At 29.4% G+C, this 1,018,792-nt stretch overlaps 9 protein-coding genes and 1 long non-coding RNA gene across 22 annotated transcripts; 6 read left to right on the top strand and 4 right to left on the bottom strand.

Annotated features, from left to right (window-relative positions):
• Positions 1-43,914: 43,914 nt before the first annotated feature.
• Positions 43,915-916,841, bottom strand: LOC123292073 (uncharacterized protein CG43867). 10 transcript variants are annotated; one of them, XM_044872589.1, is made up of 17 exons: positions 916,285-916,841; positions 101,411-101,473; positions 61,957-62,085; positions 61,449-61,892; positions 58,055-58,748; positions 56,656-57,083; positions 55,609-55,770; positions 55,261-55,540; positions 55,084-55,196; positions 54,796-55,005; positions 48,105-48,367; positions 47,448-47,781; positions 47,180-47,354; positions 46,665-46,866; positions 45,958-46,093; positions 45,685-45,894; positions 43,915-44,348 (listed from the first exon to the last, which is right to left on the bottom strand). In XM_044872589.1, the coding sequence occupies exons 1-17, from the start codon at positions 916,774-916,776 to the stop codon at positions 44,010-44,012; spliced, it is 4,674 nt and encodes a 1,557-aa protein (XP_044728524.1). In that variant the 5' UTR covers positions 916,777-916,841; the 3' UTR covers positions 43,915-44,009. The 10 variants fall into 10 exon arrangements, with proteins under 10 accessions (XP_044728524.1, XP_044728525.1, XP_044728530.1 ...); XM_044872590.1 differs by having other exon boundaries at positions 45,964-46,093; XM_044872595.1 differs by having other exon boundaries at positions 48,105-48,265.
• LOC123292076 (titin-like) lies at positions 265,157-267,111 on the bottom strand. Its single transcript, XM_044872601.1, has 2 exons — positions 267,046-267,111; positions 265,157-266,683 (listed from the first exon to the last, which is right to left on the bottom strand). Exons 1-2 carry the CDS (start codon positions 267,055-267,057, stop codon positions 265,184-265,186), a joined length of 1,512 nt encoding a protein of 503 aa, XP_044728536.1. The 5' UTR covers positions 267,058-267,111; the 3' UTR covers positions 265,157-265,183.
• LOC123292075 (cytochrome P450 4C1-like) lies at positions 414,087-455,293 on the top strand. Of its 2 annotated transcripts, none has more exons than XM_044872599.1 (9): positions 414,087-414,497; positions 414,709-414,915; positions 414,986-415,174; positions 415,240-415,303; positions 416,351-416,477; positions 416,971-417,150; positions 442,623-442,863; positions 454,868-455,047; positions 455,127-455,293. In XM_044872599.1, the coding sequence occupies exons 1-9, from the start codon at positions 414,299-414,301 to the stop codon at positions 455,291-455,293; spliced, it is 1,554 nt and encodes a 517-aa protein (XP_044728534.1). In that variant the 5' UTR covers positions 414,087-414,298. The 2 variants fall into 2 exon arrangements, with proteins under 2 accessions (XP_044728534.1, XP_044728535.1); XM_044872600.1 differs by lacking the exons at positions 442,623-442,863; positions 454,868-455,047; positions 455,127-455,293 and adding exons at positions 417,437-417,677; positions 417,738-417,917; positions 430,398-430,771.
• Positions 554,791-559,327, top strand: LOC123292077. Its single transcript, XM_044872603.1, has 5 exons — positions 554,791-555,144; positions 556,596-557,189; positions 557,259-557,321; positions 558,151-558,273; positions 559,050-559,327. The coding sequence occupies exons 1-5, from the start codon at positions 555,084-555,086 to the stop codon at positions 559,274-559,276; spliced, it is 1,068 nt and encodes a 355-aa protein (XP_044728538.1). The 5' UTR covers positions 554,791-555,083; the 3' UTR covers positions 559,277-559,327.
• LOC123292079 lies at positions 561,368-564,751 on the top strand. The gene is made up of 5 exons (XM_044872605.1): positions 561,368-561,513; positions 562,979-563,143; positions 563,209-563,289; positions 564,189-564,236; positions 564,303-564,751. Exons 1-5 carry the CDS (start codon positions 561,432-561,434, stop codon positions 564,524-564,526), a joined length of 600 nt encoding a protein of 199 aa, XP_044728540.1. The 5' UTR covers positions 561,368-561,431; the 3' UTR covers positions 564,527-564,751.
• LOC123292080 lies at positions 566,075-569,774 on the top strand. Its single transcript, XM_044872606.1, has 4 exons — positions 566,075-566,208; positions 567,816-567,980; positions 568,050-568,130; positions 568,664-569,774. The coding sequence occupies exons 1-4, from the start codon at positions 566,127-566,129 to the stop codon at positions 568,927-568,929; spliced, it is 594 nt and encodes a 197-aa protein (XP_044728541.1). The 5' UTR covers positions 566,075-566,126; the 3' UTR covers positions 568,930-569,774.
• LOC123292078 (translation initiation factor IF-2-like) lies at positions 573,117-575,583 on the top strand. Its single transcript, XM_044872604.1, has 4 exons — positions 573,117-573,207; positions 573,547-574,065; positions 574,130-574,216; positions 575,224-575,583. The coding sequence occupies exons 1-4, from the start codon at positions 573,138-573,140 to the stop codon at positions 575,439-575,441; spliced, it is 894 nt and encodes a 297-aa protein (XP_044728539.1). The 5' UTR covers positions 573,117-573,137; the 3' UTR covers positions 575,442-575,583.
• LOC123292082 lies at positions 583,168-585,330 on the bottom strand. The gene is made up of 4 exons (XM_044872610.1): positions 585,183-585,330; positions 584,743-584,778; positions 583,530-583,706; positions 583,168-583,473 (listed from the first exon to the last, which is right to left on the bottom strand). Exons 1-4 carry the CDS (start codon positions 585,253-585,255, stop codon positions 583,238-583,240), a joined length of 522 nt encoding a protein of 173 aa, XP_044728545.1. The 5' UTR covers positions 585,256-585,330; the 3' UTR covers positions 583,168-583,237.
• Positions 589,138-596,209, bottom strand: LOC123292081. 3 transcript variants are annotated; one of them, XM_044872608.1, is made up of 4 exons: positions 596,073-596,209; positions 594,837-594,872; positions 594,204-594,374; positions 589,138-589,460 (listed from the first exon to the last, which is right to left on the bottom strand). In XM_044872608.1, exons 1-4 carry the CDS (start codon positions 596,143-596,145, stop codon positions 589,231-589,233), a joined length of 510 nt encoding a protein of 169 aa, XP_044728543.1. In that variant the 5' UTR covers positions 596,146-596,209; the 3' UTR covers positions 589,138-589,230. The 3 variants fall into 3 exon arrangements, with proteins under 3 accessions (XP_044728543.1, XP_044728542.1, XP_044728544.1); XM_044872607.1 differs by lacking the exons at positions 594,204-594,374; positions 594,837-594,872; positions 596,073-596,209 and adding exons at positions 589,521-589,745; positions 590,217-590,252; positions 591,057-591,211 and having other exon boundaries at positions 589,153-589,460; XM_044872609.1 differs by lacking the exon at positions 589,138-589,460 and adding an exon at positions 593,879-594,143.
• Positions 916,842-988,833: 71,992 nt separating the features above from the next.
• Positions 988,834-1,012,564, top strand: LOC123292084. The gene is made up of 3 exons (XR_006534993.1): positions 988,834-988,847; positions 989,692-989,697; positions 1,012,510-1,012,564. It is a non-coding gene; the product is annotated as an uncharacterized LOC123292084 (long non-coding RNA).
• Positions 1,012,565-1,018,792: the final 6,228 nt, after the last annotated feature.

Here is a 1,018,792-nt window from a genome sequence, read left to right as displayed (position 1 = left end):
TAAAAATAAAATTCGAGCAAGGGATGAAAATAAAGTCTTAGAATCCTTTTATAACTTAAATTATAAATATTTCCATCCGCCCAATACCTCCTCATACCTTGAGCTGGATATACTAATCGACAAAAAAAAGAGTCATTTGCCAGATGTACGTTATAAATAAGAACCATATCAGAATATGCACAAGAGGTATAGTTTATAGATAGGACTCCGAATTGAAATGTGGGACGCGTAATTTGGATGAATTTGATACATTAGAACATTTTCTGCATAGATGCCCAATTTTAAAAGCTTTAAGGGATCAATACATTTCAAAGTCATCAATACAGACAAAACACAAATCCAATAAATATAACAGCATCTTTGATTGATAACCTCAGCATCTCCAAAATAAATGATATTTATTTATTTATCTATTACCGCGCTTAAATTGAGGAGTTTTGTTTAGTCTGAGAAGAAACAACTTTCGATCCTGTCTATAAACTGTATTTTCAGAATATTTTAATATTTTATGTGCATATGTACGTACTTGGATATACAGTCAAACCTGATAAGCGAGAGTTCAAGGGAGCACACTCTCATTCTCGCTTATAAAGGTTTCTCACTAACCCGAGTTTCTCGCTAATGCAGGTACATGAGTAGCGTTTCTCTCTTATAGAAGTACGCAGCAATAACAAGTCACAGCAAGTACGAATGTAGTAACTCCTTAATAATATAAATAAATAAAGCTCGACTGTCGCTTATAGAGGTATAGATAAATAGCAGTCTCACTTACGGAGGTCTATGAGGGAAAAACGACTCTCTCTTACAGAGGTTTCTGTTTCTCGTTAATAGATGTTTTGGGAGCTTAAAATGACGGGTCCTGGCTATTACTCTCACTTATAGAGTTTGCTCACTTACCCAGGTTTGACTGTACAAATATATATATTTTATGATTATTATTGTTACTGCTATTTATTGTTATTATTACTTTAAATTACTATTATTATTGTTATCCACACATTTTTGTTCTCAGTCTTAGACTCGTAGTTTTTTTTCCCCATTATTACCGAGCTTTTATTGTAATTATTATTGTTGTTGTTACCATAATTTTTATTATTATTATTGATATTGTTAATATTATCATTATTATTGTTATTGTTAGTGTTATTTATTATCATTATTGTTTTTGTCAGTATTAGGTATTATTATTACTATTGTAAATTGATTTTTTTTTCTCTTCTTTCTCTATTTTGTGTAAATTCAGTATTATTATTATTATTATTTATTATTACATATATTTCAAGTGCGAGTTTAGAGTTCTGTTCCTAAGAAATTTGTCGGGTTTTTTTTTTTAATTTTGTAAATTTCACTTGTTTTTACTCAATAGATAGCTGAAACACAGCGCTAAATATATATACACATAAAAAACCGTATATGTATGTGTAAGCTTTCTTGCTTATTTAATATCGTGGATACTCAGTAAATCAGATCTATCACTTTCCATAATTATCCAGTCAAATTGAATAAAACGGCTGAAATTTGGTAGGATTGTTCAAAACATCATCATAAAAGAATTCTAAGAAATCTTCATCGATCCGAGACGTTGAAAAAAATTCACGGGGGATCCAATGTTACTTAAACGGGTATTTCGTAATTTTCAGAAAAACGGTAAATTTTATCATAAACTTAGCTCAGGCTCAAATTGCAGATCAGATAATTAAATTTGAAAATATCTCAATACTTTTTTTCCTAAGAGCCACCCTTTCTCAGATATAACGATCAAAAAGTTGCAAGAGTTGTAATTGTCATAACATATATAAGTATGTCACGTACGCACTGAAACTGTAATATATGTAAATATTTCTACTTAGGTACATATATCCGTTGGGTGCATAGCCATGATAAGGACAAGCAAATCGACGCCAGCGCTTGCAGTGAATCATATTGGTGTAAATGTAGCTGTTATGACTAATATTCAATTCTTTACATGTAAATGGTATAGTAAACGCCCAGTTCAAATTATTGAAATATAGCAATTAATTAAACTTTTTGCATTATAAATTGTGAAAAAAAGATAAATTGAAATTGTAAAAATATTTTTTTTATATGTTTTAAATTCACATAATTACTTCATATTTCATATACTTAAACTCATTCATCAGAATAACACATGAGCTAATAATTATAAAGATATAGATATTTTTTTAAAAAATTAAAAAAATTAAATTTAATCTGACATTTACTATTTTAAATTTTTACAGAAATCTTTAATTTATGGTTCAAAATAATGAACACAGATGGAGCAAAATGATCAATATTTTGAACCATAAATTAAAGATTTCTGTAAAAATTTGAAACAGTAAATGTCAAACAAATCATGGCCAGCTTTTCTGATATCCTCAATCAATTATGACTATTTTACAATTTAAAAAATTAAAAACTGTGCATTTCTTTTACCTGCGTAAAACAATCCCTTCAAGCGTTATGGAAGGGGGATAAGTGATATCAAGAGAGGTGAAGGCTATAAAGCGGTGGTTTTTTACTTTTAAGCCCAGTGAAGCGGGCGGGTATTATCAAGCTAGTTAGTAATAAATATCTACATAGTAGACGTATCAATTTATGTTTGCTTTCATTTTCCTCCAACATCTTATATTAGAATACTCCTTTATTGCCAGCCCTCTATATTCTTCTATGTGAAGGACCGGCGAAAACATGAGAGACAGAACAAAAGTACTTTGTACGTTATGCCCATGAGCCAGAATCGCGCCTTTTGATTAACAGCTGACAGAAATATATTGTCTGCACCGTGATCTTTTCGCCCCCATCTCTGATTCTGCTGGCAATATAGTATTTACATAAATGTTATTTGTTACTTTTTACTTTGAAGAATGAGATACATAAAACATAGAATTGAAAATCTAAGTTAATTTGTGCACTTATTTATAAATATTAATAAATATTTTACTTTTTATAAATTACACATAAATTAAAATGTGTTACATTATAAATCATTTTCTCGCAGTCATTTTAAAACGGCTGAAAATGTGAAAGAAATTTATCCCGACACCAAAAATTTCAGAAGGAGGATGGTAGATCCGACTTCGATAACAATTTAAATGTTCATCTGTTCTGAAATGATTGTCTAATACCACCACGTAATTTTGAAAAAAATTTACTTGTCTTTCTCGAAAAAAAAATTTTTAAATCCTCATAAATTGATTGTGATTCGAAATATATATTTTAAGAAATTCACTTACCTCTCAATATATTGATGTAAATAATTATTATCAGTTCCACAATTAATTCACTTAAATCACACTATGATTGTCAAATATTACAACTGGTCGGATACCAGAACAGAAAAAAATGGAATAGCAGAGAAAACAGTCTACACTTTTTAATGCTGAAAAAAGAGATGGTTCTTAATTTAGAGTACGAAATTTTATTCGATAATGTTACAGAAAATTTTTTCCAACAGAAGTTACTTGTTTTGTTTTCTTTAATAAAATCAAACTTGCGGTATTTTTTAGTCACATGATCTAACACTTTTAGCAACTTTTTTCACTACGAAACTTTGTATAGCTGGGTTTAGGAGGCTTTGCAAAATTTTAATTGCGCAGCAAGCAAACATCGATGAATATAGATAGAGTACGATTGATAAATAGTAAGTAATATTGTGGTCTAAATTGGAACTACGGAAAAAGGATTCCTGTTTTAATTAGTACAAATTATTGACGGCAGTCGACGGAATTGGTCGTATTTGGATTTGAATATTTTGATTGGCCTTTAAAAATGGTAAGCATAAGTAGCTATTTCCATTTGGTAGTTTAAATTGAAACTACTGAAATCGAGCCCACTTGCTGCTTTAATTAATACGAACTATTATCGCCAGTTGGCGAGTTGCAACTTCCAGCTATCAATATTCACATATGTAAGAAATTGAATAAAAAGCAAAAATCATTTTGCCCGAACACAAAAAAGGAGATTTACATTGGCCAATATCATATGAATTGCATTTTTCAAAAAGTCAAGCGACATAAACTGAGTGTGTTGAGTTTATTTTAAGGTCTGGTTTTAAGTTATTTCTTTTCTGATTGAACTTAGGTAGGGAAGAATTAAGTTTTACATCTATAACCAGTTGCGTTAATTAATCTAGTGAAATAATTTATTTCTGTCTAATAAATTAAAATAACATTATGGAATTATAAAACTAAATCATTTAAATTACAGCCACAATAAAATGACTTGGATACGTTTTTTCTTTTAATTAATAGAATAATATCAGGCGGGATGTGGGCCCACATCCCGTGGGCAAAACTGTTTAGAAATTATAATTTATTTTGCTAAAAGGACGTGAAAAATGATTTTAAAATTAGGATTTTTCGCAACTTTTTCGGGAATTCATTAGCAAATAAAGCAAACGCAACTACTTCTTTTATTTCAATAAGAAACAAAAATTCAGCCGTCTTAACTTTAAGAAATAAAAGAAACAATAAGAAATATTAAAATATTTCTAACGACAAGACAAAGCACTCGAAATCTTAAAAAAAGAAAAATATAGTTCTCTAAACAGTAACTGTATAAGCACAGTAAATCTGTCAACGCTACAACGAATACACTTATATATTACTCATATGTGTAGACAGTCAAGCATGTCACGTTCATAGCACATAGAGTAAATTGGGGAATGTTACCGCTTGTACAATTCACTTCTGGATTAGAATAAATATTCGTCAAAAAGTAATCTTTATGTATTGTATTTTCGTAAACTAAACGATCAGTTATATCCTAGGCTAAAAGCATTCCTACTTCGTTTACTTTTGACTTTGTTTGAAAAGTTACTTTTACTTGGCAAATTCGCGAGCTAAAAATATTCAAAAATTTCTTCTTTCTACTTGTTAAATGTCAACAATTTTGAAAAATTTATAGCAGCTAACAGAGACGGTCAATAGTCCTAACATTTTTTTACAGATTTAAATCGTTGAAAACTTCATCTTTGGAATTTTTCGTATCGAACTATTTTTAGCCACATAGCGTTAAAAATAATTTAACCTCTTGATTACTTAGCCACTTAGTTTATTTTTACATGACTTGATAACTTTCGTCTCAAACATGGGACATTTAATTTTTTTTTTAAATCACAAACTATGATATTTTATGTTCCATGTACAGGAAATTTAGAAAAAGCTATTAGGTTAACTTTCAAATTATTGAGTTATTCTAATATTAAACTCATAATTTAAGGAAAACAAAATTTTTTCCATCTATCAATTGTCCCATATATGGGACATAAGTTATCATGAGGTTAAAGAAAATTAAGCTACCTTTGAATAAATATATTAATATTTTTGTTAACTTCAAAGTTAATTCACTTAAATCACACTAAACTATAAAAAATTACACAATAATTAATAATTAATAATATTAAATGATTTATTTATTAAATTTAATTACAGAATTATTTTTAATTCAACTAATAAAATAAGTTGAAAATGATGAAAAAACAAATTAGTCTTGTTTTGAATAGCTGTTATCTTTTTAATAAAATGTTATTTTTGATATATTTTTTTATGATAATAAATTTTAAATAAATATACAGAATGTATCATAAGCCACGTCACATCTCTTGAAAATGAATTCGAGAATTCAAAATCACTTGAAAATTCCTCAGAAGAAATTTTGAAGTTTTAAAAATTAGCATTCCCTGCATAAAAAATTTATCAATAAAGATAATTTAATCTCTAATCTCTCTAGTACTTTAATCTTAAGTTTTTTTTGTCTTAGAACCAATAAAATTGCATTTAGTGTAGGAGGAATCGGCGCATGAGTACCGAAAACTATTCCACCTCAATTTTTTTATGCGATCCTCTTCAAATTGCCCTCCTTATGATATAAATGCATGTTGCCAGGGCGCAACCCGGTGCCATATTGTTTAAACCGAAATTGTTTAAACAATTGCAAGGAATTGTTATTTTTCAACCGGACAAATTTTTTTTATATTCTTTATTGAAATACCAATAAAAAAGGTCCTACCAATAAAAAATGAAAGTCGGCGACCTATATCGAGTGGGGTATCATTGAAAAGCTATTAAATAGACAAATCGATTAACGTAATCATCATCAAAATCGGTTCACATACATACATGGGCTGAAAATGAAAGTCGACAAACTATGGTAAGTGGGGTATCGTTAAATTGGTATTTAAAAATCTAAAACGAAAAAAGATAAAATAAAATAAATTATTTAACAAATCAAAAAACCCGAGTTAAATATAAACTGAAAAGAAAAAACAAGTCCAGCAGTTTCCGTAGCGACTAACTAACAGTCGGGATCCATTATTGCGAAGAGTCGAACTGATGCAGATTTCAATGGGTCCCGACTGTTAAAGTCGCTGTGTAAACTGCTAGACTTTTTCTCTTTTTTTCAGTTTATATTTAACTTAGTCGGGTTTTTGATTTTTCAAATAATTTTTTTTATTCAGTGTTAAAATTGATCAAAACGTAAAAACTGGATTTACTGTAAAAATTTCTTTAAAATTCTCGCCTCTTTTGAAGTTCAGTCACAAGTCTATCTTTAATTACTGAATGTTTCCCGACCAAATAATGAAGAAGTAATGTCTTCGGTAGATTCATCTGCTGTGAGTATCCTCTTTAGATCTTTTTCACATTCTTTGGCTGTTGAGAGTTCCACGACTTGTCGATCATTTTAATTAAAATGTTTCCCCTCTTTAGATATTAAATGAATTAGACTGTCATACATTTGTTAACTGCCATACATTTGGTATTAATTTCATGTTTGTGTAAAAACTTCCAGCTGCGCTCCTCTTTGTTACCCCGCACCTGTGGACACGTGCCTATATTGCCTTATAGATAATCTACTCCTGAAGGTAACATTAACGCGAGAGGACATACCAAACATTTTACTTTTACGACTTGCTTCATTTATATTGAGAAAATTGAAAAAGGAATAAAATTTTAGAAAATAAATTTTATTACAATTTATCATTTTATCATTTTTTGTCTATATGGATTATGATCCTGATATGTTATAAATGTGAAATCTAATTATAACTGCTTGCTCATTGGTATATATCTTAAACATATAGGAACATGTCACATTAAGGAGTTAATGTGACATGTTCCTATATGATTCCTAACAATAATTATTTTTATTTTTTATGGTTATTTTAAATTCTGAACTATTTTCATGGGTTGTTTTGTTACCCTATGTGTTTGTTAGTTGTTTGTTTGTTTGTTACGCTTTCACGCACAAACTACCGAATGAATTTGAATGAAACTCTACAATAATATAGCTCCTACATCAGCAAAGCACAAGAGTTTCAGACAAAAAAATTTGTCTGATGTTTCACAGCGCTATCTATGAGCATCATTTTGAACCATAAATTAAAGATTTGTGTAGAAATGGCAAACAAGATACAATTCAAGGCCATCTGTTCTGATATACTCAATGAATTATGACTACTTTATGTTTAAAACAAAAATTTAAAACTGTACATATATTTTACTTGTGTAAAACAATCCCTACCCATATTCTGAGTGTTATGGAAAAGATATAAGGTAGAGCAAAGGAGGGGAAGTCGATGAAGCGGATGGGTATCAAGCTAGTGTTTTATATTTACACAAAATTGAAAATTTTGATATTTTATATTAAACGTAAAATTTATTTCCTACTTATTATGAAAATTTCAATTTTTACTTTTTGTAAATTAATTAATTAATTTGTGTTTAATTTTATACTCCCATAATTTCTGATATTCATTCATTTTCCACAAAAATTACTTGACAATTTATGGATTTCAATTTAAATAAAAAATAATATGCGACGATTTTTTTTTTTTTCATTATTTGATCGTAGATTGTAGATCGTAGATCTCAAAATTGTACTCAAATCAAATTTTTCCAGTCTTTATCCTCGACTGAAAGAATCCATTCTATGTGACATAACTTATGATACATCCTGTATAATATTGAAAAATTTTGATTATGTCCTTTACTAAAAGTCAAAGAAGCCGAAAAAATGAAAAAAAAAAAAACTCTCTAATTAAATTTTTTTTAAATACAAAGAAACGAATAATTTGTACAGAAATCGGTCTAGAATGTAACCTTCTCCGTCACTCTAGATCTATGTGAGTGATCCAAATTATGAGTAAACTCTTCGGGTCTTTATTCTATTTGTTTCTTTGAGCAGTGTGAATTGTTTATGTATACAGAACACAGAATAATTTCACACTGCTATTGATAACTGAGAGTTGCAACTCGCCAACTGGCGATAATAATTCGTACTAATTAAAATCAGTTGAAGCCCCGAACTCAGTAGTTACAATTTCGACTACCACAATGGTACAGTAAATCTGGCATTTTGACTGGAAAAAATTACAATAGTGACTCTGAGGTTATAGATCGTTAGGGGGGCATGTAAATAACTTAAAAAAAAATTAAGAGAATTTTTCGTTCCGCTGTTTTTGAGAAAATCCAAAAAAATGGGGAAAAAAAATTTGGAATGCGTTTTTCTCGGAATCTATTGGTTTAAGGGAAAAGTTTTTCAAATAAAAAATGTAGAAGACACTGTCAGCTACATTTTATGTCATTGGAGCAACGTCATACGAGTTAAATTACAAAAAGTAGGTGGCGTTAAAGTATCAAAAAAAGGGTTTTCCACGGTTTTCATTAAGAAAAAATGATTTTTTTGTAAAAGTGTAAATAAAAAAGTTGTTTGACTCAAAATTAGCTTCAACCTTTATTTAAACAATTTTTTTGTAAAACTTACCATTTTTTAAGGCGAATAAAAATATTCAAATTCCAATCAGATAAATCCCGCTAGCAGGCGATAAAAATTTGTGCTATTAAACAGGAAGTGGACCGCTTTTTCAGTAGTTCCAATTTAGACTGCCAGATTACTTACCATTTATCTATATAAATAATACAAGTTGTTTCACTTTTTTTTGTATGAAACCAATTTTCTACATTTGTTTTTATGTGCTTTATATAAGTCAAAGTCGCTCATATAAGAATAAGGACAGGAAGAGGTTGTATATAATTTGAGCTACTCAATTGATCAGGATTAACAAAGTACGTTACGTTCTACACGGATATCTAGAGGATTCGGGTTCCAATCTTCTGTGCTTTTTTTTCGTTTCTTTTTATTTTTTCCAAATGAAAATACTTTTAATGCGCTAATCCATTGAAGTGCACATTACTGCAGTACAGTTACACTCTCATATGATAAGTGATATAATGTGTTGAGATAGAAAAAGCTATTAAAAGTATCATGTATATGACGGACTTTAACTTATATAGAAAGCACACAAGAAATTGAAACATATGTAAAAATTTGGTTTCAAAATAAAAATATATTAGTAAAAAAAATTATTTAAAAAAAAACGTGTGAACCGGACTTTCTTATGGATGTACGATAACACCCGGTGGAATTCGTCATTGAGCATGAATAATTTTCGTATGGGAAATTTTTCCAGCATCTCGTTTAAAAAATGCTCCTGGACGCAAAAGTGTAGGTTGTTGGGCGAGTAACCGGGAAGGATATTGTTTACCCTACCGAGAAACCCAAAGGAAAATCGAAAAAACTGGATGACCCCACTTATACGATAAAAATTTTTCCGAAGCGATTCATATATATATATATATATATATTAAACACATACTTAACTCCTTCGTGACAAAAACGTCCACGTAGAACGAATTTTACGGAACTACTATCACAACGGATTTTTTTTTTCAGAAAAATTCGTAAAAAATATACAAGGAAAAAAAATTCCTAAAAGGTCAATTTTGTAAAAATTTCTGTTTAATAAAAAAAAAAGATAGATTACTCTTATAAATTAAATAAATAAATAATTTAATATTTACTGAAAATAGTACTTCATGGGTGATGTAGAAATCTGTGTATTCACTGACTGGCACTATATTTTCCTATTTAAAATTTGAAAAATTTACAATAAATATCAAATCGAAATTAAACATTTCGTTAATAAAAGAAGTATAAATTCGCATCCAAATGGTTAGTGTGCCCAGCGAAGCGGGCGGGAATCAGCTAGTATATATAAAAGCAATCATTTTTTTAAATTGGTTTATTATTTATTTATTTAAAAAAAAAATAACCACTCGGGTCTAGATCAGTGTTAAAGTAACTCCAGAAAATGTTTAAATTATATTTTCAATTTTGATGATAATTTATGATATAACTTGACAAAATTATTCGATATCCTGGCTTAGAAAATTGAAAATGTCGGTTTAACTATTCAGTCATTCATATTTCGAAAATTAAACTAAAACTTTTCGTCTAAATTTATCAGTATTATAACAAAATGCATCATCAAAGTTCAAAATTTGATAATGCAATGAACCTTAAATGTATGCAATTAATAAAGTTATTGAACTCTTTAAAATGTATTAATTTATACCTGTTTATAAATCATAGTATTAAATAGACAAATTTCATGGGACCGATTAATAATAATATCTGCTCATGAATCATAACATTAAACAGACAAATCGCATGGGACCGATTAATAAGTCATAGATGTTCATCACACACTATGAATCATACAAATACATATGAAATACAGGTTTATACTTACAGACACAGAAAATGAGATAATATCTATTTAAAAAAAAATTTCATTCATTAAAAATACCCATATTTACAAGAATGTAACTTTGTCCTGTTATTCTTTGTCTTTATAGGCTCTATAAAGGCTCATTTTTAGGGGAAAGATTTGATCTTGAAGATGTGATAATCCATTATTATTGAACACTCGAAATGTTAAAATGGCAATTGAATTCTCCAGAATTTGTAAAAGAAAAAAAAAGGATTTTTACCTCACTTTTATGAAAACTGTTAAAAGAACTGCATTTCCTTCTCCAATTTGATGTGCATCTCGTAATCGTACGACTTTCGTTGTGAAGATATGGGTGATTTTATAAGCGGTGATTAAATATTCCATAAAGTTCAAATGTCTACAAAAATATGCAAAATACGAAAATAATTATGAACGATTAATTTTAAAAAATGTAAAAATCTCTAAAAAATAATCCTTGTATCGTATTAATCCTAAAAAATAAAATGTATCGTATTTTGACGAAAATCGAATAAAAAAAAAAACGGAAAAATTGATATTTGGTCATTTTTAGGGGAAATGAAAACGAATCGATTATTTCAAAAAAATATTTTTCACATATTTTCCCAACAAGCTTGTTTGCTGAAAATGGCTCTTCAAAGGTCGATACGCATTCTGGGTATAAACCATGTAAGTCAAAACGTTCCTTCCTCTTCAAATAAAACTGCGTAAAAGACCTTCATTGCATAAACAATGTAGTGAGGGATTTAGTGAGGGATCGTAAAATTAGTGTAACGTAATTTATGGATGACCCCTACCGAGTGCACTATTATAATCTATTATGGCTAATAGCTAGTTTTGCAGTTAAACAACCAAAAATAATCTTAAACAAAAGTTGCAGAGTTTAACGGTGGACTTCATATTCTGACATCAGATTGGACCTAGTTCTTCGGGTTTCTTTAATAGTCAATTTATATTCTACAAGAGAAAACAAACAATTGACTGAGTTAATTATTGAAATACCATGCATAGACAGTGTTGGTTACTCTGTTACATTACACATACATACATGTCACACATACATAACTGATATTCCCATATAATACATACTATACAATTTACGCCTAATTTGCGCCTTCACGGGTAAACAATGATGTTTACGAAAAAATTTTACACAAACAAAAGTTGGCTATTTTTTAAAAGGAATATTTTTTACATTTAAACTTTTTTCACTCACTCGAAATAAAATTGTATATTAAGAAATGTTATTCAAAAAATATAATTAAAAACAAGTGAAAACAAACAATTGACTGAGTTAATTGTTGAAATACCATGTATAGACAGTGTTGATGCGCAATCGTTTGTTTTTTTGACGTCACGTAAATAACAAAAGATATTCACTTTTAAATAGACACACACACACACAACTGATATTCCTATATTAATACATACTATAAAATTTGCACCTAATTAACGCCCTCGTGGGTAAACAGTGATGTTTACAAAAAAATGTTTCAAATAAAAGTTATTTAATTTTTTATAAGGAACATTTTTTACATTTAAAATTTTGTTCTATCTCTAACGGTTTACAATATGGGTCCTACGGACCCAAGATCCAATTGACCTCTGATGCTCATTTACGAACTTTACCTCACTTTTTACGTCCCGAGTACGCTGTAAAAATTTCAGCTCGATATCTTTTTTCGTTTTTGAGTTATCGTGTCCACAGACGGACGGACGGACGGACAACCGGAAATGGATTAATTAGGTGATTCTATGAACACCTATACCAAAATTTTTTTCGTAGCATCAATATTTTTAAGCGTTACAAACTTGGGACGAAACTTAATATACTATGTATATTTCAGATATACATGGTATAAACATACAACAAACTTACATATCACTAAAATTGAATATTTCGATTACAACGCAACCATCGTCATTAGCTAAATTTATTCATACAACACATTACAAAAATTTTTTACAAAGTTGAAAGTAAATATATAAAACTTTACCAACAAATTACAGTAACATTTATAAAAATGAAATACAAAAATAATTATCACAAAATTGAAAAAATAAATTTCTCAAGAGCATCAAACTTTTGGGACATTTCACAACAAATTGTTTAGTTGGTTTGAAAAATTCTTTTATCGACCGTAATTTGTATCTGTGAGTTTGTGAAATTGCTGTGTCCAAGTGCGCTATAACTGACGAGAATTGATTTACGGCTTTACTTTTAATAGCTGTCCATTTTATCAATTCAAAGTCAGGTATAGGATCTTTATCCCAGCGGAGAATCTGATTGCCTGCTTTGTGGATTAAAATGCAAGATTTTTCGATTCGATAATTCTTGACATGGCTTTTATGTTCTTTTTCGTGAATTGTCATCTATCGTTTTGTTTTTCCAAGGTAAATTTTATCACAATTTGAACACGAAATTTGGCAGATACCCGATTTCTGTGAGTACGGAATTGAATCCTTGGTTTGATCCAAGATATGTAGCAACATCTGGAATATAAAACCTACTTTAATCTCAGATTTGTTTAAAATTCTATCTATCATACCATTACTATGACGGTGGTTAAATATAACTCTAGCCTACTTATTCTTTTCGGAAACTCAAAGGAGGTTGTGCCACTAATTCGTTTACGTCATTGGCATTTTCGCCATTGGATAGAATCTACAACATCGGTTAAGTAAAATCAGTTCGACTCTGAAAATATGCGTTTTTCATGAAAACGTTGGACAGTTAGCTATAGGAAAATATATGGTATTTAATAGTTAACAGTTACAAATAACATTTGCTGCTGACATAAACCCTGTGTTGTATTTAAGTTGAACAATTTATTATCGTTTAAAAATTGTAATTCTTTAGTCATAATCCCGGAACAACCTGTAAACGTAATTTAATTATTCACAGTTGCGACAAGAAATTCAATCAATTGGTAGACTCCAAGTTAAATTTTGATGAAAAACTGATACGAGCTTTGAGAAATTATACCTACGTTAAAATTGCTCCCATAAAGTGAGGTAAATTTTAATGAAAAACATTTTTATCATAGAACCTGAAAATGAAATAATAAACAGAGTTTTCCATTTTAAAAAATACAACTTGGATACATTCTGCGTTTCCAGTCAGCCTTAATGTTACGAAAATAATTTTAAAATGTACAGTCAATAACCCTCCATCTATTCTTGAAAAACAAAGAAATCAAGCCGTTTATATATTAATCATAACCTTCGTTGTCTTATAGCGCGAACAACCCTGTATGTTGCATATATAACAATTACAGAGTTAATATATTTTCCTGTTTATAGAATAAAAATTTATAAACTTTATTTTTATCCCATTTTACATACCTTTCATTAGAATAACCTAGTGAATCTAAAATATACACCCGTTTTAATGTCATTCTAATCATATTAAAATTAATTATACATAAAATAACATAATTAAAACCTAATAATTTATAATTTAATTTGATTGGAGTCTCTTGGGAATTGTTTGAATAAATTTGATATTTTATAAACAAATAAAATGTATCTTTCTGTATTAATTAAATCTATTTCATTGATTTGTCATTATACTCCAGTAAAAAGGCGATAAAGCGACAAAAAGTGTTATTTAAATATTTCTTCGAAAAGTCAATACTATTCGAGTTATTGACGTTAAAGCGATTGAAATTCAGAGTATTTAACGTTAAATAACTGAATAATTGGACGTTTTTTGAAAAAAGTATATCATACACTTTTAAAAATACTATAAAAAACCATGAAAATGAGAAAAATTTCAATTCATTTGACCAAAGTTTATCGTACCTTGTTTTATATCTTATCCAGCACAAAAACTAATGAATTTTCCGCGGGAACTAAAATTAATGCTTGCCGATCTCTAATTTACTTTATTAAGGCACTGACAACATGCTCAAAAAGTCAAACAGTTTCGTATATATAGTTTTCAAAATATTTCAATGTAAATGCAAAAAAAAATTTTCGAAAAAAAAACAAAAAAATTGTCTTTACGTAAAATACCTCGTAAAATAATAAAGTTACAAAAAAAGTTTAGAGGGACAAAATTTAACTCTTTTATCGCATAATATTTTACTTTTATTTGTAGTTTTATTTATTTTTTTTTTCGTGTAATTTAACAATAAAAATAGTATTTTTGTTTTTTCCAAAAATTGATTTGCATTTAAATTGCAATATTGCGAAGACTACAAATCCGAAACTGTTAGAACTTTTTGAGCATGTTGTCAGTAGCCAAATAAAGTAAATTGGAAAGTGGCAAGAATTAATTTTAGTTTTCTATATAGATCGAACATAATAATAGAAAATAAAAGACAGGTACGAACAACTTGCTTTTCATCTTAACTCCGATTATTTTCGTGCAAATGATTTGAAACTTTTTTCATTTTCAAGGTTTTTATAATACGTTAAAAAGTGTATGATATACTTTTTTCAAAAAAACCTCCAATTTTTCAATTATTTAACGTTAAATACTCCGAATTTCAATCAACAATAACTCGGACAGTATTGATTTTTCGAAATATACTTAAATGACACTTTTTTCATAGACTTCATCGCTTATCGATTCGTTTTGCCATTTTCAATGTATATTTTTCCATCCTTTAGAAGGAGTAGTTACCACGAAAAGAAAGAATACAATTTTTCGATATCTGGAGTTATTTTCAAAATATCGAAAATTGAATTTTTTTTAATTATTAAGCTTTTAATATTTCGAAAAGCAAGACACATAACCAAAATTTTTAATTCTTATTTTTCGTCTACATTCATGAAATTATAACAAAATTTATCATCAAAGTTGAAAATAGGGTACAAATTATTTCAACCCTAAATCTAAAATTGTCTTTGTGCTCGTACTACCTAAAATTGCATAACATGGGAAATTCAAAATTTACGATTCATGAATCCAATTTTTTTGTCAGGGATGCCCTTAAAATTAGTATCCTGATAAAGTCACTAGAGAGGAAAGTGTATTTGTTCCTTGATTTAAAATAATAAACACTCAACATAAAAGATATATATTATCATTAATTTAAATTATAAATTTCATTTAATTGAATGTTAAACAAATCTATTAAATTTTTAAATCGTCATTAACTCAGACCTATATTAATTATTTTCTTAATATAATTTTTTTTTGAAGTTCACAACTTTGTTGTTGTTTTTTTAATTAGAATAATAGTTTATTTATTTTATAGCAATAATAATTAATTTGATTGCAATAATTATTTTATAAATGCATACTATATCAATCATATCAAGGCCTTAATCATATTTATAGAATGTTTTATCAGTTTTAATAATAATTGTCTGTCTGGGAAACGTTCTTTTATAAGGCGTGGTTTAGTTATTTATCACTTGGAAACCGTATGACTTTTTTTTTTATATCTTTTACAGAATACGTTTTAATTTTAAATCAATAAAAAACTTGCAAGAACAAAAAATTGTCACAATTTTGGAAAAATGAAGTTAAACATTTAAAATTTCGCGGAAAAACAATGTCATCACAATAGAGTATTATTGTTAGTCAAAAATAAATCATGAAATTTGAAAAAAGTTAAAATTTATGTAAAAATATACTTAAATATTCTGATTTCGAGTCATAAAAGCACGTTTTTCTTTAAAAATATTAAAATTTCAAATCGTAATTTTTTAACTGTGTATCACGTGACCTAAAACGCGGGTAAGCTCTGTTGTGATGTCATAGCGGTATCAGTCATAGACCATCAATTAGTTCGGTGTAGACAGCTGGGTATAATGTATACATCGATAATATATTTATTATAAAGTATTTAGTATAAAGTATGTATATTTATTATAATCAGATGTCTATGAATATATCTGTCAAACTCCTTTGTGGTATTTCGTACAGTGATACCCATATTACGTCATCAAATTGGATGCCCGAGTTTTTGACAGTTTAAAAAAGGTTCAAAATTTATATATAGCGTGTGTATTTTTCCGAAATAAATTTTTGGTGGCTTTTTATTAGCAAAATCAACATTTTGAAGTACTTTTTCTAAAATAGTGGAATACCCTATTCATTCTTTACGTACGCATACGATTAGGCGGTGTAAATGCTGCGGTATTGGTCCGCCAACACTCGTACCACCATAAGATGAACTAGGCTGCCGATACAAATTTTGAAATAATCAAATGTTACTAGATTGAACTTTATTATTATCTAATTACTGCACATTACTAAATTTACTATATTTATGTAATATCTTTACACAAACAAAATATCGGGTGAATATCATTTACGATAATATCTCCGTTTTCTGTAATAGTGTTCCATTTTTGAACGCAAGGACTAAAATATTCAGAACTCAGCCAACTTCTCTATAGTCGAACAATGCAACCCAACCTTCCTGAACATTAAAAAAAAAAAAAAAAAACTGCCCGATAGGTTGAGATACAAAAGATATTCTCTATGAAATGCTAAAATGACACGACTATATTCACTTTTTTGGTTTTAACGATTTCAGCACTAGCGAACAATGAAGGGATGAACAAGTTTAGCAAAATTTTAAATATTCAAATATAAGCAAAGACGAATTCAAGGTCAAATGTAAAAAAGTAATCATTTTAAAACCAAAAAGTCTAATATCCTCATTAAACCAAGACCATAAATTTAGAACAATACTTACTTTTTTTATTAAACAAAATATTTGCTTAATTACATAATTCTTATTAAAAAAATAAAAATAAAAATAAAAAGATAAAAATTTGTTGATCCTTTCAATAAATAATAATAATAAGTTCCGTGTCTTTTGTGTCTATTGAACTAATTTTTTGTTATTCTTTAATTTATAAATTACATTAAATAATTATTTATTAAATTACTTAGCTGTTAAATAGATATACACAGATGTTTATGTCTAAACTTTGATCACCAACAAATATTATTACCATAATGTTTCCTATCATTTTTCGAGTGTTTTTATTAAATAAATAAGCCACTAATTAAAGAAGTAATTAATTAATATTAATTATTAATTAAGAAATAGCCACTAATTAAAGAAATTATTATTCAAGTATTTTGATATTCGCGATCGCAAGATACGGTGGCGCCGCGCAGCGAGAACTAGTGAAACTATTATAGAGGATTTTGAGTTTTTGACAGCTACACAAGTGCTGAATGTTTTTGTTGTTGAGATGGAAATTATCAAAAATGAAAAACGTTGTGGTGTTCCCCAGTGTGGGAAAACAAGACCTACAGGCGTCAGTTGTCGCACAATGTCGCAAAAACATGCTTGCACTTGCTTCCCGCGCCCGCTTTGCAAGAACAATAGCATTCGATTTTTTTGTTGTCATTGGCTACAAACACTTTGATTTGGATTTCATGAGGTTTCTCGGTGATGTTCGACGTTTGCAAACATGAAGATTTGATTAATAAACAATTATTTTGCTTCGATTGGATACCACAAAAAAACAAGTTTTTGGAACGAGAAAGCGTCTCTCCTTCCATCAACGGCCTTACTGATCCACCAAGTAGATAAAATATATCACCAATATTAATATCCAGGGCTTTCTCCATGTTAAAAAAACAAATAAACAAAAAAAATGCAAAAATTTATTTTGACAACTTGAACGAAAATCCTCTATATCGGCCATATTGCATTCACACCAGAGCCATCTCTAGGTAATTTCGTTCGCCAATAGTAAAAAATGGTTCGCATTGTCTTGCATCCGTTATATTTTTCTATCAAACTAGTACCGAATTAAGCATTTTGATATTGGCAGAGACCATAATAGGCAGAGAGTACAGCTAAATTGACTGCAGCGCGTTTATCTTATAAAATTTGCAATAAATAATTTGTTTTATTTAAAACATGACTAATCTTCATGTAATTGGTAAATTAAAATTATTGAAAAATAACAACTAATTAAACTTGTTGCATTAGAAACTATAAAGATAAGAGGCGAAATTGCATAAATAATATTTTTTAAATGTAAATTAACATAATAAGTAAATAATTGTTCAAATTTGTTAGAAAATTGAATTAAATTTTCAATTTATAACATACATACAATCCATAGACATATGTATCCATCCACACAATTTTATTAATAAAGTAGTGTTTGATTACTATGGTATCTCCTTCAAATAAAATTCATACACGGAGCGAGTAGCGAAAGAAATATTTCGTAAAAATATTTCGAACCTTTTTTTTAACTTTATCAAATTTTTTTATTAAACTAGTTTTTGACACCAACTAATAATGTATCGTACTATATGCCGAGAATTTTTATAATAAATGACCAATAATACAAGTGCTAATCCAATAATAATACAAGCAAATTTTTGTAAAAACCTTTCATTCAAAATTTTCGAAACGAGGCGTATTATTAATTTAAGGTTTTTGACTAGGTATCAGAACAAACTATTATATCGAATAATTTTTCCAAAATCAGATGAAATCAGCACAAATGATGAGCAAGGCTTTGACCCATGTAATACTGAAGGAAGAACTTCCCGAACACATGTTCCTTATACCAAAATATTTGTTTAGGGTGTTACAGCTTATATCCAATTTGCTAAATCATCAAATGCTGGTTAGTTTTGCATAAAATCGCTACGAATTATCATATTTTGTTTCGAATACCTTTTGATTTTTTACCTACTTAAAAAAAATACTAAAGACTACAAAAATATGTTAATTTTCAATATGAAATATACAATTATATATTTGTATACTTTTAATACCTATACAAATAGTCCTATCATCTTAGGGCTTCACCTCAGAATCTAATGGAATAAGGTGAATATTTTGTACAAGCCTTTATTTTGATAGTACTAATGTTTTCTCCAAAGGTCACATATGATCACTTGTTAGTGTCCTTCTAAGTCAAAGGTGGCAAAAAGTAGATTTTTGAGAATACCTCGTTTCTTTTGCCTTCATTCGTGTTTACATTTATTATAAAACTCACATTTGAAACGTATCTAAGACACACTCCATTAAATTACTTTTTTCCTTAGAGCGTTCTCCAAACTGAACCGAGTTGAGGATCATCGCCTATTTTTTAGTTGTTCCGGGTACGGAACCCTAATTCCCACTTGAAACATAGATAAGAACACTTTCCATTAAATTACCCTTCAAACAACACCAACAAAAATCTACGTTACCACAGACAGACAGACAGATAGACACACAAAAATAGCGGTCAAACTTATAAAACCCCCTTTTTTTAGTTCGGTAGTTAAAAAATAATTTTATGTGATTTTTGAGACCACATTTGTACTACCAAAATAAAGGTTTGTAAAAAAATTCAGTTTTTCGCTTAGAGTCCGAGGTTGACTCCTTTTTTGACTAAGATGTTCAGTTAAAAGCAGTTTTCACCAAATAAATTGATATGGAATGGAAAATGGGTATAATGTCACACAACGCGTAAGTAAGGTGAGCAATAAGTAAGGTCAGCAACCTAATTTTCATATAAATATCTATGTAGACCTAAGACAAAGTCAATCCAATTTTGTAAAAAATATTTTTAAAAAAAAAATCTCAATTAAAATAAAAGCCATTCTATTAAAATAAAAGTAAAATACCTTTCAATAATCAAAAAATTACTGTCAAAATTTTTTTCAAAAAACAAAAACATGACTTCCTGGTCACCTGCCGTCCTATAGTTTATTAAAGTTAATGTTTAACCATAACTGTCCAATTTATAATTTTCGACAGTTTATAACGCTTAAAAATATTGATCTGTCGTCTACCCGTCTGTGAACACGATAACTCAAAAACGAAAAGAGATATCAAGCTGAAGTTTTTATAGCGTGCTCAGGACGTAAAAGGTGAGGTCAAGTTTGTAAATGAGCAACATAGGTCAATTGTGTCTTGGGTCCGTATGACACATCTAGACGTAAATTGTATATTATGTATTAAATGGTGATATCACTACACTGTCTATACATGGTATTTTAACAGTTAACTCCGTCAATTGTTTGTTTTCACTTGTTTACGTGTTAATTTTAACATAAATTTCTTTAAAAGCACAATACGAGGAAAAATGGCAAAAAGTTTGAAATTGAAAACGCAATAATTGCAAAAATATATTATCGAAATTTCACGCCAATTATTCACATATTGCGGTGTCGACGATTTTTTTTTCGGAAAATAGAAAAACTTCATTTATATAAATTGGATATGTGAGTCACAGTTATAGCCTCAATTTGTTTTTGGTACCATACTTATCGTCATCAATTCTACACACGACATTTTAAAACGAATCAGAGAATCATCGTTTCATGGCAGAGGCAGATTATCTAAAAGGCTGAGTAAGCACGTGCCTATACATACAGGTGGGAGGTTACAAAGGGTTTTAAACAAACATAAAATTAATTGTGTAAAAGTATGCAAAAAATTCCAGTTCGGTAATATTGAATATTGACATTTGTCCAGTTAATTAATCAAATGTGTCTAATTCATATCATTTCTGAGGAAAGAGACAATTTTAATTGAAATGAACAGCAAACCTTCGACCCCTCAATAGTCAAATAAAAAGTCATTTTAAAAAGTCATCTTTGCATTTTAAAAAGTAATTAGCTTTTGTTTCGGACAGTTTGTTAAAAAATTAATGTAATAAAGTAAATAACAAATATCTTGTATCTTTGTCTAACTTATTACTATCTGTCCGAAACAATAATGAATCGATGTGAAATGAAAAGGCCCATATGAAAAGGGCAGAAAGTGAATACGGAAGAGAAAGTTCACAGCAGTTGAATCTGCCGAAGACATTACTTTTTCATTATCTGGTCGGGAAACATTCAGAGTGTCAATATATCTAGTAATTATAGACAGACTTGTGATTGAACTTCAAAAGAGGCGAGAATTTTAAAGAAATTTTTCCAGTAGATTTTTGTTTTTAAGAAATTTGATCAATTTGAAGACTGAATAAGTTCAAAATAGAGTAACTATGTTAACCAGGTATTCTGGTGATTTAGAAAAACGTATTTTTTAGTGAATGTATCCATCTACGTTCTTATTTAACAACGATAGCCCGAGTCGGAGAACTATCCCAAATAGCCAACGCGATTTTACAGATTCTAAGAAATAAATAACTTGAAACTAAATAAAACGATTGCGGTCGTGGTACACGTGGTACGGCAAATTTATGATTCGGTTTTTTTGGATAGCTCTTCGAATTGGAAAATGTAAAAGATAGCTCGAAATTAGCTAAAAATTTTGATACCATTTTCGACCTTCCATTAACCAGTTTTTGTATATGTTTAATGTATGAAAATTCCAATTTTTACAATTTTCAGGAAAACAGTTTCGTTTTGCTGCAAGCTTGCAACTCGTTAGCTCGAAATTAAGATTCCACTCTGTACACCCTTTATTAATTTTTTCAAAATTAGAAAAACACTTTTCTTGAAATTGCGGAAAAACTTTGGATTAATCGGCGATCCCAGATCTCTACATTAAGCCTTCATCTACTTCATATGCAATGTATTGTAAAGTTATTTTTGCTAACCGGGCTGTTTTGCCTTCTTTTGAAGCAGGAACTCGCAGTAGAGAGCGATCAATTCGAACTTCGTTACCAGAAAATCCGCTGTAACTCCGAAAATAATTTTTTTGAAAAATCCGTTTAAGAACATAGTCTTAAGGGTCGATTTCTTCAAATTTCTTGACGAGAATATTGCCTTAAGAGGTCTGTATGGAAAACAGTTCCTTTGCATGTCACCTAAAAAATACTTCATAAATTTTGTAAGGTGTAAAAGTTTTTACCTTTTTCAGCCTTTTACCAAAGCTGGATAAAGTTTGAAAATAATTTTTTTTTAATTGACAATAAGACCTTTTACATTACAAAACTGAATAATATTTCTTAAAATTAAAAGCAAATAAATTATTATTTCATAATAATGTGAAACCCATTGAAAAATCAACAATATAATAAAACCACTCATTTGTATGATTGATAATTTTATATTTGCCCAGCAATAATTTTTAAAATTGACTCATTGCTTATTAACAAATAACCTAAAGTTTAACCTGAGATATCCACAATTTTAGAACATTCACCTACTTGTAAACGTTACCTGATTTTTGACCAAAGCCATTTTGATCCTTTGATAAAATCGAAAAAACCACAACAAAATTTTCCCCCAGGAATTTTTCCCCTGGAACTTAGTTTATAAAGTAATTTTGGTACAAGGAATACAAAAAAACCGATTCATTTAAAAATTGGGTGAGTACTTTTTGAGCTATTTCCAGAAATCGTGTACGAAAACTCTTTTTTCGGGGTGATTCTGGAGACATACCGAAAAACACTTATCTATTCGTTAAATGAGCTGGAGTTGCTGGATTTTTATGTTTGTTTGCGTTATAATTATTTTAAATAATCCGTATACACGAAAATCTGATTGACTTTACAGTTAAACGACAAGTTTCAGGGGTATCCTGATTCTAGTAACTAGAGTTTACTAATTCTAGTTCTTTCCATGTATTTGAACTTCTAGATTAAAATACCATTTATCAGTCGAAATCGTGGATGAAGCCAGCGGCCTTTTTTCGGGGTCGGTGTCTTCAGTGTGATACAACTTCCGGTTTAGTATAGATTTTTATTTAAAATTTGTTTTACAAAATCTCAAAATAGTAATTAATAAATGGTAAAAATCTCAAAGCTCTGTCTTTTCCTTGTTCGTCCAAAATAATTCACAAAAAAATTTTTTTTTAAATTATAATAATAATAATAATTTTTTTATTTTTTTGTTTAAGACTGTTGAATATCCATATTTTTGGTAGTTTTGGGAGGTGCAAAATTATACTCACTTCTATGATATCCTCGTTGTAATATCGAATATTTTCGGTTATTCCAGATTTTACTAAAAATATCAATTTTGATCATCTCATAGCCCCATTTTAATTAATTTATAAATGTTGTATAAAATCATAATATTATTCAATTTTTCAAAATTTTTAAAAATCGAGAAAATCGAATGCAGTTCTATTTCTGATTTGTGCAGCTCTAAATTATTTTTTGTACAGTTCTAAACTTTCAACAAGTGAAAATAAACAATTGACTGAGTTAATTGTTAAAATAGCCTGACAAAAAATGTCAGTGCTTGCAATTTATTTTAATAAATTAAAAAATTTTTAAAAACCAACATATTTATGGTCGCTTTTCAGCCGCCATTTGTTTTGGTTTTCGAAACTTTTGAAAATTTTCAACTCATTTTTCTAGAACTTTTTTTGTTTTTCGAGAAAATGGACACACGAAATGAAAATGAGAAACAAATGATGTTTACGAAAATAGGTTCAAAAACAAAAGTTGTTTATTTTTACACAAGGAACATTTTTTTACATTTAAACTTCTATTATATCTCTAACGATTTACAAGATGGGTCCTACGAACCCAAAACCCAATTGTATGTTATTCAAATTAAGATGAGCATTTCTGTGGACTGTATTATGCATTTTGTTAAAATATATCCCCTTCAGGGCCCATCATAAAAATATAAAGTTAGATTATAAAATTATTGTTAATTAGCTAGACCGGTTTCGATTGCTTTGGCAATCCTCTTCTGTAGCATTACTTAAACCTCTTAAAATTAAAAATAAATTAACAAAATACGAAAAATTAAATTAAATAAAATCACTGCAACGCCCTAAAACAAATAATAAAATATTGCCCTTAATTAAAGTAAAATTATTTACCAGAATATTATACAAATAAAATAAATGTATATGTAACACCCTCTAAAACAATATAATTGCCTGAAACACAATAAAAAATTAAATTAAAATCGTAAGATAATATTTTATTATTTGTTTTAGGGCGTTGCAGTGATTTTATTTTATTTTATTTTTCGTATTTTTTAAATTTTAAGAGTTTTTAGTAATGCTTCTGAAGAGGATTGCCAAAACCATCGAAACCGGTCTAGTTAATTTATAATAATTTTATAATTTAGCTAAATATTTTTATTGTGGGTCCTGAAGGGGATATATTTTAACAAATTGCAATTGTATGTTGCTGATTTACGAAGTAAAACTCACGTTTTATGTCCTGAGCATTCTATAAAAATTTCAACTTTATATCTCTTTTCGTTTTTGAGTTATCGTGGTGGCAGACGGGCAAACAGACAGACGTAAATGAACTAACTAGGTGACTATGTTCATAAGGTCACCAAAAATTTGATTTAAGTGTCAAATTATACAAAATTTTGTACGTATCATCAATATTTCTAAGCGTTACAAACCTGGAATTAAAATTAGTAGAATATGATATATATTTCATATACACAGGGTATAAAAATTGTAATTGGATACAGAATTTATTCTTATTCTCAGTGTAAATAGTTGAAAAAAAGATTCGTATTTCACTGTGTAAGCACATTCCTTTTTCTCACTTCTAAAAGAATGCGCTGCAAAAAACACAGGACATCGAACATTAAATAAAATATTATCATAATGATTTATTAATATTTTTAGTACTTTATAAAAAAAAGCAAAAAGTAACTAAGTTATTACTTTTACGTGACAAGAAAATGACAATAAATTGTTGTTACTGATTTGAATTATTAATTATTAATTGCTAGGTATTTAATAAAAATGAGAATAAATAAATAAATAAATTAAAAAAATAAGTAATATATCGTGCTTTTAATTTCAATTAATTTATTAATGCAATCAAGGAACAACTAACTATTAAAACTGTATCTATTTGTTTATGCATTTTATAATTGCAATAATTTAAGATTTATATCGATCGATGGTTTAACATAATACACTCGCTGCCAAAATTAAGGGATAATATCGCCTTTGTGATTTTTTTTTTGCACATTTTTTTTATTGGCTTTATTACTGCTTAAACCATCCAAAATATAATTCAGAACTGTTTAGGGATGTAAGGAATTTTAAAATAACCTGAAAAGTGAATTTTTGAAAACAAACCATTCAGGTAACCATGTAATTTTTTATTCAAAGCCCACGAGACGCGTATGAAATTATGTGAGTGTTTCTTTGCAGAAAAATCTAAAGAAGCTCATCTATCTGCAATATCTTTCAGAAAGAATTCTAACCAACAAAACCTAAAAGTAGAATACCAACTATATGGTGTAGACAGGCATGGATTCCGCCAGGATTAAACTCAGGGAGATCCATCTGTATCTATACTAGGGTGGATCAAAACAATCGACTATTTTTTTACTTCCGATATCGAAAAATTGGTTGCTATGCACCTCTAGAAAATTATATCCAAATATGAGAAATTAAGGAGGATCCCTCACCAGTAATAGAAAAAAATAAATTAGTAGAAAATGATCCAAATTTTTAGTATGTTGTAGTTAACGATACATGTTATTAAATCAAAAAAAAATTTGGGTATCTTATCGATCAATTAAGAGAATAATTAATTAATTAAAAATACACTAAATAACATAGCATGATATGAGGATCTTATGTTATTTAGTGTATTTTTAATTAATAAAAACTCTCTTAATTGATCGATAAGATACCCAAATTTTTTATTTATTTAATAATATGTATCGTTAACTACAACATACTAAAAATTTGGATCATTTTCTACTAATTTATTTTTTTCTATTACTGGTGAGGGATCCTCCTTAATAAAAAAATTCATACTTTGATTTTAATTGAATGTACAGCATTTTTTTTAGGAAATTGAACGCTCTACAAAAGAGATCCAGTTTTTCCACTAATCTAACCATTTAAAAGATATTGAAAGACAAAATTTGAAGAACAGGGCGATTTTTTTCTTCTTAATTTTATAACTTGTTAATTAATAAAACTCATAAAATGATTTAATAGAACTCTTATTTGTAGGTAATTAACTGATCCACAAATGTGGTTTCTTTTGTTAAGTGTTTAAAAGCTAATCATAGCCAAAGATCAAAGTACCTATACCATTTTCAAAGTTTTTAATAATTATCCATTGACTTTATAGAACGTCAATCCATTGACTTTATAGTTATTCATAGACTAAGAATCGTCTACCTTTCCGTTCAGTGAGACGCGTGCTAACATCTGAGGTAATTGCTTATATCAGCTAGGGATATTTATAAAACAAATACATTTATCAATAGAAAATAGGGACATTTATAAAAAAAAAAACATACATTGAATATTAAAATTTTATATCACAAAATGTTTTACATAAAATATTGTGATTTCACAGAACTTTGTGACTTAAAAAAAAAAGTTATAAATTTAATAAAAATACACGTATCGCTTTACATTTTTTCTTACGAAACTACAATGAATTTTACCTAAGCAATTACCTCAGTTGTTGACGCGCTTAAAATCGTTTGACACTCAGTCTATGTAGCTCTAACGTCAATCCAATTATCTCACAAAATATGATTTTAACTCATTTATTTTTTATTTAGAATTCCATGTACGGGTATATATAATAATAATAGCAATTTCAACGTCAAAATGTCGAGATATGTGAAGCATTCTATTTTTAGAAATCTCACTGAACCCAATAACTTCCTGATAAGTCTTTGAAAATATTAATTACAGGAAGTTAAAAATATTTCAAAACAAACTCTCAATAATTATCTATCTTACTTGATAATAAAATATCAATAAAAACAATAAATGCTTATTTTTATCATTTTAGAAAAATATTTTTCAAAAAAATATTAAAAACAATAACTTGAAGCAAATCCAGACGCATTAAGCTTTTATTCAAACGATGATTAACTCAAAATTCTTAATCTTTTTCTGTGTATTTTCGTTCTCGATAAAAGGTGCAAACTCGCTTGCATTCCCCTAACTTAAAGCAAATCCAGACGCCTTAAGTTTTTATTCAAACGATGACTAAATCAAAATTCTTAATCTTTTTTCTGTATATTTTCCTTCTCGACAGAAGGTGCAAACTCACTTGCATCCCCGCCCCCTGCAGGCACCCGTGATTGCAGATTAGAGATAAATCGAAAAATTTCATAATCCTATTTGAAACTTTAAGCGTATTTATCTAGAATTCATGTTTTTCGACCTCTTCGTACCACTAGCTCCTTCAATTTTCAACCGATTGACTTCAAAGTATAACCGGAACTTTATAAATAACATTATCTAGTGATGGGCGTGGGAGTTTTTGATTAGTTGAAAATTATTCACTATCCACTCTAGAAAAAATTTGTATCGACACCAATTATAATTACTAAGTTTTTAAGAAGAAATTAATAAACCCTCGGACAATAAAAACCAAAAATTGTAAAATATTAATTTTGCGATTTTAGACGTCTGTTCAGCACTTTATCAATTTAAAGTGTTGTAAACAAGCGGCTTCAGACGGAGATCTGGGACAATCCCGTGTACATGAGTGGGGGGAGGGGTCCTCTTCTATATAAGTTCTGTCTACATAAATTTTAACTAACAATTTAATCCTGTAAATGCAATCATTTATGAAACGCATTTCCACTGACTAGTCAGCTTTTCAAACTGTTTCAATATTTGTTGACATTTATTGATTTTTGATTTAGATGACCATGGATATTCGTTACTTTTTGTGTAAACCACGCATTGTAATTATTGAAAACGTAAATCTGCGATCAATACAATGTGGAATTTTGGAAACCAAGGCTTGCGCAAGAATGTTCAGACTGATTCAGTTGAAGTTTATTTCCGGTAATACAAATCTATATACCGTACATCAATTTATTTCTGATACATTTACAGGATCGATTTCACTGTTTCCAAAAAAATAAGAAAATTTTGGTGAGCGCCCTTGCGGTCAATTTTTTGAACCATACTCTTCAATTTTGGATAATGATTTCCGTGACATCTGGATCGACGAAGTTAAACTTTGGTGGAAACGCATTGCTGTTTAAAAATTTGTTTTGGAAAAGGGTTTTTATCCCGTAGTATTAATTTATAGAAAAATCGTGACTGAGTATTACATTTTGGCACAGTAAAATGTTCTCTTACCTAATCGACAACAGAATTTTTTGTTTTTAACCCCCGAACCAACAAAGGAGTGTAATAAGTTTGACCGCGATGTGAGTATGTCTATCTGTCTGTCTGTCTGTGGTATCGTAGCGCCCTAAACGGATGATCCGATTTTAATTTTTTTTTTTGTTTCGTTTGAAATGTAATTTAATGGAGAGTGTTCTTAACTATGTTTCAAGTGAGATTTCAGGGTTCCATACCCGGAACATCTAAAATTGGCGATGATCCTCAAAATCGGTTTAGTTTGGAGAAGGCTTTGAGGACAAAGATAATTTAATCGAGAATGTTCTTAGATATATTAGAAGTGTGAGTTTAGGATCCCGTACTGAAAAAATTTGTCGGGGATTTTAAATTTTATAAATTTCACTTGTTATTAATGTTGAACAAAAGTTTGAACCCCTCCCCTGGATCATTCCTGTGCTCGGACCTGATCAGGGCTATCATGTATGAATGATTCCAAATAAATCTGGAAATTATTGGTCTGACTTTTGAGGAGCATTGTTACTAATGCTTGTTTTTGAATTTCCTTAAATAAAATTGTTATTTATTACTGTTAAGAAAAAAAATGTGTATCACAACCTTGGAGGCTTTTTTTAAAACAACAATACTTAAGTGTTTATATGATATTGTAGTTGTCAAGTGCTCTATAATTTATTTCAAACGCCTTTTTTTAAATTAATTTCTTAACATGAAGAAGAAAATTAGCTCAGACCACTTAAAATACGACCTTGTATTTGTATCGGTAAACGGAAAAATTATTAAAATACAATTGCTTTGCCTGTTTTTAGGTCAGGTAATATAGAAACTCATTACTCTTGTCCATAATGCACTAAATTACAGGAGTTATTTTATTATTTAAATAGGTTCAATATCACTGAAAGTAAATGCATAAAATCCTTACAAAAATAAGCGGGGGAAGTGCCTCCATTTTAAGAAAACCGTTTTAGGCAATATCTCCATAACCATGCACTTAAGACCAAAAATGGTAATAGCCTTTATTGTAAATAATTAAATTATCTACCTTTTTGAAAAATAATTTTTTCAAATCACTAGCCGTTTATGACCAACACGACTATGACCGTTTACTTTTGGACTAGTTGACCGATATCTCTTCTAATATTCGTTTGAACAAAAAAATGATAGTAACTTTTAAATCTACAAATTTCTTAAAACTTTTACTTTAAACTTTTTTTTCTAAAATTAATATTTATGAAGTTATAACGTGTTTAATGTTGCAACCATCGCGACCGGGTGCAAGATTAATACAAAAGAAGTATACATAACGTAATGATAAAAATACGTTAGTAACATAATCAGCAATAAATAATTTGCCTTCTTACCTGCAAAAACAGTGACCACCCCTTGAAATTTTTTTTTAATAAAAAAAAATTGACTTAAAAGATACATTTTGGCTTAAGTGCACGGACGCGGGGTCGTAACGGATTTTCTCAAAAATGGCGGCACTTCCCCCCTCCAAATTTGTAAGCATTTTGTGTATTTACATTCAGTACGTATAATAAACCTATTTTTAGAAAAAAATAACTCCTGTAAATTAGTGCAAGAAAAAATTATTAATTATCTGTAGCTGTAATGCAACATTAAACGCGTTATAACGTCATAAATATTAATTTTTAAAAAAAAGTTTTAAGTTATTATCATTTTCTTGTTTAAACAAATATTAGAAGAGATATCTGTCATATAGTCAAAAAGTAAATCGTCATAGTTGTATAAGTCATAAACGGTTAGTGATACAAAAAAAATTATTTTTCAAAAAAGGTAGATAATTTGCACGGTTATGGAGATATATCCTAAAACGGTTTCTCTTAAAATGGAGGCACTTCCCCCGCCTATTTTTGTAAGGATTTTGTGCATTTACATTCGTGATACTGAACCTATTTAAAAAAAAATTCTCTATAATCTTAGGTATGTATATTAGTTAAACGCAGTTACAAGATATCGTATGCATGTAATTTATTCAAAAAATCGTTCTTTAACTCGTCAGCACTCGCGTTAATCCTTCGATAATCTTTAGTTAAGTGATAAGAGATTTGCACTTGCGTCAAATATTTCATATTTCGCGCGTGAAATATTCTTTGACTTTGTAAATCATAACCTCTACATAATTTTATATAAAATTATTTTATATAAAATTTATTAAAAAATAAATTTTATATAAATTTATTTTTTTTTGCACTCACTAACTAAAAATGGTTTTTTTACGTGATTATAGAGAATAATGTTTGAGAGTGAAAATATAATAATCTAAATAATTAAATTCATTTTAACTAATTTCATTATATTTTTATCACAAGTTTTTTTAAGTACACTAAGTATATGAACAGGCTCAAAAATACCCGAAGTTAATATTTTTTAGTTTACACCTTTACTTACTATCATGATGAGTAAAATTAACTTGAAAAAAAAAATTAAAAAACTGTAGACAGGTTGAAAATTCATAATTTGAAAATAGATAAAATCATATGAAGATAGAAAAAGTTTCTACCGCATATACCATTTGTAAAATAAAAGTTTTAAATCAAGCGTGAGCAAAATGCTCATAACTCAAGTGCTAACGGGTAAAGGAATATTGTTCTACATTTCAAAATCGACTCATTCATTAGTCCAAATTTAGCTTTTTTTATCGAAATTACCTTAAATACTGAATTTTACCGGCATTGGCAATAAAAACTTTTTTTTCGCTATTTTTTAAAGGTATGTACCTACTTAAAATATAAATAATAACCTTTAAAAAAAAACGAAACTGTTTCGGAATTATATATACTGTCATTTTGTATATACTGTCATTTTGATACGAAAAATAAAATAATAGGGTTTATTTATAACGATCGCAAGAACATGATTTTCATCGATCCCACAAGAGAAAGAAATTAAAAAATTTCCTAAAAAATATATTCAGTAAGTGGCTTTTTTTATATATAGGGGAATATCAAGCACAATGTTTTTACGACTTGAAAGTAAATGTGCTTAAGTACCAATTTTGACGACAAGTAAAGTTCTAGATTTCATCGTCCAGCGTGTCGATAATTTGATAAATTTCTAGTTTCTACATTTGTTCACATAGCATATTTTGCATACCTAGACAAAGAACGACGCACAAACCTTATGGGAATTGGTTATCTCAATTAAGTTATTTAGTTATTATCGGTATTTTCTTGAGTCAAAAAGGCACAAATTTTATCACTAATATAAGAACCATTCAAAATGTCTCCACACAAATACCAGTTTAAATCTCCCGGTAACGTACTTTCTTTCGTCGCTAATAGATGTCAGAAAGAATCATATTTTGCAATCAATGTTTCAGCTTTTCCTGAAAACACGGTGAAAACGACGTTTTCTAAAAATGAAGTCTAGCTAGATCGATTTTTCTTCCCAAAAACCCCCTGCATACTATTTTTTATGAGAATCGTTGGAGCCGTCTTTAGAGTGTCGCAAAGGAACAAACGTACTTTCACACATAAACTGATATTAACACTCCTTTGCATCACGCAGTCGGGTAATTAATGTATGTATGTACAGTTTATGTGTGTATGTACGTTTGTCCTTTTGCGAAATAAATAAATAAATAAATACTTCGACTACCAGTTTTAATTAACTACTCTTATATTGTATGTTAATCTTTGCTAATTTGGTGACGGTCTGCACATTGGTGGCTTTGTATGTGCACAATTTATATTTTTTCAAACATCTTACAAATTGTGACGTCGGCCAATCAGTTTCGATCGGGTGATTAGTGTTTGATCAATGAACGTGATCCTTATAGGCCTTACACGAAATGATATTCGAGTATTTTATCACCTGATTTTGGCAGATTAAATACTGATTTTGAAAAATTTATAACAAATCCCCAATGCGAGTAACATACAATATAAGAGTAATTACGATTAGCTAATTCATACTGATGATGGATGACATGGTAGTCGAAATAGGTATTTATATACTACAAAATTGATCTAGGAAATTGGGACAAAAATCAAAATTTATTTGCATAAGATTTGTGCATGATGACTTTTCTATTTTCAAATTGGTTAAGGTTCATTCTTAAATAAAACAAAGTATCAATTAATTTTTCCCATAATTTAATTTCGCTATAATAATATAATTACAAATTTATAGGAATATTTTCATTTCAGTTATATCAAACTGCCATTTTTTTTTTTAATTTTTATAATTTTTTTTATATAATTATTATACATTATATATTTTTTTTATTTTTCATTTTTATAATAATTCATTTAATGATTTTGGTTCTAAAAATATTTTTAATATTGGTTATCTAGATATCTATTATTTTTTATACACAATATTTAGTTTCTTTTATTTATTTTATTTTTTAATAAAAAAATTATTCTTTTAAAATACAAAAAATAATTTATAGATTTCGTTCGTGTGTTAACGCCATCATGATGCCATTACGTTTTGACGTCATCGACATAATATTAAATGCATGGTATGAAATGTCAATCTGTGCGATGGCTTCATGATGCAATTTATAAACGAACGTTTTCGATTTAAAAAACAAAAATTAGTTTCCGTTTTTATTTATTATAAAAAAATACAATAATATAATAATAACGGTTTTAATTCGCTTGTTTGAAGTTTTAAAAATTTTATTATAAATATTAATCAATTGAATATTTCGAAGATTCGTGAATTCAAAATCGGAATTTCTTTGAATATATAAAAGCTCTTTGAACGAGACTTAAGAAAAATTGACTCAAATTTACCTTTATCATGAAGAAAAAGCATATTTGACTCTAATTTATCCGGGTTTACTTTCTATGGCTCCACGCATTGTCAGTCTAGATACAATTAAGACAATTAAGAGATTGAATTATAGGGAATCAACGGTAAACACACTAATTTCAGCAATTTTTTTGACAATATCTACTTTTCGAGCCATTCTACGAGGAAAAAATCTAAAAACAAAATTAAACTAGAAAAAATTTCCTACAATTTATGTGTAACCACCCCTTGTAAGGGGTAGTCAAATTAGTGTTGAAAATAGCAACGGAAATCGATAGAGTGATGAAATCTAAGCAAAAAGTGTCATTTAAGTATATTGACGATTTAAATTCGGAATATTTAATGTTAAATTTGACGTTTTTTCAAAAAAGTAATTTGTACACTTTTTAAAGTATATATGAAGTATTTAACGGAGTTATAATGAAAAGAAAGTTTCTCGTACCATTTTTTTATGATTTATTCAGCACAAGAACTGATAAATTTACTACGGGAACTAAAATTAATGCTGCCATTTTAAAATTTACTTGATTAAGGTACTGACAAGATGATCAAAAAGTTTTAGCAATTTCGAATGTATATTTTTTGAAATATTGGAATATATAAATGCAAAAAAATTTTTCGAACAAAAAGACAAAAAATGTGTTTAGCGTTAAATAATTCGAAAAATAATAAAGTTACAAAATGTTTAGGAGGTAAAATATTCTGAAGCAAAAGAGCTAAATTTTTTCCTTTTAAACTTTTCTTGTAACTTTATTATTTTTCGACTTACTTAACGATAAAGACAATTTTTTTGTTTTTTTCTTAATTTTTTTGCATTTAAATTGCAATATTTCGAAAACTCTGTATCCGAAACCGTTAAAACTTTTTGAGCATGTTATCAGTACCTAATTAAAATAAATTGGAAAGCAGCAAGAATTAATTTTAGTTCCCGGGGTAAATTCATCAGTTTTTGTGTTGAATAAAACATAAAAAAAGGTACGAGAAACCATCTTTTCGTTATAACTCCGTTAATTTTCGTGCAAATGACTTGAAACTTTTTTCATTTTTAAGGTTTTTTATACTACTTTTAAAAGTGTATGATATACTTTTTTCAAAAAACGTCAAATTTTTCAGTTATTTAACGTTAAATACTGGAATCAAAATATATAACTTTCCACTTAATCTAAGCATTGTTTGGCGCTCGTACGCCGAAAGTATTAATTTTACGAAAACAATTGTAAAGACATAAATTGTAGAAAATTTTCTGAGATTTAATTTTGTATGTGTATATTTTCTTCGTAAAATGGCTCGAAAAGGAGATATTGTCCAAAAATTGGTTTAAGATGGCATTTTTCCTATATAGCGGCGTGAGCGGCATAGATACAAGGTAGCAAAGTGAAATTTCGAAAAGAGCACCTCAAAATCAAAAAAATAAAAATAAAATAAAATCACCAATTTTCAAAACTCCCGGAAAACTTTCCAAATAAAACTACCGAATGAATATACTATCAAAACTCTTCGAAATAATTAGATGAGAATCTAATAATTAAAAATATGGTTTTAATACAATAAAATAGGCAAAAATAGAAATTCATAAGAAGAGGTGGTTTGGAAAAATTGGTATTCAACCTTTTTTTTTTAAATACTACTTTAGTCGGTTTAGGCAATCTGATATTAAGGCAAAAAAAACCAAAAATTCAAATTTCAATAAAATATGTATTATTTTCATTCAAGGCAAATATTTTGATTGAAATTATTGATTAATATCTTCAAAAAACTTTTAAAACTCTAAGAAATTATCCACTTTAAGTTTTTTTATTCGATCAATACTGTTCAAATTAAATGAGATTTTCAAAAAGTAGCATAATTTTTTTGTATCAAAAATCTGGAAACATAGACAGTTTTTTACACGTTTTACAAAAACTAAGGGGGTGTTGAAAAAAATATTAAACCAAAAATTTATCCTCTTCACATTTTTAGCATAGATCATCGCAGAAGAAATTCAAGACAGGAGCAAAGTGTAACCTCAAAATTATTTGCTTATTTGGTAATCAAATGATTTTGGACGTGTGCATAATTTACCTATAAGGCAGTGATAATTTTTTTTTACATAATACACAATATACACAAAAATGCGTGCAGTTTGCATTTACAAAATTTTATAAGCCTAATTAAGAAAATCACAATATTTTGCAAAATTTTTGCTAAGGAAGTTACGCTTGTAAATTTTCCTAAATATCTAAGCTAATTGCGATTAAAAACATTTAAAGTTGCTTATCATGGAAGGCATTTGATACTTAAGTCGGTTTTTTTTTTTTTGAGGAGAAATGGACATTTGGCACACTTGGTTTTTAGCTGTAATTCTATATTATAATCTAAATCTATGCTTAAGTGATGATCTATAGAGTTTTGATGGAGTTCTTTGATGAAATTACATAGACAAATTTATGATTGGTTTAATTTAAGTTGTTATGAAGAAAATGCTATTTAAAGACCAAAAACTGACAGTCAATTATTGATAAAATAAGGAAAGTCTTGTCAAAATATGAAGTCATTGCTGCTCTTGGTTTTCGTGAAATAGTACACTCAATAAGTCGGAAAATTTGGGAAAGTGATGGAACAGCTCTGATTTCAAAAATTATTGTTTGTACGTATTCCTTAGACCTTCATGAACATTCAATCGTACTAACCTATGAAAAATGAGGGTAGTTTTCCCAACCCCCAAACCACTCCAAATAGTAACAGTGATAAAAAAATTTAAACAATTCTAAATTTAACCCTCGGGGATTTTCGGGATCGCTAATCATGAATCTGACGTCAAAAAGCAACTGAAGTTGGTTTCAACCCTATTAAAACTACCCCTAGAAGTGACAGATATAAAAACATTTTTTAATTAAAAATTTCACCTCGGTTCTCGGGGATTTTTGGGATCACGGATCACGAATCCGAAATCAACAAGCAACTGAGGATCATGCAAAGTAGCTAGCGTATCATGAATTCAAGGTCAAAAAGGAACTAAATGTGATTGCAACACCATTAAAACCATCCTTAGTAGTGACAGACATTTAAAAAATTTGGTTCGAAATCATCTCGAATATTGACTTTCGAGGGTTTTTGGGGTCGCTGATCATGAATCCGAAGTAAAAAAGCAACTGGGGATAGTTGCAACCCCATTAAAATCACCTTTAGGAGTGGCAATGATAAAAAATCTAGAAATTTTTTTTATCTAACACTTCTAGGAGTGGTTTTAATGGGGTTGCAACTATCTTCAATTGCTTTTCAACCTCGAATCACTGTTTGGAGTACTTTGGGGATGGGAAATCTACCTTAATTTTCTCATTTTTATATTAATGCAGATATTAGTACGGCTGAATGTTCCTGAGGGTCTAAGGAAGACGTACAAACAAGAATTTTTGAAATCGGAGCTGTTTCATCACTTTTCCACATTTAATGGTATTTTCCGGCTTATTTACATTATTAAAAACGATATTAAATTTAATAATTTAAGACGGGTTATTACATTGTATTGTAGGGAAACAACGGCTAAAACAATAATTTAAGGTTCATAACTCGAGGATCAGAAATGACAGCTTCACAAAAAATTACTTTTTGAGGTAATTTACAACAATTATTACAACATATATGAAATTTAATATATTCAATATTACGCTTGGACACGCTGCACATGTATAAGGACCATAAATGGCTTTTCTATCGAATGACCATTAACTTTAAAATGGAAGTTTGAGTTAAAAAAATAGACGTGTGAAAATTTCTATGTTTTAAGAGTTTTGCTAACAGAATGATACAAAAATTGTTGTAAACAAACAAAACAGTAGTATTTCGAGAATATTGAACATAATTTGAAAAGCATTTTTAAACGCACAGCACCAATACATTGACTGCCTCAATTGTGCTTACTTTTTAATTGCTGACAGTCGTGATACTATTCGCACCAGCTGATGTATTATTATATAAATAAGGACGCACTAGCAGAGCAAATATTCTGGAAAAAGGCTTAGCTCTTAATCACAGATCTCTTCATAACCAAATTTCCTTGATATCTGAAAATTCCATATACTTGCTCAAAAAATCCGTTTTCAATTGCCGTTGCATTGAAGGTCTACATTTTATGTTATCGCTGGACTTTTTTCTTTACATTAGGAACCGCAGGAAAGTCAATACACGAGTCATGGCGCTCACTAGTATGGTACATGACTAGATAGCGCACTAGTGCGGCAAGTATTATATTTATAAGTAAATAATTTCAAAATTACTTTCAATTTGGTGTTGTGATCTTAAAAAATAGCAGCCACAAAAAAAGAATATATATGTATTTGTTAGTTTTTATATTTTTTATTGCATAAGGCATAACATATTTCTTTTTAAGATGATGTAGTAAATTTTAATATTTCATTCTTCACTACAATTTTTAACAAACAAACAAAATTATTATTTTTTCAAAATTTGTATTTCGTAATTCTCTTGGTAACTGTGAGCAATGATTGTAACAGACTAGTATTAGGCTGAGAGTCCGTGGCATCAATTTTTACGCTCTACGGAATTTAAGCAAGTTGTAGAAGGTGATAAAGACTGCATATTCCATGTAAAAAACTACCTTGATTTTTGATATAAAAACTTTTGAAAAATATTCAATACCTCAACCCTTGACGTTTCAGATTATCAATCTGCGACTCATTTTACAGCACGTAAAACGTAGTTATTCGATTGCTAGCGTATCCAAGGTATTGGATTAAATCGCTGTGAAGACAATAAAAAATCCCATTACTGGTTTTTACACACCTTTTTTGAATCCATAAAACGTAATCCTTGATGTCACGAGTTCCCGGGGATATATTTTGTAAAATATATGTATATATATATATAGCAATAGACAATTAGGCCAAAATAAATAAAAGCAATCATAGAATTATTTGATTAAGACCCATGTGATGAGTTAGTAGTTTTTTAGAACATTAGTAAAAAAATTTCTTTCGATGTTTCAAAAAAAAAGAAACTATTCAAAAATGTATGTTTCTGGTTAAAAAATTTTAGTTATTGCACAAAGTATAATATCAAATCTTTCGTTTAGAAATCGATGAAATGATATTTTTAAATCCAGTTTATAAATAATTTTAATACAAGATACATCAGTATACGCTAGTAATATATTTTTGGTGCGCGACCTTTGCGCCATCTCATAGTGAACTTTTTAAAAAATGGTTCAGCGAATTCACAAACATATAAAACAGACTATTTTAAATTTTACAATAAATAAATAATTTAATTAATACTTGTCCTGTTCTCAAATCTGTACAACATAAAATTTTTAGGTTAATTATATTGTAAGATTGTTTAATTACCTCATCAACAATCACTTAATAAAAATTTTCAATTTTTGGAACTGTTTTGACCAGTTTTTTCTCGTAAAACTGTTCGAAAATCCCTCGATAATTATTTTTATCGATCTCTTCATGAACGCTTGAAACGTGGCTTCGTGGGACGCACGAAGCTTTACAAGAAATGTTTAATTGAACTTCTTGGAAGCCGCTCATTAATTTTTTACTGACATTCTAAAGAAAATAATTATTTATTGTAAAATTTAAACTATAAGATGGCGCAAAGGTCCCGCGCCAAGATTAATTCATATTCACATAATTTATACCACTGTTAGGGAATATATATATATATATATATGTTTAAGTTGATAATATGCATGGCAGAAGTAGACAAGGAATGTTCGATGGAGGACGAGTTTTGGTTCAGTTCGCGCACGTACCCATTCGACGCCATCTTAGCTTGTTCCCGCTTCCTGATTCAGATGTTGTAAAAAACGTGAATACGTTCGTGTGAACACTCGATTTTTGTAATGAAAAAATCGTTTCTTACAATTTTTTATTACTAAATTATGTTGTCTCATAATAAATTTGCAGTTTTTTATGAGACAACTCGATATTGCAAATATGTAAACAGCATATTGACAAACTTGACAGCTCGAACGCAAACAAATAATCAATACAACGGTGACAAACAAATAATCAATATAGTGCAATGAGAGTTACCTTAATATTTACAACTATAATTTCATGGATTAAATTGACCGAAATTTAAAACATCATTTACATCAATTTCCAAATAATTAAAAAAAAAAAAAAAATTTATTATTCTTTTGTTATTTTAATATTCGAGCTTTAGCGGCGCGTCATGTTACTTTAATAATACTCTCTAAAAAAAAAAAAAAAATTATATAAAAATTTGGCCGTTTTTATGTAATTCAATATAAAGCATTTATAATTTTCTTCTTTTGTTTTTCTTCTAAAATAATTTTATGTTTTACCCCATTTTTATCATCTATTCTATTCTTTCGTTTCGTGTTAGACACTCACATTTTTTCTTGTTAAGTTTTAACTATTGTCATCAGTATATATATAGTATAAAATATTACGTAAATTCAGACTGTGCCAAAAACATTGGGACCATATGATGATCCAAAGATGTTACATTAAAATAATGGTAATAATTCTCCACCGGAGATATATAACCTGGGATTTATACCAAGTGTAAATATAAAAAATATATGGTATTTAATTTTTAGAACTATACAAAGCAGGGAACTGTAAATGGGCATAGAACTGGCAGGGAACTGTAAATTGGCCTCACCCAATCTTTGCAATATGTTATTAATATTATTATTTGCTTCGATTAAGACTGCATTGTAGTCACACTACCTCCATTCAATGGAAATTCATATAAGGATCACGACTGACGAGCCTCCATTTTGGTTAAATTTCATTTGACAGTTAGATTGAGAACGCGCTCCATTTTCTATGTCTATGGTCACGTTATTACTGACATACAAAAAAGAGAGAGATTCACTCTTTGTGCCAGAAAGTATAAACAAATTGATGTGTTTAAAAAAATATTTCATTTTTCTGACATGAAATATATAATATTAGCATTTAGTTCACTCTGGATAAGTTTTTCGATTTAATTAGTGTGCTAATTAGATAATTATTAAATATCATTGACGCACTTCATCTCATTTTACATGTTCTGATAGTTGGCAAATCGAATTTCTTTCCAATATTCAATGGAACCTAATTAAATTATATAAAACCGAAAAAAGAAACATTTAATACTAATACTTCATAAAATTGGATATTTCGTGGTGTAATTAATTCGCAGAATAGAACGACGACCGCAAAGAATGATTTTTTGAAGGAAGGTCGGAGCCTCCTTCGATCGCAGGTTCATGTACAAGTGCCTAGCGTGGTCTGTGGAAAAGAGGGCTTTTTCCAGTGTTTTTAATATTAAAAAATAGGATATCATTATTAAGATTGTATTGAGATTACAAGAGATTCTCCCCTCCATTCAAATGTATAGTTCTAAAAAAAACCTATAAGAAATTTGGCGTAGTGTTCTTGAAGCAGTCTGTATTAAATTATTACGTAACAAAAAAAAATCAACTTGAATAATTATACATTTACATATGAAAAAAAAAAACATGATACACATATGAGAAATTCGTAGAAAAAAAAACACAAATTCCATATCAAAAAAGGACAAAAAATACTGATCAAGCATATTTTTTTATTTATTATATAACAACAATGAATACGCGCATTTCTCATAATACATTATGTATATTTTTTTTAAATATTGAATTTTTTTTCAGCAATATCAAAATTGTATAAAAAATTCACAAATATGTCATCGTATTTTTTTTATTTAATAATCTATAAATTTTATTCACAGCATTTTAGTTTTAGTTTTATATTTATGTCTCAGAAATAAAAAATGTCTGACATAAAATAAGGTTATGTTTTCAAAAAGAATACGTTGTTTCCTAAAAGAAAACAGGTGTCAATTATTTAAAAAAATTTGTTCACTTAGGATGAAAAACGTATGGTCTTCAATTAACGTTTTTAGGTTCTTTATAAATGATTTTTACTCATTATGCTCAATGAGATACTTTTACTTCTAGTTCTAGCACCTGCGGAATACATGCGCGCGTTTCGCATATATTTTATATATAAATATATGTAAAGTAAAATTTTAACTTGAACTTTTATATATTATTACTTTAATATCTCCGTTTTCTGTAATAGTGTCTCTTTTTTAAACGCAAATAATAAAAACTTCAGAACCCAACCAACTCCTCTATAGTCGGCTAACTTAACCTAACCTATCAAAAAATAAAATCACTAAAATAACAAAATGCATGGCTGTGCTTGGTTCACAGCTATCTTATGCTCACAGAAGTGATCATGCTATAATATCTAAATACAAATATCAAATATTGTGTGTGCGATACGCGCGAATGTAGCCCACAGGTGCTAGAACTAAAAGTAAGTAATGAGATGGATGTTGTAGATTCCAAAAGGTGGTACCTTTACAAAACTAAGGGCATTTTAAAACGAGGATGTAAAAGAATTAGGTTTTATAAATTCAAACTTTCATATTATAATATTATCAGAATAATTATTATAACTACATTTTCTGTCACTTCTATCCTTCGATTACGATTTAGTAGGGCATGATTTAAGCTACCTTTTTTATCCGTTAAAATAAAACTCTATGAATGTTGTGTCGTATTTTTGAAGTTATTCGTTTATTCGTATACACCTGAGATTCTACATCTAATATCAAACAAAGCAGATATTATTATTTGTCTTTATATTCCTGTTTTGAAATTTCATTATCTTATCATAACTAAAATATCAAAACAGAAAATATGAGATTCTTTTTTTGAGTACTTTTTTCTTAACCATAAATTTGTTCTTCGTCATAAGTGAACTTCACATAAGACATGTAGAGTTGTATTGAACAAAGGGCATAGTTGATCGCTGAGATTCTAACAAATTATGTGTTCAAGGGTATGATTTATTGAAAAAGTAAAAAATCACAAACTAATCCACTGTTTTTTTTAAATAAATAACAATGAGAGTGCTTTGTTCTTTATGAATATTTTTAAACTTTTGGTTTGTTTAGGTAGTATGGCATTATCGAAGTCATAGAGTCCACTCTAGTCAAGTCAACAATAATTTATTTTTCAATCAATTATTTATATATTTTTTTGTTGTTGTAATAATATGTGTGTTTATAATTCATAAGTTGAACCTAAGAGCTATTTTTGAGAAATTAAAAAATAAATTATTTATATGAATTAATTTGACTAGTACTAAAAAATAACAACTTTCGTAAATTTTTTAAGTAGGAATTAGTTTATTACTGGTAAATATAACCCAAAATGTTAAATGTGTGATACTGACATGTATGGCAGTCCGCCATTTTGCCTTAAATTTATTTTCCCCTATATACATCTTTCTAAATATGGCTGTTAACGAAAAAACAAAGACATATAAAAGTAAAAAAATTAATTTAAGAAATGTAGGGTAAATATGTTGAAATTTAACAAAAATTGGTTTTTATTTCTATTTAATATGTACCTACATCAAAATATTTTTTACTATTGGTGAAGGGTACCAATTTTGCATACAAAGATCATTTCCGGTAAAATTGAACAGACAATCATAAAAGCCCGTGTATTTTTGTATAATTTTATCTCTTAAACGTCACGGTAAAACAAATCTAAACTTGTTTCCTTAACGTAGGGAACTATGATATTTTAAATAAATTAAAGAAAATAATAGTAACTGTGACCAATGAATAACATTGCCTTACTACCTTACTTCTTGAATGATATTTCCTTACTATCTTAGATAATTTTACAAATAAAAACTGATTTTATGTGTGGTTAAACATGGTGACGATGCTTTAGCCAAAGAAACTAGAAATATAGTACTATGCGGTTTGTGCTAAACAATTCTACATGTCAATGCATTTTTTGTATTAAAATAGCCTTCTTTCATATTTTTAGTAAGCTATAAAATCCGTTCCCTTGGATCCTGTATAAATAGACTGGAAGAAGACTAATACTCGACGATTTCCTCGCTTATGCTTCATAGAGAATGATTTCTAGAGCGATGGTTTACAGAGTCCATAGAATCTTTTGATTCGTACTTTTTCACACTACCTGAGAAAAGTCATAAATTAGAAGATTATAACAGGATTGCATTACTATCTTTAACGGATTTTATACCTTCGAATGTGAATGAAGCGGCATAAAAAGTAGCATATTTTATTTTTCTACTTCACAATTGGTCTACTTAAATAAAATTACTTTTCAATTTTCAATATTTATACTTTAAAATAATCTACTCCAATTATTTTTAAGAACTGATTAATAAATACAATATACTCCTAATTAATTTAACTTCAAAAAAAAAATCTACCATAATAATTTTTTAAGTAATTAAGTTTTAAAAGATTTCTAGGTACTTTTAAAAAAGTGTACTCCTGCTAAACTCAATTCCAAAAATTTATGTTGTTGTTAAGTAGAATTATATATGAGTATATTCCATTTAAAGTATAATTCTCAAAGAGTCGAAATATTTCAAAATAGTTTTTTTTTATGTAGAAAAATTGTGGAGTAGAAAAATAAAAGTAATATTCTTTTTGTGCCAATGAAGCTAATTTTTCAAAAAAATAATTTATAATACATAATTTAAAGATAATCGCACGGAAAAACAACTGTGAATACCCACCAAAAAAATAAAAATGCACTTGATAAACATAAATAATATAAATACAATAATAATTTTCACGTATAATTTATTTTCTTTCTAGTTTTTTATCACTTTTTTTGTTGGAGTTGATGTCGCCGATGATGACGCGGTGGCTGTTAATCACGCAACACCACTATCTAAATGAGTTCGTTTCTTTTCGGCACGTGGTGTTACATTTGCAACAACCGATGCATGATGATCCGGTGTAGATTTTAAAATATCCGGTTGTTGTGTAGTATGCGCTGTGGCTTGGGTCGTTGAATGTCCTAGCGTTGATGAGAGTGTATTATGTCCGGTGGAGATTGTCACATGAGTTACAGATTGTGTGGCCTGTGGGGGTCGAGAGCGTATCGAACGATGTGAACCATTTCGTGTAAGTGTGTTCATTTGTGGTGTTCCTGGTAGTGCATGGCCCAATGCGTTCATATAGTCAGCAATTAATAAAGTTAATTCTAATATCTGAAAATTAATGTAAATAAAAAATTGGTTATTTAAACGAATAATCTTAAGCCTAAGGTATACACCTTTGGGACATTAATGCTAAGAAAGACTCTATCTAGCGATAGAAAAAAGAACTATAAATGTTAGCTCGCATGTGTATATATAATATTTAACGTAAATTGGTTGTTTAAAATTTTGTATATTGCATACCATACATACTTACAGTTTTCTAGTAGATCAATCAAAAATTAACTTAAAAGTTTGATGGGGGATATTATATTCTGACATTAGATTGAACATAATTCTCCGGGTTTCTTTAGTAGTTAATTTAGATACTAAAAGGTAAGAGATAGTCCAACTTAGTCCAACTTCATATAAAAAAATCAAGCTTTTTATAAAAAATTGCCTTGGTGCTCGGACATTCTTAAAACTTAAAATTTTAAAGTGTGATTTTTCAAAGATTTTATCAAAGATTTTATAATATAAATTATTTGTATGAAAACATACAAATAAATTTTACATTTGTATGTTAAGTCATATATGTTATATGATAAATCTTTTATCTTTTCATTCAATGAAAAAATCAGCTGTATAAACATTTATGGTTTACATTTCTTTTACTCGTGGCGCTGATATCTTAGCGTTAAAGTCCCATAGGCATTGTTGAGCGATATTTTATTATATCAAATAAGTACCGCGATAATTATTGATACATCATTTTTAGAATGAATAAAACTATTAAGAATTTACGCCAAATTTTCGATTGCGAATGGAATTTTGTATATCGTTTTCCATGAAAATTTCGTTATGACAAATACTAGGTTATGAATTGTACCATGAACCATTGATAAATGGTAAGTAACCTAGAAGTCTAAATTGGAACTACTGAAAACGGGCCCACTTCCTGTTTTAATTAGTATGAATTATTATCGCCAGTTGGAGGGATGTATTTGATTTGAATTTGAATATTTTAATTGGCCTTTTGAAAACGTAAGTTCAAGTATTGTCATCTGGTTACTCCCAGTTATCAATAGACATGTAAAGGTTATATAAAACCTATGCCTTAAATACGCCCAAGGCTTAGAAAACTACGAAAAGTCGCTCAAATACAAAGGTGATAATAGTCGATGCTTATTGTTTTCTTCGATATTCGTGATTATTTGCTATTCAGGATAAATGAAGTGGGAATTTATTTAATTGAATTCTTATATTTTTTTATTGCTAATAGCCTTGGAATAAGAAATAAATCGCAAACTTTTTATGATTTTTTTACCCGTTTTTTAACTCGTTTTGGTGAGATTTTATCAACACCCTTATCTAGAAAATGTTTAATCAATTGTGAAAAATACAATACCTTCGGTTTACTCAAAGAGAACAAAAGTTTTTGGGATCCTTCTGATTCCTCTGGACAAACAACCAACATAAAATCATCTTGACATCCTCCAAAGGTAACAACTGATGCGTAAGGATACCTAACCAAAACAGTCATTGTGGCTAATTCTAATAGAGTAACACTATCTTCTGCAACCGCTAACCATACCATAATCGGTTCTGATTGCTTCAGCTGTGAACAAAATCCGGAATAAGAAATTGAAACGTTAAGAATCAAAATTGGAATGTGATTTACAATTACTTTTGCTTGGAATAGCGTAGCACCAAAGAATGGCCATTTTCGTGTACAAGTTAAATAAATACGAACACAGTCGATTAAACTTCGTCCTTTTAATGAGATCCACTTTTCCATTAATCGTTCTTGCAAGTCTCTGTTGAAAAAATAAAAATTTTCAATTAAAAAACACGTAGTCCAATAACACTGAGAAAGGGTGTTTTTGAGGAAGTAGTTCTTTCTAAGTTTTGAGCCCGCCAATTTTAAGTGGCGTCCTAGCCCGCCGTGGCGACCTAGCAGCCCTGTATTAAAATTAGTTTGGGGCCCAACAGAAGGTTTGGACTCCTGTCGGTTTTAAAAGTAGTTATTTTGAAATAGGATCATAGTTAGATAGTAAACGTAAAATTGATATAATTACTAAAGTAATTATAACATTAAAATTATACGATGCAATACATCTCTTCAGAATGTAATTTTACTATTGATTTCACTTTGCAATAAAGTATCCATGGTATTTCCTTGCCACCAATTAGTATAAGATATGGCCCCTGTGCGCCGCTCACTTAAAATTTACGAATATTTGCTTTTTTCTCTCTCTGTCGGTAGTCCGGTACTTTAAAAATTTGAATTTTCAAAATGACAGTCTACCAACAGCTCCAAAATCAAAATGGAATTTTTTTAATTCGGCCTGGACTTTATGTATACTAATAATAAATTATTATACTTACTTAAGTCCATCCGGTGATAATGCGTCTCGATATCGATACGGATAAAATTTATCTAAAGCACATAAAACACTATGATTTGGATTACCCTGACCACCGCTTCCTCGACCTTTATCCGTATTATATTCACCAAAATCAATTTGAGCCATTAACGAAGCTAATTCTAATGCTAGTTCTCTGTTAATTGGGAATCTACCTTGGACCACTGAAAATTAAAACAAAAATTAGAAATCCAAAATTATATTATCAGCAGTGACGAATTAACCATTAGGTAGATTACTCAACTGCCTAAGGCCTCCACATCGACCAGATTTGTATGGGAAGGGCCCAACACAAGGGTGCGCCAGGATAATTTACGAAGATTAAAAAACGATCTAATTTTCACATTGGCTACGGGTCTCGCAAAATTGCATTGCTTAAGGGCTCTGACATGGTTCATCCGTAACTGATTACCAGCTCACGTTAACGTTAACGTTGACAGAAAACAATTAATAAACATTGGATAAAATTTCGCTCACCTTGTTGGTTTATTTGATAACAAAATAGAAGCCGTTCTCGATCAGTTTCCATTTTAGCTGCATGTCGCCAATACAATCGATTTTTGTACGTCAACTGTATCACTCGTGTGTTTTCAAATTTACCCGAACCTTTTTCACGAAGTGCTGTCTCCCATTTCGATATTACATCACATAGCTAAAACGCATTATAATACAATTAGAAAACTTTTTGGATTCGGAGAAATAATTTCGCAGAATGAATTTGCCAGGCTTGAAACGGCATAATTACCTTAGCTTGGGGATCTAGATAATGTTCCAAATCTTTTTCAATTGGATCATCACTAAATAATGTGAAGCCAGATATCGTTGATTCACGACAGCCGATTTCTTGATTTAGCGTTGTTAAAAATTCTTCAATCGTTGTGGATCCATCAAAACTGACAACTTGATAAGCACCATTTAACATATGAACAGGAATAGCATGGGGTAACGAATGATGATAAGGATTTTTTAATAATATCGATAAGACTTCCATTCGAGATGGTTTCACTTCACGGCCACCATTTTGTAATGTCCGTTCTAAAGCTCGTTCACAATATGCAGCATATTTGCCACATTCGGATCTTAAAATAAAACGTAAATAAACGTTAATAGAATTTTTTTAAGCAGACTATAAATTCACTGCACCGGAGTGATTGATCGAGTAACCGGTAAAACTGGAGAGAATTTTAGGGAGATGGTAAAGCTCACACTAGCCTGTATTCCTGGAGGATAAAAATTTTTTTCAAAGTTCGAAAATTTCGAAAAGTCGTGGAGTTTTTTTTTTCCTGTTCAATATTCTGATTAAAAGACTTTGGAAAAATTTTCTCAGAAAATCAGCAGACACCATTTTCTTTCGGACTCCTCTAGAATAATTCTAAAGTTTTTAAAGACATATCATACTTACTTTGAATCAGCGTTTCGTTGCAAATGTAATTTCAAATACCACAGTAGTCGATTATTCTTCGGTACAAACAATGATACAGCCAATGCTAGTAATTGCCATCCTTGTACAAATGAATATGTTGGCGGATTTGTCTTGCAATCTAGGATTGGTGCTGGCGGCGCCTGTATAGATGTAGGAGATCCTTTTTGAGTGGCGACTCCTGCACTTGTGCCGCTTGCAGAGTCGCACGTGAAGAGCGACTGCGTTGCGCACAGCAACAATTGCTGGAAATGGAATGGTGGCGTTTCTACACCTGTTCTCTTTTTTTTACTCAATATTTTACCACGTGTGTCCCGTGTGTGTGTTTTGTGTTAATTTTTTATTCTAAACGATGATTTTGATTTACAATATTTGATCAGTTTTTATTCGAATTAAGGATTAAGACTCATACGATGAGTCATTTAAAGGTTTTTTAGAGTTTTAGAGTGGCAATATCCATGTGTTTTTCTTATCGGAAAGTGCTCGGTAAGTAAAAAAGAGATGCGTCTGCTTTTTATTGCAATGCTTTTCTCAACTCAAAGCATTCTTTCTCATCCCCCCTCCATTTTCTAAGAGCAGAGTACTTCCTGCACCAAAAAAAATTGCTTATTATGTCTCATTCTGTATTACATTACAAAACATTTCTGATTTTGCTACCCTATAATTTGGAACCTCAATTCTTCTCGTGAAAGAAATATTATAGAAAAAGGATATCTGACCTTTTTTCAAGTCATGCCTCTTGTCCAATTAGATGCTTTTGTTTCGAAATTTAGGATTTTTAACTTTTGATTCAATTTTTCTTTCAGGTCTAAGAAAACAAGGTTATTAGACACTAGCATCAAAAGGAATCCGGGAGTTCCGTTTGCGAACTGCAAGCTGCTACTGAATGAGGATATCTTAAAAAACAATCTTAGATGGAAGAAAGGGCGGATTTATTACATGACATTGGCTAGGCGGCGGCCACGCTTATCACCAAGACCTAACGGTGTATCACGACTATTGCAGTAGCTGTCACATTGGGGAGGAGGAAGAAACGATGTGTCATCTTCTATCTCACTTTACAGCCTTTTGCCATGAGGAGATGTGGCGCTCACTTAAGGCAGTATTTCTTTGACAACCTCTCCGGTTTTAAGTCCATTGACGTTAAAGCACTCCCGCTGTTCTTAAACAGCTCCAACTGATCCATGTAGTAGTGGTTGGAGATGGACCTTTGTCGGTATCAAAACGGACACTTTTAAGGAACATTTTTGTATTTTTTAGCTACAAATAAGGAGCTTAAATTAAGAACTGTTATGTCTGAGATTAAATCGTAATCAGATCTAGAGTAGTTTTAGGATCTAAAAAATGGTTACTTAAATACCAAAAGGTGTAAATGATGCACGGCAGAGAAATATGGTTCTGCCTCAATCTTCAAATCTAAAAACTGATCAAATATGTTACTACTATGGATAAATGTTTCAAGCTTAAAACTGTATGTATAGTATTATCTGTACATAATTTTTCAATTCGAAAAAGCAGTGAAAAAAATCAACCCTTGGTTTATGTAATAAATACCATAATGGAAGCGATCAAGCTCAGTTATTAGATGATAATTCAGATGATAAATTCTAATATAAATTTCAGTCAATTTAAAGCATCCTTCATACATTTTATCAAGAATGATTTTCGGTGAATTCGCTAAATTCGTAAAATATACCATTTAAAGATAAGATAATTTAAGTCCCGAACGTATTTCCTACGAGTCCATACAAGACGAGAAAATAAATACCGAAAAACGCTATTTTTTCGCGATAAAATCGTGTTTTCCCGTAAGATTTCCATCGAATTTGACTTCAGCTGGTTCCATTTTTTACGTTTTTCTTAGTGCTACAATCCACTTTTTTTTTACACTTCCATTTTTTCCAAATTATTTCTTTCTTAAAAACTACTATTTTTCTTGTAATTGTCGCGTTGAATCATTAGAAGTGTTAATTTAAACTGCACTGTTAGATTAGATTAACTTAAATATAACGAATTTCACCAAAACCCATTCCCCATAAAATTTCTGAAAAATTCTTTATAATTTCACATTAAAGAAAAAAAAAAAACTAATAAAATAGTGCTATGCTATTTTTTTAAAGCTACAAATCAAAATCCACACTAATTTGTAGTAAATTATTTCGTAAATGTAAATGGAAAATTTTTCGGTAAATGTTTATAATAAAATTATGTATAAAAGAATATACACATAAAAAAAATATGTAAGAAAAACTTTGAAGAACAGGCTACTGACTAGATTACATAATTAAATAAATTATATTCTAGAAAAAATTATATTTAATAAAAGGCATTCATTCAGAAATTGAAAAACTGAACATAAATAAATTTGAAAATAATTTGAGATATATCGAAACACCAACATTCCATTTTGAACATCATTCAGAGACATAATATTTATGTTCTAAAAACCACTCTGGTGTTTTAGACAAAAATAAATTTTTGATCGAAAAAATAATCAATAAAAAACATAAAATTATACTAAAAAATATTTAATCGAATCTCAAGCCATGTTAACTCTAGAATTGTCGCATTAGAGGAGGAAAGTAATATGAAAGATACAATTCTAAGAAGAAAGTTCCTTTACAGTTTTTGAATTCGATGTCTTATTAACGTGATACTTCAATAGCTATTAATTTTGAAAATTTTTCGATTAACATCAGCCAAATTGAAATGTTTATTATAACCAAAGTTATAGAAAATTAATTTCATTAAAATTTGCAATTTATAAAATTTATTAAAATTATATACTCTACACTATACTTTTCTTGTAATACCATAGTTGAGGCACACTCTATAAATATTTTTGATCCTTTTTTAAGAAAACGTCTTCCAAGCTTTTAGACCGGATGTTCAAACCTAGCCTACTCGTTACCGTATTTCAATCCTTCATACGGTTACGAGTGTGTCCAGCATACTAACTAACTTACTGTCAACTAAAGTATTTCCATACTAACTCCCATAACTCGTAAGTACTCGAAAGTACTTTAGTTGACAGTTAATATGTCAAACGCTGGACACATTTCCCATCATGCATTGCAGGATTAGAATACCTGTCTTTTATATTATCCTAAATGCAAGTACGTTAAATTTAAATTTTTTCGCTATTGAGTCTAGCCGAGTTTGGACGTGCTTAGCCTCGGGACACGTCCTCCACTATAAATTCTCAATAATTTTCAAAAGTGTAATTCTGTCAAATCATAAAATATTTTTGTGTAACAGCGAAGGAAATATGCATGTTTTCAATATGTTCTTAAAGTGTTTTTTATAGTAATAATTTATTCGAGTTGCAATAAATACTAGTGAATCTAAAAAGGACCTAGCAACGAACCAATAGTAGTATTTATATTACTGTTATCCTCGACCCCAAATCCCTGTTATTCTTCGCCGATCAATAATATTGCGGTCAAATCAACTGCCAGTATCTTGTCTATTTTTTTCTTATTGTTAAGACCTTGGAATTAATTTTTATTTTATTGAATGGGAGGAATAAAATTTACAGTATCTCGACGATAACCTTTAACAATGGCCTACTAATGATTTTCGTAATAAAAGTTATTTATAAAACTAAAATTTTCCGGTAAGTCCGTCATCTGTTAGAACTGACAGGGTTCATATCTCGTGTAGAACGATTAAAAGTCTAATTAAAATTCAATTTACGTTATTTTCGATATAATAACCTTCTTCTTATAAAGAAATCTCTCAAAATATAATGCACATTCCTTCTCTTTGGTTATAATGGTTTGAGTTTCGATTAGTAACACTGGGCAAAAATGTTGTTTTGTCACACTAATTTTGAAACGACAATTTTTGGTCAACTATTTTCACGCGACAAACACTTTTTTATAGACCAGTGAAATAGCTATCAGTATTTTTAACTTTCGAATTTTTTTAAATAAAGTAACTGTTTACTTAACGAATCTTATTTAAGAGAAATTTTTTACAAGTTAAGACTGGATTAAAGGCCTTTGTGCTCTCGTAAAGTTCATCGGTATTAGAAACAATTACATTATCCAAAATTGAGGTTAATATTTCGGACATAGGTGTCAGTCACTGATTTTATAAATGTAAAATCATAATTTACAATTATAAGCAAAGTTGCCAGAATATCATTCAAAAATCTTCCTTTCAACTGATGAAAAAATTCATTCAGTCTATTGATTTATAGAAAATTTTTATCGGTGGTTATCCTTCGCACGCCCCTATTGTTGAATTGCCTCTATTTTTTAATTTTTTATTTTAGATTTTGGGATGAACCTTTTTTTTTAATGAAAAATGAAGGACAATTCTTTTTAACAACTATCGTAAAATTTGTTATGAAACAAAAATCAGTAAAACATTAAAAAATTTTGTTTTATTTAAAAAAATAAAAAAAAAAAAAGAACGAAAGGTGTCGTGGGACACTCGGTAGGAACTATGTTCTTTTCGTTATGAATTATGAATTATTGAATAACAAGCATAATGGAAGAATGATAATCCAATTGTATTTACAAACTTTTTTCAAGGTTTTGTTTGTCAAATTATGAAAATAGACATTTTCTTATTATTTATTATTATAAAAATATAAAAAATCATAAAATCATGTTTTTAGAATTTTGTATCAAACGCCATCTATAAACAGTAATCAGAAGTTACCACCGATCATAATCACCTAGTTAATAATTAATTGTGCAGGTTTAGTTATTATTAAATAGGTATTTTTTCGATGAAAATAAAATTATAATTTCCTAGGTTTCGATGTTACGTTTTTTTGTTACATTGTTTTTGGATGAACCCCCTTAGCACACAAACAAATCAGAACGACAACGTGCGATATAAGGAACATAGTTCCAAAATGTATCAAATGAAAGGTGTTTCTATAATATTTGTTCCAACCTTTTAAATTGTAAATTACCATTTCAATAACAATCAGTGACTTTTTAGTTCGTTTTTTATCCAAAAGAATTAAAAAATGATACTTGTAATAAAAACATCACAGGCATCACACATGCTCTGAATACAAAAAAATATAAACGAAAAATTTTAGATAAAAGAGACATCAAAATGAGACACTAAATATGAAAAAACAAGCATGCAAAAATTTGTGTTCAGAATGATTTGATGTTGTAGATTTATGAATAGCAAAAAGCGTGAATAGCATGTTATTAAGAGTTACGGCCAAATTAATAAAAAGACAAAGAGTTGAGGATAATATTATTAAAAAAAATGTATTATCACATACTCGTTACTCCAGAAAATATCCTTCTTGATTCTTCAGATTATGAAGAATTATAAATTCAATTATTTTTGGTGAAATATTTAAAATTATTGTAATAATCTGCAATTTATATATTTGCGTTTATAACGCACGAGTGATAACTACTACTAAACAATTTTAAAAAGGGCTTAAGTCTAGTTAAATTAAGACAAACCGGTATTAGCTGTGATTCCATACCAATCTGAAGGTTTATGAAATAACAGAGAAAAAATCTTACTGTCATAAAATGATCAGTTTTTGAGTTCCAGGATTTCAAACGTAGCACAGGACTACCGATAGCATAGGATTCCAGAAAATTATGAAGCCGACGAGCTTGCTAGAAATGACACAAAGCTGTCGAGTTCTGTTCGCGAAATGCAAGCTGCTTTCGAATGAAGCCCATCTTAGATGGAGGAAGGAACGCACTTGTGGTACTACAAGATATGATTTAAGTCCAATCTTAGGCGTTTCGAAGATCTTATCTCGCTTCACAGGCCGCTATAATAAAAATCGTTGCGGCTATTACAGGACACTAGCTACGCGGTAGGCACGGTGAACAGCACAGTGATGATGAGAAATAAACGATGTCTCATCATCTCATGAGGAGACTTTAAAATGATTGTTCTCTTAGATGGAATCATCTAAGTCTACCTTTCTTTGACGATTTCTCTGGTCTGAAATCCGCTGACGTCAAAGTATTCTTGCTGTTCTTAAAAAGCTCCAAATGGTTCATGGAATAGTGATTATGTCTCACCACAGGACAGTTTCACCTCAGGACAGCTACTCTTATCTAACTTAACCTAGTTCCAGGATTACTAATCTTCGTTCTCAATCCGTTTGTTATACATATGTAATTTTGAATCAAGTAAGCAGGAGATAAGCTCAACGAATCACTTTAAAGTCTACTGAATTGCATGTTTTTGAAACAAATAGCCTGGGTGAACATGGAAAATGTTAAAGACTTAAGCTGTAAAAAAATTCTAGATTCAGATTGAAAGACTATAAAATAATGAAAAAAAAGCATTTTCCATGAAATGTACAATCCACGTGCCTCTCCTCACAGTGATTTCTTTCGAATTATTTTAGAAAAGATTTTCCTAATAAAAATACCTAATACAAATGCAGTGTTTGTGCAACTTGCAATTTATACGTGATGAAAATCAAATTGCAGATTCGAGATCACCTCAAAGTGAATATTGAAATTCTGTACAATAATTGAGATAAAAATGATAACTACCTTATCTACCAAATTCGTGTACATTATGTAATTTAAATATATTTTTGTTAATCTAAATTTCTATCTAGAAAATCTAAAATTGAATAAATTTATTTATTATAAAATGAGTAAGAGAATGAGAAAGAAAAAAAAGCAGCAAATAAAAACTGTGCAGAGCCACTTACGCGTGAAGGTTTGAGTTTGGACACCGCTCTGTTTACCTGGACGCCTAATTTGTGTGTTGTATGCTTTGATGTTTGCTTCACTAATGCACACATTAACTCCGTTTGTAGATCCGGTACATCTAAACATTGTTGTAAGGCATTTTGTGCTAGAACCACGTGATAATCTATACCAGCTTGTTCCACTGCCACGGACATGAAAAGTTGGCAACACTGGAAAAGAGTATAAATTTGTTACACCTAATTTTGTACAAGAGATTCATGGGAATTATTTTGGAAAAATTGATTTACCTTGAAAAGTTTAATAGCTTCTGCTTGAAGGGCTTCAGAATTCAGTGAGGTCAATGGTGATACAATATTTTCCTTCGAATGTAAAAGTTGTGGATGCCTCCAAAGGACGCAACCTATAAAACAAAAATTTAATGAGTAAATTCTTTCACCACCTTAATGCACAAAAAATAATCATACTTGGATCGCCATCAGTTTCCATTAATTTTTGCACTAATTGTTCGTACTGTGTCCCAGCACTTGGTCCCCCGCCAGAAACAACGGTTAAATGATATAACCAATTATCTTTCTCTTGTTTACTAGGGAATAAAAGATACGTGGGTCCTTGATGCGTTGGAAATATTCCTACAGTTAACTCTAAAGCTTGTCCTTCACCTTCTCGTTCTTCACTATCGGAATCGGACATATGATCAACTTCTTCTACTCTTGCATCGCGCATATTAATTTGTCCAACGGGATTCTGTAAATAAAAGAAATAAATTCTTAATATTTCTTGAAATTTTTATAATTTGAACAGGGTATACTTACACTATCGTTTGGACTTTTAAAATATAAAAACATTTTTCCAATTAAAACACACCAACATTTCTTTGCATGACCATTTTTTACTTTTGTTAGCCAGCCTTGAACCGAAGGTTTATTATCTTCTTTACTTAAAAGGAGTTTTGTGGCGTTTCTTCGTTGAACATTCTGTAAAAAAATTATTGTATTATTTCAAAATTACAAACAGTGAACTAGGAAAATTTTTGGAAGAGTAATTGAAAACGACTTTTGAAGCAGGTTTAAGTAGGAACTTATGTAGGAGACATCTCTAGTCTGTGGTCATAGGCTAGAAATGTGTGCTGTCGTGAGTTTTGCCAACCGAAAATCTGTCTAGGTGGTAGATATGATTTAAAAAGTTAGTTGTTTTTAGCAAATCTTGCCTAAATGTTGGTAAATCTACAACCTAGATCTTTTGTCGGTTTTGGTCGCCCTGAACCAAAACTAGATCTTTCACCTAATATTTGGATAAAACTATTTAGAATTGTTCTTCGATAAGTGTTTAATTATTAATGAAAGAGAAATAAAAACATTAATAAAAACAAACAAACTTAATATTATGAGGCCTAGTTATAAGCATTTTCACAAAATTTTATTGAAATTTTTAATTTTTTATTGACTTTAAAAGTAGGTAGATTTTCCTTGTGAGGTAGTAGATTTGAAAAAGATCCTCAAAGTTGGTAGATCTACCTAGACTTTGTTAGAGTTGGAAATAGAGTTGGCAAAGAGTTGGCATGTCCGTCGCCTTAACAGTCTCTATCTTAACATACGTGGCCCGCATCTGTGAGCTCTGTAACCCGTTCCATTAGATGGTCGGAACACCTGAGCCATCCCTCCCCGCCACCATTTGTGAAAGTTGTGAGTGCTTTTAGTTTTTCTGCTAATATTGCTGTCAGACCAAGGAAGACAAAGCAAAATATCGAACAGAATCGATGGGTATCTCAAAAAGAGTTAAAGTGCCAAGGAGACTGAATATTTTTAAAACTGTTCTATTTTTACTTAGGAATAAAGAGAAAGTTTGTTCTGTATATTTACCTGTAAAACACGTATCCAATCTTCCATGGTTGCAATTGAATCCGCTGTTAAATAATACGTCTTTTTCCCCGTCGATATTTCAAAAGTAGCTGCCCCATCTGCTCGAGTTATTCGACATATTTCATCCAAAACAATTTGTCCTTGTGGTTTACGATTCACATCATTTTGTGTTTTCCAATAAGATAGTACACCATTCTTTAAAACAAACCATCGTTTTCGCCATGTCTTTAATTTACCACCTAATTTTGCTAAATGACCAGATTTTTCCAATGATTCAACACGTTTATTTGGACTATCCATGTATGATGAGACACGCATTAACAATGATGGCATTGATGATTCTATACTCGTTGTATCACATGACATGGCATCCGGTGGGATGGCGTAATCATCGGACATGCCCGATTCAAATGATGTATCTGAAACTCCTTTAATTTTAAAATGTTAGTAATCAAAAGAAAAAAATAATAAAGGACTCTTAGTCGTAAATAAAATTAAACTAAAATAAATTAAACTGTACTTAGGTAACTTAAATAAACTTAAAATAATAAACTAAAAAGTTGAAAAGAAACCGATAAATTTGCGAGTTCGAATTGTATAAAGATAGTCGCCAATGGTGTAAATAATTACATGACCGATAATATGGAACTCCCAAATTACCTATCCTCTCATCGTGGTGCTAGTTTCTCTGCCAATGTTCAATCATGTTTGTAGGTTCTTATAATCCAACCTTTCTGATATCTTTTTCTGGAAAATATTCCCTTTTTGGACTGGACCGAAAAAACTGCTATTAAGATTGTTCTAACTTACTATTTCTGGTATAAATCGGAGAAACTCATATTAACCCATAAATGCAAACCCATTTACTCATTTCTAGCCCCCTTTTTTATTATTGTACAAAAGCGCAGCCCTTTCTTGTTTGGTAAAATTGTAGATACTGTTAGGGAACATTTTAAATTGGCAAATAGCATCAAAAAATAGTTTGCTTTTAACAGATTTCGATTAATTTCTACACTAGTCTAACGGTCTTTCGTCGCCATATTCTCAGGAAGGTATTACAACAGAATATGATAAATTACAGAGAACTCGTATCTTCTAGACTAAGATCGAATAAAAAAGCGCTTCTCTTGAAATTAAGAGAAGCACTGAAATTCGTTTTCCGCAAAGTAGTAGAAAAGAATGTAATACTTTTGTTATTATTTGGGAAAAAATTCACGAAAACGCAATTGAGTCGTGACTTAACAATACAATTTTAATAAATCGAACGCTCTTTGCTAGATAACTTTGCGGAAAATAAAACGGACCGATTCTTCGGAAACCTTATCAAATTATTATAGACTTTCAAACTTATCCTTTAATCTTAGTCTAATAAATAGTATAAATATCACATCTTACATACCTCTGGTTTTACATTTGGAAGGTGACCCGGAAGAACTACGTTTGGCTGGTGATAAACTCGATGCAGTTTTTAAACTTTTACTAGGACTGGAAGCTGAACCCCCCGATAACGATGAGTCCGTATGATCACTACTACTATTTGTGGCACGTGTATGTATTGTAGAATCTAAAAGAGCACCTGTACTTGAAACACCATGATCACCTTCGCCATCGCTTTCACTATCATCACTCGAATCACCGGTAAATGGCATCGAACGAATTTGACTTGCACGTCCTTTCACGGTTGCATAAACGGGTACACTAATATCACAATAACCACCACTTGCAGTCTGTTGTATACGACTAGCACCAGCGACCACAGTCCCATTTTGATGTTGTGTTAGTACTTCCGTAGATTGTGTACTGCTCCCGGTTAGCTGTAGCCCCTCGGCGGCTACTTGGTAAATTTTCGCTTCCCATGATGGAAATCGATGTAGAGGAGGTGTTGGCGGTTTTGGTATGGAGGCTAATTCACTAATTGATCCACTATTCGTACTACTTGTGCTACCATCACAATGTGATGATGGATCTCGAATCCATCCAGGAGTTTTTTCACGATTTGGTGTGTAGATTTCAGCGTAATCGTGTGTTGTATCACCATCCGTTGAAATTCTGACTGGTTCACTTGGTAATATTACAAGACCTTCCACTGCAGCCTAAGAGAAAAAAAAAACATTTATTTAATATTTTGCATTCTGAATTGAAAATTTGACAAATTTTATTCGACCGATGAAATGGAAAATAATAAACGACTGAAAATAATTTTAAGCGATATTATAAATTATTGACAATTCTTTTCAATTTTTAAGGTTCGTATGCACGCTTTAGATGAAATCTTTCAGAGGGGGGCAAAATTAGAAGAAATTTCACGAGGATATTGATTTTATACTGTAGGTGTCATTTAAGAAATAATTTTTCGAAATTAATCGCCTAAAGGGGTGAAACATACGATGAAAGTTTCTATACTACATTATCAAGAAAGTAACATGGGCTTATATAATATTAAAAATTAATAAGATTTCGCACCAATTCTTTCACCTATGAATGCTACATTATCAGCAAATAACATGGGCTATTCTATTTTGAAAAAAATTAGTGGTCCGCACCAAAAGTTAAAATTTATTAAATAGTGAACATTATAGAAGTTAAGTGAAGTTAAGGGAATTGAATGCTATAACGTGGACAACTGCTGGTTATTTATATTGTTTAAACAATATTTGTTCAACTTATATAAAAAAAAATCACTTTCGCTTGATATTTTTCCACAAAAACTGTATTTTAACTTAATAACAATGGTGTAAGTAACTTAATAACAAATGAATTTTAAATTTCGGTGTGGAACCTTATTTTTTTTTTAAAGAAAATACGGTCCATGTTTTTTGCTGATAATGTGGCATTCTTTAGATGAAACAATTTATAAAATCGGTTAAGTAGTGAACTAAAAATGACGATTTGGATATACTTTCATATAAACTTTCCTCCCCGAAAAATTATTTCTTAAATGATACCTACAGTATAAAAACAATAACCTCTGGAAATTTTGATCTTCTATCATTAGCGATTGAGGCTGGGTGTTGATATATCAGTCGGGACATTGCTTTTTCTCCCATCAGATTATTTTCACCTTTTGAAAGGTTTCTGATTTTAAATAAAATACAAAAGGAAACATTTAAAAAAAATCATCAAAATCGGAGCTGCTATTGAGGACTTCCTAATAATGGCTATTTTATGTATTCCTTGAAGCGACTATATCTAACAATTTGAAAATAACTGAAAAGAAAAAAACAAGTCCGGTAGTTTACATAGCGACTTTAACAGTCGGGACCCATTATTGGAAAAATTTGAAAATTCGGTCTAGATTTTAATGGGCCTCGAATGTTAAAGTCGCAATGCAAACTGCTGGATTTTTTTTCTTTTCAGTTCATATTTAACGCAGTCAGGTTTTTTGATTTTTTAAATTAATTTTTTTATTTTACACTTTTTACCCCACTTACCATAGTTTGTCTTTCAACAACCTATTCAATAAGACACCAGTTCGTCGACTTCAGCCTATGTATGTATGTTTGGTCTTTGAGACGCTGTAGAGAACAAACGCGTGAACCGATTTTAATGATTATTACGTCAATCGATTTGACATACTTCGGTTTTCATTTTGTTCTTTTTCCAATATAGTGTCTGGTGATCATCATATTGTATTTTTATTACTTTCTTTCGCGGTATGCCTAGGGTAGCGGCTTCGATTCCCGCCGTCAAAATAAATTTAATTAAGAGTTGTGATGGGCTGATGTTGTGCGTGGTATATGCATCAAAGAGATGCACTCAGCCTCTCCAAAAAGTTGAGAAACTGATAAATGAAGTTTTCTGCTCCCAAAGAGGTAGCCTAAGTGTGTCTTTCGTGGGCAACCAATATACCCTAACCTAACCTAACCATATCTTCAGTAGTACTTGTAAGGCTAAGACAAATCGATTGACGTAAGAATCATAAAAATCAGCCCACGCGTTTGGTCTCTACTCTCTAGTGTGCCACATAGGAACACACACATACAATGTGTCCCCGGATAGAGGTAACTATACTTGTAAATTTTCTTATTTTGCATTTTAAGAAAAAAAGTCATTCTTTATAAGAAGTTATAAAGTATATAGGTATATTTAAAACTTCTCAATAATGTACAGGGTAGCCAAAAATTTGCAATCACTATTTTTTTTTGGTAAACTATCCTTCCTTTTTATAAGTTGACAAAATGTTACTAAAAAAAGTTACTTGAAATTAACAATTATGACTCCATACAAAATTTGAAGAAGATCTTTCCTTCTTTGACAATTCCATTCTTAGTGAATGTTTACCTGAGAAAATAAATTTTCTTTTTAATTTTCTAGCCTAGTCCACAAAAAAATACGCTCCCAAATAGTACATGTTCATTGATTTATTATTATTTTCTTTGTTACGTTTTTTAGTAATTACAGCTTTTGTTCAAATAAAAGATGATGCTATAATTAAAGTACACGGATCTTCTTGGTATTTTGTATAGAGCCATAATTGTTAATTGCGAGTAGCTTTTCTTAGTAACATTTCGCCAATTTATAAAAAAGAATGGTAGTTTACCAAAAATAAAAATAGTGATTCGAAATTTTTGGCTACCCTGTACATTATTAAAAAGTTTTAAATATACCTACATACTTTTCAGAATAAGCAAAACTTCTTATTAAGAATGACTTTTTTTCTTAAAATACAAAATAAGAAAATTTACAAGTATAGTTACCTCTATCCGGGGACACACTATATATAGACTGATAAACACGTCACTCCTTTGAGTCGCTCACTCGGGTAAAAAAATTCTTAGTTGCAAATTACTTACAGTTAGATCATCGGTGAGAACATCCTTAGGATCCATAACTTTATTGGTAATTGTACTACACATAGATTGATGTCTTCGATGCCGTGTACTTGATGGTTCAATTTTCGAATACAATGGTTCTGGTACTATATGATTTTGTGGTGTCGGTGATGCTTCTAAACTCTCCGAACGCCGTCGTAACGATGACAGTGATCGTGGAGGTGGTGATTCGTTTTCTCTTACATCTAAACTTAAACTGTTCCTAATTGGTAATACACTGCTCGCACGTAAACCTTGTGTTGCAATATGATTACGTAATAATTCTAATTGTTGATTACACTTTAAATTTTGTTCACGTAATAATTGATTTTGTTCTTCTAATTCACGTAATTTATTTGTGACCCACTCTTTTATACGAGCTGCCTTCGCTTCTACTTGCTTAGCGTCTTGTAGTCGAAGTTGACGCTGCAATAGAAAATCACAACAGTTTAAAATATTTTAAAGTTTTTGTTTTGTTTTTTATGTTTACCTGTTCTTCAACTTGTGTTTCAAGTTTTGTTATAACTTGTTGTCGTTCTTGTACCTGTTCCGGGGGGCCTTCACCAGCGGCCCAGGTGCTGGAGGTGACTACTGCTAGCCGTTCCTCCATCATCCGCACCTAGGAATAATGAAAAAATAAATTTAGAATTTTTCTTGAATTACTCAAAATTTTTGTATAAAAATTCTATGGAAATCTGGTAATAATAAAAAAAGCAAACAAAAATTTGAAATATGTGGGGGGGGGTGTGCTATATGAAGCTAAGCAAGTTTTTGTTAAAGTAATTTTGACTTTGAAATTAAAAAATAAATTTTATCAAAATAAGTAAACAAAGAAATTAAGTTATTTCGGAATCGTTTTTATATAAAATAGTCAAAAAGTCGAAATGATTTGAAAAATTTATGCAAAAACAATGTAATAAACAAGTTTTGGTATTTACGAAAGTTTTTTTCTTAGATTCAAATTGTCAATCATCTTCATATATATTTCTGATTCAAAATTCTACGAAAACTCATTTGAATTATTAGGCTCTAATGCCTTTCAAGTTTTATTCGTTTTGTAGCAGATACCCAGAGAATTGTAAATTTAAAAGTGATATTGTTTAAATTTAATTTACCATTCCAAATTAGTCCAGAATAAATTATTTATCGATACTGCGCAAAAACATTGGTAGATTGAAAACATAATCATTCCTGAATATAAAACCATCTTTATGCTTTCATATTACGAAAATAAGATTCGAAATTCCGTAACATAGGCTATTCGTATTTTTAGCCTTTTTGAATCGAGAATATTAAGCTATTGATTTTCCGTTTGTACTCCATTTTTGATAAGAAATATTTTAACCTAGAGATCAGGAAGAGAAAGTTTAAAGAAACTTAGAAACAAAAATTCGTCATCATGTAACTTAGACGTTTCGACAATTATAAATGACAAACTGCCACTGAATCGAAAACTTGGCTGTGTTTTATTTTAAAAATTCGCCTTCTCAGATGAAACATTCTTTATAAGTAAACAATTTTCGGTATGTGAAGTAGTCGGTAAGAATTGAGACAAATATAAACTTTTCACTTTAAAATTTGTATGAAAGTATTTGAGAAAAGATATATGAGAGTGATGATAGTTCACTAAACTTTAACGGTAAATTTTTTCTTTCTTTTTTGTAATATCGTTCGTTCGTTTTTTTTTTTATATTTATTTTTTGCTGCTTGCGAAGGTAAGATTTTATGTGTGTAAAAGAGACGGAACAACGACGTAAGAAGACAGTCTGTCGTTGTATGTTAGTTAGACGTCGCGGCCGCCTCGACGTCGCCACAATTCTGAACATACAAATAATATCACTGGGAAGTACATTGTATATTCCTATATATATTATATATATATGTTTGTTATACAGTTGCAATATTAGTTAAAGTGAATTTCTCGAAATATTATACAGGATATATAGAAATGCTACAAAGTGTAATTAAAAATCAAGTGTTGTGTAAGAGATTATTTAAGTTGTTCATTCATAAATTCATTTTTATACCATGTATGAAATATATCTAGGTATACCAAGTTTAGTTCCAAGTTTGTAATACTTAAAAATATTGATGCTACGAACAACAATTTGGTATAGGTGTTCATAAAATTATCTAATTAGTCCATTTCCGCTTGTCCGTTTTGTCCTCCTGTCCGTAGTCATCACGATAACTCAGAAACGGACTAATAGATAGTTGCATACTTGGGGAATTGTATGGGATAGTTACATATCTTGGCGGATTAAAAGTAAATTTGAGATAAAAAAACAATTGAGTTTTTAAAAATCACTAAACTCTTTATTCTATCAAATATTAATACTATCTCTGGTGGAGAAATTAACATCCTTTTGCCCAAAATCAGAATATATTGTATTGCAGATATTTCTGGATTTCAAATTATCGAGCTTTAATCAAAGTGATAAAGTGGATGTGTGATTAATGGCTGCTATATCTTCATTTATTGTTAACCCACAAGTGAATCAATCCGAAATTATTGACTCGGTTAAAAATCATTCTCCAAAAGGTGATAGAAATATGTCAAACATTTTTAGAAATTGGTAGTGATTTTAGAAATGTTTTGAATTTTATTTATGTTTTCAATGGTTCTAAAACCTATTTTAAGTTTCCCGATTTTTTTTTGTAACAACCACTTTAGCAAACGGTAAAGAAGACCTTTTAATGCTCCAAGTTTTCCTTCCTTTAGAAAATTATAATAAAAATGGTTTATATGAAGAAAGGTCATTTTGAGAGGGCAACCAAATGGTAAGAGAACTGTTTAAGAATATATAAGCTAATATAATAAATAAAACTTATTAAAACTCGAGGTACCTAATCCTGTATGTTTTTATTAACTTCAGATTTATTTTACGTAACACTTTCAAATGATGTTACATTTTGTATAAAAATTTAATAATATTACTATGCCTCAATAAAAACAAAATCATAAACTGTGACTTGGAAGAAAAAAAACTTTAATCCTGTTTGAAGTTGTATTATTTTTGTAGAAGCAGAATATCAGTTTCTCGAAATGGTAAACATACATGTTTAATCCTCTCCGGATGTTATTTTCGGTTTGTGTTAGGTTTAAGTTAAGTGTTACTTTTTATAAATTGAATTCTATTTTTTTTTAAATCTAGAAACATTGTTCTTTTGCATGCTTCCCAGAAAACATTGTCGAATATAATCAAAGGCCAATCAATTACGAACGAATTATTTCACCATAAAAATGATAGGAAGCAAAAGTTTGGAGTTATATTTTAAGAAAAGATTCTTCAAGGCAGCAAAAAATTCTTTTTGAGCAGTTTTTAGAATACAAAAGTCGGTAATATGTTATTACAGGAATTTCACTTCCCTTATTCCGCCTGAGTATATTTTTATGAACTACTTCTACGAACAAACATAATCGTTATATGTGCAGATAGTCAAGTTAATCCTCAAACAGATGTTTACTTTTTGAATGCAGGATGATTTGAGAAACAAAGAAGTGCAAAATAAAGAGATATGCTATAGGATGATAATTAAAGATAATATTGGATTTTGGCAAGTCTTTAACTTTGAAGATATTTATCGAAAACAGTTTACTGGTTTTGTTGAACAAAGGAGGCAAAGGAGAAGTAAGAAAAGGATAGGAAAAAGAACAGTTATTGAAGGTATTGAGTTTTTTTTTGATACTGAATTAAAAAAATCTATTTTAGCGAAGTTCTAGATGCGAAATAAATATTAGGCGAATACATCCTGCTATTCCTGTTGGAATAGATATACTTACGAGCTTCGTGATTTTCTAATTTTTGAAGTTGCTTTGGAGAAGATTATTCCGTGGATTTATCCAAAGATTGTTCATTTGAGGGATTTGTCTCTAGATATAAGTAACTAGAAATGCCGACAAACCAAGAGAGGGAATTGAGGATTGCAGTAATTTTGAATGTAACTAACCAAGTAAAAACAGTTCTATCCAGTGAATCGAATACAATTTTTTTCAATAATATAAAATAATAACATTGCTGTAACAACATTTGATGATATCACTTGTGGGTTGTAAAAGAAAGGTCTGTTTTAGTATGACACTCCAGGGGTGTACTACATAAGAATATACATTGTTATTTTTAAACGACTTCGAAATTGAAGGAAGTTATTAATTCTAGTATAAAGTTTTAGACTACAATCCCACGTTTAAAAAACATACCAAGTATATCACTTTTGAGACTGTACATGTACTCAGCTATACCCTGTTAACAACTTCTTAAACAAGAAAATTCGCGGCAGTTCATTTTGTATATCAGAAAAATTTCCGATTGTGCCTCCAAATTTCAAAATTATGGATTTTTTTTGTTCTTGTTATTCTAACAGGAGAATCATCGAATAATAAATGCAAAATCTAAGAATTTTAAAGGCGTCGGTCAATGGATAACCTTTTTTAAATTAATAAGTCATTTTGTTTGCAGTCTTCGAAATAGTATTTAAATTCAGTTCTGAAATGAAATTCAAAATCTTCTTTCGGAGTAATATGAATTGAATTTATATCTAAAAAAATTTAATTACCGTGTGCGAAGGTGTAAAACTAACAGTTTTCCTTGTTTGCTTATATTTCTGACTGCTTCGTGAACTTTACGAAAATAACGCTTAAGTAATATTTCTATTCAATAGTTTGGTCCATCATGAAGGGTAATGGAAGTAAGGAGCGTGAGTACCTTTTGATTACAGAAAGATGGAATGACAAATCTATTCACCAACTTCAAGTTATTATAAACTCGAATTCGATACAGTTTTCACCAATTAAAATTAGAGTTAGTTTCTAATATATGCTTCAAAAGTAAAACATATTACTATAAGGCATATGACGGATCTCGAAACTATTGACCAAAAATTACGTTTTCAGTCAACTCCGAAAATAATATTGGTGTCAATTTCAAGTGTATAATATCCAGGTCTCTTGTAAGTGTATAATATTTTTGATTGTAAGATATTTTAGTGAATTTTTCTAAGTCGGTTATAGTTTTTGTTTAAAAAAAAAGAACATTTATTCGATTATCTTGAGCTACTGGTTCAGTTATTTTATGTTTTGCAAATAGAAGTTTCTATTTCCTGTTGTTATAAATTATATAGTGTAAATGTACAACACGTAATATTATTAAATACATTACTATATGTTGACAATTTTTGATGCGTCAAGACACCCAACCCAACGATCAATCACATTCTCACAGAATATTATTTTACCTATTTCTTGAGGCTTTTCATCAATTAATTCTATCTATTTTATAAAAACATTAGTAAAGTTTTCTTTACAGGATTTCAAAATCCGTCAAAGAGTGTCCAATCGTGAAGGATAAATTTTTTCTTCCTTCACGCACAAAACCAACCAAATGTATTAAACTTAGAAGTGAGACATAACGATTTCAAAGCATGCAGACGGTACTTCGTTAATTATAACTAACTTTCGTTGTAGAAATAAACATGAAATAATGCTATGCTTGGGACGTTCTCTACAGTTTTATTTTCACGAGCTGCAGGGAGAATATTGGTGCAGTTTCTACCTAAATAAATAATAGTTTTAAAAAACTAAAAAGCACCCTTTTGTAACTAGCTGAACTAAAAAATTCAAAAAAGCATTTTATCGTAAAAAAGCATGGGGTACTAAATGTGAATTATTGCAAATATTTTATATAGGATACAGATATAGATAAAAGTAAAGTCATTATAAAATATCTTAAAGAGCACCCCACGCTTTTTTACGATAAAATGATTTTTTTGAATTTAAAGAAATTATTTTTTACTATTTAGTAGAACTCTTTAGCGTGTTTTTTTAGTTGTTTTAAACTCTTATTTATTTTGTGTTTTTTTAGTTTTTTAGACTATTATTTATTTATCAAAAATCCAGTATAAATATAGTGGAAGCGCAAATAAATGTTTATATTTTCAGATTTGAAAATCGTTATTCCTGAAAATCCTGATCAGGATAATCAAATAAAGTCATTAAATTTTTATTCTCATCAGTTCTAGATAAGCATCCCAAAGTTAATCTGACGTTTTCGAGTTAATCTGACGTTTTTAAGGGGGCTAAACTAATGTTCAAAGTTTCCGTTACATACTAACATACGTATGAATATAATAAAAGCGTGTTAAAAAGAAGTCGGGTTAAGATAAGGGGCACGCTAAAAATGTGCCCATGTCCTCCCACCAACTAAGAGCCTCCAGCAATGGAAAAAAATTATTGATTACTAACTCATATCACCGTTCATCACAAAACTAATTTAGCGTTTAAAAAAAGTAGATGATGCGAATCATATTATGCTATTCCAATAATTTGAACTAATTGTGTTAGTGCCCATGGCGTAAGGCTTGCTTCAAATGAGGTTCGACATTCAATCAGTCCAAAGGTAAAGCTACGTCCTGTAGAACGATTTCGAATAACAGCAAGTCTTTACGTTAACATGAACAAACCCTCAAACCAGTCTCACCAAGATACCTACGCATTGTGGGAATAATAACAACATTTTTAGCCGCCTGTAAATCAATAAAAGCACGTATTTTTATGTAATTGTAAAGTAATAAAATTTATACAAAATGAGACAGAAAAGTATTCGATTTTGAAAATGATGTAAAAAGAAATATCAATTTTTCAAAATTAACTTTTATTTTACTACTTTAAATTAGATAAAGAAACTGAAAAAAAAATTAATTGCTTCTTTTTAAGTAAATTGTATCGAATTGTTAAGTCAATATATCACGTTTTTCATTCATTCATCCATTCATAATGGCAAACACTTTAGCAATATGCTTTCTCTGTGATTCATTTTACCCAAACAACACCAAACAACATTGGAGTTCTGAAACAGTAGATCCAACAAGAAGAGATTAAAATTTTACTAGAAATACTTTATCGTCAGACGAATAACTTCAAGGAATAACTCAAAAGAATTAAATAATTTACTAAATTAATCGAATTTACTTCAGAACTAAATATAATTTCAATAAAAAACAATTGTTTTTCTCGAGTACTTAATTTTCTTAATGTGGTTTACGATGTTAAAAGGATAAGGATAATTTGAGAAAATTGATAGAATTACTTTTTACATCGTTTTTAAAATCACTCACTTCTCTGCTACACTAATGTATAATTGTTTATACTTTACAATCACAACCGGGAAAAATTTTCATGATAAAACGAACAACAGAAAACCTTGGCAATTTTCCAAAAGGATAATACACTTTAACCTTTTATATATATATGAATGAGTACATTATGATTTTTCAGAATCACCAAATTATTTAAATAAAAAACTATAATAATAAAAAATAATTTTGTATTTTTATTATCTACTATGAGGATGAATCGATTCAACACACGAAAAGAAATGGTTGACCTTTGGAGTAAAAATGTAAGATAGCGTGTGTTGCCTCCATGGGTTACCACTATCATTTGTTTCTTTCTTATTCCATTCAAGGATGACCTATTCAATCTAAGCTTAGAGCTAATTTCCACAAAGAAAATATATATTGATATTGCAACTAAAAGTTACATGTTGAAAATAACTGTAACTCTAAAATAATCTAAAAACCATTTGCCCAACAAAATGAATTTTGAATTCAGGTCTGTTGTAACTTCTCTTAGATCTTTATTAGAAAAATCCTTGCCATGGACACAATGTTATTATACTATATAGAAGTAGAGTTCCCTATATCGTACCACTTTTTCTCTTTACAATCTTATCTATTATTTCTACACTTGTTATTTTTTTAAGTGCACTGAAAAAAAATTAAAATAATGACAATCTCATCTGACCGCGTAATATTGAAATAAAATAAAAATACTTTCAAACAATTTCTAATGATTGGAACAAGCACAGCTAAATATTTGTATTTAAAACTAGAATAGGATTGAATTTAAAATATGAATTCATTGATACAAAATCACTGAATAAACAAAATCAATACTTCTAAGAAAGATTGATTTTAGTTTAAAGTCATGCATTTTATTGATGGAAAATGAAAATTGTACTTAGTTGGAATATATAATCGTGTAAATAAAGTTTACGTTTGCTTTAAATATAGGATTTTGCTATTACAAACACATCCTGTCATGTCTAGTCTATATGTGGTTATGTCAACTACATGAAGATTGTTATTATTAACTCATAGAGAGTTTGAAATAAATTTATTGGTCATTTTTATAATTAATAGCATATTTGTATAGGTATACGTATAACAACCAACGATAGCGCAGTTGGTACAGCGGTAGACTTAAGACATTAATATCAATAGTAATCCATCTGTAGATGGTTCAAAACTGATTTGAAGACATCTAATTATATTTTAAATAAACCCAATAAACCTGCTGACGTGGTTGTGACAATCATATCAGTATTTTGTTATAATATTTATAAGCGGTAGAACCCATCAAAAAAAGATTGTTTAAAACTATGTTGCCTTTCAAAACAACAAAATTTGTATTTTGTTAGACAGTATATTACTTTCACACAAATAACTCATGCTTTTGTGTCAACTTCATCACTCAACCCCGTACGGTAGGTTGTTGTATCACATTCGTGGCTCCATTTGCCATATTTGATCTCACGATGAGGTTGATATTAAGTTTTTTTTTCAGTTAAGATGTCATTCCAATGTTGTGGTACAGTTGGAAGTGCCATTGGACTGAAAATATTGGCCATCATCCATTTAAGATAGTAGAAAAATAAATTACTTAATCGAGAAATTGTAGAAGTGGTAATAAAATTTAAATGTCGAATGTATTAAATTACTGGAAAACAGTGTTTTAAAAATCTATTCTATAAAATTGATTTAAATCAGTCCTATCTTAGGAAGTCTCTGTCTCAGAGTAAATAGTTGAGTGAACTTCTAGTCTATACATTTCTGAATATAATAATTGTTAATATATATACTCAGTCTATGCTAGATATCGTATTTTCTCAAATGATTTATACATTGAACATGCAGGTTTTAAATAATAGATAGTAATTGGTCTAGGAACAGTCGGGATCTTTGACAGTAATTTCAGAACTATTAGAAAATTGGAGAGTTTGGTTTCAAGGTAAAGCCGAACAACTTTTTAAAATACGAAAAATATCATTTTGAGAGATTTAACTTTAGGAAACAACTTTCCAGATAGTGATAATAACTTTCTATAAGTGCTTTAAACACTGCCATACTAATTATTTTAAGAAAGCAATGTAGCTTAGAGGCTAATAAAGCGAGATTTTTCTTCAACACTCGGCACTTGCAAAAATATTTGTTAAATATTAAAAAATCAAAAAATAACTTAAAAAAAAGTTGTCGAGTTCGATGTGGGACACCATAGTTTGATCAGAATATTAGAAAGTTAATTATCCTCATAAAAAAACTAACATTTTTCATCAAAAGTATTTTTCCGAAAATCTTCAGCTTTCGGAAGAAATGCGATTTATAAATATGTTATTACTGCATTTAATCTAAAAAAAAAAACAAGAGAAAACAAACAATTGACTGAAACAATTAATTGTTGAAATACCATGTATAGTCAGTGTTGATTTCTTTATCACATTACACATACAAACATGTGACACATACATAACTGATAATCAAGTATATTATAAAATTTCCGCCTAATTGGCACCCTCGCGGGTAAACAGTGATGTTTACGAAAAAATGTTTAAAACAAAAGTTGTTCAATTTTCGATAAGGAACATTTTTTACATTTAAACTTTTGTTCTATCTCTAACGGTTTACAAGATGGGTCCTACGGATCCAAGACTCAATTGACACATGATGCTCATTTACGAACTTGACCTCACTTTTTACGTCCTGAGTACGCTGTAAAAATTTCAGCTCGATATCTTTTTTCGTTTTTGAGTTATCGTGTCCACAGACGGACGGACGGACGGACGGACGGACAACCGGAAATGGACTAATTAGGTGATTTTATGAAAACCTATGACAAAATTTTTTTCTAGCATCATTATTTTGAAGCGTTACAAACTTGGGACTAAACTTAATATACTATGTATATTTCATATAAACATGGTATAAAAACGCTATCTACGGATACTTTAGCCAAAAGTTTGCAAGGGCAATAGAGAATATTCGCCTGTGTCCATGACTTTAACCTACAATTATCGATAAACTTGGCATGGCATGAGTTTCAATTTGCAATATTTTTTTGATGTTTCAATTTAATCTATGTGCCTCGCATAAATGGAATAAAGACAACGTTTGTGTTCAGTTATTTGTATACAAATATTTTATTTTCATTGTGGCCGATTCATCTAGTATTTCTGTAAATATTAGTTTTACAGAAAAAAAAATCACTGAGAAATCGTGAAGGAAAAAATGTTTACGAACAAGTGAACACACCTGCGTGCACATAGACATCAATGTAAATGTTAATACATTATCCTGGCCCTGGCTATAGAAAGTAAAAAAGAAGTTGAAAATATCGATTTGGATTTTCGGACCAACTTCCCTATACTGGTCCTAGACCAATAAAGTTTTATCTTTGCTATCATGTTACTAGAAATAGAAAACTAACAATAATACCTGCTGTAACATGTTTAGGACTGTACAATAAATAACATGCCGTGCTTCAACAAGATATACCCAACTTAAATAATTTATACAATAATATCTCATAATATATTCTTGTAATATATGAATAGAATATCGCATTTATTATGTTTTACAAAATATTTATATTTTATACTTTACTGCTCCTACGGCTTCACACACGATGTTTGATATTAACCCGTCAGCACTCGAGTTAGAGTTCTATCAAATCAAAGTGGTACTGAGCAAGATATATTTATGTATGTGCATTCATATCTACACTCTCTTTTCCTCAGTGTCACTTTAATTTGATAGAACTATTGGAGCATTTTGCTCACGCTCAATTCAAAATATAAGTCACTTTTATGACATTTCAAATGATATATGTGGTTGAAACTTTTTCTATCTTCATATAATTTGATCTTTTAAATTTTAAATAAAGTCTTTCAGAAATTGAGTGAGAATTATTCTAATCACGACAGTAAAGGTGTTAAACAAAAAAATATTAACTTCGGAAATTTTTGGGTCTGTTTGTGTACTTTGGTTAGTTTAATGTAAGATATACTAAGTAAATTAAAAATTGTGATAGAAATATGGTGAAATTAGTAAAAATGAATTTTATTATTAGTATAAATGGATTTCTCTGCTCTAATATTTTTAATCTCAAAAATCGCCAATATTTTTCACTGGAAGCGCTGGCATCGATTTTATTGTCCCTACCATGACTACGCACACAACGAATATCTATCTTTTTATACCATGTAGGTATATATGAAATATACATAGTATATTAAGTTTAGTCCCAAGTTTGTAACGCTTAAAAATAATGATGCTAGGAAAAAAATTTTGTCATAGGTGTTCATAAAATCACCCAATTAGTCCATTTCCGGTTGTCCATCCGTCCGTCTGTGGACACGATAACTCAAAAACGAAAAAAGATATCGAGCTGAAATTTTTACAGCGTACTCAGGACGTAAAAAGTGAATTGGGTCTTGGGTCCGTAGGACCCATCTTGTAAACCGTTAGAGATAGAAAAAAAGTTTAAATGTTAAAATGTTCTATATCAAAAATTAAACAACTTTTGATTGAAACATTTTTTCGTAAACATCACTGTTTACCCGTGAGGGCGCCAATTAGGCGGATATTTTATAATATGTACTATACTTGATTATCAGTTATGTATGTGTCACATGTTTGTATGTGTAATGTGATAAAGAAATCAACACTGACTATGCATGGTATTTCAACAATTAACTCAGTCAATTGTTTGTTTTCACTTGTTTAAACTATTATATATTTATTATTTTCTTTCGACAAGTGAATAGACAATTAAATAGAATCTCTTTATTGTTAAATTGACTGACAGAGTTAAAGGGATGTAAACGAAGATGTAATTATAAATTTTTTTACTTGTTTGTACTTGTTTACACCCTTTGCACTTAAATTCAGTGAAGACACTGCAAAAACACAATTTACCATGGATAATGAAACCAGTCTTTCTAATTTCTTTAACAACAAAAATTTATTCGTGAACGAACAAACAAATACAAAGTAATATAAAATATTTATTATTTTATATGTTGTGGTTTGAGAAAAAGAACCTGTTAAAAGTTTTTCTAAGAACATGCGCTTAGAAATATTATTCCAAATAGGCAGTTTTTAACGATATAAAGATGTTAATTTTTTAGGACCATTGACTGTCTCGGTTAGATGCTATAAATTTTCAGAGTTCTTGATATTTAACATGTAAAGAATAGAAATCTATATTATTTTGAAAATATTTATATTTTCTATTCACGTTTTTGCTGAAAAAAATAACTTTGTACCAAAAACTACATTTATGTAAATCAACGATTTAGAGATTATTTGAGCCTAAATAGGATTAATTGACCATTTAGTTTACAAAAAAACAATAAACAAAGATTGCTTTCCGATGAATATTTTGTCTAATCCAGAAGCCAAACGCGCCAATATTTGAATTAACTTGCAGACAATTTTAAACGTAGTTGAACGGGTTGAATGTACGGTTTATACAAGAAATTAATTGAATTTTTTTCTCATTCATTTTTGAAAAACTTTATAGTTGTTACTCATGAAAAGACAATATTCGAGTACATTTTTAAGATCGCAGCGAAGCGCTATTAAAAAATTGGACTTTTCATTTGTTCACCAAGCTGCTCATTTTCATTGAATAAAAAGATTATAGAATGGGCTGATATGTATATATTTTTTTTGTAGAAATTTTGAATTGTGTTTAAACCGTGCTTTTGAGTATTCACAGCTGTTTCCTTTCGTTATTTAAAAATATGCTTTCTTTGACTTTTGCGTTTTTTGTGTTTTTAAAAATACGTTGGATATTATTGTTTATGGTATTCGGATACTATTCATACAAATTTTGTATTTTATTGTACTTTATCGTGTTGTGTGTTTTTCTTTTAAATATTGTACTTGATCGTGTTGTGGGTTTCTTATAAATTTTCTACTTTCAGTTTCAATGTGTTACTATAATTAACAATCGTAATTATGGTGAAGCCATGCATCGGAATAATATTTTATGTGCATAAAGTGACCTATAATAAGGTTCCAATTAAAATCGGTAGTCTTCCTTAGTACGATTGTCCATAAATAAAATACTTTTTAACAGATGAGCAACATGTGATAGGATATGTTACAATGTTGCCAGGTTTAATTTATAACATGCTTTAATTCATTGAATATCCGTGTATTTGTTATACCATGCATATATGTAATATGCAAGGTATACTAAGTCTAGTCCCAAGTTTGTAACGCTTAAAAATATTGATGCCACGCACAAAATTTTGCTATAGGTATTCATAAAATCACCTAATTAATCCATTTCCGGTTGTCCGTCCGTCCGTCCGTCTGTGGACACGATAACTCAAAAACGAAAAAAGATATCGAGCTGAAATTTTTACAGCGTACTCAGGACGTAAAAAGTTAGGTCGAGCATCATAGGTCAATTGGTTCTTGGGTCCGTAGGATCTATCTTGTAAACCGTTAGAGATAGAACAAAAGTTTAAATATAAAAAATGTTCCTTATCAAAAAATAAACAACTTTTGCTGGAAACATTTTTTCGTAAACATCACTGTTTACCCGTGAGGGCGCCAATGAGGCTCAAATTTTATAGTATGTACTATACTTGATTATCAGTTATGTATGTGTCACATGTATGTGTTATGTGATAAAGAAATCAACACTGACTTTGCATGGTATTTCAACAATTAATTCAGTCAATTGTTTGTTTTCACTTGTTTTCTTCTAAAAATTGAATTTAACAAAAAATGTAAAAATAATATTTGTCGACATTAAATTAAAGAGATGTCGCCAACTTCTAGAAAATTCGAGAAAATTTTAATTTTCTGGTAGAGCAACAGACATATCCTTTTATTCGTTGTCGGGCGAAACGATTTTTACATTCTTATTTAATTATCTTCCTTATAGAATAACAAACAAAGATATCCAATAAATCTTACGTCATCAAAAAGTTTTCGAGCCGCGTTAAATAAGTTTGTTCGTAGCTTAAAAATTGGTTAGGATAAACATAATTAAGAATATTTTTAAAATTACGTATTAATATCACAAAAACACCGGCAAATTTCACTTATAATCGGAAAGATATCGTCTGATAAATCAAGTTGGGTGAAATATTAGGTCAGTATTATCGTAGATAAGAAAGATGTTGGGCTAAACATACCACAAGCCACACTATAATTGAATCTTTTTTTTTTAAATATGGATTTATACCACAAAAACATCGGAAAATCTCCATTAAACGGAAAAACGTCGTCTGATAAATATGAAATTATTATAAAAGAAAACTTATTTCAATGCTAATTTTTAAAACAGTAAAAAAATAAAAATTTTAAAACATACCAACAATTTTATAATTTGTTAAAGCCATAATTTGAAATTTTTCAAAATAAATTTTTTGTTATTAATTATTTAAGTTTTCTTAATAAAATATTTTAACCTTTAAGTATTTTAGTAAAATTTAAAACTCAAAACACTGAGAGCACACTTCTTAGACTAACCGTCTAAGTCTGTTGATTGACTTTATAATAAAGTTATATCTTATCGAACAACTGTTTAGAAATTTTTTTAATTGATAGAGAATAAATAGTAATCTTTCCTCGAATTGTTAATAATGTCATGACTAATATTTACGGAAATCCCAAATATTCCATTGATTTTCGCAGTAAACATTTGTATCATATAAAATGAAAATAAACCTACAAATGCGCAGACTGTTCTTACTTTTTCCACTGAAGAGAGGGGGAGGAGGTAATAGTTTTAATCCACATGAGCTATAAGTGATATTAAAAAAAATACACGGACTTGAAATATGAGAAAGCGCTTAACCGAATCAAGCGCCTAATGTTATCCAACTGTCATATAGATACTGAAATTTGTTGTCAAAGAATATTCCACGTCCAGCTGGAGTTTTTGGCAGTACTTAGCTCGAAAAATGCTTCGGATTTCTTACCCTGACACAAACTCAAATCATTTGTTGGCGATTTCTTTAAAACACATCTATTTCTTGTATCTACTTCGAAATTTTATTTCAGTTTTATTTCGAAAAATAACTATTTTACGATGTTTATTTTGGGAATCATAAATTTCAAATGATTGCTGTTTAAACGAAATAATATGAAATTTAAATTTGTAGGTCTTTCACAGATGAACCGATTTTAATGTTTGCTTGATTGTTTAAAAGGTAATTTGATTGGCAATGCTCGTCGGTAGCTGTTTAAAAAAAAATTCCATCATCCGTGTAGGAGCTACGAAACCACAGGCAGACACACAGATACAAAGATGGTCACGTAGCTCCTAAATGGATGAACCGATTTTTAGGAAACATATATAAGACCACTCTTGACCAAATTATCATTCAAACAAATAAAAATCAAAAGCTGACGGGCGAGGCAGTGATGGGCTTAGAATGTTTTGCCGGACGGTCCGGTTTTTGAAAGTTTGCCGAGCCATTGGGTGGTGAGGAACGAAAAGCAAAAAATAGCATTATGAATGCTGAATCGCCACCACAATGGATGTGACCTCAACAACTAGAATAGAGAGAATTGATTTTGTTCATGATTTTAGTGTTTATTGGACTTTTCAGCTTTTTTTGTTGGTATCACGTGAAGAAGTCAGTTGTAAAACTTTTATATTCGTTCTATTTGAGTGACGTTCGTGCTGAATTTTCATATTTGTTCGTTTTGTTCGAGTCATGCTTGTGAAAATTTGTTATATCTGTACCTTGTGATTAAGTGTTGATAGATAGTTAAGGATTAATGCCAAAATAAACTGACTGATAGTTTTTTAAAAAAATGGACAAAATGTGCAAATTTCCAATCTATTTTTATTATTTCATTAAAAAAGAAATTAATTATTAAATTTATAAAATTGGACTATTTTTAGATTCCCTCTTGCCACTGCATATTTTTTTGTAAGCTAAAAAATAAATTTCTTGAAAGAAAAAATTGATGTGACTTGCGTTAAGATCAGAGTTTTCAGACATAATTATACACAGTGGAAGACATCGATAAAGCATGTTCTGATATTGTCGAGATACACAGACTAAAGTAAGCTATTTTTAACTAAATAGCTTCTTTTTTTTACCATAAAGCAAGAAATAATATTCTAAAAATAAATCTCACAATGTAATGTCAATGACAAATATACTTTTAAACAAATTTTAAAACATTAAAAGTGAGAATAACCTATAATATTTTAATAATAAATAAATAATCCTGTACACTTATAAAGTATTAATTAAAAAAAACTTTTTATTTATTATACGAAATGTTGCTTTTTAAAAAATGTTAATTTTCGAGAACGAAAAACTGAGGGTTTTTGTTCACAGTATGTGGTCTGGCTTTCTTACTTGTTGTAGACTAATTATTTATTACAAGAAAAGATGATGTACGTAAAAATTAATTACTTTGTAATCTTAGGAGAAATTAATTGAAAAATCTTTTACTGAAAGTTTATAAATTTCTGAAGGATGGCATTGAAAAAATATGCTCTGAATCTCCTTATATTAGAAAATTATTGTATTCACACTAAAAATCATCAATTTTAAGAAAGTCATAGGTGTATAGGATCATTGCTAAACAGATTTCGATTCCTTTAAATTTGACGTCAAATTGAGTCATGTAGTCAAATTGAGGGTATATAATATTAGAAACAGCACAAAATAAAGAGATAGTAAGTCATGGGGACCGTCGAAGGAAATGAACACTTAAAACTTTAGAATAACTGTGTTTTTTCTTAAAATATTTGAATTAATTATAGTATACATAATTAAAATTTTATAATTTGTAAATTGAAATTATTAACGTGTGTATAAAAACTATTATAAATAACCAAAAAATTTTTGTGTTAATGTTCGTAAAATGAATAAAAATTCATCAAAAACAAAGTTCTAGAAAACAAATTATACTAGAAATTATAACGTAGATATTTTTCTGTAAGTCGCATAATTGAGGTTGCAGTTTTAGTAGTAAGCAAATTTATTATCATGCCGTAGAAAATAATTTAATATTTACGAATACCTTAAGTATTTATTATTTTAATTTTCTACAGTACAAAGTAACGAATTTCCCGGAAACTATTTTTAAACTGGTAATTTAGTTTAAGTTGTTGAAAATCAATCTGAGTCAGTACAAATACAATTGTAATTTGTGAAAAAATTAACATTTTTATCAAATAAATGGTTATTTCACAAAAAAATTTGACATTTTATCAATTGTTTTTTGACAGTTAATGCTTTTTATTTTTCTACATCAATTGAATTTTTTTAATAAAATTTGCTTTATAATCACTAAAAATAAATATTTTAATTTCAAAATAACTTGTGTTGTAATTTATAATGCTATATTTTTTCCTTTCAAAAAATAGAAAATTTACAAATAGCACCTTCAATATTTTTAAAACACTTTGTAAATAAAAAAAAATTATGATTCATGAAAACAATAATAATTAATCGCATGACCCATCAAGAATTTAATTAACATTTAAACAAATCAAATTAATGTTTTGACTCACATAAGTTTTTGCTATCCATATTATCAATCCAATTAAGTACAATCATTTTTTTTTATCAAAAACTAAAAACAAATCACTTCACGGTTATGTTTTTTAAACTCAAAAAAACTTAATAACTAAAAATTTTTGGATAAAAAACTTTTTTATAAAACTCGTGCGTTAAGTTATTGTCGGTTAGTTTTTGAGTTTACTCGACAACAACAACAAATAATAATCATTGTATATTGAATTGTAGTAATGAGTCATGTTGCAATCTGAGAACGGCGCGCGTTGAGGGGTTCATGTCATCATTGTCGATTCAACTATATATAAATATATATATATATATATATATATATATATATATATATATATATATATATATATATATATATATATATATATCTCTGTATATGTGTGTGTATGTCTCTATATGCACTATAAAGCACCGCGGCGCGTTTATATACTATAGTTGATTCAAGAATGCAATGAACAGATTTATTCAGATTTAATATTTTCAACTCAAAAAAAATCGTGTTTTTTTATACCATGTATATATGAAATATACATAGTATATTAAGTTTAGTCCAAAGTTTGTAACGCTTAAAAATAATGATGCTAGGAAAAATATTTTGTCATAGGTGTTCATAAAATCACCTAATTAGTCCATTGTCCGTCCGTCTGTGGACACGATAACTCAAAAACGAAAAAAGATATCGAGCTGAAATTTTTACAGCGTACTCAGGACGTAAAAAGTGAGGCCAAGTTCGCAAATGAGCATCATAGGTCAATTGGGTCTTGGGTCCGTAGGACCCATCTTGTAAACCGTTAGAGATAGAACAAAAGTTCAAATGTAAAAAATGTTCCATATCAAAAATTAAACAACTTTTGTTTGAAACATTTTTTCGTAAACATCACTGTTTACCCGTGAGGGCGCCAATTAGACGGAAATTTTATAATATGTACTATACATGATTATCAGTTATGTATGTGTCACATGTTTGTATGTGTAATGTGATAAAGAAATCAACACTGACTATACATGGTATTTCAACAATTAACTCAGTCAATTGTTTGTTTTCACTTGTTTATGATAAAATATTACCGGCACATATTATTAGTTTTTTAAAAACCACCATTATTTTATAGTTATTGAAATAAATATCACGATACTCTCTCTCACGATACTCGATACGCTTGTCAAGACAAATGGAAAAGCTCTATACCAAATTTCCATTTGAGGCTTGATGCGGAAGATGTGACTATGGGAAAATAGAAAGATTTATGAATTCACAGACCTATCAAATTCATTAAATTAGCAGGTGTCACTTTATAATATAGAGGGGACTATCATAAAACAATAATTGATTGTAAATTGATTGCATTGGGTAGGGAATACTAAAAAAAATATTTTGTTGTTATTATTTATAAAGAAAACAAAAATATGATTCACCAATAAAATTGAATGTGGGAGGTATCAAATTATATATTAAAATAGGTCCGGGATAGGAGGAATAAATTGCGTAATACAGAACATAAAATCTTAAACATTGTCTCACTTTACAACGTCAACACACAACATACATACTTTGGTTTGTCTCGAAGTATATGTATCTAAGCATAAATTTAGCAAAACGGACTGGTCCGTTTTGCTAAATTAATGCTTACGGTATGTGATATCGCACGATAGGTTTCGTACAACACTTAATTTAGAAAGAAAAGCAGTGTAGTTATTTTATTGAACTGTGATTCGATAAAGATATATTCATTTATTTTGTTAATTATCTCGCAAAGTAGGCTTCAGATCCAAAAGTGGAAAATAACTTTTTCCTTCGTCGTTATGAGCTTATTCTGCAGGATGACGATCTGCAGTCAATAACAGAACGCCCTGTATAAAGAAATTTAAAAAAAAATAATTTAAAAACAGCCTTACATTTCGCTAAATATCGATATTTACATTGCAACGCCAATTATCGTCAATAGCTAAAATTATTTACATAACAAATTACCAACATTTTTGAATCCAAAAACTTTCTAAATAATTTGTTGTGAACTGTTACAAAAAGTTTGGTGGTCTTGAAAAAATATATTTTTTCGATTTTGTGATAATTTTGTATTTTTTTAATTTTTGGAAGTGTTGTAATTTTTGGTAATGTCTCATATAGTTATTTTTAACTAAAGAATTTTTGTATATATTTCATGAATAAATTTAGCTACTGAGAATGATTACCTTGCAATTAAAATATCGATATTTATATATTGAAATATTAGAGTATCGTTGTACTTATTTCATTCAATGACTATGTCTCAACTTGAAGTCAACAAAAATTCATTTTTATTTTTAATAGTCGCATAAAAAGCATGGTCATGAGCGACTTAAAAACAATGTTTAATATTATAAACTACATTATATTCATTCAAAATTCATTCTTATACCTCCATTTTATTTCAAGTTTTCCTGTACTCCATACTCACTACTCTGGGCAGGACCTGCTAACGGTGATTTTCAAAGGCTGTGTATATTATAATCCTTTACTTGACGAATTTCTAGGTTTATTGAAAGGTTATTATCTTTTTAATCTTCCCTTCTGTTATCTTAGAAAAATCCTCTAATAAAATTGTGTTTAATTATTGGGAAAATCACGAATGACGTCAAGCAGTCAATATGACAATCACAAGCAAACTGAAATCTTAAATAAAAAAAGTAGCAGTGGTTTATAGAATAATAAGATCATTAAACGAGTTAGGTACTTTTGACAGTTCATTCATATATTTCAGCAGTAATGTTTGTAATTTTCTATGTTTTCTTAATATCCATCTATTTATTCAACGCCTATTGAAGCCCATTTCGATCTTGTCGCAAGGTAAAATGATTTATGCAATAATAAAAGGTTTTTTCTTCTATTTATTCTTAAATAAATTCAACTGAAAAAGAGCTTCAAATTTCAACTGCCGGACTGTGACAATCCGTTTACCCTGTTGTCGGACAAAATGATTTTTATTTTTGTTATTGATTTACCTTCTCATAAGAGTAGAGAAAAAATAGATATTTATCGATATTAAGCTGACGATGCATTTAAAATAATCTCAGGCTGAAAACGCGCTGCTCTTTGAATAGTGCCCTTGTTCAGTATTGTTGCACTATTTAGAGACAACGCCATTATTACTTTTTTACTTGTTGAATATAATTCTAAAAACGTTCGCTGGATTTTGTATAGTTATATATTAAAAAAAATGAGTCATTGGTCAAAACTAAAATTGGTAGGTATTTCTGAATGAAGTATACATAATTGTTTAACTCATAAAATTGAATATATGTATATTCACTGGAGTACAGAGTTAGTTACTGCTGCTCACTGCTCAGTAAAGTAAATGTGTATGAATAGTTTTGTACATTTAATTTAAAGAGGGGTAGGTACTCTGTATTTATATACATACATACATACATACATACATACATACAACTAACTCTACATTGTATTATGTGTTTGTTGTTCAATAAAAGTATAGATATGATGGAATATTATTAATATTGGGGTGTAAGCAGTAGCGTTACTTACTACATTGTATGACTATACGAAGTCCTATGGGGGATGAATAAGTGTACACTTTGATTTTAATACCATGGACACATGTTATATTTATATTGTGTATGGGTTAGAATAATTAGTTATAGAGAAAACCATGGATTTTAAAAGAATTGAGCGCTAGTCTCGTTTCTATCTTTGAGCGTTTTTTATCCTCTTGTCTCGGTTTTTTATAGTTTAAAATTGTTTTTGGTAACAATGTTCTGTACACAATAACATTCATAGTGTTCTTAATTTTTTTTTCAGGGATTATAATAATTATGCCAAAATAATTAAGAAGTGCACAAATCGGAAGTAGAACTGCACGTTAAAAAAGTCTCGCAGGACCCAGGTCAATAACTTTCTAACTAATCAGGTTATTATTATCATCGATAAATTAGAATGAAATTTATTTTCAATTTTGCCAGTGATAAATATTTGTATACCATCAATATTACCAAAATTGGTGTTGCCCTCTTTAGTATTTCTCTCTTCTCCTCTCCAAAGTATAATTTAGATGGAAATGATATCACATAATAACTCTTGCAATTGCAAAATTGCATTTAGATCATACCTGGTCGCTTAAAAAAATCTCGAAATTACGCTCGAAATATGATCGGAGTACAATCGTAATTGTTCTAAGGATCTTATCTCACTTCAAAGGCCTCTATTAGCAAAATCGTTGCGGCTATTATAGTACACTGGCTAGGCGGCAGGTACATTGAATGACAGGACCTGATAGTGTATCACGATTATTGCAGGAGCTGCTACAGTGGAGAGGGTGAGAAAACGGTGCCACATCTTCTATGTTACTCTCTACATCTTCCCATAAGGAAATAATTTATTCTGTTTTTAAACCTACTTTTTAGTATCACAACGGATACTATGAACTGAGTGTGTCTTACCCCAGGACAGCCACTCTAACATAACCTAACCCAAGATGCTTGAAATTTGACTCCCACAATTCCAGATTTAAATTTTGATGAATGCACGCCCCTGTTTCTATATTAACCATTGAAGAGGATAATACACTTTTTTAATAATATATACTTTTACTACGTATACATATAAATAGTATGCAAGCAAATAGTAATGGTAAAATATATCCCCATTCCTTTCCTTCTCAGCCACCCCTAATAGTATTTTTTTCAAACACAATTCATTTCAGATAAATATCCCCATTTAATTATTATGTACCCTAGCTGAATGTATGTTAAATCTATAATAGGTCGAGGGGCCAGCCATATTATTTACTAGTCATTACAGAATGCCTGAAAATTTGTAAGGCTGGCCTTACCTTATTCCGTAAAAAAATTACTAAATGCAAGAAAGTATGTTCTTAATATTTTCTTTGCTCAAGAAAATATTTACTTCCAATAGGTTCATTAATTTTTATAATGTGAAACACTAATTTTCTTGAATTTAGCAGACTACTCAAGAAATATTTACTTTATAAAAGAACATCATGAGCCTGTTTTTTACTTTGTTACAATATTATCTCAAATTTTCAACCGTTTAAATGACCTGGGCAAATATCACGCCTGGCCCCAGAGTTATATTGATTTGAAAAAAAAAAAATGAAGGAAGAAACTAAATCCCATTTATTTGTGGGATTTTTTTATTTACAAGATAACTTTTACTTATAAAAGTGGTTTGTAATTGTAAATATGTAATAATAAGAACAAATTGTAGGAGAGATATAATTGATGCTAAAATGTGTGTGGTTCTTGTAATTTTAATTAGAAATTAAAAATAAAATTATTACCAAAATCAGTCATTAAAGTTGATGAGATGAAATTGGAGACATTAGAAAGGGTAATGTTTTATCAAAGGGATAAATTTAGAAAATTTTATTGTTAATCGATAAAATAAATTGCAAGTTTGGAACTTATACAATGAGCTCCGTCCACATCATTCTACTCTTTCATTTAAATACTAGAAAAATAACAGGTTTTGTACGATAAGTTATTCCCAGGTGGCAAATTATTTTTGTAAATTTTTTATCATATAATCTCCTATAAAATTTCTGAAAATTTTTTTGTATTATAACTATATATTTCGCTTACAAAGCAGTAATCATCAGTATGAATTAACTACTGAGAGGTAATTCGTTGCTAATTTAGCCACTGTTCCACCAAACCAAAAAGATAAAATAAGCCTCATTAATTTCCTTAGATATTTGAATATATTATCCTTCAGTTGACTCAAAACTTCATTTTTCACCGATTTTCATGAACGGGAATGATAAGTAGTACAAAACTTTGTGTTTATGAAGAAGGTACATTAGGAATCCAATTGTCAAGAAACTGTTTGTGATATAGAAAATGACTAAATTAAATAGGGTATTCTACTATTTTTGAAAAAGTACTTTAAAATGTTGATTTTGCTAATAAAAAGCCACCAAAAATTTATTTCTGAAAAATACACACGCTTTCTTGCCAAAAACTTAAATTAAATTTTAAACCTTTTTTAAACTGTCAAAAACGCGGGCATCCAATTTGATGACATAATATCGGTATCATTACACGAAATAACACAAATAAGTTTGACAGTTATATTCATTGACATCTGATTATAATAAATATAAATACTTATTATCTATGGATAGGTATATTATACCCAGCTGTCTACACTAAACTAATTGATGGTCTATGGCTCATATCGATATGACATCACAGCAAGGCTGCCCGCGTTTTAGATCACGTGATATACAGTTTGAAAATTACTATTTTTAATTTTAATATTTTAAAAGAAAAATGTGCTTTTATGACTCGAAATCAGAATATTTAAGTATATTTTTACATAAATTTTAACTTTTTTCAAATTTCATAATTTATTTTTGACTAACGATAATACCCTATTGTGTAAAAAATTTGTTATGTCAAAATATTGATTTATAAATTTTTATTATTTCATCCACAATAAAATTTCTAATTTACCTCAATGCTGCAGCTGTATTGATGAAAATTAATTAGGATAAAAAAAAAAATGACAAAATTAAATTTTGTAAATAATTTGTAACGTCAAAATATTATATACAATTTTTAGAAATTCACCAAAATTATTTGGAGAATTATAGGATTTTTTAGAACTTCCGTATTTACTTCCTTTAAATAATGCCTTATTCCACAAAGCGATGAAAAATTAATATATGCGTGTTTAGGCAGTTGTTCTTATAATTTATTCGACGCGTTTAATGGAATAAACTGATAGAATTTAGATAAAGTCATAATTTTAGACCTGCTTTATCGAGCCTAGTCATCTGTTAAAAAACATCTGCCCTTTTATCAAATTCCATGATTTGTAGTACCTATAAAGAATTAAATTTATAACTAATGAGGAAAGCTCGATAATATTGTAATAAAGTGTTTGTGACAAATTATGTACTAAATTTAATAATTTAAATACTGAAAATTAATTATTATTTAATTGAGTAGGTATTTGTTCCATAAATCAATATATTCCATATATTCAATAAATAAATTATTATCAAGGCCGTATCCAGAAAAAATAATACGTGAGGATAATATTTAGAGTAAGTCCGTCGGAGATGGCCTTACGGGAGAGATGGCCAGTCAAATATTTTCGGAACTAATAGCTTGATGGCGCTTGTTTTTATTTAGTTCCGTTTTGTCAGCGGAGGCCACCAGCAGCGCGTGCAAAGTAATAGTAAAATTAAACCAAAAAGAAAGTAAAAAGCAGTTTATTTGTTTTCAAAAGTACAAAATTTTTTTAATGGTTCTACATTTTACCTCGTGGTGAAAAAAATTCATTGGAAACTTTTAGGTACTAATTATGTTTTATTATGTTTGGTGTAATCGTTCCATTGTAGTATAATTCAAAATTTTAGCCAATGCCTAGTCTTTCATTTTTATATTGATATGACCTTCTACCACGGTCAGTTAAGGAGAGATGGCCACAGGTGTTCCGGTAAAGATGGGCTTAAAAATATTGATAAAAATATTGTACCCAAAAAGCGAAAGGCTGTTCGTAAGTTATCAGAGAGTAGTGAGGATGAAGAAGAGCCAATATTTTGTGATTCAGATAATAATACTGAAAATGAACAAGACAACTGGAAAAATAAGGAAAAAAATAATTTTAAAGTACTAACTCCAATTAATAATTTACTTGCATTCAATTACGCTGTGATGTCGACGCTAGCAATATCCTTAGCTAAAAATCGATTCATAGGCGTCGATTATAAAACCTAATAGGCTTGTTAAATTACTTCAGGTGAAGAATTCTCTCTGCACGGGTAGAAAAGTGAAGTTGGTTTTTGAAAATCTTTAGAAGTACACAAAATATGAACGTGTAAAATTCCTAATTAAACAAAGAGGAAGGAAGATATTGGTTAGTGACGTCATTGCCCGATATCACCATAGAGATACATATCAAATACATATAAATATTTGTTTTGCTAAAAGGAGATGGGAAAACAATCTTTGAATAACTTCACTTTCAAATTTTGTCATGGTATCAAGTCTAGTTTTGCATTTTTATGAGTAATACGGCAAATTCGACATCAGGCAACTACCGTATTGCTCATAAGAAAATTATTAATTGGAATCAGCACTTAATAATTATTTTTTACTCTAATGTACATTTTTTTTTTGTTCTATTAGGAAAACATTTTTATTTTGTATTTTTTAGTGAGTTTAGGTGTACTTTCGAACGTTATAAAAAAAATCAGTTACACGCATTAGTCCATATCTTAAAAACTACTTAACCAATTTTGATGAAAAAATAGTGAGTTTACTTTACAAAATGGGCGGAGAAATCGTTGAACATACACATAAGAATCGGTTCTATTATATCATCCATATTTCTTGAGTGATTTTAATTTTAATTCAACTTTTTTCGTATCTTTCATGATATTTTCACATTTTGTGAAATGCAATAAAAAAAAAAGATCGATATTCCCTAATCGCATATTGGTGGCTACGGGTCTGATTATTTTTTTTATATACCTGTGCCTGTCTATATGTGAATGGGTTTATTACAATATTTAATGATTCATGTTATGGTCAGTTCAGTTCATAAAGTAATAATACAATATTATTTATGAATTCATCATAGACAAATGTTATTATTTAAATGTATGTACAAAAGGACAATAATAATATCTGAATGTATCTGTAGATACCAGATGTTTCAGTTAAAATTATCTGTGGCCAGACAAAAATAGACTAAAAATTAAAAATCACCCGTATTATATACATTGTTACCCAATTTTTGACTTCCTTTTGTCATTTTTTAGTTCATTTTTACTATTCTTAAAAAGACATTCCCGTCCTATAGGAGCGATTTCGATAGTGCATCAGCGCATTACGCAATTCAAGAAACCACCCATTCCTATCTGTTATGTTTTTTTTCTAGAATTAGAATAACTCGTTAAAAACACAACTTTCCAAATGCTATCCGTGTTAATGATCTGAACTTTAATTAAGTTTATCTCAAGTTAACGATGGTCAATCGACTTCCAATTTTGATGGCAATAGTATTATAATTTCCTTAATACAGTGCAACCTCGATATAACAAATCTGAAGGGAACCAGTAAATATTCGTTATATCAAGTAATTCATTAAACTGAGGTTTGTAATATTGAGGTTAAGTTGGTCTAAAATTCGTTATAAAGAGGAAAAAAGTGTCGGAACCTCTCGCGACATGAATTACATACTATGGAGCATACTAACTGTCATATATTGGTGGGACTTTATACCTTATATAAAGGTTTTGAATTGACGAATTTCGTTATTTAGAGATATTTAAATTTTTTATTATAGTTGAAAATTCGTTATAAAGAGACTGTTCGCAAAAAATATTCGAAATGTAGAGGCATATTTTATATTGACTCTTATGGACAATTCAAGGGGATTGCGAAAAATTTTTAAATCGAGGAATTCGTTATATTGAGGTTCGTTATATTAAGGTTGCACTGTAATTACACCAAAATTTAGAATTATCTAACACTATGTCCAGAGCACGACAACTACCTTAAATTCACTGTACAAACATTATTTAAAGACGATTTATTGTACAACATATTATTTCTATCATAATGTATATTAAAGTATACATTACGATAGAAAAACCACTAGAAAATGGAAAATGAATAATTGTATTATGTAAACGATTATAGATTGACTTTGTGTACATTTGTAGGCACTGGTAGCTTTTACGATTATAATATGTACTATATTCTGTCTCTTTTACCTTTTTAGTTTTAGCAATTTATATTTTCTTGGTCGGTGATTTAGTTGGCTATTTTATCTGTGTTTTTTTTAAATAAATTTTTGAATTAATTATAGTATGAATAATTAGAAATTTCATAATTTGTAAATTGAAATTATTAACGTGTGTATACAAACTATTATAAATAATAAAAACGCCATCTATTAATAGTAATCAGAAGTTGCCAAAGATCCAAATCACTTATTAAATAGTTTATTGTACTGTTTTAATTGGTTTTACATAGGTGGCGTTTTTTCGATTGAAAAAAGTTATATTTATTTATATAAAAGTTATATTTATTATTTCATATTTATTTTAAAAAATATGTTATATTTGTAGCTATATTCATAGCATGTTTTCTAATAGACAAAAAAATTAGGCTATAAAATCAAATTGTTATTATAGTGGCTTTTTTTTTAATTTCTAAAATTTTAAAATTTAAAAGTTTCAGCTCGATTGGGTAACGGAAAAAGGGTTAGAAATCAATCCAAAGATTTTTCGGCAAACAACCACGTACGCAGATACTACGAGATAAAAGAAAGTGATAAAAATTAAAAATAATTTTAGGGAAGTTAAATATAGTTTAAAGTCAATAGACGTACTTATACTGTCCCGAGGCCAAAGGATCTAAATAGGCTTGTTAGTTGAGTATTTTACCCATAATATATCTAAATAAGAAGAAATTAAGGACTTTCACACTCCCAAAATTAGAAAAATTAAAAAATTCATTAGAATTGGTTAACTGCCACTTGAAAATTCAAGAGAAGTGAATAAATAACTGGTGAGTGTGCAATCAAAATGTTTAGTGAGCAATCACTTATGGCCATTTTCCAAAACGCAGCCACCGACAGGCATTAGTTCGTAACGCACGTAGCAAATAAGTTACTCAACAAAAAAGCTTGTATTTTCTCTAAAAGCAAACTGTACCTAAAAGGTTACACCGACAACCGCCAATTAAATTGCCAAAAATAAAACTTTTTTGCAGGAAATTCTTATTCTATTTATTCTTTAGAGAAAACTTGCTCATGACTTGGATATACAAATCTTACGATTAATGATGGATAATTTCTAAAATATAGACTTTACATTTCGATTTCGAATGAAATTATCTAACGCATTTCTCAAAATATTCTTACTGAATTAATATTACAATCTAAGGTAATATTAATCACGAGTATCTTCTTACTAGGTAATTAGTTACTCATGATTATCTTTTTCTGAGATTACCTTTTAAACAGAAAATTATAAATCTTTTAAGGTGATTTGAAAAAAAAAAAACGGAAAAAAAGAATAACACATTCTTATATAAAATTAAAATATACTTAAAGATAATACTTAACGGTAAAATAAAGAATAAATATCATATTTCAAAATACATAATAATATTTTAATAAATACTCCGTTAAACTTAAACCAATCATTTGACTTATTATTATTTGCAATATAATACACTTATATGTATTAACATAACATAAATGTTACTTATTCACACATGCAATTATTAAACTTGATATTTATAAATATTATGCACTTATGCTTGGAGTTTGTAGTCAGTCAGTCATCAGTGTATGTAGGTCATTAAGAAGGTACACACTTCATATCATCATGTATATGTTACCGTTAAAGTATTAAATTTAACTTAAGTATTGGGAAACTCATTGATGATGTCAAGCTGTCATGTCGGTATGGTAGTCATAATCACTTAAGCAGGCTTAAATTTTAATAAAAACAGCTGTGGTCATGGTCCGCTCAAAATAATATTTTTTCGTAAATTTATTCAAAGCAAAAAAAAAAAAAAAAAAAAACTAAAGAAAAAAAAAAGTTTCGGGTCCTAGTTTAAGACTCTACTAACGCGCAGTCTCAAAAGTGTTGGGGTTGCGTTAATTAACGCAATGTTAACTTAAAAAAATGACTGTTGGCCAATATCTCGGAAACCATTAACTTAATATTAAAAATATTTTCAAACAAAAATTGTCGGAAATTTTTTATTCCCTAAAAAATATTTAGAATCGAAAATTGTGATATCTTCAGCCATTTTTCCGAAAATCGGGAAAAACGGCCAAATATAATAATAAAAAGATAATTTGTATTAAATTGTAGAAAAATGTTTTAATTATAAACTTTAAATGAAAAAAAAAATGGTGTAGCATAAAATTTATTCCATAACTTCCCTTTCCAAAACTATGAATGAAATATTTAAAACTGAGAGCAAAGAGAAATTTTGACAACTCAATAAATTTTTTAAATAAAATCAATAAGTTTCAAGTTATTGTTAAATATCATATAATGTATATTTTTGGCCGTTTTTTTCGATTTTCGGAAAAATGGCTGAAGATATCAAAATTTTTGTTGCTACATTTTTTTACGGAAAATTTTTGTTTGAAAATATTTTTTTTTAAAGTTGATGGTTTTGAAGATATAGGCCAAAAATAGTTTTTTTATGTATACATTGCGTTAATTAACGCAACCCCAACACTTCTGAGATTGGGCGTACGAAGATGCCGAAACCTTCCTTTTTTTTAGTTTTTTTTTGCGTTTGAATAAGTTCATGAAATCATTTATTTTCGGTTATTATGAACGGCCTACAATGAAATAGATAAATCATTCATACATTTGAACAGTATTGTTGTAAATTACTATGGTTTCTAAATAAACAAATTAGCTATTCAACACTTCCTGAAACCAATCTCAAACCTATTATCGTATGGTTCCATTTTAAGTCATCGGTTGTCTCATGGCAAAATAATTATCCTAACAATAAAATAAAAATATAAAATTTTCTGGATAATTTTGGAACCAGCAAATTTGTACAAAGGTCGAAAAATGTAAGTATTTTTAAGGAACAAATCTGTTTCAAACTTAAAATTGTCCCCTGGGTGAAAGTACGGTCTTCCCGGCCGCAATTAACTACGGGAAGAGCTATTAAAAGTCGGTCTTTCCGAAGTTAAATGCGACCGGGAAGACAGTACTTTGGCCTAGGGGGAATATTCGTTTTTTGGTTTATTCGACATTGGATAAAAGAGGATGTACTTTGTCCGAAAATTTGAGGATATCCTTTTTTGTTATTTCATTAGGAAAATAATTGAATAACAAAAAAGGATATCCGTCCAAAAATCACCAATAAATTTTCGTTATTTTAATCAAAATAATATAGAAATCGGGTTCTTTTGGATGAGAATTTTTGTGGCATCACTGGAAATAATATATTTTTGCATCTTCATAATTGATATCTAATGGTCAAATTAACTGGATTTTAGAAATGGATATATTATTATACCATGCTATATGAAATATACATAGTATATTAAGTTTAGTCCCAAGTTTGTAACGCTTAAAAATAAAGATGCTAGGAAAAAAATTTTGTCATAGGTGTTCATAGAATCACCTAATTAATCCATTTCCGGTTGTCCGTCCGTCCGTCCGTCCGTCTGTGGACACGATAACTCAAAAACGAAAAAAGATATCGAGCTGAAATTTTTACAGCGTACTCAGGACGTAAAAAGTGAGGTCAAGTTCGTAAAGGAGCATCATAGGTCAATTGGGTCTTGGGTCCGTAGGACCCATCTTATAAACCGTTAGAGATAGAACAAAAAGTTTAAATGTAAAAAATGTTCCTTATCAAAAATTAAACAACTTTTGTTTGAAACATTTTTTCGTAAACATCACTGTTTACCCGTGAGAGCACCAATTAGGCGGAAATTTTATAATATGTGTACAAACTATACACTAAATGTCGGTCGGTAATGCAGAAACCTATAAAGTCATTTACATATGTACTACTTTATTAGTTATGTATGTGTCACATGTTTGTATGTGTTATGTGATAAAGAAATCAACACTGACTATGCATGGTATTTCAACAATTAACTCAGTCAATTGTTTGTTTTCACTTGTTTACAAATAAAGTTTAGGTTTCCGTTTTCGAAGGTCTATATTACTACATCGCATGCAGTTCATACATTGGAAGTAAATAACTTTATTTTCATGGAAATAAAATTTTAGTTCCAATAAAATATAAAATAATAAACATTTTCACAAATTGTAAAAAAAGGCTCAATATCTATATCGAATCCATGATACGGATAAATAAAGCTGCTCTATATTTGTAATGGTAAATAAAGTAATTTTGTTACTTTTCAATAATATTTTATTGGTAAATATAAAGGGTTTTCCACTAAGAGAGCCCGAACTATAAAATTAAGCTAGTTGTACATGAGATATCAATAAAAAATTTTTATATCTTGTAATATCAAGGTATACTAAGTTTAGTCCCAAGCTTGTAACGCTTACGAAGATTGATGATACGAACAAAATTTTGCAAAAGTGTTCATAAAATCGCGTAAAGAGTTCATTTCCGGTTGTCCATTTGTCTGTCTGTCCATGATCACGATAACTCAAAATCATTTGTAGCTTGCAGAGGAAGTAAAAAGTGAGTTTGAGTTCGTAAATGAGCAATATAGGTCAGTTGTGTTTTGGGTCCGTTGACCCATCTAGTAAACAGTTCAGAGATAGAACGAAAGTTTCAATGAAAAAAATGTTGTTAAAAATAAACAACTTTTGTTTGAAAATCATTTTCGTAAAGATGATTGTTTATCCGTTTAGGGGAATAAGGCAACCGGGGCAATGTTTCGGGACTCTCGAGGCGAAAAATACAAACAATATGTATAATACATGTAATAAAACAAATTAACATGTAATACAACGTGAAAAATGTGTAAGACAAATATAACAAATCATTTATGATTAGAAATAATGATGGCTTGTCTCTTGCTTTTTTTCAAAAATTATAAAAAAATTAAGTTGACAATACAAACTCAATAGAAAAATAGGGCCCCGAACTTAGTCGTGCTCCGGAGCCTTTTTAACTCTTGTTCCGGCAACTCAGTGTGATTTCACTGGTTTATATTAAAATATTAATCTTTAAGATATACAATAGAAACTAATTAAAAAACGCAGCTTCGGCGGGCAGCGGGATGTAAACGTATTGGAAAAATCATCATTTTATATATGCAGAGTTTTTTTGCGAACCGATTTAGATAGGTTTTATTTATAGAAATATCACACGTCACAAATACACGTCATTTTATCCAGGAAAAACTGAAATACTAACTGCAAAATGTGAATCTCTCCGGCATCTATTGGCGAGGAATTAAAGTACAGTACCGGGACATTTAAATTGGTATTACTTATTGTTGCTGTTTACTTTTAATCATGCACACGATATTTACATCATGGTCTATTCGACTATACTTTGATATAATATGTTACATACAGGCGTAAACTAAATATTGACAAACATCTTGTCTAGTAATCTTAATTAAAGAGAATTGAAAAAAATACACTCGAACCAGGACTCGAACCCGGACTCATGTCAAGCGCCCTACCAATTAGGCTTGACATGAATCCAAGAAGTCCGGGTTCGAGTCCTGGTTCGAGTGTATTTTTTTCAATTCTCTTTAATTATTAATTAAATTATTAGTAATTAAATTTGTGCCTTTTTAGTTAAAAAAATACAGAGTAAAGCTTGATCATCCAGGTACTAATAATAATACATGGAAACTAAACTTTTTTTAAATCAATATGAACGCTCACGTGCTGTTTGATTCAGTTGACATTTGGATATTAATATATATCACACAAAATGACATAGAAGAGTCAAATAAAAAAGGAATTTTATAATATCTTAAACATAATTTGTTTAAACTTTAGACAGCCTTAATGGAAAACCCAATAGAACATTGGTACCAGTATAGATATATATTAATTTTATATTTAAACTGAGGTAATGAATTTTTTAACAGTGTACATACCATACATACACTGAACTCATAAATTATTTAAATTGATAACGTGTATGGAACGAAACATAGGTATTCGTGTTTTGTTTCGCGGTATTTCGCATTTCTTTCTCGCTCATAAATATAGTTTGAATTTTGTAAATTTGACAAATTTATATGAATTGAAATATTTCTTTAAAAATATGCGATTTCTTCGTGAGTTTCTTTGATATAAGAAAGGCATCATAATTTTTAAGTAGTAATGTCATGAGAAACGTAAATTTCGCGTAAATCAAAAATTAACACTTCGTGTAAATAAAAAATCGCGAAACATATCGTTGTCCAAGATATACTCAGACAACTGAGAATAATCACTTTAATCAGAACAAGTTTTTTATTATACGCTGTATATCCATACTTCCATACTATCCATACTAATATTATAAATGCGAAAGTAACTCTGTCTGTCTGTCTGTCTGTCTGTCTGTTACTCTTTCACGCCTAAACGGCTGAACGGATTTCGATGAAATTTGGTATGGTGATAGATGATAACCTAGAAATGGTCATAGGCTATAAATAATCACGCCATCGTTCTTAGGGGGTAGGCAGATAGCTAAATTGAGTTAGTGATTTTTAGTCGTTTTTGTTGGGACTTTTGCTCTTTCACGTCTAATATTTTTAAACCCAGCGAAGCGGGTGGGTATCATTCTAGTATGTAATAAATATCAAGGTATACTAAGTTCACCTTGATATATTACCGTCAACTTTGTAACACTTAAAAATATTGACCGGCTCAGTGGTCGTGCGATTTAAATCGTCTTTAAATCGTTCGGCTACTGACTGGGAGGTTGCGAGTTCGAGTCCAGGCAGCGTGAGCAATTACAATTAATAGGGCGATAATTGGTCACACTGTTGTCGCTTGGATAAGACCGAAGTAACCGACTCCACCCACATCATAAAAATTTAATTGTATATTGGATGTAGTTTAAAATAAGATAAATAAAGATTAAAAAGAAATGATGTGAGTGTCCTCTGTCATAGATAGATATCTGGAAAACGAAGGTTAAACCCTATTATGATTATTATTAGTTCATTTTCCGTTGTCTGTCCATCCGTCAACACGAGAACTCAAAAATTCAGGACGTTAAAATTAGGCTTGAGTTCGTAAATAAGAATATAAATCTATCAGGTCTTGGGTCCGTACGACCCATCTTGTAAATCGTTAGAGATAGAACAAAAGTTTAAACGTAAAAAAGTTCCTTATACAAAAATTAAGGACTTAGAAACATTTTTTCGTAAACAGCACTGTTTATCTGCGAGAGCGCAAATTAGGTTAGAAACATTATATAATATGTATACAGATACTGTATATATTTTAAATTTATACGTTAAATTGAGAAAGTTAGATGAAATATACTCTTATTTCTGTGTGAAAGTGTGGCTATCTTCCTTCACTTACATGACGTAATAAACCAAACGATTGCGTAATTAGCACTGTCTGCACATGGCATTTCAACAATTAACTCAGTCAATTGTTTGTTTTCACATGTTTGAAGATAGGTTTGGTTCAAAGAATCATTCCGATTCAAAGAATGACTATGCAATTATATTCTAGGCAAATTTTATTGGATGGAATTATTATCGTTTACTGATAGATTCGATTAACAGTATAGAAATAGTATAAATGTGGGAGCGCTGTGAAGCGTAAAAGAGTGAACTTTCTAGATAAACAAATTTTTAACATTTTGATGTTCATACGCTAAAGATTTTGTAAATTATGGAAAATTCAGAAGTTTTCAAGCGGTAAATCACTGTTTTTGAAATAAAAGGCTTAGAAGAAAACTATATATTTTACTAAGCTTTGAAATTATTAGACGTACCTACAGAAAACATCAGATGATAAATCATTGGCGAATATAGTTTTGTTAACTTTACAAAGTATAAATATTTCCATTCTAGTAGCATTTATCAAAAAATTTTGTGCTTACGTCTAAAACAGTAAATGTTTCTGTAAATAATAAAAAATGAGCCTTATAAAAAATGGATAATATCTCAAAACGTAAAAATTTCGTTCGATTTGTGATTTCGATTTTCGGTATAAATACAATAATTTCTAATCAGGAAATTAAAATTCGACTTGAAAGGATTCAATTGCATAAGAGACTGCATGTTAAGTGACCTTGATAACTTGGAGTATGCTCGAATGAAATTGTTAGAATGACAGATCTTACATATACAACAACAAAAACAAAAATGTCGTCTCGTTAAAATGAATTATTCGAAAGTTTGAAATATTCCAAATCTCTTGGGGATCACTAAATACTTTATGCAGACAAAATAACAATAAATTGACATTTTTAATTATTCAGAAATTCTTCACAAGACACCTAAATTCGTTCATCTCTCTCTAAAACATGCGGCTATTAAAATGTCGAATATGCAACAGATAATCGAAATTAAACAAAATGACACTAAATATAAGCCCAAAAAAAGATTACCATTAGATGCAAAAATAGTTTGATCCTAAAACGTATGGTTTTTTCGTTCAATAATTTTCCATGTTAAATACTTAATGAGATACAAGAGAAAATTTATCTCGAAAGGAAAAAAATTGATATGCTGCAAAAACAAATGAAAAATTTGGAAATATAATTCGAGAAAAACTCACTTTGAATATCTTTTAAAAATATTTTCAGTCATGTCAGCTGCTAAATATTGGTGAATTAAGAACCAGCATGGCGACGGGAAATGTCATTTTTCCATAATAGTAGAGAAGAAAATTCACATTATGAACTGAAAGTCAATGACTTTTACCACACAAACATTTAAAACATTTAGAGATTCACTATAAAATATTTTAAACACATGGAAAATTTTAAGAAAATACAATTTTCAGATTTTCATTTCGAAAAATATATTTACACACAGTTTTCCTCTGTTCAGCCACAAATATGTTTAAAAAAAAAATTTTTTTTCGTACAAAATATATATTTTTTGGATAAACTTTCAGCTGTATTTTCCACTACTATTGCACATATACACATACATGTTATGGTTCGTATATACGAACAAAAATCAATGCCAGAGAGAGCAAGGTTGTTTCTTCTGTCTATCTACGGTGACGAAGATAGGTACATATGGTTAGACAGAGATGGGAGGTTCGGTCTGAATGCATTTTCACTTTTCATCCAACACATTGTGAGTCAACTGAATGAACACCTTCGTTTTTTAATGAGTTAATGAACTCATTGATTCAGAATTAATTTTTTTTATATGGGAGGAAAAATTATAAATTTTCATATTAAGGTCAACAATCAAAGTTTTCAGTGATCAGTTATTTTTTATCATATTCTCATTATTGATTTTCAGTCTTTAGAAAGGAGGTTATAAAGTTTTCGAATTGATTAAACTTCTATAAAATAATCAAGAGATTCTGTTTTTCACAACCATGTGGTAGCTTCAAAAAGAAATATAAAATTAAATTTTTAATAGAAACAGAATTCTTTTAGCTAAATAAAGCTACAATAAAGAACCTCGGACCACCACTGTATATGGAAAATGGCTTCCGGTCAAATGTCGCCAGATTTTGGGAAAATATTCTTCTCGTCATTCTGAACAAATGTCTTAATGAGTACAAATCTCGCGAACGTGCCGTTTTCGAGATATTCCATGTCAAAGTTCTCTATTTTTATTGAATTTCAAGAGTTGGTCTATCATATGCAATCGCACAATTTACGCCTAAAACGATGGCAGGAATGAATTGGTTTCTGCCAACGTTACCGATGATGTTTCCCAAAACATTTCTAGTTATTATCGCGGCCAATAATATCTTTCAACAACGAATAAAATGGACTTAAAATGGAAAATAGTAGCTGTTAAAAATGTTTCCGTTACGCCCGATATGATACTCATATACGCTATCCATAAATCAGACTGTTGAATGAAGTCATAAATGTCCGAAACCATAGAAATGGCCCTGAAGTTTTGAACGTAAAAATTATTCAAAAAGAAATGGAAAAAATTATTACTTTGAAACACACAACCAACATTCACACACCCACTTGAATTATGCGATTGCATATGCTATAGTGCCTCTTGAAATTCAATGAAAATCGGAAATTTTGACATGGTATATCTCGAAAACGTGATTTGGTGAGATTTGGCGACAAAAAGGCAGATAAGAAATCTTTATAAAGAAAAGGAACTTGGCGAGATTTGTGGCATTCAGAACGGCAAGAAGAATATTTCCCCAAACTCTAGCGACATTTGTTTCAAAATCAAAAACACTAAGTCCGATTTTTAAAGTATATATTTGGCCAGTTTTGTTGTATGGGAGAGTGAAGCATCGGCTATTTCAAAAAGAATGGAGTCATCTGTACTTACATTTGAAATGTGTATCCTATGGGTTACAAATGAAGAAGTTGTAAGCAAGATAGGTGTCAAAAGTTAATTAAAAGAGACATTGAAAACAAGACATTTGCAGGTTGTGAGCCATGTTTTGTTATGTGGTAAAATTTTAGGCCACATGTCCATAGGCAGAAAGGCAATAAATTACCTAACACCGCTATTTTTTCTGGAAGCTCTAAAGCTATTTTACATGGCGTAGAATCGGCAACATTAGAAATCCATGACCGCCAGCGTCTGTTAAATTATTATCAGTTAAGACTGGCCAAGAAATTAGCAAAGAGTTTCTTTGGTTAATTTTTAATATGCTCAACCCATTGCACTGTTTGATTTTCTAATTTTCAATGAGCATATACAGTTTCAGCCATTAAATAATCTCCTGGCGAATTAAACTAAATGAGCTACAAATTTTCTCTGACAATCGGTGTTCAGTAGTAGAAAATCTGCCCATGAAAGTTTTTTCAACTTTTTTTACAGTAGTTCTCTCATACATTTACTTTCTAGTGGACTAATTCCAAAATAGCCGGAATGTTTATTCCTTAATTGCTTTTAAGGGTAGCTTTTTCCTCAATTTTTCTAAAAGTGACCAACTTGGTTTTATGCAATCTTCTTTTAAACTTCTGAAAGAAGATAGAGTTGCCGCATCTGATTGGAAAAATAAAGAGTTTCCCAAAATTTTTTACTCAGAAATGTGAAGCAGCTTTAAATTTCCATCTTAATTAATCTTTATTAACAATGTCAACTATATGGTTTTACCTTCAGTAATCATGACGAGTGATCACAACTAGCTTTTACGAGTTTCCAATTTGAGACAACTATTGGATATAATGTTGAAGACGAATATCATTAGTCTTTAATGCCTTCTCCACCTCCACACTCTCGCAAAATAGCACGAAGTCGGGCGAGGAACGAGAGTGTGATTCACTTCGCCAAACTTCGACAAAAGCGTTTTTTTGTACCCGAGGCAAAGGCAACACGAGGCATCCTCGCGAGTACAGGCTGTTGCAACTTCAATGTCAGCCATAGCAATGAGATACAGGCGGAATAAGTTGAGGATTGGTAGTGTTTCACTTCTTCTACTTTGGCAAGTATAATTAGATTGCGCATAACACCACAACCAATATTGTTGGAAATACCTTTATAATCCAGAATTGGATAAGATACTTTAATGTTAGCTTTCCGTCGATTTTATATACATTTCCGAGGTAAAGTTTGATTTTTTGAATGGTATTTTTGCATCTTTATTAAGATTCAGAATCTGTTACCAGGTGCAATTCGGCAACTACTTTGGGAAAAATATGTAAATTTTTGGTGCCTATACAGAACGATTAGGCGCCAAGAACATTAAAAAGAGTTTTATTTGCAAAAATTTGAAATGACGATTCATTTGTGGCATTGTAGTTTCTAAACGGATGAACCGTTTTTTCGGGATTTTTTGGCTGTGTATCACAAAATCTACTTAGCCGTTTCACATCCCCGTTTTTTAGTCGGAGGCTACAAAAAAGGAATTTAAGTATCTGACAGGACTCCCAAAATCTTACCCTTTTGCAAATAAAACTCTTTGTATTGTTCTCAGGTCTGATCGATATCAGACCTGATTTGGCGTTTTTAGTTTTCTTAAATTTTCTATCTATTTGACCTTATATTTTTATGAAGCGTGCACAGTTTGATGAAGCCAAACTATTTTGCTACGTGTAAAGTTCGTGAAGTTCTCCATTGAATCAAAATAATATCGAGGAATTTGAAAGATATCTGGATTATTTAAATAGAATCAATCTTAAATGCTCTAGTTTCAGAATCTAGTTTCAGATATTATTTAGTTAATAACTTTTCGAATTAAAGTTAAGGTTATTAAGATTTACCTAGTTAGCTCGGAATTTTGTTTAATAATTGGAATGTAGCTCTTTCGAAAGTAATACGGAGAAATAAATTATAATTCCAAATACAGAATCATTAAGTCACCTTTTTTTGCGCGGATACAATTTTTTAAAAATTAAGAAACTGGGGGAAAAAATTACTCAACAAAAAATAACATTCGAAGCGTAAATATATATATATTTTTTTTAATATATCATGCGAAGAATTAAGGGTGAATGAATTGAAAAGATCATTTAGGTAACCAAGGAAACTCCCCTCTGTAATATAGAAAAGTAAGGTTTTTTTTTTGTTATATCAAAATTAAGAGACGCGTGGTTTTTAAGAGACGCGTGGTGTATTATAGGTACATGAGTAAGTTGGGATATCACTGTTTGAAACATTTTGTACCACGTGGTTTTAAGTCTTGTTTTGAATAAATTTTCATGAAATGGGAATTTTTTACAAAAATTAAATTTAAAAATATGAATTTAAAAAAATATGAAATTTACCTTATCCTCGGCTTCTTCAGCCCGACCTTCGGCGTCGAGGACTCGTTGTTCGAGCTCCGATAACTGAAAACAAAAATAAGAAAGTTAGTAAAAAATTTTCATTGCAAAATACATATATAAGAATTTTATTTTCAATACAACTAATGCCATCTCTTATCGCATTGTTGATAAACAAATAAAGCTTTCGTTATTTTCAATGTATAATAACGATATCGATTATAGTATACAGGTGGTTTATATCCATACTATACGAAGCTTTCTATTAAAGAAACAAACCAAAGTAAAGTTTAATTTGGTTTATATGTTTGTTGACTACTTTGGAATTTTTATGTATCGTGAAGTGGCGCTACTAAAAGTTTTTAACGGTGAGCTTTTGAACTGCAGTTTTATTTACACATATACATATACAACGACCGTATTTTAACGACCGTATTGAATTATATTGTGTTACGTAATATTTGCAAAATATGTATATGTGTTTTGTATAATAAAAAAATTGATTTTTTTAAAAGGTCTGTAAAATAGTGTTGGGAGAAATTTTGGCAACCCGCAAATGAATTCCAAATGGTTAATTCCAAAAGGTATGAGGCTGAAACTTTTATGAGTAAGGACTATGATACGGATATTTATCAAGAGTTTTTGAATAAAAACAGGATGGGTTTTGATAAAATTGGCTACGATTTTTTTGCGCGGCTTTACGATGATTTAAAAATAGTCGGTTTTAGTTGTTTTTTGTTACAGATGAAATCGGGAACGAAAGGTGATAGCGATATCGGATTTACGCCAATGTTTGCGAAATAACATCAAAATGTTTTGAAAAGAGTGGCAAAATCGGCGCATAGAAAATGACGTGTTGTGGGGAGGAGAAAAATAAAACTTTTTCTTTTATATTAAGAAACTATGATTTTGATCATAAGTTATAGAAAATGAATTAAACAACAAACTATCCTCTGAAAATTTTTCCTGTAAAAGTAATTCTTTCAGAAATATTTACGAACATTGGATTTTATGAAGTTTTACAATTAAAATTCACTATTTCTGGCATAATAAATGGGCACTACATAGTCGGTGTAGTACTGAAGACGTATGAGTGCAACCCCAGTAGTCCATACGACTAAATTACCAGAGGGGGCACGATCATTATCTCCAGAGATAAATGATGTGTTTTATCCACTTTTAGGATTCTGTTTAATTCAGTTTTTTCCAGTTTTTTTATTACCATTAAAAAACGCCTCAAATAATTCTGCTGAAAACTCTTTCAATTCTTAAATACGCGATTACGCGTCGAATAAGCCCAGCCATAACGCGAGATAATCGAGGCGAAAAAATCCAAACGAACATACACACACACGCACACACACACACACACACACACACACACACACACAGACATCACATTGAAAAGGTGTGATTTGGATATTTTGACCTTGAAACCGCGGAAATATGAAAACTGGACATTTTTAAAATCGGCCCCTTTACATTAACTTCCTCTTGGAAATTAAAAAGCGCATGTTTGGTCTCTAAGCAACGAATATTTCGAGCTTTTTGGATTTTGATGAAAGCCATTGCTATAAAGATAAAACTAGCTATATTGCTCTTTACATTTAGTCTCACTCTTGTTTTTGTAGTCATAACTAAGGATTTTGGAGTTAAGACATTACTTTGTTTTTAATAGTGTGAGCTTCAATTTGTAGAAATGTATTATAGAAAATTTTAAATATATTTTTCTCCTTCGTTTTAAATTCCCTAATTTGTTGTTTTCCAATTTAATTTTTTCCTGTTAAGTGTAACTAGATATATTGCGTATTTTTCTCGAAAGAAAATCGAATATTATTGGATTGAACATTATTTTTTCTTGAGTCTTGTTTTTATAAGATTTACAACATATGTTAAATGATTTAGAAAATAAGTTTAAATAAATTGAATGTAATATTTATGTATTGGCAACGTAGAAAGTAGATACATACATGTAGTGGGTAGTTACTCTAGAAATAAATAAGATAACTTGTAGATTAAGATGAAGACAAAAATAAATAAAAGCAAAAAGATATAAATTTAGAAAAGCATCATACATAGTTATATATTTTAAGCCATATATATATTTTTTATAAAAATATTGGTAGGTAAACATTGGAATACGCATACAGAAAGAGGTTCCGTAGTTTAAAATGCGTTTTAAAATTTAAAATTTTTTTGGTACAGCATTAAAATTGTATTAAGAAGTCTGCGATTTGTTTTCACGCGTAATAAAATCTAACAGAGAGAAGCTTTTGAGGAATATTTTGGGTTATATTGATAATATACATAGAACAAACTTTAAACGCGTTTTCCTCGAAATTTTACAAAACGGTTCCCACTAAAAAAAATTTTTGTGTAATTTGTTGAAATTAGTTAAAACCAGTCCCCCAATGTCCAAAATCTGTCAAAAAAATTAGATAATGATTTTATTTTATTGCTATTTTTATATCAACATTTTACAAGAAAAGCCCGTTTTTTTTCCACAAAAACGTGTAATTTTTTAATAATGACTAATTTTGATATTAACATCGTATAACGTGCTAGAAACATTTCTAGCCGAAAAAAATTGTTATGCCTTATTTTCTTTGCCATAAACAATACAATAAAGTTTCTCCAAAAACAAAATGCAAAAAATCCGTTGATTTTTTTTGTCGAGGCGTTAAATTGATCACATTATCGTCGCTGGAATAAGAATGAGATAACCGACTCCACCCACATTATAAAAATATACTTGTATAATCGGATGAAATTAAAAAAATTACTTCCGATTAAAACAAAAGATTAAAAGTAATGATGTGGGTGGCCTCTGTTACAGATGTATGAAAAATGAAGGTTAAACCCCATTATATATATACTTTTGATATCAATCAATATCAGATATTAAGAAGACGTTACACCTGACCATACATCAAACACATGATACTTGAAGTGTAAGGAACAAGGATAAGGAACTTTTTCCTAAAAAATAATTTTAATTCATTAATGATCAAAATAAAATGGCCAAACGGACAATGATAAAATTGTACCTACGTAGAAAAGTCTTATAAACCGTTTAAATTCGATGTCTCATAAAAGAGATCAATGTAAAAAGATAAAACTCATTTTTTATCTTAATATGTTGGTATGTTAGTATATTAGTATGTAACGGAAACTTTGAACATGGAAAACTTTTGACCCCCTTCAAATCATCGGATTAACTCGAAATTTGGCATACTTATCAAGGACCGATGATGAAAATATAATAATTTAATAACTTTATTTGATTATTCTGATCAGAATTTATACGAATAACGATTTCCATATCTGAAAATATATACATTTATTTGTGCTCCCACCATATTTATACCGACGCGAACTTTTGATAAATAAATAATAATCTAAAACAACACAAAATAAATAATAATTTAAAAACTAAAAAACACGCTTTTGTACCTGTACTAATAGGTAAAAAATTATTTCTTTAAATTCAAAAAATTATTTATCGTAAAAAAGCATGTAGTGCTTTTTAAGATATTTTATTATGACTTTAATTTTAGCAATATCTGTCAATAAGATATTTACAATAATTGGAACTTAGCACCCCACGCTTTTTTACGATCAAATGATTTTTTTGGAATTTAAAGAAATTATGATTTAAAAACATTTAATGTTTAATGTTCTAAAACCAAAACTTAATATGAGCGCTAAGCGTTATGTAGTTCTAAAACCAAAACTTAATATGAGCGCTAAGCGTTATGTAGTTCGAAAAATGAGTCAGAATGAGTCCTTAACTAGTATGTAATGTTATTTCATAAATAATTTTTGTTATAATGTATAATAAATAAAAACAAATTTCAGTTTCGTTGATTTTTATTCACGTTTACTTCGAAAAATTATGATAGAATGAAATATTATATCAACGATAAAGATTTTTGATCATTGCGGTTCAAATTTTTATATTTAGGAAAAAAAGTCTTGGTATATTAAATTCCAAGCTCTTTTTAAAATTCAATTTATCCCTATCCGTATCCCAATATATGATAAATGTGAAAGTAAGGATGTTTGTTGGTTTGTTTGTGTGTTTGTTAACGCTTTCACGCAAAAAATAATGAATGGATTTGAATGAAACTTTACAATAATATAGCTTATGAGCTGTAATAACACATGACCTTTAATTTATAAAGACATATTAAAAAAATTAAAAAAATAAATTTTTGATATGACATTTTACTACGCCATCTATAAGAATAATTTTGAGCCATAAATTAAATATTTATATAAAAATCTAGATATAATATAATTGAACTAAATACAATTCGTGGCCTAGATACAATTCATGGCCATCTTTTCTGACACACTTATATAATCAAATTTATATAAAAACTAAAAAACTTGAAACCTATACACATATTTTACCTGCGTAAAATTATCCTTATCCTATTTCGAGTGGACGGGGGATAAGTGAGAGCAATGGAAGGGGGATAAGTAAGAGCAAGAGAGGTAGAGGCTATAACGTGGTGACCTTTAATTTTAAACCCAGAGAGCAGGCGGATATCAAGCTAGTTACTATAATAATTTCAATTACCATTCTTATTACCCAAAAGACGTTAATAAAAGACTATCGTGAAGATATTCTTGTTTTTAGAACATTTTTTTAGATTGGTCGGTCAGTCAGTCACAGATAGTACTTTTAAATAATAATACTGCTTACCGACTAGATGTCGTTTAACTGAGAAGCTTGATATAGTATTCAAACAAAACTTGTTAAAAGCTTAAAAAAGTGACTTATTGATATTTTGAGACTAATAATATTGTATCGATACGAGACTAATAGTATCGGAATCCTTCTAGACCAACCACAGATATATTATATTACACATAAAGATACATATTTTCGTAATATTAAAAGGTATGCGACTGCTACTCACAAAAAAGAAACTTTTTATGATTTTTCATGGGGCATTCGGAATCAGTGAAATGAAAAGTTACAAAATACACGTAATATATTACACATATATACAATATACATACATACATACATGAATCGGTGCTTTCTTTGAAAGTATTTTATATAGTTTATTCTTCGTAACTTGGAAAAATTGTATGTTTTTGAGGTTCTATTAGGCATTATTATTAACGGAAAATTCCGAAGTTAATATTATTTTGTTCACACCATTAATATCGTGATGAGAAAAATTTCTATAATTTTGGATGGGCTTCTAAAAAATTAAATTAAAATTAATATCTGAAAAGGTTATAATTCGAAAATAGAATAAATTATATGAAGATAGAAATAGTTTGAACCACATTTTGAAAAATAAAAATTTTCTATGTTTTTAATCGAGCGTGAGAAAAATACTCATAATGTGAATGCTGACAGGTTAATAATAATATTTGAAATCATTATCTATAGAAATCAAAATAATGACAACCTCATCCCGCAGTTGTCTTTGTTTTCATCCCGCAGTTGGTTTCATATTGAAATAAAGTAAAAATACTTTCAAACAATTTAACAATCATTAGAACAAGTACTGCTAAATATTTGTATTTACAATAGAATGGGATTAATTTAAAATATGAATTCATTGATACAAAATCATTGAAGTTAAATAAACAAAATCATTACTTCTATAAAAGAGATTGATTTTAGTTTAAAGTCATGCATTTAATTGATGGAGAATAAAATTTTACATAGTTGGAATATATAATCGTGTAAATAAAGCGAATAGACGAATCAAAAGAACATATCTTTTCGTTTGCTTTAAATATAGGATTTGGTTATTACGAACCTAGTTCTAGTTCATGTGCGGCTGTGTCAACTACATGAAAATTGTTGTTAGTAATTTACAGAAAGTTTGAAATAAACATATTGGTCATTTTTATAATATATAACATATTTTAATGACATTATAATATATAACAATATATAAAAAAAAAAATTAATCCATAGCTGGTTCAAGTCCGACTCGAAGATATCTAATTATTTTTAAATAAACCTAATAAACCTGCTCATATGGTTGTGTCAATCACATCACTATTTTGTTATAATATTTATAAGTGGTAGAACCAAACATAAAAGATTGTTTAGAACTAAGTTGCATTTCAAAACACTAATAAATGAAATTTGTTAGACCGTATGTTACTTTCACACAAATAACTCATGCGCTTGTGTTAACTCCACCACGTCAACATCACTTTCGTGGCATCATTCACCATTTTTGACTTCGCGATGAGGTTGAGACAACCTTATATCGGTTGATATTAAGAATTGTTTTTTCAGTGTACATAATTGATTTTCGTTTAATTTATATAAAAAGACATTATTTAATAAATAATGTAAACTGCTATTACATCTTAAAATGTCCACAATAAAAATAAATAGCCATTTAATTTCTTAACTACTGATTTATTAGAAAATAAATACTTAATAGATACGTAACGTACTATAATTTAAATCGATCAATACATAATACAATACTAGCAGTATTCACTTAGTATTTACACATAATTGATGGTTCAATTTATATGAAATTACATGAAAAACATTCTTAGCTTTTTTGTTTTGTTTTAAAACAATATACAGTATGTTCCAAAAGTCTTTATACACTCTTTTAAAAGATCGTTCTTTTAAAGTGAGTCAGATATATAGAAAAACATTTCAAGAAAAGATAGTTCGTATCAAGGGGGGCATCTCATGGGTCTTTTAAGTTGAATATTACCCTTGTAGTCAGTTAAAGATATGGTAGACCGAGGCTAGACAATATCTCTTATAGTTTTGGAGAAAACTAGCTTTACGTGCTGAATTTACTTCACTAGTGGGGTAAGTTGAGGAAAGGTATGGGGAAGTTGAGCAAGAGGCGAAATAAATAAAATCACAATTAAAAATCAATCATTTATATTAGAAATTTCAAGAATTATTTAAATAAAACACGAAATGTGTATTCTCAACAAAAAATTTACAAAATAAACAATTTTATTACTTCTTTTATCTCAGTGTTTAATAGCCCCTTGTCGGAGTAAAGTTTTACCTATAGTTAAAGTTATGTACTTAGTTAAATGGATGCTTTGGACTTCAAATTCTTTAGCTGCAGCGTTTACTCTTTCGTACATCTGTAACCTCTCTTTCGTTCATTTGATGTATTGTCTTACGATGCGTAGTTTCGGCAATGTTTCAATTGAGCAACTTGGCCCATTGTATAACTAGCCCCAGCCAACCCTATACTCGATTTCGTTAGAGAAAAGAGATAGATGAAAACTTTAGATTGAAAAGTTTTTTTTCTCATAAAAACATAAAGATTTTTGTTTGAAACGTACTTTCGAAATATGAATAGATTTCACAGAAATTGAATGTATAAATCTCTCCAAAATCTTGTTTCATGACCAAATAGAGTTCAAAATTTCAAAGCATGTACAGATAAATTTTTACATTCAATACCTACTAAATTGTAACGAAATAGGCCTCAAGTTCAAGGTCCAAGATTCCTACGAAATGTCAACCTTTCATATAAAGAACTTTTGCTGGAAACATTTTTCTATAGTGAACGTATTTATAAGAAAGGTCTTATTAAATAATAGGGATTTCTTAACAAAATCTCTAATGCAATGATTGTCAAAAGAACCTCATACTTAATTTTATTTTACAAGACATAAGAAAATATTTGATGGCTTTTATCTCGATTGTATTTTATAGTTATTCGAAAAATAATTCTTTTCTACTCTTTATTATATCAATGAGCTTTTATGAAAGCAAAAAATAAAATATATCATGGATTACTGAAATATTTTTATTACTCATTAATAGACTCGCCGAATATATTTTTGCCCTAAGACATTCTGTACATTTAGCGAAAATCACCTAAAATAATGTAACAGAATATACGATGTGTGTATGTGTATCGATACAAACTATTTCTTTTTATACAAGATGTATTATGTTTTCCACAGGGACTTACTGTCATCTCGAAAAAAAATACCATATATAGGTTTTTTTTTTTCAAAGTTTTTCGTAATATTCTACATATGTGCACTTTGAATTATATAGTACAATGATTGTACTTTAAAATGAACCACCGAGAAAAGCAAGCAAGAAAAACGTGTTATTTTTTTTAGTGATAAATTATTTTGTATATAAAAAAAATTAGTTATTTTATCTTTGATAGATAAATTCATAGATGCCTTAACTAAATTTAGATCGCTGACGAAAAAGTCGATATTTGAAATAAAAAAATGAAATATTATTTCTGTGTATTTTAAGTTGTTAGACATTTTCTCTTTTTATGCATCAGATTTATGTGCAGTCCAAGTAGAGGATTACTGAACTGGCAATTATGATTTTCCATTCTTTCACTTTTCTTTTGTTGATTTCCAATTGTATCGTTGGCTTAATTTAATGTTTAATGTTTTCTGTCGAAGGAAACTCAAAAGCTTTGATTATGAATTGGGAGGTAATTTCTTTTATCTAATATTGCTTTTCATTGACCTTACTTATTTTCAATTAACAGAAACTTCTAAATCGCAAGAATTGCCCTCTTTTCTTACAAAATCCAGACATTAATATTTCAAACAGGCGCTTTTATTATTTGCATCCTTTATGGTTAAGTTTTGGATTTGATGCTATGTTTTTCAGAATTTATTGCAGAGCCGACAAATAATAATAAACAATGAATTGTTAGCCATACGAAGGTTTTGAAAATTTCATTTCAGTCTAATCTAAAGTGATATACTCATTCATAAATAAAAAACAATTTTAGTGGCAATGCTGATAACATAAGTTTAAGTTTTCTTACAATTAATAGAAATTTGAAAATTAAACAAAAGTTTTGGTAGGAGAAACATTTTTTAAAACATTTTCATTAAATATCTTGACGCCAAACTGATAAAATTCTATTTTTGGGGACTGAAAAAAAAACTCAAATAGAGTTCATTCATATGGCTGTTGTAGATTCAGATAAATTTAAAAAATCTGTGGATTACTTTTATTATTTCGAAGTATATAAATGTTTTGACATTTCGATCTTTTGAATGTAACGTTTATCATTTGTTTTTAATAATATGTCACCGAAGAGAAATAAAAATTTAGGCTCTAACAAGAATATCATATAAAAAAAATTGTTACTCTGTTGTGAATCTTGAACGTCTCTTGAGTATTTTAACCAAGGAAAGGATGATTTATTTATTTTTTCGTGAATTCTCTTTTTTTTTTTCTTTTTTGAATAAAACCGTTTTCCAAATTGTAATGTAAGCTTATGATTCTTGAAAAATTTGATTCTTAGATTACTCTTTTGGGGGACGCATTTTATTTTGTTTTTGGGGGACGAGATTCACGAATTTCGTTTCAAAAATAAGAGTTTGAAAAATGGGAGGAAAAATTTTCCCGTGTATTTTCGCTATATACGAAATTTAGTGCAAATATCAAATATATTTCGCGTTGCAGCCATTTCGAAAAGGCTTACACGGCATTATTTCCATTTGAGGGCTTTATATCTTCTTCTTGACTAAACATATCGAGTCTTTGTGTTAAACGGCAGATAGATTGATATTTTTGATTGGTTATAAAAGATTTAACCATCTAACACATATTTATCACGCCTTTGTCACAAACCATAATGCTTTGTTTTATTTTCCAAAAATAAGCTTCTTCCATTATATTCCCGTTCCTTCATCAAGGTGTGACTGACACTCGTATATAAAACAACACACCCTTATTTCATTTTTCTACATTTTCTATGTTTTATTTTCATTTTTTCTTATCCTTGTCACAAACTTGCATTTGTTTTTCGGGTGGTTTCATGTGCTGTTTGTAACCGAAACAACAACAACAACAGCAATGTTTTAAATTGTCAGTTGTTAAACTAAAATGTTTGTTGGTTTTATACAACCGGAGCATATATTTTTTATACTGTGTGCATAAAAATATTATTGTATCATCAATTTTAGAAAGCTCTCAAGAAGTTGAAAATCAATGTGAATTTAAAAATCAAATCGTATTAGAAAGATTAAAATTGCTTTACAGCTTTTATACGTTTACTTTCTGTTCATTTTCGAGACGAGGATGAAATAAAACCGTTCGGTATGTGTAAATAAATCAAAAGTGGAGAATCGCGACTCAAGGTGAGTCGCGAATCATTTTACAAGTCATTTCACATGGATTTTCTTAAGAATTCTATAAAATTGAAATAGAACATTGAAGTTGAATAAAAAAAGGAAAGTCTTTACTGTATGTGGAATGAGACATTAAAAATCAAAATGTGATTTTCTATATATCTCGAAAACGGTTCTTCCCATTTTTCTCAAAGATAACGTATTGAAAAATTAATTGATGGCGAATTTTTCAATACCAAAAAAGTCCTTGTACGTCATGTTAACGGTATAAACTCAAAAAACAAACTAATAAATAATCAGTTGTGTATCTATATTTTGTATATGTATACATACAATGTCTGACTATTGTACACTGTTATCACAAATGATGCGCGAATATAAGATTTTATATTTACTTAACTGCAACAAGTGTACTGCCTTAAACTGTGAACTAATAGATATTCGGCCTGGCATATTATTTGCAGTCTTTTCAGAACGACTAGAATAACAGGCTGAAATATCTGAAAACTACTCTCTCTCACGAGATTTTGGATCTTTCAGGAGATTGAAATAAGAAATTGAATAAAAAAGAATAAACTTAAGCCGCGGCCCAGAAAAAGAAAACGAGACCCTTTTTTCCGATATTTTATAAATTGAATATTTGAAGATTTCAGACGATGGAACCCCGCCTTGTTTTGTGATTTTTTTAAAATCAATGTTTGTCCTTATTTCAATATAGTTCTTGCCACACAATTAAAAAACGAATACGTTGGAAGCAAAAAATAAAAGGAAGGATAACTTGTCAGGAATGATGACCATCGAATATTATTCCTGGCGCTATAGTCCTAACTGAGTTACTACTGATTCCAAACAATAAATTTTCGTACTTTTTGGATAGTGTAAGATAATATTTTTAAGTATAGGACGACATAGTAAAAACAATATCTACATAAATTTTTAATGAAATATTTTTTTGACGTCATTACACCACCAGTGTAGTGTAGTGTAGTGTATGTACCTATCTACACTTACTACAAGTACAGAGTGACTGTTTATGATGTCGATATAAAAATTTCAATTTTATTTTATTATTCATTTGTTTACTACATAAGCTATACACACGTACGTACTCATACATAGGATAAGGCGTTGTACCTTACATCACTATGGAGTTTGTTGAAAAATATTGCTATTTACGAGAGAGATACCATGTGACGACACACTTAAGTTACCAGAAGTCAAGCAACCAAGAACATGTTCACGTGCTTTAGTTTTCAAATAAATATTGAAGAAATTGGAAATTTTTGGTCCAAAAAGTAAAAACTTCAGTTTAGATTAAACCATGAATTTAAATGTTGGGGAGTTTTAACAAATTTACCTACATGTACCTTTAATCAAAACGTGGTTTTGTACTAATGATCAAAGAATACAAGTAGGCAACAGTATTTTCAATTAGTTTTTCTCTGGTTATGGGTTAGAATATAGAGGTTAAGCTTAGAAAAGGTAGAAAAGAAAAAGTCTTTATGTATGAAGCCAATTGAATCGGTAAAGAAAATGCTTATAAAGGATACTTAAATAGGGTATTCAATGTTTCGATCAACTGATACTGATTCCTTGAGTGAACTGCAAAGATAACATGATGGAATCTGCAGGTATAATCAAAGATGGTGATCCAAAGTACTCAAGGTAGTGATTCACGGTTCATTACGATCTTGTACTATATATAAGAAATTTATAAAATCATAATGTACTTTTCATTGATAGTATGCGAAAATAAAATGCTTTGTAGAAGTAATGAGACTACCAAAATAGAGTGTTTACATTGCTATATTTGAAAAATTTTTAATTTAAATCCTAGGTACTATACTTTTTTTTAACTTTACTATTGTAAGGAGAGGAAATTCATCGAATATGATCATATCAATATCCGGTTATTGTTTTTGAAGGTGGTTGAAATTGGCGCTTTATACTCTCTAAAAAAAACACATAATAAAGGTTATATGTGTTTTATAAATATATTTGTGAGTATCTAGAGAATATTTAGAGTTGTATTTTTTTATGTATATAAATGAAAATGTAGTTTTTATTGTTTTGAAGTGTAAAAACATATGCTATATGACGTCAACATAGTCAATTATTGATAATAGTTTTATATACCATAATTTTAGTGGCGTGGATTAAAAATAGTTAAGGTAGTTACACCGCGATATAAATATATTAGTCTGCACTAGCGTCCATCATTCGCGATAATCTTCAGGCGTGTGATGAGCGATTTGACACACGTTCAAAAGTTGTAAATCATAATCTCAATGATTTTAAGTAAATATATTTTTTAATGTAGTAGCTAATTATTTAAAAACAAAAAATCCTTCATCTTCGATTAGTTCTAGTGAATTTAAAATATCTTCGTCAGATTTTTTTTCCTATTTGACTAGAATAAAACAATTACATAATGAGAAAATGATTAATTTTAGTTAAAGTATATTTTAGTACGATAGTTTAGTAAACTACCGTAAGTACACGAACAAATCCGAACATATGCGAAGTGAATAATTTTTATATTACAATAGGGAATATTCATGAAATTTAAATTTGGTTCAAATATTTTTTCCCGTAGGTTGGTTATTGGCTGGAAAATTCAACTAAACCATTAATTTAGTAATTAATTATTTTTTAATTACTTAAAATTAATTAATAAAAGTACAAATTCAGTGAGGGCATTTAAAAATTTCTAAAACGGAAATTCTAATTTTAATAAGGACCTGACATCATCGGACGGTCTTGTACGGGCTTGTCAAATTTGTTGACATACTGTATGGCATTAATTACTTACATTTGGTATGATATTACATTAATTTCTATTATTCTACGACTTTTTATTAGAAAACTTAATAATAACGAGTGTAAATTTTATGTTGTAAATTCATTTTTTTTAAATGTACATTATACATTGAACTGTTACCAGTCATCAACAGAAAGCGTCAAAAAACTGCGTTTAAAATTATAATGTATTTTAAATATTTTTTTACACTTAATTACAGCATTTTTAGCAGTATTTATATTTTTTACTTTGTTATAACGGTGTAAACACTGAATTAAAAATATATAAAAAAAAAAGAATGTTCCCTATTATATGCGTCTCGTGAAAAAAGAAAAGTCAATTTGCGAAGGGCTTGAAAAATATTTAAAAAAAAAACTGTATATTGATTGAAGAAATTTGAAAAATAAATAATTCAAAAATAGATGAAATTATTTGAAGAAAGAAAAAGTTTCAACCACAAATACCATTTCAAAAATAAAAATTTTTATACTATGTATATATGAAATATACATAGTATATTAAGTTTAGTCCCAAGTTTGTAACGCTTAAAAATATTGATGCTAACAAAAAAATTTTGGAATATAGATGTTAGTCTCAGTTAATTGTTTGTTTTCACTTGTTTATGTTTTAAATTTCGCATGAGCCAAATGCTCATAACACGAGTGCTGGCGGGTTAAGAAATTTACAAAACTTGGAAAAGAAGTATTGAAATGTATAATATACAAGATCTTAAAATTATAGAGCAATTTATCATATCGTACAAAAATATAAGTTATAATTTTTTTTGACTTAATCGGATATCACCATCTTTATGGAAAACTGATATGTATGTACTAGAATGTACAAAAATTTTAAATTATTCATCACATAGTTTCAATGAATCCATTAATTTTATTTCTGTCTAATGCTCATTAATGTTGAATTTACCATTTATCCTGAAAATCTAGTAATATCAATGCGTTTGTGTGTTTTTACAATGCAGGATAAAGAAATAACAAAAAAAAAAAGGATGAAAAAAAAACGAATAACTAAACATATCAATCATTTGTTCAAATAGAAGCAGAAAAAAATTTGTATAAAAATACTGAAAAATAAATGACTATCAATTTAAAGCAATCAATCACATTCTAAATTCCAGATATTTATTATGTACGGGATAACGGGATATGATGGGATACGTAACCAATTATAACACGAATTTGTATGTTGTAATATCGTTGAATACATAAATAATGAGTTTTTTTCAAGGATAAAAAAGTTTATTGTGTGAAAATTTGTTAAAGAAAAATCACCTAATTTTAAAAAATTTCTAACGAAAAATAACATCTAGATTTAGTAATACGTCGAAAAATATATCGGGATTCGGGATCCAGACGTTAAATCAACAATTGTGATTCTTTTAAACAGCAAATAAAAATTGTTAAAAATATTGCCAATAAGAAAGAAGTATCAAATTAAAATTCCATTTATACCAGATAATTGGGCCTATCTGGTCGTTTTTCCGTTAGTACTTAAAAAATGGAACGATAAGTACTATATACCCTTATTCTTTGTAATACGTATAGTGTGAAATGAAGCTACGGTTTTATACGATTTTTTCAGGTGCCTCCTTACCGAAGGGACCTCGGCTTGCCTTCAAAAAAATCATTCTTTGTAGCCTTTGTTCCATTTTACGCTTTAAGTACACGATTCAATGACAAAATAACTGATTTGTAATGAAGTATTAGTATTAAGTTTCTTTTACTGTTTTTGAGCGCCAATGCAAGTTTAGATTTGTGGATATTTGTATCTTATTTTCAACTTTGATGAATTTCGAAATATCGAAAGATAAATACTGGAACAAAATTTTCAATTTTCGATATTTTGAAAATTACTCCAGATATCGAAAAATTTTATTCCTACTTCTCGTCTTATATTTTCAAGTCATAAATAACATAATTCACCATAAAAATTTGATTTTTTTTTTTAAATTTGTAATCCCACTATTGTGCTCATACATTTTTAATTAGTCGGACACAATGTTTTTTTTTTGTTTCAATAGTTTATTAAGCAACCCTCAGCCCCTTTAAATTTTCATAATTGATTCAGACTAAGTCCAACTTCATATAATATAAAATAAAGCCTCTTATCCGACTTTGTTCTGGCGCTCGTACATCCTTAATTTAAATAAGGTTCAATTGAAAATTGACAGGGATACAAATTGACAACTATCAAAATACGTAAAATGGAACGAACTGTGGCAATGACATTAAATAATTATCAAATTAGCACACTAATGAAGTCATAAAACTTATCCATGATCCTTATTTGTCGTGGTCCTTCAAAAGGTTACAAACGGACCTGGATTTAATTCATTAGGCCATGAATTTCAATATTGAAACAGCTCGTCTACTGTGATCACTTCTTTAAAGTTTATTTATATATAAAAAGAAAACTGAATGGCGTGTAATTGTAAACTGTCCAATATTAACTTTCAAGACGAAAAACAAACAATAAAAGCAGAGAGAAGAAGTATAATAACACACATTTTAAAAAAACTTTAAGAAGGAGTAAAAAAAAAGTAATTTAAACAATAATTCTCAAGTTTAAGTTCCTCATTCGTAGAATGAAAGTTTAATAAATCTATCTACAGAATGTGTCAATTTCAAAATAACAATATCGTTGATGTATTATTATTACATATACAAACTGAATCTCAAAAAATTCCAGAATTTTGAAATATATATAAAATAAATAAGTGTACAGTTTTAAATTTAAACTTTATTTATTATTTTACACCGATTTCGGTGCAGTATTATATAAAAATCTTGGCAATCGTTGTATCAAATATTTCATTAGTTGGATCGTGGCAAGATACACACTTCAAGAGTTTTTAACCCTCGAACCAAAAAAAGTGTGTTATAAGTTTAACCGCTATGTCTGCCTGTGCGTCTGTCTGTGGCATCCTAGTGCCTAAACAGATGAACCAATTTGGAATTTTTGTTGCGTTTGAAAGGTAATTTGAATCGTGGATTTTTTACATTTTGTAAATGTCACTTATATTTTCTCATATCGTAGCAACACTAGAGTTTAATTAACTTGGGAAGTTATTGAAATGGGTCCGATTTTGCAAATTGATAATTTTGATATATCTCCACGTTTCAAGGCCTTTAGAGTCGAATAGTATGGTTTTTAAATGGATGTCCTTATGTGCACATGTATGTATGTATGTATGTACGTATGTTCGGATTCAATTTTCGTCTCGCGTATCTCGAGAACAAATGATTATATTGACATAGGACTAGTTTCAGTTAACGCATAATTATGTAACTTAGACTTTTTAACGTCATTGGGGGTGCAAGGGGCAAAGCCCCCAGTCCCCTGTAATGAAAAAAAAAATTGTTTACAAAAAAAATAATAAAAACGATATAAAATAATAAAATTAATAATAATAATATGGGATCTGCAATAGTTTAATTTTAATAAAAAAAAAAAAAATGATAATGTCAAATAACGTATCAGCTTTTAAAATAATAATATAATAATAATATAAAAAATATTAAAACATATGATATTTTTTTATCCTTTCCACTGGGAAGTTAGTCATGTGGACCTTTCAGGTCACACCTAGATTGATTTTTTATTTTTGGTGAGATGAATATTTCAAACCATGGCCATGGCAACATAAAATTGTCGTGAGTTACGCTTTGAGGTCTCGGATAAAGTTGAAATGAGACGCGAAAGATAATTATTTGCCTCGTTTCGGAACATGAGAAATGTGGCAAATGACTCGACAATTTAGCTATATAAAAGCCTTCAACCTGTAAATTTCCGAGGGTAGACTAAAAAAAATATCCGAGAGTTTCCGCCGAAGAAAGAATAAAATCCTATAAAAAATAGACGACTTTGAGTGGGCGTGTGATAGGTCTATCTCTGTTTTTCGAGGTGTTATTGGCGATATTGTCAAGATTCTATGCCCGTTCGTGATTCGGTATAGAGGGTAAGTATTAATGATCCATTCTGGATTTGTATTGGAACTGCACTAGATAGAAAGATAACTCTAGTTTTTTTAGGCTGTTGATACATGTACGGTACTACTCCCGGTCACCAGTATTTAGTATACTTAAGCCTGTGACATTGTGTATAATATCAAGTTCCATATCGAGTACCTCAGAACTTAAGAAGTTATATAAATACTTGGGTACTCAATTCAACTTGATGTTCAACTTGGTGAATGGAATTGTTTTAATGTTTAAGTAGAGAATACACAGAAACAGAACTATCAACTATAAAACTGTAAACTGCATTCAAAACTATTAAGAATAATAATCATCATCATAATAATAGTATTAGGTCTAGGACTAGATGTATAATTTGACAATCATTTCAGAATGGCTGTAAATTTGAGAGGTTGTTACCAAAGTTGTGTCTAACAACTTGTTTCTACTTAAAAAATTGAAAACCTGGAGACTTCATTTTCGACGATCCTGGAAAATTATCAATTACGCGGGAAACTTAAAATTGAAGAACGCGATATCAACTTACAAATTTTACTCTACAAAAATTTTAATAATCCGAGGAGACTTCTTGTTCAGCGGGATTGAAAAATTATCAATTACAAGGGAAATTGATGACGTTATTTAAGAATCCAGGCATAAAAAATCGCATAAAAAATCCCATAAAAAAATAATCCAACGCTACTCGTTATTTCGAGTATTGGAAAACAGCTTTTTGGATTATTTTATTCAGTTTATCTTCTTCTTATTTAAATAAAGGTAGTCAGAAAAAATTGCCCCGGAAAAAATAGCGACGAAAAAAAAAGATTCCGGAAAATAACAACAAAAAAAGTAACTGAAAAAAATGCATTCGATAGTAATGAGTGTTAAAATATTAATAAAATCCAAAATTGTTTTGATTGAATGAAACTATTTTTCATTTTAAATTATTTTATACATTAATCGACATCGTTATTTATGTATTCAAAACTTTTGAATTATTATTATTTATATATCATAAATATTTTATATAAAAATCAAAACTCAACAATTTTCTTTGCACAAAAATACGATAATATTTCCATTTTCTGTAACATTTTTGAACGCAAAGGCTTAAAACTTCAGAACCCAAGCCAACTCGTCTATAGTTCTAACTATAGTCGACAATCTCAACCCATTCAACCCAGATTGGATTGGATTTTACGGTCAAGCAGAGTAGATTCATGCCTATGGCGGCAAATTGTAAAGGAGACAAAATTTTAGATTTAGGTGTCGCAACATCGCAAAGGGCCAGCAAAGTTTAGCTGACAGGACTCACATGTATAAATGAAGGAGTTGACTGTGGATTATGTAGATGAAAAATAGAAAAAAGCGGTTAATGAACTTTGAATTATAATGTGGGAACGACATTTTGAATTATATGTGGGGTAAGACTAGATGAGCTTGTATTGAAATAAGGTATAAGTTTTGTCTAATACAGACCAGCAGAGGCTACACGCACACAATACTATAGTTTACAATACTCTACTATACTTGTTTCTGTTACAACACATAATACTTTGCTAGCTGCTACCATCGGCAAACTTGTAAATCCGGCGATTATGAGACGTCGGTTGCACAAATTTTTAACAACATTTCAGTTTTCAAGAATTGGATCAAATGATTCTCTGTTTTTACTCAAATTATCTTTGTATTTGAATATTTCAAAGAGTTTTCAGTTAGCATAGTTTTCGTATTTTAAAAAGTGAATAAGCATGAAAGCCTTTTAAATTTCCAACGAATGGCCTTAGTTTTTATAATAATGATAATAATAATCATCCTCATAAAATAATAGTAGAAGTAATGTAGAAGTATTATAATAATAAGAAATCTTCTTTCGTCTTGTGTTGTGTGTCTTCAAAGTTTAATTTAAGGTCCATTGTGTGTACTACAAATACTACTTCTTCCTACTTTTAGTATTAATAATAATTTAGTTATGATATCACTATCAAGATTTATTATGCGATTTTATACGACACTATATATTATAATGTATGTATGTATCATACAGGGTGTCACAACCACTTACTAAAAACGTTGTATCACACAGAATACAAGATTAGATATTGTACATATTATAAGCGATGTTGGAAAAATCACTAATACCGCCAAGCAATCAATAAAAAAGACACGAGTTGGTTTAAATTAAAAAAAAAAAGTTATTGCCTCCCTATGAGCGTAGTGTCAGAATATTCTACATTTTTGTTATACTTATTAATGATATTGTAATTAACCTGAAAATTTGAAGTGAAACTGTCAGTAACTCTGGATAAACTTAATGAAAGTTCAGTTAATTATCGATTATAGTTTAGAGTATTGTAGGAAAACTATATTAAAAGAATTTTAAACAACACTTCGTACACTACATATTTTATGAGAAATAGTTGTGTGGTACATTTAATTTAGATTAGGTTAGGTTATATTGGCTGTCCACGAAGGACACACTTATTCTATAAAACCCATTGTGATACCATATATGTGTTTTATCAGTCAATTATTTTCATAGGCTAAGTACATCTTTTTCATGCATATACCATGACTACACCAGCCCATCACAAATATTAATTAAATTAAGTTTTAGTGGGACGGCTGAAATTGAACCTGCTACCCTAGACATACTGCGAAACGGAAGTGGTTACGCCTTAACCAACTGAGCTACTAGGGTTGACTACATTAATGTTAAAAAAGTTAAAAATGAAACATTTACGACAAGTTTGTATAGTCTTACCGCGCATATAATCCAAAACAATTTTAAAATATTGTAGGGAGCCAAACGTCTCACAAGATGGGCTATTTTTTACCTGATAGTTTATTCATACAGTGTTGTTGAAATAGCTATGTTTTTTTTTTAATATACAATTATTTATTCAACGCTTGTTGAAACCCAATTCAAGTCTGGTATCTCCATCGGAGTGAGAGAGAACGCAATATCCTAGAAAGAGTAAAATATACTTCTCTAAATGGTAGTTGAATTAGCGTAATAAATTTGCTAATATGCTCATTTATTGGCCACAGACCATAGGTAAATTGTGCAACGTTACCGCAAGTACAATTTGCTTCTAGATTAGACTAAATAAACGTCAAAATATAACGAAGACGGTCAATACTTCAATAATTTTTCTTACAATTATATGTCGTTGAAAACTACCTCTTTGCACAATTTCATGCAAATCTACTTTAGTGTCGTTAGAAATCCCTTAAGCCACCGATTGTCTATTATTATCGTGAATTTGGATAATGTCATTTCAGCTTGTGGCAATATTTGGAGAAATTTTTGATAAAATATTAGAAATATCACACAAAATAGGATATATATGCTTGCAATTTCCCGTAATTTCTGGATTTTTATAATAATTATTTTATTATATCTTGAATGAGAGAAAAAGTCTTCTTCTGATATTAATTAGATTGAAATGTTTGAAAAATGATTTTGTTGTTTACAGTGTAACTATAATTTTCAACCCATTTGCTACGGGTTGCAAATTTCTTACTAATCTTTTCCACGTATGATACTGTCAACAACTTTTTATTAACACATATAGGGCAGACAAATAAAAAGTATTTCCAACTTGAAACTTGATTTTTTTGTAACCAGTTAGAATGATTCAATTAAAAAAAAGAATCGGTAGGTAGTTTAATCTAGTTTTTGTAAGAAAAATGAATTGCTTGAAAACAGAACAAAATCGCTAGCTTAATTGCTTAAGGATGTATGAGCATGACAACAATTTAAAGGCTCAAAATTTGTTTGTAGGTAGTCTTTTACTAAAAGAATATGTGGTTAAAATTTCAGCTTAGGTATCCGTGCAAATTTTTAAGAAAAAAGTCATTAAAAATCGATATAAAATACATTGGCTCTTATGGAGGAATCTCAAAAAACGACATATTTTGGAAGTTTTTGATAATTTTCATTTGGAATGAATGAAAACAAATTTAAAAAAAACTTTTTAATAGAAAGTAAACATATTAGCAATGAATTAGAAAAGAAAAAAACTAAGTGTCACCGTCCATATAAGGGATGTAAGAGCAGGATAGATTATGGGTTGAAATTATTTTTATCTTCTTTTCAACTTTGATGATGAATTTTGTTATAACTTCATGAATGTAGACGAAAAATAAGAATAAAATTTTTCGATATGTGTCTTGGTTTTCGAAATATCGAAAGCTAAATAATTAAACAAAATTTTCAATTTTCGATATTTTGAAAATTAAGCCAGATATCGAAAAATTTTATTCTTACTTTTCGTCTTATATCGTCAAGTAATAATATAAATTTATCATCAAAATTGAAAATATCTATTTTTAAATTTGTGCCCCCACTACCATGCTTATACATCTTTAAAATACAAGCTCTTGATGGATGGTTGATGAAGTGTGACACTCTGTAGTACATGATAATAATAATAATTTAAATATATTATGATAGTTGATAATTAAAATTGTCTAGGTCACTAATGTCTAATAAGAGGTCTACATAGTAAGTACAGTACACTGTTATAATGTTGTGTAGTACATTAAATGAGTCACAAGTTAATTAATGTAGAGATAAATAAACATTATTTATATTGAAGTATACACATTATATATACATTACATTGTAGTCCAATGTTTTTAATAGTCTTTTATACACTTAAATTTACTAAAATTTATGGATCAAAATGAATTATACCTACTATAGTTTTTAATAGGGAACATACAAGTCACTAAATATACATATATACATATATACAGGTATATTCAGCTCGAAAATTTTTTAATTTTATGAAATTTGTTTATTTTCCCTTAAGAAAACAAACTATTTTCTTGTCGAGAAAAGAAATTTAACTTTAACATGGAAACCAAGATCATATTTAACTATTAACATTCACTAGCTAAACAAAATAAAATTGAGATTTCGACAAATAAAAAATTTTTTTCCTGTTTCTCACGCTTCTCCTTATTTTAGCAAACACTAAATAATTTTTAATCACGTAAAACCCAATAGCGAAAACGAGGTACCCAAATCTAGCATCATCTCACAATCTAATAAACTAAAATCGCAATTCTCTTAAATTAAAATAGTGTGAATATCACTATTTGAGATAGTGACTCCTTAATTCACTATCAAATTAGTAAATCTCTCACTATTTGGGCTCGTGAATCCTGAATCCACTACCGAAATAGTGAAATAAAATAAACTTCACTGCATAGAATAATACAATCTAGTAGATAGAATGTAAAATACTTTGACTTCACTGTAAAAATATATGCAATGTGCTTTTGATTTTCTACGAAGTTTTTTTGATATCGCAGCGATAATTAATCAATCGTCCATCTCAGGTAAGTTAACTTTATTATTTTATTCCCATTTTGATTAATTTAAAGTAACTGTTTTCACGCTACTGTTTGTTTTCAATTTTTTTTTACATTAATTGACTTTTGTTGAACACATTTCCAACAAGTATGTAGTAAATATCTTATTCTTCCCAAATTTATTAAATTTTCTAATTGAAAAATAAATGTTTATATTACTTATTATATTTATAGAGACATGGTACTGTTTAAGCATCAACAAGAAGAAATCAAAGAAAGCATCAAAATTTGTGTGTGCGTTTTTAAATTATATTTGTTTTTTTAAAACCTTGGTTTTTGATACATTAAATATTCTAAAGATTAAAAACGTCATTTTGATCTATTTATAAAAATTCCACCATTTCAATGAGTGATTATGTTCAATTAGTGATTTGTTCACTATTTCAATTATTAATTAATTCAATTAGTGGTTTACTATTTTAATAATAAGTGAATATTGTCACTATTTCAAAAAAGTGATTTGTTCACTATTTAGAATTGTGAATATTCATTAATAAATAGTGATTTTTCTCTATTTTAATTTTAGAGACTAAAACAGTTATAGTTTTCTAAGGTCTAAGATCAATAGAATATTAGACTACAAGCCCATGTAAATATTTTTCGGGTGAAGTGACCCCCACCAGAATCATGTTCAAAAGATGCTCCTAATTTTAAGAGTAAGTTTAAGTACCATGGTGTCAGTTTTGCGCGGTACAGGAGCGTACAGATGAGAATGTCAACCCCTTGGTGTCTCACCCCTAAACCAGCAAATATGTACGGTGTACAAGATACTTACCAATTTATCCAGGATACAAACCCTGAATAATAAATTTTCGAAGCGAATTAAATAAATGCCTTGCAAAAATAAATCTGGTAACTTAAGTGAAAAACCACCGGAAGTAAAAAAAATTTGTGATCTCCCGCAAATTTAGTTAGTGCAGGGATGTGACATTCAATTCTCACCTATACTCACCCTGTAACGCGCAAAACTGACGCCATGGTGTTTAAACTTTCTTTTACAAATAGGAGCATTTTATTCAACATGATTCCTGGTGGGTCACTTCAACCAAAAAATTTCAACATGGACTTGTATAGTCTATATTTTTTTTGCAGTACAAATTCTTTTAGGACGACCAGAGTTAAATATTATAACCAATTGTTCTTCGCTTGGGCTTTCATAAATATCTTTACCGGATAAAAAAAATTTCAAAATTATTAGACTGAAAAAATTCACCCGTAGGTATTTATTCAAAAAGAAAGGAATAACTCATAGGACCTAAAATCGGCGACTTTATGTTCTACTATATCTAAATGCGATTAAGTGTTATGGAGTTTCATGTCTTTAGCCTTCCCTTATTCTCGTAAATTACTGAGTTAATATTGTGGTTAAGGGTAAAAATGTCTACTATTCGCATATTTAAAAATGAATAATGACTCCCAGACTAATATGTAACAAATGTTAATAAATAAATTATTTAAAATATTTTGTAATAAATAAATAGAAGCTATTTATAAAAAATAATAAACAATATTATACAATAATTGTTATTTTCATCACTACACGCCATTAAAATAAAAATTTAATATAAGCTGCAATGAACTTTATTACAATCGTTTGAGGTTTAGAACAACTCGAATATAGCTTCTATACCTTTTGGTGTATTTATTTATTTTATACAGGGAAAAAAAATTTTGATAACTATCTGAAAATATATGATCTGTCATAGAAAATGGTCGAACAGGGAGATATAAATATAAAATATTTATATATGGTGTGTGTACTTTAGTGTTGTAGTTAAGGGAGAGTTGTCTAGGTAGGCTTTTAATTTGTCACTTTTGAGAAATTTGTTTTTTATTTATCCTAAACGTAGTGAACTTTGTTCTAGTGTGCAAAATCTTCAGCATACATAGACATATATTTTATAATCAGTGTCATAAGATTTAAAGAAAGGTCACAATTCGTTCATCTAAGTGAAACACAGAATCGTCATGATAAGTGTCGTGAGTATTTTTAAATTTAAAGGGCTTCATGTTAAGATAATCGATCCAACCTATCTGATTGTCGTGGATTAAGCGGACTTTATTTCGATCGAAAATGTCAATGAAAGGTTCAAAGTCATGAAATCTATCATGAACTACTTTGTGGCAATATGTAGAGAAATTTTTGACGAAAAACTTATTAGAAATGTGACGGTAAGATAATTTATTTGATTGATTTGAAATCATTTAACCATGCATTCCTCAATAAATTTATAGAAAAATGCGCCTTCTTCCAAAAACTTTTGTAGCAAAATTACAATTTATTTAAACTAGTTTCAACATATTTTTATCACAAGTTTTATTAATTTACTGAGTACGGCTTATATTAAACTAACGAAAGTACATGAACAACCTTCACTTTTTTGCTCACACCTTTACTCTCATGATGAGAGAAATTCTCACAATTTCTGAAGAGCTTGAAAAAAGATTATTTAAAAACTGTAGATAGATTGATAAAATCTGAAAAGTTCATAATTCGAAAATAGATAAAATGATATGAAAATAGAAAAAGTTTCAACCACAAATATACCATTTGAAAAATAAAAGTTATTTATGTTTTAAATCAATCGTGAACAAAATGCTTAAAACGAGAGTGCTGAAGGGTTAAGAGAGAATGGAAGTGGAAAAAAGTTTGGCGAACCTTAATTACCTTCCTATACTTGTGTGTTTTTATATACTTTTATATAAAAATATAAAAACAGAATAAAAACGTGCATTCTATTAAGAAAATGTGTTATAAAAAATAGAATAACACAAAACGTTCTCAACAAATTTTTATTGGAGAGAATTTGATTAATTTGTTTAATCGTATATAGGCGTAAAGATTACAGTTTCACGATGTATTTAATCTAAGATCTTAATTTCCACGAGAGATCCAATGACTTTATTTACTTCCTAAATCATTCAAGGCATGTTACAAAATTTGCACATCGTATATAACGTACGAAAATATTACAAATGCTTTCAGAACTGCTCTGCTCTGAACATCTCGTAATAGCTTCAACTAACACAAGTTTAGTCCCAAGTTTGTAACGATTGAAAATATTGATGCTATAAGTGTTCATTAAATCACCAAATTAGTTCATTTCCTTTTGTCCGCTCGTCTGTCGATACGAAATATCAAACTCAAACACGCAATGAAATATCAAGCTGAAATTTTTATAAAGTGTTCAGGATGTAAAATGTGACTTTGAGTTCGTAAATGAGCAACATAGGGCAATTAGGTCTTGGATCCGTAGTACCCATCTTGTAAGCCAATAGAGATAAATCCAAAGTGAAAAATATAAAAAATGTTCCTCATAAAAAAATAAACAAAGAAATTTTTTTTTGAAACATTTTTTCCTACACATTATTGTTTACCCGTTCGTGATGGTGCAAATTAGGTTAGAAAATATATGGTATGTATACATGTATTGTATTGTATTAAGTATATGTTTTGTTTATATGTATGTGTTTGTTTATGACTATGTACACTGAGGAAGTGAAAAGAAAGATACTCCTATTACCTTGTGTATATGATTATCGTTCTTTACTAACATGATGTAAGAAAAACGATTGCGTAATCAAAACTGTCTATACATGGTATTTCAACAATTAACTCAGTCAATTGTTTATTTTCCCTTGAAAACTCATAACATGGAAGAAAATATTTTCAAAATTTAGTTTTTCAATCAAAATTCTTCTAATAGGGTATTCTACTATGTTTGAAAAAGTATTTCAAAATGTTGATTTTCCTAATACCACAAGAAAATGTATTTCGGCAAAATAAACACCCTTTCTTGCCATAAAATTAAATTACATTTTAAACCTTTTTTGCTCTCGCAAACACGCTGTCGGCCATTTTGGTGACGTAATATTGGTAAAAACAACAGTCGTGTGTGTAATTGGTTTGTGTGTAAATAAAGTTGATGGTAGGATAAACTAGAGCTACTATGAACACCAACAACAAATTAGTAATTATTAATGCATATTATTGTTGCCTCTATAACATCACGTCAGGAATCGCTCGTGTTTTAGGTCACGTGATATACAGCTTCAAAATTACCATTTTTAATTTTAATATAATAAAACAATAATGTGCTTTTAGAACTCAGAATATTTAAGTAAATTTCTACATAAATTTTTATTTGTATCAAATTTCATAATTTATTTTTCAGTAGTACTCTATGATATAAATATGATTGATTGTATGTGTGGGTGTTTGGAGGTTTGTTATCCAATCATGTTAAAAAGCAGAACGGATTTAGATGAAATTGGGCACACAGATAGTTTATCACCCAGATTAGTACATACCATTTTTTTTTCTGGAAAAATGTAAAGTTCCTTAACAAGAAACGAACGATAGAACACATTTGGTAAAAAAATGAAATCTATAAAATTATGAACAAAAGGATGGATAAATCAGGCCTTTAAAGTTGAAATTTCCCAGCGAAGCTGACAGGTAAATGTTAGTCTTTTAGAAATGTTTATTGACTCAACTAAGTTAAAACAACAATTATACTACGAAGAAATTAAATTTTATTTTCTGGAAGAACAGCAATTACTTGAAATATAATTTAAGCACGCATGATTCATTAGAAGCTCAACTTAAATTCATTTGAATTCATTATGATGTTTATACACGCGAAAATAAATTTTCAAGAAAAACTTTATCGTACTATCATCAAAATAAAAACTTTTCACATTCAACTTGTAAATGTATAAAATTTTCTGAAAAATAAACTAAACATAAACTTGAAAAAAAGTACTTAAAAAATATAAATATTAAATTAATAACAATTAGATTGTATGTAATATTTAAGATGGCGGAGGAATTGGGAATGAATTGCATAGCTCAATTTTCTTGTACAATTGAAAAACTTTTTGTAAAAGAACATTTTCTTATATGTATTTTGAATAGTTATAGTGAAATAGTTCAGAAAAAAATGAAATAAAAAAAATAGATTATTACTGTATAGTGACGACTATCTTCCTATTGACTAAGTTTTTGTTGGTGCAAAGTTAGCACACTATCTCGTTATAATAAAGTGCAAAACGATTCTTTAGATTGTCCAAAATTGAAATTATGTTTCATGTTAATCAGTGTATTTATCCTAAACCTATCACGAAGATATGCAGAAAATACTACTGATTTACAATTATAATCGATAGCCAAATATCCATTACGGTGAAAAAGATTCTGAAAAGGTAATTTCTTTTAGCAATTATTTAAAAAAGCGGGGTTAAACATTTTTGACGATTCAATTCTATCTATGCTGGGGGGGATGGTCACATCTCCCATTCCATATACTTCGTAAGCCCACAATGAAGCGAAATTTCCTTAATTCATTTTTTTTTGCCTTTTTGAGGATTGAAAGAGGTAAGTTTGGTTAATTTCAAGCATTATCGTTACCTAAACTATTAATTAATGGAAAAAGAGTTTTTCGATAACTGTTTTTGTCTGCCGATATGTTCAGTTAATAAAAACCGAACCGTCGAGTTTATAAAAAACCGATTTTCATAAACTCGATCGAATCAAAAAAAAAATTTTTCATAAACTGGAGCCACTTTAAATTTTTCTATAAAAAAAATAATTTAAAAAAATCAAAAATTCAATTGAGTTAAATAAAACTTGGAAAGAAAAAAAACAACCCCAGTAGTTTATATAACGACTTTAACTGTCGGGCGCGTAATTTTTGAGAGGACTTGAGTCAAACTACATTTTTAATGGGTCTCGGGTCTTTTCGGAGTAATCGGGTAATTGTTATAATTTTGATATAACCAGTGTCACTCTCACAGTTAAGACGAATATAATGACACCACTCAGGCTCAGAAATATACACACATACGTGTTTTATCACCTTTCCGCTGATAATTTCATTTATCAACTCCTCAATTTCAGAGGCTGAGTGCACCTCCTTCGTGTATATACCATGCACTACACCAGCCCATCACAACTATTAATTACATTAATTTTGTTGAGACGGGGGGAATCGAACCCGCTACCCTAAAGCATACCGCGGACGGAATTGGTTACGCCTTAACCAACTGAGCTAATAGGGCGACCAGCCGGGTTAAAAAGCAGACCAAATGAATTTCGTTACGATCCTATAATGGGCTAACTTATCGGTAGTATTTAACTTTGATACATAAAAGTCAACTGTGCACCCATATACTCATTGCTACATTTATCGCTTTAGTTAAAAGAATAGAAAAATGGTAAAAATGAAAAGTTTCCTTGTCTGCAAAGTTTAAATTCTGAATAGTTTAGTTTTTATACTATATAGAATAAAAATATTCCGGTTTTGTTTTTCTATTTTTTTTCGTTCATTTGTATCGATAATTATCCTTCAATATTGCATAAAGTACATTTTACTCTTAATGTACACAATTTGTAAAAAGTGGAAAATGCACGATGGTTGAGTTTTCACTTCCAGGAATAAATAAAAATGTTTAAAAGTTTGTTTGATAGAAACTTCAACTCATAGATTTTAATGGAGATATAATATATGATTTATGAAAAGTATTAGGTATAAAGCTAGCGAAACTTTTTCTACTTATTTGCAAGGAGACAAACATTGCAATATAGTCATTAAGTAGTTTAACAACTCTGAGGAAAAGTGTTATTGAGAAAGATGTAAAGTTTTGCGCTTGGTAAATTTTTTATTCCCCTGTCAGTTTAAAATTGGTTATAATCGACTCTCCGACAATGTAAACCTTTGTCCGGTGGTCCTAGGTGCATTGGGATGTAATTCATGGTACATTATGATATTGTACCATTATTCTTACATCTTGTACCATGGTTTTTTTCGATAGCCGTTTAATGTTTAAATTGTCGAAAAAAATACATAGTGTTGGGGAATAATAGTGCTATAACAGAGACTATTTTCATAGTGATATTTTAATGCATTACTTCAAAAAATAGTACTCGACTTTTCGCTAGTGGTTTTATTTTTAGGTCTTTTGTATGCGTTACTGCCATGGACTTTGGCTTATCATCCAAAGTACGTACAACTGAATTTTATGTTTACATATTTAAATAATAATATACCGATAGTTATTTTTATATACACGTTGTTCTGTTATTGACTGCAGATCGTGGGCCTACAGAAAAAGCTCATAAAAACGATGGAAAAAGTTATTTACCAATTTTGGATTTAAGCCCTAATTTGGGCGCTACAGGAATGACAAAAATTCATAAATTTGTTCATTCACTGAATATCATTCGATAACTAGCAGCCAATGATAATCAGTAGATATTAGTAAATTTCATTTAATAATATTCAACTTAAGAAGGGATATCAACTGATTTCATTCGATTATATATATTATTTTGAAAAACATTTAAAAAAATTATTTCATTGGTTTTTGTCAAATTCCCTACTTTTAATATTTTTATTATATTTTTGCAAGAAAACATTACTTTAATTTAACGTAAACAAACAAAATTATTAAAAATTAAAATGCAACTAGTAAAAAACTTTTGTTGGTTAAATTTAAATTAGGGCTTAAATCCAAAATTGGTAAATAACTTTTTCCATCGTTTTTATGAGCTTATTCTGTAGGCTCACCATCTGCAGTCAATAACAGAACACCGTGTATATATACATATAAAATATATAATAATATAATCATTATATTTATATTATATGTTAAATATAATATAAAATTAAGTTATTATACATATATTTAGTGTAAACAACACTATAATATTATTATACATTACTTGTTATAAATTTATATAAAAACATACATAATTCAGTATTAAAAGTATAAGTACAAGTAGAATGTAGTTACAACATATATAGGTATAGTATATGTAGTTACGATATACAGTGTGTCCGATTCAGTCGCCACCATATGGAAAAATTTTTTATTTTTTTGTTTTGAAAAAAAAGTTATTCTTTATATGCATTCGGATTATGAGATTTTTCGAAAAATGTTAATTTTGCTCAGGAGCAAAGTATCTATATTTTTTACAATTTCGACAAATTTTATTTAGAAAAGTTGCTTCTAATTGACAACTACGGTCAGATATCCAATTGTATAGATTTACCGTGACAAATCTGATTTTACTATTTGTACTAGCTTTTCTCTGTATTATCATCGATAAATTATGTAAACACATTGATACTATACGGAATTTGTCAACCATCCTAGATGTCTATATATAGACATTAATTATCAATACTAATACAGAAAACAGTTAGTATAAATAATAAAATCTGTTTTGTAACGGTAGATAGATATAATTGGGTATCTGACCGTAGTTTACAATTAAAATCAACTTTTCTTATTAGCCCGTCAGTACTCGCGTTAAGTGCATTTGGCTCACGCTAGATTTAAAGCATACATAACTTTTATTTTTCAAACGATGTATACATATGGTTGAAACTTGTTTTTTCTTTATATACAATTTTTATACCATGTATATATGAAATATATATAGTATATTAAGTTTAGTCCCAATTTTGTTACGCTTAAAAATAATGATGCTAGGAAAAAAATTTTGTCATAGGTGTTCATAAAATCACCCAATTAGTCCATTTCCGGCTGTCAGTCCGTCCATCCGTCTGTGGACACGATAACTCAAAAACGAAAAATAATATCGAGCTGAAATTTTTACAGCGTACTCAGGACGTAAAAAGTGAGGTCACGTTCGTAAATGCGCATCATAGGTCAATTGGGTCTTGGGTCTGTAGGACCCATCTTGTAAACCGTTAGAGATAGAACAAAAGTTTAAATGTAAAAAATGTTCCTTATCAAAATCAAACAACTTTTGTTTGAAACATTTTTTCGTAAACATCAATGTTTACCCGTGAGGTAGCCAATTAGGCGGAAATTTTATAATATGTACTATACTTGATTATCAGTTATGTATGTGTCACATGTTTGTATGTGTAATGTGATAAAGAAATCAACACGGGCTATGCATGGTATTTCAACAATTAACTCAGTAAATTGTTTGTTTTCACTTGTTTTTTTTTTAAAACATATTTTTTCTAAGCCTTTCAAAAATTGTGGCCACTTTTTTCACGGACGTATATAATTGTAATATAAAAACTATTCACCTTTTCACGTATATTTTCGTGTACTTTGAATGTTTATTATTATGTACACTAGAAGCTGTTCACGAATTAATTTTATATAAATAATCAACTGTCAATATTTTTTTTTTTGATTAAAATATTTGTGATAAGAATTAATAATAATTAAAATTAATTTTAATTATAAGCTTAACAAATTTCGATAAGTAAGTAAACTTTGTTTATTTGTCGTTATTTTGAGTATAATCTATAATATTCATTCAATTCCATAAAATTTTACAGTATAATTAATGCATATGTAATAAAATTAATCATTTTCTCCTTATGTAATTGTTTTATTGTAAATTCGCTTACTACCATTAGGACTTTCGTACTTCTAGTCAAATTTGAAAAAACAATATCTGACCAAGATAATTTAAATTCATTTTTATCGAAAATGAAGAATCTACTATTTTTAATTAGCTACTGCACTAAAAAATAAATTTATATAAAATCATGTTTGAATTAGTATCATGAGGTTTGATTTACAAATTTAAAGCATAATTAACGCGTGAAATATTTTACGCATGCGCAGAACGTGCGGAAAATTGCTAATAATTGCGAATTTTTCGATAAAGGTTATCGAACGATTGACGCGAGTGCTGGCGGGTTAAAGATATTCCAAAAAAGGTACTTGATATTTTTCGACAAATCTCTTTAACTAATTATTTCATTTTGCGTCATGGATGATTTTTTATCAAGAATAGAACAAATTTTTTTTTCATATAAAAAACGATAAAAAAGTTTTCGATATGGTGCCGAATAAATTGGACACACTGTATATAAGTATAAGGTGTATGTATGTATGTGTTTACTTATTATATGGATAATACTATATACTGTACTTATAATACTTTACTATGGTAGTACTTATAATACTAAAGTCTGTGAACTAATATAATACATACTAGATAGTAAAGTCAACGAGATATGTATAGTTTGATGCAATAAAACTGACCAATTACTTTGAAATTCAATCGATTTAACAGTTTAACAATTAAGAGGAAACAAAAAATATATGTGTGGACTAAATGGTTTATTCATCGTTATCTATCTGTTCGAGTTTCGCAATGTCGGCAAAGTCCTCAAGCATGTCTGAAAAATTCCCACAGTAATATATTAATGATGGGAATTTATATGTCTTTCTTGATAAGAGTTAAGGGAACGAAACAGCCGACACTTAGATATACAGTAGTGGTCAGTTTAATCTATTATGATTAATAGCTCGTTTTGTAGTAAAACAATAACTAATAACTAAAAAAAAAATTGTAGAAGGGGACATCATGTTGTGATATGGTGGGACCTGGTTCTTCGGATTAAGAGACAGCATAACATTTTAAATTAGAAAGTTGATCCTAATAAAAAAACAATAATTTTTTGTTTAATGTTATTTTTTCGAAAAATGTTAGCTTTTGGAGGAATTGTGACTAAAAAATATGTTATTATTGCATTTAATCGAAATAATATACGCTTTAAATTTATCGATACTTATAGTTAATACAGTAATGGAAACAGGCGAATGTCCTTTATAGATCTTGACAACTTTTGGCTAAAGCAATTTTCCGAAGTTGGTGTGTTTTTTCTTTATATTAAATGCAATAATGACGATTTTCGAAAAAAATGGTTATTCAAGAAACCTGGAGAACTAAGTCCAATCTGAATGTGTTATGTCACAACATGATGTCCCGTGTCAAAATCTAGAAGTTATTTTTTGATTGGTTAACTGCAAAACGAGCTATTAATCATTATAGATTAAAATGACACACTCTGTATTTGACTAGTATTAAAAACTCCACGTAGTAATCTCATAGCCCTTAGGGGTAAGTACCGGGCATATTTTTAAAATTTTGAAATTGGCATGCCATTCTGAAACCGTCTTTTCTATTTTGAAACCGCCCAATTAGAAATTAAATAAAATAATTAAACTCAGCTTGGGAATTTTCGTTCAAATTTCGCAAATCATTGACCGCTTAACAGAAAAAATGTTCATCCTCCGTCAAAGATAATAATGGTTGTAGCAAAAAGATATGTTGAAAGATGTTTAACACTTTCAATATTATAATCTGATTTTCTATTGCTCTGTTTCAGTTTTGATGCCAATGACTGTATTTTAACGTACACATAGACGATGATGTTTCTATCAACTTAAATAAAAGTAAAACTAAACTTATATCAACCTCTTATGTGTTTACTCTTTGGAAATCACTAAAATATTCATTAAAATCCATTTTTAGTAAATCTACCTAGATGTTAAGTATAGAAAATGTCTTGTTTCGAAAACTTTTATATACAGTATCCATCACTTTAAAAAAATTTTCTTTAGGGGTGGTAAAATTTAAGCTAGAAAAATCCTTACAATTCTAGAATAAACCAGCATAAATTTTCTCACAAATAAATCCATTTATTTTTAAATTAAACTTTGGGTTTTTTAAAGGATCAATGAAGTATACGATATTTCATTTTAATTATTTTAGCATTCATCTAGATTTAGGCGATATTTTCAGTGAACCAGATTTATTCTGGTCATATTATGGACACGTCAATAAGAATTGCAAAGCAATTTCTTACCACTCGAGGTATGTGGTATATCAGTCTTATGCGTTAATATTATAAAAAAGAATTTGTATTGTTCCTAAAATACTCTCTTGTGGGACACCAATATCTTTATAGCATACAGGATGCTCTAATAGGCCTTTACAAAGCTCTAGCACTTATAGCTTAGCTCAAAATAAGTCGATTTAGGTAAACATTGTAAAATAAAAAAACACCATAGCAAAAGTTACTATGTAATTTACGCAATTTTGAAATGGTTTTTCTTCTGCCATTTTGATAATATTTATTGTGGTGTCACTGTTTTTCATACAAAACAACTCATATCAATCTTATAAGTAATATCAATTCATGGGAGTAAAATGTGGGGATTGTGGTAGCAAAAACCCTTGAGTTTTTACGCCCATGGAGATAAAGTATGGAGTTTAGATGAAGTTTAGTACAAAAAAGGTGCTCTAATGTTGAAGATGCCATGCCGTCATAATTTAATCACCACGTTCTTCTGATTTAAATCCATTCGTTTATTTTGTTATGGGGACATCTTAATAGATTTAAGGTTCTCAATACAAAATTTATTAATAAATCATGCACGCAAATAAACAAAGTTAGCATAATAATTGTTTCAAGTCAAAATTATAATGAATATATACGTTAGAGTGTTGTAAAGACCTTTTCTAAATTTCATCAAAATTGCGCAATCTATTCTAAGGTTATGGAAGAAAAATGATTTCAAAATTGAAACATCAAGGGCGTATAGTGCTAAAACGGGGCATGTTTTACTAGAACATGTTTAGCTACCTAGTATATCAATGTAGGTATTCTTATGCATTATTATTTAAAAAAAATTTTATTGGTCCTAAAATACTCTCCTGTGGAACACCTATTTCCTTTTATTGAATACGATGATATTACGAGAAGGTAAGTCTGAAGAATTTTTCTCTTAGTTAATAATATTTTAATAAATTCAAAAAACTATGGAATGAAAACCATGATGCATGCATGCATTATTATACCAGAAAATTAATAAATCACGTTAAAACTAAAAAAATGCCTCCGTTGTTAGTAAATATAAAATGGTTGAAATCTAACTTACAACATTAAAAAAACGTACCAAATAAATTACAAGTATGTTGATTGAGTATATAAAGTGTTACCGTACCCTATTAAAAAAACAGTACGTAGTAAGAAACCGTAGGTAACGAACGATATCTTACAAACAATTATACATGTATGTGTGTACAAGTAACCTATATTATATCTGATGGTAGTCCTATAAATTATTTTGCTGATAAAAATGTTGTTATCAAGTATAGTTGTACACAGTGTGCAGTATATTATACAAGTATATACAAGTAATAGACATATATACACGTTATCAGCTTAAAAAACCTGCAAGAGTAAATACCTACCGCTAGTATTTATTTACCTACTTATTACAGAAAGATTCAAAAATAATTGTATTTGTGCGATAATATAAGCCTAATACATTTTGTAAGTTGAAATATAAGCCACGATATATCTATAAATATATAGGAGACTTTCTATAGATCTATATAGATAGATAGTCACTCATCACGATATCTCTGGAACTATAAGACCTAGAGACTTGAAATTTGGCAGGAATATTCCTTTTGCCAAGTAGAGGTCAGCTAAGAACGGATTTTACGAAATTTCACCCACAAGGGGGGTTGCGGGGGTGTTCATTAATAAAAAATTCATATTTTTAAATTATGGCTTTTAATAGTTCAAAACTTGGTCAAAATGTTTTAAATTACATTTAGAAATTTTTTTAACCTTCGGAGGGTAGAAAGGTGTAGCGAGAAAAAGGAAATATCGAATATTTACAAATATACCTAAGTGGGGTATCAAATAAAAGAGCATGACGTGTACATTACAAAAATGTTATCCAACGCGAGGAAATGTGGAGGGAGGGGTGCAAGTGGGAATGTTGCCCAGCAAAACGGGTATATTTTACGCCACGCAAAGCGGGCGGGTAACAGCTAGTATTTAATATATGTCAAGATATACTAAAATAAGTCCTAGGTTTGTAACGCCTAAAAATATTGTATAGTTGTTCATAAAATCATCTAATTTGTCTATTTCCGGTTGTCTCTCCGTCTGTCTGACTGCCATCATGATCAATTACGAAAAGAGAGATCAAGCTGATATTTTTATGGCGTGCTCAAGGCGTAAAAATTAAGTTCGTGAGCATCATAGGTTAATTGGGTCAAGGATCCGTAGGATTCATCTTGTAAACCGTTAGAGATAAAAAAAAAGTTTCAAATATAAAAAATTATACACAAAAATAAACAACTTTTGTTTGAAAATTTTTTTTGTACTCATTACTGTTTACCTGTGAGGGCGCAAATTAGGACAAAACTTTGGTATCTTTTTCTCCAAAACTATAAAAAAATAGGGGAGTTAAAAATTTGCAGGTAGCTTCAGCTAGAGGTTTTGTGAAACAATCTTAAAAAACGAATAAGAATTTATAAAGAAGTAGCGCAAGAACTGATATTCAACACTTTCGATAAAGGGTATTTCAACAATTGTCTCAGTCAATTGTCTCAGATTTTAGACAATGGGTTATGAAAGAATTCAATCATTCAAAATTCGATATAATTTCATAAACAATGCAAATTGAACCCAAAAAATACAATGAACGAATTAACGATCGGTTTAAAATCGATATCTCAAAGCCATTTCCCAAATGAATTCGATTTTACTCTTTCTATAACGCGTGTTCTGACGTGTTAATTATTCACTGAATTTTTGTGTCTTCTAATTATCTGTTATAGGTATTGTGTTTACTTGTGTCAGAAGTTAACATTTTGTCTGGTTGTTTTCTGGCAAGTTTTGCTAAATCGACTTATTTTTAAGAATACTTTACGTCACGTGGTACAGCGTTATCTTTGTTAAAGCATCGTGTATACTATCAAATTTTTGCACACAATCTTTGAAAGCAAACCACACCGTTCCTTTGAGACATACTGTACCAATGTAGGTATATTTATTTTGTACATTTCCTCCCTATATGCCCTTACTTCTTTAGGTAATAATACTTACATATAAGGTATAAGGTATAAGGTATAAGGTTGTTATATGAAGGTATCTATTAAATAATGGTCATTTTATATTTCAGCACAGTTGAGTGATAAAATTATTATGTTCATTAAAATTTATATAATCGGTGATTATTTTATAAGCAAAATTTATGATGTTACTACACAAAATAAATATTTTAGATATGTTGAGTGCGTAATGCACGTACCTGGGTGGTCATTTAATGCTTTTTCACGTTAACGACGTTTTAATGGATCTTTTCTGTTTTTTTAACAAAAAAATCGATGTGAACGTAAAAGAAAGGTGGCCGAGACAGGATTTCTACTTAAATCAAAGACCGTTTTTGTCCAAAAAGATAAACTTTTAAATTTCATAATTGGAACTGAAAGATAAAACTGCCGCAACATGAATGAAGGACAGTACGAGGAAGAATTTTGCATACTTCTAAAGACTTTTAAAAACCAGCTTCATTTTTATGTCCGTGCAGTGAAAATCAATAATCATCATCCGAATAGGGAATATTTATGAAATTGTTTTTTCGATATCGATATTAGACAGGAGATCGATCATAGTATTTGACGTCATATACTATGTTAGTCGAAGAACTCAATACTTAAGTCTGTTTTGCTAGAAAGAGATAAAAAACAAATCAAAAAGACGAGGTTTTGGTCAAAAATTTATATAAATATGGCAATTAAATAAAATTATTTATTTTTTTTGACGGATTTTGATCATTTGGGGTCTGGTTTTAGCTATTTTCAATAAATTTCACAAAGATTTTAGTCTACAGGTTAAATAGTGTTTTTTCCAAATAGTTGGGACCGTTTTGTAAAGTCACATTTCGAGGAAAACGAGTTTATATAAGATACCAAATATGCCTAAAAATATATAATTCAATTATATATCTTTAAAATATACAAGTGAAAACAAACAATTGACTGAGTTGTTGAAATACCATGCATAGTCAGTGTTGATTTCTTTATCACATTATACATACAAACATGTGACACATACATAACAGTTAATCAAGTATAGTACATATTATAAAATTTCCGCCTAATTGGCGCCCTCACGGGTAAACAGTGATGTTTACGAAAAAATGTTTCAAACAAAAGTTGTTTAATTTTTGATAAGGAACATTTTTTAAGCCTAAACTTGTGTTCTATCTCTAACGGTTTACAACAACGGTTTATATTTAAACTTTTGTTCTATCTCTAACGGTTTACAAGATGGGTCCTACGGACCCATGACCCAATTGACCTATGATGCTCATTTACGAACTTGACCTCACTTTTTACGTCCTGAGTACGCTGTAAAAATTTCAGCTCGATATCTTTTTTCGTTTTTGAGTTATCGTGTCCACAGACGGACGGACGGACAACCGGAAATGGACTAATTAGGTGATTTTATGAACACCTATGACAAAATTTTTTTCCTAGTATCATTATTTTTTAGCGTTACAAACTTGGGACTAAACTTAATATACTATGTATATTTCATATATACATGGTATAATAACTCAAAATATGTCGCATGTTAAAATTTGGTGAACTTTTTTTTTAAATTGGCAAATTGATATCCGGTATCTATTGTTCTACTTGGAAAGTTTCAATTTGTACAGTTGACACACTGTAATAATAAACCACATATAAAACCAAATCCAAAAAGTTAGTATTAAAATATATGTACACATATACTCGCATTCGAATGTTTATATTAGGATGTAGAATGAGTTTGGTTGATGAGCGATTTCCCAAGAGGATTATTGTGTAGTATTTTATATATAATGTTAGCTCTCTGAAATACGTTTCTCATTTGATCTGTACACAGCTAACTTCCTCTTGTATTCATATTCAGTGTTCACGTACAATTCAACCACTGTTGGATTTCTCTAACTTCTGCACAATAAAAATGTCACTTGAATACTAAAAAAATAAAAATGAAATAAAAAATAGTGACTTTTTCTTTAATTAATTTTTTTTGAATTGATTTCAACTGATTTATGTCATTGACACTATTAAAAAAGATGATATATGTTTGTTCTTCTATTGAATTATTTAATTTTTTACGTTTATTCTTTCGAATATACAAATTGGAAGGTATGGTATTTTTGATTCAGATGTCATTTGTTTCTGAGAATAGATTAATGTCATAACACATTAACACATATTTTAAAAATTCAACAGAATTACATACAATGGGACCATCACATGGCGAAAACCAGTTCCGAAAGTATGTTTGAATTTTGACGTCAGGTCTTAATGAAACGGTAATAATTACATAATTCATTTTAGTGCTTTTTTATAGAATACGTCAAAATAACGCAATGCAGAAAATTAAAGTTTTAATTATAATTTGAATGTCGAATTTGAATTTTAATGTAATTGTAATTATCTGCCGTTTTTATCTGAAATAATGGTTTTCAATTTCTAAAAGTATAGAAAAAGTATAACTCGTAGAGTCTGCTGAAAAAAGTTTTCGATCGATTTTTGACCCTTTTCCCGTAACCCGTGTTTCAATCGAGCTGAAATCGACATACGTCGAGCTGCTGCTTTGCACACAGACTTTAGCCATGATAAAAATTTAAAAAGGAACAAATTTTGTTTAAAAATTTTAAACAAAGAATGGAAGACATGAATTCAAGAGTTCCGAGCTCGAGTCCCGGTGCGAGTGTATTTAAGTGTAAGGGAGTATAATCACTTTTTTTAACTAAATTTTCTGACATTTTTAAATGTATCTAATGTGTTGTCGATAACTTTCATTGAATAGGCACGGCAAAAGATAGTCAATTAAAAATGAATATCGAAAAACTTGATTTGCAAACTTTTAAAAAAAGAGTTAAAATTTCAATTTCCTTTATTACTAAAATGAACGTTTTAACTTCTGTAAAAAAATCTAGTAAAATGAAGGGTATAATTTGTTTTGTTATGAACACCGTGAAATGTTTATTCAAAAATTTTTGGAAACTACGATCCTTTGGGTGATGATGAAAACTCATTCTATAAGGTTTGTCATCATTATCAAAAGTAAAAAAATACAACTTTCAAATTCTCATGTCTTTTGCAAAATTTGTAACTAAAATGAGTGCCAAAAAGATTAAAAATAGCAAACGAAAAAAAAAAATTGCATTTGGTGACTAAAAAATGTTGTAAAAACGTGTAACATGCCTAAAACTGTTCAATATAGGGAAGACTTGTTATTTAAAAAATATAGTCTTGGGAAAATCACTATTGATGTCAAGCAATAAAAAGAGCAGGCTATATTTTTACATCATTTGTTCGGTCCTTTTTACATTGAAAAGTACTGTTATAAGTTACTATGGTTACTTAGTATCCATCTATTTACGCTACGCATACAGAAACTAAGATTAAACAGGTCGGAATTTTATTTAATCCATCGGTTGTCACATTATAAAATAATTTTCCCAATAGCTTTACACTGTAGAACTACCTACTACTATTTCCAAGTTTATATAATTTTCTAAACAGACATTGATGTTGTAATGTTAGTGCAATAAAAAAAACCTTAATCGCTTCTCTGCCGTCAATTTTAAATTAAATTTTTAACTTTAAAATAAATTATTTTCTCTTGATGTTTCCAGCCAACAGTGTTTGTCATTTCATCAGTAGCTGTGCTATATCTTTTACTTTGTATGTAAATCATCTTTCTAAGACTTAAAAGTAATAAGTTTTCTTTACTAGTTATATTCTAAATTCTATATAGAAACTATTAGATACTGCTACTTAGGTTATAGAAGTTCATCTATATTGGATATGAAGAACGCTAGTTCATTTACCGTCATCTAGTAAGTAGGTATTTTCATTGAAAGGTTTCTCTTCATCATCTAAGCTTAGTATCTATAATGTATATAATATTATCCAAATATTTAACGGATTACCGTGTCTGTAAGGTGCAATTATTTACTACTTTTATGCACAATAAAATGCTTGGAATTTTTAGTAGGAAATAAGAATAAGTACTTCAGAACACAGAACTTAATAATCCTATTAATATTGAACGCGAAAATTATGCCTAGAAATTCGGTTGCAATTTTTTTATTATGCCTTTGCTTACACGATTCCACATCATATGTCGAAAATTTCGATTTATATTATTTATTAGGGAGATACTCGATTTTATTGAAGCCTAATTAAGTTTTATCAAAAATTTTTTGGGCTGGATTCGAATTTTTCTTCTTAGGAAAGTAAATTGGGCGCGGCAAAACATAATAACCGTGTCTTTTATGGGAATTTGACAAATCATTTCCAAGTTAAACTTTCTTTAATAAACAAACAATCGAATTTTCTGGAATCCATTTACCGATCACGTAAGAATAGTGGTAAAAGGCAAGAAGCCAAGGTTGCCAAAAATCTCTCCTGCAGCTAGTAATGTTTTAGGCCTGTCCTGTAATGACAACCAATAGAATACTCTGCTGCTAGCATACCACTATAGACGTAGAAGCGAAAGAACTGCTACATATGGGAACAATAGGCGGATTGTTAGTAGCGACTGACAATAACTACTGAGGATTTACAGGATAAAATTATTGGATTTCGGTAAAAAATTCAAAATTTTTCATATAACATAGTTTGCACATATAACTATTATGTAACTTTATTGTTAGTATTTGTTAACTTCTCAATATAGAGAAGGTGTTGTAATCGATTCGAAAACTCAAATCGAAATTTTCAACATATCTTTAAGTTTTATGATCAGGGCAATAAACCTTGAAATTTTTTTGTTTATAGTAAGAGGCTAGAAATTTAGAGAATAGGGAAATATAATGAAATTTGTTTTTTCCCATTTCGTAACAAAATATGAAAATACCGTAAAAGAATAGATATATTAGACAGAGAGATCGGACATAGTATTTGATGTCATATGCTATGTTTGCCATAAGAACTGCATGCTAAATGTTGCTATGTTGTTTTTATAGTTGATAAATACTTTTTTTCTGCTAAATGAGCAAAAAGAAATATTCATGAATCTTAATACATTATTTCTTGGGCCTGCTTTCTCTTGTTACTATGCGACATCTTCCTTATTCTTTTACCAAATTACATGATTTACCCCTCATTATCAAGTTTATCGTGTGATAAAATAGACTCACGGTATGAAAATGTATAAAAATGTACCGGTAAGGGAAAAACATACTAGAGAAATATTTTTAACATTAAATTTTGTTCAGTACGTAATTTGTATATCATATCAGCAATAAAATTGCCTACACATAAAAATAAAGTATTCAAATTAATATTGATATTTTGGATCACTTATCTGGTCTGTTTTCCGTCACGGGTACCAGACTGCGGAATTCCTCTGGTGCAGCTCTGGCATAGTAAGCAAGTATTTTAAGTAGTTAAAGGGAGACATTCTCATCATCAGACTTAATTTTTATTCCCCGAATATTCGATATCAATAAATAATCTGTACACTTTGGTACATTCTGTAACATAAATAATGCTGATAGACATATAATAACGTGTGATGTAAGTAAACACTTTTTTCTCTCTCTCTCTCTCTCATAAATATTTATTGATAAAGTGCATTATATTATAATAATAACAAAAACATATCATATGACGTATGTATGTATATTATGGTATCATGTATGGTGAATGACGTGCTCATGTTTAAACTTGAAAAAACTTTTCATGATTCAATTTTCAAACTTGTTACCCACAAATTTACATAAATTTATAAGTTACATATGTTATTTATACAGGGTGATTTATTTTTAAAGTTTCCATTTTTATATTTCGAACAGAGAATCGAAAATCAAAAGACTCGAAAACACGTACTAGAAACACTCATACTTAATGGAAATGAAGAAACAGTACGCAAATTTTCTTCAAAGCATCATCTCCATGGTAAAACAAGGTTCTCCTTTTTTATGGAGCTACATATTTTTTGTAGTTTATTTTTTAAACAAATGTTTCGTCTCAAACTTTTTTTGGCATCTGATTTTACGGTTTTAAAGCTTATAAACATTCCTGATTAAATATTTTTTTGATGGAAACTTTTTGGAAAATCGAGGATCAAATTTTCAAACAAAAGTTCTCTTTTGCGGCAAGGAAGAATTGAAGAAAAGATCTACCACAAAAATGAGCAGTTCCATTTAAAAATGCACAATTGACTTTCTGTCCACAATTTTGTATTTTCATACCAAAATTTTTTCAATCCTGTTACGAAATATAAAAGTGAAAACTTTTTAATAAATTACTCTGTATACCTACTACATCAAACATCATCATATATACAGGAAAAATATTAAGGCACTATTCCTGGTGAAAAAAAAGCTACGAAGGCAAGAAAAGCAGTATCTGTGTAATCTGCATTGAGACAATCAACCCAGAAAGTCGACTGTATCCTACAAAAGAGTTTTTATAAAGTGATAGTGAGACAAACTGTAGCTATTTACGGTACGAAAAAATCAAATCCGCAAGTTCGAATCTCAACCATGTGCTGTGAAGTTTCATATTATAATATGGTAGAAGTTGTGCGACTTAAATTATCTTATCAACCTAAGCATTTTCTGCATCAAATATAGTATATGTTCAATAAGGCTAGAGTAAAGCATATCCCCCCCCCCCCCGAAATTAGAGCTTGATTATGGTATACGTCCGTGATTGGGTTGGAAATAGATTTGGAGCGAATAGACCATAACACAGGGACAGACGGACAGCCAGACACAAGAGTGTTTCTATAAAAGTTCTCTTTTTAATTTCTGATGACGAAACCCCGTTGGTAAACGTTTAACCACGTTGGTAAACAAATATCTTGTAGAGAAGGAATTTGAACCTGTTTCCTAGCCCAACATTAATTAAAAAATAATTTTTCGAGACCTATATTAAGCCCGAAAAAAGGATCAGAATAAATAGGACACCACGCTTATTAATAATAGAGATTCCTTACCACAGCTACTTTATTCAATAAATAGACCATTTAGTTTTTTTGACAGCAAAAATCTTTGATAGCAAATAAATAGAAAATTCAATTGTGGTAAAAAATTTGCTTACTTAACAAGTAACGTTTGGATTTGCTCTTTTAGATACGATTCTTTTTAGATATAGTTCAAAAAGTAAGGTACATTAAAAAAAAATATAGAGTTATTTTGGTAACCTAATACAATTAGAGTATCATGAAAGGTAAATTTTCAATGTATCTTTCTTATATTACTTTCAATGTATCTTTCTTGTATTTATACGCCTGACACTTGGAGTAAAAGGAAAATAATAATTTATTTAAAAAAATACTTACATGATGATTAATAAAATTAATTTATACGAATCGATCGTATAGCAATAACTTTTTAGTTGAAGCCTTGTCCAAATAAAATTGCACTTTTATGCCGCAAGAAAATATGATGTAACTCTAACACATGTACATTATATTTTCTCGCGGCATAAATTTAGCAACAATTCCTACTCCAAACTCGTAAATTTTCGCGATTGGCTAAAAATGAACTTGAACTTTTCACTCTTCATTTGTACTTCTTTTTATTAAAATCTGTATTAGAACTATACCATAAAATGTTGAGTATAAAACACAAAACAATAAAGCCCAAAAGATCAGTCTCTATGCCAAAAAATGTTTCGGGTTTACAACCTACTCTGATAAATTATTCACTTTTATTTCAAGAAAATAACAATTTAACGATTGTTTTTTTTTCACGAAAATTGATTCTTAATGCCGTTTATGCTATCGATAAAAGATGAAAAACTGAAACAATAATGATAAATAGTGTAATGATTTTTACATATTTTAGAACGAGGCAGGTAATTAAGAAAAAGTTTGATACTCGGCCCATATAAACTTGCACTTTCATGCTGCAAGAAAATATAATGTACTTCGAATACAGATAAATTATATTTTCTTGCAGCATAAACGTAGCAATTAATTGATTCCTCCTCCAAATTCGTAAACTTTCACGACTAAAAATGAACACTTCATCTGTATCTCCCTCAAGAGCACGCTGATAGAAATTTATTTTCGTTCAATATTTGGATATTTTGCAAAATTTGTTGTGTTTTGTTTTGAATGTTTCCGTAGAATTTTTATTTGAAGGTTTTTCCATCTTGCATGCAGCAAAAAAATATAATGTAACGCTAATAATAATACACTTACATTATATTTTTTTGCTGCATGAAAGACGCTCAACAGGGCTCAGTATACCAGCCTATTTAGACTTTTCGATATTCGATTAGTTATCCATATTATATTGCCCTTTGATGCAGCCCGAAAATACAACAATCTGCTAATTGTGAATATTTCCAAATAATTTTTATTCGATGCTTTGTCCATGCAAAGTGACACTTTCATGCAGCCAAAAAATACAATGTAACGCTTATACACTTACATTATATTTTCTGGCAGCATAAACGAGCCTTGATATAGGTATCAGAGCTGGCATCGTCACGAAAAAGTTGAAGTAAAACGGCTGGATTTAATGACACGAAAAACGCTACGAATTGAATCACTTTAATCATTTTTCATGTCCTTTTAGTGTAAAGAAAATGTATTCAAATCATTTTAGAAGGGCTACAATTAAAATAAGATTTGCTTAATTAAAGGATATGATTTTAACCGGCCATACCGTAATATAAGGTTGTGAAGCAGCGTACATGCCATGTGAATTAATCCAAGTACTCGCACGGGCGAGATGTACTTTATTCTTGAAAGCCAGAAATTCAGCCGATTTAAAATATATTCTTGAGAACGTTGCTAATTGCCGTACCATTATTTTTTTGTTATTGTTAAACAAGATTTAAAAGGGCTTTTACAACATTTCGATATTTTCGTAGAACTTTTATTAGTTGCTTTGCCCATACCACAAATCTTCACCTCTATGCGCTCAACAGCGTACACATATGCGCTTTTTATATTCCATTAGAAATATAAAAAAAAATGTAGCAGAGTTTGAATAAAAATCTAAATTTCATTAGAAGTTGTTTGAAGTTGTTTAACAACAAAATGTAATATTCCTAACGTAACTTGAATCAACCTGAATCACAAGGGCAAAACACATAGATTCTGTCGATTTTGAAATTTCAAAAGAATCTCAAATGAACGCAACGGTTTGCTTACCTGGAAAAAATTCAAAAAAAATTGCATTTATTGGTGGGTATATTATTTATAGGTACAATAAAATTCACGCCACTCACGATATATCGATTCATCAACTTTTGAATATTCTTTTCGTTCTTGCTCTCAAAAAAGGATTATTATTACACTCATTAATTTCATAGAATTTACATAAATAAAAATTATTAGCGGATGGGATAAGGTGAGTCTCTGAAGGAGGCAATGCTAATAACACCCCCGACTTTCAACATAATTCGTAAATAAAGTTTCACCATCAAATGTCTTCAAAAAGGAAGGACTTTTTACTAGAGTACAAGAGACGGTATAAGGTCGATTCTTACCCATTTGATAACCAGATGAGACATATTTTTTCTGAAATTTTATTGATTTTTAAACACTCCTATCATAGTGTTTCTATCGAAAAGTATTTGTGGCCATTTTTAATAAAACTAATTTTAATCAATTTTTCCCATGGACGGTTTTTTCAGGCAAGTCTATATCATTATTTCCGTAATTAAATTGCCTTTCTTCTGATACCAATTTCGATTGGTTGACAAATCGGTCTAGATCTGTTCATACCATATAAACAAAACATAAAGTCAATATACACCGATCTGCTAACCAATCGAAATTGGTATCAGAAGAAAGACAAATTAATTACGAAAATAATGGTATAGGCTTGCGAGAAAAAAATCGTTAAGAGAAAAAAGTGTTTAAAATTTATTTAATTAAAAATAGCAATGAGGCTTAGACTTGTTTAAAAATAAATTAGTCATTAAAAATATGTCTTATCTGGCTATCAGATGGGTGAAGATCCACCTTATACCGTCTCTTAGACCATTAATTTTCGATTTTGTTCAAGAAATTTAAATGTATGATTTCTTTAACGTTATAAAGAGTGTTTTTTTCTTACTTGATTTTATAAGATAACTAGAGTGATACCCACCCGCTTCGCTAAATTTAAGCTAAAGTTTGATAAAGATTGCTCTCGCTTATCCCCTTTCTATAACACTCGAAATAATGGTAAGGATTGTTTTACACAGGTAAAATATATGTATGGTTTTCTTTTTTTTTTTTTTAAATGTATAATAGTCGTAATAATTCATTGAGTATATCAGTGAAGATGGCCCTGAAATATTTTATATTGACTATTTTTACAGAAATCTGTAATTTATGTTAATGTCAAATGAATACTTTTACAGACATCTGTAATTTAGGGTAATGTCAAATTAAATTAATTTTTAATTTTTTTTTGTAGATAATATATCTTTATAAATTATATCTCATGTGTTATTCTGAAGTATGAGCTATATTGCTGTACAGTTTCATTAAAAACCATTCGCTAGTTTTAGCGTGAAAGCGTAACAAACAAACAAACATGCTTACTTTCGCATTTACAATATATATAGACATTCAGATTTGAAAAATGAACCAAAACATTATCGAGAAAAAAGATTTAAGCAAACAAAAAATTTCCTCGATATGTATTCGTTGTTCGAAAAAATTTGTTACTAGTCAGATTCAAGATGCATTCTTTTGTTTTGATCTACACCAGTTTTCTTGTTTAATCTATTTCTGGATAAAATTTATTTCTTATTGGCATGCACGTCATGATTTTAAAAAACTACCGATAAAAAATTCAATTTTTGGAAGAAAATACAAGATAAATTTGTTGAAAAGTTCCTTAAAGTTAATCGTTGAGTACACTGAAAATTTTTTTAAACACAAGTTAAAATTTATAATCTGTAAATTTAGATAGCATCTAACATCACTAGTAATCGGATTTCTGTAATTATTTAATTACTAAAAATAATAAATAATCGTCTTTTGACTCTGACGTCTATTTCGTGAATTATTTATCTTTTTAATTAAAATATTATCAAACCTTTTTTTTAAGGTAAAGTACGAAAATTACTTTATAAAAATAGAATAGTTTTTTTTCCTTTTTAATTATAGAAGGAGGAGCAACATTTTTGAAAATGTATGCGTTCTAAAATGTATTCCACTTTTGCTATTCACAATATAAAATAGTTAATATTCCAATTTTTAATGATTAATTACATGAAAACTCTTTGTCAATTAATAATACCAATATCAAAAATCTTCATCTATTGCCTTCAATGTCTGATCAACCTTAAGAGAAATATTAAAAAAATGATAAATATGAATAAAAATTTTCCGCACACAATCATTTAATTTAAAATTATATTTAGATTTATAAATGAATTTAAAACTTTATTTATTTTCAGTTTTTATTTATTTATTTATTTACTTAAATGAAAGAAGAAGAAACAAAGAAAAGATGAATATAGCTCACATATAAAATAAAATAAAATAAATAATAATAATACGATATAACTTATAAGTAAATAATTCATTTTAAATTGAATAATAAAAAACTTTTTTAATACTTATTATATTGTTGGAATTGTATGCGAACTGTTATGTTTGTTTGGGGAAGTTGTGGGTTAAACGTACGAGTGTATACTTTTAAAAACATTGCTTTTGAAAAAAATAATTATACACTAATGTTCAAAATAAAATGAATTTTAATCAAAATATAGGCTGGCTTTGCAATTTTGGCAGTAGCATTAGGTAGCTGTTGTAGGTTTCAAAATGGTGACTCTCTATGAATTATATATTTTTTCCGTTTTCAACAGTTTGATTGTTTTTAGAAATTCTTGAGGGATCATGAGAGTGGTTACTAATTGAAAATTGTGTTTGCGTGGATTCCCAACAAAGTATGTCATCTAAATCTTCATCGAGATATAAAGAAACACTCCATGTTCTATTCATAACCAATTGAAAATTGAAGAAGATTTTAAATTAGAAAGCTTTTCGATACGAATGAGCTAATGTACATTTTTTGGCGGAAAATGTTTTAAATTCGAATTGATTCGGCATAAAATTGCGTGCAAGCTTCAGTCTGTATGGAAGTCTATGTTGCTTCCAGTTTCTTTAAACTACACTGTAATCAAATACTAGTTGTAACAAAATATGTTCTTAGTGTGGTGGCAGGTAAATATTTGATAGTGTCAAGAAAATTTTTGAGTAAAATAATTATTTTCTTGAATTTAGTATTGCGATCGTTGACTTACGAAATAATGACTTGTTATCAACCGTTAAGTAAACGTGTTTTTTGAATTAAATAATTTGTTTACAGTGTAGACTAATAATAATAAACAAGCCGAGGGGTGGGAATGGTACGACCCTTGAGACCCATACGATAGAGAATAACTACCCAGCATAATAGTAAAAAAGAAGAAGATAATAAAAATTAAAAAAAGTGTGTTTTCAACACGCTTTTATTATTAGCTTCAAACTTATGTTAGTATGTTAATATGTAACTGCAACTTTGAACATGATTTTGTCCCCGCTCAAATCGTCGTATTAACTCATAATTTGGCACAATTATCAAGGACGTATGGTAATGCAATAATTTAATAAGTTTATTTGATTATCTTGATTTTCAGGATTAACAAAAATATCTGAAAATATATACATTTATTTGCGCTCCCACCAATTTTTTTATACTGAATTATTGATAAATAAATAATAATATAAAAAACTAAAAATCACAAAATAAAGAAGAGTTAAAAAAACTAAAAAAACACGCTTTTAACTAACTGAATAAAAGGTAAAAAATAATTTGTTTAAATTCAAAAAAATCATTTTATCCAAAAAAAGCGTGGGATGCTTTTTAAGATATTTTATAATGATTTTACTTTTACCAATATCTGCCTATAAAATATTTACAATAATTGAAATTTAGCACCCCACGCTTTTTTACGATAAAATGATTTTTTGAATTTAAAGAAATCTTATTATAAAACTTATTTTTGAGGTATTATGGTTAAATGCTAAAAGAAATATTATGATCTATTCAAAGTTTAAAAATTTCAACCCATTGCTGGTTCACTTTATTCTGACCACTAGTGTACTTACAAATAACAGATAGTTTATTTAACATACAGATAAGTTAAATATATACATTTCTAACATAATTTAAAATGAAAACGAACTTTTAAATGTTATTTTGTTGGTTTTATTTTATTCTATATCGGTCGAATTATATACGAATGAAGAGCTTATACAATGCTTCTAAGCTCACAAAGTTGGGTATATCGGGTGTCACCTACGTAATTACTAGCTCTAAGGAAAGCAGGTTTTGAAGAAATAGGCTATATGAATATGAACTCCCAATTTTATTATAGAATAAATAATAGTTTATAAAAAATTCAGTATAAATATGGCGGAAGGGAAAACAAATACATATATTTTGAGATATGGAATCTTTATTCCTAAAAATCCGGATCAGAATAACCAAATAAACTTACAAAATTATTATTTTTTTATCGGTCCTTGATAAGTATGCCAAATTTCGAGTTAAGCTGACGTTTGGAAAGGCGTCATGCTCAAACTTTCCGTTACATACTAGCATACTAACAAACGTATGAAGGGAAAAAAGGCGTGTTTAAAATAGATGAAGCAAGTTATATTTTTTTCGGTGCGTTATGAAAAATTTATGAAAGTGAGATTTTTTGATGCACGTGTATAGAGTAACGCGTAAACTACATGTTAAACATTCTTTACTTGCTTCCGTGGTGTGTATTGTATAAGTTTTTCTTCTTCTTTTCTACACAATTCTAGTAATCGTTTCCAAATAATCGACGTTTCTTTTTGAAAATTAATTGACTTTCACAAGATTTTTCATAGACATTTCAAGGTCACACGACCATCACTATAAAGTACACTTCCATTTGAACATAAAAAATAATTTTCCAAGAAATTACTTGGGCTGCACCGATACTCATGAACCTCCCGTACAAGTATATACAGAATGTTCGATTTACATCTAGGCATATAAATATCACGAGTATGACAGAATACATGCGTTAAGCAATGCATCTAAGTGGGAGGTATTATATACATGTGTTGAAGCTTCAATATGCGTTCAGATAGTTGTAAGACACTTGAAGAGTGGGAGTTTCCTAGTTGAATAGATGAACTACAACAGATAAGCCACGATACAAATCACTTGCAATTTCATTTAACACCTATAATACCTGTTACTTAGATGCATTGCTTAACTCATGTGCTATGTCATACTCGTGATATTTATATGCCTAGATGTAAATCGAACATTCTGTATTTTATTTTATCATCATACCCTTCTAGAATTTCACAAATGTAAATATTTAAGCTAGAAAATCAATTATAAAACTTTTGAATTAAATACATGGTTTTTTTATCCTCTCAGTTAATTCGTTCGAATTGTTGACAATTTTATATTCGATTACAAATTATTCGAAAATATTTGATTTACAAATGAATAGACATGTTTTTATATTCATGACAAAACCATTAAAATTGAATGTTTAATTTGCATTTACTTAAATTAATCGTCATTATATTCGAAGGAATTTCTTTAGGTGATTGTAATACAGATCCCAACAAAAACATTCTGTAAAAAACTAGCCAAGCCTGGATGGAGCTGCTTGTTTATCTCTAAAAAGTAATGAAATCTAGACAAAGTCGTGCCAAGTCTAAGGTTCCTTACTGCGATTTCTTTATTATTATAGTTAATGTTGTGTGACTTGGCCGTGGACGTTGACATGGTCTCAGATTGGTGCAATGGTGTTATGGAGCACCTGGTTTTGTACCTTTGTGTACCCTTTAACGGCCAAGTCACACAACATTAACTATAATAATAAAGAAATCGCAGTAAGGAACCTTAGACTTGGCACGACTTTGTCTAGATTTTATTACTTTTTAAAGATAAACAAGCAGCTCCATCGAGACTTCTTGGCTAGGTTTTTACAGAATGTTTTTGGTGGGATTTAACTTCTTTTTGTAGAAACGTGGACATATTGATTAATTTTTTTCAGGGACAACAGTTACTCCAGTGCTTCGATTATTCTAGTTTTTATAGTTTTCCCTTTATGTGGCCATTAAACCCTAACTCTGTATCCAATTTCAGCTCTCAGAGTTTATGGGAAGTACTAGTTCTATTTTGATGATCATGAGTGAGTAAGTGAGTGTCATAATTGCGAAACTTTGCTTTCGCTTAACTTCGGAACTAAATGACTTACAGACTTGAAATTTTGGATTTTAAGTATGTGATTATAGCTTACTGAATGACAAAAATTTCTGCGTTCTGGTCTTATCCAGAGATTCTCAAATAAGGACCTGAAAATAGTTCCGGCGAAATAGTTCCAGTAAAGGATGGTACTGCCGTGCCCCCTGATGCACAGTTTAAGGACACCAAACTGTTTTTTAGACGTGATTCATTAGTATATAATAATTTGTAAATCTGTCTTTTGGGTCGTTTAGTGAATGATAAATATCGCGAAGTTTAATTTATTGGTGAGCGAGACCAACATAAAAAACCAAGATAGTTATCTTGGTATTGATATTGTATTATTAATTTTAGTCTTGATCTTGCAAAAATATGTCTGAATCTTGCAGAATCGAGTCCTGGCCATACAGAGTTGAGTCTTGCCGTGGTCTTGGAAAAATAATAACGACCTTGCATCAAACGGAAATATCGAAAGCTGAGTAATTTAACAAAACCTTCAATTTTCAATATTTGGAAAATTTCGCAAGATATCGCAAAATTTTATTCTTACTTTTCGTCTTATATCGTCAAGTTATAACATAATTCACTACATATACGCTTATACATTCTTAACTTTGTTACTTGTTATTTTCACTTGTTTATCATTCTCAATAAAACAACCGAAAAAAAAAAAACTGATTAATAATACTTAAGTCACGACCCCTCAGTGAGCAAGGCAATATGTTTTGCATGATGGATTATTCATTTTTTAAGAATGATTATGCACTCTGAGTATGCTATTTAGTTGATTATTTCCGCCCTTTAGTTCACACATCAAATATATCTACATAGAGGTTCCCCTGGTTCTCCTTCTAAATTCATTCTTAGATGATAAAAGACATTATATTTTAACAGTGACATAAACAAATACACATTTGTATAGTGGTAATGATTCAAAATGCATCGTACCTTGTTATTGTACAGGGTGTGCGAGAAGGAATGGGTATAATTTTATAAATGGATACTAAACTGGAAAATAATGTGCAAAAGCTCATATTATGTTATAAAGGAGCCTTTCAGTATATATAAAACATATTTATTATTATTTTTTGGATTGAAAAACAGTGTGACGTACTTAAGACATCCTCATATTTTCGTTATTTATAAGATGTTTATGTTGATTTAAAATTTTGCACAGTTATACAGTGTGGGGGCTCACATTTTTTAAGATACTTTACCGAAATCAGAACTTAAAACTCAGCTTACTACAAATTGGTAAGCAAGGCCCAATTCTTAATATTTTTAGTAGCGCCAGAGATGGTTAGAAATATCGGAAAAAACAAACTATTGGAAAAAATTACTTAGATTATTTTTTCATATCCATAGACCGATTTTCATGACAAAATTAGCATTTTTAATTTTTTCATTATTTTGATCCACACTCATAATTATTACAAGTTTATAGAAATATTAGAATACATAGCCACTATTAAGTTATCAATTTGTCCAGTTTTTACATTTCATAGCGCACTAATTATAAAATTAAAAAATAAACTTTTATAACTTGGTGCTATGGAATGTAAAAACTAGACAAATTGATAATTTAATTTTGAGTGAAGACCAAAATAATTAAAAAAAATTAAAATGCGAATTTCGTCAATAAAATTGGCATATGGGTATAAAAGATATTCTAAGCCACTTTTTTGGATATCTCTAACCATCTTTGACGCTAGGCAAAATGTTATGAATTGGCCTTGTTTGTCAATTTGAAGTAGGCGGTTCGGTTAAGTTCAAATTTTGGTGAAGTATCTTAAAAAATGTGACTCATCACTCTGTATGACAGTGCGAAATTTCAAATCGATATTTTTATGGATAATGAAAATATCAGAGTGTGTAAATTTTTTTTTCTTTTTTTCTACAATTTCATAATATTATGTAATTTACTTTTCCCATAAAAAATAAAGTTTCTCAACAAAAAGTTTCTTGGATTGTTTTTTCTAAAATACAAGAAAGAGACCCCATTTGCAAAATTTGTTAAGAACTTAATATGTAAATATCTTTGTAAATATTACACTTACAGAAAACACTTCAGATGATATATTGTAGTAAATTTTATTTTCTAGAACCTTGCTAATTGAAAAGAATTCATAATTGAAATAAAATAAAATACAATCATGAGTTTTTACATTAATTTTCAAGTGAGAATTCACTCCTCGAGTTAAACACCCGACACATCCTGTTGCCACATAGGTAACGTCACCACAGTAGTACTCTCTAGCTAGTCACCCTAACACATATACAATATATATTTTTTTACCAGGTACCTAATCAATTTAATTCAACTGTAATATGTTTACATGAAAATATTGTGTCTATATTTATATACTAACATTAATGTGGTGCAGAAGAGTGCATTGTAAGCACATCTACACATAAAATATAAAGGGTGGCTCACCAAACACCGATGCATCATTTATTTGAACAACAAATAGAAAGAACTGAAAAAATTTCTGAAACTGTCCACGAACCTGGATCCACTAAATATCGGGTGTAATCAACTTATTCAATTTTGTTCTATGTGAGTGAATCAAATTATATGTTACCTTTTCGTATCTTTATTCTATTTGTATATATTTGTGTATACAGAACATACAAAAATTTCACACTGCTATGTAAGTGGTACAAATTACATATTTTTATTATGAAAATTTTTACATTTGTTTCAAATTTTTGTGTACTTCGTATCTCAAAGTTCCTCATATACATGATACTTTTAATAACTTATACTATCTCAAAACATTATACTACTTAACATATAGGGGTGGGGCTGTATGTGGCAGTCAATAAAATTGAAACACAATCAGATATATTTGAAAAAAAAAAACAATTTAATTAATGTGTGTTTTAAGGATGTACGAGCACAATGGCAACTTTAAATAAAAAACTTGATTTTTTTATATAAAGTTGGACTAAGTCTAAATCAATTCTGAAAATTTTAGAGGTTGCCCAATTAAAGAAATAAATAAATGACTCAAAAGTATGACATTTTCCTGGATGCCCAGTGTCATCAACAGCTTGTCACAATTACAACGAAAACATTTATTAGAACGTTGTCTTGAGGCGATTGCTTAAAGTCCTGTCATACATAACTCCAATTGACAAGCGAAAAACTATAACTATTGCTGCTTATCGAGCGGAGTGATTGGGAAACACTAAGGAACGTAAAGCGGAGGATGTGGTAGTCATAAGGAGTTTTAAATCTTTAAAAAATCACTGGTAAATGGAATGGCTAGACATCGGTTGTAACAATACGGCAACGTGGTTGTCCCAATAGTCAAATTTTTTGTTTATTCAAGTGACGACTTTTCAATTTCCAGAACTATGTTCCTTATCGCACGTTCTAATTTGTTTGCTGGTTGGGAAATAAAACCAAAAAAAGTGCAACAAATAAAAAAATTGCCAAAATCCGACGTGTAAGTTACCTAGGAAACTAAAACATTTTTAATCTATTTACTACTAATCTTACAATCTGTCAATTTGTATTTTTTGTCCAAAATTTATATTTATCATTCAAAAAAATGAGTTGTGAGTAGAAATTAAAGATAATGGTGATAATTTAAAGTATGTACAAGAAAATTTTATGTCATGTCATAATACATTTCTTCATCAAGCCAAATGAAGGTAATGTACGTACATATTGGGTTGACTACTAAATCAGAAGTATGGCTATTTTCAACTAATATTACATTTCATAAAGAATAGAGTTGAAGTAGCTATAATATTTAATTCTTTGAACAATAAAACGAGCATTTGACTTATACAGTAAATTTTCAGAATTATACCAATGCACAAAAATTCAAACAGTATCGTGAGAGACAAAATTAAAAAAACTATTTACAAGAAATTAATTACACTAAACCTGCAAGGTAGCGTATCACAAAACTTATATTTATAAATAATTACTAATACAGTTATTTGTTTTTACAAATAATTTTTATCTTGTTGTATATTTTTCAATTTTTTTGGAATTGTGTTTTTTTTATAGCAAATCGACTACAAATTCCACTGAATATTAAAAAAAAATGTAGACAGAAGAAAAAGCAAAAAATTATCTTACAAAATTGAACATGTAGATAATCAATCATTAAAACAAGCAAAAGAATAAAAGCAAATCTGAGTAAAAAATTAAGCGTTACATTTATTATATACGAAGATATTATAGGAACATAGTTTCTACTGGGTGTCCACGATACCTTTCGGTTTTTTGTCTTTATAGTTTACGCCATTTTATAATAAATAAACATCAATTATATAACTAAAAAGCTTTAACGTTTAAAATTGTATGCAAGCTAGTGAACAAAACTTAAATAATAAATGAGTTAATGTTGATAAACAAAAATAAAAATTCGATTCGAGTTGAAAAAAATTACACTATGCCTTTAGAGCACGTATAGCCAAACTGGATAAGGCGCTTGGCATGAATTTAAGAAGTACGGATTCGAGTCCTGATGCGAATGTATTTTTTTTCAATTCTCTTTAATTCTATTTCTGAAATGATCGCTTCGTAAAAGGATATCCAGTACATATCCAAATAGTTAAACTAAATATGTAACAACAGAACTAGTATGTTTTTAGCTCGACTATAACATACATACATGATACATATAATATTGTATTTGTATTTTCTCATGGGTACCATAACTAGCACTTTTCAGATCATTTCGCTTTCATTCCCCTTGACGTTTGTGGCCTCATATATTCGTTTAACGGTCACCACCATATTAGTGGGTAGATATATACATACATTCGATTGTATATATATATATATATATAACAAATATATATCTCATACAATCAAAATGACATATCGTGTATCCACCCACCAATCTAGTAATCGTTCACTTTAATTTCTAAACGAAATGGGGGGAAAACCAGTTGAAAGAAGCCATTATACTCTTCTTTTTTCTTAATTTCAAAGTCTTAATTAGCAAATAAATGGTAATTTTTATTTCAGTGGTCTATTTATGTAAGCTAAAATAGGGAGGGGGGGTGACAAATTAAACATTTAAAAATTCGAGATCAGCAATCTCAAAAACCCTTTTATACGTAATTAAAAGTCTCAATTTGCAAAAACTGGTAACTTTTATTTCGGGGGTTCACTTATGTAATCTAAAACAGAGGGAAAGGGTAACAAATTAAACATTTGGACCGAAAATTCGCGAACACAAAAACCCACTAATACGTCATTAAAAGTCTCAATTTGCAAAAAATGGTCTTTTTCATTTTGAGAGTCTTTCAGATCCCCAAAAGGGGGAGGGGGAGGTGAATAAAGGACTTTATTAATAAAAATATCTTAAATTTCGGGTTACTTTAGCATTTTGCTCATTTTAAAATGTATTAAAGGTAATTTTATTCTATCTGATTTACTTGGCGATTTAAACACGCTACCCCAAGGGCGCGGGGGTTAAAACTAAAACGTTCCGCTTTAAATCATATATATACATTTATATAAAATTATGTAGAGGTTATGATTTACAAAGTTAAAATACATTTCATGTGAGCAAATGTCTCATCACGAAACTAAATATCACCAAACGGTTGTTAGAATATCGACTTTAACGGTTTTCTAGAGTCTTTCTATTTTACACAGAAAGACACATCACTCGCTCTTCCCGAAGTTAAAATGAAGTCGAAAAAACCGTACTTTCGGCTAGAGATCCACAAAAGGCTCCTATAGAAAAATATTTTCTAAATTTCTTTATTTATAGTTTTTAGTACATACTTGAGACATAGCACATTGAACATTCCTCACAATTATATTGATAGACGTGTAGTGTATGCATTTTATAGTAGAGTTGGAATTTGGCATGCGAATATGTTTAGTATAAATATTTAGAGTAATCATTCTCTGGATGGCAGTTTAGTGTGCGTTTGTTTATGGATGTTTGTGAAGGGTGATCTAAACTACGGATAATCATATATTCTTGTCAAATCATTTATAGAATTCAAATATATACCTACATCTATTATCTTCATCAAATATTTATGTAACTAGAAAACTGATTCCTTAATATACTTTTATTCTTTTCGGGTGATCATATTTTTCGACTGTTACAAAATTTAAACAATTTAGAGAGTAAATTTGAGATTATTCTTTAGGAGGAGATTATTCTTTAGGAGAAATTTATTTACTCTAATCATAATTTATAGGTACCTCATAAATGTACCAATAGTGGAGTCAATGAATACATAAAACAGGCTTTCTTAGGAAGTCCTCAGGAACAGCTCCGATTTTGATGATTTTTTTTTCAGAACGATTCTTTTTGTATATTATTTAAAATCAGAAACATTTCAGATGGGGGAAATAATCTGGAGGGGGAATAGCCAATGTCGTGACTGATATATCGACTCCCAGCCTAAATTGCTAATGATAGAAGTTTGAAATTTCGAGAAATTATTGATTTTATACTGTAAATGTCACATAAAAAAGGATTTTTCGAAATTCATCCCCTAAAAGGGTGAAATAGGGGATGAAAGTTTGTATGAAAATATATAAAAATCGTCATTTTTGAGTTCATTTCTTAACCGATTTTAAAAATTCTTTCACCTATATAATGCTACATTATCAGCAAGTAAAATGGGCTATATTTTATTTTCAAAAAAAATTAAGGTTCCGTAGCAAAAGTTAAAATCAATTAAATACTGAAACCGACATTTTTGAGTTCACTACGTTACCGATTTTAAAAATTCTTTCACCTAAATTATTTCACCTAACTTTTGCTACGGAACCTTAATTTTTTTTGAAAATAAAATATAGCCCATTTTACTTGCTGATAATGTAGCATTATATAGGTGAAAGAATTTTTAAAATCGGTTAAGAAATGAACTCAAAAATGACGATTTTTATATATTTTCATACAAACTTTCATCCCCTATTTCACCCTTTTAGGGGATGAATTTCGAAAAATCCTTTTTTATGTGACATTTACAGTATAAAATCAATAATTTCTCGAAATTTCAAACTTCTATCATTAGCAATTTAGGCTGGGAGTCGATATATCAGTCACGACATTGGCTATTCCCCCTCCAGATTATTTCCCCCATCTGAAATGTTTCTGATTTTAAATAATATACAAAAAGAATCGTTCTGAAAAAAAAATCATCAAAATCGGAGCTGTTCCTGAGGACTTCCAAGTAAAAACACTTATTGACTCCACTACAAATAAATTTTTAGTTTCAACATAGAACTTTCTACAACGAAGTGATGGGTTAAATTAAAAACTCGCGCTATGAGCATTTTGCTCCCGCGCGATTTAAAACATAAATATCTTTTATTTTTCAAATGGTATTTGTGGTTGAAACTTTTTCTATATTCATAAAATTGTGAAATTTCAAATTATGAATTTTTCTGATTTTTTCAATCCATCTACAGTTTTTTTAAATAAATTAATAAAGCCATTGTGAGAATTTCTCTCATCACGAGAGTAAAGTTTTAAGCAAAAATAAACGTCGGAAATTTTTGGGTCTGTTCGTGAACTTTCGTCAGTTTTATAAAAGTCGCACTCAGTAAATTAAAAAAAAAATTTTGATAAAAATTAGATGAAATAAGGTCAAATGAATTTAGTTACTTAGATTATTTCAAAGTATTTTTAATAAGCTAAATGTAATAAAGAATTTAGAGGTTATAATTTACAAAATTAAAGAATATTAAACGGGTGAAATATTTGACGCATGTGCAGAACGCGTGAGCAAATCTCTGATTACGTGACTAAAGATTACCAAACGTTGGACGCGAGTGCTGACGGGTTTAAAAAAGCCTAAGGAAAAATTTAATAATATTCTATTCTTAAAGACAACATACATGATACCCCATCATAAAAACATTTGAAACCAAAAATTGATTAATTTACTTTCCAATTTAAACTGTCCCGGAAGCAACTGAACATTTTTTTCGACGATTTCATTATACGAAGATATTTTGATATTATTATTTTCTTATTTTTCTGTATACAGCCTGTTAAAATAAATATAAAACCCTTTTTTTAAAAGTTTATGAATAAAATATAATAATAGAATAATAAATTCTATAAAATTTAAAACAAAAGTTTTTATACCCTATATATATGAAATATATCAGAGTATATTAAGTTTAGTCTCAAGTTTGTAACGCTTAGTAAAATAGATGCTACAAACGAATATTTGGTATAAGAAATTAAATCGTTTAAGATATAACAAAAAATGTTTCTTATATTTAAAAATAAACAACTTTTGTTTGAAATATTTTTTCGTAAATATCATAGTTTTTCCGTTCTCTCATAAACTATTAAAAAAGTTGAAAATTTGCGGGTAGCTTCAAAAACTGTTGATTCTACTTTCCCATCAAATTCATCTGATAATATTTAGAGGTATATCTGATAATATTTAGAAGGGATTAATTATCGGGGAAAAAATTTGTTGCAAAATAAATTCAAAATTCAGGGTCAAAGCATTTATAATGCAAAAAAGCAAAAAATCCCTAGAAAAATTTCAATATTTTTTTAAAGTTTATCTTATTTTTAATCCCCCAACTAAAAAAAGGGGTGTTATAAGTTGGACCGCTATGTGTGTGTGTCTGTCTGTCTGTGGCATCGTAGCGCCTAGACAGATCACCTGATTTTCATTTATTTTTTTGTTTGAAATTAATTTAATTGAGAGTGTTCTTAGGTATTTTTCAAGTGCGAATTGAAAGTTCCATACCCGAAAAAACTTAAAAATTGGCAATGATCTTCAAAATCGACTCAGTTTGAAAAAGGATTAATGAAAAAATATAATTTAATTGAGAGTGTTCTTAGATATGTTTCAAGTGCGAGTTTAGGGTTCCGTACCCAAAATTGTCGGGGATTTTTATATTTCTTAAATTTCGCTTGTTTAAAATAATACAAGCACTACTACTCAATACTGTCTAGATAGGGCATTTCAACAGTTAACTCAGTCAATTATATATTTTAACTTGTTTTAAAAATAACATCAACACTGTGAATGAAATGAATGAACTGTTCTAGAAATACAAACAAGTAAACTGTTGTTTGTAATTAAGTAAATAATTGTTTTGTAAACTGAATCATGTATTTAAATTTTTTGGGGGTTTATTTTCTTTTCATTTTTCTTTCTTACTGTGTTATTTTTCAACCCTTATACTAAATAAGTAAGCGTTGTTTGTTTATTTTTATTTGTTGTTATTATTGTTAAAGTATTCCTCCAGGGTTTTAGGCTTAGTGTGAAGTTTATTTAAGAAAAAACAAGTCAAGAATAACAATTTACTTTACAGTTAAAAAGCTGTCATATATTTTTATATCAAATATGCACTTGGTGACTAAACAAGAATTTTGTTGCCCGTATACTTGGTTGAGAAACCCGGTTATCTTTCGAGATATTTTGCCTTGTACTGATAGAAAAGAATATACAGGGTGTTCTGCTAGTACCGCACGGTTTTGTTGCATCAGGTAGAAAAAAATTTCTTCTTTATTTATTTGAAAGCTGGTGCTTTCCGTGTAGTTCCATTTCATTTTGGTCCAGTTCTGATCACGGCATCCATGAGAAAACCATAAAAGTTTTCAATTTGGATTAAGGTATTTCCAGCATGGTATCTGCAGTTCCTATGCTAAAGCTATGGTTAAAATTTTTTTCGACATAATTTAACGAAAAATTAAATTTAAGAATTTAATAATGCTTACTATTAATTCCCAAAGTTTCAGAAATTTTGACCGTTTAAAATGGGAAATAATTATGCCAACGTCCCAATTTCGATCAATTTACGTCAAAATTAATATCTCGAAAGTGAAAATTAATTTCTAAATTTTTTTTTTAGAATTTTATTGTATAAACATTTTTTTCTACTTTTTCTTCAATATATAATAATATCATAAAAAATAGTTGGAGAGACCGGACATTTTACATGCTTTAAATGGGACATATCTCGCGATCTAAACGGCCAAAAATTATGAAATTTTAGGAATTCATAAATAAAGCTATTATAAACCCGAGAAAAAAAATTCGGCCAAATCTGTCGAAAAGTGATTTCATGCTGGAACTACCTTAAGTAGACAAGAGGACGAATAACTCAATATCACGCCAACTGATTTCGATGATTCTTTTTTTAGTGACAAATTAGTTAGTGTACTTCAGATTCACTAAAAATCACAAAATAAATAAACAAATTTGAACAAAAAGGAAACCGACTGCAAAAGAAAAACTTTAATATTAACAAAACAAATTAATATGCACTAAAAAGTAAAAAAATAACGATAATATAATATAGATAGTTAAAATTATTGTTATTTTTGGAGTCGGTGTTAGCCAAGCTAATATAGCAAACTGTTCTGTCAGAGTTGTTTTTTTGGCGCACACCGAATTCTAACATAACAATAACTTCAACTACATTATATTTTTGTTATTTTTTTTACTTTTTAGTGCATATTATTTTGTTTTGAAAAACTTTTTCGTTTGAAGAAGAAAGTTTTCTTTTTGTTAAAAGTTTTTTTTTATTAAAATAGACAGCCAATGAGAAGCATTGTAACTGTAAAATTAAAACCTACTCTTACTGACTGAGACAGACTAATTAATAATTTTTAATAGATAAATTTTAATAAATTATTAAATTATTATTGTTATTACAAAATAAAAATTATTATTTATTGAATTTTGATAGCAATAAATAAAAAGTTTTCGACTCAAACTGAATACTTAATAATTTATTTTTTTTGTTTTTGTACCAACAATAATACAATAATAATTATTTAATAAATTATTTTTTAACTATCAAAAATCATTAATTAGTCAGTCTCAGTTGGAGTCGAGTGGTTTCTCATTGGCTGCCTATTTTAATTAACAGCTAACTATTCGTGCAATGGAAGAGGACATTTTCATCTGGAAAAATGGAAGATAATTTTAAAATGGTGCGGTATTTACGGGATACTCTCTATATAGAATTTATGTCCGACCGCGTTTACTGATATTTGGAAGTTTTATTATGCGAAAATTGTTCAAATATTTCCTGGTAATTTGCGGTCGTGTCATGTTTTAACACTTCAACAAGCACTGACAATATGGTTTTATAAATTTATTTTTATTAAAATGTAGCTATTTGTGCTATTTAAATTGAAAGTTCGATTTTGCAAATATTTTCCCAAATATGAGAAACGCTAAATTTTGAAAGGTATAGTTACTTAAAAGATATTCAAGTTAACCATACCGACTATTTAATACAAATCTCAATTTCGAAGCTTCTTTTCAAATCGTATTAGATTTTTAATATAATATCAACATATACAACACGGTGTAATTGTTATTATATCCCTTCTATATTCCCGATTCCCGTAATATTTTCAAAAAATACATAAATAAATCAGTTTTATTGGTATATAAATGATCCTGTCAAAAAGTAAATATACACAATTGATACTAATGTTCGATATAATTGTGTAATATAAATGGATCCCTTGTCTTTGACAATTGATTTTGGTTTATAGACGGCCTTACTTACGTGTACCTACCGTTTGTTTAGGGAATAAGGGGAATAAGAAACTACGCACGCATTTTTATTGAGGGGTGTGCTAAATGGCAAACATTACTGATATAAAAGTGATATTTGTTTAGCTATAAAAGTAGATAAAATTAATACAAATCTTTTGCAATCTTCTGGTACGAGATCCGGTAACGTTTTCTAATCGGACTAAGGTAAGTTTCGCAGCAGAGAATTGTTCCGCATTGTATGAAATAAATCATATTGAGAAAACAGTAACACAAATATTGTTTGAAGGAGTTTTTTTGTAATTATGAGAATAATAGCTGTCGCGATAATAGCATCCCTACCTAATTCTACAAATTTGAAAATTAGACAAATTTCAACTCACAAAATAAAGTATAGTTTAAAATTATTGCACCTGTAGTAATGTTGAAAGCGAGGGATGCTCTCTACGTGTATTCCTTAAAATAGCTGATTTGAGAGATATCGACAATCCCACGCTTTGAATTTAACATTACAATTAAAATTATTATCCACTTTTTAGGGCAATAAAGTGTGTTTTTTAAACTTTAATTTATTTTCTAACTTTTTAGTCTCGCTAAGATTTTAACTCGTTGAGTAACAAAGTAGAATAAAATGAAAAAAAAAAACAATTGACTAAACTAATTGTTGAAATACCCTGTATAGAAAGTGTTGAATGTCATTGCTTGCATTATTTTTAATAAATTAGAAAGGTTTGAAAAACCAACACAATTCGGCGTTTTTGTCGCCATTTGTTTTGAAAACTCCGAAAATATTTTCTAGAATTTTTTTCCATTTCTTGAGAATCTTTTACAAGACTAATGTTTGAAGCTACCTGCAAATATTCAACTTCCTATCTTTTATAGTTTTGGATAACATGAACACTAAAATTTTGTCTTTATTTGCGGTCTTACGGATTAAAAGTGATGTTTACGAAAAAATGTTTCAGGCAAAAGTTGTTTAGTTTTTTATAGAATACTTTTTACATTAAAACTTTTCGTCTATTTCTTTTACGGTTTACAAGACTCAACTCGTGATGAGAGAGCCCAAGACCAAGACCAAAATTACATTTGACTATTTTTGTTTAACGAATTTAATGAAATGGGCTTTGCGTCTTTGTTTTAATCATTGGGCTTTTTCTTGCAAGTCTTGGTTGCTCTTGCATATGTGTAAGAGCAAGATCAAAGTGCAACAACTAGTATTCTAGACAGAAGCAGTTAATTATAAAAGGACCAAGACCAATATGTCAGACACAACATGCAACTTCAACCCTAAGTGTGTAAGATAAAGACAGTCAACTTAGCCTTATTTTGGTCTTAGTGCTCATCACTACTACGACTCAATTCACTCATTTACGAACTCAACCTCACTTTTTGAGTATACTATAGCTATAATCAAGTCCGTCCAAAGTACGCTATAATAAATTAAAGCTTTATCTCTTTTCGTTTTTGAGTTATCGTGTTGACGGACAGACGAACAGACGGGCGGACAAACGCAAATGGGCTAATTGGTTTTTGCTATGGGCCACATAGGCCAATCATTAGAATCTATTTATGAGGTGATTTTTGGAAATTTTAAAACCTTGAAAATATGGGCCAGGAACGTATACTCGAGGTTATCGGGGTCTCTGATCACTACTCCGAAATCAGAATTTCGATATAAACTCCCCATCTTGGGGTAATTTATCTCGCTGGTCCAAAATTGCAATATTCTGTAAATATTCAACAAAATGGATCAAAAAAGTATACTCAGGGGTTTTTGGGGTCACTGATCACGATTCTGAAGTTAGATGTACTCCCCTCTTCTGGAGTTATAAGGATTCTGTAAATATTCCACAAAATGGGCGAAAAAAGTATATTCGGGGTTTTTTGGGGTCACTGATCACGATTAAAAAGTTAGCATTGGGATAAACTCTCTCCTTCTTGGGCTTTTTCCCCTTCGTTGACCTAACACTGCAATTTTCTGTAAATAAACACTGAAATTCTGTCTTCAGAATAGTGATCAGCGTTATCGTGAACCCTCAAATGTACGTTTCTGGCCCACTTTCTTGCATATTTCAAGGTTTTGAAATTTTCAAAAATCACCTCATAATTGGATTATAATAATGGGCTTTTTTGGGCCATAGCAATGGCCAAACTTTCTAGCGGCAAGAAGTTAGATGTAGATTATATGGACCTTCCTGATCATTAAAAAAAACTGGCCCGATAGGTTGAGGTACATAAAAATTCTTCATTTTAGCCTCTTTTGATCTAAAATAATTCGTCTATATTAATCACTCTAGTCTTCTATTGATATAGTTTTGGACCATCCGGTATAAATGAATAAATATTATCTATGATTAATAGGAATACAAATGTATATAATGTTAGTTTATTTGTAAAATTTGCTTGAACGAACAGACGAGTTGAATAGAAACATTGTTTATATAATACTAGCGGCCCCGACGGACGTTGTCCCGTAAAAACGTAACTCCAATTCATGAATACCTATACTACGTTTAGCCTGTCCGCTAAACCCATCCCGCTAAACCCCAATTTAACTCCTATTTATTGGAGTGGCCTGACCTTCGACCTTTGGCCTGACCTTTGATAGTAGAGCTCGCTGCGCTCGTATATGGCTCTAATAAATGCCTATTGACAATACCTGAATACTATTAAAAATACATAGTACACATAGTATACATAATGTGATATGATTTATATGCGCTCCCACCATTTAATGAAATTTCATTTTTTTGGTACGGAGCCCTCAAAAACAGTTGTACTGGACCAAATTGTAAATCTAAACCATTCTCGAATCTCCACGAACACACACAAAAAATTTCATCAAAATCGGTCCAGCCGTCTAGGAGGAGTTCAGTCACGTACACACGCACACAAGAAATATATATATTAAGATTTGAAGACATGAGTAATATAGTAAATGTATGTATATTGGATGTATCTCAGATAAATTTCAAAACTAAAATGTGTGTATAAACTGGTAATAATATATTCATTGTGTTTAAATAATGTTATTATTAATTTATGAGTAAACATTCAGCGTGGAGCAAAGCGTATAATGGAGCTACCAACTCTTTACTATTTGTTCCTATTAGACTAGGAAATATGGGTGTACCAGCTCCGAAGAGAATTCAGATTGTGTTTTTCAAATAAACATAAAATTTATTTCTAACATAAAATTTATTATCTTGTACTATTTTATTTTTACTGGATATTGTATTTTTTCTTTAAGGGCACCATTTGTGACTCTTAAACAAGCTCATATCAGCACACTGGTACCAATGAGAGTGGAGACTGAATTTTCCAAAGATACAAAAAACTTTGACGAACGCCAAGGTAAGTTTTGTCTTATGGTTGAAATTATTTGTACCTTATTTTCAACTTTGATGATGAACTTTGATGAACATGAACTTCATGATTGTAGACGAAAAATTAAAATAAAATTTTTCGATATCTTCCTTGATTTACGAAATATTGAAAGTTAAATAATTAATCAAATTTTGCAACTTTCGGAATTTTGAAAATGACTCCAGATATCGAACAAGTTTCTTATATACTTTTCATCTTATATTGTCAAGCTGTAACATAATTCACCATCAAAAATGGAAAAAAACCTTTTTTTTGTAATTTGTGTCTCCATTACCGTGTGTCCCACAAAGGGTTTTTTGTTTTCAATAATTTATTAAAGTTTTAATTTTAATTTTAATAGTTTTTTTAAATTTCCACCGACTATTTTTGGAAAAATCTATTCACAATTGAATGGTGCAGTCCATTTTCCCTAGTCTAAAATAGCTCTATATGTGTATGGCTTGTCTATACAGTTTATATACTAAACTTAAAGTTTATTCATTTCCTTAAATCTACAAAAGATGTTGATGTTGGATATTTATATATGTATAGAAATAAATGTATAGAAATAAATGCTGAATTCGACTTCACTTGAACATGGCAAGAAAGACAGGTATGCAACGCTCTAATTAATAAAATTACAGTCAAATGTATTATGAAATATGTTTAATTTAAATCATATTCCACTCATTTTATAAGATAGCATGCTTTCACTAATTAAATTGTTTGAAAGTATGAATCAGTGTTTGCAAATTATTTCGTTAGAGACAAAATCATTTTTAAAAAAATCACTTTTTCTTAGGATCATCTTTAAATTGTGTATATCATTAATGCCCTTTATAAGCACGTTGAGTTGTTAAACTTTGTGTTTTTTGAATGTAAATCCTATATGTTGCACTGTTTTTAATATTAGTGATAAAATTTGTGTCTTTTTAACTCTTATTAACTAACAAGACATATTAACTTAAGATGAATTTGGAGAACTAATATTCTTATAAGAGGATGACAAATATTTTCCTATATAGAAAATTATAACAAGCAGCACTTCTAAATCCAGAAAATACATTTAAAGTAATGAAATAAATCGCACTTGTGTGTTATTTCTTCTAAAAGTGATTTTCTCAAAATCTTTAATCATCATATTATAAAATCTCTCAAAATTTGAAACGTAAGTCTCAAGTAATTGCATACATACTTTTGGAAACATCCTTACTACATATAATATTATGTAATTTTTTTGACCGACTTCAAATCAAAAAAAGGAGGTTCTCAATTCGACTGTATTTATTTATTTTTTTTTTATGATTGTTACCTCGGAACTTTTGACTAGGTGAATCGATTTTAATGATTTTTTATCTATTTGAAAGCTGGTGCTTCCCGTGTGGTCCCATTTCATTTTGGTCTAGTTCTGACAACGACATCTATGAGAAAACCATAAAAGTCTTAAATTTGCATTCATTAAGCACGACAAGAGGGTGAATAACTCAATATCACGTCAACCGATTTCGATGATTCATTTTTAGTGAAAAAGTAGTTAGTGTATTCACTAAAAATCACAAAATAAAAAAAACTTTTAACAAAAAGAAAACCGACTTCAAAAGAAAAACTTTTCCAAAGCAAATTAATATGCACTAAAAAGTAAAAAAATAACGATAATATAATGTAGTTAAAATTATTGTTACTTTTGGAGTCGGTGTCAGCCAAGCTAATGTAGCAAACTGTTCTGTCAGAGTTGTTTCCTTGGCTGACACCGACTCCAAAAGTAACAATAATTTTAACTACATTATATTATCGTTATTTTTTTACTTTTTAGTGCATATTAATTTGTTTTGGAAAAGTTTTTCTTTTGAAGTCGGTTTTCTTTTTGTTTGTTTTCGCCATAAATAATAAAATCTACCCTCAAAATTTTAAACGTAAGTCTCAAGTAATTACATACATACTTTTGGAAATATCCTTAATACATATAATATTATGTAATTTTTTTTTCGCCATAAATAATAAAGTTTTTCTAAAAAACCGTCCAAAAACGTCGAATTTTCAAACATTAGTAATCATAGTCGAAACATTAGTAATCATTAGGTATTTCGTCATTTAGAAAAAAATTGGAACGACATCAGCACGTGTGGATCCTGTTTATAAAAATACGATAAAAGACCATGCTTTGAAATCACGCCGGTCACTTTTGACGCTCTTGAAGTTTTCACAATAACCATAAAATCTGGTTTAATATCGTTAAGATTATTCAATAAAAGTTGATTTGTTAAATCACGTTGATTTGACTTACAATATGTTGTTCTTCGAAAACATTTCTTGGATATATTGAATTTCAGCACGTACCTGTAACAGAAAAGAAAAAAATTATTAAATTTTGAAATATTAATTTTTGAGATAAAAAACTTTCATTAAGAAAAATTTAGTGCGTATGTTTAAAAGCGTTTGGATGGATATATGTATATTTTCGTTCCGGTGATTATTTCACATGTTTATAATTATATTTACAAAATTCTAAAAATAATATCCATTAGTTTTAAATGTTATATTTAAAGAAATCATAGAATTAGAATTTGGATGAAGATAAATATTTAAGATTTCAAGAAGAAGATAATATTTCATAAGATGTACTTCTTTAAGATATATTTCATAAGATATCTTCTGATTATATGTAAATAAAATTAGCTTCTTGTATCAGGCGCAAAAGTTGAGGTGAAATTTTTTTAGGTAAACAAGCAGATAAAATCATTAAGAGAAAATTTTCTAACCTTTCATCGTAGCTCAATTCAACACACAAATAAAAAAATGGCTCAAGAAGCCACTGCAATATTTCCACGGTATATTAATGAATACCATATTATCCCTGATTGTTTTTAAAGAATATGTGCCATGATGGCCTGAATTCTGAATCACCACAAGAAAGGGCCAAGCAATTTTTTGTTATAAAATTCACACACTTACTTGGTCCATTATATGATTTAGTGATTAAACCTATGCCAAATTGTAAAATTCAAAGTATTATTCAGGGGAAAAAATGATTACCTGAAAAAAAAGAACCCAAGTTGAAGGAATCACAATTTTGAATGGGAAAAAAGCACTAAACTTCCCTGACGTTAAATGGTCGAAACTAAACGACAGAAATTCAATCCAAGTGTATCGCTGCTGGATTTCCATTCAAAAAACCTGCGTTCGAAACCTAGTCAAAATATTTTTTTAAATATTATATAATAGTTTTTTATAGTCGTTAACGATTTTTAAAAATTATAAAATTTGACCACTTCATCATTTGTATACTTATCATATGTATCATATGTATATGAAATATGCAAAGTATATTAAGTTTAGTCCCAAGTTTGTAACGCTTAAAAATATTGATACTATGAACAAAATTTTGGTATAGGTGTTCATAAAATCACCTAATTAGTCCATTTCCAGTTGTCTGTCTGTCCGCTTGTCATCAAAATTACTCAAAAACGAAAAGAGATATCAAGCTGAAATTTTTATAGCGTGCTTAGGATGTAAAAAGTGAGGTCGAGTTCGTAAATGAGCAACATAAGTCAATTAGGTCTTAACTGTTAGAGATAGAACAAAAGTTTAAATGTAAAAAATGTTCCTCATAAAAAAATAAATAACTTTTGCTTGACACATTTTTGAAACATCACTATCTACCGGTGAGTGCGTAAATTAGGCGCAAATTGTATAGTATGTTTTATATGGGACTATCAGTTATGTATGCATGACATGTATGTATGTATGTGTAATGTGACAGTCTAATCAACACTGTCCATTCATGGCATTTCAACAATTAACTCAGTCAATTGTTTGTTTTCACTTGTTTTTATTAATAACACAATTTGTTGTAATGATTCATAATTGATGCTACCTTATATTAACAAATTAACTTATTAATTAATTATTATTCTACAATCAATACTCACGAACAATCCGTTTATATCGAGGCAATCATCAAATTTCCTTGGTTAATCCTTGGAACAATTTGGTATAGATTTCTATAGGTCACTATAACATATGAACAAATTCTTTATAAACATGAATATCATCCTTCCTGATGGTTTTAATATCAATATAAGAGATACCCTGAAAATTTTGCTGTGGCCTCTTACACCAAAAATAGTGTTTCCAAATCGTAATAATCATGATTCTAATAAGTTTTGCACAAAATTTCTATAGTTAACCACATAATACCTGACGGTATTTTTTGCGAGATGTGAGTAAGATTAGTTTTGCACAAAATTGTGCAAGATGTAGAAAAGTTGTAAAAAAATTGAAGAAGCATTGGTCGTCTCTGTTAATTGTAATAAATTTTCAAAGTTGTCGATATTTAACACGTAAGAAAAATTCATACCATTTAGAGAACATTTTTTAATATTTTTATATCGCGTTTTTCCTTCAGAAAATAACTTTGTAAACAGAACAAAGAAATGCCTTAATAAAAAGAAGCTTAATATACAAAATGAATATAATTAATACTTTAAATTAATTGAATAATTTAATGGGAAGTTTGTGTTATAATTTGTAGAGTATGCGTTAGGTCTATGGTTATTATAAGCCAATAAGTAATTATATGAGCGTCGACACGGATTCTAAAACTTTGTAACATTTGTAAACTGTCCAGTGAAATATACAAAGTATACACATTCATTTTAAAATTATGTATTAAATATAGATTACATTTTACATATGTAGAAATTTGTCTTGAATGTCGATTGAAATGTTTTTAACAGGCGAATAAATGTTTTACAGCATTTTATTTTCTATAAATTATTAAGTGTCTACCAGCATGTACTGTCATTGATAGAAACACTTTCATTAATTCTTTTGTGGCTAATTAATGTCTGGTCAATGTAAGTGCTAGAAAAAATATCAACGATGTTCAATAAATTGACACATTAGTCAAATAAATGTTAAATAAATTGACATAAATTACTAATGCCATACTTTATTACCTAAGGTCTAAATTTTTTGTAATAAATTTTAAACCAACTTAATATTTATTTATTATTTACAAATATTAGCATCCATATAATATAGGTAAAATAAATAATTACATATTATTATATTATTTGATATATACATACAATTTTGGTATATATATGTCGCAGATGGATTGCCGAATCAATTATTTTATGAAAGAGTTCACTTATACATTTGACAAAATTACTACCCAAGTTTAAACGTAATGCAGAATGCCTTTTATTTGCAGTCACAACAAGCGTTTGGTGCAGGGTAGGGAAACCATGAAAATATACAAAATAATTAAATAATTACTGTTTCAAAACCAAAATATATTTAACTATAATAAATAAATATATTTAACTTTAAAGAAATGAACTTCTTATGGCAATAGAAAACAGTATTTTTTTATGTTACCATACCAAATAAAATAATTATAAAAAAATAAAAGTTGCTTGCGGCTTCTTTAAGTTCTCGTATACTGAGAACTTTGATCAATTTTTTTAGAATGTCCTTAAAATCACTGTTTTTGTTTTAACCCATATTACTCGTTTCATTTATTAATTTTGACAGAATTTTATTTGAAATTTCATTTCATCGTTGTAATTCATAACTTGTAATTTAACCTTATATCATTTTGAATGTTTTACATAACCTTTATAATGGGAGAACCAGGCCAAACGAATGATAGAACCGGGGTCAGATATATGCTATCGAAACGGTTATGATTGCCGTGGTATTAAATTGAATTCACTAAAGCTGAAAGTTGTTATACATTTTGTATATTGCATGTAAATAACAGTTATGACTGTCAGTCAGTTAAATGTTAGAACAGAGCTGGCCAGTTATGTATGTACAATAAATAAATAAGATTCAGTTGTGATTGTCGTGGTATTAAAATAAATTTATTCAGGCTGAAAATTGTTATAAAGATTACATATTGCATATAAACAACAGTTATGTCAGTCAGTCAGTTAAATGTCAGAACAGAGCTGGTCGGTCAGCTCTAATGTATGTACAATAAATAACTAAATAAGATTCAATTAATTTATTAAACTTAAAATTTTCTAAGAAGTACTTAATTGTATATTAACCTTATACAATCTGTATAACAATTGTCAGCTTTATTAAATTCATGTAAATACCACGGAAATTATAACCGTTACGATAGCATTTATCTGACCCCCTATTCTAACGTTCGATTGACTGACATTACTCTTTGACTCGCTACATTGATAAATGCGAAACGTTTATGTAATTTTGTGTGTTAATGTTGCAGTAATTATTCAAGAGCACTAAACGTTCAGCTCTGTTGCGTAACTGAATTGTTTTGTTAAATAACTGACGGTTTGTAAAACAACAGATTCGGAAATCTATCTGCGACATATATACGTTAAATATATAATACATAAGTTCAATAGGAAGAGTAAAAGAGGTGGTTTATGATATAAATATGTTATATTCATATATGTAGGTATGTGTCTGATATGATGATTGGTTTTGGTTATAAATTTAATAAATATTATATTTATGAATATAATATTTAATATTTATTTATTTGGTCTACAAATGTAATAATTATAATAATAATAATTATTATTATTATTATTATTATGTTAAATTTATTTTATTAAAATATATTGTTATTTATTTTATTTTATTTAATATTATTTAGCTATAACTAATTGAGTTGAATTATTTATTATTAACTTGAATATGTGTATGTATGGATTAATTAATTTGATGAAATTTTATGTTACACATAATTAACTCTAATATTCTATTTGAATAATCTGTAAGCACAGGGTTGTTCAAAAAGTTATTACAATGTAAATAAGAGACATTATGTTAAAAAAAAAATGTTACTTACAATCCTAAATAGAGCTACAACGAAAGTGCTTGCAAAGTGCTATATTTAAAACAAGAGTGCGTTAGTTACAACAAATAATTCGAGAGGAAAATTATCTAATTATTTACCGGTTAGCTATTTGGTTAATTAATGGGTAAAATAAATTTCTGAATGATAATTTACCAAAAATTTTGGAATTATGATCCTTATAGTTCGTTATAGTTTGTTAGCTGGTTGGAAGGTAAAACCAAAAAATGTGCAACAATTTAAAACGACTCCAAAATCCAACGATGTGTTATCTAGGAAACTAAAACTTTTTTTAATCGATTCAGCTTGCCAAAAATTTTGAGATTATTTTGAAAATAATTTACAAACTGCCTTTTTTTTCTAAAGTTTATGTTTTACAATTCAAATAATGAGTTGTGAGTTATCAGAAGAAGTTAAACATAATAAAGTAGAAACAAGGAAATTTTATGTTATATCATAATTAATATCTTGATCAAGCCAAATGAAGGTAATGTACGCACATATTGGGTTGACTACTAAATCAGAAGCAAGTCTTTTTTTAAACTAATATTACAATTAATTCGTAAAGTATAGAGTTAAAGTAGCTTTTATATTTAATTCTTCAAACAATAAAGCAAGTATTTCACTTCTTAAATAAATACTTTAAATTTTCAGAATTACTAGGGGGAACAGTATCGTGAGGGGGAAAAAAACCTTAACAAGAAACTAATTACACTCAAACTGTAAAGTAGCGTACCACAAAACAAATTTTTATAATTAAATACTCATACAGTTATTTGTATTCTTAAATAATTTTAATCCTGTTGTGTATTTTCAATTTTTTTGGAATTTTGTTTTATTTTTAATATGGCAAATCAACTACAAGTAACACTGAATATTTTAAAAAATAGACAGAAGAAAAAAGCTCAAAATAATCTAACATAATTGACGTGCATAATCAATCATTCAAACCAGCAAAAAAGTCAAAGCAAATGCGAGTAAAAAAGTAAGCGCTGCATTTAAAATAAACGAAGATACAAGAGAAACATATTTCCAACCGGGTGTCCCACGACATCTCTCCTTTTTTTTTAAATAACTGATAACAAGTGATTATTTAAATTATTTATTCAATTCACTTTTCAAGAATAAAACTAGAATAAGAAATACAAAATTTCATTTAATATTTATATACCCCGCGTTATGCTTAATAGCTCCGATAATACGTTATAGGTATGCTAGATAGCATAAAAAACTTATTTGGTTAGATGTCCGGTAATTTACCAATTGTTTATTGGTAAATTAAGTAAAATACATATTCTACTGATAAAATCGCATCCCTAACACCGCTCAAATGACCTGATACTTCTTTTATTTACCTTGAATAGGGCGTTTTCTGCAGTGTAAAATAACATACGTTGTTTTTTTTAGGTAGGTGCAGCGACTAGTTAGAGAATGCAAAGCTATAACAAGTTTAGTAAAAGATAAATTTAAGGACAGAAAAAATTGCCTTACCCAAAAGGATAAAACACAAATATATAATTGTTTCGAACATTTTATAAGTACTTTTTGCTTGAAAAAAAAAAAAAAACATGATGTCAAGAGGCACATTGAACTTAAATCAGAACAAAATCAATAATCGTGTACAGGCCACTTCAACATAAGTTTATTATTACTCTATTCATAAATACATTGAATAAAATCTTTGTTTATGTTACAAAATGAACAAAACCTATTGACATCACTAATCAATAACTCTCTAAATATCTCGGTTGTTACACTTTTTGTTATGATATAAATAGAAATTTAGGACGAGTGAACGAAGATAATATTGATAATAATTTCCCTTTTCTGTTTTCCTAAAGAAATTATTTCATCACAAATATGTGATGGTCTATTTAAATATACTACCGCATAGACCAGTAATCAACGTGAGAAATGGGAGCAGGCTCTATCTGATCTGAGAACTATTAAATTAATTAGATTCCTTCAAACATCCGTTATAGCTCAAAATTTATAGTGCTTTATAAGGAAATATTAGAAATTAGGCTTTTAACTTTGAAATTAGTTTTAAAAAGGCTTTTTTGCGATAAAGTATTTTTTTTTCTAAGTTTTTCTATCTTTTTTTTTTTTTTTTTGATAATATAGTAATTATTTTGTACTTTTTAGATCGGCTAGTTCTAATTACAAAAGCGTGTTTGTTGAGTTTTTTTTTTTTTAAAGTGTTATTGTTAATTTACAAAATTCAGTATAAATTTGGTGGAAGCGCAAATAAATGTACACGTTTTCAGTTATAGAAATCGTTGATTCTGATCAGGAAAACTGGACAAATTTATTCAATCATTGGTTCTTGATACGTATGCAAAGTTTCCATTCAATCCGCCTTTTTGAAGTTGGTGTCGGCCGTTTTGAAGTGGAATCTTTGAACGTGATTTTCATGTTCAAAGATTCCGTTACATAAATACATAGACACATAAATACATAAACTAATAAAAGCGTGTTAAAAACGTCATAAAATTTTAACAAAAGAGAATTTAAAACAAAAATACACATTTTACAAAGTGAAGTCGAGTTTCTTCTATTCATGCCAGGTGTTTTACCAACTCGATCATATACAATGTGTTATTTATTTGATCCTGGAAAACTATAGTACAAGATTAAGCTTGTCAAGCCGAACGAAAAAGCTCTTTACCAAATTTAGATCTGATGTGTACTTTTCAAGATATTCTTAATCAAAAAATCAATTAATCCATCAGATCACATGACTATGACTACCTCCACCTCCTCCTGACTCTAAATGATCTGTGATAGGATAAATTTATTACTTTTTCCATTAACAATACCTCGGGAAGTACACATCTGATATAAATTTGGTAAAGACGTTTTTTATTCATCTTAATGAGCTTAATCCTGTATTATAGTTCAAAATCAGTTACAGAACATTCTGTACACGGTAAATGAAATGTGGTCGCCCTGGTAGCTCAGTTGGTTAAGGCGTAATCAACTCCGTCCGCGGTATGCTTAGGGCAGATTCGATTCTCGTCATCGCAACAAAAATTGATTTAATTAATAGTTGTGATAGGCTACTGTAGTACATGGTATATGCATGAAGGAGGTGCACTCGGCCTCTGAAAATAATTGAGAAGCTGATAAATGAAATTATCAGCGGAAAAGGTGGTAAAATACATATATGATATCACAGTGGGCTCTATAGCCCAAGTGTGTCCTTCGTGGGCAGCCATTATAACCTAACCTAAGTGAAAGGTTGATTTTTTTTTCCGATTTAATAAATTATTTATTTTTTTGTCAATATTAATCAAATTTTAACTTATTATTTTTGTTTTTGTTCAATGTATGTGGACTTGATTATTAATAATAATTATGACACAAAGGATTACATTATAAAAGGAAATTATAATTTTGAGACAAAATTATAGTTTGAGAATATATTTATTTAAGAGAATTGAAAAATATACATTTACCAGAAATCGAACTTTAATCCCTTGAAGTCATGACAAAAATTTAACCAACTCGACCATGTAAGGAACAACGTTATATTATTATTTTTCAAAATACATAAACGTAATGTAAACGAATGTCGCTTAAACCAGAGTCCCAATCTAATTTTGGGACAGACATCTCGGTCTATACAGAGTCAATAGTACTAACTAAATAGATGTATCTCTATTAACAGAAATCACACAAACATTCATCTGATAAAAGATAGATAGTAAAACCTTATTCTAGACTTACTATCTAGTCAATGCTCTCCCTTTTTAGATATAGAAAACAAAATATATTGGTGCCGTTTGATAGTAACAGATAGATGTTAAAATATACAATCGATGGATACCTTAAAACCAACTAGGTTTATTATTAGAAAAGTATGGTTAGAAACAAAATTATACGGTTCTTCTCCATATCTTTCTCTAAGAACGTGTTTAGATCAAATTTGATGAAATATCTTAGTCTTATTACTTTGTGTTTGAGATGAACTTCTCTATCCTTCTCTAAAAATTTACGCATTAATATTACTTTCGACACTTCTCTCACAACTTACACTTTTGCGTTATCACTTGGTAAAGTGGCGTCACCAATTTGACGACCACTTTTAATACATGGAGTTGCTTTTACTTAGCTCTACACCCTATCGTTTGAAAACTTAAGCGAATATATTTGAGATACATCTCACTCTTTTTTTGTACTCTATATCAAGAAAAAAGAGTGTCCTTAACTTCTCAAAAGAGGTCCTACCAGTGGCATTGCAATAGCAAAAGAACGATTCTTAACATCGCAGCACAAATTTGTGTTGTCTGCGGTGATTGTAAGAGGGTGAACACTCGTGGCAAAGTATTATTAACTTGCTTAAGCAGTATTTATTACTAATTGGCAGATTTTGAATCACTTGTCAAACAAAAAACAATATGAATTAATTGTTTTAAAGCTTCTTAAAGTTTCTTAAGTAATTGCTTTAATATTGCTTAAGGTTGATCGAACATTCAGGCAACTGCAACGTATAGATAAAAATTTTTGATATGTTATTAAGTGCTAGCTCATGTGTATAATATAATTTTAAATAATCTAATTTCCTTGTAATCTATCTATATATATGTACCAAAGGTACCAAGTTTGGTACCAAATAAAAGGACATTATGTGTTTCAGAAAATTTCTAGTAGATACTTCTCGTCTATTTTCACTCAATCATAATGGTGTACCCCACAGCGAAGAGTGGCGGGGTACACCTAGGGGAATTTTAACATCTTGTGAACAGCGAATATTGAATGAATGCATGCATTTCCGAGAATGTTGCACCTTCTATAGATTAAAAAGTAAAAAACTTCTACTTTTATAAATTAAATCTCACACATTACGTTTTGTAAATATATCTTGACTATAAAGATAAAAATTACCAAAAATATTCTTCGGTTATATGGACAGAATCAAACGATTATTTATTATTTTTAGTAAGAAAGTAACTACATAAATCCTATATTTTGAGAATACCACAAAAAATACTATATTTTTGGACGTTGTTACCAAAATATATTAAACAAATATAGTACCGGTATATTTCAACAGTTGATTTCCATCTTAGTCTCTACCTTTTTTCCCTAACTGTACTTGCTATTTTCAGTGAATAAACGACATCACAAACGTTTCATTCTAGCTCGTAAAGAGAAATGTAAAGTTCATTTAATATGTGCCACCATCGTAGCTTAGATACCTTTATTTTCTACAATCTAGACGGTATAGAAGTACATCTAGTGTACCTACCTACCTGAATGAATATAGGTAGGTATGTATACATACATAGCAGTGTTCTTCCAACTTCTGGTTCTATTTCTGAACAGAAGATTGTATGTCACAAATTCCTGATGATATGGACAGAGAAACACGAACGTAGGTATACGTACGTACGACATTTTATTAATAATAAATATTTATATCTTACAAAAAGGAAATGTCGTTATGATTTGCTTAGACATTACCCTAGAGATACAAAATCTCTTTATCCATTTAATTTCTTATTCAACGACATACTCTGTTCATTCTGGGTTACTACAATTCTAGTACTTACTGCAGAATGACGTCATAAAAATCAAAGTGATGTATAAAAACAAAAATGAATTAAATATGAAATAAAATGGGGAAAAAATAAATATCTACAACTTATTATATTTATTTTTCTAAGGTAAGTGATGAACGATACATTTCATGTATAGTTCGGAAAGAAAAGTTTTATTCACGTTTTGTTTTGCCAAAGTCTTGTCAGTTAGGCAAAACCGTGAAAATAGCTTTTAAAATAATAGCAAAAGGGAAAAACATAAACATAAAACATTTAGAAGAGCTAACAATCGGAACTGCAACACTCAGAATCGATATCAATTTTTAGGGATACTTTTAAAATCGATTCAATTACCGATTAGTAATAAGTGAAGAAAATTAAAATAAGCACACATTATAATTTTTCTCATGGAAAATTTAACCTCTTAGGCAGAAGGCAGCTCTCCTTTGAAATGTATTTTGCATCTGAAGTTTTAGCTTTACTTCACTCGAATTTTTTGTAAATGGAAACTACCTGAACTTTAAATACTGTTTTGAAAGCCTTAAGCCGGATTGACAAATGTTGGAAAGATTGCGTGATATTGAAAATTGATTGCTTCTGAGTGTAATCGCAATGTTAATTGGATTTATTTTTAGATTATTAAAAACAAATCGATGAATTTAATGAAGAAAATATCACAGAACATAAAAAAAGCGCTGTGAAACTTGAATTATTTTTATAAACAAATTTAATCGAACGAATAATTCAAGTTTACGACCTCGAGCCAAAAGCGAAAATACCGTGAAATTTTTGGTGAAAACTTTCTTTCAGATTTTGGCGATTATAACCTTAACGGACTAGTTTTTGAAATACCTTTTAAGGATGTTTTAAAATGGACTAAATTTTCTATAATATGAGACAAGAATTGCCTCTGTAGACTCAATTTTGAGATAAAGCCTGTCAATGTTTATCTTTTTTTTTTTGCAATTTCGGTCGTTCTCAATGAATTTTGAATGCAAATTTTGGTTTTTTTTATCAGATATACAAGGAATTATGAAAAATTAGGTTGAAAATAATATACATTCAGAACGGCAAAATATTGCAAAAGTTCGAAAAAAATGATAAGCTTGGAAAAGCTTTATCTTGGAAACTATTGGATCTACAGAGACAATTCTAAGCTCATATTGTAGTAAATTTAGTCTATTTTAAATACGCCTGAAACGTAGTGTCAAAAACTATTATGGTTATAATCGTCAAAATCTGGAAAAAAATTTCATTATTATAGATTATTTTGTATATTTACGGCTTATTTAAAATTGATGGTTAAAACATCAAACCATTTTAAATTCTAAGTACTAGAAAAAGTTTGTTTCTTTTTAACTTTTAAATAGTTAATACTACTTTTAAAAAACCAATCACTAATGGAACATTTTGATTATAATAAAAATTGAATTTTTATTATACACTCTGTACAAGGTGTAACAGAAACAGTGTCATCAATTAGTGCAAAAGCTTCAAATTCCCTTCTTAAATAACTCGTTGGCACTTGTCTCATACTTCGCAAATTTGTCATATTATCGCAGAAAAAATATTTACCCAGTGCCGGATTCTTATCCCAATTTTATGAAGTTTTTAATGCGGGATGCATCTCTAAGATCAAATTTAATCCATTTAGGCTGATTTAGGATGTTGTAGGATGTTAGAATTTAATAAGAACTGTTGAAAAATCAGACAAAATGTCATTCATAACACAGTCTTGTTAACTGAAAGTTAATCAATATTTTAACCTCCGGATCGAGCACTGGCAATGTTTTTCGATAGTCTTGCATCTTAAACAACCTAATTTCTGTCTGGAATTCTTTAATTATAAAGCTAAATCATATTAAATCATTCTAAAATGGGTTGAAAAGGTTTTTATTTTAATTATTAAAATGATATCGGACTCGATGCCGGCAAAATTTTCGGGAATCATAATGTAGGGGCATCAAAAAAAAAAGATAGACAGTCATGGGGTCTATTGACAGAATGAAGACTCAAAATTATGGAACACCTGCGTTTTTAATAGTAATAATTAAAATTTCATAAATAAAATCATTTCATTTTATCCTTTACCGAGGCTTTGACTGATATTGATTATAAGCGGAGTAAAATTTTAATTTAAAAATAGTCTAGAAATCCACTTGAAATTTATATGACGTTCATCCCTTTTCCAGTTCTTTTTAAATTCGTTCCCGCGAGAACTTCAGTATGCAAAGTACGTATAAACACTCTTTAGTATAAACGCAACGACCTGTAAACATATGGAATAAATTTTATAAACAATAAAAAGGCAACAGCACATAATGTTCTCCAGCATCTCTCATCGAAGTATTGGGTGTGCTCAATGTTGCTGGTGTTTTCAACGTGGTAGTCACGTGATATGCATGTCGCTTTCGAGGTGACGATCCTAACCATGGTGACTACCAAACTAGAATTATTATATTACTAGAATTTTTAATACCCGCTACTAAAAAACTATTATAATAAAATCGCTCAACGCAGTAAATGAAGTATTAACTCAAAAATTGCCTCCAAATGATTTTCGAAATACGCAATATTCGGCTTTTAAACTTTTCCGTAACGTTGCCACCTGTTATTTTCCTGTAACATTCTGTAAATTATAAAGGTGTTATATACAGATATTTGTTGTTATAGTTTGACTACGTGCTTAGAAAACAAATTTTAAAATAAAGTTTTTTGTGCACAATCTATTTCACTTAAAACCAAACATTATTTTATGGTTAGGTACGTTCTTCTTCGTACTTCGTAGGTAGTTCGTAGCTTGTAGTCACTCACACAGTTTAGCTACTAGTTACTTCCACAGTTGCACTCTTATTGTTTCCACTTATTATTACTATCGTTGTGGTAAAAGTTTGAAATGTTTACTAAGAATATTGGTCCAAGTCTATTTTAGGTGAATTATTGTTGTGGACAATTGAGATAATACATGGGTTTGAACAAAAACAAAGAAGACAAAAAATAATATTTGTATTGACTCATTTGTAGTCTGAACAACGTGATTCGAACTTGTTTTTGTTTTCAGTGTCTACATGTGTCTACAAATTGTGTAGACAGGTTTTAAATCTTATTTTATATTGTTTTGTTTTGTTGTAGATATAGAAAATTTTTTACTTTAAAATTATTAAAATTATTTCTGTAACCGAAATTTGTGAGTTTTGTCCAGGGAATTGTGAACCCGCCGACCTTGCTAGAAATGGCACAATTTAAAAAAGGCCAATGTTAGATGAAGGGAAGAACGCACTTTTAGTAGGTACAGCAAGACATATATGGCCCATTTGGAGCAAGACATATATGGCCCATTTGGAGCTGTTTAAGAACAGCTAGAGTTCTTTGACGTTATCGGGCTTGAGATCGGAGTGATTATAAAAGAAAGAATGACCCCATCTCCACAATCCAAGAGCTGGACAGTGGCAGAAAAAATGTGACTCTACTTCTTACTCCTCCTCTCCACTATGACACTACTCCTACAATAATCGCGTTGCTATAGTTGGCATAGTTGTTCAGTGCGCTTGCCACCTAGCCTGTAATAGCTACAACGGTTTTACTTACGCCTTCCCCGTTTTTAAACAGCTCTAAATAGGTCATGGAAAATTGGCCGGATATGGACCAAACAACTTATTTGTGTATGACCCCCCCCCGCCGCTTCCCAGGGCAACCTACTCTAGCCTAGCATAATTATGACTCTTTTTGAGATTCTAGAAGATGGTATAACTATTAAAGTTTGATTTTTTTCATTCTATCACTGAAAGCGATGCTAAAGTGGGAGCCGATATTTGGAGCTGTCACTATCAACGAGTTGTAAACAGATATTTTTAGGTGAAAAATCGTTTTACTCTTAAATACTTGGATAATATTATGTAATATTTTTCTTTGCGATAAATAATCAAGTTTTTCAAAAACAATGCACAAGCAAAATATATAAAATTTTAAAAAATCCCGACAAATTTTTCGGGTACGAAACCTTAAACTCGCGCTTGAAACATAGCTAAGAACACTCTTCATTAAGTTACCTTTCAAACGAAAGAAAAAATCGTTCAACTCGTTTAGGAGCTACGATGTCACAGACAGACAGACAGACAGAAGGATCAAACTTATAACACCTTTTTTTTTGTTCAGTGTTTAAAAACCGGTAAATTTTTTGTATATAAAAAAAGAGACCCCTCAATAATACAGGTCTAAAAATATGTAAATATGAATGATAATATTTTCATACACATATCATAAGTGACATTATCAAAACCTACAAGATGAGTCATCATTAATCACTTTAATAAATATATGATCCCTTCTAAAACTATAAAGGGATAATTCTGATTTATGTTACCAAATAAACGATAAGCCAATAAGTCAACAAGTCACACATAGTCATAGTGGTGACTATAACTTGTCTTCACCTTACACGAATTCATAGGTATAAGATTATTTTTGGTATATTTGTGTATTTGGGTAACATCATCAGGAAATGTCACAATGACCAACAGTTTTTCCAGTAATATATACCGATTTTATTATTTTCACGGTGTTAATGGAAAATTACTATTTTTCCCTTATTTTCTTTCCGTTCCCTATGTACGTGATGCTGAATTTTTATTAACAATTATTAAAAAAAAAAAAAAATGATTTGTATTTAGAAAAATTTAAAGCAAGATTTTGATAAAATTTCAATTAAGGACAACATTTACACTTAAAAATTAATGTAAATGTTCAGGTTAAAGTGTAAACTTCAAAATTTTCATATTTGTCCTTACAAGTATAGTAAAGTCTCGATAATTGAGACTCAATAAAAACCCGGGGTTTTTTCCGATTACATGATTATATGAAAAAATTCATTATAAATAAAATAAAGCATTGTAAAAACAGTATTGGAATGTAAGTATTTAAGCGAGACCTGTACTCAAAGCATTAAAAACGTGATATTTTGATGCTTTGTGTTTATAGAGTCGTACCAATGAATCATATTAGATGTATATACAAACAAACAATATCATTTTTGAATAATTGGAACATATCAGTATGAAAAGTGTGAGTGGAAGAAAAGTATTTCGAATACTGAACGTTCCCGATTATCAAAACTCTATCATCTCGGATAGAAATTCCGATTTAATTTCGATTCAAATTTCCCCTTCATTACGATTGAATTCGGACTAAATCACATAGAAACCTATATGAAATTTCCAATTCGATCGCATTCATGAATGAATTGAAAATTTTCCAGTTAATTGCGATTCATTTCAATGAAATTGCGATTCAAAATTATAATTGGTTTAATTGGAATGAATCGGAAATTTTTTCAAATTTTATCCTATTCATTCTGATTGGTTGAATTGGAAATTTCCCATTCATCGGCCTTTTTATCAGGGTGTATATACAAATAATAATAAAATTATTTATGAAAATTATTGATGAAAATTATGAAACAATTATGAAAAATGAATAAACGAATAAACGAAGTTACAAAGGTTAAAAATATAAAGAAGAAATATTAGTGAAAAAAAAAGAAAAGGTAAAGGATGTTGAGAAGTTGTAAAAGACCGTCCATAGGGGACGTAAAAGACCGTCCTTTTCTTATTTTGCTAGACGGAGGAGGAAAGCTATGACTTCGTTTACTAGAGCGGGACAAAAATTGACACTTTCCGCCTGGAGGAGAGAAAATGTAAAAATATAGGTTTTTTCGTAAAAGAACGATGATACGAAAAATAAGTAGCGGGAAGATTAACGACTAAACTTACTAAAAATAAAAGTAATACAAATTCTATGGGCCTCCTTTTTATTCAAAAAATTTTGATAAAGTTTCAGTTAATTCCATCATAAGGATGTTTTCTTCAAATGTACACAAAATTTTGATTTATCAAATATTTGATGCGGCAATAACTCTTCTATTGTTTATAAAAGCGACGAAATACTTTTATAAAAAGAATAAAAATTGTTGAATATCATTATTAAATGTCATCAAACAAACATTATTATAAAAAAATTTTACAATATTTTAGAATAAACATTGACACTACAGTCTACACCACTATAAGTCAAACTCTATATACATTACGTTCTACGGCTAAAAAAACGCTGTATATAAATGTGGCTCTTTATATGTAAAATAATAAATAAATATGATAAATCATTCCATTCAAATTCGTGACTTTTCACTAAAACAAACTTAAAACTCTACGTTAGCTACGTTATTCTTAAACATTTAAATATTGAATTGATTAAAAATATACCAGCGAACGCGAACGTAATATATGCTTTTATATTTTTAAATAAATTGCTTTTTTTGTTGTTATAAAGTAAAGGTTTGTTAGCATAATGTTTAGAATACAGTTCACAAAATTTCTTATTGAGGAGAAAAAAAATAGCAGCTTTAATACTGTGCACATCTTTTTTACAGTCAAGCGTCGCACAGTGGAGTATTTATAACAAATTTTCGGACAAAGAATAATGAAAGGATTTTTATGCCCAAAAGACTATTTAGATTCAAAAGTACCTTTTATTTTACAATAATAATAAAAAAAATTCGTCTCTAAAATCATATTCGTCTTTAAACCTAATTATGATTTTGCTTTTGAGCCACCTTTTTTCTTATCTATGCTTGCTTAAAAAACAACTGTATTTTAGAATTTTCTCTCATTAGGAACACCTCCCAACATGTCAGTTACCAATGACTTGACTATAACATGTAAAGTTCATTTATATTATGAACAGTATTATAATAGAAAGTTTTCCAGGTTTTTCCATGCATACATAGTGTATAATAGATAAAAAGGAAACCTACATTGTTTATACAATCCTGTATATAATATAGGATACCTACATATAGTCCAGAATCATTGAAGCGTGCATCACTACTGATAAAACATATCACATGTTTATTTTGATAGAGTTAACGACGATGATGATATTGTTACGTTATACATATCATGCCATATGCATGAATTTCATTTATCATTCTTTGTTATATTACTACTACTAGTTACCCGCCGCCCCATTCACTGGGCAATTTCAACTTAAACAAGAGAAAACAAACAATTGACAGAGTTAATTGTTAAATACCATGCATAGACGGTGTTGTTACTCTATCACATTACACATACATAAGTGTCACACATACATAACTAATATAACTGATATTCCCCTATAATACATACTATACAATTTACGCCTAATTTGCGCCCTCACGGGTAAACAGTGATGTTTGCGAAAAAATGTATCAAACAAAAGTTGTTTTTTATAAAGAACATTTTTTACATTTAAACTTTTGTTCTATCTCAAATAGTTTACAAGATCGGTTCTACGGACCCAAGCCCCAACTGACCTATGTGGCTCATTTACGAACTCGACTTCGTCTTTTACATCCTGAGTACGCTGTTCAGCTTGCTATCTTGTTTCGTTTTTGAGTTATCTTGTTGACAGACGGACAATCGAAAATGGGCTAATTAGGTGATTTTATGAGCACCTATACCAAAACTTTGTGTGTAGCATCAATATTTTTAATCGTTACAAACTCGGGATTAAACTTAATATACCTTGCATATTACATATAACTTCTCTCCACAACACTCGCACTAAACTTAAGCCGACAGCACTCACGTTATGAGCATTTTGTTTACGCTTGATTTAAATAGTACATTACACATCCTGGCAGCAAAAGTAAAGAATGTCTCAGATCTCATGTTCATGAAGCCGATTTGGGAAAACATATATAACTTTTATTTTTCCAATAAAAATAAAAAGTCCATCAAAAATTGTGAGAATTTATTTCATCTCGAGAGTAAAGGTGTAAGAAAAAAAATATTAACTTCGAAAATTTCATGACTTGCTCGTGCACTTTCGTTAGTTTAGTACTCAGTAAATTAAAACAACTTGTGATAGAAATATGATGATATTAGTTTAAATCAATTTAATTATTTTGATTATTTCTGAACTTTAATATTTCCACTCTTGAATATCATTCAATAAGCACGTAATGAAACTATGTTTAATTTGCAAGTGCATAAAATAATAAATAAATATAAAATTATGTAGAGGTTATGATTTACAAAGTAAAAAAATAGTTAACGCGCGAAAGATTTGACGCATGCTCAGAACACGTGAGCAAATCTATCATCACGAGACTAAAGATTACCGAACGGTTAACGAGAATTCTAAAAGGTTAAAAGCCGCATTTATTTCCAACCAATTAATATCTATACGGTATATCGGCTATATCGGTATCCTTTAGAATGTGTATTTAAAATGAGAAGAAAATTTTATTTTCTGCCCCCCTAGCGTCACGAGATAAATTATGACTCATGTTCCGATGTGCCTATAGACCATTAAACTCTACGTTTTCATGAAAGTTTTCTAATAATTTTTGCGTAAAAGCATAACAAATATCCTTACACCCTCAAAAACTTTCAGGGTTAAAATAGTAGTAGAATACTTTGTATGTTCTGTTTTTTACAGTGTACTACCCTTAGTGTAAACAGAAAAGGTTATAGTGTAGTTGCTGTATAGCTTTTTGTCTGTTTATATTTAGAGTAGTACAAAAAGAACATAAAGTACTGGAATTGTAACTGGTGTAGTTTCAAAAAAATCACTTATGTAACCATAGTGCGCCATTATATTCATTCTTAGCTTCAAAAAATTTTGTACATAATGTGGTTGGTAACACTTTTCTGTTTTGCCTACCTGGTATAATCGAAATTGAAGGTAATCCCTTTTTTCGGTTGGAAAAAAATATAAAAAATATATTAAACATGTTTTAAAACATCTTTGACATGGGCTGTTTATAAGTGAACTATTTAGAGACCAAAGCGGGAAAAGGGTTGTTTTTGAAACTTTTAACTATTCTACCTTCAAGCTGTTGGATGAAATAGGCCGATTTCTAAGTTATATGGTATCTACTTCGAATATTGTATGCGATAGCACATAAAAATAAAGCGATAAAATTGAAAGCATTGGTGAGAACGGATTTGATGGCGCTAATAAGTATCCTCCTGTACCATTTTAATCGATAAACTAAAATATAGACCAAAAATTCAAAAAATATAAAAGATTAAGATGTTCTCCTTTAAGCCCATCTGTCATTTTTTGTTTGAAAATAGTTTCTGTATTTTAGTTATCTCACAAGATTTTTCAACTTTTCGATTAAAAAACGATTAACCGGTATATTTTGAAAAATTCTAAGAAAATAACGACAGTAATTGTATAGTCTAGTCAACAAGTTCAAATACGTGAAATATAGAAATACCCACAAGTCGTAAAAATACGTCTGTAAAGTTCGTTGGATTAGCAATAATGTCTAGAAAAATGTACTAGAAGCGTAATTCAGCAAATAAAAAATGCAAAAGTTATATGTACCTAAACAATTAAAGATGACAAATACAGTGATTTGAATTATTTCATAAAATATTAATATTTTAAAAAATTTCAAAAAAGAATATTAAAAAGAAGGAAATTTCCAATAAAAAACTATCACTCCCGGAGGTCTATATTTTGTTTATAACGGTTTTTAACCCTCGAACTAAGAAAAAGGGGTGTTATAAGTTTGATTGCTAGTGTCTGCCTGTCTGTGTGTGGCATTGTAGCGCCTAAACGGATGAATCGTTTTCAATTTTTCTGATTTCATTTGAAAGGTAATTTAACAGAGAGTGTTCTTAGCTACGTTTCAAGTGCGAGTTCAGGGTTCCGTACGTGAAAAATATTAATTAATTATCGACGATCTACAAAATGCTTTAAGGACAAATGAAAAGATTCTTATATATATTTCAAATGCGAGCTTAGGGTTCTGTACCCGAAAAATTTCAGCTTTAAATTAAAATTATAAATAACGGAGATAGACTTCCGGGAGTGGCAGTTTTTTATGAGAAATGTCATCCTTTTTAAGAATTTTTTTGAAATTTTTTAATATTAATATTTTATGAAATAGGTATGGCGAAAAACAAAATACCTTTTTTTCATCTTTTATTGTTTATAACTTTTGTCATTTTTTATGTGCTGAAAAACGCTTCTGGCACATTTTTCTAGACATCATTCCGAATCCAACTAACTATCACACGTATTTTTACGACCAGTATTTCTATATTTCACCAATTTGAACTTGCCAGCATGACTAGTACTTAAATAATTCTATTGAGTATTAAACAACTCTCAATGTTCATCGGAAAACTTAAACTTATTTTCGAAACTAACAATAAGTTTATCTTTAAAGCTTTTAAAAGCTCTGTAACCCCATCTGTACTTTGTATATTTTAATTATTTATTCTATTTTAATATTTAACTTCATTTTTGTTGATTTTATAAAATTTAATACAATATTTCATAATATTTTATAATCTTTAGATTATTTTTTATTTTCTTTTATTTTATACATTCAATATTATTCTTGTAAATTATAAATTAGTTTAGCAAAATGTTTCTTCCTTTTTACAAGTTTTTATAACTGATTATTTACTTAAATTATGAACATTTTTGATATTAATAAAACTTAAAAGTTAACTTAAACATAATTTTTGTAATGTAAAACTTCACTTTTAATGTTTTAAAGGAGGAAAAGTTATTATAAGATTAGAACAGATTTTTTATTTTAACTTTTTGATAGACAGTAATTGTTTTCTATCCGAAAATTGAAAAAAAGGTGGGTTTTGGGACCTGCAACAGAAGTGAAATTTCAATTGCATTATATTAAACCCAAATTTATATTTTTTACTGATTATGTGGAGGGGCAATAAGTTGCCATCTATGAAGAGGAAATAGAACTATTGTTAAATTTTAGTACACGAGCACTATCTATGAATGGTAAACATAACAATAGGGTTAAAAGTTAAAATTTATGTTAAAATATACTTAAATATTCTGATTTCGATTGATAAAAGCACATTTTTCTTTTAAAATATTAAAATTAAAAATCGTAATTTTTAAACTGTTTATCACGCGACCTAAAATGCGGGCAAGCCCTGCTGTGATGTCATATCGTTATGAACCATAGACCATCAGCTAGTTCAGTGTAGACAGCTGGGTATAATATATCCATATATAATAAATATTTATATTTATTATAATTAGTTGTCTATGAATATATCTGTCAAACTTATCAGTGTTATTTCGTATTATGATACCGATATTACGTCACCAAATTGAATGCCCGCGTTTTTGACAGTTTAAAAAAGGTTTAAAATTTAATTTAAGTTTTTGGCAAGAAAGCGTGTGTATTTTTCCTAAATAAATTTTGGTGGCTTTTTATTAGGAAAATCAACATTTTGAAGTACTTTTTCAAATATAGTAAAATACCCTATTGTTTATTTTAAAAAATAAGCACCATCTGTGAATGGGAAATGAGAAAACTTCTTTAGGCACGTTAAGCACTTTTTGAGTTAACGAAATATATACCACATTGAAAAGAATTAGTTTAGTTCAAATTTAGTTCTAAGAAGGGTGACCGCTTGAAAACTGTGTTGTTACTTTTATTTTATTATGTATAATAGTTTTTTAAACATACGTTAATAATTTCAATTTACAAATAATGAAATTCTAATTATTTATACTATGATTAATTAAATAATTAAAAAAAAAAAAACACAGTTATTCCAAAGTTTCGAGCTTTCACTTCCTTCGAAAACCCTCATGACTGACAATCTTATTTTACTGATTCACGCTGTGTATAATTTTCTTAGTGCTGTGCGTAAAGAACTTATACTTCAAAAATTATATGATATCTTTATATTCTCAAGAAACAGGAATTATCTGATCCTGAAACCACAAAAACAGTTGAGAATCCTTTTAAACACATTTCTAGAATTAAAATGGGACCACTCCGGAAGTATCTGCCAAAAAAGAATCATGAAAATCGGTTTGGTTATCTCACCCTCCAATTTTTCCGTAAATCTTAATATAATAAACAGAAGTTATGAGTTTTCCTTATAAGAAACGTATCCCTTACGGTTTGTTATACTTTTATATCCTTAAGAAATATTGAAAATTATTAATAAATTTTTAACAAAAACATAAAATTTATTCTTTGAACATTATTCTATGTTCAACAAATATTTTTCTTAGGCTTTCATACATACAAAGCCCTTAGGGTGACATTGTTATTTTGATTATATGATATATACAGGTCCAAGCTTCTATAAAAATATTGTTTTTTTAGGATGTAACAAAGAATTAGTTTCATTACTGCTTCGTTTATCAAATGAAATTATTTCCGTTATGTTATTTTTAAACTGTATTTTCATTTTATTTTTTATTTCTTTCGTTGGAAAATGTTCTCCTCATTGGAACGAATAAAAGTTTTGTTAATGCCAGAATGTCAAAACACATTTTTTTATCATTTTAGAATGAATTCTTAAGCCAAACTGTAATTTTTGGTAATCTAACAAAAATCAGACCTGTGAGGTTATATTTCAGTCCTACATAAAAGAGTTTTGAAATTGGTGGAAATTCGTAAGCTATGGAAACATATTGAGAGCTTTACTCGGAAAGGAAGTTGGTTGTAGTAAATATTTTGTAATATGTTAAGCATTTAGTTCAGTCAAAGATGTAACAGATTAAGGAAAAGATAAAAAAAACCGCTCACTTTTTGCTAAAACCTCGTGGAATCTGTTTCTCTGGTGTCAAATATTATTCTTAAACCATGAGTTGTTGCGCGAATGTTTTAATTTGTTAAAAAACAATAAATTGGTAATTATATAAAACGGTCAATGTCAAAATTGAGGCAACTTGTATTGATTATTTGATAAACACTAACACATACGTATTATAAGTTGCCTATTAATAAATTTGGTAATTTGGAAGTCGGCTTTTACATTGACAATTACATTTAATTAACAATTTATTGTTTATTAACAAATAGAAGCGTTTGCGCAGTTAACTCATAGTTTATGAATAATATTTGACGTTTAAGGAACATATTCTACCAGGTTTTAACAAAAAATGAGGTTTATTTCATTTTCCTTAATAAGCCGACTTTTCTAACATCTTTGACTGTACTCATTATTGCCGTAACTATTTGGTTAATTTCTTTTTATTAAATGGAAAATTGATAAAATAATAGGATATTCTACTATAGTTGAAAAAGTACTTCAAAATGTTGATTTTCCTAGTAAAAAGTCACAAAAAATTATATTCTGGCAAAATTAACACGCTTTCTTGCCATAAAATTAAATTAAATTTTAAACCTTTTTTTTCCTTTCAAAAACGCTCTCATTCACTTTGGTGACGTAATATTGGTATAATCGACAGTCATTACTTCAAAACATTTCGAAGCAGTACCATAATCCATCCACTGTTGATTCTTGGTCCGTTTTTGTGCGTTTCTTATATTTATGTCATTAAAAAAAAGTGCTATTTGTTTCTAAAATCAAACAATCATTGCTTTTTTTACTACACATTAGACACTGTATCAATACTTCTGCTTCCATGAGTTTACCTATTTTTTATTTAAGACCAATAAATTTTGACAGATATTTATCCAGCTGTTTAACTGAACTAACAGTTTTTGCCTATATGATATCAATGACTATTATGACTCAAAATCAGAATATTTAAATATATTTCTACATAAATTTTAATTTTTATCAAATTTCTTAATTTATTTTTCACTACCGAAATTACTTTATTTTTAGAATATATCCTTTCGAAATAGGTCGTCAGTTGGTCTCTTCCACCATAAAAAATCAAACTTTATCGGAAAAGCTATACTTTGGTTGATTACGTCACTGATTAAGGACGTCGAATCTATGAGCAAAAATCAAAACCAAACTCTTCATTTCCAATGTAAAAATAAATAATTTTGTTTTCTACAAGCATGAAAATTGTAAAAAAATAATAAACAACAAAATCATTACCTTTCGAAGCATGTCCTCTAACGACTCCATATTGAGGTCGGAGTAGTTGTTATTACGCGATCTACCCGGTTGAACCATGCATACGCCTATCGACTCCACTTTTAAAAGATATATAAAATTATAAAACCAAATTTTAAAAAACCACTATTTTTTTTTTTACACTTTATAAATAAATAAACAAACACTTGCTTTTTTTTTTGAAAACCACACCGCGCGCACAATAAACAAAACACTAGCAACAAAACAAGCGAATTAATAAACAAACTCAATTATAATAAAACACTAAATAACAAAGTATGTAACAAAATATTTATGAATAACAAAAAACAATTGTAAAAATATATAATTTTTATATGGATTTTATGGTTGTTGGAACGTTTATTTGTACCACTTTGTATAATATGTTGTATGTGCAAATATTTGTATTCAATGATTTTAAAATTGTTTTAATTAATTTATGTTTTTGTCCACATTTTGAACGTTTTAAATAAATTATTATTGTTTTATTCAACCATTCTCTTTATTATATGTTTTTTTTGGAAATTAAATTACATTATTTGTTGGTATTGTTGTAATTAACTGTTTTTTGGAATAGAGAAAAAAAAGTGACCATTCGTTGGTATATTAATTGTTGGTTCATTTTTCGTGATTCTACGATGGTTTTTTAGTGTAACAAACAGTGCCGGATTAACTTTTCAAAGCACATAGGCGGAGTTTTTAATGAAGGGCTTACTTTAGACAAAATGAAATGACCGATACTTCAAGTTGATTAAAAGTACACAAAATCTTATTTGTAAATCACTCTTCTATTTGTAAATCACTTTTCCGACTCTTATCAGCAAAACTATCAATAATATAAGTCTGATTTTCACTATTTGATATTTTAAAAAAATTTCCTTTAAAATTTTTTCATTTTGTTAGGTAACCTATATGGTATATCCGGCACTGGCAACGAATGCTAATTTAACAAAATATAATGAATTAAAAACACGTTGTTCAAATTGCAAAATGACTTTTCAAATGAGACTGTTCATTATGTTAGGCCATAAAAAAGTCAATAAAAACAAGAAACTCTTTTTTCGAGTAAGAAAACATTTAATTATGTCAAAATGTGATATTCAGTCTCCATTGTTCAATAAATCATTTCTTCGAGGTACAGAAACACAGCGATGTATATTGAGCGAGACTAAGCCGCTTAGCCGATCTTCAGATATTATTGTTCTAAGGTACGTTTTGAGAAGAGGCAAAGTTTAAAAAAATTCGTTCCTCGCTGTTGTCACAGGCAAAACTACCAGAACACGAACCATTTGGTAGACATTTGGAAACGTGAATCACTGTGCAAAATTGAAGAGTATGATTCAAAAAATTGAGCGCAAGATTCTTAAGAGTCTTCTATGACGTTAGAAGACGAGACTTCATCATAGCGTGGACCTAGCAAATGATTTCAGGGCGAAAGTTACAAGTATTGATCGCAATAGGTCATCATAGATGATTTTAAACATATTATCACTTCGACAGCAATCAATAAATTATAAAAGAAGTAAATTGTCAAATCTGTATCTTTATACCGAAAATGAAAGCTCAGTTGAGAAAGGTACCTAGTTAGATATAACGACGTCTCATCAATAAAAATAACCAATATTCCAATTTTTAAAAAAATACAAAAAATGCAGTTAAGGATGTATGAGCATGGTAGTGGGGGCACAAATTTAAAAATAGATATTTTCAATTTTGATGATAAATTTATATTATTACTTGACGATATAAGACGAAAAGTAAGAATAAAACTTTTCGATATCTGGCGTAATTTTCAAAATATCGAAAATTGAAAATTTTGTTTAATTATTTAGCTTTCGATATTTCGAAAACCAAGACACATATCGAAAAATTTTATTCTTATTTTTCGTCTACATTCATGAAGTTATAACAAAATTCATCATCAAAGTTGAAAATAAGATAAAAATAATTTCAACCCTTAATCTACCCTGCTCTTAGATCCCTTATATGGACGGTGACACTTAGTTTTTTTCTTTTCTAATTCATTGCTAATATGTTTACTTTCTATTAAAAAGTTTTTTTTAAATTTGTTTTCATTCATTCCAAATGAAAATTATCAAAAACTTCCAAAATATGTCGTTTTTTGAGATTCCTCCATAAGAGACAATGTATTTTATATCGATTTTTAATGACTTTTTTCTTAAAAATTTGCATGGATACCTAAGCTGAAATTTTAACCACATATTCTTTGAGTAAAAGACTACCTACAAACAAATTTTGAGCCTTTAAATCAAACATTGTTGTCATGCTCATACATCCTTAAATTGATATTTCTCTGAATGATTTCTAAGATATCTTTTATTTCTCAAAGCGATTTATTACTAAGTCACAAAAACAAACTTCAATAAATGTTTGAAAGCACAATAAAACAAAGCTTTAATAACAGAAAAAAGATAATTATTTCAAACTTTATATTATTTTATAGTTCTCTAAAAGTGTTTAAAAACTTTAAAATATAGGTAAAAAACTTCTTAATTTCAAAACAGAAAAAAAAGAACCATTATTTTGATGGAAGAACTATATTATATACCTTAAACCAGCACGATATGTGTAGGACGTAGATATTCTTGAAGAAGAACCTGCCATGTTCCTTTTAAATTTATGACAATATAAAAATTAAAGAGAAGAATTAGTAGTAGTTGAAAAGTTTTTTAATTTTGTGTTAACGAATGAATATACAAAATTTGAGTGCTAAATGATTATCTTTTGTTCTCAAACTAACATTCTACTTCGAATAATAATCTTCTCTACCATCCGTATTGCATCGTAACGCTCAAGTCGTTTGTACACACCTTCTGGGTTTTAAATTATTTTCATTTTTATTCTAGTGCAGGGCACAAAGTAATTTAGAAATGGGAGGAAAACTAGTTTAATAGTCTTTAAACCAGTTAGTTCCCGAACTTTTTTTTTTGTCTCGTAGATCATTTGTCAGTTTTCGATTATTTGAATCATTCAATCTCTTTTTTATACATAGAAATCGAAAATCTACCCTCAGTCATTTTCTCGTTTATGGGTCCATCAGTCCATCAGGCACCTTTGTCACATCCTAGCCCAAAAACTTCAAGCCAGTGTGATTGTAGAATAATTTATTCTCATAGATCCTCTATTATTATTTTCGGTACCGTGAACACCTTTCTGTTTTTAAAACCTCCTTTTTTTCGATACTGTAGACCCTTTTTGTCATCCAATCGACTCCAAGGGGTCGATATAGACCGAATGATAGAATGACTGCTTTAAACCCTGCCCACATTTAATATATCACGACGTTGCGTATTGACAATTGAAATGTATCAAAATTTGTAATTCAACATTCAAATCAAAGAGTGGCTGCCATAAGTTTATATTGATTATTCCGTATACTCGCGGAAGGAGACTAGAGTATAGATGTAGTCAAGAAAGATAATCAGTCTTTTAACTAGACGCTGCCGAAATGATCTATCATCTACAAGAATTTCCGACCGTTATCAAAATGTGTATCCTGCAATGAAAATATTGACACCTTCACTCAAAAAGCCTACAGATAGCCACATTGAAAATGAATATTCATCTGTTTTAAAAATAGTTCCAGAAGTGAATCTTTTGGAAAGTCAAGCCCGCTGTCGATAATATGATCCTTTTGCTTTCTAATTGATCGTATTGTTATAGACGTAGAACATTAGCCCGAAATCTCGATTTCAATTTCCAAACAAATGTACCTAAAGTATTGAAAAAATTTTCGATAGGGGGGCCACATTGGAATTACTTTTTACAACTACAATTCCTCTAATAATTTCTCGAAAAAATTGCACATCGTTACCCTACACTAATTCCAAGTTATCTATATAATCTATATGCGCTGTTTAGTATATGATAATGGCTGTCCTATGTGTATTGTTTAACAGAGTTACATAATGTTTTCATTAAACATTTAAAAGAAGGTTTTTTTTACGCTTTAAAATGAGGAAAATGAAAAATATTTCCGTGTGTTACCTTCCCGGTGTGTATATTATAAAAATTGTATAAACTAATTTATTATTTTATTTAAACCTTTAATCAAATTTGTATTCGTGATTTTCAGTAATCATTCTCAATTTCTCTTCCAATCGTAGTAAATTCCAAAAAAGTAAAAGTAAGAGGTGCTAAGAGACACCTGGTATGATCTTGGTTCTTTTCGTATTTTAAATTAAAAATAATTTACATATTTTAAATTAAAAATAATATATTTTAATTTAAAAAAAAATCTATTGCCTTGGATGGGTTTCGACCTGAGGACCTCTCTCATGAGATGCGGATAATGTAACAAGATATCCACGACTTCATTGAGAATACTATTACTATTTCAAAAACATAAAATATAAAAAACAAAAACAAATGAAAACAAACGACTGAATTAATTGTGGAGATACCATGTTTAGGCAGTGTTGATTACGCAATGGTTTGTTTCTCACTTCCTTAGTGGATATAGTGTATGTTATACTTTTATACATACTATATAATGTAGGTAACCGAATTTGCACCATGGGTAACCAGTAATGTTTACGAAAAAAATTTGTCAAACAAAAGGAATATTTTTTACATTAAGCATTTGTTTTCTACCTCTAACGATTTACAAGATGGATCCTACGGACTCAAGATTCAATTGACCTATGTTGCTCTTTTAGAAACTCGACCTGACTTACGTTTTAAGCACGCTATAAAAATTTCAGCTTAATCTTTTCGTTTTTGAGTTGTCGCGTTGACAGACAGACAACCGTAAATGGACTAATTAGGTGATTTTACGAACACCTATACCAAAATTTTGCGGCAAAACTTAGTATAACTTTGTATATTTCATATATACATTGAATAAAAATCGGTTGACCGGTATCGAACACTTTCTTTGTCTCGGCCCCAATAAAAATAAGTACCTAGATATAATACAAATTTAGTTTTCTTTGATTCTTAAAATTATGGACATCTTCCGAATTGAGTGTGGGGAAGCTTTCAAATATATAAAAAGGTAGGAATACCCACTTCGTTATATTCATGAAGTACTTATGTACAATGTAATATTGATTTTTTATAGGTGTCATCGTAAAACCGTGCAGGTATTTTAAACTGTTCAACGAACTGCAAGTGCTTTTCAACCCCTTTCGTTATTCGAAACACTAAAAAATGTGTTAATAGCTTTAATCACGAAGGGAGAACTTAAATTATTATAGATAGTTAAAATTCCTACTTTTTTTGGTGAAATGCATTTAAATGAATGAAATTTTTTTACGTTGCAAAGTCACATGACCAATGAAAATACATTCACATTGTGCCCAAAATGAATTTCCTTAGTAATCGGTTTAGGATCAGCAATAGTATTTGGCAATGCCTCTCCCATGATGGGTACCAAATGAAAGTGTTTGAAGAATGAGAATACTACAAATAAAATATCTGAGTCGGATGATAATCCATTTTTATATAAATGTAATAAAGTATTGTGATCGAAAAAGAAATCGATATCGGGGTTTCAACGGATATACACGTTTTGAGGGTCCCTGATTCCAAAAAAGAGGTTTTTAAAAAATGTACGTTGCGTCCGTCGGTATGTCGGTATGTCTGTTATCAAGCTGGAGCCTTCAATTTTCAAGCGATTTTTCTCAAACTCGGTACATAGGTTCAGTTTGGCTATAATTCCAGACGATTTTTTCATTTCTTCCCTAGGCCTTTTTTTAAGGCCTTCCCACTTCCTTCTTGGCCAAAACAGGATTTTTGGGGTTTTCTCGAAAACGGCTCTAACGATTTCGATTAAAATGGGCACAAGGCTAGACCTTAAGGTGTTCCTAGGATTGGTATAACCTACATATCCGGGAAAATTCCAAGAAGGTCACACCCTAGGGAAAACATTTCAAAATGCAGGAAAATGGGATTTTCTAGGGAGAGGCTGAGGGAACAGCAGTGAAACTTCGTATCAGGGTTTAGATCAACAAGGTCCTAGGTTTGATACTGTTTACGTTCAAGTGCAAGTGCAATAAAACCTCAAAAATCGCATGATAAAATCGTATAATTATTCAAATTGTTCACATAATCAAATAATCCAAATAAAGAAATAAATAAAAATTAAATAAGCCAAATTAGTGATGTTAAGAAACTAAAGCTTTTCCTTTTTTTTAAATAATTCTTACAATTGGCTGCTTTCAATCAAAATTTTAAGAGAATAATATATCAATTTTATAATATAATAAAATCTTCTCCGATGTTTCGGACCGTTCATTTATGAATCGCTTGACATGAATCCAAGAAGTCCGGATTCGAGTCCTGGTTCGAGTGTATTTTTTTCAATTCTCTTTAATTAATTATTTTCTATTTTTTAGTAAAATAAAACCTAGAGCTTTAAAATTTTTTTAAAAAATTTTTTTTAATTAATTTTTTTTAATAAAAAAATATTTTATGTAAATAAACAATCCCAAAATTGCAGCAATTCTGAGCAGATTTCCAAATACTAGGTTTGTCCCTAGACTATTAAATTCGTAGCCAAATATAGGTATACTTTAGCGTTGTTTTCGTTCGTAAAATATTCTAACTCTATACGTGTGACCTTAGGTGCATGATAATGCCTAATATTTTGTTTTTAAATTAATAATTGAATCAAATATTGTGTCAAAAAATATTCCGTGATATTTATCTTGAGTACATCAAAAATTAAAATTATAAAATAAAAATGTACATGTTAGGAATTTTTAAATTAAAATGTACACAGGACTAACTGAATGTGTGTTAAAACAACATAAATAATATCTTCTTTTTTTTTAAAATTTTTTTTTAATAAAATTTGAATAATATAATATTTTACAACAACGATCAAATGAGATTCGAACCATACAGAAAAGGTTCGGCCTTATCTCTGTATTACATTATTTGTAGATAATAGTATACTATATTATTATATTATATTCTCATGGCTCACACCAAAATTAGGACAGGGTTGCCACCTGCTAGGCCCCTGCCCGACAGTGACGGGCGGGCGTCGAAAGTTTTGCCGGGCGCCAGGTTTTTGAAAATTTTTCGGGTCTCCGCGTCGTCAGGGTCGAAAAAGCAAAAATTACTATTATGATTGCTGAATCTCCACCACGATGGATTTGACATCAGCAACTAGAGTAGTGAGAATTGATTTCGTTCATTATTTTAGGGTTTATAGGATCTTTCAGCTTATTTTGTTGGTATCACGATAAGAAGTCAGTTGTAAAAGTTTTCTATTAACGTTCTATTTAAGTCTCGTTCATGCAAAATTTTCATGTTTGTTCGTTATGTTCCAGTGTTTGTGTCCGTACCTTGTGATTAAGTGTTGATGAGACTTAAGGATTAATGCCAAAACAAACTGACTCATACATCATTATTTTCCATCTTTTTTTATTAAACTCCATCCACTACACAAATTAATTTTTATGATGTGGGGGGAGGCAGTTACATCTTTCTTATTTATCGCAGTTATCGCTCCATTAATGATATTTGTTCAAACTGCTGCAGCTTGGATTCGAACCAGCAACCTAAGTTTAAGTAGTTTAATGATTTAAGTTGATTGTGCTTTAACTCGCTCGGCCACTTAGCCTCTCGTATATTTGAAAATAAAAGTAGCTTTGTATTTATCTTGAAGACGAGTTTATTTCTTTGAAATCATTACGAAATAAAATGCAAGGATTCAATGTCTTACAGTAAAAAAAATCTTAAAAACGACTTTTAAATTAATTTTAGTATGAATAGTAAAAATTTCATAACTAAAAAATTGAAATTATTAACATACCTACTAGCTAAGCTCGGTCACGTTTCACTGCGGCTTTAGTCTTAAATCCCGCGAGGCAAAAATGTATACACAACGGGTATAACTATCGAATATAAATATAACGACCTGTCAAAATTTTAAGCCAGTCCATCGACTACATTCGAGTTTTGTGACCAAAAAAATAAAAATAAAAATACGGGTGTTATATTTTTATAAGATATACAATGTACATCTATAGTACTGACTGTGATAAATTTTGCTTTGTCGAGAGCCGATCTTTACAAAGTGGAATGAATGTCGATTCAAAACATGGTGACCACAAAAATAAAATGTTTAACCCTACTAAAAAACCTCAACGCAGCTAAAAAAATTTTTCCAATTCAAAAATGATATTGATATCTCATACTGTTTTGTTTTTATTCGAATCAAAAAGATTCCAGTTTTAATCCTGCGGATAGGTTTTTCTAGTAATAAATAAAAAGAAATATAGAAAAAAAAAAAAAACATAACAAAATCGTCTCTCTACAGAATAACAAGTTGACTATGTTCGTTGAATGTATGCATAGAATTCATTCACCAAAAGTAAAACACGAGAATCGCTCATTAAGAAAATTAAAATATAAAAAATAAGGTAATATTTAATAATTTATAACACTTGAATGAAATATTAATTATTTACTTTCTAGAAGAAAGTTAATGTTTTCACATAGAGAATCGAAATTTAAAATATTACGATATCCATCTTCCTTTTTTGAGGTAGTTACAATCTGTCTGTTGGAGGTTTTTCCGTAGAGATAATACCAATCAGAGAGCTGTATAAACTAGGAAACACAATAAGTGAATTCTTGAACGCCGCGACTAGAAAGAGACAGAAATTGTTGGCGTTAATTGAGAACGCAAAAAAGAGACTCTACTGCAATCAATGCTATAGCAGCGACTTTGCAGTTCTATGGTTGGAATTATCTCTACAGGCTTTTTGTCCTGTTATTCGATTAATTAGTTTCTACTGATAGTTTTATAATTTTTCATCATGGGTTTGCCAGAAAATTGATAAATCGGCATCTCTGTTGTCTGACAACACAAAAATTTGATCCGTTCTAAAAATGATTCGTGAAATAATTAAAATGAGCAGTTGCTGAGCTGTTAAAATGGAAATATTTTAAACATTTAGCATGAAATTAAAAATAATCACACATTTAGTCGATAATTTTTAGTGGAGAGAACAGGCAAAGAACTGTGTGAAATAGACAACTATATTAGAGTATTTTGGTTGTAACAGAAACGACTATAGTATTTTGGTTATAAACAACTGATGACACACTGAGTATTGTTTGTGTAAAACTCAGCGGAATCTATAACGGTATTAGGCAAAAATTATACTTCATTTCACATAACCCCATATACTCTTACCGTGCGTATAACTGAAAACTTATTGATAATATTGCAGCGAAACAATGTCGTTAACAACTACGATTGCTTTATAATAATTCTTATACAGTGTGTCCCATTTAAGATGAACACGCCCTTAGATTTTCGATATTTATAGGAATAGCGATTTGAAATTTTGCACAATCGTATAGGGCGACGGGTCACATTTTTTAACATGTATTTTTTAACATTTAACTAAAATCAAAATTTTAATCTCAGCGTACAATACAAATTGCCAAATAGGGCCGACTCTTAATATTTTCATTAGCGTCAGAGATGGTTACAGATAACGAAAAAAATTAGAAAAATTAGCTTAGAATACTTTTCTATACCCACAGACCGATTTTCCTGACAAAATTCGCATTTTTAATTTTTTCAATATTTTGGTCCACACTCATCATTATTACAAGTTAATTGAAACATTTGAATTCATAACACTATTAAATTATCCATTTATCCAGTATTTACATTCCATATCACACTATTTATAAAATTAAACAATAAACTTTTATAGCTAGTGTGCTATGGAATGTTAAAACTGGTAAATTGATAATTTAATAGTATTATGTATTCAAATATTTAAATAAACTTGTAACAATTTTGAGTAAAGATGAAAAAAATGCAAAAATTAATTTTTCTAGTTTTCTCATGAAAATCGGTAAATGGTTATAAAAAAATATTCTAAGGAACTTTTTCTAATAGTTTTTTTCGATATCTCTGACCATCTCTGACGCTAGAAAAATATAAAAACGGCCCTTATTGGTCAAGTTGTAGTAGGCTGAGTATAAAGTTAGGATTTCGGTTAATTATCTTAAAAAATGTGACCCATTACCTTATATGACTGTGCAAAAAAGACATTCTAATAAATAATGAAAATATGCGGGTGTCTTTATCTTAAAAGCGATACATTGTATAAATTATTATACCATAAAGCTATTGGATGAGTGTCTGAAGGTCAAACCTACTACGGATTGTTTAGATAGATACTCCAGATATTTTATATTCTTTAAACGTAAACTTTATGAATACTAGCTTTAACTACTAGCCCAATAGTACTAGGAATTATATCCATTTTCATGGACATACTTATCATACAAAAAAAATATCCGTAACGTTATTTATACATGCAATTTAAAATTTGAATAACATTACAGGTAAATAAGAGCTATAAATATTTTTTATTCTCTTTGACATTTTAATTGAGTTTCAATTTTATTCAAATTTTTACATAACACAAAAAATTTTTAATTTTCTACTTTGCTCAATCGTGAAATGGTTTTTCTTAGGAATTAAAGTATAAGATCAGTAAAAGTATTCTGTATATTTAATATAAAAAAAAAAATATTTTTAACGTCTGTGGAATGAGATATTTACAATCAAAATGTGCATAATTAACTTACTGGAGCTATATCAATTATAAACTAAATAGATACTCTTATGTATATCTCAAAAACGGTTCTTACTATTTTCTTCTATCTGTAACGTTTTTCTAATAGGCTCATTTACGAACCGACCTCACTTTTTACGTCCATTCAGCTTGATATCTCTTTTCATTTTTTAGTTATCATGCTTACGGACAGACAACTAGAAATGGACTAATAAGATGATTTTATGAATACCTATTCCAAAATTTTGTTCGTAGCATAAATATTTTTTACAAACTTGGGACTAAACTTAGTATACCTTGATATATATTGCATATATACATGGTATAATAATCATTTTTAAATTTGAAGTTGTGTGTGTATTGAGTGTATATATAGATACAACAATGCCTTAGTATTGTATACTGTTGTCAAAGTTAGTGCACGAATATAAGAGTTAGTTTTTATGGATTTGACTATGACGATTATACTGACTTAATAATAATACACTGCGCCAGTTTATTAAAGGAACAAAATTTTCCTAAATTTCAAACAGCTATATCTCTGCGAAAAATCATCGAATTTGAAACTTCAATAACTCATTTGAAAGTTTAAGTTTAAGTTTTTCTAATCTATTGCTCAAAAAAAGTCCCTTGCCGTTTTGCACGGAGGCTTGAAAGGGTGAAAATTGGTATCCGTAAATTTAATATAAATTTTAGAAGCGTACGAAAATTTTTAAAATTATTTTACAACAAATTTGTTAAAACTCGAAAGCTTGTTTAATCTTTTTTGAATGGGCTATAAAAACTCCTTTACGACCTTTTTTGACCAATTCGCTTTCAATGGAAAATTGACACTTTTGGATTCAAAACCCTGTACGATTTGAAATAATCATCGCACTGAATTTTTTTTTGTATATCTTTCGAAAACTTTTGCTCCTTTTTTAAAACTGCCTCCTCTTAAGTCCTTGCATGTTGTTTCTTAAAAAAATTTTCCACTCTCCCACTTTTCGATTTAAAACATGTAAAAAAAAATTGGTGAAGTATGTGTGTGGGGAGGGGGGTCACACCAGATCCATTCCACGGCTTGTTATTTTTTAAGATTTAAGTTTACTTTCTAAATTTCAACACTACCATTGTAAAAAATACACACAAACTAACAATAAATTGGTGAATATTTTGAGTACAAATACACTAAAAATAAATATATTGATACGAATACATAAAATATATAATTAGATTAGACTTTATAGAATTTATTTGATATAGATTTAGCACAGATAATATACATATCGGATATATACCATGTGTGTTTGTACTATCTAGGCATATACATATCTGTAGTATGACAGAATACATCCGTTTAGTAATGCATCTAAGCGAGAAGTATTATATACATGTATTGAACATTAGTTGGAAGACGCTTGGAGAGTGGGAGTCTTTTAGTTACAGATAACTAGTAAGTTCATCAAAACTCCCATTCTCTGCATGCATACAACAGAGGATCTGTCGTATCGTATCTGTAGTCTTACAACACTTGTGTATAATACCTCTCGCTTAGATGCATTACTAAACGGATGTATTCTGTCATACTACAGATATGTATATGCCTAGATGGTACAAACACACATGGTATATTTGTTTCAAATATATTCAAATATAGCGAATACGCATTAACCATCATAAGTTATTATATTGCCAAAGTAGTAAAAATAAAAAATAAAAAACACATACAAAATAAAACAAACACACATGCATCTATCTCACTCAATATTCTGAATCATTTTTAAACATAAACAACCAAATAAATACAAAATGCCACTAGGAAATGTTATGTGTGTTATTTGTAATCATAAATGTAGGTACAGTGTGTACAAATAGTAGTCAACTAAGATCTGTTCTAATAATTTAAGGCTTAAGCTATCTATTTTCGATCTAAAAATAATCTAAATTTCCATACTAAAAATTTTCTACAGTTCCAATACTGTTTAAGACCTTTTAATTCATTTGTGGGAACATTAGAATACCAACCTGATCTTTATATTTGTCATATCCACTGAATAAGCCGGAAAATCTGGAAAAGTGGTGCAAAACCATCGAATAAGCTAAATTTTTGTACAAACCTTTATTTTGATAGTACAATTGTTGTCTCATAGTCCACATATAGTCACGGGTCCTCGTCCTTAGATAGTTCAAAGTAGCATTAATTAGTTTTTGAGAATATCTTGTTTCTTTTGCCTTTAAACTAATTTGTATTTATTATAAATGTTGTAGAGGACAAAGTTATCTACAAATTCTTTCTAAAATTTTTTTTTCTTTGTCCCGTTTTTGAAATAGACGGCGCGGAAGATGGAGCGCTCAGCTATGTGTACTTTATTTTTTTACTTAGTAAATTAAATACTACTTAAATAATTATTTAATACCTTATATTAATAAATATTGACCCTACACTAAAGTACGTTAAGCTGAGTGCTTCATCTTCTGCGCCCTTATTTCAAAAACGGTATAAAGTACAAAAAAAAAACAGTTTTCGCGAAAATTTTATCCTCTACAACTTTTCTAATATATGTTAATATGATTGAAGGCAAAGGAAAAGAGACATACTCAAAAAACTGAGGCCTTTGACCTTAAATATTTAAAGACGCTGACAAGTGACCATATGTGACTTTAGACACGATATTTGTACTATCAAAATAAAGGTTTGTACAAATTCCGAGATTGATCACTTTTTTTCACTAAGATGATTGGGTTTTAAGTCCTGTGTCTCAGTTAAGCCCTCGCCGAATAACATCACAAAATCTAAGATCACCCACCTTTTTCATGTCTCGACTCGTTCACAGCTGGAGTCAATTATTATTTAAAACTTCGTGTTACCCTTCTTTCAGATCAGGTCTTATCCACCGAATATGAAACGTGCCTCAAAGAATTTCGTTCCAAAATAAAAAGGATGAAAAGTACATCCTATAATTATAACTTCGAATAAAAACGATACTCTAAAATATTATGAATACATTTACATATATACAAACCATATATTTTATGTATTTGTATAATAGTTTTCGATATTATTTTCTAAATAAGAGAATTTGTTTGGTGTACATTATCAAAACTGTTCCGAAACGAAGTAGCAAAAGACAAACTAGCATATTTTATAGCAAGCAACAAAAAAAAAAAACTAGAATCGTTTCGAATATATCGAGAATATATATATAGCCTTACAATAACAACAGCAACAACAACATAGAAAGTCGTAGAACCGTAGAGCCATAGCAGTAGAAAACCATTGGTGTACGGCTAGTATATATATAGAAATTGTGTATTATCGATTTTCATAAAGCCATCTGTTTTGTCTGCACAACATTATTATATAGAATAGAAATGGTCGTCGACTATGGAAGTAGGTAGTCGAGCTTTCTATATAGAAAGTAAAGCAAAACCAGAGCTGTTATGTCCTTATATACATCAACGTTTTCACTATGTACAAAATATACAGGGTGATTTTTTTAAAAGTTTCCACTCTTTTATTTGCGAAAATGGAAAATAATAAAAGGCGAAAACACGAATCGGTTCATTTTAAGGTAGAACGAAAAAAACAACTTTTGTTTGTAAAATAATCTTAAATTTTGGGTATCTTCACAAATTTTTCGGGCAATACTTATTCGTTTTTCAATCATAAGAGACGATATAAGGTCGATCTTCACCCATCTGATAATCAGATGAGAAATATTTTTTATGAAATTTTATTGACGTTTAAACGGTATATGAACTTGGTATCAGAAGAAAGATAATTCAATTACGAAAATAATGATGTAGGCATGCCTGAAAATAATCGTTAATGGAAAAAAATTGATTAAAATTAATTTAATTAAAAATTGCCATAAACCCTTTTTTATAAAAAAACTAAGATAATATATTATAACTATAATAACAAATACACGTAGTTCTATTTAAAAATAAAAAGGTAACTCCCTAATTGTTTGGGGGGTGTATGGACTGGCTTTGTGGGGTGTTTTTTGCTTTGGCTTCAGAAAACTATTTTTCAAAAAGGTTCATACGGTTTCAAGCAAAATCATTAAGTTTTAACCCCCGCGCTATTAGGGGGAAGGGGTGTATGGAATAAATGTATTTTAAAAGATTTTAAAAAGAGGTCAAAATAGTATAAAATGCTAAAGTAAAAAGTAAAAACCCAAAACTTTAGATGTTTTTATTAATAAAGCACTTTTTGCAACATCCTCCCCTTCCCCCTCCCGCTTTCATATTTCTTGCAAATTAGGAATTTTTATGACGTATAAAGAGGTTTTTGGGGTCGCTGATATCAAATTTGGCATAAGATTATCAAAAAAATGGTAATATTTTTAGGGGGTGTACTCATTTGGCTAAAAATTCGAGATCAGTGACCCCAAAAACCCCTTTATACGCCATAAAAATTCTTAATTTGCAAGAAATATGAAAGTGGGAAGGGAAGGGGTGGATGTTGTAAAAAGTGCTTTATTAATAAAAACACCTTAAGTTTTGGGTTACTTTAGCATTTAAAACTATTTTGACCTCTCTTTAAAATCTTTTAAAATACATTTATTCCATACACCCTTTCCCACTAATAGCGCGGGGGTTAAAACTTAAAAATTTTGCTTTAAACCGTATAGACCTTTTTGAAAAATAGTTTTCTGAAGCCAAAGCTCTAAACACCCCCCAAAGCCAGTCCATACACCCCCCAAACAATTATTTCCAGAAAGTGTTAAATTTTCCGTTTTTCGTAAAAATCAAGGAGTCATTTTACGGGTATGCAACTAATTATAAAATCGAAAGATAATAGAGAAATAAAATTTCAAAAAATGTCAAAAGAAATTTCATCAGATTATCAAATAAATCTGTTTTTGTCCCAGCTAAGATGATAATTGTGTGATTTTTGAGTAAATATTTCAGAAGACTTCAGAAAATGTTATTGTCACAGACACTATAAGTTGAAGAGTCCCGCTAACCTTTTAGTAAAGTAAATTTGAATTTTTTTCCGCTTGTAATCTTTAAGCCTGGTGCAATTGGCAATTGTATTTTAAACATAGGTATATAAATTTTTCTACAAAACTGTGACTGTCTTATGTTTCTTGCTTCTGATCGCCAATTACTGAAAACAATTTCAGTGGTAAATCAAATCACACTAAATTTGTGCAGTAACCACATGGATAACATATAAAAAAAATTGACGTTTCATAACAGCAACTATTTGCTACTTAAGAAAATTATAGGCAATAGTTTGCAAGTTACGAAAAGAGTCATTTCACATTTGAGTCAATTGTGAAATACTTAACAACCGCTTCCGAGGGAAAACCAAGACAATTCAGCATCCAAACATGTCATTATCTTACCATCTATAATCATTAAGATACTAAATTTCTAAACACTCTGTATATAATACTGTTATATTATTTTTAGGTATTCAGGATATTATAGGCATTAGTTACGGTTATATATCAGATTTTTTTTATTGGCGTTTGTCCTATTTTTTACAATGTTGTCATTGTATGTATGTATTTTCTGTTCTGTATTGTATTCGTATGTGTAGTGAATATTCAAATATACCACCGAGCAGCGAAAGTCATAAAGTTTGACACGTATGACTTGGGGAAATTAGCTTTTTATGAATAAACTTTGAAATATGTATAAGTGTATGGTATATCCCGAAATTAGAACAATAGGGTCATATAGAGTGGAACATTTTAATTTGGCTAGTAGCTTGTTTTGTGGTAAACCAATAAAAAAAATAGCTTAAAATAATAGTTGCAGAGTTTGATAGGGTACATCATGTTCTGACATCATATTGTACCTAGTTCTCCGGGTGCTAGGTCAATTTAGATGTAAAAAAAAAAGAAAGTTGTAATAAAAATTTTTTCGAAAATAGTTTACTTTCGGAGGAATGGTTCACTTCACTCGTCTTTGTAAGTAACTTTTAAGTCTAGGTAAATTTTCGAGATCATGTCCTATATTGCCCTTGAGAATTTTTGGCAAAAGCATTTTTTTGTAGCTTACGTGTTTCCTTTTAATTAAATGCAATAATGATATAGATTTGAGTCGTATTTCCTCCGAAAGCTAACGATTTCCGAAAAATGTTTTGAATAACAAATATGTTTTTTTTTGAGGAGCAACTTTCTTATTTTAAAATGTTATTCTATCTCTTACTTTTTCGATCTAAATTGACTATTACTGGGTACTTATGAAAATAATAGCACAATAGCGTGTCAAGTTCTATAATAAAAAATATTTCAACAATTAACTCAGTCAATTATTTGTTTTTCTTGATAGTATTCAAATTCATTGTGGATAATTAGCAATTTTTGAGAATTATTCGATTATTTACTATAAAGATAAGATATTTTCGAACTCTGCTTAAAATGATTTTATTTACTTGCAAAACATAAATATAAAAATCCATGGTTCCTTCAAAAAGGTAAATAAAAATATTAAATTTACAGTGTTAACAAGATATATAGAATTTATTTAATTTTTCTGATTCATACCATAATTTATAAATTCAATTATTTCTAATATTAGTCATAACATCTTCTAGTATGCGCTACTAATTTTAATAATTGGATTTATCTAAATAACTTAGTCATTCATATATTTAAGAGGACTTAAGTGAAATTATGAAACGGACAGGAAACTTAATAATAAGTAATAACAGTAACCATTTCTAATGAATCATTTAAATTATTTCCTTTCTTCTTTAAATTCTGTTGAGGTGCACAAATCTTTTAAAACTCAAAATCCATGTGGCCAAATATCAAGCTTAACGCAGGCTAAGACTTGGTAGACCAATACTAATGAACTGAAATACTCGCTAGGCATCGTAAAACTTAAAATCTTTATTAAGCAAATCGTTGGATTGATTGAACATTTTTTCAACTTCTTATTTTAATTGGAAGTCTCTTACTTAGAAAGTTGTTCTGTATAAAATAATTTAAAATTTTTAATTGGATGCATTCTTTTGGAAAAAAATACCTTCGGCAGAAATCAAATGAAAAAACATCAGTGTCAACCATTCATTTTCTATCCAATATATAATTCGTTTTTCAAAAAAATGTTTCTAAAATAGTTTTAAGTAATTTTATAAGGTACAACTTTTTATTTTAAAGTGTTCTATCTTTTACTAGGACCAAATTCGAGTTACAATAAGCTACTGATGGTTGGAATCGAATGCTGAACATACATTCATTCGATCCAACATGGCCGATCCATATAAAGAAGATTTTGATTTCCACATTCAACCACATATTTTAAATTTTACAGGGAATGTGTGGGTGCAATAATTAATATTATATTAAATCATAAATTAAAGTAGTTGCTTCGAGATTACAATATATTAAGAAAACAAAACTTGGTAAATAAGTAATTTAAATCAGAAAACCACATTATGTTAAAATTTGATTGGCGATTTACAACACTGTTTATGAGGTAATTGTGATTAAAATTGACATATTTTAATCACACAGCATGAGAGAAGCCAGGCAAAATATAAATTTTAATTAAGTGAAAACGTATAGGCGCTCTAGAGGATTTAAGTAGGGGATTATCTTACGGCTTCCCACAACATGGAGCGCAATAAGGTCTAGCAGTGACCGCTTGTTTAATTTACAGATCACGCAATTATAATTATAGTCTACAATCCCATATTGAAATTTTTAGGGTGAAATGAGCCGCCCTTTAGGGTGAAATGAAAAAGATGCTCATATATTTAAGTAAGAATAAGCACCATTGCGTCAGTTTTGCGCGGTACAGGTGGGTACAGTTGAGAATATCAATGTTACACCCCTTGATATCTCACCCCTGCATCATCAAATATGTAAGACGTTGGTAGATACTAACTCTGAATAAATATTGGAGCCGAATTACATAGATGTCGTACATATATAAATCACGTAGAGCTTCGGAAATTGACGGGAGAAAATTTTTTTTTGCTTTCGGTACCGAGGTTTTTGTCCATATCCACCAACGCCGTACATATTTGTTGATGCGGGGGTGAAATATCAAGGGGTGTGACCTGTACTAGGCAAAACTGACGTCATGGTGCTTAAACTACACATAGGAGAAACTTTTTCTAAACGATTCCTGGTGGGTCATTTCACGCGAAAATATCTGCATGGGAGTCAATTATTATCATGCTATAATTAATTATAAAATTAAACAAAAACAAAAACACATACAGTTTCTCTTTCTTTCTACTTAATAGAAATATCAAAATAGACAAACAAAATTGTTTGTCTATGAATATCACCATGTTTATGAAAAACTGATATCATTTAGAATTATATGTATAAAATAAATCTAAAAAATTAATAATCATTCATCACATAATTTCAATGGAACATCAAAAACAATCACACATTTAGATGATAGTTTGAGTGCAGGGGGGATACAGAAATAACTGTGTAGACAAGATAACTCTAGTAGAGTCTTGTGATTGTAACAGAAGCAACTATAGTATTATGGCTGTACACGCATTATTTGATCACACACTAAGCATTGTGTGTGTAAAGCTTTCGCTGGTACAGTATAAGACAAAAATTATACATCAGTTCACTATGTATAATTATATAATCTAAAACTTGTTTAAAATATTATAAAAAAAACTTTTAACAAAAAGAAAACCGACTTCAAAAGAAAAACTTTTCCAAAATAAATTAAAATGCACTAAAAAGTAAAAAAATAACGATAATATAATGTAGTTAAAATTATTGTTATTTTTGGAGTCAGCCAAGCTAATGTAGAAAACTGTTCTTTCAGAGTTGTTTCCTTGGCAGACACCGACTCCAAAAATAACAATAATTTTAACTACATTATATTATCGTTATTTTTTTACTTTTTAATCCATTTTAATTTCTTTTGAAGTCGGTTTTCTTTTTGTTAAAAGTTTTTTTTTATTTTGTGATTTTTAGTGAATCTGAACTAATTTGTACACTACACAAACGAATTTGTCACTAAAAAAAGAATCATCGAAGTAATATTGAGTTATTCGTCCTCTTGTCGTGCATACTTGATGCAAATTTAAGACTTTATTGATTTTCTCATGGATTCCGTTGTCAGAACGTGACCAAAATGAAATGGGACCAAACGGGAAGCACCAGTTTTCAAACAGATAAAGAATCATCAAAATCGGTTCACCCAGTCAAAAGTTCTGACGTAACAAACATTAAAAAAAAAAAAAAATACAGTCGAATTGATAGCCTTCTCCGTTTTTGTTTGTCGGTTAATAAAATGGAGCAACATCCTTAAATCATGAATGAATAGTAACTATTAAATTATTCATTACGATTCAATAACAAAACACAACAACAATACTGTACTAATTAATATAAATATATTGTTATTATTTATTATTCATTCATTATTAATGTTATTATTCATTATTTATTTATTAAAATGAATAAAGTTATTATTTTATAATTACAATAACAATAACACATAATATTATTGGTAGTTAGTTGTTGTTAGTTTGTATAAAACAAGTTGATTTTATTCGATATTTTAGATTGTTGCATTTTAGTTAAGGAGCTGACATACGTCTTTTTTGTAAAAATTCTAACTGTCTGATGATTAATAGTTAATTGATGACAAGACAAAACTGTTTTCATCTGCACTTAGCTGGAATATACAACAAAAATATTTAAGTAAACCTCTTCCAGTAGCTGAAAGTCAAATAAATCTTCAAACTTTGCTTTTCCGAGCCAAGTGAAAAGAAAACAAAAGCATTGTGTTATTAAGGATGTTGCTTCGCTGCAATATTGTTAAAAAGTTTTGGATATGGTACAGTATATAATAGTAGATGAGCTCGTAGTGAAATGAATTTTAATTTTTGTCGAAAACTGTACCAACGGGCGCTTACAGTACTCACTTGTTTATAATACTTCTACTACAGTTGTTTCTGTTACAACCACTCTACTATATACTACTATATTTCTTGTCCACATAATTCTTTCTATATCTCCCCCCACTAAGAACTATCGTCTAAATTCTTTTTTATGTTTCATTGAAACTATGGCGTGAATAATTTTCAATTTTTCTGGACTTATTTTAATCGTATAATTCTAGTGAATATAAGTTGTCATAAAGATTATGACATTGAAACTTAGCAAAAAAAAAAAGTAGTCAGTCATGAAGACTATCGACGGAACTGAAAAGTTAAGACTTTGAAATAACTGAAAAACTTATGTTTTTTTTTTTTTTAATTTTTTAATTACTAATTATAGCATAATTAACTGAAATTTCATAATTTATAAATTGAAATTATTAACGTGTGTTTAAACAACTGAAAACGTGTGTTTAAACAATTGACTGAGTTAATTGTTGAAATACCATGTATAGACAGTGTTGATTACTCTATCACATTACACATATACCTATACATGTCTCACATACATAACTGATAATCCCATATTAATACATACTATAAAATTTGCATCTAATGTGTGCCCTCGTGAGTAAACAGTGATGTTTACAAAAAAATGTTTTAAAACAAGTTGTTTATTTTTTGATCTCTATCTCTAACGGTCAACAAGTTGGGTCCTACAGACCCAAGACCCAATTGACCCATGTTGCTCATTTACGAACTCAGCCTCACTTTTTACGTACTGAGTGCGGTGTAAAAATTTATGCTTGATATCTTTTTTCGTTTTTGAGTTATCTTGTTCACAGATGGACGGACGGACGGACAACCGAAAATGGACTAATTAGATGATTCTATGAGCAACTAAAGGTACCAATTTTTTTTTCGTAGCATCAATATTTTTAAGCGTTACAAACTTTGGTCTAAACTTAATATCCAATGAAATTTTCATATATACATGGTATAAAAACTATTATAAATAATTTAAAAAAAAAAGCAACAACACACATTGTTTTGCGATCACCCATCCTACAACTAAGTGCGCTCAACGTTGCTTAACTACAGTGATCGTGTGAGAACCGTATTTTTCAATGTGGTACGTATGGAGTGCGCTTTTTGTTTGCCCAAAAAAGTGTAGAAGTTTCAATTCAGAAAAAAAAATTATAACTTATATTTGCACACGCTGCCCTCATGCAATATGTGAAAATCATCTTCAAATTTTCAAATGGTATATATATTGTGTACTTAATGACTTATTTTCCAAGTTATGTAAATTTCTTAATACATTGCAATCGCGTAGCAGCAACCTAAAATATGATCCATTCTATCAACATTTTAAGACGATTTATAATTGCTTACCTCGAATATACAATGTCGGGGGTTATGTATTTGACCCATATACGTATGTACGTTCATCTGTCGGACCTAGCTTATAAACTATTTATCATAATTTGACAAATGAGATATCATTAGAAGTGTCTTGATCGTCCGCTTGTTATAGGCTATATGGCGTCACATTACATTGAATATGGCGCCCTCTAGAGGACATAAAGCTATAACCCCAAAATGGTTTCAATAAAATGATGTTCGAAAACTAAAACCCCGACAATTAAAAAATCGCGCTCTTAAAAGTATACAAATAAGAAAAATACTTTCATCTGAAATTGTTATGATAGTGAATCGTCATTACAGTCGAGGGACCTCTTTTCGGTCCTGTAGAAAACAGGGCCGAAAAGTATAATCTTAGAGGTCTCCCGACTGTAATAAAGATTTAACTTATCATAACAATTTCAGATTTTCATCAGAAAATATTTTCTTGTTTTCATACTTTTAAGAGCGCCACTTTTTAATTGTCGGGGTTTTAGTTTTCGAACTTTATGTTGTGCACAAAGATGTATGTCATCTCCTTAAACATAGCACCAATATATGAACAAAAACTAATATGCATATAAATATATGAACATGTATTATAGTTATAATATTATGTATTGGCAATTATATGTAGATTCTGAAAATTCAAAGCTCTTCAAAATACAATAAACAATCAAAAACTTTGTATCGATAAAACATGAACTATTCATACAGAAAGATTCAGATTATTATGAACAAAAACTTTTATAATAACACGTGGAATAAGTTGTATGTCCAAAATCCTTGATATTTCGAATTTGGTAGATATATTTGATATTTGTGATTTCTATGTTAAGGTTGATCGAACAATAAGACAAGTAAAAAGTGAATTTTTAATATAGGCTTATTTAACATGACTATACCAATATAAATAATATTTTGAGAAAAACTGTGTAATTAATAATAAGTTTTTGTGTAATTAATTATCAATAATTTCTTTAAATTCAAAATTTCCATTTTATCATAAAAAAGCGTGGGGTGCTAAATTTCAATTATTGTTAATATTTTATACACAGATATTGGTAAAAGTAAATTCATTTTAAAATATCTTTAAAAGCACCTCACGTTTTTTTACGATTAAATGATTTCTTGAATTTAACGAAATTATTTTCTACCTTTTAGTGCAGCTTGTTACAAAAGCGTGTGTTTTTTAGTTGTTTTTTGTTTTGTTTTTTTTTTTTTTTAAACTATTGTTTATGTTGTGTTTTTATTTTTTAGATTATTATTTATTTATCAAAAATTCAGTATAAATATGGTAGAAGCGCAAGTAAATGTATATTTTTCCAGATATGGAAATCGTTAATCCTGAAAATTCCGATCAGGATAATCAATTAAACTTATTAAATTAATGTATTGTAGTCGATTCTTCATAAGTATACTAACATACTAACATATTAACATACTAACAAACGTACGAAGCTAACAAAAGCGTGTTAAAAAGTGGCCTTTTAACATATCCTAATCTATAGTAAATGCTAGCTGAAACATATATTTCAAATAATCTCGCTGAATTTTAAAATAAGTTTCGATTTTTGTCCCAATTTCCTAGGCCAACGGCAGTCCGCCACCAAATAAGCAAAGAGTAACATACACAATAAGAGTAATTACGATTAACTAATTCATACTGATGATGAGTACCTGGTAGTCGAAATACTTATTTAGTTTACAAAAAATCTAGGAAATTGCGAAAAAGAAATTATAATTATAAAACTTAGAACTCAATTAATTTAAATCGAATTAATTCTAAGCTCATTTAAAAAGTTTTACTTTTCGCACAATGAAAATATTTTAAAGCATACGGTAGAAAGTCAATATCATATTATGCGTACTTATAAAACAACTGGAATATGTATGTTACTGAATGTGGCGTTATAGCTTTTGGAATATTTTATCCAGAATTATATACATATGTAGGAATAGGATATAATATAGGATACTCTAATTTATATGCAAATATGCATTACCAACAACAATGTATAGATATCTACTATATCGACTACAAATGCATGTTTGTATGAACGGTATGGTATTATAAATTATGATTATTTTATTTTTTAAATATATTTTATTTATTTTTTACATGCAATCAATGAATGAATGAATATAAACTAATAATTATTTTAAAATATGAAAACAAAAACATTATTGCTATTATTATTTATTTCATAATTTTATACCTAATATTTTTTTTTTTTGTATTTTTTTAATATGTGAAAAATAAATTATTTGTTTGAAAAAGACTAAAAACCACGCTTTATTGTACTAAAAAGTGCATAATAATTTTAATTGTAGGTAATGTAAAAGTATGAGATGTTCCCTAAATTCTCTTTTTAAATTAGCTGATTTTTGACAGTAATCGACCACCCCACGCTTTGAATTTTACATTACAATTAAAATTACAATACACTTTTTATTGCAACAAAGCTTCTTTTTAAAGTATTTTAAATTACAAATTATTTTGTTATTTTTTAGTCTCGCTAAGTTTGATTGGATTTCGATCTGAAACCTTCTGCATGCGAATGAAATTACAATCAATGTTTATTAATAATGAACGCATGCCAGAGAATCTCTGAGGCATGTCAGAGAATCAAAAAATCACTTTCGAGCGAATTTGGCTTGCCCAAATAAGACAAGCCTTATTCGCACCTTACCAAAACCATATAAGGCAAAACACGGTTAGGCATTCCGAAAAAATTTTGCTCACGGAATTTCGGATTCGATTGTGATCACAGAACTTTTCGGAATAACCCAAGTTGAAAACATAGCCTTGGATTTTCTTACTTGCACCAAGCAATGAAAACCGAAGATTTATCGATGTGAGACATTCCAAATTTGGACAAAGTTTTGAAAATGTGTAGTAAGGCCAAACTTGGGCGTTGCATAGGAATTCCGAACTATCACTTAGCGAGAAAAATCAAGTTTAGGCCATACTAGGTTTAGGTTATCATCAACGAATGTGGCTTGCAAATTCCAGCCCAAGAAGGAAAAATGTATTTCGGCCGTACTAGGTTTGGGCTATAACCTACGTGTGTGGCGTCCAAACTGCTGCCTTACGAAATCAAATTAGACAAAGTCTCGCATCTATGTTACTAATCGTTGCCGAACAAAAATTTATAAATCAAAATGATTAATTATGAGAAAATCACATATTCACATCTACTAAACTAATATTGATAGAAATAGTTAGAAGAAAAAGGCTTATTTTAGAAAAAATTTATCAAAAATACAATAAATGAAATCGTCTAGACCTTAACATGATGAAATGTCAAACCAACTTGACATTTCCAAACCTTCAAACGCACTAAATGTATTTGTTGATTATATTCGCGGGTTAACAGAAATGGTAAATTATTCAACTATCCATCAAACAAATTCAAGATCAAAGGTAAAGGGCTTTGTAAATCAATTGTAAATTTATCCCTCAAATAATAATTGATATTAATTTCAGCAAATAATTATTTTCTCCGATAATAATTTACACTTAGGCAGTAGTAAATATGAATATATCGTTTATAAATAAATATTCACTGTATAGAGAATGATATCGACACGATATCGTTTGATACTAAATGAGTATCGGAAACAAAGGACTATTAAAATATTGATATTTATGGATATTTGATATTATAATTTAGAAAACTATATTTACTTCAAAACTTAAATATAAATCTTATTAACCAAAAACATTTCAACTAATATTGTATTTTAAATTCAACTTCCGTTATCATACGCTGAAATTCTATTGCGGAATTACCAAATATTATTGTTTTTAAGAATTCAACTGAAATCAATTTAATTAATAATTGAAATAAGTTGACTACGAGTAGAATGGACAAAAGGATTAAGACACTAATCTAGTCTTCGATCAAGAGAGAGGTTAGGATTGGAATAAGTACGAATAGAGACAATTTACCAATTATAATTAATGGAGTGATTATTTTTCGAAGAAATTATGTAAAATTTTAATTAATTATGTAACATTACGAACTTCAAAAGAATGAATGCATGGCTATATAATTTACAACACCAGTAATTCCCAATCGTCACCTAATTTTCTTTCCTTCACTTGTAAAAGACCGACATATAAAGCTGGATTTATACTTGTGGCATTCGTAGCTAGTGCTTCAAACTTGGCAAACTTTCAGGAGCCGTAAAATTAAGAAGGTGAGAAATTTCTCTTCGAATCGATTTGAAAAGTGTAATCGTGTTAGAAAAAACATCTCCAAATTCCGTTTTGAAAATTGGATATTTAAAAAGTTTAAAAATTATTTAGTTCTGTCCAATGTAACTAAATACCGTTACCGTTTTTATCAGATCTCGACGCCAGAGCTCATAGGAACCTATTTTGAAACATTTTTTTATAGTTCATGCATATTAATCCCTCCAAAGCTTTTGAACGACTTGATCGCTTAAATTGCGATTCAGGGGGTTGTAAAAGCTGCTACGTGATTTTGGGCGATAGCTGAAACTCCTATTAAAATCGAGTGATTCGTTTGAAAGTTTTAAATAGAACATTGTCTAATAAACGTAGATACAACTCCATTATAATAACTTTTAAGTAATTTGGACAGTATTAAACATTAAAAGTCACAATTTCGATAAAAACTAGATTAAAACTGTAATGACCAAATCTTAAGTAAAGTCTAGCCGCGTTTTCATGGCATTTTATTTATCTCGTCTCCCTGTAACTATGTGGTGCTGTATTCTGTTTCAGGAAAGCAGTTAGTTTTCGCAGAAACTTTATTGTACCAGCATACAAAAATTTTAAATAAAGCAAAAACCTGGGCAAAGTAGGAGGGGGAGTGAGTTAGAGAAGATTAAATTATCTCGATGAAATAAAAATGTGTAAGGTTAATATAGTGTCGTATTAGAGTTTAATCGTGGTGCCTAGCGTTGGAAAACAAATTCTCAATCATAAGACTATCTGATTTTTTTAATTATTCCAAGGAAGCAGTAAAAAATTGAGGAGTCAAAATAGGTTTCATTTGATGATTGAACGCTTATTTATTGAGATATCACTAGAAATCGATTCAGAAACTAATATATAACTCAGAAACTAATCGTACTCTCGCCAAATGAATCTGGTTTTTGTACTTTTTGGGTAAGAATTACATTACACACTGAGTTTTATTGAAGTCGGAAATACAGTTTTTTCTCGATTTTTTGCAATATTCTTTATACCTTTAAATAAAACCGTAAAATTATTTTTTTTTAGATTAAACTCTCTATTTAAGGTAACTATGAGATAAGGTTTACTTTTACGTCGAAGTTAGCCTGAATATTATTTTGACCAGTATATTTCTGATTATGGAAGTGATATTATTTGATGTAATTTAGTAGTAAGAAAATATTTTTGTTGTTGTAGAAAGAAACCCTATAATCACAAACGCAGAGAATAGTGCTTTAATAGGGAGTAAATTATTGTTTGAAATAGAATCGGAAGAAACATTAATATACGAGTATATAGAAGAAGTATTGTTACTAAAGAGTCAATGATACTTTATATATATATTGATCGATTATAATATTTTTGTTACCAAGTGTCTCTCAAAAATGATACTAATGGACACAGGACGGCGGAATTTTACCAGCTGGCGTACCAAATGTTTATTTTATAATAAATTGAGTAATATAATTCTCAATAAAAAAAAACATTTGTAGTTTAAATATTGTTGTAGTTTAAATATTGACAAATATCTTGTCTAGTAATCTTAATTAAAGACAATTGAAAAAAATACACTCGAACCAGGACTCGAACCCTCGAGTCCTATTCCGAGTTCGAGTGTATTTTTTTCAATTCTCTTTAATTAAGATTACTAGACAAGACATTTGTCAATATTTAGTTTACGCCTGTATGTAACATATTATATCAAAATATAGTCGAATAGACATGATGTAAATATTGTGTGCATGATTAAAAGTAAACAACAACAATAAGTAATAAAAATAAATAAGTGGATAAATAAATTAAAAAATTCATTGAGTTGAAAAAATTGCATTCGTGTCTAGAACTCGAATAGCGTAATTGGTAGGGCGCTTGACATGAATCCAAGAATTCCGGGTTCGACTCCTGGTTCGAGTGTATTCTTTTCAATTCTCTTTAAAAAATATTTCAGTTATATCTCAAAAACTATTATAGTTCACAATGGTAGAATAAACCTGACTTTTCTATTTTTTGGTTCAAAATTACCTTAAATAGAGAGTTTAATAAAAAAAAAAAAAAACAAAAAAATTAACGATTTTATTTAAGGATATTAAGAAAAAAAATTGAGAATAGAATTGTATTTCCGACTTCAATAAAACTCAAAAAGTAATTCTAACCCAAAAAGTACAAAAATCCATTTGGCGATTGTATGATTTGTTTCACTGAAATCGCTAAACTTGAATAGATTTCTGGTGATATCTCGATAAATAAGCAAGCAATCATGAAATGAAGCCTATTTTTGTATTTTTTGGATCACAATTAAATTTAAATCCAATACGGAAACAAAAATAATATAACGACTTTTTCGATTTTTTTAAGGGTTATTAAGAAAATTTCAAAAAATCGAAAAACAAATTTACTTCAATAAAATTTAATGCATCAAAAAGTTTTACAACAAAAGTACAAAAATCGGGTTTTTTCAACGATTTGACAAATAGTTATTGCGATATATCTCGAATGAACTTCAAGCGATATTTTAGAAACAATTTGTCGGTGAAATAAATTGAATTTGCGTGATTTAAGAGTCCAAATTACTCTGTCAAAAAACCGATACAAAAGTTTTTTTCTTAGATATTTTGAAAGCGCAGCGTACAAAATCAGGAAAATTTTCTTTTCATTTTTAAAATTATTCTCTCAGTACTAAGTCGGTCACTTAACTGTAAGCCCTTCAAACAAAAATCAGTATGACCTATTTTGGAACAAAAATTGTCAATAATTAAAAAAAATAAAATTTCTCTCTTTAGTATTTATCCAGAATTTTTTTATATTCTTTGTAAATCTTAAATAGAAAATTCTATAAAAGGAAGCTAAAAAATTATATTAAAACAAACAGTCGAAAAACCCGCAGGGAATCAACCTTCAATAACGGTCTTGTTTGTTTTTTTTTTATATCTTCCCATCTTTCCGTGTTTTGTTCAATATTATAATGGATTTTTAAATTTTTATAACAAGTATGAAAAATAATTTTGATCGCATAATTATTGATAAAGGGCAGGTTTTTGATATTAAAGAAAAATTAAATTTTTAAGGTATTTCTAACAACATGAGACTAAAAGTAGTTTTACACGAAACTGAGTAAGTAAAGTGGTAGTTTTAAACTTTTTGTAGATATTTCTCACATAAGGATAAGAATCTATAAAAGTTAGAAGATAATATAGAAAGTAATTTTTTAAACAAAACTGGATATATGTAAATAAACAAATTGGGGATGTTTTGTGCTTTAATTAGGATGTAATTGACCATTAAGTTTACAAAAAAACAATAAAAAATGATTACTTTGGGATGAGTATATTAGTCTAGCCCAGACGTGAATTGTACAAATGGTAACTAACGTTGTTCAATTAGCCTACGTGTTGTGACCATGTGCTGCTTGCTTACTGTCTGTTTAGATGAGCAATAGTCGTTGTAGCGTTGACAGATTTACTACACTAATATAACTACTATAAAGAAAACTATATTTTTTCTCTTTATACGTTTCTTTGTAAGATAATCTACTTTTTGTTAATCTGATAGAAATACCTTAACTGTGGATGGCATGATTGTCGAAATTAAGGAAAACTTGTACAATTCAAAAGAAAAAAGAAGCAAGTATTGTAGTTACAATTCTTCTATAGAAATAATCGCTGAAATAAGAAAATCAAACACAAAAATCGATTTCATAAAAATGGACACCGAGCCACAATTTAAACCATACTTTTTATTGCCAAATTCCTTTATCAATCCTTAAAATGAAAAATAATCACACAAATTTCACGTTATTAAAGGCTCACGATCTGTAAGGTAGTTCAACTTGAGTTCAAAAGTAATATTTGAGAGACTGAAATTTGAGAGACGATTGTCATGGCCTTTCAAGAATTTTCATACGAGGGGTAATCTTTTTCAGTGAGCATCGATATTTTTAATTTGCAAGGACATGCTTTTAAGTTTCGATAATAGGAGATTGGACTAAATTTTTGTTATCACTTTAATTGAAGAATGCACTGGACGAGCAGAAACGTGAAGTTGGTACAAGATATGAAAGATTAAATTTCCTAATTAAACAAATAGGAAGATACCCATTTGTGACGTCATGCGTGGATATCGCCATAGAGATTACATAGAAAACTTTGCTAAGCTGTTTTGCTAAAAGAAGATGGGCATGGCAAGCTTTGAATGCAATTGCTTATAACTTCTTCATTTTTTAATCAATGTTAATTTCACTTTCAAATTTTGTCATGGTATCAAGTCTAGTTTTACATTTTTATGGGTAGTATAGCCAAGTCGACATCAGGGTTATCCACTATTTCTTGAAAATTGCACTTTTAAAATACGCAATTCATTTTGTCCAACAAATATTATAACATTTTGACAAAAGTATTTCTTCGAATTACCCAAAAGAATTGCTTTTCGCTGGACCTGACAGAAAGTTATATTCACCTTTTAAGATACACTGTACCGGGTGGTGTGTCTTAAAAACTTTAAGAACACTCTGTATAATATACATTTATATACATATAACATTTCCTTCCAACATTATTATTTGTTTACGTTGTGTTGAAGCATATTTCCCTCATCATCGTACAGTTTTCTTTATTCTTCTGTAAGTATAACCCATTTATTTTGAAGCACGGAAGTTGAATTGTATGTATAAGCTCGCTACATACTGTATTATGTTACATATTTACGTATACTGGGTGATTCAAAACTGTACGGGTTGAGTAAGCAAGTCTGACTATAACTTCGTTAAGGTAAAGAGAATGTGTAAATTAATAACATATTAATAAAAAATTAAAAAAAACTCCAGAACCAAAATCAGGTACAATGGGTTGGTTTTTGGAATTGTAGCTCTTAAACGAATGAACCGAAATAATGGTTTTTTTCCTTTGTTTGAAAGGTAATTTGATTGCGATTGTTTTTAGCTATCGTTCAAGAAAATATGCTTAGTAGTTTGAAGATTGCCATCTCCTATCTAAAAACACTCTCTAAGAAACATTGCTAAGAAGAATCTCTCGATCAAATTAAGTTTCAAACAAAAAAAAAAAATAAAATCTCACAGACCGACACAAAGCAGTTAGACAAATGAGGGCGCAAATTACGGGTATTGTATTGTATCAAGTATACATGTATTATTAAAAAACAAGCGATTGTATAATCAACATTGTCTATCCATGGTACTTCAACATTTAACTCAGTCAATGTTTGTTTTTACTTGTTAACACGCTTTTATTAGCTTCATACACGTATGTTAGTATGTAACGGACCCCATTCAAAACGTCGGATTACCTCGGAATTTGGACTTATGAGGAACTGATGACAATACAATAATTTAATAAGTTTATTTATCTTGGTCAGGATTTTCATAAATCATATCTGAAAATTAATATTCATATTCATATCTGAAAATATATACATTTATTTGCGCTCCCACCATATTTATACTGAATATTTAATAAATATAATTGTCAAAAAAACTAAAAAACACAAAATAAATAATAGTTAATAAAAAACTAAAAAACACGATTCGTAACCAGCTCAACTAAAAGGCAGAAAATAATTTCTTTAAATTCAAAAAAATCATTTTATCGTAAAAAAGCGTGAGGTTCTTTGAGATATAAGATATTTTGTAATGACTTTACTTTTACCAATATCCGTCTATAAAATATTTACAATAATTGAAATTTAGAACTCCACGCTTTTTTACGATAAAATGATTTTATTTGAATTTAGAGAAATTATTTTCTACTTTTCAATTCAGCTAGTTACAAAAGCCTGTTATTTAATTTTTTTTAAATTGTAATTATTTTTTAATTAACACAGGATACTTTTATTAACTTTAGATATCAATTTTATCAAATTTCTAAGGCCTTCTAACTGCCCCGATAATTCCTTACGAAACAGTTTACTATTATTAAAGTTACGTCACAAAATGTGCTTCAACAAATCAAAAAGACAGGTGGAAAGACTAGTGGACAAAAATTTCAGATTAGTCAACTAAAAATCCAATTTTTTGTAATTATGAGAATGATTTCCATCCTTATCTCACTACTTGTATCATATGCATTGTGGTGTTTATGTAATATATCGATATTTGAATCACATTGCACATAAAGAAGAGTTACATAATACATATGTATTATATAAATTCCTAGAAATAATGATAATAATATTCTACACACAATAGCAAACATTGAATTCGAGCTAGAATGGTAGCAATACTGTAGCAGTTATCGTGTAGTCATAGAAAAAGGTAGAAAAAGCACAAGTTGTTACTTACACTACTTATATAAATGCGTACGTAGGTACATCTACGTAGGTGTGTGTACATAACGTGTACACGTAATAACAGTAGGAAGAATAAGAACAGGAACAGAACAAAAATACATAATATTTTACTTTCACCGCCACTGTAGGAGGATTGTAGACTAAAACACATGCAGGATAAAACAAAAATCCATCTCTCTATTGTAAATTATGTATAATTTATTCAGAAATACCATCAATTTTTTTGTCGAAAACGGCATGACGCTACGGCGTTAGAGATTATATTACCTATCCATCAAAAATTTTGTCAATAAAACTTATAGTTCGTGAAACAGCACCTTTTTTGTTAAATGATTAAGCGAGTCAAACAAATTTTCTCTCTACAATTTTTTCGAAAGTGTTGCGATTTCAAATGAGCATGATAACGTCATATTTAAGCTATCGGTCTGAAAACAGCAGCAGGGAATTTATCGGACACTATAACCTCTTGATAACATTATTAATTATAAAAAAATATTTTGTCCGGCAATTTCTCTGCTGCGTTTTTCCATACCGATAGCTTAAATATGACGTTATCATGCTCATTTAAAAAAGCAGCACTTTCGAAAAACAGTTTCGAAAGTTTCAATTATGTTTTCATTATGTAACAAAAAGAGTGCTACCGAAAAATTGCTTGAAATTAGATTATTGAGTTTAAAAGAAAATTTTAAATTTGACCTTGAGCATTTAAATTAGAACGCTGTTCTTTATAAAAAAGCTAAAAATATTTTTTTAAATATTATTTCGGAAACCGAACGAACTTAGATTTTCATCAGTTTATGTCAGTAAAGAACGCATGAATTAAGAAATTGTAAATCGCTAGCCACTAGTTTTTCCATATACCTGCAAGCGCATCGATTTCTATTTTGTATAAAACGATATGTCTTCTCTCTACAAATATTTATCTGACAGTATCAAATTTAGAGATCTTCAGACGAATGGAATTACCTTGGACAGAAATCCAGTAAGGTAATGAATTCAGTAAGGTAATTATATGGATGGCATTTCAGAATTCTAATAATATTTGCATAAGTTTAACGAGTGGAGTAGAACTTCTTGGATAATCCAACTATATTTTCCAGATCTCAGCGCAGCAATAGTCCAAAAATGAAGTATCCATTAGGTCACCCAGCTGATCATTTTCATTGAAAAAAAAGTTTATAGAACGATGATAAAATGCATTGATATATTTATTTTGTTGAAATTTTATTATTTTGTTGAAATTATTGTATTTAAAGCGAGCTTTTGAGTTTTTTCGTTATTTAAAAACATTGCTCCCCTGTGTTGTTGATATTTGCAATTTTCTGATAAGTGTTTTCCTTGTAAATTTTGTAATTTTTGCCTTTTCAGCTCCTTAATTATATTCAGAAACTGAGTGCATCTCCTTTATGCATATAACATGCACTACACCAGCCCATCACAACTATTAATTTAAATAATTTTTATTGTGACGGCGGCAATCGAATAGAGGGTTCCCTAGACCCTAGTTAAAAACAAACTGAGCTACTAGGGTTGGCGGAACAGCAATAACTAATTCAAGATTACAATAAATATTTTCGGCCCAGAAAATTTTCTCGAAATAATTTGTCTCGCTAATAAATATAAAAGTTATTTTTGTAGATATTTTTGAATCTGTTATATAACATTAAAAACATAATGTTTCTGTTGTTTCAAAAAAAGAAACTCCGCTGTTGCTATTTCATAATTGATTTTTCTTACGATATGTTTTATTGGAATGTGTATTTTTCATTTTTTTTTCTACATTTTTCCTAGAATAAACACGAATATGATTTCATATTTTCTTTTTTTTTTGTGTATGTACGTTTTTGTACGTATGTGTTCGTATGTAATGATTTCTGTATGAATTATTTGCTTTGTAGCATTCCAACATGGACAAAAAAAATTTGTATTGTTTTATTATGATGGAGGCGGTTTTGGTTTTCGTGGTTTACATTTTGTGTTTTCTTTTACTTTTTATTTTCTGATAGAAAGTTACAGCTGTCAAGTGGAAAACCGAAAGCCAAACAAGTGAAAACAAACAATTGACTGATTTATCTGTTGAAATACTGCATAGAAAGTGTTGAATGTCAGTTTATAAATTTTAAAAAATTATAAAACCAATAGAATGGGCCACCATTTGTTTTTCGAGAACTGTCGGAAGTTTTTCCAATTTTCGAGAATACCTGCAAATGTTCAATTCTCCATCTTTCATAGTTTTGGAGAAAATAGACACCAAAGTTTTGTCCTAGTTTGCGTCCTCACAAGTAAACAATAATGCTGCCCAAAAAATGTTTAAAAAAAAAAGTTGTTTATTTTTTATAAGGTACATTTCTAAAATTCAATCTCTTGCGTACTATAAGATGGGTCCTAGCCAAGACCCAATTGGCCTATGCTGCACATTTACGAATTCAAACTCACTTTTTACGTCTTGAGCACGCTTTCAAAATTTCAGCTTGATATCTCATTTCGTTTTTTAGTTATTAAGGTGATATACGGACGACAGACGAAAGGCGGACATACGAAAACGGATTTAATATGTCATTCTATGAACACCTATACCAAAATTTTGTTTATATCATTCATCATCAATTTTTTTAAGCGTTACAAACTTGGGACTAAAACTAGTTTACCTTATAATATACAGAGTATAAAAAACCAATTCAAAAAGAAATTAATATGTCCTAAAAAGTAAAAAATAACGAAAATTATTATTGTTATTTTTGGAGTCGGTGCCAGCCAAGGAAAGAACTGTGAAAGAACAGTTTGCTACATTAACTTGGCTGACACCGCACCGACTCCAAAAACAACAATAATTGTAACTACATTATATTTTCGTTATTTTTTACTTTTTAGTGCATATTAATTGGTTCTTGAATTGTTTTTTTTTTGAAATCGGTTTCTTTTGTTAAAAGTTTTTGATTTTATGATTTTTAGTGAATCTGAAGTACACTAACTAATTTGTCACTAAAAAAAGAATCATTGAAATCGGTTGGCGTGATACTTCGAGTTATTCGTCCATTTGTCGAGCACATACTTCATGCAAATTAAAGACTTATATGGTTTTCATATGGATACCATCGACAGAACTGGACCAAAAAAAAAATACAGACAAATTGAGAACCTCTTTCTTTTTTGTTTGAAGTCGGTTAAGAAGCACAAATTTATTAAAACTTTTTTTTTAAAGATTGAAAAAAGAATCAATTTTAAATTATTAGAACAATATTAGTAAGTTCCTATGAGACTTCATTCAATCTCTTTGATAGATTTTCTATGTCCCAATTCTGTAATAAAATTAGAGAAAATATTAATCTCGTAACATTCCATTTTACTATAAAATAAATGGTCCAGCCACTAAGGGGCGTACATTCATTATGTCTTGTTCTATTATTTTTAGGTGAAATAATAAAATGGTATTTAAATTAACATTAAAATACAGAACGTTTAAAATTTGTATAAATATTTAAATTTGATGCTAATAGAAACATAATATACAAAAAAAAAAATTATAGTTAAAGACAATTAAAATGTGCATACTATTTGCATAGTAGGGAAATTGTACATTTACATTCGCTAGTGTTTTCTTTTAATTGTTGTGTTGTCTATTGTTTGAAATCAAATACATAAAATGGTGTTTGAAATAACAATTTAGGAAAACGTTTTTGAAATTTGAATAAATATTTAAATTGAATGCTAATAGAAACATAATATGCAAAAATTACAGTTGTGGAAAATTAAAATGTATACAGACAAGTCTGCTAATGATTGTCACAATTATTAATTGCAAAATATATAATTTAATTCTGTGATACGCAATTATGAGTTTTTCAGATTTTTTCAACCTATCAGATAGTTTTTTTTAAATCCTTCGGGAATATTCATGTATTTTTTTTTAAATATTTTTAATTCATTGTTTACACCGTTATAACAAAGTAAAAAATTTAAATACTGTTTAAAAATGCTGTAATTAAGTTATTTAAAATACATCATAATTTTGAGATATTTAAACGCAGTTTTTTGGCGCTTTCTATTGATGACGTATAAGTACGTGATCTGCCAATTGGTAACAGTTCAATGTATAATTTACACTTTGAAAAAATGAATTTACAACATGGATTTTACACTCGTTATCATTAAGTTTTCTAATAAAAATCCGTAGAATTATAGAAATTGTGTATGTAATGTCATACCAAATGTAAGTAATTAATACCATACAGTATGTCAACAAATTTGACAAGCCAGTACTATGATATCACGTTCATTTAAAAATTTGAATTTCCCTTTGTAGGAATTTTGAATTTTTCTTACCGAATTTGAACTTTCATGAATTAATTTTAAGTAATTAAAAAGTAATTAATTACTAAAATAATGAATTAGTTGAATTTTCCAGCCAATAAAGTTACGGAAAAAAATATTTGAACCAAATTTAAATTTCATGAATATTCCCTATTATACGAATTTCTCTCATCACGATAAGGTGTAAGCAAAAAATTATCAACTTCGGAAATTTTGGGACCTGTTCGCGTACTTTTGTTAATTTAATATAAGTCTTACTCAGTAAATTTAAAAGAAAATTGTGATAGCTATATGGTCTCGGCTATGCTCTAACATTTCATCTCAAACATCATTCAATAGTCACGTATTCAAATTTTTTTGATTTACAAAGTTGAATATTTAACGTACGAAATACTTAACGCATGTGCAGAACATGTGAGCTAATCTACCACTGACGCGAGTGCTGACGGATTAAACTTAACGATTCTACCGAAGTATGAACTATTGAAGTGAAATATTCATATGAAACTCAGGACAATCGCTTGAAAAGCGTGCAAAACAATGATTTAATTTTGATTATTCTAGAGTATCAACTTTACATAAATGTATCTAGCTTTTTATTGTGGCTTGAAAAAAGCATCTTTCTGCATCTTGTTCACGTATATGCAAAGTAGTTTAAACAAACAAAAAAAAGTAAAATAAAATAACAGTAACTATTAAGATTTATATAATATTGTATAGTTCTCGTGGTTTTTATTTTTCCATATATATATATATTTTTTTCTTCATGGCAACAAGAATACCACCTCGACTAAAGCTTGAATATAATGAGCTTGAAAGAAAACGGTATCGCTGTATAAAAATACTTCTAATATATTTTATGTGTTTATATTTTCCGAAAGATTTTTATCAACATAATATTGCTTTTTTTCTTCAGGTGACAAGATGTTCCAGAAGAAATTATCGAAAAATAATCATCAGAATTTCTAAAACTTTAGAAATGATTCGAAGTGGCTCTGCCTTATCGTAGCAAGAGCTACGGAATGACCAAGAAAGTAGGTTGTCGTTTTCTTGTCCTCGTTTTGTCAGCTCTAAAAATAAAACTACACTAAGAGGCTTAAACATTATGTAATAATTAAAGTATTTTCTTTACAGAGTAGGGTAGTACCTCCGATTCTACCCTGACTACTAATTATGATTTTTAAAAGACTGAGCAACGCTAAACAGCTGCCGATAAAATTTTCTCCATATCAGGCGCGGATCTAGAAATTTTTTCGGGGGAGGGGGGGTCGTAGGATTTTTGTCATTTTTGTTCTTCAATAAAATAACAAAAAAACCAAATAAATAAAGATTTTTTTTTGTTTTTCGGTTTGTAAAATATTGATTCAGCTCTTTTTTTTGAAATTTCTGGCTGTTTTGGGGGGGGGGGGGGTCATAACCCATGTGACCCCCCCCCTTAGATCCGCGCCTGCTCCAGATTGTTACTTTAAACTACCAATATAAATATTATGATTTAAAACACCAACTCACACTTGTTTGCATGAAATTGACTAATTTAAATAATCCCAACCATGAGGATAGCAAAAATGATTTTATATTTAAATAATCTTTTTTAGATTAAAACGTTGAACATTTCAAAAACTATTCAATGGAGATTTTGATAAAAATAAATTCTTCTAATTTTTTTGACAAAAATGGAAAGATTATATTTAAGCTATATAATAATATTGTTTTTATTTTTTCATGATAGCTCTAGCTACACATACATCAAGGTCTAGAAAAATCTCTAAAAAAAATAATCAACTTTTGTTTGAAACATCTTTTCGTAAACATCACTGATTATTTTCTCCAAAACAATAAAATATAAGGAGAACTAGTGGTGTCTTGAAACATCCATGAATTTTATAACCAAATAATTTTCCAAAGTATTTTCTAGAATTTTAGAACCTTTCTATAACAAGAACCAGATGAACGTCGATCAACACACCTCGACAATTCCGTTAATCTTTTAAATTCTTGTAATAAATTAATAAAAAAATTCGTAGCGCAGGAGTTGTGTTAGTTAAGCAAATTCTCTCAGAGATTGAAAAAATAACACATTTTTCTAAAAATCGATAAAAATCGAATATTGCATTTTTATTTTTCAAGAATTTTTATTTCAAAAACTAAGCGCTTAGAGAAAAAATCACTAGAGTGCTTTTTTGCTTAAAACTGATTAAAAAATACAAAAATAATTTTTATTTTGAAAAAATTTAAAATATTTGTACTTCCTAGAAACCCCCCCCCCTTGTTTATCGGTCGATTTTCATCATTAACGAACTTGACCTTTCAAATATCAAAAGCCTTCTTTATACCAAATTTTATTCAAATCGGATAAATATATATATATATATATATATATATATATATATATATATATATATATATATATATATATATATATATATATATATATATATATATATATATATATATATATAAAACCATGGTCATTTTTGATATCTAGTTTCATAGATCGATGAACATTTGAAGAAATATTTCCAAAATTCCATCATCAGTACAAAAGCAATAGCTCCATTTCCTTCGGCAATTAGCTAATAGGACTTTCTATATCGAGTATTTCAACAATTAACTCAAGTTTTATTTGCTTTTCAGTTACTTTGAAAGTTATTCGATTGTTAAAAACGTTTACATTCTTTATTTGTTTCAAATGAATAATAATTTCAAAGATAGGTTTATTGAGTAAAGCTTTCATTTTAAGTAAACAAAAAGCGTTGAAGAGATTTCTCGTGAAGTAACTTTGCTTGGTAACTCTGTATAAATAGGAAAAGAAAAAAATGTAATTTGCAGAATGTATTGTTATTATTATAACAATATTAAAGTGATAGAACTGTAGACTTGTAGACTGTAAAACTGTAGTCTGTAGGTAGAGTCTGTATAGTCTGTAGCTGTAGGTAAAGCTATGTATTATTTTTATAATTTAACGTGACTCTTAACTTAAAATAAGTTTTTTTAATAATAACAATATTATATTATTATATATGTCAATGGTTATTATTAGATTTTAACTTTTTAATATAACATAAAAATATACATAAAATATATTTATAGGTAGCATTAAATGTATATATTTAGTGTTTTTTTTATATCACTAGGTATAGGTCTACCTGGAGGTATACCTGGAGAAGTGGTAAATAGAAAATGACAAAGGTGAAACGAACATTAAAATAAAAAGGTACGGTAATGTATAAATCATAACTGTGAAAATAAAAACGCAAATAATCGATTAATTAATTCGATATTAGTTGAAAATTATAAATGGTCCACTCAAAATAATGTTTTTACGTGAATTTATTCAAAGGCAAAAACAAAAAAACAAAAAAAAACTAAAAAACGCGCATTCTCAAAAGTGCTAGGGTTGCGTTAATGAACGCTATGTATACATAAAGAAACATTTTTGGCCAATATCTCGGGGACCATCAACTTTTTGAAAAATAGTTTCTAACAATAATTGTCGGAAATTTTTTCCCTTAAAAAAAATGTAGACTCAAAAATTTTGATATCTTCAGCCATTTTCCCAAAAATCGAGAAAAACGGGCAAATATATATTTATATGCTAATTAACAATATCTTGAAACTAATTGATTTTATAAAGAGAAATGTTCAAACAAAAGTTGTTGGCAAATTCACGTAAAAACATTATTTTAAGCGGACCATTTATAATTTTCAACTAATATCGAATTAATTACTCGATTATTTGTGCTACCCTAGTACCTCACGTGTCCAACCCTAAATCCAGCACTGGAAAATAGTAATAGGAGCAATTATTTGAGTCCAAAAATAGTAAAAATTATTTCGTTTAACTACCTGGATTGATACATATTTTCCGTAGAAGTATTATTAATTAATTATAGCCTTGTCCTTGGTTAATCCGATCCTGTTGAATATTTATAAACCAATTTGATAAAAATTTGCTCGAAGCAAAAGTATATAAAATCAGTATTCAATGCAAATATTTTCTGGAAAAAATTCAATTCACCACAAAAATATTGAAGAAGCCTACAATACATTTATTTCTATATTTTCGCTTTCTTGTGTAAACATAAAACTTTCACAAGAGCTGCTGTGTAGAATTGTCGACAATAATTTATCATTTTCTGTATACAACTACTAAATTTTTTTTTTATTGTTTTATCATTCCAGTCCGTCGTCGTAACTTGCTAGTTTTCATCAGTAGCACGTAGCACGTAGCACATAGTAGGTCATTAACACATGATAAATAGTATTCTAGTGAGTAGGTACTGACAACACTTTTGGTTGTATATTTTATTATTATATTTATTTTCTATGTGTTCGATTTCGACTTTCGAGGATAAATACTGTTGTGTTTTCTGGTTGAATATAAATTTTGAATACAAATGTAAAGATTTTACCAGTACCGGATTTGAATGATGCCAGAGGCGGTTTAAGAAATAAGGCGCCAAAAATTAGCACCTGTCGTTATACCTAACTATCAATAATATCTTTTAGAGGTCTTTAGTTTCAGGTTCTTCATATCTTAGAATCTATAAAATCGCGTTGGTTTTTTGGGGCAATTTTCTGGCTTGATCTATCGTTATTAAAAAAGAACGTAAATGGATACATTTATCAAAAAAGCAGTTTTCTAAATTATCAAAATACACCGTTACTAACATACTTGCTCTACTTTCAACTTCTTCAGTGTTCAAAATCATCAAATTGCTCGAAGAGAATTGTAGAGCTTGTAAGATTGCTTTACACTTATCACCTCTTTTGAAGTTCAATCACAAGTCTATTAGTCTGGGCAGCAACTTCAATTTGGTGAAATATAGAAATAATGGTCGTGAAAATACGTGCAATAGCTTGTTGAATTCAGAATGATGTCTAGAAAAATGTGCCAGAAGTGTTTTTCAGCAAATAAAAAATTCCTAAGGTATAAATAATTAAAGATTAAAAAAAAGTCATTTCGTTTTTCATATTATTAATATTTATGAAATTCCCACTCCCGGAAGTTTATCTCCATTATTCATAATTTTAATTGAAGGCTGAAAATAGGCCCGTTTTAGATTGTTTTAATATCGTCAAAAAAGATTATAAATATTATTTTATTTTAAGATATTAAATATTATTTTAAAATTTGGAATAATTATGGTTTAGTCTAATCACTTTAAAGGATTTATTACCGTTGAAAATTTATCTTAAAATTATGTATTCAACAATTTATACAATTCCTTTTTAAAAAAATTTTCGTGAATTTTCGTTTTTATTTAAACTAAAAAAAAAAAAAGATTGGATAATTGGCGTAAAATTTGTTGGCTCCGTAAACCCTTTTTTATTTATACACTTAACAAGAACACGCCAAAAAAGTTTAAAAAGTTTAAATATTTTGATTGTAAATATTTTTTTGAATAGAAGATTTTTCATTTTTTATGAATTGTTGGTTAATTTGAAAAAATTACTATAAACAAGGTATTAAAATTTTTTAGCTTTTTATACGAAGTGTTTCGCGGAGCCAAAAAAATTTTACGCCAATTATTTAAACATTTTCTCTAGTTTTCAATAAAACAATTGCATAACTTGTTGAAAATTATCTTTAAGATAAATTTCCAACAATAATAAATTATTTAAAGTGTTTAAAATAAACCATTGTTTTTTTCAAATTTTTAAATTAATATTGAATAATAAAATAATCTAAAAATGACGCAAAAAAAAAACTATTTTCATGGTCAAATTAAAATTATAAATAGTGGAGATAGACTTTCGGGAATGAGAGTTTTTTATTGAAAATTTTCTCCTCTTTAAAAATCAATAAAATAATTTAAATAATTTATTTTCTTAATATTTTATGAAATATTGGCGAAAACGACCTTTTCTTTTCCGTTACTGTTTCTCGACTTTATTCGAGAACATACAATCTGCTAAGTTAAATTTGTCTTAATAGAATTTTTATCTTGTATATAATGACAATTAAACTTAAGACAAAAGAATTATATTTTCTAAATAATTTTCGTATTTTTTGTAAACACTAATTTTCTTTGAGATTTCCAGTTTGTATACTTGAATAAGCTTTTCAATGTAAGTACTACATTAATTTCTATATCATTTTCCTTGTTATCAAACAATTTTCCTTTCAAACAATAGAAAGAAATTGTATTATTGGTTGATTGATTTTCTGATATTCGATATTTAAAAAGGAATTTCAATATATATTGGAAAAACAATGAGAATTGTTTTTATTTATTGTACCATTTGAAGAAAACAATGAAATGAGCTTGGTTTCTCTTCTCATATTTATTCTTTCATCTTTTCTCATAAAAGTTTGTAAGGAATGTTTTCGAGACTTTTGAAATCCTGACACTTTTAATAGTAATTAAATATTTTCAACATGAAATCTATCAATTTATAATGCTCAATTGAAGATCTTGTAATCGAAAAAATATTCATTCAAGTTAATTAAAATATTTTTTCTTCAAAAAATTATTTATTTGTTCTTTTTCAAATTTTCAATAGATTGAAAAAAAAGATTTTTTTCTATGTAAATCAGTATTGTACAAAAAGTCAAGTTAATTATTTAAATAACCTGTATATACTGAAATCTATTTAATTTAAGTTATTTTACTTCATGACTAAATATTTATTAAAATTACGTGACATCATACGCCAGTAAAATCTTACAATAAAAACAGCTAAAATCACAAAACGTGATGTAAATCTACATTTTTGATATGTTATTTGGACACCTTAGGGAAGTGTGAAACCACATTTTGCAAGCAAAAAGAAAGTTGTGCTTCCTGCATAATACGCGAAAAACTGAAAAATTTTCCGACTTTTTCCAGTTTTTGCAGTTCAATTCAAAAACTGTGAACTTTTTGACATTAGTTGCCGTACCATTTTGAAAGTATACTAAATTAAAAAAAAGAAATTTAAGCCAATTTACATTCAGAATTGCTAAAATTTTGAGTTTTGCTTATGCTAAACCGTTAGAGATTGAACGAAACTTTAAAGGTAAAAAATGTTCCTTATTACAAAATAAACAACTTTTGTTTTAAACATTTTTTCGTAAACATCATTATTTTCTCGTGCAGGGGCAAATTAGGGCAAAACTTTGGTGTCCATTTTCTCCAAAAATATAAAAGATGGAGGGATGAAAATTTGTAAGTAGCTTCAATTTGTGAGCATTATGAAAAATTATTGAAAAAACTTCAAAAATATTTTCTAGCAAAGCCTTTAAAAATTTTCAAAATTTTCGACACCTGGTACAAATGGGGCTGAGTAGTGATAAAAAGCTGCCTTTTTTGGTTCCTTTTTTTGCTTTCGAAACGTAGTTTCAAACTCCTCTAAGGTGTCCAAATAATAGAGCAAAAAAGCAGCTTTATATCGCTACTTAGCCCCATTTGTATCAGGTGTCGCAAATTTTGAAAATTTTTTCTAAGTATTTGCAAGATATTTTTTGGATTTTTTTCAATAATTTTTCATAAAGTTCGCAAGTTGAAGCTACATACAAATTTTCATCCCTCCATCTTTTATATTTTTTGAGAAAATGGATACCAAAGTTTTGCCCTAATTTGACCCTGCACGAGAAAACAATGATTTCGGTTTTTCACTTTTTTTTTTGCAAAATGTGGTTTCACACTCTCCTAAAGGGTCCACATAATATATTAAAAAAGTAGCTTTACATCGTACTTTGCAATTTAAATGTAGGATTTGACGGACATATGTATCATTAATATTTGTTTTTTTGAGCAAAAATTATTGAAATTATCCACAAAATACGAAAATGTGATGCATTTGACTTAAAACAGCTTTTAATAAATTTTTTTATTATTTAAGTTTACATATAAATTAGTATATCAATTTTGAAAAAAATATTTTTTCTTGCATGAATAATATTTCAATTTACATATAGAAATAAATATTCGGCTTATTTCCGCTCTAAAAAAAAATTACTGTCGTCAAAATGACATGAATATAAAATATATCCTTAATTTTTTATTTCTTTTTTTTTTTTAATTTATATATTATCCAAGAAAACTAAAATGTTTCAATTTTTCTATACGGAACAAATCATTTAATTCGATTTAATATTTGGATAAAAGCCAAAATTCTCAAAAAAAACATCATTTTTATGTTATTAAAAAAAATTAGTAATTTACAAAAAAAAGTTAAATGAAAGAATAATAATTTGAAAAGTTTATTCTGAAATTATTTTTCATTTTATAAATGTGTTTTAATTAATTTGATTTCAGTGGCTTTTGAATGTAATTGACATGAAATTTGTTGATAAATTTATTGGAAGAATGTTTTTACATTTTACACTTTCATTTTAAAAAACATTCTTGTGAATGTCAAAATAAATCAAATTGAACATAAATATTTATTTTAATTATGTGAAAAATATTGTGTTTACAAATTTTTTTAAATGTTTTTCTAAGATAAATGTCTTTAATTGTTTTTTTGTGGGTTTAAAGCAAATTTAAAGTTGTTTGGGAACAAAAATTATTGGAAACAAGCTATCTTAACATCTTTGAATTTAAGAATTCGATTTTTAAATTTATTCTACCAATGTATCCTGCTTTCTCTTAAAATAACCCACATATTGGCATTCAATTTTTCAAAAATAAATAGAATAAAAATTATGAATTCAGTTTATTAATATAATAAAAATTTGGAGTCATGACATGAAAAATGGAGCTTAACTTTTTTTATGAAAAACGGAGGTTTTTTTTGTTGTCATAACTTTTTTTTATAAAAAAAACTCATTTCAATGTTTAAGGTCAAGGGTTAAGTAACATTATGTTATAAATAAACATACTAGGAAACATTAACCTTTGACCTACACTAAACATCCTGTTTCCTTTAAAAAACATTAAAAAACAATTTTTCAAACAATTTTTCAAAAACAATAGTTCTCGTAGGGAATTATTTATCAATGGATCTTACAATTGGATAAAGCAATGACCCATATTTATTGTAATATCTTTTTAGGACAAAAAAGAAAAAAATAACTTTTAATTTTTAAATTGCATTTTACACCGAAAAACGTAAATGTTTCCATGATTTAAATCTTAAAGATAAAACATCAAACCTCGAAAATTATTTTGTATGTCAAAAACCTTCAAATAATATACCAACAAGTGTCAAAATGGACCAAATATTTCAGATTTTTGTCAAACTTATTCATCAGAAACAGTGATCCTTCTTCCAACAAAATAATACTTTGCCTGAAGAAAAAAAAATCTTTTTCCGAAATTTACAAAAATTCAACCCAAATTTCAAATATTTTTAAGTAAGTTTTTCTCCTCGCGTTTCAATTTAACAAGTGTTTTTAAGAAAAAAATTTGACTTAAAACTTACATAAAATTTCAACACACACATTTTGTCAAAATTTTTCCAAAACTTAACTACAAAATTTTAATATTTTTAAACAAGCACAAATAAAAACAAAAAAATGTTTACGTCATCACTTTTTATTTACTGATTACGTCATTACTGTTTTTAATTTTTTTACTGATTAAGTATCGTAATTTTAAATCTCATAATAATTTCGCACACACGTTTCAAGTCTCGTATCTGTAGAATCGTTAATCAGTGAGTTGATCTGCACTGAATGAAAACACAACTGGTACTACCTATCCAGCGTCGTTACACACTACGTCATAGCAGCAGCTGACCGCGTCGCGACGTCTACAATGCGCATCGTATGTATATGTCGTCGCACTATATTATACATAATATAACACTTACATAAATATCTACAATCAGGTATGTATGTGTTAGTTTATTTATGTTTTGGTGGAGAAAAAAGAAAATTTCATTTTTGTAATCACTTTCTGCAGAGAAAAATTAATAAATCTTTAACGGAATGAAATAATTATAGGTCTGAAATATTAGCAAACTTTGAGGGGATTGTAAAAAGTTGTAGAAAGAAAATTCTGATGCCAGGGCAATATTTCTATTTTTTTTTCTACAATTTTCTACTAAAATAAAACTAATTTTAAATAATTATACATTAAGGTAGTTGCCCCGCGGTAGCAATATATTAAGAAACTAACTGTCAGCATTTTGATTAGCGATTATTAATCTAAATTAACACTTGCAGCTGTAATTATTCATTAATAGCTACCTATACCATGCATAACCATCCGCTTAGTCCACAAGCTAAAGTTAATATTATAAACTAAATGAAGTTACGAAAATCTTAGTAAAATTGGCATTTTAGCAAACATTGATCCATATTTGTTAAAAAAATTATTTACATGGGGCTTCTATATACAAACTATAATTGCAATTTTCACCACCTTACAGTGGTTGTAGGAGGGTGAAAATACTTTACGACTTATTCTTGTAATTACGGAATAAACAGCGAGACACGAGATTTTTGTATATTAGACTAGCTGACTAACTAGCTGATTCTTCTTTTTTATACGATACTTAACGTCACTCAATTGTTTTGTTTTCTACTAACACTTAAGCTTTATAGTATGGTATTAAATTTCAAATTGACTTTTAATTATTATTACGATCTTCTGAATGAAAATATAGAAAAGTGTTGTTTATAAACTTTTTCAGGAAATTTTTTAAATTTTTCTCTCCTTAAGAACCATCCTCGTACTTCAAGGAATATTATAAAAAAAGAATTAGTGAAATCGGTTCACATGCTCTCGAGTTTTGCGCTTAGCAACACATTCAGCGATTCATTTTTATACCATGTATATATGAAATATACATAGTATATTAAATTTAGTCCCAAGTTTGTAACGCTTAAAAAATTGTTGCTACGAAAAAATTTTGGTATAGGTGTTCATAGAATCATCTAATTAGTCCATTTCCGGTTGTCTGTCGTCTGTCTGTCCGATTACTCTTCACGATTACTCAAAAACGCAAAGAGATATCAAGCTTGAAATAATAGCGTGCTTATGACGTAAAAAGTGAGGTCAAGTTCGTAAATGAGCAACATGGGTCAAATGGTCCTTGAGTCTGTAGGACACACCTTGTAAACCGTTAGAGATAGAACAACAGTTTAAATGTAAAAACTGTTCCCATTGAAAAACTAAACAACTTTTGTGTGAAACATTTTTTTTTTTAAATCACTGCTTACCCACCAGGACTCAAACTAGGTGCAAATTTTATAGTATGTATTATATGGAAAGATCCGTTATGAATGTGTAGCTATCTTAGAGTAGATACCTTTTTTTTACTTGCTTGACATCAAAAAACAAACGATTGCGTCATCAACACAGTTTATATACATCGTATTTCAGCGATTAACAATTTTTTTTTCACTTGTTATATTATAGATTTACGAAATTTGGAAAATAATAAATTTTAATACACAATACACAGCATACAAATTTAACACGAACAGCGTGAAAGAAGCGTGCGAAAATATAATTTTTTTTTTTTAGTAGAAATATCACCATCTATATGAACGTATACGTAGACAATTCAATATCTTTCAAATTTGCAAAAACGCTCTTCTTGTGTATATTAAGGAGTAACTTTTCACTAAGGGTCGTTTAAAAAAATTATTTTTCAAAGAGATACGGGCGTTTCAAACAAATGCTATTTTTATCATTTTTTCAATAAATTTTTTATTTGATAATTTTTTTACGTTTAACTGGACTAGATCGATCCAAAATAAAAAGTTTTTGTTCGATTGTTCGAAACTTTTTTTGATACAAAACGTAATTAAAAAAAAAAAAAAACTGTTTTCCACCTACTTTGGCAGCCATTTTGAATGTGATCCCGTACTTTAAAAGTGTAAAAGAATAGTGCATTGAATTCTACAGAAAATTTCCTTTTATTTACATGTATTGGTTTTCTGTATCTTGGCTTTGCCTCGAAAATGTAGAATGACTAATCTATATTCTATTTGAATGTAATTGATATAATATTTCACCAATCAAATAAATTTTCTCGCCCTATACCTATGTTTAAATAATCACAAATCACAATCAATAATAATGACCAATAATAAAAAAAGTCATTATTACTACACGAATTATACGAATTACAAAGGTGCACATTTCATCACGCTATTAGGTCATATTACTTATTCATGGTATTAAATACATAATAGAAACGCAGCTTGATTCTAAGTTAATATATAGAAACAGAATTCGATAATTAACAGGGTGGGTGCTTATTTACTTATATTAAATAATAAATACTTTTTTGAGATTGGGTTTAAAAATGTAACACATTTGAGTTTGATTACAGTGTGTTCTGGAATCCATATTTTATACTTACAACTGTGTGCCCTGAAACGACCATTTTCAAATACAGTGGTATAGAGCATACTATAAAAAAAGTAATGGTACCAAGAAATTTGTTCTTAAGTTGATCGGACATTAAGACATAGTATAGAAAAAAAATCTAAATTTATGATATCATATTAATCGCTAATTCATACGTATAAAATAATTTTTAGAACAAAATCTGAGAAAAAGTTTATATATAATTAATAACTAAAAAATTGACATTTTGTAAATATCAATCAAATGTTGAATGTATTACATTTAAATTAAAAAACGAATAGTTTGGCGAATAGTTTTGTAGTAAATTAGAAAATTTTCCTCCGTCAAGACGGACAGAGTTAAAAGAGTATTCATTAATATCACACTTTTATTACTTCATACGTAACATATTTACATATTATTAGTATATAACGGACGGAAACTTTGAACATGATTTTTATCACCTTCAAAACCTCGGATTAACTCGAAATTTGACATACTTATCAAGGACAACACAATAATTTAATAAGTTTATTTGATTATCTTGATCAGGATTTTCATATACCTGAAGATTATTATTCATATTCATATTTGAAAAAATATACATTTATTTGCGCTTCCACCATATTTATACTAAATTTTTGGTAAATAAATAATAGTCTAAAAAACACAAAATAAATAATAGTTTAAAAAAACTAAAAAACACGCTTTTGTAACTAGCTGAACTAAAAGATTTATAAATTTAATAAATTTAAATATAATTTAAATATTTAAAGAAAATAAATTCTTTAAATTCAAAAAATTCATTTTATCGCAAAAAATAATTATAATGGCTTCACTTTTACCAATACCTGTCTACATTAACTTGGCTGACATCGACTTCAAAAATAACAATAATTGTAACTAAATTATATTTTCGTTATTTTTTACTTTTAAATGTATTTTAATTTGTTTTTGAATTCTTTTTTTTGAAGTCGGTTTTTCTTTTGTTAAAGGTTTTTTTATTTGATGATTTTTAGTGAATCTGAAGTACACTAATTTGGCACTAAAAAAGAATAGTAGAAATCGGTTGGTGTTATTCTTACTAAAAATTAAGTTTAAAAAAACTAAAAAACACGCTTTTGTAACTAGGTAAACAAAAAGGTAGAAAATAATTTCCTTAAATACGAAGAAATCAATGTAAAAAAGCGTGCGGTGCTAAATTCTAATTATTTTAAGTATTTTAAAGAAAGGTATTGGTAAAAGTGAAGCCATTATAAAATATTTAAAAAAAAAAAGCACTCCACGCTTTTTTGCGATAAAATGAATTTTTTGAATTTAAAGAATTTATTTTCTAAGTGCATTTTAATATGTTTTTGAATTGTTTTTTTTTTTTTTTTAATTCGGTTTTTTTTGTGTGTGTGTTAAAAGTTGTTTTTCTTTGATAGTGATAGTGAAGTATTGAGATCGTTGGCTTTTTAAATATTTACTTGTTATAAGAACATCAATAGCCTAGTAAACGTGTATGTAAATTTTCGTTCAGGAAAATAAGGTTAGACTCGATCTTGACATTCTCTCATTTTAACCGTTCTGAAATGAATGTTATTATTTTACTTGGCCTTTGACTTAAGGATTTTAACGTTTTGGGCCATTTAAAGTTTTCGTCTACCATTTTCCAAAAAATCTAATATAGAAAATTGTTTTTGTGTGTGTGTTTTCCTCCCATTTTCATTTAACGTAAGTAAAAGAATTAAATTCGACATAAATCAGTTTTATTTTATATACGTATATTATTTTTTTAACAATCATATGTAACGCAATGTGACCATAACCTTAATATAGTAAGTAAGTACATTTTTATACTAAACAACGCTAAAAATGAAACACACACATATAAATATCTATGCAACAGAAATTCAAATGAAAACATCATTTTTTGATATTTTCGAATCAAATAATTTTTTTTTCGAGTCCTCTATGCGATAACAGTTTTCAAGAAATTTCTTTTTAATAGATTCACAAAAAAAAAATAATAATAATAATAATAATTCGTCCTACTCTCGAGACGTATCTATCCCAAATTCTGGTCTACAGGTCTCATCTTCGTCATCTGATCTCCGCCATGCAGATAGATTTCATCATAGGTACCCGTCTTAAATTGAGATCGCATGAAACTGTCTTCAAGTATGACCCTTTAAAAATTCCTTCTTTTTTGTCCTAGTAGGTTCCACATCGCTGCAGTACAAGGACGTAGCCTGCTTAATCAGAATACCACACAGACAAACGTACCCTCGACTCGGAAGACAGGCGGACCTTCGGAGAAACCCTGTATCCCCTCTACTCTTGGCAGGTATGAAAACGGTAATTTTTCATTTTATAATAATAATAATAATAGCAATAACGAAGTGTGACCTGCAAATTTTTTCCCATTTTAAAACGAAAAAAGTATATTTTTATACCATGTATATGAAATATATATGGTATATTTCATATACATGGTATAAAAATAAGTTATAATAAGTTTAGTCCCAAGTTTGTAACGCTTGAAAATATTGATGCTACCAACAAAATTTTGGTACAAGTGTTCATAAAATCAACTAATTAGTCCGTTTTCGGTTGTCTGTCCGTCTATCTGTCTGTCAACACTATAGCTAAAAAACGAAAAGAGATATCAAGCTGAAATTTTTTTAGCATATTTAGGGCGTAAAAGTAGTAAGGTTGAGTTCATAAATTAGCAACATAGGTTAATTGGGTCTTGAGTAAACCGTTAGAGATTTATGAAACAAAAGTTTAAATGTAAAAAATGTTCCTCATAAAAAATAAACAACTTTTGTTAGAAATATTTTTTCGTAAACATCACTGTTTACCCGCGAGGTTGCAAATTAGGTGCAAATTTTTAAGTATGTATAATATGGGAATATCAGTTAAATGTGTGTGGCTAAGAGTGGATATCTTTCTTTACTTATGTGTCGTCAAAAAACATACGATTGGGTCATCAACACTATCCATACATGGTATTTCAACAATTAACTCAGTTAATTGTTTTCTTTCATTTGTGTTAGCTAAATTTAGGTCATACTCCACAATTTTGTATTCATAAAAATCATCATTGAAATGTTGCAAGCATTCATTGTAATTATTCTATTATAGTAATTGTTTCTTCTTCAAAAGCTCAAAGATGCATGATTTTCCATTTTTGATTGAAAATTCATGGCTGCATTATCAAAGTTAAAAGCTTTGCACTCATACATAAAAGTATATCAATCTAAAAATGGAAAAACTTCGACCACAAAAAGTAAAAAATGCACTAAGTTGTGCATATTTGAAATAAACATGAAATACTCTAAAAAAATAAAAATTTCAGCTCGCAATTAATGAAACTAATATTACTTATTTTAAGAGCCGTTTTTTATTTCAAGCTACGTAATCTTAGTTCTACCATTTGGTATATTTTCCAGACATAGAGAATTATTATTTTTCTAGCCAAATATGGTCTTAAAGTTTCGACCCTTTTTTTCTAAAAGGTATATTATTTTCTATTTCATCACCTATACCGTTTTATTCTTAATATTAAAATTTTGACTTGCGTGTTTAGTTTCAACAAAATCTCTATATTTTCCCTCAATCCGAATATGGGGTTATATTAAATGTATGAATGAATGAATTTAAATGTATAGTTCGGTGAATTGATCTTAGTCTAGTAGTAGGTATTGTGTTTTAGAATCATTTACTAGAATAGTTTCTAACAGTTCTTGGTTTAGAATCAAGCGTAGTATTTCAAAGTACTTTCAGAACGGATCGAGAGTTTTGTTTAACAACTTTTTCCAAGCTTTGAACTTTTCCTTCAGAGAGTAATTTTTTATTGCGCAACTTAAAATAACTTAAAATTGATGAATTGAGAAAGTATTCAAATAAAAAGATAATATAAAAAAAAATGCAAACATCATTATGCCCGGTCCAAGGAATATGATGTCCGTTGTCGACATTTAAAGTTATTTATATAGAAATTTGAAACTTATAAAGAGAAAAAAATAAATTTCTTTCTTAAATAGTATTTGTATAAATTGAGGAACTTTCGGTACTGAAAAATAAATTATGAAATTTGAAAAAAGTTAGTCATAAAAGCACATTTTTCTTTTAAAATATTAAAATTAAAAATCGTAATTTTTAAACTGTATATCACGTGACCTGAAACGCGGGGAAGCCCTGATGTGATGTCATATCGGTATGAACCATAGATTATCAGTTCAGTGTAGACAGCTGGGTATAATATATCCATAGATAATAAATATTTATATTAATTATAATTAGTTGTCTATGAATATATCTGTCAAACTTATCTGTGTTATTTCGTATAATGATACCGACATTACGTCACCAAATGGGAGGCCCGCGTTTTTGACAGTTTAAAAAAGATTTAAAATTAAATTTTTTTTTGGGAAGAAAGCATGTGTATTTTCCCGAAATAAATTTTGGTGGCTTTTTATTAGCGATATCAACATTTTGATGTACTTTTTCAAATATAGTAGAATACCCTATTGTATTAGTGCAGTAAATCTGTCAATCAGACAACGCATACTCTCATACATTATGATCATTTCAAAACTATCTAATAAAACTATCCTTAATAACTCATGACTGATATGATAATTGATTTGAGTGAAAACACGTCAATTTGGACATCAAGGGGGAAGTTGCCCTAGCCACCCCAACTTTGAAATTCAAATGGCACCCCCTACTTTGTTATACACAAAAGGCAAAGAATTCTCTATTTACCATGATTAAAAAATTAAATCGATCGAATGGTTCTCAAGTTAGACTACCCAGAATATGGAAGATATCCAGCCTTAATAACTCTTGACCTGATGTGATTATTGTTTTGAGTGAAAAGATTTTGTTTCATACCTTCAATTTTAATTTTATGTCGTAAGAATTACATAAAACACCCTGCTTTGTTGGTAATCAATCAAATTTTTTTCCCAGATTCCGTGAATGAAGTGTTTTACAAGCATTTTAGTATTGTAAAAACTTGTTAGATGTAACCTTGTCAACAACCTCTCAAATTTCCATAATGAAATGACTGTCAAATTCTACCCTAGGCCCAGATCTAGTAAGTATATATGAGTAAAGGATATTGTACAAAAACCACATATACGACTTCTGTAGACAGCACAAAGTTAAAGTTATATGGTATTGCTACATTCACTGACTCCATATCTACACAGTTGTTATGTTGACTATACAATAGGACAGCCCACGGTGTGGCATTTTGGGTTTGTTTGACGGTAAAAGGTATCCAAAGTATTGTTGTGTGTTATTTTCTATGTAATAAAGTACGAACTATTATTATTATATAACATATAATATTGAATACAAGATGGCTCCGAAAACTGTGTACCTCAGTTAACGTTTAGATAGAAAATGTGAACATCTTTTTTTTTGGGTAAAAAGTAAATATGTTCTGAACTTAGCAGCAAAAAAATTATTTTTGGATTTAAAAATGCGGCAAATACTTATTTTCTTTAAGTTAAGTATTGAGATCGTTTAAAACTTCTTTAAGAGCGTTGGGCACCATTGAGATGGGGAAAAAGCACTGAGGTGACGTGACCCTTACGCATAACCTGGTAGATCTGTCTGGAGAATAAGTAATATCGTTGCTGGACTGTCATTCAAAAAAAAAAAAAAAACGCACACACACACACACTTATTTCAAAGATTTAAATTTTCAGTTCTGTTGACAGTCTCTGAATGACTGGTATTTTTATACCATATATGTAATATGCAAGGTATATTTAGTTTAGTCCCAAGTTTGTAACGCTTAAAAATATTGATGCTATGAACAAAATTTTGGTATAGGTGTTCATAGAATCACCTAATGAGTCCATTTCCGGTTGTCTGTCCGTCTGTCTGCCAACACGATAACTCAAAAACGAAAAAAGATATCAAGCTGAAATTTTTACAGCGTACCCAGGACATAAAAAGTGAGGTCAAGTTCGTACATGAGCAACAAAGGTCAATTGGGTATTGACCTATGAGTCCGTAGGACCCATCTTGTAAGCCGTTAGAGGTAGAACAAAAGTTTAAATGTAAAAAATCTTTCTTATCAAAAATAAACAACTTTTGCTTGAAACATTTTTTCGTGAACATCACTGTTTACTCGTGAGTGCGAAAATTAGGCGTAAATTGTATAGTAAGTATTTGTTATATGAGGATATCAGTTACGCATGCGTGACATGTATGTATATGTAATGTGATAGAGTAATCAACACTATCTATGCATGGTATTTCAACAATAAACTCAGTCAATTGTTTGTTTTCACTTGTTTACTATGTAATTAGTTAGATAATGATTTTGTAAAAATGAAAGCAAACAAACTGCACGAAATGCAGTACAAACAAAATTTTTATGTTTTTTCTGGATTTTACAACTTCCATTTTTTAAGATTTTATCGGAATCCATAAAAAAATTTAAACAATAATTCTAATAATGTTTGTAAAAACGTTTTTTTTTTTTAACTTAAGGATAATTAAGAGCAAGAAACATAAAAATCGAATATTACTGGAGAGATATTGAAAAAATTTATATTCTAATTAATTTCTTGGATCGATTTCAAGGGCTATGTTAGAAACCATTTCTTTAATGGTCATACAAACGTAATTTTTGTATTTTTTGCGTCAAGTTACCTTGTATACTCAGTTTTAACAACTTTGGAAACAAATAGTTCTTTACGATTTTGCTTGTCCCAGAATACAAAATTCGGTTGCATTTGCTGATTGGATAAATAGGGAGTAGTAGATCCTGTATGACGTACCATGTCCTAACTCGATTTCTGTTGATATCTCAAAAAATAAGGGTTCAATAGTCAAATAACCCGATTTTTTGTAATTTTTTGGAGCAAAATGATTATACACAGAGAGTGTATTTCAATTTGGGAGCAAAAATTAATTTATAATTTTTTTGATTTTTTTTAAAGAGTATCCCCTGGTTAACCATAGCGTCTCAGAAAAGAAATTATCAACGGATAAGGTGGTATAACATATATACGGTATCGCTCGACCCTATAGCCTAAGTGTGTCCTTCGTGGATAGCCAATATAACCTTAGCTAACCTAACCTAACCTAAGCCCTTTCAAGTTCTTCAATGCTAGGCACAACTGAAACATGACACAACTTTTTAACATACTTGGTAACCTCACTGAATATCAGTCAGTGAGTCAGTTAGTAATCATTGTCGATATTCAGTCGGACAAACAACTAAAAGTGTATGTTGTTGTGTGTTAAACCTTGTAGAAGGTATTCTATGATTTCTATTGTATCATTCTGTTGTATGTGGTTTTGACAATAATTGTTAGAAAACACTCCATTTAAATCATATAGTTTATGATTTTGTTCACTACCTGTTTATGTCTTTTAGGTTACTGGAAAATAAAGTTCTATTTGGAAATAATCGACTCTTGAATATAAAGCACTTGATTTTCAATAAATTTTCGATGAATATGAAGCATTTAATTTTTCTATAAATTTTCGATACCTTTTTCTTTGCTGGTTAATGATATGAATTCAGCCTTAGGATCTTTTGGTAGAATTTCGGTTTTTAAACCATAATAACTATTCTATCCTACTTTAGTAACTCAAGAAAAAGTCAAGGAAGTAAGGTTATCAAAGCGTTTCTGGTTCAATAATTAGCCCATACATGATTCAGCTTCAATTGAACCCTAAATTTGATAAGAAATATATCTATCAATTTCTCATGTTCCCAATTGGAATTTTGAAGAAAAAAAAACTAACTTAACGAGGCTTTCCTAAATGCAAAATAAGCCTGTTAAATCAGAATCGATTCTTTATTTTAAAAATTAGTTAGTCACTGAGTTCAAATTCCTTACCTGTACTATATCGAGTTTCGTAGGACGCATTTAGACCATCGGTGAAATGGAGCCTCTAATATGATGATTGAAGAGTGCTGCACAAATATATTGTTTTTTCCAATATGACGACACAAATTTTAATCGTGTCACGAACGTTTTGGCAACAAGCTTTTAAATAAGATAAAGAAACATATTTTCCTCATAAAATATAAAATTGTATTTTTCGATCAATTTCTTATTAAATTGGTTAAAAAGCTTTCATATACTCTGCTACTTTTCTACTTTCTATGCTCACTTGTGTTTCTTCTCAACAATATTGGTGAAAGTAACGGTAAGCATTTCATACATTTACTTTAATTTACTTTCATAATAGATTATTTGTATTTATCCTTAAGAATAGACATGTATTGTACACAATCGATCCTGCACCTAACAGCCTACCTAATTTAATCACGTAGGTATGTCAGACAAAGAGGAGGAGAGAGGAAGGAAGTATATGTTCGAAACCATCTCTTTTTCTATTGTATTTATAGATAACAGAATGTATTTACAATTGGGTAAATATGTTTCAAAGTACTTTCTCTATTTATTAAAACTCAATAAAGTTAATTATATTTTGTAGTTATTTGAAAAGAGGGAAAAATTATATACATGATACAATTTGTGGGACAAACAAAGGGATTAATAGAGTGCTCAGAAAATAAGCAATTTAAAATTGGCCCACAAAGAAAATCCTTACCTACCTTTGTTTTTGTAAATACGTTCATATTAAAAAATAAACTCAAATTCAAACCTCATTATAAAACTTTTTCTGAAAATAGTTGCAAACTTTCATATTTTGGAAGACAAACTTAATTTACTGAAGTTTGGATCTAGTTTGAAGAATCAAAATTCAGACGAATTTAGCGATATTTCACTTAGATCTATCAGATGTCTTGCATTAGACATTGTCATTATTTCAAGTTTATTTATAAAAAAATGATCTGAAAAAAAATTCTTAATATCAACCGATATGATGTCGTCTCAATCTCATCGCGTCCGCAAATATGGCGAATAGGGCCACGAATGTGATACAACTACCGTATGAGGTTGAGTGGTGAAATTGACGCAAGCGCATGCGTTGTTTGTATGAAAATAATGTACTTTCTAACAAATTATATTGTTGAAATGCAACATAGTTTTAAACTTTTTTTTTTTATTGATTCTTGCTTTTTTAAGCTTTTTTTTTATATTGATTCTACCACTTAAATATTAATAACGAAATACTGATGTGATTGTCACAACCACATGAGCAGATTTATTAGATTTATATTAATATAGTTAGAAAAAATTAGATTTCTTGAAGACGGACTTGGACCAACGACCTATGGATTACTAAAAATGTTCTTTTAATTCGTCTATTCGCTTTATTTACACGATTATATATTCCTGAGTACAATTTTATTTTTCATCGATGAAATGCATGACTTTAAACTAAAATCAATCTATTTTATAGAAGTAATGATTTAGTTTACTTAACTTCTGTGATTTTGTATCAATGAATTCGTATTTTATATTCAATCCCATTCTACTGTTAATACAAATATTTAGCCATATTTGTTCCAATCATTAGGTAATTGTTTGGAAGTATAAGTTTTATTTTGTTTAAATATACACCGGCCAACTTCGGGATGAGGTTCTCATTATTTTAACTTTTTTTCAGTGTCATGGGTACTGCTGATAGTGCTAATATAAAAATTTGATTGTGTTATTATTATTATTATTTTTAATTTTTTTGAATTTTATAGTTAATTGTAGTATGAATAATTAAAATTTCATAATTTGAAAATTAAAATTATTAACATATACTAGCTAAACCTGACACGTTTAACAGCGACTGATATTCATAGTCTAGAAACATATTCGATACTTTTTTTCAAGTTTTTTTTTTTAAAGTCGGTTCCGAGAAAACTTCGGGATGCAAAGTAAGTATAAACGAAACAACCTCTCAAAATTTCAAGTCATCGAATACTTTTCAACTTATGCGGTCATAAAAATACGGAACCTATATTTTTATATACAGGCTGTTACGTGACTCAATTTTAAGTCAAAAGTGCCTTTGTGACTTTTGTCGAAATTCCATTAGTTAAGGGCCAAATCCAAAACCCAATATTTAATAGTTAAGGAGCTAAGGCCACTATTGAATTTAACCAATAAAGTAACGACATTGTTGAGTAAAGTAGTTTAATGTTTTATTGACTAAAAATTTTCGTATAAGTACTTTTTTTAATGTTAATACATAAATATTGTAGAAATTAGTAACTATCGTAAAAAGGTGCATATCTCAGCTAATTTTGATGCTGGAAAATTGAATAAAAAACGAAAATGTGCAAAGTTACATCTGCTTTAGTTTTTGACCGTAAATCCAAATTCACTTTCGTATAAGACATCCTGTATAAGATAAACAATAAGTATAAAAAACTATTATAAGTAGTAAAAAGGCAACAGCACACAAGCGGTCTCTCATCTAAGTACTAACGGTGTTCAATGTGAACTGGGATTTTCAACGTTGTATTTATGTCACGTGGTATGCACATTGCTTCCGAGGTCACGATAAAAACATGGCGACCATAAAAGTAGAATTTGTAACTAATAAAATCGTTAATTGCGGCTAAAAAAGTCTTAACTTGAAAAAAAAAAGAAAAATAGTTTTTTTAAGAACAGTTTCCATGACGGTAGGCTTCGCATTAAAAAATGAACATATTAAAAGAATTCATTGGCTTATATATTTATAGAAAAGTGAATTTACGAGTAAATACTTTAAACACGGAAATAGTATTTATTACCAATATGTTTAGTTCTTCCTGTATACTCTGTATACCTAAATCAATAAAATAATTTATTAAGTTAAATTGTATTGAATACTTCTTTTGTTCTTTTATTTTTCTGATAAAACTTTATATGTGTTATATGGTAGTGTTTATTGTAACAACATACATACGGTGAGAGTTTTTATTCTTTATTACTTGCTGCAAAGGTAAGTAAAAGAGAAATCAGTTTGATGTTAGAATATATAAATAGACCGTAAGATGATGGCATTTCAAGGTACCTCATTTTTTTGTCTCGAAGGGGGCTGAGATAACATAGTTTTTTGAGGTTTCGACATGGCTAATTTATCAAACAATTTGTTTCCTAGTTTTCGAAACAGCCATGTCGCCTTTGACTTGTTTAATGAATAGCTTTCATGATATAACTTAGCATTGTCAAATATATTTAGCAAAATCTGAAATAAAAAATCAAATTTTATAAGGTATGATTTTCTGCTTCTTTACCTGTTAGTGATGGCGCTAGACGCCAGATAGAAAATAGAAAAAATAGTTTCTAGTCTTTACGTATTGAAAAGTATGAAAAAAAATTGTCATACTGAGTCTGTAATTTGGTGGCACCACTGGAAGGTTAAGATTATTACAGCAATGTCCTGACAGTTGAAATAATAACATTTGGATATACTGAGGTCCATAGAAACATATTAACATAACCCCGTAACCCTTATTTTTCGAAATATTATCCATGCAATTCACACTCTTGGAACTATGTTCCTTATCACGCGTTCTTCGGATGGGGACTCTTGGCTAGACAAAAAAGTGTTCGATTAACACTTTTTTTTATAATTTGTAATCTTGAAATATTACGGCAATGTTAAATACAAAGGCAATTGCGTTATAAAATGTCACATCATTTTCCATCACTTATCTCCAAATTTCACGTATTTCGTTGGTTTTAATTTTTAGATTTAAAAAAAATTGAAGTCTCTATCTTCTGGTTTGCCCCAATTTTGTCTGCCGTTTTGAACTTTATATATATATATATATATATATATATATATAGAGAGAGAGAGAGATTTATAATCATTTTTTCAAATGTTTCGAACAACAAAGTTTCAGGTTTTCGATTTATAAAGTAGCATTCCTAACTACTGCTTGTGAGAAAAATAATTAGAATTCTCTTTCGTAAATATAATAAACCATATGAAGTTAAAAAACCTTAGTAACATTACATTATAGCTAACGTTGATTTACATTTGTCTACAAAATTATTTACATGGGTTTTCCATTTAAAACGCTTTTACCCCTTTAGGGAATGAATTTCCATAAAATTTCTTCTTAGTGCACACTTACGTCATTTAAGGAGCGTGTGTAAAAATTTTCGTGCTTCTAGACCCAGTGGTTTTGGTCAGTTTTTCCTTTTATACATATTTATATGTAGATTAATAATGATACAACTTATAACCGTTACTTCATTGTACTTTTTATTTAATTATACATAATTTATAACGAAAGCCACATAGCTCTTACTGGGTGTCCCACGACACTTTTCCCTCCTTGTTTTTCTTAGAATTATTTTTAACTAGTCTGATACTGGGCTTAAAAGTCAAAAACAACGCATTATGGCCTCCATCTCTCTTGATGTACACAGTTTTCAATTTTGTTAAATGTAAAATAGTCATAATTCATTGAGTATATCAGAAAAGTTGGCCATGAATAGTTTGACATTTACTTTATTTAATTTTTGCATTTTTTAATACTTAAATTTATGGTTCAAAATTATGATTATAGATCTCCTCCATCTATAATGATCATTTTAAACCATAAATTAAAGATTTCTGTAAAAATTTAAAATAGTAAATGTCAGATTTAATTTTATTTTTTTAAATATATCTTTATAAATTATATCTCATGTGTTATTGTAAAGTATGAGCTATATTTCTGTACAGTTTCATTAAAAACCATGTTAGTTTTAACGTAAAAGCGTAACAAACAAGCAAACAAACATTCTTACTTTCGCATTTATAATATATATAGAGATTCCAGTCGCAATTAGAAGCTAGAAAATGAGGCAGTCAAATACGTGACTATCTTACAATCTAATCCAAAACTGTTTCGTATTCCATCAATCAACGCACAACACAGCATAGTACACAATATGTTCAATAAAAGATTTTATGAGAATGTATTATATTATAGTGTGTATAAATGTGTGTTGATGTAGAATCAATGAATATTGTATTTATTGACTGTTTCAATTTCTCAAAGTGAATATTTCTCACCGCACATTTTATTTACGAACTATTTAAAGGTAGATCCGTAGACGGGTTTTGTTATTTATATATAAATCAAACGAGTAGTAAAACTTTTATATTTGTAACATGAAAAATAGTCTTTGAGAAACTATATTTTTTAAAAGTCAACATGTATAATTTTTAATCTAATTGAATGCTTTAAGTATAATCTGTATCAACTATCCGGGACATATTTCGAATGAATTTATGGAACATATTTTAAAGAAATGGAAGTAGACAATATAAGAAACACGAAGCATTCTAGGTTGATTACAAAAGAAAAGAAAACAGGAAAATTATACATCCTACGGAAGAATGTACTCAATCTATGATGACAATGGATCTCTGGTACTACGAGACAGATATTATCTGAGTGCCGTCCGTAGGCATTCTGAAGACCTTAAATCGCTTCAAAGAGCCTATATAAGCAAAATCGTTGCGGCTATGACACAATACGTTGAACGACTTGGCCTACCAGTGCATCAGGATTATTGTAGGAGTTGTCTCAGTGGGGAGTAGGACGTAACTTTGTCTCATTTTCTGTGCCACTGTTCAGCTCTTGACATGTAGAGATGGATTCATATGGTCCTTAATTCTGTTGACGTCAAAGCACTATTGCTGTTCTTAAACAACTATAAATGGTTCATGAAGAAGAGGCCGAAAGAAAAAAGCCGATTCTATTCCGTATCACAGCGGACTGTATGGTTTAAGTGTGTCCCACCCCAGGACTTACCCCTAACCTAATTGAAGAGGATAAAACTTACAAGCGTATAAAATATTTTAACGATCTATCCATAAATACTCAAAAAATTAGTAGGTCATTGAGAGAGAAGACCCAACTATCATTCACAAGAAGATTATATCCGTAAATGTTGCACAAAATAATCAACTCTATTAGCTCAGTTGATTAAAACGTAACCAATTTCGTACGCAGTATGCCTAAGGTAGTGGGTTAGATTCTCGTTGTCACAACAAAAAATTAATAAAATTTAATTAAAATTTGTATTAACTAAGTATTAATTTAATTAATATTAGATTAATTTAATTAATAGTCTTGCTGGGCTGATGTAGTGCATGGTATACGCATAAAGGACTCAACCTCAAAATAATTGAGTAGGTGAAAAACAAAATAAGATAGATAAGCAATTTCGAACGAATGCTTTATTGCTTCGTAGAGATTTTTTATTAACTTCGGAATTCCTAGTTTTAAAGTTACAGTTTTTGATCAATTGAGGAGTGAAATTTGTTAGAATTTAATACGTCGACTTAGACGTTCTTTTTCGGTAAACCTTTTCTTCCGAAAATATAGCTTTAAATCAATTAGCTGTAGAGCGTAGACCTTATCATTTTTATCACTAACGTATTCATTGAGTAAAATCGAAAATTAATTGATACAAGAGTTTTATAAATTTGTACAAATAAAATGTTAAAATTTGAATTTAGAACAACGAAAGAGACATAGCAATTAAAGAATCTTTGAACATGCTGTAATAATAAGAAAGTGTAATGATAAGTTGTTGCTAAAATGGTCAAGATACTTCTGCCAAGATACACAATAAACAATTTTATTTATCAGATACACAATATGCTTTTATCTATTTTATAAGTGGAAATGTAAGTAGTGGAAATGTTGTAAAAGATAATACAAAAACATAAACAGAAACACAAAAACCAATATAGTTTATTATATCCTATTGACAATAAATTTTATAAAATCAAATTACATGAAAAATAAATAAATGCAAAAACAAAAAAATATATATTTTTTCATTTAAAAAAAATTTTAATTTAAAAATACTAAAAAATACGCTTTAGTGAAGTAAAAACTGAACAATAATTTTAATTTTAATGTAAAATTTAAAGCGTGAGGTGCTCCCTAAATTTCTTTAAATTAGCTGATTTGACAGATATCACCACTCTACGTTTTGAGTTTTGCATTACAAACAATTATACTTAATTCCAATTTTTAGTTCAATTTCAGTAATAACTAGGTATGCCCAATAAGGAAATCCTCATAATGACCCAATCAGAACCCAACCGAGAAATTCTTATCAAACTTTTCCCAAATGTTTTTTTGTATGGGAACTAAATGGCAAACCCCACCTGAAATTTTGAATATATAGTCAGTTTTTCCCAATCGGGTTTTGTGTGGAACCTATATTGAAAAGCTCAACGTAAAAATTAGAAATTATGGTCAGTTTTTTCCAATTTGGTTCTGTGCAGGACCTAAATAGAAAATCCCAACGTGGAAATAAGAAATAATAGTCAAATATTCTCATTTGGGTTTGGTGTGGGACCTAAATTAACATCTTAGACTCGCAAACCATTGGTCTCCGATTCGATCCCCGCAACAGCCAAAATCACAACAACAACAAAGTAAAAAATTTGTAGATCAAAGTGAAAAACAACAGTAAATGAGGGAAGGGAGTGCCATATGTATGTGGATTAGGTGTATATGAATGCAGATTTCGTTTTCTTTCTTTTTTTTAGGAGTTGATTGGGATTGCTCAATCGAGAACTGATTGTAATTGCCCGATTGGTACTTAAGTACGTATCTGCTATTCATTCCCATTTGGGATCTAAATTGGGAGTTTCCTCATCGGAACTTCTACATAAGAGCACAAGTGGAATTGTACAATTAGGGCCGGGTAGAGCTTTGAGTGACATCCCTATAGGACAATGCCTATGGGTCAATCTAACGGGGCCCCAATAGGTCTAACATATATATTTCTGGTCGAGTTATTTTCTTATTTTTTAATCTCACGCTCAGTAAAAAGTTTTGTCATTATGTTTCAATTCAAGGAGTAAATTGTATTATATTTCTCTTACTAATATGGGTTTGTATAAAATATATATAATAAATAATTCGAAGTTATAAATGAAATAAGAAAATAATTCCTTACCTTGAATAAATTCTAATATCCAAAGTTTTGTAAATTATGTAGTAACTGATTATTGATTTTACCTGAAACAAAAATGAATGAAATTAAAATTTGGTTTATTTATTTACAAATACGTAAAACTCTCATAGCTTTTATTAAAAGAATTCAGGAAATGCATGTTATTTTGACGACAAAGGAGTCATATTACTATGAATATATTATCTACTAAATTTCATAAAAAACTCGTTGCTAATTTCATGGCTTAATTAAAAAGTTCATTTTGTGAGGTCACCACTAAAATATGAAACGCAAAACTATATTAATAATGAAAATGGCAGAGTCATATATTTTGCGGTTTTTCAATTTATTAAAAAACTGTATTCAAGTAGTTATAAATGAAATTTTAACAAAAGTAGACACATATTCCACATGTTATAATTTCCATTCTTCATCAAAAATAAAAAATTCTGGTTGTATTTTTTCGGATTGTATATAGGACAATATATATTGTATTTTTTTAAATACAGGTATAGTTAATGCACTATAAACTTTAATTACTATTTCCTTCGGTTATTTATAAGGTAATGGAAGCAGTTTGATAGCCCATATTTTAAAAAAATAAGTATTCATTTCAAATTCCGTAGGCATGCGTAAAAACTCACAGATAAAAAGGCCCACCTTACACAAGTACGCAGCTATTTTAACATTGGATTTTAGTTTTCTGTGGCATAACAATGTGAGTGCATATTTTATAACTAAAAATTCTTAGCTAAAATAATGAAAATTAAGTATAATAGCTAAAATAGTGAAAATTATTTTATTGTAAACAGTACATTTTCGTACCAAAACGTCTGGACAATGAATGAAAAGAGAGTTTATTTGATAATTAAATGATCCCATGGTTTCAGTACTTTATATGATCTTATAAGCTTTAGGCATTTATGATGCATGAGTTGGCGACGTTTCCGTGATTTTTGAAGCCAGAACTTTGGATATTTCTTGAAATCAAGAGTTACAAACTGGCGCTGATAGAGCAACCCAATTCCTATATAGAAAATTAAAATTTTTAATAATAAAACTAAATCATATCAAAATGAAAGTCTTAATAATATAACTTAAATGATATGAAAATGTTTTTTTTTTTAGTTATTAGAATAAAATCGGATGCGGTGTTAGTAACATATATTGTTAAAAGTGCATAAATAAATATATTACGACCCTATACCAGATTGAATTTCCTCGGATTCACCTAGGCCTTTATTTCACACACGCCAATGCTCCCAAAAGCTACAAAATTGATGTCAATTTGTCCAAAATACAATTTTCTTGATCCACAACACATGAGTTTCTCATTATTTCGTATATTAAACCGACCTTTTGATTCTATTTGGAAATAATTTTTTGAGGTTAGGCAGCAGCGGGTCAAGATCATGCCAATGAGAAGGAGGCGCTTTAAAAATTAGTCCTAACATATCACAAACGAAAATTTGAAAATGGGTTTTAAATCGATTTTATAATTAACAAATAGACACTTCAAAAACCGAATCGATTGTAGGGACCAAAAAAATGATACCTATAATAAAATATTTACATTTAAAAGTGAAATATACTCGCTTAAAAAAATTTTGACATTAATACACTTCAGAATCGTGTGCCATGATACATGACGTCATCTGTTATGACAATTCATAGTATATTAAAGAGTTTATACAACTAGAGAACGCCAGGACCTAAAACTTGAATGCCAGAGCCCAAAAGTTAGTTCCCTTGTGTTCTTGTCTAATCTATATGTCTTTAGCTACATTGTTTTCATTATTGCTACTAAATAAATAGTTAAAAACGATTTATGGAATATTATTTAATACATTAAAAGTTATTCAAAAAAGTAGAAACGTCAAAAGAAACTTTACTTACATAACAAGCACAATATAAACAGTTTAATTTTCAATAAAATTAATTAAGTTTTATTGAGTTTAATTATTATTTAAATTTAAGTGCACTTTCATCTACCAGTGTTTTAATTACAATATTTCGGAAAAAACAAATTGTGTACTTAGTATAAACTACGGCCCATATATTGAAGAATATGCAAGTCTGCATATTAAAGACTTTTTTATTTTCAGAAAAAATAATACAAAACCGTATATAACCTCTTTGTACAAAAAAAATATAATAGCAGACACAAAATCTCTATGCATCATATGATTGTAACATATGACTATGACAGGGACACAGGCGAACTCACTGATAGTCTTCTCTCTCATTCATCATATCGCATCCACTTACAAGCTAGCAGATCCCTCGCGTTATCTATGTATTTAAACTCTTTGAATTCAAAACAAAAATTCATAAAAGATGTTACCTTGCAAAAATTTGAACTCTAAAAGAACTCTTAGATGACATTTTTTGGACCTTAACTAACTTTTAAAACAACAAAAAAAAGGGAAAACAATTTTTTGAGAGTGTCTATTGTTGTTGCTATGTTACCAAAATGATAGGCCACAAAAGTCATTCTTTCTGGAGTCTAATATGACCAGAAAGTAAATATCCAAGAGCAGACTATCATAAAATAAAGTTTTACATACCGTTGCTAGTTTTCTTATACCATTCTATACTATTTTTTTCTGCTTCTTATATCCTATTTGCTATGTACAGTTCTAAAAGCTACAACCTGTAATATCCCAAAAACAAAAACATATAATACATAAAAGCTTGTGTGCTTTGATCATATATGCCATTGTCAAATTGAAAATGACAAAGACCATTTTCTGCACATACATGCATGTAGCTATAAATCTAACATATACTTATAAACATATAAATATATGGCAAACGATTGTGTTGCCTCCTTCCTTTTTGTAAAAAGGACATATTATGTAATATAAAATCGGTCAGATGCGATTGTAAACATTTTTCAAAGGAAATCTTCAATGGTTCGATTAAAAACAAAAACTCAAGATGTAACTTAAAACGAAAAATATAAATAATTATTTGTGCTTTTACGGTATAAGAAAATAAGATCTAAACAGGCGTAATATTTAACAATGATTAGAGACGAGCTTCAGTCGCCATCTTGGAAATGATGTTTTATCGAATATCTCGTGAATCTTGTATCGTATGACAAAAATAGTAAGGATCATTTTTGTATATAATAACATTTTCTATAATTTATATTTGAAACGTTTTTCAGTACTTTGCATAGGTTTTTATTTATAGCGGTCCCAACTGACGATACTGGGGATACTGTATCATGAACCGCTAACTATATATTTAGCAATAGCCATATGGAACAAGTTTCAAGCACTATAAATAAAATCCTATGCATTATAAAGAAAAAAGTTTTAACTGAAAATTATAGAGAATGTTATTATACACAAAAATTATCCCCTCTATTTTTGTCGTACAATGCACGATTAACGATATATTGGATAAAACGTGTTTTCCAAGGTGGCAGCTAAAACTCACACCCGCCTTCCCAACCCGCTAACTTGGGTTTAAATTCGTCGTAAACATATTCCAACAAGAAAAAAATTTCTGCAGTAAAATGCAGGAAAAAATGTATTTGGTTGTCGGCATACATTTGAATTTTGAAACCAGTGAATAAGTATTTAAACTTACTTCTGGTTCAAGCACCATGCGCGCGCATTACACACACAAAAATGTAATGGATAAAAAAAAAACCAATAAATAAATTACACATAATTAATTAATAAATTAATTTGTTACACATGATAATAAATTTAAGAAAAAATTATGTGACTGTTGCTGGATCCGAACTAAGTCATCACTAAAATAACAAAATATATAGACACGCTTTTGGCACACAGCTATCTCGTGCTCACAGATATGATTATAACATAAGATATAAATACAAATGTCAAATATTGTGTGTGCGATGCGCGTTAAATTATACTTAAATGATACTTTTAAATTGACTGTTCCATATGATACGGAATCCTTACAAACTTACCAAACACTTACTCATCCACATATAAGAGAAGACATCAGACACAAATGTGTTATTGAAATATGGAATGGATTCTCTATATATGTATAATGATTCTTTATTTAAACTTTCCGGCAAAATGTTTTTTTGGGATAGGAATGAGTTCTTCCCCACAGCTTCTGTTACTACACTGTATTCATCTTTATTTTACAAAAGATTGTTGTTGTTCTTATTTTAATGCTTTGTGTTGTAAATAATCTTTGTGAAAATCTTTTTCAACAATAATAGTAGATAATAATAGTAGCAACCGATGCAAATGAAATGGGAAAGTATGTATCTCTGTTAGGTTTTGCTGGTTGGTTTAACGTTAGGTTATACGAGGATTAATAATTACCTATTGTGAATAATGCCAAAACGTGGGAAAATAAGCCGTAATGCATTTCAAAATTTATCAAAAATAAATTTTGTACTTTTCCACCAAGGAATATTGGACCGTAAGAGCATTATGAAGCAAAATTTTAAGAATTGCAAGAAAAAGGAAAGTAATAAGTACGTCGTGGCCGGTTTTTATTTATATTCCATTCCATTCCTTTTTTATTTTTCGGAGGTATTTCTTTTTCGCCTACCGTATGTAAAAGAAAACTATTTGCAATAGAATACGTAAAATAAACGACAAGAAGTTTGTCGAAGAGGTTGAAAAATGGCGTGTTATTTTTTTATTTTTCGAAACGATTGCTCAACCCATCCAAAAATTCTCCCGTCCATTTGTTTGTCCGTATATAAACGGTGGACAAAAAAACTAAATACGTGTATCAAAACACCTCTAAATACGTGTATCAAAACACTAAAATCAAAAAACTCTTTTTTTACCAAATTTAGCTTGCCACTCTTCTATAGATGGCGGACAAAAATTCTCTTCATTATGAATTCGCGGTCTCTATGTAATAACTTTCTAATTTAAAATTTTTCAGTGTCAACATCAAATCCATAATTACACAATTATGGACGCCAATTCTTTAGTTCTCAATTTTCTAGAACATTTCTTCATTTTACGAAAATCTTTCACAATATCATCAATTGAAGCTACCTCCAAATTTTCAACTCCCTATCTTTTATAGTTTTGGAGAAAATGAACAGCAAAGCTTTATCCTAATTTGCTCCTTTTCATGTTTATAAAAAAATGTTTCAAACCAAAGTTTTTTATTTCTTATAAGGAATATTTTTTACCTTTAAACTTTTCTTCCATCTTCAGTGGTTCACAAAATAGGTCCTACGGACACAAGACCCCTAAGCACGATATAAAATTTCAGCTTGAAATCTCTTGTCGTGTTTGAATTATCGTGTTCTGGATGGACAGACAGGCAGGTAAATGGAAATAATTAATTTTATGAACATCCTTACCTAAATTTTCTTCGTATCATCAATATTCCCAAGCGTAACAAACTTGGGACTAAAATTAGGATACCTTGATATATATCCCATATATCCAGGCCATAATAAGACAAAAAATAGACATGAATTTCGAATATTCAATCAGTGCTGAAATTATAAATTTTTCACTTTTTCTTTTGAAAAGAAACGCATTTAAGATTTGACGTTGCCTTTTATCTAATAGTTTTACATCTGAAATTCAGACTTTAGAAAAGTATAACATCAATAAAAAATCTTGAAATAATTTAAAAAATCTTTTTATTTGAAATAATAATTACAATATTTATTTTTTAGCTATGACAAAATTTTCTAGTCATTCTAAATGTCATAAAGGCTAATTTTTGATAGCTAAAATGACCAAAATTTCAAATTTGAAAACCTCAAATCAGAATTTTGTATCAAAGAACCAAGCAAAAATTTACCCAAATTATCGAAATAATTTGCATTTAAAACATGCAAACACGATTTTTTTTTTATAAATAATATTCTACCATCCGTATTCTGCGACTAATGGAGCTTGGTGTGGGAATACTGCAGGTCTGATGAGTGGTTCATGAAGTTGACCTTCAGCAACAATTGGTGTAACTGATTTCAAGGTTGGTTCAACATGATGGAAAACTGGTTCAGCGATTAATTGTGGGGCAAAAAAGGCTTCACGTTGTAATTCTACAGCTGGAGCTGGGTGTGAGAAGAAAGCGGGGGTAATGAGGGGTTCGTGAAGTTTACCTTCAGCTACAATTGGTGTAACTGATTTCAAAGCAGGTTCAACATGTTGGAAAACAGGTTGTGGGATTAAGGTTGGAGCAACGAGAGTCTCATGGCGTGGGATTAAAGCTGGAGCAATGAGAGGTTCGTGAAGTTTAGCTTCGGCTACAATTGGACTTATTGACTTAATATCGTATTGGTGGTGATAAAATGGTTGGGGTGGAACTAATGGAAGACCATATGGATGATAAAGTGAATGGTAGCCATGTGGAACGGCAAGAGGATGAGATTCGTATAATCTGCTGTAGTTGTAGGCGAATGGATACTGAGAGTATGGGATTGCTGAGTATTGATGGGATGGAATTGCTGGGTATGGTAAAGATACGTATTCGACAGGTTCTGGAGTCAATTTCTTCAAAATTTCGTGATGTTCACTAAGTGCTTTGTGTAATTCATTGTGTTCTTTTTTGGCTAAAGCGACTGCTGGTTCATCGGTGACTGCAACTGGACTTTCCAAAGCAATTGGAGCTGGAGTTGATAAAACATGTTCGCCTGATTCAATTTTCTTGAGTAAATCAACTTGAGCATCATATTTGCTTAAGAATTCCTTTTTAGCGGCAGCAACTTGCGGTTCATCTTCAATTGGTTTCAATTCTGGCACAGCAGGTACTTCTGGAACGGCTGGAACAGCTGGTACTTCTGGGGCAACAGGTAAAACAAATTTACCAGCTTTGAAATCTTCATGAGCTTTTAAATGAGCTTCACGAGCAGCAGCAACTTCAGGTGATTCTTTAACTTGTTCTAACTTGTTGACTACACTTGAAGCATCTGGAATATTTGTTCCGGCAACATTGAAACCACCTTCATCAGCACGATAGTTAACAGTTTGTAATTTTCCTTCAGCATCAACGTATGTGTAAGATCCAACTACATGACCTAAAGCGTCACGAGCTTCACTTCGACTATTATCGGCTGTTTCGTAAGCGAAATTGTATTGTCCCAAAGTATCTTGATTATGATATTGTCTGTGATATTGATTGGCGTAGACTGGATAGACTGGAGCTACTTCTGGTAAAGGTTGTGGTAATGGCTGTGGTAATGGACGAGGTAATGGAGCCGCAGCGTAGAAAGGTGCTGGTTGTTCAATCAAATGTGGTAATGGAGCTGGTTCACTTACAAAGTGTGGTAATGGATATTCAATGGCTGAACGATCTAATGTTGGTTTTCCATAATAATATCCAGGTTTTGCTGAGCATGCGGCTATCGCCAAACATAAAACGACCTAAATAAAGATGTATTTTAATTAGTGATATTTCAAAAAATTAATTAACTTTTTTTTAAAGATTTTATATTTTTTTAAACTCATTATTAACGTGTTTCAACTTCGAGAAAATTGAAAAATATTTCTTGGAAACTACTTTACAATAGTTTTTTGCTCTTTTGAACAAAGCCTTTTCTTTTGAGCTAATTGTTTTTATAGCTTGAAAAATTTGTTTGGCACAATCATCTCATGAATTAAGATTTTTCTTGAAATGTACTTTATAGTTTTCGATAAAAATCTTTATTCTAGTTAAATTTGAGATAAAATGAATAATTCTGCTTGGAAACTGTCTTTCAATAATTAAAAATGAAATTTCAACTTACCAAAAAGTTCATTGTTGAATTGATTTTTGATGAACTGATAGTTTTTTAATTGTTTGTTTGATGAATTGAAACTTGAGTTGTGATGATTTGATTTTGATTTCAAAGAATATTTATACAAATTTAAACAGCCCTTAGGTAATTAAAATGGTGTACAATATTAATTGTGTAACGGGTCTAGGTGTAACTAATACAGGTATAACTGCATATTTTTGACCTGATAAAGATCAAAATGTTAATTGGAAAGTAAAGACCCTTAATTTAACATTATTTACTTTATAATTACTTATTATGAGGGCTTATTCATTTATTAGCATTTTAACTTTAAGGTTCCTAAAATTTAAAGGTTTATTATTATTTTTTGTTTTTGTTTTTTTTTTTTTGAGAATTGGAATGAATAATGATAACTATTATTTTTTAATCACTTCAGGTCTAGAATTTCGACTAAACGGACAGAAAAGTGAAATTGATTATTGAAAATCTTTAGAAGCAGGCAAAATATGAATGTTTAAAATTCATAAATAAACAAAGAGGAAGACACTATAATAGTGACATCATTGTTGAGTATCGTCATAGAGATTACATATAAAACTCTATTTTGCAAGAAAGAGTCGAGCAACTCTTTTTCAATGCTTATAAGTTCTTCGTTTTTTAATCAATTTTAATTTAACTTTCAAATTTTGCTTTGGTAACAAGTTTGGTTTTACATTTTTTATGGGTAATGTGGCGATATCATTCATTTACCCAATTTCCAAGATAATATTTTGTACATAAGTTTCTAAAGCAATTATTCGGAAACCCTATGTCGCGACACTTTTGCCTGCCGTCAAATTTTAGAAATGCCTATAGAAAAAAATATAAAATCTCTAAAAATGTGCCGCGATAAAAAAAAAGGTTGAGAATTACTGTTCGAAATAGTTAAAGACCAAATTTTTCTGACTTCAAACTGAATTAATTTCATTTATATCTGATGACGATTTGAATTTGAAAGGCTAAGTTTTAAGAAAAATCTCTCTGGTATAAAAAGGTTTTAAAGATACAGGAATATTAATAGGACAAAATAGCTTAGCACAAAAAATTATTTGTTAGTCTAATTTGTACAAGTCCTTTGAATTTTTATTGTTTTTTTAGATTCAAGGTGCGTTGAATCTAAAGCAAGAAATATAATATTACTTTTAATTATTTCAATTAACAATATCATTACACGTTTGAAATATTGGCGAATGAGTCCCTTTCAACAAAATCACCTACTACTAATGTCATTGAAATTTTTTACATTTTACACTTGTGTCTTAAAAAAGGGCCTACAACCATCGCATGCATCATTTCTTTTTATGACCTTAGAATAAAAATAGATTTTTAAACGAAAGAAGATCCAAAAACCACTTTCTAGATAACCGACCTTCGATCATTTTATGGATAACATACCATTAATAAAAATAATATTTCATAGTTCAAAATATAGTTTGTTCTCTAAACTTGACGAGGCACATATCATTAAAAAATTATTTTGTACTATACATTTCAATAAAGACGTGTTTTTTTTTTAAAATAATATTTGTTAAAGTTTTTTTGTGATAAAATTCAAAGAGTGTTTTAAAAAGGAAAAATCTTTTTCAATAACGAAGACATGGAGAATATTATATTTTCCAAGAAAATAGCAACAAAAAACTACATTATACAATATTTCATATTTCTTTGAAAATTTACCCGTCTGTGAAAGTATCATTACAGTAGCGATGATTGGGTGACAGTACATGTTATATGAGCGTATAACATTGACGTCGAAGTTTCGAGAATTGTCTTAGATTTTCTTTGAAACAGAAGTACCATTAGTTATTCAAAAAATCATTCACCTTTAATATGGCCGTTTTAAGGTTTAACCATATTTAAGGTTGTAAAAATCGATTCAAAAGAAACTTCATAAAGATTCATCATTTTTTCTTAAAATTTAGTCCAGTCCTTAGTTTGGAAAATTGGTCGCGACTCTTTTCTCTGACTCCGATAATTATCACGTTTGTTTTTTAAATATGATGAATTGCACATGTCTTAATTCTTTCACTTAAATTTAAAACCTTTTCGAACAAAGGTCGAGATTACGATAGATATACCTTGACTTTTACTTAATGGTCTATCTCGTAAAATATGTAAAATTATCACTCCGTTGATCAGTTTTATTTCAATTTAGCTATTGTTTAAACGGCGCAAAGATTAAAATTGGGTGGCAAAAAAAATTTAACGTGAAAATTATTTAAGTAAGCTATGAATGTTTTTGGAGGGATTATAACAATTTATGCGAGTGACATCATTTTTGACAGATCAAAGGCCATTTAAGGCTAGGGTCAAGCTTAGAAGCCTAGTACAAAATCATTAATTACCAAATTTACGAAACTTATTTAATTTTTAAATTAATTTAGACATCATTTTCGATTTTGATGATTATATAATTAAAATACTAGAACGGTAATAATTTATTAATTCTTATTAAAATTTTCTCAACATCTATAATTTTCTCAGAATAGTTTTTTATCGTTTTTTATCTTAATTCACAAGCTATTTATTTACTCGCATATTTAAGAAATTTCGTGTACTTTTATCATATTCAGTTTGCGTCCAATTTGGTAGTTATGATTTTTCGCAGACTTGCTTATGAAGTTGGTCCAATGAAGAATCTAATATTGCGATCTCGAGCGCCGAACGCAATATTGTCAAAAATCGAAAAAACCGTGAAAATTTCGGCTTATTGCAGATTTTGGCGATTATAACACTGGACTATAAGGGGTCGTTTTTGATGGTACGTTTTCAGGATTTTTTTTAAGTTGACTTAATTTTTGTTTAATATGAGACTAGAATTGTCCATGTTGATCTAATAGTTTTCGAGATAAAGCCTTTGAAAGTTTATCTTTAACTGAAAAATTTTGACAAAGTTGTGTACGACGCTCGAGGTTACAAACTTGGATTATTCATTGAGCCAACATCATAGACAAGTCCGCAAAAAATCAGAGCTACAAGATTTGACGCAAACTCTGGTGTACAAAATAACGTTGATCAATTTTGAAAGGCTTTATCTCGGAAACTATTGGGTCTACAGAGAAAACTCCTGTCTCATATTGTTGCAAAAGTCTACTTGAAAACGCCCTGACAAGGTATTATTAAAAATTAGTTCTTTCGGGTTATTATTTCCAAAATCTGAAATTTTTACGGTGATTTCGATTTGTGACAAAGTTCGGAGTTCGATGTCACAAACTTAGATTACTCATTGGACCAACATCAAAAACAAGTCGGAAAAAGCTATATATAGTTCATAAAAATGAGTTATCAATCTTCAAACTCTTCACAATTGAAAAGAAGATTTACATTAAAACATCTTACTTGATTTATAACACTACTTTATTTTTAAAAAATAACAACTTTTATAGAATGTTTTTGTTTATTCTTAGCTTATACATATTAAGAGTGATCAAGAAACCATTATTCACTTAATGGAAAACATTTACTTGAAAGGTGATTCTTAGCTGTGAAAAATAAATAAACAAATTCGTTACAAAAATATATAAATTTAATCTAAAATTTTACACTACTGTTAAAAAAATCAAAAGGCAATAATAATGATTTCGTTAACAGATTTTAATGGAAAGGGACAAAAAAAAATATCGGCTTGGAACCATACAAGAACTTGGAGAGCAGGAGATAATAGAAAAGTCTACTTATATTTGGGTTAATTTGGATTTACCCGTCAGCACTCGCATTAATATATAAATAAATCTTATTTTTCAAATGGAATATGTATGAAATATATCAAGGTATACTAAGTTTAGTCCCAAGTATGTAACGCTTAAAAATATTGACGATACCAACCAAATTTTGGTGTATGTATTCATAAAATCACCTAATTAGTCCATTTCTGGTTGCCTGTCTGTCTACCCGTCTGTCAGTCTGAAATTTGTGTGTGCTTAGAACGTAAAAGTGAGGTTGAGTTCGTAAATGAGCAATAAAGGTCAATGGTGTCTTGGGTGCGTAGAACCCATCTTGGTAACGGTTAAAGATAGAACAAAAGCTTAAATATAAAAAATGTTCCTTGTAAAAAAATAAACTTTTGTTTGAAAGTGTGAAGGCGCAAATTACGTTAGGAACAATAACGTATAGTATGCATACACGTATTGTATTTGTTTGTAAAAGAAAAGGATATCTTTCTTTACTTACATCCCGTAACTTTGGAAATTTTCGGTCCTGTACATTCGATAGTTTTATGTAAGTCGTACTCAGTAAGTTAAAAAAAACTTGTGATATGTTGACATTAGTTAAAATTAATTTAGATATTTAAATTAGTTCTCGACTCTCAAACTCATAACGCGACTAAAGAATACCGAACGGTTGAAATCATTAGTAATTTTAAACGTTTGAACGGATATTTAAGAAGATATAACAGGTTATAAAACCTAGGAAAATATTTCGAAAACAACCCAAAATGATAAAATGATTTTCAAAAAGCGGCAAAAGAGGGTACAATTTGTTGCAATTTGTTAGGACTAAAAATAATCATCACGATTGACGTTCGATACTCTTTAATTCAAATATTGCTCATACTGAAAGTATTTGGCTTATCGAAATTTTTCATATTTTTTTACTTGAAATTCGTGAACTCCCAAATTAAACCAAATGTAATGGCATCCAGTATTTAAAGTCAATACACTCAGGATAATTCAACAATTTTCCATGTTAGTTGTCATACCTATTATGTTAAACAGCATTGTACCCTACATACTTTCACCTTTCAAAAGAACAAACGCATTCCATTTAAAAATAAAATAGGGGAAGTTAAAATCTCAAACATTAAATCAAAATGAATAAAATATTACAAGTAAAAATGATGTATCAGTTTTTTCTCTCCATTACAAAAAAGAAAAAACGAGTAATGAATCTTTCATATTTTTTCAAAGTTCAAAAATAATTTCACTTTCAAAAGTAAAACATATTAAATAATATGTAACCTCCACTTAGTGCCGCATAAAAAAATGCTGTTACAAGTGAATAAAAGTGCACTTTATTTCACATTGAATTTAAAAAGTTTTCATTATATCGAATTTCTTCTTCAAAGGAAATGAGCTGCTATTTGTTTAGCCATGAATTTGGCAACAATTTTTTCAAATACCAAACTATGCTGTCTGTTGGGTGCTTATTTCCTGTCACAGTTATAGTTCAATCTGAATATAACCTGAAATGTATGCTGTTTTTGTTGTAACGCTTCGAAATCGGGGGAAGCGTATCGTATACTTGAGGGGACAGAAAATTTAGGGTAGAGTTGAAATACAATTTTTGAAATTTATCGATTAATGTATATACATAATACTAATATTTTATATAATTTTTTACAGGAGCCACAAAATAATCTTCAGTTTCTTCAAAAAAAGAGTTGTCGGCGAAAGTTTACATTTTTGTTTTTCAAATGCGTATATCTCTAAAACGAAGACGTTAGGTAAAAAATGTTAGGGATAAAAAAAACTTAGAATTGAGATTTTGAATTTTTTTTTTTTGACAAAAATGGAAAGATCAAACTGTTTTTATTTTTTCATGATAATTTTAAAATTACAGGCAATTTTAATAGAACTTTTCAGAAGAGAAATGAAAACGCCCAGCAAAAAAAAATGTTCGTAAAGATCGTGTAACGTCATAATGTTAATTGAATAGTATATTAAGTCACTATTACGTCACAACATATGTTTCACGAATAGTTTTTTTGTCGAGCGTTTTCGTTTCTCTTTTGAAAAATTCTTTTAAAACTGTTTGTAATTTTAAAGTTATCATGAAAAAATAAAAACAGTTTTGCTATAAAACTTATATATGATATTTCCATTTTTGCCAAAAAAAATTTGGTTCATAATCCCAATTGTCCAAATTATGAAATCCAATACTTTTTTTTAATATTAAATAAAGAGAATGTGGAATTCGGAAGTAGAGTACTTCTGTCCCACCGTATGGGCGTAAATTGAAAAGCACAAGTACGCATATATATGACTTTATTGAGTACACTCAGACAAACATTTTCCATAGTCCCCATAAAAATCAATTGACGAGGAGTCAATTCTTTGGTCAGATGCTTCAATTCCTACAGTATATATCCATTTCTCATAGCTTCGCCTGAATTAATTTTTAGCTATGAGAAATAACTCCAGAAGATGTACGCTGGCTATATTATTATAATTTATTCCAATTTCTAAATCCGACACAGAATGCTTATCACTTTTCGAATGCTTATCATTAATTACAATTTGTAGAATATCGCAATAAGAAGTAATTTGAAATTTTATTTTTAATTTTGTTTAAGGGGGTATTCGATTAGTTAACGTAGATACTACGTGATGAATTTTTTTTGTATGATCTATCAAAAGGCTTTTCTTTCTTTTCTCTTTTCGTTTGCTTTTTAATAAAAATAATAATAATTACATTTCTGGATGTATAAATAATATAAATAATATAAAATGGATGAACTTATTATTCTTTTTATAATATGATGATGAATAATTATTTATAAGTTGAAAATGTTTTCCTTTTGTTTAAACTAAATTGTATTGTGTATATTTTCTTTATGTTTTTCCTGTGTGTACTTTTGTTTTATTGTATTTTATTTAATACATGTTTCTTTGGTGCACCCTGACGTTTTAAAGGGTCCGTTGCATCTGTTCGATTGTTATTATTTTTAATCAATATACCCGTCAAATATACCAATTAAACCCGTCCGAACTCGCCTCACCCATTCGGTAATCTTTAATAGCGCGATGAAAGACTTGCTCACTCGTTCTGCACATGCGGCAACTATTTTGCGCTTTAAATGTTTTTTTAACTTTGTAAATCATGAATTCTACATAATTTTATATAAATTTATTTTTTAATGCACTTGCAAATTGAAAATAATTTGATGAAGTATGATTATTAAACGATGATTGAGAGTAAAATATTAGAGCAGAGAAAATAATTGAATTAGTTTAACTAATTACACTTTATTTCTGACATATTTTTTTACGTTACTTAGTACGAATATATCAAACTAACGAAAGTACTCGAACAGCTGTAAGTACACTCGTGATGAGTGAAATTCTCACAATTTCTGAAGGGCTTGAAAAAAATATATTTAAAAACACGAAAATAGATAAAAATTATATGAAGATAGAAAAAGGTTCAAGCACATATACCAATTGAGAAATATAAGATTTTTAGGTTTTAAATCGAGCGTGAAAAAATGCTCATAACGCGACTGCTGACGGGTTTTGTACAGTCTCCCTGAGATATACATGCATTCCAGTGAAGCTTTTGCAATTTCATTTTATGTAAAATGATTTTTTTCATTCAATCCCAGTAATCGGAACAAGTCCAGTCATCGGGGCAGCCCTGGCGAGACAGCTGCAAAATTTCCAAACCCATATGCATCTTTGCCCATTGATTTTAGACAATCTATTGACTATATGTATACAATTTTTTATTTGTTTTGCCAAATTTTTATACCATTAATAGAAATTATGTATGGAACCTCTTACTTTATACATCATATCTTGACACACTTGATAAAAATTTGTTATTTTGTATTTTGTTTTAAATTGAATGGTGAAAGGTTTTGAACCAATAATATGTATTTTTCTTTACAGAAAGGAAATTATTCTTCCAATTCATTTTTTTAATTTTTTTTTTGTTTCAATATATATTATGTTCATTTGTTTTTCATGCTGTTCTTTTATTGTTTCAAAAACAAGTTCTTTTATGTTGTTATAATAACTTCAAAATAAAGTAAAGAGGTTTTTCTGTATGATTATTAACTGGAATTATTTTTAAATTTCTTCTTTCAGAAAAAAACAAAAAAACAATCCAATTCGATGTTTTACAAAAAAAAAAAAAAATTAAATTGATCAAATGTTATAATTGAAAAATTTATTTAGAATGGAAAACGGATTCGCTGTCAAAGTATTACACCCTTAGATGCTAGGATTTTGAATTAATTCTTTGATACCAAAGTTAGATATTCTGTTGTATGGAATAGATCATATATCTATGGGTCTTTTTGGTATTTTGGAGAATTGATAGAGGAAAATTTAGTAATTTACACATTGGAAGTTTTAATCGTGGATGGATAGAAAGATTCATAGAAATTTCACTTCATTGAGAGGTAAAAAGTGTAAAATATGAAAGCATCGTTAAGCCAAAAAGTGCACTTTTGATACCATAAGACGGATATGATCTAAGTACAATCTAAGGCACTCCGTAGATCAAATATCGCTTCAAAATGCCTCTATAAGCAAAATTGTTACGGTTTTTGCAGAACACTGACTAACAGACATGCTGAACAACTGTGTCTACCAATGCAATAAGATTATTGCTGAAATTGTCACAGTAGCCAGGGGGGAGGAAAGATCCCTCATCTTCTATGCTACTGTCCAGCTCTTGCCATGAGGAGATGGACTCGACTTGAGCCACATCAACCATTCATTGATGACCTCGGCGATATGAAGTCCGTTGAAGTCACAGCTCTTTTACAGTTCTTAAACAGCTCCAATTGGTTCATGGAGTAGCGACCGGCGATAATGGGTCAACCCTGTTTTGGGCATCAGAACGAATCCTACGGTCTATGTGTGTTCCAACCCACGAGAGTTACTCTAAACTAACCTAACCTACACCTGAACGTGAGATTACCAGGTTTGACACAATTAGTCTGAATGCGTTAATTGAAAAGTTCAAATTTTCGATATAATGGCACAATTTGCACTTGCAAATATAGGGAGCATATTATTGATAACCGAGTGTTCAGAATAAATGTATTTGCTCTCAGTTAAATATCAGGTGATTTAGTGATTGAAACTCTCAGTTGAAAAGTTGTAAAGTCGTGATTTTTATGACTTTGTTTCGCTGATATCTGTACGCATCTTATCTAGTTTACAATGACAAAAATACGGCCAAACATAAAAGAGTCGTGTAATTGTTCTTCCCATCAAGAAATTAAGGTTGTTATGAAATATTTTTTTCACTCTGTTCCATGCAAAATACATAGAACGAAGTATTTCCTGCTAATTTTAAATAAACGAATTATTATAATTTTAAAATGATGATAGCATATTTTTTTGCCTATTTCTGTTATTAAAATAAAATATTGTTACTTATTAGATTTTATATTTACTTATTTCGAAGACTTTGAACTAAATATATATTTTCATGTATTTAAAAGAAGTTATACTGTGACGGATAAAATCTGACAACACTGAAATAAATTAAAATAAAATCAATTTTTGAACGTAATATAATTATAATAAATTCCATACATTTTGTGACAATTTTTTGTTAATTTTCTCAAAACCTCTGTAAAGCTTTCAACTCTGGGTCTCGAGTTATGAATCTTAAATTGGTGTGATTACCGTCGTTTCCCTATAATAAAATGTAATAACCTATTTTTCACGAAAACTATGAACGAAAGCCTGTTGTCAAATCAAGAGCAAAATTTGAAAGTGAAATTAAAATTGATTAAAAGACGAAGTAGTTATAAGCAAAATAAGATTGCATTCAAAGGTTTCCGTTTTCCTTTTAGCAAAACAAAGTTTGATATGTATTGGCGATACCCACGTTTGACGTCACCAGTAGATATCTTCCTCTTTGTTTAATTAGGAATTTAAAACGCTCATATCTTGCATACTAGTAAAGATTTTTAAAAACCAACTTCACTCTTCTGCACGTCCAGTTCTGCAAAAGAAGTGATAAAAACATTTGTCCGATCCCCTATTGACTGTCAATTTTTGGAAAGTTTGTCATTAAATAGCATTTTCTTCATAACAACCTTAAAATATGTGGGTATACTGGATAAATTAGAACAAAACCAAAATTTTCCAAAAACATATTTTAATATTCAATAAATATTCAAAATATGGTTTACTATTGTGTGGGTTGGTAAGGTAACATACAGGGTAGGTATGTAGGCTTTTTGTTTGCTAACCACTACTTTTGTGAACAAACAAACAAACAAACAAAACAACATAAACAGTAAAACTTTGATTAACTGGTTGAAATTGAACAAAACCGCAGATAGTTATAATAGTTTTATACCTAGTTAGTTGAATGCAAGCATAGCAACAGTCGAATCAAATGAAGTCTACGATTACAGTCCATTCTATACAGGAGGAGGAAGTGATGAAGCTAACCAACAACACGATCAACCAAAACCTGCCTGCTGTTACATCCCAATATTTCCTACCGCCAACAATCTATGTTTTGTTGTATTTTATTTATAGGTATGCCATTCTAAACATACCACGACCACAGATGTCTATGCTTAACCTAAGATTACTTAGATTCAAATCGGGAGAAATTTGTTAGTAAAGTGCTTGGGTGAATAACATATCGACAACTTGATTTTCCTTTTTGGGGGACTTAATCTTACTTGGGGCCATTCAAAGATATGTTAATTAATTTCCTAAGATGCTGAAACATACCTTCCTAAGAAGCAACGAAATACTGAATTTTATTGATTGTTTGCTAAAAATCGAGACTAGAACTTATTTTTAGGCAAACGTGCAGAGGGATTCATCTAATCTTTTACTTCCAAGCTCATGCTTTATGAAAACTTACTCTTTTAAAGAAGCCATTGTTGGTATCCACTATAATTAAAGTTAAATAGAAATACTTTTTAACGGACAAGCTTTTACTGTATTGTATTTGTAACAGCTGGGGGGGGGGCGTTCAATTTAAAATATCCAGTATAATTCAGGCTAATAGATAATAGAAATAATTATTTTCTACTTTTCATTAAAATAAAAGATTGTCTTTTAAAAAGTATTTTTTAATTTAAAACTAAAAAAAGGAATATACAGAGTGGGCCATTTTAATTTTACCTAATTATCTCGTTTTGTAGTTATCTAAAGTTGCAAACTTTGATGGGGGGCATCCAGCTAACATCAGATTGGACCTAGCTCTTCGGGATTCTTTACTAGCCTATTTAAATCCTAAAAGGAATTTAAGAAATTGATCCTCATAAAAAAAAAAAATTAACAATTGATGTTTAAAACATTTTTTCGAAAAACGTTATCTTTCGGAGGAAATGCGACTTAATAATATGCCATTATTGCAGTTAATAGAAAGAAAATACGCTTAAAGTTTATCGATAATTGAAAGTCAACGTCATGGACACAGGCAAATGTCCTCTATTGCCTTTAAAAACTTTTAGCTAAAGCATTTTTCCATAGTTAGAGGGTTTTTTTTTTTCGATTAAATGCAATAAACAATTGTTTTTTTTTTATGCACATCAACTTTCTAACTTAATGTGGAATTCTAATACCGTTTAGAATCTTAATTGGCTATTAAAGAAACCTGAAGAACTAGATCCAATCTGATGTCAGAACATGATGTCCCCCATCACACGCTGCAATTTTGTCTAAGTTATTTTTTGACTATTTAACTACAAAACGAGATATTTAGAAGTATAGATTAAAATGGCCCACCCTGTATATCAAATATGATGGAAGCGATTGGAAAATCAGGTCATGCTCACCATGAAAATGCAAAATGCATTATCATCCGATTTATATATGTTATTTGTATTCTTCTCAGTAAACATAATGGGAGTGCATAACAAATAAAAGTAACATATTGGGCGATCCGCCATATACGATATCGTCACTAAGCTAACCAAGCATTAAAGTTAGTTTTTGATTAGTAAGTAACTACAAAACGAGATATTTAGGTGTATAGATTAAAATGTCCCATCCTGTATATACTTTTTTTTTTAATAGCTTTCAAAAACTTCTTTCATTATCTCAATTGTTTAAAAATTAGTAACATTGATCAGATTAATAATTAGTAATGTTCTAAGATTTTTCTGGATATCAAAGTAAATACGAAATATGTCTCAACTATAAAACCGTCAAAATCAAACCAAGCTTTAACCTTCATTTAATAAGTAAGACGAACTATTGATTTGAATTTTGTAAGCGCTTTAATTGTAAATATAAATCTGTGGCATAGACACAAGTCATAAATAACATATTAAATTGAACTAAAAAATGATGGCTATACTAGATATTTTGTAAACCTACCCCTATCGTGATAATGATAATCTCATAGACACTAATTGAAAGTTTCAATTAACTGGTTTTTTATTTATTTTGGTATTGTAACCAATTTGGAACCATTTTCATTTAGGTTTAATATTATTGGATTCAATCATACAGAATGTTTCAAATAAAAATGACCATACATAATAGTCTTAGCGACAAAAAAAGCATGCATTATTAAATGCTGATTTTGTAATATTTACGTTGAATTGGAGCAGAAGAGAAACAGCCTGCCGGTTTCTGTAGCTTTTGGCGCTGGGGCGGCTTGAACTTTGCAAAAAACGTGTAAGTTTTTTCTAAAATTTGAAAATATACAATATACAATTGGTTCAGAATGTTATTAAAACAGTATATTTCTGTAACCAGGTCAATCACGCGTTAAACTTGTCGCCTTACATCGACCATTGACAATGTATTTTACAGAAATATACTGACTGACTCTATTTTTTGTTTATAATAATATTCTGCACCAATAAACAAATTTTCTGATTTTAGACAATACTTGCACGTTTTTAAGAAGTTAAAGCCATCCCCTACCAAAGCCAAACGCTACCAAAGGCTGACGACAAAGCTTTACTCCACAAATATAAAGTAAATATTATAAAATCTCAACTTTTTTTAAATGCTTGCAATGTTTCGCCGCTCGACTCTCCTTCTATAAAGGCAAGACAAGACAAGATTCTATGGAACTGTATACTTCATTCATACTTTTAGTTTAAGGGTTGTTTGAATATTGAAGACACATTATGTTTTTAAGGAGGATCTCTCACCAGTAATAGAAAAAATAAATTAGTAGAAAATGATCCAAATTTTTAGTATGTTGTAGTTAACGATACATATAATTATTAAATCATAAAAAATTTGGGTATCTTATCGATCAATTAAGAGAGTAATTAATTAATTAAAAATACACTAAATAACATAGCTAACATAATCAGCCTCATATCATGCTATGTTATTTAGTGTATTTTTAATTAATTAATTACTCTCTTAATTGATCGATAAGATACCCAAATTTTTTATTTATTTAATAATATGTATCGTTAACTACAACATACAAAAAATTTGGATCATTTTCTACTAATTTATTTTTTCTATTACTGGTGAGAGATCCTCCTTAAAATAACACAAAGGATATTGCATTCGTGTCGTATATTAAGCTGTGAGGTACAGTATAAAAGAATCATTAATTAAAAAATGCAGTTAAGTGAAAATTATGATAGTTTTATAATTCCTTATACAAATTCTTAGACACACTGTAGTACTTTCACTTAAAGTACATATACATAGCTTTGTATATAATTAATAATACCGCATCATATCATATTTTAAAGCTATAAACCAAAAGCTTTCATAGTTTTTTTTTTTGTCTATACACACAATCCTTAAGCAGTTAGTCAGACCAAAACTGCTAACATTTTCTGAAAAAAACGGTTGCTTTTTTAATAGATTTCACGACATAAAGGATGTAGGATTGGCGGGGAAAATATGGATAAAAAACTTGATTTTTTTTATATGAAGTTGAATTATGTCTAAATCAATTCTGAAAATTTTAGGGGAGGGAGGCTTGCCTGGTTATTTAAATAAATAAATGACTTCAAAAGTAGGCACATTTAACATTGGCTTTATGATAAAACGGTAGATGGATAATATGTTTTCATAGATTTCTCAAAAACTAGTCGGTGGAAATTAAAAAAAAAACTACTTAAAGTTTAGAAACCTTAATAAATTAGTGAAATTTAAAAAAAAAACCCTTGTGGACACAAATTTAAAAAAAATTTATTTTTTTTCAATTTTGAAAGTGAATTCTGTTATATAATTTGACAATATAAGACGAAAAGTAGGAATAAAATATTTCGATATATGGATTAATTTTGAAAATATCGAAAATTGAAAATTTTGTTTAATTATTCAGCTTTCGATATTTCGAAAACCAAAGTAAATATCGAAAAATGTTTTTCTTATTTTTCGTCGACATTCATGAACTCAAAGAAAATGCATCATCAAAGTTGAAAACGAGGTAAAAATAATTTCAACCACAAGTCTAAACATAACTTGGCGCTCGTACTATCTTAAATTGAAATAAAACCAAGAAGCCCATGGTCACAAAGTGTATACCTACCTCAAAAAAGCTAATCTCGTTTTTTGGTTGATAGGGGTATGAACTATGATTTTATCTCATATTTTAGGATTTTGATTATTATATGAAATATACATAGTATATTAAGTTTGGTCCGAAGTTTGTGACGCTTAAAAATATTGATGCTACGAAAAAATTTTGGTATAGGTGATCATGAATCACCTAATTAGTCCATTTCAGTGTGTCTGTCTGTCTGTCTGTCTGTCTGTCCGTCTGTCATAACGATTAGTCAAAAACTAAAAGAGATATCAAGCTGAAATTTTTAAAGCGTGCTGAAACGTAAAAAGCGTAAAAAGTGAGGTCAAGTTCTTAAAGGAGCAACATAGGTCAATTGGGTCTTGGGTCAGTAGGACTCATCTTGTAAACCGTTAGAGATAGAACAAAAGTTCAAATGTAAAAAATGTTCCTTATAAAAAAATTAACAACTTTTGTTTGAAATTTTTTTTCGTAAACATCACTGTTTACCAGTGAAAGCGCAAATTATGCGCAAATTGAATAGTATGTATGTTATGGCTATATCAGTTATATATGTGTGATATGTATGTATGTGTAATGTGACTGTCTATACATGGTATTTCCACAATTAACTAAGTCAATTGTTTGTTTTCATTTGTTATATCTTAAATATCGAACACAAAATGGAAGAAATGCGTAATGATATCCATGGATCTCATTGATCATGTATAAGATCAAAAAGAAGTAAGAATCTCGTTGTCGTTACAAATTCTAATAACTAGATATTTTAGATAAATGTATAGATTTTATTCCAGTGGTAAATAAAATGTTCAAAATAATAATTAGAATTCAATTAATTATTCGTTAAATTACATAACAATTATTAATTAATTAACTAAGTTGACTAGTTAGTGTTTAGGTAGGTATGTAAATTTAATTATTTGTTAAAATACAATTGTTATACTAATTAAATTGAAAATGTAATTATTATTGCATTCATTAATATCATCATTCTGTATGTAACTAGGTATGGTAGGTAGGTACTGTGTGAATTGTTTCTAATTCTATTACATAACTTTATATCATATTTAACACCCCATCCCTTCACTCTTTCTATACAACTATAGGTACTTCAAAATTGCACGGTACTATCTTAGTCCAATTTAACATTCATTATTTTCTATAGGGTTGAAAGAACGCCTTGGGGCTTATCCTAAAAATATTGGCACTCATGAAGATCTTCGGATTTAGCTTCTCAGAATATAGTGTTGTTAAATTGACATTGTAAGATATTTATCGTGCTATGAGCATAATGTCGCCTAATACTTTGCCCTCAACCTACTCTAAGAAATTTAAACAAGTGAAAACAAACAACTGACTGAATAAATTGATGAAACACCCTGTATAAATAGCTTTGAATTGTGCTTTGATTATTTATAATGAATTAGAAAAGGTCGCCATTGGTTTTGGTTTTCGAAAATTTGAAACCGAGCCGTGACGCCCCCTTTTACATAGAATAATATAACATAGATTCTTAATCATATTTTATGCAGGACATTAGGACGTGCTCCGTGTCTACTCACGTTCATATAATACTGTTAATGTGTGTGTGCAACAAATTCATTTTGTCCTAATCTGCGCCCTCACGGGTAAACAGTGATTTTAACGAAAAAAAGTTAAAAATTAAAGTTGTTTATTTATTTATTTAAGGAACATTTTTTAAATTAAACAATTGTTCCATCCATAACGGTGAGACCCTATTGACCTATGTGGCTCATTTACAAACTAATTCTCAGCAAGATATCTCGTTTCATTTTTGAGGTAATCGTATCGACGTTCGGAAAACTTATATCAAAAAATAGTTCGTATCAATTTTTTTACGCGTTATAAAATTAAGATTAAACTTAGATACCTTAATAGATATTTAATATACAGGGTGTTCTGTTATTGATAGCAGAAAATTGTACCACTAAATTAAGCTTGTCAAGACAAATGGAAAAGGTCTATATCAAATTTCCGTTTGAGCCCTGATGCGGAAGATGTGACTATGGGAAAATAGAAAGATTTATGAATTCACAAACCTATCAAATTCATTAAATTAGTAGCTGTCACTTTAGAATACAGAGGGGACTATCATAAAACAATAATTGATTGTAAATTGATAGCATTGGGTAGAGAATACTAAAAAAAAATTTTGTTGTTATTATTTATAAAGAAAACAAAAAGATGATTCACCAATACAATTAGATGTGGGAGGTATCAAATTATATATTATAATAGGTCCGGGATAGGGGGATAAATTGTGTAATATAGAACACAAAATCTTAAACATTGCCTCACTTTACAACGTCAACACACAACATACATACTTTGGTTTGTCTCGAAGTATATGTATCTAAGCATAAATTCCGTTTTGCTAAATTAATGCTTACGGTATGTGATATCGCACGATAGGTTGCGTACAAGACTTAATTTAGAAAGAAAAGCAGTGTAGGTTTTAATGGGTTAGTTTTTATAACAACATAAGTAGCCAAATAGAGTTTTTTGTAATAATTTTGCATTTAGAGACGCCTTCCACTATGATAAAACACATCCTCTATTTAAGTAGTGTTTTATTGGTTTCATTCAAAATTTTATTGAACTGTGATTCGATTAAGATATATTAATTTATTATGTTAATTATCTCGCAAAGTATTCTTCAGATCCAAAAGTGGAAAAAAACTTTTCCTTTCGTCGTTATGAGCTTATTCTGCAGGATAACGATATACAGTCAATAACAGAACGCCCTGTATATACAGGGTATAAAATGAATTAGATTGGGATAAAGACCATCATTGAGGGTTGAATATCGCCCAAAATCTGGATAGATACCAGTCGAGTACAGTGGAATAACGCAAGCTTGCAAATAACATATTAAGGATTGTTTAGAATAATCGAAAACAGTATATAGAAGTCACATGAGTATTTCACACCAAATATTAAACACTTTACTTATATAGTAGATAATATTATAAAAAACTGAATAAATAAACACTATAAGTATAACAAAAGGAACAATAAAAAAAAGAAGAATTATATAAAGTAAATAAAGAGTAGGTAATAGTTAATACCTTAAAATAAACACATTAATTAAATACAAATAATTTATACATAATAAAAACTAACAACACACAATACAAAATGGAAAATAATAAAAATAAAAGAACATGAACTACACCACTGGTTTTATTTATTAACTAACATCAGAGGATTGTTCTTTTGACTTGGTGTAAACCACAGAGAGTACGCATATAATGTAATTGCTTTGTAATGTCCGACCAAAGATGTCTAGCCGCAGTCGGGTTAATCGGTTATCGCCATAACTCTTAACCGGAGGCAAAGTTTAGAAGCTTTAAGAAATTTTGTACACAATCGGCTGCAAGCTACAATAAAAATGTAAATGGTTTTAAAACTTAATATTGAAGGTTTATAAGTATACTATTGACTATGTATGTATGATTCCATATGTGACTGACACTACATTTGACTCAAAATGTGTTTTATTTTGCGTCATATTACGGATACTATTATATTAACGATTTTAGTTTTAGTATAGTTTTATGGTTAATTCTACATTAATATCTCTGTAGTAAATGTGCTTATAAAACTTTATGGTGTATATTATTTAACAAAATGCAAATGTGACTGACACTAAATGCAGAATGAAGTCGCGTTCGAGTATATTTTTAATCTTCGATTATTCTCTTCTATGCAGAATTTATGATTTATATTGTATCTGGAGCCAAATTGAATAAAAATAAATATTCGAAAGTGGTAAAATAAAGAATGTTAGTGCTTAAGAATCAAATTTATTAGAAAAACTATTTGAAACAAACAATTGACTGAGTTAATTGTTGAAATACCATGTATAAACAGTGTTGATTTCTTTATCACATAACAAGTATAGTACATATTATAAAATTTCCGCCTAATTGGCGCCCTAATTGGTAAACAGTGATGTTTACGAAAAAATGTTTCAAACAAAAGTTGTTTAATTTTTGATAAGAAACATTTTTTATATTTATATTTTTGTTCTATCTCTAACGGTTTACAAGATGGGTCCTACGGACCCAAGACCCAGTTTACCCATGATGCTCATTTACGAACTTGACCTCACTTTTTACGTCCTGAGTACGCTGTATAAATTTCAGCTCGATATCTTTTTTCCTTTTTGAGTTATCGTGTTCACAGGCGGACGGACGGACGGACAACCGGAAATGGACTAATTAGGTGATTTTATGAACACCTATGACAAAATTTTTTTCCTAGCATCATTATTTTTAAGCGTTACAAACTTGGGACTAAACTTAATATACTATGTATATTTATATACATAGAAATCACAAATTATTACAGTAGAACCTCGATAAGTTAAAGTCCAAGGGAAACAAAAAATATTTTAAGTTATAGAGGTTTTAAGTTATCAAGTGTCTATGTTAGGTAAAGGTTAATATAGAGGTATGTACATGTTTCTATGTACCCTAGTTAATATAGAGGTATGTACATGTTTCTATGTAGTTACTGAGGGCCTATACAGAGATTATTTATTTAAGTTATAGAGGTTGCGTCTTTTAAGTTATAGAGGTTTTGGGCTCTGATGGGAAGGGAACATAGTATTTTTTGAAGTAACAGAGGTTTTTATGTTACCGAGGTTTAAGTTATCGAGGTTCTACTGTATTTAAATTGATTGGAATTTTCTTATAAACATAAATAAATGAAATTTTAATGAAAACTTAACATTTAAGAAAGAAAGAAAAATTATTTAGATAATTAATTTATTTCTTCAAAATCCTAATTATTTAGGTACTTAAGATACAAAAGTACTACAGTGTTGGCATCATACTCATCAAGAGTAATTTTTTTTTCATTTATTGTACACTTTGGTGGTTCTTCTTTGGTTGAAGGTGGGTGAAGCTTTGGTCGAACCCTATTTCTATGTAAGAAGACTATCTCACTTTAATTAAATAAAGTTTACTGTGCTTAGTCACTCCCCTTGCAAATACACATTTTACTCGCAATCTAGCTCGCATGGAAGTTGCTCTTTGTACTCGATTGCTAACGCGATCACAAAAAAATGACTGTAGTTGGCGTGCCAGTAAATGAAAATATACAAGCATCTGTCATGTCTTGTGGTGGCAGTAGACGAATGAGGAATAAAAAATGTTGTAATAGTTCATTCACTCCATCACTCCATCAAACGCTTTCATGGGAACTTGCATGCTACGTTTGCTTAAGGATGTATGAGCATGACAACAATGTTTGATTTAAAGGCTCAAAATTTGTTTGTAGGTAGTCTTTTACTCAAAGAATATGTGGTTAAAATTTCAGCTTAGGTATCCGTGCAAATTTTTAAGAAAAAAGTCATTAAAAATCGATATAAAATACATTGGCTCTTATGGAGGAATCTCAAAAAACGACATATTTTGGAAGTTTTTGATAATTTTCATTTGGAATGAATGAAAACAAATTTAAAAAAAACTTTTTAATAGAAAGTAAACATATTAGCAATGAATTAGAAAAGAAAAAAACTAAGTGTCACCGTCCATATAAGGGATGTAAGAGCAGGGTAGATTAAGGGTTGAAATTATTTTTATCTTATTTTCAACTTTGATGATGAATTTTGTTATAACTGAAACTACAACATAACAACATAAGCTAAATAATTAAACAAAATTTTCATTTTTCGATATTTTGAAAATTAAGCCAGATATCGAAAAATTTTATTCTTACTTTTCGTCTTATATCGTCAAGTAATAACATAAATTTATCATCAAAATTGAAAATACCTATTTTTAAATTTGTGCCCCCACTACCATGCTCATACATCCTTAATGTCAATAAATGTCCTGCAGCTACTATCAATGGCAACTCGCACGTCAGTGTAGACCTGGCATTAACTACACTCAGTATAAATAAACACTAATTGTGCAAAAAGAACAAAACTATAAGATACTACGTAGGTAATATAATATGATCGTAGACATAAATGGAATGGGATCGTGGGGGATACATGGTACAATAATTTTATGTAATAATGGATATGATGATATGGCCATTGAATAAATATACTGGAATAATTATTGAATCTATGAGAAAGGGTGGTGATTGTAAAGAAAGAAGAGCAAAATGGTCAGATTGTCTATTTCAGTCATGAAGAATAATCTATTAAGTTAACTGAAATAATAAATAACTGAAAGGTAAGAAATTAGTACCTACTCTAGATAAGGTAGTCACACTCTGATGTCTCATTTTCTCAGTTCTTGCTTAGAGAGAAGCTTTTAGTGAATTGACGAATAATTTTTGTCTAATACTCTACCAGCGGATGCTTCACACACACAATATAATACTAAAGTTGAACTTTGAGTTATTATCTCAACAGTGAAAGAGTCGATAATTTTTATACCCTGTATCAAGGTATACTAAGTGTAGTCTCAAGTTCGTAAAACTTAAAAATATTGATACTAAGAACAAAATTTTGGTATAGTTGTTCATAAAATCATCTAATAAGTACTTTAACGATTGTCCTTCCCTCTGATGACTGTCATTCCGTGAACACGGTAGCTCTAAAACGATAAGAGATAAAAAATGAGTTTGAGTTCGTAAATAAGCAAGTTCGTACGCCTCCTGGAAGCTCTTAGAGATAGAATAAAAGTCTTTAAAAAAATACGTTCGTAAAACTTTTGTTTGAAACATTTTTTCATAAACATCACTGTTTACTCGTGATAGTTGAAAATTTGCAAGTAGCTTTCAACTAGTAGTCTTGTGAAAGATTCTCGAAAAAAGAAAACAAATTCTAAAAAATACTTTCGAAAATTTCGAAAATAGAACAAATGGCGTCCGAAAGCTCATTATGGTTGTATTGGTTTTTTAAACTTTTCTAATATATTAAAAATAATACAAATATTGCCAATATACAAGTATTGCAAATATTCAACACATTCTATACAGGGTATTTCAATAATTAACTCAGTTAATTGTTTTTTTTTTCTTATTTTAAGGTGTTTATATATTGCATTTTTTATCACATTCTAAAAAATGATTTATTTTTATTTAATAAATCTCAAAGAAACGACTTTCTAACATTTAGGTTGAAAATATAACTGTGCCCTTGATTGGTTTTCTTCTTAATAGTGTGTCCCGTAAGTACCTACTACACGCTTTTGTTGCATCAGATAGAAAAGAAAATTCGAGATGAAATGTCCTCTTCCATATTCCTCAACTCTGACCGAGACTGACCAATTAATGATTTTTGATAGATTAAAAAAACTTATTAAATAATTATTATTGTTATTAAAATAAAAAAACTTTTAACAAAACGAAAACCGCTTTCAAAAGAAAATTTATTCCAAAACAAATTAATATGCACTAAAAAGTAAAAAAAATGACGATAATATAATGTAATTAAATTTATTATTATTTTTGGAATCGGTGTTAGCCAAGAAAACAACTCTGACAGAACAGTTTGCTACATTAGCTTGGCTGACACTGACTCCAAAAATAACAATAATTTTAATTAAATTATATTACCGTTATTTTTTTACTTTTTAGTGCATTTTAATTTGTTTTGGAAAAAATTTTCTTTTGAAATCGGTATTCTTTTTGTTAAAAGTTTTTTTTTTTTGAATCTGAAGTACACTAATATGTTACTAAAATAAGAATAATCGAAATCGGTTAGCGTGATATTGAGTAATTCGTCCTCTTGTCGTGCATAGTTAATGCAAATTTAAGACTTTTATGGTTTTCTCATGGATACCGTTATCAGAACTTTCAAAAAGATAAAAAATCATCAAAATAGGATCACCCAGTCAAAAGTTCTGAGGCAACACACGTCAAAAAAAAAATACAGTCGAATTGATAACCTCCTCCGTTTTTGTTTGAAGTCGGTTAAAAAAAGTATTCAAATTAAAAGTTCTTGAGTCTGCTCAAAATGAATACTTCATAATTTTTTTTTTAATATCAATAATAATTATAAAAAAATTCATTCAATCAATTTCATTTGATGGTAATTGTATTAAATATTCTTAAAAGTATACAAAAATTTTGAAATTTTTGACACTACGCTCATAGCAAGACAACTACTTCAAAATATCTCTATGTTGTCTATAAACTATAAATGTACATTAAGAACTAAAATAATACATAATTTTATAAGCCCATAGGCATAATATTGTTTATTGTTCATCAGTCAACAATTCTAATTAATATAATTATTAATTATAAATTAATTAAGAACTGAAGGTACAGGAATACCTTTAGGTGGAAATTATATCAATAGATTCTTTACATACCTACCTCTATATAACAGGTATCTTAATAGACCTTTTATTATATTAAACTATGAAGTAAATACTTATTATATGTCTAGATAGGTCGGTATTGTAAAACTATCATGTGATTATGGTAAGCCAATGAACCATGATAATAGAAAATAGAATACATACTCAATAATCAAACTACAGAACTGATTTATATTACTATCTATTTGTTCGGTAAAATAATAATATGTTCTATAAGATGATTATTTGTTTTATTATATTCTAAGTTTTTTTTTTTTTTTTTGTATAAAACTGACATTCCTATAATTCACAAACAAATTTATCTGAAAGACACTATGATCTTTTATAAAGACTGTTACATTTTTGGCTCAAGACTTTGGTTGATTTTTGTAGTAAAATGTAATATATTTTGACATATGTCAAGTAAAAAAATTCCGATTAATAAATTATCAAATATTTTTTTTACCCGACTGCCAAGGAGCGGTTATGTTTTTCGCGCGTATCTTGAATGTATGTATGTATGTTTGTATATTTGTTAGTAAATTTTTTTATTACCTCGTATCTTCCAAACGGCTTAATGGATTTCAACATTACGTATATATCATTATCTCAAAAGCCCAAGTATTCTAAGATTAGCGTTTGAAAAAACAGAACAAAATGGGGGATTGATGGAGCGAAATAGTAATAACAAAAACCTATTGAGTAGGGTATCAAAATAAAGGAAATATATAGTAGATTATAAAAATATATAAATTATATGTTTAAATTTAATTAGGAATAATAAATTGGCCTTAAAGTTTTAATATCGGATAAAAAGAAGAAGTTCTGGGACACTAAAAAGTCTAAAATAAAATAAATAATTAAAACAATAAAAAACCACACTGCGTTGAATAAAATCTGAAAAGAAAGAAACAAGTCTAGTAGTTTTTTTTATTTTTTTTATTTTTATTTATTTTGTTTAAGTTTATAAAACTTGTACAAAAGAGTTCGTGATTTGTAAAAAAAAAAAAAAAAAAAAACAAAAAATATTACAAATAAGCTTTACGCATCATTACAAATAAGATTAGTACAATAAGTGATCATTAAAATAAATAGAATCCAGATAAGTTATTTTACAAAAAATAAACGATAAAAAATGAAAAAACTGAAAATAAGAATTCATAAATGACAAAATACAAAATTAATACTAAAAATTTGACCATTTTTTAAGCAAAGACTGTTATAATTTAAATTACTCATTAAGAATAAAGGATCTGGTACACATAATAGTCTTGATAAAATAGAAAAATCTTTTTAATGTGCACATATCCATTATTGAAAAAAGTTTTACAATACTCTCCAAGTTAATACCACTTGGTATGAAATCGATGAGAGAGATCAGAAGACGGCTTAAAATATACAATACATAAAACAAATTCAAATTTAGTAAGAGAGATCTTCAAAATTAACCACCATTCCGTTTTATCGAGAATAACAAAACAAAACAATTCCTTTAACAGAATCGCCAAGCCACCACTTGCACGACCTTTACTTTTTTGTTTTACTGCACCCGAATAAATTATTTTGTATTTCGAAAACGCTTCAGGTAAGATAATCTCTTCACTTACTGCCCAAGTTTCACAAATACACCATATGTCCACCGAATCTAATTCAATGCCTTCATCAAAAACATTTCGTAGACCTTCTGCATTCCAAAATCGAATAGTTAGTTTGCGTTTGTCGAATTTGTTGAGATTATATTGCGCTTGGAGTTTTTTGAGTCTGACTGAGATGACAAAAGTTGTTCAGATGATTCGTGTTTCTGATATGCTTCAAGTGGTTTGTCATGGAAAAAGTCTCGAATTGAATTCACCCGGTTTCTTCTTATAATTTTCTTTCGTTTTTTGGATGAAGGTGTTTTGCTTGTTGAAGATTTGTGCTCAATTTCAGATTCCGAGGAATTAGAACCGGAACTCTTAGTCGCTCTTGAAGTTTCGACAGTTGACCGACGGTTCGGAAATGATTTTATTCTTTTTTCCACCAAATCGTAGAGAAAAACTTTTTCGGGAGTAATTAATTTATTATATCGAAGTACTGCTCTTATGCCTTTACTACGTTCAGAATTAAGCAGAGGTAGCAACTCTTTTCTTTGCATTATGATATTCCTTGTAAAATCTTCTCGAATATAGATGTCGGTCCCTCTGAGCTTTGATCTTGCATTGATTATCTCATGTTTTCTTTTAAGAGTAGTTAATTGTACAAAAATACGATGAAATTTGTTTGGATTTTTTAGTTTTATTTCATATATAGATTCAACTTCTTGTAGACTTATACCTACTTTCATAATATTATTTACAATACCTATAATAGTTGTCTCTAAATCAGAAAGCTGTTTTGGCATTAATTGTGGGGGCAGATCAAATAAAATATTTCTTTTCTTTAATTCTCTTTCCAATTGATCACAACGCTCGTGTAGAGTGGTTACTTCTTTTTTTAATGCATTATTTTCATTTTTGACAACTTTCAACTCACTCAAAATCGTTTTTGTGGTACTATTGTTTTGCTCGATATTTGAATTCATAATATCCATTTTAGCTAATAATAATTCAAACTGCTTTTCATCCATGTTTGTTTATTAAAGGGCGACAAATAGAGGTTGAAAGATCAATCAGTAAAAATATTAAAAATGCGAAGTGTAAAGATGAAAATAAATAGAAATTACAAATACAATATAAATAATTTTTTTCCCCTGACTGGATTTGATCTCACGATTGTCAGCAGTCAGTTTAAGAAACAACTGTAATGAATTTTGTCACTTAGCGACCACGACCACGTAGACTTATGTATCATACACAAAATTATATATCAAAGCTAGGGCACCAAAAAGTCACTTGTTTGTCGTATTGTTTTTAACATAAATAATAATTTAATGGCAGTGTTTGTATAGATAAATTAAAACATTCTTTATAATATTTCTACAAACTGTGCATAGAAAAAAAAAATTGATAGAAACAAGACCACAACACTATTATACACTTTATAAACTTCCAAAAACTATATAAAAACTCATTAATTTAAAAAATTGGTTAAAAACTATTTCTATTAAATAATTTATCAGAGCACAAAAATAAACTTGTTATCACATTCAATGACAATCAAAGTCTAGTAGTTAACATAAGGACTTAATCAGCCGGGGCCCATTATCTACAGTCGGGTTTTTAATTTTTTTAATATTTTATTTTATTTTAATGGTTTGACCATTCAATAATTTCTCGTAGACCATAATTAATCACCTAGATCTTGTGATTTAACGCTTGTTGATTTTTTCTATTCGGAGATAATACTACGGTAATATTCTCTAAATCATGCTGTAACTAAATATCAGTGATGCTATGCGAGAGATTAGTGTGAAAATGTATCGAAAAATCACCCAAGTTAGGGAAAAAAGTGTCGAGTCAGTACTTCCATTATTTTTACAAATTAGAAGAGTTTAAAAACCAGCACAAATATGCTTACAAGAAAATGTTTCAAACAAAAGTTGTTAATTTTTTTATAAGAACTACTTTTTATGCTAAAGCTTTTGTTATATCTCTAACGGTTTACAAGGTTTACAAGACGCAAGTAAGAGATATCTTGCTCTGTTACGAACTCAAGCTCACTTCTTACGTAATGGGCTCGCTTTAAAAATTTCAGCTGGCTATCTCTTTTAGTTTTTGAGTTATCGTATCGACGGGCAATTAAGTGTTTTTATGAAGACCTATACCAAAATTTGTTCCATCAACATTTCTAAGCGTTACAAACCTGGGGGATAAATATTGTATAAGTTCGTTCATCGATTTTCTGAAATTTTTGAAAACTTGTGATCGAAATATGGTAAAATTAGTTAAAATAAAATTAATTATTTATATTATTTTCTTGCTCTAATATGAAAACTCACCATTCAGCAATCACGTAATCAAACTATTTTTAATTAGCTAGTGGATTAACAAATAAATTTAAATAAAATTATGTAGAGGTTATGTTTTACAAAGTTTAAGAATATTTAACGCGCGGAATACTTGACGCACGTGCAAAACGCGGCAGCAATCCTCTTATCACGCGTCTAAAGAATACCGAACAGTTGACGCAAGTGCTGACGCGTTAATCCTTCAAAAGGCAGACAAAATCGATGTATATCCTGGAGGATCCGTTGTTATAGAATGCAGAGATCAATTTTATTGAATACTGTACCAAATCTATTAATATTTTAATCTCATTGAAATGTTTGTGAATGAAAATAATTCTATAACAAAAAAAAGAATAACAAAAAACATAATCATTTGATAAATTTCTACCCAGCACTCACTTCTCCAAAACTAAATTTTATGTACAAGTTTCAATCGATAAAAAATAATGAAAATGGTTTTTTTAATGTTCGTTCGTTCATTGATTGTGTAAATTTAAAATACCGGATGTTTACTGATTTCTTAGTTAGAGACAAAGTTCCATAGATTTCCAGAATTATTATAAAACTATGAATGCTTAATACCAGAAGTTAGAAAATAGTTTAAATCTTAACACTTTGATATGTTATTTGTATGATTACAAGGTAATCTTTTTCAAAACTAAAAGGGGGGAGGAGGTCTGTGTCATCTACAACAAATTATATACCAAAATAAGTTCGTAGCAAAACATTTGTCGGATTACCTCGGTTACACTGCACAGAAATTAATTATAGTATAACTGAAAAAAGCCGAAGTCCCAGTTGTAGCTTTTATCTCTCTTATAACTGTCTTATACTCAATTTTCTTCAAAATCATTAAAATAACAAGTGAAAACAAACAGTTGAAAATGTTGAATGTTAGTGTGCAGTTAGTTTTTAAAAAATGAACACAATTATGGCGATCTTTTGGTCGTCAATTGTTTTATTTTTCAAAAGTATTTTCTAGACTAATTTTCGGTTTTCGAAAATCTTTCACAAGATTATTAGTTGAAGCTTCCTGCAAATTTTCAACTCTCTACCTTTTATGGTTTTGGAGAAAATGGACACCAAACAAACCCAATTGATTCATGTATCTCATGTACGAACTCAAACTGACTTCTTACGTCTTGAGCACACCAATAAATTTGGGTTTGATATCTCTTTTCCTTTTTGAGTAATCGTATTTACGGATGGATGAACAAACGGAAATGGACTAATAAGGTGATTTGATGAACACCTTACATAATATTTTGTGGATATCATCAAAACTTTTGTGGTACAAAAGTAAGTATGCCTTATATAAGTATGAAATAATCGTGGTATTAGTTTAAAAAAATACTTCTGATTTAGTAGTCAACCCAATATGAGATTACATTACGTTTAGTTTGTTTGGGAAAGTTTATTTATTATGACATAACATAAAAATTGTACACACTTTAAATTATCTCTGTTTTCTTTAACTTCTGATAATTTTAACAATTTTTTAAAATAAAACATAAAATTTTGACAAAAAATAGAAATTGATAGTTATAGGCAGATTTTTGCATTTTCTCAAATTCATGGCTAGCTGAATTGATTGAAAAAGTTTTACTTTCCTTATCCTAGATGCCGGTTTTTGGTGTCTGTTGCAATTTTTTTGGTTTTAACTCCCACCCATCACACAAATATCATCCGATAAAGAAAGTTCCAAAAACATTTTGAAATCATTTCAGTACGACTTGACCTTTAGTATGATTTCGCCCTATAATATGAAATGACGTAATTTTTAACCGCCAGACATAAATTCGGCGGGTTTACTAGCGCACATCAAGTGTTAATTAACACCATCACCCTCAAGTGCAAGACATTCTTCATACCTAACTTAGTTCACTAAAGAAAGAAATACCGAATTGTTTTCGTCTCAAAATAAACTTTTGTTGTTTTGATGGAGTCAAATACTTTCTGTCTTTAGTGCCGGTAGACATCCGGTAACATTAGTAGTGTGATGGTTTGAAGCTCCACTGTGGTGGTATGGTACTGATGTTTTTAATAGTTGGAATTGAGTTGAGTTTATCTGTTAATAACTGATATGATATTAAAATCATTTTCACCACAAATTTTAAATAAATAATGTTTTGTTCAGCAGCCATATCGAAAATGTACTCTCATTTATATTCACAGAGATGGTGAGATGGCTGGCATTCGTATCGAACTATGTGTGTTTCCATGGGTGTTTATTAACTCAAATTCTATAACTATTAAATAATATTATGCAGGATATGCACAAGCAAGATGGAAATTAATGAAAATGATATAGTAATTGTTTTAACCCTTAAGCTCTCGGTGATACTTAACTTTAATAGTTCTATTTTCTCACACAATGAAAACTAAAAAAAAAAGAAAAGATAGACAGTCATGGAGACTTTGGAATAACTGTATTTTTTAGAATTTTTAAGTTTCTTATAGTGTGAATAATTAAAATTTCATAATTTGAAAATGGAAATTTAATTTTTAAGTAATAGCAAAGCTCGGTCACGTTTCCTTGTGGATTATGCCTGATATTACTTATTAGGGAAGTAAATAAAAATCTAGTCTAGAAAAACATTTGACTTTTATATAACTTTTCTCCCTTGTTGTAATGATTTTTAAATATACGTTCCCATGAGAATTAAATAAAAAATACAATGGCTATAAAAACTATAATAAATAATAAAAAGGCTACAGCACACAATATTCTCAAGCAGTCTCCCATTCAAGTATTAGCTGTGTCAAATGTTGCTTAGCTCCAGTGAATCGCCGTGAACCTTTTTCAATAAAGACAACTTTATTTTTTAAAATAATTATATCAACTGAACAACATAAAATTAATGCAGATACTTCCATCACCTTATTAATTTCTTTTGCTATCGCTTTAAAAAATGATGGGCTACGTGTTTCACTATTGAAAATAAGATATTTTTATAGCGATCGATTTGGGGGATTTTACACAAAAAAAAATTGATCGTGAACCAATGTTTTCAACGTGGTATGTATATATATCACGTAGTGTCATTTTCGAAGTGGCGATGAAGTTACCAAACTAGACTACTCTCTTCTAAAAAATCTATCATCAAGTCGCTAAACGTAGCTAAAGAAGTTTTCACTTCAAAAATAATAAAAAATTTAAATTTCTATATCCTTAGTCGGCTTAGCAACTCCTCTGAAAAATCACAAAAACGGAAATGAAATCCCAAATAGCAAGACAATCTAGACAAAGTGTTATCCACCAAAGAAATAAACGGTCCGAAACATCGGACAAGACTTTATTATATTATAAAATTGATATATTATTCTTGAATTATAAGGTTATTCCTTGAGTCGTTCTTTCCTCTTCTCGATTTTTTTTTACATACTTTTTTTTTTATGTAATAATTTTTTGGCAAAATAATTTTTTGGTAATAGGTAGGTAATTTTTGGTTAATTTATTATTTTTCCCAAATTTTATTTTATATCAGCTATAGATACAAGCATAGCGGTATATTTGGAATCATACGGTAATGAGGAACAGGCTTAGGTATTTATTGGATTTAATATAATATTTAGGATGTAGTTTGGTAAGGGTGAGGTTAAGCAAAGATTACCAAGTTACAAATGTTACTTAAAAAGCCATTTTAAATAATATTTGATCAATTTTGGTAGGGTGGATTTGACCACTTTGACGATTTCATCCCATCCAGCTCCACGGCTCCAGGGGAAGGGGGAGGGTAGTTAAATCAAACCTAGGACCTTGATATAAACCCTGATACGAAATTTCACTGCTGTCCCCTCAGCCTCTCGCTAGAAAACCACATTTTCCTGTATTTTAAAATATTTTCCCTAGAGTGTGACCTTCTCGAATTTTCCCGGATATGTGGCCTATACCCATCCTAGGAAGACCTTAAGGTCTAGCCTTGTGTCAAGTTTAATCGAAATCGTTAGAGCCATTTTTGAGAAAACCCCAAAAAAAAGTTTTTTCCTTGGGTGTGGGCTTTCTCGAATTTTCCCGGATATGTGGCTTATACCAATCCTAAGAACACCTTAAGGTCTAGCCTTGTGCCCAGTTTGATCGAAATCGTTAAAGCCCTTTTGAGCAAACCCCAAAAATCCTGTTTTGGCCTAGAGGGAAGTACCCTTAAAAAAAAGCCTAGGGAAAAAATGAAAAAATTGTCTGGAATTATGACCAAACTGAACCTATGTACCGAGTTTGAGAAAAATCGGATGAAAATTTAAGGCTCCAGCTTGGTAACAGACATACCGACATACCGACATACCGACGGGCGCAACATTTCTTAAAAACCACTTTTTTGGAATCAGAGACCCTCAAAACGTGTATTTCCGTTGAAACCCCGATATCGATTTTTTTTCGATCACAATACTTTATTATATTAATAATATTATAAAGTAAAAACAGTAACTTTTTCAAAAATTGTACGGTCATTTGATGTAGTTGTAAATTTCACGTATTACCTACAGATCCAAGAAGAATTTGATTGTATATACAAGTACCTTTAGGAATGAGTAGGTCTCAATAGTCGCTTTGGTAGTAAAGGGTTAAAACTTTAGAAATAATATTTTCCTAAATTCATAATAAGAATGAAGGAGGAATAATTCATGCGAAAAATGAGAATTTAAATACAACAAAGTTTTTGTCGGAAGTAGAGACAAACGCTGTTTTTTAAGAAAATAGGAAAATATAGCGCATGTCTGGCGATAATGTTACACTAATAATAATCATTTTTGTAGATAATTGTTTTTCAATATTTACGAGATTATCAACAAAAATGAATAGTAACCCACAATCTACGTCTTGCCAGTCCATAGTCTTCCCTTGCTACTAAAATCTTCTATCTATGTCTACACCATTCATAGATAGTCATTATTAATAGCTGTCATAAACACAGTTTTACATACTATATCGGTTGGTACGTTTGATTCGACCGACAGCGATCCCTCTATTATATCACCCACCCACAAACAAACAAGCACTTTCATCAATAATTATTATTAAATCTAATGCGACCGATAATTAACTTTCCACAGAAAAAAAGCTATCGATTATATAAAATGGGATAATTCAATTAAGTTTTTCCCTCTTTTGAATTCTAATCATATCTTCTACCAAATATCATACCAAAAAAAAAGAAAAACATAGATTTTCTCATCGTCTAAGCTTCCCGTTTTCCAGGATAGATTTATTTTTATTTCCGAACTAAAATGTCCAATCTCAACAAATATTAGATTATTTTAATAATTATTGAAATTATTTACAACGAATGTTTCTTAAATAATATGACAAGCGCACTAATAAATTTAGGGGGAAGACCTGTTGCGTTTCGGAATAGACTAATACTGGAATAAAATTAAGAAAAAAAGGCTGTTACATTAATTAAAAGTTCGGGCAGCGAAACTTTGGGGATTTTCTTTGAACATCAAAATAAGTATTTTTTGAAATGTTTACTTTCCCGAAGTGATGCAACATGTCTAAACAACAAAATGGCGTCAAAAATGGAATTTTTTTCAGAAATTTTATATTCGCAAGAGTAGACATCGGTGCATATCCAAATTTATCAGCCTCGCGCTTTCATTTTTTTTGCAAATTCAGAATTTTTATGACGTATAAAGTCGTCATACAAATTCGTATTAGTAAGGGGTGGAACCCCCCCCCCCCCAAGTATGAGGAGTAATTCTTAACATTGACTACAAACCTACCCAATTTCAATATGCACCGATGTCTCCTCTTGCGAATATAAAATAAAAATGATAAATTTTCTGAAAAAAATTCTATTTTTGACGCCATTTTGTTGGTTAGACATGTTGCACCACTCCGGGAAAAAACAAATTCAAAAAATACTAATTTTGATGTGAAAATCAAACGCCGAAGTTTCGCTGCGCGAACTTATAATCCATACACAAGCCGTAATTTTATTCTACTATAAAGTGAATTGAAATTTGTTTACCACTTTGAAGTGTAAGAAAAGAGCATCATCTCAATAATCGATAAATGTTCGACTGCAAATAAAGCCATAAAGCCAAAAAATGGGCGCTGACTTTATTAGACTCCCGAACTAAGGAATTAAGACATATCTACTTATTTAACATTTAAAATAAAAACTAATCTTTAGTGTTACAATCAATATTTGGCAGCCGAATAGCTCTGATTTTACATTGCTGAATGTGTATGGCAATGTAATTTAAGTGACAGTATTAGATTAAATACCGAAAAACGTTCCAATACTTCCAGCCATTGTCTTGACTGAAAGCACACAAAAATTCGATTCGGACCAGTAGCAAGTGGTTCCAATGGAAACATGCAACTGATAATTATAGACAAGACAGCAGGTTGTGGAAAACATTACTTAGACAACTAAAGCGGCTCATACTTTACAAAATCGCAAAAGTCATTTAATATAAATTCATTATAATAAAAACAGCACGACAGTTGTAGTCGGACACCCGGTAGGAACTATATTCCTTTCGTACCTTACATTATAAATGTAGTAGGTAGGTACATTATAAATGTAGCGCTTTCTTTTGTTATTTGCTTGGGATACTTATTATGACATAACATAAAAATTTCTTTGTTAATTAAGTTCTCATAGCTTTCACAATTCAATTTTTTTAAATGATAAAACATAAAATTTTGACAAAAAATACAAATTTATAGATATGAAAATAATTTTGCATTTTCTCAAAATTCATGGCTAGCTGAATCGATTGAAAAAGTTTTGGTAACCCCTTTTTTGTTGCACTTTTTTTAGTTTTACCTTCCAGTCAGCAAACAAATCAGAGCCATAACGTGCGATACAAAATTGTTAATATTTTTAGACATTTAAGGCGTTAGTATTTTTATTTTAAGCCCTGATAGCTAACATACTCACAATTCGGTTTGATCGTGCAGTAAAATTTAAATATCCCTAATTAGTCGTATCATTTTAGCATTTCGTAGAGAATTTTTTTGTACCTCAACCTATCGAGCCAGATTTTTTTTTAAATGATCAGGAAGGTCCATATATCGGAATCTACATCTAACTTTTTGCCGCTAGAAAGTTTTGGTTTTTGCTATGGATCAGATAGGCCAATCATTAGAATCCATTTATGAGGTGATTTTTTAAAATTTTGAAACCTTGGTAATATGGGCCAGAATTGTATACTCGGGGGTTTTCGGGATTTCTGATCACTATTCCGTAATCAGAATTTCGATATAATATCCCTCTTGGAGTAATTTACCTCGCTGGTCCAAAATAGCAATATTCTGTAAATATTCAACAAAATGGATTAAAAAAGTATACTCAGGGGTTTTTGGGGTCACTGATTACGATTCCGAAATTAGAATGAAGATGTACTCCCCTCTTCTGGGGTTATTCGTCTCCGCTGGCTCAAAAAGCCGGTTTCTTTGTAAATATTGGACAAAATGGGCCAAAAATTATACTCGGGGCTTTTTGGGGTCAGTGATCACGATTCCGATGTTAAAATGGGGATATACATTCCCCTCCTTGGGGTTTTTCGACCTTCGTTAACCTAACAATGCGATTTTCTGTAAATATTCAATTTGGACCAGCGGGGTGAATTACTTCAGGAGGGGGGAGTATATCGAAATTCTGACTTCAGAATAGTGATCAGCGTTATTAAAAACCCCCAGATTTACGTTTCTTTCCCATTTCGTTGCATATTTTCAAGGTTTTGAAATTTTCAAAAATCACCTCAAAAATGGATTATAATAATGGGTTTATTTGGCCCGTAGCAATGGCCAAACTTTCTAGCGGCAAGAAGTTGGATGTAGATTTTAATATATGGACCTTCCTGAACATTTAAAAAAGTAACTGACCCAATAGGTTGAGGTACATAAAAAATCTTCATTTTAGCCTTTTTTGATCTTAAATGATTCGTCTAAATCGTTTATTTATGGTATTGAAAATAAAATTTTATTTTAAATAAATTCAAGTGAAATTGCTTGTTAAAATTTTATTTACTAACATTCTAGTAGTAAACATTTATTTAGCAGTCAGTAGTTAGGTACTTGAGAACGTAAATATTGAAACAGAATACATTCGATACAGATTTAGAAGTAGAACGCTTGTTTAGTTTAGAGCCAGACGATAGATTATTATGTAAATTGTAAATAAATGTAGATTTTCATTCATCTTAAAAAAAAATATCTGGAGATATTTTTAAAATACGTATCGAAATTCGTCTAGATTTTTCTTATATTTAATAGCGATCATTAAAAATACTTTCGATAGTTCAATTCGTACCTATATGCAACGTGTTCTGTTATTGACAGCAGAAACCTAGCTTCCAAAAATAAGTTCATCAAGAGCAACAAAAAAACTATTTTCCAAATTTGGATCTGAGGTCTAATTTGGGAGATACAGGCAAGGAAAAATTGATTAATTTGTTCATTCACTGACTATTATTCGATAACTAGTAGCCAATAATAATCAGTAAATAATAGTAAATTTCATTTAATAATATTAGGAAGGGATTTTTAAAAAGTATAAAATTATTTAATTGGATCTGGTCAAAACAACTTTTTATATTTTTATTATATTTTTGTGAGAAAACAATAACAACTCTGAATTAAAATGATATCATTGGATGTAAACAAACAAACCACGCCCATTGTAACGTAATTGGTTTGTTTACTAATAATCTAATGATTTGACCAAAACCAATTAAATAATTTTATACTTTATATATATATATATATATATATATATAGGGCGTTCTGTTATTAACTGCAGATCGTTGGCCTACAGAATAAGCTCATAAAGACAAAGGAAAAAGTCATTTACCAATTTTGTATCTGAGCCCTAATTTGGGCGCTACAGGTATGACAAAAATTGATAAATTAGTTAAATGCATTGGCTATCATTCGATAACCAGTAGCCAATGATAATCAGTAGATATTAATAAATGTCATTTGATAATATTCAACAAAAGAAGGGGTATGAACTGATTTCAATTGGATTATATTATTTTGAAAAAAACATTTAAAAAAAACTATTATATTATTTCATTGGTTTGTTCAATTCCCATTTTTTTTTTATTATTATATTTTTGCAAGAAAACATTACATTATTAGTAAAAAAACAAATTACGTCACAAAAAGAATGTTTTGAATTTAGCGTAAATAAACATAAAACGCCTTCTTTGTGATGTTATTTGTTTTTTTACTAAGAATCTAATGTTTTCTTCAAAAATATAATCATAAAAAAAAGTGGGAATTGAACAAACCAATGAAATAATATAATAGTTTTTTTAAAATGTTTTTGTCAAAATAATATAATCCAATTGAAATCAGTTCATACCCCTTCTTTAGGTGAATATTATCAAATGACATTTATTAATATCTACTTATTATCATTGGCTACTGGTTATCGAATGATAGCCAGTGAATTTACTAATTTATCAATTTTTGTCATAACTGTAGCGCCCAAATTAGGGCTCAGATCCAAAATTGGTAAATGACTTTTTCCTTCGTCTTTATGAGCTTATTCTGTAGGCCCACGATCTGCAGTTAATAACAGAACACCATGTATATATATATATATATATATATATATATATATATATATATATATATATATATATATATATATATATATATATATTTAATTTCCTTTATTTTGATATCTTACTCGATAGGTTTTGTTAATTTTTTTTAATTAACGTATTACTATTTCGCTCCAAAAATCTGTCATTTTGTTTTGTTTTTTCAGAGACCTATCTAATTGCACTATAGCCTATCAATAGATTAAGATTATGATTTCTAGCATAATACGATTCATCGAATTCATAATTACGAATTCAGAAAAACTCCAACTCTTACAATACAGTATTGTAAATAACGCCATAGTTATGGATCTTACGGCAACATTATATATCTATGGAATATCTCTCCCTATACCATACCAGCATTGTAATAAACGGCATTCATTCTTTATCATGTTTCACACAGGCTTTAAAATATATAATATGGAAACGATATTTCATTATTATAAATCAATTCTGAATATATCAGAGAAATGTGGAAATTTAAGCCAAACCGTAATATTTACGAAGTATATGGTTTTCTTTCTACCTTAGGATGGCAGTAAAAAATATTGGTATACATTAATTTTTATAAATTGGGTTAATTAATTTTCATAATTATCTAAACGTATGCAGGAGAAATCCCAGTTTTCCGTATACACCTATATGATTTGACGTATCGATACCAATTTATTTACCTGTGTATTTATTTTTTATGAACACAAATTAGTAATCAATCATAAACAAGTCGTTATTAATTAAGGGTGATCGAACAATACACTTAAATTTTACAGTATATTCTGCATATATTTAAATAATAATTAAAAATTTTAATGTGTACTTGAACTATTCAAATTAAGATCTAACATCACAAGTGATCAGATTTATTTAATTATTTAAGGTAGTACGAGCGTCAAGGCAAGTTGAAACTTGTTGTTGAAATTATTTGTACCTATCTTATTAACCGACTTCAAACAAAAAAGGGAGGTTTTCAATTCGTTTATATTTTTTTTATGTTTGTTACCTCAGAACTTTTGACTGGGTGAACCGATTTTGATCATTCTTTTTCTATTTGGAAGCTGGTGTTTCCCGTGTGGTCTCATTTGAATTTTGTCCAGTTCTGACAATGGTATCCATGAAAAAACCATATAAGTGTTAAATTTGCATTAAGAATGTACGCGACAAATGGACGAATAACTCAATATCACGCCAACCGATTTCAATGGTTCCTTTTTTAGTGACAAATTAGTTACTGTACTTCAGATTCACTAAAAATGAAAAAATAAAAAAACAACCGACTACAAAAAAAACTATTCCAAAACAAATTAATATGATCTAAAAAGTAAAAATAATTGCGAATTCTATTCAGAAGAATTCACAATTATTTACAAACAATAAAAAACTCTAAAAATATTTTTTAGAGTTCTCCTAAATAAAATAGAATAAAAAATTAAATTTTTTTTTCAGTAATGTAGATGAAAACTATGAATAAAATATTTCGACATCTGCCTTTAATTTTTTTTTTTTTAATTGTGTTACCACTAAAATTTTCAGAATTGATTTAGACTTAGTCCAACTTCATATAAAAAAAATCAGGCCTTTTATCCAAAATTTCCCTGGCGCTCGTACATCCTTACTTACTGTAATAATAAATAATAACGTCTTTTGACTCTTGGCAAAAGAAATTTTTCGTGGATTTTTATTTATTCTTAAGATATTTAAAAAGCTCTTCGTCAGACAATTTTTTAAAATAGCAACGACGTTTAAACTCTAATTTTTAACTATTAATTATATGAAAAATTACTTCTTGCATGTGAGTTAGAAATCAATAACATATCAAAAATTAAGATTTTAATGTAAACATTGCCTTATTGTTCGATCAACCTTTAAAAAAAAAGATGTCGCATTGTTATTCGGTAAATGAAGTATCACAAATATAATTGTACAGCAAGAAGGTATAATCATTAGCATGATTAATGTGATTTAACCTTTTTAATGGTTACTCTACATTAAATATAGGAATAGATAATAATTTTTCTCATTGTTTTTATCTGTGTACCTGTGTTTAATTATTGGATTGTTACATGTATATGAAATATAAATAGTATATTAAGTTTAGTCCCAAGTGTGTATCGCTTAAAAATATTAATACTATGAACAAAATTTTCATAAAACCACCTGATTAGTCCATTTCCGGTTGCATGTCTGTCTGTCTGTCAGTCTGTCCGTCTGTCATCAAGATTACTCAAAAACGAAAAGAGATATCAAGCTGAAATTTTTATAGCGTGCTTAGGACGTAAAAAGTGAGATCAAGTTCGTAAATGCGCAACATAAGTCAAATAGGCCATCTTGTAAACCGTTAGAGATAGAACAAAAGTTTTAATCAAGATAACACTGATAAGTCCCCGGTCTGACACATAGATGGCGTCGCTAGTATTAAATGCATATTATTTTTATATAGTACCAACCTTCAAATGATTCGTGTCAAAATTTGACGTCTGTAAGTCAATTAGTTTGTGAGATAGAGCGTCTTTTGTGAAGCAACTTTTGTTATTGTGAAAAAAATGGAATTTCGTGTTTTGATAAAATACTGTTTTCTGAAGGGAAAAAATACAGTGGAAGCAAAAACTTGGCTTGATAATGAGTTTCCGGACTCTGTATTTTTTCCCTTCAGAAAACAGTATTTTATCAAAACACGAAATTCCATTTTTTTCACAATAACAAAAGTTGCTTCACAAAAGACGCTCTATCTCACAAACTAATTGACTTACAGACGTCAAATTTTGACACGAATCATTTGAAGGTTGGTACTATATAAAAATAATATGCATTTAATACTAGCGACGCCATCTATGTGTCAGACCGGGGACTTATCAGCCAACCTATTATCAAGTAAAAAAAGATATCACGTTGAAATTTTTGATGGCGCACTCAGGACGTAAAATGGGAGGTCGAGTTCGTAAATGGGCAACATAGGTCAATTGAGTCTGTAAACCGTTAGAGATAGAACAAAAGTTTAAATATAAAAAATGTTTCTTATAAAAAAATAAACAACTTTTGTTTGGAACATTTTTTCGTAAACATTACTGTTTACCCGTGAGAGCACAAATTATGCGCAAATTTATATATGGAAATATCAGTTATGTATGTGTAACATGTATGTATGTGTAATGTGACAAAGTAATCAACACTGTCTTTACATGGTATTTCAACAATTAACTCAGTCAATTATTTGTTTTCACTTGTTTTTCCATTAAAATTAAAAATTAAGCACGAGAAAGAATCTACTGTAATTAAATCAGGGTACATATACCTCCTTCTTTCTCAAAGCAATTTACTCTCAGGCAAGAGATCCTTCAAACATGTAATTTTTTTATATATATACATTACCAAACTCATGAAAATACAATGACGGAACCGAAATTTGCAGTTACCTGCAAATAAAAGAAAATATAATTTAGAAAATGAAAAATTTGTATTTTGAGACAAAATAAATTTGAAATTTGTTTGTTTTTTTTTTTTTAAATTTGTATTTAATGAGGCGTTTTTGTGGCGTTTATGATACTATTTCAAAAAACTGGAGCGCTTAAATTTAAGAATAACTAAGAAGAGCGAAAAAAATTATTTTTCTCCCTTCTATAACTGAATACATTCACACTGCTAATAATACTGAAACTTTTCTCACTGCTAAGGTATTGGCAGGAATAAAGCACGATTTAAAAAGTAATGAAACGGATTTAAAATTCGCCTCTACCCTTATCACGTTCAATCATAACTAATACTAAAAAGCTAAAGAGATTGTTTGTTTGATTGAACGCGCTAATCTCAGGAACTACTGGTTTGAATTGAAAAATTATTTGAGTGTTTGATAGCCTATTTATCGAAGAAGTCTATATATCAACACACGCTATTACCCCACCCGCTTCTCTAGGCGATTTCGAGAACTAAGAATGGATTTTAATGAAACTTTACAGTAACGTAGCTGATGGAAAGATACTAGCAGTTACCCGCTCACTTCACTGGACATGTTTGATTTAAAAGCAAAATAATTTGGTTTCATAATAAAAAGTAACATATACCGGGCGGATTACTGCTACCATTATAAATTATAGCCTATGTGTAATAATGATGTATGAGCTACATGATCGTTAAGTTTCATTAAAATTCATTCAATAGTTTTTGAAATCGTCCCACGAAGCCGGCGTATAACTGATAGTACAGTATAATAATATATTATTTTTATACCATGTATATATGAAATATACATAGTATATTAAGTCTAGTCCCAAGTTTGTAACGCTTAAAAATATTGATGCTACGAAAAAAATTTTGGTATAGATGTTCATAGAATTACCTAACTAATCAATTTCCGGTTGTCTGTCTGTCTGTCGTCCCTCTATCCGTCTATCATCACGATTACTTACTCAAAAACGAAAAGAGATATCAAGCTGAAATTTTTTGCGTGCTGAGAAAGTAAAAATTGAGGTCAAGTTCGTAATTGATTGGGTCTTGGATCCGTAGAACCCATCTTGTAAACCGTTAGAAATAGAGCAAAAGCTGTAAAAAATGTTCCTCATCAAAAAATAAACAACTTTTGCTTGAAACATTTTTTAGTAAACATCACTGTTTACCCTTAAGAGCGCAAACAATGCGAAAATTGTATAGAATGTATTATATGAGTATATCAGTTATATATGTGTGACATGTATGAATGTGTAATGGGACAGAGTAATCAACACTGTTTTTACATGGTATTTCAACAATTAACTCAATCAATTGTTTTCACTTGTTAGGGAATATATCTAATTCAGATTTTTTTAATATACGCTGTTAGAAAACTTTCCACGTATATATTTTTCTTTTTTTTGGGATACTCATTCTTTGTTGGGAGCAAATAGGTAATAAATAATGAATAATTTTAATTAATTTATATAGATTAAAAATTCAATAAAAATGGTAATTTTTTTTTTTGCTGGTGGTTAAATAATGAATGCACTTCATATATCTGTGGTTGATTAATTGAATATCATTTTGCATCATTTATTTATGCGATTATCATATAGGTATAGGTTCACCAGGTGGGTAAACGAAATTCATTAATTTTCCTATGTTTTTTTTTTTTAATCCTGTGTTCTATATAATTGGAAATACTCCTCTTTAATTACATAATAATTTAAAATAATGATACAGTGAAACTACTTTAACATAATTTTTTGTTAATAACGAGTGGGTATAAGAGCATATCTTTACGGCATTGTTACACAAAAAATTGATTTCAAGGTGTCGCGGATATCTCTCATTGAAATTAGATAGGGATAAAGTACATTTGACATCTGAGAGCAGTGGCGTTTACTGTGTTTACTGGTTCGCATTCTGGAAAATATTTGTTGACTTTCAAATAATAATTTTTTATTACATTTTGGTAATGTAAATTACTAGCAAATACCCGCTTGCTTTGCTTCGCAATTTCAACTCTAAAAACAAAGAGTACCGTGTTATAGGCCTCACTTTCCTTGACCTCACTTCCTTTTTTTTGTTCACAATGTTATGGATTTTAATTTTTTTGAACTTAAAATGTAGCCCACTCGCTGATTATATAACTTTCTATAGGTGAAATAGTTTTAAGCTGTCGTGGAATTATTGCTGTTAAGTATTATCAAGTGCCAAAAACAAGTCATTCAATAATTGTCCAACGAGTACTATTGGAATCAAAACTATGCCATGTGTTAATTTAATTAATGAACTATCTATGATCCTAATTTCTTCTAAATCCGTTCAGTAGTCTTTGCGTGAAAGATTTACAAATATCAATCATACATTCTCATAAACTTTTACGATTATAATATATTAGCGTGATACCCAACCCGCTTCGATGGGTTTAAAAGTAAATATTGATAAAGACCACCGTGTTAAAGGCTCCACCTCTCTTGCTCTCACTTATTCGTTGTGTGCGTAGTCATGGTAGGGGACAATAAAATCGATGCCAGCGCTTTAAGTGAAAAATTTTGGAGTTAAAGGGGGCTGTTATGACTAATTTGCAATTCTTTACATGTTAATATAATAGAAATGTCAAATTAAAATTATTGAAAAACACGAATTAATTAAACTTAATGCATTAAAAATTGTGAAAATAAGAAATCAAATTGAACAAATATTATTTTTCAAATGTAAATTATCATAATTATTTATTTAAATTTGTGAGACAAGAATATTAAATTTTAAATGTAAGTCTTTAATGCAATCCATACAATTATATATGCATCCATACAATTCTATAATTAAAGTAGTGTATCGTTACCATGGAAACGAAACTCACGCACGGAGCGAATACCCTTTCTATAACTCTCGAAATAATGGCAGGGATTGTTTTACACAGGTAAAATATATGTACGGTTTTCTCTACGGTCCTTAGCTATGCTTTAAGAAATTGAGTTCAGTAATGAAAGAGCTGCAAGGAAACAACCACATGGGTCAGGTTTTTTTTTTTTTTTAATTTTGTTAATATCACTTGCTATTATTAAAGAATGTAATTTTAATTTGTTGGACACAAATTTGGTTGCTAAGGCAGATGCAACGATAGTTAAAGCGACCGCCTAAGTGCAAAACGTATTTCATCTCTAGTTTAGAAAGTAATATTCGAAATTTAACCGTATTAAAATAAACTCTCTGTTTCCAAGTTCTTTAGAAGTTCTATAACAAGACCCTGTACTGTAAATACTTAAACATTGTTATCTAACGGAATAAATTCGATTTTCTTCTTCTGTCTTCTAAATTAAACGAATACTTAAAGAAGATATGTGAGAAATAGACAAGAAGACACAAACACAATATATAAGCAATAAGAAAAGCGAAGGGGCGGTGTTTATAAAGACAATGAGTTTAATTAGAATTCTGTTCTTCTAGCATTTCTATACATCTATCCTTTATAGTACCATATACCAAAGGCACGCAGACATTTCTATTTTACTTTTTAGACCGATATCTAGTCTGAAAATAGTTTATGAATCCAACAAGATGACACTAATATCAATTTTGCGAGAGTCCATTCAAAGGCTACTTCGTGAAATAATGATTTAGTAAGTCACTTTTCTACGGTGATAAACCAGAGACTGTTTAAAACTTTCAATGCAACATTCGGCGAGTTATAAGCGAAATAGGAACACAATAAATGCGAAAAGTCCACTCGCCGCCATTCGCGTTGGCCACTTGACGGATATCACATATTCAAACATTAATGGAAAAAATTAGCTTTCCAATAAAGCCATTAAATTTTCATTGATATTAAAAATATTTTTTATACTTTATTTAAATTTAAAATTGTGAAAAAAAACATCAGTATCTACACTGTAAAAAAGAAATAGTAGTTACAAGAAATATAGAATATTCGTGAAATTTAAAAATTGATTCAAATATTTTTTTTCCGTAACTATATTGTCTGCACATTTCAAATAATCTATTATTTTAGTAATTAAGATCTTTTTAATAACTTAAAATTATTAATAAAAGTACACATTTAGTGAGAGAAATTCAAATTTCCTAAAAACGGACGTGACGTCAGGGTACGCGTTTGTCATATTTGTTTGCATACTTTATGGTATTAATTATTTACCATAGATTAAATATATGTTAATTTTATATGGTAATAATAGTAAACTTATTAAAATAAACATTGAATTGTCATCTGTCACATACTGACAGATCACGTATTTCTCCGTCATCAACAGAGAGCGCCAAAAAGACCCTCTATTTAAATTTTTTTTTTTTTAACTTAATAACAGCATTTTTAAGCAGTACTTATTTATATTTTTTACAATGTTATAACGGTGTAAACAATGAATTATAAATATAAAAAAAATACATGAATATTCCCTATTATGTTCTTAGCAGATATTTTCTTGATTTAAGACAATTTTTAAGCAGTACAATTTTTATTTTATTGTTTAAAATATAGAGATTGTTGACTTAGGAAATAGTTTCTTGGTATAAGAATATCAACAGGCAAATAACCGCGTTTAGAGAAAGCATTGTCATCGCAAAAAAATTCGATATCCAGTTTCCAATATCCATCTTGATCATCTACAACACTTTCTATTTTAAGATAGAGAAAAAATAGCAGATATTGAAAAAAAAAAAGATAAAAATGTAGCAAAATTTATTTTCTACAACTTACATTAATGATCAAATTGTTTTCAATATCAGAAAAGAAATTTTAAATTTTGTGCTGTTTTTTATCTTTGTGTTATCGAATCGTAATAAAACACTTATTTGAAGGAATTGTAATAGTAACAAGTGAAAACAAACAATTGACTTGTTGAAATACCATGTATAGACAGTGTTGATTACTCTGTCACATTACACATACATACATGTCACACATACGAGTACATAACTGATATTCCCATATAATACATTCTATACAATTTACTCATAATTTGCACTCTCACGGGTATACAGTGATATTTACGAAAAAATGTTTGAAGTAAAAGTTTTTTTTTTTTATAAGCAACATTTTTTTCACTGCTGAAACTTTTTCTATCTTTAACGGTTTACAAGATGGATCCTGTGGACCCAAGATCCAATTGACCTATCTTGCTCATTTACGAACTCGATCTCACTTTTTACGTCTTCAGCACGCTATTTCAGCTTGATATCTCTTTTCGTTTTTTATGTATATAGACGGACAGACGACAGACAGACTGACAGACAACCGAAAATGAACTAATTAGGTGATTTTATGAACACCTATAACAAAATTTTGTTCATAGCAACAATATATTTAAGAGTTAAAAACTTGGGACTAAAATTAGTATATCTTGGTAAATTTCATATACATGGTATAATATTGAGATAAGTCTAGACCGGAGTCACGACCTTTTTATCTAAGCCAAGATACCGATCTATAAATATTATTAAGGATGAAGAAAGAGAATTTCATGTTGCTCAGATTGTTTCATCAACTAATAATGAAATCATTCATTTAAACTGGTAAAACGCTACGCCTTGTAATTACAAATAATTAATTAGTATAGAATATTTTTACCATCATTATAATTATTAAAATGAGTTTTATAAAAAGTTTTAAGTTATTAATTACTAGTATTTAGTCACATTAGTTAAGGATAAAAAGTTTTTCTTAATCCAGGAAAACGGGAATTTTTTTTCATACGAGATATTCATGACAATCTTAGTCATCTAATATGTCTTTTGATCCTATCTAGGATCTCCATCAACCTAGATTATGAATTAGAACGCGATGAAGCGGCTAAAATTATACCAAAGTCAAAAGTTTCACAGTGCGATGTGAGGACGTATTGAACAAAATTTTTAGATCCGCTAAAACAAATATGCTTCATCAAAATTTAAGGCATACTAAAAATCTAATTGATCAAAGTATAGCTTTCCTTCAATTTGCCTACATTCATGGAATTTGGTACAAAAGGATTTGGCTCGAAAAAAAAATTCGACACATTCTAAATAGAAATAAGGGGGAAACCGGAATACAACATCTCAAATAATATTTTTAGCATTTTTCTATTATTACAAATATCAGATGTCCTCGCCTTATCTAGGTCTTAAAATTAACGTTTAAAGAATGTACAACAGCCACGTCAATAAAAAATAATGTTTCATTGAATTGAAATGTGTTAAAAAATGTTTGAAAATTTTAATGTGATCGAATTAGATTCCAAAAATAAAGTCTACTTTAAACAAGCAAGAAATTATTTTATTTTATTACAAGGTTTTGTTTAACTTGCAATGTATGTAGTATGTATGTATGTTTGTCCGGGTGGAGTTTTGCAACTCAATTTTGAAGCAGTTATCGTCAACTGACTGAGTTGAAAAAATTTTTTATACACGTTTAGTTTGGATGACAATGTATGGTAAGTGGTCCCGATTTCTCCATTTCTTCTTTATATATATTAGTCTTGAAATAAAAAAATTTAATTAAAAAATACTTTTTACGAGGCAAGCGAAAAAAAAGTAAGGATATGGAGTGGATAAGGCGCTCCGATTCATTCTTGATATTTTAAATTTAGCGCTTCAAACTTTTACAAATATGTCGTGTATGAGTGTCTCAAAAGCTTCTTTTTTAATTCAAAATTTTATTACATAAAATTTTTTTGTCTGAGCAGTAAAACACTTAAATTGCGAAAATTATTAAGTTTAAATTGACATTTAAATTAAATTGAATCGTATTTACTGTCGAACATTGAACTCAATAGAATTTGATTGACAAATTATATTTTCAATTACTTTAGAACTGAATATAAATAAATAAGTTAGTTATAGAACAACGATACATATGTATAAAGACTTGTTCATAATCACTCACTCACACTTTAAAGCTTTTAAATAAATAAAGCCTTTGGCTTTGTGATATATAAATGATATTACTATTAGTGAGGTTTTAAGATCGATCAACACAAAGCACACACAAGCAATCATCATGATCATTTAAATTGCGATACGACTATTATATAAACGACTCACTTACTTACTTACTATACAAGTATAATTCTATGCTTTTATGTACTACACTACATAATAGTGACCACTAGTCACCAATTATATATTATAAATAAGGGACGTCTCAGTGAAAATGAGTCAACGAAACTAAATCAAGCTTCATTCGGTCAAAATCATTAAAGTTGTTCCCAACAAAATGAGTGGATGAAAATAATTGAGACTTAAGTTTCAAATTTTGAGGGCGGATTCTGTTATAACTTGGGAAAACGAAAATTAAGTGTAAACTTTTCGATAGATACCATAGTTTTTGAAATACTGATGCCAAAAGATTTATAAAAATCATTACTTATAGAGGAAATAACACACAAATTCCAATCATTTCATCACTTTAACTGTATATTACGAAAAAACGAGTACCACTTATTATAACTAATAAATATTGGTTTTCCAAATTATTTTTAAGAAAATTACCCTTGTTAGATAATAAAGCATAGCTTTAAAAATACTGCAAAATAGAATTTATTTGTGAAAAACCTACCAGCTCAAATCTATAAATTCAACACCGTAAAGGGTATTAAAAAATTTACCTGCTTATAAAGGATATTAATGAGAATAAATAAACAGAATTTAAAGATGATAATAAGAAAACGTGATTTTTTTGGGAACAGTCTTTAAATGTAGTACACAAATACTGGATGACACAGGCAGTTGTAACGATATGGTAATTCGATTCTTTCTAAATTGTATGCAAGATTTAAGGGTCTTATCAGTTCAAAAAAATTATTTTTCTTTTGAGTTTTAGTTTTGACTACAAAAATTATAAAGCAAAATTCGTATTATATTTTTGAGTTATCACTACATAGTATAAAACAAATTCATTCCTCGCTGTCTGTCTGTTCCCATGTATGCTTAGAGCTTTAACTATGCAACGGATTTTGATGCGGTTTCTTCAATGGATAGAGTAATACAAGAGGGCGGTTTATATGTAGAATACATGCATAATATAGTAAAGAAACACTGAAAATCTTAGAGGTTTCTAATGTGATATCGTAAACAAACATATTTTTGTAAATAAAAACTTTCCGCAGTACATTTAGTATATATTAAAGAAGCTCCAAGCATGCATGGGAACAGACAGACAGCGAGAAGTAACTTTGTTCGACTTTGATACTATGATAACTCAAAAATATAATTCAAATTTTGCTTTATAATTTTTAATTATAAAGACTAATAAATTAAATATAGTTTAAAAAACTAAAAAACACGCTTGTTACTTGTGTATATGTATAGTATGGTTATCGGTAGTGTAATAAATGTATATAACTGATGATGTCCTATGCATGGGTATGATATTAGGCAGTTACATACAAACATACATACATACATACAGGTGAAGCCAATATAAGCGTGTTAAAAATCAAAATAAAAATTTAAACTTATAAGAGCCCTAAATCATATATACATAAATTTAAAAAGAATTCAATAACCATATCGTTATAACTGTCAGTGTTATCCAGTATTTGTGTACTACATTTAAAGGCCGTTCCCAAAAAAAATCACGTTTTCTTAGGTGTGTTATTTAATGTGCGTAATAACAATTACTTCGCTTACTAATAATGGAAAGTATATTATTAATAATACACAAATAAAAAAAACTTGCGTTTTTCTTGAAAATGTGGTTTTACAAAACAGTTCACCAATCAGGAAAATGTACTGGCAGTAGTTATATTCTTTGATTTGTATTAAAACTTATATTATTTACTAGCAGGAGTTATCTTCAGTGTGAGTGAAAACTAATAAGCCTACCGACTTAAATTTTTGTGCAACCTGTTCAAAATTGATAAAACTAGTCTCCAAATCCCCAAAAAAATGCATCATTTTATTTAATTGCCATTTTTAAACAATCTTTGGCCAAAATAACAGATTTTTTCACAAAAACATGTGCTATTTTTCTTCGTGTTTTTCGATTATGGTTAATTGTGACATTTAGGGATTAGAAGACGATATAACTAACAAAATTTTGTATGCTTTTTTGTTTCTAACCTTTAAAAGCGATGTAAGGCAATCATAAATGTTATGCAATGCAATAATAGAAAAATTGTCTACAGAGTCGAGGTACGACCATGAAGTAACAGGTAATTCGGGCAAAAAAGAGTTTTGGTATAATAGGTTAATATTGACAAGCGTTTCCCTAACGTTTCCTAACCTAGTTTGAAACGTAGTTTGAAACGTTAGTCAATATTAACCTATTATACCAAAACTAGGTTAGGTTATATTAGATGTCAACGAGAGACAAACTTGGGGCTCTTAAGGTGTTTTACCACCTTTTCCATTGATAATTTCATTTATCAGCTCCTTCATTATTTTGAGAGGGTGAGTATACCTACCACATGCATAAACCATACACTACACCAGCCCATCACAGCCATTAATTAAATATTGTTGTTGTTGTTGTGACGGCGGGAATCCGCAACCCCAAACATAACTTACTCCAAAGAAGAGGAAAGTAAACTGGGGAAATAATAGTTCAAATTATTACACTCGCATCTTGCTTGTCTTTAATGGCATCACAATTCTTCTTCAAGTTTAGAAGGCTCATGTTTTCTAGAACTTTCTCTAATTACACACAACGACATTAAATTGTGGTAAATATCTTTGACTAAATTGGTAAGAAGGACTTACTATCAAGTACAAAGTAAGTATTGTAAATAGTTGTTTGATACCGATAAGTGTAGACTATGTGTATGGACTGGACATAGCATCACCATCCATAGCTAGTGAATGTGAATGGTATGTGAAGTTATAACTTACTTAGCTTTAACCTCATCACTTTAATGAACAACACAAACCCAACTGAATGGTATTTGAAAAGAAGCGAACGGTATTTACTTTTCAGAACATTAAATAAAATGTACTTGATGTCAGTTAGTTTAAGTTCGTAGTCAAATGTGAGATCCCATTATGACTTTTAACAAGTATACCGTATCAAGGAAGATTTATTTAATGGTGACGGTCAGCGAGTCGAATTTGTCGAGCCCTACAAATGGATACTAGGAGAATATTGAGGGGGATATAAGAAATATTAAAAGTATCCGAGATATAGCTTTCTTTACCCGGTCAACAGACTTGGAGTGCGGGCCCTTTTAATCTATGCACCTAAATATCTCATTTTGTAGCAAACCAATAAAATAATAACTTGAACAAAAGTTTGATGGGAGACGTCATATTCTCATCAGATTGGCCTAGTTCTCCGGGTTTCTGTAAAAGATAATTTAGATTCTAAACGGTAAAAAATAGAATAACACTTTAGAAAGTTGTTCCTAATAAAAAACTAACAATTTTTGTTTCGAACAGTTTTTCGAAAAACGTTTTTGTAGGAAATGTTACTTGGATGTCATTATTACATTTAATCGAAAGAAAACACACTAACTAAGAAAAAATGGTTTAACCAAAGTTATCATGAGCAACAGAAGACATTTTTCCTGTGTCCATGACTTTGAACTACCATTATCGATAAACTTTAAGCGTAATTTCTTTCGTTTAAATGCAATAATAACATATTTTTAAGTAACATTTCTTCCGTTTTGCCAAAGCTACCGTTTTGGCAAAAATTTGTTACAAATTGTTGGCAAACTAATTAAAATTAATAAATTAGTAATAAATTATGCAAACAAAATGTAAAATATCAAACTTTAAATCTGTCTGCGACGGTACATATGCAATTAAAAAGTTTACTCTGTCGGTGACTGTACTTTATTTTTTTCAACTTTGTTATTTATTTTTTTTGCAACTGTTAGTTCTAAAAATTGTCACCAGTCACCCGAACAGAGCTCAGTGCAATTTGAGTTAAAATAATCCTCTTTAAATTTTAAGCGTCATAAGGAAAACATCTTGGAATAATTAATTTAAATTATTTATTCCAAGATGGATACTCTTTTTTTAACACACCTTTAGTGTGTGGCAATAATTAAATTATTTAATTTTTATAATTTATTTAATTAATTCTTATCAAGAATTTATATTTTTGAATACGACAGTTTAAACATATATTTTTGTTAAATGTCGTTTATTGAAAACACACAATTATACAGAGTGTAAAAGGGACATTCTGTAATAATTTAAAAATTGTGTAACTTTATATTATTTTCCTTTGTATGTTTTTTGTGGCGTTTAGAATTTTATTTGTGAGCACAATTCCTTATAAAATGTAATTTTATGGAATTGTATTCACTGTGATCACAAACTACATACAGGTAACATTTTATTATATATTTAGATATGTGAATTTTTGTTCTAAATTTATATCGAAAGATTTTTTTCAAAAACTTTGTATTTTGGCTTTAAATTCAACATGTGAAATTTCATGTAAGTTTCAAGTTCAATTACGTTATGTAAAACATTTTATATTTTTTTGAATTAATGAAATAAACAAACTTTATATTTTTTTTATTTTAAACGTAGACTTTTTTTTATTTGTATTGTTAATACTTTCTGGGGGGTAATCGCCTTCGGCGTTATCTTTGGGCCTAGCACGTAAATTGATCTGTTTCGGTTTTTTTTAAACATTAGTAAAAATCTTAAACACATTTTTATCTTTTTGAATGTTGCAAGCCGGGATGTTTCCCTTTAGTAACACGGTTTAATATTTTTTTGGATATGGTAAATATTAATCTGAGTGTTCTGGGGGTTGCGAGGAATTTTGGCTGAGGCTGACTTCTTGTTCTCGACGCAAGTCGAGAATCAATTAAGTATTTAAATTTTGGGAAGAGAAAAAATACGTTTCCTTTAATTTCTAATTACCTCACCAAAACATTAATTCCCGCAACAAATTGCTAGTTTTTTTTAGTTTTTTTATTAAAGAAACCCGAAGAATTAGGTCCAATTTGATGTCAGGACCGGATGTCCTCCATCAAACTCTGTAACTTCTGTTCAAATTAGTTTTTTATTGGTTAACTACAAAACTAGATATTTAGGTATTTAGGTAAATAGATTAAAATGGTCCTCGCAGTATAATCCCCAAAAATAATCTCAAGAAAGTGTCATTATATCATCAAGAGAGAGTTACGAAAATAGTTCGAGAGGAAAAGAAGACATATCTATATTTCGATGCTTCAGTACCTCCTCAAATACGCTTCACTTTCTTACAGACAATCAGGAAAAAATAAAATTAATGAGTATAAGGTGCAAGTTCAAAATAAAGTTGAGTTGTCAAGAATCACTGTGATTTGATGGGAAATAGGCAGCCTTACATTTTGATAAGAACAGGACAAAAGAACAAAAAAACAATAAGTACAAATCGAAGAAATACTGAAAAATGATCTTGATAAGCTCTTGGAAAAGCTTTTTCGCAAGTAATGCAATAATAAAAGAATCTACAAGCTTGAAATGCGACAATGAAGAAAGAGATATTTTGGGATAATGAAAACAACATAGTTTTGGTATAAAGGACTAGTTATTGAGAAATATCGAGATTGTCGCTGGTGCTTAAATCACTCTCAAGAACATGGACGGTAAAATTATAAAGTAAAAGTAGGAAGTTGTTATTGTCAGATGGACAGCTATAAGACAACGCGACGTGAGATGAACATAGCCATCCTCTTAGAAAATCAAAAACAACGGTAATAGGGAATTGCAAATGACACCTACTGCTAGGACTGTTTCGTAATTCCGCAGCTCTGCTGGAAGCAGGAAACAAGTCAAAGCAAAAATCAATTAAGGGTTTGTTTGAATGAAGGCAGCACAATGAGCCGAGTTAGTTTACTTTCAATTTCCAGGGTAAATGAAATATCAGAAAAATAATAATTTTTTACTGAACACTTATACATTTTTATATTTCTCGATTGTTCGATAGTTTTTTTTTCCTATTTTTTTTCTAGTTTCACCCTCTGAAGTAATCCATTAAAAACATTTATAATCTTGATTTCACTTGTTCTATTTATTTCAATGGATTGTCTAGTTTTTTTTTTTCGTTTTATATTTTTCATTAGAAATTTATTTTATAGCATAATTGAGTTTTAATAATGTTTATTCATTTTCTTCAATTAAGTTGATGACGTGTTGTTTTTGTTATTAGGTTTTCAGTTCTTGTTCGTCTATCGAAGAAAGTAAACTTTCATGAATAATTAAAACATTTTTTTGTAATTAACTTAATTATTTCATCACAGCTCATTTAATTATGAATAAGAAAGTATTTAAAGCGTTCGATCACAACATAACGACTTATATTTAAACCCCCGACAAAAATTGTATTGATCATTTTCATGTATTTTTCGTGATTGTTTGATTGAATAGGGATCTTCCATGGAGTGGCAGCGCAGATCGTTGCGTTTAAACTTATCCACCTCAGCAATTGTTATATTTATAGAATCTCTAAGATACTTACACCTTTGGGAACTTTGTTTTCTCACTTCTGTTTCGGAAAGGGCTAATAGGCGGTATTTAGGCCTAAATCCAGTTATCCATTCACGTGATCGCTTCACGTTGACCATTTTTTGTTGAATCATAGAATGTTAAAATACTGTTACAATTGTAAAAAACAATAATTCACCCTTTAATATTGCATTTTTCAGTTGAATTTATAAATAATTTAAAACGATAGAATAATTTTTCTTAATCAAATTTTCAAAATTGTAATGACAATTTCACAGTGTTTAATTTAGCCCTTGGATATTGTCTATATGTAAATATTTGAACATGCAAGTACAGAGTGTGGCACAATTAGGTATCCAGTTTATAAAATTAGTAGTAGTTTTGGAATTTATAATGGGTCATGATAATTCTGATATTATTTCTGAATACCATCGAACTCATACAAAGAATATTTTTTTATAATATTTATTATTGTATATTTGGTTTTTATTTTGCCTACACCAACAAAAATATTAGTAACATGAATACGGAATACCTTACATTAAAATTATTTAGAAACATTGATTTAAGAGATGACCCAATACAAATCATACTAATAAATAAAGAAATGTATAAAAATAAAAAGCTAAAATATACTTAGGATAGGAAAGGTATCGAAAAAGGTCTTATTTTTGCCCCCGAATAATGAAAAAAAGATCGTACGATTTAATGCTTTCGTTATATATTCTAGGATTTATGAGCACGGTAGACAAATGTATAATTTCAATTTTGATGATGAATTATGTTATAACTAAACATTATAAGACGAAAAGTAATAATAGATACAATTTTTCGATATCCGGCGTAATCTTTAAAATAGTGAAATTTGAAAATTTTCTTTATTTATTTAGCTTTCGATATTTCGAAAACCAAGGCAAATGCCGAAAATGTATTTATGTTCTTATTTTTCGTCTACATTCATGAAGTTATAACAAAATACATTATCAAAGTTGAAAATAAAGTAAAAATTCGATACCCCTCATTTTGTTTCACATTAATAGGAATAAGGCCTGTTTATAAGCGCAGTTAAATTAATATTCCGATATGGTAACTACAGATTTACTCAGAAAATTACTAGATTGAAGTAAACGGTTTTACTTGGCTATTGATGTTCTTGTAAGAAGTGAATGTTTCTCGAGTCAACGATCTTATTTACTTAATTCAAGAAACTAATGTATGTAGGTATAATTGGGCTGCTTTAAAAGTAGAATATACCATATAAATATTTTTTTTTTTTGAATAATATTTAAATGCAACCATGTTAAGAAAATATATTTTTGCGGGTAGTTTTTTCTTCAGCATAATAAAAAAGTAAAGGAAATAAATGCTGTTTATACATCTCCTTACACGTCACTCTGTACACATACAACAAAACACCATTCTCTCCCCTTGATTCGACTCTGCAAGTACATTTAGCTACAAAATAATATTGGTAATTTTGCAATATGTTATTAACGTAAGTTTATTATATGTTCAATATTTTAGCATACCTGCATGCAGCTAGGCTACAGCCTAACTCCCACCTTATAGTACAGCATCCCTCATAAAACCAACCAACCAATATCATCAATAAATTCTGATACATACGTGGAGGTTGCATATGGAAGTCTAGAATATAACTCTCTCTCATAATATCTGGTCAATAGAGATTGCAGGAAATTAGAAATTGTGGTAAATTGAATGCTATTTTACAAACTATACGAGATACGAATAGATAGATGTACAGAGATATTTTAAAACTTTAAGGCTCAAGATTTTCTATAAAGACGTAAAGAGCGCTCAAAATGGATTTTTATAGGGGCAATTTTTTACAAATTGAATAAGCGAAAAAAATTTTTAACAACAAATATAAAAAAATAAAAAATTAAACATCCGAATATTTGGTTTGGTTCACTAAACGTTTCTTCTTCACTAGGAAATCAATCGACTATTGTGATTCTCTAATTTTCATCAATACTTTCTTTCTCTTGCCTTCCTTTCTTTTCATACTAAACTCTTTTGCTTTTTCGAAAAGTTTAGACTACTCAAAAAATATTGGAGTGATCGTTTTCCAACTCTTAGCAATGGAATAGAAAGTGTTCTGCGTTATTGTCGATGAATGTAGATTTTTTCAAACCAAATGTTTTCAAATTTTTAGTATTAGTATTAGAGATCCCATTTTTTGACTTAATTCATCTTAGACCACAGGATACAACGTGGTGTCTCTTAAGTGAGTTAAAACAAAAACGTCTTTATATCTCTGAACTATCCTTCTTAATCTAGTTTAATTTTTAATCCAGTCTAACTTTAATCACATTAATGTAGTTCTGCACATGCCTCAAATATTTTACACGTCAAATATTCTACAAATTTGTAAATCAAAACTTCATGGTTTTATATAAAATTCATGCATGATTTTATATAAATTTATTTTTTAATGCAGTAGCTAGTTCAAGAGAATTCTTCGATTATTTCAAGAGAATTTAATATATCTTGATCAGGTATTGCTTTTTAACATTTGACTAGAAGTACAAAAGTCCCAATGATAGTTACGAATCTACAATACAACAATTACATAAATTTATTTTATATTCATCAATTCTATTGCAAATATTTATTGAATTGTAAGAATATTATAGGTTATGTTCAAAATAACAATGCTTTCAAAATTACTAATATAAATAAATTTTAAAAAAACCAACTTACTTGTCGACATTTATTAAACTTATTATTAAGGATGTATGAGCATGACAACAATGTTTGATTTAAAGGCTCAAAATTTGTTTGTAGGTAGTCTTTTACTCAAAGAATATGTGGTTAAAATTTCAGCTTAGGTAACCGTGCAAATTTTTAAGAAAAAAGTCATTAAAAATCGATATAAAATACATTGGCTGTTATGGAGGAATCTCAAAAAACGACATATTTTGGAAGTTTTTGATAATTTTCATTTGGAATGAATGAAAACAAATTTAAAAAAAACTTTTTAATAGAAAGTAAACATATTAGCAATGAATTAGAAAAGAAAAAAACTAAGTGTCACCGTCCATATAAGGGATGTAAGAGCAGGGTAGATTAAGGGTTGAAATTATTTTTATCTTATTTTCAACTTTGATGATGAATTTTGTTATAACTTCATGAATGTAGACGAAAAATAAGAATAAAATTTTTCGATATGTGTCTTGGTTTTCGAAATATCGAAAGCTAGATAATTAAACAAAATTTTCAATTTTCGATATTTTGAAAATTAAGCCAGATATCGAAAAATTTTATTCTTACTTTTCGTCTTATATCGTCAAGCTATAATATAAATTTATCATCAAAATTGAAAATATCTATTTTTAAATTTGTGCCCCCACTACCATGCTCATACATCCTTAAAATTAATTATTATTGCAAATATTTTAATCAAAAAAATATTGACATTTGATTGTTTATACAAATAAATTCCTGAACAGTTTCTAGCGGGCAAAATAATAAACATTCAAACTACCGTAAGTACCTACGCGAACACACGCGAAAATGAACGTGAAGTGAACAATTTTTTATTATAATTATGTGCGTCTCGTGAAAAAAGAAGCCACGATTTCTGGAGGGCTTGAAAAAAAATTTTTTTTTAAACTGTTCATTGGTTGAAAAGTTTGAAAATTTATAATTCGATATCAGACAAAATTGTATGAAGATAAAGTTTCATCCACATAGGTATAATTTGAAAAAAGTTTTTAATGTTTTAAATCTCGTGTGAGACAACTGCTCATAGCGTACTGGGGACTTGGCTTTGAATGTCACGAAGTTAAGTTAGCTTAGTTGTCAAGATTCGCTGAGTAGTGCTGATACTGAGAGTCGTGAGACGAACCAACTCGGTCAGCGATCCTATTCTTGGTGTTCTGAGGCGTGCACGAATTTGGTTATCTTACCTGTTAGAAATCGGTCAGTAGTGCTGACTCTCTGTCAGAGTCATGAAACATACCAGCACGGTCAGAGTTGCTATTCTTGAAGTGCTGACGCATTTTGATGATTGAAAGTTACATTATTCCAGGTATTATAATCTCACTGTACCCATATTACACCCACTAACATTATAAACATATAAACTAGTAAACATTCATTTAGTATTTAAAGGCATTACCAACCTTACTCAATTCTATTATTATTATTATTACTATTATTAGGTTGGTACTATCTAAAATACATTGGTACCAACCTAGTAATATTTATATATTGTGTTGGTCATTTTACAGTTTACTAGTTTATAGTATTTATACTTTATAATATTGTAAACTTTGTATACTTTGATTCACCGTTCTTTCAGATCCCATTAGGTTTATCATACATAAGTTGGAATACGACAAGTATATATATATACAGAAATACTCGATAAAGAACGATACACGATGAATTTAGTTGTCCGTTAGAATGGCCAGTATATTGGAAGGTTAGTTTTAGACCGTAAGCTCATATTGAATTGAAATTTCTGCAAGTCTTCTTGTTAGCCATTTGGAGAACCATAGAGGGAAATTTTATAATATCATTTTTTTATAATATAAAATTTTCAAAATCACGATTTTTTTTGAAACTCGTATCTATAAAACGGCGAGGTTGACGAAAAAAATGTCAAAGATCAAAAAACGTTTGAAATAGTTCAAAATATAACATCCAACAGTTCTTTGTCTCTTTACATGAGTTTTATTTACACGATTGGTATTACAAACTTATAAGGGAGTTCACGCGCGTTAATTTAAAGGTCACAGTTTCTGAGCAAACTGACTTTTTTCTACACCTTTTAATGAACAGTTTGTACCTGTTCTCGTAAAAATCGGAGGTCTACTTTTAAATTCCGACCTCAAAAGTCTCATTTCCCCAAGTAAGATGTATTTGCTTGTTTTTTGTGAAGTAATCAAAGTCTCATCAAAATATTTAAAAAATACGTTCATTGTGATATCAGAATAATTTTTACTCCTTTTCTATTAACTCGTACAGCCTGCGTGTTTGCCGAAAAAATTGTATTGATGTTTAATCTTTTTTTCGTGATCCAATTGAGCTGAAACTTTGCAGGTAGATTCGTGACAATCAACGATTATTAAAAAAAAAATTGTTTAAAAAATTTAATCATAGTATCATTTTGGATTGTTTTGAAATTATAACGGTAAGAAAGGAAGTATAATAAAACTTTGTTTTAATGGATTAGTTTTTTTCATTCTATACTACTTCCATGGTTACTAGTCTAGGCGTACTACTTTTTTTACAAAAAAATTCGTTACAGGACAAACTAATCGGGAGTTGGTCGAAAAAGAGATTAAAAATGTTGGGTAAAAAAATCCTAACAGCGCTGAATGTTTGTCGGTGAAGAGGAGTGAGGGGATTTAAACAGGGGTAAGAAACGTTTTTTTGCGATTTTCGTCGTAAATACTCGTCCTTTCTCAAAAGTTAATTGTAAAAACCTAGACAGTAAAAGTTATAGAACTTTTATTTTTATCATTTTTTAACATAACTTCAAAAGTTATAAGTAAAATGCAAAAAACTATTTTTTTGGTTTTTAATTTTTTATTCCGTGAAAAAAATTTTATTGATTGGGTACAATTGAAGCTATTTTAATTCCAAATAACCTGGTCTTTTTTTAAAGTTAAGTAGTTTCTGAGACATGCACGATTTTGAAAAAAAGTCATTTTTTTCAACTCACAAAGTTTTTTTTCACGCTAGACTAATATATTACTTTATGCAAAAAAACATCCTTAAATTTGCACAAATCTGAAAAATTATGTTTTGTTTTTTTAAATCAGGTTTTTTTTTTTCTTTCTCAGCATGTAGCGCTATATCTATTTATTAAAAGCGTAAAATTATTTAAACATAAAATCGTTTTAAAGAAAAGAAAAATTCCAAAATTTAAAGAATTAAAAAAAAAATTGTATAAGAACTTTGTGAGATACACTTCTGTAAAAAAAACACTTATTTTATCGAAAACAGTTATAATAGAAAAGTTGTAGATAATTAGAAACTCTAAAACCTTTGTTCTTAACTTTCTTCGACTTTTCGATTGACTACTAATTCAGGTAGTACGCCCGGCCTTATTGGCCTATACAACAAAATATCATTGATTATCTACATTGAAATGATAATGAAATATTACTGTATCAGCGGAGAACATACTGAATAAACCGTTCATTTTTTGTGTGTCCATTGAGGCATTCCAGACAGGCATTTATTTGGAATGGTTAGAACTACAACAAATCAAAAATTTGGACAATTTAGCCGGAAGCCCATTCCCATCTAAAGCCCATTGGGTTTATATCTCGTCTTTTTGCTTTATAATATACTCATGGTCGATTTGTAAAGCTATATGTAACATTAATTTGCAATACCTTTGTTGTAAATTTTACAACACTTAAGCTTCAATATAGTCGTTGGTACCAACAATGTTTGTGAATTTAAATTTTAAAGCTTTGTAGGTTTATGAACTAGGTAGGTACTAATTATGTAAATTATAATTATAAAGTCATATGGTTTTAACAATTTCATTTATTCATGTGTGAAATTGTTGTGCAAAACAAAACTAAACATATGTATAACAAGTGAAAACAAACAATTGACTGAGTTAATTGTTGAAATACCACGCAGAGACAGTGTTAATTACTCTATCACATTACACACACATATATGTTGATGCGCAATCGTTTGTTTTTTTGACGTCACGTAAATAACAAAAGATATTCACTTTTAAATAGACACACACACTCACAACTGATATTCCTATATTAATACATACTATAAAATTTGCACCTAATTAACGCCCTCGTGGGTAAACAGTGATGTTTACAAAAAAATGTTTTAAACAAAAGTTTTTTATTTTTTTATAAGGAACATTTTTTACATTTAAACTTTTGTTCTATCTCTAACTGGACCCAAGACCCAATTGACCCATGATGCTCATTTACGAACTTGACCTCACTTTTTACGTCCTGAGTACGCTGTAAAAATTTCAGCTCGATATCTTTTTTCGTTTTTGAGTTATCGTGTCCACAAACGGACGGACGGAGAACCGGAAATGGACTAATTAAGTGTTTTTATGAACACCTATGACAAAATTTTTTTCCTAGCATCAATATTTTTAAGCGTTAAAAACTTTGGACTAAACTTAATTTACTATGTATATTTCATATATGCATGGTATAATAAATATATATAATTAAAATTGTGTATTTTAAGGTTAACCCAAATTTTTTTAGGGAATGAAATAAAATTTTGAATAGAAGATAAAAATAACAGTCACCTTGAGAATAGTTAATTTTTTGCCCGTCATTAAAAATAAAATATTCGCGATTAAAGTTGGAATTATTTGCATAGGCTAAATGTTACACATTTTAAAACATATCTTAAAAACTTTTCTATAGATTTTTTGGTACCCAGAAAAAATATCTTGCCCGCCTAGCTAAAGATAAAAAACAATTTATAAATATGCAGCTTTGTGGGTATAATTTGTATATGTATACATATCATGTGTAAGCATTGTGTACATTAGCACGTCTGTTGTGACAAATATGTTGTCTGTTGTGAATATAGTAACATGTTTTTATGAACTTGACGTGTGGAAATTTTTTTTTTTTTGTAAATGGATTTCTTTCGCTGTAAAAAAACAGAGTAAAACTACGTTTTTAGAGATTTTGAGGTTATTTTCCTAAGTTCGGGGTTTGATAGCAAGGAAAGTTCGAAGCAGATATATATATATATATATATATATATATATATATATATATATATATATATATATATATATATATATATATATATATATATATATGTATATACATATATACATAACCGCGAAATAGTTTAAAGCCCTTCTAGTTTCTAAACTATTCATCATAATTTGACAAATGAGGCATCGTAATATATAAAAAAACTAGTCGAGAAAATAAAGGGTAAAAAAAAACATTATTTGTGACTTAGAATGGAATAATTTAGAACGCTATATTATAAGATAAACTCCCAGTATCATTAAGCTACCCATAAAAAGTGAAATTAATAAGAAAATCTTGGGAAAATCATCCTCTTTGTATTATTATGACCAACAAATTTATTTTGCTTACGCTAGTTTTAAGCTACGTTTAACAATGAGTAATGAAAATAAGATATTCAACAACAAAAATATGGAAAATTTCGGAAAATATGTAAGAAAATTTTTAATTAAATACTAATTACGCCCTTTAATTTGATATCAAACACGTTGTCTTTAAATCGAAATTTGTTTTTAGATCATAATATTATGTGCTCTAACGGGCGACATATTAAATTTAATGTGACGCCATATAGCTGATAACCAGTGGACGATTAAAACGCTGTACACGATACCTCAATTGTCAAATTAAGATAAGTAGGTTAGAAGCGGAGGCAACAGACGAAAAATAATACATTTAAAACTATTTTGCTATTATAATTTCTTGATTGAGTATAACAATATATAAAATTTTGAAAGGTGCAAATTACACCTTTTATCAAAATTTGTTTTTCGGTTATAGCTTTATGGCTTTTAGAGGGCGCCATATTAATGTGACGTCAATTTAATGTGACGCCTCATAGCCTACAAGCTACAACCAGCGGATGATCAAAACGCTTTTAACGATACCTCATTTAATAAAATTATGATAAGCAGTTTACAAACCAGGTGGGAACAGATGAACACACATATATACCGATCAAACACATAATCCTCACCATTGTATATTCGGGGTAAAAATTTGCCTTCGCTCAAAATTTTCCGAATTGATAATCAAAATCCGGTATATTTATCCCACTATATAACGAATATTCTACCTTAAAATTGTGTTTAAAGCTGCACCTAGACCCGTCGGGAAGCAAGCAACATGTTGATGGATAATCTACATAATTATTTAAAAAAATAAATAAGTTAAACTCGCTATACTTTAAACTTTTAGCACCCAAAACTGCCGTGCCCCCGCCAAGTCGAGAGCGAAGCAAACACTGCGGTACCATCCTTTACTGGAACCATTTCGCCGCATTTTCAGGCCCCTATTTGATAATCTATGGATAAGACCAGAACGCAGAAATTATCGTCATCCAGTAAGCTATAATCACATACTTAAAATCCAATATTTCAAGTATGTAGGTCATTTAGTTCCGAAGTCAAGCGAAAGCAAAGTTTCGCATTTATGACAATCACTCACTCACTCATGATCATCAGAATAGAACTATAGTACTTCCCATAAACTCAGAAAAGATGAAATTTGGTACAGAGTTAGGGTTTAATGGCCACATAAAGGGAAGATTATAAAAACTACGATAATTGAAGATCTGAAGTTCTTGGTGACCCTAAAAAAAATAAATCAATATGCCCACGTTTCTACAAAAAGAAGTGAAATCCAACCAAAAACATTTTGTAAAAACTAGCCAAGTCCCGCTGGAGCTGCTTGTTTATCTCTTAAAAGTAATGAAAGCTAGACAAAGTCGTACCAAGTCCAAGTAACGTCCACGACCATTTTACTTGGTCGTGGACGTTGACGTGGTCTCAGATTGGTGCAATGGTGTCATGGAGCACCTGATTTTGTACCCTTGAACGGGCAATCAACATTAACTATAATAATAAAGAAATCGCAGTAAGGAACCTTGTACTTGGTACGACTTTGTCTAGATTTCATTATGTTTTAGAGATAAACAAGCAGCTCCATTGAGACTTGGCTAGTTTTTTACAGAATGTTTTTGGTGGGAACATCAACAGCCAAGTAAACGTGTTTACTTCAATACAATATTTTTTTGTAGATTGCAACAGGATTATAGCGGTAGTTTTTTTTTTAGGGTAGGCAATTTGTTTGAACTACCATATCGTCACTGTATTTGTAAAAGGTCAAAATTTCAAGTTCACTTATAATTGACTATTTATCCCATTTTTCGTTTCTCATCAGTTTTCGTTATCGTTATGACTACTACTTGACCTTAGATTCTTTTTGTACGTTCGACGAACGAAAAAAAAAGTTAAATTTAACCAGTAAAAACATTTTTAACAAACGACTTTTTAGAATGACAGTAGGTGACAATATCTAAAAAAAATTATCAAAGCATTCTCAAAAATTTCTTGGGGCCATATCGAGAGTATAGATTTTCAATCAAGATAAAAGAATCATTATTTGTAGACACTCAATATAAACTGATTCATCAATATTTTTATATCTTCTTTCATCTTGAAGTGAAGTACTCAAAAATAAAAATAAAAAACTAGACAATAACAGAATGCAATATTCTCTGTTAAATTACAATTATTATCGATTCTCTGTTACTTTTATGTATTCGTAATCATGAACATAAAATAAAAAAACACATAATGTCAGTCAGCCATCAGTTTCGTTTTTTTCATTTGTCTTTGGCTACCATTTGCTGTAGATCAAATTATTCTTTACTGCAATTTTATGTAGTTTTAAAATGGTAAACCATTACGATATATTGTAAGAAAAAACTTACAATATTTTCTCCATGTACTAGTCAACGAAAATCAGATTCGAATAAGTGGCGTATTCAAGTTAACGAGATGGAACGTTGTGTTTACACCTTGATAAAAGATTTACTTGGCGGAAACACATCTGTTTGAAAAGAAAACAGCTAAACTTGAAATTTTCTAATTTATATTAGCTCTTAGGTCAAAATTCTAAGCTATCATTGAACAATAAAGTGTTAGTTTATAAAACAATACTTAAACCTGTGTGAACCAATGGCATTCAGCTATGGGGAACTGCTAGCAATAGTAGTATCGAAATCCTGCAAAGATTTCAATCAAAAAAGTTGCGAACAATTAGTGATTTCCTGTGGTATGAGCGTAATGATGATATTCACCGAAGAATCGAAGTGACCACAGTGCGTGAAGAAATTGATCAAACTCTTGGACAAGTGTAACAGTGTGAACAGACTAAACAGACAAAATGTGCTAGATTTAAAATTTAGCTTTATTTAACATTATCATTTGATTAAGGCAATTCATATACTTAGTTTAAGCATATTAAGGTTATCACCAGTGTGTAGATTAACGTTCAAGTAAACCTTTTATTCACTAAATCTATTTATAGTTCTTTTAACCGACTTCAAACCAAAAAAAGAGGTTCTCAATTCGACTGTATTTTTTTTTTTAATGTTTGTTACCTCAGAACTTTTGACTGGGTTAACCGATTTTGATGGTTCTTTATCTTTTTGGAAGCTGGGGCTTCCCGCATGGTCCCATTTCATTTTGGTCTAGTTCTGACAACGATATCCATGAGAAAACCATAAAAGTCTTAAATTTGCATTCATTATGCACGAAAAGAGGACGAATAACTCGATATCACGTCAACCGATTTCGATGATTCTTTATCTATTTGAAAGCTGGTGCTTCCCGTGTGGTCCTATTTCATTTTGCTCTAGTTCTGACAACGACATCCATGAGAAAACCATAAAAGTCTTAAATTTGCATTCATTATGTACGAAAAGAGGAAGAATAACTCAATATCACGTCAACCGATTTCGATGATTCTTTATCTATTTGAAAGCTGGTGCTTCCCGTGTGGTCCTATTGTTCTCTAGTTCTGACAACGATATCCATGAGAAAACCATAAAAGTCGTAAATTTGCATTCATTATGCACGAAAAGAGGACGAATAACTTAATTTCACGTCAACCGATTTCGATGATTCTATTTTACTGAAAAATTAGTAAGTGTACTTCAGATTCACTAAAAATCACAAAATAAAAAAAACTTTTTACAAAAAGAAAACCGGCTGCAAAAGAAAATTTTTTCCAAAACAACTTAATATGCACTAAAAAGTAAAAAAACAACGATAATATAATGCAGTTAAAATTATTGTTATTTTTGGAGTCGGTGTCAGCCAAGCTAATGTAGCAAACTGTTCTGTCAGAGTTGTTTACTTGACTGACACCGATTCCAAAAATAACAATAATTTTTACTGCATTATATTATCGTTCTTTTTTTACTTTTTAGTGCATATTAAGTTGTTTTGGAAAAAATTTTCTTTTGAAGTCGGTTTTCTTTTTGTTAAAAATTTTGTTTATTAGAACTGATAATAGAAAATAGGAATTTTAAAAAGAAGTTCTTTTGAGAACTACTATGTCTTGTTTTAAGACAAAAGATACTTAGAGATATTATTCTTACAGTAACAAATAGTGAAATACCAAAAATATTGAATAAAAAAAAACTATTTTTACAACTATTATAAATTTTCAGTAAATTTATGAATATGATCGATTTTTGTTGTCAAAAATTCATAATATTGTTTATTAAATGCTTTGGAATACGCATATAGAGCTTCGTACCCCAGTGATGACCATCTATGTACGAACAAAAGCACCAACCTAATAATATGAATGATCCATAGATCTCCAAATCATATGATAAATAATTGTTCAAGTATATATTCGCTTGAAAAAAATTGTATATCGTTTATATGAAATATACCAGAGTAAGTTTGTAACGCTTAGAAATATTAATGGTCAAAACAAAATTTTGGTAAAGGCATGCCAGTAACTCAAAAACGAAAAGAGATGTATGAAATTTTTATAATTTAGTCAGGACCTAAAAAATTAGTTCGAGATCATAAATGACTAACATAGATCATTTTGCAAACAGCAAGGGATAGAGCAAAAGTTCAAATGAAAAAAAAAAGCGTTCTTAATAAACAACAACAACTCTCGTTTAAAACATTTTTTCGTGAATATCCTTGTTTTCTTGTGAGCGTTAAGGTAGCTTTAAATAGCCTTTTGATTCTATTGGTTCTATCGGCTCGATTTATTTTTTTTCTCAATCCATTTGATAATATTAAAGGAATCAACAGGATCAATTTCGGGAAAATATAATATGGTGGAAGCAATGGAAAATCAAGTTATGTTTACTATAAAAATGCATTGTCATCCAATTTACATATGTTATTCGTATTCTGCTCAGCAAACTTTTCCATTTGATACCCATATCATGGGAGTGCATAAAAGATAACTAGTCCGCTATCTTCGGCGGTCCGACATATTGTATTTAGAATGATGCCACTTACTAATCATGCATTGTCATCCAAACTACGCGGATATGGAACATTCCGGCTCAACTGTTTGATAGGTTCAATAGTTAAGGAGCTGGCATACATTTTAGTGTGAGAATCCTTACCCTTGGGTAGTAAGCTGGTTGATGGTAAGACAATATTTTTTTTGTTTTCTTTATACATTTGACTTGAGGTACTTGGAATCATTCTTGTCTAAAAAGCCATGTATGAGCGACTGATAGGCATATTTATTTTCTTCTTTGTAATAAAATAATAGCTTGTCATTAAAAAGTATTTTTTTTTTTTTAAATTATTTTTTTGAGTCTATAGGAACGATGGATGTATGTAAAACCACAAAACAGAACATATATCAACATGAATTTTACTCATCTAAAGTAATAATGGAAAAGCAGTGGTAGGTAACCATAGGTAACTACTATACCTACATATGTACACATACCTACCTTGGTATCTACGTACCTATGTAGATAGGTAAACATCACATAAAACGAATTTCAATATTTAGTACATATTGGCAGGGAGCAGAGTATGTGAAGAGGACATACTCTGTAATAAATCATGCGTTTTTTTTAATATATGATTAACTTTCAATTGTTTTCATGTAAATGGTATAGTAAATGTCAAAATAAAATTATTGAAAAACAAGAATTAAACTTGTTGCATTAGAAATCATGAAAATAAGAGACGAAATTGCATAAATAATATTTATAAACATAATATTACTCATTTAAATTTTTTAATAGTATTAAATTTTCAATGTAGAACATATATAGAACATATCTATAAACTGATATATCCATCCATACAATTATATTAAAAAAGTAGTGTGTCGTTACAATGATAATTTCCTGAAATAAAACTCATGCACGAAGCGAATATGATATATGCATGTATCGTAGCTTCCTGTGGCTTAAGGCATCACAAAACTCATTTCACTCTGTTTCCATACTGTTATATTATTTTGGATCAGTAAATTTCATATGACAATCGACTAATAGAGGCTGTACACAATCTATGTTATGGTCAAAAGGAAAAATTTACACTCAAAATTCCTGAAAATCTGGCTGCATTGTCTACGAGTTTGAATGCAGAAACTCTCTCTCTCTCTCTCTCTCTCTCTCTCCGTCAAAGTACGAGCGCTTTCTAATTAGATCGTAAAAGAATTTTATTTTCTGATATTTATTTGATATTTAAACTAAGCTTACAGAAAGAGGGTTTGTGAAAAAGAAGAAAGCCCACAATTTGGAACCAAGTGATTATTATTTTAAAGTTTTTACAATACTAAAAATGAATTAAGGTTGATCGAACATTAATGCAATGTATAGATAAAAGACGTTATTAGTATAACTAAGAGGACTAAGATATTTCGGTTTTGCCCTAATTTCTCAGATCGATTATAGTATTATATATATACGTATTTCGACTACCAAGTAGTCATCGTCAGTATGAATTAGCCAATCGTAATTAATCGTACTTATTGTGTATGTTATTTGTTGCTGATTTAGTGATGGTCTACGCACATGGCGGTTTCATGCGTGTACAATTTATACTGTTCTAAGTTTCTTACCAATTGTGACGTCGAACTATTTGTGGTGACTAGTATTTGGAATCTAAGTTTCATCCCTACAGACCAATGCGAGTATTTTTATCTCGAATCTGTATTAAACCTCACAATTTGTTAGCCAAATTAGCAAAGAGTAGCATACACAATAACAGTAATTACGACTAGCTAATTCATACTGATGATGATTACTTGGTAGTCAAAATGCGTATTTATATATCACAAAAATTGATCAATGAAATTGGAGAAAAATTGAAATTTAATTCATACGTATAAAAGAATTTTGAGAAGAAAATGCGCGTCAAGCAATCAATATCGTCAATCATGAGCTGGCTTAAATCTTGAAAAAACTGCAATGGGATATTTAATGGTACCAAAAAAGTATATTTTTAGCGAATTGCCGAAGGAAATGGAGCTACTGCTTTTGTACCGATGATGCAATTTTGGAAAAATTTCATCAAATGTTCATCGATCTTACCTAATAGATGTCAAAAATGACCATCGTTAAAAATTTATATATATATATATATATATATATAAATGTATGTCTAGCAATTTGAATAAAATTCGGTATCAAGAAGGGTTTTGGTATTTGAAAGGTCAAGTTCGTTAATAAGAAAAATAGCCGGATACACAAGGGGTGGGGGAATGCGCAAAGTAGAAAATTTTTTAAATAAAGAATATTTGTTTATTTTTTTATTAATTTTAAGCAAAAAAGTACTCTTATAATTTTTTCTGTAGACAATTAGGTTTCGAAATAAAAATTCTTGAAAAATTAAAAAAGCAATATTCGATTTTTAGAAAAATGTGTTATTTTTCCAATTTCTCAGGGAATTCGCTTTGCTAACGCAGCTTTTGCGCTACCAATTTTTACTTATTAGATATTTCATTCATAGATTTAAATTGGATTGTTGTGAATTACTATGGTTTCTCAATATCTATCCTTTTATTCAACTCCTACGGAAGTCCAGTTAAAGTCTGTTATCATATCTATTATTTTAAGCTATCGGATGTCACATGATACAATGACTTTTCCAATAATTGTTATCTCAAGACAAAATATTTAGGGATTTAAATGATTAAAAGCATTGAACTAATCAATAATACCCATAGCGTTGCCAAAATAAATTATTGGAAAAGCTTTCGTTCCAGGCAATATTTTATATGATAAATGTTTTTCGACTTATGGTTTCATCAAAGGACTGATCATTAAACTTGGTTTCGTAAAACTTCAAGTTCTTGATCAAGAACAAGAGCACTTATTCTTCAAATAGTTCAACGCACTTTAACAGAAGCCACCCGCATCATTATTTGTTATTCTTTATTTATTTAATTACATCCATATTTAAAATTACATTTTTGATGTGGGTGGAATTGGTTACTTCGTTCTAATCCAAGCGACGACAATGTGATTAATTCTACCGCCCCAATTAATTATAATTGCCCACACTGCCGTTGCCTGGATTCGAACCCGCAACCTATGTCTAAGTAGACAAACGCTCAAAATCCATCGTCTTAGACCACTCGACCAGCAAATCAAAATTATTGGCTGAATTATTCGCTTTGTCAGTAACATACGTGCATTGTACAATTACATATGAAATTTGCATGGCTTAAAAAATGAAAAAAACTATTTTAAAATATGAATAATACAAAAATATTGAAAATTAATATTGTATTTTATTATTTTGTTGCAAAAAAATTACATGAAAAAAACGATCTCTAAAAAATTTTGTCCCAAAATTAATTAATTATTTTACGCTGGTTGTCATGGAGCCCATTTCGAAAGTAATGGATGGATTTTTAAAATCATTTCATTTTGTTTTTTACAAATATTCAGTATTCTCGATCCATTTAAATTTTAAAAAAATGACACCACATAAAATAAAATAAAAACGAAAACAGCCAAGTAAACGCGTTTACTTAAATACAGCAATTTTTGAATGTGTATGTGTTATCATTTATGAGTTAACTTGAGATTATGATTAAAAAAAGAATTCCAAAAATCAATAAACCCGACTGCGTTAAATATAAACTGGAAAGAAAAAAACAAGTCCAGCAGTTTATATAGCGATTTTAACAGTCGGCACCCATTATTGGGAAGATTTGAGCAGGTGTAGATTTTAATGGATCCCGACTATTAAAGTCGCTATGTAAACTGCTGGACTTGTTTTTATCTTTACAGTTTATATTAACGCAATCAGATCTATTGGTTTAAAATTTTTTTCATTTATTTTACCCATGTTAGTTAAGAGTTTCAAATACTTATTCAACGATACTCCACTTACTGTAGTTCGTCGACTTTCCTTTTCAGCCTATGTATATATGTTTAAAATAAAATAACCAGCGTAAGTGACCAATACGGATTAAAAATTAATATAAAAAAACTGTGTGTATGATATTCAGTAAGAAATCTGTTCAACAAACACTTAATATAAAATGCAATGGCATAAAATTAAGATATTTTCAATTTTGATGATAATTTTATATTATTACTTGACGATATAAGACGAAAAGTAAGGATAAAATTTTTCGATATCTGGCTTAATTTTCAAAATATCGAAAATTGAAAATTTTGTTTAATTATTTAGCTTTCGATATTTCGAAAACCAAGACACATATCGAAAAATTTTATTCTTATTTTTCGTCTACATTCATGAAGTTATAACAAAATTCATCATCAAAGTTGAAAATAAGATAAAAATAATTCCAACCCCTAATCTACCCTGCTCTTACATCCCTTATATGGACGGTGACACTTAGTTTTTTTCTTTTCTAATTCATTGCTAATATATTTACTTTCTATTAAAAAGTTTTTTTTTAAATTTGTTTTCATTTATTCCAAATGAAAATTATCAAAAACTTCCAAAATATGCCGTTTTTTGAGATTCCTCCATAAGAGCCAATGCATTTTATATCTATTATTAATGACTATTTTCTTAAAAATTTGCACGGATACCTAAGCTGAAATTTTAACCACATATTCTTTGAGTAAAAGACTACCTACAAACAAATTTTGAGTCTTTAAATCAAACATTGTTGTCATGCTCATACATCCTTAACCAACAGAAAATTGTGTTTTAATAATCGATTAAAAATGTTAAGGTGCTATGTGTGGTCCGCGCTACTATATTCGTGCGAAACTTGGACATTAAAAAGTGAATGTGAAGCCAGACTGAATGCATTTGAAACATGGTGCATCAGGAAAATGTTAAAAATAAAGTGGACAAAGAAATTAAGTAACGTTTAAGTTAAATTAAATATGAAAGATGTTTAGTGACATTAATTAAAAAGAGAATATTGGGGTACTTCGGATATATATAAAGAGGAAATAGATATGAACCTCAAAGACTAATCATGTGCGGTAAAATGGATGGCTTTGTATCAAGAGGAAGAAAGCGAATAACGTGGATATGGAATAATAAATAGAAAATACTCTAACATTACATTCATTCAACAGTTTAAAGTCGACCGCAATGGACTGAATTCACTGGAATAGAGTGGTCTCCAAGATCCTGTAATAGAATATGGAACTTCATGATGATGATGTATGTTTAATCCTTTCAGGGACTCTAGAGACCCCAACATACGGCACTCTAGAGACTCAAACTATTACGTTAAGCGATTTGCCTGTTTAAAAGTAGCCATTCAATGATACCCCCCTGACAGTTCGCCGACTTTCATTTTTTTCTTTTTCACAATATGGCGTCTGGTGGTCGCCATATTGAATTTTTATTACTGCCATATCTTCAAAGCACTGGCAAGGCTAAGACAAATCGATTGAAGTAAGATTAAAAAAAAAAATCAACCCACGGGCTTGGCCTGTAGTGAACCACATAGGAACACACAAAATATATAGACTGATAAACACATTAGCACATCTATGCGTCGTGCAGTTGCGTAAATAAATGCCACAGTCAAATATTACAAAACGCACTTTGGGTTTTGCGATGCGTAAGAAATCCATTCGAATTCGACATGGTAGTTGTGAATATGAAAATATTATCAGAAAACATTATTTTTTTATCGGTATCAAATTTATTTATAATGATATCTATCAATCGATGTCTTTGAAGATAAAGTTAATTTAAAAAAATTTAATATCACAAAAAAATGAATGATATTTTCTTATATGTAAGACACTTTACACAAGACACAACTACCCCAAAGGGAAAAATTTATATTTCAAAATAATAAGAAAATTTCTTTTTATTAAATGAAAAATTCTTTTCGATTTTTTTATTGGTAGAAAAATATTAATTATAAGTTCATTAAAAAATTATACTTTCGTCAAGAAAATTGAATGAATTAAAAATATTTGTACGTGCTTCTTCTCACGAAATATAATATCAATTAATTAAAAATTTATAGCACACATTTTTTTGCTGAAAATTGGTATTCGTTTTTCATCAAATCATAAAATCTTGGGAAAAAATCGCAGTTCTAAATAATACTTGCAATGAAAAAAAAATTAATTTTGAGCTAAATAATCCCTTTTAACTAGTTTCGTCGTGATGTCCATAATACGATTTTGAGTTAGGGGAGAAACGAATGTTTCTCGCATAGCCCAAAACCGTACGCTGTAAATGATGCAATTTTCAACTGTTGAAACATCGAGTTGCATCTTCCCTAAACCCTCCCTGTTGTAAATCCACGTACATAAAATTAAGCAACATTTTGTATTTTATGGTTTCAATGTATCCTTCCATTTTGTATAGAATAATATCCATTTTGAAGTTTAAATCAATTTTTTTTTCAAAAATGATGTTGTACGACTTTTGGACGTAAAATTATCCGTTTTATTAAAAAAATTTAAAAGAAACTTACGCTAGGATGGACCTATTGAATGACCTTTTTGGCTGCAATCCAGGACCCTGCGGATACGAAGGGCCCCGCAGTATCCATTGAAAACACACTAGTAGTACAATTGCTGTTTGTGTACACAAATACCAATTAAAATATAGAAATCTTAATATAGAAAAATTCCATGTAACGATATTCGTTTACGCTAAGCTCCGAAACCACTTGACCGATTTTAATGAACATTTGTAAATGAGGATTTATTGGTTCAATTTATGAGATAAAATAGTCTGTCTTTATCTTTATCGATTAATGAAGGCTAGTTTTTTTTTTTATTACGGATTAAACGTTTTTTATACGGAAAGGATTGAATTCATCCCTAATTTCTATAAATTTTGAAAAGATAGCGAAGTTTTTTAATTTCAAAACTGAGCCACAGCAACGCGTGAGAGGAACAGCTTTTATTATACAAATAAATTATATTATTGTCCTATTTTTATGTATAGAAAAGAAAACAGTTTTGTTGGCAAAATAGGAATTAATTAAGTAATTAGACAGACGGAGCCCCCCAAATTCACGATCCGCTCCTGATCTTATGTTTTAAACCTTTGGAACGGAAAACATCCCGTTATTAAAACATTAGATAACAAATAATGATGATAAAGCAATATTATTTTTAATTTTCATAGCTCGATATACATAACATACTTTACATAATATTCGCTAACATTTCATTTTTATTATATTTTCTAATATTAAATAACAAGCTAATTGTAAAATAAGTCAAATTAAACTTAGACACATCAGGTGCCATAATAATATAATCGATATATCTAACACAATATTTAAAGAATTATTAATATGGAGGATGCACCTTTTACTCGACTACTGAACTTTTAGGTAAAATGTTATGTCTTGGGACATTTATTTTATAGAATTGCGATACCTAAAAAGTTAAATAAGGGCTCATAAGAGAGTTGAATAAATAGACGAATATTAAGGTATAAATGAGTGTCGTATCGGACAAAATAATTTTAAAAATTTTCATATTATAGGGAAGCCTAAGGGGAGATTTGGAGAGTAACTCGAGCTCGTCAAATTAACATATGGGAGGTTCCATACGACTTCCTAAATACCTTCACCAAATATAAGCCCTTAATATAGGAACGGACGCGTAGAACAGACGATCAGATTAGTAAAAAAATAAAGTTCAAAAACTAAAACCCCGGATAAATAAAATCGTCATTACAGTCGGGGGATCTTTAAGATTAAACAGTATTTCACAAGACGGAAAAGAGGTCCTCCGACTGTAATGACGATTTTACTTATCATAACATTTTCAGATGAAAATATTTTCTTGATTTCAAATTTTTAAGAGCACGATTTTGTAAGAGCGCCGGGGTTTTAGTTTTTGAACTTTAGTTTATCTAAACTATTTTGGGGTTATAATTTCGTGGTAAGGTATAACAATGTATATGTATATATTTTAAGTGTTAAATACGCCCTTTCATTTAATACCAAACACGCTATCATTAAATCGAAATTTGTTTTTCGACCATAACCTTATATCCTGTAGTGGGTTCCATATTATATTTAATGTGACGTTACTTAGTCTATGAAAACCGGACGATCAAGACGATTAAGATAAGTAGTTAAGAAGCTAGGTGGGAACAGATAGATATACATACCGGTCAAACACATAACCCTTACCATAGTATAGTCGGGGTAAATCAAATCGATAGGTGAATTCATTCGAGCGCGTCAGATTAACATATTATGATGGTTTAATTAGTTGTTAGTAAGTGTGCATTTCAATAACCTGACGATTTAAGCATGACGCAAGCAAACAAGAGGCCTACAAAGTTGCAAAAAAATGTTACCTGTACTAACAGTTACCTGCGGTAAAATTTTTAATTTCATTTTCATTTTATTTTAAAGACGAAATTCAAAGATCACGAAAATCATTTAATTTAATGATATCCGCAAGCCATAGCCTCATAAATTACTAAATTACTTTTACACGGGTCGCATGTCAATAGAATTTATATATTCTCTTGACATGGCCCTATATATAAATATATTCTATTGGCATGACCAAAGTGATGTGCTGGAAAATTGTACATCCGATAAGGATACGGATACGGATTTTTAGTGTCTAGATGCAAGGATACGGATCTTAAAAATATACTTCATTGATCAGGATCGGTGCCGATGACCTTGCAACCATGTAAAATATAGAAGCAGATGTGTTGTTAAGTAAAAATATGAAAACGAAAATGGCCGGATAGTCTGTTTATTCCACTAGTCGGACCCTTACTAAAAATAAAACTAAGTGTAAGAGTTAAAAAAAAGCGGTTAGATTAAGATTGGTCAGATTAAGTTTTAGCAAGAACAGGGCATCAAATTGTACCACCAGTATGAAAATCTGATACGAGTTACCACACATGTCTTTCTTGCATCTCCTCCAAATCGTCCGTCCTAAGTATGGAAGCCTTATTTGGGTCCAATTTACTTCCCTTATGAAAATCTGACGCTCTTTTGTTACTGTTTTTTTTCCTTACATTTTTAACCTTTTCTCTCAAACTGTCAAATTAATATATTGCAGAGATACGTGTGAGTATAACAGTTTCAATATCTAACGCGCTCGAGTTACTTCATGAGTCTGTTTGCTGTTATTATACAATTTCTAAAGCCTAAAAAACTTCTCTCGTCGCAAAATGACTCTCGATTCTTCGTCTTGCCTTATGCAAAGAGCAACAGCTCTGGCTGACTTGGTATCAAGTGCTAAGATAATAGTATAAACTGTGATAGTTATAAAATGTCCAGATATTTTTTACACTCTTCTGATTTTACAATTTTCCATTTTCATAATACCATATGAAATGAGAGAAAGCTTTAATAAAATAAAACTTGAAGTATTCAGTCATTTCATTTTCTAGATTAAAACATGCAATAAAAACAAACGATGTCCGTTTTATAAAAACCTGTGTGATATTATATTTCAACCATTGATAATGCATATAGTCCAAGCATATTAGACAATTGATAGCTTAAATTATGAGACGAGTAGTTTATCAACATAAAGTTACGGCTTTTTTTTAGCAATAAAATTTCAGGAAAATCCTAGACAAGGCACATATATTTTGATTCCATAGAAATTTTTTCTCGCCACAATTATTTTTAATAAATTTTTTTAGATCAATATGTTAAAAATTATCTAAAAATGTTCAAAGATTCATAAATTTTTACAAACCTTTTTAAGCTGTAATTAAAAAACTTTAATGAGAGTTTTATCGGCTTTTTGTCGTAACAATAAAAAGGTCATTCGTCTGTGTTAATAAATTTTAAGCACAGAGAAATTCTCAAGATCATTTGATCAAGGACTTGATTAATATCAAATGACCTTGAAACTCGATATTTCAGAACTTTGATATTTCAGATCAAATTCATGGACACAGAATGTTTTGGTTCTTGAGAATTCTATCCCACCAAAAACATTTTGCAAAAACCTAGCCAAGTCTCGATGGAGCTGCTTGTTTATATCTAAAAAGTAATGAAATCTAGACAAGTCTTGCCAAGTCTAAGGTTCCTTACTGCAATTTCTTTATTATTATAGTTAATGTTGTGTGACTTGGCCGTTGAAGGGTACACAAGGGTACAAAACCAGGCGCTCCATGACACCAGTGCACCAATCTGAGACCATGTTAACGTCCACTTCCAAGTCACACAACATTAACTATAATAATAAAGAAATCGCAGTAAGGAACCTTAAAAAAAGCAGCTCCATCGAGACTCTAGTTTTTTACAGAATGTTTTTGGTGGGATTTCACTTCTCTTTGTAGAAACGTGGGAATATTGATTTATTTTTTCAGGGTCACCAGGTACTCCAGATCTTCGATTATCCTAGTTTTTATAGTTTTCCCTTTATGTGGCCATTAAACCCTAATTCTGTACCAAATTTCAGATCTCTGAGTTTAAGTGCTAGTTCTATTTTGATTATCATGAGTGAGTGAGTGAGTGAGTGTCATAAATGCGAAACTTTGCTTTCGCTTAACTTCGGAACTGAATGACCTACAGACTTGAAATTTTGGATTTTAAGTATGTGAATATAGCTTACTGGATGACGAATTTCTGCATTCTGGTATTATCCAGAGATTCTCAAATAGAGGCCTGAAAATGGCGTTTTTTGTTTATGAAATGCAATGATGGCACATTTTTTAAGCGCATTCCCTACGAAAGCTAACGATTTTCGAAAAACAGATTTTAAATAATAAATTGTGAGGATTAACTTCCCAATTTAAAATGCTACTTTGTCTCCTGTCTTTCAGGATCTAAATCGACTTTTAGATCCCATGGAACTATGTTCAATATGATGACCGAACATGATGTTTCGCATTAAACTCTGCAATTTTTGTTTAATAATTTATTGATTGGTTAAATACAAAACAAGCTATTAGCCATAAATAGATTAAAATGATCTACCCTGTATAAATATATTTAATTTTGCAAGTGCTGTAACAGTAGTTATGATGAATATAAAGAAAATACCAAGAATAGTAAACAATTGCTAATTTTCTTGGAGTAATTCATACATATATGAGAGACAATATGTATGAGAGACAATATTGAAGTTGAAGCTTCAAATAGAGAGAGAGTGTTTAGTAGCTTCAAGCTATTTATTGACAATTGCAGTTTTTGTGTTCGTATTCGATATTGTTTTATTGAGTTGTGAGTGTAAAAATGACGTAAATACTAGTAATGACATCTTTTTATGGGGTTGGATATCTTTTGTTATTATTTTTTATAGAGTTTTTGAAGCGTACACTAAAGAAAAGCATACACCTGCAAAGGTTATTTGGTTCTGGAAAATAGTAGAATTAGACCAATAGTTTTTTAGATATATCTAAAAACCTCTACTGGTCCCGAATGAAAATTTTTTTTTTTTTTGAAATCTTGTATGTTAACAAATATCCCTTCCATGGATTGCCTAAAAAAATGTGGTCAAGGATACTTTTAGTGAAAATAACAGACGTAAAATTTTTTGTTTGTCATTGACTTGCATATCTAACATGTTGGTCTACTCGAAAGTAAAGGCTATAAAGAATATGCAGTAGCAGAGTTGTCTGGCTCTTTTCGTTCACTATTATCGCCATATATACAAGTTGATAATAGGAATTACGTTCATCTGTTAATACATCGTCTCGCATATCTAAATAAACGAGGGAATATGATTTTTCACGAAATAACGGCCAAAAAATAAAGTTTACAATTTTTCAAGTTTTAATGTTTTTTAACCCCCGAACATAAAAAGAGAAGTTTGGCGCTATGTCTGTGTGTCTGCTTGTCTGCCTGTCTATTTGTGGCATGAATCTGAGTGATCTAAGCGGATGAATTGATTTTGATTTTTTTGGTTTTTTTTTTGAGAGTGTCCTTAGCTATGATTCAAGTGCAAATTTAGGGTTCCGTAGATATGTTTCAAACGCAAGTTTATGGTAGCGTACCCGAAAATTTTTTTTAATTTTGCAAATTTCATTTGTATTAAAAGTAGTCTGGACCATATTTTTTTAGGCAACCCATTACAGCGATATTTGTTAATTTTTTACATTTCATAAAAAGTAACTATCATTCTATCAATAGATGGGTGAAGGTCGACCCTACTTCGAATCTTGTACCAACAATTTGATTGGGTTTTTTAAATTTTGTAAAAATTGAGCTGAATTTGTTTTCCCCAGTTTCGATAAAAAACATCTCTATAATGGTAATTTTGACCAAAAAAAGCAGTTCCTTTGATCACCAGATCAGCGATATCTTCAAGAGATATCGTTATAAACTCAATTTTTCCTCAGTTTAAACGACTCTACATACCGTATTTTATCAAATTCTGAAACAAAAATTTGATTGCGATTATTTAAATTTTTCAGAACGGGTTCCAAAACTTAAAAAAAATTAAAAATTTCTATTCTGATAAACTACGATTTATAAGCTAATTTTGGCCCATAAAATAATAAAAATTCAATTCATTTGACGATCAGTAGTCATCGTAGAAGAAGCAGACCTAGAGTTATCGGAAAAAATCACTCAAAGATATAGCGAACGGTTGTCTCCGCATTTGACATCATCCTCTGACAAAATCAACTGAGCATCAAATATACGATTTTTTTTTTTTTTTGGTTGAGTTAAATAATGGTATAGGTACACCAATTTTTACCAATTCCAAAATATTATTTGGCCCCAAAAATACAAAAACATTACAAGTTAAAATTTCCTTTTGTTTAAAATTTAAACAAATTGTTAACGAAGCAATCGTTAACATGTATCTCACGCACGCAAGTGAAGATGCGTATAATGATTTTAATAACTGTTATTATAAAATTGCATAGACAAATTCCATAATTATTTGTCACTAATGAATATAAAATAATCAAAATATTTATGTAAATTAAAATAAATAATAAATTTTTTACAGAAAATTAATAAATTATTTACACGAATTGAATTTTCCAAAATGAAATTAGTTTTGTTGTTACATATAATATGACAACATTTAAATCGAATAAAAACATAAATTTATGTTGGTATTATGTTTTATGTATTTTATAATATTATAGAAAAGTCAATTTGTGCATTTTTAATTAATTTACAGGAATTAATTAAAAATATTTACTGTTATTAGATCTAAAGCCAAACATAGTATTTGGGAGCCGTTTCAGAACGTATGAAGAATTCGAGATTAGTCCCAAAATTAATGCAAGAAGTAATTTAGAAAGAAAAGTTTTTTTATTAATAGAAAAACTTTTAACAAAAAGAAAACCGACTTCAAAAGAAAAACTTTTCCAAAACAAATTAATATGCACTAAAAAGTAAAAAAATAATTTACTATATAATGTAGTTATAATTATTGTTATTTTTGGAGTCGGTGTCAGCCAAGCTTATGTAGCAAACTGGTCTGTCAGAGTTATTTCCTTGGCTGACACCGACTCCAAAAATAACAATAATTATAACTACATTATATTATAAATTATTTTTTTACTTTTTAGAGCATATAAATTTGTTTTGGAAAAGTTTTTCTTTTGAAGTGTTAGTTTTTAAAAGATTTAGTGATTTTTAATGAATCTGAAGTACACTAACTAATTAATTGTCACTAAAAAAAGAATCATCAAAATCGGTTGGCGTGATATTGAGTTATTCGCCCTCTTGTCGTGCATGCTTAATGCAAATTTGATACTTTTGTGGTTTTCTCATGGATGGAGTTGTCAGAACTGGACCAAAATGCAACCACACGGGAAGCACCAGCTTTGAAATAGATAAAAAATCATCAAAATCGGTTCACCCAGTCAAAAGTTTTGAGGTAACAAACAATAAAAAAAAAAAAGAGTCGAATAGATAACCTCCTCCTTTTTTGTTTGAAATCGGTTAAAAATTATAAATTTTTTCTAAATTAGAAATCGTTATCAGATCCGATAAAGTTCTTGATGACACATGAAAAAATGTGGCTGAATAGTAATAATACAGGCCTGAATTTTTTCTCTGAGGGCGAGAGTGGTCTCAGACTTGTTATCAGAAACCTCAAACCCCAAAAAAGTCCATGGAAATTTATTCTTTCATATTGAATGAAGCTGAATCACTATTTTAACCCAATTTTTAAACCAAAAAGGGGTGTTATAAATTTGACCGTTATGTGTGTGTGTGTGTCTGTCTGTGGCATCGTAGCGCATAAACGAATGAAACGATTTTGATTTTTTTGTTTCGTTTGAAAGGTAATTTAATGGAGAGTGTTCTTAGCTATGTTACAAGTGCAAATTTAGGGTTCCGTACCGAAAAAAATTTGTCAGGGATTTGTTTAAATTTGTAAATTTCACTTGTTTACAAAAATCGGGAGATGTAGCTGGTAAAAACTTTATTGTTTTTAAAACCTAGCCTTACTTTTTTTTCATCGAGTCCTACATTTTAATAAACCAACTGCCAGCTGCCACTTTGTTGCTTATTCATTTCCAACCGTTGCCAAACAAATAAACAGACATTCAAATTTTGCGTTAATCTTATGTTTATATAAATGTGTTCATGCTGCTTTTTAGGAGAAAAAATATAAGCTGCAATAAAAGCTTACAAAATCTTGTTGAGGGTTTTTCTAACATATGATAGTTAAAATAATACTTTAACTACATATTTATATTATTTCCTTCCCATTGAAAGGAACAAAATGTCGGTTGCCTGAAACCTTAAAAATTGCAATTTCCCAGGTATCGAAGGACGAACGTTCTTCTTTGTTGACTGATTTTTCAATTTTGTATCTAATTATGTGAAAATCGTCCTCAATAAAGATTTGTACATTTAAAACTTGAAATTACTTGAAAGGGAAATGCTGGGCAATAAAATTTTCCATAAAGCAAAATGTTTTAAATTATGACCTTGAACAAGCCTCTGAAGTCTCCTAAATTTGCAGTCATTCCGAAATCTCTGTTGAAAACTATGCCTGGCCCGATAATATAATCGATTCAAATAATTTGTATAAATGATATAAAATATATGATTGATATTTTATTTAATTATATGCATGTTTGAAATATATTTAATTAAGTTCAGTACAGAATATACCATCAGATAAATAGAGAAAGTCAAAAAGCCCTTTGGAAGTTAGCTTATGGATTCGTTCGTTGATGGTTTTACTGACATTTTGAGGTTAAAATAAGATATTTGCTTTCTTATTTTCACATAATTTATTTTTTTATTTGTTCTTTGAGATATAAACATTCCAAACCTAAAAAATCAGATAAAATCTATACATATTTATCAATTGGTGCCAGGTGCTTTGCGAATACGGGTTTCGAAAATCCTTTTTAATAAATAAAAATCTACAACTTTACGTTGAGAAACTGCGAATTTGAGAATTTAAAATGCGATAGTGTCAAATAATAGAAAAAATATGATTCCTAGCACAACAAAATTAAATAAAAATGATGGTAATAAAGAACAAGCCATGAGAAGAGTCTGGTGCGATCCTTGAGGTCCACACGAACAACTTGATAAAAGCCCAGCATAATAAAAGGTTGCAGTCCGCCACCAAATTAGCAAAGAGTAACATTCATAATAAGAGTAATCACGGCTAGCTAATTCTTACTGATGATGACTACTTGGTAGTAACCTGGTAGAAAATTGGGACAAAAATCGATAAATTTAAAAAAATAAAAACTCAATCGACTCTAAACGACTCGACCGAACGTTATGAAATTCTTTTCGAATAATACTTCCGTTAATACGTTTCAATCGGCACCACAACGAAGTCAATATCATTTTCTGTTTGAGCGATATCGCTCATAATAAAATTTAAGAAAATGTTCGCCACTTTAAAATGCTTCGATCGGCACCTCAACGGAGTCGATATCATTTTTTGTTCGCCCGAGATCGACGTCGAAAAAATTGTCTGCGGACGTACGCACACACACACATACTTCTCTAAATTGGTGTAAATGCGTTGTCCTAACCATGAAAAGTAAAGACGTGTTGAAAATTTCGATTTCGAAAATCGGACCCATTAAATGAATAAAATTGTAAACTATTTATTATTAGCGTAGTTATGATCATGAGGATCAAAAGTTCGTATGGAGACAATACTCAAAAACCCTTCCCTTCTGAGCTACAGCCCTTCAAAGGCTATGCCTACTTACATGAGACATTGATTTTTGGTTTCATGCTGATCAAAAGCTCTTATGGTCTCAACCCTTCAAAGGTTATTCCTACATGAAGGGCTCGGAAGTGAGGGGTTTTTTAGGGTGGAGCCTATAAGAACTTTTGATTAGCATGATCAAAACTACCTTAATCCATAGTTTTCAAAAAATTTTAGCCGAAACAAAAATGAATATCTCATGTACGCATAACTTTTGAAGGCCCTAGTTCGGAAAGGAAGGTTTTTGAGAGCTTAGTCCATAAGAACTTTTGATCAGTATGATCAAAGCTACCACAATCCATAGTTTGCAAAAAATTTTAACTGAAACAAAAAATCAATGTATTGTGTCCGGGGTCCTTTTTCACAGTTGTTTTGAAAGTTGTAAGAACTTCGTATCAAAAAATCGACCCCTCAGGAGGGGCCTAGGCCCCTTTTTTGTGAGGTAGTTGGAGGGTTTTAATCAGCTTTTTACAAATTACAAAAAAAAACTATGCACCAAATTAAAAATATTTCAAATAAAATTTCTAGCTAATTTAATTGTGTACATTTGTTTTTTTCGAATTTCTAGCTTCAAAATCGACTGAGATATGGGCAATTTAAAAATGGTTCATTTTTGACTCATTCAATCAAATAAAAAAGGATCCGTATTGCAAACCGTTAAAGATAGAACGAAAGCTTCAATGTAAAATTTATTTCTTATAAAAAAATAAAAACTTTTGTTTGAAATATTTTTTCGTAAACATCACTTTTACCTGTTTACCCGCGCTAGGACGCCTAGAAAATGTTTTACACTAACACCAGTTGAAGCTACCTGCAAATTTTCAACTCCCAAAAAGGGATATGAAAAAATATTTCAAACAAAAATTTTTTAATGAATAATTTCATATTTAGACTTTTGTTCTATCTATAACGGTTTACAAGATGCCCTCTTTCATTTGATTGAATGAGCAAAATGAATCATTTTATTTAAAAATTGGTACATATCGGTCAATTTTGAAGCTTGAAAGTCGAAAAAAAAATGTCACAAGTAAATCAGTTAGAACTTCAATTTTTACCAACTATGTACTTAAGAAATAACTCAAAGAATGAAATTTTTGAATTTTACGGGTGTGGTGTCCTTAACTTACATATTTATTCTGAGCGTGGTGTCCTTAAATAACATATTTGTTCTTTTGTTATTTTCTGGAATATTTCTTACCTGAAACAAAAGAAATTAAAATTAATTACATTAATTAATTAAGATCATAAATAGCGATTTAAGATATTTATTACAAAAATGGATGTTATGGATTTTTACATACAACCTATCTTAGCTTTAGATTAAAACAATTTTTTTTCAACGCACCATTGATAAATTTCGGCGAAATAATTTTTTGATAATTGGCATATTTTCTTTCGAGTTAATTGAATAATGGCTAATTTTTATGAGAATCAGTTTTCTAATTAAAATTGTTATTCTATTTCTTAACGTTTAGGATGTGAGTTGGTTTGTCGGTCAAAAATACAAATCTGAGAAAAATGCTTGTTTCAATATAAAACACCTGTATATATCAGATATGAACCCCTTAAAGTCAAATAAACTTCGATTTTGGCCCTAATTTCTTAGATAATTTTTTTGTATTATATAATACGTATTTTGACTGCCAAGTAGTCATCATCAGTATGAATTACCTAATCGTAATTACTCTTATTATGTATGTTACTCGTTGCTAATTTGGTGGCGGACTGCACATTATGAAGTTGAAAATTATTTATGAATATCGTCAGTTTACAATGTTGAATCACAATACGTCCTAGAATCTATCTTAGCTTTTTTTTATTTGGATGAATAGTTTTCTGAACAATTTTGAGACATCCTCTCCTACAAAATAATTCCACTCAAATTGTTGATTTCGATAGATTTCCGTGAAAATATCCACTCCAACTGTGTTTCATTAACAAAAATACTCGAAATTTATAGTGTCATCCCGACTACGTTATTTTATCCATTTAACTAAAAATAATATTATACACCAGCACAAAAAAGGACCCTATCATAAATTTTATCAATGATTGTTCGATACTGATGATATCATTCAGAGGGTACATCGAATACCTACGCGTGCAAATAAAAAAAAATATAGCATTTAGTTTTAAATCGCATTCGATACTGATAAAAGAAAAAAACAAACGTTAAATTTATGAGATGGGGCGGATAAATCGTTTGGGAATAAAAAATAGTTGTCGTCCTTTAGTATCTTTATATATACAGGATGATTTTTATAAAAGTTTCTATCCTTATAATTCGAAATCAGAATGGAAAATCAAAACACATAGATCCGCGCGCTTTTAAGGGAAATAAAAAGATTTTTACGAAGACATCTCCATGATCAAACAGAATAAATTTTGATTTTTTAAAGGAAACAAGTGAAAACAAACAATTGGCTGAGTTAATTGTTGAAATACCATGTATAGACAGTGTTGATGCGCAATCGTTTTTTTTTTTTGACGTCACGTAAATAACAAAAGATATTCACTTTTAAATAGACACACACACAACTGATATTCCTATATTAATACATACTATAAAATTTGCACCTAATTAACGCCCTCGTGGGTAAACAGTGATGTTTACAAAAAAATGTTTCAAACAAAAGTTTTTTTATTTTTTTATAAGGAACATTTTTTACATTTAAACTTTTGTTCTATCTCTAACGGTTTACAAGATAGGTCCTACGGACCCAAGACCCAATTGACCTATGATGCTCATTTACGTACTTGACCTCACTTTTTACGTCCTGAGTACGCTGTAAAAATTTCAGCTCGATATCTTTTTTCGTTTTTGAGTTATCGTGTCCACAGACGGACAGACGGACGGACGGACAACCGGAAATGGACTAATTAGGTGATTCTATGAACACCTATACCAAAATTTTTTTCGTAGCATCAATATTTTTAAGCGTTACAAACTTGGGACGAAACTTAATATACTATGTATATTTCATATATACATGGTATAAAAAAAAGGAAACTATGTACATATTTTTGTGCTTACGAAAAAGAAATCCTGTTGTTTAAAAAATTTGGTTCCTAGACCTTAATTTTCGTTATCTGATTCAACTTGAAAATTCCAAAAGTGAGGTGCTAAAAGTTAAAGTCTGGCAAAAGAATTGTTCAAAAGTCAAATTGTCTTTTAGTGCAGATAATATAGAAGCTCGTTACTCTTATCTATAATTTACTAAATTACAGGAGTTAGTTTTCTATTTAAATAGGTTCAGCATCACGTACTGAGTGTAAATGCTCAAAATCCTTACAAAAATAGAGGGCAGCAGTGTCCTATTTTGGACTATACCTTTCTAATCCTGCACTTAAGACCAAAAATGGTAATAACATTTATTGCAGATAATTAAATTTTCTATCTATTTTGTAAATTTTTTTTTATATTGTATCGCCATAGTTTAATGATGAAAATTTATTTGCTTTCTTATGTGCAAAAACAGCGACTATCCGTTGAAATTTTTGTTACGATTAAAAAACAAAAACTTAGACAGAAAAGACAAGAAATTTAATTTAATTTTATCAACAGTAAAAGTTTGTTTTTGGCTTGAAGTGCACGATTTCGGAGATATTGGCCGAAATGTTCTTTCTCAAATGGCTACACTACCGTCCTTCAGATTTGTAAGGATTTTGAGCATTTACATTCAGTAAAAAACACTAAATCTATTTAAATAAAAAAAAACTCCTGTAATTTAAAAAATTTCTCTATAGTGTGAAGTATTTTCAAACTGTTTTGTTTCAAAGAACAAGAATCTGTTACCAAACATACGTAGTTCTATTTGAGAAAAAGAAAAAGTGAACAGTGAAATTTTCATTCTCCTTAAAAATACGAGCCTATACGTGCTTTGAAATTTTTTGAATTTTTATTCCGTTTTCCGAAATATAAAAGTGGAAACTTATTTTAAAAATCATTCTGTATTCATAATGTTATATTGGAACGTTGCACATTTAGAAATTTTCTGTATTGACATATGTGCACCAGTTACCACCACAGGAAGGGTTTATTGGCAACAATTTACAAAGCCATCGATTTCAGTGATTGCTTCTTTACTGTTTATACACATCGTTCAAGAACAAAAGTAAGATCGTTAACTGTTTAAATATGCTGTATATATCTTTAGAATCTACTGGTCGTATTTTTTTCTCTTAAACATCGAAAGCTAAATTTTTGGCAGAAAAATCTCAGAATTCACGAAGCTTAAAACTTAATTCAATTTTTAACGCTGTGATGAATGAAGGATTAGGTTTTCTAAGAAAAACATTTTTTATTCGTTTTGGAAGTATTTTATTGGTCTTTTCCAATCGAAAGTACAAAATTTGTACTCGTATACCGATTTTCATAACAAAATTCGCATTTTTTTCATTATTTTGGTCCACATCTTGCAATTATTACAAGTTTATTGAAAAATTCGATTACATAACACTATTAAATTATCAATTTGTCCAGTTTTTACATTGCACGGCACAATAGAAACAAAAAAATAAAAATAAAACAAACAAAAAACTGTTAGTGTGCTATGGAATGTGAAATCTGGACAAATTAATAATTTGTTATTGTCACGTAATCAAATATTTCAATAAACTTGTAATAATTTTGAGTAAAGACGAAAATAATAAAAAAAATAAAAATACTAATATTTTGTTCTGAAAATCGGTTTTTGAAGGAAAAATATTAAGAATCGGCCGTATTTGTCAATTTGTAGTTCAAAGTTCTAGTTTCGGTTTCGTATCTTAAAAAATGCGACCCAACACCCTTAGAATTAATAATGAAAATATGAGGATGTCTTCAATACGACACACTGTATAATATATAAGTAATAATAATATGCACAATGACGGCAGACCAAGAACATCATGTTTTAATTGATTTCACGTCATGGTCAAGTGATTTTTATATTAGATTCGACCATTTTTATTTAAAAATCATTTGTTAAAATTAAATTTTAATCTTATTTAAATATTTTATGTATATCACAAAATTTATGTAATTAATTTTACGTACAAAATCATTATTATGAAATTACCTAATTGAAAGTTACAATCGAACATAGATTACAATCGAACAATCCATATTAAATCCCGATAGAGAAAGAGATACAAACAAATCTCTGATGACTTTTATCTTGGTTGTTTTTACAGATAATCGAAAAATAATTGTTCTCTGCTGTTTGTTACATGAATGGGCTTTTATAAAAGCACGAACTTAAAAGCACTGAGGCATTGAAGCAAAACATGGATATTCCCTATTTTAGCAAATGTTTTCGGTCATACACACTTGCAAACGTAGTAAACGCGAGCGCTCTCTGATGCGAGACATACTTCATTCCTATCTAATTTCAAACATAAATAAATAATAGTTTAAAAAAGTAAAAAACATGCTTTTGTAATTAGCTGAACTAAAGGGTAGAAAATAATTTCTTTAAATTCAAAAAACTCATTTTATCGTAAAAAAGCGTGGGGTGTTAAATTTCAATTATTGTAAATATTTTATAGACAGATATTGGTAAAAGTAAAGTTATTATCAAATATCTTTAAAAGCATCTCACTCTTTCTTACGATAAAATGATTTTGTGAATCAAAAGAAATTATTTTCTACCTGTTACTTCAGCTAGTTACAAAAGCGTGTTTTTTAGTTTTTTTTTAACTATTATTTGTTTATCAAAATTTCAGTATAAATATGGTGGGAACGCAAATAAATGTATATATTTTGAGATATGAAAATCATTATTCCTGAAACTTATTAATTATTGTATTATATTCGGTCCTTCATAAGTATGCCAAATTTCGAGTTAATACGAAATTTTGAAAGGGGTCAAAATCTTGTTCAAAATTTCCGTTACATGCTACTATACTAACATACAAACATACTAACATACTTATAAAGCTAATGAAAGCGTGTTAATAAATATAAAACATCCAGCCATCTTAAAATCAACTTTTTCGTGACGTTGCTTTTATACTATATATTGGTTACCCATTTTTAAGATACTGTGTGCTTATAACATATATAAAAAGGCATAGTGCCCACTTTTCATATGAATAAACGATCCTTTTTTCTCCAATATTACCTTAATTTTACCTATAAGCTGATTTTCTATATGTTTATCTATAAATATGTTCGTTTTTAACACAATAATCATTTTTTTATTTTATATTTTTCGAACTCCGTTTGTGCGTTCTAGTATGTGCGTTTTTTTTATATGTTAGTGTTTTTTTATCTCATAATAAATAATGTTAAAAGATTGGGTTAGTTGTGGATTCTAGGTATGTTCGAAATATCATAGATAATAAAGTTATCGAAAACCAATTTTATCTATTCAAAGTAGATTTTATTTAAAAAAACTTTATAAGAATATTTTTAACGTTATAATATTCACTTACACTGTTAAAAAAAAGGTAATTACTGTAGACGGAAGTGAAAATCAAAACTTTGAAATAACTGTTTTTTTATACCATGTATAAATGAAATATACATAGTATATTAAGTTTAGTCCCAAGTTTGTACCGCTTAAAAATAATGAAGCTAGGAAAAAATTTTTTGATAGGTGTTCATAAAATCACCTAATTAGTCCATTTTCGGTTGTCCGTCCGTCTGTGGACACGATAACTCAAAAACGAAAAAAGATATCGAGCTGAAATTTTTACAGCGTACTCAAGACGTAAAAAGTGAGGTCAAGTTCGTAAATGAGCATCATAGGTCAATTGGGTCTTGGGCCCGTAGGACCCATCTTGTAAACCGTTACATATAGAACAAAAGTTTAAATGTAAAAAATGTTCCGTATCAAAAATTAAACAACTTTTGTTTGAAATATTTTTTCGTAAACTGTTTACCCGTCAGGGCGCCAATTAGGCGGGAATTTTATAATATGTACTATACTTGATTATCAGTTATGTATGTGTCACATGTTTGTATGTGTTATGTGATAAAGAAATCAACACTGACTATGCATGGTATTTTAACAATTAACTCAGTCAATTGTTTGTTTTCACTTGTTGTAAATTTAAATTTTAATTCATTTAATGAATATATTTTTTGTCATAATTATGTTTCATTTGGATATATTTGAAGCGTAAATTTAATTTAAATTATTTTTATTTTTTAATTTAAAACTATTTTATTTTATTCAAAATAATAACTATTTTATTTGTAATATCTATGTTTTTGTTTAAATAAATGAATATAAAATTATAATAATGGCAACAAAGTACGGTCTACATTTTGATTAAATATTTTTAATTTTGAAGTTATCCAATTCAATCTCATCAAAACTAAAATAGCGTAGTAAAATGGCATAGTGAAAATAAACAATTGACTGAGTTATTTTTTTAAATATCTTATACAGGGTGTATCTGTAAAGGTAGTACATCACGCGTCCGTTTAAATAGTAGGCGATTTTGGTGAATAATAAAAAATAATAACAATTAGTCCTGGAGCCATCCATGGCTTATAAATATTCGAGATCACCTAATCTTTTTAAAACCATTTAAAGATACCCTCTTATCGGGGTAAGGGGCATAATCATACAAAAAAAATGATAGATTGGTAGCAAAGGACTAATTAGTCAAATTAAAGGAACGTATTTTGTCCTCTAACTTCAATCATAAAATTCAAAATTTTTGTGAAAATTAGAAGAGTGCATTTCCCTTCTGAATTTTTTATAGTTTCCATGTCAAAAAAGTCTGCTTGAAATTATTTTCAATTTTTTGGGCTTTCATCTCTCCCCTGATTAAGATTATATAATCGAAATTTGGTGTAAAAGGCAACTAGAGCCACATCTTTGATCATCTCTCGGATCTAAATAAGAATGAAATAAATTATAATTTTTACTTTATTATATTATAAATATAATAAAGTATTGTGATCGAAAAAAAAAATCGATATCGCGGTTTCAACGGAAATAGGGTCCCTGATTCCAAAAAAGTGGTTTTTAAAAAATGTTGCGTCCGTCGGTATGTCGGTATGTCTGTTACCAAGCTGGCGCCTTCAATTTTGAACCGATTTTTCTCAAACTCGGTACATAGGTTCAGTTTGGTCATAATTCCAGACGATTTTTTCATTTTTTCTCTAGGCCTTTTTTTAAGGGTACTTCCCTCTAGGCCAAAACAGGATTTTTGGGGTTTTCTCAAAAACGGCTCTAACGATTTCGATTAAACTGGGCACAAGGCTAGACCTTAAGGTGTTCCTAGGATTGGTATAAGCCACATATCCGGGAAAATTCGAGAAGGCCACACCATAGGGAAAACATTTCAAAATACATGCAAATGGGATTTTCTAGGGAGAGGCGGAGGGGACAGCAGTGAAACTTAGTATTAGGGTTTATATAAACAAGGTCCTAGGTTTGATATTACTACCCTCTGGGACCCCTTCCCCTGGAGCCGTGGAGCTGGAGGGAATGAAATCGTCAAATGTGGTCAAATCAACTCTACCCAAAATTGATAAAATATTATTTAAAATGCCTTTTTAAGTAACTTTTGTAACTTGGTAATCTTTGCTTAACCGCACCCTTACCAAACTACATCTTTCTAAATATTATATTAAATACAAAAAATACGTAAGTCTGTTCCTCATTACCATATGATGATTTCAATAAAAATATTACAATAATAATTTTATTACATAATAAAGTCTTGTCCGATGTTTCGGACCGTTTATTTAATTATAGTTCTAGCCTGTTTTTCTGGCTAACCGTTGCCAACAAAGGGCTAGTAAAGTATTAAATTATGATTCAACAAAATTTTTCTATACCATTCTGTTCGAAAATTTTACATTCACCTACACTTGTCCTTTGGGGGTCTCAATTGTTTATTGTTGTAAAATTATTATTAAAAAAAATCCAAAATACTTAATATTCATGGGATGTATGTTCATAAATATTTTAGAATTGTTTTTTAATATTATTGACTATCAATATTATGCATTCACGAGATCACTCAAGTTCAAAAAGAAGTCGTAATCTCTTTTCATTTTGTAATATAATTTTATTTTTGTTAAATTTTTTCCGTGTTAGTTATTTATACTATTTTTACTTTGATGACTAAATTGAGTAAATAAACAATTGAAAACAAACAATTGACTGAATAAATTGTTGAAATACCATGTAAAGACATTGTTGTTTACGCAATCGTTTGTTTTTCTACGTTATGTAAGTGATAAAATTTTTTTCTCATTTCCTCAATCTACATAGTAATAAAGAAACACATACATAAATACAACACATGTATACTTGAACAATAAATACTATGATATTGTATTTAAGTGCAGTCGTCAAGGACCTGGGTTGTCAGAGCGACTTTAAATAAACACAACAAAAAATTAAATTAACTAATACTCTGAGTTAATTGTTTGAGTTAATTGATGAAATACCATGTATAGACAATGCTGATTCACGGATAAACAGGGATGTTTACGAAAAAATGGTTCACATGAAAGTGGTTAGGTTTTTTTATAAGGAACATTTTTTTCATTTAAACTTTTGTTCCACCTCTAACGATTTACAAGATGGGTCCAATTGCCCTATATGTTGCTCATTTACAAATTTAGCCTCACTTTTTACCTTCTGAGCACGCTATTTAAATTTCATCTTGATATCTCTTTTTCTTTTTAAGTTATCGTGTTGGCGGACAGACAGACAACCGGAAATGGATTCATTAGGTGATTTTAAGAACACCTAAACCAAAATTTTGTCCGTACCATCAATATAAGCGTTGCAAACTTGGGACTAAACTTATGATATCAAAATATTATTTTACATGCAAATCTGAATTTTTAACATGTTGTGGATAGCAAATGTTGAAATGAACGCATTCACGTCCGATAATGCTCCTCCACCTTCTATACATAAAAAACTAAAAAACTTCTACTTTTATAACTTAAATATCGCACAATAGGATAAAATTTAAAGAGTCAAAGAATGATTATTTATTATTTTTAGTAATTAAACTAGCTTAAAGTATAACTTTGTAATGGCTCGCGAATGGTTTCATATAAAATAGATATTTCTAAAATAAAATTATACTTCAATTATTGACAAATATTTTTAATTTAATTGTTCCTCAACAAACGTTTATTTCCTTAAAACATCAGGTTGTAAACCAGGATCCATGTTATTATCCGCTGTGAAAATATTCAATTCATTTTTTATTTTAAATTTATGACAAATACAACAAAACCCATCTTTATTAATTTGTAAATCAAACCAACGACGATGACATACATTACATACTTCAAAATTCAAATTATTTTGAGCATAATTTTCTGCATACATTTTAAAATTAATATCATCTTGATAAAGATATAATTCTTCTTGATCTTGTTTTCGTCGTTTCCGATGATCACTCATTAATGATCGATTACGATCACGCTCTTTACGACCCGTCAACGTACGACGTCGTGGCATTTTATTGCTAAAATTACAATTAATTAATAAATAACTTTAAAATTATAATAACTATAATTAAAAATTTTTTCATTACTTGTATATATTATATTAATATCACTTAAATTTTTAAGTTATTCTACTGTAGAACTGCAAAAATTAATTGTTTATGTTTTGTTATCACCTTTTTGTATTTTTCATAATGAAGTTTTTTAATACTTGAAAGAATCTACAGATGGCCACTCAATTAAAATTAATATTAAATGTAGCCAATTATATATTAGTATTAGATGTAGCTCACAGATGGTACCACTGTCTCTGGTTGTATACATACATGTAATAAATAAAAAATACTGTTATTTTTTTATTATTTATATAATTTTTTTACATACCTAGACATAAATATGGAATTACAGCATTTTATTTCATGTCTAAATCTTTTGTATTTTTTTTTTTGTAAAGTTTACCACCAAAAAGTTACATTTTAACCTAGTAGAAGCTCGCTTCGCTCGCCTGATAATTACGTTAATAGGATTGCAAGTGTATAAAAATAAATTCGGATTTTAGTTACTATAAAATTGCAGTGTACTGTCCTATTAACCTTAACAAATATAGAAAACGGTTTTTTGTAGAGTTGTTCTTACTATTCCCAAGCTTAGTGCTTCTAATAACTGATGATGAGTACACAACAAGATATTGTGTATAATTTAGCAATGGCGTTAAGCAGGGGTCTATTGTATATTTTATTTATAAAAATTATGACGTGAGATTAATTATTGGAATTCCCCACATTTTATAAACATATCAAAAACTATATAAATAGCACTATTTACAAAAAAAAATAATTATAGTACTTCTTTAAAAAGTAATGGCATTTTTATTACACATATTATTTTGTACAACAATAGTGTTGTTTATCACACAAAGTAATGGACAATTATTAAAATATAATCGTTATGTAATCACAAATAATTCATACTACAAACCATACGAACTTGTTTTTAATAAAAAAACACCAGTGAAATTTACCGATCAATATAAAAATCGTTACTTATTTGATTATATGGATGAATTAAAGAAAAATATCACTGATATTCGAGTATGTTTTGAAAATGTTGTACAAGTTCAAGATCCAGCATTGTTAAAGGACGTAGAATTCCAAGATAGTCGTCTTATGACTGAATATTGTTTATCAAAAATTAGTAAATACACAAATTTAAAATTTTGGTTACTAGATTCGAATGTAAAGTGTCAATTAACTATTAATTTTAATAAAACATTACCATCACGTCATTTAGCCATGACATATTTTCGAATTCGTGATGGTACACCATTTTCGGAGGTCCTAATAAATTACAATCATGTGCAAGAAACGCACAAAGCTCGTAATATATCATTGATGAAACTGTTTTTGCAAACGTTAATGCATGAAATCTTACATGGATTGGGTATTGATCATAGTATTGATGATCCAAATGCCAAATCAATAATGCGAAGTCAATATGATGCTTCATCGCAACAGTTATTATACAAGAAGGATGTTTATATATTAAGGTCGTTATATGGTGTGCGAAAAGGTTTTATGGTACGACTTAATACCGATGTTGGAGATGTAGAAGATAATATATTTATGGATCCAAGTGATTGGGAAAGTGCTTTAGTGGAACGTGTTAAAAGTTATATTGCAAGTCAAAATCGGACTATGACAAATGCTAAAAAATCAAAATAATTCTGTAAGTAGATCAAATTTTATATTGAATCATTAATTTTACCCAAAAAGTTCTTCTTGATATGGATAGCTTGTTTTAACAAAGAATGCTCTTAACCCATCAGCACTCGTATGAATCGTTTGGTAATCTTTGACCACTTCTTTAACTTTGTAAATCATAACCGCTACATAATTTTATTAACACGCTTATATTAGCTTCTGTATGTATGTATATATGTATGTTTGTATGTAGATCTCTAATATAATACCCATGCATGGGACATCATCAGTTATATACATTTATTATACTACCGATAACCATACTATACATACATATATATATATATATATATATATATATATATATATATATATATATATATATATATATATATATATATATATATATATATATATATATATATATATATATATATATATACTTAGAACAAGCAAGAAGCGTGTTTTTTAGTTTTTTTAAAGTAAGTGTCCAACCGAAACTGGAATTTCTATCGAAACCGAAACCGAATCTTCGGTATCTGTCTCAGTTTCGGCCGAAACCGAAACTGAAACTTTTTGAGACATTTAAAAAATTGATTGTTTAGTGAAATTTGGCTTATTTTTTACACTTAAACAGACAGTTAACACGTGTTAAATCATATAAAAGAGAATAAAATTAACAAACAAGCATCTGAAGATCACACACAATTAAATAATGGCGATAACTAGCAGCGGTTTCAATTTTTCGGTGGTTAAAATTAATAAAACCAAATCCAAGAACGCATACACAACAGAACACATAAAGTCAAAACAAAATTACCCCGCACTGGCCGGGTAACTCAGCAGACACGAACTCACTCAAAGTTAGCCTATCGACGCGCGTCTGCCAAAACCAAAACTGATGCAGAAACTAGATTTTTTCATGACATGTACATAGACTTGGACATTTAAAAACCTGTAGTAGATAGGTTGAAAACATCTAAATTATTAATTATTCGAAGCTAAAATTATATGAAGATAGAAAAAATTTCGAGCACATATACCATTTTAAAAATAAAAGTAGGTAATTTAAGTTTTAAATCGAGTGTGAGTAAGATGTTCATAACGCGATTGCTGATGGGTTTAAATGTACATTTTTATAATTAGAGCAACGCCACGAAATTGATTTTAAGACGATTTTGAATATTTATTTTGTGTTTGAAATAAGGTAGAAATGAAGTATGTCTGGCATCTGAAAGCGCTTTCATGCGTTTAAAATTCAACAATCTTATAATAAACTCTCAAAAAAGTAGCCAGCTCTCGTTTCATATTTAAAGTCTTGCTTAAAACAGGAAATATAATTTATAGAAAGCCTAAGCAATGAAGGAGGAAATTTTGATTTATAATTGTGTTTATTTTTCAGCTTTAATTTTCCTGATACTTAATTTCAAGAGGTGTGCCTTCTATTTAACCTCGGGTAAATCCCAAATCATCGAGTTAGATTTAATAAAATATCTAATGACAAAAGTGAATTTTTAATTTTTAAAATCATCACGTAAGTAAAAAACAAGCAACAGCGATCTTTTATACAATTTGTAATATTTGTAAACTAAAATTTAATAAACCACTAGAAAAATATCAATTTATGAATTTGTAATTTCTATTTCAGGAATCGATTTTGATCCCCGAAAATTATTTCGTCGAGTCATACAAATCTTTGGAGAAGTTGTACTTTCAAAATAATGGCTACAAGAAAAGTGGCTCCAAAATTGGTCACCCGTCAAATCAGTAAGCTTACGAAGGGTTAAGTCAACAACCTCTATAATTAATTCCAAAAAATAAGAATTTGCTTGCTATCATGTTAAGAGTATCTTATCCTGCAGCTAGTTCGTTTTTTTACTATGTATAATTTTCCGATGCCAGTTTCTAATGTAGAATTTGTTCAATAAACATGGTATAGCCAGTAAAATATTGAAGCTGTTTCGATAAATAGATAAAAAATTTTTAGATATGTTAGAAATTTTTGAGTGTGGATTTTGTTAGAACTTAAATGAAGAGTTGAATTTACATTTACAAGAAATACTTATTTTCGTAACACAATTGCCATTCATTTCATCATTTTGAATGTATTTTATGGAAAAACGAGTACCGTTTGTTATAATTTTCTTTATAGCAAATATTTGTGATGCGTTCAACTAATGAATTTTAGTTTACCAAATTAAAATTATTAAAATTAGTCTTGTAATATACATATAAAGCATACTTTTGAAAATAATGCCAAAAAAGTGTTTATATGTTAAAAATGCAAACTTTAACATGAAATCCAAGGGGTATTAAAAAATTTACCTGCTTATGAAGGGCATCCATGACAATGCATATACACGTTTTAACGATGATCGTCAGAAAACATGATTTTTTGGGTCCTAAGAAAACGTGCTTAAATTACAACAATTTCTGAATATATTTTTATTTTGTATTTTTTCAAAGAAAGAATTGAAAAAATTACCGAATGATCGGGAATCGAGCGCAGTTATTTTTTTATTTTCGATTTAAACACTTTATCTCAACTACCAATACTGCGAGTACTTAATTCTTTTTAGATGTTCCTTACCTGAAGAGAAGCCAACGAGAATTCTATTATTAAGACTCCGCTACCCGTCCGTCTATCATCGGACTGTATTTCACAAACCGCAAAAGTTGGACCGCTGAAATTTTGACACAGTGTCACAAAAATCGGTCAAGTGTAAGTTGGACTCACACACAAAGAACTACGTACTTTCTTTTACAAAAATATTTCAAAAGTACATATCTTGCACGATGGAACGGAACCTCATGTGCGGGTCCAATTCGGACATGACGATTTTATTGTGTTATATTTCCGATTCTTCTATACATTGTGGACCATTTTAACCTATTATGGCTAATTTCTCGTTCTGTAGTTAATCAATAAAAAAAATAACCCAAACAATCGTTTGATGGGGGCCATCATGTTCTGACATCCGATTGGACCTAGTTCTCCGGGTTGCTTTAATAGTCACTTCAGATCCTATAACACTTTAAATTAGAAATTTGATCCTTATAAAAAAAAAAACATTTTTTACTTGAAACATTTTTTCGAAAATCTTTAGTTTTCTAGAACATGATGTCTCCCAACAAATTCTGTAACTAAGTTATTTTTTGATTAGTTAATTAAAAAACGAGCTATTAGCCAATAATAGATAGTTCACCCAGTATGCAGTTATATTTGTGAATACAAAGTTTTACTTCGAAAGCAAATGAATTTGTGTCAATATTGTTATATGTTTTACAAGTTGAGGGTTTGAGGGTTGATGTAACAAATAACTGACACACCTTGTAAGCAAGGAAAATATTTTATGGCATTATTTAATTACAAAATTTTTTTGATTGTATTGTTTATCCAAACACCAGCAATTATTTATAATAATAAAAGCATCAAATAATGATGACATTTTGACATATCATACACATAAAATGGATTATTGATATTATTGTGTTTATAAACCGATCACTCTTAAATGAAATGTCATGTTTTACAAGCGTTATGTACATATCATATGTGTGTGCTTAGCGAATGAACGAGACGCGTAGTTCTAGCGTAGCTCTACTATTTATCTATTTATTTAGGTATCTGCTACGAATGAGTGTCATATGTTATGTTATATACACATAATACATTTAATGCTTTAAATGTTGGGGGAAAAAGTTTTTACAAAAATTGAGGTAAAATGGTTAAATATATTGTGTACATTTATGATATGACAACTGTGATGAATTTACCAAAAATTTGAAAGGAACACAGTAAATAGAAAATTACTGCGCAAGTAAATATTTAAAGATTCAACGCTCTCAATACTTAATTCACGAAAATAAGTAATTGACTGCTTAACCCGGCAGCACTTGTCACTCGCTATATGTCTGTAAACTCTCCGCAATTCAAGACCGATTTGGATAAAATTTGATATTTTTGATGAATTTGATTTTGAATCAAGGATAGTTTTGATATTTGGAATGTCAATTCAGTTGATGACAAAAGGACAAAACTTCGAATTTTTTCAAAATAAAAAATATTTTAGAATTTTTTGATCTGTTTTAAGCAAAAAAGTATTCTTGTAGTTTTTTTTCTAAGCGCTTAGTTTTCGAACAAAAAGTTCTTGGAAAATTAAACATGCACTATTCGATTTTAAGAAAAATTTTTTCAATCTGTAAAAGAATTCGTTTCGCTAACGCAGCTCTTGCGCTACGAATTTTATTTTTATGATAATAATTTTTTTAAATGTTTTTTAAAATAATCTAATCGAATGAAATTAGTTGATATCTCTTCTGATATCAGAGCCCAAATTAGGCCTCAGATCCAAAATTGGTAAATAACTTTTTCCATGGTCTTTATGAGCTTATTCTGTAGGCCCACGATCTGCAGTCAATAACAGAACACCATGTATATGAAATATACATAGTAGTTCAGGTGTTCATCTAATTAGTCCTTTTTCGGTTGTCCGTCCATCCGTCCGTCTGCGAGCACGATAATGAAAACGCTAAAAGATATCAAGCTGAAATTTTTACAGCACACTCAGGACGTAAAAAGTGAGGTCGAGTTCATAAATGAGCAACATAGGTTAATTGAGTTTTGGGACCGTAGGACCCATCTTGTAAACCGTTAGAGATAGAACAAAAGTTTAAAGGTAAAAAATATTCCTTATAAAAAAATAAACAACTTTTGTTTAAAACATTTTTTTGTAAACAATACTGTTTACTCACGGGGGCACACATTACATGCAAATTTTATAGTATGTATTATATATAGATATATCAGTTATGTATGTGTGACTTGTATATGTGTGTAATGTGATAGAGTAATCAACACTGTCTATACATGGTATTTCAATAATTAATTCTGTCAATTGTTTATTTTCACTTGTTTTTGAGATAATCTTTTACAAATATCGTTTCTTTGAAGAAAATATTTTCGCCATAAATTATCAGTAAAAGTGTGTTTTCGGATTTGAAATAAATAAACGATAATTTACGATATATTTTATTTGAAATGGTATAAAAAAAATATGTCGTTCAAAAGATTTAAAGAAACTATTTATGTGTACGTGTTTATAACAACAAAAAATTGCATTCAATTTCTTTTATTTGTGATTTAAGTTTTTTGATTTAAAACGATTTATATTTGACGAGACCAATTTAGTTTACAAGTTGAATTGTTATATCCGAAAATTGTTTTTGTTTATTCTTTATATCCAACTGTTTTTTACACCAGATAACAAAAGACAATTTTTGAAGATCAAAGTTTAATAATACCAATTTATTAAGATACTTAGTTTCGATTCATTTTTCAACTATTATAAATAGATCGAATCATTATTCTATTCGCAAGCCCAACCGAATTGAACTTTAAAAATGTTATAGCAAGAAAAAGACTGAAAAACGTCTTCTTACCGTTTTAGATACCAGTGTCATGATTTCGCGTTTTATCAATAAAAAACTTCCCTCTCAAGATTCTACCGAAACAGTAAAAATCCAGCTTTTCGTTAGTTAGAATTTTTCAATAATGTTTCAAACGTTTAATGAAACATTACACAAACCTAATGTGTTCTATAGGCGAAAACCCTCGCTTTGCTCGTCATTATCGCTCTCTATAACAATAACGCACAATAACATTGGCCATTGGTTCGTAAAATAGTGCGCCACACGCGCTCTTAAACGTCGCTTCGCATTAGTTGTTTATCCAAGAATAATGATAAGTCAAGATCCAAGAATAATAATAAAACAAAAAAAAACGTCCCAGTGCACTTATCAATAACGCTTCGCTTTATATTAGGACGGTCACAAACTAGCGTATGTCTTGAGCAGCTGGCACGCACATTGCATTTTATCTAACACTTACATAACATGCTTTGTAAGCCATAAATGAATGACGATATCGTATCTTGGATAAATAAAGCAGTTATGTTATTCATTCACGTTATATTATTCAAGGATGACACGCAGAAATCGTATGTTTCCTATAAGGGAAACGGCGCGCCGCGCCTTTCAATAAGCCTTTAGCTTTGCATTTTCATATCTTAGCATGAAGTCACAAACGTGATATAGCCTACAGGCGGAAAGGTGCGACCCGCACATCCATAACGTTATACCACACACCCAAATCGCCAACTTTTTTCGTCATCTAATATCCTTCATTGGTTTATAATATAAAAAAAAAGCTTTCCGATAATTGTAATATCCTTCATTGGTTTATAATATAAAAAAAAGCTTTCCGATAGTTGTATCACCCAAGAATAATGATAAATCAAGATACATCCAAGAATAATAATAAAGCAGAAAAAGCACCCCTAGGACACTTTTCAAAAATGCTTTGCTTGAAATTATAGAAGCATTAAGCTCACAAATCGTATGTATCCTTCAGGCAAAAAGGCGCACCGTGATCCTCAGATACCTAAATAGCGCGCTTTGGCGCCATAAAAAACGCTCATTACACCCGTTTAACTAACACTTACGTTTCTGTATTATCCAAAAATGACACTCATTAATCGTATGTATCTTATAATGATCAATGATAAATAATGATCATTGCCGTGTGATATAGCGCTAAATTATGCTTCGCGTTAGTTGTATTATCCAAGAATAACGGATTATCCAAGGATGCTTTCATAAGATTTTTTCAAAAATTATGTTTTACGTAAGAGTTAACATAATACCGTTGAACCGTAATCGATTCATGAAAATTTCATCTTAAATTCAAATCCCAAAAGATAAATTTCTAGGTCCACCAAACTATTAATAACTATATATTTATAATTTATTTTTCATGAAAAAAAATGCTCCAGACATCTGTCTAAACAAATTTAGATATCAAGTTTTCCATTTTCTCACAAAAAATATTGTGTCAAAAAGACATTGATTATTGTCAAGTGTTTGCTGGCTGTTATCATCATCATCATAGTCCAGGGATCCGTACAGAAATTTCAGAAAAGTTGGAAAAAGAAGCTGTTGGGAAGACTGACATAAAAACTAAAAACGATGTAGTATGAGAAATGATTATAAAACAAATTGTATATATACTTACATACACATACAAACATTGCAAGTTAAATAAAAGCATGTTATAATTAAATAAACGCTTGTAAAAAAGCCCCAGAATTAAATTATTTTAGCCATTATCCCGTGATTGCAAACGATTGGCTGTTGTAATGAAATAGCAAGTTAAAAAATTATAGAGTTTAGCCAATGCAATTTTAATTTGTAGTTCCCCCATAAACAGTCTGATCATTAGTATACGATTGAGTTATTATACTTATATAGATATCAAATTTATTCGGCTGATAATGGAGGCATTCACTCTCCCATGAACAACTCTAGCAAACATAAAACATTATGTTTATTACATCGCAAATCTTAGAGTACTAACTGGTAAGTTACCTGGTAGTCTAAATTGGAATTGCGCAAAACAGGTCTACTTCCTTTTTAATTAGTACGAATTATTATCGGAAGTTGGCGGGATTAATCTGATTTGAATTAGAATATTTTGAATGGCCTTTTGAATTGCCATCTGATAATCTAAATTCGAACTACTAAAAATGGCGTAACCACTTAATGTTATAATTAGTACGAAATTAGTTATCAACAATATGTATTTGTTATTTGTTATTTGATAAAAAATACATAAAAAAAATATTTTTTTAAAATTTGATGGGCTTTATAAATACCATTCGGAATTTGAGATAGTTTCCATAAACCAGTTAAGTACTCAATGAATAATTGCCCATACCTTGAGAAAAACAAACGATGGAAGTTTTTGGAAATGAGTGTCAAATACCATGCCTGGTACTACACCCAAAAATACAAACTCATATGTGTAAAAGTTTGCTCACAGTATGCAGGCATGTCTATGTAAGAATTCTTGATAAATCAGTTATTGAAATGTTCACGTAGAGATGTAGAAAGTTTTCTTTTGTCACTGGAGAATTATGTGAATGATGAAGCTCTTGAGATGATGATGATGACGGTTGGAGGTCCCCTAAGAAGTGGTACACGAAATATCAAGAAACGAACACATCATCATCATCGTTCTTCATACACTTTAGGTGGTTCCACTCAGCAGACACAGACTCCCATATTCATTCATATAATATGGTATAGAGTGTCATTTGTTGGTGATTACAGAAAGTTCGAATTAATCCTTTTCAAAGCCTTCTAATTTTCTATTCAGTTAAGAAAAATCTTTTTGGTTAATTAATATAAATATTATTTTCTTTAGTAGATTCTTAAGAAGCCGAAAAAGAAATATTCTGCCTTAATTCAGTTTCAACGAAAATAGTAATAGTTTTCATCCCTCTTCCACACTCTCACGAAGATCTGGTGTTGCCAAAATGAAGCAGGTGAGGGCAGTCTCCCCCAAAATTTTATTCCATTGATCAAATCGCACTTCAGATATAATAAATTAAGGTATACGTCAAAATATTATAATTATAATAAATGATGTGCATAACTTGGCAATAATTGTTTTATCGAGGTCAACTTTTTAAACTTTAAAGTGTGTTTTCTTGCCTAATAGTACAATTTAATTGTTTCGTAGTTATGTTTTTGCTAAATATAAGTTATTTAAAATCAAAATTAAAAGATTGAACGACTGGATTATTCGTCGAATTTACTAAAGCTGAAAATTTGAGGATTGTTTATAGTAGTTGTGTACACACACATACTGCGGTCAGTCAAGCGAACGATTTAACAGGGGTCAGATATATGCTTTTGAAACGATACAGTTTTACGTGGTACCAAAATGAATTTACTAAAGCTGAAAAATGTTATGACAGTCAGTCGGTTCAACGTTAGAATACGGCTGGTCAGTCAGCCCTTATTTGTGAACAATAAATAAATAAGATTCATTTATGATTTCTTATTTTGTGGTATTAAAATGAATTTATTAAAGCTGGAAATTGTTATTATTTAAATTATATAATCTTATCTATTTATTGTTCATAAATAAGGGCTGACTGACCAGCCTTCTTCTAACGTGGAACTGACTGACAATCATAACTGTTACTTATAGGCGATATACAATCGGTATAACAATTTTCAGCTGTAGTAAATTCATTTTAGTAACACAAAAAGCTGCTCCGTTTCGACAGCATATATCTGACCCCTGTTCTATCGTTCGCTTGACTGACCGCAGTATGTTTGCGTACACAATGACTTTAACCAATCCTCAAATGATCAGCTTTAGTAAATTCAACGAAACGTTTGGGCCAGGCTCGTCCATCATATTTAAATTAAAAAAAATTAAAATGTGTGCTTTAAAAATGTAGTTTGATTTTTTAAAGGTTGACCTCGATGAAAGATGTGTATAAATAAGTGCCACCTTGTATTAAACGGAAACAATAAAATGCTTCAGGTGTTCCCCGTTCAAGTGGTTAGTTGCTCTTGGTGTAGTATAAATCTGTATGTCATTTCGATATATGTGTCGCCTGTTATTTTGGTCTTTCATAACTGGTGTGTGTTGATACATTAGTTAGCGAAAAAAATGATTCTTCTATTTATGATTTATTATTGTTACACAAAATATATCTACGCAACGAAAAATATACACAAAAAATGAAAATAAATTTTCTTATTTTTGTTGAAGAGAAAAATATTATTAAGATATTCTCAAATATAAGTACTGAACTTAGTGCATAAATAATAGTCATTAATCATTAACAGTAAGGAGAATGGTTGGAGATGTTTTAAACATTATGAAGGTAAGATAAATTTAATAAAAAAATGCTTGAGTATCTGGCCTTAATGGCCTCAGTAGTATGGCATAAATTTTTCCCAAAAAGTACTTCTTTCAAAATAGTACTTCTTAATCACATATACTCACTCATTTAGTCGTCTAATGAATAATTGAGTTCATTGATTGAACTTTGTTTAAGATTTTAGTGAATATCTAAAAAATTACTTGTCCAATCGACTAAAGGACACGAATTGTATTTTTTGAATTAAAGTTTTTCTAGAAATGATTATTATTCAAAAAGGACACAATAGCTACTTACGAAACCCATTGGTATTAACAGCATTATTGACGTACGAATGCGAAATTTGCACTACGAGTGCGTAGTACGAGTTGGACAATCACAGAAGTACGTTACCAATGCGTTATCACACGCATATCGAACAAAACTTTATCTATGCCTTTCAAATGTGAAAATAAACGATAATTATTATTTAAAATTTGTTATGACAAATAGGACATTAAAAAAGTTACTATTCGTTGTGTGCGTAGTCATGGTAGGGACAATAAAATCGATGCCAGCGCTTCCAGTGAAAAATTTTGGAGTTAAAGGGGCCTGTTATGACTTATTTGCAATTCTTTACATGTTAATGTTATAGAAATGTCAAATTAAAATTATTGAAAAACACGAATTAATTAAACTTAATGCATTAAAAATTGTGAAAATAAGAAATCAAATTGAACAAATATTATTTTTCAAATGTAAATTATCATAATTATTTATTTAAATTTGTGAGACAAAAATATTAAATTTTAAATGTAAGTCTTAAATGCAATCCATACAATTATATATGCATCCATACAATTCTATAATTAAAGTAGTGTATCGTTACCATGGAAACGAAACTCACGCACAGAGCGAATAGTAAATAGTTACTTGTTATACCATTTATATGAAATATACCAAGGTATACCAAGTTTAGTCCCAAGTTAGTAACGCTTCAAAATATTGATGGTATGAACAAAATTTTGGTAAAGATGTTCATAAAATCACCTAATTAGTCCATTTCCGGTTGTCTGTCTGTCTGTCGTCTGTCGTCTGTCCGTCTGTCATCACGATAACTCAAAAACGAAAATAGATATCAAGCAGAACTTTTTATAGCGTGCTGAAGACGTAAATGTGAGGTCGAGTTCGTAAATGAGCAACATAGGTCAATTGCAGAGTCTTGGGTCCGTAGGAGCCATCTTGTAAACCGTTAGAGATAGAACAAAAGTTTATATGTAAAATATTCCTTATAAAAAAATAAACAACTTTTGTTTGAAACATTTTTCCGCAAACATCACTGTTTACCCGTGAGAGCGCATATTATGCGCAAATTGTAGTAATATGGGTATATCAGTTATATATGTGTGATATGTATGTATGTGTAATGTGACAGTGTAGCCAACACTATCTATACATGGTATTTCAACAATTAACTCAGTCAATTGTTTGTTTTCATTATTTCATTTTCACAAATTCATTACGATACAAGGGATGTAATGAATTCATTATCGCACTAGGGCGATCATGAACTATTTTTCCCACGCATATTAAGTGAGAAAAATAGTTCTTATCTCATGGGCGTAGATAAAATAATTATTTTTATATTGGGAAATGCGTAGGGTCATGAATAAACTATTTGGCCTTACAAAATGAGTGGATTATGTAAATAAGTGTTATTATAGACTTAACAAAAACTCATTAAAAATGTGCCCATTTTTAAAACTGGGTTCACGGGACCTTTAAATATTTTTTTTTATATATCAGTGGCAATCGCTCCAAGATATATGCAATTAACAATAGTTTTTCAGTCATATCTCAAAAACTAAGCGGTCAACCGCCATATAAGTTCGATTTGTATATTTTAAATTACTATAGAATGTTATAATTTTTCGATTTTTAACAAAATTACGAAGAATCGAGAAAAAAATTGTTCCTCCGATTTCAATAAAACTCAGTAGGTACATATGGTAATTTAGATCCAAAAAATACAAAAGCCGGATTGTTTTCTGGAGCCGGAAAAGCATGATTTTAGTGAAATCTTAAAAACTAATAATCAAATTGTCAAATGCATTCAATTTTGGCTTTTTTTTTCAGATCAAACTTATCTTGTATATTAAGTTTTTACAAGTTAGAAAATAACAATAAGTTCTACATCTTTAGAAAATCGAAAAAAAAAAACATTTATTTTAAGTCCAACTCGAGTTAGAAAATCGATTTAACACATCACTATAGAAACGATTCAAAGTCACATGATGTGCTTGTGTGTTTGTATGTTTAACGATAATTGTGATTTATTTAACTAAATAAATACTTTATGATGTAAATGTTTTATTAATTACAGATTTTAATTATTCTATTATTTATTTATTTAATGTCAACTAATTATGTAACAAAAATAATAGGTAATGTGCGTATACAACTACCGAATGTTTAAGAAGTATTGTCCCGTACCGAGCATCAACCTTCCACTGGATCGAAATTCACCATTGATTGAGATGGCTAAGTATGTGTTTATACCAAAATACTAAAACTTTAGGATAATTTTAGATAATAAATTTCTGGTTTACTCCATTTCATAGGAAAAATTCCTTATTTATCGTATGTGCAATTTTTGTTAACAAATGCATGTTATTGAATTTCTAGTAAGCAATCCTCCCTCCCGCTCTCGATGATCTTTTTTCGTTGGTGATCACCATATTGAATTTTAGAAGAAGTAATCAGGTCAATCTAACTAGCTGCCAAACATTTCCAAAGTTGTCGATATTTAATACTTAAAGGATAGAAATACATACTATTAAGAGGCCTTTTTTAACATTTTTTAATTCGCGTTTTTGCTATAGAAAGTAACTTTGCAAAGAAAACTACATATATGTAAATAAAAAAATTGGGGATGATGTGCGCCTAAATAGGATGGAATTAGCCGTTTAGTTTACGAAAAAACAATAACCAAAGACTAGTTTTTGACGAATATATAGTCTAATCCAGAAGTGAATCTATGACCATGAGATGCTTACTAAACTGTTACACAGATCAGCAATATATGAGAGTATTCGTTGTGGGGTTGACAAATTTACAGCACTAATACAACTATAACATATAGATAACTATATTTTTTATCATTCCAAAATATCGCTTTCTCTCACACTCTCCAGGAAATACTTTAAATCCAATCGAATTATTTTCATAAAGTGTTTTCTCCTAGAATGTGTGTGGAATTTTTGTGAATGTTTTTCATGAAGCACCCTGTATTTATAGCTAATAATCCATGTATGTCGTGTGCACTTACAATCATGTAAGTGTAAGTATATGTTTTTTTTAGATTATGATTACAAGTTTTTAAAAGTATGCAAGAAATTACAGCGAACTCGTTATACATATGTCATGTCATGTATGAAAATGTCAGGTATGATTTTAATTAATTAAAAAATCTCACTTATAACACACCACGCTTAGTTGTGGTGAGCGTTATAAGCATTAGCATGAACAGACCAGATGTATAACTTTTGTTGTTTTACACATAAATTATTTGTTGATTTTTCATGTTATTTTTCTAAGAAATTTTTTATTTATAGGTGTTCATATTAAAATGATGAAATTAATCAGTTTGCAGATAAGAGAAATATTATTAGCTTTTATAAAGAAAGCCTTTCTAATTTAAAGTTCTTTTACCACTAAGAAATCTTCATCGCAGTTTATAAATTTAAAATTACTTTTAAATGACCTTGTAGCTCAAAATCAAACAAAAAATAACAGTTAACAAAATAAATAAAAAAAAGTAAGAAGTTAACAAAATAAATAAAAATTCGTTGAGTTGAAAAAAATTACCCTTTTTGCGTAGAACACGTGTGACCTGGTTGTGGTTTAACCACTTCGCATGAATCCAAGGGACCCGGAATCGATTGATGTGTTTATTTTTATTAACATGCTTTTATTAGCTTCATACGTATGTTAGTTTGTTTGCATGTTGGTATGTTAGTATGTAACGAACATTTTGAACATTATTGACCTCCTTGAAAACGTCGGATTAACTCGAAATTTGGCATACTGATCAACGGCCGACGAGAATACAATATTTTAGTAAGCTAATTTGATTATTTAAATCAGGATTTTTCGATCGGCTGATTCGTGTACTTTTGTTAGTTCATTATAAATCGTACTCAGTAAATTAAAAAAAACTTTTGATAGAAATATGGTGAAATTAGTTAACATAAATTTAATTATTAAAATTATTTCCCTACTCTATTATTTTTCACTCATAAAAATCATTCAATAATATCAGATAATTAAACTATTTTTTATTAACTAGTGCATTAAAAAATAAATTTATATAAAATTATGTAGAGGTTATAATTTACAATGTTAAAGAATAGTTAACGCGTGAGCAAATCTCTCATCATGCAAACGCAACTAAAGATTACCGAACAGTTGACGTCAATATATCGCGTACGCAACTTCTGACGGATTAATGAATATTATAAAGCTAATTTTTTACATTTCTGGTCAAAGGCTAAAGCGATCAAATCCTTAGATGAATAAAAATGTTAGTTTTTATTGATAAAAATATAATCACAGTGATTTACACAATAAGTAATTTCTAAAAAATACAGAAATATGTTACAAAATTGAATAATAATAGAGCTCATAATAGATTTGAATGATAATGTTTGAAAAAAACTCATTATCATTTATAAGGTTTACTACAAATTGATTGATGAAACCTTTTTGATAAGTGATTTACTATTTATAAATAAATTTATCAAATAATTAACTACTAATATACAAAAAAATTATTTTAGTGACGTGTCGAATCATCAAAAATGAACGGGAATACGGATACAAACTCAAATCATCACATAGTCACATAAAAATTTCGTTCGATGGTTAAACTAGCTTCGCAGAAATAAAGTAAAACATTTAAAAAAAGATTTCTTGCTATGAAAGTAATTCTCGATATAAGAGAGAACGCGATATCTTTAAAAGAAACAAAGAATATAGTTCTCTGAATTACTTAGTAAATCTGTCAACGCTACAACGAATACTTACTACATATATTGCCTATCTTTGTATACAATGTACATTGTACAAGCTTATCGTGGCAATTGAACAACCGCTCTTACAATCTATTTTTATACCATGTATATATGAAATATACATATTATACCATGTATATATGAAATATACATAGTATTATAAGTTTAGTCCCAAGTTTGTAACGCCTAAAAATATTGATGCTACAAAAAAAAAATTGGTATAGGTGTTCATAAAATCACCTAATTATTCCATTTCCGGTTGTCCGTCCGTCCGTCCGTCTGTGGTCACGATTACTCAAAAACGAAAAGAGATATCAAGCTGAAATTTTTACAGCGTGCTAAAGACGTAAAAAGTGAGGTCAAGTTCGTAAATGAGCAACATGGGTCAATTGGGTCATGGGTCCGTAGTACCCATCTTGTAAACCGTTAGAGATAGAATAAAAGTTTTTTTAGAAAAAATGTTCCTTACAAAAAAATAAACAACTTTTGTTTGAAACATTTTTTTGTAAACATCACTGTTTACCCACGAGGGCGTTAATTAGGTACAAACTTTATAGAATGTATTAATATAGGAATATCAAAGTGAATATCTTTTGTTATTTACATGACGTCAAAAAAAACAAACGATTGCGCATCAACACTTGCGCATTATATGAGAATATCAGTTAAATATGTCAGATATGTATGTATGTGAAATGTGACAGAGTTATCAACACTGCCTATACATGGTATTTCAACAATTAACTCAGTCAATTGTTTGTTTTCACTTGTTAGACTAAATATTCGTCAAAAATTAATCCTTGTTTATTGTTTTTCGTAAACTAAACAGTCAATTACAATCCCTTATTTGCTTATTTACATATATCTAGTTTTTTTTTCTGTGAAGTTACATGTCGTTAAAATGCCTTAAACGTTGATTATTTTTTATTGATTCACATATTTATAATTTAAAATGGTGTAATTATTGTAAATATTTTGTGAATTAAATTTTCAATTTTTGTGTTTGCTATAAAATTCCAAAGCAGAAAAAAAATTACGGATATGAATATCCGGCACATCACTACGTTGTTTTTAATAATAAAAGAAACCTTAAAATTAACATCATAATAAAGTGAGACTATATTTTTATAACATGCATATATGTAATTTATGTCAAGGTATATTAAGTTTAGTCCCAAGTTTGTAACGCTTAAAAATATTGGTGCAACGAACAAAATTTTGGTAAAGATGTTCATAAAATCCTTGAAATCAGGTGAATTTCTGGTTGTCCGTCTGCCTGTCTGTGAACACGATAACTCAAAAGCTCAGGACCTAAAAAGTGAGGATAATTTCGTAAATGAGCAACATAGGTTAGTTTGGTCTTGGGCCCGTAGGCTCCATCTTGTAAACCGTTAGCAGAATAAAAGTTTAAATGTAAAGATGTTACACCACCTTTTGTTTGAAACAATTTTTACGTAAACGTCATTGTTCACTCTTTAGGGCGAAAATTAAGACATAATATTACTGTCCATTTTCTCCAAAACTATAAAAGATAGGGAGATGAAAATTTGCAGGTAGCTTTAGCTAGTTGTCTTATGAAATATTCTCGAAAAATGAAAAAATTTCTAGAAAATACTTTCTGAAATTTTTGAAAACCAAATAAATGGTAACCGAAAGACCGCCACAATTGTGTCGGTTTTTTAAACTTTTTTAATTTATTAAGAATAATGGATAGACACTGATATAAACACTTTCTAGACATGGTATTTACAATTGACTCAGTCACTTGTTTGTTTTCACTTGTCATTTTTACTTATGAATGATGAAAAGTCGATACCACTTATTGTTAAATATGTACTTGCTTTAATATATTTAGGTTTTAGATACTACTTTATTAACTTTCCACTATACGAAGATTCGAAATCAAAATTTTCAACATATGTTTACGTATCATGGCCAGGACAAAAGACAAGGCGTGGTGTTTTTTGTCATTATCGATATCGCGCGAATAAATGAGATCGACTTCATTGAGATGTCAATAGGGCAATATGATCCGAAAAGGATTTCAAAACATTCGGTCAAGTTTTAATTTTTTATAACTATTTAATATATTGGTAGTATACTCGTGTAGACCTCAAGGGTCGCTCCAGATCTACCCACGGTTTGTTATAGATTGTACTAGGATCAAGTTTTTCAATGAAAATGTTTGTCAATTATGATTCGTTTTATTAAAATGAAATTTGGATCATTAATTTTTTGAAAGTGAATATATTTTTCTTTCAAATTACATTATTTCCTTATTTCCCGCTTGTTTAAATTTTATTACAGGCTATAGTTATTAAAAATGGATTTGAAAAAAAAAATTATTGATAAATATGTTCTTACAATATTTTAATAAAATTTATGGTGATTTATCATCAGTTACTACTACACCAACCATAAAAAACACATTTTTACAGTATTTAAATATGGAATCAATTTTATAACACAGCCAAGCTAAATCTAGCCTATTTAATGTGAACTTTAGTTTGAATAACTCATAAAATATTACAGTTGATTTTAACAAAAAATCTAAAAGTTAGGAGATAAATCAAAGATAGCAAGTAGCAAGTAAATAATATAGAACCTTAATTTATATATAATTAATGTGTTATATTTCTTATAAGATGATTGGGTTAAAATATAACGAAAACATATAGTATAGATAAAGGGGGTTTGTAGAACTGTGAAGGGAGGAAATCTGAAAAGCTTTAAACGCAATTGTAGCTTGTGACACATTGTCCTACATAAATGTAGCATTTCATTCAGGCAACTTCAGGTTGGTACATCATGTTTTTAGAATTATAAAAGTACACTCGCTTCGTGTAATCGCTTTGAATCATAAAACCAAAAGAAAAACGATACGATACGATACTGGAGAAGAGAGCTATATGTTGATGGTCAAGTAATTCAGTATAATTTGTACAAGTTCGTTGCAAATGATGGTGCTTTATTTTATTATTATTATTCAATATGCATTGTTTGCAAAACACGGAATGTCACCAAAGGAATAAAAATTTATTATTTTTCTTTTTTTAAAAAGTAAAACATTTTTGTGGTTTTGACATTTGCTATTTTAATTCAACAACTTTCGTGTAGTCTTAATTATTAGTAATGGAGTTTATTAAAAATTGTACTGTATTGTCGACAAGGAGACTAGCAAAATTTGTTTTCTAAAACTTTGAACGCAATAAATATGTATATTTAAATTTTTTTCTCTCTTAATCTTCTATTTTTCCAAACCAATATTTGTTTATTAATGAACTAGTAATCTCAAATATGAAAATCAAATAAAAACAACAAAAATCATTACGATCGGAAAATATATAATCGTTAACAAGTTGAAAACTTTGGTAATTCTTAAACTCTTTGTATAGCCATTTTCACAGTTATATAAAACAAATTGGGTACACTTTTACATGTTAGTAACACAACTGTATTTAATTGATCACAGAACTAAAACATACATTTACAGAGTTGTTCAATAATATGTTACCGTTTTATCGATAAACACTTCCAAGGTACGGACATACACGTTGATCATAAACATGTTGCCATTTATATTTTTTTGTTTTTTCGACTACGGAAGCCTAAACTCGCATTTGAAACATAGTTAAGAACACTCTCCATTAAATTACCTTTCAAACGATACAGAAAAAAAGAAAATCGGTTAATAGCACACACATATAGCGGTCAAACTTATAACAACTTTGTTTTAGTTTGAGGATTAAAAATATTATGTTCTTTAAATACACGTTTAAGAATTTAGTAGGTAACATATTTTTTGGACAAAATGTCTACCATTTATGAAGAAACATTTTATTGATCAACTCTGTATATACATAAATATTATATAAGCTGAAGTTAAAGGTATTGAGCTACAATCGAGCAGAGTTAAAGAGTTTGAGTGAATCGAATATTATAGGATGGATGTTTGTTTGGTTGGATGGTTTAGTTCATATTGAGAGGCCTTTTTGTTTTATGTTAAGGCCATTCCACACAACTGACTTGACTTGAAGTATATACGTAATATACTAACTCATACCATTTACTATTTGTTATAGCTGACACACTCATTCATCGAAATTTTTAGATATTTACATATTGTGTTAGAAATATTGGTCACCGTACGAGACATTAACTAGACTAAGACAAAAAGAGACCACGGCGAGGGTAATGGTTTTGACTGATATGTATGTATGTATGTTCATTTGTCCCCTTACAGCTTCTTCTTCTCTAAACTATTTGTCATAATTTGACAATGAGGTATCGTTGAAAAGCGAAGATTCAAAAACCTTTAAGAAATTTTTTTCAAGATGGGCAAGCTACAATTAATAATATAAAGGATTTGAAAATTTTAATATTGAAGGTTTATATTGCCTGTATAAAATACAAAGCGAAATTCGGCAAAACTTTCGGATTGCACCTGGATTCAGAACAAAACCAAATGTTTCACCGAAGGTGGTTTTTTGGCCGAAGCCGAAGCTTCGGTCGGACACCAAATGGGTATAAGCTATGTGATGTCACAATGGCGCCCTCAAGAGAATATATAAATTCATAAAATAAAAATAACAAATTTTTAAAAATGTCGTCCTATTAGCTCATTTGGTTAATGCGGAACCAATTCCGCCCGCTGTATGCTTAGGGTAGCGGGTTCGATTCCCATCTTCGCAACAAAATTAATTTAATTAATCGTTGTGATGGGCTGATGTAATGCATAGTATATGCATGAAGGAGGTGCAATCAGCCTCTGAAATTGAGGAGCTGATAAATAAAAGTATCAGCGGAAAGGTGGTAAAACACATATATGGTACCACAATGGGCTCTATAGCCAGTAAGTGTGTCCTTCGTGGACAGCCAATATAACCTAACCTAACCTAATAATGTCGTGTTAATCCTGATTGAATTGGCCATATTACGCATAAATTTTAAAACCAGACTTGATACTATGACAAAATTTGAAAGTGAAATTTATATTGATTAAAAAATGAGAAGTTATAAACAATCAATGATTTCCATCTGCTTTCAGCAAAAAAAAATTTACACCTTTCTCTGGAATTTTAAACGTTCAAATCTTGCATACTATAGTCGAGATTTTTAAGCCCGAAATTATAACCCCAAAATAATTTAAATAAAAATAAAGCTCAAATACTTAAACTCGACTACTCGAAACTACGAAAAATAGTACTCTAAAAAGTTTGAAATAACAAATAAAATTGTCATTGGAGACGGTGGATCGCTCTGTGAAACGCATTGTTCTGTGGAACGAGGTCCACCGATCACATCATTGCAATTTTACCAATATATTGTATTGGCAATTTGTTCTACTCTTTGGTTTTCTTCTTAAACTTTGACGTCACTTATCCATTGAAGAAATTCGGATTAACTTATCGTCTCTGACCTTGTAATATTATTAGGTGGATTGAAGTTCGTATGCTGGCACACAGATGGCACTGCCAGAATTAAATCAATATGATTTTCAGTTAACCTTAGCCTTTTTTTGATAGCTGACATACAATTATTAGTTTGTGGAGTAGATCATTTTGAGTGAAGCAATCCGCTGTTTCATCAAGACAATGAACCTTGTCACAAATCAATGAAAACGATGGCAAAGTTACATTAATTGAGCTTCGAAGAGAATGCTCGCTGGAAAGCGATTTATGACGGATGAAGAGGTAATCGCTGAAACTGATGCCTATATCGCCCTCGAACTTTTCCAAAAAAAGGTGACCGGTTATAACTATGTATTCTCTCTTAATGCTCAGAGCGATAGCCAGTCTCAGTAGACTTGTCGTTAGTATTTGATTGAATATACTTTTTATGATTTGAAAATATGGTCTACACTAACGCCCTCCTAAAAGTAGATTATTGTCTACCAGATGTATGTAATTTGCCTAATGGGTCATTCATTCCAAACACACGGTCTTCAGATATACATATAAAATTCTATAGAAAATATGTGGAATTATATACAGATGAAGGGAAATGCCTATAGTTATAGGAAAAACAAGGTAGTCATTTATAACTTCTCATACTACGTCATAGAGTCTTTACTTCATTCTCCTTTCAATCTGCTTTGTTAAACTGAACATCATACGTCATATATAAATATTATAGCTGCTGTTAGACCGTGATCCCAGCATGAAACGAAATATCTACGATTCTTTATATCTGCTATTTGGAGAAGTGATAGAATAAGTTGCTTCATAAAGAAAAATGCCGAAATAACTGCAGCTCGAGCATAGAAGTTATGGAAATCGAGCTTTTTCGAAGCTTGTAGCTTCAATTTTCGTATCTCGACGTCTATTTTTGATTGCTATTTATGTTTAAAAAAGGAGAGATAAGTATCGTGGGACACTCAGTAGGAACAAAGTTCTTTTTGGACCTTTAATTTTAAAACAATTAAATGTTTATTAAATATTTAAAACTTTGTCGTGAATGGGTTTCCATCTGAGCGGGCATCGCTCCATACGCCGAACGCTCGGAACGGTTGAAAAATCATTTTGAAACAAACAATTGACTGGGTTAATTGTTGAAATAATTGTTAATTCTGTACATGGAGACAATGTTGATAACGCAATCATTTGTTCTTTTACGTCATGTTAGTAAAGAAAGATAGCCACGCTTACACACAAAGTAATAACAACATCATTCTTATCACTTCCTAAATGGATATAGTATAAGCTATAAACAAACAAACGCATACATAATATGTGTAAAGTAAAGATTTAAAACATATACAATACTTGTATACATACTATGTAATGTTTCTAAACTAATTTGCGCCCTCACAGGTAAGCCCTCCAAAGTAATTACAGTAGTAACACATACATAAATACAAAGCATGTATAATTAATACAATACTATATTTGTTTTAACCTAATTTCCACCCTCACGTGCTATACAGTAATGTTTACGAAAAAATATTTCAAACGAAAGTTGTGTATTTTTTGATAAGGGAAATTTTTTATAGTAAAATTTTTGTTCTATCTCTATCTTTAAGGTTTGCCAGACAGACCCAAGAAATAATTGATCTATGTTACTCATTTACGAACTTGACCTCACTTTTTACGTCCTAAGCACGATATAAAAATTTCAGCTTGATATTTATTTTCGTTTTTGAGTTATCGTGGCGACAACAGACAGACGAATAGACAGACAACCAAAAATGAAAACACCTGTACCAAAATTTTGTTCGTAGCATCAATATTTTTAAGCGTTACTCAACTTAGTATATCTTGATATAATTTCATAAATACATGGTATAAAAATCAAAATATTGCACATAATTTTTCAACTCCTTTGTTTTGTTTTTGTATATTGTGATGAATTTTTTACGACGGGTTAAAAAAATCCTTCAAAAACCTCGACACTTGAACCTCGGTTAAGAGATCAAATTTATCTATTAACAAGTGAAAACAAACAATTGACTGAGGTAATTGTTGAAATACCATGCATTGTCAGTGTTGATTTCTTGATCATATTACACATACAAACATGTGACACATACATAACTGATAATCAAGTATAGTACATATTATAAAATTTCCGCCTAATTGGCGCCCTCACGGGTAAACAGTGATGTTTACGAAAAAATGTTTCAAACAAAAGTTGTTTGATAAGGATTTGATAAGGAACATTTTTTACATTTAAACTTTTGTTCTATCTCTAACGGTTTACAAGATGGGTCCTACGGACCCAAGACCCAATTGACCAATGATGCTCATTTACGAACTTGACCTCACTTTTTACGCCCTGAGTACGCTGTAAAAATTTCAGCTCGATATCTTTTTTCGTTTTTGAGTTATCGTGTCCACAGACGGACGGACAACCGAAAATGGACTAATTAGGTGATTTTATGAACACCTATGACAAAATTTTTTTCCTAGCATCATTATTTTTAAGCGTTACAAACTTGGGACTAAACTTAATATACTATGTATATTTCATATATACATGGTACATATAATAAACTTACCAAACCAAACGGTATACAAAAAACCCATGATTCGCTTCATAGGCACACGGTCTTTTTAACTAGCTAGTAATATATTCAAGTTTCCTTTAGCTTCGTTTCATTCTCGAGATTCTTACACTACATTTAATTAGCACATTCATTTATGAATATATTTAGTTTACATAATAGGCATCAAAAATTTATGTTAAGTTTTCATAAATCGAAGCGTAAAAAAGCGTTCTTTTTTTATGTATGTGCTATTTTTCATATTTGAAAATCTGTAAAGCTTGTTTTTTATAGCATATATTAAACTGTTTTTATGTTTTCAAATATTATCGTGGCTGGTGTTATAAATGTCTGTTTTATGATATTGCCAATTGAAAAATATAATCAATATTTTATTTTTTTAAATTAATTTTGTAAATTTATTTATGAATTTGAAATAAAAACCAGTCGTAAACTTGAGTCGGACTCGCACCCAAAGGGTTCCACAATCTGTCCAAATTCCACCTCTTTAACTATTGCGGTTAATAAGATACAGTTTGTTTCCAAAGGAATCTCTTAATTAAATTCGAAAATCGACTCCATTGAACGAATAAATAGAGATTCTATGATATCGTCTAAAATCGATCTAATCTTCAATCGGATTTGAAACAATATCGCTGAAACTATTCATCTAATCGTCCAATGGAGTGGATTTTTGAGTCTTATAAAAATACATCGAACTCGAGGTATTTGAAAGTGGAGAGGATTCCTTTTTTACTTCCAACCGTACTTCCATGAATAAGAATATATGGAGCAGATATTTACTACCAGATTAAGTTTGAAATTAAAAAAGCCTCAATTTTTTAAAGCCCACATTTTATATAAAATAGTATAAAAGGTTAAATAAAATTAAGGAAAAGTTGATTTTAGGAAAAATTCAATACAAATTGTAATATTGATACATGAATTTAAAAGATGTTTCCGTTTTTATGTTTAAAATGAACCTCAAAAAGGTGCTCATAAAAGTGTCCTGCACATAGTACTTCCACTTCAAATATTTTAAACATTCCATGATTTTCAAATAGTCAACAATTTAAATAAATAACAGTTTAAAAAAAACTAAAAAATACGCTTTTTGTAACTAGCTGAACTAAAAGGAAGAAAATAATTTCTTTGAAAACAATTATTGTAAAGTTAGACCATTATGGATTTATCAAAAATTCATTAAAAATAGTGGGAACGCAAATAAATGTATATTTTTTCAGATATGGAAATCGTTATTCCTGAAAATCCTTATCAGGATAATCAAATAAACTTATTGCATGTCATCGGTCCTTGATAAGTATACCAAGTTTCGAGTTAATCCGACTTTCTGAAGGGGGCCAAAATCATGTTCAAAGTTTCCGTTACATACTAACATACAAGCATACGTATTAATCTAATAAAAGCGTGTTCAAAATGAATTTAAGGCAATTTGATGAAATTAAAATCTAAATATATATAAGCAACATACCACTGATTGATACATTTCATGAGATCTCTGGAACTATACATCTGATCGAAACTATACATATACTTGATATCTGGAACTATACTTCCTTGAACTTTAGCTTTACTCATTTCACGATGTAGACGTTCACTAAGAACGGATTCTTGCAAATTTAACTTCTAAGGGGGTGACAAGGGAGGTGAAATTTTGTATATGGAAATCAAAAAGGATAATTTTATAGACAAATATAAATAAACGTTTGCTATGTGTCAATGTTACTAAGGCATTTTTACAAAAGACAACTGCAATTATTCTTCTCACAAGCAATATGTTAGGAATGCTTCTTTATAAATTGAAAATTGAAAATATATTTTATCTTTGTACGAAAAATTTGAATCAATGGTTATAAAACTATATGTCTAAAGTTCAAATTGACACAAAAAGTCCAAGGCAAATCACTTAAGATATAAATTTCAAATCATGGACTGTGACAAAAAGGACAAAAATCTTCTGGAAGTAGTAAAGATGTGGTTTTTTGACGGATGGAGTATATTTACTATTATTAAATTAGTTATGAGATATGAATTTCTTCATATGTGACTGATGTGGTAAAAGGACTAGATGAGGACATTAAACTTTTAATCTTTTTCTGTGTATTTTTCTTCAAGACAGGGAGATGCAAGTACACTTCGTTGCACAACTACCGGCGTTCATTTAAGGAATTTAAAGGAATCGATTTTAAGTAATGCAATTTTTGGTTTGCTGAGACTGTTAGGGTTGTCAAATTTTCTGCAGAGCAGTGAACTTATATTTACGTATAGATTATTCAACGACAAGTTTAGCGTATAATCTTTTTGAGAACCACATTGTTGGGTTGAAAAATTTGGCTTTTGTAATTACTGGGTATTGTAAAGCGAATTGAAAAAAAGGAATTTCATTTCAAACATAAAGATTTCATTTTCTTTGGCATACCTTCTACCTTTTAGTTTTCTATGTTATAAAAAGTATTGTCCCTTATGCTTTTTTGTAGAGAGGTATTACGGGAAAATTTGTCGATATGGTACATTATACACATTATACACTACGCTTCAGAAGTTCTTAGTTATCCTTTTTATGAGAAATATCCGTTGGGTTAAGTATGTAACAAAAAAATGTTTCAAACTGAAGTTGTAAAATTTAAGGACGTTCCCAAAAAAAATTTTTTGTTTTGTTTGGTATCCTAATATTCTTTTATTAGTTCCTAAAGGAACTATAAATAGGTCTGATGAAAAGATATCATGAACGGCAACTACCCAGTGATAGTCACCTAATCGAATTTATAGTAGGTTATAATTAAAACTATTTACGTAAATCTATATCTTAAATCTAGAATACTTTGTCTATTTACTCTTTCACAATTGTCTAAGAGATGGATTACTTCAACATTTGGGTACCTTTCAAGGCGAGTCAAGTAACTTTCACTGAACCGCGTAATTTCTTCGCGCACTGTGGGCACTTCAAGACTACAGTGAATGTCGTCATTACGCACGTACCAGGGAGATTCACTAATTGTTCGTAACACTTTTGATCGAAACCGTTGAATAATTTCGATGTTACTGTTGCTAGCCTAGTTACCCATACTTGAATCCCATAAGTCCACACAGGTTTTAAAATTGTTTTCTACACTAGCACTTTATTGTCTAATGATAACTTACCCCTTATAAGGGGTATTTAACAATTTACCTGCTTATAAAGGACATTAATGAGAATACATATATACACTACTTAAAGAGGATCCTTAGACAATGTCATGGTTTATGAACGTCAATTTGACTTATATTGACACGACACCCAAGGTTGTGACAGAGGAAACTCAAGCTTTTGCCGTTAAGAGATACAATACCACTTTAAAAAATAAAGGACCAGCATATTTTGTTTTGAACATTTTCGTGTATTTTTCTATTAAAGGGTAGCTAAAGACTTCTTAAACATACTGTACACCTAGTAGAAATTCACGTTTACCCACGTAATATAATAAGAAACTGGATATAAAATAATACAAAAGGTTTTTTTTTTACTTTAGGAAAGCAGACGACAATATCTCAGTTGTTGTGTGGTATTCTATCTTACGTATCTCCTAGTTGGGAAATGAAAAACCCACGGGAGCTTTTAGAAGAACAGTCAGAATTAACTTCGTTGAGAGGATGAGTTACTTTTATTCTTCTTGGTACAAAGTAATTTTTTATTATATTTTCTATAACATAGTTTGTCGTTTTTTTTAGGAAAAAGGATGAACAATTTGTAATAATTTTCAATCATTAAAAAATATTCTTGCATCAAATATATTTTCTTAGTTTTCTTTAACCCGGCAGCGCTCGCGATTTCAACTATGTAAATCATAGCCTCTGCATAATTTTATAAAAGTTTATTTTCTAAGTAAAAATAGTTTGATGATTATAGGATGATATTTGAGAGTGAAAGTATTTAAGCAAAGAATATATATTAAATAAACGAAAGTTCACGAATAGGTTTTTGCTTACACCTTTACTCTAGTGATGAGCGAAATTCTTACAATTTCTGGAGGAAGGACTGGAAAAAAACTGTAAATTAGTTGAAAAAAAAAAAAAAAAAAAAAAAAAAAAAAAAAAAACTTTTACCAAAAAGAAAACCGAACTTCAAAAAGAAAAAAAGAAAAATGCACTAAAAAGTAAAAAATAACGATAAAATAATGTAGTTATAATTATTTTTGAGTCGGTGTCAGCCAAGGAAACGGTTGTTCGAAGTCGGTTTCCTTTTTGTTTTTTAATTTTGTGATTTTTAATGAATCTGAAGTTCACCAACTGATTTGCCACTAAAAATGAATTATCGAAATTGGTTGGTGAGATATTGAGTTATTTGCCCATTTGTTGCGCACATACTTAATGCAAATTTAAGACCTGGATCAAACTGAAATGGGACCACACGGGAAACACCAGCTTTCAAATAGAAAAAGATTCATGAAAATTGGTTCACCCAGCCGAAAGTTCTGAGGTAACAAACATAAAAAAAATACAGTCTAATTGAGAACCTCCTTTTTTTAATTTGAAGTCGGTTAAAAAGTTCATCATTTGGTAATAGATTCTTCCTATAATTGTTGCACGAACAAGTTTATATTTTTTTATATATTGAAATAAGGTAGGAATGAAGTACGCTTGACACTTGAAACTGGTTGCACATCCGTGAAAAACTGCAAAAATTGTTGATTTTAATTGTCTTTTCGCAAAATAAATTATAATTGCCAGACAGTTATCCATATGTTAACCTAATAATGCTTCCATATTATTTAAGTGACAAGTGAGACTGTAATTTTAATATGATTTAGTTTCATCATTCCCAGACAAAATTTTAATTTCTTTACTAATTCCTACTCACCGTTATTTAACGCAACCGCTTTCAAATGTGAGATGTACTCCATTCCTACTTAAATCTAATAATGAGAACAACAAGTGAAATTTACAAAATTTAAAAAAACCCCGACAAATTTTTCGGGTACGGAACCCTAAACTTGCACTTGAAACATATATAAGAACACTCTGCATTAAATTAGCTTTTTTCTTAAAGCTATTTAAAAAACGAAACCGATTTTGAAGATCAACTTCAATATATCGTTTTTCGAGTACGAAAACTCGCACTTGAAATAGTTCAAAACACTCTCCATTAAATTACCTATCAAACGAAACAAAAAAAATAAAATCGGTTCATCCGTTTAGGCGCTACGATGCCACAGACAGACAGACACACACACACATAGCGGTCAAACTTATAACACTCCCTTTTTTAAAAAAAATATTCGAAGTCTCGAAAACATTACTATCTCTCGTGCCATTAGAAAAAACTTGGCAAAAATGATCTACAACGCTTAAAAGCAAAATATTTCATCAGCAAACAATGGAACGAATCGTGTGTGTTTCTGACCCACTTTTTCAAACTTTATAACCAATCATAATTTTAAATAATCATTTGTACCCAACATGAGTAAATAAATTTTATGAAATTTTTAAAATCCATAAAAAATATTTGCTTTATGGTTTATAACCTAATATAATACATATCCCGTATAAGACATTTATTATTGGTGAAAGTTGTACCTTCAGGACTCGTATCCTTGGCATCTATACATCTATAGCATACAACAACTTTCTTCATAAGAAAAAAACAACCTTAATACTATAGAGCAAGTTATAGATGCTCATACAAGTTGAAAAAATAATCGTTATTCAATCTATATTATGGAAGGTAGAGATCTCTACCCCCCCATATTCTATATCAACACTAATTAATTATATAAAGCGTAAAGATTTGATTTTAGGTATATTTGTAATCGATTAACTCAAAAACACCTGGACTGATTTTAAAATATATTTCATCTGTAGAAACATTATGAACGACTAACGTGTAAAAAAAAAGGGTTTCGCACAAAAAATAATATCCTTGAAGTTGTGAACAAAAGTATTGATTTTTAATCTAAAGTGGAAATTGCCCATCGAAGCAGGTGGGAACCTGCTTGAATTTTATATAGTAAAGATCACGTAGATAGCACAGTATTCAACGTCTGTTTTCTGTGTGCGGACCAAATTTTTCTTACAATTATGCGATCGCTTGTTCTATAACTAAAAAACTAAAACCTTGGCCAGGTGTGAAATATTTGCTCTTTGTGTTTGATTAAAGATAATTGGGATTTGAAGTGAAAATTCTATCACACTTTGGCAAATTAGCGGAGGTCGCAAATATAGTAATAATGAAAATTTTTAACCATATCGTGTAATTAAAGAAAATCACTGACAACACAACATGGTAAGTATTTATAAGCAGATAATAATAGACTTTACCCGTTTGTCTACTGAAACTTAGGTTGCGGGTTCGAATCCAGGCAGGGGCAGTGTGAGCACTGATAATAACTGGGCCGGAAGAATTATTGTCGTCGCTTGGATAAGAACGAAGTCACTGACTCCACCCATATCATAAATGTAATTGCATATAAGGATGTTGTTTAATACACAAAGATTAACAAATAATAATGTGGGTGGATTCTGTTAAAGACGTATATGTTAGAGAAACGGAGGATAAGCCCCATTTTTATTATGTTTCTAACATATAAATCCAATTAAAGTGTTTTCAAAGTTCTACTTTATTATCTATCAAGGCTAATTTTTAAAAGCTTTTATTTAACTTGCAATGTATGTGTGTATGTTACGGTGAATTCTTTGAACTCAATTTTGAAGTAGATATCTTCAACCGATTGAGCTCAAATTTTACATGCACATTTAGTTCGGATGACAATGCATGGTAAGGTTGCTCTTTCCTGATTTTCCCATCGCTTCGACCATTTTTTATATAAACACATTTTTTTAGTCTTAAATTAAAAATTTCAATAAAAAATCCTTTTAAAGGGACAAGATTTTATTGCACTTAAAAGTAGAAAATAATTTTATCTATAAGTCACTCCTACCCAGCTATTTGTAAAAGCTTGAGGCGCTTAATATCAAGGATGAATCAAAAAGTACTTAAAAAGTAATAAGGATCGTAGATGCAGGCGTTCCGATTCATTTTTGATATTTTAAATTAACCGCCTTAAGCTTTTACAAATAGTCGGGTATAAGTGACTTATAGATAAAATTATTTTCTACTTTTTAGTACAATAAAAGCTTGTCCCTTAAAAAGTATTTTTTATTAAAATTTTAGCTTAAAATTAATTCATAAAACTAATATTCATTAGATTAAAACAACAAATGTAATATTTGTATATGTAAATTTATTTGCATAATCCACTTTTTTTTAAAAATTTTTCAAAGAAAAATTAATTGTTATTTCGATCACTTGGATCATCTTCAGAACATATGATCCAAGTGATCGAATGTATACATAACAATTAATTTTTCTTTGAAAAATTTTTAAAAAAAAGTGGATTATGCAAATAAATTTACATATACAAATATTACATTTGTTGTTTTAATCTTATTATGGAATTCCACAAAGTAAATCTCAACACATTGAATAATATTCATTAGTTTAAAGCATTACAAATATTTTCATATGAAGGCAATTATAACGTGCGGCACTCGTTTTTCTATAAAATACATTTAGATTGATCAAATGAAAGGCATTTATGTTTTATTTCTTGTATTGAGTGATTTTCTCTAAATTTTCAGGTATCAATCTGTCAATATAGTAGGTATATATCAAAAATTAACTTTTACTCTTAATTATTTCTTCTAATTTCAAACAGAATTCACGCTCAAAATTTGAATCGTAAGTCTTAAATATTTTCATACACTAAATTTTTTATTTTTTATTGTTTTGGGAACGTCCTTAAGTCGCCGCTTATCGCATGAGCAAAATGACTTTCCCAATAGGTTCGCAGAGTTTATTAATACATTTACTCATATTACATAAAATACCCGTTTCTAAATAACTTTGTAACTATTTTCTAGATTATCTCACAGTTTTGTTGGCGGGTATCGACCGAATGAAAACGAACAACAAACAGTTGGTATACATATTTCGCTGCTACATAAAGCTTTTGTATATGGTATACAAAAACAACGTAGATTTGTACCTATACAGTTGAATAGAGCGTCATCATAGTTTTAGTCTTGGTGTACTGGTGTACTGGTGTAACACCCCCGTGTGACGTGACGCTATAAACATAACCACATTTACTATACGCCATTTTATTTTTATATATTTTATTACAACATATCACTTGTTTTGATTTTTCACCTGTGTGTTGTATCTTAACTTATAGCCCAACCATCACATCCAGAATCCAGAAAAAGTAGGTGCTAGAACACAAATATCATAATCAGATTATGTAATATTGTTGTTAGTACGATGTGAGATATACTGGCAGGTAAAAAGTTTTGTTCTACCAAAGAAGTAGCAATTTTTAGTCAGGTATTATTTCACAAGGTGTATTAAATTATATCGTAGCCTTGGAATGTAAATGTCAGACTCCAGTTCTCGCCTTTCCTAGCATTGTAACTTCGCGGTAGTGTGGCATTTTTAAAAGAACTTAATTAAAATCTCTATTAAATTACCAACTGTGGCTTTGATGACAAGTGGAAGCGTTTTTTAACCGCGATCTTAGTAATTGTGATCGAATCTGAAAAAGAAAATAAAGTGGACCAAAGGAACGGTCTAGGATGGAGTAGTAGTCTGTGAAACGACTACAACTCTAGGGATTAATCAGTGAAATGTCAAAATTATTTGACAACAACAAAACGCATTTACGTATATTTTTACACTTAAGTTACTTTATTTGATTAAAATATAAATATTCTTTGGTTTAGAATTAACAAATATGGCTTTAAATAAACCATTAAATGAATTAAAAAAATGATATAAACTAAAAATATCTCAGTCAACTACACCAGGTTACATAACCTCTTTGTGCAACGTTTTTTGTTAATTAAGTAAGTGTTTTTCTTTTTTGTTACATTATTATAAAATGATACTAGTTTGAATTGAACATTTCCGATCTAGGTGTTAAACAAAACAAAACGTTCTCGAAATGACGTAAATTTAATTCTGTGCAGTGAACCAAATAATTTATCTTCTGTATCCGGCCCGTGACTCAACGTAGTCAAGCATTAACACGGGGCCGAATACTGTGAAGATGACGAACCGCGAGGTGCAACTCAAATCGAGGACTTTTGACACCCTTCCATGGGCAGTCTGAACTCGTTGTCGGCTACACCTCTAAAACGCGGTATTGGTTCACTTCACAAAACAATCTTTACCATTCTTGATTAAAATCAAATCGGAAATGTTCAATTGGATAGTCAAAAAAAAATACGTATATTAAATTTTTGGAATTTCTATAAGGTAAATCTCCAACAACGATATTATACGGATTGGAATACTAATAATAACAGTAAAGCACCGTACCTGAACATCTATGCAAAACCACCACCGGATGACCGATACACGACCAAAAACAAACAACACCAGCCGTTGATGAAATGTCCAGTTATAATTAATTACTCGTTCTTGTACGTCCATTTCTTTGAATTTAAACCAATTATCTTTATTTCCAGAATACATTATTGTTGCAAGATTTCCAGTTTCTCCACGATAGTATAATTATCGATGTAATATTAAAACGTGCTCGCGTTGCGGGCACGAACGTGTATATAATTAATTTTTAATAAATTTTCTATTTGATGTGTACCCTTCAATGGTGATTTTTTCAAGAGACCTAATTTTTAAATTGTTTTTGGCTTTTTTGCTCGGTTCTGTATTCATACGCGAACTACGTTGTTTTCGTTGGTTAAATTTTAATAATTGTTGCGCACGGTGGCTATTCACACGTTAGCGTGTACTAACGTCCGTTCACACGCTAGCGTGATTTTAATTCAACTTTTTTTTTTTAATTGCATGATTTTTCTTTATTTTTTTATTTTGTGTGTGTGTTTAGATTTAGATAGGGTTTTTCTGTCCCAATCCGTATAATGATTTTGATCGCGCTTATTACTATAATTTGACTGATTTTTAATTACTGTCAACCAAACCTACAATCAAAATACTGTGAACCTTATTGAACGGTTCAGTAGAAAAGGTGAGCCAGTTATGCTGTCAAATTGATTGCAATTATTACGATTGATGAAGCTAGTGGAAAGTTAAGATGTCTAACTCTCTCAAATTAAAGCATTAGTCTTGTGCCGGTTTTCCACTAAATGGGTAAACAAATATCAAACACAAACTTAAATGATAACTTAAGTTTTCGTGAAATCGGAGACTAGCGTGTTTTGTGACAGTTAAATAATAAATATAAAAATCAAAAATGGATTTTTTAAATTATTATTTTGGGATTGATTTAGTTTTATTCAGTTTGTATTTTTGTTTTTCAGGTTCTGGAAAACACAAACACAACAAAAACTTAACTGTCCATTTAATGGAAAGTCGTCTTTAGAGGGAGCTGAAAACTATTTCAGTATTTACTAAAAGGGCAAAAACTTTTAACTTAATCTTATTTGCTCGTTAGTTCTAATTATATTATATGTGGCTTTTCCAACCTGCTTTCACTTTTCAATGGACAGAAAATTTCAAAAAATACTAGATACAGAAAGTTTTGTCATTTATAAGCCGTTTACCTATCGTTTTTCGACAACAGTTTTTATCATAGAATAAAGTAAAAAAATCACGGAAAATTCAATTCATTTGTCAATAAACAAATTGTTTTTAAGACATTAATCTGAAAAATTCATCTTGGAATAAACTTCAGCCCAGTTGCTTGGCATAAATGCAAGACGCCCGGGTTCGACTCTTGGTACATGTATATGTTTTTCTAATTTTCTTAAGATTATTAACTCGGCAAGTAATTTTTCTTTATAATTTACTCCAATGTTTCTAAAAACATCAACTGTAATCGAAAGACTTTGACGCTTAATATTTTTATACAAGATTACGTCAACAAACATAAATAATTCAGAAATAAGCTAATGTTAACAAAAAAACAAATAAAATTTTTTGAGAAGGAAAATATTTGTTAAGGCGCTTGACATGAATTCAAGAGACCCGGGATCGACTCCCGATACGTGATATTTTTGCCAATTATCCTTAATTAAGAAAAAGTAAAAAATAACCCATTCCCAACACACATATTCAATCATTATGTTTTTACTCTATTTAAGTTTGTTTGTCCTAAAATATTTTACGAACCTAAATATTTCGGAGAGAATTTGGATGATGTCGACCAGTCATACAAACAGAGTTTCGTGTATTTTTTAGGGTCTTATGGATCTGAATATAACATACAAAGAAATTTAAATAAATATTTTCACACAAATTCTTTGATCTTTTTACACTGAAATCGCAAAAACTTTGTATCAAAATAAAATAATATAATTGATTTTCAACGGGTAGTTCCATGTCGCTTACTTAACATACAGATGTGTATGGATATATGTGTAACCACCATACAGAATCCACCCACCTCATGATTTTACAACTTTTTATATTCTATTGTAGATATAATATACCATTTGTAAAACATATTGTTAGCCATTATAATAAATGAATTAAGAAGAGTTTTTATGGACGTTCTTATGTAGAAGACAAAGAAACAGACAATTTATTGTGTGTGACGACTTTTGTCCTCTGTCGTCACGTATACACAAACAACTAATAAATTATAGGATTGCACGCGCATCACACACAATAAATTGTATGTTTCTTTGTCTTATACATAGGAACGTACATAAAAACTCCTCTTGCTTACATACCGATTGTAAGCTATCTTGTTAGCCATATAAAATATATGCAGTAAGAAGAGTTTTTATGGACGTTCTTACGTATAAAATAAAGAGGAAATGTGTTCTGTGTGTTATAGTATTTTTTGGTTATGTGTTACTATGTATGATTGGTATTGTATGTGTACAACTTCAAGTTATGAGTTTGACCGGCTGCGTGTATACACATATATACAATCCCTCTTTATTTTATACATAAGAATGTCCATAAGAACTCTTCTTACTTCATATAATGTAAATGGCAAACGATATGGTTTACAAACAATATATCATTGAATTCATAATCATATTTATATTAATGATATTCGACAATAAATCATAAAACGTGACAAACAAATTTTTATATTTCTTGTTTTTTATATTTATTTTATATATGTCCTGTTTGTGTGTTTTTTGTGAGTTTTTAAGATTCATTTTTAGATTTCTTATTTATCAGTTTACATATAGTTTTACATCCTATTCACATTTATCTGATAAAAGTATTAAAATTTTAGTCCAAACAATTAAGGTCAACTAAGAGTCGACTTTCACCCATATGCTTCCTGAAATATAAAAGGTTAACCAATATCCCTGAAAATTTGAAGCTATTTGCAAATTTTCAACTGCCTATCATGTATAGTTTTGGAGAAAATGGACACCAAAATTTTGGATTAATTTGAGCCCTCACTGGTAGATAGCGATTTTCATTGAATTGAGTTAACAAAAACAGCACTAATTATATCAACTAAAATTTTTTGTTGGAATTTTTGTATTTGATTTTGTTTTTTTGTAATTTGAAAAAACTAATTGCAACCCGCAATTCCTAATCCCCACCCCAAAAAAAAAGTAGGTAAAATCCGCCCCTCAGAGGTCGACTTTTAGGTACGAAGTTTTTACAACCTTATAAAAAACTGTGGAAAATTTCAAATATGTAACACTCTTTTCATTTTAGATGTTTAATTTTATTGTACTAATTTAGATATGCAATTCAATGAATTAACAGATTATTATTAATAACTATAAACAACGTATATACATGCGATAATAGTGAACGAAAAGAGACAGACAACTCAGTTGCTACATATTCATTATGGTTTTTACTCGAGTTGACCAAAAGTCGTTAACCCAGGTAGTCAGCGAAAAATTTCAAACAATTTATCTCTTACCTTTTTCACTAAAGGTAGTTTCGCCCATATTTTTCTAGGCAAGCCATTACAAGGATATTGGTTAACCTTGTATATTTCATAAATCATTTATCATTTTACCGTAATAAAGCGTGGATTGCTAAATTTCAATTATTGTAAATATTTTATAGACTGAAATTGGTAAAATTATAGTCATTATAAAATATTTTTTAAGGCACCCCACGTTATTTTACGATAAAATGATTTTTTTGAATTTAAAGCCATTATTTTCTACCTTTTAGTTCAGCTAGTTACAAAATCGTGTTTTTTAATTTATTTAAACTATTACGTTTTTTAATTTTTTAGGCTATTATTTATTTATCAAAATTTAGTATAAATATGATGGGAAGTAAATGTATATATTTTCAGATATGGATATCGTTAATCCTGATCAGGTCAAATAAATTTTAAATAATTGTATTTTCATCGATCCTTGATAAGTGTGCCAGATTTCTAGTTGATTCGGCGTTTTGAAGTCATGTTCAGAGTTTCCGTTATATACTAACATACTAACATACAAACATATGTATGAAGCTAATAAAAACGTATTAAAAATAACGTACATTCAGGAAACAGATGGTAATCAAGAAAAATTATGTTTTAAATAACCAAATCAAATACACGAACAACCAGTTGATTTTACGATTAAACGACGGGTGTCGACTAAAGACTTTGCACTAGAATATCACATTTCGCATACTATTTCAATCGACATCTCAGAAACTGCACCCCCGAGCATCATAGGGACTTTATATCCCTTCAAAAATAAAAAAATTCAAAACAAAATTTCATAAATTAATTTTAGCCAAGAGCAATTCAACTGCAAACGAAATTGGCTTATTACTTAAAATGATTCTTGTAACCACGTATGCACTACTCACCATGAATGTATATGCTGTATATTAATATGTTAAAACTTTTTTTCCTGACCTAATTTGGTTTTTATAGTTGTAGTACCTAACACGAATTAATATTTTCATAATCAAATTTATTTTTTTATGATAATTACTCTAAAATCTGGAACATTTCTATTTTAAATTTTATATCAATAAATATTAACCTACAAAAAACTTTGTATTTGCTCAAGTATCGACATATGGAAAAGAATTCATTAACCTAAAAATTCATTAAACGACCAAAGTTTTATTTAATGCGTCGCGTCGTTGTTAAAAACAAAACTTTCTTGGCCTACAAATAATATTAGTGTACACAATAATCATTGAAATTTTTACAATTAAAGGTAGGTAGTACGAGCACCAAGGCATGTTTAGACTTATGTTTTAAATTTTTGTTACCTTATTTTCAACTTCAATTTTATTTAAAAAAAATCCATTCAGATGGATTCTTACCTTTTGATATAGGTGTATTAAATAGCTCATATTTAAAATATCCATACTTTTATACGTGACACAATTACATCCAAAATTTTTCATACCTGTAACAAAAACAAAAACAAGTATTACTTCCAATTTATATTTTGAACTTTACGACATTCACTATTAAAATTGCCACAACTATTAAAATTTTTAATAATTTGATGTGTTACTAAATAATCTTAGGTACTAAAGGACTAAATGTTCATCGCATAATAATTAAGATTATATTGCTACTACCGAACTTATTTTCTCATCAGATACACAAATTGTCCAGTACAAATCGGCGCAAAAGTACAAACAACTATTTCACCTCAATTTTTTTACACGGTTCTCTTCAAACTATCTTAATGATGACATAAATGCATGTTGTCAGGTCGGAAAAGTGGATCAGAAAATTGTAAAACAATTTACCTTTTTAACCGACTTCAAACAAAAAAGGAGGAGGTAATTAATTCGACTGTATTTTTTTATGTTTGTTACTTCAGAATTTTCGTCTGGTTGAACCGATTTTGATGATTCCTTATCTATTTGAAAGCTGGTGCTTCCCGTGTGGTCCCATTTCATTTTGGCCCAGTTTTGAAAACGGCATCCATGAGAAAACCATAAAAGTATTAAATTTGCATTAAGTATGCACGACAAGAGGACGAATAACTCGCCAACCGACTTCGATTAATGGCAATTTACTTAGTGCACTTCACATTCACTAATAATCACAAAAGAAAAACTTTTCCAAAACAAATTAATATGCACTAAAAAGTAAAAAAATAACCATAGTATAATGTAGTTAAAATTATTGTTATTTTTGGAGTCGGTGTCAGCCAAGCTAATGTAGCAAATTGTTCTGTCAGAGTTGTTTCCATGGCTGACACCGACTCCAAAAATAACATTAATTTTAACTACATTATATGTATTATAGTTATTTTTTTACTTTTTAGTGCATATTAATTTATTTTGGAAAAGTTTTTCATTTGAAGTCGGTTTTCTTTTTGTTAAAAGTTTTTTATTAAAATTGCGAAAATATTTATTATGCCTCGTGAATTATTTTAAGGTTATTTGGACAATTTAAAACAAAAAAGGTTTCTAACAAATTTTCTCCAATACTTATAGTTTCAGAGATGTTAATTATTAAAAATTCGAAAAATTGCGAAGATGGCCACTTTCGGTACTGAAAAACAGAATGGAAAACAAAAAATTTTAATGTTGCCAAAGTCCTTAAATATTCTTCCAAAATCAAATAACGTGAGTGTCATAGCGTTTTAGATTTTTAGTTTATTCAGAAGCTCTTCTATTTTAATAAATAATTTAGTGCTGGCATATAAATTCTGTGCGTGAAGATAAGTATTAGGCACTAGATAGGCACTAGGCAATTTTCTAGATTGCACGATATCCCTATATATTATAAATGTGAAAGTAAGGATGTTTGTTTGTTTGTTACGCTTTCACGCAAAAACTAAAGAATGGATTTGAATGAAACTTATCAATAATATAGCTCATACATCAGAATAACACATGAGCTATAATTTATAAAGATAAATTTAAAAAAAAATTTTTTATTGAATTGAATTTGACATTACAATCAAATTACAGATTTCTGTAAAAAGAGTCAATATAAAAATTTCATGGCCATCTTTCCTGAAATACTCAATGAATTATGACTGTACATTTTACATTCAAAAAATTAGAAAATCGTACATATATTTTACCTGTGTAAAACAATCCCTATCATTATTTCGAATGTTATAAAAAGGAGATAAGTGACAGCAAGAGAGGTGGAGGCTATAATAAGGTGGTCTTTATCAATCTTTACTTTTAAATCCAGCGAAGCGGGTGGGTATCACGTTAGTCTAACCATAAATCGAACCGATTTTTAGTTTGTACCAGCATTCTTTTTGAAAACATTTTCTATAAACTTGAGATACATCATAGAAAATTGAACAAACATGATATTTTAAGATTGTTTTTTGAGTAACTAAAAGAATTTGGAGTCCAAAAAAATAAAATAATATTTTTTTCATTTCATTAACAATAAAAATTAATTGATGATTTTTTTTTGTTTGATTATAAATAATAAACCATAAAATTGTACAAAAAAAAATAACAAGAAAATAAAAACTTGATAGCATCTCATAGCCACCATAACATCTGATTGACATGAAAATAGTTTTTATTGATTGATGTAATATAATATAATATCTATATGAAATATTATACTTTAATATTGTTTTTGGTCAATTATTATTATTGAATGCTTACTTTGGGTGTATTCACTCAAACTCAATGTTATGTTGTTTAACTTAGTCCAATCGAACAAGAATTCAAATAATTCTTGTAAAGAATAGCCAACATGTTAACTGCCAGGAAACAATTAGATTATTACTTCATTCAATATAATAGACATGATCCTAACCCGAAATTGGACGCCACTAGATTTAGTTGTTAGAAACCTCTTCCATAAAATCTTATACATCGTATCAACTTACAACTTTAACACAATATACATAGTTTGGTTTGTCTGTGAGTATGTGTATCTTAGCATCAAGTTGATTAAAACGAACTACAGTCCGTTTTAATCAAATAGATGCTTAATGTATGTGATATTCGCATCATAGGTTGCGCACAACTTAATTTACAAAGAAAGGGAGTGTTACACAATTTAGTTTATATGTAGTTGTAATAATTTTTTATTAAGAGACTCCTTCCACTATGATAAACCACAATCTCTGTTTTATTGGATGAATTTGATTTTGGAGAATGTATTTTTTACTAATTGATTAGACTTTAGATTCGTATTTGGTAAAGAACATTTTCTTCTATTTTTTCCAAGCTTATTTCAGGAGTTTCAGGAAGAAGTTCTACAGTCAATAATAGAACATCCTGTATAGTCTCCTCCAATAATTCTCATTCACGCCTACATCCAAATATAACGATTACAATTTTTTGTATTTTAATCTGAGCGCCTTTATGTCAATACGAAACTAAAAGCAGTTAATCAAAATTCGCATATGAATTAGTTATTTAACTTTATCTAAACCCGATTCAAAAAACGGATGTGAATATTTATTATACATAGACTTTTGCTTAATAGTCCGTCGCACCGTAAAATATGCAAAAACTGTGACGTTTTTACTTTTTTCGATTTACTTTTTTGTTTCAGTTATACACTTTTTATCGATAGTTTAAACGGTATTAAGACTACATTTGGGAATTATTAAGGAAGGGTTTAAAGGTTTTTATTGCAAAGATTCATACAATTTATGTGAGTTTGTGTCCAAAGACTGCTCTAATCTATATGTATGTTAAAAAATGAAACAAAAAGACCTTGTGAAAAAAAAGATGAGAGAACTTAGAGCTTTGAAATAAGTTTTTATTGATTTATAATTATTACTTTTTTTTATACCATGCATACATGTAATATGCAAGGTATATTAAGTTTAGTCCCAAGTTTGTAACGCTTAAAAATATTGATGCTAAGCAAAAAATGGTATAGATGTTCATAAAATCACCTAATTAGCCCCTTTCCGGTTGTCTGTCTGTCGTCTGTCTGTCCGTCTGTCATCCAGATTACTCAAAAACGAAAAGAGATATCAAGCTGAATATTTATAGCGTACTGAGGACGTAAAAAGTGAGATAAAGTTCGTAAATGAGCAACATAGGTCATTTGGGTCTTGGGTCCGTTGGGCCCATCTTGTAAACCGTTAGAACAAAAGTTTAACTGTTTACCCGTTAGAACGCATATTTTGCGTGAATTGTAGTATTATATAGGTATATCAGTTATATGTGTGTGACATACGTATGTTTGTGTAATGTGACCGAGTAATCAACACTGTCTATACATGGTATTTCAACAATTAATCTATCGTGGTATTTCTGTCTATACATGGTATTTCAACAATTAACTCAGTCAATTGTTTGTTTCCATTTGTTTTTATTAATTATATTAGGTATGGATAATTAAAATTTCATAATTATTAAATTTAACATACAGCTTTAATTATTATTACATAAGTGTCGGTTTTTAGATTGATTTAGATTGATGACACGAAACCATAAGATTTTACCCCACCGAATATTATTTATTATACATGTAGGATCGTTTTTAGGTCTATAAGTGTAGTGTGGTAGTCAGTTTGTTGGTGGCAAGACAAGCGATAAGTCGTGTGTGTGATAGGCAAGCGTTGAGAACAGGCAAAAAGATGAACAATGGTAATAGCGAAAATTAAGAGCGTTAAGTTATAGAATGCGAAACCATTTAAGGTATTAAAGGTGATTAAATTAAGTGCGATTAAATAAACGATTTTTGTGAATGTCAAAAATAAAGAAGTTATTATCTTTTGCTAATTACTTTATTATCTATTAATTAAATTATTATCAAATGTGGTGGTGTTTTATTAATGAATAGTCCAGCCTGCATTCATATGTTACATAACGTCTAACGCATCTATAAAAGTTTTAGAATGACGTCCAAGTAGCTATTATTGACAGATTTCAGTCATTCCCACCGTGCATTCACATTATTATAAAGGTGATATAAGTTATTATATATCATATTTCCCATTATTATATAAAATATATGTATATAACAAAACAAAATTATATTTATATTTATATTTCATATTATATTATTATAGCCAGTTAGGTTCACTCAGTAGCTAACATCAAGGTTTGGCTATACCTGCTACAATCGTAAATGTTTTTTAGTATGTTATAAAAACAACTTTCCTATTTAGTATATACAGCATGTCTACTTAAGTTCCCTACATATGGAAAACTTTTTTATTATAATTTTATGGTCAGTTTGTTTTTGACCCAACGTATCCATCTTCGCGTTCCATAAATGTAAATGTTCTTTTACAAAATTCTTTAAATGTCTCGAGAGTGCTTTCTTGAACCGTTTCCCTTATTATTTGTTCAAAATGGTCTACAATTCTAAACGACCATTAACATTCCTATCGAACTTTTTCAATTCGTGCACCTTGGACATTCGATGTCAAAAGTGAATTTCTGAATGTTAATATTTTGAAAAGTATAGATTTTTTATAAAGATTAACTTTTTTTTCGTAAACCTTATAATAAAGAAGTTTTACATATGTAGCCAACTTAAGAGACCCTTTATACTATCATGATAATATGAGAAATATTTTTCTGTTTTTCGTTTTCATTTTTCATAAAAAACAATATTAAATATTAAATATTTAAAAACATAAAAAACACACTGTTAAATATTGTGTTTTTATTGTTTATTTTAAATATTATTATATTATATTACTACTAACCGTTACCCATACACTTCATACTAGACAATTCCCAATTTATGATTACGCAATTCTCTCCCTTGCGAATAAGGCCTTAACAATCATAAGGCTTCCTCGATACCAAATACGTTAAAAGGATCAATCAAGAGGCTTTTGGTCTCTATTTTTAACTGACTTCAAACAAAAAAGGAGGAGGTTATCAGTTCGACTCTATCTTTTTTTTGTAATGTGTGTTACCTCAGAACTTTTGATTCGGTGAACCGATTTTAATGATTCTTTATCTATTTGAAAGCAGGTGCTTCCCGTGTGGTCCCATTTTATTTTAGTTCAGTTCTGACAACGGAATCGATGTGAAAATCATAAAAGTCTTAAATTTGCATGAAGTATGCACGACAAGAGGGCGAATAACTCAATATCACTCCAATCGATTTCGTTGATTCTTTTTTAGTGACAAATTAGTTAGTGCACTTCAGATTCACTAAAAATTACAAAATAAAAATAAAAACTTTTAACAAAAAGAAAACCGACTTCAAAAGAAAAACTTTTCCAAAACAAATTAATATGCACTAAAAAGTAAAAAAAATAACGATAATATAATGTAGTTAAAATTATTGTTATTTCTGGATTCGGTGTCAGCCAAGCTTATGTAACAAACTGTCCTGTCAGAGTTGTTTCCTTGGCTTACACCGACTCCAAAAATAACAATAATTTTAACTACATTATATTATCGTTATTTTTTTACTTTTTAATGCATATTAATTTGTTTTGGTATTTTCTTTTGAAGTCCGTTTTCTTCTTGTTAAAAGTTTTTGTTTTATGTTCAGAAGAATCATTCTCTCGATATAAACAAATATATTTTACAAATTTGTCCCCAACCGTTCCAGTTGTTTAAATGTTACTCGATTGCATACAGACACGCCAACAATTTTAGACATATAATGATTTTTACACATAGGAAAGAAAATTGTAGGTGTTTTTTATGACGGAGTTAAATGTTTTTACTAAAATTAATGATTTTAATAAAAAATGAGGTGAAAAAACTTGGCCGAAGAAACTACGGTATAGCCTAATTAAATAGAATTATAAACCACCGTATAACGTAAACCGTTTCCCACTTGAATACCATTTGTTTCGCTCTTTGCAAAACGCTCTTAATTATTTTAACACGTATATTATTTTAGTAAATAATCCCATGAACTTTCAGCTAAATAGAAAATTGTAATATTAAGAATATGCTGTGTTTCGATCAAATCAAAACTATTCAGGGTAAATATAATGTAATCGATAATTCCTTTAAATCTTTCTCCCAAAAGCGTGGCCTTTTAAACTATGTGTGCAAACGTTAGTGAAACTTCTAATGCTAAATTCATTTCAAGCATTCAGATCAGTATGCCAACCCATTTTTCGGGAAAAAGACAGATCTACATAAATTAAATCTTAAAGTAAATATTTTTTAATCGACAATTGTCTGGAAAAAATTATACAAATGGGGTTTTTATTAAAAGTATCATTATCTATTTCGTTTTAATATTCAACAAATACAACACAAGAAATGTAAATTTAATTTCCCTCTCAAGATGTCGTCCTTGGTAAAGATAATCATTTGAATTTTGTTATTATAAATATTTATATTGGAGAACTAACCCTACATTCAAGCATTGTCTATGGTGAAGAAGGGGGGCAATTTAGTTGGAGCTCTGGTGTTTTTAACGAAAATCATTCCATCCATTAACAAACCATTTAAAATAATTGTCGTAGCAATGAAGAAAACCTTTTTAGAAGGTATTAAGCTGCATCGTTTTTTGTTCTTAAATGTACCTTAAGTTTATTAACGCATAATTATTTGTTAGATATAATAATCTATAAAGAAAGCGATTAACATGTTAATTAGTTTCTATTATCAAATTTCTTTATTATTTTGTAATTCTTATAGACAATATGAGAGAAAGTTCAACTAATAAGCCGGGATGCATAAGAAAAGTTAAGAAACAACACCGATTTTAATGGATTTTTTTGTAACGTATTTATAGGATTCCAAGGAACATTCAGCCAACTTCGTCTAGTCATAAGGAGGAAGCATAGGGCCCATATATGTAGTCCAAATTTTTGTTAACTGCTTATAGTTTAGTCATCTGGTAGTTTTACGTGGAAAGTTTTCCGGGAATTTTAAAATGGGTTATTTTATAGATTTTGAAGTGGTCTTTTTGAATTTATGCTTTGCTATCTTGCATCTTTGCCGCTCGCGCCGCTAATTTGGAAAAATGGCGTCGAAAAGCAGTTTTTTTGACAATATCTGCTTTTCGAGTCATTTTACGAGGAAAATCTATACATACAAGAAATTAAACCTCAGAAAATTTCCTACAATTTATGTCATTACAATTTTTTTTTTTTTAAATCAAGAGTTTCGACGTACGAGCGCCGCAAGCTGGCTAAAATAGGTGAAAGATTATATATTTTGATTCGAGTATTTAACGTTAAATAACTGAAAAATTTCACGTTTTTTGAAAAAAGTATGTCATTCTCTTTTAAAAGTAGTAAAACAAAAATTGAAAACAAAAAACTTTCAAATCATTTGCATGAAAATTAACGGAGTCAATGACCCAGATAACAGTTTGGAGTATCTATAAATACAGAGTTTTCCGTTTTTATACCAAAAAGTGAAATTTCTGGTAAAAAATAGCACGATTTTGGAATAAGTGACAGAATTAGTGTACTCTGCAAGATAAATAATCTAAAATACCTATACTAGATGACAACTTTAAGCCAATATAAGCATTTCAAAACAATTTGAACAACATATGCCCCCTTGGCCGGGACCATATGCCTCTTTATGACCAGGTTTAGTTGGCTGAATGTTCTTTGAGGTCTTATAAGCACTTTACAAAAAGTTTCATTAAAATCGGTGCTGTTTTCCCACTTTTCCATATTCGACACTTTTTTCCGGCTTATTCATTGTATTAAGAAGGAAGTTGTAAAAATGTCTTCCATCCAGGAAATTTTTTCCGGTGTATCATACGTTTATTATTATTCAGCCAACTACTTTTTGAAAATCTTTAAAAGTGAAAGTTGACGTAAAAACATTTCTACTGTTTTTTGACACTTCTTTATGGTCCAAGAAGTAGTGGTTCCTTTTTGGAAGCAAACTATTCTTTAGGTTCAACTTGATGAATATTCTGACAAGGATGTTTCAATATGAAACAAGTTAAATTTACGAAATTTAAAAAGCCCCGACAAATTTTTCGGGTTACGGAACTCTTAACTCGTCCTTGAAACATACCTTAGAAATGTATCCATTAATTACCAAACACACAGACATAGTGGTCAAACTTATAACAACCATTTTTTTAGTTTGTGGGTTAAAAACACTTAATATCAAAGGTATGAAAATAGACAAAAATAAAACTTGAAATTTTCAGAATATCTAACGGAACACGTGATTCATTTGAAACAATTTCCTTTAATTAACAAGTGAAAACAAACAATTGACTGAGTTAATTGTTGAAATACCATGTATAGACAGTGTTGATTACTCTATCACATTACACATACATACATGTCACACATACATATCTGATATTCCCATACAATACATACTATACAATTTACGCCTAATTTGCTCCCTCACGGGTAAACAGTGATGTTTACGGAAAAATGGTTCATACAAAAGTTGCTTATTTTTTATAAGGAACATTTTTTACGTTTAAACTTTTGTTCTATCTCTAACGGTTTACAAAATGGGTCCTACGGACCCAAGACTAAATTGGAATATACTGTTCATTTGAGAACTCACTTTTTACGTCCTGAGTACGCTGTAAAAATTTCAGCTTGATATCTTTTTTCGTTTTTTAGTTATCGTGTCCACAGACGGATGGACTGACGGACGGACAACCGGAAATGGACTAATTAGGTGATTTTGTGAACACTTATAATAAAATATTGTTCGTAGCATCAATATTTTTAAGCGTTACAAACTTGGAACTAAACTTAGTATACCTTGCATATTACATATATTCATGGTATAAAAACCCAAATTTCACGATTTGAAGTTATTAGATTTATATATATGAGTTTAAATTGCAGTCAACACTTTTCGGATACCGTTGAATATTGTTTTATATACGAAATACCTGATGAAAACAAATAATAATAATTGATCAATAACATCAAAAATAATAAAGTGTTCCTGCGGGAACTATTAACTATCAATACCATCATCAACCATAACACCACACACAAGAAATTCTTACGTATATAGAAAACCACACATTCACATTTATATAGGTACAAAAATTGCGTAATGTAACAAAATTATTTTTATTTACAAATTTTTAACCCAAATAATTTTTGATAAAGGAGGCATTAAAGGATGTATTGTATACATTTTAAATTTATACGTTACTTATTTAATGCATGTGTTTGTTTCTTTGTAGCATATCCACTGAGCAAGTAAGAGGACAGATGCTCTTATTAATTTATGTGCAAGAGTGACTATCATTCTTTACTTACATGACGTAAAAAAACAAACGATTGCGTAATCAACACTGTCTTTATAGGGTATTTCAACAATTAACTCACATGTCATTTGTTTGTTTTCACTTGTTTTATGATTAATTATTTAAAAATGTAAATTTATAAAATCATGAAGATCTTGATGGCACATAGCAGTATTCTTGTCGAAATTTTCACGACCATTCTGCATAAATATAGCTTTATAGAAGAAGTACAGATCTGAATTTTTCATTTAAGACGTGAGTGCTAGCAAAATTGTTGTCAGAAATTTCAAACTTTAAAAACCTCTTCTTTTTTTCGAGTTATTTAACGATAAAGTCACTTTTTTGTATTTTTGAAAAAAATTATATCATCCAACTGCTTTTGAGTTTTTGCCAGTAAATAATAAAACATAAAAAGAAAGATACGAGAAACTTTGTTTTCATTATAACTCCGTCAATTTTCATGCAAATAACTTGAAACTTTTTTCATTTTCATCGTTTTTTATAGTACTTTAAAAAGTGTATGATATAATTAAATTAAAGAGAATTGAAAAAAATACACTCGAACCAGGACTCGAACCCGGCCTTCTTGGATTCATGTCAAGCGCCCTACCAATTAGGCTATTCGAGTTCTAGACACGAATGCAATTTTTTCAACTCAATGCATTTTTTTAATTTGTCTATCCACTTATTTATTATTATCACTTATTGTTGTTGTTTACATTTAATCATGCACACGATATTTACATAATGGTCTATTCGACTATATTTTGATATAATATGTTACATACAGGCGTAAAAAATTAGTCGAATAGCCTAATTGGTAGGGCGCTTGACATGAATCCAAGAAGTACAGGTTCGAGTCCTGGTTCGAGTGTATTTTTTTCAATTCTCTTTAATTAAGATTACTAGACAAGATATTTGTCAATATTTAGTTTACGCCTGTATGTAACATATTATATCAAAATATAGTCGAATTGATGTAAATATCGTGTGCATGATTAAATGTAAACAACAACAATAAGTAATAGTGTATGATATACTTTTTTCAAAAGACTTAAAATTTTTCAGTTATTTGACCTTAAATACTCCGAATTTCAATCGCCAATAATTCGGTAAGTATTGACTTTTCGAAATATGCTTGAATGACACTTTTTCCTCAGAATTCCATTCCTGTATCGATTCTCGTTGTCATTTTCAGCATTAATTTTTTCCACACTCGAAAAGAGTTGGGCAAGATCGCACAAATTTTAGTTTTTAACTTCTTTATGTAAGCTTTTAGCATAACAGTTTTATAAAGATTCATTGACTGGCTCTGGATTCCAAAATATCTAACGGCTCTCCGTTAAGTGGAACATCTAAAAGGCGAGTCATAGGCATATAAAACACATAAATATCCTTAATTCGTCGGATAAAAATTGTTTAAAACACACAAACAATATCAAAGCAGAATATTATGTGATATTATTAAGTGCCCTCTGTTAGTTTTGGTGACACCATCTGGTCAGACAAGTTCCAACTAATGTATATTTCATAATGTAACTTATATACACTTATTCTAATGTTTTGCATGTTCCTTGCTTTTAAGGGTTCTGTATCCGAAAGGCAACCAACGGATCCTATAACTAAGATTTCGTAGTCCGTCTACCCGTTTGTCAGGTAGTTGTATCTCACAAACTGCAATAATGAAACAGTTGAAATTTTTACCGAGTGTAGATTACAATTGCCGCTATAACAACAAAACAGAAAAATGGCCGTCATATAAATATTAAAAAATCTTTATGAACATATAAATGATCATAACTCAAAACGGGGTAGCTTCCTGTTTTTATTAATACGAGTTATTATCGCCAGTTGGCTGGTTTCAACTCACAGTTATCAATATATTACAGTAATTATATATGATACCTTACTTATAATACATCTGTGTAGTGTGTGTTGCATACGTAAACATAAAAGTATGTCTACTTCAGTTGGTTACATATAAAAAACTTTTTAATTTTAAGGGTTTACGAAAAAAAAAAATTATTTATAAAAATCGCTGCTTTCGAAAATATTTACATTCACCCACTTTTAACATCGCATGTACAGGTGGATCAGATTAAAAAAGTTCGATAGGAATGTTAATGGTCGTTTAGAAATGTAGAATATATAGAACAGATAATAAGGGAAACGGTTTAAGAAATCACTGCTGAAATATGTAGGAGTATATTTAAAGAATTTTGTAACAGTACCCCAATAACATGAATGGAACGCGAAGGACGAAGGTGGGTGGATACGTTGAGGCAAAAACGAATTGAAGATAACTGTTGTTACTTACCTCAACAATAATAATAATTGTATTTATAATGTAATGAAAAATAAATGTTCTACTTTAATTTTGTTAGATATCATTCATTAAAGGTTTGAAATAAGAAAATAGGCATTTGAAGTACGATGACTGGTTAAATAGGATAACAGATAACATTATCCTATAGGTAGGATTTGCAAAATTTAACTTAAAATTAAAGTGTTCAAAACATTCCCAGTGTTAATAATTAATTCTTTAACAAATTCTTTATCTTCAGTTCGTTTTTGCCTCAACGTATTCATCTACGCGTTCTTTTCATGTAGCTCTTATAAAATTCTTTTTAAAATACTCCTGCATATCTCGAGAGTGATTTCTTAAGCCGTTTCCCTTATTATCTGTTCAAAATGGTCTACAATTCTAAACGTAGACCATTAACATTAATATCGAACTTTTTCAATTTGTGACATGCTGTACATTCGATTTCAAAAGAAAATACCTTGTTTGTATTTTCAAAAGCAGAGATTTTTATAAAGAATAACGTTTTTTTCGTAAAAACAAACAATTGACTGAGTTAGTTGTTGAAATACCATGCATAGACAGTGTTGATTACTCTATCACATTACACATACATACATGTCATACATACATAACAAATATAACTGATATTCCCATATAATACATACTATACAATTTACGCCTAATTTGCGCCCTCACGGGTAAACAGTGATGTTTATGAACAAATGTTTAAAAAAAGTTGTTTTGTTTATTATAAGGAACATTTTTTATATTTAAAATATTGTTCTATCTCTAACGGTTTACAAGATGGGTCCTGTGGACCCAAGACCAAATTGAAATATGTTGTTCATTTACGAACTCACTTTTTACGTCCTGAGTATTCTGTAAAAATTTCAGATTGATATCTTTTTTCGTTTTTGAGTTATCGTGTCCACAGACGGACAGACAATCGGAAATGGACTAATTAGGTGATTTTATGAACACCTATACCAAAATTTTGTGCGTAGTATCAATATTTTTAAACGTCACAAAACGGGACTAAACTTAGTATATTTTGCATATTAGTAGCCAACTTAAGTAAACACGCTGTATATTATTTCATTAGATTAATAATTAAACATTGTTATAGCGTACTCTTATTTCTTTTACAAAAGTATTTAAAAAATACACAGTGTTATATGTTGTGCGATGGTACCAAACCCTTCGTGTACGAGTCAGACTTACCCTTGACCGATATTTTTTCTTCTCCATCTTTTCACAGAGAATATTTTCAAATACTAAACGTGATTTTCATTTCATATGAAATAATATTTTCTGGTTTTGGACATTTTATTTATGTGTAGATATATTTTGTATTCATGCACATGTGACATTGTTTTTTTCATGAATATTTTCTTGAATATTTTGGTAAGAGAGCAAGGGAAATGTATTCGAGAGATGTTCTTCTTCGAACATTGTTATTGAAAAAGGTAGGCATCAAGTACGTCTTCCGCCTGAGAGTGGTTGCGTTAATTCACGCGGTATGCGCGCTAATAAAGCACCCAAATTTCTGCTTGGCTAATTAAGTGTTAGCCTTGTGCAACTTATTTGATATGATATCTTTTAATTTTTTTTTCTAATCTTCGAATTTAGTGAGCTCATACAAATAATTTCACAAACAATTCATTGACACACAGTGTGCTTTAAAAGGCTTGTACAACGTTCTGCCAAATGCAATACAACTCATTAGATTTATATTGTCTACTCCGTTTGGGAGCTAGACGGTTTTATAGTTGAAATGTTGAAGTTGATTTTTGTAACTGAATTCCAAACTCAAAATGTTATTTTGCTAAAATTGGGTATGTTGACATTGTTTTATGTGACAAAAAAGGTCACATAAGAATTAAATGTGTCTTATTCCATTGTCATAGAACATGGAACTTTTAAAATTCAAACACTCACTTATGTGTATTCTCATGGAGGTAAAAAATTGAAAGTGAATTAGATTATATATATACTACAAAAAAGTACTCCTGATAATAATGGTTTATCCTTGCGGCTTCTTCGATATTTGCTATTTTAATCCTTAATATACAGTGGTACTCCAAGGTTTAAGTGATGAATACATGTTGAAACTTAGTGAGTAGCTTTCTTTTCTCGAGTCTACCAAAGTTTCCTCTACGATTTTTTTTCGAAAGTGTTGCGTTTTTAAATGAGAACGATAACATCATATTTGAATTATCGGTTTGAAAAAACGTAACAGAAAATTTGTCGGGCCCTATGTCCATTTGATAACATTAATTAACAATAAACCATCTCAGACATGTCGTACTTAAATATTTTTGTTTTTGAATACATGGTCGATTCACTTTTGCTGAATTGTTTAATAATTATTAATATTATCAAGTGATCATAGTGTCCGACAAATTCCATGTTACGTTCAGTCCGATCGATCAGAAAACGCAGCACTTTCGAAAAAAAAGCGTAGAGGAAAGTTTAATAGACTCGTCAAAAGGAAGACACTCACGAAGTTTCAAGTATGTATTTATCATTTAAAGAAAAAACGTGGTGTCCCACGGTCTATGAATGAAGTACAAAATAATTGAAGTATGAAAAAATAAATAATTATAAAAATTAAAAGACCGACTGCGGTAGTTTACATGGCGACTTTTAAAGTCGGATCCCATTATTGAGTAGATTTGAGTCTAACTTTTAATGGGTGCCGACTGTTAAAATCACCATGTAAACTACTAAACTTATTTCTTCCTTTTCAGATTTTAGTTAACGCAGTTGGGTTTTTTATTTTTTATTTTTATGATTATTTTATTTTGGTCTTTGTAGTGTCCCAGCACTAAAAAAACTCTCTTATTCTTTATTAAAACTTTTAAACCAATTCATTATTTTTAATTCAATTTATTTTATATATAGTTTTGTAATACCTTATTAATTTTCTTTATTACCCGACTGAGCAACGCAAACGAGTGGTAATGTGTTTTATCAGTATATACCTGTTCCTACGATGCACACTAGAGGCCGTGCATCGGTCAATTTTGATGATTCTTACGTCAATCGATTTGTCTTAGCCTTGAGAATGTTGACCTGCAAACATACATACATTGGACCAAAGGACCAAACATACATACATAGGCTGAAAATGAAAGTCGGCAAACTATGGTTAGTGGAGTACCGTTGAATAGGTATTTGAAAATTTTAACTAAAAAGCGTAAAGTAAAAAAAAAAAAATTTACTTAAAAAAACAAAAAACTCGACTACATTAAATGTAAACTGAAAATCTGAAAAGAAAAAAACAAGTCCAGCAGTTTACATAGAAACTTTCACAGCCGGGACCTATTATTGTATTATTGGGAAGATTCGAGCCAATGTAGATTTTAATGGATCTCGATTGTTAAAGTCGCTATGTTAACTGTTGGACTTGCTTTTTTCATTTCAGTTTACATTTAACTCAGTCGGGTTTTTTTGATTTTTTAAATAATTTTTGTTAATTTTTTTTAATTAACGCATTACTATTTCGCGTCAAAAAACCGCCATCTAGTTTTGTTTTTTTCAAAAACACATATAAGAACACGTAGGTTTTTGAGATAAATGTAAAGATACCCGAAACGATGAAATCCATTTAACTATTTGGAAGATACGAAGTAATAAAGAAATTTACAAACAAATACATACATACACACAAGATACGCGCGAAAAACATAAGCACTCCTTGACACACGGGTAAAAACTATGTTTAATTGTTTCAGATATTGATAGGTCAGTGTTAAACTGTATTGTATTTTTGTAGAACGTTTTACAAACCTTTTAGAACGCCCTGTACAGATCATTGACGTCATTTAAATTCGCAGATTAGACAAAATAATCTTTTTAAAACTTGTTTATTTTGGTGAAAGTATCAAACTGATGTGAACTTCTAATAATTAATTTAATATTACAAATTCAATAAACGTTCTTTAACATTTTAAAAATTAATTTTGAATGCTTTTCATAATTTTGATGGACACAGTGCATAATAATTCGATTTGCAAACGGCTTAAATATCAAGCATTATAATAATTTAAAGATTTAAAAATATGTAACAACTAAATCTTCTTTTTTTGAAGTTTGAACAGCAAATAAATTAATCACTTTGGAATAATTATTTTTTGGCGACAAGACCGTTCAAGGCAAACAACATGTTTTTAGCATTATTAATGAATTGTCTAGAAAGTCCAATTATTGCGGTAGTGTTGCTGTTAATCACAGTAATTGTTTTTCGTGTAAGGAGTTTTTTATGGAATTATATTCGAATGTGTTACTATGCATCGAAACTTCCCGGACCACCAGCTTATCCAATTATCGGAAACGGAGCATTGTTTTTGGGAACTATTGAAGGTAAAAAAACTTTATTTTTGCATTTGTACTTATTTACACATAATATTATTACTATTTGAAGGTTCATCAAAATAGAATTCGGAATTATTCGCACAAATGAACTAGTAAAGTTTTTACTGGAACTAAAACTAAAACATATAGTTATTTTGTCTAAGCTATTTCTAAGGAAAGTTTTAGAAAAATTATTTATAAAATCTATGTAATTTTTCAGAAACAACTAAAAATTTACTTTCTCTTGGTGAGCAATATCGAAATTCTTCCCTAGTACGAGCATGGATAGGTCCATTGCCAATATTTGCAGCTTTAGATCCAAAAATTGTCCAAGAAGTTTTAACAAATCCAAACGCTTTAGAAAAACCATACCTAATGAAATTCATATGGAACAATGTAATGGAGAAGTCAATTTTAACATCCGAGGGTATTATACTATTATTAAAGTTTAATTTAATTAAAAAATAAAACCAAAACTTTCAATTTCAAAATTTTAGTTCCAGAATGGAAACACAATCGAAGTTTCATCATAAAAGCATTTAGTCCAGTAATTATAAAATCGTATTTTAAAATATTTGTGGAAAAAACTAATATTTTAACTAAAAAATTAGACTTAGAATTAAATAAAAACAAATCGTTTGATATATTTGAGTATTTATCAAGAACTACTTTGGATTCAGTTTGTGGTAAACGATTTAGATAATGATAAATATGAACAACGCTTCAATTTAAGAATTTTATTTGGTTTTAGAATCGACCATGGGTGTAAATATGAATTCATATAATGAGTCATATTACCTTGATGCTATTGAGAGGTAAGATAACTATAGACGAAGAAACGAAGGAATAAAGTTCGAAAAATTTGTGTTCGAAAAGTCAGATTTTGAATGCGGTTTTCTGCATTCGATTCCTTAGAGCGTCAGGAAATTTTGTGACCTAATCTGTTTTATAAGAAATTAAAAATATGCAATTAGCATAAATAATATGCATTTTATAATTGTATTTTAAATTGATCATTAATATTAAATTCACAATTCGGTTAATAGTGATGAAAATGATTTCAAACTTGTTGAACGGGAGTTTTTGGGGTCACTGAACACGAATATCGTGACAGAATTTGTTCTGAGAGGTACCTGGTGCAACGGTCCGTCGCCTCTTGGAGTTATCGAGAATTTCGTCATATAATCAGTCCAAACTCATTACACGGGGGTTTTTGAGGTCGCTGAATACTAATATAATGACATAATAGGTCTCAGAGGTATCTGGTACAACGGTATCGCCGTCGCTTCCTGGACTTTTCTCACGATATTCGTGATCAGCGACCCGAAAAATCCCCGAGTAACGAGTTTGAACTGATTATATTACGAATTCCTCAAAAACTTCAACAGATGGTGGGAATAGCGTTGCATCAGGTATCCCCAAGACCAATTCTGTCACAATATTCGTGCTAAGCGACCCAAAAAACCCTCGTTTAACGAGTATGGATCGATTATATAACAATTTTCTCGAAAACTCCTCCAGACGGCGAGAAACTGTTTACCCTGAGCATCAGATACCTCTGAGACCAATTCTGTCATAATATTCGTATAACCGAATTTCGAATTTGATATTTACGGTCAATTTTAAATGCAATTATAAAATGCACATTAAATATTCAAATTGCATATTTTAAATTTCTTATAAATCAGACTAGGTCACAAAATTTCCTGACGCTCTAACGAATCTAATGCCGAAAACCGCATTCAAATCCGACTTACTGCACAAATTTTTCGAACTTTGGATCATTTTTTATGCCTCGTTTGTTCATCCACTAACACAAAAAGTCATTAGTTCATAATAATTCGATTGGAAAAATGTTTCAGTGCATTGTCTCTTGCCTTCGTAAGGATATTCAATGTTTTTAAACATCCAAACATATTTTACAAATTTACACGGGATTATAAAACTATATCGAAAAATCGAAGTATTATACAGAAATTCGTTGGTAAAGTAAGTTACAATATTGAATTGTTTTCAGTGTATATTATCTAGAATTACGTAACAAGAATTTGTATAAGCGTAGTTCTGGGTCACGAGAAAGAGAACAATCTACACCATCTCGTGAAATTAACGCTAGTATTGTACTTATAGTATTCGACTGTAGTCATTTAACCCAAAGAGTTATAAGATAGACGAGAGGTCGCATACACAGGCACGAATGTATCATCATGTACCATCTGGAATTTGTGTGCTGAAAAAACTACTGTATTTACAACAGACTATATACTATTATTACGAATTTGTTACACAGAACAAAGTGGCGCTTTGGAAGCGAAGAGTAGTTTGGAAACTACTCTCTGCTAACAGATTTTTTAAACAAAACTAAGATCGTTTATGACTGGACACAATCTTTTAGAGGCGTTGAAATTTGTATATTCTTTTTTGCCAGTAATGGGAGCCTCCTCTATTTTATACTCTTTGATTTGACAATTTTTATTTTCAGATAATTGATGATAAAAGAAAAAATTATGTGACATCCGTTGATAATTTGGATGATGTAAGAGCGATTAATAAAAATTTATATAAAAAATCCTTTTTAGAATATTTAATGGATTTTACAAAAAATAACACCAATTTTACGGATGAACAACTACGTAATGAAACTAACACCATTATTTTTGGGGTAAGTTTTTGAGCATTTATGAAAATCAACCATTTTTTTAAAGCCTCTTGTCATTTTTACAAATATAGTTAAGGGCTCATTCAGACCATCAACCCGTCAGTCATTTCCTAACTATTACAAAGCTCTTTTCTGACTTTCAAAAATATCAAATAAATTCAGAATAAGATTGGCCATCATTGGGCAGAACTTGGGAGAAAGTTCTACCCAACAGAAAGCATAAATTTACCCCTCTATATACGGGTCCTGTAATTTGAATTCAACGTTTATTATCAATTTCCTTTCTTAGGGTTTTGATACCACAGCAACTTCTCTGAGCTTTGTTTTATTACAATTGGCTGGTCACAAAGACATACAAACTCAAGTTTATCAAGAAATATTAGAAGTTCTTGGTGAAAATAATAAAGACTCAATCGATTTTGATGATTTACCAAAACTAAAATACATGGAAATGGTAATTAAAGAGTCAATGCGATTAATTGCAACAGGACCAATTATCGCAAGAGAAGTATCTCAAGATATTAAAACCGGTAACAATATTTTATTAACACATATAAAAAATTAAATTACAAAAATCACACTGTTTTCAGGGAATAATATAATTCCAAAAGGCGCTACGGTTGCAATTCCAATATTTGCAATACACCGTAATTATAAATATTGGAAAAATCCATTAAAATTTGATCCAGAACGTTTCACACCAGAAAATATTAAAAATCAACATCCGTACGCATTTATCCCATTTAGTGCTGGCCCTAGAAATTGTATTGGTATGAATAAGGTATAAGGGGGGTCACGAAAAAGTTGATTTTAAGTCGAATAAATTTGGAATATTAATTTTCCTATTGTTTAAAAGTGCGCATTCCTGAAAAAAAGCTTCGAAAATTGTTCACTTTAAAATTATTTCATAGACAATTTTTTAAAAAACCTTTTCCAAAGCCTTTAACCAATTAAAATATTATTGTCAGACAGTTTTGCCGTTGATAACATCGCGCCAGATATTATTCTAATAATTAAAAAAAAAAAGAACTATACAAATGATTTTAGTATGGCTGGAATTTTGATATGATTTAGTTTTACAATTGAATAATGTAATTTTAATTTGCAAACAGAAGACTTAACTAGCGCGCATCTCCTTTAATTAGGTAGCGCAACCGCCGTTACAATAAGAAAGGAAATTTCCAAAATTCAACCGTCTCAAAATAAACTCTCAAAAACGTTGACAGCTCTCGTACCAAAAAATCGTAAAAAATTGTTTATAAACAGTATTTAATAAATAAATCATTTCTAGGTGTTCGATATGCATGGATCTTTATGAAAACAACTTTAGCCATTTTATTAAGTCGATATGAATTTCATACCGATTTAAATTTAAATGAGTTAAAATATGAAATTAGTGCAACTACGAAATTAGTGAATGGACATCAAGTACGAATCACCGAAAGACAAAAATTATAATGATAATTGTTAACAAAGTTAATAAATTGGTTATTTATTAGAAACAAAAACTTTGTAGCAAAAATTGGTTCTAGTTTTGTTTATTAGGTTAGATTTTCAAAAAATTTTGTTAAAAATATGGCAAAACTCGCTTTGCTCCCCTATATTCGAACTAATTTTATAAAATAATTAAATTTATACTTAAAATTTTTTACGCCATCAGAAATTATGATTCATGTTCCTTTAAAAGATTTTTATACCATGCATATGTCATATGCAAGATTTACTAAGTTTAGTCCCAAGTTTGTAACGTTTAAAAATATTGATGCTACGAAAAAAAATTTGGTATAAGTGTTCATAGAATCACCTAATTAGTCCATTTCCGGTTGTCTGTCTGTCTGTCAACACGATAACTCAAAAACGTACTCAGGACCTGAAAAGTTAGGTCGAGTTTGTAAATGAGCACCATAGGTCAATTGGGTCTTGGATCCGTAGGACCCATCTTGTAAACCGTTAGACATAGAACAAAAATTTAAATATAAAAAATGTTCCTTATAAAAAACAAAACAACTTTTGTTTGATACATTTTTTCGTAAACAAGACTGTTTACCCGTAGGGCGCAAATTAGGTGTAAATGGTATAGTAGATATTATATGGGAATATCAGTTAAATTAGTTATGTATGTATGTGTAATGTGGTAGAGTAATCAACACTGTCTATGCATGGTATTTCAACAATAAACTCAGTCAATTGTTTGTTTTCACTTGTTTTGAATATTTCCAATATTCTTCTTTCCAGCATTATTTTTTCAGGTAAAATCGAATAAATATTATAATTTTCGTTTTTTCTAGGATTATTTTAACTAGTCAAAGAACTAAAATATTTCGTTAAACTTTCAAAATAAAGAAATTCCATATTTTGACGTCCTGTGTAATTATAATTTGAAATAAAAATCTTAATAAAAACAAAATTATAGTTATAACAAGAATATATTATCGTATATTTGTCTAATTAGTAATTCTTCAAGGATTTGTATACTTTTTTAATAAATAATTTTATTAATTTAAGTAACTTCATTACAAAAACAGGCCAATTGTATGCCGTTACACAGATGAAGTTGGGATTTCATTTTATGCATGAAGTGGTACCTACGCATTAAAAGTTTTTGTAAATATCTTATTAAAAATTTGTTTCATTTCCTATAAAATTAATTTTAGCCAATCAAATCCTACATTCAAATCGCAAAGCGCGATGTAAAGCTACTTTTTTAGTGTGTGTTTGGACCCCTGAGGGGAGTGTGAAACCATGTTTTGCAAACAAAATTAAAAAACTATGAGCTTTGACTTTAGTTACTGTATCATTTTAAAAGTATATTAAATTTGAAACAAATGAAACCGACCCACAGTTCCGTATGTCTAATAGTTTTTCAAATATGATGCTTGAAAAATTTCAGACATGCTAAAATTTTGAGTTTTTCTTTTGTTAAACTGTTAGAGATAGAACAAAAGTTTAAATGTAAAAAATATTCTTTACATAAAAAATAAACAACTTCAGAAGATAATAAATGAGAACTCTAGGATATTTCGAAATAATTTTCGATTTTTGCCCCGATTTCCTAGATAAGTTTTTTTGTATTATATAAATACGTATTTCGACTACCAAGTAGTCATCATCAGTATGAATTAGCTAATCGTAATTACTCTTATTTATGTATGTTACTCGTTGCTAATTTGCAGTCCGCCACCAAATTACATGGTAACGATACACTACTTTATTATTATTATATTTATAGTAATTGGAGATTTTAATCAGCTTTTTACAAATTGCAAAAACACTATGCATCAAATAAAATAAAAAAGTTCAATTAAAAGTTCTAGCTAAAGTATTTGTGCACATTTTCGTTTTTTTCGACTTTCTATCTTCAAAACTGACCGATATATGCCTATTTTACAATTAAACCGTTAGAGTTAGAACAAAAGTTTAAATATAAAAGTTATTTCTTATAAAAAATTAAACAACTTTTGCTTGAAATATTTTTCTCTAAATATCCCTTTTTACCCGTGAGGGCGTTTCCAATATATTTTTCTGGATATTTTTTTTCTTTTTCTGAAATGTTTCACAAAACCACTAGTTGAAGTTAACCTGACAAAAATCCACACATTTTTTTTATAGCTTTGGAGAAAATGGACACCGAAGTTTCTTTCTAAGTAGCGCCCCCACGGGTTTACAGTGATATTTACGAAAGAATGGTTCATATAAAAGTTGTTAATTTTATTATAAGAATTAACTTTACATTTAAACTTTTGTTCCATCTCTAACAGTTTAAAAGATCGATACTTTTTTATTTGCTTGAATACAAAAAAATTCTATTTTAAAATCGTCATATCTTGGTCGACTTTGAAGCTAGAAAGTCGAAAAAAAACGAAAATGTGCAGAAATACTTCAGCCAGAATTAATTAAATTTTGTTTATTTGATGCATAGTTTTTTTGTAATTTGTACAAAACTTATTCAAATCCCCAACTACCTAAAAAAAAGGGGGTTAGGTACCCCCCTGAGAAGTGGACTTTTTTTACGAAGAGCTTTCACCCTGATAAACTGTGGAAAATTTCAAAGTTGCATTAATTTTTTCTTTTTAGATATTTAGTTTAACTGTACGAATTATAAACAAAACAATTTCACGAATATGTGCGCTCTCTATGAATTGAAATAGCTAAGATTTCTATTAGGTTTACATGTAAACCTTACTTGTATGAGAGTCCTAAAAGAGAGTTTATAGGGTGATTGTTTCAGCGATATCCCTATTACTATATATTATAAATGTGAAAGTAACAATGTTCATATGTTTGTTTGTTTGCAACGCTTTAAAGATATATTAAAAATTAAAATAATAAATTTAATCCGACATTTTACTCGCTCCATCTATGATCATCATTTTGAACCATAAATTAAAGATGTCTATAAAAATTTAAAATAGTAAATGTAAAACAATCCATGGCCATCTTTTCTGATATACTCATTGAATTATGACTTTTTACAATTAAAAAAGAAAAATTTAAAAACAAAATTTTAAAAAAAATTAAAAATTTTGCATATGTTTTAACTATGTACAGGATGCTTCTGTATACTATACTATGTTCTTCTATCCGGTGCAAATATAAGAAGCTTAAAGGTGACGTATAAAATGGACAAGTCCGTAAATTGTATCTTTCACCCTGTTTTTCGAAATTCCTAAAAAAGACAGTCGGTCATGGGTACTGTCGGTGGAAGTGAAAACTTAAAACTTTGGAACTGGCCTTCGGCCTTCAGTCCTAAGCCTTCGGTATGGTCTTCAGCCTGGCTGGAGCCTTCGGCAATGGAGCTCGCTGCGCTCGCATACAGCTACAAGAATATGCCCTTATTAAAATTCCTTGCAAAAGGCCTGGCTCGTTTATTTTCTTCATTTTTATACCATGTATATAAAATATAGCAAGGTATACTAAGTTTAGTCCCAAGTTTGTAACGCTTTAAAAAAATGATGCTATGAACCAAATTTTGGTATAGGTGTTCATAAAATCACCTAATTAGTCCATTGCCGGTTGTCAGTCTGTCGTCTGTCGTCTGTCCGTCTGTCATCACGAATACTCAAAAACGAAAAGAGATATCAAGCTGAAATTTATAGCATGCTGAAGACGTAAAAATTTAGGTCGAGTTCGTAAATGAGCAACATAGGTCAATTGGATCTTGGGTTTGTAGGACCCATCTTGTAAACCGTTAAAGATAGAACAAAAGTTTAAATGTAAAACAATTTTCCTTATAAAAAAATAAACAACTTTTGTTTGACACATTTTTTCGTAAAGATCACTGTTTACTCGTGAGAGCGCATGTTATGCACAAATTGTAGTAATATATGGGTATATCAGTTATATGTGTGTTACATGTATGTATGTATACTGTGACAGAGTAATCAACACTGTCTGTACATGGTATTTCAACAGTTAACTCAGTCAATTGGTTGTTTTCACTTGTTTAATATTTAAATTTACTTTCAATAAAATCACAAGTTTCCTTAAAGATATTTTGGCAACAAAAAATTTTATATGTCTTTCGTTCGTTTGTGTCTGCATTTTTGTATTAGGATATTATGAGAGAGGTACCTGACGAATTTTTAGAATGCCTCAAACACCTACCCAAATATGTCTACCAGCTCTGCTACTTTTTCTGCTAACAACCGTTTTAGAAAAAATAAAACACGCAAAGGTCATCCGTCAAAGATACTTTACTAGTGTATACCACGCAGGTGTCTTAAAACTACTCATGACTATTGATGTTGTATTTTCCACACACGATGAAAAATAAAAAGTTTTAATTTATTTATTTATTTATTTATTCATTCACCAGGATGCATAAGCATATAAACTAGGGTGGCCAAAAAAAAAACGATTTTTTTTTTTTGTAAGTCTCCTATGAAATAATGTTAGTTTATCATGTTTTAAAAGCCCCCTCCAAAGGACAGCTCAAAAAACAATTTTTTAAGGGTCACTCCAAATTTTTTAAAAATTTCAAAAACGTTAAAAACCGGATTTTTTTGTTTAAACTTTTTTTCTCATTATTTTATTTTTTTCTATGAGAAAAATTATGAAGATCCTGAAAATTTCAAGTAGAAATTTTAATATTGAAATGTCGCTCCGAATTTTTCTAAGGTTCCAAGTCGAGCACTTTATATTTTTTCGAGCTACTTTTGAACATGAATATTAACGAACTTTTAATTTTTTTTCTTTAATATTTCATTCACAAGGATGAAATTAAAACAGGAGAAACGAAAAAAAAGTTCTATTTCATTCTGTAGTATCAAATATTGAAGGGAAAAAATCAAAAGTTCCTAAACATTCATGTTTAAAAGTACCACTTGGAACCTTAGAAAAATTCGGAGCGACCTTTCAATATTAAAATTTCGACTTGAAATTTTCAGGATCTTCATAATTTTTCTCATAGCAAAAAATAAAATAATGAAAAAAAAATTTAAAACAAAAAAAATCAGGTTTTTAATGTTTTTGAAATTTTTTAAAAATTCGGAGTGACCCTTTAAAAATTGTTTTTTGAGCTGTCCTTTGGAGGGGGCTTTTAAAACATGATAAACTAACATATTTTCAAATTTTATGCAAACTTCAACTTAATATAGTTAATTGAAAAAAATAATACAATTTCAATGATGATTTATTTATAAAAATGGTAATCTTTTTTTATTTTTTTAAACTTTGCATTTCGTGGTAAACGGGCATGTAGGACTGGTGTGAGAGTGATCCTATAAATTATCGATTATTTTATCGAGTGGCGAAACCCTAAAAAGTAATACTTTGAAACTTCTATCAATATAAAAACATATGGTACACTTGTACAAAGGTATACTGGTACAAAGTAACAGTCACCGTAGGTTGCCGAAGTTCACCTTGCCAAATTTGGGTGTAACTAGGAAAATCTATAGCATTGCCAAAATTCGTTATGTAAACTATTTTTTTCTTCAAATACGTTTTATACATATAAATGTGTATTAAATAATTGCCATGCTAAGCTCTGTAAATCTGGGCCTCTGTAATTTTTTAAGATCATAATAACTACTTAGAGTATATAACCACTAAACTATCATTAAAATGATTCTTTGGAGTAATGTTTTGATTGTTGGACTCGTTTACCGATGGTCGCCGGTTCGAATCCTATCAACACCTTTATAGAAACATCAAATTTAATTTAAAATTGAACATCAATAAGACAAAGACGTCATTATTAAAAGAATAATTCAAGATAAAGTGCAGTTAGGCCTTTATAGATTTAAATGAGGCATTCCGAATTCGCCCAATGGCTCATCTCTCCGTCTAAATAGGAACACATTTGTGGTTGATGATTTCAACCGAGTCAAGTGCAGCTTCAGCTCTCTATTATTTTCTTTTGGCTTTCGATTTTTCTTTCTCTCAACTAGCGGAGGCTTAGTAACAATTTACGTATCCTAAAGGTAACCAACGGAACCCTTAAAATGGAATGTCATTTCTTACGTTCCTCTTGTTGTAACTAGACTCTGCATCCGCAAAATGCAGAAGTTTTTAATTTAAATTATAATTTAGAGGTTATTAATTTAAATAAATTTGCAAGCCAGCATATGAAACTATTTATAAATGTGTTTAAGGAATGTTTCAAGTTAAACAAATTTTGTCTATGATTGTAAACAAAAATTGTCTTTAACAATGTTCATAGAATGTCTGCAAAATCAAATTTTTCTTGCTATAGTGTTATCAATATTAGTGATTATTTATACAAGCATTTATTTTTGGAATTATTTTCGAATGTGTTATTATGCATTTAAATTTCCTGGACCAACAGCTTATCCAATTTTTGGAAATTTATTAATGTTTTTGGGATCCTGTGAAGGTAAAACAAATGTTTTTAACTGAAATCCAAAAAAGCTAAAACATATTTTCAGTGCTATAAAATATTATTTACATTCATAACAGAAAATGGTGTTGAGTAAAATTTTTCAGAATATTGTCAATCTAATTATGAAGCTTGCAGTAATATTTTCGGTATATTTGTAATACATCTACATAAATAAAAAAAATAGATCGAGATTCTAGTTAGACGACAAACATATTAAATTTTTGAGATTTCAACAACAATTTAAGTCTTATTTTTGGGAATTTTCATTCGCGTTTACTTCAAATGTCAATTTAAAGATTTTTATTTAAATTGATTTGAACTGCATTTCATAATTACATTCAGTGATTTTCAAGACGTTAGTTAGATTTATTTAAAAACTTTGCGTGGTTTCTTTTAAAAAGTAATAGTTTTCTCAAATTCGGCTGTGCAGCGTTATCGTATATCGTGCAAGTATTTTGAAATGTACAGAAAAGTGTACGCTGATTTATGTGCTATTTCATTAATAAATGGTAAACATATTTATTCAAAAAGGGGTTGCCAATTAAAGACGGAAATACATTGTGCAAACAGCTGTTACCACTTCAATAAGGGGGGGGGGCGAATATAATATAATCGTAATTTATATAATGTTCTACAAATGCACGTTTCTCCATTTTAAACAATCGGAGGCACGACAGTGCCCCCGCCAAGTCGAGCGCGAAGCAAACACTGCCGTACCATCCTTTACTGGAACCATTTCGCCGCATTTTCAGGCCTCTATTTGAGAATCTCTAGATAAGACCAGAACGAATTTTCGTCATCCAGTAAGCTATAATCACATACTTAAAATCCAAAATTTCAAGTCTGTGAGTCATTTAGTTCCGAAGTTAAGCGAAAGCAAAGTTTCGCAATTATGACACTCACTTACTCACTCATGATCATCAAAATAGAACTAGTATTCCCATAAACTAAGAGAGCTGAAATTGGGTACAGAGTTAGGGTTTACTGGCCACATAAAGGGAAAACTATAAAAACTAGGATAATCGAAGATCTAGAGTATCTGGTGACTCTGAGAAAAATAAATCAATATGCCCACGTTTCTACCAAAAGAAGTGAAATCTCACCAAAAACATTCTATAAAAACTAGCCAAGTCTCGATGGAGCTGCTTGTTTATCTTTAAAAAGTAATGAAATCTAGACAAAGTCGAGAAAAGTCTAAGGTTCCTTACTGCGATTTCTTTATTATTATAGTTAATGTTGTGTGACTTGGCCTTGGACGTCCACGTGGTCTCAGATTAGCGCAATGGTGTCATAAAGTACCTGGTTTTGTACCCTTGTGTACCCTTCAACGTTTTCTCCATTTTGAACAATGTGTTTTTCCCGCTTAAGTGGTAACATCTTATTGAACAATCCTGTACAATTCTTTGGAATAAAATAATATATAACGATTATATTGAACAAAGAGACCAATTTCCATATTACATAATTTGTCTATCTCTTGCAGTTACGAAACGAAACTGATTCTCTTTTTTTCCAGAAATAGCAAAAAAATTAAAAATTATTGGCGAACAATATCAAAACTTGTTTATTAGACTATGGCTAGGCCCATTGCCAATATTTGTAACATCAGATCCGGAAATTGTCCAAAAACTTATAACAAATCCAAATGCTTTAGAAAAACCATACCTGATGAAAATTATATGGAACGGCGTAATGGGCGAGTCCATTATAACATCCGAGGGTATTATTAAAATTTTTATTTTAAAATAAAACCGAAATTAATGATTACAAAAAATTTTAGTTTCAGAATGGAAAAACCATCGAAGTATTATGATAAGAGGTTTTACTCCAACTATTTTAAAATCATTTTTTAAAATATTTGTAGAAAAAATAAATATTTTAACTCAGAAATTGGATTTGGAAAAAGAAACATCGTTTAATATATTTGAGTATTTATCAAGAACTGCTTTGGATTCAGTTTGTGGTAAATAATTTACTAACACAATGTATTGCAGAAATAAACACATTTAAAATTGAAATTCTAGAAAGTTACTCTAATTTAAAATGTGTTCGTGACTTTTAAGCCACTCTCTATTTACGGGGTGAATTTTTTAACTTGACATATTCGTGAAACACGAAAAATAAGTGTAATCGAGGAAAATAACTTCAAACGAAAAATGTTAGTTTTAAAATGTATGTATCTTATATCCGTTGAATTTGATCAAGTTTTCGGGTTCAATTAAAAACTCACTCTGATCCATAACTGAAAACCATTAGACAAAAACTTTAAATTAAAAAGTTGTTCTTTATAAAAACGCAAATATTTTTTGTTTGAAACATTTTTTTGTATGCCGAATAGTTTAGACAAAACTTGTTAGTAAAAATCTAGCTTTTTGCTTGTTTGTTCATTTAATTTGAACAAAATTGGTCTTTGTGAGAAAATAAATCACTTTTATTGTATTTATTACAAAAATTTTTTCAAAGAGTGCCTAGATCCTACTGAAACAATTATAAGAAATAATAATTTTGATACGAAAACACAATTTTGGGTAAAACTTTACAATTTGCTTTTGTCTAAATTATAAGGTTTTCAGAAAAATCTTTCGAACAAAAAATGTTACTATTTTAATGAACAACCTTCCAATTACAGGAGTTAATCTCTCTATTACCATTTATGGAGTACAGTGAGCTTTTCATTAAGCCTGAAGGTCAAGGTCAAGTTTAATGTCTGCGTAGGATGTGCGCCTATACACCCGATATTTTTTGCTTGAAGGCTTTTTATCGATTAAAGTTATTTTTCGAGTTTCATGCATATGTCAACTTAAAAAAGCCACCCTGTATATAATCACATGGATATGGGAATGAAGAGTTAAATTTGATTTTAGGATCAACAATGGGTGTTAATATAAACTCTTATGATGAGTCTTCTTACTTTGATGCAATTCACATGTAAATAATTTAATCAAAACGTCATTAATGCAAATTAATTTTTCTTTATCTCCTAGTCGAAAGTACCATTTCTCCGGCCATATTTAACTCCAGAAAGTGCGACTTTTGTGGCTTGTTATTTTTGTAGAAATAATTTGTGCAATTATAAGATAAACTTTTTAAAATTTCCAATTTTTCATTTGTGGTAATCTTGGAACCAGCTTGAACAGCGCCTCCTTGATTATGTGATTTGAGTCTTACCTCACAACATTATCCAGGTTGTCCTGTAAGTACTGCACGTTTTTGTTGCATCAGATAGAAAATAAAATTCTAAGACGAAAAGTCCTCTTCCATTTTTTCATCCGATGCGTGGATATTTTTTCGTTATTTTTTTACTTTTTAGTGCATTATTATTTTTTAACTTTTGAAGATTTTTTACGATTTTTTTTGTTTTATGTGCTGAAAAATGCTTCTGGCACATTTTTCTAGAAATAATTCCGAATCCAACGAACTATCACACGTATTTTTACGACCATTTTTTCTATATTTCACCCTGATTCTAGCGCTGTCTAGTGGTAGAATAATAGCGCTGTCTATGATAAGTCAAATATATGCATGGCTATGATTGAATTATTTATTTATATTTTGATAATGAGTGAAATAAAAAAAATATTTAAACTATGTGATGTGATTTATTTCTTATTTCTGTTGAAATTTGACTTGCCATTGACGGCTTCTATTTTCTATCACCAGACAGCGCTAGAATCAGTTCCCATGGCGCATTTAAACAATTGTGAGATCGTACTTTCAACAGAGGAGTAAAGAAAAATAGTATACAACCCACGGCCAGAATGTTTGATGTCGAGAATGTCGCCCCGGGATGTTGATGCGAAGCTAGGAAATCTTACTTTCTCGCCTAGGGTCGTTATATACTATTTCATCTTACAAAAAACTATTCTTCAGTGCTACTTCGCTTGCATTTACAAGGGTATTAAATATTTTCAAAATTCCAACAATATTTTACAAATTAACAGAAGATTATAAAATTATATCTAAAGCACGTGATATTTTACAGGAATTCGCAAAAAATGTAAGAGAGTTAAAAATATTAGCGCGTTAAGCGTACACGCCGATTTATTTGGTTACATTTCTATTTCCAGATTATTTCTGAAAAAAGAAAGAAATATGTGAGTTCCGTTAATAATAATGTTAATGTAAGCGAAATGAATAAAAATAAATATAAAAAGCCACTTTTGGAATATTTAATGGATTTCACAAAATATAATTCAGATTTTACAGATGAACAATAGTTGACCATAGTGAAAACTTTTCCCTGATAACACTAAAGCTTTTTTTTTAATCCATATTTTTTGGTTACTTGCTTATTCAGGTTCCAGGTCGTATAAAATCCTGTATTTCTTGAGAGTGAAAATTATAAAATAAAAATTAAACTTTAGTATTATCAAAGAGAAGTTAGCGAATAAAAGTTAACAAAAAATAATTTAATAATTTCTTTTTTCAGGCCTTTGATACCACAGCATCTGCTTTGAGCTTTCTTTTATTACAATTGGCTTCCAACAAAGACATTCAAAACAAAGTCTATCGCGAAATATCGGAAGTTCTTGGTAAAAGAGACTCAATCGAACATGATGATCTTCCAAAGTTAAAATACATGGAAATGGTTATCAAAGAATCACTGCGATTACACCCAAGTGTCCCAATAATCGGAAGAGAAGTAACTACTGACATTAAAATCGGTAAAATTTTCTCTCAAGACTACTGAGTGCCTCATTTTTTCGCTGCTACCTCGCAAATGGCTAAAAATTATTTTAGTATTGATTATTATGAAGAAAAATTTGGCGAGAGAATTGCACGGATAACTTACGTTTTGACTATAACGTTTTCTATTTTTGAATCCTAATTTGACCGTTTGTAGACCTCACGTCATTATTTCTAGTAGAACTTACGGTAGCAGAACATTTTAAAAATAATGCTTAAAATTATCATGTTTCCGTAAAAAATAAAGTTCTTTTTCAATTATTTAGACACGGGAAAGCCTCAAAAACTTTTGGTTTTGGTATGCTCAAAATCTACATACTCCTCAACACCCGATCTACTTCTTTAATACCTACTTCTCAACACCCTCTGGAGCTTTAGCGAAAAAATGGGACACATCTTGGACCATCATAAATACACTATATTAAGGACCGACATAATAACATAATAATTTTCAAATATACTATCTACTATTTTTTAGGAAATAATACAATTCCAAAAGGAGCTAGTGTATTAATGCCAATATTTATTGTCCATCGAAATAATAAATATTGGGAAAATCCACTAAAATTTGATCCAGAACGTTTTACACCAGAAAATATAAAAAATCGTCATCCTTACGCCTACATTCCGTTTAGTGCTGGCCCAAGAAATTGTATTGGTATGAACACATCGTTTCAACAATGATTTAGTCAACAAGATTCAAAAAGAAATTTTTGTTTAGGTATTCGATATGCATGGATACTTATGAAAGCTACTTTAGCTACATTATTGAGTCGATACGAATTCCATACCGATTTAAATTTAGAAGAATTAAGATATGACCTTCAAGTGACTTTGAAATTAGTGAATGGATGTCAGGTGCGGATCACTCCACGTTAAACAAAGATAAGTAAATGGAAAAAAATGATTCAATTGAAAGAAATAGGATGTTGAAATAATTTAACTTTGAAATAATTCATATCAATTATAACGAATAATTATTTTGTACTACAGTCAGCATCAAAAAAATATGTAGCTTTAAGAAAAATGGTCTTTTCGGGAGAATCAAAAACTCATTCGAATGCTTGTACTTTGAATGCATTTTCAAGGTCACTGTCAAAGTATATTCGATACTAAAGCTTCTTTAAACATTTAAGTAAAAACTTATTGCATTCGAAAGTTTCATTTCTATATAAAATGCGTTTTTACACACTCTTATATGATACGAGGCTTTTTTACACGACTGGAAGACTCAAAGAAGTGGTAAGAGTTTATCAGTCTATATATGAATGTATGTTCCTTTGTAACACACAATAGGCCAAACGCGTGGGCCAATCTTGATGATTATTACGTCAATCGGTTCCTCTTAATCTTTTGCGAGTATCACTAAAGATATGGCAGCAACAAAAATTCAATATGGTGACGTCATATTGTGAAAATGAAAAAAATTAATGTCGGCGATTTATGTTAAGTGGGGTCCCATTGAATAACCGATAAATAGACAAATCGATCGACGTAAGATTCAATAAAATCGGCTCACGCTTTTGGTCTGTCGAGTCTCACAAAGAATCAAACATATATACAAAGGCTGAAAATGAAAATCGACAGACTATAGAGCGTGGGGTATCATTGAATAGATATTTTTATCTTAATTAAAAATTTTAAATTAAAAAATTAATTTAAAATGCTGTTTAAAATAAAACAGTGTTGGTAAAGAAAAAGTTTTAATTAAAAAGTTTTTTTTTTTTTAAGTTTAATTCGATATTTCCCAATTTACTTTGATAATGCGTAACTTGGCCAAAAGTATTTGTAAGAGAATGCGTAAAAACGCATTCGATCGAGAAATGCATAAGCTTTCGAAAAGATATATTTTGTCATCCTTTCAATTATTGACGCAACGCAGTGGAAGGTGATTCGACAAACATTCTAATGATGTAAAGATGTTTCAAATTTCTTAAATATTTGAATTTTTAAGTGTCAATTTTTTAAAAATTTTTCAAATATTTGAATTTTTTTGCCGAATTAGTTGCCGAGTACAACTATTGTTATTATAAAAGTGAATTTTTTAAAAAGTTTCAACCCCGATATTTTAAAAGCGGAATTCAAAACCAAAAAACCCGCAAGCACGCATCATAGCTCATTTTTGAACGTATTGTGAAAGTTTCCACCAACAGCACAAAATATTTTAACCGTCTAATTCTCAAAATAAATACTATAATAATACTTTTTATACAAATTCTTATTTTTTATTGAAAAATAAATTACCTTTACCCGAAAAAATCCTCAAAATTATTAATAAATGTTCAAAAACAAAAAAGCGAAATTACTTGTATTAATAATTCTTTCTTTTTTTATAATTCTTGTGATCCAAGAATACCATACTTGTAATGTGTTGCATAAAAAACGCGCTATTTAGTTACCTGATAAAGCGCGAAGCGTTATTAAAGGGCGCGGTGCGCCTTTGCGCCTGTAGAATACATTCGATTTTTGACCATTATGCTCGGATAATAAAACGCAAAGCCATATTGAAAAGCGCGCTCGGCGCGCTTTTTCTACATTTTTTTTATTGCTGGATCTATCAACATACGATTTGGACGGTCATGCTTGTGTAATATAACGCGAAGCGTTCCTGAAAAGTGCGTTTATTCTGCATTATTTGCATTGTTGGATTTATCAATATTTATCATCATTCTTGGATCTTACCAGTATTCATTGATAATAAATAACGTGAAGCGTTATTTAAGGACGGTATCCAGGTAACTGAAATAACGCGAAGCTTTATTAATTAAGGCGCAAGGTACCTTTTCATCAACGTAAGGGGTTTCTTAATATACAGAAAAAGTGGTAAATAAAATAAAAAGGTGACTTTTCTACTGAAGACAGCTATTACTGGACATATAGTACGCAATTCTTGGCATCGATGTAACATTAACAAGACCTTCGTTAATTATGATTCGTAATTTAGCGAAAAAAATACTAACACAGAATGTACTTCAACTCGCTTGTTCCCTCTCCCCACTAAGCTTGTCCTCATAACTCCAACTTTACTTCTATCCTTGGGACAATATGACGGACTTTTTTCAAAGCTCGCCTGTAGTTTAGAATATACAAGTACATATTAAAGTGTGCTTTATAATTTCTATAACATTTTGTGAAAAAATGTGTTTTATCGTTATATCTGCTGCCATTGTGATAAAAAGTGAACAATTGAATCCGTTTACAGTAATAAAAACAAATCCAATACCTCAACAAAACTCAACACTCTGAACCCAAAAAAATACTGATTGTAACCTTGTTTAAAATCGTTTTATACGAGATAATTTTATTGAAAATAGAGTCACTAGGTCACCGGAAATGTTTTAAGAAGAATACAAGAATCCTATTTTGTTATACCCTTTATGGTCTTTAAGATCTCTTCTGTCATTTTTTCAGCTCAACAGCTCAGTCGATGTTCAAGGTTTGATGTTCAAAGTTTTGACTCTATAATAAAGAAATGAAAAAAAACAATTGACTGAGATAATTGTTGAAATATCGTGTATAGACTATGTTGATTACGCAATCGTTTTTTTACGCCATGTAAGTAAAGAAATATAGTCACTCTTAGAGAGCCATGCATACACACATGTCAAACACACATAACTGATATTCTCACATAATACACCTATATAAAATATTGCATATTTGGTTTTCCAAGAATTTTTATTTCAAAAACTAAGCGCCTGCAAAAAAATCCAAGGAGTACTTTTTTACTTAAAACTAATCAAAAAATACAAAAATTATTTTTAAAAATTCAAAATTGTTTACTTTGCGTTTGAAATGTTTAGAAAAGTGGAAAATATTTGCCTTTTACAAGAAAATATTATATTATATTCATATTTTGGTATTTTTGCTTTAACCTTACCTACATAAAAAACGAATAAATATGTAGTTATGTAATATTTTCGTAAAAATTTCATGGTTTTTAACCGATGTAACTTTCTTTTAAATAATATTTGAGTATTGCTAGACACTTAAATGTTTAGACCTGTAGCTTGAAAATAAGACATCGTACAATTTCTATTTTCATATGCGAGATATAAAAAAAAACGCTACAATTTCCCGCTTTTCTCACGTAAAAACTGCAAAAATGATGGCTTAACATGATTGAGATCGTTTTCAACAAATAAATAGTATATAACAAATTACTCCAAACTTACGACTTTGATTTTCGGATTCAGTAGAAAAAAATACATTGCTAACCAAAAGTCATTTCAGTGAACCTCAACGGCCGGAGTTATTCATAATTTTTTAACAATGACCTTAATTTTTCACTCTTTTTCACTCGAGTGAAAAATTTCACTATCGCCCCCATATATTATGGATTTAGTCTTGGTAGTGGCATTATCATGATCTGGAAAAAATCGACGTAGGAAAAATATCGATAGTAGAAAATGTGACCTTTCTTTCATTATTATTATAGTTATTTGATGTCACGAAAACTAAAACACATATTTTTTTTATTTTTGCATGGTAGTTCTTACGTTAACAGTTCCATGAATACAATAACCTTGCAGAGTACAGTGCCACTGTGCCGGAAGAAGCCAGTAAGTTGTAGCAAATTTCAATCAAGAGATGTGTGTTGCAAGAGATGTAACCCTTGCAAATCTACAAAATTTGGCTACTTTCTTTCGATTTTCTTCTATTTTCCCACTTTTTTTATTTTTTTTTCTTGTCATCATAAATCTACCTGGGGTTCCCACCAGGAGGGCCCTTGCACGGGACCTGTAGCATTTGCTACTCATGCTACATCACTAATCCACCACTGACCTTGCTAAATATAATTATTTAATAAGAGTGTATCACAATTCTTTCATAAATTATCTGCCAGATAACTTTCCTGTAATTTTGAAGTCGCCTCAGAAAATTTATTGGATTTGTAAAAGAATTTGATAAAAATCTTCTTATACTAGAAAATTCAGGACAAGTCAGGGGTCTCCCTTTAAAATAATTTACAAGGATCGTATTATTTATCTAGAAAGAGTAAAATCTTTCGAATTCTTCGTGTTTTTTATGCTTTTTTCCCCATTATTTACGAAAAAATAACCGGATGTTCGAGGTTTATATAATCAACGTTTTGGTAACATAAAGGTTTTTTTGGTAACATAAAGTTTTTTTTGGTAACATAAATAAATATTATTTTAGTTTGTTCAAAGTTTTGATTATAAATAAATATTATTTTTAGTGTGTTCAAAGTTTTGATTACCTATACTATATAATAATATTTTATTATTAAAATTAGCATTTAGCAAAGGTAATGTTTATACACCATACAAAAAGAATAGGTTTAGAGTCAGGTCGCGTATTTGACATTCATTTCAGAACGGCATGTAATTTGAGATACTGTTGTTAAAGTTGCGCCTAACCACTTTGTTCTCAACGATAATTTTCATAGTCGAGACCTTCTCTTTCAGGAGGCCGAGAAAATTGTATTTACGGAACATGCATGATGAATATTCGTTGAGGACGAATAAAAATATCCTTTGGTCTGATCCTCAATCAAGCAAATTGTCCGCCGCGTACCTTGAAAACTTTCTTATGATCTCGGATGATGATAATTTCGTTTATTCAAATGTTTGAAAAAATAGTTTTTATACATTTTATAAAGGGTGACCAAAACTTAACGCTAGAAGAATTTTGGTAGAAAATATTTTAATTAACAACAATTTTAATTTTTTCATAAAGTTTGCTGTAAATTGTTATGTATATTATAATTGACCATTTTGCATAAATGCAGCTGACTAGAAGTGATACAGATCTGAATTTTCTGCCTCAATGCGTGAGTGCGTTAGTGGTCCCAGATTTGTGGTCAGAAATTTCAGACTTCAAAAAAGTACATGGAAAAAAATCCAATAATGTTCAACCCCATGATTTAGGCGGTCTATCAGGGTGTAATCTCTCTGAATTTTTTATAATTTATCTTTTCACATCACATAAATCATTAATTCAAGCATAGTTTAATAGAAAATCGCGAGCTGTAGCTGCTTAAACATTGCGTTAGTCTTTTAGTTATCTATTTTTTCGTCAATGAACATTCTTCAACTTTAAACCAGCTACGCCTTGGATGACTATGACTATCAGATACTATACCTGGCCCCGGTCATAAAAATTATTCCTTAACTTTTTTTAAATATTTAATAATGGACAAAGTTTATACACGTTTAAATTAAAGATTCTGTTGTCTTTTTTATATAAAAATTATACGAAATTTTCTTTCGGTAGACTTATTAAATAGAGCTAAATTTGGTGAAAATAAATTTTATTAACACCAATGCCCCAATTTTTACGGATCGCTTTTGGAAATCTTTTTATAACATCTTGACCTGATTACGTAACGATTGCTGCAAATCTGATATCACTGTTAACCTTTCATTCACCAGAAATTGTGAACATAAATATACCCTTGAGCGAACGAACACACATGCGTAACGCACAGAAACGTTTTTAACATTATTATTAACATGCCAGGATAATCAAATAATTGCGATTGTGTTGTTGGTAACAGTGATTGTTGTTGGTGTAATGCTTACCCAATTATTGGAAATGGGCCATCATTATATGGATCTAATGAAGGTTAAATTTATAGAAAGTAGTCATTGACGCAGCTAGGTGGGCCCCCGTGCATAAAGAACAAGTCGTGGATAGAGTCTGGTGCGACCCTTGAATGTCTGGTCCATACGAAGAACTACCCAATATAATAAAAAGATACAAATTTAAAAAAAATAAAAACTCGACCAACTCGAAAAGACTCGACCGAAGGCTGCATAAATGGAAAAAAATAATTTTCAACAAAATTCCCAGTCAAATTCACAATCGCTTCCGCGCTTTAATTTTTGAAAATTCGTTCAAATCCAAGTTTGATGCGGCTTTGTTGTCTATCGCAATTAAAATCAATATTATTTCATAATAAAATATTTTAGTTCTTATAAAAGGTCATTTGTCAATTTAAACTTTAGAAATCTATTATTTAACTTTTAATAAAGTTTAGAGTTATTATAGATAACTCTATATATAGGTTGTGTTGCAACCTGTTTCATACATTTTTATTATCAGAAATAATGGTAAAAAATAGCACATGCTTATCAAAGATGTTAAGCGCAAGTGTTGAAAGTCGTAACTTAAGAGTTCTGCTATTGTTCATTTAACATCATTAAAAAAATGGTTGTGAACAGCTTCGAAGTTTACCTCCTCCTGTCTTATCAATTCATAGGCAAACTTCTGAGCTTCGAGGCCCTGGTGCACTGAACAGATTAGCCCTATGATAGCTACGCCACTGAAAGCAGTGCAAAAACACAAATAAAGGTCGTTTTTCTCTTTTCAGAGCCGTCACATAACTTATTAGATATATGTCTTCAGTATGAAAAATCGTTGATATGATTTGGGGTAGGCTCAATACCAATAGTTATACTGTTAGATCCAGAAGTATTTCAAGAAGTTTTAACAAACTCTCTCCAAATACTCTTTTTGAATCATATTTTCAAAAACAAGTATGAAACACGGAAGGTACTAAAGTCTTGGTTCCAGAATGGAAACGTGGAATTCTTTAATGGTGTGCATTACACAAACAAAAACTGTACAAAAAATATAATAATAAATTCATTCAAACCAATAAAAAACAAAAAAATTTCATAAAAACAGATTCTAAAACATTAATCTAAAATTAAGTGAGTGATATACATTTTTGGTTGTGGATAGACAGTTACGCTTTACAGATAACTTTTGCGTTTTTTAAGTATATATTTTAAATACAAAACCACATCTTGTAAAATCCGAGGGTCATAAATTTTGAGCATATATTCGGCTTTATACATGGTATGCTCAGGAAAGTTGTTTGATTCATAAATTAATTTTTTTCTGTGGTGTTAAAAAAAAAATTATTATTATTTCTATTACAATGGCAAACAATTGGTGCTTCTTTCGTAATGAAACTTTTTTCAGCCAAATATCTTTAGAACTATTGCTTCAACACCGTGACGGATCCACCAATATGGGCATGATGGGTATGCTCATCAACTAAATAGACTTATGATTTAATAAAAATTAAAAAAAAAAAAAAAAAAACAATGAATCGCTTTAAATAGTTAGTCTATTGTTATTAATTTCATATTAAAACTTCATCTTATAATTTTTGGGGGGAATATGTTCTTTTGTTTAAAAATCCGTTTCAAAGCATGTAGATTCAAAAAATCGGAAAAAAAATCTTAGCCAAGTCGGTAGACGAATACTTTCGGAAATCAATTTACATATGCCTTTATTCGATTCAGATATCAATGAACCAAATGTTGATGTCAAGTACTTGTATATCGATATTCAGGCAGTGAAAAAAGTGGTTCAGATGTATGATTCATTAATGATAGTGAATCAACTATCATAAATGAATACCAACTCTCTATGGCCAAATGTAACTCATCTCATTGAAGCATGCGACCAAGATTTTGCAGCGTAACTCTTCCGGCCGGCGTAGCTACCGCTGAGAGATCGTTGTCTACACTTCACGGGGTAAAATCATTATTGCATGCGAAAAAAACGAAAGCTTGAATTTTTTATTTAAGTAAAGTTAATTTAATTTGAAGTGGTAAAAATATCATCAAAATTGGTTCAATAGTTTAGAGTCTAAATGTGACACTGTGATGTGTAAACAATCGCACATTTACTTTTACTACAGTAAATAAGCCGGAAAATACCATCAAATGTGGAAAAGTGGTGGAACAGCTCCGATTTCAAAAATTTTTTGTGTACGTGTTCCTTAGACCTCTAGGAACATTCAGCCGCACTAACCTTGGCATTGGAAAAAAAACTGAGAAAGTTAGGGTAGTTTTCCCATCCCCAAATAGTAACAGTGAAAACAAATCAATATTTCACCTCAAAAATCGTCTTCCGAGGGTTTTCGAGGTCACTGATCAAGAATTCAAGGTTTAAAAACAACTGAAAATGGTTGCAACCCCATTAAAACAACCCCTAGAAGTGTCAATATTTAAAAAATTTTGAAAATTTTGAATTTGACCTCAAAAATTGTCTTTCTGCGGTTTTTGAAGTCGTTGATAATGAATTTGAGGGTAAGAAGCAACTGAATGTAGTTCCAAGCCACCCCTAAAAGCCACCCCTAGAAGAAACAGAGATAAAATTTTAAATTTTTAATCGAATATCGTCTTTCGGGGGGTTTTTGGCATCGCTGATCACGAATTCAAGGTCAAAAAGTAACTTGGATGGTTGCAACCCTATTAAAACTACCCCTAGAAGTGTAAATGATTAAAAAAATTTGAAAACTTTGAATTTTATTTTAGAAATTGTCTTTCTGTGGTTTTTGAAGTCGTTGATAATGAATCTGATGGCAAGAAGCAACTGAATGTAGTTCCAAGCCACCCCTAAAAGCCACCCCTTTAAAATTTTTCCTCGAATATCGTCTTTCGGGGGGTTTTTGGCGTCGCTGATCACGAATCCAAAGTCAAAAAGTAACTTGGATGGTTGCAACCCCATAAAAGTACCCGTTGAAGTGTCAATGATAAACAAGTTTAGAAAATTCTGAATTCAACTCAGAAATGGCCTCTTTGTGGTTTTCGTAGTCGCTGATCATGAATTTGAGTCAAAAAGCTACCGAATGTCGCTAGTTTTTTTGGGGTTTCAGCCCTCTTCAGCTACTTTTTGACCTTGGATTCGTAATCAGCGCCCCAAAATTACCCGAAAGTCGATATTCGAGGAGAGAATTCAAATTTAAAATTTTATCTCTGTCATTTCTAGGGGTGGCCTTTAGGGGTGGCTTGGGACTACATTCAGTTGCTTCTTGCCCTCAAATTCATTATCAATGACTTCTAAAACCAGAGAGAGACAATTTCTGAGGTGAAATTCAGAATTTTCAAATTTTTTTTATCATTGACACTTCTAAGGGTACTTTTGATGGGGTTGAAACAATCCTCAATTGCTTTTTGACCTTAAATTTTTTAACACCGAACCTAAAAGCTTCACGAGACACGATTTCTGAGGCAAAATTTTGAATTTAATAAAGTTTTTGTCTCTATCACTTTAAGGGTAATTTTAATGGGGTTGAAACCATATTCAGTTGCTTTTTAACCTTGAATTCATGATCAACGACCTCAAAAACCCTCGGAAGACCATTTTTGAGTTGAAATATTGATTTGTTTTCACTGCTACTATCTAGAGAGTTTTGGGGATGGGAAAACTACCCTAACTTTCTCAGTTTTTTTTCCAATGCCAAGGTTAGTGCAGCTGAATGTTCCTAGAGGACTAAGGAATACGTACACAAAAAATTTTTGAAATCGGAGCTGTTCCACCACTTTTCCACATTTTCCGGCTTATTTATTGCACTATTTTGTAATTTTTGGGAGCGAACAAACTAACATTTTACAGATTTATTAGTTACAAATACACTGTAAAAAATCTTGGTCGGGGCGTCATATATTTTGTAAACATCTCCTTTGTAGGAATGCACTATATCGATCATGAGCGAGTTCATACTCCGATTAGCATTTAACCGATTTTCGGGTGCTGTGTCGTGCCCATTACCTTTTTTCTCAGGGCCAGATTCGCGATTGTTTCTACGGATATTTTGTATGGAACGTTTTTTTATGTAAAATTATTTCAGTAACAAATTTAATACAGCTAAAACTCCCAAATTTAATAGTTTAAGAGATATTTGAAAAAAACTTATTTTCGGGACCTTTGACCTTTAATATTTTTTTTAGCGCACATGTTTTTGCACTGGACTTTTCATAGGACATTTCTTGCATCCGATAATCTCGGTAAAACAACTTCACTTGAACATTTTAAGCAGATAATATATCTTTTACATTGTTGTTGAGCTTTACACTACAAATAAAAATTTGATACATATTAAAAATCTGATTTTTACATACACTTTATGAGGGATGAAAATCGTACAAATACCGTTTTTGAAATTTTATGAATTTTTTACTCGAAAGAAAATGTTTAAGAACATTTTTTGTAAATTTTGATCTCAGTTATATGATAAATTTTTTTCTGAATCAATTCGGTCAATTTTACTTATTTGTTAAAAAAAACTAGTTTAAACAATATACCACCGGGTTCCCACCGCCAACCTGCACTTTTACGTTCAGGAGTATTTTTTAAACGGCCTTCTGCAAAAATTTTTCATTCGAAAATTATTCATGCTCAATGATTTGTATATAGACCAAAATAGGTCCTACGTAACCGTGTATGGTTTTTCTAATACGATGGCCAGTGTCTTGCAGTAGTCATTTTTATAATTGTAGGGTTTACAAATGTGTTATTGACCATAACACAAGGTCTATACGCAACCTCTATTTCAAAACAAGTTAGATGTGTTTATAAAATAAGTTTAATTATTTCCAAATTAAAGATATTTTAAATTCAACACGAGTTGCTTCTGTACATAATTAAAAATGTTTTTAACATTTTTAACTTTTTTATTTCAAAATCAAATTGTGTTATTAATATTAGTGGCTTTAATTATCTATATTTGTTTTTGGGATTACCTTCGCATTTGCTATTATGCATCCAAATTTCCTGGACCGCCAGCTTATCCAATTATTGGAAATGGAACAATGTTGTTAGGATCTCATGAAGGTATTAACACATATTTTTATTAATCAATAAAATTATAAATAAGTATGTAAATCGAATTTAGACATTGCTGCCTATGTATAATTATAGTTTAAACCCTAAATACGGACAAAATGATTGTTTTTCAAACATTCAAAATGAGAAAGCGCAAAAAAGTTAATATTGTGTGTTTCTTTTCAGAAGCGACACACAGACTTATCGATCTTTGTCTTCAATACCAAAAATTGCGTTTTTGGTTAGGCTTAATACCAATAATTATAATAGTAGATCCAGAAGTTATTCAAGAAATATTAACAAATCCAAATTCTTTAGAAAAATCATACTTTCATAAACTAATATGGAACACTACAATGGGAAAATCGATTTTCACATCTGAAAGTATTCATAAAGTTTGATTTATAAAAATTTATTCGTAATAAAAACATAACTAAACTTTTAAAATCTTAGTTCCAGAATGGAAACATCATCGAAATATTATAGTTAGAGGTTTTAGTCCAATCATTTTGAAATCATATTTTAAAATATTTGTGGAGAAAATAAATATTTTAACTGAAAACTTGGATTTAGAATTAAATAAAGAAACATCGTTTGACATATTTAAGTATTTATCAAGAACGACTTTGGATTCAGTTTGTGGTAAATAATTTAATCATTAAAAACTCTAAAGCTACAATTAAAGAATTAAATTTAATTTTAGGATCAACAATGGGTGTAAATATTAACTCCCATAATCATATTAACTCCCATAGTGATTCTTTCTTTGATATCGCACACAGGTAAATTATTGATTTTAAAATAAAACACCTTCCTCATAAATTTTTCGTTACAGATTCACTTATCTCGTGATAGCAAGACTCTTCAGTGTAATTAAACTTCCTCCTCTATTTTATCGATTTACAGATGATTATAAAATAGCATCCAAATGCAGTAAAGTTATTCGTGAATTCACTGAAAACGTAAGTTCTAAGTTTAGCTATAGAAATCGTAGCCACCAAACAATAATGACTTTTTATTTTTAGATTATTTCGGAAAAGAGAAACAAATACAAAACAACCAATAATTTAATTGATGTGAAAGCAATCAAGAAAAATGAATACAAAAAGCCTTTATTGGAATATTTAATAGATTTTACTAAAAATGACGAACAATTCACTGATGCACAACTTCGTGACGAAGTTAATTTCATTATTTTAGCTGTAAGTATTTAGGAAAATCGAATTTCAGTGAAATTATTTAAGTGAAACGGATGGAAACGGGTAGAAATTTGAGTTTAAGCTTGAAATTCCCAGCCAATGTAAAGTGACTGCCAAATACCATGCATGGCTCTCAACTTAAAAATTTTTTACATTAGGCTTTCGAAACATCAGCAAATGCTCTAAGCTATGTTTTATTAAATTTGGCTGCACACAAGGACATACAAACTAAAGTGTACAACGAAATATTGGAAGTTCTTGGGGAAAATAATGGAGACTCAATCAATTTTGATGATTTACCAAAACTGAAATACATGGAAATGGTTATTAAAGAATCAATGCGAAGATATTCTACAGCCCCATTTATTGCAAGGCAAGCGTACCAGGATATCAAAATTGGTAATGTCTACCAAAAAATAAATAAAATGAGTACTAAATAAATAAATGAAAAATTGTGATTTTCTGTAGGTAATTATACAATTCCAAGGGGGGTCACTGTATTACTTCCAATAATAGGTGTACATTTAAATGAATTTCATTGGGAAAATCCACTAAAATTTGATCCTGAACGTTTTACACCAGAAAATATTAAAAATCGTCATCCTTACGCCTACATTCCATTTAGTGCTGGTCCTAGAAATTGCCTTGGTAAGGAAAGTCACATAAAAACTATCTGTGGTTAAAAAATTTAATTTTGACTTCAATAAGTCACTAAAATTTTATTGTAGGTATTCGATACGCATGGATCGTTATGAAAACAACTTTAGCCACATTATTGAGTCGATATGAATTTCATACCGATTTAAATTTAGATGAATTGCGTTTCCAATTTAATATATCTTTGACATTGGTAAATGGACACCAGGTGCGAATCACTTCACGGCAAAAACTTTAAAAAGATATTATTCAAATATTTTGTTTTTTATTGTAATTTTAGAAAATTCCAAATAAAAATTAAACATTCAAACGTGATTTTTATTGCATCATTTAACTGACACGCAGACGTAAAAACGCTCAGAAGTTAATTAATTTTTAAATTACCATTATATTGATTTACCATTTATATCAGCGCGTTCAGTAGATAGAAAGCTACTAAAAAAATTAAAAAAATAAATAAATTTGTAAATTTGTGTTAAGCAAAAGATGAACAACGTAAGCGGTGAAGACAGCTATTCCTGGACATATAGTACGCAATTCTTAGCATCGATGTAACATTAACAAGACTTTCGCTAATTACGATACGTAATTTAGCGAAAAAAAATACTATCACATAATGTACTTCAACCCGCTTGTGCCCTCTCCCCACTTAACTCGTCCTCGCAACTCCAACTTTACTTCTATCCTTGGTACAATATGACGGACGTTGTTCAGAGCTCGCCTGTAGTTTAGAACATACAAGTACTTATTAAAGTGTGCTTTATAATTTCTATAACATTTTGTGAAAAAATGTGTTTTATCGTTATATCTGCTGCCATTGTGATAAAAAGTGAACAATTGAATCCGTTTACAGTAATAAAAACAAATCCAATACCTCAACAAAACTCAACACTCTGGATCTAAAAAAATACTGATTGTAACCTTGATTGAATTTCAAAGAGAATTTGATTAAAATCGTTTTATACGAGATAATTTTATTGAAAAAAGAGTCAGTAGGTTCCCGGAAATGTTTTTAAAGAATACAAGAATCCTATTATTCGTATACGCTTCATGTTCTTTATGATCTCTTATCTGTCATTTTTTCTAACAGCTCAGTGGATGTTCAAGGTTTGATGTTTATAAGTTTGTTTCTATAATAAACAAGTGAAAACAAGCAATTGACTGATATAATTGTTGAAATATCATAAAAAGACTATGTTGACTACGCAATCGTTTGTTTTTACTTCATATAAGTAAAGAAAGATAGTCATTCTTAGATATAGCCACACATACATACATGTCAAACTCACAAAACTCGTATTTCTATATAAATACATACTATTAAATTTGCACAATACTATATAATGAGTTTTACGAACTTTATTTTATTTAAATTTTTTTAATTTTATTTAAACTATTATTCAAACATATATGTATTCGATACCTAACACGTTGTCATTAAATCGAAATTTGATTTTCAATTCTAACTTTATGACCTCTAGAGGGAACCATATTCAATTTAATATGACGCCACATATTCTATAATCAGCATACTATCAAGACACTCTTAACGAGAATTGGTCAAGTTATGATAAGTAGTTCAGAAGCTAAGAGGGAACAGACGAAAATTCATAGATTTTAAACTATTTTGTGGTTATAATTTCGTAATTATGTATAACAATATATGTATATATTTTGGAAAAGTGCTAATTACGCACTTTCATTTGATAAAAAATACGCTATCATTAAATCGAAATTTGTTTTTCGATCATAAATTTATGTCCTCTAGCGGGTGCCATATTAAATTTAATGTAACGTCATATAGCCTATAACCACCGGGAAATCAAGATGCTGTTAACGAGATCTCACTTGTCCAATTTTAACAAGTAGTTTAGAAGCTAGGTGGGAACAGATGAACAGACATACATACCGGTCAAACACATAACCATTGCCAGAGTAAAGTCGGAGTAAAAACAAACTCAAAAGCTTACGTATTGTTTTTAATTTTTGTTGTATAAAAAAAAAATTTTTTTAAATAAATAGTGGAGTGTGCTAAAATTAATTGTACAGTGCAAGATTTGGAAGCTGAAACAAAACATGCAGTCAGACGTATGACAAAATTACTGCCATAGAGCAAGGTATCCTCGATTTGCAACAAGAAAATCAAGAATTGCGAGTAAAAGTGGAAACAATGGAGTCGAAAGATGAATTTACGGAGAGACAATTAAAAAAGAACATTCTAATATATTTTGGAATACTTAGATGAAGGAAATGAGGAAACCCCCAACCATTTGGAACAAAAAACTTTATCTTTAATAACTGATAAACTACAAGTAAACATAAATCCTGACGATATTGCAAGCGTTTATCGTATTGGAAAGCGCAAGAATAGATTTCCTAGGCCTGTTTTTATTGCTCTTGCTAGTTATAAGAAGAAGGTGGAAATAATTTCAAACAGAATCGAGCTAAGGGGAACAGATATATCCGTTAATGATGATCTAACACCAAAACAACGAGGAACTCGCAAAAACCTATAACTTGAGAGGGGAGGGTAAGAGAGTATCAATCAGAGATGAGAAAAATAAGTCGTGACAGCAGCTGATGAGGACCTGGGACTTACACCAAATGCAGGCACGACTGACGGTTTAAGAAGAGATGTTTTAGGGCGTAACCACCAAAAAACTAACTGATTTCAAGAAAAACCTAAATGTAGCTAAAGAATATTAACTGGTAAATAATATTATTAGTTATATAAAAAAGTTTTCTTTTAATCGTTTAGTTGAAACCTGGTCACAAGGCGACTTTAAATTCGAATTTGAAACATTCGAACGAATGTTTAGTTAAAAATAGAAGTCGAGTTTCAGATTGGATCACAATGAGGGCGGGGGATGTATATAAATTAAAGAGACAAAGATGTAAGAAGAACTATTTCTATTTTCAGAATGAACAGGTTTTGCTTGGGAAAATGATTTGTGTTCTATGTAATGGAATTGAAACAGTCGAACATCTTATAGAGGAGTGCTATGGGACAGTAGGAAAAGAAAGGGACGTTCTTTATAGTCGGGGGTTGAATAATACAAAATTGATTTTGCATGCTAAAAATATTGTAGATCTTAAAGCAGTACGCTTCATCTTGGACAAGCGCTTACAATTTCAGTCAGTCTAGTTGTACCAGATTTCATTTTATTCATTTATTCCTGATAGACGATTTAGTTTAAAATTTCTATTATTTCTATGTTTCATGATGTTTTTTTGTGTGCTGTGTTATCTATCTATTAGTTTCATTCTCATTTTTTTGTTATATAATGTTAACAATGTATTACTTTGATTAGCCAATTGGCATATCAATAAAGTTTATTATTATATTATTGGTATTTTATTTTTAACTATACATAAAAAACGATTAAACAAATTACATGTAATGTTTTCGTGAAATTTCATGATTTTTAACCGGTGAAACTTACTTTTAAACAATTCACTTGGGCATTGCATAACACTTCTTCAATTAAATGTTTAGACCTTTAACTTGAAAATGAGACGTCGTACTGATGACTACATACAGAATATATAAGACGTGGTAGAGTTTTTTTTTCCATCAGAATCCGAGGTTTAAACGAAAATACCTAAAACAGTGCTATTTTCTCCGTTTTCTTACGGTAAAACTGCAAAAATCATTGCCTAACATGCTTGGTAGCATCATAAACAATTAAGCACAATTATATTTAATAAGACTGTACCATCATACTTTCATAAATTATCTGCATGATATAACTGTCCCGTAATTTTGAAGCCATCTCCGAAAATAAAATGGATTTGTAAAAGAATTTGATAAAAATCGTCTAATACTAGAAAATTTTTTTAAGATAAAAGTCAGAAGGTTTCCTTTAAAAGAATTTATAAGGATCGTATGATTTATTCAGAAAGAGTAAAATATTTCGGAACGCTTCGTGATTCCTATGTTTTTTCCCATTTTTTGCGAAATACTAATTGGTTGTTCGAAGTTCATATGGTCAGCGTTTTGATAAAATTAATTTTTTTATAATTATTATTTTTAGTGGGTTCAAGGTTTTTAACTAAACAAGTTTTTATTATTAAAATTAGTATCACGCTAACAATAAGAGACATTTTACACACTATACAAAAATAATAGGCTTAGAGTCAGGCCGCGTATTTGACATTCATTTCAGAACGGCATGAAATTTCAGATACTGTTGTTAAGGTTGCGCATAACCACTTGCTTCTCTGCGAAAATTTATAGTCCAGGCCTACTGTTTCAGGAGGAATGGAAAATTTCTATTTACGGTACCAGCTTGATAAATATTCCTTGAGAACGAATAAATATATCGTTTAATCTCATCCTCAATCTAGCAAATTGTCCGTCGCATATCTTGAAAACTTCAATTTTTATGATCTCGAATGACGATTATCTCATTCATTCGAGCTTTGGACAAAATAATTTTTTTATATATTATAAAAAAGGTGTCCCAAAATTAATTTTGATAGAAAACATCACAACAAAAGTTGTAAATTTTAATTAACTCATAAAGTTTGCAGTATATTGTTGTGTATAGAATTGACAATTTGCATAAATCAAGCTGAATAGCGGTGATGCATATTTGAATTTTCTGCCTCAAGACGTTAGTGGTCGCAGATTTGTTATCAGAAATCTCAGACTTCAAATAAATACATGGGGGAAAATCCAATAATGTTAAAACCCCACGATTTTGACTATCTGTCAGGGTGCAATCTCTCTGAATTTTTTATAATTTATCTTTTCACATTTGATGAAGTTAAATCATTAATTAATTCAACCATAGTTTAAACGAAAATCGCGAGCTGCAATTGCTTAAACATTGCGTTAATTTTGGGACAGTCTTTATAGTTATCTACTTTTTTGTACATCATCGTCAATGAACATTCTTCAACTTTAAGCCAGCTACGTTTTAGATGAATATGACTATCAGATACTATGCCTGGCCCTGATCATAAAAATTATTTAATTTTTTTTTTCTTAATATTTAATAATGGACAAAATGTATAAACGTGTTATCTCTATATATATATAGGAAACTTTCTATAGATCTATATAGATAGTCACTCATCACGATATCTCTGGAACTATAAGACCTAGAGACTTGAAATTTGGGAGGAATATTCCTTTTGCCAAGTAGAGGTCAGCTAAGAACGGATTTTACGAAATTCCACCCACAAGGGGGGTTGCGGGGGTGTTCATGAATAAAAAATTCATATTTTTAAATTATGGCTTTTAATAGTTCAAAACTTGGTCAGAATGTTTTAAATTACATTTAGAAATTTTTTTAACCTTCGGAGGGTAGAAAGGTGTAGCGAGAAAGTGGGAAGGAAATATCGAATATTTACAAATATACCTAAGTGGGGTATCAAATAAAAGAGCATGACGTGTACATTACAAAAATGTTATCCAACGCGAGGAAATGTGGAGGGAGGGGTGCAAGTGAAGATGTTGCCCAGCAAAGCGGGTATATTTTACGCCACGCAAAGCGGGCGGGTAACAGCTAGTTATGTATAAACGTGTAAGATTCTTTTGTCTGTTTTAGATAAGAAATTGTACGGAAAAATTTCTTTCGCCAGAATTGGTAAATAGAGTTGAATTTAGTTAAAAACAAATTTTATTGCTGCGAAATTTTAAGAAAAATTTTAAGTTTTAATTTCCAATTCAACACCAATGCCCTAATTTTAACGGATCACTTTTGGCCATCTTTTTATAACATCTTGATCTTATTACGTAACGATTGTTGCAAATCTGAGATCGCTGTAACATTTCATTCACCAGAAATTGTGAACATAAAAATACCCTTGAGCGAACGAACACACATGAGTAACGCAGACATAAATCTAAAAATGGGTTTAATACATTGTTCTGACCATGAAACGTATTTCCCGGTGAAATTAAATAAAAATAAATATTTGAAGGTACAGAAATTCTTACCCGTCTGAAATTTGGTAGGATTGTTCAACACAATATCATAAATGAAATCTAAAAAGTCCTCATTGATCCAAGACGTGGAAAAAATTTACGCGGGGTCAAAGTTTACTAAAACGGGTATTTCGTGATTTTCAGCAAACCGGGAAGTTTTATCATGAAATTAGGTTAGACGAAAATTGTAGATCAGATAATCAAATATAAAAATGTCTCAATACTTTTTTGCCACCGTTTGTGAGATATAACAATTCAAAAAGTTGAAAGAGATGTATTTTAATGGTCAGTGTAAGTTACATATTTATTTTGCTTACATATATCCGTTGAGTGCGTGGTCATGGTAGGAAAAATCGAAACGACGCCAGAGCTTGCACTGGATAATTTTACAGTAAATGTGGCTGTTATGACTAATTTTCAATTATTTACATTTAAATGGTATAGTAAATGCCCAGTTAAAATTATTGAAATATAGCAATTAATTCAACTTATTGAATTAGAAATTGTGAAAACAAGATACAAAATTGTAAAAAGCGGTAAAATAAACAGGGACTTCGCACCTTGCAACCGTTTTTTTTTTTAAATGTTTGAACTGCAAATTAATTGAAAAATTTATCATAATTATTTATTGAAGCCAATATAAATACAATAACTTCTAACAATTGAAGTTCAACAATAGCTGTTCAAGGCGAATACAAAATGCTTTTAACATTATTATTAACATGCCTTGATAATCAAATAATTGCGATAGTGTTGTTTGTAACAGTGATTGTTGTTGGTGTAATGATTTATTTATGGAATTATATTAGAATGTGTTTTTACGCATCCAAACTTCCTGGACCACTCTTTTCAGAAGCGTCACATAACTTATTAGTTATATGTCTTCAATGTGAAAAATCGGGGAGACCCAATACCAAATACAAAAAAGGGCAGGTACAATGCCAATAGTTATAATATTACATTCACAAGTTTTTCAAAAAGTCTTAACAAATCCAAATACTCTTGATAAATCATATTTTCATAAACTATTATAGAACACTACAATGGGGAAATCGATTTTCACATCGGAAGGTATTCATAAAGTTTGATTTATAAAAATTTATTGTTATTCCTAATAAATTACATTACTAAACTTTTAAAATACTAGTTCAAGAATGGAAACACCATCGAAATATTATATTACCTAAGAGGTTTTAGTTCAATCATTTTGAAATCATATTTTAAAATATTTGTGGAGAAAATAAATATTTTAACTGAAAACTTGGATTTAGAATTAAATAAAAGAACATCGTTTGACATATTTAAGTATTTATCAAGAACTACTTTGGATTCAGTTTGTGGTAAACCATTTAATCATTAAAAACTCCAAAGCTATAATTAAAGGATTTAATTTGATTTTAGGATCAACAATGGGTGTAAAAAATATTAACTCCCAACTTTACTGCTATCCTTGGGACAATGAGACTTATTATTAATATAATAGATTAATGGACTGGCTTCAGAGCTCGTCTTTAGTTTATAATGTATAAGTACCTATACTACTTATTAAAGTGGCTTTTCAGTATCTGTAGGTATTGAGGTTTTCTTGTGAAAAGTTTCGTGACTTTTGAAATGACAACCTAAAATTGGTCACTGGCTCTTGGTCTACTACTTATTAAAGTGTATTTTATAGTTTCTATAACATATTGCGAGAAAATGTGTTTTATCGCTTTATCTGCTGCCACCATTATCGTAAAGCGATAAAAGGTATAGGTACCAATTTTTAACTTTTACCATAAAGTTTTAAACAAATTCAAGTTCATCGTAATTGCCCTGGAGCCTGTGTGTGATTATTTTGGGGTTAGTGTTAAATATAAAGAATAATTTCATATATCATTATATTTAATATATATTTTATTATATTTTACCTCTGAAACCCGTGCATCTTTTTTTGTTTTACCTGATAGGCATTATGTAAAATTTTATTTACGTCAAAACTTTATTTTGACGGGTTAGCAAACAAAAATTTCGGTTGGACATACATGGACTAATCGTTGTGAAACGAATAGCATCTGTATTTTGTAATAGTTCGCATTTGGGGGTGCTGATCTAAATTTTAATTTCTTCGTAACTTAAAATTGAAGGGTGAACCAATAAAATTTTTGAGTGGAAAAATAATTTTCAAACGAATGACACCTGTATTTTTTGAAAAGCATCTAGGGGTGTTTATGTAAAATTTTTGTATTGCGCCATAACTTTCAATTAGAGGGTGGACAAAGGAAAATTTTAGGTTGACAAATGTGGATAAATGATGGACAAACGAATGCAATAACCATTTTATGAAAGTTCACATTGGGGGGGGGGTGCTATTTTCACGGGGCTATTGCTTATGATTAAAATTTAAAACCAGTTTTTTTTTTTAAATTACAGTATAAACCGGTAAAATCCGGTCTATATACAAATCATTGAGCATGAATCATTTTCAGATAGAAAATATTTGCAGGATCCCGTTTAAAAAATGCTCCTGAACGTAAAAGTGCAGTGGGTAGCCCGGCAGGATATTGTTTAAACTAATTTTTTTTTAACAAATAAATAATATGGATCGAATCGCTTCGGAAAAGTTTTAACCATATAATTGAGGTCAAAATTAACAAAAAATTCCATAGTCATTTTTCTTTTTCAGTAAAAAATTTGTAAAATTAAAAAAAAACGGTATTTTTACGATTTTTATCCCTCATAAAGTGTATGAAAAAATCAGATTTTTAACATGTATAAAATTTTTATTTGTAGTGTAAAGCTTACTCAACACATTCAACACCCCGCAAAATTTTTGGCCTAATTGCATTTTAAGTACTTAATTTTCTATTGTTAAGAGAGCGTGCGAAAAACCACCCAAAAATAACGATTTTCTGTTCTATACATGCTAGAAAGATGGGATTTTCACCAATCTACTCGAAATAAAGTCAAACTAACAGAAAAGTTAATAGTAAAAATAGAGTTTTTTCAAATTTTATTAATTTTTTACTCGAAAACTGGAGGGTTTAGACACAAATATCTAAGAACATTTTTTGTAAATTTTTACCTCAATGATGTGATAAAAAATTGTCCGAATCGATTCTGTCAATATTATTTATTTGTTTAAAAAAATTAGTTGAAACATTATCCTACCGGGTTACCCACCGGCAACCTGAACTTTTACATTCAGAAGTAATTTTTAAACAGCATTCTGCAAAAATTTTACATTCGAAAATTATTCATACTCAATGACGGATTTTACCGTGCCTAGTATTATTTCCGGACTTTGCGGATATACAACAAAATAGGTCCTACGTAGCCGTGTATGGTTTTTCTTATGTGATGGTCAGTGTCCTTAAATTAGTCTTTACTATAAATGTAGGGTTGTAGAAGAACACACGTGTGTTATTCTACAGACCATAACACAAGGTCGATACGCAACCTCTCTATGTCTAAACAAGTTAGATGTGTTTATAAAATAAATAAGTTTAATTATTTCCAAATTAAATATATTTTAATTTGAACACGAACTGCTTCTGTACATAATTAAAAATGTTTTTAACATTTTTAACTTTTTTATTTCAAAATCAAATTGTGTCATTAATATTAGTGGCTTTAATTATCTATAATTGTTTTTGGGATTACCTTCGCATTTGCTATTATGCATCCAAATTTCCTGGACCGTCAGCTTATCCAATTATTGGAAATGGAACAATGTTGTTAGGATCTCATGAAGGTATTAACACATTTTTAATAATCAATATATATATATAAAATCAATCAATTCATTTTTTAGCGTTATTTTTGAAACACCATATAATGTGTTTTATTATATTTTTTTGTAAGACTTTTGTAATATTCTTTTTATGTATTGATTCGCTCATTAGAGTACATCAATTAATAAATTCATTCATTCATTCATATTAATCAATAATATTATAAATATATGTAAGTCGAATATATACATTGCTATCCAATTATAGTTTAAACGCTAAATACGGCGAGAAGGAACAAGCAAGTAAATGTTAATAATTTGGAGTTGCAACTCCCCAACTGACGATAATAATTATTACTAATTAAAATCAGAAGAAGACCCGAAGTCAGTAGTTACAATTTCAGCTACTACCAGATGGCAATACTTGTACTCATCATTTTTTAAGGCCAATAAAAAAATTAAAATTAATCCCGCCAACTGGCGATAAAAATGTGTACTGTTAAACAAGAAGTGGACCGCTTTTTCAGTAGTTCTAATTTAGAAATCCTGACTTAACATTTATCAATTGTGTGTTTCTTTTCAGAGGTGTCACATACACTTATTGATCTTAGTCTTCAATACCAAAAATCACGATTTTGGGCAGGCCTAATACCATTTATTATAATATTAGATCCAGAAGTTATTCAAGAAATCTTAACAAATCCAAATTCTTTAGAAAAATCATATTTTCATAAACTAATATGGAACACTACAATGGGAAAATCGATTTTCACATCTGAAGGTATTCATAAAGTTTGATTTATAAAAATTTATTCCTAATACAAACATTAATAAATTTTTAAAATCTTAGTTCCAGAATGGAAACATCATCGAAATATTATAATTAGAGGTTTTAGTCCAATCATTTTGAAATCATATTTTAAAATATTTGTGGAGAAAATAAATATTTTAACTGAAAAGTTGGATTTAGAATTAAATAAAGAAACATCGTTTGACATATTTAAGTATTTATCAAGAACTACTTTGGATTCAGTTTGTGGTAAACCATTTAATCATTAAAAGCTCCAAGGCTACAATTAAATGATTAAATTTAATTTTAGGATCAACAATGGGTGTAAATATTAACTCCCATAAACATATTAACTCCCATAGTGATTCTTTCGTTGATGCCTTCCACAGGTGAATTATTTATTTTAAAATAAAACACCTTCTTCATACATTTTTCGTTACAGTTGACTACGTGCTTTCATTGCTAGTTTTTTTTTTTTTTTTTAGATTAACTTATCTCGTGATAGCAAGACTCTTCAGTGTAATTAAACTTCTGCCTCTATTTTATCGATTTACAGAAAATTATAAAATGGCATCCAAATGCAGTAAAATAATACGTGAATTCACAGAAAAAGTAAGTGTAGCTAATAAAATCGTAGCTACCAAACAATAATAACTTTTTATTCTTAGATTATTTCGGAGAAGAGAAATAAATACGAAACAACCAGTAATTTAATTGATGTTAAAGCAATCAAGAAAAATGAATACAAAAAGCCTTTATTGGAATATTTAATAGATTTTACTAAAAATGACGAACAATTCACTGACGCACAACTTCGTGACGAAGTTAACTTCATTATTTTAGCGGTAAGTACTCAAGAAAATCATGTTTCAGTGGAATTATTTAAACGAAACGGGTAGAAATTTGAATGGCTGTTGTAAAGTTTAGGCTTGAAATTCCCAGCCAATGAAAAGTGACTGCCAAATACCATACTTGGCTTTCAACTTAAAAATTTTTCTCATTAGGGTTTCGAAACATCAGCAAATGCTCTAAGCTATGTTTTATTAAATTTGGCTGCACACAAGGACATACAAACCAAAGTGTACAACGAAATATTGGAAGTTCTTGGGGAAAAAAATGGAGACTCAATCGATTTTGATGATTTACCAAAACTGAAATACATGGAAATGGTTATTAAGGAGTCAATGCGAAGATATTCTACAGTTCCATTTATTGCAAGGCAAGCGTACCAGGATATCAAAATTGGTAATGTTTACCTTAAAATAAATAAAATGAGTACCTCAAATAAATGAAAAATTGTGATTTTCTGTAGGTAATTATACAATTCCAAAAGGAATCTCTATAGCCATTCCATTATTTACTATACATCTAAATGCAAATCATTGGAAAAATCCACTAAAATTTGATCCTGAACGCTTTACACCAGAAAATATAAAAAATCGTCATCCTTACGCCTACATTCCTTTTAGTGGTGGTCCAAGAAATTGTATTGGTAAGAAAAGTGGCATAAAACGCATTCGAGGAAAATTATGCAGATTTTACTTAGTTAAGTCAATAAAATTTTATTTTAGGTATTCGATACGCATGGATCGTTATGAAAACAACTTTAGCCACATTATTGAGTCGATATGAATTTCATACCGATTTAAATTTAGATGAATTGCGTTTCCAATTTAATGTATCTTTGACATTGGTAAATGGACACCAGGTGCGAATTACTTCACGACAAAAACTTTAAAAAGACATTATTCAAATATTTTGTTTTTTATTGTGATTTTAAAAAGTTATGAATAAAAGCTAAAAAAAAAACATTCAAACGTAATTTCTATTGCAGCATTTTACTGACATTTACAAAATAATTAAGCCCCCAACATAAAACAGCAAACGTTTTTAGCCGAACCCGTTATCATTTTTTTTTCACAACGTAAAAACGCTCAGAAGTAATTTATTTTAAAATTACCATTACGAGTATTATTAACCATTTTTTGGCAACCATTTCGTTAGCCATTTTCGTTTAAAAAGTTGAGCGCAAGAGCCTTCATCAAAATTTTTTATTTCGTTGGAAAAGAAACAGGTAAATTTTTAGTTCAAATTTAAAACCCTCGGTGTGCATGGGCCTAATGTTACATTCATTGAGATCCACATATTCTGAGTTAGGCCAAAACACAGTAGTTAATAACAACCACATATTATAATATTTATTACATAAATAGAAAGGCCACTCTACTGAACATGAAATGTTGCCCAAAAAGCTCCCTGGAATTATGTATTATTTGAATTCTTTCTATTCAGTTTATCATTTTTTTAATTTTTTGTCTTCTAATAAAATAAAGTGAAGTTTTTGAAATAAAATAACAAGTATTAATAAATTGATAATTTCTTGCAATATATGAAACAAAATATCACATATTTTAATATTAATATATATAAATAATTTACTAGTTTGATGTAAGTTAAATGCAATGCCTAATCATTTTAGTTCGTTAAGTCAATAAAAATCACAAATGAACACGACCCAAAGGTAATCAACACGATTTACAAGACCTAAACACTAAAATAATCTCAATAGATACCATAAAAAAATCAGAAAATAATATAAACACATTTAAAACGACCTAAACTAAATTACACTACTAAGTAAGTCTACTAAGTTTGAAACACGTATTGTTCATTTATTTAAAAATATATAAAATATTGTTTCCCCAACAACCATTGAAATAGGAAAATTATTATCCAAAGTAATAGATGGCCCTAGCGTATGATCGTGTAGCGCCGCTAGAGTAAGGCACCTTCAGAGAACTAGATTAGGTTAGGTTAGAGTGGCTGTCCTAGGGCGGGACACACTTAAACCATAGGGTCCGTTGTGATACCGTAAAAGGGTTAGCCCATCCCCATCCCACTACTCCATGAACCATTGGAGCTGTTTTAAGAACAGGGCTTTGACGTCGACTGACTTTAGCTCAAGTAAGTCCATCTCCTCATGACAACAGCTAGGCAGTGACAGAGAAGATCCTCGTCACCACTATGACAGCTCCTGCAGTAGTCGTGATACACTGCCAGGCCTAAGCGTTCAGCATGCTTGCCGCCCAGGCCCAGTCAGTGTCCTGTGATAGCCGCAACAACTCAGAGAACTAAAAAAGAAAAAATTTTCAGGGACTTGCAGATCTGTTTTACTATAATCTGTGATAACAACACGGTAATTCTTTGTTATTGTATGTATACTCAGTGTCATAAAAAATGCACGGATTATATGTAATCGGTGCATTTTTTGTGACAATGAATACGTGTATTATTATATTAATGAATTTGACGCGCGTTTCTAGATATTGCAAATTTCCCCACAATAATTACTATAACCTTGAAATTGGACAACTGTAATTTCACCAAGAAATTGTACCTCGTTATACTAAATATATTTTTGGTGGTATAATTGATTGTTTACATGATACAAAAGGTTAATAGTTGAAAACAATATGTTCAGCTAGTTATAATTAAAAACGTGACTGATTCATATTACCTGAGAAAATGATAATAGGATCCATTATTGTTTAAGCGATTTTTTACAACTTTATTAATTATTAAAATTACCATTTCCTTAATTACGCTAGTAAAACTTACAGAAGAAACAATTAAATCGCAAAACGCGTAACGTTTCTTTTATGGTATGTTATTTGGACCCCTTAAGGGAATATGAAACTACGTTTTGCAAGCAAAAAAAAGTTGTGCGAAATACCTAAAATACTGCAAAATATTTTGACTTTTTCAGTTTAATTCAAAAACATTAATCTTTTAACATTAGTTGTTATTATTATCATTTTGAAAGTATCTACATATATTAAATTTGAATCAATGCAAGCCAATACATAATAGCTCTAATTGAAGCCAACCCACAGCTCCGTATGCATAATAGTTTTTGAGATATGATGTTTGAAAAAATGGTTTTAAGAAATGTTAAAATTTTGAGTTTTGCTTATGTTAAACCGTTCCTTATAAAAAAATAAACAACTTTTGTTTGAAATAATTTTTCGTAAACAGCATTGTTTTCCCGTCAAGGGGCAAATAAGGGTAAAATTTTCGTATCAATTATCTCCAAAAATATTCAACTAATGAGCAAAATTTTGGAGAAAAATAAAGGTAAAAAAGTTTTTTAGAAAATACCTCAAACTTTCCAAAACTAGTATGAATGGCGGCTGGAAGACAATGTAAAGCTGCTTTTTTGGTATATTATTTGGACCACTCAAGGCAGAGTGAAATTACAAGTTGTATCTGCGTAATAAGTAACAACTTTTTTTCCTTGCAAAACCTAGTTTCATACTTTCCTAAAGTATCCAAATAACATACTCAAAAAAGCAGCTTTACATCACGTTTTGCGATTTTAATGTAGAATTTGACGGGCGTAAATATGATCAGCAAAGTTTTATTCTCCCTCTCAACCTCTAAATTTCAAGCAATCTTTTCAACAGATTATCTTGTTGAAAAGATTGCTATTTATCTTCATATTATTACGCCACGATCGCGAAATCGAAATTCAAGATCGCTATTACTTCTTATTTATGGGAAATCGTTATTTAAAAACTGTCACAAAACACACATGCACAACTGCATTCACACAGACTTGTAAAAATGGTGTTAACAAATTGTCCTGACCATAAATTGTAAAGAAAAATTTGATTCGGCCATATAACAGCCAGCACCTTTTATGAACTTGACACTTGTTTTTTGAATGATTTCAAATATTAATACAATGTTTTTCTGTAGTCCAATCATCTTAGTACAATAGTTATCTCAAAAGTCGCATAGAGTCACGTGCCAGCGTCCTTAGATATTCAAGATCAAAGGTTGAAATAATCAGTTTTTTGAGAATATCTCGTTTCCCTTGCCTTCAATCGTGTTTACATTTATTATGAAAGTTTAAGATGATAAAATTCTTTGAAAATTTAATCTGAAACCGTTTTTTATATGTTGAATCGTTTTTGAAACAGAGGGCGTAGCTTAGTGCAGGGTCAATCGTGAATCCCCGTCTATTATCTTACATTATCTTCTATATATCTATAAATTACTTTCATTGCTTGTCTTTCATTTTGCTTCAGCCCGATCTTTCACAAGTACTCCTAAAACATCGATTCGTTCTTCTTCTCTATTTCAAAAACGATTCGACTTATAAAGAAAGCTTCAGACTTGTAGATAATGTTATCTTCTACAACTTTTATAACAAAAATAAATACGATTGAAGGCAATGGAAACTAGATATTCTGGAAAAACTAATTTTTGTGACTTTTGACCTTGAATATCTAAGGATGTTGGTACGTGACCATATGTGACTTTGAAGACAATATTTGTACTATCAAAACAAAGGTTTATACAAATATTTTGTTTATTCCGTTAGATTCCGAGGATGGCCTCTTATTTTGACTAAGATGAGCGGATTATAATAATTATTTAATAATTTCCTGTTTTTATTGTAAATTAAAAATAAATGTCATATGCTTAATTTTTTTGAACAATTATCTTTTAAATGATTTAATTTATCTAAATGGTTTATTACCAAATATATGTTACGTTGAAGACTAACTATATAGTCAAGAGAATAAAGATGTTTGTTGAAGAATTTTCAATATCTAATTAAAAAATCGCTGTAGCATATAGTTTTAAATAAGTCACTGAATATTACGGCATGTATGTTGCCAAATGTCCAACATTTTAAAAATTGAACTGATTAAGAAAAAAGATACAGACAGAAGTGTATTACGTTGTTACATATTTGCTGTCGTTTGACTTTAGCTAATTTTTGTAGATAAAAATGTTTTTTATTACAGCATAATTAAATCACACTCCTATTTCTAGGGATGAATTAATTTATGACATATCTTGGTGACTCCTATAGAGGAAATTCCAAATCATGATTTGCATGTAGGACAAGCTTTGGATAAGGTTAATAAATCGAGCCTTGGTTTGCCAGCTAATTAATCAAAGCTTGGTGTTCCAAAAGTTTTTAATTTATAGTACAAGATTATTTAATGTTTTTTGCTATTATGTTAGAAGAGAGAATGATCAAAAGCATTTAACTTACACCAATCATACACTGATTTAAACCCGATAAAAACTAAATGGGATTTTAACGCTAATATGCCAGCGCCACAAGTAAATGCATAGAGATATGAAGATAGAGAACGTTAGCCTGTAAGTGGATGCGATATGTGAAGCGAGAAAGAAGACTGCCAGTAAGTTCCCTTGTGTCCTTGTCTAATACATATACTTATACTTACTAATACATTTAATAAGTATATATGTACATATGATTATGACAAGGACACATGGAAACTCACTGGCAGTCTTCACTCTCATTTATCATACCGCTTCCACTTACAATCTAGCAGATCCCTCGCGTTCTCTAAGTATAATATTCTATGTGACATTCTCATGTAAACCATTTTTGTTCGACTCAGCTGATTTTCTCATTGAACGAAAAGACAAAAGATTAATTTATGTTTCAATAACTTTTTTTAAATGAAGACAACACACTCTAGTACTCAATCTTTTAAATTTAATTTTTTTTAACATGTTTTCTTGCCCTAAAGCATTTGACTTTCCATTTTTTATATATTTATGTATGGTATGCAATATACAACGTTGTAAATAACATTTCCGTTAAATATTATACATCTATCCAAGTTAACAAATATACTTCTTTTTTTATCGGTAGATGGAGTCTCTCTTAGCATTGAAGTCCCAAAGAACCGACACGTCTTTATTATGACATCATCCTATACTACTTGGCAAATATCTTATTATTAATAAGGTCGATTCAGGTAAAAAATAAATATGATTTCACAAAATTAAAATTTATGCACCGACCAGCTTGCGCGAAAACTGGAAATCAAATTTTATCCAATATCTAATAGGCATGCTTGAAAAGATGTTAACATTCGATGCTAATGCATGAATGGGCCAGTCTCGATTTCCATGCTTAATTCTACTCGGAGCACCCTCCACTCATGCTTGATTTAATATTAGCCTGATGTCTTTCTACTATGGATTGGCATATGGACTATAATTAAAATGATTGTCAACTACAAAGTACGAATATTCAAAATAAGTATATTAATAAAAATAATTTTAATTACAATCTTATATTAATTATATGACATAAAATCTTTATAAATAGGAGACGTTGTAATTTAAGCACCATGTTCCTTCACTTTTTAAAAACAAAATGTTGTCTGCGTTATTAATTAAAATCATCCAAAATCCAATTTTTATTTCTGTTGTGTTATCAATCTTAGTGGCTGAAATTATCTATATTTATTTTTGGAATTATCTTCGCGTGTGTTATTATGCGTCTAAACTTCCTGGACCAACAGCTTATCCAATTATTGGAAATCTTGTATTATTATTGGGATCTCAGGAAGGTAAAATAATTCGAATATTTATTACCTAAAATAAGATCGACCTATTTTCGAAAATAAAACTGACTTACACCTGATTGAAATAAGACCTGGACGATAAGATAATTTACGTTAATTTTGATGTTCTAAAACTAAACTTATTAAAATAAAATTTTTATTAAAAGTCTTTCTATGTCCCTCTTTTTAACCTCACCTTTTGTACCCATTAGTCGAAGCTGCTTTAAAAAACCACCCTTTTATCGTTTATAGTTTCGGAAAAAATTCCTAGAAAAGTTGAAAAACAAGTTTTCCGATAAATTTTCTTGGAAACTATAGACATAAGGAATCGACCCTAGTGACTCAGTTGGTTAAAGCGTTACCAATGTCGTTCGCGATATGGTAGCGGGTTCGAATATCGTCGTCGCAACAAAATTAATTTAATTAATAGTTGTGATGGGCTGGTGTCGTGCTTGGTATATGCATGAAAGAGGTACACTCAGCCTCTGAAAATAAATGAGGAACTGATAAATGAAATTAGCAGCGGAAAGGTGCTGATACACATAATGTATCACAATGGGCTCTATGGCCTAAGTGCCTCCTTCGTGGATAGCCAGTACAACCTGATATAACCATAGACCTAGGAAAATGAATATCTATGTAGTTCATTGGAATGGCAACGAGATGGTTGTATGTTTTTCTGTTGTGACGTGATAATTTTTGTGAAAAATAGCACCTGCCCCATCCCTAAAATCATGGAATGAGGTTGGTATAAATCTATGCATTACACTCCACGTATGCGAAACTGCACAAAAATGTTCATCAAAACCAGAGTATTTCATATAGAGTGTGTCGCATTTAAAATGAAGACACTCTCAGATTTTCGTTATTTGTAGGAATATCGATTTGAATTTTTTTTAAATACTTAATTGAAACCTGAACTTTAAATTCAACCTACTACAAACTGAAAACTAGAGCCGGTTCTTAATATTTTGTCTTTCATCAGAGATGGTAAGGGATATTGAAAAAATTATAGAAAAAGTTGCTTAGAATATTTTTGTATATCCATATACCAATTTTCATGACATAATTTTTCTAATTTTTAATTATTTTGGTCTACACTTTTAATGATTACAAGTTTATTGAAATATTTGAATACAAAACACTGTAAAATTAAATTATCAATTTGTCCAGTTTTTACATTTAATAATACACTAGTTAAAGAATGAAAACTTTTATAACTAGTGTGCTATGGGAAATAAAACTGAACAATTTGATAATTTAATTAACAGTGTTTTGTATTCAAATATTTCAATAAACTTGCAATAATTATAAGTGTGAACCAAAATAATTAAAAAATTGAAATGCAAATTATGTCATGAAAATCGGTAAATGGATATAAAAAAATATTCCAAGCAACTTTTTCTATTAAATTTTTCCAAATATCTTTAACCATCTCTGACTCTAGACAAAATTTTAAGAATCGGCCATAATTGTGAATTTGTAGTAGGCTGAGTTTAAAGTTCTGATTTTGGTTAAGTTTCTAAAAAAGTGTAATCCGGATCACCCTGTATGACATTCAAATCGCTATTATTATAACGAAAAAATTTGGGTGTCTTTATCTTAAATGCGACATACTGTAGATGTTCAGGCCATAGCAAACGGTTACGGTGAACCGCATACGTTGTACGTATCATCATGGTTTTGCTCTACGGCAAATACATACCCCCAAGAATGGTTTTACTAATACTGATTTCTTTTTTATTTTCTTTTTCTGCAGAAATGACTCGCAGTTTGATAGGCATTTCAAAGAAGTACCAGAATTCGATGTTTAGAGTATGGATTGGACCAATACCAATAATTTTAACATCAGATCCACTAATCGTTCAAGAAATTTTAACAAACGAGCATGCTTTAGAAAAACCTTATATAATGAAACTTATTTTTGAAAGTGCTTTAGGAAACTCAATTTTCATATCAGAAGGTATTGGAAAATATTTGTAAAAAAACTTTTTTGACAAATTTTAACATTAAATTGTTTTTTAGTTCCAGAATGGAAACATCATCGCAGTATTATAATTAGAGGTTTTACTCCGATCATCTTAAAATCTTACTTTAAAATATTTGTGGAGAAAATTAATATTTTAACACAAAAATTAGATTTACAATTAAATAAAGAAACATCGTTTGATATATTTGAGTATTTATCAAGAACTACTTTGGATTCTGTTTGTGGTAAAATTTTTCGATATAAACTAGTCTGATACCCGCCCATTTCACTGGGCTTAAAAGTAAAAAATTTATTTGCATCCTCCACTTTTCTTGATGTGCACAGTTTTCAATTTTGTTAAATGTAAAATAGTGATAATTCATTGAGTATATCAGAAAAGTTGGCTATGAATGATTTGACGTTTACTATTTTAAATATTTATAGAATATTTTAATTTATGGTTCAAAATGATGATTATAGATCTACTCCATCTATAATCATCATTTTGAACCATAAATTACAGATTTCTGTAAAAATTTAAAATAGTAAAGAGAAATATATCTTTATAAATTATAGCTCATGTGTAACTCTGAAGTATGAGCTATATTTTTGTACAGTTTCATTAAAAACGATTCGCTACTTTTAGCGTGAAAGCGTAACAAACAAACATGCTTATTTTCGCATTTATAATATATAGAAATAACCCCAACGGTATATAGTGTGATCAACTTAAAAAAAAATGGCGTCAATTTTTAGATAATTCTGAGTTCGGAGAAAAAAATTGAATTTAGTAGATCATTATGATACAAATTGAAGAAACTAAAATCTAACATTTTTGATGGTCGGAAGGGGTCCAAAATTAATTATGTAACTTGCAATTTAATTGACAGTAATCAACTCAATTAATAATATAGTAAGTTACATAGGTAACTTAATTAATAAAAAAATTGAATTATATTTAACAGTCACTTATGGAAGTACTAGGAATTATTCAAACTGTTAACGGCAAATGCAACAATTAAATTCACATGCAAAGAATATGTGTTAAATACAGTTACAATAAGGTATTATACGATAAAATTTTTACTCTTGCCTTACGAAAGAGCAAAACATAATCCATCAAGACAGCTAGATAGCAGCAAAAGTTCAATATAGTAAGTTCATCGCAATATTAAATGCACATGCATCACACCATAATGTCACATAATTTCTGTCTCTTAATAATTGCTCCCATTACTCCCATCCTATTTTTAATGTTATAATTTAAAATAATAGTAATTTAAAATTAATATTTTAGTAACTTTTACTAAAGATGAGAGGTTGGCACTTTAGTAGGTATTACTTTAACTATTGAAGCATATGATCGCGTAAAAAAAATAGCGCGTTATACACATTCGATCTTGCTGAAATTGTGTGTGATACTTCATGGGCACAAAAGCTACAATCCATTTAAATCTCAGCTTTGAATCTTTAAAACAACAAGAGCTATGAAGTTTTGAAATTTCGAGCAAAAACGATGGTTTTTTGCAATTTGTGGGGACATCGATGGACCAATCGGGTTCATTCGCAGCTCATTTGTTTCGCCTTTTTACGGCGCCTAAGCTTATTAAACGCTTTTTTATTTTTAACTCAATCCGACGGTGTCTGACGCGAAAGACCGGATTAGGCCACTTTACCATTTTTTTTGGACCCCTTCCGACCATCAAAAAATGTTAGATTTTAGTTTCTTCAATTTGTATCATAATGATCTACTAAATTCAATTTTTTTCTTCGAACTCAGAATTAAAATATTCAAAAAGTTAATTTGATCACACTAATAATTATAGTGATAAATTTAATTTTAGGATCAACAATGGGTATCAATACTAATTCCTTTGAAGAATCATCTTATTTGGATGCTATTGAAAGGTAATAGCCTAAGAGGAACATTCAAGTTTTAGTTTAGAACAGGTACGTGAGAGTTTTAGTCTCGAACAGGTACGTCTAACAAAATATCAACCACGTACCTGTTCGTTGTAAAAAAAAAAGCCTGAGTGGAGAGCCAAACCTGTAAACAAATTGTTTTTGCATGTATGGTTGTCCACTCAGACTTACGGTATCCGGTTGCCTGTCTGATATTTTTTGGCAAACTGTTTTTACATCTCTGTTAACATTTTCACAAAACATCAGCTACGCACCTGTTCGTTGCAAAAAAATTTTTTTTACATGTTTGGCTTTCCACTCAGACTTACGGTCCTTAGATATCTGGCTGATGTTTTGTCAAACTTTTTTTAACATGTCTGTTAACATTCTGTACCTGTTCGTTGTTAAGAAATTTTTTTTTCCATGTTTGGCTCTTCGTCTAGATCTACGGTTCCCTGTTGCGTGGCTGATGATGGAATTTGTTAGAGTCACCTTAAATCTTTATTTTCCTCAACATAAAACTCATGTACCTGTTCGAAAATAAAACACTTGTATGTCTCTCTTGCTCTATAACTTTTCTAAAATTTTATACATGTTTTATTGAGCCGTTTATTTTATTGAAGCTTAAATTTTAACAAAAACAGCAATGACCTATGAAAGGGCTAAACCAAGAAAAGAGCGGACTATTTATTACATAAAGTGTCTATGCATACAATTAAACAATATTTCTGTAAATTACTTTCATAATATTAATCTATTTAATATTTATATTTTATTCGCTTGCTTGTACACAATTTGAAACGTCAAAGTCTTTCGTTTATATAATTGATGATAAAAAATGGCGTAAACTATAAAGACAAATAACTTAAATAATCGAATAATCTTAATTAAATAGATTGGAAAAAAAATACACTCACATCAGGACTCGAATCCGGACCTCTTAGATTCATGTCAACTACCTTATCCAGTTCGGCCATATTAGTTCTAGACACCGAGTGTAATTTTCTACTGTTGGAATTTTTAATTTTTGTTTGTTTGTTAAGATTAACTTATTTATTATACCACTAGCTTGATACCCGGCCTCGTCACTGATCTTAAAAGTAAAATCCACCGCTTTATAGCCTCCACCTCTATTGATGTCACTTATCCCCCTTCCTTAACTCTCGAAGAGATTGTTTTACACAGCTAAAATACATGCACTTTTTAATTTTTTAAAGTGTAAAATAGTCATAATTTATTGAGTATATCAGAAAACATGGCCATGAATTGTTTTTACAGAAATCTTTAATTTATAGTTCAAAATGATGACCATAGATAAAGCAGTAAAATGTCAGATTAAATTTAATTTTTTTAACTTTTTTTTTAATATATCTTTATAATGTATAGCTCATGTGTTATTCTGATGTATGAGCTACATTATTGTTCAATTTCATTCAAATCCATTCCTTAGTTTTTGCGTGAAAGCGCAACAAACAAACAAACAAACATCCTTACTTTCACATTTATAATATATAGGGATGTATATATGAAATATATTTCAAGGTATACTAAGTTTAGTCCCAAGTTTGTTACGCTTAAAAATATTGATGCTACGAATAGAATTTTGGTATAGGTATTCATAAAATCACTATTAGTCCATTTACGGTTGTCTGTCCAAAAACGAAAAGACATATCAAGCTGAAATTTTTATAGCATGCTAAGGACGTAAAAAATGAGCTCAAATTCGTAAATGACCAACATGGATCAATTGGGTTTTGCGTGCGCAGGACCCATCTTGTAAACCGTTAGAGATAGAACAAAATATTAAAAGTAATAAATATTCCTTATAAAAAAATAAACAACTTTTGTTCCAAACATTTTTTCGTTAATTTTATGAGTTGCTATCTTTCATCAACACGATCTTTACATGGCATTTCAACAAATAACTCAGTCAATTGATTGTTTTCACTTGTTTTCTTTTTTATGTATGTTTTGTTAACTAGTTTGCATACCATTTTTGTTCAAGCTTGTATTAATTCAAACCTGCTGTGATTCATTTTATGCCTGTTTTCGTAGTTTTATTAACTCCCGACGCAAAAAAAGGGGTGTTGTAAGTTTGACAGCTATGTGTATCTGCCTGTCTGTTTGTGTGTTTGTCTGTGGATTTTGATTTTGATTTGATTGAAGAGTAATTTAATCGAAAGTGAAAATTTTGTTAATTTTTAAGACACTTGCTGTCAGATGTCCAAAAACATGATAAATAAATCCAAAACACATCCCTTAAAGGGACTCGCCTCATAAAGAGGACTTTAATGGTATACGGTGTTCCTAAAATAAGCTTTTAGTTTGCCATTCCTAAAAGCATCTCAACATCTACCACCATGCTTTTTCACATTTAGCAGCGAAACACCTCGATTTAGTAGCATTAGCCTATGTATAAATATATAAAAGCCATAAATAAAATTCATAAACGAAAAGGATCAGTCTAATGAATTTATGTCGTTCGTGTGATTTCAATTAATTAAATTTTATCATTTTGTTTAATTGAAAATTCAAATGTTTTAGTGCGTTGCATCTTTTAATCATCAGAGCAGTCAATATTTTCAAAATCCCGAATATATTGTACCAATTCACATCAGATTATAAATCTGTGTCTAAAAACCGTAAAATTATAAAGGAATTTGCTGAAAAAGTTAGTACAAATTCTGAAACTGCTATGGCTTGGATTATCCAAAAGAGTGGTGGCGATATGTAGCGATCGTAATATAGCAGTGAATATACCCGATGTGTCAGGCCCTTTAGTTAACCAGGTGTGTTAGACCCCTCTAAAATTCCAAATATTCCGATAATTGTCGAACTTGATTGCACATATTTTCAACTTTCAAGTGACTTATTCAGACTTATAATTGTCCCATTTATACTTGAAATTTTGAAATTATTCCTAATAAAAAAAATAAACATTTTGTAGAAAACATTTTTTTCATAAAACGAATTTGTTATTGTTCAGCTACATTACAGTCACTATATAACGTTACCGTTCTACCAGGAAATCCAAGCTTGAGAGACTTTGCGATTAGCAGGATAATTTTTTCTTTTTTAGATTATTTCCGAAAAACAAAAAATTGATGAGTCAAATAACAATAATAATTTAATTGATGTTAAAGCCATTAGTAAAAATGAATACAAAAAACCATTTTTGGAATATTTAATGGATTTTGCTAAAAACAATCAAAATATTACCAATGAACAGTTACGTGACGAAGCTACCATTGTTATTTTTGGGGTAAGTTTACTAAGAAAGTACTGAATATATACGATAATTAAAAAAAAAAAGTTTTCACTTGTACACTTTGAAAACGGGATGGAAAATCATAAAACACAAAAATACTTATCGACTTACTTTTACGGGGAATGAAAATACAGTATTTAATTTTTTATACGGACGAGGTCATTGTACTTTTGTAAAGTTGATCTTCGGAAAAAAACTAACATTTTTTATTTCAAACATTTTTTTAAAAATCGTTGCTTTAGCCAAAAGTTGTCAAGAGCAATAGAGGTCATTCGCCTATGTCCATGACTTTGATCTGAAATTCCAGTTTCAAGGGCATTTGTCCTTGATCTTCCAATGATCTTAGAAGTTTACCTGGACATAAAAGTTATTAACACAGGCGATTCACCTTTATTTCCCTTGATAATTTTGGTCAAAGAAAAATTGTTCTAATGCAAGTGTATTTTCATTCGATTAAATTCCTCCGAAAGCTAACGATTTTCGAAAAAATGATTATAACAAAAAAAAGTGTTATTCTTACCTTTAAGAATCTAAATTGACAATTAAGGCAACCCGGAGAACTGAACCCAATCTGATATCAGAACATGATGTCCCTCATCAAACTTTGAATATTTTGTTTCAAGCTATTTTGTGAATGTTTAACTACAAAACGAGCCATTAGCCATAATTGATTAAAATTGTTCACTCTGTATATCGATTTATATTGATTTTTTAGGCTTACGAAACATCTGCAATTTCTTTAAGCTATGTTTTATTACAATTGGCTGTTCACAAAGAAATACAAAACAAAGTGTATAACGAAATATTGGAAGTTCTTGGTGAAACGACGGGAGATTCAATCAATTTTGATGATCTTCCAAAGTTAAAATACATGGAAATGGTAATTAAAGAGTCAATGCGAATAAATTCAACAGGTCCAGCAATTGGAAGACAACTTTCTCAAGATATTAAAATCGGTAACATTTCATATCATTTTACTACTGTATAAAGGCAAAATATTAATAATTATCATTTTTAGGGGATCGCATAATACCAAAAGGAGCCACTGTAATCATTCCCATCTTTACTATTCATCGAAATGATAAATATTGGGAAAATCCATTGAAATTCGATCCAGAACGTTTCACACCTGAAAATATAAAAAATCGTCATCCCTATGCATATATTCCATTCAGTGCTGGGCCTAGAAATTGTATTGGTATGAGAATTTAAGAGTTACAGTTTTAAGAGATTTCTTACGTGAGTTTGATTTTCTTTAGGAATGAGATACGCATGGATCCTTATGAAAACAACTTTAGCCACATTATTGAGTCGATATGAGTTTCACACTGATTTAAATTTAAATGAATTAAAATATGAATTTGCAGCAACTTTGAAATTAGTGAATGGACATCAAGTGCGGATCACTCCACGGCAAAAACAAAATGGAAGGCGTTAGTGAAATTAAAGCGAAGTAAAATTAATAAATAATTTATTTGTTTTGTAATTATGTCGGCAATTGATTTTTCAATAATAATGAAATTTAAAAATGTATTATCTTGAAGCATTATTAATGGGGTAAATCTATCGGATTTTGATAATCAATTCGGATAATTTTGAGAGTTTTTTTTTTTTAAATAAGTTTCTTTCGTTGTAAAAAATACAGAAAAGGAATTTTAACGATAGACACGACCTTCTGCATGTGGTTTTGGAAAAATTTATTTATATAATTAAAATTTATATTTTGGATTGATTTGCATCATTAAAAGGTATAAAATAGAAAATTTCTAATTTTTGTACCTTGTAATGATGCAAATCTTGATTTTTTTGAATTTTTGTTTGGTAATGTTTCGGATCACAATCAGATTCTGAAAAAAACCCTTGTCACGGTCCAAAAGTACATAAAAAACCTGCAATTTATTTCTTCTTATCATAATAAAATCATATAGACCATGAGCCCATAAATGTAGCCTAATTTTCATGAATATTTTTGTATGATTTTATATAGCAAGTTTCGTTATAAAGAAAAATCGGTCAAGTGTGAGTAGGGCTCGCATACAAAGAGCTCCGTACCATCGTAAGAGATATACAACTATGTACTTTTAATTAAATACTTTTGTAAAAGAAACAAAAAAGTACGGCATCTTCGTGAGCAAGTTCGACTCGCACTTGACCAGTTCTTTATTATTTGTTGTCTGTTATTAGCGACAATATTAAATACACTCTGTCAAAATTTCAACTATCTAACCATTGCAGTTTATGAAGCTGGCCAGGCAGACAGATGGACGGAGTCGGGCAAATGAACGGGCAGCAGACATCTAACTATTGCACTTCACGGAAATCTAGTTTATTTTAAACGAAAGCCAACAACAGAAATAAATGACAAGAAGATTGCAGCTATCGAAAGGGTTAAAAAATAGAGAATTTTGCAATTTTTTAACTCTTTTAATTGCGTACTTTCTGCCATTTGTAATAACTTTCTTTTTTTTAAATCCAAATGACAGAAAAAAAAACATAGTACCGACGAAACGCTTTCACAAAAAAATAAAAAAAACTCTTATTTCTATAAATTTGATACTTCAGCCACAGCTAAAACTTCCTTATTCTTCAATGCTAACAGTGTCGAATTAAGCCAGCGCGAGGCTCGTATAAAAAAACGCTTGTGAATCTTGTTTGACGCAAAAACATGTCTGCATCACATTAACCCATTTTCAGTCGGTCAATATTTCACCACTAATTTTTAACACCGTTAATCTATCGGATCCTTTTTATTGGGGCCTTTATCAAAACCTTCTTTAGGTGCTGGGCACGCAAAGCCCCCAATTGCGCTCTGCCTGGGGCATTTGCTTCCCTTGCTATATGGCTTTATTGACAAAAAGAATCATAGATTTTTCGGATTTATATAGGCATACGGTCGGTCTAAGTGATATAGAGAGGATACAAACTTTTTTACGACATTTTTATTAGCATTTGGAATGAATGAAGAATGGATATTAAAATATATTTATGTAATATATTCGTATATAATCCAATTAAAATTATTTAGCTGTCATTTAATGATGCAAATGAATCAAATTATATACATTTTATTTTATTGTAAATAAATGTTTTTTTATGGAAATTCATTAATTTGAATAAAACTTTTTTTTATATTATTAATGGTATGAGAACTAGCACCATTTTAAAAAGTTTATTTTAGGGGGCAAAATTTCAGATATTAGTACGTATGTAGTATGTCATGCACCGAATATCTGTCTGTAAATTAAAATAACTTTCTTTAGTTCTTAAACTAAACCATATGAAGAATTACAGCCTTAATGAAATGATTTAGATACGTTTTTATACCATGTATATGAAATATACCAAGGTATACTAATTTTAGTCCCAAGTTCATAAAATTACCTAATTAACCCATTTCCGGATGTCTGCCTGTTTATCTATCGTCTGTCGTCTGTCTGTCATCTGTCCGTCTGTCATCGCGATAACTCAAAATGGAAAGAGATATCAAGCTGAAATTTCTATAGCGTGCTTAGGACGTAAAAAGTGAGTTTGTAAATGAGCAACATTGGTCAATTGGGTCTTAGTCCAAGTATACTATTTAAATTGTATAGTATGTATTAAATGGAGATATCAGTTATATATGTGCGACATGGCTTACTAAGGGGATATCAGTTATAATGTTGTTTATTGTAATTATTAAGGTACTTGCGGCTTTTAATGCGTCAGCACTCGTATCAACCGTTTGATAATAATTGCTCACGTGATGAGAGATTTGTTCACGCGTTCTGCAAATGCGTCAAATATTTCGCGCATAATATATTATTTTTTTTTTGCAAATCATAACCTCTATATAATTACACAGACAAAACTTTGGTGTCAATTTTCTCCAAAACTATAGAAGATAGAGAGTTGAAAATTTGCAGGTAGCTTCAACTAGTGGTCTTGTGAAATTTTCTTTTTCACACGAAGCAAAATTCAAGAAAGTACTTTCGAAAATTATCGAAAACCAAATAATGGTGGTCAAAAGACCACCATAATTGCGGTTTTTAAAATTCTTCTAATTTATAAAAAAACTAGCTGTTACCCGCCCGCTTTGCTGGGCAACATCCCCACTTGCACCCCTCCCTCCACATTTCCTTGCGTTGGATAACAGTTTTGTAATGTACACGTCATGCTCTTTTATTTGATACCCCACTTAGGTATATTTGTAAATATTCGATATTTCCTTCCCACTTTCTCGCTACACCTTTCTACCCTCCGAAGGTTAAAAAAATTTCTAAATGTAATTTAAAACATTCTTACCAAGTTTTGAACTATTAAAAGCCATAATTTTAAAATATGAATTTTTTATTCATGAACACCCCCGCAACCCCCCTTGAGGGTGGAATTTCGTAAAATCCGTTCTTAGCTGACCTCTACTTGGTAAAAGGAATATTCCTCCCAAATTTCAAGTCTCTAGGTCTTATATATATAGAAAGTCTCCTATATATTTATAGAAGATAATGCAAGCACTGATATTCAACACTTTCTATACAGTCGATTGCTTAATCAACACTGTCTATACATGGTATTTCTACAATTAACTCAGTCAATTGTTTGTTTTCACTTGTCTTATATAAATTTATTTTTTAAAGTACTAGCTATTTTTCTTTTTTTAAATTGTATAAAAGTCAATAAGATGATTTTGGGTTCAAAAATACAAACAACCGGTTCATTTTCCCGGTAGACCTATAGTTTCTATAAGAAATAGGTTGATATCCATTTGAGAAACCGCTCTTCGACTGTGATTTTGGCCATATATCAGAAATTAATCATTCAATTGTCAAATGAACTCGGCTTTTTTAATTTTTCGGATAAAATTTCCTTATTTACCACGCATTAAAAAATCGAAAAAAGTCATATTATAGTTTTTATTTCGGAATTTGAAAAAATTCAGTAACTGATGATGATTTTGACCCAAAAAATATGAAAATCGAGTTCATTTGCCCTTTTGTAAGGTAAATGTATCATATTACTGGATGTTTAGGCACTTTGAAGCTGATTATTGAAATAAATATAAATATTTCTACTATGAAAATTGGTTTGTCGTACAAAATGATTTATTGAGAATTAGTTTTGATCATTTTTTCACGCCTAAGTCTTTAATTATAATAGTATTAAACGTTAATTTTCTGGACTACGAGTTTGTCTCTAATTCCGTGATAAAATTTGGCTTTGATCCTGATTCCGGGAAATGGATGTACATAATTCTGGGTTAAGTGTGTATTAACATAAGTTAATTAAAAAAAAAATTGTTTTGTTTAATGAAATTAAGATTATTGAGTATTTTCATATAAAATTTGATTGAAAAATAAAAATTTAAATTTTTAATTAATTTAAAAAACAATCATAATAGCTATATTATATTGCGGAATACCAATGGTAGTAAATCACAGATATTATAAATATATTCGTTATTAAATTAATTAATTTAATAGAAACTGTTATTTTTTTATTCTTTTAATAATAGTAAAAGTTATTTTAACATAAATAATTATCGAAAACTAATTTAAATAACAAAATATAAGTCAAATTTCAATTTTCTCCTTTACAACGTGATACTCTTGGATTTGCATACATAAGTAAAAACTCTGCTCATTATTCCGGGAGTTAAAAACACATTAGACAAATTTAAAAAAAAAAGCACATCCTGTAATTACCCCACAAAAATCTACGGTATCTACTGCTTCAATTGGTATAAATTATTTTAATAATTATTACACCAATTTAAAATGAGAGTTAAAAATAATTACTTCTTATTTTCTCTAATTAAAGTAGACTCTAGAATTCGAAAAAGCTTTAAAACGATTTATTGATTCATTCCAATCAATATTTTTACATATTTAAATATGATAAACTTACCAGTAAACTAAAAAAACCTTAACAATCCAACACTGACACCTTAGGTATACAGACAACATATTTGTAATGAAACCAGATGTTAATCGATCACTTAGTTTTTTTATCAGTATAAGTATTTATGATTGGATTTGTTTAAAAATCGATTTTTTTTTCATATTTTAGATCTAGAGGCTTTGTTATTTTTTAAAATTATAAATTTATTTAATTTTTCTTATTTTTTGATTAAAATCAAAAACTCCCAGAATAACGTACCACCCCGTAATAATGTACATTTACCTTATGTAAAGCGATATATCGGATATTTTAAAGAGATCAGTTTTTTGAAATATTCTTTTGTCATAAGAGATGGATAGATAATAGAGTCATAAACTAATATAATCGATAATAATTACATAAAAATATTGAATTATGGCTCAATAAAATATCAAAACTATTTCATTTATTCAGAATATAAAACTAGCTTACATAACAGTTTTATCCAATTTAAAGAGATCTACTATAATGACGTGTCGTCTAAGGACGAATAAGACTCGTTATTATAATCCTTATTGTATCGTTAAATTCCTTTTATCGTAGTACACTATATAAGAAGAAAATTGAGTGTTATATTATATTAGACAATTCATGACTAACTTAGAATTTATTAGACAATTCATCACACTATTATCAATATAGTTTTACGACTTTATCAAAATTATTTTCATTTTACCGTATAAAAGGTTCAATTTATATTGTTATGTAAAATTGGAGTAGTGGAATGAATTTATTTTAAAATGAGAACGTTTTGCACAGTTACGTATGGTTTTCTAACACTAAGATGGCAGCGCCACGAGTTAAAAAAATGAAAACTATATTCGTGTGCCTGCTGATTTTTTTATTGAATGAAAAGACAAAAGATGTATTACATTTGTACTAACATGTATTAAAATCATTTTTAAAATCATTTTTAAAATCATTTTTTCTAAAGTAATATACTATTTATACATGGTATTTCAACAATTAACTCAGTCAATTGTTTGTTTTCACTTGTTTAAATCTACCTTCTGTTAAAATTTTACTTTGCATTTTATCTATTTATGTGTGGTATGTAATATAAAACATTGTAAACATCATTTCCGTTAAATTTTATACATCTATGCGAACTAACATACATGGTTCTTTTTTCTATCGCTAGATAGAGTCTCTTTTAGCATTGAAGCCCCGTATGATGTATAAGTTCGAGTAAAATACAGTCTCATTGTAACATCAATTCACTCTAAAATAGATTCATTAAAAATGTATTAATTCAAATTGGGGACCACATACATTTTTTATCAATGAATAAAAAGTATTGAACTATAAAAATTGTCAATAACAGACACAAAATGAAATCTTATTCATTAGTTGCACAAAATAATGATTTGAAAGGATTTTGATTAAAAATCTTATTGACATGAAAATTTCCCTAATCCACAAATTTTGTTTAGTACAAAGTGTTTTAAAAGACTTGAAGAAAGAATGGATAATATTCTGGGGACTGTGTTTGAACCCTCATAATACAGCTACGCTTGTGGATGATTCAAAAAATTTCGCACACAAATTTTCTCCAATTTTCTGTAACAGAAATTAAAAATTTTAATTTATAAACAATTATTTAAGTATATTTGTTCGTAAATTTCTTTATTACTTCGTATCTTCCAAACGGCTCAATAGATTTCAAGATTTAAGGCACCAATATATTTGTCTCAAAAACCCAAGTGTTCCCTTAGATAGGTTATTTGAAAAAAACAAAACAAATGACGAATTTGTGGAGCGAATTAGTAAAACGTTGATAAAAAAAATTATCAAAACCTATCGAGTGGGATCTGAAAAAAAGGAAATTAATAGGGGATTAAAAACTATATACAAGAGGGTTTTTTTAGTGATAGGAGGAAACAAGGTTAGGTTAGATTATATTGGCTGTCCACGAAGGACACACTTAGGCTATAGAGCCCATTGTGACACCATATATGTGTTTTACCACCTTTCCGCTGATAATTTCATTTATCAGCTCCTCAATTTCAGAGGCTGATTGCACCTACTTCATGCATATACCATGACACCAGCCCATCATAACTATTAATTAAATTAATTTTTAGGAGGCCACAAAGTCTAAAATAAAATAAATCAATTAAAAAATAAAATACCCGACTGTGTTAAATAAAATCTGAAAATAAAGAAACAATTCAAGAAGTTTACATAGCGACTTTAACAGTCGGGACCCAAAAAACTAGACCGGTTCAAATCTTCTCAATAATGGGCTCCGACTGTTAAAGTCGCTATGTAAACTACTGGGCTTGTTTATTTCTTTTCAGATTTTATTTAACACAGTCGGATATTTTATTTTTTAAATTATAATTTTTTAATTAAGATATTTACAAAAATCTTTGTCAGATAAATTTAGCGTAATGAAATATAATTTTTAAGAGACACTACAGAACAAAACGTGACTGGTAGCGCCGTCGGATTAAAAAATAATTGTATTTAATAAAAACCTGGGAAGTTATTATCAGAGGAATTTCAAAAACATTTTAAAGATATAAAAATGTACTAAAATACTATTTTCGAATACAATTAATAAGAATCAAAATTTCACAAATAAAATTTAAAATAGTTGGAATTTTAACGTTCTTATAAACATAAAAAATGAAGTTGTAAAGAAAAATTAACATTTACATACGAAGAAAAAATATTATTTAGGTACTTAAGATACTGAAAGCTGAAAGTATTAGAGTGTTGACACCATACTATGGATATTCAATCAAAAACAGTTTTTTTTATTCCTTTCGTGATACATTCCTTCATGGAATCAACCATCAGACGATTATCAATTTTTAGAATTGTCCGGAAAAATTACAAAAAACGAAATTTCCAAATTTTATTATTAAGTATCGGGTTTTTTCGAGCCCTGATGTAACTACTTCATATCTAGACATAACTTTTCGTAAACTTTTAGTATGATAACTTTGTTTTTTTCATAAATTTGAATGTCTACATTGAAATGAACTTGTCTTTTTAAATACTTGTGACATACGTCTATCATAAAATATTATAACATATAAAATCTGCTTATAAATAATATTACAAAATGTCAACAATGTTGTTCAAAATCAAATTAAAAATTTTTCATTATCTGTTTGGTAATAAATCATTTTGTAAAATATGGAATGAAAATTCAACGTGTCGTCATTATTCACATTTTCAATAGGTTGGTGTATTTTCTTTTCTTTATAAATATATGTGTCACGCACAGATATAAACATGACATTATAAAAAAAGATATTTATCATAATCTGTTTAAGAAATATTGAATCAATTTTAATATTTTTCTAGTCTTTCGTATATTTTTAAGAGATTCATGACGAAGCTTCGGCTTCGGCAAAGAAATCATTATCAGCGAAATAAATTGCAAGATAATTTTTTTATCATCTCTATAGATTAATTTCTAGAGAATATTTAAATTAAAGTCCAACATGGGTAAGTGAGAAAACTCTATAAGTGAGAGTAATGGCCAGGACCTGTAATTTTAAGCTCCCAAAACCTCTATTAGCGAGAAACAGAAACCTCTGAAAGAGAGAGTCGTTTTTCCCTCATGGAACTCAGTACGTGAGACTGCTACTTATCTATACCTCCATAAGCGATAATTTTATCATATAACATATTTGCTACATTCGTACTTGCTGTGACTTGTTATTGCTGCGTACCTCTATAAGAGAGAAACGCTACCCATGTACCTGCATTAGCGAGAAACTCGGGTTAGTGAGAAACCTCTATAAGCGAGAATGAGAGTGTGCTCCCTTGAACTCTCGCTTATCAGGTTTGACTGTATCTTTCTATATTATTCATTCAATATGAACCATCAATATTAAAGTTTTAAGGATGTATAAGCGGGTATGACCAAGTAAAAAATAATTTTCAATTTTGATAGTAAATTATGTTATAGCTTGCCGATTTAAGACGAAAAGTAAGAATAAAATTTTTCGATATCCGGCCTAATTTTCAAAACAATGAAAATTGAAAATTTTATATTATTACATACTTAGAGCTTTCAATATTTCGAAAATCAAGGCAGATATCGAATATTTCATTTTCTTATTTTTCGTCTAAATTCATGAAATTAATAAAATTCATCACCAAAATTAAAAATAACAAAAAAAATTTCAACCCTAAATCTAGCCTGCTCGTACATCCCTTTTATGGATGGTGATACTTGGTTTTTTTTTCTTTTCAGTGTGATTGCTAATATGTTTACTTTAAAAAAAAATTTTTTTTAATTTGTTTTCATTCGTTCCAAGTGAAAATTATTATGAGATTTGACTCTTATTTTGAGATTTTTCCATAAGAGCAATGTATTTTAAATCGATTTTCAATGATTAATTTCTTAAAAATTTGCATGAATATCTAAGCTGAAATTTTAACCACATATTCTTTAAACAAAAGTCTACCTATATAAAAATTTTGAGTCTTTAAATCAAACATTGTTGTCATGCTCATACATCCTTAAAATCATTTATATTATTAATTGTTAACAAAAATTCTTGGAGCTTTTGAGCCTTCATTTTACGCTTCGGCGTTGGATGAAGGTTGTAACGATAGCCGATTATTCGGCTTCAGCTTCGGTTCTCATGAGGGCTACTTAAAAATGGTGACAAACTATTTACCAAATAGTAGAAAACCAGTTTTTATGCCATCAAAATGTCAAACAAAATGAACTAAATGCAAATTACTAGTTTGAAACGAAAAGTTTCCATGTGTTTTACATATAAGTAGACTGAACAACGCGTTTCTCAGTCTCCTCGCGTTCCTTATATTATTCTTTAATCGTGTTTACTAAAATTATCAGACTTTTGGCAAACACTAATAAGAGAATATAACTTTAAAGAAATAACAAATTTTAAAACGAAATAAAAAATAAAAGTCGTTATTTTAGTTAAGTCGTAAAATAAATTTGAATTATAACACAGAGCTAAGCTGAATAGATTTTTGCTCAAATTGATCATGTTGTCCTTTTTCCAATATCATAGGTTAGTCGAAGTTCTTGATATATAGGTACTTAGTAATATTGACTTGGCTTTTGGTCATAATAATTAAATTTTTACTTACAATTGACATAGAAGTTGATATTCAAATAAATTTTTACCTGAAACAAAAAAGATAATTATTATTTAAATAGTTTATTTAATTTTAAAAATGATAGCAAAAAGCAAATAAGTTTAAGTTGAAATAATAGCAATAAATATTTTGAAAGAGTTTCATAAGACTTTGATCGGAAAAATAGATTCAAATTTTCCTTAGTAATGCAAGAATCTTGCGAAACTAAACAAATTGTTTTGGTATTGACCTTCATAAAAGAATCTTGGTTTTAATTTCGCTACTCAGGTAACCTTGATCCAAATGATTTTCCACCATCACTAGTTTCATATGTGAGGATCATATTCAAATTTGAGGACGCTGTATGATTGAAGACTACGACATTCTTCAACAAATTAAAAAAAGAGTAAGTTTTCTTAATTTATTTCCTGTTACATAACGTTTTTTTAAATTTGATTATATGATTGAGATTCAGTTATTAGAAATCTCAGTCAGTTATGTAGGTAAAAAGCAATATATATATGGATAGAAACATTATTATGAATGTGTTGGTAAAAATAAATATGTATATATGGATTTTTATACCATGTATATATGAAATATACATAGTATATTAAGTTTAGTCCCAAGTTTGTAACGCTTAAAAATAATGATGCTAAGAAAAAAATTTTGTCATGGGTGTTCATAAAATCACCTAATTAGTCCAATTCCGGTTTTCCGTCCGTCTGTGGACACGATAACTCAAAAACGAAAAAAAGATATCGAGCTCAAATTTTTACAGAGTACTCAGGACGTAAAAAGTGAGGTCAAGTTTGCAAATGAGCATCATAGGTCAATTGGGTCTTGGGTCCGTAGGACCCATCTTGTAAACCGTTAGAGATAGAACAAAAGTTTAAATGTAAAAAATGTTTCTTATCAAAAATTAAACAACTTTTGTTTGAAACATTTTTTCGTAAAAAATTAAAATCGGTTCATCCGTTTAGGCGCTACGATGCCACTGATAGACAGACACACACACATAGCGGTCAAACTTATGACACCCCCTTTTTTTAGTTCGGGAGTTAAAAATATGAATACTCCTAACTGTTAGTTTATTTTCTAAGTAGGATCAAAAAATTTTTTTATTTACAGTAATATAAATAATACAGTAATATAAATTTTTTTATTTACAGTTTTTTGAAAGAAGCTTATACTTTTACTCTCTTTCTTTGAAGTATCGTGGTGTCTGCTTGTGAATCCTTTTCCCGTGATCCAATCGAGCTGTACCTTTGCAGACAGACTCAGGCGACGATGAAAATAAAAAAAATAAATAATTAAAAAATTTAACCAACGCAAGAAAGTATAAAAAAAAGAAAAGGAGTAAAAATTTCAGCTCGATATCTCTTTTCGTTTTTGAGTTATAGTATTTACAGACGAACAGACTGATAAACAGCCAGAAATGGACTAATTAGGTGATTTTCTGAACACCCAAACTTTTAAGTGTTACAAACTTGGGACTAAACTTAGGATACCTTGATGTATTTCAAACATACATGGTATAAAAATATTCGTAACGTAAAAAAAACAATCGATTGCTTAATCAACACTGTCCATACATGGTATTTCTACACTTAGCTCAGTCAATTGTTTGTTTTCACTTGTTTTGTTCTAAAAATAGCATGTTTTAAAATTACAAAATTGTTCAGGGATTCACATCAATCTACCTGTAACAATTAAATAGCAAATTTTTCCAGGTATATTATTAAATATCCTCAATGTATATAATTTTCTTGATACCTCTTATATTTTTATTGGAGTATCTAGCAAGAAGGTAATGTCGTTTTCTTTAATTTCTACCTAGAAACTATTATATAAGAATGAATGCATCCTTTTTAATTATACTAAAATAATTATTTCAAATCATTACGTTCAAGTTAAATGAAAGCAAGTATATAGTAGCTCTAGTCCTTTTATAATGTTTACATATTCAAATTTGTTTACTTCATTAATTTAATATACTGCAATTATTATTATTACTATTATATTTTCACTGAAGAACAAATGAAAAATAAAATTTTCTAAGATGGTGTTGCTGCTATTGCACAAGTTTCTAGGAACAATAAAAGTGTAAGAAAATTCCATAATAATTATTAGAGCTTCAAATACAGAATGTCACAATAAGGTTTTTTACATATTTGTGCTTGAATTTTGTATATTTACAATAATTTTGGTCGTGAGAGACCTGAAATCGCTGAGGTAAAACCACTGGAAAGTTGGTAAAATAAATGACGTCAGAGCCTCCTTAGCAAGTTAAATCTTAAAAAAACAATCGTAGCAGTCCAAAATCACTAGACTACAAAAACAAGTCAAATTTACAAAATTTAAAAAAAATCCCCGACTTTTCGGATACGTAATCCTAACTCGCATTTGAAACATAGCTAGGAACATTCTCCATTAAATTACCTTTAAAAAAAACCAAAAAATTAGAAATCGGTTCTTCCGTTTTGTACTACGATGCCACAGACAGACACACACACATAGCGGTCAAACTGGTACACCCCTTTTTTTAGTGCAGGGATTAAAAGTGACTTATTTTTTATTAAACATTTCCTTCTACTTTTATTTGTATTGTTTTAGATTGCTATGGCTTCTGAATATCCATCTATTTATTCATCGCCTAGTGAAAGCCAGTTTAAGCCTGATATAGTAATAATATCTATTTTAGGCTACCGGTTGTTGAATGGCAAAATGATTTTAGCAATTCTCCGGGAAGAATTTTTAGTCGGAGCACACAGTGAATTTTGGCAGCAATCAAATTAACAAGGTCAAATGAAAAGAATGTACGAAAAAGTTTTCTGTTCTAAGATGGCAAATTTCTGTTCAAATATACCAAAAAATTGACTTTCCAAAACAGTATATTTTTTAACCAAATATGGTACAAGGTTAGGTTAGGTTATATTGGCTGCCCACGAAGGACACACTTAGGCTATTGTGATATCATATATTTGTTTTACCACCTTTCCGCTGATAATTTCATTCATCAGCTACTCAATTTCGGAGGCTGAGTGCACCTCCTTCATGCATATACCATGGACTACACCAGCCCAGCACAACTATTAATAAAATAATTTTGTTGCGACAGCGGGAATCGAACCCGCTACCCTTAACATATCGCGGACGGAACCAACTGAGATAATAGAACAACTAAGTATGGTACAAAGATTTAATTAATTACTCTAGAAATGCTTGTATAAGTCTCTAAAACATATTCGTTCACTAATTCTATCTCAACATATTCTCAACGAGTGACGCTTGATAAAAAGTTCTGAAATTTTGGACTCTACTTTGTCATAGATGGTTCTAAATCTAAAGATTTGCGATTCCGTAGTTATTTCTTTGTACAAGATAAAGGAAATATTGGAGTTGAGACAAAACTCGGTATTAAGTTTTCAACGTAAATAGCAATTTTTTGATTCCCAGAATTATAAGCGTACAAACGAGTGGTGTGGTGTCCACTTTAGATATTTTTTTTATTGTGAAAACTATAAGAAGGACTTTTGTTGAATCCATTTTTCCATGGATGGGAAATAGACCGCATATCATATTAAAACCTTGACAACTCAGGATATAACATTAAAAGTTAACGAAATCTTGCTTCATCCAATGAATTATTTTTTTACTGTAACTACACTTTCATCATAATAAAAGCATTTAATTAAACGGAAATATAATTTACGACATTTAGTAATTGACAGTAGATTAAATGTAAAAATAATCCTTTGTTATCTAATAATTGAATTTTTGTGCAGGACATTCGTTTCCTTATTACCACTTACATCAAGATATTATCTGCAGTGAAACCAGAATATTGTCTACACTTTCTTGACACGTCTTCATTCGAAAGTAGATTTCAATTCACAAAAGGGTATTTCAAGTGATTGCCTTTTTGCTTCATGGGCGTTTTCAATTGTATGAATTTTGAAGTTATTAAGCATTTTCTCCACTGATTAAGTAATGTTTTTCATTCTTATTTCAATACTAGATGAGACGCCCATTCTCTGCTTAGCCTGCCTGCTAAACAATATCACTACTATTTCTTGGACAGGCCTTCGGCCTTCGACATAGCTGAAGCCTTCGGCATTGCAGCTCGCTGCACTCGCATAAAGCTCTGATGAATACCTATTCACAATACATAAATAACAATAAATATTACCTCAATTTTATTCAAAAACCTGTTCACAACTGTAGATAAATATGGTGAGAGCGCAAATAAGGACATAGTAAGGTAATATAATGCATTATTTATATGCGTTTCCACCATTTATGGCATTTAATATTTTGTCTTAAATTTTTAATGTTCCGCTGAATTTCGTAATTTTTTCTTTCATAAAACCCTCCAGAACCTTGACAATAATTGACACAAATCGTTCCATCCGTTCTCAAGTTAAGGCGTCGCCATAAGAAACAGGGTTTCATATATATAGATAGGTAGATATTTGGATTATTAAAACCAAGGAAAAAAAAATTGACCGTGTTAATTGTTTTAATACCCAGTATAGAAAATGTTGAGTGTCAGTGCTTGCATTATTTTAATAAACCAACAGAATTATGGCAACTTTTCAGCCGAAATTTCTTTAGGTTTTCGAAAATTTCTAATATCACTTTTAACGTCGTAAGCAAGCTAAGTTATCGTGATGACTGACGGACGTACAGATGGACAGATGGGCAAATGGAAATGGACTAAGTAAGTAATGTTATGAACAATACTAATTTTTTTTTTGCATCATCAACATTTCTAAGCGTTATAAACTTGGGAATAAAATTAGTATAACTTGATATATATTAATAACTAGATTGATACCCGCCCGCTTCACTGGGCTTAAAAGTAAAGACCGCCGCTTTATTAGCCTTCACCCTCACTTGATATACACAGTTTTCAATTTTGTTAAATGTAAAATAGTCATAATTTATTGAGTATATCAGAATTCTTTAATTTATGGTTCAAAATGATGATCATAGATCTGTCATAAATTAAAGATTTCTATTAAAATTAAAAAAATGGTAGTTATATTATAGTTCATGTGTTATTCTGATATATCAGCTACATTGTTGTACAGTTTCATTAAAAACCATTCGCTAGTTTTAGCGTGAAAGCGTAACAAACAAGCATGCTTACTTACATTAATAGGGATGCATAAAAATATGTAACATCGTAAAATGAGAATAATTTTTGATTCAATACTATTTTCATGTTAACAACAATATATAATTCACAATTTCCATTGAAATGAAAATGAAACATGGCTTTATCGGTGAATAAAATGTTAAGACATTTATTTAAATAAGATTACAACAACAACAAATCAGAAATTTATACAATGTAGTTGAGTATCATTTCCCATAAGGTTTGTACATCGTCCTCTTCAATTTTTTATTTGTTTGTACTAACGTGAACGTGCCACACTGTATATAATTTATTTCACAGGCCTATAATATAAAGTTGTATTACAAGTAAATATTCTATTCTACACACTCACATAATCGTCATTTGCTTTAAATATTATGATATGCAATCAACTGTAATTTTGCTTTCTTCATTACATAATTTCACCATTTTAATTTAACAATCCAAAAACACAACACTGCCTGTCATGGTAACACTGCCCCTTCTAACATGTTCCTTGTGCTATGTGCGTGGAATGTGGTCTCTTTAAACACATCATCATATTATCATCATCATTGTATTTGAATCATTATCATTATCATTATTATCCACACTAAAGTGATGTTTAACTGACTGACTCTTCTTGTACTTTGACAGCTATGCTATAACTTGACTTGAATGCATGCATATTCAAGTCAAGTTAAACATTAACAAGTTAAGTTTGTTAAATTCTTTAAAATAATAACTACCTACTAAACTATGTAACTGTTGGCTGGGTATTGTCAAATTAAGTGTACTATGTTATAATATTACACTGTTTCAAAATTATATGTTTTAAGTACATATGCCGTCATTTGCATTCTTTGCTGTAGAAGTATGATTGGGACGTGGAACATTTTTTTATTTCAGTGGAAAAAATAAAAAATTATGGTCTCTCAACATAAGTTGAATCAAATTCATAATACCTACATGATATAACCCGATCATCTTAGTAAAAAAAAGTGGTCAAACCTTTATTTCGATTGTACAAATATTGTCTCAAAAGACACAAAAAATCACGCGTCCTTAAATACTTAAGGTCAAAGGTCGCGAAAATCAGTTTTTTGTGAATTTCAGTTTTTGAAATAGATTGCGCAGAAGATGGAGCGCTCTGCTTAACGTACTTCAGTGCTGGATCAATATTTATAAATATAAGGTATTAAATTATTTTTTAAGTAGTATTAAATGAATAATTAAGTAAAAAAACCAGGTTTTCCGCAACTATAAATAATCACACAAATTAAAATCAAAATTGTCTTTTTGAATTTGTTGTTTTCATTCAGAAATAAATTGTATAGATGGTACTGAAGTCGTGCGAGGACACGACTGGGTCCCTGTAGTCCACACGACTAACTTCCCAGAGGGAGAAAAAACATTAAAAAAGGTCTTGTTAGCCTTCAAAGATTATTCTTCGCACATGTACTGCAGCTTATGCTGGAACGATCATTTTCTACATAGATAAATGATGTTGTTCTATCCACTTTTCAGATTCTATTTATTCAGTTTTTTCCAGTTTTTTTATTACTATTAAAAAACGGCTGAACTAATTCTGCTGAAAACTCTTTCAGTTCTTAAATACGCAGTCACGTGTTCGCGAGTCTTTTTCGCGAGATAATTGAGGCGAAAGAGTCCGAACGAACATACAAACATACGCACATACGTACACACACATACACACACACACACAGAGATTACATTAACTTGCTCTGGGAAGTTAAAAAGTATTTGGAAACTAAAATTCATATTATTCTTAGTTCGTTTCCACACACTTTTTTTCTCTAGTCCGGGGAGGTAATGTAACGACATTGCAATTGCGTTTCTATCGAATTTATGTACCTTCGATAGACGCGACTTTGCTTTATCGACAATTATTACCTAAGCAACATCTGTTGTTTGTACTCCACATAATTGCGGAATAAATTCTCAAACATAGTTAATTTTGGTTTTATTTCGTATTTTAGATTCTTACATCATTCTTTAACTAGGACCAAGATGACAATTAGTGACGTTTAATTAAAATATATATGGTATAAAAATGTAGGTTGGTACTATAAAATTGCAGTATACTGTCTGTAAAATTGCAATAAACCTTATTATACCATGTATATATGAAATATACACAGTATATTAAGTTTCGTCCCAAGTTTGTAACGCTTAAAAATATTGATGCTACGAAAAAAATTTTGGTATAGGTGTTCATAGAATCACCTAATTAATCCATTTCCGGTTGTCCGCCCGTCGTCCGTCCGTCCGTCTGTGGACACGATAACTCAAAAACGAAAAAAGATATCGAGCTGAAATTTTTACAGCGTATTCAGGACGTAAAAAGTGAGGTCAAGTTCGTAAATGAGCATCATAGGTCAATTGGGTCTTGGGTCCGTAGGACCCATCTTGTAAACCGTTAGAGATAGAACAAAAGTTTAAATGTAAAAAATGTTCCTTATAAAAAAATACAAAACTTTTGTTTGAAACATTTTTTTGTAAACATCACTGTTTACTCACGAGGGTGTTAATTAGGTATAGGAATATGTGGAATAGGTATAGGAATATATGGAATATTATGTAATTAATATAGGAATATCAGTTGTGTGTGTGTCTATTTAAAAGTGAATATCTTTTGTTATTTACGTGACGTCAAAAAAACAAACAATTGCGCATCAACATTGTCTATACATGGTATTTCAACAATTAACTCAGTCAATTGTTTGTTTTCACTTGTCTTCGACATAAAATTAGTCAAAGAATTAATAATTTTAAATTAAAATTAAAAAAAAAAATTAAATACTATTTGATGAAATCCGCAACAGTTGTTCATGACATTGATGAATTTCGTGTTTGAAACATGAAAGTCAGTAAATAATTATATTAATAATAAATAATAGTTTACTTTCATGGAAAAACTTCACCTACTTTCTTGTAATCAATAATTCTAAATTAAAATCGCAAAACTTCTTGTAAAGCTAGCTTTTTGGTATGTTATTTTTACCCCTTGCAGTGTAGTACGAAACTACGTTTTGCAAGCAAATATACGTTGTGCTCTAAATTTTGTGTCTTTTTTCTGTTTTTCACCTATTACGCAAGTAACAAAACTTTTCTTTGCTTGTTAAACGTAGTTTCAAATTCCCCCAGTGGACCAAATAACATATCTAGCAAAAAAACAGCTTTACATCGCGTTTTGCGATTTTAGTTGATAGATTTTACTGGCGTATTATTTTAAGACCAAACGATCAGAAATTTATAATATTTAAAAAATATCGGAGTTTCTGTTGTGATCATATTTAGGAAAAATTTGTTTTCAAAATATCACAATTGATTTTGTTATTAAATTTTGAATTAATTGTGTATATCTCGGGTCAAACCTGAAATTTCTAGCCAATTAAAATAATTTTTCATCGCTATGAAACGAACAGGGAGGATTAAGGACTATTTAGTATTATTATAAATAATTCGTTTACAACACAAAACTATTAAAATTGAATTTAAAATTAACAACAAAAAAAACCTAAAAAAATGAAATATTATGTTTGTTATACTTTAAAGTCTATTAAAATAGAATTGAGCACGAATGAGAAGTAGAGACACACAAGCATAGACGTCGAAGCAAGTAGTAATGCCGCGAGAGATCAGTCAAATGAAACGAAATGAAAATTTGTCAACGAAAAACAAGATAAATATTCGGATGTTTTAATCATTCTCTATAATCTTGCAAAATATTTTAATTGTACAAAACAGCAAAACATGATTAAACATTAAAAAAAAATTTTTTTTTTTAAATTAGAGACAGCGATCCATGTAGGTAATATTTTTATATACTATGCCCAAAAATTAAGGTGACATTGTATTTATTTTGAAAATTCTTTATTTATTCTTCCAAATCAATTTCATCCCCTTCAAAGTAATCCCCTCCCGATGCAATGCACTTATGCCAACGGATTTTACAACCTTCGTTGTAGTCACGTTCCGGTCGCGGAACGATATGGGTTGAGTTTTTGACGAAATGATCACGAATTAGTGCAGTATGGGATGGTGCATTGTCGTGGTGTAAGAACCATAAATTGCCTTTCCACAGTTCCGGCCTTTTTAGGCGGAGAGCGTTACGCAAAAGACGCATAACGTTCAAATAATATTCCTGGTTGTTGGCCGGGTGGAAGGAATTCATAATGCACAACAAACGCGCGTAGTTTAAATTCAAGTATCACCTTATTTTTTGGACCCAGCATGTATATTTGAGAAAATAAGGAAAAAGCGTTTTTATTGTTCGAATTATGACTGAAAAACCAATCTTCCATGAAATTATTTTTGTTTTAAGAAAAATCCTTCTAACACGTTACAAAATCAAACCGTTATGAAGCTAGAGCCTAGGATTTCTCTGGAAAAATGATAAGAAATGGCACTTGAATAAATGTGGTCTAGAAGAGTTCTGTTTTTTTCGTATTTACATCACCCATCTCTTTATTTTAAGAAAAATAATACTTGGATAACTCTGATTCTAATGTCGTCATTTTGTTTTTTTTCAAGAAAATCTTCAGTTGTGCCAACAAAATGAGATACTATACGACCGAAAATTTCAATTATAATACAAGACGAGTTGATAGAAAACTAGAGTTGAGAAAACACAATATGTAGGTATGCTATTCTCATTTAAAGACCTTCGAGTGAGAGTGTGACACTATTCCGCCATATTTCAGCTATTTAATAGCGTGCCATAATTCTTTATCATGATTAGTTGACACTCCATAATTCTTTCTCTTGATTGGATTCATATCACCACAATAGTTGACTGATCTATTCAAAAAGTGAATTCAGATAGTTCCAAATTTTTACTCGAAGAGTCTTTAATTTCATCGAGTCTAGATCCGCGGCAACACTACAAGCAATACAAACTTCTCTGTAAATATAATATACTTTAAAATATATATTCCAACAATAATAAACATTATTACTATAAATGCAAGCATATTATTGCACACATCGAATGCATACATGGGAGGTCTACGGCTATAGTTGGATAGAAACTAATAAAAAACAAACTATACTAAATAGAAAATTCTCAGTCTGCTTGTTTACTGTTAATAATGACAATTGTTATAGTATATAGTAACTCAATGAGTATGTGAAATACATAAAGCTGGACATATGCGTTACGATCAAGTAACTCATTAAGCATTTGATAGCACAATTTTAAATTCATATCAATTATTGCCCCAAAATTATATACTCCGAACATATTCATTTATAATATTGTAAAAAATTTGTTTGTTATTATATCCTCTCGATATAAATACATAAAAATTAACGATTTTTTAAAGGTAGATTATGAAAAATCTCGCCATCTTTGAGTTAATTAAAATGTTAACTCAAAAACCAAAGATATATTATCAAGCTGAAATTTTTATAGCGTCTTTAAAACGTACATGGTGAGGTCGATTTCGTAAACAAGCAACATAGGTCAATTGGGTCTTGGGTCCGTAGGTCCAATCTTGTAAACTGTTAGAGATAGAACAAATGTTTAAATGTAACATAAACAACTTTTGTTTGAAATAAAATTTTTATTAAATGAACATATTTTTTCCTTTTTGTAATAAAAAATTGTTTTACTTACAAGTACCTAATTGAATAGAATAGTATTTTTAACTGATAAATTAGTGAATTCTGCTCATTCACAACAATGAAAGAATTATTAAATTCTGTTAATTTAATTGACGATTTTCACAATTTCAATAAACCGTTTGATGTAACTAATGGATTAGTGAAAAGTACTGTCACTATTACATTAGTTACTTTCACTCACAAATTAGTGATTTAAATTTTCACTTATAAATTAGTGAAATATATTTCCATTTATCAATTAGTGAATCTTATTTTCACTGATGATTAGTGATTTCTTTTTTAACTAAATCATTCAGTGAATTTTCACTAATTCTAGGTTGCTGGATTTCAACTGCAAAAATTAGTGAAATTTCACTGTGATTTAGTGAAATTTCACTAATTTAATTTTAGAGAGTACAGATATATCTATAAAAACTGTTACCTACATTTAAATAGTTTAAAATATAGATATTTCGTTAAAATTATTTATTATTGATCTAGCCTGTTTATCCCTAAGCGGTACAATTTTAATCCGTAAGTATATTTTTCGTCAGAAGCTTATATGATAAGCTTGAAAATGAGGGATAAATCATGGAATTTGATAGAGGAATAAGGAAGATAAGGTATAGCCAGAAAAAAACATGCTGGAGAAATCATATATTAGGATTAATTAAGTTAATAAATTAGAATTTGTGAACCCTACATTTGAAAGTTAACAGTCGCATTCGCGAATATTAGAAATAAAAAAATTCAACATTCGTTCCATATACTAGATCCACTGAGGAAGTGAGAAGAAAGATACTCTTTTTAATTTGTTGTAACAGAAACTATCTTCCATTACTTACAAGACGTAAAAAAACAAAAGAATTGAGTAATCAAGATTGTCTATACATGGTATTTCAACAGTTAACTCAGTCAATTGTTTGTTTTCACTTATTAATGAGTAAAATTTATTTCAAAATTTCTTCTCTATAGAAAATTTACTTTCACATGTTTGCAAATTATTTAAAAGTTAAATGCTATCGATAAAATATAATTAACAAATCCATATTCGATTTGTACACATGAAAATTTTCATAATTTTTAATTATGTGTCATTAAACTTACCATTATAGTACTACAAATAAAATTGTATATACTTAAAATAAAATTGAGTTTTTCTGAATGATCTTGAACGTGTGTAAGGTGCTTTAATTAACACAAAAACCGTGGACGAATCATGCGGTTTTATTAGTGAATTTTAAGTGCAAACTACTTGTGTGTGTTTATCGTTGATTCTTCTCTCTAATATGTTGTAGAATTTAAATAGTAGTAAAAAATTTGCATATGCAATTACTTAGATATTAAATATATAACGATGATAGGGGAAACTCTTTTTCTATAGAAATTTAATCTTGCATGACCAAAATATAACGTGAACATTTTATCCAATACTATTCCCACTTTATTATATTTTTTATTCTTTAAAAATTCCGTTTTAAAACTGGTTTTTTATTCGAGGTAAATCAATATTAAGGTAGTTAAATTGTAAATATTAGGGAATATAGGGTAGACTATACTCATAATCGTATCACTTACCCTGAAAGAACTTGTGCATCTATTTGATTTACATTTTTACAATTTTTTTAACTAGACAGTAGAATATTGATTTGACTAAAAAAACGAGTGTGTTTTAGACCACTCGATTTAATTAAAAATTCTTTAGCTCCACCTTTGGGTGTAAATACATGTTAAAAATAAAATAAATATTATTTATAAGATTATTGAGAAATAAAAATAAAAAATTTTTTAATATGCTTAGTGCCATCAATAAGCTACTGGGTCTCGGTGTAAATGTATACCATTTTATATACTTGTAGCATGACATTAATTTTTTCGCCCTTTCTATCTTGAATAACTTATATCTCCCTCTCGACTTGATCAAACTTTTCGTAACAAACTCGATTTCTTTCTATCTTCACTAACTTATATCTCCCTCTCAACTTGATCACACTTTTCGGAACAAGCTTGATCACACATTTTCGTAACATTCTGATAATACATTATCCAGTTTACTCCCCAAGCCGAGAGTGCCTAAAGAAGTTTTACTTAAAAATTTATTTATAATCAATAGTTATTAATATTTCATCTTGTTTATTAAAAACAAATAAAAATTGACGATTTCGACAACCGGTTTCATAAATAGTACTTACACCCGTCTAATAAATAATACTCCAGTACTGTGCAAAAGGAACTCATTGATCTTCAATACATGAAACTTTTTCTTGTTGATAATAAAATAATACACAAGGAATTTGGTAAAAATTGCACAAAAATGACTGACACGCTAAATAAACATAATTTGTATATTTAATGTAGAGATTTAATTTAAATGTACGTTTTCAGTAACTCTGTATTGGTACCACTTAGGCAGCTTGAAGAAATTTTGAAAATAATAACAAAACCTTTATAATTAACTAAAAATATTATAATTATTTCAAATTGATGTTAAATAGCCTGATGCGTCTTATAATTTTCAAATGATTAAATTCCATTTATGAAAATAATAATTCATATCCTAATACAAAAATAAATCATAAAATTGTACAATAAAAATCCATATATTATTTTGGTAAATGGAATATGAAAATGTATGGTAAAACCATTTCATAACTCTTCAATAACGTACACATCTAGTATATTCTATCGACTTATATACACGATTGACACAATAAAATACCTACAAATACAATAGAAACCATAAAGTATTCACACAATTGATAAAAATAAATTTATAACTACCAAAAAAAATATATAAAATTGGTGTAACACATTCATATAGACCTCTATATACAAAAAAGGAATACACTGGAGTAAAAAAGTGAATCATTTTGTTAGTTGATTGTACTTTGGCTTTTTCCCCGACTGAGCTATGTCTGTTCCTATGTGCCACTCTAGAGACCAAACGTGTCGACCGATTTTGATGATTCGTATTTCAATCGATTTGTCTTGACCTTGCGAGTGCTACTGAAGATTTGGAAGTAATTCAATAGGGCGACCAACGATGCCATATTGTGAAAAAAATAATGTACGTGTCTTTCTATGTGGCACACTGAAAACCAAACGCGTGGACCTATTTTGATGATTTTGACGTTATTCGATTTGTCTTAACCTTGCGAGTGCTACTGAAGTATATGGCAGTAATGCAATTTCAATATGGCGACCACCAGACGCTACAATGTAAAAAAGAAAAAAATTATTTACCGTCTTATAATCCTAACTAAAAAGTGTAAAATAAAAAAATAAATAAATTTGTGAATATATTTAAAAAAGTGAACCAAACTGCAATAAAAAATGAACTTTAATTAAAAACCGAAAAGAAAAAACAAGTCCAGCAGTTTACATAGCGGCTTTTACAGTCGGGACCCATTATTGCGAAGATTTAAGCCGGTGTAGATTGTAATAATATCCGGCTGTTAAAGCCGCTATGAAAACTGCTGGACTTGTTTTTTTCTTTTCAGTTTTTAATTAGAGCTCATTTTTATTGCAGTTTGGTTCACTTTTTACTCAGTCTGGTTTTTTGATTTTTTTAATTTATTTTATAGGAGCCATATTTCGAAAATTTTTAATACAGACGATTTTTTTATTCGTTATAGGTACGATTGGACAAAACACTCGAGTCTTGTCTGGCATATTTACGTAGTTTTGCCTGTTTGTCTTGTTTTGTTTACGTAGTAAATGAAATTTGTTAATAATCTTTTATGTAAAAACTTTTATACTAGTGTTGCGAATTTCGTTACATATTATACATTATTATTGAATCAAATTGCAAATCTTTATAGAATAACCCAATAATAAGTAACTTAAAGTTAATTTTGTTCAAACGGTTTGAGTTAAGTATGCGCATAAGCTTGTGGGGTAAAAGTACGCATGTGGGGTAAGAGTACGCATCAGCTTTTCCAAGGACTTGATAATTATTTTCCAATAAATTTATGCCACTGACATCTATACAACCATATCCGAAGGCAACAATTTTAAATAAACGAAGAAAAGATAAAAAATAAATAATTGCTACTGATAGCTTCTTCAAATCGGTGTTGGAAAAAACATCAAGAAGCAGAAGAAAAAATGGTCATAAAACAGCGACGCTTAGAACTGAAACAAAAAAAACTATGTTAAACCAAAACAACTAGTACTCAAAATACAAAGAAAAAGCTAAAGAAGAATGAGATTACCAAAGACAAGACTATTAATAAGCAAAAACAAAGAAATAGAATTTAAAGAGAATGAATATTTTTGCGTCTTAGGAGGCGAAAGATACGAGGATCCACCCATAGACGATTGAAGCCAATCTAGCTCATTCAACACCTGGTTGCACGAACAGTGTACTAGTTATAAACAAAGTATTTTATATGTAATATGTAATTGAGAGAAAATATTAAATAAGATCTTTATCTCTATCTCTATATTATAAATGCGAAAGTAAGCATGTTTGTTTGTTTGTTTGTTACGCTTTCACGCTAAAACTAGCGAATGGTTTTTAATGAAACTGTACAGCAATATAGCTCACATTTAAGAATAACACATGAGCTATAATTTATAAAGATATATTTAAAAAAAAATAAAAAAATCCGACTCTTTATTTTTTTAAATTTTTACAGAAATCTATAATTTATGTTTCAAAATGATGATTACAGATGGATCAGATCTATGATCATCATTTTGAATCATTAATTAAAGTATTCTGTAAAAATTTAAAATAGTAAATGTCAAACCATTCATGGCCAACTTTTTTGATATACTCAGTGAATGTACACACCAAGAGAGGTGGAGGCTATATAGCGGTGTTTTTATTTTTAAGCCCAGTCAATCGGTCGAATATCAAGCTAGTATATATATAATGTATAAATGTTAAAAATAATATACTTATGAATAAAATACCCTATTTATAGTAATATAGTAAAACTATATTTAAATAAACAAAAGTTTCAGTTGCTAAGACTGCGCACATTAACCCAGACTACTACACACATATACCCTATGTTGGGATAAGTGTAAGCAAATTGGACCAAGTTTCTTTCTATAATTACAAGTAAACCAAATTTATTTTTTTTGAATTTGCTAAACTAATAAATGCTTACACATAAAATTTTTAATTTTCTCACAATTTAAATAAAAAATGCGCACTTTTGCCCCACATAACTTTTGCCCCACGCAAAAATATTTGAATCCTTCGATCAACTTGTCGCCTCCGAAATTTGCCACCTAGGGCCATGGCCCATGTAGCCCAATATGTAATTCCAGGCCTGACATTACTCTTTTCAGAATATATTTTAGTTTTATTAATTTTAAGCATATTGTACAATTTAAATGCATGTAAAAGTGCCAAACTTTCAGTTATAACAATTTATTTGATAAAGATGTCAGTCATTTAACAAATTAAGCTGTATTATTTTACTAAACCGTTACGCATTACAGCTTCCAAAGCTTTTAGAAAAATTATCACATAAGTTTTATGTATTTTTAAGAGTGTACAAAAGGTAGATAACATAAATTATAAAACTATCGTTTCATTATTAACATCACGAAATATTATTACTAAAAAAGTGAATTATAAGAAATAATCATCTTGGTCGATTGTCTCCAATCCCATGAAAAGCTTTAGATATATAGAGGAATCAAAATATATTAAAAATTTTCGTTTTTTTTAGTGGCTATATTTTCCCGTTTCACACTCCACCAAAGCACAAATATTTAGGTACTGCACACAAAAGAGCTTGGAGCTACTATATATATATATATATATATATATATACGCATATATATAGTAGCTCATATATATATATATATATATATATATAGTGTACTAAAAATGTAGTATACGACACAACACGACCATTTCAGATTGTTTATTGATGATAGCATTTGTGTTATTATGTTCACATTAATTTCATAAAATGGGTTCTATAAACAGAGAACGGGGCTCTAGGATAACGTGTAGTGTCTCGGGTCATCTTTGTACTTTGGCTTACTTTATTGGAAAAATTATTTCACAATGCGAAATCACGTGATATTTATATCGAAAATTTTTATCACGCAGTGACAGTTGGTATCTGAAAAGAGAAAGGCGATTACAGGTTTAAATTAGGTTCAGCAGGTGTTGAATAAATAGATGGATATTAAGAAATTATAGTAATTTACAAAAATATTGTTTAAAGGCATGAATTAGCTGTTTTATAAAAAAGCATGCTTATGAGTACGACATTGAACGCTTCCCATCATTAGTGATTTACCCAATAGTTACTTCTAAAATTATCTATGGGTAATATAAAGATGGAGTTCACTTACTAGAAGGCAATTAACTGACAGAATAATTATCCATGTGTATTAGTTTTCAAGTAAAACAGAGAGGCAATATTAATACAGGTAATATAGAATCTCGTTACTCTTGTCTTGAAGTGAGTGCCTCCATTTTAAGGAAAACCGTTTTGATCTATATCTCCGTAACCGTGCTCCGTCTTCGTAAATTAAATCTTTAATCTTTTTTTTTTAAATTTTCTTTCGTATCACTAACTGTTTATCACTATTTGACCGATATGTCTTCTAATATTTGTTTAAACAAGAAAATGATAATAACTTTTAAATCTATAAATTTCCTAAAATTTTTACAGTAAACTTTTTTTTCTAAAATTAATATTTATGACGTTATAACGCGTTAAATGTTGCAACCACCGGGTGCACTACTTATTTAAACCTATTTAAATAAAAAGACCTATTTAAATAAAAAAATAACTCCTGTAATTTAATGCAGAAATAAATTCTCTGTAGTCTGAAGTTAATGGGTGAAATATTGATTAAAAACAGAAAACGCACAAATGTAAATTTTGACCCCGTGGTACTAAACTCTTCCCTCCACTTCGTTGTATTCAATGGTAACAGAGCTCTATGTATGTGGTAGCAGTGAGAGTTATGTGTATATGTGCTATGTTTTCATCTTTTTTTTATGATCCACCATTTTATATAAATTTTATCATCAAAATCATCTTTCATTAGGAGTGCATATAAAATATTATATTTTATTAAAATAAAAATAAATGAAAAAAAAAAAACTAATGATTATAAGATAAAAATTTTTATGGTCACTATGTTTTTAATGTGTGTAATATCTACTAAGGAGTGGAAAAATGATAAAAACCAAGTGTTTTTATTAGGTTTTTTAAAAATACCTACTGCGTGATTAGGAACGTATTTTTACGATTGGAATGGAATGAAACTTACACAAATAAAAATGGTTTTCTTTACTAAAAAATATTTCTTTGTTTTTTAAAAGGCAGACTAATACCATTTTCTTGAAACAAGAACAAAAATTTATTTAAGCTAAGGAATATTTCTTGTCTGTCTTAGTATTGTCTTAGTATATATCTTCTCGTTCCAGGAATATATTTTTCTTCCTTTTAAAATGCAAGTATATCCACGGTTAAAGAAAAACGCTCCTGTGTCCAAAACTCTTTTTATTAAGTTGTATTTCTTCTAGTGTGAAGTTTTATGATGCGTACACACACAGTTACGCAAAAACTCCATACTGAAGTTGAAGTTACAATTTTATTTATTTAACACCATGAAGTAAGTTAGTCGATAAACGACATGTCACTCACAATAGACCATAAAAGATAGAAATCAGATTAACTATCATCTATGAACACAAAAGATAGATTACCTGGAGTATGTATTATTTGTGTATATTATTTATAAATTGTAATGTTTGTTATTGCCGAAGGAGTATAACTAAAAATTCAATATTGTACGTTTGCGTTAATTTTTTATCATCACTGTTACGGGCAATAAAACAAAAAAAAATTCCATTCTTGATGCTTTTAATGAAATTGCTAATTTGGAAAATTGATAAAGGTAAATTTTGGTAACACAAACATTGAAGCTTGAAAGCTTTTGGTTGAGTTTCCAAGTTTTTGTAATTTTCGACGATTTTATTTTGTAGCCAGGCAAAAGTCACTGGTAACACAAAACTGTTTCAATACTATAGCAAAAATTCTAGCATCTTATCACACACAAACTGTGTTTTTAAGAACTTTTTTTAACAAATGCGGAAGACAAAAAAAAAATTGAAAACCAATTAAATCCAAAAATTATATTTACATCAACCAACACTCAAGACTCGATCAAAATCTCAATTTTCTTAATTATCATATTTACCCTCAACATCTAAAATGCAGCCTAAAACGACTTACATAATTTTAGTGATGTGATAATGTTTTTCCTGTTGCAAAAATATGAATCACAGAATTTTCGGTTCGTTATGGATAAACGGTCTCGTGGTTGGTGTATTTGATTGTCGTCGCTGGTGTATTTGACTTGTATTATGAATGTATGTTCTGGAATTTATGTCCTGGAATTATGCAACCAATATTTCACTCACTTCCTGATTTCCGTTTGAATTGAATTTTGCATGCTTGTGTAAATTGGATGAAAATGTATTTTTATGGTATGACCTGATTTTCCCATCGCTTTCACCATATTTGATATACATACGTTTTTTAGTTTTAAATTCAAAAGTTCTTAAAACTACTTTTTAAAAGACAAGCTTTTCTTGTACTAATAAGTAGAACATAATTATTTCTATGAGTCACTCATACATGACTATTTGTGTAAAAGCTGGAGGTGCTCCGAATCATAAGAAAGGTTATTTTCTACTTTTTAGTTCTATAAAAGCTTATGCCTAGAAAGTATTTTTATTTAAATTTCTTTTATAATAAGACTTAGGTACGTATGTGATGTATAAAGTTTTCTATTAAATTACAAAAATTAACTATTTTTGATTCATTAAACATGGTTTAATGATTGCCGATAATTGTTAGAAATTAAAGATGTTTGTTTGGTATAGATTTTACATAATAATTTTTGTTATTAAAAAAAATTTACGACTTTGTTTAAAAAAAAATCGTCAAGAAAATGAGCTAAATGATTTTTTTTTTTATATTATCTTATTAGGTATTAAAACATTTTTATTATAAAATATCGAATCTTTTTTCATTATTTGATTTTTTTTTTTAAATAAATATTTTACGATATTTATTTGAAAAATGCTCATTATTACGATGTTTTATTAGATACAAATGAGGAAATTAAAAAGAAAATGATAAAAAAATATTTTTAAAGATAACAAAGTAGAAATATACGTTTCATTAGTAAGGATTCGTTATAAAATTTCAATAAGGGAGGAAAGTATTTTCAATAAGGGATGAGGTATATTTTTTCTCGGTGAACTAAAGTCGTATTTCAAGTAACAGAAAGATAAGTAATTAAGTCTGTATTGCACTAAATTCGTAGGAAAATACCTCAGATTTTAAAATAATTCTCCCGTCCGGTTTTTCAACGCGATAATTAGGATAAAAATAGTAGTTTTTAAGAAAACATACTTTGGAAAAAATCGGAGTGTAAAAAGTTGTATAAAAAACATCGAAAAGATGCGATAAACAGGTGATTTGCAAAAAAAAAAAGAAAACGGAAAAACGATTTGATAAAAAAAAAAAAACTAGAACGCTCTAAAGTTAAAAAAACGACAAAAATTAGACTAGCTAAAAGATAAACCCGATCGAAACTTTACGAGAAAACACGATTTTATGACCGAAAATATCGCGTTTTTCGCCATTTATTTTCTTGGTTTGTATGAATCGCAGGAAATTCGTTTTGGTCTCAAATTTTTGCTTTTAATGGTATCTTTTCGCAAAATAATATAAGGTTTCCGCACAATTTTTGAAAATGCAAAATAATGTGTTTCCCAGAAGCCGAGCGCTAACGAAGCAACCTACGACAGTTTAAAAAAAATTCTGTGTTTTAAGAGTTTCACAAAAATCTCTGTATAATTATTAATCTTGTAGGTGGACGGTAGAACCGCGAAAATGTAAAAATAATCGAGTAATATTTTATTTTTAATAAATTGAAACTATAATAAACGAATTTTCAATAAATGAATGAAAATATCATATTCAAATATATTAGACGTGTACATTACAAAAATGTTATCTCGACGCACGGGGATATGGGAGAGGGGACGGTAGTGGGGATGAACGATAGAATATTATCAAATATACCCAGGTGTGTTATCAAATAAAAGAGCAAAGCCTGTGCATTACAAAACTGTAAACCCGGCTCAAGAGGGTATCGGGAGAGGTGAAACTGGAGATGAACGATCGAAGGTTTCTAAATATACCCAAGCCTGATATCAAATAATAGGGCATGATATGTACATTAAAAACTGTACATTAAAAACTGTAATTTACATGAAAATAAGTTCAGCTGTTTAAAAGTTTAGATCTCTTATCCGAGATTTATCAAATTTCATAAAAATTACTCGATGCTTCATATCTATATCTATGAAAGCGTAGTGTTGCACAACGAAGCGTGGTGGGATGCAGCTAGGGCTTTTGCAGTTTTGTAACGTCATGCGTTTTTATTTGACACTCCACTTTATTTTAAAATATGTGATTATTCATCTCAACTATCTCGCTCCACCTTTTCACCCCCGAAAGTTAAAAATAATCATTGAAGCTGGTTGTATATCTTATCCAAATTTGAGCTAAGGTTAGGTTAGGTTAGGTTAGAGTGGCTGTCCTGGGGTGGGCCACACTCCAGACCATAGAGTCCATTGTGACAAAAATTGAGGTTAATCGATGCAGAAATTTTTTAGTTTTTTAATCACACTCCTTTCAACCCCTATTTCAACCCCTTACCTAGTAGTTATGGGCTCTGTGGAAATGGAAACAGTTCAGTTCAGTTCAGAAGTGTTTATATTGTATCGAAGCTACAAAGCTTGGATTTATCGCGATGAGTCAAATAAAAGTGTTATGCCCATTATTCGACCGAAGACAATTATAACGCTTTACATCTAAGAAAAAGGCGTTCAAATCATTTTAATGTAGCTGTAATTGTTTAATATAATTATGTTTTTTAATTAAAAAATGCAATTTTAATTTTTCAGAAAGAAATTTGTTCTAGCGCACATCCTTCATACCTATTTAAGTTAAATAAGGAAAGTGATATCCAAAATTCAGCTGTCTGAAAATAATCTCTCGAAAACGTTACCAGCTGCCATACCAATAGCTTAAATTGATAATGTAGAACCGAGGAGGTAAAAGCATATCTTTATGAATGTCGAAATAAAAACTTTTTTTAGGTTGAATCAATAAATAAAGACACAATGACCCTGAAAGATTAAAAATTAATCAAAAATTATGTACAAGAAGTTAACAAATTTATAATAAAAAGGTTTTTCTTTCTTGCCTCTCATAATAATAATCTTTTATGTAAACTACACAGTATTGAATTTCTTTTTGATGAAAAATGGTTCAGTATTGTATCGAAGAGAAAACCTGAGAGGTAAAGAGAGGGAAGGAACTAGAACACATTTTATTATTAACAATACATAAATTTCAAAGTTTTTTTTTTGATTATGTATACACTTTTTTTTTCAGTAGGAGAAAATTATCAAGGTCAGTCTTTTGTCTTCGGCAGGACTTCCGTAAGTTTTTAATCTGTTTGGTTATGGTAAGCGGTAACGAAAAAATGTTCACTTGTTTTCAATGCGACCAAATTGACTTGATATTTGATGAAAAGAATAAGAGAATGGATATCATCAATTTGGCGGATGCTGTATCGACTGGCAAAGAGCGTCAACGATTACCAAGGTCGAAAAGTTGTCATGAAGGCGTTTTTTCCGAAATATTGCGATTGAAAGAGATTTTGAGAGTTGTTATACTTACTGTGTAAACGAATCAAGTCTTCTTGAGAAAAATTCGCTAAAAATATATTTCAAGAACTTTTACAAAATCTTTAAAACACGGTTCCTGTATGCTATCCCATAGATACCGTGCATTTTTCCGGGATAAAAATTAGCCTATATCATTTTCTAAGCTACCACTATCTATGCAGAAAATCATTCTGATCCTTTGCTTTATGAAAAATTAAAACAAATCTATCTCACGGGAGCCATACATTTTACCGGCATAAAATGTCTATTAAAATGTACATGCGGTTTTTCTGACTAATATCTGTGCCAAATTTCATCCAGATCCGTTCTGGCGGTTTGGCGTGATTGAGTAACAAACATCCATGCATTCATTCATCCAAACCTTCACGATTATAATATTTATCAGACATCGAATAATTTGTTGACGGCTAAGCTTGTTCATTCTCCGGAATAATAAATCAGTATATATTTCATATTTTTCAGCGATGGGCCAGCTTCGTCTTTTACTTAATCCTATAAATGGAGTTAAATAATGCCTTTTAGTTTTTCATTCTTTATTGTTCCTTTTCGCAATCTGGTGCTTGAATTGCCCAAATTCATTGTTAAACGAAAATTAAGGTTAAAAGTATGGAGTGCTCTTAACAAGCTTCCCGTATATTATAAGGTACGTTGTACTTTTGACCTGCTAACCTTTCTCTGTTATCCAATTGATAATATATAGTCTAGAAAAAGTTTTCGATGTTACTATATACGTATAGAATACTCTCATTGGAATTGGTGTGTTCAGCATCAGTGACTAAAATATATAGACGAAAAACTTTGTTCTTATAACATTGAGAGTGCAGCTAGCTGGAGCTGAAGAGAATGAATTAGGAATTTATTCGTAGAGTTTATAAAAGAAAAATAATAGTCACTTTGCTTTTTTCATAAACAGCAATAATGATAGGGCTTCAGTATTGTGCATATTAATTTATTTAGTTCGTACAACGGGTTTCAGGATAATTATTTTTATGTTTTACTGATGTGAAGAATGTTGTATTTTGTACATTCGAGAATTCAAATGTGAATGTTTATCTCAAATATTCAAGAATACGAATGTGAATATTGTTTTTCAAATGAAGCTCTCGATAATTATTTAACTTAATACATATAGTTATTCATAAGCATAACAAAGTCCGTCGTATAAGTCCATTTAAAAATAAATCGTATAAATACAATAAAAACACAACGTGGTGAGTCCATTAAAAGCGGAGTTCAGTTTGTTTTGATTTGAGGTTTGTTTGCTATAATTTAGTTTATCCAACAGTCAAATTTGACTGTGATTAAAAAGTGATATAAAATAAATAAATATATGAAATAATAAAATATGAGCAATGCACATAATTAGTGATATTCGGATATATTTTGCAACTTATGATGCCGAAAATGAAAAATGTAAGTTGAATGCTATAATAAATATTTGCGCAAAAGAAGGGCGGTACATATTAAACGAAATTATTTAGAATCAAATTACAGAATAGGATTTGTTAGGTTATATTGGCTGCCCACAAAGGACACACGTCTGGTATCATATGTGTTTCACCACCTTTTCCGCAGATAATTTCATTTTTCAGCTCCTCAATTATTTTGAGAGGCGAAGTGAATCTGCTTCATGCATATATCATCATAACCACCATATACCAGCCCATCAAAACTATTAATTAAATTAATTTTTGTTGTGGCGGCGGGAATCGAACCGGCTACCCAAGACATACCGCGAACGGAATTGGTTAAGTACGCTTTAACCAACTGAGATACAAGGGTTGGCTATCATCACCTTATAAATAACTGTTAAAATTTATTATGTTTTTATTCAAATATAACACAATAAAAAATATAAATATTATCCCTATCCCTATCCCTATCTATTATAAATGTGAAAGTAAGGATGTTTGTTTGTTACGGTTTCACGCAAAAACTAGCGAATGGATTTTAATGAAACTGTACAACAATATAGCTCATACATCAGAATAGCACATGAGCTATGATTTATAGAGATATTAAAAAAATAAAAAATAAAAAAATTAAATTTAATCTTTTATTTAATCTTTTATTTTAAAATTAAAGATTTGTGTAAAAAAATAAAATAGTAAATGTCAAACAACTCATGATCATCTTTTCTGATATCCGCAATGATTTATGACTAATTTACACTTAAAAATTGGAAACTGTGCATATATTTTATCTGTGTGAAACAATCCTTTCGAGTTTTATGGAGGGATAAGTGATATCAAGAGACGTGGAGGCTATAAAGCGGTGGCATTTACTTTTAATCCCTGTGAAAGGGGCGGGTTTCAAGCTAGTTGCTTATATTTTTCATTACTTACCCTTCTATAATTTCATTTTTTACCTTGAATCATTATATAGTTTCTAAACAGATTTTGCTATTAAGATAAGATTCTGAAATAGAGGGAATTTAGCCGAATGTTTTTAGGATGATATAATAAACAGAACAAAAAATTTTTATTTCAAAAAAAGTAAAAAAATTTGATTTTTTTGATTTACAAGCTAACTATTTCATATTATTTTATAAATAACAGCGAACATAAATCATTGGTTTGTTAGGGAGTAATTTGATAAACCATATTCCAGTTTTGAACATAACGTTAAAATTTAAGTTAATATTTTGTTATTTGTTTTAGATAAAAATTATTATTTCTGGTAATTATTATTCCCATAAAACGGGAAATAATAACCTTTTCATTACTTAATGAACAGTTTACTCGACTTGCTTGATTGAAACATGCCCTGCGCTTTTTAACACACTTTTATTAGCTTTATACGTATGTTAGTATGTAACGGAAACTTTGGACATGATTTTGGTCCCCTTCATAACGTCGGCTTAACTCGAAATTTGGCATATTTATTAAAGACTGATAACAAAAGAATAATTTCATAAGTTTATTTCATGATCTTTATTTGGATTTTCAGGATTAACGATTTCCATAAATGAAAATATAAACATTTATTTGCGCTCCCGTCACATTTATACTGAATTTTTTATAAATAAATAATAATCTAAAAAACTTAAAAAACACAAAATAAATAATAATGTTAAAAAATTAAAAAACACGCTGGAAAAACACTTTTGTAACTAGCTGAACTTAAAGATAGAAAATAATTTCTTTAAATTGAACGAAAAAATCATTTTATCGTAAAAAAGCGTGGGGTGCTATTTAAGATATTTTGTAATAACTTTTCGTTTACCAATCTGTCAATAAAATATTTACGTTAATTAAAATTTAGCACCCCATGCTTTTTTACGATAAAACAGTATTTTTGAATTTAAAGCAATTATTTTCTACTTTTTAGTTCAGCTAGTTTCAAAAGCGTGTCTTTTAGTTTTTTTAAACTAAACTTTAATTATTTATTTATTGAAAGAACTATATATTAACAAATTTTAATTGAAGGCATTATTTTCTAGTTCCAAAAGAAAACATTTGCCGTTTCCTCTGGTAGATACTGTAGACTGTGAACAATGTTTGTTTCCCAACAGAGTTCATTGTAAATTGTTTTTTATCATTTTAATTCTAAACTATTTATTCATATATTATTTAATAATGTAAGAAACATAATTAATCATTTTAAAAACAATTCATAAACATACTCCAAGCATTTTTGCATACATTAACGTAGTGATTCATTCTTCTGGTTTACACCAAGTTCTACCACTACAATCTAGGAAGCAGCTAACTATTTAGATATTAATCTTATTATTATAATACAGAATGTGGTTTAAGTGGATATACATCTATAAAAAGTATTAGCAATATTATTTATTAATCTATGGTTGGTATAATAATAATAATAACAAAAATAGGAGTACCGCAAGGATCTACAAGTGGGATCATTAGAAATCCTCGCGCTAGGAAGATACCTCAGACGAACACAGTCAAATGGCCTAGCTGTGGTTATACAGTTTAGCCTGTCGCATATCCTGCGTAAAGCTCCAGTTATCAAGTTGGGCTTGTCGTAGCCATTCTTTGATTCAGTAAATTACGGAGCATCTTGCTATGGGAATGACAGGCTCAGGTAAAAGGGGCAGTTCTTGTCAACGTGTCTGCTGCTTCAACGCCAGAAGGACCTGGTACCCAGATCAGCCTGACTGTGTTGTTCAGTGCCAGGTGATTCAACTCCGAGAAGCATTCATAGACTATCTTCAAATGGAATTTTGACGCCTCAAAGGCCCAAAGGGGGGCCTGAATATCTTAGAAGATGCTGATTGTGAAGATGGCGAAGATTTCCGATGAAAAAACCACGCACATTGATGAAGAGGAATCGATTCTGTTATTCTAGGTCCGTGGACCCCCGCATCAGAGAGGTTTTGTCCACCATACTATACGGCCTATATGGTAAGTTATGTAGGTATTTTAGTTATATCGGATTTTAAACGAATAAATCAATATTTATTCGATTCAATATTTATCCGATTAATCCGTAAATCAATATTTATCCGATTCATAAACAATGTTCTTTGTGGGAATTTTTTTGTGGGATCAATACTTAAAAGTTCATAAGTTATTTATTGAAAATGTTAATGTGGGTATAAAAAACTATTATAAATAATAAAAATATTTTGACTAGGTTGGTTTTGATTAGTCCAGAAGCGATATCTATTTTCGAGATGAGAGATTGACTGTTTTGAAGTAATCGGGAATGAAAATTATCGGAATAGGCTATGAATGCTTTTTGGAGATATTCTAAATATTTATGTGAGTGGCGTGTACTGGCTACTAGGATCTATAGAGGTTATTTTATAAGTTCAAGAATAATGAAAAAATGCATTTTGATAAAGAAACTAAAATATTGTATTTCTATATATTCGTTTATATCCCACACTGTATAAAGTAAGTTAGTGTATCTGTCATACACTTATATATGTTATATAATTTACAACTTTTATATTGTTTTGCATTGTCAGCAATTTTCACATTTTATGCTGCAGAATATGAGGGCGAACTATTATGCATTGTGAAACTGTTAGAAATACTATTTTTTACCATTTATCATATCGTTAAGTATATTGTTTAAATATTTTGAGGCAATAACAAATGAATATTTTTGGCATTTTGATGATGATATCAAATTAATTCTGTTCGATCATTGATCAAAATAAAAATAGAAACGTCGATTTTAATTAAAATTAAAAATTTATAGAAGCCCCCGACACAAAATCCGGTCTGATAGATTTGTTTGTGGCATGAATAGATCCTAAACGGATGGCTGATCGCTTAATTATCACCTCTTTTCTACGTGTTATCGGGTTGCTTTCAAATGATATATGTGGTTGAAACTTTTCCTATTTTCATATTTTATCATAATTTTATCTATTTCTACTGTTTTTTTTTTTTTTTTTTTTTTAATATATGTTTTTAAAGTATTCAGAAACTGTGAAAGTTTCTCTCATCACGAGTAAAAGTGTAAGCAAAAAATTTTAACCTCGCAAGTTTTCGAGCCTATTCAATATTTTCGTTAGTTTATTATAAGTCGTACTCGGTAAATTAATAAAAGTAATTTAAATGATATGGTAAAATTAGTTAAAATGAATTTAATAATTTAGATGATTTCCCTGCTCTAATATTTTCACTCTCAAATATCATTCAACAATCATGTAATCAAACTAATTTTAATTAACTAGTGCATTAAAAAATATATTTACATAAAATTACTAGTAAATACCCGCCCGCTTTGCTGGGCAATTTCTCCTTTAAAAACAAAGACTATCACGTTATAGCAATCCTCCTTTATGTTCTCAATTTTATGGATTTTAATTTTTTTGTGGGGAACTCGAACTTTTTTGAAAATGGAGTTTTGCCCATGATATTCGCTGACATTGTACCTTTCTATAGGCCCAATCATTAAATTAACCTGATTTTTATACTTTTTGAATCAATATAACATCATCCACTGAGTTTCATCAAATCCCAAAACAAAAAAATTGTTTTTCCCGATTTTTTTAAAGGGGTTTCCTTCTCCCTTAAAAAAATTACAAAAAATCGATAAAGTTTTTATCTCCAATTTCGATAAAACTCAGTAAATAAGGTAATTTTGAACCAAAAAGAATAAAAATCAGGTACATTTGACGACTGATCGAATAGTTTTTGAGATACGGACTAAAATCGATCCAAATATTGCGATATCTCAGAAACTCTGCAACCAATCATTAAATTAAGCTGATTTTATACTTTTTGGATCAAAATTACCCTATCCACAGAGTTTCATCAAATTCCATTACTTATTATAGATGAAATAATTTTTAAAAATGGTTAAGTAGTAAACTAAAAAATGACGAATTTTCATATAAACTATCATCCCCTTTTCGCCATCAAAATTACAGAGTTTCATATAAACTTTCATCTCCAATTTGATCCTCTCGAAGAATGAATTTTTATGAAAAAAGTATAATAAACTTTTGTCTCAAACCATGAGTTCATATATCAATTTTTACATTTCCCACATCAAAAATGACATAGTTAAAAACAATCAAAAATGGCGTATAAACTTTCACCTTATACAGATCGACCTTATACAGTCTCTCCTCTCTGAATTAAAAACTGGAGTTATTATTGATTTTCCTTTTTTGGTTAGTGTCAAAAGTGTATTTATTTTTATGAAAAAAAATTGGATACCAATTTCAATACTTAAAATATTAATAGGTACATAGTGTTCATGAGAGGAAAGAATAAATTTAATAGATATTATATAGAAACGTTACTCTATTGGTAGTTCTGTTTAAACTATTTTCTAAGATATTTGATTTTGTTACAAAATAAATCTATTATACTATTTTTCCTTTAAAAATAATTCAAATTTCTATATTCAATGGTTTTTCCCTCGACTTTTTCTGTCGGTTAAACTCTAAGTTTACAGTAGTATCTATCATCATTGTTTCAAATATTTCGTACAACGATAAAATTTTATTTCAGACTTTCACTTTATAACTAAATATTAGGCACATTCCGCTTGTGAGAACGGAAATTAAAATTCTCTGTAAAATACTATAAACCACATGAATTTAAAAAAAAATTATAGCAACATGACAAACATGCATACGTTGATCTATATTTGTCTATACAATTATTAACATGGGTTTTCCATATACAAAATTGGCATCCTCTTTTTACCCCTAGGGGGTGAATTTTGGATAATTCGGATGCTTACAACATACAAAGAACACACTCTCCAAGTTTCACGTCTCTACGATCAGCGGTTAAGGCTGTGCAATGATCCGTCAGTCATTCAGAACAAAGCATTTTATAGATATAGATGTAGAGGTTATAATTTACAACGTTAAAAAATATTTAAGGCGCGAAATATTTGACGCATTTGCAGAACGCGTGAGAAAATCTCTTATTACTCGATTAAAGATTAATGAACGCGAGTAGCAGTACACGGGAGATAAGAGTACGAGAGAAAACGGAGAAGTTACGTAGTTATTTAGATTAATATACGCGTACTCTTAGCGACCCCCTTGTGCCTTCTTAGCAAATTACGCAAAACTTTATTAAGATAGCAAGTTCTTACTCATTATTTTATTAGGTTATCAAATAATCTTTCGAATAAAACCAAAACTGATTATAAAAATTAATTATTTTGTTGTTTTATACCTTGTGAAACTTAAATGCGTATTCCAGCTAACTCTAGGTTATACCTTCGCTGTCCACGAAGGACACACTTAGACTATAAAGCACATTATCATACCATATATGTGTTTTATCACCTTTCCGTTGATAATTTCTTTTATCAGCTCCTTAATTACAGTGAGTGCAGACAATCACAACTAATAACCCGCTACGCTAAGCATACAGCGGACGGAGCTAATAGGGCGACTCTAAATCTTGATGGAAAAAGTTATAAATAAAATATATTTTGAAAATATTATCTACTTCCAAGATGTAGGTAGAAACACTTTATTTTTAATTTTTTGTTTTTTTTCTATTTAAACAAACATAATAATTAATTAGTAAATAAGGATTAAGGATATATTTTGTAATTAGTAACAGTACAATAAATAATAATTAAATTTTAAGTTTATTTTATATAATTTAACTAAAGTAAATATATTTATGCAGATCTTTATTATTTATACACCAATAAAATAACTCATTTACAAGTCAATAAATTAGGTATTAGATGTATTATTATACATATTAGTGTATACATGTACATACATTAAGTATTTTATTTATATCTTTTGTAATTTAAATTTAACATAAATATTTTATTATTGTTTATATGTATGTTAAAATTACATCAAAATATGTATATACCAATGTTTTGTATATAATAACATATTCTAATTATACAAAAATACAGGTTGCCTTTACACTTTAGTATGCAGCCATACTAAATACAAAAAAGTTTGAAAGAATAAGTGGAAAATTGAAAATTGTTTATGCTTAAATGTACTCAAATTGAAAATTACTGAATATTATTAAGTTACTAAATAAAACAAGTGAAAACAAACAATTGACTGAGTTAACTGTTAAAATACCATGTATAGACAGTGTTGATTACACTATCACATTAGACATACATGTCTCACATACATAACTGATAATCCCATATTAATACATGCTATAAAATTTGCATGTAATGTGTGCCCTCGTGAGTAAACAGTGATGTTTACAAAAAAATGTTGCAAACAAAAGTTGTTTATTTTTTGATAAGGAACATTTTTTACACTTAAACTTTTGTTCTATCTCTCACGGTTTACAAGATGGATCCTACGGAACCAAAACCCAATTGGCCTAAGTTGCTCATTTACGAACTCAACCTCACTTTTTACGTCCTGAGTGCGTTGTAAAAATTTTTTGATATATTTTTTCGTTTTTGAGTTATCGTGTTCACAGAGGGGCGGACGGACGGACGAACAACCGAAAATGGACTAATTAGATGATTATATGACACCTATACAAAAATTTTTTTCGTAGCATCTATATTTTAAGCGTTACAAAATTAGAACTAAAAATATATACATGGTATAACAAGTGAAAACAAATTGTTGAAATATCCTGTATAGAAAGTGTTGAATTATTTTTAATTTATTTTTTGTTTTTAAAAAATCTTTCACTAGACCACCAGTTGAATCTGCCTTCATGTTTCCAACTCCCTACCTTTTATAATTTTGATGAAAATGGATACAAAAATTTTGTCCTAATTTGCGCTAACGGTAAAACAATTATATTTATAAAAAAAAGTTTTTAACAAAGGTTGTTTTTTTATAAGGAACAACTTTCACATTTAACTTTTTGTTCTATCTCTACCGGTTTACAAAATTGATGTTGCTCATTTACTGTACAGTTCAAACTTTGACTTTTTATGTCCTGAGCACGCTGTAAAAATTTCAGCTTGATATCTCTTTTCGTTTTTGGATTATCATGTCAAAAGGAAATAGACTAATTAACTGATTCTATGAACACCTATACCTAAAATTTGTTCGTATCATAAATAATTGTATTTCTAATCGCTACAAACTTAGGGCTAAAATCAGTATACGTGGATATACAGGGTGCTTTTTTTAAGTTGGTATATGCTTGAAACTCTATAAATAAATTTAGTTGAGGGAAATGCTTCAAACGAAAAATGTTAGTTTCAGAGGCGTATATCTTATACCGGCATCGAATTCTAGGCTAAGTTATGTTCAATTAAAACATCACTCTGATTCATTGCTTACAAACATTAAATGAACATGTTAAAAAAGAAAGTTATTATTTATAAATACGCAAACATTTTTTGTTTGAAACTTTTTTTTTGCAAACCGAATAGTTTAGTCAGTAAGTGATATCAAAAATCTAGCTTTTTGTGAATTTGTTCATTCAATTTGAACAAAAACGGTCTTTATAGAAAAACAAACCATTTTTATTGGATTTATTTCAAAGAATGCCGAGAAACAATTATACGAAATCACAATTTTGATAAGAAAAACAAATTTTGGGTAAAACTTTTTAGTCCGCTTTTACCTAAACTGAACGGTTTGCGGAAAACCGTTTCGAACAAATGTAACTTAATCAATATGTAACAATTTTCCAATTTAAAAAGTTCACTTATCGGTTAAAGAGTATACCAGTTAAAGAGTAGAGTGAGCTTTTCATTGAACCTAACAATACCTTTAAAAAAATTCACAATACCTTGAAAATCGCGAAAGTACATGATGTTTTGGCATATAAAAACCACTTAAAAATTATTTAATAATGTTAAAATTTTTTTATGGACAAACATTTTGAGTGATGTAAATTTATGTGTGGATTTTGGGACACTCACATAATGCATAAACATAAATAATTTATATTTTAACTATATAATATTTATTATCGGTTTTAATAGTTTTTGTTAATTAAAACAAAGCTAATTAGATTTTGAATTTAATTAATATTATTACAGTTAAACTTCAATAAAATTCATCATTAATCATCCAAATTTCAAAACTTGGCCATTGATGAATAAAATCATATGTATAAAGGCTGTTCTGTTATTGACTGCAGATCAATGGCCTATAGAATAGGCTCATAAAGGCGAAGGGAAAAGTTATTTAACAATTTTCAATCTAAGGCCTACTTTGAGAGATAATTAACCAAATAAATTAATATAATAATAATCAAAGTAAATAACTTTTTCGATTCACAGTTCACTTAGATAATAAAGGTTGGTATTGTTTAATTATATAAACAATCATTATAAACATGAGATCAGCGACCAATTATATAAACATGAGATCAGCGACCCCAAAAACCCCTTTATACGTCATAAAAATTTTGAATTTGCAAAAATATGAAAGCGGGACGGGGAGGGGTGGATTTTGTAAAAAGGGCTATGTTAATAAAAACATCTAAAGTTTTGGGTTACTTTAGCATTTGAAACTATTTTGACCTCTTTTTAAAATCTTTTAAGATACATTTATTCCATACACCCCTTCCCCGTAAAAGCGCGGGGATTAAAACTTAAAAATTTTGCTTTAAACCATATAGACCTCTTTTAAAAATAGTTTTCTGAAGCCAAAGCAAAAAACACCCCCCAAAGCCAGTCCATACACCCCCCAAACAATTATTTCCAGAAAGTGTTAAATTTTCCGTTTTTCGCAAAAATATGGATCAAGGAGTCATTTCACGGGTAAGCCACTTATTATAAAATCGAAAAATAATAAAAAAAGCTACAATTTAAAAAAAGGACGAAACCCCCCCCCCCCAAAAAATATGAGGAGTAGTTCTTAATATTGATTACAAACCTACCAAATTTGGATATCCACCGATGTCCCCTTTTGCGAATATAAAATAAAAATGATAAAATTTCTGAAATAAATTCCATTTTTGACGCCATTTTGTTTTTTAAACATGTTGGCACCACTCCGGGAAAGTAAAAAATTTCAAAAATTACTTATTTTGATGCGTTTGATACTCGAACTTTTAATCCATACACAAGGCGTAATTTCACTCTACTAAAACTAAGTGTTACATACATACAATAACATGTCTGAATCAGTTTGCTGAATGACAGAACAAAAACAATAAATTTAGTTGAGAATCGAACACTATCTTATGTTAGTATTAATTCCTGAATTTGTTTTCAGCATTTTTATGCAGAAACATTTAATAACAAAAAGCTTATTTCAATAGAAAACATGCAATAAATAATATGAAGCATGTTATTAGGTGACAAAAAAAATTTAATGTAAAAATGATTATAACTTTTAAACTACTTCTTTTCAATGAATATGCAATAATAAAACGTACACTTCTTCAATTGCTTTACACAGATAGAAGCATATTTTTCAATTTTTGTTTTTTAATGTAAAAAGTATGTCTGAAAACCTTTGTAATATAGATGTCCATAAATTGTTCTCCTTTACCCTGTCTTATAAAGTCAAAAAAAAAAAAAAATATAAAAAATTTTTTTTTCTCTTTAATAAATCTTTATAAATTACAGCTCATGTGTTATTCTGATGTATGCGCTATATTATTTTAAGTTTTATTTAAATTTATTCATTAGTTTTTGCGTAAAAGCGTAACAAATACGCAAACATTCTTACTTTCACCTTTATAATATATAGGGTTTTTATGCAAGTAGTGCACAATTTACTTTCATCCAGAGGGCAGAGTGAGCCTCCTTAATGTAACTATCGTAATAAACATACAGTGGGTAGCATTTCAGATGAAGAGACTCACTTATCTTCGTTATTTTAAGGAACATCGATTTGAAATTCTGCACAGTCATACGTGTGATAGATCACATTTTTTAAGATATTAAACCAAAAAAATTAACTTTAAATTCAGTCTATTAGAAATTCACAAATGGGCCAAGAGACATCGAAAAAAATTTGCTACGATTAGTTTTTTACACCCAAATAGCGATTTTCATGACAAAATTAGCATTTTTAATTATTTTCATTATTTTGGTCATTACTTTCGTTTTTATACCATGTATATATGAAATATACATAGTATATTAAGTTTAGTCCAAAGTTTGTAACGCCTAAAAATATTCATGCTACGAAAAAAATTTTGGTATAGGTGTTCATAGAATCACCTAATTAGTCCATTTCCGGTTGTCCGTCCGTCCGTCCGTCTGTGGACACGATAACTCAAAAACGGAAAGAGATATCAAGATGAAATTTGTATAGCGTATTCAGGACCTAAAAACTGAGGACAAGTTCGTAAATGAGCAATATGGGTCAACTGGGTCTTGGGTCCGTAGGACCCATCTTGTAAACCGTTAGAGATAGAACAAAAGTTTAAATATAAAAAATGTTCTTTATAAAAAAATAAACAACTTTTGTTTGAAAATTTTTTTTGTAAACATCACTGTTTACCCACGAGGGCGCTTAGTAGGTGCAAATTTTATAGTATGCATTAATATGGGAATATCAGTGTGTGTGTAGCTATTTAAAAGTGGATATCTTTTTTTATTAACGTGACGTCAAAAAACAAAAGATTGCTTCATCAACACTGTCTATACATGGTATTTCAACAATTAACTCAGTCAATTGTTTGTTTTCACTTGTTAAAATTATTACAAGTTTATTTTTTAATTTTATATCTATTGTGCTATGGAATGAAAAAAACTGGACAAATTGATAATTTCGTAGTGTTTTGTATGGGTATAAAAATATTCTAAGCAACTTTTAATAATAATTTTTTTTGAGATTTCTAACCATCTCTGACGCAAAATATTAAGAATCAATCCTATTTCTCAATTTGTAATAGGCTGAGTTTAAAGTACTGATTTCCGTTAGTTATCTTAAAAAATATGACCCAGACTGTATAACGGTGTGAAATTTCAATCGATCTTAAATGCGCCACACTGTATATAATGATATAAATATTTTTATGGAATAAAACTAGTTTTCTCATTAAACAACACTTATTGGTTTTGAGATGTACGAATAAATGTAATCGTAAATATATGGAACGAGCATTGGTGTGACATTTGAAAAGTTTTCCATTTTGTACCACAGATGTAGAAACCTAGAAACTTAGAAAATTATTATATGAACGTTTCATATATACAAAATTACAATAGTTTGCTTTCTTATGATAAATTACAGTTATTTTAACCTTTTATTGAAATATTATTTAACTTATTTAACTTTAAGATGGGTTTGGCTTGTTTGTTTAAGAAGGTTAAGAAGGTTGAAACCATTTCATATCTCTTGTACTAATGCGAAAACAATATTATTACTTTTATTTCATTGTAAAGTTTTTATGTAAGAATATTATTAAGTTTTTGTTTGAAATATATGACTTATAAGGTTGATGATTATTACACTGATTATATACAGAATGTTTCAGAATTTTGCGACACTGTTATCGGAAATTTTTATGCAAGAGAACACCTTGTATAAAATAAACATAAAAGGTTGATACAAACATATGTAAGAAAATAATTACAGTAACTTGGAAATTATTTTTCACATTACTACTTTAAACTGAAAACGATTTAGAGCAGATCTGAATACTTTTAATTACCAAATAATTTAATTATTCATCATCCTAGCTTTAAATTATGGATTTTCATTGATAAATATCAACATTGACAAACAAATAAGATAGAATCCATTGTATTGTTTGTAGTTTAATATGATGAAAATAACCTAACTTTTTTCAAGTCCAGTTCCGGCGTGATGGAACTGGATAACACAACTAACGCGAAACTCGAAGTGTTATTTAAATTGCGCAATTAGAATTATTCAAGTGCAATAACGCGTTGTGTTATTGTTTGTAAAAAAAATAAAAATTTTTTAAATGTAATGCTGAAATTAAAAAAAATTCGTAGCGCAGGAACTGCATTAGTTAATTGAATTCCCTCAGAAATCGAAAAATTTTCCACAATTTTCTTAAAATCTAATAATGCAATATTCCAAGAAATTTTATTTCAAAAACAAAGCGCCTAGAGAAAAAATTACAAGAACACTTGCTTAAGAATTTTGTACTTTGCGCACTCTTCCACCCCTTGTTTATCTATCGATTTTTCTCATCAACGAACTTGACGTTTTAAGAAGTTTTTTGACTTGATGATGAATTTTCTAAGTTTCTAGGTTTCTACATCTGTGGTACAAAATGGAAAACTTTTCAAATGTCACACCAATGCTCGTTCCATATATTTACGATTACATTTATTCGTACATCTCAAAACCAATAAGTGTTGTTTAATGAGAAAACTAGTTTTATTCCATAAAAATATTTATATCATTATATACAGTGTGGCGCATTTAAGATCGATTGAAATTTCACACCGTTATACAGTCTGGGTCATATTTTTTAAGATAACTAACGGAAATCAGTACTTTAAACTCAGCCTATTACAAATTGAGAAATAGGATTGATTCTTAATATTTTGCGTCAGAGATGGTTAGAAATCTCAAAAAAAATTATTATTAAAAGTTGCTTAGAATATTTTTATACCCATACAAAACACTACGAAATTATCAATTTGTCCAGTTTTTTTCATTCCATAGCACAATAGATATAAAATTAAAAAATAAACTTGTAATAATTTTAACAAGTGAAAACAAACAATTGACTGAGTTAATTGTTGAAATACCATGTATAGACAGTGTTGATGAAGCAATCTTTTGTTTTTTGACGTCACGTTAATAAAAAAAGATATCCACTTTTAAATAGCTACACACACACTGATATTCCCATATTAATGCATACTATAAAATTTGCACCTACTAAGCGCCCTCGTGGGTAAACAGTGATGTTTACAAAAAAAATTTTCAAACAAAAGTTGTTTATTTTTTTATAAAGAACATTTTTTACATTTAAACTTTTGTTCTATCTCTAACGGTTTACAAGATGGGTCCTACGGACCCAAGACCCAGTTGACCCATATTGCTCATTTACGAACTTGTCCTCAGTTTTTAGGTCCTGAATACGCTATACAAATTTCATCTTGATATATAGTACAAAAGCATTAGCTCCATTTCCTTCGGCAAATCGCTAATAAATAAATACCAAATTTATTAAAAAACGTTAAGATAAATAATCAATTAAAAAGCGAAGGGTTATACAAAAAAAAGCACTCTATTTTAGAGTCGTAATGAGCATTAATTCATAGCGTGAAGCTTTACTGACTACGCATTATAAAAAAATCATTACATGAAAAAAACAAAAAATCGCATCTTTCTACCTTTTAAGGAAAAAAAGGGGTAGTTTTAGGATTGTTTTTAAGGGGTGGTGATGAAGATTCGATTGATGAAAATTCCATCCTTCTATGTATAAATATAAGAAATCGTTAATATAGGAAATAATGATAAACGGTACTTCGGTTAAGTGGATTCCGGCTCAGTGGTTCGGCTACTGACTGGGAGGTTGCGGGTTCAAATCCAGGCAGGGGCACTGTGAGCAATTATAATGAATGGGGCGGTACAATTGATCACACTGCCGTCGATTGGATAAGACCGAAGTAATCGCCTCCACTCACATCATAAAAGTTTAATTGTATATTGGATGTAGTTTAAAATAAAATAAATAATTAATGATGTGGGTGGCCTCTGTTATAGGCAGATATCTGAAAAACGGAGATTAAACCACCTTATTATAATTATAATTGTAATTATTAAGTGGATTCAAGAAAAATTATATTTTTGACACATTTTTAATATCTTCGTTCGATTTGACACAATTTTTCATTTCTAAATTTGTTTACCTAATTTGTGTAAATCAATGTATAATTAACTAAACTTAATTAACTTAATTAATTTTAGTTAATTATAATTAACTTAATTAGCTAAATTAACAGGAGAGTTTCACATTCATTTATGTCATATACTTTTCTTTCTATTCATGGTTTTTAATTTGTAATGCCCTCGTCTGTTTATCACACACGCGTATGATAAATAAAGTTGGAATTCCTAGCGTGTACACGCTAGGAATTCCAACTTTCTAACTCAGGGTCGTAATAAACAATGTCCAATAGATACTATATTTTTTGCATAACCATTTTAGATTTTAATATTTTTCAATTTTAACTGAATAATTTCAAATTTTTATTTATTTATTTTTTTTTTTTACTTTATTTTGTTTTTCGTAAAAATATCTTTTGACCCCAAACATTCTTTGCTTGCACAATCTAGTTTTGTGTTCACATCGAATTTAAAAGTTTGTTTACTTTTAAGAGAATTGTATTTAGTCAATGATTCTTAATTGAAGCACGGTTCGTAGCAATGTGATTTGATTATTTAATTGCAAGTAGAATCTCTCTGTAACATTCTGTACACTATAATTTCATATAAAATGTACATAGATATAGTATTTTATGTTCAATTCTATTTCAACAATCATTTTTATACGTCATTTTGTTAAAGTAAACTAATATGTATCTGAAGGTACTGTAGTGATAGAAGAAGATAGTGTAGACAAACTGATAGGTACTGTATCAGTTTGTTTGAATTTGAACATGCACATGAATTACGTTGTACTTATATAATATGTAGAGCAACGTTCTAAGTACTATACCGTTGTGTTTGTTATTGATATTCTTAACGGTAGGTAGTTCAATCGTAAACTTACGTTTTTATGTAAATCCTGTATATATGAAATATACAGCGTGGAACATTTTAATCTATTATGATTAGTAGCTCATTTTGAAGTTATTCTATTAAAAAATAACTTAAACAAAAGTTTCAGAGTTTGATGGGGGCATCATGTTTTGACACCAGATTGGACTTACTTCTTCGGGTTTCTTTAATTTAAATCCTAAACGGTAAGAGATATAATAACACTTTAAATTAGAAAGTTGATACTCGTAAACACACATTTTTCAATCTAACCATTTTTTCGAAATTCGCCAGCTATTGTAGGAAATGCGATTTAAAAATATGACATTATTGCATTTAATCGAAAGGAAACGCGCTAACTATGGAAAAATGTTTTAGCCAATTTTGTCAAGAGGAACAGATCATATTTGCCTGAGTCTACGATTTTGAACTACATTACCGATAAACTTGAAGCAAATTTCCTTTCGATCAAAAGCAATAGTACCATATTTTTAAGTCGCATTTCCTTTCGATCAAATGCAATAGTGCCATATTTTTAAGTCGCATTTCTTTCGCAGGGTAACGTTTTTTGAAAATTATTAAACAAAAAAAATATAATCTAGAATTAAAATTACATATGCACTAACTAAAATGATTTGACTACTTTTTTTTAAATTATTTAAATAATATCTGGGGCAATGTTAGCAACAAGAAAGTTGTCTGATTATTATAATTTATTTTGCTCAAAGGACATGACAAATTTTCGGGAATAAATTCTAGGAACTGCAGTTAGCGCAACCGCTTTCAGATGCCAGGCATACTTCATCTGTAAATTTGTTTACCTAATTTGTATAAATTAATGTATGTCGCTAAATTAACATACTTCATCTCTACCTAATTTCATTATTAGGTTAAAATGTAACTTTTCGGTGGAAAACTTTACAAAAAAAATAAAAAGATTTTGACATGAAATGAAATGTTGTAGTTCCATATTTATGTCTAGATGTGTTATCAATCATTATTTAAAAAAAAAATTATATACATAATAAATAATAAAAACAACAGTATTTTTTATTTATTACAATGTATATATCAATATATATGCAGAGACAGTGGCACCATCTATGAGCTAGATCTAATACTTATATATAATTGGCTACATTTAATATTAATTTTAATTGAGTGGCCATCTGTAGATTCTTTCAAGTATTAAAAAACGTCATAATGAAAAATACAAAAAACGTGATAACAAAACATAAACAATTAATTTTTGCAGTTCTACAGTAGAATAACTAAAAAAATTAAGTGATATTAATACAAGTAATGAAAAAATTTTAATTATAGTTATTATAATTTTAAAGTTATTAATTAATTGTTATTAAAGTAATAAAATGACACGACGTCGTACGTTGACGGGTCGTAAAGAGCGTGATCGTAATCGATCATTAATGGGTGATGATCGGAAACGACGAAAACAAGATCAAGAAGAATTATATCTTTATCAAGATGATATTAATTTTAAAATGTATGCAGAAAATTTTGAGATTGCTCAAAAGAATTTGAATTTTGAAGTATGTAATGTATGTCATCGTCGTTGGTTTGATTTACAAATTAATAAAGATGGGTTTTGTAGTATTTCAAAAAAATTTAAAATAAAAAATGAATTGAATATTTTCACAGCGGATAATAACATGGATCCTGGTTTACAACATGATGTTTTAAAGAAATAAACGTTTGTTGGAGAACAATTAAATAAAAAATATTTGTCAATAATTGAAGTATAATTTTATTTTAGAAATATATATTTTATATGATACCATTCGCGAGCCATTACAAAGTTATACTTTTAGCTAGTTAATAAATAATCATCTTAAAATTATCTTTTTCGTAATGCTGTCTTCTCTTATATCGAAACGAGTTTTCTCCTTAGAAATTTATCGAAAAATATCGCTCCGATCTTCTAAAATATCCATACCTTTGTTCATTTCGTATCATACTAAGATTGTAACGAATGAACTACCTTAAGATGAGGGTAAATATACACCTTGCTCTACTCATTTCACAGACAGATATTCGTTAGTATTTTGTTCATTTTTCATATCTTTATTCGTTCCTACCTATTTGATATACTTTTTAGGGTTCCGTACCCGAAGAGTAGCAACGGGGCGCTAGTACCAAGAGTCCATTGCTAACCGTCTCCCTATCAGTGAGTTGTATTTCATAAACGGCAATACTATTGCCACTATAGCAAACAAAATGGCCGCCTTGTTGGTATCATAGAGATAATACAGTAAGAGAACGGCAAAGGCCTGCTCGCTTTCCATATCGCAACCATTTACAGGCTAGCGTTCTCTATCTGTCGTATCTTTATGGTTGGTATTGACCAAGCTATTTAGCCTTATATAGGAATGTCTCAGGACGGGCACTCATCTTGCATCAGGTAGTAAATAAACGACCTTCCATCAGGTAATCTTCCATTATTTTATGTGATGCACGGAAAATAGGCAGCCTATCAGAAGTTCGTAGCAACGGCAAGACAGTGGGAGAGGTGAGGTGAAATAGTAAAAAACTATGAGAGCTTGGATCATAAAAAAAGTTTTCGTTGTATAATTTTATTTCTATCTTTCTATCTGATGCAACCAAAGTATCCGTTACTCCTGGGACATCCTTTACTATAATATCTAGTATAATGGTACAGAATCCTTCGTCTGCAAGTCAGACTCGCACTTGATAGCTTTTTTCTATTTACAAAAAAGTGTGTGTTTGCTTTTTTTTTTTTTTGGTACATTCGTTACCGTCATATTCTAGTAGGTAAACTATAAGTACAAATTGACTGACGTTGATATCTTTTCACTTGCTCAAGTTCTTATTTGCCCTAGTTTAGGGATGTGTGTATTCAAGTACCATCATTCAAAAACAGGGCACATCCCTTCGTTTGTGTAAAATGTGTGTAAAACACTAGAAAAAAATCTGTCAATACAATGTGCTATTTTATCAACTTGATAGTGTATTACACGAGTTACGGCAGTCGTTCAAAAATAGGCCGCTTTATAGAAAGTATTGAATGTCTATGCTTGTATATTCTTAATAGATTAGTTTAAAAAACCAGCACCATTATAGCAGTCGAAAATTTCGAAAAAATTATTTCGAACCTCCTCTCTTCTCATGTGCGCCGTGTCGACTCACTTTAATATAAACTATTATAAATGTGTTCATCACATACGTTAGACAATTCGTATGCCCATTTCACTCGCACTCATCAGCAAAGTTTTGTTCGAATTTGCGCCCTCGTGGGTGAACAGTGATGTTTACCAAAAAATGTTTCAAACAAAAATTCTTTATTTTTTTATAAGAAACATTTTTTACATTTAAACTTTTATTTTGTCTTTAGCGGTTTATAAGATGAGACCTGAAGAGACAAGACCTAATTGACCTATGTTGTTCATTTACTCACTCAACCTCACTTTTTATGTCCTACGTATGATATAAAATTTAAAAATGATATCTCTTTTCGTTTTTGTAACCGACTTCAAACAAAAACGGAGGAGGTTCTCAATTCGACTGAATTTTTTTTATTTTTTTTTATGTTTGTTACCTCAGAACTTTTGACTGGGTGAATTGATTTTGATAATTCTTTATCTATTTGAAAGCTGGTGCTCTCCGTGTGGTCTCATTTTATTTTGGTCCAGTTCTGACAATGGCATCCATGAAAAAAGCATAACAGTCTTTTTGCAGCAAGTATGCACGACAAAAGAGGACGAATAAGTCAATATCAAGCCAACCGATTTCGATGATTCTTTTTTTAGTGACAAATTAGTTAGTGTACTTCAGATTCACTAAAAATCACAAAATAAAAAAAAACTTTTAACAAAAAGAAAACCGACTTCAAAAGAAAAACTTTTTCAAAATAAATTAATATGCACTAAAAAGTAAAAAAATAACGATAATATAATGTAGAAAAATTATTGTTATTTTTGGAGTCGGTGTCAGCCTAGCTAATGTATCAAACTGTTCTGTCAGAGTTGTTTCCTTGGCTGACATCGACTCCAAAAATAACAATAATTTTTCTACATTATATTATCGTTATTTTTATACTTTTTAGGGCATATTTATTTATTTTGGAAAAGTTTTTCTTTTGAAGTCGGTTTTCATTTTGTTAAAAGTTTTTTTTTATTAGTAATCATGTTGACAGCGGACCAACGAAAAGGAACTAGCTAGATAATTATATGAACACCATAATTTTTTTTTTTTGTGAAAGCTGGTACTACCCGTGTAGTCCCATTTCAATATGATCAATTTGCATTAAAGTATGTGCGCGAAAAATATTCGAATAACTCAATATCACGCCAACTGATTTCGATGATTATTTGTTTTAGTGACAAAAGTTCTAAAAAGTAAAAAAATTATGGAGTTACAATTGTTGTTTTTGGAGTCGGTGTCAGCTACATTAATGTAACAAATTGTTCTGTCACAGTTGTTTTCTTGGCTGACACCGACTCCAAAAGCAACACTAATTGTAGCTACATTATTTTTTTACTTTTTAGTGCATATTAATTTGTTTAGGAATAGTTTGTTTTTTTACGTAGATTTTTTGTTTGTTAAAAGTGCTTTGAAAAAACGAGTGTCGCTTATTATAATTTTCATGATAGCAAAATATTTGTTATGTTCTTAACTAATGAATATTAGTTTTCCCAATTAACATCATAAAATAAGCCAATTTTCAAAATAAAGCAAGCCAGTTAAAGCACTTCAATATAAAATTAACATCTTAAAAACGTGTGATTTTTTGGGAATGTCCTTAATAACTCCAAAACTGTTAATTATTTTTCGTTGTGCCTATTGAAACATTTATTCAGAATGTTTAGAAACTACAAAATATCAAAAATTTCTATAATTCTGCAGGGAGCCATTTACCATCAGGTTTATGCATCGTCCTTTATAAGGAATTTCTCATGGCTTGAATGAATGGTAACTCTCAAAGTAAAGGTATTTTATACATATTATGATACTTGTGCTATAATAATCATAATATAAAATAGAAGTGCATTACATATAAAGGGCTCCACTACAATCCTCAATGCTTCGCCACGACTCTGAGTGAATGTTACATTATTACACACAGGTCCACATAATATAAAGTTGTTTGTCACTATACATACAATGTAATGTAACATTACATTATTGTATGTAATGTAATGTGTCATAGTTGTACAATCACATAAATAACAGATACCTACTATACCGACCTTATATTACCAAACTATAGGATTGGGGTCGGCTGTGGTATTTGACAGTTATTTCAGAGCGGTTGGTAATTTGGAAACCTGTTGTCAAGACTTTGTCTTGTAACTTTTTCTACAACTACCATTTTTGTAAATTTCTTGAAAAAGAAGTCCTCGAACGTACAGCCCCTCAAATTTTGAACCGTTCTGCAGTTTTTTAAGAGGGGTAAAACTTTTAGTTTGGAGGTGACCATGAAATTGAGCGTCAGCTTGGATTCGACATGCAAACCTCGTGACATACATACAAAGTTGAAAACATCGGTTCACGGCCAATATACCACATAGACCATAAATTCTCTAAGGCGAAAGCAAAAATAATTAATAACAGGATGAAAGAATTCGTACTTAAAAACCAAGGACCATTAGTTTATTTATCTCATTTTATGTTGTTAAGTTTTTGTTATTATTTTAATGAATAAAGTTGTTTTTGTTGAAAAGTTCACGACTCATCACTGGAGTTTTAAGCAACACGGGGCACAGTTAGTATTTGAATGGGAGATCGCTTGAGAATATTGTGTGCTGATGCTTTTTTGTTATTTATAAAAGTTTTGAATACACATTGTATATCTTATTTATAAAAATTTAGTTTCCGTTTTTTTATGGTATCTAACCTCAAAAATGGATTGACTTGAAATATTGATAAGTCTTTGCATTTATATCCTATACAATATACATACTTTCGAAGTTATCACGGGAACGACTTTTTAAAAACAACTTACAAATGTGTCTCTAGACTATTTTTATTTACTCTACTAATAATTAATATCAGACAAAGCACAGATTCAAATTATTAAATTTTATTTATTCAGGCTATTAATACTTAAGACAGCCCGCATGGTTTTTTTCTGTCAACCAAACTGGATCTTGACGCCGTTTATACCCTCGATAAAATATGCAAATCGTATTACGCTGATAAATGGCGTCAGAATTTTCACATATTTTAGAGCGACATATTAAATTATCGGTGGTTATTCGAACCGATTTTAAATTTAAGTTAAACAAATGAAAACAAACAATTGAGTGAGTTAATTGTTGAAATACCATGTATAGACAGTATTGATGACGCAATCGTTTGTTTTTTGACGTCACGTAAGTAAAGAAAGATATCCATTCTTAGATAGCCGCACATTCATAACGATATTCCCATATAATACATACATAAATTTGCACGCATTGATGTTTACAAAAAATGTTTCAAACAAAAGTTGTTTATTTTTTTATAAGGCACATTATCCACATTTAAATTTTTGTTCTATCTCTAACGGTTTACAAGATGGGTCCTACAGACTCAAAACCCAATTGACCTATGTTGCTCCTTTACGAATCTAGATATCTTTTTTCGTTTTGAGTTATCATTATGACAGGCGAACAGACGACAGACAGACAGACAGACAACCTAAAATGGACTAATTAGGTGATTTAATGAACACCTATACTAAAATTTTGTTCATAGCATCGGGACTAAACTTAATATACCTTGCATATTACATATATGCATGGTATAAAAAGAGTATACAAGTTTCAATGCCTCTAGTGATTGTGTCAAGTCATAAACACTCTTTAATTAGTTTTAGCTCTTCGCGTAGTTTCGATCTACGTACCTCTGGGTTATGGGCCCAATACGCTTCTACTGCGCAAGTCTGCTCCCGATTCTGCTGTAATTACAGTAGCATTTACAGTACACAAATATCAAATGGCATTCGTGCCTGTATATGCGACTTTCTCCTCTATCTTATAACTTTTTGAACTAACCCGTATGCGATTTATTAAACACTTTCGGTTTTGGTTTTCTAATCACTTGATTTCGAGGTATACTTAAATGAAAATTACTAAGTAAGCTCGAAATACTTTTTGAGTGGATCCTACACATTGAGGTGAATAGCATCCAGACTCTGGCCGCTCTTTTCGGAGTAAAGATTGTATATTTGACTCTCAAAAATGGTGGCTGGCCCTAGTCTGGTGCGAACCTACCTATAATAAAACTAGCAATATAATAATGGAGTTTATACCACATGCAGTGCAACAATAAAATAATATACAACAATGAATGTTGTTAGGTTTGGAATGGAATGGAATGGAATGAAGAAATAACAACTGTAGGAAGTAACTTAACTAACTCATTCATTCATTCAGAGAGAGGATTTACTGGTCATTTGATATCATAGCGTGGCGATTACTTTATGAGAATGTGTGTTGTTTATAGGGGAAGATGACCGTTATATGAGTTACCCGGTGGGAACGGTCGAAAGGGCGTTTTTTTTTATTTATATGGACGGTTGCAGGTGTCAAGGACGTGGCTGCATGGTATGATGGTAAAAACCAAAATACAAACAATACATTTCAAAGGATGGGACAGAGCAGTGGGTGGTTTTAAAAAACGTTTTAACGAACCTATGAATTTTTTAATAGGTTTCTACCATCTTAAGGACGTTCCAAAAAAATCACGTTACCTTAGGATTATCTTTAAATAATTAGGTAAATTTTTTAAAACTCCTTACTTTGTTAAATATATATATATAGATTTGAGCTGTTAAAAAGCTCATCTAATGTTTGCTTTTTTAACATGAAAATCTTTATATAGAAGTATTTTTAAAGGTATGCTTTATGATGTAACAAAGCTAATGTTAAAAAGATTCATTTAGAAAACTAATATTCAGTTGTTAAAAGTATCACAAATATTTCCCTATATAGAAGATTATAACAAGCGGCACTCGTTTTCTCACATAAAAAAAACTTTTAACAAGAAGAAAACCGACTTCAAAAATAAAAAATAAAAACATAACGATAATATAATATAGTTAAAATTATTGTTATTTTTGGAGTCGGTGTCAGCCAAGGAAACAACTCTGACAGAACAATTTGCTACATTAGGTTGGCTGTCACCGACTCCAAAAATTATTAAAAATTTTACTCTAAATTTTCGTATAATTTTCTAAAGTCTTAAATATTTTCATGCACGCATTTTTTTGGTATACATAAAAAACCATATTCTTGACATACATAAAAAGCGATCTAAGTTCACTCGTTATAGTCCAAAAACGTGGTCTAATATTCCTTAACTATTTGTGAAACTGTTTCTGAAACGTCGAATGGAATTACTCCGGGGTACCTCTAATTTTTTTTTTTATAATTCAGAAACTATTCGCTCAATCGCCGAAAAGACCAGTTTTTTGTTCTTTTCTGGGTGCAAATTATCTTAAATGAAATTTTCCTGATTTTTACAGCTTTCTTAAGCGGTAGTAGAAAAAATGGAGAATCTAATCAGCTGGATTTTCATGTTTTTTGGTCCTAATTGCCCAGAATAATAGTGATATGACAATCTGGTGGTTTTGCAATCGAACGATCTGTTTCTGAGTTATCGACTGAATAAGATGTTCCGGGAAAACGCGCCCATTACGACTTTTTTCGATATCTTCAAAATTATGCACTAAATCGTCAAATAGAGCCAAATTATATATTTTCTGGGACTAAAGTAGCCTACAAAATGATTTTTATCAAAATTGGAGATAAAAAGATTTTCCTGATTATTTACAATTTTCTTTTCGTATCTGCCTCTCTTTGAAAAAATTATATTTTTGTTTCAATCTAAAAATTACAAAAATTGATTCATTTAACGATCGGGCAAGTAGTTTTTGAGATGTCACTTAAATCTTGTACGAGAATGTTCTATTTCGAACCAATTTTATAAATACCCCCAAGTATATTCACCTTATGTTCAAACCAGCAGAAGTTTCAAGTATGTATTTATTCAAGTTATGTTTAAAAACTCGTGGTTCTCAAGGTCTATTACTTGCTATAAGAATATCAACAGCCAAGTAAATGCGTTTAACTGGGAATCCATTAATTTTGTTTTTGTCCTTCAAATAGTTGCATTTTAGTACATATTATGATTTAACAGAAATCATTTTCAATAATTTTCGTTTTTAGATGAAAACAAAATAGTATCATCTTCAAGAATTACCTATTACATAGTAAATTGTAACGATGGGAACTTTGAAACATTACCTAAATGCAATTTAATGCTAAAGGTAACAATTGAGTTTGTCACGGTAATCAGTACAGTACAATCGTATAAATTATAATAGCAGATACACTTTTGATCATAAAATCTGAATCAATATTAAATCTACTTTAGAAAATACTGCATGGATTAAAGGAGAGATAGAACACATGTTTAGTAGTAATAGTCGTAAGTGAAAAAAAAAAATCTGCGATTTGAAAGCTCGATTCTATAATACTTTCTATTCGTGAGTGAACATATGGAGACTACTACGGAAAACATTAAAGACGTCAATAAGGCAATATGGAAGCCAAAAGCTTAAATATTATAATCAAAACAGTGGTCATTGGAATGACTAGAGCATTATAAGAGTGGATAATTTTTTATAAGCCTGTTCATTTGTGCATTTGAACTGTATTGATGTAAATTACTATGGTTTCTTAATACCCACCTAGTTATTCAAACACATGTTGATAGACCACAAGCCCATGCTGAAATTTTTCTAGGGAAATGACCCACCATGAAACATGTTGAAAAGATGCTCCTATAAATAAAAGTAAGTTTAAGCACCATCAGTTTTGCACGGTACTGGTGAGTACAGGTGTAAATATATGAATGTCACACCCTTTGGTATCTCACTCCTGTACCAGCAAATATGTACGGCGTTTGCTGGATTCTTACTCTGCATAAATATTTGAAGCGAAGGTTATCGGATCCGGTACCGATGTTTTCGGATTTTTCTATACGGCTTTTTTCTATACGGCATTTATGTAATTCGCTTCGAATACTTATGCAGAATCAGTATCCAGCAACGCCGTACATATTTGCTGGTGCAGGGGTGACATACCAAGGAGTGTAACATCCATATTTTCACTTGTATTCACCTGTACCGCAAAAAACTGACGCAATTGCAATGGTGCTTAAACTTACTTTTACATATAGAAGCATCTTTTTCATCATGTTTCCTGGTGAAAATTTTCACCCGAAAAATTTCAACATGGGCTTGTAGTCTATGAAACACCGTTGAATCGTTTATAGAAGTATAATTCTATATTAAAATATCGATTTTCGCGTGGTCATATATTTCAATAAAAATATGTTTCTATCTTTTGCAAAATGAACATAATTTATAGACGTGATTTAAGTTATATTAGATAGAAGGCTTTATTTTTTCGGTACAATTTCTTCTCATATAGAGACATGATCTCCATTGCTCTGCCTTTATCGAAATGAATTCATAACCTCTATTTCAAAACTTGGGGTTCGAAATATTCCAGTTTCATGCAAAGTTTAATAATTTTTTAACCTTAACCTGCTCGAGAATTTTCTTATTCTATTACAGAAATCTTCTTAGTTCAACAATACCTTCTATTGTTTCATTTAGATGATTTAATTTTTGAACTGCTAATACACTAATCGCCGAAAGTTTTGTGTACGTAAAGTTGGGTATTGTTCGAGGATTCGGTTCTTCACTATTACGAAAATTAGAACAAAACTACAGTAACAGACTCAAACTGAGTTTCAGCAAGCATTGAATAAATTGATGTATATCAAGCAATTTACAAAATTCTGATCAAATTTTTGAATGAACTGTTACAACAGTCAAATTCTACATTAAAATCGCAAAACGCGATGTAAAGCTGCTTTTTTGGTATGTTATTTGAATCACTTAGGGGAGTGTGAAACTACGTTTTGCAAGAAAGTTTTTTTCAGTTTTCACGTATTACTTAGGTAGCACAACTTCTTTGCATAAAACGTAGTTTCACATTCCCATAAGGGGTCCAGCAGCTTTACGCCATCTACCGTTCGCTATTTGTACTAGTTTTTATAACTGAAGTATTTTATTGAAAATTTTTTTTTCTTCTTTGTATAATTTTTGTCATAAGGCTCACTAGTTGAAGCTTTAAATTTTCATCTCTCTATCTTTTATATTTTTAGACACAAAATTTTGCCCTAATTTGCTTCCTCACAAAAAAACAAAAAATTTAAATTTTTGTTTGTTTTATCTCTAACGGTTTGACCGAAGTAAAACTCCAAAATTTTAACATTTCTGAAAGCCATGAAAATTTTGATTGAAATTATTATACATACGAAGCTGTGTGTTGGCTTCAATTACTCAAATTTAATATACTTTCAAATTCAAATTGATAGTAGCAATGTCAAAAGCTTATAGTTTTTTAATTGAACTGAAAAAAGTCCGAAAATTTCGAAGATTTCACGAATAACGCAGGTAGTACAACTTTCTTTTTTTTTTTTTGCTCGCTGGGAAGACGTAGTTTCACAGTCCCTCAAGAGCTCCAAATATCATTCCAAAAAAGCGACTTTACATCACCTTTTGCGATTATTGTTTTTGTTTTTTTGGTAAGATTATAAGACATACTGGCGTATGTCTAGTAAAAAAGGGTAGTGTCCACCCCTTTAATGGTCTAATTATTCCTGTTTTATTTTTTTTAAGATTTAAACCTGCTTATATCTATCTTATTGACGCTTGATGGCAATAGCGATTTTCCTTAAAACAGCTCTACTGTTTCCAAACATATATCGATAAAAATCAACCCTTAACAACAAAATATTTTTGGTATTGCTTCAATTTCTTTGACATCCACGTGTATTCATTCCATGATATATTTCTACATACAAAATAGAAGATACTCAATGTCTAGATGAATTGAACATGGTTGTCTTCTAGTCAGTCAGAATTCAAGAGTTCATTTATTTTACCTATCTACCTAGTATGATAATACAATTTAGATGTGTAGGTATTAATCTAATTATTATTTGTCTAAAGACATTTACATTATTACATTATTATTACACTTTGTGTTGTTCAAAGATATTGCTTACACAAAATGTGATGTGCTATCTATTTATATACTTATAATGCTATTAAATTAGATAAGAAGAATTGTTTGCTGATGGCAATACCTTGTTTTGTTGCATGATATTGCAACAAAATACAAAGGAGAATATAGCATTGGAGAATTTATAAAATTATAAGTATAATTGAATGTGTTCAATTTTATTATCATTGAGATGCATATTAAATGTTCATTTATTTTGTCGATATTCGGGAAAAGTCTATGAGAGAGCGTAGTTCCTGGGCTGTAGGAATAGTATCTATTTATTACATTAATATACTTAGAAAATATATAGTTTTTTTATTAGAATTTTTTAGTATTAATCAGGTATGGAAAAATGATATTTATATTTGGACTAAGAGATAGAGACGTGTTCTGCTCGTAATCCGTAGTTCTTCCAATGTTGTTGTCATTATGTAAAGGGGTGTGAGGGGAACCTTTTTCTTGAGGGGGAGCAAATTGAAATATCTTTTTTTTTGGCATTTTATAAATTAGGGTGAAGGGGATATAATGTATGGACATTGGTTATAATAATGTAAGTAATGTTAAATGTTTGGAGTTTTTATTAAATAATGTAATTGCCTATACATTAAGTAATATATTATGTTATAAAATAATCTTTAATAAAAGAGAAAATAACTCTGTCTGTCTGAAATTTGGTGCAGAGTCTGAGAAAGGGCTTAGGCTTACTTAATACTTATATGTTTTAATGCGCCGTATAAAAGAGTAACAGGTTGAAATATTCTGTTAAAGAATGTTTTTGCAAAATTTAAAGTAAATTGGACCAAAGATTCACGTTGTCCCATACAAACTATATGTCCCCATTTTCACCTCCTTCTCACCCAAGGGGTAGAATAGAAACATTGAATGTCTGTAATTAATGTTCTAGCTTTAAAAATTACATGATATACATACAAATTTGCGTCCCGTATTTCAACCTCTCAGAGCCCGCATTACAAATCTCTGTACCAAATTTTAATTAAATCGGTTCATTAGTTTAGGCCTGATTACGTATCTCACAGAAAGAAAGACAGATACAGTTATTTTTGCATTTATTATGAAGTGTCAAAACAAGAAATAGGATTTTTTTGATTTCTTTTTTTCACGCCTTAGGCAAGACATAGTCATCCACAAACACCAATTTTCACTTCTTTGGTAATGCAAATTATATTGGAAAAAGGGCGGACATATTACATTATCACGAGCAGATTTTCACTTTCCCCCTAGCATAACAAACCCCCGCATCAATGATTTTATCCGTCTTTATCCAAAAATGTTTCCTGCACACACCCTTTACATTTTGACAACAACATTGGAAGGACTACATATCACGAGCAAATTATGTCTTTATCTGTTCGTCCAAATATTTTAATATGTGCTTCATGTGCTAAATACCCAGAATCACCCGCACCGATTTCACCTGAAGAAGCTTTCTTAAACATGTAATGTTTTGAGTCCGCTCTAGGCTCTAGGAAATAGCAATGGTATTAGATGTGTTGAAATATTGAGTGATTATAGTTTTCTCTTATAGATCCATCTTCCCGAATCGTTCAGCGCTAGTTTCAACTGCCTTTTTTGTTGAATTTGATATTTTTTTGTACTCTTTTAATCTTTACATGTTAGCCAATAAAAACGAAAAAAATTATTGTAACTTTTATTAGTATCTATTGTAACCATTGATCATGTATGGTATGTAATGTAAAAACTAATAATTTAATATTTTTATGTATTCAAATATTTCAATAAACTTGTAATAATTTTGAGTGCAGACCAACATAAAAAAAATTAAAAATGCGTATTTTGTCATGAAAATCGGTATATGGGTATACAAAAATATTCTAAGCAACTTTTTAACTTCCCAGAGGAAGTTAATGTAATGAGACCGATTTTGAAAATCTCCACTTTTACATATTTCCGCGGTTTCAAGGCCGCAATATCCGAATCAAACCTTTTCAATGTCATGTCTGTGTGTACGCATGTGCGTATGTTCGTTCGGATTCTTTCGCTTTGATTATCTCGCGAACCAGTTATGACATTAGCACGTGACTGGGCTTATTCGACGAGTAATCACGTATTTAAGAACTGAAAGTAAACTTTATAACTTTATGTTGAGAAATTGCTTGTTGTGGAATTTAAATTACCAATTTGCTTAGAGTTGAAATTATTAAGAACGTTAATTTAAGAATATTTTTTAAGCGTTCATTTTTCTAAAGATAATTTCGAAGAGATAATCTTAAATTTGATATGTTAAATTCATCTTACAATAAATTAGACATAGTTAGTAAAGGAAGTTTTGGTATATCCCTTAAATATCTATGACAAAGTTTTTGAAACTTAAACATCAGAATTGTCAGACAATGATTGAAATATAAGTTTTAAACTTATATGTGTTCTGTTAACATATTATACACACATACCAAATATTCGTTACTCTAAATGTGCTCCAAATTAAGATTATAATTCAGATATTTAACTTTAAAATCATATAATGAATGAATATGAAAGGGTGAACTAATGGAATTGTTTTTGTTTTAAATAACTTTAAATATTACTCTCTTGTGTCACTCACTATAAATTCTCCTCAAGTCATCCTCTTAAAGGGTTCTATAGAAAATTTTTAAAAATAAAAAACTTGCCTACATCACGATTTTAGTGGAAAACAATCCTTAATCTCGTATTGATAATTTAAAAGTCTCGTAATATTATTTGTGATAGCAACCGCGATGACGATCTACCCTACAAAAAAGATTCGTTTCTTTGAACATATTTTAATGTTAACAGGACAAAGGAAGGATCTTTAACGGCGTGGTAGGCTTTGGCGCTTATTTGAACTACTATGATTTCATCGAATCTTCTAGTGACTTGATTGATAGTTGCGATTAAAATCTTCTGATTTTTTATCGCTTTAAGGATAAACGAGCGCCAGGGCAACGACATATAAAGCCTTGATTTTTTTTTATATGTGGTCGGGTGTGGTGTTTTTTAAAACAAATAAAAAAACCGCTGAGCCCGACTAATTAAAGATGTATGTGCACGGTAGTGGGGACACAAATTTAAAAAATATGTATTTTCAATTCTGATGGTTAATTATGTTATAACTTGACAATATAAGACGAAAATTAAAAATATAATTTTTCGACATCTGGAGTAATTTTTAAAATATCGAAAATTTAAAATTTTGTTTAATTATTTAGCTTTCGATATTTCGAAAACTAAGGCAGATATCGAAAAATTTATTTCTATTCGTCTACATTTATGCAGTTATAACAAAATTCATCATCAGAGTTGAAAGTAAGGTACAAATAATTTAAAATTATTGAAGTGTTTTTCCTTAATACAATTTATTACTGTCATTGATATTAATCATATTAGACTTTCTGCATTTAAATGTAGCGAAGCTAACCGAATAAATATGAAATGTCTATGAATTAAGTGGATTAAGTGATGCGATTAAATCGGTGTTCTTCATGCTTAACGTATTTAAATTATCATATAAAATTACTTTTCCCAATTATATTAGTACATATCAAAACTTTGTACATATCAATCGTCCATTAACTTTTCAACAAGTTTCAACATAATATTATGAACGTTTTCGTACCTTCATTTTCTATCGTCTGATACTCTCTGAATACAAACATATACACATCACATCACTGATGGCTTGAGTTGCATGTAATATTATAAAGTAAATTTTCATCATACATTTCAAAATAAAACGAATATTATCTGTTCATACTACATACACGATAGTTATTATGAATATCTTCTCTAGCAGTGGAGACAGCTAGCGGCATTTTATTATAACTAATAACATGTACTGAGTAGGGACTGACTGAAATAGTTTATTTACTGAACATAAAACCACCGTTGAAAGTTAAAGAGTTGTAGCTATGTTTGAAAAACTATATTTATACTAGCTGTACCCTGCCACGCCTCGCTGTGGGACATTATAGATGAGAAGAAATAGATAAGAAGCTGCCTAGTAAATTTTATGAAAGTTTGATAAACTCCCCCTAATAGACTCCACAACATTTAAACATCTGAACTGATTTTCATGTAACTTACAGTTTTTAAATGTACACATCATGCACTTTCGTTTGATACCAGACTTGGGGGAAATATTCGATTGTTCATACCCACTTTCACGCCTCACCTTTCCACCTCTCGAAGGTAAAAAAATAGATAAAAACAGTCCTTGAACCGGATTGTATATCGTATCAAAATTTGAGTTCAATCGATGCACAACTTTTTAAGTTTTTGAAGCACACAAAAACGAACATAACATTTACTAACTTTCCAGAGGAACTTAATGTAATGGGGCTGAAATTTAAAATCTCCAGTTTTGCATATTTCCGCGGTTTCAAGGCCTTAATATCCGAATCAAATTTTTCAATGCGATGCCTGTGTGTGTGTGTACGTATGTGCGCATGTGCGTATGTTCGTTCGGATTCTTTTGCCTTCATTATCTCGCGAAAAAATTATGACATTGAGCCGTTTTTTAATGGTAATAAAAAAAACTGGAAAAAACTCGATAAACAGAATCTGAACGATCATTATCTATGGAGATAATGATCGTTCCAGCATAAGCTGCAAAACATGTTCAAAACATGATCTATAAATGTTAACAAGACCCCTTTATAACTTTTTATTATACTGGGAAGTTTTTCATGTGGGCCTAGAGGGTCGCACCAGACTCAATTTACACAAAATTAAGTACTATATTAAAAGGGCCATATAATAATTTGATAAGAATTTACAACAAAATTCCAGTGTAAATTCGTCAAATCCATGATGAACATAAGTTCAAGGTAATGTAAAGCAGCTGTAACATGGAGATATGTAACTATTGTGTTAGCGAATTTTTGGTACTACTTTGGAACTATGTAAAACTCTGTTTTTTTCTTTGACAATTTTCATGTACAAATTTGTATATTTTTTATGAAATAATATACTATTATTATTATACATGAGACTAAATGGTCGAGCTGTCTAAGGCGTTAGTCACTGACCGTTTGACTACTTAGACTTAGGTGAACAATAATAGGATCTGTGGAATTGATCACATTATCGTCGCTTGGGCAAGAACGAAGTAACCGATTCCACCCACATCATAAATGTAATTGTAAAGATTAATGTAATTGAATAAATAAAGATTAACAACTGATGATGTGGGTAGCCTCTGTGATAAGGCGTATGTCATAAAAACGGAGGTTAAAGCCCATTATTATTTTTTATATACATATAATTTTTAGTTTTATATATAATATATTAAAATTTTCACACCCAAGAACATGTGTTGTTAAAAGGTTTCAACCAACTGAAGATTTTTCTCAAGAAACCAATAGCCATGTACAATTTTTTGTAAAAATTATCCCGAACACTTTGTATATTGTTTACATATAATATGAAATATGATACTGAATTACAAGACTTTATGTATGATCTGGAATATTATATTCCTCGGGTTTGTTTGTTTCTTTGAAGATTGACATGTTCTTCACTAAATATAGCTCCAAAGATTCATATAGCTCCAAATAGATTCAAATGAAACTAAATAGTAGAAATGAGTAAACAAAAATTATGTATGTTATGCACAGACACATATTTCATCTTAGATAGTAAACAGCTCTGTTCGTTCGAAATAAAACTAAAAAATTTTATGTATTTAATACCTTCAAAATAAATCAGAAGATTTCTAGGAATAGATAATATTTCAATATTCAATGAAACATATAGAAATTGTATTCTAGGCAAGAAAAGGATAGCATATGCCATAAAATCGTCACAGTGATGTTTTTCCATACACAGTACGAAGCGTGGAAGGCGTCGTATTCTGCTAGTCTCTTAGGCATCATTACAATAGTTTATATCCAATACGATAATTGCCTGATGTCGAACTGGCCACATTACACATAAAACTGTAAAACAAGACTTGATAACATGATAAAATTTGAAAGTAAAATTTAAATTGATTAAAAACGAAGCATTCAAAGATTGTTGCCCATCTTCTTTTAACAAAATAAAGTTTTTTATGTATTTTATATGTATCTCTATGGTGATATCGGGCAATGACATCACTATATCTTTTCCGTACTTCTAAAGATTTTCAAAAACCAACTTCACTTTTCTGCCTATGCAGTGAGGCACTTCTTCACCTGAAGTAATAAAAAAATTTTGTCACCATTCAGATTATTCTGTGAATCGATTAAACAAATTAACTCAAATTTTTTCCATGACATTGAAGGGATAAGAAAATAATTTCCAAAATCAAAAAGTAACATCTTTTTGGGCATTCATAGAAAAATTTTGATAAATTAATAAATATTTCTGCTAAACGTTGATTATCAATATAAAATAAAAATTTAAAATACCAAATGCATTTTATCTGGATTACGCATAAGTCCAAAATCAAAAATTTTTCAAAGTTTGTACTTGTTTTAAATAATGCTATTCGTATTTTTAAATGTTTAAAAGCCCTTATATTGAGCCAACCAAAAATGGTAAAATAAATTCTAGTGTTTGTCGAGTATGATGTTATCCTAATGGCGAATCTATATACTCTTAAGGTTGTTTTCTCCTTACAATATTTTAAAAATGCTTTGGACTGTATGCGTGAAAATAGTATACTTGCTACAATCAAATAATGTCTTATTGTTTACTCTAATTTACCACGCAACGGTCAATAAATATTATGTACCAAGTACTGTGTTAATATAGATATCTCAATTCAACCACCAATATTCTACTAGAGTCGTTTCTGTCCAATAATAAAATTGATTACTTTCTTTAAATAAATCAGAAAAAATACATCGATATAATTTTTTTTTAAATATCTGAAGGCTAGTTTTTTTCTAGAATTGAAAACACCACCTTTTCTATGCTCTCCACGTTAATTATCCCTGCATGTTATGTGTACCAACCACCTGTAATGCCTTCGGACTAAATACAGTGTTATTATTGTTATTATTATTTTTAAATTTGTTTTGAGTTAGATAAAAAAATTTAGGATTTTCTGAGACTATGCCCATAGCGAGTCAGTGGCCTTAATAGAAAATACAGTATTTATTAAGATGCAAAGAGTCTCGTTATAGTTATCAACCATAATGAAGTGAAATTTCCATCATAACTTTTGTCTGCCTTTTTTCGATAATGGAAATTTTTTTTTTCTTTATTTGCTGTTAACAGAAAATTATTGACAACTGCAGTACTTCATGTTAACAAAAAATTATTGACAACTAACGTTTGCAGCCCAACATGTTGAAAAAACAAGTTTTTTTACAGTTATAATTTTTTCACGCGTATCGAAATGTCGGTAATTTTCTTTTAACATACAAAGATGCGAAAATCTATTTCCATAACTTCGATACACAATTATAAATTAAAACATAATTTTTTTCATTCAAATTTACTTTTTACGACATGACGAAAAAAGCGAGTGTGCTTTAGACAACACCAATGTTTTACCACTAAACTACTGGGTCTCTGTGTAATATAATATTTTATACTTATTGTATGGCATGGAATTTGTTATGTTGTTGAGACGCAACTCTCTCTCTTTCTATCTTTATCATATTATTTCTCCCTCTCAATATTATCACATTTTTCGTTACGAGCTTGATCATATATTTTCGTAACATTCTGATCATACATTCTCCAGTTTACTTCCAAAGTCAAGCGTGCCTAAAGAAGTTTTTCTTCAATAATCATAGAAATTTCGTTTCATTATGGGCACACGATCTAATATGGATGTAATATATGACGTTATAGTTGTCTTACACTGTAGCTATATTAATACACATATAAAACTTTGTAATTTGAGATTCTAGTTTTATAATTAAATGATAAATAATTGTCTACTCCATAAATTAAAATTAATATCCGTCATTTTGTACATAAAATTATATATAAATAATGTTTGTTGTATTCTGTAACATTGAAATTTTAACCAAACTCTACCACCAACGAATGAATTCAACATTCATTTCATACACACATTATGTTTGTTATCTTTATCCTACCAGTAATGATTTAATATATCTGTTTCTATATGATTGTATTATATGTTTAATTTAATTCTAATTAGAATATAGTTAACCAAAAATTAGATAAGGCTTTATATTCTGTATAAATGATTATATCGGGTAAACAGTTGTTCCTTGATCCTAATCATTCTTTATAGTTTCTTGAAAGGTGTACAATTAAAATCGATTAAAAAGATATCGATTATAACGACGAAATTGAAAGGTTACAACTAAATACCTACATATACAAACACATACAGCATGTTTACTTATGTTGGCTCAATATGGATAACTTGTTTATTATAAGTTACTAGCTGACCCGGCGAACTTTGTTCCGCCTTAATGGCAATAAATAAGCAGTTTTTTTTTTTTTTTTTTAATTGGAAAAAATACAAAAAAAAAAAAAAAAAAAAAATACATTAATCATTCATAATAATTTCTGTATTTTAGTACATTGCTCTTCATTTAAGTACCTTGTGATACACGACATTTTTTGTTTTATTATCAGGCGCAAAAACAAACAACGCAGATGGTCTTCCGACCCGTGAACATGCCACGTATAATTGACCATGGGAAAAACATGAATGTTCTAGATTTAAACCACAAACTTTTTAGGATTGGCCATTGTTTAAGGATAAGGATTGGCCACTAAGTTCATCATAGATGGCACCACCGCCGAAATAAATGTTAGCTCGATAAGTTTACCATAGATTGCGCCACCAGCGAAATAAATGTTAGTTCAATATGTTTACCATAGATGGCACCACCATCGAAATTAATGTTAGTTCAATAAGTTTACCATAGATGGCGCCACCATCGAAATAAATGTTAGTTCAATATGTTTACTATAGATGGCACCACCACCGATACCCAACCCAGTTATCAAGTCCCACGGGAATGCTGTCGAACGGGATAAAAAGTATCCTATGTCCTTCTCCTGGCTCTAAACTACCTCCCTGCCAATTTTCAGCTAAATCGGTTCAGCTGTTCTTTAGTTATAAGTAGTGTAACTAACACGACATTGTTTTATATATATATATAGATGTATTTAATTACTATGTTACGTATCTTTCATTAAATGGGTCAAACCAGCAAATAAATATTTGAAGTACATGACTGGTTAACTTGGATAACAGATAACGTGTGTTATGAGTGGGATTTGCAAAATTTAATTTCTAATTGAAGTGGTCAAAACATTCACATCGTTAACAATTTATTACTGTTATCTTCAGTTCGTTTTTGCCTCAACGTACCCAACTTCGTGTTCCATACATGTAACTATTCTTTCACATAATAATTTAAATATATTCCTAAATATTTCGGGAGTGATTTCTTGAACCGTTTCCCTTATTATCTGTTCTAAATGGTCTACATTTCTAAACTATTACTAGGCATTTACATTTCTGTCCAACTTTTTCAATTTGAAGGACACCCTGTACATTCGATGTCAAGAGTTAATATCTGAATGTTAATATTTTCGAAAACAGAGATTTTTATAAAGAATAACATTTTTTCATAAACCTTATAATAAAACAATTTTCCATATGGAGCCAACTTAAATAGAATTGCTTATAACGACTGTCGGTTATAATGACTTTAACTGTTGTTCCTTTAATTTCGTTATAACCTATTTGAACTATAATCCCTATATATATAGTATGAGACATTAACGTGAGTAAATACACTTTTAGAAACTAGTGAGTTGCTTTATTGTACTTATCTTAACAACTTTTTATCTAGAAAAATTCTTTAAAAAGGAGCTTTCTCTTTCATGCGGCCCCAAACATTTTGGATAACCACTGCAGGTTTTATTTCATCAGGACCTTTATTAAATAATAAATGCGTTTTGTCGATCAACAAAAGCTGAGGCGGTTACCGAACGCTCAGAGCGGAGGATGTCTACAAATGAAACTTGTATGGATTTTTAATCTTTTACACATCTTCCACGATGCTTTTCCCTAAGTGAACCATAAATATTTCATGTTGAAGATTGCTTCGCCGGTTTTAAGCGATGAATATCAATTTAAATTTTATTACCCTGTGATCTATGATACATTGTGGTCTTGTAACAAGGATCACGTTTTCTCAAAACACATATAACTTGCATGACACCTGTTTAATATTTAATTTCTCAAATACAGTGTGTTGGAAGTATGTTATCAAAAAGTATGATTTTCATTGTCTTAATAAACAATCTAAATTGTGATCCACGGTACAACACTTTCCCTTTGTATATTTTGATAAAGATATAAAATAATGATATAAATTTTAAGTAAGTCTTCGTCTATGGCTATGACGTAGTTAACTGTAGCTGTAGTTGAAGCTGCTGCGTTTATTTTTTAATCATTATTATCAGCTGTTGTTTATATTAAATCTTTCTCTTCATGTTTCTGATTATAACTTCATTATTTATTATTTGGTGTGTTTATTTTGGTGTAAAATTTATAACTAATTATTATTAAATAAATCTTATTGAATGTTTAAAAAAATTTGTTTATAAAACTTTAATTTTATTTCTAAAAATCAGATTTTATATTTTTCTTACAAGAAATTATTAAAAATTTTATATTTTCTCTTGTTGAAACTTATTTATTACTGTTTCTACATATACTCTGCTATTATTCCTGTTTAATAGAAGTTCGTTTTTTTTTTTTTTTTTTTGTTATGAATGAAAATTTGAGCAATTCAATTATCAACAAAAAATACTTCAAAAACCTCAATTTCTAATAATAGTAATAATAACGCCTATTAACTAGTTACGATCAACGACGAGTCTATTCCACATTCCTCCTGTGTAGCTCAAAAGACTATCCCTCCATCGTTTATCTGGCGTATTTTCCTAATTTTGCAGTTGTATGGCGTCCAGTTTGTGGTGCACTGATCGTCTACCAGTCTAGCTATGCGCCCAGCTCATTTCTACTTTAATTTGTTTACACAAACCGTAACGTCTTTTCGTTTGGTTTTGTTGCGAATAGTTATTATTTTGTCCCTAGTTTTATTTGGGACATGCTCTTCTCCATGCTTCGCTGACAAGTTTTTTAAAACAGGTGTTGCCAGTGATAGTAAAAGTAAAAAATGAGTAAATTAAAAACAACATATACATATAATATGTCCTGTTTGATTCCCTCTTTTATCCCTTCTTGTATTGTTATTTTACTGCATAGCCGTAAGTTATTTTAAGTGTATGAGAAGATATGTTTTATTATCATAAGGATGACGATATTATTATTTAAAAATTATATTATAGGAGGTATTCCATATATTGTTAATACACATATACCAATAAATAAATTGTATAATTTTTATACCATGTATATGTATATGAAATATGCAAAGTATATTAAATTTAGTCCCAAGTTTGTAACGCTTAAAAATATTGATGCTACGAACAAAATTTTGGTATAGGTGTTCATAGAATCACCTAATTAGTCCATTTCCGGTTGTCTGTCTGTCAGTTGTCTGCCTGTAATCTGTCCGTTTCTCATCCCGATTACTCAAAAGTGAAAAGAGATATCAAGCTGACATTTTTATAGCGTGTTGATGACGTAAAGATTGAGGTCAAGTTCGTAAATGAGCAACATAGGTCAATTGAGTCTTGGGTCCGTAGAACCCATCTTGTAAACCGTTAGAGATAGAACAAAAGTTTAAATGTAAAAATTGTCCCTTATAAAAAACTATATAAAATTTTGTTTGAAACATTTTTTCGTGAACATAACTGTTTACCCGTGAGAACGCAAAGTATGCGCAAATTCTATAGTATGTTTGTGTAATGTGACAGAGTAATCAACACTGTCTATACATGGTATTTCAGCAATTAATTAACTCAATTGTTTGTTTTCACTTGTTTTTCATAATTTTTTAGTCTATGATTAATTGAAAAGCGAAGCAGGCCCAGTAATTTTAAGGCTTGTTTATTTGACTCTCTTTGGAATCAAGGAAAATTTTTTTAGTTTATAGTCTAATTATGTTTATCAAAATTATATAACAATTTTAATTTAAAACCAAAATTTTATCCCGACTATTGATAAATGGTAAGTAATCAGGTGGTCTAAATTGGAATTACTGAAAAAGCGGTCCATTTCCTGTTTAATAGTACAAATTTTTATCGCCAGTTTGTGGGATTTATGTGTCTTTGAATTTGAATATTTCTATCGGCCTTAAAAAATGGTAAGTACAAGTGTTGCCATCTCGTTATCGAAATTTTAACTACTGAATTCGGACGTACTTCTGAATTTTAATAAGTACCTACGATATTGTTATAGCCAGTTGGTGAGTTGCTTCCAGTTATCAATACCCTGTTCTGTGGAAAACTGTTTAATCTTAGAAGTCCGCCAACTGTAATGAAGATTTTACTTTTAAGAGCGTGATTCTGTAGTCATCGGAGTTTTAATTTTTGAACTTTATTTTATTTTAAAGATAAAAATGTTCTGTCAATATGTATAAATAAATTATTAATACACAGGTGAAATTAATTAATATCTTTAGTAAGGGTTTATGGAACTATTATTATAAACTATCATCTTACTTTAAATTGAATACATATTTTGATGTATCAGTTTGTAAGGTTAAAAGGTTAAAACTTCGAGAAAATGTTATCTATAATTATAATGTATCATGATAAAATAAAGTTATCTACCTGTAAAACAGTTAATCTACCTGAAATAACATAACATAATACTACCTATAGTCCAGAGCATTTGCGAAAATCGAAGGGATGATCCAAAAGTTTGTGACTAGAGATTTTTTTTTATTCATTTTTCAATTGGGGGTTGTTTGGAAACCTTTAATTTGATTTTGCGTATTCGCAAGATCAAAAATTTTTTCGTTAGTTTCTGATATTCTATGGATATAATATATTATAAAGAAATGAAATCATCATCTCCTTCAAGAGATATCATGCTGAATGAGCAACATAGGCCAATCCTCAAAAGTTACAATTAAAAATGTTCCTTATAGAAAAATGAACAATATTTGTTTGAACGACGAGGGCACAAATTAGTTTAGAAACACAAACCGTTACTAAAAGAAACTCTCGAAACAAATTTTGGCTTCGGACATGAATAACTTTTTTTTCTACCATTTGTAGCGTTTGTTGATTGCAAATGTGTTTGTAGATAAAATGCAGAAAAGTCCAACGACACCAAAATCATCTGATTTCAATGAATGGAACGCAAAATATAAACCAACACGCAAAAAAAACTATTTTCCAAAATAGCGACAAAAGGTTTAAAGTCCCAAAACAAACTTTTGGGTCAGTCCGTAGCTGCACTGGATTATTATTGGAAATTTTTGTTGATAAAAAATTTTTTGTAATGGTTAAGAAATGTAATTCCTATGGACTGTAACAGTTTTTTTTTTAAATATACACATACGTGACATTTCGTAAGTGGCTTTCCTTTTGACGAGGCTACTAACCGTTCCTCTACCATTTTGTTCGAAAAGGATGCATTTTGAAATGAGCATGATGACTTCATATTTGAGTTATCGTATTGAAAAAACCCAGCAGGGAATTTGTCGGACACATGACCATACCTGATAACATTAATAATTGCATTCAAAAATAAAAATTAATAAGTATGGCACGTTCGAGGTGGTAAACAAGCTCATTGGTGTTTTAACAGAATTTTGACGGATTATTTTATTGTTTAATAGTTTTTTTTTAGAACGGTACCCAGCCTTTTCGAAAAAAGAATCGTAGAGTAAAGTTTGGTAGATTCTTCAAAATGAAGCCACTCAAGTAATTTCAAGTATGTATTTATCATTTACAAAACCCGTGGTGTATCACGGCCTATTTACTATTTAACAAAGGAATGCGTTGAAATTCAGCTGCCAAAAACGCACAAATTTTAACTGTTAAAATTTACACGTTTATAAACGCTACAAGGAATTTTTTTATATTAATTATATTGAACACTATTAATCATATTGAATATACATGTATATGGTTACAAAAATTATTGGCCCTTAGTGCAGGATATAGCCGAAAAATGAAATTGAGTGGGGGGTTTTATTTAATATCCAATAATAAGCATGCATCATCCTTAAACCAATTATAATTTATAAAATAAAAATTTTTTACGAAAAGGGTGTACTCTGAGTTTTATGACACTTCTAGATATAGAGAGATAAAAAAAATTATATTATTATGCTTAGGAAAAGGATAAAATATTGATGATTATTTTAAAATATTTATGAGTAGTTTTACATACACCTAATTAATTCAGTGGCCAAAAAACATATTGCAAGTCCATTGGAAATAACCAAACCAACATAAATAAGACATAATAAGACAGGTTATTTTAAATAAAATGACGACACTAGTTGTTTATTTTGAATTTAATATAATTTTTAGATTCAAATGTACCTATTAAGCCAATAACTTAACACTATTAAAAAATTAATTAGCTGTACCGATCGATTGCTTTAGCAATTCTTTGTGTAGCACTAAATACTTAAAAACAAAAAATAAAAAAATAAAATCAAGCAAAACGACAAAAGATAAATGAATAATAAACGAGCAACATACAGTTTATTCGCAAAAGTAAATTAAAGTAAATCCAATACAAAATATTTTCTTTTACAAGAATAATAAAAATTGCTATCGAACTTATTTGTTAGTCACTGCTTGTAATAAGATTATATGTTATAAATGGGGAGTACTTTATAATTTATGATAGGGTGGGCTAAGATTTTTATTGCTCTTGACCTTAATTTAATATAGACTAGTCTCCGCTGTAGAAACATATAGACTAGTCTGCGCCGTAAAAGCCGAATTTTGGAGGTTCAAGAAAGAGTAAACGAATAATACCTACTTTTATACCAAATTACAAACAAATTCTCGAAAAAACTATGATTGCAACATCCTTAAAAGATTATGTAAAAATTTCTGTTTTGAAATTCACAAATTATTTTTGATATCATTGATAATTTTAATATCTGCAATATTAAATATTTAAAAAAAATGGAAAGTTTATATCATTTTCTCGTCTAAGAAAAGGTATTTTACAGACAAGGATTCCATATTTTAATAGGTAGGTATATATAGGTTTATATGTGTGTATATTTCATATAGATTTAAGGGTTCATTGATTGATGTTCGACCATGATGGTAATAATATTCGTTTATAGCCTTACGGGGAAGAATTATTCAATTTAAAAATTAAGTAGATGATTGATTAGACATGTAAAAAAATGTAAAACGATGTCATCTAGAAATCATATTTTTCATGAATGCAGAGGCGGATTATCCATAAAGCAAAGTGGACACGTGCCTACAGAACTTAAAATGAAGAACTTAAAACTTTGAACGCACTTAAAATTTACTATGTGAGTAAAGTCCGTTGATATTGACATTTGTACAGTGATAAAAATATATACAGCCAATTTCGTATAATTTCTGCAGAAAGGGAAATTTTTATTAAAAATGAACAACAAGTCTTGGAACTCTCAATAGTCAAAGAATATGAAAAAGGCGCAAAGAAGTTACGGAAGAGAAAGCTCACAGCAGATGAATCTGCTGAAGATATTACTTCTTCATTATCTGATCGAGAAGTATTTAGAGTGACAATATATCTAGTATTTATAGACAGACTTGTGGTTGAATTTAAAAGAGGTGAGAATTATACAGAAATTTTTACAAAAAACTATCGTTTTGATCAATAACTTAGTACTTATCCTGACAAAATTTAAAAGTGGTTAAAAACGAAGAAGTTATTAGCATTCAAAGATTTTTATCCCATCTGCTTTTAGCAAAACTAAGTTTTATATGACGTATTTTATTTTTATCTCTATGGTGATATCGGACAATGACACCATTAACCAATATCGTCCTCTTTGTTTACTTAGGAATTTTAAACGTTCATATTTTGCGTGCTTCTAAAAATTTTCAAAAGCCAACTCAACTTTTCTGCTTGCACAGGGAGCATTATCCACCTGTAGTGATAAAAAATTTAGTCAATATACCTATTTGAGCACTGAAGAAGTTCAAAATAGCGAAAGTATGTGAGCAACGAAATATTCTGGTGATTTAGAAAAGTGATTTTTAACCGGTTTCAAACAAAAAAGGAGGAGGTTATCAATTTGACTGCATTTTTTTTATGCGTGTTACCTCAGAACATTCGACTGGGTGAATCGATTTTAGTGATTCTTCATCTGTTTGAAAGCTGGTGCTTCCCGTGTGGTCCCATTTCATTTTGGTCCAGTTCTCGCCACGGCATCCATGAGAAAAACATAAAAGTCTTAAATTTGTATTAAGTATGCACGATAAGAGGACGAACAACTCAATATCACGCCAACCGATTTCGATGATTCTCTTTTTAGTAGCAAATTAGTTAGTGTACTTCAGATTCACTAAAAATCACACTATAAAAAAAACTTCAAAAAGAAAACCGACTTCAAAAGAAAACTTTTCCAAAACAAATTAATATGCACTAAATAGTAAAAAAGAACGATAATATAATGTAGTTAAATTATTGTTATTTTTGGAGTCGGTGTTAGCCAAGCTTATGTAGCAAACTGTTCTGTCAGAGTTGTTTCGTTGGCTGACACCGACTTTAAAAATAACAATAATTTTAACTACATTATATTATCGTTCTTTTTTTACTTTTTAGTGCCTATTATTTTATTAAAGTTTTTTTATTGAAAAATGTATCAATCAACGTCCTAATTTAACTTCGAACAACCATTGCTATTTAACAGATTCTAAAAAATGAAGAACTTGAAACTAAAGAACATAAAAAAGGACTTTATTGATATATTTGTATTACGCTAAATTTCTTAATCCGCCTCTGCATGAATGTGCGTACAGCGTTAATAAAAATTATTAAACTAAAAATATAAAATTGATTATTTATGGTACAGTAGTTATTACATAGGTACGTAATACAAAATTTACAAAATATGAATGAATGAATGAATGAATGAATATAAACGATAGTTATTTATAATAATTTTATAAAATAGGTAATATTTTGATAATAATTGATGGTTGTTTATTCATATTTATCATCATTTAATATTATCATCATAAATGAAATTTAATCATATAAAATTGTACCTACCGATATATATATTACTACTAGAACTAGAGTAGAATAGTAGAATGGTATTATTTATATTTATTTGTGTAGGTATGTCATACAGGTACCATCAATTATAATCCAATATATTGTATACCTGTAAAGTACACATTAATTCAACAAAAATTATATCACTCAAGATAAGAAAATCCTCTAGTCTGACTAATACGACCATATTGAGTTGCATGCAATTTTAATTTGAAATGATAACATGAGATATCATTATAATTTAATTCTAGATATTTATTTTGTTTCTTAACACCTATTTGTTGTACAGAGTCGGCCAAATTCGATGTTTTAATACGGTATCTCCATATCTATAAAAAAATTGATAGCATTCTCTTGATCTCTTTATTTGAGACAAGTTCATTGACGTGAACAAAAACTGGATCACAATTGTTGTTTTCGACTTATAAGCAAAAGTTTATTCGATTTTTCGACTCTTAAACTTATGTGAATAACGTCGTTGTACGAAAAGATAAGTGAATATGACTTTGACATCCGAAAGACACTTTTTTCTGTAGAATCTAGTGGTATCATTAATATTTTAATAAAACGGTTGGTTTTCGAGTTATGACCCAAAGTTACGTTTTTTTTTTTCAATTGGAAGCATAGTTGGCTATGGCTTAGTTAAAACATATTTTGTTTTCTTCTTTTTCACAATGTATTACTTGCTGGGGCTCTTTTGGTCCACAAGCCCAAAATAGCGAAAAATCGAAAACTATCTTTTAACTAATATAATATTTATTTTTTATTTTATACTAACTGATATTTATCTTTTAGTTAATAATAATTTACTAACTAAAACATAAACCGCATTTTTCGAAAGCTAAACTTTTCTTTGAAAAGATAAATAAATTTTTACTTACAAATTATACAGCATTTTGAAAAAATTGTTTACCTGAAAAAAAGAAACAAGATTTTAAATAAAAAATAATTTTTAATGGACAAGTTTTTATCGTACTAAAAAGTATAAAATAATTATTACTTTTATTCACAAACATGACTATTTGTAAAACCTGGCGGCTCTCATTTATGACTGTCAAGGATGATTGGTAGCACCTCAAGAAATGCAAATTATTTCAATAGAAATAATTATTTTCTCCTTTTTTATTACAATAAAAGCTTGTTTTTGTAGTTTGTATGATACAATTATATTGAACCTAAGCTAATAATTTCAAACCAACTGAAAAATTATATTTATCTTGACTTATTCAATTGATATGATTCTAGTTGTATTTATTGATGTTAAATCGTCAGTTCAGCTACATTACAATATGTTTATAAATTTATTTATTTGATTATTTAGATAATAATTTTAGTTTAAATTATATTATATTAAACACTAATTATAATTATGAGAATTATAACCAATATTTATTAGAAAATAATTATTATTGATATATCATTGATTGGATTTCATACTTTATTGACCAGTGCAATGGACTGATAATTAATATTTACAAATAATATGCTAATGCTTCTCAGAATCAATCGGATAAATAATATTTACATATAATATTAAATTAAAAATTGAAACTAACATCCGACATCAAATCTGATAAATTAGTTTGTGGCATCGTAGCTCCCTCCTAAACAAATAAGCCAATTATTTTTATTTGAAAGGTAATTTGATGGAGAGTGTTCTCAGCTTCATTTCATTAAAATCTACACAGTCGTTTGAAAATGAGCACCTATTTTCTAGTTGTTATCGGGAACGGATCTCTAAGCTCCCAAAAACAAAACTGAAAACACACTCGATCGAATTACCTTTAAAACAAAACAAAAATCAAATGCCACAGATAGACACGCAGATACATAGATGCAGATATATAGAGACACAATAAGATTATAATATCCCTCTTTTTAGTGGGAGTTTAAAAAAGAAAATGATGCACATAATTTTCAAGCTTAATCTCCTGAAATGTGTTCGTTTACATGCCAGGAAAAAAGTTATTTGTAGCTTCTCTACGGGATAAATGGGAACATTTACAAGAAGAAAATCGACGACGACCAATGGCACTGCAGGAATAAAATGGAAATAAAAAAACTTCAAAGAATGGAAGATGTAAGGTACCAATATTAGTTTAAAATAAAGGCAACCAGGAAAAATGTTTTGAAGGACTAGATTCAATGAAGGTGCATTGTTGAAGATGCCAAGGCCAACTCCGAGTTGTACGACTTAAAAAATAAAAAAATTTCTTTGATTTAGTAATAAGGGAGACTATTCCAACTCATAGTTGCTCAAATTAAAATCCTAAACTAAACTTATGATGGAGAACGCTAACTACAGAAGAGTTTTCGTATTATTTTAAAAAAAGTGAGTGTGATTATTTTGAAAAGTTTTTTCCTTAAGTCTTTTATAGTGTGCTGTTTCCATCAGGTTATTGTAAGTTTCAAACAATAGATGCTTTGTCTGTTATACGTACAATGTAGCATAATTATATATGGTATTTAGTCATTATGTATCGGTGGGTAACAACTACACCGTGTGCTGTATCCACCAGTTTATTGTCAGTTTCAAACAATAGAAGCTTTGTCGGCAGCACACAGTTATACAAGTTATACATACATATTAGAAAAAATTAGTACATTCGATCACTAGATTTAACTCGTCATATTGTTTTCATACCAAGTGTTTTAAATAAAAATCGATTCTTAAAGCGTAAAAATATTCAGTATTAATAATTCAGTTGCATAAACTGACATAAATTTGGTAAAAATGTATGATTATGTCCCAAAGATAAGTCCACACAAAGATGCACATGGTAATAATTTTATTTTGATGAATATCTTCATGTAAATTAAATAATATTTAAAGCACAGAATAATAAACAGTTTTAATTTAATATTTCTCAATTATTTTCACCTGTTTATTATGTTTTAGAGGTAGGTAGGTATGTGTAAATAAATTTTCATAAAAACAATGTTTAATAATGTTTAGGAGCTAGTCAGACTACCTACATGATTTAACAACCACAACTTCTTATAATACAAGATTATAAAAACCGAAACAGAATATAATTATTATTAGGAATATGAAAGAGATAAAACCCCGTAAATAATTAAATATCACATCTTTTGATACGAGAACTAGTAACATTTTAGACAGTTTATTCTAAGTTGGCTGAACATTACTTTCTTAATTGACCTTTTTGGTAGGTACATGAAAAATGAATTTAAAAAAATTGATTTTAAAATCATCAATTTCCGTAGCTTTTATCGGAAAAGCATACTACTAAGCCTAACAAGCGCAAGCGTTCTCAGATGCCAGGCGTACTTCATCCCTTCATCAGCACTTATTTTGAATAAGAAAAGGAATATCCAAAATCCAAACTTAAAATCAACTTTTTCGTGATATTGCTCGGTGTTATAGCTTTTCAATTTGGAAGCAGTTATCCTCAAAGGATTGAGATGAAATTTTGTATACACGTTTAGTTTGGATGACAATGTAATGTAAGTGGCGTATTGATTTTCCTATCGCTTCCACCATGTTTGATATATATATATATATATATATATATATATATATGCACCTTTTGTAGACTTAAATTAAAAATTTAAATTAAAAAAACCTTTAAAAGGAAAAGCTTTTATTTTACTAAAAAATTGAAAATAATTTTGTGGGAGTCATCATGCATGACTATTGTAGGCGCTAAAAACAAAGTATCAACAATGATTCGGAGCAATGTATGTAATAATAATAATGGGGTTAATTTGCTTTTTAACCGACTTCAAACAAAAAGGGAGGAGGACACTTTCGACTGGGTGAACCAAATTTGATGATTCTTTATCTATTTGAAAGCTGCTACTTCCCGTGTGGTCCCATTTCATTTTAGTCCAGTTCTGACAACGGCATCTATGAGAAAACCACAAAAGTCTTAAATTTGCATTAAATATGCACCGACAAGAGGACGAATAACTCAATATCACGCCAATCGATTTCGATGATTCTTTTTTTAGTGACAAATTAGTTAGTGTACTTAAGATTCACTAAAAATCACAAAATAAAAAAAAACTTTAACAAAAAGAAAACCGACTTCAAATGAAAAACTTTTCCAAAACAAATTAATATGCACTAAAAAGTAAAAAAATAACCATAATATAATGTAGTTAAAATTATTGTTATTTTTGGAGTCGGTGTCAGTCAAGCTAATGTAGAAAACTGTTCCGTCAGAGTTGTTTCCTTGGCTGACACCAACTCCAAAAATAACAATAATTTTAACTACATTATATTATGGTTTTTTTTTTTTACTTTTTAGTGCATATTAATTTGTTTTGGAAAAGTTTTTCTTTTGAAGTCGGTTTTCTTTTTGTTAAAAGTTTTTTTTTTCCAGATATCTATCTATAACAGAGGCCGCCCACATCATTATTTTTTGTATCTTTTATTTATTTTACTTTACTCTAAATTCAATATGCAATTAAATTTTCACAGTTAAATGTATGTATTTGGTTACTATCTTAGTGTGAGTGGGATCTTGCAACTCGATTTTTGTATTGCGGGCTTCAAGCTTTTACAAATAGTCCTATATGAATGACTCTTACAGAATAATTTCTGCTTTTTAGTACAATAAAAATTTGTCCTTAAAGAGTACTTACTTTTTATTTAATTTTTTATTCAAATCAATTTGGGACGAACTTAATCAGATAAATGAAAAATGCAAAAGTAAACAAAACATAAATTATAAATAAATAACTTAATGTGGACATATAAACAAAAATAAAATTCTATGAGTTGAATAAAATCACACTCAGTGTCTAAAACTCATATGGCTGAATTGGCTAAGGGGCTTGGTATGAATCCAAGAGGTTTGACCCCTGGTGCGAGTGTTTTTTTTTCTTCAATTGGTCAATCTTTATTAAGCTACTTTAATAGAAATTACATCTTTACTTATAGAATAAGTTGTTTTGAAAATATTCCCTTTTGTACTGAAATCTATACCGGTTATGCCAATAAAAAATTTCAACTAACTTTTATAGTTAAAAGGCATTGTTCATCGGACACTGAAGATAATCATTAATGCATAATAATAAAAACCACTAAAACTATATCGTATGCATACACGATACCTCCTTTGCATTAAATTTAAACATTTAACAAAATAAATCTTTATAAAATGATACAGAGTGTGTTGGGAAATAGATGCGAAAAAATATGACCATGATCCATCTACAATATATACAATATAGAAAGAGATGCTATAGCTAGATTCAAAGGGTTCTCTAGAACAAAGGAAAATGTTTTTTCGATTTGGCGTGCTGTTTAGGTATCTCTAAGAAGACTTAAAACAACAGTAATGCATTTTTTATTAGCTAAAACTAATGGCTTATGTATGATACGACTCATAGTTATGAAAAGTTAATATATTTTGGCTAAATATGGCGTTAACGTCGTCTTATCTCTTCTTGGAGAAAGCTATTTTCGATAGACATTCTTAATTAATTCTACTATTAAATCTACTGTGACATTTTTTTGGGAAGCGAAATTTTGAAGAAGAACTGCATTCTGAAATGTGACACCCAATATAGAAATAATTTTACTCATTGCATTTTATGAGAATAACTAAGATTATAGCCATATGATGTGGTTTATGCCAGGTTTGTGTATCGTAAAATTTTGTAATTACATTTTAAATTACGACTTTATTCACTTTTGTTTTATGTAGAAGGGAAATAGTTTTCCGTAGATAAATATACCTTAACATTTTTTTATGAATAAATAAAATATTAAAAATTTCTGAAAATGTTTTCGATAAAATTGGATGGAAGTTTTTCCGAGAATCAGCGCTTTAACCTTTTTTAGTCTTTAATCGATGATTATGGTCATGTCATTACCGACATACAAAGAAAAAGGCTCACTGTTTGTATCACTGAGTATATAAACAAACATAAACATTTTTAAACCATGTATATATGTAACATATATCAAGGTATATTAAGTTTAGTCCCAAGTTTGTAACGCTTAAAAACATTGATGCTACCAACAAAATTTGGTAGGTATAGGTGTTCATAAAATCACCTAATTAGTCCTTTTTCGGTTGTTTTTTCGTCTGTCCATCTGTCCATCTGTCTGTCAACACGATAACTCAAAAACGAATATATAATCAAGCTAAAATTTTTACAGCGTCCTCAGGACATAAAAAGTGAGGTCGAGTTCGTAAATTAGCAACATAGGTCAATTTGGTCTTGGGTCCATAAGACATCTTGTAAACCGTTAGAGATAGAACAAACCAACTTTCGTTTAAAACATTTTTTCGTAAATATCTGTTTATCTATGAGAGCGCAAATTAAATAGTATCTATAGAATTTTATGGGATTATCAGTTATGTGTGTATGTAGCTATTTAAGAGTGGCCTATCTTTCTTTACTTACATGGCGTAAAATAACAAACGATTGTGTAATCAATACTGTCTATACATGGTATTTCAACAATTAACTCAGTCAATTGTTTCTTTTCACTTGTTTCATAAATGTCTCATTTTTCTGTCACGAATTACAAAATATAAGTTTGGAACTAGAAACTTCGAAAATCGCTTTACAAATCAATAACTTTATCATTAAATCATGTACTTCATGCTTAGAATGGAACGACGACTGCATAGAAAGATTTTTTTGATGGCAGGCCAGGAACCCCGTCGATCGCATGGCCCAGTGAGTCCAGAATAGAAAAGAGAGATCTGTCCAGAAATTAGTTTATTTTATACCTAGATCATCAAGACCCACCTGAGTGTTGTCTGCGTCAGTGTTTCAGATACACGCGTTTTATCAAATATATAACGCCAGACAAAAATATTAAAAAATTAAACACATTTGAAAAAAAGAAAAAAAAAACTTTTATTTCCTATGTAATTTTAAGGGGTCATATCGATAAGAAACAAAGTGTATCATCTTAGATATTGCGTGCAAATTAATCATAATAAAACGTGGCATGGTGTGGCATTTGGCGACATAACCGCAATGCAAATCAATTGGATTTTCAACCAACGTGTGTGAGAACTCGTAATAAGTGGGTCATCGAAATTTACAACAAAATTAATTTTTGTTTACGAATCATAATTCTGATTATATAAACAAATGATTAAATGTAAATAAAATCTCTCCACAAGTTTCATTCATTCTATGTTTAATATTTGTTCATCCAAAACTATATAACTTGTGGCAAATGCTCGATATTTGATTAGTTTTACTGGAAATATATCGTGACGAAATACAGTTATCTGCTATAACAATGTATCAGTTTTTAATTATTGTGTCTTTGATTTCCCTATTTTCAATAAATTGTGTTCATGGTGAGTAGCAAGCATTCTTCTATCTGCATATTCGCATTATAAGTGTCTAAGAAATCGAAATAAACGAAAAAATTTCTGTAATATAGACTATAAATTATTGAAATAAATACCCTTAAAAACCGGATTCAGAATCTCATTATAAACTAGAGATTCGCAAAGTGTGGAAGTGATAGTTCAGACAGGGGTTTTTAGTCGAAACACCTACCTCTTTTTCCAATCATGTAGTGATTTATTTGAAGCACAGTTGAATGATCTTATTTCTAAGCATAAATTTAGCACCCGTAGGGGCTCATGATGCAAATTTATGAAATATTTAATGTTAATCGGACATTAAGGCAGTCTATAGACTGATCCAAATTTTTTATATGTTACTAACTGTTTACTAATCATTACATAACAATTTTTGTATAAAATCAATTTTCATTGCATATTAATAATTAAAAATTGAAATTTTAAGAAACTTGTAGGTACCTACTAACGCTATAATTTAAAAAGAATAGTCTGACGAAAAGTTTTGTAAATATATTAATTAAAATTCGTGAAAATTATTTTTAACAATAATGATACTAGTACATAAATACTATATAATTAATGAAATTAGATGCTATCTAAGTTTAAATAATTAATTTGCAGATTAATATTTTTAATTTCTGTTTAGAGTTTATACTGTTAAATTTCATTGTACTGTCAGACCAACCTTAAAATTAATATATAATCGGGACCAAACTTAGTATACTTAGTCATTTATACTAAGTTTATTTTTTAATTTTATAAATACAAGACTTTCACAATTTAATGGTGTTATGTATTCAAATATTTCAATAAACTTGTAATAATTATTAGTGTGAACCAAAGTAATGAAAAAATTAATAAATTTGATTGAAAAAATTAAAAATTTGAATTGTTATGAAAATCGATATAAGTATGGTAGTCTAGTCTATATATTTTGAGCACAATGTTAAACCAATACATGTAAAAAGTTGGAAATTTTCCGCAAAATTCATTGCACTATTTTTTTACACTTTTAAAGTGCGGGATCACATTCAAAATGGCTGCCAAAGTTGGTGAAAAACAGTTGGTGTATTGGTTAGCTGTATCTTGGCTTTGGCTCGTAGTTTTTTCGATATCTGTGACGCTAGATAAATATTAAGAAATGGCCCTATTGGTCAATTTGTAATATTCCCATCCCTCTGTATGATTGTGCAAAATTTCAAATCGATATTCCTATTTACAACGAAAATATGAGGATGTCTGCCGCTTAAATGCGACACACTGTATACATGGTATAAAAACCAAGATAACTCTGACGTTAAGATACTATTGACAAATAGGACCATTTCTTAATATTTGTCTAGCGTCAGAGATATCAAAAATTTTAGATTAAAATGATAATGTCCACTTGATAACCGAAATCATTTTTATCAAACAAATACATTATATCAATTTTGTAGGCTATCAAGGGAGTCTTTGCAGACAAAGTGATAATGGACAACAGATTATTTACAACGGACAATCTTTGTCAATGCCATATTTTCCAGGAACGACACAGAGTGTGATACCATATGGCTATGCCAGAACAATTGTTGGAAGAAATGTTCCAACAAATCCTGTAATTAATGGTCAACCTCAATTCTTATACCCCGGGATGCAACCAGATATCTATGCGCCACAATATGGATATAAACCTGGATTTAATCTTGCATCTGGATTCAATCCTGCAAACAATGGACAATCCTTATTGCTTTCAGCATTGCAACAACCAATGCCAAATGCGAATCTAAATCAGCAACAATCAATATCAAATATAAGATATCCCACTCAATATGAATACATTCCCACTAATATGAATCAAAATCAAGTTCCAATATATAATAATCAAGTTCCAATTTATAATAATCAAGTTCCGATCCATAACCAGCAAGTTCCGATATATTACAATCCATATCCCGGCTTACAATCGCAACAACCGTTAAAGCGATCAATTGATGTAATCCCCATGGAACAAGCATATAATCCATGGTCGCTAACGGATGATGGTCAAACAGGTAAAAAATAATGTGTAATTTATATTTTTGAGTAATTTGTTTAAAATTTATATTTATTTTTTTTTTAAGGAAATATTTTGCAAAATGTTATGGAATTGAATAATAACAACAATAATAATAATACAAGCCAAGGTAAGGTAGAAAGACCCAGGTCAAATTCTTATATCAAATCTTTAGACCTAGTCTCTAGGCAGAGAGCTAGCATGTATAAACTACGTGGCCCGGTCAAGAGGACTAGGGCATTCGTTCAAAAGCTATACTGAGCTTCGTTGGAAATCAAGCTGCGCAATTTACTTTTTTGGAAAAATGAAAATAATTTGCAGTTTTAGTATAGCGGTATACGAATATTTAATATCATTGGGTACTTTTATATTTTATGAACGCCATATTCTTAAAATGATGTATTGTGAGTGTTGCAGATAATATAAAATGCCTTCTTTACTTGATTTTAAAAAAATTACACTCAAATCGAGTGGGGATTTTATATACAGGTTACAAGTGAAATTTACAAAATTTAAGAAACCCCCGACAAATTTACGGGTACGGAATCCTAACCTCGCACTTGAAACATATCCAAGAGCACTCTCTATTAAATCAATTTTTCCCTTAAAGCCTTTTCCAAACTTATCCCATTTTGAATATCATCGCCAATTTTTTTTAACTTTTTCAGGTACGGAAACTTAAATTCACAATTGAAACATAGCTAAGAACACTCTCCGTTAAATTTTTTTTCAAACGAAACAAAAAATAATAAAAAAACGGTTCCTCCGTTTAGACGCTACGATGCCACAGACAGACAGATAGACAAACACACACACACACACACATATATATATATAGCGGTCAAACTTATAACACCCCTTTTTTAGTTCGGGTGTTAAAAATAGTACATTTGAATATTAAGGTCTAAATATTGACACAAAGAAAAATCCTTTTAAATATACTAAGCAATATCTTGTAGGTGATGAAAATGAGGCCGTGGCCGCCGCAAGTGAAAATGGAAATGCAGTACATTTGGAATACTTTCCTATTTCCGAACCACTAGATTTTTCTGGTTTCAAGAACTTTTCACTCACCGATTTGTGTAAGTATTGAAGGGCTATACAATGATTAATATTTAAATGAATTATAGCAGGAACAATTAAAATTTTGTAATTAAAAAATTGAAATTATTAACATAGTAGTTAAACCCGACTACCTTTTGGTGTAGTTTGTCTGCTATTATAAACACTCTTGGGTATAAATGGAACAACCTGTCAAAATTTCAAGTCAATTTATCGATTACTTTTCGATTTTTGCGGACATAAACATGCGAAAGCAAAATTTTTATATAGATATGGAAAACTATTACATATAATAAAAAGGCAACAGCACACAATGTTTTCAAGCGGTCTTTCATACTGATTGTAGCCAATGTTGCTTAGCTTTCGTGATCGGTGTTTTGAATATGATATGTATGTCACGTGGTATGCATGTCACTTTCGATATGATGATCCAAGCTATGGTGACTCCCAAACTAGAATTTTTACCCCGTACTAAAAAACTATTATAACAAAATCGCACAAGGCAGCTAAAGGAGTTTCAACTCTGATTGCATATAGTGAATTCAGAGCATTGGGGCATTCTGAGCCAAATTCGCAATTTTTCTAAGCAACCCTTTTAACAATATTCCCAATAATATTTTTCTTTCTTTCAAATTTCACATTTCTGTATCTAGAAAAGAACACTTTTTCGCCAATAAGTGTACACGGAAATTGCCATTATTTTTTTATTTGTCGATGAAATTTTGCTTTTAAAACTAAGACCATCCTGTAATTATATAAATATTTTCTTTCTCTTTCTAATCTATTAATTTATAAGTTCTAGACAAAGGCATTTCATTCGAAAGTGATATATTTAACATTTGCGCAAGATGTGAAGAAGCTGCAACAAAATGCGAAATAACTGATAAACCAAAAGATGAGAACAAAATTGATCGTACGAGAGTTTGTAAAACATCAGCACATATTTTATCGTCAATATCAAAGGAAATACCAAATCCAAATCATACAAAAGAAAATTCCATGCATACCGTGGTACTGGCGTAGCAAAATTGTTAGCATAATATTAAGTACCTAATTTTGTAATATTTTTAATATGTAAGAATTATAAATAAAATATATTTTTTATGGCTTTAAAAATGATGATTGGTTTCCTAGATGAATTGTATTTTTTAAAAACTGTATCCTGTCGGAATGAATAAGAACAATGATGAAAGTTAAATTCAGGTTCGGCTGAGATTATTCTAGAAGTAATTTTATCCAAAAATTAAAAAATCGATTTCTGAAATGTTTATACATCAGAAATTTGTGGTTAAATCGCAGAAGAGAAAAAATATAAATTATTCCAGACTAAACAGTAAGATGTTAAATCACAAAAGAGAAAATATGAAACGTTCCAGACTAAACGATCTGATGAGTGTTTTCGGGTCAACCAGAATAAGACTTGCATAATCACTCCTTAATAGCAAATTTTCGAAAAAAATTTTTAATTTTTTCTCTGTACTTTAATAAGTCAAACTTTTGCATTTTTTGGATCAATATTCCCATATAAACTAAGGTTAATCGAATTCGGAAAAAAAAATTTTTTTTTTGTGATTTTTTAAGCAAATTTAAAAAAAAAAAAAAACTTGAAAAATTTTGCGATTCGGATAACATTATATTTTAAAGGTAATTTTGCCCCGACAAAATACACAAATCGAGTTTCTTTGACGGTTGGACAATTAGTTTCTGAGATATTGACTAAAATCATTTAGAAATCATCCAGAAAAATCATCAATCGACCAGATATTCGCATTTGTAGATATTTGAGGTCAATAGTACCTACCCAAGAAATATAGGTGAGTAGTTTTCGAGATATATTCAGAACCATTCCGAAATAAAAGTTTTTCGTGTAACGTTTTGGTGTTACGTCAAAAACTATCCACTCGAGCGTTAAATAAACCCGATTTGTAAAATTTGTCGTCAAATTCCAAAACAAAAAAAATTTACAGATTTTTTTCCATTTTTTGAGAAAATTACAAAGAATTTGAAAACTTTTTTGGTTTTTCGATTTGGATGGAATTGATTTTTTAAGAGAAATTTTGCCCAAAAATTTCGAAAATAGAGTTCATTTGACGATTAGAAAGATTTTAGAAATATTTCTCAAAATCTTATACAAAGAGAGATGAAAATTAACCCGATTATTCGATTATTTCAGCTAACACTAAACGTTTTATGTGAGTAGACGACGCAAATTAAAAAATAAAATTATGAAATGTATAAAATTTTAAAATTTGAGCAATTAATATTCATTGCTCCGACAGTGTTCATTATAATTTCGAATTTTCCTCTCCAAAAATTTTCTGCAGCTGGTTCACACATAATAGGAAATTTTCATGAAATTTAAATTTGGTTAAATATTTTTCTTCCGTAACTTTAATGACTGGACGTTTCAACTAAACCATTATTTTAGTAATTATTATCTTTTTAATTACTTAAAATTAATTAATAAGTACAAATTCAGTGAGGGTATTTAAAAATTTCTAAAACTGAAATTCAATTTTTATACGGACGTGACATCATAGTACGGGCATGTCAAATTTGTTGACATACTGTGTGATATTAATTACTTACATTCTATATGATATTTCATTAAATTATACAATTCTACGGCTTTTTATTAGAAAACTTAATAATAACAAGTGTAAATTCTGTGTTGTAAATTCATTTTTTTAAAGTGTAAATTATACATTGAACTGCCACCAATTGACAGATCAAGTACTTATACGTCATCAACAAAGAGCGCCAAAAAACTGCGTTTAAATATCTCAAAATTATGATGTATTTTAAATATTTTTTTACACTTAAATACAGCATTTTTAATCAGTATTTATATTTTTTACTTTGTTATAACGGTGAAAGCAATGAATTAAAAATATAAAAAAAATAAATGAATATTCCCTATTGGTACATAATTATAATTCATAGCCTTCTGAATTCAAAAAGCGAATAAATAGTTTACGAAAGTATATACCAAAATATATGTAGACATAAACACTGTATGAGGTCATCTCGATAAGGAAAGTTTAAAAGATAAAAATAAAATCAATTTATCTTAAAATATTAAATTTAAATATTTACGAATAAAATGCACCTTATCTTAATCGTGAACAGTTCTTTGCATTAATAATAACAGGTTTATTTTTGTGTTCATTTAACAACAATGAATCGCTTCTTAAATTTGGTGTCTGTGGTTTTGTGTGTTGTGCCATCGGTAATTTACGCACATCTTCATTTCACCGGCCGTAAGTATTCTATATCTCAGTATTTTTCACTAACTTCTATTTGTACCAAATTTCCGGACAAAATATAATGAAGTGATTTTTATGCTCAAAATTGAATCAAAAGACTTTTTAGATGAAAAACTACCCTTTATTTGGCAATAATAAAAAACAATTTTTTAAACAAATACATAGTCAACAAATGTAAAAATAATTGATAAAATTTCAAAATATTTTTTCAATTATTCCATACGTAAAAATATAATAAGAAGCAAGCAAAGAAAAGAAATAAAAATAAGAACATATCTTTCAGTTTGGACGATGCACCAAATTGTAAGAGTTTGCTCTTACATCTGAAAATGCTGAAATATGAAATACGAAATAAAACCAAAAGAACTATGTTTAAGAATTTATTCCGCAACTATATGGAGTACAAACAACAGGCGTTGCTAAGGTAATGTTTGTCTTCGAAGCAAAGTCGTATCTATCGAGTGTACATACATTCAAACCAAATTATTACATTTTCTTCTTCAATTTTTTAATTTTTTTGCTTGCTTTTGTTTCTACATAAGTTGATTTTGGAATTATAAGTTATAAATATTCACTAGAAAACTGCTTGCTCCTTTTTTTGACTTTTGATTTTACCTACCTTAATCTCCATCCTTATCTTAGTCTTAAAAGAAAAGGAGCAAGTTTGGGCAAGATTTTTTTTCATACACTAACATGTTGTTATATAAAATACTTAAAGTTTGCCCTGTTACAAAAAACTTTACCGGATAAAAAGGGGCACATAAACAAAAAGCTTGGAGATTGATAAATTTAATGAAAAAAAGTAATACTAATAAATAAATCATAAACTTTTGTCTTCAATAAAAAAATCCTTACTGCACTAACAAACACAATAAACGTTAATTGAACGACACGGTAAATCGAGAGCAACAACAATAATAACAAGCATGCGTCTGTTTGTGATGGAGTGTTTATCTAACTACACCAGAAAACAACTTTCAGTGCAGAACAAAAGAGTTGAGTTTTCTGACTTTTTTTCGGAAATTTGGTATAAATACTCCACTTTGCGTCGTAGGGTTCAGAACTGATTTTTAATGTTCCAAAATCTTACGGGTTAAAAGGTATTGATGACAAAAAAAAAAGAAAGGAATGGAACTGCTTGTCTAGAAATCCCTATGTTTATCTGTGGATTCGTCTTCGAATTTCTCGATTAATTTTCTTTACAATTTTTCTTTTAATTGAATTTTTTTAAGTTTTTTTAAAAGTGATTTTTCCCCAAATGTTCTAAAAAAACAACATTTTTAAAATTGATAAATTGCATCAAATTTTATTTTCCACAACTGTGTTATTATGAAGTTTATTCTCAAAAATAAAACGATAATTAACGAATCATTATCCTTCCAATGAAATAATCACAGCGAAAAACTACTCGAAGGCGATACTCACGACATGATTAACTAAGAAGAATTATAATTTTTAGCAAATGGTGGTTCAGTGGATATAGATATCAATGGCTTAAATAATGTGATTCAAACTTTAATGAATTCAGCGATACAAAGAATTCAAAATCCAAACACGCCAGTGAAGCAACTTAATTTGGGATCAATTCAAACAACGATTAAAATAACTAGAAATGGTCACACAGGTTAAAATAATTCACAAAAAATTTCTCACTCTTGCTTTAAAATAATTTTTTTTTCTCTTTTTTAGAAAAACATGTCGTAAACTCATTATGGCCCAATTATAATGGTCAATCAAGTAGTTCGGTGCCATTTCAAAAGATTGATGAAGGTAATTTATATCCCTTTTGAATTTTTTTATGTAAGACGTTACAAATTTTTAACAAAAGAATTGATATTCATTGATAAATTATTCCGCCAAGTATAATACTATCAATTTTCTTGATGTGAGCTAAAATATGCAAAAAAGAACGAGAGGTGTCATGGGACAACCCGAACATAAATGCAGAGCTTACTCTTTTATTTATAAGCTATTTTTCCGAAAATTTAAGGTATAAATTTTAAAAGTCAAATAGTTGTTTTATATTTTAGAGAATTTAATTTTATAGCTACTTTTAGTTTTTGCTCAATGACTAGGTAATATTAGTTTAAAAGAGACAAACTTCTTATATTGTTTGATCCGGATATTTATTATGTCTTAATATAAAATTTCTTTGTACTTACTTTAAATTATTCCTATTATCTTTAACTTCTGATAACTCACTTGCACAATTCATTTTTTTTATGAAAAAACATAAAATTTGGACAAAAATGCAAATTGACAAATTATAAAAATATAAATATATCGTTGCATATTCTCCAAATTTATGAATTCTTCAAAAAATATTTCAAGCTGAATCGATTTGAAAATTTTTTGTTTCCTAGATGACCTGATGAAAATGGTCGCTTTATAGTATTTTTTATTATTTTTCTTTGTAACATTTTTTTTGGTTTTACCTCCCAACCCGCAAACAAATCAGAACGATAACGAGCGATAAGGAACATAGTTCCAAAAATTTGCACGCCATCAAATTACTTCGTTATTCTCTGTAAAAGCGCAAATCCAGACGGAAGCCACCGACGCAATAGTAAAATACTTTATGCATGTTCAAATATTGATTAGATAAAGATTCGTAACGTTTTGCAATCAATTTTTTCCGTGCTTTAAAAATAATTTCAAGTAACTTTTAGATGATTTTGATACGGCAGGGAACTATGGTTCTTCTATTGATGGCAATGGTAATTTTGATAATTATATATTCAAAAAACGATTCATTTTTTGAATTATGATTTTTGTATTTTTAGACAATGAAATTTCATTCGAAAGAGACGACACTGCTTTATGTACACGATGTGAAGATGAGACTTCAGTATGTGAAATAATTGATCAACCCCAAGATGGAGGAAGTTCACTTTTACGAACTAGAAATTGTAAAGATGATGCAAATACTTTATCAACCCTTACGAAACGAGTTCCGAATAAAGATGGGCTGAAGCAAATTTCAAAACGTATGATTAATATTGACTAAGTAGTTTTTAACTACCCAAATTTCAATATAATTATATGTATAGTTTAAAATCTATTGGACCAGACAGAGGAATTTTTAACGTAAAAGAGTCCGCCGTATGAGTTCATTATAAGTCCATTAACTTCAGTTTGTTTTGATTTGAGGCTAGACTCTTATACTTGGATTCGATCAAAAAGTATTTGCTTCTTGATTTTATACATAATTATCTTTGTTTCTTGGAAGATAAAATATTGTTTATGAAAAATATATAATTGAAGTCAAAGGTGTAATATTTTTAATATTAAAAGTTTATTTGTATACCCTATTATTATACATATGAAATATATATAAGGTAAACTAATTTTAGTCCGAGGAGTCACTTAGAAATATTGATGCTATTAAAAAAATTTTGGTATAGATATTCACCTAACTAAATCTTTTCCGTTTGTATGTCCTTCTATCTGACAACACGCAAACTCGATACCGAAAAGAAATATCAAGCTGAAATTTTATAGCGTGCTGAGGACGTAAAAAGTTTCAGCTCGTAAGTAAGCAACATAATAGATCAATTAGGTCTTGGGTCCGTAAAACCCATCTTGTAAATTGATAGAGATAAAACAAAAAATTTAATATGAAAAATAAACAAAAAAATAAACCATTTTTGTTTGAAACATTTTTTCGTAAACATCACTGTTTATTCGTGAGGGTGCCAATTATTAAAAAAGTTTGATATCCATTTTCTCCAAAACTATACAAGATAGCGAGTTGAAAATTAGCAGGTAGCTTCAACTATTGGTATTGTGAAATATTCTTGAAAACGTAGAAAAGTTCCAGAAAATACTTACAAAAATTTTGATAGTTTTCGAAACACAAAACATATGGATATACTTTTCACATTTATTAAAAATATTGCAACAGTTACCACACAGAGTATTTCAACAATTAACACAGTCAATTGTTTCTTTTCACTTGTTTTTATAAATAATTGTTAAAAATTTATCTTGTTTTTATCAAAATATACGTAAATAAAAAATATAAATCTATTATTAGTTGTTTTTTCATTTCATTTCATTTTTTTTTTGTCAAAAATACAGTGGACCCCCGGTAATCCGGCAAACGTTTTGCAGGGCAGTGTCGGACTATCGAATTTGTCGGATTATAGTACTACCTAAGACCCCCTATAGTCCGGAATTTTTTACAAAAGAGTACCTTGTAATTCGATAAGTCACAAATCCAGTTCTTTATTTACAGTCTTTTAATAAATAAACAAAGTTCGGATTACAAGGGGCGCTAGATTAGCCAGAGTCCGGATTATCGAGAGTCCACTGTATTGGAAAAAAATTCATATCGTGTCTTGTGAATTGGTATGCGAATGTTTAAAATTATGCGAAGATGACAGACACGAATGTGAATGCGAATATTCGTCATGTTACTATTATACATAAACACTGTATGAAACCATCTTGATAAGGAAAGTTAATGTTAAAAAATTAAATAAAAATTCCAAATCAATTTACCTTTATTTAAAATTGTACATAAATATTTATAAATAAGTGCATCTCATTTTAATCGCGAATCGTTCTTTTGTATACCTACATAACAACAGGTTTATTTACCAACAATGAATCGCATCTTAAATTTGTTGTCCGTGATTTTGTGTGCTGTGTCATCGGTAATTTGTGAGCAATATAATTTTACCATCCGTAAGTATTCAAAATTTCGATTTGTTTGCCTAATTTATATTTGATGCAATATTTTCTCGAGCAGAAATAGTTTATTTATTTTAAAAATTTAGTTTATTTATTATAATTTTATTATAGTTTAAAAAACTAAAAAAATACACTTTATTGCACTAAAAAATGAGTTATAATCAATTAATTAATTCTAATGTAAAAATTCAAAGCTTGGAATGGTCGATCTGCCAAATCAGATAATTTAAAGAATGAATGTTAAGAGCTCTAAATTTTACATTATAATTACAATTATTATCCACTTTTTATTGCAGTAAAGCGTTTTTTTTAAATTTTTTAACTATAATTTGCTTTCTTATTTTTTATGCTCGCTAAGTTAAAAATTGTGAAATATTTGGGTAGATGAGTGTTGACCTAAAGATCGGTCACAGAGCATTTTAGGCACTGCATCATCTCATTGTTGAGATTAATAATAATATTTCAAGATAATATTATTAATTTAATAAAGATAATGTAATCGATCGTTTATCCAGGTGATCCTGGTTAGGAATAAAGTTATTATATTGTTATCGGATCTTGATACGTGTGCAAGTTAATCAAACCATTAATAGTAGGTTAAAATAGACTTCAAAGATTTTAGTACAAATAAAGCTAATAAAAATGTGTTGAAAACGCAATGGAATTGCCTTTCCAGAAATAAATCACTATGTTTATCTGTGTAAAAAACGCTTGTAACGCTTGCAAGCTTGTAACGCTTAAAAATATTGATGCTACAAAATTTGAGTCTAAGCGTTATTATTATTATATTATTATTATAGGTTTATAAAGTATTATTGTATAAAATCACCTAATTAGTCCATTTCCGGTTGTCCGTCTGTCTGTCTGTAAACACGATAGCTTAAAAAAGAACAATAAATATTAAGCTAAAATTTGTATAGCGTGCTCAGGGCGGGAAAAGTTAGGTCGAGTTCATGGATGAGAAATATAGGTCAAGATCTTGTTAAGTATTATACTGCGTGTTTAACTACTATGGTCATATACGCAGTGTCAGCAGGTAATATGTTGTCCAATTATATTCATTGTGAAATAAAAGTTTAAATATAAAAAATGTTATAGAAAAATTAACAACTTTTTTTTGAAACATTTTTTCGTAAACATCACTGAAACATTTTTACGTATACATAGCCCTGAGGGGGCACATTAGCTTAGAAACATTATACAGTATGAATATATGTACTTATTGCTTATATTTACAGGTACTTATTGCTTATATTTTAAATTTTTTAACTACCCTAAAACCCTACACTTTTCGAAAAAGAAGTAAACATTTAATGAGTATAAATTATATTAAATTTTATTTTCTATATTTTATTTTTTGTGTATTAATTTTAATTTATTAATATTAATCAAGAAATTCTCAAAAATAAAAACAATTAACGAAAACCTGTCAATGGTACATATAGAATTTATAATCTTCGAAGAAACTTTCTATTTAAAATTTCTTTATCATTATTTACCCATACCAGTGCTCCCTGAAAACGATAGATGGGACATCCTATATAATGAATCAACATTTTTTTCTTAAGATGTATGTTTTTAACAGGAATTATAATTTTTAGCAAATGGTGGTTCAGTGAAAATAAATATCAGTGGCTTAAATAATGTGATTCAAACTTTATTGAATTCAGAAGTACAGAGAATTCAAAATCAAAACACGCCAGAAAAACAACTTAATTTAGGTGCAGTTCAAGCAATGATTATAATAACTACAAATGGTCACACAGGTAAAAACAATTCAAAAAAATTTCGCCAAATAAATTTTAAAAATAAATAAATTTTTTGTCTTGTTTCAGAAAAACATGTCGTAAACTCATTATGGCCCAATTATAATGGTCAATCAAGTAGTTCGGTACCATTTCAAAAGATTGATGAAGGTAATTTATATCCTATTTGAATTTTTTTATGTAATGCGTTACGAGTTTTCAAGAAAAGAACTGTTAGTCATTGATCAATTCATCAGCTAAGCATAAGATTATCTTTTTTTTCGGAGTGGGCTTCCATATTCAAAAACAAAGGACCCCGCACAATCAGCTAGGAAAATTTTCTTCGGGTCGTTCTGATCAAAAATTCTCACGGCTACAAATTTTTTTAACGAGCAATTTTCGAGCTACGAGCGATGAAAACTACGCATATATTATAGTAACAATAACTATCATATATGTGTGGTTTTAATCGTTCGCAATTCGAAAACGACTCGTTAAAAAATGAAGCCTTAGTTTTTTATCAAATGATCTGAAGAATATTTTGGGGGCAGTTTAAAAAAATTTCACAGAAAGCTATTTGCCTATCTAATTGTGCGGGATTTTTTGCAAAAGCAAAAATCTGGTGAGCCATGGAGGCAATACTAAAATTAATTCATGCCTGTAGAAATATTGATTAGTTAAAAATAAGTTGAATTATTTTTTAGATGAGTTTGGTAACGCTGGAAATTATGGTTTTTATATTGGTGGCAATGAAGTTTCATTCGAAAGAGACGACACTGCTTTATGTACACGATGTGAAGATGAGACTTCAGTATGTGAAATAATTGATCAACCCCAAGATGGAGGAAGTATACTTTTACGAACTAGAAATTGTAGAGATAATGCAAATACTTTATCATCCGTTACGAAACGAGTTCCGAATAAAGATGGGCTGAAGCAAATTTCAAAACGTATGATCGAAATTGACTGAGTAGTCTTTAATTACTCAAATTTTAAAATAATTACATTTATAGTTTAAAATTCGTTACACCGGATAAGCGATTTTTCTAAGCTTATGATTTCGTAGCTAATCAAAATTTCAATTTGCTTGTTTGTTATACCCCTAATCAGAGGTATAAATTTTATTTTTCATTTAATGAAAATTATATTAGAACGATTGATTAATCTGTTTGCAAGAAATAGCACAGTAATTATCAAAACACTTAAACGTAATCTAAACTGGCAAAAGTAACTTATCTAACATGTAATTCTCTCTCTTTCAATGATACAGTCATTACTGCTTACCCTAAGTTAAGCCTATTTAAGACTGTCATGCTGGCTGCTGGTCGTCATTAGTGATTTTTCCCCCAATTATTAGCGATTTTCGCCAATTATTAGTTGAACGGGTTCAATTTGTTTACTTATTTTGCGATTTGCGCAAACAAGTGTATTTATAAAGGTAGTTCGTCCGGCTGTTTGAACAAGTACGGTGAATGTTCATTATTTTGAGGATTCGATATCAGCGACCTCAAAAACCCCTTTATTCGTCATAAAAATTCTTAATTTGCAAAAAATATGAAAGCGGGAGGGGGAGGGGTGGATGTTGTAAAAAGTGCTATATTAATAAAAACATCTAAAGTTTTGGGTTACTTTAGCATTTAAAACTATTTGGACCGCTTTTTAAAATCTTTTAAAATACATTTATTCCATACAACCCCTTCCCCTAATAGCGCGGGGGTTCAAACTTAAAAATTTTGATTTAAACCATATAAACCTTTTTGAAAAATAGTTTTCTGAAGCCAAAGCAAAAATCACCCCCCAAAACCAGTCCATACACCCCCCAAACAATTATTTCCAGAAAGTGTTAAATTTTCCGTTTTTCGCAAAAATACGGATCAAGGAGTCATTTTACGGGTATGCAATTTATTATAAAAAAAATAAAAAATGCTACAATTTAAAAAAAAATTTAACCCCGTAGGACAAAATGGCATAAAATGGCAGCCATTTTAAACAATTCACTAAATTGAAAACTATTTAATGGATTTCGCTAAAATTTTAACCGAAAGTTGTAAGTAATAAAACCTACTATTGATATTAGTTTCATTAAAATCAATCAAATATTTTTCAAGTTACAGTCAAATGAACTGTTTTACCATATGTATGTATACATATATATATAACTGGGTGGTGAAGGGACGATAGCCCCCCCAAAAAAAAAAAAAAATTTGAGGAGTAGTTCTTAACATTGACTACAAACTTACCAATCTTGGATATGCACCGATGTCTCCTTTTGCGAATATAAATTTTTGACGCCATTTTGTTGGTTAGACATGTTGCACCACTCCGCAAAAGTAAAAAATTTCAAAAAATACCTATTTTGATGTGAAAAGAAAAACCCCAAAGTTTCGCTGCCCGAACTTTTAATCCATATAACAGCTTTTTTTTCTTAGTTTTACTCCAGTAAAATATAATATTTAATAATTTTATATGTAAATAAATTTTTTGTAAATAAAAATATGTTTTCTAATCTTGATTTTGTATAGGTTTTCCCATAAATATATAAATATTAAGTTAATTTTCCTCATTAAGATTATATTAACATAAGGAGGTCAAAATTATGAGAGATCATTTAAATATTTTTTTGTTTATGAAGATAAAACTTTAAAAACTTGTTTGAGATTTTAACAAGCTATTATTAGTACTTTTAAAAAGAGAGGGATTCACTTACTATTGGGAAATTTTTAAAGTGAAAACTTCTATAGGCACATTAAAAGATTTTTGGTATGGTAAAATCTTATGGATTCGCATCATCATCATCATGAATAACATTTTTTACAAGAGGTACAGTGGCCTGGTGGCAGAGTAGTGGATTCCAACACTGGGGGCAGCGTTCGAGATCGACTTATAATTCTAAATATTTTTTTTTTTATCCAAAAATTATTTAATTAATTTATGACACTTTTTAAACAAAAAATTAAATTTGTCTCACTTGTCGTATATTATTAGATAAATGTTAATATTATTGATCAAATTAAGGTATTTCCAGCACGGTATTAGCATTTAATTAGTAATTAATTTTAAGAACTTAATAGGGTTACTATTAAATCCCAAAGTTAAAGGAATTTTGACCTTTTAAAACACGATATAATTATATATGCTTACGTTTACAATTTTGATCAATTTACATCAAAATTAATATCTCGAAAACGAAAATTAATATCTAAAATATTTTTGTCTTTATTTTTTTCTAAAAACATTCAACCCTCCTACTTTTTTTTCAATTCCGTCGAATTTTTTAATATCGTAGAAAATAGCTGGTAGGACAATGAGTTTTACATTCTTTGAATGAGGAAATCGCGAACTTTGCAGTAGATTATCTCTCGTTCTAACCGACTAAAAACTCTGCAACTTCCCGATCTCACAGCTAACATTTTTTTAATTTTTATCATTACAATCAGTTTGAAAATTCAAAATACCTACATTTTTAAAAAATAAGTTTTGTAATAAAGAAGAATTAAATTTTAATGTTCGTTCGAGTGTTAAACTTATAAAAATCTAATATTTCAATTATTGTTCTTCGATTTCCGTATTTCTATTTTTTTCATGCCATATATTTTTTGACGTAGCCATTTATATTTTTAGATATATCATTGACGTGAATTCTTGTTCCTTCAATTACAAACATTCTGCAAAACTCTTGTTTCCATCAATCGAACTACATAAACATTAAAAAAAAAAAACAAAACTCGAAATGTTGTAAAATACGCCAGTCTTAATAAAGTTTGTACAAATTTACAGTTAAGTTTGATTCGACACTTGTTTGGGTTTGTTTTTTATTGCCCGTTTAGTGGAAAACCGGCATCAGAAAAGAGATTGAATAAAAAGTGTAAACTAACATTTAAAAACTTTTTACTTAATCATTTCCTGTGGTTTTCTACACCTAAGGTAGTATGACTAATGATGGATTGGGTTCTATTATAACTCACATTTAAAAAAAAAAAAAAAAAAAAAAAAAAAAACAAGTATTCAATACGACTAATTCATTTCATATTTCGTGGCCATGTGTAAAAACTATCACAGACAAATAAGGCAACGCCACCTGGACCCAAATACGCCGCCATTTTAACGTTGGGTTTTAGTTTTCAGTGATAAAAAAATTAGAATTTTTTTGAAAAAGTTTAATTAAAAGCAGTTATGGCTTTTGAAGTTAAGTTGACATATTATGGTGTCAGTATCTTATTCTTGTAAAACACAAGTTAGCACAAAATATCATTTTTACCTTTACAATGGTTTTTCTTCAAAATACACTTAACGTAACTACGCGCTCATTCCATCTAACTCCTCTTTTATATTTAAGATTATTTTTTTGATAATAGACCTTTTTTACATTTTTTTTTTCTTTTTTTTAAATGAAAGTAAATGTCTTGATAAATGGGCTAATTTTTTGCCCCGATTTTTTTGGAGCCATAGGACCGAGAAAGCAGACAATGAAAATCATTAAAATTCAAATTGTTGAAAACGATCCGGAAACACACGAAGCTACACGAATGGCGTTGTGACGTCATTTAAAGTTGACGTTATTGTCATTGCTTGTCGAATTGACATCACAGATCACGTGTGCGGTGGAGCCAAAAAATCGTTTTAAATTATTTCAAATATTTTGACTTTTTTACAATTTTTTTCATAGTGTTTTTATTGTTAAAAATGCGTAATTTTCGAGTTACAGGCTCTACTCGACCTATATTTTCATAATAAATTAACAAAATGCATTTCTGTTTTTCATGAAAAAGGTCTATAGTTGAGGATAGCAAGAACACTTTTATCCACTTGGTTTCTCTCTTAATTTCTCATCCTTTCATCTTAAATTATTAGGTAAGATCTCACTGTTGCTACTTGAAGAAATTTTTATGAATGTGTATTTTTAACTTCCTCTATTTCTAATTTGAGGAAATAAATGCATCAAATATCTATACATATCAAACTATTTATTATAATACCTACTTCCAGTTTGTTGTAAGAAATATTCCATTGTGGCCAGTCTTGATAAGGAAAAAGTATAATTATTAAAATTAAAATTCCCGAATGAATTTACGCATAACATTGGACATAAAAGACATGATTCATAATAATAATTAAACAATTAAAAAATTTTTAAATTATTTAACATTAATTATTTATTCGATTTTTTGGCTATTAAGAATGAAGAATTTTGTGAATATTTTAATTGTTACGATTTCAATAGTTCAAGCGTTCGAAAGTAGTTTTAAAGGTAAGATTTTCATTTTCAATTTCGGTTTTTACGACTTTCCTTAGTCTACATTGCAATATTTACAGCATTAAGTGTTTTTTTCGAGAAAATAGGGAAGTTGCAAATGTATATATAAATGAAAGAATAATTCATCTAAAGTATATTTAAGTAATTTTCTTACTATTAATCATTCCAATTTTTTATTAATTAATAATAAAAACAGTTATATTTTTTAAGAAAATACAAGACTTGTTATTGGTTGTAATGTATTTAAGCCCGTTGAAGCCGCGCTGTGACAAAATTCATTAAATAATTTCCTAGAAAAGTTAAGTTTTTAAATACAAAATTTATTTATTTTAGATGACAGTAGAAGTTACTTGGAATATCCAAAAAGAATTTCATTTTCAAGAACGCAAACAATGCCAAGAGCGCATAGGATGCCAAAAAGACAATTTCCATTTGGAAATATTCCGCATATACCGGTACCAGGATTACCACCACCCATGCTTGGCATACCACAAAGTCCTGAAATGATTCCCATGCCAGACATGCCTCCAATGCCTGCATATCCACATGTATCCGGCGTAATTGGACATGATATGCCGGGTTTACCTTCTTTACAAGGAATGCCACCAATAATTCATCAGATGCCTCATCTTCCTAACATGGGAACCTATCCATATGGACTTCATCATCCAGTACAATATGAGTTTGGAGTGCCACAGTTGCATGAAATACCGCCCAAGCCAAGCCATGTACCTGTAATACCACGTATACCGGAAATGCCACAAAGACCGGCCATTCCAATACATCTATGGCGTTTACACCAAAAAGAAAGCACCTCTACAAGACGTTCACTCATTAGTCAAAATCACCCGAGTAAGAATTATTTTAATTTTTTATTTAATTTTGGATGATTTAATTTTTTACTTATTGATTTAAGGCATTTGGTTTGGCAACGAAAACTCGAAAAACACACCCGAAGAACAATTTAGACATACACCAAATAATTTTCGCACATTTCATCAAGGTATACGATTTTCTATGAAATAAAATCCTTTTCTTTTAAGACAGGAGAGTTTTGTTATGTGGCACGCTCTCGTAAATGGAGCTAAAGTACTTCGTAGGTTGTAAAATCTGTTCCATTTTCGAAGTTTTATAAGATTGTGTAATGTCTTGTATTTGGAGATATGGCAAGTAAGAACATTCCGGTTAACGAAATCTTTGATGTTTGAAGGGTTGGACAATCTAAAAATCTCTCGTAAGGTTGACGTTAAATGATCGCCTATAACTTATGATTTTACGCCTATAGACTTTTTTCTTTGGAGATATTGAAGGCAAAGTTCTACGCTAATGATCCTCAAACCATACCTGATTTGAAACTAAGTGTAGAATTGAGTAAAAATTTTAATCAAATTTTTGACAATTAAGATGTTATTTGTAATTAAAAAATTAAAAATAATATTAAACTAAATATTTAGATAAACCCCCGACATAAAATCAGGTCTCATCGATTCGTTTGTGGCATCATAGCTCCTAAACGGAGCAACCAATTTTAATTTATTTGTTTTGCTTGAAAGGTAATTCTGATAACAGTTTTCTGAGCAAATACTAAGAAAATGTGCTCAGCCGTTTGAAGACCATCACCTCTTTTTAGTTTTTATCGGATACGTAACACTAAACTTTCACTATCGATCAAATTAACTTTCAAACAAACATAAAATCCTAATCGGTTCATACGGTTATGAGCTATAGACATACGTGCAGATACACACAGGTTGAACTTGAAACAACCCTCTTTTTAATCGACGGTTAATGACATTCTAAACGTTACACCTTTCTTACACAAACGCTAAATAAAAAATTACTTCTTCGCCCTTTTTGGTATTCGGAATGATTTGATTCACAAATTACATCAAAATGAAAAATGTTTATAATGTTAGCCACTCTTAAATAAAAAATAAGTTTCGTAAATGAAAGATAATGGTTTTAAAAATGATTTTATTAAACGCTAGAAATTTAATTATCTATTTTTAGACTCTTCCAACTTCGAATTAGATGACTTTTCGTTATGTAAACAATGTGATGATGCAACTTCAGAATGTGAAATAGTTGATCGACCTAATGGAAATACATTATTGCGTTCGAGAAATTGTCGAGATGAAAATAAACTACTTTTATCCACAAACGTAAAATTAATACCAAATCGAAGTGGTATCAGGAGAATTAGAAGCCGTGTGGTGGAGATTGCATGAAAATTATATATAAGAGGAACATTTAAGATGAAGCCATCCTCATATTTTCGATATTTACAGGCATATTGATTTGAAATTTTGCAGTCATATCGTTTTATTAGAACGCCCGAATTAAAGGAGTGTTACAAGTTTGATCACTATGTGTGTGTGTGTGTGTGTGTGTGTGTGTCAGTCTGTCTGTCTGTGTCATCGAAGCGCCTAAACAGATGAACCGATTTCAATGTTTTTGTTTTGTATGAAAGATAATTTAATAGAGAGTGTTTTTACCTACGATCCAAGTGCGAGTATTCCGTACCATAAAAAACTTAAAAATTGGCGATAATCTTCAAAATCGCCTCAGTTTGGAAAAGGCTTTAAGGAAAAAATTAATGTACCTAATAGAGAGTGGTCTTAGATATGTTTCAAGTGCGAGTTTAGGGTGCCGTACCCAAAAAATTTGTCGGTGGTTTTTAAATTTTTCTCTTTAATTTTTTCATTATTTTGGTGTACACTCAAAATTATAACACGATTATTGAAATATTTGAAAACATAACAATATTAAATTATCAGTTTATACCAGTTTTTTCATTCCATAGCATACTAATTATAAAATTAAAAAAAAAAAAATTATTAATAATTTTAAAACAAAATGCAATACTAAATCTCGGCAACTTGAACAATCTTGCAGATCTTCGTTGGTCTCGTCCAAGTTCTCGAGATTTAGTATTGTATTTTGTTATATAATCATGGATGAGATCAATCAGATTAATAATTTTAAAGCCCAAAGTAGAGACCAAAATAATGAAAAAATTAAAAATGCGAATTTTGTCATGAAAATCGGTTTATGATTATAAAAAATATTCCAAGCAACCTTTTCTTCTAATTTTCGCTAGACAAAATGTTAAGAATCGGCCCAATTTGTCAATTTATAATAATAAGCTGAGTTTAAAGTTCAGATTGCGGTTAAGTACTTAAAGAATGTAATTCATCACCCTGTATAACTGTTCAAAATTTCAAATCGATATCCCTTAAAATAATTAAAATATGAGGATGTCTTCATCTTAAATACGACACACTGTACCTATAAGAGGAATGTTTTCGCTCTAAGCCTGTGAATTTTTATTTATATAGAAAATTAAAAAAAGCATTCTCTAAACGTTTATATATATTTTTAGATATTAAGGAAAAATTGTGTGTAATTTAAAAAAATAATAAATATTTTCTCAAACATATTTAGATATGATCTTGAATAAAATTGATAATGAATAGAACCGATTGTTAAAATTGCTAAGTATGTCAACTAGAGATTGTCAGATAGTGCCAGAAAAAAAATCAATTCATGTTAAACATAAAGAAACAACAAACAAGTGAAAACAAACAATTGACTGAGTTAGTTGTTGAAATACCATGTATAGACAATGTTGATTACTCTGTCACACTACACATACATACATGTCACACATATATAACTGATATAGAACTTGCGCTCTCACGGATAAACAGTGATGTTTATGAAAAAATGTTTCAAACAAAAGTTGTTTATTTTTTTATAAGGAACATTTTTTACCTTTAAACTTTTGTTCTATCTCTAACGATTTACAAGATGGGTCCTACGGACCCAAGACCCAATTAACCTATGTTGCTCATTAACAAACTTGACCTCACTATTTACGTCCTCAGTACGCTATAAAAATTTCAGCTTGATATCTTTTTTCGTTTTTGAGTAATCGTGATGACAGACGACAGACAGACAGACAACCGGAAATGGACTAATTAGATGATTCTATGACCACCTATACCAAAATTTTGTTCATAGCATTCATATTTTTAAGCGTTACAAACTTGGGACTAAACATAGTATACCTTGCATATTACATATATGCATGGTATAAAAACAACAATTTACAGTCAGTCTCATTCATTTGAATAAAGCACAAGACTGTTCAAGGCACGACTAAAAATTTATTGGCAGGCGGTTTTCTCAAAATAAAAGAATATTTTTTTCAAGTAATATTGTAATGTTAAAGTTTGTACACGAGAAAACCGCGAACCAATAAATTTTTAGCGATTAAAATAATTCAATCTAGTTATTTTCAATTTTTATTTCATTTTTGCATTTATCAATAAGTATTGGCCACTCAAAATAATTCATTAAATCCGGTCAGTTTTATCACCCATAATGTCTGTTATACTTTCTATGTTAAATAACAGGACTTATGGGTTAATGTGTAGTGATTCCAATTCTTGATGAGGAGGTCTCCGGTTCGAAGCACGGTCAAGTAGAAATTTTAATTTTTCTCTACATTTAATGAAATGATTAATTTAATTTAATTTAATTAATTTGAATGCGCATTTCCTACCTGCGTTTATTACTGGGAGTACAGATAAATCATCCATAGAGATAGGTCAAGCTGTCTGACATGTATTTTTCACCTTTATTCGACTTTTAAATGTCAAACTGCATATCTGATTTCCTTCTGAATAAGTTTTTATTCAACTACCCCCAAAATTAAACCTTTGTATTCCCGAATCGTTGATTATATTGATGGATTCGAATTAATTAACTGAGTGTATCAGTTGGTAATAATTTATAATAAATAACACGTAGAAAGGGATCTACCTTCTATCCAAGTAGTAAATTTATTAGAAATATGTTATATTCAATATTAATGACAACAGAGTAATTATTACGTCAAAGCAATTAAACTAAAGCTAATTAATACAAATAAGGGTATTATTATCATCTGCATTCAAATTTAGAAGATGGAATATGTGACTATCTTTGTCCTTGGATACCAAGATGGTCCATTATTATCTATTACATTTATAGGTTAGATACAATTGGCATGCACTTGCTGATTCGCCTCATCGAAAAGAAATGTGTAGTTAATGTGAATACGTTTTATAGTTAATGAAAATACGTTTTTAAAGCACGCAGTTTAATTTAAGTAGTTAGATCTTTTAATTCTGATTTAAAATAAATTATATTTAGCATAAATATAAATGCGAAACAATTAAATTGTACTATTAGGCAAGAAAACACACTTTAAAGTTCAAAAAGTTGGCATTTAAACAAGTAAAGTGTAGTCACAACTTGGATCTTGCAAAAATTAATAAAATTTTGAGATTTGTTGTTTAATTTCTTCCTTCTCTGCCAATTTTGGGGACAAATTATCAGTACGAATACACGATTCAGGCTGGAATGTTATGGGGAAGGTTAAGCCAAAAAGAGTAAAGTAAGTCTGAAAATCATACTCTGAATTTTTCCTAATACAACTCAGGTTTTTTTATGTAAAGACTGCCTAACTTAGATAAAAAATTCTAAGCCAAACTTTTGACACCGATTTTAAGTTTCTGGACATCAAAATACGCTTACTGTTCTACACATCTTCACAAGATTCATGGAGTAGTGGCGTGACGCAGGAGTTCACTTTAAGATAATTATAAAAGTTCACTAGACATTGGCATATAACAAATCTATAAAACCTTTTAACTACTATTTGTAATTTTCGTAATTCCTTTGCTGCCGAAATTATGACCAAAAAGTGAGCCAAAAATTAGTGTCCACCGGGATTGATATCTGTCACATTATAAAAAATAAAGCTTCAGGTTAGCGTAGTTAATCTTTGATAGGAAGACTGCCACGTTCTATGTATTTGCTTCAATTATAAAGAAACTAGCTTCTGCCAAAAGAAAAAAATTGAAACGAATTAAAAAGGGGTAAATGAAGAAGTTTCGATGAATACCATATGTACTCAGGTAATCATCCTGGCAAAGATAGGTGAAATTCAACACACGAAAAAGTGAATTCAAAATTCACTTTATTTGAAATTAAATTTAAAAGAAAAACAATTAGTACAGTTAAAGATGTTACAAATAAAGGAAAATGAAAGAAACCGCTTGCATTTTGCTAAAACTTCATGGAATGTGTTTCTTAGGTGTCAAATATCATTAGTAACGCATGAGTTAGTGGCGGTAATGTTTCTATTGGTTAATAAACTATAAATTGTTAGTTCAATGGAACGGTTAATGCTAAAGTTGACTTACAAAATTAACAAATAGGCAACTTGAATTACGTATACGTTATACATGTATAATAGTTTTCGAACACTTAACATTTATACAAGTTGCCTAAGTACTAATTTTTTAAGTGAACTTTAACATTGCTCGTTTTATTGAATTCAAAATTTATTGTTGATTATAAAAAGAACATTTGCTTCACTAACTCATTCGTTATTAATAACATTTGACACCAGGAACACATTCCATGAGGTTTAAGCAAAATGCAAATTTTTCTTTCATTTTCCCTTATTTGCCGATTTTTGTAACATCTTCTACTGTACTGTGCCTGATATTCATTAAAACGATGTTCTTGAAGATAAAACTTCTTTCGGTGCTTTAGAATCGGATGAAACTCTTGGGAAAAAGCACTCCAATCTGGCTGGTGAATTAGTGATATCGCTGTTGTCAAAATAAATTGTTTAAATTATTTATAATAGTTTTTTATACCTACGCACCTACGTCAATAATTTCAATTTACAGATTAAGGTAGTACCAGCATGAAATCACTTTTCGACAGATTTGGCCGAATTTTTTTTCTCGGGTTTATAATAGCTTTATTTATGAATTGAGATCGCGAGATATTTAAAGACAAAGTTCGCGATTTTGAGGGTCATGTCCCATTTAAAGCATGTAAAATGTCCGGTCTCTCCAACTATTTTTTATGATATTATTATATATTGAAGAAAAAATAGAAAAAAATGTTTATACAATACAATTCTAAAAAAAAAAATTAGAAATTAATTTTCACTTTCGAGATATTAATTTTGACGTAAATTGATCGAAATTGGGACGTTGGCATAATTATTTCCCATTTTAAACGGTCAAAATTTCTGAAACTTTGGGAATTAATAGTAAGCATTATTAAATTCTTAAATTTAATTTTTCGTTAAATTCTGTCGAAAAAAAATTGTACCATTGCTTTAACATAGAAACTGCAAATACCATGCTGGAAATACCTTAAGTAATTTTAATTATTCATACTGTAATTAATTAAAAAATGTATAAAAGAAACAGTTATTCCAAAGTTCGAAGTTTGCACTGTCGACAGCCCCATCATTTTATTTTTTGTGGCTGTATTTCTGACAAGAAAGTTTGCCAACCACTTGGAATAGCAAATATAGTACAGATTAATTAAATGAAGCAAAACAATTTCGAATAGAATTTAATGTTATATATCATCGTACGAATTATCAAGTCCAATAAACTCTCCCAATGCGGACATAGTTTGTTAAACCAAACACAAGTTTGTACGTCTAAATGCTTTATTCGATTTCGAATTATAGAATTGATGATACAAATAAGTTAGTAATATTATATATATCATCATATTGTTCATAATATAGTTTCAAATATTCTAATACAGGATATCCAACATAATGTCTTGAAAAGGTTTCGCGAAAACATTATTTACTTATTAGCAATCAATCATTCCATAAACGAAAAAAGTCTGTGAAAATAATTCTGTTTATACATGATAAAATGTTAAATTGAAACACATAATTAAATGAAAATCCGATCGTAATGATGCCTCCTCACTCTCGTGAAGTAGCACGATGTTGTGCGAGGAACGAAAATTTAGAGGTGTACCTACTTGTAGTGTCTCGCCTGTCCTCGCCTCACCTTACCCGATTTTGCTAAAAAGCATTTTTTGTACCCGAGTAAAAGACAACACGAGGCATCCACGCGAGTATTATCCTCATATTCTCATAATTAATGGTGTAGTTCAAAAGTGTTTTAGACCTACCGAAGTAGCTGTTGCTACTCACTTTGATGCCTGCCATAGCAATGAGATACTTGCAAATTAAGAGTGTGGTGGTGAGGGTTTCACTTTGCGAGTAACTTATAAACCGAAAAACGTAGCCCATAATTTAGCATAAATTCTACGATTCCCTTTAACAGCTAGTGCCTGTACATTTGATAATAAAAAAAATGAAGGTTTTAGCATTGTCTAAACGGTAGAAAAAATTGTTTCTTATCAACAGATGTTTTAAATTCTTTTGACAGATGAATAATTTCTTGCACGTATTTCACTGATTTTCTTTCAAAATTTTTTTAACATAGGCAAAAAAAAAATTTCAAAACATATTTTTCATAAATTCGATACTCAAACCATGGTTTAAATCCCGAATTTGGTTAATTATCTAACTGACCGTTATCAATCTTCCAAATAACAAAATGATAAAATGAAACATGAAATTGTGACTTCATTATGAGCTCACGATCTTGTATGCCCGTAATTCAGAGGATTATGGCTAGATGGCAAAGAAAACGGAAGAAAGACATTATTATGTGTTTTTAGTTTTAATCCGTTAGTATATATAAATTAAGTGAATTTTTAAATAAAACGCTTACTCCAAGGTAAGTTGGTTATTTTTCATCAACGAGCGTATTTTGAATTATAAAAATACATTTTGATTTCGATTAGAAATAAAATTTGTGAAAAATATTTAATCATCAGATTAAGTATGTTTTGTTTTCCCCTTTTCTTTCTTCAATACAAATAATTTTCACTTAGTTGACACTCTGTAGAATGTGTAATGCTTAGAGATATGTTTAGTGTCCTCTTGTTTGATGTTCATGCTTACATAACCACATACCTACCACGAGCAGACATAGTTAGTTATACATGGATTTGATGATATTCTAGGTAGGGTCTTCGAATATTATTCATTTGAGTGTTATAATCTATAACCAAAATTCTAGAATATTTGATCAAGTTGTGTGTACAAGTTTACAGTTTCACTATAAAATGAAACGAATCATATATGCAACTTGACAATCGTTGAAGTGCATTTACAGGCGCATATATAACAGTTCGAAACTTCAATTAATAATATTGTTTATTGTTTTGAGATCAAGCACATAATCACTGTTATTTGAGAGGGAAATGAAGGGGAAAGTTTTGGTTAGTAATTGAGTTAATCTTTGTTACAGTGCCGTATTGTTGATTAACATTACCCAAATCACAAGTTTGCTGCTTTCATTTAGACCTATCAGCTAAATCATACCCAAATTAGAATTAATACTCCCAATGTATGTTGATTTTAACTTCATGATATAGAAAAATTGATCATTAAAATATTAAAAAAACTGCTAGTATACAAGTCGAACTAGAATAGGACTGTTGCACTATGATGATCTTTTACTCGCAAAAAAGGCCAAATTTTTTTTTGTCAGATCCAAATTAGATATTGAATGGACTTAACAAAAAGTTCGTTATAGATTCATCAACAACAAATCAAATATTTCTGCGTTATCTGCTTGCCAGGAAAAAACCAAACCGTATTTATGTTGCAATCAATTTCGAAATAACTGTTTTGTTGAGAAGTATGTAAGCATTTCTAAGAGGGTTTAGAAACTTCAAGCTGAAGAGACTTGTGTGTTTTTGACATTTGAATACTATTTCCATCTCTGAGAGGAGTAAATAAATAAATCGGAAATCACGTCTTTTCCACTACCTCGCACATTAGAAAATTCTTTGTCTTAAACACTTCTTATAACCCAATTTAAGATTTCTAGTGGTGTTTCTATTTGCATTCTCTTGTACAATCTAGTAGTGTTTCTATTTTGCAGTCTCTTGTAATGATATTAAAATGACCAAAAAATTATTGATAAAAATAAAAAATACACAATTAATAAAATAATTTAAGTTTGTTTAATATTTTATAGAAAAATTAATGTTATAATTTTGATGCAATTTTAGAAATGTTTGTTTTAAAGCTTAGATAATTTCCCGCATAATTACACCTGGAATATTAACCAGAACTTGATGAAGAATGTGATGCAAATTGTCTAGTTTTAACCATTGCACCAGATGGATTTGGTGACGTTTTCGTTTTCTCCGATATAACTCGACTACCATTCATACATTTTGTGGTTGTGTATAATTGTTTTCCTTTGGATTTACCAACAATTTCGCATGCATTTGCTGAAGATGGACAACTTTTACAAACATTTTTATAAGTACTCAAATCAAAATTGCTTGAACCGCCTAAAAAATTAATTTCGTAATTACTTTTAATTTTATTTTTAAAACTATTTACTTACGATTTAAGCTTGAGCTAGAAGAAAATCGTGTGTTTGAACTGCTACTGACTCTGTTATTTAAGCCCAAATTAGTAGGTCGTGGAGAGGTCACCTTATTTTTACCACCTGTCGGTTTTCTTTTAGGCTTAGGCGTTGATGTTCTCGTCACGGCAGTAGGACGTTTTTGTAATAGGTGAACTATAAGATTATGTAATTATTCGATGAGTAATATAGTTAATTAGTAGTTGCCGTGAAGTCAGTAATAATTTAATTTAATTTCCATGAATTTAGGACCGATTGATCCATCTTTAAGTAGGAACTAAGAGTTAAATAATAATTTTTAAATATGTATAATTTAAAGTAAAATTAGTTAAATATTCAATGTACATTTTTTGATGTTTATATCCCGTCAGCACTCGTGCCACCTTACGGTAGTCTATAGGCGTCTGATGAGATTTTTTCTGACGTGTTCTCGCATGCGTCAAATATTTCGAGAGTTAAATGTTCTTTAACTTTGTAAATCATAACCTCTAAATAATTTTATAAAAATTTATGTTTTAATGCACTACCTTATTAAAAATAGTTTGATTACGTGATTATTGAATAATGTTTGAGAGTTTAAATGTTAGAGCAGAGAAATAATATAAAAAAATTAAATTTGTTTTAACTAATGTCACTATATTCTTTCACAAGTTTTTTTAATTTACTGAGTTCGTCTTAAAAAAATGACGAAAGTATACGAACAATTTTCGGACCCGAAAATTCTCACAGTTAATCTTTTTTTGTTTACTCATTCACTCTCGTGGTGAAAGAAATCTCACAATTTCTGAATGACTTGAAAAAAATATATTTAAAAAAACAATAGATAGATTGAAGAAGCTTTCAAGCAGCGTTTTTGCACCAGAAACCTGTCTGGTATTTTAAATGGTTACCAGTCAAACAAAAAAATAACATGTTTTTCCCTTGTAAATAAAAAGTTATTCCCATAACCATTGTCCAGTAACCATTGAAAATACCAGAAAAACAGATTTTTTGACTATAGCTACCTGAAAGTCGCTTTTGTTCAACAATTTCAGGAAAAAGCCTTTAAATATAAAAGTCTTCGTATTCCATAACTATTTTTGATTTTTCCATATTTAGTGGCCAAAAATACAATTATATTTCGTTAAATTCGAAACTGACTTCACAATAGCATTAATTATTTGACATAGATTTCACTTAGAAATTATCTTACATGGTCGATTTGCTAAATCTTCATCATCCCCAGGATCTAAAATTAAACCAAGAAATAATTTATTAACCAAGATAAGGCAAACATGTTTTTAACAGTTTAAAAGAATGACTTGGCAGGAAAAATATTTCAGCAAAATATAAACATATTCAAATTTTAAAAAATATGATTATCGTCAAATTAAACGAAAGTTTATTGAACTCACAAAAGGTTGTGTTTTGATTACGTGGGACCCAAAATCACTAAAAATTATCTATTGAACCGAATTTTCGATTACTGTGCGTACTAAGATAAAGATGCATTATGTATGCGAAATATACAGACCGCGCCGGTGAATTGGTTATGGAGGGAAAATTTCGATCGATTTTTTAACTTAAAAACGGTTGCTAGAATTTTAAAAATCATACTAATCAGTTAATTTTAAAGCAAATTGTTATACTTACATGGAGCACAATAAACTGTAGAATATACGGCCACAAACACAACAATAGACAACAATAAACCTGATTGATGCATTTTTTTAAATTCACTTTGACTTAAATAAAATAAAATCTTCCTGTCTACTACAATAAGAGAACCAATTCAGATTCATCTAAATCATAAAATATTTATACAAATGTTTATAAAGAGGAAAACTTAATATATAAGATAACAAAAAATTCATTAACATTTTCAAAGTTAGTGATTCCCTATCAATGTCATGGGTCATTGTACACATCTGATCGGAAAAACTGATTAAATGTATTATTCATATTTTAAAAAAAAAAAAAAAAAAAAAAAAAAAAAAAAACAAAACAAAACAAAACAAAAAAAAAAAACTTTTTTAAACAAGGTTTACCTATACTAAATTGCATTTCAAAACAACAATATTTGAAATTTGTTAGATTGTTAGACAAAATATTTACTTTCATACAAACAACTTATGCGTTTATATCAACTTCACCACTAAACCTCGATACAACGGTGGTTGTGTCACATTTTCATCTTTCTATTTTTTATGGGTTTTAAGAAAATTTAAGCTAAAATTTTGCCCCAATTTTGATTTTCAGGGAAAAATAAAGATATTTACGACAAAATGTTTCTTCAAAGAAAAGTTTATTTATTTTTTTATAAGGAACATTTTTACATTTAATGAGGTATCGTGATGTTGGACTGATGGAGAGACGAACGGACGTACAGACAAACGGAAATGGACTTGGTGATTTTATGAACACCTATACCATTATTTTGTTAGTTTTATCAATATTTCTAAGTGTTACAAACTTGAGACTAAGATTAGTATACTTTGATATAAATTTCATATATACAGGGTATAAAAATTCATTCACATTGTTCCGTTTTAAAGCATTGTACACATCTGATCGGAATAGCTGATTATACATGAAAATCTCTTTTTACACAATAAAATAGATAAATTTGGATTAATAATGTCTTCCCGATATAATCACCGCAAAGTTCTTAAACTAGGCAATTAGGTGGATTTCTTCAATACGGCATCCTCTATAAGGTTTTTTTTTTTTTTTTTTTTTTTTTTTTTTTTAAATAAATCGTTGAATCAAAACGGTTTTCTACTTAGTAAAATGTGTATGTTTTAAAATTAAACAAATTAATTGGCTTTAAAAATTTAGATGGATTCAATATTTTTTAATTCAATGGTACAATTCGGCATTCAAAAAAAAAAATTAAAAACAAGTTCCTTTTTTTCCTTATATATAAAGCGTATTTTCCAAGTATAAGAAAAAATTTACAACTAATTCTTTAGTCAATATAATTTTTAAATTGTGATTATCTTGTTGATTAAAGGAAGTTTTAAATTTATTTTCAATCGGAATTACCAATCTATGTAATATTTATCAAATGTCAATGAATGTTTATACCCTGTGTTTATGAAACATATATCATGGTATAATAATCATAGTATCAAAGATACTATGACGTAAAAAATCTTAATGACGTAAAAAATCTTAATCAATACGTCATCATTACGTAATCAACACTGTCGATACCTAATATTTCAACAATTAATTCAATCCAAGTTCTGTTTTCACTTGTTTCAATTGCAATTAAGATGACATATGCGTTTGTTAGAAAAATCAAATTATAAATCAACGGTATTACGTAAGAGTAGGGGCTTGGTTTCATCTTCTCAAAATTTGTTAGAAAATTAAAACAAAAATATTTCGATCATTTCCAGAAAATCGTCTAAAATATAGATCGTTTATTTATAAATAAAACCATGATTTTATTTAATTTTAATAATATTAAATCAAAAGCAAAAAATTAAAACTTTGGAATAACTGTGTTTTTTATTTTATTTTGAAAATAATTATAGTATTAATAATTAAATTTTCATGATTTGTAAATCGAAATTATTAACGTGTGTATAAAATTAAAAAAAAAAATTTTAACTATAAAAATATAAACAAATCATAAAATTAATCATATTTCTCAAATTTTATATCAAACGCCATCTATGAACAGTTATCAGAAGTTTTTAAAGATCAGAATCACATAGTAATTAATTATACAGCTGTAATTATTATAACATAGGTTTCGTTCTTTCGGTTGAAAATAGTTTTAGTTTCTTAGGGTACGATGTTATATCTGTAGCCAATATTCATAGTATGTTGCTGACGCGAAACCATTAGATTTTACTCTACCAAATCTTATTTATTATTACTCTAGCGAATATTTTTCTGTCCTGCCTTTATCTTCCTTATTCCATTATTAAATTCGATGATTCACCCCTCATTTTCGAGGTTATTATGTCTAGTTTTGATGAAAAATATACTCACGGTCTAAAATTGTAGGGCTTAGGGAAAAACAGGCTAGACAAAAAATTTGAACGAAAAAATATCATAAATTTAAAGTTTTTACAGATACTCGCCTAATACTCTAGAGATATAATTACTATTTTTAATACATGTTCTCCTAATATTAATTTAAAAACTACTTTTCACTACTTTTCTACGAAATTTGTTGTTTGTTGTTAATTAGCCACGGGTATAGGATAGCCATGGGAGTAGAATTCTGTATGGATCGAGCTAGTATTATTTATTATCTAATATCTAACGTTATCTAATATCTAAGTAACCCAAAATTTTAGATGCTTTTATTAATATAGCACTTTTTACAACATCCACCCCTTCCCCTCCCGCTTTCATATTTTTTGCAAATTCAAAATTTTTATGACGTATAAAGGGGTTTTGGGGGTCGCTGATCTCGAATTTTGCAATAGATTATCAAAAACAATTGTAATATTTTTAGGGGGTGTACTTATTTGGGCCAAAAGTTCGAGATCAGCGACCCCCAAAACCCCTTTATACGTCATAAAAATTTTGAAAAGTGCTATATTAATAAAAGCATCTAAAATTTTGGGTTACTTTAGCATTTTAAAGTATTTTGACCTCTTTTTAAAATCTTTTAAGATACATTTATTTCATACACCCCTTCCCCCTTACAGCGCGGGGCTTAAAACTTAAAAATTTTGCTTTAAACCATATAGACCTCTTTTAAAAATAGTTTTCTCATGCCAAAGCAAAAAACACCCCCCAAAGCCAGTCCATACACCCCCCAAACAATTATTTCCAGAAAGTGTTAAATTTTCCGTTTTTCGCAAAAATATGGATCAAGGAGTCATTTTACGGGTAAGCCACTTATTATAAAATCGAAAGATAATAAAAAATGCTACAATTTAAAAAAAAATTTAACCTCGTAGGACAAAATGGCATAAAATGGCAGCCATTTTAAACAATTCCCTAAATTGGAAATTTTGGCCGAACTATTGAACGGATTTCGCTAAAATTTTAACCGAAAGTTGTAAGTAATAAAACCTACTATTGATATTAGTTTCATTAAAATCAATCGAATATTTTTCAAGTTACAGTCAAATGAACTGTTTTACCATATGTATGTATACATATATATATAACTGGGAGGGGAAGGGACGAAACCCCACCAAAAAAATATGAGGAGTAGTTCTTAACATTGACTACAAACCTACCAAATTTGGATATGCACCGATGTCTCCTTTTGCGAATATAAAATAAAAATGATAAAATTTCTGAAAAAAATTTCATTTTTGACGCCATTTTGTTTTTTAAACATGTTGCACCACTCCGGGAAAGTAAAAAATTTCAAAAAATACTTATTTTGATGTGAAAAGAAAAACCCCAAAGTTTCATTGCTCGAACTTTTAATCCATACACAAGGCGTAATTTCACTCTACTATTAGAGAATTATGCCTAAATGGCCAAGAATGCCTTTATTATGATTTTAATTAATTGTTATTAAGTGATCAGGAACTTATTGATAAACACGAATAAAAAACATTTGTATAATAATTTAAGTGTTTGTTTTATTTGTATTTTATAGAAAAGATTAACCTAAAATTTTGATACAAAACTACAGTCTTTTTAAAACAAAGTAAATAAATACATCTTAGAAATGTGTTTCAAAAGTCACATATCACGCATATTTATTCCTGAAATATTAAAGAGAACGTGAAGAATGTGACGCAAATTGTCTAGTTTTAACCATTGCACCAGATGGATTTGGTGATGTTGTAGTTTTCTCTGATATAACTCGACTACCATTCATACATTTTGTGGTTGTGTATAATTCTTTTCCTTTCGATTCACCAACAATTTCGCATGCATTTGCTGAAGATGGACAACTTTTACAAATGTCTTTAGTATTTATATCAATGTTGGTTGAACCGACTAGAAAATTAATTTCATAATTATTTAATTTTTAATTTTGATTTAAAAAATTTTTCTTACGGTTAGGGCTTGAGTTTGAAGAAAATCTGCTACTGATCCTGAAGTTGGTATTACTTCCAAAATTATTGAGGTCAAAATTATTGAGGTCAAAATTATTAAGATCAAAATTTAAAGTTGAAAACTTTGAAGTTCCAACTGAAGGTTTTACGATTGGGGATGTACCCTTATGTTCATCATCTGAAGGTTCCGAATTTACCACAGCAGGACGTTTTTGTAATAAATGAACTGTAATAAAGTATAATTAGAATCCTGGTCAATTAATTGTTATGCCGCAAAATCACGATCAATTTATTTCAATTAATGTAAAATCAGGATCGATTTATTCATTTTGAATGAAATATGAACTAATAATTAAAAAATAATTTTTAAATATCGAGAACAAAAAGAATTATTGATGCCGGTAGGTTAATTATGAGACTATTAGCAGAGGATACTCTACAATTTTCACACCATTTAAAAATATTTATTTTATACTTTTTAGTTTATATTTCTATAAAAGCGTTTTGAAACAAATTGTAAGCCAAACATTTAGAGCGAAATTTACATTTTTTTCAAGAATTGGAATTAAATTTTTTTGTAAGCATTTAAATTAAAAATGTTTTGCGATTTTTGCTAACAATAAAATAAATCAATCGATCAAAACTGATTTCACAATAGCGTTAATTATTTGACATTTTCACGTAGGAATTATCTTACATGGTCGATTTGCTAAATCTTCTTCATCACCAGGATCTAAAATTGAATCAAAAATATTAATTATTTATTAATAATGAAAAATTATTTCAGCAATCAGCAATAGGGAATATTCATGTATTTAAAAAAAATATAAATACTTGCTTAAAAATGCTGTAATTAAGTGTAAAAAAGTTTTTCAAATACATCATAATTTTGAGATATTTAAACGCAGTTTTTTGGCGCTTTCTATTGATGACGAATAAGTACGTGATCTGAATAAGTTTTCTAATAAAAAGTCGTAGAATAATAGAAATTAATGTAATATCATACCAAGTGTAAGTAATTAATGTCATACAGTATGTCAACAAATTTGACAAGCCAGTACTATGTTGTCACGTCCGTTAAAAAATTTTAATCTTCCCTTTTTTAAAATTTTGAATTTTTCTCACTTTGTACTTTTATTAATTAATTTTAAGTAATTAAAAAGGTATTAATTACTAAAATAATCGTTTAATTTAGTTCAAATTTCCTGACAATAAACTTACGGTAAAAAAATATTTGAACCAAATTTAAATTCCATGAATATTCCCTATTATGAAAAGATTGAAAATGTATCGGTCAAATTGATTTAAAGTCAAAAATGATAATATTTGAATATCGAGAGTCCAAAAATCACCAACTCTGCTTAAAATTTCACACTACCGTGTCATTTACTTCTATTTAAGTGGGTATCAAGACATACAGAAATTTTTGATTTTTCTAATATTATAGAAATTTTTCTTTTACATAAACAAGGCTCAAAATAAACTGAAAAATTGATAAGTAAAAATACTTCTTTTTAAAGCAAATTATCCTACTTACATGGAGCACAATAAACTGTTGAATATACGACCACAAACACAACAATAAACAACAATAAACCTGTTCGATGCATTTTTTTAAATCACTTTGGCTAATACAAAATATAATCTTTCTGTTGACTTCAATAAAAGAACTAGTTCAGACTCAACTAAATTATAAAATATTTATACAAATGTTTATAAAGAAAAAAAATCAAAATACAATATAACAAAAATTCATTAATCAAACAAATTCATTAATTCTCAAAGTTAGTGATTTCGTATCAAAGTCATAGGTCATTGTACACATCTAATAGGGAAAACTGATTAAACTTGAAAATCATTTTTACACAAGAAAAATATAAATGTTTTAAACGATCTTTCGACTTCATTTGGATGAATAATGTTCCCTGTATCATCGTAAGGTTTTAAAAGTTAGCTTTGTTAAATTAGGTAGATACTTTCGATACAGCATCCTCTAAAAGCTTTTTTAATAAGTCATTTAATGAAAATGATTTTCATGCTTAGTAAAATGCGTATGATTAACATTTAAAAACCCGTTTTCAGAATTTTAGTTGGGTTCAATAGTTTTTAGTTCAGTTGTACATTGCGGCATTTTTATTGACAAAAAGCAATTAAAAACAAGTTTTTTTTTTTCAAAGTGTATTTTCCCAGTATAAGAATAAAATTTACAAATTATAATTCCTTATTCAACATAATTTTTATACCATGTATATAAAATATATCAAGTTATACTAAGTTTAGTCCCAAGTTTGTAACGCTTAAAAATATTGATGCTATGAATAAAAATTTTGGCATATATAGGTCAGTTTGAATGTTTGTCCGCCTGTGTATCCATCTGCCCGTCTGACAACTCGATAACTCAAAAACGAAAAAAATATCAAGCTGAAACTTTTACAGCGCACTCAGGACGAGTTCGGTGAAAAAGTGAGGTTGAGTTCGTAAAAGCAACATAGGTCAATTGGGTCTTGCGTCCGTAAGTTCCAGCCTGTAAACCGTTTGAGATATAAAAAGTTTAAATGTAAAAAATGTTCCTTATAAAAAAGAAATAACGTTTGCTGGAAACATTTTTTACTAAACATCATAGTTTACCCGTGAAGATGCAAGTTAGAAACATTTAATAGTCGTAGCACAGTCGTGTATTATACTTATACACGGCTGTAGCTTTCTAAGAATGACTTCTTTACTTACATTACGTAAAAAAACAAACGATTGTGTAATCAACACTGGCTATACATAGTTTTTCAACAATTAACTCAGTCAATTGTTTGCTTTCATTTGTTTAATTATGATAATCTTGTTGATTATAGGAAGTTTTAATTTTATTTAAATCGGAATGACCAATCTTTAGTAAAATTTATCAATTTATCAAGTAATCGCATAAAGTAATACATAAAATAGCCATTCCTAGGGAGGCCTCAATAACAGCTTCGATTTTGATGATTGTTTAAAAAAAATGTTCTTTTTTATATACTGTTTAAAATCAGAAACCTTTACGAGGGAGAAGTAATCTGGAGGGAGAAAACGCCCCGAAAAATGTCCCGATTGATACATCGACGCCCAGCCTAAATTGATAATGATGGAAGTTTGTAATTTTGACAGGATATTGATTTTATTCTTTCTGTAAGGTCATATAAGAAAGGAGTTTTTAAAAATTTACCTAGCCTTAAAGGGTCAAAGTTGAATGGAAGTTTGTATGAAATATATGTATAAAAACCGTCATTTTTGAGTTCATCACTAAACCGATTTTAAAAATTATTTCATCTATATTTTTATTTTCAAAAAAGTTAGGTTATATTTTATTTTCAAAAAAGTTAGGATTTCGCACTAAAATTTTTTTTGTTATTAAGTTAAAATTCATTTTTGTGAAAAAAATCACGCAAGAATGATATTTTTATATAAGTTTCACAAATATTGTTTTAACGATATAATAATAATAATGGAGGTTTAACCTCCGCTTTTTTATGAAATACGCTTTATCACAGAGGCCACCCACATCGTTATTTGTTCATCTTTATTTATTCAATTAAGAACATATTTACAATTATATTTTTAATGTGGGTGGAGTCGGTTAATTCGTTACCATCCAAGCGAGGACAATGTGATCATTTCTGCACTCCCATTAAATTATAAAATGTTCACACTTCCGCTGCCTGGATTCGAACCCGTAACCTAAATCTAAATAGTTCATCGTACATAGTTGAACATTGTCTCATTTTCTTTGTAAGGATGTATATTTTAATTTAAAAAAATAAAAACGTATCATTGCAATGGAAAAACATTGTCGAAATCGCCAAAAACAAAATTTTTTCAATTTCAATTTTTTCATGTATACATTTTTAATGTATAATGCCAATGATAATTATACCATTAAACATTAAAAACGTTATCATTTAATATTTTTGCGTTCCCTATTTGTTACCTGTCAATTTATATACAAATTTCTAAAAAAATTTCATTTTCATTGCTAGGAATGGAATATTAGGTTTTAAAAATAATTGAAAGAAAATCAAAAAGTTTAGACACAGAACAAATGAAAAACTTAATTTTCATGAACACTCAAGTGATTTGACTTCCAGACCACGATTTAAGTTCCAATTTTGATAATTATCAAACTTCCGTTTATCAATCTTAGAAATAACATATAAAATTAAACATGCAATTACCGCTACATTATGAGCTCACGATCTTTGATTAATTTAGAGGATTATACCTAGATGGCCAAGAATGCCGTTATTATTATGATTTTATTGCCATTTAGTCGTCAAGAACTTATTAATAAATATAAATAATAAACATTTATATAATAATTTAAGCGTTTATTTTATTTGTATTTCCTATAAAAGATTAAATTAATTTTGATAGAAAATACAGTCTTTGTAAATCAAAATAAATACATTTTAGGAACGTGTTGCTAAAATCATATTTCCCGCACTTGTTTGAGAACTGAAATATTGAGAACGTGAATAAACAGTACGTGAAGAATGTGATTGGAGAATTTGTCCAGTTGTAACCATTGCACCATTTGCTGAAGATAGACAAGTCGTACAAAAAATGTCTTTAGTATTTATATATGTGGTTGAACCGACTAGAAAATTAATTCCATAATTATTTAACTTAAAATTTTAATTTTAAAAATTTTTCTTACGGTAAGGGCTTGAGTTTGAAGAAAATGTACTACTGCTCCTGAAGTTGGAACTACTTCCCAAATTATTATTATAAGTTCCAACTGAACGTTTTACGATTGGGGATGCACCGTTATGTTCATCATCTGAAGGTTCCGAATTTACCACAGCAGGACGTTTTTGTAATAAATGAACTGTAATAAAGTTTAATTAGAATCCTCGTTAATTAATTGTTATGCCGCAAAATCACGATCAATTTACTTCAATTAATGTAAAATCAGGATCGATTTATTCATTTTGAATGAAATATGAACTAAGAACTAAAAAATAGTTTTTAACTACTGTGAACAAAGAGAATTATTGATGCCAGTATTAATTATGGGACTATTAGCAGACGACAATATTTACACCATTTAAAAATAATTATTTTATACTTTTTAGTTTATATTTCTATTAAAGCGTTTTTAACAAATTATAAGCCAAACATTTAGAGCGAAATTTAGATTTTTATTATGAATTAGAATTCGAGTTTTTTTGTAAGCATTTCAATTAAAAATGTTTTGCTATTTTTGCTAACAATAAAAGAAATCAATCAATCAAAGCTGATTTCACAATAGCGTTAATTATTTGACATTTTCACGTAGGAATTATCTTACATGGTCGATTTGCTAAATCTTCTGCATCACCAGGATCTAAAATTGAACCAAAAATATTAATTATTTATTAATAATGAAAAATTATGTCAGCAATCAGCAATAGGGAATATTCATGTATTTAAAAAAAATATAAATACTGCTTAAAAATGCTGTAATTAAGTGTAAAAAAATATTTAAAATACATTATAATTTTGAGATATTTAAACGCTACGATACGTTTTTTGGCGCTTTCTATTGATGACGAATAAGTACGTGATCTGTCAATTTGTGACAGTTCAATGTATAATTTAAACTTTGAAAAAATGAATTTACAACACAGAATTTACACTCGTTATCATTAAGTTTTCTAATAAAAAGCCGTAGAATAATAGAAATTAATGTAATATCATACCAAGTGTAAGTAATTAATGCCATACAGTATGTCAACGAATTTGACAAGCCAGTACTATGATGTCAGGTCCTAAGAGCCTAAGTGGCCGAGCGGTCTAAGGCATTAGTTATAGACCGTTAGTTTACTTAGACTTAGGTTGCGGGTTCGAATCCAGGCAGCGGCAGTATGAATAATTATAATTAATGGGAGTGCAGAATTGATCACATTGTCGTCGCTTGGATAAGAACGTAGTAACCGACTCCACCCACATCAAAAATGTAATTGTAAATATAATTTGTAATTAAATAAATAAAGATTCACAAATAATGATGTGGGTGGCCTCTGTTATAGGCGTATATGTCAGAGAAACGGAGGTTAAACCCCATTATTATTTATTATTATTATTATTATGTCAGGTCCGTTAAAAAAATTTCCCGTTTTAAAAATTTTGAATTTTTCTCACTTTGTACTTTTATTAATTAATTTTAAGTAATTAAAAAGGTATTAATTACTAAAATAATCGTTTAATTTAGTTCAAATTTCCTGACAATAAACTTACGGTAAAAAAATATTTGAACCAAATTTAAATTCCATGAATATTCCCTATTATGAAAAGATTGAAAATGTATCGGTCAAATTGATTTAAAGTCAAAAATGATAATATTTGAATATCGAGAGTCCAAAAATCACCAATTCTGATTAAAATTTCCACTACCGTGTCATTTACTTCTATTTAAGTGGGTATCAAGACATACAGGATTTTTCTAATATTATAGAAATTTTACTTTTACATAAACAAGGCTAAAAATAAACTGAAAAATTGATCAGTAAAAATACTTCTTTTTAAAGCAAATTGTTATACTTACATGGAGCACAATAAACTGTTGAATATACGGCCACAAACACAACAATAGACAACAATAAACCTGTTCGATGCATTTTTTAAAAATCACTTTGGCTTATATAAAATATAATCTTTCTGTTGACATCAATAAGAGATCTAGTTCAGATTAAAATAAATTATAAAATATTTATACAAATGTTTATCAAGAGAAAAAATCAAAATACAATATAACAAAAATTCATTAACATTCTCAAAGTTAGTGATTTCGTATCAAAGTCATAGGTACGATTCAAAGTCATTGTACACATCTAATAGGGATTAAAGTTGAAAATCATTTTTACACAAGAAAAATATAAATGTTTTAAACGATATTTCGACTTCATTTGGATGAATAATGTTCCCGGTATCATCGCAAGGTTTTAAAAGTTTGCTTTGTTAAATTAGGTACATATTTTCGATACAGCATCCTCTAAAAGCTTTTTTAATAAGTCATTTAATGAAAATGATTTTCATGCTTAGTAAAATGTGTAGGATTAACATTTAAAAACCCGTTTTCAGAATTTTAGTTGGGTTCAATAATTTTTATAGTTCAGTTGTACATAGTGGCATTTTTATTGAAAAAAAGCAATTAAATGTTCTAAGACTAACGCTTTATAGATCGCTCGGCCATTTAGCCTCTTAAACGATATAAATTACCAGGAGTTATCCACGTTATAGTCTACAATATCCTTACCCTTCACTTTTGTTCGCTAATTATTGGAATTAAACTTTGGAACTCTGGAATATGGCCATGTTACTTGCTGATAATGTAGCATTCAATAGGTGAAACAATTCTTAAAACCAGTTACGTAGTGAACTCAACAATGCCGGTTTCAATTTTTAATGGATTTTTACTTTTGGTGGAGTGGTGAACTCAAAAATAACGGTTCGTATATATTTTCATACAAACTTTTATCCCCTATTTCATCCCTTTAGAGGATGCATTTCGAAAAAGCCTTCCTTAAATGACACCTACAGTCAATCTATCAGTCGGGACATTGCGTTTCCCCCTCCAGAATATTTCCCCCATATACAAAAGGGATACAAAAGGAAACATTAAAAAAAAAAAACATCATAATCGGGACAGTTATTGAGGACTCCCGCGTTAAACCAGCGATTGATGCGACTAAAGAGAAGGAACTGGTTTTCGTCTACTTAAATTTTCTCTGACTATTTTTGATTAAAAAATATTTTGATTAAAAAAATTATGCAACTGCAAACTTCAAAATGTGGAATTTTAGTTTTACTGTGTTTTTCCTATCTAAACCAAAAATTAATTATTCAGAAGAGAGGAAGTTGATGCATTGTCAGAATTTAGTTGTATCGTGACTAATTAAATTAACAATGATTTTGAGTTTTCTGTATAGAAAAGTACTAATTCTGAAAAAAGAGTTGGAATTTTGACTTAAACTCAACTCGCATCAATTGAAAGAATCCCTCCAAAAAACCTTTCTAACCTCCTCCGATTATTTTTTTTTTCTCGTAATATAACGATTAGAAATTAATGTTAATGAGTTAGTTAATTAAAATTAAAAATTGATTCCAAAAAGAACCGAGAATTGGATGTAGGTACATATAGTCTAGTCTATCTATTTTGAGCATAATGGTAAATTTTAATAACCGGTTTTCCTTTAAGGGAAAAACTTTTCACTAAGGGTCGTTGAAAAATAAATTTTTTTCAATGAGATGTGGGCGTTTCAAAAAAATGCAATTTTTAACAGTTTTTTTTCAATAAATTTTTTATTTTATAATTTTTTGATATGTAACTGGGTGGGCTAGATCGATTCGAAATTAAAAGTTACGCATTTTTTGTTCGAAACTTTTTTTTATACAAAGCCAATTTTTTTAAAAAAACCTAAAAAAACTGTTTTCGAGCAACTTTGGCAGCCATTTTGAATGTCATCCCGTTATTTAAAAGTGTAAAAAAAATAGTGCATTGAATTTTACGGAAAATTTACGACTTTTTACATGTATTAGTTTGCTGTATCTTGACTATGGCTCGAAAAATTTAGATTGACCAGTCTAATATACTTATATATGATAATCTTTCCTGCTTTAAAACAATCCCTTTACGTAACAAAAACAAACCGTTAAATAGTTATTTACCGAAATACATGTGATTGAGAATAGGGTATTATCGTTTGTTAAAAATAAATTATGAAATTTGAAAAAAATTGAAATTTATGTAAAAATATACTTAAATATTCTGATTTCGAGTCATAAAAGCACATCTTTCTTTTAAAATATTAAAATTAAAAATCGTAATTTTTAAACGGTATATCACGTGAAATAAAACGCGGGACATACCTTCTGTGATGTCATATCGGTATGAGCCATAGACCATTAGTTAGTTCAGTGTAGACAGCTGAGTATAATATATCCATAGATAATAAGTATTTATATTTATTATAATCAGATGTCTATAAATATATCTGGCAATTATATCTTATCTGTGTTATTTCGTATAATGATACCGATATTACGACATCAAATTGGAAGCCCGCGTTTTTGACAGTTTAAAATTTAATTTAAGCTTTTGGAAAGAAAGCATGTGTATTTTTCCGAAATAAAGTTTGGTGGCTTTTTATTAGCAAAATCAACATTTGAAGGTACTTTTTCAAAAATAGTAGAATACCTTTTTTTGCCTATTTCATTTATTTCAGGCAAAGTACTTGAATAAAAGCCTAAAAGCGGTGTGTATATTTGTGTTTCCAATCGACTTTCAAACTTTCCATGTGGCAAATAAAGAGGGTTTGTATTCTAACAATTGATGCGAATCCAACTAAGGGTCCATTTGTCGTTCTAAAGGCTTGTTTAAAAGTATAATCTTGGTTTTACCATTCGAATTTACGTTCCGTAAATACAAAATTACTTTAAAATAAAAATATTTATAGAATAACGATCATCACCTGAAATAAAGAATTTTGTTTATCTATAAATAGAAACCATAATGATATTTATTAAATTATAATAATATTAAAATATAATAAACAACACATAATTCTCCGCCATAAAATTATAACAAATTAATATGATTAAAATCGGGACTTATTTCTAGTAGAATGTTCGTAAAGTGATTAACTTTATCATTTATTATGAAAAAGCTACTTAAAGGATTTAGTAAACATCAAAATAAAATTCTGTGTTTGGTATCTTTCAACTCAACATCTCTGTTTGCAACTCCACACTGGTAGGTACTTTGTGCAAGGAACACAAAAATAATCTTTTATTTTGAACAAATAAAAACATGTTATTCGATATATCCTTATTTGTTGTCTATGCACAGGATATCACACAAATACAAAATGTGTATGTCTCACTTCAGAGAAATGATTTAGAAAAAAATATTTGCAAAAAAGAACCCTTAGAAAAAACATAGTCTGTTATATTGGGTTGAGTTAGCTCGAGTTGATTTTGCTTAGATAGGGTATATTATGAGCTTTACAATCATCCAATAAGCTTTTGTCCTAAATTTGGAAAACTGTTATATACGTAACATAAGTATCTGATTTTCATCAAAAAATATTTAAAAAAAAAGCCCTATTTGCATTATGTATTTTGCATTTTCCAAAACCAATTCAAATTTACTTCGAAAACTCTCTACACTGTCATTGCGTCTTAAATGACGTCACGTGTGGCTAAACAATCACTTTTGTGTTGTGTTGTAAGTAAACAATCATTTTTGTGTCTGATAATAAATTAAGTAACCTGCTTTGTTTTATTAAAATGTAAACAACATATGATGATTGCTGTCACGTGACTGAATGCATAATTTTACTGAATTTATTGTAGAAAAATAATAATAATCTATATTTTTTACAAAAAATAATTTTGTGTTTTATTATCTACATATCAGGATTAACCATTAAAAACTCTAGTCATCCGATTTATTCTTAGTGGATCAATGCCCACATATTATATTTTCATATTTATTAACGGCACGTGCACAATTTAGCTTTTTAGCTGCTCTAGAAAAAAATTATATTTGCTGCCTTTTATTAGCAAAGATACCATATACAGGCTGCTTCTTTAAGTTGACATATGCTTGAAGCTCGATAAATAAATTTAATCGAAGAAAATGCTTCAAACGAAAAACATTAGTTTCAAAGGGTCACATCTTATATCGACAACGAATTCGGTCATTCGATTTGAACCTAAAGTTTCCAGGTTCAATTAAAACCTCACTCTGATTCATAACTGACAAACATTAGATGAGCGCTTTTAATTAAGAGAACGACGTCCTTTTTATAAATATTCAGTTTTTGTATAAACAGTTTTTGTTTGAAACATTTTTTTTGTTTGAAAACGAACCACTTTATTTGGATTTATTGAAAAATTTTTTTAGAAAAGTGCTTAGATTCGCAGAAACAATCATACGAAATAAAAAATTTTGATACGAGAAAACAATTTTAGGCAAACCTTTTCAAATTTTTGTTGTTGTTGAACTAGTATTTTTAAGTACTCGATATATGAAATATCACAATTCCGCAATGTACCATGGTTCACATCCTTGTGTACCTGAAATCGTCCCCACCGAATTTACCTGACGGCTCTCTTTTCAACAAGTTACTCTCGAGGACAACATCATAGAATGTCGATATGTAAACAAACTATGGTATAACAAACTTACTCACCAATAGCGAATGATTTAAGTTGAGTATCATTTATAATGATGCAATATGAAATAAACAGTTTATAAATTGACAGGCAAAAATTATATTTTCGCAAGACTATTTTTATTTTATTCAAAAACAAAACTACATTCACAATCAATCTTCAGCCTACCTGCATTCTGATAAATTACACTTATTCCAATACAAATGCTGTAAAGTAATTACCAATATCTGTATAGAAACTATAAAATGTTTCAAGTTACTTTGTACATCTTAGTAAATAAGTTAATTCTTAAATAAATTTAATAATCAACAAGTGAAAACAAACAATTGACTGAGTTAATTGTTGAAATACCATGTATAGGCAGTGTTGATAACTCTGTCACATTTCACATACATACATATCTGACATATTTAACTGATATTCTCATATAATACGCAAGTGTTGATGCGCAATCGTTTGTTTTTTTGACGTCACGTAAATAACAAAAGATATTCACTTTGATATTCCTATATTAATACATACTATAAAATTTGCACCTAATTAACGCCCTCGTGGGTAAACAGTGATGTTTACAAAAAAATGTTTCAAACAAAAGTTTTTTATTTTTTTATAAGCAACATTTTTTACATTTAAACTTTTGTTCTATCTCTAACGGTTTACAAGATGGGTCCTACGGACCCAAAACCCAATTGACCTATGATGCTTATTTACGAACTTGACCTGACTTTTTACGTCCTGAGTACGCTGTAAAAATTTCAGATAGATATCTTTTTTCGTTTTTGAGTTATCGTGTCCACAGACGGACGGACGGACGGACGGACAACCGGAAATGGATTAATTAGGTGATTCTATGAACACCTATACCAAAATTTTGTTCGTAGCATCAATATTTTTAAGCGTTACAAACTTGGGACGAAACTTAATATACTAAGTATATTTCATATATACATGGTATAAAAAGGTAACAAATAACAAAGGATAACAAATATTAATCCTCTTTTGAGTCATGACACTCTGTAAGTATACCAACCATATTGTAGTGAATATTTCAGAAAGGTATTTACAAAAGAAAATTCTTTGGAAAATAAAAGGATTTATATTAAATTATTACCAACACATTTTACTTTGAAGTTTTTATTTGAAAATGTTAAGCTTATTTTTCATTTGGTATTTCACATTAATTTATTTTACAAAGTCTACTAACTTATCGTCTTTAACTTGGAAAAACGAAAAACCAAAAATTTATTCTGTATTTATTTCTTTTGTAAACTTTTTATTTATACAAATTACAATTTGTTATAAAAAAAACTTCTGTTTAGCTTTTCTCAAGTATTGAATACTTAATATTTTATTAAAACATTAACGAAACATTTACATTGAATATTTAATATGATTTGTACAAAAATGTTGTATCTGGAGGATTTGCAAAACATGCATTACAGTGGAACTCCGATAATCCGGCACCTGGTAAAATATTTGAGATGAAAAATATTATTGACTAAGTATAAAATAAATTAAAAAAATAGTTTAGTATTGTAAGAACTTGTTCTTACATTTTAATGCTGGAATATGGAGAAGAAATAGCAGAAGTTTAATATATGAAACACAGATCTTTCGAATGGCAAGACACTGAATCAGACCACACTAATGACAAATTGTTTAAAATAGTAAAACAAACATTTTTGATTCACGCTCAAGTTTCAATAGCGTAGTTTTTATTAAATAATTTCAAAAAACTTGTCAGACACACTTTAAGACTCTTAAGATAAAGTGCTACGGAAGTCGGAAAAGAATAAATATGAGAGAGATATTTTATTGGAACATAAACATTTTCATAAAATAAGTTACCGTAAATTATTCATTCAACAACAAGGGCGACTTCTTTAAATAATAGGCGATATTAATGAAATTGTTTTTTCTCGCATATCTAAAATATGAAATTACCGTAAAAGAAAAAGTGTAATTAAAATTTAAATCGGACAAAAAAGACGGATGAAATTAGCATTTTTAAGAGTGTACTTGAAACTGTAATATCTCATTGATTACTTATTAAATTTAATCGAATTAATCGCCACTTAAATCAGTGCACTTTTGCTAATGTAACACAATTCAAATATTTCCGTCGGCATAAAAATTGGGTGCTCGAGATTCGGTGGCCGGAAGTCGACGAAGGCCGTTTTTGTCTGGTCTTGATTAGCAAAGGTTCTACAGGTGAGAAAGTTATCGAAGTGCTTGCTTGAAAAGGTGATAGTGGGTTGGCGAAAAGTCTAGGAAGTTAATGGATGAGACAGAAATTAATTTTCGAGCGATGATTTAGCATCTTACCTCTTCTGTAACCAGTGCCGGCTGCTGCTGACGCAATTTTCGTTACATTTTGTGGATTTTTTTTCACAATAGGACTCTGCTGTGATGGTTTGGCCCGGTTGCAGAAAGGATAGTGTAACCATTTTTCGAGCTTTTAGTCCTTTCCAATGCGTTAACCATCAAAAAATTAAAATCAGTATATACCACGGCATAGTTAAATAAATATCTCTTAAATATGGAGCTACAAAACATTACATTAAAACGGACAAAACTTTTGAAATAATTCCTAATACTAATTAGACAAATATTAGACAGAGAGATCGGACATGGTATTTAACGTCATATATTATGTTTTCCATAAGAACTGCATGTTAAATTTTGTTTTGTTAAAAGGAGACACAAACAAATCTTTGATGACTTTTATCTTGGATGTTTTAATGTTTATTCGAAAAATAATTTTTCTCTGCTGTTTGTTACATGCATGAGCCTTTATTAAAGCACAAACAAAAATCATGAATATTTCCTCTTCCTTTGAAAATTAAGTAAATATATTTTTGCTACATTATCTCCGTAATTAATTATTTTCTAAAAAATATGTACTTGACATAGTAGCGGGCAATTATATAACATTTTTATGATTTTATCTTTGCAATATTTTTATAATACTGTAATAATCTATTATGTAATATGATACGTAATATCTTATGAATACAATAGATTATAGTTAGTTGATCGTTTAAAAGAAAATAAGAATCTAAGAAAAACGTTTGTAATAAATTTTCTAAATTTCATTCTTTATTCTTTTTATATTATATAAAATAAATAAAAGAGCGAAATTTTTCCTAAATAATATAATGCGAAAGTATTTTTATGTAATATGATGTAATATTTGTTATTATATAATATAAAACACTGTTATAAAAACTTGTAATAAACGATACATTAATCTATTTTCTTTTTAACAACTTGTATGATGAAGAACATTGTAAAAAATATGAAGGTTTGAACCATAGAACGAAATTTACCGTTGCGCAACCTAAAACGATCAATGAGTAATTTTAATAGATCATAAAAGGTTACGCTCTCTTTAAATATCCTTCAGTTTTCCGTTTTTCTGACTTTTTGGCCCAATTGGTTTTTTAAACTTTTGTAGTATTATTTTATTGACCATAACATTCTCCAAAAATTTGAATGCAACCGTATACTTTTTTCCACTTTAATCAATAAAAACCTAAAGACGTTTGGACTGGCGATTAGATTCTAAAATCTTTTGCAACAAGTTTATTGCGTTATAAAATACAAATTTGGTCAAAAAATGAATGTGTTTCTTCTACATTTGATATCTTATATTAAGTAAATAAGAGCCACATTTGATAATTCGCTTTGAAACAATGTCATCACATTACATCCTTTATGCACACATACGCTCTTAGTCGTTGTAAATGCTACGGTATTGATTGGCAATCGCTCGCGTCGCCATCTTGTCCGTGACGAACAAGGTGTAGTTTTATAATTTTTCGTCCTTAGAAACGTTAAGTTTTATTGTTTTATCATTATAACAATGGATCTTCTCGTTTCGTTTTGTTTTCTTATAACATGTCGTATATAACGGATGAATTTTTTGCGAAGAAGAAAATGAAGCTATTGCTTTTGTACTGATGATGGAATTTCGAAAAAATTTCTTCAAATATTTTTCGATTCTACCTAATAGATTTATGTGCTGGCTGTACCTTCTCTAGCGGTCGCAATTTAAGTCTGATCAGAATAACATTTGGTATCAAGAAGGTTTTGGTATTTGAAAGGTTAAATTCGTTAATGAGAAGAATCGACCTATCAAAAAGGGGTGAGGGGAGTTATCAAAGTAAAAAAATTTGATATTTTTCAAAATAGAAAATATTTTTGTATTTTTTGAAGTTTTAAGCAAAAAAATACTGTTGTGATTTTTTCTCTACACGCTTATTTTTCGGAATAAAAATTCTTGAAAAATTACAAATACAATACTCAATTTTTTTTTAAATGCGTTATTTTTACAATCTTTGATGGGATTCGCTTAGTTTGCGCAGCTCCTTCTCTAAAAATTTTTTACTCTGTTTATTTAATTTATATTTTATTTTATTTAAAACAAGTTTGTATAAGGGCCTTAATATACAACCGCGATATAAACAGGCGCTACGTCAAAATGTACAAACAACTATGCCGGATAGTATATTTTGTCAACCTAATTATAATTACAGGTTTCTTATTGGGTCTTAAATGCCACAGATAACTTATATGTTTAATTTAAATTTATTGAAGAAGGTTATGGACATTATTAGAAAAGCAACAAATTTTAAGTCCTGCGAATTTTAATATAACTAGCTAAAAGTATAGCTTTGTAATGGCTCGCGAATGGTATCATATAAAATATATATTACTAAAATAAAATTATAGCAATCTCAAAATTTTCTGCATACATTTTAAAATTAATATCATCTTGATAAAGATATAATTCTTCTTGATCTTGTTTTCGTCGTTTCCGATGATCACGCATTAATGATCGATTACGATCACGCTCTTCACGGCCCGTCAACGTACGACGTCGTGGCATTTTATTGCTAAAATTACAATTAATTAATAAATAACTTTAAAATTATAATAACTATGATTAAAATTTTTTCATTACTTGTATTAATATCACTTTTTTTTAGTTATTCTACTGTACAACTGCAAAAATTAAATGTTATGTTATCACGTTTTTTGTATTTTTCATTATGAAATTTTTTAATACTTGAAAGAATCTACAGATGGCTACTCAATTAAAGTTAATATTAAATGTAGGCAATTATATATTAGTATTAGATGTAGCTCACAGATGGTGCCACTGTCTGTGCATATTTATAGATTGTATACATACATGTAATAATTAAAAAATACTTTTGTTTTTTATTATCTATAAATATATAGGAGACTTTCTATAGATCTATATAGATAGTCACTCATCACGATATCTCTGGAACTATAAAACCTAGAGACTTGAAATTTGGCAGGAATATTCCTTTTGCCAAGTAGAGGTCAGCTAAGAACGGATTTTACGAAATTCCACCCACAAGGGGGGTTGCGGGGGTGTTCATGAATAAAAAATTAATATTTTTCAATTATGGCTTTTAATAGTTCAAAACTTGGTCAGAATGTTTTAAATTACATTTAGAAATTTTTTTAACCTTCGGAGGGTAGAAAGGTGTAGCGAGAAAGTGGGAAGGAAATATCGAATATTTACAAATATACCTAAGTGGGGTATCAAATAAAAGAGCATGACGTGTACATTACAAAACTGTTATCCAACGCAAGGAAATGTGGAGGGAGGGGTGCAAGTGGGGATGTTGCCCAGCAAAGCGGGTATATTTTACGCCACGCAAAGCGGGCGGGAAACAGCTAGTTATTTATATAATTTTATCTAAAAATTCTAAAAATAATGATTGATAACACATCTTGACATAAATATGGAATTACAAAATTTTATTTCATGTCTAAATCTTTTGTATTTTTTTTTTGTAAAGTTTACCACCAAAAAGTTACATTTTAACCTAGTAGAGGCTCGCTTCGCTTACCTGATTATTTTGAAATCGGAAATAAATAGCTTATATTTAAATTATAAGAAATTTTAAGCATAAGATAAATTGGCTTGAAAAACATAAATTGGCTCAAAATAAATTTTGTTACCTTTATTAGTGTAAATAAACCTACTGTACTTCCAACCTTATCCTTCCCAGCTACTTAATTAAATTATGTGTTTTAAAACAAACTTTCGATTTTATACGCTCAGGGTGCGTTTTCGGTCTTTGAGGCTAACTGAATACAGGAAAACAATTCATATAAAATAATGAAATAGAAGGTGAATATCAACAACCCATCAGCAAACACAATCAAGAAAATAAAAATAACAAAAACATTCCATAGCTGCCATTATCATTATATTTAGTAATGTGATCATGATTATATCTTAGGTATTGGGTGTTCGTTCATTTTAAATGAATCTTGAATTCACTTTCTCAGCGTTGTTATTGGGAAAGGAAAATATACTATCGATATCATTTGATCGATTCAAAAATCGTTTTTTAATAAAAAAAAAAAACATATCAAATTAACAACATATTAGTATTAATTGACTTAAAATTTTTTCTTCGATTTTTTTGGAATTTTCTTAAGCACAACTTTTAAAAAATTATAAGCAACTTTTTGATTCGGAAATTGATAACCTCCGTATACTAGGTGATTTCACCAAGAAAATTAGTTGAATAGTTTGTAAATTATTGCCTTAAAACGAATCGAAAATCGCTCTTGAATGACAATTTAAAAACGAAAATCTAAAAAAGAACTTATCCAATCTTTAAATCAAACCCTTTTTTGTATTTTTGGGATCATAATAATCTTAGTAAGTTGTATCGAAATTAAAAAAGAAAAAAATAGTCTCGATTAAAAAAAAAATTTTTTTTTGTATATAACAAAATCTCAATTTTTGTTTTCTATATTTTTTGGATAACTTTGAAAAATCATAAGCAAACTTCTTGTATCAGAATTTTTTAAAGTTCGATTTATAGGATCAACCAGATCGAGTATTGTTTAACATTTTCTCCAATTTGTATCTATAAAACAAAATTTCTAGAAAGAGTATTCAGCCAAATCTCGAGAATTACAAATGAAGTGGAAAAGTTGAAACAATTTAAGTATTTAAACCGGTCAGCATTCGCTTTATGAGCATTTTGCTCACGTTTTTCATATAATTTTGTCTATTTGGAATTATGAATTTTTCAGATTTTTTCAACCTATCTACAGTTTCTAAAAATATATTTATTCCCAGTCTTTCATAAATTGGCAGAATACACCAGAGTAAAGTTAAAAGCAAAAAAATATCAACTCCGGTAATTTTCGAGCCTGTTCGTGTACTTTCGTTAGTTTTAATATAAATCGTACTCATTAAATTAGAAAAACTTGTGATAGAAATATGGTGAAATTAGTTTAAATGAATTTAATTATTTAGATCATGTCTCTGCTCTAATAATTTCTCTTTCAAGCATCATTCAATAATCACTTAATTAGTGCATTAAAAAATTAATTAATATAAAATTATGTAGAGGTTATGATTTCCAAAGTAAAAAAATATTTATCACGCAAAATATTTGACACATGTACAGAACGCGTGAGCAAATCTATCCTCACGCGATTAAAGATTACCGAAAGGTTAACGCGAGTGCTGACGGGTTAATGCCCCGTATAATGAAAATCAACAATATAGTTACATTTAACAACAAACACTGTCTCCTTGTGATTTATGCTTCATTCCCTCATTTTATTAGAGGTTTTCCTGTAGTGATAATATTTAGAATAGATAGGGAATAGGTAAATAAAGTAAAATAAAAAAGAATCAATATCTTACAATAATAATAATAGTAAATAGATTTCTTTCGTGCAATGTTTTTCATCATTGTTTGTAATTACTGGTTATGATTAATGTTTTCACAAAGTACAAAAGATTCTAAAGTTGGATGTATACAAACACATACAAGAGAAACTTAGAACGTATATCCTATACTTTTATTGTGAAGTGTTGTACCTTGAATCATCCACCAGTTCCTTCAAATATAATAGTTATCCAGGTCCATGCGATAGAAAGGGGGGGAGTGGGGAAGCTTTTGTCCAACATGTTAGGTCAAAGAAACAAAAAATCCCTTGCATCGACCTATACACTGCGATAAATATTGAGCGAGGTTAAACCGTTTAGCCAATCTTCAGACGACCTAAAGTATGAAAAAGAAAACTTGAAAAAAATCGTTCATTCACCATAATTTTCTCATATTGCCAAACACATCTTCATTACATATATATCGAGTACCTGCATGTGAGTGAATTTTTGACGACCAATCGGGCAATCTGGTTTCATATGCCACAGAAATCGTCATCCAAAATTGAAGTATGATCTAAAAAGTTGATCACAAGAGTCTTCATCAAAATTTTGCATTTTGTTGGGTAAAAGGTAAGATAAGATAAAAAATCAATAAATGTCAACAACTGTGGAAACATCTTGAATAGGTAAGAAGTCAGTGGAAATGCGTTTTATAAATAGCTGAATTTATAGGATTTTATTCTTTGTTCAAATTTCAAGAGATTTTCAATGGGAGGGGGGTTAACCCCTCAAGACATCAGCTCTGCATGAAGACAAAATTCACTTACAAGATGGCAAGCAATCGTAGAAATGATTTCCATGCACTTCTATTTTTAGCCCCCGAACTAAAAAAAAGCTGGTGTTATAAATTTGACTGCTATGTGTGTATGTCTGTCTGTGTGTTTGTTTGTTTGTTTCATACTAGAAAAAACTAAAAAATTGGCGATGATCTTCAAAATCGACTCAATTTGGAAAAAGCTTTAAGGAAAAAGGTAATTTGATGGAGAGTGTTCTTAGATAAGTTTCAAATGCGAGTTTAGTGTTCTGTACCCAAAAAATTTGTCGAGGATCTTTTAAATTTTCTAAATTTTATTTGTCAAAAAAAACATAAATAAAATTTTTTAGTATACAAACTTTTGGATTTACTGTTTATTTATTCTAGAAGTTGTGTCTTGTGTTATAAATTATGTAATACCATTGCCATATTGTATGTAAAATTTGGATTTGGTGGAGAAATGTTGAGGATTGCTGAAAATATTTTGAACAAGTAAATATTTCTTGAGTCAATGATCTCAATTGTTTATTTAATAAAATGAGTATTTTACGGCTTAAATTTACTTGCTACCGTGTTTTGTGGCAACTAGTAGGTACTTTTTACTATAAATAAGCATAGTAAAAGCAGAAAAACGGCGTTCTATTCTACCAGTCAAGTAATAAAGAGTAATCTAAAAGAAATGTGTACGGTTTTCAATCGATGAGGCTAATCTAAACTTTATTAAAATAATGATAATAATAATAATAGCAAATAGATTTCTTTCGATAAATAAGCATAGTAAAAGTAGGAAAACAGCGTTCTATTCACACACAGTCAAGTAAAAAAGTGTAATCTAAAAGAAATGTGTACGGTTTTCAATCGATGAGGGTCATCTAAGGTATAATAGGATGTAAACTAGGTATCGTTATGGTTTTGTTCCACTGATCAAATATTAATACAAAATATAAGCATAATTTTATTTCGATAGTTGTTAAATAATTAAATTCTTCATAAAATACATCATGCTAGAAAGAGGCTATTTCCATTGATATGTGATAGTGATATTTTATGAATTTTAAATACATTTAATTTTAAATAATGATTCAAGGTACAACAGTATGTCTTAGCTTGTGAAAAGAAGATTGTAATATGTATTGCGTTCGGTATATGTATGTATAGACAGAGCTGTGAGTTTGTGAGTACCAAAGAGAAATAGATTACACAAAGTATAATGATTATAAGAAAATCCTTTTCATAATAAAATGGATAAAATCTAATAATAAAAGCTTCTGGAATAGAATAGACTGAGACTCACTGTTGTATTCAATTCAGCGAATTTTTATTACAATAAATTATATTTTATTATTTATAGATATCTATTATATTAACTAGCAGTTATCCACCCGCGTTGCTGAGTAATTGCGACTTTAAAAACAAAGAAGATCGCGTCGTAGCACTCATCTTTCTTGTCTTCTCTTATCGCCAGTTTTGTTCGCAATCTCATGTGTATTAAATTTTGGATGCAAAGCTCTAATTTTTTGTTGATGAAAAAAAATACAGTCTACTTTAGTGTCCATGATAATGCAGCATTCTATAGGTGAAGTAATCTTTAAAATCGGTTAAGTAGTGGATTCGAAAATGATGGATTTTCATTTAAACTTTCACTCCCTTTTTTTATTCACCTCAGGAGTTATATTTCCAAAAAGCCGTTAATGATGAGCGAATACATTGCGAAATGGTTAACTCTGCTAAAATTCAAGTCAATCGGATATAATAGGTTGGCTGATAAGTCCCCGGTCTGACACATAAATGGCGTCGCTAGTATTAAATGCATATTATTTTTATATAGTACCAACCTTCAAATCAAAATTTGACGTCTGTAAGTCAATTAGTTTGTGAGATAGAGCGTCTTTTGTGAAGCAACTTTTGTTATTGTGAAAAAAATGGAAAAAAAGGAATTTCGTGTTTTGATAAAATACTGTTTTCTGAAGGGAAAAAATACAGTGGAAGCAAAAACTTGGCTTGATAATGAGTTTCCGGACTCTGTATTTTTTCCCTTCAGAAAACAGTATTTTATCAAAACACGAAATTCCATTTTTTCCATTTTTTTCACAATAACAAAAGTTGCTTCACAAAAGACGCTCTATCTCACAAACTAATTGACTTACAGACGTCAAATTTTGACACGAATCATTTGAAGGTTGGTACTATATAAAAATAATATGCATTTAATACTAGCGACGCCATTTATGTGTCAGACCGGGGACTTATCAGCCATGTTATAGCTTTGATCATTTTGTGCTGAGTCAGTCAGTCAGTGAGTGATTTTTGGCAAATAATGTATTCAGATACTAGAACCGAATAACTAAGTTTAATGAAAATATCTAAAAAAATTGTCTGTGAAAAAATTGTATGAAAATGTCTTTTGAATTTGTAAAAATGGTGAATTAAGCACAAAAGGTTAAAAAATTATGAAAATGAATATATTTTTTGCCTTCAAAATTTAGCAACCATTTCATGATGGTCTGTAAAATACAACTTGGTAATACTAAAGGTAAATTTTTCTGTAGCAAGAAATCAAAATATAATACAAATCTTTTATGGCATTCGTTGGGAATACAATTATTTCTGTATTTTAAAGAGTTTTGGTGGTATTTGCAAACAAAGTTTTCCAAGCAGTAAAACTTCAAAAATTTACTATTGAACTATTTAGTACTTATATGTCTGAATAACATCAAATCTAAAATATAGTCGCAACCTATGAAGTCTATAGTTTTCTCGTATGGTTGGGTTAATGTTAATACTAGCATATAGAATTCTATGTTATAAGTAGTTGCAGCTTTCCCTTCTTATACTATTTCTACTTACTTAGAATATAATCTCTTTTCCAGTTAGTTTCTTAAATAACTTTCACCATTTAGCTAATATATTATTTATGTTTTCCTAGAAATATAAAACATTCTCGAGAAAATCGTTAACTCAACATGCCAATAAATTCATGAATACTATGTATTTCTAACTTTCAATTCGAGGTAAATTTCCTATTTCTATTTCCTATTGTATTTAAGTTTGAGTTCGCTGTTTTCGAGTAGAATGCAAGAGATCTTTACCTACGCATTAAAATTGATACATCAGTATCAATATCAGAAAGGGGGATACATCAGATTAGTTAAGGAAGAAAGCAAGGGCTTTATTCGGAAAATGGTTCCGAAATGGTTTATTCGGAAAATGTTTTAAGATAATAGTTCTGGCATCTTTTCCCTTCTGTTTTCGCTTTGATATTTATATTTACCAAACTATTCGTTCATCAAACTTAAAATTTAAAATGCTGAAGGTTAACGACCCACAAATTAAGAAACAAGTTTGTGAAAAGTTTGTTTTAGATTAATTTAAGCTCGAAAAAAAAAATCAAGTCAACTAAAATTCAATTTTATATCTATCTCTCAAAATATCAAGACAAGACAGTGCCTTCAAAATACTTTTTCAATTGTAGAGTTACCGTTCTAATTGCCCAGAACATGTAAAACACATCCGAACTTCGAATCGTCGATTCATAATATCTCATATCATTGTTTCTCGTGAAGCATTCGCTTCCTTAATTATCATTCTAAAGTGCATGTTGTAAAGACATTTTTGATTATATATATGTCACAGTTAGCCAGTCAAAAGTTCTTTTAACTGAAAAAAACTGGCAAAATACTTTTGACTACACAGGTTGGTAGTTTTTTTGTATGAAAATCATTGGTTTATAATGCTTTTGACTGTTAATTTGCGGTCAAAAATGTTCTTGACGGGCACTTTTGGTCAAAACTAATTTTAATCACAAGAGAGAGCCGTAATGAATAACATAGTATTTAATAAACAACTGTGATAAACAACTGGTTAAAACAACTGTGATAAAAGCAACTTGGCCCTTCTTTTAACTGACTGATCCACTGAATAGCCAAGCCATTATTTAGGTCTATCTAGCATGGGTCTGCGAGTTTATTGGTTTTTTGGATAACCCTGTGATTGTGTTCATTCATTGATTCACGGGTTGGCCATGTCTTTAATGAGGTCGAGTTAGCACGGGTCTGCGGACTTATTGGCTTTTTGGTTAGCCTTGTGATTGCGTTCATTCAATAATCCACGTGGGAATGGTTTTTATAATTCTAGTTGTTTTTACCGCAGTTTTAATGGCCGAATTCCTTGTTATGTACCCTCGCTAGAGCGTCAAATTCACTCTCAATTGTTTGGGAATGAAAATAAAACTATTTATTTATTCAATGTTGCGAAATGGTTTATTTCAAAAGTTTGGTATTAAAACTGATACAAAGAAAAAGTAACAAGCACTTTAGTCTTAGTTATATTACTGAGCAAAAAAATTGACAGTAAAATAACGAAAAAAAACAACGTTATGGTTTTTTTTAATGATTATTAACTTTAATTGAAATAAAACTAAGCAAAAATCATTGGGTCGAAACCAGTTTTTATTCAACTTCATTGGACAAAAGTAGCATTGACTGTTATTTCAGTCAAAAAGCCAAAAACTATTGTGGAAAGAAAGCGGTCAAAAGTACTCTTGTCTGCTTTTGTCAGTTAAAAGTAGTCTTGACCGGTTAAGAGTTTTAACTGTAACATACATAAAATAAATTAATCTACCATAAAATGGACAGTGCTAATCGTGAGAGTAGTATGCTAACACTCCACGATATGTTCACCTATCAGTCCACAATAATACAACACCACAAATACAAAGCTACGAATCACGTTCGTTTCATTTTCATTCTATAATAAATCAAATATCTAAGAAGGAATTCAGTTGAATCATATTTCCGCGAAAATCATCAACTATAATAATAGTATATAATCCTTTATACTTACTTATAATACTTCCTCTCAACAACCCAAACGTCCCCGATATTTACTGAGTGTACCAAAAAAATAGTGTGTGTGTTTCACTTTATTCCGAAATAATTCTTTAACTTCTCTCGAGGAATAAATGCAGACTTGATGAGACTTATCAGACGCAGAAATAAAATATAAAGAGGGTAAATAAAAATTGGGGTCGATTAGGAAAAAATATTTCAGGCATTTTCTTGATAAAAATAAAATCTTAATGATAGGCAAAGGAAAATACTTCTTTCTGGCAAAATTAGCTGCAATGCAGATTATATTCAGCTTCTTTACCACAATTATTAACCAATAAAATTGGGAATGCACAACTTTTCTAATACTAACAAGTCAAATAAATGACGGTTCTATCACTATTAAAAACTGGCTATTCATAATCTGCAGATTCTGCTACTCTCTCATAGATGAGTTTGAAGTGATATATTTCTAACTTGCTACTGATTCGGTTTGTTTTGTATCGCAGCAAAATGACACCTAGAGAATTTGGGTAAAATTTGAATAAATGTTGTCATTTCTTTATATTTGAGAACAGATCCGAGGAAAATTCTGTTCTCGTGGAATATCACTCCTCATTTTTAAGCCACCTTGTAATTATAGATTTAAAACCACCATTCAAACTATAACATAATAAGCAAACAGTAATGTATAACTTTTAGTTCGTTTTAAGCTGCTAGGCTGAAGAAGTGTGCGTACATGAGTGTTCAACCTCCTACAACAATTTCTATTGTTTTCAAACCATTATATTTTCTACAAAGATGATGATAGAAGAAAAAGCTTTTCCCTAAGTAAATCACAATAGACGTGGTGGAAAACCACGATGGCGGAAATCAAATCACATGTTGTGCGGAATATCTAGGTAAGATAGATATTTTATTATATCTAACGGTAGTGTTGTTTTCTTTAACCATTGTTTGTTTAAATATGTGTATAAGATATAATGTATTTACTTAATTATAATACCAAGAATAATTCTATTATTTAAATTCCTAAAAGCATTCTATATATTTGTTTTGGTCCATCAAGCCGATTGGATTATATTATCAAATTTGTATAATAGGCTATGTACTAATAACAGGCTTGTAGGCTATGTACTAATAACAATTTGTTTAAAAAAAAATAAAAAATAAAAAATATTACATAAATCAAGAAAGTACTTACAGCATCGCACAATTATAAAATTTATTAACATTAATTACACAATATTATTATCACAAAAGTTATTACACAAAAAATAATAACATATCATTATGTTGAATAAATTCCTAACGACTCTATCGGATAAAAAAAGAAACACCCGAACTTCAAACTAACGAAAGCATACGAACAGGCCCGAAAGTATGCGAAGTTAAAAATAATTTGTTTACAATTTTATGCGCCTCTTGAAAGAAATGACCACAATTTCTGAAGTTGAAAAAAATATTTTTAAATTAAGTATAAAATAGTTTAAAAAACTAAAAAACGCGCTTTAAGCACGCACTAAAAATTACAAATGGAGGGTTTATTTCCTTTAATACCCATATCATGGAGGTGCATTTCAAATAGCCAATCCGCCATGTTGGATTTAAGTCACGTGACTATTTTTTTCGTATTCCTGACAGCAAACCATTTCATTTGATATCCAAATCATGGGGGTGGATTTCAAACAGCCAGTCCGCCATCTTGGGGAGGCCGCCATATTGGATTCGTAATGACGTTTCTTAGCTAGTCACGTATTGTCATCAGAACTCAGAGCGTGTGCAAAATTTCATCCTAATCGAAGACCGGGAAGTGGGTCAAATTAAGGTTCCAAGATTTTCTTACATTCATAGTTAGTGAAGCTAATAAAAGCGTGTTAAAAAAATTGCAGACAGGTTGAAGAAATAATAAGACCTTCAGACGCACTAATCTTGGCATTACAAAAAAAACTGAGAAAATTAGGGTAGTTTTCCCATCCCCAAAACACTCCCAGTAGTAAAAGTGAAAATAAATCAATATTTCACCTCGAAAATTGTCTGCCGAGTGTTTTTTAGGTCGCTGATCATGAATTAAAGGCTAAAAAGCAACTGAATATGGTTGCAACCCCATTAAAACTACTCCTGGAAGTGATAGACAAAAACTTTATTAAATTCAAACTTTTGCCTCAGAAATCGTCTCTTGTGGAGCTTTTAGGTTCGCTTTGCACAAATTCAACGTCAAAAAGCAATTGAGGATGGTTTTAACCCCATTAAAACTACCCCTAGAAGTATCAATGCTAAAAAGTTTTGAAAATTCTGAATTTCACCTCAGAAATTGTTTCTCTGCGGTTTTCGGAGTTAATCATCAATTTGACAAAAAACAACTGAATGTAGTTCCCAACCACCCCTTAAATCCACCCCTAGAAGTGACAAAAAAATTAAAATTTGTGTTAAAATTAAAATGTGTATCCTTGTCACTTATAGGGGTAGTTTTTTGAGGTTGCAACTATCTTCAGCTACTTTTTGACATTGGATTCTTAATCAGCGCCCCCAAATACCCCCCGAAAGACGATATTCGAGGAGAAATTTAAAATTTTTTCTCCATCACTTCCAGGGGTGGTTTTAATGGGGTTGCAACCATCCAAGTTACTTTTTAACCTTGTATTCGTGGTCAGCAACCCCAAAAAACCCCTGAAAGACGATAGTCGAGGAAAAATTTTAAATTTGTTCTTTGTTACTTCTAGGGGTGGCTTGGAACTACATTCAGTTACTTCTCGTCCTCAAATTCATTATCAACGACTTCAAAAATCGCAGAGAGACAATTTCTGAGGTGAAATTCAGAATTTTCAAAATTTTTTAATCATATAAAATAGATATTTCTAAAATAAAATTATACTTCAATTATTGACAAATATTTTTAATTTAATTGTTCCTCAACAAACGTTTATTTCTTTAAAACATCAGGTTGTAACCCAGGATCCATCTTATTGTCCGCTGTGAAAATATTCAATTCATTTTTCATTTTGAATTTATGACAAATACAACAAAACCCATGTTTATTAAGTTGTAAATCAAACCAACGACGATGACATACATTACATACTTCAAAATTCAAATTCTTTTGAGCAATCTCAAAATTTTCTGCATACATTTTAAAATTAGTTTCATCTTGATAAAGATATAATTCTTTTTGATCTTGTTTTAGTCGTTTCCGATGATCACGCATTAATGATCGATTACGATCACGCTCTTTACGACCCGTCACCATACGACGTCGTGGCATTTGTTTATGTTATCACGTTTATTGTATTCTTCATTATGACTTTTATTAATACTTGAAAGAATCTACAGATGGCCACTCAATTAAAATTAATATTAAATGCAGCCAATTATATATTAGTATTAGATGTAGCTCACAGATGGTGCCACTGTCTCTACATGTATATAGATATATACATACATGTAATAAATAAAAAATACTGTTGTTTTTTATTATTTATTATTTATATAAATAATTTTTTTCTAAAAATAATTATTGATAACACATCTATACATAAATATGGAACTACAACATTTCATGTACAATTCTTTTGTATTTTTTTTTGTAAATTTTACCACCAAAAAATTACATTTTAACCTAGATGATGAATATGATTATTTTGGACTCTGTTCTAAAATTATTCATTTATTAAAATTTGTACTCAGTAAATTAAGAAATATTTAACTTTTATCGAACGTTTGACGGAGGTGCTGACAGGCTATGAAGTATGATTAAGCTACTAGTCAATTATAAAGTTCCTAATCCAAGTTTGTTGCTAATCACTCATCTATTTGAACATAAATTTATTTTATGTGAAATAATGAGCTTCTTCTAAAGCTAAAAAAACACCAAAATTTTCAATTATTTTTTATTATTAGTAAATAATTGCTCATGTTTATCTACGAAAAATAATAAATTTTCAATTTAAAACCTCGTTGAAAATATTTAGTATATAAACACTTAGAATCGATATCGAATCGTAGCTATAAACTTTCATACAACCATAAACTTTAATAATTTAAGTATGAACATAATTTAATAAAATATTTTCACTTGGTTTTCAATATATATTTTCCACATTTTCTAGCACATAAACTAAATGGTTTCATCACTAAAATTGCCTTTTCAATATTATATTAGAGCAGGCATACAAGTTTATAAATTCAATAAATACATAGGAATCTTTTAAAACCTAGTTTTACAGATGCATAGGGATAGGTGTTGTGTGGTATATCATTTTGATTGCTTTCAAAAAGGTATAAAGAAAATTATAAATAAAATGTGAAAATTTAATAGGTAACTTTAATATTTATATATTTATACATAGAATTTATGATCAGAAAAAATTTTATTGGATTTTAAGTGAATATTTTCTAAATATAAATACAAATTATGGCCTACACAACACAAACGTTTGCTATTTATATCTTCCAATAATAACTTTTAGGTAGGTTAAATTTGTCATTTATTATATGGTAGAAGAGTTGGCAACGTAATGAACAATTTCTTTAAGCTCGTCAGCACTCGCGTAAGCAGTTCGGTAATATTTAGTCACCTGATGAGCGATTTGCTTACGTAATTTGCTAATGCGTCAAATATTTCAAGAGTTCAATATTCTTTAACTTTTAATGCACCAGCTAATAAAAATTTTTTTGACTACGTGATTATTGAATGATATTTGTGAGTGAAATATTAGAGCAGATCTAAATAATTAAATTCATTTCAATTAATTTCACTATATCACAAGTTTTTTTAATTTAGGTACAGAGTAAGACTTATATATAACTAACAAAAATACACAAAAAGACTCTTACATCGTTACTCTCGTGACAATTTCTGAAGGACTTAAAAACATATATTTAAAAAAAACTCTAGATAGATTGAAAAAATATGAAAAATTCATAATTCGAATAAAGATTATAATGAATTATATATAAAGATAGAATAAGTTTAAACTACATATACCATTTAAAAAACAAGTGAAAACAAACAATTGACTGAGTTAATTGTTGAAATACCATGTATGGAAAGTGTTCATTACTCTGTCACATTACACACACATATATAACTGATATAGCCATAACATACATATATACAATTTGCGCTCTCACGGGTAAACAATGATGTTTACGAAAAAATGTTTCAAAAAAAGTTGTTTATTTTTTTATAACAAACATTTATCATTTAAACTTTTGTTCTATCTCTAACAGTTTACAAGATGGGTCCTACGAACCCAAGATCCAATTGACCTATGTTGCTCATTTACGAACTTGACCTCACTTTTTACGTCCTCAGCACGCTATTTCAGCTTGATATCTCTTTTCGTTTTTGAGTAATCGCGATGACAGACTGACAGACAGACGTTAGACGACAGACGACAGACAACCGGAAATGGTCTAATTAGTTGATTTTATGAACACCTAGACAAAAATTTTGTTCATGGTATCAATATTTTTAAGCGTTACAAACTTGGGACTAAACTTATTATACCTTTGTTAAGTTATACTCCATTATTATAATTATATACCATGTATATGAAATATAATAATGTGGTTTAACCTCCTTTTTTCTGACATCCGCCTTACCACAGAGGCCACCCACACCATTATTTGTTAATCTTTATTTATTAAATTACATTAATTGTGATCAATTCCACAGACCCCATCAATTCCACAGCAACCTAACCTAAGTAGTCAAACGGTCAGAGAATAACGCCTTAGACCGCTCGGCCATATAGGCTTTTACATGGTATCATAAAAGTTATTTATATTTTAAATCGAGTGTGAGAAAAATGCACATAATGCGATTGCTGATGGGTTAAGACAGCTGATTCTGGATATTTATTTTTTTATTGAAATAAAATTGGGATGACGACCGCGGTTACGTTAGTTACGTTTATTAGTGGGCATTCCGAAAAAAAAATCATTTTTCTTGTCTTTTTTTAACAAAATAAGTTAAAATTACAAGACAATTTTTCTAATGGTTATTCAGTTTTATGATACATATCTTTTTCTTTTTTTTACCTTTAATTTAGGGGTTCTTTGAGCCCCAAAATGACACAGTCCAATACCTAGAAAATAAGTACCTCCGTATTGAAAATAAATTTTTAACAAAAAGAATAAAACTTACAATTCGGTGCGGTGAGCATCCATAGGTATAAAATTGAAAATAAAATTTACCTGAAACAAAAAAGAGAAAAAATTAGTAATACTTGAATGACATTGACAAATAAACATTTTTATTATCAACATTAATAGAAATAAAAAATACTATGAAATTCAAACAATAATGTTAAAATATAGATTGTAAAAGATAAAAATATGATTTCATAAGTACTTAAAACTTCATAGACTCATAACATTTTATTTTTATTACACATTTCTTTTTTTTTCGAAAAATTTAGAGGATAATGAAAAAAAAATTTCGCGTTCTTTTCGGTCAATAATGACTCGATTTTCAGAATACTTGACATAATCCGTGCAATCTGACAACGGATTCGTATTCAGGAACCCAAAATTCTTACTAGATGGCAATTTTAAGCGAAAATAAGCATTTAAAAAAAATTTTGGGCTACATATGCTCCCGTACGTTAAGTTGGCTGAGTGTTCCTCGCGGTAATAAAAAGACCATACAAAAGTTTCATCAAAATCGGTGCTGTTTTTCAACTTTTCCATGCATCCCGGCTTATTAACTGTACTATAACTGATCTACGAACTAGAGTTTTGAATGATATAAAATAGATTATTACTCGACTATGGTTGGTCCGCTCAAAATAATGTTTTTGTGTGGACTTATTCAAAGGCAAAAAAAAAACCTAAAAACAAAGGAAAGATTCAGTATCTAGTTTAAGACCCTACTAACGCGCAGTCTTGGAAGTGCTGGGGTTGCGATAGCTAGCAAATTTAAAATTATGTTAAAATTAAAACAAAATTTTTTTATTCAATAAACTTGATGATATTCAAAATTATTATCAGAACATATGGGTACTAGTGCTTCACGACGTAACCTTTTTAGATATTGTAGATAACTAGATGAAGGAATCAGAGCGTACCGACCTCCTTTTTTTGAATCTTTTTTATCGTCATAATCGCAATCAGCGACTTCTAAAACCCCCGAGTAACAAATTTCAGGACATTTGACACATAATAAGAGGATAGTGATCGGATAATTAACAAAAAATATATAACAAGATACCGAAATTATTTACTCTACATTGTTTTTTTTAAACAAAATTTTGAAAAAGTTTTGTTGTGTTTTTTTTATAAAATGAATTAGTTTCAAGATATTGTATATATATATATATATATATATATATATATATATTTGGATCACAATTTTTAATTCTACATTCCTGTTTGTTTTTTAGGGAAAAAATTTCCGACAAATTTTTTTTACTTTTTTGTATATATAGTGTTAATTATCGCAATCCTCGCACTTTCGAGACTGCTTGTTAGTAGAGTCTTCTCTTAGGTGCCGAAACCTTACTTTTTTTTAGTTTTTTTTTTGCCTTTGAATAAGTCCATGAAACAATTTTTTTTTCCACTTATTTTTTGCAGCCTAGGTTTTTATTTGTTTATTTCATGGAGACAGATGATTCAAATCTCTTCAATCGTCGTTAAAGTTCCACCTATAGTTTTCTTTTGAATGTAAGTAATACAAATTTAATTGATTTTCTCCATTTATTTATTCCATTATTAGCTATTAATTGGACCAAACAAACATATGGTTGGTTAATGGTTATTAAGATTGGCTTAACACAATAATAATTATTTATGATCGTTACCCATAAATGGTATGGTTTATACTTTATGGTAAGATATGATATGATATGCTAATAATATTAAATTTACTTTACTAAGATTATGTTAATATTAAACTTAATTTAGTTATTATGTACATATGGACACTATCGTTAATATTATTTTAACTACCACAGTCATACCATTGAGTACATGTTATAACCTACCATCATGGTGTAAGTACCATCCAGGTCAAAAGTCATGTGTCTAACCATAATAAAAGTAATATTGCGCCAACCTCAGTTACAGACAATTTTTGGAGCGTTCTAAATTAACCTTTGAGGAGATTTTTATTTAGTTATTAATAATTTTGCACTCTTCTTGAAAAAAAAAAAGATTTATATTTAAGAAAACACATGAATATCACACGCTAAGAAATGTATGGCGTTAATTACTATACTGGTATGGTACAGATTCTATAGTATCTATGTTAGCATAAATAACATTACAGTATTGAATACAGCTATCTACCAGAAGTATTGTAATACAATCAGTATGGGCATGACCCCAATGCTGCATTGACTCATCTGCCATAAGTATTGCTAATGTTATTATTCCCTCGGTGGTCAAATCAATAGTTTTAACGCTAACATTCTGAGACATTCATTACCGTCAATTACAGCTTTTTGTTTAATACTTTATTTTTTAATTTGTTTAATCAAAATTAGTCTAGACAAGTGAAAACAAACAATTGACTGATTCATTGATGAAATACCATGTAAAACCTATGTTGATTACACAATAGTTTTTTTTTTTACGGCAGGTAAGTAAAGAAAGATGACCACTCTTAGATAGCCACACATACGTATGTGTCAAATACATACATAACTGATATTCCCATATAATCGTACTTTTTAATTTGCACCTAATTTCCACCCTCACGCGTACACAGTGATGTTTTCGAAAAAATGTTAAATACAAAAATTTTTTGTTAATTTTTTTATTAGAAAAATTTTTTAATATTTAAACTTTTGTTCTATCTCTAACGGCTTATAAGATGGGTCCTACGCACCCAAGACTCGATTGATTTATGTTGCTCATTTACGAACTTAACCTCACTTTTTACGTCCGGAGAACGCTATAAAAATTCATATTGTTATCTCTTTTCGTTTTTATCTTGTTTACAGACGGATGGACACATCAGCGAAAATGGGCTAATAACTTAAAATTATGAACATATATACCAATATTTTTAAGCAGCATCAATATTTTTAAGCGTTACAAATTTGGGACAAAGTATAACTAGATATGTTATATCATACAAACATGGTATAAAAATTTTCTCGGTACTTTGAAATTTTCTTAACACATAAGTACCCTATATTTTCGGTATAATAACCGAGTACATTTAGTACACTTAAGTTGGGTAAATAGTTTTTAAAATATTACCTTTAAAACTGTGGAAAAAGTTTTAATTTCAAACAATTCTAAAGATATTTATATACATGCAAAAATGCTCATTTAATCTTTTAAGGAGGTGGTTTTTTAATTTTTAATGAGTCCTAACAACTATGAGAAAATTCATAAAAATAAAAATTTGTTTGATTTTGCGATTGAACAACAAGTCTGAGGTATCGACTTAAAAATTTCTCCTCGATATCACGGATCACCCCAGGTAAATGACTTTAGTCGATATTTGGAAAACTACTCAACCAATTTTCATATACATTTTATGAATCAAGATTACGTTAGAAAATTAATTTTATCGAAACCGGGGTAAACAAAAATTTCCCGAGTTTCGTAATTTTCTTAAGGGTTCGCATATAAAAAATTAATAAAATAACAAACAAAAAATTTTGGTCCTCAAAAATACAAAAATTGCGTTCATTTAACGATTTAGGTGAATATTTTAATAACATATCATCCAAAATATTGTAGAAAAAGTTTTAATTTCGGAGTTATTCCGCATATACATCGAAAAATACCAACCTAATTGTTAAATGATAGGGACTTTTAAATTTTGTCGCAACTCCTGTGAAAATAATTCAACTAAAAATTAATCGTCAAATCACCAGACTTTTATCTTTTTAGGGCCAGATAACCTTAAATAACTCATAGATCTATCATAAATAAACCTGTAATCTCCCAACTCAAAATTCGTGATGGGACGTATGTATTGAAATTTGTACATTCGCGAATGCGAATGCGAATGTTAGCTTCCAAATGAAGCGCTCTCAAATTCTAACGTATTATCTTAATTAATTCTTACATATTATTTCGCCAGCATGTTTTTTTCTGCCCGTACCTTATTCCTTTATCAAATTTCATGATTTACCCCTCAGTTTCAAGCTCTTATCATGTTGGCTTCTAACGAAAAATATAGTCACGGACTAAAATTGTACCGTTTAGGAAAAACCAGACTAGACAAGTAAAATTTTAACGAAAAAATAATCTATATTTTAAATGAGTTAAATAATGAGTAGATCAGGCAAACATATGATTCGAAGGTAACTGTTTTTATAAATGTGTTCCTAATACTGAAGACATAAGAAGTGAATCAGCAATTGTAAAGATAATTTCAAATGAAACTATTTTTAAAACATGTTCCCCTAATATTAAATTAATAACTTTTGATTTTTTTCACCAATTTTCTACGAAATTTGTTGTTGTTTTTTAGTCACGAGTACAGGGTAGCCATGGGTTACGGTAGCGGAATTCCTCACGGGTCCAGCTTGTACATATAATTCTGCATTAGCGTAAAAGAGTCCGTCATATAAGTCTATTATTGCATTTGTCCAGCATTCAAATTTAACAGTGACAACATTCAAATTAAAAAGTGATCTAAAAATATGCGTAAAGTACATATAAGTATTTGGGGTTATTTTGCAATTTATGATACAAAATGATGATGATTTTTTGTCAAAAACATTCGCATTTTTTGCGAATGCAAATGCTAATGTTAAAACATACGCGAATATTCTCATTGGCATTGGCGAGAATATTTTGCATTAGTCTAATCACAACTCAAAACATGCAAAGAAAAAAGATTGATGAGCAACCTCAAACAAATACAAAATATTAAACATAGATACTTAATTTCAAAACGATTAGATTTCAAGATCGTTTCATATTTTCGTATCCGTCATGTATTTTCCTTACATGTAATATTGTTAATGTTTGTTACAGTGTAATATTTGAATATATTACAACATCTAAGTAATGTGTGTAGACTCATAATTCATATTACATACATACATACCTACCTACATTCTACTGCATTACATTATATTACATTAAACATTACATTCTTGTTTGTAATAATAGGTAATTCTGAAAGTATTAGTACTTAGCATCCTTACTTACTTAATGCTAGTTAAGTAACTCATCTTCATTCAAAAAGGATCTAATTTATAAATTATTATTATTATGATCAATTATTTATGTAGATAAGATACTATTTTTACCCGATGAAATTTTTTTAGAAATTTATATATAAAATGACAGGCAACAAATAGGGAACGCAAAAATTTAATTACGAAAACGTTTTTAATGTTTAATAGTATAATTATCATAGACAATATACATTGAAAATGTATACATGAAAATATTGAATTTTAGTTTTTGGCGATTTCAACAATGTTTTTTCATTGCAATGATACGTTTTTATTTTTTTAAATTAATATATACATCCTTAGAAGAAAATGAAACCATGTTACACTCTGTACGATGAAAAAAAAAAATAGATTATTCGTCCAGCTCAAGGAAGGGGTGGTTTTTGCTAAAAAATTGAATATCTCAAAAACTATTCAACTTTTAAAAAAAAAAGAAGCGAAATTTCAGTTATTGCTAATAAAAAGTAGAACGTTTCCTAAAAATTTCAAAATTTTCCGATTTTGTTTCTAAAAAAGAAAAGCTAAATTATTAGTTTTTTACATTTTACTCCTTAAATTTGAGGCTATGTAAAAATGGTAAATACAAAGGTTATAGATTTTTTTATTACTAAGAACTTTCAAATTTAACTTTTTTCTCTAAAATAAATACTTTAGCTACAAATCGCTAAAAACCATTTGTTACCCCCTTTTCACCCCCGGCGCACCCCTTTCCTGCGAAATTCAGCTGTTTTAAGTTTGAAATTCCTGAGTTATACATATTATGCCCTACACAAAACAACGGGTCCGATCCTGCAACTAATTTTTTCCAAATTTAACTAATATCAGAGGTATTTAGATTGGTGTAAAATAAGTTACTTAATATCAGAATTAAAAGATCGAACTACTTAAATTAACTAACACTATCGTGTTAACAGACAGACCGGACAATGAACTAATTAGGTGATTTTATGAACACCTATACCAACATTTTGTCCGTAGCATCAATATTTTTAAGCGTTACAAACTTGGGACTAAACTGAATATACCTTGATTTATTTCATATATACATGATACAAAGAGAGGAAGATAAACCGTAGTAGATTTTATATACTACAACTTTGTTACAACTTTTTTCTTAGAATTCCATCTTCCTAGTCCATATCATTTGAATTCCTACTCAATATAAAATTTTTTCGCACATAAACTGATGCAATCTTAATAAATAATGCGAAATATTTTATGGATAGGTAACAACAAATTATTTTCGACTAAGGTAGATTATTTACACATTAGTGACTGACTATATTGATGCATCTTACAAGAGATTGTTTGCATAATGTTATGAATATTCCAGTGATGCATTCATTAACATGTAGGAGGAAGGACTGCAGATAATACAATGAGGTAGATAAGTGATTCAATGTGTCTAGTGAAGCTATTAGTAGAAGTAAGAGGAACATATTATGGTAATGTTCTCTACCGCTATTGTAGTTATTATTTCGGTTCGGTGAAAACAGATAACATGATACCCACTATTAATATAATACCTACCTTCATACACTTAGCAATAATTGCAAGGTGTAACAGAAATAACGTTTCCGATAGATTGAAAGCTAATGCTAACATTTTTCGGGAGAAATGATCCACCAGAAATCGTGATGGAAAAGATGCCTATATGTAAAAGTAAGTATAATACCATGGCGTCAGTTTTGCACGTTACACTTTAATACAGGTGAGAATATGAATGTCACACTCCTAGGAGTCTCACCCCTGCGCCAAGAAGCATGTACGGCGCTGCTGGATACTGTACATAATTAGCCTAAATGGCCGAGCGGTCTAATTCGTTAGCCTTTAAACGTTGGACTATTTAGACTTAGGTTGCGGGTTCGAATCCAGGCAGCGGCAGTGTGAGCAATTTATAATTAATGGGGGTGCAGAATTGATCACATTGTCGTCGCTTGGATAAGAACGAAGTAACCGATTCCACTCACATCATAAATGTAATTGTAAATATGAATGTAATTTAATAAATAAAGAATAACAAATAATGATGTGGGTGGCCTCTGTGATAAGGCGTATGTCATAAAAACGGACGTAAAACCCCCATTATTATTATTATTACTGTACATAATTATTCGAAGCGAATAATTATACAGAGTTAGTGCTCAGCAATGATATCGACTTTGTTGAAGTATCGATCAAAGCGTATTAATAGCAATATGAATTGAATTTCTGAAAAGAATTTTATAACATTCCGTCGAGTCGTTTCGAGCCGGACGAGCTTTATTTTTTTTATTTTTCATAACTCTTTATTATGAGGGAAGTTATTCATGTGGACCTCAAAAGTCCCATCAGAGCCAATCCACGGCTTGTTACTTATGTTTTCATTATGTGGGAAAATAAAAGTATTAAAAACGTGATCGGAAACTAAATATTTAAGGCAATATGAAATAATTATTATCTCTTTTGTAATTAAAAAAAAATAAAGTATCAAATATGGATATAGATTTTATTTTTGTTTTTCGAATAAATATTTTTCTTCGAAGTTTTTAAGACATTCTGTAATTGCATATAATTTATATGTCTATTTGCTACGAAAATTAACTGATAATATAAGAAGGTGCATTTAGTTCACTTAATTCTAAGTTAAAGCGGTTCTGTTTACTAATTTGTTTAAGTATTTTATCATAGAATTTTACAAAATTGAAAGGCAAAATTATCTTAAAATATTTAAAATTTAAGGAGAGGGTAAGAAATGGTATCTATTATAGATAGTGCTATTGAATAAGGTACTGGAAGCATTTAAGGCTCACTTTACTCCAAAACGCAGTAAATTCTCTAAATTGAATTTTTTCCAAGAGAGTAAAATAATTATCTTCTCACTGGGGAAAGAAATTTTATTTTTAACTTGTAATATTAAAGTGGTTCTATAGAAATGAAATAAAAAAACCTAAATTTGTGTTGTGTTGATCACATTACACATATACTTACCTAAACATATGTCACTCACACATAACTGGTAATCCCATATTAATACATACTATAAAATTTGCATCTAATGTGTGAGTAAACAGTGATGTTTACAAAAAAATGTTTCCAACAAAAGTTGTTTATTTTTTATAAGGAACATTTTTTACATTTATATTTTTGTTCTATCTCTAAGGATTTACAAGATGAGTCCTACGGACCCAAGATGCTCATTTACGAAATCAACCTCACTCTTTACGTCCTGAGTGCGCTGTTAAGATTTCAGCTTGATATCTTTTTTCGTTTTTGAGATGTCGTGTTGACAGGCGGACGGACGGACGGACGAACGGACAAACGAAAATGTAATAATTAGCTGATTTTATGAATTTGGTTCATAGCATCAATATTCTTAAGCGTTACAAACTTGGGACTAAACTTAATATACTATGTATATTTCATATATACGTGGTATAAAAAAGGATGAACCAAATATGATTCTTTTCGACTTTGTTTGAAAATTAATATAATGGAGAGTGTTTTTAGCTATGTTTTTAGGTGCGAATTTAGGGTTACATAAACATTTGTCGGGATTTCTTAAATTTTAATATTTTACTTATGATAACAATTTCAGATGATAGATAATATCTTCTTCTTTTATACTTTTAAGAGCGTGATTTTGAAGTCGTCAAGGTCTTACTTTTTAAAAATTTTTCTATTTTAATAATTTTGGGGTATAATTTACATATGACTCTTATATTGAGAAATTAGAAGGCTGTATGCAAATCAAAGTACCATGTAGAAAACACGTATAAATTAAACAATATTTCATTTATAATTTACTAGCTGTTCCCGCCCGCTTTGCGTGGCGTAAAATATACCCGCTTTGCTGGGCAACATTCCCACTTGCACCCCTCCCTCCACATTTCCTCGCGTTGGATAACATTTTTGTAATGTACACGTCATGCTCTTTTATTTGATACCCCACTTAGGTATATTTGTAAATATTCGATAATTCCTTCCCACTTTCTCGCTACACCTTTCTACCCTCCGAAGGTTAAAAAAATTTCTAAATGTAATTTAAAACATTCTGACCAAGTTTTGAACTATTAAAAGCCATAATTTAAAAATATGAATTTTTTATTCATGAACACCCCCGCAACCCCCCTTGTGGGTGGAATTTCGTAAAATCCGTTCTTAGCTGACCTCTACTTGGCAAAAGGAATATTCCTGCCAAATTTCAAGTCTCTAGGTCTATAGTTCCAGAGATATCGTGATGAGTGACTATCTATATAGATCTATAGAAAGTCTCCTATATATATATAGATTTACGGTCGTAATAAATTATATATATATTAGCGAATTGTCGAAGGAAATGGAGCTATTGCATCTGTACTAATGTTCAGTATAAAAGATTTTTTTACAAAATCAAATATCATAGGATGAATATTTGATACAGAAGTATCATTTTTTACGGTTCTATAAAATATCACTAAATTTTTTCTTTCCTGCCATGGACACGCACGTGCTTCAAGAGCATGATGTGTACAATACAAAGCTTTTATCCCTTCGAAAGGGGATATGGGGGAGGAGTGAAAGTGGGGATGAATGATCGAATATTTTCAAATATACCCAAGTCTGATACCAAATAAAAGAGCATGATGTGTGTACATTAAAAAAAATTCATGAAAATCATTTCAGCCGTTTAAAAGTTGTGAATTTTTTATCGGCAGTATATCATATTTTTAAATAAAATTAAAATTTGCTAGATATTTTTCATTTATTTGTTTACAGCTAGTTAAAAACAAAGATTTAATTAAAAACAATATTACATTTCCTATTTAATTTCCTTTCAAGTTTTTAAAACTTATAAAGTAAAAAGCTTGTAATAATAACTAGCTCCAACACCACCTTTTGTAAACCACAAAACAAATCGTGTATTATTTATACATGAATTCAAAACTATATATGTAGAATTCTTTCAGAGGTACCTGGTGCTAAGGCATGAAGTTTGTTTATTAATGCAAATCACTTTATGTTGGTTTAGTAGTTCACATATATTTTACATAATGCATTCTTAGTAAAATAAACGGTATGCATTCTTTATCATTGCACATATGCTAAATTCCTTTAGCTTCTAGCGGTACTCACACATACCACCTTTTTAATACTTTTTCCACACAATTTCTGTTTCCTTGTCGATACTATTTCATAGCTAATGAAAATTTCAAACATATAAACTTTGAAAAATTAGAAAGAAAACATTTACATCCCATAAGGCATGACAATTTATAAACGAAGTATTATTCACCAATGGCAAACAGATTTGACGGACAATCAATCATATTTGTGAACTTTAAATTACTATACACAGAAGCGTTCTAAGAAGCGTTTTGTCCAGAAAAAATAATTTTAGAAGGGAAGTGGGGGTTAATGGTGTTTAAATGCGTTGACCATACATATACCACCATTAGCCAATGGTTTGAATAGGTCTGGTTGTACATTAAAATTTTACTTCATTTTTCAGCCATTTCGACCACCTTCTATTTTAACAACGTATATGTTGATAATTTTGCTATTGAACGCCTCACAAACTTTTATAATTTTACTAAAAATAACCCTATAAATCAATTATTTAAAAAACTGAAAATAAAGCTCACATTTCCAAGCTTATGAACTACCATATCAAGATAAATAGTTTTGCACGAAAAACTAAAAACGTGTAATAAATTTCGATGTTTGCACCAATATCCTAGATCAATTTTTGAATTATATAAATACTTATTTCGACTACCAAGTATTCATGCAGTCCGCCACCAAATTAGCAACATATACAATTATATAGAAACATATACTGCACGTTGCGAATGTGCAGTCCGCCACCAAATTAGCAACGACTAACATACATAATAAGAGTAATTACGATTATCTAATTCATACTGATGACAACTATTTGGTAATTAAAATACGTATTTATATAATACAAAAATTTATCTAGGGAATTGGGGCAAAAATCGAAATTTATTTCGAAATATCCTAGAGATCTTATTTATTATCTTTGATAATATTTATATCCAAACATGTAGTTTTCAACGACATAAAACTGTAAAAGTTGTCGATATTTAACATAAATAATGGATAGGATGAAATCATTCTTTTTATTTAGCAAAAATTTTTGAACTTTTTCATCAAGGCCAACGTTAGGAACTTCAAAGTGTGCTTTCAAGTCTAATAGTACCATTTAAATGTTTCGAGTTTATACTTTTGCTTAATATAAGTAATTTTAAGGCTGTTCAAGCACTGCGATTATACATACCCTTTACTTAATTCATTGTCTACCTGACCTGGTTACTTTTATTTTTCGAAAATCCTGTTATTTTTCCCAATTTTCACTGTTTACACCAAGGTAATTTTTCTTACACCACTGTGAACAATGAAAATTGGGAATATTAACAGAATTTTTGAAAAATATAAGTAACCAGGGCTGGTAGATTATGAATACCTGTATTCTATCCAAATTTCAAATCGATAGAATAAAGCGTATAATCGAAGTACTTGAAATTCAATTGTAACTTTAACCATTTTCATCTGGAAAACCAATTTTCTTTATAATTTTGTTTTCTTCCACCAACGAATATTTAAGAGGATTATTAAAAAAATTATAAATCGAACAATTTAACGCTAATGAAAAATGTTTATAGAACAGCAGAATTAAAAGATCTTTTAAATCTTAAAGCAGAATAAAAAGAGCGAATCTTTAAACTGTGTGCTTTAAAAACGTATTTTTATTTTTCCAAGATTGGCATCGGCAAAATAGCTCAAGTATGTAAATCAACAAATTAGGGATGAATTGATAGGCTATATATATACCTTAATAGACGCACTAGCGATCGCTTCTTAGACCAATTTTAATATGCCAATGCATAATATATATACGCAGAGTAAAAAAATGCAAGCTGAATTGAAACTGTTATGGAAAGGTAGCCCAACGCTACTATGTATTATAATAGAATCATAAGAACCGAATCATGTAAATATTAAAATTGGAAATAAAACTATTATTTTATACGAGTGGAATGAAAATTGTATAATTTTCTACTAACATTATGAAAAACATTTGTACAACATTTGAAAATCCTTTTCCATATTGAATTTACATAAAATAACACTCACACAGTGATGTGAAAAATATTATCATATTATATGAAATAACTTATTACGACGAACCTTCGAGATGGTGTAGTAACACATCGATTCGTGGTCCATTTTTTAAATAATGTTTATTTAATTCTACACCTTGAGCTGTGATTTCTTAGCAAATGAATGCAAATGAAAAGTGTAAAACTAGGATTCAATTTTTCTACTTTGTACGACTTTGTGATGGTTGTTTCCAAAATATTATTCCAACTCTCTGAGCGGTCAAATATATTCCAAAATGATCCTCAGATCATGCGATCACTCACGTTTTTGCAAAGAATACCCCGAGCATTAAACTGGATATACTTCACTGTATAGTAAAACAAAATTGTTGGGTTGAAGTAAACGCCTTTAATTGTCCTAACTTCTCCTAACTTCTAAACTACTTATCATAGCTGGAGAAGTAAGATGTCGTTGAGATCGTTTTGATCGTCCGCTGGTTATAAACTATGTGACGTCACATTAAATTGAATATGATGTCTTTTCGAGAACATAACGTCATGTACTAAAAACAAATTTAAATTTAATTATATCGTGTAAGGTATCAAATGAAAGGATATAGTGAGCAATTTTCAAGCATATACATATATTTTTATGTACTTTATCACAAAATAAGAACCCCAAAATAGTTTAAAGTTCAAATAAAATAAAGTTCAAAAACTAAAACCCCCACGCTCTCACAAAATCGTGCTCCTAAAAGTATGAAAACAAGAAAATATTTTCATCTGAAAATGTTATGATAAGTAAAATCGTCATTACAGTCGAGGAATCTCTTTTCCGCCCTGTGGAAAACTTTTAAATCTTAGACGTACCCGGACTGTAATGACGACTTTACGTATCAGAACAATTCAGAAGAAAATATTTTCTTATTTTGATACTTTTAAGAGCGCGATTCTGTAGTCGTGGGGTTTCCCGTTTTTGAACTGTATCTTATACTGTGTATTTATTAAGTGTTGTAAGAGATTTTTAAAGTGTCGCAACATAAAGAACCTTTAAAAACACTTTCAAAATTTATGGATTGGGTTTTTGAAAAGGTAATTTTTGAAAATTTCTCAAACTTACCATAATTTTATTTACTTTAGTCTAAATTAAATTTTATAGTTGAGTTTAAATTAAATTATTTGGAAATAAAAATAGAAAACTATGAATATATTTTTGAAAAATTAGAAGAGATAACCGAAATTGCTTCCTTAACATCTTGAAACAAGAATATTCGTTTCGATAGTTTTCTAAATGCTTGTTTGATAAGATTATTGAAAATAACATCCCTAAAGAATAAAACAATTGTCATAATCATAGTATTGGAATAGATCTCTGGAAAGCACCTTTAAATGTTCTACTTCAAAAGCTATTTATACAACTGGTCCAGGACCAGTTGTAGTATTTGACAGATATTTTAAAACATTTCATAATTTCAGAAGTAATAATCAAGGCCTTGCAGAAGTAAATATCAACGCCTTGAAAATTTGCAGAGCTGAGGATTTTTCATTCAAGGGATTCATAATTTCCTCAACTATGTAAAATAAATTATCTAAGGAGTATAATAATGAAAAAAGACAATAATAAACAAATGAAAACTTAAAACTTTGGTGTAACTGTATTTGTTTGAATTTTTAAATATTGATTGTAGCATGAATAATTAATATTTCATAACAATATTGTAATAATTATCATATTAGCTAAAACAGGCACGTTACGCTGTGGTTTTGTCTGATATTAATTATTAGGGGAGTAAATAAAAATAGTCATGAAACACATTTAATATTTATTTAACTTTCATCCGATTTTCCATTTATTTAAAGCCTTTTCCAAACTGAGCCAATTTGAAAGATCATCGCTAATTTTTAGTTTTTTTGGATACGGAACCCTAAATTCGCACTGGAAACATAACTAAGAACACTCTCCATTAAATTACCTTTCAAAAAAATCAAAAAAATCAAAATTGGTTCATCTATTTAACTTATAACAACTCTGTTTTTTATTTGGGGGGTTAAAAAGGCCACAACACACGGTCTCTCTCTTCTCAAACGGTTTCTCAACCAAATATTGACTTTGTTCAATCTTCTCTCACCTCAGTGATCGATGTTAACAAGGCGATATTCATTTTCTTTCCGAGAGGCGGTACAACAACAATCAAATTAGTCTTCAAAGAATATTCATCAATTTTAAACCTGTGTACAGTAAAAAATTTGAACTAGAATTCTCTTTGGTAGGCCAGTTTTTATGGAAGGAAAGTATCTCAAATTTCAAGTCATTCTGAATTGACTGTCAGATACTACTTCTGGCTCTAGACGTAATACAAATACAAATAGAAAATTCTAAGAAGTCATATGACGTCGAATGCTGAGTTTATTATTATTCTCCATTGTTCCTGTCACGTGTTCAATGATCATCATCAAAACATTTTCCATATTACTACATAAAAACCAATTCTAATGAAGTTGTCAACACAAAAACTTTTTGTTTTCATATTATTCGATATTAAAGAAAACAAATTACATTCTACTATTTTTCGATTTTCCTATATTATTCAAGGAAAAGTTATTTTCATTTAATTGTCTTAAATATTACTGATTGGTCTTTCTCTTTCATTTCCAAGTAATTATTTTACTTATTATGGATGAATAATCAATACATGTACATGTTGAAAATGGATCGAGTTAAGTTTCTTGGGTAATTGAGTTTATTACGACTCTGTGAGAACTACGGCCCTTTTATACATTTATGTTTTTGGTGGGATGTTTATAGTTTATTACAAAAAATAAAACATGCTTCGCCATTGAACTTTCTTAACTAGCGTCTTAATATGTAGCCAACTCATTTTGCATTTTTCCCTTCGAGCTGTTTATCAGTGTTTTGTCTTAAGATGTGCTTCAAACTTATTTTTGAATGAATAAGACCAAAATTGTAACTGAAGATAAAATACTACTTTGTACAAGACACTTACTTTGAAAGAGAAGACAGGTACTTTGAAATATATGTTTTAGGGTATATAATAAAATTTCCATTTTTCCATACAAACTGTATACAGGGAATAAACTTAAGTTCAAAAACTAAAACCCCGACGAGGTCCCCTGATTGTGATTGTGAAACGAGATCCCCTGATTGTGATGACAATTTTACTTCCTAACAATTTCAGATTAAAATATTTCCTGGTTTTTAAGAGATTGATTCTGTAGACATCGGAGTTTTTGTTTTTGACCTTTATTTTATTTAAACTATTTTGGGGTTATAATTTAGTGTGAAAGTATAACAACATATATATTTTTTAAAAGTGCTAATAATTACCCTTTCATTTGATACCAAACACGCTTTCATTAAGCCGAAATTTGTTTTTCGGTCATAGCTTTATATGCCTTAGCGGGCGCAATATTAAATTAAATGTAATGTTAGATAGCCTATAGCCACCGAGCGACGAAGACGCTTTTAACGATACAAATTAAAATTTTGTCATGTCACATTTTATCAAATTAAAACAAATAGTTTAGAAGATAGAAGACGAAAATACATATATTTTAATCTATTTTGTGGTTATAATTTCCGAAATTAAGTATAGCAATTTATATATAGTTGAAGGGTGCTAATTATGCCTTTCATTTAATGCCAAGCACATTATCATTAAATCAAAATTTGTAACTGTATAACTGTATGCCCTCTAGCGGGCGTTATATTAAATTTAATGTGACGTTACATAGCTTACAACCACCGGACGATCAAGACACATTTAACAGTACTTTTGTCAAATAATGATAAGTAGCTTAAAAGCTAGGAGGGAACAGATGAACATACATACATACCGGTCAAACACATAACCCGGTAAAAACGTCGGTGTAAAAACTATCCATCTGATTGGTCCATAATTACCATGTTATTTTAAATGGCAGACAAATGCACCTTTAATTATGCAAAATTCCCATTTCCCTCTCAAAATCTTGGAGTTTGGAGGTTTTTCTGGAGTATGATTTTCTTATAATATATTTTAACAAAAACCGAAACTTTCTAACCTTTCTGAGTTTTACTGTGAATTTATATCAGTCAGTAACATTTTTTGAAGGCGTGGTGAATTTTTGATGCGTTCTTGCTCGGAAACTATAAACTTCAGCGTTCCTGAAGGAAACTTTACTTAAATTCGAAAGCCCTATATGATCGCTCAAGTGGTTCCGGAGAAACACCTGCTACGTCATGAATATATAGGTACGACCTGAATTTCCATTTAACATACATACATTACATAACTATCCTACGGATGCGCACGTTGTGCTATATGATTTATAATATAAAAATTTTGAGCTAAAGAATTAATATTTTATGTAAACAGGTAAACTTATCTCGAATTATTTTGAATGGTAGACACAAAGCTATGGTGATATTGAAATACATAGAATTGTTTTGTAACTGACTTGTAACATTGGTTGTTATAATATAATGGAAGACATGTAAATGTGGATGCTGAATGATGTGGATGTAAAATGGAAAGAGAATTGTAGTTCTAAATAGCTCTAAAACCATCACAACAAACTACAAGAAAATATCTTCTAGTCGACTTGCTTAAAATATATATAACTATGAATATGTCTATGTTGTGAACGATTATATATTCTCAGATTTTCTTACCTGCATTACTACAATAAAATGTGTAGATAGTTTATTTTTTTATATTCATAGTATTCCAATCGAATTTAAAAACTGTCTGGACATTGTACTTAGACTGAGCATTTTGATGATGCTGTTTTAGTTGTATGGAGCATATTAAAAGAAAAAATGTGGTATCTGAGCAAAGCAGCAGGATTTAGCTGCGTATAATAGAGTTTGGGAATCAACAAACACAAAATTTTGGCATTGATAAGGGCTTTATGAATTTCGACATTCTTTCGATTTAAGAAATACGAATTATTCAAGATATTTTGGTTTCGTCAAAATAATAATGGTAATTAAAAACAGCCAGGGGTAGAAATTTTATAAAACAAAAACGATTCTTCCAAATAATCGTAAACATGACTAAAAATAACATTTTTTTAAGGAAATCTTACAACTGGCTCTTCAACACCTTTCAGAGTTAAGACTATGGTAATGAGACCCAAGATATTTTTAAGATGCAATAAATTTTTGAAAATTTTTGAAACGTAAAATTCTGTAATTCTGTGTAGAGTAAGTCTTAAAGATATGCACTAAAGTCCAGTGTTCAATGCCTGTGAATAATCTACTAAAATTAGCTTTTGGATGATAAATCTATCATATATATCAGAATACGGTTTTGTTACTTTAATACCTTTCATTAAACAAAAATAGCTGATAAAAGACTAACAATTTCCTTAATTCTCACCAATTTCGTTTTCGCAAAACAGCTCTTTCCCTTTTCCACGATCTAAAACATACGTGGAACAATAAACATGCATGGTATATAAATAAATTTGGAACCATATAGAAAAAATAAACTATATCATACCACTTTGAACACAAGTGAACATACATTTTCTAATCTGAATACAATTTAACTGCATCCATGTCTTGAATTATTTGTATACAGTTTATGTTCTGTTATTTCCCATCTCTTATTTTTTGTGTTTATAGGAATTTTAAAGCTAATAATGTTCTCTATGGATGCTGATACAATTGTGTTAGCATTTAGCAGTCTGTGATTTCTTTACATTGTGTACAAAAACTGAGAAACTAGGCTTTGAGATTAATTTGTCAACAAATTGAAAAACAAAAATTCGTGGAAACAAATTTTAATCTAGGAGCTAAGTTGAACATTTTTACACTTGGAAAAATTGATAAAAACTTATTTTTAGCAAGTATGGTGACAATTAATAAATCGAATTCCGTTATTATTGAAAAGAAAATGATGGCCACAGCACAGCTCGTCGAACATTCAAATAACTGCCATACCTCTGCACAGATATCCTTTGCAGTCCAAAAGTATGGCAAGATTAATTTTCGAAAATAAATAGTCAGAATAAAATAAGCCAGTAACAAATAAAATTAATTCTGTAACAAGTTACTTTAAATATCCTGCAATTACAATCCGACGCCAAAATTACAATTTTGTCAACGTTAATTTTTCATTAATCGATCAGCCCTCCGGTTATGAGCATTTTGCTCACGCTCGGTTTAAAACATAAATAACTGTTATTTTTCAACTGTTTATAACTGTGATTGTGAAACTTTTTCTATCTTCATATAATTTTATCTATTTTAGAACTATGCATTTCTCAAATTTGTCAACCTATCTACAGTTTTTTTTTTTTAATATTTTATTTGTCAAGCCCTACAGTAATTGTGAGAATCACGAGCAAGAACAAAAATATTACCTTCGGGCTTGATTAATTTTCGTGCCTGTTAATGTAATTTGGTTAGGCTCTGTACGGTATAAATCGTTGAATTATGTTTGTCAAAAATATTGTAAATATATTTAATTGTGTAATAATTTTAGTGATCATAATTGTGATACTAATTAATTTTAATAATAAATTTAATAAATGCAGATGGCATTGTTGTAAGTAGCTTTTTTATGATTTTATATTGATATTATAATTTTTATTGAAAGGATTCTTATTATAACCTATAAGTATATTTATTTTCTATTTAAAGTCGTCATTTTTAAAAGCAAATCTCTGAGCGTGGGACAAGGATTATTATCGAACGATTGACGGGTTAAGATGTTTTAACTATTAATAATAAAATTTATATTTCTCAAAATTAAACAATTATGTATGAATGGATTTTAACTTTTGACGCTTAATGTCCAACATTAGGGTGTATAAGACCCAGTGTTGTTACGTACTGTAAAATAACAGCAACAGTAATAATCTTAAATCTATCAACAATAATTTAGAACACATATATCTAGAGCAGATACAAATGCATTTCGTTAATGTGTCTGTACTGATGCAACACTAAAAACACTTTTTGTAATTACTGTTTCACTTTAAATTATTATCATTTTGTGTTAATGTTGGGTGTGATTTCTAGAAGATAAAAATGAAATAATTCAAATGATATCTAACAGGATTCATTAAATCAATACTTAAAAATATATAACCGTAGACAATTTTGGTGATGTGTGTATAGTTTCGAAAAATGTGACTATTGGATAAGAATACACTAACAGAGGCAGGCAAAGTTAAATCCGATACTCACCGACCACCCATTATTATAATTTACTCGGACGATCGTCACACTTGACTTTAGTGCTTGGCGTTAAAAATGAAAAAAATAACAAGATCTACCTCTTCCATAGTCCCAGACCCGAAAATCTCAATTAAATTAACTCGTTAGCTCTCGTGTTATAAGCATTTTGCTCACGCTCGATTTAAAACATAAAAAACTTTTATTTTCCAAATAGTTTATGTGGTTGAAACTTTTTCTATTTTCATATAATTTTATCTATTTTCGAATTATGAATTTTTTAGTTTTTTTTAACCTATCTACAGTTTTATAAAATAATTTTTTTCCAAGCTGTTTACAAATTGTGAGAATTTTTCTCTTCACGAAAGTAAAGGTGTAAGCAAAAAATAATGAGGTATAATATTAACTTAAACTGTTTTCGAGTTTGTTTGGGTACTTTCGTTAGTTCAACATAAGCCGTACTCAGTAAATTAAAAAAAAATTTGTGATAGAAATATGGTGAAATTAGTTCAAATGAATTTAATTATTTAGATTGTTTCTCTGCTCTAATATTTTTAATTAGCAAGTGCAGTAAAAAATAAATTTATATAAAATTATGATTTACAAAGTTTAAGAATATTAATATTTAAAGTGTGAAATATTTGACGCAAGTGCAAAACGCATGCACATTTTTCTAAACAAACTAGAAAAGGTAGTGTAAATATATATTTGGAAAATTAATCCTAAGAGTTTGGAAATTATTATTATGAGAGGTCAAGTTTAGAGAAGTTTAATAGAAAGATCAGTAAATCAAATTATGGAAACATGGTCAATTGGAGCTCTTTAGAATGAGTGTTTATCCTTTTTGCTACCGCTAGCGATTTGGGTAGAATACATACCCAATTCGATCGAGTTCCATTCTCTTCCCAATTGGATCGAGTTCTATATTAAATAGGACGATTAATTAAATAGAACCGTATACAAATTTTCGGTTTATAAAATAACACACTTAACCACACATTGCACGTTGACACTTTTTTCTTGCATATGACATCCCTATCTCTATATATTATAAATCTAAAAGTCAGGATGTTTGTTTGTTTGTTTGTTTGTTTGTTTTTAACGCTTTCGCACAAAAACTAGCGAATGGATTTGAATGAAACTGTACAACAATATAGCTCACATATCCGAATAACACATACGATATAATTCATAAAGATATATTTATGAAAAAGAAATTAAATTTATTCTGACATTTTACTACTCCATCTATGGTCATCATTTTACACCATAAATTAAAGATTTCTGTAAAAATTTATAGCAGTAAATGTCAAACAATTCAGGGCCTTCTTTTCTGATATACTTAATGAATTATGAATATCTTACACTTAATAAAATGGAAAATTGTGCAAATATTTTAGCTGTGTGAAACAATTCCTTCGAGTATTATTTAAAGGGAATAAGTGAGATCAATATAGGTGGAGGCTATAAATCGATGGTTTTTACTTTTAAGTCCAGTGAAGCAAGCGGGTATAATTCTAGTACATACATAATAGTAAACATCAAATGCACATATGGGCTATATTTTCATTTTAAAGCTTTTCAAAACAACATAATAAAAGATTTTTGTTGCTATACCTAGCTAGTACTTAGAAAACAAACCATGATGATGACTTCTGCTATTATTGTATTTGGTAGAAGATAAAAATAAAATATATTTTATATTCTAAATAATATAATATCTTTCATGTTCATGTTGCTTGTTTGCTGTTCGCTGTATGCAACACTGACTTCTTGACTGCTGCATTGCTATAATACCCTTCATCTTGTTGACTGCTTAAATGCTTTATGTGTGCAACATACACACAAAAATATGGAAAAAGATTATATTTGTATATTTTATAAAGAATGGAAAATTGTATAAAGAAATTAAATAGGAAGAGAATTCAATAATGCATTTAAAGAAAAAAAAACTAAAAAAAAAAACAAAAAAACAAAACAGCACATAGCAAAAGTTTTGAAATTGTGAATTTGTAAAGTTCATGGAAAAAAATATATTTGTAAAATTTTGTATCCAATTTTTGGGAAAATCATTTTGACCTCCGGCTTCAAATAGAACTAGGAAAATAGGTTTAAATAAGGATTTAGTAGGCGTTGAATATATGGAGACTAGCAGTTCCTCACTCGCTCGCTGGGAAACCTAAATTTTAAATACATACAAGTACTTAAAAAACGACGGAGTTTCATACAAATTTTCATCCCCTACCCTTAAAGAATCAATTTTCACAAAAAAGTGATACCACGATCACATTTCTCACTTCAAAAATGACTAAAACAATTGACAAATTACACCCTACAAGAATGATTTTTTTGAGAATACTCATACAATAAACTTTTGTTTCAAAATTGAACAAATTTCATAAAAACTTTCAACCTTTAATTACTAAGGGGATGAGTTTCCAATAATCATTTCTAAATGCACACTTAAGTCATTTAATAATATTCCACAATTTTATGCTCCTAGATCTAGTGATTTCTGCTGTGAGTTGATCGATCAATCAGTGAATCAGTCAGTCAGGTAATCAGTTTTTTCCTTTATACACAGTGTGGTCATGTCAAAAGTATCCACCCTTAATAACTCTTGACCTGATGTGATTATGTCTTTTGAGAAAACGTCAATTTAAATTCTGCTGTGTAGTCTATCTTAAGGACCAATCGATAAATTTCAGTTTTTTATCCCGATTGTTGAATAGAAAATTTTATGGACTTTCAAATGAGGTAAGACAAGGTAAGGGGTGCAATTTGAAATTTCAAAGTTCGGTTAGCTGGGGGTCGGGACATGAAGCCTAAAGTTCTCTAATTACCTCGTTTGAACTTCATCCTCGATATCCACATCGACGGGTTTTCACTCAAAACAATAATCATATCAATCAAGAAGGGTGGATACCTTCTCCTTGATTTTTTTAATCATGGTTGAATAGAGAATTTTATGATCTTTCAATTAAGGTATAGATAGCAAGGTACGGGGTGCCATTTGGAATTTCAAAGTTGGGGTAGCAGGAGGTCAAGGAATGAAATCTACAATTCTCTGGGTACCATTTTTGAACTTCTCCGTCGATATCTTAATTGGCGTGTTTTCACTCAAAACAATAATCACATCAGATCAAGAGTTATTTAGGGTGGGTAATAATTTTGAACTAATCATACTCTACATAGATAGATGAAGAAGCCAAAGAAATTTACTTTAACACTGTTCAAACCATAGAGATATGAAGATAGAGAACGCAAACCTGTAATTGGATGCGATATGCGAAGCGATAGAGAAGACTTCCAGTAAGTTCCCCTGTGTCCTTGTCTAAAACATACACTTATACTTCCTAATACATATAATAAGTATATATGTACATATGATTATGACAAGGACACAGGAGAACTTACTGACAATCTTCTTTCTCATTCATCATATCGTATCCACTTACAGACTAGCAGATCCCTTGCGTTCTCTATGTATAATATTCTACGGTTCAAGCTTAAGAATAAACTGTTTAATAAAAAATAGCCCTATTTTTAATGGTCTAGACATTTCATAGGCCACTGTTTGTATTTTTGAAGGATTTAAGCCTGCTTAGATGTCCAATGATTAAAAATTTTTTTTATTAGTAGGTACTTTGAAATAAAAAATCTGGTGGAAGTGATGTAAAGAAATATATTAGTAAAATTAATATTGTATCATAGACCGTGGGTTCATATCTGTCATTTGAAGGAATGATAAAGGCGATTAGCGTTGTCAAAAAAAAGAAGTTTGTATTGAAAGATATTCATTGATATCACAATACGTGAGAACAAAAGACAGGAAAACAATTATCGAAAGATTGAAAAACGGCCTTGTTTTTTAAGAAAACCAAAAAATTATATTTTCATAAATTTGTCACACGAGCAACGATTTAAAGCTCAATTTTCTTTATGATCTTTATTTTTATCAATCCTGAAAAACATAAACAAAAAAAATCTTGAATATTTCGCTTCATTACAAAAGAAAAAAAATTATAAATGTAAATACTAAAAAAAAAAATTATTCTGTAATACTTTTTATGTTTGATTTACAAAAAAATTTCGGAACATTTTTTAATTTATAATTATTCGAATCTAATATACTGAACGTGACTGAATCGATATATACATTTCCGAAAAAACCTTCTAATTAACAACACATTTTTAATTTATGATTTCCACGAAAGTGTTCCGATATATACAAGATTAGAGTATTTGACTTACTTAATATGCTAAATAATTATAATAATTCACATGAACATAATTTGTTATAAATAAATTAATGTTAATTTTTATCATTTTATAAAATCAAGTAATTTATATTCAAATATTTTAAAGTTTTATCACAAACAAAAAAAGCAACGCAATAAGCTAAACAAGGTACATACCTTATAAATTATAATATTTATGTATAATAATGTTAAGTATATTGTATGAATTAAAACAGCTTAAGAGTTTTAATCTTTTAGAAAAAGTGATAAATTTTATGTTTATTTCACACTTAATTACGAAAACGTGCCATCAATGTTCATTCAACTCCTCCTTTATCAACAACGCAACGATATAAACACGCTTTTATTTACATAAAGCGTTATCACATCAGGAAATTCTACTTTTAAATTATTGGGCAAAGTAATATATGTACGCCATTTCAGGGTCGAAAATTAAAGACATAATACAGCTGATCATACGAGGAAGTTATCCACGAAAAAGTTATCATTGGTTTAAATCCGATATTCGTAGCGTGGGAAATCGTTCCGGAAAGTCAGCAAAAAACTGTTTTCGTGTTTATATTTAATCGTTTGCATGAGAAAATGTTCAGAACAATTAGGTATTACTGAAATATTTGTGTGAAAAAATACGCCAGAAGTGTGTGTGATATTTATTTTTGCATGGCAGTGAAAATTAATAAAAAAATTTTATAAAACACTATGACGTTGTTGGCGTAGTCTGAATGTACCATCGCGTAAACCAGTGATTTTCACTGTGAATATAATTTTCCAAAGTCGTTTCATGACAAAGCAGTTTCACTAATAGATGAGAAAAAAATATTAACTTATCACGATACTTAATTCGAATCTTTACACAAATTTTGCATCGTTGTTATTTCGAATTTTTAGCGGGACCTGATGTGATTATTGTATTGATTGAAAACACGTCGATTTAGATATCACCAGGGAAGTTTAGGGTGGGTGAGGGTTAAGGGGTGAAACCTAGAATTTTCTAGGTACCGATTTTGAACTTCCCTGCCGATATCTAAATCGACGTGTTTTCACTCAAAACAACAATCACGTAGGAGGTACCACTTCAAATTTCAAAGTTGGGTGTCTAGATGCGAAGGGGAAAACCTAAAATTATCTAGGTATCATTTTTGAACTTGTCCCTCAATATGTAAATCGACGTGTTTTCACTCAAAACAATAATCACATCAGGTCAAGAGTTATTAAGGGTCGATACTTTTGAAATAAACGCACTCTATATTAAAACTTGATAAGACAGTCATTATTAATACTAACTAAGAATAGCTCTATTAGTCTTATTAGACTAATAGGTTTTTAAAGCAGCAGATATTGAAGATATTTTCTAAAAATTCCACTTATTCTTTGTTTTGAAAACCTTGTCTTTCATACTAAGTAAATTAAAAATATTATTTGAATATAATGACAAAAATAATAAAACTTGATGTTAGCAATAAATTTTTATCTCTCAGAAAAAAAATTAATAATATATGAAAAATTATTCAAATTAGATAATCCAACTCTTTTTTATATTTTATTTACATATTTCTACGACTATTTTCTACACATAAACATTTTATAAATCTTTTTACTTCCTTGCATTAAAAGTACGATGTATTGTGACAAGAAAGAATTCAAAGTCAAATTTTCAAGTGAAATATCAAATTGTACTGAGGTATGTATTGAAATTTTGTATGTGCGACTGTTGTACAATGAGTTGTGCATCGTGGATTTTTTTGTCTGCACGGGAGGTTAGGAGAGAGTTTTTTAGTAAAATAATGTTAGGCATTCAGTCACAGGTTGGTTGATTAAAACTGCTTAAACTTGCATACACAAAAATGATTGTATGCCAAGTCGTGATGTCATTCAAGACACCATGACGACAAATAGTGTTTTTTTTATAATATTTTTTTGATGTAAATCAGATATTAATGTAACGTATAAACCAATTTTTCAAATTTAGAACAAAAGCCTATTCATCTTATTTATCATCAGACCATTTTGAGTTTAAAAAAACTTTGGAATAATCGTGTTTTTTTTAATGAATAATTAAAATGAATAATTGAAATAATTACTATACTATAGCTAAGTCTGTCCACGTTTCGCTGTGACTTTGTCTGATATTAATTATTAGGGGAGTGAATAAAACTATTGCAGAAACGCATTTTACACTTATATGACTTTCATTTCTTTTTTCGTGGTGCAAAGTATGTACAAACACTCTTAGCTATAAATCCAAGTCAAAAGTAGTCTATCGACTACTTTTCGAGTAATTTTAATATAAAAAACTATTGTAGATAATAAAAAGATAACAGATATGTTCTTAAACAGTTTTTCATCCAAGAACTGGCTGTAACCAATATCGCTTAACGTTTATCGATCGATTGTGATCGATCATGAACGTTCAAAAAAAACTTTATTCACAATAGATAACAAAAAGTATACAATTATATTACAATACAAATTATAATGCAGTTAATACGGAGGCTCAATGTTAAATTTGACAAAATTGTTATCAGAAAACAAAAAATACGTTGTTATAGAAACATAGCGAAAACAGGCCAAGAAACATACACCTTTTCGTGTAAGTTTCCGATTTCGACGTCATAAATTAAAAAATTTCACTTACCGCTAAAATATCATGCACGAAGAGATTAAGCCTCAAAATCGCTCTGCCATAGTCCTTCGACCAAGAGGAAAGGCTTCACAAAAAATGCAATAATTCGAAAAATTTTCAAAATTTTTGCTAAAAAAAAAACTGAAGATTTGTTGAACTATTACTCAAAATGAAACTATTTTCTCGGCACTTACGCATTCAAATCGGACTTACCAGACTTCAATGGATAGTTTTTTTTTAAGATCTAGCTAGAACTTCAATTTTTTTTTGCATTGGATTCAAAAAGTATATTTAAAAACATATTGCTATATTTTTATGTGAACGAGTGATCATCAGCTCGGATTCTGAAAGGAAAGTACTGCTTTTCGATCCCAGGCCATAGCCCTCCATTCTATTCATTCGACCATTAGGAACAATCTTGAAATTTTGAATTCAGGACTGTTGTGAATAACCTTTTTGATTCTTTTCGACTACATTTTGACTAACTTATAAGTGTACAAAGAAGTCAAGTGTAGCTCATATTAGGTTCTACACAAAATATTTGTATTTGTTGAAATATAACGTCAAAAAAACAGGTGAACATGGTAGGAACCAAAAATATTTAGGAAGAACACAATGTAACGCAGCAATATAAAAGCATTAAGTTTATTATTTTCTTTCATTTTACAAATGTTTTTGGTTGAAGGATACGTATGAACAACAACACACAAAAATATATTCAACTTTTACAATATGACGATTTAATGTTCCTGTTTAAACTGTTCTACATCCATCTAAGTCTCGTTAACCATGCCCACATCCATTCTGGATGTTAAAAGAGAATTGAGTTAGTTGTAGATGGTGCTTGTGAAACATCTGCGTCACATAATACACAATACACACTAAAAATACAGGGAATTAGTAATATTTAGATTACTTAAAAACGGTATTACTTCAAATTCGTTATCCAAAAAAAGAAAATATTTCTACATGTAAATTGTTACCTACAGGGTGGACCATTTTAATCTTTTATGGCTAATAACTAGTTCTGTAGTTAGCCAATTACAAAATAACTTCAACGAGAGTTGCAAAGTTCTTCGAGTTGCTTTAATAGCCACGTTGGATCCTTAGAGATAAGAGACAGAGAATAACAAACTTTAAATTACAAAGCTGATTGTCCTTGATAAAAAACTAACATTTTTTAAAGTGTGTAATAGTAAAATATAAATTGTTTAATCCAACAGTTATTTTATATGTTTCTAGGAAGGGAGGAATTTGAAAAATTTTTCCGAAGAAGTAACTGCGAATTCCAAAGAAAGCATTCAACCCTACATAAAAATGGAATCGGGACAATCTGGAAACAGTTCATTTATTCAAGGCGATGGAAGTAGGCAAAAAACTGGAACCAATATTTGCAGTTGATTGATTATACAGATGTTGTTATGAATTAAATTTAGAGTATCAAAAGGAATTAATGAATTTTTATAATTTATCGATTATTTTATTTTTAAAATGGGAGTAAAACCCAAAAATATTGTATCGGCTATTCATATAACTATGTAATTCATTAAAATCAATAATGAAACTCATAATAGTTTTAACATAAGTTCTAACAATGAAAAATGTACTTTTACAATAACCGATAACTTTCTTTCTAGTGCTTCAACTAGAAAATTTATAATATATGATGAACAAAGACAATAAAATTTTTATTAAATGAACATATTTTTTCCTTTTCCTAATAAAAAATTGTTTTACTTACAAGTACCTAATTTAATAGAATAGTATTTTTAACTGATAAATTAGTGAATTCTGTATGGCACGCCATTTTACTATTTAATGTCCGAAAAAAAATGATCGTAATAATAATACATTATTATTATGTTATCATCATAATAATAATCATTTTCATTACGTACATAATTTTAATTCAATCATTTTTATTATGTACATAATTTTAATTCAATCATTTTTATTATGTACATAATTTTAATTCATATTAAATAGTAAAACGGCGTGCTATATATTTCCATTATGTACATAATTTTAATTCAATCATTTTTATTATGTACATAATTTTAATTCTCTATTTCCATTATGTACATAATTTAATTCAATCATTATTATTATGTACATAATTTTAATTCTCTTTTTCCATTATGAACATAATTTTAATTCATTCATTTTTTTTTTAATCTAATTCAAATAAAATTAACTGATTTATTATTATGATTCATCATAATAATAATACATTTTTATTATGTTATCATCATAATTTTAATTCTCATCTCTCTTTTCTCATCTTATCTTATATCAATCTCTCTTTTACTAAGATTTATTTTACAAAATATAAAATATAAAATATAATTTCTGATTGAAAAAAAATAATTAATTAATTTTTTTCTCGATAAAAATTAGCCTATTAAATAGTAAAATGGCGTGCCATAATTCTGCTAATTCACAACAATGAAAGAATTTGTAAATTCTGTTAATTTAATTGACGATTTTCACTATTTCAATAAACCGTTTGATGTAACTAATGGATTAGTGAAAAGTACTGTCACTATTAAATTAGTTACTTTCACTCACAAATTAGTGATTTAAATTTTCACTTATAAATTAGTGAAATATATTTCCATTTATCAATTAGTGAATCTTATTTTCACTGATGAATTAGTGATTTCTTTTTTAACTGAATCATTCAGTGAATTTTCACTAATTCTAGGTTGCTGAATTTCAACTGCAAAAATTAGTGAAATTTCACTGTGATTTAGTGAAATTTCACTAATTTAATTTAAGAGAGTAGTTCTCGCACTATGATCCAAGTCTTCCTGAAAATCTCTTAATAAAGAAGTGCATTACTTAAGTAGGAATCCACTACATAATAGGGCAAAGCAGTATAGTATTAGATTAAGTCGGAAAAATAATTGTTTAAGGGGTTATATATCTTGAAAATAGTCTCTGAAAATGAACGACGGGCTTGTTGAAGATCTAGATCAGGTAACTACTTTAGGGAGTACAATAGAGAAGATAGCAAGATAGAGTTCAATGGGGAAGCAAAGCATAATTTGCGAATATCTTTCTGGTGAACTTTTGGGATGGTTTGGAAGATTCTTCTCAGCTAGGAAACATGGAAAACTAGAGATAGCAAATATTTAAAGTGATTAAGAGAGGATTATGCTTTTACCACGAATTTTAGCTTAACTTCCATCTTGAATATTTAACAAACTCTCTTCTCATAACAACAATATTCTTTCAACCGAATATTATCTCATCCATCCCTTTTCCCTTCACATTACCTTGTATGTTTTTTTCTGTCGTTGTGTGTGAGCTGTGTACCCCTGCCCATACCTCCCTCCTATATATACAACAAACACACAAATATTTAAATTTTATTTAATATTTTTGCATACAAATCGTTTAACCATTGTCGTTATATAACAATATTATCACAAATTTTGTATGCAGTTAACAGATTCAAATGTGTTTTACATGAATATCTGGTTCAACCATTAACAACGTACGAAAGAACCGAATCGAATTTGATCCAGCGTCAGCTGTAGCATTTGACAGACCGTTCGGAACGGAGAATATCTGATAGTCGTACCTAATAATTTAATTTATCACAAAGAATAATAATAAATAGTTTTAGAATTATTACGCATTTTATCCACTGATAAAGTAATATTTTATTTCCATTGATTTATTTTCAATATACCTGGGTAGTTAGTTAATTACACTTTGTTGTACCCATGGAAACAGTATTTAATCGAAAACAAGTGAAAACAAACAATTGACTGAGTTGACTGTTGAAATACCAAGCATAGTCAGTGTTGATTTCTTTACCACATTACACATACAAACATGTGACACATACATAACTGATGATCAAGTATAGTACATATTATAAAATTTCCGCCTAATTGGCGCCTTCACGGGTAAACAGTGATGTTTACGAAAAAATGTTTCAAACACAAGTTGTTTAATTTTTGATAAGGAACATTTTTTACATTTAAACTTTTGTTCTATCTCTAACGGTTTACAAGATGGGTCCTACGGACCCAAGACCCAATTGATGATTGATGACCCATGATGCTCATTTCCGAACTTGACCTCACTTTTTACGTCCTGAGTACGCTGTAAATTTCAGCTCGATATGTTTTTTCGTTTTTGAGTTATCGTGTCCACAGACGGACGGACGGACAGCCGGGAATGGACTAATTAGGTGATTTTATGAACACCTATGACAAAAATTTTTTCCTAGCATCATTATTTTTAAGCGTTACAAACTTGGGACTAAACTTAATATACTATGTATATTTCATATATACATGGTATAATTATTTCCGATTAACGACGTATATCCCTATTAGCACCGTGGATGAGTTTTACTTCAGGCTGTATCCATGGTAAACTATTTTATTAATATAATTATATGGATGGACATATAAGTTAATGGTTTCCATATATGGATTACATTGAAAATTTAATATTATTTTCCAACAAATTTAAATAAGCTAATATGATAGTTTTCTTTAAAAAATATTATTTATGCAATTTCGTCTCTTATTTCCAGAATTTACGAAGCAAAGTTAATTGTTATTTTTCAATAATTTCAATTTGACATTTACTATACCATTTTTATGTGAACAATTGAAAGTTAGTCATATATTAAACAAAACACATAATTTATGCAAATTCAAAAGATTACAGCGCTGCCGATGATTTAGCTGTCTTCTCCACCTACTATGCTACTGCCAATATATTATAAATGTGAAGGTGAGTTTATTTGTTTGTTTTTTTTGACATTTCACTGCGCTATCTGTGAATATTTTTGTAAAGCAAATGCAAGATTTCTGTATAACAGGGTGAACGAGATAGAAAATATTATCTGTTCAACCAGGATTGTCTGATGTACTTATCTTTGGACTTCAAAAATCAAAAAATCAGTAATTAATAAGATTGAAAAATATTACTATACTAGTGGAAAAAATGCTTAATAACTCCAAAGTGTTCATTACTTTTCGTTGTTTTCATTGAGACATTTATTCAAAATGATTAAAACATAACAAAAAATACACAGATTAGTTAGGAGTCAACTCTCATAAAGTTCCTGAGGTCATTTCTAGCTCTGCCAAAATTACTGTCAAATACCACGGCTGGCTCTAGACTAATATCGAATCGTAGGCAGCAGGATCGGTTTAGCTGTTCATTTATATTTTTAATATTGTTATGGTATATATTTGAGGGTATTCGTTCGGTTTTTTAGTCAATATTGAAACAAATACTCGAACAACATTGATTTTATTATTATGTTTGTGAAACGATTAAATTCACATAAAATGGTGCTGTTTTAACGCCCTGACTCTCTTCTATAGTCTCTTCTATATATTCGAATCAGTTTTTTGTATATTTTGTTGATTTTGTTTTTGTTTAAGTGTAATTTAATTCGATTGTGTTAAGAATATTAAGAAAATTTCTACTACAATTTTGATTTTTGTCAAATTATCAATTTAGTGTTTATTGTTGTTTAGTGAATTAACTTCCACAATATCCTATACAAGAGTGTGATAAGGTTGTATTGCTTAACATAGGCGATCCTATAGAACCATGAGCACGAAATCAAGCGAAATTTTCATGATTCCATCTGCTTGTTTGAGGATTACACATTTCTATTGCCTTTAAGGAGTCTTTTCTATATAAAATTTTCTGATATAAAAATTAACGTTATTTGGAGAAACTTTATTATTTATAGTAAAAAAAAATTTATACTGGGCGGACCATTTTAATCTATTTTGGCTAATAGCTCGTTTCGTAGCTTTAGCGATGATCGTGTCTTTCAAGTCTTGATTGATCTTGCAGATGTGTAAGAGCAAGATTAAAATACAACTTACAGTATGCTAGGCTGAAGCAGTTAATTATAAAGGGGCCAAAACCAATGTGCAAGACAAAGAGCAAAGCGTAAGCCTAAGTGTGTAAGATAAAGACAGTCAAATTAGACTTGTTTTGGTCTTGGTGCTCATTACTATGTAATTAACCAATCAATAAATAACTTTAACAAGAGTGATAGAGTTTGATGGGGAGCATCATGTTCTGATCTCAGATTGGACTTATTATTGATAATCAATTTATATCCTAAAAGGTAAGAAATAGAATAACACTTTAAATTATAAAGTTGATTCTCATAAAAATACGAATATATTTTTATTTTAAACATTTTTTCGAAAATTGTTACCTTTCGTAGGAAATGCGACTTAAAAATATATCATTATTGCATCGAAACGAAAGAAAATACGGTAGCTTTAGAAAAATATTTATGACAAAAGTTATTAATGACAATAAAAGACATTCGCCAGTTTTCATTCGTTTGTGTTAGTCAAAGGTCATATAAGTCTGTGTAACTTCCAGGTGTAAAACCTTTTAAGCCTAGACAAATCTTCAAGATCATTTAAAGATCAAGAAAAATGACCTGGAAACTGGAATTACAGGTCAAAGTCATGGACACAAGCGAATGACCTTTTTTGCTATCTACAACTTTTTTTTTTTTAAATGAGGATCAACTTTTTAATTGAAAGTGTTATTTTAGCTCTTACCCTTTACGGTAAGAGCTAAAATAACACTTTCAATGGTATGGCACTCAACAAAATATCAAACAAAACTTTGTTAAAATTTCTTCTAGCAGAGCTAAATGTCAAAATAGCACATGTTCTTGGGGAAAAAAAATTGCAAAAATTGATATAAAAATGGCAATAAAATAAAATACTTTATTTTTAATAGATTCTGGACATTTGAAGACTGATTTTATTTTTTTCGACCAGTTGCAGGAAGATTTATGTTATGCCGACAGTTAAAAATGCTTTTTCTAGAATGGTTATATTCGTTTCTAAGAAAATGCGTTTGAAGTGATTGATATTACGCACAAATCACGCTTTTTATACTTATAAATATTATATTTATAACAACTAAAAATAATACAAATTTTGTTAACTTTTGGAATAAATTCTAAACACTATAAAGATGTAAAAATGCAAAAAAAAAATTTTTTTTAAACTAATACCCCTCAATAACCGATTTTGTTTTGCCTGCAAGCAAATTTATTTATATGTAGGAGCATAATGAAACTGCTATCAATCAATTTGATAAACAAATTAATATTAAAAAGCAACAAAAAAATCTATATTTATAGCATGATCTGTTTTAAAAAATAGAATTTATCTCTCTACGATGATGAAACGAAAAATAATAATTTTTGCTGTGTTTCTCTAAATTAGAAAAATCAAAATCCCTGATGCATTCTAGCATTTCAAAATGTAATAAAACATATTGCAGTATATTACATTACATATTACATAGACAAAGATTGACTGATAGTGTAAAATTCATTTGAAATATTTCAAAAAATATATTTATACACACAAAACTGAAATGAACTTTATCAAATACTATTCACATTCCAATAGTCACGTAAGCTTAGTGAATTTTTTCTTCAGAATAATTAAAAATTAAATGGTCAATATAAAAAGTTACAATTTTACTTACTAACGAAATAAATAATTCTATAAAGCAAATGGCTATTAATTGAAAATTATACAAACAAAGTATTCGGTAAAAGTTCGCATATGAACAGTTTTATCGCAATTAATCTTGACCATATGGCGTAAATAACAATTTCGTCAATTTCTTTCCTTATGGCCGTGAGTTTCAAGTTTGTTAAATACGAATTTCAATAATCTCAAAGTTCAAACTTCAACGATGCAAAGGTAGCTACTCTGTATTTTTTAAAATGTTTTTTCACACTTAAGGAAATTCATTTTTCTATTATTTCGACTTGCAGTTTTCAATATTGTTAAAATCTTGTTCAACATTGAAAACACCATTGTTTTTTAGTTTTCAATAACCGAGATTTTTCATTGTTAACTTTGAAATATCCCACAAATGCTGTAAACTTCGAGCTTTGTGTTAATTTTGAGATAAACATACTTAAATTGGCCGACACTGATTGAAAATTAAATTCCAAAAATGGTTGTTTTAACCCCCTTTTGTATTTATTTAGCATTATAAACTCCATAAGCTTCATTTTCTGCTCGAAAGGGATATTCGCTAAATATACACATATATACAGAAACGGGACGAACTTTATAAAATATAATTCAAACAAGAACTGTATATATATGAATGAATTCGATAGATGGATGAATGTACAGCTCTAAATTTATTTCTATATAGCTCTAAAAACATTGAGCAATGTTTTAATATTAAAATCCATAGCGATTTCAGTCAATGCTATAACATATACCCAGTTACCAGTTTTAAAATATTAATGAAAATATATCTACACTGTATAAATATTAAGCTTAAAATATTATACTTTTCATAAATACAGTTTGTGTCAAATATAAAGTCTATAGAAAAATCTACGAAACCTATATGTGACAACGTTATATGAAGGATAAAAATTAATCTAAAATTGATCAAGGAAATCTGTGATAATTGAGACACTTTCTACATCGAATGGGATAACCTAGTCCTAAGAAAGAAAATCCTGAAAAAAAACGTCCGATGTCCGTTATTGTCCTATGCTTTTAGTGTTAAGGGTTCTATAGGATAGTTTTTTTTACGTTTACACAAATTATCAAAAATTAAATCTTTTATTGTGGAATTAATTTGCGTCAACTCATAGTTTTTTACAAGAGACACTTCCAGTAAATTTTTCGATGTACCAAAAACACTTTGAATCGATTGTTAGGGGCGACAAAAATGATTCATATAAAAAAAAATTTGGAAAACGGTTGACCCTGCAGGTCATCCCTGTAACTTTCCGCTAAGTATTGACTCATAACGTGTAAAAATTTTTATCTATTCTGATGTTATATTCTGATGTTCGATGCTTTTGAGCTTCTAGCTCAAAAATTTCATAGACGTTTGATAAAACACTATTTTTTAAATTTTCAAATCGCGATAACTTTAGAATGAATAAACCGATTTTCACGCGGTTGGTGACATTCGACGCAGTTTTTGAAGCTTCATGAAGAACCTTTAAGTTTCAATTGATAGAACAAATAATTTTGAGGTTATTCCGAACAAACGCTTTTTGGGTTTTCTTTCGTCAACGATAACTCACGAACGAATCAACCGATTTTGACCGGACTAGTGGTGATCGACGTGGTTTTTTGAGAGCTGATTAGTTTTGGGAATTGATCGATACATCCGTTTAAAAGTTATTCAAAAAAAACCACTTTAAAAAAAATTTTTTTGGCAGTTTTTTAGAAATTTCTCGAAATCTATCGGTTCGAATGCACTTTCATCTACCAATATTTCAATTACAATATTTCTGAAAAAACAAACTGTGAACTTAATAAAAACTGCGTATATAAGCCGTTCTCTATGCATATAAACTCTTTAGATTCAAAACCATTCATAAAAGATGTTTACATCACCTTGCAAAAATTTTAACTTTAACATCCAATTATTATTTAAATGAAAGGTTAAAAGACGGTTTCGGTAGCTTTAATGACATTTTTTGGACTTTAACTAACTTTTAACACAAAAAAACGGGAAACAAAATTTTTTTGGAAGTGTCTATACTAGTGGGATAATAGCATTATTAACGTATGCCAGCGAAATTTGCACAACGAGTGCGAAGTATGAGTTGGACAATCGTTGAAGTGCGTTAATAATGCGTTATTACACGTATATCGTACAAAACTATATATTTCACTCTCAAAAATTTGAAGAAAAAAAACGATAATTATTATCTTAAGTTTGTCATGGCTTATTGAGAAAGAAGTTTGACATGGCTTATTTAGAAAATTAAAAATTGAATTCATTACCGCCCTAGTGTAAGAATGAATTCATCATCACACTAGAGCGGCAATGAACTATTTTCCAGGAATACTGAGTGTGATAAATACTTCTTTCTGACGGGCGTAGATAAATAATATATTTCTTGAATGATTTCTTTAAAATAGAATAATTAATTCTTCGTTTCCATTTCTGGAATCGATATTTCGACAATAAGCCTAGCTGGCCAAAAGTTTGATTCTTACTTTTTGTCTTATTCAATTAATTTCTAATATATTTCAAAAACGTTAATCACAAACATTTTTCTTAAAAAAATAGTATTTTTTTAAATCATTTTCGAAAAGATATTTCTAGGTGACTTTCGCTATTTATTTTAGTTTCATATACATAAATGAAAAAATAAATATGGTGAGTGTATAAGCTTTGATTTCCAGTTTGAGTGAGTATTTCACTAATATTTTATGCATCATAGATTATGTAAAATATATATTTCAACTTTTGGAAAATATATCAATTCCCAAGTATTATGTAAATTTTATACCTCTTGTCTTGTCTCTCAAACACAAAACTATAACAACAACAAAAAAACACACAAGAAAAGTGTCAATAATATATTCAAATGTAAATTCATAAGGATGAAAAGGTGTGCAACTCAGTGTATCCTTCTTATCTTTTAGAGTTTCCGGTTAAGCGCAACAATGTTTATATGTATGAATTTAAGGTCTGTGGTTATTCACACACAAAAAATTATAATATCTAATTTTGTTTAAAAACGTTTTATTCCGATTGTGCTAAACCGGAAAACCAAAGGAATAAATTATTGCTTTGTGGACTAAAAAAAAAACAATGGATTCTGTTTAATTTTAAACTTGAGATATTGTTCAGTTTCATAGAATTTTTGTCGTGGCGCAATTGAAAATTTTCTACGTCGAAACTAATATTGACATAATTTCAAAAAATGTATGCTCATTTTATGTATGCTGATTTTATGTATGCTGATTTAGCGGGCAATGTTTTGGATAGTTTATTTTACAACGGCTGAATTTCGGATATTTCTGCCTGTAATGAAGTTAGGTAAGCATGAAGTACTACTACTAGTAAAGCAATCGAATCTATGAGGTAAAATCAAAATTATGTTCTTTGAATATTAGGCCAATAACCGGGTACTTTTTGTCTGCAATTTTACTACCAGAGATTTTTTACTGTCATAAATTTTTTTTTTTTGCTTGGAATACCTTACGGGGTATTTCCCGAATGTAAACCCAAGTTGGCAGGGCGGGGTGGGGTTTCGTTCACGAGCTCTAACCGCCATTTTGAAAAACTGGTTTTATCCAATATCTCGTGAACCGTGCAACGTACGACAAAAATAGTAGAGATCATTTTTGTAGATAGAAACATTTTCTATAACTTGTATTAGAAACCTTTTTCTGTAAAATGCATAGATTTTCATTGTTAGTGCTCCAAAATTTGTTCAACATGGTTGGTAGTTAATATATAGTTAACGGTTAATGATACATTCTGATACAAGTATCAGAAGTAAGAAGCACTAATAAAAAAAACCTATGCATTATACAGAAAAAAATTTTAAATAAAAGTTATTAGAAAATGTTAGCTACAAAAAATAAACCCTACTATTTCTTTCGAGGAATACCTCTGAACATATTACTAAAAGAAAAAAATTTCTACAGTAAATTGCATTATGAACCTACTTGTTTGCTCTAAATATTGGGATAATAAAACTATCAGTTTAAAATCATTGCAGTAAAAAAATGATTTAAAAAGATTTTAGTATTAATTTTTAGAAAAATACATGACACAATGCTAGATATACTTCATCTCTACCTAATTTTAAAAAAGGAAATAGAAGATAATATAATCGATTGTATTTTTTTTAATGTGTTTTAGCTCAGAACTTTCGACTGGGTGAACCGATTTTGATGATTTTTTATTTGAAAGCTGGTGCTTTTCGTGTGACCCCATTTTATTTTGGTCCAGTTCTGACAATGGCATTCATGAGAAAAAGTCATCCACCATAAAGTCTTAAATTTGCACGACAAGAGGACGAATAACTCAACATCACGCCAACCGATTTCGATTATTCTTTTTTTAGTGACAAATTAGTTAGTGTACTTCAGATTCACTAAAAATCACAAAATAAAAAAAAATTATAACAAAAAGAAAATCGACTTCAAAAGAAAAACTTTTCCAAAACAAATTAATATGCACTAACAAGTAAAAATATGTAGCCAAGCTAATGTAGCAAACTGTTCTGTCAGAGTTGTTTCTTTGGCTCATACCGACTCCAAAAGTAACAATAATTTGAACTACATTATATTATCGTTATTTTTTTACTTTTTAGAGCATATTTATTTGTTTTGGAAAAGTTTTTCTTTTGAAGTCGGTTTTCTTTTTGTTAAAAGTATTTTTTTTAATTTTTGTGACGTTGCTTGATCTGAGATATTCAACTTAGATAATGCCTTTTGGATCCCTTCTTATTATATCTGCATAAACCATCATTAATATTCTATAGCCTATTCAACTTGCTTCTACATATAAAAATGAGCAACCATAAACTAAGTTTCTTCCATCTAACAAAATAATATTTCCACCAAATTAAATAAAACAATATTAATTATTTCAATTTCATCATCTGCTGTACCTAAGAGTACGAATACTTTATGTGTATGTTTTTCTTTTACTCATTTTCTTCGTTATCTGCTGTTTTGTTACCTTTTGTTATTATTTTATTATACCAGGGAGTTTGAGAACTACAGATCAAGGTACGGATGGACGGATGTTGAATGATGACGACACTTACTCACATTCACATAGAATTCAAAAAATGAAGTAAAGATACATTCATTTCATTCATAACTTAAATATAGTGAGAGGTTTTAAGGTGGTATAGTTTATTTTTATATTTATAGTATTCCAATTCACATTTTAATTTTCAAACACAAAATGTCGGCAAATATAGAACCGCAGACTAGAAAATTTGAGTTATGGCCAAAACTATTTTCAGACCCAAGGCAAGAAAGTTGGACAAAGCAAATCAAAGAGTTTAAACCATATTTGCCATGATTTCTAACATACTCGCTGGGGGTTGTATTAGAAGAAATGATGGCAAGAAAAACTGAGTCTAGCGAGAGAAAAAAAGCACTATAGTTGGTTGACCCGCATCAATATAAAATATTTAACGGAAATGTTGTTTAAAATCTTATAAACCATACATAAAAGCATACCATAAATTGACAACAAAATTTTATTAAAGAATTATATAAAACATTAAAGTAATTGTTTTCAGTAAAATCGTCATTAAAGTCGGGGGACCCCAGTTTTCCACAGGATGGAAAAGAGGTACCCCGACTGTAATGACGATTTAACTGGTAATAACAATTTCAGACGATAATATTTTCATGTTTTCATACTTTTAAGAGCATGTTTCTGTAAGCGTCGGGGTTTTAGTTTTTGAACTTTTTTTTATTTTAAACTATTTTGGGGTAATAATTTCGCGATTAAATATAATTATATATATATACTAGCTGTTACCCGCCCGCTTTGCGTGGCGTAAAATATACCCGCTTTGCTGGGCAACATCCCCACTTGCAAACCTCCCTCCACATTTCCTTGCGTTGGATAACAGTTTTGTAATGTACACGTCATGCTCTTTTATTTGATACCCCACTTAGGTATATTTGTAAATATTCGATATTTCCTTCCCACTTTCTCGCTACACCTTTCTACCCTCCGAAGGTTATAAAAATTTCTAAATGTAATTTAAAACATTCTGACCAAGTTTTGAACTATTAAAAGCCATAATTGAAAAATATGAATTTTTTATTCATGAACACCCCCGCAACCCCCCCTTGTGGGTGGAATTTCGTAAAATCCGTTCTTAGCTGACCTCTACTTGGCAAAAGGAATATTCCTGCCAAATTTCAAGTCTCTAGGTCTTATAGTTCCAGAGATATCGTGATGAGTGACTATCTATATCTATAGAAAGTCTCCTATATATTTATAAATAACCAGTGAACGATCAAGGCGCTTTTAACGATACATCATTTGTCAAATTATGATAAGTAGTTCAGAAGCTAGGTGGGAACCGATGAGCATATATACATATCGGTCAAACACATAGCCCTCGCCATTGTATAGTCGGGGTAAAAAGTATAATTACGTACCTTGTTTATTAATTTTGGATACAATTAACGTGAGCACGCAAAATCAAATTTTTTTGGAGCAAAATCTAAGCGATTTCAATGACTTTAAGTACAAAACATTTTTTATATAAATTGGACAAATTTGATCCGTTACGAAGTATTGAAAAAAAAAATTGGAAAATATGACCCAAATTCAATACAATTATAGAGGTATTTTTTATTTAAAATTTGCATCCGATGTAGCTAAATAAATTTTTTTAGTGATTTGAAGACGTCAACAAATTTAAATAAGTAGATTTTTGAATATATTTGCGAAATTATATCCATTCTTCCAAGTTCAAAACTGAAATTCCTGATTACAACACCGAGATTACTTATAACATCCAATTTTCCTTATCGATTTTCTACAAGGTGTATAAAATTAAGTATGCATCATTTTAGGAATATTCTTGACAAAAAAACCCTTATCCATTAACATGAAATCAAAAACATATCCAATCGAATCTACAGTCGTTGAAATTTTTTTTAATGGTTTATAGTTGTTAAAAGAGATTCAGCAAAATCAAATAACAAAAAAATTTGTCATAAAAATATTAACAACTTTTGATCGACATATTTGCAAATGCCCAAGAAAATTTATACAAAACCCAAATGATGCGAGAAATTTTTTGATAACTGTAGCTTTGAAAATCATTGTTTCTTAGGAAAAATAAACAAATTCGAAAGGTCCAAATATAAAAAATTAACTACACGAGCAAACAGTTTTTCGTTGCATTATCATTATCAACATCATTGTTGCTCTCTCAAAGAATATATTTATTTTATGATACAAATTGAAAATGAACGGTAAAGATAGATATATATCCATAAAATAGTCTGTCATAAATGTGTGTACGAACTACGAACAGAAAGAGACCAGCGGAGCAGAAGGGAAAAGAAAAGATAGACAAGTCAACACAACAGATGTGATGTGATATGATGTGTATGACTGACAGAGACAGAAAAACTGCTGATCAGATAGACACGATACTCAGGTGTAGACGGTTACGCTACCCTCGCAGTGGGAATGTATATTTCGCTAATTTGTTGGAGCCGCAGATATTGGTAGTAAGTAAGTTGTTCCAATCCTTATCCACTGAACTGTGCGGATATATTAGAAAGATTGATCAAAATGTATTAAAGCAGCAGCCTCAAGTTTGAAAAATCGGTCAGAACTCCAATCACATCAATTGTTAGAAATCCTTTAAAAAAATTATTTATAACCTAATTCGATAATTTTCAATCACGTTTATTTTGAAAAATAACGATTTAAGAATTGGTTTTTTTTTTGTTACGTAAAAATATCTTTTTGTCTGCTCAAAATAAATACATGTAAAATAAAACGTTTGCAAAAGGACCCAGTGTGCACATTTTTGAAAAGGTAAATGCAAAAAAAAGTTTCTTGTTAGCTTGCAAGTTTTGCAAGCGCTATTAATAGCAGCAAAATATAATAATGCGCAAGAATCTTGAAACCTTCACTTCTAAAACCATTGTTTGCTGCACTCTAATCAAACCCGTGTGCACAATATGGTGGTGTCTGGTCATCCCTCCTCCTATTAAGAATACCTCCACATTAATTTGAACTAAGAATATAGTCCTGTAAATGCAGCCATGAAAAACCTGAAAACATACGTTAGATTGACAATGTCTGAAGATTTAAGAAGAAAATCTAACCGCTTTTGTGTCCCGCAGAAATTAACTTTTTGAAAAAGTGACTGAATATCACATTTTGACATAGTAAAATGTTCTGTGAAAAGAGTGTGTGTTGTTTTATTGAACACGGGTTTAGCAAAATTTAAACCTCCTCCCCCTTAAAGGGATAAACTAGCAAAGAAATCAAGAAATTATTTGTTATAAATGAGTATTTGGAGAAAACCAACAATGAATTTGACGTATAATTAGGCTCTATCAGAAATGAAAGACTTCCAAATCCGATAGATAGAAGTCACTCCGAGATAGCGAAAAGCTCGTATAGATGCTCACATTCAGTTCAGTGAAATACATAATACTATATTATCGAAAAGTACAATGAGAAATTACGAATGCGTTTACAAATTTTATAATATGATAGATAGTAAAACGTTACGATATGTCTTTCAATGTTGACGAAATAATTTACCTAACAAGCAATAACTCCCTTATCTATTATCCAGCTAGTTATAATACACCACGTCCTTCATCTTATCATCGTTTACTTCAATCCAAACCTTCCTCTTCCTCCTCCAAAAATATTTAATTTTACAAATTTAAATTGAATATCAGTATTAATAATCAATATCTGTTCTTCTGGGTTTACATGCAACCAACATGAATCAGTACAGTATATCAAGTACAGTTTCACGAATTGCATTTCGTAATGAATAAAACTGATTAAGAAGTTGGAATATATCAGTTGTTGCAATAAATTTATCACATTTCTAGACTAGAAAAAAAGCACCTAAAACATACATAGTGACTAAGAGGGCCTAGATTGTTTAAACTTTAGATCAGTTCAGTATAAGCAATAACCATAGACACAATATTTCATCAAAAAGATGAATGAAGTGAAAAATTAAAATAAATTATTTTTAAGCCGAAATACACCAAAAAAGCCGTTCCCTCTTATCTCGAGCAAAACTTGGAAACCCTAGATGATAGAACGTTTTCCCGAATTGTTCCACTGTCCCCTGCGTTATCAACTACACTCAGATTCATTCAGCCTCCCTTCTTGTATTAGCGCCAGATGTTAGTATTTCAGGAGGTCCTTCTACAGCATAAAATTTGTTGGAACAGGATTTGTAGATTTTGGACCGACAAAAGCTAGGAATTGCTCTAGACATCTAAACATCTTTTGATACACTGAAAAAAATGCTTAATATCAACCGATATGAGGTTGTCTCAAGTTCATCGCGAGACCAAATATGGCGAATGAGCGACGAATGTGATACAACTACCGGATGGAGTTGAGTGGTGAAGTTGACAAAAACGCATGAGTTGATATATCTATGAAAGTAATATACTGTCTGACAAATTTCAAAAATTGTTGTTTTAAAATGGAACATCGTTTTAAACAATCTTTTTTTGATTGGTTCCTACCACTTATAAATATTATAACAAAATACTGATGTGATTGTGTTAAAAAAATGTTTTGAAACTTAATTTCAACGATAATTTCCGAAACGAAATCTAGAGTTTTATCACGGGATTGATTCAACTGCTCCATCTCATTTTTCAGCACTCAGAATAATACTTACTAAAGTACCTGTTTTCCAATTTTCTTTAGTTTTTTTCTGATTGTGTAAACAAAACTAGAATCGTATATATAAAAAAAAATTAAATTAATTCTCAATTTTATACAACAGCAAAAAAAGTTTTTAAATTTATGCAAGATATGCTTTTTGTGTGTGGAAAAAACTTTTTTTTTTGAAAATCTGCTTTTATTGTTCAAAACTCAAAACCAATGTATGAGGTGTTTGCATGAATAACAATTCAAATAAAAAGTTTTTTCTTTGTATTTGAATGCGAATGAAAGTGATATTATTTATTTTTGATTAAGTGAACTTATCGAAAAAGTTTTCGATTTTTTTTTTTTTTTTTTTTTTTATTCTATTGTCATTTTAAATATCATATGTCAGTTGTTGAATCAAAATCTTTATAATAAATTGAAAAATTTTTGAATATCAATTTAATTTTTTCAACTATATAACAGATTTTTAGCTTGAAATATAGGTCGAAAGTACACTCTCTAAAAAAAATTTCTAAATAATTTCCATGCACGTTTACCTAGATACTTCGAAATACAGAGTGTTCTGTAATCGACTCTGGAAAACTATATTAGGAGACTAAATCCATCAAGACGAATGGAAGAGCTCTTTACGGAAGAGCTTTTTACAGTTTTCGCAACTTTTCACACCGATCTCTACAATCACTCAAAAGAGATTTTGTTTGTTTGTATACACATCTGATATGATTCATTGTTATGATTCTATAAACGCAATAGCATAGCAAAAACATATGTTTTATACTGTATGTATAGTCTTACTTATATTCCAATGCTGTTTTTGCAATCCTTTATTTTATTACCCCCGAACTAAAAAAAAAGGGGAGTAATAATTTTGACCGCTATGTCTGTCTGTGACATTGTAGCGCCTAAACGGCTGAACCGATTTTGATTTTTTTTATTTCGTTTGAAAATTAATTCAATGGCGAGTGATCTTAGATATGTTTCAATTGCAAGTTTAGCATTCCGTACCCAAAAAATTTGTCGGGGGTTTTCTAAATCTTGTAAATTTCACTTGCTTATAATGACTTTTTTCAGCTTTTACAGTCCCGATTATCGAGACTCTATCTGCCTGACAATGTAATTAATTACAGTAGAATCTAGATAGATTAAAAACGAAGGGAAATGTTAAATAATTTGAGAAAACGATTTTTTAACTTATTAAGGGTTTAATTTAAAGAATTTTTGATGTTTTCTATTTGTACTGAATGGGTTTATTTATGTTCATTATTTATTGATTATACATATTATGTTATGTTCATGCTATTTTTTTAAATCATTTCCCATACTACATTCCCATAGTACGTTTTAAGCAATGTGTATAAGAAAGATACTATTTGATGCTTGTATTGCTATTATTGTACTGCTACTGCTCAATAATAATTAACTACTGCTCACAAGCATGCAAGATGACATTCAATAGCATCTTTTTTATACAAATTGCTTAATGTATGCCCTCACTCTCATTGATACACTAATGAAATGATTTAAAACAAGTGAAAACGAACAATTGACTGAGTTAATTGTTGAAATACCATGTATTAAAAAACCAATACAATTATGCCAGCCTTTCCAAAAAAATTTGAAAATATTTACAACAATTTTATCATTTTTCGAGAATGTCTCACAAGACCACTAGTTGAAGCTCCCTGCAAATTTTGCCTTTTATAGTTTTGGAGAAGATAGACACCAAAGTTTTGTCCTAATTTGCGCCCTCACGGATAAACAGTGAACTAAAAAATGTTTCAAACAAAATTTGTTTATTTTTTTATAAGAAACATTTTTTACATTTATACTTTTGTTCTATCTCTAACGGTTTACAAGATGGGTCCTACGGACCCAAGACCCAATTGACTTATGATGTTCATTTACGAACTTAGTCTCTCGAACTTTTTTCCTTTCTGAACATGATGTAAAAATTTTAGCTTGATATCTCATTTCGTTTTTGAGTTATCGTGTTCACAGACAGGCGGACAACTGGAAATGGACTAATTAGGTGATGAACACCTATACCAAAAATTTATTCATAGCATCAATACTTTTAGGCGTTACAAACTTGGGACTAAACTTAATATACCTTGATATATATTACAAATATACAGGGTATAAACTTATATGTATTATTATTTATTATACACACAAGGACTGGACTATGTTAAATTATGAATAAAAATACTGATGCTTTAAGTAATTAACATCGTCAAAACATTTCTTGAAGTTACTGAGGTCCAACGCTCAAATTATTCGTTTAAGTTACAGAGGCTTTGTAATTTAAGAACGTACCCAAAAAATCACGTTTTCTCAGGTTTAAATTATACATATATACATTCCCATGAATACTCTTTACGAGAAGGTAAATTTTTAATGCCCTTTACGGTGTTAAAATTATAGATTGGAGTTAAAATTTGCGTTTTTAACATGTTACATAGTTCTATATTGAAATCTTTTTAAAGGTATACTTTATTATGTAACAAAGCTAATTTTAAAAAGGTTAATTTGGATAACTAAAATTAATTTAGTTAAAAGCATGACAAATATTTTCCTATAAAGAAAATTATTACAAGCATAAGCAGCATTTTTCCATAAAATACAACTTTTTCTAAATCTCTAGACATCAATATTTCAGAAACTGATATATATGAATATCGAACAGTTTTACTATTAATTTGCGTCTAATTTTGTCTAGTTCTAACAGAATACACCCTCAAAATTTGAAACATAAATCTCAAATTTTTTCATACATTTATTTTTGAGAGCTTCCTTAAATAAAAGAGGTTTATCGGCTATGAAGGGATGGAAACAACAAAATATACTTAATATACAATTATTTTATAGAAGTTTTTTCCATTATCGTAGCTTCATTTATCGATATTCTACTATATTTTCAAAACACGCTGAATACTCCTCAGAGTAAAGTTTTCCCTTTACTCTGATTTTCCACTTAAACATTTAACGCACTAATCTTTTAAATTAATAAAATTTATGAGATAATCCATTTTGAATTTTATACCCTCGACCGATTATCGATTAAGTAAACAGTTGTTTCAAACAAATACTTTATTACCTTACCTCGTACCTTCACAGTATGTAAGTATGTACTCCCTACTTACTGTTCAATAATAATATCTTATTAAAGGTAAGCTACTAACTATATCAAGTAGTTTTGTATAAAGGGTGGTTTAGGGCGGGGGAGGTATATATTTAGAGTTGAGATGATGTGCTACTAGTGAGGGTTGATAAACAAACAAAACAGTTGTTAAAACCTGATAGGTAATACATAACTGTTTGTAATTTGACGGTTCGTAAATTTTGTGTCACAGTTACATTATTGTTAACTGAACTTGAATATAATTTGGTTTCACAAACAACAAACAAGAAGCAAGTTGATTATGTAAACGCATAATATATTTGTACAACAAAGATCAATTATATTGAATCAACTACAATCAAAATCGGTTATAACAATGAACTCATTATAATGACGAAAGTGAAAAGTGCAGACTAAATAAACACATACGTAAATGTATCGGCGGTAACGACACCGTTTGTAGTGACATATCAGCTATAACGACCAACGCATACGTACTTTTTTGGTTCAGCAAAACACCATTATAATACTATTTTGAACGTAATAAGCTCTATTTTGAGTCTTATTAAGTTTAGTTTTAACCCCCAAACTAAAAAAAAGGGAGTTATAAGTTTGACCGCTATGTGCGCGTGTGTGTTTGTTTGTGTGTGTGTCTGTCTGTCTGTGGCATAGTAGCGCCTAAACGGATGAACCGATTTTAATTTTTTTGGTTTCGTTTGAAAGGTACTTTAACGCAGAGTGTTTTTAGCTATTGTTACTTCAAGGGCGAGTTTAAGGTTCCGTACCCGAAAAATTTGTCGCAGATTTTTAAATTTTGTAAATTTCACTTTTCAACCTAATTAACTTATATATGGGTTATAGCGACCAATTGCCAATGGGATTAGTTAAAAATAACAATCGACATGTACATATACAATAAAAAATTTCATTTTGATATAAAAATGTACATAACGCTTATAACGACAATCATTTCATTTCGACTGTAAGTATCTGAAACAGGATGTAGCTTATTGGGTGATTGGTGTACAAAAATGTTTTTGAAATATTTTGAATAAAAAGCTTGTTAGAAATTTTTTAATCGATTCTAGGCTTCTGATTGTCAATTATAGTAATAATAACAATAAAAATAATGGGGTTTAACCTCCGTTTCTCATATACGCCTATAACAGAGGCCACCCACATCATTATTTGTTAATCTTTATTCATTTAATTACAAACATATTTACAATTACATTTTGATGTGGGTGGAGTCGGTTACTTTGTTCTTATCCAAGCGATGACAATGTGACAATTCTGCACTCTCATTAATTATAAATTGTTCACACTGCCGCTGCCTGGATTCGAACCCGCAACCTAAGTCTAAATGGACGAACGCCTTAGACCGCTCGGCCATTTAGGCTCTTGTTAATTATAGTATTTTGAGTGATATCTCAAGAACTAAACAATCAATTGGAAAAAAAACTGGATTGTTGTAACTTTTGGGTAAAAATTTCAAAAAATCCATAAAATACAGTAATTTTGACTCAAAAGTTAAAAAATTCTAATATATTTTTCGATTGGGCGCTTAGTTTTTGCGATATCAATTAGCATACAATAATGGACAACCTATGTTAACGATGGATTTAAAGAACCCATATTTTTCATTCAAAATTACATAAAATTTATTCTGTAAGATAATTATGAACCAAAAAATATAAAAAAAAACCAGTTGTGTTAAAGATTGGATGAAGGGGTAAAATTACACAATCATAAAAGCTTGCTTAAGTAAATCTAGCCGAAAATAGGGATTGTTATACGACGCTTTAAAGCTATTGCGCATGCATCAAATTGTAGTGTACAGCATTATGCTATGACAAAAATTTGAAAAATGGTTGACCCTGCAGGTCATCCCTGTAACTTCCCGCTAAGTATTGACTCATAGTCTAAGTATTGACTCATATCTTCTCAAAAATTTCATAGACGTTTGATAAAACACTATTTTTTAAATTTTCGAATCGCGATAACTTTAGAATGAATAAACCGATTTTCACGCGGTTGGTGACATTCGACACAGTTTTTGAAGCTTCATGATGAATCTTTAAGTTTCAATTGATAGAACAAAAAATTTTGAGGTTATTCCGAAAAAACGCTTTTTTGGGTTTTCTTTCGTCAACGATAACTCACGAACGAATCAACCGATTTTGACCGGACTAGTGGTGATCGACGTGGTTTTTTGATGTTGAGAACTGATTAGTTTTTAGAATTGATCGATATTAAAAGTTATTCAAAAAAAACCACTTAAAAAAAAATTTTTTTTTGCAGTTTTTTTGAGATTTCTCAAAATCAATCGGTTCGAATCGGTCCAAATAGGCTTCAAAATCTAAGTTTGGTCAAGCCCTTTCGAATGGCACCAACCGCGATCAAATCGGACAAGCCGTTCAAAAGTTATGAGAGGTTTACATACATCCATACACACACACACACACATACTCATACATACATACAGTCATACAGACACCCTCGCGGAAGTAGTCAGGGAAGCTTCCTGACACCTTAAAACGTCGAGATCTGATGAAAACTCGATTTTGGCAAAACGGGGTGAAAACAATAACTTCCCTATTTTCTTAGCGGGAAGTTAAAAATAGCTTTAATTTCACATATAAATAATGAATGTACTTTATGAACGTAAAAATAGAACAGAATCACACCTGGCAGCGAAGAGGTGCGGCCAAGTGCCTAACGGTAAGCGTGATTTTTTAAAGTCTTAACATACATGGGTGGGAAGCCATGGTATTTTATTTAAAAACAAGTTAATAAAAATTTTTTCGAAAAATTACTTAAAAGTTATTCATAAATTCTTATTCATAAATTTTCGTAAAAAATAGATTTTTAACATATACTTGATGAACGTACTAATTCTGCAGCCGGATCTCGTACTATAAAATAATTGGTATCCATCAAATCAGACTGCTACCCTAGATGGAAAGGATTTTTCTAATTAAATTACTTAACTGCTGCAAGTGAAAATAATCTCGTAATTAACTCAAAAAGGTGGCCACTAGAGATAAATACATATTTTGGAGGAGAACATGGTCATAGAAGCAATTCCAGTTGGTTCATTTATTATTGCATAAAACAATACATTCAAAACAGTTTACTTGTCCAAATCGATGAGATTGAAGGAGAAGAAGAAGGAAGATACAGGAATAGTTGGTTGCGTTCTATAGTACTTGTAATAGGTAATATAATCCTATAAATAGAAAACATGAAAAAGGAGGTTTACTCTACTCTGCCTGCCATGCCTTTCTTCATCGAAAGAACGAAGACTTTTCATTTCGTACACATTTGCTGTTAATAAAACAGACGATAGAAATGTTCATGTTGATTGAGAAACGAAAAAAAAAGGGCGAACGTAAAACTCAATCCTCACATGATATTGTGTGTTATATGAGTTAGTCGCATATATACATGGGTTGGGTTCAAATGACATGAATGTTAATAATTGGAGCTACAAAGAATTTGGTTTCAGGGTTTTTTGCTTGGTGTTAGAGCAATCTATCTATATATAATTGTATATAAAAGGTAATTTCCCGACAAACATACCAACAGCCAACCTAAACCACAAATGATAGAAGATTGAAATTTTGAGAGGATAGATTTCTCGAAATTCATACCCTGATCGGATGAAAGTTTGCATGAAAATCTATTTTTTAAAATTCATTCACCTTTCCAAAATGTCGCTAAAAGGACTTTACAACGATTTAGCTAACCATGCCCGTTGTTGTTCGTGTACTTTCGTTAGTTTACGGATGTAAATGACGTTGTTACTCTTTTTATGATTAATTTAAAATTTTTATTGAAAGCATTCTTACTGGTAAATAACCTAAGTATTATTATTTTCTATATTAAATCGCTATTTGTAATATGCAAAGAATTAATTAAATAAATATTTACAGCATAACTAAAGAATATGATTATGATTATTCGATTTTTGTTCTAAAATTACCACTTATTCAAATTCGTACTCAGTAAATTAAAGAATATTTAATGCGCGAAATATTTGACGCATGTGCAAAACACATGAACAAATTTCCCAACATGGTACAAAAGATTATCAACCGGTTGACGGAAGTGCTGACGCGTAATTTAACGTTTTTTACTTTACAGTGTGATGTATTGAAAAGTTTTTATGTTTGTGTTTCGAAAATGGGATAGAGTTCAGATGCGTATATATCTATTTTGACAAACTAAATAAGATAAATATCTTGCAGAGCGACTAATAATAGCAGATTTTACCGAAAATAAACAAGCAACCGACAAAACGAGGTGGTAAAATTAGGGAATGAATAATATGAAAACGGCTATTGTTGGGAATACTTGGAAAACAGTTTGCACTAACCGCTAGCGACCATCGTGAAAGGTTACTTATTATACCTTTACAGGACTCAATTGGGTTAGCTGAAAATGAATGTTCCATAATTTGGATCGTTTTCCTGAGTTTTTGTTAACACCTGTCGAGAATCCGAACTGAAAAATTATGAGCATCCTGTTTTAAAAAAAGACCATGATAAACAACAAAATATCCACAGAAAACGATAAATAGAAGATTCAGGATTGAAATGAAAAGAATAGATGAACAAGAGGAGTGGGACTAGGAAGACTTAGTGAGGGGATGGTGTGTGCAACGTGTTGTATAGGTGAGATGAAATGTAAGAAGAACGTTGTTGGTTGATGCATGTTGGATGTGTGTGTGTACGTTTATAAGCAACATCGCATCGCTTTGATTGATTGCACGTTTTTCAAAAGAAAAATGAAACTAGAGAAGCAAGCAACGCAAACCTTTGTAAATTTAATTTATTACATTACAAGTGATTTGTCTTCGTTCAAATAACTTTAGGCTATTCATATATATTCATTCATAAACTTAAAAAATAAGTAAATAATATTAAACTAATTTTTTTGGTGCTCAAAATAAACAAATTGAAAACTTGAAATATTAAATAAAAGCGAATCTAAAATTTAATTAAAGGTTGTAAGCAAATTTGGAAGATTTTGTTTTGTTGGCCGTTTTAATTTTTAAAACGGATTTAAGAAAAAAATATAGTACAAGAGACGGTATAAGATCGATCTTCACCGATCTGATAATCAGATGAGACATATTTTTTAAGAAATTTTATTGATTTTTAAACATTCCTATCATAGTTTTTCTATTGTAGCTATTTTTAGTTATATTAATTTTAATAAATTTTTTCAATAAACGGTTTTTTCAGGCAATTTTATACCATTATTTTCATAATAAAATTATCTGTCTTCTGATACCAATTTCGGTTGATTAATTATAACAGATCGCTGCAATTACCTATATTGACTCAACTAGAACTGTTCATATGGTATGAACAGCTATACACCAATCTGATAGCCCATTGAAATTGGTATTAGAAGAAAGATAATTTAATTATACGAAAGTAATGGTATATAGGCTTGTCTGAAAAAGTTTGAATGTTTAAAAATCAATAAAATTTCATTAAAAAATGTAATTAAATAATAAGTAATTTAATTAAGTTTTCAAACGATTCAAAAAAGAGCACAGAATTTTATGTACATAGATATTTAATTAGTAGTTTAAAATTTGTAAAAATCCTGAAAAATTTATCTGCTTTGTTTCAGTTTTGGTCCATCTTTTATCAATAGTGTACGGAATGAAGACCTAATATGGATACAAAAAAAAGCCAACGTGGTTAACATTAATTAGAATATAGTTCAGGGAGGTCAATGAATCACTCAATGATAAAGCCTAGAAGGTATCAAAATTAAAAAAAAAATTAATCGGGTAGACGAAAAAAACTAAGAAAGATAGCGGTTTTTCAGCTGTTGTAGAACATATCCTAAAAAAACGGATAATTGGGAAAAAAAATTTACAAAAATGAGAAAGTTGAAAGTTGTAGACAATGACATAAACTGGATTCGATTTCGTTGTGTAGTACCCAAGAAAATCAAGAAATTTCATAGAAAATGGTTGTTGTTTGTTTCTCTGTGAACGGTTCAATTTTTATTAAAGTTATTTGTAACTAACATAAAATGTCAGCTGTGCCGAGTATTTAATAAAATTAAAAGAAATTGAAAATTGCGCCTTTTAGAATTTTCGGAAAAAGGATTTCTTTTAAAATCGATCATTGCTCAGGATTTTCATGTCCTTGAGAAACGATCCGGAGCTTAAATTCTTTTTAAAGGATTGTAGATTGCTTTGTTTTTCTTAAAAATGTGAAGAATCATTTTTTCGGTTATTCCGATTGTTTTAGGTTCTATTCCGCACCAACTGAGAAGATGCAAAAAATTATATCTTTATTAGAATTTGTTCTTCTATCCGACCGGTTCTTCTATCTCAATTCATTGGTATCAATATGGATTATGCTTTTTTTCGTTCAATCTCTGGCGAATTCTAACAATTAATGTGAGAAGCACCCACATTATTGTCCTAACCTATTTTTTTTTTTTTGGTTAAGGGCCTGTCTATAATAAAGTTTCAAAAAAAGGACTAAATAGTTCACAAAATATTAATCACTCTTTCAAATAATTACTAACAAAAAAGTAAGTATTTTAGGACAAATAACCTTTTGTAATTGGAATAAAAATTTATATTTATAATATTAACGCATGGAAAATTATTTATGTTGTAAAATACTTTCTGTTAGCATAATGTCGAAAAACACAATTTTAAGCTTCCGTTTTATGTAAGCATTTAAAATAAATATTAAAACAAAGTTAATCATCATAAACTTAATGACTCAACAGTAAAAGTGAAATTGAAAGTAGGTAGGAAAGTTTTGAAGTATGCTCGTTGAAATAGACACGTAAGCCTTTTTTTATCCGCAGCTGTGCATATTCAATGTGATATAATTTTAATAAACACATACATCGCGCATACGATATTCCAGAAAATATTTAATAATAATAATTTTATAAAACGCATTAAATTATTAAAAATATTAAATTCTGCATTAATTAAATAAATAATCAGGCAAACGTTTTAATGTTTTTAAAAACATTTTTTTAAAACGATACAGTGAAAATTGTCTCTGTTTGTCGAAAAATTTCAATGAAATAAAAGGGCGATATAAGGAGATAAAGTGAATATAAATGAGGATATAAAGGAAAATATATCTTATTCGGGCGAAGACAGCTACACACTGAAGTGAAAAGCTCGACTAGGAGGATTAGTTTTTAGGAGGATTGATTAAGAGAGTTAAGATAAACATAAGAAAATTGATCAGCGGGACACACGGGTAACGGTTAGTCATGAAATAATATAAAATGTAAATAAAAATATTTCCCCACTTTTAAAAACAACATTTTTATGGATTTAATAAATTTCTTTTTATTATTTTAAATTAAAAGTTTATATTAAGTAATAATCAAACATTTTAATTACAATTTTTATTTATTTACTTTATTAAAAAATAATAAGTAAAAATAATTAATAAAAACAAAATTAATGGCGTTGAAAGTATTTAATATCGTTATATAATAGGAAATGGCGTTTGTTGTAGCTGCATGATCTTAAGGACACAGTGTGCCATTCTCGTCAAGTAATACGTGTAAAATATAAAGACCTGAAAAAAAGAATTCACATTGATGTTCATTCTGATATCCCTATTCATTCTGATATCCCTATTTATTATACATGTGAAAGTAAGGAAGTTTGTTTGTTTGTGTGTTTGTGTGTTTGTTACGATAATAATAGTAATAGTTATAATAATAGCGCATACAGCAGAGTAACACATGAGCTATAATTTATAAAATATATTTAAAAAAAAAAAAAAATTAAACTTAGTCTGATATTTTAACTACGCCATCTTTGAGTTTTGTCTTGGACCAAAAATTAAAGATTTTTGTAAAAATGCTGAACTAGATACAATTCATGGCCATATTTTCTTATACAACATTTAAAAAAAAATTGCAATATGTACACATAAAGACAATACCTACCTCTACTTCGAGTATTATGGAAGGGGGATAAGTGAGAGCAACAGAGGTGGAAGCTATAACGCGGTGGTCATTACTTTTAATCCCAGCGAAGTGGGCAGGTATCAAGCTAGTTTATTATAATCGTGAAAGTTTGAATGGATGGATGTTTGTTACTCAACCACGACTGAACGGATTTGGACGAAATACATTATATGTACAGTGGGACAGTTTTGTTTTAATTTTTCATTGAGTAAAGGATCAACAAGTTTTTAGGAAGTGGTAGTTTAGGGGTCAGGAAATGATATAGGCTAATTTTTATCTCGGAAAATGCACGAATCCTATGGGATAGCATACAGGAACCGTGCTTTTTAAATGGTTTTGTAAAATGTCGTGAAATGGATTTTTAGCGCATTTTTCTCAAGAAAGCTTGATTAATATACACAGTAACGATAAAAACTCTCAAAAGCTCTTTTAATCTCGAGTAACCTCACTCACTTTTACGCTCGAGAATGATTGCGGTATGCAAGTAACCGTATGCTGAAGTAGCATCTGTTTAATTTAATATTTAATAATATTAATTTTACCGTCTTTAGTACGAATAGAACCTTAAAAATGACTTAAAATTGACAATATATTTTACGCCTTCAAGTATTCTTTTACCTTATTTATTATATATTGCAAACCTTCTTTTGAAAAGATATTCCCTTCCGTTCGTGTGCATTTATCAAATTTATATTTATGTGATATTAGACCACATAAAAAGAATATAAAAAAAAAACCTTTCTAAAATATAATTGGAGAATATTTCCTGTATGACATTGCATACAGAGATGGGTTACTACTCTACTATGTATGTATGTTATTATTAACTTTAGGTCATTCTAGACCACATAGAAAATGCATTTCGTACTATGACCATATGTTTTATTCAAGTCCTTTTCATTTTAGTTTTATTATAAATATTAAAATATTTATAATAAATTTATGTTTGTGCTTTTTAAACTCTAAGCACAAAGCTTATTCTGTTTGCTACAAAACGTACAAGTATTCAATCAACAAATTTAATTTTGTAAACTCTGAAAACTTCCGGGTAAACAGTGATATTTACGAGGAAATGTTTCAAACAAAAGTTGTTAATTTTTTTAATAAGGAGCACTTTTTAAAATTTAAACTTCTTTAAATCTGTAATAGTTTACGAGATTGGATTATGTAGCTAATTTACGAACTCAAGCTCAATTTTTACGAAAGGAGCATGCATGCTGTAAAATTTCGGGTTGATATCTCTTTTGAGTTATCATTAGGACAGACAAACAGGCAAACAACCGAAAGTGGACTCTTAAGGTGATTTTATGAACACCTATACCAAAATTTTGTTCGTAGCATCAATATTTTTAAGCTTTACAAACTTGGGACTAAACTTAGTATTTCTTGATATATTTCATATATACCTGGTATAACCATTTTATTGAAAAAATTGCCTTTATTTAATTTTAAAGTAAATTGTAATTTTAACTTAAAAGATTGAATTAAGAAAGTTATAAATTAGTGGGATTTAACAATTTGCGACTTTTGTTTGTAAATTTACCTGAAAAGAAGATTATCAGGAGATAGCGAAACTATACCAGAATAATTGACCGCCAATAGCTGTAACAAGCACTGAAAAAATGTAACTGACAAAATGTGGACCAAATCTTGTGGATTCTCAGTTATATATAGTTAATTTTCTTGAACGATTTTCTTTATAAAATTTGACAATTTAAGTTGTCACAAATACAATTAACTTAAAAGAAAATTTATACTTTACTTAAAAATACAAATTATGTAATTTTCTTAAATGCATTTTTTATGATTTTCAATTGGTAAATTATTAATTTTGTAAAATTGATAATAAATTGAATTTTCGTGTTACGATGATTTTAAAATTGTACACTTCTATGTCCGACACTCTACATGATGGACAATTTTAATCTATTATCGGTAGTACCTAGTTTTGTCACCAATTAAAAAATTACTTGAACAAAAGTTGTATAGTTTGATGGAGGACATCTGTTTTGACATCAGATTGGATCTAGGTCTCCTAGTTGCTTCAAGAATCAATTAATAGTGGAAGAACCTTAAGGTAACCTTAACCTTAATAAGGTTACTTTAACTTCTTAATAAGGAACCTTAATTAAGAACCTAAAAGGTAAGAGATAAGATTAGACTTTAAATTAAAAAGTTGCTCCTCATAAAAAAAACTAGCATTAGTTATTTAAAAACATTTTTTCGAAAATCGTTAGATTTCGGAGGAAATGCGACTAAAAAAATGTCCTTATTACATTTCACCGAAAAAAATACGTTAACTTCAGAAATTTTTTTAGATAAAGTTAAGGACAATTAAGGTAATTCATCTGTATTATTAACTTTTTAGACCAAGTAAATTTTCAAGATCATTTAAAGATAAATGTCAAACTAGAATTTCAAGAACACAGGCGAATGTCCTCTATTGCCTTTGTCATATTTTTAATTCGCATTTTCTAAAAAAGCTTAACGATTTTCGAACAACTCTTTTTTTATGAGGATCAACTTTCTTATTTAAAGTGTAATTCTATCTGTTACCTTTTAGGATCTTAATTAAATATTAAAGCAACCAAGAGAGCTAAGTCCAATCTGATGTCAGAACATGATGTCCCCCATCAAACTATACAACTTTTGTTCAGGTAATTTTTGGGTGGCTAACTACAAAACGAGATATTAATTCAATTATAGATTCGAATAGATTCAAATAGATAAAAATTACAGGGTGTACCGTATATTCGATGAGATTTTTAAAGAATGGCTTCTAACATTTTCGATTTTCACTGCTTACCAAACACGCTGTAGTACACAAAAGTTAATAAATAAAATAGTAGAAACAAAAATATAAAACTATATTTTTACATTACATATAAATAAACCAACAAGCAACAAGCAACGCATTGCATTTTGCATTGCATTTGATAGAATTTCAGACTTTATTATTATTATTTTTATAAAAAAGTAATATTCTTCTAACTAGTGTGGTATCAAACAGCTTCCTAGCACTCACTACATAAGCGTAATATTTGCTTCTTATACCTCCTCCCATGCATTCATTCGTACGTAGTGTAAGCTGGAAATATTCCTTTCTATATAATTCCTACAATTGTACATCGCTTCCACTATTCCAGTGGCATGCAGGTAGTGCTACATATGTTTTGATTTGTGTGGTTTAAAATAAATGTTTATACATACGTAGGTAGATTCGTAGTATCATCGTTGTTGTATTTATTTCCACAGAATATCGTTGTATTTATTTTCACATATGTATTTTACATATTTTATAAATATACGATTTAAATGTGTGTATAATCCCTATCCATATCTCTATATATTATAAATGTGAAAGTAAGCATGTTTGTTTGTTTGTTTCACGCTAAAACTAGCGAATGGTTTTTAATGAAACTGTACAGCACTATAGCTGATAAAGCAGAATAACACATGAACTATAATTTATCACTACATAGTATAAAACAAAGTCGCTTTCTCTGTCCCTATGTCCCTTTGTTTTCTTAAATCTTTGAAACGAAGCAACGGATTTTGATGCGGTTTTTTTTAATAGATAGAGTGATTTATATGTACAAGAGGAAGGTTTATATGTATAATAACATCCATTAAATAGTGGAGAAGTACTGCTATTTTTGAGGTTTCTAATGTGATGTCGTAAATAATTACATTTTTTCCGCATACATTGCAAACGCAGGCTGAACCCTACGAGTTTTATCAAAATAATGTACTAAGTATTGTACACATTGAAAAGGTCTACAGAAAAGTCCGTGATGGTATATGTCTATCTCTTATGGATAACCCACAATAACTTTTTTTTGTCATTGTATGATAGTAGTTTTAAAATATAAATTATATTCTATTCTAAGGTTAATTTTTAATAGTTTATACTCGTGCGAAGCCAGAGCGGGCCGCTATGTTTTTATATACAACGTTCACAGTTTTTCTGTAGTGTATTTAGTATCAGCATTGCACCCGTGCGAAGCCGGGACGGGTCGCTAGTAAAGATATATTTGGAAAACATTAAATTTAATTTGACATTTACCATTTTTAAATATTTACAGAAATCTTTAATTTATGGTTGTAAATGATGATTATAGATGGAACGGATCTATGATCATCATTTTGAACCATAAATTAAAGAATTCTGTAAAATTAAAAATAGTAAATATCAAACAAATCATGGCCAACTATTCTGATATACTCTGATATACTAATGAATTATGACTATTTTACATTTAACAAAATTGAAAACTGTGTATATGAGGCTATAAAGCGGTAGTTTTTACTTTTAAGCCCAGTGAAACGGGTATCAATCTAGTGTTTTATAAATATACGATTTAAATGTGTGTATAACTGAATCACAAGGGTGTGTAACATACATAATTTATTAAGTTAATCATGTCTGTGTACAAAGATTTCTAACTTTTAGCAATGGAAAGTATTTTAATTGTAATGTGTCTTTCATTATAGTGGATTAAAAGCCAGACCAAAAAAAATTCTCTGAATTTACTAAAGCTGATCATTTGAGAACTGGCTAAAGTAGTTGTGTACACACAAGCGAACGATAGAACAGAGGTTAGATATATGCTGTCAAAACGGTTATGATTGCCGTCGTATTTAATTGAATTTACTAATACTGGAGTAAATCTAAGCAAAAAAAGGCTATTATATGGATTAAAAGTTCGAGCAATGAAACTTTGGGGTTTTTCTTTTCACATCAAAATAATGATTTTTTGAAATTTTTTACTTTCCCGGAGTGGTGCAACATGTTTAAAAAACAAAATGGCGTCAAAAATGAAATTTTTTTCAGAAATTTTATCATTTTTATTTTATATTCGCAAAAGGAGACATCGGTGCATATCCAAATTTGGTAGGTTTGTAGTCAATGTTAAGAACTACTCCTCATATTTTTTTGGTAGGGTTTCGTCCCTTCCCCTCCCAGTTATATATATATGTATACATACATATGGTAAAACAGTTCATTTGACTGTAACTTGAAAAATATTCGATTGATTTTAATGAAACTAATATCAATAGTAGGTTTTATTACTTACAACTTTCGGTTAAAATTTTAGCGAAATCCGTTAAATAATTCGGCCAAAATTTCCAATTTTGGGAATTGTTTAAAATGGCTGCCATTTTATGCCATTTTGTCCTACGAGATTAAATTTTTTTTTAAATTGTGGCATTTTTTATTTTCTTTCGATTTTATAATAAGTGACTTACCCGTAAAATGACTCCTTGATCCATATTTTTGCGAAAAACGGAAAATTTAACACTTTCTGGAAATAATTGTTTGGGGGGTGTATGGACTGGCTTTGGGGGGTGTTTTTTGCTTTGGCATAAGAAAACTATTTTTAAAAGAGGTCTATATGGTTTAAAGCAAAATTTTTAAGTTTTAACCCCCGCGCTGTAAGGGGGAAGGGGTGTATGAAATAAATGTATCTTAAAAGATTTTAAAAAGAGGTCAAAATAGTTTAAAATGCTAAAGTAACCCAAAATTTTAGCTGTTTATATTAATATAGCACTTTTTACAAGATCCACCCCTTCCGCTCCCCCTTTCATATTTTTTGCAAATTCAAAATTTTTAAGATGTATAAAGAGGCTTTGGGGGTCGCTGATCTCGAACTTTTGGCCCAAATAAGTACACCCCCTAAAAATATTACAATTGTTTTTGATAATCTATTGCAAAATTCGTGATCAGCGACCCCAAAAACCCCTTTATACGTCCTAAAAATTTTGAATTTGCAAAAAATATGAAAGGGGGAGCGGAAGGGGTGGATCTTGTAAAAAGTGCTATATTAATATAAACAGCTAAAATTTTGGGTTACTTTAGCATTTTAAACTATTTTGACCTCTTTTTCAAATCTTTTAAGATACATTTATTTCATACACCCCTTCCCCCTTACAGCGCGGGGGTTAAAACTTAAAAATTTTGCTTTAAACCATATAGACCTCTTTTAAAAATAGTTTTCTTATGCCAAAGCAAAAAACACCCCCCAAAGCCAGTCCATACACCCCCCAAACAATTATTTCCAGAAAGTGTTAAATTTTCCGTTTTTCGCAAAAATATGGATCAAGGAGTCATTTTACGGGTAAGTCACTTATTATAAAATCGAAAGAAAATAAAAAATGCCACAATTTAAAAAAAAATTTAATCTCGTAGGACAAAATGGCATAAAATGGCAGCCATTTTAAACAATTCCCAAAATTGGAAATTTTGGCCGAATTATTTAACGGATTTCGCTAAAATTTTAACCGAAAGTTGTAAGTAATAAAACCTACTATTGATATTAGTTTCATTAAAATCAATCGAATATTTTTCAAGTTACAGTCAAATGAACTGTTTTACCATATGTATGTATACATATATATATAACTGGGAGGGGAAGGGACGAAACCCTACCAAAAAAATATGAGGAGTAGTTCTTAACATTGACTACAAACCTACAAAATTTGGATATGCACCGATGTCTCCTTTTGCGAATATAAAATAAAAATGATAAAATTTCTGAAAAAAATTTCATTTTTGACGCCATTTTGTTTTTTAAACATGTTGCACCACTCCGGGAAAGTAAAAAATTTCAAAAAATCATTATTTTGATGTGAAAAGAAAAACCCCAAAGTTTCATTGCTCGAACTTTTAATCCATACACAAGGCGTAATTTCACTCTACTATAAAGCTGAAAATTGTTATACAAATTGTATATTGCATATAAATAACAGTTATGAAAGTCGTTCTGATACATGTGAGAACAGAGCTGGTCAGTCAGCCTTAATGTATGTACAATAAATAAATAAGATGATTCAATTCATTTTTTAAACAAGCAAATTTCGTTCAGAGATATTTAATTGTATATTAAAGCATAAATAAAGTGGTCAGCTAACCATATTGCGAAACAACTCCCGCCAGCCATTGAAACCAAAAAAATTTTTTATTTCAATTTTTCGTAGGTATATTTTTTAATATTTTTTGGCTGACTGACGGGAGTTGTTTCATAATATGGTCAGCTGACCACTTTATTTATGGTTAATATACAATTAAGTATCTCTGAACAAAAATTTGCATGTTTTAAAAATGAATTGATTCTTATTTATTTATTGTACATACATTAGGGCTGACTGACCACCTCTGTTCTCACATTTAACTGCCTGAATGTCGTGATTATTATGTATAACAATTTTCAGCTTTAGTAAATTCAATTGAATACCACGGCAATCACAACCGTTTTGATAGCATATATCTGAGCCCTGTTCGTTTTACTGCCCACAGTATGTGTGTCGGCTTGTGAATTAATAGAATAAGAATTAAAAGAAAGTACCATTTTTAACAGCAAACTTGAATCACAAATATGTAATTATTTTAATAGAAATATTAAAATTAAATACTAGTATATAAAAATAAAGCACAAATCTTCTAGTTCAATATCCAATATAAATGTTTATTTAATTGCAGTAACAAACACAGTAAACATAAATTGAATGGCACGGTAAATCAAGAGCAACAACAATAACAACATGCATCTGTAAGAGCAGGTAGATAGGGACTGACAAAACAGGCGGGCGGTGAAGTTAAGGAAACTTAATTACCTGTTTGTGGTGGAGTGGCTATCTAACTACACCAAAACACAACTTTCAATGGAAAACAAAGTTAGTTTTTATGACTTTTGGCCAGAAAGACATAAATACTCCACTGTGAAATGGAACATAACATAAAATATTAAAAATCTATTTAAATATGTTAATAAAAATAAGCTAAAAAAATTCTTAAACCGTTTCAGATAAAGACGATATCAGCAACCCGGTTTTTTCATAAAAATTTTTTATAAATCAGATGTTGTCTATTCACAAATTCTCAGAGTTTACACGACGTTAATAATCCAAGGATAAATGATATTTTTCTCCAGTATTTAGTATAATTCGAGGTGACTTTCAATAGGTTTTAGAGAACTGGATTTAAAAAATAGAATATTAACATTAAATTTGGGAAAACTTTACAAATATCATACATTTTTTTTTTTTTCAATTGAAACTTATTTTTTGTCTTGAATCGTACAGACATGTATATGTTCTACATAGGTATATAAAACCAAAAATAATAATATATTTAGTATGGTGATGTTTAAATCTCAGAGTCATAGTCAAAGTAAAACTACTTTATTTTAAAATGATTTATTTTCATATGATTTATATTGTTTTTACTTTTACAAAAACAAAACCAAAGTAAAACAGTAAAGCATATTATGTATTTGTGTCTAGATAGAATTTTATTTTAGCTACCTACTGTATGTACTCTATGTAGATATACTCAGGGTGTATCTTTTAGAATCATATACAGTGTGTCGTATTTAAGATGAAGACACCCTTACACTTTCATCATTTATAAGATTATCGATTTGAAAATTTGCACAGTCATACAGGGGGATGGGTCACATTTTTTAAGTTATTTAAATGAAACCTGAACCTTAACCTCAGTCTACTACAAATTGACAAATGGGGCAAATTCTTAAAATTTTTCCTAACGCCAGAGATGGTTAGAGTTATCAAAAAAAAATTATTAGACAAAGTTTTTCTACCCATATATCGATCGATTTTCATAAAAATTCGCATTTATAATTTTAATCATTATTTTGGTCTGCACTCAAAATTATTACAAGTTTATTGAAATATTTGAAGACATAACACTATTAAATTATCAATTTGTCCAGTTTTTACATTTCATAGTTATAAAATTAAAAAATAAACTTAGTTTTGAGTAAAGACCAAAATATTGTAAAATTAAAAATGCGAATTTTGTCATGAAAATTGGTATATGTGTATAAAAAAACATTCTAAGCAAATTTTTCTAATAATTTTTTTCGATATCTCTAACCATCTCTGGCGCTAGGCAAAATTTTAAGATTTTTTGCCCTATTTGTTAATTTTTAGTAGGCCGAGTTAAAGGTTCAGGTTTCTGTTAACTATCTTTAAAAGTGTAACCAAGCGCCCCATCTTATTGTGCAAATTTTCAAGTCAATATTCCAATAAATGACGAAAGTGTGAGGGTGTCTTCATCTTAAATGCGACACACTGTATATACAGAAAAAAAACAATTTTTTGTCAGTAAAAAAAGATAAACCGGTTAAATTTTACTTTGAATCATTTGATAGTTTCTTAAAAGATATTAATATTTGTATGATACCTTAGGTTAGGTTAGGTTATATCGGCTGTCCACGAAGGACACACTTAAGCTATAGAGCCCATTGTGATACCATATATGTGTCTTACCACCTTTCCGCTGACAATTTCATTTATCAGCTCCTTAATTTCAGAGGTTGAATGCACTTCCTTCATGCATATACTATGCACTACACCAGCCCATCACAACTATTAATTAAGCACAAGCAGCTACACTAAGCATACCGCGGACGGAATTGGTTACGCCTTAACCAACTGAGCAAATAGGGCTACTATGATAGCTTACTAAAGAAGAAAAAATTTACTTATAAGGCAAGACAATAACCTATTTTAATGTCTCAATATAAACAATTTTTTTGGACCTAGGCCAGAAAGTACGATTTCCTCGCGAATGGGATATAAATTTAAAACACACACGACAGTTCTGCCCATGTATCAAATATTTCGCGTGGAAAATAATTTTTTTAAATCAGAACTTCTACATAATTCGATATAAATTTATTTTTTAATGCGCTAGTTAATTAAAAATAATTTGATTACGTGATTTTTGAATGAAGTTTGAGAATGAAATGAGAGTAGAGTAATAATCAAAATAATTAAATTCATTTTAACTTTCACGTCATATTTCTTTGACAAGTTTTTTAATTTACTGAGTACGACTCATATTAAACTAACAAAAGTACAAAATCAGGCGCGAAAATGATATCACATTTTTACTCTCGTGATGAGAGAATTTCTCACAATTTCTGAAGGACAAAAAATATAGTTTTAAAACTGTAGGAAAGTTAACTAAATCTGAAAAATGTATAATTCGAAATAATTAGAATTATATGACGATAGAAAAAGTTTCAACCACATATACCAAATAAAAGTAATTTATGTTTTAAGACTAGCGTCAGCAATCTGCTTATAACGCGAGTGACGAATTAAACATATGAATTCAAAGTGATTTTAAAGTCTATATATAGCAATCAAAAATACAGCCTGTATAACTGTGTGTTTTACTTGTGCATGTATTTATATATCACCAAACAATATTCAGAAAGTTAACCAGCTAACGTCAGCGTTAGAATTTTTCTTTTTTGTAAGCGATTTTGATAAAATAACTTTACTATTAAATATTAAAATATTACTGTTATATTGCTATGCACAATATTATGGTCGTGTTACACTATTGTTCCTTTATTTTAATTTAGGATCTTTTATAAAGTCATTCTTATAAAATTTGATGAAATTGAAATATAATGATCTTTCTAACACAAGTGAAATTTACCAAATTTAAAAACCAACGACAAATTTTTCTGGTAGGGAACCCGAAACTCGCACTTGAAACATATCTTAGAATACTCTCCATTAAACTACCTTTCAAACAAAACAAAAAAATTCAAATCGGTTCATTTTATTAGGCACTACGATGCTATAGTACTAGATTAAGAAGCCCACTACCCATCTTGAGCGATATTGAGCCACGCCTATTTTAATATCTTCTTTTTTAACGCGCTATAGTACCCATCAAGTAGCACCTTGAAACTCAGTGCAAATTAATATTTGAATTTTTTACACAAGCAAAAATAAAAGTGCCACTTTTAAACCTGCGCAAAGTACCTGTCACGAAACTTTTAAATTTTTACAGATATAATCCAGTCGACAGGTAGTAAAAGTCTTAGTGAGGTACAAAAAAGCCGGAAGTTATTGAAACTTTGGGATGTTGTTCAGGAATGGTTAATTAACATTTTCTCAAATTTTCGACCTCGAAGATCCTGTTGGAAAAGAGTAAGGGGAAAAACTACATAGGACTGCACAGCATAGGATTGATTGTGTCTTTAACAAGTGGTCAACCTCAGAACCATTTTTTTTTTTTTTATTTAGATGACCGGATTACTCAGAATAAATAAATATATTAATGTTCGTTTAAAATTCTACGAAATTTTAAACGTATGAATGTTTAAAATTCCTAATTAAACAAAGAAGGAGATTCCCACTAGTGACGTTGTACGAGGCTATCATCATAGAGATTCCATATTCAACTTTGTTTTGCTAAAAGGAGATAGAAAACCTTTGAATGCAATCTGTGATTGCTTACACTTCCTCTTTTTTTAGTCAATTTTAATTTCACTTTCAAATTTTGTCATGGTATCAAATCCAGTTTTATATTTTTATGGGTAATATTGCCAATTAACATCAGGATTGTCCCCTATTATTTCTATTTTGGTTTTTTCATGTAAAATTGTTTTAAAATCTATAGATATCTAAGAATTTATGCAGTTTGCTATTGCATTGATTCCGCACTTAATTAAATCAATCTAGAAAGAACTGTGTGTAAAAGTTATAATAAGTTTTTTATTTGCATACCCAAATACAGTTTTGATGTGGATGAATTGAATCAATGCGTAGCGCTATTTAATTTTCTTATATTCACTGTTGCTTACCTGGAAAAAAAGAAGAAAACTTCAAAAATAATTCAAAACAGATTTGAAAAGTGGGTTACTAGATTTATGTGTATAACATTCGAATAACAATTCTTAAGAATGAGAAACAAACAGTCGTTACTTAAATTATCATGGTTTTTAAACATTCTTAATTCGTAAAACAAAATTTTTTAATGAATTAAAGTATAATTATAATATACTTTCAATATAATTTCAATATTACAATGCTAATAAGACTTTCAAACCAAACGGTTTGCAGATGTAAAATGCGTGAGAATTAAAATGATCTCATTTAATATATTTGCTTTATATCAAACCACCATTTATGCACAGAAATCAGAAGCTACAAAAGATAAAAATTCTTTAGTTAGTAATTGTACAGCTTTAATTATTATTACATGGGTGTCATTTCTTAGATTGAAAACAGTTTTAGTTTCCCACGTTACCGTGTTATATTTGTGCCTAGCTATATTCAAATTTGCTGACGCGAAACCATAAGATTTTACCATACAAATATTAGTTATTATACATATATATTTCATATCGTCTCACGAGCCTATAGAAGGTTTCACTTCAAAAATAACTTTGAAAAATAGGAAATGCCGCCTGTAAAGTAAATAAGAAAACTATTTTATAGTTTACGTTTCATAAAATCTAAAGGCTTTAAGGCAAATAATAATACATATTCAGCAGAACTATATGTTTACAAAATCAAATAAAATATATATTTTATATGCTGTTGTTAAAAAATAAAAAATTAGTTTACAATTTTAAAGTTGTAACGAATTAATTTCTTAAGGATATATAAAACTTTTATTTTAAAGAACAAACTGGATTCCTAAGAATAAGGAATAAGGATAAAAGGTGTATTTAGTTTGTTATATAATTATATAAATACAATTTTGCATTGCATGATAATTAACTTTTGTTGTTTATATCATTATACTTTTCTTATCTTACCCTTACACATACATCTCTTACCTGGCACGGCGTTGGAGGATAAACATATCAAATCGGTCAATTGTTTTCATGTCTAGTAGAGGTAACTTTGAAAAGAAAAGTGCTGAAAATTGGTACATAAAATCACAGAAGTCGTCAACGCATTCCTATTAGGATAAACTTCATGAAGGTTGAACTATACTCTACCTTGGAAAATTTCTTTCTTGTTGGAAGTAAACACGTCATCTTTTAAGCTTCCTCGCAATGTTCTTCCTTGCAGGAAAGTGTCTTCATGTACGCCCATCTATACGAATTGCAACTTTCACAATTTTTTTTTCACGTGTTACTTCTTTATGCGTACCGCTAAAAAAATTATTCAGAGACTGAATCAGTTAAAAACGTGACGTCACCACAATGGAATACAACGAAACTTGCGTTTGGTTTCTCCCCATTTTCTTTTTAGTGGTGGCACTCGTGTCCTTAAATTAAACAATAGTTCTATTTCCCATTCACAGATAGCGCTTGTGTACTTAAATTTACAATAGTTCTATATCCCTTTTTACAAATAACAATTTATTGCCATTTATATAATATAAATTTTATAATATTTAAAATTTAAAAAAATAATGCTTCACTAAATAATTTCTATGATAGAGAAAGTGTATAGCTCCTTAAATATTTTTCAGTGTTTCATGTTTATAAAATACTTTCATTTTACAAAGAATCCAAGTTTCAACTTTACCAATAGCTTTGGTAAGTGGAATATTTTATGAAAGAAAATTTTTCTAAAGAACAAAATTGGAGATGATCCGTTTATCAGCAACATACATGGGTTGTGGATCTTTGATGTTGTTGAAAAATTCTATGCAGAAAGTTTACTCAGAGTGCAGAAAGTTTACTCAAAATGCAATGAGACCATATATTTTATTTATTGGCAGAAAAAAGCTCTCGTTGAATATATTCGAATATCAACGAATATTTCTCGGATGATTACCGCAAAACAAGTTAAGTCAGCACAAATCTTCCTTCTCTTTTCGTTAAAATTTTCTTAAATTTGTCAACAAAACAAATATAAAAACATTCGTAGCTTTTTTCATCAAGTCCGGTCACTTCTGACATCAATATCTATTATTCATTAATTCTGTTTTGGTAATGAACGAATTTTATAGAGTCTAGAAATTTTGAGACCAGACTCCAGATGAGAATAATTTAATTTATCCACAAGTTTAAATCTCTGAAATACATAAATAGGTTTACTTATCTGGACATTTTCTGAAGATAAAAATTTACTTATTCGATTGTAATATTTCTTACAAATGTATAACAGTTTCTCGAAATATTAATCTTTGTAGTAAAAATCTCACAAAACTAAAACATATCTACAACAAAACAACAAATTCCTCTTTCCCTTTAAATGTATAAAATGTTTAATAACTATAATTAAAAATAATTTTCATTAAATCATTTAATTCTAAAAGTTTAACTCTTGTTGTGGTTTACACACTCATGTGCGTAGAAACTCACCAACAAAACTATGGTGGAGTATTCATTCATTCATACTAAACCAAAGTTGCCAAGTTTTGTGGTTTACCACCAAGTTTATTAGAACTGAGTTGTACAAACATCGAAGGTAAACAAACACAGTGTAGTGTATGTAATACAGGGGTTTTATGATACAAAGGCAATGCATGCGTTTAGTATCTCTTAACCCTTACCTAACTGACGTGTTGGAGCATGTTTCATATAAATATTAAACTATCAAATGAACGCAAAATATTCGAAATTCGCGTCCATTTGACGATTGGGAATTTCAGATATACAACTAAAAAGATTATACGGCGAGGAGATCTCCAACCGCTACTAAGCAATATCTCAGAAACTATTTTAACCGCAAAATTAACACGGTTTTATATTTTTTACGTCAAAAACATTTTTTCGAATTTTTCAATATTTTAAGCTTCGTATTCAATAAAAATTAGAATACTAGATAATTTTAACCCACAAAAAAAAAAAACAAACATAAACAAAAGTTGCATCCATTTTATGATTAGATGATTTATTTCAAAGATACGATTAGAAAGCGTCTACGGCCACGAATTCCTAAAACGCTACTAAGCAATACTTCAAAATATTCATGTAATCGCATAATAAACGCGGTTTATGATGCATTGAATATCGTATTTCGAGAAAAAGACCTTTTTTCGAATTTTTAGATTTTTTTCTAAGGGGTACCCCATACGAAATTTACAAGAATCTAATATCTCCGAATTTAATAAAACTAAAAATATTAAGTAATTTTAGCACCAAAATTACAAAAATTATGTTCATTTAGAGATTGGATGATTTTTTTTTTAAATATGCCTGGCGATATTGTTCAAACTTTAATAGCTTACAAATAAATACAACATAGCCGTTTAATATTTTTGTAAAACTACACAAAACTGAAAAAGGTAAAAGTAAAAACCTTTGGTCTAATACGAATACCGTGGTTCTGTTTAGATTTGAATTATCACAAAATATTGGCCTGGATTTTGAAAGTATTTACACAAAGTCGGACTTTGTCTATTCAAAATTTCTAAGTGACTGCACAAAATGTTTGCATTACAACGACATGGTTAATGCAAATATACACTCCTGTGGGATATCAGACCATGGTTACACCTGCACTCTGATTAAACTATATGGAGATACTTCCGTCAACTCACAGCATTATAGATACTGAATAATAAAGAGATGATACTCACTATCAGAGAATTAAAATACAAAAGTAACTGTAAGTTTTTCTTCAACAATAAAAGTAAAAAAGTTTATATTTTAATTCAAGTACGGAAAATTAACATTAATAGAAAAAAAAACTGAAAAACAATAATTATATTTTTATAAATATGCAAGGTTTGGAATTCAAACTTTTATATTTTTAATTTTTTCAACCAGTTACATAATTTGATAGACAGTTAACAAATACTTTTCGAGACTAACATTCTGTAAATATTAATAGAAATTTTTTTAATTGTTAAATCGAATAAGGGGATATTTTATCCGAAAAGTTCACCTGTGAGCAAGAGATAGTTCTGCTATTTAAAAGTAAATTACGAAAGTTGGCTAATCTGTTACGAAAGTAACGAAAAAGGCTAATTGAGACAGATAAATTTTTTTTCTCATGCTAATTACTTTGTCCACGATGACTGCCTGTTGTATGTCCTAAGTTAGCGTACTCAAAAAGGGGCGTCGCAAACCAATAGGCCATAGGGAGCAACCTGAAAGATACACAATATGGATTATGAGAAAAAATTTTTGACTGGACATTTTGCTAAAATTGCTAAAAAAGGCAAGCAGAATACACATGTGACTTCATTTGATAGATTTAGAGATGGTATATTTTGTTAAATATATTTCTTCATTATCTTATGCAAAACGACTCTGAATAGCTGCTATGGAACTATTTTGGAAACGCCCTCACGGGTAAAAAGGGATGTTTAGAAAACAATGTTTCAAAAAAAAGTTGTTTATTTTTTTATAAGAAGTAACTTTTTCATTTTTTTTTTTAAATCTCTAATGGTTTACGAGATTCTTTTTTTTTTTCTTCATTTGATTGAATGAGCAAAAAATTTTCGAAAATACTTTCAAAAATTTTCGAAAATTCGAAATTTTGCAAGTATTTCCTGGATTTTTTTTTTCATTTCTAGAATGTTTTAAAATAGGTTTTGTTGAAGTTAACCTGAAAAAACACACTTTTTTTTATAATTTTGGAGAAAAAAGACACCCAAGTTTTTTCCTAAGTTGTGCTCTCACGGGTAAACAGTTACGTGCACGAAAGTATGATTCAAATAAAAGCTGTCAATTTTTTTATAAGGAACAACTTTTACATTTAAACTTTTGTTCTACCCCTAACGATTTATAGTTATTTCATTTAATTAAATGAGAAATACAATTCAATTTTAAAACTGGCATATCTTGGTCAATTTTGAAGCTAGCAATTCGGAAAAAAATCGAAAATGTGCACAAATACTTGAGCTAGAACTTTTAATTGAACTTTTTTTATTTGATGCATAGTTTTTTTGTAATTCGTAAAAAACTTATAAAAACCCCCAACTGCCCCCCCAAAACAAGGGGTTAGGCATACCCCGAGAGGTCGACTTTTTTTACAAATATTTATTTTTATACTCTAATAAATAACTGTGGATAATTTCGAAGATACACTAATTTTTTCTTTATTACCACGATTTTTTATTAAATTTTGTTGTGCTATGTAACGTATTCAAAATAATTATTTCTAAAACTTGATATTTTTTTTAACGCGATATGACGACAATCCATACAAAAAGTTTGTTCAGTAAATTTTAAATTGTTAAACGTGTATTTGCATGTAAATCTATAAAATTAATAATATATTTTGTAGTAAATATTATCCCCAATTACACAGCTGACCATCATCAACGTTTAGGATTAATTAATATGCAGGGATTTAATTAAAACATGAGAAAAGGTTTTGTGAATTATGAACTCATCGTGATCATTATAAAATACTTAAAATTACTAAAACCTGTTCCTGACTACTGCCTGACTGTCTTTTAATATTTACACAACATTTTATCGAATTAAAATTTTAATTAGAGAACGGTTTTATAATTGAAACAATCAATTACGCGATGTAAAATTTTTTTCGGATCCTGTTTACGTTCAAAATTATAATCGCATTAATAAAGTGTTAACATCATTTTGGACAAAAACTCTTTACTCTCGTGATAAGACAAACTTTACCAACTCTAAAAGACTTGAAAAAAAAAATTGTGAAGGAGTGAAAACAAACAATTGGCTGAGTTAACTGTAGAAATACAATGTATAGAAAGTGTTGAATATCAGACTTGCATTATTTTTAATAAATTAAAAAGAGTTTTAAAAACCAACAAAATTATGGCGGCATTTCGGCAGCCATTTGTTTTGGTTTCGGAAAATTTCAAAAATTTTCGAAAGTATTATCTAGTACTTTCTTCGTTTTTCAAGAATCTTTCACAATACAATTGGTTGAAGGTACCTGCAAATTCAACTCCTTATCTTTTATAGTTTTGGAGAAAATGGACACCAAAATTTTGTTCTAACTTGCGCCTTCAAGGGTAAACCATGATATTTACGAAAAAATGTTTCATTTCTTACAATTAAACTTTTGTTCTATCTTTTTCGGTTTACAAGATGGGTCCTGCAGACCCAAGACACAATTGATTTATGTTGTTCATTAACTGAAAGACATTTTTTACGACCTGAATACGCTGTTAAAATTTCAGCTTGATATCGATTTATTTTCGTTCAGGCTGACGGGCGAAAATTTCCTATTTAGGTGATTTTATAGATAACTGTACCAAAATTTTATTCGCATCATCATTATTTCTAAGCGTTACAAACTAGGGACTAAAATTAGTATACCTGATATATTTTTCATATAATCAGGCTATAATAACTTTAGATAGGTTGAAAAAATCTGAAAATTTTTTAATTTCAAAATAGAAAAAATTATATGAAGATGAAGAAAAAGTTTCAATTTCACATATACCATTTGGCAAATAAAAATTATTTGTGTTTTTAAATTGAGCCTCAGCTGACGGATAAATGAATTGACTACTTTTATTTTATGAAATCGGGCTCCTCGACAAAAAATTACAACTCCTAGAAATATTAAGGGAAGGGGTGAGGGCACGGGAAGTGAAGGCTAAAACGTAGTGGTCCTTGTTTTAAAATGAGTTCAAACAAAACTTCTTCTCTCAGAACTTTTGATTTGGTGAACCGATTTTGATGATTCTTTTTCTATTTGAAAGCTTCCCGTGTGGTCCCATTTCAATTTGGCCTAGTTCTGACAATGGCATCTATGAGAAAACCATATAAGTCTGAAATTTGCATTAGGTATGTGCGCGAAAATGGATGAATAACTCAATATCACGCTAATTTCGATGATTCTTTTTTTACTGATAAACTAGTTAATGTACTTCAGATTCACTAAAAATTAAAAAATTAAAAAACTTTTAACAAAAAAAAAAAAAAACCGACTTCAAAAAATAAAAAATAAAATGCAATAAAAAGTAAAAGAATAACGATAATGTCGGTGTCACCCAAAGAAACAACTGTGATAGAATAGTTTGCTACATTTACTTCACAGATATCGACTCCAAAAATAGCAATAATTATAACTACATTATACTATCGTTAATAAAGTTGAAATTGCCCAGTGATAAGCGGATGTGTAGCTACTACTTATTTAAAAAATCCAATCTCTATCAAAATACTGAATAATAATTTTATGAAATTAATATTCTCTTAGTTATCAAACAATATTTATAACACAATTATCGCATATCCAATATTTTACGAAGCTCACCTCACCCAATTCTTTTCCTTGAAATCTCACCAATACTCCCACTACTACACTATTCATAACTCTTACATAAATGAATAAAATAATAAATGTTAAAAGTTACAGAATACAAAAGGTAAATATAATTAAAATAGGTAAATATTTTATTTAATATTATATAAAATATAACAATTAGTATGCGAAACTCAACACTCAAACTTAACTCAACTCAACACTCAAACACTGTGAATTGTGAACTGTTGTTCATATCTTAGATGTGTCATGAATAAGATTTGTAGAGGCCTGACCAATAGATTTGTGATCCAATTAATTCTTATACTCTGTATATATGAAATATACCACTAGTTCGATTTACATCTAGGCATATAAATATCACGAGTATGAAAGAATACATTCGTTAAGCAATGCGTCTAAGTGAGAGGTATTATATACATGTGTTGAGCCCCATTCTCTGCAAGTACACAACAGAAGAACTGTTGTATAGCTTAAAAGACATCGAAGCCACGATACAAGTCACTTTTACAATTTCATATAACATCTATAATACCTCCTACTTAGATGCATTGCTTAACGCATGCACTCAGTCATACTCGTGATAGTTATATGCCTAGATGTAAATCGTACTATAGGTATATCAAGATCCATTTTGTAGGACTCATTTTGTAAACAAAAACGTCCTTGAGGGCGCAAATTAGCACAAATCTTTAGTGTTCCTTTCCTATAAAACTATAAAAGATAGAGAGTTGAAAATTTGCTGATAACTTCAACTAGTCTTATGTAATAATTTTTCTATAATAAAATTCTAGAAAAAATATTCGAAACCTTCAGAAGCCAAATAAATGGCGCCATAATTGGGGTTTGGACCTAGTAGAAATGATAACTATGCTTCAAATACGTACAAGACGTGGCCAGTAGGTAGAAGCAACGACTTCAGCACTGCACTGCTATACAAATCATCAAATGAACAAAATTTTTCACGAAAAATTAGAAGAGGCTAGTTTATTTTATCACATAAGAATAGGCTTTCTTAATATCTCTTAAAATCGATTCGAAATATTGTTTTTCTCGGGAGATTTCGGCATTATCTCAGATATTCCTTATCTATCTGCCAAATTAATTCGATTTTTGTATTTTTTGGATAAAAATTACTCTAATAACCTACACAACGAATTTTTTCCAATTCCGAAACCAAAAAGTTACTTGTAATTTTTTCAATTTTTTAAAGGGAAAACTTCTGGAAAAATACGTGCATGTTGAGTCGTAATTAGCTTTATACTTAATAAAAGGTAATTACTACACAAAAAATCCAAAAATTCGTTGTTTTTATAAGGGAAATAGAACCTTAAACATATTAAAGAAACTTTAAATATCCCTAGTATTTAAATTTTCTAGTAGTCTATTGTCTGATTGGCAATTTGATGATTTTTAAAAAAAATTTGTACCTGTGAAGTGACAATTATCCCTGCTTCAATTACCCCTCTAGATAAACGTTTAAAAAACTCTAAAACCTCTAATAAACGTTTTAATATTTTAAAAGCTTTTAATTTTACTTGTAATGTTTGTATGCAGGTAAACTTTATTTATTCGGGCGGATTCGTGCAACTTAATTTTGAAGTTATCTTCTGCCGATTGAGCTGAAATTTTGTAAGCACATTTAGTTTGGATAGCAATGCATTTCTATTAAGCATGACCAGTTTTCCCATCAATTCCACCATATTTGATATAGATGCCTTTTTTTAGTTTTAAATAAAAAAGAATTTTAAACAAGTGAAAACAAACAATTGACTGAGTTAATTGTTGAAATACCATATAATACTACAATTTGCGCATAATATGCGCTCTCACGGGTAAACAGTGATGTTAACGAAGAAATGTTTGAAACAAAAGTTGTTTAATTTTTTATAAAGAACATTTTTTAAATTTAAAGTTTTGTTCTATCTCTAACGGTTTACAAGATGGGTCCTACGAACCTAAGACCCAATTGACCTATGTTGCTCATTTACGAACTCGAATTCACTACTATACTAAAAAGCAGAAAATAATTATATAAGAGTCACTCAGACACGACTATTCGTAAAAGCTTGAGGCACTCAATATAAAATATCAACAATTGTTTTGATCACTACCTGAACGTTTTACGAATAGTTAGGTATGAGTGACTCATAGAAATGATTATTTTCAATTTTTTATTACAAGCTTGTCCTTTAAAAAGTATTTTTTTTATGCAAATTTTTATTTTAAGAGAGCTTTTGATTTCGATTTTCGTGATGAACACAATAACTTCCTATCATAAAAATGAACAAAGAGAGGTAATCAGGTATTACTATTTCAAATAAATGAGTATTATTATTCGATATAAGAGAACATAGAATACTCTTGAATGAATATCAACCATCACAGCTTCACAGCGTAGAGCTACGAATACAAAACATTGTGTGAGGGAAATGTAAATAATTGAAAACTAGATATGAAACATTAGTTTTCATAAATGTACATAACGCGTTTATTATTATTATTATGATTATTAATATTATTATGGTTGCGTTTCTATTCGTTCATTCAATGGCTGCATCCGTATGTTTTAAAATAAACACGAATACCATTTATTTTCACAAAATGTGAAAACCAAGAAGAAAAAAAAAACTTATTTTTGCAAGATGAAATTGCAAAACGTTGAGATATTAATGAATGAAACTTGTTTCTACAACTAGTCACACAAGTCATACCCGTCGAGCAATAATAATAATTTTTAAATTATTATTTTCTACTTTTTAGTACAATAAAATATTATCGTTTAAAACGTATATTTTAAAAAAAAATTTTGTTTTCAAACTAAAAAAAGTATGTATATCAAATGTAGTGGAAGCGATGAGAAAATCAGATCATAAAAATGAATTGTCATCTCATTTACATTTGTTATTCGTATTATTTTCAGAAAAAGATTTAATTTGATACTCATATCATGGATAAAAAATGACTAATCCGGCGTCTTGGGAGATTCGTAGATATTGGATTTAGAATGACGTCACGTGCGTCAACCGTTCGATAATATTTGCCACGTGATGAGAGATTTACTCACACCTTCTGCACGCGCGTGTATTATTTCGCGTGTTGAATATTCTTTAAGAAGGTCCTTTCGCTTGGAGGAAGGACCTTCTAAATTATACACTAGCTTGAAGTAAATTGTGCATTTAAAAAAAAATTTACATTGGCGGCAAAAGGACTTAAAATATAGCGAGGAAATATTGTCTTCAATTAAAGTATTTACTTGCTGCCTTAAGGTATTTCCAGCATGGTATTTGCAGTTTCTATGTTAAAGCAATGGTACAATTTTTTTTTTCGACAGAATTTAACGAAAAATTAAATTTAAGAATTTAATAATGCTTACTATTAATTCCCAAAGTTTCAGAAATTTTGACCGTTTAAAATGGGAAATAATTATGCCAACGTCCCAATTTCGATCAATTTACGTCAAAATTAATATCTCGAAAGTGAAAATTAATTTCTAAATTTTTTTTTTAGAATTTTATTGTATAAACATTTTTTTCTACTTTTTCTTCAATATATAATAATATCATAAAAAATAGTTGGAGAGACCGGACATTTTACATGCTTTAAATGGGACATGACCCTCAAAATCGCGAACTTTGTCTTTAAATATCTCGCGATCTAAACGGTCAAAAATTATGAAATTTTAGGAATTCATAAATAAAGCTATTATAAACCCGAGAAAAAAAATTCGGCCAAATCTGTCGAAAAGTGATTTCATGCTGGTACTACCTTAAGAGAAAATTTTCTTGCAAGTTTTTTTTCAGTTTCATTTCTTTTTCAATAAATTTCACGATTACATATATATTTTCGTGCAAAAAGTGAAATCTGAATATTTCGAAAAACTAATTTTAACTCTTTTTTCACTCCATCTAATCGATAACTGGTAGTATAAATCAAGAAAAGTGTGTAGACTGTTACTTTGTCATAAGATTTTAACAAATTTTGTTTGAAAAATAAAAGTTATTTAAATCGAGCATCTGCAAAATGCTCATAACGCAAGTGGTTGAAAAACTTTAATCCGACCAAACATAAATACTAGTTGCACCTAATTGCAAGTTAAATAAAAGTATTGCAATTTATCAGATAGACACGAATTTTTTTTCACATTGGCAATGAAATTGAAATTTTGTATGAATACTCTGAGTGCCAAATTTAAAACACCCGGCACAAGTAAATACCAATATGTTATGTGTTCCCTTTTTAACCTTCCATACAAGAAGGAATGTACAATTTTAAAACCAAAATAATTTGTTTTTAAACTAAAATTACAGTGTTATTTTAACAAAACTAAAATATTGCAATTTTAATAATTTAATTTATGAGTTATGAAATATTTACGTGGCTCAACTTATTGCAAAATATTGGAAATAATAATAATAAAATATGGTTGTTTAAGGATGTATGAGCATGGTAGTGGGGGAACAAATTTAAAAATAGATATTTTCTATTTTGATGATAAATTTATATTATTACTTGACGATATAAGACGAAAAGTAAGAATAAAATTTTTCGATATCTGGCTTAATTTTCAAAATATCGAAAATTGAAAATTTTGTTTAATTATTTAGCTTTCGATATTTCGAAAACCAAGACACATATCGAAAAATTTTATTCTTATTTTTCGTCTACATTCATGAAGTTATAACAAAATTCATCATCAAAGTTGAAAATAAGATAAAAATAATTTCAACCCTTAATCTACCCTGCTCTTACATCCCTTATATGGACGGTGACACTTAGTTTTTTTCTTTCCTAATTCATTGCTAATATGTTTACTTTCTATTAAAAAGTTTTTTTTTAATTTGTTTTCATTCATTCCAAATGAAAATTATCAAAAACTTCCAAAATATGTCGTTTTTTGAGATTCCTCCATAAGAGCCAATGTATTTTATATCGATTTTTAATGACTTTTTTCTTAAAAATTTGCACGGATACCTAAGCTGAAATTTTAACCACATATTCTTTGAGTAAAAGACTACCTACAAACAAATTTTGAGCCTTTAAATCAAACATTGTTGTCATGCTCATACATCCTTAAATACGATACGAATATTAGCACGAATTGATTCTACCTTAGCCAAAAGAAAGTTAAAAGTTAGGAAAACAACATTGTACACCGGCCGAGGCCAAGGCGAAGAGATTCATATTTAATAAAGAGAGGCAAGGCGAGGTGATATCCAAACCTCGCTTCTCTTCGTACCTCGTGAAAAACTACCAGATAAGTAGCGATAAGTTATATAGCACGTTGCACAAAATTTTTTTCATTTACCGGCATGAAACACAGGATTTTTTTATTCACCGCTTCGATTGTAGCCAGGTAGATGAAATTCAGTGGATATATTTTGGTCGATAAAACTTCCCCCTTTTGCAAACATATTTTTGATAGTATTGGATAATGTTCTGTTTTAACAAGTTCAATATGAAATAAATAAATAAATCGATTAATAAACGCTTCATCACATTTCGTATCAATTAAAAAATTGACACATGAAGAAAATTACATTTCTTGTATTATTTGTTCTCCAAAACACTGATTTTCATTCATTCACTCAACATCGACATCGAAAACAAAAACAAAAGAGAAAACACAGAGTAATGGAGCACGATTGGAGAGCAATAAAGAACATACACAAAAAATACACATTGGCACAAAACAGTTTATAATAAATTATATCTGCCTTATAGTCAGTCAGGCATCTACTACAAATGTTTTATCCACTGATGGGCTCTCTCAACCCTTTATCCTTCATCCTTCATCCTTGTGAGTGCCTTGAATGGGGTCATTTATAGAGAAGGTATACGAGCGTTTTGTGTTGTTATCACACATAGACAAAAATAAAATAAATTGAAACTCTATAAACGTTGACAGTATTTTAGAACGAACAGCGAATGCAGTCGAGCTTGCTGTGAATGTTCTTCCTTCTAACAAATTATTTTTAAGAAACATAATGAAAATAGTTGATAAACAAGAATTATAGCAACTAACAGAATTAATTGTTTAAATATTGTAATTGGTAAATACTTTTGATAATGTATTTCTTGAAAAATTTTCGAATAAAGGTTTTAAAAGAAACGAACATAAATGAAATATGCTTTATAAAAAACTATGAAGTAAGTTTTAAAATCAATAAGATCTCATAAAAAATATGTTTTATTTCGTTATTAGATGGGTGAAGATCGACCTTATACTATGTCTTAGTCCACTTCAATAATCGGGGCCGATTTTTGGGAGGATTTGAGCCTGTCTAGATTTTAATGAGCCCTGACTGTTGAAGTCGCTATAATAACTATTGGGCTTGTTTCAATCTTTTCAGATTTGATTTAACGCAGTCGTGTTCCCGATTTCTATAATTATTTATTTTAAAAATCTTCCCCTTATGTAGATTTAAAAAACTTTCGGGGAAAAATGTATTAATCTACAAGTTCTCAGGTAGTTCTAGTGTATTTGGAATTATTTCACCATTTTCTGGCCCAATAGTTCTTTAGGGAAATCTTTCCTGAAATAATATTTTTTTTAAATAAATGTGAATTTATTTCTTAGCTGGGAAAAATTGTATGTAACCAACGCTTTATTACATGCGGTTGTACATTTAACTTGAGGCAAAATGTCTCATTTTGTGTTTCCTCCAAAAAAAAAAAAAGAACTATTTAGAAATGAGTTACATTAGCTATAACATAAGAGAAGACATGTTATTGTCATAATATCTCATATCTCCAGTTATGGTGAGGTTTTAGTTTTTGAACACAACAAAAGTAACATATAAAAATAAACATTATCCAATTGTTGTAAATATTAAAATAATTATGTTCTTTTGAAATTTTCCAGACACAATTCCTGTTACTATGATGATGATAACTTTCTCTTCTCTACTCTAAACTAAAAGCAACAAGCTTTTCTATTGTATCTATTTGTATTGTAGTACTGTAGACACAAACACTCAAGCTAGACACATAAATGAATTAATATTTTGTTGTGTAAATAGAATTTGTGCTACATTTATTTTCTGTACAAAATGTGCAGAAAATAATATGTTGGACAGGCGTAAAGGATTTTAAATGGTACGAATTTTCCATATTATTGAGTGTCGAAATATGTTAGTTGCGTTTTTTTTATAACTATGCTGAGCGGATAAATTTTATGAGAAATATATTCCATTTTTGGTTCACTGATAAATATTGAATTTTAATAAATATAATTACATGTAAAAAAATATATCTCAAAATTGTGTATTTCAGTATTCGCTTTTACTCTCTGGTTGTCCATTTCATTTCAATTTCTGGATATCTATTTCTTTCCTTTTTGGGACGTTTAAACTATAATAACAATGATAATAATACATAAGAGAGACCAAGGGTTTCATTGCACCCTTCTTGAGAAGAAACTGTGCCCCGAAGGAGAGACGTCCCTAGGTAAGAGGTGCTTCTTTAAGCAAATGAAGATATAGGATTCTGTGGAGGTCAGAAACCGCACAGAAAGCCCTCAGCTTCTCGCCAGAAGATCAATTAGTTCTCCGAAGCCATTATCGTTTAAACAGTTTGTCGCATTTAAGATGATTTGAAATTTTGAACAGATTATAGAGTGATGGGTCCAATTTTTGAGGTACTCAACCGAAATAAAAACTTTAAACTCAGAATACTAAAAATTGGCAAATAGGGCCGATTCTTTAATATTACGCTTAGCGTCAGAGATATCGAAAAAAAAAACTTTTAGAAAGTTGCTAAGAATATTTTTGTATACCCATATACCGACTTTCATGACAAATTTTTAAGTTTATTAAAATATTTGAATATATAACTCTATTAATTTATCAATTTGTCCAGTTTTACATTCCATAGCACAATAGTTATGCGCTATGTAAAACTGAAAATTAGTACAAGTTTAGTTAAATATTTGAATACATAACACTATTAAATTATCAAATTGTCTAATTTTTACATTCCATAACACACTAGTTATTTAACTAAAAAGCGCATTAGTTAATAATTTTCTTCATAAGTTTTATCTACATTATTTTTGTACATTCTGTATTCCAAACAAGAATGTTTATCAACGAATATGTTTGCAATTGTACACAATACTCTTTTGAAATGACTTGTTAGTTTTAATTCATTATTTCTCATATAAGCTACCTAATATTGTTTGATATATTGAGTGCACCATTTCAGGACTCTTAAAATAATACAAAGCTACGAGACAAGACATAATTTTGGACATGATACAAAAGAAAATGACTTAGACAAATCTTTGTGCAGTTGATTTATTCGGCTGTAAGCGGTTATGTGCAAAAATGCCATAGAATGCAAAATACTGAAGTAACGGACTCAAACGCAGGTACATGCATATTCGAGGGATAGTCTGTAAATAACTGTGCGCAGTTTAATTGAACTCAAGAAGTCATGACTGTTTTCTATTTATGGTACCGCCTTTTACGGTATACAATACGAAAGTTTAGCCATAAGAAAATAATGACTTGAATATATCTTGCCTCTCACGTCAAGTTTTTCAATGATGATTATTTTTCCTGTGGTACCGTCTTTTACACTTATCTCAGGTGACGGTGAAAATTTTTTTTATATAACAAATCTTTATTTGCCTTTACCCTCCATAACAATGATGTTTTTGCAGCTTTTGCAAATAAACATCAACTCATTTGAACACGCTTAAATTCATTACTTCATTTGTAACAAAAAGATCCCAAGAATAGATCATTTTTACCCCCTTTCTTTTAACTCGTAGCTTTGCTTGTTTGCTTGTCTACCGAAAAAACTTTTGATCTAATTTTCATCCTTTTCCCGGGATCTAATTGAGCTGAAATTTTTGGGGAAATTCGAGACAATGGAAAATCTTATCCTAATAATGGATGATGTTTTTTCAATTTATTGTGTTTATTGGCTAAATTAAGATTTTTCTTTCAACTTACATTTGAAAATGAATGAATGATTTTTGAGAATTTCCTGAACGCTTTTCCGAATTTCATGAATAAAAACTGTTTTCCCAATAATGGATGATTTTGTTTTTTCATATTCAGTCAATGAATTATTTATTTACATTAGGGTAACTTAATTTACAAAGAAAAAGAGTATTATATACTTGGTTTTAATGGGTTAGTTTTTATCTTCATTACTTTAATAATATTATGTAGAAGTAACCAGGTCTAAATCGAGCCCGGTAAAATTTTTTTTTAAATTATATTTTGTTACCAAAGAGTAAAGAATTTTTAACTAAGCAAGGCAAAAAGTAGGTAAATAAATTATTGTTTAAAAAACTATAGAAACACACTTTTTTGCACTAAACAGTGAATCGTAATTTTAATTTTAATATAAAATTCAAAGCGTGGGGTGGTATCTACATTCTTGTTTTAAATAAGCAGATTTGACAGATATCGACCACCCTATGCTTTGAATGTTACAGCTTCGAATTGATTATACAATCGACTTTTTAATGCAATTAGATGTGTTTTTTTAGTTAACTTTAAAATATATTCTTATACAATTAATTTGTTTTCTAATATCAGTCATTTTAACCAAAACAAACTCTATGCATATGAATATTTGAACTCAATAACTCATTCTAGTGACATATATGGTAAATCTGATAAAAGGTACAGTTTACCAATGTGACTGACTACCTAACTCCAGTAACTACTTTAACTCTGAATGAAGGCCACATTATAGTACCCTAGTGAGCTTTTTGTTTGTATGGTAAATGTGAGAAGTTTTGTGTAGATGAACAAAGCAAGTACTAACATCATATATGACTGACTGTGTGTGTATCATCATCAGGTTTTCATATATTATTAAGGTGTCCTTTATTATTTCCTTGACTTTAAGCCATCCACACATGGCGATGAGATAAAATATATTGCATCTTCTACTACCATTAACTGCTTATATAAAGATGTCTCTATTGGGATAACAATAATCACACCAGAACTAAAAGAGATAAATTAGTTGAGTCTGGTATGTTAAATGATACAAATAAGTCGTGTCGTGAACAAAAACAACCACAACTTGCTTCAACACTATCCCGGAGTATATTCGCCAAAGTTAACCGAATTGAGGCACTTTAGTCTTAAGGCGCAATTCCATTGAGGCAACGCTGAACGACATGTGGTTTGTTATTTGTTTCCTAGTGTTGCCTATTGTAGGCGTCCGACTATGTGACCCAAAATTCAAAAATGCGGAATTGTTGCATTCAGGCAAATTCAATTTGGTACATCATGTTATTACAAACAGTTGCGGCATCTGTTTTGGTAATCTCTATCAATCCTAAAACGAAAAGAAAAACGCTATGATACTGGATGAGCGAGCTATATGTCGATGATCTACAAGTTCAGTATAATTTGTACAAGTTCGTTGCTGATTATGATGCTTTATTTCGAAATTCTACACGGATAAGTAAAGAAAATTTTCAGTACTTTAAAAATCTCAATATGATAAAAAAGTATAATACCAACTTTCGGGAAGCAATAACACCCCGCGTGAGATTGTTAGTGACATTGAGATATTTGGCTTATTACGGTTTTTTTGCACTCGAGATGAAATGCTGACCGTAAATTTTTGATTTTTTTTACTTCTATCACTGTACAATTTCTATTTAAATAAATAAACCATTCGTAAATAAATCAATTATTTTTACCTAGATCACCGTACAATAAATATAATTACCCGATAATTGCTTCAACTTATCCTTTTTAATTCTTATATCTTTGTATTCAGCGATTTTATTATTCCATAATTTGGGGGAATTATGATAATCGCGAAAGAAATGTGTAGTTTCTTCGTTCATTAACTGAATGTTGCACCGATCCGTTGTCTGTTGGATATACGACGACACGTTGAATTATGTAGAGAGATGACGCAATGTACAGGCAACAACAGTCAACTTGTAGCATGCGGCAAGGAGACATATTTTTGCTCGCTTTGCGTTCCTTCTATTGAAAGACTATGTGTAGTACATGCATCAATGCCGCATTACGCCTTTACTTTACAAGTATTTCGTTGCTATGGCTGACATCGAAGAGCTGGGGTAGCTCTCTGTAGTTTGTATAAAAGCTACAATAGCTTCTGAACTACACAAGTAATTACGAAAATGTGGAGATTATATTCGAATATTCTCTTTAGGATGCCACGTGATGCCTTCGACTCGGGCACTGAAAACCGCTTTTTGGCCGAAATTGAACAAGGCGCGGCGAGACACCAAGTAATATTTCCACATTTTCGTTCTTTGCCTGTCTTCGATACGTCGTGAATATGTGCATGACGCTTATCATATCTTCAAAAACTTCTTAGGGTTTTTATAATACAAAGGGTCAGCAAATTTTCTATGTTCAAGAAAATATTAATTTGATCTACTTTAATTTTAAATCAATAGAATACTTATTTTCTTGAATTAAGTCTGGAGATCGTTGGCACAAGAAATATTTACTTGTTTTAAGGGCATCATCATCGAGGTAAACGTGTTTATTTCAATCGAATAATTTTTGTTTGCTTTTTGAATCAGGAATCTCAAAGTTAAAGTGGAAGCTCTCATTGGCTTTATTTTGTGATGTGAACAAATTTTAATGATAAAACGAACAATGGTATTTTATCTGTCCAGTGATCGTTTTCTGCCATGAATACAAAGTATAAGCAAAATATATAAAATGTAAAGTTTTCCGGACTTTAATAAATATTCAAAATTTAATTAAAGAATAAATTAGCCTATCAACGTTTTAAGGTCATATTTATCAAAAGGTTGATAATGTGAATTTATTTCGTCGGACAACTAACAAATTAGTGAACTTCGATATAAGAATTGGGATTTGAAATGTTGTAATGATTTTTACAACTTTAATTACATGCCTTGCCTGGCAAATCTTGACGAAAAAGTGTGAAACAATGATTAAAAATTTATAGCGAAAAACAGGTAGTATTAGGAACTCTTGTCGGTTAATGTTGGTAATTAGAAATATTTACCATTATTTGAAATTTCTGCATTGATCATCTGTTTTTTTTTTTTTTACTATTTTTCGAAAGCGTTGTCTCTGGAATTCACTTTTAATGAAAATTCTAAACTGCTTCGCCCGAAAAAAATACTCATTCTTTACAAAATAAACATTCAATAAAATAAATTATTTCGTGTCAAATTTTTCTATTTTTTATATTTTGTACAAATGAATTTAAAAAAATTCAATGAAAAGAACTGTTAAAAAAATGTCAAAATTTTTGTAAACTGTGTTTGCTTTTGATAAAATTATTATTTTTTTATATTCAAAAGTATACAAAATATACAAAGTATTGATTTTTTTAATAGCATTACACAGCATATTCTTTTTGACAAGTTACAATAATGTATGCCTACATAGTAGCTACACTGTTGGGAAAAAAGTAAATTCCGGTTCTACTTTTTACTTATTCTAGAAGAGAGAAGTCATAATCGAAATCTATATTTGGTTTACTATGAAATTGAAGAATCCGGTCCATAATCTCTATCTTAGTGATTAAGGAGGATAATATTATAAAAGTAGTTCAATTTCTCATTCTCTCATCTCGTATTTATCAGTGTTTAATTTTATCAATGGGCCTTTGTTCTAAACTTTTTTTATTACATCAAAAGAAGCAAACACACTTGGTGACGTCGAAACCTGCCTACTTATACTGCTTATTTAAATTGCAATTTTGTTGACTAAATATGAACAGTTGTTTTATAAGAAAAAGATAGAAAAAATTATTTTAATTTAAATTTCAGTTCTTGTCATCTTCTCTAGCACATTTTGAAACCAAAGAAACATTGAAGCTTCATCAGGACAAAAGGCTATTTTAAAATTATTTAAAATCGGTTTGAAATTGGACTGTTTTGAATCCCACGAATAAGTTATAGTTAAAGGCTCCGGGGTAAAATCAAATTTGGGCCCCTATCTAAAAATCCCTCGTTATAATAGTATTTTGGAAATGAAAAGTAATAATAAATTAGGAAAAATAATAAAAAAAAATAAAAAACCCGTGTTAAATAAAACCTCAAAATTAAGAAACAAGTCCAGTAGTTTACATAGCGGCTTAAACAGTCGGGGCCCTTTATTGGCAAGGTTTGAGTCGGTCTAGATTTTTATGGGCCCCGACTGTTTAAGTCGCTATGTAAACTACTGGACTTGTTTCTTTCTTTCTTTTCAGATTTCATTTAACGCAGTCGGGTTTATATTTTTTTAATTATTTATTTTATTTTAAATGTTTTAGTGTCCCAGAACTAACAAAGCCCTATTATTATGTTCAAAATTTAAGCCAATTTGTTATTCCTAATTAAATTTAAACATATAACTAACATATATTTTTGAAATTCTTAATTTCTTTTATTTTGATATCCTGCTCGATACGTTTTGTTTATTTTTTTTTATAAACGTATTACTATTTCGCTCATTAAACCGCCATTTTGTTTTGTTTTTTCAAAAACTTATCTAAAAACAGTTGGGTTTTTGAGACAAATATAATGCAACCTTAAATATTGAAATTCATTGAGTTGTTTGGAAGATACGAGGTAATAAAGAAATTTACAAACAAATATAGATACATACAGATATACATACAAGATGAGTCTTTCAAATTTTACCCATTGAATTAAAAACAATTTACCTTGTTTTCCATGCTACTCGTTTCTAATGTTTTCTGTAATCATACAGTTAGTTTTTGGGGCACTTTTAGTATTAACAGCTTCATCGATTTTCCTCTGTTTACTTGAATTTCCGATTTTTTCTCGCGTTTTTTTTGGCCTCCACTTGGTGAGTTCTTTTCATTTTCTATGGGTTTTTTTACACTATACACTCCAATTCTTGAGACTAGATTGTTTACATCAGTTCACAATCGAGTTTATGATAATGCTTTATTTATTTAACAAACTTTTCATATATCCTTATATGGGTAAAAACTTACGTATGTGCTTAGTTTTAGATACATATTTGACGTATATCAATTAAACTGAAGTTTTGAAGTAGTTGATATAGCAAACGCCAAATTTAATTTAAATCTACAGTATAAACACGAAATAAATTTGTGCACCAAAATAAAAAAAATTAAAAAAATTATTAGAGAAAGGATCCCTCCGTTAGGGTTCTTAGTTCACTTCCCCGACTGCCCTATTGTCGTTTCGGCGCTGTTGCCAAACAATTTTTAAGAGATCATTTTTAAAGTTATTTATTCAAATTTACAGCGGCTATGTATTCGGCTTCATAGAAAATTTATTAAATACAAACTTCCACGATAGCTTCAAAAAGAATTGTCAAACTTATTAAGTACTTTTTTCAGGTAGTGTAACTGATAAGAGTGTTAATGGTAAAAACTATATTTTTAAACGTCTATGTAATAATAAAATGTTATATTTCTGTGTATCGAACCAAAAATATTATTTTATCCCAAATATAACACAAAAAACGACTTAATCACTCCATCATACCAAGCATTGAACTATAATGTGACGGACATATAAAGCCTATACAATATATAAATACATATATCTATATATATCAAATTCGTGACCCATTGCTGACAGCTATATTCATTCTGTCAACAACATAATATTCAACCTAAACTGAACTACCTACCTTCAATAATTACTTACTGACAGTACAAGGCCTATTTCATTTGTTAAACTATATATATTGACATATGTACATTTTATTTGTATTTAGAGGAAGAAAAAATTATTATTTTTTTCTATATTGAAAATGTTTTCCAATATTTTTACGATTCAAATTATTTGTTTTGTGACATAAATTTTATTGTTTTATTTAATCTGGGAATTTTTTTCGCATTTGATTTTTAGCAGCATACGAAAAAGCATTTTGCAATGCTATCTGGAAATTATCTAACAAATGTGTTTTTTTTTAGAGGTGCACAAAGAAAAATGGTTTTAAAATATCTATGAAACTGGAAACTTGTGACAAAAATAATTTTATGGCATTAATTTTTAAATATGATTTCAGTCATGTGGCCGCCACGGCAGGCGCGTAGATGTCGCAATAACGATGACAGATTTTCTCAAACTTTTCGTAGCAATTTTAATGCCAAGTGTTGAACAGTCTCTGGTTTATCGGCGTAGATGTGACGTTAATATATCCCGAAAGAAAATAATGTAATAAAGTTAGATCGTACGATCTTGAAGACCAATTACCAGATCCACTACAAGAAATTAATAAAAAAATTTTGTAACGCTCAGAATTAAAAATATTGATTATACGAACAAAATTTTGGTATAGGTGTTCATAAAATCACTTAATAGGTTGGCTGATAAGTCCCCGGCCTGACACATATATGGCGTCGCTAGTATTAAATGCATATTATTTTTATATAGTACCAACCTTCAAATGATTCGTGTCAAAATTTGACGTCTGTAAGTCAATTAGTTTGTGAGATAGAGCGTCTTTTGTGAAGCAACTTGTGTTATTGTGAAAAAAATGGAAAAAAAGGAATTTCGTGTTTTGATAAAATACTGTTTTCTGAAGGGAAAAAATACAGTGGAAGCAATGTTAATGAATCCACTTTCGTTCCGGTTGTCCGTCAAACTGTCGGTTTGACGGACAACAAAGAAATTTTTTAGATGAAATTTTTTGTAGCTTGCTCAGGACGCAAAAAGTGATTTTGAGTTCTTAAATGAGCACCATAGATCACTGTGGTCTTGGGTCCATAGGATCCGTTTTGCAAACCATTAGAGATAGAAAAAAATTTAAATGTAAAAAATGTTTCTTATAACAAAATAAACATCTTTTGTTTGAATCATTTTTTCGTAAAAATCCACTGTTTACCCGCGAGGGCGAAAATTAGGACAAAACTTTGGAGTCCATTTTCTCCAAAACTATTAAAGATAGGGAGCTTCAACTAGTCGTCTTGTGAATCATTTTTAAAAAACGAAAAATAATTTTAGAAAATAGTTTTGAAGAGCCTCGAAAGCCAAAATGGTATTCTATACAGGATACTTCAACCACTAACTCAGTCAATTGTTTTTTTTTCTCTTTTTAACATCCCACTATAGGAAGTTATTGTAATTCGAAATCAAAATTTTCAACATATCCTTACGTTTCATGGTTAGGACAAAGCATTCCCAGTAATTTGGAGAAGAAGTGGAGATATCGCGCGAACATAAAATGATATCGACTTCGTTGAGGTTTTAAAAGCAATATGATTCGAAAAAAATTTTATAATATTCGATCTAGTCATTTCGAGTCGGGCGAGTTTTTTCTTAAATTGTATCCAGATCGATATCGCGCGAACAAAAAGTTATATCGACTTCGTTGAGGTGCCGATCGAAGCGTATTAACGGCAATATGATCCGAAAAGAATTTCATAATATTCGATTGAATCGTTTCCAGTCGGTCGAGTTTGTATTTTTGTAAATTTTTACAACTTTTTATTATGTTGGGAGGTTTTTCGTGTGGACACAAAGCTTGTTTTTTTTTTTTTTTTTTTTTTAATTTAAGCCGACTTATTTCAGCCATATTGACGGCTTGACATCATCAGTGATTTTCACAATATAATAGTAAAATTTCATTGTTTCAATGAAATGTTAAAAATAGAATTTTTAATTTAAAATACCAAGAATATAATTCCTTCTTCCATCTTGAACTTTAACAGTATCAAATTAAATTGATAAACTAATTAGTAACACAGTAAGTATATTGTTAAATAACTAACTTGTCAAGCTCATTAAACAACACCACGTCATCATCAGAGAGTGAGTCATAGTGACTGTAGACTGTAATCTGTAGGTACTGACTTAGAGGGTGGTCTTAATAATATTGTAACTAAATAGATAATAATAGTTACTACAGCTATATACAATAATAGCAATAGTAGTAGCTTATAGATGATAGTAAGGATTAATTTAATATTAAACTGCATCAATAATTGAACATTCTGATAAGTCGATATATTGTTTAGATACTATTAGAACCAGAACCAGAACCAGAACCAGAACCAGATAGATAGATAATGAATGCGATAGATACGATACGAATGAATTAAATACATGAACAACCAACGTAAATGAACTAAATACTTATTAGTTTATTATTAAATACAATCTAAGACTAAGACTATTACCTACTATATTTACTTATTGTTAGCTATTAGCTATGCTATGTATAGTTTTAATATTGGATACTGTTAAGGATGTATGAGCATGGTAGTGGGGGCACAAATTTAAAAATAGATATTTTCAATTTTGATGATAAATTTATATTATTACTTGACGATATAAGACGAAAAGTAAGAATACAATTTTTCGATATCTGGCTTAATTTTCAAAATATCGAAAATTGCAAATTTTGTTTAATTATTTAGCTTTCGATATTTCGAAAACCAAGACACATATCGAAAAATTTTATTCTTATTTTTCGTCTACATTCATGAAGTTATAACAAAATTCATCATCAAAGTTGAAAATAAGATAAAACTAATTTCAACCCTTAATCTACCCTGCTCTTACATCCCTCATATGGACGGTGACACTTAGTTTTTTTCTTTTCTTTTCTAATTCATTGCTAATATGTTAACTTTCTATTAAAAAGTTTTTTTTTAAATTTGTTTTCATTCATTCCAATTGAAAATTATCAAAAACTTCCAAAATATGTCGTTTTTTGAGATTCCTCCATAAGAGCCAATGTATTCTATATCGATTTTTAATGACTTTTTTCTTAAAAATTTGCACGGATACCTAAGCTGAAATTTTAACCACATATTCTTTGAGTAAAAGACTGCCTACAAACAAATTTTGAGCCATTGAATCAAACATTGTTGTCATGCTCATACATCCTTAAGATTTTCAATTTAATCAATATTATAGAATGGTCCAATTTATAACAGCAGGATTCATCAAATCTATCAAATAATCATAATTTAAAAATGTACTTATATGTGGGAAAGAAATATATTTCTAAATATATAAGAATGAAAATTTAGAAAATTTAAAAAAAAAAAAATGTTTGTTTGAAAATTTATTTAAATGAGAGCGTTTGAAGCTATGTATAGACACGTTAATTGTCAGGTAACTTTCTCCAAACCAAACAGTTACACCGATAGACACGTTAAATACCTTGTAATTCTCTCTAAACTAAATCTATTTTCTTGAAACATAGCTAAGAACATTCAAAGTTTAGTTCAAATGATCTTTAAAAAAATCCAAATCGATGTGTCTGTATACTCTCTAGCGACCGCAATTTAAGTCCGATTTGAATAAAATTTGGTTCCAAGAAGGGTTTTGATATTTCAAAGATCGAGTTTATTAATGAGAAAAAATCTACCCATAAACAAGGGGTGGAGAGATGTTCAAAATTTTTCCTTTTTTTGAAAAAATATTTTTGTATTTTTTCATCAGTTTTAATGAAAATTACTTTTAATATAAATATTATCGAAGATAATAAATGAGAACTCTAGGATATGTCGAAATAAATTTCGATTTTTGCCCCAATTCCTAGATCAGTTTTTTGTATTTTTAAAATACGTATTTTCGACTGCCAAGTAGTCATCATCAGTAAGAATTAGCTAGTGAATGTTACTCTTTGCTAATTCTTACTGATGATGACTACTTGGTAGTCGAAAATACGTATTTTAAAAATACAAAAAACTGATCTAGGAATTGGGGCAAAAATCGAAATTTATTATTAAAATTACTTTTGTAATTTTTTCAATAAACGCTTAGTTTTCGAAATAAAAATTTTTGATAAATTAAAAATGCAATATTTGATTTTAAGAAAAAATTTTTTTTCAATCTCTGATGGAATTCGCTTAGTTAACGTAGCTCCTGCGATACGAATTGTTAGGGTTAAGACAATATTCACAAAAATATACATCTTCTTCCAAAAATTTAACACCCTGCCCTATCTTCAGAATATATATTTTTCTCGATTATAAGTGTTTGGAAAAATTATCATTAACTCTACGTTACCTATACCATTCGATGAAAAAAGTTATAGAGAGGAAGTTGGGTAGACTCGTCAAAAGGAAGCCACTCACGAAGTTTCAAGTATGGATTTATCATTAAAAAAAACCGTGGTATCCCAAGTGTTTTCAATTCTATTCATATAAGCGTGTTCTCTGAATGAATAAAATTTCCCTTCTGTAATGAAGTATTTTGATAAAAAAATATTACCTTTCAAAGCCATTGATCTTCGATATGCCTTCTTCCAGAATTGACTACAAAATAAATATTAGAAATATAGAAAGACAATGATTTTTTGACTAGACTACTTTAAAAAAACTCCAATTTATCTATATGAATTATGAAAATTCAATGAATTATTATTTATTAAATTTTTTGCTTTATATTTTATTTTTTAAGAATAGTGCACTATATTTCTGATAGACCTTGTATAAAATAGCCGTAGCATGGTAAAAGCAACTGACGCATAAACCCAACTAGAATCTAGAACATTTGTGTTTGTGTCGGTCGTTGCCTAAATACAATACATCTATCTGTCACATGAGTTAAGCTCTCTTCTATCTTTCACCCAAGTTTTACCCAAATAGAATAATATTTCGTATGTGATTAATCCATAATAATACTTTGGACAATTATTACAACATTCAAACATTTTGGTTACACATTTAAAACTTTATTTTATATAAATAAGTATTATATGATAATGTTTATTATTTCTAAAACATATAATTAGGGACTCGTATTGTAATAATAAGGGACACAGTTTAAGTAGTTGTTACAATTTAGTGGTTTTTGTAAATAATAGTTAAAATCTACTAATTTTGTAAGGGCCATTTAGGTATCTGGCAGTCAGAAAACAGTTTAAGAATATTATCTGAACATTGTCCGATCCAATTTATTTGTAAGTATGCTTTGATAAATCTTTAAACTTCCCTAAAAGGTTACTAAATATTTTCTTCTGAGATTACTTTTGACATATGATTATTAATTTTATCTGATTTTGAACTGCTTCTCTAAAAAATTGTTTGCTTCACATTTCACGTACTGTTCAAAATAATCAATATTTTCTTATTTTCTTTTAGCAGTAATCGTTTGCAGAACGTTAACTCTCATTTGTAAAGATGAAATATTTTTTTCCGCAAAACTAAAATGTATAATATTTTCTGAAGTTATTAACTTACTAGCTTTAACCCGTAGCTTCACCTGCATTTTTGAATTTAAATAACTGGCAAAGATCATTAAGATCATTCAGAATAAAATAAAATAATATGATAATTTTTATTGTTTAAAATATATACAGCGTTTAATAAATGAATTCCTCCTTAGAATATCCCCAAACAGAATAATATTTTAGGACGCTACTCTATACTTTATTTTTTCACACCAGGTGTAAAAATGTGAACATATTGGGCATTAGATACACGCGAACAGGCTACAGATAGCCGGTCATGGGAAAAGCATGGTTTTTCCAAATGCATTCCTGTTATTGCAATGTTTACCCTTGCGCTTTGTTAATGGTAACTGCAAAAATGAGTTTGGTTGAAAATGGACTCATTTCAATTGAAACGGTAGTTCAGTGGGAATAATTGGAATTTGAGATATTATAAGTTTACCCTTTCCCAATATCTGTTAAAATAGTGGCCCTAAGCATATTCTGTCCCAATCGTGTGATCGAAACCTTCTTCGATTGTTTTACAACGGTAAAAGTAAAGGTATCAAATCATCAGTTTTCAATTTTATTTATATGTAAAGAGTATACCTGATAACCTTGATTATTCCGTCCATAATTTGTATCTCTTTCACCCTGTTCTATAATATGCCAAAAAAATAAATTTATTTTTATATATTACAGCTCAAGTGTTATTCAAATATATTCGTAGTCTTTGCGTGGAAGCGTAACAAACAAACAAACATCCATATTTTCACATTTATGATTATCTGTCAAAATGTAAAATTATAACAAATTATTTCATACTTTTTTAGTTTTCTATTTTACTCAATAAGTCATGATAAATGTTAAATAATAACTATCGTTTATTTTCAAATTTCAGAGCGAGATAAAGTTTTTTACGATATACGTGTGATAACGGATTTTTAACGTAGGTACATCTGCGATTGCTCAACTCGTACTATACACTCGTTGTGCAAAAGCAAATCGCATGTGTACGTTAATAATGCTGTTATCCGCTTGTATAGAAATTACTAGTACATAAATGCATTCTAATTCGTTGAAAGAATTGTTAATTAATATAAAACAGTAATTACAAGATAATTTAAAATATTTTTGTCCTGAAATTGCTCAGAAAAACGCTCTTTTAGTTATTTTCATTTACTTTTCATAATTCCACATAGACGAAAACGTTAGTAAAAACTGCTTTATTAAATAATTAATTTAAATCCTTTAATATGCTCGTATGTGTTTTTTTTTTTTCAATTACGTAAATACAAAATGCTTTTAAAATATTAAGAGCATTAGTATAAGCATTAGTAGCGTTATATATAAATTAGAAATGAATATTAATATTACTGAAAATTCATAACCATATTTATTTAACAAGTATAGACATGAGACTTTAGTTTAGATATCTACCAAGAATATCTACCATACCTAGCGTAGGTAGGTAGGTAATCTATAAACTGCATTATTTAAAGAGGTTTTAGGATATAATATACACAAATAACTAACTATTCATTATATTCTAAAGTCTGCACCACACAATTCATTTGAGAGGCTTCCTATTTGTAATTTTCACACGGTGGTCTACAGTTAAAAACATCTGGAAAAATAATGTTATTCAAATATACGGCTGCATAAGAAGAGATAACGAGAGATTTCATGGGCCATTCGGTAGGAACTATGTACCTTTCGTTATAAATTATGTTACTCTATATATTATAAATGTGAAAGTAAGGATGTTTGTCTGTTTGTATATTGTTACGCTTTCACGCAAAAACTAATTAATGAACTTAGTTGAAACTAAGCCATACTATAGTTCATACATCAGATTAACACATGAGCTATAATTTGTAGAGATATATTAGAAATAAAAAAAATTAATTTAATATGACATTACCATAAATTACAGATTTCTGCCATCTTTTCTGATATACTCAATGAATTATGACTATTTGACATTTAAAAAAATTGTAAATATATTTTACCTGTTGTAAATATATTTTACCTGTGTAAAACAATCCCTACCGTTATTTCGAGTGTTATGGAGGGGGGGATAAGTGGGTAACTTACCAAAGATCAGAAAAATTGATTACTGTTCTTAGTAATAAAAAAAAGTTATTCAAATTTTATGGAAAAAGCCGTCAATGAAGCAGCAACTTAGTTCATTTTTACACCACTTCATAACTTTTATCCTACCAAATATGGGAAATTATTTTTTTTCAAATCACAAATTATGATATTTTATGTGCAATGTACGGAAAATTTTGAAAAACTATTAGGTTAACATTATTTTTAAACTTTCAAATTAGCGGATACTTATAATATTCACCTCAAAATTTAAGAAAAACCAAATATTTTTCATCTGTCAATTGGGATCAACGGTTGTAAAATATTTTGCCCCATATACAACACAAAAGTTATCATAAGATTAAAAAAGTAAAGTTAAAAAAAAAATTTTGCATGGATGGTTTTTGCCCAGACTTCTGTATGAGAGCACCGTAATTAGAAGATTTCAAGATCATAAACTATAAAAAAAAGTTCCAATTGGAAACTTTCTTTATCTTCGGCCCATCTGCCGAAAGCGCGGGATATTTGCTGCTAATGAACAAGGAGTGGCATCTAACTTCACCAATTTTCACGGGGCTTCAAAAGTTTAACACTACAAAAGAAAAAGGTACAATGGCGATAAATTCATATATAGCACATTTTTTAGCCGAGAATTTTTTGAAATAAGTCATTCTTACCCTCAAAATATTATATTAGATTTTGCACACCACCTCTCAGAAACAAAAGCGTGAAAATCATAGAATTGACTTTTTTTTTCTAGTTATCAGTTGAAAAGTATTTAAATGTTAATTTGAAGAAACTGAAATGTTTGAAAGTCTATTAGTTGAAAGGGATTTAAATGTCAATTATAATATCTCATTGTATTAACTTTTATTTTAATTATTACATCGAAGGTCTATCAATACTGCATCTGTTGTGGAACTGGCTAAAGATGATAAACGCAACAAGGAGGGTATAAAGATAGATGTATGTGCATATGAATCATACATATACATGGTATATTAAGGATGGGTGATAGGTATTACCACAGATTTGAAGCCAATGAATCTGTGTGTGTTACATTAAGTAAGCTCATAGCTTGTAGCTTGTCTGCAATAACAATAACCCTTTTACCTTCAACTAGAATTTAATACATGAATTCTATAGACTTCTAGTCTTAGTTATGGCATAGATGCATACATAAAAATTTTATTTAGACCGTTGGGCACAGGCTTTGTGTGGTGAATTTTGGTCTTTTTAAATTAACCGACCCACAAGGAAAGATCAATGTAAAAACGAACAAATTTATTTAAAAACCTGTCAATTGGATTAAAGTTTCTCGTTTATTACATAAATAACACATTTTTACTCTTAAACCTTGAAATTGGATAAAATCACTATTCTAGATAGTGTTGTCACAAAACGAAAAGAAAGCCAAAATATCCTCTGCCCCATCTCGAACTTATTTTTTATCAAACACAATCATGTTAATAACATAAAATAACATCATTTGAACAGCATTGAAATATATGTATTTAAGTCAGACTGTACCCACAGCTTTAAAAACGTATTATTGTGATGCTATTGTATTTTTAAAATAATAGCAATGAATCATATAAGATGTTATGCAAACAAACAATATCAGTTTTAAGTGATTGGACGAAAACTGTTCCTATTACTGAGTTCCGATTATCGAAACTGCACTGTACTTCTTTCGTGAAGACGAAACTCAAGCAATTTTCTTCAAGCGAACAATAATATTTAAAAAAACATACCTTCGTTTTTCGACGAAATGGAACTATTAGGATCCATTATGAAATGCTAGAGTCCATAATGAAATTGAAGCAATGTTGTTCAACTTTTTTAAAAGTATGTTCTGCTAGCAGAAAATAACCCCACATTATATGACAAGTGCAGTAGCTTAGTGGAGCCCATCTCGAATTGGTCTATTTTATAAGTTGGGAGAAGAATAAAGTTTGTCTCACTTTTTGATAAAATGTCCAAGATATTATCAAACAAAAAACTCCAAACTACTGCCTTACAAACCCCGGGCAGTCTTCGAAGCAAAGTTTAATAAACCTACTAACCGAGCTACATAAGGAAAAAATAAACAATACCTATTATTAATAATATATATAGTTACGGCACTAAAAGTCCACAGTTTCATTCTGAATAACGCTGTGAACTATAATGTACCAACCACTTAAGAACGTTTCCAAAAAAATTTCGTTTTCTTAGGATCATTTTTAAATCGTGCGTCTACATTCTCATTAATGCCCTTTACAAGCAGGTAAATTTATTAATACACCTTACGTTGTTAAATTTATAGATTTGAACTGTTTGCATTTTTAACATATAAATCTTTATATTGAACTATTTTTAAAGGTATGTTTATTATTTAACAAGGCTAATTTTAAAATGATTAATTTGGAAAACTAATATTCATTAGTTAAAAGCAACACAAATATTTTCATATAAATATATAACAAGTGGTACTCGTTTTTCCATAAAATACATTTTTAAGTGATCAAATGAATGGCATTTGTGTGTTATTTTTCTATAAGTGAAGTCTTTAGGAATCAATGTATCAAAAACTATAGTATATATCGAAATTATTTTACTCTTAAATCTCGTTTTCCTAAATTCTAACAGAATTCATCCTCAAAATTTGAAATATATTTTCAATTTTTAAAGTCTCACATATTTGCAAAGACTCATTTTTTGGGTACGTCCTTAAAAGGCGATTCACAATATTTATTAGTTTTTAGTAATGCTAATATAACTAACTATGCATTATATTCTAAAGTCTGCCCCACGCAATTCATTTGAGAGGCTTTCTATTTGTATTTTTCACACGGTGGTCTACAGTTAAAAACTTCTGGAAAAATAATGTTATTCAAATATACGGCTAAATAAGAAGAGATAACGAGAGATTTCATGGGCCATTCGGTAGGAACTATGCACCTTTTGTTATAAATTATGTTACTCTATATATATTATAAATGTGAAAGTAAGGATGTTTGTCTGTTTGTATATTGTTACGCTTTTACGAAAAAACTAATGAATGAATTTAGTTGAAACTAAGCCATACTATAGTTCATACATCAGATTAACACATGAGCTATAATTTGTAGAGATATATTTGAAATATAAAAAATTAATTTAATATGACATTACCATAAATTACTGATTTCTGTATAAAAAGTCAAGTTAAAACAATTCATGGCCATCTTTTCTGATATACTGAATGAATTATGACTATTTAACATTTAAAAAAAATTGTAAATATATTTTACCTGTTGTACATATATTTTACCTGTGTAAAACAATCCCTACCGTTATTTCGAGTGTTATGGAGGGGGGGGGGATAAGTGGGTAACTTGCCAAAGATCAGAAAAATTGATTACTGTTCTTAGTAATAAAAAAAAGAAGTTATAATACAAAAATAGAACTCAATGATACTTATAAAGGAAGTAAGTTGTACATATACAAGAATAGACAGTATAACATTAATCAGCACATTATCCCCGCGACATTTATATGCATTGTATGTGGCTAATGGTTGTAAATGTCCTTCTTCGCCTCTAGTCCTGTACTCCTACTCCTATATAGTCCTCTACCTTACATTTATACCAATGTGACAAAAACATTACAAAACAACAACCAATGGATTAGTTTTACAGAATTGTACTTACTCATTTCATTTTGTTTTGTTTTAACGTTAAATAAGGACGTAAGGACATGAAGGGAAAGAAAATCTACCAACAGGAGACAAATAAAATAGTATATACATATGAATTCAGTTTTCCCTGCAGAACCACAATAACTATAAGTATTAAAGTACATCTGTGAAAAAGTACTTCACTTGGAAAACATTACCCTTCCTTCGATATTAAAATATGCAATTTCAGTACAACAATTATTTCCGGAATTTTTCTCAATATGCCAGTAAAATCTTAAAACAAAAAAAACAACTAGAATCACAAAACACGATGAAAAGCTGATTTTTTGGTATGTTATTTGGACCTCTTAGGGGAGTCTCAAACAACGTTTTGTGAAAAGTTGTGATACCTGCGTAATCGGTGAAAAACTTTTATTAGTTTTCGGAATTTTATCAGTTTTTGCAATTTAATTCAAAAATTTTGTCCTTTTGATATTAGTTGCTATTATCATTTTGAAAGTAATTAAAACAATTGAAACGAACCCAAAGCTCTGTCAAATCGTTTTTGAGATATGATAAAAAATAGAAATAGGGCCAAAAAAAATCCTAAAATTTGAATTAATGCCAAAAGCTCATATTTTTTAATTGAATTGCAAAAACTAAAATAATTGTGAAAATTTTGAATTTATTCACGGATTACGCAGGTAGCACAACTTGTTTTTTACTTGCAAAACGGTGTTTCAGACGAATCTAAGGGGTCCAAATAAAATATAAAAAGTAGGTTTACATCACGTTTTTGCGATTTTAATGTAGAATTTGACTGACTCCGACTAAATTCATAAATAAAATCCGTGGAACCTTCATAAATAATTACCATAAATACCATGAATAATTTTGAATTTTCTCACAATTTCAGCGACACAGTACTTTAAATGATTATTTTCGAAAGTTAAACAATTTTTTCTCACAATTTCAACCATACATTATAAATGCCAGTTTTCACAATTTGTAAATAATACCCACTTTAGGTTGAGCTGGGTTATACTGGCTGTCCTCAAAGAACACACTTAAGATTAAGGGCTCATGGTTATACCATAATGTGTTTTACCAACTTTTCCGCTGATAAATTCATTTATCAGTTTCTCAATTACACAGATCTGCGACTAAAAAACTGCATAGGGATTTTTTTCATTTTCTTATAGATTTTGAACTCCCAAAAACAGGAAAACTATTCAAAACATTCTATCACATCTAAATATCTATCACAAATAAATTATCTTCGCTTCCAATGGGTTATTCTGTGCATATGGTAGAAACCGAACTATAACAATTTGGCCATTACCCTGGAATGAATCTAATATTAGGACCATCAATGGATGGTTTGTGGGGACTTGAAAAAACTCACGATGCTTTTGGGTCAGCAGGCAGGCTATACTAAATACCCATGCTCCTTATGCTTATGGGATAGTAGAGCCAGAAAACAGCACTGGACTTAAAGTGATTGGCCACCCCGAGAAACTTTAAAACCTCGGGAGAAAAATGTTATCAATACTACTTTGGTGCCGCTAGAAAAAGTTTTGTTGCCACCTCTCCATATGAAATTGGGGTTGATGAAACAATTTGTAAAACCATTGCAAAAGGATGGAGACTGTTTTAAATATCTATGTACAAAATTCCCGAAGCTGTCAGAAGCAAAGTTAAAAGAGGGAGTTTTCACTGGCCTCAACATAAGAAGGCTTTTAACTGACACCCTCTTTGTGGAAAGTATGATTGAGAAGGAAAAAGAAGCTTGGGTATCGTTCAAGGACGTAGTGCGAAAGTTTTTGGGAAATACTAAGGATCCTGACTACAAAACCATTGTTCAACTAGCAGCATACGAAGCTCAAGGCTGCAAGATAAGCCTGAAGGTCCATTTTTTACACTCCCACAAAGAATATAATAATATTTTCCTGAAAACCTGGGAGCTTACAGTGAAGAACAGAGGGAGCGGTTTCACCAGGATGTCCGCGATATCGAGAGACGGTACCAAGGAAGATGGGATGTCACTATGCTTGCAGGCTACTGTATAATTTTTTAATAAACAAGTGCTTTTGCCAATTTTTTGTGTTTGAATTTGCAAAAAAAAATTACGGGACAGAAATAAATGGCCATCACTTCTGAAATCAGCGCATTCTAAAACAGATAATTTAGTAAAAATATCTCATGCAGCTGACAAAATTGTGTTATTTGTTAGAGACTGGGTGCACCTCTTTCATGCATATACCATGCACTAAACCAGTCCAACACAACCATTAATTAAAATAGTTTTTGTTGTGACGAAGGGAATCGAACCTGCTCTGCATATCGCATACGAAATTGGTAACGCTTTAACCAACTGAAACACTAGCTGATAACACCGACTTTAAAAATAAATCAAATCCACAGGCCGATGGAACATCCTATGGAAGAATATAAGGATTCTTCACGCTTCTCTTTTGGAAGGCCTTCCAGTATTACAATGACCTTGACTATTGATTTAAAAATAATAATATCTAATCGAAAATATCATACTTTTTATGTCCAAAAATTGATTGAAACACAAAAATAAGAACATTTTCTAGATGTTATATATCTGTTCAGTTATCATTTATTGTATTAAAACGAAAAATTTTTGAAGTTATTATTTGAAGTAAAATAAAAATATGCCACTTACAATTGACGTGAATTTAGCAACTGTATGTCCATATCAAGACCTCGAAATATATCTTCCACAAAATTCAACATTTTTTGTCGGATATTTATATGTAGGGTAGATTGACATTTGTATATTTTAAAATGAAAAAAAATTGAAACCTAAAACATTATTTGTATTGTAAGTAATATGACATTAAAGAATATATTTTGTTGTAAATATTTAATCATTTCAAAAAAATATTCTACGATTGTTTATAGTTAGGTACCAGTTGGCAGTTCTCTCTGAACCAAACATAGATGTACAAAGTGATCAAAAACAAATGATACTTTAGTATCATTTGTTTTTGTAGTAGTAGATTTGTCTATCATCTTTAGTATCATTTGTCTACATTTGTAGTAGTAGAATTACGAAATTAAATTTATTGTCATAAAAGAAGCCTTCTATTGTACAGATCAACAATGAGTTTTTACATACATTAATTGGTACAAAGAATATGTAATTGAATCAAAAATATTTAAAATAGTTCGTATCATATTCTTCTGAAAAAACCCTGAAAAGTTCAATATTTAGTTTTTATTTGGTTAAATAAAAAATGGTGGAAGTGCAATTAATTGTATTGTACATAGTGAGGTATTGTAGTACACAAAATTTAATTGCATTTCCACCATTTTTATACCATGTATATGAAATATACTAAGGTATACTAAGTTTAGTCCCAAGTTTGTAACGCTTAAAAATATTCATGGTATGTAAAAATTTTGTTATAAGTGTTCATAAAATCACCTAATTAGTCCATTTCGGATTCTTTGTCTGCCTGTCTGTCGTCTGTCCGTCTGTCATCACGATAATCAAGTTGAAATTTTTATAGCGTGCTGAGGACGTAAAAAGTAAGGTTGAGTTCGTAAATGAGCAGTATAGATTAACTGAATCCTGGGTCTGTAGGATCCATCTTGTAAACCGTTAGAGATAGAACAAAAGTTAAATTGCGAAAAATGTTTATTATACAAAAATAAACAACTTTTGTTTGAAACATTTTTCGTAGACATCACTGTTTAACCGTGAGCGCGCAAATTATGAACAAATTGTATAGTATGTATTATAGGGGTATATCAGTTATATGTGTGTGACATGTATGTATGTGTAATGTGACAAAGTAATGAACACTGTCTATACATGGTATTTCAACAATTAACTCAGTCAATTGTTTTTTTTCACTTGTTAAGATATATTTTATGTTTATTGCTTAGACGTTTTCATTTTAAACTATTATTTTATTTTTTCTCAGACTATTTATCAAATAATAAATCAAGTTATAAAATATAAAATTAATTTTGTATTATTTACAAGATCAATTTTTCAGATCAATTTGTGAATGGGTCTTATAATTAAACTTATTCAACTGCTGTTAAATATTATATACTTGTAACTTTCTAAATTGTTGATACATGCCGATTTTGGCACTTATGCAAGACCAGTCCATAAGAGAAAGTATCGCTTATAAAATTTAACACTTGCCAAACGTTTAATAGCCTATTTATAATGAATTATCAAAAGAAAAAGCGAAATAAAGTCGACAGGCAACTATGTGAAGTTAAGAAAAAACGTTAAATATTCGCATCAAGAATCCAAGTTTCTTAGATTGTACTACCTCTTCAGACTTGATGAATTCAAAAATCGTGTATGTTTTCCCGATTCCCATTTCAACATAAATCCTCAAAATTCAGTTCATAATGAGATTTTTTGATTATATTTGTTTCATATTCAGATAAATTAGTTCTAAAAAATTATAATTTTTAATTACAGAAAAACTGATTGAGCAAAACCATAAAAACTATCAGGCAGTATCATGATTCGGTCATATTATAAAGTTAATTTCCTTATATACCGGCTTTTCAAAATTTGGAGGATGCAGCGCCATGTGTTTCATGGTATCTATACTTGCAATGAATCAGAATTTTAGCTTCCTTTAATAATATAAAAATCTACTTATCACTTTGTTCTTATTCCAATTAGTGTAGTAGGTGGTTTTTGTTTAAGAACCACATCGGCATACGTGATTCTACGTTTTACTTAATAAAAAATATAAACTTATTTATTTTAAACTGCCCTCGCCAAAACAGGGATACGATAAGTTTAAGGTGGGTATCTGCCTGTGGCATCGTAGCTAATAAATGGATTAATTTTTGATTTAGCTTGTTTTATTTGAAAGGTAATTTGATCGGAAGTACTCTTATATATGTTTCACGAAAATCTATTTGAAGAGTTTCTCAAAAAAAAATGTATCTCTTTCGACGTCTTAAGGGCCTTAGTCATCCCTACAGTAACAAGGATGTCGTATTTTGTGGGCAGTTTTTAAAATTTTGTATAATTTGCTTGTTTAATTACTTTAGTAAAACAGTTAAACAAATTTTGCTATGTTGTATATCTTTGGTTGTACAGGATAGAATTATGTGTTTGTTTCCTCAAAGAAAGTTGAATTTTGTGCTTTCTAAAAGCCTTCATTTTTCATACTTCAATAACTTAAAATCACTCTTTCCATACACCTATCAGAATATTATAAATAATTTATGATAAAATTTATGCATATATGTATCCAAATATCATTTTGTTTAAAAAAAAGATATTTTTTATCATGTGATCATCTTTATAATATTATGTCAAAATTGTGAATTCAAATACATGGTATCTACCTACTAACATTTTATTATTTTTTGTTTTAAAATAAATGCTTTTCTTATTAAACATGAATGATTAATAGGTATAATGTATCTATATTAAAGTATCTAGATATCTAGTAGATATCTATGTATGTCATTGTATTGTTATGTAAACTTATGACACGATATACGTACGATACATGTATATCGTGTTAAGAAAAATATATAAAATTGTAAAAATATTATACCATAATATGTTTTGAAGCATACAATCCTGATAATAAAAACGCTATCAACAATTATACAAAACAAGAACTAGTGATGTACGGAGAAAAACTAGTCCAAATAAGAATAAATCAGCGATAGGTAAGTCAAAAATTAATAACTCGACTTACATTTTTTATCTGCAGATATTTACCTGTTTATAACCAACTTCAAAAAAGGAGAAGGCTATCAATTCGACTTTTTGTTTACTCCGCCAATATTATAAATTAATTTTGATTTTTTTTTTTTTTTTTTTTTTAATTTTGGTACGTTATTTCAAAAGTTACTTCAAAAATGACCTAAAATAGACGTAAGCTCATTAAAAAGTATAAATTAAAATTTTTTGCAAAAAATAGTTTCTATTCTCTTTTGAAGATCATCGACTCTCTGACAGTTAGCTATCAGTTTTAGTTTTACTTTCTTGTGCGGCTGACAGAAGTCGATAGAAAAGTTTCTCAATAAAATAAAAAAACTTTGCACGTTTTTTACAAAGTTAAAATGCGCTACAAAATCTGGCTGACGGACGGCAAAATATTTTTCTACTCACCCAACCTAACGAAATATTACAAAATCAGCTCTTAGAAAATGCTTGCAATTTTTGTCACTATAGGGACAATACCCTTATTTTTGATACAATGAGAAAATTTGTTTTAAAAATTGATACGAGATTTATAGTTAGTTGATATTGGAACGTTATATTAGCGTGAAATGAACAAGTACTAATAAGAATGGTTGTTAACCGAGATATTCTCTCGAACTAGATTATTCTAGCCACGAGTTAACCGTACTCAATCTCATATATGTAACAAGTTCAATTCATTCATAAATGTTTACGTGGAAGCGTGAAAATTAATTAATCTGAAATGTAAATCTGAATTAAGAGAAAATAATGAAATCAGTATTTAAATTTTTAATAAATTTGAGTTTTATTCTTTGCTAATAAAAAAGATTAAATTCAATTTCGCAACCAATATTCTTTCACAATAATTCCAAAAAAAAAAATAGTCTATACAAAAGCAAATAACAGAATTATATCTACAAGTGACTTGATTCGACAAATTGCCTACCGCATTCAACAAGTTCAATAATAATTAAGTAAAAAAAATGAACAATAATATTACAATGAATGCATACCACAATTTGTCAAACCAAGCGACCGTTTTAGTTTATACAAAATGATATAGTCCCTATAAAGGAGAGTTAATCATATTTTAAAAGGATTAAAAAAATAATCCTAAGTTTACTTAATAAACTCTATAAAATATTAAATATTAATGACATAGTCAAAAATACAAAATGATATCGTCTCTATAAAGAGAGTTAACCATATATTAAATGGATTAGAAGAATCCAAAAGTTTATTTAATAAACTTTAAAAAAAATAAATACATATTAATGACATCGTCAAATAATATAAAATGATATCGTCTCTATAAAGAGAGTTAACCATATATTAAATGGATTAGAAGAATCCAAAAGTTTATTTAATAAACTTTAAAAAAAAAAAAATAAATATATAAATGACATAGTCTAAAATAATGAGTTAGTCATATCTAAAAGAAACAAAATGTTTCAAAAAAAATTAGCAAGGATGATTTATGCAACAACAAAAAAATAATTAGTTACAAATTTCTCATTTAGAAAAAATAATATAACAACAAAAGGTTCATGTTAAACTATGTTCTGGAGTGTTAAATTCATCACACACCAAGAACACATGAACTTCCCAAAAAAGTTACATAAATCATTCCAATACTATATAAAATAACATTTTTATATCATCTATCTAAAGTTGCTTACAATTCAATAAAATAATCTTATTTGATTGTCATTTAGCACTTAGATTGATTTAAAAGAACAAGTATCAAATTTATCAAAGAAATAAGATAAAGTTCAAAAAGAAATTAAAATATTTAAAGTTTTCTATTTAAGGTCTCACCAGAACATTTTGAAGTAGAATATTAAATCAAATAACGTTTATACATGTCCTTGTTGGCCGAAGAAAGATGTATATATAGTTTTCTTTATTCCATGTTGTTGAGTATTAAATTGAAGACATCCTTGGTTTTGTACTGCTTACTACACTGACTCACTGTATACAGCGTCTAGCTTATATATATGAATTTAAATAGCTGTCTCTATAATTTATATGTTAGCTATGTATACATCTCTCCTTGTCCAACAATGACTTGTTTTTTTTCCTTTTTATGAAAAATTCTTACATATAAAAATACTGTAAGTATTTTTAATATTTCAGAAATTAAAAATGAAAATAGAAATTATTAATATTTTTCATAACGTATCATTATAAGGATTTTTTTAAGAAAATTAATTTAACTTATATATATTTATCTGACATCTGTGCATCGGTAAAGTAATTATTCAACTAATGATTGGAGTCTTAGCTAAAGTGTTTTTTATTGTGTTTCACTCACCACCTCTAAAAAAAAGTTCATCTTATAGCACTTCAGCACGTTTCAAGTGTGTGACATGTGTTCTAGTTAATTCGTTAGTTTTTGGATCAATTAATTCTACACTAACTGGAGTTGTAAAACGGATGATTCTTTTAACATCGCTGAATCGAGGTGAAAATTTTCTGTCTTCGTCGATGTTTGATGCTGCAGGTGGTAGTCTAACCCGTACAAGTTGATTAACGTGGAATTTAACATCAGTTGGAGCTTGATGTTGTCTTGCTTTTCGCATTACAGTAGCTTTATGCAGTGCCTGCTGGACCATATCCACACTAGGAGGTTTTTCCATAGCCAAAATATCGGTGGTATTCAGTAATAAATCCAATGGTTGATTCCAAGTTCGCCCCAAAAAAACTGCTGCTGGTGAAGCTTTAATAATTGAGTAATATGTCGAATTGTAATTGAATATTATAAATGGCAATATTTTATTCCAGTCCTTATGTTTCATTTGGTATTGTTTGATTACGCAGGTTAAATTTATTTTTATATTCCTGTTTATTCTTTCTGTGATATTACTTTGAGGATGGTAAGGCGAGGTATATCCAATGCGAATTCCATTTAATAATAAAAATTGTGTATATTTATTAGACTTGAAGCTTTTAGCATTATCGCTAATTAAAACTTTTGGAAATCCAAATACCATGAATAGTTGATGTAAAATTTTAATTACCACTGCTGACGTTGCTTTCCCAGTGGGGTAGGCCCAACAAAACTTGCTATAAGCATCTGTAATAACAAAAATATATTTGAAGCCATTATCTGCAGAAGGTATTAGGGGTCCAATAAAGTCTACGTATAATTTATTGTACACATTTTTTTTACTAATTGATGCATCAGGTGCTGAGATTTTATAGTTTATCGGTTTGCAGGTAGCACAAACACTACACTTTTTAACATAGTCTACAGTTTTTTTATATAAGTCAGGATATGTAAAACGTTTGGCTATCTCTCGATATGTTTTCGTGACGCCTGAATGACATCCAAATACTGAGGAATGAAAGTAATCTAATACATAGTCCAATAAAGAATCTGTGAGAACAATACGTTTATTTCTATTGCGCCCAACAAAACGAACTAATAAGCCATCGCGAATTGCAAAATTTTGTACATTTGAACCTGATTTAATTAATTGGTAAATGTGTCTACAATCTGGAGAAGCTTTTTGTTCCTTTTTTATAGATAAAAAACCTTTGGGGTCAGTTAATATCTGATTAAGAAGTGTAATTGGTTCTATGTTTTTTGATTGAATATTTTCCTCAATATTTGTTTCATTTTCACAAAATAATCTACTTAAACAATCGGCTACTACATTTTCTGTGCCTCTAATATGTTCTGTTGTAAAATTAAATTTCGAGATAGTTAATAACCATCTGGAAAGTTTATTAAAACGTTGTGGTGTATTAAATAAATACACCAAAGCGTTGCAATCAGTACGTAATATAAATTTTCGATCTAAAAGGTAGTCTTTAAATGTATTTAATGCATGTAAAACAGCCAATAATTCCAGTTGGTATACTGGGTATTTTGATTCTGCTGGATTAAGTTTTCGCGAACAGTATTCAATTGGATGTAGTTTGTTTTCAAATTTTTGCATAAGACAAGCACCTACACCTATAGAACTTGCATCTGTAGTTACTATGAAAGGATGTTTGTCATCAAAAATAGGAAATCGTAAAATTGGTGCCGTAGTGAGCACTGTTTTAAGTTTATTAATAGCATCCACATGTGTTTGCGTTATAATGAATTTAGCATCTTTCTTTTTTAAGGCATTTAAAGGTGCCACTATAGTACTAAAATTCTGTATATATCTAGCGAAGAAGGCTGCCATTCCAAGAAATGATTGTAATTCCTTAAGGTTTTTAGGAATAGGCATAGTTCTAATTGCTTCTACTTTTTCAGGATTAGGTATCCTACCTTCGGAAGAAATTACGTGTCCTAAGATTTTCAAACGTTGCATAAAAAATTTTGCTTTATTAGGATTAATAGTTAGATTAAGTTTTTTAAAACGCGCTAGTGCTATTTGTAAATGTTTATGATGTTCTTGAATATTCTCCGAAAAAATAATAATATCATCATAATAGATTACCATAATTTTATTTATTAAGTCCGCAAATTCTTTTAGTAAGAGCCTACAAAGGGCTTGACTTGAAATACTGAGACCATACGGAATAACATTAAAGATAAATTGACCAAATTGTGTTATGATAGCCGTATAAGGTTTGCTGCTATCATCCAATGGCACCTGGTAGAATGCATTTGACATATCAATTAAGCTATAAACTGTGGCGTTTCCTAAGTTTGAAAATATATGATTAATTGATACATTACTTATTGGGTCAAAAACAATCTTTTTGTTCAAGAAACGATAGTCGGATACCATTCTAAATTCATTATTAGTTTTTTTTTTTACAAAAAATACCGGACTTGCCCAAGGAGATTGCGCTGGTTTAAGAATATTTAGATTTACCAGTTCATTAATATGATTTTTAAGTAATATTTCTTTATCTGGTGGTAGATAATACGGAGTCTTATGAATTGGTTCCTTGTCTTTAATAAATATAGTGTATTCAAAATTACGCGCACGTCCCGGTGTTTTTGTTAAAACTATTTTATATTTATTTAATAATGCATTTAATTTATCTTGATTTAATTTATCTAAATTTATTTGAATTTCGCATATTGTATTAAAGGTAATCTTAGGTTCAGTATCAATGAATGGAATATTAAGATAATTAAAGTGATGAAATGATAATGAATTACTATTGAAATTCAATAAAATTCCACACTTATGTAGTGTTGGTATACCCAAAAGAATATCATATGGCAATGAATCAATGATGTAAAAATCTTGTTTCCAAGTTAGATGATCAATTTTAAAAGATAAATTAATTTTATTATGTATTTTTAAACTATTAGATCCTGGCAAAGATGCTGTTAAGGGTGAATTTATAATTTTAATTGCGAAAATTTTTTTAATTTTATTGTAGGCCTTTTTTGTAATAGCATTAATTGAACTACCTGAGTCTACTAATGCATGAAATTTAAAGTTACCGATGTTAATGTTTATAACAGGCAAATGTTTGGTGAGATTTACTAGTTTTTTGAAATGTCAGATTCGGAATTGTGAATATCAGCTTGGGTAGTGATATTATTTACAAAAGGGTTAGTATTTTCAGTTTTTACTTTTTGATTTTTTAGTAAAGAACAAAACTTAATTGTATGCCCTGATTTTTTACAGTGAGTACAGTTATACTGACTTTTATACTTTAGTTTATCACCATTATTGGTGTTTGATTTTTGTGTGTTTTGTTGATTTGAAATAGAATTATGTAAATTTGATTTTTGATTTTTATAAAACTTCGATCTAGCTGTGATTTCAGAAATTTTTCTTCCTAACTCATTCAACTTTATTATTGAATCGGGTGGATCCATTAATTTTATTAATTCAAATGTTTGGGCGTTTACATGTGCAAAGATTATATTAATTATACTAGAATCAGTAGATTCAGGTTGTAAAAGTTTTGCGTATTTTGTAATATCAGTAATAAATGATGAGAAGGTTTCATCATCTTTTTGTCGTCTGTTAACAAAACGATCTTTTGCTATTGTTAATTGAGAAGCTGATAAATAGTTTTCAATTAAATCTTTTTTTATAAAGTTCCAAGTTCTCGCTTGTTCTAAATAATTTGCCCAAAAATCTTTTGCATTTTTATGTATTTTAGTAAATAAAAATTTTAAAAGAAAATGTTCTGAAACGAGATTTAATTTTGCTAGATTGTCCGTTTCAAGAGTGAAGCTAACTATACTATCAGGGTAGAATAAGTTTAATACTGGTATGTCTTTGGTAATTATATTTAAGTCAATTTTTTGAAATTTGTCATCTATAGAATTTTTTAAAGTAATTTTGGTACTTAGCTCCGAAATTTGATTGGTGTTATGCAGTGTTGCTTCGGAAATTTGATTTAATACCACATTGGTTTCCTGGATCAAATTTGAGGTTCCTTCCAATTGGGCTCCTAAATTTGTCCATAATTCATCCAAAGTTTCTTTGTCCATTGTGATTTTAAATAGTTGTTTGAATCTATAATGAATGTCCCTTTGTTCTTCAGGAGAAAATCCATAAAATTCCTCAACACTATTATCTGAATCTGAGTTCATAAATCTGTGAACAATAGTCTAAATACCCTGTTAAGATTTAAGAAAATTATGAAAGAAAATGTTACGAATTTCAGAGGTGTAAATCTTGTTTTGTCTGCTACCAATATTGATACAATGAGAAAATTTGTTTTAAAAATTGATACGAGATTTATAGTTAGTTCATATTGGAACGTTATATTAGCGTGAAATGAACAAGTACTAATAAGAATGGTTGTTAACCGAGATATTCTCTCGAACTAGATTATTCTAGCCACGAGTTAACCGTACTCAATCTCATATATGTAACAAGTTCAATTCATTCATAAATGTTTACGTGGAAGCGTGAAAATTAATTAATCTGAAATGTAAATCTGAATTAAGAGAAAATAATGAAATCAGTATTTAAATTTTTAATAAATTTGAGTTTTATTCTTTGCTAATAAAAAAGATTAAATTCAATTTCGCAACCAATATTCTTTCACAATAATTCCAAAAAAAAAATAGTCTATACAAAAGCAAATAACAGAATTATATCTACAAGTGACTTGATTCGACAAATTGCCTACCGCATTCAACAAGTTCAATAATAATTAAGTAAAAAAAATGAACAATAATATTACAATGAATGCATACCACAATTTGTCAAACCAAGCGACCGTTTTAGTTTATACAAAATGATATAGTCCCTATAAAGGAGAGTTAATCATATTTTAAAAGGATTAAAAAAATAATCCTAAGTTTACTTAATAAACTCTATAAAATATTAAATATTAATGACATAGTCAAAAATACAAAATGATATCGTCTCTATAAAGAGAGTTAACCATATATTAAATGGATTAGAAGAATCCAAAAGTTTATTTAATAAACTTTAAAAAAAATAAATACATATTAATGACATCGTCAAATAATATAAAATGATATCGTCTCTATAAAGAGAGTTAACCATATATTAAATGGATTAGAAGAATCCAAAAGTTTATTTAATAAACTTTAAAAAAAAAAAAATAAATATATAAATGACATAGTCTAAAATAATGAGTTAGTCATATCTAAAAGAAACAAAATGTTTCAAAAAAAATTAGCAAGGATGATTTATGCAACAACAAAAAAATAATTAGTTACAAATTTCTCATTTAGAAAAAATAATATAACAACAAAAGGTTCATGTTAAACTATGTTCTGGAGTGTTAAATTCATCACACACCAAGAACACATGAACTTCCCAAAAAAGTTACATAAATCATTCCAATACTATATAAAATAACATTTTTATATCATCTATCTAAAGTTGCTTACAATTCAATAAAATAATCTTATTTGATTGTCATTTAGCACTTAGATTGATTTAAAAGAACAAGTATCAAATTTATCAAAGAAATAAGATAAAGTTCAAAAAGAAATTAAAATATTTAAAGTTTTCTATTTAAGGTCTCACCAGAACATTTTGAAGTAGAATATTAAATCAAATAACGTTTATACATGTCCTTGTTGGCCGAAGAAAGATGTATATATAGTTTTCTTTATTCCATGTTGTTGAGTATTAAATTGAAGACATCCTTGGTTTTGTACTGCTTACTACACTGACTCACTGTATACAGCGTCTAGCTTATATATATGAATTTAAATAGCTGTCTCTATAATTTATATGTTAGCTATGTATACATCTCTCCTTGTCCAACAATGACTTGTTTTTTTTCCTTTTTATGAAAAATTCTTACATATAAAAATACTGTAAGTATTTTTAATATTTCAGAAATTAAAAATGAAAATAGAAATTATTAATATTTTTCATAACGTATCATTATAAGGATTTTTTTAAGAAAATTAATTTAACTTATATATATTTATCTGACATCTGTGCATCGGTAAAGTAATTATTCAACTAATGATTGGAGTCTTAGCTAAAGTGTTTTTTATTGTGTTTCATTTTGACTTGTTCAAAATAAAAAAAATAAAAATATACATATATATTTCTATTATTAATTACAATTATATTTAATTTACATTTTGACGAAAACGTAATATTTGTGACAAATAAAATTTTATCGACATCATTCCATTTGCAGTATAAACTAAATACGATAAGCAACACTTAACTTAGTCTAGCATTGAATGGACATTCGATTTTACAAATTTTTTTAACCAAAAAGTGGTCCAGGTTTGACCCGAAAGGTCCATACGACAAACTGCCCAGTGGAAAGGATAACAAAATATCAAATGTTTTAATATTTTATATCGTTTTATTATTTTTTATGTAAACAATTTTTTTTTTCATTTTAGGGAACTTCGCCCCCTGCAGCTCCCTCAGGGGCTTCGGCCCTTGCAACCCCAGCGGGGGCTTCGCCTCCTGCACCACAAATGATAAGTGATAATAATGACAATTATACAATTTTTCATTCCTTACAAAAACCATACTATTCGATTCTAAAGGCCTTGAAACGTGGAGATATGTCTAAATTATCAATTTGCAAAATCGGACCCATTACAATAACTATCCCACTGGGAATTTAAAAAAGATTAGAAAAATAGTATATTTTGAATGTTTTTTTCGAGTCAAACTGTAACTACATATTGACTGTCATCTGGGAACTACTTATTTACACATTTAAATTTATTCAAAATTGTTTTAATAAAAATTTGTATTAAATTGATGTTATGTCATTGTATGAAAAATATGCAAATTAATATAAATATACGTTTTTAAACTTCAAAAAGAAAGGTAAAATTAAAAATAATAACCCTCCCAAAACGATTTGAATTCAGGAAAATCAGGTTTCCTCTATCTTGCAATTTTTACACTTTTCATTTACTAACATCGATAATATAAGAGAAATGTTTTGGATTAACTCCGTGAGATATTAACGAAAGATACGATGAAATTTACAAAGGATGTCGATTTCTACGTATCTTTCGTTAAAATTTGAAAAATGTGCGTGGCAAGATCCGAAATCAAAATTAAAATCGATTGATAAACATAAAAGATATACGCAATAAAATTATTTTTTTTTCTTATTCTTGCAAAACAACTTTCGATATGTAGTTTCTATGGCAATTACTTCATAATCTGTCACCAAATGTTATTTCTTTTTTTTCTATTTTCGTAGTTATTGATATTATCAAAAATTGATTTCACACGATGTTTTGGTTCGATAACGAATGTCTTTTGAAGTAATAAAATCACTTGAGAACAAGGGCCAATTGCTCATTCATTAGGCCACTTTTTTCTCTCAATATCAAAACGAGATTTTGTTGTCGTGCACTGAAAAAGAATTCTGAATATCAACCGAAATGAGGTTGTTTCAACCTCATCGTGAGGTCAGATGTGGTCACGAATGTGATACAACTACTGTACGGGAGTGATGAAGTTGACATAAACGCATGAGTTGTTTGTATGAAAGTAATATACTATCTAACAAATTTCAAATATTGTTGTTTTGAAATGCAACATAGTTTTAAATAATATTTTTTGATTGGTAGAACCGCTTACATATATTATAATAAAAGACTGATGTGATTGTCACAGCCACGTGAGTAATTTTATTATGGATTGCTATTGATTTTAGTGTCTTAAGGCCACTGCTATATCGACTGCGCTATTGATGGTTGTTACATTTGTACACAAATAATATGCGATATCTTATAAAAATTATCAATAAGTTTATTTCAAACTCACTGTTAGTAATAACAATCTTCATGTAGTTGACACAATCACATATGGACTAGACATGACATCTATGTGATCGTAATAACCAAATCTTATGTGTACCTAACACAAAGAAATTTTACTTTACTTCATCGATTCGCTTTATTTACACGATTATATATTCCAACTAAGTACAAATTTTTTTCCATCAATAAAATGCATGACTTTAAACTAAAATCAATCTCTTTCATAGAAGTAATGATTTTGTTTATTTAACTTCAGTGATTTTGTATCAATGAATTCAATCCCATTTTATTGTAAATACAAATACTTAGTTGTATTCATTCCAATCATTAAGAAATTGTTTGAAAGTATTTTTACTTTATCTCAATATGAAACGGTCAACTTCGGGATGAGGTTGTAATTATTTTAATTTTTAACCGACTTCAAACAAAAACGGAGGAGGTTATCAATTCGACTGTATTTTTATTTTTATTTTTTAATGTTTGTTACTTCAGAACTTTTGACTGGGTGAACCGATTTTGATGATTCTTTATCTGTTTGAAAGCTGGTGCTTCCCGTTTGGTCCCATTTCATTTTGGTACAGTTCTGACAACGACATCCATGAGAAAACCATAAAAGTCTTAAATTTGCATTAAGTTTGCACGACAAGAGGACGAATAACTCAGTATCACTTCGATGATTCTTTTTTTAGTGATAAATTAGTTAGTGTACTTCAGATTCACTAAAAGTCACAAAATAAAAAAAACTTTTAACAAAAAGAAAACCGACTTCAAGAGGAAAACTTTTCCAAAATATATTAAAATGCACTAAAAAGTAAAAAAATAACGATAATATAATGTAGTTAAATTCTTGTTATTTTTGGAGTCGGTGTCAGCCAAGGAAACAACTCTGACAGAACAGTTTTCTACATTAGCTTGGTTGACACCGACTCCAAAAATAACAAGAATTTAACTACATTATATTATCGTTATTTTTTTACTTTTTAGTGCATTTTAATATATTTTGGAAAAGTTTTCCTTTTGAAGTCGGTTTTCTTTTTGTTAAAAGTTTTTTTTATTTTTTTCAGTGTAAGAGTAACTATTCCCTTGAGAAATTTAAATCTTAAAATAATCTCCCACCCCTGCAAAAAAAGCAAATATTCTCTCTTAAATAATAGAAATATTTAACAAACATTTTAACACACAATATCAATTAATTAAACAGGGATGAAAGCAGTTCCTACATGTTTAAATAATATACCTGACTGTGTTTCTGTTCGCTTCACTGGCATATATTTATATGTACCAACAAAACAAAACCTTAATATGTTTAAATATTATGCGTACATAACAGCTACACACGCATATCTACGCACATATGCACTATGTTATGTACATTACGTACGTAAGAGGGTGTTTTATATAGGTAGGTATTAATATCTATATCAAGTTAGTTAGTAATGTGAACAGTATGTAAAACCTAAAGTAATCTGTCTGTTCAAATTAATTTATAATATATAAAATGGACATGAACATTATACGTATATAGGTATACGTATAATACTACATCGGACAAACACCACCGGATTTAAAGTATGGACGAATAGCTTGCATTTATTACTTCACAAACATAATAATAATAGCTATTATAGCTACATTTATATTTTATACATGTAGGATATGTCCATGTAGATGTCTATTTATATAGGGTGTTTGTTTAAAACTTGACAACGAATAATTCTTTAAGACATTTATAGCATGGAATTTGTAGATCCTATGCTAAAGCTATGGTAAAAATTTTTTCCACAGAGTTCAACGAGAAATTAAATTTAAGAAGACTTTCTATTAAATCCCAAAGTTTCAGAAATTTTGACCGTTTAAAACGAGATAATTATGCCTACCATCCCAATTTTGCCCAATTTGCGTCAAAATTAATACTTCGAAAACGAATATCTTAAATTTATTTATGCTTTTTTTATTCTAAAAACATTCCAACCAACTTTCTTAATTTTTTTTTTATCAATTCTGATGAAAAAGTTTTTATATTGTAAAAAAAAGTTGGAAGTTTTATATGCTTTGAATGAGGCAACCGCGAACTTTGCAGCTGATTATCTCGCGATCAAAACGACCAAAAATTCTTTGTGAAAAAAATAGGCTAAATTGTCAACAAGCGAACTGAGCTTCACTTACCGTTTCAATAGACAAAATGCTCTGACAAAATCTCCTCCGATATTCATAACTAAAAAAAATTATTATGGTATTTGAACTAAACTCCACTCTTCATTTCTGTGGAATGGGAATATTTAAGAAGTGGAGGTGGTATATTTGCCACCCAAAAATATACAAATAGCTAAAAATTATTATCCAGGAGATTTTTGGGTCGACTTATTCAAATTTAATAACAATTTTAAGTTTTTTCATATTTAAACTAGCGGTGACTTAATTTTTCCAGGTCATCACTAACACTTAATCTTATATATTCAAGTACACCAAAAAAAAAAAAAAAAATGTTTTTATCAATTTGAAGGTTTCATAATTGATAACTCATGTTAACGGCTGCAAGATGCAGCTATAAGAGATAAGTCACAGCAGGTTGGATCTAATTGATCTTTAATAAAGATCAATTAGATTCATGCTTATCATATCATAACATTACTTTGATGGAGTTAACAACCAATAACCTTAATTTGTGGGCAATAATATATCGTATTTTTATTTATTAACGGCTTTTTTGTTCTTTTAGATTACAGCAGTAATCTTTAATCGCATGAAGAGAGATTTGCTCACTTGTGCTGCACATGCGTAACATATTTCACACTTTACATATTCTTTAAATTTGTAAATCAAAACCTCTCATAAATTTTATATAAAATTTTGAATTAATATTAGTTTGATTTGATACTGATGTTGAAAGTGAAAATATTAGAGCAGAGAAAAATCTAAAGAATTAAATTCATTTTAACTAATATCACCATATTTCTATATCAAGTTTTTTTAATTTACTGAGTACGATTCATATTAAACTAATGAGAGTACACGTACACGAACATTTTACTCACGTGATGGGAGAAATTCTCACAAATTCTAAAGAACTTACATATTTAAAAAAAATAAATTTTTTAACTGTAGGTAGGTTGAAAAATTCTTAATTTGAAAAAAGATTCAATTTTATGAAGATATAAAAGTTTCAACCACATATACCATTTTAAAAATAAAAGTTGTTTATGTTTTAAATCGACCGTGAACAAAATACTCATGAAGCGAATTCAAATTGTAATTCATACAATTCAAATCAGTTAATTTAAAGAAATGCAGAGAGCACCCCACGCTTTAAAAATATTTTTGCACCAAAAATTCCAAAAATGTAGTTTTCAATGATATACAGCTGTAAAAACATTTTTAGAAACATTGACCGTTTCTGTTAGCTGCTCAAAATTTTCATAGTTGTCGATATTTAATATGTAAAGGATAGGAATCCATCAATTTAGAAGGTTTTTCAACATTTTTATTTTGCGTTTTTGCTTTAGAAAATACCTTTTCAAACAAGACTAGATATTTGTAAATAAATAAATAAACAAATTAGCGATTTTTGAATCTAATTAACCATTTAGTTTACGAAAATACAATACATAAAGATTCCTTTTCAACGAATATTTAGTATAATTCAGAAGTGATTTGTACAACGTTGTTCAACTTAGTCATATCTATATCACAGTATAGACAGACGGGCAATATATGATAGTATTCTTTATAGGTTTACAGATTTACTTAAGTGTTTTCTCTTTTAAATATATTGCGTTCACTTTTCTGTCATTAGAAAAACCTAAAAAACATTTTCATTAAACAACTTTCCAGAGAACATCAGTTATATTTTAGTGAATAGTCGCCGGTCAATGGTTTGACACAAACATACATACCCGTACAGCCAGCTGTACGTCCTGTACGCATTCAACAGAAGTGCACTCAACCAATAACCACTATAGCATCATTCACAACAATTTTCCATTTTAATGTGAAGGTGATACTCATTCCATGTCATAGTAGGTATTTACAGTGTTTTCATATTTAGACATGAACAATCTCAACATTCATATTTACACCCACTGCTAGTACCCCCCACCCTTTATCCACAAAGTATATTTAAACAATAGCTACTTGGTTTGTTGTCATTTTATTATTATTATCCAATGAAATTATTATATTAATGGTTATTATAATTATAATTTGTGTTGTGTTTTGAAAGGTAGCCAACCTTCCGGATAGCTTTTGACAACGAACATTCAGTGTAGATCCATGTTTTAGAATTATTGGGGCCGGTAGTGCTATTACATTTTCTGCAAAGTAATCAGACTTTTGTTGGTCCTTATAAAATAATTTAAAACTATTAAATAAATAGTCCTTAATAGCCAGTTAAACAAAAATTTTTTTTGTTTATTATTATTTCATTATTTGTTTATAATACACTCCAAAAATTATAAAGCAAAATTTGAATAATTTTTATACCATGTATATATAAAATATATATTTAAAGGTATTTTAGCTTTAGTCTCAAGTTTGTAACGATTAAAAATATTGATGCTACGAACAAAATTGTGGTATAGGTGTTCACAAAATCCATTTCGGGTTGTCCGTCAATGTCTGTCCGGCTGCCTGTCCTTTATCAAATAAGAAGATAGATATCCAGCTGAAATTTTTATAGCGTGCTTAGGACGTAAAAAGAGAGATTGAGTTTGTAAATGCTAACTTAAAAAAAAGGTCAATTTGGCCTTGTATCCGTACAGTAAAATAAAAGTTTAATTGTTGTAAATATTCCTTAAATATCATAAAATAAACAACTTTTGTTTGAATCGTAAACAACACTGTTTTCGAAAATCAACCCGTGAGGGAGCAAATCAGGTTAAAAACATTATACAGGATGTTTTTTAACTTGGCATTTTCAAAAAAAAAATTAAAAACAAGTGAGAAGAAACAATTGACTGAGTTAATTGTTGAAATACCATGCATAGTCAGTGTTGATTTCTTTATCACATAACACATACAAAAATGTATAGACAGTGTTCATGCGCAATCAACACTGTCATGTTTGTTTTTATGACGTCACGTAAATAACAAAAGATATATACCTATATTAATACATACTATAAAATTTGCACCTAATTAACGCCCTCGTGAGTAAACAGTGATGTTTACAAAAAAATGTTTCAAGCAAAAGTTTTTTATTTTTTTATAAGGAACATTTTTTACATTTAAACTTTTGTTCTATCTCTAACGGTTTACAAGACCCAATTGACCTATGATGCTCATTTACGAACTTGACCTCACTTTTTACGTCCTGAGTACGCTGTAAAAATTTCAGCTCGATATCTTTTTTCGTTTTTGAGTTATCGTGTCCACAGACGGACGGACGGACAGCCGGAAATGGACTAATTAGGTGATTTTATGAACAGCTATGACAAAATTTTTTTCCTACCATCATTATTTTTAAGCGTTACAAACTTGGGACTAAACTTAATATACTATGTATATTTCATATATGCATGGTATAATCAGTCAGATTCAAAAAAAATTTTCAAACAAATGTTTGATCAATTTCAAATGCATTTATTTTTAAATGGGTAGTTTTTAGGTAAAATGGAGATCAACTTCATTTTTTTCAAATGGAACCCTATGGAATCTTATATTTATTGTAGGTGGTTCGTATTTTACAGGGGAAAAAAATAACTTCAAAAAAGATTTTTTTCAATACATATTTTCTGGATGTGAGCTTAAAAAAACAGGTCATTAATTTTCATTGATCTCTTATGCGGGGACTATTGTTTTTTAAGAAAATTTGTCGATTGTGAAAAATTGTTTTTTATATAAACACGACATCATTGACAATTAACTTATTCAACTGTTTATTTTCATTTGTTGAAGTTATAAATAATATAAGTTAATTAATAAGTACAAAACAAAAAATACTAAATTTTGGCTTGTTCTTTAGCGCGTGAAATAACAATAACTTTAAAAAAAATAAAATACTAAAAAGCAGCAACTTATGGAACAGAAAGAAGCTTATGAGTAATTATTTGTCTTATTACATAATGCGGAAATTGGGCCAAGTGGCGGCACGAATAAAGGGGCAAGATTCTGTGACCGTTTGACTCCTTAAACAGTGAGGTTGTGGGTTCGAATTCAGGCAACGGCAGATTAGTCAATTATAATTAATAGGGCGGTAAATTGATCACACTTTCACCGTTTCGATAAGAACGAAATAACCGACTCCTTCACATCATAAAAGTTTAATTGTATGTATTCGGATGTAGTTTAAATACACAGAATTTAGAAATATTGATGTGGGTGGAGTCTGTTATAGACATCTATGTCTGAAGAACGGAGGTTAAACCCAATTATTATTATATTATGATTCGAAAATCGCTTACTAATGATAGATAAGTATATCGATAAAATAAATTTAAAAAACTTTAAATTTTGTATTTTCCATGAAATTTTTTTTTTTTTTTACAAAAAAACATGAGTGGAATTATATTTTAAAAGCTATCACCGTCAACGTTGCTGTAAAGATGTGTTATAAGTCCAAAACAAGAAATTTGTTATTATCCAACCAACTCATTCGTTCAAAAAACTGTTTTGTAAAGTTGAATAAAAGAGGGCGTTTTTATTTAAACTTCAGATTTTCCGAACGGCACTTCGAGTTTTAGACTATAGTGGAGTAAGACATCTGCAAGATCACTTCTTAATCCTTGAAAATGAAATCTTAAATGTAAAATCCAAATTATTTATAACGAAACAAAAATGTTGCTTTTTTTCGTGTATTTTTTGTTGTCTGGACTTTTTAATAACAATAACTTCTACAACAATTAATTAAAACAATAACCCAATACTAATAATATAACATATAACATATAATTATTTACATACAACAATATAATCAATCATGTATGTTAAATCTACATTGTTATAATTATAAAGCTATTAATTAATAAATCAACAATAAATTATTCAGCTTTAATATATTTAATTTATAATAAATATGTGGAACACAATATATTGGTATATTATGCAACAAGTACACTAAATTGTCAATTCCATGACGTAGTTAGAAGCACTAACCAAGCAAGTCACTATTTCACGAACTATCACACTATTTTTTTACTAGTAAAGTTCTCTCTATTTCCATTATTTTCCCTGCAATGACAAATAACTAAGTTTCTCACTGAGTACGACAAATGTACATTTCACGCGCAAATGGAAAACGCAAAAAGTAAATTTGATGCACGAGAAAAGTGCGAAAAGCGAGCACTTATCCTGCATAAGTAAAGCAAACATTTATATTGTATATGTATAATTATACTTAATTGCAATCAGATATTCACAGATATTGTGTTGTAATAAATGAATGCACAACAATTTATGTCACAGGCTCCTGATACTAGATCAGTGATCAGTGATGTAGTGTTATCAATTAATTATACGTATAAATATAACCACATATTTATATGACCATAATATGTTATTGTAAGATATAATTAAAACACAGCCTTAAATAAGCGTTGTTTATACAAGCTAGAAATATTTAAATATCATACCGACTTACTATAGCGCCTAACTAAGTAGAAACTCAAAGTATTTGAGCTTACATGGTAGCAATAAGAAAACCTATAGAAAAGGATGCATATAGTTATGGGGCGCAATGTTAATGTTGTTAATTTTTAATATAAATACCAGAATATTTAAAATTTCTATTACATTTATGGCGAGCTTCTTATGACTTCTATAGTATCTATAATTTTTAAAAAAACTTTTAAATTAGGCGGCGTGTTTATTACGCGATGAACGAAGGATTAAGGCAGTTCAATCGTGAAATAGTTTTTCTTAGGAATTCAATACATTTGAAATATTACCACTGCCTGTGGAATGAATTATTAACAAGGAAAATGTGCCTAATTAACATGAACTGAGGGTATAGTATTTTTTTCCGTATCTCGAAAACTGTTTTTTTTTTTCAAAACAACGTATTGAAACATGGTTTTTTCTCGTATTGTTAAAAAGATAAACACAAGAAACAACTTATAAATATGCCGTTGGGTTTGTGTATTCTTTCAAATTCCTTGAAGAAACAGATCTTTGAAGTTGACATGTGTCGAACTATTTGGGAATCATAAATACGGGTTTTTGATACCTTAAATCCAGCAATCCACTTCATTTGCTTTGTGCGCTTTAAATTAGTCAAAACAGAGAAGATAAAAGTCATTCAGAGAAGATAAAAATGAATATATCTCTTTGGAAACCATCATAAATTTTTTTTTGCGTTTATATACTTAAGTAAAGAATACTTTGAAAAATTTACATGTAAACTAAATCTATATTTAGAAATAAAAACTAAACAATCTTTCAATTTGCTCTTAAAACAACTTTTAACACAAAGAAAACCGACTTCAAAAGGAAAACTTTTCCAAAACAAATTAATATGCACTAAAAAGTCAAAAAATAACGATAATATAATGTAGTTAAAATTATTGTTATTTTTGGAGTCGGTGTCAGCAAAGGAAACCATTCTGACAGAACAGTTTGTTACATTAGCTTGGCGGACGCCGAATCCAAAAATAACAATAATTTTACTACATTATATTATCGTTTTGTTTTTTTTACTTTTTAGAGCATGTTGATTTGTTTTGGAAAAGTTTTGCTTTTGAAGTCGGTTTTCTATTTGTTTAAAGTTTTTTTTTATTTTGTGATTTTTAGTGAATCTGAAATACACGAACTAATTTGTCACCAAAAAAGAATCATCGAAATCGGTTGACTTGTTATTCGTCCTCTTGTCGTGCATACTTAATGAAAATTTAAGACTTTTATAGTTTGCTCATGGATGACGTTGTCAGAACAGGACCAAAATGAAATGGAACCACACGGGAAGCACCACCTTTCAAACAGAAAAAGAATTATCAAAATCAGTTCACCCAGACGAAAGTTCTGAGGTAACACACATAAAAAAAAAAAAAAATACAGTCGAATTGATAACCTCCTCCGTTTTTGTTTGAAGTCGGTTAAAAAGATAATAAATATCATAAAATATCAACTAAATTAGTTGTTTTAGAGCTATTCGTTATTGGAACTACGTTAGTCAGTTTACAAAATTTGAATTGACGCTACAACTACACTAAGTAGACTACATACAATTTGTTATTTTATAAATCCTACAATTCTAATTTCTATTATAATATAAATGGTTTGTTTACAATGTAATCAATATACTTAACTTATAATTTACGTTTATTTGGTTTATCAAATTTTACCAAACATTCATTTGTTAAGTTATATACTCCAATTATACTACAAAACATACGGATACGGATACAAATTCTAATTCATTTGATAATCGATAATAATGCAAATGATGCACCAAAATATAAATTCATGAATAATATTATACAAATCTTTCATTTGTTTTATGTAACAAACAAATTAAGTTTTTATATATTGGGTGTACCTCAGGGTAGTATGGCTGGGCAATGATGGTCTATTTTTATACCATGTATACTGGGTGTTCCAAACCACCCGTCCAGGCTGATTATTCTGAATAGTTTTCAAAAAAAATTGAAACGAAAAAACACGTATCAAATATTTTTTGAAACTCTATCTAACCATACCAAAAACACCCTCCACCCTCAACCCCTGTTAGGGGTAGGGGGTGTAACTTGAAAAAATCAAATGGTAACCCCTATTTTTTTCTGCAGATTTGAATTCTTCAGAAGAAAAGACAAACATTTTGTCTAAGAAATTTTTCCCGATTTTCGGTAGATCACGCTACAATCGACAAAAATCGTTCTTTTAGATTTGGCATTAGAATTGCAGTTCAAGTGAATGCGAGAAAAGTTTTTTGAGTCGAGATTAGTTATTTTCAATTTTGTTTTTGTTTTTTTGAAGAAAAGACTATTCTGTTTTGTTTTTCATATTTTATTATGATTTAGAAAAATTATTTTTGTAAAAATGTTTTTTTTTATTTTGGAAAGTCTGAAAAAAAATTAAATCTAAAATGATTCATATCTAATTCTTTCTAAGAGCTTTATTTAGTATCCTCCCAATTGTCTAGTGGTTTACCTCAATTACCGCAATTCGACATTTTCGCTTCTCTTTTATTTTCGTTGAATTTCCAACTTTGGTGTTGCTTTTGTTTTGTTTTTGTTTTGGTTCTGTGTGTTTGTGTTTTTATTTTTTTTTACTTTTTCGTTTGGATTTTTGTCATTGAACGGCGCAATTCTTATGCCAAAGCTAAAAGAACGATTTTTGTCGATTGTAGCGCGATCTACCGAAAATCGGGAAAAATTTCTTAGACAAAATGTTTGTCTTTTCTTCTGAAGAATCCAAATCTGCAGAAAAAAATAGGGGTTTCCATTTGATTTTTTCAAGTTACACCCCCTACCCCTAACAGGGGTTGAGGGTGGAGGGTGTTTTTGGTATGGTTAGATAGAGTTTCAAAAAATATTTGATACGTGTTTTTTCGTTTCAATTTTTTTTTAAAACTATTCAGAATAATCAGCCTGGACGGGTGGTTTGGAACACCCAGTATATGAAATATACATAGTATATTAAGTTTGTAACGCTTAAAAATAATGATGCTAGGAAAAAAATTTTGTCATAGCTGTTCATAAAATCACCTAATTAGTCCATTTCCGGTTGTCCGTCCGTCCGTCCGTCTGTGGGCACGATAACTCAAAAACGAAAAAAGATATCGAGCTGAAATTTTTACAGCGTACTCAGGACGTAAAAAGTGAGGTCAAGTTCGTAAATGAGCATCATAGGTCAATTGGGTCTTGGGTCCGTAAGACCCATCTTGTAAACCGTTAGAGATAGAACAAAATTATAAATGTAAAAAATATTCCTTATCAAAAATTTAACAACTTTTGTTTGAAACATTTTTTCGTAAACATCACTGTTTACCCGTGAGGGCGCCAATTAGGCGGAAATTTTATAATATGTACTATACTTGATTATTAGTTATGTATGTGTCACATGTTTGTGTGTGTAATGTGATAAAGAAATCAGCACTGACTATGCATGGTATTTCAACAATTAACTCAGCCAATTGTTTGTTTTCACTTGTTATTATATATGCTTGTTTTTTTAACGAAAAAACAAAATAATTTCAAATTCTACTTCAATTTTATTATTTTAAATTTCATTCAACAAAGAACAGTATTTTATGCTCATTTCAGAACGGTCGAAAAGTAGAAAGGCTGCTGTCAGAGTTATATTTAACATCTTTTGTAGAACTTGGAACTTGTCTTTAAGGTCTGGCCAAATTTTAAATGCATGATAAGTTAAAAATTGATGTTAAGCTAATTTTTGGAATCATTTAAAAGAAAAGATACCTATATTAACAAATTTGAATGTGATATTTAACTGTCTCATTTATTCTCTTGTCCATAATGAACTTGAATCAATTCAATAAATTATTATTAGTAAATTAGAAATAGAAATAGAAAACATTCGAATAATCGTCAAAATCATACCGATGTTATTAATGAATGGGCCCTAACAAAGATTATCATGACTAAACTTTTATTTTTAATAAATAAAAAAAAAAATGTCGTTTAAATTAACAGATCTTTATGAGAAAATTGTGAATTTAGTCATGGTGCGAATGTCGAATGTGTCATTTTTATGTACACTTAGAATAAGAGAAAATCAAGACCGAAAATTTGATAAACAACTAAATTTTTTTTTGTTTTATACAGATTTAAAATGTGATATTGAAGCAGAATGGAAAATAGACTGCAGCCCATGCATGTGTGACGAGGGAAAATTAAATTGCTAATGGAATAATTGTCGACCTGGCAAGAATAACACTACATAGGTAAGACTAAAATTTTGTAACCCTTTTGCTCGTCGCGGTTTATTATGGAATATAAAAAATTGTTTTTTAAGCCATATGGTTTAAGCCATGTTACGGTGTTCGAAATAGATTACTAGAATTAAAGAAAATCAAGAAACATAACTAAACGTTATTTGTTGTATATAGATTTTAAATGTTATATTGAAAATCAAGAATGGAAAGTAGACGGCAGTCCCTGCTGGTGCCAGGAAGGAAGATTGTATTGCTTCTTGAAAACTTGCCCACCTGGCGGAGATAAAACACCTCACTAAATATCGATAACTTAATTTATTAAATGATAGCTAATATTATCGGTTCATGTAAATCGGAAAAAATACTTTTTTAATAAATTTGTTTGAATATTATTCGATCCTTCGAAGACGAAAGATACCTTAAAATTTTTAGAATTTATTCTTTTTTCTAGTAGTCTAAGATCCGGCTGCGAAATTAGTACATTCATAATGTAGTTGATCGATCTACTACATTATGAATGTACTAATTTCGCAGCCGGATCCCGTACTATAGGCAACATAGAGACAGAGAACTAGAAACAAATTTTGTCGATATCCGAATGACCGTTGTCCGACAACCTGTAAATTACAATTGTTGTGATGTAGGACAATCGAGACGACACTGTGTCGAATGGTCAAATTCTGGCTGGTATCGCAGTCATACACCAGAGACCTCTCATGCAATAAAACCAAAATATTGTAAGTAATTTATTTTTAAGGTTAATGAACAATGGTTTTGATTTATAATCTAAAACTATATAAAACAAAGTTTTTCTCCTTCTTTCCAGTATTTTTAAATCCAAACAAAAATAACAACTAATGCAGCAAAAAAACCTTATGTCAATAAAGTTAGCAAAAACTGTTTTTGAATCTCAATACTTAAAAATCATTTCATATTTTCAATTATGTTAAAATAATAAATATATAGTGTATAATGAAAGTCGGTAAAAAAATATCTCCAAAATTTTCTACACTGGAATAAAAAACAACGGGAAAAACCTGATACAAAAACAATGTAAAGAATTGTGTCAATTCAAAAACATATTAATAATAAATTAAAGTCTAAAATATACCATTAGCCCAAACCCAACAAAAAACGCACGTTTTTGAATTATTCGACTTTCAAGTGATATGATTGGATCTACATGAGTCGTTTTTTAGACGCAGGAAGAGGAAGTTTTTATTAAGAATCACATCTACCTTAGGTTAGGTTAGGTTAGGTTAAGTTATATTGGCTGTCCACGAAGGACACACTTAAGCTATAGAGCCCATTGTGATACCATACATGTGTTTTACCATCTCTCCTTTATTTCAGAGGCTGAGTGCACCTCCTTCATGCATATACCATGCACTACATCAGCCCATCACCACTATTAATTAAATTAATTTTGTCGTGACGGCGGGAATCGAGAACCCGCTACCCTAAGCATACTGCGGACGGAATTTACGACGCCTTAACCAACTGAGCTAATAGGGCGACAAACATCTACCTTATAAGAGATAATTATATATTTAAAAATCCAAATTATCCATTTTTCCCATTAACTAACGTAAATATGGCCGATTTTTAAAACTAAATTTTTAGACAGAATAATGGCAAAGTGTGCTGAAATTTTGCAAAAATGTTTAAAATTAAATTAGCATGATTGAGTCAAAATCAATTTCCTTATATAGATCTTTCGTTGAACAGTTCTTTTAATTAATATAAATTTCAAAATCTAGTTTTAAGAGTTTTGCAAACTTTATTGACTTCACAAAAATATAAAAAAAAAAACGTAGTTTTTAAAAAGAATTATGAAACATATGTTCTCGAATGTAATGTGTCTTAGTCTATTATAAAACATTTTTATTTTAAAATTAGTGTTATTTGTTTTCAAAAATAAAATACAAAACTCAAATACAACACTGTTTACAAATAAATATTAACAAAAACACAAAAACTATATGTTTTACACTTGGAGTTGAATTAAGTTCGAATATTACGTATTATGTCCATAATGGTGTGGGGCAAAAATTCATTCGAGATAAAATCATTTATAATTAAAAATAGTTTTACCACAATAATCTTCACAAAAATTTCACAACAAAATTACTCTCTTTTATGTCGTTGCTATGAAACAAATTTTCGTAATATATATATATATCAACAATCTTGGAAATGGCTCCAACGATTTTCATGAAAATGAGTATGTAGGGGTTTTTTGGGGCGATAAGTCGATCTAGCTAGGTTTCATTTATCAGAAATGTCGTTTTATCCGTCTTTTCATGAAAAATTCATCAGACATCTATTGGTGTATAACGTAGTTAATGAAATACAATGCAAATTATAACATAACAAAAAGGAGGCGTTTGAGTAGTCTAAAGTGAAAAATATGACTCTTGCTGACATCTATTGGCGAATAAGCGAGCAAAGCTCGGTCATCCAGATATTATTTACATTATTTGCAATTTTGAACAATTCTACTAAGAATATTTCGTTTACTTACAAATCTCAGAATCATTTTTCTTCTATTTTTTCTCACCTGTAAAAAATAAACAAAATCATTAACAAAAAACATTAAAATATTTTTAATTGAAAACTTAAAATTTAAGAAAATCTTTTCAGATATTTTGAGGAAGAACTTGTTCAAATATCTCAAAATGTAAATACATTTAACTTTTAAAATTCAAATTCACAAAAATTAACTGAAAAATCGAGGAGAAAACGCGAGTACCCTCTCATCCCTTGAAGGAGAGAGTTTGGTTCAAAAGTCATTGGAGCTTCTTCAAAATATCGGTAGAGGGTGGAGATAAATCGCTCTGATGAGGGTGGTTCAAATTAATCTCCACCACTCGAAAGCAGCCTCGGCTGTACTCTTCCTCAGCCTTCTCCAAAAGGGGGAGGACTTAATTTTAGATCGGGAGCCGTGGGTTGTTGGAAACCGGCTTTGTGGACTAAACACTAAAGGGTGTAGCACCATCTATATCCAAGGTAAAGATAAACCCAGGGCATGTATTCTTTCAAAGAAATAATACAACTCCTTTATTCTGCATAATTTCAGTGATCTGGACACCGTGAGCGTGGCAGTAGAATTGGGAACACAGACTCCCTGGCTGCTGTCATCATGACCCACAGTGATTTTTCTCGATCGGCGTGATCATGATGGATCTGACGGCAACGCACACCATTCGACGTAGGGAAGGACGGGCACCAACGAGCGAGGTGAGTTTTTTTTGAATACATATTAAGTAACCAACTATATATCTGCAATTAAGAGAAACACCTTACCTTTATTACATCAATCAGGCGGGAAGTTCTGGATATCACTTTAGTCAACGAACAGGCTGCCAGTATGATTGAGGACTGGAGGGTCTCAAGCAAACACTCTTTTTCGGATTACCGATTATACCGATCTAAGTGTGTCCCACCCCAGGACAGGCACACAGAACATGTCAGGTTCACGAAAGAAAACACATGTCAGCTTTTCATTCAAAATTAACAACCTCGAAATTCAAAGTGATCTTCTATTTCTTATCAATTTGAAATTGAATTATCTTTTAAAAGAGCATAAAGGTCATTAGTAATATCATGTCAATTATACCAAACATTCATTTGTTAAGACTTTCAATTATATTACAAAACATACGGATTTGAATTCTAATTCATTCGAATAATGTATTCCATTATAATGCAAATAATGCACCAAAATATAAATTCATGAATAATATTGTACAGCATTTGTTTTATGTATCAAACAAATTAAGATTTTACATATTGGGTGTACCCCAGGGTAGTATGTCAGAACCATGGAAATCACCAATTTCTATTATATGCTTGTTATTGACACGATAAAAACAGAACCATTCAAATTCTATTTAACTTCGATTTTATTATTTTGTATTTGATTCAATAAGGAATAGTATTTGACACTCATTTTAGAACGACAGAAAAATTGAATAACGATTATCAGAATCGTGTTTAACAACTTTATGAAAAAATATTCAATGCATGGCAAGCTTGAAATTGCTGCTTACCTAATTGTTAGAAATGTAGAAGAAACAAAGATTGAAATTTTCCATTTATAACTATTTCTCTTATTCTCTTGTCTTTTATGAGCTAGAATATTTAGATTCAACTTCTATTGACTATCTGCTTTTTAAATGGTCCTGAAAAATAAGGTTAACTATTCGTTGTGTGCGTAGTCATGGTAGGGACAATAAAATCGATGCCAGCGCTTTAAGTGAAAAATTTTGGAGTTAAAGGGGGCTGTTATGACTAATTTGCAATTCTTTACATGTTAATGTAATATAAATGTCAAATTAAAATTATTGAAAAACACGAATTAATTAAACTTAATGCATTAAAAATTGTGAAAATAAGAAATCAAATTGAACAAATATTATTTTTCAAATGTAAATTATCATAATTATTTATTTAAATTTGTGAGACAAGGATATTAAACTTTAAATGTAAGTCTTAAATGCAATCCATACAATTATATATGCATCCATACAATTCTATAATGAAAGTAGTGTATCGTTACCATGGAAACGAAACTCACGCACGGAGCGAATAGGATGTCGTATTTTGAAGTTTTTATTAAACGTTCTTTCCTCAAAGTTCCAGTACATTTCGAACACCTTGTATGTTTCTGCATAGAAATTCGCATCTATCTACAGATCGAATTAACATTCATTTTATCCGACAACAATAATTAAATATTTTACACACTTATACCTACAAACATTTTACAGCAATAAATAAATATACTTATTGTTGGTTAATACATGCATACAGAAAATCGAAATATCGAAATATACATGTTTGTATACTACGTATTCTACATCGATATCGAAATTTTGATATTTATTGAATGATATTGAGTTGACAATAAAATTGTATTTGTACAATATACAAGTACAACTGAATTGTACATAGCTGTACATCGTATCGATTCAAGAGAGAATATTAATTGGATCATGTAGTGTGTAGTCTATACTTATTCTATGTTTGTATATACAAATAAATAATTGTTTATACAGTTTAAATCCAGTCAAAATCTACATTGAACTTAAAACTACTACAGTATAGTATTCATACTGAGATTGCTCGATAATGGGAAAACGTCCAGTAATCGGAACAATTTTGCAACGGCCCGCACTTTCAACATCGCTTTTTACCAATCACCCAAAAATGTAATTGTTCGCTTGTATATGCATTTAATATTATCTTCATTGCTATGATTTAAAAAAAGTAAACAATTAAAAAAAATAAAAATCCAACTGCGTCAAATAAAATATAAAAAGAAAAAAAGAAACCCAATAGTTAGTGTACTTAGCGACTTTAACAGTCGGAGCCCATTATTAGGGAGATTTGAGTCGATCTCATAAAAATTTCATAAATCTAATTATCTAACTATTAAATTCCCTTTAGTAAACTACTGGCTTTCTGTCTTCCTTTTCAGATTTGATGCAATCGGGTTTTTATTTTTTAATTATTTATTTTAAGCATTTTAGTGTCCCAGCACTAAAAAAATCTTCTAATTATACTACATTGAAATTTTAAAGCCAATTTATTATTCCTAATTCAATTTAAACATCTAACCTATATCTTAATATATATATTTCTTGTGAGCGTGTGTATGTAATTGAACTCCTCCTAGACGGCTGGACCGATTTTGATGAAATTTTTTGTGTGTGTTCGTGGAGATTCAAGAATGGTTTAGATTTACAATTTGGTCCAGTACAACTGTTTTTGAGGGCTCCGTACCAAAAAAATGAAATTTCATTAAATGGCGGGAGCGCATATAAATCATATCACATTATGTATACTATGTGTACTATGTATTTTTAATAGTATTCAGGTATTGTCAATAGGCGTTTTTAGAGCCATATGCGAGCGCAGCGAGCTCTACTATCAAAGGTCAGGCCAAAGGTCGAAGGTCAGGCCACTCCAATAAATAGGAGTTAAATTGGGGTTTAGCGGGATGGGTTTAGCGGACAGGCTAAACGTAGTATAGGTATTCATGAATTGGAGTTACGTTTTTACGGGACAACGTCCGTCGGGGCCGCTAGTATATTATAATATAATCGTCTTTAAATTTCCTTTATTTTGATACTCGATAGGTTTTGTAATTTTATTTATTAACGTATTACTAATTTAAAAAATCTAAGAAAACTTGGATTATAGAGACAAATTCACATACATACATAGATATAAGATAAGCGCGAAAAATATATCCACTTCTTGACAGGCGGGTAAAAACACAATAGCATCACAATAACGCATGTGGTATGCTGTGTGTACAGTCTCGATTAAATACATACATATAAAAAGTTGACAGTATCAAATGGACGGAATTGGACAATTTTTGGCTATAAATTTAGTGCTAGTTAAGTGCTAATTAAGTCCTACATTCGCCAATTTAATGCTATTTACACTAATAAGAAAAATAGAGCAATAGTTTAAACGAAAGTTAGCATTGCATAATTAAAACTCGATATTATTCAGTAACTAAAAAGAAAATCTTTCTAATCAACAATAAGTGGTTTAAAAGTGCTATTCGAGAGCACTCAATGAGCACTTAATAACTATCTGACTCTTAAATCGCTCAATTAAAAGTACTAATATGTAATACATGCTTCCTGCTAAATTAAATCAAGCACGAAATTGAACACAGAAAATTATTTTTTATAAAGTTTTGAGTTTATTCGAATGCACTTCAATTATTGTAACATCAGGCCTAAAAAAATAGTAATTTTTGTTTTGGCCTTATTCTTTCTATTTTTAAATTTGTTCCTGCCGATTTCAATAGCACTTTTTAGCATTAATTGTTGGTTAGAAAGATTTTCTTTTTAGTTACTGGATAATATCGAATTTTAATTATACAACGCTAACTTTCGTTTAAGCTAGAATGGCTCTAATTTTCTTATTAGCGTAAATGAGGATTAAATCGGCGAATGCTGGACAAAATTAACACTAAATTATAACTAAATTTATAGCCAAAAAATATTAACTTTTACATTGTCAACTTTTTAGACACCATTCCAATGCGGTTGTTTCAAAGCTCTACTTTATTTATAATAAATTTTGCCATATAATCTCAGTAATCGGAACAAATACAGTAATTGAAATACCCTTGGTTTTATTGAGGCCAGATTATCGAGAGTCTGCTGTATTAGCTTACTATCTAATAGCAGTTTTATGGTAAAAATTAAATTAAAAATCATTTTTATTTGAGATTGAAAAAATTAGTATTTAGAAATTGTATCTGATCTTTTAAAAACTGTTTCTCGTCTTAACTTAATTCAGAATGGAGGCAGTCCCACGCTTAATGAGCAACCTTACTTAACGAATATTGTAATTGATTGCAAATGTAATCGTCGTCGTGTCATTTTTAGAAAAGACCCACTCCTTCCACGTTTGTAACTTCCCCGCAGATCATCTAGTTAAAATAATGGTATTTGTTGGCGCAGGGGAGTTATTTTTGAAATTGTTTTTCATTTATTTAATTTTTTTGTTAATGGTGCAAATTTCAAAATGTTACACTACAATGGGAAAGCCAGGCCAAAAACAGTTCTCTAATTTTACTAAGGGTGATCATTTGAAGATTGGTTAAAGTAGTTTTGTACAAAAACATACTGCGGTCAGTCAAGCGAACCGTAGAATAGGGGTCAGATATATGCTTTCAAAACGGTTATGATTGCCGTGGTATTTAAATGAATTTATTAAAGCTGAAAATTGTTATACAGATTTTATATTGCATATAAATAACAGTGATGACAGTCAGTCAGTTAAATGTGAGAACAGAGCTGGTCAGTCAGCTCTAATGTATGTACAGTAATACATAAGATAAGGGTGGCTAATCATTTTATTTTTAGTCAATATTCAATTAAGTAACTTTTCTAAAATTTTCAAGTATAATTTAATTGACTCTTGTTTATTTACTGTACATACATTAGAGTTGACTTACCAGCTCTGTTCAAACATTTAACTCACTGACTGTCATAACTGTTATTTATATGCAATATACAATCTGTATAAAAATTTTCATTTTTAATAAATTCATTTAAATACCACACTAATCATAACCGTTTTCATTTAAATATCACATCAATCATAACCAATCATAACCGATTTGAATGAAACTTAACCGTAATATAGCTCATACATCAGAATAACACATGAGCTATAATTTATAAAAATATATACTTTAAAAAAAATTCTGACATTACCATAAATAACAGATTTCTGTAAAAATAGTCAAGTTAAAACAATTCATGGCTATCTTTTCTGATATACTCAATGAATTATTACTATTTTACATTTAAAAAAATTTAAATATTTTTACCTGATGTACATATATTTTACCTGTGTAAACAATCCCCTCCGTTATTTCGAGTGTTATGGAAAGGGATTAACTGAGAGCAAGGGAGGTGAAGGCTATAACACGATGGTCTTTACTAATATTTAGTTTTAAACCCAGCGAAGCGGGTGGGTATCAGACTAGTGATGGCATATATCTGAACCCTGTTTTATCGTTCGCTTGACTGACCGAATTATGTGATTGTGCACAACTACTATAATCAATCTTCAAAAGATCAGCTTTAGTAAATTTTGATTTTTTTTGACCTGGCTCTTAATCCTTTAGTCTAGACTTGTTTGGTTATAGTAATAGTTACCAACTAAAAGTGCAAATAATATCCCTGGATATCCATTCAAATAACTAACTAATAATATAATACACTAATTATATCATTCATTTCTAAAATGTTATAAGCGGATTTAAAAGATATTTAATAATATTACAACGTTACTACTCGTTACTATGTATATTGAAGCTGATGGTCAAATGTTATTATTGGATTCGATTGAACCTGTATATCAGGATTGGATTGTATTGTAATGTATTATTATCATTATTAGATAATAAATTCATATATTTTATTCATATAGTTAGTTCCAAATATTATCCATCTGGTAGAGTTTAGTCCATTAGCTGGCTGATCCCTATGGACACACTAAATCTAATATTTTATATAATCATCTATTACACATTATACGGATACAAAAACATACGTCATAAGTTTTATCTATGTCGTTAGATAATCATATATTAATTAAATTGTTTGTAAATTCGTTAATTAATGAAGAGATACAGTTTTGGGCATTCGTAAATTATATAATACTTGCTGTTACCCGTCCGATACGCTGAGAATAAACTTATATTTTTAATCTTATAGTAGTTTCTCTTATTCGTATATACAGAGTGTCCCGTGAATCGATGAACAAAACTTAAGAGCGCATTCTATGGAAAATCTAAAGTCGAAAGTGCCTTATACACTTTTCTCCAAAAGCCAATCGTAAAGGACTTATATGCACTAAGTTATGGACTTAAGGAGTAAGCTTAGTAGTATATAATCAAGTGAATAATTGACAGTGCTGATTAGGCCATGTAAGACAAAAAAGATAGCCACTCATAGAAATCCACATATGCATACATATCATAGACACATAACTGATATTACCATATAATACATACTATATAATTTTCGCCAAATTTGCGCTTTCACGGGTAAACGGACAACCGGAAATGAATTCTATGAACACTTATACCAAAATTTTGTTCGTAGCATTAATGTTATTAAGCGATACAAACTTGGGACTAAACTTAGTATACCTTGATATATTGCATTCATACAGGGTATAATTAATCTGTTATATCATGTAATTATTTTTGCCAAGTTGTTGTTCTGGTAGCATTTAATTGTTTATGTTTTTGTTTTTTATATTTTTAGTTTATAATTTTAAGATTAATTTAATGGCTACGTTTACAAATCAAGAATATACCAAAATTCACTTGATTTAATCATATTGTGACAGAAATGCCTCAGTGTGTGGTAATCATTTCTAATAAAAAAGTGTTCTTAAATGTGAATCGTCATTTGACAGAAAAAACTAATTTTCATAAAGCTAATGTAGGAGGTCCCGTACAGCAAAAAACTTTCCGACGAAGAAGCTATTCTTCAAATGGTTAGTCCCTCTTATAGAGTAAGGATGCAAATTTTTGAGTAACATTAAACTAAACTACTATTGATAACGGACCACTTTGGTCACTACATCTGGTGGCTTAATATCAAACTAGTTTTAATGTGCAGTTTTAAGGAATAAATAGAATAATTGCCTTTCTTGTATTATTTTTTCCAAATACATTATCAAATCAACAAAAATACATTATCAAATCAACATTTAATACAACTTGCTTTTTAAAGGACGAATATATCATGAATGTTGTTCTTTTTATTATTATCACAGCCATGCCTAATTGCACTTGTTCATAGTATTAATTTTTTTTTTTTTAATATTTTCACCATCTTGGAACTTTTCAAGGCAGTACAAGAAAAAAACGTGGCTGTTCTAAAAAAAAATCACTTTTTAATATATTATGACAAAAAAAGGTAATAAGATTTGGTAAAGTAATAAGCTTCGAAAAAATAGCTCAAAAACGCGACATGCTTGCATTTTTCGCCTAAACCCGCTTTTCATGAACATACCCGACTAGAAATTTTCACGTGCTCCCACTTGGGACCCAGCTTGGTTGCCCAATTGGGATCCCAAATTGGGCTGTAACGCAGAAACTTATTTGGGGCCCGGTGGGGCGATCCCTATTGGTTCCCGATTGGGCAGTCCCTATAGGTTCCCGAATGTGCAAGCCCTATGGGTTCCCAATCGAATAATCCCGGTCTGTTCTGCTTAATTTACCTTATTGTAAATCATTTGCTCCTTGTTAATCAATACAATCATGATGTAGCCTATAGCTTCAAATTAAAAATAAACTGGAAATTACCAAGCAAATTTTTTTATTTATAAATTTATAAAAATACAATAGATCCAGTCAATAGAATGATCATTTTTTAAAACGAAGAAGACGATGGCCATTCCAATCTCGAGCACCTTGTATCACTGCTGTCATTGCCTTCAAAATTTCTTTATCGTCTAGTGGGTTTTCGGGACTGGAAGCTAGTTTTTTAATAAAGACATCTATAATAATTTTTAAAAAAAATTATTAATGAAAGAACTATTTTTTTTAATAATTACAATATAACTTGTAATCGAAATTTTTACCTTGTATACTTGAATAAAAACTAGTGCGGAATTGTTTGACATTTTCTGGTCCGTAGACGTCCAAGTTCACATTTAAGTTCACATAACCTCAATCTCCAATTGACATTTTCAATTACTCTCATATGTCAAAATAATAAAATTCAATTAAACGTAAATGCACAAAATTTTATGATATAGTATGATGCTGAATTTTTATAAATTAAAATACCAAAAAAAACTATAAAAAATCACTTATTTTCGATTCATACTCGATCATTTGTTAATCACTTGTGTTTTTATTGTGACAAATAAAAAACTTCTCGTAGCGCCATCTGGTGAAATGTTTTAAATAAATAAAACGCGGAATATTCAAAAATGAACAACTGATACTTTTGATGCAAATAGAAGGGATGCAAATAGGAATAACAGAATAATATTAAGAGAAAAAAATAGATTCTGTAAAAAACGAAAAGTTTATAAATACTCAAAGTACACAGTTAAAAGTGAAGTAAAGCGTTTTGAATTAAACTTTTTTAGGGAAATTATTTTTTTCTAAATTTATAACTATTTACTTACTATAAAAAAATAACTTAAACAAAAAAAATTAATTGAAAAATTATGATTGTTTTTAATAAAGTAGGAAATTTTTTGAATCAATTAACTGTACTAAGATTAAGAACATATATATTTGCTTTATTCAAAGCAATCAAATTTTTCAAAATCCGGTAAAAATAGAGTAAAGATTATTTAATTTTTACATCGGGCTATCCCAACGTGTTCCCAACCAGGTCCCACTCAAACAATTAAACCGTTGTGTTTATCATTTAATTTAATTTGGGCTTTCCCAATAAGTTACCAAATAGGCCCCAGTTGGGAAAAATTATTTAAAATCGCCGTTTTTTACATTGGGCTATCCCAAAAGGTTCCCAATTGGATCCCAATTGGGATAGACCTATTTAAATTTAATTTGGGCCTTCCCAATAAGATACCAAATAGGCCCCAGTTGGGAAAAACTATTATAAAATCGCCTATTTTTACATTGGGCTATCCCAAAAGGTTCCCAATCGGATCCCAATTGGGATAGACCTATTGGGCCATGCCCCAACAAATCCCAAGCGGGCCCCAATATAAGTACTGGGACAATTTCTAGTCGGGTAACTGGTAAGTTATTCCATTTTTTGTCACTGATCCATTTATTACATGTGGTCGATCTTCTAAATTAACACTCTGCAAATACAGTGCTGAGAAACTCACAACATCACTATTTTTATTATTTTTACCACATTATATAAAAAAAAACTAGCTGCAATAATTTTCTCAGCTTTTCTAAAATTCTTCTGACCTGAATTTGATCGGAATTAATTAAAAATTTCATTTAGATTAATTAAAAAATAAATGTAAACAAACTGTCAAAAGCTTGCTTGCACACAATACGTAGCCATTTTTTAAGCCACGCCTTCAGGTCACTTATCAATACTATACAACCATTATTATTGGTTAAATTCAACTGTGCACATAAGTCCTTAACTATTGAGTTTTGGACAGAAGTGTATAATATGGCTCTTTCGACTTAACATTGTCCAAAGAATTCGCTCTTAAGCTTTGTGCATCGAGTAGCAGGAGGCACCTTGCATATTGACATCTGTGAATAAATGAAACTATTATCAGAGTTACAATCCCGCACAGTTTCACATATGAATACGATGAATGTAGCCCGTACAAAATTTCATTCCCAATTTGACTCCTTTTCCTATTTTTATAAGTTTTATTTTCGTAACAAAAAGTTCCATATGTCCTTTTCGAAAGTGCCGTCTATTTTATACCGAGAATAACTCAAATTGTTTCAGCGGTTTAGGTATATGAAAACGTAACATAAGGCAGCTAGATTTAATTTTTACATTTATGATATTAGTTAGGATTATGCTATATCGAATATTTTTGGTCATCGATATGTTTGTCTAATCTAATGCAGAAAGCACAAAAATTTAAAGAATATTACAAAGTAAAAGTCATTATTGTAAATTTTGATCATTATGAATGATCATCTGACGAAAATTTAAAAGCAAAAATTTGTAGAAACTGATTCCAATGTAGAAATTTCGACGTTTTAATATTAAACATACAGATACTCTAGATTTTACATTTTAATACTTTTATTATTATATCGAAATCGAATTATTATGTTTAAAATAGTACATTTTTAACGTTCAGATCACGTAAAAATGCGTTTATTTCATATCATTACTTAATCATGTGGAAAATAACGTGTTTACTTTTTTACTTTTTTACATGTTATTGTTTTTACATGATACTGTTTTAATAGGTTTGTAGGTAAATCCTTTCAGCTGCTTTCATTTAATTCCCTACGATAATAACAGAGGCATGCATTTCACTAAATTGAATATGATATTTCACTCTGTTTTCATAGAAACTTTTGATTTTTGTTTATATAAAGGTTTCAATTTGGTTTCTATTTTAAAATAAAAGGTCTCAAATGTTATTTAACTTTCGTAAAATTTTAAGAACGCGAATTCAAAAATAGTACCATACTTTTCAGAATTTTTTTAGAAGTTAAATTCGATGATAAAAAAACTTAAATTACCTTTATATAAAATATAAAATATGATGAATTTTAACCCGTCAGCACTCGCGTTATTAGCATTTTTCTCACACTCGATTTAAAACATAAATAGCTTTTATTTCAAATGGTAGGTATTCGCTGTGTGCGTAGTCATGTTAAGGGCAATAAAATCGATGCCAGCGCTTCAAGTGAAAAATTTGGCGATAAAGGAGGTTATGACTAACTTGCAGTTCTTTACATGTTAATGATATAGAAAATGTCAAATTAAAATTATTGAAAAAACTAATTAATTAAACTTATTGCATTGAAAATTGTGAAAATAAGAATTAAATTGCACAAATATTATTTTTCAAATGTAAATTATCATAATTATTTATTTAAATTTGTGAGACAATAATATTAAATTTTCAATGTAAGTCATAAATGCAATCCATACAATTATATATGCATCCATACAATTCTATAATTAAAGTAGTGTATCATTACCAGGGAAACGCCTCCAATAAAACTCACGCACCGTGCGAATATGTGGTTGAAACTTATATTCATATAATTTTATCTATTTTCGAATAAGAAATTTTTCAGATATTTTCAACCTATCTACAGTTTTAAAAAACATATATCTTTTCAAGTTCTGTGAGAAATTGTGAGAATTTCTCTCATCACTAGAGTAAAGGAGTAAGCGAAAAAAATTTTAACTTCGGAAATTTTCGGCTTGTACGTGTATATACATTCGTTAGTTTAATATAAGTCGTACTTAGTAAATTAAAAAAAAATTTTGATAGCCCTGCTTTAATATTTTCACTATCACACATCATTAAATATTCAAGTAATCAAACTATTTATTATTCACTGGTATATTAAAAAAATAAATTTATATAAAATTATGTTGATATTACGATTAACAAGGTTAAGAATTATTTAACTCGCGAAATATTTGACGCATGAACAGGGAGCGTGAGCAAATCTTTCATCACGCAAACGCTGGCGAACATGTCTTGACTCATTTTTCGCGCTAAATATCAGTCATAATATAAAAATATTAACAGCAATGAAATATTCGATTCTTAAAAAAGATTTACCCAAACCATAAGTAGAAGAATATAAGTTAAAAAATATTTAATATTTGAAGACAACTTTTTTCTTACATCAAATTTTTTTTTATAATTAGTTTTCATGTTTTTTATGAAAATCTAATTAAAAAATCATCATTCAAACAAGGGAAGAAAATTTGTATAATTTAAAATTCTTTGATAACAAAATTATGTTATTTAAATTAAAAAATCAAATCTGAATAAGTAATCTTATAAATGTTATAAAGATTTCCGATACATAATAACATTATTTATTATTGGATTTTTAACTAAGGAAGATGTATTCAAGGTTTTTTTTTTTATATCAATGCAGAATGTAGTGGGAGTGAGGGTATTAAAAGTGAAACACCATTTACATCAAAGGGGAAGATTTTTTAGTTTATATAAAAAAATTGCTCTTCTTTGCGATTAAACACAGAATTAATCTCTTCTAAAACTTTATATCGAAATTTTTGTTCATTAAAGGAGTATTAAAATGTTTTATCCAATAATCTGTGTTAGGGTTTTAAGGCAAGTTTAAACTAATGGTTGAAATTATTTGTACCTTATTTTCAACTTTGATGATGCATTTTTTTTATAACTTCATGAATGTAGATGAAAAATAAGAAACAAAATTTTCGATATCTGCCATGGTTTTCGAAATATCGAAAACTAAGTAATAAAAAAAAATTTTCAATATTTCGAAAATTACTCTTACTTTTCAAAATTACTCTTACTTACTTACTTTCAAAAAATTTATTCTTACTTTTCGTCTTATATTGTCAAGTTAAAACATAATTCACCATCAAAATTGAAAAAATAATTTTTTTAAGTTTGTGTCCTCTCGGACGCAACGGGAGTTTTTCAATAACTTAATAAGGTTTAATTAAAATAGTTCCCTTTAATTTCCACCGACTAGTTTTGGAAAAATCTATGAAAACATATCATCCATCTATCATTTTACCATAAAATCACTTTTACATGAAATACATTTTACATATGCCTACTTTTGAAGTCATTTATTTATTAAAATAAACGGGGAGCCCCACATAAAATTTCCAGAATTGATTTAGAATAATTCGACTTCATATAAAAAAAAATCAAACCTCTTTTTTAAAATTGTCTTGGTGCTCGTACATCCTTAATTACTAAATAATTACCAAGAAAAGTTTATATTACCGACTAGAAAAAGTTTTCTGGATCAACGGTTTGAATATCATGGCCGCTTTTAAAAGTAATGATATTTTAAGTATAATGAAATAACAATAATATTTAGAAATTTAAAATTGTGATCTTTTGTACTTCTTAAAAATCAATTAAATAATAATAAAACAAAGAATTAATAATTAATATCTTAAGGTTGTTGTCTCGCTGTAGGGTATAGTGTCAGAAAGTTATAAATGTTTGTATCTTATTAAGAATATTTTAATACAATTACACATAAAAATTTGAAATCGATTGACTGCCTCTAATTCGAGATAAATTAAATTGAATTTTGGATAATTAACATGGAGAGGGGTTGTGTTTTTAACAATTCTAGAAAAAAAAACTAACTGTCATATATTTTTTTTAAACTGAACTGAACACTGATGTATTTGTTCTGAGTTAAAAAAAATTAAAAACCTGAAGTATTGACAGTTTCATTGTCGAGATAAAGTAAGTCAATTTTATTGTTGGACAAAAACGACTATAGTTAGAGTATTGTGGTTGAAGAAAGATAATCTTTTGAATTGAATTCTAAACTAAGCTTCATGCACTACATATATATTGTATGATAAATAATTGAGTGGAACATTACTCTTACCGTGCATATAGTCCAAAACAATTTTAAAATATTTTAGGAAGACAAACACCTTAACATCTCCTGTAAGGCTAATATTTACAGAAATATTTAAGACTCATTGTATAAAAAGCACGTGTTTAGACAATTCTGTTATAACAAAATACATAATATTTGTAGTATTTAAGGCAATCAGGAAAAACTATTTTCATCATCTGGTAAGATTATAGGGTATCAATCATAAAGGTCACACCCACATAAATATTTTGTTTAAATCAAGACGAATTTTGTTATTATACCATGTATACATGAAATATACATAGTATAGTAAGTTTAGTCCTAAGTTTGTAACGCTTAAAAATATCGATGCTACAAACAAAATTATGGTATAGATGTTCATAGAATCATCTAATTAGTCCATTTTCGATTGTCCGTCTGTCCGCCCGTCTCTCTTTGTGAACACGATAACTCAAAAACGAAAAAAGATATCAAGCTGAAATTTTTACAGCGCACTAAGGACGTAAGAGTGAGGTCGAGTTCGTAAATGAGCAAAATAGGTCAATTGGGTCTTGGATCCATAGAACCCATCTTGTAAACCGTTAGAGATAGAACAAAAGTTTAAATGTAAAAAATGTTCCTTATCAAATACTAAACAACTTTTGTTTGAAACATTTTTTTGTTAACATCACTCACGAGGGCATCACAGTAGATGCAAATTTTATAGTAGTGGATTAATATGGGATTATCAGTTATGTATGTGTGACATGTATAGGTATATGTGTAATGTGATAGAGTAATCAACACTGTCTATATATGGCATTTCAACAATTAACTCAGTCAATTGTTTGTTTTCATTTGTTTTTAAATAAGATCTCGCATTATTAACTTTTATAACAGAAGAAACGGATTATATTTTTTACCACATCAAAAAAAAACTAGCTTTAGTTGAAAATGATATTATGACTTTATAATAATTTTCATAACAATAATAATCAAAAAAATCAAAGCAAAAAATAAAGCTTTTAAAGAATTATAAATTGCTTTTAAAAAAGTTTCTAATCCAATGGTTCGTTGAAAATGCAACTAGGATGTCAGGGATAACATTTAAATTATATTTTATACACAGAAAACATTTTGACTTTATCGTTTATACATTCTCTCCTACAGCATTATTATTCCAACACCTGATTTGCATATTATCTTCAATGCTTCATACAATGCATAAAGTGAGTCTATAAAAGCTGCTCCATAGTCAATGCAACTCCAATAACAATACCTGTAAATAATACAGGAATTATTACTTAGAGAAAAATTATCAAATATTTTTACTTAGTTTTTTTTTATCATATGCAGCTTTTATCTAATTAAAAAGAAGAACCTATCTGTGATCCTTTACAAACCTGACTGTTTAAAAAATTAAAAAATTCGTCTGTGATCCCTCAGAAAAATTCGAGAACGAAAATGGCACAAATTTCAAAGGGAAAAGGAAATTTTCTAAAGGGAAAAAAGAACAAATACAAATATAAAAAATCATATTATAAACAAACTATATTTATTAAGGCCATATTATAAACAAACTTTTCATGATCCCTTAAATTACTCTTACATATCCAATTGAGTCCATTCATCAAATTATTATTTGATCCATAAAAGAAAAAGTTAGTAGCGCAGGAGCTGCGTTAGCAAAGCGAATTCCCTCAGAGATTGAAAAAAGAACGCATTTTTCTAAAAATCGAATTTTGCATTTTTAATTGTTAAATAATTTTTTTTCGAAAATTAAGCATCTCGAGAAAAATCACACGAGTACTTTTTTGTACATAAAAATATTGTACTTTACGCCCCCCCCCTCTTTCTTGTTTATCCGTCGATTTTTCTCATTAACGACTTGACCTTTTTGACTTGATCTTTTAAATACCGAAGTCCATCTTGACATCAAATGTTATTCAAATATGACTAAAACTGCGACCGCTACAGAGCGTACAGAACCATAAACGCATAGATACATATGTATATATATACATAAAACATACATACAACATATAAATTTTAGGGGAATATATAAGTACACATAAAAATATGTTAATTAACGCCAGTTATTAATTTTTGTAAATTGGGTTTTTTTCACGCCAGATTTAGTCATTTAACTCCAAGATAGATAAAATAGACGCATAAATTGAGTATAGAACGACAACACAAGCTTGTACAAAATAGAATTAAAAACGATAAATATTTTTATTTTTTTTTAACATTATACATTATATAGCATATAACTAAATTTTTGGCCTTTGCGTTCGCCCTGTGATCTACGGGTAGAGTTATTATGGGTCTGCGGGTTTTTTGGCCCTTGTGTTCATCCTCTGTGATCTACGAGAGGGCCATGCCTTTAATGGGGTCGAGTTAGTACAGGTCTGCGGGTTTTTGGTCCTTCAGTTCACTCTGTGATTGAATTCACCCTGTGATCAACAGGTTGGCCATGGGGTCGAGTCAGGACGGATCTGCATGTTTATTTATTTTTAGGCTTGAAAATATTAACCAAGAAAATTGAGCATATTTTCCTGAATTAAAGAAAAACTGTAAGTTTCGGTATTTCCGCAGACGGATTCGTAATCTACGTAAGAAATGCTTGAAATTGTTTTTTCCCTGATGTTCTAGGATGATTTTCAAGGAAAAGGACCTAAACTGAACTTTTACGAAATTCGGTTTTGTCTCCCTCCAACGTTTGCTTTGTGGAGCATTTGGTCCAAATGCCTGTTTTTTAATATAATCATTAGCTTCTTCAGTATTTTGGAATCTCGAAATATCAAATTTAATTTATAACAAAAAAAACTTTTTAATTTAGCGGGTAAATTGAAAATCTATCATTGTTCATATTTAGAATAATTTTACGTTATATAACTGTAAATTAAATTTTAATGCAGTTAAATAACCACTATTGCAGTTTTTTTCATACATAGATGTTCAATATAATATTTTTCTGTGCATATTATATAAGAACTGTTCCCTCTTATTATCTAGCGTTAAAATACACATTTTTGACGTGATTTTCACCTTTTTCGACGTACATTTAAATCGCACCCTAAATTTTAACGATGGACTTTTTTGACATCTATTAAGTCTATAGGATCGATTAACATTTGAAGAAATTTATATTTCTAATTTTTAAATTTAAAAAGTAAAAAAAAGCAATAGCTCCATTTAAATAATTTTCTAAAAATAAATTATTTTCAAATAGGAAAAATGATTAATGAGAAATTTCCAAAACAGTAGAAAAAATAAATTTATGCAAAAGCATAATATTTGTTGCAAATAACATTTTGTAGATAAACTCGTAATTAAATAAAATAGCTTATATTACAATTTAAATTTGAGTATAATTATTACCCATGTAATGGATATCACAGCTAGGAAATACCACAATTGAAGCCCAAAAATAATCTTGGATATAAAAGCAGTTGAAATATCGCAAAATTTAAATTATTAATTGTCTAAGTCCATCGAATCAATCATATTTTATTGTTTTTTTCGGGAATCAAATTCGAAAAAATGTTGAAATTGATGTTGGCTACTTTATGTATTTGTTTTGGTCTACCACAAGTAATGCGAACGTACCAGACATCTGTCAGACTAATAGGTAAATATTAAGAGAAAATAATTAAATCCATCATACACGATCAATTCATTTCCGCAACAAGCATTGTTATGCAAAATAATTTGAAAGTTTGTGGCTGATATAAAAGCAGTTGAAATATCGCAAAATTTCAATTATTAATTGTCTTACTTAAGTCCATCGAATCAATCATATTTTATTGTGTTTTTCGGGAATCAAATTCGAAAAAATGTTGAAATCCATGTTGGCTACTTTATGTAGTTGTTTTGGTCTACCACAAGTAATGCGAACGTACCAGACATCTGTCAGACTAATAGGTAAATATTAAGAGAAAATAATTAAATCCATCATACACGATCAATTCATTTCCGCAACAAGCATTGTTATGCAAAATAATTTGAAAGTTTGTGGCTGATATAAAAGCAGTTGAAATATCGCAAAATTTCAATTATTAATTGTCTTACTTAAGTCCATCGAATCAATCATATTTTATTGTGTTTTTCGGGAATCAAATTCGAAAAAATGTTGAAATCCATGTTGGCTACTTTATGTAGTTGTTTTGGTCTACCACAAGTAATGCGAACGTACCAGACATCTGTCAGACTAATAGGTAAATATTAAGAGAAAATAATTAAATCCATCATACACGATCAATTCATTTCCGCAACAAGCATTGTTATGCAAAATAATTTGAAAGTTTGTGGCTGATATAAAAGCAGTTGAAATATCGCAAAATTTCAATTATTAATTGTCTTACTTAAGTCCATCGAATCAATCATATTTTATTGTGTTTTTCGGGAATCAAATTCGAAAAAATGTTGAAATCCATGTTGGCTACTTTATGTAGTTGTTTTGGTCTACCACAAGTAATGCGAACGTACCAGACATCTGTCAGACTAATAGGTAAATATTAAGAGAAAATAATTAAGTCCATCATACACGATCAATTCATTTACACAACAAGTATTGTTATGCAAAATAATTTAAAGGTTTGTGGCTCACCTTTTTCTCGCCTTTCTAACATGTACAAACAAATTTTTGTAAATAAATGAAAAATGATAATTAACAAGTATTTGTTTAAATAAGAAAATCGTAATATGGAAATTGCGGTTTAAACCATGGTCCGAATATCAAATTTTTTTGTTAACCGACTTCAAACAAAAACGTTGGAGGTTATCAATTCGACTGTATTTTTTTTTTTATGTTTGTTACCTCAGAACTTTTGACTGGGTAAACCGATTTTGATGATTTTCTATCTGTTTGAAACCTGGTGCTTCCCGTGTGGTCCCATTTCATTTTCGTCCAATTCTGACGGCATCCATGAGAAAACCATAAAAGTCTTAAATTTGCATTAAGTATGCACGACAAGAAGACGAATAACTCAATATCAAGCCAACCGATTTTGATGATTCTTTTTTTAGTGACAAATTAGTTAGTGTACTTCAGATTCACTAAAAATCACAAAATAAAAAAAACTTTAACAAAAAGAAAACCGACTTCAAAAGAAAAACTTTTCCGAAACAAATTAATATGCGCTAAAAAGTAAAAAAATAACGATAATATAATGTATTTAAAATTATTGTTATTTTTGAGTCGGAGGCAGTCAAGGACACAACTCTGACACAACAGTTTGCTACATTAGCTTGGCTGACACCGACTCCAAAACTAACAATAATTTTAACTACATTATATTATCGTTCTTTTTTTACGATTTAGTGCATATTAATTTGTTTCGGAAAAGTTTTTCTTTTGAAGTCGGTTTTCTTTTTGTTAAAAGTTTTTTTTATTTAAAAAAAAATTAATATTAAAGAAAATCAAGATAGAAAATTTATTGAAAAATAACTAAACTTTATTCGTTTTAAATAGATTTTATGTGAAATTGAAGGACAAGCTTGGAAAGTAGATTGTAACACCTGGCAGTGTTGAAAAGGAAAATTAGGCATCTGCACATTAGCAGGTTGTTTGCCGGGCGAAAATAAAACACCTATACCAATTACTCCGGAAACTGAAAAAAATGCCTCCGGTAAGTAATTTCATTCTGGCATAGAAAATTTTCCCAAATATTTTAACCTTGGCATGATTCCAAGTAGGTAGCTAAACCAAGTGTCCACAGGATCCCATACTATAAGTAACATTTGACAAGTAGTGTCTAGGTTTTGAAAATTATTATATTTATATATACTTTCAACAAAAAAATTTTTTGGGAACCTATACAACTCTCACTTTCATACAACTCTCTTAATAAACATTAATTCCAAAATATAGTCTGGGTTTCAAAGTTTTGAAAACTTTATTAATTCCACAAAAATATAATATAAATTTCGTAGGTTTAAAAAAGAATTATGAAACATATGTTCTCGAATGTAATGTGTCTTAGTCTATTATAAAACATTTTATTTTAAAATTAGTGTTATTTGTTTTCAAAAATAAAATACAAAACTCAAATACAACACTGTTTACAAATAAATATTAACAAAAACACAAAAACTATATGTTTTACACTTGGAGTTGAATTAAGTTCGAATATTACATATTATGTCCCTAATGGTGTGGGGCGAAAAAATCGATTTTAGATAAAATCATTCCTAATAAAAATTATTCTCAAAATTAATGTCATTGAAATGAAACAAATTTTCGTAAATATGAATGCTACCAAAAAACATTTACATTATTTGCAGTTTTGAACACTTCTTGAAATGAATAGTTTCAAGTAGGCTGATTCAAACTTAAAATATTTTATTTACTTACATATCTCAGTATAATTTTTCATCTAGTTTATTTGTCTCACCTGTAAAAAGAAAACAAAATCATTAACGAAAAACATTAAAATATTTTGAATCGAAAACTTAAAAATTAAAGAAAATCGTATCACATATTTTGAGTAAGATGTCCAAGCATCTAAAAGTGGAGGTACTTGTGAGTTTTAAAATTAAAATTCACACATATTCACTGAAATTTCATAAAGTCAATTCATCATAAAGTTTCCTAATAAAATTAAATATTCTAAAACTTACAAATAATTTACTTTCGACGTAGAATTTTCTTATAATTGACGTACAAAAACAAAGTATATTGTTTAAGAACGACATCAGGCTCTCTCTAAAACTCTGAAGGTTTTCCTATTATTTCAAATTATATTCTATTTTGCATTATACAATGTGCCAATAAGGTGTGTTCTTATTTAAAATGATAAGCCATATACATATACAACACAACACTTTAAAAACCATCATTTAAAAAGTTTATAAGGTTGCATGAATGACTTGCTTGACCTATATACAAAAATTAATGTAGATCTTAACACTTTCTTGTTAAATGGCAAACCTTAAAAGTACACAACGTAAAATAATTAAAATATATTATGTCAACATATAAAAGAGAGCTTTTTGAATAGAACATCGAGAAAATTTTTGGTTAAGCATTATAATCTAGTAACTTTATACATTACAATCTGCGTCAAATTCGGTAGTTTTGATTGCTCGCATGTGATGTTGACCCAATGGATCCAAGTTTGTGACCACGAGAGCCGAAAGCAAATTAGTCAAAAATCGAAAAACCGTGCAAATTTTAGATTTTGACGATTATAACCTTTAAGGACTAGTTTTTGACACAACCTTTTCAAGACTTTTTTCAAGTAGACTAAATTTGCTACAATATGAGATTAGAATGGATGCTTTAGACTCAATACTTTCCGAGATTAAACTTTTCAAAGTTTATCAACGTAACTTTATACATCAAGAGTTTAAGTAAAGTCCGGTTGTTTTGATTTTCAGCAGACTTGTTTATGATATGGTTATAATCGCCAAAATGTGAGAAAACCGAAATTTTCACGGTTTTTTCGATTTTTGACAAAGTTGCGTTTGGCGCTGGGGGTCACAAACTTGGATTATTTATTGGAATAACATTATAAATAAATCTGCAAAAAATCAGAAATACCTGATTTGACGCAAACTACCCCGAACTTCTATCCGACAAGGTTTCTGTATTATTAACGAAAGTGTCTTTACAAATAATTTTTGTAATTCTTGAAATTCCTGACTAAATACAAAGGTGTTTTAGCATTTCTCAGGCTGGATCGGGTCCCACTTAAAATTAAATAAGAACCATATTAAGAGAAGTCTGCATCATCCTGAGGCGGCTATAGCTTAATTACCGAAATAAAAATATTATTTCCCAATTTAACGAAATCTGTATCCCAATTTAACCTATTTTGTAACCATTCGAAGTAAATTCTTATTTACTCGAATTCGATCTCAATTTCATAAATTTTTAGTACTAAATTGTCATTTGCTTCTAGACTTTCTAGTACATAAGTTCACAATTCCCTATCTCGATTAGGCCCTAAAAATAAATAATTTTTTGTAGTCTTCTTATATAATTTTTTAATTCTAATCATGCTTTAATAATATTATTAAATTGGGTTCCTATGGGAATATCACCTTTCCCGATCCTATACAGACTTTTTTTTTATTGGAAGTCCACATAAATAATGTGAAACCGGACCCGCTTAACCAATAACATAGTTATTTTTGGTAAGCAGCTGTTAGTAAAACGATATATGAAAGTTGAAGCTGACGGAAAGCTTATAAATTAAAAGTTAGTCTTCTTTTTATAACCTTGTAATTAGTTTCACCTGCCCGTTGTTTGTAATCATATCTTGCAAGTTTAATTGGACTCACTTCCCGTTTTCCGATTGATATGAAATAAACCGGACGACAACAAATTTTTATGGTTAGTATGACCTAATTTTTCCATTGCTAGACTACCATATTTGATAAACATATCTTTTGTAATTTTGAATTAAAAATTTTAATAAAAATACTTTTTATGGACAATTTTTTATTGTACTTGTTAAAGCTTGAGGCGCTTCATATCAATCTTGATATTTTGAATCGAGACGCGTCCGGCTTTGAAAAATGGTTATGTATAAGTGATCCAAAAAAATAATTATTTTCTACTTTACAATGAAAATAATAAATTTTACAATAAAATTATTAAATTTTTTTCTGTCTTAACAAGACAATTTCTTTTCTTACAGCAATGTTAATCCCTTTCTGAAAAAGAGCACATATCAAATTTGAAATTTTTTTTCGACAAGGTTCAACTTTTCACACCACCCTTATTTAAAAGTTTTAAGTTTCGGTATCTGTTAAGGAATACTTAGATGTAACAACCAACGTCTTGGAAGAAAATAAAATCACCTAAGTTATCATAATTTGTATTAGTTAAAATGATGAATGAAAATATAATAGAAAAAATCTGGAAAATTTATTAATGCATCGAAAAAAGTAAGAAGACTGCAAATAACTTTTATTGGGTATCGAAGTATCGCAACCAAGACAGAAGTTTGTACAACGAGATTATTCAGGAAGCAAAAACGTTCCGTGGGTTGACAAGGCATTCAATCATAAAACCAAAAAACCATTATGGCTTAAATCTTAAGCTCTATTCTATAGCTCTCGTTTAATTTAACAAAAAGCCTGTACTAAAATATGGTACAGGCAGACATTAAGCTCCCTTTCACTTCCCAACGAACATAAAATAACTTTAGTATTACTTATTTTTTTGTATATATATATAAATATTAAATTTGCATTTATTATATTTTTGTGTAAAATATACTCCGTGTTGTATATCAAGCGGGCCACTTATGGGGCAATGCCCTTACTCTTGATGATGCCTCTGTGCCATTACCATCCTCTTGGGGTTGGAAGACGTTTAATGATAGCTGGGTACCGCAGTGGTCGGAAGTCAGTGAAATATGGCGTGAGTTGTCTTACTTGGACCATTGCGGCTGTAAAAAAGGCTGCGAAACAATGCGCTGCACGTGTCGACGAGTGAATCTACCCTGCACAGTTCAATGCATCATATGTAAAGGCAGCTGCAAAAACGAAAGGTATATAATTTTTTACTTACTGTTTATAAATTATATTAGGTATATTTTGAACTGATTTAATATGAATTTTCTCTTCTTTCAGTTTAACCATATCGGACGAAGAAGAAAAAGAGGAGTACGAATAAGCGGAAAAATATGATATTTATTATATGTATATATATTTCTCGAATTCCTCCAAAAGTTGTTAGAAATTCCCTGTTGCCACTCCGAAAAGCATTCTAGGTTGAAGTTTTTGTAAATTGTGACCAAAACAAATTGTGTGTGTATCGGTACGAATTTATGCGCGAGTTCAACTTGCACTAAGTCGGTTTTCACAGACGTCATATCATGAAAATACCATGAAAAATCATTTCCTATTTAAATTACTGAAATCAGTGAATTCGTTTTGATTAGACAATCACATTACGTACAATGAAGGCTTTTAAAACCACCCTTTTTTTGTAATGCGTATAATTCAAAAACTACTCGACGGATTGTGACGAAATTTTTTTTATTTTGTAGGTAATATTCTCAAGTTTTATTTAAACAAAAAATATTTGACCTTCATCATAGGATATTTAGCTGTTATTTTCACTAGAATGAAAAAATTAATTGATAAATTACACAATTTTCTTAATATTTGGCCGCCATCTTTAATTTTTCGAATGGTATGTTTTTCTTTTGATTAGAGGTGTCAATACGAATTGATTGACACCTCACTCGGTTAAATCGGTGCAACCGTTTTGATCCTGTAAATGTTTTAAATTATGCATCTGCCATTTTGGAAAATGGCCGCCATATTGAATTCCAGTGGATGAAAATTGTGTTTCCTCGGACGAAATCATTTATTTTGGTCCCAAGTATCACTGTGCGAAGTGGCTTGCTTTCTGCATAAAATGCAGCTTTTGATGAAAATATCATCGTAAGCCCTAAGACTATATATATTAATATAATCGTCTTTAAATTTTCTTTATTTTGATACTCTTTACTTTGATAGGTTTTGTAATTTTATTTATTAACGTATTACTAATTTAAAAAATCTAAGAAAACTTGGATTATAGAGACAAATTCACATACATACATAGATACAAGATACGCGCGAAAAACATATCCACTTCTTGACAGTCGGGTAAAAACACAATACCATCACAATAACGCATGTGTTATGCTGTGTGTACAGTCTCGATTAAATACATACATCTAAAAAGTTGACAGTATCAAATGGACGGAATTGGACAATTTTTGGTTATAAATTTAGTGCTAGTTAAGTGCTAATTAAATCCTACATTCGCCAATTTAATGCTATTTACACTAATAAGAAAAATAGAGCAATAGTTTAAACGAAAGTTAGCATTGCATAATTAAAACTCGATATTATTCAGTAACTAAAAAGAAAATCTTTCTAACCAACAATAAGTGGTATAAAAGTGCTATTCGAGAGCACTCAATGAGCACTTAATAACTACCTGACTCTTAAATCGCTCAATTAAAAGTACTAATATGTAATGCATGCTTCCTGCTAAATTAAATCAAGCTCGAAATTGAACAAAGAAAATTATTTTTATAAAGTTTTGAGTTTATTCGAATGCATTTCAATTACTGTAACATCAGGCCTAAAAAATAGTAATTTTTGTTTTGACCTTATTCTTTATATTTTTAAATATGTTCCTGGCGATTTCAATAGCACTATTTAGCACTAATTGTTGGTTAGAAAGATTTTCTTTTTAGTTACTGAATAATATCGAATTATTATTATACAATGCTAACTTTCGTTTAAGCTAGAATGGCTCTAATTTTCTTATTAGCGTAAATGGGGATTAAATCGGCGAATGCTAGACAAAATTAACACTAAATTAGAACTAAATTTTTAGCCAAAAAATATCCACTTTTACATTGTCAACTTTTTAGACACCATTCCAATGCGGTTGTTTTAAAGCGCTACTTTATTTATAATAAATTTTGCCATATAATCTCAGTAATCGGAACAAATACAGTAATTGAAATACCTTTGGTTTTTCTGCTTTGGTCTTTGGTCTTCTGGTTTGGTCTGCTGAATTAGCTAACTATCTGATAGCAATTAGTTTTATGGTAAAAATTAAATTAGAAATTATTTTTATTTGAGATTGAAAAAATTAGTATTTAGAAATTGTATCTGATCTTTTAAAAACTGTTTCTCGCCTTAACTTGATTCAGAATGGAGGCAGTCCCACACTTAATGAGCAACCTTACTTAACGAATATTGTAATTGATTGCAAATGTAATCGTCGTCGTGTCATTTTTAGAAAAGACCCACTCCTTCCACGTTTGTAACTACCCCGCAGATCATCTAGTTAAAATAATGGCATTTGTTGGCGCAGGGGAGTTAGTTTTGAAATTGTTTTTTATTTATTTAATTTGTTTGTTAATGGTGCAAATTTCAAAATGTTACACTACAATGGGAAAGCCAGGCCAAAAAAAGTTCTCTAATTTTACTAAGGGTGATCATTTGAAGATTGGTTAAAGTAGTTTTGTACAAAAACATACTGCGGTCAGTCAAGCGAACCGTAGAACAGGGGTCAGATATATGCTTTCAAAATGGTTATGATTGCCGTGGTGTTTAAATGAATTTATTAAAGCTGAAAATTGTTATACAGATTTTATATTGCATATAAATAACAGTTATGACAGTCAGTCAGTTAAATGTGAGAACAGAGCTGGTCAGTCACCTCTAATGTATGTACAGTATTACATAAGATATGGGTGGCTAATCATTTTATTTTTAGTCAATATTCAATTAAGTACCTTTTCTAAAATTTTCAAGTATAATTTAATTGACTCTTGTTTATTTACTGTACATACATTAGAGTTGACTTACCAGCTCTGTTCACACATTTAACTCACTGACTGTCATAACTGTTATGCAATATACAATCTGTATAAAAATTTTCATTTTTAATAAATTCATTTAAATACCACACTAATCATAACCGTTTTCATTTAAATATCACATCAATCATAACCAATCATAACCGATTTGAATGAAACTTAACCGTCATATAGGTCATACATCAGAATAACACATGAGCTATAATTTATAGAAATATATAATTTAAAAAAAATTCTGACATTACCATAAATAACAGATTTCTGTAAAAATAGTCAAGTTAAAACAATTCATGGCTATCTTTTCTGATATACTCAATGAATTAATACTATTTTACATTTACAAAAATTGTAAATATTTTTACCTGATGTACATATATTTTACCTGTGTAAAAACTCCCCTCCGTTATTTCGAGTGTTATGGAAAGGGATTAACTGAGAGCAAGGGAGGTGAAGGCTATAACACGGTGGTCTTTACCAATGTTTAGTTTTAAACCCAGCGAAGCGGATGGGTAACAGGCTAGTGATAGCATATATCTGAGCCCTGTTTTACCGTTCGCTTGACTGACCGAATTATGTGGTTGTACACAACTACTATAAGCTTTAGTAAATTTTGATTTTTTTTGACCTGGCTCTTAATCCCTTAGTCTAGACTTGTTTGGTTATAGTAATAGTTACCAACTAAAAGTGCAAATAATATCCCTGGATATCCATTCAAATAACTAACTAATAATAATACACTAATTATATCATTCATTTCTAGAATGTTATAAGCGGATTTAAAAGATATTTAATAATATTACAACGTTACTACTCGTTACTATATTGAAGCTGATGGTCAAATGTTATTATTGGATTCGATTGAACTTGTATATCAGGATTGAATTGTACTGTAATGTATTATAATCATTATTAGATAATAAATTCATATATTTTATTCATATAGTTAGTTCCAAATATTATCCATCTGGTAGAGTTTAGTCCATTAGCTGGCTGATCCCTATGGACACACTAAATCTAATATTTTATATAATTATCTATTACACATTATACGGATACAAAAACATACGTCATAAGTTTTATCTATGTTGTTAGATAATCGTATATTAATTAAATTGTTTGTAAATTCGTTAATTAATGAAGAGATACAGTTTTGGGCATTCGTAAATTATATAATACTTGCTGTTACCCGCCCGCTTTGCTGAGAATAAACTTATATTTTTAATCTTATAGTACTTTTTCTTATTCGTATATACAGAGTGTCCCGTGAATCGATGAACAAAACTTAACAGCGCATTCTATGGAAAATTTAAAGTCGAAAGTGCCTTATACACTTTTGTCCAAAAAAGTGTAAGTCTTGTGTACTCTTAAGGAGTAAGCTTAGTAGTATAGTAATCAAGTGAATAATTGACAGTGCTGATTACGCCATGTAAGTCAAAAAAAATAGCCACTCATAGAAATCCACATATGCATACATATCATAGACACATAACTGATATTACCCGCCAAATTTGCGCTTTCACGGGTAAATGGACAACCGGAAATGGATTCTATGAACACTTATACCAAAATTTTGTTCGTAGCATTAATATTATTAAGTGTTACAAACTTGGGACTAAACTTAGTATACCTTGATATATTTCATACATACAGGGTATAATTAATCTGTTATATCATGTAATTGTTTTTGCCAAGTTGTTGTTATGGTAGCATTTAATTGTTTATGTTTGTGTTTTTTATATTTTAAGTTTATAATTTTAAGATTAATTTAATGGCTACGTTTACCAATCAAGAATATACCAAAATTCACTTTATTTAAGCATATTGTGACGAAAATGCATCAGTGCGTAAAAATCATTTCTAATAAAAAGGTGTTCTTAAATGTGAATCGTCGTTTGACAGAAAAAACTAATTTTCATAAAGATAATGTAGAAGGTCCCGTACAGCAAAAAACTTTCCGACGAAGAAGCTATTCTTCAAATGACTAGTCCCTCTTATAGAGTAAGGAAGAAAATTTTTGAGTAACATTAAACTAAACTACTATACTATGCAACCATTATTATTGGTTAAATTCAACTGTGCACATAAGTCCTTAACTATTGAGTTTTGGACAGAAGTGTATAATATGGCTCTTTCGACTTAATATTGTCCAAAGAATTCGTTCTTAAGCTTTGTGCATCGAGTAGCAGGCACCTTGCATATTGACATCTGTGAATAAATGAAACTATTATCAGAGTTACAATCCCGCACAGTTTCACATATGAATACGATGAATGTAGCCCGTACAAAATTTCATTCCCAATTTGACTCCTTTTCCTATTTTTATAAGTTTTATTTTCGAAACAAAATATTTTCGTGACTTATGTCCTTTTCGAAAGTTCCGTCTATTTTATACCGAGAATAACTCAAATTGATTCAGCGGTTTAGGTATATGAAAACGTAACATAAGGCAGCTAGATTTAATTTTTACATTTATAATATTAGTTAGGATTATGCTATATCGAATATTTTTGGTCATCGATAAGTTTGTCTAATCTTATGCTGAAAGCACAAAAATTTAAAGAATATTACAAAGTAAAAATAAAAGTCATTAATGTAAATTTTGATCATTATGAATGATCATCTGACGAAAATTTAAAAGCAAAAATTTGTAGAAACTGGTTCCAATGTAGAAATTTCGATGTTTTAATATTAAACATACAGATACTCTAGATATTACATTTTAATACTTTTAATATTATATCGAAATCGAATTATTATGTTTAAAATAGTACATTTTTAACGTTCAGATCACGTAAAAATGCGTTTATTTCATATCATTACTTAATCATGTGGAAAATAACGTGTTTACTTTTTTACTTTTTTACATGTTATTGTTTTTACATGATACTGTTTTAATAGGTTTGTAGGTAAATCCTTTCAGCTGCGTTCATTTAATTCCCTACGATAATAACAGAGGCATGCATTTCACTAAATTGAATATGATATTTCACTCTGTTTTCATAGGAACTTTTGATTTTTGTTTATATAAAGGTTTCAATTTGGTTTTTATTTTAAAATAAACAAGTGAAAACAAACAATTGACTGAGTTAATTGTTGAAATACCATGTATAGACAGTGTTGATGCATAGTCGTTTGTTTTTTTGACGTCACGTAAATAACAAAAGATATTCACTTTTAAATAGACACACACACAACTGATATTCCTATATTAATACATACTATTAAATTTGCACCTAATTAACGCCCTCGTGGGTAAACAGTGATGTTTACAAAAAAATGTTTCAAACAAAGGTTTTATTTTTTTATAAGGAACATTTTTTACATTTAAACTTTTGTTCTATCTCTAACGGTTTACAAGATGGGTCCTACGGACCCAAGACCCAATTGGCCTATGATGCTCATTTACGAACTTGACCTCACTTTTTACGTCCTGAGTACGCTGTAAAAATTTCAGCTCGATATCTTTTTTCGTTTTTGAGTTATCGTGTCCACAGACGGACGGACGGACAGCCGGAATTGGATTAATTAGGTGATTCTATGAACACCTATACCAAAATTTTTTTCGTAGCATCATTATTTTTAAGCGTTACAAACTTGGGACGAAACTTAATATACTATGTATATTTCATATATTCGCTCCGTGCGTGAGTTTCGTTTCCATGGTAACGATACACTACTTTAATTATAGAATTGTATGGATGCATATATAATTGTATGGATTGCATTAAAGATTTACATTGAAAATTTAATATTTTTGTCTCACAAATTTAAATAAATAATTATGATAATTTACATTTGAAAAATAATATTTGTGCAATTTGATTCTTATTTTCACAATTTTTAATGCATTAAGTTTAATTAATTCGTGTTTTTCAATAATTTAAGTTTGACATTTCTATAACATTAACATGTAAAGAACTGCAAATTAGTCATAACAGCCCCCCTAACTCCAAAATTTTTCACTGGAAGTGCTGGCATCGATTTTATTGTCCCTACCATGACTACGCACACAACGAATACATGGTATAATAATATACTATGTATATTTCATATATACATGGTATAAAAGTCTCAAATGTTATTTAACTTTCATAAAATTTTAAGAATACGAATTCAAAAATAGTACCATACTTTTCAGAACTTTTTAAGAAGTTAAATACGATGATAAAAAAACTTAAAAAAATTTATTAACATATATAAAATATAAAATACGCTGAATTTTAACTCGTCAGCACTCGCGTTATTAGCATTTTTCTCACACTCGATGTAAAACATAAATAGCTTTTATTTCAAATGGTAGGTATTCGTTGTGTGCGTAGTCATGGTAGGTACAATAAAATCGATGCCAGCGCTTTAAGTGAAAAATTTGGCGATAAAGGAGGTTATGACTAATTTGCAGTTCTTTACATGTTAATGATAAAGAAAATGTCAAATTAAAATTATTGAAAAACACGAATTAATTAAACTTATTGCATTGAAAATTGTGAAAATAAGAATCAAATTGCACAAATATTATTTTTCAAATGTAAATTATCATAATTATTTATTTAAATTTGTGAGACAATAATATTAAATTTTCAATGTAAGTCATAAATGCAATCCATACAATTATATATGCATCCATACAATTCTATAATTAAAGTAGTGTATCATTACCATGGAAACGCCTCCAATAAAACTCACGCACGGTGCGAAAAAGTGGTTGAAACTTATATTCATATAATTTTATCTATTTTCGAATAAGAAATTTTTCAGATATTTTCAACCTATCTACAGTTTTAAAAAACATATATCTTTTCAAGTTCTGTGAGAAATTGTGAGGATTTCTCTCATCACTAGAGTAAAGGAGTAAGCAAAAAAATTTTAACTTCGGAAATTTTCGGCTTGTTCGTGTACATTCGTTAGTTTAATATAAGTCGTACTTAGTAAATTAAAAAAAAATTGTGATAGCTCTGCTTTAATATTTTCACTATCACACATAAAAAATAAATTTATATAAAATTATGTTGATATTACGATTAACAAGGTTAAGAATTACTTACGTCGCGAAATATTTGACGCATGAACAGGGAGCGTGAGCAAATCTTTCATCACGCAAACGCTGGCGAACATGTCTTGACTCATATTTCGCGCTAAATATCAGTCGTAATATAAAAATATTAACAGCAATGAATATTCGATTCTTAAAAAAGATTTACCCAAACCATAAGTAGAATATAAGTTAAAAAATATTTAATATTTGAAGACAACTTTTTTCTTACATCAAATTTTTTTTTATAATTAGTTTTCATGTTTTTTATGAAAATCTAATTAAAAAAACATCATTCAAACAAGGGAAGAAAATTTGTATAATTTAAAATTCTTTGATAACAAAATTATGTTATTTAAATTAAAAAATCAAATCTGAATAAGTAATCTTATAAATATTATAAAGATTTCCGATACATAATAACATTATTTATTATTGGATTTTTAACTAAGATGTATTCAAGGTTTTTTTTTATATCAATGCAGAATGTAGTGGGAGTGGGGGTATTAAAAATGAAACACCATTTACATCAAAGGGGAAGATTTTTTAGTTTATATAAAAAAATTACTCTTCTTTGCGATTAAACACAGAATTAATCTCTTCTAAGACTTTATATCGAAATTTTTGTTCATTAAAGGAGTATTAAAATGTTTTATCCAATAATCTGTGTTAGGGTTTTAAGGCAAGTTTAAACTAATGGTTGAAATTATTTGTACCTTATTTTCAACTTTGATGATGAATTTTTTTTATTACTTCATGAATGTAGATGAAAAATAAGAAAACAAATTTTCGATAACTGCCATGGTTTTCGAAATATCGAAAACTAAATAATAAAAAAAAATTTTCAATATTTCGAAAATTACTCTTACTTTTCGAAATTACTCTTACTTACTTACTTTCAAAAAATTTATTCTTACTTTTCGTCTTATATTGTCAAGTTATAACATAATTCACCATCAAAATTGAAAAAATAATTTTTTTAAGTTTGTGTCCTCTGGGACGCAACGGGTGTTTTTCAATAACTTAATAAGGTTTTAACTTTAATTAAAATAGTTCTTTTTAATTTCCACCGACTAGTTTTGGAAAAATCTATGAAAACATATCATCCATCTATCATTTTACCATAAAATCACATTTACATATGCCTACTTTTGAAGTAATTTATTTATTAAAATAAACGAGGAGCCCCACATAAAATTTTCAGAATTGATTTAGAATAATCCGACTTCATATAAAAAAATCAAGCTTCTTTTTTAAAATTGTCTTGGTCTTCGTACATCCTTAATTACTAAAAAATTACCAAGAAAAGTTTATATTACCGATTAGAAAAAGTTTTCTGGATCAACGGTTTGAATATCATGACCGCTTTTAAAAGTAATGTTGTTTTAAGTATCATGAAATAACAATAATATTTAGAAATTTAAAATAGTGATCTTTTGTACTTCTTAAAAATCAATTAAATAATAATAAAACAAAGAATTAATAATTAATATCTTAAGGTTGTTGTCTCGCTGTAGGGTATAGTGTCAGAAAATTATAAATGTTTGTATCTTATTAAGAATATTTTAATACAATTACACATACAAATTTGAAATCGATTGACTGCTTCTAATTCGAGATAAATTAAATTGAATTTTGGATAATTAACATGGAGGGAGGTTGTCTTTTTAACAATTCTAGAAAAAAAAACTAACTGTCATATATTTTTTAAAAACTAACTGAACACTGATGTATTTGTTCTGAGTTTAAAAAAATTAAAAACCTGAAGTATTGACAGTTTCATTGTCGAGATAAAGTAAGTCAATTTTATTGTTGGACAAAAACGACTATAGTTAGAGTATTGTGGTTGAAGAAAGATAATCTTTTGAATTGAATTCTAAACTAAGCTTCATGCACTACATATATATTGTATGAGAAATAATTGAGTGGAACATTACTCTTACCGTGCATATAGTCCAAAACAATTTTAAAATATTTTAGGAAGACAAACACCTTAACATCCCCTGCAAGGCTAATATTTACAGAAATATTTAAGACTCATTGTATAAAAAGCACGTGTTTAGACAATTCTGTTAAAACAAAATACATAATATTTGTAGTATTTAAGGCAATCATGAAAAATTATTTTCATCATCTGGTAAGATTATAAGGTATCAATCATAAGGGTCACACCCACATAAATATCTTGTTTAAATCAAGTACCAAAGACGAATTTAGTTATTATACCATGTATACATGAAATATATATAGTATATTAAGATTAGTCCTAAGTTTGTAACGCTTAAAAATATTGATGCTACAAACAAAATTGTGGTATAGGTGTTCATAGAATCATCTAATTAGGCCATTTTCGATTATCCGTCTGTCCGTCCGTCCCTCTGTGAACACGATAACTCAAAAACGAAAAAAGATATCAAGCTGACATTTTTACAGCGCACTCAGGACGTAAAAGTGAGGTTGAGTTCGTAAATGAGCAACATAAGTCAATTGGGTCTTGGATCCATAGGACCCATCTTGTAAACCGTCAGAGAAGCACAAAGATTTAAGTGTAAAAAATATTCCTTATCAAAAACTAAACAACTTTTGTTTGAAACATTTTTTTGTTAACATCACTGTTTACTCACGAAGGCATCACATTAGATGCAAATTTTATAGTTTGTATTAATGCTTGTATTATGGGATTATCAGTTATGTATGTGTGACATGTATAGGTATATGTGTAATGTCATAGAGTAATCAACACTGTCTATACATGGTATTTCAACAATTAACTCAGTCAATTGTTTGTTTTCATTTGTTTGTAAATAAGATCTCGCATTATTAACTTTTATAACAGAAGAAACGGATTATATTTTTTACCACATCAAAAAAAAACTTATAATTTTCATAACAATAATAATCAAAACAATCAAAGCAAAAATAAAGCTTTTAAAGAATTATAAATTGCTTTTAAAAAAGTTTCTAATCCAATGGTTCGTTGAAAATGCAACTAGGATGTCGGTGATAACATTGAAATTATATTTTATACACAGAAAACATTTTGACTTTATCGTTTATACATTCTTTCCTACAGCATTATTATTCCAATACCTGATTTGCATATTATCTTCAATGCTTCATACAATGCATATAGTGAGACTATAAAAGCTGCTCCAAAGTCAATTCAACTCCAATAACAATACCTCTAAATAATACAGGAATTATTATTTAGAGAAAAATTATCAAATATTTTTACTTAGTTTTTTTTATCATATGTTGCTTTTATCTAATTAAAAAGAAGAACCTATCTGTGATCCTTTACAAACCTGACTGTTTAAAAAATTAAAAAATTCGTCTGTGATCGCTCAGAAAAATTCGAGAACGAAAATGGCACAAATTTCAAAGGGAAAAGGAAATTTTCTAGAGGTAAAAAAGAACAAATACAAATATAAAAAATCATGTTATAAACAAACTATATTTAATAAGGTCATATTATAAACAAACTTTTCATGATCCCTTAAATGACTCTTACATATCTAATTGAGTCCATTCATAAAATATTATTTGATCCATAAAAGAAAAAGTTAGTAGTGCAGGAGCTGCGTTAGCAAAGCAAATTCCCTCAGAGATTGAAAAAAGAACGCATTTTTCTAAAAATCGAATTTTGCATTTTTAATTGTTAAATAATTTTTTTTCGAAAAATTAAGCGCATCGAGAAAAATCACACGAGTACTTTTTTGCATATAAAAATATTTTACTTTGCGCCCCCCTTCCTTGTTTATCCGTCGATTTTTCTCATTTACGACTTGACCTTTGACCTTTTTGACTTGACCTTTTAAATACCGAAGCCCATCTTGACATAAAATCTTATTCAAATATGACTTAAATTGCGACCGCTACAGAACCATAAACGCATAGATACATATGTACATACATATACATACATACAAACATACATACAACATATAAATTTTAGGGGTATATATAAGTACACATAAAAATATGTTAATTAACGCCAGTTATTAATTTTTGTAAATAGGTGATTTTCACGCCAGATTTAGTCATTTAATTCCAAGATAGATAAAATAGACGCATAAATTGAGTATAGAACGACAACACAAGCTTGTACCAAATAGAATTAAAAACGATAAATATTTATACCATGCATATATGTAATATGCAAGGTATACTAAGTTTAGTCCCAAGTTTGTAACGCTTAAAAATATTGATGCTACGAACAAAATTTTAGTATAGGTGTTCATAGAATCACCTAATTAGTCCATTTCCGGTTGTCCGTCCGCCCGTCTGTGTGCACGATAACTCAAAAACGAAAAAAGATATCAAGCTGAAATTTTTAAACCGTACTACTCAGGACGTAAAAAGTGAGGTCGAGTTCGTAAATGAGCAACATAGGTCAATTGGGTCTTGACTTATGGGTCCGTAGGATCCACCTTGTAAGCCATTAGAGATAGAACAAAATATTAAATGTACAAAGTGTTCCTTATAAAAAAATAAACAACTTTTGTTTGAAACATTTTTTCGTAAACATCACTGTTTACCCGTGAGGGCGTAAATTGTATAGTATGTATTATATAAATTGTATATGTATGTGCAATATGATATAGTAATCAACAATGTTTATGAATGGTATTTCAACAATTAACTCAGTCAATTGTTTGTTTTCACTTGTTTTATTTTTTTTTTTTAACATTATACATTATATAGCATATAACTAAATTTTTGGCCTTTGCGTTCGCCCTGTGATCTACGGGTAGAGTTATTATGGGTCTGCGGGTTTTTTGGCCCTTTTCATCCTGTGATTGAATTCACACTGTGATCTACGAGTTGGCCATGCCTTTAATGGGGTCGAGTTAGTACAGGTCTGCGGGTTTTTGGTCCTTGAGTTCACTCTGTGATTGAATTCACCCTGTGATCAACAGGTTGGCCATGGGGTCGAGTCAGGACGGGTATGAAGGTTTATTCATTTTTAGGCTTGAAAATATTAACCAAGAAAATTGAGCATATTTTCCTGAATTAAAGAAAAACTGTAAGTTTCGGTATCTCCTGATGTTCTAGGATGATTTTTAAGGAAAAGGGCCTAAACTGAACTTTTACCAAATTCGGTTTTGTCTCCCTTCAACGTTTTCTTTGTAGAGCATTTGGTCCAAATGCCTTTCCAAAAAAAAACTTCCTAATTTAGCGGGTAAATTGAAAATATAAACATTTTTTCCAACTTATTATAATATTAAAATGTTGTTTATATTTCATATTTAAAATAATTTTACGTTATATAGCTCTAAATTAAATTTTAATGCAGTTAAATAACCATCATTGCAGTTTTTTTCATACATAGATGTTCAATATAATATTTTTCTGTGCATATTATATAAGAACTGTTCCCTCTTATTATCTAGCGTTAAAACACACTTTTTTGGCGTGATTTTCACCTTTTTCGACGTACATTTAAATCGCACCCTAAATTTTAACGATGGATATTTCTAATTTTTAAATTTAAGAAGTAAATAAAGCAATAGCTCCATTTACGGAGGAAATTCGCTAATAACAAAATATATTATGCAAAGAAAATCGCTAAAAATAATTTTCAAATAGGAAAAATGATTAATGAGAAATTTCCAAAAATAGTAGAAAAAAATAAATTTATAATAAAAAATAATATTTGTTGCAAATAACATTTTGTAGATAAACTCGTAATTAAATAAAATAGCTTATATTACAATTTAAATTTGAGTATAATTATTACCCATGTAATGGATATCACATCTAGGAAATACCACAATTGAAGCCCAAAAATAATCTTGGATATAAAAGCAGTTGAAATATTGCAAAATTTAAATTATTAATTGTCTTACTTAAGTCCATCGAATCAATCATATTTTATTGTGTTTTTCGGGAATCAAATTCGAAAAAATGTTGAAATCGATGTTGGCTACTTTATGTATTTGTTTTGGTCTACCACAAGTAATGCGAACGTACCAGACATTTGTCAGACTAATAGGTAAATATTAAGAGAAAATAATTAAATCCATCATACATTGTTATGCAAAATAATTTGAAGGTTTGTGGCTCACCTTTTTCTCGCCTTTCTAACATGAACAAAAAAATTTTTGTAAATAAATGAAAAACGATAATTAACAAATATTTGTTTAAATAAGAAAATTGTAATATGGAAATTGCGGTTTAAACCATGGTCCGAATATTAAATTTTTTTGTTTTTTTAAATAATTAGTATTAAAGAAAATCAAGATTGAAAATTTATTGAAAAATAACTATGCTTTATTCGTTTTAAATAGATTTTATGTGTGAAATTGAAGGACAAGCTTGGAAAGTAGATTGTAACGCCTGGCAGTGTTGAAAAGGAAAATTAGGCATCTGCACATTAGCAGGATGTTCGCCGGGCGGAAATAAAACACCTATACCAATTACTACGGAAACTGAAAAAAATGTCTCCTGTAAGTAATTTCATTCTGGCATAGAACATTTTCCCAAATATTTTAAACTTGGCATGATTCCAAGTAGGTAGCTAAACCAAGTGTCCACAGGATCCCATACTATAAGTAACATTTGACAAGTAGTGCCTAGGTTTTGCAAATTAATATATTTATTTATACTTTCAACAACAAATTTTTTTGGGCACCTATACAACTCTCACTTTCATACAACTCTCTTAATAAACATTAATTCCAAAATATAGTCTGGGTTTCAAAATTTTGCAAACTTTATTGATTCCACAAAAATATAATATAAATTTCGTAGGTTTAAAAAAAGAATTATGAAACATATGTTCTCGAATGTAATGTGTCTTAGTCTATTATAAAACATTTTTATTTTAAAATTAGTGTTATTTGTTTCCAAAAATAAAATACAAAACTCAAATACAACACTGTTTACAAATAAATATTAACAAAAACACAAAAACTATATGTTTTACACTTGGAGTTGAATTAACTCCGAATATTAAATATTATGTCCATAATGGTCTGGGGCGAAAAAATCGATTTAAGATAAAATCATTCCTAATAAAAATTATTCTCAAAATTAATATTGTTAGGAATTTAACTGTTAGGCGATCCAAAATGCAATTCGCGGTTAAAATTAATTGATAAAAAACTGACTCACCTGTTTGAACCCGGTTTTGCTGTGATGTCGTCGTTGCTAGTACGGTTGTTCATGAGCTCATTTTTAACCTCTAACAATTTCGACGTGTGGAGGTTTCACGTGGGTTTACACAACGAAAATAACAGATGAACCAGTTTACAAATTAACTCATACTTATTAATTTACAATTAAATTGACATTTATTTATTTCTTAAACCTTCGTTCACTACTTAATCGAACACGGTTTAAATTTTACAAATAACGGTTATAAACTAACTAGGCCGGTATCCGATCGAAGCGGATGCTAAACTATAACTACTTAAAAAATTAATGGGCGCGCGTCTACCCGTGTTTACAGTTGTTTACTTTTTGTTTACTAAGTTTTGCGCCTTGGCGCCAACATACCACCCACCAAAGCGCGAAGAGCTTTCACACTCAAAGAAGAGACTTTATAAGGCTAGGTAACAAAACTTACGACAAATCAGCACCTCTCAGTGTTCAATCAGTTTACGACGCATTTTCCACCCACCAGATAACAACAAATTTAGCAAGTAAAAACATAAAAGACGAAACAAAACAAAGATTATTAACTAAAGTAGACAATATTTGGCAACTAATGTGGCAAGCGAAGAAGCTTGTTAACTGGGCGAGTATAGATACCTCGAACAGTGCGAATAGTAGCAACTCTAGCTACTCCGTCACTACCTTGGTGCAGTTCAGTAATGACACCCATTGGCCAGGAAAGAGGGGTAGTGGAAAAATCTGATAAAAAAACTATCTCGCCTATTTCGACAGGTTTACAATCAGTCGACCATTTTACACGTTTATTTAGGGTTACTAAATATTCCTGGGACCAACGCTTCCAAAACGCTTGGGCCATTAATTGGACTTTACCCCATCTCAATTTAGGAGTACAGTTTTCAGGAATTGGCATTTCAGGGGTAGCTAATAACGGAGCTCCCGTAATAAAATGTCCAGGGGTCAGATAATCTGTACCATCAGGATCCTCACTTAAACGACAAAGAGGGCGACTATTTAAAACAGCCTCAATTCGAATAAACAAAGTAGAATATTCTTCAAATGTTAAGATGGTGTCTCCTATTATTCGCTTCAGTAAAGTTTTGGTTGATTTTACAACGGCTTCCCATAAACCGCCAAAGTTTGCTCCGTAAGCTGGGTTAAATTGCCAATTAATATGTTTAGAGGTACAGAATTCAACAATCCTATCCGAATTGCTATTTAGGAATGAATCTACTTCCTTCAAATGTCGAGCTGCTCCTACGAAGTTCCTTCCACAATCAGAGTAGATGGTATGAGGGGAACCCCGGCGTCCCACAAATCGGTCCAAAGCTGCCAGGAAACATCGGGTTGATAAGTCCGTTACACTTTCGAGATGGACTGCTTTGGTAGCCATACAGACAAACACACACAAATAGGATTTGGAAATGCGAGATTTCCTCAGTAAATTTTCTTTACACTGAAAGGGGCCGGCAAAATCTGTTCCGACTTGACTAAAAGGTCGACCTACACGAACTCTAGATGGTGGCAAGTCAGCCATTATAGGCTGATCAGGTTGCGCAGCTAGTTTATGGCATCTAAGGCATTTATGAATTTGCGAACGAACCAATGAACGGCAAGAAACAATCCAAAATTTTCGCAAAATTAAAGATTGAACCAATTGAGGGCCAGAATGCAGTGAAGTTTTATGATAGTAATCACAAATCAGGTAAGACAAATGACAATTTTTAGGAAGAATGAAAGGGTGTTTTGTATGACTCGGTAATAATGAATGGGTTAAACGACCACCCACCCGCAAACAACCCTCTTCATCTACAAAAGGCTTTAATTTAACAAGTTTTGAATTCTTTAAATTACCCTTTTCTAGTAATTTAAATTCAGGAGCGAAATAACATTGTTGAGTTTTCCGTACTAAGAGTACTAAGGAATTTTCCAATTCTTTGGTGCTTAAAGGACCAGAAAAATTAAGAGCGCGATCAAATTTCATACCTAAACGGGATTTTAAAATTGAAATGTAACGCAGGACAAAGGCAAACGTTCTCTGCAGTCGCATGAAAGAACTAAAATGGGTGATCATTTGTACTACGTAATTTTCATCTATATTAATAGCCAACGAAACTGGGCTCTTTTTCAGCTCAGGAATCTCCAGATTATCAAGAACTGGCAGCGGGGATGTATTTTCAAAAATATTTTTATCCTTTATAAAGGAAGGTCCCGTTAGCCATAAAGGGTGATTTAACAAACTGGACATTTTCAGACCTCTTGATGCACAATCAGCGGGGTTATCTTCAGATTTAACATGTCCCCAATCAGTAGGCGAAGTATCCCCTAATATATCCGAGACTCGGTTAGCTACATATGTATTTAATAAATAGGGAGGGGTTTTTAGCCAACATAATACGGTTTTCGAGTCCGTATATAATTTAATTCGATGGAGTTTTAAATTATTTAAACCCATTTCGGGCGATTTTAATAAACGTGTTAATAAGTGTGCACCTGAAAGTTCAAGGCGATTTATACGAAAAGATTTTAAAGGGGCAACTTTAGTTTTTGAGGCAATCAACGAACTTTGTACTGATAACTCGGTTTTTACTACGAGGTAAAGACAAGCAGCGACACCCTTTTCACTGGCATCACAAAAACCTACTAACATTTTCTCACAATTAGCAGAGCCTATGAATCGGGGTATTTTGATTACAGAAACTTGCATAAGATCATTTGTAAAATGAATCCATTCTTCTGCAAGACTTCCTTCAAGCGGCGTGTCCCAGTCTAGTTGGGAAAGCCATAATTGTTGTAAAAACCATTTCATAAAGTGAACAACGGGAGATATGAAACCTAAAGGATCAAAAACCCGGGCCACATACGAAAGGATTGTTCGTTTTGTCACTATATCTTTAAATGGAGAAATTTTAAATTGAAAACAATCAGAGGTAGGATCCCAAATTAATCCTAATATTTTTATAATATTATCCTCGGTCGCAAAAGATAACGTTTGTTCTCTAAATTCAGTAGGAACAGCTTCCAAAACAGATTCATTGTTGCTGGACCACTTTCTAAGCTCGAAACATCCCGCAGTTAATAATTCAACTAACTCCTTTTGCAATAACTGGGCTTGTTCAATAGTGTCCGCTCCCCCCAGGATATCATCCATATACGTTTGGTTTTCTATAACCGGACTGGCCAGAGGAAATTTTTCCCCTTCATCTTTAACTAACTGTAATAATACTCTTTGGGCAAGGAAAGGGGCTGGTTTCAAACCATAAGTTACAGTATTCAATTCATATTCAAGAATTTCGCAATTCTCTTCAGGCCTCCAAAATATATGCTGATAAATTCTATCAGCTTTATCTACCAGAATTTGGCGATACATCATTCTGATGTCGGCACATAGGGCATATTTATATAATCGAAATTGATTTATAAGATTAGGCAAGGCTTTCTGCAATTTCGGACCTCGCAGCAGGACGTCATTTAAGCTACGGTCAACAAGAGATCCCGGAGCAGATGCATTGAAAACAACTCGAACCTTCGTGCTGGAACTATCGACTTTAGTGACACAATGATGTGGCAGTAAGTAGTCACTAGGGCACTTAGCTGGGCTCATATGGGAAAGGCTTAAATAGTCCTGCAGGAACGAATTATAGGAAACTTTGAGTTCCTCATTTCGAGATAATTTTCTCTCTAAGGATAAATAAGATTTATAGGCAGCGGGACGATTTCTTAATCCATGATTCTTATCCATGAAGGGCAGGCTGACAGAATATCTCCCGGAGGCTTCTCTTTCATAAGTGTTACAAAAATGACTTTCAGCGGCTTCATCTTCCGGGTTTACCAGAATGGGCAAGGCAACTTCTTCTTGTTCCCAAAATTTTTTAAGAATGGACTCAAGACTAGGAGATAAGGCTAACAAAGAAGTTCTACTTCCAGTTACACTATCCGAGGCCACGGGCCCGGTTACAACGTATCCAAAAATGGTTTTAAGTAGGCTAGGCTCCCCTAAAATTACTGACGAGTCAGAATTAGGTTCCAACAAAAACGGATAAACATCAGACCCTAACAACATTTCAACCTTTTCAGGACGATAAAATTCTTCATCGGCTAGGCAAATGTTAGGAAATTTATTTTTCGACTCAGGCAATGGCACGCTAGGCAAGGATTGAACGATCGACGATAAAACGACAGGACACAACGATACAGTACGCTTGCTACGATTAGAAGCAATTACACAATTAACTTCACCACAAACCTTAGCACGTTCATTAGTAATTCCAACTATTTCACAAGAGGAGTAGAAAGGCTTTAAACCCAGTCTTTGGACTAACGATGAAGTAATGGCAGACACCTGAGAGCCACAATCCAGAACCGCTCTGGCAGGCTGAAACTGCCCACAAGTATCACGCACTAAAACGACAGCCGTACCTAATAACACTTGTTTAGGTTTCGCTTTTTTAGATACCTGACACGCAAATGAGTTGTTTTGCATGGCAACAGCTGACGTTTGAGGAGTCTGGGTTACTTCTGGCTTACTTTCCGTAGCCTCAGCTTTACTTTCGAACGTTTTACCTTCCGGATGTAATAAACTGTGATGTTTATTACTCCTACACTTGGAACAGGATTTAATTGATTTACAAAGTGTTCGTAAATGAGGGCCTAAACAATTAAAACACAAATGAGAACGGCGTACTAAATCATATTTTTTTTCTAACTCTAAAGCTTGAAATTTGCTGCAAGTAGATAGGGTATGGGATTGCTGACAACATGGACATCTCATTATTTTAGGCTGACTTTTAATGGAACCTTCAGACTTTGGGTCGGTTTTTTGAGCAAAAAACGACGTACTAGGCTTTCGACCACAATTAGAATCTTTGGCATCTGAATCAATCAACTCATTAGTCCGACACTGTTCGGTTATGAAATCAATTAAATTCTGATAACTAGGTATTGACGAAGAGGCGTGTTTATTTTCAAAAACTTTACGAGTTTTATTATCTAAATTGTGTAACGATAAATGTAAAAGCAAATAATCAAGTTGATCGTTTATGCCTAAAGCCTTAAATGCATTAACAGAACTAGTATGAGTTTTCAAAAACTTATGAAGGTTGGCAGAGTTTCCATTCGCAATTTTACCGAAATTTAAAATATTATCAATATACATTTGTGCTAACCTCCTTTTATTGTGATAACGATTCTTCAATGCAGTCAAAGCTAACAAATAATTTTCCTCTGACAAATGGTATTCAGAAATAACTGCTAAGGCGTCATCGGTTAACAAAGTTCTGAGATACTGAAATTTTTGAATTGCTGACAATAAATTATTATTGTGCACCAAAGATTCAAAAAGCGAGAAAAATGTAGGCCAATCTGCCATCTTATTTGAAAATCGTGGGATATTCAATTGAGGAAGTTGTATTTGCGTTACAATTGGCGAAGGTGCTTGCGCCACAGGTTCCTGTTGCCCTTTTAACAGCATATAAGCAGCTCTAGCTTCAAAAATCAGAGTATCAAACGATGTTTGCACATCATTGACTTTAATTTCACTTTTACGGTCCGTTAAAGAAGCATTAAATTCAATAATGTCCGCTTGAATGTCATCAAAACTTTTCTCATAAGTATCCAATTTTTGAAATCTGGGTAAAAATGATTGTACATTGGCAGAAGTAAGCGTTTTCGAATAATCATAAATTGATTGAACACTGGCGAATATTCTTTCTCTACGCGCCGTCAAGCTTCTAATCTCATCAGCTTCAACAAGTGGCATGGTTTTAAATATTTAATTCAAAAAACAATCTTGAAAAAAGTAAACAAATAGTAAACTTTAAATTTAATTGTCAAACGGTAATAATATTATTATTATTGACAGATATAAAGTAAATACGCTCGGTAGTAAACAAACTTTTATCAAAATAAACAAATCCTCAAAAATAAATTGTATTTAAATTTATTGTAAAATCAGTTTTATAATAATAAATTCTATTCATTAAATAAATTCATTGAAAAAACGAAAAATACTATAATAGTAAAAATATCAGCTGAGTAATCAAGATCACTAAAAATATTGAAAAAAACTAAGTTATTTCAATATTTAAGTTATTTTTCAATATTAGTTTTAATACTATATCTAAGTTATATAGTATTAAAACTAAACTATGACAAGATCAACTTTTTGAGTCGCACGCAAACCGACTTGACTCTCAGAAACTGGGCTTGGCGTATAGTATGCGCGCGCAGAACGTTGATCAGTACAAGCACAACTTTACAATTTCAATATGGCTGAAACTTTTATTTATTATTTTTAACACTAATTACTTTTTTAACCGCGAATTTACTACCCGCATTGGTCAAGGATCCGGCTCGAAGGACCAATTTTGTTAGGAATTTAACTGTTAGGCGATCCAAAATGCAATTCGCGGTTAAAATTAATTGATAAAAAACTGACTCACCTGTTTGAACCCGGTTTTGCTGTGATGTCGTCGTTGCTAGTACGGTTGTTCATGAGCTCATTTTTAACCTCTAACAATTTCGACGTGTGGAGGTTTCACGTGGGTTTACACAACGAAAATAACAGATGAACCAGTTTACAAATTAACTCATACTTATTAATTTACAATTAAATTGACATTTATTTATTTCTTAAACCTTCGTTCACTACTTAATCGAACACGGTTTAAATTTTACAAATAACGGTTATAAACTAACTAGGCCGGTATCCGATCGAAGCGGATGCTAAACTATAACTACTTAAAAAATTAATGGGCGCGCGTCTACCCGTGTTTACAGTTGTTTACTTTTTGTTTACTAAGTTTTGCGCCTTGGCGCCAACAAATATCATTGAAAGGAAACAAATTTTCGTAAATATGAATGCTACCAAAAAACATTTACATTATTTGCAGTTTTGAACACTTCTTGAAATGAATAGTTTCAAGTAGGCTGATTCAAACTTAAAATATTTTATTTACTTACATATCTCAGTATAATTTTTCATCTAGTTTATTTGTCTCACCTGTAAAAAGAAAACAAAATCATTAACGAAAAACATTAAAATATTTTGAATCGAAAACTTAAAAATTAAAGAAAATCGTATCACATATTTTGAGTAAGATGTCCAAGCATCTAAAAGTGGAGGTACTTGTGAGTTTTAAAATTAAAATTCACACATATTCACTGAAATTTCATAAAGTCAATTCATCATAAAGTTTCCTAATAAAATTAAATATTCTAAAACTTACAAATAATTTACTTTCGACGTAGAATTTTCTTATAATTGACGTACAAAAACAAAGTATATTGTTTAAGAACGACATCAGGCTCTCTCTAAAACTCTGAAGGTTTTCCTATTATTTCAAATTATATTCTATTTTGCATTATACAATGTGCCAATAAGGTGTGTTCTTATTTAAAATGATAAGCCATATACATATACAACACAACACTTTAAAAACCATCATTTAAAAAGTTTATAAGGTTGCATGAATGACTTGCTTGACCTATATACAAAAATTAATGTAGATCTTAACACTTTCTTGTTAAATGGCAAACCTTAAAAGTACACAACGTAAAATAATTAAAATATATTATGTCAACATATAAAAGAGAGCTTTTTGAATAGAACATCGAGAAAATTTTTGGTTAAGCATTATAATCTAGTAACTTTATACATTACAATCTGCGTCAAATTCGGTAGTTTTGATTGCTCGCATGTGATGTTGACCCAATGGATCCAAGTTTGTGACCACGAGAGCCGAAAGCAAATTAGTCAAAAATCGAAAAACCGTGCAAATTTTAGATTTTGACGATTATAACCTTTAAGGACTAGTTTTTGACACAACCTTTTCAAGACTTTTTTCAAGTAGACTAAATTTGCTACAATATGAGATTAGAATGGATGCTTTAGACTCAATACTTTCCGAGATTAAACTTTTCAAAGTTTATCAACGTAACTTTATACATCAAGAGTTTAAGTAAAGTCCGGTTGTTTTGATTTTCAGCAGACTTGTTTATGATATGGTTATAATCGCCAAAATGTGAGAAAACCGAAATTTTCACGGTTTTTTCGATTTTTGACAAAGTTGCGTTTGGCGCTGGGGGTCACAAACTTGGATTATTTATTGGAATAACATTATAAATAAATCTGCAAAAAATCAGAAATACCTGATTTGACGCAAACTACCCCGAACTTCTATCCGACAAGGTTTCTGTATTATTAACGAAAGTGTCTTTACAAATAATTTTTGTAATTCTTGAAATTCCTGACTAAATACAAAGGTGTTTTAGCATTTCTCAGGCTGGATCGGGTCCCACTTAAAATTAAATAAGAACCATATTAAGAGAAGTCTGCATCATCCTGAGGCGGCTATAGCTTAATTACCGAAATAAAAATATTATTTCCCAATTTAACGAAATCTGTATCCCAATTTAACCTATTTTGTAACCATTCGAAGTAAATTCTTATTTACTCGAATTCGATCTCAATTTCATAAATTTTTAGTACTAAATTGTCATTTGCTTCTAGACTTTCTAGTACATAAGTTCACAATTCCCTATCTCGATTAGGCCCTAAAAATAAATAATTTTTTGTAGTCTTCTTATATAATTTTTTAATTCTAATCATGCTTTAATAATATTATTAAATTGGGTTCCTATGGGAATATCACCTTTCCCGATCCTATACAGACTTTTTTTTTATTGGAAGTCCACATAAATAATGTGAAACCGGACCCGCTTAACCAATAACATAGTTATTTTTGGTAAGCAGCTGTTAGTAAAACGATATATGAAAGTTGAAGCTGACGGAAAGCTTATAAATTAAAAGTTAGTCTTCTTTTTATAACCTTGTAATTAGTTTCACCTGCCCGTTGTTTGTAATCATATCTTGCAAGTTTAATTGGACTCACTTCCCGTTTTCCGATTGATATGAAATAAACCGGACGACAACAAATTTTTATGGTTAGTATGACCTAATTTTTCCATCGCTTGACTACCATATTTGATAAACATACCTTTTTTTAGTTTTGAATTAAAAATTTTAATAAAAATGCTTTCCAGGGACAATTTTTTATTGTACTTGTAAAAGCTTGAGGCGCTGCAGATCATTCTTGATATTTTAAATTGAGACGCGTCCAGCTTTTAAAAATGGTTATGTATAAGTGATCCAAAAAATAAAAATTATTTTCTACTTTACAATGAAAATAATAAATTTTACAATAAAATTATTAAATTTTTTTCTTTCTTTTTCTGTCTTAACAAGACAATTTCTTTTCTTACAGCAATGTTAATCCCTTTCCGAAAAAGAGCACATATCAAATTTGAAGTTATTTTTCGACAAGGTTCAACTTTTCACACCACCCTTATTTAAAAGTTTTAAGTTTCGGTATCTGTTAAGGAATACTTAGATGTAACAACCAACGTCTTGGAAGAAAAAAAAATCACAAAAATCACCTAAGTTATCATAATTTGGATTAGTTAAAATGATGAATGAAAATATAATAGAAGAAATCTGGAAAATTTATTAACGCATCGAAAAAAGTAAGAAGACTGCAAACAACTTTGATTGGGTATCGAAGTATCGCAACCAAGACAGAAGTTTGTACAACGAGACTATTCAGGAAGCAAAAGCGTTCCGTGGGTTGACAAGGTATGTATTCAATCATAAAACCATTATAGCTTAAATCTTAAGCTCTATTCTATAGCTCTTGTTTAATTTAACAAAAAGCCTGTACTAAAATATGGTACAGACAGACATTAAGCTCCCTTTCACTTCCCAACGAACATAAAATAACTTTAGTATTACTTATTTTTTTGTATATATATATATATAAATATTAAATTTGCATTTATTATATTTTTGTGTAAAAAACTTTTACTCAAAAAAAAAAAACTTTTTAAATTAATTTAATAAAAGTTTCAAGTGTTCTGTTACTTACTTACCTCCACTTAGTCAGAGCTAGCTCTTCTTACTCACAACTCAAAAAGTAAGAAAATTGAATTTTAAAATGTTTGTGTTGAATTTTTTGATTATGCTAAAAAGTTCTATTAAAATATCATATCGTTTGAGAACGAAATAGAACCAATCTCTATAAACGGTGTACCGTCTACCTCCTTGAAGATTTTCTTCATGTAACGTGAAGAAAAGTGTTTTTAGATACTTTTTTTTTAATAATATAATAATCTAAGACGATTGAGAAAACTTCATTATTAGATTTATATTAATTGAATATTTTTAAATGGTTTTTTTAATGAAAAAAATTTTGTATCATAAAATTTTTAAAGCTTTTAATATAAGGTAGTACTATCGGTAATAGATTTTGCATTCAGGATTTAATGAAACTTGGCATAGTTGTAAATTATGATATCATAATTAACCAGTTAAATTTTTAAGGCCCTTCAGAGAACTGAAAAAAAAAGATATTTTAACATTGTTCTCTGAAGACCCCTAAAAATTTAAATAGTTAATTATGATATAATAATGGACAACTATGCCAAGTTTCATTAAATTCTGAATGCAAAGTCTATTACCGATAGTACTACCTTAAAAGTAAATTTCACTTGTATTTTAATCGTTTATTAAAATTTTCAATACAGTTTTCGAGTGGCTTTCGAATTAGTTGTTAGAGTTCCATATCTGAAAGGTAACCATCGGAGCCATATTTACTAAGACTGATATCATTTCATAAATATTTTGACGAGAGTTCGCATTACTAATGCTGCTAAAGCAAAAAATATTAAAAAATTATAAATTAATAATGGAAAACTAGGTAAGTTAAAATATGTAGTATTTAGTTTATAATTAATTACAAATCCCATTGCAAAAATAATTCTTGATTAAGGTATTTCGATACTGAAAAAAATGAAAATGATCCTAAACATTTAAAATTTGATTTATCAATTAATCATCCTTTGATTCGTCTTTTGTAAAAAATTCATATCGATTCTCTAAACAATTTATGGGAAACTAACTGTCTAAGTTAGTTTTTTTTACCAAAATTTGATACCAAAGATTTAAAATTTTATTCTATCAAATAATCATACATTTATACATCTTTTATGAAAAATTCATATCGATTCTCTGTTACGGTTTAGGAGAAATTAACTATCCAAGTCAGTGTTTTTACCAAAAAAAAAATTTCATTTTTATGCACAGTTCTTAATTTTGGTATAATTTTAAAGCTTAAACCAAGAGAAATGTTGATAAAAGTTTTGTATATAAATGGTAAAACATTTTTAAAAACACTTATTGGCTAAAAGACCAACATTTATTACGACTTTTGCGTAAAAAGGGGTGTTTTTAATAATTAATTTAACGTAAACCGTACAGAGAATCGACTTAGAATTAATAAAGTAGGCTCACTGTTTGACAAGCACAATTTCACTTTACACAACACTTTCGTTTTGGTATCGAAACGCCTTAAATTTAAAATTGTATTTTTTGTGTATATTCATAGATGGCTTTCATTAACAAAATAATTTTATTAATGAATAGTAAGTACATAGTGTTACATGATAAAAACCGATCAAATCCGAGTTTTGTACTCTTTTTTTTCATTTCTTTAAGTGCATTTAATAAAGAGTACAGTTTACCCATTCGCTTTCGATGCTATGAAACAAAATAACAACAGGAAACAGTGTAACATATTTAATTTCCCAAAATAAGTGGAATTTTTATCGAAATTTTGGAATCTTCGATTTTTTCTTGAATCGTATTCAAAACTATATCAAGAATATTCCTAAAGATTTTTTAACTATAACGCTCCTAGCTTTTATTTTCAAATATATTTGAAATCATTTTTTTACACATAATTCGTCATTAAAAACAGCATCAAATTATAAAATAAATGTGTAAGGCCAACGATATTATTTTCGGATTAGTTTAGGTTAGGTTAGGATAGGTTAAGTTATATTAGGCGCACCCATTGTGATACCATAAATGTGTTTTACCACCTATTTCGCTGATAATTTAATTTATCAGCTTCTCAATTATTTCCAGAGGCTGAGGAGTGCACCTTATTCATAATATACCATGCACTACACCATCCCATCACAACTATTAATTAAATTATTTTTTATTGTGATGGCGGGAATCGAACCCGCTACCCTGGGCATACGGATGAACCCGCTACCCTGGGCATACGGATTACGTTCCGTATGCCCAGATTACGTTCCGTATCCCGACTATATCGGATTACGTTCATTCAATTTGAAAGGATTGTATGACAGGTAATAGAACAGAAATAGCTTTATAAATTCCAATTCATTACTACTTAAATACCACTCTTGAAGAAATAAAATGGCCAAAAGCAGAAAATATTTTATAGTACCATAAAAGGAAGAGAATTCATCAACAGTCACTTTTCATCTCATTCAATGGCTTTGTGTCCTTTTAGTTTTAAACAATTTTTTCGATTTACTCAATTGGAAATAATTTATTATTTCTTAAACGATAGAAACTGCAAACAAAAAATCAGTCCAATAAATATAGGGTTTCTTACTGTATTGTACAGTTAAAAACAAAAAAAAGAAACTAGAATTAATCAAAAAACGTTCCAATAGCATTTGTTTCTTTTAAAATGTGATTGAGAAAATGTTTTAAACAAAACTAATTGGGTTCATGGAGAGAATCTTACAGAATTCTTGAATTTGATCTCGAAAACAGATCATTAACTGATATTAAGAGATAGAAGAACGGAATGTTAACCACATATTTCAACAATGTTTGAAATTAGTCATGGTACTACAGACAAAGACAAACCTATATGATGATAAAAGGCAATTTTGGCGAATTTTCGGAGGAAATCGAACTATTGCTTTTGTACTGATGATAGTATTTTGAAAGAATTTCTTCAAATGTTCATCGATCCTACCTAATATATGTCAAAAATAACCATCGTTAAAATTTAAATCTATATATATATACGTTTATGTGTCTGTAAACTCCCTAGTGGTCGCAATTTAAGTCCGATTTGAATACAATTTGGTATCAAGAAGAGTATTGGTATTTTAAAGGCCAAGTTCGTTAATGAGAAAAATCGACCGATAAACAAGGAGTGGAGAAGGCGCAACGTACAAAATTTTAAATTTTTTCCAAATAAAAAATATTTTTGTATTTTTTTATCAGTTTTAAACAAAAAAGGACTCTTGCGATTTTTTCTTTAAACGTTTAGTTTTCGAAATAAAAATTCTTGAAAAATTAAAAATACAATATTCGATTTTAAGAAAAATGTTTTATTTTTTCAATCTCTGAGGGAATTCGCTTACCTAACGCAGCTCCTGCGCCACAAATTGTTTAGCCTAGGTCCCTAAGTCCCATTTTCAATAATATTAAAGTTTACGTTTGTAAAATAATTTTCTTGGCATTCAAAAGATTTCAAAATGATTTTTTTCTAAGTTATTCGTTTGTGTTTCGATGTGCATGTAAAATTTACGATTACAATATGTTAAATATATTTTTCTACATGAAAATTAGTCAACTGTTTGTTAGAAACAATAAATGATTACATCATCATCTTCATAACGACTTGGAGGGTACATGTACATATGTGTTAAAAGACATCTGACATATTCACTTTCTATGACAAAAATATTGAATACAAACAGAAATTAGAAGAGATAAGTGTATAAGTAAGAAGTTGGCCGTGAGCCTAACAGACGCCATACCATCCATGACGACGACGACGCCAAACGTCCAGACGATGCCAACCAACATCCACCAACAACTCGATGTACTATCGATGTTGACGGTGTCACAAACATACACATTTCACAAATGTATATTTACATTTTTTACTTATAAACATTTCACTTTTTTGATAGCTGGAAATTTTATTTACAGACTTTTGCATTAATAGCAATCATATATAAAATTACAGAATGTATCAGAACAAAATGGTATCATTACAAAATGGTCTATTCCGAACTGGGATCTTTTTTCTCTTGACAAAAATGGATAGATCATAAATAATTTTTATAACAAAACTGTTTATATTTTTTATATTTTTATGGTAGTTTTAAAGTTATCGACAGTTTTAGAATAACTTTTGAAAACAGAAACGAAAACGGCCGACAAAAAAATGTTCATAAAAGATCGTGTAACGTCATAATGTTAACTAATAATTGTATACAGTGTATACCATTCAACTAACATTATTACGTCACAACGATGTTTTACGAACATTTTTTTTATCGGGCGTTTTCGTTTCTCTTTTCAAAAGTTCTTTTAAAACTGTCTGTAATTTAAAAATTATTATGAATAAACAGTTTTGCTATAAAACTTATATGTGTTGTTTCCATTTTTATCGAAAAAAACTTTGGTTCAAAATTCAAATTTTGCAAAACTTCTGTTATAAATCGCCATAAAACTTATGAAATTATTTCAATTGATGAATGTGAAGGAAAAAACTGATATAACGTCGCCTTATAATAAAAACATCGCATTTAATAAAGTGTCATAAGTTAATTTGGTGGAAAATATGCTGATCGCTTGGGACTCACAACAACTCTTGTGGGTATCAATAGTCAAAAAAAAAAAACTTTTGCTAGTAACATAAAAACTTTTGTAATACCATTTTATAAAATTTTAGAAATTTTGAATTTTTATCAACAAAAAGCAGTTATTTCGACTGATTGCAACGTTATTTCGTTTTAATGTCCACTTGCCCTGATATCGTTTTTCTCTGGTAGAAATGTCTTGATGGAATCTTTCACCGTGTTCACCGCTGACAGCACCCAAACTTTTAGGAAAGAAGTCTAAATATGAATGAAGAAAATGTATTTATACATTTATAGTCACTTGATCAGTGATTTCCTAGAAAATTGGAAGTTACTTTCATGAAAGATTTCCAAGCTGATTTTCCTAAATTACTAAGCTCTTCTTTAAATATATCATCTTTCATCAATTGCCTGATTTGAGGGCCAACAAACATGCCCTCTTTAATTTTTTCTTCTCTCAGCTTAGGAAATTTTTCTTTCAAATATAAAAAGCCGTCACCACTCTTGTCCATAGCTTCGAAGCTTATGAAGCTTTATAGTTTATAAAGAACTTTGTGATTGCTTCATGAGCCCAAACTTTATGTGTAAAGGTGGTAAAAATACATTCTCAATCTGCACCAATGGAGGGATTTTAATATTTTTTTCTCCTGGAGTAAGAGATTGTCTTTTGGGCCAGTCTTGCTAGACATAATGATTTTTTTCGGTCTCTACTATCCCACTCACAAATAAAACAACAGTATTTTGTATACCCCAGTTGTAATCCTAGAATTAGGGCAATCACCTTCAAATCTCCACAAACTAACCAGTTGTGTTCGTTATACTGAATATTTTCGAAGATAAATTTAATAGTTTCATAAGACTCTTTCATGTTAGAAGCTTCATCTAATGGTATAGAGGGAAGTTTATTGGCGATATGTAAAAGAACATCCTTCAAACGTACTTTTGAGCCATCAATAAATAAAAGCCACTATTCTGCTTTATATTTTATACCCAAGACAGTCATCACGCGATAGACATTATTACAAAATGCAAGCTGATCATCTTGTGAAAAAAGACTTTTAGCTCTTCATTTCGATTGTGAAAGTAACATACTTTTGTTTTAGGTTGTAGTAAATTCCATCTATTTAATCGAGAGCCCAAAAGTTCTGCCTGTTGTTTAGACAAATTTTAGTCACGTACCAAATCATTGAGATCTCCTTGTGATAGAAGATGTGGCTCAATAGATGAGGATGAGGAAGCTTGTTGAAAGTCAGGATCCAATGCCTCTTTTTCGATTTCTAATGTAATGGCCAGATCGATAGTTTGAGGCGGTTTTGGTACCGGTAGATCTTCACTATGAGGGATCGGACTTTTAGCTAATGGCAGGTCAGAGTACTTAATTTTAATTTTTGTTATAATTGTAATACCTTTTGTATCAGTAAGACAAAAATACCAATCAAATTAGTGGTTCGTTGGTTCCGTCCAAATCATAGGGATTGCAAAAGGCATAGATCGAGATCTTTTCGCCCATCCAGAGAGAAGACCCACACATGTAACACAACAGATGTGTGGAACCAACGCTTGTCTTTTTGCCAGATGGCAAAGCCAAAATACTGCTCATATATCTTATATTTGTTCATATATATATCGTATATATATCTCTAGTTACTAATGGTGTCAAATTCCTTCGCTGAGTTTTGAAAGTAATGCCACCGCAAATGTAACAAAACTTGTCAAGATCATTTTTACACTTTCTTGACATTATTTAAGAATCACTTTACTCTAAAAACTGAATTAAACTCTCTGAATGCGAAAGTGAAACAAAAACGGTAAATTTTTAATTTTGTGGGTAGTGGTTGTAACACAAAAACTAGAACTGATGGAATCAAAATAAAAATGGTAATAAAATGAGACTAGGTAGGTAATTTAAAATTGGCCAGTACATTTCTTGTTACAAAATTTTGTTCACCAGTGTTTCAATGGAGAAAGAGAAGGTCCCCAGATTACGCAGCTGTTAATTGTCTCATTTAAAATTGTCTCTTTTTGGAACCTTAGATTTTTGCTGTTCTCAAACAGTTTCAAAAATGGTTTTTAGAGTAGTAACTCATAACAGACTTTTTGGACCATAGCATTTATCACCTTTAATCTCAACAACGAATTCCAAGATGTGTGACAAAAATTTGCTGATTGTGGACCAATTAAACAATTCCTAGGTTCGGTACTGGAAAAAAAACATGAACGGTATGTTTGTTTCAGCCGATAAACGACTCACGACGCTATGCATGCTTAAAAATAAATGAAACATAATCAAGAAAAAAACCACACAAGTTCCCGTTAATTTTTAATCAGTATATAAATTTGTTCTAGAATTATTCCCTAAAACGCTCAGTACTTATGCATTTATATATTTCATCACGATGCAATGCAGCAGGCAATAGATATAAAAAAAAAAGAATAAATGAATTATGATATGTGTCTTTATTGTACTGTTGTGTTGGATGAGATTAAGTTTTATATGTCGAAGAAAAATATGAAATTGTTTATGTGAGTCACAAGATTTACCACAATAAGAAGATGCTGTTAGTGTCTAAGATGCATCATAAGTATTGTAGATAGATGGTGTGAACAAAGGAAAATTAAAAAAAAAAAACATGAAACAGACATACAGAGAAAAAAAAGTTTTTACGAATATAATAAGTAAGAAATGTATAATAAAGGCTGTGTGGTTACTCATATAATGATTACTGTAAATCTATTTATACTTTACGACTGTACTTGAATTTATTTGCAGGAACAAAAAAGGGATTAAAATATAAAACTACTATATTAATATCCGTCCGCTTCACTGGGCTTAAAAGTAAAAACAACCGCTTTATAGCCATCACCCTCTCTTGATATAAACAGTTTTCAATTTTGTTAAATGTAAAATATTCATAACTCATTGAGTATATCAGGAAAGTTGGCCATGAATGGTTTTGACATTTAGTATTTAAAATTTGTACACAATACTTTAATTTATGGTTCAAAATGATGATTATAGATTTGCTCCACCTATAATCATCATTTTGAACCATAAATTACAGATTGTAAAAATAGGTAATGTCAGATTAAATTTTTTTTTTAATATTTCTTTATAAATTATAGCTCATGTGTTATTCTGAAGTATGAGCTATGTTTTTGTTCAGTTTCATTAAAAAACCATTGGCTAGTTTTAACGTGAAAACGTAACAAACAAACAAACATCCTTACTTTCGCATTTATCTTATATATATAGGAGACTTTCTATAGATATAGATAGATAGTCACTCATCACGATATCTCTGAAACTATAAGACCTAGAGAATTGAAATTTGGCAGGAATATTCCTTTTGCCAAGTAGAGGTCAGCTAAGAACGGATTTTACGAAATTCCACCCACAAGGGGGGTTGCGGGGGTGTTCATGAATAAAAAATTCATATTTTTCAATTATGGCTTTTAATAGTTCAAAACTTGCTCAGAATGTTTTAAATTACATTTAGAAATTTTTTTAACCTTCGGAGGGTAGAAAGGTGTAGCGAGAAAGTGGGAAGGAAATATCGAATATTTACAAATATACCTAAGTGGGGTATCAAATAAAAGAGCATGACGTGTACATTACAAAACTGTTATCCAACGCAAGGAAATGTGGAGGGAGGGGTGCAAGTGGGGATGTTGCCCAGCAAAGCGGGTAGTTCCCAGCTAGTAATATATAGAGATATTGGCAACACACTTCAAATATTATGTTTAAGGAACACCATTTGAACATGCGACAATCGCATCCTTAAAATATAGCTACAATAACCGACTTAAACTGGATTTTCAATTTACAATAATACTGTCCAAATATATGAATAAAAATAATCTACTCGTTTAATAATCTATAATAATAATAATGTCCTCCGTTTCACTGGCATTAACGTCTATAACAGAGGCCACTCAAATCATTATTTTTTATCTTTTTTTATTTAACTACATCCGTATACACTTAAATGATTTATCATTTGTGTGGCGTCGGTTACTTCGTTCATATCCAAGGGACAAAAATGTGATCATTTTACCGCCCCAGTAATTATATAATTGCTCACACTTCCGCTACCTGGATTCGAAGCCGCAACCTCAATCTAATTTGACAAACGGTTAAAGTCAAAAGATTTAAGCCGCTTGGCTACTTAGCCTAGTTTAATGATCTAGTCATTCAATGAACTGCAGCTGGTTTTGTTTTTAAGATTTTGCCGCATGACAGAAAATTAATAAGATGATAGTTTCACTGCAGATTTTTAGGTGGTAGCCACTATCTGATTTGCGACATATTAAGACCATTATAAATTAAGAGCCTATTCATCTTTTGTTACTGGTTCTTGCACCATTTCAAGCTGTTTAGATACTGGAAGATAATGCCGCCACATTTTATATTACATATACGTTTTTTTATTGTTTTGAGGAATTACGAGCACCAAACTATTTTAGATTGAGGGTTGAAAATATTAGTACCTTATTTTCAACTGATTAATTTTGTTATAACTTCATGAATATGAACGAAAAATTAGAATAAAATGTTCAATTTTTGATATTTTGAAAATAATTCCAGTTATTGAAAAATGTTATTCCTACTTTTTGTCTTATATTGTCGAGTAACATAATTCACCATTTTGAATGAATGAATTGAAAATAGATATTTTTTTCAATTTGTGTCCCCACTACCATGCTCATATATCCGTAATTAGTCAGGCACAACAGGTTTGTTTTGTTTTCAATAATTTATTAATTTAAATTTAAAGAGTTTTTTTTTTTAATTTCCACACAAGTTTCGGAGAAATATATGAAAACATTTCAGCATTTTGAAGCTATTATTTCATCGTTTTGTCAGGTTAGCTAATAACAAGTTTTCATCAAATATGGAAATAAATAGTGTATTAAATTTTTGAAAAATGTCAAAAAAAAAAAACAAAACAAAACAAAAGAAAGCGTTCTCCCTCATACCCTCCAAATGCAATATTTTCAAAATTAATGGTAAGATTCGATTTTACGTGAAAATTGAATCGTACAATAAGACTATTTTTTAAATTTTAAGTTCATTTTTACAAACATTTTTTAAATAAATGATCATTTCTACATTAGAATTAATTTTTTGATTCTATGGCATTGGGTCTATACTCGGAGCAGAGAGTGTCGTGTTTTAACGTTTTTTATTATATTAAACTATCTTTTTCTAACGATGTTTTATGCGTTATATTTAAGTGTTATATTTAGATGTTTTATGAAATTTAGGGTATATAATCATGTCCTTACCAGCAGAAAGGATTGCTTTGGATTCTCGGCTGTATAGCTAAAATCGAATCCTACATTTTGGATGAATCATTCAGATTCAATCAGAATGCACCATTCTTATTGAATCTGAATGATTCAACAAACAAATTAAATTAAAAATTATCTTAAGGAGGAATTGGAGAGATCTATCCATTACATATCGTCGATAATTTTAAAATCGTCCGTTAAGAATTAACTAATTAAGTATATCCAGCATTAAATTAATTTTGCACACGGGGAATGTAATCCACAATAAATATTACCATAGATTAGCTGCGCAAAATTTCAATTGGTTTAATAAGTTAAAAAAAAATTCTAAATAACTCTTTATACAGCCGCATATAATTTTAAAAGAAATCCTTTTTAAATGTATTAATAAGTCTTACTAATTCTTTATACAGTCACAAAAATTAAAAAAAAACTCTTAAAGTTTTAACAAGTCTTACTATAACTCTTACTAACATTTTAGTAAGTTTTATTAAATCTGAATAACTCTTCTGACAGAGTCTCAAAAAATGGAATTATTCCGACTTTTTACGTCTTATTAAAACTTATTCAGAGTTTATAAGATTTTTTTAGAGTTTTTAAGAGAAAGAAATACTTTAAGAACTGTTATTCAGACTTATTAACAGCTTCGTTTTTCCATAAGGGTTAATCAATGCCGATTCAATTAATTTGGGATATTCAACAAAGTCAACAAACAAGACACGCCTTGGCAGAATTTTCAAATAAACTAAGTTCTAAAATATTTTATTTGGTAGTACATTTAAAGTCATGAAAATGTTGATAAAGTTAAAAATATCTTCGAATTGTTTCCAATTGACCGATTTATCAGCGCTTTAAATAAATCAATGGTTGCTTTCAATACAAATATAATTTAAACACCATTTAGAGTGCTTTTACGAAATACAATTGACAAATATTACAAATTCAAATTGAATATTTGTTAAAAATTTGTATACATTATCGTGGGATGTATATACCTATACTATAGACCAGTCTTTAGCTCGAAAATGGATTGGGACTTCGATTTTGATATCCTTCAAATCAATTTTTGGAATTCCTTCAAACAAACATTCTTAATAAGTCCGATAATTTTTATTTGTTATCGTTATCACCTGGTTGCCATTAAAATGGGTTCGAAGACAATCGGATTATCGAATAATAGTTTTTGTAAAATTTTTTTTGCGTTTTAGAATACAAATATTACCTAAAAATACGCCTGTATATTTATGCCATGTATTTAAGAAATATATATAGGTATACTAAGGTTGCCGAGTGCGATAAGGAACATTTCCAAAATTTTACACATAAAGTAACGTACGTCCTCATTACGTCTAGCTTCTCAATTGTTGTTTGACGTAATTGTAACAATGAATGAAGGTGCCTCATCAGAATCAATCAGAATCATAACCCATATTTCGAGCTAAATACCGGTCTACTAGAGGTAAAAAGCTCTCAATTCAGTTCTCAGTCCAACTGGGCGATATATAACGACTTATATACAATACATATTTATATGAGTGACCATTGGTTACACTGTTTTTTTTTTTTTTACTTTCCATGTTATATCTTCAACATTAAATGTATGAATTCAGAGTAAAAAACATTTTCCATTTTTATTCATACAAAAAAAAAAAGAGTAGAAAGAGAAATATATTTCGAATGAAATATTCTGAATAATATTTCATTTACTTTTCCGTATATTATTGTATCTAATATTTTATTCAATTTTTCTCGAATAAAACAAATTTAACCATGCATGTAAATGAAAAATCTTTCGAATATGATTGGACATTTTATTGTTGGAAAAAGGATACTTTTTGTACCTATACTAACGGATATTTACAGAATGTCGTAGAAACATAGCTATTCTCGAACGTAAGTTTATAAATCGAATACTCTTTCGATATTTAAAAACACATCGTCAATAATCACAATATCAAAAGCAGTGATAGACGAGAAAATTTAACATTTTACCTCGAAAATTACTTTTTTTTGTATTAGGTTTTAGAAGGTATTTATAAACTTTGTGAACATTGCAAATTAGGGCGAGATAATTTTCCTCGTTTTTGAATTGAAATGCATTTTTTGTACATATAAAATAATAAATAATGATTTGAATTTTTGATTTTTTTTAGAAATATCTTTTCGTTTCATGATCATTACAGGCTTATTATGAAAAAAAATTTGATTCTGCTACTGATATCAGGATTGCCAGATCTCCATATACAGCGAGGAATTTTTTAAACATCGGATTCGTGTTTAGCGACATTTGGTACACTTGATAGGATAATAATTTTTTTTTAATTGCCTAAAAAGGTATCAACGCATCAACGAGCATCACAAAAAAACGCATTTGTAAATGCACAAACGAGGAAAATTATCTCCCCATAATTTACAATATCCACAAAGTTTATAAATACCTTCTAAAACCTAATGCAAGAAACCGCATTTCGTTCTATCTTACTTTAGAAATTTTCGTGGTTTTGAAGTTTTTTGAGTTAAATTTCCTCCTCTATGATTTTAGTTCAAGATAGAGGCTGGACCATGTGGAGATTATCGAGGAATCATACAAAAAGCAGAAAGAAAAATGCATCATTGTTCGAAACTTGAAGAAAAAGAAACTGAGTTGTAAGAGTGAGCCTGAAATCAGAGTGAGCATGTATCAGAATGAGCCTGAGGCAAAAGAAACTTTGTTGTGTCAATGTTCGATTTTTCCTGAAATTCCGACGTTTATGTATTAAATGTTCTTAACGAACAGGAAGAGCCGTTAGAAAAAGGCATGGGAAAACGGTATGGTTTCCTAGGCAAGACCCAAAACGCTTTGCTAACAGATCTGAGGCCCGTGAATAAACATCAGATTTGCTGTCGATCCTCCTTTTGAGTGATCAAAAAGAATATTTTTTATTTCAATATCAGCGGTTTGAGTTCTTAGCAGAACATTAAGAACTTTCTACGAACAATATTAAAATTGAAAACAGTATGCAAATTGAACGTTTCTTCTGTTAGATTTTGTATATAAATGAAAATTTCCAGTAGGTCTATTTACATGCATACAGCGAACAAATTATTCTAAACAATAATCTATTTGATTACAATTGATTTTATTAAATTAACTGGAAAGAAAAATTATAAATTTTTTTAGAGAATTCTTCAAACTTATTTGTATCATAAACTAGCAAGTGCATATTCATGATTATATTTTATAATAGTGATTAAACACAGAAAAAACTTAAAATTTTGTTTAATTCTACGCCGATGGGTTTATAGCGTAATCAAAAAGCGTGTTTCTCTTTTGAAATTGAATATTACAGTTGACGATGGTAGAAGCCTAGGAATTTAAGTGTCATGATATATAAAAAAAAATTCTGGCATGTGAACCCGAAAATACCGATAAATCCAAACCTCTTACTTGATGAAAAATATATCTTTTAATGTTATATAAAGAGGAATAATATTTTTTTTAAATAAAAATCTTAATCCGTCATATTCGCGCCAACCGTTCATGCGCTCTAAACATTCGTCGAAAATTCTCTTAACTTTGTAAATCATAACATATTGAACGATGTTTGAGAGTGAAAATATTAGAACGAAAAAATAAAATATATTGATAATTCATTTTAATCATTTTAACTAATTTCACGATATTTCTATCATAGGTTGCTTTAATTAACTGAGTACGACTTATATTAAACTTACGAAACTACACGAAAAGGTCTAAAAATTTCTGCAGTTATTTTTTGCTTACACTTTTAATCTCGTGATGAGAGAAAATCTCACAATTTCTGAAGGACTGACATCTGAAAAATTCATAATTCGAAAATAGATAAAATAATATCAAGATAGAAAATGCTTCAATCACATGTATCATTTGATAAATAAAAGTATGTTTAAATTTGTCGTGAGTAAAATGTTCATAACGTGAGTGCTGACGGGTTAAAAACACATTTTCTCACAAATATAGAAATGTGACTTGAATCACTATGATTCTACCCTCGCCAGTTTTGATTCAATTTCAACTACCCATAATTAAAATATTTCCGTTTAGTTATAAACTTCACTAAAATTATGTTACGCCAACTCTAAAAGAGTAAATCCATAATGATGAAAATGAAATTGACACCTCTACCAATAAAGTTTACGACAGCAATCATAAGAGATTTGACACCACTCATACACGATCATTGACTGATATTATCACAGTCAAAAGGACGGGGATGGGGGGGGTGTGCTGCAGTGTGTTGTATTGGAAATATTGGTGTTATGTACAAGATACAAGTAGTTCATCGATACCGTATTCTAGTCCATGATTTTTCTCACTACCCCCAAGTGAATTGGTTTCGCGGTTATATCCAACAAGTACCACTGACAATAATACACCACAATTGTAAATGTAACAACAACATTGTTGCTTTTTATATTATTTTTATTTTATATTTTTACTATTTATATATTAAAAAAAAGTTGGTAAAGCGCGAGTAAAACGTATATATACGGTTTCGTATAATCAGCTATCATTAATTTTGGACACAAAAACTTGATAGGTGATTAAAAAGCTTCAATTTTTCCAATAATAGATATTTCCATTTTACTAATTCTGAAAATCAACTTATGCTTTATTATGTAACAAGGCTAATAAAAAAAATTAATTTGGAAAACTAATATTTATTAGTTAAAAGCATTACAAATATTTTCCTGTAAAGAAAATTATAACAAGCGGCACTCGTTTTTCCATAAAATACATTTGTAGTTCGGCCGTCACGTGACTTGTCAAGTTAGCAACTAATTTATATTCATTGGGTTTAAATCTATGTAATGAATCAAATTAATTTTATGAATAAACTTATGAATAAAAACGATAATATAATGTAATTAAAATTATTGTTATTTTTGGAGTCGGTGTCAGCCAAGGAAACAATTCTGACAGAACAGTTTGCTACATGAGGTTGTCTGACACCGAGTTCAAAAATAACAATAATTTTAACTACATTATATTATCGTTTTGAAGTCGGTTTTCTTTTTGTTAAATTTTTTTTGTGATTTTTAGTGAATCTGAAGTACACTAACTAAATTGTCACTAAAAAAAGAATCATCGAAATCGGTTGGCTTGATATTGAGTTATTCGTCCTCTTTTCGTGCATACTTAATGAAAATTTAAGACTTTGATGGTTTTCTCATGGATACCGTAGTCAGAACTGCCCAAAATAGAACAGGACTACACGGGAAGCACCAGCTTTCAATCAAAATCATCAAAATCGGTTCACCCATCGAAAGTTCTGAAGTAACAAACATAAAAAAAAATACAGTCGAATTGAGACCCTCCTTTTTTGTTTGTTTAAAGTCAGTTAAAAATAGTATTTGCATCACTTCAATATTTTTTAATGCTTTAAAAATATCTTAAAAGATAAAATTTAAACGTCAATTTTACTAGTTTTTTTGTCGTTTAGACGTCAAAAATCAAAGTTTCTTTGTGTTTTCTTTTTGGAAATCGTCGTAAGGTAATGTTTTTCTTGCATAAACAGAATCTATGATAAATTTTCTTCATATTGGAAAACTTTTATACAGCTCAATCATCGATTAATATGATTAATACCATGCACTTCACCAGCCCATCACAACTATTAATTAAATTAATTTTGTTGCGACGCCGGGAATCGAACTCTCTACCCTAACGCATACCGAGAACGGAATTGGTTATGCTAGAATAGCAGCGCGGATGGAATTGGTTATAACAGAATCCCCCCTCAAAATTTAAAACACAATTCTCAAATATTGTCATACCTCATTTTTTTTTGGGAACGTGTTTAAACTGGGTTTCAGCATACGTTAAATAAATAAAGAAACTAAAGTGATTTACAACAATTCTGTTCAAATGTTTGAAAGAACTGCGTATACAAAATTGGCCTATGGTATGGTCTAGTCATTCCATAGACCACTGCTGTGTTTTTTTAAATAGTAAAGCTTGCTTATGGCTGCTGGATGTCATCAATGATTTATCTGATATTGACTGATAAATTCAAAATATAGTAATAACTTTTATCTCCATATTATTTCAGTGGTATGTTATAAAATTACTATTCTTGCGTCAAATAACATTTTATGTCATTTGTCATAAATCAAGATGTATAACCTACTAGTTGACCCAGCAATACGTTATTGTGGCTCTATTATAATACAATCAATTAATTAATATTTTACTGATTTATTAAACACAATACATATAAATAAAGTAATATATTTATTAAAATTTATGAACAAAATAAAGCATCAAAAAAATAATTGAAATTGAAACACAGCGTTATCTATTCAATATTCACACAAAGTATAAATAAAATTGTTTGAGGAAAAATGTGTAGCACTCATCGCCATCTATTAAAAATTTTTAAAACTAAGAAGTGAACTCTTATCCATCGAAAATCTGAAATTCGCTACACAAAAATATGATACTCGCTAATAGAGATAAAAACTGTTTTATCTTATAAATTGAACCAAACAATACATATTTACAAAATTTCATTCAAATCGATTGCGTGTTTGCCGATCCTAGCTTAAGGGAACATTGTGATGTGAAATTTTTATATATATTGATATTTTTTCCTACAACGTATTGTGTTCAATTGATTATCATTCCAAAGAGAACTATAATTTCCATGTTCTGATATATTCGATTTAAAGTTGAAAGGTTATCAAGTTCAAAATTTGACGTCAGATGTATTTTAAGATTATTGATTAGACAAGTGTCTTGTTTTATTTTCATTTAAACGATATGAAACCCTAAAAGTGGTCGTGCACTTTATATATCTGGCATATAACATTTTTATTATATCTTGGATATCATCCTCTTGGTTGGAAATATGTCTCGTCATCACCACCACCCCACCCAGATGCACCGATTGCAGTATACATGCTTGTAACATTTTTACTAAAGTACATATTATACAGGTCGACTTATGACTATTGAGAGCTATAAGCGAAAGATATCAAAATTTATCCTAAAAATTTGATTCTGCTTAGCTCTGGGTTATAAAGAAAGATCTAAAGTAATTGTTTCGGTTCCGTATATAATTTTTTCAGTTCAAATTAGATAGATTATCGGAATATACTTTAATTTTTTTTATCAATGTCAAACTCCCATCTTAGGTACTAATCGTAAACCTCCATACACACTCTCACAGAGAATCCTAAGACGGTCACCAAGTAAGCTAAGTGTCTAGTCTTACTTTGCGTACATCTCATTGGTGTGGCTGGCATTGAAGTGGAAAATGCTGCTGCCATAGGTTTCCATGCGTTATAACACAGCCGTTGAACTGGACTACACCAGTAATCAGGACATTGTGGAGTCGATAGTCGGCAGTATTGGCGAAGATACCTCGTGTTTCCTTTTACTCGGGTACAAATAGTATATTACATACCTAGAGAGCAAAAGTGAAGGGAGGCCAGATGAGACACAACAAGTATCTCCTCCACACTTTCTTGCCCGTTCCCAAATTCGTGTTACTTTGCGAGAGTATGGAGGAGGCTTTATACTATAACACGAATACCAAAAACAATAGATCTTCGGTGTTATACTTGAGAACATTTCGTCGCCTGAATGCAATGATGTCTTCCAGTAAAAGTAGAAGTTTTCAGTCAAAAGAACTACGAGGTTCTACCAAGGCTAGATACAGCACTGAAATCATACAACTTAAGAGCTTACTGTACAAATACAAATAACATGAAGAAAAGTTTAATCGTCTTCCATGCGCGACTTCCATATAGAAAATTCTAAAATTAATTAATTTCCTACCAAAACACCACCTTTTCTTCTTATCTAAACAGTTTCAATTGATTACAGTCAAATGGTCTAATTATTTCATTTAAATTATGTGCCCCGTCGTACACCTTTCAAAAAATTCAAGGCTTGTCTTACGACACTGTTTGATTCCTTAAATTACGAGCCGCAGTAGGTTGTTGCGAGAGAAGCAATTCCGCTGGTCCATCCAGCTAATCGAAGAATAAGCTTTCTAGAGCCCTTTAAAAATTGGCGCTTTTTGAATCTCCTGTGCCTACATGAAAATTGCTAAGCGAGGAATCTGACCATGATGGCCAACCATAATAAATCATTCAATACTAAACAAGAAACTGCATTAAAGTCTACAACAATTTCTCGATACTTAGTTCAATTGCAACACATATAACGAACAATTCGAATTCTGGTATCGACTTCTATTTTATTACATTTTATAATTTTTTATATACTTTTTGTAATAAAAATATCACCAGCGTACAGTGGCAGTGCAGTGGTAAAGACATCTGCTTTTATAATTTAAAAAAAATATTTTTTATCATTAGATCTACTACAGTAGTTAGTCGCTACAAGATTGAACATTATTATTTTTATAAAATTTATATCATCTTTTTTATTTTTATCATTTTTTAATCGGGAATGTTTTCGAAGTATTTCTATGTAAGTACTGTGCTATATAAATATTTCTATCTTAAAATTTACTCCTCTCTTTTGATAATCTTTTTATAAAAATAATATAATGAATTTGTTTAATTAAAAATTAACAAACAACTGAAAATTTCTGAAATTGTTTGAATAACCTGCATATTTTTTACACTCTATAAAAGAAGATTCAAAAATTCAAGAAAAAAAAAAATAAAAGTGCGAAAAGTGTCTTGGGACATCCGGTAGGAACTATGCTGTAATTTAAGTATTTTTGTTAGACTATTTAAAAAAAATATTTTGACGTTGGTTGGTTTTGACCTGACAAACTTCTTCAGAGTAAGCAGGCATCATAACCACAAGACCACGATTTTGTCAAGCCTTCATCCTTCGAACACGCGATAAGGAATATAGTGCCAAAAATTAAAAGTATCCCTGCAAATTGATAGCAAAGATGCTTACAAAATTCTACATATTTTAAATATTGGAACAAAATTTATGAACTTTCGAATAAAACAGATACTCTTAATTGTTAAATAATCCAAATCTTTCGAACCAAAAAGGAAGAACTTATCAAAGTAAATTTGCTATGGGATATCTCTTCCAGAAAGGACACCAACTTAGAATCAAGTGTGTGTTAAACTGAACAGAAATAAGATACTTACATATTTCTTCACAAAATATTTTAAGTTGCAATATTTGAAACTAGGTACAGTAAGTAAACTCCGAAAGAAGTGTTGAAAGTATATTTTGTATCTTATCACGATTTTGATGATCCACTCGTTTGGCGATCTATTTGGTGTTCACCGTCTATCTAACGTAGTAGATCGATGAAAATATATTCGAAGTGAATACAATCCATTTATCGATTGAACGCTATAAACAGACGATGTCCTTTTGGAGAGGGTATTGGGTTACTGGGATTCTTACGTGTGTTTGTGCTTGACCAAAGATTGGATGACTTGCTTATGTTGATAATGAAGTCTAAATTATCAACAGCAAACACCGGAGGGCGCTATGTAAGGTCTAATTTCTTATTTTTAAAGCGGACAAGATCAAGACTAGACTGTAATGAAAGTATGCCCTTTAAAAAAAGGTATGTAGTTATGTATGCGCGTGAAAAGTTATACTTCTTCGGTAATAACAAATATAATTATTCATAAATAATGTAAACCAATATACGTGCTCTCACATATAGGAAACTGTAATTTCGATTTTATAAGCTTATCTATTGTGGTCGTAGATGACACATAATGTGTTTCATCTATCTATCCTTGTCTATTGTGAGCGACATTTCGTTTATCGACTGACTTTATGGTGTCAAAAATTTTGTAACTAACATCAATATGTAGTTTTTGCGCCATCCTTTGCGTAATAAAAAACATCATAATGAAACTCACTATCATCATTTTTTTATAACTTGCAGAAAGAAGTATCTCTTCAAAAAAAAATTTACATAATTTTTTCTAGGTAAATCTCCTACATATTATTTAGCATCAGTGTAGAAAGAATATTTGCAACTAATTAAGGTAGTTAGAACACGTAGACAATATTAGATTTAAGGTTGAAATTATTTGTACCTTATCAACTTTGATTATGAATTTTGTTATAGCTTCAAGAATGTAGACAAAAAAAAATTATATTGTCAAGATATAACATAATTCACCATCAAAATGGAAAATATATATATTTATACAATGTTTATGAAACATATCAAGGTATACTAAGTTTAGTCCGAAGTTTGTAACGCTTAAAAATATTGATGTTACGAACAAAATTTTGGTATAGCTGTTCATAAAATCACCTAATTAGTCCGTTTTCGATTAACTGTCCGTCTGTCTGTCTGCCAGCATGATAGCTCAAAAACGAAAAAAGATATCAAGCTGAAATTTTTATAGCGTACTCAAGACATAAGAGATAGTTCGTAAATGAGCGTCATAGGTCAATTGGGTCCGTATTTTGTAAACAGTTAGAGATAGAACAAAAGTTTAATTGTAAAAAATGTTCCTTATAAAAAAATTAACAACTTTTGTTTGCAACATTTTTTCGTAAATTTCACTGTTTATCCGTGAAAGCGCAAATGAGCCGCAAATTATATAGTTTGTATTATATGGGAATATTATTTAAGTGTGTATGTATGTTTGGCTATCTTTCTTTACTTATATGACGTAAAGAAACAAACGATTGCGTAATCAACACTGTCTTTACATGGTATTTCAACAATTAACTCAGTCAATTGTTTGTTTTAACTGCTTTTTTTTAAGTTTGTATCCCCACTACCGCGCTCATACATCCATGATTAGGCGGGCACAACGGGTTTATTTGTTTTCAATAATTTATTAAGGTTTTAACTTTAATTTAATTGTTTTTTTTTAATTTCTACAGTCTAGTTTTTGCAGAAATGTATGAAAACATATCATTCATCTACCGTTTTCCTAATAGACCAATATTGAATATGCCTACTTTTGAAGTCATTTATTTATTTAAATAATCGGCCAATCCTCTAAAATTTTTAGAATTGATTTAGACTCAGTCCAACTTCATATGAAAAAAAATAATTTTTTTTTTAATTGCCTTGGTGTTCGTACATCCTTAACTGAGCATGAATAGCTCTGACTATTGATTGAATTCTATTAAATGATTTCTAATGAATCAATTATCTTTGAACTCATGTACAGATGATGATACCATATCTATAATTAATATCATATTTAATATTAAATATAAAATCGATCAAATGTGATAGAATTAATTACTGCAGAGAACTGACATGAATATCAATGAATGGTGAATAAATTGAAAAAAGGGGTTATTAATATGGAAAAAAAGTTTGAGCTAATTATGAAACTGTAACGATATTATATATTCATTTTAATATTTACATTTCATGAATGTTAATTCATGCAAAACAAAAGTCAATTTTGTAACATGAAACAGAGCAGTGAATAGAGTTAATTGTCGAAATACCTTGCATGTAAATATATAGTTCTATTGAGTTTAGGTATGTCGAGAAAGTTTGAGTAAAAATTTCTATTTGTACTCCAAAAAAAGATGCCTTGTCTGGGGGCATACTGACTTTTGGTATAATTATATTATTTTGTATAGAGCTAATACTTATTCATTCTTTTCTCTTAATGTCTCTTAATGTATTATTCGAACGAAGGTTGAAAATAGGCATTAGTGTAAAGCGTGAATTTTCCTTACCCATTAACAGATTTATATTAACTGTTAAAGTGTAGAATACGCAATTCATAATTCAATGTTCATTAACGCGGCTTGCCATGGTGAGCAAACTGACAAAAACCGTCACGTAACAAAATGAGATATGCTGTGTGTGTGTGTGTGCCACATCCATGGTAACCACGATATGTTATCCTAGTTTGTATTATTTTGTTTGTTATTAAAATGGTAAAAATCGTGTACTATAAATATGTGCGTCTCGGAACTCTGCCTACTTGAAACTACAGACTAAACAGATTACCTTTATGTATATTTAACGTATACATTTGATTCTGTACAGTTTCGTAAGTAACTTCGTTCCTAAAAGGGGCCCACGATCGCAATATATTTTCTTTTCATTTTTGTGTTATCTTCTTATCTTAAGTGTCTACTCCTGCGGTAAGTTCTGATAAAGGATTTATAGTAGTGTATTTTTAATGGAAACTACAGTAAAATAAGACGAAAATAAATTTTGTCGTTTTTTTTTTATGATCTTGATTTTTCGGATGATAAAAAAATCAATTCACAGCTACTAGGAAATAAAAAGATACTTTATATTAGAAAACCTCAAATCCTTCACAAAAAATCCAAAATTTTTCGACTGAATCAATCTGTTAATTACAACGAAATTTTTATTTAGGTATATTCAATTATGATAATGGTAAGAAATAGGCGAAAAATTACAAATTACAAAATTACATTGGTTGATTTTCATACAAAATAATTTGGTCAAGTGCGAAACGAACTCACAAACGGAGGGTTTCGTACCATCCTACAAACACTATTTATTAACTTTTAATGAAATACTTTTGTAAAACAAAAAATGTTATTTTTTTGTTATTTTTTTATTTTAGCGGCAACAACAATAACACTCAAAATTTTGACTGTCTAACTATTGTGGTTTATGAGATACAGCCCTCTGACGACAGACAGGCAGACAGCAGAGTCTTAGAAAGCAGGTCACTTGGGTTAGCCTTTGGATACCGAACACTAAAAACTAATATATTTTCTTCGTTCTTGTTGCTGTGTCAAGTTATTGTGTCAAGTTAAAAAAGCTTCTTTTTTATTACATGACACTCAAAAGGAGATATGAGTTCTTTGCATAAATTAAAAGAAAATTAAATCATTGATTTTTTCGTTTAAATATTCAACCTTTTTTCTATAAACGAGTCTCTAACCTAGGATGAAGGTATTTAGTAAAAGTAGAAAGAAACAAACCTCTTGAATCATTATATACTGAAGCTAGCTCAACGGACTATTTTGTATGCTTGACATTCTTGTGTCAATATAATAACTCTACACTTGAGAAAAGGTCACTAATCTATTATTACGTGATCAAATTTTTAATGTTTGTGGCATGATAAAAGGGTTGTTTCTTATTAAATTAAAATAATGTTTTTCTGTTAAGCTATTACATTTTTCATCGATAAAAAATTGAATAATGAAATAATGATACTAAATATTAATTAGAAATTTTACTAGAATATGTTCAACTTTTTATTGTTAACTTCGAAGATACCTTCTAAGATATAAGATAATACGTATTCTATCTTGACATAAATACTTTCTTGTCTTTAAATATACATTTAGAATTTAGTCTCAATTTTTGATAAAAATGTTCTCTATTTAAATTTTATATAAATCCGCTTTTATTCAATTTTTTAAGTATAAGAAATAGCAGCGTCACGAAAAAGCTTATTTCAAAATGGTTGGATTTTTGATATTTATTTTGTGTTTCAAATTAGGCAGGAAGAAGTATGTGTGGCATTTAAGAACAGTTGCGTTTATTTTTTATTTTTTCAATTTCTTATAATAGCCACACAGTTTTACCGGTACTAGAACATCGGGTCAGATATTTAAAAAAAACCTATTTCAACCATTTTAGTGTGGTTGTTATTATTAACGTGATTTTGATATATATTTAAAGAATATAATTTTAATTTGGCAGACAGAAATTAGGTTGCTTTACTAGCGCGATTTCATCGTTAATGAACGCATACGCTCTCAGATGCAAGATGTACTTCATCCCTTCCTTATTTCAATAATAGAAGAAACATTCGAAATTCCTTAAATTAAACTCTCGAAAACGTTGCCAGTTCTCGCACCAGTCATACCAAGTGGTAATCCCAACAAAAATCATTAGATCAAAGCTAGTGAGTTTTCGCGAAAAATTGTTTTGCATATATCTCCTTTTACGATCTATGAGGATGATAAAATGTTAGGGAAGCTGTTACGTCTAATTTTTGGAGAATCAATGCTCTGATATTTTTGATAAAAATATCCGTATTCGAAATATATCTATGTAAAAAAAAAAGTGAGCTTTACTGAAAACATTGAGATTTTCAATGAGAAAGCAATGGGCTTTGATAGGCAGCGGAAGAAACAGGTCTTAACGCCAAGCAAAGATCATAATTTCCTTATGAATGTATGTAATATAAATTTATGCATGTGGCACACTAGAGAGGGCCAATTTTGATGATTCTTACGTCAATCCATTTGACTTATTGTTGCCATGTGTCATGAAGCCATGACAGTAAGAAAATTCAAACGAACGAAAATCAGACGCCATATTATAAAAAAGAAAAAAATGAAGTCCACGAACTATGTTCAGTAAAGTATCCTTAAATAAGTATTAAATAGGCAAATATATTCACATAAGAATTATTAAAATCGGCCCACGTGTTTGATTTTGAGCGCCATAAACGACCTACCATACATGCATTCGGCTGTAAATAACAGTAGACGAATTGTGGAGAACTCATTGCATAGGTATTTGAAAATCCTGACTTAAAAATTAAAAATAAAAAAATTAATTTAAAAATCGTAAAACCCGACTTGTTAAATAAAAACTTAAAAGAAAAAAAACAAGTCCAGTAGTCTTGAACAGCCCTAGCCGTGACATCTAAACCATCTCAATAATGGGCCTCGACTGTTAAAGGGGATATGAAATCTACTGCATTTGTTTTTTTCTTTTCAGTTGTTATTTATTTAACACAATCGGTTTTTCAAATTTTAAAATTGTTTATTATTTTTTGTATAAATGATTCTTGTAGAGTTTAAAAATTTTTAATTTTATAATAGGGACCACCTCTTAAGAGTCAAAAACCACTTCATAAGTGTAAAAAACAATTTAGTTTTTAACTAATCATTATAATAACAAAAAAATTTTCATGCACAACGCAAGGATTCAACAATTTGTATCTTAATGTTTTTCTCGTACTATATAGTTTATTTATATTCATTTGTTTTTCACAAACCCTAACAAAAAACAATATTTTTTTATAAACTGTATTTTAATTTAGTTTGTATTTTATAAAAATAAAATAAAAGCACAAATAAAGCTGCAAGCACAAGCACGATATTTATGTGAATTCAGTAACTAACTAATAAACAATTCACACACACACACAAAAGCTTTGTTGTGAATTATTAGTATTTTGTTTAGCAGCAGAAAGCTCACACAAATTGTAAATTCAATAAATAATACTAAACTGTAAAAAAAAGCATAAAGCTTAAAAAAGCTGACAAATAAATTTAAAATGAGCGTCAATTATTTTAAAAAAAAATATAAAAATAAAACATTTGCACTCAAAATTTAATATTTTATTTTTTGAACAAAATATTCAAACGAAAGTTGTAAAAATAAATTGGTACATAATAAATAAAAATATCAACTGATTCGCATAAAACGGTGATTTGAAACCAATATTTTTTTTAAGGATATTTCTTCGGTGATGGATATTCAGAAAATCATATATTTACCAACGTATCGCCCTCACAGCAAGAAAACCTAGCCAATGTAAATATATTTCTAAATCAGTATTTAAAAACAAACAGCTGCACAGTGGAGTATTTATACCTAATTTCTGAACAAAGGTCAGAAAACATATATTTCAGATAGGACGCATTTCGATGAACCAAATTTGTACGAGTTTGCTCTTACATCTGAAAATGATGAAATGTAAAGTTGCACGAAATAATAAATCGAACTTCAAAGTATAAATTTATTAATACGCCAGTCAAATCCTACATTAAAATCGCAAAGAGCGATGTCAAGGTACTTTTTTTGGTATGTTGTTAGGACCCCTAAGAGGAGTGTGAAACCAGGTTCTGCAAGCAAAACGAAGTTGTGTTACCGGCGTAATACGTGAAAAACTGCAAAATTTTCTGACTTTTTTCAGTTTTTGCAGTTCAATTTAAAAACGATGAGCTTTTTGCATAAGTTTCACGTATTACGCCGGTAGCACAACTTTCTTTTGCTTGCAAAATGTGGCTTTACGCCCCCCTAAGGGGTCCGAATAACATATCAAAAATGTAGCTTTATATCGTGTTGTGTGATTTTAGCTGTTTTTTTGTAAGATTTTACTGGCGTATAATTGAAATCATGATTTATACAAATTATGTTGTTATGGTAAATGCAACGTCACAGCCTTCATTGTACTATAAATTACTTGAATAATTAATAGCGGAAAAATGTGTCCTTTACAAACTCTATTGTTTTGCATTTGCAAGTTTTTTATGGGCGTAGTTAGATAACCATTCTATCACAAACAGGTCACTTGAGTTACGTTAACGTCCCCCCTCGCCTGTGTTGTAAACCGCAATCTATATTAAATTTTCTCTCATATTTTGTTTTAATGTGATCCTTTTTTCCGGTAAAATTTTTTGCAACAGGGCGAAGTTTAAATATTCTATAACATGTTTATAAAAAAAAGTCTTGCGCAAACTTGTGCCTTTTCTTTTAAGACTAAGATAAGGATAAAGAATAAGATAGCTTAAGTTAAAAGTCAAAAAAAGGAGCAAGCAGTTTTCCAGTGAAAACTATTAACTTATAATTGCAAAATCACCTTACGTGGAAACAAAAGCAAGCATAAATAAGAAAAAACATTTTTCAGAAGCAACAAAAAAATTAAACAATTAAAGAAGAAAATGAAATAATTGGATTTGCAGATCAATATGATGAAAAGGAATTTGACTCAAAATTGAAAATTAAAGAATATTTTTGCATCTAAATAGTCTTTTGAATCAATTTTGGGCATAAAAATCCCTTCTTTATATTTTGGCCGGAAATTTGGTATAAATACTCCACTGTGAGCCGATTCAAGTGTGCTAATCAGAATACTCCTTTGGCTTAAGCTGACCCTAAATTCGACGAGCCACTTCACTACGGATAAAATTTCTAAATCTCATTTTATGTGGCGCATTATTTTTTATTATTAAAGTAACGTGTTGACAGTTTAAATTTAGACATCCCACGTTGCTCTAGGTATAAGTTCATTTATTGTTATAATCGATTTTGTATACAAAGGGCTATTTCATTGACCCTGGAACTTTACTAAGAGATTAAGCTGATCAAAACAAACGAAAAAAGTCTTTACAAAATTTCGATCTGATACGTAATTTCCGAGATATTTCAAAGTATCTGTCATTGAAATTTGGTAAAGACCTTTTCGTTCATCTTGATAAGCTTAATCTCATAGCAAAGTTTTCCAGGATTAATTAAAGACCACTCTATATATATATTTCAATTTGAAGAATTGAAAAGCAATTTCAATTTGAATCGACTAGTACACGGTAAAAAATGCATGGCGTTTATTACAATGCTCGTATAGTATACCAGCTGAAATGATATATATACTAACGCCATAGTATTGTTAATAACGTCATATACCAATAACATACCAGCATTGTAATAAACGACATGCATTTCCTACCGTGTAGTGTATTGAAAAAATATGTACAATAAAAATCCAAAAACCTGCAAAACAAGACTTTTATTAAAGTCACCATTCGGGCATTTATTGTTCAAATGACTTTAAATACTAAATTTTCTTCAAACAGACTGTACAAAACATTATCATTATTATTGATGGCAATTTATCCAAAGAAAGTCAAAAACCAGAAGAGAAAAAATGTTAAATAATAAACGAAATCAGTCACAAACAGTTTTATCTTCTTGTGTTTTGTGTTTATATAATATATAAATGTTTTTTCATCTTGAACACAAAAACATAAAATTTCGTTCTTAAGTTCTTCTTCTGGTGTTTTTGGAGGGTAATAAATTCATAAAAGTTATGAAGTACTATACTATAATAGATATAACAATACAATGGTGGTGGTATAGTTTGTTCTAAAATAAAAATGTTCATCGTTTATTTATACAAGGTGTTTCAAAGTTGCATGCGGCTACTTTATTTACGTGTTCTCTAACTCAAATTAAGTACAAAAGTTCATATAAAAATATGTCCGATTATAATTTATTACCCAGAAAGATTTATGTTCCAAAAATTAAAAGTTAATCAAGTGTAAAACCAAGTATTCGTAGTTTAAGAAACTGTAAAACAATTTTTAATAATTTTCAATAATTTTTATTTTGTTTATTATATATTTCTTGAGAATGAACGATAGTTTTGAGATAAAATAAAAAAAATTGCAGTCATACACCAATAATAAAATTATTTTTTATTATTTTAATTATTTATTTTAAAATAATATTGTGTGTTTGGCAGATAATTAAAAATTTGTTATCCGTCAATCAGTAAGTTATTCGTAAGTTAACTAGCACTTAACATAATGGCGGTATAAGGGACTGTGAAAAAATTTGAAACAAATGTAAAATTTCATTTCAATAACAATAAAAAAACTTTTAACAAAAGCAAACCCTACTTCAAAAAAAAAAAAAACAATTCAAAAACAAATTAATAAGCACTAAAAAGTAAAAACTAACGAAAATATAATGTAGTTACAATTATTGTTATTTTTGGAGTCGGTGTCATCCAAGGAAACAACTCTGACAGAACAGTTTGCACATTAGCTTGATTGACACCGACTCCAAAAATAACAATAATTGTAACTACGTTATATTTTCGTTAGTTTTTAATTTTTAGTCCATATTAATTTGTCGAGTTTTTTTTTTGTTAAAACTTTTTTTATTTTATGATATTTAGTGAATCTGACTAATATGTCAATAAAAAAAGAATAATCAAAATCGGTTCCCTCAGTCAAAGGTTCTGAGGTAACATACAACAAAAATACAGTCGAATTGAGAAGCTCTTCTTTTTGGTTTGAAGTCGGTTAAAAATATGAAGTTGTACCACTTATATTAGCAGTGTGAACCTGCTTCTTGTATACTATATACACAAAACCGATAGTTTAGAACGCGAGGATGTTAACATGTAATTGACGTAAAACAGTGGCGGAGTTAGCTTCATACCAGACCAGATATCCAGCCTGTTCGAGTTCGAACCGAATTTTTGTCGTTTCTTTCAATTTGTTTAAATGAAAATACTTTCTGTGCGTTAATTCATTAAAACGTACAGTTTCGCCCTCTTCTGTTTTGAGATATATGAAATAAATTTTTCAGTAATAATGCGCCAGTCAAATTCTACATTAAATCGCAAAACGTGATGTAAAGCTGCTATTACTGAATTTCCAAAATTTCCAAAAGAAATAGAGCAATTGTTTATGTAGATACTGATGATGAAATTTTGAAAAAATTTCTTCAAATGTTCATCGATCCTACCTAATAGATCTCAAAAATGACCATCGTTCAAATTTATATATATATATAAATATATATTTATATATTTTTTAGATCTATTAGGTACTAGGATAAGGCCGATTTGAAAAGAATTTGGTTTCAAGAAGTTAATGAGGTAAAATGAGATAAAAATCGACCGATTAACAAGGGGTTGCACAAACCAAAAAATTTTGAATTTTTTCACAATAAAAAATATTTTTGTTTTTTAACTTATCTAAGCAAAAAAGTATATATGTGTTATTTTCAATCTCTGAGGGAATTCGTTTAACTAAGGCAGCTGCTGCCCAACAAATTTTTTTAAACCTCTTAGACGAGTGTGAAAGTATGTTTTTCAAGCCAAAAAAAGTCATGCTACCTGCGTCGTCCGTAAAAAATTCAAAATTTTCGGACTTTTTTCAGTTGCACTTGCAGTTTAATTCAAAAACTACACACTTTTGATATTAGTTGGTACTATCTTTTGAAACTACATTAAGTTTGAACAGTTGAAGCCAACCCACAGCTCCGTATGTCTATAGTTTTTGGGATATGATGCTTAAAAAGCTAACATGGTATTCAGAAATGTTTAAATTTTGATTTTTCCTATATTAAACCGTTAGAAATAGAATAAAAGTTTAAATTAAAAAAATATTTTTTTTTTAAATTAACAACTTTTGTTTGAAGCAATTTTTCGTAAACATCATATTTATCTCGTGGAGCGGCCAATTAGAGCAAAACTTTGGTGTCCATTTGGTCTCCAAAAAATTAAAGATAGGGAATTTGTAGGTGGATTCAACTAATAAATAGAAAATACTTTAAAACTTTCAAAAATTAGTACAAATGGCGGATGGAAGGTGTTTTAAAACTGTTTTTTATTATGTTATTTGGACTCCTTGGGGGTGTGTGAAACTACTTTTTTCAAGCAAAATAAAGAGTCGCACTACTTGCGAATAGGTGAAAAAATATTTTACATACCCCAAAGGGTTCAAATAACATACCAAAAAAGCAGCTGCACCGGTTTTTGCAATTTTAGTTTTTTCTTTTTTACTGGCGTATAAATAATTTTGAACATATGAATATTTGGACATGAACTTTCTTCCTTGTTTTGGGCTACAAAATACGCACCTTAAATAGTGCCGTGCGGCAATTTTGAAACACCCTATGTATACAAACTCAACACAGTGTCAGTGATAGTTAGTTATATATTGTAGTAAAGGAACAGTAACAGTAACAGTTCAAAAAGTAAGTGTCTTAGATTAATGATAATACGTTATATGGTGTTTGATACATCCATAAAATGTAAAAACAGAATTTTAAGTGTTGTATTATTTATTATTTATATATTCGAAATGATCTTGCTCCTTTTACTCCCGTCCGTTTTTATATGATATGTAAGTTATGTATCAACCACATGTCATACAGGTTGTATTCTTTACAACTGTACATATAGAAATAAAGCTATGATCATACACCCACTTGTAGAAGCTATGAGACAAAGTTATATTTTAGTCCATTGAAATGTTACAATTTTAGGGCCGAACTGAACATTTTTGGGGAGGACGCGATTTTATTTGTGGGACATGTAGGGGAGGTCAATACAACCTTAACCCCAAGTTTGTGGGGTTGGCGCCCTTGTCCCCCGCCCGCAATCTTGAAAAAAGGGGTGGAAACATATTTTGCTGTATCTCGTAAAATATTGATTTCTCAAAAAATTTGCAAAGACATAATTTGTAGCAAATTGCCGTGGCTACAATTTTGCCTATGTGACTTTTTGCGATAAACTTAAAATTTAAAAAGTTATGAGCAAAAAAGTAACAAAATCAAAAATTTCTTTTTTTGCTTAAAAACATTTTATCATAAATTTAGGTAAGAGCAATATAATAGAGAATACGTTTATGAATATTTTTCCGCAAATTTTATTAATTTTTGTTAATAAGTCGGAGATATTGGAGCGCTGTAACTACGTTAAAAATTAACAAAAATTAATAAAATTTGCGGAAAACTATTCATAAACGTATTCTCTATAATATTGCTCTCACCTAAATTTATGATAAAATAACAAGAAAAAAGTTATTAAGCAAAAAAAGAAATTTTTGATTTTGTTACTTTTTTGCTCATAACTTTTTAAATTTTAAGTTTATCGCAAAAAGTCACATAGACAAAATTGTAGCCACGGCAATTTGCTACAAATTATGTCTTTGCAAACTTTTTGAGAAATCAATATTTTACGAGATACAGCAAAATATGTTTCCACCCCTTTTTTCAAGATTGCGGGCGGGGGACAAGGGCGCCAACCCCACAAACTTGGGGTTAAGGTTGTATTGACCTCCCCTACATGTCCCACAAATAAAATCGCGTCCTCCTCAAAATGTTCAGTCAATGTAACATTTCAATGGACTATTTAGCTTAAAATAGTTTTGGCGTTATATTTATACATATTAATGTTATATGGGATTTAATTAATTATTTTCAACCAAAAAAATCAAAATTGGTACATCCGTTTAGACTCTGCGATGCCACAGACAGACAGACAGACATACACACAAAGCGGTTAAACTTATAACACTCTTTTTTTAGTTCGGGGATTAAAAATCACTAAAGTCGTATATCAGAAACGACGAAAGAAATCATCCATTCAAAAAATCGTGAAAGGTTTGGGGAAATTCAAATATAAAAAACATAAAAATATGTTTTATTGTTGATCAATTTCCAAGATTTTTTAATTATCACATTTCCATATCAATCGATCAATCGATCAATCGATCTTATGCAGCTCTATTCCACTTCTATTTACAGGGTGGAACATTTTAATATTTTATGGCTACTAGCTCATTTTGTAGTTAACCAATCAAAAAATAACTTAAACGGCAGTTCCAAAGTTTGATGGGGGACCTCATGTTCTGACATCAGATAGAATCTTCTTCTACGGGTTGCTTTAACAGTCAATTTATACCTGTAAATGTTAGAGATAAAGAACTTTAAATTAGAAAATTGATCGTCATAAAAAGACTAACATTTTTTATATAGTAGAAAATGCGACTAAACAAAATGTCATTATCGCATTTAATCGAAAGAAAATACGCCATAACTTTAGAAAAATTGTTTAGACAAAATTTATGTCAAGAGGAATAATCATTCGTCTATGTTAATAACTTTTAAGCCCAGGTAAATTTTTAAGATTATTTGAATATCAATAAATAAAATAATAAAATAATAAAATAAAAGGTTAAATAACCCTGAAACTGGAATTTCAGGTCAAAGTAATGGCATAGGTCCTCCTATTGTATTTTTTGACCAAAGCATTTTTCTGTAGCTATCGTGTTTTCTTTTGATTCAATGAAGTTATAATATATTTTTTCGGAAGCTATCTGTTATCTTTTAGGATCTAAATTGACTATTAAAGCAATCCAGACAACCATGTCAAATCTGATGGCAGAACATGATGCCCCTTTTCAAACTCTGCAACTATAATTTAAGTTATTTTTGATTGGTTAACTAGAAAACGAGCTACTAGCCTTAATATATTAAAATGATTCACCCTGTATAAAGTGTATATCCATTTATAAAACGTACATACTGCATGTATGAACCACATACATGCATACACATTCATTCTCCTAAGTCCTAAGGGAACTATGTTGAAGTTCATAGCCTTGTAACATTATTACCTATATCAAATTATCAAAGTTTTTCTTTCATTTTGTTAGGCATATATAATGTGCGTGTGTGTGTGTAAGTGGGTGTTGTGGGTGAATATTTTTATACGTACGCATTCGTATATTATAAGGTTCTTAACACTTTCATGTGATGCGTGAATCTATTTATTGAAGGTGTTGAATTTCATACTTAATTGATAAACTTTATTTCTCTTTAGAAATTCTTTTACAAAATAAAAAATTATTTCAAATAGCTTTATATCGTGTTTTCGTATCCAGTAGACAAAATTTGGCAATTCGACATTTTGATTTAATCTACCGAAAGATTAGATAAAATTTCTTTGTGTTATCAATATAATCGATTAGAGTTCAAAAAAATTTAACTTGGCTCTAGCACATCCAAATTATATTCAATTTTGATAAATTTGGTTCATCCTTTTGAAATTTGTGGTTAAATTTAACATCAATTTTATTTGTTTTGGGAATGTGGGGTTTTGATCCCGACTTTTAGTTCAATGGTGAATGGTAGGTAGCGAAAAAACATCACAGCGAAGCGAAAAATCATCAAACGTGAAAAGTTTGATCCAAAACTAAGTAGTTTCAAAACAATTCGATTCAGTTTGAGTAAAATTTCAACAAGTTATCAAAAAAGTCGATTGTTTGAACTGAATGACATAATTAAAACCCCAAAAAATGTAATTTTGATGTATTCAAAATTATATCATATATATATTATTCATAAAACAAATACGTAATCCTAAAAATTTAAATCAGACATTTCATATTTGTTGTCAAATAAAGTGTGCCTTTTTTAAGTTGGCATATGCTCGGTAAATAAATTTAACCGAGGAAATGCTTCAAACGAAAAATGTTAGTTTCAAAGGCACACATTTTATACCGGCATTCGATTTTAGATTTTAGTTCAATTAAAAAAAACTTTTCAATTTAAAATGTTCATCTATCGATTACCAGTTATGGAGTAGAGCTCTTTATTGAGCTCTAAAACCTAGGTCAAGTTTAATGTCATTTTTCCAACATTTTTCGCTTGAAGCATCTTTTATCGATAATAGTTATCGATAATAGTATAACCTATCTTTAATGATTTCAAAAATTTGTAATTATAATCCTTACATTTTGATCTAGATCTTTAACCAAAAAATTTAACGATTTAAATTCTTTTTAATATTTTTAACATAAACAATAGAATTATATTTTGCAGAGCGATTACCAATAATAGAATCTGCAAGTGGAATATAATTGAGAGAATAAATTTTGAAAAGACATGAAAGTGCTAGGAGACTTTAACACATGTTTTAAATCCATCTGATCTTTCGTTTTTCTTGTATGTGTATAGTTTTGTATGTTGTATCGTATGGAAAGGAAAGCACCAGAAGTAGAAAACAGGATTTCATATATTTTATCATGCAGCACCTCTCCATGATTCAAGAAGTATCATAAAAATGTAAATATAAATGATATGGCAAAGATTTTGTTCTTTTGATATTTTAAATTGACAATAATATTTTTGAAAGATAATATGATGATGTGTGTTTAAGTGGAAAAGGGACGGTATCCTACCTCTCAATCAGGATCAACGATAAATATTATGTGTTTTTTTATTGTTTTTTGCCAAAAGGTGGGCACTAAGCATTCCATATTATTCGTATTTCCTTTTAGTTTAGTTTATTTATGACCTTGAAACTTTTCGATGCAAAACATTTGTAGTAAAATCAATCTAAAAAAATTTTCTTCCTTTTGATTACTAATCATGCCTTTAGACTGTATTGAGAGTTGCTGCAGCTTAATATTTAGATAGCCAGACTAGTAGTACAATAGAATACGAGGGTCAAACCTCTTAATTATTTCCTATAAATTCAATCGGCTTGAAAAATTGATGGTAAATAGATAAGATCCAAGAAACAAAAGTTATATGATGCCGAGTGAACTAATAACGGGAATCTATTGATTGATTAATTCTAAGCCCATCCAAGTATATTTTGAAGTTATTGGCGATTGGAATTGGGAGTATTTAACGTCAAATAACAATAATTGAGAACCAAGATTTTTGAAAGTACTTAAAAAATCTTGGAAATAAAAAAAGTTTTAACGGAGTTATAACGAAAAGAAAGTTGCTCGTACCTTTTTAGCACAAACACTGATGAATTCCAATTTACTTTATTTAAGTACTAACAACTTGCTCAAAAAGTTCTGACAGTTCTAGCAAAAAGTTCATAATAAATCCCGTTAATTTTGGTGCAAATAACTTGAAACTTTTTTCATTTTCAAGGTTTTTTACAGTATTTATAAAAATGTATGATAAACGCTTTTTGAAAAAAAAAGTCAAATTGTTCAGTTACTTGACGATAAATGCTCCGATTTTCAATTGCCAATAACTCGGAAAGTATTAACTTTTCGAACTATAATTAATGAACACTTTCTGCTCAGATTTCACCACTCTATTACTGTAAAAAATGAAGCATTTGATTTTAAATTTGTATGACTAACAATCATTTTAAACAAAAAATATTTCATAAATTAAATATCAAAATTCATAATAAATGTAAAAAAATTAGCTTAAAAACATATATTTTTATATATAGCTGAAATCCGAGGCGAAAATATGCGTTGTTGTTTTTTTTTGAAGTCTTATATATCGAAAAAGGTGAGGTTAAGCAAAAAATGCCAGGAGTAAAAAAATATTTAGAATGGTCCAAAATAAAATGTATATAGTTTTGAAATCGAATTTTTAACCAAAACCACAAAATAATCTGCATTTTCGTCAATAACGAATTTTTGGCAAAGTTTTTGCTTTTTTTCAAACGCTTATATATCAAAAAAGATGAGGTTTGGTGAAAATTGCCAAGAGTAAAAAAATACTTAGAATAGTCTAATTGATAATCTAAGGACTTTCAAATTAAAATTCGCAATTTTTTTTTTCAAATGCTTATATCTCGAAAACGGTGAGGTTAAGTAAAAAATGTATTGTATCAAAAAATGTTTAAAATTGTCCAAAATGTAAAATCCAATAGTTTTAATAAATGTTTAATAAAGACAACATGGTGCCCGGGAGTAGGGAACTTCTGCCCCGGCCCATGGGCGTAAATCAAAAAAGCACAAGCATTCACCCATATGACATTTTTCAGTATACTCAGACAAACATTTTCCACCGGCTCCCATAAAAATCTACTGACGAGGAAAGAATTCCTCAGTTAGACGTTTTTTTTTTGTTTCAATTCCTCGATTATATCGATTTCCGTTGTTATTTTCAACATATATGTCTCCCTCTCCTGGGGAAAAGCGCCACTCGATATCGGACTTTTTACCTAGGAATGAACAATGCGTAATTCCAAATGTTCGTCTCTATTTTTCTCTTCGTTTAAATAATAAATATTAATTTTTGCCCCAAATACCTAGATTTTTGTATTATATAAATACGTATTTCGATTAGTCATCATCCGTATGAATTAGCTGCAAAGAGCCTAAGTTAGCTACTCATTTTTAATTTGGTCACATGTGCACACTGGTATTTTGTTGTGTAGGTACAAAATTCATACCTTCCAAATATCTGACAAATTGTGACACCAGCCTTCATAACATCGATCCCGTGATCTTTTTAGGCAATGATATTCGAGAATTTTATCACCTGATTTTGACAAATAAGAAATAAAAATCTTCCAATACGAAATTAAAAAATATAAAATAATAGAAAGGAAATCATAAAACTGTATAATTTCGTAATTTCAAATTTGAAATTATTTGAAGCTTTTTGTCATCATTTCCAATTCAAATTAACTACGTTAAAACGAAATCGAAATTTATTTAAAACAGTTCCGAATAGCTTCAAAAAAAAAGACTATATACCTATTACAAATACAACAATGATATTGAATAAAAAAATAACTTTTTAATAACTTTAACTAACCTTGCAAAAGCTTTAACATTATTTTAATAACAAAAGTTACATAAAAAATGTATTTAAATTAATATTCAAGATTGCTTTAAATAGCACCAATTTTGAAATCAATGTAAAGACACTACGCTCAACTCTGAAATTTTTTTCTCTAAAGAATTAATATATCCAGAATATATAAACAATTAACTCTTTATTTCCTGTTTGTATTTCAAGAGAAATTCAATCAGGAATACAAATATTGACACAGAATTACTACAGAGTATTAATTAAACGATGAAAAATTCGAATAAAAAATAAAGTAAATTTTTCAGCATATTGTTAGATAATCGTAACAGTTATTTGAACAATCAGTGGAGTTTGACAGCATTACATTGTTATATGTAATGGTTGGGTATTTTATTCATTTATGAGGTTCGTTTGTTATATATAATAATATTGGATATTGTCGATTGCTATATACTAGAGCTAATATATACTTTATTGTTATACAATAATAGAGAAAATAGTAAGGTAATATTTAATATCGATTGTCGATTTTACAAGTACACTATCAATAGGCTTTTATGCATCATATTTTATTCTTTAAAATCACTAGACTGCTTGAGGAAAATCTGATTGCTTCTGTATTTATTGAATCTTTAGCTCTAAGATCCGTGAAAAGTCTAAGTCTTCCAATGGCAGAGCACTTAGATATAGAAAGATCCTTATCGTGACTGAGTGGGGTTTAGTAAAAATGTAAAATTATCTTCTGATAATCGAATAACGCGAGAACGGATAGAACAATTGCGCTAATTCTTTTTTTTTTTTTGCTGTGTTAATTATTGTCAGGGGAAGGTTTTCATGAAAGACGAAATTAAAGAAGCCGAGCGGAACATTAGAAAATTTAAGAAAAATTAAAATACCTTAAATTATATTACCTTATTATGTACGTTTGTATTTATTTTCGATCCCACCATATTTATTTAGAACTGGACACAGGTATTTGAATAGTATTGAGATATTATTTATTATTATTCAGGTATTGTGAATAGATATTTATTAGAGACAAAGACTTCAGAATGGCCGACAACCGGAGGTCTGTCCAAGAGATACTACTAAAATTTTTGTTTAGCGGGCGGGCTAAACTCGGGATGGGCTTAACGGACTGAGAGGGCGATCTACGCTTAGTAAAGCTATTAATGAATTGGGGCTGCAGGTTAATGAAGACCAATAATAATAGTTACAACTAAATAAATTGGAGGTGAAACGAGTTTCACCGGGCCAAAGATAGGGCAACTTCCGTCGGGTCAGCTAGTAATTTGATATTTACATGCAACGATAAAGACAGTAACAATATTGACAACAATGCCGACAACTATTGCTATCTTTATCGTTGCGTTTAATTCTATTGTCTCTCTCACTTTTTTAAAATTTTGTTAAATCCCATTCAGTAATTACTATGGTATGTAATAATACACACAAGTTACTGGGTTGGGTTAAATAAAAATTTAATAAAGTGAGATAGATAATATGACAGTTAAATACAAAACATCCTTTAAAGAAATACAAATTATTGATTAATTTGGTTCATTATCTCGGAAATAAGGCCTCAGATCGAAATTTGATAAATAATCGTTCTTCTTTATTAGCTTACTAAAGAAGTCAAGAATTCTGCAGTCAATTATAGAACACCATGTATATGAACTTTTAATATAATATCGAAGACGGAAAAACAAACCCGGAAAAATAAGTTAAAGTAAAAATGAAATTCAATGAATGTGGTGGAATAATGGAATTTGTTTGTTTATTTACTTCAATTCGTTATATTTACTTGTTTATGATGTGCCTTCTATGTTTTATCATCATCTTGTTCTTCTTACATGATGTTACACCACCAGAAGCAGTCAATAAACTTGCGGTATTTGACAAATAAAATAGCGGTTACCTATCTGCTTTGTAGTTTGGTAAATATTGTGATATATCACAAAGAGACTTAAACAGCGATGTTAAACTAAAGCTGTAAATAAATCGCTGGAAAATCTTTGAAAGCAACTTTATTTACTTCTCTACGCCAATACCATCATATACGATACATATGCTTATAGCACCACAAGAAAAATGCTTATATATAAAAATAAATTACATGTTCATATAATTTAATTAAATCCAGTAAAATGCGTTAAAATACAGTAAAACATTTAAGTAATGTTACTTGTAACATGTTAGGACATACCTGCCCTAAATTTAATTTATACCAAAAAAGTATTATTAAAAAAAAAAACACTGTTTGCATTATGTTCTTTGCATTTTCAAAAACCAATTCAAATTTACTTCGAAAACAGTATCATGACGTCATGAATGATCTCAAGACTTTCAACAAACAATCATTTTTATGTATGCAAATTGTAAGCAGTTGTAAGTTAAACATCATTTTTTGTGTATTACAATGAATCATGTAACCTACTTCGTTCAAGTAAAATGTAATACTGTGTCCAAAAAATAAGGTGACAATTGAATTTAAACTGCACGTGTTAGTTTTGCATTGTGAATTCCTTACGCCCGGCCAAAAAGTCAACAAGGAATAATATTTGAACGTTATGCGTCAAATATAATTCCTTGTCAAAATAAATACAATGTCATCTTATTTTTTGGGCAAAGTAGTAAACAGCATTAACAGCGTTTGCCATGGCGTGAGGTAACACTTTTTGATTTGTGTTTGCTGTCACGTTTTATTTTCTAAAAGTAATAATAATCCTCATTTTTTATAAAAAATTATTTTGTGATTTGTTATCTACATTTCATGATTAATCATTAGAAACTTTGATCCATCCGATTTATTTTTAGCGGACAAAAGCCTATTGTAACTTATATTTTTTTATTGCTAAAGACTATGGTCTCATAATTAATAGTAGAGGCAAACTTCATGGACAGGCTCTATAATATTATAATGTTAAATAGCTAACCTAGCTAAATTCTTTGTAAACTTCGATACACTTTAATATTTAATGAAAAGATACTAGTTATTTCAGAAAAACTCATTTTACAATCTTGATTTCTAAATACATTCGCAACCAATATATTTAACAATAATTCAAGAACTAATGTTTGCACTGCACTATTATATCAACTATTCACAATCCCTGTCCGTAGAGAACTATCTATATCGATTATTCATACTAAACTCACAATATCGACTGACTTGTTATTTTACAGTACCAATAACTACGCTTTTACATATAAGCGGTTTCTATGGAAATAATGTTTTATTTTTGGTAGTCAAAGCAACCTTAGGTGCCAATCTTCATTGCATTGATCTAGAAACGACCTTCACAGTCACACACGTAACCAGATTCATTATCATATTAAATATCTGTAAAATATCAGAAGTGTATAGACATCTTTAAATGATAGATACGTATATAAATAAACATACACAGCATACAAGAAATTCGGTTGCAGATATACAACATACGGACTGATTTGTGAACTTAATGAAAACCATTGACAGAGTTCAAATCCCATACTAAGTATGTCCAAACGGTTATCGATAAACACAATTTTACAAATTTTTCTGTAACTTAATTATATGAAACCTATGAATTTCCATTTTTTTATTGTTATTTCTTATCAGAACATAATTAAAATGTTTTATTCAAGAATCGGTGTTAGGGTTTTAAGGCAAGTTTAGACAACTGGTTGAAATTATTTGTACCATATTTTCAACTTTGATGATGTATTTTGTTATAACTTCATGAATGTAAACGAAAAATAAGAATAAATCTTTTTTATTACATCTTACTTGGTTTTCGAACTATCGAAAGCTGAATAATTATTCCAGATAATTACTCCAGATATCGAAAAATTTTATTAGTACTTTTCGTCAAGTTATAACATAATTCACCATCAAAATTAAAAATATATTTTTTAATTTGTGTCCCCATTACCGTGTTTATACATTCTTAATAAGTCGATCACAACGGGTTTTTAACGTTTTCAATAATTTATTCAGGTCATAACTTTAATTTTAATAGTTTTTTTTTTAATATCCATAGACTAGTTTGGAAAAATCAATGAAAACATATCATCCATCTACCGTTTTACCATAAAACCAATGTTAAATATGTCTACTTTTGAAGTCACTTATTTATTTAAATAATCGGACAACCCCCCCCTCAAATTTTCAGAACTGATTTGTCCTTAGTGTAACTTCCATAACCAAAAAAAAAGTTGTTTATCCAAAATTATGCTGGCGCTCGTACATCTTGAAGGTAAGGTAAGCATTTATGTCGCGTTAAATGATTTTTCTGTTTGTTATTTAAATATTCTAAATATGGTAAAATATTATTCACATATTTTGAATATAAAATTTAATTGAAAATTTTCCGGACGGTTTGAAAAAAACCACCTCATTTTCAACTAGAGAAATATTGACTGAAAACTTGAAGACTATATTTCGGATTCACATAAACCTTGCAAATGAAAACTATTAGTTGTAGTTAGTTTTTAGTCCAAAAATCTAGAGAAAAAACTTTAAACTCGTCTTGATAGATGCATAAAAGAATATTTGATTTGCAACGATACGCGGAAAAGATTTTAATTCTGGTATCGAAAAAATGTTGAGGAGAATGATCGTAACATAATCCTTGCCTAAAATTATTATACCATGTATATGAAATATACCAATGTATACTAAGTTAAGTCCCAAGTTTGTAACGCATAAAAATATTGATGCTATGAACAAAATTTTGGTATAGGTGTTCATAAAATCACCTAATTAGTCCACTTCCCGTTGTCTGTCTGTCTGTCGTCTGTCCGCCTGTCATCACGGTAACTCAAAAGGAAATATCAAGCTAAAATTTTATAGCGTGCTGAGGACATAAAAAGTGGGGTTGAGTTTGTAAATGAGCAACATAGGTCAATTGGGTCTTGGGTCCGTAGGACCCATCTTGTAAACTGTTAGAGAAAGAACCAAAATTTAAATATAAAAAATGTCCCTTTTAAAAAAATAAACAACTTTTGTTTGAAACATTTTTTCGTAAACCTCACTGTTTACCCGTGAGAGCGCAAATTGTATAGTATGTATTATATGGGTGCGTCAGTTATATATGTGTGATATGTATGTATGTGTAATGTGATAAAGTAATCAACACTGTCTTTACATGGTATTTCAACAATTAACTCAGTCAATTGTTTGTTTTCACTTGTTTGAATTGTTATTTTCAAAATATTTTGAGTAAAGTTATGAAATCATCCTTTATCATTGCAATGTATTTAATTATATAACAAACTTGAATATATAAACCAAATATTGACAATACACACATACATACATACATAGAGCTCACTAGATAGCTCCAATATGGTTTCAATCATCATAATAATATCCTAAAGCAAATATTATAAATTTTCTTTGATATAACAAACTTATTTGAAATAATTTAAAACATATAATATAACATACATATATAATATATACTTACTTCATTTAAAATAAATTGATATTTACTAATTTATATTTATAATTAAGCTAAGTACATACTGAGCTCAACTGATGGAAGCTATTCATGAAAATGATGAAAAACTTCCTGTGAAAATGTTTAATTTTATCAAAATTATTAACACACCATACACCTTTCAATTATTAAGTGTTTGAATTCATACCAGATAATATTTTAAAATTTTACTAGCTGTTAAACCCGCTTCGCTGGGTTGTTTTTGCACATTTAAATATCAAAATTGTTAAATGAAAGACTTTTTTTTTAATTCTCTCTGTGTGTACGGAACAGTAAGATTTTTTTGGCCGATCCCAATATTATGTCTACACTCTCTGTGTGTACGGAAAAGTAAGGGAAAGATCGATAGAAACCTATGGAACATTCCAGAATATTCGAGAAAGTTCTAGAAAATTCGATAGAAATCCATAGAACATTCCAGAATGTTCGAGAAAATTCTAGAAAAAACGACAGAAACCCATGGAACATTCCAGATTGTTCGAGAAAGTTTGATAAAATTCAATAAAAATCCATACAACATTCGAGAATATTCGAGAAAGTTCTAGAAAATTCGATAGAAATCCATAGAACATTCCAGAATGTTCGAGAAAATTCTAGAAAATTCGATAGAAATCCATGGAACATTCCAGAATTTTCGAGAAAAATCGAAAGACATTTGCGGCAGTAGCGCCATCTAGTGAAAGTTGTACTATTGACAGTGGGGCCTATTGTACTATTAGAATTATTTTTTTAATCTATTTTCTATGAATTCCTAGATCATTTTTAATTCCACCCCCACCAAACTCCTTTATTCACAATGGGAGCCTAAGGGCTACCCAATGACATAATCCCCTACCGAAGGTCAATGGTTAGTTTTAGGAAAAATCGGGGACATACAAACAAACACTCTCTTTTTATATATATAGATGTATGTTTGACGAATTACTCTCAGGGGTTATTACACTAAATTTCGAATTTATTTAGAAGGAAGAATTATCATACGAAATACTTTTACCAATTCTATGACAAAGAAATTTCCTTTTCTCTCTATAAGAAGCCGTAAACTTTGCCAATTAACCATAAATTTTAACATTGAAACTACATAAAATGAAAACATTCAAATATACCGTAAAAGAGAGAAGTATTCGAGCCTGCTGCGGTTTAAATATTCGACGATTACACTTCGTTCGAAAAAAGCTTAGTATATGTTTCAGGAAGCCCGCATAAACGGGGCACATAATTTGAGTGTAGAATAATATCAAAAACTCATAAAAAATGAAATGCATGTGAAAAAATGTAAAATTTTTAACAGAAAAAGAAAATTTTCTATCCATTTGAAAAAGTTTTGATAATAACAAAAACATTAGAAATAAGCTATTTTCAAACCAGAAATAAAGAAAAACCACTCAAAATTAATATCTGATATTTATTTTGCGAGATATTATTCAATTCAATTGAATGTATCCATTCTTTCTTTAAACAATAGAAACATTGTACAGAATATGTCATAAAAAGGTATAAGGAAAAAAGACATTGAAACCAAGGTCATATTTTAAAAGCCATAATTTTTATCAATTTTTGAATCAGATTTTCGTTACTCTTGGGTTTTGATAGGCTTAGAAAATGATTTTCATTGAAATCGAAGACAAAATAAATTATTCGATTGTTTTGATTTTTTAAGGGTTTGACATTTCTGAGTCTAGAACAAGTGAAAACAAACAATTGACTGAGTTAATTGTTGAAATACCATGCATAGTCAGTGTTGATTTCTTTATCACATAACACATACAAACATGTGACACATACATAACTAATAAAGTATAGTACATATGTAAATGACTTTATAGGTTTCTGCATTACCGACCGACATTTATGTTTACGAAAAAATGTTTCAAACAAAAGTTGTTTAATTTTTGATAAGGAACATTTTTTACATTTAAACTTTTGTTCTATCTCTAACGGTTTATAAGATGGGTCCTACGGACCCAAGACCCAATTGACCTACGATGCTCGTTTACGAACTTGACCTCACTTTTTACGTCTTGAGTACGCTGTAAAAATTTCAGCTCGATATCTTTTTTCGTTTTTGAGTTATCGTGTCCACAGACGGACGGACAACCGGAAATGGACCAATTAGGTGATTTTATGAACACCTATGACAAAATTTTTTTCCTAGCATCATTATTTTTAAGCGTTACAAACTTGGGTCTAAACTTAATATACTATGTATATTTCATATATACATGGTATAATAAATAAACTATGCTAACAATATAGATGAGCATACGAACTCGTACGCTCTCATACGCTTAAAACTCAACTCGACAACACAGAGGGTATGTAGGAGGTACACCTCTTGTTCACAGTATTTAAGTATTTTGTGAATGTATTTATCAATTTAATGTAGTAAAACTTTTTACTTGAGTTATCGTGTCCACAGACGGAGGGACGGACGGACGGACGGACAACCGGAAATGGACTAATTAGGTGATTCCATGAACACCTATGACAAAATTTTTTTCCTAGCATCATTATTTTAAAGCGTTACAAACTTGGGACTAAACTTAATATACTATGTATATTTCATATATGCATGGTATAAAAAGATGTAAATAGCAAAACGTTGTTTGATTTTATTGTTTCTGAGCACTGAAAGCGATGTCAACGTGTTGTAAACATGTGTGTTAAGCCTTAAGAGAAAAATAAATAATAAATTTTTTTTACTCTAAGTAATAAAAAGTTTCGAAAAAAAATTTATAAAACGTCCATTTTTTTTCTCAAAAACTGAAAGCATGAATTTCGAATTCGCTTCAATTTCGAAATCACATTTCCAGTACCTTATACAGGTTGTCCCGTTACTCGATGGACATGACATAACCTTAGAGCGTATTCTTATGTACATCTTCTTATGTACATCTGTACAAAACCCAATTTTTAAGGAGTTATGGGCACTATTAAATTTAAATAAAAAGTAAAAACCTTGTTGAGTAAAGTATTGTAATGTTTTATAAATTAAAAAGTTTATGACCATATTAAGAACAGCTTCTTCATCGGAAAATTTTAACAATACTGGACGCTGTGCATTAGCTTTAGTAAAATTACCTTTTTCTGCCAAATGGAATACACATTTAAGAACACTTGTTTAATAAGAATTCTTCGATCAGAAAATCGCCATGGTATTCTTGGACTGACGCTCTTGTATTTCTGTCACAATATCCGTAAATAAAGTGAATATCCGTATATTCTTAATTTTTTTACGAAGCTATTAGACTTAAAAAATAAACAACGTAAAAACAAACAATTTACTGAGTTAATTTTTAAACTATCATGTATAGATAGTGTTGATAACGCAATCGTTTGTATTTTTACGTCATGTAAGTAAAGAAAGATATCCACTCTTACATAGCCACAAACACATGACTGATATTCCCATATACTTAATACATGCTTTAACATTTGCACCTCATTTGCGTCCTCGCGGATAAATAGTGATGTTTACGAAAAAATATTTCAAATAAAAGTTATTTATTTTTACCTTTTGTTCTATCTTTAACGGTTTACAAAATGGGTCCTACGAACCCAAGACCCAATTGACCTACATTGACCATTTACAAACTCAACCTCACGTTAAACTTCCTAAGCACGCTTTAAAAATTACAGCTTGATATTTTTTTTCGTTTTTGAGTTATCATGTTATCAGACAGACAGACAATCGAAAATGGACTAATTAGGTAATTATATTAACACCTGTACTAAAATTATGTTTGTAGCATCAATATGTTTAAGCTTTACAAACTTGGGATTAAACTTAATATACCTTGATATATTTCATATATGCATGGTATAAAAACACAAACTATATAATGGGGCTGATTTTGAAAATCTCCAGTTTTACATATTGCCGAGGTTTCAAGGCCGCAATATCCGAATCAAACCTTTTCAATGTGATGTATGTGCGTATGTTCGTTTGGATCATTTCGCCTCAATTATCTCGCGAACTAGTTATGACATTATCACGTGGTTGGGCTTATTCGACGTGCAATCGCGTATTTAAGAATTGAAAGAGTTTTCAGCAGAATTAGTTGAGCCATTTTTTAATGGTAATAAAAAATACTGGAAAAAATTGAACAAACTGAAAAAATGGATCTGAAAAGTGGACAAAAATATCATTTATCTATGGACTTGTTAGACTTGTTGGACATTTATCTAAGGTCTTGTTAACATTTATAGATCGTGTTTCGATCTATTTGCAGCTTTTGCTGGAACGATCATTATCTCCATAGATAAATGATGAGTTTCAACCACTTTTCAAATACTGTTTATAGAGTTTTTCAGTCACATACACACAGGCATCTCATTGAAAAGGTTTGATTCGGATATTAAGGGCTTGAAACCCCCGAAAAAATGTAAAACTGGACATTTTCCAAATCGGCCCCATTACATTAACTTCCTCTGGGAAGTTACAAATATATCAGGCACTTTCGACTGAAAATTTTCCAAAGAATACGCGCTTAAGCTATGCTAATTTAGTCACGTGCACCATGCAATGTCCAATAACCGAGAAACATTGATCCGAGTAATTTGTATGTTTAGAGCGTATGAAATAAAACAAAATGTTAAAAAAAAGTTAAAGAAATAAAAACAAATAAGAAGTTTATATTTAAGTAAAAGTATTTCTTCTTATTCATGTTTACTCCATTTCTAAGCTAAATTTTACTTTAATCACAAATAAAATAATTTTGTTGTTGTTGTATAAATTACGGTCATTCTGTCTCATCAGTGTATTATAATATAAATTAGTTTATATCATTAACTTCAACATTTATTAATGTTAATCAAAAAAACTTTCTTTTGATGTCTAACACTGATTTCATAATGTACCTAAGAAGGCGCTTGCTTGAATGTGTAAATATCATGATACGATTGGTTAGATGACTGTATCTTTTGTAGGTACATATGTATGAATGTAATGTATTTGGCATACATCCAAAAAGTATAATCCTACTTACCTCTTACAAATAATATAATGATGATATGAATGAGTTTTACAGTAAATGTATTTAATACAAAAAGCGGAATATACGAGATATTTATAATATTTTATTGCAACATTTTAAATTAACCATATCGTCATTATAGTTTACATAAATATATAAAATATCAAACGAATCACACACAAAAAATTGTTAGATTCATTCATATAATTATAGATGATCACTTTATTATAACGTTCCGAAAAAAATGACGAAATGAAAATATTCGAGACTTACGTTTCCAATTTTGATGGTAAATTCTGTTAGAAGTTGGGAAAATTAGACGAAAATTAAAAGAAAATTTATTCGATATGTATCATAGTTTTTGAAATATTGATGCCTAAAGATTTAGAGAAAATTACTTACAGAAGAAAAAACACACAAATGCCATTCATTTCATCACTTTCAATGTATTTGATTGGAAAAACTAGTGCTGTTTGTTATAATTTTCTTTAAATAGTAAAATATTAGACATTTTTTTAATTAATGAATATTAGTTTTCCAAATTAATCATGTGACGTACGCAAGAGAATATGCTCATTTTCTCTCGTTTTGAAACAGGTAATGGAAGTTTTTTTTTTTTTAATTTTAAATTGTTAAAATATTCCAAGCTTAAATCCAAACGCTGAATCAAATTCAAATGATTTCAAAAAAAGGTTTTTCGAAAAACAAGGTACATTGATAGAAACGCTAACCAACCTTCTTATTTTCGATTAAACAGTCGATAATCGAAACAATCGATAATTTGAAATGAGCAACCATGGCTTTAAGATTTTTCGCCCGTCCACACATTCCACATCGCTCCAAACCATACAGTATTGCGTTCATGCCTATATTTACATAGTGATATCGGCAAAAAATTTCTTACCTTTTTCATTATTATACATTTGTAATTAAATAATAGTTAAAAAAATTAAAAAACACGCTTTTGTTACTAATTGGACTAATTTCTTTAAATTCAAAAAAATTATTTTATCGAAAAAAGCGTGGAGTGCTAAATTTCAATTATGTAAATATTTTAAAGGCAGATATTGGTAAAAGTGGTTATAAAATATCTTAAAAAGCATTCCCACGTTTTTTTTTACGATAAAATGATTGTTTTTTAATTTAAAGAAATTATTTTCTACCTTTTAGTTCACTTAGTAACAAAAGCGTGTTTATAAGTTTCATCAAACTATTATTTGTTTTTAGTTTTTTAGACTATTATTATTTATTTATAAAAAATTCAGTAAAAATATGGTGGGAGCGCAAATAAATGTATATATTTTCAGATATGAAAATCGTTATTCTTGAAAATTCCGATCAAATAATCTTATTAAATTATTGTATTGTCATCGGTCCTTGATGCCAAGCTTCGAATTAATCCGGTGTATTGAAGAGGGCCAAACTCATGTACAAAGTTTCCGTTACATACTTACATACTAACATACCAACATACTAGCATACTAAAGTATCTATGAAGCTAAAAATATGTTAACAGCATCACAGTAGCACGTATTTAAAGCTGTGCGTACAGTCTCGCTTAAATGCATACATTCCAATGTTGTTTTTGATATAAAATATATGTTTATATGTTTTCTATATAAAAAGACTATTTCCATACAATCCCAGTAACCGGAACAAATCAAGTAATTGGAACCTCTGGTTTTTATTTAAGTCCCGATTATCGAAATTCAACTGTATTATTCAACTCTTTGTATATTAAAAAACAGTTTATTTAGAATATTTTATTTTACAAAAACACACAAATTGTTCCGATAAAAATAGGGATACAAAAAATGAACAAATCTCTAAATTACAGCTTAATTTAGCTTATTCACAACAAAATGTATAGAATGGAATTTGAACAGCCAATAAAAATAAAAATTGGCTCATACGATCAATACACACACACACACACACACACACACACATGAATTAGTTTCCATTTGTTTGTCACAAAAAATGAATGAAATAAAAATAGATTACATATAAATATGATTATCTGTTTATATACACAATTTTTTTTTTTTTTTTTTTGTGAAAGTAATTTAATAAAAAATTTATATACAATCCTAACGCTTTTATGTACCGAATATTTCATTTACAAGCGCAAGCCCCTGTGCTTATTCAACTTACACCGAACATTTAGTTCAATGTGTTTTTATTTGGAGAATTTCTATTGAAAGACAACCGAAAAATCAAGTGCTTCTCTAAAAATTTATGAACGACCTTTTTTAATGATTTTCTAATGGGAAGAAAATTGTCAGAACAAGTCAAAATATTCTAAAGTCCGACCCAGATGGATTTTAGATCCACTACATTACTCCAAATTTTGATAGAACAAAACGTATTTTGAATATATATTCAATTATCTTTCTAATTAGAATATAAAAATGCGAGTGTTTGTTTATTTAAAGGTTAACTCTATATTAAAAATTTTTTTGGGGCAATGACAGAATAAGCAACAATTTCAGTCATTTTACCCAAATAATAACTGTTTTAATTTAATTTAATATTAATATTATCACAAAATACTGATGTGATTGTCACAACTACACGAGCAGGTAAAAGAAAATAAAAAGTTTCTACCTGGCAATTGGTTTGTTTAAAAGAAATAGATTTCTTCAAGTCGAAATTGAACCATCGACATATGCGCTATCGAGGCTTGTTACATTTATATCAAATAATAAAGTAAATCTTATAAAAAATATCAATTTGTTTATTTCAAACTCTCTGTTAACTGTTAACAACAATCGTCATGAAGTTGACTCAATCACATATAAACTATACATGGTAGATATGTTTTCTTACTAACCTAATTCTATAATTAAAGCAATTAATATCTAAAATTTTTTTTATTTATTTTATCCTAAAAACATTTCTTTCAACTCTCTTATTTTTTTTCAATTCTATCGATCGAATTTTTTAATATCTTAAAAAATAGCCGGGATGACAGTTAGTTTGACATGCTTTGAATGGCGAAATCGCGAAGTCTGCAACTGATTATCTCACAATCTCTAAACGACAAAAAATTCTGCAAATTCGGGATCTCATAGCTAATATTTTTCTGAGTCTGTGAAAAACTAGGCCAAATCTGTCGACAAGTGCATTCATGCAAGAAATACCTTAAGTAGCAGGAATCATCTTTTTATTGTAAATTGCCTACAATAGTCGAAGTTTAACAGTTCTAGATTATAGATTATCCGCAATTTGTACAGACTACATACTTAACTTTTATACACTGCCCGTGAGAATATTTTCAAGTTAATCCGCTCGTTAATCATTGCCCATATTCCCCTGGAATTATTTACAACCGTATAAATTAGTATTCTTGTTTGAAGTTTGATGCTCTTATATCAAATGACTACCAAAGCATATTTAAAGTGGTATCTATCTAAAACATGTCTCTTATCAGTCTTTAAACTTTACAACAGCTTCAAAACAAACCCTTTTATGTATAATATTAATTTAAATTCATTACTTTTCAATAAAGCTAAAACATCTCTTGCCCCCACACCAACGGCAACGCGCTAGATCGTTTTATATGTATACGCACGTACACCCTCCTAAAACTATTTAGACAAAACACAATCATCATACATCATAAAATTATGCAAATATCCTTCTTCCTCATGTCTCCTCTACTGGGTCTAGCGCCAAGCGTTGTATTTGACAGTATTTTCTGAATTGCTGAAAATTTGAAACATTATTGCCAAGATTATGTCGAAAAAATGATAGTCTTACACAGGTATGCAAAATTAAGTTTACATATATAATTAAGTATACATATATAAGAAGGGCTCCACAAAGCCAATAAATTTTGATTATTTCTGTTTTTTTTTAGTTTTCAATGTAAAAGAAAATTATCGAAAATTTTCTGAATAAACAATTAGCTAACTTGTTTAAAAATTAACTTAAATTAAAATTGCCTAGAGTGTTCAGAATACACCATAATTTTTTAAAATTTTTAAACTAATATTTAATATCTTAAAAAAAGTATTTAGTGTGAGATCGTTTTTGACGACATTACAATGATCTAAAAAAGACGCAAAATGGCCTTTTTCAGCGTTAAATTAAGATGATAAATAATGAAGATAGACTTTCGGGAAAGGGAGCTTTTTATTGTAAATTTCCTCCTCTTTAAGAATCTTTTTTTTTAATTTCTTAAATATTCATATTTTAGGAAATATTGGAAACTTGTTGCTTGATATTAGTGAATAGATTTCATACTTACCAACCTCGTTCACTCAGGCACCAACAGATGACGTTAGTGTAAGAGCTCCTGTTTACGAAATTCTACTCACTCCTATTAGAATTATTTATGCATTTTTCTAGGCTCGACTATTAAAATTTCGTAGAAGAAAAACTTATAAAGTATGCCTTTGTAAGTAGTTCTAAACATAAATTGAATGACACGGTAAAACAAGGCCGACAACAACATGCAGCCGTAAAAGCGGGTAGATTGCGGCTTATCAACAGGCGTGGAGCGCGGTTGGAGAACTCTAGTGGTCTGTTTGTGATGGAGTAGTTATCTAGCTACACCAAAAAGTAATTTTCAATGCAAAACACAAGAATTGAGTTTTCCCACCTTTGACAATAAATAAATAGTTCACTGTGAGCCGTTTTAAAATTTCAAATACCACACTTGACTCCAGACTACTTTTTCTAACCATAAAAGGTAAAAGTGCCAATAATAACACACACTTGTGAAGTGTTAGCAGTGAAGTGAATGATTACCGTCGACCATTATATTATGATCTAAACTCATCATCGCTGACTTTAAAATATCATCATCTTGTTGTCTATTCTGTTGTCATTTACGTTGCGTTGTGAAGATTGCATGAGTGTGAATAGATATGTGTTAAACCTTCATATTAATGCATAGACAGACACACACACGAGTTCCCAATCCTCGCCGGTACACCCTCCGCCACCCTCTTATACATATTACAGTTAAATATTTGTCAACGGATATATAATTTATATGCTTACTATTATTAATATAAAGGGATGTCTTTACCAAGTGATCCAGAATAATGAGTCCTTCTCACAACACACAAATCTAAACCTACGGCAACACAAATGTTAAAACTGACGGAGTTCGTAAACGTAAGCTTGATAACATGTCTGTCAATAGTTCTCAATATATTAAAGTTTTAGATACACAGCATTGATGCATTTGACGCCATTTGATGCAAAAAACAAACTTCAAGTATGGCTTAAAAAATGTTAAAAAAACCTGGTTTGTTGAAAACAGTTTGATAGACATAATAATCCATTGAGTGCCCAAATAAATCGTTTGTTTGGCTAAAAAATATTTGAAAATAAATTCGTTTGAAAAGCCATCAAAGGTAAAAACATGAAATAGCCTTAATAAAATAAAAATAAAAAAAAGTATTAAAGCCTTTACATTGTATTTTGTACGAGTATATGAGTATGATTAAGTCCTGGTGAAGTGGTATAGCGTTTATTTACGACCAAAACAATAACGTTATAAAAATGACATAAAAAGAAATTTTTAATGCGATATGGAAAAGGTTGACATGTAGATTTTCCACTAGACTAAATAGCCTAATTGACAGTCAACTAAGTGGATAGTGAAGGTTGTCGATCGTCTCCAAGAATATGGCGATTTAAATAGCTTGTCATGCAAATAATAAAACTGTTAACAGTGAATATACTCTTTTTTATTAAGACGATGTACCTGCGAATTGGTCTAAAAGAGTTCTCAATTCAAGGAGAAAACCTTAAAGAGCTGAGAAACCTAAAAAAAGCTCTATTGAAGAATGGATGGACGAAACTGATACGTAGTTTTAAGGGTTGAAAAATATTAGAGCGACTACCATTGTGTGAATATACAAATGATGAATACAATTTTGTCTAAATATTGTGTTTTTATACAATAGTCTCGAATGAATTATCAATGGATTTTTTGAAATAATTTTGGTAGTAAAAGATTCCCCTAGACCATCCAGTATGAATCCATCTGGTAGTCTTATACATTTGAGTGTTGGTAATGAATGGTAGGTAGATACATAGGTATGTGCTTTCATACCATAAACAAGTACAAATATGTAAATTTAACATATTTGAATATATTATATGTAAATTATATTTACTGTATGTGTGTTCATGTATGTATGTACAGTCAAAACCAGTTATAACGACGAAAATGAAAGGTACGGCCTTATCCCTGCATAAACATATATCATCGGTTATAACGACATATCAGCTACTAATATTTACTATCATTATAAATCGGTATATCAGCTATAACGACCAATACATATATGAATACATACTTTTGTATTTTACTTATATTTTCAGTTAAACAAAACAATATCATATTATATATTGATTACAACATCCAAATTGAAATTAGTCAGCAATTATTACTAATGATGAGCAAAGCCAAGACCAAGACCAAGACCTTAGTTATCTTGATCATGGCGAATGAATCTTGGTCTTGGTCTTGCATTATTAGTTTCAATCTTGGTCTTGGTCTTGATCCTGCAAAAATATGTCGTGGTCTTGCAGAATTGAGTGTTGGTCTTGCTAGAGACCAATAGTCGAGTCGCCCTATTAGCTCAGTTGGTTAAGGCGTAACCAATTCTGTCCGTGGTATGCTTAGGGTAGCGGGTTCGATGATATATGCATGAAGGAGGTGCACTCTATAGCCTTAGTATGTCCTTCGTTGACAGCCAATATAACCTAACTTAACCTGCAGAGTTAAGTATTGATTTTGGCCTTGCAAAAATAAGCTCAGTCTTGGCCTAGGTCAATCGAATCTTTTTATTTTTGTTTTTGATTTTGCATCAACCATGTTTTGAAATTTTATATTCCGATTGAGTCTTCGTATTACTTCAAAATTTTTGGAGTATTTTTAATAATCATTACAAATTTAATCAATTATCTACTTATACATTATTCATTTTCGGTATAACACTTTCACCCAGAAAGTATTATACCGAAAGTTAGTTGATTAGTTAGTTTTTTTCTTTATTTCTCTGATTTTACTTACAAATCGAAAGTAAAATTTCTTAAGTTTAATAAAAATCACATTGAAAAATCCTTTAGGGGGTTCATTAAGTTAAGTTTTGTTATGACTTATATTGTTCTAGAGCAAATAAGTCTTGGTCTTGCAGAGTTGGGTCTTATTCTTCATCTTAATTCATATAGATAGTGTCTTGGTATTGGTCTTATCAAAATGGTATTATATTGGTCCTGATCTTGAAAAAATTGCAAGATCAAGACTGCAAGACCGAGACTAATTTAGCTCATCGCTAATTATCACCGCACATGCGAACGTATATACATACTTTAATATAATAATGTCACTATAATATCACTTATAACCACTATCAGTTATAACGACCAAAATTCTTGGTCCCTTTAATGTCGTTATATCCGATTTTAACTGTAGATATGTATGAATGCCTGTATTCTTTAAGTTTATACCTTAGTACCATTCAACTTATTGTTTAATCTTTCATTAGTGCTTTATAAATTTTGAATATTATCTATACTAAACTAAACTTAAACTTAACTTGGCATGAGTTAAGTTTAAAGTTAATACCAACATGAATGATGATGGTGTATTCATATGAATAATTTGATAAATAATATTGTACTCAACTTTATTTATGTAATACTTATATTGTATTGTTTGATTATGAATAACCTGATCAAATAAATTATTATAGATATAAAAATGTCTCAATTTAATCTTAATAAAATTTCTTATTATTTAAGGATGTGTGAGCATGACAACAATGTTTGATTTAAAGGCTCAAAATTTGTTTGTAGGTAGTCTTTTACTCAAAGAATATGTGGTTAAAATTTCAGCTTAGGTAACCGTGCAAATTTTTAAGAAAAAAGTCATTAAAAATCGATATAAAATACATTGGCTCTTATGGAGGAATCTCAAAAAACGACATATTTTGGAAGTTTTTGATAATTTTCATTTGGAATGAATGAAAACAAATTTAAAAAAAACTTTTTAATAGAAAGTAAAGATATTAGCAATGAATTAGAAAAGAAAAAAACTAAGTGTCACCGTCCATATAAGGGGTGTAAGAGCAGGGTAGATTAAGGGTTGAAATTATTTTTATCTTATTTTCAACTTTGATGATGAATTTTGTTATAGCTTCATGAATGTAGACGAAAAGTAAGAATAAAATTTTTCGATATGTGTCTTGGTTTTCGAAATATCGAAAGCTAAATAATTAAACAAAATTTTCAATTTTCGATATTTTGAAAATTAAGCCAGATATCGAAAAATTTTATTCTTACTTTTCGTCTTATATCGTCAAGTAATAATATAAATTTATCATCAAAATTGAAAATATCTATTTTTAAATTTGTGACCTCCCCTACCATGCTCATTTTTTAAAATTCCCTTACCTATAGAATGCTACATTATCAGCAAGTAACATGGGTTATATTTTATTTTCAAAAAACTTTTCGCGCCAAAAGTAAACATCCATTAAAAAGTGAAACCGTCATTTTTCAGTTGACTATTTAAGCGATTTAAAAAATGCTTTCATCAATAGAATATTACATTATCAGCAAGTAACATGGGAAATATATTTTTTTTTTTCATCAAAATCGGAACTGTTATTGAGGGCTCTCAAGTAAAAACATTCATTGATTCGACTAATGTATATTGTATGTATATGAAATATACCAACGTTTACTAAGTTTAGTGGAGTAAATCATCAATTCTGAAAATTTTATAATTTTGGAACGATAATTTAAAAAAAAAAAACTTTCTTTTGTTGTAAAAAGCTAAGAAAAGGATTATTTTGGGTGCCGGAACGATTCGTACGACCTTCTGCACACACAGATTGAGGCAAATAAAAAAAAAATTGTTATACCATGTATATAATATATACATACATAGTATATTAAGTTTAGTCCCAAGTTTGTAACGCCTAAAAATATTGATGCTACGAAAAAAATTTTAGCATTCATAGAATAACCTAATTAGTCCATTTCCTGTTGTCTGTCCGTCTGTCTGTCTGTCTGTCTGTCTGTAACTCAAAAACGAAAAGAGATATCAAAATGAAATTTTTATAGCATACTCACGACGTAAAAAGTGAGGTCGAGTTCGTAAATGAGCAATACAGGTCAATTGGGTCTTGAAATCGCATGATCGGTAAACCATTGGAGATAGAACAAAAGTTTAAATATAAAAAATGTTCCTTATAAAATAAAATAAAAAACTTTTGTTTTAAACTTTTTTTTTCTAAACATCACTGTTTACCCACAAGGGCGCTAATTAGGTGCAAATTTTATACTATGTATTAACCTTTGAAAATTCACTAGTGGAATTGTCAACAGAGTGAGAACCACGTCTCAAAGTAGATTGAACAGGATAATAAATGCCGAGGCCTGGTCATAATACGCATGTCTTAATATACAAAATAATATCCTGGCACGTATTTAAAATGAGATTATACCACTTTTAAATAAAGTTAAAACAGTATAAATTTTGTACAATTTACCTTTTCATCATTTAAAAAATTATTTTTTCATAGAATTAACACAAAATTATCTAACAATATTACTCTTTTGACCGTTAAAAAAAACTAATTTTTATGTGCAGTTGTGAATGTGAAATATAACAGATAATAACAGATAATTGATGCAGCTGATTCCGGTCATACGATCATGCGCATTGAATACCAGGCCTCCAAAATGGTTTTTTTTCTGTCAGTTGTTTGAATATTGTACTTTCATCTTTGTTAATCTACTCTGTGACGTTAAAATATACATACTTGGTATACACTGGGCTTATCTATTTAAAATATATGATCTAAGGTATTAACCAATATCAGTTATGTATGTGTGGCTATTTAAAAGTGGATATCTATTATCTATTTTTGACGTAAAAACCAAACGATTGCGTCAGCAACCCTGTCTATATGGTATTTAAACAATTAACTCAGTCAATTGTTTGTTTTCACTTGTTTGTTATTAATTTCTGCATGGACCGTGCCTGCTATTGAACCCTAAACATAGCAAAATCATCTGAAAATCTCAAAAAAAGAGCAGTAACCCCATATTTTTTTCTTTCTCGACACTTTACGAAAAATGATGGAATTGAGTTGTTGAAATTTTGGAAAAAGATATAACTTATGATCAAAAAAATTGTGTTAAAATTTAGCCCAATACATTACCTCAATTTTGGAAAAAACGAAGTTTTCTGAAAAATTTCAACAGCGCGTACAGTTCAGGCATATCACCGGATTGTAACTTTTTTTTTAAATGCATGTTTTTTATTTACCTTTGAATAGTTTCAACGGTTTTTTTACAAAAAGTGATTTTGAGCGGAAACAATATCAAACAAAAATGTAAAAAATTCGAACAAAATCCAACTTTGTATTTTAGAACAATTGAAAATGCTCAATCATTTTAGGTTTAAAAAAGCCGTTTCAAAACCTGAAAAAAATTTATAATTCACTATCACTGATGACAAAAAGATCGATAATAAAAACTCGTTTCGCGTACCTTATTTGGGAAGTCGTAGCCTACCTTTTAAATGCAACAAAAAGTCGTACAAAAGAAAATCTACGGAAAAAATTCATATGCACACATCCAGATTTTTGTATGCTGAGCTCTCATTTAAGTCGTATCGTCATGAAATTTGAATGCCCAGTAAATAACACTATAATAAAGTGTAAAGGGCTCAGTGAGTCTCCTTCCTGAGTAATCAATAATAATAATTCTTTTAAATATGTTTAATATGTTCAAATTAAGATGAGCATTTCTGTGGGCTGTATTATAATTTTGTTAAAATATATCCCCTTAAGGACCCACAATAAAAATATTTAGCTAGATTATAAAATTATTATTAATTAGCTAGACCGGTTTCGATTGCTTTGGCAATCCTCTTCAGTACCATTCAACCATTCAATTGTTTTAGGTACACTAATCAATAATTTCTTCTGTTTTAGGTACACCATTTTACTTCATTTGGTAATACTTATTATTCTTGAATTAATTCTATTTTTATTTTTTTGTTTTTAATTTGCTTACTTTCATTTAATTTCATTTTGGTTTAATACAGGTTTTTTAAATTCTAATTATTCTGTTTTAGGTATACCGAGCATAAAAATTTTTTAAGTTGTTGGTAATTTATTTTTCTCTTAATTTTTTGATTTTGGGTTTTTTTTTTTTTTTTTCTTATTTAATATTTACAACTTGTTTTACTTAGGATTTTAACTTAATATTTTATTGTGTTTTAGGTGAAAGCAGACTTATATTTTTTTAGACGGTGTAACATAAAGATTTATGATTATAATCTGGTAAATAATTTTATTTTAATTTTAAGGGTAATATTTTATTATTATTTGTTTCAGGGTGATGCGGTCGTTTTTCGGATTTTTGTAATTTATTTTTTAATTTTAAGATTTTTTAATTTTTAATTTTAAGAGATTGAATATTACTGAAGAGGATTGCCAAAGCAATCGAAACCGGTCTAGCTAATTAATAATAATTTTATAATCTAGCTAAATATTTTTATTGTGGGTCCTTATGGGGATATATTTGAACAAAATGCATGTTTAATATGTGTAAACCGAGGAATCAGTTACAGGTTTGATTACAGCTTCAATGGGTACTTTCGGTAGTGAAAAATAAATTATGAAATTTGAAAAAAGTTAAAATTTATGTAAAAATATAGTTAAATATTCTGATTTCGAGTCACAAAAGCACATTTTTCTTTTATAATATGAAAATTAAAAATCGTAATTTTTAAACTGTATATCACGTAACCTAAAACGCGGACAAGCCTTGATGTGATGTCATATGGGTATGAACCACAGACCATCAGTTAGTTCAGTGTAGACAGCTGAGTATAATATATTCATAGATAATAAATATTTATATTTATTATAAGTAGTTGTCTATGAATATATCTGTCAAACTTATTTGTGTTATTTCGTTTAATGATACCGATATTACGTCACCAAATTGGATGTCCGCGTTTTTGACAGTTTAAAAAGGTTTGACAGTTTGAATTTTTGATGGCCTTTTATAAGCAAAATCAACATTTTGAAGTACTTTTTCAAATATAGTAGAATCCAAACAAATAAATATTTTCATTTGATTGAATTCAATAACTAATATCTGTAACATTAATAATGTGAAGTAATGTGAAAACCCACAAAAAAACATTACACATACTCAATTATTATCTAACAATCATGTAATTAAAATCAATACCCAATTATTTGAGTACGTACTATACTGCATTGAATTGATTTGAGGTAACACACATATAAATATGTACCATTCAATTATATAAGTTCATATTAGTTTAAAACATTTTATACAATTATATTTAAATTGGTAACATTGTGTTTTTGTATCCTGGAATATCCTGGAGTAGTATTTGGTTTATTATAGTAGTACAGCTCAATTAAAAATTAGTGTATCATAAGTCAGCTAAATTTGTGCTTAAGTTATTTGTTTGAACCTATACACTGAAAAAAAAAATTCTTAATTTCAACTGATATGAAGTTGTGTCAACCTCACCGCGAAATTAAATATGGAAAATTTGGCCACGACTGTGATACAACTACCGTACGGGCTTGAGTAGTGAAATTGACAAAAACGCATGAGTTGTTTGTATGCAAGTAATATACTGCTGTCTAACAAATTTATCTAAAAATATTGTTGTTTTGAAATGCAACATAGTTTTATAAAATCTTTTTTTGATTCTTTAAAAATTACAAAAAAAATACTTCTGTGATTGACACAACCGCATGGGCAGGTTTATTTTAAATAATAGATTGCTTCAAGCCGCACTTGAACCAGCGACCTATGTATTACAATTGATTATAGTGTCTTAAGTCCACCACTGTACCAACTGGTTATGTACGTATCAAAATATAGTATATATAATAAAAATGATCAATAAGTTTATTTCAAACTCTCTATAAGTTAGTAACAACGATTTTCATGTAGTTGAGTCAACCACATACAAACAAGATACGACAGATTTGTGTTCGTAGTATGCAAATCCTATATTTAAAACAAACGTAAAAATATGTTCTTTTAATTCGTCTATCCGCTTCATTTACACGATTATATATTTCAACTAAGTACAATTTTATTTTCCATAAATAAAATGCATGACTTTAAACTAAAACCAATCAATTTTAAAGAAGTAATGATGTTGTTTATTTAATTTCAGTGATTTTTTATCAATTCCTTTCTATTGTAAATAAAAATATTTAGATTACTTCCAATCATTAGCAAATTGTTTGAAAGTATTTTTACTTTATTTCAATATGAAACGGCCAACTTCGGGATGAGGTTGTAATTTTTTTAATTTTTATTTCAGTGTATAAAAAATAAAATAGAAATAGAAATATATGAAAACAGACCCTCAAAAATAATTATTATTATTCAAGCTAAATCACACTTACTTAAAACACTTTTTTAATCCTTACATGAAGCAAATGGAAGCAATTAAAACAAACCCGATGTCAACACCAATGGTAAATAAATAAGCTGACATCATAATTTTAGAAAATTTTAGAAGATAAATGATATTGTTTGCGTACCTGAAACAAAATAAAAATTATTAGTTTAACATATTTTATTGTTAGATAAATATGTTTTTGAACTTTGATTAAAAATAAATATCTCTTGAGTCAACGATCTCAGTGCTTAAATCCAGAAAAAATTTTACTGATTAAAAATTAAAGTGTAGCAAGTAAATACTACCATGTAAAGAACATATTTTCTTGCAACTACCGTACCTTTCTTACAGCGTAACGACAATATTTTAAGGTTGATCGGGCAATGTATAAATAAAAATTTGAATTTTAAAATGTTATTAATTACTAACTCTAAGTATAAAATAGCTTTGAAAAAAATCTGATGAAAAATTTTTAAGTAATCATTAAAAAATCGGAAAATTAACATGTTGTGAAGAGCAAATGTTGAATGAACGCATACATTTTCGATAATCTCGCCCCAATTTCTATTGATTTAAAAGTAAAAAAAAATTATACTTTTATACTACTTTTATACCATGTATATATGAAATATACATAGTATATTAAGTTTAGTCCCAAGTTTGTAACGCTTAAAAATAATGATACTAGGAAAAAAATTTTGTCATAGGTGTTCATAAAATCACCAAATTAGTCCATTTCCGGTTGTCCGTCCGTCCTTCCGTCTGTGGACACGATAACTCAAAAACGAAAAAAGATATCGAGCTGAAATTTTTACAGCGTACTCAGGACGTAAAAAGTGAGGTCAAGTTCGTAAATGAGCATCATAGGTCAATTGGGTCTTGGGTCCGTAGGACCCATCTTGTAAACCGTTAGAGATAGAACAAAAGTTTAAATGTAAAAAATGTTCCTTATCAAAAATTAAACAACTTTTGCTTGAAATATTTTTTCGTAAACATCACTGTTTACCCGTGAGGGCGCCAATTAGGCGGAAATTTTGTAATATGTACTATACCTGATTATCAGTTATGCTTGTGTCACATGTTTGTATGTGTAATGTGATAAAGAAATCAACACTGACTATGCATGGTATTTCAACAATTAACTCAGTCAATTGTTTGTTTTCACTTGTTATAAATTAAATTTCGTACAATACATTAAAATTTGAGAAAAAGTAGTGTCACCAAATATCTTTATTAAAAAGATAAAGACAGAGTCAAATATCATTATTTATTATTTTAAGAAATAAAATATCCGTTTTTCAAACATCTATCTTTAACAAAAGCCACCCACATCCTTATTTTTAATATTTAAGTATTTTATTTTAAATTACATCCGAATTTACTATTAAATGTATGATATGGGTGCTTGTAGTAGAACTCGCAACTCGCAACCCAGTCAACAGTTAAAGGCGATTATGTTAGATGCTATCTAAATTCAAATAATTAATTTATAAATTAAAATTTTTGGAACTATGTTCCTTATCGCACGTTATCATTTGTTTGCTGGATGGGAGGTAAAATCAAAAAATGTGCAACAATTTTAAACAACCCAAAATCCGACGATATGTTAACTAGGAAACTAAAACTTTTGAAATCGATTTAGCACGTGAATGTGCACGCATGAATTTTGAGAATATTTTGAAAATAATTTACAATCTGTCAATTTATATTTTTTTTCCCAAATTTATGCTTTTCATTCAAAAAAATGAATTGCGAGTTATCGACAGAAGTTAAACTTAATAGAGATAATTTAAAGTAAGAATAAGGAAATTTTATGTTATGTCATAATAAATATCTTGATCAAGCCAAATGAAGACAATATACGCATATATTGGATTGACTTAAATCAGAAGTATATCTTTTCTAAACTAATATTACAATTAATTCATAAAGTATAGAGTTAAAATAGCTTTAATATTTAATTCTTTAAACAATAAAACAAGTATTTGACTTTTTAAATTAATACTTTAAATTTTCAGAATTACCAATGCACATGTATGGAAACAGTATCGTGAGAGGAAAAATAAATTAAAAAACCATTTAAAAGAAAATAATCACACTAAACCTGCAAGGCAGCGTACCACAAAAGTAATATTTACAATTAATTACTAATACAGTTATCTGTATTCACAAATAATTTTTATCTTGTTGTATATTTTTCATTTTCTTGGAATTGTGTTATCTGAATATTTTCTTGGAATTTCTGTCACACTGAATATTTTAAATATAGACTGAAGAAAAAAGCACAAAATTTAATATGAGCATAATCAATCATTCAAGCCAGCAAAAAAAATCAAAGCAAATCTGAGTAAAATACTGCCCGATCAACAGAACACCAAATTAGTTCATTTTATTTTGAATATGAATGTCCCAAGCAAACTCTGATTACATTTAGAATGATAATAATTATGATTATTTTATAAATACAAGTACCTACGTATGTATGTACCACACAAAATAATTGCTAATTTTAGAGAATAATCCTTAAAAGTTTTTGGAAGGTAATTGGTATCAATTTAATATTCACCATCACCACATATGATATGATATGATGATACACTTTTAAATAGTTTTGTTCTTTAAAATCATAATTAAAGTAAAATCATATTAAAAGTAAAACACATTTGTGAAATAATATCAAATTGTATTTGAAGCTAAAACTATAATAAGTGTTATACAATTAGTTTTATATAAGAGGTATCATCTATACCTGAAGCCAACCTAGCTATGGTTGGCTTGTATGCTAATATCACAGCATAGCTATTACCAACTAATGATAAGTAAATGACTATTTAAATACTATTCTATTATTTAATTTATATATATGTACCCTATATGTGATCATCTTCAACACTATTCAAGTTTAAATGCAGCTATTCGATATTTTGTACTATTCGAATTTGAATACAATTAATTTATGTAGGTTTATAGGGTGGTAATGTAGTACCTTGAATCCTTATTTAATTTCTCTGCAAGTATAACTATTTATTGGACAATATTTTTATTAAAATGAGAATATTTTACGATAATGTACATAGCCTAAAGAATGATTGTCAATGTATTTGTTTTCAAATATACCAAAAATCTCTGTATGTGGTTTAAACTTTTTTTTATCATCATATAAGGATATCAAATTGTTTTAATCCATGGCGACTGGAGTTAATAAGAAAATTCGGCTAAAATTTTTGTTTTTGCTTCCTTGCAAGCGAGGTAACTCTTAAATGGTGCACTTTAGAATACTGGTACTATGGAACTTTTTGTTCCTTAGATGTTTTTAAAGAACTTAAACAAACATAAATTTCCTTGCACAATTCCATTTTGCACTAGATGTCTGAAAAAAAGTGGATGACTTTGAGTAGGGCGCAAGTACTGAGTTTTTATCCGATCGCGCTTTGCTTGATGGGAATGGAAAGGGTGAAATGTCAATTTTAATTAGCAATTTTGTTGCATATACCCATATTCAATATTAACAACAATTACAGCGGTTTTAAAAAAGGCAAAAATTTCTTAGTTGCAAAATAAAATTTCTCAACGAAGTTTCAACTTAACGAGATCCGGTTTGAAATTTGCTTGGAAAAGTGATTTGAAAAGAAGAATTTTAAAATAATAGATCTCTCTAGTACGGTTTGGGACCAAGCTTGGGCCTATTTCGTTTCGGTTTACGTTAAGGCCCAAAACCACTCAATGAATTTCAATGAAATTTTGTAGTTGTATATTTTTTGGTCCGATGAACTTATACTGCCCAAGTACATTTGTGACATGAACCTTAATAACATCTATCACGTGAATCTTTTTGGCCAATGATATTGGAGTATTTTATCACCTGATTTTGACAACTAAAAATAATTATTGAAAAAAAAAATGTTCATCAAAATCATTAAGTAGAACTTATATGTTTCCAACTTACTTCTTGTTTCGCAGCTAATAACAATTTAGTAGCTGCTCTGCTTTGTATGTTTGTTTAAATTGGATTAAATCAGGAACCAAGCACATGCTTAAATTGCCAATCAGTTACATTTTCCCGCTAGTTTGCAGAATTTATTATTCTCAACTAAGCCATATTAGTATTAATATTATCAAAGATGACAAATGAGAACTCAACGATTTTTCAAAATAAATTTTGATAATTGACCCAATTTCAATGAGTAAAATACGCTACTTTATAGCTAATTCATACTGAAGATGACAACTTGGTAGCCGAAATACGTATTTATAAAATACCAAAATTTATGTTGGAGCTAAAATTGCAGTTTATTTCAATTTAGCATCATTATCGATAATATTAGCGGGGTTAAGAATTAATTTGCGTAGCAAAATAAACAATCCTTAAATCCTTATTTTTCGAAGAAAAGATTATTGGGAATTAAGGGAGTAAACTATAAATATTTTTTGAAGAAATTCCCCGACCTATTCTTTCTGAACTAAACCCCAGTTTATCAAAACTGTGTACACAGTTAAATGTTCACTTCATGACGGTAAATAACAAGAGTTTCCAGCGTGTAGGAAGGGAACAGGGCCATTTGTTTAATGTAAAAAAAAAACATTGCTATTCAAATGTATATAAACACGTTTTTTGGTTTATATAAAACAAATATATATATGAATTATTTCAACATGAACAAAAATTTTATATCCTAAATTTATTTCTGTTAATTTAAAATTAATTGTGTTTAATTTAACCCTTTGTTTGTTTTATATGATGTACATAGGTACTCACGGAAGAGAGTTCATATAAACAGGAAATACATAACCAGGAATGAACACATAGGAACGCGTATAGGAACATGTACATGTGTGAGTTGCTAGCTATCAGAGGTCATACTTTTTATAATACTTGTGTGGGCAATATGCGAAAATCATAAACAATATAAACATATACTGACGCACTACGTAATGTGGGAAAGACTGGGGGTTGTGAGGGGTGGGGGTTGATATTACACTGTTGTTGTAGTAATGTGGTCAAAAAGGTAGTCATATAGATACAATCAGGACCAATAAAAAGCGATCACTAATATTGATAAAATCACTTATGATGTCATGCAATTAATGTGACAGTAATAAGCAGCCTTAAATCTTACAACAATTGACTGAAAGAATTGTTGAAATATCCCGTATAGAAAGTGTTAAATGCCAGTGCTTGCATTATTTTTAAATAAGAAAAGTTTAAAAAACCTACAAAATTTGTATTTGTATTTTATTAGGTTTTCGAAAAGGGTTTTTATGTGTTTTTTTTTTTCGAGAATTTCTCACAAATTGAAGCTACCTGCAAATTTTTAGCTCCTTATCTTTTATAGTTTTGGAGAAAAGGGACATCAAAGTTTTGCCCTAACTTAAATAAACAGTGGTGTTTACGAAAAAATGTTTCAAACAAAAGTTTTAATTTTTTTATAAGGAACATTTTCGCTGTAAAAATGGGCACGCAATAAAAATTTTCACTTGATATCGGGTTCTATTTTAAGTTGTTGTGCCGACAGATGAGCACACAACCGGAAATGGACAAATTAACACCTATACCAAAATTTTGTTCGTATCATCAATATTTTTAAGGGTGTTCTATACATATTTTTTATCAATCTATTAAATTTTAGATTGTTTTTCCTACCAATCTGTTGAACCAAATATTATTTCAATTTGAAATTTGGATATGTTGTACTACTTTCAAATCTACCTGTTATGTCTAGCTTGATTTTTCAAAATTTTCATTAATTTCCCCAATTTTCATTTTCAAAACGAATATATAATTAAATTCGAAAAAATTCGAGATAGCCTTAACATAGCAAATAGCATTTGCAAAGTATACATTTGCAAAAATTTCAAAATTTTCCTTTACTTTTCATTATTGGTAGGAAAAATACTTTCAATTTTATATATTTTTACAATTCTCCTTCCTATCTACAATATAAGCAATAAAACGTTGTGTATGTATGTGTATTCAATTTCTCCTCGTTTAGTTAGGTCTGTTTAAACTTGTATGCCTGTCTATATAGAATATGGTTTGTTTTATCTTTTACTAGTGCCACTGAGTTTTAAGTGATATTTTCATTTTTTAGTGACAAAAATTTTCAGTTTGTTAAAGAGTTAAAGAAGAAGCTTTGTGTAAATTTATTTTAAAGTGTTTTATTTTGACGTGGATTTTTATATAGAAGGTGTGTACATTATACTGCTATTCTAATAACCTAATTATTTTAACCATAATTTAATAATATTTTTTTTTATAAATAGACGTTTAGTTTCGATCACAGAAAACTTTTAGGTATGTTTTTAAATCAATTTTTTAAAACAAATTTTATATAATATAATTTATTAGCTCGACTGAAAATCTAACTTTCCCTGATATTGAAGCGTCTACTAGCCGTTTAGTTCAGTCCAATTCAAGGTAATTATCTTAAATTTTTTCAGTTTCTAAAATTATAGAGTAAGACGGACAACTTGGGCATCTCATAAACCTCTTGCTTGTAATGTTTTTCCAAATAACATCAATGCAAAATTTTGGGAAAACTCGAGAATTTGGAAAATGTTATACCCATAATGATTTTTTTTTTAAATTTTATTGTGTTTATTGGTCGAATACGTATTTTTTAACTTACATGTGAAAGTGGGAAAATGGCTATATTTCGAGAACGGTTAGTTTTAGGGCAAAAAGGACGAAAATTTTCAGCATCTCCTGAACCTTTTGTTTAGAAATTGATAAGCTTATTTGTTTTATCGGTTAGTTTTTTATTAAATTATGAATCCACATTTATATTTCAAAAATTATGAGGGTCGCTTCACGACACACAGCATGAGCTCATTTACAAATTTTACATTGGTAAGAAAAAATAAACTTATATGAAATAAATGCTGATATGAACTTTTAAATTATAATTGGGATCTAAAATAAGGTAAGCTTATAAAATCAAGAATTGTATATAAATTATTTTACTAAAGTCCATTTAAAACCATTTCAGGTTGATGCGGATCTCTTTTAATATTAAATACAAGGGCAATTAAATATTACCTAACAAGCAGTCGGCGACTTTGTTATTTATAATGGAAAAGAAATTGTTTGATGGTTTTTCCTACCAATCTCTTGAACCAAATATTATTTCAATTTGAAATTTGGATATGTTGTACTACTTTCAAATCTACCCCTTTTGTCTATCTTGATTTTTCAAAATTTTCATTAATTTCCCCAATTTTCATTTTCAAAAGGAATATATAATTAAATTCGAAAAAATTCATATTTAATTAAATGGAATAAAATAGCATTCCTATCCAATTGGTGAATGAAAATTTCAAAATTTTTCTTTACTTTTCATTATAAGAGGAAAAAACGCTTTCAATAAAAGAATAATAAGAGAATACACACAAGGTTTTTCCTACGAATCTCTTGAACCAAATATTATTTCAATTTGAAATTTGGATATGTTGTACTACTTTCAAATCTACCCCTTTTGTCTATCTTGATTTTTCAAAATTTTCATTAATTTCCCCAATTTTCATTTTCAAAAGGAATATATAATTAAATTCGAAAAAATTCATATTTAATTAAATGGAATAAAATAGCATTCCTATCCAATTGGTGAATGAAAATTTCAAAATTTTTCTTTACTTTTCATTATAAGAGGGAAAAACGCTTTCAATAAAAGAATAATAAGAGAATACATACAAGGTTTTTCCTACCAATCTCTTGAACCAAATATTATTTCAATTTGAAATTTGGATATGTTGTACTACTTTCAAATCTACCCCTTTTGTCTATCTTGATTTTTCAAAATTTTCATTAATTTCCCCAATTTTCATTTTCAAAAGGAATATATAATTAAATTCGAAAAAATTCATATTTAATTAAATGGAATAAAATAGCATTCCTATCCAATTGGTGAATGAAAATTTCAAAATTTTTCTTTACTTTTCATTATAAGAGGGAAAAACGCTTTCAATAAAAGAATAATAAGAGAATACACACAAGGTTTTTCCTACCAATCTCTTGAACCAAATATTATTTCAATTTGAAATTTGGATATGTTGTACTACTTTCAAATCTACCCCTTTTGTCTATCTTGATTTTTCAAAATTTTCATTAATTTCCCCAATTTTCATTTTCAAAACGAATATATAATTAAATTCGAAAAAATTCATATTTAATTAAATGGAATAAAATAGCATTCCTATCCAATTGGTGAATGAAAATTTCAAAATTTTTCTTTACTTTTCATTATAAGAGGGAAAAACGCTTTCAATAAAAGAATAATAAGAGAATACACACAATGTTGTATGCATATACAAAATGCAATGAATATTTGTTGTGTGTTATAAAATAATGTAGTATGATATTTGTACCTCCATCTACACAACACAGGTATGATAAGAAGGAGTGTTTACAGAAAAATAATAACTATTTGACGTCGCTCCTTTTCATCGCATAATAAAGATATATTACTGTATCTTATGTATTGGGAATTGAATAAAGTTGGGCCTGTTAATATTTGACCCCATTATTAGGAAAGCAGATCGTGTAGCTTTCGACGAATCAACCAATGAAGCAGAGAGGTATGGTATTAAACTGGAAACTAAATAATTATAAGAAAGCATTTGAGTGGAAGGATTTTAATTGTTTTTTATAGATACCTGTCGTTAGTGTCCAAATTTAATGAGGGGAAGAGGACAAGCTTAACGAAACGAGGTGGATATGAAATGCGTAGCGTTGACGCTGCTCTATCGCATACAAGTGGACCTAGTTGCCATTTAGGCCCATCTTTACCTAAATGCACGATCATTGGTAAAACATTTAGTAAAGTATTTAACAAAACGGCCAATAAAGCTATGAAAAGAACCTGATAAAAACTACGGGCCTTATAACTCCCAACCAAATATTTGTGAAGAGGCCATGTTAGAGGAAGCAAAAACATTTCTTTTACGATTAAAAAACAACGTACCATCAAAAAAAAAGTCGAGGAAGAAACAAGGGGTCAACATGACAATGCAAAATGGCGAAAACTTCACAAAAATATGTTGATTAATCGTAAAGAAACAACTTCCTCACATAATTTAGTTGAAAATTTACTAAATGGGGGAGTAAGTATTTTCAAAATCAATGGAATATGGTCGTATCAATGAAACGGTGGCATTAAATCTGTATGAAATACAGAATAATGTAGAAGTTGAAAAATGCGGCCTGTTTATTGATTTTGAAAATCCTTGTCTTGGGTTAGTCCCGCTGGTTTGGTTGGGACCGAAGTCATTGTAGACATTAAATGCTTCGTTTCGTTAATAAGATATTTTGGCCACAAATAAACAAAAATGTTACACTGTAGAGGGAAATAAAAACCGGTAAGCTTTTTACCCCTACTATTATCAAATACAAGGGCAATTGATATTACAAAAAGTGAAATATGCGATTTGGTAATTTATAATGGAAAAGAAATTGCAGTCAAAAAAATCGTTAGGGATAATGATCTTTGGAAGATTGTAATGCTTCCAAATTGCAAGCATTTAATTAAATTGCATTATTCCAGAAATTATTGATGCCCGCATTCCCAGAAACATGAAAATTCGAACCTGTAATTTGTTTTCCAAAATAATCTAGATAATAAGATAAGATAGTAAAATGAAATGTACAAGTACCATACATATCATATTTCTTTCAATAGTTAAAAAATACAAAACATAATGTTTCAAAAATAAATAAAAATTTATTTCTATATATGTGTGTGTGTATTATTTTTTTTGTGTGATTTTGTTATGAGTGAGATATGTAATATATGTTTATAAGTAAATGAGAGAGACAGTATATATATGTAGTGTTCGTGTATTCAAAAGTGAAATGACAAAGGGAATATGTATTTGATTAACAGAAGATAGAAGATTGTATCGGTAATGAATATATACATATTATTGGCTACTTGATGTTATTATAAAGTATTTCTCCTCAAAAATAAAAAAATACTTTTCAGAAGAAAGGGTAATAAATTTAACTAAAATATTTAAAATACCGTGGCGGGCTCTGGGCGGACAAAGTTTACTTTGTTTTGTATAGATTCGGCTTAAGCGTTACAAACTTGGAACTTAACTTAGTATACCTTGATATACCGACCGTTTTTGTTAACTTGACGTACACGTGAAACTTGCCTAAATTTCGTAGAAACAATTACGAAATATAACTTTGATACGAAAAAACAGTTTTGGGTAAGACCGTTTTTTCCTAAACTATACGGTTGGCGGAAAAATTAATTTAAAGTGTTCATCTATTCGATTATTAGTTATGGAGTAAACTGAGTTTTAATTGAGCTTGAAAACCTAGGCCAAGTTGAATGTTTGCGTAAGATGTGCGCTTATTCTCCCAAAATTATTTGCTTGAAGCTGTTTTATCAATAAAACTTATTTTTCTAGTTTCAAGCAAATCAACTTAAGAAAGAAAACACTCTGAATATTACATATATACAGCGTTTAAAAATAACTGAACTATATGGAATGAGTAGACCTTTAAAAGAGTGGGCTATTTTTTATTAAGCAGTTCAATCATATATTTGTTGTAAATTACTCTGGTTTTTATCAACACCTATGTGTATATCTTGAATAAGGAGACGAAATGGCTTTTGGGCAAAATTGAGAGAGTGGATGCTAAGAAGATGAAGAAAAGGGCGGATGGAAGAGAACCAAAACCGTTTAACATTGAGTTTTGAAATTTATCAGATGTTTAAGGAAGCAGAGATAATTTAAAGAATGTACGACGCAACTATTATGTTATGCCATAATAAATATCCTGATCAAACCAAACGTAATGTACGTTCATATTAGGTTGACTACTAAATCTTGTGTATGCCTTTTTTAAAGAAATACTACAACAATTATTTCATACAGTAAAAACTAAAAGTAGCTATAAAACTAAATTAAATTCTTTAAAGAATCAAACAAGTATTTGACTTCTAAAATTAATACCCTAAATTTTTTTAAAAATATCTTGTAAATGTTAAAGTAAGCGCTACATTTATAATGTACTAAGATACGAAAGGAACATAGTTCCTACCGGGTGTTGATGTTTTTATATTTGGACTCGAAATAATTATTTTTGTTCCTGAAACCAAAGTTTCCAATCCGAAAGAAAATATCTTAATCCACCAAACTAAAGTAGTTGAAAAAGCTTAGTTTAAAAAGTTCTAATAGTGGTCTATTTGGAACCCCTTTTATATTGGATATATTTTGGTGTTTCGATAATTGCACTATAACTTTGTGAAATACATAATATTCTTTAAGAACAAAAAATGTTTGTTTTTTACTTAAAAACTTTTGTTATAAAGTTTTTTTTCATATAATTAAAATATAAACAATTATTGTAGAGAAATGTTCGACTGAATTGTATTTTTTCCTTTCGCATACAATATATTAGCATTTCTAATGGAACAGACAGGAACGAAATTTCTTCACACTAATTTAAAACATTTAATTAATTATGTTATTCTTATAATTTTTGACATTTAATTGTGTAATGGCTACGTGTATATAAGCTTAAATTATTTCGATTTGTTTGCCTTCCAGTATAAATGACTTGTGTATTTTTGGTAGTTTATGAACGCGCATGAATGTCATAGGTTGTTTTATATTATGAAATAAATCTGTATAAAATATAGGTTTGATTTGAAAATTTTATCGTCAACATAAAATTATATTTGGTTTTACTACAACTTTGAACTATTGTTGTTGAAATCCATAAAGTGGACGAACGGGCGAGGGAGGCAGGATATGTGCAATATTGTTTATGGCAAATTTTATTTTGACTTTTATTTGATAGCCACTAATATGGCTATCAAAATTTATATATGTATAAAAATATCGAAAACATTTATTAAGCGTATATATATAAATATAAATTGTATGGCCATATTAAACAGAAATTTCGATTATTCTTTTTGTCTATCACAAGGAAGAAATTGATAAAGGTAAATTCGGTAATACAAATTTTATTTTAATCATGGTTCGAATGATCAATTTATCAACATTGAGTTTTTCAATTTCTGTGTTTCGATTTTGTATTTTAATAACTTTTGTTTACCTGAAGATTTTATTCAACCTAAGTTATTTTCATTTATATTTAAATTTTCATATTTCGACGAAATCTTTTTTGACTCAGATTTGTATCAAAAATTAATGACTGCACGTCAACCCTAGTAGCTCAGTTGGTTAAAGCAAAACTAATTCCGGCCACAGTATGTCTGTAAACACCCCCCCCCCGCCCCATTTTCCATTTTCTAACTTCTAATGCGTCTAAAATTTTATTCAATTTTTTTAAATACAATTTTACTAATTTTTAATAGACACATCCATTAATATCTATTTAGAATATCTTTACTCGCCATTTTACTTTACCACAGTGGAAAAAAAGGGTTTCAAACTTGTACTGGTCAAAACCATGACAGAATGGTATTCAAATGGTATATATGCATCTACCATATTTCAGCAGAATGTCATTTTTGTGATAAAAATTAAAACATGTAACCTACAATAGTTTTTCATTTAGAGGTCACAACACAGGTAGTCGCCTGTAATAAAACACAAAATATGCACATGAGAACATAGATTTTCATTAAAATTACAAAATTAATTTAAATAATATATTATACTTTAAAATTAATATGAATATTGTGTAACGATGGACGATAGGGGGTAACTTTTATATACATATACATATACATATACCTATTACAACATTATGCCATGAATCATGAAACTACACATCAAATATTGTAGCATGGTCACATAATAAAAATGAATATAAATTGTTGTGGAGCGACCGTAGTACCATGTTACTAGGAAAATTTTAATAGATAAGCCATCTAATATTAAAAGCAGCTGATATCGTACCAAATCAAACTCTTTGCAATTATCGAAACACCAAAATATATCCAATATAAAAGGGGTTCAAAATTGACCACTATAAGAACTTTTTAAACTAAGCTTTTTCAACTACTTTAGTTTGGTGGATTAAGATATTTTCTTTCGGATTGAAAACTTTGGTTTCAGGAACAAAAAGAATTATTTCGAGTCCAAATTTAAAAACATCAACACCCGGTAGGAACTATGTTCCTTTCGTACCTTAGTACATTATAAATGTAGCGCTTACTTTAACATTTGCAAGATATATTTCAAAAAGTTTAGGGTATTAATTTTAGAAGTCAAATACTTGTTTGATTCTTTAAAGAATTTAATTTAGTTTTATAGCTTCTTTTAGTTTTTACTGTATGAAATAATTGTTGTAGTATTTCTTTAAAAAAGGCATACACAAGATTTAGTAGTCAACCTAATATGAACGTACATTACGTTTGGTTTGATCAGGATTTTTAGTATGGCATAACTTCATTATGGCATAACATAAAAGTTGCGTTGTACATTCTTTAAATTATCTCTGTTTCCTTAAACATCTGATAACTTTCAAAACTCAATTTTTTTTAAATGATAAAACATAAAATTTCGATATAACATACAACTTGACAGTTATAAAAAGATTTTCTTTTCGCAAGAGACAGTTCTCTTGCGATACTGTATATCTATCTGTTGATTGGTTATTCTGATTTAAAGTATTAATTTAAGAAGTCAAGTACTTGTCAATCCAATATTTGCATTACCATCATTTGCCTTTATTAAGTTATTTAGTATGACATAACATAAAATTTCCTTGTACTTAATTTAATTATCTCCATTATCTTTAACTTCTGACAACTCACAACTCATTTTTTGAAAGAGAAATCATAAATTTTGGACAAAAAAACACAAATTGATACGTTGTAAAATATTAATATGTTCTCACAATTTATGGAAAACTGAATCCATTAAATAAGTTTTAGTTCCCTAGGTAACCTACAGTGTCAGTTTTTGAGGTCGTTTATATTTTTTGCACTTTTTTTTGGAACGTGTGATAAGGAACAGACAAATCAATCCGACATGATTTAGTGTGGAGGGTTTCTTTAAATTTTAAATATTATACTATAATTTCGCTCAACTTCAATATACTGTGAATACATGATAAAAGCCTTGCATCAACAATGAACAGCAGAACACCAAAGAATCATAATATAAAACTCATTCCACAATTTTCGGTATTGGATATGATCTGACTATAATAATTGGGTGAATTTCTATATATACTCGTACGTAACAAAACATAATATAGACCATGCCATGCCATACATCCCATAAAGCAGCCAGCAAGTTACCAAGTTACATATAATATTCATTGAAAGTATATCTATCTGGTATAAAATATTATATGAATACAAAATTGGTTCGTTCTTAGCGTAAAGTTTTGTGATATGAAAAATGTCCCAATATTATTATTATTATGATTATGATTATAATAACATTAGTAAGTAATATTGTGTGGTATTCGAGGTCTGTTAAGTATAAATGTAATGCTTGAATAAAAACGAAACCATAATTCAAAATCTTTGCTAGAAAGTTCTAGTAGACGACCGACGCGACGACTCACTATTGTTAGATCGTACAATTGTACAAATATACTTGGACGTATTTAAAATGTATATTACAACTTACAGTTTACACAATTCATGCATTCCATTTAGGGTATTTCGATACCGAATAAATGAAAATAATCCAAAAATTTTTAAATTTTATTTATTAATTAATCATCCTCTCACACGTTTTTTGTGAGAAAATCGTATCGATTACGGTTTAATAGAAATTATTAATTGATTAATCAAATTTTAAATTTTTGTTACCATTTTCATTTCAACTCTTTAAAGTATTTCGATACTGTAAATTGAAAACGATTCCAAAATTTTTATTTATCAATTAATCATCCTTTTAAACGTATTTTGCGAAAAATTCATATCGATTCTTTCATATCGGTCAAAGTTTGTGTTGTTACAAAGTTTTTTATTTTTATGCAAAGTTCTTAGGCATGATTTTGGTATGATTTTAAAGCTTTAAACTTGAGGAATATTGATAAAAGTATGTATTAAAAGTTATGTAAATGGTAACATTTTACACTTATTGACTAAAAAACCAACATTTATAACGCCTTCTTCATATACCACCATCTTAAAAGGGCTGTTTATAATAATTAATTTCTCGTAAGACGTACAGAGAATGTACTTGAAATTAATACGGAAGGCGTATTAAATACTTCATTGACACAGAAAATTTTTTGGTAAAACTTTCGTTTTGGTATCGAAACACCTTAATTGAAAATAAGAAATAATTCAATTCGCGAAAAATGTTTTTGTACAAAGTAACAGGAAACTGGACAATCATATAGATATTTTCTAAAATATTTGGCTAAATAGTTCAAGAAATGACTCCGAAACTTTTTAGACGATTTCTCAGACCATCAAACTATCGAATATTCTGGATGCTTGTTTTTTTGGGTCAAAATCATCTTGAATCTTTAGAAGTTATTGAAATAAAGATTGGGAAAATTTCTTAATTTTTTTCTTCTTTTATTTTTTTTGGCTTTTATGTGACATAACCTTCTGTCATGCCACTACAATTTTAACGATACCACCGTTGTTCAAATCAGTCCAGAGATTTTTTATCTACAGTGCAACAACTGAAAGGTCAGCCACGGATATGTAAAACATAAAAGATATCCTCCGTCCACCGAATTAAAAACTAATAATCAGTTTCGTAACGTACTTGCTAAATAATTGCAAGTATATTGAGTTGAAAAGTACAAGACATTTAGACGTTAGACAGAGGTATATAGACTTTACAATACTCCATACCACAATAGAACCGTTAGAAAGTGCAACAACGGCACAATATAAAGCGCAACCAATTCCTTCTGTATTATTATTGTAGTTTAGGTATAGAAGTGCAAGTACAAGACGTGTAGACGACGGACAACCACAAGCAATGCAATACAAGTATAATATTAATTCAAGTGCCATTTGACAATATAACATTCGTGGACTTACCAACCAAACCAATAACAAAATCCATTACAACTTCTTGTAGAGTTGTTACATACCTTCTACTTCTACAAACTCATTCTTACCTAACCAGCACTCCCACATAGACTCACCAATTTTATTAAGTGTCTAAGTGTAGTCACAAATATTTGTATGCTAAATGTAGATTGCTAATAACAATTTAAAATTTACTCCATTCAAATTTAACCTCTCAGCAATTTCTTTGTCAAGGTTAGGTTACGTTAGGTTAGAATGACTGACTATGTCCGTTGGGATACCGAAAAGGGTTGACCTATCCTAGGTCACTACTCCATGAATCATTTGAAGCTGTTTAACGACAGTAGGAGTGCTTTGACGTCAACGGATTTCAGGTAGGAGAAGTCTTCAAAGATAGGTTTATTAAAGTGAGTTCGTCTTCCCATGGCATCTTCTCATGGTCAGTGACAAAGAAGATGAGACATCGTTTCTCTCTCCCGCGCCCAAGGTTTTGCTTATAGTGGTCCTTTAATCGATATAAGATCTTCGGAACGCCTACGATTGTACTCAGATCATATTTTATAATACCACAAGTCGGTTTCATCTAAGATTCACCTTTAAGCAAAATTCCCAGATGCTTATTAATGCCATTTCTATTAAGCTCGTCAGCTTTACAATTACCTAGAATGTCCCTATGATTAAAGTAACAACACAATCAAATTTTGGGGTAAAAATTTGTAAACTTATTGGCAGTGACAATGGAAATATACAGCGCGGAGAAAGCAGACTTTAAGACAAAGGATCAAGAGATATAAATCACGTTTTAGAACCGATGAAAAGACGAAAGGATCAACACTTCTTACCTAGCTATTTAATCTAACATAATCTATGTTAGTAGTTCATAATTTCGAAAATGATTTTAGTTTGTCTTCCGGTATCAAAAAATGTACAATAACAGGGACAAATAAAACTTTCAATAGAAGTATAACCAGGGATAAACCGTTACTTTTGATCACGCATTCGGAAGACTACGGCCTTCTATATATGACCTTCTATATTTGTTCGATTTTTAATAGTTATTTGGTAAATTGTAAACATTTACTGACTCGATGCTCCTTTATCCCTACTCTACCATTTTATTATACTGTCAAAAAATTCCATTGCCTTTTACAAGAGATTTGGTTTCTTCTACCAAAGCCAAGAAAAGTATTCAAATTTTCAAACAGCGCAAATTTAAAAAAGCACAAATCGACAACTTTAAAGGTCCAAAAAAATCTGCTCCTATAATATTTTTGTAATATTTTCGTCAATGGGAAGAATTCTAGAAATTCTGATTGTGATATAAATATTGGAGGTGGGAGATATTCGATCAGCTTGCCTTCAACATGCAATTTTCATTTCGAACGGGTACATAATTAATCTAAGCTGAGTACTTACATCTATGATCACTATACCCACTTAAGATCCCAGTACAATTCTCATTGTCCAAATATAATTGTATAACGATTACTGACCGCATCATACAATATTATACCAGAAAACTGTTTTACTAATAGTTTTGTATTACAGTGTGTGTAACGTAGACAATTATTGGTATAATTGTACATGATAATCAAACTGTCTTGTAACATCTTGGAGATATTATGGTGTTTATAGATAGCTTACATTTAGCAAACATAAAAATTTATATGAAAGCATTCAACATCCAAGATGACTTTTATATATAGGTATAGAAACATGGGTTGTTATATAAAAGGGATTGTATCGTAAAAAGTAGCACATATTATTTGACAAATGATTTTCGGATATTTCTTTCTTGATGAAATAAAGCAACTAAATTTCTGTCTGGTAAATTAAGGGAGTACTATCGGTAATAGACTTTGAATTCAGAATTTAATGAAACTCGGCATAGTTGTCCATTATTATATCATAATTAACCAATTTTTAGGGGCCTTCAGAGAACTGAAAAAAAGATATTTTAACATTGATCCTTATGGGAAATCACAGATTTTATTTTATTTCACAAAACGTTCAGATTTTCAGTTCTCTGAAGGCCCCTAAAAATTTAAATAGTTAATTATGATATAAAAATGGACAACTATGCCAAGTTTCATTAAATTCTGAATGCAAAGTCTATTACCGATAGTACTACCTTAAAAGTAGATGATTGAATTATAAAATTAAATTATGTTAAAATTTAAAAACGTTTTTAACTTCTCATCATAGGAAGTTATTATAACACGTGCGATTTTCGGAAATCGAACCTTTCAACATATCTTTACGTTTCATGGTCAGGACAAGACATCAACACCAATTTGGAGAAGTGTGTATGTTTGTGTGTTTATATAACTCTTTATCAGACTGAGACTTTATTCATATAGACCTCAAGGGCCGCACCAGATTCACTCCACGGCTTGTTTAATTATTAGAATAATATCTGGCGTGTTTTTAGCAACGGGAAATTTATCTGGCAATTATAATTTATATTGCAACAAAATAAATAGTTAAAATATTCAACTCGACTGCGTTAAATAAAATCGGAAAAATCATTATTGGAAATAGTTAAGCCAGTCTAGATTTTAATGGGACCCGACTGTTAATGTCTCTATGTTTGTGTCCTAGCACTAAACAAAACCCCCTTATTTTACTACATTCAAACTTATTAAACCAATATATTAGTCCTAATTAAATTTAAACATACAACGTATTTACTGTTTTGGAACCCCCTTTAATTTGCTTTATTTTGATACCCTACTCGATAGGTTTGCTTAATTCTTTGTATATTAACGTATTACTATTTTGCGCCAAAAATCCGCCATTTTATCTTTTTTTCAAACACTCGTCTAAAAACATTGCGGTTTTTAAGACGAATATAACGATACTTTCCCCTTCGAATTCCATCGAGCCGTTTGGAAGATACGAGGTAATAAAGAAATTTACAAACATACGTACATACTTAAATACAAGATAAACATAACTGGCGTGAAAAATATAACCGCTGAATGACAGTCGAGTGACAAGGGAATGAAACATTATTTTAAAAGAATTGTCTTAAAATGATTTAAAATCAGAGAGTTTCATAGCTTTTTCGGAAATTCTCTACCAATTATTTTTGGAAAAAATATAACTGACAAAAAAACACATAAAACCCACATTGCACAGAACATTAAAAAATAATAAATACCGATTCCAAGAATAATTTTCTTGTGAGTAATTACGCTTTGAAGTCAACGCTAACTATATCCTTAGCTAAAAATCGATTCATTGGCATTGACTTCAACGACTAATTGCTCCCAATAATTGGGGTCCGTTCTTTATTATTATTTTTCACTTTTTTGTGCATTTTTAGTTCGTTCATTTTTACCAACAACAATTTTGGACCGAGACCAATCATGACTTCTGCGGTCTGTTTATGGAATAATATTCGTATTCTAAAAATCATGAATGTTTAAATGTATTAATTTATTGTCTTGACTATAAAACTATAAATGCCCTTAAAATCATTTCAATAATATAATAAAACATTGGTATATCAATATTATGATACAATTTTCAGAATAATTTTAAATAACTACAAACGGACCAATTATAGTATCACAATTTGTTCAGGGCAGTTTGCACTGCATTTACACAGCACAAAGTGTAATTTATTAATCACTGTTACAAAACTAACCATTAACAGCACAATATGTTACACACGTCACATTCAGAATATATGCACCACTACGTGTACCAGAAAAACAGGCATTTAATAAGTTCGTACAACTGTGAGGCGGAAAATCTAGTAAACGGTACTCATAATGTCATTGGACTAATAGACCAATTCTTTTAAAGATTTTGTCTGAAATCGATTTCAGACGTCTTTGTTCGTATTAGATTTTGGACAATATCTCAGATACTATGCTTTCAATAATATCTATTTAAATAAATGAACCTGATTTTCGTATTTTGTGGGTTTAAATAAGTTATGTAAGTGATTTTTTTCGATTTTTTAAAAGGAACACCAATTTGGATAAAATGCACACAAGGTTTATACAAAAGTTGGGTTTATTCAATGTGTTTGAGATGTCGTTCAAAATCCCTATTAAACGCAATTCTTTGGACTGATTTCTCAGAAAATATTCGTATAATTGTCAAATGTATTGAATTTTTATTACATTTTTCCCCAATTTAATCAATATCAATATCAATAGATAATCAGATTTTCCCGAGATATTCATAATATATAAAACTAGCTTCCGTAGTTACCGTAACCCGTGGCCTTGTCCCCGTGGAAAAAATGACAAACAAAAAATTTCGTAGTAGTGAAAAAAAATCATAAGTTCTTAAATTAGTATTAGGAGAAGCATTTGTATAAACTAACTACTAAAGTTTTTATTTGATTTTATGATATTTTTCCTTTCAAATTATTTGTCTAGCGTGTTTTTTACTAAGCGGTACATTTTTAGACCGTCAGTATATTTTTCGTCAAAGTAAGACATAATAAGCTTGAAAATGAGGGGTGAATCATGGAATTTGATGTAGAAAAAAAGAAGATAAGGGTAGGACAGAAAAAATCTTGCTAGAGTAATAAGATATAAGATAATAAAAGATAAAATATTGCAAAAACAGCATTGGACTGCACATATTTAAGTGAGACCGTACACACAGCATTAAACACGAATTATTGTTATGCTAGTGTATTTTAAGAATTATAACAACGAATCATATTAGATGTATATACACACAAACAATATTAATTTTGAGTGATTGCTAGAGCACCAGGAAAGTAATTGGTAGAGCGACTATCGAGTCCCTACTGAAGGTATTTTCGCTGCAATTCACCTTGGTGCTATACAAAGGGGGACCAAGACACTCACATTGTTTAAAAATATTAAAGGTGGGTTAATTTTGACTACAAATATAAAAAGTATAACCCAAATTAATTAGATTCCATTCTTAGTTTGTTTAAATTGGATAAAATTTGGATATGATTCAATTTTTTTTTTCATGATAGTCAAATTTTATTTGATCGGAATGGAATTTTTTATGGACACAGTCCAAAAGGCCAAAAAAAAATAGTTTAGTATCTTCTATCGAATATATTCCAAAAGCACGGTTGACTTGTGGTCAAACCAAATTTGGCCATTCTATATTTTATTCACTCATTGCACATCCAGTAACTACATTCAAATTGGTGTATAGCTCTTGTAATCTCATTATAGTCCAACCAAATTAGACATTTAATTACTTAACTTCTGCTACGAGCCGTTTCTCAATGAAAAGGTGTAGGTTTTTAATTTTTAAATAGAATTTTCGGCACCCTTACTCTCACTACACCTAGTAAATTAAGCTTATCAAGACAAATGAAAAAGCTTTTTACCAAATTACGATCTGATGACTACTTTCCGAAATAATTAAACAAATCAATAAATTTATCCCATTACAGAGTACTTTCATACAGTCAGTACTGTCGCGGGATCTGTATGATAAAAAAATTTCTTACAGGATAGAAAATAGGTCCCCTGACTTTAACGACGATTTTACTTATCATAACAAATTTGTAAAAATGTAGTCGGCGGGGTTTTAGTTTTTGATGTTTATTTTATTTTAACTATTTTGGGGTTATAATTTCTTGATAAAGTTTCACTATATATATATTTTTTGAAAAGTGTTAATTACGCCTTTTCAGTGGATATCTAAGACGGTATCATTTAATTAAAATTTGTTTTTAGTACATGACTTTATGTCCTCTAGAAGGCTATAATCGCCATAATCAATTTGACGTCACATAGTCTATAACCAGCAGACGATCACGATGCTTTCAACGATATCTCATTTATCAAATTATGATGAGTAGTTTATAAGTAAGGCGGGAAAACATAACCCTTTTCGTCGTAGGGGTAATAATTTAATTGATCAGGTAATATGAAATACAAAAACAGTTTGCTGTCTTTATCGTCGCGTTCAGTTACACAATTATTTCAGTTTATTTGATTATTAATAAAAAAACAAGCAATTTTTATAAAGAATCAACCCAAATGGTATAATTTGATAATTAATGCGACAATAAAGACAGCAAATTGTTTTTAGATTTAATACTAACTTTTCATTTAGTTCAAGTATTATTTTAACCACAAGATGCCGATAAGATTTATAATTTTGTTAGATTTTTTGTTTTGCCTGGGTCTGTGAGAGTACGGGTGCCAAAAATTATTTTTAAAACTTAAAAACCTACAACTTTACGCTGAGAAAATGTTCGTTTCAAAATTGAAAGAAAATACACGAATAACCAATTGGTAATTTGGTTGAAGTAAGCTCATTGGTACTAAACATAGACTTGTCAATGGTATTAATAATGCAAACGATATTAGGTATAGCATGCATACCATACAACATATCCACCCATAGTAGGTACCTACCTACCTACATGAATTCTATCTATACTGGCTGGTATTATATTCATAATTGAAAATAGCATGATTTATATAAAAGCATGTAATTATACTTTGTGCATGTGTGAGAGGGAGAATATTGCTGAAAATACACATAACCTAGATTTTTTTAAATTTCAATATTTGATACTTGAAAAATTTATAATGGGTAGTTCACAATGTACATGACATTTGGCAAAATGGTAGATTTATAATCCCTTTATATTATAAATGTGAAAGTAAGGACGTTTGTTTGTTTGTTACGCTTTCACGCAAAAACTAGCGAATGGATTTGAATGAAACTGTACAAACAAAATAGCTCATACATCAGAATAACCCATGAGATATAATTTATAAAGATATATTTGAAAAAAAAATTTTTAATTAAATTTATTTTGGCATTTTACTACTCTATCTATGATAATCATTTAAACCATAAAATATTTCTGTAAAAATTTATAATAAAACATGCCAAACAATTCATGCCTTCTTTTCTGATATTACACTTAAAAAAATTGAAAATTGTGCAATTATTTTGGCTGAGTAAAACAATTCCTTAGAGTGCACACACGGCATTGTTTCTTATTCATGGCACAATTACCATGAATAAAGGTAGAAACGTCTTTTACACAGCTTCCTACATGTCTTACATCGGCCTGACACATTTTGATCCGATACGTTTCAAAAATCCACAACATCTTCAGCACAATAAAATAATGGGCGTACCCAGGATTACATTCAGGGAGGCGTGCATCTGCTTCTACACTTGGGTTGGTTAAAATAATCCACTATTATGTTTTACTTTCGATACCGAGAAAATTAACACTAAATATGAAATATTAATATAATTAGGAACGTCGTCCTCATCAAAGTTTTCATTTTACTTCAACCCATAATGCTAAGATTCATATCTGTTCATTTATTGAACGAACAGCAAATCTCAACACATATAGGCCAATAGAATAACGGAAAAAGATATGGCTTACGTGTTGTTGTCGGTTACAGGTCAAAAGTGGTTTTAATCTATGGAGGGGGGTACTCACATTATGAACCTGAAATTGTGTAAGAGAGGTGTATTTTTTTAAATATTCCTTTTCGAAGCAAATTTTAAAACCGCATCTCGTTAAGTTGAAAATTCGTTGAGAAAATTAATTTTGCAACTAAGGAATATTCGCCATTTTTTAAACCGCTGTAACTGTAGTTAATATTGAATATAGGTATAGGCAACAAAATAAAATTGACATTTTGGTCTTTCGATTTCCGTCATTGAGTTTGCGATCGGATAAAAACTCAAACCTTGCGGCCTGCTCAAAGTTAATCACATTTTTTCAGACACCTAGTGCAAAATGGAGTTGTGCAAAAACTATTAGATCAAATGAAACGTTTCAAAGCCAGTTTTGTTCTTTGAGGTTTAAGCTAAAAGATTTAGTGGTAACAATTATTTGCAAACAAATAAATTCATTTGAAAAATAGCGTTTTCTCGGCATTTTTTTCGCATTTTTTGGCAAAAATTTGGTTTTTTTTTTCATTCGAAGTTCTAGAAAAACATCTAAGAAATAAAAAGTTCCATAGCACCAGTATCATAAAGTGCACCATTTACGAGCTGCATCGCCTACAAGAAAGGAAAAAAAAATTTTTTGCCGAATTTGCTGAATAACTCCAGTCCCCAGGTGCCGGGCGAGCGGACTCGGCAGGTTCATAATGTGAGTATACTCCTCCATAGATTAAAACCACTTCTGACCTGTAACCGACAACAACACGTACAATCCGTAATTCTATTGGCCTAATATTTTTGCAGGAATTTGAATATTTTGCAAAAGAGATATTTGATAGTTTTTTCACATATAATAACCATTTAAAAGATATTAGGTAATGGACAAAATTTGATTTTATAAATTCAAGTCGTAACTGGAACAATGGTTTGAGCGCTAAAGTGTTATGTGTGGCCTGTTTTATTGTATGCATGCAAATCGATACTGTGACAAAAAGAACAGAAAACTTGAGCATATTTACTGTACGTTTAATAAATGATGAGACTTGAATTTTTTCGTATGGAACTGAGGTGTAAAGGCGGGAAGTGCAAGTGCATCCCTCTCCCGGCCCGCATGGCCCATAATAACAATTTTATAGAATATTCTAGGTACATTTCAATTATAAAAAACATTACATACGCAACTGTTGTTTTTAGCTAAATATAGTTTTTTAAATGGTAAAAGGAAATCATTACACAAATAATAATAAAAATACAAATACTTTTTTAAAACAACCAAGAACATGTATTAGGAGTGTGTCAATCATGTACAATCAAATGTTCAGTATGGTTGACGGCTAGAAATAATTGTTTTTGACCACCAAGCGTCAGCGTCTTAAGCTGATTTTCAACATATACATTAATTCTGTTCATTAAGATTGAACGAAAATAAAATCAGCATATCTAAATAAAATGGGCACTTTCTTTGTATATCAATAACTTGATTAGAGAAAAGACTGAATACGATTTTTTGAAGTTATACTTCTTTTGGCGCGTTTGGATGAGAGTGAATTTGTGAGCTGCGCGCGCACGAACGACATGATGAAGTTAGCCACAGAATTGAAATAATAAAAAAATATATTTTCAACACTGAATATAGTTACAGTACTGAGTGTTCATACTATACACTACATAGTACTTTTATCCCTGAGCCAGTTCAAGTCGATGGTTGTAAAATATAGTATTCATATGAATAATTAATTTTGAATGAAAGAAGTATAACTTCTAACGCGTGTACATAAGTACACACACTCTTTTTTTTTTTAATAGATAGTTATAAATCAAGAAAAACGTGACAACCTTAGATCATCTATTACTAGATTTGCCCATCGTATACCAAGTATGTACACTTTTGTTTCACAGAAATGATTAACAAAGACAATAGCACAATATTCAAACAGCTGACAGAGAAACACAATAACAGAGCATGGTATTCAATGCGCATAATCGTATTGACGGAAGTCATCTGCTTCGATAGTTTCTGTTTGTTTAATTAATTCTGAGTTAAAGTTCTAAAAAATGATTAGATATTGTTTTATTTGCAAGGAATATTTTATAGTAGACATGTATCACAGATTTGTAATGTTTAATTATTAAATAATATTTATTAAATGCCAATTATGATGTTGTAAATACACGCCAGGATATCATGATGTATATTAAGACATGCGCATTAATAATTACTGCCTCTAATGGTATGTTAGAGATAATGGCCGTTTATGGGTAGAAGTTCCATTAAGTTTGATCAAACAAGTGAAAACAGACATTTGACTGAGTTAAATGTTGAAATATCATGTATAGACAATGTTGATTACGCAATCGTTTGTTTTTTTTCTTCATGTAAGTAAAGAAAGATAGTCACTCTTATACACAAATTAATAAGAGTATCTTTTTTCTCACCTCCTCAGTGGATATAGTATATGCTATAACAAACAAACACATACATAATATATGTAATGTATAAATTTAAAATTTATACCTGAACTGTATACATACTATACTATTTAATGTGTCTAGCCTAATTTGGGCCCTTATGGGTAAAAAATGTTTCAAACAAAAAGTTGTTTATTTTCTTATAAGGAAAATTTTTTACATTTAAACTTTTGTTCTATCTCTAACGGTTTACAAAACTGACTTTTTAAGTTCTGAGCACGTTTTAAAAATTTCAGCTCGATATCTCTTTTCGCATTTAAGTTATCTTGTTGACGGACGAACAGACGAACAAACAACCGAAAATGGAGTATTTAGGTGATTTTATGAACAGCTTTACTAAATATTTCGTTGTATATTTGATACTGGGTCATTTTAATCCATTCACCTAAATATCTCGTTTCGTAATTAACCAATAAAAAAAAAACTGCGGAGTTTCATGGGCGAACATCCGATTTGACAGTTCTTTGGGTTTCTTTAATAGCCACTTTATATGTTAAACGGTGCAAGATAGAATAACACTTAAAATTACAAACATGTCTTTATTGCATCGAAGAATCGATAATTAATCGAAAGAAGACACGCTAAATACGAAAAAATGCAATAGAGGACATTCGCGTGTGTTCATGACTTTTGCCTAGAATTATTGAAAAACTTTAAGTAATTTTTTTTCGACTAAATGCAATAATGACATATTTTTAGGTCGCATTTCCTCCGGAAGTTAACATTTTTTGAAAAAATGTTTTATTCAAAAACTGTATTTTTATGAGGATCAACTTTGTAATTTAAAAAGTTATTCTGTTATCTCCTTTTAGGATCTAAACTTTTCACTAATTTGGTGAACTACAAAACGAGATATTTAGGTGTATAGATCAAATAAATCATCCACCCTGTCTGTATATATGGCGTAATAATTTTCATGATGGCCTTCTTTATAGAAACTGAACACTAAAATCCAAGATAAATGATTACAAACAAAGCATTCATAAACATTAAAATTAACAAGTAAACACCTTTTTAAAATAAGTTTCTGTTAAAATAAAAAGACAACAAACACTCTAATGTCATCTTATAACCCAATCATCTTAGTCAATATAAGTGGTCAATCTCGGAATCTAACGGAATAAGCTGAATTTTTGTACAAACCTTTATTTTGATAGTACAAATGTTGTCTCAAAAGTCACAATTGATCATGCGTTTGTATCCTTAGATATTCAAAGTCAAAGGTCTCGAAAATCAGTTTTACGTGAATATCTCATTTATTTTGCTTCAATCGTATTAACGAACATTTATTATAAAAGTTGCAGAAGATAAAATTTCTTACAAATTTTGTCTGAAACCTTTTTTTTGTACGTCGAATCGTTTTTGAAATAGAGGGCGCAGAAGATGGTGCGCTAAGCTTAACGTACTTCATTGTTGGATCACTATTTATAAATACAGGGTATTAAATAATTAAGTAATATTTAAGGAATAATTATGGAAAAAAACCGCATAATAGACTGGGATTCGCGATTAATCCTGTCTATTATACGGTTTGTTCACTTAATTATCGATAAATACTACTTAAATAATTAATTAATACCTTATATTTATAAATATTGACTCTGCGCTAAGTAAGGTACGTATCGTTGAGATACTGTTTTTCTGAAAGTTTTTTTTTTTTAAACGTTAGGCTTTTTGGAAATAGAGAGTGTAGAAGATGGAGCGCTCAGCTATACGTACCTCAGTGCAGGGTTAATATTTATAAATATAATGTATTAAATAATTATATAGTAGTATTTATCGATAATTAAGTGAACAAACCGTATAATAGACAGGGTCAATCGCGAATCCCAGTCTATTATGCGGTTTTTTCCTTAATTATTCATTACATACTACTTAATTATTTAATACCCTGTATTTATAAATAGTGATCCAACACTGAAGTACGTTAAGCTTAGCGCACCATCTTCTGCGCCACCTATTTCAAAAACGTTTCGATGTACAAAAAAAAGTTTCAGACAAAATTTGTAGAAAATTTTATCTTCTACAACGTTTATAATAAATATTAATACGATTGAACTCAAAATAAACGAGATATTCACAAAAAACTGATTTTGGAGATCTTTGACTTTGAATATCTTAGGATACAAACGCATGATCAATTGTGACTTTTGAGATAACATTTGTACTATCAAAATAAAGGTTTGTACAAAAATTTAGCTTATTCCGTTAGATTCCGAGGTGAAATCCTAAGATGATTGGATTATTAATAATATGTATGTAATAATCAGTAATCAGTGATGTATTACTTATTTACGTGTATATTCAATATTCAATCAGTACTTACATACATAATATTAGTTTTTTGATTTGGTTGTGTGGCGTGTCTTGTTAAAACATTTATACTGTACCTTTGTATACATATACTTTATGTGTAATGCATATAAAAATATAAATAACAAACGATTATATTACTTATTACTTCTAAAATTCTACGAACTCATTCATTTATTTAATAATTCTTAAAATAATACAATATTATTATTATTGAAATACATATGGTTTCTAAAATTTTAAAAGTGGAATGTGTGTACGTACAATTAAGGGTGGTCCAAAAAAGTAATTTTTTTTCGAGTCTCTTATGGAAATATGTCAGTTTATCGTGTTTTAAGAGCACCCTCCAAAGGACAGCTCAAAACAAAAATTTTTAGAGGTCGCTCAAAATTACCAAAACCGACGAAAAATAGTTTGTTTTTTTTTTTAATTTGATTTGGTCGTTGTTTCACTACTGTGCACAAGAAAAGTGATTGATCCTAAAAATTTTAAGTTGGCATTTTGATATTTTAAGGTCTCTGTGAAGGCTTCTCTGTACGGTTTACGAGAAATTAATTAATAACTAGTGAAAACAAACAATGAACTGAGTTAATTGTTGAAATACCCTGTATAAAAAGTGTTGAATGTCAATGCTCGAATTATTTTTAAAAAATTAGAAAAGTTTAAAAAACCAACACAATTATGGCGGCCTGTCAGATGCCATTTATTTTGGTATTCGAAAATTTCGAAAGCATTTTCTAGATTTTTTTTTTTTATAATCTATGAGAAGACCACTTTTTAAAGTTACCTGCAAGTTTTCAACTACCTGTCTTTTCTAGTTTTAGAAAAAATGATAAGACTACGACAGTTTTGTCCTAATTTGCACTTCCATGGGTAAACAATGATATTTACGAAAAAATATTGCAAACAAAAGTTTATTTTTTATAAGGAACGCTTTTAACATTTAAACTTTTGTTTAAATCTCTAAAGGTTTACAAGATGGGTTCTGCGGACTCAATACCCAATTGCTCATTTACAAACTCGAACTCACTTCGTACGTTCCAGTAAAAATAAACGTAAAAATTCCAGCTTGATATCTCTTTTCGTTTTTGAGTTATCTTGATGACGGACAAACAACTGGAAATAGGCTAATTGGGTGATTTTAAAAATTTTGTTTGTTACATTAACATTTACACACTTGAGACAAAACTTAGTACACCTTGATATATATTTCATATATACAGGGTATAAAAACAGCCCTTTTTCCTGTTTACATGGTGATATAAGAAGCAGTCGTAATAAATGTTGGTTTTAAGTCAATAAGTGCCTTTAACAATGTTACCATTTGCATAAAACCCTTTGTCAATATTCCTCAAGTTTTTAAGAACTATCTCAGTCTCATTATTTAATAATTTTAACTTAAATAAAACTGCACATAAAAATGGAAACCGATATATACTCACTAAAAATAAACGCAAAATATCAATCACATGTTATTCACATTCGCATGTTATAGTTATAACACTAGAATGGCAAAACACATCTAGTTTCGGCATTAGTGTCCGTTTCGGCAGTAAATCTGCCAAAGTTTCGGCCACACCGAAACTCTGCGTTCGTGATATATCGCGCGTCATTTGGCTAACTTTTGAGTGAGTTAGTGTCTGCTGAATTTTCCGGCCAGTCCGGTGTAATTTTGTTGTGACTTGATGTGTTGTGTTGTGTATGCGTTCTTTAATTTGGTTTTATTAATTTTAATTTCAGATTTGGTTTTATTAATTTGATATGTGTGATCTTCAGATACTTGTTTGTTGATTTTAACTATGAGAAAACACAGTATGTACACAATATTCATTTAATTCAAACTGCATTCTAATTTAATCACTAGTAGTGTGGATTAAATTTTGAAAACTGTATGAACTGTCTGTATAAATGTAAAAAATAAGCCAAATTTCAGTAAACAATCAATTTTTAACATTTCTAAAAAAGTTTCAGTTTCGGTTTCGGCCCAAACTGAAACAGACACCGAAAATTCGGTTTCGGTAGAAATTCTAATTTCGGTCGGACACGGTTCGGTTTTTTATACAAAGAGTGAAAATGATACTAAAAATTTTAAATTTATTACATCAAATAAGCATCCTTTGATACGTCTTGTAAAAAATTCATATCGATTCGCTATACGGTTTATGAGAAATTTGCCCGTTTTTGATAAAAACACTTTAGTTAACTTATCATAAACCGTACAGAGAATTGATATGAGTTTTTCACAAAAGACGTATTAAAAGGTTCTTAATTGAATTATAAAATTTTAACTTTTTTATATCTTTTTCATTTTTACGGTATCGAAATCCCTTAAACTAGACGATAACTTTTAATAAAAAAGAAACAGAAAGTATTGGCCAAAACAACTAGAGTAATGTATTGTGGTTAGAACAGAAACAACTACAGTAGAAGTATTGTATACAACTGAGTACTTACTATGTATTGTATGAGTGAAATATCCGCTGGTACAGTATTAGACAAAAATTATATCTCATTTCACTACAAGCTCATATAGTCTAATCATGTATATAATCCAAATTTTTTTGACAATATTGTAGCGAGGCAAAATCCTTAAGTAAATAAATCCTGTATGGAATAGATTTACAATGAAAGATACGTTTACCTTCATAATTTTTCAAACTCTTTATTATTCAGAATACATTTTAATTTTAATACTATAACAATTTATGGCTTAGACGATTGAAACGTATGCGTATGTTGTCGTGTGGACGGATTATAGAGGATGTGTTTGTTATTCTTGCTTGTTATATTAATGTCGTGCGATGATAGTAAAAGAGACTTTTTTTTTCTAACACTTAAAAATATTATTACTTTTCTATATTTATTTGTCAAATACTTAGAAAAAATAAATATCTTGTTTAAAAAATGTTTGTTTGATTATTTTTACTTTTATTTTTTTAAATACTGCTTAATGTGTTTTAACTATAAATAAACTGTGGAACAAAAAAATGACTCAAAGTGCATTTTTTTCTTTCTTTTCAGCGATAAAAGGGGTACGATTTTTGAAACAACCAAGTTTTTACAGCATAATAACCGAAAAAGTTTCAAACAAAACGACTGACTGAGTTAATTGTTAAATATTCTGTATAGAATGTGTTGAATGTCAGTACTTGCATTATTTCTTATAAATTAGAAAAATCAACAGAATTATGAATTTCTAGAATTTTCACATTAATTTTTTGAAAATGCTTCACATTAGATGAAGCTAGCTAGAAACTTTCAACTTCATATCTTTTATAGTTTTGGAGAAAATGGACACTTTGCCCTAATTTGCGCCTTCATGGCTACAGAGTGATGCTTAAGAAAAAATAATTTCAAATTTTATTAATTTATTTTTTGTTTTATCTTCACGGTTTGCAAGTGAGTCCTAAGGACTTTAGTTCCAATTGACCTTTGTTTTTCATTTACAAACTCCCTTTTTACGTCCTGAACACACTATAAAAATTTCAATTTGTTATCTCTTTTCGTTTTTCAGTTATCGTGTCCACAGTGAGACGAACAGGCGCACGGAGACCCGGAAATAGAAAAACGGGATGTACACTTTTACCAAATATATGTTCGTAGCACAGGCCCGTGCACACGGGATGGGTTTTGGGGGCCAAACCCTCCCATTGAGAATCTGCCCACATAAATTTTGAATTAACAATGTAGTCCTGTAAACGCACCAATTTACGAAACTCATTTCCCCTAACGAATCAGATGTACATGCATATTTTGATCTAGGTACATTCTTTGACTTTGTCTTCGAGTTGAGTATACTTCTAAACTTTTCTTAATATGGTTATTGCAAAATATACAATTAACGGTTCAGGGTACATGAAAAATGATGATAAAAAAGTTTTTAGAACATATAATTTTTAATAAATTTCATTCGAAACTTTTTATCGTAACATTCGTAGTTTAAGAGCTACAGGCCAATACCCAGATATTTTTTTCTGCAATTTACTGTTGATATTTTTTTCGTGTTGGAATACGTACATGGGTGTCTCCGGATGAAAAAACAAACTGGCGGGAGGGGGCGAGCTTTTGCAGCCCTCTTGGAAAACATGTTTTATCAAATGTCCCGTGAACCGGGCATCGTACAACAAAAATATTAGGAATCATTTTGTAGATAATAACATTTTCTGTAGATATTAACTTTTATCTCAAATTTTTTTCTGTATATTACAAAGGTTTTAATTTATAGCGCTTCAAACTTTTCTAAATATGGTTATTGCAAAATATATAGTTAACGGTTCAAAGCAGAATAAAAATGGTAATAATCAAATTTGCAGTAAATTGTAGAAAAAAAACCTGGTTATTGGCCTATAGATCTTAAGCTACGAATGTTACAGCAAAAAGTTTTGATGAAATTTATTGGAAATTGTATGTTTTAATTTGGTTATTACCATTTTTCATGTACCATGAACCGTTAACTATATATTTAGCAATAACCATATCAAGAAAAGTTTGGAGCGTTATAAATAAAAACTTATGCATTAAAGAGATAAAAATTTCCAATAAAAATTATAGAAAATGTTATTCTCCATGAAAATGACCTCCACTATTTTTGTTGTACGAAGCCCGTTTCACGAGATATTTGATAAAACGAAATTTCCAAGGTAGCGGTTGAAGCTCCTGCGTCCCGCCAATTTGGATTTACTCTCGGGGAATACCCCTAAACATATTCCAACATTCCAAAAAATTATGCAGTAAATTGTATTATGAAACTACTTTTATTCCCCTGGCTATTAGGGTAATAGTATAAAAACTAAATAAGGATAAAGTAATGAAAAAGTTTGTTGATATGCAAAATCTTTGGAAAATCTAAATAAATATCGAGATAAATCCATCTAAAACGAAATGTTTTAGATAAAGGAATTTTGTATCTGAAATCTTATCTATTTAGAAAAAAGTGGATTTACAAAAATTACAAAAGTTTCTAATAAATAAAATATTCTAGAAAATAAAAATTTTAAAATTAATAAATGTCTTAAAAAGAAAATAAATGACGTTACACATTTAAGAAGAAAAAATAAAAAGAATCTCAAGGAATGACAAAGCAATTAATAAAAGCGATATCCATCTTTCTAAGATGATCCATTTACCTTCCACCTTTATGGCTCATCCCAATTACCTTTCCTTATTCATTGTTCATTTTGTATATTATTCTTTATCATCTTAGGTACAGTACATATATTGGACAAAAAAACGTAAAGGACAGGGAAAAGAACAAGACACCAACATCAAATACCGTAAAATTAAATTCCTCTAACTTCATTTTCACTTTCAACATAGAAAAATTATGCACGCATCGCCATGTTACCTCCAAGTACAGAACGCATACGGTGGCAAGTGTTCATAATTACTGATCTTTGCTTTGGGATTTTCTAGAAAAAGTAATACCCAAAAAAAAAAAAAAAAAAAACGAAAATTCATTTGACTATGGGACAAATACGTCGAAAAATCAGCCATCGAATGATATTTAATACGGTATCTAGTGATGAACAAAATTTGTTTCGGTCTTGCAGTCTTGGTCTCGTTCTTGCAAATTTTTCAAGCTCAAGAACAATATAGTTATCACTTTGACAAGACCAATACCAAGACCCTGCAACCAAGAATTAAGACCATAATATTTCTAATCTTCGATGAAACCCAATTTTGTATTTTTGGTACAAAATTACTCTAATAAACGAGGAGAAAAAAAGACGAAATATCTAAATTTTGACCTATAGCACCGATTTCGATGATAATTTAGGTTTAAGCTTTGTTCACTCTCAGATCAAAAGTTATATGGTGCCGAGTTGGGCTTTTTTCCAGGGGGTGGAAACCAACTCCTCTAGGAGGTGGAAAAATATATGTTGAAAATGGAACGTCAATCGATAAAACGATGAAATTTAAGCAAAAAATGCCATCAAAGTATATTTCGAAAAGTCAATAATTTCCCAGTTATTGGCGATTGAAATTCGGAGTATTTAACGTTAAATACACTTTTTAAAGTAAAGTACTATAAAAAACCTTAGAAATGAAAAAACATTTACAAGAAAATTAAGGAAGTTATAATGAATAGAAAGTCATCGTACTTTTTTATTATGTTTTATTCAGCACAAAAGCTGATGAATTTACCACGGGAAATAAAATTAATGCTGACCACTTTCAAATGAACTTTATTTAGGTACTGATAACATGCTCAAAAAGTTCTAGCAGTTTCCAATTTATATTTTTTGAAATACTGGAATTTAAATGCAAAAAGAATTTTAAAAAAAAATGTCTTTTTCTTTAAACAACTCGAAAAATAATAAAGTTACAAAAAAGTTTGGAACGTAAAATATTATGCAGAAAAAGAGTTTAATTTTTTCCCTCTAAACTTTTTTGTTTTTTTCAAAAATTTTATTAGCATTTTAATTGTATTATTTTGAAAACTATATGTCCAAAAAAACTTTCGAAATATACTTAAATGACACTTTTTGCTTAGATATCATCGCTCTATCGGTTCCCATTGTCGTTTTCAACATATATTTATCCATACCCTAAAAGGGGTGGCTACCACCTCCTGAGCAAAAGCACCATTAGGCAAAGCTTAATTCCAAATTTTCAGGTCAATCAGAGCTATAGAAAAGAATTTAAATGTTTAAGCCTCGTTTACTGGAGTATACCTTATGTTTTAAAATTACCCAGATTTTTATCATAATTGAAGGCAAAAGAATTTCTTAATTTTTTTTTTCAATTTTCTTAAGGTTTTGGGGAAAAATCTGATTTATTTAATGATTGGTCGATTTTCTATATAAATCAGCCAAACCTACCCGAACCTCTAGTAACAAGACTTTATTTTGCCTTCATCTCGGAAATGGCTAATCTAGTCGAAAACAAAAATATCATAAAAAGATTGCTTCAAGTGTAGATCAAATTACTTGTTTAACGTAATAAAAACCAAAAACTTGAAAAATCCCTTTTATTATTGCATTGCTTTCTTTGAGATTCTCATAAATTGTTAAATTATTTACTATCAATAAAATATATTCTAATTCTAAAAAAAAAAATTCTCATTAACATTTCCAAATTTTCTTGTTTGAAAACTAACACTTATATCTATATAAGTCTGTATATGGTTGTACAAAAATAGCCAATGAAATTATAATGAAAATCAGACCATGAAGAATCAATGCAGACATTATACGCATATAAAGAAGCTGCGTAAACATTTCTTCAGTCTGTTCTTTTCACCTGAGTATTGTACATTAAGTGTAAATACAAAAGGATAGTTTTACACTAAAAAACATTACTTTTTTCTATCTAAACTTCGTGTATTACACCGAACTAAAAAAAACAGACATGATATACTTGTTCAGCATAGTCATTACCGATTTAAATAAATAGGTTATTCGTTCACAACTTTTCTGTTTTGTGTTCTCTTCGCTACCACTTTTGTGTACCTAACTAACAACATTTTTCATTCAAATATTTTTGTTCTTTTCAATTCAATTTATTTCATATCTTTAAGTTTTCACAATTTTCTTTTTAAGTATAAGTATAATGAATTTAAATCTATTACTTTTACAATTTTGATTTATTAAATAGTGTCAGCTATATAGCAGTTGAAAAGAACAAAAATAATTATTTATTTACACAAAGTAGTCCAAAATAAAGGTTCATTTCATATCATATTCATGATGTAACAAAGACTGCAGTGTAGTATCAACAATAATCTCAAGTAATCAAGCGCGGGTTTGCACACGTAAACCAAAATTAACCATTAACACTTCAGCACTCGCGTCAGCCGTTCGATATTCTTTAGTCGCGTGATGATAGATTTTCTCATGCTTTCTGCATACGAATCAAATATTTCGCATGTTAAATACTCTTTAACTTTGCAAATCATAACCTCTACATAATTTTATATAAATATATTTTTTAATGTACTAACTTATTAAAAATAGTTTGATTACGTGATTATTGAATGATATTTGAGAGTAAAAATATTAGAGCAGAGAAATTTTCTAAATAATTAAATTCATTTTAACTAACTTCCATATTTCTAAATCACAAGTTTTTTAATTTACTGCGTACGAATTATTAAGTTTACGAAAGGAAAGTACACGAACAGGTCCGAAAATTCCCGAAGTTAATATTTTTTTGCTTACATCTTTACTTGAGTGATGAGAGAAATTTCTTACAGGACCAAATTAATATATGCGAGATGGAAACGATAGACCTCATTGATCTTACATAAGATAAAAAAGAAATAAGAATTACCTATCGTTACAACCACTCGAACAACCACTTGAAAACTAAAAGTTGTTCTGCCGGGCTAAATTAAGGAGATAGGTTGACTAAGGAAGTAAATGTCTTTGCGTAATTTTTTCTTGCTTTCTGTATACCATAACTTTTACATTATAAAGATGAGCATTGACAGCGAAAATACCGTACGTGAACTGGGTTTCAAATTTTCTACCAGTGATAGTAGTGAACTTAGACTGAAAATATTTTTCATACAAGATGGACCATTGGTTTGTATTCTGATGAACCCCTACATCAGTAATCAGTCAAAGATTCTAATTACATATTATACAATAATTTTAAAAGAGCTGGTTTGAAAGCAATTAGTTTTTTTATATTTTGGGAGATCCCACATGCTTGAATTTCGTAAGCTATATAGTATGTAAGGGTATAAATCCATGATATAGATTCAAAAAAAATCTAAGGTTATTCCAAAACGGTAAACTTTTGAAATCAGGGAATCCTACTGAAATAAGAATCCGACGACAAAATTCACGTTGGAATTATAAAGCGAAATTCTACCAGTCTGTCAGTTTTCGCTATTCGTCTTATGACATTAAAAAGAGCGCACTACGGGAAAGAATTAAGTTTAAATTAGTAGCTACTTCATACCCCTTTTTCTTGTCAGGAAGTATTTATTGTTCAGTATGTTTATCTAAAATGAGATTCAGATTGGAGTGAGTTAAAAGATCAATCTAAGTGCGACATTTAATGTGCACCATATAGTAAAGTATTTTCCTCATTTTCATATACTTTTTATACATGAAAATTACTTTTACTGCTATATTTTATAAATGCAAATCTAGGTGAAAAGAATAAAAAAACTTTTAACAAAAAAAAACCGACCACAAAACAACTATTCCAAAACAAATTAATATACACTAAAAATTTAAAAAATAACGATCATTTAATGTAGTTTTTTGGAGTCGGTGTCAATCAAATTAATGTAGCAAACTGTTCTGGCACTGTTGTTTCCTTGGCTGACACCGTTATTTTTTTAGTTTTTAGTGCATATTAATTTGTTTTGGAATAGTTTTTTTTTTTAAGTCGATTTTTTTTTTTTGTTAAAAGTTTTTTTATTTTGTAATTTGAAGTACACTAACTAATTTGTCACTAATAAAAGAATTATTCAAATCGGTTGGAGTGATATTGGGTTATTCGTGAATTTGTCGCGCAGATACTTAATGCAAAATTAAGACTTATATGGTTTTCTCATGGATGCTGTTCTCAGATCTGGGCCAAATTGAAATGAAAACACACGGGAAGCACCAGTTTTCAAATAGCAAAAGAATCATCAAATTCGGTTCACCCAGTCGAAAGTTCTGAGGTAACAAACATTAAAAAAATTCAGTCGAATTGGGAACCTTCTCTTTTTTTTGAAGTCGGTTTAAAAGGTACATTAATTGTAAATGGTGTAGACGCTACATAAACATTATTGATTTGATTTACCAACTTTTTTTCATACTATGCCATGGTTGTTTATAATGTCAAAATAAAAATCAAACACAACTTAATTAGAGGAAGAAAGTTTCTTTGATTTAAAAAGTCGATTTGAAAAGACAAAGGTTCAATAAAAGTAACTTATTTGTGGTCTCAAGAAATTTGAAACATAGTTTTTATGATAATAATTGAAAAGCAAATTACTTTTAATTAAATTTTTTTTTGTTAATAATAATAATAATAATAAAAATGAACAATTACGTCAATGATTTCAATAAAATAAGAATAATTAATTAAAAATATAAGAATAATAATGAATCAAAATTTATTTATTCAAAGAATTTTAATTAGAAATACCTGAAATAATACATTCAACTACATAATGAAAGATCTATGAGACTTAATAGTATAGGAGCTCGCAACGTTTTTGAGAGAGAATATTATTATTGCTGATTTTATGATATGTTGTTCCCCTTGCTCTTTCTGTTAGAGCTTGGGCGGCCTGGCTGCCGGAAGTGGTTGCGTTTAGTACTGCGCAGCCTAAAAGTTATGAAAAATAAATGACATTTGGTGAATATATATCTTATGTTGTCTTTTTGTCAAGCGTGGTATATGGCTGTGGCCGTTAAGACGCTAGCTTATATTATTTTAGTGATTACTAGTTCCGAATTCAAATCCAGCGGCAGTCTCAAATTTTTTTTTTTTTTTAAATTTATTATAGTATTTCTATTGAATTTTTTTTAATTTATTTAATTTTTCTTATATTGAACGTTTTTTATTTTATTTTTTGATAACTCTGTACGGTTTTAATTACGAGTTAAATTTTTAAGGCCATATATAAAAATAATAACAATAAAAATCGACCCATTTTTCTTCCTTTAAAAAATCATTGTGTACCATTTCTGAACGCAAAGGGTAAAAACTTTAAACTCAACCACCTCCTCTATTGAACAAATTCAACCCAATAATTTAAACTTCGTAACTAAGACGATACAGAGTTATCACAAAATAAAATATGAAACGTTCAATACAATAAAAATTAAATAAATTAAAAAACTTAAATAAGATAATTGAAAAAAAAAAATGGTGACCGCTGCTGGATTCGAACTCGGAACTAGTAATCACTAATATAATTCAGGCTAGCGCCTTAACGGCCGCAGCCATATACCACACTTGACAAAAAGACATTAGATATATATTCAACAAATGTCATTTTTCATAACTTTTAGGCTGCTCAGTACTAAACGCAACCACTTCCGGCAGCCAGACCGCCCAAGCTCTAACAGAAAGAGTAAAGGGAACAACATATCATAAAATCAGCAATAATAAAATTCTTTTTTTGCCGACGTTGCGAGCTCCTGTACCATAAGTAAAACTAGCACTTGAAGCTATTAGCAGTTTCGAGTATTATCTCTACTCCGGCAGGAGCAACTTTTATGATTTCCATTCTTGTGATTCAGTAGGATATTAACACTCTCGCAAACTAAAAAAAGTCTATTTTCCAGTGTTTATACGTCCGAGAAAACTAAATTTTCGGCTTATTGATTAAGGGTTTATTTAAAAATATAGTATAAAACGAGAAATTACAATGTTTAACATCCTGCTGTAAGTGATGTAAACCTAGGAATCAAACATTCTGGCATAGTGTCATAAAATACTATTTGATCCTTTTATACTTAGAGTGCTGTGATCAAAGCATCGTCTCAGAAAATTTCGTACTTTTCACAAAGTAATAATAAAATTAAGTTCGAAAACTAAAACCCCGATAATTACAGAATCGCTCTCATAAAAGTATGAAAACAAGAAAATATTTTCATCTGAAATTGTTATGATAAGTAAAATCGTCATTACACTCGACCGATCTCTAAGATTAAGCAATTTTCCATAGGACAGAAAAGAGGTCCCCCGAATTTAATGACGATTTTACTTATTAGAACCATTTCAGATGAATATTTTCTTTTTTTCATACTTTTAAGAGCGCGATTCTGAAATTATAGGGCTTTGAGTTTTCAAACTTTAGAGAGCACCGTATTCAATTTAATCTGACGCCACATTCAATTGAACATCCCTTAACCAGCGGGTAATCAAGGCGCTTCTAACGATACCTCATTTGTCAAATTATGATTAGTAGCTTAGAGGCTCAGAGGGAATTACAAGACGAAATTACATGCATTTTTAACTATTTTGCGGATATATTTCGTGATTAAATATCACAATATATATATTTTTGAATAGTGCTAATTACGCCTTTTAATTTGATACCAAACACGCTATAATTAAATCGACATTTGTTTTTCTATTATAGCTTTATGTCATCTGAGAGTGTCATATTCAATTTAATGTGTCGCCTAATTACACATAGCCTATAACCAGCGGGCGATCAAGAAGCTTCTAACTATACCTCATTTGCAAATTACGGTAAGTAGTTTAGAAGCTATATCCGAAGAGATGAACATACATACATATGGGTCATACACATAGCCCTCGCTATTGCATAGTCGGGGTAAAAAAATGGTTAATTAGCTTCAGCTACATTATGATTTCACTATGATGCTAGTATAAAATCAATCAAATTCATAACAAAAGCACTTCTGGCAAATGCTTTTGTTATGAATTAATTATAGAGTAAAACAAGTGAAAAAAATAAAACAATTGACTGAGTTAATTGTTGAAATACCCTGTATAGAAAGTGTTGAATGTCAGCGCTTGCATTATTTTTTAATAAATTAAAAGACTTTAAAAAACCAGCACTACTATGGGCCTTTCGATCGCCATTTGTTTTGGCTTTCGAAAATCGTTTCTCATTCGTTTTTCGAGAATATTCCACAAGACTACTAGTTAAAGGTACGTACCTGCAAATTTTCAACTTCCTGTCTTTTATTGCTTTGGAACAAATGGACATCAAATTTTTGTCCTAATTTACGCCCTTGGAAGTAAACAATGAGTTTTACGAAAAAAATATGTTGAACAAAAGTTATTCATTTTTTAAGGGGAATATTTTAACTATTTATGTTTAAAATTTTCTATATCTAACGATTTACAAAATGGCTCATCCTATTGACTTATGTTGCGCATTTACGAACAGACGGACAACCGGAAGTGGACTAATTGTACCAAAATTATGTTCGTTTCATCAATATTTCTAAGCATTGCACACTTGGGACTAAAATTAGTATACATTGATATATATTTCATATATACAGGGTATACAAACTTTTGGTGAATCAACTTTCAAAAAAAGTAAAAATAATTCTAATAGAAATATTTCAATCAACTTGGATGTAATTAAATGATGTAACAGTAATTATTTGTAAATACATTTATTACATTAAATAATATTATATTAATTATTGGTAATAATAATTTATCAATAATATTATTATTATTAATAATTATTACTGCTCATAATTATGTTTCGAAAATATCAAAAAAATTATTTCATAGTAATTAAAACATTTAAATAATGCATGGTATTAAGTAGTGCAGAGTAAATAATAAAATTTATTAGAAACTATCTCCATTGTACGTTGTATGTCTTCAAAACTGTAATACAAACATAGAAAAAAGGTGATCTTTTTTGGTTTAGTGAATTGAGTTTCGATTTTCTTTCTTAGCGAGATTGATATTTGAAAAAAAAAAGGAATGATGGCTATTTTTCTATCTATAATAAGCTGACTCGGCGAACTTCGTACTGCCTAACAGTCGATTCTTCTTTTTTTATACGATATTAATGTCACTCAATTGTGTTTCCCGTTTGCATTCCCGAAACCCCTTTACTAACACTTCAACTTTATGGTATGGTATTAAAGTTCAAATTGACTTTTAATTACTATTACGAATCTTCTGTGTGGGAATATAGAAAAGTGTTGTTTTTAGACTTTTTCAGGTCATTTTTAAAATTTTTCTGTCCGTAAGAACCATCCTGGTACTTCAAGGAATATTATAAAAAAAGAATGAGCGAAATCGGTTCAGCTGCTCTCGAGATTTGCTGTTAGCAGCACATTCAGCGATTCATTTTTACATATAGATTATTAGTTAACTAGTTGCACCCTGCCACACGTCGCTGTGGGACATTATTATTGCATAGAAATAGATGAGAAGTATCTAGTAAATCTTATGAAATTTAATAAACTCCCGATAAAAGTTACAGTTTTATAACAATGCACACATCATGCCCTTTTATGCCCTTAAATGCCAGAAAAGATGCCTTCGTGTAATGTTCACCTTAAAACAACAGGAGCACTGTAGACCTTACTTCAATAAGCATAAACTTCTGACAGTATACGACATCTACATTCTAGAAAGTTCCCTATTCGTAAAGAGAAACCCAAAACTTTTCGAGTGTAAGGAAAATATGAGAGCGCGTATCACTAGATCCACCTGGGAATACAAGATTCAGCAAACGAGATTGAGCACGATATTAAAAGGGCCATACAACAATACGATAAGAATTTACAACAAAATCCCAGTTGAAATTCGTCAAGTCCGCGACGAACATAAGTTCAAGGTAAGTCTCAAGCAGCTGTTACTGGAGAGATGCAATTATAGTGTCAGTGAATTTTTGGACATGTAAATCTACTCTGTTCTTTTCTTTCTTTTTTTTGACAATTTTCATGTACAAATTTTGTATATTTTTCTATGAAATAATAAAGTATTATTATTATTATTATTATTATTATTATTTTATTTGGTACCATTCCTGAGTATATTTGAAAATATTCAATCATTCATCCCCAATTTTAACCCTCCCCCCATAAATCGAGATAACAGTTTTTGATGAACACGACTTGCTATTTTATTTGATAACCAGCCACTTGAGTATATTTGAAAATTTTCAATTGTTCATGATTAAGAAGAATTAGTAATTATTAGTAGTTCTGTATCAAATATTCATTCTATGATATTTGATTTTGAAAGGAAATCTTTTATATTGTATCTCTTTTAGAAATCTGTTAAAAAATTCGTAGCTTTAAAAAGTTTGTAGCTTTAATGGTTTGCCATTTTCTGCCGGTTCGAACTTTACATATATTATATAATCATTGTTTCAAATTTTTCGTACAACGATAAGATATAGTTTGCAGATTTTCGATTAATAAAGAGGCATTCCTTACATACTGCTTGTAAGAATAATAAGAATTATAAAAATCCCTAGTAACATGACATATTAGCAAACGTTCATCTGTATTTGTCTATAAAATTATTTACATACACGAAATTTCACCCACACTGAAACATTATTAGGCATTAAACACAGATAAAATCCATCCTCGAAGCACAGATTAAATATCGTGTAAAAATTTCAGCTCAATCGATTGTGAAATTTTTGAGTCCAAAAGAATTACCCAATTCACTGAACCAAAAAAGATCATCTCTTGTCTATGATTTGTATTACAGTTTTGAAAACATATAATCTACAACGGAGATAGTTGCTAATCAATTTTCTATAATCTATAGTTTATTTGACTATAAGACCAATATTTTCGAAAATAATTTCAATTTGCAAAATTACTTTATATACTAAAAATAACCGAAATTGTAGACAAAAAAAAATCACAAACAAATTTTTATTTCAAAATTTGATACTACTATACAATATTTTTCACTCAAAAACACAAAAATTGGGTTTATTTATGATTTCATGATTGGTTGCAATTTTTCTATAATATCTCCAAATCTGTATAAAATTTCCATTCGAACCATCATTGTAAAACTGTACGCCCCACACTAATTTGATAACATAAATAGTATTTTAATCATAATTAGTGATATTGATAAGGTTTATTAATAAGATTTTAGGAATACTTGTATTGATTTATACAAGAATTAATAATTATGAATATTATTATTATTAATGATTTATTACATTTATGTTAAATTACTTGTTGGACATACAACTTTATATGAACTTAAATCAACTAAACTAATAAGTTAATGTATAATTTACTAATTAGTATTGAAATATTTTTGAATATTAGTATTATTATTATTATTATAGTTTGTTTATTGTTATTATTATTATAATTAATCATTGTTTGTCACGATAGGTTAGAAAATGACATTTATGTTAATTATAGTTATACACAAAAAAAAACCATTTTAAAGTGTAAACTTTTCTTCTGTTTACCTCCTAAAATTAACTATAAAATACTAAAATTACATGATAAACCAATCAAAATTACTAAAATTAAAACATGCTACGAAAAACAATAATATGTGTCTGTACTTTGTTCTATATTCAGGACTATCTTCTGAACAAAAAAAACAAGTACCCAGGGTGGCAAAGAATTTTGGAGGGTAAGATTGACGAAAACCCTGCCGTGCCCTAGAAAAATCCTTATTCACGCTCATCCATTCTACACATTAAGTGCAATGACAAAATAATTGACTTGTAAAGGGATTTAGATGTTTCTAGCCCCAAACTTAGGAAGTACTAGCTGCGTCCCGCGATGTTACCCGCGATTAAAAGAGATTTTGAAGTTTTTATCTTTACTGTGTAAATTATTTCAAGCCTTCTTGAACAAATGCGCTAAAATCTATTTCATGAACTTTTACATAGCCCTTTAAAAACACGATTCCTGTATGCTATCCCATAGAAACCGTACATTTTTCCGAGATAAAAATTAGCCTATATAACTTTCTGACCCCTAAACTACCACTTCCTGTGCAAAAAATAATGTCGGTCATTTTCTCTAAGAAAAATTTAAACATTTTTATCCCACGTGAACCATACATTTTACCAGGATAAAATAAAGAATAGCCTATGTGCTATTCCAGACTATAATCTATCTCTAACATCCATCCATTCAAACTTTCATAACTATAATTTATATATCAAACTAGCTTTTACTCGCGACTTCGCTCGTGTTTTGTCCACAGAATAATATTATAGGATGCTGTATACCACATTATATGTTCTTACATCCGCTACAAATATATGAAGATTAAAGGTAAGGTATAAAATAGAAAAGGCCATAAATTGTCAAACATGGGGACTATCGATGGAAGTGTAAACTTAAAACTGTGTACTAACTGGCCTTCGGCCGTTGGTATGGCTTTCGGCCTGACCTTCAGTCTGCCTGGACCCTTCGGCAATCTAGCTTGCATATAGCTCTAGTAAAAAAGATAAAATAAACAATTTTTTTTGTCAAAGTATAATTCTTCAATTATTTTACACAAATAAAAGTATATGTATCAAATACATATCATTTTTCAATTTTATTTTAACTCTCAGTAGTATGTCAGCAAACCTGTGTAATACAGGTATGGTATAGATGTCCATAAATTGTTCTCCTTCACCCTGTTTAATGACCTGTCAAAACCATTAATATAATTTTGTAAATTTTTGTTTTTTATATATCTTTATACATTATAACTCATGTGTTATTCTGATGTATGAGCTATATTATTGTTAAGTTTCATTCAAATTCTAGTTTTTGTGTGAAAGCGTAACAAACAAACAAAAAAACATCCTAACTTCCATATATATGTTTCTTTTATCTTATATATTTAAACGAGCAATTCTTGTATATATATATATATATATATATAACGATCTTGGAAATGGCTCCAACGATTTTCATGAAAATGAGTATGTAGGGGTTTTTTGGGGCGATAAGTCGATCTAGCTAGGTTTCATTTATCAGAAATGACCTTTTATCCGTCTTTTCATGAAAAATTCATCAGACATCTATTGGTGTATAACGTAGTTAATGAAATACAATGCAAATTATAACATAACAAAAAGGAGGCGTTTGAGTAGTCTAAAGTGAAAAAAATTCATCAGACATCTATTGGTGTATAACGTAGTTAATGAAATACAATGCAAATTATAACATAACCAAAAGGAGGCGTTTGAGTAGTCTAAAGTGAAAAATATGACTCTTGCTGACATCTATTGGCGAATAACCGAGCAAAGCTCGGTCATCCAGATATTATAATTTAATAATGTTCAATTGAACATTGAAACAAATTCCATTTCCCAACTATTAAAAGAAAAAAATGAAACGAAATGCGGCAATAAAATTGAATAATTATCTAATTAGCTCAATATCCAGAGTAAACTAAATGCTAATATTTTGGCAGAAAAATGAGATATTTGAATATGCACGTGACCATAAACATAAAAAATGGAGTTTGTTCCCGATCTATCTGTCAAATGAAGTATTACAAATAGACGAAGAAACAAAGCACAAATAATGATAAAAGTTCCAAAAACTTGAGCAGTAAGTGGGATTTAAATGCGGTTTTTGGCATTCGATTCGTTAGAGCGTCAGGAAATTTTGTGATCTAGTCTGATTTATAAGAAATTATAAATATGCAATTAGCATAATTAATATGCATTTTATAATTGAATTTTAAAATGACAGTACTTGTTACACGGGTGTTTTTGTGGTAGCTGAACCCGAATATCGTACGAATTGAACTCAGAGGTACCTGGTGTAACGGTATCCCCGTCGCTTCCTGGAGTTTTCAAGAAATTCGTTTTATAATCGGTTCAAAGTCGTCCAGGAAACTACGGCGATACTGTTGTACGAGGTACCTCTGAGACCCTTAAAACTCCCGTGTAACAAGTATGAAATCATTTTCATCACTATTATTCGAATTATGAATTTTATATTAACAGTCAATTTAAGATGCAATTATAAAATGCATAATAATTGTGCTAATTGCATATTTTTAATTTGTTATAAATCAGACTAGGTCACAAAATTTCCTGACGCTCTAACTAATCGAATGCCGAAAATTACATTTAAATCCGACTTACTGTATTTTATTTTTCATAAAATTTTATCAACCAATATATTTCATTTTAAGATATTGACCCAAAATATTATTATAAACTGCAGAGAGTGATAATTTTAATCAAATAACTTTAACATGTTAGAACATGTATATGATGATTAAAATTTAATATTAAAACGTATTAAATTGTAAAACGTAATAATAATTTTTTTAAATAATAGCAATTTATAAATTGAATACACTATTTTTAACCGACTTCAAACAAAAAAGGAGGAGGTTCCCAATTCGACTGTATTTTTTTTTATGTGTATTCTGATTTCTTAATTATCTGATTCTTTATCTACTTGGAAGCTGGTTCTAATATTGGCATCCATGAGAAAACCATATAAATCTGCGCGACAAATGGACGAATAACTTAATATCACACCAACCGATTTGGATGTTTCTTTTTTTAAGTAACAAAGAAGTTAGTGAACTTTCAGATTTCAGATTCTAAAATGAAATAAAAAATAAAAACTACTTAAAAGTCAATCAAATTATTACGATAATTTAATGTAGTAACAATTATTGTTATTTTTGGAGTCGGTGTTAGCCAAGTTTATGTAGCAAACTGTTCTGTCACAGTTGTTTCCTTGGCTGACACCGACTCCAAAAATAGCAATAATTGTAACTACATTAAATTATCGTAATAATTTGATTGACTTTTAAGTCGTAATATTTTTTTTATTTCATTTTACTTAGCAGAACTCTAAAAAATATTTTGATTATTGTTTGTTATTCAAGGATACCCAATTTTTTTTTTTTTTTTTTACTTTTTAGTGCATATTATTTTGTTTTGGAATAGTTGTTTTTTTTAAGTCGATTTTCTTTTTGTTAAAAGTTATTTATTTATTTATTTTTTTAAGTTATCTAATGATAGTTTTTGTATATTAATAATTTACATATAAATAAATAATTCATATAAATTTGTATGCATGTAGTGTAGATAATAATTTGTATTTATAATATTTTACATTTACATATATTATTATTATCAACAAGTGTTTATTTCCGTAATATGTTGTTATCAATAAACTAGTAAATGATTAGTTTAATAGCTAATACTTATAATAGTAGACAATATTGATAAGAAACTTATATACATATTATACTGACTGCAATGCTTTTTAGCAAAAAATATTTATATGAATTCATTGACCTCTATTTTGTTGTCACATCTGTCACAATCATATTCAAACAGTTGTAAAATAATTGTATCCATTTTTAGTAGTAGAGTATTTAACTTGTTTCTGAAAACATTTTTTGATAATTGCTTGCTCTTAATGGAGTCCCTTAAAAGTAAATTTCAATATTTGCACCAATTGCAATTTAGAAAAAAATAATTTTTCCCTTTTTTTTTAACAATAATGGAAAGATGATATATAAGTTTATTACAAAACTGTTTTTATTTTATTTTTTTCTTGATAATTTTAAAGTTATAGACAGTTTTAAAAGAACTTTTCAAAAAAGAAAGGAAAACGCCCGACAAAAAAATGTTCGTAAAAGATCGTGTAACGTCATAATGTTAACTAATAATTGTATAGGATGATTTACGAACAATTTTTTTGTCGAGCGTTTTCGTTTCTCTTTTGAAGATTCTTTTAAAACTATCTGTAACTTTTCAAGATTTTCATGAAACAAGTGAAAACAAACAATTAACTGAGTTAATTGTTGAAATACCATGCATAGATAATGTTGATTACTCTATCACATTACGCATACATGCATGTCACACATACATAACTGATATTCCCATATAATACAAACTATACAATTTACGCCTAATCCGAACTTTTTACGTCCTGAGTACGCTGTAAAAATTTGAGCTTGATATCTTTTTTCCGTTTTGAGTTATTGTGTTGACAGACGGACGGACGGACGGACGGACGGACAACCGGAAATGGACTAATTAGGTGGTTTTATGAAGACCTATACCAAAATTTTGTGCATATCATCAATATTTTTAAGCGTTACAAACTTTGGACTAAACTTAGTATACTTTGCATATTACATATATGCATGGTATAAAAATAAAAACAGTTTACTATAAAATATATATGATCTTTCCATTATTGTCAAAAAAAAATTTGCTTCAAAATCCCAATTACGTATTTAAATATAATACATAAATTGACCTAGGAAATTTTGACAAAATCGAAATTTATTTTGAAATATCCTAGAGATCTCATTTATTATCTTCGATAATATTTATACCCCTAAAAAGTGTTAATGTTAACCCAACTGCACTCGCGTTATGAGCATTTAATACATTAATAACTTTTATTTTTCAAATGATATATGTGGTTGAAACTTTTTCTTTCATTTTAATATAATTTTATCAATTTTAGAATTATGAATTTTTCAAATTCTTTCAACCTATCTAAATTTTTTTTAAAATCAATTTGTTTTAAGCCTTTCAAAAACTGGGAGAGATTTCAAGACGAGAGTAAAGGTATAAGAACAAAAATATTAACTTTACGGAAATATTCTTGCATATTCATGTACTTTCGTTATAGTTTTGTGGCATTTTTAAGAAGACTTTAAATTAACATCTTTCTATTAAATTACCAACTGTGGCATCGATGATAAGTGGAAGCGTTATTTAACCGCGATCTTAGTAATTGTGATCGAATCTGAAAAAGAAAATAAAGTGGACCAAAAGGACGGTCTAGGACTTGAGTAGAAGTCTATAAAACGACTACAACTCTGTGAACCATATCAGTGAAATGTCAAAATTATTTGACAACAACAAAACGCATTTACGTATATTTTTACACTTAAGTTACTTTATTTCATTAAAATATAAATATTCTTTATTTACAAAAATGGCTTTAAATAAAACCTTTAAAAGAATTAAAATGATATGAACTAAAAACATCACAATCAACTACACCAGGCTACATAACCTCTTTTGTGCAATGTTTTTGTTAATTAAGTAAGTGTTTTTTTTTTTTGTTACATTATTATAAAATGATACTAGTTTGAATTGAACATTTCCGATCTAGGTGTTAAACAAAACCAAACGTTCTCGAAATGACGTAAATTTAATTCTGTGTAGTGAACCAAATAATTTATCTTCTGTATCCGGCCCGTGACTCAACGTAGTCAAGCATTAACACAGGGCCGAATACTGTGAAGATGACGAACCGCGAGGTGCAACTCCAATCGAGGACTTTTGACACCCTTCCATGGGCAGTCTGAACTCGTTGTCGGCTACACCTCTAAACGCGGTATTGGTTCACTTCACAAAACAATCTTTACCATTTTTAATTAAAATCAAATCGGAAATGTTCAATTGGATAGTCTAAAAAATACGTATATTAAATGTTTGGAATTTCTATAAGGTAAATCTCCAACAACGATATTATACGGATTGGAGTACTAATGATAACAGTAAAGCACCGTACCTGAAAATCTAGGCAAAACCACCACAGGATGACCGATACACGACCAAAAACAAACAACACCAGCCGTTGATGAAATGTCCAGGTATAATTAATTAATCGTTCATGTACGTCCATTTCTTTGAATTTATACCAATTATCTTTATTTCCAGAGCACATTATTGTTGCCAGATTTCCAGTTTCTCCACGATAGTATAATTATCGATGTAATATTAAAACGTGCTCGCGTTGCGGGCACGAACGTGTATATTATTAATTTTTAATAAATTTTCTATTTGATGTGTACCCTTCAATGGTGATTTTCCAAGAGACCTGATTTTTAAATTGTTTTTGGCTTTTTTTTTTTGCTCGGTTCTGTATTCATACGCGAACTACGTTGTTTTCGTTTGTTAAATTTTAATAATTATTGCGCATGGTGGCTATTCACACGTTAGCGTGTACTAACGTCCGTTCACACGCTAGCGTGATTTTAATTCAACTTTTTTAATTGAATGATTTTTATTTATTTTTTTATTTTGTGTGTGTGTTTAGATTTAGATAGGGTTTTTCTGTCCCAATCCGTATAATGATTTTGATCGCGCTTATTACTCTAATTTAAAAGATTTTTAATTACTGTCAACCAAACCTACAATCAAAATACTTTGAACCTTATTGAACGGTTCAGTTTAATGTAAGTCGTACTAAGTAAATGAAAAAAGCTTGTGATAGAAATATGATGAAATTAGTGAATTTAATTATTAAGATTATTTCTCTGCTTTAATATTTTCACTCTCAAACATCATTCGATAATCACGTAATCAAACTATATTAGGTAGTGCATTAAAAAAATGTATTTAAATTTAAGTAGAAGATATGATTTAAAGAATATTTAACAAGTGAAAAATTTGACGCATGCATGAACGCGCGAGGAAATCTCTCATTACTCGGCTAAATATTACCGAACGATTGACGTGAGTGCAGACGGGTTAAATCATTTTAAGTTTTTTTTTTACTAACAGGTATAAATACTTGATTGGGGGAGATCTTTGCCCAACAAGTCAGCTAAATTAGGACTATATTATTATTATTATAAATACTCGATTTAAAGTAATAAACAAATGCATGCTAGCAACGTTTACAATTTTTTATTAATTTCACGTAATGGACCCTTTAATTGACCTCAAAGTGTGTGAAAATTGGACATCCAGATTGCCTTATTAACGCGCCTACCGTGGCGGTCACATGACCGAAATCATATTGGGTACGTTTAGCAGAAAAAAAGCGCTAGGAAGCGCTTGTAAACAAAATGGCGATTGTTAAGCGGTAAGCGCTGTCAAATAGTAAATAGCTGTCAAATATTTTGGACTGACATTATTGTTTATTTTAATATTACTTGAAACTAATTGCACAAAACAACTTATGAACTCTACTTCAAAACAAATAAAATAAATAATCAAAATGGCGGATTGTGTCAGCGCAACTGAAGTTAGCAAACATGTCCTGGCCGAAAACTGTACAGTTTGTTTTTCAGCGCTAGTAAGCGCTCTCAAGCGCTTTTTTCTGCCAAACGCATCCATTATTCAAACATTAATGATATACAATTGTTTCCAAATCTACTATTTGCACTGTGTGTGAGTTGTATTGTAGGCGTTTCCATGGTAACGATACACTACTTTAATTATAGAATTGTATGGATGCATATATAATAATTATATGGATTGAATCATACAAATTTAAATTTCATGAATATTCCCTATTGACATTTAAAAAATAATATTTATGCAATTTGATTTCTTATTTTCACAATTTTTTATGCATTAAGTTTAATTAATTAGTGTTTTTCAATAATTTTAATTTGACATTCACTATAACATCTACATGTAAAGAATTGCAAATTAGTCATAACACCCATCTTTAACGCCAAAATTTTGTTCTGGAAGCGCTGGCATCGATTTTATTGTTCCTATCATGACTACGCACACAACGAATACTTGATCTAGTAATTTACTTGTAAATATTACAAATAATAAAACAGTATAATTATATAATAATTAAGATATGACATACCTACATGTCTATAACTCTCATCTCATCTCGTGTGTATGACGCATTTAAATATATAAATTAAAGATCTATGTTTAGTTTTAAGTTTGAACAGTTTCCTACTTAATTAACGCTTCATTAATCTGTAATTGTCAATTCAAAATAAATGTTTTAACAGAATAGATGTGACTGAAGACTGACTTAAGATTCTATTTTAAATTAGATGATAAATTCACTAGATTTGACTAGGTAACATACATATGGATCTTAACATATTATTATTACTTAAACAAACGTAAATTTTATGACAACGCACATGACAATATTATTATGTTATAGTTTTATTATTAACTGGTGTTCTTTTTAGAGGTTCACAACTTTTACATAAAATAAAACAAAGAAAAACTTTTAATATCAATGAAACTGGCTTTATTGGAAAGATCATTTTAAGCCATTAATGTTTGAATATAATTTCAGTCATGTGTCCACCGCGACAATAGCTCGCGTACCATTCGCAACAATTGCAGGCGTATTTCGCCAATAACTTACCGAATGTTGTATTCCAAGTGTTTACCCGTCTCTGATTTATTGGCGTAAACAAATTAATTTTGCATACCTCCAAAGAATATTATGGAAGAAGATCTTACGATCTTGGAAGCTTTTAATAAAAACGTTTCATAAAAATAACAATTTTAACACTTTGTTGCCCTGGCAATCGTTGCTCTGGCGTGAGTCTATTATTAGAAATTCATTATTTTCATATCTATTATGAGGCAAAAATTCAAATGATCTTCAAAATCGGTTCAGCTTGGAGAAGGCTCTAGGAAAACAGGTAATTAAATGGAGAAGAGTGTTCTTAGATATGTTTCAAGTGCGAGTTCAAAGTTCCGTACCAGAAAAATTTTTCGGGGGTTTTTAAAATTTTGAAAATTTTACTTCTTCATTATACAGGCTGATTTCCTTCTAGAGCATATAAAAGAGTATCTTCACTGAAATTTTTCTGTCACTTAATTTTCGTAAAAGTAGGTCATTGCAATTTTCAAAACTACTTCTTAATTGTAGGTTTTTCTTGCTTATGAGAAATCTAATCAATCGATTTTAATTTTCTGGTATTCAATTTTTAGGTTTTTTTTTTTTAAGTAGTATGTTTTTACAAAAAATTTAATTTTTGGTTAAATGTTGAATAATCGAACAGAATATATTCTTTTCGGAGCAAGAAAGTGAGACAATACGTCACTACATTGCGATCTATTTTCTATGTAAAGGTAGGCTGAATACTGTAGATGGATTTTTTCTAGCTAAAGCTTTAGATACCTCGAACTAGAATCTTATGTAATGTTACTGCCTCTTTCATTACACAATACCTTGAATATGAAATGAATAAGTTTTCTTAGCACCTCTAAATCGTGTATATATATTCCTATGAATGACCTTTGTAAGAAGGTAAAATTTTTAATACACCTTACGGTGTTAAAATTATAAATCGGAACTGAGATTTGCGTTTTTAACTTATAAATCCTATTGAAACGTTTTTAAAGGTATCCTTTATTATGTAATAAGGCTAATTTAAAAAAGGATTAATTTTGAAAACTAATGTCCCACCAAAAACATTCTGTAAAAAACTAATCAAGTATCGATAGAACTGCTAATTATCTCTAAAAAGTAGTGAAATCTAGACAAAGTCGTGTCAAGTCTAAGGTTCTTTCCTGCGATTTCTATATTATTAAAGTAGTTAATGTTGTGTGACTGGGCCGTGGACGTTGAAGTGGTCTCAGATTGGTGCAATGGTGTCATGGAGCATCTGGTTTTGTACCCTTGTGTACCCTTCAACGGCCAAGTCACAAAACATTCCTATAATAATAAAGAATCGTAGTAAGGAACCTTAGACTTGGCACGACTTTGTCTAGCTTTCATTACTTTTTAGAGATAAACAAGCTCCATCTAGTTTTTTACAGAATGTTTTTGGTGGGATTTCACTTCTTTTTGTAGAAACGTGGGCATATTGATTTATTTTTTTCAGGGTCACCATGTACTCCAGATCTTCGAATATCCTAGTTTTTATAGTTTTCCCTTTATGTGGCTAGTAAACCCTAACTCTGTACCAAATTTTAGCTCTCTGAGTTTATGGGAAGTACTAGTTGTATTATGATGATTATGAGTGAGTGAGTGAGTGTCATAAATACGAAACTTTCCTTTTGCTTAACTTCGGAATTAAATGACCTACAGACTTGAAAATTTTGGATTTTAAGTATGTGATTATAGCTTACTGGATGACAGTAAAGGATGATACGTCAGTGTTTGCTTCGCGCTCGACTTGGCGGGAGCACTACCGAGCCCTCGGATTCATTAGTTAAAAGCGACACAAATCTTTTCCAAAAAATAAAATTATAAGAAAAGCGGCACTCGTTTTTTTATAAAATACATTTAAAGTGATGAAATGAATGAAATTTGTGTGTTGTTTCTTTTAAATGTGATTTTCTCAAAGAGTCAATAACTCAAAAACTATGATATGTATCGAAAAATTTTACTCTTAGTTTTCGTCTAGTTTTCCCAAGTTCTAACAGTATTTATCTTCAAAATTTGAAGCATAAATCTCAAGTTCATCCATTTTTTTTTAAATTTTTACATCGATAGAAGATCATTTAAATACTATTTTTATCCTCAAAAACAGATTTATCCTCAGAATAAAATTTGAAATGTTGTTAATGAGAGAACGCATTTTTCTAAAAATTTAATGTGAATTCCAGACGTTTATTAATGAGAATGCTCGCCTGTATAATCGTAAAAGATTTCTCACTTATATTATTTAATAAATATGCGTATTTATACGTAGTATGTACACCGTACACGTCTGTATGATTCAACATTTATAAACGTATATTAAGTGATGAATGACTGTTTATTTTTTAAAGCATAATTAATGTCAACCATTTCAAACTGTTTCTTTTTTTTTTACAATAATTTACAGTTTAATTATTTTGATTTTATATTTAATGGTTAAGAAAGTAATAATCAGTTGGTGGTTACAGGGGGGAAATATGAAGTATATTTTATTACTAAAATAATGAGTTTTTGTTTTTATAACAAAATATAAAGAAATCTGTTTCTCATTAGCTGCGAGTACGATTATCTTGGATTGCTATCTGAAATATAAATGGGCTTAATAATAATTAGTGCTAAAAAAGGTACAGATTAACAGTTTTTAAAAGAACAAAGAAATAGAGATTTTATCTTACCTTGTGGAAATTGAGAGATCTAAAACCACAATTAAAAAAAAAAAAAACTTTTTGCAAAAAGAAAATCGACTTCAAAAGAAAAACTTTTCCAGAACAAATTTTGCACTAAAAAGTAAAAAAATAACGATAATATAATGTAGTTAAAATAATTGTTATTTTTGGAGTCGGTGTCAGCCAAGAAAACAACTCTGACAGAACAATTTGCTACATTAGCTTGGCTGACACCGACTACAAAAATAATAATTTTAACTACATTATATTATCTATATTTTTTTACTTTTTAGTGCATATTAATTTGTTTTGGAAAAGTTTTTCTTTTGAAGTCAGTTTGTTTTTGTTTCGTGATTTTTAGTGAATCTTAAGTACACTAACTAATTTATTACTAAAAAAAGAATCATCGAAATCAGTTAGCGTGATACTGAGTTATTCGTCCATTTGTCGCGCACATACTTAATGCAAATTTAAGACTTATATGGTTTTCACATGGATACCGTTGTCAGAACTGGAATTGAAGCTGGACCACACGGGAAGCACGAGCTTGCAAATAGATAAAGTATCATAAATATCGGTACACCCAGTCAAAAGTTCTGAGGCAACAAACATAAATAAAAAATAATACATTCGAATTGAGAACCTCTTTCTTTTTTGTTTGAAAAAGGTAATATCAAATTTTTTTCCTAACGTAATTCTATTGTCTTTTTCGTGAAGTATATCTTGGAAACCGTCTGCCAGAACAAAAGACACAATATTTGGTACTGTATTGCTGTACTACTGACTAATATAAATTTGTAGTAATGTTATTTTTTTAAATTTACAAAAACTAATTGCATGCTTACTGATGCACTAATGATATTTATTAAATATAAAACAATTCAATCGCTTAATTACTGATATATAGAAAAAGTTGACCTTAATTTGACCTTGATATCTGTTCACTAAACCACAAAAACAAATAATACTATTAATTGTTATCATTATTATTAATTCATTCAAAACTTTGTTATCAATCAGAAATAAATGATTAATTAATGATTGTAAATAGAAACATCCTTGTACACAAGTTATCATTTCTGTTTACAAACCGTTATTCACACGTTTATACAAGGTGTTATATAATTTGTAGCAGAACTCTTCCTGAAAAAGCTAATAACGAACGAAATTTCGATCCGACGCCTAATTTACGAGGTAATTAGCCATACCAATAAATAAATTTGAGGGCGAGAAATAAAAGGACTTTTTAATGTACTAGCTAACTTAAAATATTTTGATTACGTGATTATTGAATGATGTTTGAGAGTGAAAATATTAGAGCAGAAAAATAATCTTAATAATTAAATTCATTTTAACTAACTTCCATATTTCTATCACAAGATTTTTTAATTTACTGAGTACAAATTACACGAATAGGACCGAAAATTTCCGAAGTTAATATGTTTTTGCTTACATCTTTACTTTCGCGATAAGAAAAATTTTCACAATTTCTGAAGAACTTGAAAAAAATGTATTTTAAAACTGTAGATAGCTTGAAAAAATCTAAAAATAGTTTTAATTGAATATACTATTTGAGTTATTTATGTTTTAAATCAAGCGTGAGCAAATGCTCATAGCGCGAGTGCTAATGGGTTAAGACACAAATAAGAAACTTTTGAAAGATATAACTCTTCGTTAACTTTCGACCAAGTTGACAAAACCATAGGTGTATGGTAACTCTTTCACAAAAACGCTGATAAGTCAAGTAAGATTAAACTATTTTTTTAGCTCTTCACCAAATTTCATCTAGTTAGTCTCAGAAAGCCTTTCTTTCCTTCCAGAAGATCCCAATCTGTCTGCAGAAATATTTTTAGCTTTACCTCGTTGTCTTTTTAATTTTATTTTTACACCGCTCACCTAAATTTACCGACAAAGATCAAGAAAAATATACAAAACAATTTTTCAAAACAACAGTGTGTTCAATATTAATGGAAAGCGGAAAAAAACAGCAACGGAAAAAATACACTTGGAAAAACAGATCCGGCAAAATCATGACGGAAAAAAAATTACCGAAAACACCACTGTATTGTTGTAATTACGAGTTGGTTTGGTTGAGTTTGTCGACTACAAAGTCGGCTAGAGGAGTTGGTTAGGTTCTGAAGAAATTAGCCCTTAAAAAATGGAACACTATTATGGAAAATTAAGATATTTTCGTAAACGATATCCACCTGTTGTGTAACGAAAATTGTTTTGATTTTTAGTTGATGACACTTTCTTCACTTGGATAAGAACGAAGTACCGAAGAACGAAGTAAGTCGTTTTACAAATAACTAAAGATTAAAAATAATGATGAGGGTAGCCTCTGTTATAGACATGGTCAGAGAAACGGAGGTTAAACCCCATTATTGTTAATAAAAATGAACTGAATTTACCTTATCTCGCAGCATATCTCGTACCCGAGTCGCTTGATTTCTCGATCGATGTAGCTCCAATTGTAACTCCAGACATCGTTCTTGCCAATTAACACCCGAATCACTTGACCACGATGAACTTTCACTATCTAACAACATATCGTGATGATGATGTTGCGGTGAATAATAATGCATCCCCGACGATGAAGAAGCACCACCACTAGCCGAAGATGACGAAGAAGTTTGCACTAAATTGTTAATATTAGCACGTGTAGACACACTAGCACTACCACCAAGAGTTTGATTCAAACGTGAACGACGCGGTAACAATCGTGGACTTGACGGTGTAGAATGAGACGAGGTCACAACATGATGACCACCCGGTGTTTGTGAACGTAATCCTGTAGCACCAGGACTGCCGGGATGTGTGTACTCGGTTAAACGTGATAGAGGATCGAAAATTTGTGAAAGTCGTCGTGCGGGGCTTCCACCACGTGATAACTCATCAGCCATATTACACCACTTTTTATTTACTTTTCATTCAAAAAAAAAAAAAAACAACTGAATCACAATTTGGCACAATGCCACCCGTTCAAGAATTAAAAATTTCATCAAGTCATCACAAATTTCAACTAACAAACACTCATAAAAAAAAAACTAAAACTGAAAAAGCACACTCTTTTAAAGATTCACGAGATTACACGACATTTAACGATTTTCGAATAAAATAAACTTTTTTTTTTTAAATTAATGGGGACGAAATTAATATCAATTGTTGCTCCGACAATGAGATGAATGAATCAAAAAGACACGGGTCTTAACCTTTGATTGATAAAAAGGAAGCAACGGAAAACAATAAATCAGCCGATAACAAATAAATTTTTTATGTGCGAAATCAAATAGTGAACTTGTTTAAAATTATAAAATTTCTATCTAGCACCCACTGAGCGAAACAAAATCATATATTTCTATCTTTTTTTATTTTAATTTTAATCACAATATGTTTTAACATAAATTTTATCTTTGTTATTTTGAAAGGCAATGAATTTTTGTTTTATTTTATTTTTTTAAGATTATTATAAATTTTAACAGCAAATTTTAACAATGAATATATAAAATTTTAATTTTTTTTGTTTTCAAGCTTTAAAGAAAATGTTTCTTTCTTATTTACATTTTTAATTTGGTGTTTTTCCTGTAATTTCCAATAAGTTAACGTTAAGTTATGAGAATTTTCGAAGTAATATGTTTGGATTACATTTATGTTCATTGATAATATTGATATTATCGTTGGTATTCGATGATATCGCCATTTTGTTTACCTGAAATAAAAGAAAAAAATTCGTTAATAATTATATTCATACATTTAAATTGGAAGAAGCTAGAACAAAAAAAAATCCGTCTTTCGGACATAGGATCTCTCTCGGAGCAGTTTTACTCAATACGATCTTAGCTTTGGCTTAACATTCAAAATTATTGTTCCACAGAGGATCTACAAACCACAAAAATCTAACTTATACGTTTGAAATTTAGAAATAGAAATTTTTTAAACTAGATTCGAGAAATCGCTGCTCGTATGGTTTTTTTGCAATATCTCAGAAACAATGCATTTAATCATTACTTAAACTTAACTTTCGTATTATTTGGGTCAAAATTACTATATGTATATTGAAATATCGTTATATCGAAATTGCAGGCAATAACTATATACCGCTTTGAAAAAATCAACTTTTTGTTTCAGAACTTGTAAAAAACTTGATATTTATAGTAATTTTACTTCAAAATAAAAAAAAATTCGATTCATTTAGAAAATTGAACGCGTATTTTGTATAATTTTGCCCGAAATCTATGAAACTATATAATCATTAATTGACTTTTTGTGTTAAAGCTTGCTGTAAGATTTATCGAAATTGGAGGCAACAAATTTTTTTTTATTTTTTAAATACTAATAAATCATACATAACTATTTCAAAATTTGATAAAACTCGATATAGAAAGTAACAATGCTCCAAAAATAAAAAAAAATCGGATTCATTTGACGATCGATATTTTTTTGAAATTGTATTAAAAATAAAAGAGAAAATAATAATTTAAAAATAATACAAACTTGCATTTAATTTGCAATAAAGGTCATTTGCTAGATTTATCAAAACACGCAAGCCCAGCAACAAATGTAACCAATACCTAGGCAATTTTATTAATCTTCTTTACGTATGTAATAAATATTTTAATACAGTTGAACTTCTCAAAACCAATCAATTCAAAAAATAAAATATATTTAAAAAAAATCAAAACTGCGTTAAAAAAATCTGAAAGAAACAAGTCCAGTAGTTTACATAAAACGATTTTAACAGTCGGGGTCCATTATTGGGTAGATTTGATTGGCATAGATTTTAATGGACACCGTCTGTTATGCTTGTTTTTTCATTTTCAGATTTAATTTAACGAAGTCGGGTTTTTTTTTATTCTTTTAATTATTTATTTTATTTTAGACTTTTAAATGTCACTAATCTATTATAAAATTTAAACTTATAAATATTTTTGTAATCTCCTTTTAATTTACTTTATTTTGATACCCTCACTTTTTTTTATAAACGAATTACTATTTTGCGGTAAAAATCCGCATAAGACGTGCGCCTACACATCCAACATTTTTCGCTTGAAGCATTTTTATCGATAAAAGTTATTTTTAGTTTATGCCAACGACACCCTGTATTGTAACAGGAAGAAAAATTAACCTTTCCCTTAATCAGAATATTAAAAGAAAACTTTTGATAAGAAGATAATAAAACTAAACATCATTTTATCCGCCATTCGAAAGAAAGACAAATAAAACAATTAAAATTTCAAAGTGACGATGACGGGCATCCTTTGATGAGTGTCTCACAAAACTTTTGAAGTGAAAATAGCTTAAGCCGGCTGGACGAATTTAGTGCAATCGCTTTTTAGTAAGGTGTAAAAATTTTAGTTTTGTGGCCGCAACCATGGTTTGGATCGCCACCATGGTTTGGATATGGATACAACTTTGAAAACATCGACCCCTGACGTTAAAAAATGCACAATGCAATTGCTGTTGCTGTTTTATTATTTATAATAGATTATTATACCCATTGTATCTCTATATATTATAAATGCGAAAGTAAGCTTGTTTGTTTGTTTGTTACGCTTTCACGCTAAAACTAGCGAATGGTTTTTAATAAAACTGTACAGCAATATAGTTCATACGTCAGAATAAAACATAATATAATTTATAAAGATATATTAATAAAAATTTAACAAAAAATTAAAAAATTTAATTTGACATTACCATAAATTACAGATTTCTGTAAATCTTCTCTGATATACTCAATGAATAATTACGACTGTTATACATTTAAAAAAATAGAAAACCATACATATATTTTCGCTGTGTAAAACAATTCTTACCATTATTTCGAGTGTTAGGAAAGGGGATAAGCGAGAGCAATTTTTATCAATCTTTACTTTTAAACCCAGCGAAGCGGGTGGATAGTACTCTAGTATGTTATAAAATAAAAAGTGAATAGGTTTAACTATTATTTGCACAAATTCATCCATACCTTGAATGTATCCATAATTGGTAGAAAAACACTCATGTGAGGATTGTAATACTATTATGAACAATTTTTTTATTCATTTGGGAAAAATAAATAACACAAAAAAAAAGCATTGAAATTCTGTGACACGCAACCATTCGAGCAGCAAGCACGCTATTTATTATATGTGAGAGGTTTTTAGATACAATGATACAGAATGAAATTCGTCAAATTCTATGTTGACTAGGTTATAGTTTTTTAGCATTTTGGTGTGAGAATTTAATATTAATAATAGACTTTTAACTAAATGGGACACAAAATAATTAAACCAAGAAATACTGCAGTATCTCACTTCACCAATGATTTAATTATCTATTAATGATAGGGCGAAACATAAAGCTTTTGTATCGGCCAATCAGGAGAATGAGATCAAAATTTTCTTGATTTTTAACCGGCTTCAAAAAATTAGGAGGTTGTATGTTCGGCTGTATATATTTTTTAATTATGTTCACCGATTATGCCGCAAATTGTGGACCAATTTTGAAAAAAAAAATGTTGAAAGGGTATATTCTAGAGCTCGGTCTGTAACGACCTGGTGATTATTATTTCTTTTTGATCTTATACAGGATTAATGAGATCCATGGTTATCATCTCGCATATATTACTTTGGTTAGCCAATGACCCTCAGAGAGTTAGCTCAGAGACATTAACCAAGTTGTTTTATGTTTTTCTCCGCGTTTCAGCATTTATATGTAAGAACAACGCGGGCGGCCCGGGTTCGTTTTTCGGAAGATGCACCGAAAATTTAAGAGCTTGTCCTTACGTGTAAATACTGAAATGTGAGAAAAAATAAAAATAACTTGGTTGATGACTTGATCCCTTTCTGTGGGTAATTGATTATTAACGTAACCAAAGTAATATATGCAAGATGATGACCATAAATCTCATTTAACATGTATAAGATCAAAAAGAAATAAGAATCACCAGGTCGTTACAGTTCCCATAGCTGTTTCATCAAAAACTATTTAGTAGAGTTCGTAAGATATGAACAAAAACGGATAAGAAACTTTGTTTATTACCTACGTACGACCTGATGAGCAGTTACCCTTTGAAGTCGAAGCCAACGAATCGGTTTTTAGCTAAGGATAAGGTTAGCAGAGACTTCAAAGCACAATTGTTTACAGAAAACTTTTGATTTGAATCGGTATTTTAAAATTATTTTGAAATTTTTGGTGTATTTTTTTGTTTTTTTTGCTCCATATTTGCAATCACTATACAGAGTAATTTTGATCCGAAAAATACAAAAAAAAGTTAATTAAACTATTGATTAAATATTGTTTATGGTCTCGCTCGGAATCCTTCATAACATTCAAGCCTTGCAGGTTGGTGCAATTTTTGATTAAATATAGAAATATGGCATTTACGTTTATTAATCCTCTCAAAATACTAAAAACTAAATTCAGAGCTGTATGATCTTTACGCCAGCGCACATTTATTCTAGACACAATTATAATTATCGATTTGATATTTTTCCCTCCATGTAAATTCATTTTGTAGTATAGGCTGGCTATTTCGAACAATATACTGACGATTCATCGCTGAACACAACGATATATAAATGATAAAAAAAAATAACAACAAATATTAGAAATCAATCATCAGTTTGTTATTTACACTCCCACACGTCCTAAAGCACCCCCAACCCGTCCATGTCTCATCAATATATGATATGATATGATTGACATAAATAAATAAATGGAAGCACTAATGATCGATGATTGTTAATAAAACTCAACTGTACAACACTTTGAAAATAATTTATCATGAAAAATACAATCAACGTTGTTTCTGTGTTCGTTTGATCATTAATTTAAAATGGGTTACTACATCGCGATGGTTGGGGATGGGGCCAGCACTAGGGCCCCCACCAATTCGTATAAAATAGAAAAATTATTGGTATGTTTTTAAATTGATCCCAAATTCGATAGAAACTAAGAAAGGTTTGCAAGTGTAGTTGTTAATTTTCGAATAACCGAAGTCGTTGATGAACGATTCAGTTTCTAGCGAAGATGACCACAATGGAACCACCGAGGAAATTTGATAAGCGTTTTAAGTTGTTGCCATAAATATGTTTCAACAAATAATAATTTTTAAATCGTCATAAGGTTTTATATTTACATACACTCAGGAATATCTCAGGAATGCGACACGAAAAGCCTGTAGCGTCAGCCTATGAATTATAATTAAAACACCCCACGCTTGCACGCAAAAAATATTATTGTAGAGAAGTAAATACGTGGCATGTATTTATCAAAACTAGCCACGCTTTCTACCAGAATGAATAAAGTGCACATCCCTGTAAGGACCCAATTGGCGATGATTAAATCACCACCGTTTGACTCTGCGATCATTCGAGCGTGTCTATGACCGCCTAATATTTCTGGATGAGGTCTCAAATTAATTGTGTAAATAACAAATTCCCAATTTGCGAATACATACTCGATTTTTAAATAAAATATATCAATTGCTTGAAGATTTTGTGAGCGAATATAGCGAGACTCTCAAATTAAACAAATATTAATTAATTTTAATAGAGGTCAATATGAATGCAATTTTTGTGCGGTAAATTTTTCTTTACTAAATAAAATAATTACCACTTTAATCAGTTCAAATATCTTTAACATAATTGTGTGCCGGACTGGATGGTTATAGCTTAAGTATGTATTCTCTGAACAATTTTAAATCGAAATGTCTTTTGGATTTTTTCCAAAACCCAATAGTTTAGGAGTTATGGGTATTATTATCTTGAATTTAACCAATAAAGATAGTGTTAAATATTTATTAATTAATAATTTTCATTCAAAAGCTATATCTGATGTAATTTTACACATTTTCGTTTTTTATTCAATTTTCTAGCATAAAAATTGGCTGATATATGCCACTTTTTATGATAAGTACTTGTTTTTTTGTTAATATACTATTATTGTAACTGTTAGTACTTACTTATCGTAAAAAGTGGCATATCTCAGCCAATTTTGATGCTAGAAAGCTGAAAAACAAACGAAAATGTTCAGAATTACATCTGCTTTAGCTAGCTACTAATGAAAATTATTTAGTAATAACTACTTAAAATAGCTTTTTTGGTTAAATTAAATAGTGCCCATAGCTCCTTAACTATTAGGTTCTGTACAAAAATCCAAAAGGCACTTTTGACTTGAAGTTGTTCGGAGAACACATTGTCCATCGGTTAACGGGACACTCTGTATTTGTATATTCGAACCTTGTTTAAATTTTAGCCAACCAAAATGGAAATGCAAAACTTTAACTGTTACTTCCTCACGCTTCAAATCATAGGAGGTTCTCACTTTTCTTCACTTTTATAAGAAGTTTTGATATATATATATACTCGCTTAAATAATTCAACAAAAACAATTAAAGCTAATGTACTAATGTACAGCAGAAAGCAACACAAAAAGTTCTAATTAAAAAAAATAAAACTTCTCATTTGCATATTAAGCCTTATCACAAGACAAAAATAATGTTTGGTTGAGAGTTGGAGTTATAAAACTACAAATAATTACATCTTTATTACTGAAAAAAAAGAAACATTGTTGCTAATATACTTGTGGGCAAAGAAACTGAATCACTATGTCCATCATAAGGAGAGAAATCTAATGCTTAAAAAGTTTTTGATCGTAAAAAAAGAATCGAAACAAAAGTAAAATTGTGTGTGATTTGGATAAAATCAATGTGTAAGCTCAAACACCTCAAAATATATTTTTAACCCCAGAACCAAAAAGGGGTGTTATGAGTTTCACCGCTATGTGTGTCTGTCAGTGACATCAGAGCGTCTAAACGGATGAACTGATTTGGGTTTTTTTGTTTCGTTTGAAAGTTAATTTAATGGGGAGTGTTTTTAGTTATATTTCAAGTGAGAGTTAAGGGTTCCGAACCCGGAAAAATTAAAAAATAGGCGATGATCTTAAAAATCGGTCCAGTTTGGAGAAGGCTCTGGAGAAAAAGGTAATTTAATAGAGAGTGTTCTTAGATAAGTTTCAAGTGCGTGTTTCGGGTTCCGCACCCGAATAATTTATCGAGGGTTTTTTAAATGTTGTAAATTTCACTTGTAATTTTATGATTCGAAGAGGTTTAAAGATTTTAAAAGTGAACACTTTTTATTCGCGGTGAGAGCAACATTATTATAATAATTATTTAGTAGGAGATACAAATTCAAGTTTGCTGGTCACTATGAAATGAAATCTCAGCAGCATTGGGCGCAGTAAGCACTTGGATGAGAAACCGTTTTAGAACTCTGTGTGCTGTTGCCGTTTTATTACTTATAATAGTTCTTTAAGCTTATTATATCTCTTTTATATAAAAATTTAGCTTCCGTGTTTTATGGCCACAAAAATCAAAAATTAGTCATTGTATTGACCTAAAATTTTGACACGTGGTGACATTTATAAACACGAGTGTTTATCCACTCCTCGCATCCCGAAATTGTCACGGGAACGAAAATAACTGGAAAAAGAGATGAAAGTCCAATTAAAATGCAAATGTGTTTCTAGGCTATTTACTCCCCTAATAACTGATATCAGACGAAGTCTCGCGAGTTTAGCTTGTCTGTTAATAATTTCAAATTATGAAATTTTAATTATGCAAACTATAATCAGTTATCACATTTGCCGCTAGTCCTCATGACTGCCCATCATTTTTTAACACGCTTTTATTAGCTTCAAACGTATGTTAGTATATAACGGAAACTTTGGACATGATTCTGACCCCTTCAAAAAATCGAATTAACTGGAAATTAGGCATACTTATCAAGGACCGAATACAATACAATAATTTAATAAGTTTATATGCTTATCCTCATCAGGATAACCGATTGCCTTATCTAAAAAAGTAAACATTTACATGCGCTTCCACCATATTTACACTGAATCTTTTGATAAATAAATAATATAAAAAAACCAAAGACAAAATAAATATTAGTTTAAAAAAACTCAAAAACACGCTTTTGTAACTAACTAAACTAAAAGATAGAAAATTATTTCTTTAAATTCAAAAAATCATTTTAAATATTAATAATTTCTTTAAATTCGTAAAAAACGGTGGGTGCTTTTAAAGATATTTTAAAATGACTTTACTTTTACCAATATCTGTCAATAAAATATTTACAAGAATTGAAATTCAGCACCCTTCGCTTTTTATACCATGTATACATGAAATATACATAGTGTATTAAGTTTAGTCCCAAGTTTGTAACGCTTAAAAATAATGATGCTAGGAAAAAAATTTTTTCATAGGTGTTCATATAATCACCTAATTAGTCCATTTCCGATTGTCCGTCCGTTCGTCCGTCCGTCTCTGGACACGATAACTCAAAAACGAAAAAAGATCTCGAGGTCAAGTTTGTAAATGAGCATCATAGGTCAATTGGGTCTTGGGTAGGACCCATCTTGTAAACCGTTAGAGATGAAACAAAAGTTTAAATGTAAAAAATGTTCCTTATCAAAAATTAAACAACTTTTGTTTGAAACATTTTTTCGTAAACATCACTGTTTACCCGTAAGGGCGCCAATTAGGCGGAAATTTTATAATATGTACTATACTTGATTATCAGTTATGTATGTGTCACATGTTTGTATGTGTAATGTGATAAAGAAATCAACACTGACTATGCATGGTATTTCAACAATTAACTCAGTCAATTGTTTGTTTTCACTTGTTTATTTAATTTAAAGAAACCGATAAACACAATAGCCTGTGAACATTAATTAAAATATATGATTGTTTGAATTATATTAACATTAACACATAAACAAACAGTGATCGGATTTTCTTGTCCTCGATTGTATTTTTTTACAACTAGACAAAGTATTATTTATTACAGTGGACATTTATTTCATTACATCACGAAATAAGATGAAATGTTCATTTTTTTTTTCCTTTAAATATAATTTAATATAATATTTTCAAAAAGCATGTTTAAAATTTATTTTGTTCAGGAAGTAAATTAAAAGTAGTAAATTAGAAAAAAATAAAAGTTTTACTAAAAAATATATGAAATAACAAATGTCTGTGCTATAAAAAGAATTACAAACATGAAATTATAAACATATGTTGATAAAAATAGTTACAATGTCTTTGTGTACGTTTTTGTATGTTCAATTAACCCCTACAAATATTGGTCAATACAGTTTCATTTCACAAAGATTTATACATACGGCGAAATTCCAGATTTAAAAATACCCAAATCACTGGTTTTTTTTACTTTTTTTGTATAATTGAATGTGTTACATACACTCCAAAAATTATATTAAAAAAATTAGAATTATTTTTGAAGTTATAACGCGCGTAATAACAAATACAGTGGAACCTGGTTAAGCGAGACTTCAAAGGACCTGCAGAATAGTCTCACTTATTGTATTTCATTTTCCCAGTGTTTCAGAAATACAGGTATAAAGAAATATCTGTCTCATCAGAATACAGATTATTTCAGTTATAATACAGTAACCTTATCGTTTGAAAGTATGGTGTAGTCCCAAATCCGGTAGACCCAATTTTTTCAGACTTGTTTAAGATATTGGTCTAATAAATAATTCAAGTTTGTGTAACGCAACTTTGTCAAAAATCGAAATATTCGGGGAAAAAAATTTCGGAGTTTTGCGATTATAACCCTAAAAGATTAGTTTTTTGATAAAACCTTTTCATAACGTTTATAAAGTAGACTAAATTGCTACATTATGAGACGAGAATGGTTTCAAAATTTTTTCTTTCAAAATTTATCGACTTAACTTTATACATCAGAGGTAACGTCAAATCCGATAGTTCTGATTTTTAGCAGACTTGTTTATGTGGTTGTCCCAATGAATAATCCAAGTTTGTGACCTCGAACGACAAACGCAACTTTGTCAAAAATCGAAAAAACCCATGAACCGGCTTTTTCTGATTTTTGCAACTATTGCCCTAAATGGGAGATTTTTGAAGTATCTTTTCAAAAAAACATTTATAAAGTTTACTAAATTTTCTACAATATGAAACTACAATCGTCTATGTAGACCTAAAAGTTTCCGTGATAAATTCTTTCAAAGTTTATAATTTTTTCTAACTTTATTTATAATATTATGTCGTTTTGAAGGAATTTTGAACCCGAACAACACTAGCACACTCCGTCAGAACATCTTGAAAAAGTACTTCAAAAACTACCTCGTTAGGATTATAAGCACCAAAATCTGAAAAACAAGCTGAAATTTTCACGAGTTTTTTCGATTGTTCACAAAGTTTCTTTCGGCGTTCGAGGTCACAAACTTGGATTATTTATTGGAATAACATCATAAACAAGTATGCGAAAAATCAAAACTACCGGATTTAATGCAGACTATAATGTATAAAGTTACTGGAATATTATAGAGGTGCTAAATAAAATAACGTATAAAGTAATTAATTTTGATCATTATTAGGAATCAAAAGATGTCATCTTTGCATCCATTTGTCGATTAATAGAATTGGCAGCTTTTCATTCCCTGGCATGTTAGAAACCAAAAGTATTGTAATTCGCTCATTTCTAAATGAGCTCATTACTACTTCCGCCATGACAGGACTTTTAAGGTTTTATAGGGTAGACACTTATAAAATAAATCCGCTTCGTTTGCGTTAAAAATATCATCAAAATAATTGAGCAGAAGAACTGGCAGGCCTTCAATCCATTGGCTACATTTGTTAACATCAACAGCATTACTTTCTCCACAAATTGCTATGACAATTATACCGTTTTTTTAACCCTTCCAACCAACCATTGCTTCTACAAAACTTATGAAAACCGAGCCTTTGCGGAAAATCTGGTGTCTTTTCTTTAATCATCGGCCCACTTGTTGGAACGTTTTTGTTACGAAGTTGCTTGCCGATGTTATCATACATTGATCAAGTGCAGGATATTCTGCCGTACACGTTTTAGTTTTCCTTGCCCTTCAAAACATCGTGATTGAATTTTATCTTTATATTAATTATCCTACAAAGAGTAGATTTTGGCACATTAAATTCGACATAGACTTGATCGTGGATCTTTCCGTTTTCATAAACAGATATAAAAGCTTCAGTTTTTCACGCATTGATAACGATTTGAGCATTCGTTTCGGCATTTTTCAAGTAAAAATCCGTATGAGAGTGAAGCAAAACTAAAACTTGAGGCTCAAAATTATTTGTTTTATTAACCAAATGATTCTTATCTCAGTTCTCAGTTACAGAAATTAATGCATAAAAAAATTCACTCGCTGTCTCGGTTATAGAGGTAACTATGATAATAAAATCGAAAGAGGTTTGCCTCGTCCAACTAACATAGATAATTCAGTACCAAAGTGTTGGAACCTCAGCGAGAGTTCCAGTTATGGAAGTTTCTCTTTTATCCAGGTCCCACTTATCCAGTTCCACTTTATAATGTCTTTAAAAAGCTAAAAAGCTAAAAAACAGCAATTTGCGGAACAGGAAGAAGCTTATAACGATGTATATGGTCTAGAAATCGCTGAGTAATAATAAATGAGTATATTGATAATATCTAGGTGTTTTTTTTAATTTCAATTTGCAAAAAATGTATAAAATAAATATGAAAAAAATTCTTTAATGATTTCGTGTTTGAATAAAAAATCAATTCTATGAATTTTCTTAAAACACAACAATTTTCGTATAAGAGATCAACCAAAATATCTTATTTATTGCTCAGATCACAAAAAAATGCACTAAAAACATTATCTTCAAGATAAAAGTTATCTTCTTTTCCTACAATATACGAATAACCTACAAAAAATATAGGATTCAATTTGAAAAAATGAAGTTGATCATCATTTAATCTAGAACCTATCTACCTAAAAATAAACATGCATTTAGAATTAATCGACAATTTTTTGTATCCGTAATTTATATATATTTTGGAAATGTCAAGTTAAAAATTTGAATATACCAAAAACTTTAAGTGTGTTATTTATGACGTTATAAGGTTCAAAAAACAATTTTTTAAGTATTTAGGCCAAATTTTATTGCATTTGAATGAATTTTCTTTTTTGAAACTCACTAATTTTGGATCATATTTTTCATTTTTTGTGATAGTTAATCGTTTATATTAGCCTTTATATCATATGTAGAAATCACGATACAGCACTTTCTAAATTTGTTTAAAATTAATGGAATTACTTATTATGCCTATCCGATATTAGGCTTTGCTATAGGTTTCCGGTATTAAGATTTCGCACATGTGGACAATAATAACAACCACATAGTAAACATTGCAATTTACTTCAAATTTCAATTATTATCGAATAGAAACATAACTGCAACCTAATAAAACCAACAGACAAAATAATATTTTCAGCTTATCTCTTCAAAAGCAGTCCTTTTCTGGAATAAAAAATTTTTTTCAAAAGAGCCAATGTATACTGGTTTGAGATTCCGCCTTTTTTATGCAAGCAAGCAGTGGCATTCCCAGAAGTGACATCTGACGCTTAGCTTATAGTACGTTAATTTGACAATAGATGTATTTGATGAATTTATTGAGATATATGATCTTCCGATGCTTGGTAACCACCCAATATTAGGGTGTTCCACCCCTACTGTCATATTGACTGTTTAACACAGTAATTTTCTCAGAGCCGATTTAGCTAGCATAAAAAGAGTTTCGTACCAAGTTTTTTTTAACTTTATATGAAATGTAAGTATAAAAATAAATTCGTTTGTATCATATTGATCTTGTTTTTTTCTGTGACGTTAAATGACATATTGATATCTAAATAAATGTATATCATCATAGCGTACATAATACAACATTAAATAGCGTTCGTTCCATTGATTTGGTGTAATTTAGTTATGGTGTGAATATAGTAGCAAACACAAAATATTATTACCAACATCAGAAAAACTACTTTTTATATAAAAAATCTGTGTGGAACACTTTCAAACAACCTTCATATATCTTACACTTAGTTATTCAATGCATAATTAGATATAAGATATCGATCGTTAGCATCAAATCATCAAAATCAGAGATGTAAAGCTTGGTAAGCTTTCCGCACGCCTTTATCTAAAGAAAGGAAAGTTAAAAGCTGTAGATAAACTGCTTTGTTTTGCTGCTACAAAAGCAGAAACTATTAATAAAAATTGTAATAGATCATAAAAGATTTAACCCGACTATTAGAAGGGTTTTGGAACTGAATCATCTCTAAGAAAGCTCTATCTAAATACAGCTCTAGGATAGAGTAAATCGAGCGAGTTTCAGGAACAGTATGTGTAAATCCAGGCATTGCGTCGCCAGGAAAAGAGGCATACCCAAAGCTAGATGGATAAATCAGATTTAAAAGACGCACAATATTTCAACCTGAGAAATTGGCGTACAATATTCCAGTCCCAGTATAGAGGGAATTGGGAGAAAATTTTGGGGCAAGGCCAGGCTCAATATTGTAGCGATAAAATGTTAGTGGTATTTTTCCAATAAGTCCTTTGTAATGTTTGAAAGTTTTTACAAATTTCATCTGAAAAGAAGTACAATAAAAATCGGTTATAACGGGATTAAAACAACAATTATAATTGAGAGTCGTTAAAAGCGTTATATATATTTTTATTAAATTGAAAGTATGTGCACATAAACACATGTTTGTAATTGCTGACTAATTCCAAAGACAATTGGTCGTTATAATCGATACATGAGTTCGTAAGATCGAAAATGAAGTCCATAAGACTCAAAAAAAAGTAAGTAAATTAGAAAAGTTTAAAAAATCAACACAATTATTATTAGTTTTTGTTTTCGAAAATTTAGTATTCTCTTGAATTTTTGCCTCCTTTGCGAGAATCTTTCACGGGACTACTAGTTTTATCTACCTGCATATTTTCAACAACCTTTCTTTCATAATTTCGGAGATGGATTTCTTTCAATTGTAGCACATAGCCTTCGCCATGGTATCGTCGGGGTAAAAATAACAAGTTGCAGAGTTACATTCTCACGAAATTATAACCAAAAAATAATTTAAATAAAATAAAGTTCAAAAACTAAAACTCCGACGATTGCAGAAGCACGTCTTAAAAGTGTAAAAACAAGACCATAATTTCATCTGCAATTGTTTATCTGCTCTCTAAAACTGTTTAATCTTAGAGGTCTTCGGACTGTAATGAAGATTTTACTTATGACAACAAATGCAGAAGAATATATTTTGTTTTTATACCATGCATATATGTAATATGCATACTAAGTTTAGTCCCAAGTTTGTCACGCTTAAAAATATTAATGCAACCAACAAAATTTTGGTATAGGTGTTCATAAAATCCTAATTAGTCCATTTCCGGTTGTCCGTCCGTCCGTCTGTGGGCACGATAACTCAAAAACGAAAAAAGATATCAAGATGAAATTTACAGCGTACTCAGGACGTAAAAAGTGAGGTCGAGTTCGTAAATGAGCAACATAGGTCAATTGCGTCTTGACCTATGGGTCAATAGGATCCATCTTGTAAACCGTTAGAGATAGAACAAAAGTTTAAAAGCAAAAAATGTTTTTCGTACACATCACTGTTTACCCGTGAGGGCGCAAATTAGGCGTAAATTGTATAGCATGTATTATATAAATGGTATATTTGTGTGCAATGTGATAGAGTAATCAACACTATTGATGCATGGTATTTCAACAATTAACTCAGTCAATTGTTTGTTTTCACTTGTTTTACCTTTAAGAGCGTGTTTCTGTTATCATTGGGATTTTAGTTTTAAGTTATTTTTTTTATCGGTTAACTACAGAACGAGCTTTTAGCCATAATAGATTAAAATGCTCCACCCTATATGTAAGGTATGAAAGTGAATATGTATTTACGTTAGTCGTTACAGTCATTATGTCGGCCTATAATTCCTATGAATATTGGTCGTTATAACCGAGATATGTATATCGTTATATCGAATGTTGTTATAATTGATACATTCATATATGTGTTTAATATTTACAGGGATTCAGTTGGAACTTTTCCAATTCCTCGTTACAATCGATGTCGTTAAAATCAGTTTTGAGAGTATGTTATGAATTTTCTAAATACTCCAAACTGCACACATACGTGTATGAAGGTAAGTATCCATGAAGCAAAAACATAATATGCAATTTGTAAAAGATCAAAATATACAATTTTTATGACATGTACAGCAAATATACAAAAGCAATAATTCTATCTCAATCTGTATCTATCTGGTGTGTGGTTTGGATGGCTGATTCGTTGGCACAATCGTTGTGTATGTAATCTGTCTACATTGGATTTTTTTATTCAAAAGTATTATATTAGAATTATTTATGCATTGTGCAGTGCTAACCTTCAAACACCGATTTTACGATCAAAATAAATTGTTTATATCCAATTACTTTTTAATGCATTTAATTTTAATTTTATTATTTTATTATTGCTTGGATGGTATTTTTACATCATGTCGGTTCAACGATGACAGAATGTTACATAGAAACGCGAAAACGATTGGTCCAAGTCATCATCTATCCAGAATAAGGAGGCATACCTTTCGATTCCTGACAGATTTATTTGTATGCGACTTCGAATAGGACAAAATCAATAAAAAAAAGTGTATACATAAACACAATTTTTTTTTCTCAAAATAACTGTTAAAGTCTTGTCCTACCCATGAAAATTTCTATTTCGAAAATAGAACCCATTACAATAGCTTTCTATACTTGGAAGTAAATAATCCGATTCATATTTTTTTTAAAATAATTCTGAGTTGAACTACATTCAGTAAAAGAGATTGTAATCGGTTGTCCTTACATACGAAGACGAATTGTGGAGAACAAGCTAAGCTACCAAATTATGATGATACATTTTCCACAATCTGCCTTCGTATGGAAGGACAATCCTTTACATAATTGATTCTGATACCAGAAATCGAGCTCGAGCCTCTGTATCCTGGCAACTCTGAGCATCCCCCGTATCTTGGCACTAAACCTTATCAACGAGACTCTTAATCCCAGGCTCGGCCGTTTGTGCTCCATGTTTGATACGAAATGTAACAAGTACGTTATATATCTTCAGAAATATAATACTTTAATGAATTTACTTCCGAAAGTCGAAGGTACAAACAACAACCGTTCAAACCAAATCACAATGCCGTTACAAGATAGTAATTGAGGTTATATAATGACATATGCATCGATTATCAGCGAATAAAATTAGATCGTGGGATATCAGGGGCTTTTTTTACATGATAAATACGTACTTGAATCTTCGTGAGCGGTTTCCTTGTGACAAGTCTACCAAACTTTCTTCTATGATATTTTTTCGAAAAAGCTATACGTTTTCAAATGAGCATAAGGACGTCATATTTGAGTAATCGGTCTGAAAAAATGCTGCAGGAAATTTGTCGGACACAATGACTACTGGATAAAAATAATAATAATTAAACAAGATAATATTTTGCCCAACAAAAATACTGCACTGATGAGCTTGTACCTCGAATATGCCGTACTTAGTATTTTTGTCTTTCAATACATATATGGTTCATTTTTGCTGAATTGTTTAATAATTATTAACGTTATCACTTGGTTATAGTTTACAACTAATTAACTGTACATCATGCTTATTTGAAAACGCAGCCTATTCGATAAAAATCGAAGAGAAAAGTTTTGTAGACTCGTCAAAAGGAAGCCACTCACGAAGTTTAAATATGTATTCATCATTTAGAAAAAAACGTGGAGTCCTAAATCCCTTATTGTAAGAAAAGGTTGAGAAGTCAAAACCAATCAATTATTCACCATCATAGATCAAATTGAATTCAAGGAAATAATTTTCGTTCGAAACTTTAAATTTCGGGTAATGTTAGTTAAACAGAACAAAAAACGTTGGGTATAATAAATGATAGTGCAATATTAAACATTTGTCACTATAATGCAATGACTTCCAACAAGCGTCAAACTCTCATCCGTCCAAACACATACACAAAAGTACTATAGATCAGAATGCAATTTCCTTGCTGTTGCATATGTAAAAATATATTGATAAACGAGACAATATGTTTAACATGTCAACCAAGCGAGCAAGTCATAGTCACCCAAAGAAAACTCTCATCAACATCTGATTTCATCTGATACTTTTTCATGAAACTGTTTAGTACAATGTGTCACAAGTATGTTATCATGAAAAAGACTTAACAAATATAATAGTAGATTGTTAAAAATTTGTAAAGATAGCATTGCTTCCAGATTCATAAGACTTCTACTTTCTGATGATATTATCCACCACCCAATAGGCTTGTTGACTTAAGTTTTTTTATCACTTCAGGTGAAGAATTCTCACTGCACGGGCAGAAAAGTGAAGTTGGTTTTTGAAAATCTGTAGAAGTTTGCAAAATATTTTAAAATTGTTAATTAAACAAAGAGGAAGATATAGGTTAGTGACGTCATTGTCCGACATCACCATAGAGATACATATATAACTTTGTTTTGCTAAAAGGAGATGGGCAGCAATCTTTGAATGCTCATAACTTCTTCGTTTTTTAATCAATTTTAATTTCACTTTCAAATGTCATGATATTAAGTCTAGTTTTGCATTTTTATGCGTAATATGGCAAATTAAACATCAGGCAACTACCGTATTCTTGTTCTTCCTTGGGCTCTTGTAGACTGATGGTTCCCTAGATCCACCAATTGTTGTACATAATACTTGTCAGCTCACACGACTTTTGGCGTAACTATAACACTTTACCATTTGCAGTAAAACTGTCCCACTGACCAGGTGGACCATACTTAAACCTGATCAATGATCCAGAAATTTTCAGTTTGCGTAATGTAATATCGAAACGATCAACATTATTTCTTTAAAGCCTGTATCCTGTAAAATCCGGTACAATACGAAGACGTTTGAGAAGATCTAATGCGTTTGAAATGACAGAAATTGGCATTTATCTTGCCATACCACAAGTATTTTCCGTTCTCCAAGAAGTAACTCGCAGTTTGCATTATGTCAACGTAAAAACAGAATACTAAATAATATATCAAGATAAATAAATACAGGCAAAAATAAACTATTGCTCAATTGATTTTCTACAACTTATAAACTAATTATAGAAATTTTCGTTTTATTCTTTTTTCTCCCGCAACGCCCCAATTTCTATGCTTCGCTTTTGTCAGTCTTTTCAGCACAAATTGATGTTATTATGCACCGATTGAAGCAAACACGAAATCGAAATAAATCGAAAAAATTTTCCTGTAACATTCGGTACCATATATATATATATATATATATATTTTTTTTTACTATAATAAACTTCATACTTCTTTTGGTGTTGATGATACTTCCTCTATTATAAAATATATCTTCTCGCCTCCTCTCGACCCATTTATTTTGAGATTGTAGAAGAGGAAATTTACGACAGTAACATGTCATTGTAACTTATAGTCATTCAATCACAAACCACAAAATGTTCAAATAATGATCATTTTTTCACGCTTTTGCTCGTGTCAATAATGTAGCTAAATTGTACTTCAAAGTGAGGGAATAACGTCAATCAATGATGTATATTTATCTGTCAAATGATTTTTTGTCATCGTAAACATGTTTAAAGTTTTGTGTATATTTTACAAACTCGCTACGTTTATGTTTTTTTTTTTTTTGATCGTTTAGTGTTGTTTATGATACATATTTATCGGATTTTATTCATTTAAATATAAAGAAAAATATCGGAGTATCGAACTGTTATTACATTGCGATATAGTAAATCTCTCTCCAGTTATTTATTGCCAATTGTAAGTAAGCCAATTTTAAATTTGCGGAGGCAAGTAACTTCACGCGCTATTGTATCCAAAAAGCACACAACATTCAAAGTTCATCACAGACCATTAAAAAAAAAAACAACAACAAATTACAATCTTTGAACAAAGCTTTAAACTACTACTATTGAGAAAATGTCCCTGCAGCTTAAAATAGAACTACAAAAACCGGGTTTAGTACAGTACGAATCGGCACATGAGTACAAAAACCTAATCCACCATAATTTTTTTTACGGTCTTCTCTTCTCTTCAAATTTTCCTAATGATCATATCATGCATGAATGCATGTTGCCACGTTTCTTTAATAAAATTGCCAAAATTATTTATTATACCTCGGGAATATTTAATAAATATTTAAAGGTTATTTGGACAATTTAAGTTCGAAAAAATGCGAAAATGGCCACTTTCAATCCTGAAAAGCAATATGAAAATCGAAAACTTTTAAAGTAACCAATGTTCGTAAATAATATTCAAACATCTTTTAACCAAGTTTCAAAGAGTTTTAGGCTTTTTTTGGGAGCCCTTCTATTTTAATAAATATTTAAGTACTTGCATATATATTTTCTGAGATAGTGGCAGAGGCTTTGTAAATCAAAAAGTATGCTCAGGCTTACTTCCACTTACGCAGAGAAGACCTTGTAATCTCTTCTATTTATTAAACTAGAAGGGCTTACAATAAAATAAAAGCCTAACACGCTATAAAACTTGGTTAAGCCAAAACTTGTAAAAGATTTTTCCCGAGGCAAAATAAATAATTTTCTCAAATTTATTAAAGAAAATGGTTAAAAAAATTTCCGACCACTTTTCCGACCTGGCAACACGCATTTACATCATCATTAAAACGATTTGAAGTGAACTATATAAAAAAAATTGAGATGGAATTTGTTTGTACTCGTGCGCCGATTCGTAGTGTACTAGTTTTAGAAGACATTGAATAAATAGGTGCCTATTAAAAGGTGGGCCATAGTTATTTACAACAATACCACTTAGTTATTCCAACCATTGCTTTAAGCAGTTGGATCGAGTTTGACGAGATTTTTTGTGTGTTCAAGTGGATTCAACAAGGGTTTAGATTCCCAAACACGACCTAGTTTTCTAAAAAATTAAACTTCATGAAATTGTAAAAAAAATACTGAAGAACAAGTGGGGGTAGGGTAAGTGAAGGTAAGCGCGGTAGTCTGACGGTAGTCTGAGCCACAGTAACGCGTAGCTGGGATATATATATATAGTAGAACGCCAATTAACCGAATTGCCAATTATCCGAATCCGCCTAATATAATAATAAATTAAAACCAAGCATGTAGCATGTATATAATTTTTGTTTTGTTTTGTTGTAACAATTAGGAACTCGTTGGAGTCCGGATACATTTTTATATAATTGTTGTGGTTGAAAGCTAGAGTCAAGACAATACATGTTTTGTGACGTTGGAACGTTTGTTTTTCTCAACTCAATAGCATTGAATTACATACAAACATAATTAAATAATATTTATTGCGTGACAGTTCAATTTCTTTATTACCAGTCTATGTCCGATTATCCGAATCGACCCCGGTCCCAATTAATTCGGATATGAAAATATGTATACTGCATGTATATACTGTATATGAAAATATTTATATAATATGTTAAAGGTCATAAGTTATACTAACCACTTATTTTCGAAAAAGCTCGAATTCAAAATTTTTTTTATATTTTTGCATAACATTTTCTCATGGAATATGGTCCATACTTTAAGCAATAAAAAAAAAACCCTCTTTTAAAATATTCATAATAATAATTAAAAAACAATTCTCAAATACTTTTACAACAGAATAAATTTTTATAAAAAGAAAATAAACATTTTCAGCAAACCAAACCTTATGTTGTGTTGTGTATGTAATACTTTTCGAATTAAATGAAAATTATTTCTTTTTATTTTATTTTTTTTCGGTTCTTTATTTTTGTAGTATATTTTATAAGTAATAATAATCATAATAACAATAATAGAAGGTACTTTCTGTAAAAGCATACAATAATTAATTAAAAATATTATACACAGACCATACCCACCACTGGAACTATTACTATTAGTCCAAGAGACGATGCAAGAATCTAAAATATAATACATTTTATGGGAAAATTTTATTAAGACTCTATCTACCGATTTTAATTGGAACCTTATTATGGGTCACTCATAGACATAGAATATTATACAGATATTAATTATAAATGTTATTTATACCTAGTGATTATCTACGATTAAATAAAATAAGTTGGTTATATTTGGATATATTATTTTTGGTTTGTTTTTACAATCGAAAAATTTTCTTGAAAATCAAATAAAATGCCTTTAAATAGAATATAATAATAGTAATATCAAAAGTATTTTGAAAACATAAAAAAAGCAAAAGTCAAAAGTACGAAATTTATTTTAAAAACACACAACTCGATTTAAGTACAAAATTTACAATAAAAACACTTATCAGAAAATTACAAATATCAACAACACAGGAGAGCAATAATTTTAAATAACCAAATGAATCGAAAAATTCAAAAAAATGCAAATAAAAATAAAAATTACTTATTATTGTTGTTCACATTTAATTATGCACACAATATTTACATCATGGTCTGTTCGACTAATTTTGATATATAATATGTTACATTCAATCGTAAACTAATTATTGACAAATACTTGCCTAGTAATTTTTAATTAAAGAGAGAATTGAAAAAAATACACTCGAACCAGGACTCGAACCCGGACTTCTTGGATTCATGTCAAGCGCCCTACCAATTAGGCTATTCGAGTTCTAGACACGAATGCAATTTTTTCAACTCAATGAATTTTTTACTTTGTTTATCCACTTTATTTATTATTATTACTTATTATTGTTGTATTTGTAAAAATTTATAAATTAAATAATAGATTTTGTGAGATTTGATGCAGATACAATAAAAAAATAAAACAGTATATAGCCCAATGTATAATAATAAAAATATAGCCCTGAGAAATAAGACAATAAACAAGTTAAAACAAACAATTGACTAAGTTAATTACTGAAATATCATGTATACACAAGGTTGATTACTCTGTCATATTACACATATACCTATACATGTCACACATACATAAGTGATAGTCCCATATTAAAACATACTATAAAATTTGAATCTAATGTGTGTCCTCGTGAGTAAACAGTGATGTTTACAAAAAAATATTTCAAACAAAAGTTGTTTATGTTTTTGAATAGGAACATTTTTAAAATTTAAAGTTTTGATCTATCAATAACGGTTTGACAAGAACGGTTTGAACAAGAGTCCTACGTATTTTCTATCTCTAACGTTTTACAAGATGGATCCTACGGATCCAAGACCCAATTGACCTATGTTACTCATTTACGAGCTCGACCTCACTTTTAACGTTCTGAGTTCGCTGTAAAATTTCAGCTTGATATCATTTTTTGTATTTGAGTTATCGTGTTGACAGACGGACAACCGAAAATGGACTAATTAGATGATTCTATGATAACACCTATACCAAAATTTTGTTCGTAGCATCAATATTTTTAAGCGTTACAAACTTGGGACTAAACTTATATACTATGTATATTTCATATATACACGGTATAAAAAGTCGATCTGCTTATAAAATCCAAGAAAAGTTTTTGCACCGAGAATATATTTATTCAGATGCAAGAAATAACCCATGAAAAGTCAATTGTAAAATCATTGAAGTTTGGTACAAGACAGTTGACAAAGTATAGACGTATACTATAAACTATTATTACTATTTCAGATATATAAAAAAAGGTGTCGTTGTTTTTAGTCCAGACCCTATCTGCCTGATACTGTACACAGTTCCAATAAAACATTTCAATTGGCTACATTGTCTCTTGAACTATAATATTTGCAGAGAAACAAAATACAAAATAGGTAGCTGCACTACATATAACAAACATTAAAGCTTTTTCCGTAATTAAAACCAACTAACTATAAATATCACCACACATAAACATATACTATCGCTATCACTACATAGGTAGGTAGGTAGACCTTTGCTTAGGTGGCTTAGGTGGAAAATACGCTGTATACTGTTGTTGCATTCCACACCAGACCAGTCTAGTTTATAGTATGTCATAAATAGTAGACCGATGCGATGCGATATAATATAAATAAATACAAAATTTTTATTTGTTCTTGCAACAGATTTGAATTCAAAACAACAGACACAATGATATGTATGCAAATAAAAATTATTCCTTTAGACTCAAAAAAAATTTCAATTATTGAAAGTTTCTACCAATAGATTTAGGGTCAAACGTTGTATTTGGCAGCCTTCTTCAGAACAGATGGAAAATTAAGAGGCTATTGTGTACCCACCTGGCAAGCGAAAAATTGAAAATAAACAATTGGCTCAGGTTATTGTTGAACCAGTGTTTGCATTATTTTAGTAAATAAATTAGAAGAATTAAAATTTAAAAAAATAAATAAAAATAAAATTACTATTCAAGAGTATAGTAAATACGGGCGAGAAACTATGAGAGAGATAAAGCAAATGCATGACCAGTAGTTATCTCTTCCAAGCATTTCTACAGACCTTTAGAAAAGATACAGGTGTTCGCCACACAGTAGCTTTGTCTCTTTCTACAGAGCGAATCAATTTTGCATGGTTATTGCATAGTTCATTCTGTATGTCTTTTTCCTTTTCAGTTTTTATTTAACACAGTCGGTTTTTTTTTACTGTTTAGATTTATTTTATTATGTTACACTTCTAATTGAGATTTTTAAATAGCTAATCAATAACAGCCCACTTAACACGCGTTTAGTCTGTAGTGTATCAAAACGGAACACACATACATATATAAACTGATAAACACATTACTTTTCTTTTGCGTCAGGCAGTCGGGTTAAAACAAATCCATTTAGGGACAAAATCTGCCATTTGTTGTCTCTTTAAAATCTTTAACAAGACCTAACAGGCCACTATTGGTGCGATTTTAATATTTAACACTTTTTGTTTATTATATTTTACAAGATATTCAGATACTTTAGTTATAAAAAATACGATGGTAATATTGTAATTTTACTGTAAATTTTTTCCCGTACACCATTTTGCAGGTGTCGGGCCAATAGGTTTTTCATTTTTTATTCAATTATTTTCTTAATTTAATACTGCCTCAGATTCATATACTTTAAGTTTTCCACACAATTACGAGTTTTCTAAATCCCCTGAAAGATAAATCTCTGGCTAAGAAAATTATCGTTTTTTAAAGATCTCAAGATGCATATCTATACTTACGGTAATACATCACTATTTAAGTTTCTTCAAGACAGATATAAACGCGCAGGCAGTAAATGTTTCTAAATGTAATATGTTTCTAAATTTAATTTGATTTACTGACAAAAAATAATCTTTTAAAAAATTAGATTTCCCCAGTTCACGTCCTAAGTACTGATTTACTTGAAGACAGACATACGAATTGTCCATTTGAATTCTATATTTAGACATCAGTACTATATTTTTAAATACACAATAAATATAAATAAGAAACATGTCATATTTTATTAACTGAATGAAGTTCTATTGTCATTGTCTGTCATCATGATCGTCATCATCACGGGCAGTCATAGTCAGTCAGTACATGGTCACTATCTTTTACTATCACACATCTATTTATCCTATCCCTAAACTAATTAGTCTAGTCAACAAATTCAAATTGGTGAAATATAGAAATAATGATCTAAAAAAATGTGATAGCTAATTGGATTCGGATTGACGTCTATAAAAATGTGCTGGAAGCGTTTTTAAGCATATAAAAAGTTGCGAAAGTTAACAATTAAAGATGGAATATTTAAGAAATTTAAAAAAAAGATTCTTATAGAGGAGGAAACTGCCAATAAACAAATGAAAACAAACAATTGACTGTAATTGTTGAAATACCATGTAAAGACAGTGTTGATGAGCCAATCGTATGTTTTTTGACGTCATGTAAATAAAAAAAGATATCCACTTTTAAACAGCCACACACACATAACTGATATTCCAATATGAATACATACTATAAAATTTGCACCTAATTAGCGCCCCCGTTGGTAAACAGTGATGTTTACAAAAATATCTTTCAAACAAAAGTAAGTTATTTTATTATGAGGAACATTTTTTACATTTAAACTTTTGTTCTATCCCTAACGGTTTAAGGATAGATCCAATCCTACGGACCAAAGATCCAATTGACTTATATTGCTCATTTACGAACTCACCCTCACTTTTTACGTCCTGAGTACGCTATAAAAATTTGATCTTGATATCTCCTTTCGTTTTTGAGTTATCGTGTTGACAGACAGACGGACAGACAACCGGAAATAGACTAATTAGGTGATTCTATGAACACCTATACCAAAATTTTTTTCGCAGTATCAATATTTCTAGTCGTTACAAACTTGGGACTAAAGTTTGAAAAAATTATGGTGTATTCTAAATATTTTGAAAGAATTTATTATTGTTGGAAATTTAGTAGAAGTAGAATTGGTAGAAGTTAATTTTTCAGCAAGTTAAACAATTATTAATTAACAAAATTATTTTGAATTTTTTTTTTTCATTGTAAACTAAAAAAAAATGTTTAAATAATTGACGAAAAATTTGCTGAGTTCGTGAAGCTTTTCTTATAATATAACAAGATTATGTCAAAAGAGTTTAAAAAATTTGAGCAAAAAATACACGATTTGATTCATTTTTTAATCATTTTTTGTTAACATAAAAAATTAATATAAACAAAGCATTAAAATTTTTTAAACTCATTTATGTTTTACTAACACAATCTAAAAATGCAAAATGCAAAAGACCTATTTTAGGGGCTAAATTATAATAAATTGAAATAGAGTTTCGGGTGTATTTTTTATTGGAAATTTCCTCTTCTTTAAGAATTTTTTTTTTTTTATTTCTTAAATATCTTTTTTTCATTTGCAATTGTTTATAACTTTTGAAATGCTAAAAACGCTTCTGGTACATTTTTCTAGACATCATTCTGAATCCAACAAGCTATCAGATGTAATTTTAAGATCGTTATTTCTATATTTCACCAATTTGAACTTGTTGACTAGACTAAAAGTGTTTTTCTTCATTTAGTGTGAAGAACTTATTTTCAATAGTTGGTTATTTTATATTCAACTAACGAACATCACTCATAGACGATAAAATGCGTACATGTCCATCATATTATTTTATACAGGCTGTTATCTTTAAGATAAGCCATTTGAGATTCAAATATTATTAATAAAATTAGATCGTAATCTCATAGTTAAAGACGTCAATATTAGATATGAACAAATAAGTCATCTTCATTAGTTTAAGTTAAAGAATCCCAAAGAGATTATATATAACAGAGAGGCTTAAAAGCATAGGAAACGCAATAAGTGAATTATTGACCGTTAAAAAAGAGTCCGGAAAAGGAGAGCGTCTTCCCTCATTGTCTCGCAACCTATCAAAGCGCTATATTAATATTTTGAATTATTATACATATAAACACGTGCATGGCTGTGTATTTCATAAATGTAATATTAGACAGATGAAAACAGCTATCATCATTCTCATTTCTTGTGTGGAAGTGTCAATATTTCGGGTTTACAACTTTAAATTTAAATTATTTAAAAAAAAATTTTTTTATGTGAATGAAACTGGCTTTATTAGAAAGATAATTTTATGCCAATAATATTTAAATATAATTTCGGTCATGTGGCAGCAACGGCTGGTGCAATCTAGATGTATAACTAGCACATAATTTTCGTAGCAATTGCAATCGAATTTCGCCAATAAGTTACCGAATTTTGTATTACATGTATTCCACTATCTCTGGTTTATCGACGTAGTTGTGAAGTTAACATACCCTCAAAGATAATAATATAATGGGATTAGATCGCACAGTCTTGAAGCCCAATTTACAGGTCCATTACGTGAGATTAGGCTATTAAATCATTAAATCAAATTAAAGTAAACATATAACAACTTCTTTTTGTCATATCTATAAATTGAATGATTCAATGAATGGCCATTCTTAATAATAACAACCTTCACATAGATATCGAGTCTATTTACACAAAGAATGAGACTAAATTAACCAATGTCTGTCAGTTATGAAACTAAAAGAGCCAGACTTGAGATTTTTTTTTTTTTGAGTGAAAACTTTTATAGGCGCGATAGACGATATGTTATATATGTATAATAAATAAAATATTTGTAATTTTGCTTGATATCCGCCCGCATCACTGGCCTGCTTCATAGTCTCAACCTCTCTTGATCTCACTTATTCCTATTTCATAACACTTGAAAGGATTGTTGTACGCGGCTAAAAGGTGTACACAGTTTTCAATTTTATAAATTGTAAAAAAAACTTTTAACAAAAAAAAACAATGCAAAAACAAATTAATATGCACTAAAAAGTAAAAAATAACGAAAATATAATGTAATTACGGTGTCAGCCAAGGAAGCAAAAATAACAATAATTGTAATTACATTATATTTTCCTTATTTTTTACTTTTTAATGCTTATTAATTTGTTTTTGAATTGTTTTTTTGTTTTTTTTTTTTTTGTTAATAGTTTTTTTATTTTATGATTTTAAGTGAATCTGAAGTAAATTCACTAATTTATTACTAAAAAAATAATCATCGGAATCGATTGGCGTCATATTGAATTATTCGTCCATTTAAAAAAAAAAAAACAGTCGAATTGTGAACTTCTTTCTTCTTTGTTTGAAGTAGGTTAAAAAGAGTCAGAATTCATTGAGTATATCAAAAAAGGTAATAAAAAAGGTAAGGTATGAAAATTGTTTGACATTTGCTATTTTAAATATTTACATAAGTCTTTAATTCATGGTTCAAAATGATGATCATAGATCTACCTCATCTGTGATCATCATTTTGAACCATAAGTTAAAGATTTCTGTAAAAATTTAAAATAGTAAATGTCAGATTAAATTTAATTTATCAATTTTTTTTTAATATACCTTTATAATTTATAGCTCATGTGTTATTATGATGTATGAGCTATATTGCTTTACAGTTTCATTAAAAACCATTCGCTAGTTTTTGCGTGAAAGAGTAACAAACAACCAAACAAACAAACAAACAAACATCCTTACTTTCACATTTATAATATATAGGGATGTTAAAATCTTATGGTATCGTGTCATCAACATGCAGTTATTCTTTGAATAACTTTGAATAACTTTTCAGCAAAAAATGCAGTTATTCCAAAGCTTTAAGTTTTCATTTTCGTTGACAGTCTTCATGGCTGACTATCATTTTCTTCTAAATTATTGATTCTGACTGATTTTCGTGATACATAAATTGTTTGATCAGTGTGCGTTAATTTTTATTAAATTTATTTAAAAACATTTTCAGGTCGTTTTAAATCATAGGATACACGGCCTGTATTAATGAGCAAGGTTTATTTTAAAAAACGGGACGTGCGGATAAGAAACACTTCGTTGAAAAGTGTTAATTTAAAACAATTAACTCTGTTAGTTGTTATATTTTATCAAATAATAGATACTTCATTTAGTTCATTTCTATTTATTTTATTCTTCACTATAAACGAATGATAAATTATGTATTTGTTTGCATATAATTAAATCGTTGCAGGTATTGGTATTGGAATTCAATTCATTTAATATTTATTTTATAAAGTTCACGTTTACTAACAAAAATCTTTTTATTCTCTAACAGTGTTTTGTTTTAAAACGTTCACAGTGAAGACAGTCACCATTAGTGAATTGTTTATTATCGTAATAAAAGAACAATGAATGTTTTAAAACTTAAATGAATCTTTCTTTTTATTAACTTAGAATGAATAGCTTAGGTATTTTATGGTTTGTATCTATAAATAATATAAAAGTCTTTCAGGTGAAGAACATCAGCAATTCTAAGACGAATTTCTATTCAAAAATGATTTTTTGAATCCGACGTACCATTAACGTGTTACGTATTTACTATTTTCCTTGTTTGAAAATTTCTCGATTAAGGATGCATGAGCATAACAACATTATTTGATTTTAAGACTCAAAATTGTTTTACCGATAAACTTTTACTCAAATAATATTTGGTTAAATAATTTCAGCTTAGATATACATGAAAATTTTTAAGAAAAAACTCATTGAAAATCAATATAAAACACATTGTTCTTAGGGAGAAATTTCGAAAAACGACATATTTTGAAAGTTTTTGATATTTTTCACTTGGAACGAATTCAAACAAAGAAAAAAACTGTTTAATAGCAAGCAAATTTATTAGCAATGATAAAGAAAATAAAAAAACCAAATGTTTCGATCTATATAAGGAATGTACGGGTAGGGTATTATTATGGTTGAAATTAATTAATGAAATCATTTTTAAATAAAAGTGACATGGTTTAATGTCTAAAATTTAAAACAAAAACAAGTGAAAACAAACAATTGACTAATTTGTTAATTGTTGAAATACCATGTACAGACAGTGTTGATTACTCTGTCACATGACACATACATACATGTCACACATACATAACCCATAATCTCATATCAATACATACTATAAAATTTGCATCTAATGTGCGCCCTCGTGAGTAAACAGGGATGTTTACAAAAAATGTTGTCAAACAAAAGTTGTTTATTTGTTGATAAGGAATATTTTTTACATTTAAACTTTTGTTCTATCTCTAACGGTTTACAAGACCCAATTGACCTATGTTGCTCATTTACGAACTCGACCTCACTTTTTACGTCCTGAGTACGCTGTAAAAATTTCAGCTTGATATCTTTTTTCATTTTTGAGTTATCGAGTTGACAGGCGGACGGACAACCGGAAATGGACTAATTAGATGTTCTATTAACACCTATACCCAAATTTTTTTTGTAGTATCAATATTTTTAAGCGTTACAAACTTGGAACTAAACTTAATGAACTATGTATATTTCATATATACATGGTATTATAATCGTTTTGATATCTTATACCGTTTTGTTTTAGTTCCAATTTTAAAATTTATAACCATTAGCTGAACATATATAGTCGACTATTGTGGTTGTAACAAAATGTTGTCTCTACAGTGTGTCTCTTTAAGATGAAGACACCCTCATATTTTCGTTATTTATAGAGAATATCAATTTGAACTTTTGCAGTCACACAAGATGATGCGTCACATGTTTTAAGATACTTAACCGAAATCAGAATTTTAACAGCCTACTACAACTTGGCAAATAGGGCCGATTCTGACTATTTTGCCTTGTTTCAGAGATGGTTAGAGATATTGAAAAAAATTATTAGAAAAAGTTGCTTAGAATACTTTTTTATACCTATATATACCGATTTTCATGACTTAATTCGCATTTTTAATTGTTTTCACTGTGCAAAATTTCAGGTTGATATTCTTATAAATAACGAAAATATGAAGTTGTCTTCATCTTAAAAGCGACACACTATTGGTACAATTTTCCCTCAACGACTTTTTTTCGAAAGTGCTACTTTTTCAGATGAGCATAATAATGTCATATTTAAGATATCGGTCTAAAAAATACAGCAGGAATCAATTTTACACAAATAAAATCATTTTTACACAAAAATGTCATATATAAAATTTAAAAATAAAATTATGTAGATACCGTTTTACTTTTATTCCAATTTAAAAATGTATGACTACTAGATGATAATATTTTAGTTAGTTCTAATTTCCAAGGACACTTACCATCACTTGAATATAATCCAATTATAATCAATTGAACAAATCGAAACTACATTTCGATAGAACACACACAAAGAAAAACTATTTCCGATAAATTGATCAAATCGATAAACATATGCGAATACAATCAACTCACTTACTATAAAATCACATTAAAAAAGCACACAAGAAACTCGAAACAAGTACATCGTACTCGTACACAACAGTAAATCCAATATAAACTTGAACAAAAACACCAATTTCCAATGTAAACATAGATTTTTCACAACAACACAGAGACAGACAATAATAATAATAATAGTAATAATAGTAATAATATCCACACGTTCGTAGAATTTTCTACACTCGAAGAAATAAATACACTAACACACTTTTACACACTCGTAAATTGGAAGGTGTCTTATTTAACTTAGAATCGTGTTCTTCTAACGTAGCACAATATTCCATGTGTTAGATTATATTACAAAAGTGCACTCGAAATACAGAGAGAAGGATTTTTATAATCGAATTGGTGCAATATATTTTTCTTTTTATAAATAGAAAATAAAAAAGAACGTGTAGTAAAACGAATCACGGCTTCGGATTCGATTTCTATTTCTATGTAGGTACTAGTACTAACAACATTGAGATTCAGTTTAAAAGAAGATCTTTTACAATACACAGTTTATTATCAACTCTATCTGAATACACGGTTCAGCCTGCATGTATTTAAAGATTTTTAAAAAGATGTGCTTGCTATAAATGTGTGTGCATTTATTTATTCATCATATAAAATACTGAATTGAAGACGATATGAAGACTGGTGGCTTATTAAGTCAGTCAATTTTATTAGTCGCTAACCCATAATGAAGCGAAATTTCTATGAACACGTTGTCTGATAATAAAGAAATTAAGAGTTTTAATCGATGGCTTGAGTGTCAAGTTTATGAGAACAGTAAATTTTTCGATGAGTTTTTTTGAAAAAAAAAAAAAATTGTAGGAAGTTGCAAAAGTCGAAAGAGTTGAAAATTTTAGTATAAATCACTTTTCAACTCTTTCGACAGTTGCAAACTTCCTGCAATTTTTCCACCTGTTTTTTTAAGAAACACCTTTTCATATTAAAATAAAATAAAAATACTTTCAAACAATTTCCTAATGATTGGAACAAGTACAGCTAAATATTTACAATAGAATGGGATTGAATTTAAAATTTAAAATATGAATTAAATGACACAAAATTACTGAAGTTAAATAAACAAAATAATTACTTCTATGAAAGAGATTGATTTTAGTTTAAAGTCATGAATTTTATTGATGGAAAATAAAATTGTACTCAGTTGGAATATATTATCGTGTAAATAAGGCGAATAGAAAATTTAAAAGAAAATTTCTTCGCGTTTGCTTTAAATATTGGATTTGGTTACTACGAACACATATCTGTCATGCCTAGCCAATATGTGGTTGTGTCAACTACATGAAGATTGCTGTTACTAATTTACAGAGAGTTTGAAATAAAATTATTGATCATTTTTATAATATATAACATACTTTTATACAATACAACCTAATCGATATTCCAAATTTATATCATATTTCACTGGTTCAAGTCCCGTCCCGTGTGGTTGTGCCAATCACATCACTATTTTGATATAATATTTATAAGTGGTAGAGCCAATCATGAAAAGATTGTTTAAAATTATGTTGCATTTCAAAACAAGAATATTTGAAATTTGTTACACAGTATATTACTTTCATACAAACAACTTCATTACTTAACCTCGTACAGTAGTTGTATCACAGTCATGTCCCTATTTGCCATATTTGCTCGCTGAGGTTGAGACAACCTCATATCTGTCGATATTAAGAATTTTTCTTCAGTGTAGTATGCTCCTTCATAATGAATAAATAGATTCACGCTTGCAAGTTTTTGAAATTTTCAAATTGAATTGGAGTTGAAATTTTTTATATAATTGTTGAAATTTCACGTAATAGACATGTTAATTAAAATCGTGCGATCAGCCCCATTAGATTATTATACATATCTTTATTATGGAACTAAATTTTTACATTTATTTCAAATTTTTCTGTACTTTATATAAGTCCCTCATACATGATACTTTTAATAGCTTTTTCTATCTTAACACACTATAAGACTGTGGTTTTAACAATCTGTTCACACACATACTATCTTAAAAACAAATGTAATCTAGACAATTCTAAATAGAAATAAACAATATCGTTTTATATTACTTAAACAAAGATAGAACACATATATAAGTAATATATATGATGCATATGCATAGAACATACGTGACAGTTCTAGAATTTGCTAGAACCATTGTTACTATATAAACGGTGCACAGCGTGCGATACACACAGTTTACAATCGGAGAGATTGTAATACGGTGAGATTACAATACACATTCTTCAAGTTAACTACGGTAAAGTTTTATCGTCTATCAAAGTAACATTAAACTAAAAATATTGTGAATTACATATTATATTTGTATAGCTTAACAATAAAAATTTGTATAATTATTGGAGTATAGACAGTTCAATTTTTATTACACAAATTTGATTACGTTAAACTCGCTACACAACTTTACACATGAAACGCACATTACGTATTTTCATTTAAACCAACAGAAACGAACGGAAAAAAAACACATTTTATATTTATTTCAAATTTTTGTAATAATAAGTTAAAGTCCCTCATATATTTAATTTTCGTTCCTGTCATCAGTTTAAAAATAGTCAAATTAAAACAGCACGATTTAACAATTTGATGGACGTATGAGACAACAAATGTATAATAATATCTATATATATATATATAAAAGTAAGTATACATCTTTGAATTCACCGTAGCTATAGACCGGAAACGAATGTAAATGAGCATTTGCTATTTTAATTTCAAGTAATTCACTCACTTCAACATTACTACTCAATAGTTCGTTTAGTTCTCATTGAATACATTTTAACAAAATTTATTTATTACACTCATCAATTATTTCAAAATGAATTCAATTACTTTACTTTATACGGAAGATTTATTTACAAAAAAAAATTTATTATTTATCTTTTTTATAAATTACAATATGGGAGAAACTGTAAATTTTTGTACATTCAACTCATTGCGATGCGATGTTGGAGAAAACATTAAAATGTAACACAAATTTTAATAGGTTATTTGAACGCGCTATTCAAAGTTGAAGGAAGATCTAGACTGGATGAATAGTGAATGCTTCCATCATCATGTTATACCGTAAGGAATTCCTCTCTAATCAAATTGGTAATAACCATTTGATATCAAAGGTCTAAATTTAAGAATCTTACTGAGGCCCCTCAAAACCAAAAACCATATTCACTTCTTAATTGCAAGTTATTTACAAAATATTTCTCTATTTAAGTTTTATGTTTATATACCCTGACATACAATTTGTAAACCATATCGCTAGCCATTTATATTATATGAAGTAAGAAGAGTTCTTACGGGTGTTCTTATGTATAAAACAAAGAAAGATTGTATATAACACAAAGTACACATTCCCTCTTTGTTTTATACATAAAAACGTTCCAAAAACTCCTCTTACTTTATATATTTTCTATGGCTAACAAGATAGCTTACAATCGGTATATGAATTATTGTATATTATTGTACCATGAATATATGTAATATATGCTAAGTTTAGTTCAAAAGTTTGTAACGCTTTAAAATAGTATAAACAAATAAACAACTTTTGTTAAAAACATTTTTTGTAAACATCACTGTTTACCCATTAGAGTGTAAATTAGGACAAAACTTTGGTTTCCATTTTATCCAAAACTATAAAAGATAGGGAGTTGGAAATTTGCTGGTATCTTCAACAAGTGATCTTCTGAAAGATTCTAGTAAAGTTTTAAAAAGCTTTTCGAAAATTCTCAACACAATAATTCCCAACAAAAAAATACATAAATCGCCCTTCTCAAAAATCTTCGTTTTGTCAAGACAAAAAAATTTACATTTGTTTTAAGTAGTTTAAGTTTTGAGTATTCTTGTTTCTTTTCTTAAAAACGGATGATTAGAAACGGAAATTCATCACTATTAATCTACTGACAAAAGAAAAAAATTTACCGAGTTCCTTACTTTAAAAGCGTGGTTCTCTCAATTTCTCTCCGGTTCTAAGGGCTATATTCACACAAATTTTTGGTTGCAAACAATTCTAAAAACTTACTATACCCCATGATTATGAATAGAAGGACAAAAAAGGTTTAGATTTCTGATTCTCATAAAGGAGTTCAAAAATTATCAACGAATACGGCTTGCGTATCGTCTTTTTTATAATGTAGTCCATCTAGAATTTATAGAACCTTACTTTGATAGTAAAATTTATTACCACAATTAATTTCCCAGTCTTGAATTATTAATATTTTTAGTAAATTTTAAGATAATTTGACCTTTCTATTGTTTGAAAGTAAAAAAAAAAGTCTTGCTGTCTAGTCATATAAAATTATTAGATTAGAGAATATTTCAACAGTAGGTACATGCATGAATATCTTATTATACTCCAAGAGCTAGGCCTGCCAAAATTTCCATCATACGCTATATTTTGTAGCGGTATGGTTTAAGTCAAAGTATCCTCCATTGGGAACTGACATGGACGCGTTGCTTAAAAAACATATCTGAAAGTAACTAACACTTTTAAATATTTAACCCATGTAATAGTTAAGCAAAAGTTAAAGAAACATTTTGCGTTTTCTATTCGTCGTTTGATAAAAATTTATTTACAATTAATGTGGATTTTAACGAAAATTACGTTAAAATTATGCTCAAAGCTTTAAAGTTGGCGTTTTTTGAGCGCTAATTACATGAGGCGTGTTTACTCAAAAGCAAAGATCCATCAAGTTCAGAATAATTTTAATAACCAGATAATACCAGACAGTCACATTGAATGTTATGGAAGCGCCAGGCAAAATTAATTCCGAAATAAAATATAGTTTTATTATCTTATCACAAACTTAAGTGTTTGAAGTTTGGAAACTGGAAAAACAAAGATTTTTTAAATCTTACTAATGGAATTATAATATATATTTTAATTAAAATTTATTATTATTTAAAGAATGCTCAAAGTATTACACTGTATTAACTTTCATTTGAGGAGTAACATCATTTATTTTTAATGCCTTCTTCCACGCTTTTAATTTATCAACTTTCTACAAATTACCAAAAAAATTTTCTAATAGCACTGTACGATCGCCTGCCTTTAGAAATTTATAGAAAAATACGTTTAAATTTTTATTTACTTTACTCTTACAATCTCTAACTGCACAAATTACTCTTTTTTTATTTAACACGTTCTGTAAAATTTCCAACTTCCATTTTTACTTTTATTTATCGATAATTTATTATTAGCAATTTATTACTAATATAAACAGTATGTATTTATTCGAAAGTTGTAGCCCATTAATAGTTTGTTTTTTCTACCGCCAGACTGCGTGCCTCGATATATCAATAACAAATACTTTCTGGCTTTGGTTTTAAAATGGACGGCCTCTTTTTGTCTCATCTTCGTTTCGCAGACGATATAGTCCTGGTAGCTGCTAATAGCAAACAGTTAAAAAATATGGTGAACCAATTATAATTTGAGTGTTCCAAGGCGGGTTTAAGTATAAACGTTAGCAAAACCAGGATTATGTCAAACACATATGAAACAGTGGAAATTAATATTAATAACGAAGTAATCAAACAGGTGTCGTCCATTAAATTTCATTTTCTGCGCCAGATAATTTCATTTAACGGGCGTACAAACGATGTACAACAGAGGGTCACAAACGCAAGGAAAAGGTTTTGGTCACTCAAAAAATATTTAAAAGTAACATCCGTCCCTGCTTGAAAGGCAAAGTGACGGACTCGTGCATTTTGCCAATTTTAACTTACGGTACTCAAACTTTATCCTTAAACCGGGCTGACTACAGGAAATTAAAAGTCTACCAACGCAGCATGGAGCGCAGCATACTAAAAATTAAAAGAATTGACAAAATCAATTGCGAAAAGATAAGAAACAAAACTAAGATCAAAGATGTCACCGTTAAAATGAAACAGCCCAAGTGGAGTTGGGCTGGCCATGTTGCGAGAATTTAGGATGGAAGTTGGACATTACGTGCATTTTGCCAATTTTAACTTACGGTACTCAAACTTTATCCTTAAACCGGGCTGACTACAGGAAATTAAAAGTCTACCAACGCAGCATGGAGCGCAGCATACTAAAAATTAAAAGAATTGACAAAATCAATTGCGAAAAGATAAGAAACAAAACTAAGATCAAAGATGTCACCGTTAAAATGAAACAGCCCAAGTGGAGTAGGGCTGGCCATGTTGCGAGAATTTAGGATGGAAGTTGGACATTACGTACTACGTAATGTACATTACGTAGTACGTAATGTACGGTTTGGACCCCGTATAATCATAAAAAAGTAAGAGGCCGTCCTCGTACCAGGTGGAAAGATGAACTGGTGAGATATGTTGATAGTCCATGATTGCGAAAGGCCCAAGGCAGAAAGAAGTGGGAGTTGTTGAAGGAGGCCTTTGCCCAATAGGGCTGCAGGGCAAATATTTTTATTATTATTATTATTATTATTTAATAAAAAATGTATAATTAGAAAGCCTGGTTACTTCTATGAAAACTTGAATCAATGAAATCAGTTGGAAAACTTACACAGACCAAACAACATCTTCTCCCTTAAAATATAAAAATTATGTCATATGTATTAAATGAATTGATTATTTAAATATATATTGCGACCTTAGAACTTATTTTATTAATTAATATCAATATCGAAAAACCAGGTGATATTGTAAGAAAACAAGACATTGTAACTATACATATATCCAATACAGACACACAACTCCAAAATTAGAATTCGTTTTTTTCGATTTTCTTTTTAACAAAACGCACAAAAACCGTTTTCTTGGTATCGAAAAAATCGTCAAAAATTAATATTTCAATACGTTGTTTTTAAAAAATGGTAAGAACCGCGATTTTCGAGATAAATAGAAAAAATCTACTTTTTTTTATACACAGTATAAAAAATACCTTCAGCAGGTTAATTATGCACATTTTGATTATTAATATTTCATCCACGAACGGTGAAAAATTTCCTTTTTTTAATTAAATAGGTACAAAATCTACAATATCGTTCAAGTCCAGCGAATGATCAAAATTTGTTAAGTTTGGCTCTTAACTTACAATAAATATGTTCATTTAAAAGTAGTCAATTTTCTAACTTTAATACTATTATAACAAGCAAGCAAGCTTTAACATGATCATGATCATGACTGACTATGACGACTTACAATCATTTTATGAATAAATTACAAGTAAAATGTTACATATTACATTATACAGGGTGTCTTCTTTAAGTTGACTTATACTTGAAAGTCGAAAAATAACTTTTATTGATAAAAATGCTTCAAACAAAAAATGTTATAGAGGGAGGCGCACATTAAACTTGGCTCACTCTAGTCTATAACTGATAATCGATAGATGGACGTTTTAAATTAGAAAGTTGTTATTGATTGAAAAAGTAAGATTTTTTGTTCGAAACATTTTTTAGCCAACCGTACAGTTTTGGCAAAAACGACCTGGCAAGTTTTAAAATAGTCTTTTCGTATCAAATTGGTTATTTCGTATGATTGTTTTTGCAAAATCTAAGAACTCTCCGGAAAAGAAAGCCGATAAAACCAATTAAAGTTGATTAATTTTGTATAAAGACCATTTTTATTCAAATTGAATGAACAAATGTACAAAAAGCTAGATTTTTGTTATCAATTACTGACTAAACTATTAGATTTACAAACAAATATTTAAAACCAAAAATGTTTGCGTACTTATAAAGAACAAGTTTGTAATTTAAAACGTTCATCTAATGTTTGCCGGTTATGAATCAGTGTGAGGTTTTAAGTGAACCTGAAAACTTAAATCGAAATCGATGCTGATAAAAGATGTGTGCCTTTGAAACAAACATTTTTCGTTTGAAGCATTTTCCTCAATATATTTATTACCGAGGTCAACTTAAAAAAGCACCCTGTAAATGGAACTAAAATAATGGATTCAATGTCATCATTATTTTTTTAAGTCAGTTTTTTGTGTCATTTCTTTTTTATTCATGATCATTCTTCATTTTATTATAGTTCTTTTAATGGTTCTATTTTTATTATTAGTTCTATTATGTAATGTATAGTAAGTAAGTTGCTTACAAGGAGTGTTTCATTATTGTAAGTTTTCACTGTTCCAAATAATACATAATATTAAAAAGACAAGTCTGAATTTTAGTCCTTCAGAGAAGGTTCGGAGAAACGACTTTCCATTTAAAAATCAATCAGCCATATTAGAAAATCTATAGTATTTTTTTACAACATTTTCAATATTAACTCTATCTAATATATACAAATTTCAAGAAACAGTGTTTGTGTCAGCTTCTCTGAAACGGCTTGATCGCTTTAGTGAAATTTTGTTTTGAACATTTAGTAGATATGAGAACAGATCGTAAAATATTTTTCATCTTCCTACGTCTCTATAAGATGGTGAAACAAAAGATGATAGTTTGTATATGGAAACCCCAAGTAAATGATTTTATAGACAAAATTAGATCAAAGATTACTAAAATGTCAATGTTACCAAGGTTTCATGTGTACAATATATTAAAATTATTTATAATTTAGTGAAGATTAGAGCGCGGTAGTTTTAAATAACATGGGCTTTATTTTTACTTTATAAAAATTTAGAGTTCCACAACAAAAAATTAAAATGAATTGGAACTGTATGCTATTGTAGCTCCCTCCACGGCTGAGGGCCAACTGATCAAGAAATTGGAGTACGTGTTAAGCGGGCGCTCTAATTGAGATCAAGCATAGTATGACTATTTATGAATTGGAGATACATGCGAGTGCAGCGAGCTCCAACAGGTAGATTAAATAGTCGCGGGTGGGTTAAGCGGGCGGGATAAGAATAGTATAGTTATTAATTAATTGAAACTGTAAGTTAATTAAGTTCACTGGATTATCTAGCTATATTACATTATATTGTTTGATAAGCCAACGATTTTTTTAGAAAAAATCGTAAATTTTTTTTCTGTTTCAGAACTAGATAAAACTTTGCACATAAGGTAATTTTGATCCAAAAAATACGCAAATCGATTTCTTTAACGATTTGATGATTTATTTCTTACTAGCGACCCGCACCGGCTTCGCACGGGTGCAATGCTGATACTAAATACACTACAGAAAAACTGTGAACGTTGTATATAAAAACATAGCGGCCCGCTCTGGCTTCGCACGGGTATAAAATATATAGCCTATGTGATTAAAATCGATCCAGTAGTTTTGATTTATTTGGAGTAAAAAAATCCCCCTTTCCCTATACCATGAAGATTTCCTGCTATATCTAAATATCTAAATTCATACACTACATTTTTACTTATTTACTTTTTACATTTTTAACTATTTATTTTATTTTTACAACATATTACAGAATGTCTTTATAAGCAACGTTCACACCTTCCTCTTGAATCACTCTATCTATTAAAAAAAACCGCATCAAAATCCGTTGCGTAGTTTCAAAGATTTAAGCATACAAAGGGACATAGGGACAGAGAAAGCGACTTTGTTTTATACTATGTAGTGAAGAATACTGAAATTTTGAAAGAGAAATAATTATTTTCTACTTTTTAGTACAATAAAAGCTTGTGCTTTAAAAAGTATTTCTTAAATTTTTTTTGAATTTTTTTTTTTTGTATAACAGAAAAGCAATCAGCAAAAGATGAAAAACTTCTTTGATATTGATTTTCTAATACTCAGTAAGTAATTGTAATATTCAGAATAAGACATTGATAAAAGAAGCCATACATAAAGACATCATTTTCATATAGAATTATTAGCTAGATACCATACCATAGTTCATAGTAGATAGCTATATTATATATAATATAGGTCATATATTAGTTCTAAACATTCACTAGGTGTGAGCTTTAATATTAGTAATGAGGTGAGACATCATCAGCTATTAGAAATGCATGAGGTGCATACATGACATACACATACCAACCAATACATACGTCTGGAGCTGCTGGATACCACATCATTTCTTATTATCTATGTACTTGTAGATATAATAAAGGATGTCCTCGAAAATAAGAAATTATACTTTTTCTAAATCCTGTAAGTAATGGGTTGTGGTTAAACTGTATGTTGAATCAGAATGAAAGCGATTAGTAACATGAACATGATTCATGCGTGAATGATAATTATATAAACAAGGATGTGAGATCGACCTTCACCTTTCTGATAACTAAATGAGACACATTTTTTATGAAATTTTATTGATTAATAAACACGATGGCTTTCTATCGAAAAGTGTTCACGGCTAATTTTAATTAAAGAATTTCCATTCACGAATTTCAATTCAATTCCAGCAGGGACAGACTGGCCAAACGGGAATTTTGAAGAATACCCAGTGGAGACTTCAGAAATAAAAAACCGGTGACCAAAACATTGAAAAACAAAATTTTTATAAAAATTTATCTGTTTATTTATTTGAGCACAACCGCTCTTTGTTAATTTTATTTGCCAGCTACTTTATACATATTTCTACAGTTACTCACGAAAGGATGAACTGATGGCTCCCGATTATGACACATACTATGACATGTATTTTAGTATTATAGCGGATAGCTCAGTCAGTAGAAGTTGTTTTCGAGATTACTTGGTTCGAAACCAGCACCAGTCTCAAAATTTTTTTAAATCATATTTTTTTAATTTTAAATTTATTATCATATGTAATTTATCTTGTAATTACGAGTTTTTGGCTTGAGTTTGTCGGCTTAAGAGAATTTCGTTGGGTTCTGAAGTTTTTAGTTCTTGCGTTCAAAAATGGGACAGTATTATTTGTTTCAGTTAATTGGTTAACTACAAAACGAGATATTTCAATATATAGAATAAAATGGCACACTCTGTATATAAATAAAGTCAATTGAGTAATGTGCAGGAAAATTAAATGATATTAAATTTAAATCAAGCAGGGGAGGGGTTTTGGAGGTTCAAACCCTTCCCACTCAGAATCTGTCATAAATTTTGAACTAATAATACAGTCCTTTAAGGGCACCCATCCATGAGACACATTTTAACTGACAAATCAGATATCCATGCATATTTTCAGCTCGGTACCTTCTTTGACTTTGTTTCTGAGTCGATTACTTCAAACAGAAAACCTAAGTTTGGCGAGGCTAGCGAACTGGCTAATGCTATAAAACATATTTTGATTGAAACTTTTCAAAACATTGTGCGATATTTGCGATGAATACGGTATAGCATTGCGGAAGGTTCGCGTTATAACAGCTCAACGCCCGAATATACAGACTCAGTTGAAGACGCATTTTGAATCATCGCAATGTTTTATCAAATTAAGTTTGTTTCTTTCTCAGTTCTCAATTTGCGGTCTGGCAGTTGTGCCAATGGCAACAGCGACGAATAAATGCTCTTTGTCGCGGTATAAAGGTCGATGCGTCGAGGTCGAGTTTTGGAAAAGTTTTTTCCTTTGCCTCGCAGAATTAACTTATTGAATAACAGTGACTGAATATCACATTTTGATCTAATTAAATGTTCTCTTACTCGAAAAAAGCATTTCTTGTTTTTAATGACTTAATGACCTAACATGGCGAACAAAAGTTTGAACCCCTCTCTTGGATAATTCCTGCGCACGGGCCTAAAATCTAGTAACATATGATTATGTCACAGTTGGTATCGGCAGCCCAGTTCATCCTGTCATGCGACACTCGTTATATTTCAAGTATTCACCGCGCCTCTACCATAAGAATTCAACACTGCGACCCAACATTGTGTAAAAAAAACCCTATAATTATAGACTGCAGTCTATCATGCATATTTATATGTTTATTTGTCGAAACTTCATTTGTCACGTTTGCGATTCCATTACTTCGCGTTATCAGCAATGTATGGATCAAAATGGGCATCAATTTGAACATTTGCGCCGAATAAACGAATTATATATTTGTCTTCTTTCATTTGTATTTTTAAACAGTAATCCATCTTAATATATATATATATATTGGTTTTATAAACACGCAAAGTATGTATACATTTTTTCTGGGACACTATGTATATATAGCCTCTATAGTACCTTAATATTTCTCACATAAATGATATAAGATATTAAATATTACCTACCAGTCTACAGTTCTACACATACTACCAGTGAGAGTCTAGTCTAACAACCAGTCTATTGAAAACTAAAGAGATGGATTCTAACATAAAGGAGCATAAATAAAATGTTCAAGGTATAATACTTAATATATACATAAAATATTTTAATTAAAATTTATTATAATATACTAGATTTTTAATTAAAATATTTTATAACAAATTAATAAATATGTATTTATTTAATATTCACATTTTATTATTATTATTATTATTATTATTAATATTATTAATATTTAAACAATGCAATAACAATACATAATAGAATCAATGTTAACGATGGACAATGCCAATGACTTTAACATACAATACCTAACAACATTTCATAGTTGTTATATTTGATTTGATTTTAAATATTTAATATTATAGAACGGGCAACTTTAACAGAAAATAATAGTTTAAAAAAAATTTAAAAAACAAGCTTTTGCAACTAGCTGAACCAGAAGGTAGAAAATAATTTCTTTAAATCCAAAAAAATCATTCTATCTTAAAAAAGCGAGGAGTGCTAAATTTTAATTATTGTAAATATTTTATGGACCGATTTTGGTAAAACTAAACTTCGCGTTTTTATACCATGCATATATGAAATATACATAGTATATTAAGTTTAGTCCCAAGTTTGTAATGCTTAAAAATAATTATGTTAGGAAAAAAATTTTGTCATAGCTGTTCATCAAATCACCTAATTAGTCCATTTCCGGCTGTCCGCCCGTCCGTCCGTCCGTCTGTGGACACGATAACTCAAAAACGAAAAAAGATATCGGGCTGAAATTTTTACAGCGTACTCAGGACGTAAAAAGTGAGGTCAAGTTCGTAAATGAGCATCATAGGTCAATTGGGTCTTGGGTCCGTAGGACCCATCTTGTAAACCGTTAGAGATAGAACAAAAGTTTAAATGTAGAAAATGTTCCTTATAAAAAAATTAAAAACTTTTGTTTGAAACATTTTTTCGTAAACATCACTGTTTACCCACGAGGGCGTTAATTAGGTGCAAATTTTATAGTATGTATTAATATAGGAATATCAGTTGTGTGTGTGTCTATTTAAAAGTGAATATCTTTTGTTATTTACGTGACGTCAAAAAAACAAACGATTGCGCATCAACACTGTCTATACATTTTTGTATGTGTTATGTGATAAAGAAATCAACACTGACTATGCATGGTATTTCAACAATTAACTCAGTCAATTGTTTGTTTTCATTTGTTTTACGATAAAATTATTTTTTTGAATTTAAAGAAATTATTTTCTAGCATATAGTTTAGCTAGTTCCAAAGGGTCCTTTTTTAGTTTTTCTAAACTATTATTTATTTTGTGATTTTTAATTTTTGAAACTACTATTTATTTATCAAAAATTTAGTTAAAATATGGTGGGAACGCAAGCAAAAGTATATTTTCAGATATGAAAATCGATAAGCCTGAAAATACAGGATAATCAAATAAATTTATAAAATTATTGTATTGTCACCGATCCTTTATAAGTGTGCTAAATTTCGAGTTAATCTTACGTCTTAAAGGGGGTCAAAATAATGTTTCCCTTACATACTAACATACTAACATACGTATAAAAGCGTGTAAGCTAATAAAAACGTGTTAAAAATGGAAAGGTTCGATACAGTTTGCTTTTTGAATATTGAAAATAGAATGCGACTTTTTATGAGTTCGTACATTTTACATAATCCAAGGGGATTATGAAATAGCTCATGTTGGTCAACTGCAGGAGATAGTGGCAAATTTATATTCTAACGTTATTCTTTACTAAGTAACAAACAACTTTTGCTACAATGCAAAACTCTTAGCAATTTCCACGATTTACCAATTTCCGCAAATTGATTAGGTTTACAGGATAATCTTTGAATAAAACGATGTTTGTTATTTTATAAAGAATAACGTTTTATAAAAATTTCGCATTTCGTTGCAGATTGTATTCTAGAATTCTATTTTTGCTGGTAAAATTTCCCAGCCTATATTGATTCAATTTCATTATAAGCAATCCTAATTTGTACAATGAACTCTTAAAATAAAGATTCTTTTTTGGTTGATTTCATTTTTATTAAACACAATGAATAAGATCAAACAATACAAAACAAATGAAAACAAACAATTGACTGAGTTAATTGTTGAAAGACCCTGTGTAGAAAGTGTTGAATATCAGTGCGTTCGGAATTTTTTATATGAATTAGAAGAGTTTAAAAAATAAACATAATTATGGCACTCTTTCGACCACCATTTATTTGGTTTTCGAAAATTACGAAAATTTTTGAAAATATTTACAGGAATTTATTTTGTTTTTTTAAGACCACTAGTGAAGCTACCTGCAAATTTTCAACTCTCTATCATTTCTAGTTACGGAGAAAATGTACACCAAAGTTTTGTATTAATTTGCGACCACACGGGTAAACAGTGAAAATTTTTTATAAGGACTAATTTATTAATCTTTTACGGTCTACCAGATGCGCCCTACGGACACAAGATCCAATTGACCTATGTTGCTCATTTAAGAATTCGATCCCACTTTTTACGTCCTAAGCACGATATTAAAATTTCATCTTAGTATCTTTTTTCGTTTTTGAGTTATCATGATCACAAACGGACATAAGGCAGACGGACAACCGAAAATGGACTATATAATACCGGACTACATAATAAGTGACTTATATAGCAAAATTTTTTTTGTAGTATCAATATTTCTAAGCGTTACAAACTTGGGACTAAACTTAGTAAACCTTGATACATATTTAATTTCTACAGGGTATAAAAATATATGATTAGCAAACAAAAATGAAATTACTTTTAGTCCAATCAATCTACAAATTCATAATATCCAAACAATTGAAGACAAAAAACACAAAATATTAAAGTATAAAAGAATTGATCCTAAGAAATATTAGGGTTTTTTTCTCGGGATTTCATTGACGATTCTAAATCAAAAAATTCGGCAAAGTCAAGAAACAATTTTTTGCTAAGAAATCAAAAGGTTGAGTTCGAATTCGAAAAGGTTAAATGAGAAAGTTTTAGGTATTGATTTTTGATTTATTTTTAATTTTTTGATTAAGCAACCTTGAAAATTTTTACTTAGTAATAATATTGCTTTTTAGCTCAACAAAATTAAATAAAATATCATGGAAATAAAGAAAAAAATTAAGGCTAATCTTTGAAATTTTCCACAGTTGTTTATTAAGTTGTAAAGCGCTCAAGGGCGCATCTAAACACCTTTGGGGGGGGAGGGGTTTAGTTGGTGGGTTTTATCTCTTATATTTTTACTTATACCGACAATTCATACTTTTCCCATTCCTCACAAAGCAACTTACCCCCTTGTGTGCCATCGGCTGCCAAAGCCCTTGCAGCTTAATCGATAATTCCGTTGCTTTTCGCTTGTCTATACCCCCCTTTGATATAAGTTCAGCATTAATCGTGAGAAAAAAACACATTTATAAAAATATTAAACAAATTAGTAAACACATAAATGAAATAAAATTCGCACATAATTCACACAAATAAAAACTAGAAGTAGTTTTAAAAATGTGGTCACGTATTAATTAATACCAATGTGATTAAAAAAATAACAACAAACATATTAAAATTCATGATACCAACATTAAAAAAACAAAACAAAATAAAATAAAATATTATTAATTAGTTTTGTTGTACAATATTAAATGTGTTTGATTATAAAAAACAATAAATAATCAAAAATAAACAGTAATTGAAAGTAAATTAGATAATTTAGTTCAACATTAAACAGTAAAACAGTAACAGTATAGTAGTCAGACTATAAATTTCAATATTGTACACTGTATCTTTACAGGATGTTCAATTTGGAGCGAATTGCATTTTTATTTTAAGGTACCTATATTGCAATAGAAATTAATTTTAAAAGTTTTTCAACACATTTTAAAGAATGGTATAAAACATTTTTTTTGTAAACCATATTGTTTACAGTAATTGATAGCAAAAACCAAGCATTTTGTGCGTTTGTTCATTTAATTTGAACAAAAATGGTCTTTATAGAAAAACAAACCACTTTAATTAGATTTATTGGAAAAATTTTTTTCAAAAGCCTAGATTTCGCAAAATCAATCATACGAAATAACAATTTTGAGTAAAACTTCTCAGTCCGTTTTAGCCTAAACTGTACGGCTAGCAGAAAAATGTTTCGAATAAAATATGTTAGTTTTTTAATCAATAACTACTTGCTAATTTAAAGTGTTAATCTATCGATTATCAGCTATGGAGTAGAGTGAGCTCTTGAAAAGCTAGGTCAAGTTATACATTCAACTTGACCTAGCGTAATATGTGCGCCCATTAAAGTTTTCTTTCGAATTTCAAGCATATGTCAACCTAAACTCTGAATAAAAATTTCGACGAAAAATTTTGATTTTCGGCGAGACTGTAGTTTGTGATATACAATAAAACACCTTCTTTCCGCGACTACGCATTCTGGCGATACACTAATGTAACTACTTTAACTTTTGTTAAACAGTTGTTGGCATAAATGAAATTTATGGTCAATCCTAGAAAAAAATAATAATATACCTTAAGTTTCATATTTTTATTAATAAAGTATCCAGTCCGGAAAATGGATCGGATTTCTAAGGACGTCACTCACATTGACTCACATTAATTGTTACAATCCATTCAAATCTCGTTTATATCCGATAATTCTTAATCATTTTTACTTAAAATAACAATATAGGAATTTTTTTACGTATATTGAATTTTCCGTTTATATAATCGATTAATTTCGTTAAGATTTGTACACATTTTAGAGTGAGACAAACTGATTCTCAACCTTTTGTTTGTGTTTTCCATCAGACGAGTGGTAATTTTTTCGCGCGTATCTTGTATTTATGTATGTTTGTATGTTTGTATATATATTTGTTTGTAAATTTATTTTTATTACCGTATCGTATCCTCCAAACGGCTCAATTGATTTCAACATTGAAGGTATTATTATATTTGTCTCAAAGGTGTTTGAAAAAGCAAAACAAAATGGCGGATTTTTGGAGGGAAATAGTAATACGTTGATTAAAAAAACTAACAAAATGTATCGGGTAGGGTTTCAAAATAAAAGAAATTTGAAGAATTTTAAAAATATATATAACCTTTAATTTAATTAGGAATAAATTGGCTTTAAATTTTTAATATAGTATAATTTTAATATAGTGGGTTTTTTTAGTGCTGGGACACTAAAATACATTAAAAAAAAGTATAAAAGAAAGAAACAAATCCAGCGACTTTAAAGTCGGGGCCTGTTAAAATCTCCAAAGGCTCAAATCTTCCCAATAATGGACCCGGACTGTTAAAATCGCTCTACGTAAACTACTGGACTTGTTTCTTTCTTTCCAGATTTTATTTAACGCAGTCAGGTTTTTGAATTTATTAATTATTTATTTTATTTCGTTTGGTTTTAAATTTAAGTTAAATGACTAACATACATGCGATTTATCGAACAGAACTTTCAGTTTTGTTTCGGACTTTCTGATTAAACAATAAATGTTTTTTAGAGGGATTTTAACAATTTATTCCCGAACCTATTTTACGGATTAGCGAATTGTCTATTACTTTAATATCCAATAAATTTTGCAAATATACAATTATCCATTTTTCTTGAAACATTCTGTGTGTGTATTATGTTCAGTATACTTAATACATTTTATTTTAACGATTTTAAATAACACAAATGTTGAATGAAAATAAAATTTATTACCTATTTTATTTACTTTTACGCATTATATCGATGGTTGTATGTGTGTATGTGTGTATGTGGGAATGTGTGTTTTTTAAATGAAATTATATAATTCGATATCGATATCAAACAGATATACACCATCGAAAGGTTACAACATTATATATCATTAATCTTTTTTTGTATCTTTTTAATCGAATCTCTCATACATTTGTGATATTAAATTATACGAAAGTATATTTAAATGGCTAACTGTACTACACCATTTCACCAAGAATAAAAAATTCAGTAATTTCAAAAGATCTGTAAGTTGTCATACTATCAAATAGACACTTCCAAAAAAAAAAATTTTGCCATTTTTTTTATCTTAAAAGTTACTTAAATTTAATAAAGTCCAAAAAATGTAATCTAAGCTATCGAAACCGTTTTTAACCGATCATTTAATTAAAAATTTAATGCTAAAGTTCAAATTTTGCAAGGTAATATAAACATCTTTTATGGATTTTTTTAAATCCAAAGAGGTTATATACATCATAGAGAACGCGAGGGATCTGCTAGCCTGTAAGGGGATGCGATATGATGAATAAGAGAAAAAACTGCCAGTGAGTTCCCCTTTGTCCTTGTCATAGTCATATGTCATGATGATATGATGCATAGACAATTAGTGTCTTAAAATTACTGCGATATTTGTTTTGTATAAAAAGATTATATACAGTTTTGTATTATTTTTTCTGAAAAATGAACGTGTTTACAATATACTAAGTTCAAAATTTGTTTTTTCAAAAACATTGTTATTAAAATATTGATAGATGAAAGTGCACTTAAATTTAAAAATTAAAAGAATTAAACTCAACTACAACTTTTAAACTCAATAAAAAAAAATTAAACTCAATAAAACTTTTAGTTAATTTTATTAAAAATTAAACTGTTTATTTTGTGTTTGTTATGTAAATAAAGTTTCTTTTCACGTTTCTACTTTTTGAATAACTTTTAATGTATTAAATAATATTCCATAAATCGTTTTTAACTATTTACTTAATAGCAATAATGTAAACAATATGTTGCCAAATACATATAGATTAGACAAGGATACAGAGGAACTCACTGGTAGTCGTCTCTCTCATTCATCGTATCGCAAGTTTTGGGCCCTGGCGTTCTCTAGTAGTATAAACTTTTTGGTATACTATGAATTGTCAGATGACGTCATGACTCATGGAAATATTTACATGCAAAGCATTTTAAAATGTAAAATATTTTATTATAGGAATCATTTTTTTGGTTCCGACATACGATTCGACGTGTTTTCGGTGCATCGAAAAATTTTCATGAAGTGTCTTTTATGGTTGGTCTTACATTTAGACAATGTATAAATAAATATCCGATGTTTTTTTATTTTATGTTAGTAAAGAAGATAGTCACTGTTCGACACAAAGTAATAAAGGTATCTTTTTTCCATTGGCAATGTTTTTTTTTTTTTCTGTATGTATATTTTTATACCATGTATATGAAATATATCAAGGTATACTAAGTTTAACCCAAGTTTGTAATGCTTAAAAATATTGAAGGTACAACCAAAATTTTGGTATAGGTATTCATAAAATCACCTAATTAGTCCATTTCCGATTGTGCGTTTGTCTGTCCGCCTGTCATCACGATAACTCAAAAATGAAAAAAGATATCAAGTTGAAATTTTTACAGCGTGCTCGTAAAAATGAGGTCGTGAGGCCGAGTTCGTAAATGAGCAACATAAGTCAATTGGGTCTTGGGTCCGTAGGATCCATCTTGTAAACCGTTAGAGATAGAACAAAAGTTTATAAAAAAATAAACAACTTTTGTTTGAGACATTTTTTCAAAACATCACGTTTACTCGTGAGGGCGCAACTTAGGTTCGTATATTATACAGTCTGTATTATATGGAAATATCAGTCATGTGTGTGTGAGTGGCATATAATGTATGGCTGACTATCTCACTTTACATACATGACGTGAAAAACAAACGATTCCGTAATCAACATTATCAATACATAGTATTTCAACAATTAACTCAGTCCAATGTTTGTTTTCACTTGTTTATTTTATATATAATTTTCAATTTTATATCGTGTTAAGCCATTGGCAAATCAATATAATTATTTATTATTGTTATTATTATAAATATGCAAATTCTAATTTTCAAATTTTGTACATAATTCTAATATTGGTAAAATCGAAATCATAAAAATTTTGTTTTTAATAATATAAATACATCTGCTTGTTCGCTTTCATTTATTTCAAGAATAATTCTCGAGTTTGGGATTTTTTGCTACTGTTCACAATCAGCTAACTTTTTGGATCAATAGCTTAGTTAGTATTTTAGTAACAATGGATAGTTACAGATCACCCCATACATAAATCATAAGAAACTTTCATATTTACAGTTGTGTTATAATTATTCCACTTGACTAGTTAGTACTCTGAAGTCTGAACATAATATTTACAAATAATTAAAAAGGACTGTAATTAGTGTTTGTTAGTTTATATTTTATACATATTTTTAAAGTTAATTAGTTACTGTTGTAATTACAAACAAAAAAAACTATATGAAATTTAAAAACAATAAAAAATAAAAAATTCATTAATAATTGGCTAAACTTATGTACATATATAACTTATGTATATACAGGGTGGGTCATTTTAATCTATACACCTAAATATCCGATTTTGAAATTAACCAATTAAAAAATAACAACACAAGTTTCAGAGTTTGATGGAGGACATGTTCTAGCATCATAGATCCTTCAAATAAGAAAGAGATACTTGATCTTCATAAAGTATCGCATGTAAGATGAAGTAACCCTCATATTTACGATATTAATATGAATATGGATTTGAAATCGATAGGAATATCGATTTTTTGCACAGTCATACAGAGTGATGGGTGGCATTTTTTCAGATATTTAATTGAAATTTAACCTTTAAACTCAAACTACTACAAAGTTCACAAATAGAGCCAGTTCTTAATATTATGCCTAGAGATGGTTTGATATATCGAACAAAATTATTAGAAAAACTTGCTTAGAATATTTTGTATACCCATATATCGATTTTCATGACAAAATTAGCTTTTTTAATTTTTTCATTATTTTGGTCTACACTCACAAAACTAATATAAGTTTATTGAAATATTTGAATACGTAACACTATTTAACTTCCCAGTGGGATGGATAGTTATTGTAATAGATCCGATTTTGCTAATTGAAAATTTAGACATATCTCCACGTTTCAAGGCCTTTAGAGTCGAATAGTATGGTTTTTAAAAGGATGTCCGTGTGTGCACATGTATGTATGTATGTATGTATGTTCGGATTCAATTTTCGTCTCGCATATCTCGAGAACAAATGATGATATTGACATGGCGCCAGTTTCATTTAACGCATAATATGTAACTTAGACCTGATTAGATGTTGAGCAAAATCGGTCAAGCCGTTTTTTGTACCAAATGAAAAATTGTATAATTCTCACTATTATCACTTATCATCTATATAGTTTCAACGTCATGGGGGTGCAGGGGGCGGAGTCCCTGGGACATGCAGGGACAAAGCTCCCGCTGGGGGATCCACAGAAAAATGAAAAAAAAAATTTTACAACAAAAAATAATAAATATTAAAACATATAATATTTTTTCATCCTTTCCACCGGGAAGTTAGTCGTGCGAACCTTTCTAAATAAACTTGTAGGACTTTTAAGTAAAGACCAAAATAATGAAAAAATTTAATGGTAAATTTTGTCATTAAAAATTAATAAATCAATTAATTTATTTAATTTTGATTTTGTTTCTTAAATTATCTTTTCAATAAAGCCAGTTTTATTGATATTAAAAATATTCTTTTTTGTTTTATTTTAATTTAAAGTTGCGAACCTGTTATTAAAAACACCCGTTATCTCGTTGCCTTTAGAATATTATATGCTAATTAAATTTTTTTTTTTTTTTTGTAGGTAATAATTGGATAGAATCTGTAGGTGAGGTGGGTGAATGTATGAATGAATTACTGTTTTTTACCACCCACGTATTTAAAAAAAAATATATAATTATATAATTTTTCTATTAAGTAAGACTTGATTTAATGAGTTTATAAAAATAAGGTATGCATTTCAATCATTTTTTACCAATTTTATTAGTAACAAGTTCAAATAAACAATTATCTGAATGAATTGTTGAAATACCCTGTATAGAAAATATTGATCATCAGTATTTGCATCATTAGGAATAAATTATAAAAGGTTAAAACCCCATCCCATTTATAGAGGTATTTGGCCGCCATTTGTTACAGTTTTCAAAAAATTTTCAAAAAAAATAAAAAAAATTATTGTTGTTGTACCAAAATCTATAAAACTTACAAGTTGAAGCTACAAATTTTCAACTATTTATCTTTTATAGTTTTAGAAAAAATAGACACCAAAGTTTAATGTATTTCGACTTACAAGTCCAAAAGATCCAAAACCGTATAGACCTATGTTGCTCATTTATAAACTTGAACTCACTTTTAGGTCCTGACCATGCTATAAAAATTTCGTTTTTTAGTTACAGTTTTTTAGGATATCTCTTTTCGTTTTTTAGTTACTGTGTCGACAGACGGACGTACAAATGGAAATGGACTAATTATTTGATTTAATGAACATTTATACAAAAATTTTGTTTGGATCATCAATAATTTGAGGCGTTACAAACGTGGGACTAAGATTAGCAAAACTTGATATATATTTCATATATACAGGAGAGTATTCTAAGATATTTTTTTTACTTGCGAGGTTAATTAATTTTTTTTCGGAAATTTTTGGGCCTGTTCGTGTACTTTTGTTAGTACAATATAAGTCCTACTCAGTAAATTAAAAAAACTTGTGATCGAAATATGGTGAAATTAGTTAAAAGGAATTTAATTATTTAGATTATTTCTCTGCTTGCTCTAAAATTGCATCTTAAGTAATCACTATACAGTAATCAATGATCATGTAATCAAGTTATTTTTAATTAGCTAGTGTGTTAAAAAATGAATTTATATCAAATTTGTAGAGGTTGTGAGTTACAAAGATAAAGACTATTAAACACGCGAAATATTGAATGCATATGCAGAAAACATCATGCGGCTTAAGATTACCGAACGATTGATGATGCGAGTGTTTTTCGAGTAAATAAACAATTTTTAAAATAATCATACCCTCATGAATCGGTTTTAGTTTCTACACGTGATTTATAACAAAATTATGGTTTGCGGTTTGTGGTTACAACCGATTTGGACTGTGCTACTGATTTTATACCATCTATATATGAAATATACCAAGGTATACTAAGTTTAGTCCCAAGTTTGTAACGCCTAAAAATATTGATGCTACGAACATTCCCGGTTGTCTATCCGTCCGTCCGTCCGTCTGTCAGACAACACGATAACTCTAAAAAGAAAAAAAGATATCGAGCCTTTATTTTTACAGTGTGCTCAGGACGTAAAAAGAGAAGTCAAGTGCGTAAATGAGCAACATAGGTCTAATAGAAAGTTTAAATATAAATAATGTTCCTTATAAAAAAATTAACAACTTTTCTTTGAAACATGTTCCCGTAATCATCACTGTTTTCCCGTGAGGGTCCAAACTAGCTATTATATCGTATCTATGTATTTTATTAAGTAGGTGTAGCCTTTCACGCTTTGCTGTGGCACATTATGATTGCATGAAAATAGATGAGAAGTTTAACAGCTTGTAAATTTTATAAAATTTGACAACCTCTCGATAAAAGAGTTCAGATTGTTCATTCCCACTTCCATTCCACTCCCATATCCCCTTGCGTCGGGGGTTATAGTTATGTGGGTAATGTACACGTCATGCTCTTTTATTCGATACCTTACTTGAGTATATTTGAAAATAATTGTTTGTTCATCCCCACTTCCCCCTCCATAACCCACCTGCGCCGAGGGTAACAATAGATAAAATCATCCTCTAAGCGGATTGTATATCGTGTAAAAATTTGAGATGAATCGATGCAGAACTTTTTGAGTTTGTGAACCGTACACAAACCAACATAACATTTATATACCATGTGTGTCCGGACCATCTAGGCAGATACATATCTGTAGTATGACAGAATACATCCGTTTAGAAATGCATCTAAGAGAGAGTTCTGTTGTATGCATGCAGAGAATGGGAATTTTGTTGCATACTTACTAGTTATCTGTAACTAAAAAACTCCCACTCTCCAAGCGTCTTCCAACTAATGTTCAATACATGTATATAATACCTCTCGCTTAGATGCATTACTAAACGGATGTATTCTGTCATACTACAGATATTTATATGCCTAGATGGTACAAACACACATGGTATATATAGATAATATATGTTCACTGAAGAAATGAGAAGAATGATACTGTGTTTAATTTATGAGTAAGAGTGGCTATTTTACTTTACTTACGTGACGTAAAAAACAAACGATTGCATAATCAACACTGTCTTTACATAGTATTTTAATAATTAACTCCGTCAATTGTTTGTTTTCACTTGTTTTTATATTCAAACTTGCACACAATGCAAGCAAGCTGTTTTCCTCAATATTTGTATGCATTTTGTTTTTTGTTATTGTTTTTTTGTAAAAATCCTTCTTACAAACTAAACATTGAAAACTTTTTAAAATGTATTTTAGTTTAGTTTATTGTGTGTACTTTTTATGCACAAATAAGTAGCATAACAAATAAAAAATGAAACAACACTACAACACTAGCATGTATGAAAAACAACACAATGCAATGCTTGAATGTGTTTTCTTCTCTAGTATGGATATTGTGTTGTTTGTACCACAGACTACAACAACAACATTCAACCATCATGGATGGCATCGTAAGACTTTAAAAGTTAAACTTCTTTTCTATTATTCTCTTCATAAAATTTATAATATTTTTTATTTACCAAATACCATATATTGTGTTTGTAACTATAGAGTTCGCTATGGAAAATACTGTGCAAAACGTTTTAAATGTTCCGAATGGTCATGGGTTCAACGATATATGAAAATTTAATCGATAAACTTAAAAAATCTTCCATACTTCTTCCAATTTTTTTAAGAAGAAACGAAAAATTACAAATAATTTTTTGTTTTGGAATTTGATAAAACTCGATACATACCTAGTAGTGTAGACGCTGAGTGGGTTCGTATGCATTTACAGGTCCTACCAAACAAGGATTGTATCGCGACGTATATTGACCAGCAGAATCCGAATTTTTAACATGCTCATCGCTCAGAGTGGGGGAAAATTTGTTATAAACAAATTAATTGTTTATACTGCCATAGCTCCTAAAGAATTGAAACTTTTAGTAAACAATTTTGTACCATTTTATTCTATATGAAAAAACAAACAAAAAAATTTTTTTATTCGTCTTGATACGAGAGATAGAACCGGGGATATGGCTAAAATTGTAAACAAAAATGTTATTGCACAAGGTCGGCATACAGCGCTTGATTTGAAACTTCCGTAGATTGGCCAATGAATAATATTTTTGTGTTTTAAGGTACTCATTTTAAGGGTATGAAGTCTATATTTTAATGTTATACACATAAAAATACGCTTCATGCAATAGCAATAAAGTTGGCACAATTGTAGGCATTAAATTTTATCCTTTTTCCGGTCCCCTATTAAGAAAGCGAGCCCTAAGCGAAAAAAAACACCACATAATTATATATGAGAAAATAAAAAATTTGTTCTAGTTTAATAATCTTTTTATTTTTATAAATATGTGTATTAAAACTTGAGTTATTGAAACTGAACGCGATGTTATTGCAAATTTCTTAATATTTTGTAATCGCGGAGCTACTACCTTAAACCTAAAAAAATATAAGACTTAATCCCTAATAATTCCGGTTTGTGACTTGTATCCCATCTCGCCTAGAACGTTCTATTTCACCTGAACTATAGGATTATACATTGTTATTTTTAATAGAAATAAAATGAAAACTATACATTTTCTTAGAAATAAATAAACTAGACAAAAGCGTAAGTTAGAGTAAGACATCATCATAATATGCGATCATAATAATATACAAATAAGTTAGGAGGATGCCATACTTTTTCCAATATTGTTGTCTTTGCGTCTTCGAATATTTATTTATTTTACTTTTATTTCATAAAATATTTAAGCTTTTATTGTTTTACTAGAACTTTCGAACAATTTATAATATTTTATGTCATTTAATTTTCTGGAAATATGATGTCTTCTTTAATGTTTTTATTATTCTATTTCTAAAAACAAATTGTCAGGTATATTCAATAAATTTAAGAAAATGTAGAAAAACATTCGAAAAGTTATCAAGCTGACATTTGATAACCTAATAAAACTAAAGTCAGACGTTGTATTTTGCAGTAATTTCAGAAGAGCTGAAGATTGACGACATTGTTTATAGTGCCTTCATTGCTAACGAAATTGAAATCAGAAGACAATTAAATGAAATTCCAACACTGCAAAATTTCCGCAGTCCGGCATTGCAATTTTTAAGATGCCGCGAACGTAAGCATAATTCTCACTAATTTTGACCCTTCCTCTTCCAACGTAAGCATACGTAAGATTTTTCGAACCCCCCCTCCCATTTCTTACGGAAGATATAATCTGGCGAATAATAAAACGTTATTAGAAAAGAATCAGTTACATTAAAAACTGACAGTTGGGCGAAAATTAAAGATTTTTATTCATTAGCCCAGAGACTTTAGTTTGCGATGTATGCACATACATTATTTCTAATATTAAATTTCAACTGTAAGAATGGGTTTAGCCCCCCCCTCCTTTGCCCACATAAGCACATGAATAGATTTTTGAAAACCTCTCCCCCCTTTAAAATGTTTACGTAAGTAATTAATGGTTCCTTAAACCAGTAAATAGAATGCAAAAATTTATTTTATCTATTCAAAACATCAATTGAGTTAAATTCAAATTTTCATCTAAATTGGACGAATAATTGAAAAAAAAAAAGTTATAAAAAATAATGAAAGCTTGTTGTTGTCGAAATAGATAAGTTTTAAAAAAAATTCGATTTTTGCCCCAATTTCCAAGATCAGTTTTTCAAATTCATCATCAGTATGAATTAGCTAATCGTAATTACTCTTATTATGTTTGTTAATATGGTTGCGGGCTGCACATGTGGACTCGCACAAACTAGCAAGTCAAAATACGTATTTGTAAAATACAAAAAACTGATTTAGGAAATTGGAGCAAAAATCTTAATTAATTTCGAAATATCCTACAGTTATCATTTATTATCTTCGATAATATTTATAGATAAGTTTTAGTCTTAATCTGGAAACAAAATATAGGTTACACAGTTCATATACAGAATGGATTAAAATACCATTTTCACAAAAATATGTTAAGTTTTTCAGAAAAATATGTAATGGAAAATATTTTTATGAAACACACTGCACTTGTAGATGTGTGGCGTAAGAAACAGGATTTAGTAACTCAAAAATTTTAATAAAAATTTTCCAACAAAATAAACTTAAGAAAACAAAAAGCCATAGTAAATAAATTTTCCAACCTGCATTTTCCACAACTCAAGCAAATTATGAAAAGAATCACAATAAAAATGTACAAGAAAATCGTCGACGGGGAATTAAAATTATATATTATAGAAATGCGTACAGAAAAAAATTACGAAGGTCTATCAAGCTAGCAAAGGCAAACATAACTTCTACGAGTTTTTTTATAACTTTATTTTAAGGATGTATGAGCATGACAACAATGTTTGATTTATAGGCTCAAAATTTGTTTGTATGTAGTCTTTTACTCAAAGAATATGTGGTTAAAATTTCAGCTTAGGTATCCGTGCAAATTTTTAAGAAAAAAGTCATTAAAAATCGATATAAAATACATTGGCTCTTATGGAGCAATCTCAAAAAACGACATATTTTGGAAGTTTTTGATAATTTTCATTTGGAATGAATGAAAACAATTTAAAAAAAAAAAACTTTTTAATAGAAAAGAAACATATTAGCAATGAATTAGAAAAGAAAAAAACTAAGTGTCACCGTCCATATAAGGGATGTAAGAGCAGGGTAGATTAAGGGTTGAAATTATTTTTATCTTATTTTCAACTTTGATGATGAATTTTGTTATAACTTCATGAATGTAGACGAAAAATAAGAATAAAATTTTTCGATATGTGTCTTGGTTTTCGAAATATCGAAAGCTAATTAATTAAACAAAATTTTCAATTTTCGATATTTTGAAAATTAAGCCAGATATCGAAAAATTTTATTCTTACTTTTCGTCTTATATCGTCAAGTAATAATATAAATTTATCATCAAAATTGAAAATATCTATTTTTAAATTTGTGCCCCCACTACCATGCTCATACATCCTTAATACGCTTTTCTAGCTCACAAAGGACGGCTAGAAACACACAAGCACCTTTTATCACAATACGATTTAAACCTGTAGATTACTGCCTTAGTTTTCTATTAAATCTTCGAGCAAACCAATGAAAGATCTATTTTAAACTAACCAACTATACGTGTCAACGAAGTAATTATAGCGAATATTTGGTGAATAGGAAAAGGATAAAAAAATAGGCAATTTCATTCATGAAACAACTTATACCGCGGAGAAAACTTGTTATTTGTGCTTTTGGTATTTTTGTGCAAATCAAGTTCAGTAACGAAGCAGCAGTTAAAAATGACTATTTGTAAATTTTGAAAAAAGCTGCAACGAATGTTTTGAAATTGTCTTGTAACTTTCTTTAATTATAATTTTTTTTGGAAATATCAAGAGCACAGCTGATACCGCTGGGTCTAGAAGCATGAAATTTTGTACACATCTTTGTTAAAAAGGGTATGTGACATTTGTATATGGGTCCTCCATGTTAATAATTTTATAGACAAATATAGATCAACGTATGTTATAATGTTACCAAGGTTTCTTAATATACAATATTTAAAAAATAATTTTTCTTTTCACAAGCAGTATGATATGAATGCTTCTTTATAAATAAAAAATCTGAAACTATATTTAATCATTGTAGATATAAATTTGCATTATTTTTTAAACATTTCTATAGGAAAACCAGTATAAAACATTTTCTAACAAAATCAATTATTTTAGAAAGTATGTATAAAGTATCTCATGAACACTATGTTCATGAGAAAAGATTCATATTTAAGATACATAACTAAAATGTTAAAATTGCCATCCAATTTCTATCCATAAAAATAAATATTACACTAATCAAGAAAGGAAAAACTCAATCACTTCAATTTATGCACATCCAGTGAAGTAGCGGGTGTGAAACTTTTATAATTATAAATAAAATAATAACAGACTTACTGATAACCGACATACACATATGAACGTACAGCCAAAACAACCGGGACTAAAACTGTGTAAATTTGCAAATGGGTTTTTTTCCATTGTAGAGCACTAAGGAAGGATTTTTGGAATTTAGCTCCAGGTGGTGAAAAATTGGATTTTTTGATAGATTATATAAAAAAGATCAATTGAAAAACTACATAACCGATTTTAGAAATTCGTTCACCTATAGAAATAAAGTTACATTATCAGCAAATAACAAAGACGGGTGTTTTTTGTTAAAAAAAAAATAGCATCCCGCCCCAAAAATTAAAACCAACGAAATTGTGCACGAAAACGGAAATAGGTGATGGCAAATAAAGTGAAGTTTATAACGAAATAGTCTTTTTATTGGAAATTGCAATTGCGAAGCGCATGGGAAACTGTTATATACATATATACATATATATATATATATATATATATATATATATATATATATTTGCAGTTAGAAATGTAAAAAATGAAATTTGAGCATGGTTCAAAACAAAACTTTCTTGGATTACTATTTTCAAGGGGGTAAAATAGGGAGTAAAAGTTTATATGAAACTTTGTCATTTTTGAAGTAAGAAATGTAAAACTTGATATATGAGCTACTGGTTTGAGACAAAAGTTTATTTTATTTTTTTCATAAAAATTCATTCTTTAAGAGGGTCAAATTTGGGATAGAAGTTTATATGAAAGTCCGTAATTTTGGTGGTGAAAGGGGGATGATAGTTTGTATAAAAATTCGTGATTTTTGAATTAACTACTTAATCGATTTTAAAAATTATATCACTTATAGAAATTTACAATATCAGCGAGAATCATGGGCAAAATTTCATTTTCAAAAAGTTGATAAAAAATTAAAATCCATAAAATTGTGTACAAAAGGGAGGACACCTACCTTAGTGAAGGCTAAAACGCAGTAGTCTTTGTTTTTTAAAGTAGAAATTGCCCAGCATAGCGGGCGGGTATGTATAAAAAAGGTACAAAATCATTCATTCACAAGTTTGAAAATAATCGTAAAGTGAAAAATTCCAAATCTATCGAAGCCAGGATTTATTGCATTAAATGTCTTTCAGACCACAGATGAATGCTGGCCTTCATTTGCGTACTTATTCACTTGTCATTGCTAACTAGATGGACTCTAAAAAACTGTTATTATTTTTTTTTAAACTGCATGATTGCAGAGTTTGGTAAATTATATAAGGGGTCGTTCTGTTGTTGGTTGTTAGTTGTCATTTTACTTTATGTTCAACATCCGTGTTCTGTGCTTCGTGCGTTAGATAATTTCAGCAGTTGTCACATAAAATATAAAATAATATTCACAAACATTATTATTATTATTGTATGCAGGAATTAAGGTACTGCAGTTCACTTTGTTACAGCCATGGTGAACCAGAGTTCATCTCCCTCCTTCCCATTGTTCATATTCTAGAGTTAAACGCAAATTTGTATTTTTTTAACAAATTGTTATATATTTTTTTCGGGCGATTTTAACAGGCACATGGATTGAGGGAATACAGTATTTTTGCTATTTAACAATGAAAATATAATAGGAGGGATGTTCCGACTAGCCGGTAAAGACGACTATCCGGCCACTTTTGTCTCGGCGACTTTTCTGCAAAAAGTGCTTCTTTTTTAACCCCCGAACTAAAAAGAAGGGATGTTATAAGTTTGACCGTTATGTGTGTGTGTGTGTCTGTCTATGGCATCGTAGCGCCTAAACAGATGAACATATTTTAATTTTTTTTTGTTTCATTTGAAAGGCAATTTAACGGAGAATGTTATTAGCTATGTTTCAAGTGATAGCTTAGGGTTTCGTACCCGAAAAAATTAAAAAATTGGCGATGATCTTCAAAATCGATTCAGTTTGGAAAAAGCATTATATATAATTGTAACATATAAATAATTACTATGGAAATGAATAGTCAAATAAACCTGGCTCAATTCATTTTAAAAAGTGAAATGATAAAATAAATAATTAGGTAATTCAAAACAATAATTCAAAAGAACAAAGTCAACTTAAATATTTCAATTTCAATTAAAATATTTCCAAAAATTGTTCATAAAAAATTAAGTTTCCTTTTCATCTCATCTTATATCCTTGACCATCACTTTGATATTGATTTAAAAAGGAGTGTTATAAATTTTGAAGTGTTTATCTGTTCGTGTGTGTGTTTCTCAGTGGCATCGTAGCCCCTAAACGGTAGAATCGACATTTTATGGCTAAGTTTCCAAAAATCGGTTTGCAAGGAATAAATCGCATTTGTCGGGGGCTTTTTAAATTTTATAAATGTTCACTTGTTTATGTGTATCTCAATAAAATATATGTAGTAGGAATTTTTTTTTTTTTTTTTATTTATTTATTTTAAGTCGTTTTTTAACGTCGAGGTCATTAACGACTACTATTTACAAATCATAAATTACAAAACATTTTCTAAATTTTATCTAATAAATTCTCTTTTTTCAGTAATGAGATGGCTCGAAGACATTGTTCTTGATTGTTGAATGTTACTTTGAGATTGTTTGACAAACCAATGACTCTCCGTTGTTGTTGGAGGCTCTCACACTCCACAATTATATGTGGAACGGTCAGTATGGCTCCACAATTTTGGCATACCTCTGGATTTGTCTTCGTTATTAGGTACGAGTGGGTGAGTTTTGTGTGCCCAATTCTCATTCTGGTGATCAGCACTTTATTTCGCCTGTTAAAGTTGGGAACCAAATCGAAAACACTCTCACGTATCTCGTGCAGCTTAGTTCCGCCTAAGTTGCGCCACTGTTGGTCCCAATGTGATTTCATTTTGCATCTGATGAGCTTCTTAGCATCTTTGTGGGTGATTGCTATATTTGTATCGAGCTCTACAAGAATTGCATCCTTTGCCGCTTTGTCAGCTAATTCGTTTCCTTTTATACCTTGGTGAGCCGGAACCCATACAAACGCAACTGATTTGTGGAGGGTTGTTATTTCATCCAGTAGTACATGGATCAATTGGATTAGGGGATGCATGTTGTGTTGGTTTTTTATTGCTAAAAGAGCTGACATAGAATCTGAGTAGATCACATTGTGACTTGCATCCGCATCCTTGATTGTTTTCAATGCACAGATAATTGCCATTAATTCGCACGTCCAAATGGAGCAGAAATCATAGATACGAGAAGAGCGGAGAGTGCCAGTATTGTTAACCACACCAAATCCCGCATGATTTTCGGATACAGAACCATCGGTAAAATATTCAATACAATTCTGATATTTCCGCTGGGTTGTATGGAAAAGTGATCTATACATTGATGCTGTAGTTGTGATTCTGCTATGTTCCTTAATGCCTAAGTCCATGTTAATATTGAGCTGTTGCCAAGGAGGAAAGTGGCCAAGACTTCTTGTTACGATGTTAGGGAGATTTATATTCAGTTCTTGCTTGTATAGTTGAATTCGTATTCGGAGGGGCTTTGGCAATCGTTTTATGTTGAAAACTTCCGTCAAAAAATCTTTAAATATTTGTCGGTGGGCTGGATTATTTGGAGTTGAAGCAATCGTGGCAGCGTATTCCAAGCACAGTTCTTTTCTTCGTAGATTTAATGGTGGGATATCTGCTTCCGCTTGTAGGCTTAAAATCGGGCTAGTACGGAATGCTCCCAGAGCTAAACGTATCGCCGTGTTTTGAACTGAGTCCAAGGCTTTTAATGAGTTATTACTTGCGGAATCATAAACTATGGCTGCATAGTCTAACTTTGTTCTAATTAAGGCTTTGTAAATGGATAACAATATATTAGCGTCAGCACCATAGTCCTTCGAAGACAGAACCTTTAGAATTCGAAGTCTAGATTGGCAATCACTTTTCAGATTCCTAATATGTGGGATCCATGTCAGTTTGTTGTCAAAGATCAAACCAAGAATCTTTATTTGTTGCACCTTTTTGATTGGTTCGTTATAAATGGTAAGGGTGTTATGTTGGACATCATGGCCACGTTTAAATATCATGAATTCTGATTTAGTCTTCGAGAACTTGAATCCGCTTGTTCTGGACCAATCAAGAAGTTTGTTGATAGCATTTTGCATCATTTTGATGGTAACATTAATATTGGTTCCTCGTATGGAAAGTGAAAAATCGTCTACAAATAATTTTCCTTTTAAAAAGGTTTGTTCGTTAGTTATTTGAAGAGCTTCATTGATGGCTATTAGGAACAATACAACGCTGAGAACCGAACCTTGTGGTAATCCATTTTGTAATTCAATTTTTTTGGATAATGTATTTCGTAATTTGACTCTTATTGTACGGTGGTACATAAAATTGGAAATGTATGCAATTAAATTACCATTGAAGCCCAATTTAATTAAATTCGATATCACTCTTCTAACCCACACCATCTCATAGGCCTTTTCTACATCCAGAGATAATAGGAGAAGATGCTCATTCATAGCTAGCGCATCACAGATATCCGATTCAAGGTTGACTAGGAAATCAGTGGTCGATCTCAAATTTCGCGAACCAAATTGAGTAGGAGCGATCATATTTTCATTTTCCAACCTCCATCTAAGTCTTTTGCAAACCATTTTTTCCAGTATTTTACTCAAATTGCAGGTTAACGAGATTGGTCGATAGTTTGTAGCTTTAGTATGATCTTTGTTGGGTTTGGGTACAGGAATAACTATCGCCTCTCGCCATTGTTCTGGAAGCATTTGATTTATCCATATATAGTTATATATATCCAATAGATAACTTTTACAAATATTTGGAAGTTTTTTAATGAGCATGTTGGGTATGCCATCCGGACCAGGGCTTGAATTTTTGCAGGTGTTGATTGCGTGGAGGAGCTCATTTAACAAGAAAGGGTTATTTATTGGATCCATATTATAGTTAAGATTCTCAGGCTCATTTGTTATAGAGTTTTTATGACGCTGAAAGGTAATTGGATAATTGGTGTCAGATGAATTGGCTGCAAAAGTTTCGACCATATGATCGGCGATGGTTTGTATTTCAGGATTTGAGGTGTTGTCTATTTCAGGCAGTAACGGAATTGGGCTACTTGAATAGTTACCTCTTATTCGTTTTAGTTTTGTCCATACAGTTGCCATTGGAGTGGTATGAGTGATGGAAGAAGTGAAATTAAGCCAACTTTCTCTTTTACTTTCTTTAATTGTTCTCCTAGCAGATGCTCGGGAACGTTTGAATTGGATCTTGTTTTCTTCGGATCCATTTTTTTTTAAATTTTCGATATGCCCTCTTGGCTTCTTGTATGACCCTTTTACATTCAGGATTCCACCACGGGACAATCTTTTTGTGATTATGACTTAATGATTTTGGTATAGAGTCGTTGGCTGCATTGGTTATGAAACTTGTAAATTTATCCATAATTTCCTGGATTGTTAAGTTATAAAACTGAGATGGTTGTGGTAATTCGCATAGTTTTTCTATAATTTGGTGCTGATAGTTGTCCCAATTAGCGCGGTTAAAAATCCATCGTGATGGGTTTTCAAACTGGTTTAAGTTAATTTTATATCTTGTGTCGACAATGGATATTGGGGTGGTGGTCGCTGTTGTTTAGGTCCTCAATTACCATCCAATCCAAGAACGTGGCAATATCGGACGTTGCAAAGGTGAGATCAATTGCGCTGTGTTGCCCAGTATTAGCATTGAAGTGTGTACCAGTTCCATTATTTAGTAACACAAAGTCATCATGCATTTCGCAGAGCTCCTCAATCATTTTGCCCCTTGCATCGACATGATTAGATCCCCACATGAAATTATGACTGTTAAAGTCTCCAACAATGATGAATGGCGTAGGCAATTGAGTAAAAATTTGTTCTAAACTTTCTTTGTCAAGAATTTGACTATTGGGGATATAAATGTTACACACTGTCATTGGATAAAATGAATTAATTCTGAGCGCGGTAGCTTCTAAATCGGTTGTTAACATTATTTCTTGTGCTTGAAGATTTTCAGTGATAAATATGGCTGTCCCACCACTGGCACGCCCTGGGTTTCTTCTATTATTGTAAAACGCACGATAACTTTTAATTTTTGCACAATGATTCCCCTTAAAGTTTGTTTCTTGAAGACAAATGCAATCAAACATTGATCGATTTAATAGTTGCAGGTTTTCATATTTTACATAAAATCCATTTAGATTCCATTGAAGGAAACGCATAATTTAGATTTTATATTAATATGTGTTGTGTTTTGATTTGAAAATTAAATTTATTGAATATTATTTAAATCTAATGAACTGCTTCGGATGACATTGATGTAACAGATGCAGTATCATCAAGAATTCCAATCTCTAGTTTGTTGGTAATGCTAGTAAGACGTTGTTTGTGTGATTTTGATTTTAGAGATGGGTATATTGCTTTTAGCGTTGCTATTAATTCCATCGGCCGAATGTTGCACTCAATTAATACTTGGTCTAAGTTTTTATTGATTTTGAATTTAGTAAAAAGTTCTCCAATTTGTTCAAATCCTATTGAGTATTCTGATGGATTGAGACTCATTATTGAATTGATTTTTTGAAGGAATTGATCCATTAGAGGCGGTTGTTCGATTTGATCACTGTTAACTTTCATTTTTTTTGTTGGAGCTATCTCGGCTCTTTTATTGGGTGAACTTGCATTATTTTTAGGCACTTCTGGGGGAGGCATAGATGAGTAAGAAGATGAATCCGACAATTGACGCTTTGTTGAAACGGTTGAGTTGTGAATTGGTATTTCAGGTGGGCTTAGATTGATTGAAGGTGTAGTTGAAGTTGCTGATGTTGATGTTGGATTGTCATTGGAAATAAGATCTTGGTTAGCAGTATCTGAGATATTAGTATTGATTGGCTCGTTGATTGGATGAGGTGCGGGAATGCTTGTATTTGTTGGACAAGATTTTGCCAGATGGCCTTCTTCTTTACAGATGAAACATAGCATGTTGTCCAACGTTGGGTAAATCCAGTATGAAGTTTCATCGAAGTCAATTTTCCATGAATTTGGTATTTTCTTAATATCTTCGGGTTTAATGTATAGTTGCCTTCTGAAGCTGAGAATATGTTGGTAACCCGGAGTGTTGAGTCCGGCTCTCAGAGTGGTAACATTTGATACTGGCACGATACCGGATTCTTTTAATTTTTCAATGATGATCTTTTGCTGGATTATTGGTGGCACATTAGATAGAATTAGCCTTTTGTTTCGCGATATTAACGGTCTGATTAGAATTGTATGCTGGTTAATTATGACTTGCTTGTGTGTATCGATAAGAGTATCAGCTATTTCTTTGGTTGCAACATAAACACATACTCTGTTATTGGCGATTCTTGAGATAAATCGAATATTTTGCGGTCCAATCTTCGATCCAATGGCAGTAGCATAGTTTTGAATAGGAATTCCTTCTATTGCATCCAGTATCACGGCTTGTTGCTTGGTTGGAACGATTTCAGTTTGTACTGCTTTTGTGTAATTCATTTTGGTTTCTTGGTGGGGTGTTGATGTTACGCCCTCCATTATGGAGAGAGTTTATAATAGTAGACTTTGCTACTTGTGGCAAAATACTTTACCACTAGTAGCTGGAAACTTTGCACTGACTGTGACTGTACTATAACTTTTGAATAAAAATATAATGTTAAATAAACAGTAAACAACTATTGAATAACACGTCGAACGGAGCGATTGACAAATACGTCTGAATCGGTCGGTTACACTCAGGTTTCTGTAGTAGGAATTATTTTTAAAAAATCTTAATTGTTAACTAACATTCTTATTGTGGAAAGTTCTTACGCATAGAGTTGGTATTTCATATGGTTGTTCATCCTCGTAGTATTTGGTGAGCAGGGAAAAAGTCCACCACGAAAAATTATCATTTAGCTTACGAGAATCATTATCCAATTGGTCAAAAAAAATCCATAAACGAGCCTTTGCATCTTTTTGACTTGATTAAATATAAATTATAATTGAATTCTATCATTTTAAGGTTGTTCGCTACAAAAAAAGAAACACCATTAACTTAAAATTTTCAGAAATTGTTCTTAATCATATGTTAAAAAGCCACAATTAACTTTTTTATAAGATTGTCTGAAAATGATGCAAGTTATTCAGAGATTAAGTTACGATAAAATAACATTAGTTCTAATGGGATAGACATAGTTTTTACACTTTTAACAAAGATTTATCATTGTTACAAAAAAAATTTTTTTTTAATTTTCTTTAAATTTATTGTATAAAAAATAGTTTAAGCTTTTACTATTTATATAAAAAATATAATATTTACCAAAAATTACAATACATAATTAGGAAAAACTGCAAGAAAAAAATCATTTTTAATAATAATTGTATTAATTCCCATAAGAATTAATGTTAATTTATCATAGCTTATCATCTGGAAAACTTAATTTTAAGGCAAAACTTAATCTTTTTAAAAATTTGATTAACATGATTAAGAACAATTTCTCAAAATTTTAAGTGAATTATTAAAGTTTTAGTTTTTAATGCTGTTTTTGTTGTGTATCGCCTTAAACATCTTAATGAACAATAACAGTACTAATGGCTTAATTATTTTATACAAAGCATTACTTTGACCCGTGCAAAAGTAATAATCATGAGACAAGACGAATTAAACACAGGATGAGTGACTTGCGTGCGATAATCTGTATACGAAGCGCCACGAAGATCCCTCGAAACAGTGGTCAGCTTGGCCGACTAATCGGCCAAAGTCATAGGCAGCACTTCTCTGAAAATACTTTTAACCCAGTTCTATGCAGTCGTAGATGTTACATATGTCAGGGGGGAATAGATAGATGTTTGTAGCTTACTTTTTTTTATTTTTATTACCTTCAAAAAGGTATACCCGTAGCTATACTTTCAGAAGATGTAGTTAATGCCCGTTTCCAAAGTGTACCTCGAATTTTATGTGTGGTAAACCTTATTTCAAAGTCTGTAAAGAGTTCATTTAAATGCTGAACGTAAGTTAAAACGTCAATTCCAGGTTTATCTGTGACAAATTAGGAAAATGGGAAAATTCGTTGATAAATCGTCGTCGAACTGTTTGTTATGTTTTCAAGTAAAAACTAAACATAAAACCAGTTCTGTGTGTGAGTTATTAATGAAAAGTGTAAAATATAACAGCCGCAACCTTCTTAAGTGAGATAAACTATGGTGGACCCCCGTTTTTATCTCATAGACCCCCAACTATTTTTGTACATTCTCATGGGCCTCATTTCAGATCATCATGGATCCCTGCGGTTCAATATGTACTTTGGGTATCACTGTTTTCTAAAAAATAATTTCAATAAAAATTTTCATCTATCTCGTACCAGCAAAAACATCTATGTTTTTACCACTCGCGTTATGTAGCACTTACGAGCGCATACAATTTCTACATTTGGGAACAATCTATATTTTTGCTACTCAAAAGAGACTGTATGTTTTCAGTTAATAATCATATTTGTACGTTTTTCAACAATCTTCTAAATAACAATCGTTAACCTATGCACAACAATAATATTCAAGTATACACAAAGTATTTAAACATCAAACAATGTTAGTTTATATTTTTTCTTTATTGAATCGCGAGTAAAATAATACCATTTTTAGTAAAACATGTATAATTTAAAACTTTTTTTTCTAAAAATGAATGTCAGATCCAATTAAATTTTGAAATAGGTAAAGGCAGGAACGTAATACTTAACCACGCATAAAAATGATTAGCAGTTAACCTTGTTGGTGTGTAAACTAGATTTTATCATAAATATCTGTTTTATTTTAATAATTTGATTGTGGGAGTCGTAATTATGAGTATTGAAATTACAGTAGAGTCTTAATAAATATAAAAAATTAAAGCCATACATTTGTAAAATATTTGTTTAAAACTAAAAGCTATATTATTTTTAAAAAAATTATTTTAATTTAAAAATATCCTTTCGAAATCCGTTCATCTACAAACCTTTTGTTTAAAAACTTTGTATAAAATATTAAAAGAAAAATTTATTTGATGTAGAATATACAATTTTAATTATTTTGAGAAACAAAAAAATTTTTTTTCAAGTTTCCGGTCGACAAAATAACTTTTTTAAGCAGACACTATAATCTTCTGAAAAAGAATCATACAAAAAATTAATCCTAAATAATTTTAATTCCAGCAAAGCCAACTCATTCATAATCGACTGTGTAGTTACAGTGTGATTAAGGTAACTGTTTGCAACTTCGATTTCGATCTAAAAATTACTTCTTTCAAATTTTGATTTTTGAATTTTCCAAGTAAATGTTTTTTTTCTTCCATGGAAACATCTAAAGTGGTTAAATAAGTTTGGTGTATATTTTTAAAAAAAGTTGTGTACAATTTTTTTTCTGAATCATATTTAAATTAAATTCCTTACTAAACAAATCACATGTACAAATCGTGTAAACTTATTACATAGTATTAACCCATCAGCATTGTCGTTATGAGCATTTTGCTCAGACTTGATTTGGAACATTAATAACTTTTATTTTTCAAATGGTTCATGTGGTTGAAACTATTTCTATTACATTTAACATCCTCAAATTATGAAATTTTAAGAATTTTTTCAATTTATTTTTTTAAGATTTAGATAAAAATGTAGTTTTTAAAAGAACATTTTTTCAAGTCCTTCAGAAATTATGAGAAATTTTCTCATCACAAGAGTAACAATGATAACAAAAAATTTTCGGATCTGTTCGTGTACTTTCGTAAGTTTAATATAAGTCGTACTTGTGATAAAAATATGGTGAAATTAGTTAAAATGAATTTAATTACATATTTAAATCTTATATTTTCACCCTCAAACATTATTTAATAATCACGTAATCAAACTATTATACCATGTATATATGAAATATACATAGTATATTAAGTTTAGTCCCAAGTTTGTAACGCTTAAAAATAATGATGCTAGGAAAAAAATTTTGTCATAGGTGTTCATAAAATCACCTAGCTAGTCCATTTCCGGTTGTCCGTCCGTCCGTACGTCCGTCTGTGGACACGATAACTCAAAAACGAAAAAAGATATCGAGCTGATATTTACAGCGTACTCAGGACGTAAAAAGTGAGGTTAAGTTCATAAATGAGCATCATAGATCAATTGGGTCTTGTAAACCGTTAGAGATAGAACAAAAGGTTAAATGTAAAAAATGTTCCTTATCAAAAATTAAACAACTTTTGTTTGTAACATTTTTTCGTAAACATCACTGTTTACCCGTGAGGGCGCCAATTAGGCGGAAATTTTACTATACTTGATTATCAGTTATGTATGTGTCACATGTTTGTATGTGTAATGTGATAAAGAAATCAACACTGACTATGAACGGTATTTCAACAATTAACTCAGTCAATTGTTTGTTTTCACTTGTTTTTAATTAGCTAGTGAATTAAAAAATAATGCAATACGAGTGCTGGCGGGTTAAACAAGAGAGCATATCCAGCTTTCGATTTGATAGCAAAACTGAAATTTTGTTAAAATGGCCCAGAGGCATTTAGAATTTTTTTTCAGTAAAAATTTCATAAATTAAACAGTAATTTAACATTAATGCTTAGGAAACTAAACAAATGGCTAATACAACTTTTCTTTAATGATTAAAAACGTTACGTCGTATTCATTCTGTAAATGAATGTCTAAAATTTCATATTCATACTTTAAAAAGTACATAAAAAAAAAAAAAAACAAACTGTAAAACGATATTTTCCCTTTTTTGGATTGTAATCATATATTATCCATACTACATTTTTTTTTATTTGTTGCTTGCATACTTTTCCTGTACTGACTGCTTGCATATTAAATTGAAAATATTTAGTATCCTTTCACATATTTTTATACAAAATATTTCATAAACTCACAGACTCTATTAAAGAATCCAATATCTATCATATTTAACCGTTCATGGTATGTATAAATGATAGTCAAATCAAATCATATACGTCTAAAGATATACAAGGTGTTCTATAATTCACTGCAGAACTTTTCATTTTTTGAATAAGCTTATAAAGATGAACGAAAAAGCTTTATATCAAATTTAGATTTGAGGCTTAATTTGCGAGATAATTAACCAAATCTATTAAGGATGTATGAGCATGACAACAATGTTTGATTTAAAGGCTCAAAATTTGTTTGTAGGTAGTCTTTTACTCAAAGAATATGTGGTTAAAATTTCAGCTTAGGTATCCGTGCAGATTTTTAAGAAAAAAGTCATTAAATATCGATATAAAATACATTGGCTCTTATGGAGGAATCTCAAAAAACGACATATTTTGGAAGTTTTTGATAATTTTCATTTGGAATGAATGAAAACAAATTTTAAAAAAAATTTTTAATAGAAAGTAAACATATTAGCAATGAATTAGAAAAGAAAAAAACTAAGTGTCACCGTCCATATAAGGGATGTAAGAGCAGTGTAGATTAAGAGTTGAAATTATTTTTATCTTATTTTCAACTTTGATGATGAATTTTGTTATAACTTCATGAATGTAGACGAAAAATAAGAATACAATTTTTCGATATGTGTCTTGGTTTTCGAAATATCGAAAGCTAAATAATTAAACAAAATTTTCAATTTTCGATATTTTGAAAATTAAGCCAAATATCGAAAAATTTTATTCTTACTTTTCGTCTTATATCGTCAAGTAATAATATAAATTTATCATCAAAATTGAAAATATCTATTTTTAAATTTGTACCCCCACTACCATGCTCATACATCCTTAAATTAACGTAATTAATGCATTTTTTTCTCGTCTCTCAAATTCGTAGCAAACTTTTGAAACTTTCAGTAGAACGCAGCTCAGATTAGTGTGTACCTATATATGTTATTAGTATTAGCAAGGAGCATAGTAGATGGAGGAAACAGCTAAATCGACAGCAGCGCTTTTATCTAATAAAATTTGCAATAAATCATTTATTTAAAGTATGATTCATTTTCATTTGTTTACATGTAAATGATAAATTTAAATTATTGAAAAATAACAATTAATTGAACTTGCTGCATTCGAAATTGTAAAAATAAGAGACGAAATAGAATAAATAATATTTTTTAACTTATTTAAATTTCTTAGGAAATAATATTAAATTTTCAGTTAGTACAATTATATTAATAAAGTAGTGTATCGTTAACTATGGTAGCTCCCTGAAATAAAACTCATGCACGAAACGAATATGTAGAATGAGTAAGTAGTAAATAGATTTGTTAGGTTTAGTGCATATGAATGGATGGATATTGGTTGCTGGACCACCGGAAATATGCAAGTGAACGGTTGATGTACACAAGCGGATATGACGTGTTGCATGACATATACTGCATATTGAATATTATTAGCTACATAACATACAAAGTATGTGTTATGAACCCATGCGTATGGATCAAATATAATTTACATATACATGTAATATTTATTGTCTACCTACTCCAGGGAATGTACGAAAGAAAACATAATCCACGTAATCGAGATAATTTACCAAATACAAAAAAATTTACCAAAAAAAAAAAAAAAAAATTTGGAAACTATAGTCCTTTGCCCTTCTCTCTAAACGATTCCTACACTTGACAAAGGTCGAGAAAAACATTAACTCTAAATATAATCGGGTCACACAATTAAAAGCTGTTCTTGATTTAGCTCAGGCAGCCTTTTAACCACCAATAGTTAGCCTATGTTAATACTGTTATTAAACGTTTATTACTTTAGACAAAAGAATATGGCAAGAATTACATCATCTAAGCATAGTCCATATACACACTTGACCTTTTCGGACATATCTATCATTTACTTGTACGATACAATATATACGAGCACAGTTCCGTACCACAAACCATAAAATTTTCAAGGAACTAACTGTTCTCTCTGTAGCTTAAACGAAAAAGAAAATCTTGCTCATTTGCTTTGTATCTGTTCGGTTTATAATCACGAGTGTTTCGCCTTTTTGAAAAAAGCTGGCTGCAACTGATCTTAAAAAGTTACTTGTTAGATCAACTGGGTCAAAAGAGTTTTCATTGATAACTTTTTGGCCGATCATGTTTCCTCTTTAACCTGTAGAAATTAAATAATTAATTTTTGTTTGTTTTTTTGCTTTGGGTTTTTTATAACATTCGTCTTTTTGTTCCGGGAACCGATTATGATAAACTATGTCTAAGAACCACCTATGTCATTCGAAAGATTTTTTCATTCTCTACAACTTTCTCATTTAACTTTTTGTAATTTTTTTTTATAAATGCGGAAAACCATTCTTTCTACTTTTCCGCTATTTTTCTTCTACAAAATAATCAAGTTTTTCTTCTATCTAATCAATTTTTTTGCATAGTATGGATCATTTATAGAACGCCTGGACTAACTGAGCTAAGTTGACTATACTGAGTTGAGTACAGACTGACTAGTCAAGGTTACTTTCACACATTGTCACGTTAAATGGGATGGACTATGGATATACATACTGTGTGTAATAGATATCTTTGTTTTTGTACAATATGTATCAAAATAACTGAAGATTTTTTATTTGTACACTCTCTATACCGAGAGTTTCATTTAAGTTGACACAAAAATAAATGTCTGGAGAAACATGAATTAAGAAGAAAAATTTCGAAAGTTAATAAATATGCCATAATGCTTACTATAGATTCTTATATCTAAGTTTTGTCAAAATCGTATCAAAGAAGAGATTTGTTTTTAAAATTTTCGCAATGCGGCGATGTAGTAGTTCCTTTCAATAATTGAAATAAACTTCAATTTTTGTAGCGAATTCAATGGGTTTCTTCGAAAGTTGATATGGTTCGATCCATCTAGAATTCGTTCTTGAAAAATCTTCGAGCAATATAACGAATAATTAGATGTTTGCATATGATTATGATTAAAAAATAATCAAAATTGTTGGATAAACCATTGGTAGATTTTACGCGATTGACTATCGCATTGGAATCTAGGAAAAAATCGTCCCGGAAAAAATAGCGACGAAAACACTAGATTGGAAAAATATTTTTGGAAAAACTAAACCCAAAAGAAATAGCGACGGAAAAAATAGATTCAAATAAAGGTTCCGGAAAAAAAACGTCTGAAAAAAAGTAACTGACAAGATGCATGCATTCGATAGAAATGAGAGTTAAAATTTAAATCAAATCATAAATTTTCGTTCAATGAAACTATTTTTCATTTTAAATTATCTTTATAGATTAATCAATATCGTTATTTATGAAGTAACAAAAATTTTAATATTTATATATTATAAATATTATATATCAAAATCAAAACTTCAAAATTTTCTTTGTACAAAGAAAATATTGGATGGATATCGTTTACGATTATATATCCGTTTTTTGTAATAGTGTCTCATTTTTGAATGCAAGGACTAAAAACTTAAACTCCAACCAACTCCTCTATGGTCGACAAACTCAACCCAACCAACTCGTAATTACAACAATACAAAGTTATCAAAAAATCAATATCATATGTGTTTGGGATTTATATTACCGGGACTATTTTTTCCGATACTATACAAAAGCTTAAAATGGCATCGACTTTGATGGCATTTTTAGGCGATCAAAGCCAAAAATTTAATTTTTTTTAAACAGTTCAAAAGTATAACAAAAGGCGCTTGGAACAGAAGCTGGCGTAAATATGTTGAAAACTTATTTTGAAAGAAACAATTAGTAAATATCGATGTTTGGAAAGAAATAATTAATAATTATCGATGTCGTCGATTTTATGTTTTATTGAATAATTTCTAATGTTTTTTTTACAGAACAGTTTTCGAAACGGAAAGGAACAAAATCTTGACCCTAAAATTGCAACACTGAAAATTATTTGCAAAACTCTTGAACTAGTAATAGTACGTATTTTCCAAAATAGTTAAGTGCACTCTTCCGCATGCAATACCAAGAATTTGCATTCATTTACTATTTACTATTACTATCCTCATAGGAAAAACATAGAAGAGATCACACCCAAAAACCTAACAAACACAGGATATATAACTTAATTAAAAGAACAATTAACTAATAATTTATATGTAATATACAAACAAAATAGAAAGTAAAACAATCAGACGAAAATTAAAACACAAACTAAAACAAACAAAAAAAACTTCATCTAGACACAAAAAGCGCAAAAACTAAACAATTGACTGCAATAAACAAACTATATAATATATATTAGGGAAAAGTGTAGTACCAGAGATCAAAATTTACATTGTGTCTTTTAACACCATGCAATAAAAAGATGCATTGCTTAACGCATGTACTCTGTCATAATCGTGATATTTAAATGCCTAAATGTAACGAACACAATTTGTATAGTTTTCAAAATATTGAAATTTAAATGCAAACAAAAATTTGGAAAAAGAAACAAAAAATTGTCTTTATTGTTAAATAAATCAAAAAATAGTAAAGTTACAAAAGAAGTGTAGAGAGTTAAGTTTGGCTATATTATTTTTTGAGTTATTTAACTCAAAATTGCAGTATTTCGAAGACTACAATTATTAGAACATTTTCAGCATGTTGTCAGTACTTTAATAAAAAAAATTGGAAAGTGACAGGGATTAATATTAGTTCTCGTCATAAATGCATCAGTTTTTGTGCTGAATAGAACATAAAATAAAGGTACGAAAAAGCTTCTTTTCACTCCGTTAATTTTCGTGCAAATGGCTTGAAACTTCTTTCATTTTCAAGGATTTTAGCACTTTAATAAGTGTACAAAATACTTTTTTCAAAAACCATTAAATTTTTCAGTTATTTAGCGTTAAATACTTCGAATTTCAATCGCCAATAACTTGCAAAATATTGAATTTTCGAAATATACTTAAATGACATTTTTTGCTTAGATTGTTTCGCTTTATCGATTCCTTTTACATTTTTTCAACACATATTTTTCCACCCTTTTGAAGGGGTGGTTATCACCCCTAAAACTATTGGGGTTTTCACCCCTGAAGGTACTTTGCCACAGGCAGACACCCAGAAACTTATGACATTCCTCTTTTTGCGTTGGTCCTTAAAAAATGGCCCGAATGGCTTCTTTAGCTATTTCATAGACAAGTTCTATTTTTTCTTATAATTCAAGCTCGCTTATGACTGCTATAGTAACTAATGTCATTTGTGATTTTCCCAATAGAATGATTTTAGTTATGTCTGGGGTACAACAATTTTATCCTATCACTAGATATAGCCATTTAATTAGCACTTTTATTATCTACTAAAAAAAACCCAAGTATAATAATAAACAGTGAAATAATGAATAAATAAGCTATTTAAAAAAGACATTATAAATACGAATTAAATGTATAGAAATAAAAAATAAAACTATAATTGAATAGATCACTTGTCTAGATTATAGATTGCATCTCTATGATGAACCTAAGAGGATATGTATGTATAGCACAAAAGAGAATAGGATTGTAGCATGTTAGCAGCAGCATAGGTATGCATTGCATGCTGATGGCTGGCACTTTGTTTGCATGGACTATAGAGGACCAAGAGAAGTTAATCCAATTCGATGCTGATATTGTGATCATCATGATAATGGTATTAGAAATTTCGACCAACAAATATATAAAATAAGTGAATTTGTATCATGTCTAGATTTCCTTCCTAATTCAAAGTGTACTTCGAGAATAAAAATTCACATACTACAATTACGGTAATTAGTTAAGCTACAGTAGTAGATACTTGTTGATAAAGTAAGTAGCTTAGACAACCATTCAAGATGACGAAGAACTGTAAGCAGCTGCACCATCAATCAGTTATAATAAAGCTAGCTGTCTCTGAAGCTAGACACCTCTCAGAGGAGCCTACCCGTTCTTTCTCCCAGAATCATGGTGCTAATTTTTGTACTACCGTACACAATAGAGACCAATTAAGATCACAATTGGATAAATTGAACTCCGATTAATTGAATAAATTAAAGCCACTAAGGACACAACTGTGATTTTCGATGTAAACTTTTGTACGAGCTGATCTTTTGCGAAGATACTCCAATATAGTTACAGTTTTCTAAATGGCGTAGAAAAGGCGGTAATTGTAGACATTAAAAGTATAGTAAGATTTATGTCAGGCTAAAATATTTAAGGCAAAAGGATTATGAAGAAGTTTATGGGTCGTTAAAATAAGGTTAGCCCAAACGCACTCGTTAATTAAAAGGGAAATGACAAGACTTTAGGAACTTTATTTTTCTTGCCGAAAAAAAAAAAGAGTGTTATAAGTTTGACCGCTATGTGTGTGTGTCTATCTGCCGGTCTGTGTGTCTGTGACATCGTAGTGCCTAAAAGGAAAAATCGATTTTGATTTTTTTTTGTAGTTTGACAGGTAATTTAATGGAGATTGTTCTCAGCTATATTTCAAGTGAGAATTTAGGGTTCTGTACCCGAAAATTTTATGGGGATCTCTTAAATTTCTTAAATTTCACTTGTTAGAAAATTAAACTAAAAAATGCAGAAAGTTTGACTTGACAGTCATTTAACATTTATAACAGGCGATTTTTGGGATATCAGTTTAAATACTATAAATTTGATATTGGATCTCAAAAACTATAGCAGATTGTCAATATACTCCTTTTTTGTATTGTTTGGAATCTAATCGCCTTGAGCTAACTAAACCAAAATTTTGTGACTATATAATTTTGAGTATAATTTATTGTCAAAAGATTTTCTGACTAATAGATAACAATGATGAACCGATTTCTAATTTTACCTTCAGCTCATAGCAACCGATACCGACATATATGTGCAACAGCAATAATATCAAACACGAAATACCGTTTGACTATATGTAGTGTAGCATAACATCCTTGTTCATCTTCTAGTCGTATCCAGCCCATAACATTCACGAGAGTTTTAATTAAAAATGGTTGTGAGTGTGTGTGTGTGTGGGGGGGGGAAAATCTAAATGATGTGAGGAAAAAAAACCGTAACAAAGTATAAAAACTATTTGTCTGCTTTCTCATTACTCTCTATATAACCAAACCATTCCAGCATGCACCCCCATCATATGCACACGATCTGTTTTTATGCAAGATGGTGTACTGTATACGAGTATTGTTGTAAATGTGGTTGAGTTAGCTCCAATATTTTCTGTTGGATTTAATGTGGTATGTACTCTTTTACTGTCACTGTTAAAAATAAATATACGGTATAATCACAAATGTTAGAACTATATAGCCTCGGCATATTGGATGATGCAAAGTAGTCTTGAGCCACCCATAACCGATGCAACCAACGGAAAACCGTAAACTATTCTAGACCAATGGAATAGTAGCTTTAGTTCTGTTTAATTGCATATAGTAGATCATTATAAATTTAGGCATTCATTACGATCATTTTGTGGTCTCTGCTTGTTCATACAATGAGCAAACAACCAAGGAATTGAGGACAAACAAAGAACGGTGGTTTATATTAGGAAAGGGCAATATTACATCGGTCACACGTTCAATGACAACTTATCAGGCGGACTTAATTCAATGACAGACTCATAATTGATAATTCCAGTTCTTTTTAGAAGAGAACTTTATAAATAAACTTCTGGACTGTTTCCAGCGTATACAAATTATTCAAACTCGTTAAAACATGGCAAATATAATCGATGTCTTTCAGTATGGGTACTTCATACTCGCTTTTCTTCATTGGCGAGCTAAGAAATTGTGAATAGAAGTTTTTTCAATTTCTTAAGATTTTTCGGGGAGTATTTTACTTGGAACAAATTTTATGCTATTCGTTTATAACTGAGTCTTTTAAAAACGCTCTTTTTATTTAATTTAACTTAAGCAAGCCTAACCGGTGGTCTCTAATGAATCCTGCAACATATTATATATGCAAGACAGGAAAACAGCACGATTTATACTCTTCTGTTTCTAGTCTTGCTACCGGTGAATCGAATAACGGTCGATGTCCGTTGGTCAGCGATCGTCGCCATGATTAACACAAGACCAGAAAAAGAGCAAAAAATTGATCGTTCTACTCTTGCCTCGAATGTCGAATTATAGGTATTTTATTGCAAGATTCACGCTGGATAGGCCCACTTAAGTTAAATTTTCATAATCTTTTGTTATTGTTTGTGTATAAATAGGCGGAGCGGATTAGTTGCTGAAGTCCGATATGAGGGTGAAGCTCTCCACCGAGAAACTGGGCACCCCACAACCAAAACCTTCATCCAAACCATTTCGAAATTTTATTTAAAATCATCCCGCAAAAATATTTTCCCGGAAATTGACGAACTCGACCAATTTGAACCGCGTGCGTTACTTTTCCGGAAAAGATCGCATGCCACATGATGTCTATTACAGATGATTTGGTTTCATCTAAATTGTAAACATTTTCTTTAAGGTCTAGTTTTAAGGACGGCTTATCCGTCCAACTTAGTTTAAGTAATCTATGGTTTCTAGTATAAGATTTTTTAATTGAAGAAATGATGTAAAATGTGTATATATTTCGATGTATTTAATTAACAATATGATGCATTATAGGTAAAGCTTAGGCTACGCACTAAAGATTCAACATTTATTGTATTTAAACTTTGTAAACTGACGATAATAATAAAAAACCGATACCAACCGATATGAGGTTGTCTCAACCTCATCGCTAGATCAAATATAGCGAATGGTGCCACGAATGTGATACAACTACCGTACGGGGTTTAGTGGTGATGTTGACACAAACGCATAAGTAGTTTGTATGAAAGTAATATATTGTCTAACAACATCATTTTAAAAAAATAAAAGATTTATTAAAGAAAATTAGATTTATTCGAGTCAGATTTGAACCAGCGACATATGGTTAACCAAACAACTGCGCTAACCAACTGCGCTTAACCAACTGCGATACCGATGCTTGTTATATACCCAAAAAATAGGGTATATATTATAAAAATGATTCATAAGTTTATTTCAAACTTTCATCGATTAAATAATTCATCGATTAGCTTTATTTACACGATTATATATTCAACTAAGTACAATTTTCCATCAATAAAATGCATGACTTTAAACTAAAATCAATCAATTTTAAAGAAGTAATGATTTTGTTTAACTTCAGTGATTTTGTATCAATGAATTCATATTTTAAATTAAATTCCATTTTATTATAAATACAAATATGAAGCTGTACTTGTTCCAATCATTACTAAATTGTTTGAAAGTATTTTTACTTTATTTCAACATGAAACGGTCAACTTCGGGATGAGGTTGTAGTTATTTCAATTTTTTTTTAGTGTAGTTGTCATACTTTTTCTAATACTGTCTGATATAGTCTGATAGATTTACAATTTTTTAGCTTTGTCATTTAGTTTGAAATATTAAATAGTTAGTAATCTAGGTTTGATGATCATATTGGTGGATGTATTACACGTGCAGACATAAATTTTTTATTTTATTATTAACGTATAAATGACATCAACCACCACGATGTTATATTTGTACTCATATAATTCTTATCATTGCTTTCATCAAACAAATAAAATGCAGTTGTCTCACTAATAATATTAATTAAGAGGTTTACATTGTTCAAGAATCAACTTTAACCAGGGGTGAAAGAGAATCTTCAAAACAAAAAATTCCCCTTCCTGTTCAATTCTGTAACTCACAACATACCTATCCTTTAGGATAATTGCAAAAGAAATAGATTTTGAAGCTTTCGATAATGACTTAATTAAAGAAAATATTTTCATCAACTTTACTTTCTTATTTCTTTGCTGATAACGATAGTTGAGTCATTGAAACTTTAGAACAAATGACACAACAAAGTTAAAAAAATAGTTAATATTTGACAATTTTAAACCATTTTAGGCATTATGTGCATTGGCAAAATTCCTAAATTAACACAAATTGATTGGTGTTTTTAGATATTATAGTTGATCATTTCAAATAAAAAAAAAAAAAAAACCAAGACCTAAGAAACCTAAGAAACCTCTTCGAGTAAGATTTGCCTCATATATTAATTAAAACGACTGAAGACATTGTTCGACTTTCCATCGCCATCGACTTTGGGAAAGGAAATCTAAAAGTTTTTAAAATATTAAAGCCACAAAGAAAATGAAGAACTTTTCAGTGTTTTTTGAAGAAATTTTAGAATTACACAAATTGTCAGAATTGTGTGCAGTTCTAAAAGTGAAATATCATTATTAATTGAAATGTGACAAGTTTTTTAAAGAAATTTTTAGAAAATGCATAGAAAATAATTGAGAATTGCACAAATTGGGATAGTGGAAGAGACGCTATAAGATCAATCTTCACCCATCTGATAACCAGATGAGGCTTTTTGGATTTTTAAACACTCCCATCATAGTTTTTCCATCGAAAAGTGTCCATGGCTATTTTTATACCATGCATATATGTAATATGCAAGGTATACTAAGTTTAGTCCCAAGTTTGTAACGATTAAAAATATTAATGCTATTTTGATGTAGGTGTTTATAAAATCACCTAATTAGTCCTAATCGGTTGTCTGTTCGAGATCCGTCTGTCTGCCAACACGATAACTCAAAAACGAAAAAAGATATCAAGCTGAAATTTTTACAGCGTACTCAGGACGTAAAAAGTGAGGCCAAGTTCGTAAATGAGCAACATAGGTCAATTGGGTCTTGACCTATGGGTGCGTAGGACCCATCTTGTAAGCCGTTAGAGATAGAACAAAAGTTTAAATGTAAAAAATGTTCCTTATCAAAAAATAACCAACTTTTATTTGAAACATTTTTTCGTAAACATCACTGTTTACCCGTGAGGGCCCAAATTAGACGTAAATTGTATAGTACGTATTATATGGGGATATCAGTTGCGTATCTGTGACATCTATGTATGTGTAATGTGATTTTTAATCAAAACTGTCTATGCATGGTATTTCAACAACTAATTCAGTCAATTGTTTGTTTTCACTTGTAGTTAAATTAATTTTAAGCAATTTTTCCCATGAACCATTTTTTCAGACAAGCCCCCTGTGTCATTATTTTCGTAAATAAATAATATTTCTTCTGATACCATTTTCGATTGGATAACAGATCGATGTAGGCCTGTTCATATCATATGAACAGGTAAACCAATACTTCATCAATCTATTAACCAATTAAACGATGTATTAACCGATCTATTCACCAATTAACTACACCGATCTATTCACCAATCGAAATTGGTATCAGATGAAAGATAATTTAATTACGAAAATAATGATATAAACCTGCCTGAAAAAATCGATCATGGAAAAAATTGACTAAAATTAAATTTAATAAAAATAGCAATGAACACTTTAAAAATCTACTCTTTAAGTTATGAAAACAAGAAAATATTTGCTTCTGAAATTGTGATGATAAGTAAAATCGTCATTACAGTTTGGGGACCTCTTTTCGGTCCTGCAGAAAACTTAATCTTAGAGGTCCGTCGATTGTAATGACAATTTTACTAATCATAACAATTTCAGATGAAAAATTTTTCTTGTTTTCATACTTTTTGGTGGGTTTAGTTTTCGAACTTTATATTATTTAAGCCATTTTGGGGTTATAATTTCGTGAGAAAGTATAACAACATATATATATTTGAAAAGTGCTCTCATAGCTTTATGTCCTCTAAAGGGCGCCATATCCAATTTAATGTTAAACCACATATCCCATAACCAGCGATAAAAATGCTTCTAATGATACCTCATTTGTCAAATTATGATAAGTAGTTTAGAAACTAGATCCGAACAGATGAACAAACATACATATGGATCAAACACATAACCCTCGCCATTGTATAGTCAGGATAAAAAAATATATTTCATGTGGTTATCAGATGGGTGAATATCGACCTTATACCGTCTCTTGGACCAAGACTAGAACCGCATGTAAAAGTCTGGTCAACCGTAAGAATGCGAGATTGGAATTGTAGGGGCATAGGTATTGTAGGGATTATAATTAGAGATATTAGATTTAAAGTATGTCGACTCTGAAGTATTAAATCAAGATGTTCACATCGGACAAGTTACTTGTCCTTTCTGTTGCTCCATTTTTCGTCTATATTAATAATCCCATCGTCTACTTTGCACGTTAAAAACGCTTAAGTGATTTTTTTTCTTTGATGCTTAAGTGATATAAGCTGTAAGCACTGTTACGAAATCACGATATATGTGAATCAACCTTCAATTTCTCTAAAGATAACGTGCTCTTACATCCTTATCTTAACTTTCATATTTTTCTGGACATGAACCCATCAATTATAGATATAAAAAGCCTATTTACAATCTTAAATGAAGGGTTTTACCCTCTTTTTTCAGAATTGTTTATTCATGACAATGCCATTTTCAATTATTTTTATGTTTTGTGATGTGGTTTTCTTTTTCATATTTTATTTATTCATTGAGAGCAGAAGATTTGAATAAGATTTTCTGTGTATCTAGCTAGCTAGGTAGAGCTAACGTTAACGTTAACGTTATTTTATTTTTTATTTTTGATGGTGGTAGGGATATAACCTTGTAAATAATAAATAGTGTACCCTTGAGAAGATAAGAAAAACGTAGGTAAAAATATATAGACCGTGAGTCTATTATAAAGCGAAATCTCATGATTATTTCAGTCTTTTGTTTTGAGATTGGTAAAGATAAATTATGTAATAACGAAATTCAACTGCGGCGCTTGTCAAATTTATGGAAACCAAAGTTTTCGACGATTTTTTTACCATATAATTAAAAAAAAAAACACAGTTACTGACAAATATTGAAGAGGTTGAATTGAAGTGTCGCATTGATTAAGTGCATAAATGTTTTTTTTAGTTTTTGTAGTGTTTAATTATCATAAAAAATCGCATTACGATATGACTGAAATTGAGGTATCTACATACAAAAATCTATAAGGGCACAAACGTCTTCCTTCCGTAAATACTCTGCATGACCACTTCTTACATTGAGGGTGATTCCATATGTAGCTGACACTACATTTGACCCAAAATGCGTTTTATTTTGCGTCATATGATGAATATTATTGCGTCAACGGTTTTAGTTTTAGTATAGTTTTATGATTGATTCTACATTTGTGCCTCGGAAGTAAAAAAGTGCTCATAAAACTTTATGATATATGATTTATTTAACAATATTCAATTATGAAGGACACTACTGACAAAAGTAAGTCGCGTTAGAGAATGTTTTTAAACTGCGTATATATTCCCCTATGCAGTATTTAATATTTTAAATTGTATCTGGGACCAAATTATATAAAACAAATTATTGGAAAATGGTAAATTAAAGAACCTTAATATTTTAGAATCAAAATCGTAACTACAGGACAAAACGTGACTGATACTACCATCACTTTGGATTGCAAAACAGTATTTTGAGTTGTACTTTAAAAGAAACTTTTGCGTTTATGGTATAAAATACGAATTTTGCCTAAAATTGGATATTTTTCAACTACGTCTGAGTGCTTAATTTAAATTTGTGGAAGCAGAGCGTATAAAAGTTGAAAATTTAACCTATAGGAATTTGAATATAATTTTTTTCAGGTGAATAGATAAATTCTTAAATATTAAGAAATTTTAAGTAAGATATCTTAAAGCGTTTTTCTCAAAATACATTTTACTAACAAACGCCCTTATTCCACCTAGTTCCTCAATTGTAAAAAATAAACCCATTTTTCAATATTTTCGACATTTTCAAACTATCTGTCTCTTTACCACGTATTGTGTCAATAACTTTCATTTCACTCGAAAATCAAAAAAATCAATTTCCATTAATTCGATCTCGAGCAAAATTTAAAAACTGTATTTTCTTGATTACCAAACTTGAATTTATCAATTCTCGAAGACGCATATAACAATAATCATGAAAATTCCAACTCACTATGGGCTTACGGTCTAATATATGTATATCGAAAGTGTGTAGTACCTATTACAACACGGTCTTTTAAAGAAATGTGTTCGAAGGTAGAAGGGTATGAGAGACATCGAATTGCACACGGGATGAGAGAAAAAACAAACGAGATAAGTTTGCACGAGTGACGACTTAAACTAAAATAAACAAGGAAGGTGACATATTTACCTACCTTTTATTATTAAAATACAAACGTAAGTAAAATACTTTAAGATAAGGTACAATTTTTTTTTTTTTTTTTTTTTGCTTTGAAAAAAATTTTTATGAAATATCAAATATTATGCACAGAGTGTTTCCAATTCCTCCGTTAAAATAGTAGACAGGTCCTTCCGAAATGGAATCGGGACCCGGATCTGATGACCACATGCTACAACTGTTAAGACTTTCCACACTCTCGTGAAGTAGCACGAAGTTAGGCGAGGAACGAGAATGTGGAGGAGATACTTGCGTGCCACAGACAATTTTGTTATTAACAAAAAAATTTTTTGTAGTACGAGCACCAAGGCAAGTTTGTTGACTTGTAGTTGAAATTATTTGTACGTTATTTTCAACTTTAATTATGAATTCTCTTATAACTTCATGAATGTAGACGAAAAATAAGAAAAACATTTTTCGATATCTGCTTTGGTTTTCAAAATTTCAAAAGCTTAATAATTTAAACAAAATTCAATTTTCGATAATTTGAAAATTTTTATTCTTACTTTTTGTTTTATATTGTCAAATTATAACATAATTCACCATCAAAATTGAAAATATATATTTCTTTAAACTTGTGTCTCCACTTCCGTGCTCATACATCCTTTATTAGTCGGGCACAACGAATTTTTTTTGTTTTCAATAATTTATTATTTATTAAGGTTTTAACATTAATTTCAATAGTTTTTTTTTTAATTTCTACCGACTTATTTTGGAGAAATCTATAAAAACATATCATTCATCTATCGTTTTCCCATCAAACCAATGTTAAATATGCCTTTTTTGAAAGCATAATCGCATAAAGCATAATAAAATTTAAATAATCGGGCAACCTCCCCTAAAATTTTCAGATTTGATTTAGATTTAGTAAAACTTCATATACAAAAAATCAAGCCTTTTATCCTAGCGCTCGTATATCCTTAAAAACGGGTAATTTCTCTCTCTCTCAAAAAAAATTTATTGCTGTCACTAATACTTGCGAAGTAAGACGAGAGTGTGGTAGTGAGTGTTTCACTTCGGCAAACTTGGGCGAGTATACTCAGCAAAAAAGTTGGTGCGGGGATAAAATAGTTCCAAAATCTATTACGAAAATTTTCATTCACTCTTTCTTCGAAATATAACGATTAAAATTTTATTCTTGAACAATGTAAGAATTGTTATTGGGCTTACTTTTAAATCTCAAAATTTCAGAAATTTTGACCAATTTACGTCAAAATTAATATCTCGAAAAACAAAACGACGTGGCGCTATTTTTTTTCTGGAAACTTTTCTTTCAATTCTGCTACTTCCTTTTCAATTCTGCCGAGAGAAATTTTTATTATAGTAAAAAATATCTGGGACGACAGTGAGTTTTACGACCTTTGAACCTCGAAATCGCGAACTTCGAGGACCAAATATTCTGCTAGTTTGAGTCTGTGAAAAATAGGAAAAATTATAAAAGTAGGAATTCTATCTTTTCGTTTAGAACCACCCTTTAATTCATGGTACATTCTTTAGAGTGTCGAAGTCAGTTTCTATGTCTCATATATTTGAATAAAAAATTATGTAAAATTTTCTTATAAGAATTACAAAAATCATGGGAAAAATAAAATTGTAAAAAAAACACCTATTCAAGCAACAAATTAAAAATATCACGTGGTCCATAAATTATGGCCGTAAAAAAAACAAGAGACTGTGTTACATGTCGGCTGTAAAAGAATCAAGTTACTAATTTAAATACATACAAATATTAAATTAAAATTATTCAGTAGAAAATTAAATGTCTATTGTTGTAGACACTATATTTTTCCCGTGTTTCCTCTTTTATAATAAACAGTGAGAACTAGGTCCAGGTAACGTATTTGACATACAGAACGGCTAGAAATTCGAGAAGATTCAAGATCTTGACTAATGGTACGAAAACTGGGAACGTTTTACAGAATTCATTTTAAGGCGGTTGGATAACATATATTTCTTTCTTTATTGAACTTAGGTAGGGATGAAGCATGTCTGGCATCTGAGAACGATTGCGTAAGTTAATGCGGGATGTGCACTAATAAAGCAGTAAAGAGACTGTCCCACAAATTAATAATGCATTATTTAATTATAAAACTAAATTATTTTAAAATGCACTTCAGTATAATAGAACAGGCTCTGAATGGGATTGAGTGTGCAAAATATGAGTACCGCATTTTGTCAATTGATTCTTGATCAGAAAAGCTTACAGAATAATATTCTTTATCTTGCCAGAAATCCTATTGGTCCAATTTTTGTATAACCCCCCCCCTCCAAAGAAACAGTTAAATGGCATTTTTTTGAATCAAGTAAAAGTTACTCTTGATTCTATGGGTTATTTAACGTCAAAAAGGTACTTTGTGATTTTTTCATAAACTTCTTCGTTTTCGAGATATTAACAGTTTAATGTTTGGAAAAATTCCAAAAAGGCCATTTTAAAAGCTAAAAAAAACAGGACATAAAACTAAATTTTTGAGTTTATCAAAATTCTAAGATAATGTTTGAACCTTTAATAAAAATCTGAAGACTTATACAGGTTACTTCATTCTAGAGGCTCATTTTTCAATTCTTAAGAAGATTCTTAATTCCCATTATTAACAATGAGTAAGACAGAGATACTAAATATTTCAGTCTTACATTATTAATAAGAATTATAACATATTTAAAGAATTAAAAGTTGAGGCTTTAGAATTAAAGAATCTGTTATTTCTCTTCAAAACTTCATAAAGGATATTCAAACATTATTTTAGAATTTTGATAAGCTCTAAAATATAATTTTAAGACCCGTTCTTCAGCTTTTAAAATGGCCTTTTTGGAGTTTTTCGAAACATAAAAATGTTAATATCTCGAAAACGAAGAAGTTTACGAAAAAATCACAAAGATCCTTTTTGACGTTAAATAACCTTTAGAATAAAGAGTAACTTTTACTTGATTCATAAACATGTCATTTAACTGTTTCTTTGGGGGGGGGGGGGGGGGTTATACAAAAATTGGACCAATTGGGTTTCTGGCAAGATTCACAATATTAATCTATAAGCTTTTTTGATCAAGAATCAATTGACAAAATGCGGTACTTATATTTTGCACACTCAACCCCATCCAGAACCTGCTCTACTACTTAATTCCCATCAGAACAAAAATAACCAAAGCATTGTCTTAAAATTTTTGTGACGTTGTATTAAAAAAGGCGATCAATTACTACGCTTGGCACTAGACCTATAAACAATGATGAGTATCACCTACAATGAGTATAATTTGGTGATAGGTTTTTCCCTTTTTTTTGTCTTTTCGATGTAAGTATAGGAACATTTATTGTTTAGGTAGTACATTTATTTTTTTCATCTTTGCAGATAACATAACTTTTAATACAATTACAGGACTTTTAATGAAATTCATCCTGAAGATAATTACATTCGGGTGTGGTGTTGTTTTTTTTTTTTCAAATTTATATCTTTTTAGTATCTAAGTATCCGCTTTTATTATGTGTATTATACTTGGTACAAAATGTGCTAGAAAGTGTGCGGAAATTATTAAAATTACATTTGAAATTGTTTTCGTTGCAATTTATAATAAATTTTTTTTTTAAACTTTTATAGAATTATTATTTCCTTTTTAGCAATTTTAATCTTAGATAATACAAGGCTTTCTCGAGCCCGACGAAAATTGTTCTCTTATTTCGATTTTCGCGGCTCTTCAGAAGCCGCTCTACAAAGCTAAGAGTCATTTAGTTAGTTAATTCAAATCTTTGACAAAATTAAAACTTTACAATTCGAATAGATCATGAATAAAATAACTATGTTTACTTCTCTGCCCCAATGCCAACATCATTAGTCCGATCCGCAAGACAATTAATAGTATTCTCTGCAGATAGTACGGATCGATAGAAACTTAACTCGTCAAAATTGCTAAGAAATTGTACCTAAAATGTGTAAAAATGCACAGACACACATGCCAACGGATAGGAAAACATTCGAATTATTCCCGAATTTTATAAGAAATACTAAATCCTACAAAGAATATTCCCATAAAACTGCATTAAATTTGTTTCTTATAAAATTACTCAAAAAAACTTATTGTGGTAATCTGAGGTGGATTATCCATAACTCAAAGGAGGCACGTGCTTTTAGACAGGGTAGACAGAAATTATTAAAAACTACTATATAATCCAAAAATACTGTATGTTGGTTTAAGTTAACCGTCATAGTGAGTACATAATAATGTAGGATTTGTAACCACAAATATTAGATTAATAGATTTTTTGATTTTATAGACTTTAAATACTAGAATTAAATATGTAATAGCAGTGAAAAGATGGTGGTGTGAGTATACGGATTTTTTTCCAAAGGTGTGTGATACTTAAGGGAAACTAAGTGTTTTTCAGATTGATCGTGTTTTTTTGCGGTCGTTGAAAATTATGAACATCGTTGTAACCGGTATCGTTCCAGATAGTTTTATTGTTGGCAAACAATTGGTAAATCACTAATCGTTATAAATTATGTAGATCAACTCACAACTGAGCAATCAAACAACTTGTAGTGTAGTGTAGATGTATTTAAATGACTAAGAAACGAACATACTCCGGTAAGTGTCGTAATTTGTCGTGTTGTAAAAGACACTGCCTTTCTATGCGTTCGTATGTTCTATGCGTGGCATTTTATTGTATTTATACGAACGCACACATGTATGACTATGAGTGCACACATATAAACATTTAAGCAAGAATAGTTCGTGTCTTTGCCTGGAGGCTCTCTGCAGCAATAGTGAAGCGTAATGCGACGTTACTTAAAATTCAATGAAAGAGATAATCTGTATGCCGTATAGAATTATAGATGATATCCGTTAAAATTTTGTGTTTATTGATAGTAATCGAAGATAAATAATATTAGATATCAGAACAAGGTTATACATATTTGTCAGAATTATATAGGGTAGGCCGTGTCTTTCTGTCTATATATAATGTTACAAAGCGGCACGCGGCCGGAACTTTTTAAGCAAACATAAAAACAATTGTGTAAGTATGCAAAAAAATACTGTTCATTGAGATAACTTTAAGGACAAACAGCAAATCTTGGAACTCGCAATATTCCAAGAATATGAAAAGGACGCTAGGAAGATACGGAAGAGAAAGATCAAAGAAAATGAATCTACCGACGATATTAGTTCTTCCTTATTTGGTCGGGAAACATTCAGAGTGACAGTATATCTTGTAATTATAGACAGACTTGTGATTGACTTCAACTTCAAAATATGCGAAAATTGTTTAGCAATTTTTGTAGTAAATTTTCTTTTTTAAGGAATTTGATGAATCTCTTGATTAAGAAAAGTGCTTGGAGTGATAAATGTATTCATTGACGGTCTATTTTAACAACGATAGCTTGAATCGGTGAACTGCCTCGAACAATCAACCCAACGTTACATGTGCTAAGAAATCAACTTGAAAGTTTAATCCAAGTGCCAAATTTAAAGAATCCTATTGAAGTACTTCCAAAACATGCTGTACAGTGTACAGTTAGCCCTTTCGTAATATGTGCACCTACTTTCTAGAATGTTCCACTAGTTAACTTTCTACATTAACTTGTTTTGTATAATTTCCTCCGTGTATGTAAGTTAGTGTAAGTGTAATATATTCAACGGTGATTTATTTTATCAAACAGGTAACAGTAACAGAAACTATGCCCAAGTTCTTGTTATAACAATGGTAATTGTTGCAAAAGATTTGCATGGTATCGTGTGCGTAGTTTAAATATTTGTTAAATTATTCACCAAACAACAAGAAAATATTTTTTTAATGCTTTTTTTTTCAAGTTTATATTGCGTGAGGAAACTTATAAACCCTTTTTATAGTCCAAGTAAATTAGCAATTGGTTATTAATGTATTTTCTTTAAATTCTGAAACAATTTCTCAGTCGGAAGTAAACTTTTAATTTTTAAAAGAATTTTCTGAATCTTTACTCTCCCAGTCACCTGAATCAATACAAAAATGATATTATTATAAAAATGGTATAAATATTTAGTTTAAGTATTATTTTAACCACAAAATGACCACAAAACCCTCAATAAGGTATTTTAAGCCCTTATTGCATATTAAATTTTTTGCCAAGAAATGTGTGCAACTGTAATCATTTTTAGATATTTTTATACAGAATGTCTTTTTTAACTTGATATTTTAATACATATTTTTTGTGATATGAGCAAAAATACCAGATATTTTCATTGATTTCTTAAGCAAAAACTGTTGTTTTGTAAGCAAATTCATTCGTAGAATGTGAAGAAGTGTTATTTATTTAAACACGAATTTATTCACAACATTTTTAAATTTCTTCCATATATTTTTTGCAAATACCAAGTAAATAATCACCTGTATATAACATATTTGTGTAAAAAAAAAGCCTACATTTAAAAAACGGCTCAATGGTCCTGCGAGTTAAAGCGTCTTTAAAACGTTCATCTACTGACTAGGAGGTTGCGGGCTCGAATCCAGACATAGGCAATGTGAGCAATTATAATTAATGGAGCAGTAAAATTGATCACACTGTCGCCGCTTGGATAAGAACGAAGTAGGTAACCGACTCCACCCACATCATAAAAAATTTATTATATATTAGATGTAGTTTAAAATAAAATAAATAAAGATTAAAAAAATTATGATGTGGGTGGCTTTTGCTATAGAAAGATATCAGAAAAACGCAGTTTAAATCCCATTATTATCATTTTTTGTCTCATATTTTCATCTTCATATTATCATGAAAATATTATCTATGATAAATTTAGAGAAGAAGATTTTTAAAGTGAACAACAAAACAAACACAATAAACATAAATAATTGACGATATTATCAGAAAACAAGCTCGCGAAATCAAGTTTAAAATCGAGCACGTAACACAAAACACAACTCACGTTTAATATGTTATATTACGTTACGTTATGGATGCTTTAGGAGCTACAATATCTATTACTGTACATATTTTAAATATAAAGGTACGCATAGTACAAGAGTCCACTGTAATTATTTAAAAGCTAAAACTTTTTGAAACCAGCTGATGCTGAATATTTTGTTTAAAAGAAGAGGAAACGTTAGAGAAGAATTCTGGAAAATTTTTAAAACCATGAGCAATATCTGCGATGAATACGACATAGCAGTGCGGAAGCCAAGGTACGCGTCATAACAAACTCGGCTCGAATATACAGACTGATTCAGTTGAAAAATATAGATCAAATTTTGAACCACCGTAGTATTTTTTCAAATTTAGTCTCCAAGTCAAATCTTGTCTCTATCTCAATAAAATGAAAACTCTTGCTCGATTTTTTTAATAAGAATATTCAATTTTGAACTATGATGCCCTTGACATCGGGGTTGAAGAAGTTTAACTTTGGCGAGAATTCATTGCCGGACGTCGTTCAAAAATTCACTCGAAGCATTCGATATTTGCAATAACGATACGTTTCCGAATGTCTACTAAATGCTTCGCGTTCTGACAGTTTTGTCTGTGGCAACAGCGATGAATGAACGCTACTTTTAAACTTTACCTAGCGTCGTCTCAAAACATACCTTAGATCAACAATATCTGAAATCGCTCAATATACATTTTCTGTACCTCGTAGAATTAACTTATTTATTGAAAAACAGTGACTGAATATCATATTTTGACCTAATTAAATATTCTCTGTTTCTAAAAAAGAATTTCTTGCTTTTTTTGACTATATAACCTAACATTGCTTTTTCATATTGTAACGTTCCTCATATTTTAATTTATAACGTATAACCTTTAAAACCTACTTTAATGTTTAACATAGAGGAACATTAATTATTTCACACAAAATCAATTTAAAATTTGATTTCAAAATATATTTACAACAATAAATAATAATAATTAACAATTATTCAACAAATATTGTTTATACTGCACTGTTATTTCAAATACTCACAATGGCGCTTCACAAAGATAAACAACCAAACAAAAAATCGAAACAGCCGTTTTCAAAATCGGTGAGCAAGATTTCTCCAAAACAGCTCGTCCGATCGGTTTCAGATCACTTTAAAATCGGATAACGGGATATTAAAATTAAGGAAATGTGCTATCTGTATACTTTTTTTAAATTTAATCAAACTCTTAATTACGTGTGTTTAATAAGGACGGAAGGTAAACAAACGACTGCATTAGTTACCGTTTTATTTCGCAAGCTAGCTTCCGATCTTTTATAGAATCGTCTCGTACTATAAAATACACAAATCAGACTATTAAATATGACAAATATGACTTTATGATAACTTCTGTTACTTCACTTAAATTAACCCCATATATCATCATTATAGCTTATAGCGCACACATTACATAGCCTAGCTCACACAGCTCATAGCACACTGTGACTGTTGTAGGCGCACACATCTTAACGACCGTTTTGTTGGTGGAGCAAGAGACTACACAACTTATTGTAGTCCTAGTAGAGTCTTCTGTTTATTTGTATATCGGTCATACATTATATTTATTTGTTTGTTGTTGCATAACATTTAACAGTCATATTTTTGATAAAAAAAATATAACAAACTTAAAAAAAAAAAAAAAAAAAAACGAGGGCTCAGAGCATCCAAGAGCTTAGAAAAGACACAAAAAAAAACACAACTATAGATGAGTAGCTTTCAATTTGCCGGTGAAAATCTTCCTCATATAGGGTTGATTTTTAGAATCAAAATTACCTTAGATAAACAAAATTTCCTTAGAGTTCTATCAAATTCTGACCAAAAATTACTTAAGAATATTTCGATTTTTTCAAAATTTGCACACTATTTTGAAAAAAAAAGTCTCCAATTTCGATAAAATTCAGTGCAAAAAGGTAATTTTAACTCAAACAAGTGAAAACAAACAATTGACTCGTTTAATTGTTGAAATACCATGTATAGACAATGTTGATTACTCTGTCACATTACACATACATGCATGTCACACACATATAACTGATATATCCATATAATACATACTATACGATTTGCGCATAATTTGCGCCCTCACGAGTAAACAGTGATGTTTACGAAAAAATGTTTGAAACAAAAGACCTATGTTGCTCATTTATGAATTAGACGACCTCACTTTTTATGTCCTGAGCACGCCATAAAAATTTCAGCTTGATATCCCTTTTCGTTTTTGAATAATCGTGATGACAGACGGACAGACAGACGACAGACAACCGGAAATGGACTATTTAGGTAATTTTATCTATACCAAAATTTTGTTCATAGCATCGATATTTTTAAGCGTTACAAACTTAGGACTTACCTTGGTATATTAGATTCATTTGATTGTTATGCATATAGTTTCAAAGATATCATCCAAATTACCATTTCAGAAAGCGATGTTTCTGATCGATAACGAAATTTTAGAAAGTGTTCGTCTAAAAACCTAATAAACTCTAGAGTTTAAAAAACCAACACAGCATTTTTTTAAATTTTTACCATTTTTTAACACTTTTTTATTAGCTTCATACGTACGTTAGTATGTTTTTTATGTTTGCATGTTAGTATGTAACGGAATCTTTGAACATGATTAACTCGAAATTTGGTATACTTATTACTAAGCAAGGACCGATGACAACACAATAGTTTAATAAGTTTGTTTGATTATTCTGATTAGGATTTTCAGATAATAAATAAAAATAAATAAATAATACTTAAAACATTATCTGGCAAAAATGTTATTACAGATGCTCTCCTAATACTCTATAGACATATAATTACTATTTATTTCTAATACATGTTCTTTATTATTTATTTAAGAACTTTTGACTTTTTTCACCACTTTTCTAAGAAATTGTTTTTTGTTGTTTTTAGTCACGGGTACGGTAACTACGGAAGCTGAAATCCGCACGAGTCGAGCTAGTTTTACAATTTTATTTAAGTTTAGCGTGACTTTAGCCAGTGTTCATAGATGTTGTGTGACGTTCACACTAAAATCTTAATACATTCATCAAATTCTCCAGATCGTTTCATTCGACTTAAGGTATTACCAGAAACAGGGCCGGATTAATCCTCAACGGGGCCCTAGGCAACCATCAATTTGGGGGCCCTTTTTTCACGCCCGTTCCCTTCTTTTTTCGATTAAAAAATACAAACTTAATCTGACTCAATGCAAAGTATACCTAACATCTCGAATCGCTCTTGTCGCGTTGTAGCTCTTTCAGCAGCTTTGATTTTTTTTTAATTGCGAGAAGGATCGTTCGGCAGAACAATTTGTGATCATTAATGTTAAAAAAATCCGAAGAGCTATTTCTGTGTTAGGAAATACATCGGCTAATTGATCTTCCATTAGAATCTTATACAAATGACTATAAGTTTTGTCAAAGTAGTCGGAAATGTCCTTTTTAGGAACTTTGTCTAGTTCGTCGGTCGTCGCCTTTTGAATGCGGCCAATTGAGTTTTATTTATTTGAGTAAAATTTATTTTCAGTTCTGATTATATTTCCTTTCACTCTCTAGAATTTTATGTTTGTAAGAAAATTTTAGAAGTCTTTTTCATTTTTTGGGGGCCCCCTAAAATCGGGGGCCCCAGGCAACTGCCTTTTCTGCCTACTTGTTAATCCGGCCCTGACCAGAAAGATATTTGCAGTTCATATGCTTGAACTATGGTAAAACTCATTTTTCTACATAATTTATAAACGTTTCACAAAATAAGAATAGGGTTTACTATTAAATACTAAAGTTTCAGAAATTTTGACTGTTTAAAATACGAGATAATTAATATCTAAGTTTCCAATTTTGACCAATTTACGTCATAATTAACCATAATCTCCAAAACATTCCTTTCAACTCACTTTTTAACTTCCCGCTAAGAAAATAGGGAAGTTACTGTTTTCACCCCGTTTTGCCAAAATCGAGTTTTCATCAGATCTCGACGTTTTAAGGTGTCAGGAAGCTTCCCTGACTACTTACGCGAGGGTGTCTGTATGGCTGTATGTATGTATGAGTGTGTGTGTGTGTGTGTGCGTATGTAAACCTCTCATAACTTTTGAACGGCTTGTCCGATTTGACCGCGGTTGGTGCCATACCAAGGGCTTGACCAAACTTAGATTTTGAGGCCTATTTAGACCGATTCGAACCGATAGATTTCGAGAAATCTCAAAAAAACTGCAAAAAAAATTTTTTTTTTAAGTGGTTTTTTTTGAATAACTTTTAAACGGTTGTATCGATCAATTCCAAAAACTAATCAGCTCTCAACATAAAAAAACCACGCCGATCACCACCAGTCCGGTCAAAATCGGTTGATTCGTTCGTGAGTTATCGTTGACGAAAGAAAACCCAAAAAAGCGTTTTTTCGGAATAACCTCAAAATTTTTTGTTCTATCAATTGAAACTTAAAGATTCTTCATGAAGCTTCAAAAACTGCGTCGAATGTCACCAACCGCGTGAAAATCGATTTATTCATTCTAAAGTTATCGCGATTTGAAAATTTAAAAAATAGTGTTTTATCAAACGTCGCGCGAATTTTTTACACGTTATGAGTCAATACTTAGCGGGAAGTTACAGGGATGACCTGCAGGGTCAACCGTTTTCCAAATTTTTTTTTCAATTTTGCTGATTCTCGAAATCTACTACATGCTCTGACTCTCGAAATCGCGAAATTTGCAGCTGATTATCTCGCGATCTAAACGACTAAAAATTCACTTCGGGATCTCACAGCTAACATTATTCTGAGCCTGTGAAAAAAATAGACCAAATCTGTCGACAAGTGCATTCATGCTGAAAATACCTTAAGAACATTTTCTCCTGTTTTTGAAATCAGTTAAAAATATAAATAATAACTAGCACTTTTATAAGTTATTAGTTCTTGTTTTAAAATGGTAAATGGTACAGTAATGGTTTAAGGTTGGTTGGTAGATCTTGGTAGTAATGTATGTATGTAGTTGTGGGAGTGGAGTGTATGTGAATATTTATTGCAATAAAAGATTATCATCAGTCATATTGTTTGTTTACTGTTTACTTCTCTTTACGAATACATTTTTAAAATATTTTTATACTATTAGTTATTAAATATGGCTCACGGTATATTATTCATTCTTCTGGGTGGTCTGCTAACATTTATGTTGTCTTGCAATTGTTTTGTTTATCACTAAAGCAAAATTGTTGCTATTCTATGCTTAGATAAAAATAATGCTTTTAGACGACTTAAAGACCGATTCGTATTGTAACCTAGCATAGTGCAAAGAAAAGAAATTTTCACATTTACTTTGATGGTTGTCACACAGAATCACTGAGAAATCATGATATTTTTCCAAATCAAAAGGATAACGCAGACCAAGGAGAATTCCTGAGAAGCACACCCGCTTGATCTATTTCTTTTAAGAAGTTTCAGGTTAGGAGCGAATCAAAGAACGCCAAATTTGAACGCTGCAAGCCGTAGACCGTAGAATGTTCCAAGGTTTCTTGCGCGTTAACACAGAATATACAAATTTTGAAAGTTTCAGCTCGTTAAATTTCCCAATAACAATCTCAACCTTGCGTCTTGGAGTTGAAATTACTATGCAATGTAGAAGAAAATTATTTCAAAATGGCTAAAACGAAAAAGAAAAATTATCTTCTCCGTTTCTGGATTTTCCGAGTTAATAAGAATTCAAAAGTTTAGTAAATTCAGTTCATTTGACTATTAGACAAATTGGACTATTATACAATTTTTTTTTTTTTTTATTGGTTCGACCACTTATAAATATTATAACAAATACGCATGTGATTAACACAACCGCATGAGCAGGTTAATTAAGTTTATTTAAAAAAAATTAAATTTCCTCGAGTCGGTCTTGAACGAGTGGCCTATAGATTACTATTGATTTTAGAGTCTTAAGTCCATGACTATACCTATTGGGCTACAAACCATTGTGCTACCGATGGTTTTTATATATATCATGTAGTTGACACAATCACACATTGACCATACATGACAGGTATATGTTCGTAGTAACCATATATTTAAAGCAAACGCAAAGAAATTTTCTTTTAATTCGTCTATTTGATTTATTTACACGATTATATATTCCAACTAAGTACAATTGTATTTTCCATCAATAAAATGCATGACTTTAAACTAAAATCAATCTCTTTCATAGAAGTAATAATTATGTTTATTTAACTTCAGTGATTTGTATCAATGAATTCATATTGTAAATTCAATCCCATTCCATTGTAAATACAAATATTTAGGTGTACTTGTTCCAATCATTAGGAAATTGTTCGAAAGTATTTTTACTTTATTCAATATGAAACGGCCAATTTCGGGATGAGGTTGTAATTATTTAAATTTTTTGCAGTGTACTGAATTTAGTTTATTTCTTATTTACCTGTTCTAATCTTAAAACAGATATCAAAATTATCAATTTCTTGAACGCTTTTTAAATTTGTGTGTGATTTCGATACAAATTTTCATTACAAAGATGAACCTTAGAAAAAGGAAGCAACGATTCTTTACCAAATTCGTAGTAAGAATGACAACGAAAACAATATAATACTTACGATTTCAATTTTTTCGACCCAATTGTAGTAAACAGTAAACACCATTTTTCACCTGAAATCAAAAAAAATAATTTAATATTTTAGTAACTTACATAGCTGTGCATGTAAATAGAGTCAAATTATTAATTAATGGTTGTACAAATTTCTTTTTAATTAAATCACGGAAATAAAACTTTTAATTAGTCGTAAATTTAATGGTTTCCGTCATATACTTGCAAAATATTATTTTTAGTTAGAAAAGATGCAGATTTATGAACACAACCATAAATAATTACGATAAAAAGGTATAAAACGCACGCCATAAAAATAATAACTGTACTAAACGAATACATTTTGTCTGATTTTAATTATCTAATTCGTTCCAAGAAAACGGTGTTTTTTTTTGTTTTTTAATAAATAGGAAATGTTTATTCTTAGAATTAGTTAAATCTTACTTAGAAAGAAGACAAATAAAACACTAAGTCATTTACAGGTGAAAAGATCAAAAGTTTTAAATGAAGAATTTTATTTTTATATTCTTCGTATGCAACGAATGAAGATTATACACATATTAAACATACAGGGTGCCCTTTTATTTAAAATATATATTCATACCTTAGATCATATATTTTAAATAGATGAGCCCAGTGTATACCAAGTATATGTATTTTGGCGTCACAGAGTAGATTAACAAAGATGAAAATACAATATTCAAACAGCTGACGGAAAAACACCATTTTGGAGGCCTGGTATTCAATGCGCATGATCGTATGACCGGAATCAGCTGCTTCAATGATGTGTATATATTTCACATTTGCATGTGCTTAAAATAAATGAATAAAATTTATTTTGTTTTAACGTTCAAACAAGTAATATTTTTAGATAATTTTGTGTTAATTCTATGAAAAAAAATTTTAAAAATGGTAAAATGGTAATTTGTTCAAAATATACTGTTTTAACTTTATTTAAAAGTGGTATAATCTTATTTTAAATACGCGCCAGGATATTATGTTGTATATTAAGACATGCGTATTATGACCTCGCTATTTACTATCCTTGTCAATCTACTTTGAGACGTGGTTCTCACTCTGTTGGCAATTCCAGAAGTGAATTTTCAAAGATTCATACTAATTAATTAATTTCAATGTGCTTTTTATTTAGTAAATGCATAAGTAATCCAAGAATAGTAAAAATATTTTGGTTGCAATCACTTTCATAGAATTTTGTCAACTTGGATAACTTTTAATTTTTTTAAGCTTTTTCTATCTCAACACATTTTACCACTTTACACATGAGGGTGAGACTGTACATTTCAATGGAAAACGCACAATACGTATTTTCATTTGAAGAAATAGAAAGAAACCAAAAAATTGCACATAAGCCTGTATAACTTGGGTTTTTTTCTCTTTCAAGAGTAATTCTAGAAAGGAAACCATAGGAAACTTTTGCAAATAACATGGGTTACTTCGTCAATCGCTGACATTTTTGCTTTGTTGAAAAGGGCTCGGCAAATGATGTGGTTCTCGCAGTAATTAACTTCGAAATTTTTAATCGGTCTACCTCTGGAAAACTTTCGGTAGAGAATCTTTGAGCAAAAAATCATTGTCCTGCGTCGAAAAATAGCTCATTTTTTGTTCCTGTAGGTTCATTTACTTTTAATAGAACCTGTCGGCAGGAGAGGAAGATCTGTTACCAAGCAAAGGTTTACTGTAAGGAACTAGCTTTATCAGCCATGTAACGACTGTAAGGCAAAACAGTCAATTAACCATTCCATTACAAACTACCGCTATTGAAACTGGAATTTGACTCCTTGCAGTTCTAAACATTGGACTGCACATTTCAGTAAAACTGCACAATTCAGTAAGATTTTATCCCACATTTTTTTTACTAAATCCAAGCTATTTAATCGAAAAGCATATCATTATTTTCCAAGGTACGCAAGTTTGTCGCGATATACAAAATTTGACGTACCTAAGAATAAAGCACTGAGAGTGTCTGGAAGTAACACCCTGTCAGAAGATAAACAACAAACACATGTCACGTCAAACTTTTAGTAGACACATGATGACGAATTTAGATTGCTTAGCGATTTAACAACTTCAGAAAAAATAAGAAAAAAGAAACACACTTGCCCTTCTGATGAAGATAGACTGAAATAATAACGTAACATAATACTTCACTTATTCTGTAAAGTTGGAACTCTACACACCTTCAAGTGATATACACGACACAACACATTAAAAATCTAAATATCATGTACATTGTCCTCTGGGAACATATTTAATTTTCTAACACATATTAGAATAAACAGACGACGCGACACTTGTCAAGCATACCATGAAAAAAATAAAATATCACCTCTCGAATTAATAAAAAAAAAATCATTTAAGTTTTGTTTAAAAGATAATGTTTAGAAAACGTTGTTCAAAACTTAAGCGCTAATCACCTAATAAACTAATTTTCATCTAAATCAATGAAAAAAAATTGTACGAATGGAATTTGTTTTTCGAATGGAATTTGTTTTTCGAATCGAATTAAATACTTATTAGATACTTCCTATTTTTTAATGTTTTCTTTTGAAATGAAGTTTTTATCTTTTCATATTTTTTAACATAATGAAATACGCTTCAACATTAAGTCATTTTCAATCTTCTAGCTTAATTAAGCTTTGGAGGCGCGCAAATAATGCATTTTTTGAAAAAAAAAAATTGGAAAGGAGTTTTGTAGTTAATATCCTCAAAAGAAACTTCCTTGACAGTAACACAACCTAAATACCGACTTACAACCCTGTTTTTCAATTTCAAGAGGCTTTGGA

The sequence above is a fragment of the Chrysoperla carnea genome, chromosome 2, assembly GCF_905475395.1.
Source record: "Chrysoperla carnea chromosome 2, inChrCarn1.1, whole genome shotgun sequence".
Taxonomy (NCBI): Eukaryota; Metazoa; Arthropoda; class Insecta; order Neuroptera; family Chrysopidae; genus Chrysoperla; species Chrysoperla carnea.
This window is presented reverse-complemented; position numbering and strand designations above follow the sequence as displayed.

Coding starts and splice junctions, on each gene's coding strand:
- LOC123292073 (XM_044872589.1), bottom strand. CDS start 916,776: ATGGCTGATGAGTTATCACGTGGTGGAAGCCCCGCACGACGACTTTCA. Junction 62,086..101,410: donor CTGAAGAAGCCGAGGATAAG/GTAAATTTCATA, acceptor CATTATTCCTAG/GTGCGGATGATGGAGGAACG. Junction 55,771..56,655: donor ATTGGATACGTGTTTTACAG/GTAAATATACAG, acceptor ATTTTTTTACAG/AATGTTCAACGAAGAAACGC.
- LOC123292081 (XM_044872607.1), bottom strand. CDS start 591,129: ATGCATCGAACAGGTTTATTGTTGTTTATTGTTGTGTTTGTGGTCGTA. Junction 590,253..591,056: donor AACAGTTTATTGTGCTCCAT/GTAAGTAGGATA, acceptor ATTCAATTTTAG/ATCCTGGTGATGAAGAAGAT. Junction 589,746..590,216: donor AGATTTAGCAAATCGACCAT/GTAAGATAATTC, acceptor ACTTTATTACAG/TTCATTTATTACAAAAACGT.
- LOC123292079 (XM_044872605.1), top strand. CDS start 561,432: ATGAATCGCTTCTTAAATTTGGTGTCTGTGGTTTTGTGTGTTGTGCCA. Junction 561,514..562,978: donor ACATCTTCATTTCACCGGCC/GTAAGTATTCTA, acceptor TATAATTTTTAG/CAAATGGTGGTTCAGTGGAT. Junction 563,290..564,188: donor ATTTCAAAAGATTGATGAAG/GTAATTTATATC, acceptor AGTAACTTTTAG/ATGATTTTGATACGGCAGGG.
- LOC123292082 (XM_044872610.1), bottom strand. CDS start 585,255: ATGCATCAATCAGGTTTATTGTTGTCTATTGTTGTGTTTGTGGCCGTA. Junction 584,779..585,182: donor TACAGTTTATTGTGCTCCAT/GTAAGTATAACA, acceptor GTTTAATTTTAG/ATCCTGGGGATGATGAAGAT. Junction 583,474..583,529: donor TTCTAGCTCAAGCTTAAATC/GTAAGTAAATAG, acceptor TTAATTTTTTAG/GCGGTTCAAGCAATTTTGAT.
- LOC123292080 (XM_044872606.1), top strand. CDS start 566,127: ATGAATCGCATCTTAAATTTGTTGTCCGTGATTTTGTGTGCTGTGTCA. Junction 566,209..567,815: donor GCAATATAATTTTACCATCC/GTAAGTATTCAA, acceptor TATAATTTTTAG/CAAATGGTGGTTCAGTGAAA. Junction 568,131..568,663: donor ATTTCAAAAGATTGATGAAG/GTAATTTATATC, acceptor ATTATTTTTTAG/ATGAGTTTGGTAACGCTGGA.
- LOC123292077 (XM_044872603.1), top strand. CDS start 555,084: ATGTATCAGTTTTTAATTATTGTGTCTTTGATTTCCCTATTTTCAATA. Junction 555,145..556,595: donor TTCAATAAATTGTGTTCATG/GTGAGTAGCAAG, acceptor TCAATTTTGTAG/GCTATCAAGGGAGTCTTTGC. Junction 557,190..557,258: donor AACGGATGATGGTCAAACAG/GTAAAAAATAAT, acceptor TTTTTTTTTAAG/GAAATATTTTGCAAAATGTT.
- LOC123292075 (XM_044872599.1), top strand. CDS start 414,299: ATGTTTTTAGCATTATTAATGAATTGTCTAGAAAGTCCAATTATTGCG. Junction 415,175..415,239: donor TACTTTGGATTCAGTTTGTG/GTAAACGATTTA, acceptor ATTTGGTTTTAG/AATCGACCATGGGTGTAAAT. Junction 442,864..454,867: donor GTACCAGGATATCAAAATTG/GTAATGTCTACC, acceptor GATTTTCTGTAG/GTAATTATACAATTCCAAAA.
- LOC123292078 (XM_044872604.1), top strand. CDS start 573,138: ATGAAGAATTTTGTGAATATTTTAATTGTTACGATTTCAATAGTTCAA. Junction 573,208..573,546: donor GTTCGAAAGTAGTTTTAAAG/GTAAGATTTTCA, acceptor TATTTATTTTAG/ATGACAGTAGAAGTTACTTG. Junction 574,066..574,129: donor CATTAGTCAAAATCACCCGA/GTAAGAATTATT, acceptor TATTGATTTAAG/GCATTTGGTTTGGCAACGAA.